Source organism: Gorilla gorilla, chromosome 13 (assembly GCF_029281585.2).
Source record: "Gorilla gorilla gorilla isolate KB3781 chromosome 13, NHGRI_mGorGor1-v2.1_pri, whole genome shotgun sequence".
In the NCBI taxonomy this organism is placed as follows: domain Eukaryota; kingdom Metazoa; phylum Chordata; class Mammalia; order Primates; family Hominidae; genus Gorilla; species Gorilla gorilla.
In genome coordinates this window covers 105,603,744-106,609,979 of record NC_073237.2, presented here as the reverse complement: position 1 = coordinate 106,609,979, position 1,006,236 = coordinate 105,603,744, and the positions used below count along the sequence as shown (strand labels likewise).

Genomic DNA, 1,006,236 nt, shown 5'->3' with positions numbered 1-1,006,236 from the left:
AGATCGCACCACTTCACTCCAGCCTGGGTGACAAAGTGAGACCCTATTTCAAAAAGAAAAGAAAACAAAATACAGCCCCAAATCTGAGTAATAAAAAAAATAGTAGCAGAAAAAATTAAGCTAAGAAAGCAACTGGAAACAACACTCAGTTCTGAAAGTACCTACTAAATAAGTTTACCTTCAAAGTGGAGTTTGTATTGGGTTACTTTGAATAGGCTGAAAGGTTTATATTTTCACAGTAAGTCAAAGTAGTCCTGGCGTATAGAGAATATAAGGAAGTAAAGCACCATACAAGTGAGGTGTGGAAATAATACATATTTAGAAATGTGAGTCACAGAGTAATGATACTAAAAATAGTTGAAGAATATTATTTTTTAATCTTCCATACTATGCAGAGAAGACCAGTGTAGGAAAACAAAAATTTTAAAAAGAAATTTTAAAATCTTTCATACTAGATATATCTTGTAGTGAATTTTTGAAGGCGGAGCCATTCACCATGCTATATAAACTATCCCACAAGCTGGAAAAGATGACAAACATTGAGTAATATTTGCCAAATATTTACCAAATGTCACTCTGATGCAAAAGCCTAACAAAGAAGAAAATGAACTATAAATCAATCTTATAATTTAGCTTTCAAACTAGTTTTTGAACAACTAATAATACATGCTACACACTGCAGTAGGTGTTTTAAAGAGATTAGGTCTTTGAATCTTCACAACAATTCTACTGAGATATGTATTATTATCTTTATTTTATGGATGAGGAAAGTGAAACGCTGAGAAGTCAAATAACTGATCTAAAATAAATGGCAAAGCCAAATGAACCCCAAGCCTGATTTACTCTAAAACTCATGAACTTCCTACTCTACTGTTTCTGCATTTTTGGCCTACATCTAACACTAGGTAATATTTAGCAAATTTAATGTTTTAAAACAATACTTGACAGGCAGATGGTATTTTACAATGACACAATATGAAATGCATTATAAGAGCAATAAATATGGAAAAGGCATTTGATAAAATTCAGCACATTCTTAAATTTCTACAAAAGTAGTAAGTGTCCAGCATACTGAAGTTTATCTGTTTCAATTATAATCAATCCTACTATGAAACACTACATGCCTCACTTTAAAATCAGAAACAAAGCAAAATATTCCCATTCACCTTGAGTATTATTCTCCAGTTCTAGCCAGAGCAATAATATATGAAATAAATAAAGAGTATAGAAATGAGAAAATTGTCACAGTTTCGTTTTGGCAGGAGATATAATAATGTGTCTTGTAAGATGAAAACTCAAAGGCATGAAAATCCATTAGAAGCACTGAGTCCAGTAAACTGGATGAGAACCAGATATACATACCAAAAAAGAGAGCTTCCGTGCATATTAATTATAAGTAGAGAATATAGTAAAAATCTTCTATTCACAGTATCAGTAAATATATACTTATGGATTATACAAATAAGAAATATATGTAGTCTCAAGGAAGAAAATTAGAAAAATATAAACATTCATCAATGCTCAGCTCATGGAGAAACATGCCATTTCTTGGATGAGAGAACTGTATGTCCTAAAGATGTGATTTTTTTTCCAAATAAAGTTACAAGCTTCATATACTTCTAATTATATTTGCCATATTGGGTTTTTGGGGAGATCATGACCAAATTATTTATTCTAATGTTTATTACAAACAAAAGCAAAATGGAAAATTAAAATATTTTAGCGAAAAACAATGAAAAAGATCTTTTTAAAAATTAGCATAATAAAAAGCTACAGTAATTAAAATAGTATATGCTGGAACAAGAATCACAAAAGCATCAATGTGATAGTCTCTATACATGAATTCAAATATTTTATTTAAAAACTCATAAGTGGCCAGGCACAGTTGCTCATGCCTGTAATTATAGCACTTTGGGAGGCCAAGATGGGTGAATCACTTGAGGTCAGGAGTTCAAGGCCAGCCTGGCCAATATGGTGAAACCCCTTCTCTACTAAAAACACAAAAAATTAGCTGGGCATGGTGGCACATGCCTGTAATCCCAGCTACTTGGGAGGCTCAGACAGGAAAATTGCTTGAACCCAGGAGGCGGAGGTTGCAGTGAGCCACGATCATGCCATTGCACTCCAGCCTGGGTGACAGAGTGAGACTTTGTCTCAAAAACAAACAAAAAAACTCATAAGTGATCAAGAAAGCCTTCCAAAAAAAAATGAAGCCTCAATAGTCAGTGAAATGTTTATCATAAAATATTAGAAAGCAAGAGAGAAAAATATTGAGTGACTAGTATTAGACAATTAGTAAAAATTTGAAAATCTTTTTGTTTGAATTCTTACCACATAAAAATAAATTCAAGGTGGATTGTGAAGTAAATATTGATATGAAAACCATAAAAACTGTCTCTAGAGTTAATTTTCTCAAACATTTGAAGGATTAAAAAACCTAGAAGTTACAGTAAAATCACAGTGGGAATGGTGAGTAGATTTGACAGCATAAGTAAATTGAGAGTTCTGGATGTCATTCAAAAAATCGTAATCAAAATGTTGTCAAATTTCTTACAACAGACCAAGGAATCATGTTATACTACCTATATCATATAAATGGGGAAAAAAAACTTAATAAAGCTCAAGAACACAGACAACCCACCAGAGAAAAGCAATAAACTCATTTTCGTATGTATGTGAGAAACTATTCCACCTCACAAACACAGCACACAAATTCAAGTAACAGTGGAAACTCTTTTGCTTTTTGGATTAGCAGAGACTTATTTTTAATGTTAATAACTAATGCTAGCAAATGTGGGATGAAACAGAAAATTTTATGCATTGTCAGTGAGAGTGTAAGTTGGCATAATTTTCTGCCTATTTTATTTTTTCCAGCTTTGAGGTATAATTGACAAAAATTGTATATATTCAAGAATGTACAATGTGATAATTTGATACACGTATACATTGTGAAATGATTAGCATAATCAAATTCATGAACATAATTCATCACCATACATAGTTACCATTGTTGGAGGAGTTAGGTGGTGGTGAGGACACTTAAGATCTATTCTCTTAGCAAATTTTAAGTATACAATACAGTATTGTTAACTATAGTCACCATGCTGTAGATTGGATTCCCAGAACTTGCTCATCTTATAACTGAAGGTTGGTACCCTTTGACAAACATCTACCCATTTCCCCCACTCCTCCCCTTTCTAGCCCCTGGCAACCACCATTACATTCTCCACTTCTGTGAGTTTGACTATTTTAGATTCCACATATAAGTGAAATCATACAGTATGTGTTTCTCTGTATCAGGTTTATTTCATGTAGCATAATGTCCTTCAGATTCGTTCATGTTATTGCAAATGGCAGGATTTCCTTCCTTTTAAGGCTTAATAGTATTCTACTGTATGTGTCGATTTGTGTGTGTACCACCTTTTCCTTTTCCATTTTTATATTTGTAAATATGTTTTCATATTCATAAAAGTAATCATCTTCATAAAAATTAATTGAAGTAAAAGTCCCACATTAATGTGTATGCATATATAATTTTTCTATTTACCCTAATTAACCTGACAAGCACATTGGCATCTATTCTATAAATGTAAAGATCTTGTCTCTATTTAGTTTTGTTTAAACATAACTTTAGGAATCTGTACTGAAGAGTTCAGATCAATATGATTAGTTTAATACAGAAACAGAAGCTATTACCAAGACAAAATATTGATAAATTTTGAGGCATTTGCGTACACAGGAGGAAAATATTTGCTTGTCAAGGAATTTTAAAAATCAATTTAATCAATTTAAAATTATCAGTACATTTTTACAGCATATCCTTGTACTTCATGGGTTCCCCAGGTAAGAGACATCCAAAGAGGTGGACACATTTATAATATCTCAAGTTTTCCAGCCAAGTTACATCAGAATCACTTTTTTATGCTTCCTCAACAACCAACATAGCAGCAGCAACACTCATTTCTTTGAAAAGATCATATTTAATTACTCATGATTTTCTCCTAACTCTGACCTTAAGCCAGGACCGTTCATTTTTTTCCCTAATTATCTTATAAGCCACCATTCAAGGTGGCCTGGGCCAAAAGTGTAGGTTTGGATGGAGCTAGAAAGAAATTGAGTAATTTGAAAATAATGAGAAGCAGCCAGTCAGGATGGTTATTATTAAAAAGACAAGAAATAACAGATGGCAAGGATTCACAGAAAAGGGGATGCTTATATACCAATAGTGAGAATGTAAATAAATACAACCTCTACAGAAAACAGTATGGAGATTTCTCAAAGAATTAAAAATAGAACTACCATTCAATCCAGCAATCCCTCTACTAGGTATCTACCCAAAGGGAAACAAATCATTATTTTTAAAAAGACACCTGAGTGAACTCCCATTCACAACTGCTTCAAAGAGAATAAAATACCTAGGAATCCAACTTACAAGGGATGTGAAGGACCTCTTCAAGGAGAACTACAAACCACTGCTCAATGTAATAAAGAGGACACAAACAAATGGAAGAACATTCCATGCTCATGGGTAGGAAGAATCAATATCGTGAAAATGGCCATACTGCCCAAAGTAATTTAGAGATTCAATGCCATCCCCATCAAGCTACGAATGACTTTCTTCACAGAATTGGAAAAAAATACTTTAAAGTTCATATGGAACCAAAAAGAGCCCGCATTGCCATGTCAATCCTAAGCCAAAAGAACAAAGCTGGAGGCATCATGCTACCTGACTTCAAACTATACTACAAGGCTACAGTAACCAAAACAGCATGGTACTGGTACCAAAACAGAGACATAGACCAATGGAACAGAACAGAGCCCTCAGAAATCATGCCACATATCTACAACCATCTGATCTTTGACAAACCTGACAAAAACAAGAAATGGGGAAACGATTCCCTATTTAATAAATGATTCTGGGAAAACTGGCTAGCCATATGTAGAAAGCTAAAACTGGATCCCTTCCTTACACCTTATACAAAAATTAATTCGAGATGGATTAAAGACTTACATGTTAGAACTAAAACCATAAAAACCCTAGAAGAAAACCTAGGCAATACCATTCAGGACATAGGCATAGGCAAGGACTTCATGTCTAAAACACCAAAAGCAATGGCAACAAAAGCCAAAATTGACACATGGGATCTAATTAAACTAAAGAGCTTCTGCACAGCAAAAGAAACTATCATCAGAGTGAACAGGCAACCTACAGAATGGGAGAAAATTTTTGCAATGTACTCATCTGACAAAGGGCTAATATCCAGAATCTACAATGAACTCAAACAAATTTACAAGAAAAAAACAAACCCCATCAAAAAGTGGGAGAAGGATATGAACAGATACTTCTCAAAAGAAGACATTTATGCAGCCAAAAGACACATGAAAAAATGCTCATCATCACTTGCCATCAGAGAAATGCAAATCAAAACCACAATGAGATACCATCTCACACCAGTTAGAATGGCAATCATGAAAAAGTCAGGAAACAACAGGTGCTGGAGAGGATGTGGAGAAATAGGAACACTTTTACACTGTTGATGGGACTGTAAACTAGTTCAGCCATTGTGGAAGTCAGTGTGGCGATTCCTCAGGGATCTAGAACTAGCAATACCATTTGACCCAGCAATCCCGTTACTGGGTATATACCCAAAGGATTATAAATCATGCTGCTATAAAGACACATGCACACGTATGTTTATTGTGGCACTATTCACAATAGCAAAGACTTGGAACCAACCCAAATGTTCAACAATGACAGACTGGATTAAGAAAATGTGGCACATATACACCATGGAATACTATGCAGCCATAAAAAAGGATGAGTTCATGTCCTTTGTAGGGACATGGATGAAGCTGGAAACCATCATTCTCAGCAAACTATCACAAGGACAAAAAACCAAACACCGCATGTTCTCACTCATAGGCGGGAATTAAACAATGAGAACACATGGACACAGAAAGGGGAACATCACACACTGGGGCCTGTTGTGGGGTGGGGGGAGGGGGGAGGAATAGCATTAGGAGATACACCTAATGTTAAATCACTAGTTAATGGGTGCAGCACACCAACATGGCACATGTATACATATGTAACTAACTTGCACGTTGTGCATATGCACCCTAAAACTTAAAGTATAATAAAAAAATAAAAATAAAAATAAAAAGACACCTGCACTCATATATTTATTGTAGCACTATTCACATTAGCAAAGATATGGAATCAACCTAAGTGTTCATCAGCAAATGATTGGATAAAGAAAATGTAAAATGGAACACTATTCAGCCATATAAAAGAATGAAATTATGTCTTTTGCAGCAACATGGATGAAACTAGGGGGCATTATCTTAGTTGAAACGGTTGAGACACAGGAAGTCAAATACCACATTTTCTCACTTACAAGTGGGAGCTAAATAATGTGCACCCATGGACATAGAATGTGGACTGACAGACAAGGGAGATTCGGGAGGGCAGTGGGAGGGGGCTGGATGAGGATAAATCACTTAATGGGTATAGTGTATGTTATTCAGGTAATGCATACCCTAAAAGCCCTGAGCTCCACCACTACATATAATCTATCCATATTACAAAATTATACTTGTACTCTATAAATTTATACAAATCAAAAAAAAAAGAGCAGACACATTGCACTGCAGCTACATGTTCCCAGCTGTAAGAATCAGCAGGCAAAGCCACTTAAAATACATGCTCCTGGGTGCAACATTTCTGGGCTCTTAAGTTTTGTGAAGCAAGACAACCGACTTTAAAAAGATACACAAGGCCGGGAGCAGTGGCTCACGCCTGTAATCCCAACACTTTGGGAGGCCGAGGTGAGCAGATCACGAGATCAGGAGATCGAGACCACAGTGAAACCCCATCTCTACTAAAGAAAAATACAAAAAATTAGCCGGGTGCGGTGGCGGGCCCCTGTAGTCCCAGCTACTCAGGAGGCTGAGGCAGGAGAATGGTGTGAACCCGGGAGGCGGAGCTTGCAGTGAGCCGAGATCGTGCCACTGCACTCCAGCCTGGGTGACAGAGCGAGACTCCGTCTCAAAATAAATAAATAAATAAATAAATAAATAAATAAATAAACAAAAGACACACAAAGATATAGACTGTCTGGGTGTTTGTAAGAGTTACAGTACAAACTGCTGTCTCTCTGGAGGAACTGCTGATCACACCCACTCCTTGCAGACATCATTTTCAAGTGAGTTCACTCCGCCCTCCTAAGTCCTGACCTGTCTAATTACAATGCCGAATCCTCACCCTTCTGAATCATGCACATTCCACCTTTCATTATGTCCCCCTGGATCTTTTTACTTTCCCAGCAGTGGTCAAGCTAGTTTATGTTTCTGTAAGTTAAAGTGTATCCTATCAGCAAGGGCAATAAAGAGAAAACTGACAAACCAGAAAAACCTGCAAGAATGGATTAAGGTAAAGACCACAAAAAAGTAGCAAAAGCTACCCACGTGCATTTCTCAATCATACCACATTCTTTACAAGAGCGATGACTGAGAATCTATAGATCATACGTTCAAATGGGGAAATACTTCCAAAATCTTTATTACATACCTTATAGTTTGCATTCTGCTTTGTAATTTAAAATATATTTTCTCTTACACTATCTCATAAATTGTGGGAACTAAAAACTATGTGGATGCCTAACATGTAACAATGGCTGAATAAATGTCAGCGTCCCTTTCTCTGCTCAACCCTTCTTCAATCTGTCTCAGTGAATTCTGCAAAGCTTCCTCTTCTTTCCATTTAAGAAACCTGAGGCACAGAAAAGCAATGACCTGGAAACTACAGCCTAACATCTGAGACCCAAGGCTGGGGCTCAGAGCAGTCAGTCATAACACCCTTTCCAGAGAATGAACCTTAGCTAGGCCATGTCCCTGGCATTTTCAACACCATGTAAGCTTTATAACTATGGTGGTTTATTATTACAGTCTATGTTTCTGGTGTTTGCAAAAAAAAAAAAAAAAAAAATGTTCCTAATCACAAAGTAGTGTTGGTTTATGTGAGAATTCCACCAAATAACTTTAGGCTATGTTTAAAAGACAGCACAAAATGTTCCATAAGTCATAATTGCAACATTGAGAAGACCTCATGATGAACAGCTTTCAATTCTCTGAATACACCACGTTCTCTTCTTGAGGCCTTTGCACAAGTTATCTCCTTTACCACTGCCGCTTCCCTTTACTCCCAGTTCTCACCTAACCTTACCATCATACTCACCATCCCCCACCCTATTTTTTCTATCATTTGTTCTTGAGTTCTCAGATGCTGTTGACTTTGCCCTAAACCTCCCATCCCCACTCCAAGTCCAACTTTTATAGGGTGCTGGGAGAATGCACTCTGCTCTTTCCCAATCCAGGGTTCCTTTGGGCCAACAATGCCAATGAGTAGAACCAAGAAGAATTAGTCTGTTCTCACATTGCTACAAAGAACTTCCCGGGGGCCGGGAAAGGTGGCTCATGCCTGTAATCCTAGCACTTTGGCAGCCCAACACAGGAGGATCACGAGGTCAGGAATTCGAGACCAGCCTAACCAAGATGATGAAACCCCATCTCTACTAAAAATACAAAAATTAGCCAGGCATGGTGGCACGTGCCTATAATCTCAGCTACTCGGGATGCTGAGGCAGGAGAATCGCTTGAACCTGGGAGGCGGAGGTTGCAGTGAGCTAAGATTGCGTTACTGCACTCCAGCCTGGGCGACAGAGAGAGACTCCATCTCCAAAAAATAAAATAAAATAAAAGAACTACCTGGGACTGGGTAATTTATAAAGAAAAGAGGTTTAATTGGCTTACGGTTCTGTAGGCTGTACAGGAAGCATGGCTGAGGAGGCCTGGGGAAATTTACAATCATGGCAGAAGGCAAAGGGGAAGCAGGCCCATCTTACATAACTGGAGAAGGAGGAAGAGAGAGAAGGGGGAGGGGCTACACACTTAAACAACCAAATCTTATGACAACTCACTCACTAGCACAAGAACAGCAAGTGGGAAGCTTGCCTCCATGATCCAGTTACCTCCCACCAGGCCCCTTCTCCAACACTGGGGATTACAATTTGACATGAGATTTGGGTGAAGACACAAATCCAAACCATATCAGAAGCCAATGTGGACATCCAGCTATAGAATGAATATACTCTGTGTGTGTGTGTGTGTGTGTGTGTGTGTGTGTGTGTGTGTGTGTGTGTGAGAGAGAGAGAGAGAGAGAGAGACATTGAGATCCAAAAGAAGTGTGACAGATCAGATATATCCAGAAGCACTCTTAAACCCAAACACACACACTTGCCACAAACATTTTGTCCTTATCAGAATAGTTTGACTTTGGTGTTAAGCCACTACCTAGCTTGCTATACTTGAACCTTGAGTAGGTCCAAAAATACAGAAATAAAACCCAGAAACCTCTCATTATGGTGCAAGATGATGCTCATGTTAATAGAATAGATTATTGGATGCTAAGGTGTCTCCAGGAAGAGTGAAAGGTACAACAGCTGTGGTTGATTCTTCACTCTACACAGGCTGCCGAGATCACCAAACTTTGATAACCCACGTGGTAGAACTAGGGAGGCAACAGGAAGACACACCCACTCATTTGTATTCTTGATCTCATGGAAATCACCATTCTAATATTTTGCTAGTTTGGTAGTAAACTAAAGGAAAAGCCAATCTATACAAGTCAGAGTCTTCCTTCTCCCTAGTTTAAGAAGCAGCACCAATCTTTGTGGTCTGGTCCACCTGAAGTAGTCTAGCATCACAAACCATACCCACCTCCAAGGTGAAGCTAAGTAGACCACAGGTAGTTGTTCTTCAGACTATATTTACTTTATGCTTTATACTTTGAGACAGTTGAATACAGTTCTTATAATTTACAGTTCCTATAAGACAACCAGGGTATAAAAGTGCCCAAAGGAGGAATAAGAATGAGACATTGAACTCTACAGAAACCTATTGTTATTTCTTGTTCCCATCCTCTTGTACTAAAAAAATTGCAAATCATTCTGAATAGTTCCATCTGGTTTCTCGCCTCATTTCACCTTCTGATATATGGCACACCTGAACTCACCAACTTGTTTCCTTTCCTCCCTGCTGCCTTTCCCTCCTCCTGTATAGTAAACCTTTTTTCTGATCTCCCCCTGACCAATAGTTGCCCTTCCACAATGGTTCCAGGGTTAGCCCATGGCAGACATTTATCATTTGCCTGTCTCTCTTCCTCCTTGAAGACAAGCATTATATTTTTTCACCAATGTATACTTGGTAATACTTGACATGTAGTAAACGCTCAATAAATGCTGAGGAAAGAATGAAATAATAGAGACTGATGGGAGAAGAAAAGCTTTTAAACAATTTCAAAAAGCATTTAGGAAGCCAGGTGCGGTGGCTCACGCCTATAATCCCAGCACTTTGGGAGGCCGAGGCAGGCAGATCACCTGAGGTCAGGAGTTTCAGAACAGCCTGTCCAACATGGTGAAACCCCATCTCTACTAAAAATACAAAATTATCCCAGCATGGTGGCAGGCGCCTGTAATCCCAGCTACTTGGGAGGCTAAGGCAGGAGAATGGTTTGAACCCGGCAAGCGGAGGTTGCAGTGAGCCGAGACTGCTCCATTAAACTCCAGCCTGGGCAGCAAGAGCAAAACTCTGTCTAAAAAAAATATACATATATATTCAGGGAAGGTCCCAGGAATACAGTGTCATAAAAAACAATACAATATTTTACATAATGTTTCTGTACATGTACATATACACATATATATACATTTTTTCACAGAGGAAAACAACCTAAGTTTTCAATTCTGTTTTCATCATTTGCCTTTCTAAACTCAAAGACAGAAAAACACTGAAAGATAAAATGAGCACAGTTACCTTGAAGACTGGGCTGGTTCAGAGGGCGCCTGAGAAAAGTTTAGTACATACGACGTCCAAATGAGTTTTTGGAAGGCATTCAGTAATGACAAATGACGTTGATCAAAGAAAAAGCATGAATCAGAATTCAAGAGTTACTTGCTCAGCCTTCCTGAGCAAAATGACCATCTTACCCCTCAATTTGTGAATTTTTACCGTGCACTTCCTCAACAGGACTCACCTGGGCACATGCTGGGTCATCTCTATCATTGCCAGGTGTTTGTTTTAAAATCCACTTTGGGTCTTTAATCTTAAAGTTATACTGCATGCGCTGTTTATAAAAACTATTCATTTTATTTATATTTCCTAACAGCCTAAATTGCTCATCAGAAAGGTTTTGCGTTTTTGCAAATATGGCCTAAATAGGTCTGAGAGGAAGAACTATCTACTTCTAGTCAACACAAAAGAAGTAAAAGTTTTTCCGTCAAATCACATTTATTAATCAGGAAAAACTGAACAAAGACTGGGTATTAGATGAATATTTGGAATTATTGTTAATGCCTTTGGTTGGAATAATTTTGATTATTTTTAAGATCTTGTATATTAGATAACTATACTGAAGTATTTAGTAGTGAGATTATGTAAATGCTTGGATTTGCTTTCAAATCCCCCCAAAAGAAAAAAGTGTATAAGGAGATGGGGAAGGTGAATATAGCTAAAGCAAGCGCAGCAAAATATTGATAATAGCTGAGTAAGGAGTAGATGGGAGTTCAGCATATGCTCCTCTCTACTTTTGTGTATGCTGGAAATTTTCTACAACCAAAAAAATTGTTTAAACCACATTTACTGACTATGAGGTAATGAGCCTTGTGTCGATATTCATGAATCTTGGAGTAAATACATTGACTATTCAGTCCACAAATATGCAAATGCATGGTATCTAGGAAACCCATGGTCTGCAATTATAGAATATTAAGATGAATCCCTTCTTAAAAAGACAATGTATCTGGCTTGCTCTTTTTTTTTTTTTTTTTTTTTTTTTTGAGACAGAGTCTCACTCTGTTGCCTAGTCTGAAGCGCAATGGCGTGATCTCAGCTCACTGCAACCTCTGCCTTCCAGGTTCAAATGATTCTCCTGCCTCAGCCTCCTGAGTAGCTGGGATTACAGGCATGTGCCATCACGTCTGGCCAATTTTTGTATTTTTAGTAGAGATGGGTTTTCGCCATGTTGACCAGGCTGGTCTCAAACTCCTGACCTCAAGTGATCCACCCGCCTTGGCCTACCAAAGTGCTGGGATTACAGGTGTGAGCCACCGTGCCCGGCCTCAGGGCTTTTATTAATATGTAAGATCCCTGAACTTAGTTGCTTTATCTTTCAGGCTCTGCATCACTTTACACACGTCTCTATCAAAGCACTTTTTTCTTTATATCATGGCTAGTTTACGTGTCTGAATTGCTTTGATAGCAAGGTTTATTTCTCATGGATGGGTGCAGTGATTAAAAGCACAAGCTCTGGAATTTGACTGCCCATATCCAAACCCTGGTCCTTCCCTTTACTAGCTACGTGATTTGGATGCCTCTTTCCTCATTTGTGTAATGGAAGCAGTAATAGGGCCCACTCTTACTGATGTTGCTGTAAGGATTAAGGGGTCTCACAAACAATAAGTACACACACAAACTTATGAATTTTATGCTTTAGTGTCCTTAAAAGAAAGGCCAGTATTGAGAGATGTACTCTGTCAAGCCCTTGGAACTGAACTTGAAGAATACTCTTGTCCTTGCCCTGCTGTGCTGTGCTATCAATTTGCCAAGACAATCTATTTTCCTATAACTTACCCACCTGGTGTCCCTGCTGTCAATACAATACCAGTGACTCTCCCAGTGGAATTTTACCGGCTTGGTGTTCAGGATTCTTACTCAGGTATTAAAATAAAGCCTTGGGGATTAATAAACTCTTGGCAGAGTCAGCTCACCATATTCTCAGAGCAGTGTCTAGGTAGCAGTTAGACTTAAACATAAATCACAAAATTCAACAGAGTTAAGCTATTTAACTTACTGTTTTATTCATCCAATATAAATATAATATGTATTTTACATATCTTAACATCTCTGAAATAGGAATGCATCTTACAATAGCATGGCATAGTATGATTGGAAATTTAATGATTTATCTTACAAACATGATATCTTAGGTTCAACAAGAACTGATAAGATTAAATCTTTGCTGGGCGCAGTGGCTCATGCCTGGTGGCCCAGCACTTTGGAAGGCCAAGGCGGGTGGATCACCTGAGGTCAGGAGTTCAAGACAAGTCTGGCCAACATAGTGAAACCCTGTCTACTAAAAATACAAAAAATTAGCTGGGCATGGTGGCGGGTGCCTGTAATCCCAGCTACTCAGGAGGCTGAGGCAGGAGAATCACTTGAACCCAGGAAGCAGAGGTTGCAGTGAGCTGAGATCGCGCCATTGAACTTCAGACTGGGCAACAGAGTGAGACGCTGTCTCAAAATAAAAAATTAAAAAAAAAAAAGAAAGAAAAAAAGATTAAATCTTCAGAACCTGGCATTGTATCAATATAATATTTGGCATATGGAAACCTACAGGCTTAGGCAAATTACTGGCCAAAGACTCAGAGGTTTTTTTCTCTACCCAGAAATAGAGGTATTTTCCAGGTCTGTGAAAAGCCTTATGGTGTTTTTCTCTAGGGCTATGTTCTCAAAGCCCTGCTGTTTCTAACAAAAAATGATCATCAAGATAAAAAAACAATATATGAGCTCTTTGAAAACCTGAGCCTTGATATGAGAAAGGCTCTTTCCTAAGTGTCATTGTTTTGGTTTGTATGAGTCATTGTAGAATGCCACTCTAGATCTTAACAAGTCCTCTCCAACCCCCACCCCACTGGTTTCCCTAATAGCTGAGTGGAGAATATAAAAAGGAGGAGTTGGCTAGATCCAGCTTCTTCCCTGCTAAGACGCCTCTTATAATAGAGTCTTTCCCTTTCATACATTTAAACTTCCTTCTCCACCCAATATCGGCCTTGTCATCAAGCTCCCTGGTGATTCACATCCACAGGCACTGGAGGCCTGTCTTTTTTGGCAGCAATATCTAGGCTACACCCTACACCCTTACTTTGCCTTCCTATTGCTGATATGATAATTTCTCCTGTTTTTCCTGGTATGATGACCTTCAGCTTGACATGCTCTCCCAGGAAATGTGTCCTTCCCCAAAGCAGCTTCAGCAGTAAGAATCTTAACTAGTCAGTATCCTTGACAGCACAAGTCTCTGCAATGTTGTGACCAGAGGAGGAAAAGGCATTAGTAAAGTCCTTAAGATCCTTAAGGACCAGGGCCTCTCTTGATTTTCACATTTTACAAATGAGGCTCAGAGGGTGAGGGACTTACCCAGAGTGACACCATCACTTCTAAGAGAGTGAAGAACAGAACCTTGGCCATCACCTCCAGCCCTTCCTTCAGGAGGATGTGCTTCTTCCCTCAGTTTAGATTCTCCCCAATCACAGTCTCAAAAACAGCAGATAAATTGCAATCCTGGACAGCTATCATGCTCTTTGTAATCTTTCCGGATTATAATAAAAGGGTATGAGAATGCACTGGACATCACTGTCATAATACAAAAGGTGGTGACTCTATAAGTGTAGCAGCATGCTTGGAAGTAGAGCTTGAAGGTACATGTGCATATGACTTTATTTAAGATTAAGAAAGAATCAGTTGTCTGCATTGAAGCATGGAGGGTATGTGGAAAGGGTAACAGCATGACCCAACCTATGTCCTTGGCATCCTCACTCAACCAGGCAATAGGTTCCTCATCTTTGACCCTTTGGATGCCTTCCCCATTTGGAGATCTTCCCTGACTAGGTCCCTTTATCATCCATTCTTTATGGTAAAATTATATGACATTGACTTGGGGATGAACTCTCCTTTCCCATGCTAGCAAACATCTTGGCTGCATTCCCTTTTGAACAAAAACACATGGGAACACACACACACACAATCCCAAAAAGTTTCAATAATTTTGTCTCAAATAAAGGCAAGAAACCAAAACTTAACAGGCTTAGTAATAGTTGGGAGTAAAAAGAATCTGGCATTTGCCCCTCTTATTCCAACTTAGTCCTCTTGCTCTCCAGAAAAGTAGGAGGCCTCCCTGCCCAGACGCTCGTGACGTTCCCTCATAGATATTCCCTAAAATCAAGGAGAGAGGCCCAGTCCAAGTCCCCCCTTCTCTCCTCTTCCCATTTTCCTTTCAACATTTCTTTTCCTCCAGAAGTCTCCACCTCTCTCCAGCTCTGGATCCTTAACATGAGACATCTCTGCAATCTATGTTGTGAAGTGACTTTTGACGTTTGTTGTCACTGTCCTTCCCTGCCAGGAATCCATGTCCCTGCAGTTGTCCTGTGCTCAACATACTGGCTTATGACATGCTACTAAGGAAAAAGAAGCCCTTTTCCCACCCACTCATTGTTGCAGCAGTGTAGCACGATGATCACCAAGGATCACGGCTCACATTCCCAACATCTTATGAGGAGTGTGTGTGGGGAGGGTGTGGTGGCTTACACCTGGAATCCCAGCACTTTTGGAGGCTGAGATGGGAGGATCATTTGAGCCCAGGAGTTCAAGACCAGTCTAGGCAACATAATGAGCCCCCCATCTCTGCAAGTAATAAATAATTTTTTTTAAAAAACTAGCCGGGAATGGTGGCATGCACCTGTTGTCACAGCGACTCAGGAGGCTGAGTTGGGGGGATTGCTCAAGCCCAGGCGGTCGAGGCTGCAGTAAGCCATGATCATGCCACTGCACTCCAGCCTGGGCAACAGAGCGAGACCCCATCTCAAAAAACCAAAAAGTGGTAATATAATCTCCTCCGCATGTCTACATTGGCTTTGCTTCTTGTTTTGTCTTTTTTTCTTGGGGAGAGGAGAATGGAGGCCAGAAAGAAAGGAAAGCAGCTAGGGAAGTGATAGAGGGAAAGGAGTGCAAAAGATTTTGATCAAGCACCAAACTGTTTCCAAGTGACAGGGCTGGGTGATTAAGCACCAACTACAGGACCAAGAACTGCTCCCACAAGGTGTTTGTGTTTCCAGAATTCATATTAGGCAAGCCAGGAATCACAGGCCCTGTGCCTTTCCCACGTCCTGCAGCACATGCTGTACACTCTGGTAGAATTCTTGATTACAGCAAATGTCCCAAGGAGCATCATTCAAAAAGTAACAGTGGTAAAAGTCTAGAAAGTCACAAGCGATTGAGCTACATACCTGATCATCAAAGAGCTTCTAGAAAAATGGACTCACATACACTAAAATCTACCTCTTCTATGACCCAAACACTTCTTTTACTTGTTTCACATCACATGTGAAAAAGTGTGGATTGAGACCCCCCCACACACACACCAAAAAAAAAAGAGAGAAGGTAGCCTAGCTAAGGAGCTGTGTGCTCTAAATCTTCTATTTGAGTTGTTTTGCTTTTATCGTGAAATAGCATTATCAAAATCCAGAAGAGGATTTTTCCTAGACAGGCCAAAGGGAAACTCTGTTTCAGTAAACTTCAGACCTAGGTTCTACCTAACTTCTAAATGTCTTAACTCTGTCATTCATCTTTAGGCCCTAGTATAGGTGCACAGTGACAGTTGGCTTAGTATTAAATGAATGAGAATCACAATCTCATGCATTTGTGGAGCACTTCATTGCTTTCAAAGCCAGTTTCTCTTTTTATTTTTACCTCGCAACAACTCAGTAAATTAGGTAGGCCAAGTCATCTAATCCCCACTTTTTTTTTTTTTTGAGACGGAGTCTTGCTCTGTTGCCAGGCTGAAGTGCAGGGGTGCGATCTCAGCTCACTGCAACCTTCACCTCCCGGGTTCAAGCAATTCCCCTGCCTCAGCCTCCTGAGTAGCTGGGACTACAGGCACCCGCCACCACACCCAGCTAATTTTTTTGTATTTTAGTAGAGATGGGGTTTCACCATGTTGGCCAGGATGGTCTCTGGACCTCGTAATCCACCCTCCTCGGCCTCCAAAAGTGCTGGGATTACAGGCGTGAGCCACTGTGCCCGGCCCTATCCCTATTTTTATAAATCACAGTGTTTAGGTTTAAAGCAATAAGAGGTCATGGTATCCTTTGAGGAACAACATGATCTACTGGCACTTTAAATTAGCAACTTAAATAGTAGATTCTGGGGCAGGCAATGTCTGACTACAGGTCAGGCAGAAACCAGATTAGTGGTGAGTATATTAGTCAAAGTTATCTGGACAAACAGAACTGATTGTGTGTGTGTGTGGGGGGGGGGGTATGTGTGTGTTTATTATGAGGAATTGGCTCATAGGATTATGGAGGTTAAGTTCCACGATCTACCATCTCAAGCTATAGGCTCAGAAAAGCCGGTGGTATAATTCAGTCCAAGTCCAAAGGCTAAAAACCAAAGGAGCTGATGGTATAAATCCCTGTCCCAGAATACAAATTAGATGAGATATTCAGTTGCCACAGTGAGACAGGAAAAAAAAGGGGTGAACTCCTCCTTCTGCCTTTTTTTCTATTCAGGCACTCAATGGATTAGATGGTGCCCAATCAAATGGGAAAGGCAATCTACTTGACTGAGTCCACAGAGTGAAATGTTCATCTCATCCAGAAACACCTTCACAGACATGCCTAGAAACGATATTTAATCTGGGCTTGTTAGCAGCAGAACACCTCAATTCAATTAAAGAAACACCTGTGCTCTGGAGAAGCATGGTTTGAGACCAACGCCTGTAAGTGAAAATACTGATTCATAAGGGATTAAGTGGCTTTCTCACGGTCACACAAGTAATCAGTAACATAGTCAGAGTTCAATCCTTTTTCCATGAGACCAAGTAGCCTCTTGAAATTTAGTTAGCATGAAAATCATTTTTTTTTTTTTTTGAGACAGAGTCTCACTCTCACCCAGGCTGCAGTTCAGTGGTGCGATCTCAGCTTACCGCAACCTCCATCTCCTGGGTTCAAGCAATTCTCATGCCTCAGGCTCCTGAGTAGCTGGGACTACAGGCGCCTGCCACCATGTCTGGCTAATTTTTGTATTTTTAGTAGAGATGGGGTTTCACCATGTAGGCCAGGCTGATCTTGAACTCCTGATCTCAAGTGATCGGCTCGCCTCAGCCTCCCAAAGTTCTGGGATTACAGGCACGAGCCACTGCACCTGGCTAGCATGAAAATCTTAAAGATTGATTAATAATCTAGGAGATATAAAAGAAAAGTGATTGAAGTTCAAATGGCTCTAGAACTTCAATAGCAGAAGCCATCTAACCCATCCCCCTCTTATCTATAGAATCACACGCAATTCTTCCCAATCTGGAATGACTGGAAGGTGCTCAGATAGGATTGTGTCACCTTATGATAAACCACTGTGTCCAACTTGATATGTAGTGATTCACATACTTATTTATGTCTCTAGGTATTTGTGTTCTCTTTGATTAACTATATATATATTAAATAGAGACAGGGTCTAGCTATGTTATCCAGGCTGGTCTCAAACTCCTGGCCTCAAGCAATCCTCCACAGCCTCAGCATCCCAAAGTGCTAGGTTTATAGGCATGAGCCACCATGCCCACCATGATTAAACTACATTTTAATCTAGGACGTGGACCATGAAACAAAGGCCTGTGGGCTAAATTCAGCCCAGTGCCTGTTTTGTAAATAAAGGTTTATGGGAACACAGCCATGCCTGTTTATTTATCTATTACCTATGGCCACTTTTGTGTGACTATCTGGCCCTTCACAGAAAAAGTTTGCTGACAGAGTCGTCATACAATTACTTTACTTTTTCTCTAATCATATTTGAGTCTATAGGTATGCCTTTCTTACAGCAATCCTACTTACATATAAACGCTGCATTTTTAATATGAGATAAAAAGGGAGTTTGCAAAAAGTGTAAAGTATTCATGCTTGCTGGCATAGCTGCAGTGATGACTTCAGAAATTTTGTTTTCTTTTTTTTATAATGGTCCTTATGCTGGATTCATTTATCGTGAAATGGCAGGCAACCGCAGCTGCAGACCTCAATCTACGGTACATATCAAGCGATTCAGCTTTTTCTTGTAATGTCATGACTTTTCTCTGCTTCTTGGGAGCACTTCCAGCATCACTAATGGCACTTCATATGGGTCCCATGGTGTTACTCAAGCTTTATAGTATTGCACTAAACACTATGAAAAATATACAAGAACTGCCAGAGATCACATCTTACGGTGAGACACGCTTTACTGGAGTGACAACGCTCAGAGATGATGGGCATCTCACAGAAATGATGAGAGCATCTCATCACAGATGATGAGAGCATCTCACAGTGTTTTAAGAGAATACTTGTAATACTTAAGCTCACCACAATGGCAACAAGAGATGGTTACAAAATTATTACAGTAGTACAGTTGTACTAAATTGATCTAATTTGTACTAAACTGTACTAAATGATCTAATACTGCATCTTTGCATTTGTTCATATTTCTCTCGACTAGGAAACGTACCATGTGCGATCTGTTTGGGTATGTAAGTTTTGATAAATTTTAAGTTTTTATAATAGATTTGTGTCAGCCGGGTGCAGTGGCTTATGCTTGTAATCCCAACACTTCGGGAGGCCGAGGTGGGAGGATCACCTGAGGTCAGGAGTTCGAGACCAGCCTAGCCAACATGGCAAAACCCTGTCTATACTGAAAATACAAAAATCAGCCCGGCGTGTTTACAGGCACCTGTAATCCCAGCTACACAGGAGGCTGAGGCAGGAGAATCGCTTGAACCCAGGAGGCAGAGGTTGCAGTGAGCCAAGATCACGCCACTGCACTCCAGCCTGGGTGACAAGAGCGAGGATCTGTCTTTAAAAAAAAAAAAAAAAAGACTTGTGTCTATTTTATGGTAGTAAATTATAAAATTGGTATTTATGTGTGTTTCTTGGATTCATGACATACCTTTTTCTTAATTTTTTTTATATTCCCAGGCTGTGCAGTTGGGCTTCAAGTTTTTTCAAATTGTCGCAAATTTCCAAAAATTTTTCTAAAATATTTATTGAAAAAAAATCCACATAGAAGTAGACCCATACATTTCAAACCCATTTTGTTAAAGGGTCAACTGTATAGTAAATACATTCATCAGTAGCATAGTTGTTTGTCGCCATTATCGAGTATTCTGTGCTATACATAATTGTATGAGCTATATTTTGCAGATCTGGCAGCACGACATGTTTACAACAGCATTGCCACAAACACGCAAGTAAAGTGTTAGCAGATGACAGGAATTCTAATCCTATGAGACCATTATCATATATTCGGTTTATCCCTGATGAACCAAATTTTCTTCAAAAATGTATATTCATCTTTTAATCAAATACATGTTATTTTTAAAACTATTTTGTGAAATGCTTAAACAAAAAAATAAACACTTTAAAATTATTTCCCTTCAGAGCTTTTTCTGCTACTGCTAAGTTTTTTTCTATACGATGGTATAATATTACTAAGCCACATTATCGTGCACAAGACAGATACAAGATACAGAATTGCGCAGGAATAGACTCTTACACTGATAATACATTATAAGTTCTGTCTACAAGCAATATGCATTTGGGGACCCTCTTTAATAATGCCATCTCTTAGCCCGGCGTGGGGGTGCATGCCTGTAGTTCCAGCTACTCAGGAGAGTGAGGTGGGAGGATGGCTTGAGCCTGGGAGATTGAGGCTGCAGTGATGGGGCAACCTGCATATCAGCACCACTGCTCAATGACAGCACCACTGCACACCAGCCTGAGTGACAAAGCAAGACCCCATCAAATAAAATACATAAAATAAAAAATAAAATAATACCATCACACGTTTTTCTATCCTTTCCCAATAGTAGACTGCTCCAATGAGGCAGTTTTCCTGAATTTATTACAGTGACTTTTTTTCTTGCTAAAACATTAAAACTTGATATTCTTTCTTAACGTTCTTGTCCCTATTCCTTGGTTTATGCAAGGGCACACTGAGGTTCATTTCCGTTTTCACGAAATATGTTTGTTGAATCATTTTTTTTTAGATGGAGTCTCACTCTGTTGCCCAGGCTGAAGTGCAATGGCGCAACCTCAGCTCACTGCAATCTCCACCTCCCGGGTTCAAGAGATTCTCCTGTCTCAGCCTCCTGAGTAGCTGGGATTACAGGTGCACACCACCACACCCAGCTAATTTTTTTATTTTTAGTAGAGACGGGGTTTCACCATGTTGGTCAGGCTGGTCTCGAACGCCTGACCTCATGATCCGCCTGCCTCGGCCTCCCAAAGTGCTGAGATTACAGGCGTGAGCCACCGTGCCTGGCCTGCTGAATCATTTTTCTAAACTGACCCACATGTAACAGCTCCCTTACTCTAAGTGCTTGTTTACTACAGAGAGGCAGGCATTTCCCTGACCTCAGCCTCTGTCCCAGCTCTTTTCATGCCTGAAGGAAAATCCAAGGACTTTTACGATCAGAATCTACAAAGTTTTAGATAATGATGTACATGTTTGTCCTCACTATGATCAATTTCTGCATATCTCACAACAGCACACAAAGATACAGCCTACAAAAGCCAGAGGCATGAGTTTGCCCCATGCTGGTGATAACTGCCGTTAATACTACATAACTCACTTTTGTGGAACATTTTGTCCTTGGCATAGGTTTTGCACACGCAAATTCATTCATGGCCCTTAATGCACATTGCAGGGGTTGAATGAAGAGTGAGAATGGTCTTTTCTGTCTTGGTATTTTGTTCAGTTCTTGGCCTCGTGGATTTCTTTTTCTCCACACTTTTCAAGATGTGCACTATCCATGGTATCCAACCTCTCAACTCCTGCTCAATAACCTGGGGCCAGCACTGAGTGCCCTTCAATTAATAGAGCTTTTTCCGGTCCTGTCTCTGAGATCAGCGATTGGCCCAGGGACCTAGCAGAGTTTTGCTTCCTAACAATAAGGAGGGTCACTGAAGGTTATAAATGTATCAAGGAGCCCCATGTTCATGTTGAGATTCCAAGCAAACTGACTAATTTTGTTTGTCGGGGTTTTGTTGATGTTTTGAGACAGAATCTTGCTCTTTTACCCAAGCTGGAGTGCAGTAGCATGACCATGGCTCTCTGTAGCCTCGACCTCCCGAGATCAAACAATCCTCCCTCCTCAGCCTCCTGAGTAGCTGGGACTACAGGCATGCAGTAGTCCCAGCTAATTTTTTTAATTTTTTGTGGAGATGGTATCTCGCCATGTTGCCCAGGCTGGTCTCAAACTCCTGGGCTCGAGCAATCTGCCCACCTCAGCTTCCCAAAATGCTGGTATTACAGTCGTGAGCCACTGTGCCCAGCCACTAATTTCAAATAAACATTTTTTTTCTGATAAATAAATCGATTTGTTGCAGTTGACTACTTGGCATTTAGGAAGGGCGGTTGTTGAATTTATCATCAACATCACAAGGCTAATGTTTAGCTGACACACACAGGAATGCTCATAGCAGTTGTTAAATTATTGAAATACATAATGGTTGATAAATAGGCTCTGCCCCCCACCCTATTCCCACGTCCTACCTCACTGAGGCTGACCTAATCTGTTCCCTAGGACACACTGGATCTCCCCCAAATCCAGAAACTGAAAGGGTTTATGCCTGGCAAAGCAATTAGCTGAGCAGATGCATAGTTGTTGCTCATTCTGACTGATCAGCATCCAAGCCACTCAAATTGTTAAATATTTTGAATAATAATCCTGAGCCATCATGGTGTCGAAGACATGATACACCTGAGCAACATAAACCCATCCAGTGGTTTAAAAAAAAAAAACTCTAGCCCAGCGGTTCTCAAACTTGAACAGGCAGCAGCGTCATCTGGGGAGCTTGTTAAAACATACACTGTCAGCCCTACCCTCAGAGATTCTGAGTCAGCAGGTCCAGGGTGGGGCCTGGGAATTGGCATTTTTTACAGTTCTCAAGTGGTGCTGAAGCTGCTGGTTCACAGGTCCGCAGGTCCACAGAACAGTTCTCTGTTAGAAATTCTGTCTCCAGAACAATGCTTCTCAAACATCAATGTTCACAAGAATCACACAGATTATAATTCAATGGATCTGGGGTGGAACCAGAAGTTCTATAGTTCTATCAAGCTCCCAGGTGATGCTAATGTCTATGTATGACCACGTAATGAAAGTCTTACTTATATGTTTTCTGGTTTTCTTTTGTTTTTGTTTCTTTTTTTTTTTTCTTTTGTTTTTTTTGAGACAGAGTGTCACTCTCACCCAGGCTGGAGTGCAGTGGTGCGATATCAACTCACTGCAGCCTCCACCTCCTGGGTTCAAACATTTCTCCTGCCTCAGCCTCCTGAGTAGCTGGGATTACAGGCACATGCCACCAGGCCTGGCTAATTTTTGTATTTTTGGTATACTGAGACGGGGTTTCACCATGCTGGCCGGGCTGGTCTCGAACTCCTGACCTCAAGTGATCCACCCACCTCGGCCTCCCAAAGTGTTGGTATTACAGGCGTGAGCCATCACACCCAACCCCTAATTATAAGTTCTTTATCCTCTGTCTATAATTACTTTTTCACCCTTCTTTCATTTAATTTTTAAACTTTGCTTTGCCTAATCTTTTGCTCTTCCTTTCTCCCTTTTCCTCTTACCAGTTTTCTTCTCTTCCTTTCCTTTCCTTTCTCTTTTTACTTCTTTTCTTTCCAGTCTGTTTTTCTTGTAGATTTTTCAAGATTTAAAATTCCCAACCCACTCTCAGGATTCTCTTCCTGGTTAAATTTTTTTAAAAACAAAATAAAAGCAAAAACAAAAAATGCAACCCTCGCTACTCAAAAAGAGACTCCACCCAGACTGTCTTGGAGCTTTGTGAGTCCAACGAAGTAAGAAATTAGTCTAGGGAAACAAAGAAGGCAGTCAAGTGTAAAGGGAAAGCCCAGATGGCTCTTTTCTAGAAAATACTAGGCCAGGAGTCTTTTTCCAGGACTAGAAATTTGCCATGCTTACTGACTAGCTCTGTCTGCAAAACATAAAAAAATATCAATTTTAGTGAATTTGGCCATTTTCTGGATTGTAGTAGTGTTTATTCTAGTTGAGAATAAATAAACCTCTGTGAGCCATCAGCTTGTACTCTCCCTGTCCTTGGGCTAGGCAAGCTTCTTAGCAGCAAATTCCACGAAAAAGTCTACAAGCCCTAGCACTGAAAGGTAGAGGTACTGGCCCAGCCTTGCTTGACTTCCAGAAACCCCAGGGACATGACCAGAGTTTGTTGGTGTAGCAGCTGTGTCTGAGCGTTCATTATGAACCATCTTCTTTTCAAATGCTGTGGAGAGAAGTTCAAGAAGAGCTAATTCCACAAGCAAAAGGAGAATGGAAATGGTAGATGTCTTCCTGGTGCAGAGAAAAAAGGAATTCACTCTGAATTCAGATCATCCAGTGCTAAATGGCTTTCTAAGAGACCTATATATTTTAGCTGACCCTGTGTTCCTTCCTACATGAGAAGCAACCCAGGCTTGGATTCCAAATTAATTCTACCAATCGTAAGTTATCTAAACTTGCTGTACCTGGACCATCTTACCTGTAGATGGACACAATTACCTTAGCTAACTGGGCACTTATAAGATGTATGAAAATAATGCTTACAATGGAGCTCACACTTTGAAGTAGCGGTTTTCCAGTGGGGACAATTTTGCCCCCCGGGAGACACTTGTGGTTATTACCACTTGGAGATGCTACTGACATCTAGTGGGTAGAAGTCAGGGATGCTGCTAAACAGCCTACAATGCACAGGACAGCCCCCTATAACAAAGCATTATTGGCCCAAAGCGTCAGAAATGCTGTGGTTAAGAAACCCTGCTTGGAAGATGTTCAGTTTGTGTCAACATCCATTTTCCCTTCTTGAATGAAAATGAGAGAAAAGATGGAGGAGAAATAGATGAGGATAAGATCTACAATATATAAGCATGAATAAAATTTCTGGCTGTGATGGAGGATGCATCCCAATGAAAAAGAGAGAGAGAGAACAAGCAATGAACAAAGACATTGAAAATACTTCAAGTACCTTTTTAAATTTTTTAAGCCAAAATTGACAAATGGGATCTAATTAAACTAAAGAGCTTCTGCACAGCAAAAGAAACTACCATCAGAGTGAACAGGCAACCTACAGAATGGGAGAAAATTTTTGCAATCTACTCATCTGACAAAGGGCTAATATCCAGAATATACAATGAACTCAAACAAATTTACAAGAAAAAAAACAACCCCATCAACAAGTGGGAGAAGGATATGAACAGATACTTCTCAAAAGAAGACATTTATGCAGCCAAAAGACACATGAAAAAATGCTCATCATCACTGGCCATCAGAGAAATGCAAATCAAAACCACAATGAGATACCATCTCACACCAGTTAGAATGGCGATCATTAAAAAGTCAGGAAACAACAGGTGCTGGAGAGGATGTGGAGAAATAGGAACACTTTTACGCTGTTGGTGGGACTGTAAACTAGTTCAACCATTGTGGAAGTCAGTGTGGCGATTCCTCAGGGATTTAGAACTAGAAATACCATTTGACCCAGCAATCCAATTACAGGGTATATACCCAAAGGATTATAAATCATGCTGCTATAAAGACACATGCACACGTATGTTTATTGTGGCACTATTCACAATAGCAAAGACTTGGAACCAACCCAAATGTCCAACAATGATAGACTGGATTAAGAAAATGTGGCACATATACACCATGGAATACTATGCAGCCATAAAGAAGGATGAGTTCATGTCCTTTGTAGGGACATGGATGAAGCTGGAAACCATCATTCTCAGCAAACTATCGCAAGGACAAAAAAACCAAACACCGCATGTTCTCACTCATAGGTGGGAATTGAACAATGAGAACACATGGACACAGGAAGGGGAACATCACACACCGGGGCCTGTTGTGGGGTGGGGGGAGGGAGGAGGGATAGCATTAGGAGATATACCTAATGTTAAATGACGAGTTACTGGGTGCAGCACACCAACATGGCACATGTATACATATGTAACTAACCTGCATGTTGTGCACATGTACCCTAAAACTTAAAGTATAATAAAAAAAATTTTTTTGTTAATACGTGTATTAGTCTCTTTTCACGTTGCTGATAAAGACATACCCAAGACTAGGTAATTTATAAAGAAAAAGAGGTTTAATAGATTCACAGTTCCATGTGGCTGGGGAGGCCTCACAATTCTGGCAGAAGGTGAAACTCACGTCTTACATGGCAGCAGGCAAGAGAGAATGAGAGCCAAGCAAATGGGGAAACGTCTTATAAAACCATCAGATCTCATGAGATGTATTCACTACCATGAGAACAGTACGGAGGAACTGCCCCCATTATTCAATTATCTCCCACCGGTCCCTCCCACAACCCTTGGGAATTATGGGAGCTACAATTCAAGATGAGATTTGAGTGGGGACACAGGCAAACCATATCAATACATAATACTTCTACATATTTATGGGGTACATGTGATATTTTGTTACATGCATACTTCAAATACCTCTACAGAGGCAGCCACTGTCTCCATCTGACAGTTTTCATGCAACACATGACTGAAGGCCCCGAGCTGCATATATAGAAAAACAGAAAGAAGGATTTTGCTATTTTTGTTTTATTATAGAATCTACTATTTCTCATTTTGGTTGTTCTTGATGCTCTGTAGATTTGAAGAACACTGGCCATGGCCATGTTCAGAATTTTTCTGACATCAGTTCTGAAAATGGCAAATCATCAAGTGCAGGGGTCAGCAAACTGCTGCTGTTCTTTGTACATCCTACTAGCTGCGAATGGTTTTTACATTTTTTAAAGGTTGCAAAAACATAAGGAACATGCAACAAAGACTGTATGAGGCCCATAAAGCTAAAATAGTATCTGTTCCTTTAGAGAAAACGTTTGCCAACCCTTGATCTAGTGCATAAAAGTGACATTTCTTTACTCTCTAAATAATTAGAGCAAAATAACAAAGTTCAGGGAATTTATGACTCATGAAATCAAACTTACAGGAAACTCATTATTATAGGGTTAAGACTTTAGTATTTTTCTCAACAGCAAAATCGCTTCTTCAAATTCTTAAGTGAAAATCTCATCTATTTAATATTACTCTGCTTACTTCTCATTTGGTGATGGGATGGAGGGATTAGAGAAGGGAGAAGGATATTTAGAAATAGGTTATAAAAGATGAAAATAAAGCAAACACATTACTGATTCTGCATATAAAGCCCTCAGTTTTCTGATTCTTGGCTGTCCACAAGTGAACTAGTCATGGCATAAAAGTGAAATAGGATCCAAAGTCTGCCAAAGTTCCAGGTTCTGAGATGACATGTTTAATGATGTCATAGAGAAGTTACCCATGTATTCCAGGCAGGATACTGTAATAAATAGGAGACAGCTACGGTGATCCAACTAAACCAACAGGGGATTTTCATCAGCACTTCCCTGGTGTAATCATGGTACAGATTATTAAAGACATGGCAAGTATTTATTTGGCTTCACTGAGTATTTCAAATGTGGCCATCTTGAGAACAGATTTGAAAAACTTTAAGAATGTGTTCTCTCTATCCAGTATTCTATCATTGCATTGTAGCAAGGGGAGAGTTCTAAATTCTTGTTCTTTATCTTGTTCCTTGAGGGATGGTACTATCAAGAAAAGCAGCCAAGGGGCAAATTGATAAAGAAGGGCTTTCTTCCTCCTGGACTTTTATTTCCTGCCTGACTTCAGGTGAATCCCAGACCAGCTCCTAGTACATCCCATCCTGTATCTGATCCCATGGATCCTATCTCAGTTGTGCTTGGAAAATTCCACGGAAGTAAGGAAGTCCACATCTTTTCTCTTATCCAAGGAAAAAGAATAGAAACCCCAGATGTGGAATGGGGTGGGAAAATTGGGAACAGCCCAATGTTGCTGTCACAACAAATCTAAATTCATGTATAGGACAGAGATAATTCTTGATTTATAAAGGAGGAAATTGCCTCTAAAAGAGAGGTTCAAGGCTAGTTCGTTTAAGAGGTGGTGTGGGCATTAGAACCCAGACCTTCTGATGCCTGCCCTCATTACAAGAAGTCAGGAGCTGGAGGAGGGTAGGGGGTTTGGGGCCTGAGCCTCATGTCCACCAGCACCCTCAGATTTAGACTTGTGACATTTTCCCCAAAGGTGGCTATACAGATCACAAAAATGACACTGACCAGATTGAAAGAGAGTACTGCCCTGTAACTTCGACATAAGAACATGTTTTAAAACATCACACATTTGCTAATGCTTTTGACACTTATTGTTTTTATGTTCTGGGGATGTCACAGAATAGCCTGGAGCCTTATTCCCTCAGAAGACCTTTCATCTCCTCCCCAGGGACCTTTCCAGAGGCCCTGATCTCCATCCCATCTTTATTTAGATGCCACCTTCTCTTTGAGATTGACCTTGGCCATCCGGACTACAGTTGTAATCCAACCCCCATTCTTCCTTCCTACTTCATTTTCTTTTTATTTTCTTTATTAGCAATTAGCACTAATATACTACAAATATTACCTATTGACCTTATAGTAAGCTTCCCATTCTAAAATGTAAACTCCATGGAGACAGAATGCATAGTTTTTGTTTTGTTTTGTTTTGTTTTTGTCCACAGTGGTATCCTAGCAGTTTGTGCAGTAGCTGGCATAGTATAGGCCTCAATACGCATATGTTAAATAAATACCTATACTATGAGAGTATTCCCTTCAGATAGTTTAGTCAAGTCAAGTTCATGGGTCCAACTAGGCCAGCTCACACCCAAACAACAACTACTGGAAAGTGAAGAGTGTTGGGAGCTTGTGAGGATAGCATCTACCTTACAACTTCAGAAGCAAGTGAGAAATAAAGGCTTGGCAAGGCTCTCTGAAAAGTTAGTTACTCCCTCTAGAGGAATATTGATAAAGAAAGAGAGTGCATCTTCTTTGAGTCATCACTTTCACCTGATTGAAACTAAACAAAGTAGCCACATAATTGTCAAGGCTATTATAGAGCAGGCATGTTGTATTAGTCTATTTGCATACTGCTATGAAGAAATGCCCAATACTTGGTAATTTATAAAGAAAAAAAGATCTAATGAACTCATGGTTCCACATGGCTGGGAAGACCTCACAATCATGGCAAAGGCGAAGGAGGGCCAAAGGCATGTCTGACATGGCGGCAGGCAAGACAGCGTGTGCAGGGGAACTGCCCTTTATAAAACCGTCAGATCTTTTGAGACTGACTCACTGTCATGAGAACAGCATGGGAAAAACCCACCCCCATAATTCATTTACCTCCCACTAGGTCTCTCCCATGACATGTGGGGATTATGGGAGCTACAATTCAAGATGAGATTTGGGTGGGGACTCAGCCAAACTGTATCACATGTCATTTGTATGGATTAAACCCATCCATAGTGGGAATAGGCCTTGCTTGACTTAATACAATGAACAATCCCATCCCCCTCCTCTTAATGTTTGGTCTAGGAATAAGCACACAATGCAATTAGGGCCAATGAAAGGGAGAATAAGTCCTAATTCTATGATGAACTCAGGAGTGGATTTTCTGTAGTGGTTAAGGAAATAGGAACTGGAGTCAGGCTGCCTAGGATACCAATGCCAGCTACACCACTCACCAGCTAATTGATCATGATAAAGTTAATGAACTTCACTTTTCTCATTTGTAAAATGGAGATAATAATAGTACACACATTGTAGTGTTGTTGTAAAGATTATGGGAGAGAATATAGGGCACAGAGTTAATTAGCTACAATTGTTGCAATTCCAGTGAGAAAAGGAAAAATCTTGAACAGAGTACTATGTATTAGCAAATCATTCATTCATCAAGAAGACACGCAGGCTGGGCGGGGTGGCTCACACCTGTAATCCCAGCACTTTGGGAGACTGAGGTGGGAGGATGGCTTGAGTCCAGGAGGCAGAGTCTGCAGTGAGCTGAGATCGCACCACTACACCCCAGCCTGGATGAACAGCCAGACCCTGTCTCCAAGAAATAAAATTAAATTAAAATAAAAATAAAGAAAACACTCTATGAGCACTTACTCTATGAGTACACTATGAGCACTTATGTGTCAGTTAGGGATCATGGGAGGCACAGGAATGAATCAAGGTTAAATCCTGTAAGGACTTGGGGAGATCAATCATGCATGAAATAACTAGTGTAGGACCAGTCACTTGTCATAAAGCAAGCAAATATAGATGCAGTCATCTGAGTCCCAGGAAGGGAAACCTTTATTTACTTAGATGACACAAACAGTTGATGGGAAATTCACTTGACATTCAGCAATAAGCATGTCAAATCCTTAAATGTATAGTTTTAACTGTAGCTGTAATAATGATCACTTCCCCCCCAAAAAAAACAAGAAATTACTCAAGGTGTGAGATTAATTCTTCTCCTTTTAAAGTTCACTAGTCATGCATGTTTAGGCCCTTGTTTAATAAAAATCCAGTACTATAGATATCCACCCTGAACAGCAGTTCACCTCCACCCTCCAGCCCCCATCCCTCCCTGGCCAACCTGTTTCTCCTCAGAGGTAACCACCGTTATCAAGTTCCATTACCAACCTTTTTGGTGCATAGACTTCCATGATTTTTATGTACTTACAAAGAGAAATATATTTGACATGAGGGACATTTAAGGTGGGGTCAGCTAGAGAACAATGGCATGGTACACCTGGTTAAGGTTTTTAAGAACTAATATGGCCAGATAAGGTGGCTCACACCTGTAATCCCAGCACTTTGGGAAGCTGAGGCAGGAGGATCACTTGAGCCCAGGAGTTTGAGACCAGCCTGGGCAGCATAGTGATACCCTGGCTTTAAAAAAACCAAAAACAAAACCAAAACTAATCTGTCATCATCTTCTCTATAAAATGTCATGAGATTCAGTGATTATGCACATTTCCTCATTTATTTTCTGTTTTCAGAATGAATTTAAAACATTTTTGACAGCTGCCGGACACAAACTCGCAGTGGTTCAATTTTCTTTGAAACGGTGTGGTCCCTGCAAAAGGATGTTTCCTGTTTTCCATGTGAGTACAACCAGTATCTACCTCATAGTTTCAGAAGAAATTTAAAGTTCCAGAATATTTTTCCCAGTAATTCTTAAAAGTTTGGCAATTATGAGCCATTCTGGAGCCATAGATTTTTGAAGCACCCTGATTAACTGAAGATAATATTCCGAGATCTAATTAGATAATGAGTGTACACACCAGAAGATTACTACTACTTGTCCACAGGTAATTCTGCAAGAACATCCCAAGATGTGCAAAGGAGTCCAATTGTACAAATTAATGGATTCTTCATATTATAGCAATGACATTTTACCAAAGTTTCAAGAGTTCAGAACTTTCAAACACTGGATTAGAATACAGATAAATATGATATTTGTTCTTAAATATAACATAAAAGAATAAATTTCTCCCAATTCTTCAACCTTATTATCAGAACAAACCGTATGTCTTTGTTATTTTTCCTACAGCTTTATTGATACATAATTGTTCAATATCTTTATTGAGGTATAATTGTTAAATAAACAAAATCTGTTTATTTAATGTATACAATTGATGTTAGGACATATGTACACACCCATGATATTATCACCACAATCAAAATCCATCACCTCCAAATGAAACCTTGTGTACATCTGCTTTTGTGTGTGTATGTGTGATAAGAACACTTAACATGGAATCTACACTAAATTTTTCAGTGTGCAACACCCTAATGTTAACTCTAAGCACTATGTTGTATATCACAGTGGTCCCCAACCTTTTTGACACCAGGACCAGTTTTGTGGAAGACAATTTTTCCATGGACTAGGGCTTAGGGTAGGGGGTGCCGGGATGGTTTCAGGAAGAAACTGTTCCACCTCAGATCGTCAGGTATTAAGATTCTCATAAGTAGCGCAGCTTAGCTCCCTCACATGCACAGTTCAGAATACGGTTCTTGCTCCTATGAGGATCTAATTCCACGCTGATCTGACAGGAAGCAGAGCTCAGGCAGTAATGACAGCTCGCCCACCACTCACCTCCCGTTGTGCAGCCTGGTTCCTAACAGGCCGTAGACTGGCCCTGGGATTGAGGATGCCTGGTATATCAGATCTCTAGAACTTATCATCCTATACAACTGTATCTTTATACCCATTAAACAACTCATTTACTCCTTCCCTGCTCCCTGGCAACCTCCATTATATTTTCTGCTTCTGTAAGTTGACTATATTTTACATACTTCATAAAAATTGAATCATGCAGTATTTATTCTATGACGACTCCCTCGTTTCACTTAGCGTGATGTCCTCCAGGTCCATACATGTTATTGCAATGAGGCGAATAATACGTCTTGCATGTTCCTTTCTTGTCCTTGATTTACTTTGTAAAATATTCTAGTGAGTTGTAATCATATATTTATATTTAAATCTTTTTCCCACATACACATTGGTTCATGTTTTCATAGTCTCCAAACGAATCTTTTAATATCTATACAATATTTTATCTGGTTAATTTCTGTAATATCCTACTTAACAGTTTTTAACATTTTATATATTTATTTTTGGTATAACATACTGCAGAAAGAATCTCAGGGCACTTTTTTTCATTTTTCCTTATTGTATAAAACTTTACATGTTTTTATGGTCACTTTTGTAAAGTTTATTCCTTCAAATATAAAGAATACTCTATACAGCTAAAAATACTCTGGTTTATTTTTAGCAAGGTTTCTAACATTTCTACTTTTTTTAATCCACCTGAGCCTCAGTCACAGCCTGAGTTAATTTTAACCACAGTCACAATCTTTGATATTTAATTTAAAATGAACTTATATTCCAATAGAGAAACTGGCTACATAACATCACAACATCCCTTATCTGCCTAAAATTCTTAGAATATCTAGAAGGGAGGCCAGCCATGGTGGCTGATGCCTGTAATCTCAGCACTTTGGGAGGACAAAGAGGGAGGATTGCTTGGGGCCAGGAGTTCCAGACCACCCTGGCCAACATAGTGAAACCCTGTCTGTATTTAAAAATAAAAAATGAAGAATATTCTGAGGGAACATTTTAGTTTCTGACAGGTCCTACCATGCTGACACTCAAGACTTAGGAAAGAGGATCTCCTTGACTTTGCCACAGAATATCTAGTGTTCAGTTTTTTAACCACTCTTCAGAACAGCACAGACCCACCTGTGGAGATTCTAACTTCGCCATAACCAGTTTTTTCTTGTAATGTTTGAACTTTTGCAAAAGAAGACATTCCTGTATTATGTGTGTAATTTTTTTTAACTCATAGTATATGAGGGGGTTGGAGGAAGACTTTACTTACCCTAGATCAGGGGTCCCCAACCCCCAAGCCATGGACCAGTACCACTCCACAGGTCCATGGCCTATTCGGAACTGGCCACACAGCAGGAGGTGAGCGGCCAGCGAGTAAGCATTACCTCCTGAGCTCTGCCTCCTGTTATATTAGCGGCAGCATTAGGTTTTCATAGGAGTGCAAACCCTATTGTGAACTGCACATGCGAGGGATCTAGGTTGCACCCTCCTTATGAGAATCGAATACCTGATGATCTGAGGTGGAACAGTTTCATCCTGAAACCATCCCCCCACCCCCAGTCTGGGGAAAAAAATGTCTTCCATGAAACTGGTCCCTGGTATCAAAAAGGTTAGATGACTGTATCAGTCAGAGATCAAAGCAAGAAACATAAACCACATTAGAACCAAATTAGAAAAGGATTTTAATACAAGGAATTAAATGCTCATAAAATCATCAGAAGACTGGGTGAATGGGCTTGGGACAGAAACTCCACGAACCACTCTTCAGAGCACCACAGACCCACCTGTGGAGATTCTAACATTGCCATAACCAGAAGTCACGGGAAACGGGAGGAAATGATTGGGAGTTAAAGAACCACCAACAGAGCAGCGGTCAGAGTCAGAAGCAGAATTAGGCAGCTACTACAGCCACCATGGCCTCTGGACATCTAAGAAGTTAATTTCTGGACCCTGAGTCTGGCTGCCACCACTGCTGGCCTCGAGCACAACCAGTACCCATGACCTCGCTTTCCACCAAAAAAGAAGAAGAAAATAGCTTCTGTCTCATTTACACTGGCATGCATCTGACTGGTAAAATGAAATTTGCATCCAGAACTCTAGCTGCAAGGGAGGCAAAGAAATCTTCACCACTTTTCCTTTCCAGGCTCTCCAGGATGGTGAAATGGAAGTTAGTTAGCAAAACCATTAATTCAAGAGAGGGCAAGAATTCAAGACATTTTCAGACACACAAAAACTAAAAGTTTACTAACCACAGAATCTCTCTGAAGAAATTGCTAATGGATGTATTACAACAAGAAAAAAAAACAGTGAATCATAAGAAGATGTGGGTTTTAAGAAGTGATTGAAATTATGCAAGAGCAGGGGTCAACAAACTTTTCCTGTAAAAGACAAGATAGAAAATATTTTCAGCTTTGCAGGCCATATGATCTCTGCCACAGTTACTCAACTTTGCTGCTGTAGTGCAAAATCCAGTGACAACACAAAAACAGATGGGCAACTAGTTCCAATAAAACTTTATTTAAAAGAACAGGTAGAGGGCTGGATTTGGTCCACAGGGCATAGTTTGCTGATGCTGGGCTAAGAGGATCACTAGGCATAGATCCCTGAAAAGAACATTTCTGGAAAAGGAGAGGCTAAAATTTTGTTGAGAAATTGTATGGTGCGATCGGGGGAAGGCAATATGTAGTCTGTGAGGCTTACATATAGTGTGCAATGGAAGTGGCAAAAAATGAGCCTCAAAAAGGAAGCTGAGGCCAGATCAAGTAGGATCTTGTGTTATAACTTAACAAACTGCTGTGGAGAGCCCAACAGGACAATTTTAAGAAGGATTTTGCCACAATCAAATGTGGCATTTAGAAAATATTTTTGGAGGTTGCACAAGAATAGGTTGGAAAGTCTAAAAGCAGGAAACCCAGAGTGAATGTCAGTAATGATAGGTTTTTCCAAAACTAGAGCAGTGACTTTCAGAGAAAAAGGAAAAATCAAAATTCAGGAAACATTTTAGAGTTAGATCAACAGAAATAAGCGACTAGAAATACATGAGATATGATTTTAAGCAAACAATTCAAAATGCCATCAAGTGTCCTTAAGGTATGAACACAGCTGTCTGAAAAGACACCCAGGAGCTGACATTTACAGGCCACTGTTGTCACTGCTGCTGCTGTGGCTGCTGCCACTTCCTCTTCCCCTAGACCCACTACCAGCACCATGGTCACCGCCACTGCCAAAGATGATTCCAGAACAAAACAGAAGTAGGAGGGAGTTACTTCTTCCCTCCTCCCCTTCCATTTCCTGCAAATACTTCCCATTGGAAGAAGCTAATTGGAAGTCAGCCAGCAATGGAACCTGGAAAATCTAGTTTCCACACATAGTAGAGCACAGAGAGACGGCAACAGGAGTGCAAATAAATTAGGCTAATGGTCAGCATTAAAATGTTGACATCGCTTCAAGCAGAACAGCCTTCTAGCACCAGTAGCACCAGCACCTTCCAAAATGCCAGGCAAGAGAAGGTAGAGTTTGGCTCAGAGAACTGTATCTCAAAGATCACTGAAGACAGACTCCCCCAGCTGCTCTCCCAGGAGAGAGCTACTCTACTATCCCTTCCTCCACCCCACAAAGTAAGTCTGGATCCACCACGCACATTCTGTTACGTCTTTGCCAACCTTGAAACTCTAATCTTCAGTTTGGTTCTTTGACTCTGCTTCTGCCACTGGTCCTTACATCATCTGACCTTGGCATCATCTGGTATTTGACTTGATGCTTCAGGCTCTAGGCTGTAGTGAAATGTCAGAATGATGCTTAGTCCTCTTTAACAGCCTTTTTGTTCAATTTTCATTTCTACTGAAAAGACACTTCCAGTGTGTATTTTAATATTAACACCAAACTAATGGGAAATATTTATTTTTTATTTTGAAGTCTATGTCTGTGAAATACCAAAATGTATTTTTTGTTAACGTGGATGTGAACAATTCTCCGGTAAGAATCTTAAATCTTCCATGCACATACTCCAAATCCAAAGGCATTGTAATTGAATAGCACTGTCTCAGTAATTACTAATACATGACCAATTTAAAATCAACTAGAATTTTACATTTTTTCTAATAACTACAGTAAACTTCCTCATTATGCTCTTATATGCTTTGTATTACTTAAAAGCAAAAAAGAAAAGATTAGCAAAAAAAAGATTAGCTCTCCTGATACCCCTCTCCCCTCTTATGCTGCGGCAGGCCTCACTAATCAATCCCAGTTTTCTTCACCACTTGCTCTGCATTCTGCCTCAGAATCCTCCTCAGCAGAGTTGCTCTAGGGAGACAATAGAAATCTGTTAAAGTTGAGCTCAAGGTGAAAGATGGTTTTCATCCCTGTGATGGATTGTTAATCAATTTCTTTTTTGGGGGTGTGGGGGACAGAGTTTCACTCTTGTTACCGAGGCTGGAGTGCAATGGCGTGATCTTGGCTCACCATAACCTCCGCCTACTGGGTTCAAGTGATTCTCCTGCCTCAGCCTCCTGAGTCGCTGGGATTACAGGCATGTGCCACCACGCCTGGCTAATTTTGTATTTTTATTAGAGACAGGGTTTCTCTATGTTGGTCAGGCTGGTCTTGAACTCCCAACCTCAGGTGATCCACCTGCCTCAGCTTCCCAAAGTGTTGGGATTACAGGCATGAGCCACTGCATCCGGCCTTGTTAATCAATTTCTAAATCCTACCTCAGTGCATTACAGACATCTTAATATATTTTGCTTTTCTCTTGCAATATCTTTTGCTTTTTCTGTGTTTTTTTGAAGCATCATAAGAAATTCCCAGAAATCCCTTCTTCCTGTCTCTGGAGCCATCCTTCCTCATCCCATCCCCCCCAAAAAATAATCAACCCCATAACCTCAAACAAAGTGTGTCTTATTAATACACACAATGTTTCTACAAAATTATTATTTTTAACAACTGTTAATTTGTAATGATGAAAGGTACCAACAGGTGGTCTATCCACATGTTAGAATGCATTTGAGCTTTAGAATGAAAAAAGTGATATCTACCATTCTGCCCTTTAATGATTTTATGACCCATTATAGTTCAACCTCCACAAACTTCAGTTTCTTCATTTGTAAAACAGGATAATAACACTTAACCGAAGATAAAATGAGATAAAATACATTAAATAAATGACATGGTGCCCAGAGCATAATAGAAGTTCCCTTTCTCCATTTCCTTCAAGCTTCATTAAAGTGTGAGTGTTCAGTTGCCCTTTGGGATGAATCATAACCTATAAATTCAGAATACACAGCTAGTATGACTATCTCTTTACCTTTTCTATATTCACAGAGTTGTGCAATCATCACTACAATCAATTTTAGAACACTTTCATCACTCTAAGAAGAAACACTGTACCCTTTAGTAGTTACACCCAATTCCCTCCATCCTCCACCCCCCAGTCCTAGGCAACCACAAATCCACAGTAAGCAAAATAGATTTGCTTATTCTGAACATTTCCTATAAAGGGAATCATAGAATATGTGGTCTTTAGTCTCTGGCTGTTTTCACTGCATACATTTTCAAGGTGCATTCATATTATAGAATGTATCAGTACTTTGGCCAGGCACAGTGGCTCACACCTGTAATATCAGCACTTTGGGAGGCCCAGATGGGTGGATCGCTTGAGGTCAGGAGTTCAAGACCAGCCTGGCCAATGTGGCGAACCCCCATCTCTACTAAAAATACAAAAATTGGCCAGGCGTGATGATGCACACCTGTAATCCCAGCTACTTGAGAGGCTGAGGCAGGAGAATCGCTTGAACCTGGGAGGCAGAGGTTGCAGTGAGCCCAGATCGCGCCATTGCACTCCAGCCAGGGCGACAAGAGCAAAATTCCATCTCAGAAAAAAAAAAAAAAAAGGTATAAACATTAGTGTACAAATTTTTGTGTAAACAAAATTTCCATTTCCCTTGGGTATATATCCAGGATTGGAATTTTGGGGTAATATGGTAACTCTGTGTTTAACTTTCTGAGGAAGTGGCAAACTGTTTTCTAAAGCAGCTGCACCATTTTACACTCTCACCAGCAATGGATGAGAGCTCTGATTTCTCCACATCCTTGCCAACCTGTGTTATTGTCTGGCTTTTTGATTAGAGCTCATTGTCTTTGAAGGTAAAACAAAATGCGTAATTGTCTAATAGTAATTTATGTATCAGTTGTTATCACTGTGTGGTCATGAAAAATTATAATACAGTATGTCTTCAGGTGTGTGTGTGTGTGCATGAGTAGCAGGGCAAGAGATTTAATGCCAACAAAATGATTGGTATATTAGAGAGAGATGTCCTGTTCTGTTGATCCTGTGGGTGACTAATTTTCTTTTGACTCCTAAACAAGAAAAACAAAAACTAACCTTTGAAAGTAGTTTGAAATAGATTAAAACAATTGGGATTCTGGCATATTTTCTCATATTTTGGCTCCAAATCTTTCACAAAGATTGGCAGTGAAGGACTTAAAAGAAAGACATGTATAAGCCTTACTTAAAATGCTAGATCAGGATGCGTTCCACGTCTCAAGTAGAGTTATAAAGATTTGTTTACTCTTTTCTATTTTTGCAATAAGCTCTTCTTATACTGAGTTCCACTGGGGCCCCTCTGTACTCTTTCACAAGGTCCTTTAAATGCAGCTCATATTGTTATTAAGCATCTATTCTGTTGTGGCCTCCATCTCTTACCCACCTCCTGGTTCTATGGGATGAAAAAGCCCAGGAACGCTGTAACGATCATTTTCTATCAATCATTTTATGTCAATCATTGCGACATTCCTGAAGGAATGTTAGAAAAGTTCATAGCAGGAGAGTCTGTAAAGTGTCAGGTGTCCTTGGAATTTCAGACATGCCTCCTAAAAAGTTACCAAATAACATGCTTGGTACAGAGAGAGGACACCAATACTGTAACTTCATGCCATTTCTTTGCTTTCCCAGGAGCTGGCTGAAACTTGTCACATCAAAACAATACCCACATTTCAGATGTTCAAGAAAAGCCAGAAGGTATGTTTCCAGGGTAACCAGCAGGGTTGAATTAGATTATAGAACCATCAGAGTCCCTCAAAAAAGCCTGGCTGTCCTGGGTGGATGAAATAACTACATTTAATTTTAATGCTTACCAATATAATTCTTTACATACAAGTATGTTGTACTTTACATACAACAACTTTACATACAACTTTACAAAGGGTTAAAAAATGTATGACTTATTAATAAATCTCCCCATTCAGACCATCTGAGGTATCCAAGTCCATAAGTATTTTCCCACTATTATCTCTACACTGGGGCAAAACCATCAAGAAAGACTCTTTCAGAGAAAGACATTCTGAAATTCTTACAAAAATGTATACAAGTTGCAGGCCGGGCGCGGTGGTTCACGCCTGTAATCCCAGCACTTTGGGAGGCCAAGGCGGGCAGATGACAAGGTCATGAGATCGAGACCATCCTGGCTAACACAGTGAAACCCCGTCTCTATTAAAAATACAAAAATTAGCCAGGCGTGGTGGCCGGCGCCTGTAGTCCCAGCTACTCGAGAGGCTGAGGCAGGAGAATGGCATGAACCCAGGACGCGGAGCTTGCAGTGAGCCAAGATCACGCCACTGCACTCCATCCAGCCTGGGTGACAGAGTGAGACTCTGTCTCAAAAAAAAAAAAAAAAAAATGTATACAAGTTTAAACAATACTTGAGGAAATGCTAACCAAAAGCTATCACAAAGCAATACTGCCCAGTGGTTGAGCACGCAGGCTTGGGATTCAGGTTCCCATGATTCACAGACTGCTTCTAGCACTTTCTAGCTGTAGCGCCTTGAGTAGTGTATTTAATCTGTTTATATCTTAGTTTTCCTATTTATACATGGATCATAATAAATTTTCCCCTCATACGGTTGGTGTGATAATTAAATGAATTAACATGACTCAGGTGTTTAGACCCATCCTGGCATTAAGTGCTTCCTGTGTTATGTTAGTTATCTTAAAAATATTAATGGAATAAAATGTCTAAAATATTCAGCAAGTTATGAAACTAGTACTTTGTTCTTTTTTTGTCGGGGGCGGGGGGATGGAGTCTTGCAAGGTCACCCAGGCTGGACAGCAGTGGCATGATCTCCCAATCTCAGCTCACTGCAACGTCCGCCTCCTGGGTTCAAGCTATTTTCCTACTTCAGCCTCCCGAGTAGCTGGGATTACAGGCAAGAACCAACATGCCCAGCTAATTTTTGTATTTCTAGTAGAGATGGGGTTTCATCGTGTTGGCCAGACTGGTCTCAAACTCCTGGCCTCAAGTGATCCATCCACCTTGGCCTCCCAAAGTAATGGGATTACAGGCATGTGCCACCGCACCTGGTGGAAACTAGCACTTTCTTACATGGCCGGGGGCATTGGCAATTTTCCATACCTTATGAAAGGCGATTTTGCAAACATATGTAGGAGACACAAAATGTTTATTCCGTTTTACACAATTACCCCATTCCTGGGAACTTTCGGTACAGAAATACCTCAAGGAAAAAAAAAACAGCTTCATATATAATATTTGTAGCACTATATCTAGTTTTAAAAAATGAAAGCAATCTCAATGTCTTTAAGTAAAAAGGCTAAGTAAATTCTGATACATCTACTCCATGAAATAGGATGCAAGCAAAAAAAAAGTTATAAAGAATAATTTAAAGCAAAATGCGTGCTCAAGCTTTGTAAAGATTATGTCTGCAGTGTAAAGAATGAAAACATTGGATATGCTAGCTGCAGAATTTTATTTTCAATTTCTAAGTATTTTCTGTAATATAGCTGGTGCAATATATTTAAATTATTTTTTAAAATAACACTACGTATTCCCTCATTTGGATTTTCACTTGAAAATTAAAGTTATTTAACATATGCTCCCTCAACTTACCTGACTTAGATGTCCAGTTGTCTACATATCATCTTCTATTATCTTCTCCTTCACTCCCATTTCGGAAATGAGAATGCTTCCTCCTTTCAAAATCAGTTTCAACCATGCAGCTTGATTGCATTCCCTACCTTCTGCTTCAGGCCTCTATCCATCAGTTACTCTCTTTAAAACTTGGAGTTTAGACACTTCTTTTTGGCACCCAGCATCCATTCTCTATTAATAGTACTCTGATTTTCCTCCAAGGAACCACTCCCTTTTGCATTCTTATCCCATGTACTTCCTTAGGGCTTCATCTCCAGGCCTACACCAACCAGTGAACTCCATCCCCATCAGAAATGGACCCTTGACTCCAGTCAAGCCAATCCAAGTCAAACCAGAGCTAATTTCAGGACTTTGCTTAAGCAGCTAGGTAAATAATCTTCTCTTTTGATATCACTGGATTTGAATTTGGGAAGATATGAGTCTGAAGCTACTACAGCTTGTCACCATGTAAAACCTGAAAACGAATCTACCACACAGAAGAAAACAGAGTCAAGCCAAGAGGTACTAATGGCATTGACTGCACCCTGAATCCATCCATGCCTGAAGCCTACACTATCCCCATAGATTCTTCAGCTATGTAAACTCTGGGTTGGTTTCTCTGTCACTTGCAACCCAAAAAATTCTGATGAACATATCTGGTGTTCTCCCAGGCTACTCTCCTTCATTTCATGGTGTAATTGTTAAAAGAGTAGAATATATTTGCAGTTTCCAATTCTCATTTTCCACTCATTCCCTCATCTATCTATCTATTTATCTTTCTGTCCTCTCTAAAGTCACCAAGGATCTCCCTGCACCTAATTTAAATAGCCATTTCTCAATTCTTGATTCCTTAGCTACACGGAAGCACCATTAACTAATGAGCTTCTATATTCTGGAAATTTTCTTCTCTTTTGACTTTATCCCTCATCCCTCCCTATGCTCTCCTCTGGCTTGTCTCCTGTTATAGTCAAATATATCCGTTTTGGGTATCTATCTTTTTGGTTCAATCCATTTCCCATTCTACCTCTCTCCTTTAGCAATGTCATTCCTACTTCTAGTTCCATCTATAAATACTTTTTTACTTAGACAATTGCAATGCCCCCTCCTCACCCTCAACTTAGCACCATATCTCTGTTCTCATCTCCAGATTTGTGCACAGCTCCCTGTATGGCATCCCCTTTTTTAACATGTGATGCCCTCCCCCTCCATTGCCTATAGAATCAAGGCTAAACCATTGTATTTAAGGCTGGCATTCAAGTTTCTCCATAATTTTGACCCAATCTACTGCTCCAAGCCTTTATCTGTTTAACTCAGATCTTCATGTATTTTTCTCATACTAGTCCAAGCACCTGAAGGAGGTCATGTCTGATTTGAAAGCTCAGTGTCTAGAAGAATCCCAAGTGGATAGAAAATACTCATCGTGTGTGTGATGAGTGAGTGAGTGCATGAATGAATGAATGAATGCTTCTGTTTTTTCCCTGCATCCCACTGCCAGCTCAGCCTCCCCTCCTGATTCTGTCCTGGTACCAATCTGATTCAGGTCAAGTTTCTCTCCAGTTCAGTATAATTTTCTGGTTTTATTCCTTCTGCTGCTGATATTGTTTGGTAGCTGCTGCCACTCAACAGTTTTTACTCCATTTTATGATGACACAAGACTCTGAGTTCTCAACTGATTATGTGTCTATGCTCTTGAACCAATCCAAGCTATGCTTTTGAGGAAAGGCATGGCCCTGCTTGGTCTCAATTCTGTATGGGGATGGAAGCGCCCTCAATAAGCTGGGGAGAGAGGACATTTATAAACAATTATATCTTAACTGGTCTCTAATGGATATGTATCTCTTTTGAATTGATAGATCCTGCATTCCAGAGATCACTAAAGATCTCAAATCTGAATTTTCTGCCAGGCAGCTATTAGAAAACAAAGTGAACAATTAAGATGATTTACACTTCCATATTCTAATTCCAGGGTCACCCAACAAGCCTCTGATTATAATGTGGATACTCATATCTCAAGAAGTTTTATTGAGGATTCAATTTATCACTGAATATTAGTAACAGCATCCGGGTTATGAATTTAAAAAAAAACTTGAGATCATTTATGTCACATGATACAAATGAGTCTACTACTTCTAAACGTTTTGTACATTGTAATCATATCTTTGACAGATTCACACCTGGATCAATTTAGATATAATTTTAAAACCTCCAGAAAAATTTGTAATACTGACTTCATTTGACAAAGAATATCAATTTTCTATGCAAAAGATACAAAAAGGAGGAGGAGATCCTAAAGAGAGAGTATTACAAATCGTTTACCTCTTGTGACTCAGCCTGCAGGATTTGGTATCTGAGCAGCACTGTCAGGGTCAGTGAGGTCCCCACTGCTACATTGCCTCCAGAGCTGCAGTTAAGCCATGACACCTCTGAAACTCTCCCCTGGTCCCACCTCACGGTGACCTGCAAGGAAAGTCACTAGAACCAGAGGAGGCAGGTTTGGATGGCCAGCCAAAAAGACATGTTCCTATAAATTTCCTTTTTTTTTTTTTTTCATAGAACTGACTAGGAAGGTGTCCATGAACATCCACTGTTTTCCTGGTGGGTCAAGAAAAATCAAATTATGGACTACCTCCATAAATGTGCTCCTCTCTTTTATCTGGGACAGCACAACTGAAAACTGACTTATTGAAGCAGTTAAGTACTGTGTGTCCTTCATTATTTTAAAAAATAAAACCTAGAGTTCAGTTCCTATTAAGGCTTCTTACAAGAAATGTCTTACATTTCTGATAAAAACATCTGGCAAAGAGCCACTTGTCCATTATACCCTTTTAAATGTACATTGTATAAAAAGCTTTATGATAATTTCTCCCAGAACACAAGAGTTAGGAGAATACTCACCTCCCTTGAAAGCATGGCTCTCTTCTCTGCATTGGATCAGAAAAGTTAGGGAATCCCTTGGGCTTCTCTTTTTGCCATGGCCACCAAGAATCTCGGGATTGCCTCCTCTGCTCAAACACAGTAATCTCCCTTACCAGCAGTTTCCTGGCACTCCCTATCAGCCACCCCCACACTGCAACATCCTTGAATGGTTTCATTATTTTTTCTTCCCCTTGATTCTAGCTCATTTCAATTATTTTCAAAGTATATAAAACATCAATAAAATAGAACTTGAAAAAACTAAAACAAACGAAGCTATATACACTGACCTAGGACCATGGCAGATTATGGGCCATCCCTGGTTGCTTAAGTTTTCATGCAGAGATTGAATGAACATCTGGCAGGGATGCAATATAAGCAGTGGCTGAAGTTATGTCCTAGTTCTAGGGCAAAGAAGAGCCTAAGCAAATTCCAGGTAATAAATAACAGGAGCTTGTTCCTTCCTGCTGTACTCCTTAGTGTTTTCATCTAGGACATCACACCATGTTTCAGGAAGATTAATTGTGGTGAATAAGATCATTCCTGTGGTTTCTTCCAGATAGGGGACCCAAAACTTTGTCTGGTCTTTGTAACCAGAATATTAAACTGCATTCTCTTGTAAGTTGTTCATAAATTGGATTTATAGACCCTCTTAAAATCTAATAAAGGCTATGAACCGTCTCCATCTGGACAAAAGAACATAGGCACATAAACTAAAATGTGAGATAATACTAGGATATTCAGTGACCCTCTGAAGCCTATCAATGGATCCCCAAAGTGAGTAACTTTGGTTGTAGACCCATTGTATTAATCCGTTCTCATGCTGCTAATAAAGACACACCTGAGACTGGGTAATTTACACAGGAAAGAGGTTTAATTGATTCACAGCTCCACATGACCGGGGAGGCCTCAAAATCATGGTGGAAGGCAAAGGAGAACCAAAGGGATGTCTTATATGATGGCAGGCAAGAGGGTGCATGCAGGGGAACTCCCCTTTATAAAACCATCAGACTCTCATAAGACTTATTCACTATCATGAGAATAGCACAGGAAAGACCCGCCCCCATGATTCAATTACCTCCTACTGGGTCCCTCCCATGACACATGGGAATTATGGGAGCTACAATTCAAGATGAGATTTGGATACACAACTCATGGTTGGTGTATGTCTATGGAGTAGGGAAAGAGAAACCAAGAATTAGCAAGTTTGGGGCAACTGCTTATATATAAGCCAACCATCAAAAGTTGACTCCATCTTTCATTCTTTGATTATAGAATAAAATAGTTTCCCAAAGCACTTAGGTTCACTCATAAGAAAGATGGGATATAAGTACATAGATGCTACTAAACAAATTAGTCACAAATGAATAATTCAGGAAAACCCATCTGCTAGACTGAGCTATCACATAAAGTGGGAGGAAGCTTGTGCCCTTATGTTTATGAACTGTAGGACTCTTGCTGAGATTATAAAAGTCATTTCAACAGCATGCTCCTTCAAGTAGGTACAGGAATTAAAATAATATCAAGTAGGTGATACCGTGGTATGCTAGAAAGAGGACAAGATTGGAAGCAAGGGTCACACACTCTGTGTCTTCAAGGACCAAGTGGGGACAATAAGGTAAACAATACTTTTGAGGAAGATGTTGGTGCCTGGAGAATCACGTTCCCAACTTCTCTCTGTTCAACTTCATAAAACACAGTGCTTGATCCATCTCCCAAAAGAGCATCTTCAGTAAGTTTTTGCCATCTATAGAGTCAGACAACTGCAGGTTGAGCCCCAGGTCTACCTCTTATTAGTAGCAATGTACCATAACCACCTTGAAGCTTAGTTTCCTTCTCTGTAAAACGGGAACACCACCTATCTTTAAACAACTGTCAGGCAAATTTGTGATATTGTATCTAAAGTGCCTAGCACTGGACTTGGTAAATACTAGAAGATGTAGCCATCATTAGAGTTCCAGGATCTAGCTGTGCACGGCCATCTCTCTGAAAATGTATAAATAAATAGTAATTTAGAAATAAAGTTTATGAAGACCTCTAAGGCTCTTTCAATAACTACAACATCCATTTAAGCTAAGTCATCTTAGCATTCAGGGGTTGCCTACCCAATAATATTTAACCTGTCAAGGATTGTGTTACACACAGAGATGTTCTGCATGAGGAAAAAAAGAAACCTCTCACGTGCAGGACTCTGAAGGGTGCAGATCCCTAAAAGGGGTTCCTATCAACTCCATAAACAGTTGATGCACTGGCAGAGATTGACTGGGGGTCGGGTGGCAAGAACTAAGTGAGATGGAACAAAAGTGGGCAAAGTGTAGTAACTATTTAGAAACATCGAGCAACCTTCAGCACCGTTGCTAAAGATGCTGCTCTCTGCTTTGACAGTTCAAAGGCTCACGTGTGTCTCTTCTCCCAGGCAGGGATTAGGGTGCAGCAAGCAAGTCAGGATATGACAAGTGCAGGATTAAATCTTACCTTTATTTAAATTTTTGATATTTTGTTCATCATGTATTTTTTGCACTGGGTTTTAATACTTTTATATAATACTTATTAACATAATATTTATCTTGATTACTGAGTTTTGGCAGCTACCCCTTAATTTTTTTTTGTTTTTAGACGGAGTCTTGCTCTGTCGCCCAGGCTGGAGGGCAGTGGCGCTATCTCGGCTCACTGCAAGCTCCGCCTCCCGGCTTCACGCCATTCTCCTGCCTCAGCCTCCCAAGTAGCTGGGACTACAGGTGCCAGCCATGATGCCCGGCTAATTTTTTGTATTTCTGTAGTAGAGACAGGGTTTCACCGTGTTAGGCAGGATGGTCTCGATCTCCTGACCTCATGATCCACCCGCCTCGGCCTCCCAAAGGGCTGGGATTACAGGCGTGAACAACCGCGCCTGGCCACCCCTTAAATTTTTTACCCCGGTACCTACCCTGCTCTTCTCCTCTGAATTTTAAGTTGTTGAAATATAGGAGTGATATGTTTGGTGATTCACCAGAAGGACTTACAAGAGCCAATCACAAGTTATATTCATAGCTAAGATTTAGTACAGCAAAGAATACAGAGAAAAAGCACAGAAAAAAAAAGATATGCATTGATGGAGTCCAGAAAGGTCCAGCAGAGACTTCTGAGGTCTTTCCTTGTCAGACACATAGGAATGCTCTCTCTCTAGCAACGAACTTCGGGTAGCTATGTGGTATGGCCCTACTTAGGAACACCACTTTGAGCTCAGAGACTGAGGTCTTTGTGGAAGTAGGGGAGTAGTTGTGACATACACTTATCTTGTGCAACCATTGCTACACAACAGGCCATGGCAATAGAAACTCAGAACCCCAACAATAAAACCAGTGGCATATCATCAATATTGATGTGTATGCAAAGCAACTTGACACGCCAGCATGGCATGGTCCATCCCTCCAGGAATATATAACAAAGTCCGTCAATCACTAACACAAAGAACACTTGGAGGGCCACATTTCCAGGGGGTGGTGAAGGGTCAAACATAGTTCTCTTGGAGACACACAAGAAGAAAGCAACCAGACCTGCTACATTAACTCTTTTCTCCCAAGAAGTCACGTGGCTAATCACAATATCACCTTTATTATAAGTAGTCATAATGCTACACTGTGCTCATTGAACAATGTGGCTGGGATCTATGTCAACAGACTTCCTACTATTCCCTTAAAGCCTAGACGGTGGGGTGACCCACCTGTGGGAGAATCTGGGGCTGCAAAGAAGAAACTTACCTGTGCAGGTAAAAGAGGTATTGTTGCTCTGCACAACTATCAAGCCCTAAAAGTGAGGATATAGTATGATGGCCTTCCAGATCTATCTGGGCAGGTTTAGGGCCCACTTCCCATGTGTTGTGCAGAAAGACAGTGGGAAGAGAGCATACCTGTCCCTTGAGCAGAGCATCCCCAAAAGGAGAGAGGATAGGCACAAGTTCATTCCTTTGTGTCAGGTTAACAGATAAGCTCACCTCTAAACATGGGGAGAAGTGAAGGGATATAGGAAACAGGCATATTTTCTCAACACTGGGCATTTGAGCAGATTTTCCAGTGGAAACATGAGAACAAGTATATGAGCCATTGAAGGGAATGGCCCCCAAACCATGTTTATCCCTGAGAATAAAGTTTCACCCCATACCTCCAGTAACGGGAAAAATGACATCTCCTCCGGCCAGAGTCCAAAATCAGTTTTCCTGTTCAAGGTGTGGCTTGAGGTGAATTCCCACCATATTAGATGCACACGCTTTTGCCCTTCCACAGAAAGCCACATTGTACTGACTACCTAGCTCTTAGGCAGTTGCATGAAGCCTCAACAACTTCAGTTGATGGCACAGAATAAGAGTCGGTGAACAGTCCCAGGGCCAAATCCGACCCTCCACTTGTTTTTGTAAATAAACTTTCACTGGAAAACAGCCATGCCCATGTGTTTATGAACTGTCACTAGCTGCTTTAGCATTACAACAGCAAATTTGAGTAGTTGCAACAGAGACCAAATGGCCTGCAAAGCCTAAAACTGGTATTATCTGATCCTTTACAAAAAAAGCTTGTCAACCCCTACACAGAAGAAAAGCACTCTTGCATTATTTATGCCACCAACGCTCAAAGAATCAGATCTGTAAGCAGAGTTTCTAAATCAGCTACAAGAAAATGAAAGTAAATTTGTATTTTGCTGGTATCGCACTATTAGAACAAGTTGAGAAGAAGGCCAGTATAGATAAGGAAAAAAATTAACATTGTTTTTTAGGCTCTTGTTCTTGAATTCGAGTGCATATAAATTCAAGCTGCTTCCTTGATTTTTATTTAGCTCCTCCAAAAACTTTAATCAAGCCCCTTGCAGTTGCAAAGCCTGTCTTGAGTCTTGTGAAAGTCAAAGGGGAAGTGTTCAAATACCTGCAACATGATACAGATGGCTCTGGGGAACAGATGGGTGGGGAGGAGTCAGAGAAAGGGGCCCAGATAGGATCCAACAGTAATTAACGTTGCCCACCTCTCCACAGAAGGTAGAGAAATTTTAAAAATTTTTACTAGACATATTCTTTTCATCTTATTCATACTATTCAACGCTTTAGTAAACTCCTCTTTTTAAAAAAGAGAATATAATATCATTATAAATTATAAAATTATATTGTACAGGCCAGGCACAGTGGCTCACACCTGTAATCTCAGCACTTTGGGAGGCCGAGGCAGGCAGATCACTTTGAGGCCAGGTGTTCGAGACCAGCCTAGCAGGTAGTAGCCTAGATGGTGAAACCCCATCTCTTCTAAAAATACAAAAAAAAAAAAAAAATCAGCCGAGTGTGGTGGCACATGTCTATAATCCCAGCTACTCAGGAGTGTGAGGCAGGAGAATCACCTGGACCCGGGAGGCGGAGGTTGCAGTGAGCCAAGATCATACCACCGCACTCCAGCCTCAGTGACAGAGCAAGACCCTGTCTCAAAAAAAAAGGAAAAAAGAAATTATATTGTACATACATTTCTACAGCCTGCGCCCCCCGCCCCCTCAACCCCCTCCCCTGCCGCCAAAAAAAAAAAGTGTCTTGTGGCTGGGCACAGTGGCTCACACCTGTAATTCCAGCACTTTGGGAAGCCAAGCCAGGTGGGTTCCTTGAGCCCAGGAGATCAAGACCAGCCTGAACAACATAGTGAAACCCTATCTCTACAAAAAAAAAAAATACAAAAATTAGCCAGGCGTAGTGGCAGGAATCTGTAGTCCCAGCTACTTGGCAGGCTGAGGCAAGAAGATCAAAACCAAAATTGCATATCAACTGGCCAAGATATTTTGCTATAATTATCTTCTGAGTGTGTCATTAGTCAGACTCTAAAGTCTAATTGGTACTCTTGGAAGTCCATTTGTGAGGAGGGGACCGCTGTCTCCAGCCCCTTTGCATTTCACAGCAGCAGTACTAGAATTTTTGCAGGTGATTCAATGTCTTTGGCATTAAAAAAAAATTGCCCCCGGGCCGGGTGCAGTGGCTCACGCTTGTAATCCCAGCACTTTGGGAGGCTGAGGAGGGTGGATTACCTGAGGTCAGGAGTTCGAGACCAGCCTGGCCAACATGGCAAAACCCCGTCTGTACTAAAAATACAAAAATTAGTTGGGTGTGGTGGCGGGTGCTTGTAATCCCAGCTACTCGGGAGGCTGAGGCAAGAGAATCACTTGAACCCAGCAGGTGGAGGTTGCAGTGAGCCAAGAACATGCCATTGCACTCCAGCTTGGGCAACAAGAGCCAAAAAAACAAACAAACAAAAAAACTGCCTCTGGATGATGGGCAAATGCAGGGGATAGGAGGGTTCACTTCATTATTTCATTTTTGTGGATGTTTGAAAATGTTCATAATAAAAGACTTAAAAACTGATCATTGAGCTTAGTTGGTTCTATTATGCATGGACAGCCACACCCCATTCTCTTGGTCTCAGCAAACCAGAGCTTATAATTTTCATTAGCAGTTATTACTAGGGTTGCAGCAGTGCATTGAGGAGAGAGAAGTAAACTCGCTCCCTTAATATTTCAGAGTGGAGCATGCCTTTGAGAGGCATAACCCGACATCAGAATAAAATGAGAAAACAATGTGAACCCTGAATATCTGAGACCTGTCTCAGTTAATTTAGAAAGTTTAATTTGCCGGCTGGCGCAATGGCTCAAGCCGGTAATCCCACCACTTTGGGAGGCCGAGGTGGGCGGATCACGAGGTCAGGAGATAGAGACCATCCTGGCTAACACAGTGAAACCCCGTCTCTACTAAAAATACAAAAAATTAGCCGGGCGGGGTGGCGGGCGCCTGTAGTCCCAGCTACTCCGGAGGCTGAGGCAGGAGAATGGCGTGAACCCAGGAGGCGGAGCTTGCAGTGAGCCCAGATCGCGCCACTGCACTCCAGCCTGAGTGACAGAGCGAGACTCCATCTCAAACAAAAAGAAAAAAAAAGACAGTTTAATTTGCGAAGTTTGAGGACGTCCACCTGTGACACAGCCTCAAGAGTCCCTGATGACATGTGCCCAGGTGGTCAGAGCACAGCTTGGTTTTATACATTGTAGGGAGGCATGAGACATCAATCAACATATGTAAGATGAACATTGGTTCAGTCAAGAAAGGCAGGACAACTCAAAGTGGGGAGGGGGCTTCCAGGTCATAGGTAGATAAAAGACAAATGGTTGCATTCTTTGAGTTTCTGATTAGCCTCTCCAAAGGAGGCAATCAGATTTGGATTTATCTCAGTGAGCAGAGGGGTGAGTTTGAATAGAATGGGAGGCAGTTTGGCCCTAAGCAGTTCCCAGCTTGACTTTTCCCTTTAGCTTAGTGATTTTGGGGTCCCAAGATTTATTTTCCTTTCACATTTACCCCCTTCTCTATTTAAAAATCTTTTGGAGAAATCATTTTAGAAGAAAATGAGTTTCTGGTCTCAGGTTTCATCTGATCTCTCATGGCTAGGATGGTTTATTCCTAGACAGGTAGGTGCCAAGTTATTAGGAAAGCTTATTTTTAGCAGCTTGTGAAGCCTCACATCCTACGAAAAGAAAATAGGGGGAAGAAGGGAGAAGAACAACAACAAACAAAAGAACAATCCTGGAAAATCTGTATAGGCCACATTACTCCATTTTGGTTGGTTGTTTGTTATTTGTTTGTTTTGAGACAGAGTTTTGCTCTTATCAACCAGGCTGGAGTGCAGTGGCACAGTCTCGGCTCACTGCAACCTCCACCTCCTGGGTACAAGTGATTCTCCTGCCTCAGCCTCCCAAGTAGCTGGGATTACAGGCATGTGCCACCACGCCTGGCTAATTTTTGTATTTTTAGTAGAGACAGGATTTTGCCATGTTGGCCAGGCTGGTCTCAAACTCCTAACCTCAGGTGATCTGCCCACGTTGGCCTCCCAAAGTGCTGAGATTACAGGTGTGAGCCACTGTGTCCAGCCTAAGTCATATTACTCTGAAGTCTACACATGGACTTCAGAAAGTGGCTTATATACGTAAATAGATTGCTGTTATTTTCTTTGGAAGTTTAAATTGTCTAGCTTCAGTTTGCAGGGCTTTAAAAAAGCACAGCTTAGTTTTCAGTGACTCCAAATTAGGAAAAATTGGGGGAAAAGATAAGAAAAAAATTGAAACATTATTTTGAAGACTTGTAGGGCCAGGCATGGTGGCTCACACCTGTAATCCCAGCACTTTGGGAGGCCAAGGTGAGCACATCACCTGAGGTCAGGAGTTCAAGACCAGCCTGGCCAACATGGTGAAACCCTGTCTCTACTAAAAATACAAAAATTCGCTGGGTAAGGTGGCGGGCACCTGTAATCCCAGCTACTTGGGAGGCTGAGGCAGGAGAATCACTTGAATCCGGGTGGCGGAGGTTGCAGTGAACTGAGATTGCAAGATCATGCCACTGAACTCCAGCTTGGGCAACAGCGAGACTCTGTCTCAAAAACAACTAAAAAAAGAAGACTTGTAGCCAAGAAAAATTAGAATTTAGTCCAAACTGCAGAAAATAATATAAATGGAAAAACATTAGGCAAGACTAGAATCTAACAACAGATGTACTATAATTTTTGAAACAATTTTCCCTCTCCAGGTTCCCATTTCTACTAAAGACAAATCATGATAGGACGGATTTGCTTTATTATACTTGGACTGAGTATTTGTATACAGTACAGCAAGAATAATTTTTTTTACATAGGCTTTTAAATTGACTTTGATGGAACTTCGTTCCATAGAAAGAATCTCAGATAAGACTTTTTTGAAGCTGAGCCCAGCCATAGATGGATTTGTACCATCAAATGCCTATGGGAATTCCTCTCCTCTTGAGGTTCCATGATAAACTTGGGGCTCCTGGGCCTGTCAGAAAGTGACATTCTTTACTTACCACAGATCAGGAATCCTGTACAGAAACTGTGTAGACAAGGTATGAGGCCAGTTTTCCCAAGGGACTTTTATTGTTTCCATACGTCAAATTTGATTCCTTAAGGGAAAGTACACCATTCCAAAGCTTTGGTAAAATAACCGGTTTCTCCAATTGTGTCCTGTTACAAATGAAAACAGGTTCTTATTGCACTTATGCCATAACTGTATTGCCATAAGTTAAGAATACTCACAAATATTTTCCAAATTCTGGAGAAATCAGGTAGAGAGAAACAAATATGCTCCAAATTTTGTTCATAGGAGTATACTAAATTATTAAAAGCTGTCAATAAAGCAAAAGTTTCCTTGACTCTGAAAAACAATACAAAGGATCAGCAACATTTTAAGAAAAAGTCAAAAATATTACTTCGGTTTTTTTTTTAGTTCAGTCCATGCAGATAACTCCTGCTCTGCTTGATATTCATGAACATTTCAGCTCTCCCTGGAGAACTGCTTGAACCTGGGAGGTGGAGGTTGCGGCAAGCAGAGATAGCACCGCTGCACTCTAGCCTGAGCAACAAGAGTGAAACTTCATCTCAAAAAAAAAAAAGTTAAATTAGTTTACTATATCCATATATATATAGTATATAGTATATCCATATATAGTATATACATAGTATATCTATATAGTATATAGTATATACATAGTATATCTATATAGTATATAGTATATACATAGTATATCTATATAGTATATAGTATATACATAGTATATCTATATAGTATATAGTATATACATAGTATATCTATATAGTATATAGTATATACATAGTATATCTATATAGTATATAGTATATACATAGTATATCTATATAGTATATAGTATATACATAGTATATCTATATAGTATATAGTATATACATAGTATATCTATATAGTATATAGTATATACATAGTATATCTATATAGTATATAGTATATACATAGTATATCTATATAGTATATAGTATATACATAGTATATCTATATAGTATATAGTATATACATAGTATATCTATATAGTATATAGTATATACATAGTATATCTATATAGTATATAGTATATACATAGTATATCTATATAGTATATAGTATATACATAGTATATCTATATAGTATATAGTATATCCATACATAGTATATATAGTATACATATATAGTATATAGTATATCCATATATAGTATATATATAGTATATAGTATAGTATATAGTATATCCATATATAGTATATATATGGATATAGTAATATAGTATATCCATGTATATATATAGGGATATACTATATTACTATATCCATTTATATATGGATTTACTATATTACTATATCCCTATATATGTATATAGTAATATAGTAAATCCATATATATATAGTATGGAGATATATATATCTATTATTATATCCATATATATGGATATAGTAATATAGTAATCCATATATATATAGTATGGAGATATATATATATATATATATATATATATATATATATATATATATACCTCTTTATTTTTGTAACTTTCTTTACATTGCTCTTATTTCCTGGTTTCTTTTACCTTGTTTTATACATAACCTTTAAATAAGCTTTGAATTAGACAAAAATTGTTCACCTTTTTAAAAAGGACACACTTCTTTTCTTTAAAAAAGAATGTTTTCCTACAATATATTTTTATTGAAAAATACCCAAATAATGAAATATCTATTAATTTAATATAACTTTAGATTCTCAATTATGATGAGTTTGTCTACAAGTATTTTTCCCGTTGTATTTACCTAATTATTTTAATCATTTACCTAGATTATTTATGTAAACTGTGATAATAATCATTTAAAGTTATGGAACGACCACTGCAAAATTATTACTGAGACAGTGAAACAGATCTGACCTAACTGAATCTATCATGCTTCTAACCTCCAAGCTGTCTTTGTTCATTCCTGGGCATAGGCCAAACTAACTTTGGGAGGAACTTAGTTTATAGCTTAGCTTTGAAACAAAGATGGTAACAGTCCTTTCCTAAAACAAACTTTACTGCCTGTGGACTAGACTGCTTGAAGCCAAAAGATTAGAAGTTACTAAATTCAAGATGTAACTATTTTCATTAAACCAATATCAATGTCTTATTTATTAAAAATTACACAAGCAAAGTTCATTCTGTTTTGGGCTAGGTTTATAGTTTTGTAACCCCTATGCCAAATTTTGACACCTTATAGTGTTTAGCAGGGATAAGTATGAAATTGCTTGATTAATAAATGCAAACAAAAATGTATGCTGGCAATTCTTAAGACATTTCTAATATTACGTTTCCAATAATTTTAAAGCTAGCTTGTTTATTAAAGATTTTACTTAAGTTACATAAACTTGAAAAAGCATTTGACTAGTCTTTTATTTTTTCCTGATAAAGTATTTGATTCAAGTGCTTTTATTTTCTTAAGCCAATTAATTAGAGCTCTTTTATATATTTTCAGGAATGAAACATTGTGTAACATAACACATAAATACATAGATGTATTAGGCATGCCAATAGAAGTACATCTTGTAGATTCATAGACTCTATTTTTTCCTATCTTATACTTTCAAATTCTTGATAACCAGTTTCACTACCCTAGACAATTGTCAGCTAAATCGCCTTAAATTTGCATATTAAATTTGAAACAACTCAGGTGAAAAGCAGCAAAATTTACATAATCAAGTATGGAGAGAAAATGTCTGGTGTGCTAGAGGGAAATTAAAATGGATTTAATTGCCAACTAAACAAAAAATTATAGAAATTATAAAGGCCTTTCCAATATACACATGCACACACACACACACACACACACACACACACACACACACACACAAAGATCCTAAAACTTAGGAACTCTCTAGTTTGCAGATGGATCCTAGGACTCTTTTTTCTTTAACGTGAATGTGCACAAAGACCATATTACTTCCATTTTACATAAACTCTGGCAAGTAGAGGTGCCATAAAACCTACGGAGTGCTTGAAAGGGGAGTCATTCTCCTTGTTTTCTTCTCATTCTTAGATTATTGGTTTCCCACTTTCTTTTTCTTAATAAAAGGAACTGAGATTATTAATAAGGAACTTAGATTATTGGTTTCCCACTTTTTTTTCTTAATAAAAGGAACTGAGCCGTGGCCTAGAGTTTTTGTGTGATGAATTGATGTGTGCTGCTTGTAAGCAGGACTCCACACCACTGAGTTGTTTCTACCCTCTTACATGCCTCAGTTTCTCTCTCCAGAGGTCTATTATCTCTGAGAGGACTCAAAACACTAGGTAATCAGCCCTTATATGTGTTTCCTGGATGAGCCTTTTTTTAAATTAATTTTTAGGCCAGGAGCGGTGGCTCACGCCTATAATCCCAGCACCTTGGGAGGTCAAGATGCGCAGATCACCTGAGGTCAGGCGTTCAAGCCCAGCCTGGTCAACATGGTGAAACCCCGTCTCTACTAAATTAGCCAGGCATGGTGGTGCATGCCTGTAATTCCAGCTACTAGGGAGGCAGAGGCAGGAGAATCACTTGAACATGGGAGGCAGAGGTTGCAGTGAGCTGAGATGGTGCCACTGCACTCCAGCCTGGATGACACAGCAAGACTCTATCTCAAAAACATAAATAAATAAATAAAATTAATTTTTGTTGGGGCTTTTCCTGTAGGGTTGCTGCATATTGTAGGGGGGTCAAGCCCCCAGATACTCCCTTGAGGCCCCAGTCACCCAGGGGCAACTTTCAGCTGGAAGGAGCAAATGTTGTTTCTCTTCCGAGCTAAGAAAATTCAGTCTCTTTTGCAAATATACACAGACAAGCCAAATCAAGATTAATTTTCAGAGAAAAAGCAATGGAGAAGATCCTTTAGAATGCATATCTGAACTAGAATTAGGATCCTTAACAACTTCCTAGGAGAAAAAATAAAATAACAGCCAAGACCACTTCCTGTAAACTGTGCTCAGCCATCCCTAACTTTGTAGTTCTCATTCGCCATTACACACGCTAAGGTCAAAACCTCTCACAGTACAAGGTCATCTCTGGTACCTACAAAGCCAAAGAGGTCAGGTCATGCAATACAGGAAAATAGAGCTTTAGACCTAAGAAGAATCTGCCCATGACTCTTGAAACTCCACAAAGAAAACAGAACACATCAAAAGGGGTGAGTGGCACCTTTGTTCTGAATTCTTTAAAGGGGTTCAAATCATTAGAAGCCTTCTCTAGATTTTTTTGGTACTGCAGGTGGCAAAGGGGAAGGAGGTATGTGGTAGAAGAAAAGTAAATGAAAGAACCTTTTTTTTTTTTTTTTTTTAAAGACAGGAAGCAAACACAGAAACCAAGTGCATGGTTTTCTGTTTTGTTTTCCCTCCTTTGCAGCTGCAAGGAATTTTAGCCAAATTAGAGAGGCCTTGTTACCCATAATTTGGAATTCTCACTCAGATTTGGGCAAGTCAGGTAGAGTAGGTCAAATCTGATGGGAGAAAGAAAAGAACAAACAACAACAAAAAAGAAAAAAAAAAACAATGTGATCTCTGAGCATGCTAATGGTAAGGAGAAATTAAGAACAGCTGGTTATTAACTTTAGCCAAGACAAAACCCAAATTCAGATACTTACCTAGGGTTGGGTCTTGGGCTGAAGCAGCAGCAAAAAAATCAAACTTGTCTCCCTTGTTGGGAGCAACCTCAGACTCTATAAAGGAATTACCTGCCTTCCATCATCATGAAAGCAGGAAATCTTGCCTTCCTTGTTGGAAGCAAGTAAAACTCCAAAAAAAGGGAGTTGTACAGCAAAATAAACTAGATCTTGACCAAATCTTGGGAGACTGGGGATTCTCTGGAGTGGGGTGCTCCCAGGCCTCAGCCAATTGTCCTATTGGTTTGAGCCATAAAGTTAGCTCATGCTGGTATCAAGCACCAACAGGAGATTTGCCAAAGGTCAGGGGTAACTCCACTCAGAATCCCTTTGTGGTTGCCAAATGTGAACCCCAAACATCTGAGATAGGTTTCAGTTAATTTAGAAAGTTTATTTTGCCAAGGCAGAGAACGTGTGCCTGTGACACAGCCTCAGGAGGTCCTGATGCTATGTGCCCAAGACGGTTAGAGGACAGCTTGGTTTTATACATGTTAGGGAGATATGAGACATCAATCAACATATATGATGAACACTGGTTTGGTCCGGAAAGGCAGGACAACTTGAAGCGGGGAGGGGGCTTCCAGGTCATAGGTAGATAAAAGACAAATAGTTACATTCTTTTGAGTTTCTGATTAGCATTTCCAAAGGAGGCAATCAGATATGCATTTATCTCAGTGAGCGGAGAGGTGACTTTGAAAAGAATGGGAGGCAGGTTTTCCCTAAGTAGTTCCAGCTTGACTTTTCCCTTTAGCTTAGTGATTTGGGGACCCCAAGATTTATTTATTTTCCTCTCACAACACTTTGGGCAGAAATTAAACTATTTGCCTTGCATACATATCTCTTCAAAAGAAAGCTATCTGTGCAATAAGCTCTTATCAGTAAATTGCTCCTTATCCATGAACTCCACCTATTAAGTTCCTGTATGCAAAGCCCAGTGCTGGATAGGGAGACACAAATGTAACATTTCTCTTTGGCAAACAAGATAAAGATAGAATAAGACAGGTAATACCTAGTTGCTGAAACTTAGCTCAACGCAGGCCTATGGTCATCAATGGTACACTTACTCTGTGTAAGGTACTAGATTAGATACTAAAACTATAAAGCCAGGCACAGTGATTTATGCCTGTAAACCCAGCACTTTGGGAGGGGAGGCAGGAGGATCTTTTGAGGCCAGGAGTTTGAGACCAGCCTAGGTAACACAGCAAGATCTCGCCTTTACAAAAAATTTAAAAATTAAAAAAAAAAAAAAAAAAAAAGCCAGTGTATTGGTGCATGCTTGTAGTCCTAGCTATTCAGGAAGCTGAGGTGGGAGGATCACTTGAGCCCTGGGGTTCAAGACTGCAGTGAACTATGATCGCATCACTGCACTCCAGCCTGGGTGACAGAGCGAGACCTCATCTCTAAAATAAATAAATAAATAATATATGGGAAAAAATTTCGGGTATAGTCTTCATCCTTGGTGTAGTGGGAAAGATAGATGACAAAAATTAGTTAATACTGCGATGCCCAGAGTACTATGGGATCACAGAGAAAAGGTTCAAGGAAGGCTCCATGAGTTACTCAAACCATCTTGAGGGATAGTTAAGAATAGCAAGTGAGAAAAGATGACAGGAAGCAGTGTTATAAAATAACATGGGTATATGTCAGGAATTCTTTGGATAATAACACAACAATAGTAAAAAGTTATCACTAGCAGATGAGCTCATGAGAGGATTTTGTCAGTTTTGTTCACAGTAAGTGTGGCTCATAGTAGGCACTTATTAAGTATTTGTTAAATGAACAAATGGATCTGACTGAGTTCAAGCTTTATGGCAAGGAGCAACAGGGAGGGAGACAGGACAAAATTAGGGAGACCTTGGAAGAAGCTTGGATTGTATGGTGATGGGGAAAAACTGAAGATGTTTACAAAGAAGGATGGCATGCCTGGATTTGTGGTTTTGAGCTTCAGGGATGAGAAAGGACCTAAGTGGCACAAGACTGGAGACCGAAAGAGACAAGTTATATAGCCACTGCTAAAGTCAGGTGAAGGCTGACCAAGGTAAAACATATGGAATTCGGTAGCAAACTTGTCCCCTAAAGCCACCAGAATTGTTAACATGACAAAGACTGGCAATATCAAGTATTGTCAAGGATGCAGAGCTAGAGCTAGAATACTCATCCTCTGCTGGTAGAGTATAAATCGAAAATATATGCAGGCCAGGCATGGTGGCTCACACCTGTAATCCCAGCACCTTGGGAGGCTGAGATGAGCAGATCACTGGAGGTCAGGAGTTTGAGACCAGCCTAGCCAACATGGTGAAAGCCCATCTCTGCTAAAGTTTTCAAAATTAACCAGGAGTGGTGGTGGGAGGCAGAGGTGGGAGAATCGCTTGAAGCCGGGAGGCAGAGGGTGCAGTGAACTGAGGTTGCAGTGAGCTGAGATTGCGGCACTCCAAAGTCGGTGACAGAGAAAGACTCTGTCAAAAAAAGAAAAGAAAAGAAAAGAAAGAAAAGAAAAGAAAAGAAAGGAAAGGAAAGAAAAGAAAAGAAAAGAAAAGAAAGAAAAGAAAAGAAAAGAAAAGAAAGAGAAGGGAAGGGAAGGAAGGGAAGAAAGAGGAAAGAAAGAAAGAAAAAGAAGGAAAGATAGAAAGAGGAGAAAGAGAGTAAGAAAGAAAGAGAAAGAAAGAAAGAAAAGAAAGAAAGGAAGGAAGAAAGAGAAAGAAAGAAAGAAAAAGAAAGAAAGAAAGAAAGAAAGAAAAAGAAAGAAAGGAAATACATGCAGTATAATTTCAAAAACTGTGGGGTAGCTTCTACTGAAGCAGAACCCACAATCCCACTTTTAGCTATACAACAGAAATCAGTGCTTATGTGCTCACAAAGATATCCCTACAAAGATATGGACAAGAACATCCACAGTAGCACTATTTGTCACAGCAAAAATGGATAAACTGTGTTACATTCATGCAATGGAATACCAAAGAAACACTGAAAAATGACTGTAGTGACACTATCCAGGTAAGTCTCATAAACATCATGTTGAGTGGAAGATGCCAGACACAGAAGAATGCATATCGTAGAATTCCATCTTTCTTTTTTTCTATTTTTAAAAAACAATTACATTTGAATCAGTGCACCATATTCCTTTTTTTTTTTTTTTTTTTTTTTTTTTGAGACAGAATCTCTCTCTGTCACCCAGGCTGGAATGCAGTGGCTTGATCGTGGCTCACTGCAACCTCCACCTCCTGGGTTCAAGTGATTTTCATGCCTCCGCCTCCCATGTAGCTGGAATTACAGGTGCACACCACCACGCCTGGCTAATTTTTATATTTTTGGTAGAGATGGGGTTTTGCCATGTTGGCCAGACTGGTTTCAAACTCCTGATCTCAAGTGACCCACCCACCTCAGCCTCCCGAGGTGCTCGGATTACAGGCATGAGCCACTGCACCTGGCCATCCAAAAACAGGCAAAATGAATTTATCATGTTTCCCGCCAAGTCTGGTCATTCAGGTAGCCAAGCCTTGCCTATGTTTCCACCAGACGTTCTTATCTCCGCACGAGCTCTGACCTCAGATTTTGCAGAGGATCATGAACCTCCCTTCATGCCAAAGAGCCACCACCCAGCTGCCACCTAACTCTTAGCAAAGAGAAACTTTTGCAGATCCTTTCTGACACCTTCCTTCCCTGGCCAAGGCCAAAAGAACTAGTTATAGGGGAGATGGTTACAAACCAGGCAACTCAGATAAATTATGAAATTCTGCACCCACACTTAGGTAACCCTATTCTCAAGAATCAAAAGAATAATTTGCTGTTATAGAAGTGGATTCATGAGCAACCTGGTAAGTGAAATGGGATCAAGTTAGAGTTAGAAATCTGGGGTTTACTTTGAAGGAATAAATATAATGACACACTCAGGCAGAATGCTGCTGCCTGGAGAAGCAGAAGCCTTTGGTGTGGGGATGGTTTCTCCCTGCAGCACACCGGGCAGTAAAGTTAGTTCTAGACTTTTCTAGCCCCTGCCCCAAAGTCCTAACACCATTCCTGGTGGCTCAACCGCCCCTTTACTGGGAACTCAAGTTTTCACTCAATCCCAACCTCACACTCTTCCTTGTCTTCAACCATGTAATATATTTTGAATTCCATCTTTGAATTCCATCTTTCTTCAAAATAAGACACTCTCGTGAAAGATGCATTATTTTATATACCACTAAAAAGTGTTCCAAGTGAAATATAACATACCATCCACTATGAAATGCATTCTGATTCAGAGATGTAAACATTTGAAAAGAACATATGCTTCTTAGAATCAATGAATTATAATACTCTTACCTGGGGAGAAGTCAGGGAATGAGAAATCCCAAGCCATTTGATTTCAGGAGATTGTGCATATTAATTAACAAATCCTCGATACCAATGTATAAGAGCTCTGAGAAGTTCCAGTGATGGAGTTTGTTTATTTCCGACATTATTATACATTTTAGATCTTAGATTAAAGGTATATTATGGAGAATTATAGAGATCTGGCAAAGTTTTAGCAAAAGTAATTTTGAAAGGATGCCAAATATGAAAATATTATGAATTTAATGTGTTTAATGTATATTTATATTTAAAGTGTCTTGCAGATGATGGAAATGAGTAGGATTTAACTTTTCAATCAGGAATAAAATTCCTTAAAGCCTCAACACTTTCACAGCACTTGAATCAATAAATGTTTCACCTTTGTGCATTTGTGAACAGATTTTTGAATTTTGTGGAGCTGATGCTAAAAAATTGGAAGCCAAGATTCAAGAATTAATGTAAGCTGATCTCCAAGGCAAAATACACTTGTGACATTTGAAAAGGCAGGAGCAAATGTGTTTGTGCTTTCATTTCCAGCAAATACTGTAGTGTTCTACTGGTCTCTCTCCTAATGCTTTGCTGGTTGAATACCATAATGCAATCTCACTGCACAATTGCTAAAAACTGTTGCAATATCAGAGATTGCATCATTTCCATTCTCCACCTTGAGCTTCCCACGTGCTCTGAGCACACTCCTTGGGCAGTGTTTTTATGACCTTCACAAGAGAGGTCCTGCACAGCCAAGTATTACCAGGTCATCAAGATTTTCCAGAGATTAGCAAAGATCCAATTCTTCCCAGTGGTCAAGGAACAAATAAATGTCTTAGTGCCCTCGTGCACTTTGAGCATATGAAAGCCTCCCCACATTCAGCCATTTCTTATGGTACAAAATTCTTCTCCAATGCATCATTTTTTTTTTTTTGAGACAGTCTTGCTCTGTTGCCCAGCCTGGAGTGCAGTGGCATGATCTCGGCTCACTGCAACCTCTGCCTACCAGGTTCAAGCTATTCTCCCACCTCAGCCTCCTGCGTAGCTAGGATTATAGGCAGGCGTCATGACAACTGGCTAATTTTTGTGTTTTTAGTAGAAACAGGGTTTCACTATGTTGTCCAGGCTGGTCTCGAACTCCTGCCCTCAAGTGATCCTCCTGCCTCGGCCTCCCAAAGTGCTGGGATTACAGGCATGAGCCACCAGGCCCAGCCATCATTTTATGTTTGAACTGTGTCATTTTTCTCTCTCTCTCACTCCCTTTCTAAAGTCCTCCTATAAACACAGACACACACACAGACCCACACACATACAAACCAGAAAGTCCTTTTACTGCCTATTGAAAAAAAAAAAAAACTGAGCTAACTCAGACATTTAGAATCCAGAGGAGATGGCTTCTTCTGTACCATACTAATTGTGTCTATGCTGAGGCTGCACCAGATAAACACTGGAGTCTTAAGTCATAGACAGAGTGGAGCTGGCTTTCCTAGGCATTAATAACTGAGATTTTGACAAAGCATAGGCTCCATATGCTTTTTTAGAATTCTTTGGAGTAGGCAGAGCACAGTGGCTCACGCCTGTAATCTTAAAACTTTGGGAGGTCAAGGCAGGTGGATTGCTTGAGCCCAGGAGTTTGAGACCAGCCTGGGCAACATGGTGAAACCCTGTCTCTACAAAAAATAGACAAATTAGCCAGGCATGGTGGCTTGCATCTGTAGTCCCAGCTGCTTGAGAGGCTGAGGTGGGAGGATCGCTTGAGCCCAGGAGTTTGAGACCAGCATGGGCAACATAGCTAGACTCTGTCTCTATAAAAAAGAAAAAAAATACAAAAATTAGCCAGACATGGTAGTTCGTGCCTGTAGTCCCAGCTGCTTGGGAGGCTGAGGTGGGAGGATCACTTGCGCCTGGAAGGTGGAGGTTGCAGTGAGCCGAGATCATGCCACTGCACTCCAGCCTGGATAATAGAGCGAAACTCAGTCTCAAAAATAAAAATAAAATAAATAAATAAATAAATAAATAAATAAATAGATAAATAAAAATAAAAAATATTCTTTGGGCTATAGAGGAAACCAGCACATACTAGTTTAAGTGAAAAGGAGAACAAATATGCATTGAGCACTTACTCTGCCAAACACTGGAATAGGCACTTAAAATAAAACTTGATTCATGGAATCCAAATGCAGAGATAGAGTCAGCCTTCACATGAGATTAGAAGCAGGGAGAGGAAAGCTATGGGGGACTCAGGATATTTCCAAGTATTTCTGTCCTCTGCTTTTCATCTGAATCATCCTTTATGTTGCTACAGATAGATGTTCTTTATTTTCCAGTCTTCGTGCTGGAAAGTAGTCCCTGCCAATAACTCCCAAGCATGTATTATCTCCTCCATTCAAGACACCAGCCAGACTATTCCTTCCTGAACAACTCTAGCCAGGGCGCAGGATCACAACAATAAAGGCAATTTTGCTCCTATTATAAGGGTGGGGTGGAGATGGTGGGCACCCCAGAAAAGCAAGAGGCTGAAAAGACTTAAAATGTTGTGCTCACTGCAAAAAATAAACTTTTAAAATAAAATAACAATTTAAAGCAAAAGTTGTCTGATAAAAATCTGTATATGCCATGCTCACATATATATTTAGTGTATTTGCTAGACAATATCCTAAACCCTTTGCATTCATTACCTCATTTAACTTTTGCAGCAATCCTATAAGTGGAATTGTGTTGAGAAATGTTTAACAACTGGTTCTCTGGGAGAAAAATACTGCCTGGTCTGAAGTGGTTGCCAATTTTTGTGGTGTAAATACTTGGTAGATTTCAAGCTACCCAATGGCATCACTGAGCATGCAGCTGGGAAGAGATGTACACAACAGGCCCTCATGAGCTGGTAAGATTTCGCTGTAGCACACCAGTACCTACAGTGGAGGTACTACTTTTATCCCTATTTTCTTGCACAGGAGAAAACCAACACAAAGAAGTTAAATGACTTGCCCAAATTTCCCCAGAAAAATCCGCATGGGACCCCAGCTCTATGATGCCAAAGTTAAGACTAAAGGTTAAAGAAAAGTTGTATAGTCAAGCTTATAAGCATGGCATCATTATATGCCATGCTTATCTTAAATTCTATCAGTCACAGTCACTGCTTAACAAAATTAAGCATCAAAAAACTTCAGATCATCTTATCTGGTGACCCCATTTTAATAAGACCTCATTTAGAGGGGTTTAGAGTAACATATATCAATTTGAACTTTCAGGGCTAATGCCTAAGTTTCTGAACCATAACTGCGATCTACCCAATTATTTGCACCATATTGTATCTAGATCATCTCTCTCTCTCTCTCTCTCTCTCTCTCTCTTTCTTTCTCTAGATCATCTCTCTGTCTCTCTCTCTTTTTTTTTTTTTGAGACAGGTTCTCACTCTGTTGCCCTGGCTGGAGTGCAGTGATGCGATCACAGCTCACTGCTGCAGTCTCCATCTCCCAGGCTCAAATGATCCTCCCACCTCAGCCTCCCAAGTACCTGAATCCACAGGTATGTGCCACCACACCCAGGTAATTTGTGCATTTTTTGTAGAAATGGGGTTTCACGATGTTGCCCAGGCTGGTCTAGATCTCCTGGGCTCAAATGATCTGCCCTCCTCGGCCTCCCAACGTGCTGACGTTACAGGCATGAGCCACCATGCCTGGCCTGGGGCCTCTTTTTAACCTCCACAAAGAATACTGCAGTTCCGCCGGGCACAATGGCTCATGCCTGTAATCCCAGCACTTTGGGAGGCCAAGGCGGGTGGATCACGAGGTCAAGAGTTCAAGACCAGCCTGGCCAACATTGTGAAACCCCGTCTCTACTAAAAATATACAAATTAGCCAGGCGTGGTGGCAGGTGCCTGTAATCCCAGCTACTCGGGAGGCTGAGGCAGGAGAATTGCTTGAACCTGGGAGGCGGAGGTTGCAGTGAGCTGAGATCCAGCCACTGCACTCCAGCCTGGGCGACAGAGCAAGACTCTGTCTTGGGAAAAAAAAAAAAAAAATATATATATATATATATATATTGCAGTTCTTCCATCAGAGCCCATGGGCCCTTTAAGCCAGCAGTCTGCTTTACTCCTAGTAAAGTGTAGTACCCTGCAGTATTCACTGAAGCAAGCCCGCCATCTTTCCTGACAGCCTCCTGATTTCTTCCATGTGCACCGAACAACTCAACAATATCTGCCCCAACCTCCTGGCTCCCAAGCACAGTTCTCTCACTTCTCAAAGTCTGCATTAATGACAAAATGCAAAGAAAAATATGTATCCAGATTTACTGCATCATTTCCTCCCAGTGAAGTTAAGAACATTACTTAATCACAACAAAGTATTTTATCTAGGACCAGGGATCGGGGCTCATGCCTGTAATCCCAGCACTTTGGGAGGCTGAAGCAGGAAGACTACTTGAGGCCAGGAGTTTGAGACCAGCCTGGGCAATGCAACAAGACCCCATCTCTACAAAACCTAAAAATTAGCCAGGCATGGTAGCACACGCCTGTAGTCCCAGCTACTCAGGAGGCTGGGGTGGGTGGACAGCTTGAATCAAGGAGCTTGAGGCTGCAATGAGCCATGATCATGCCACTGCACTCCAGAGTGGGAAACAGAGTGAGAACCTCCTCTCAAAAAAAAAAAAAACTAGCCGACCAACATGGTGAAACCCCGTCTACCAAAAATACAAAAAAAAAATTAGCTGGGCGTGGTAGCAGGCGCCTGTAATCCCAGCTACTTGGGAGGGTGAGACAGGAGAATCGCTTGAAACCGGAAGGCAGAGGTTGCAGTGAGCCGAGATTGTGCCACTGCACTCCAGCCTGGGCAATAAGAGCAAAACTCTGTCACAAAAAAAAAAAAAAAAAGAAAGAAAGAAAGAAAGAAAAAATTTACCTAGCTCTTGTATCTCCAGTGAACACACTTTCAACATGCTAAGAAAGTTCTCACTTATCGTTAACATTTATTCACCTAGGATTTACAAATTCCAGTCTAAATTTAAAATCTTCCTCCCCAAACATTTATATTGGGCACACTCACCACTAGTCCTGGAAAAGTGTGAGGTGGGTCAAAAACCAAGTTGGGACTTTCCTCACTTTCACTTTCAGTACCTTCTCACCCAGGTTTTTTTCCTCATCCTAATCTGCTATCACCACCCAGCACACATTTTATGTCTTATTTCCCCAAAGCCTTTCTTCTTCTTACCAAAATCCATTTCTCCCACTATTCATTCACTCATTCATCCAACAGTCATTAATGGGGTGGTTTGATGCTAGCAGTAGGCCCATCCTAGGGATGCACAGAGTATGAATACTCTCCTTGAGATGCTCACACTTCAGCAACAGAGACAGGCATGCGCAAACAAAGCTAAAGGAATTACAGTAAGAGATGCTGTAATCAATATTTATGCAAAGGCAAAGTGATGTAGAAAAACAGGTAAGAGTGATTGATTTGCCTGGAGGTTGGGCAGGGAATGGGATTGCATTTCAGTGGCTTCTGGGAAGAGCTGACAGTTAGGCTGGGCTTGAAGGCTGGTAGGAGTCTGTTAGATACCCAAGGGAAGAAAAGGCTGATAACACAGACAAAACAGTGATTTGAAAATGGAGGGCGGAGGGACAGTGGCAGAGTCTGCAGTGCTGGAATTTGGGGAAAATAGAAAAAAGCAGCTAATCTCAGTAGGCCCCCTAAAAGGCTTAGAATGTCTCCTTCTTAGAGGCATTTGTTTGCATAGGAGCAAAGTTCAGCACAGTAACATTCAGTGTTAGAAAGCATGCTTGATTGGCCATCAGAAGACGAGTTCTCATCATAGTCTATTAGCAGCTGTGTTGTTTGAGGTATGTCAATCTCTCTGAGCTTGATTTTTCAACACTTAGGAAGAGAAGCTGGAGTAAGCACTCTAAAAGGCCCACTCATAAATATATCTACAGGGCAGGCACAGTGGCTTATGCCCGTACTCCCAGCACTTTGGGAGGCAAAGGCTGGTGGATGACTTGAGGTCAGGAGTTTGAGACCAGCCTGGTCAACATGGTGAAACCCTGACTCTGCTAAAATTACAAAATTTAGCTAGGTATGGTGGCACACGCCTGTAATCCCAGCTACTCTGGAGGTTGAAGTGGGAGAATCACTTGAACCCAGGAGGTGGAGGCTACAGTGAGCTGAGATCATGCCACTGCACTCCAGCCTGGGTGACAGAGTGAGACGCTGTCTCCAAAGATGAAATTAAAAAATAAAAGGCTGGGCCCTGTGGCTCACGCCTGTAATCTCAGCACTTTGGGAGGCAGAGGCGGGTGGATCATGAGGTCAGGAGTTCAAGACCAGCCTGACCAACATGGTGAAACCCCGTCTCTACTAAAAATACAAAAAAATTAGCCAGGCATGGTGGCATGTGCCTGTAATCCCTGTAATCCCAGCTACTCAAGAGGCTGAGGCAGGAGAATTGCTTGAACCCGGGAGGCGGAAGTTGTAGTGAGCCGAGATCATGCCACTGCACTCCAGCATGAACACCAAGAATGTAACTCTGTCTCAAAATAAATAAATAAATAATAAAAATACATTTTCACTGTGGACCAACTTGTGGTACTATTTCAGAGGAGTGATGCTTAAGCTCAGAAAGAATGTTCTCTGTGCTGCTTTCCACAGCTTGTGGTGCTCCTATTCAGCTCCACACTTCACAGGAGCAGAGCACCCTCCAGGGTCTATTATGAGACCCCACATGTGGATTGTGAGAAAGCTCAGCATGAGATTCAAACCCCACTCCTGAGTAAGCACTATTGTGTGGTCCAGTTATCTGGCTGTTGTCCAAAATCAGAGTTAGCCCACCTAAATCTGAAGTAGGTCCTGCCTGACACTGTCAAAGGAAAAAAAAAATTGCATAGGGCACTAGCGAACATACAGTGGTAGGCTAAGCTCATTTAGAAGTTGTCACCCAGATGCGGTGACTCATGCCTGTAATCCCAGCACTTGAGGAGGCTGAGGTGGGAAGACTACTTGAGTACAGGAGAATGAGACCAGCCTGGGCAACATAGTGAGACCCTGTCTCTACAAAAATTACAAAAATTAGCCAGGTGTGGTGGTGCACACCTGTAGTCCCAGCTACTCAGGAGGCTAATGCAGGAAGATCACCTAAGCCTGGAAGGTCAAGGCTGCAGTGAGCCATGACCGTGCCACTGCACTCTGGGTGACAGAGTAAGACGCTGTCTCAAAAACAAAAAAAGAAAGAAAAAAGAATTGTGCTCAATAAGAGAAACTACTCTGTCTGGCGCAGTGGCTCACACCTGTAATCCCAACACTTTGGGAGGCTGAAGCGGGTGGATCACCTAAGGTCAGGAGTTCGAGACCCGCCTCGCCAACATGGCAAAACCCTATCTCTACTAAAAATACAAAAATTAGCCAGGCGTGGTGGTGTAATCCCAGCTACTCAGGAGGCTGAGGCAGGAGAATTGTTTGAGCCCTGGAGGTGGAGGTTGCAGTGAGCCGAGATCGCACCACTGCACCCCAGCCTGGGCAATAGAGCAAGTAAGGCTCTGAGAAAGAGAGAGAGAGAGAGAGAGAGAAAAGAAAGAAGAAACTACAACAAAGTTTGTAAAAGCCCATCTGAGGAGCAGAGTCACTTTTCACATTACATTTTTATGACTGAGCCCTAGTATCAGGCATCCTTTCCTCCAGTGAGAAAGGGGAAGAACTGTTTCAGACAACATGCTTGGATAGAACTACTCATCTCCAGAAAAAACAGTGGACTAAGGCAGTTGGCCTTCTCCATGGGTTAATATTCTAAATAGCACTTTGGTCCAGAGTTGAAGGCCTTCCTGAAGCTAGCCCAGCTCAGAACTGTTGCCACCTGGGAAGTCTTGATTCTCGGTGTGTTCGGCAAGGGCAGAAGGTCCTCCTGAAGACACTTGAGCACTCTTAGGCAGTAGTGTTCTCAAGGCTCCCAAGCAACCCTGGGAAACTGAAACAAACAGACATGCATTTCCCATGTCTCTGGACCTTCATTTCCCATCTCTGGGCTATAGATTCAATGTCTGTTAAGGTTCCGTGCAGAATAGTGTTCATTCTTCTTGTATGCATGCTATATGTCAAGCACTGTACCAAGCAATATACCTCAGACTCAATTTACATTGCTCATCTAAGTCTCACAATGACTGAAATTGATATTATCATGATTGCCACTTTATAGATGAGGAAACTAAGATTTAGAATTTGTCTAAGTTCTCCGCAGCTAGTAAGTGATGGAGTAGTCGTTTGAGATACTGCTACGATAGCACCATAATGTTACTCGTATATGTAGCCATCTACACGGGGTGATTCAAGAAGACTCAAAAATTTCTCTTTTCTCCAAAAGACCTCTTCAGTCTCTCTAGCCTCTCCTGATTCCTGTCTCTTGTAGAGGAGGAATGAGTTTTAACAGTTTAGTAGTTTTGCTTAAAGAATATAGAGCAAGTTTTTGAAGACACAGTATATGTAACAGGTCAGTTTTGATTAATTCATTTAGTCAGTAAACATTTATTTAACAGCTATTATGTACCAGGCATGGATCAAAGTTCTTAGGATATAACAGTGAAAAAAATAAACAAAGATCCTCTACCTTAAGGAGCTTATAGTCTAGCGAAAAAAGAAAATAATAAATAAGTAAAGAGCAGATTATAATAAAAGGTGACAAATCTTGCAAAACAAATGAAAACATAAGATGGGATAAAGGGGATCAGGAATGGGGGGGCGGTGAAAGAGGCAGGTAAATAAGATGTCAGTCGGCCTCAGTGTGAAACCACTGTTGCAAAATTGTAACTGTGAAGATTATTACAGTGATACAGTGAAAGAGATCTGACCTAACTCACTCCATCTTGCTTCTAACCTCCAAGTTGTCCTTGTTCATTCCTGGGCGTAGGCCAAACTAACTTTGGAAGAAACTTAATTTATAGTTTAACTTTGAAACAAAGACATAATATCCCTTTCCCAAAACAAATGCTTTTCCTGCCTGGGGACTAGTCTGCCTTTGCGGGACTAACAGTTAGCCACAAGATTAGAAATTATGGTTTAGGAGTCATGCAGCTAGAGGCCACAAGATTCTGATCCTCCTCAAATTGCTCCTGGGGATAACATCATTATTGTAAAGCCTAAGGTCAGTGCTTGAGATGTTTTGCAGTCCCTGCACTTGATGGATCAGCTGGCACCACCCAGATTGATAAAGTGGCTCATCTAGTCTTGTGGCCCCCACCCAGGAACTGACTCAATGCAAGAGGACAGTTTCGATTCTCTCTGATTTCATTTCCGACCCAACCAATCAGCACTCTCAACTCACTGACCCCTACCCACCAATATGTCCTTAAAAACCCCATGCCCCAGTTGTTGGTGAGACTGCTTTGAGTAATAATAAAACTCCAGTCCCCTGTACAGCTGGCTCTGTGTGAATTACACTCTTTATTGCAATTGTCCTGTCTTGATAAATCAGCTCTGTCTAGGCAGCGGGCAAGGAGAACCTGTTGGGCGGTTCCAAGTGGGAAGGTAAGACTTAAGCAAAGGTTTTGAGGAGGTAAGGAAATTAGCCAAACTCTGTGGAGAGAATAGGAATTGAAGCAAAAGGAGCAGCTGGAACAAAAATCCCAAGACAGAGCGTGCCTGGTGTGTGTGAGAAAGGATATAACAGTGAAAAAAAAAAATAAACAAAGATCCTCTACCTTAAAGAGCTCTCAGTCTAATGAAAAAAGACAGAAAATAATAAGTAAAGAGTAGATTATAATAAAAGGTGACAAGTTGGCAGGTGACAAACGGCAAGGAGGGCTGGCTGAAGTAGGAATGAGGAAAAGAGTGCTGGGAGAGGTGGTCACAGAAGTATCTCAGAAGACTAGATCATATAGAGTTTTGCAGGACATCGTCAGGACTTTGCTTTTATTCTATGTCAGAATGGGGCTGGTGAAGTTTTGAGCAGAGGAGGGACAAAGGGAAAACCAGGAGGAGCCTGTTTCAGTAACTCAGGCAAGAATTAATGGAGCTGGCCAGGCACAGAGGCTCATGCCTGTAATCCCAGCACTTTGGGAGGCCGAGGCGGGTGGATCACTTGAGGTCAGGAGTTCGAGACCAGCATGGCCAACATAGTGAAACCCCCGTCTCTACTAAAAATACAAAATTAGCCAGGCGTGGTGACACAAACCTGTAATCCCAGCTACCTGGGAGGCTGAGACACTAGAATTGCTTGAACTTGGGCGACAGAGGTTTCAGTGAGCCAAAATGGTGCCACTGCACTCCAGCCTGGGCAACAGAGCAAGATCTGTCTCAACAGAAAAAAAAAAAAAAAAAAAGAATGGACCTGAGACCAAGGTAGTAACAGCAGAGGGGGTGAGAAATGGATTTTTTATACGTATAAATAAATTGGGATTAAATTTCCTGATGGCTTGTATGGGGGGCCTGAGAGAAAGAAGAATAATACCAAAGATTTTCCTGAGCACTTTGAAGGGTGGAGTTGCCAACCACTCTGACAGAGATGGCTGAGGGTGGAGCTGGTTTCTAGAGAAAGATCAGGGTTCAGGTTTGGACATGTTAAGTTTGAGGCATCTACTAGGCATCCAAGTGCTGTCAGTGAATAGGCTGTAGAATATATACATCTGCAGTGCAGGAGAGAAGCCTGGGTTGGGGATATAAATTTTTATTTTATGTTTTTTTGAGACGGAGTCTTGCTCCATCACCCAGGCTGAAGTACAATGGCACAATCTCAGCTCACTGCAACCTCCACCTTCCAGGTTCTAGCGATTCTCCTGCCTCAGCCTCCCGAGTAGCTGGGATTCCAGACACACGCCACCACACCCGGCTAATTTTTGTATTTTTAGTAGAGATGGAGTTTCACCACCTTGGCTAAGCTGGTCTCGAAACCCTGACCTCAAGTGATCCACCTGCCTCGGCATCCCAAAGTGCTGGGATTACAGGCGTAAGTCACCATGACCGGCCTGGGATATAAATTTCGAAGTAGTCAGCACATAAACCTTTTAAAATCACAAGCCTGAATATGACCTTCAAGGGAGTGCATATAGATTGAGATGAGGATGAAGGATCCTAGACACTTCCACATTATGAGGGTGAGAAGAAGAGAATAACTTACAAAGAAGACTGAGAATTCATGACAAGTGAGGTAGGAAGAAAACAGAGTATAGTGTCCCAGAAGCCAAGTAAAGAAAGCGTATAGAGGAAGAGGGAGTGACCAACTATACCAAACAATGGATCAAGTACAATGCAGAGTAAGAATTGACCATTAGCTTGAGCAACATAGAGGCCACTGGCAACAGTGGGGTGGGAAACTGATTAGTTGCCTCTGGAACTTGGGTTTTACTATTCAAGAGGACAAATGAAAAGGTGCTGGTGGTCAATTAGGAGAGATGTATTTCCTAAAAGAATTACATTCCGAATAATTCCTAAAAGAGTTATTTCCTGTAGGTACCTGCTGGTTAGAAATTTGTCCCCTACGACCAACCGACCGGGCACCTGGTGGGAGGGACCGAGAGCCCGCACTGGGGAACTGCAGGACGCAGGCCCTCGGGCAGGAGCGTCTGGCAGAGCCGGGAGCGCGGCAGGCTCCCTCCTTTGCAGGACGAGGTGGGGCCTCTGCGGCTGTCCTGGACAGGCCGGGGTGGCGGCAGCTTTGCCCACGTGGAAGTGGGGCTGGGTCTCACTTGCCTGGTGGTGGTCTCTGGCGCCACCTTGCTTGCTGCAGCCCTGGGGAGCAGGCAGTGGATGGTTCTTCCGCCTATTTGCTGCTGGTTTCCCGGACAGTGCGTGGGCAGCAGGGGGCTGTGGGCAGGGCTGGAGTTTAGTCTAAGGTAATGTAACAATGTTGGTTTCTTAGTTTTGACAAATACAGCATGGTAACTTAAGATGCTAACATCAGGGCCGGGCACGGTGACTCACGCCTATAATCCCAGCACTTTGGGAGGCCAAAGCAGGTGGATCGCCTGAGCTAAGGAGTTCAGCACCAGCCTGGGCAACATGGCAAAACCCCATCTCTACAAAAATGTACAAAAACTAGCGAAGTGTGGTGGCATGCACATGTAGTCCCAGCTACTCAGGAGGCTGAGGCGGGAGGATTGCTTGAGACTAGGAGGTCAAGGCTGCAATGAGCTGAGATCATGCCACTGCACTCCAGCCTGGGCAACAGAGCAAGACCCTGCCTCAAGAAACAAAAAATGTTAATATCAAGAGACTGAGTGAGGAATACACAGGTACTCTCTACCATCTCTGCAACTTTTTAAAAATAAATCCAGGCCAGCGCAGTGGCTCACGCCTATAATCCCAACACTTTGGGAGGCTGAGGTGGGTGTATCACCTGAGGTCAGGAGTTCAAGAGCAGCCTGGCCAACATGGCGAAACCCCATGTCTACTAAAAAAAAAAAAATACAAAAAAAAAAAAAAAATTTGGGCGTGGTGGCAAGTGCCTTTAGTCCCAGCTACTCAGGAGGCTGAAGTAGGAGAATCGCTTGAACCTGGGAGGCAGAGGCTGCAGTGAGCTGAGGTCACACCACTGCACTCCAGCATAGGCAATAGAGCAAGACTCTGTCTCAAAAATAAATAAATACATAAATTTTTTAAAAATCCAAAATAAAGTCCATTTTTAAAAAAAATGCATTTGTAAGGAGATGTGCTATGAAGGAGAAGCACTCGTGCTTTGTGAGCATGTCCTAAGGAAAGGAAATTTGAACTTGCCAGAAGTCAGAGATGGCTTCCTGATGAAATAACTGTAGACCTGAGACCTTAAGAATGAGGGGGCATTTTTGAAAACCGCAGTTCTCAAAGTCAAACAAACTCATACTTAGACATTACAAGAGTATTTTGGCCATACACAGTGGTGTGCGTCTGTAGTCCCAGCTGCTCAGGAGGCTAAGGAGGGAGGATTGCTTGAGGCCAGGAGTTCAAGGCACTACAATCGCGTCTGTGAATAGTCACTACACTCCAGCCTGGGTGACATAGCAAGACCCATCTCTTCAAACACACACACACACACACACACACACACACACACACACACACACACACACACACACACGCATTTTGCTTCCGAGAAAGTTTTTCAAGTAAAGATCATAAGTATTATTGCTGATGCATTGCGCATTTTCAGCCCAGACCTCTGCCTGGTGAGGCAGATGGAAACCTTCAGTGGGTGAGGAGACTGTGCACTGCTTTTGAGGCCATTTCTCTTTCCCACAAACCTGATGTTGCCAGAGACAGGACTGGAAAACTCTACAGCCTGTAATTTTTAAATATTTGGGCCCAGATGTGATGCGTTCATTAAGTAGGACAAATGAAGTGTGTTCTTCACTCCACCAAAGCAGCCTATCCCCATGCATGCCATTCTTCCAAGCCCAGGTGATATGGGAGTGAGAAGCAGACAGAAGTGGGGCCAGACAAGATTTCCACGCCAAGGATGGAAGCCTGGAGCTAGCTTGCTCTAGATAGTCAGGCTGCTGAAGGGCAAAGAATATGACCAAGGAGGTGTGGACTAAAACAAGGTCCCTGGACCTAGAGCAGCACTCGTATTAGTAAAAGCGACTGAATATGCCTGGCACCTTGGCTCAGGCCCCACCATTCCAGAGCACAGGCCACTGTAATGAGGATGGCTGGAAAATCATTATATAGCCAGTGACAATAGAAAGGCCAAATTATGTGCATGAAGGTTTAATGTCAACGTGTAGTATGTGCAAGTTAGACAAATGAAAGTCAAAGACCACCTGTAAACCCAAGCCAACACTCACAAGTCACAGGCCCTCTGGAAAGAACAGCTGTGAAAATGTCTTTAGAGAAGAACAGGATGGAGAATGAATTTCATGCCCACATGTGGCAGATGTCACATGGAATCACTCTGGCAGCTCAGGCATTTTACGTTCTGTAGCATCTCTCTACATGTTGGAGCAGGCAGATGTTCAGTTTTCTTCACTACTATTTCAGTTCTGCCTTACATTGGAACAATAAAACAAGCCATATGTCAGAATCCAAGAGAATTCTCTGGAAACCAAAGGCTTCTCCATCTCACTTTCAGCAGCCAAAGTCTCGATGTGACTTCACTTGCTTACAAGTAGAAGGATCCATGCTTTTATAATGGCCTTTCTATTGTTATAGGAAAAGAGAGAGGTGACTTAATTTTTGCCTGTTGTCTAATGAAGAGTCATGCATTTTTACCAGTGCAATTTTTGTTTATCAAACACTAACAGTGTTTCCAGCTGAAACATGACCCAGTAATGGCTGATCAAATGCAATCAGTGGGTCAGCATTTTCTTAAACTCAAACAAACAAACAAACAAAATCTGAGGCCATGTGCGGTGGCTCACACCTGTAATCCCAGCACTTTGGGAGGCTGAGGCAGGCGGATAACTTGAGCCGAGGTCAAGACCAGCCTAAGAAACATGGCAAAACCCTGTCTCTACTAAAAATACAAAAAAAAAAAAAAATTAGCCAGGCATGGTGGTGCAAGCCTGTAGTTGCAGATACTCAGGAAGCTGAGGTGAAAGAATTGCTTCAGCCTAGGAGGCAGAAGTTGAAGTGAGCAGAGACTGCGTCACTGCACTCCAGCCTGGGTGACAGAGTGACACCTTGTCTTAAAAAAAAAAAAAATCAGAGTGCATCTACTATAATAATGTGGGTTCTGGTAGTCAAGTTTGAAAGTCATTGTGGTAGGGGCCTCATCTTCATTAGGGATGACCTAGTTCAGTGATTCTCAAAGTGAAGGTCTGGGACCGGGAGTGTTAGCATCACGTGGGAATATATTAGAAATGCACACTTCAGACCCCACTCCAGATGCCCCTAATCAGAAGCTGTGAGAGGTGAAGGCAGAGGACACATGCAAGGAAAATGGAGATGATTCTGATACACACTCGCTTTTGAGCAACCCCAGTGAAGTACACCAAAGGACTGATTAAAAATATCAATGAGGCATTAAAACAAAAGAGTAAAGACAAAAACAAGTTGCAACCCTTTGATAAACAATGAGGCTCAACAATCCCAAATAAATAGCCAGAAGAACAACTACAAAAACTCTTACAGGGGTAAGTAAGTTTTCTTTAACAGAGTTGCATCTTACACAAGGCTAGGATCTAAAGATAGAGGGTAAGAAAAAAGTAACGTCAGTCAAGATCCTCCATAAAGTACAGTCAATCCTGTGTCCCAGTAAGGTCATTTTTGCTCTTCTGCACTGAAACCCATCATCATTTCCTTGATGGAGGGCCAGATGGAGTAGTTGGCTTGTGTCTAGGGCCGTATTGTTCCACAAATATTAATTGAAAATACTAGAATCCGTTCTGTGCAGTGAGATGATACCCACCTGGGCAAACAAACTAATTTTCCAGTATGTGTGTGTGGCTGGGAGTAGGAGGTGTTTATATTATTTTCTCTCTCTTCGTATAGTTGAAGTCACCACAAGTTACCTTTGCAGCAGATGCAATTCCAGTTATCCACCATCTACTTGGTAACTTTTCCTTCCCCAAAAGTGATGCACACACACACACACACAATTTCATTTACTCCTTACACAACTCTATGAGATCAGTAATGCTTTTTTGGTTTTTTGGGGGGGTTTTTTTGAGACAGAGTCTCACTCCGTTGCCCAGGCTGGAGTATAGTGGTGCTCACTGCAACCTTTGCCTTTGGTGCTGAAGCAATCCTCCCACCTCAGCCTCCTGGGTGGCTGGGACTACAGGCATGTATCTGTATTAGCCACCACATCTAGTTAATTTTTTGTATTTTTAGTAGAGACGGGGTTTCAGCATGTTGACCAGGCCCTGGCTGAAGCAATCCTCCCACCTCAGCCTCCCAAGTAGCTGGGACTACAGGCATGCAACACCACGTCTGGGTAATATTTTTGTCTTTTTAGTAGAGATGGGGCTTTGCCATGTTGCCCAGGCTGGTCTTGAACTCCAGAGATCAGTAATACCTTTCTTATTGTACAGACACGAAGTTTAAAGGTTGAGGTAGCTTGTCCAAGGTCACACAACCAGCAAATGGTTGAGTGTAGATGTGAACCCAGGTATGCTAGAGAAAATTAAAAGCATGATACACTAATATGACAAAGATTCTCTCAAAGCAAAGAAAATTTACTGCCTCAGTCTATCCTTTTATTGGTGTCACCCTCGGGCCCATGTGCCCTAGGATACAGGAAATTGATTTCAGAGAAATTGCCTTGGCTAGCATATTCCCCTCTCCCAGGAGTGTTCCCGAAAATCTGTGTGTGCCACTGATAGCTTTTTAATATACTATGTGTGCTCACTCTTAAAAAAAAATCCTGAGCCTGTCTTCTTGCCATTGTTGTTGTTCACATTAGGCGTCCTCTTAAAAGGAAGCATTAATTTTATTATTCCTCATTGGGGCTTTACAGAAGAGACTGGCCAGGCACGGTGGCTCATGCCTGTCATCCCAGTACTGTGGGAGGCCAAGGTGGATGGATCACTTGAGCCCAGGAGTTCAAGACCAGTTTCGGCGATATAGTGAGACCTCATCTCTACAAAAAATACAAAGATCAGCTGGGTGTCATGGCATGTGCCTGTAATTCCAACTACTTGGGAGGCTGAGGCGGAAGGATCGCTTGAGCCAGGAGGTGGAGGTTGCAGTGAGCCGTGATTGTGCCACCACACTCCAGCCTGGGTGACAGTTGTGAAATCCTGTCTCAAAATAATAATAATAATAATAATAATAATTTAAAAACTTTTAAAAAAGAAAAGACTGGATGGGGATGAGAGGGCAGAGAAGAGCAGCCAAGGAAAGAAGGTTTAAGCAATATACAGTACAGTATTATAAAGCCACTGCTCCCCTGGGCCGATCCTTATTCCTTCTTACTGAAGAAGGTGGGGCTTTTCTCCAGAAAATTCCATCAACCCTGGAAAGATCAGATGGCAATTTACCATGAGGTAAGAATGCAACCTCTGCCAGAATTCCATAGCCCTTAACTTTTCAAGCTTTAGTCATCAGCAAGTCACCTTTATCATCATTTACTTCACCTATTCACTTTTTGTATATGAATAGATTTTACAATGAAAGCTTTTATCACCACACCTTAAAGAGAAAATGAGTGTTGCTCTCAGAAGTGGAAGAAAACTTCAAACATGAGTGCGCTGAAAACAAAATGACTTTTTTTTCAATTCTAACTTGATATGTGGCTTGTCAAAGACTCAAAACGTGAGTGTTCATTCTCTCTCTTTTCCTCCCTCTCTTCTTCCCTGTCTCTTTCTTTCCCTCCCCCACCCTCTTCAGCAGGATGAGCAATTATCAGAGAGATGTTAAAGATACAATAGCACCTACTAAGACTTTCTTCTTGAGTAATCAATCAGTATTGAAAAATGATTGATTTTTTTCTTTTCTTTTCTTTTTTTTTTTTTTGAGACGGATTCTCACTCTGTCACCCAGGCTGGAGTGTGGTGGCATGATCTCCGCTCACTGCAACCTCAGCCCCCCTGGCTCAAGCAATTCTCCTGCCTCAGCCTCCTGAGTAGCTTGGGATTACAGGTACGCACCACCACGCCCGGCTAATTTTTTGTATTTTTAGTAGAGACAGGTTCACCATGTTGGCCAGGGTGGTCTCGAACTCCTGACTTCAGGTGATCCTCCCGCCTCAGCCTCCCGAAGTGCTAGGATTACAGGCACGAACCACTGTGCCTGGCTTTTTTTTTTTTTTTTTTTTTGGAGACAGTCTTGCTCTGTCACCCAGGCTGGAGTGCGGTGGCACGATCTCAGCTCACTGAACTTTCTTCTGCCTCTGGGGTCCCAGCGATTCTAGTGCCTCAGCTACCTGTGTAGCTGGCATTACAGGCACACGCCACCAAGTCCGGCCTTGGAAGAGAATGAAAAGGATTCAAGACGGGTCTATATGAGAACTCTCTTTACTTTCTCCTCAATTTTTCTGCAAACCTAAGACTTTTCTAAAAATTAAAGTCTTAATTTTTAAAAAGTGTACACATAGAAATAAAATTAAGACTTTTAATTTTTTTTAATAAATTAATCTTCTCCCTGGGTAAATCAAGGTTATTTAATTCTGCATTCCCCAGACTACCCTAAATCACCAGAATTTACCTGAAATTACCTCCAACAGTAACAACAGGCCATGGCCCACATTTTGTGAACTCTGCTAAGCTGAAGTTTGAAGAAATAAAATAAAAATAAAAATAAAAGGCCAAGCGCAGTGGCTCATGCCTGTAATCTCAGCACTTTGGGAGGCCAAGGCAGGCGGATCACCTAAGGTCAGGAGTTCAAGACCAGCCTGGCCAACATAGTGAAACCCCGTCTCTGCTAAAAATACAAAAATTAGCTGGGCGTGGTGGCACACGCCTGTAATCCCAGCTCCTTGGGAGGCTGAGGCAGGAGAATTGCTTGAACCTGGGAGGCGGAGGTTGCAGTGAGCTGAGATTGTGCCATTGCACTCCAGCCTGGGCAGCAAGAGCAAAATTGAAAGAAAGAAAAGAAAAGAAAAAAGAAAGAGAAGAGAAGAGAAAAGAGAAAAGAGAAGAGAAAAAAGAAAAGAAAAGGTGTTGTTTGGATGGTTTCCTATTGATGGCAGAAAGAAATTTTGAATGGTTCACCTTCCTGCCAAATCCCTTCATGACCTGGCACTCACATTCATTTTTTCCCTCCTCCCATTGCCCACACACCCCAGGCATTATTTCCAAACTCTATGGTCTTCCCTGTGTCTGAAACTTTCTTCCCCCATCTCTGCCTGTCTGATCTTTTTTTTTTTTTTACAGTTTACTTTTGTTTTTTTAATTTTATTATTATTATACTTTAAGTTTTAGGGTACATGCGCACAACGCGCAGGTTTGTTACATATGTATACGTGTGCCATGTTGGTGTGCTGCACCCATTAACTCGTCATTTAACATTAGGTATATCTCCTAATGCTATCCCTCCCACCTCCCCCCACCCCACAACAGTCCCTGGTGTGTGATGTTCCCCTTCCTGTGTCCATGTGTTCTCATTGTTCAATTCCCACCTATGAGTGAGAACATGCAGTGTTTGGTTTTTTGTCTTTGCAATAGTTTGCTGAGAATGATGGTTTCCAGTTTCATCCATGTCCCTACAAAGGACATGAACTCATCATTTTTTATGGCTGCATAGTATTCCATGGTGTATATGTGCCACATTTTCTTAATCCAGTCTATCGTTGTTGGACATTTAGGTTGGTTCCAAGTCTTTGCTATTGTGAATAGTGCTGCTATAAACATACCTGTTAATCATCCTTCAAGATCACCCAGCAAGCTCATAATTCCTACTAGCCAGCCCATGCAGTGCTATGAAGCCTAAGCTGGCACTTCCAGGCAGGGAAAAGTGTTCCTTCCCTTCAGTAGCTACAGAGACATGTACACACCCTTGACAGCAGCCATCTTTTTGTCAAGTGTGGTGGATTTTTATGACTGCCCAGAGTTGCCAGATAAAATACATGGTGCCTAGTTACATTTGAATTTCAGTTAAACAAGAGATAATTTTTTACTACGTCTTGTGTAATAATTACCTGAGTGTCCTGTATTTTTTTACTTGCTAAATCTGGCAATGCTATGCCTTTCTCCAGTGAGATTCAGCTTCCTAAAGACAAAGATTGTGGTGTTCCAGCTTTGTGTGTGCGGTACCTAGGACATTACCAGGGACTTAGTGAAGGTTTGGTTATGAATCATTTCCTGAATGACTGCACCGAACTCACCTACGAGATAACATAGCATTTCAACTAAGATCATGAGTACAGTTCTATTTCTACCTAGAAATGCAGGTGTGGAAGGGGGAAAGATCACGTGTTCAAATATAATACACGCATAATCTATAGACTGGTCCTGAAGGAAAGAGCAAAGTCATCTGTATTATTCTCTATCTTGTCTTTAACACATAGAATAACAACTCACATACTGCATGGTTTCCCTATACTTTACGAGTCTGCAATCTGCTCCCACACAGATTGCATTATGAAGGTGAGAACTTACACTCAGTCCAAAGCCAGGCAGAATAAATAGCAACAGCAGCCAAGAGCGAGTCTACTCCATGTCGAGACCTGTTCTGTCTCTATTAATCAGGCTGATAATTAATCACTGTGTTTGGGTTTAAAGTTTTCCTGTGAGGGCAGAGTGCAGTAACAGAAGAGTCAATCACAGGCTCTGAAGTCGGACAGACCTAGGTTTGCAGTTATGACTCAGCTACTGCCAAGCTAAAGACCTCTCTGGGGCTCAGCTTTCTTACCTGTAAACCAGGTTATAATGGCTACCTCCAAGAGGTCACTTTGAGTATTAAATGAGGTAAGGTACATGAAGTGTTTTGTATGGTCCCTGCCCATAGCAGGTGTTCAAGAGTGGTAATGATGATGGTGATGAGGATGATTTTATTTTCATTTCTACTTTTCCAGCTAGATTTACAATCTCCTTTAACATATTAACTGCTTTATTTGTTTTTTACTTCCTTTTGTTTTTTGAGAAAGGATCTCCCTCTGTTTCCCAGGTTGGAGTGCCTTGGTGTGATCATAGCTCACTGCAGCCTCCACTTCCTGGGTTCAAACAGTCATCTCACCTCAGCCTCCTGGGTGTCTGGGACATGCCACCATGCCTGGCTAATTTTTTTATCTTTTCTAAAGATGGGGTCTGACCATGTTGACCAGGCTGGTCTTGAATTCCTGGGCCCAACTGCTCCTCCTGCTTTGGCCTCCCAAAGTGCTGGGATTACAGGCATGAGCCACCAGACCACTTGAGGTCAGGAGTTCGAGATCAGCCTGACCAACATGGTGAAACCTTGTCTCTACTAAAAATACAAAAATTAGCCAGGCATGGTGGCACACGCCCGTAATTCCAGCTACTTGGAATGCTGAGGAAGGAGAATTGCTCAAACCCAGGAGGCAAAGGTTGTAATGAGCCGAGACGGTGCCACTGCACTCCAGCCTAGACAACAAAGCGAAACTCCGTCTCAAAAACAAACAAACAAAAAATTCTCAGTGTTTTAGTGCCTTTCATAAAGCTGACAATATTTAACCACTGTAGAGTAAGGTATGAACAAAAATTAACCTTTGTAGGTGACGAGTGGACTGCAAATTGTCTTCCCTAAATCACTGATAGACTGAGTTTGGGCAGATAAGAGACATGAAAGAAATAAAGAAGTAGGCACTTCTTAAAATAGAGAAGGACGATTTTGGCATAAAAACTCCTCTTCCCACATTTCCCACCAAGACATTCTATTGGATACATGCCCTAACCACAGGCACCAACTATTGCTAACACATCTCAAAATAGATGGTGGTTGCCCAGCCATTCAAGAAAAGAGTTCAAAGTGATTGACAGTCTACTCTGGGCAAACGAACACTCACCATGGAGAAGCTAGTCTCCAGTTTTAGTCCTTATTCATTCCTAGCTTAATTTAACTGCAGCTATTATTTCATTTGTTTTTCCATAATAAAATAACTTAACCCTAGCAAAGTCCTCATTGGCACCTGTCAATGTCACCCCTGCCCCAAAGCCTCTTCTTGGAACTCTGTGGCTTTGGACAGTTTACTTTGTCTGTAAGGTAAACTTTTAACTGAGCCAGCTTCTCCCCAGTGCTAAGTGTAAGTCTAGGAAAGACTACAGTGGTCTATTTTTTTCTAGCCATTTTAGCACCCATTCTAGGTCAGCTTCTATGTGTACTCAAGCTGATGAAACTAAGAAGGATCCAAAGGTTGAGGTTTGGCTCTCATTAGCCAGAAAATCCACTGACATCTTCCTTTTTACAAGACTTGGAAACTGAAAGGAACTTGACAGCTGGAAGACATTCAGTAATTGTTGGTTGTGCCATTGCTGTTGTGCTGGTTATCACTGCCATGGGGAAAATGAATGTATCAGAATTATTCCATCCTTGTCTCTGTCTTTGATTGGGCCTAGCAATGCCATCTACCCTGCCACTCTCTCTATTTGGTGAAGAGAAAACTAAGACACAGGAAGGGAGAGGAAAAAGGATTAGCTAAGAGTAATGGCCTGGATTGTTCTATATGCAAAGTGAGAGTGCAGAATAAGAGCTTCCCAACTTTTCTCTACTGTTTGCTTATTCGATCACCCTGTGTATGTAGTTTGTATGAGGAGCTTAGTCATCTTACATAATTTAAAGAGGTCCAGATGCCTTAAATTATATGAATAGTTATTCATTTCCCTATGATAAACACTGTTGGTTCCCAGTGGTCTTTAAAATGCAAACATCCTACGTGTACCATAAATCTCTAACACTTTTTTAAAGTTAAGTTCCTTTAGAAAAAAAGAAAGAAATATCTGGAAAACAATTTAAAGTTGGAGATCAAATGGAAGAAAGGTAGTAGTGAAGTGGGGACAGAAAAGGATGCTGAGAGGGTGGTGGTGAGGCAGGGACAGAGAAGATACTCTCCACCGACTTTATAGTTTCACCTCTGGGCTACCCCCCGGAAGTGAGAAGTCAGTGGATTCCATTGGGAGCCAAATCTGCCACATACAGATCAAAAAAGCTCTGTACCTGTGGCAACTCTGGCTTCTCACAGCATCTGATTACCCTGTTCTCAGGAGAACTGGAAGAAACAGCCCTCAGTCTACTCTAGGGATATTACTGAGAACATTGCAAATCACACCACATCAGAACAAATTTATCCTGGTTTCAGCAAGAGGAATTCTTCTTCTTCAGAGTAGCTGGTTTTTACTTCGCGGACACTATGAACCATGAAGCTGAGCACGATTCTCATAGTGGATGCTGAAATGTTCCCTAAATCCCCAGTACCAAGTAGAAAGTCTCAACCACTGCTTACTGTGGCTATTGGCTGCTAATGGCTCTCAGCTGCCCAACTTCTCCCAAGAATGACCCTTGTCTGACGGGAGTGCTTTGTCTAAAAGGTTATGATGCTTCCAAAGGCATCCACAGTCAATGACTCATTTTGGGGTACAAAAGGCCCCCATTCCTTTCAGGATGGAGACTACAATCCTTAACATGGCTACAGGGCCATATGTGATCTCATCTCCATCTACTTCTCTACCTTCATCTCATAACCCTCTGACCCCCACCTACACACACACACACACACACACACACACATGCACATGCACACACAGAGACATGCCACACTGGCTTCCTTCCAATATGGAAAGGTGATAAGTTTGGTTGGGCATGGTGGCTCATGCCTGTAATCCTAGCACTTTGGGAGGGGGAGGTGGGAGGATTGCTTGAGGCCAGGAATTCAAGACCAACCTGGCCAACATAGTGAGACCCTGTCTCTATTTTTTTAAATTGAATAAATAAAAGAAAGGCAATAAGTTCTTTCCTACCACAGGGTCTTTTTTACATGCTGTTTCCTCCTTATGCTATGCTTCTCCCTGTACCCTGTTTGCCTATTTACCTTTAGCCCAAAGGACTCTCCCTCCAGGAAGCCTTCCATGATTCCTCAGGTTATAAAAGAGCCCCTCGCTTTTACATTTTAATGGCATGATGTAGCTCCCCTGCTACTTACTGCACATTTGCAACTTGACATTTACTCCTGGGTTTTTTGTTTGTTTGTTTTGTTTTGTTTTTTCTGAGACAGAGTCTCATTCTGTCACCCAGGCTTGAGTGCAGTGTTGTGATCTTGGCTCACTGCAACCTCCACCTCCCGGCTTCAAGCTATTCTCGTGCCTCAGCCTCCCGAGTAGCTGGGATTACAGGCGCGCACCACCACACCCAGCTAATTTTTTTGTATTTTAGTACAGATGGGGTTTCACCATGTTGCCCATGGTGGTCTGGAATGTCTGAGCTCAGGCAATCCGCCCACCTCAGCATTCCAAAGTGCTAGGATTACAGGTGTGAGTCACCGTGCCTGGCTCTCCTGTTGTTATTTGATTAAGACCTATTCCTTTTTATTAAGCTATGTACTCCACAAGGCTTTAATTTCTTTCTCACCACTGTACCTGTCCCCAAATATATGCCAATATCGGGCACATGGTGGGCACGCAATGAATACTGATTCACTAAGTAAGTAAATCAGGCTGTGGTAACCTCCCTCAGCCAGCTGCATTTATACTGACAGGCAGCATAGTACAATAGTTAACTGAGTATGTGAACTCTGAAACCATGCAATTCTGGATTAGGTCCTGGCTCTGCCATCTCAAGCTGTGAAGTTTGGGGCAAGTTAATTCACATTATTGTGGCTCAGCTTCCTCCTCTGTAATATGAGGTAATAGTTCTGTATTTCATTGAATCTAGGATGCCTTTGATTACAATACACACCATGTACTACAATGAAAAACAATCCTGTTATATTAGAATCCAATGCTTACTCAGACTTTTTCCTACAAAACTACCATCTGTTCCAGCAATAGGACTGGTGAAGCCGCATTTCCTAGAGAAATGCTTCACTGTGCATGCCTCATCTAACTCCCAGCTCCATCTTGGAGACTTTCTTCCATGCCGTTGGCACCCATTCTGCAAGATGACCTGAACAGCAGGTGTCAACAGAAGGTTTCAGACAAGAACCAGGAACATATAAACAACAAGTAACCCAACACGTGCCGTATCAGCAATGTTCATAATTCACCTGAACTGCTGAAAATATGAACAGCTCTGGCCAAGTGCAACACCCCCAGTATCTCCATCGGCACTTCCACTCTGACAGTAATAATAAGAGACCATGGCTTGTAAGATGCATCTCAATTTCAGAAAAGTTAAGATATGAAAATAGTCGGTAAATTTATGAATTACAGTAGATCTTAGGTTGTTGTGAGAATTAAGTACATTAAAGTATATAAATTTTATATATTCAAAATTTGGGATCCATGGAGAGTTCCTTTGGGCACAATCTGTTCCTGTGAAACCTTAAACATACAATAACAAATCATCATTATCTCCAAGCAGATATTACTGCCTCTGTCAGGCAGTCTTCCACCAAGTGTCCTCTCTCTTGGCACCTCTAGAAGGACCAAGCCAACTGATGTCTCCCCTAAACACTCAGCACAGCTATCGGAGAAATCTATTCTCTTTTTTTTTTTCTTTTCTTTTTTCAGACAAAGTCTCTCTCTGTCACCCAGGCTGGAGTGCAGTGGTGCCATCTCAACTCACTGCAACCTCTGCCTCCGGGGTTCAAGCAATTCTCCTGCCTCAGCCTCCTGAGTAGCTGGGACTACAGGTATGTGCCACCGCAACCAGCTAATTCTTGTGTTTTTAGTGGAGAAGAGGTTTCACCATGTTGGCCAGGCTGGTCTCGAACTCCTGACCTCAGGTGATCCACCCACCTCGGCCTCCCAAAGTGCTGAGATTACAAGCATGAGCCACCACTCCTGGCTAGATGAATCTATTCTTTCATTCTGTGTAGTAATGGAAACAATTTGGAGCCTGGAGACATTCGGGCTTGTTCAGTTGTGCAGTGGTGGGATTACAACTGCCCACTAGAATATCGGTGCCATCAAGGAAGGAATTTTCACCTGCTTATTCACTGTCATATCCTCAGTGCCCAGAAGTATGGCTGGCACTTGGCACCAACTGCATAAAGTTGAATGAATGATGGAATAATTTCATTATATTTGCTAGAGTTAATAATGGTGGGCTGAGATAATTCACACTGTAGAGGATATGATTCATAGCTGAGTCAAATGTAAAAAAGGCTTTGATCTTTAGTCTCTCCTTTTCCATGGAAGCCTTTAAAATATCCCAGTTTTATGGGACGATCTTAGTGGAAATAAACTTAGTAAGTTGAAATTACATAATTAATTATATACTATGTCAATTATAATTACTTATTGATCCAAGGCTCATCATGGATCACCTGGCAACAGTGAACAAAAAAAAAAAGTAGCAGGTGTTTGGACTTAGTTCATGCTTGCTCATTCATTAGATGAGGATTCCCGCCCCCCCACCCCCACCACCCACCTGGAAATCCTAAGCAGTTTTATTTGGCTCAGAAATTGAAAGCTGCAATCCAAGGGCTTCAGACACCCCTGTTTCTCTTTCTGGCTTCTGGCCTGGAAGATATTTTATTGTTAAGCTGCTTTTCCATATATCTAATCCTATTTATTAGAAGTTGATTTTATATTTTAAGTTTCAGTCTTCTAATGATGCAGTTTTACACAATGGATTAAAAAACACAGACTGAAGTCAGCCTCTCACAGCTTGGATCGCAGCTCCATAATTTACTAGCTGTGTGACATTCAGCACATTATTTAACCTTTTGTGTGCTTTAGCTTCAGAATCTGTAAAATAGGAATAAGTATAGTACTTACATTACTAGATTGTAATGAGGATTAAACAAATAAGCAATGCCTTCAACACACTAAGTGTCACATAACTGGTAAATGAATAAATAAATAAAATACACTTCGGTTCCCAAAAAGCTTTTCTTAACAATTGATTATATGATAGTTTAGGCATGTGATAGAAGTTACTATAAACAGGTTTATATCAGACTTGTATTTGCACGTCTAGTGAAAACATAAATGTAGCTCCTACATGAAGGCTTGATTTGTTTTCACAGACTGTTCTGGTGGACTATGGTCTAAGGTCTTTGGTGGCATACGACAGAAACTCACACTGGCTACCTTAAGCAAAGCCATTAGAGGGGCTGGCTAGAATCAAGCTACACAGAAAGAACAGGAATCAGGTATTTCCATTTCTGGGGATTTCAAGAACAGGGATCCATGGCGAGTTCGTTTGGGAATAATCCCAAGAAGATTTTCCCTCTTGCATCACTCCCTTGGAGATCTAAAATCTGTGAGAAATCACACGCCCACCTTCGGGGCTAATGGTTGAGAGCAGATGTGGGACCTGGGTGGCTGGTCCCAACAGGATTGCAGGGCATGAAGGAGAGAGTTATACAAAGGAAAAGCAGAATGCTATTCTCAAAGAAGTGGGGAAAGTTGCTAGGCAGGCCAAAGTAGCAGCTGTCCACCATATGAAGAAAAACGGAGGGAGGGAAGTGTTCTCTAAAATCCTGTTTATGTTTGCACTGTAGGCCTTTCCAGAAATTTAAATATGTTTCTCTCCTCAGAGGGTACTCCCTGAGAGGCTGTCTCATGCTCCTCATCCTCCAAGCATTCATGCAAAAAGAGCAAGAATCTGGCAATCATCATAAATTGCTTTCTCTGGCCTAATGAAGCAGATCTCCAGTTGTTTGTGTTGCATTAATTTAAATACTAATCTTTGAAATACAGTTTCATAATATCAATAATTTCTAGTTCAACCAAAACAGCATTATGCTAAACTTTCAGAATTCAGCAAATGGTAAGGTTACAAAAGCACTTCACATATTCATGAATCTTCTTTTTAGTTGGGTTGGTTTTGGCTGTAAGTACCAGAACACACAACTTGAAGTTGCTTAAGCCAAATAAAAATGAACCTGTGCACATAACTGGATATCCAGATGGAGAACAGGCTTCAGGGAACTTAATCCAGTAGTCCCAGCTCCACACCTGAGCAACTACCAGGATGCTTTCTGCCCTTGTTTTCTCTCTGTGTTCATCTCTGGCTGGAAGCAGGATGGCTACAAAATTTCTAGACCTCGCCACTACACACAAAAATATCTGGATGAAGATAAGATCATTTCTTTTCTTATTACTATTATAAATAGAGATGGGGGTCTCACCTTGTTGCCCAGGCTGGTCTCTTAAGTCCTGGGCTCAAGCCATCTGCCCGCCTTGGCTTCCCAAAGTTTTGAAATTACAGGCGTGAGCCACCACGCCTGGTCAAGATCGTTTCTTTATTCGGGTATCAGGAATAAGGTAACTTTGCCTGGAATCCTCCAGCAAACCTTCCTCTCATCTCATTGGCCCAGATTGGGTCATGTGCTCAGTCTTAAAATAACCCAGTGGCCACGGCAGTGTCATCTGCTAACTGGCTTGATGAAATTTTATTTTATTTTTTCTTTTCCTTTTCTTTTACTTTTGAGACAGTCTCACTCTGTTGCCTAGGCTGGAGTGCAGTGGCGCAATCCGGGCTCATTGCAACCTCTGCCTCCCAGGTTCAAGCGATTCTCCTGCCTCACCCTCCCGAGTAGCTGGGACTACAGGCGTTTATTACCACCACCACACCTGGCTAATTTTTGTATGTTTAGTAGAGACGGGGTTTCACCATGTTGCCCAGGCTGGTCTCGAACTCCTGACTTCAGGCGATCTGCCGTTCTTGGCCTCCCAAAGTGCTGGGATTACAGGCATGAGCCACTGCTCCCGGCCTTGCTAACTGGCTTAGATGTGGGTTCTTGAACCAGTCACTGGCAAACACACACACACACACACACACACACACACACACACTAATCATGCCTGGCCCCCACTCACAGGCCACTAGACAGTAAAAAAGAGGAGGGATATATGTTAAAGAGAAAATAGGATAGGCATTTGTCTTCCCCACCAGCGCTCCAATATCTGGACCTCACTGCTGCCCACCCCCATGTTTGAGAAATTTAAGATTCAGTAGAAGACAGGGGCCACTTCCCACCAACAATGCTGAAGACACCATGAGCTTTCTGCTCCCTCGAATCAGGGGCTTGTAGCAGAGGCTACACCGATCACACATACCTGACTCAGGTTCTTTTCAGAACCCAGGATGCAAAGAGCCAGGAACCACCTGGAAAATCCATTTGAGTGGCAGGTGGTGGCTAGTTTACAGGGACAGCCGTGGCAGTAGCAATGGGACATCCAGTACGGGGTTGCCAGATTTAACATGAAAATACAAGAGGTCCAGTTAAATCTGAATTTCAGATAAACAACTTTTTCTTTTTTTCTTTTTTTTTTTTTTTTTGAGATGGAGTCTCACTCTGTCCCCCAGGGTGGAATGCAGTAGTACCATACCAGCTCACTGCAATCTCCACCTCCCAGGTTCAAGCGATTCTCCTGCCTCAGCCTCCCAAGTAGCTGAGATTATAGGGACCCACCACCATGCCCAGCTATAGAGACAGGGTTTCACCATGTTGGCCAGGCTGTCGTCAAACTCCCAAGCTCAAGCAATTCACCCACCTCGGCCTCCCAAAGTGCCAAGAAATCCACCCACCTGGGCCTCCCAAAGTACTAGGATTACAGGCGTGAGCCACCATGTCCAGCCTAAGAACAAATATTTTTAGTATAATTTTTTTAGTATGAGTATGCCTGATATATTGTGTGGAACATATTTATGTTCAGAAACATATCATTTATTTAAAATTCCAATATAACTAGGTACCTTGTATTTTGTCTGACAACCCTTATCCAATGGCATCCAGTTTCTGGTAGCAGCAGAGTGTTGAGTGGTGAAGGCAGGAGAGCCCTCATCAGACTGGGTTTATCAGGCATCTTCCAGGCTGCTAAATACCTTCCTGTCCTGTCTTCTGCTTGGTTTCCAAGCCTACTTCTGCATCATTACCAGAAATTCTGTGAGAATAAATCATACAACGTAAGCTTCAGTTGTCTGCAACTATAAACCCTGGTCATACGAACCTCAACATCCTCTACAAAAATGTGAACCTGTCTTCTAGCACTGAGATCTGTATAAAACACAAAGTGGGGGAAATTTTTGTTTTAAAGCATAAGTAGCATGGTGGAGCCTTCTAAAGTCTGGGCCTCAGGAGAACCGGGTTGTTTGCAAGTTTCTGCTTTGTCAGTGGTTGAAGGAAATTCATGCAATGCTTCCTGCTTCAACTAAGCTAAATGTAAAATGAAAACAATTCTGGAACACTAGATGACTTAAAAATCAAGGATTGTAAAATTCTGGAATAGACGAAACCTTTCCCTTACTAGGACTGTTCCTTTTCCTTTAGCTCTCTCAACTAATACAACTAAATTCTTCCAATAAATAATAATCTCATTATTATTAAGTTTAAGACTATGAATACATTGAAAACCTGTAGTGTGAAAAGCATTGTTTATATTTTTGGCTCCTAAATCATATTGCCTTCCTATTAACTGTCTTACTGTCCCAGAATAATGTATCTTCGTGGTTTTTAATTCCCTTTGGATCGAGGGATGATGCTAATTTACCAGTTGTCATGGAATGGTGTGATTAAGCAATTTAATTAACTAATGGCTGGCAGACTGGAAATACCATCCTTCTGTCTTCTCTAGATCATGAAGGAAGCATGTTGGTCCTTGATCATGAAATTAGCCACCTAGCACGCATGCCAGGGAGTGGTAGGTCTCTTGAGCTAGTGGCTTATTAAGTGAAAATAAAGGTTGTTTGCTGAGATTGAGTGGTGCTTCTAAGGTGGAAACAGCCTCTCTAGACTCTTCCAGCTTCATCGCCTCACAGCTGGAGCTGCTGACATGGCTCTAGAAACCAAATCTGAGGCAAAGATTCTCCCAATTGGGAACTTCAAATATGAACAGGCTGCTAAAGTATATATAGGTGGAGGGTTGTTTTTCCACCCAGCATCCATCCTTCTTTTCTCACACAGCTTGATTTCCTTACACAAAATATTGCTCCCAAACTATGGGAAAGTTTAAAGGAACAGTAAAACCAAAGCCTGCCTTTGCAGGTTTCTCTGAAGCCTCTTTATGCAGGATGCTACAGAATCTTTGAATCTGCAGAACTGCCTCCAGCCTAGTCAAAGTGGAGGAGCAAGTGACCAAGGTCTGGTACAACATGTGGCCACAGTGACATATGTCACCAGTAACATAGTGACTGATCCACTCGATTAGAGTCAATGGGACACAAATAAAACTTGGGCTGGGACTTCTGGGAAAAAAACCAAAAAAAAATTTTGCTCTTTTTTTCACTGGATTTGAAGTGATAGAAAGTTAGGTTTGCAAATACAGCAACCAAAGTGCTACCACAATGAAGAAGCTTGGCTGCAAACAGGACAAATCAGAGAATGTAGAACAAAAAGACAAAAGAAAGACTAGGTCTTGGTAACATGACCTACTTCATCAAGCCATCACTGAAGCCAGACAGCAATCCCCTTTTTGAAATCCCCTTTTCTAGGTCAGTTTGGTTTCTGGTCTTGGAAAAGAGAGTTCTAACTGATACCATTGGCTTTCCCCCACGTTTAAGGATGAGGCTGTCCAGAATGAATGGTCACAGCCAGGCTCAGGGCCAAGGCCTTAGACTTCTGGATGACGATTAGGCTGTCTTATTTAGGATCTCCTGCTAAGGGAGCATATAATTTCAGGCAATCACTTCACATGAGTGTCTCTGTCTCCTTCCCTGCGAAAGGAAATACTCCTACTTGCCCTAGAGACCCGCATGGTCATAGTGGGGATAGCAATGTGCAAGGAGCAGGTAGGGAAGAGCACTTCGTACAACAGGATTCTGTTCTAAGGTAGTATTCTTGTATTTGCTTCCCAAGCAGCCTGGGAAGCTTTACCAAAAGGAGTACCTCCATTGTTTTTGTTTTTCCTAAAGGGCATGATTTGTTCCAAAATCAGAGTGTTTACAAGACAAATTACCTTTGAATTCATTCACCTTGAAGTTCATTTTTTGCTTCATATTTAAGTTTTTTGTGGTCAAATCATGTTTTCCACTAAGAGCTCATGGTTTGTTTTGAAGGAGGAATGGTTAAAAGCTAAATATATCTGTCTGAGTTCTATGAATAATTTAGATACTAATGTTCAACAAGTGTTATTTCACAAAACTACACCCTCAATGTAGGATTAAATTGACCTGCTGGTTTGTTTATTTTTCTTGGGAGGGAGGGGCAGTGCTAGATTATGTTTTGGTTAATCATATTTCTCCAGAGAAGCTGACAATTTCAAAATGTATGTCTTGAAAAAATGACTAAATGTGAATAACACTACGTTTTTTTGTAAATTACAAAAGTGATAAATATCCTATAATTTGCAAAGATGATATTGAAGGAGAGAAAAATCTCGGTGTCTTCACAATTGTTTAAGAATTGTGTTAACAAGGCGAGGCACGGTGGCTCATGCCTGTAATCCCAGCACTTTGGGAGGCTGAGGCAGGTGGATCACTTGAGGTCAGGAGTTCAAGACCAGCCTGGCCAGCATGGCAAAACCCCATCTCTACCAAAAATACAAAAATTAGCTAGGCGTGGTGGTGCACGCCTATAATCCCAGCTACTTGGGAGGCTGAGGTGGGAGGATCACTTGAACCTGGGAAGTGGAGGTTGCAGTGAGCTGTGATCATGCCACTGCACTCCAGCTTGGGCGACAGAGCGAGACTCTGTCTTAAAAAGAATTAAAAAAAATAATTGTGTTAACAACGTGCCTGGTACCATAAAACAACCCTTTTTACTATTACACAAAGTAGTAGTTTGTGAAATCAAAAAACAAACAAACAAACAGAAAAAGGCCTGAAGTAAATAGAGATGAAACTCTATGCCTCAGTCCTTGTATTTCTACAAGAAAATGTTGGCTCCCAAGAAGGTCTGATTATAGCTGCACATCTAAACTTGTTCTCCAACCCAGTGCTTTTAAGAATAAAGCTGATATTTTTATCTCTGTCAGTCTGACCCTTGTGTTTTCTTCCTAGTTGATTCCAAACTCATGAAAGGAGGCTGGGGTGTGATCACTTACCTCTTATAAAGCCCCCAAAGGTGGAAAGTGCTTGGAGAGATGACCTGAGGGAAGCCTGGTGTGCCTGGAGATACAGTGAGTGCAGGTGGAAAGCAGAATGAGATGAGTTCATGGGATAGATGGAGACCAGATCATACATGGTCTTGTGGCCATGGTAAGTATTAGTTTCATTCAGAGCCAATGAAAAAAACATTGAAAGGTTTCAAGTAGAGGAGTGACATATGAAGATTTTCATATAGTTGTGTAAAGAAAGGCTTATAGGGGATCAAACATAGTAGAAGGGAGATGAGTTACGAGAGTATGGCTGTGGTCCAGGTAAGAGATGAGGTAATGTTGGTAAAGCCCAATAGGTTCTTCTTGCCCACTGCACAGATAAAGCCAATACACTGAGATAGCAGAGAAAGAATTTAATTATCGCAAGGCAGCTGAGCAGGACAGGAGAGGTTTCCCAAATCCGCCTTCCTGAGAGCTCAGAGGCTAGGGTTTTTAAGGATAGATTGGTGGGCAGAGGGTTAGGAAATGGGAAATGTTGTTTGGCTGGGGCAGGAATGAAATCATAGGCACTGAGTTCATTCCTAGGTGGGGGTGACCAGACAGGTGGTATCATTTGTTCCATCAGAATGCAAAGTCTGAAAAATATCTCCAACACCAGTCTTGGGTTTTACAAGAGTGACGTTATCTATAGGGGCAAGTAGGGAAGTTTTAAATCTTTTGAACACCAGCTACATGACTCCTGAGCAGTAAGCACATTAGGAAACCATGACTAGTTATCATTTAACTATGCATAGGTGTTACAGAATTCAGGCCCCTCCCAAAATTCTAATTTTGTGGACTCTATTAGTTTTACAAAGGTGGTTTTGGTCCCCAAACAAGGAGGGGAATAGTTTTGGGAAGCAGCTATTATCATCCTTGCTTTAAGGTTAAACTATAAACTAAATTCCTCCCATAGTTAGCTTGGCCTACGCCCGGGAATGAGCAAGGGCAGTTATCTTCTGAGGTTAGAAGCAAGATTAAGTCAGTTATGTTAGATTTCTCTCAATGTCATAATTTTTGCAAAGGCAGTTCCAGTCTGACTCAGGGCAGTAGTAGTGGAATTTGAACTTAAGAAATGTGGATTAGGTGAAAATATTTTTTGGAGTTGAATTAGTACAATATATTCCTGTGTTATGTCTGGCAGATACTATTGGTTTTTGCCCCACCAAAATCCAGTCTTCTTTTTCTACAGTACACAGAACTCATGCTTTTTACCTGGGCACTTGGCTATCTAGAACAAAGATTATATTTCCCAGCCTCTTGTAGCTTGATGGGGCCATGTAATTAAGTGTTTGTTTGTTTGAGACGGAGTCTCACTCTGTCGCCCAGGCTGGAGTGCAATGGTGTGGTCTCGGCTCACTGCAAACTCCGTCTCCCGGGTTCAAGCGACTCTTCGACCTCAGCCTCCCGAGTAGCTGGGACTACAGGTGCATGCCACCACACCCGGGTAATTTTTGTATTTTTAGTAGAGAGGGGGTTTCACTGTATTGGCCAGGCTGGTCTTGAACTCCTGACCTCATGATCCGCCCGCCTTGGCCTCCCAAAGTGTTGGGATTACAGGCATGAGCCACTGTGCCTGGCCCTTAAGTTTTAATCAATGATAGGGATATAATATGTGCAACCTCTGGGACATATCCCTAAAGATAGAAGGAATGCCCTCCTTTTCTCTTCCCCCATCCTGATGCTTAGAACATGGGCTTTATGGCTAGAGCTGTCTCCTGAGCCATGAAAATAAGGACTAGAGTAGATTGCTTACAAAGATGGTCCCAGTGATTCATCTAATATTTACAGGTCAGCACCTTTGCAATATAACTGTGATACTTCTTGAATAAAGAGATCTGGTCTATTTCCCCATCCCTTGAAACTGGATAGGCCTTGTGACTTTTTCTGACCAGTAGGTACAGCAGAAGTAATATTGTAGGACTTACAAATCTAGACCCCAAGAAAGCTTGTAGCTTCCATTCTCACCCTCTTCAAACACTGCCCTGAAAAGAAGCTCAGTCTAACCTACTGGAGGATGAAAGGCCATGTGGAGGGGACCCAAGTGCCCAGCCGTGAGCCACCAGGAACTACTCCAAATACAAAACTAGATTCTTTAAAAATTTAATTTTCTGGTTTTATTTATTTATTTATTTTTGAGAAGGAGTTTCGCTCTTGTTGTCCAGGCTGGAGTGCAACGGCATGATCTCAGCTCACTGCAACCTCCACCTCCCGGGTTTAAGCGATTCTCCTGTCTCAGCCTTCTGAGATTACAGGGATTACAGGAGCCCGCCACCACACCCGGCTAATTTTTGTATTTTTAGTAGAGATGGGGTTTCACCATGTTGGCCAGGCTGGTCTCGAACTCCTGACCTCAGGCAATCCACCCACCTCAGCCTCCCAAAGTGTGGGGATTACAGGCGTAAGCCACTGTGCCCGGCCAATTTTCTGGTGTTATTATTTAAAAGTTACCAGACTTGGAAGTTTACAATGAATCAATATAAAAGCTCTTACATTTGAACTTTTTTTTCCAAAAATCAAAAGACGAGCAAACCAGAACTAAATCAAAATTGAAAATTGCCAAAGTGATTTTTTCCCTTTCTCCTTACTTTATTTATTTGTTTGTTAGTTTATACAGCATCTTGCTCTGTTGCCCAGGTTGGAGTGCAGTGGCCCAGTTGCAGCTCACTGCAACCTCCCCCTCCTAGGCTCAAATGATCCTCCCACCTCAGCCTCCCAAAGTGCTAGGATTACTTATAGATGTGAGCCACTGAACCGGGCCTCTCCTTATTCTAAATACCTTATCTTTAGGGCATTTATGCTTCTTATCTATTTGACTACAATCAAGTTTGATCACTATAGAAGTTAAGCCATGATGGAGAACAAAATTGGTGGTTTAAACACAATTCAAATAATATCAGATTTCGTACAGTCATTTTAGCCAGAATGCTTTCAATTGATCAAAAGTTCTTCCTTTTTGCCATTAAAGCTTTACATTTCCTATTAAATATTTCCTAATTTTTTGGTCTGGAGAGTGTTTTTGCAAACCACCAATTGTGAACTCTCAGAAACACTTTTGTTAGCTCAATAAATTTATAGCATCTTTTTATGAATTAGGCTTTCCAAGCACTTTATTGGAGTAAAGGCATCATTTATTAGCAAAGCAAAGAGGACCTCATACCTGGCAAAAGTTACTTACATTTTTTAATCATGTTGTCTCTTCTATTTCCCTTTGCTGATAAAGGTTCTTATTCAAGCACTGACCCTGTTTCCTCAGGAGGAGGGTTATGATAGAACATATGCTTTATAAACACGCCAATTTACAATGATAAAAGCTCAAGGCCAATACAACATGAAAATCCAGTGATAACGTTACATCTTGGCATATGCCACCTTGACTGTACCCTCAAAGTTGCCAACATCAAGAACAATTTTGAGTCAGCCAGGCACAGTTTTGGTGGCACACACCTATATTCCCAGCACTTTAAGAGGCCAAGGCAGGAGGATCACTTAAGCCCAGGAGTTTGAGACCAGTCCAGGCAAATACTGAAATCCCATCTCTACAAAAAATACAAAAATTATCCGGGCGTGGTGATGTGTGCCTGTGGTCCCAGCTACTCCAGAGGCTAAGGTAAGAGGATTGCTTGAGCCCGGGAGGCAGAGATTGCAGTGAGCCGAGACTGCACCACTGCACTCCAGCCTAAGCGGCACAGCAAAACCCTGTCTCAAATAATAATAATAATAAATTTTTAAAAAGAAAATGTGTGAATGTACTTGGAGCATTTAATGACTTTTTTGCAGTCAAGTGATTTTTGAATGGTTCTAAGGTTAGACATCCTTGACAACCATGCATTTTAATGGCACTTTTACATTTGTTTATGTCTAACAGATCCAATCATGTAAAAAGTCTTTTTTGGGATCAGTCTCTTTTCCTTAAAGTTTATCTGTTCATGGCCGGGTGCAGTGGCTCACGCCTGTAATCCCAGCACTTTGGGAGGCTGAGGCGGGCAGATCACAAGGTCAGGAAATCGAGACCATCCTGGCTAACATGGTGAAACCCCGTCTCTACTAAAAATACAAAAAATTAGCTGGGTGCGGTGGCGGGCGCCTGTAGTCCCAGCTACTAGGGAGGCTGAGGCAGGAGAATGGCGTGAACCTGGGAGGCGGAGCTTGCAGTGAGCCGAGATAGTGCCACTGGAGTCCTGCCTGGGCGAAAGAGCGAGGCTCTGTCTCAAAAAAAAAAAAAAAAAAAAAAGTTTATCTGTTCATAAAAATAATCGTGCATGATTGCATTGTTCATAGAGTGCTACAGAAAGATTCAGAACACCAACACCCATATGGGTAAGGAGCAGATTAGAAATATACACTACTGGTCAGTAGACATAGATAAGCAAGTTGTCCTCCCACCACAGCCAGGCTGTCTCCTGGCTTTAGACCAGTTGTTAATGGTACTGGGCAAAGATATTCTTCTGGTATTCACTCCTGTAGGAGTGATAAGGTTTCCAAAGTATGATTACAAGGAACTGGTCTCACCTGGCTTCTATGGGAAAGGTTTCTCTTTCTTTTTCCTTTTTCTTCTCTCTTCTCTGTCTCTCTTTTTTTTATTACAATTTGCAAAGCATATTTATTTACATTAGATTATTTGGTAAAGACAGAATAGATATCCTTATCCTTATTTTTAACAGTTCAGTAGTTTTTAGCATATTCCCAAAGTTATGCAACTATCACCATTATCCAATTCTAGGATTTTTTTTTTTTTTTTTTTGAGACTGAGTCTCGCCCTGTCACCCAGGCTGGAGTGCAGTGGCGCCATCTCAGCTCACTGCAACCTCTGCCTCCCAGATTCAAGCAATTCTCCTGCCCAGCCTCCCGAGTAACTGGGATTACAGGCGCACGCCACCCCGCCCAGCTAATTTTTGTATTTTTAGTGTTTTTGTATTTTAATAATTTTTGTATTTTTAGCCTGGCTAATTTTTGTATTTTTGTATTTTTAGTAAAGATAGGGTTTCACCAGTTTGAGCTGGTCTCAAACTCCTGACCTCATGATCTGCCCGCCTCAGCCTCCCAAAGTGCTGGGATTACAGACGTGAGCGCTCCCAAAGTGCTGGGATTACAGGCACACCTGGCCCAATTCTAGAATATTTTCAAGGCCTCAAAAAGAATCTGCTACCATACCATTACTAGTCACTACCCATTCTCACGTCCCCTGGTTTCTGGACCACTAATGTATTTACTGACTCTCTGGATTTGCCTGTTCTGGACATTTCATACAAATGTGGCCTTTTCTGTGTGGTTCATCATGTGCCACAACACATGATGGAACTTTGTTCCACTTTATGGCTGAATAATATTCCATCATATGAATATATGACCTTTTGTTATCCATTCATTAGTTAATAAACATTTGGGTTGTTTCTATCAAGGCTGTTAAGAATAATGCTCCTATGAACACTCACATGCAAGTGTTTGTGTATACGTGTGTTTAACTTTGTTGGATATATACAGAACAGAATTGTTAGATCATATGGTAACTGTGTTTAACTTATCGAGGAACTATCAAACTCTTCCACAGAGCTGCACCATTCTTCAGTCCCACTAGCGATATATGAGAGCTCTAATTTCTCCAGATCCTTACCAATACTTGTTATTGTCTGTATTTTTTATTATAGCCATCTTAGTGGGTGCAAAATATCTCATTGTATTTTTTTTTTCTTTCCTTCAACTTTTAAGTTCCAGGGTACATGTACAGGATCTCATTGTAGTTTTTATTTGCACTTTCATAATGTTGACCTTATTTTCATGTGCTTATTGTCCATTTGTATATCTTCTTCGGATAAATGCCTATTCAAATCCTTTGCCTATTTTTAAGATGGGTTATCTTTTTATTGTTAAATCCTAAGAGTTCTCTATGTATTCTAGATGCAAGTCCCTTATCGGATATGACTTATAAATATGTTCTCCCACACTGTGGGTTTTTTCACTTTCTTCTTCTTTTTTTTTTTTTTGAGACCGAGTCTCACTCTGTTGCCCAGGCTGGAGTGCAGTGGTACAATCTTGGTTCACCACAACGGCCACCTACCGGGTTCAAGCGATTCTCGTGCCTCAGGCTCCCGAGTAGCTGGGACTACAGGTGCACACCACCATACCCAGCTAATTTTGGTATTTTTAGTAGAGACGGGTTTCACTATGTTGGCCAGGCTGGTCTTGAACTCATGACCTCGTGATCTGCCTGCCTCAGCCTCCCAAAGTGCTGGGATTACAGGCGTGAGCCACCTTGCCCAGCCCTTTTTTTTACTTTTCTACAGTAGAATCAATCTTTTTATTTTCTTGATGGTGTCTTTTGAAACACAATTTTTTTAAAATTTTGAATAAGTCTAATTTTATCTATTTTTTATATAGTTGTTCTTTTGGTGTCATATCTAAGAAATCATTGCCTAATCCAAGGTCATAAAAATTTACACCTGTATTTCCTTTTAAAGAGTTTTAATTTTATGTATGTGATCCATTTTGAGTTAATTTCTGTTACTGGTGTGAGACAGGACCCAATTTCATTCTCTTGCATGTCTATGTACAGCTGTCCTAGCATCATCTGTTGAAAAGACTCTGCTTTCCCCACTGAATGATCTTGTACCTTTGTTAAGGTCAATTGACTATAGATTTATGGGTTTATTTCTGGACTCTCAATTCTATGATGTCTGTCTTATGCTAGTACCATACTGCCGTTTTTTGTTTGGTTGGTTTTTATTTTTATGGATACATAATAGTTGTGCATTAATACCATACTGTTTTGATTACTGTAGCTTTGTAGTAAGTGTTGAAATCAAGAAGTGTAAGTTATTCAACTTTGTTCTTCTTCAAGATTGTTTTTGGCTATTCTGTGCCCCTTACGTTTCCATATAAATTTTACAATCAGCTTGTCAACTTCAGCAAAAAAAAAAAAAAAAAGCACCTGAGATTTTTGATAAGAATTATGTTGAATTTGTAGGTCAATTTGGAGCGTACTGCCATCTTAACAATATTGTCTTCCAGTCCATAAACATGAGATGTATTTCCATTTATTTAACTCTTTAATTTCTTTTTCTTTCTTTTTTTTTTTTTTTTTTTTTTTGAGTCAAGGTCTTACTCTCACAGGGTCTCAGGCTGGAGTGCAGTGGTGCAATCTTGGCTCAGTGCAACCTCCGCCTCCCAAGTAGCTGGGACTTCAGGCACCCACCACCATGCTCAGCATTTTTTTTTTTTTTTTTTTTTTTTTGAGACGGAGTCTCGGAGTCTCACTCTGTCACCCAGGCTGGAGTGCAGTGGTGCGATCTCGGCTCACTGCAACCTCCACCTCCCAGGTTCAAGCAATTCTCCTACCTCAGCCTCCTGAGTAGCTGGGACTACAGGCACACGCCACCACGCCGGCTAATTTTTTGTATTTTAGTAGAGACGGGGTTTCACCATGTTGCCCAGGCTGGTCTCGAGCTCCTGAGCTCAGGCAATCCACCCACCTTGGCCTCCCAAAGTGCTAGGATTATAGGCATGAGCCACCGCGCCTGGCCTTGGCTAATTTTTGTATGCTTTTGTAGAGACGGAGTTTCACCATGTTGCTCAGGCTGGTCTCAAACTCCTGAGTTCAAGCAATCCACTCTCCTCAGCCTCCCAAAAAGCTAGGATTACAGGGATGAGCCACCGTGCCCAGGAACTCTTTATTTCTTTCAACAACGTTTTATAGTTTTTGCTGTATAAGCCTTGTACTTCCTTTATTAAATTTATACCAAAACCATTCTTTTTTAATTTTATATATTTAGTTTATATCCTGCATCCTTGCTGAACTTGTTTATTAGTTATAATAGTTTTCAAGTTCCTTAAGATCTTCTATATACACCAAGAAACGATTGATTTTACTTTCTGTCACTATAGACTTGCCTGTTCTAGAACTTCATATGAATGAATTCATTTAATCCTTAGTGTCTGGCTTCTTTCACTCATGTCATCTGCAACCGGAGACAGTTTTGCTTCGACTTTTCCAATCTGGATTCCTTTTATTTCTTTTTTTAATCGGATTTTATTTTTTTGTTTTTAGACACGCCCAGGCTGGAGTGCAGTAAAGCAATCTTGGCTCACTACAACCTCCACCTCCCGCCTCCCTGGTTCAAGCGACTCTTGTGCCTTAGCCTCCCAAGTAGCTGAGACTACAGTCACGAGCCACCAAGCGTGGCTAATTTTTGTATTTCTAGTAGAGACGGGGTTACACCATGTTGGCCAGGCTAGTCTCAAACTCCTGGCTTCAAGTGATCTACCCACCTCGGCCTCCCAAAGTGCTAGGATTACAGGCAGGAGCCAATGCGCCCCACTAGGATCCCTTTATTTTTCTTGCCCAGTTGCTCTGTTGAGAACTGGTAGCACAACATTGAGTGGAAGTAATGAGAGCAGACATCCCTGTATTTTACCTGATCTTACCATATAAAGAGGATTCTTACCCTACCTTTCTTAGTCATGTGCAGCTCTTGAAGCATTAATGTGGATGGCTCCATTTCCTTTGTAAAGAGGACACCAAGTTCTTTTTACTTGTATGCTTCCCTCAGTGGTTCTCCACGTCTCAGCATTTAAGGTAAGTTTGGTAGATCACCCAATTAACTTGTCTATGCTTAATATCTGTATCTTATTTGAAGGCTACCATTGCTATAAAAGGCTTATCAACTTTTGCATGCACTTTCACTTAGCCATGCTTAGAATTTTTGTGGCCCAAGTTAGAGCTCTGCTGAAATGTTTCAACTTATCTTTGTTCCCTTACATATTTTTATGTCTTTATGTATTTTAATGTCTTTACAGATGGTTTTTGTGCCTAAACAGGATTATTCAAAGACCACATATTTTACAGTTTAAATAAACTTTATTGAGAATATTATTTATATCCATAATAAAATGTACCTCTTTTTAGTGCATTTTTCCATGAGGTGTAGAAAATGTACAGACCTATGTAATCACCAAAAAGTTTCCCGTGCCTTTCTGCAATCCTCCCACCCCAACACCAAGAAACCATTGATTTACTTTCTGTCACTATAGACTTACCTATTCTAGAACTTCATAGGAATGAGTTAATACAATCTTTAGTGTCTGGCTTCTTCCACTCAGTGGTGCTTTTTATATTTACTCATGTTTTTGTGTATATAAGCATTTTGTTCCTTTTTGTTGCTGAGAAGTATTCTATTGTACGGACATATCACATTTATTATTATTTCACCTGTTGGTGAACATTTGGGTTGTTTTTAGTTTAGAGCTATCATGAATAAAGCTGCTCCCAACATTCATATGCAAGTCCTTATATACATGTGTTTTAATTTTTGGAGGGTAAATGCCTAGAAGTGGAATTACTAGGTCATATGGTAAATGTGTGTTTAACTTCATTAAAAACAAAAACAAAAAACAAAACTTGCCAAACTGTTTTTCAAAGTGGGTGTGCAATTTTATAATCCTACCAGTGAAGTATGAATTATTTCCAATTAGTCCACAATCTTGCCAGCATATGGTAGTGTCTGTGTGTGTGTGTTTTGTTTTGTTTTAATTTTACCAGCCTAGAGGTCACATAGTGGTATCTTATTATGGTTTTAAGTTGAATTGCGCTGGTGACGAATGATGTTGAGCAATCCATCTGTTTATGTGCTTACTGGTCATTTATATATCTTCTCTTTCTTTTGAGACAAAGTCCCAGGCTGGAGTGCAGTGGCACCATCTTGGCTCACTGCAACCTCCGCCTCCTGCATTCAAGCGATTCTCCTGCCTCAGCCTCTTGATATATATCTTCTTTTAAGAAGTATGTGTTCAAATCTATTGCCATGTTTTTACTGCTTATTTGTCTTCCCATTATTGAGCTGTAACAGATCCCTATACATTCTGAATGTAGGTCCTTTGTTAGAAGTATGTATTGAGCATACTTTCTTCCAGTCACAGACTGGGAGAAATTTATTTATTCATTTTCATTTATTTTTAAGCAATGGTTTTCAAAGAGCAGAGATTTTTAGTTTTTATAATTTATTCTATTTTTTTTATTTTCTTGAGATGATTCTGTTACCAGTGGAAGAGATCCAAGTTACCCTGAATTATTAGCGGTGATCTGTACACATCTGCAGCAACTTCGTCCTTGCCTCCTCAGAAGAATTCGACTTCATCTCAGGATTTTATAGGCTTACCTCTTTCCCATGATTCTTCCCTCAGGGTGGGCTGCCTGCCTGCCTAGTGCCTGCCCCCTTACCCTTGGGAATTGAGCACACACAGCGTGTTTAGGAAGTCATATGCATGCCTATCTGAGACTTTCTTCCCTTTTTCCGGAAGAGCCTGCCTGGAATGTCTTATTTTGCCATTTTGTCTCTTAGTGCACATGCCCAGGCAGTTTCTTCTCCCGGGCATCTGGATTCATTTAACACTTTAATGTTAACAGCTGTGGATCACCAGGAAATGGCCTCTCCCTGGCACCCTGGGTAGGCTGCCACATTATCGTTTTTAGAGTGGTGGTGTGATAATTGTCCAACCATCACCTGACATTCCTAGTGGGTGGGTGGAGAGGCCTCTCCTGCCTCACTCATGCCTATCTAACTACTTATAACAATACTTAATATCAAGTAAAATCCACCCACTAGAACATACATCCCTTCACAGGGGATGCAAGACTGCTAGCTTCCCCCATTTTTAAAAAATTATTTTTTAATTGACAAGTGAAACTTGTATATATTGATGGTGTACAACATATTTTGATATAGGTATACAATGTAGAATGGCTAAATCAAGCTAATTAACATATGCATCACCTCACATATTTGTGTGTGTGTGTGTTGTGAGAAGCCAAATTTATTAACTTTTTCATTTATAGCTAGTGATTTCTGTGTTCTGCCTAAGAAATATTTGCCTACCTCAAGGTTGCAAAGATTATCTCTAATGTCTTCTTCCAGGAGTTCCTTGGTAAATTTTAAGTAATTTTATGGCATGCTGTAAAGGTCAAGTTCCTTTTTCTTTCAAAAAAAAAATTTTTTTTTTCTTTCTAAAAATCTGGGATTTTGGAAGGAGAAAGAATCTGGATGCAGCAAAGGGAAGCACTTGCCTTACCGCCTGGCCGTGACATACATGGAGCATTGTATGTCATGCAATGATATACACTGAGAGGGGCAAAACTTTCGGTTAAAGCAAAAGAAACGTCTGGGAATACAGTGGTGCTTGCTGAATCCAGATGATTCCATGCTACATGGTGAAAGGGCTCAAGGGGGCAGCAAGGGTGACCACTGGACCAAATTAAGGGCTATAAGGAGCAGTGATGTGCAGGGTAGGTTACTCACGGGGGTTATTATATTATCTGAAATTTACATTAAAATACTTGGCAATTAAAGTGTGATATAGTTATGCGTAAATTAGTTTTTACAATCTAAATAGTTAACATTTGATGTGTTGTAATATACGGCACATTAGCATAAGGGATGTCAGATATTTTTCACTGGTGAAATGAGGGGTACTTAATATATGCAGATGGGCTTGAAAACTGTGCTGATACTTCCCACCCTTCATGGACAGAGTATAAGAATTAGTGAACATTGGATATGACTAGGTGACCTCTTTGAATCTCAATTTCTTTCTCTGTAAAATAGGAAAAATAATGTCTATCTTCTAAGGGATATTGAGAGGAATGATAAGACACACCCAGCTCTAGGCTTGGCATTTAATGATTGTCCCACCCAGGTTAATTTGTTCCTTTTCCTTCTACCACTTTTTTTACTGTAGTACTTTGAGCTCCTGATTTTATGTCACTTACCACATTCTCTTTTGAGTCCCCATCTCAACTCTCTTGCTAGACACAGTCTTGAAGCTTAACTAATGCTGGCCTCCCTCTGAAGGTCCCATGGCAAAGCTCATCAAATCTTGGTGTACCCAATCACCTGAGATACTTTTTAAAAATGCAGATTACAAAGCCTTACCTCAAAAGACTGATTCTGTATGTCTGTCTGGGTGTGGTCCAGGAATGTGCAGTATCATCGAGCACGTTTGGCTATGATGAATGAGGTGGTCAAGAACCACTCAGAGACACCTGGGATGTGAGAAAAACTTGTTTCAGAAATCCTACAATTGCATTTTCTTCAAATTCGAGTTGAGACACAAACAAAGACAGCTGACCCAGTTCTCCAGTCCCATGTGGAGGCTGGACTCAGCTGACCCAGGCCTGAAGCAGGCCCATCACCCTTGTTACATGTTTCCGCCCTTCTGGGTGACATAAAAATATCATTTTTGCTGGTCCAGCAGCAATCTCCCCTTTTCTGGTAACCCCCTGGATTTTCCCTACTCTTAGTGCAAAGCTTCAAGCAAGGCTAATCCCTTTCCCCACCATGAAAGTGAAGGTCAGCCTCTCAGACATTTACAAGAACAAGGAAGAGGAACACTCTTCCTGTAGAGATACTAAACTAGTAAGAACCTAAGTCTGGAGCTGCCTACTCCACTCTTACATAGAGTGCCTACTTGAGAATGAAACTAAGAGAGATGGTGCCCTTTGACATCATTAGGCCCCTGGGGTTCTTGCTAATCTGAGTTACTAATTCTCTTTTTGCTTTACGTCAGTTTGAGCTAGAATTTCTCCTTGCAACTGAAAATTCGGACTAACACACAGAGCCTCTACATTTCTCTGCACAAATGAACCCTTCCTCTCTGGGCAGTCCCAAATAATTCCCCTGTACCTCACTCTCCTTAAAGAACGTCACCTCCTTGCCACAAATGCAGGGAACCTGCTCCTTGGGACCAGGTCCGGCCCACTTTTCTTACTTCCTTGCAGGGAAAAAAAAGGCCTTTTCCTTTGAGGCTTATGTTATGGAGCTCACTGTTCATTACTACTGTCTTCATTACTTAATTCATTTAAGACTGACACCTGTTTTATAGTCTCTCCTTCCACCCTAGCTCTGCCATCATTCCAGATGGATCTCATCACTCATTTAATAGCCTATAATCATAGTTCATGTAGCATTCACTACACACCAGGCACGGTTCTAAGCATTTTACATATATTTTAGTTCACTCAACCCTTATAATAGCACAAGCTATTATTACGCCCACTTCTCACATAAGGAAACTGAGGCACAAAAAGTCTATTTAGACTTGCCTAGAGTTACCCAGTCATGAAGTGGTAGAGTAGGGATGAGGACAACGGAGTCAAATTGCAGAGTCCAGACTGGCTTCCCAGTTCCTTATAACTGTACCATCCTCCACATCTACTCTGCATTGGTTCTGTGGAGGTGGGAGAGAGGGAGCACCTCCTTCACTGAGTCACTGGACATTTGGAAGGTCTTTGGAGAGAAGTCAGCTGAGGATGGCCTGCATTGCCCCTTCCTGGAACTCAATGATTTGTTGTTATCACCCATGCAAATTCACCAACAAACAGATAAAAGTCAGGAAGCTGGGATGCAGCTGAACTGAAAACCCAGCAGCAGAAAAGCAGGTTATAGATTCTGCTCTGGGTGCTCCATACAGCTCCTTCCTCTCTGCCCCAATAACCTCCCTCTCTTTGGGAACACTGCTGCATTCAGGGCAGTCTGTCTTCCCTCCCTATGGGCTGTCTTTAGAATGTGTCCCTTGCCTATATCCATATTCATGCTCCGTGCTCCTCAGCCCCCTAGAAACTTTGCACAATAGATTCAAAACCTCTGGTTTCCTCCCTTCCTCTGTCTGAAAGAGTGAAAGAAGGAAGCCAGGGGTTTCAGGGGGCAGCCAGGCAGCAGTATCACCACCCCTAGGCAATCACACCTAGTTGCAGCTTCATCGGGAACAGCTCAGCTCTGAAAATACAGACCTGGGACTCTCCCTCCCAGCCTTCTGGCTCTCGTTCCTGTGAGCAGCTTTTCAACCTCCACTTCCAGCCGCTGACAGGCCCTCCTGGCTCCACAAGGCCAGCTAACATACCCACCTTCCACAATCCCCAGCCCTGCCAGACATAACCTGCAACAGGCATTCCTGGATCAATGCAAACTCCGACTTCTGTTCCAGGAGTCTGCCTCTGTTAGAAGAATCTCACACAAATGTGCGTGCTGTGCCATTGTAAATGCTGTATAAGGTGGCCAGGCCCAATTAGTCCCTGCAAGACACTGAATAGTAAGAACTATCTATGGAGTGTTTACTATGTGCCAAGCACGGTCCTTTGCAAGCACTATTAACCCTCAAAATACCACCACCGTGAGATTGAGACCATCATGATTCCCGTTCTACAGAAGGAAACACTGAGACTTTAGGAGGTCAGGACCTTTCCAGGGTCACAACTGCGTAACTAAGTTGCAGAGCTCAACCCGGTGGCACTTCCATCTCACACGCAGCTGTCTGATGGTCAAGAGCCCAACCAGTCCCCCGGTCGTTTCTACCGCACTAAACCGCTGTGTCAAGCTGGAGCAGCGGGCTCAGCAGTGAAAATGAAAGAACAGAAGAAGGTTACAGAGAAGAGAACGGTCACGGTAAATTCCGGAGAGGAGGCAAGGACGTACACACCGAGATACTTCCCGGTCACCGTTACTCAGCACTTTGTGGGGTTCACGTGGCTGGGGGGACTGGGGCGTGGCGGCCCTTTTCGAGGAATCCAGCCCTGCCTGGGCGGTCCCCATCTCGAGCATGGGCGTGTTCGATTCAGGCCCGGCGGACGCATCCCCAGGTGACCCGACAGGGACCTTGTGTCTCTGGGGGTGACTGTCCGTCTCCCCGCCTCCCACCGTCACGCGCAGTGCTGATCCCCACTTCCAGCTGGTGTGCGAGCTGGGCTTGGGGGTACAGGAGCTGAAGCCCTGCAGCTCCGCCCCACGCTTGCGCCAGCCCCGCCCCGATCCCGGCTCGCAGGCTCCAGGGGCGGGGCGTGGCCGGGGCGCAGCGACGGGCGCGGAGGTCCGGCCGGGCGCGCGCGCCCCCGCCACACGCACGCCGGGCGTGCCAGTTTATAAAGGGAGAGAGCAAGCAGCGAGTCTTGAAGCTCTGTCTGGTGCTTTGGATCCGTTTCCATCGGTCCTTACAGCCGCTTGTCAGACTCCAGCAGCCAAGATGGTGAAGCAGATCGAGAGCAAGGTACGCGCTCCCGGGGAAGGCCAGGGTGCCGGCGCCGCGCGCGGCCTCTGTAACTAGGGAAGGCGGTGGCGGGAGTTGCGGAGGCCGCCCCTCCGCATCGCCAGGGGAAAGGGACGCGGCGTCTCGGCCTGGGACTGAGGGAAGCAGCGGCCTGGGCGCGCCCGAGGCGGTGGAGCCTGCCCTGGAGGAAGGGAGGAGAGGGACGAGGGTCCCCTGGAGGGCGGAGTGGCGGTGCCCAGCGTTTCTCGCACCCTGTTCCCCGGGGGATTGCACGCACGCGGGGAGCGTCCGGGGGATGTGAGAGCGCAGACAGCGTGAGGAGTCCCCACGCTGCGCCTCCTGCACCCTCCCGTCCGGGCAGCCCCGACTGGAGGAAGATGAGGGAATGGAAGGTGTCCGCCCTTGGCCCCCCATCTGTATCCAGATTCAGGCCCCAGGCAAGGATAGGGAGGGCCCTTGCAGAAGGCACGGGTCGCTGGCCGCCGCTGTCTTTTCGTATGTGAAGTGATCCACCCGCAGCGGGGGTAGTGATCTCCCTTTGGGAGCGGGTCTAGGCCGGAGACCCCCGCCTGCCTCCACCCATGCCCGGCCCCAAAGGTGACGCGTGCTGTATCCGCACTAAGGGGGCGGATTGCGGCTGGAGGCCCCCTGGCACGTGCAGGTCTGTCCAGGAGGCCCGAGGGCCCCAGGTGACCGCGAGGAAGTGAGGTCCGGGCCGCGCCCACGGGACTCCTGTGGCGCAGGGCGCGTTTCCGGCAGCAGTGGCTTTGGAATGACTCAGTCCCCAAGGTTGGGCCCGGGGGCCTCGGCTGCCCTGCCCGTCCATGATTCACCCTCAGTCGGTGGGTTTTGCTGGAGCCAGGGTTCCTCCTGGGAGCAGCCGCGCCCTGCTGCCTGCTCGCCGACCTATCGGTATCCCGATCGTTGTTTTGTCCTCTTAAAAATGCCCAAGGCGAAACAGCCTTCCCATGTTTGAAAGTTATTGCAAGCCTAAAACCTTGTAGACTGGGAAACCCAGAGCCTAAGGCGCAGTGTCTAGTCTAATGTAGCCACTCCAGAAATATTTGTTAAATGCAGCGTCAGAAAAGTGAGTGGAGGAAATTGATACTGCTCGAATGGTAGAAGACCCCTCGCCAGCGCCTACCCTGCGATTACCCCTCCCCACCTGCGGGAAGCAGAGGAGGGCGGGTCCTCGCCCGCCTCGGGTGCCCTGACCTGTTTCGTGCCGGGTGGGCTTCGGAAACAGAAGTGTGTCTGCAATGTGTCCCCGATCCTTTTGTTCCTTTGATTATTATTGACTCTCAGTATTTTTTTCTCGTATGTTGATTGCCACTGTCATCTTTTATCTTCCTCTCAATCAGTTTTTTCTTAGTGGGATTCTCATTTTAGCAGCCCTCATGTGTTGAAAAGATCCTTAGTAGTGAATTGTCTTTCATATACTTTTTTCCAAGCACCTATTGTGTGACAAATTATTAATCCATTCCTGGGGAAGGGAGTGGGGCTGGGATTCTGTTCTCCAGGGTCTGGCAACCTCAGTATAACCCAACTGCTAAGAACCCCCTCCACTGAGCCAGAAGACCTTTGAGTGGTCTATGTTAGTTGTCCCAAAATCCAGACACTACAAACAAAGTTGATTAGGATTTCTGGAACACACAGTTTAGTACTCCCAGTTGTCAGAGCATGGTGGCACCTTCCTCCTCTACCAGTGACAAAGGTGTACAAGGGTGACAGGAACTTTAAAAAAAGCACTACAGCCTGGGGCCCAAAGGCCCTGATAATCAATTAATCCTCAAAATAACAATCCAAAGTCATTGATCGAAAGTTACACTAATTTGATTGTTATTTGTTTGTTAGTTTGTTTTTTGAGATGGAGTTTTGCCCTTGTTGCCCTGGCTGGAGTACAGTGGCGCGATCTCGGCCCACTGCAACCTCCACCTCCTGAGTTCGAGCGATTCTCTTGCCTCAGCCTCCTGCACAGCTGGGATTACAGGCATGCGCTGCCAAAATGCCCAGTAATTTTGTATTTTTAGTAGAGATGGGGTTTCACCATGTTGGTCAGGTTTGTCTCGAGCTCCTGACTTCAGGTGATCCACCAACCTCAGCCTCCCAAAGTGCTAGGATTACAGGCGTGAGCCACCACGCCCAGCCTGTTATTTGTAAATGTTGAATACATGTTACATTTTCTTCCTAATGGGCTAAATTGGCACCATTTGCCATTCAGAACAATTCTGTTTCTGAGGTACTCTGTTGGTGCTTTAGGGCCAACTGGGATCTATTTCAGAGAGGAATGGAATAATTGACTGTAAATGTGATGAGGAAGAAATAAACACTTTTAAAAAAAAATGACACCTACCATTTATTGAACTCCCATCTACAAGGCACTTGGCTAAGTACTTCAGAAACCACTCACACTTATTACCCTCAGAGTAGGTATGTTGAGGCAACGAGATCTTAGACTCTTGCTCCTATTTACCCCAACTACACTGTTTTGCTTCCCCCAGATTATTGGTGTCAGTGATGGAGACATTTATTAATCCTGTGAGTTTCTGGGAGCTAGAAATTGTGATTTCTTCTTAGTAATACAATCTTGAATAATTTTCAAGCTGATACCCGTTTAGAAGTATCAGAAGAGAATTTGTACATGAAGCCTGCACATACGTGGGGTGTAACTCATGTTCAGTTAGGCTAAAAGTTATTGTTGCGTGCCTCTTTTCAGAATTTTAGGTACTTGTGCTTAAATTTGATTCAGAACTGTTTTGGAAAAGCCTTGAGTATGTTTGAAATACCTTCCCTCTTGAAAGTAATCTCAAGTTTTTAATGAGGGTTAATCATGTTAAAAAAACAAAAATGTCTATTCAACCAGACATTGGCATTTCTTGACCTTTTTTCCTGTCTTACCTGGATCTTGCAATAAAGGATGCCTGGTTTAACTTTCTTGAAAATCACATTAGGGAAGGCTTTGAATGAAATTGATCTGGAACAATAAGTGATGATTTGGGAAAACAATTGCTATACTTCTATGTACACTGCTGCAGCTCTCCCCATGTCTCCACCTCTAGAGATGGGGTTCAGGGATTTGCATGACTAAAAAATTTATGAAAGTGTTGTCCTACGTTTCTCAGGAACACCATTTGTGAATTATTTTCCCAAAAACATGAGGTAGAAATTAGAAATCTAGAGAAGTAACTATTACTACATGAGGTCATATTAGTGTTTTCTTGTTGGGTTTTTTTTTGTTTATTTGGTTTTTTATCTTATGGTTTTTTATTTATTTGATTTCTTTCTTTACGAGACCTCTTGTGGCGGTGGGGGACAGGGAATGTTCATTTTTTATTAAACCTACTTGACCAGCATTGTTTCCTTGAAGAAAACCTAGATTTCAGATATAGATGTTTATGTTTTGATTTATCTTAATTGCTCTGGTTTGGTTTTTGGGTTTGGTCAGCACTAACGTACTAATGTGGTTAAAATGAGTCCTTTGTTTTGGGAGGCCAAGGCAGGTGGATCACTTCAGGTCAGGAGTTCAAGACCAGCCTGGTCAACATGGCGAAACTCTGTCTCTACTAAAAATACAAAAATTAGCTGGGCCTGGTGGCAGAGGCTTGTAATCCCAGCTACTCAGGAGGCTGAGGCAAGAGAATCACTTGAACCCTGGAGGCAAAGGTTACAGTGAGCCGAGATCAGGCCTTTGCACTCCAGCCTGGGCAACAAGTGAAACTCCGTCTCAAAAACAAAACAAAACAAAAATGAGTCCTTGGTAACTAGAATATTCGGTTCCCAGGGTTACAGTATCTAGATAGTAAATAATTCAGGGAAGTTAGTGGTAAGATATTTCTTGATCATTTCTACTGAGAATTTTATTTAACAAGCATTCCTTATGAAAAATAATATCTATGAAAATTTTCCTTCATGAGGAACGAAAACTTTCATTTAATGAATGACAAGGGTGTAGTTTTAAAATAAAGGGCAAAAATCAAAGGTTGGTAAACGTGTGATCTCAGCTCTGGAAACCCCATTATGCTTATGTCAACAGTGATGTCTGAGTGTTGAGGTTTGGGGAAGGTGAGTTTCCTTGACTTTTCAAAAAATTTTAGATTTTCGTATGGTCCACCATAGACAAATGAGTTTAATCAAAAGTCATAGCTTTTTTTTTTTTTTTTTTTTGCGACGGAGTCTCCGTCTATTACCCAGGATGGAGTGCAGTGGCACAATCTTGGCTCACTGCAACCTCTGCCTCCTGAGTTCAAGCTATTCTCCTGCCTCAGCCTCCTGAGTGGCTGGGACTACAGGCGTATGCCACCACGCCCAGCTAGTTTCTATATTTTTAGTAGAGACAGCGTTTCACCATATTGGCCAGGCTGGTCTCGATCTCCTGACCTAGTGATCCGCCCACCTCGGCCTCCCAAAGTGCTGAGATTACAGGCGTGAGCCACCATGCCCAGCCAACTTTTATTTTTAAGTAACTTGTGATGTTTCAGTTGCAAAATCCTATGCCTTTGTGACTTCAAGTGACCCCTTTCATAATCCATAAGTGTTTAATGAATGTCTACCATATACCTAGCCTTGACATGGAAACATTTTTAATACAAATGTCTATTTTTATTTTCCTTTTGTTTGGTGTAGAGAAAAAATAGCCAGTTCACAATATTTTATAAAATAGTCATGAAGAGAATGTCAGTATACTCTACACATTATATCTTGTTTCATCTTATCAAGTAACACTACCAGCAATGTATAGAATTTCTTCAAACTGAGTTTTATTTGGCTTGTTTGGGGATTTTTTTTTTTTTTTTTTTTTTTTTTTTGGCTAAAAAGTAGGTCCTGAAAGGAGGACCTCCAGAATGTGCTTTGTGTCATTGTGTCAAGTCTTTCTTTTGAAGGTTTAATATTTAACTATTTATTTAATATAAGCTTTTCTTTTGCTGTTAGACTGCTTTTCAGGAAGCCTTGGACGCTGCAGGTGATAAACTTGTAGTAGTTGACTTCTCAGCCACGTGGTGTGGGCCTTGCAAAATGATCAAGCCTTTCTTTCATGTGAGTATTACACAATGTCTACTTTGTAAGAGATTTGTGTTTTTTGGGTTGGTGGTCACAACGGTAGAAAAGAAAGACAGTTAAAGGATTTTGGTTTCGGTGGGGGGGTTTCTTTGGCTGGATCTTTGGTCCAAAAGTAGTAGTATAACGAATAATTTAGGTTTGATACATGTAGCCCATTGAAAACAAATTTTAGAAGTTAATTTTGTCTTAAATAGTTCTTTTTTTCCCCACATTGAAACATGGGCCTTATTTGAAATCCAAGCCTCAGAATTTGATATGCCAAACTTGTTTTATACTAAGAAAAATTTGATTTAGAGAAAATGTATGTCTCTTAGATCTATGTCTCCAAAGAGCTAAATTTTTGGATCTTTAATTAGTCTCTACTTTTATTAAGTTTCCATTTAAGAAGCTTGAGTATGTTGATTGCCATTACCTAGTTCTAAATCTTTTTGGATTTTTCATTTTAAATTTTCCAGTCCCTCTCTGAAAAGTATTCCAACGTGATATTCCTTGAAGTAGATGTGGATGACTGTCAGGTATGTAGCTGGAAATATGAGATACTGCTGAGCTTTTCACATTGGCCTTTTTCTCTGAATTGCACAGTGCTTTTTCCCATAAATATGTCAAATAATTCTAGAACTGTAATCCTATCTAAAAAGTTCTATCTCAGAAGAGCAGGCAAGTTAGGAGCTTAATCCTAGCTATCAGGAGCTGTATATCACATCCTAAAGTAAACAAAAATAAATGAGTGAGACTTCTGAATCTTATCGGCCACCCACCTTTCTAAAACCCTACATTCTACTTTACACTCTGAGATGTGCAATAAATGGAGATTGAATTTAGCTTTGATCATTACATCCATAAGCTTGATGGAGTCACCAAATTATGAGACCGCTTGTAGGGCTCTTTGTGAACTTGCAGTAGCATGAGAACCTGCATATTTGCAAGCCTATTCTAGTCTTGGTTGATTTTAGTCAATTAGAAACCACAAATGTTTTAACAAATAAACACCAAGGTACCTGAGAGAATAATTTGGAAGAAATTCCAGGGTTGGTTGTATTTAACAAATACTTGTTTTGCACTAGGTATATACCAGGCACTGTTCTGGGTAGTTTTTAAGTATCAGTTCATTTAATCCTGAGTGCTGTTATCATCCCCATTTTATAGATGAGAAAACTGAAACACAGAGGTTGTTCATGAAGTTTCAGTGAGTATGTGGCTGAACTAGGATTTAAAATGAAGTGGTCTGGCTTCCCAGCCCTTGACCTTAAGTACTACCCATTAGAGGATGCTCTGTCTTGTGGTGGGTGTAGATCGGGTGCTTAGTACATGACCACAGACCTAGGAGAGCCTGTTGAGGAGGTATCACTTCGGGGCCCTTTACAGATATGTGAGCATTTTCACTTAGCCCTAGTGGAGAAGGAAAGGCGATGGGGGAGGGGTGCAGTATGGCAACAGAGGCGCTGGACCTGGCTTCCAGTCCTGGCTCACTAGCATCTGCTTAGGCCAGTCACTCCTCTTCCTTGAGCCTTAAGACCTGCCCCATCAACCTTCCAAGGTTGCTTATTCATTGAGCAAACATGGAATATCCAATAAAGGCTGAAGGGTCACTTAAAACAGGCATATGGCAGTGCTCTCTAAACATGGGAGGGCGCAACAACCCCAGATTGTGTATTCTTAGCCAGTTTTTGACTCTGTGCCTTGGGCAACCCCTGCCTTGGCTTGTGCTGTCTTCTCCATCTGGCCTGTCCTTTCCTTTCCTACCTGACTAACTCCTTGTCATGAGCTTCACCCCTTCTCCACTTACCCCCTTGTGTGCCCTAAGTACTCAGTGAATCTTGGCAATTATTATAATGATCTTTATGTCTGTCCTTTACCATTAGTCTCAGTAGATTCCTAGGATCAGAGACCCTGTCTTAATTCACCTTGGTTGGCCCTTCACCCAGCACACCTGCCTTGCATGTAGTATAGGTGTGGAATGAATGAATGATGAATGTGATATGGTTGTTAAGTTACTATTCTAGATGTGTCCCAGAGTTGTTTTTTTTTAAAAAAAGTGTAATTGCATTTTTTGAAAAATCCTTATTCCTTGTTTTAATCAAACTTAGTCTTATTAAGGTCAATTTAGCTAGGGGAAAATTGCACCTGGAATAGAGAAATTCTAACTGCCACTGATCCTATCAGATAGCAACTTGATTTTTTTTTTTTTTTTTTTTTTTTTTTTGAGATGGAGTTCACTCTGTCACCTGGGGTGGAGTGCAGTGGCATGATCTCGGCTCACTGCAACCTCTGCCTCCCAGGTTTAAGCAATCCTCTGTCTCAGCCTCCTGGGTAGCTGGGATTACAGGCACGCACCACCATGCCTGGCTAATTTTGTATTTTTACAAAATTAAAACCCCAGTAGAGACGGGGTTTCACCATGTTGGTCAGGCTGGTCTCGAACTCCTGACTTCAGGTGATCCACCCACCTCAACCTCCCAAAGTGCTGGGATTATCCACCACGCCCAGCCTTGATTTTTATTTGAAAGTAATAATAGGTGCCAGGTGCCATGATAAGCCCTTTGCATGCACTATGTCATTTAATCCTCACAATAACTATAAGAATATTTTTTATTAGCACCCTCATTGAACAGGTAATGGCACTGCAGCACAGAAGGTAAAGTCAGTCTCTTGAGGCAGACCAATGCACCATACTGTACTGAGGACAGGTCTTCTTACTGCCTTTGGGAAGTACAGTCATGCATCACTTAATGATGAGGATACTTTCTGAGAAATGTTAGGCAATTTTGTTGTGCACACATAGAGTGTACTTACACAACCTAGATGGCATAGCCTCCTCTACACCTAGGCTATGTGGTAAAGCCTGTTGCTCCTAGGCCACAAACAGGTAAGGCATGTTACTGTACTGAATACTGTAGGCAGTTATAACACAACAGTAAATATTTGTGTATCTAAACATAGAAAAGGTATGGTGAAAACATGATATGAAAGATTAAAAAATGGTATGCCTTTATAAGGTACTTGCCATAAACGGGACTTGCAGGACTGAGAGGTGCTCTGGGCGAGTCAGTGAGTGGGTGGTGAGTGAATGTGAAGGCCTAGAACCTGTAGACGTTATAAACACTGTATGCTTACAAATTTTAGTTTTAAAATTTCTTTTTTCAGCAATAAATTTATTGTAACTTTTTTACTTTATAATTTTTTTATTTTTTTAACTCTGTAACTCTTGTAATAACACTTAGCTGAAAACACGAATGCATTGTACAGCTCTACAAAAATATTGTCTTTATATCCTTAGTCTGTAAGCTTTTTTTAAAAAGACTTTTTAAACTTTTTGTTACAAACTAAGATTCAAACACATACATTAGCCTAGACCAACACAGGCTCAGGATCATCAGTATCACTGTCTCCCATCCCCACATCTGGTCTCACAGAAAGGTCTTCAGGGACAGTACCATGCATGGACCTTTCATCTCCTATGATAACAGTGCCTTCTCCTGGAATGCTTCCTGAAGGACCTGCCTGAGCCTGTTTTATAGTAACTGTCTTTTTTAAAAAATAAGTAGGAGTACACTCTAAATTAATAATGAAATTATAGTAAATACAAAAACCAGTAACCTTGGTGTTTATTATCAAGTAGTATATACTGTCCATAATTGTAGTGATATGCTTTTTTAAGTGAAAGCAAGTTTATTAAGAAAGTAAAGGAACAAAAGAATGGCTGCTCCACAGGTAAAGCAGTCTGTAGTGGTATACTCTGTATGTAATTGCAGCGCAGATTTGTTTGCACCAGCTAATGCGATGGGCTATGACATTAACCCATCACTAGGTGAGAGGAATTTTTCAACTTCATTATAATCTTATGGGACCACCACATATATGCAATCTGTTGTCGACCTAAATGTTATATGGTGCATTACTATAGGTGTGCAAAGCACTCGAGGACTTCCATATGGCAGAGCTCCTCCTTCATGTCTGCTTGGTGTACCCTCATCACCCTGAACGTATCTTTTTTTTTTTTTTTTTTGAGACAGAGTCTCACTCTGTCGCCCAGGCTGGAGTGCAGTGGTACCGTCTCTGCTCACTGCAACCTCCACCTCCCGGGTTCAAGCGATTCTCCTGCCTCAGCCTCCTGAGTAGCTGGGACTACAGGTATCCGCTACCACACCAGGCTAAATTTCATATTTTTAGTAGAGACAGCATTTTGCCATGTTGGCCAGGCTGGTCTCGAAGTCCTCACCTCAAGTGATCCACCCGTCTTGGCCTCCCAAAGTGCTGGGATTACAGGCATGAGCTACCGTGCCTGGCCTGAAAGTGTCTTTTAAAACCTTGAAGTGACCCTCTGACAAACTGAGGAACTTTAACTTTGCCTCCATAGATTGATAGAAAAGTATGAGTAGTAGCCCTTTTGAAAATGATAGACCAACCTTATTTCTCTGACAGCCAACAGGGTTATGATACTTATTTTATAAATGGTAACCTCCCTCTGACCCTTACTTGGAGTGAGTTTTCAATAGTATGCATTCAATAAACATTCACCATTTTTATTCCAGCCATTACTGTCCTTGTGCCTCTTACTGGAACCTGTACTTTCATGCTCAGCAGGTGTCCAGCATTAAAAGAAAAAGTAAAGATTACCTAGAAAGAACTCCTCAACAGTAGTGCCACCCACCATCCTAGAGGTCGTCATAGTGTTTGTAGCTGGCCTTTCTTCCCCTTGAGAATTCTCCGTTGGTTTCCGTGATTTGGTTATCAACAGTCCTGCCTGCTCGCTTGCTGTCCTGTATAGCTTTTGCTGCTTAGGTGCTGAGTGGTTCTATATTTCTTTCCCAGTCCTCTTTTGAGTGCCTGGCTGACATTTTCAATCCCTATTGGGCTCCAAACCAAACCAGTTTCATGGTATTGTCCTCCAAACCTTGCCCTCTTATAGCATGAACAATGTGTTGAGCATGGGGTATTATAAGAGTTCTCATTTAGCATTCCACAGTTGAGGAATGTGTGTTACTTCAATTACCTTTGAGCTGTAGAAAAATCTTTAGCTGTGGTAACAGCCACTTCTAGGAGAGGAGAACATACAGATCAACTAGCCCAATTTGCAATGTTAGGAATTTGTCGATTTTCTTAGTAGGATGGCTTTCAAAGGTTAGAGCATCAGAGTCACCTGAAGCCCGACTTTAACTTAATGGTTTAAGATGGGGTTGATGGGGAAACTTGTAGTACCCCTCAGGTAATTCTGATACTGCAGCAAAGTTTGAGAATTCACAAAGTCTTTTTATTTTTCCTCCCGAGATAGTCTCATTCTGTCACCCAGGCTGGAATACAGTGGCATGATCTCAGCTCACTGCAACCTCCGCCTCCCAGGTTCAAGCAATTGTCCTGTCTCAACCTCCTGAGTAGCTGGGATGACAGATGTGTGCCACCACACCTGGCTAATTTTTGTATTTTTAGTAGAGATGGGGTTTCTCCGTGTTAGCCAGGCTAGTCTCGAACTCCTGACCTCAGGTAACCCACCGGCCTTGGCCTCACAAATCAGTTTTTAATTAAAAATAAGCAGGAAGCTGAGTGTGGTGGCTCACACCTGTAATCCCAGCACTTTGGGAGCCCGAGGAAGGCGGATCACTTGAGCTCATGAGTTTGAGACCAGCCTGGGCAACATGGAGAGACCTTGTCCCTATAAAAAATATATATATATATATATATATATATATGTATATATATATATAGTGTGTGTGTGTGTGTGTGTATATATATATACACACACACACACACACACACACACACAAAATTAGCCAGGTGTGGTGGCGTGTGCCTGTAGTCCCAGCTACTGGGGAGGCTGAGGAGGGAGGATGGCTTGAGTCCGGGAAGTGGAGGTTGCAGTGAGCTGAGACTATGCCCCTGCATTCCATCCAGCCTGGGTGACACAGCCAGACCCTGTCTCAAAAATAATAATAATCAGTAAACCCAGTGTGGGGTTATTCCTTTAGATTACTATTATTTTGTTCTTGAACAATTGATTTTTATTTTTTTAGACTTTTTAGCCTTTATATAATCATTCTGTGTACTCTGCCTTCATAATAAAACTGGAAAAATTATGAGCAAGAAATAAGAGGCACTAGTTCTGAGGAATAGTTAAGATTATCATACTGAGTCCAATTGTAGCAGAATTTTTTGTTGCTTCTTTGTATGATACTTAAAATAGTTGAAAATTTGATTGGATTAAAGAGCATGTTGGATCGCTGGAGTATCTGATGCTAGTAACATTCTGAACATTCTGCCTGTTAATGTGCCCGTCAAAGGAAGTAAATATTAATAAAACTTCTTCATTGAGAATATAACCGGTTTGGCTTTTGTACTGCCATTATATTCATTATATTAATTTTCATATGCCGAAAAATGTCCTCATGCGGAAATGTGGGGTACATGACAGGGAAACGTTTCTGGTTTTGGATTACTTCTGTCAAAGCTCAGTACTTGCAGTCTTGTATTTAATCCTCTCCCCTTGCTACTTTCCCTACCAGGATGTTGCTTCAGAGTGTGAAGTCAAATGCATGCCAACATTCCAGTTTTTTAAGAAGGGACAAAAGGTACGTACATCTGACCTTTAAAACTCTAACTGGGCAATAGGAAACCCAGTATAAGTGAATAAATCACTGGAGTGATGTTCCCTTTAAAGACTGAGGCACATCACCAAGTTCTGCTTTTAAGAATTTTTAAATATGCCAAAATTCACTGGCCTAAGTACATAATGTGACATCTAACTGAAAATCAATCTTTCCTAACTAGTCCTATTTATATCATAAAGCACATAGAATTTCTTAGACTTGGGCAGTTCATTTGTTGTTAAGTATTGTGTAAAAGAAAATTTGTACTTGAGCCTTTTGACTTTTCTCTGATATTTTTTCTTTGTTTATAACTTAAATGAACTGTATGTTATTCAGGGAAGTTTATTTTAAATAAGATTATACCTCTTCTTCCCTCCACCCCTATTCTTCCTTCATTCTATGCTGAATACATATTTATACATATGTATACATATACATATCTATATGTATATATAAAAATACATTATTTATACGTATGTATACATATACATATGTATATGTATAAATACATATTTATACATATTTTATGTATAAAACAGTGCTACAGTGCTACGTCTAATGTCAATTCAATATTCTCTTAACAGGTGGGTGAATTTTCTGGAGCCAATAAGGAAAAGCTTGAAGCCACCATTAATGAATTAGTCTAATCATGTTTTCTGAAAACATAACCAGCCATTGGCTATTTAAAACTTGTAATTTTTTTAATTTACAAAAATATAAAATATGAAGACATAAACCCAGTTGCCATCTGCGTGACAATAAAACATTAATTCTAACACTTTTTAAAACCGTCTCGTGTCTGAATAGCTTTCAAAATAAATGTGAAAAGGTCATTTAATGTATTTTCCTATATTCTCAATCACTTTTTAGTAACCTTGTAGGCCACTGATTATTTTAAGATTTTAAAAATTATTATTGCTACCTTAATGTATTGCTACAAAAATCTCTTGTTGGGGGCAATGCAGGTAATAAAGTAGTATGTTGTTATTTGTTATCTTTTGACAGAGAAAATAGCATTCTCTGTTTTAGCAGGTGAATCCTCTATGCTCTCCAAAAGATCAGCATGACCAAAATTGATGCCCACTCATGAAGGACTTGTTCGTTTTGTTTGTTTGTTTTGCCACGAGGATCAGATCTTGATTCTCCTCGAAGTATCTGAGAAAGTCTAGTTGTATAGGCCAGACATAGGTTCTGTCTTGAGTGGTAAAAGTTGTGGGAAATTATTACTTATATCATTCAAAGAACATTGTTTCTTGTGTTCTAAGCACAGTAAGGGGTTGGGGGGTTGAAGAAACTTTTTGAGTTTACATAATAATGAAGAGCAGAATTATCATATGCCAGGTATCATCTTTCTATTAATTCATTTAATCTTTGTAACAATCCTATTAGATATAGATACTATAATCCCCATTTACCTGTGAGGAAACAGACAAAGGGTGGTAATTTCCCCAGCATCACAACTAGTCATTGGAGGAGCTGGGATTTGAACCAAAGAAGTCTGGTACCAGAATATGTGCCTTTAACTACTACATTGCCCTCAGTGCAACAATCTGAGTAAGTAGGAAAATGATGGGCCCTTAGTTGAGTTTCTTTCCTCATGTGAAATTAGGATGCCAAACTTAGATGATCTCTCAAAATACTCATGGAATGCCTGTTATGTGCCAGGCATCATGCTAGGCTTGGGATAAAGCTGTGACTAAGACACCCTCATCCTCATACAGCTTACATTCTAGAAGCAGAGACAAACTGGTGAATAATAGACTGGTATATTCTACAAGGCAAAACCAAAAACTGGGCGCAGTAATGAGAAGAATAGGGGAACCCGCTGTGCATCAGGTGGTTGGACCTGGGTTCTTTGAGGTGACTGTAAACAGAGCTGTTGGATAAAAAGTACTCCAACCTGCTGAGAGCCAGGGAATCAGCTTTCAAGCAGAGAGAATGACAGACACAAAGGCTTGAGTCACAGACACAAAGGCTTGAGTCAAGAAAGAGCTTGGTACCTTGTAGAATCATCAGAGGAGCATGAAATAAAGCTCGATACAGTGGCAGGGCCAGGTCAGCCAGGGCGTTATTTGTTCTAGAAGGGATGAGAAACCATCGAAGGGTCAGGGTACATGCTTTGTTAACAAGTAATTTTGGCACCTGTATAGAAAACGGAAACTAAAAAGTGGAAAACCAGTTAGGCTTTTTTGTTTTTTGAGATGGAGTTTCGCTCTTGTCAACCAGGCTGGATTGCAATGGCGCAATCTCAGCTCACTGCAACCTCCGCCTCCCAGGGTCAAGCCATTCTCCTGCCTCAGCCTCCTGAGTAGCTGGGATTACAGGCACCCGCCACCATGCCCAGCTAATTTTTGTATTTTTAGTAGAGATGAGGTTTCACCTTGTTGACCAAGATGGTCTCGAACTCCTGACCTCAAGTGATCCACCCACCTCAGCCTCCCAAAGTGCTGGGATTACAGGCATGAGCCACTGCGCCCAGCCCCAGTTAGGCTTTTGCAATTACCTAGATCAGAGATAATGATAGCTGTGACTAGGAGGACAGTGGGGAAGTGACAGAGATGGAACAAAGCCTAAGAGCCTGTGAGAGGAGGACCCAGGAGTGAATCTCAGGTTTCTGGCAGAAGCCCTGTGTGTCGGGGTATGATGTGATGTCATGAGTGAGGTGAGGATGGGAGGGAAAAGGGGTGGTGGTGAGGGAGTCAGTCTCTGGCCCTTCTGAGTTGGGTGCTTCTGAGGTGCACATCCCACTGAAGGTGCTGTGCAGGCTGTTGGGTACCTAGTTGAGAGCTCCAAGGACAGGTCTGGACTGGGATAGAAATTTGCAAGACATTGTCATGTAGATGGCACTTATAAACAAACATGACATCACCCAGGAAGAGTCCAGAGTGAAGAGGGCTCAAGATAGCCTGAAGGACTCAGTATTTGGAGATCAAGTAGAATAGGAACCAACAAAGGAGACTGAAGGGTGGCCAGAGGGGAAAGACAAAAACCAGAAGAGGGTTTTATCCTGGAAGAACAGAGGAGAGCATTTCAAAAAGGAAGGAGTATCATTTACCAAATTCCCTTGGAGCTAAGAAAGGTAAGGTTGAGAAAACAAAATGGAGGTTGGTGATTGCAACACAAAATTCCTATGGAGTGATGGGGAAGGAAGCCAGATTGGAGGGAACAGAAATCACACTTCTCATATCTGTCAAGCAATCCGGCCACCTCGGCCTCCCAAAGTGCTGGGATTATAGACATGAGCCACTGTGCCTGGCCCAAACTTGTAGTTATAAAATGAATAAGTTCTGGGGAGCTAATGTCCAGCATGGTTACTATAGTTAATAATACTGTATTGTTCACTTGAAATTTGCTAAGAGTAGGTCTTAAGTGTGCTCACCCCACCCTCCACACACACAGACACAAATGGTAACTGTGGTGATAGATATGTTAATTAATGTGATTACTACACAGTGCATTCATATATCAAATAATTACATTGTACACCTTAAATATAAGCAATTATTGTCAATTATGCCTCAATAAAGCTAGAAGTTAAAAAAAAAAGAATAGATTCAGACCACAATAGGAGAGATTGGTGTTGGTTATGTCTTTCCTCCACCATAACCAGTGGGATGAAAGTGAGCGCAAGGTTAGAGAGCATTGTCGATTTAGGGATGGGAAGATGGCATTTCCATCTGATAGTTTCTGTTTTCCAAGCAGGCAGTTTTGAGGAGAAGGTATGAAATTGTTATCTTCACAGTGGCAAAGCAAAGCATGGTTTCTGGGCATAGTTGAGTGTCTGCATGAGGTTTGTTAGGACCTCAGAGCCCTGCTGTGTGTGCAGGCAACCGAAGGTGGAGAGTTGAAGCCGGAGCAGGATTGGGTCTTTGTAGTTGAGTCCAGTAGCGAGTGGGGATGCAAAGAAGCTGACAGTACTTTCGAGGGATTGATTTTACTGATGCAGCATAGAATCAAGGCTGGAGAAGTAGAGAGGAGGAGCCAAGAAGAGGCTGGTGAGCCACAGAAAAAGGAGTGTCTGAGGATTAGAGGTCTTGACAAGGTCAAAGAAGGGTGGCAGTGGGAGTGACTGAGCAAGCAAACTTTAAGAGGATAAGAGGTGGTAAGCAGAGTGAGATTTAAAAACAGATTTGAGAAACAAATTTCCAGAGAAGACAAAGACTAGGGTGACCATGAGAAGGAGGTGAAGTGGGGTAGAGGAAGATTGGAACTCAGCAGGTCAAGGATTAAAAACAGATTTGAGAAACAAATTTCCAGAGAAGACAAAGACTAGGGTGACCATGAGAAGGAGGTGAAGTGGGGTAGAGGAAGATTGGAACTCAGCAGGTCAAGGATTTGAGGCCAGGAGCATACATGGGTTTCAGGGAAAGAAAACGGGAATAGGGATGGAAAGAGAAGTCTGTGAGGTGAACCATCTTTAGTGAGTGAGGAGGTTGATAGCAGATGGCAGCAGTAAGGAAGGTAGGAAGTTGGTACAACTTCATGAATGAGTTTCAGAGTAGTAGGAGATTTTGCAAGAAGGAGAAGTGGTTTGGAAGGGGCCTTAGGTGGGGAGGCAAGCAAAAAATCCAGTCACCTCCTGACTTGGGTATGTGGAGTGTAAAGTGTAGGGGAGGGGGAGCCCTTAGGATATTTCTGTTAAGGAAGGAGTTGATGTTCCAAGAACACATTAAAGATACAGAAACGGTTCCTGATCCAAAGCAAACTTCCAGCAGGTACTGTGAAAGGGACGGGGAGGGAGGGTTTGTTCAGGTTAAGGGCATGGGTCTAAATTTTGGCAGCACTTAGAATCAACTAGGGAGCTTTCCAAAAACAAAAGTGATGTTGGGATTCCGGTCCCAGAGATTTTGCTGTAAATGGGCTTGGGTGTTGCCTGGACACTATCTGATGTGCATTCAAAGTTGAGAACCAGCAGTTTAAGGGATATACGATATAGCCAGGAGATGATGGGTGACCAGCTGATCACCCATCTCTGGCAGTGATTGTGGTCAACACAATGAAATTCATTGATAGCCTCTTAGCATGAGATGGCAAACGTCCTAATTGTTGCAGAAGGTAGTTAACAGATGCTTTTTATTTCTTGATTCAAAAGCAGTTTAAGAGACGAACATAAATATCATGGTGTTTCTTCTCATTCATATCGTTTCATAGCTCTTTACTGCCAACCTCCAAAAAATTCACAGATGCTAAACTTCGTTGCTTTGTTATGGAACAAGTGTTTAGACTAGATGCTTTATAACTTGAATATATTATTACCTATTTAAAATAGTAAAGATATTAGAGTTAACTAAAGACCATACTTTATAAAAAAATCTCAGTAACTGCACAGCACAATTCAATGTCACATAAATTCTATTGTCCCCAAAGTGGATTACTTATATTAATAAATCTAGAAATATTAGTGAGCACTTTTTACTTGTCAATACATAAAGTAATGAAGGTAAATATAGGATTTATGGTTCTGTAGAATATAGACTAACTAGTCATTAAAATAAGGCAAATATTGGCTGGGTGTGGTGGCTTACACCTGTAATCCCAGCACTTTAGGGGGCCAAGGCGGGGAGATCACCTGAGGTCAGGAGTTCGAGACCAGCCTGACCAACATGGTGAAACCCTGTCTCCACTAAAAATACAAAAATTAGCCGGGCTTGGTGGTGGGCACCTGTAATCCCAGCTACTCAGGAGGCTGAGGCAAAAGAATTGCTTGAACCCAGGAGGCAGAGGTTGCAGTGAGCCGAGACCGAGATTGCGCCACTGCACTTCAGCCTAGGCGACAGAGTGAGACTCTGTCTCAAAAAGAAGAGAAGAGAAGAGAAAAGGAAGGAAGGGGAGGCAAGGGGAGGGGAGGGGAGGGGAGGGGAGGGGAGGGCAGGGCAGGGCACAGCAATGGAGGGGAGGGGAGGGGAGGGGAGGGGCAAATAGAGTATTCTGTTACATGAATACTGCAAAATGTATGGTATAGCACACTACCCTAGAGTTGTTCGTGGTCATCCAGAAGAAGCATGAGCTTAATGGCATGGCAGTTACTTTGGAGGAAAGCCAGGAATCCAACAGCTAGAATTTGAAGCAGAGCACCAGATGAAGCTGCAACGGAAGGTTGGAGCCTTGAACGCCTTGGAAATAATGTGGTCTCTTGTTCCCCGCATCGCAATGTGTTTTATGTCATGGCACACAAAGAAAACAATATTTGAACCCCCCACTGGGTTACAGTGGAAAGGATTTGGGAACATCTGTATGTGGCTTAGTGAAAAAAATGACATTTTTACTTTAAACCATTTTAACACAAAAACCAAATGGAAACCATTACAGAGATTGTTAACTCCTGAATTTGTATAAAACTTCCACAAAAATATCTTACCTAATTTTTTAGTGTGAAACTTCAAGCTCATTTTCATGAATGTAACTTCTCTAAAAATGTTTAATTGTGAAATACAGAAGAATATTTAAAACACATGCACAATTTTAGAAATATCAACAAAATGGCTAGCTGTGTAGTGATCACCCAGGTTATGAAACAGAACATTGCCAATGTCTTAAAAGTCCCCAGTGTATACCTATCATACCTTCTTCCTCCACCTGCCCAGAGATAACCCCATATGGCTCTTGTGATAATTATACCCTTGCTTCTTGCTTTTTCTTTCTTTTTTTTCTTTTATTTTTTTCCTGGAGACGGAGTTGCGCTCTCGTTGCCCAGGCTGAAATGCAATGGCACGATCTCGGCTCACTGCAACCTCCACCTCCCGAATTCAAGTGATTCTCCTGCCTCAGCCTCCTGAATAGCTGGGATTACAGGCATGTGCCACCATGCCTGTAAAATTTTGTATTTTTAGTAGAGACAGGGTTTCATCATGTTGGTCAGGCTGGTCTCGAACTCCTGACCTCAGGTGATCCACCTGCCTTGGCCTCCCAAAGTGCTGGGATTACAGACATGAGCCACTGTGTCCAGCCTAATTTTGCATTTCTGTAACTACTAGTGATGCTGAACATTTTCAATATGCTATTGATTATGTGGATTTTCTCTTTTGTGATCTGTTTAAGTCTTTGTCCCCACTTTCCTATTGAATTGTCCGTTCTTTACTAAGTGATTTGTAGGCATTCTTTATCCATCGTAGATACCAGTTCTTCATGGACTTTTTGGTTGCAAATATATTCTCAGTGTGGCACTTGTCTTTTCACCCACTTTGTGGAGTTAAGTAAACAGAAGTTCTGAATTTTGATATTGTTGAAACTTTGAGGTCAGGGAGATAATTGCTTTTAACATTGAAAACACTTTTTATGATAATCATTTTTTATGATAGCTTATGCCAGACACAATTCCTAATCAAGCTTTAAAATTTTATCTTTGTATTTTCACTAATAACCAATAAAAGAAAACTTTAATCCAGCTACTCGCAAGGCTGAGGCAGGAGAATCACTTGAACCTGGGAGGCTGAGGTTGTAGTGAGCTGAGATCATACCATTGCACTCCAGCCTAGGCAACAGAGTGAGACCCTGTCTCAAAAAAAGTTAAAATAAATAAATAATAATTTAATTTTTGTTTGTTTGTTTTTGAGACAGTCTCACTCTGTTGCCCAGGCTGAAGTGCAATGGCGCGATCTCAGCTCCCTGCAACCTCTGCCTCCCGGGTTCAAACAATTCTCCTGCCTCAGCCTCCCAAGTAGCTGGGGCTACAGGCATGTGCCACCATGCCTGGCTAGATTTTTTTGTATTTTTAGTAGAGACGGGGTTTCACTATGTTGGCCAGGCTGCTCTCAAACTCCTGAACTCGTGATCGGCCTCCCAAAGTGCTGGGATTACAGGCGTGAGCCACTGCACCTAGCCTAATAATAATTTTTTAAAAAAGAAAAGTTTAATCACACAAATAGGTGACAAAAATTTAAAACACTTTGACAGCCAGCATCTGATTGTTAAACCAACATCTAGGAAAAAGCCAAGATGGCCGAATAGGAACAGCTCCAGTCTACAGCTCCCAGCGTGAGCGACGCAGAAGACAGGTGATTTCTGCATTTCCATCTGAGGTACTAGGTTCATCTCACTGGGGAGTGTCGGACAGTGGGTGCAGGACAGTGGGTGCAGCGTACCGAGCGTGACCCGAAGCAGGGCAAGGCATTGCCTCACCCGGGAAGCGCAAGGGGTCAGGGAATTCCCTTTCCTAGTCAAAGAAAGGGGTGACAGAGGGCACCTGGAAAATCAGGTCACTCCCACCCTAATACCGTGCTTTTCCAATGGTCTTAGCAAACAACACACCAGGAGATTATATCCCGTGCATGGCTCAGAGGGTCCTATGCCCACAGAGCCTCGCTCATTGCTAGCACAGCAATCTGAGGTCAAACTGCAAGGCAGCAGCGAGGCTGGAGGAGGGGCGCCTGCCATTGCCGAGGCTTGAGTAGGTAAACAAAGTGGCCGGGAAGCTCGAACTGGCTGGAGCCCACTGCAGCTCAAGGAGGCCTGCCTGCCTCTGCAGACTCCACCTCTGGGGGCATGGCATAGCCAAACAAAAGGCAGCAGAAACATCTGCAGACTTAAATGTCCCTGTCTGACAGCTTTGAAGACAGTAGTGGTTCTCCCAGCACACAACTTGAGATCTGAGAACGGACAGACTGCCTCCTCAAGTGGGTCCCTGACCCCCGAGTAGCCTAACTGGGAGGCACCCCCCAGTAGGGGCAGACTGACACCTCACATGGCTGCGTATTCCTCTGAGACAAAACTTCCAGAGGAACGATCAGGCAGCAACATTTGCTGTTCACCAATATCCACTGTTCTGCAGCCTCTGCTGCTGATACCCAGGTAAACAGGGTCTGGAGTGGACTTCCAGCAAACTCCAACAGACCTGCAGCTGAGGGTTCTGACTGTTAGAAGGAAAACTAACAAACAGATAGGACATGCACACCAAAACCCCATCTGTACGTCACCATCATCAAAGACCAAAGGTAAATAAAACCACAAAGATGGGGAAAAAACAGAGCAGAAAAACTGGAAACTCTAAAAATCAGAGCACCTCTCCTTCTCCAAAGGAACGCAGCTCCTCACCAGCAACAGAACAAAGCTGGATGGAGAATGACTTTAACGAGTTGAGAGAAGAAGGCTTCAGACGATGAAACTATTCCGAGCTAAAGGAGGAAGTTCGAACCCATGGCAAAGAAGTTAAAAACCTTGAAAAAAAATTAGATGAATGGCTAACGAGAATAACCAATGCAGAGAAGTCCTTAAAGGACCTGATGGAGCTGAAAACCAAGGCACGAGAACTACGTGATGAATGCACAAGCCTCAGTAGCCGATTTGATCAACTGGAAGAAAGGGTATCAGTGATGGAAGATCAAATGAATGAAATGAAGCAAGAAGAGAAGTTTAGAGAAAAAAGAATAAAAAGAAACGAACAAAGCCTCCAAGAAATATGGGACTATGTGAAAAGACCAAATCTACATCTGACTGGTGTACCTGAAAGTGACGGGGAGAATGGAACCAAGTTGGAAAATACTCTGCAGAATATTATCCTGGAGAACTTCCCCAATCTAGCAAGGCAGGCCAACATTCAAATTCAGGAAATACAGAGAACGCCAAAAAGATACTCCTCAAGAAGAGCAACTCCAGGACACATAATTGTCAGATTCACCAAAGTTGAAATGAAGGAAAAAATGTTAAGGGCAGCCAGAGAGAAAAGTCGGGTTACCCACAAAGGGAAGCCCAGCAGACTAACAGCTGATCTCTCAGCAGAAACTCTACAAGCCAGAAGAGAGTGGGGGTCAATATTCAACATTCTTAAAGAAAAGAATTTTCAATCCAGAATCTCATATCCAGCCAAACTAAGCTTCATAAGTGAAGGAGAAATAAAATCCTTTACAGACAAGCAAATGCTGAGACATTTTGTCACCACCAGGCCTGCCCTAAAAGAGCTCCTGAAGGAAGCACTAAACATGGAAAGGAACAACTGGTACCAGCTACTGCAAAAACATGCCAAATTGTAAAGACCGTCAAGGCTAGAAAGAAACTGCATCAACTAACAAGCAAAATAACCAGCTAACATCATAATGACAGGATCAAATTCACACATAACGATATTAACCGTAAATGTAAATGGGCTAAATGCTCCAATTAAAAGACACAGACTGGCAAATTGGATACAGAGTCAAGACCCACCAGTGTGCTGTATTCAGGAAACCCATCTCACGTGCAGAGACACACATAGACTCAAAATAAAGGGATGGAGGAAGATCTACCAAGCAAATGGAAAACAAAAAAAAGGCAGGGGTTGCAATCCTAGTCTCTGATAAAACAGACTTTAAACCAACAAAGATCAAAAGGGACAAGGCCATTACTTAATGGTAAAGGGATCAATTCAACAAGGAGAGCTAACTATCTTAAATATATATGCACCCAATACACGAGCACCCAGATTCATAAAGCAAGTCCTTAGAGACCTACAAAGAGACTTAGACTCCCACACAATAATAATGGGAGACTTTAACACCCCACTGTCAACATTAGACAGATCAACGAGACAGAAAGTTAACAAGGATATACAGGAATTGAACTCAGCTCTGCATCAAGCAGACTTAATAGACATCTACAGAACTCTCCACCCCAAATCAACAGAATATACATTCTTTTCAGCACCACACCACACCTATTCCAAAATTGACCACATAGTTGGAAGTAAAGCACTCCTCAGCAAATGTAAAAGACCAGAAATTATAACAAACTGTCTCTCAGACCACAGTGCAATCAAACTAGAACTCAGGATTAAGAAACTCACTCAAAACCACTCAACTACATGGAAACTGAACAACCTGCTCCTGAAAGACTACTGGGTACATAATAAAATGAAGGCAGAAATAAAGATGTTCTTTGAAACCAACGAGAACAAAGACACAACATACCGGAATCTCTGGGACACATTCAAAGCAGTGTGTAAAGGGAAATTTATAGCACTAAATGCCCACAAGAGAAAGCAGGAAAGATCTAAAATTGACACCCTAACATCACAATTAAAAGAACTAGAGAAGCAAGAGCAAACACACTCAAAAGCTAGCAGAAGTCAAGAAATAACTAAGATCAGAGCAGAACTGAAGGAAATAGAAACACAAAAAACCCTTCAAAAAATCAATGAATCCAGGAGCTGGCTTTTTGAAAAGATCAACAAAATTGATAGACTGCTAGCAAGACTAATAAAGAAGAAAAGAGAGAAGAATCAAATAGACGCAGTAAAACATGATAGAGGGGATATCACCACCGATCCCACAGAAATACAAACTACCATCAGAGAATACTATAAACACCTCTATGCAAATAAACTAGAAAATCTAGAAGAAATGGATAAATTCCTCGACACATACACCCTCCCAAGACTAAACCAGGAAGAAGTTGAATCTCTGAATAGACCAATAACAGGCTCTGAAATTGTGGCAATAATTAATAGTTTACCAACCAAAAAAAGTCCAGGACCAGATGGATTCACAGCCAAATTCTACCAGAGGTACAAGGAGGAGCTGGTACCATTCCTTCTAAAACTATTCCAATCAATAGAAAAAAAGGGAATCCTCTCTAACTCATTTTATGAGGCCAGCATCATCCTGATCCCAAAGCCTGGCAGAGACACAACAAAAAAAGAGAATTTTAGACCAATATCCCTGATGAACATCGATGCAAAAATCCTCAATAAAATACTGGCAAAGCGAATCCAGCAGCACATCAAAAAGCTTATCCACCATGATCAAGTGGGCTTCATCCCTGGGATGCAAGGCTGGTTCAACATATGCAAATCAATAAATGTAATCCAGCATATAAACAGAACCAGCAACAAAAACCACATGATTATCTCAATAGATGCAGAAAAAGCCTTTGACAAAATTCAACAACCTTCATGCTAAAAACTCTCAATAAATTGGGTATTGATGGGACGTATCTCAAAATAATAACAGCTATCTGTGACAGACCCACAGCCAATATCATACTGAATGGGCAAAAACTGGAAGCATTCCCTTTGAAAACTGTCATAAGACAGGGATGCTCTCTCTCACCGCTCCTGCTCAACATAATGTTGGAACTTCTGGCCAGGGCAATCAGGCAGGAGAAGAAAACAAAGGGTATTCAATTAGGAAAAGAGGAAGTCAAATTCCCCCTGTTTGCAGATGACATGATTGTATATCTAGAAAACCCCATTGTCTCAGCCCAAAGTCTCCTTAAGCTGATAAGCAACTTCAGCAAAGTCTCAGGATACAAAATCAGTGTGCAAAATTCACAAGCATTCTTATATACCAATAACAGACAAACAGAGAGCCGAATCATGAGTGAACTCCCATTCACAACTGCTTCAAAGAGAATAAAATACCTAGGAATCCAACTTACAAGGGATGTGAAGGACCTCTTCAAGGAGAACTACAAACCACTGCTCAATGAAATAAAAGAGGACACAAACAAATGGAAGAACATTCCATGCTCATGGGTAGGAAGAATCAATATCGTGAAAATGGCCATACTAGCCAAGGTAATTTATAGATTCAATGCCATCCCCATCAAGCTACCAATGACTTTCTTCACAGAATTGGAAAAAACTACTTTAAAGTTCATATGGAACCAAAAAAGAGCCCACATTGCCAAGTCAATCCTAAGCCAAAAGAACAAAGCTGGAGGCATCACGCTACCTGACTTCAAACTATACTGCAAGGCTACAGTAACCAAAACAGCATGGTACTGGTACCAAAACAGAGATATAGACCAATGGAACAGAACAGAGCCCTCAGAAATCATGCCACATATCTACAACCATCTGATCTTTGACAAACCTGACAAAAACAAGAAATGGGGAAATGATTCCCTATTTAATAAATGGTGCTGGGAAAACTGGCTAGCCATATGTAGAAAGCTGAAACTGGATCCCTTCCTTACACCTTATACAAAAATTAATTCAAGATGGATTAAAGACTTAAACGTTAGAACTAAAACCATAAAAACCCTAGAAGAAAACCAAGGCAATACCATTCAGGACATAGGCATGGGCAAGGACTTCATATCTAAAACACCAAAAGCAATGGCAACAAAAGCCAGAATTGACACATGGGATCTAATTAAACTAAAGAGCTTCTGCACAGCAAAAGAAACTATCATCAGAGTGAACAGGCAACCTACAGAATGGGAGAAAATTTTTGCAATGTACTCATCTGATGGAGGGCTAATATCCAGAATCTACAATGAACTCAAACAAATTTACAAGAAAAAAACAACCCCATCAACAAGTGGGCGAAGGATATGAACAGATACTTCTCAAAAGAAGACATTCATGCAGCCGAAAGACACATGAAAAAATGCTCATCATCACTGGCCATCAGAGAAATGCAAATCAAAACCACAATGAGATACCATCTCCCACCAGTTAGAATGGCGATCATTAAAAAGTCAGGAAACAACAGGTGCTGGAGAGGATGTGGAGAAATAGGAACACTTTTACACTGTTGGTGGGACTGTAAACTAGTTCAACCATTGTGGAAGACAGTGTGGTGATTCCTCAGGAATCTAGAACTAGAAATACCATTCGACCCAGCCATCCCATTACTGGGTATATACCCAAAGGATTATAAATCATGCTGCTATAAAGACACATGCACACGTATGTTTATTGCAGCACTATTCACAATAGCAAAGACTTGGAACCAAGCCAAATGTCCAACAATGATAGACTGGATTAATAAAATGTGGCACATATACACCATGGAATACTATGCAGCCATAAAAAATGATGAGTTCATGTCCTTTGTAGGGACATGGTTGAAGCTGGAAACCATTATTCTCAGCAAACTATCACAAGGACAAAAAAACCAAACACCGCATGTTCTCACTCATAGGTGGGAATTGAACAATGAGAACACATGGACACAGGAAGGGGAACACCACACACTGGGGCCTGTTGTGGGGTTGGGGGAGGGGGGAGGGATTGCATTAGGAGATATACCTAACCCTAACTGACAAGTTAACGGGTGCAGCACACCAACATGGCATGTGTATACATATGTAACAAACCTGCACGTTGTGCACATGTACCCTAAAACTTAAAGTATAATAAAAAAAACAACATCTAAAATTTTATTTAAAAGAAACATGAGTTTTTTTCTTTGTCCAATGTAGTATTAAAATTTACTGTTATAATGCTGATAGATTTCAAATCCAATTTTATGTCTTCCAATCAAATTTTTATTTCTTTTTTAAAATTGTATTTTGAGACACAGTTTTGCTCTGTCATCCTGGCTGGAATGCAAGGGCGTGATCATGGTTCACTGCAGCCTCTAACTTCCAGGCTCAAGCCATCCTCCTGCCTCAAACTCCCCTGCCAGGCCCTCTAACCCTCAGTAGCTGGAACTACAGGTGTGCACCTCAGCTCTCCCAAAGTGCTGGGATTACAGGCATGAGCTGCCACTCCCGGCATCAAATTGTTCAAAATGATAATGCAACTAATTCTAAAAATGCACATGCACTGTTAGAGCAATCACCCTGTAGCCACACAGAGGGCACATCAGTGATTATTGAGCAAAAGAATCAAATACATGTGAAGACAGAAATTTGGACCAGTACGCCAGCTTGCAGCATTCCCCCTTCCCCAACCAGCCATACCTTGGGTTGAGCTTCCTGGACACCCAGGCAACATTCTCCTTCTGCGTCTCTGTGGGTAACATGTCTGCAGTGGGCAGTGGAGGACATGGGCAAACCTGGCCCAAGTCAGGCCACCATCCAAGAAGCCTCAGGAGAAGCTGCTTTTACCTGAAGCTGATAGGCCCAGGAGCAGCCTGGATCATTGGCCAATTGATGTTTTGTACCACACCTGTGGCCTGTTTCCCTTCCCTGGGATACAGGCTGGGAAGCTATGCTCTAGTAAAGAAGAAACCTTAGAATACTTAAGGGTGTAGTAAGAAAGACCACAGGAGGCAGTGGATGAATGAGAACAGCTGTTCTCAATTATGGCTGCTTAGTCAAATCTACCAAGTTGCTTTAAAATTATCCTGGTAGCTGGGGCCTCACTTCCAGGGAGTCTGATGTAATTGCTATGGGTAAGGCACAGATATCAGTAAATTTTTTTGACGTGGGGTCTAGCTATGTTGTCCAGGCTAGTCTCAAATTCCTGGGCTTAAGTGGTGCTCTAACCTCAGCCTCCTGTGTAGCTAGGATTACAAGTGTGTGCCACCCTGCCTAGCCAGGCATCAGTAATTTTTTAAGAGTTCTCCAGATGATTTAAATAAGCAATTGGTCATGAAAATTGCTAGATTAGTGTGCTCCAGGGAAGGGATATCATTGGGGAGCATATGCAGTAAGTAAGAAACTGGAGGACCTGGACTGTGTCTGCGAAGTTGAAGCGGGAGTGCTGGTGTAGACCAGTATTTTTTAGAGTGTAGTCATCCGAACTTCTAACACATATAGGTTCCTGGGCCTCATCTATATAATTAGAATGTCTTGGGTGGGACCCAGTGATCTGCATTTTAAATAAGCTCCCCAGGTGATTCTTAGAACACTGATATTTGAAACATGATAAATAATTTGCAGACAGAACCTACACCATTCTATCATTACCTACAGGTAATAATATAAAGATTTTTAAAACTGACTTCAAGAATTCACTGGAGTGTCATATACCCAAATGAAATGCATGAATAATTCACCAAAAGGCATGTCTTAGAATAAGCCTCAGTGAAACCAGCAAAAGAACATATCCGGCCAACTTTCAGAAAATTAATAAATCATTGCTATTATAAGCCATGGTTTTGAACTTGTTTGTTACATAGCAATATATAACGAACATAGCTGTGAATGGTATTCAATTTGCTGCCCATGCAGGAGATGAGCATTACTTCAGAGTACAGAAGGAAATTGAGTGGAAGAAGCAATAGTGCATTAGTCTGTTTTCACACTGCTAATAAAGACATACCCAAGACTGGGTAATTTAAACAGAAAAGAAGTTTAATGGACTCACAATTCCACATGGCTGGGGAGGCCTCACAATCATAGCAGAAGACAAAAACAAGCAAGTCGCATCTTACATGGATGGCAGCAGGCAAAGAGAGAGAGAACCTGTGCAGGGGAACTCCTGCTCAATGAAATCATCAGATCTTGTGAGACTTATTCACTATCACGAGGAAAGACTGCCCCCATGATTCAATTATCTCCCACTGGGTCCCTCCCATGACATGTGGGAGTTGTGGAAGCTACAATTCAAGATGAGACTTGGGTGGGGACACAGCCAAACCATATCAAATAGGTAAGAGCAGAGAATAATTAACTTGTTGACTCTTCTTATCCTACCAGCAGTTTATACTCATATTACAAAATGTCATTTCCTGATAATGCCAGAGAATCCACTTACTCGCTTTTCTTTGTGTTTCAGTCTTCAGTTCTGAGATACTCACAAATTAGCATAGTGTTGCAACAGTTGCACATAGCAGCTGAGGAACATTTTGCAAAAATCACAAAATTCATATTACTCTTGAATTTGTGTATAAATATATAGACCTAGAGGTAATGTGAATGGTGTTACTAATCATAATTCTTTCCATTGCAAAGTAGGTAGACGTTGAATACTAGAATTGAGTAGTTTTATTTTCTATTAAAATATTTCATAAGATTAGTTTTTTAATAATTACAATCTTTGGCTTTATTGAATGATTTCTTCACATTTTCATTTTTTAATTTTAAGACAGTTTTGGATATTTAAAGAGAAAAGTAACTTTTGAAAATATGAGACCATTATAATTTTTTTCTAACATTTACATTTTTAGATAAAAATATATTCAAAGTTTGAATATTTGAAAACAACTACACATCATTATTTAAGCCTTTAGATCATTGAAATGAGTACAGGTCAAGACCATAACAGAAATAGGTAATATAAAAGTAAAGTTCATGGCCAGGCATAGTGGTTCATGCTTGTAATTCCAGCATTTTGGGAGGCTGACAAGGGAGGATCCCTTGAGCCCAGGAGTTCAAGACCAGACTGGGCAACATAAGGAGACCTTATTTCTTAAAAAAAATGTTAAAAACTAGCCAGGTGTGGTGGCACATAGTCCCAGCTACTCAAGAGGCTGAGGCGGGAGAATTGCTTGAGCCTGGGAGATTGAAGCTGCGGTGAGCTGTAATTGTGCCACTGCACTACAGCCTGAGTGACAGAGTGAGACCTTATCTTAAAAATAAATAGATAAGTAAATAGAATCAGAAGAGAAACAAACTGCAAGGGAAAAATAGAAAATTTTCAAATAAGAGGCTATTTAAAATTTTAAAACTGGCAACAATAAAAACTAGCAGACTTTATTGAGCATGTAAAGTTCAGACTTTATTGAGCATGTAAAGTTCAGAAATAAGGTATTGTAAATTATGAATGAAGACTACTCATGAAAATGAAACAGGTATTTATTCTTATCAAATTCACAACTTGAACTTCAAGTCAGATTCAATCTTAGCAACTTCAAATTATCTGGTAAATGATTCTTTAGCTACTGTATTAGTCCATTCTCATACTGCTATAAAGAACTACCTGAGACTGGGTAATTTATGAAGAAAAGAAGTTTAATTGACTCACAGTTCCGCAGGTTTAACAGGAAGCAAGGCTTGGAGGCCCCAGGAAACTTACAATCCTGGTGGAAGGTGAAGGGGAAGCAAGCACCTTCTTTACGTGGTGGCAGGAAAGAGAGAGGAGACTGAGGAGGGGAAGTGCCACACACTTTTAAGCCATCAGATCTTGTGAAAACTCACTCACTATCATGAGAACAGCATGGGGGAAATCCACCCCCAAGATCCAATCACCTCTTACCAGGTCCCTCCCTCAACATTGGGAATTATAATTCAACAGGAGATTTGGGTGGGGACACAGAGCCAAAGTAAAAGTGAGATAGAAAAGAGAATTATTTATATCAAATACATAATTCAGAAGGAACAAATGTAACTCTGGGCTGCACCTTGCAAGATAGAGAAAATTATATCCATGAAATCAGCAAACTGGTCAAAAAGTTAGAACTTCTGGAGTGTCGCTAGGTTTGTTGGATAATGATTCTGGAAACTGATCCTACTCCTTTTGACAGCATGAGATTCTTTGCAGCAAAACAAAATGTGCTTCAAATTAATCATTATGATTTTTCCTCAGATAATCAAAACAGAAAATTTGGTATTTCATCTGTATTAGTCCGTTTTCACACTGCTATAAAGAAATACCTGAGACTGGGTAATTTTTAAAGGAAAGAGGTTGAATTGACTCACAGTTTTGCATGGCTGGGAAGGCCTCAGGAAACGTACAATCATGGTGGAAGGCAAGAAGCAGGCACCTTCCTCACAAGGCAGCAGGAGGGAGTGAGAGCAAGCAGGGGAAATGGCAGATGCTTATAAAACCACCAGATCTGATGAGAACTCACTCACTATCACGAGAACAGCATGGTGGGGGGGATCCACCTCCATGATCCAATCACGTCCCTCCCTGTACACGTGGGGATTACAAGTCCCTCCCCTGACACGTGGGGATGACAATTTGAGATGCGATTTGGGTGGGGGCACAGAGCCAAACCACATCATTATCTAACACTAGTTCTTCTATAAAGAGGGTATTAAGCATTACTTTTTATTCTGTTGTTTTGACATCCAGGGTCTTACTGACTGTTGGGAGACTGGCCCTCCACAGGCTAGCCAGCCAATTCCTAGGGAGAGTAAAGGACTCCTCTGTGAGCTGTCTTTCATATGCTAACCTACTGATCCAGAGCCCATATCCCACATCCTGCTCTTACACTCAAGGCCACTATCCACCTACCCTGGTCACCCCAGAGCCAGGTACCAGGCAACTAGGGACAGCCCCTATACCCCTAGAGACCACTGAAATTATTCAAACTAGTCAATTCTAAACCTGCTTACCCTGCCTCATCTGTTCCTTCCTGTAGAAACCACAGTACAGGCTCTTGCATATGTTTTCTCCTCACTCCTTTTGCTTCTTGACCAACCCTGGTGCTTACCTGTGTGGCATGTCCTCTTGTATTAGTCTGTTCTCAAGCTGCTAATAAAGACATACCTGAGACTGGGTCATTTATAAGGAAAGAAGTTTAATGGACTCACAGTTCCACATGTCTGGGGAAACCTCACAATCATGGCGGAAGATGAAGGAAGAGCAAAGGGAAGTCTTACATGGTGGCAGGCAAAGAGGGCTTGTGCAGGAGAACTCCCATTTATAAAACCATCAGATCTCGTGAGACTTATTCACCACTATGAGAACAGCATGGGAAAGACTCACCCCCATGATTCAATTACCTCCTACTGGGTCCATCCCACGACACATGGGAATTATGGGAGCTACAATTCAAGATGAGATTTGGGTAGGGACACAGCCAAACCATATCACCTCTCTTCTTGGAACTGTGAATAACAAACTGTCTTTTCAATGGCAGTCATCTCCTGATCTGTTGGCCTTAGCATACCTGAAGAATAAAACCTACATTTTAAAGTGCAGAAAAAGACCCTGTAGAAACTGGCTTTTATATTCTAAGTCCAAGGAAAAGCATTTTTGTATTCCCATTATGTGTCTGACAAACCTAGTTTTCAGGATTATCTTTGGCCAAGGTGTGTATTGATGACTACCTAAACTAGATTCTGCACTAGAATTTAGTAATCTAGATTCTTCATTAAAGGAATATGAAACATCACATGTGCATAAAAAGGAACCACCTATGCAATTACTAAAACTGGCGGGAAAAGGTGAGTAGGTTAGTCAACAGTTAACAATTGATGATATTGAAAAATAATAAGTCAATACTGGCTAGGAATATTGGCTTAAGTTGCTTGAAAAACAACAGTATTAAGCCAAGCATTTTTGTGTCCTCTTTAAGCAATCTTTGCTTAACTGACTGCACAATGTCTAAAGAAAACAATGGAAAGTACTATAAATGCTTTTGAAATTTGGTGCTAGAATGGCCAAATAGATAAAAACAGGGAGGCAAATGATTATTATCTCGGATGGATAATATTGATAATAATGATAGTAATATGAAAATATTACTAGCATTCTTTACCTATAAATTCAAAATAGAATTTATAGGTAAAAAATTCAAAGTAAAATTTATAGGTAGAAAAATGATTGTAATATTTTCAAAAAAGAAATTTATATTTGGTTCAATTTGATCATCAGAGACAAACATTATTTCAACTAACAGTTATTATATGTACTGTTGAACTACCAGAAAAAGAAAACAAGAAATTTGATGTGAATACTTTATTCATTTTATACCTTTTGTAAAAAGCATAGCTATTGTCTTTAGTGATGTGGGGAGTTGAGCACCTTTCCATATGCTTATTGGCCTCTTTTTTGAAGTACTTGCTTGTTTTCTGACAATTTCTGTATTCGATGTCTATTTCTTTCTTTTCTGGTTTTTTTTTTTTTTTTTTTTTTTTTTTTAGAGATGGGGTCTCACTGTGTGGCCCAGGCTGGTCCCAAACTCCTGGGCTCAAGCAGTCCTCCTGCTCAGCCTCCCAAAGTGCTGAGATTACAGGTGTAAGCCACCATGCCCAGCCTAGATGCCTATTTCTTATTAATTAGTTCTTTATATATTCTAGGTACAAATCCATTGACTGACTTTTTATATCTACTCAGTGCCTTGCATTTTTAGTCTTAGTATCTGTGATGAGAAATTCAGAATTTTAAAATTTTAATGTAGTCCATTTTAATCAATCATATCCTTTATCATTGGTAGCTTTTCTGTCCCATTTAAACCATCTTTTCCTTCCCTGAATAAACAAAAATATTCTGATTTCTTCTAGAAGATGTATTGTCTTTTTAGATGGGGACTTACAATTTATTTAGAATTGAGTTTTGTGTATGATGTGAGGTAGGGGTCAAGACGTGGATATCCATTAGGCTAAATACTGTTTATTGAAAAGGTCATCTCGGCTAGGCATGGTGACTCATGTCTGTAATCCCAGGCAGTTGGATCACTTGAGTCCAGGAGTTCAAGACCAGCCTGGGCAATGTAGTGAGACCCCATCTCAAAAAAAGAAAAAAGAAAAGGTCATCTCTTCCTTCCTCATTGCTCTGAAGTGCCACCTTTGTCATAAACATATTATGCTGTTTTATTTCAAGGGAGTTTTCTGTTTTGATATAAATTGGTACACGGCATGAAATTGACTTCTCGTTGATTTAGATTCCCCTCTCCTTGGGCCCCCATGTGAATTCAATACAGGAGTTGTTTGGGGGTTTAATTATTGTCACTAGATCATCAGAGAGTGTATTCACATAGTATATGAATTAGCTTTCAAGGTAAAGTACAAATTCTAATTTCTGGATGGATCAGAACTTTCTTCCAACTCTTACCTCATGCCTTTTTCCTTCTGCAGACTGCAGTTATAAAGATGTCAGGACTGTTCTAGTTGGTTATCTGTCTTCCATGTTCACAAACTTCCTACAGGCCCAAATTGCTTATCTTTTTGTCACAGTTTTATTGATATCTTCTTTTTCCTTTGACCATTCAAAAGAATACCCACTCCCTCAGGAGGGCTGAGCTAAAGCTGGGGACACAGGAGCTAAATAAAGACACATAAAAGACTTATTCCTAAGGCTAGGCATGGTGGCTCATGCCTGTAATAATCTCAGCACTTTGGGAGTCCCAGATGGAAGGATTGCTTAAGGCCAGGAGTTCAAGACCAGCCTGGGTTAAATGGTGACACCCCCTATCTCTACAAAAAAAAAAAAAAGTTTTTAAAAAAATAGCCAGACATGGTGGTGCATCCCTATAGTCCCAGAAACTCTGTAGGCTGAGGTGGGAGGATCGCTTGAGCCCAGGAGTACAAAGTTATAATAAACTGTGATAGTGCCAATGCACTCTAGCCTGGGCAATGGAGCCAGACCCCATTAAAAAAATAAATAAATAAAGACATTCCTTAGTGATTTTCCAGTGAGGAAGTGGGGAGGCCATCCAGGTCTGTCTCTATCCAGAGAACCCAGCAGTTGAGGACAAATTAAAACTTCCATGAGGCTCAACGTCCAGCAAACATCTAACTTAATTCCAATTCTCAAAGTTCCTTTAGTTCTTGGGCTTACCACATCTCCAATCCACCGAAAGACAAACATAGCCAATTAGAATATCGGAAAGGGCCGAATTAAATGCCGAAACCCAAGAGGGAAAGTATGCCAAAATGAACAACTTTTACCTGTCTAGTTCAAGTTGGGTAATTTCTGTAAGTCCAGGAGTCATTAACAAAACCTCTTGGGACCCAAAATTTATTCTCCAAAAGACACAGATGCAGCTGAAATCTTTGATAAAAAGCAAAACAGAAACTAGTAGGACTTTTTAATTTCTCTGAAGTGTAGTGCACACATGTAGATTTGTGCACAAATTAACATGCTCTTCAGATGCGTCCAGTGTAGGTGAGCAACAGAGCAGAGGCCCACACTGGGATAATAGCCTAGGCAGAAGCTCACAGCCTGAGTAACAAGGCAGGGCAAAATTTACAGTTCAGATAGCTATGGGTAAAGTCCAGGCTGAAAATCTGTGAAACTGGATTCACTACTCTTTTCTGAATCTGTGTGACAAGTTCAAAGTTCAAGGAGCAGTGCAGAGGGTACACATCTACCTATGTGACGACAGGGCAGAGAACTCAGAGCCAGGAATCTAGGAAGATGGAGACTGAAAGCAGAGCCCTTCCCCCTCCCACTACTTCTCCAGTATAAATGCATTTCTGCAAACAGACCAGCCAGGACCATGAACAGAAAAAAAAGTTTCTCTGGGCCGGGAGCAGTGGCTCACGCCTGTGATCCCAGCACTTTGGGAGGCCGAGGTGGGTGGATCACGAGGTCAGGAGTTCGAGACCAGCCTGGCCAGCATGCTGAAACCCTGCCTCTACTAAAAATACAAAAATTAGCTGGGCATAGTGGTGCGCACCTGTAATCCCAGCTACTCGGGAGGTTGAGGCAGGAGAATCGCTTGAATCCGGGAGGCAGAGGTTGCAGTGGCCGAGATCGTGCCACTGCACTCCAGCCTGGGTGACAAAGCAAGACTCTGTCTCAAAAAAAAAAAAAAAAAAAAAAAAGAAGAAAGGAAAAAAGAAAAAAAAAGCTTCTCTGAAAGTATGTAGCTTGACAAGCAACCATTTAAATAGCTCAGTGGTTCTTGACCTTGGCTGCACCCTGGCAGGTTTTGAAACAGGGTCTCACTCTGTTGCCCAGGCTGAAGTGCAGTGATGCGATCTCGGCTTACTGCAACCTCTGCCTCCCAGGCTCAAGTGAGCCTCCCACCTCAGCCTCTCAAGTGTCTGGGATCTCAGATGTGCGCCACCACACCCAGCTAATTTTTTGTGGTTTTTATAGCAGCAGGGTTTCACCATGTTGCCCAGGTTGGTCTCAAACTCCTGAGTTCAAGTGATCCTCCTGCCTCAGCCTCTCAAAGTCCCGGGATTACAGGCATGAGCCACTGTACCCAGCACCCCTGGCAAGTTTTAAAAGTACTGATGCCTGGGCTCCACCTGCTCCTGTGATTTGGATTCAACTGGTGTGGGATGAAGCCCCAGTGTAAGTAATTTTTTTAAGTTACCCAAGTGATTCTTAACGTGCGGTCTGGGTTGAGAGCACCCGAATTTAATTTAAGCAACTTTGGACAGCAGTCATCTGACCACAGCTTAAACAGAGAACAGTCCCCAAGAGTGTGGGGCCAAACTGCTGGGAAAGACTTTTCAATGATTAGATTCAGGGTGAGTTGATTAAAGGAATACTCGAAGATTATGCAGCAAAAGATCAAGTTGTACCTAGGTGTTCACTTATTTTAAAGCTTGTACAAAACATTATCTGACAACTTGACTAAAGTTGTTTAACCTAGTAATTTTTTTAAAGAGGGTTTTGTTATAATAAAATGTGGGGAGAACACCTCATGACTCCAATAAACTCAGGCTTCAGTACCATGGGATATGAGGTATGGGGTAGTGGAATAAACATGAGCTTTGAGAACAGAACAAAGTAGGTATAAAACCTGTGATGCCAGTTTTTAGCTGCAGGACCTGAGGTGGCTCACTGAAGCTTTCTGAGCCTGGAGTACTTCATCTGTAAGATGGGGATGGTAATATCTGTTTTTTAGGAAGCTTGTAAGGATAAAATGTGATGGCATATTTAAAGCATGTTTGTTGGTTAGACTCTTTGATGTCAGAGCCACCTGGGTTAATTTGGGTTTATGGTGAAGATGCTCAGGGAAGGTAACAGTCATGAGCCCTAGCTGGAATTCCTTGGGGCTACTGTACTGTCTTTGGGATGGGAGGCAGTCCTGGCCACCCCCGCATCAGGCATCATTCATTCTGGTGTTCTGTCATAACCAATGGTTCATATACTTTCCATGTCTTTTCTTTGACTGTGGATGCAGGGTCTCTTTCCTGTTTTATTTTGGAAGTCCAATTAGCTGGACCTGCTACCCTCCCGTATAGCAGCCCTGCTTACTAGAGCTTCCACCCCAGGCCACTTCACAGGCTTCTAGCTGACCCTAGATGGCTGCTCAGGGAGAGTGGTGAGGTCACATGGCACCGAGCTTGCATGGGGAGCCTTTGTGCTTCCCAGAAGGGGAGTCAATGGCAGGCAAATGTCTGGTCTGGCCTGTCTGGTTCTGTTCTGCGTGTTCCAGCCCTTAGGAGCTCACTAAATAGCAGCTGGGCCAGGCGCAGTGGCTCACATCTGTAGTCCCAGCACTTTTGGAGGCTGAGGCCAGAGGATTGCTTAGGGCCAGGAATTTGAGACCAGCATGGGAAACAGCTCAAGTGATCCACCTACCTAGGTCTCTCAAAGTGCTGGGATTATAGGCATGAGCCACCATGCCCAGGTGGCTGTTATAGTACATTGTGTTTTATCATTGGTAAAACTGTTTTTAAATTTCGTAATATCTTTTCTTAGGTATTTTAGATGAAATATTACGTTTGGTTGTTCCATAGCGTTCCTTCAATATCTTTTATATGATATCTATTGGGGAATAGAGAAGCCTCATCTCTATTAAAAAATAAAATTAGGCCTGGCATGGTGGCTCACGCCTGTAATCCCAGCACTTTGGGAGGCCAAGGCAGGTGAATCACGAGGTCAGGAGTTCAAGACCAGTCTGGTCAACATGGTGAAACCCCGTCTCTACTAAAAATACATAAATTAGCAGGGTGCAGTGGTGGGTGCCTGTAGTCCCAGCTACTCAGGAGGCTGAGGCAGAAGAATCACTTGAACCCAGGAAGTGGAGGTTGCAGTGAGCCGAGATCTTGCCACTACACTCTAGCCTGGGCGACAGAGCGAGACTCCGTCTCAAAAAAAATTAAATTTAATTAAATTTAAATTAAAAAGAAAAAAAAAAAGACCAGTTGTGGTGGCTCATGCCTGTAACCCCAGCACTTTGGAAGGCCAAGGTGGGCGGATCATTTGAGGCCAGGAGTTCGAGACGAGCCTGGCCAACATGGTGAAACCCGGTCTCTACCAGAAATACAAAAATTAGCCCGGCGTGCTGACACACACCTGTAATCCCAGCTACTCGGGAGGCTGAGACACAATAATCGCTTGAACCCGGGAGGCGGAGGCTGCAGTGAGCCAAGGTCGCACCACTGCGCTCCAGCCAGGGCAACAGAACGAGACTCTGTCCGTCTCAAACAAGAACAACAAAAAAGCAGCTGAAATGTCAAAAACCTTTTTTTTGTCTGGCTATGACTCAAAGTCCCCACTAGAGGGCAGGAAACTTACATTTAAGATGGATTTTATCTTCTAAAGGTTAATAAACTGGATAAATTATAATGATTATTGAAATCATAGTCATAGGTAACAATCGTCGCACACTTTCTAAGATCCAGGCACTCCTCTAAGCACTTTATATGCATTATAGTATTTAAGTTATTTACTGTATTCTCTTTACCTACTTCTTACCATAAATTGTAGCCATACAATTATCAGTTAACTTGCTCTTCACTTCTGTCCCCACCACTGGACTGGAAGTTCCATGAGGATAGTGTCTGTTTTATTCACTATTCTATACTTAGTACTGTGTCTGGAATATTGCAGTGGCTGAATAAGTACTTGTCGAATGAATAAAAGAATCCTGACTTCAAAACCAAAAGATGGGGGCTATTATTTTTATTTATTTGTTTATTTTTTAGTTTTGGGGACAAGGTCTCACTCTGTCCCCCAGGCTGAAGGGCAGTGGCACAGTCATGGCTCACTGCAGCCTCAGCCTCCCGAGCTCAAGCGATCCTCCCATACAGCTGAGACTATAGGTGCACACCACCATGTCCGACTAATTTTTGTATTTTTTGTAGAGAGGGGTTTTACCATGTTGCATAGGTTGCTCTTAAACTCCTGGGCTCAAGTGATCCACCTACCTCGGTCTCTCAAAGTGCTGGGATTATAGGCATGAGCCACCACGCCCAGGTGGCTGTTATAGTACATTGTGTTTTGTCATTGGTAAAACTGTTTTTAAATTTTGTAATATCTGTTCTTAGGTATTTTAGATGAATTATTAAATTTGATTGTCCCATAGTGTTCCTTCAATATCTTTTATAGGATATCTATTGGGAAATCTCTGTTCTTTTGTAGAAAATTGACAGGCATTGTCAAACTAAAATAAATAAGGACCTCCTTATAGATTAAGAGCTAATTTATTATCTTGGTAATAGGTATTGTAATTATCCGGAGGAATTTGTGGATTTATATTCAACAAACGCTGACCTCATGCCAGACACTGTTCTAAAGACCGCATCCTTACAAAGTTTCTATTATTAACTCCATTTTACGGATGAGGAAACTGAGGCACAGAGATAGTAAGGAACTTGCCCAATATATCACAAGTAGTAAATTGAACAGCTGGAATTCAAACTCAGGTATTCTGGCTGCGAACTCCAAATACATAATTGCTACGCTGCCTCTAAATTTCACTTAATGATTTTATACAATTATTACAAAAAGCAATAGCTTCATTGGTAATGATTCTGATAGGACACAGAAAAATAAATCTGGGAGAACTTCTGTGCATTTTTTCTAATTGACTTTCAATCCATTTGAAATAATAGGGATGAGAAAAGAATTACAAATAGGTCAGAAGCTGTTGTTTCCTGTCCAAATCTTGTTTCTAGCCACGGAGTTATTTTGCCAGTACATGATGAAAAATTATAAACTATAATCCCCTTTCTAAAAGACCAAACACACTAACCAACTAACACACAAAAGCCAGCCTGCTATAGGGCAGAGCTCTTGGAATATCAACAGAAAAGCCAAAACATACAATGCAAAAATCTTCCAGTATCATCAAAATGCAACACAATTTCAGCCAAGTAAGTTTTGCAATAAAAATAACATACAACAATCATATGACCCAGTAATTCCATTCCTGAGTATATACTCCAAAGAATAGAAAATAGGTATTTAAACAAAAACTTAGCATGAGTATTCATATCAGCACAATTCACAATAGCCAAAAGGTGGAAACAACTCAAATGTCTATCAGTGAATGAATAGATAAACAATAAAAGATATATCCACACAATGGAGTATTGTTCAATCATAAGAAAGAGTGAAGTGTTGATATATGCTACAACATAGAATGAACCTTGAAAACATGATGAGTGAAAGAAAACAGAACAAAAAGTCACATACTGTATGATTCCACTTATTTGAAATATCCATAGTAGTCAAATGTTTAAAGGAAGAAAGCAGAGTGATTGCCAGTGGCTGGGAACAGAGGGAAGGGAGAATGACTTCTTTTTTTTTGAGTCTCACTCTTTCACCCAGTCTGGAGTGCAGTGTCTCCATCTCGGCTCACTGCAACCTCCGCCTCCCAGGTTCAAGAGATTCTGGTGCCTCAGTAATCCCAGTAGCTGGTATTACAGGCGTGCACCACCACACTCTGCTAATTTTCGTGTTTTCAGTAGAGACGGGATTTCTCCATGTTACTCAGGCTGGTCTCGAACTCCTGACCTCAGGTGGTCCACCTGCCTCAGCCTCCCAAAATGCTGGGATTACAGGCATGAGCCACCGCGCCCGGCTGAGAATGACTTCTTAATGGATATGAGGTTTCTCTTTGGGGTGATGAAAATGTTTTAGAAGTAGATAGAGGTGGTGATTATACAACATTGTGAATGTACTAAATGCTGCTGAACTGTTTATGTTAAATGGTTAAAATGGTGAGTTTTCTACAATGTGAGTTTTACCCCACATAAATAAAAAGCTCAACCTACAACCAATTTTAAAATAAAATTTACCTGTGTTTTAAGACTATAAAATATTCCATTTTTATGTACAATGACAACCTACAAAGATTTCTGCATCCTTTTGGTTAAAATGTAACCAATCACCAAGTGCTATCATTTGTTTCTTTTGCCTTGTGTATTTGCTAAGTGGATAGCAAAGATCAAAGAACGTTCAGAAGAGATATAGAAATTCAGCTAGATACAGCTAAGATCTCTTTGAACATGATAATAATTGAGTGTGCTGAGCTGTGTCCCAAAGGTCTATAGAATAATAAATGCAAAAGATATTTTGGGTGAAAAGAGTCTGAATTATGCAGCATAACTTTTTAAAACATTCCCTCTATTTTCTTGAGTCTTGCTATTGCTTGGTTATTTAGGAATTAGGATGGGTGGCTGTACTGTGGATTGCTTATTTCGATAGCCATTTAAATCTTTTATCTTACAAAGGCTGGGGAGCTTTTAAAAGCTACATTTCCCAGATTTCCTTGCAGCTAGGATTCTGGACATGCTTTGGGTTGAGCAATCAGCTGTGCTTTCATAAGATTCTACGGGCAAAGAGGCAGGATGCAGGCGCCCATTTTGTAGGTGTGGTTCATGGCCCAGGTGGTGTGGTTTGGGGGCAAAGAGCTGTCCTAGAAGTTTCCTAATTTGGCAGGTGGTTTTCCTGTTCAGCAGCTTCAGCAGCAGTGGTAGTATACTCATTCATAATCAGAAATATTCCAGTTATCTGTTGCCGTGTAATGAACCATCCCCAAACTTAGTGACTTAAAACAAAATTTATTATTACTTCTCATGGTCTAAGCATACACTGGGCTCAAGTAGGTAAGCTTCCCTTGGGCTGTCTTATGACGTTACATTCAGATGTGCACCGGGCTACAGTTATTTGATGGCTCAACTGGGCTGGATGTCCTGGGGGCTCACTCTCTGGCAGCTGAAGCCAGCTATTGGCTGGGAATTCACCAGAATTTGGTGGCTGACGCACCTACCGTGACACACCTCACTGTGTTGTTCAGGCTGCCCATGACGTGGTGTCCAGGCTCAGAGGAGGCACATCCCAACAGTCAGCATTCCAAACAGCAGGAATCAGAAGCTGCCAGAAGCCGCAGTTAGGGCTACACCAGGAACAGACACAGAGTCACTTCTACCACATTCTGTTAGCCAAATGATACCACTCAACCAACTCACACTTAAGAAAGTGATATAGGCTCCACCTCTTGATGAGGGAATGGCAAGCTCAGTTGCCAAAGGGTATATGAGATGAAAGATAGTGTTTATCCATCTTTGGAAAAACTACAAGGGTAGAGGAAGAGTGGTCTGGATGCCTAATGTTGCTCTTCCTGCTCTGCTAATAATTTTACCAGCACCAATTCCCCATGTGAAATCTCTTTCTGCTTAAATTAGCCAGGCTGGGATCTGTTGACTACACCTGGATCCTGATCAAGGCTGGAGGCAGGACTTTACTGTCCCCAGGCAAATAGCATTCCAATATATTACTCTGTATGTAACTGGCATAGAGCAGTGACACTCCGGAGAGGAAAAGCATTTGGAGCTGGAAAGTCCCTTGCTGAGTTTCAAGTTTCCCATCTGGAAAATGGGGATGATAATAATAATAATTTGGCATCTACCTTATAGAGTTAAACAGATTAAATGAGTCAACACATGCGCAATATTGTCACGTGCCTAGCACCTGGAAGGCAATGCTTGATGAAGTGTGTTTTGCTTGTTTGCTCAGCTCAAGCCGGCTCCCTCTCTTTGGTAATCGCTCTATCTGCAGGCACAGTGAAGTTAAGTAACTGGCCCAAAGGCATACTGCTAAGAGAGGACATCTTAGGCCGGGTGTGGTGGCTCACGCCTGTAATCCCAGCACTTAGGCCGAGGCAGGTGGATCACCTGAGGTCAGGAGTTCAAGACCAGCCTGGCCAACATAGTGAAACCCCATCTCTACTAAAAATACAAAAATTAGCCGGGTGTGGTGCCACGCAACTGTAGTCCCAGCTATTCAGGAGGCTGAAGCAGGAGAATCGTTTGAACCCAGAAGGCTGAGCTTGCAGTGAGCTGAGATCACGCCACTTCACTCCAGGCTGGGCGACAGAGAAAGACTCCAGTCACTTAACTAACCCAAAGGCACACTTGACTCTAGAGAGCAAGGGGAGAGTAGCTAAGAATAGGGAAGATAAGACGCAAACCCGCATAGTCTAGCTTCATAGTTCATGCTCTCAATCCTTACACTGTACCACTTTTTAAAGCTGAGAACTGAAGGTGTTTACAAGTTAGCTAGGGGACATGTGTTTGCTGCCAAGGATGGAAATATAATGAAGATATGGTTGAGGTGAAAGTAAGTAAAGGAGTGTTCTAGAAGACAAAGAACAGCACATACCAAAGCTCCAAGGAGGGAAAGACATTGGTGGAATTCAAGAAATTCCTTCAGAGAAGGCTAAAGCGGTGAGAATGCTTTTCTCCCCTCTTTCACATCATGGCACACCTAGAAAATGACACTATTTGTATAGATCACTGGAATAAATGCAGAAGCTGTTTGTGGCTGGAGACACCTGGCCCAGGAGTTGCGGGTCTCAGTCATAGGCATATCTGGAACCCACTTATAGGAAATCTTGTCTAGAAAGTAGAGAGCAAGGGGAAAGTTGACACAGAGACTGGAAAGGTGAGACAGACCCAAGACAGGCACAACCCCCTGGGCCATAAGAAGGATTTGAATGCGAGTTTGAGTGTATTGGGAGGCCACTGAAGGATTTAACTGGGAGAGAAGCCATGAGATCCAATTTGCTTTGTGTCTTTTAGAGAACACTAACTGCTGTGAGGTCAGAGGATCAATGGATGAGAGGACAGGTGTGGAAGTGGGAGGGAGGGGACAGGTAAGAGGCTGTTGCAGTGGTCTTGGAAAAAGAAATGAGGACAGCATAGGCTAGGTGGATGACAGTAGAGGTGGAAAGAAATACATGGATTTCAGGTATCTTTTTTTTTTTTGCAATTTCTTCCTCCTAGTTCAAGTGATTCTCCAGCCTCAGCCTCCCAGTAGCTGGGATTACAGGTGCCTGCCACCACGTCTGGCTAATTTTTTGTATTTTTAGTAGAGACTTGGTTTCACCATGTTGGTCAGACTGGTCTTGAACTCCTGACCTCAGATGATCCACTCACCTTGGCCTTCCAAAGTGCTGGGATAACTGGTGTTAGCCACCGCACCTGGCCAGATTTCAGGTATCTTTTAGAGCTTGTATCTCCCAGGCCTAGAGATGGTTTGGGTGTAAAAGGTGAAGGAGAAAGGATAGTAATGTTTCTTCTCTCACAGTGTTCTCATGAGAAATTAAATTTAATTTTGTCCAGGTTCCTCAAAAAAGCTAAACATAGAATTATTATATAGTCCAGCTTTTCCAAAAGAATTCACAGCAGGAATGCAAACACACACTTGTATATCAATGTTCATAGCAGCACCATAGCCAAAAGGTGGAAACAACCCAAATCTCCATCAACAGATGAATGGGTCAACAAACTGTGGCCTGTCCTTACAATGGAATATTATTCAGCCATAAAAAGGAACGAAGTTCTGATGAATGTTTACAACATGAATGGGCCTTGACAACATGTTAAGTGAAATAAGCCAGTCCAATATATTACAAATATTGTATGATTCCACTTACGTTGGGTACTAAAGTCATAGGGACAGGAAGTATAGTAGAGGTTGCCAGGGATGTAGGGAAGTGGGGAGCATTATTTAATGGGTACAGAGTTTCTGTCTGCGATGATGGATACGCTGGAAATAATGGTGATTGTTGCAGGGCACTGTGAATGGATGCAATGCCACTGAACTGTACACTGAAAAATTGTTAAAATAGTCAATTTCATTTACACAAATATTACCATAATGAAAAAATTGATCATTTACATAGAGTGATTACCACATATCTGACCCACTGCAGTTTTAGATCAATGGTTATAACTATTGTTTTCATATGTCTAGCCTAGCCTCTCTTTTTTCAGAGAGGAATCTCCCTTACTCTTAAGGCTGAGAGCTTTGAATTTTTTAGTCTGTCTGCCCTGAAGCACTTCTTGACATCCTGAGTCCTTCTTCGTCATACTTGGCTCTCCTGTGGACACTGTCATTCATGCACCTGCAAATCACAGTCCACTCCATAGGACAAGGTCCCCTCCTCATTGGAACCAGAGAGAAGAGAGCACAGGGAAGCCTCCATCCCTTCTTGCAATCTTGCCCTCTTGATTCTCTAAGGCTAGATCACTAGGCTTCAGGGATGGGATAATCTCAGAGTGAACTTATTATAGGGGAGAGGAAAAGTGAAAGAACAGGGTAACTCAAGTTTTCCTGGAGTCTCCAGTGGAAAGAACCCCAAACTGAAGTTCTTCACGAGAACAGGATCCACCACTCCTGTCCTGCCCCTACTGTATACTGGGCTGACCCAGCCTGCTGCTCTCAAGCCAGCTCCCTAAGGGATTCCTTCTTCAAGTCTCTGAGTCTCTACCCACCAATGACTGGTCTTTGTGTGGACAGGGTTATTGTCTGAGTCATTCTCTCTGGAGTGGTACCCCAGTTGTGAGTGATACCTGTTGCCACTCAAGTCTCACAGAATAGCTGGATCCCCTGGACAGGAGTGGACCTGGAGCCTCTGGTCTAAGTTATTTTACTGGAAGCTCCAGGGAGGGCTGTAGGGATGCTGGTTCCGGTAATGAACTAACCTGCTACATTAAGCACAGTCTTATCTCTCAACCAGAATGGGACATTTCAGGTTCCATACAGTTTACATATATACAGAAAAATGAAATATTCCCTAGAATAACAAGACATCTTATTCCTACTCCAGCGTCTCGAGCCCTGAACAACTTTGAAGCTTATTTCCAGTTCCTCTGAAGGATCTACCTGGATAATGAAAGTCACCCATTTAGTGGCAGCCACCCAGAACAAACTCCAGGCTTGATCATCTTTTTTCATTTATTTCTGAAGACTCCCTGGGATGAGATAGAGTTGCCAATTTTTTCTTATACTATTGTTATTGTTATCACAGACCAAGGAAAGGAAAGTTTATTCAGTAAGTGCTATTGAAACAACTGGTCGATTATTTGGAGGAAAAAAACCCTAGATCCTTGCCTTATACCTAACGCAACACTAAAATAAATTTCAAATGGGTTAAAGATTTGAGTTTTAAAAGAAAGAGGAACTATATGAACTAAAAGAAGGAATTTAAGCTCCTAAAAGGCACTCAATCAGCAGTAGATAGCCTCAATTTACTTCTCATCAAAATATCCACAAACGCACCCATATAGAAAAAGACAAAAACTGTTAATACTAAAAGATGAAGGCTGACAAGTAAATGCCAAAATATAGTAGAAATTTCTACTGCCATTATTTCTCTCCTCCTCTTCTCTTCTCTTCTCTTCTCTTCTCTTCTCTTCTCTTCTCTTCTCTTTTCTTTTCTGAGACAGGAGCTCACTCTGTTACCCAGGCTGAAGTACAGTGGTGCAATCGTGGCTCATTTCAGCCTCGAGCTTCTGGGTTCAAGTGATTATCCCACCTCAGCCACCCGAGTAGCTCGGACTACAGGCATGTGCCACCATGCCTGGCTAATTTTTGTAGATACAGAGTTTCACCATGTTGCCCAGACTGGTCCTGAACTCCAGGGCACAATCAATACACCCACCTCAGCCTCCCAAAGTGCTGGGATTACAGTTGTGAGCCATTGTGGCCAGCCTACTGCCATGATGTCTACTGCCATGATTTCATGGCAGGTGCAGCTGGTCCAGCATGGATGGGTTGCTCTTGCCTTCATGATAGAGTGACCTACCGATAAAAAGGTATGAGGAAGCTTTGGCTATCTCTCTCAGTATTTTTTTGAGACAGATTGAGCTCTAATCCAATGTGATTGCTGTACTTATAAAAAGGGGAAAATTGGGCACAGAGACACCCACATAGGAAGAACATCATATTAGGCCGGGCGCGGTGGCTCACGCCTGTAATCCCAGCACTTTGGAAGGCCAAGGCGGGTGGATCACAAGGTCAGGAGATCGAGACCACGGTGAAACCCCGTCTCTACGAAAAATACAAAAAATTAGCTGGGCGCAGTGGCGGGTGCCTGTAGTCCCAGCTACTCGGGAGGCTGAGGCAGGAGAATGATGCGAACCCGGGAGGCAGAGCTTGCAGTGAGCTGAGATTACGCCACTGCACTCTAGCCTGGGCGACAGAGTGAGACTCCGTCTCAAAAAAAAAAAATAAACTAAAATAAAAAAAAGGAAGAACATCATGTCAAGATAAACGCAGAGATTAGGCAATGTTTTTGCAAGCCAAAGAATACCAGAGATTGCTAGCAAACCATCAGAAGCAAGGTGAGAGGCATGGAACAGATACTCTCACACAGCTCCAAGAAGAAACCAACCCTGCTCACACCTTGACTTTGGACTTCTAACCTCCAGAACTCTGAGACAATAATGTTTGTTGTTTAAGACATCCAGTTTGTGGGATTTCGTTATGGCAGCCCTAGCAAAACTAACATATACTACCCAGTGAAGATTTGCTCTCCATCTTCCACGGCTCCCCCACATCAAATGACTAGATCTTGTCTGGTTAATGTCCAAAATGTCTTGTAGGTTCAGGCTCTACTCTGTTTCCATTGCCTCTGTAGACATATTGGGTAATTGGGTAATCAGTAAGCACCGTGATAGGAGAAGATAGAAAGGGACTTAGTTGACCAAATGCAGCAAGGCTAGGTCAAAGCTGGTGTAAGAGGGAGAGGGTCTGGGATTCAAAAGCAATGTGGAAATGTTGAGGCTGGCAAGCAGAGAGTGAGGGAATGCCTAACTTACCACTTGGTTGGAAAATGCTGAGACGGCAGAGGCTACACCAAATGTCCAAGGGGTAGGGCTGGCCAGAGGCCAAGATTCCCCTGGGCTCTGTCCCATGGCTGACTTAAGGGCTGAATTTTCACCTGGGGTGTGTGTTGGGGTCTGAGTGGAGATCTTGGGGAGATCTTTGCTACTGGGTTTCTTTAGGGTGTGGCCTCGGGGCACACATCCAGAGGCACCGACCTTGTGAAGCTCCCGAGGGTGTTCTTTGAACTACTGCAAACCCAACCGGCAGGTTTGCTGAAAAGTGGCCACGTTCCAGTCCAAAATGTGTGAGCAGAGCGCGAGCTTAGCACTCCCCAGCCCCAGTCCCAGCTCTGCCAGGAAATGGGAGACTTCACCGTGGCACTGGGAATTGGATTCTAAACTTTAGGATCAAGCAATGGAAGGACCTGGAATAAGACACCTTCTTGACCCCCCTGAAGGGCTCTGAGCAGCTGGGCTTGCCTTTCTCTTTGTTCCCCCAGTCCTCCCCTTACTTCTCAGTCTCCCACTCCCCATCACTCCTTTCCCTGCCTCCTCCTGCCTGTCTCCATCTTCCTCCCTCTCTTTCTTCTCTCGCCCCATTAATCCCCCCTTGTCACTATCACCTCCTTCCTCCAGTCTTTCCCCCTTCGCTGCCCCTTCTTTCCTCTGACATTTCCTTCTCCTCTTACTGCCACTGTCTCCCACCTTTCTCCTCCCCCACATTTCTCCCTATCCCTACCTCCTCTTCCGCTTCATCTTTCTCCTTCCCCCTTATTTTTCTATCTCCTTCCTCAGTCCCACTCCTCTTTCCACCCTCCTTTTGCCTGTCACTTCTCCTTCTCCCTCACTGCCCCCTCCCTCTCTCTCCCCTCCCCAGGTCCTGCCCCACCCAGCTCTGTTTGCTTTTCTCCCGGATCCGGATGGAGGGGTTGCCCTGCCCGTGCCCAGCCCTGCCCCACTTCTGGCAGCTTAGGTCTCACTTAATGGCTGAGGGCTCCAGGACTCAGGCCCCTGGGAAAGGGCCCCCACTCAGCATCCAGTTCCTGCGAGCCCAGTATGAAGGCTTGAAGAGGCAGCAGAAGACCCAGGCCCACCTCCTGGTGCTTCCAAAAGGTAGGAATGGACAGGTGCTGGGGAAGGAGAGACTTACCATGGGAGACCTGAGTGGCAGAGCTGCAGGGAGGCAGAGCCAGGGCTTTGCCAGCCCTCCCTCCCAGTGGGGAAGAGCAGGGGAGGCGGGCTCAGGGCAGCTCTGCTCAGCTGTCCCACCTGCTAAGGGAGCCAGGGGCCTCAGCCAAGCACCTGGCTGCCAGCACTGTTCCTGGCCTCTGCTCTGATGTTCTAATCTTGCTAGACTGGTCAGCCTGGTGAGCCAGGCTTGGCCCCCCTGCTAGCCCAGGTATGGTGATAGGAGCTCTGCTTCCTGGCTGGGTCTAACTAAGGCACCTCCTACAAACCAGAGAAATTCACTCTGGAGGTAGAAGACATGGCGTTCCCAACAGCCTGGGAACTGTCTGGGCCAGAGGACGCCTAGGGCTCAGAGACCCATGAGGCATCCCAGGCTCATCCAGCGTCAAACATCAGGCAGGGAGGTGTGACTGGACACAGAAACCCCCTCATGGGGAGAAACCTCCTCCATTTAGGAACTCAGATTTCATTCCAGGAGGGAGTTAGAGGCACAGGGCTCAGAAAGCAAGGGCATGTCAAATCCCAACCCTTCCTCCTCTAACAGAGGAACAGGTTGAGGGAGAAGGGAAGATACCCTGAGAGGTCAAAGCTGGGCTCTGTGGGATTCTGTGGTTACTTGTAGAGTTCAGTAGACTCTTTGGGCTGCCCTTTGCCAGGCCAGACTGGGCAGGAATCAGGGGCCAGAGGGACCTCTCTGTCTAGGGCAGGAAGTGTGCTGCCTTTTGGGAACAAAAGTGGCACCTCTGAGCTGAAGGAGCCCATCTCCCATTACCTGGGCTGTTGCCAACCAATGGAATCCTCGTTCCTGGCGGGAGTGAACTGGCACAGCCAAACAGTCACCATCTCTGCAGGGCATAAACTGAAAGGTTCCTAAAGCTCTATCCCACCCTTGAGGGTATTTATTCATTCAGTTATTCAACAAACATTTATTAATTTAAATCCCTATCAAATGGAAACACAATGCTTAATACACCTGCAATTCAGACTCACAAATCTAATTGCTTAGTGGGGATGATCCAAAGACATCTCAAATTCAACATGCCCCCAGAGAATTCACTATACCCTGTGCTCGTCCTTTCTCCTGCTCTTGGTAACTCGGTACCCCCTTTCCCATCATTACTAGGTGCTAAATTATGGTTCATGCAACGAGGGCCCAGGTGTGGCTTTCTCCGAGAGGGCTTCTGACCTCCCAGCTAGGTCAGGGTCATTCAGGGCACTTTCAGCAGTTTGCAGTTCCACATTTTTTTTTTTTTTTTTGAGACAGATTCTCACTCTGTTGCCCAGGCTGGAGTGCAGTGGGGTGCAATCTCGGCTCACTGAAACCTCTGCCTCCCGGGTTCAAACAATTCTCCCTGCCTCAGCCTCCTGAGTAGCTGGATTACAGGCACCTGCCACCACGCTCGGTTAATTTTTGTATTTTTTTTTAGTAGAGATGGGGTTTCGCCATGTTAGCCAGGCTGCTCTTGAACTCCTGACCTCAGGTGATCCACCCGCCTCGACCTTCAAAAGTGCTGGGCGTGAACCACCATACTTGGCTGAGTTCCACATTCTTTATCTAACTGTGAGAGGCAGCATACTGTGTAATGGAGTGGTCATGTACTGGGTCTTGGAGCACAGCCTGAGTTTGAGTCCCAGCTCTGCCATTTACTTAATATGCAGCTTTAAACAAGTTACATAAATTTTCTGGGGCTCAGTTTCCCCACCTGTCAATTGGGAATAACTGTAGTACCCAAATCATAGGGTTATTGTAGGAATAAAATGAACTAATATGTATAAAGCTCATCAAGGCCTTATGCACTGAGTGGCTGAGGACAAGATCACGTATGTCACATGCATCTAAGTAGGAAGGCCACTTGAAACACTAGCACTGAGTGTGAAGGAGTAGGTAATTCTCCAGGGAGAAATCAGGGTAAGGTGACAAAAATAAGGTGAAAATGACACTAAGGAGGCAAAAGAGCAATTAATTGTCCCCTATACTTTAGCAACAGGATAGATGGTGATATCTTTCCTTGAGAATACAGGAGAAAAAGGCTTTTAGTAGAGAGAGATGAACTTGTTTTTGAATATACTGCATTGGAGATAGTTGCCTGTAGACCTTCCATCCAGCCTGGATCTCATTTGGGCTGGAGAGCTAGATTTGGGGTTATTCATCCATAGATGGTAGCTGAAGCCATGGGCATGGATAAAACTGTGGCAAATCCATGTGTAAATTGATAAGAAACTGGGATGAAAATTAGAGTTCTGGAATACTCAAATATTTAAGGAACAAGAGGAGGAAATGAAGCCAGGGAAGATGGAGAGAGCAGTCAAAATTTGAGGACAGGCATATCATTCAGCCATAAAAAGGAAAGAAATTCTGCCATATCCTACAACATGGATAAAACTTGAGGACATTATGCTGAGTGAAGTCAGTGAGTCCCAAAAAGACAAATACTGTATAATCCCATTTACATGAGGTATGTAGAGTAGTCATATTTAAAGAGACAGAAGGAAAGCAGAATGGTGGTTGCCAGAGGCTGGGGCATGGGGAAGTGGGGCGTTATTGTTAAATGCTTATAGAGTGTCAGAGAAACTGAAGAATTCTGGAGATTGGTTCCACAATGTGAATGTACTGAACACTACTAAACTGTGCACTTAAAAATGGTTAAGATGGTACATTTTATGTTCTATGTATTTTACCACAATTAAACATATTTTAAGTGGTATAAGAAAATCAAGAGCAATTAATGTCATGAAGCCAAGCTGGTAGAGGGATTTTAGAGGACCGTGATCCTCAGTGCCCAGTGCAGCAAAAAGACCCAGGAAGAGAGAGTGAGCATTGAGACTGGGCTCCTACTAAAGCTAGAAGTCAATGTCTCAAGACATTGGGTTGCGTTTAGAAGCTCAGAAATTCTAGGAGCTGATCAATGAAAGGAAGGGCTCCGAAATTAGCTTTCTTCACCCTGTCTTAGCATTATGCGATGGATCCAGCTTCTGGAAATGCAGTTACAAGTAGCAGCGTGCCTTCCCTGATGCAACGTAAGTTCCCAGGGGACCTTGAGCTACTTTCAGAAGTCTGTGGAGCCCCAATTACCCCCAGTGATTGGTGTCCAAAAGGAATATGCTTTTGTCACAGTCAGACACTGTGTGACTCACCTTATGTAGAAAAAGGGATTAGGGTCAGGACTTATATCTGGGCTGGATGTTTTATATTACATTTCATTGAACATTCCTGGCAGCCTTGTAAGGTAGCTCCCTTTTTAAGATCTCCATTTATAGATGAGGAAATGGAGGCCTAGGGTCTCCTAGTGAGTCAGTGGCAAACTCAGGACCAGACCTCATGTCTGCCTGACTCTGGCTTGATGAGAGAGGTTCCACCAAAGGTCTCAGGCAGTTAGGGTGAATTTCGATTCTTCTTTCCTCCCTGAGTCTCTCTACCACTCTCTTCGCTCTTCTCTCCACCCGCTTCCTTCATCCCCACTGAAGAGAGAAATCAAGGAGGGGCTCAAAATACCCCTTCTCCAACTTGTATCTTCTGGCAAAGTGAATCAAGGGTGGAGAATGAAGAAGGTATTATAGATAACGAGTACATTTCCTTCATCTCCAGTCCCCGACTTACCAAAACCAAAATGAAACAGATAAAAAACATGATACGAAATTTCCCTGTACTCTTCAGTCAATTACCCTAATTCTCTTTCTCTTTTGCAGTGAAGAGCAGGCACCATCTCAAGATGTGGAGGGTACTGCCACAGAAGGCTCATGGTGATTCTCAGCAGAGGCTGCTCTGGGGTGGGGTCCCTGTGTACCTCCCAGCCTAACTCTTTTTCCTTTCCTCTGAACCACAGGCTGGGACTGACAGCTGAACAGGCCTGTCCCCCTTCAGTCCTTTCCTTCTAAACTAATGCTAGGATACCAGTTTCTAGGTTCTCCCACTGTGTCTCCCTCCTTCCTTGTTCTCAAATAAGTACATAACATGTTGGATATTTATAAAAGTTTCCTTTGGCTGGCCGCGGTGGCTCACGCCTGTAATCCAAGCACTTTGAGAGGCCGAGGATGGCGGATCACAAGGTCAGGAGATCGAGACCATCCTGGCTAACACGGTGAAACCCCGTCTCTACTAAAAATACAAAAAAAAGTAGCCGGGCGTGGTGGCTGGCACCTATAGACCCAGCTACTCGGGAGGCTGAGGCAGGAGAATCGCTTGAACCCGGGATGCAGAGGGCGGAGGTTGCAGTGAGCCAAGATCGCGCCATTGCACTCCAGCCTGGGTGACAGAGCAAGACTCCAACTCAAAAAAAAAAAAAAAAAAAAAAAAAGTGTTTTCTTCATTTCATGCTGGAAAATAATACTAAGGAATTAAGCAGTTACAAAGCCGGAACAAATCTTGAGTCACACTAGAGTTAGTGTTGACAGGAGAGTAATTGTTGGCTGAGATGGCTGCAGCTGGTCTTCTGTTTCTTTGGGATCCCTGAATTGGAGCTCAGGGGCTTCTTTCTGACTTTATTCTTCCAACATCATCTCCCCACTCTTGTTCTGCACATTGTCACCTCCAGGGCCTCCTGTGATAACAGGTGCTGGAACAGATAAGTGAACCTAAGTGACACCTCTGAGGAGCTCCAAGCTGGTCACACACCTGCTTTCTATAAGGAAAATGCCTTTCAGTCATTCCAATCCCTCTCACCGCCACCAAGAGTTAACAATGAACTGTCATATTCCACTAGGTGGTTTAAAAAAAAGTCCCCAAGAAAGAAAAGAGACATGGGTCTGCCTCTTCCACCCAAAGCCAGTTCTGAGGAGCCGTAAATGCTGCAGATGTCCTCCCAGAGCAGTGCCTGTGGACTAGGAGAAGGATAACGATTGGTTCTCTAAAAGGAGCTGCTTCAAAACACAACTCCTCCCTCTTCTGCCTTGGGTGGTAAACTCACTATCAGAATCCCAGGACACAGCCGAGCGCAGTGGCTCACGCCTGTAATCCCAACACTTTGGGAGTCTGAGGCGGGCGGATCACTTGAGGTCAGGAGTTCAAGACCAGCCTAGCCAACATGGTGAAAATCATGTCTCTACTAAAAATACAAAAAGTAGTCGGGCATGGTGGCAGGTGCCTTGTAATCCCAGCTACTCAGGAGGCTGAGGCAGGAGAATCGCTTGAACCCAGGAGGTGGAGGTTGCAGTGAGCCAAGATTGCACCACTGCACTCCAGCCTGGGCAACAGAGTGAGACTCTGTCTCAAAAAAAACAAAAAACAAAAAAAAACAAAAAAAAGAATCCCAGAACACAAAACCCCGTAAGTTAAGAATAATCTTTTCCACTGGTGAGAATATGTGAACCCACATGTGTGTGAGTTGTGTGTGCTCTTGTTCCTTGCCTTTCTTTTAGCCGCAAACGCTAGTTCCCTATCTCCTCCCAGAGTTTACTCCTCCACTTCAGTGTTTGACCCTCTATTATGCTTGAGATTTTCCATTGCATTGATTGCCACCCGAAATTTTATTATAAATATGCAATTTTGTCTCTACTCAACCAGGACACACCCCGGAAGGTGTGGGTTTTGTCTCAATGTTCATTGCTGTATTCCCAGGACCTAGAATAAATAATGCCTGGCACATATTAAGTGCTCAATAAATATGTGTTGAATGAATGAATAATTGTGTGTGTGTGTGAGTATATATGGGTGAGGTGTAAAAGGGCATGTGTGTGAGCATGCAAGTGAGATCTTGTGTGTGTACACATGTACACACATGAAATGTACCAGGAACCTTCTGGGGATGGCCTTCCTTCAGCTTGAAAGCAATGAGACCCCCTAAGTGAGAGCTGCCCCTGTCCCTTCCAGTGATGACCCTGCTGGTGCATTCTCTTTTCAGGAGGAAACACACCTGCTCCTGCAGAATCGATGGTCAATGCTGTTTGGATTAACAAGGAGAGAAGAAGCTCACTCTCCCTGGAAGAGGCAGATTCTGAGGTGGAGGGGAGGCTGGAGGAGGCTGCCCAGGGCTGTCTTCAGGCCCCCAAGTCTCCATGGCACACGCACCTGGAGATGCATTGTTTGGTCCAAACCTTCCCCCAGGACACCAGTCATCAAGTACATCATAGGGGCAAGCTTGTGGGATCTGACCAAAGGCTCCCTCCTGAAGGAGACACACACTTGTTTGAAACCAATCAGATGACTCAGCAAGGAACCGGAATCCCAGAGGCTGCCCAGCTTCCACGCCAGGTGGGCAATACCCAAACAAAGGCAGTGGAATCTGGCTTAAAATTCAGCACTCAATGTCCTCTTTCCATAAAGAACCCACACAGGTCTGGCAAACCAGCTTACTATCCATTTCCCCGGAGGAAAACACCCAGGATCTCCCAAGCTGCCCGGAACCTGGGCTTATATGGCTCAGCGTGAAGCTTTCTATTCTGCCAGATGTCTTGACCTTGAGGCCACCTATGGCCTTATAGAAGAACCAAGGAGGCAGAGCCACAACGAGGTCTCTAGCTATGAGCAAGAACTGGACTAACCTAATGATAGGAATTGTGGGAGATGAACTTCACAGTGGTAACATGGTTTTACCCTTCCAATAAGAAGAGACTTCCCAGGCCAAATTGCCCACAGTTTAGGATGAAGAGGACTGTCTGGTCAGTGCAGCCCCATTCTGACATTACTATGAGGTCCTGGATATCCATTCCTTGGGGAGGACCAGTAAGACATCTGCTCCATCCCTGGAACTGGAGAATTTCGGAACATAAACCAGGGACCTAGCCAACAGAATGCCTTAGCAATGCCCAGGGGTCAGTGGGCGTGGCATTCTTGTTTTCAATGTCTTCTGATGATTTCTCACATATTCTGGAGAAGACAAGCTCTGAGAATTCAGATGCTTTTTCTGGTGGCTATGTCTGGGGGGCCATCTCACTTAGAAGTCACAACACTCATTGGCAGTGATCACATCATTTCAATTTGGGCTTCCCAAAGTATGGTCACCCAGGGTATGAAGGTGAGATCAATGCTACCTACCATTTTGTGTCTTTAAGGGGTCTTTAGAAAGGGCTAATCATCTGTCACTGCTCACTGAGACATGTACATTCCAGCATCATTACGGAGTTATCTCCTTCCTTCCTTCCTTCTGTCTCTCCCTCCCTCCCTCCCTTCCTCCCTTCTTTCCTTCTTTCTTTCCTCTCTTCCTTCTTGCCTTCTTTCCTGCCTTCCTGCCTATCTTTTCTCTCTCTCTCTCTCTGCAAATTAAGTTCTTATTAAAAACTGCCAATCATTGACGATATATAATGATGAGATCCTGAACAAAAGAGGCAAAGAAATGCTCCTGCTTGAAAAATACACATTCCCTATAGACTGCCTCCTGTTTAGTCCAACTTAGATCACTCAGATCCTTCCTGGGATCAAATACATTTTTAAACCTAAGACAAAGCGAAGCAGGTGTCACTTGGGTGATAGGGGAAAAAGCTTGTATTTCCTGGTTAATGTTTAGCTTTTGTAATGCTATTTAAACCCACCTAAGGTGCCTTTCCCTCATCTCAGGTGCTTTCTCTGTAAAGTTTCACTCCCATCTTTCTTTTCTCTGCATGGCCGTCCAGTCTTGCCCATCTACATCCAGAGCTGTTAACTAGTAGTGTCATTACCTGTGAAAAACATGTAGAAGCTTCCTTGAACCACCCAGAAATCCACTCAAATTTGGGGATTGTCATTCCTTTTGTGAATAATTAATGCAATTCAGTTGTTTTTTAAATATTCTAATAAAAAAGGAAATTTTCTCAAAAAAATTTGTCCTTTGCTTTTGTTTTTAAAGAAGTGTCCCACAAGTAACGTATCTTTCTATAGGTTTGCTTTTGTTTCCTGTTTTTGGAGATGGAGTCTTGCTCTGTTACCCAGGCTGGAGTGCAGTGGTGCAATCCCGGCTCACTGCAACCTCTGCCTCCCAGGTTCAAGCCATTCTCTTGCCTCAGCCTCCCAAGTAGCTGGGATTATGGGCGTGTACCACTACCCCAGTTAATTTTTTGTATTTTTAGTAGAAACGGGGTTTCACCATGTTGGCCAGGCTGGTCTCGGACTCCTGACCTCTGGTGATCCGCCTGCCTTGGCCTCCCAAAGTGCTGGGATTACAGGTGTGAGCCACCACACCCAGCCAATAATTACATCTTTTTTTTTTTTTTTTTTTTTTTTTTGAGATGGAGTCTTGCTCTGCCTCTCAGGCTGGAGTGCAGTGGCACAATCTCGGCTCACTGCAATCTCCACCACCCAGCTTTAAGCAATTCTCCCACCTCAGCCTCCCCGGTAGCTGGGGTTACAGGTGTGCACCATCATGCCTGGCTAATTTTTGTGGTTTTTTTGTAGAGACAGGGTTTCACCATGTTGCCTGCCTCGGCCTCCCAAAGTGCTGGGATTACAGGTGTGAGCCACCACACTCGGCCCTTTTTTTTTTTTTTTTTTGAGACAGAGTTTCGCTCTTGTTGCCCAGGCTGGAGTGTAACGGTGTGATCTCAGCTCACCGCAACCTCTGCCTCCCAGGTTCAAGCGATTCTCCTGCCTCAGCCTCCCGAGTAGCTGGGATTACAGGCATGCGCCACCACGCCCGGCTAATTTTGTATTTTTAGTAGAGATGGGGTTTCTCCATGTTGGCCAGGCTGGCCTCAAACTCCCGACCTCAGGTGATCCGCTTTCCTCGGCCTCCCAAGATGCTGGGATTACAGGCATAAGCCACCGCACCCAGCAAAATACAACCCCTCCACGACCGCGGCAGGACTCGAACCTGCAATCTTCTGATCCGAAGTCAGACGCCTTATCCATTAGGCCACGCGGCCAGCTGGTTGGCCAAGTCTTTGTTCAAAATGCCAAGAGCCTGGATGGTCTCCACCGATAACATTAGCAGAAGGTTTTCCTCTTCTCTTCCTAAGATAGAGAAAAACCAGCTCACATTGTAAATCCTGCATCAGGCAGGCCACCTTTACCTAGGGTTCCCCAGGCTTCCACTTCCCAGTGTGGACTCCCCATGTGGCTGCCTGGCACACACCATGCCTCAGTCTCCCCTGGTAGAGGAGGACGGATCAGGCTCTAGTCTGGGCACTGCCATTGGTAGAGGTGTGACCTTTGTTGGGTGAATTAAAGCCAGAGATTTCAGAGCCAAATCTCAGAGCCACAGATTTCCCAGTTTAACTGAAGGCGATAATCTTCCCTGGGGTGGTGAGGGACGCAGAGGAGAGACGTTTTCCCTAAGCTAGGAACAGAAAAGTTCTTTTCCAAGAACCAATTCAGCTGGATCAAACAGCCTCTTCCCCACTAGGGGACAGGCTGCCCTCACACTATCTCAGTCAGATTCCCTAACTTTTCAGTCACTTCCTGACATTAAAGCCATTCATTTCAGTTGTTAAAGCTTGGAACTGTTCAAATGTTAAAGTTCATCTCATAGTCAAGTCAGAGTCTACCAGGCTCCACCTCCTCCCAGCACAGCCTTGATTGATGCCTTTAAGGCTGGAGGGAGAGGCTCATTCCCGCACCCTTCTGTCTGTGTTTACACAGATTTTTGACAATGGGGTAGGAAGGATAGAGAGGAAGCACAGATAGCTCTTTATGTGACTGGCTATGGTGTAGTTTTGGTCTCTCGCCTTGGCCATTTACGCTGGCCTGGCTTGTCATCTATAGGCTTGGTATGGACAGGTGGTGGCCCCAGTGGGCTCCTGCTGAGGAGGGACTCATCCCAAGCAGCCCGCTAGCGTGTTTGAGGGTCTCTTGGGAAGATGGCTATGCCTGGTCAAGCTGCCTCCACCCCATTGCATCAGGAGCCCATTCTTTTTACCCTTTGCCCCAAGTTCATCTACCTCTGCTAGCCCAGCTCGGCCTGTAGACACATAGGCAGGAGGCATTTTCTGCACCTATGTGAGGTGATCATCCCTGCACCTTCTCTTTCTGGCCATTCTATACTGTCTTGTTTCCACTGAAGTCTCCCCTTTCTGCTGAGCAATCATCTAGTGGGGGGATAATGTGTCAGTCCTCCTTCTTGCAGACACTACTTTATTTATTTATTTGTTTATTTTTGAGGCGGAGTTTTGCTCTTGTTCCCCAGGCTGGAGTGCAATGGCACTATCGCGGCTCACTACAACCTCCGACTCCGGGGTTCAAGCGATTCTCCTGCCTCAGCCACCCGAGTGACTGGGATTACAGATGCATGCCACCATGCCCAGCTAATTTTTATATTTTCAGTGGAGACGGGGTTTCGCCATGTTGGTCAGGCTGGTCTCGAACTCCTGACCTCAGGTGATCCACCTGCCTTGGCCTCCCAAAGTACTGGGATTACAGGCGTAAGCCACCTCTCCTGGCCGACACTACCATCTTTAAAAGAAAGGTTCTGCTGGGTGCAGTGGCTCACGCCTGTAATCCCAGCACTTTGGGGGGCCAAGGCAGGTGGATCACCCGAGGTTAGGAGTTCCAGACCAGCCTGACCAACATGATGAAACCCCATCCCTACCGAAAATACAAAAATTAGCCGGGCCTGGTGGCTCACGCCTGTAATCCCAGCTACTTAGGAGGCTGAGTCGAGGAGAATCAGTTGAACCCGGGAGGCGGAGGTTGTGGTGAGTCAAGATCCTGCCACTGCACTCCAGCCTGGGCGACAGAGCAAGACTCTGTCTCAAAAAAAAAAAAAAAAAAAAAAAAGAAGAAGAAAGGTTCTTTGCCCTCCCTCTTTCCCCTTTGGCTTTGAGAAGAACTAGTCAAGTGGGGTATGTGTGTATGTGGTGTTTTCTTTTTTTTCTTTTTCTTTTTCTTTTTTCTTTTTTTTTTTTTTTTTGAGACAGGGTTTCATTCTGTTACCCAGGCTGGAGTGCAGTGGTGCGATCACAACTCACTGCAGCCTCAACCTCCCAGGCTCAAGCAATCCTCCCACCTCAGCCTCCTGAGTAGCTGGAACTATCCATGCATACCACCACAGCCAGCTAATGTTTGTATTTTTTTTTTTTTTTTTTTTTTGAGACAGAGTCTCGTTCTGTTGCCCAGGCTGGAGTTCAGTGGCGCAATCTCGGCTCACTGAAAGCTCTGCCTCCCAGGTTCATGCCGTTCTCCTGCCTCAGCCTCTGAAGTTGCTGGGACTACAGGCGCCCACCACCACGCCCGGCTAATTTTTTGTATTTTTAGTAAATACGGGGTTTCATCATGTTAGCCAGGATGGTGTTGATCTCCTGACCTCGTGATCTGCCTGCCTCGGCCTCCCAAAGTGTTGAGATTACAGGCGTGAGCCACCGCGCCCAGCCATGTTTGTATTTTTTGTAGAGACAGGGTCTTAATACGTTGCCCAGGCTGGTCTCGGACTCCTTAGCTCAAGTGATCCACCTGTCTCAGCCTCTTAAAGAGCTGGGATTACAGACGTGAGCCATAGCGTCCGGCCTTAGTCAGGTCTTTAATTTCATGGAGAGGAGAAGAGGGAATGAGCTCCATACAAACACTGAATGCCCCTATTGTGGCTCAGAAAACAGTGCCCCCAAGAGAAGGCCTCAGAAGCAAAAACTTTTCTCTGACCTTCTCCTGCCCTCCTGTCTCTCAGTGCCATTCTCCCCCAGGGCTAGCCATAGAAACTAGAATGCCTCTTTTCTAAGGTGGGTCATAGAAACCAGAATCCTGGCCTGGTGCGGTGGCTCACGCCTGTAATCCCAGCACTCTGGGAGGCCGAGCTGGGTGGATCACCTGAGGTCAGGAGTTTGAGCAGCCTGGCCAACATGGTTATAACTCCATCCCAACTAAAAATACAAAACAATACAACACAAAACTCCAGCCACTTTCTAAGTCCAGAACTTCTTTCCTGGGTCTTTTTTTTTCCCCCCCTCAGTGGCGCCATCTTGGCCCACTGCAACCTCCACCTCCCTGGTTTAAGCGATTCTCCTGCCTCAGCCTCCTGAGTAGCTGGGATTATAGGCATGTGCCACCACGCCTGGCTAATTTTTGTATTATTAGTAGAGACGGGGTTTCACCATGTTGGCCAGGCTGGTCTTGAATTCCTGGCCTCCTGATCCGCCCACCTTAGCCTCCCAAAGTGCCAGGATTACAGGCGTGAGCCACCGCGCCCGGCCGTTTCCTGAGCATCTTGATTCCAGGCAGAATATGTAGAGAAAATATTGCAGCTTGCCTGTGGCTGTCTCCTCGCCCTCCCTCTAGGCACTCAGGCTCCTAGGGGGATAACAACTTAAGACCCTACCTTAGGAAAGGACTTATTCCAAGGTCCCTGCTCACTCACAAACTAGGACTTCATTAGTACCTGTGTGTGCATGTGTGTGTGGAGGGAGATTCCCCACAGCGGCCAAGGGGAGGTTGGTGGGGATGAGTAGAGAGAAGGGAACTAAGAAGTCCAGCTCCTTACCTCTTTGGGGAGCTAGAGTCAAATTCCCTCGGAATGTCACACCCATCCAGGACATGTCCCCATGGTGGTGGGAGAACTGCCTCAGAGAGGGGTTGGGTCATGGCCACTACTTAATGCTGTGAAAGGAAATGAAAACTCAGGACCTCGGCCGGGCGCCGTGGCTCACACCTGTAATCCCAGCACTTTGGGAGGCCGAGATGGGCGGATCACGAGGTAAGGAGATCGAGACCATCCTGGCTAACACGCTGAAACCCCGTCTCTAATAAAAATACAAAAAATTAGCCGGGCGTGGTGGCGGGCGCCTGTAGTCCCAGCTACTAGGGAGGCTGAGGCAGGAGAATGGCCTGCAGTGAGCCGAGATTGCGCCACTGCACTCCAGCCTGGGCGACAGAGCCAGACTCTTCTCAAAAAAAAAAAAAAAAAAAAAAAATGGCTAAAAGCTGAGTCATACAATGAAACTGCCTTTCCTTTTGTTCCTAAACAGATAGCACAGATAAAAGGTTAAATATCTCCACAGGCAGCTACTCCACTTTCGCCTTATCTTATGTAAACACTGAGTTACTGATTGCGAAACAAATCCATAATTGACTATTCCCCTACCTTCTCCTTTTCCCTTGCAACTTGTGGATTTCCAGACCCTCCCTTTTTCCCCTCCAGCCGCTTTTCCCCTTTAAATAGTGAAGTCCTGGAAGTCATCTTTGGAGAAAGGCACAGACCACACAGACTGTGTCTGTGATTCTGTATTTTTCCTTCTGGGCATATCCTTAACCTTGGAAAAATTAACTCATAAATTAATTCAGGCCCGTCTCAGAGCAATACTTGATGTCTGGTCCCTGTTTTGATCTTTCATATTTGAAAAACATTAATTTTTACTTGGTTTTCTTGGGTTTTGAGAGAAGCATCTGCAATTCTTTTTTTTTTTTATTGTATTTGAAAGTTTTATTTTAGGCTGCAAAAACAAAAACAAACAAACAAACAACAAATAACTTGAACAATTCTTTTAGTCTGGAAAAACTATAAATCTTCTCCAGTGGCACCTCCAGCCTCAGGTTCTTCCTGAGAGGATGCTTCTTCTGTTCATCTTATTTGTTTAAAAATCCCTGCGCCCCAGCTTGTGAGTAGGGTGCCCCATATTGAAGGTAAAAAGTCTAACAAGGTGATATCACTTGCTTAAGGTGGCACAGCTAGCAAATTGCACAAGGGAACAGCAAACTCAGGCAGCCACAAGCCATATACCAGAGTCTGAACTCTTTTTTACTACTATTATTATTATTATTGAAACGGAGTCTTGCTGTGGTCTGTGGTCCAGGCTGGAGTGCAGTGGCGAGATCTTGGCTCACTACAACTTCCGCCTCCCAGGTTCAAGCAATTCTCCTGCCTCAGCCTCCTGAGTAGCTGAGATTACAGGCACGAACTACCACGCCCGGCTAATTTTTGTATTTTTAGTAGAGGTGGGGTTTCACCATATTGGCCAGCTGGTCTCAAACTCCTGACCTCAGGTGATCTGTCCGCCTTAGCTTCCCAAAGTGCTGGGATTATAGGTGTGAACCACTGCACCTGGCCTTTTTTTTTTTTTTTTTTTTTTTTTGAGTCTAAACTCTTAACAACGTAAAACTATCTCCTCCTGACTCCCTCCCTTCACTTATTTTTATAACATCATAGCTGGGAAATCCACCCTCCAAATATTTTTCAACTGAAACTGCCAATGGTGAAATTGCTGCTTCTAACTGGAGGCCAGAGAGAATCCTAAGACTTTTCCTAAATTCTTCATAAAACCTCACCTTTCCCCAGCCTCTCAGGCACTGGTTGACCCTCCACATTCTTCACAAACATTCCTTCAGACCACTTCCTTATTGAGAAAGACTCAGTCATGACTTCCAGCATTTTCTGTCTGCACATAAATTCTGAAAGCTTTCGCCAGCTGTGACTGTGTTTCTCCCACAGCTAATGAACAACACACTTCCTAGAAACAGAAAGTTCAAGGAACTGAACTTGTAATATTTTTTCTTGGCCTTGTGTTTGTGACAATTACATTAAATTTCCCCCTCCAATTCCATCCAATAAGATGATACACCCAGTGAAGTGGCCTTCAGTCTCTTCCCAGTAATTAACCATGATTTATTCTGTGTTATTAATCCTTGTATTTCTCCTCTGTCTGCTCACTGATAACTCCCCCATCCTGTGTGAATCCACCCCCTGAATTCCTCAAATCCAGGATCATAATTAAGACTTGGTAGCACACCAGCCCCCGAGCCCTGGCTGAGAAATATGAGAAGGAGGAAAAAGCTGGTCATAGCAAATGCTGTCTTCTGCCAACCCAAACCCCAAATGTTTTTAAGCGGGGGCGAGCTGGCTCTCAAAATCAGTATCAGCCCCAGATCCAGATTAGCACATTTTCTCCCAATGCAGGAACTGCTTCTCTTTACAAGAAGTGCAGGTGTGATGGGCATGGTGGCTCACACCTGTAATCCCAGCACTTTGGGAGGCAGAGGCGGGCGGATCACCTGAAGTCAGGAGTTCAAGAGCAGCCTAGCAAACATGGTGAAACCCCATCTCTACTAAAAATATGAAATTAGCCGGGTATGGTGGTGTGTGCCTGTAATCCCAGCTACTCAGGAGGCTAAGGCAAGAAAATAGCTTGAACCTGAGAGGTGGAGGTTGCAGTGGGCCAAGATCTTGCCACTGCACTCCAGTCTGGGCAACAGAGCAGGACTCCACCACAAAAAAAAAAAAAAAAAAAAAGGGAAATGCAGGTGCTCTCGTGGTGGGAGGGTTCTAAGAGCGAGACCTGTCTCTCTCTTGCCATGGGTCCCTTTCTCTGCCAGTTTCAGATGGCACTTGCTGGATTCTCCCCCAAGACTGGAGCCTTGCTCTCCTTTTAAAGCACTGTTCGTGATACCAGTGGCTGCATTCACAACCTGAGGGCTGTGGGGATGCCCCCCGCAAATCCCAGGATCCTCTCTGCTGAGCATTGCCACAAATTAACAAGATCAATGAGAAGACCCCTGACCAGTCAGGTACCACTACCAGTCCCCAAAGGGTGCGTGTGCAGAGGAAATTCCAAACAAGTGTGTACTATGGCAAAACCCTGATGAGTCCAGCCAGTCTTAGATGGCCTACAAGGCCTCTTTTTGTTTCTCTAGCCTCAGGCCCAGACCAAGGTGGCCCTATCCTCTGAGACGGTGTTTCTCAACATTGATTGCACAAGAGAATCATCAGGAAGCTTGGAAAATATTCAATTAAATGACAATCTCTGAAGTAGGGCTTGAGCACTGGCATTGTTTCTGTTGATCAAGGCATAAACTATGTAAAGTGTGGGAAGTGTGTTAATCTTGAGTATAGCTTATGTGTTAATTATTATGTATTATATATGTATTAGTCCATTTTCATACTGCTATGAAGAAATACCCAAGACTGGGTAATTTGTAAAGAGAAAGAGGTTTAATAGACTTATAGTACCATATGGCTGGGGAAGCCTCACAATCATGGCAGAAGGTAAAGGAAGAACAAAGGCACGTCTTACATGGCAGCAGGCAAGACAGCAAGTGGAGGGGAACTGCCCTTTATAAAACCATCAGATGTCGTGAGACTTACTCACTATCACGAGAATAGCACAAGAAAAACCCACCCCCATGATTCAATTACCTCCCACTGGCTCCCTTCCATGACACGTGGGGATTATGGGAGCTACAATTCAAGATGAGATTTGGGGCTGGGCATGGTGGCTCAGGTGGCTCACAGCTGTAATCCCGGCACTTTGGGAGGCCAAGGCAGGCAGATCACTTGAGGTCAGGAGTTCAAGACCAGCCTGGCCAACATGGTGAAACCCTGTCTCTACTAAAAATACAAAAATTAGCCAGGCGTGGTGGCCTGTACCTGTAGTCCTAGCTACTCGGGAGGCTGAGGCAGGATAATCACTTGAACCCAGGAGGCGGAGGTTGCAGTGAACCGAGATCACGCCACTGCACTCCAGCCTGGGCAACAGAGTGATACAGTAAGACTCCATCTAAAAAAAAAAAAAAGTTGACATTTGGGTGAGAACACAGTCAAACCATATCTGTATCTATATCTACATCTATATCTGCTTATTTTCACAGATACAGATACATACACACATGTGACACAGATCAAGATATACATTTTGAGCATTCTAGAAAGTCGCCTTCAGTCTCTTCCCAGTAATTAACTACAATTTATTTTTCCATTCTCCTGTTTCTACTTTTTTGCTATATGCATACAGTAAGCATTGTTCATTTTACACATCCTTTCGTGGACATTTGCTTCCATTTCTCTTTAAATCTCCCCACCCCTCTTTTTTTACAGATGCCTGTCTGGGTGAGCTGGTTTCAAGCATGGGTATTTTTTGAAAGCTCCCTCTGGTGATTCTAGAATTCTAAGATTCAGCATTGAGACCCACTGCCTTAGGACCACACTGATTATAAACTGAGGCACAAACGTGCTCAATGGCTAGAGGCTTCTCTGTGAGGCTGAGTACAGAACTTGTGGGAATCTTCATGTCCCTCCTCCTTTGGGTGCCACTCTTATATTCCACTTGAGTTCCCATGGTGGGGAGAAGGGGTTGGGGAGGGTCCTATGGGGGAGGCAGCCCCATGCGTATTTTATCACACCAGCTCTGTGAGTAGAAGGCAAGGAAGTCACCCAGATGAGTCTTTGAAAAAGACTGTAGGCCAGAAGACCATTTTTGTCCCTCCTACCAACAGGTAGGCCCTGCTGAATCCTTGAGAACCATCTCAGAGGGGACCCTCTTTTGGGATGCAGCTTCCTCATCCCAAAGCTTTGGAAAACCCTGAGCTTCCGCACTAGGGCTGACCTGTCTGCCTTTCATCATTACATAGAACCAGATGTGTGCTGATGACTTCATGTCTTGGAGTTTCTCTAATTTCAGCATTATTCTTGAGATGAACTGGAAGTCATATGAAGATCAGAGAGAATGCAGTGATTACAATGAGGCAAGCTTCAGGGCAAGGGCCTGGAATGATTTGGGCAAGAAATTCCTGGAAAACCTCTCTCAGGTATTTAGCCAGAGGTGAGGAGGGTGGGCAAAAGTTCAGGGTATTTTTCAGACACTTTAAAAATTTTAGGGTGGTTAATTTCAGAGTGATTTTGAATCCCAACAAATCTCCTATGTCTCACTCAGGGGCTCTAAAGTGTGTTCTGCAGGCCAGCAGCATCGGTGTCACCTGGAAACATGTCCAAAATGAAAATTATTTGGCCCCACCCAGACCTGTTGACTCAGAAACTCAAGAGGCGAGGGCCAGCAGTCTGTTTTAGCAAGCCCTCCGTAGGATTCTGATGCACACTCAACTTTGAAAACCACCGTTTGTGATAGAGTCTACCCCCTGCCTTAATGGGTGATCAGTATGGAGAAGTCACATTTGGTAGATTTTCCCTTGTAGACATTTCTTCTTTTTCGAGTTAAAAAAAAAAAAACAAAAAAAAAAACAAAGAAACAATCCGCCTTAGTGTCCCAAGCGTTTGGACAGAGACACAGAGAATTGCTTACTAGTTTTGGGGAGATTATGATATTTTTGCAAGATAAGTAACTTTCGGCTCCATTTTCCTATCCAGTCTACAGAATGTCCATTCTGTTAGTCTCTGCTGACGGGGGAAAGGAGGTGGCAGGGTACAAGATTCACTCCCTACCTATCCCCATAGGAAGGGCACAGAACGTCTCACCCTTTGCTGCACTAGCCTCCAGGCCTAGGGCTGTGAAGCACGCCTTGTGTTTGCTTGCTGAGTTCCAGCTGGAGTGCTTGATGAGGAAGTAAACAGAGTTTATGCACAAAGAGAGAACATGTACTCAGTGTCTCCGCATGCCAGACTCTGGTACAAAAGCAACAGATACAGAGGAAGTCACGAGCTTTGTTCTTAAGGAGGGTAAGTAACAAAAATTTAACCACTTGGAACAGGTACAAGTTCTGGGATATGTCTGAGTCAGTTCAGGCTGCCATAATTGAATACCATAGACTGGGTGGCTTATAAACAGCAGAAATCTGTTTCTGAAAGTTCTAGAGGCTGGGAAGTGTAAGATCAATGCACTGGTAAACTCAGTGTCTAATGGGGGCCTGCTTCCTGTTCATAGATGGCCATCTTCTGGCTGTGTCCTCACATGGTGGAAGGATCAAGAGATCTCTCTGGGGTCCCTTTTTTATTTTCTTTTTTTTTCCCTGAGGTCTCTTTTATAAGAACACCAGTGCCATTCATGAGGTCTCCATCCTCATGACCCAATCACCTCCCAAATACCCCATCTCCTAATATCACCAGATTGGGGTTCAGGATTTCAACATATGAATTTTGGGGTATGCAAACATTTATTCCATAACAGGAGATAATTAATTATAAACAACTTCATTTTTACCTTCCAAGGCCTTGGATGAAATTCATGGCTGGGGGTGTCACTCATAGGAATGAAAACCACTCGTTTCAGTTCAGAACTTAGTAAGTCCTGCCCAGCACAAGTTTAAAAACAAAAAAAGCCTTCCAACTTCTTTCTCAGGAGCTCTGGGCTGGACGTCTCCAGTGAGGAAGGACGGGAAGCTTGGTTAACTGCTCTCCCAACTTGAGCTTCTAGCTCTCATCCCAAGTTACTTAGAGAAGTTTCATCCTCTCCAGGGTTGGGAGTGTACAACAACTGGGAGGGAGGTGGGGTAGGACCTTACTTGAGTAATACTGTCATGAGATGCACGGGGAAGGAATTAAATGCTGACACTTTTTCTTTCCTCATTTTGGAAATTCACCCTCTAATGGATGGGATCCTCCCTGGATATGGGAGGAGGCATCTCTGCTTTTCCTGGTTGCTTAGAATCCATCTGTAGCTCCTCGGCATGCAGGAGTCAACCACCAGCTTGGTTTTGCTCTTGCTCCACACCTCACCCCTCCAAGGCAGTGGTTGTAACCAGGATCTAAGAAAATCTTACACCATCCGTCTTAAATGCGAAGCCCCTCTCTGCTTCATGGGTCGCACACATGCTTTGTGCTCACAAACTCAGGAGAGGAGGCCAACCTCATGCAGCCATTAGGGACACCGTCAGCTATGACCTGGAGCCCTTTGGAGTTCTCAGGTGTGTCATGTTCTCCAATTTACAAGGAACAAATAAAAGCCGCTTGAGGGGCCCTTTTGAAAACCTCTTTCCCACAGCTTGAAATGAGGCAGGCATCCCCTACTACCCCCTCTTTATGGGGATAGGACTCTCAGCTGACTGACAGTTCTCTCCAACAACCTTCTTCTAATTGCCAACCACTGATGCGGCTGAGCTTGAAAGTTATGTATGAAGTTAAACAGAAAATTACCATATGACCTCACAATTCCATTCCTAGGTATACACCCAAAAGAATGGAAAAAAGGGACTCAAATAAGTACATGTACACCCATGTTTTCAGCACTGCTCACAATAGCCAAACAGTGGAAACAACCCAAGTGCCCACCAACAGAGTATGGAGAAACAAAATGTGGTCTATCCATATGATAGAATATTATTCAGCCATCAAAAGGAATGAAGTACTGATTCATGTTACAACCTGGCTGAACCCTGAAAGCATTATACTAGGAGAAAGAAGCTCATTCACAAAAGGGCACATATTGTATGATTCTATTTATGTGCAATGTGCACAATAGGCAAATTCATAGACAGAAAGCAGCTTAGTGGTTGCCAGAAGTTGGAAGTGAGGGGAATGGGGAGTGACCATTTACAGGACACAGCACAGGATTTCCGTTTGGGATAATGAAAAGGTTTTGGAACTAGAGGTGGTGGTTGTATAACATTGTGAATGTACTGAATTGTCTGCTTTACAATGGTTAATGTTATGTGAATTTCCTCTTAATAATTTATTACTTTTGTTTGTTTGGTTTTTTTTGAGACAGAGTCTTGCTCTGTTGCCCAGGCTGCAGTACAATGGCATCATCTCCATTGACTGCAACCTCAGCCTCTTCAGTTCAAGCAATTCTCCTGCCTCAGCCTCCTGAGCAGCTGGGATTACAGGTGCCCACAAATGCACCCAGCTAATTTTTGTATTTTTAGTACAGATGTTTCACCATGTTGGACAGGCTGGTCTCAAACTCCTGACCTCAGGTGATCCACCCACCTTGGCCTCCTAAAGTGCTGGGATTACAGGTGTGAGCCACCGCCCCTGGCCAAGTTATTACTTTTTGTAAAGTTATGTATGCTTGCCCTCTGGCTCCCCTCTGACCTTTCTGCCTGAATCTTTCTGTCTCATCCACATGGCTCTGTCCCAGGTGCTCATCCCATTTTTTGTCTGCATTCCTCCTTGGCGAGGTGGTCCATGGCATCACCTCTCACATCTATGCAGGTGATTCCCTGGGGAATATCCTGCCCTGCTCACTCTCTTGAAACCCGGGACCCATTTTAAATGGGCTTCTGGAATGCTATGCTTTAATGTGAACCACTTGCACCAAATTCACTCCCACATTTTTGCTCCCCAAACTTATTCTTCTCCACTTTTGATGTAGGCTCAGATGGAACTGGATTAAGCATACCAATGATAAAGCTTCCAAGGAGGGGTCTGATGTCAGAAGATGATTCATACTTGCCTCAACCTGCCCAGTGCTCAGTTTCCTTTGTCTGCCTGGAGTGAGCTTTGTGCTGTGGAACCTCAAACACAGATAGAAAAGATAATCTGAATTCTCTTTGATGACGTTTATGGAGTCCAGAGAGTTACGGTAGAAAACCCTCATCATACCCTTATAATGAGCCTGTACCTTTCCAGTGTACCAGACTGATGGCCAAGGACCAAGTAAATCACTTAATGGTTTGGGTGACATTATATGAGTATGCAGGTGTATCTAGAAGAATATGTGCATTAATTACACATTAATTACCTTAAGTGTTATACTTAAGTTTATACTCAGACAGCTTTATTACAGGTAAAGGGTACAATATTTAAGGTTTATACTCAGACAGCTTTATTACAGGTAAAGGGTACAATATTGCAACCGCAGGAGAGAGAAGAGTATCAAAAGGGATCTGCAGCTCTCAGGCACAGGCTTCTTTGTCTTCCCATTGCTGAGTCACACAAGACATGCTTGGTTTCTAGGTCTCAGACACCATCAGTGTTCACACAGAGAATATGAGAACTGGAAACCCAGGTCTACTTGCAGGGAGGGTCTCTTTTAGTGAGCTGGTCCCCTAGGCCATTCCAGTTACATGGCCAGCCTTAAAGGTCAACCCAGGCTCCACCAACATCAGATGCATATAATAATTATTATGATTACTAAACATTGCACGTAGACTGGTACATCCTTTCGGGAAACTACTCAAGAACTCATGGTTAAAACACGTTATTTCTCTTTAGTGAATGCATTCCATAGTTTTAGCTAAGGTCACTACCATGCACCAGGTAGCTCTGGAGATAAGCACGCAATCAATCTAGACCAGCTGAAATGAACCCAGACTAAACCACATGGCAAACGTGTTCGACAGCCACAGCCATTTTCTTCAGGTCAGTCTGCAAGGCTTGCAAACTCAGAATTAGAGAAACTGCCACAAGTACAAACACCCGCATGACCCTGAGAGGCTCTGAAAAGCCCTCCTTAGCTGCCCTGGAGTGAGACATAGGTAACGTGGCTAAGGGACATCTGAACATAGTCACTTTATTTTTACATGTATTTCTGTGTGTCTGTGATGGAGCCTTCTTAAGCGCAAGAACACTGCTCCCATGAGATGCAGGATTTGTGGATTGTGAGCATTCAGATGATGATGCTGTCTCGTGTGCATATAGAGGATCTCCTGAGCAACCCAGAGGCCTTTCCAGGATTAATGGAAAGTTCCTCTGTGTTTCTCCCATCTGTCCTTGGAGCTATTCTCCTCATAGCTTTTGCTGTTTTAACTACGGGAAGGAATAAACTAGGTGCAGACTGAATAATGAGGGAGGATGTGCACCCTTAATCAGCTTCTAACAGCTTATGCTTTGGGCTTAGTTTGAGTTGTTCTTTTGCCAGCATCTATGGTAGCAGAAGGAACCCTGGCATGGCTGTTTCCTAATCTTCAGAAGTTGGTCAGCTGTCTGTCCCAGTCAAGGCAAGGAAGCTAGAGCTACTGGTTCAGGGAATGGAACCACCTGTATTTTCAGTAAATGCTTCACCACACCTTACAGTTTCCTAAGGCTGGACCATGCCCATGACAACAAAGTCATGGAGGTAACAGAGCAACAGGGTGGAAAGAGCTTGAGCCTCTAAATGACTGCTTAGAACAAATCTGCCTTCAGACCTCAAATGCTCCCCTTGGGCTGTAACATGAGAGAGAAACTTCTATCTTCTTTCAGCCACTGAATTATTTACTGGGTCTCTTTATTGGCTGTTTAGCTTTATTCTACTCAATATAGAAATGGGCACCTTAGTACTGGGGTGATTCTGTAAAATGTGTGTGTGTGTGTGTACTTGTGAACAGCAGGAGGTCGGGAAACAGACACTGCAACTGCAGGATGGGGAGCTGGAGATTGTTCTTATTGCAGGCCAGAATATTTGCATAACTCAGTAGACATTTGTGATAACTTAGAAGGCAAGCCGGCCGCATGCCTATGTGCTCTCCAGGCAGCAGCTGGCAAGAGCCAGAATTTTAGCATGTGTTGGCTCTTAGGGACAGTGGGTGCTTTTTTTTTTTTTTTTTTTTTTTTTTTTTTGAGATGGAGTCTCGCTCTGTCGCCCAGGCTGCAGTGCAGTGGTGCAATCTCAGCTCACTGCAAGCTCCGCCTCCTGGGTTCATGCCATTCTCCTGCCTCAGCCTCCCGAGTAGCTGGGACTACAGGTGCACACCACCATGCCCAGCTATTTTTTTTTTTTTTTTGTATTTTAGTAGAGATGGGTGTGTCACTGTGTTGCCCAGGCTCATCTCGAACTCCTGAGCTCAGGCAATGCACCTGCCTTGGCCTCCCAAAGTGCTAGGATTACAGGCCTGAGCCACTGCGCCTGGCCCAGTGGGTGCTTTTATCAGACACTGTCAGCACTCCACCCTTATCCCCATGTCTGAGCCACTTCATTGTACACAGCCTAATTTCGAACTCATTTGTACCATCTCCCTTCTTGGCACTGGTCTGTGCTGAAGGTAGGCGCCACTGGTCTGAGAAAAAGCAGACCTGGCCCAGGACCAAGACTAGTAGTTTGTTTGCTATTGAATGAAGCTGATGAGAAGGAAAGTTTGGGAGGTAAGAGCACAGGCTTTGGCTCCGACTGCCTGAGTTTGGATCTCTCCTTTCATGCAAGTTAATCAAACTCTCTGAGTGAGTTCCTTCCTTTGTAAAATGGAGGTGAAACTAGTTGTATGTATCTCAAAGGAGCATTGTAAAAATTTAATGGAATAATCCATAGCAGATGCTCAGCACAGTGCCTAGTTCAGAGCTAGCCCTTGAGAAGGATGAGCCATGACTGACAGAAGCATGCAGGTATCCTCTGCCATCTGGCGACAAGGTCAGTTTTCTATTTAAATGTGTGTAAGTGCCACATTTGATCTACAGATAGGACTGCACACATGTGGGTGTTCATTGTAGTGTTTTGGGAATAGCTATATGTACATCTCATGGATTCCTGGTTAGTGTGAAGGGTAAGAAAAGTCCTCCTGGCCTCCGAGGAAGGCTCCTAGCTATACAAGCTGCTTTTCCTTTAGGGACCACTGCCACCTCCTGGTCACATTCTATACTTGCAGGTAAAGGTGAACATCTTGAGTCAACTGAAAACACTGAAAGTAGTGTGAGGAACCCTTTCCATTATCTTTAAGTACCTGTAGATTTTAATTCATTAAAGAGGGATTGTAGCCACCTGGGGTTCAAGCCAGCATTTTTCCCTGAGCCTGTCAATAATTTTGATTTGATCTTTAACCCTTTCCATTATCAGCGAAGGAGCTTCTGCCACCTTCATGCTTATCTTGGGAAGTTCCTTCCTAAATTTCTCCTTTAGAGCGCCTGGAACCTTGTGATCCTCTACTAATGAGTTCTGAAATAATTCTCGTTTTTACTAAACATCTTATCACCTAGCAGTCTCTCTCATGTCCAGAAGAATACACAATTAGATGAATCCAATAGTGAGTGGAAAAATTAAAAGCATGCTAAGACAGTACAGGTTCTCACTGGATGGTCTATTGAATAGTTAAGGAGACGCAAGTGTGAAAACATTGCCTGACCTCAGAGCAGCTATGTTCCCAAACTCCCAGTGCTAAGAGAGAACTTAACATACTTCCCCAATTCCAGTTGAAACCATCCTAAGAACCCCCCTTTTTAATTTGTTCTTTATATTCATAGAACTTGACATAGTAGGCACTCAAATAAGTATTCCTAAATGTAGGAATTTAGAAGGAATGAACTCTAAGCACATCTGTATCAACCTCTCACCAAACACTTTGCATATGACATATGGCTTAATTCTCACGGCAACTTTGTAAGTCAGAAATCTGATCTAAAATAAGCAAACTGTCAACAATTCCACAGAAAACACGTCAGGCCCCTAATTTGTGTTCCCTGCCTGATCCCAAAGGTTGAACTCTTGTGAGAAAAGACATCAACCCTCTAGCAGGGGCAGACAAATTAAAGTCTGGGATCCAAATCTGGCCTGCCACTTGCTTTTGTACATCCTGAAGGGATTTTACTTTTTGTTGTAGTTGTTGTTTTGGTTTTTTTTTTTTTTTTTTTTTTTTTTTAGAGACAGTCTCATTCTGTTGCCCAGGCTGGAGTGCAGTGGTTTGATCTCGGCTCACTGCAACCTCCACCTCCCAGGTTCAAGCAATTCTCCTGCCTCAGTCTCCTGAGTAGCTGGGATTACAGGTGCCCTCCAACACGCCTGGCTAATTTTTGTATTTTCAGTATAAATGGGGTTTCACCTTGTTGTGAGGCTGGTCTCGAACTCGTGACCTCAGGTGATCTGCCTGCCTCGGCCTCCCAAAGTGCTGGGATTACAGGTGTGAGCCACTGCACCCAGCCCGATTTTACATTTTTTAATGGTTGACAGAGATCAAAGAAAAATATTTTATGACGTGAAAATTATATAAAATGAAAATTTTTATGTTCATAAATACAGTTTTACTGGAACGCAGCCACACTAGTTCATTTCCATGTTGTTTATGGCCACTTTCAGGTGACAGTGGCAGAACTGGGTGGCTGTATGACCCACAAAGGCTAAAATATTCACTATCTGACCCTTTACTAAAAAGCTTTGCAAAAAAAAAAAAAAATTAGAGTGAACCCAGCTGGTCACATACACACCTGCTCTGTGTTGTTCCTAACCAGTTTTGGGTCAAAAGATACAGCGATTTGAAAACACCTTTGCAAAGATTATGACAGTGAGAGAAATCTAGCATGGCTGGCTCCATCTTGCCCCTAACCTCACAGGTTAGCTGTTATCACTCATTCCTGGGTGTAGGCCAACCTAACCATGGGAAGAATTTATTTTATAGTTTAAAACAAGGATGATAATAGCCCTTCCCTAAACTAAACCACCTTTGTAAAACTAATGAAAGGCCACAAGATTAGGATTACGAGAGGGGCCTGAATTCTGCTAAGATATAGGTGTAGTTAAATGGTAACCAGCTGCTAGGTCCGGGGTCCGGTTCCAGCCCATGCTGAGGTCCGAAGGGAGTGGGTGGATAAATGGCAGATAGCTGAAAGAACATTTGGGGGGCCGTAGGTAGGTGAAATACAGCAGCTCTCTTACACTGTCTCATCAGCAGCTCTCTTACACTGTCTCATCAGCAGCTCTCTTACACTGTCTCATCAGCAGCTCTCTTACACTGTCTCATCAGCAGCTCTCTTACACTGTCTGCTCTGTCTTGGCTGCTTGCTCTGGCAGCTCCCATGCACAGCTGCATGGCCAGCTCTCCCTTCAGGGTCAGCAGCTTAACTCTTTCTCTCTCTGGGCACGAGCAAGCTGAGCGGTGTCCTGGCTCCCCTCTGTCCATCTGCAAAGTCAGCTTTGACTCTCTCTCTTTCTCAGGGTGTGAGCATCTGTACAGTGTCAGCAGGGCAAGTTATACCTTTTACAGACAATAGTGGCATAGAGCCAAGTGATGGCCTTCCCATGTTATGGCTACATAGCTGTGTTTACATTATAACAAGCAGAGTTACACACCTGCACTACAAACTCGCTGAGTCATACAGGATGTAAACATCGTACCTTGGCCTATCCTTGACCAAAGCACATTCATTAACTTACACCAGCCATTGTTCTGGAGGCCACAGGATCTGTAACTTCTCCGATCACTCCCATAAGTAACATCACTATTGTAGAACCTAAGATTGGTCTTTGAGATGTTTTTCAGAGTTTTGCATTTCTGGCAACCGACTGACTCTGTCTGGATCCATGTGACTTGTGACTCAACAGTTACTGTGGCCCCTGACCAGAGGTGAACTCAGTGCACAAGGACCATTTTCCACATCCCTATGATTTCATCCCCAACCAGTCAACATTCCCCATTTCCTAGCCCCCTGCCCACCAAACTATCCTTGAAAAACCCAAGCCTTTGGGGAGACTGATTTGAGTAATAACTCTGTCTGCTGCATGGCCAGCCTTGCATTAATTACACTCTTTACTGCAATACCATGGTCTCAGCAAAATGTTTTTTTCTCTGCAGTGGGCAGGAAGAATGTGTTAAGCAATTGCAGATGCTACAAAGACACTTAGAATTGTAACTAGGGGTTTTCTTATGCATCCTAGCTCCCTTACTATCTTTTTTTTTTTTTTTTTTTTTTTTTTGAGACAGTCTCATTCTGTCACCCAGGCTGGAGTGCAATGGCACGATCTCAGCTTCCAGCAACCTCCACCTCCTGGGTTCAAGTGATTCTCCTGCCTCAGCCTCCTGAGTAGCTGGGATTATAGGCCCCCACTACTACACCCAGCTAGGCTGGTCTTGAACTCCTGACCTCCAGTGATCCACCCACTTCGACCTCCCAAAGTGTTTGGATTACAGGTGTGACCCATGGCACCTGGCCCCTTACTACCTTTAGAGAGATGATAGGCTCCAGGTGTAATAAGCTCAAGCTCTTCCCCAAACCACATTCTCAGTATAAAGAGAAATTGTGTTGTTCTCAACACAATACAGAGGAGAGGTGACTATAGTCTCTTGTTCGAGCTTCAACACAAAGTTAAAATGTCTTTGCCTCACTGATAATTCTTTTCAGTTCTGTGGTTAAGAACTCTGACTTTGGTAAGACTGCCTAGATACGGATGACTTTATGCGAGTCATCACTTCAACTATTTGTGCTTCAGTTTCTTAACAGTGAAAAAGGAGGAATAACATGACTTAGCATATAGTTGTAATAAGTTGTGGCTGCCTTATTACCACATTTCATCAAATCTCAGACGCCATCAATTGGAATTTGAATTTCTAAATATAACCATTAAGAAAAAGCACTGCCATTTAGACCACAACCCAACACCTTCTGATCACTGAGAATGTTTATTTTGTACCCATTGAATAGCTCCTTTGGGTTTATTTAAATATAGATATTTATGATACATCACTCTTGTGCATGCAAAAAAAGGGAAGTACAAACAAAATAAATTGGCCAAGGTATTCCTAAGACATCTTTATGTTAAAGTCTAGCTCTCCTGAGTTCTTTTTCCACATTTTTATACACATGATCATCCTCTGTGGCCATGTGTGTTGGTGCAGTATTTCTTTTCTTTTTTTGAGACAGGATTTCGCTCTGTTGTCCAGGGTGGAGTGCGGTGGCATGATCACAGCTCATTGCACCCTTAACCTCCTGGGTTCAAGTGATCCTCCTGCCTCAGCCTCCAAGTGGGACTACAGGTGTGTGCCACCATGCCCGGCTAATTTTTTGCTTTTGTAGAGATGCAGTCTCACTCTGTTGTCCAGGCTAGTTTCAAACTCCTAGCCTCAAGCAATCCTCCCACCTCAGCTTGCCAAAGTTGTTAGGATTACAGGCATGAGCCACTGTGCCTTGCCAGCACAGTATTTCTTAAGGGGGTACTCCACTATTGAATCTGGTATTTCCTTCCAAGTCAGCCATACCCATTCTGTACATTTGGTGACTGGCACTTTCCCACTGGACTAAGCTCATAGTTAAATAAGCAGGCAGCTTCCATCAAACTCATGCTTGCCGTCCTAAAAGTGATCCAAATGATGAACAAATTATTTACAATAGCTTCTCATTCTTTGAAATGTTTAAAATCTATTCTAAGGCTTGTCCATTCCTCTTGCCTTCCATTGCATGGGTTAGTATGTAAACAACACATGCATGGCCAGCAAGGCTGAAAACTCAATTACGGTGACCCCAATAGAAATAGCCACACCCAAGTTTTCCCTTGCTTAGGCCAGGCCAGGTACTCATGTCTGTGCCCACGCAGCAGCGATTGTAAGACACATTCTAATTGCAGAGATAATAAAATGTTCAGAAGTGAGACCCTTAGAAACGGTGGCATGTGATGCTCTTCTTTTATTGCTTCTCCTAGCATTGTCCCTTTTATGATTCTGCTTTAACTCAAACTGTCAGAAAGGGTGTAGCAACAAGCAATATGACTGTGGTGCCCAGGATTCCAAAAAGAATCCTTCAGTGTTACCATGCCAACCCCCACTTTCTTCTTAATCTGTTTAGCCACAGTTGGAGGGGCCTCGTTCAAGAATCTAAGTGGAGTCAAAGTTCTGCTTCACCAAGGCCCACAAAATGGTGAGTCGGTAGGCTGCACAAACACACAAAAGCCCCCAACAAATATTCACAACACCCCAGAACCACATGCGGCTGTGTTTGCAGCTTATCAGTCATGTATCAGTTCCCCCCATTTTCAAACATAAGTGGCAGGCCCAGACCTATTCATTTCTTATACTCTAGACCGATGGTTCTCAAAGGAGGTCCCTGGACCAGCAGCAGCAGCAGCATCTCCAGGGAGCTAGCTAGAAAATTCTGGGGCTTCGCTCCAGATCTACTGATCAGAAATTCTGGGATGGGACCCAGAATCGGTAGATCTGATTCAGTAGATCAGAAATGGGGCCCAGATTTGTAACAAGCCCTCCAGGTGATGCAGAACTCACTCCAATTTGAGAGCCAGGGCTCACCAGAGGCTCTTTGATATAACCAGCTGAAGACCGCTGCAGAGACTGAATGTTCCATACATGAGCAGACAGAGAAAAACCAAACTGATTTGTGCTTTTACTTGTCTCGGGTAGCAGTAGACTCATTCCAGTTGTCCAGAGTCCACCCACTTTGAACTTAGAACAAAGATAACTCTCCATCCAGAGTTTGGATAACTCTCCCATCAAGGTTAACTGACATTGAGATCACCACGTCTTCGCAACACGAAACAATGCGCACTATGCAAATACTCTTCTTTCTCCCAGAGAAAGCATGTGAATGCTTGGGCAACATTTAGAAATTGCCAGTGTGGCATCTCCAGGTATTTCCTGAGTCCCCATTTTTTCACTTGGTGTCATCTTGTACATTTAAAATCTTTTGCATTCTCCTTTTCAATTTCCCATTTGTTCTCTATGTCCCTAGCAGCTCAATTCTGAATTTGGTGTGAGTTCCGTGTAGGGAGGAGTATAGTCACCACCCTCTCATGGCCCAGGAATCCCGTAACTAAAATGAGCAGTGCTCCAAAGTAACCTCATGGCCTTGTGTGTCTCACAATGACAGCCTCTGTCACAAATACAAAACAGGGGAGATGAGCCTGGGTAATGGACACAGGTCCCCATCCTTTCCCACAGATACACATCACAGAGCAAAGACCCTGCATAATTGCCCTCTACTGAGTAAAGGGTTAATGCCTTTTAACATTGGTAGTTTTGTGGTTAGAGCCTCCCAAAAAATAACTTCGATTGTGAGTGTTGTACCCTCCTCTACCATTGCAGGAGACTTGCTTTTTCACACATGGCCTGACTTCCTTCCTTCCCAGCACGCCTGCCTGCCAAATCTCATCCCTACCTCTGCCTGAGGCCTCCAGATGTTAGTAGTGATGGATGGAAACAGGACCAGGACTGAATCCATACGTGGTCACAGCACCACTGCCCCTGGTTCCTGGAGGCAGCCTGGAGAGGAAGCTTTATTCCTTATTAGTGAGAGAGCTGATGGCTACATGTTGACATGAAGGACTCCTTTTGCTGTATTCAACATAAAGTCCTTTTCCCCAAACTCTTACTCTGGTTTCTTTATTTTCCTACTCCCTCTACTACCTCCAACTCTTTTTCTTTTCTTTCTTTCTTTCTTTCTTTCTTTTTTTGCTGGAACTTTATTGTGGTATAATTTACTTAACAAAGTTTACTCATTTCAAGTGTATGATTCTCAGTACATTTAAAATTGAGCAACCCATATACACCATGGAATACCATGCAGCCATAAAAAATGATGAGTTCATGTCCTTTGTAGGGACATGGATGAAATTGGAAATCATCATTCTCAGTAAACTATCACAAGGACAAAAAACCAAACACCGCATGTTCTCACTCATAGGTGGGAATTGAACAATGAGAACACATGGACACAGGAAGGGGAACATCACACTCTGGGGACTGTTGTGGGGTGGGGGGGAGGGGGGAGGGATAGCATTAGGAGATATACCTAATGCTAAATGAAGAGTTAATGGGTGCAGCACCGCAGCATGGCACATGTATACATATGTAACTAACCTGCACATTGTGCACATGTACCCTAAAACTTAAAGTATAATAATAAATAAATAAATAAATAAAATAAAAATAAAATTGTGCAACCATCACCACAGTTTAATTTTATCACATTTTTATCACCCTATTTGCAGTCAATTTTGGGTCCTTTCTTTTGGCAGCTGGGATGCCTGGGCCATCTGCTGTCACCATCTCCTGGGAGAGATGATCTCGAAGAGAAGAGCCCAGAGAAAGTTCATCCAAAGGAAGAAAGTTCTTTGTTGCTCCCACCAAAACCTTACTCTTCCCCTAGACTTGGGCTCCTATCACAGCCTTGGCTTTGATCCCTGAGAGCCTCTTTCCTGGACAGTACAGTGCGGGGAGATGGTGCAAGCCCATTTCGACTTCACACGCATGTGAAGCTGCCAATGTGTGCTTCTGTGGGAAGAGCAGTTAAGAGCCGGGGTTCAAATGCAAGCACTACCATTTACAAGCTACGCATTGAAAAACTAACCTCCCGGGGCTGCAGTTTCCTACTATGTAAAATGGAAATCAATATAAATATAAATATATCGTAGTCCTGGAGAGCCTGGAGTGCCTGTCACATTCTCAGTGACATTCACAAGTGTTATCCACTGTTACTAGACTTTGATCAAATTTTTAAAGGGGTGCCCCCACTTCCAAATTCAGAACTTTCACCACTTAGAGGTTGAAAGATGTCACCCCTGACAGGTGCCACAGAACAGCCCCAGATGCTCAGAACAGGAAGATATGGTTGGAAATCCTGGGGAGAAAAAGGCTGGAAGAGTTACAAATGGGGAGAGAGAGAAAAAGGCAGCTGGAAAGGAAGTACCAGGAAGAGGAGGAGCCGAGGGAAAGACTAGGAAAACTGACGGTCAGGGGTCAGGGGCCCAGGGCTCAGTGATGGGATGGAGCAGCTGGAGACTGAAGGGGGAGGGAGGAAGTAGAAGGGAGGACGGACGGAAATGTGGGAGGACGCTTCCTGATAAACTTGTGGTCTTCACATGCTCTTGAAATGAATAAATTTTGTTAAGTAAATTATACCACAATAAAGCTCTAGTAAAAAAAAAAAAAAAAGAAAAAAGAAAAAAAGAAAAGAAAAAGAAAAAGAGTTGGGGATAGTAGAAGAGTAGGAAAATAAAGAAACCAGAGTAAGAGTTTAGGGAAAGGGGCTTTATGTTGAATACAACAAAAGGAGTCCTTCATGTCAACATGTAGCCATCAGCTATTCCTTGCAGAGGAGAGCCAAATACAGGTGCTCAGAATGTATTATTATTATTATTTTTTTTTTTTGAGACGGAGTCTCGCTCTGTCGCCCAGGCTGGAGTGCAGTCGTGTGATCTCGGCTCACTGCAAGCTCCGCCTCCCGGGTTCATGCCATTCTCCTGCCTCAGCCTCCTGAGTAGCTGGGACTACAGGCGCCCGCCACCGCACCCGGCTAATTTTTTGTATTTTTAGTAGAGACGGGGTTTCACCGTGTTAGCCAAGATGGTCTCGATCTCCTGACCTCGTGATCCGCCCGTCTCGGCCTCCCAAAGTGCTGGGATTACAGGCGTGAGCCACCGCGCCCGGCCAGTGCTCATAATGTATTCTAAAGGTTAGAGCCAAAAGCTACAGGCAAGGCTAGAGTTTACGGTTCGTCCTGCTGTTTGTCCAGCTCTTGCTGTGGCTTCGAGTCTATGTCCTTAAGAGGCACTTGCAGCTTCTGGCATCTAGCCAGGGTGGCTGGGGACAGCATTGAAAAGGGGGCTGTGGGAACAGCCTGGTGCAGCAGTGCCCCCTCACCTCGGATTGATTCCTTTGTTGCAAACATGAGAAACCAGAAGCTGTCACACAGTAGCAGCCAAGTCAGACGCTGGCGTGCCACTGTTTGGCCCAGTCTTCCAACCTCCCTCACGGTCAAACAAGCAGCCATTATTTATAAAAACTCAACACACATTGGATTTTAATGAGAAAATAACTGTATACTTGCATTGAATGCCTCACAATCACTATAAAACCAAAGCAGGATAATAACATTTAAGTGGTTAACATACACAGGAAAACCAGATACAGAGTATAATTTCCAAACACAGTATTGCTGCTTTTTCCCCCTCCTCCCCCAAAAAAAGAAAAACAAAGAAAGAATAATTTGGGTAAAGAGCAACACAAAATCAAAATTGGCAGCTCACTGAATGCTTAAAATTCAGGCAATTTGTTCTTTAACTAAAATGGAATATATTCACCATCTCTAACACTTAGGCTACTTTTTTTTCAATACATAGTTTAATTAAATCCATTCTTTAGTTGGGAAAAAAAAGGTTTAATTATTTGTCTTCAGAGACAAGAATCAACACTGTTTTAGTGTTCCTTGTTACACTTTATATATATATATGTGTGTGTGTGTGTGTATATATATGTGGACATTGATCTATATACGGCTTATATGTCATTGTCTAGGGTGAGCAGCATGCATGGGTATGAAGAGGCAAGTAAATTGCATTGTGTCATCCAAGTAAAACACAGCCCGGCCTCCTGCCACTGACAGACCCTGTTTCCATAATTTCTGGATGAGAAAGCCAAGGCATGTCAGTAGTTAATCAGCTCTGGAGGAAAGTGAACACCTATAAACACGGCAGAATGCAATACTTCCAGAAAGGCTTTTAACATCTACAGAATCTAAACATTTTGTAAGAGGTGGAGTTAACAAGCTTGCGTGCTATTTGGGGGTGGGGCTGAGCATCAGAGGCAAAGTTTTTCGTAAGCCTCTTTCTCTCGATGGATTAGGCAGGAATGACTTTCCTCCAGGGGACAGTCCCATCTTCAGAAAGTTAAAAGGGTCCATTTGGGATCCCAGAGCCTAGCACGGTGCTATGTACAAAGCGGTGGCCCAAGGTTTCTTGAATGAATAAAAAACTCAAGAGCACAGAGAAAATCTGGCTCTCCCAAGTAAACTGTAATTTACATTTTCATGGGATTATAATAGGATCTTCAGTGAGTGGAGCAAGAAGATAGACAGCAGTAATCCGGAAGGCAGCATAGGAGTAATAGCAAAAGTTAAGAGATGTAGGGGCCACAGTGAAAACAGCTTTGTGACTGTGGGAGAGTCCCAGAAACAGTATTTCTTTCCTTATCCACACACGGAGCATGGCCCAAGAACCCCCAGCTCTAGAACTCTGTTATTCTTTAAGCAATAAGTGCTCTGGTTCAATCAACTGTGGTCAAAGACCACTTCATCTGCCTCTAAAGCCATTCCGCGAATAGTGTGGCCTCTTAAGCTTTTCTCTTAGCTGTACATTCTCTTGTCAAATGTAGGTTTCATGAAGCACATGGTTTCCTTCAAAACAGAACAAAAAACTTTAAGGTAAGTCATAAGGATGGTTTCCTCTTGTGAAAAATGGGGAAGTTAGTCTATGTCATGTCTATGGTCTCTACCAGATCCATGAGTCAGAGAAAACATGAAGCACATCACATTTTTTGGGCAACCCATATAACTATCCTACTCTCCAGCCATCCTAACTGCCACTGTGCCTGGGGCTGTGCAATGCTGCTGCCTGCTCTGTTCTTATCCCTGTGTCTGCTTTGGGAACGCCCCCTTATCGCTGGGTTCTCAGCCCAGGCATCTGGGACCTCTGGCTAGAAACCCTCAGGTAAAGACGATCCTCCTTCCTGAGTCCTCCCATTTCACATCAGGACTTCCAATCTAACACGGATCTCATTTTCCTGAGAATTTTAGTCTCCATGCCAACCTCCCTCACTATAAAATGAATTTCTTGCAACAGGGATCTTACTTGTTTTGCGTCCCCAGTGGCTAGCACATTTTGTTGAGAATTCATTCAAAATATTCAGGAGAATCAACCATATAAAGATGGTGCCAATTGCCCATGTGCTATTTGGGCTGCCATCTGTAGAATGTGGCTTCAAGTTAGAGTTCCCTTGGCAGTTTTAAAGGATCCTTGTTAGTAGATGGTTCCATTTTTTACTTTGTGCCTACTTCTCATCTGTGAATAAATGTCCCCCCCCAAAGTCAACACTAGTCTAATAAAAGAAGCAAAGGAAATGTGCATTAACATCTACATACAAATTTTGTGAAATTGCTACTTGTTAGAATAACATAATAGAGCTTATGACATAACAATATAAAAACAAAAATGATTTTTAGTGAGGTCTGAGTTAATTATTGCTTTTTTAAAAACCACAGTTTTAAAACAAAGGAAAAAAAAAGAAGGCTGGTTATTTTTTTTCCTTTCTCATGGCCAGAATTGAAAATTTTCTCATCCAGAAATTTAGGGCACCCAATTATTGAATACCCTTATCATATTGCTTTAAATGACAGAAAGATTAAAACTGGCATCCTCTATAGTATACTAAGCATGAATGTAAAGTATGAGAATAAATAGGAGACTTTCCTAAATGTCAAATTACAAAACCGCTCAAAACTTTGTAATTGTGACTCATGCAAATACCTTGTTAGGTCAACTTAATATTACAAATACTGCATCAGCTCGGTGCCTTTATATCCCTTTTCATAAAAAAGAAATTCTCACTCCACTCCTGAAGCCAGCAAACAGCTTTGGAGGAATTACCTGTACACCCAAGTGCCACAGTCACTCTGGAATTTTAATACACACACACACACACACACACCCTTACTCGTGAACATACACATTTTACACAAACACACAATGGTGTACACACACACACATCCACACACACCCCATCTTTAGGATTTGTAGCTGATTCCAAGCCTGCACTTAAATTTCTATTCTATATTTTTCTTTGTATCATCCTGAAAAACACTGGTTGCTCAGCAAAAATAGTATCTCTTACCTCCTTATTTTGTTCCCATTCTTCCTCCCTCCCTTTTTCTCTCTCTACCTTCATGACTTTTCTTTCGTGTTTCCTTTCTGATTGATCCAAAAAGAATCCATCATTCTTCTTCCTATCTCTAAGGCCCACTTTATAATACAAAATAGTTATAAACACCTTTTTATTTCTTATCATCTACCTCTCCAAGGCAGAGTTCGCCTTTTTTTTTTCAATTATTGCCGCTCTAAAAATGCCCCCACCATCTTGAACCAAGTTGTTCAATGTGTACAGATTCTATACGTGTATATATTCCCCCATCCCATCATAAAAATAGTTGTTGCCCACTAAATATAGTTTTCCTATGAAGAAACATAACTGTGAAAATGTGTTCTCATAAACTGCAGATCAGTGAATATTATAAGCAGACACGATCCTAAAGCTAACATCATCCATTTGGTTTGGTTTTCTCTTCCCCTTTCTCAGCCTCCTCATGTAGAATAGATTGTGTTTGCGACATGAAGAAATATTGTCTTAAAATATGGATTTTATGAATTGCGATCATGAGTTGTTCTCAATTAAAAATAATTAAATGTAAGAGAAGTGGAATCATAACTGCCTCTTCTGGGCAAATATGGAGAGAAACGCCATTCATTTTATGGCTGCTGGAGAAAATGGAGTTAATGCAATACCCTCTGATGCTGCGAGTGACAGGTGGGAAACTGGTGCAGGGAAATATTCTGTGCCATGTAGGCTGCACCAGCCTGGGCCCTACTGCTCTCTAAGTGGCCCTACCACCATTGTCCTTCATCACCCAGAGAGGCTGGTCTCAGTTCCGCCTGCAGCAACTATGTTGATTTGCTTGTAACATGTTTTGTCCTTTTGGATCCATTGTAGATTGGCCCCAAACCAGACACTGGGATTGAGTCACCAAAAAAGTCCTTTCTCTTTTGACTCCTGGGTGTCCAGAGTCTGATGGGGGGACTTCCTTTTCGTTTCATTTTCATCATTGTATATTGCAGCTTCTGGTCTACATAAGGATTGCTGAGTTTGTTTGCACTTTAATAAATAGTCCATTAAAATGCTTTCAGTTGTTAATTTCTTGGTTTCTTGGTCTCCCAAGCACCAAAGACGCTTCCTGGGTTGAAGGAAGTTTATTCGTTGTCTTCTTCCTCCTGGTTGGCATAGATCCCTGCTTCCCAGCGCAAAGCCAGTGCGCTCTTTCTTCGATTAACCCGTGTGGCCTCGAGGACCTGTAAAGAGAGGGAAAAAAATTATGCAGAGTTCATGGATGTTAATTATGAACATAAACCAACTTCTCTGTTTCTTTCTTCCTTTCTCTTTATCAACTTGAGAGGAGAAAGTGATAAAGCACTGCTGGGAGATAGGAGAGACGCTGGAAAAAAGGGGAATGGGAGGTTCTGGTTATGCATTCTTCTCACAGCCAGTATTCATCTGCTACTTGACCCCTAGTTTTCACCATAGAGAAATTTAATTTTCATGAAATGTTCTGCAAGTTTCTTTGAACTAGCCGTGATTCTGCATCAAGTTTTCAGATAAAGCAGATCCCTACACGCAACAGATCAGTGCTGTCCAATTGAACTTTATGCAATGATGAAAATGTATCTCTGCTATCCAGTATGGTAGCCACTAGCCATACGTGGCTATTGAGCACTTGAAATAGGGCTAGTGTGGCTGAGAAGCTAAATATTTAATTTTATTTCATTTTAATTAATTTTAATTTGAATAGCTCCATGTGACTAGTGATTACCATATTAGACAGCACACTATATAGATGGTCTTAGTCTCTTCATAAACAAGCAAACCAGAAAATAATTCCAAACAATGGGACCAGTGTGGATTCAGTCCATCAAGCTTTGCAAACCTATATAAGCCATGATGATATTTATAGTATAAAAACCTACTTTGGCAAAATTAAACTTAAAAAGCCATTACATGAAAAAAAAAAAGTTCTTGGATCAATAGAAGCAATCTCAGCATTCTGATGCAACTTCAGACCCCACATGCTAATCAATGAAATGAAAGGTGACAACATTAAGGACAAGTAGGCTCACCACCACTGAGGGAGAGCCTCCCTTCCTCCCATTCACTAGGGCAGTCTGTGGAATCCTGAGAGGAGACTTCAGCCTATCTGGTCCAGTTTCAGTTTGATGAAGAAGAGATTCCAGATTAATGGCATTTAGGTTGCCAACATATGAAAAATGGTTCTATTTCATGACAATGCAGCAAAAACAAGTCCAGGCATTCTTACCAATTGTTCTGGCATTTGCTTAGGATGTACAGTTTCTGATTTTGAAGAAAAGTCCAGTAGAGCCAACATTGGTTGATTATCCAAACTGCAATGAAGGCACTGCTCATTCTAAATATAATCAGTTAGGCAAGGGACAGTGATGTTGGTGATATGGATTGGCTGTGTCTCCACCCAAATCTCATCTTGAATTGTAGCTCCCATAATCCCTTTGTGTAGCAGGAGGGACTCATGGGAGGTAATTCAATGTGGGAGCGAGTTTTCCCATGCTGTTCTCATGATAGTGAATAAGTCTCACCAGACCTGATGGTTTTATAAAGGGCAGTTCCCCTGCACACACTGTCTTGCCTGCTGCCATGTAAGACGTGCCTTTGATCTTCCTTCACCTTCTGCCATGATTGTGAGGCCTCCCCAGCCATGTGGAACTGTGAGTCCATTAAACCTCTTTTTCTTTATAAATTACTCAGTCTTGGTTATTTCTTCATAGCAGTATGAAAATGGACTAATACAGTTGGCAACTCCAGAGAAGCAAGGAGATGCAGTTACAGGCAGAGGTGGGAGCCCAGACATAAGCAGATTGTGGGTAGATGGGAGATCAGGGGGTCCATCTCAACCTGCTTCTCTGCACCTTTGCCAAATGAATGGACCACCCAGAGCTTCAACATATCTTCCTCTGTGAAGCCTCCCCTTTTCCTCCTCAGTCATGTTTGCTGAATGAATGATGCATTGTTAAGCACACAAGCCATGTGTGTTTTGCATAATGTGTTTTGTATGTAAGCATATCATGGTCACTCACTCAATATCCACAGATATCTATGAATAACAAATTAGTAGGAGGAAAGCATGCTTCCAAATCTGTATAGTTAAATAGAGAAATTTTCTAATAGTCTAATGTGTGGTAGCATGGAACTGAAAAACAGCACTGGACTGCACATGGAAGTCCTGGGCTCTATTTCCAGTTTTGTCCTTTGTTGTTCATCTTTTATCTCACATTTCTTATCTATAACATGGAGAACACAGCTACCCCACTTCACAGGCTTTCTCAGAAGGCACTGTGGACTCAGAAGTCCAGGCAGGTCTACTTCAAATCCTCATGACCTTGGAAAAGTCACTTACCCCTGTGCTTCAGTATCCCCATGTAAAATGGGGATCATAAAAACTACAGCATAAAGTTGGACAGATAAATCAATGAGGCAATGTATGTAAAGTATAGTTCCCAGCACATAGTAAGCTCTCAAACTATGATGGAATAATTATTTCTATCATCATGTGAAAGGGATTTATAAATTATGAAGTGGCATACAAATAGGGCATTTTATAAAGAACTCTACATTGTATAAAAGGATCATCTCTTTGCCTTTCAGATTGCAGATACAAACAGAAAGGTTTACATCAAAGCTAAAAATAAATCTAAAGTTCTAAAAACTATGGTCCCCATCCTCTTGGAATGTTCTTTGTCTTGTTATTTAAACCCTATTTTAATTCTCAAACAACTTGAACAAATTGAGTTTGCTCTGCTCTTTAGGAACTCTTGTTACAAGCCATCTATCAATCCAATTTACACATATTTATTAGTTTCCTACCAAGTATAAGGCACAGTGCTTCGTGTTGAGGATAGAATAGTCCCTTCCCTCATGGAGTTTAGTGACGAAAAGTATAATGGGCAGAAAAATAATATTCATAATTATGGAAACGTTTAGCATAGCTTGGGTTTGGACATCTACTTGTCAAGAGCCCCAATAATTCACTTATACCAACAATGAGCTCTCTTTTCTTAATTCATTCCCCTAGTATGCATTTACCATGGTCATACACTCACTTACCATGGCCATACAATAAATTTCTAGTGAAATCTAAAGCCTCTAGTAATGGCACAGACAAGAAAATAAACATCCTTACTGAAATACCTGGCAATCTTGATATAAAGCTGTCTTTGGGTTCATAAGGCTTATGACCCAGGGGTGTCTGGGAGTAAAGCTGCACCACAACTGGTCTTCAGAAGATTCAAAAATCAAGGTATTTGAATGAGCGTCTGTTCTGTAATTAATTCAGACGTGTGTGTGTGTGTGTGTGTGTGTGTGTGTGTGTGTGTGTGTGAATCTCTAGCAAATTTAGAGCTTTTATTACTTGTTTATTACTGCATATTAACTTTACTTTCTAAAGTTCATTCCTTTATTTTCTGGGCAAAAAGGCATATGTCTCTGGGGTTCTAATAATGTCATACTCACGTCCTAAGTACGATGTTACTGTTTGAATCCTCACTACTAGTCTATGAGATTTATGCTGTTATTACTCCCATTTTTTATATGAAGAACCTGAAGCACAGGGAGGTTAACTAACTTGCCCAGAATTACCCGGTTAGCAGAAGGCAAAACCAAGATTTGAACTCTGCACTCTGGGTGCAGAGTTGATGCTTGAGGCCACCAGACTATATGGCTGCCCAATGGCTGTAAGGAGTCCAGAAGGAGACACATCAGAGAAGAGCAATCAACACTCCCCATGGAAATGGAAAAGGGAAAACAAAAAAGGATCTGATTTAAAGTTTTATTGTGGCTGGGCGCAGTGGCTCAAGCCTGTAATCCCAGCAGTTTGGGAGGCCAAGGCAGGCAGACTGCTTGAGACTAGGAGTTCGAGACCAGCCTGGCCAACATAGTGAAAACCTGTCTCTACTAAAAATACAAAAATTAGCTGGGCATGGTGACTGCCACCTGTAGTCCCAGCTACTTAGGAGGTTGAGGCATGAGACTCGCCTGAGCATGGGAGGCAGAGGCTGCAGTGAGCTGAGATCGCACCACTGTACTTCAGCCTGGGTGACACAGTGAGACTGTGTCTCAAAAAAAAAAAAAAAAGTAAACTAAATAAATAAACAAAGTTTTATTGTTTTCACAAATTCACATTCAGGTCTGGTAGGGAATAAAAAACAATTATCTCTCAACAACCCTTTAATATTAATTTTTCTCTCTAATGCTTAGGGAATTCGAGTGAATTGCTTAACTTTGAAAGCAATCAATATAGAACATTTTAATTTGGACATATGAAACAAAAGACAGATATGTTAAATAATATCACCCTATTCATATTAATATTTATATTTCATCTTCCAACCTGCTTTTAAATTGAAGACAGAGTGGGCCCAACTCTATCTTCCTTGGATATATTTGACCAGATTTTCATTGTTTTAAATGGACTCAAAGGGGAGACGGGCTTAGTCCTAATTCTCAAACTGCCATCCTCCAGATGAGAACCACAATTAGACGTTAAAGAAGGTACAGAATGATATTCTCAGTATTCATTTGATATCTTATGATAGAAAATTACTGATAATCAGCAGGTCAGCTCTATATTTAAATATAATTCTTTGGCTAAATAGAGAGACCAAAAAACTTATTATGCTACAGGTTAATGCAACCAACTTGAAAAATAATTTGCAGTATCTAGTAAATGTTAGGATGTATCAGGCTAGTAGCCAGTGCTTCTACTCCTAAATATAGAGAGAGGTTCTTCCATAGGTACATAAAGAGACATGTATAATAACATTCATAAAAGCATTATTTCTAACGGTAAGAAAAACTGGAAATAGTCTACATTTCCATAATAGAAGATTGAATAAATAGTGATATATTCATTCAATGGAATACCATACAGCAGTTATAAAGAATGAACCAGAGCCACAGTGATCAACAAGGACACATCTCAAAACAATGCAGACAGAACAAAGTCAGGAGCAGAAGATACTGCAACATGATTTACCATTTATAGAATGTCTTCAAACATGCAAAAATAAGGTGTTGTTTATGTATATACACATTTGTAGTATAAGTATAAAACCATGCATGGAAATGATGAACAACAAGCTCAAAAATAGTTACCTCTGCGAGATTGTAAGGGAGGAGGGAACTGGGAGAAGTAACGAGAGGGCTTAAATTGTATTTGCAATACTAATTTCTTTTAAAAATATTAAATATCATGAAATGGTAAGAATGGACAAAGCTGGGTAGGTGGGTTTTATTATTTTATTATCTTATATTATTCTGAATGCCAGTTCCATGATATCAGGAACTTGTTTTGTTGACTACTGTATTCTTGGAACCTAGAACAATGCCTGACACATAGTAGAGCCTTGAAAATTGTTAAATGAATGAACGAATGATTCTCTCTACAATTCTGTATATTTGAAATAATTCTTTTAAAATCAAAATAAAATACAGTAATAAAAATATGAAAAATATTGTGCTTTCTCAGCAAAAAAGAAAAAATGGACAAAATAGAAAAAAATTAAAAGAGAAAAATATTATGCCTTCTCATAGCACACATATTTATAGCACATATATTTGTGAAATCTGTGTAAAAGGAAAGAAGACTTTTGGGGACCAAGAACAGTGGCTCACACCTGTAACCTCAATGCTTTGGGAGGCTGAGGCAGGAGGATCACTTGAGGCCAGGAGTTTGAGACCAGCCTGGGCAACATAGCGAGACCCCCGTCCCTACAAAAAAATATAAAAAAATAAATTAGCTGGGCATAGTGGCACACACCAGTAGTTCCAGCTCTTTGGGAGGCTGAGATAGGAGGATCGCTTGAGCCCAGGAGGTTAAGGCTACAGTGAGCTATGATTGCACCACTGTACTCCACCCTGGGCAACAGAGTAAGACCTTGTCTCTTAAACAACGAGGCTTTTGGAGAAATCAAGGCTTAGAGTTTCTAAAATAAAAATACACGTTTAAAGACTGGAGGGAGGGAGGTCTAGGATGGTTTACATTTGATAAATCTGTAGATTAGGATGGTTCATCTTAAATCTATAGAATGGAGCTTTCTAGCTTTATGTTAAGGTAAACAAAGAATGGGTGAAAATCAATAGCTCAATCTGCATGAGCTGCACTGTTTTCCAACCAGGCCAAGTATACTTGCTATTAATGCCTAAAGAAACTTTAAAAACCAAAATAGCCCATCACTTGTGTCCTCTGGTCCAAACGTCTTCAAGATCCGTGAGCAGGCAAGGTCTTCCCCAGTACCCTCCCACTCGCCCCCACAGCACAGCACAGCAAACCACACCATTGTATATCACTGTTGCATGGACTCCAACATTTCGAGGCAGTCCCATAACTCAGAAAAGGCACAAAAAAATACATATGGAGACAAGTCATTTTTCTTGCCATTTTCGTTTAACTCATCAGGAAATGGCAAACCACAACAGCATGCACCTGGATCATGCATTCAGTAAGACCAAGACAAACAAATTGAAAAGTACCTCGGAAGTCACCTTGCAAGACAGTAACTTAGAAGTGTACTGGCAGAGAGGGAAAAGACCAGGGTTAGTACATGGCAGTGACACACTTACAGAACACCCCCTAGCCGGGAACAGGCACCACACCAGAAGAGGATGGGAGGGGAAGTAATACCAGGAGGCCATTCTACACCCATGCCAAAACTTTCTCCATCTGATATTAGTTTATTTATAAGTCTATTCTTTGCAGCAACTAGATACCCTATTGTTCACTAATAAAAATATCAGATAAGCCGTACTTTGTTAATTCAAAACGTTGCTTTCAGTTTCTGTACTTTGAATTAACAAGATTCCTTCCCCTCTGTACACAATCAGCTGCCCACCAGCAAGGTCGTTGGGGGCCATTTTGGATTTGCTAGAGTCTGTAGCCAAATAGCCTTTTCTCTTCCCGTAGGCTTCTCTGAACCCCAAAGCCGTCTTGTAACCTGTTGTTCCATTAAAAGAAGATCCTAATCACAGCAGTTGATTTGTGGAGGCAGATTCTCTGAAACCGGCCTAAGGGTAGTCTTGCCTAGGGAGACCACACAGCCTCCCTCGTCAGAACCCTGGGGGCCTGGGTAAGTTCCTGAGAGTGGGATCATCCTTTGATAGCAATTTCTGGTGATTATATAGGATTATTAGTATGAGCACTTAGGAACTGAAATGATCCTTTAGTTCCTATAGGGGACTAAAAGTCTTACTCATAGTACAGAAAAAAATGGCCTGACTATGGAAAATGAGATAGCAGGACCAATTTGGGACATCCCTCTCCAGAATTATGGTAATGAGCGTACATTTACACTGCTTGGGGCATTTAAAGCATTTATTGGTTTGGGGCATTGATAGCCATAGACTAGTTAGGTGGGATCACACATCCGTGATTGCTGACTGCTTCTTATATGTAGCACTTAGGAATTATAGTTCTGTCATGATTGGGCTAATGGCTGGGAGCTGACAAGTCAGGAGCTCTTCTCTCTCCTTTGCATCTTCACTAGGGTATGAGTGAGAACGTAAGAGAGAGTTAGGGAAGCACAAGGCGTCACTGAGCTTCCTGTAGCGTCTTGGGGAACAGGAGGCAGATGGGCTTCCTTCACCCACTGAGCGAGAGTATGGCCACAACTCTCAATGCATGTCCTGGTCTGGAAGGGTAATGTGTGCCAGGAACTCTCAGCTTTGACGTAGCCCAGGAAAACCGACGAGGTCTTCTCTTGTTCTAAGATGAGACAGAGTGGTTGGACGACCTCTCAGTAATGAAGTCATGGGATGAGAAAGACAGAGAGAGCACACTGGAAAACCCCACTGAGAGCAGATCCTGCGCTAAAAGTAAAGATGGGGCTGAACATCCAGGAGGCTGTGATTTGGACTCTGGTCAGCATCCCTTCAACTGAGAAAGGCAAAGCAAACCCTCGAGATGTTCATGAGCATCACTGACTCAATGACCCATCATCTTCACTTTCTGAGGCTCAGGTCAGGTTAGGGAAACAATTGGCTGGAAAAATACTGTTTGCCTAAATACAGTCATGTCACTCAGGATGGACTAATGAATCAGAGTTTCCTAGAGGGGTTCTTCATGCCTGAAGGAAAAACATCCAAATAGCCCATCATTTGTGCCCACTGATCCAAATGTCTTCCAGGTCCATGAGTGGGCAACCCCACCTTGGAGGCAGTCGCTTTGCAAGGCATCAAGAAGCCCTTTAGGAAACTAGGATTCACTAGTCCATTATGAATTGCATGACTGAGCAGAAATGGTATGAGACCCAGATAAGTGGACATTTCCACATAAGAGAACATTTCCAGATAAGAGAAACCCACAATATGAATAGGATTGCTGCATCTGGGTGTGTGTTGTGTGCACTGCACAAAAGCATCAGACTGAAGGGATGAATGGTACTAAAGCCCAGTCCCCTACTCTACCCCCCAAATGTGTGGCTGGTGCAGGGCTGCATCTTCATAGAGGAACAAGGGTGTTTTTTTTTCCTAATTCACACAAAGGCCTTGCATAGGTTGGTAAACAGCCTTGGGTAAGTGGGTAGGGGTGGGGATGGTAATCCTCCTGCCCCCAGAATTAGCCAAGAGGTCCATTAATAAGTGAGGATGGAGATACTCATTGGTGACTCCAATATACAGGACAAAGAAATCAGCCCAGGTGGGTGAAGACTGTGGCAACTAAAGGGAGTACTTTGCTCAAGTTCTGAGCTAGTAACAAATATGGCTGTTTGGGGATAACCTTTGGATAACACCACTCCCTGACTCCCATAAGTCAGGGGCCTCTCTGCATATGACTTTTTATAAAGTGGAAAACTGGAGAGAGCAGGGCCCTGAGCTGAGTCCCTGTGGACAGGATCCCAGAGGCCACCACAACTCTGATGGGGGCTCGGGGGACACTGAACTTGTTTTGATGGCAAAGATCAGTTTTTCTCACTCAGCAAAACTTCAGCCTTAGCTACATTCTATCTTTCTCCTTCTGTCTTTCACTCTCCTCAATATCACTGTGTCTAACATATCACACTTTATACACATTCCAATGATCAGCGCCTGTCTTGTTTTTAACTCTGCCTTCTCCTTAAAAAGAATAAAAAATAAGAATTATTTTTGCTCAATTCACAAATAACTGTTACTTTCGATGGGCAAACACATGGTTGTGTTCTAATCACGCGACAGGCATTGATTCTCAGGTGTGGTTTATCATCTCCAAAACGGCATGCCAAAATGCTGCCAAGTGGCTTACTGGAAAAAATATTGGCAAATGGAGGTGCCAGGGGTGATGCTGCATAACATGGGGAGATGCTGGGTGTGTAGGCGTGAGCCACTGAGGTTCTTAGAGGGTGGAGAGTCTAAGAAGCCATGTTTCTCTGTGAGAATAGTGTATGTAAATGGAGGCTAGAGACCAGAATTACTTTACCTTTAAGAGAATTAACTTTATGCTTCTACGGATAGGTAAGCCAGTTACACAACTCAACCCCTCAGCAATCCATCTGCTCTCTATTACTATCCTTCTGGTATTAAAGAAAAAGAAAAAATGGAAAAGGGGCCACAGATTGGTTAGGAAAAAAATGAATCTTTGTTCATCCCTACAGGTAAACTTCAACACATTCACCAGTGATTGACATAGATACAGGAGAAAAGGTCCCCTGAATTGGAAGGGCTAGGAGAAGGCTCTCATTTGAAGCCTGACTGATGATTATATCTTTGCTTTAGAAGCAATCTGAATTTGTTGTTTTAGATTTGGGTCTCTTAAATGAGCATATAGTGGATTGGTAGATTTTGTCCTGATCCTAAGAATTTTCAACAACAGCAAACTTGGTTCTGTTGTAATAGCAATAACAGTGCAAAACATTTGGCTTTGAATCCAAGATCCAGGGATATTAACAGCTTAATTAGTTAGGTCTCTTTCTTTTTCAAAATGTTTATTTACTGGAAAATATAGAGACAGGAGGCTGCCTCTTTGATTCGTAAGTGAAGGGCAATCAGCATATCAAAACGCTGATTCCAAGCAGCTTCATTCATGCAGAGGAAAAACTCAACCTGGTTGGCATTTGTTAGGTGGTTGCCAGAGTGTCAGCGTGTGCACAAAAGAGCTTCCAGCCCTCTGCCTTTACGAAATGAGTGAGAACTGCCTCTACCCTTCTGTATGGAGTATTTTTCCCTATCATCTGCACTCCAACACAAAAGACATACACAAGTGACAAGTAGAGTGTGCTCAGCAAACACTCGCGTGGGTCACATGCTAAGTGGTTCTACTTGTTCTTCCCCATCCACATCAGAGTGTGGGGCACCCACTTGGCTAAATTCTACCAAAACTGCTGATGTATAGAGCAGAGTCACTGCGAGAAAAGAAACCAGACACCTAGAGCACCAAGTTTCAAAATGATTTAACTTTCAGGAAATTCTTAAGGCAAACTTTATCCTTTGAAGTGGGGCTTCAAAGAAGGGCTGGTGAAAGTGACTGAGTAGCCAGGGAAAAATCCTACAGGCTCACGAAAGGAGCTGCTGGCTCCCCTACAGTGAGGTTCAGCAGTGGAAATGTCTGCAGCAGCTACCCAGGGCCGGGCATCATCCCACTGTCTAATACAGTGAAGAGCCCAGTAGAATAGCTGCAGCCTAATACAGCAGCTGAGCCAGTGCTCCAAGCAGTTCAGGTGTAAACAAAAGGGAAAGCCTGGGAGATGCCAAGTGAGAAGCCGGGCTGCCAGATATCCATTTGCTTTCTTCCTTTCTTTACCACCATATATTTTGAAAGCAACTTTCAGCATCTGGGCTTCAACTCCAGAAATCCTTTAACTTAGCCAGCTAGGATATAAAAGGCAATAAAACAGCAGGGAATTCTCACTGTGAACTTCATAGCATTCAAGTTTAAGGTGACCAGATGGTTTATCACCCAAACTGGGACACTTTCAAGAGTGAAAGGCAGGCTGGGTGCAGTGGCTCATGTCTGTAATCCCAGCACTTTAGGAGGCTGGTGTGGGAGTATCCCTTGAACTCAGGAGTTGAAGAACAGTCTGAGCAACATAATGAGACCTCCTTTCTACAAAAAAGGTAAAAAATAAGCCAGGTATGGTGGCATACGCGTGTGGTCCCAGCTATTCAGGAGGCTGAGGCGGGAGGATTGCCTGAACCCAGGAGGTCGAGGCTGCAATGAGCCATGATTACATCAATGCATTCCAGCCTGGGTGACAGAGACAGACCCTGTCTCAACAACAACAACAACAACAACAAAAGAGTTGAAGGGGATATTAATAACCACAACACCACAACAGGCATAAGCCAGGACTGTCTCAGGTAAACTCTAGGATCCTCAAACAACCCAAGCTATTTGTGACTTAAGTGCAGTCAGGGGAGGAGGTGATGACTTCAATATGTGCTAAGAGACTGGTGCCAGAAGACCCACAGGAGGTTGGCATGAACCCTGAGGCTGATCTCCAGGCTCCTGGGACTGTGTAGAGCAACAGTTCCTATGTCTCTAACTGGAGAAAGAAACCACAGAGCATGTGACTTCCTTCACAGTTAATTTGAACGTTATGTGCAAAGTTCCGAGGGCTTGGGTGTAGCAGAGTAGCCATGTGGTTTTCAACTGTCATTTTCACTGGCTCTTTGCTGTCAAGCTATGCACATGGGCTTGTTAACAGCCCCAAACACACTCAGTCTTTAAAGCACTGTAACATTGTTAGGGATTGCCTAGAGGGTCGGCTTTGAAGGAACAGCATCTTCATCCTTTTCTAGAGAAATAAAATCTCTACTGGGCAATGGTAGAAATCAGCTCCCAGGTGCTTAGGGATGACTTCAGGGCACTTGCAACCTTCTCCCTGCGTGGCCCTTGCATGCTGTCTTTCTATGCACCAAACATCTTACACACTAGCCTTGCTGGTCGACTCCAGCTATACTTGGCAGCAAAGGACCAGCTCCCTGCAAGAACAACATTTTTTTTTGAAACAGGCAAAAACCCAAACCCAGTTCCAGGCATGTGAAACCACATATTTGAAAACTGATACTGGAACCCTAATGCTGACCAGACAACGACATACACATTTGTGTCTGAACTGGAATGCCACATGCCACACCGATGGCCGCGCTCAGAGAAGTGAAAGAGGAAAGGAGGAAAAACTTACACTACTATCATCCATTCTCTCGCGCCTTTTAGATTTGTGTGTCTCATAGTCTTCCATGAGGGTCTGCATCAGATTCTTGGGCCGCTGGGTTCCGGCAGCCTCTTCAGGGGCTAAGTCAGGCTGCAAGCTGGGGCCTTCAGTGGTGGGGGATGGAGGAGGTTTGACTTTCTCTATTTTCCCTGAAACAACACGAAGAGAATACCCTTTCTAAGCTTGTCTGCTCATGACTGCTTTTAGAAAGAAAACTGGCAAATAAAAGAGCAACAACCTCTGACACAGAGAGTGGTACCAGAATGATGGTTAAGTGTAGGCCATTTTATTATATTACAGGGATCAAAGCACTTAAGGTTAATGCACAAACCCATCCAAAGATCTCAAGGACACCAAGTTCTAAAAAGTCAGTTAGATCAAACAGGCCCAGCACACATTTTGCAAATATATGTTGGACAGACCGACAGTGGCTCCAGTTGTTTTGAGATATGTATTCTATCATAGATCACAGAATTAGACTGTCAGAGGTGGTGGCACCTTGGAGACTCACAGACCCACTTCTTAACAGATGAAAGCGCTTGAGGCTCTGCCAAGGGAAGGCTGTACTCAAGTCATAGGGAGCAGGCCTCCTGCTTTCCTCACCAGGGTCTATCCTCTATAGCAGAGGAAGTCAATTGTCTGCTGACCTACCCAGGCTTTTTGTGCAGACAGCCCAGTGTTATAAAACCTTCGAATAAGGATGAAGTTTGTTCTTCTCAGTTTGCCCCGGTCTTACACTGGCCAGCTTTATTCATTTACCTCACCTGCTGGGGTCCTGAAACATTGGGGTTTGAGGCCTCCCAGACCTTAAGAAGTGTACACCAACAAAGGCAATGGAAAAGGTGCACACCAGCCTTAGGAATGAGGATATTTTAGCTCTTGCAATGTCCTCCAAGAATCCTCAGGATGGAGAGATGAGGTCAGTGATTAATTCAACAGTGGTGTGGTGACTCTACGCACCCTCACCAAGACCATTTCCATCCCTCCCTCCCAAGAAATGCCTGGCCCTGGCTTCTGGCCCTTCAAGGGGTGGGTTTATTGACACAGAGCCCCAAATGCACTTCTGAGAAGTATCTTCAAGTACAACAATTATGATTTTTCCAATTATGTCCTTTGTGGTTGACGCGGCTAAAACCTGTGAACAAGGAATGTGGAGAAAACACACAAGATAAATGGGGCCTGCATGGCCCCGTTTGGGAGGGGAAAGGGCCATTTGACCTCTTCCAGTTCCAAGCCGAAGGGGACTCACCTTTCTTCATCTTACATCCCAGGCTTCTAACTTGGCAACTGCCTGATGTAGCAGGAATCACAAGTGAAGCCTGGTGTCCACGTTTCCATATGGGCTGCTTAGCCCTTTACTGGCACAACCTCCTTCTGATGAGAGATACAAAGGCCTGGAGTCCAGGAAACCCAGGTTTTTAACTCCTGCTCTTCCAGTACTTGGCTACGTGACTGACTATAGATCATCGTTTCATATTCCCACTTCAATCGTGGGCTGATCACTTAAATTCTCCTAGCTTTAACTGCCATAGCGGTTAAATGGGAATTTTGGAAGAAGTTATCTTTGTGGTCTCTTCTAACTCAAACGTTTTGCTATTCTATCAAATATGTTTGGCAGGATACACCCTTCTTGATTTTTTTTAAGGTATTTAGCTGTTACACTTGGGGATTAGGTGGAAAATAGGTTTTAATATACAGAAAAGGGCACTCCATTTCATGGCCACATTACATTAATAACAGTGAAATTTGTTGCTTTGATCTAAATTACCCAGATAACTGAAAAGTCTTTTGATATTAACAGTACAATAATAAGTATTTCAAAATCTCCAAGTTCACTAGAAACAGTTCCTATTTTTTATTACGGAAATTAGGGAATGCTATAATGACCCCTATAAACATTATAAACATCACCCAGAGTAAACATTTATCAAGATTTTAGCATAATTGGCTCTTCCTTCCTTCCTTAGACTTGCTGAATTATTTTAAACTAATCCCAGACCTCAGGTCACCTCACTCCTGCACACTTAGTATGTATCTCTGAAAATTCCGATTGACTTTTTAATTGAAGGCTTAAGAAACAATATAGCACAGTGGTGAGCGTGTAAGCTCTGGAGCCAGCCGGTTTGGGCTTGAATCCATGACTTGGCAGCCAAATCACTTTGGGCAAGTTACTTACTCTTTTGATATCTTAGTTTCCTCATCTGTAAAATGGGTATGATGATAAGGGTACCTACCCTCAGATAGTTATTATGACGACAAAGTTAATATTTATAAGGTTAATATTTAGAACAGAAAGCACCTAATGATTCTAGCTACCACTTAATTGGAATCTCAAAGAATAATGTGACTATAGGGTGAGATGAACAATTTCATGCATATTCTGCATAAAATTTTTGCATCTCTTCTGGGACCAGAAATAGACACCAATTACCAGGTTAATTTTCATCATTTTCCAGTTGACCTCTCAAGTATCCAGATCACTTCCCACCAGCCACTCTTCCAGCGTTAAACACCTAGAAAGCACAGCCTATATTCATTGCTTCTAGCTTCTCCCTTTCACACACAGCACAGTGGAACTCCTGTTTATATTTCTGTGAAGGCCATTTTCACATACTGACTTAAATCTTATCTGGCTATTGAAGCTTTTGTCTTCTCAATTAAGCTATAATGTCATCCTGAGGACAGGGGAGTATGTTTCACCTGTCTATGAATCCCCTTAATTCATTTGAATGCAAACTCCATTAGGTTAGAGCCTTGCCTGTCTGATCATTGCCAGATCCCAGCAGTAGCTGTGGTACATGGCACGAGGTAGGCAATTCATGTTTGTTGAGTAATCAGTAAGTCCATTATGAAATATATATAACAACCACAAGTAAATGCTTATGGATTGGGACAGAATCTCCCATAGAGAATCAGAGGAAAGGGCTTAAATGCCTTCACCAAAATATATGAATTAAAACATTTTAGGCTTACAGAATCACAGACTCAATGGCTTTGGAGTAACAAGCGGATTTATATATCACTTCTTTTGTAGGCTTCATGTCATTTGAGCCTTGCAACAACCCTGGAATGTAGTTAGGGTGGATGTCGTGACACCTGGATGTCATGACCACAGAGGCGCAGACGCCAACTCCAGCCCAAGTTACATGAGACAGTAACAGTCACAGTCTGGATCCCAAACCCAGTGTTGATGATGGCTGAATTAAATGATGGGATGTATGCAGAAAGAATGTTGTAAAGAGGGTGAAGGATAACTATAGAGAAGTGGTCAGCCATTTAACATCAAAGACATTTCCTGCTTATTGATGATTTCATCCCTTGAGCAAGTTTTTCCAGTTCTAGCCACTAGAGGTCAGAGAAGTAGCAGGAAAGAAAGGCTGGCTTAGCAGTTCTGGAGCAGGGGCTTCCAGGGACAAGGGGGCTGAGAATGGTCGCTTTGGATAACTGAGCCCATGTTCTGGTTCTATCTACCCCCTTAGGAGAGGCTATCACAGGTCCCCAGAGAGAGAAGACACTATGCCTCATCCCCAGACTTCCGGCCATCATTCTGGTCAGTATCAAGGGAAGCTAGCTCAGCCAGGCTTCTCTGCTGGGCCCTGTGATCTCTGATGATCCTCCCCAAGTATGGTTCAAACCAGGCACCAGAATCCTGGGTGCCATCTTAGGAATCACACAGGCTGCCAAAAGGCTGGAGAGAAACCTGTTCCACACCTGACAACTTCCTCAGAGGTCCAGAGTTTGCAGCCAGAGGTCCTCTCCATTAGGATGGTGACAGCACTGCGGATGCTCTTCCCCCAATAGTGGACACTGCAGACAGCACCACTGTTTGGGTCTCGAAGATCATTACATGAATGTGATGCAAATAGTCTGTGCCACAGGCCTGGGAGCTCAATCACATTCTTTTTCATGACCCCATGAGGCCCCTTGAAGTCCCTTGGCCAAGAGGACATGCCCCATTAGACTCCCCAAACCATGATGGTTATCTTTGGTGCTTCTTTTTCACTGATCCAGTGTGCATCTCACCCAGAACTTCCCCAGTAACCCCAGGTCCAGCTTTGCTTACTCCCTCAAACTTTGCTCTGCTATTGGTTTATTCACCTGTAATGATTCAATAGCTTGTGATGCCTGAAATCTGCCCCATTTTCAATGAGAACATCCTGCCATCCAGTTCCTCACCTGCACTGAACACTCTATAGAACACTTTTTTTTTCTTTCATTTTTTTGAAATGGAGTCTTGCTCTGTCGTCCAGGCTGGAGTGCAGTGATCTGGGTTCATTGCAACCTCTGCCTCCCAGGTTCAAGCAATTCTCCTGCCTCAGCCTCCTGAGTAGCTGGGATTACAGGCACCCACCAGTATGCCTGGCTAATTTTTATATTTTTACTAGAGACAGGGTTTTACCATGTTGGCCAGGCTGGTCTCGAACTCCTGACCTCAAGTGATCAGTCTGTCTCAGCCACCCAAAGTGCTGGGATTACAGGTATGAGCCACTGTGCCTGGCCAGAACGGCTCTCTTGAAGGACATCGGTCACTATCCTTAAACAACAACATGAACACACAGTGCCATGTAGACCTCAGGGCAGGTCTGTATTGGTCTTGGCTGATGGCCAGTCCTGACATTTACAGAGCAGGGAACAGGTATAATGTGACCTCTATAAGGAACATAAGGAACCACTACAACAATGTTAGACTGAAATTCTGAGTGGAGGATAGGAAACATTTGAGTTTATTTCATAAACGTGATCATATTCAAACTATTCCCTCTGGAGTAATTTTAGACTTAAGCCTTTAAAGGAGTTTGAGGGTAAGTGGCTTCACTTGGTTGACTCCAAAGATGTGTTTCTAACATTGTGTCCTATGACCTTAGCTTTGTAGGATAGTACTTGATGCCTCAAAGAAAAAAATCTTTGGTCAAATTAAGCTTGGGAAACACTGGGTTAAAGAAAACAAGGAGGGAGAGAGGGATTTGTTTACCAGAGGACTTCTGGTTTTAGTGCTAATATGATTGTGACGCTCTAATTCAGGAAAGGGAGTGCAGCATTTCTTAAGTTTAGTTAACCAGAAAACCTCACTTCATAGAATCTATTAAGTACCTCAAGAAAAAAAGCCAGGTGCAGAGGCTCATGCCTGTAATCCCAGCACTTCGGGAGGCTGAGGTCAGAGGATCACTTGAGCTCAGGAGTTTGAGACCAGCCTGGTTAACATAGTGAGACCTCATTTTAAAGTAAGTAAATGAATACAGAAGGGGAAAAAAAAGAAAAACAGTTTAGGAAATACTGTTGTCTAACGTACAGTAGTTAACCAGCTTCCAAGGAACTTTTCTGGCCCAAGTTCATTTAATAATTAAGTATGGGCACACAGCTCATGTACAAGAATGTTCAGCACTGTGTTTTTTTAACTACACCAAGATATCTTCCTATTGAAGAATGGTTAAGTTAGCTATGGCTCATTTAGGCAATGAAGTATTAGTTAGCCATTATAAATCATGTTTCAGACTCTCAAACTTAGAGGAATGGTTAAGGTCATGAGAAAATATTCAAACTATATTAAGAGAAAAAGCAGACTGCAGAAGTAGATATATTGCAGGAGTTCAAGAGTGCAGGCGGGAGAGCCAGACTGCCTGGGTTCAAATCCTAGTTCACCACTTCTTAACTGTGTGAAAGAAAGCAAAAGTGCATGGCACATGGCAGACACTCAATCAGCATAAGATGAACACTATATGTTGCCTCCTGTGGTGGGCAGAACAATGGCCTCGCCAACAATGTCCAAGTCCTAATCCTGAAAACCTGTAATACGTTGCTTTACAGGTAAAAAGAACTTTGCAGTTGTGATTAAGTTTAGGTACTTGAGATGGGAAAGCTATCCTGAAATATCCAGTTGGGTCTGATGTAATTGTAGGAGGGAACTAGGAGGGTCAGCGAGAGAGAGAGAGAGAGATCTGAAGATGCTGCACTGCTGGCCTTGAAGATGGAGGAAGGGGCCATGAGCCAAGGAATGTAGGCAGCATACAAAACGAAAGAGGGAAGAAAAGTGAACTCTTCCCCAGAGCCACTAGAAGGAACACTACCCACTGACACCTTGATTTTAGCCCAGTCTTAGGTTTGTTTGAGCTGCCATAAAATACCATAGACTGGATGGTTTGAACAACACGCACTTATTTTCTCACAATTTTAGAGTCTGGAAGTCCAAGATCGAGGTGCCAGAACGGTCGGTTTCTGCTGAAGGCTCTCTCCCTGGATTGCAGACAGCTGCCCTCTCGCTGTGTCCACACGTGGTGGGGAGAGAAGCTGTCTGATATCTCTTCTTACAAGGGCATTGATCCTGTCATGAGGGCTCCACTCTGTGACTTCATGTAAACCTAACTATATCCCAAAGGGCCCACCTCCAAACACCACCACACTGAGGGTTAAGACTTCAGTATATGAATTTGCGGGACAGGGGTCTCAACTGAGACCAGGCTGGTCTCAATCCTCCTTCTGGATTTCACGTCTAACTTTTAAAAAGCCAAGAATGGGGATTCCAGAAGTTCTGAAAATTATTTTGGTCAGATAGTCATCCATAGCAGATGAATTTCAGACTTCTGCCTTCTAAAGCTGTAAGATAATGCATGTGTATTTTTAAAAATTATTATTATTAGAGACAAGGTCTCACTATGTTGCCCAGGGCTTGAACTCCTGGGCTCAAGAGATTCTCTAGCCTCAGCTTCCCAAAGTGCTGGCATTACAGGCATGAGCCACTGTGCCTGGCTAAATGCATATTTTTTAAGCTACTATATTTGTGGTAATTTGTCGTAGCAGCAATAGAAACGAATGCAAGTATCAACCCAATATTGGCTTCCATGAACCTATGGGCGTGGAGAAAATCTAGCAGGTGGTTATTCCTGGGGGAGTAGGATTATGAATCACTTTTGATTCTTTTTACATTTTTTTCTACAATCAGCACAAATTAATTTTAAAATATAAAACAAACCAGAAAAGTTTTCTTGTAAATATTATTAGCCCATGCTGAGAAAAGCAGGTAAACCTGCTTGCTTTAACCTTTATGGACTAGGCAGATCCACAAGCCCTTCCATCATCCCAGGCGGTGCATACCCAGAGGAGCTCAGAAGGAAAAAAAACTGTTCATCTCTGCAACGGTGGTGCTCACAAGACTGTAGCATTGCAAGGTAGACTAAGGAGCAAGGAAGCCCAAAGAGTTTCACTCCAAACTAGCTAGTTTAGTCCCATCATGAGTGGGAAAGCATAAATTGGTGTTTCCTGTTTATTTATCATAAATAGTTATACCACTCTGTGGTCCAGAGAAAGCAAGCCATGCCTTGGCTGTGCTTCTGGATTTTCCAGGCCGGATGGATTTCCCTTGGGCATCTGTGGTGGGCCGTGCTGACAGGAGGCAGAGAAAAGAATCTGCAATTCCTCCCACCCAAAGAACCCGAGAAAGGGCTGCATGCGCTCAGAATACAGCTGTTGTCATCCCTGACTGTCCAAATCTTTCTTCTGGATTTCAAGTCTAACTTTTAAAAAGCCAGGAATGGGGATTCCAAAAGTTCTGAAAATTTTGGTCAGATATTATGATTTGGGTGATTATTACTCTCTCTGTGCATGAAGTCTGAGGTCTTAAATCAAAGAGCCTTTGTTTCCACATTTCTCAAAATAAAAGAAAAAGCCTTCACCCACTCGTATTTAAAAACCAAACTGAACTGAACAAAATCACCCACCAGAGGACATGCCTAAGCCAGGGCCTCCTTCAATGACCTCCTTTCTTCACACAGCATTGGGATAAGGTTGCAAACATCTGAAGCGACCCACAAGTCACCAGAAAGAAATGAGCTCAGACTTGCATTTTCAATTTCGTTTCCTCTCAGTACAAGGGAACATCCTGCTTGTCAGCCCCAGAGTGCACGGACTTGTGCGGTTCCAGCTGTGACCCGCACACCAAGAGCTGGTCCCTTCTTCTTTCATCTCCTCCTTTGAAGGCCCCAGGGGTGGGAGAATGTGATGATATGAATCTTCAGATTATAAACCTAGCTCAGAAATGAGAAATACCACTGCTTGGCAAACAAGTCTGAGAAACTGTCAAATATTATTGCTTAAAGGTAAGTCAAGTTGTTGGATGAGTTGCTGATATTGGGTTTATACCTATGAACACAACTGGAAGATGATGAAAACTCTAGAAGGAAAGAAAGAGCTCTGCTCTTACAGGGCAAGCAGAGTTTAAGGCCAAAAAGGAAAAAAGTTAATTAAAACAGTAAGAATGAAAATTATGGTGAATAGTAATTCTCCACCAAGATCCTCTCTTCAAATACATTTCTACTAGCATGGTGGGCTTGGCTGTGTGAAGATTACCTCCCCTCAGAAGGAAAACATTTTTATGGTAATACATGTAATTTTATTCACTCAGTACATTTAATGATGGACTTTTTTACTCTTTAGTTTTTCGAATCATAGTGGACTACTGAAAACTCATTATTCCTGACCTCAAGTTTCTAAGAGAAATGTTAATTCTAAGGAAGTAACTGAAAAAAATCCCAGCTAGGAATAGAAAGCAATTTTATCATGTGTGTTCTGTTATTTATTTCAGGCTCACAACTGCTGCAAAAGAGCAACTCATAAATAATTCTACTAAGGCTTTCTGGCCTTTTCTTTCTAGAGACAGGGTCTTGCTTTGTCACTCAGACTGGAGTTCAGTGGCATGACCATAGCTCACAGCAGTGTTGAACTCAAGCTCAAGCAATCCTCCCACCTCGCCTCCTGAGTAGCTAGGACTACAAGTACACACCACTAAATTCAGCTATTTTTTTTCCCCCGTAGAAACAGGGTCTCACTATATTGCCCAGGTTGGTCTTGAACTTCTGGTCTCAAGCGATCAGCCTCTAGGCTTTTTCTTAAAACAAAAGAGCAACTGTAATGTTGTAATGTTGTAATGACAACAACAATAATAACTCTTACTGGGAGCTTTTTATGTACCAGGCCCTGTCTCAACTTTTTTATGAGGTTGGTATAACTTTATTCCTATTTTACTGAGGTTTACAGAGGTGAAGTAAGTTGGTCACAAAGCTAGCAAGTGGTAGTCAGGAATTAAGCTTGAGATATGAATCCAGAGAAGTGATTGTCATATTTTAGCATGTATTCTCCTTGACCATCACACATGATTTTTTTTTTTTTTTTTTTGAGACAGAGTCTTGCTTTGTTGCCCAGGTTGGAGTGCAGTAGGGATTGTAGCTCACTACAACCTCCGCCTCCCAGGTTCAGGTGATTCTCCTGCCTCAGCCTCCCGAGTAGCTGGGATTACAGGCATGTGACACCACGCCTGGCTCATTTTTATATTTTTGGTAGACATGGGGTTTCACTGTGTTGACCAGGCTGGTCTCGAACTCCTGACCTCAAGTGACCCGCTGACCTCAGCCTCCCAAAGTGCTGGGATTACAGGCATGAGCCACCTCGCACATAAATTTATACCTGAGTAATGGGAAATAAAAGACAGACTGGTAATACTTGTGAGTTAGATACACACACATTTTGGGAACCCTTTAAGTTTACCTTCAAGGCCATGAGAAAGAAAATCTCATTACAAGAACTACACATATATTCTTTGGTGCTCTAATTGTCTGTCCCATACACTCTCTCCCTGCCCCATCTCACCTCCTAGTGTTCCAACCCATAAGTATGTAGCACACAAAGATCAAATAGATCTGAAATGCCAGTCTCCTTAGGGAAGTACACAGCAAGTAACTATGGCTGGTAAAAGACACAGTCGTATTCTGCCCTGAACCCCAGCAGTCACAGAGGACATCCTGCTCCCAAGCCTGGTTTTGATTAGTTCCTATTTCTTACCAAGGAACTTGCAAGAATTACGTTCTTTGATTCACCTCCTCTTTGTCACCTGAAAACTATGCATCTGTTTTTGTGCATGGCTGAGTCTGATTCCTCATAAGATGCTCCCCTAACTAACTTGCAGCATGGAGAGGCCATGCAGAAGTAGGCAATGAGGACATCACATGGTGGCCCAGCACCAGCAGGAGCCAACCCAGACACACGGATCTATCTGAAGACCCAGCACAATCAGCAGGAACAGCAGAACCTGCTTGCACCAGGGAATTCAGCTGGTGGGGAACGTTCTGCTTTTTCCAAAGTTCTGCTGCCCAGAAGCTGTGACTGCAGGCTTGTCACAGAATAAAGACTTCTGGGCCCATAGGATCTCAAGAGTGAGGCTGGGCTGCACGTGGTGGCTCACGCCTGTAATCCCAGCACTTTGGGAGGCCGAGGCGGGCGGATCACAAGGTCAGGAGATTGAGACCATCCTGGCTAACACGGTGAAACCCCATCTCCACTAAAAATACAAAAAATTAGCTGGATGCGGTGGTGGGCACCTGTAGTCCCAGCTACTCGGGAGGCTGAGGCAGGAGAATGGCATGAACCCGGGAGGCAGAGCTTGCAGTGAGCCGAGATAGTGCCACTGCACTCCAGACTGGGCGAAAGAGTGAGACTCCGTCTCAAAAAAAAAAAAAAAAAAAAAAAAAAAGAATGAGGCTGACAGGCAGGTTTAACCATGGCAGTTGCCTTTTCCAAGCCTTTAAGGGTAATATCTAAAGAGAATGTGGAATTCTATACTTTGAAAAGTCCTGATTTCATTGCACACCTTCACCCCTTGCCAAACACAGCTTCAACATAGTCTTTTCTTACCAATTCCTTTCCAAATGGCATGCATTTTTCAAGAAAACATACTTGCTGGATTTAGATAAAGAGAACACAGGGAAGTTCTGGGCCAAGGCAGAAAGATCAATTTTTAAAAGGCAAGGAGAACAGTATGTAGTCATGGTGCTTAATGATCACTAGTCAACTAACTTAGTTGACTTTGACCCTAGTACACCAAAAGTGTTCATGTTTAGTTAACAGAATAATGAATACTTATCCCTGCTCATCCTCAAATTTAAAAATTTCTTCCTTGCTTGAGTACCCAGTTCTTTTGAAGTTTTCAAGGAATGAACCTGTTTCTAGAGTAAATGGCAGAGCTTCTTCCTGGGAAATAAACTTTCAAAAAGAACTCACAAGAGCAGCTAGGCTAGATGGCTGATATGGACTAAGTCCCTTGGCTATCTGCTCAGATCCTTGGACAGCCCGAGCGCTTTTGCCTACTGTAATTTGGGGCATTGGAATTGAGTTCTGAAAGCAGAAAGGAATCATCCTGGGTCACTAGGGAAGCACTGTTTCATGGCCCCTGAGAGTCAAATTTATACACCCAGGCAACTGCAAAAGAAGGACTGCAGAGCTACAGTGGCTCCTAAAAGGAGGATCAGGAAGGACCCAGGAAAATGCAGGGGTTGGGCATAAGACTGGGAAAGGGTAGAGGGAACCTAAGCTACAGGTTGGAGAGAGAAGCTATTACTGTATACCTCATAGAGCAGGCTCAACAGATGGGAAGGAGAAGGTAGGGGAAAGAAGATGGATTTTGGAGACAAATGAGAGCCTGAGTTTGAAACCAGGCTCTCCCATTTTCAAGCTGAGTGACCTTGGGCAACTTAATCTCTCTGGGCTCTAGTAGTAATTCTTTGAAAAAGAATAATATTACAGGTCCACAGCTCCTCATGTATAATTCCCAAATCCAAAAAACTCTGAAAAGAAAGATTTTTCATAACTTATTTGGCAGCAAAACCTGACATGAGCTGACATGACGGTCTCCTAGTCTTTACCCACTTAATGTAACTAATTCTTCTCAAGTTTTAGAGTAGAAATTTAATTTGATCACAGGGTGTTGACCCACAACCTGCCAGTTGTGTTAAATAATAGTATGTTCATTGTATTACTTTTCTAAATAATAGTATATACTTTATAAATTCTCTAAAATCAGAAAAAGTCTGAATCTAGAAATATATCTGGCCTCAAGGGTTGAGGTAATTTGTGTCTTAGAGGGCTGTTAGGAGGATTCAGTGAGAAAATAAGAAACGACAAGTGTGAAATAACTAGTATTATATGCAGCTTTAAGGCCTTGATAAATTGTTAACTACCATGATTAGACTTTTGTAACCAGAGAATGTTCTAGAAATATGGTGGTGGACAATAGCCATCTGTGGACACTCCACAATAAGCTTTAGCTAGCTTCACACAGCCAGAAGGGCTCCTAGAAGCTGCACAGTTGGTGCCTGCCTTGCAGGAAAGAGAGGCACTGTGTACTACTGATGGAGAGCTCTCTCATCATCAATCCTTCTGTCAGATGCTGACACAGGGACTTCCCCCATGGAGCAATGAGGGCACCTCAAATGAAACTGTGCCTCATGTGGCTCTAATTTAGCATGGCACACTCCACCAAGCTCTGCTTCATGAAGAATGTGTGGACAGTCGCAAACATATTTTTCCTAAGACTTTCCTTTGTGATATTTGCAGATAATGAAGGGGAAAGAACAGAGACCCAGTTAAGAATCTTTATAATAATGTAATGATCACCTCATGTCTAATCTTATCTAAACAGACAGCAGCAGAAGTCAACACTTCCTGTACATCTTACAAAAGTAACATTTATAACTATCACATCTTTCCACAAATTAGAAGACATGAACAGATACCCCAAGTTACGGAACTTAATAGCAACCTACACCTTCTCTTTTGCCACTCTCCATAATGTAGGTCTCACGGGGTGAATGATCTGACTTGGTAAATAAATTCAACATCTGGCATGAAAACAGAAATTCTCAAAAAACCAAACAAATCATCACCTAACTGGGTTTCTCTGGCATACTTAGAACTTGGAAGTGAAACCAGGATATCTAATAATAGACACAGATACTAAAGTGAGAACTGTTGGCAACCCCAATATGAAAAGACATTTGAAAAGGTCTTAAACTGCAACTTCAATACAATGTTTGGATATCCCACCCCCTAATTCTTTCCTCAAGGGTGTTTTACAGCACTGTGTGAGTTACCCCTTCAAATCAGGCTCATGTACCTGCAAGGGTGCTTCCTTTATTCTCTCTCTCTCCCCCTTTTTTTTTTTTTTTTTTTTTTTTTGAGACAGGGTCTCACTTTGCTGCCCAGCCTGGAGTACAATGGTTCGATCATAGCTCACTGCAGCCTTGAACACCTGGGCTCAAGCAAACTTCTTGCCTCAGCTTCCCAAGTAGCTGGGACAACAGGCACGTGTCACCACACTCAGGTAATTTTTCTTTTTTTTTTTTTCTTTTTTAAGAGATGGGGACTTGCTATGTTGCCCAGGCTTGTCTCAAACTTAAGCAATCCTCTTGCCTCCACCTCCAAAAGTGCTGGGATTACAGGCATGCACCACCACCCCTGGCCTTCTTCCTTTTAGTCTCTAATTCTAAGTGCCATCAGCAGAGGGCACACATGCACACACTATTGGGAGCATGGCCCCTCACATAACATACAGGGTGTTCACCAAGATGGCGCCTGCCTTCGGAAGTGCTCATAAGCAGGAAGAGCTCAATCCAAGCCTATGAAATGGATGCATTACAGTAGGAAGACATTTAGTCCATCAACTCACAGTGAAGGCAGGACAGCTTGGGGTTGTGTTCAGATAATTACTCCTTTAAAAACTCTCACTGGCTTCTCACTGACCATAGGGTAAACTCTAAAGTCTACAACCCTTAACATGATTGATAGAGCTCTTGGTTGTCTGGCTCCAAATCTATTTCTGTTTTGTTTTAAATCTCTTCCATTAACTTACTCTTAAATATCTCAAATGTGCCAAGTTCTCTATTCCTTTTGAGCCTCTCTTAGGTGCCCTTCCTTCTCCCCTACACCCTGAGCCCAACTTTACCCCTTCAGTTCTCAGCTTAGACAGTAATTTCCTAAGGAAGGAAGACTTTCTTTATCCTCCAAATGATATGGTCTTCCTTGTTTGTGCTCCTACAGGTCTCTGTGCTTCTCTGTCATAAAATTGCCTCATTTGTTTAATGTTGTTTCTCTTACTGAACCATTAAGTTCCTTGAGAGCAGGGACTATACATTTTTATTCACCTCTGTATAAACAAATGTCACTCAAATTCTATTTAAGTGGAGCTTCTTCCTTTAAAAGTCAAATAAGGGCCAGGCGCAGTGGCTCATGCCTGTAATCCTAGCACTTTGGGAGGCCAAGGCGGGCGGATCACCTGCGGTCAGGAGTTGGAGACCAGCCTGGCCAACATGATGAAACTCTGTCTCTACTAAAAATACAAAAAACAAACAAACAAAAAATTTAGCTGGGCATGGTGATGGACACCTGTAATCCCAGCTATTCAGGAGGCTGAGGCAGGAGAATCACTTGAACCTGGGAGGTGGAGGTTGCAGTGAGCCGAGTTTGCCCCATTGCACTCCAGCCTGGGAGACAGAGCAAGACTCTGCCTCAAAAAAAAAAAAAAAAAAAAAGTAAAATAAGAACCAACAAGACAATTTCTAGATACCCGGTCATTAACAATGACTATATCCTTTTCAAAACAGAACTTCTATCATTCATTGTCCATCTTTTAAAAGCAAAAGCACTAAAAGCAAAAACAAATAGCATTTCCACACCTGGGGGATGCGGTTTCTGTCTAGATAACTTTTGTATGGAAAGAATTAGAAGATTTCTCCTTCCTTACCACATCTTGGCTCTCAGTGGATTTTATTTGCTTTAAGGTTTTAGGATTCCAGCATGCCACCAGCATGATTTCTACCAGAGAAGTTAAAAATTATATTTTTCATCACCTAGTATCCAATCATCAATCTGAGTCACACAACAAACTAATGGAGTCACTTCTTCTGGCATGAAATATGAAATGTGCCGCAGGAACTTGGTAACACCTCCATTCACAAAACCACTGAAGCCAGGAGTTCTGACCCTAGCCATGAATTGTCTAGTTTGGCTGCTCAGAGTCATGTGTCAGCCTTCTCCCCGATCATGAACTTGGAGGTTGGCCAGCCAAGCAATACTCCAAAGATTTCCAGGCATGAACAGGAAGAAAATTGTATTTTACATTCCGTTTCTTTCAACTCATGTTGTAATTCTGGGAAGCCCGGGTGCCTGCTTTAAATGTTCTAGAGATAAACATGAAGGAATGACATGTATGCATATCATTATCATGATTGTACTCAATATGACATCAAGATTGGAACAGACTTGCACGGATGAATTACCATCCCCTTGTAGGGACCAGAAATCAATCCTATGGGGGTGGGATATGGGAGAAGAGATCAGCATTAGCATAGAGGGAAGTACTGGGGAGATTGATACTGGGTTGCTGGGATGCCAGTGGCAAGCCTTAGGATGCTGACTTGTTTAAGGCAACCTCGGTCCTGGTGGGGAAGCCTGATGGACAACAGCCGGTGGGGGAATCAGGAGAAAGCATTGAAATGTCTTTATATTAGACAGTTGTTTATGTGCTAGAAATAAAGTTGGAGGTAATATGGTGAGGGGTTCGATTAAGAGATAGAGACAGAGAAGCCTGAAAATACTCATGCTACGGTCTGAATGTTTGTGCCTGCCCCCCCATTATTCATTTGTTGAAACTTTATCACCAATTTGATGGCATATATTAAGAAAGTCACTGCACTCTTCCTCTTCTTCCTCCCTTTCCTTTCCTTCCCAAACAACTCAGTCCAAAAGTCACTAGGCCAGGCTGAATAAGATGGTACCTGCTGTAGTGTTGGAGCCCAGGTAGGGTAAGGAGGGTGTTGGTGAAGGGCGGTGGCAGTGGCCCCCCGGAAAATGATGTTGGAGCCCAAGTTTGGTGAGGAAAACAGGAGACTGGTTATACTGGAGTGTGGGGGAAGGAGGGCTAGTTAAATAATAAACATATTACAGATAATAAAAACTAAGTATCTTGTTGTCAAGAAGGTGGTCACAAATATGGAAAGGGAGAAAGTATGAATGAACCTTTTATTAAATAAGAATTAAAAAGCATCAGGGCAAACTCATGATTTTCAAGAGAGATGTGTATAATTTCTAATTCTGTCCACTGAGAGTGCCTGGGGCTAGTGACAATGCAATAATAATGAGCACAGCTAGCACTCAGATCTTTGTTTCTAAATACCATTCTCCATCATCAGAAACTAGTGCTCTTCAGAGAGACGACCGATTCCAGGGTTGGGAAAGTATAAGATGAAACTGGAATATCTTGCGATGCCAGAAATTGAGGAAGCACTCAAAGGATAATGGGGACATCTCCAAAGGACATATAAGTTAGCCAGAAAGGGCTCCCGTGAGCTGTAACTGAACAAATTGCGGATAAAAATAATAAAAGAAATGGATTATAATCCATTGAATATCACAGGAATCCACTGAATATCATAGGAATCCATGAGATCATACCAACATAAATAAATGAAGTTTGATAAGAAATGGGGTGAAAATTGCAGAATACCACAGTATTGCCCTACAAAATGTATATTAATTACAAAAGAAAAAAGTAACTACTGTGCAGAAGGCTGGCAGACACTCCCTCAATGGAGTGATCATAATCAATATTAAGTGATCAGAGTTGACACCTGTCACCATAATGGGACAAACTAATACCACGTGCTACCTGTTTGGATACAGTGAGAACACAGCATCAATTTGGTGGTATTCCTACCAAAGATGCACAACCTGAAAATCATCATATGAAAGCATCAGAGACCCACATTAGGGAGCAGTCTACAAAATTGGGGGTGATGGGGCATCATGTTGGCAATTTACTCTCAAATGATTCAAAACAGAAAGACATTTGTACTGTACTTGGGAACTTTTCTTTAGGTTGGAGATTCTTTCCAATTTTAAAAAGTTAATGAGAAGAGTGACCTTGTGTCATTGTAGATTTGATGGAAGCCAAGTATCAAGATAAGATTAAGATATGGATGGACCAAGATAAGTGTCAACAATTATCCTTTAGGGTAATGATTCTTAAATTTTCTCTGGTGAAGCATCAGTTTTTCCCCACCAGTCCATTATGAAGCAATAGTTTTGTAAAATACAAAAATCCCACGCTTGGATTTCAGGACAATATCACATTGCAATAAGAGTTTTCAAATGCTTACTCTCGATGTCTGAACTTAGAATGAACCAGTAGCAAATGATTCCTGGACTAGCTTGGACCACGCTTTGAGCAGCGTTTTCTATAGTTGAAGATCTGTGGATCCCTGATTGCCATCACATTCACATGGAAAATAAAAACAACTGGTCACACTGTTATCCATATGGTAGCAATAATAATTAGCACCCTAATTAACATCAACCATCTATACAAAGTATTCAAAAAAGGGACCACCCAGGCAATATGAAGGGATTAAAGACCTGCCTTTGTGAAGAGTAATGCAACTTCTCCAAATGGGTCACATGACAAGAACAGATGCGTCCACTCCTGATTCCAAAGTAGTTGCTTTGTGGTGACTTAAGAAGAAAAACCCAGTTACACAGAAGATGAACAAAAGCATTTTGCATGGACCAGTCTGAAATGCCATGCCATGCCATGACTATCATTGCTGGGAAGGAAACCAGCATTCAGAAGGGGTTAGTTAGTAGAGGGCAACTCCCAAATCAGATGGGTTTAACTAGATACTGAGGGTCAAGCTACTGATTCCAACATAGTCCACACATGGGTCCACTCTGGTTCTATGCCACAAACAGCCTCTCCTTCAGACAAGAGGCAGGCTTTCAAGTAAAAGAGAACAATTCTTTATAATAAACCAAGGCCAAAGCAGAACAACAAAGAAGGAGCTATTGCATCCTCTGGAAAGTGGCAAACTCCATGCAAGCTCAGGGTTCTTCTAGAGGACACTCTTGACACTTTTGTTGCATGTCCCTGTATGCTGGAATTCTCATGACAGTGTCCCCCCAACACTTATTCCAGACACACACAGAGGAGGCTCCACATAGAAACCCATGAGCTGGAATCAACAACAACAGACTGCTGTGGCATCTGTCTCTCATGTAAGGCACCTCACTTACCTGGGGCAGTTTTGTAGCATGTTCTGGAGGGCAGCGATGGGGCATTCTTTGTCCTGGGGCTCTGCGTACTCTGCAAGACTTGTCTCTGCCTCTTCAGCTCCTCTTCCCTTTCCTGAGCTGCTCGGATCTCTTCCTCAATCATGGACAAAGTCCGCTGTTTCCTGGACCTCAGCTTGAAAGGCCCAACCATCACGTCAGATTCTTGAGTGGCCAGGAGGGAGGCTGTGCTTCTCAGCTCAGCTGCCTCCGAGTACTTGCTGAAATAGCTTCCTTCGGGCCTGGTCTCCTCCATGTTAATCGGGCCACTGGGCTGCACAGCTGGCAGTGGCTGGGGGGGCCCCCTTTCCCTGAGCGCCCTGTCTTCAGCAGGCAGAATCTTTGGTAATACATCCCTTTTCTCTTGAACAGGAGAAGACACCTGAGGTGGCTCAAACATGCTCTGAGGCTTTTCTGAGCCGAAAGCCCCAGTTTCAGTTTCCTCTACAGTCGCTTCAGGTCCCTGTTGCTCTGCTCCATCCCTGCTGGTTTTGGACACAGCTTTATCCACCTGCTCGGCTATGGCTTGTTGAATGGCATTCTGCACCAGGAGGCCAGCCTGATACTCCAAGGGGTCATCAACCGATGGAGAGTCCCCCAGCGTGGAGGAAGGGGAATAGAAACCATGATCACTAAATGACTTGGAGACGCCTTCTCCTCGGCCCTCTGAGGGGTTGTCAGTTTGTGGCGTCTGGGGCAGAGAAAAATCAGCCAGTGAATTTTCCTGGAGGGCATTGGTTGTCTCATTGGATGCCCCGCTGTCACTGATGTTGTCCATGCTGAAATCATTGGATAGGGTCTCCAGGACTGTGGTATCCTGAGACCTCACTGACAATTCATCCAGACCAGAGTCAAGCTCCTCTTGGGTCAAGGAGACATTGACAGATCTTGAGAACTGATCCAAAATCCCATGGTCATCATCCTTGACCACGGTGAGGACGGCCCGGGCGCTCGTAAATTCTCCATCCTCAGCCCACAGTTTAGATAAGGGCCCACGTTTAGAAGGCTCGCTGTAGGGCCCTTCCTTCCCCTGAGAGGCTGTGTTGCCCTGGCTTCCTGCTGCCGATGGGGTCTCCAGGGCACCGGGGGATTTCTGTCCCTTGGCGGCTGAGGCACCACTGTCTTCTGGAGGTCCCCCGACAGAAGGTGGTCTCAGATTAGTCAGTGGCTTGTCTGAGTTGACTGACCCCAGAGGCCTGTAGAAAGGCTTGATGGAGAACAGCCTGGGTGTACTCTGGCCCTTGGCCACCGCTTGCCTGGAATTCTCCATCAGCTGAAATTGTTTGCGAGCAGCAGAGAAATCTATCTGCTCTGTGACAATGTCCTCCTTTGCTTTGTCATTCATGCTTGCACGTTCATGAGAAGAGGCAGGGGCTGTGCAGAGCTGCGATGGGGGCTGCTGCTGCTGTAACTGCTGCTGCAGCAGCAACTGTTCCTGCTGTGCCCTTCTCTCTTTGCGCTCCTTGTACTTTTTGTGCGACTCCAGATGTTCCTCGTCCAGCTGCTCCTCGATGGTTTTTTCCTGCGGGGGATTCCACCATTTTGCTGCAATGCCAGGATTCTTCTTGACGGCCTGGCTGCGGATGAGCTCTCTCCTCTCCTTTTCCAGCTCCAGCATCTCCTCTGAAGGCCTCACTTTTCTAATGCAGTATTGTTCTTTCTCATGCTCGTCATCCTCAAAGAGCTTGGAGGGCTTCTTGTCCTCATGGAAGGCACGCAGCTCAAACTTGGCCTCCTTTTTCAGTGTGGTGAGAGTGAACTCTCCATCTCGGGAAGAACACCGTGAGCTGGTTGTGGAGCTGGGGCTGACAGGCACCTGCAGGCTGTCCCCCAGCGCATCTCTAGGCTGGCTGGGGGAATGGCCATTTGTTCTTTCTGCCTCTGCCATGGGGTCAGGGCTGCTATTACTGAGCTCGATGTGAGGAGGTGCCTGCCGGCTAGCTGTTCTTTCTGTGGGTTCTGGCTGGGTCGCCTCGTGGACAGGGGGGCTTAGGCCGCCCACCAGAACCACTGCACCAGGCTCTGGGGAGGATGTTCCATTGTACGTTCCATCCACAGCAGAATCACAGCAGTTGGCCTCTAGCACCTCATCTAGATAGCGGATCTCTCTGGCGACATCATTATCCAGGGATTCGTGGTGATCAGTAAGGAGGCCATTATGGGGGGGTGAATAGAAAGTGGACGGGTGGTCCATGGGATGTGGGGTAGAGGTGATTCCAGGAACACTTTTACATTCTGCAACAGACACCTCAATTTCCATGTTTTTGTGATCTGGGGAAAGAGAGCTGGCAGCAGGCTCCAGGAGGGTGGCACTGTAGTTGTCTCCCTCGCTTTTTAGCCGGATATCATCCTCAGAAAGCTGGGGAGGCTTCTGGAATAAAGAGTAAACAAAAGTCAGGGTTAAATACTGCATCTCTTATGGATGTGAATGCTGACAAACTGACTCATAACTAAGAGGAAGGAAAATGGAAACCACAGTGACAAATTCTTTTGAATAGAAATGTCCTAATAATCCCTTAAATGTTCATTTTCTTGTAGTAACAGGTGCCCAATCCTCTCTAATTTATGGATTCCATTTTGTTTACATGCTAGTGCCATTTTTAAATTTTATCTACTAAGGTGGAAGAGATTACATCATTATTGTACCAGAGTCTTCCCAAGTATTTTGTAGCAAATGATTGCAGGCTATGCAATACGACTATTAATAGGATTGCAAAAAGAAGGTCCTTTTGTATGAACAGATCTTTAAAACATATGACTCTCTGCCAGATGTAATGCAGTTATTCTGGAGACAAGAAACTTTCTGGAAAATCTTTGCAGAATAAAATACTGGAAAACAGTAGATCCCTTTAATGGCAGCACACAGGCTACAGTGCCTCACTGCCATGGCTGTAATTGACCATGTGCCTTATGAACACCATCACCAAAGCCACTGACTGCACAGCTCTGTTTTCTGGGATTGCATCAAAATAATACTCTTTAGTTAAGAAGTCAGCACTGCTTTGAAAAACTAATGGCCAATGGTACCTCTCCTCCAGTTTTTTAACTGCTTTATATGTGATATCTTCAGTTTGTGATTCAATAAGAAAACCCTATCTTCTTAATGTTTTAAAACCCATCATATTTTTCTTTTTTTTTTTTTTTTTTTAAGGAAGGAGGTTTTTTGTCCTGAGGGTTTTTTTTTTTTTAGATGGGGTTTTGCTCTGTGGCCCAGGCTGGAGTGCAGTGTGCCATCTCGGCTCATTGCAACCTCTACCTCCCAGGACTACCGGTGTGTGCCATCACCCCTGGCTGATTTATATATATATATTTTTTTTTTGTAGAGACAGAGTTTCTCCATGTCTCCCAGGCTGGTCTTGAACTCCTGTACTCAAGTAATCTGCCCGCCTCAGCCTCCCGAAGTGCTGGGATTACAGACATGAGCCACCACGCCCAACCCATCCATCTTATTTTTCTACCAGTTATCTAGCCTATGTAATTTTGTTATTTGGCATTAGAAACATTAATTTTCAAATTATAAGATGATTTTCTTTTTCATATCAAAGGACTCTGGCTTATCTCAAAGAATTCCAGTAAAGTATAAACTTAATTTGAGTTACCATGAAGGACCTTACAACACCTAGGTTGGCTTTGTTTCCCTGTCTCAAGTTTATAATGTGCCTGGTATTATTGACATAGGACAATGCAAAATTGTAAGAGAGTGTAATTTTCATATATCTAAGGTTTCAACAATTTTAAATGCTTAGAATATTAAAACACCACCTTAGGACGATTCTCAGGAAATTAATTTCAAAATCCTTCCCAAAAAAGTGGATAATTATGGATTTGTTCTCGAGACCTAAGAAAACACGGGAGTTCACCGTAAGTGCTCTGCACTGCTGTCAGAATGTTGAAAAACTCTCCGAGTTATCCATGAACTGGGGGGTTTCCTTCACTCTTCACTTTCCACATTTCCTTTCAGACTTAAATTATTCAAGTAATGTATATGTCTTCTCCATTAACAGGCACAAATAATGAGTGTTCCTCTTTTGTCAACATCTTCCGTTCTCTGATTTTCTTCCAGTCTAGGTCTGGTCTTTGTTAAAGAGTGATACTTAACACAATTAATATTTATAATTGCTAATATCTTTATTTTTTATTTTTGACCATCATTAAATAGTTTTTGCTGCCACCTTCCTTTTTTTTTTTTTTTTTTTTTTTTTTTTTAAGAGACAGGCTCTTGCTCTGTTGCCCAGGCTGGAGCACAGTGATGTGATCATAGCTCACTGCAACCTTGAACTCCTGAGCTCATGGGATCCTCCTGCCTCAGTCTCCCTTAGGACTACAGGTGGGCATCACCATGCCTGGCTAATTTTTAAAATTTTTTGTAGAGATAGAGTCTTGCTATGTTGCCCAGGCTGGTCTCAAACTCCCGGACTCAAGCAGTCCAGCCTTGGCCTCCCAAAGTGCTGGGATTACAGGCATGAGCCACCCTGCATGGCCAGCCCTTTTAAAACTATTAACTAAACTTTTTGTTGGATGAGACATTGTCAGTAACTTCTACTCATATATCATTAAGAATTACACAAAATTTGAATGCTGAAACTTACTGGCTGCCATTCAATTTCAAGTAAACCTAGGCCAAAATTAGCCCACTCCATGGAAAATTATTATTGGAATAAGAAGACAAACAAAGAGAGATTCATGGTACTGCTAAGATGAGTCAGATTACCTACGGCACCCTCAACCCTGGCTTCTTTTGGCCAATGACTCACTGCTAATATTCTGCATGGGAACAACAGAGCTCTCCTTCTATCCTTTTTGGCTTGGGGGCCGGGGTGGGCGGAGGGGAGTGGGAAATCAGTAGGAAGCTGGTAGGACTGAAATATGGTTAGAAAACACTGCTCTCCTGAAACACAAGATGCTTTAGAATACCTGAGGAGAGGAAGAAGGGCAACGTAATAGTAAAGGAAACTAAAAGGCAAATAATTAGTTCTATAGTTTAATTAATTAATCCGTTCATTAAACACGAGGGGAGGTTATTCTGCAGGGTCATAATGAAATTAGCAGCAACAATAAGCTCCAGAAGACAACACCCTTTAAAAAAAAAATGAGTTCCCTGTACTTCCAAGAAAGCCCTAAGTCTATTTTAGAGTTTTCTTAGTCTGAATCAGGCAAGTGAAGAAATTGCTTCTCTTTGTCTCTTGTTGCTAATCACAGAGGAAGGAGTGATAGGGCTTATCTCCAAAGCCATTTCCCAAGAACACTTCTCCGCTCCTCACATCAGCATTGTCCCTTTCTGTTGAATGTTTCACACTTCAAGTGCTTGATGATGAATGAGCAGATGCCTTTCCACATTTTCTTTTTAGGATTCAAAAATTGTATCAGCTCTTTCCAAGGCACACTTTTTGAACTAGAAATAGTTGTTTTGGTACCAAATATTTAAAATCTAAGACGACAATTTGACAATATACTTTTGCAATTGTTTGAAAAAAAAATACAAAACTGCCCTTATCTTTGAATCAGAAATTATTTTACAAGTAGCTATGTCTTCTGTGATCGGTCAAACTGAGATTTTAAAATATGCTAGTTAGTTGGCAGGGTGCAATAGCTCATGCCTGTAATCCCAGCACTTTGGGAGGCCAAGGTGGGTGGATCACTTGAAGTCTGGAGTTTGAGAACAGCCTGATCAACATGGTGAAACCTCCTCTCCACTAAAAATACAAAAGTTAGCCAGGCATGGTGGTGTACACCTGTAATCCCAGCTACTTGGCATGAGAATCGCTTCAACCTGGAAAGCGGAGGTTGCTGTGAGCCAAGATAGTGCCACTGCATTCCAGTCTGGGTGAGGAAGTGAGACTGTTTTAAAAAAGGCTGGGTGCGGTGGCTCACGCCTGTAATCCCAACATTTTGGGAGGCCAATGTGGGTGGATCACTTGAGGTCAGGAGTTTGAGACCAGCCTGACCAACATGGTGAAACCCTGTCTCCACTAAAAATACAAAAGTTGGCCAGGCATGTTGGTGTACACCTGTAATCCCAGCTATTTGGCAAGAGAATCTCTTGAACCCGGAGAGCGGAGGTTGGAGCATTCCAGCCTGGGTGAGGAAGTGAGGCTTGGTCTCAAAAAGAAAAAAAAAGAAGCCCGCACGGTGGCTCACCCCTGTAATCCCAGCACTTTGGGAGGCTAAGGCAGGCAGATCACCTGAGGTGAGGTCAGGAGTTCGAGACCAGCCTGGCCAACATGGTGAAACCCCATCTCTACTGAAAATACAAAAAATTAGCCAGGCGTGGTGGCAGGTGCCTCTGTAATCCCAGCTGCTTGAGAGGCCGAGGCAGGAGAATTGCTTGAACCTGGGAGGAGGAAGTTGCAGTGAGCCGAGATCACGCCACGGCACTCCAGCCTGGTCAATAAGAGTGAAACTCCATCACACACACACACACACACACACACACACACACACGCTAGTTACTTGTTAAAAGTCAAAGTTTGGGGGTTCCAGTGTAATTTGGGATGATTCCTTTCCGATACATTTGTTTAAACCTCTAGACACTGGAGGGTGTAAACAGGAAAGAGGCCCTCCTTCTTGTGAGCTATATGGCATCCAGTCCCCCTTTCCCCATAAATTCAGAAAATTCTTCATGACAATTCCATCTACTCAGGAAGCAGCAGGTTTAACCTCTAATTGGCATGGAAGTATTTGAAGAGATAAACAACTCTGAATTACTGATACACAATCACGCACCAGAGGTCTTGAGGTTTTGTAAAGTTAGACAACAATGATAACAAAAGAGCGAATTCCTGAGTTCCACTGTCAGCAGTAAGAATTTGCCTTCATGCATGATGGCCTGATGGAATCAAAGCCACCGGCAACTACACCAGGTAAATGGAAATGGGCTGGAAATCTAACCTATCCGGATTGGGCAGGAATCTGGGCTTGGTATCATCAGATGATGTCTTGTTTAAACCAACAAATGCTTATTGCTCTCTTTGAAGATAAGAAGGTCCAGAATTTTCTCCATGCTTCAAATTAGGCGAACGTGATTCCAGATTCAGATAAGATGCACATTCATTCAATCACCAGGAAAGTCCTTTTTGAAATGAACTATGCCCCAATGCAAAAACAGGAGGATATGAAAGAATCATCAAACTGGGTTTTCTAAGGTCAGAGAAAAACTAGGGTGCAAAGGGGCTGTGGGAGCTTTTTAGATCGGCCCAGTTCACCCTCCAGGTAGAGCCCTAATACCACGACACAGAAACCTGCCCTTCCCACTAAATTCCTAGAATAGTTAACAGCTGGTTAGGATGCCTACCATTTACTTTCAAATACTTGATCGGGGCAATTTAATACAGCTGTGTGCTTCTGAAATTAGTTTAAATTACATTCCAGGGTCTGACAACCATCCTAACTGGGAATATAAACTCAAAGGATGGTCATCTAGGATCCAATGAGAGAGCCCACGCCCCACAGGTGGCTTCCTCCAGTACTTAGCTCCCTTTAACTCCCAAGAACCCCTGAAGCTTTGCTAATTGGCATAATTAAGGTGAGAAATAGGTTTTCATTAGTGAAATTAGTGGCCTGTCAATTAGCATAATGAATGTTAGAAATCCGTGAAATTGGTGGTGTTCAAATTTGTGGATTAGAGATCTTCCTCACCCTTTCATAAAGGGGATATGCCAACAGAGCGAACCCTTTGGTTTATACACCCTTAGGGATGGTGTTTGAGGTTTGAGAACTAAACAATCTTGTTTCTAGCCTTTGGCTCAGGGGACTTCGGTTGCTTACCACCCACTAAAATGGTAACAGAATCCTGTCTTCATAAAGTTGCCACATCTGTCTTCAGGCAAGGTGGGGTTGGAGCATCTAGAAATTTAGGGAGCTGAGATTTCCTCATAGCATTTTGTATAAATGTTTATTTAACACAAGTCTGTATGAGTGCCAGAATTTGGTCCCAGAGACCTGTGTTTAACATAACCTGGTAGCCAGGCTGCAACTAAAGTCGCCTTTATTTACCAAAAAGTGTTTAATAGTTTTGCAAAGCAAATTAGCATGGCTTAATTTACAACACAGGTGCCTATGTCTCCACCTAAATAATGCAGAAAACGTGGTAATTCAGAGTTTAGCGTCCAAAGACCAGAGTCTGGGGTCATTTCTTGGCTCTACCTATAAAAGTCCCACCAGACTTTTTGTAATTATGGAATTCTGCTGAGAACAGAACTCCTTCATAAGCAGGACTAATAATATCTCCCAAATCTGTTTTGAGAATTAAGTTAGAAAATGTACTTAAAAGTACTATGTAAACTGTAAAACGGTTAATGCAAATGTTCACTATTATTAAGCCATTTTACACTGAGGTTTAAATGACAGATATTATATTCTTTCTGGCAGCAGACTGATTTTCTTTTGGGAAAAGAGCAGGAGATTTTTAGAAGAAAAGAAATCAAGAAGAAAAGATGAAAGAAAAAAGGCCCGGGAAAGACTCAAAGTCAGAATCTATGGCAGCTCTAATCTCCCTAATCTTTCCCCAACCCCAGATCCTTACATGTGAATTTTAGTTGAAGCTGAACACGACTAGGAAGATACAGTTGTGCTGCAACAGAGGGAGTAATTTCACAAAATGTCCTTAAAAGTTAAGTCCTGAAATGCAGTAAGTAGAATGAGCAGTCAAGAACCACCCAGACCTGGGGCTCCAGTCACATGGGAAGCAGAGGAGGGGTCACACATGGGATAAAACAGAACCTGGTCCATCTCCACAACTCAACTAGCCAAGTAAATGTACAAGTGAATGAGACAGCCCTGACAAGCCTGTCCTGTGGGCATGCTGTAAGTGCGGCATCCCCATTTTCTGGTTGACACATGTCTAACAGCTTATCATTTCACAGTACATGCACATACATATGTCAGCTGATGCTTGAAAAATGGCCCTCTGTTAAGTGGGAAAGGCACGAATTTTATTTCAGTCTTAAAACTTCAGAATAAGAGGTATAGAGAAATAGAGGGACGTTTCCCAAGATCACCTGGCTAGTAAGTGCCTTAGCCAGGATTTGAAGGTGGGTTCTTCTCATTCTATCCTGATATATCAAAATGGAGTCTCAATAATAGGAGGCTTTTAAAATGACATGGGAAATGGTAAGAAGAGTGGATGGATCAAAAGAGGGTTAGTTTGGCTTTTTGGTTGATCTTTTGCTTGCTTGAATCTCTACAGATGATATGAGACTCACAATTTAGCTTTAAAAGTCGATGATCCCTTTACCTTCTGTATTCAGTCTTGGTCAGAAATAGATGAACTCCCTGGAGAGTTAACTCTCTGGAGACGTATCTGTTGCTCTACGTGTCAGCTAGAAATGTGACTTCTTGCACAGTCTGGGGATTTCACCCTCTGGGCTGGTCTCTGAAGGGGTTCTGTTTCCTCTGGCCACTTGCCAGAGGTAAAATATTAAGATCCCATGTCCATGTCATTATGATGGACACTGTGGGAAAAGGCTGCAACTCTTCACCAACACCACAAGTGAGATTCTAGAAGCCTGTTTACATTTGCACAGAAAACACAACAGCAGGGCCCTGATCCCTGCCCCACTGGGCATAGACACCCATGTGTTCTTTCTGCCCAGGGTACCTAGGCCTACAGCTAGGCATGTCATGAACAGAAATAACTTTAAGGAAGTGCATTTTCCTTAGCAGGCCTGCCTGAGACCAGGCGGAGAGCAGAAAGGTGTCCTTCACCACAAGGACAATGTTCACTGTGTTCACAGCCTCCCCTCTGCCCCACCATCCTCAGGCTGTTAAAGCTCGACAGTGTCCCTAACCCATCTCGACCTCCTAGGCTCCTAGCCTAAATGCACAGTGTGAACCAAATTACTCGAACATCAGGCTGTACAACCAGGTTTCTCTGCTTTGAATAACCCAGATTACTTCCTACTAAAGCCATGACATTTAAATTAGAAATGCTTTTCTCCAGATAATAGGTGACCCGATCCTTTAATCCAGTTATTTATAAGTTCCACCAAAAATATAAACTCACTCTTGGCCTACGAACAGAGGCATGGCTATAAAACAAAACTTCCTCATAGCTGTGAAATCAGAGAGTATCTCCGTTTTCCCTTCTCATCCTGCCTCTCTTTTGTAAGTCACGTTTTCAGTACACAGGACGCAATGACAATCATGATGAAGAACTGGTTCCACGAGCTATGCGTGGCTGTCTTTAGAGAGGTTCTTCCTAAACTTTTAACTTTCTGGCTAAGTCAGGATGTCTCCAGCATGAAGGCAAATGCAGAAGGGGTGAGGGTGGGATGGGAGGAAGTGCACCTGGCTGGTGGATGATGCCCAGAAACCTAAAAGATGCCCACATCAGCTGAACCTCATCAGCTTTGGACAAACCAGGCAAAGCTGCAGTCAGGAGGTCTGGGGGAGGCTAACTCCCCAAACCGAGGGAACCCGAGGCATAAGGAAGGGAACAGAAGTTGAAGAAGTCAACACTACCTTGGATCCATAAGCATATCCTGGGACCCTGCAGAGCTATATGCTCTCAGCCTGGGCCATGCGAGGTCCTCAGAGCTCCAAGGTGATCCGCCATCCCCAGCAAGACGCTCACAGACTTGGAGGGAGTGAGTACCAGTTCCCATAAGAAGAACGAACAGCACTAGGGGAAGGAAGTGCTGCAGCAATAGCTGGAAATAAACTTCCAGCCCTCTTCAACGGCGCAAACTGTGCCGGGCAAAAAGAATTGAAGAAAGCGCGGTGCACCAAAGTTTCTAAGCAGGCTGGCTGCACCTCCTCTGGCCCTCCCTGGTGACGACGACAGGAAGGAGAAGGAGCTGGGACTCCGAGTGGGCCGTTCCACCCTCCCCTGAAGGCACTGACAGCAGGAAAGTCTGGGAATTGCTTGCTGCAAGGGTTAGACTTGGGCCTCTAAGCCGAGCCTACAAGCGGGAAGTGGAGGAGAGGAGAGGCCCCGGGTGATAACCTGGGCCACATTCCAGTCCTGAGCAGGCTTTCCTCTTCCATCCCCCGAGCAAAGCTTCTTCCGGCCTGTGGAACTAGGGACCCGTGTTGATTGTGGGAAACTGGGAACTAAGCCACTCCCTAAAGAGGCTAGAGCCTCCCCTCCTGGCTGATGGAAGACAGCCGGCCAGACTCCAGACCTCAAGCACTCCTGCGGCAAACGCAGGCTAAATTTGGACCCGGCAGGCTCGGGTCAATGCTGTGAGCCTTAAAAGGGGCAGATACTAAAAACACTTCTTGGTTTGCCTCCATGGATCTCCTGCCATGAAGCCATTACAGCTCAATGTGACTAGGGCAGTTCTAAAAAGAAAACTCAACCCTTTGGAGGCCAGGAGTCCTGTTCCTGCTCCTGCAGGTCCAGCCTTTTTTTCTGAGAGCTTCTACGGTATTGGTCAAAAGAGTAATCACTGTTCTGCTATTCTCTCTGTCTTATGCCTCAGGTACAGGTCTGAAGACGGGATGAAAATACTTCTGCAACTCCCCACCCCTTCACTGGAAACAAGGCTTCCCTGTGTCTTGACCCACATTCCTAGTGAAGGAGACTGGTCAATTTCTCATAGAATGGAGTCTCCCCCAGCACCATAGCTTAGCCTATGAACAACCTCCTCTTAGCCCTGCTGAAAAGTCAGTGGCTCCAATCACATCTGGAAAATGTTAAGGTGTTATTTGATGAATATATTTACAGCTTGGGCTTTCTGTGAAAGAAACTGAAGACAGTGTGTGTGGTGGGGGTCAGCAGTGGGGAGGGGAGGAAAGGAAGGAAGCTGCTGTTGCCTTTTCTGCAGCAGCTGATGAAAGGGTTGTTTCTTTCCGTTACTTGGAGACCCACTTCTTACAGGAGTGACTGAGAGGCTTCCGGGTTTCCCGTGAATGAGGAGAGATGTGAGTTTCATGTTTTCCTCAATGAGGGATACTGAGCGCCCTATCAGGGAGCCCTCGGAGGCTCTTCTCACCAAAGGCCCTTTTCACTGGAGATTATTTTGCAAGGTAGTCCCCACCCCAGAATAAACCAAGCTAAAGGCCACAGAGGGAACTCTGGCTCCTGCAAGCTGAGATTTCTAGGGTAACCGATTCTGCTAAAGACAAAAGCAAGCCTAGTTTTTCAGTTCTTTATAAATTTGCTGTGTCCCTCTTGGTTTAAAAATAGTTCCAGATCTTGGGTTCACGCCTGGTGAGCAGGTCATGGCAGGGATCAAAAGCCAAACACCACTGTGGACCAGCAGAATCCACTATACTGAGGCAGAGCCCCAAGAAAAGAGAAAACAGTGCCAGATGCATTTGTGGTTAACCCTCTGTCTACAGATGATTCTGTGCCTATGAACAAAGCTGGCGAGGGTTTCCTTCCATACCCATGGGACGTCCAAGAGACAGGCACCACACATTCCCCCCAAAACCATATTCCCCCAGGCCACCCTGTGAATGTGGTGAGTTCCACAGCATGGAAACAGAAGGCTAGCTGTAGACCACAAGACTGAGTCTCTTGAACAAATGCTAGATGGCTAAGAAACGAGGTACCAGAATCACCGAGTCACTTGGTTCTGTTCTGGAAAAGGGCACACAGATTCTCACAGACACACTTGCACCATCTTCAAAGCGTGATCTGCCACAGACGACTCATATAGCTTTGCACTATATGTGCAGGACTGAGCGTCCTCTTTGCCTCTTAGCACAAAAGCTGAGAGTTTTACAAGATTTGCAAAAAAAAAAAAAAAAGAGAGAGAGAGAGAAGCAAGACACCAGTTTGAGCTCGGCTGCCTACTCTCCAGCAAGAAAGGACTCCACAGCACATGACAGACTCAGAAAACCTCCTCCATAAAGACACTGGCCTCAAAAAAAGACCCCTGTCCTTTCAAATTAGAAAGAAAAGGACACGAAGATAAGTCAGCAGACTCAGCTTACCCTGCCCAGAGCGCGCGCCTCAAACCTCCTCAGTGAGAACCGCCTTTTTCCAGACAGATTCCTGCGTGCACCCTGGCTCAAGCTGGACAAATTCCTCCTGAGCCTCCTGACGGAAGACTGTGATGTCACCGTGGGCCCTCCCTCTGCTCCCTAAAAGGCCATTCACACAAAGAAGGACTTTAATCTCCTTCGGAGAGGCCTGGCCCCTCCCTGGCTGGCCGGAGCTGGAGGGCAGCGGCATTCCCAGCCAGAGCAGGCCCGGCCTGCTCCTGTCACGCTCAAGGCTGAGCAGGGAGGCAGGAGCTGGCAGCGTTGAGGTGAATCAGTTAGCATTGATGTGAATCAGCTACCGCTGTCTTCTCGGCAATTCAGAGGTGGGCCCTGGGACAAGCAGGGAATTGATATCCCAGCGGTATTGAGGCAGCAAAAAATCTGAAAGACCCTGGAGAAATCTCCAGTTAGACAGACTTTTCAGGACAGCCTGTGGTGTGTGCTTGTGCGTGTGTACATGCATGTGGTATGTGCATGTGTGCATGTGTCTGTGTGTGATAACAAATGCTCACCACAGAACATTTAGAAAATAAAAAATATTCATTACCCCTCCAATCAGAAAAAAAGTTAATATTTTATTTCATTCCATTGTCATCTTCTCAGAAATACATATTTAATATCATTGAGACCAGACAGTAAATGCAATTCTGTGCCAACTTTTTTTTTTACTCATATCATTTCACAAGCACTTTTTATGTTATTTAATGGCCCTTGTAAGATGTGTTTTAAGTGGCTACATTATAGTCCATGCCAAAGTGGACAGATGCATCTGAAGTCTGAGATGAGTGCTCTAATTTCAAGGAATATCTGGAGGAAGTGGCTGCACCATCCCATGGCTAACAACAGTCCTCTGCCATCAAGAAAACAGATGCGCATTTGCCTTGAGTAGAGACATCAGTGTCACCTCAGAATAGGGCCCCCAGCACTACACTAACTCTAACGGGGAGTTGGCGTGTTTATCAGTGCCCCCTGCCTGATAACACCCACTGGCTCAACTCTGCCTCCAGATTCCGTCCACCTCATTCCCTGGAACTCTACGTTGACCTGGAAAATTTAGGGCATAACTTACGGGCAGAACTAGAAAGTCAGTCAGAATTCCAGGTCAGTTCAGTACCATGAAGTAGTCACTTTTTCAGTAAGATTTTAGAGGTCAAAGAGAACTGAGATTTACAGTAAACTGGGGGAAAGATGACAAACGCCACACATGGTTCTGTGGGGCCAGCTCATTTGGGGTCAGTTTTAGAGCAGTTTATCCTGGTGAGCAGCTGAAAGATGCAACAGGGTTCACCTGTGGTGTGCACACCAGCCAGCATAGCAGTCCTCCTGGGACCCTTCCAAGCACACGAGTCAAGGAAGGGATAATCAGAGTAGATGGAGCCCAGGAAGGCTCTTTTGAAAAGGAGGCTAAAAGTAGACTTTACAACTATTTACAGCATCTAAACAACATTTTCCATATGCTAAAAACATTTTCCAAATTTATTTAGAAATATTGGGGAGTTCCTCAGTGACTGACTTGGTGGTATCAAGTCACCAGGGAGCTCCAAGGGAACTCCGAATTTATGCTGCCCTGTGGAATAATTGGAATGTTCTGTTGTGTAGCCAAAGGCACTTCAAGATGCTACTTAGTCATCTAAAGTAAAATGAGGCAGAAATCACATGCCAATGGCATTGCTCTGCTTGAGAATGAAGAACCAGGGAAGGACTTTGCATTATGAGGTGCCCTCGACCAGCGATGCAAGAGGGGTACCCGGGACCCACTCCATTACCACACCTGCCCCTCCACACCCGTGGGAAGATTTGTTTTAGAAAAAGGTTTTAAATCTGCCCTATTCACAAGAGACAACTGTATGTGCTCTTAAAGTACTATTTTCCAAGGAGTAGGTTTGCAAATGACCTGGTGTCTCAGAGACGCCAGAGTCCACTACACACACAAACACACATATGCTCCACCCACACACAGGCACACTGTTGTGTGTTGACTTGAGTCATCTCCACAAGTTCTTATGTTGAACTCCTAACACCAAGGACCTCAGAATGTGACCTTATTTGGAGATGAGTCTTTACAGAGGTAATGACATTTCAGTGAGGTCACCAGGGTGGGCCCTAATCCAGTATGACTAGGGTCTTTAGAATAAGAGGAAATGTAGACACAGAGATGTGCATAGAGGGAACACAACTACTTATAAGCCAAGGAGAGGGGCCTGGAACAGATCCTTCCCTCACAGCCCTCCAAAGGAACCAACTCTACTGAGGATTTTGTGCTTCTAGCCTCCCAACTGTAAGACTATAAATTTCTGTTGTTTAAGCCTCCCCCCACCAATGTGTGATACCTTGTCATGGCAACCCTAACAAACTAATCTATATACTCACACATACACACCCATGCATTTGTATTTGTGCATGCACACAAAAACACACACATTCACACAGTTGCCTGAGTCTCCCCTCAACCCAAGCTGCAAAAATAGGGTTGAGGTTAGGAAAATACTCTATGGCAAAGTCACAGTTAGGTACTCCAGAAAAGTGGATTATACTCAGAGGCAGAGGGAGACATGAAAACCCAGCAAGCTAGCCTGAGGCTGCAAAAGCATAAACAGAGCCATCCCACACTTGATGACAGTGGAGTCTCTAGAGAGAAATGACCAGAGTAGAATCCAGCAGGTAACATCTAGCTGCAGCTCACACCTCTACACCCTTTAAGTGTAGACTCTGAGCTTGGGGTGGGTTTTCTGAAAATAAATTTGCACTGTTTTGCCGTCACCTGATTTCGTTAGTTTCTGAGGGTGCCTTGCCCTGGGGGAAAAGAAGCCATTTTGAAACTTGGTCCTGGTTGACTGGGAAGTAAACTTCAATTTATGAAAGTCTAGCCACTGGGGTTTAAATACAATTGATACCATTATGATCATCATGCAGCCAATATCTATGGTGCTCCTACTGTGTGCCTTGTCTGTGCCACATACCCTTCTATACCTTCTATTTAATCCTCCCATTAATGGCAAAGTGGGGATTATCATGCACTCTGCAGAGGGGAAGACCCCAGCCAATGGCAGCCACCTACCCCCTAGGGTCACCCCACTGGTTAGGAACAGAGTTCTGGCTAGAAGCCATGAATCCCCAAAATGCAGCAGTGCTCACAGAAGCCGCACCAGGCAGCTCAGGAAGGAGCAGACCCAAGAAGCGTTTGGGCTAATGCAAATAAAAGAAAAAAATCTTAAGGCCAGGACCAGTGGCTCACACCTGTGAAATCCCAGTGCTGGGAGGCTGAAGCGGGAGAATCGATTACTTGAGTCCAGGAGTTTGAGACCAGCCTGGGCAACGTAGTGAGACCTTGTCTCCACAAAATTTGAAAAGTAGCCAGGCTTGGTGGCATGCACCTATAGTCCAGCTACTTGGGAGGCTGAGGCAGGAGGAACTTGAGCCTGGGAGGTCAAGGCTACAGTGAGCCATGATCAAAAAAGAAAAAACCTTAAGAAGTGTCTGTAATGTAAGGCAGCAAGAGACGACTTTGAAAGCGTAGGCCAGCTGCTAGGAGCTTTGGGAAGGCCTCATTTCTCTTCTAGGTCTTAGTTTTCTGGTCGGTAAAATGAGATCCCAGGTACATAAACCCTCACAATTCACTTCTCCTAATCTCTGTAAGTTCTGTGCTTTTAGCATGAACTTTGGGAAAAGGTGAACTCATTTTGAGTGGGCAGAGTCTCAAGAAAGCCTGCGAGAGGATAGGAGCAGCAGCTGCCTTGGAAACCAGGTGATACTTTTGCTGAGAGGGATTTTAAGAGTTCGCAGAAGGAGGCGCAGCTTATAGACAATCCCCTTGTCAGAACTTTATCTCTTTAACGGAAGGATTTTATTCTGCTAAATGTAACTTTCCCATTTGTGACAGTCACCAGTCACCTTAGTGTGACAGAAACTTCCAAAAACAGGTTTGAAGGGGTCAGGAAGGAATGAGGCCCGCAGGGTAGAGAGGCTGGCTTCAAACACAGTTAAGAGCCAGCCCATTGCCTGGAATTGCAAAGTAGCAGGTGCAGGGGAAAGGGTGGCACTGGGAAGGTTCCCCTCCCTGCTTCCTGGTGCTTAGGGAAGCTGGGGCAGCTTTTCAAGCTGCTCCAAGGCCCAATTCAAGGCACACAGAGAAGGAAGCCTGGGCCTCACAACCGCCCTTCCTCCTCACATGCCCAGTCTTGTCCTCTCCCTCCTTACCTTTCAGGTAGGTTCCTCCTCCAAGCCCCGTCACCAAAAGACCCTACATCTCAGCATGGAGCCAGGTCTTTAAAACAATTTGCCCTTACATGTGAATCAGATGGGAATACTTACAATTTAAGACAGGAGTTTGTTTACCCAAAGGAATCCCTGATTGGAGTAAAGTGTGGGAAACTAAGACACACTTAGCCCTTAATTTATTAAGGGGAAAATGATGAGAAAAGGCAAACAGAAACAGCAACTCTCTCTAGAAAGGCTTAAAGAAAACCCAGACCTGGTAATGCTTCTCCGGTGCTCAGGGCACAGAAAGCTACAGAGCAGAGGGTTGAGAAGAATCCACAAGAACATATAAACATATGGACCCCTCAGCTATGTCATGCACCATGATCTCATTTATTCCTGTTAGAAATATTATTTGAAATACTATTTTATAAAAAAAAATAAATAGTTGTCAACTCCCGGCCTTCACCCTCCCCACTGCATCCTGCAGTCTTTCAGTGTTTCCTACAACTGTCTCCAATATTGCTGCTCAAAAAGCAGGCTTTCGGCCCGGGCGCAGTGGCTTATGCCTGTAATCCTGGCACTTTGGGAGGCCGAGCCAGGCAAATCACCTGAGGTCAGGAGTTCAAGACCAGCCTGGCCAACATGGTGAAACCTTGTCTCTACTAAAAAATACAAAAATTAGCCGGGTGTAGTGGCACATGCCTGTAATCCCAGCTACTCGGGAGGCTGAGGGCAGGAGAATCACTTGAATCCAGGAGGCAGAGGTTGCAGTGAGCCGAGATCGCACCACTGCACTCCAGCGTGGGCAACAGAGCAAGACTCCGTTTCAAAAACAAAGGGCAGGCTTTCAGAGAGAAGAGGGTCTGAAGCCCTAATGTGTGTTGTATTTCATTCCAGAACCAAGTGAAGCTACTGGTGACATTTAAGGGAAAGGCACTGAGAAGTCTAGCAGGCCAATAAAATGTCCCCATCCTCTGACATGCACCCCATTTCTACCCCGAGTCTGTTGAGTTCCCTTGTCAAGGATCTTAGACTCAAAAGACGACTCTGCTGTCTGCCTCAGGCATGATATCTCATCTCCTGCAGGAGCAATGGCACCATCTTGTTGCATTGGGGAGGACAGAGTTTTAGAAGAAATGTATCACAATCTTATTTATAACAGTGAAAACCTACAGGTGATGAAAATGTGTAGTCTAAGTATCAGCATCTGAAAATTTTGATTTGTATAACTAATAGAATGCTATGCAACCTGTGAAAAGGATATTTATCATAATTGCATGACAACCTGAAATGATGCTATATAAATAGGTATGTGCAAAAGGGGTGTAGAGTTCAAGTTAAGAATCAACTTTGGCATCCGACAGACCTGGGGCCCTTCTCTGTAAAATGGCATAATACCACTGCTAACTTAGGGAGCAGTTGTAAAACATGACATGCTCACCACAAGGTTTGCCATACGGTAAAATGATTCAACCAATGGTGGCTCAAATAGAAATAAACTGGGAAAATATTCACAACTCACGTTATTATAATGGCTTGATGGTGTTAAAATATAAAAGACCCTTGCAATCAATAAAAAAGGTCAACAACCCAAACATAAAACTAGACAAAAGATATGGATAGACGGTTCACAAAAAGAAATACAAACTATTCTTAGACATACAGAATGACTCTCAATCCCATTTATAAAAAAGAAACACAAAAACTACAAGTTTTCCACCTATATATTAGTTATCAGCATGTAATGAGAGAGGTACCCTCATCCAACTCCATAAAGTTGGATGGCAATTTGGCAATGTGGACCCAACTTTAAAATACGCAATGCTTTTGACCCAGTGGTTATACTTCCAAGAATTTATACTACAACCGTAGAAGCACATGTAGAAAATGATCTATACACAAGGATCTCCAATGCCGCAATCTTTGCAATAATAAAAGACTAGAAAGAACCTAAATTAATAGGGAACTGTTATCTTCTTTTTCTTTTTTTTTTTTTTTTTTGAGATGGAGTCTCACTCTGTCACCAGGCTGGAGTGCAGTGGCGTGATCTTGACTCACTGCAACCTCTGCCTCCCGGGTTCAAGCAAATCTCCTGCTTCAGCCTCTCGAGTAGCTGGGCCTACAGGTGCCCACCACCACGCCCAGCTAATTTTTGTATTTTTAGTAGAGACGGATTTTCACCATGTTGGCCAGGATGGTCTCGATCTCTTGACCTCATGATTTGCCCACTTCGGCCTCCCAAAGTGCTGGGATTACAGGCGTGAACCACTGTGCCTGGCCTGATGTTTTCATTAAATGGAATATCATACAACCTTAAAAGAACAGAAGAACTCCCAGCTCTATGATAATTTATATGTAGCAATCTTCAAAATCTACTAATAAATGTATGGAACATTTTATAAAGAGCACGTTACCTTTGATGTTAACAAACATGAATATGAATAATCTTATATGTATATATTTTTATTTGTATATATGTAGGTATGTGTGTATATATATTTGCATATTCATAAGCTATCCCTGGAAGGACACATAAACTGATCACAAAGATTTTCTCTGGAATGGGGAAGGGGGTCACTGGACATCAGGTGTAGGTAAGCTTCTATTCACTGTGTTCTTTTCTACACCTTTCCAATGTTAGAATATGTGCATATATTAACTTCTGAAAAAAGGAAGTAAGCATTTAAAAATACAGAGAGACAGGTGGGAAAGCACTAAAAGGAAATATGGCACTCCTGATGGGTGATTAGGCACCTGGAGGAGATAAATTCACTCTCTAAAAGTCAAGAAGGCTGGGCGCAGTGGCTGATACCTGTAATCCCAGCACTTTGGGAGGCCGAGGCGGGCAGATCACTTAAGGCCAGGAGCTTGAGACCAGCCTGGCCAACGTTGCGAAATCCTGTCTCTACTAAAAATACAAAAAATTAGCCGGGTGTGGTGGTGGGCTCCTGTAGTCCCAGCTACTTAGGAGGCAGAGGCAGGAGAATCACTTGAACCTGGGAGGTAGAGGTTGCAGTGAGCCGAGATTGTGCTACTGCACTCCAGCCTGGGTGACAGGCAAGACTCCATCTCAAAAACAAAAATTAAATTAAATAATAAAATAAGGATATCATTTGTGTGTGTGTGTGTATATTTCTGTATATATACATGGAATATATATATAATATATATTCCATTTTATAAAAAGATCAGTTCCCTATTAATTTAGGTTATTTCTAGTCTTTTATTGTTGCAAACACTGTGGCATTGGAGATCCTTGAATATAGATCATTTTCTACATGTGCCTCCATGGCTGTAGTATAAATTCTTGGAGGTAGAACTACATATACACACACACACACACACACACACACAAAACGACATATATATATGTATCTTACACTATATATATATATACTTTATTCTATATACATAGTTAGCTCTCTCTATAGTTCTGTCTCTCTCTCTCTCTCTCTCTCTCTCTCTCTCTCTATATATATATATATATATATAGCTTATCTGTGGCTGCTGTGGTTTCAATGTGTCTCCCAAAATTCATGTGTTGGAAACTTAATCCCAAATACAACAGTGTTGAGAGATGGGACCTTGAAGAGGCGATAAGGTCATGAGGGCTCTGACCTCATGAATGGTCAACCCAGGAATGGATTCACTATCAAAGTAGGACTGGCTCTCTCTTGTCTCTCACAGGTTGTATGCTCTTTTGCCCTCTGACCTTCTTCTATGGGATGAGACAGTCTCCAGAAATGTAAGAGCCAAATCTCTATTCTTTATAAATTACTCAGATTCAGGTATCCTCTTTTAGCAGCAGAAATTAGACAAAGACAGTGGTTAACCCTGGAGAATAGGAATGGGGAAACTCAGTGCTAAAGGGGTGATGAAAAGCTGAAGTGGAGTCCATGGTTTTTATTTCATAGAGATGTGGATTATTGGCAGGGTACAGTGGCTCATGTCTGTAATCCCAGCACTTGGGGAGGCTGAGGTGGGAAGATAACTTGAGCCCAGGAGTTCGAGACCAGCCTGGGCAACATAGTGGGACCCCATCTCTACAAAAAATAATTTTAAAAAATGAACCGGGCATGGTGGCATGAACCTATAGTCCCAGCTACTTGGGAGGCTGAGGCAGGAGGAACACATGAGCCTGGGAGGTTGAGGCTGCAGTGAGCTGTGATCACACCACTGCACTCCAGTCTGGGCAACAGAATGAGACCCTGTCTCAAAAGGCAAACAAACAAGAAACAAAAACAAAACAAAAACAAACAAAGATGCATATTACTGAGCATGTATTAGTATTGTAATTGGAAAAGCAAGGATTGAGAGTATCATACATAAATTAAAAAGTTACAAATTCAAGCTTTAAATACATTTAGACTTTTAAACGGCCAGGGCTCATCTACTTGTTAGGTTTTACAGCACCTCTGATCTCCATTTTCCATCCACATATTAAAAAGTGAGGTCTTTAATCGAGCCACAGTGAACAAATGTGTACCAAAACTTGGCCATCTCTTGAGGAGGTTTTGCTTTCTGGCTGTAATTTATTATCTGTTTAGGAGTACTCTCACTCTACACAGCTGTATGACAATATCACCTTCCGTTTTCACTGAAGATGAGTTATTGGCTCACTGCTATACATAGACATTTTCCTTCCAAGAGCTGCCTATTCCCAGAAAACTTGTGAAACACGCTGTGAGTAACCAGATTCCCCCTTGGGAATCAAATGTCGTAGAATTTCATGAACTATGTCACAGACAGAATATGTCATAGGAAAATCCCATTGGATTGATCAGTCAAGTAGAGAACAAAAAATAGGAGGCCGGATTATCCATTATTCTAAGCAATAGTCATTTTTTTTTTGTTCCATTTAACTTAAATGTGCAGGAGAGTCAATCTAGTAATCTCCTCACCTACCTACAAGGTGCGCGCGCACGCGCACACACACACACGCACACACATGGGTTCATTAAATTTGAGTCCCATTTTTTCTTTTAGTATTTTAAAATTTTGAGTAGTTTTAAAAATAATATTTTGGGTTTGTTCAATCTAGTCTTCCATAGGCAAAAAGCACCATATCTCTTATTAATGTTTAAAGTGAATGCTGGGGTTTGGAACAGAATGTAACTCTGCACTTAGGCAATCCCAAATTCCATACCGATTATGTATGGGATTCCTACCCTTCCGTTACTCAATTCCTATCCATCCGGTGGAGCCTGAGGGTCTAAGGTCAGTGGTGGACTCTATGGGAGCTGAGTCCAGGGAACAGAACAGGTCTCTCTTGTAGATTTACCCACCATGTTCTTCCCTGCTCAAAGGCAGGTGTTACATGGCAAACCTTCACTTCTCCAAGACAATGTTCACAATGCCAGAGGAGAAAGAAAAACCATCAGAGATGCTTTTTCGATGAAATCATTGGTGAGTTCTAAGAACACTTAACAAAAGGACCTACCACTTTCCAACAGGAAAATGGTTTGATCTGATGGAATCAGCTACCTATTGATTGCAGGGAAACTGGTGGAAGGTTCTAAAAGGTTTAGAGATCCCTGCACAGAACCACCCCACCATCGTGGATATCAGCATCACTGTGAATTGCCACCCACTCTGGGAACTCGTGAATAGTCTTGTCTCAAGTTTCTTCAAAAGCACAAAGCCTCATGTGAAGCCAGGCTGTGCAGCAAACAGAACTCTAATCCAATTCACTCTGACACACTCTGGCAGGAAAAGAGAACTCGAGGAAAGTCCAGATGGTCAGTCTGAGAGTCCTGCTCCACTAGGGTTAAGTGGTAATTCTGGATCAGGACAGGCACTGGGGACACTGGCCTGATGAGAAATAGGACACGGCAGGCAGCCAAGGGGCAATGAAGACTCGAGCCAGGGCCGCTAATTTTTCTCCCATCTCATGCAGCAAACGGATGCCACTCTCTACAAGGGATTCTGAGCATGGTACCAGAGGTGCACTTGTGGTTTAAAGAAAAAGATATTTGCCCTTGACACTGACAACCTGACCCTGGTTCTGACTGTGATTCTGCCCCAGCCCTGGACTTTAGCCAGAACCAGGGGGACCACATGGATTCACACCTCTCTTGCCTACAGCTCTGCTCTCCCAAGCCCACCCTGGACCAGCACTGCTGGACCATCCTCTGGGAAAAGTTTAGGCAGCCAGACTCTGGGAGCAGCTGAGGGCTGGTCACCTGTTTCCGTCCACTGCTTTTATGGCTCTGAATGCCAGGAAGGAACCTCTGCAGGAGAAGGAAAGCATGGAATTTCTGCATGTACCACTGGGATGCATGATAAGCATAAGCCAGCAGGGATATGGGGAGCAGTGGAGAGTCGTGGGAGGGTATTTTACTTTGTGCAAAGAAATGTGCTCCTTCTCTTAATGCAAATGAAACCGACTACTACCTTCTCTCATTTATGAAGAATCTCTCTGCCTGACTGTGGAATCCCAGGAGCAGAGCCGGATGGTTGAGAGCCAATAAGTAATACTGATTAGGGAAACAGGATGAAGTCTGAGAACCAGAAACAAGAAAGGGATCGCCATTTGCTTGCAAAGCCTCTGCTTCATCCTGTTTACCCTCCAGAGACCCTCTTTGATCCCAGGGCTGCCTGCTGTTGACTGTTTTGCTGCCATAGGTTTTAGACTCTTTGTTCTACGTTTGTTTATATGTGGTAAAGTGATACAGTGGGAAGTACACAAATCTAGAGAAAAGAAGGTCAGGGTTTGTGAATCCTTGGGTATCACAAACTGATTGTGTGATGCTTATGCAAGGGATTTTCTCCTCCCTGAGACTCTGGGTCATCATCTGTTAAATGGGTATAATAAGTACTGAAGTGAGTCAAATAGTGCCCCGCCCCAAAATTCATGTCCACCCGGAAACTCAGAATGTAACATTTGGAAATAGGATCTTTGCGGATATAATTTGTTAAGATGAGATCATACTGGGTGAGAGTGGGCCCCAAATCCAATGACTGGTGTCTTTATAAGGGGAAGAGAGGGCATGCAGATATACACACAGAGGAAACTCCATGTGAATCTGGAGGCAGAATTTGGAATGATTCATTTACAAGTCAAGAAATGTTACACATTGCTAGCAACCACTAGAAGCTAGGAGAAAGGCATGGAACGGATTCTCCCTCAAAGCCTCCAGAAGGAACCAACCCTGCCATCTGTAATTTCAGACTTCAGGACTCCTGAACTGTGAGAGAACAAATTGCTATTGTTTTCAACCACGTAATTTGTGAGAATTTGTTATAGCTGCCCTAGGAAATCAATACACCTACCTTCTGAGGCTGTTATGAGGATTTCCAAAAGGACAGAATGTGAAGGCAGCTGGCCCCACAATGGGAACATGGTAGGACTTCAATGCCAGGTAGTTCACCATTGCCCTCTACTGTGGCCACAGGCTAATTATAGCATTTTTCGAGCCTTCTCAGAGGTGGGTTGCCCCAAGATATTCATGCTTTTTAAAACTTGTAGACAGGGCCGGGTATGGTGGCTCACGTCTGTAATCCCAGCACTTTGGGAGGCCGAGGCAGGTGGATCACCTGAGGTCAGAAGTTCGAGACCAGCCTGGCCAACATGATGAAAACCCATCTCTACTAAAAATACAAAAAATTAGCCTGTTGTGGTGGCAGGCGCCTGTAATCCCATACTCCCAGCTACTTGGGAGGCTGAGGCAGGAGAATTGCTTGAACCCGGGAGGCAGAAGTTGCAGTGAGCCAAGATTGTGCCACTACACTCCAGCCTGGGCAACAAGAGCAAAACTCTGTCTTAAAAAAAAAAAAAGTCCAGGTGCAGTAGCTCACTTTGGGAGGCCAAGTTGGGCGGATCACAAGGTCCACAAGGTCAAGAAATCGAGACCATCCTGGTCAACATGGTGAAACCCCATCTCTACTAAAATTACAAAAATTAGCTGGGCGTGGTGGTGCATGCCTGTAGTTCCAGCTACCCGGGAGGCTGAATCAGGAGAATCTCTTGAACGCGGGAGGCGGAGGTTGCAGTGAGCTGAGATCGCGCCACTGCACTCCAGCCTGGTGACAGAGTGAGATTCCGTCTCAAAAAAAAAAAAAAGAAAAAAACAAAAACAAAAACAAAAAGACAAACAACAACAACAAAAATAAAAACCTGTAGATAAAACAGAAACAGCAAAGGAATACCTGTGGAATAAAGGCATATCAACCAGCAAAGGCTGCAGGCTTATCGACTGCCCAGCTGGAGCAGAAGCATACATGTATGCTGTTGTACCCAGAAGCCAGGTTACAAAGCCTGTCACAGAGCTGGCAATGGGAATGTACCTTGTCAAACTGGAGAAGGAACAAAGAGCCCGAGAGTCCTCAAAGGCATTAGCAACTTTAGTTGATGATGAGGTGCTCATAACCTTTGTTGAGCATTTATGATATGCTGGGCATTAGACCATGCGATTTTTATGCATAATTACATTTATTCCTCAAAACAAGTGTAGGAGGTCAGTACTCTTGATAGCTGTAGTTTACATATCAGGAAACCAAGGTTCAGAGAGTTTTAAGTGACTTGCCCAAGGGCTCCAGCCATAAGTGCTAAAGCTGGGATTGAACTGGAGGAAAATCTGTCTCAGGGCCTTTAACCACTATCTTGCCTCTTGTAGATACAAAGGTGGAAACTGGGACAATCTCGACTGGAAACTTATCAAGGAAGACCGGCTTCAAGATTCTTTTTCTACTTTATCATATACTCTAAATGGGTCCTAGAACTATTTGCATGTGCTTGCTGGCTTAGCTGGTATGCCAGTTTCCTTGACAGGAAATATAGATGATATGGATGATGATGGTAACAATTATTAATTGAATACCTACAATGTGTAGACATTTACATACATTATCTCAATAAATCCTCATGGCAACTCTGTGAAATAGGGCTAATCCCTATTTTGTGGATGAACACATTGAAGCTCAGAGCTTAAGTAATTTGCCCAAAGACACAAAACAAGGAGGGGCACAGTTGAGAGCCAAGCCCTGGCCTGTCCAGCTCTCCAAAGCCCACTATAAAGAAGCACATCTTGACATCCTTTTTGCTCTTCCAAAACACATGATGTGTCATGGCTCACTGAATCTAAGAATTCACTTTGAGCTCTTAGCTGTATCTCGGATGGTAATCTTCAAGGGCTGTGTCTCCCACCTGTACCTGCTTAAAGATGCCTGGAGTTCTCTAAATACTCCAGGTGAGTGACTTTCTCTTCAGCTGAGTGGTTGGAATTCTCTAGATAATGTCTGGCCACTCCCAAGAATGACTGTTTGTCTTATATACAGGTTCGAGCACAACAGCAGGGATCCTACAATAGCAGAGAGCTGCCAGTCCGTTCTGGCCATGGACCCCTCCCCAACATGCAGGGCAGAAGGTGGGGATCTGAAAACAGGAAATGACAGGGGCTGGGTGTGGGAGTGGGGGCTTCAATGCTGCAGGAACACAAGCAACAAACATCTCAAGCTGTGCAATGCTAGAAGGCAGCTGGAACCAAAACGTTGACTGGAGGATGATGCAGTTTTGTCGTATTTTAAAATGTTCATCCTTCCATTTTTTTCCTTTAGTTTTTCTGAGCATGCTGGATGCAAAATAAAAATAAAAATAAAAATAAACATGTAGCCCTGAACCATACTCTCCACATTGGTGATCACTTGCAAAACCTCAGAATTGGTGCAGATGGTGCAAAATTCCTTTTTCTCATCTTAGCAATTCATTTTGCCATTGGGGATGGGAAAGCAAGGCAAAGACTTTATCTGCAAAGGCTGTGGTGGTGGCAAGGGGTTTGCCAGCTCCCAACTTAGTCAAGTCCCCTCAATTTCACTATGCAATGCTGCAATGCACCATTCAGCATGTCATCATTTCAGTAACATGGCTCAACTTCTTATGAAAAACATTATTTAAAAATTACTTCTTGAGGCCAGGTGTAGTGGCTTATGCCTGTATTTCCAGCACTTTGGGAGGCCAAAGCAGGAGGATTACTTGAGGCCAGGAGCTCAAGACCAGCCTAGGCAACGTAATGAGATCCCATCTCTACAAATAATTAAAAGAAATACCCGGGTTTGGTGGTGCATGCCTGTGACCCCAGCTATTCACGAGGCTGAGGTCAGAGGATCACTGGAGCCTGAGCCATTGAGACTGCAGTGAGCCGTAATCTTGCCACTGTACTCCAGCCTGGGTGACAGAGCAAGACTCCGTCTCAAAAAAAAAAAAAAAAAAAAAAAAGAAGAAAGAAAGAAAAGAAAAAAGGAAAAAAAATGCTTCTTGATTTCACTCTGTAATTCAGGCTTAATAAATTTCTATAAGGCTAATGAATTTCAGAATTGGGATATGAACAAAAACAATATCCTGAGAGAAGGGCTGTTTAAAATATTTAGCCTAATTAGATTCATAGATCTAACTCTCCTTCCTCTCTTGTAAGCCTGGATCGCATCATTTGGAGTATTTAAGAATTCAGGAGCATAGGTCAGGCATGGTGGCTCACGCCTGTAATCCCAGCACTTTGGGAGGCTGGGGCAGGTGGATCATTTGAGGGCGGGAGTTTGAGACTAGCCTTGCCAACATTGTGAAACCCTGACTCTACTAAAAATACAAAAATTAGCCAGGGATGGTGGCAGGTGCCTGTAATCCCAGCTACTCAGGAGGCTGAGGCAGGAGAATCGCTTGAACCCGGGAGGCAGAGGTTGCAGTGAGCCAAGATCATACCACTGCACTCCAGGTTGGACGACAGTGAGACTCCATCTCAAAAAAAAAAAAAAAAAAAAAAAGAGTTCAGAAGCATGAATGCACCATAAACACCACGTCCACATCTAGGACTCCAGAGGTCTCAGGGGTAAAGAAAGTTAGGAGTGTGGTCCAGTCTGTAATCTGAACCCCAGCCACCCTAAAGGGTGCTCTAGATCAGCAGTGCCACTGTGGTTTGCTCTGGGTCTTCCTTCCCCCATCAAAGCTAAGAACAGACTTTTTCTGGGGATCTGAAACTCACCAAGCCCTGACCAGGGCACCATTCAGAAACCAAAAGAAGCCTAAGATGCTGCCCAACAACTAGGCCCTCAATAAATGTCCCTCGGACTATTTATTTATTCTGATTAAGAAAAAAGAAGTGTGTACATTTATGGTATGCAACATGATATGTTGAAATACGTATGCTTTGTGGAATGACTAAATCAAGCTAATTACTATATGTTACCTCACATATGTGTGAGGAGAACACTTAAAATCTACCCTCTTAGCAACTTTCAAGTACAATATATAATACATCATTATTAACTATAGTCACCATGTTGTACAATAGAGCTCTTGAATTCAGTCCTGCTGCATAATTGAAATTTTATACCCATTGACCAATATCTCCCCAATCCCCCTCCCCTCCAGCCACTCCCTCTCTCCAACATACTGATCGCATTTCCTTTGGATCTATACCCAGAAGTGGGATTGCTAGGTCATCTGGTACTTCTATTTTTAGTTTTTTGAGACTGAACTTTTTTTTTTTAAAAGAAACTCCTAAACCTGGAATTAAGGGGCCTGGCACCCTTTTCCTGTATCTGTCCCCTTGCTGGTACCTCCACATAGGCATGCCCTTTCCTCTCTCACTCCCAGGCAAATTCATCTATTTTCAGCAAGGGTTCAGGTTAAACCTGCTCCCCCTTGAAGTTTCCTGGTGACTGCCCATACCGCGGCAGAATTAGCTGCTCTGTGACACCTTGCACGTAGTTCTAGAAGACATACCAAGCTGTGGCAGAGCTCCCTGAGGGCAGGGTTTGCCTTCAAGAACTATTCATCAGTACTTGTCAGTCATGGGCTGTCATTACTGCCCTTCCTAGGGGCTAAGAATGTCACCAGGGAGGCTTTTGTGTTTCCGGGAGGGCTCCAAATACCGCACCCTGAAACATGACCTCCGAAACATGACCTCTGAACCTCAGAAGGCTTCTGAAGTTTTTCTTTTTATTTTTTTAAATGTTTCTTTCTTTCTGTTTTTTTTTTTTTTTTTTTTTTTTGGAGACAAAGTTTCCCTCTTGTTGCCCAGGCTGGAGTACAATGGCGAGATCTCGGCTCACCGCAACCTCCACTTCCCAGGTTCAAGCAATTCTCCTGCCTCGGCCTTCTGACTAGCTGGGATTACAGGTATGTGCCACCATGCCCAGCTAATTTTCTATTTTTAGTAGAGACAGGGTTTCTCCATGTCGGTAAGGTTGGTCTCGAACTCCTGACCTCAGGTGATCCACCTGCCTCGGCCTCCCAAAGTGCTGGGATTACAGGCATGAGCCACCGCGCCGGACCAGTTTCTGAAGTTTTAACAACGTACCACCCTGCTGCTTCGAATTACAGGCTTATTATTGCTAATATTCAATAGTATTGAAAAGTTTTGGGTTTTGAGCCCCATGGAGAATAACTCCGCCCTAAAATTTTCTCCTAGCACCACAGACTCTGAAATCTGTCAATCCTTTACTTCCCCCTACCAAAAACAATTTTTTTTTAAATGCAGGGGCATAATTTTGATACACTTTCTTTTATTGTCATGCAATATATAACTTAAATTTTGCTATTTTAACCATTTTAAGTGTACAATGCAGTGGCATTAATTATATTCACAATGTTGTGTAACCATTACCACTATTTTCAAGATTTTTTCATCACCCCCTAGACAGAAACTCTGTACTCATTAAGCTATATGGGTCACGATTTTTGAAACATTCTATGAGGCTAATTAGGAAACAGAATCTAGGTAAATGGATTGCACCCCTGTAGCAAACAGGAGAAAAAAGAGTGGTAGGCAGTACAATAGTTATTGATTATATTAGGGTAGTAGAATAACTACCCTATTCCATTTTCTAAATTTTTGGCAATTAATTTTATTATATCTTCTTTTTGGTCTCATCAGCGTACTAGAAAAACAAAAGGCAGCCAGGCGGGGTGGCTCACGCCTGTAATCCCAGCACTTTGGGAGACCAAGGCAGGTGGATCACCTGAGGTCAGGAGTTCAGGACCAGCCTGGCCAACATGGTGAAAACCTGTCTCTACTAAAAAATACAAAAATTAGCTGGGCGTGGTGGCGGGCACCTTAATCCCAGCTACTCAGCAGGATGAGACAGAATCACTTGAACCCGGGAGGCGGAGGTTGCAGTGAGCCAAGATTGTGACATTGCACTCCAGCCTGGGAGACAAGAGCAAAACTCCATCTCAAAAAAAAAAAAAAAGAAAAAAAGAAAAACAAAAGGCACAAAGGAAAAAAAAAATAACAGCAAAATAGCTTAATGTATGCAATTGATATTTTCCTGAAAAGTTGTAGGTAAATTAACACTCATCTGCCACTACTTGGAGTTTAAAAAATCAACTTATTTCACTTGTAAATCTCAAGCACAGAATTACAAATTTGCCTCATGTACACTGTGCTTACATTCACAATATTGTTCATATCAACTTACTCTTATAAAAATAGAGGTTCTGGTAGGGCATGGTGGCTCATGCTTGTAATCCTTAGCACTTTGGGAGGCCGAGGCAAGCAGATTGCCTGAGGCCAGGAGTTCAAGACCAGCTTGGCTAACATGGTGAAACCTCGTCTCTACTAAAAATACAAAAATTAGCTGGGCATGGTGGCAGACACCTGCAGTCCCAGCTACTCGGGAGGCTGAGGCAGGAGAATCGCTTGAACCCGGGAGGAGGAAGTTGCAGTGAGCTGAGATGGCACAACTGCACTCCTGCCTGGGCAACAGAGTGAGACACTGTCTCCCCACTCTAAAAAAAAATTAGAGGTTCTCCTTACTTTTTATTTCATAAATTAGCAATGTAATCATATTATGACCAACAATTCTTAAAGAAAGTAAAAGATACTTGTTTAGAAAGAAAACTATTATCATCTCCACCCCGACTCAATTGATCTAAGATCCTATTTCTAAACTCACATTTTTTCTTTTCTCTTATTTCTAAAATTTACTTATTATATATTACTTGTACATATTTATGGGGTACATAGTGATGTTTCCGTACATACAATGTATACTGATCAGATCAAGGCAATTAACATATTCATCATCTTGAACATTTGCCATTTCTTTGTGTGGGGAACATTCAGTGCCCATCTTCCAGCTATTTGAAACTGTATATTATTGTTAACTACAGTTACTCTATGGTGCTATAGGACACTAAAACTCATTTTTTAAAAAAACCAAACAACTAGAATATTTTTGCATCTTTGTTACCTTCTGCCTGGGTGGAGAGTAAGTCTCCCATAAGAATATATCCCCAGTAGATAATGTCAATCAGTGATTAACAGCTCAGTGATAATCCCTTCCCTGAAAAGTCTGTTTTCAGCTTAACCTTCCATCGGGCTAATTGATGACTTATCTTCCATTAGGAGTGCCTTGCACATCAAAGCATTGTTTGGGAACAGAGCAAAAACAGACTGGAGAGAGGGAGACCTCTTTCACCCTGGGGCTAATTGCTGGAATTGAATATTTCCTAATGGAGATAGGGGCTTTTAGTTTAATAAACAAGCCATTTGTTTGGGAACTGAAATGGCAATCCAATTTCTGGACTGTTGACGGATTTAAATGCACACATCCCCTTGTGCACCCATACAAAGCAACATTGCCTTTGTCCTTCAGACCTCTCAAATCCACTCATGGCTGGCTGGCATTCTCTGCTTTTCCCAACCTCCCACCTTACTGCACATGGGTCCTCTCAAGGTACCTGCAATCATGGAGCTGCACTGGGACAATGTAAGCATCAAGCTAAGCACCCATCACCACCCTCTTCTCATCATACTCCTTCGTGCACACCCACAAGGGAGTCGTCTCTTCCCTCTACCTAAAAGGGAAGGTTGTAGCCTTACACATCCCCCCAGCAACAATGATAAGACCAGCTTGAGGTGGTTAAGAGTATGGCCCTTCCCCTCTAGGCCAGCACTCATTTCACATATTTAGACGCTGCTCTTCTGAGGTTAAAATATTTTCTTTCTGCCAGCTACCTCTGGACCCAACTCTCTGGATTTCTTGTCTCCTGCATAGTCAGCTCTCCCAGGCTATAGTCACCAGTTCTCATTGTGTGGGAGTTGAAGCTGTGACCATCCTGGGTGGTCCCACTTGAGTCTCCAGCTCAGAAAAGGCTAACCTGATGGGCCCAAGGTTTTCCTCTCCAAAAATACAAAATCATGTTTGCCAAAGAAGCCAACTCTCACCAATGCAAAATTATGCAGATGTAGCCACTTACTAATTTCTAAAACAACACAGCCTCTTAATGAGTAAGGATATCTGTATTTATATTATGCAAAGTCAGAGTAGTGAATTTGGCTCTAACAGAAAGAATATGAAAAAGAAAATAGGAGCACTACATTAGACAGGATAAAGTGCGTATATATATATAAAACAGCCTAGACTGCCTTGCTTTATTGGTCAGACGCTTCTTTTCTTACAACATTACATTTAATTCCAAAAGACATTAGAATGAAAATCACATAGACTTAAACGCAAAATTAACTAGCTGAGGGAGCTTGCAAGTCTAAAAGGATACTTGTAATAAAGTTAGTTTTCTGTGGATATGCCTGCTGATAAATTTTATGTCCACTCACATTAAAAAGAAAAAGAGAGACCTACTTCCCTACAGTAAAGAGCGATGAAAAATAGTGGTACTTAGGCATCTCATTAGCTCTGTGGGTTAAGCACCAATGAACAGCAGGATATAATTAATAGGGTCAAATATCAGGGGTTTTAAATGGATTAATTTGTAGCCACCAAATGGACTTTATTGAAAATTAACTCCTAATTATTTCTAATGACATATATACAGTATGCGTGCACATGTTGGATAAGTAATGGGAGTCCTTTAAAATCATCACCACCTAATGTCAGTGACAAAACCTGCCCAAAACTTTACAGAAAGATGCAGCTTCTATCAAGTTCACTGAAGTTAATTCAATTCCCAAGTAGGATCTACAAAGCAACCAAGTTTTAAGTAGCAATAATATAAACAACTCTATGTTACCAGGAAACTATAACGTGGGAGCTTCAAGGAATGTATTATGTCACAAGTTCACTCTGCATGCTCTTTTCTGGCAAAAATTAACCCAAGGGCTTTCTTGCAAGCCAGTCTAAAAAGAAGACAGAGAACATATGCGTTTGAGCTTCTGATTTATTTGGCCTCTAGGTAAAACTCTTTAGAAAACTAACCATTAAAACATATACAGAGCTCTGCCTGAATTAACAGTCTAGAAAGGGGTTCTAGCCTCGTCCCTGGCCAACTTTGTTTCTCCTGTAAAATGGGGTTACTCTGTAGGATGACACTATATAATCTAAGAAATAATACCACTTAACCTGAGTCAATTTATCAATCTATTAACTAATATCTCAAGTCTGGAGCTTGAGTTCTAGAGAGAAAAGTTCGAGATAGCCTCTGGATGCATATGACACACCTGTTACCATTTTGTGTTTCTGTAACTCCAGGAAGATAGAATGAATGCTTTGAAGACTTCAGCAGCTTTATGAGATAGCTTGGAGCTATCATCATTATGTTTCACAGATAATTACACAAAGTAGAATTCAAGGTTTGAAATATTCTTACCAGGTGCAAACATCTCAAGTGAGTCCAGGTTTTAAAATACATTCCAACTGAGCGAAGAATCAGGTTTTGAAACTGGTTTCATTCCACATCTGTGAGCTTTGGCAGCCCTCTATCTTGAGTCTGCCTTCTTGGAATTCCTAAGCTTGGCCCATTCTGCTGATCCCAAATATTCAGGTCTGAGGGGTTTCTAGGCCAGTGAAGCTGATAAACTAAGGGCTTACACTAGCTATAAAAACCATCCTTCAGAACTTGATAAGACGAGGTCTCCAGGGTGCTAATGCTTATTTTTCAAGTCACTGGAACACAAGCGAATTAATTGTTAACTGTTTTTACCATGAGTATGTACTGAGAATGCAGAGATTCAAGAACTGCCCTTACAGTAGCTTCCAGTAAGGTACGATTTGTGCTGTGGGAGAAATCTTAAGCAGGACCTCATCTGGACCAGTTTCAATTTAACTTTCAATTTGTTTGGGGCTAAACATCTGAAATCCCAACAAAAATCTGGACAGAATCCAGTTTGCGACCAGACTGAACTCAAAATATGATACCTTACCCCCCCCCCAAAAAAAAAAACAGAAATCTTGTAAGTTTCCTAGGCTGTTCAGTTGCAGACAAAGAGGAAAAAGTAGAACTGTGTGGCCAAGTGACAAACAAACCAGCATATGGGGAGCTCCCTGGGGGGCACTCAGTAGATTCCACTGTTCCTGGAGGCAGACCCTTGAATGGTCCTAAAGAAGATGTGGCTGACACTCAAACCTGAAATGTTCCAGGGATCCCAGCATAGGCCAGAAGAGGGGGCAGGTGGATCCACATTCACGTGGCCAAAAGAGAAGTCTGAACAAGAAAGAAAGACAGATAGATATGAAGGATCTTTTGCCAACATAGCAAAGAATTTCTCCCTGTTCAAAGAGGCTCTGGGAACAAAGGCCCATCTAATTCTGGAGGTCTTGGCCTCAGATAGCATCTCAAATCTCAAACACAAATAAACCTGGTAGGGCAATGTATGTGTGCCACATGGATTCAAAAAAGGACAAAAATTCAGGATAAAAATTCCAGGTAAAGTAGAAAAATCAGCCAGAGGAAAAACTGCAAAGAAGATTTGTAGCAGCAGCCATACTCTACGTTTTAATTCCTAAGCAGAATACACATGAGGTCAAAGATGAAGGATTTATCAAGCTGAATCTTTGGAATTCCCCTCTTCTCTCCTCAAAGAGTCCTCCACAGGCTATTAACACTAAGAATGGCCTAAAAGTGTGGAAACTTGAAGTGAGAGGTGACATGCTCTCCTTGTAAATTTAACACCACCACTAAGAAATGTAAGCTGTTCACTTGCTTAGTGTCTCACTTGCTGCAAGGTTAGCACAAGCTATGCAGTAACTATGAGCTTGAGATCTGAGTACTGTGCTTGGCTTGGCTTTATTCATTCATTCACCAAGGCAACTGAATACCTACTGTGCTTCAGGCACTGTGCTGGGCATCGGGGACACAGGGTGGAGACTAGGCATAGAGCTGCCCTCTCAAAATTTATTGTTGTGAAAAAACAAAACAGAATTACAAACAAATGTAAAATTGCATCTATGATAAGCACTCTGAGAGTGCCTACAATAGGAGAGTTTGGGCTACTCAGGGAGGTCAGGGGAGGTTTCCATGAGGAAGTGAAAGCTGAGCTGCCCTCTGAAATCTGGGAAGTGAACTAAGTCACAAAGGGTGGGTAGAAGGCTGTTCCAGGTAGGAGAACCAGCAGGCAGAGACCCAGAGATGGGAGTGAAAGAAGTGAGGACAAGAGAGGACAATTAGCAATTGAAGCTGGAAATGCAGAGCACACACAAAACTGTCCTGCAGAGGCAGAAAGAGGCTGGGATGTGGCATCACTGGCTTCGGTGGCTAGGATGGGGTAAGGGGCTTGAGGAGGAAGAAGTGTCTGAAAAGGCAGATGGGGCCAGATCATGTAGGTTTGGGTCTTAAATTTTAAGTGTCATTGAAAGAAAGCATAAGGGATTGGGCTGGGGAATGACGTGGTCTTGTTTTTCTGTCCTAATAGTGACTTGCTGGTCTACCTAAGCCTCCACAAGTCTAGGAGTTGAGCATCTGTTTCACTTGTACTGGGCCCTGGCAGTGCCCAATGGGGAGGAGAGGGGAGGGGAGGAGTGGAGAGGAGGAGAGGTCCAAGCAAGGACTTTGGGATAACAACTCCATGGCCCCAGAAAAGCCAGGCCTAAACTAATTTATTTACTTTTGAATGTCTCATCTTTTTTCTTGGCTTAGTCTTTCAAAATCCAGCTCTGGAGGTAACACAAACAAAAAACATACAAGGCCAACAACACTGGAGGACAAATATATTCTCTGCTTGATAAAGTTTATACTCTAATATTTAATACATATTCATAAATCCCTGTATTATTTCTGAACACATTACATCTAACAGCTCAGTAAATATTGTCTAGAATGCAGAAGTAAGCCTAATCCCATTAAGCACTATTCCATTAATAAGGATATTCCTGCTTTAGATGGTGTCAGATTAGCAATGGAGGCTGAAAATGCAGAGGAGACACAAAACCGTCCTACAGAGGTAGAAAGAGGCTGGGATGTGGCATCAAGATCAAACCAAGATCAAAAACTGGTTTCAAATCTTGGTTTTGCACCTGTTCACTGTTAAGACAAGCTGCTGGACCTCTTGGAGCCTCAGCTTCCTTATCCGAAAATGAGACAAGAGTGTGGTCCTTGGAGTGTCACAGTGCTAAATGAGATCACATATGCAACGTGCACAGTGCAGTGCCCATCAGCAGCAGCTCTCATGGTGGTAGACGCATTGGTGGTGGCAGGAGTAATCTGGGAAGACATCCACAGCTCCTTGGGGACCAGTGATCCAACAGGCTGCCTCGTAAGTGGGTCATATGTTATATCCAAAAGGAAAGGGAACAGTGAAAAGGAAAATGTTTCATACAGAGGATTTCCCAGATTAACCTCTGCTGAAATTCCCTTACTTACATTTGAAAGCATGCAAGCAGCTGCAGATGGTTTCAGGCTGGCCCACAGAAGCCAGCTGTGTTTCCCCTCCAGAGAGGCCGTGGGAAATGACAGCAACAGCTGCCCAATGATTTCCAGTGAAAAAAGGCGGCCGCTGTTTCCACCTGAAAGCACGTGGCTTTCTTTGTCTGCCTTGGCCTGGGTCATCCATGGAGACGTGCTGATATATTTCCCTAACCTCTACTTGTCTTTCAGCCCCTGAAAGCGTGTGACTACCTTTGTCTGCCTTGACCTGGGCCATCCATGGAGACTTACTGATATTAATATATTTCCCTAACCTCTATTTGTCTTTCAAGCAGATCAGAAAGTAATAAGGAGGGAGAGAGATTAACTCCCAGCAAAGGTTCTGGCTACACTGATGGGAGTAGGTGGCTAAATTTCTGGACATCCACCCTTGGACACTCAGGAGTGGAGTGGAGGGTGCAGGACCCCAACCAAACACACACAGCAAACCTCCCAGGACCAGCCCCATATCCTGCGTGTCATTTTAAAATTTCTGTTTTGGCAAGTTTTGATCCCTAACAGGAGAGAAAAGGCTGAAGTGGGGATAAGACCTGGTAAAAAGACACACACTTGCGCAACAAACCCCAGACGCATTGCAGAGGCTTGGTCTCAAGACCAAGAGCTTCAAATCCTAGAAGCTCTCAAGGGCTTCAAATCCTAGAAGATGTTCACTCTAATCTCTATTCACATTTATCCTATTCTAGATTTCCAGAAAAAATCTGAACATCACTTTGATACCAGGAGGCATCCCATCTTGGCTCTGGGAACATTCTCCTCCAGGCACTCACCTCCCTGGAAGCCACCCTTGGCTCACTCAGCAGAGGCCTCAGACTCTTGCTGAATCCACAGACCAGAATCTTCAAGTCAGCTGGGGGAATCCACCCCTTTTCCAAGTTGAGGGGGGTTTGGGCCAGTGTCACATGTCTTTGTCATGTGCCCACTGTAAGAATATCCCAAGAATTGTAGTAGTTATCCAGAAGGATCTCTACAAAGACACCTGACACAAATTCTAAACACAATCCCCCTGATGCAAAAGAGCCCAGCTGGCCTTCAAGGGGTCGGAGAATAATTTGGGGTTGTTACATATCAGAAGCCAGGTGACATGGTTTCCTGCCTTTCTTAGATACAAGGAGCTTTCCATCTGGGACATAGCAGAGGACTGGCCGTTAAGCCTTCCATTTCCAGTGGCCTTTCTCAGACCCCTACCTCACCCCATGTACACAAAGGCCTTTGTGGGGGAAGGGAATCACCATCTTATAGGAACCAAAACCTGAGCCCATTTTTCTTTTCTTTTTTTTTTAATTTATTTATTTTTTATTTTTTATTTTTTATTGATCATTCTTGGGTGTTTCTCGCAGAGGGGGACTTGGCAGGGTCACAGGACAACAGTGGAGGGAAGGTCAGCAGATAAACAAGTGAACAAAGTTCTTTGGTTTTCCTAGGCAGAGGACCCTGCGGCCTTCTGCAGTGTTTGTGTCCCTGGGTACTTGAGATTAGGGAGTGGTGATGACTCTTAACGAGCATGCTGCCTTCAAGCATCTGTTTAACAAAGCACTCGAGACCATCCTGGCTAACACGGTGAAACCCTGTCTCTACTAAAAATACTAAAAATTAGCCGGGCGTGGTGGCGGGCGCCTGTAGTCCCAGCTACTCGGGAGGCTGAGGCAGGAGAATGGCGTGAACCCAGGAGGCGGAGCTTGCAGTGAGCCGAGATCACGCCACTGCATTCCAGCCTGGGCGACAGAGCGAGACTCCGCCTCAAAAAAAAAAAAAAAAAAAAAAAAAAAAAAAAAAAAAACAAAGCACATCTTGCACCGCCCTTAATCCATTCAACCCTGAGTGGATACAGCACATGTTTCAGAGAGCACAGGGTTGGGGGTAAGGTCACAGATCAACAGGATCCCAAGGCAGAAGAATTTTTCTTAGTACAGAACAAAATGAAAAGTCTCCCATGTCTATCTACCTCTTTCTACACAGACACGGCAACCATCTGATTTCTCAATCTTTTCCCCACCTTTCCCCCCTTTCTATTCCACAAAACCGCCATTGTCATCATGGCCCGTTCTCAATGAGCTGTTGGGTACACCTCCCAGACGGGGTGGTGGCCGGGCAGAGGGGCTCCTCACCTCCCAGTAGGGGCGGCCGGGCAGAGGTGCCCCTCACCTCCCGGACAGGGCGGCTGGCCGGGCGGGTGGGGGGCTGACCCCCCCCACCCCCCTCCCGGACGGGGCGGCTGGCCGGGCGGGGGGCTGACCCCCCACCTCCCTCCCGGACGGGGCGGCTGGCCGGGCAGAGAGGCTCCTCACTTCCCAGTAGGGGCGGCCGGGCAGAGGCGCCCCTCACCTCCCGGACGGGGCGGCTGGCCAGGCGGGGGGCTAACCCCCCCACCACCTGAGCCCATTTTTCATTAAAGGCTTTTGCATTGCTATGATAAGCCACCTCTATTGCTTCCCCTATGTGACCAAGAAAAGACTAGGTTCAGAGACAAACGCTGAAACATGTAGACAGATATCAGCTTCCTTCTAGAAGTGCAGGGGGTTGCTGCACGTGTCCTTACCACTGTCTCAATCTTCCAGGACGGCAGCAAGGCAGCCTTCACCTTTTCCTAAGCCCAATAATACCCATGCTGCCTTTTTAAACCTTTGCTTGGGTTAAGGTTGAATTTCTTACCCTTCGTAAATCAGATGTATAAAAGGCTTGAGGTTGTTTGCTGAAAGAAATCTATTCTCCCATTCTCAACTTGATAAAATATTTATGTTTCTATATATATATATATATAGACACACATACATATGCATATATGTTTAAGACACACACACACATATATATATGCATGTTATATGTGTGAATTGAATAATTTTCCTCTGACCACCCCCTCCCCCTCCAGCTCTCGGCTTTCAGAGCTCAATTATATGCCCCAGATGCTACAGTCCTAGAAAATGAAAAAGGAGGGAACAAAGCTAAAAGGTACTTACAACTGGCTTTGTTCCTACTCACAAGAAATACAAATCAATTGAAAGCCCTCTCCATCATAAAAGCGCAAACTGACTATGATTATTACCTGCCATGTCCAAGCAGTTACAGGGCAAGCAATGTGGCCACTTTTCATTTTTCAAATTTTGTTTTCTCGGGACTCCTAAACTGATTCATGCAAAGCAAATGAGATTTCATAATAGACTTTGCTACAATTCCACCCCCTGGGGGCAACCTATTCATTAAATGTCAGTGAGGTAATGCCACCCATCTGCTAGGAAAAGCCTGTGCTGTCTGGGCTGCTGAAAGAAAACGTGCTTCAAGTTCATCTTAGGGAAATGGATGGGCTGGCAGCTTGTACCTTCTTATGTATCCTTCCGAAAGATAGTTGCTCAGACCGCCCAGAAAAACACCTCATTCATAGCTGCCTGGAAACTTGAGTCATTTTTTCCTGATAGCAATTTCACTGGTTCAGGGAAAGCCTTTTCCCTTATCCTAAGTACCAGATGTCAGTAGAAGGAAGAAATCCCAGAAGAAAGCATGTGGCAGAGAACACACAGCAAGCTGCCAGGAGCAGAAGGCTGCAGGGTAACTCTGGATGCACCATGGTTTCTATTACTACAGAAATTGATTCTGTAGGAAAAACAGCATTACATTTCTAAGGCATTCCTCTCTTCTTATATAGCCTAGATCTTTAGACATGGCTGTGAAATCTCAAGAATGAGTAAGATTTTCTTCCCCATGAGGACAAAATTTGTTATTAGTTTTTGGTAGTGGTGGTGAGCAGAAAAATCTTTAAAGACTGTCCCTGTCTTGCAATAAGAAGTGAACATTTTTAAATGCCAAAAACAGGGGAATTGAAAGTAATCACTTAACTGAAAAAATCTAACTGAAAAATATGTGTTTTATATCCAGAGCTGGGGGAAAGAGGAAGGATGGGGTGGAAATGTTGGCCTGCTTTTCATATAGTGAATTTATATAGGTTATTTGTGATATATTTGTCTGAAGTCTTGGAAAATGTGGAGGTGCGTGGAAATGAGAATACCTGCGGAGAGAGGTGGTGAAGTAGAATGCCAAGGTCCTTAGGTCACATCACGATTCTTTCTTAAGTTAAACTTTGGTTCTATACCAGGACAGAAAGTGACTTTAGTTTCCAATCTGGATTGCGATCTTCATTTGGATCCATGTCAGTTTGCAAAGAGTTTGGCTGATGTGTCAGAGGACTTGAGTTCTAGAACTATCTCTGCCATTCACTCACCTTGAGCAAGTCACCTGCTCTAGGCCTCAGTTTAAAAGAGCTGTGTCCAGCACATAATAGGTAATCAATTAATTTTTTTAAAACAGCTTCATTGAGTTATACTTAATTTACATACTATTGAATTCACCCTTTTAAAGTATACAATACATTAGTTTTCAGTATTTTCACAGGCTTGTGCAACCATCACAGTATGTAGTTTTTGTTGAATAAATGAATGAATGGATTGGAAGTTTAAAGGTAACATGGCTTTAAGTATCACGCACTTTTTATAAGTGAATTCATGTAATCTCACATCTCCTGCAAATCTATGAAATTGGTACTATTATTATCCCATTTTACAGAAAAGTCAACTGACATTTGAGCTCAGGCAGTCTGGCTGCAGAGCCAGCATGCTAAACCAGTTTGAAAATTCTGTGATTCTGTTAAAAGAGGCTGACATCGTGACTCATTTATTACATCATTCATGCTATGAATAAAAATATCAATAGCCTTCCCATTTGCATTTATGATGAACTTGCTGTCCTGGACTCACCCCCCCCACCCCCCCCCCCAAAAAAGTCTCTTTCCCAGAAAAAAGCAGGAAGAGCAGAAAGACCACTAGACTGTACACCCCTAGGTGCGGAGATGCGTCTCCTCATTTTGGACACATCTTACACACAGTGGAATCACAACAGAAGGCTGGCTAGTATGAAAAGAACATTACCTGCCATGCACCACGTATGGGTCACCCCCACATCCCCACCAAGGGGACAGAAGAAAGAGCCAAGGCCAGGCGTGATGGCTCACTCCTGGCATCCCAACATTTTGGGAGACTGAGATGGGAAGATCACTTGAGCCTAGGAGTTGAAGACCAGCCTGGGAAACATGGGAAGACCCCCATCTTAATAAATTAATTAATTAATTAATTCAGGCATAATGGTGCATGCCTGTAGTCCCAGCTACTTGGGAGGCTGAGACGGGAGGATCGCTTGAGCCCAGGAGGTTGAAGCTACAGTGACATATGAACCTGCCACTGTACTCCAACCTGGGCAGCAGAGCAAGACCCTGTCTTATAAAGACAAAAATCAAAACAAACAAAAAACAGCAAAAAAAGAGAAAGAGCTGGGTGCTTTTGGCAGGTTATTAAACAGAATCTAGATCCAAATCACATTAGCCATCACCAGAGCCAGAGGCCTTTGGACCTGATTCTGACGTTAATCATGTAGTTTCCTTTTTGGAACAGTAATAATAAATTGGTCAGGGTAAACCAAGGAGAAACACCTCATCCTCCGTACATAGAAAAGGGTATCATGGAACTGCCCAGCTCACTTCACTCAGACACATGCATGCGCTTGTAGATATCACAGGGCTGATGATTCAGTGACTTGATTGAACAATGTTGCACAATTAAGCTGGCAGGGAGGAGGGGAAGACTTAGAGATGGGCTACTTCAACATCATACCAGTCCCAGCCCCAAAAGAGGACAAGAAGCGGCCTGGCCAAGATGGTCCCACTCTAGGAACTCAATACTCCTTCCAAGACCCCTAACAGCTATCACTTTTCCTCTGCTATGGCCAAATGTGATTCAGCCTAGAAAAAAGCAAAAGTCCTAGTACCCAGAAAATAGCACAAGATGGGGAGGAGGCAATGGAAGGGAAGAATTAATGCAATATATTTTCCTGCTTAGAAAGGTCTTCTTCCCCGTCTCCTACTTGCTTTGTGCAATTCCCCAAGAACAAAAAGGCAATTCTTATGCTTGACAGCAGGCCATATGTGATCTGTTTTCATAGCTGAGGGTCCACATGAAATTCCAGGGTTAAAAGGAAACCCAGGCAGAAGCCTGAGTGGCTGAAGGGGAGCTGGCTCCTTTCTGTTTCTAAGGCATTACCACCAACCAAAACACAAGCAGCTCAAGTTGAAGGCGGGCCTCCCCTCCAATCCCCAGTGAAACTCACAAAGCTAGCAAGATTGTGCAAAGCAAGGCTGTGGTGTCCTCTTAATCTGAAATATTCAATAACTAAATAGGTTTCCATCCTGCATCATATATTCAGGATGACCCACTTAGACAATGTCCCTGTTTACATGGTTTTCAGAGACTTCTCCATGGGGATTTTCTGAGGTTTTCTGGCAGTCCCTTGTTCCTAGGCAAAAGTCCCAGGGCACAAGGGAACTGCTGCTTTGCACTTATACTTGGCATAAGAAAAAAAGCCCAGCCGTCAAAAAGGGGACTTAACATTCCTTATTCCTGCTCTCAGAATCGTTGCTTTCTGATTTTGTTTTCTTTCCCATCAAACGTTACCAATCCAGAGTACTACACATATGGTAGGGGGAAAATGTAATGGTCAGGAGGGCAGAAGTTTTTGCCAGAGGCAGCCAAATAATGTGGCCAGGCCACCCAGTTCACCATTCAGAATGTAAAATTGGACAATAACTTAGGTAAAAATTGAAAGCAAAAGAACTATGCTAACAATACTTCTTTAATGTTTTCCATTATTTGCTACAGTAAACCCCAAAGCTCTTTTTGCAGAAGAGTGAGAAGACAAAGGCATGGCAAGATAAAGGAGTGATATGGTTTGGATCTGTGTCTCCACCCAAATCTCATGTCGAATTGTAATCCCCAATGTTGGAGGTGGGGCCTGGTGAGAAGTGATTGGATCATGGGGGCAGATTACCTCCCCTGTGGTGCTGTTCTGATAATAGAGTTCTCACAAGATCTTGTTGTTTAAAAGTATGTAGCACCTCCCCGCCCCCTTTCTTCCTGCCCTGGCTATATGAGGTGCTCACTCCCCCTTTGCCTTCCATCATGTTTGTAAGTTTCCTGAGACCTCCCCAGAAGCTGAGCGGATACCAGAACCATGCCTCCTATACAGCCTGTGGAATCATGAGCCAGTTAAACCTCTTGTCTTTATAAATTACCCAGTTTCAGGTATTTCTTCATAGCAATGTGAGAACTAACTAATACAGAGAGCCTCAAGTTTAAGGCTACCTAGTGCAAAGATGAGTACGGCCTCCAGTTGCCTTGTTCATTGGTCACTATCCTAAGAAAATGTATACAATCATCTTTAAACTATTCTCTCCTGAGGAACTACCCTACAGTGGTACATTGTGGTATTAGACATACAAAGATGCAGATCACACACATGGGCCTCAGCCTAGTGGTGAAGATAAGACTAAAAACAGATGTATCCAACAATGTTGCCAGTGAAATGGTAACCAGGGTTCTCAACAGTGGTACTATTGACATTTGGGGCCAGGTGCCTCTTTGTTGGGGCTGTCCTGTGTGCTGTATGAAGGATATTTAGCAGCATCCCTGGCTTCCACCAACTAGTAGCACTCACCTGTCATGACAATCAAAAATGTATCCCAACATTGCCAAATGTCCCCTTGGAGACAAAATAGCCCTCAGTTGAGACCACTGGGAAAGACACACAAGGTATCATGAGAGTATGGAAGAGGAATTCTTAAGCCAGAGAGGCATAATCAAAGAATGCTTCTCAGAGAAACTGTCATCTGAACTGAGTCTTAAAAGATGAGTCTGGTCAACGGGAGAGGGATTCCAGGCAGAGGAGAGAGCATGAATAGTGAAGGAAACAGGGTAGTGTGATGCCTTCCAGACTACAAACAGCTCGTTGTAAGGTGCAAGGCAGCAGCAGGGGAGATGAGCCTGGAGAGGGAGATGGGCCCCAGATCACAAATGTCAGGTTTGGGAATCTGGGCTTTATTCTAGATGCAATCACTCTTCACATGATTAGAGTAGCTATGCCAGCCTTGAATCTTCATAAATTCTCATTAAATGTCCCTGACAGCGTTTCTATCCAAGACAATATTTCTGCTATTTCAGCAATGGTAATATTGCTAAATTTTTGGTCAACTGCCAATCTCTGGTATCTTCTTTTTCTTTTGTCCTGGCTTTTTGTCCTTGAAGCCCATTTTCCCTTACTCATTGATCCCTTGACAGACACAGGACCAGTTCTCCTCGTGCCCCAGCTACCCATCTTAGCCGAGTCCCGCAGTCACTCAATTTCCACTATTTTCCTCCCAAAATATTACATCTCACATCCAGTAAACAGTTGTCATCTCATAAGCCATAAAACAATCAATCAATCAACTATCAATTCTGAAACTTTTGCTTATTTGGAAGGTTAGCCTAGGGTAGGTGTTTATAAAAATTATTTAAAAACAAAGACAACAACTGGCTACATGGCCCGAACGTCCCCGCAGAGGACATGTGTTTTCTTGATCTGACATACATGTCCCTCAATTTCCCTTAAAGAACCACCTCGTCTGCCACTCTCTACCTTCATTCTGCACTGTGGTCTAGGGGGAGCTCTCACTCCTTCAGCTCTAGGAGTGAGCAGGTGACCTAAGTCTGACCAATCAGAGCACTGCCGCTCACCCCCACCCCATCCCTGGGGGTCATAAGGAGCAGGAGAAGCAATCAGAGCCCATGAGACCCCATTCTGAGACTTGTTGGAACTGTACAGAATTGAGAAAGTAGAATAAAAGCCGGAAGCTGCTGTCAGTCACCTTGATACAGCAAGCAAGAGTCTACTAGAGAATAGAACCAACACAGAGGGAAACACAGCTGAGTGGGGAAAGAGAGAGGCTGATAACATCGTTTGAATGTCTAGATCCCACAATGCCTCAAGTCTATCCCTGTACCTTTACCTTTCAGTGATATTAGCCAATAAATTCCACTTATTAAGCCAGTTTGAGTTATGCAGATTACAGTCCTTCTACAGCATTTCACTGCCCTTAAAACCACACAGAACTAAGCTCACTTAAAAAAAAAAATCTAAAGTGCAAAAAATTGACTTTTTTCACTTTCAGTATATTCTTTTTACTAATTAAAGTATTTATTACAAATTTCTTTGGGTTTAAAAAAGCATATAATACATTACACAGTTCTACATTCATTAATTAAAATACAAGGAAACAATATTCAGATTGTACAATTTTCCCATTTATAACTTTGAGAAAAGGATAAGTCAATCAGATCTTACTTCTTTTTTTTTGAGGCGGAGTCTTGCTCTGTCACTCAGACTGGAATGCGGTGGCGCAATCTCAGCTCACTACAGCCTCCACCTCCCGGGTTCATGTAATTCTCCTGCCTCAGCCTCCCAAGTAGCTGGGACTACAGGAATGCACCACCACACCTGGCTAATTTTTGCATTTTTAGTAGATACGGAGTTTCACTATGTTGGCCAGGCTGGTCTTGAACTCCTGACCTCAGGTGATCCTCCCGCCTCGGCTTCACAAAGTGCTGAGATTACAGGTATGAGCCACCGCAACTGGCCAGATCTTACTTCTGACATCTCAGGCAACCTTTCACATGAAAAGTGTCAGACACAGCTGTGCTATTTGTTACAAAAGGGCTTGGCTCCATCTTCAGAAGTGGTAGTAAACTTGATACTCAAACATGCCAATAGAAATTTGAAGCAAAATATATTTAGGGGATCATGGAACTGTTCTCTATCTTGATTGTGGTGATGTTTCCTCAACAGTAAGCATTTATCTAAACTCATAGAGATGTACAGCAAAAAGAATGAATTTCACTATGTGTAAGTAAAAAATAAATAAATCTTGGCTGGGCGCGGTGGCTCACGCCTGTAATCCCGGCACTTCGGGAGGCCGAGGCGGGCAGATCACGAGGTCAGAAGATAAAGACCATGCTGGCTAACACGGTGAAACCCCATCTCTACTAAAAATACAAAAAATTAGCCGGGCGTGGAGGCGGGCGCCTATAGTCCCAGCTACTCGGGAGGCTGAGGCAGGAGAATGGCATGAACCCGGGAGGTGGAGATTGCAGTGAGCGGAGATCGTGCTACTGCACCCCAGCCTGGGCAACAGAGTGAGACTCTGTCTCAAAAAAAAAAAAAAAAAAAGAATAAATCTCAAAGATTAAAAAGCCCATCACACAGACACACACACACACACACACACACACACACACCCCAACCACCAAGGATCAGAAAAGCAACGAGGATCACACACATTATAAGTCAGCACATGTAAATTTCAGAGTTTTGAAAAGGAAGTTACCTCTCTTTAGTTAAGAGGGTTTTTAAAAAAAATCTTTATTGACCGTAGACGATACCTGATCTTTGTGGACTTGAAAAAGCTCACACGTGCAGCTCCATTCTTCATTACACTACTGCATTATCACTACACTGATGTAGACAGGATTGGAGTTACCTCACCAACTCTTTGACTTCTAAGAGAAGCACACAAACATAAAACTTGCCCCAAATCCCTGCAAAGTGCCAAGTGCCCGACTAGAAGCAGGTCTGAAATGGAGCTCATGTAGTTGTTTTCAAACCCTAAGGCCATTCTTTAGCTTTACCCATGCCGACCTATGTTGTCAGCATGTTCAAGGTCAATGCAAAAAAAAAAAATTGAGCTAGATTTTAAAGCATAGCATGTATACCGTTCATGCATTCCCAGCTTAACAGCTGCGTGCCTAGTTTTTCCACAGTGCATCTAACATTATTACTAAGGGGCTGAGAAATCATTACAGCATTAAAACATCAGGTAAAAAAATCCCAGAGAACATTTCTACTGATGCTTTGCCTCCTTGAAAAATGCTATATAAGTTGAAGGTACTAAGGTATTACAGTAATTACTAGGGAAAAATAAATAATTCACAATAAATTTAGAACTTGAAGCAGATCAGCATTTTTATAGACCTAGAGTTATTCTGCTTTACCTCTCTTAAAGAAATGTTGGCCATGGGAACACAACATTAGCTTTTTAGAACTCCCAGAAACTGAAATGTTTGGGATATGCTTTTTCTCTCTGGGTGACTCAATGCCTTGAGTTCATAAATGCAATGTCCCTGAAGAATAAAAGAGAAATGTGCCTTAATGAGCTTGAGGCATGAAAGGTGTAAGTTCCCTCTGCAGCAAGCAAAAGTCCACAATAAAAGTAACTGAGACCTACCGTGAAGAGAGAGAACAGCATCCAGGTGGCAATCATGACCTAACTTTCCCTCAGTTATACCTGATCTTCAGAACCCACTGTGCCTACAGCTTCGTCCTACTTTCCCTTTCTTCAGTAGGACATCCGATGTAAGGACACAGGAACACAGCCCTCTGCCAGGTCACAGGATTTCAGGTGAAGCAGGACTGAGCTCGCATCCTGTACCTGCCCGCACGCACCTGGTGGACACTGCCCCAGGAAGCACACAGACTGCAATGTGAACCGGCCCGACTTCTCCGATTCAAAGGTACACTTTGGAACCATGTTACAGCCTTCAAGGGCAAATGAAACAGGAGTCGAGTGTATTTACGTTTACACAGCTACTAATGATCAGATTACATTTTATCAGATCAATTATGATTTGACAAATACTAGCTGTTACTTGAATTCAAATGTAATAGGATAACACGCCCTGGGTAAGCAGTAGGCAGTTGTGGTTTTTTGTTGTTGTTGTTTTAGTTTTCATTTTTTAAAGTCATGATGACTTATAATGTAAACATCAGAAAGTGACCTTCAAGACTTTTCTCCTCCTGTAAAAGGCTGCTGGCTCTCCACGATAAGGAAGAGTCACTGGACATTGTTTACAGTAAAGAGAAGTAACACTATTGGTTCAAACAAAGGCACCTTTACAGAGAGGAAGAAAACCTGTTTAGCAAAGAGGCAGGTGCAAAAAGGGACGAGCATCTTGTGAAACACGATACAAAATGAAGTCAAGGCACAGCCGTTCCTGGTAATGGCATGAGAATACAATTCTAGCCTCCTAAGACACAAAAGTCAAAATCCTATTTTTGTGAAGAATTGTGTTAAGAAGGGATTTTTGTAAACATTGTCCTTTCTTTAAGATTTTAGGTAAAGTATGCTCCTGGTGTCAGAGTTAGGATGTCTGGCTTCCTCCTTCTAAGGCCAAGGGGTAACTGTGACCTCATCCACTGGCCCCTGGAATCAACTAGTACTTATCTCCATCTCAGGACTTGCTGTAGCCATGCCATATTCCTTAATAAAGATCTTTTCATGGCTGGTTTTTACCTGCTTTATATTATTTCTAGAGATCATTTTCATTCCACTTTAAAACATTCTATCAGACATAACTAGTCTTGGCTTCAGCCCCATCTTCAACAAGTGAAATTAAAGGAGGCAGTTCTTTGAAATGCATACATGTGCTCTCCAACAAGTGATCTAGTTTCCCTTTCTTACTGCTTCTCCCATCCGCCTCCCCAGTGCCCTTTCTCCCCATTGCTCTGCACTGCCCATTATGGTGCTCCTAGCCATAGGCTGGCTACTGACTACTTGAAATGTGGCCAGTGTGACTGAGGATCTGATTTTTAAAATTATATTTAGTTAACTTAAATGGAAACTGTAGGCTGGCGCGGTGGCTCATGGCTGAAATGCCAGCACTTTGGGAGGCCAACGCAGGTGGATCACCTGAGGTCAGGAGTTCCAGACCAGCCTGATCAATAAGGTGAAACCCTAGCTCTACTAAAAATACAAAAATTAGCTGGGCGTGGTGGCTTGAAGCTGTATTTCCAGCTACTTGGGAGGCTGAGACAGGAGAATTGCTTGAACCCGGGAGGCGGAGGTTGCAGTGAACTGAGATCACATCACTGCACTCCAGCCTGGGCAACAGAGTGACACTCTGTCTCAGAAAAAAAAAAAAAAAAACGTAAATGCAAACTTTAATAGCTACTTGTGGCCAGTGGCTGGAGAGTGCAGCTATATAGCTCTTTATTTTGAGGCAGGAGAATAGGGTCTAGAGGCAGGGAACCTAAAGCCAATTCACGCTGACTACCTAGAACTGAATCAAAAGGAAAACCTCAACTTTCCACACCAAAGTAACAAAAGGACCAGAACTACTCCCTTTGCAAATCCCCCACCCTTTTCTTGCGTGGCAGATGAAAAATTGAAAGTATCTCTGATTGCTCCCTTCCCACAACCAATCAGGTTGGCCGTGGGCCAAATCTTCATTTGCATAGAAGTATAACTTTGTAACTTCACTGCAGCCTCTGATTGGTTGCTTTCCACAATCAGATGTTTGCATAGGGTGTAGCTTTGTAACTTCAGCCTCTGATTGGTCCCCTCCTGCAACCAATCAGACTAATCATGAGCCACTACTTCATTTACATAGGGCATACGCCAAGTAACCAATGGGAAATCTCTAAAGGGTATTTAAACCCCAGACAATTCTGTAACTGGTCCCTTGAGCTGCTTGCTGCTTGTGAAGGCACACCTTGTGGTGTGTGCTTTCATTTTCAATAAATCTTTGCTTTTGTTTCTTCATTCTTTCCTTCCTTTGTGCATTTTGTCCAATTCTTTGTTCAAGATGTCAAGAACCTGGACACCCTCCACTGATAACAATTTGAACAGCTCTTTTTTGCAATTCAGAACCATACAATACAAATGCTGTTGTCTCAGAGACCTCTTCCCTTGATCAGCACATCTAAGCAGCCCCCTCATCCCACATTCCCTTTCTTCCCTTCTCAGCACTTATTACCACTCCAAATGGCTCTGTGTTTGCTTCCCTCCTCTAGGATCTCAGGTCCCTGAGGACAGAAACCTCATCCGTCTTCCTCACCACTGTCTCCTACATGCCTAGAACAGTAACTGGCCTATGGCAGACACTTAGTAAATATTTGTTGAGTCAATGAATGAAATGAACCAGCTCACCTAGCCGGGGTGCTTCCTTGATGACATGGGAAAAGAGAAATCCATGCAGCTTGGTTAGTAAATGGCTTTTTTAAAGTCAGAACTCTGCCCCATGGAACCATGTTCTAGAACTCATTCACAGCATCCAGTTCTGCATTCAAATGACAAGGAAGTGAAGGAGCCTCCAAACCACGATAAGGCTGGAACCTTAGAGGCCATGGTCTTGGGACTCTCCAAGAATAGACATGAGGCTTCTGTAATAGAGTGGGGAAGAGCCACCTCTGAACAAATGATTGCAACTGTGAAGACCTGCAAGATTAGTCCCAGCCCTACTGGGAATGAGCTACGTCAGGTACTGTGCAGTGATCAAGACAAACATGGTCCTCAAACCTTTGGGGCCTCTCCGACACATCAGACACATTAATAGTATTAAGATGATGCATTAGTTCTGTGATGCTCTTGATGGAGAGCACAAAAGGGGACACCTTTCTCCTCCTGGGGTGATCAACAAAGGCTTCTCAGAGCAAGGGCTGATAAAGCTGAGTCTTGAAGTGGGGTAGAGTTAGCCATGTTAGAGAGAAGGACCAGCATGGTGGAGAGAATTGGGAGTTGGGTGTGACAGGGAGATGTGAGATAGTTAGTCCAGTCAGGAAGGATAGCAAGAGCAAAGTCACCTGAGGTATGGAATGGCGTAGTGTTTACAGAGAATTGCAATTACTTCGGTTTTACTCGAGTGTAAACAGTGAAGTCTGGAGTGGCAAGAAATAAAGCCAGAGCAATGGGTAGGGGGTCAAATCATTGACCACCTAGGCTTTGAATGCCGAGGGTTTGGGGTCTTCTTCCTAGGGCAATGGGTGAGAGGCTTTAAGAAGAGAGATGAAATGACTATCTGTTTTGTAATGATCTTCATGACCCTAGAGATTTACTGGGGGCAAAGAAACTGGAAAAGTACATAACACTTGAGACAAATACACTCTGTAGGACAGGGATGGAAAATACTGCCTCTGTGTCCAGAAACCTGATGGTGTCAACTGGGCCAAAAGTGATATGGCTGCCAAAGACAGGTTGATAGTCATGTCATTTAGACTGACTTTGCAACTTAATGCATGTGCATGTACACACACACACCTATGGGGTCATGAGCCCAATGCCCACAGGTACAACAGTAATAATCAGTGGAGCCCCAGCAAGAAATGCCATCTTGGAAAGTCAGCAAATGGTACAAGTCATTCTCTGCAGCTTTTCAAGGAATTGCCTCTATGTAGGTCTGATCAAGCATGCTTTAGATTCAAATCCAGCAAACATTTATCTAGTGCCTACTATGTGCTGGGTGCTCTCATAGACATTAACTTCTTTAATAATCATAGTATTAAGCACATCTCTTAGGCCTTTTATACTGCCCAGACATCTGCATATAGATGGCTTTTCTTCTTTATATTTTAATCCATTTTTACCTTCATTAGATTAAAATGCAAATAGCAAGCACATAGTTTTTAAAAATCAAACAGAGTTTAAGAGTTAAATTGTCAAACAAGTGCCCCACACCCTCCCACTTCTCAGTCTTATACCACTTGCAACTCTTTGTAGTTATTTCTTTTTTTTTGAGATGGAGTCTCACTCTTATTGCCCAGGTGGAGTGCAGTAGTGCAATCTCAGCTCACTGCAACCACTGCCTCCCGGGTTCAAGCGATTCTCCTGCCTCAACCTCCCGAGTAGCCAGGATTACAGGCACGCACCACCATGCCCAGCTAATTTTTGTATTTTTAGTAGAGATGGGGTTTCAACATTTTGGCCAGTCTGGCCTCAAACTCCTGACCTCAGGTGATCCGCCCACCTCGGCCTCCCAAAGTGCTAGGATTACAGGTGTGAGCCACTTCGCATGGGCTGTAGTTATTTCTTTTTGGTACTTGCCACACTTTTCTAAATATGATATTTAGGCTATCTTGCTTTCTATTTATCAGTTTTAGGCATTATCCATTGGCATCCCCCTCAACTTGTCCTCCCAATATTTTTATTCACTTCGCAAATTTATTATTCAGTGTTTATTATTAGGTTCATATAAATTTTGTGCACTGAAGACTTACAGAGTATATTATGTTTTCTTGTCTAATTTTCTGAGGTTTTTTCCTCTGAAGTTAACTATATTCCTCAGTTACTTAGTTTTCTACTTACATATTGCTAACTCGGCCCAAAGTTCCAGATCGGTGAAACATCACAGTAGTATTTTCTACATCAATACATCAAGAAATCCACCTGTTCCATTTTGTCCCACAGCCATGGGTCTTCCTGCTCCAGTCTTGCTTAGTTGACTGCTAGACTTTATATTCTCTTGAGTTTCTATATCCCTGGTTTCCTGTATCCCACCTCTTATACTTTTTCAACTTACCCCTTCACCTTGCTGGAGCATATCCTCCAGTACCTTTCCCTTTCCTTTATACACATTCTCTTTAACTTTAATTACTATTTTTTATTAAAGACATACAGTTACATAGTTTAAAGTGCCTAATAGTACAGAAAACAACAATTCCTACAGGTCACCACTTCGGCCTGCTTCCCTCCAATTTTTCCTCCCAAGAGTACGTACAATTGGCCCTCTGCGTCTGTGGTTACACACTGTAGACTCAACCAACCACGATGGAAAATATATTTTTTAAAGTATGGTTACATCTAGGCCGGGCGCGGTGGCTCACGCCTGTAATCCCAGCACTTTGAGAGGCCGAGGCAGGCAGATCATGAGGTCAGGAGATCAAGACCATCCTGACTAACACAGTGAAATCCCATCTCTACTAAAAATACAAAAAAAAAAATCAGCTGGGCGTGGTGGCACATGCCTGTAGTCCCAGCTACTCGGGAGGTTGAGGCAGGAGAATCGCTTGAACCCGGGAGGTGGAGGTTGCAGTGAGCCGAGATCATGCCACTGTACTCCAGCCTGGGCAACAGAGCGAGACTCCGTCTCAAAAAAAAAAAGAAAAACAAACAAACAAACAAAGTATGGTAGCACGTGTAGTGAACACCCACAGACTTTTTTTTAATCATGATTCCCTAAATAATACAGTATAAAAACTATTTACACAGCATTTACATGGCATTAGCTATCATAAGTAATCTAGAGATCTTCAGAGGTTATACACAAATACTACACCATTCTATATTAAGGACCATCTGTAGATTTGGGTATCTGAGGAAGCTCCTGGAACCAACCCCCCCATAGTTACCAAGGGTATCCTTGGTACTTTAACCTCTTTTAGGTAATTTTTGGTAACAATTTACATTGCTTCTTTGTGATTTTTCCATTGTTGGCATTATTTATTAACTTCTCAATACGGAGAATGATAATTTAATGGTTTTTCCTATCTATGCCCTCACCATATGAGGGTACTCTTCCCAATATAATTATATGGAAACTTTTAAAGATCAGTATTATAATAACATAACATTACTTTCAGCTAAGCCACATGGTGAATGATGGTCAGTTTTCCTTTCCTGAACATCTTACTGTTTTCAGCATTAGTAACAGTATTTCCCCACCTTTGCTTAGTGTTTTATATAGCTCTTGCTAATTCAAGCCTAAACTTTTCCATCATATCTCTAAATCTCTTCTCATGACACCAAGATGCCTCACATATTCTATCAACTCCACCTTACAAAGGAAGTCACTTCCTGAGCCTCTGGCATGCTTCAGGAGCACAGCGGTCAGCTGGGAGTTCCCGCCCTAGGCATCCAGAAATTTCCTCTGCCTCTCTCAGGTTGGATCTCCCATTTGCTCTACCGCTGGTAGTTTTCTTTCCTGGTTTACTCCCTCATCTCAGTGGACCATCTTCTCCAGTTACTTTCTGAAAACTTGTTATGTGTGAAATGCATTATTCTACCCTCACAAGAGTGTGATGGAATATACAATTCTAGTTTTAAAATCATGCTCTTCCATGCTATCAAAGGCCTTGTTCGCATTGTCTTCTAGCTACCAGTGTCAGTGTTAAGAAGTCAAGCCCATTTTTATTCTTGACTCTTTGTATGTGATCTATTTTATCCCCCTGGAAGCTTATAGGTAGGATCTTCTCTTTGCTACCAATGGAATTTTTCAACAAAACTTGGCAAGATAGAAAGCAGACAGATAAGTAGGAAAAAAAAAACCAAACCAAAAAACAAAAAACTTTGCAGACTTAAAAACAAAAACAAAACAGTATCCTAGGCTGTCAATGGGGAAGGCTGAGAACCAACTGATTCATCTAAAGAAGTGCAAAGGCTCAGAAATGTTTCAACGTTATTAAAACAGACTAGGCCTCCTTATTTTAGCCACACACACCCCTGTATCCTAATGCCAAAAACCACGCTGTTGTTGCCTCGTTTTCTGTTACGCTTGTGTTTATAGACTTATGCCTTTTTAAAAAAACTCCCCTAAGTGAAATAAGTTAGTACAGAAGGACAAATACTATATGATTCCACTGATACAAGGTACCTAGAGTAGCCAAATCGTAGAGACAGAAAGTAGAAGGGTGGCTGCTAGGGGCTGGGGGAAGTGAGGAATATAAAGTCATTGTTTTTGTTTTTTGTTTTTTTGCTTTTTTTGAAACCAAGTTTCACTCTTGTTGCCCAGGCTGGAGTGCAATGGCGTGATCTTGACTCACCACAACCTCCGCCTCCCAGGTTCAAGTGATTCTCCTGCCTCAGCCTCCCAAGTAGCTGGGATTACAGGCACGCGCCACCACGCCTGGCTAATTTTGTATTTTTAGTAGAGACGGGGTTTCTCCATGTTAGTCAGGGTGATCTCGAACTCCCGACCTCAGGTGACCTGCCCACCTCATCCTCCCAAAGTGCTGGGATTACAGGCGCGAGCCACCACGCCCAGCCCTACAGAGTCATTGTTTAATGGGTACAGAGTTTCAGTTCGGGAAAATGAAAAAGTTCTGGACAAAAATGTTGGCAACAGTTGCACAATATGTTCAGTACTTAACACTACTGAACTGTACACCTAAACATGGTTAAAATGGTAGGTTTTATGTTACATACATTTTACCACAAAACCAAAACCAAAAATTCTCTTTGTATCATTTAAATGATGTTTTGTTTGGTGGTGGGTGCAAGTAGATGCCTGTGTTCAATCCACTATCTTTATGCAGAAGTCTTTTGTAGATGAGATTTTTCCCCTTATTTCTACTCTTTAGGCCAGATCAGTAGTTCTAAACTTTATTGTACATAAGAATTATTACAAAGGGTTCTGACACAAAACTACTGGTTGTTTTTATATACTTTATTTTATAGGTGATCTCAAGGGTGATTTTTATACCATATCAGGTTTCACTTCCTATGGTGTTTTAGAGCCTGACCCTCTTATGTTAAGACGCCACTGCTTGGCTGGGTGCAGTGGCTCAAGCCTGTAAATCCCAGCACTTTGGGAGGCTGAGGTGGGTGGATCACCTGAGGTCAGGAGTTTGAGACCAGCCTGGCCAACATGGTGAAACCCTGTGTCTACTAAAAATACAAAATTAGCCGGGTGTGGTGGCACACTACTGTAATCTGCTTGAATCCGGGAGGCGGAGGTTGCAGTGTGCCAAGATCACACCACTGCACTCCAGCCTGGGCAACAAGAGCGAGACTCTGTCTCAAAAAAACAAAACGAAACAAAACAAAACAAAAAGCCACTGCTTGCACTACCTTGGGATATATTCAGAAAAGTATGAACCAAAGAACCAGAGAGTTGATGTTCTAGACCAGAACACAGGTTTCTCTCTTGACTGCACACATTGAAAGGTTGAAATCAGTGGCAAAGGGCTTTAACTATCAAATAAGAACACATACGGGGGAACTGGGGCTATTTAGCATGGTGAAGAAGGTTTGGAGAGGTGGGGGCTCTGGAGTGAGCATGAGAACCCCACCCCAAATCTCTAACATCGTGAGGGCTCTCACAGGAAAGAGGAGTTGCACAGAATTCTGGGAAGCCCCAGCAGGGACCCAGCACAAGCAGAGAAGCCACTGGATGTGAGATTCCAGTTAAAAGAAGGGAGAGTTTCCTGTCGCTTGGGCTGGACTGCCACTGGAGCATGAGGCCTGGTGGCTGGCAGGAAGAGCCTTTGGGAAGCGGGTGCTGGGGCCTCGACTGGCTCACCTCTAAGAATTCTTTTAGCCCTGGGATTCTCTGTGAAAAGATTCATGTTCATAGAACATTGACCCAAGCAGTAAACAAAACACCACACCCTGCCAAGCCAGAGAGTAATGTGGTATGTTCTATTTTAAGAACATAATCCACTAAGAAACACAGACATCTAAAAAAAGGAATCTATGTTTATAGGCAACATGCAAGCCACAATTCTAGTCCCACCCCTGCCTTCCCAAAATCTCTCTTTTTAACAATGTAAATTCCAAAACGTAAATAACAGTAATTCTCAATGAAATGCTCTGGTGCGAGTTGTGGATTTTTTCCTCCTAAGAAAAAATATCTTTTGATACATTACTTTTCAGATAGGAAAACCTTCAAGTTGAACTAAGTTGATTGATTTTTCCAAAATACACACCTTCTCCTATTTACTCAATGTGCATATTCTTTCTGCAAGACCCTCAAAGCAATAACTGCATGTTACCAGGCTGAAGCAGTGCCTCTTCCTACTTACTACATTCACTTTAAATATGTATCTTCCATTCAGTCTCCGGAAGGATTCAAAATATTGTAACACAAACCACAGATTATTGAACTTCAGTTCATTGGTTTCCTCTGAGAAGCTCAAAAATACTTTTAACATTTGGCTGGGCGCGGTGCCTCACGCCTGTAATCCCAGCACTTTGGGAGGCCCAAGGCGGGTGGATCACCTGAGGTCAGGAGTTCGAGACCAGCCTTGCCAACACGATGAAACCTCGTCTCTACTAAAAATACAAAAAATTAGCTGGTCATGGTGGCGGGTGCCTGTAATCCCAGCTACTTGGGAGGCTGAGGCAGGAGAATCGCTTGAACCCGGGAGGCGGAGGTTGTGGTGAGCCAAGATCGCACCACTGCACTCCAGCGTGGGCAACAGAGTGAGACTCCGCCTCAAAAACAAACAAACAAACAAAAAACCTAAAAAAAACTAAAAATTCAACTTATCACCTAAGTTAACAATGGGCACAGCTTTTATAGACAGAAGAATCAGAAAATCAGTTGGCTGACAGCGATTTCTACTTCTGCCACAGCACTCTAAGCACAGATTTCCTATGTGAGCCACGCAGACATTTTACATCGTGTTTCCCATCTCTTCCTACACCTGACATCACACCTCTATGGTTTTGATGGTCTAGAATTATCAACCTTATTGGCAACTCCTATTAAATATTTTCCTGATAACATAAGGCATAAAGATGAAAAGAGATAAAATGTATGGTTTCTTCTCCCAAAAGTTCTCTCTCTCTTAGGAAAATAGAAGATAATAAAGACCCTAAAGCAACCTTCCCTACCAATTTCCATCACTATCATTGGTCTCCTGGGATGCAGTCTTCAAATCACCAGTAGGTTAACAGCAGTGATAGATTACATGTTTATATCCCCAGGGCTGCCTGGCACTATGCCTAGCGTGTAGTAGCTGCTGAATGTACACTGACAAAACTGATGAACAGAAAGAACAAAGTTGATTTTTCAGATAGGGATCCTTAATCTTCTATTTTTTTTTTTTTTTGAGACAGAGTCTCGCTCTGTCACCCAGGCTAAAGTGCAATGGCGCAATCTCAGCTCACTGCAACCTCCACCTCCCTGGTTCAAGTGATTCTCCTGCCTCAGTCTCCCGAGTAGCTGGGATTACAGGATCCTGCCATCACGCCCAGCAAATTTTTGTATTTTCAGTAGAGACGAGGTTTCACCAGGTTGGCCAGGCTGGTCTCGAACTCCTGACCTCAGGTTTTCTGCACGCCTTGGCCTCCCAAAGTGCTGAGATTACAGGCGTGAGCCACCATGCCCAGCAACCTTCTAATAAAAATCTGTGTTTTCTCAGTAGGCAACAAGTACAGAAAGACAGATACATAGAATCATGCTCCGTATATACCTTCTAGACAGATACATAGAATCATGCTCCATTTATACCTCTGCCCTGGTCATTGGCTGAATCATGATGATTTTTTTTTCCCCAAGTCTTTTCCACACTATTCCTTGTGGGAAAACACAGGGAGACTGAAGATTAACCTAACATCTCAACTTGAAGATTTTTTTTTTCTTTTTGGAGATGGAGTCTCACTCTGTCGCCCAGGCTGGAGTCCAGTGGCACAATCTCAGCTCACTGCAACATCCGCCTCCTAGGTTCAAGCGATTCTCCTGCCTCAGCCTCCCGAGTAGCTGGGATTACAGGCATGCACTGCCATGCTTGGCTAATTTTTGTATTTTTAGTAGAGTGGAGGTTTCGCCATGTTGGCCAGGCTGGTCTCAATCCCCTGATCTCAGGTGATCTACCCACCTCGGCCTCCCAAAGTGCTAGGATTACAGGCGAGCTTGAAGATTAAAATAAGCTGTGTGTCCTCATGCCTCACTGTATACCAGAAAGATACATTCGCTTCCTATCAGATGAAATGTTGACCATAACCAGGAGATTTTTGAGGTACTTCATCAAATCATACAAAAGGGAAATAATATTTCTTGGCAGGCTAATAGGGAATAATCACTGAGGGAAGCAAAGTACTGATTTTAAAAGAAAACATCCTTATTCAGCCAAGGTTGAACTGCCCAGGGCAATATTTCAAATTAACTACACACGTTTCCTAAAATTAGTTGTCATAAGCAGTTGCTATTGTTGGACACCTTTGCCGACAAAGATCAGCTAAACGTATTTCAGCCTGAAAGTCAGGAGGCCACCACTGCCATTTTCCATACCATGAGAAATGTTCTTGGAGCAAACACTCCATGTGTATCACCAGCTGATTCTTTTCTAGATTACAAAGGGAGGTTGTTCACTTTTAAAAAACAAATTATTCAGCCATTACTGTTAATTATTTGAGTCAACAGTAGTACAAGAGTGCAAGTGAAATATCTTCCTAATTAAAACAAAAGCTGTCAAAATTCTCCAGAGATTTTATTGGAAATTACCCTCAGTGCAAGAGAATGAAAATAAAATAACAAACTGATACACGACAAACACTAAGAATATCTGAAAATATGTTTAAACCTACATTTGGGGCAAAATGCTCTTTTCCCGATCTGCTTTTAATGTCCTTTCAGAACAATGTGAAACAAAAACAAAACTTAAAAATTCATAAGTGCTAAAATAAAACAGTTATTTAAAAATAGATAAGAATACATAAATTCAGAAAAATTCACCATAGGAAAATATAGACAGAGAAGCTTTCCTGTATTCAGCAAACAGTGACCAAATACCTACTACATGCCAGACTCAAGGTTCTGGAGTGTTCTTCACTATGTCTAAGAACTCAAAAGAAGGTTGTCATGTAACTAATATAATGAAATGCATGTGCCCCCTGCCAGAATACACCAACTGTCTAAATCAGGGGTTGATAAAGACAGCCCATGTGCCAAATCTGGTTGCCGCTGGTTCTAGTAAATAGTTTTATTATAACACAGCCACGCCTATTCATTTACATATTGTCTAAGGCTGTTTTCAAGTTTGAGCAGCAAAGTTGAGAAATGTAGTTATAACAGAGACCATATGGCCTGCAAGGCCTACAATATTTTCTTTCTTTCTTTCTTTTTTTTTGAGACTGAGTCACACTCTGTCACCCAGGCTGGAGTGCAGTAGCGCGATCTTGGCTCACTGAAACCTCTGCCTCCTGGGTTCAAGCGATTCTCCTGTCTCAGCCTCCTGAGTAGCTAGGATTACAGGCGTACACCACCACGCCCAGCTAATTTTTGTATTTTTAGTAGAGACAGCGTTTCACCATGTTGGTCAGGCTGGTCTCGAACTCCTGACCTCATGATCCGCCCACCTCGGCCTCCCAAAGTGCTGGGATTACAGGTGTGAGCAGTGGCTAAGACCTACAATATTTTCTATCTGGCCCTTTGCAGAAAACATTTGCTAATGCCTATTCTAAATCAAGACATATCTGTAGGAGAACCATTGGGTTTATTCAAAATTTGCCCAAACAGCGTTGGACTTCCAGGTAACGAGTTATGGAACAGTCAGTGGATATCCTGAAGAGAGAGCCCTGACCCGCTGACCCATGAGTCAGAGACGTGAGATTAATGCCCAGCCTCACCGTTTACCTGACACATGGCTTTGTTAGTTCACATAACCCGCTTTCTGTCTAAGGTTTCTCATCTGTCAAATGGGAGAACTTGCCCACGTCACAAGATGTTAAAGTGTTTTGCTCACTGTCAATGTACAACCTCGAAATGAATGTACTATTATAGTAATTATGAAAGCTATCACTGAATGTGTACTTGCAATATGCCAAGTAACATGCTAAGGGCTTCCTATTTGTTACTGTATTTCATCCACATCTAATAGGGTATCACCCTATTAGAGGAGTACGACTACAGTCTTCCTTTTACAGATAAAGGAACCAAGGCTCAGAGAGGTTAAGGGATTTGCTTGTTGTCACGCAGCAAGTAGTTAAGCTGAGAATCACACCCAGGATTGTCAGGCTCCAGAGCTTATGCTATGAGCTATGGAGAACATTGATTCCAAAACTCTGACTCACTGAGTGGTATCCACCAAATCTACCCACTTCACTGAATAAAAGGCCTACTGGAATTGTTTGAGACAAACGCCGGTCCTGGGCCTACCACAGGGGTGGTACACATTGTGTGACAGCCTCCTTCATGTGCTACAGGTTATGAATTGCCCACAAAATAAACATTAAAGCTCTATCCATACAGGCAAGTGAAAGGGAGCTCCAGGCAGTGATACTGTAATGTTACCTTGACAGATGCCAGGATCAATTTCAAATTAATAAGTAACCCATAAAAAGTGGCTCAACACACAAAACTCAGAGGTGGCCTTGTCTAGCTGGTCTTCTGTATGCATCTAAACTTCATGTGTGCAGGATTTGGGACCCTATATTTTTACTTAATAAAGCACATCTGACCAAAATATTATAGATAACTGAAAAATAATAACATAGGATATATTCTGTAAGTTTTTATTTTATACTCCTGTGTTTCAAAAATGAAGTTTCATTTGGCAACTGGTGAGATTTTATTCTTGCCAGTTTCATCATTTTGAAAAGCATCCTTTTGGAGGTATATATACCTATATATATATATATATATATATGTAGAATATATATGATATACCTATATATCCTCAGGAGCCTATATACCTATGCTAGTTTACCCAGTATTTTATTTCCAGGATTCTACCAGAGGGAAAATAACCAGGGATGTTTATAAAACATAAATACAAGGATGTTCACTGCAGTCTTATTTATGAAGATAAACACTAGAAACCACCAAATCACCAACATAAACCATTTATCTAGGTAAAATTCGGTGGAATATTTTATAGCTATTAAGGACCACGTGTAGAAACCAGACTAATTCACACGGAAGGACAAATATTCTTTACAAATGTCAATGTCATGAAAGACAAAGAAAAAGGACTGATGAGCTTTATCAGATTAGAGGGTGATAAAGAGACAATATCAAAATACAAAGTGTGATCCAGGATTGGATCCTGGTGTTGGGGTAAAAAAATGCTAGAGATCACTTCGCAAAAACTGGCAAATTTTGAAAAACAAAGTTTATATTAGGTAATAGTATTGTATCGAGGTCAAATTTCCTGAAGTTTTTTTAACACTTTTGAGACTATATAAAGTAATATAAAGGGGCATGATATCTGCAACTTATTTTTAGAAGGTTCAGAAAAAAATATGAAAAATTATACATCTGTACATAATATAGACATATATAAATTATATAACATGTCAAATATGAGAAATGTTAACAATTAGTGAAGAGAAAACAAAAATTCTTTGTACTACTCTTGCAACTCTTTTCTAAGTTTAAAATTATTTTAAAATAAAAAGGTAAAATATCTGAAATTTTGCTACATGGGAAAATGCTTATGCTAAAGTGAGTAAAAACATTAGGATCCAAAAGTCCATTGTAGAATAATGTTACAAGCACAGGGGCAGCTTTTACAGGAGCGACTATAGAGGTTAAAAAAAAATAAAGAAAAAAAGAGAATGAGGACAGTTTAAAATATACATATTAGGAGGAAATAAGTCTAAATGTTACCAGTGGCACGTCATTTCTGAGTGGTAAGATTCGGATTGAGTTTTCTTTTCTTCTTTTTATAGTTTTTTATGTCTACATTTCTATAATAAGCATGCATTATTTTTATAATTAGGAAAAATGAAATATTAGAGGGAAATTACACATTTTTATGAATTACATAAACATCTGATTCAAACAATTTTATGTACGAGCTTGATAAGGCATCTAAACCCTAGATAAAATCCTGTTTACAGCAGCAATACCAAATTGGTAAATTTTACAACAAATTAGAAATTATTTTCTATTCAAGCCTTAGAAGAGTAGGGGTGAACTACAGGTAGAAGAGTAGGGGTGAACTACAGGTCTGGTGCATGAAACAGCTGGCACACCGACATTCGGCCAGAATTTTTTCAAGATTGTCAATTGACAACAAAAATAATTGTGCCCGCATTCAAGACACATTCTTCTAATTCATCTCTTATAGTGATTTTTTTTTTCTTTTTCTTTTTCTTTTTTTTTGAGATGGAGTCTCACTCTGTCGCCCAGGCTGGAGTGCAGTGGCGCAATCTTGGCTCACTGCAACATCTGCCTCCTGGGTTCAAGAGATTCTCCTGTCTCAGCCTCCCAAGTAGCTGGGATTACAGGCACACGCCACCACACCCAGCTAGTTTTTGTATTTCTAGTAGAGACGGGGTTTCGCCATGTTGGCCAGGCTGGTCTCGAACTCTTGACCTCAGGTGATCCACCTGCCTCAGCCTCCCAATGTGCTGGGATTACAGGTGTGAACCACCACACCCAGCCTATGGTGACTTTTTAAAAGCTCACTTCTGGTTCTAAAAATTAGAATGCTACATGGTGTGTGTATGTGCGTGTGTGTGTTTATAATTTTTTTGTGAACTATTGGAGTCTTTTTGCAGACATAATGCCTCATTATTCCTAATACTTCAAGGTACATTTTTGAAAAACAAGGACTTTTTCCACCTAACCACAGTCCAGCCTCAAAATCTTGTAATTAACATTGATGGAATTCTACATGTAAACCATAGACCTCATGCAAATTTCAATCTTGGTCCTAATGATGTTCTTACTAATAAAATGATCCAATCCAGGCTCCCATGTCTCATGTCTCTAGTCTCTTTCAATTTGGGGTACTTTCTTAGTCTTTCCTTGTCTTTCATGACTTTTACTTACTTATTTATTTGAGATGGGCTCTCACCATATTGCCTAGACTGGCCTCAAACTCCTGGCCTCAAGGGATCCTCCCGCTTCAGCTTCCCAAGTAGCTAGGATTATAGGTGTGAGCTATCATGCCCAGCTAATTTGGGACTTCTAAAGATTATAGACAAGTTATTTTGTTGAACATCCCGCAATTTGAGGTTACCTGATATTTCCTCATGATTAGATCTAACTCATGCATTTGTGCAGGAATATCACAGAAGCGATGCTGTGTTTTCCTCTGTGCATCTCATCAAATGGTGCATACTGCCAATTTGTCCAATTTCTAATGGTGTTAGATTTGATTATTTGATTAGGGTGGTATCTGCCAAGTTTCTCTACTGCCAAGTTACTATATTCCCTTTGCAATTCATGTGTATTTTGTGGGAAGACACATGAAGCTGTGTAAATATCCTGGTGGGACAATATAATCATTAAAAAAGGTATACTAAGTAGCAATCAATATTCAGCCTCCAGAAAAAAACTAACAGCATTTCATAATATGTTTGTTAGTTATATTTAAGAACTATAGTATCCCTGAAACAATTTTTCAGAACTTCCCCAGAGAAAAGACTCTGGGGAGGGAAATCCCATAATGTAGACACTGCAGTTTGCCAAAGGTAAATCTAATGTTTATCTGCAAAAGTCACAGAAGTGGTGACATTTAGATGTGCAACCTTTAATTCCTGGGGAAACTTTGAAAAATAAATATGATTTGCCCTCTAGATATATCCTCGGAGCTGGCTTTCTTGACCTATCTGAACTTTCTTGTTTGTTCTCTTAACAAAAGGCTTTTAACTGAGATAAAACAACAAGCTAGGCTAACCCTGGCTTGAGTCTTGATCACACACAATGTGATCCGAAGAGTGTCAAGTGTCCATGTAAAACACCCTATAAAAGCTGTTTCAGCCATGGCAATTCTCAGCTCAGGTCATGAGGCTCACTTCAAGTGTCCCAGTTGAGAGGGCGTCCAGGAACTCCCAGGAGAGAACAACCTGTAGTCATCTTACTTAAGCTTCTTATTTCCTAAAAGCTTTGTGTTTGTCTGAAAACACAAGACCAGCAATGACGCATTCTTGCTCAGAACAAAAACTGTCATTAAAATGGACTTGCAGACAGAGGCTTCAGGGCTTCGCACTAAAGACTCATTCTGTGTTTTGGAATCTATGACGATTATTACAAAAGAAATTACGGAATCAATCGTAATTTTCTTTTCTTATACCTGGCAAGCACAATGGTAGAAACCTCTCCTAAGGCAATGCTTAACAGTTTGGGCTTGGTGTTGTGTGAAGTTTCTAAAAATAAATAGTGATGCATGTCTCCTCTCTCTCATTGCCTCAGATTTCCATTTCCTAATTGAATGATTCTCTTTAGAGAATCAAAATGGTCACGTGCAAAGTTAACCAAGGAAGAAGGGGAGAAAGCAGGCTAGGTAGGCCAGAGGAAAAGGGGCATTTGGGGTATCAACCAAGGTAGAGCTGGGGCAGAAGTCAGGAGACCAAGAATGCCAGCCCACAGAGTAGCCTGAGTATTGGCTACTCCCCAAGGTGGGTTATGTGGGCATGCAGGCTGCATTTGAAGGGCAAGATCATGAGGACAGATTGTGGCTCCAGGTGCTTCAGACACCTCTATAGCATTTATGCCCTATGAACACTGCTCCCTCAAACAAGACACTACTCCAGCACCCAAGGATTACTATGCCTAACTCCAAATCTCACTCAAACCAATGGCTTCTTCATCTACCCCCATCCTTGCAACAAATCCTTAGCACAATTCTCAGAGATGCTAGAGAGCACAGATAAGTAAGTAATTCCTTTAAAGTCTGCCTTTAGTTTCTCTTCCTTTTCCATGCATGACACTATAGGAAAATTCTATCATCCACATGATTCTGGAAAGATCCAAGCTTAGTAGTAGGCAGTTTTTTGAGACTTCTGATAGATCAGGGACTGCTCCATTCTGATGGGCCCCTTGCCACCCTTAGCCACAGAGCTGGTCCAGAGAGAGCCCGCCATCCCAAGCAACAGTGGGCAGCTTGACTTTGGGTTATGGCTGAGTCCTGTGGAAAGTGATGAAGACTTAGAATTTCCCATTTTCTCTTCCACTTCTTTCTCCCTGTCCTCCCCCTCATTTTTGCCCACATCAACAGTTTGCTTTATATTGGAATGTAGTTAAGATTCTATATTTTACCAATAGGCTTAAGATTCTATATTTTACCAATAGGTTTAGGGTTATACTGGTTCAGAGAAAAATTTTGAGAAGGAAAAATTGGAAATTCCAATAAAATGAGTTAATAATATGAACTACTACTAACTCACCTTTCACTGTTTCCCTAACACTCACTATCTGAACTATCTATAAACACAAAATGGTGAGAAAATCACAGATAGCCAAGTGTTTGACTTAGAATGATCTTACTGATCTTGTACATATATGAACAAGTCCTACGAAGACTATATAAGGTTAGTTAATAACACAGTGATGGGCAGAACACAAGTATCTCCCAAATCACCCTCAGGCTCCTATCACTCAATAATACTATTTAAGTCTAAGGGAATTTTATAGACATAATTTTAGCCGAAATTTACCCACAAGAAACAATGGTAGTGCTAATTGGAAAATATGCCCATTTTCTATGTATCAGGGCATAGAGCAATCACTGCACAGGAAGATTCTTAAATGAAAAATAATTGATCTTCATTGAAAGAGAACTGAAAGAAGGAGGAGTTACAGAGGACATGTATCCATCCAAGTGACCAAGCATAGAGAGGGAGAAAGTGAACTGAGTTATGAACTGTCAAAGACGTCAATAAGATAGACTACATCCTGGGAGCCATGAGTAGAGGTGGCCCTCAGTAAGTGGCAGGCTTTCCAAAGTCAGAGAAGATCTTTACCAACGTAAAAAAGTGAAAAGCTATATTCCTGTTAGTCATTTCCTTGGGAGGAGAAAGTAACATTTGGGACCTCGCTAAAGCAGCCATAAGAATTTTATTTGTATCCTCTATTACATCTCTAATAGTAACTATTTACTGAGTACCTATCAGACTCTCTAAATGTTGAGTTCAACTATTTGAAATTTCTAATATTCGACCATTTGACCTATAAAAGTGGCAATTTCAGATGGGTTCTACCAATTCTTTTTTTTTTTTTTTTTTTGAAACAGAGTCTCGCTCTGTTGCCCAGGCTGGAGTGCAGTGGCATGATCTGGGCTCCCTGCAGCCTCCACCTCTCGAGTTCAAGCAATTCTCCTGCCTCAGCCTCCCACATAGCTGAGACTACAGGCATGTACCACCACGTCTGGCTAATTTTTGTATGTTTTTAGTAGAGGTGGGGTTTCACCACGCTGGCCAGGCTGGTCTTGAACTCCTGACTTCAAGTGATCCACGCACGTCAGCCTCCCAAAGTGCTGGGATTACAGGCGTGAGCTACCACACCTGGCCTCTAATTTCTAATTCGAACCTTGCCGGATTATTATTCCCAGTTACAGACGAAAAAAAACAGAAATGCAAAGAGGAAGAGTAGCACGCCAAAGGTCATGAAGACATCAAAAGTGCCATGTTCTGACTGGGGTCGCATAGACCCCAAAGCCAAAGGTCAGGCTCGTCTCTCTATGGTATAGCATGGAGTCATCTGAGTTAGTTCGGGCAGCTAAACATGTATTAAGCAGAACACAGAGCTTCAATCATCCCAGTGAGCCTACTAAGTTTTAAAACAGATTTTCTGCCACTACCCAGCTTATCACAATTGACCAACTTATACTTTTCTCAGTCCTCTGGTCTGTAAAAATGAGAGGATCGACTGAAAGAACTGGTGAGGCTCTTTTTTCATTTTCTAAAATTTGAATAATCACAAATAAACAGAGATTTTAAAATTTAGTTTCTAAAACTTTTTAGTTTTTAAATTTACTTTTTAAAATTCTTTTAAAAATAGTCATTGTTCTTTGGAAACTACCCAAACAATATAAAATAGTTTAAAGTAGAAAGAGAAGATCTCTCCTCTCCCCTAATTTCAGTGGTCTGTCTGCATTTGGAATTTTGCCATATGCAAGCATGTGACCTTGAACCATTCCCGTAGCTTCTCTGAGACTGCGTTTCTTTGAGTGCAGAATGGGACTGGACAATGTCAGCTCTGCTTCCTCTCAGGGGAAGATGAATGTATGAGAGTAGGTGAAAGTGTTTCCACTATGGGTTTTGTACGAGGTTGTCAGTACCGCTCTGCTAGGAGTCATGGTCACAAGCTTCCCTCTCTGGAGTTTTCCAGGATGCCCCTCCGGTGGGGATGGCCGCCAACCCTCTTCCTCTCCTGGGTCTCACGATTACTTAGCAAGCAGCCTCCCTCCATGAGTCAGGACAATAAGGGTTGGGCATCTTGAGCTAATCAAGTGACATTAGAAAAACGGAAATAGCCGCCTGATTATGATTTAACCGAAGTAAAAATTCTTATAAAACTATCTCTGAATCATGTTTGCATCACTGCTGATAAATCATACCAGGCGGAAGCCGGTGCATGTGACTGACCACGGGGACTCACTCTGTTGCAGCTCCACCTCCAGCTCACTTGTACCCCAAAGACACAGGTTCTGCAAAGCAGATGGGCCATGTGGAAGCTGTTGTTCCCTCAGAGTCTCCTGGTTCTCCTTCCTAGTCCTCATCCCAGGGTTTTAGAGTTAAGAATCCGATAAGCAAATGCACACGTCATTTAATCTCAGAGCTGACAGAGGCCCACAAGATCGTCTAGAAATTTACACCCCAGAACATGAACATGAAAACAGCTGAAGGTTCTGCCCCATCAAGAATATGGAAGGGTTTCAATTAACCACATTAACAAGCCACAAGAATGACATGGAGTGGCCTTAACATACTAAAAATGAACCTGTCTCATGATCAAAGGATATTTCTCCTCTATTCCTGGGACAAACAAATGTTCTGAAGTCAACTAACAGGCATACACAAATGAAAATTAGTATCTGTAGTTTTCAAAACACTTTTTGCAGGTCAACTCATTTGATGTTGAATGGGTGGGAGCAGAATTTATATTTATTGAAAACAGCATGCGCCAGCCATGTTGGACTTGTTACTGAACTTAATTCTTAACAGCAGCAGCTAATCATAGGTATTACTGGTCCTATTTTGCAGTTTACAAAACCAAGGTTTTGACAGGTGGAATAACTCAATGGGTTCATTGTGGCCTCCCTACCTCTGCTGGGCTCTTTCCCCACAACCTCTTCTTCTTAGAAACCTTTGATCTTGGTGCATCTGTGAATTACACTGTGGCTTCAGAAAATAAAACATTTTGCAAATTAAGTCAAGGTAACACTGAAAAATGTCAGCTCCCCTCCTACACTAGGGTCTCATTTCTATACTGTAAGATCCTTCTATAGTGAACAGTCCCACATTCTCCCAACCAAGGGCTAATTATCTCTGGCACCTTGTTAACCCAGAGGTGTGGCAAACCAAGAAAGAAGTTCTCTTTTAAGAAAGTTCCAGGCTGGGTGTGGCAGCTCATGCCTATAATCCCAACACTTTGGGAGGCCAAGGCAGGAGGATCACTTGAGGCCAGGAGTTCGAGACCAGTCTGAGCAACATGGCAAGACTCTCTCTCTACAAAAAAATTTAAAAATTAGCCAGGCATGGTGGCACACACATGTGGTCTCAGCTACTCGGGAGGCTGAGGTGGGAGGATCGCTTGAGCCTGGGGGAGATGGAGGCTGCAGTGTGCTGTGATGGCACCACTACACTCCAGCCTGGGCAACAAAAGGAGACCCTGTCTCAAAAAAAAATTAAATATTTTTTTTAATTAAATAATTTAAAAAAAAAAAAAAAGCTCCAATTTTGCCCTCAGTAGAGAAAACCTCAGACCCACCACTAGAGCAGAGATTCCTATATCATCTCATTATTTGCATGATATTAGCATGCTGTGTTACCAAATCCATTGTCATTCCCCTCAGCAACTACCACCACCCATACCCCTTATTTTCATGCTATTCAGTTGCCTCCTTAAAGGGAGAAGTACAGAAGCCTCATCAGGAAAACAGAAAAAGAACAGAAAAACAAAATCAGCCAAGTGAAATCTGCTGGAGACTTTGTCCTCCTTAATCCATCATGAAAGTTTACTTTACTAAGATACAAATCCCAAAAGGATTACACATTCCATGTTCTGTCATTCTATCTGCCCCAAGTTCTACTGATACTCAAAATTATCTTACCAAAAAAAAAAAAAAAAAAGTTTGGAACATAAGCAAATACAACTCTAAACCCAATCTGGGAAATTCTTACTTGCTAAATGCACACTTGCCTAAAAGCCACACAAATTGTATTTCAATCACTGCAGCCTCGTCATTATTCTTAAAAGATTTTGTCAAAATGAAAGCATCAAAATTTAAACAGACAAAATTAACCTCCAAGTTTCATGTTTGTTTTTAATGACAAATATAAAAATAAATTTTAAGGCAGAACAACTACCTTACCTACTTCAGCAGATTAAGCAATTGTCAACATAAAGGAAATTGTTGATCAGAAATTCCATTAGAAAGACAACACCAAAATTCAGTTTTAGCCAGCATTTTCAGGGAAATTTTCATTCATGCTAGTAAACAGAAATACAAAGCAATATCCGAAAGAAAGTTGAGACCTTGATACTTTTTGTCTCTCACAATGTTAGCTTACAGCTCAGCAACAGCCAGGGTGGAGGAGGAAATTCCTCTGTTCACACCCACCTGCCATTGATGCCTTTTTTAAGAGGACTGTGCACAATGCATTTAAAAAAATCTATTGTTGGGTGAAGGAGACTCACATGTTTTCTTCTTCTGGCTAATAATGCATTCAATTGCCTTGAAGTCAATGAACTCCTGCGTGGGAAATACCAAGCAGCAGCCAAACAGGAATAGATTAAGTAATGCACCAGCCAGACGATGTGTTTGAAACCTACATTCTAGAAGACCTTTCAATAGTAAAATACTTCACTCAGCAAACCTTTTCAATTTCACTTTATTTGTAACTTTACAAACTTTTCTTAATTATCATTGCTAGAAAAATGAGAGTATTTCAATATTTGAGATTTAAATAATCTAAATATGAAGTCCTTAATTGAGAGATCAGCCATGATAGCACTGTTCTCCCAAGAGAATGTAACCTGGCATCCTACTCTCGGTAATCTGCCCAGAGTTGGAGAAAGCTAACTCCCTCCTCAGTTCGATAAAACAGACTAACGTTAGAATGACTAATAGTCATTCTCCTTCCTCATTCTCTATCTTCCCAGTGCAAAGAAAGCCAGGCCATATTTATTATTATCTATTATCTGATAAAACCAAATGAAGAGCTCTCTCTTTCCTTGATAATGAGTCTCTAGAACTGAATACTTCTTTGCTAAAACTATCATAATCTGAAAAGGAGGTAAAATAGGAAAGGCATAATAGGCATCATGAATACCTGCAAAAACTGCAGCAAACAGATACTAAAGAGAATCTGTGGTCATTAAAAAGACAAGAACAATATATTAAAAATAGCCAAAATGTTAGTGGGCAATATGTTATCTCCTTTATATTTTAGTACTGAGTTCTAACCGTGTGCCAGGCTGTTTCAATCTTTACCTACTTTTTGTTTTTTTAAGAGACAATGTCTTGGTCTGTTCCCCAGGCTAGAGTGCAGTGTTGTGATCATAGCTCACTGCCACCTTAGAACTCCTGGGCTCAAGGGATCTTCCCACTTCAGCCTCCCAAGCAGCCAGGACTACAGGTGTGCACCACCATGACCAGCTAAGTTTTTAAATTGTTTTTAGAGACAAGGTCTCACTATGCTGCCCAGGCTGGTCTAGAACTTCTGGGTTCAAGTAATCCTCCTGCCTTAGCCTCCCAAAGTGCTGGGATTACAGGCATGAATCACCACGCCCATCTTTTACTTACATTTACTCACTTAATCCTCTCAACAACTCTATGAGGTAAGTACTATTATCTGCGTTTTACAGATGAGGAAACTAAAGCTTACAAAGGTTCAATAATTCACCCAAAGTGACAAGGACAGGAAGTCACAAAGCCAGGATTTGAGCTCCTTAACTCTGCTTTAAGTCCATACTCTCTCTAAGCCATCCTCTTCCAAAAACTCCACACGAGCCATTTTGCAAATCTACACCTACGCTCATAGGATACATCTTGAAGTGTTTGTTGTCTCATACAACTTTTGCACCATGATTTACTTTTTCATGTATCTGTTCTTTGCATCTTTGCTAGGGATAGTGAACTTCTTGAAAGTAGGGAACTGGGGAACTCTTTTGATGCCTGGAGGACCTCATAGATGGATTAACCTCTCAAAAACAAGGGCAAGACAAAAGGTGGAAGCAACCCACATATCGAATGAATGAATGGATATACAAAATGTGGCATATAAACACAATGGGACATTATTCAATTTTTTTAAAGGAAGGAAATTGTGACACATGCTATAACATGGATAAACATTGAGGACATTATGCTAAGTGAAATAAGCCAGTCACAGAAAGACAAATACGTGATTTCACTTATATGAGGTTACTAGAGTAGACAACTTCACAGAGACAGAAAGTAGACTGGTGGTTACCAAGAGCTGGGGAAGGGGAAAGAAGGAAGGGATAGTTATTGCTTAATGCATACAGTTTCAGTTTTGCAAGTTGAAAGAGTTCTGTGAATGGATGGTGGTGACGGTTGCACAATGATGTGAATGTACTTAATACCACAAAACTGGACACTAAAAAATGGTTTAGAGGGTACATTTTACATTTTATGTCACGCAATTAAAATGAAAAAATAGGGCAGGCATGACGGCTCACACCTAAGACCCCACACTCTGGGACACCAAGGTGGGAGGATCGCTTGAGCTCAGGAATTAGAGACCTGCCTGGACAACATGGTGTGACCCTGTCTACAGAAAATTTAAAAATTAGCCAGGCATTGTGGTGCACACCTGTGGTCCCAGCCTCTCAGGAGGCTGAGGTGGGACTATCGCTTGGGCCCAGGAGATCAAGGTTGTAATAAGCCATGATTGCACCACTGCACTCTAGCCTGGTGACAGAGTGAGACCTTGTCTCTAAATAAATAATGATAAATAAATAAATAATAAATAACAGACAAAAAAGGACAACAACTAGAACAAATGTCTACAGAAATGTCTTAATGTCTACAGCCATGCCTCCGTGGGGCTGTCAGGCTGCTGTCACGGAAGTGCAGGAAGCTGGCCCTCCACCACAAAGTCATCCGGCTGGTGTGACACCAAAGCTTACTGATGGGGACAAGCCATTCAACGCTGTCACCGCTATGTTTCCACAGCCTTGCAACCTGCAGGTCACCCTCAGAACAAGCCCTTTCTGACAGCTGCGGAAGCAAGAGGAAACATCAAACTCCCAAGAAAGTATGTCTTTAAGACCTCAGCCTCTTCCTGTCTCATAGGCTGGTCCTGCGGAGGGCCGTGATATCTGGTGCTCAATGCCAGAAGACAAGTCCAGGCATCCATCATTTCCCTTATCATGGGGCCACCGAGGTCCCAAAAATAATGAATGAGGGGTCGTTTCCACCTTGGAAATGTGCCAAGTCCACATCAAATTGCAAAGGAAACAATACTGAGAAGTGTGACAGCTTGGGATTCCTGCGATGACAGAGGTGGGACAATGAAGGAACTGCCCAAGTTCCGGGGCCAGAGAGCTGCTGTGGCAGTAAGAAGCAGTTCAACCCCATATCCTTCTCTTCAAATCACAGTCCTGTGGCTTCTGCTGAGGACATACCACTAACTACACAGGCTTGAACTCCTGGCTTCAAGCAATCTTCGCATCTCAGCCTTCCAATGTTCTGGGATTACAGGCGTGAGCCATCGTTCCTGGACTCACTTGAGCCCTCAAACACTTTCTGAGCCAATTCACTACTGGGTGCCTAGGACCCAATGTGTTCCAGACCGAGGCTGGGCTAGGAGGTCGGACAGGAGAGGCGCTTCCGTCTTGGGAAGATGAGCGTACACACTACTAGGGGATTCAAGCTGAATTTTCTCTTTGGCTTCCAAAAATCGCCTTCTATTAACATTTTTTCTATCATAATCAATGTCTTCGTTTACTTCCACTCCTTCCTCCTCCTCCTTAGGTAAGCAGCCAGGCTTTTAACTCCTTGCTTCCAGGATCTCATATCAAGGAGATAAGATTCTTCTAGAGTTTTGTAAACATCTAAGCCATCAACAAGATTTGCAAGGTGTTCTAGAAAGGCTCCTTACCCCCTCCACCCCTGGGTGTTTCACTTTGGTCCCTGGAAGCTCCTAAGGGAACTGGCAAGGCTTCAGAGAAGAGGGGCTCCAGGCTCCAGGTTCCCAGACTTACCAAGGATTTCCCTGACCTGTCCCATGCCTGCATGAACTGGTAAAGAGCCTCAAATGGGATGAACTGTGTGCACCCCTACCCCAACCCCTGCTCCACTTCCTATGTTGAAGTCCTAACCCCCAATACTTCTGAGTGTGATGGTATTTGGAGACAGGGTCTTTAAAGAGGTAATTAAATTAAAATGAAGTCTTTAGAGTGGATGAGTCTAATATGACTGGTGTTCTTACAGAAGAGGAAATTTGAGCCAAGCGTGGTGGCTCACGCCTGTAATCCCAGCACCTTGGGAGGCTAACGTGGGCGGATCACTTGAGGTCAGGAGTTTAAGACCAGCCTGGCCAACGTGGTGAAATCCTGTCTCTACTAAAAATACAAAAAAAAATTAGCTGGGCATGGTGGTGGGCACCTGTAATCCCAGCTACTTGGGAGGCTGAGGCAGGAGAATCACTTGAACCTGGGAGGCAGAGTTTGCAGTGAGCTGAGATCGTGCCATTGCACTCCAGCCTGGGTGACAAGAGTGAAACTCTGTCTCAAAAAAAAAAAAAAAAAATAGAAATTTGGACACAGATACATACACAGAGGAGAGACCATGTGAAGACACTGGGAGAAGACACCCATCTACAAGCCAAGACCTAGAACAGAACCTCTCCTCACAGCCCTCAGAAGCAACCAACCCTGCAAACACCTGGATCTTGGTCTTCTAGCCTCTGTCAATGGAAGAAAATGACAAGACAAATCTCAATCATTTTAGATTTATTTGCCAAAGTTAAGAACTTGCCTGGGAGACAGATCTATGCCTTTCTCCAAAGATGATTCTGAGGATTCCAAATTTAAAGGAGAAAAGGTGGGATATTGAGAAGCACAAGTTTTCACATAAACAAAAGGGGCAGAGGAAAAAATGTGGAGAATCTGCATTTTACATAAGATAGCACAGACAAAATGGGGTAGGGGAACAATCAGATATGCTTTTGAGTCTGGCAGGGCCTGGGTGACTGCACCTGTATAAGATAAACTATCAATTTGCATTGCCATGGTGAAGTTTTAACAGCTCACCAGGAATTTCCCTGTGGGCAAAATATAGGGAAGGCAGGTATTTTTTCATCTTGTAGCCATCTTATTTAGGAACCAAAGAGGGGAGGCAGGTTTGCGTGACCCAGTTCTCAGCTTGACTTTTCCCTTTGGCTAAAGGAGTTTGGGGTCCCAAAATTTAACTTCCTTTTACAACTATATGAGAAAATAGATTTCTGTTGTTTAAACTACCCAGGCTGTGGTACTTTGCTATGGCAGCCTTAGCAAACTAATATAACACATGTGCTAGAAATCACTGTTGAAACCATTGTAGATAGGTGTTGGATGGACCACTTCCCACAACCTAGCACATTCTAAAACCTTAGGTCCTGCAGGTAATCCTAGGGTGGGTGTGTCTAAAAATAATAGGGTACATTTTCTTATAGTTGGACAGATTGAAGGCTTGGAGATAAAATTAATTTACATAAGTTTTAAAATGCTATTTTTTATGTGGTACATATACACCGTGGAATACTATGCAGCCATAAAAAGGAATGAGATCATGTACTTTGCAGAGACATGAATGGAGCTCAAAGCCATTATCCTCAGCAAACTAATGCAGGAACAGAAAACCAAACACCACATGTTCTCACTTACAAGTGAGAGCTGAACAATGAGTATACATGGACACAGGGAAGGGAACAACACACACTGGGGCCTCTTGGAGGGGGTGGGGAGGGAGAGCATCAGGATAACTAGCTAATGCATGTGGGGCTTAATATGTAGGTGATGGGTTGATAGGTCCAGCAAAGCACCACGGCACATGTTTACCTATGTAACAAACCTGTAGGTCCTGCACATGTATCCTGGAACTTAAAATAAAATTTTTTTAATGCTATTTTTTTGTAAGCCTTTGTTTATGGACTGAGATTTATACCCCCAACCATAGTAAAAGGAGAGAACAAGCTTAGTTTGTATTAAGCACTAAGAAGGCAGCATAGTAAAAACAGGAATGATTAAGAGACTGTCTGTAACCACTAGCCTATAGGGATTCCAAGCTTGGCTTTGCCACTAGCTGTGTATCCTTGCCCTAAACCCTTGTGTCTGTTTCTTCATCTGTAACAAAAAATTATAATAATATTGGTCTGGCATGTTGGCTTATGCCTATAATCCCAGCACTTTGGGAGGCCGAGGCAGGCAGATTACTTGAGCTCAAGAGTTCCAGACCAGCCTGGCCAACATGGTGAAACCCCATCTATACTAAAAATACAAAAATTAGCCAGGCGTGGTGGTGTGTACCTGTTGTACACATATATATATGTACACACACACACACATATATAAATAAATATATATATTTTATATATATATATAAAATAATGGTATCTCTATGAAAGGTTGTTATGGGGGTTAAATATGACAATCCACATATGACACTGGAAATAGGGCCTGACTTTCAGTCAACATTCATTATCAAGAAGCAGCTTAAACTCACTTTTATAACAGAGTATCTGTGCTTATGGAAGGTTAAACTCACTGAAAACACATAAAAATGTATAGTTTTTTTCAAAGTTAAGTTACACCCTTCTGAGCAAAACTTGATCACAATGTATGCATGAAAATGGGCCCATGTTAAAGGTTCAAGGTTTTATTAAATTGTATCCATACATTGTATTATGTCTTCCTCCATTCACTCGGTCCTTGGTTTGGATGCATTCTTCATAAAGCTGCAGTAATTGTTAATTTGTATTTGTTCAAGTATTTGCAAGTCAGTTGTACAATGATTCTTGTTAGCATATTTTCAGGCGGACTTTGAAAAGCATAACTTGTGGTAAAGAGGGTTTAGTGGATCTTGCAAGAGGTGACACACATTATCATGCCCAAGAGGACCCTTGTGGAGTTCATGAGATGTGACAAGGTACTTTAGAAGGTGTGGGCTGGGAGAGGAGGTTACCTTAACGGGACAAAGGTCTCTAAGGAAGAAGACATACAGGCAGAGATTGCCTTCAAAATTAAGGAACTGCACAGTCAGGGAAACAGACCTTCAGACAGCTTACAAGTAGCTTAACTTGTAAGCTTAACTTAATATTTAGAGTAAAAACTCCTGCTGTAATCCCAGCACTTTGGGAGGCTGAGGCGGGTAGATCACAAGGTCAGTAGATGGAGACCATCCTGGCCAACATGGCGAAATCCCGTCTCTACTAAAAATACAAAAATTAGCTAGGCCTGGTGGCATGCACCTGTAGTCCCAGCTACTCGGGAGGCTGAGGCAGGAGAATGGCTTGAACCCAGGAGGCGGAGGTTGCAGTGAGCCGAGATCGCGCCACTGCACTTCAGCCTGGGCAACAGAGTGAGATTCCATCTAAAACAAACAAACAAACAAACAAAAACTCCTGGACCTGTTGACCCTCTTTCCTCATGAGAGGTGATGGAGACAGCAGCTGTCTCAGCACCAGTTGTCACCCAGCACAGGAACAATGCAAGGGGAAAAAAATAGGGCCTGTGGGCCTGACCTTGACCAATTCATCTCACTTTTCCATCTTCAAAACGGAATTAAAAACTATCCAAGGACCCCAAAGAGTAGTTGTGAGGCTAAAATAAAATTACCTGGCCCATCCCAGCACTTTGGGAGGCCAAGGTGGACAGATCGCTTGAGGTCAGGAGTTCGAGACCAGCCTGGCCAACATGGTGAATATTAAAAATACAAAAATTTGCCGGACGTTGTGGTGCGCACCTGTTGTCTCAGCTACTTGGGAGGCCAAGCCAACAGAATCGCTTAAACACAGGAGGCAGAGGTTGCAGTGAGCCGAAATCGCACCATTGCATTCCAGCCTGGGCAACAGAGCAAGACTCATCTAAAAAAAAACAAAAACAAAAACAAAAACAGAAAAAAACACCTGGCCCCACAGAGGGCATTCAATCACAAATTACAATAATAAAAAGCCTAGTAGACCATCTTGCAGACACCCTGATCTCTGATTTTCTTCCTCTCATTTATGTACCTTTAAGACTGATATATTTTAAAAATTGTTTCTAATATTGATTCTCAAATACTTTTCTCAAGACAATTACTATACTAAAAATCGATGACCAGGTGCCAAATCTTCCCTTTCTGAGCATAACTGATAATCCTCCATAGACACTGCTCTCATGATCCCCACCCCCTAGTCATTTCCCATAGCTCCCTATTTTTCTAATGCAGAGCCCTCTGGAGCAGATCAGACGGTAAGGTGGAAAAACACAGGCTTCCCACTCCTGGGAAGACACATTCCACTCTGGCCAGAAGCCTAGCACTCTGGCTTCTTCTGCCCTAGTCTCTGAGTCCAAAGGCCAGGCTTGAATGTTCTGCAGCTGGTCGGTCACTGCCCCCACCTCCTTTCACATCCACAGCCCCACATTTCCTTTGCAAAGGAGAATGAAAGTTATAAAAAGATGATGCATAGAAATTGCAAAAAGATTTTATTTTTCTTGGAATGCCTTGGTCTTAAATCCAGTTTGGGTTCCAAAACTTGTCTAGAATAACCTATTTCAAGGATAATGTCCATGAAAAAGTAGTAGAAAATGACTATTCTAGTACCAACAACTAAACAAAGCAGGAGGACGTAATAGAACAACAACAAAAACACCAACTCTGTTTTAGAATTCCATACTTCGAGAAAGAGCAAGTTAATTTAAGAGTAAAAACAAGACAGCAGACATTTTTGGCAACTCTCAAAGGGACTCTCACAACTGGATGAATGACAGGAGCTCTTTATTGGATATCATTTCACTTCAAAACATTTTCCATTGGCTGGGCGTGGTGGCTCACACCTGTAATCCCAGCACTTTGGGAGGCCGAGGCAGATGGATCACTTGAGGTCAGGAGTTCGAGACCAGCCTGGCAAACATGGTGAAACCCTGTCTCTACCCAAAATACAAAAATTACCTGGGCGTGGTGGCACATGCCTGTAATCCCTGCTACTAGGGAGGCTGAGGCAGCAGAATCACTGAACCCAGGGGGCGGAGGTTGCAGTGAGCCGAGATTGCACCACTGCACTCCAGCAGGCCAACAGAGTAAGACTCCATCTCAAAAAAAAAAAAAAAAAACCAAAAAACTTTCCATCAATATACAATAAGCATACTCATTTTACTTCCCAGTATTGATACAGGTTGCTGTTCAGCTCAGAAAAGGAAGAAAGAGAAGAAAAAAAGGGAGAGAGACAGGGGAGGAAGGACAGATCTTTTCAGATGTTCTGGGCCAGGATCTAAAGAGAATGGGAAGGAAGGAGGGAGAGAGGATATGTGTCCACCAGTGGAAGTGGCTACAGTGTCGTGGAATTGAAGGAGTTGAGTAAGAAACAGTGAGGTGTGGATCCACGCAGGCAGGGAGGAAAAGACGGTAGGAACAGCGCTTTGGTTCCCTTTACCAATTATTCATTATTTGCGTTCCTCCCCCGGCCTCCAGGTGGCACAACTGACCCAGCATATCCTGTTTGAGAACGGAAAGGTAGGACAAAGGCCAGGGCAAGTCTTAGGAATAAAACGAAGAAACAGAAGGCACTGTTGCCAGGCAGGATTGGGAATGGGAGGGAACGTTGCCTTGTAGCACCCTCAATGGTGGGTACTCAGTACATGCTTAGAAACTTTTCCACTGCATCCCTGATATTACTGTTTGAGAGTCTGACACTCAAAACTCTAATGGAAATCTTTCATGCTTCAGTTTAAGCTCTTTTTCTCTTTTCAAGTCCCAATAAAAAGATTCCCATTTGCATAGCACATTGCAATTTCTATCAACTCCTTTAAGATCTACTTCCTAGAGATTTGCATACATCTGAGGCTACCAAAACATATCTACAGGATGTGAATTCTACATCTAGACAATTAGACCAGGGTTTTTCAACATTGGCACCATTGATATTTTGTGCAGGATAATTCTTTGTTGGTGGAAGGGGGTGCCCTGTGTGTTATAGAGTGTTCAGCTGCATCCCTGGTCTCTACCCATCAGATTCTAGTAGCACCCTTCCTCCCTCACTGAGATAGACCAATGTGTCGGGTCCAGTCCATGGATTCAAGTCCTGAGTCTTGGCCAGGATGCATAGTGGTAATTGTCAGACTTTCCTCCTCTAAGCAGAGCTTCCTCACACAGTAACATGCTCAGGACTCATTAGGGATTTTGCTAAAATGCAGATTCTGATTAAGTAGGTCTGGGATGGGGCTCAGGATACTCTAGTTTTAACGCGCTCCTGGATGACAGGAATGCTGCAGGTCCCCAGACCACACTTGGAGTAGCAAGCCCCTACAGCACTGGTTTAGTAAGAAAAGGAGAGGGCTGGGCGTGGTGGCTCACACCTGTAACCCCAGCACTTTGGGAGGCCGAGGCAGGCGGATCATGAGGTCAGGAGATGGAGACCACCCTGGCTAACACAGTGAAATCCCGTCTCTACTAAAAATACAAGAAATTAGCCGGGCGTGGTGGCACGCGCCTGTAGACACAGCTACTCAGGAAGTTGAGGCAGGAAAATCGCTTGAACCGGGGAGGCAGAGGTTGCAGTGAGCTGAGATGGTGCCACTGCACTCCAGCCTGGCAGAGCGAGACTCTGTTGCAAAAAAAAAAAAAAACAAAAACAAAAACAAAAAAACAGTAAGAGAAGGAGCTGGGTAGGAAAACTGACCTGACATTATGTAGCTGTGGGACCCCTGGATGGTTATGTGACTTCCAAATGTCTCAGTATCTCCATTTGAAAAATGCTGGTGACTATAAAGATTAAGTAAAATAGTGTAGGTAGGAGTTCAAGGTTGCAGTAAGCTATGATCACACCACTGCACTCCATCTGGGTGACATGGAGAGACCCTGTCTCTAAAAAAGTGGAGGTAAAGCAACCAACTTACCAGCCGACACTCAAGAAATATTAATTCCCTCCCACTTAGCTCCTCCTACCATCCTGCCTGGGAACAGCAAGAACAAGGCGTCCCTGGGAATTACAGGGAATTCCCTAGAAGGTAAAACTTAGTTCCTCTATGAATGGTGAGTGGACAGGGAACGATCTCTTCTCTTTTCATTCCTCTATCTCAACACCCTCTATGCCACTCACACTATAACACCTGTCATCCTTTGGAGGCTATAGATGGTTTTGATAATGAAACATACCATAAAAATAATATTTAAAATGATATACACATTGTGATTCCATTCAAAAGCAATGCCTCCCACCCTTGAGTCCATCTCTGCCCTGCATTTAACACTGATCTCAACTATTCTTTAAAGGAAAAATGATTCCAAACAGGCATCATCAAGTGCTTTGGATATGATCTAAGTTTCCAAATACAGTCTGTTCATTTTTTCCCCCAAAATGAATAAATTCTGCTCATCTGTAATTGTGTCTGAGGAAAATTCTTGCTAACCTTTGCAAGTATAAAATGTTCTGATGCAAAATACTAATATGCCAAGCTAAAATATGGCTTTAGAATGACACAGCACATGGCACATGGACTCCACCTTGATTTTAATTCACACACACAGAGTGCCTTTCAATTAGGGTTGAAAAGTACTTGAATTTTCTGGAATATTAACTAAGATTTATTCTTTTGGGAAAGTCATTCCTCCAACCTACCCAAATAAAAATGGCTAAACAACGATGTCTTTCTCCATTTGTAGGAGGTATCAAAAAACTTATGGGAGGCACCACTCCAGACAAAGTAAGATGCTGTATTATCCCACCATGGGAATGACATCACGGTAATGTAAGCTGACGCAGTCAGCTGCACTGGGAGGCGGGCTGAAAACGGTCAGTTAACCACTGCCAGGAAAATGTGGTTTGGCCTTCCTCACACCTTCTACACACACCTCACCAGGTGGGAGCTCAGGAGGACCCTGGATGAGCTATGCATTAAGGCTGAAGTCAGGCAACTGTTGGGCGGGAAGAGGGGCAAATGAGGGTCCCTCCCTGCCCCCTACTGGGGGACGGCACGGCACCTTTCATGGGTCTGCAGGACCAGTCTCAGCTACTGAAAAAGTCTAGCTCAGTCCTAGCCCCACAGGTTTCCCACAAACGCCCTGGAAAGAGCCATGGAGTTTGGATAGGATGGCCACCTGAGGAATCCTCTCTCTTGCTGGAACTTGCTGTGGTGTGGTGGCAGTTACATATGCACACTCTTCTAACTCATAAAAGACTAAAAACTAAAGAGTCCTGACAAAATTATCTTCGAAACCCTACACTCAACCAACCCAGGGCACTCCAGGCACAGTGGGGAAACTTCTAGTTCAGCCCTTTCTGACAACCCTGGAAAAACTGCTCCAGCATCACTGTTTATCCATAGTCTGCACAATGAGAATCCTTTCCAGGGTCCCTGCTAGGGTCTGAATGTTTGTGTCTCCCTAAAATTCATATTTTGAAGCCTAATTCCCAATATAATGGAATGAGGAGGTGGATCCTCTGGGAGGTGATTAGGTCGTAAGCATAGAACACTAATGAATAGGAGTAGTGCCCTTGCCTTTTCACTAAAAGAGGCCCCTTCCCCAGGCGTGGTGGCTCATGCCTGTAATCCCAACACTTTGGGATTGCCCAAGGTGGGCAGATCACCTGAGGTCAGGAATTTGAGACCAGCCTGGACAACATGTGAAACCTCATCTCTACTAAAAATACAAAAATTAGCCGGGCACGGTGGCGCACGCCTGTAATCCCAGCTACTCAGGAGGCTGAGACAAGAGGATCACTTGAGCCCAGAAGTTCGAGACTGCAGTGAGCTATGATCGCACAACTGCACTCCAGCCTGGGTGACAGAGTGAGACCCTGTTTCAAAAAATAATAAGAAAAATAATTAATTTAAAAACTATTTACTTATCATTTGCATCTGTAATGAATATGAAAGAAGGCTTTGGTTAATTTAAGAACAACCAACTTTGGGAGGAATACATGTACAAAGTGCTTCCATAACCGTCTGATTTTACACAAGTTTTGAACAGGTAGGTTTTGGGTTTTTTTTTTTTTTTTTTTTTTTTGAGACAGAGTTTCACTCTTGTTGCCCAGGCTGGAGTGCAATGGCACCATGTCGGCTCACTGCAACGTCTGCCTCCTGGGTTCAAGCGATCCTCCTGCCTCAGCCTCCTGAGTAGCTGAGATTATAGGCATGCGCCACCACACCCGGCTAATTTTATATTTTTAGTAGAGACAGGGTTTCTCCATGTTGGTCAGGCTGGTCTCGAACTCCCGACCTCAGGTGATTCACCCACCTCGGCCTCCCAAAGTGCTGGGATTATAGGCGTGAGCCACCGTGCCCGGCCTGGTATCTCCATTTTTATAGATGAATGAACTAAGATTTTGTTTATGTGACAGACCAAGATCTCACAGAGAACTTGGCTGAGGCACTAGGGTGCTTTGGCCATGCCCTGGTTCTGGATAAAGGGGGCACCACAATATCTGCGTATTTGGCCTTGCCACCCCATCTGCTCCAATCAGGCATCAAAAACAACCACAAAGCCCCTGCCCATATCTAAGAAAAAAGAAGGGTTCAAAGCATAGTGGCCTTCCCCAGTAAGTTCCACAGGTCTCTCTCCTTCCCTGGCATTCATGTCACACCCCCTTCAACGAGTTCATGCACCCTTCCAAGGCTTAGAAGAAAAAACAAACAAAAAACCCAACCCCTCAAACCTACTCAAAAGAAGCTACATCATCTCATCCTCATATCCAACCTCTGCCTGGTTAAGGACCCCAGCAGCAGCATTCTGCCTCCACAGGGCACCTTCTCCAGTTGCATGGCCTATGCGGGGCACTCTGAAACTGTCACCAAGATGGGAACAAATTCTAGTTACATGTCTCTTTTTTTCTTTCTCTTTCTTTTTTTCTTTTTTTTTTTTTTTTTTTTTTTGAGACAGAGTTCTTGCTCTGTCACCAGGCTGGAGTGCAGTGGCTCCATCTCGGCTCACTGCAACCTCTGCCTCCCAGGCTCAATCGATTCTCCTGCCTCAGCCTCTCGAGTAGCTGGGATTACAGGCACCTGCCACCACACCTGGCTAATTTTTGTATTCTTTTAGTAGAGGCAGGGTTTCACCATGTTGGCCAGGCTGGTCTCCAAATCCTGACCTCAAGTGATTCACCTGCCTCAGCCTCCCAAAGTGCCAGGATTACAAGCATAAGCCACCGCACCTGGCCCAGTTACATGTCTCTTGATCCTACTCAAACTTGTCCCCACAAGGACTGGTAGCCCTGGTCCTCCTAGATGGGAGACAGGAGCACGAAAGGGAAAAGGAGGCGAGGGCAGCCTCAGTATGTTCTCAGTCTCTTTCCCTCATGCTCTGTCTTCTCCAGCCCCTCCTCAATCTCAGAATCCACCTCAACAGGAAAAAGGAACCCACCACCAAACCCTGGAGAAAGTATATTCTGTTTTATTGTAGAAAGAAAAGAGAGACTCGATCCTTTTCTTTTCTGGCACTTAACTTTCAAGAAAATGGGGCAAATGACAGAAATTAAGTTTATACTGGAGATTTTAGTTTTCTAAAAAGCTAGCCTCCAGAGTCTGCCCTGCAGGAGTTCCACAATTACAGTTCCATAATCCTATAAAATTACAACTCACATCTATGCTAATATGCTGAGACCACCACAAAATCCCGAACTGTCAATGGAATGACAACAGCACATTCACCACCAGTCAACCCATCAAGGCAAGAAGGCAGAATAGCTAACCAGGGGTTACATCTTAGAAACACTTTCATTAACAATGGATGAAATACATTTTTAAAACTTAGATTTAAATATCAGGTGTTATGTTACTTGAAGTACCCCATTTCTTTAATACTCTAATCAAATACTACTTAAAATCACATAGACAAACTCAGTAACTTTCTCTCTGAGCAAAATGGTAGATTTTCCTTTTAGAACAGAGATGGTTTTAACTTTCCTATAATATATTCATGAAAAATGTGTTTGAAAGGAAAATGTCCAAATTGTGAACAGTAGTCCTACATGTTCATAGAGGGGATTATTTTACAAAGTAAGATATACATGTATATGGATTACTTTAACTCCCATCATGGTCCATGGTAACATTCTTCCCTGAGGCCCAAGCTACCCGAAGTGCTGCTGGGTGAGGCTCATGCCAATGAGAGAAACTGAAGTTGAAGTTGTTCCTTTATTTTTAGCTTTACAGAAATTCTGCCTCTGGGTGTTGAGTTTGCACAGTATAAAGAAAATGGTGGGCTGGGCATGATGGCTCATGCCTGTAATCCCAGCATTTTGGGAGGCTGAGGCGGGCAGATCACAAGGTCAGGAGATCGAGATCATCCTAGCTAACACAGTGAAACCCTGTCTCTACTAAAAATACAAAAAATTAGCTGGGCGTGGTGGTGGGCACCTTAGTCCCAGCTATTTGGGAGGCTGAGGCAGGAGAATGATGTGAACCGGGGAAGCGGAGCTTGCAGTGAGCCGAGATCGCGCCACTGCATTCCAGCCCAAGCAACAGAGAAAGACTCAATTTCAAAAAAAAAAAAAAAAAAAGGGTGCAATTTGCTACCCAAACTTACTGAAATTGTTGAAGCTCATCAAGATATTAATCAATTACTTCAAACTTCCAATAGCTGACACAGAATCCCTGATCAACAATCTAAGCAGTGAGTACTATGTTTCTTAAGATCAAAAAACAATCATTCCAAAAGCTGATTCAAGATAGAGCATCAATTCTACTGGCGTTGAGTCATGTATAAAGCTAAAGACTGGAACTAAACAGTCTATCCTTGGTCTTCAGAAGTAACTTTTTAGCATGCTCCTGTTTCAACTGTTAAAATCCCTCAACACAACCTCCATCCAAATTCAATTTCGTCTTCATTTGAAACATTTCTCATTACCTTAATAAGCAGAGACTGGTAATAACCGTGATAGAAATCTGGGACATGGGTATTTTAAGAGCTCACCAAATCCGTAATGGTTATTGTTTGGATTATTGTAATTATCTGGACAATAATTACAATGACTAGAAAGACCAAAGTGTTTGCATTTTTGGAAGTAATATTTAATGTTAGTTCTATAAGAAAATATTCAAACTTTCAGAAATAAAGCCAGTGGATTCATTCTCCCTTCATTTGATAACGAAGTTAAGACAACCTACTTCACTTTATTAGCCAGAGGTCCTGAGGCTACTGAGTCAGAATAAGCCACTTATGAAAGTGAAATAACTTCAAACTCTGCAGGCAGGAAGTGGTGCCAACTGTCATGCCAGAACTATGAGATAATGAGTATTTCAAAATGTTTGTCCCATCTCAAAGCCCAGCTATTCCTCTCATCCTAGCATCTCAGCATCCCAGAAAGAAAGTGAAATGAACTCTCCAGCAGAGTCGGTTAAGTAAAGACTGGGAGACAGGCAGCCTTACTTTTGTTGTCCCTGGCTCAGGACTAATTTTGTTGCTGCTGTCCAAGATAATTGCAGGAAACTTGGTGTGCCTCCACTCAAAAGAGAAGATGCCCTTTAAGGAAAGGGCCAGGCCGGGTGCGGTGGCTCATGCCTGTAATCCCAGCACTTTGGGAGGCCGAGGCAGGTGAATCACCTAAGGTCAGGAGTTCGAGACCAGCCTGGCCAACATGGCAAAACCCCATCTCTACTAAAAATATAAAAATTAGCCGGGTGTGGTGGTGGGCGCCTGTAATCCCAGGTATTCGGGAGGCTGATGCAGGAGAATTGCTTGAACCCATGAGGTAGAGGTTGTAGTGAGCCGAGATCATGCCATTGCGTTCCAGCCTGGGCAACAAGAGCAAAACTTCGAAAGAAAAGAAAAGAAAAGAAAAAGAGAGAAAGGGCCAAGGGTCAAAACTGGGGAGGAGACAACCGGCAGCGGAGCGTTGCTTAAAACACTCTTTAGGCCAAGTCTTTATGTTTAAAGAAACAGAGTAAAACTCCTTGCTGGATACACCTCATTTCTAGACATATTATTATGAAATTGTATTCATGAATGTTGGGGAAGCTGCCAGACTGGAAGAAAGGGAAGCTTAGTTAAATTTAAATTAAGAACATTTCCAGAAAGAAAAGTGTGATGCTTAAATGAACTCTAATCAGAACAAAAGACAAGGAAGCAAATTCCCTGGGATCCCAATGGTGAGAGGAGTTTGTACTCATGCAGTCTCCAGGAGCCTGTGAAACGGGAGTTGGGATAGAAGAGCGCTTCCTGGGAGACATGGGCTTGTTCACAGATTCCAAGATGCAATACAGAGAGAGGCATATAGACGTATGAGTAGGTGAAGTTTCTTTTCAAAAAGAAATATTATACATTTAGGAAGTCTTCCCAAATCACCTGTGCTGCATTTAAAACTGCTACAGGGAAGGGTAGTGATATGTCAAAGTCTGATCTGACCACGCAGCCTATCAGAGCCAAACCCATGCTACCCCACACGGGAAACGGGCTTTCCCGGGTCTGGAAAGGCAATCCACCATCTCTCTAAACGAGTCACCTCCCAGACGCCCTCTTTGTGGGTCGGGAGGGATCCCTCAGGCTGGCGAGCGCCTGGCATCCGCGTTGGAGAGCTCGGCAGCCCGGCTGCACGCCGCCTCGCCCTTTGCCTTCAGTCCTCACCCGGCCACCAGCGCCACAGCTCCCTGCTGCGGGCTTCCGGCTCTCCCGGGCTCCGTTTTACTCCCCTCCTGTCCACTCCGTTTATCTGGGATTTCTTGGGGCCACCAGTGTCTCCTTGCTCTGGTTCTTGCAGGCGCGTCGCCTCCACGGACATTACAGGCACGGCTTGCCCAATGCTCTCCCCCACGGTCTGCTCTTCCCATACCCCAGAGTGTCCCCAAGAAGGGCCCACAGAGACGCAAACTCCGGCTTTATCTCGGATAAGATACCACATTCTAACTGCTGAGGTCCCAGCCTCAGGCCGAACTTCTGGCTCAGCTCGGACCCGGACCGCTTTCTCCCTCCCAGGGCAGAAGAGGCTGCTGGCTCCTCCTGCATCATCTCCTGAGTTCAGCTCCCTGGACCCTATCCCGAAAGACTCCGGCTGGGGCCGGGACCGGGGCCGGGGCCCGGCCCTCCCTGACTTCAGTCTCTCTGAAAAGTTCAGGACTTGCGAAAATGCCCCCGGCTCTGCCACCCAAAAGGCAGGACCCGCGCCTTCCTCGCGAGCTAGAAGGAACGGCTGCACCTCCCGGTGCTCCCGGGGCAGGAGATGCGGCCACGACCACATTTGATTTCACTGCTTTTCCTGAAAAGGACACACAGCCCAGCTCTGTGTGTATACAGGGAGAAGCGGAGTCCTGCGTTTAGTTTTTAAAGCATATATAAATGATAAGCATTGAACAAAGCAGCCAAAGGCTTGGCCCTCCCACAAACCTAGGAATTCAAATCCACATGGCCACAGCCCCTCCACCCGGGCCCTCTCCCAGCACACGCTCCGCTCGACAAGGACCACAAAAAGCCCTTTAAAAGCCCGCGGTGCTTCCGAGGACTCCCAGATTTCCAGCCCTTCCTCGGCAACCCCTTCCTCGGCCACCCCTTCCTCACACTCGAGGACACTCCAGCCCCTCCCCTCCCCAGCTTGGACACCCACCTCTGGGCGCCCGCTCCCGGGGGCGCAGTCCTGGGGCTCTGCTCCAGCGCCGCGCGGCCGCTGCCTCCCGCTCCGGGGGTCCAGGAGACTCCGGGGGAAGGCGAGCGGCAGCCCCGGGCTGGGGCCAGCGCATCTGCAGGGAGTGGTAGCCTCCGGGCGCGCTGGAAGGCGGGGAGCCCCGCCCGCCTGCTCCTGGGGCCCGCCCCTTCCCCGCCTCCTCGCTTCCCCTCCAGTAGCCCAGCGCCCACGGACCGCCCCTCCCTCCCCTCCCCTCCCCTCCCCATCTACGCACACCTTCTCCTCTCAGTGGCTTCGGCGGAATCGATGCACAAACGAAGAAATGAATGAATGGAGAGACTGGAGAGAGGGAAAGACGGAGGGATGGATGGGGCGGGCAAAGCTGAGTGTTTCCTAACTCAGGAGAGCGCTGTGTCTGGGTATGTGGATACTTGTTAGCGCACGGGGCTTTGGGGCGGGGTGGCGTGTCGCTGTGTGTGCATGTGGACGTGTGTGTTGGTGTACACATATGTGCGCATGAGCGTATGTGGAAGTGTGTGAGTGCCTGTGTGCGCTCAAATGCCAGGAGCCGCTGAGTTCCCACTCAGGCGGGGAAACAGCCCCTCGTCCCTTACCTAGCACCACGACTGTCCTCAGGGTCAGAGCGACTCCCGGAACTGGTTGCGAAGTGCCTCTTTGTGGCAGTAATGGTGTCTCCGCGTGTTTGAGGACTCCCCCGATGGGGTTCAGAGGCTGAGGTGTGGACAGAGATGCTTCCAGCTCACTGGCTCGCCAGATCCTTCCTGCTGCCCTCCGTGTAGTGGCAGCCGGTGGCCCGGTGTCAGAGCGCGTGTGCTAACAAAGCCAGCGGAGGGGAAGGAGGCAGCTGATCCGCAGACTGGGGCTGTATTAGGCGGGTGGCCAGCCATCCCTCACTCTTGAGATGTCTGAAATTTCAGTCTCTCATCCCCTCCTCCACCATGAATATTTAAATAATGTTAATGACCCTTTGAAAATGAACCGTCTAGAAATCCTGAGAGAGGACACGCACACACAAACAAACACCCCACCTAGAGAGCAACACTTTTCAAAAGCAAGCTGTGGTCTTACTCCGCTGTAGGTGGCCGCATTCATTCTCAGCAGAGGAAGATCACAAAAGTCAGATTTCTTGAATTCAGCTTTGCCCTAGGCACGATTTTCCCAGTAATTCTCTCTCCCCAGCTTTGCAAGTCGCCCTTGCACTCTCAGTTAGGTTTCCACCCTAGGGCAGTCTGCTGTTTTCCCCACTCCTTGACAAGGCCCTGGGATGCTCTTCTGGGAGTCAATTTTACATGTGAAACACAGCAGGGAAAGACAATCGCCATGGCCTGATTCTACTTTCCTAACCCACAAAGGTCCTGATTTCCAATACAAAGAAATGATACCCTTGGGAACTACCCAGAAAGCCCATCCAGGCCAAGGGCACCATAAATAGCACCTTCAGAGAAAAGACTTCTTCCCTGCCTTGAGCTCTATTCACACTTTCACCCAAGGAAGAGGATGAAGTCTACAATGGGACATCAGCTGTTCTCAGGGTTCCTGAATGTCAATAGCCTCCTTTATCTTGGTATTTGGAAATGGTTTCACCATCCTTTTTGCCTGTTTGTCTCTTATACTATTGAATTTCAATAGAATTTACTGACCAGTGGTTAGAGATGCCAGAGCTTCAGCCTTGACTCAACTTTTTCTTCCTTCCTTCCTTTTCCTTCTTTTCTTTCTTCCTTTTCATTTTTTTCTCCTCATGTCTCCGATTTAAGGAATTAAATGCTTGGATGCCCTACATACTGATCTATTTTTAACATTTTAATATCATGTGAAAAACTCACATTAAAATGAGTGTGCTTGGATATCACTTATTTATTTATATGGACCATAGACTCTCTAAGGAAGAATTTTAGAATTACATCAGATGTGAGATGTTATAAACAATATCATGGCAGGTACTTCATCACTCTCTTCTCATATTTTCCTAAATTAGAGTAAGTGTAAAATTTACAAACAAAAGTAGTTTCATTATTAGAAACAGTAAAGCAAGGCCGGGTGAAGTGGCTCACGCCTGTAATCCCAGCACTTTGGGAGGCCGAGGTGGGTGGATCACCTGAGGTCGGGAGTTTGAGACCAGCCTGACCAACATAGAGAAACCTCGTCTCTATTAAAAATACAAAATTAGCCAAGCGTGGTGGCGCATGCCTTCAATCCCAGCTACTCAGGAGGCTGAGACAGGAGAATCATTTGAACCTGGGAGGCAGAGGTTGCAGTGAGCCGAGATCGTGCCATTGCACTCCAGCCTGGGCAACAAGAGCGAAACTCCGTCTCAAAAAAAAAAAAAAAAAGTAAAGCAATCATACCAACTTTATTCTGAATTGCTTCTTTACTAAAACAATGTCAATGCTTTGTTAATATTAATTTTAAAGTTCTAGAATATTCTTCAGAAAACTATTAGGAATATTAATTTAGGAAAAATATATGCTTAATAGATATTAATTTATAAGAACATTTTCTTCCACCTTCCAAATTATTAAAGAGGTAGCCATGATTAAACATTTTTAATATAAAAGGCTTGGTACATACCAGATGCTCAGAAATAGTTGTTTAATTTGTTCAATGAAATCCATGCAAGAGTATGAATGGCTGCATGCAAAAGTAAACACTGTTTTTAATTAACATTTTCTCATTTATTTTCTCCTAGGCCAGTGGTTCCCAACTGAGGGTGATTGAACTCCCCAGGGGACATTTTGGCAATGTGTAGAGACATTTCTTATTGTCACGATTAGGGGGGTTGCTACTGGCATCTACAGGACAGCGCCCCACCAACAAAGAATTATTGAGCCCTAAATGTCAGTAATGCTGAGGTTGAGATATCTTGCCCCAGAATTTTTCGAAGCCAGTACTAAAGACCACAGATAGTGCTTGTTAAAAAGGCAGATTCCGGCAGGGTGTGGTGGCTCACGCCTGTAATCCCAGCACTTTGGGAGTCCGAGGCGGGTGGATCACGAGGTCAGGAGTTCAAGACCAGCCTGGCCAAGATGGTGAAACCCCATCTCAACTAAAAAACTACAAAAATTAGCCAGGCGCGGTGGCAGGAGCCTGTAATCCCAGCTACTCGGGAGGCTGAGGCAGGAGAATCGCTTGAACACGGGCGGCAGAGGTTGCAGTGAGCCGAGATTGCACCACTGCACTCCAGCCTGGGCGACAGAGAGACTGCATCAAAAAAAAAGAGAAAGAAAAAAGAAAGGCAGATTCCTGGGCTCCACTTTTATTGAATCAGAATGTGTGGGGCGGGGCCAAGGAAACTGCGTTAACAGCTCCCAGATGATTCTTAAAAACATGAAAGCTTGGGAAACACTGGCAATGGGCAAGGTTAGCTTTATCACCCACTGCCTGCTTGTGGTTCATCACGTCATACGTGTGTTAACATAATAATGATTATTAGAGCTGAGAATATTTTATAATAAAAGAAGCATATGTACTCTCCTAGATGTATTTTAGGAGCATATTTGAATAAAATAAATGGCTATTAATTATGTGAGAGAAATATAACTCGAACGTGTAAATGTTACATGTTCCCACAGGCCCTATACCATCAAGGGCACAAAATCTTCCATGGAAATTTTTTTAGGGGAAGAGGAGATGAAGATTTCTTTCACTGTGGCCTAAGTGTACATTTTTACTCACTTTGCCTCTCCCATGCTGCTGGCCCACTTTAAACTACACCCCTGAGCAAGAGTGGCCTCCAGGGGACCCAAGAAGTAGAATGTTCTTTCTAGAAAAACACACAAAGTAAAGAATAGCTTTCTGGGGAGGAAGTTAGCCTAGATACAGGTTGAGAGAAGCTCTTCTCCCTCTCTCCCCAAACTGAGCAAAATGAACTAAATCCAGCAAATAATAATGGTCTGGCAGTAGACACATGCCCCCAAACTTAGAGAACAGTAGAAGCTGAAAAATAGACTTGGAAGTGTCTCAGAGAACTGATCTGAAAACCAGAAGGTGGGGGCAAGACAGTGCATCATAAAAGGGAATTTACTATTTCCTCCTCCTAGCAAGGCGAAAGACCAAAAAGTATCAGCTGGGAGTAATTCACAAGTGCTAAATATGTCCTACAGAAAATAAAAGTTGGCTGAAAATTAAAAAAAAAAAAAAAGTAAGAAAAAGAGGGAAGGCCGCGTGCGGTGGCACGCCTGTAATCCCAACACTTTGGGAGGCCGAAGCGGGTGGATCACCTGAGGTCAGTAGTTTGAGACCAGCCTGGCCAACATGGTGCAACCCCGTCTCTACTAAAAATACAAAAATTAGCTGGGTGTGGTGACAGGTGCCTGTAATCCCAGCTACTTGGGAGGCTGAGGCAGGAGAATCACTTGAACCCTGGAGGCAGAAGTTGTAGTGAGCTGAGATCAGGCCACTACACTTCAGCCGGGGCGACAGAGGGAGACTTCATCTCAAAAAAAAAAAAAAAAAAAAAAAAGAAACAAAGAAAAAGAAAAAGCAGGAAAAGCAAACAACAACAGAAACAAAAAGACTCGCTCACACTAAACAAATAGCTCTATGTCCCTGGGGCTTTCCCACCAAACAGTGGGTGACCTCACTGAAAAGCTAGCAGTAATCCCAAGCCCAGGGGGATCCTCATGGGATCAGATGCACCACTGAAAATTTCAGAGAAGAAACAAACTGGGGGAAATATTTGCAACATATATGACAATGAGTTACTATTCCTCATATGTGAAGAGTTTTTGCAAATCAATAAGAAAATTGAAGAAAACTACCAACCCCTTAATAGAAAAAACAAACCTGGGCTGGATGCAGTGGCTCACACCTGTAATCCCAACACTTTGGGAAGCCAAGGTGGGAGGATGACTTGAGCCCAGAAATTTGAGACCAGCCTGGACAACATGGTGAGACCCCATCTCTACAAAAAATAAAAAAATTAGCGGGGTGTGGTGACATGCTTGTGGTCCCAGCTGCTTGGGAGGCTGAGATGGGAGGATTGCTTGGACCCAGGAGGTCAAGGCTACAGTTAGCCATGATCGTGCCACTGCACTCCAGCAGGGTGACAGAGTGAGACACTGTCTCCAAAAAAAAAAAAAAACGTAGTTTACAGATAAATAAGTAAAACTGACCCTTGAACTTGTGAAGAGATACTCAAACTCTTCATAATTAAAAAAGTGCAAGTAAAATATTGGACTAATTTTTTTTTGCCTACAATATGAGTAAATATATAAAATACAAATATGTATTTTTGGCAAGGGAATGATGAAAATCAAGTGATTATACTTTATTGATGGGCATACAGATTGATAATAAATTGGTAAATCTGAAAGATAATTTGGTGATAACTCTAGAGATAGAAAATGTTTATACACTTGCACCTGCAATTCATTTTTGGAATTCAGAAGTTTACAAAATCTCTCAAGTTGGATGAAAGACCAGAGTGGTGGGGAGGAGTCAGTAAACAAGAAATTCCAGATCACAGAGAGGGCCAAAAGAAAATATTTAATATACACTTTTAAAGTTGTTTGAGTGTTATGTTGTGATGTAAACACTTCTTGTAACCCCCTATACTTCTGATAACAGCATTTGAAAACTGGGACACCAAAGGGAAGGAAGGGGTTTATGTGTGAGTTGGTGTGGGGTGAAGACCAGGCATAGAAGGCAAAATGGATGTAACAGTAAGAATTCGGAGGATGAACTCACGAGGATAGAGGGTAGAAGGGTGGTTATCAGAGGCTGGGAAAGGTAGCAGGGAGGCAGGGGAATAGGGATGATTAATGGATACAAAAAAATAGAAAGAATGAATAAGACCTAGTATTTGCTAGGACAACAGGGTGACCACAGTCAAAAATAATTTAATTGTACATTTAAAAATAAAACTATAATTGGGTTGTTTGTAACACAAAAGAAAAATACTGGGGAGGTGATGGATGCCCAATTTACTCTGATGTAATTATTTATACATTACATGCCACCTACTATGTACCCACAAAAATTAAAAAAGAATTAAAAAAAAAGAATTCAGAAGAAATAGGAAATCAGAACAACAAGAGTCTAGGAGAACTAACCCCAACCCATTGTGCCTCAAGATAAAAATCCATAAAAATAGTGGGGTGAGCATCAGACAACCTCCAATACTATGTTGGTAGGAGTGTAAGCAGGAGGACATGGGATATTTAGTCAATTAATTCCTAGAATCCGCAAAGATCATTTGCTTACTCTAGCTCAACTAGTGGTTTTACACCATCCATATGGATGATTTGTATGTTTACGGATTTCCAAAGTAAGACATTTCTCACTGATCTCTGGTTCTTACTTAATGGCAAAAAGGTCATCTCTGGATTAAGCATCATTGGCTTTTCTGCAGCAGGCATGATCCATCCATAGACTTACTGCCCAGGCTGGAGTGCAATGGCACAATCTCGGCTCACCGAAACCTCCACCTCCTGGATTCAAGCAATTCTCCTCCCTCAGCCTCCCGAGTAGCTTGGATTATAGGTACACGCCACCACGCCCGGCTAATTTTGTATTCTTAGTAGAGACCGGGTTTCTCCATGTTGATCAGGCTGGTCTCAAACTCCCAACCTCAGGTGATCTGCAAGCTTCGGCCTCCCAAAGTGCTGAGATTACAGGCCTGAGCCACCGCATCCGTCCCCCATAGACTATTTTAACCATCAACTTTCGGAATGCACATCCAAGACTGGCATATGTTAGTCTATGGTCTTGTTTGCATTGACTTATAGTTGTGTTTTATACAATTAAAAACACCCTTCTAAACCATCTCTTCTCCAAGGGGTTGACCTCTCCCTAAGATAAGGTGGTCAGCTTTTAAGATGTTATAAATTAGTTGTTTCCAAGTTGGCTTACATTGGGAGTAGCTGGAAAACAAGAAAAGAAAATTTCCAGGTTCCTTTCTCTAGGTGATCCAGAGCGCAGGAATCTGTGTTTGCTTAAGCTTTCCATCTGATTCTGTGACAGCCTGATTTGGGAACCACCGGAGGTGGACACAGTCACCCTTACTTGAAGAAAGGACAGAGAAGCAAACACAGCAACAGGGATGGTGTCATAAGAGAACACTTGGCTCTCAGACTGTGTTTACTGTGGTTCTTAGCCTAGTTTGTGGTTCCTGCTTTTCCTTTATTTCCTCTCCAGGGTCTCTGGCTTCCTGTGCCCAAGTAAGTTTCTTTCCTGCCTGTTCCACATTTATTTCCTTTCCCTGCATCCTCACACTTGGCCTCTCCTCTGCCAAACCCTTAAACATAAGGAAATGGTGACCTGATTATATTCACTGCAGCTGCTTGAGGCTCTTTAAAAGACATTTTAAAACACCCATAAGAAACATTCCAAAACCCAAGCAACATTTCCCCATGGAATTGTTTACACTGTGTTCCAGACTGTAGCTGGGCTGTGCCTTCTCGACATTGACATAACATTGTACCACCCAAATTGCCCATTGTAATATACATGTAAATGGCACCAGTATACTAATAAAAAAAAACCACTATTCAAAACTAAAATCTTCAACAACAAAAAAGCAGCATGGGAAGACCTGTGTTGGAAAGAGTGAAAAGTGGGTATCTATGTAGGAGAAAGACAGAGTTGGGAAATGAGAGAGCCCAGAGGACAGAGTCCCCTGGTGAAGAAAGCAAGATGGCACCTTGATTCCAGAGGCCTCAAATCTTGTGGAATAATGACAAGAATGTAGCCATGTATCACTTTGATAATAAACAGGAGCAAAGTCCTATGAGGTCCAAGTTCTTTGGTTCTTGGCTGAGACTTTTATCTCATTTAGCAACTGAAGCATTTAAAAAATCTAGTAAACACTCCAGAGTTCATGCTGTAATAGAGAGACAGCATACAACAAGGTACTCTTTAAGCATGGCACTGAAAACATAAAATATGCCTAATATACTTGGAATGTACACAGCTTGTTCACAGATAGAATGCTGGAAAACAGTGCCCATAGTGTGGAGTCCCAGAAGACAGCTTTTACTGAGTCAGCCAAGCGAATTTCTTCTCATTAGGGACCTGTGTTTTAGATGCAAATGTATTTTTCTTTTCCAGTGGTGCTTAACTTCTTTTCAATTTTGGATAAAACAGGAAATTATTTCTTAGTTTTTGTTAAAAAAAAATACGACTGTAACATTTTCCTAGTAATTTGCAAGTGTTTCCCTCAGAACTTTTAAGCACAGGCTGTTAATTTAAGGGAAGAACCATAAGGATTTTTCAGTCATATTAGGGGGAAAAAGACCAAATCTTGAGATTTTAAGTTTTAAGAATTCTGATTCTCTCAGAGATAGTCTTTGCGGTAGTCTTGATTTGCTTGTCAAATGTTTTAGTATTGAGAACTATCCACTGAGAAATGGGCTTTTTCCTTCTAGTATACTGAACATATTAAATGGCTTTCCTAGCATTAACATAAACTTCACTGAAGATGATGGGACAATATTATGAAGGCATATTATGTTTATATACACAATAAATTAATTACTTCTCTAAGTAACCATTACGATTATAAGGTGTTAAGATCATTTAAATATGGAGAATAATAATAGCTTCTATAGCATATTAAAAGCCTCTGTTGGATTGGGACCATGGCCAACATAAAATCACTTTAGAAACCATAATAGCTTATAATACAATCAACTAAAGTACCTATACCCATATTGTTTTTGAAGATTTTCCAACTCATTAAGTAAATACCTTCTTTATAGCTCCCTCTCCCTCTCCTCTCTTCTCCTCTCCTTCCTTCCTTCATTTGTACTTCCTTTCTTTGTATTCTCCTGTCTTCCTTCCTTCTCTCCTTCCTTCATTCCTTCCTTCCCTCCCTCCCTTCCTTCCTTTTCTTTTTAGACCACTGCCTAGTTAATTTTAGGAGCAAGCATTGCAAACTCAAATACCTTAGGAAGCCAGACAGATAACATAAATGAGTAAAGCTGCCAGGTATCAGAAACAGTTTGTGATTCCCATAAAGGGCTCAGGCATTGACGAGTCCAAGTGCTGACTGCTAAGCAATTCATAGAGTGGTTGAGATGAGATAGGTGAGCACCTAGACGAGAACTGTGGGTTCAGATAGGTGCTGCTGCTGCTGCTGCTGCTGCTACTATGTTTGACTTCGGAATTTTCTTTACATGCTTGGGATGGGTGAAGGCATATCAAAATGTTAGAGACATGAAAGTTAGAACTAGGAGGAAAGTTACATGTCGCCCAAGCCATTTTTCTCATTTTACGATATAGCAAAATGTCAGTAAAAAACAGAGAGCCAGAAGACCTGGATTGGAATCCTGACCTGTCACTTACTGGCTGTGTGACCTTAGGAAAATCGCTCAGCCTCGCCATCCCTCCCTTCTTATCTCCTCTAGGACATTGTTCCAGCAATTTTATCCTTCCCAAAACATGAATTTTCTTTCACCTTATCAAATATGCTGTGATTTCTTCTTTCAAAAAAAAATGTTCATGTGCTCACAGTTAATAATACTGTACTGAATGAACACTTTAAGAGGGTAGATTGCATATTATGAATTTGCTTTTCAAAATTATTTATTTATTGAGAGAGGGTCTCACTCTGTCACTATGGCTGGAGTGCAGTAGCATGATCATGGCTCATTGCAGCCTCAACTTCCTGGGCTCGAGTGATCCTCCCACCTCAGCCTCCTGCGTAGCTGGGTCTATAGGCATATGCCAGCATGCCTGGCTAATTTTTGTATCTTTTGTAGAGACAAGCTTTCCCCATGTTGCACAGGCTGGTCTTGAACTCCTGGGCTCAAGCAATTCCCCGCCTTGGCTTCTCAAATTGCTGGTTTACCACACCAGGCCAACGTTATTAGTGTTTTCTACGACAATAATTTTTTTTTTTTTTTTTTTTTTTTTTGAGACGGAGTTTGGCTCTTGTTGCCAGGCTGGAGTTCAGTGGCACGATCACGGCTCACTGCAACCTCTGCCTCCCACATTCAAGCAATTCTCCTGCCTCAGCCTCCCAAGTAGCTGGGATTACAAGCGCCCACCACCAGGCCCAGGTAATTTTTTTGTATTTTTAGTAGAGACAGGGTTTCACCATGTTGGAGAGGCCAGTCTCGAACTCCTGACCTCAGGTGATCTGCCCACCTCAGCCTCCCAAAGTCCTAGGGATTACAGGTATGAGCCACCATGCCCAGCCTACAATAATTTAAGAGAAATTCTCTTGATCCTACCACCTCAATTCTCTGTTTCCCCTCAAAGCAAAAGTTCTTAAAAGAGATGTTTTTTCACCAAGACAGCACTTGTCAAAGTCATCAGTGACCTTGAGGTTGCCAAACCCAGTGGTCATTTCTCCAAACTCACCCGACCTGATCTTTCAGCAGGATTTAACACAGGCCATCAGTCAGTCAGTCACATTTGAACTGCTTTCTTCATTTGGCTTTCACAACAGTTTCTTGATTCTCCTCAGCGCTCTCTGACCTTTTTGTTTTTTTTTTTGTTGTTGTTTGTTTGTTTTTGAGACAGGGTCACTCTGTCACCCAGGCTGGAGTGCAATGGTATAATCACAGCTTACTGCAGCCTTGACCTGCCGGGCTCAAGCAATCCTCCCACCTCAGCCTTGGATGACAGGTGTGTGCTGCCTCACCTGGCTAATTTTTTTGTTCTTTGTAGAGAGGGAGGTCTTGCTATGCTGCCCAGGCTAGTCTCAAACACCTGGGCTCAAGCGATCCTGCCACCTTGAGGGCCTCCCAAAGTGCTACGATTATAGGCATGAGCGACTGTACCCAGTCTCACTGACCATTCTTTCTTAGTCCTCTTTTAGGGTTCATCCTCATTTTCCAAATCTTTAATTTGGAATGAGCAATGACTTGGGCTTGATCCCTTCTATCCCTCAGGCCATTCTCTCTGTGATCTCATCCAGTCAATGGCTGTGCACAGGTGAATCCCAAATTTATATGTCAGCCTATTTTCTCCATGGAACTCCAGACTCATACTTAACCTCTCCACTGGATGCCTAGAAGGCATTTTTAAATTAACAAGTATATTGTAAATTCTTAATTTCCTTTCAAAACCTGCTCCTCCTATAGTCTTGCCTACCTTGTTAAAGACAGGTCATCCTTTTAGCCCTAAGCACATCACCCCATATTCTACAGCATTCTGATTTTTCTCCAGAGCATTAATCACCATCTTCCATATGATAGTATTTACTTGCTTGTTTCTTGTCTATCTCACCCTACTGAAGTGTAATCTACATAAGTACAAGACCTGGTCTCTTTTGTTAATTTCTAGATGCCTAGAGCTTGGCATAGAGTAGGTGCTCATAAATATTTGTTGTTGAAGCCGGGTGCGGTGGCTCACGCCTGTAATCCCAGCACTTTGATAGGCCAAGGTGGGTGGATTACCTGAGGTCGGGAGTTCGAGACCAGCCTAACCAACATGGAGTAACCCCGTCCCTACTAAAAATACAAAATTAGCTGGGCGTGGTGGCGCATGCCTGTAATCCCAGCTACTCGGGAGGCTGAGGCAGGAGAATTGCTTGAACCCAGGAGGCAGAGGTTGTGGTTGCGGTGAGCTGAGATCGTGCCATTGCACTCCAGCCTGGGCAACAAGAGTGAAACTCTGTTTCAAAAAAACAAACAATAAAAAATATTTGTTGGAAAAAAAAAAGGAAAGTCCCCGTGTTCATGTAGCTTACAACCTAATATGGCATGGACAATGAGGTAAGATAAACAATAAGCAAGAGAAGAATGTCATAGATAACAGGAAAGAAAATAAAAGGCCAGTTGAATTCACTCATGCAGATACATGAAATGTATTTTGTGTCAGGAGGCGGTAATTGTTATAAAGAAAAATAAAACAGGGTAAAGGGATAGATATTGATGGCAGTAGGAGGTGAGTACTATTTTATGTAATGGTCAAGAACAGACTCTTTACTGAGGCGACATTTGAGCAGAGACCTGGAGAATGGAAGGAAGTGAGCCAGGGAGACATCAAGGGGAAAAGCATTCGAGCATAGGGAACAGCAGGTGTGGGGACACTGAGCAATCATGTTTGGAGCAGCCAGGAGGACTTCAGAGCTGAGAAAGGAGGGGTGAGAGAAGACTGGCAGTGAGCCAGATCCTAAGGTCCTTGCAAACCTTGATAAGCACTTTGGATTACTTATTTTCCTGAATAAGATGAGAAGCCACTGCATTATTTCAAGCAGAAAAATGACTTGATTTGGTTTAGATTTTTATAAGATCACTGTGGCTGCTTCTGGGTGGAGTCTGTGTTACAGAAAGGGAAAGGAGTGGCCAGGAGAGCACTTAGAAGCTATTGTAATAATCTGGCCAAGAGATGATAATGGCTGAAAGCAGAATGGTAATGGTGGAGTGGTGACATCAATGGTGAAATCAGATTCCAGACATAATTGGAAGCGGAAACTGCACCAGGCACATGACACATGGCACAAAGCATTGCCCTCAGAAGGCATTCAACACATAATTATCAGATGCATACCCAAATACTTCTTATTCTCATTACAATAAAGTGTTCTTATTAATGGGTTCAAAAAAACTCCCACTTGATCAGGGTTTCTAGGAAGTTTCTTTTAAAAAAACAAAGTACAGGGCCTGGTGCGGTGGCTCACGCCTGTAATCCCAGCACTTTGGGAGGCCAAGGCGGATGGATCACGAGGTCAGGAGATTGAGACCATCCTAGCTAACACGGTAAAACCCAGTCTTTACTAAAAATACCAAAAAAATTAGCCGGGCGTGGTGGTGGGCGCCTGTACTCTCGGGAGGCTCAGGCAGGAGAATGGCGTGAACCCAGGAGGTGGAGCTTGCAGTGAGCTGAGATCACGCCACTGCACTTGAGCCTGGGCGACAGAGCAAGACTCCATCTCAACAATAACAAAAAAAAGTACCAACTCACCAAAACAATATATATATATTATATATATAAAATATATTATATATAACATATTATATATGTTATATATACTATATAATATATTTATATTATATAGTATATAGTATATACTATATAATATATTTATATTATATAGTATATAGTATATACTATATAATATATTTATATTATATAGTATATACTATATACTATATAATATATTTATATTATATGATATATACTATATAATATATTTATATTATATGGTATATACTATATAATATATTTATATTATATGGTATATACTATATAATATATTTATATTATATGGTATATACTATATAAAATATATTATATGGTATATACTGTATAAAATATATGGTATATAATACATAAAATATATTATATGGTATATAATACATAAAATATTTATATTATATAATATAAATATATTATATATTTATATTATATATACAAATATATTATATATTTATATTATATATACAAATATATTATATATTTATGTTATATATACAAATATATTATATATTTATATTATATATACAAATATATTATATATTTATATTATATATACAAATATATTATATATTTATATTATATATACAAATATATTATATATTTATATTATATATACAAATATATTATATATTTATATTATATATTGTATATTATATTATATAATATATATGTGTGTATATAATATATATGTGTATAATACGTATTATACATATAATATATGTATAATATGTATTACACATATAATATATGTATACAATACGTATTACACATATAATATGTATACAATACGTATTACACATATAATATGTATACAATACGTATTACACATATAATATGTATACAATACGTATTACACATATAATATATGTATACAATACGTATTACACATATAATATATGTATACAATACGTATTACACATATAATATATGTATACAATACGTATTACACATATAATATATGTATACAATACGTATTACACATATAATATATGTATACAATACGTATTACACATATAATATATGTATACAATACGTATTACACATATAATATATGTATACAATACGTATTACACATATAATATATGTATACAATACGTATTACACATATAATATATGTATACAATACGTATTACACATATAATATATGTATACAATACGTATTACACATATAATATATGTATACAATACGTATTACACATATAATATATGTATACAATACGTATTACACATATAATATATGTATACAATACGTATTACACATATAATATATGTATACAATACGTATTACACATATAATATATGTATACAATACGTATTACACATATAATATATGTATACAATACGTATTACACATATAATATATGTATACAATACGTATTACACATATATGTATACAATACGTATTACACATATAATATATGTATACAATACGTATTACACATATAATATATGTATACAATACGTATTACACATATAATATATGTATACAATACGTATTACACATATAATATATGTATACAATACGTATTACACATATAATATATGTATACAATACGTATTATACATATAATATATGTATATAATACGTATTATACATATATGTATATGTATATAATACGTATTATACATATATGTATATATGTATAATACGTATTATACATATAATATATGTATATATGTATAATACGTATTATACATATAATATATGTATATATATGTATAATACGTATTATACATATAATATATGTATATATGTATAATACGTATTATACATATAATATATGTATATATATGTATAATACGTATTATACATATAATATATGTATATATGTATAATACGTATTATACATATAATATACGTATATATGTATAATACGTATTATACATATAATATATGTATATAATACGTATTATACATATAATATATGTATATAATATGTATTATACATATGTACAATATGTATATTATATATTATATATGTGTGTGTATATATAATATATATAATATATATGTGTGTATACATATAAAATATATATAATATATATAAAATATATGTGTGTATATATAAAACATATATAATATATATTATATATGTGTGTATATGTAAAATATATATAATATATATTATAGATTATATATTATCTATAATATATATATTATCGATAATATATATATAATATATATATTATCGATAATATATAATATATATATTATCGATAATATATAATATATATATTATCGATAATATATAATATATATATTATCGATAATATATAATATATATATTATCGATAATATATAATATATATATTATCGATAATATATAATATATATATTATCGATAATATATAATATATATATTATCGATAATATATAATATATATTATCGATAATATATAATATATATTATCGATAATATATAATATATATATTATCGATAATATATAATATATATATTATCGATAATATATAATATATATATTATCGATAATATATAATATATATATTATCGATAATATATAATATATATATTATCGATAATATATAATATATATATTATCGATAATATATAATATATATATTATCGATAATATATAATATATATATTATCGATAATATATAATATATATATTATCGATAATATATAATATATATATTATCGATAATATATATATTATATATATACACACACACACACGCACACATATATATTTAGTGCGTTAAGTAGTTCTTAAATTTTAGGCAGAAAAAAAAGCACTTGTAAAACACTAAACAAACTAGATTTTCCCGTAAGTTGATTCCAAGAATTTAGTATTTCATATGAAAGGATCACATTGACCCTTAAATTTCTAACATTTACCATGGGCGAATTCAATTGGCCTTTCATTTTTCTCTCCCATTAGCTATGGCATTCTTTTCCCTTTAACTCCGTAATCATAAACGCAGCTATTTTCAGACCTGTCACTTATACAAACAATATATGGCAGCCGGGCGTGGTGGCTCACACCTGTAATCCCAGCACTTTGGGAGGCCGAGGAGGGCAGATCACGAGGTCAGGAGTTTGAGACCAGACTGGCCAACATGGTGAAACCCCGTCTCTACTAAAAATACAAAAATTAGCCAGGCATGGTGGTGGGCACCTGTAATCCCAGCTCTTCGGGGGGCTGAGGCAGGAAAATCGCTTGAGCGTGGGAAGCAGAGGTTGCAGTGAGCTGAGATCGCACCACTGCACTCCAGCCTGGGCAACAAAACTGTGTCTCAAAAAAAAAAAAAAAAAAGGGAATATATGGCTTGATAGTTATTGGATTCTCTCCATAGGGAAAGCATACGCTACGGTCTTTTCTATGCTGTGGATCTGAATTCCAAGTGAATGGCTAGTTGTAAAGTTAACTGGCTCTGCATTCCCCAAGAAACATGCAAAAGAGGCTGGGTGTGGTGGTTCACGCCTGTAATCCCAGAACTTTGGGAGGCCGAGGCGAGCAGGTCACCTGAGGTCGGGAGTTTGAGGCCAGCCTGAACAACATGGAGAAACCCTGTCTCTACTAAAAATACAAAATTAGCTGGGTGTGGTGGCACATGCCTGTAAATCCCAGCTACTTAGGAGACTGAGGCAGGAGAATTGCTTGAGCCCAGGAGGCAGAGGTTGTGGTGAGCCAAGATCACACCGTTGCACTCCAGCCTGGACAACAGGAGTGAAACTCCATCTCAAAAAAACAATAGAAAAAAGGAAAGAAAGAAACATGCAGAAGAGCACTCAGGGATCACAGGCAAGAGGTGCCCTGGCACTGTGGTTAGGGGACTATGCTAACCACATGAAGAATGCTAGGAATGAAGGCAGAATCCTCATTCTTCCACTGATTCTTAGCAGGACCTTCTATAGGTTACTTTATCTCCCTGTGCCTCAGATTCCTAGTCTTTAAAATAAGAACAAGTGTATAGTATCTATATCATGAGTTCATGGAACTCATTGGATAAGTTCATGCTTATAAAGGCCACAGAATATACCTTTTAGATTCTCAATTAGTATTAGCTATGTGTTATTTGTATTAATCTGTGCCAGTCCACTGGTTCATAGCCTGTCCAAAAAACTACAGTGGTCTTAGATCAGGTCCATTCTTGACTAATTCTTGCTCCCAGGATCAAAACTATTTTCCTGTCATTACATTTTAATTAAAATATTTTTTGATTCTAAAAGAAATATTTACTCATTACACAGAAAGCAATAAACTGTGGGCTCTGAAATATGACAAACCTGGAATTGAATTCTGACTCTGCCCTTCCAGAATTTGTGACCTTGTAAAGTCTTTACCTTCTCAAAGTGTTGATTTTTTCATCTGCACAATGGGACAAAAAATGGTACCTATCTCATGGTGTCACTTTGAGTGTTAAAGAGAGAAATGCAGGTAAAGTGTTTAACACAGTGCCTAGCCCACAGTAAACACTGGGAAAAAGAAAGGGAGTGAAGGGAGAGAAGGAAAGAGAGGAAAAGAAAGTAGGAAGAAGTCAATGACTGCTATAGGATAGAAGGTTTAGTAAAAGCCACACAAAGGAGAAAGGTTTGGAAAATGCTTAGACACAGAATGCATATTTTTATTTAAAAGAGAAAAAGATTTGTTGCGTCTTTTGCAATACCATTTCTCTTAAAAGGGATTTTCCTGTGTCACTCATGGGATACACTTAATATAAACTTAGAAACTTTTTCATATTTGGGATTTGTTTATATTTTCTTTGCAAGAACCAACTCAAACACACTAAGAATAATAAAAAGAATAATTCTTAATGGATGAATGTTTGTCTATTTCTCAACTTAAATAAGGTTTTGTCTCCAAAATTTCAAAATGACTTATTCACATTAATTTGAAAACTCAGACCAAAAATTTAACCCTGCTTAAATATGGTATGCTACATATAATACAACATTCAATAAATTTATTTATTTATAATAGAAATAGGGTCTCATTCTGTCACCCAGGCTACAGTGCAGTGGTAGGATTGTGGCTTACTGCAGCCTCATCCTCCCAGGCTCAAGTGATTCTCCCACCTGTCTCCTGAGTAGCTGAGACGACATGCGCACACCACCATACCTGGCTAATTTGTTTGTTTTTTTATTTTTTTATTTTTTTTTGTTTTTTTATTTTTTATTTTATTTATTTATTTATTTATTCATTTATTTTTTTGAGACAGAGTCTCACTCTGTCACCCAGGCTGGAGTGCAGTGGCACAATCTCAGCTCACTGCAGCCACCTCCTCCTGGGGTCAAGCGATTCTTCTGTCTCAGCCTCCCGAGTGGCTGGGACTACAGGCAAGCGCCACCATGCCCAGCTAATTTTTGTATTTTTAGTAGAGACGGGGTTTCACCATATTGGCCAGGATAGTCTCAAACTCCTGACCTCATGATCTGCCCGCCTCAGCCTCCCAAAGTGCTGGGATTACAGGCGTAAGCCATTGCACCCGGCGGTTTTTTTTCTTTAAGTAGAGATGATGTCTGGCCAAGTGGCCCAGGCTGGTCTCAAACTCCTGAGTTCAAGCAATCCTCCTGCCTCAGCCTCCCAAAGTGCTACAATCATAGGTGTAAGCCACCATGCCTGGCCAATAATTTGATTTTTTTTAGTCCAAAAGTTAACCAAGGCTGTATTATTTGTGGCATAACACAGACATGGAGACATTTTAGAAAAAACTAAAAGAAGAAACTGTCTTAAGCTACAGTATGATGGGTGCAGTAGTCTCTTAACTAATATTGCAGGACACCTGTGTGCTTAATTTCTCCAGATTCAAAGAAAGCTCTACTTTTTTTTTTTTTTCTTTTTTAACTGTAAGCTAAGCTTTGCTTATTTACTGAGAAGGCTGTTTGGTTTTATCATACTCATGAATCACCGCAGGAGAATGATAATGAGAAATGTAATCAGAATGCTGACAGGATGAAGACTCATGGGCCAGCCTGAAGAACAACTCATTCTCAAGGATGAAAATCAAATCTTATCCCACTAGGTAAACTCCAGCTTTGCATTGGAAGATTGAATGCAAACAGAACTACATAAAAGCCTCCATATTGATCAGGAGTGTGAGGCAAGGAAGACCTCCTTAGCATGTCTACATACCAGCATCATCTCATTATTCTCCAAGGTGAAGCACTGTGACAAAGTCATGAAGATCTAGTGCTGTCTGGCTTAGACCTAGGCTCCAGCACTCCTTGTCTGTGTGACCTTAGACAAGTTAATTAATCTCTCTGCACCTTGTTTTCTCTGTAAACTGGAGATATCCTAGTACCCACCTCATAGGGTTGTGCTAAGAATTAAATAATAGAATACCCTAAACACCCAGAGCACTACCTGACACATGGGAAGTTCTCAATATATGTTAGCTATTATCTCATTATTCATTTTATTAAACCGAATTTCACTAGAAAATGCATACTGTTGGAGATCAAAACTCACACTCTGGTGGGGTGCAGTGGCTCACACCTGTAATCCCAGCACATTGGGAAGCTGAGGTGGGCGGATCAGTTGAGGTCAGGAGTTCGAGACCAGCTTGGCCAACATGGTGAAACCCTGTCTCTACTAAAAATACAAAAATTAGCCAGGCGTGGTGGCGCACACCTGTAATCCCAGCTACCAGGGAGGCTAGAGGCTAAGGCACAAGAAATACTTGAACCTGGGAGGTGGAGGTTGCAGTGAGCCGAGATGGCGCCACTGCACTCCAGCCTGGGCAACAAGGTGAGACCCTGTCTCAAAAAACAATAACAGAAACAATAATAAACCTCACAATCTGTGAGCAGATGGAAAATCTGATGACAAATCCAATACCCTACCCTCTAGCCCAGATCCCTTTGGGAGATGGAGTGGGAACTGCAGCTGCTGGTACCTTTTTCTTTTCAGAAACAGACATAAAAATGCTGAGATAAAATAAATGTCACATCTCCACTGACTAATTTCTGAGGAAGAAGTAGTTGTTGCAATGATAGTAAGCATAAGTGACCTCGAAACAGACCAGCTCGTGGTATGCAGACCTACCAGTGGCCTGCTCTGCTAGGCAATGAATCAAGCGTCTTGTATGAGCATGTCATCTTTTTACATACAATTTACATGATGTCATGATTTTTACCAAGTGTATTTTTTACTACTAAGTTTTCACTACAATAAAAAGGGCAAGGGGGCAGGCCACTAGAGAATGGGTAGGAGAAAGAGATGGGAAAGGCATTGGATAATTTATCGAGATAGGAGCACTAGATGCTCACTTTAACAATCTTCAGTATTCATATGATACAGAAAGATCATTCTTCCCATTGTTAGGGCTCAGAAACCTATATCCCCAAATATGATGCTTTGATATTCTGAACCTGAAGAAGGCTCAAGGTCTCTCTGACCTCCCCTCACTCCTGTCTCTCAATCTTCTGTCTCTCCCCTAAGCACAGGATGAAATGGTTCTGTGAAGTTCCCTTATCTACCTAAAATCTTACCCTCCAGAGAAGAAAACAATTACTTCTGGTCTCTTCCTTGAGTTTTCATTAACTGAAACTCATATAGCGGGAAGAAAGACTGAATGAAGTCTGTCAACATATCTGAACAGACTTCTGTCACAAATTGTTGTCTGTTCTGTGGGCCCAACAGACTTTGTCCCAGGTCACTGTTGGTTCTTCAAGTAAAAATCATTTACTGCCCTTCCCCCCACTTCCTATCTCCACACTTCCTATCTCCGTTTCCTCTAAGAAGGGTATATAACCATCTGTACCCCACTGTGTGTAATTTTCTCTCTTTGCACATTAGCAAACTTCTATGCCATTTCTCCCGTTAATCTGTCCAGTGTCAATTGATTTTTCAACGAAATTTCAGAGGGCAAAGGGAAAGTTTTCCCTTGGCCCCTACTCTATGAATCCAACAACTTTTCCTGATAACTACAATCTTGATTTATGAGACCTCTCTGATACCTGACCAGTTGCAGAAGGACAAGGCTTATCGTAAGTGGCCACATGAGTTCTACCCAGGATTTCAGAAATAATTTGCAATCATTCCAAACCCTCAGGGACATGAATGGTAATTTATTTAGACATTAACTGGAGAGACAAACTGGTTCCCTGCCTAAATGGGAACCAGGTTGGCTACCTTCCAGTCGCACTAAAGACCAATAGTTTCTGTCACTGGGTTCTGTGTTTGGTTTGTGTGGCTTGGTTCTTTCACAAGTCATAGACTTTGGTACTTGCAAATGAGCCTTGTTGCAAAACTAGCTGGATTGGGACAGATTATTCTTAAGAAATGAGGCTTATCTGCAGACAGGCTCTGACATACTGAACAGCAACACGTGACAGTTTCTAGAGCTTTAGCATCATTAGTCATTCTCACTGCTGGAATGTTCAAAATGTGCATAGAAGGAAACAGACAGATGTCCTCAGGAAGCATTTGTGAATGTGTCAGAACTTTTGCTGGGAATATCCATGCCCATGTCATGTATTTTAGGGTGACCACTCAGAGATAGGGGATTTTACCAAGTAGGAGTTGGTAAAAGCACAACAGTATTTCATCAACATTTTAAAAATTGGGATGATGAAGCTATCTGCAGAAAATGAAATTAGGCTAACACTGATATCCCAACTAAAAAGAAGATCCTAGAATAAGGCTTCCAAAAAGTCATGATATACCCAGATTGAGGTAAAGGGTTTTTGTTGTTGCTGTTGTTCAAAAGAAAAAACAATCAAACAAACAAATAGAGGGTAGTGTTTCTCATAGTTTCACTTCATAGAGAAACCAATGAGGTACAAATCTTGGCATGGATCAGATTTGGATTCCTAGCAAAGAAGCATATCAAGGGATGTCCCTTGATAGGTTATCAGCATATTACAAGTCCTTAAAATATACATCTGTCTGGCTTAAAGCTTAATAAAATACATTGTCATGTTTAAAATGAAAAAAGTCTTTTTTTTTTTTTAAAAAAGAACCCAAAACCACAAATAATCCCAGAGGACAATAATCAAAACACATTATGTGGTTCCCTTCATTTCCTTTGCAACACTCCTCTTGCCTAGAGCCACTGGACTTGGTAAATAAAAATACAGAACACCCAGTAAAATCTGAATTTTAGGTAAACAACAAATAATTTTTTAATATAAGTATGTCCCATGCAATTTAATTCAAATCAAACTGGACATCTAATATTTTATCTGGCTAAGCTACCCTTGCCCTGTCCTTGGAGCTCCCCTGCTTTAGCTAATTAAAAAAAAATAAACTTGCACTTATTAAAACCCAGAGAGGCTACAAAGTGTCCTTCCATCTGGGTTCAAAGCTTGGCTCCACCACACACTCACTTTGAGATCTTGGGTAAGTTACTTTACTGTGCCACAGTCACCACATCTGTAGAATGGGATTAATAACAGTTTCTCCTTAGCAGAGTCATCTGGAGGATTACATGAGATGGTGTATGTGTAGCACAGTACTCAGCTCAAAGCAAACGTTCAACCCATGTTAGCTATTATTGTTGGCAAGAGAACACAGTGAAGAAATAAAACGGCAAAGAAGAAGGTACCTGAGATTATTCACTTGCCACGAATATTCCTTATCTATACATAGATTATTGAAAGCTGTCAATGGTTGTGACTTCATTTCTTTCACATTTATTTTATTTGACAAATAGGGAGTAGCACACAGGAACAATAAATAACCATTAATAATATAGCTTATTACAGTTTACAACAGAGCTCTTCATATTCATTTTAAAGAAAATTCAAGACAATGATTCTCAAAGACATGTATTATAAAAACTGACCCATATAGTACCGATATGCCTCCTACTCACCAATGCCAAACCCCCTCTGAGATCCACTACCCTGAATAGTTTCAAGGATTTTTAAAAAATCTTCGAAAATATTTCCTTTGGCAAGGAACCAAATTTAGAGCGATCTTTATGTATATACACAATGTAGAAAGGTTTTCTGTCCCAAATGTCTCTTTTTTTGTCCAGAGTCCCTGCACAAAACAATCCTTTCAATGTCGTCATCATCAAATACAAAGGGCAACCGGCTGGACACCACTGGCAACAAAAGGCCTTCAGCAGAATGTTTTTTTAAAAGCAAAGGCCAAAGAAAGCTGTAACCTGTGGCCTCTATTCACCACCGGAAGAGTCTAAATGCTTTTCCTCTTTTGTAATAGAGAACATCTGCCCTTCTAGGAGGATAATCTGTCTTCCAACAAGTTTTACGTGTAGAGAAGCAACATCCTTTTTTAAATGTGGCTTTCCCATGTCCTTGAATAGAAATTGTACCCTTTTCAAATGGTTTTACAGCCAGAATCTCTAGCTTGCCTAAGGGGTACCAACCTTGTTTCTTGTTCAAGCATAAATGAGAAATATTGAACATGTAAATAAGAATACCAGACTTCATTCTGAGGAAAATTCTGCTGTGCTAAAATTTTTTGTATTCTTTTTTGCAAACACTTAGTTTTTCGTCTTAGTATACATGGACAAGAGGGCAAGATAATGAGAGCATTTACGATTTAGTTGGTGTATTTGATGGAAATGACAGCCAAATCACAAAATTTTTATCCTAGAGATATTTCTTTAACATGGATTACTTGATGTCATTTTATCCAGTCATTGGATAAACAAAATTCAAGAAAATGATGCAGAGCCAAGCAGGTGTGATTTGGGACTTGCAGCAAGGCACCAGCTGGATAAGGCCAAGACATTTCCAGTATGAGGGTCCTGGACAGTTCATGCCACAGAAGACAGGAACTTCTGTAACCAGCAATATCTTTAAAAATCTAGCTTGTAGCAGCTTCCTACTTTATTTCTGAGGGGTAGCCATCTTACTGGCTTTTCTGTTTTTGTTTTTGTTTTTGAGACTGCATCTCGCTCTATTACCCAGGCTGGAGTGCAGTGGCGCAATCTCGGCTCACTGCAACCTCTACCTCCTGGGTTCAAGCGATTCTCGTGCCTCAGCCTCCAGAGTGGCTGAGATTACAGGTGTGTGCCACCACACCCAGCTAATTTTTGTATTTTTAGTAGAGACGGGGTTTCACCATGTTGGCAAGGCTGGTCTTGAATTCCTGACCTCAAGTGATCCACCTGCCTTGGCCTCCCAAAGTGCTGGGATTACAGTAGTGAGCCACCACGCCCGGCCTTACTGGCTTTTTACTATTAACATAATGTATTAAAGATCCCTTTGAGAAGGCAATTAAATAGTAATACATGTTAGGTGCAACATTTAGGTGGTTGACAGGAGCTGGAGTAGGAGAGAATGGGGGGCTGGTATTTAATGGGTAGAGAGTTTTGGTTGAAGAAGATGTTGAAAAAGTTCTGGAGGATGGATGACGATGATGGTTACAGAACACTTTGAATGTACCTAATGCCACAGACGGGTACCCTTTAAAAGTGCTTAAAATGGTAAATGTTATATCTGTTTTACCACCATAAAAAATAGCATTGATTAGGCTAATGAAAAAATTAAAGAAAAAAGGCTAAGATGTGAAGGGAAAATAGAAAAGAGAGAAAATCGCTGGGTGTGATGGCTTACACCTGTAATCTCACACTTTGGGAGGCTGAGGAACGAGGATCACTTGAGCACAGGAGCTTAAGATTGGCCTGGGAAACATAGGGAGTCCTCCTTCTCTACAAAAAATAAACATTTAGCCAAGTGTGGTGCTGCACGCCTATAGTCCCAGCTACACAGGAGGCTGAGGTAGGAGGATTGCTTGGGCCTGGGAGGTTGAGGCTGCAGTGAGCCATGATCACACTGTGCTCCAGCCTGGGTGACATAGCAAGTCCCTGTCTAAAAGAAAGAAAGAAATAAATAAAAGAGTGAGAGAAAGAAAAGAAATAGAAAGAAGAGAGACTGATGCGACCCCTGCAGAGGGACGTAGTCGTGGAGAAGGCAGTGATCTTAAAGGGGAAGTGTGAGTTGAGTGCACCCTCCTGCCACAGTCAAGAAGAGGGTCCCTCACTCAGAAAACACTGACTGGGCAGCTGCAATGAGAGAGTGCTTCAATTTAATAATTGAACAAACTATGGCAAAAAAGGAAATCAAGCCATTAAAAATTAATTGCATACAAATAGCCAATAAGCACATGAAAATAACTCAGTGTCGTTAGCCACCAGGAAAATGCAAACCAAAACCACAATGACATACGACTCCACACACACTAGGATGGTTATAATCAAAAGATGGACAGTAGTAAGTGTTGGCTAGGATGTAGAAAACTTGGAAGCCTCATTCATTGTTGGTGAGGTGTAAAGTGGTGTAGATGCTTTGGAAAAGAGTCTGACAGCTTTTTAAAAAGTTAAGCCCAGATTTACCATATGACCCAGCAATTCCACTCCTAGGTACAATCCCAAGACAAAGGAAGACCTACGTCCACACAAAGGCTTACATGTGACTATCCACAGCAGCGACTATTCATAGCAAGAATATTTACTGCCAGAAGGTAGAACAACCTCAAAATCCATCAACTTGTGAAGGAACAAAAAAAAAAAAAAAGCCTTTCGGCCGGAACCGCCATCTTCCAGTAATTCGCCAAAATGACGAACACAAAGGGAAAGAGGAGAGGCACCCGACATATGTTCTCTAGGCCTTTTAGAAAACATGGAGTTGTTCCTTTGGCCACGTATATGCGAATCTGTAAGAAAGGTGATATTGTAGACATCAAGGGAATGGGTACTGTTCAAAAAGGAATGCCCCACAAGTGTTACCATGGCAAAACTGGAAGAGTCTACAATGTTACCCAGCATGCTGTTGGCATTGTAAACAAACAAGTTAAGGGCAAGATTCTTGCCAAGAGAATTAATGTGCATATTGAGCACATTAAGCACTCTAAGAGCCGAGATAGCTTCCTGAAATGCGTGAAGGAAAATGATCAGAAAAAGAAAGAAGCCAAAGAGAAAGGTACCTGGGTTCAACTGAAGTGCCAGCCTGCTCCACCCAGAGAAACACACTTTGTGAGAACCAATGGGAAGGAGCCTGAACTGCTGGAACCTATTCCCTATGAATTCATGGCATAATAGGTGTTAAAATAAATAAATAAATAAAAGACCTCTGGGCTGTAAAAAAAAAAAAAAAAAAAAAACCCAAGACACTGGCATATCTTTTTTTTTTTTTTAAGACAGGGTCATACTCTGTCATCACCCAGGATAGAGTGCAGTGACACAATCACAGCTCACTGCACTCTCTACCTACTAGACTCAGGTGAGCCTCCCACCTCAGCCTCCCATGTAGCTGGGACTACAGATGCACGCCACCACGTTCAGCTAATTTTTCTATTTTTTGTAGATACACAGTTTCACCATGTTGTCCAGGCTGGTCTCCAACTCCTGGGCTCAAGTGATCTACCCACTTTGGCCTTCCAAAGTGCTGGGATCACAGGCATAAGCCACCATGCCCAGCCTGGCATATCGATTAAATGAAATATTATTCAGCATTAAAAAGAGTGAAAGGGATAGTGATTGAGGCTACAACGTGGATAAATCTCAAAAAAAAAAAAAATCATCATCATCCTAAGCCAGATACAAAACACTGCATGTTGTGTGACTCCATTTATATGAAATGTCCAGAACAGGCAAATTTAAAGAAACAGAAAGGAATGAGTGGTTGTTTGGGGATGGGGTAGAATGGAGATTAACTATAGGAGGGCATGAGGGATCTTATTGGAATGATGGAAATTATTTAAAACTGTGTGTGTTCTAAAACTGGATTGTGTGATGGTTAGTAAATTTATGAAACATTATTGAATTGTATACTTACCTGGGGGAACCATATGGCATGCAAATTTTATCCTTAATAAAGTTGTGTTTTTTTAAAAAAGAACTACAATTTAGAGCCTCTAACAAGTAAAAAATGAAACAGAAAAATGACCCTTACGGAAATGATATTGTAGCAAGGGCAACTGGATATTATGCAATGAAAATTATGGTTATTTTTATTTTTATTTTATTTTTTGTTTTATCACAGCTCACTGCAGCCTCAATCTCCCTGGGCTCAAGCGATCTTCCCATCTCTTGCCTCCCAAGTAGCCAGAACTACAGGCACATGCTACCACACTCAGCTAATTTTTTTGTATTTCATAGAGACTGGGTTTTGTCATGTTGCTCAGGCTGGTCTCGAACTCCTGGTCTCAAGCGATCCACCCACCTTGGCCTCCCAAAGTGCTGGGATTACAGGTGTGAGCCACCACACTTGCCCGACATCTATGGTTATTGATGTGAGTGGCTATGAAGGAGAGCTGTTAGGTCCTATGAGAATGTGAAACAAGCAATGCTTGTTAGAAAGTGCCACTGGAGCTGGGTGCCGTGGCTCACGCCTGTAATCCCAGCACTTTGTGAGGCCGAGGTGGGCAGATCATTTGAGGTCGTGACTTCAAGACAAGCCTGACCAACATGGAGAAACCCCATCTCTACTAAAAATACAAAATTATCCGGGCGTGGTGGCGCAGGCCTGTTAATCCCATCTACTCAGGAGGCTAAGGCAGGAGAATTGCTTGAACCCAGGAGGTGGAGGTTGTGGTGAGCTGAGGTGGCATCATTGCACTCCAGCCTGGGCAACAAGAGCGAAACTCCGTCTCAAAAAAAAAAAAAAAAAAAAGAAACCACAATGAGATACCATCTCACACCAGTTAGAATGGCGATCATTAAAAAGTCAGGAAAAAACAGGTGCTGGAGAGGATGTGGAGAAATAGGAACACTTTTCACTGTTGGTGGGACTGTAAACTAGTTCAACCATTGTGGAAGTCAGTGTGGCGATTCCTCAGGGATCTAGAACTAGAAATACCATTTGACCCAGCCATCCCATTACTGGGTATATACCCAAAGGATTATAAATCATGCTGCTATAAAGACACATGCACACGTATGTTTATTGTGGCACTATTCACAATAGCAAAGACTTGGAACCAACCCAAATGTCCAACAACGATAGGCTGGATTAAGAAAATGTGGCTTATATACACCATGGAATACTATGCAGCCATAAAAAATGAAGAGTTCATGTCCTTTGTAGGGACATGGATGAAACTGGAAACCATCATTCTCAGCAAACTATTGCAAGGACAAAAAACCAAACACCACATGTTCTCACTCATAGGTGGGAATTGAACAATGAGAACACAGGGACACAGGAAGAGGAACATCACACTCCGGGGACTGTTGTGGGGTGGGGGGAGAGGGGAGGGATAGCATTAGGAGATACACCTAATGCTAAGTGACGAGTTAATGGGTGCAGCACACAAACATGGCACATGTATACATATGTAACAAACCTGCACATTGTGCACATGTACCCTAAAACTTAAAGTATAATAGTAATAAAATAAAATAAAATAAAAAGAAAGAAAAAAAAAGAAAAGAATGTGCCACTGGAGGAGGGAATATTTGAGCCAAAGATGTGAATATAAAGAGAGAGGGAGAGCAGGAAGATCAAGGGAGAAGTGAATGAAAGCCAGGGGCCAGGGGCTTTTAAAAAACACAGTGCCTGCAAGAGTTGGTCTTTGTTCCAGGAGCCATGGGAAGGCCAGCAGGGCCTTAGCAGAGGGATATTATCAGCTTGATCTTTTCATTTATTTTTTTAGAGATGGAGTCTCAGTATGTTGCCCAGGCTAGGCTTGAAATCCTGGGCTCAAGCAATCTTCCCACCACCGTGCAAAGCTCAACTCAGCTTTTTAAAAAGAAAGCTACAGTATCCAGGCTACAAGTAGACCGGATAAAGAGGGCAAGAATGGGTACAGAGAGAGACACAGTGAAAGACAATGCTAAAAATGAAATTGAAGTTAAGAGTAAGAAAGTCTAGAAGGCAGGGGAAGCCTGAGGCTTATTCAGTGTTGAAATGGGAAGTAATCAAAGGGCATCGAATAGGGAAGTATCCAAATCCTGCCTCAGATTGGTTGGACAACTGGAGAGCCAAGAGCAATAGTAGGGCTCACATTGCCACCCCCAGACTGCATTAGTGGTGTGCTAAGACAAGATTTTCTGAAACTAATCATGAAAGTTACTTGGAGCACTTATTAAAAGTGCTAATTCTCAAGCCCAGGTCTTCTGAATCTGAATTCTGAAAGATGTCTGGCAAGCTGTGTTATTGTTGTTTTCTACATTGCTGCAGGTGATTCTCAGGGTCAGGCATTTCAAGAAATACTGATCCATACCTTTTTTTTTTTTTTTTAAATTCAATGTCCAGACAAGCAACAAAACAGAATAGGATATCAAATAGAAGCTATTCTGAGATACTGCTACCCTTTTCTTCCAGTGAAGGATGATAAATATAGGCTGAAAAAAGTTAGTGGTTCTCCCAAAACAAGAACAGGTAAAAACAATTTATAAGGGTAAGTAGAGTAAAATAAGAAAATTATGTGGATCTTCGTAATATTGGTTTATCAGCCTCTATGGCATTTGCACTCAAGAAGCGTAGGTGTGATTCTTGGCAGAATCTGAGTGCATTCATTTCCCAGGGTTGCCATAACAAACTACCACACACTTGGTGGCTTAAAACAACAGAAATTTATTTTCTCACAATTCTGGAGGCCAAAAGTTCCAATTCAAGGTGTCAGGAGGGCTGCACTCCTCTCCCTCCAAAGCCTCTAGAGAAGACTCCTTCCTTGCCTCTTCTAGCTACTGGTGGATCCACGTGTTTCTTGACTTGGGCTGCATAACTTCAACCTCTGCCTCTGTCCCCTTACATGGCCTTCTGTGTATATGAGTATCCTCTTTTGTCTCTTACAAGGACATGTGTCATTGGATTTAGGGCCCATCTGGTAAATCCAGAATGATCTCATCTCAAGATTATTAGTATTATTTTCTGAGACAGAGTCTCACTCTGTCACCCAGGCTGGAGTGCAGTGGTGTGATCTCAGCTTGCTGCAACATCTGCCTCCTGAATTCAAATGATTCTCGTGCCTCAGCCCCCGGAGTAGCTGGGATTACAGGCGTGTGCCACCATGCCTAATTTTTTTGTATTTTTAGTAGAGACAGGGTTTCACCATGTTGGCCAGGTTGGTCTTGAACTCCAGGCCTCAAGTGATCTACCCACCTCAGCCTGCCAGTGCTTGGATTACAGGCATGAGCCACCGTGCCCAGCCAAGATTGTTAATTGTATCTGCAGAGACTTTTTTTCCAAATAAGTCACATTCACAGGTGTATTAGTCCATTTTCACACTGCTGTAAAGAGTTACCTGAGACTGGGTAATTTATGAAGAAGAGAGGGTTTTTTTGTTTTTTGTTTTGAGATGGAGTCTCACTCTGGTCATGCAGGCTGGAGTGCAGTGGCATGTCTCAGCTTACTGCAACCTCCACCTCCTGGGTTTAAGCAATTCTCCTTCCTCAGCCTCCCGAGTAACTGGGATTACAGGCATGCATCACCACGCCTGGGTAATTTTTATATTTTTAGTAGAGATGGGGTTTCGTCATGTTGGCCAGGCTGGTCTTGAACTCCTGACCTCAGGTGATCCACCCACCTCGGCCTCCCACAGTGCTAGGATTACAGGCATTAGCCACCGTGCTCAGCCAGAAGAGAGGTTTAATTGACTCACAGTTCCACAGGCTTAACAGGAAGCATGACTGGGAGGCCTCGGGAAACTTACAATCATGGCAAGGGAAATGGAAGGCAAAGAGAAAGCAAGCACCTTCAAAACACTGTATTCCTTTTTCAGAAAGAAAATTTATAAATACTAAGATAGACACCTCTATCACAAGAAGAGCAATATGGAAGAAACCCAACTATCTTTGTAATTTCTGCTGATATTTCTCTTGAAAAGTGTCAATGTATCAGGTTTTATTAACAGAATATTTTGTTTTCTCAGGCAAAAGGCAGGAATAGCTGATATTGCAAGGATATATAAAGTAGCTATTAGAAGTAGGAATAGCTATAGCTAAATGTAAGAGGGGGAGTCTGTGCTTAATGAGCTCCAGGCAGTTATATACAGAGAGAAAAAAAATAATTATTTTTATTTAATTTTAATTTTTTTATTATAGATTCAGGGGGTTCATGTACAGGCTTGATACAAGGTATATTACGTAATGCTGGGATGTGGACTTCTACTGAACCCATCACCCAAACAGTGAACATAGTATCCAATAGGTAGTTTTACAACCCTTTCTCCTTTCTCTATTGCCCCTTCTTTTAGAGTCCCTGGTCTCTACTGTTTCCATCTTTATGCCCATGTGTAGTAGTTCCCACCTATAAGGGAGAACATGCAGTATTTGATTTTCTGTTTCTGCATTAATTCATGCAGGATAATGGCCTCCTTCTGCATCCATGTTGCTACAAAGGACATGATTTCATTATTTATATGACTATGTAGTATTCCATGGTGTATATATGCCACATTTTCTTTATCCAGTCTACCGCTGATGAACACTTAGGTTAATTTCATGATTTTCCTATTGTGAATAGTGCTACAGAAAACATATGAGTGTAAATGTCTTTTTGATAAGATGATTTATTTTCCTTTGGGTAGATATCCATTGCTGGGTCAAACAGTAGTTTTGTTCTTTGAGAAATCTCCACACTGTTTTCCATAGGGCTTGAACTAATTTACATTGCTACCAACAGTGTATAACTGTTCCCTTTTCTCTGCATCCTCACCAATATCTGTTACTTTTTGCCTTTTTAATAATGGCCATTCTGACTGGTGTGAGATGGTATCTCTCTTTTTTTTTTTTGAGACAGAGTCTTGCTGTTTTGCCAGGCTGGAGTACAGTGGCGCAGACTCGGCTCACGGCAATCTCTGCCTCCCTGGTTCAAGCGATTCTCCTGCCTCAGCCTCCCTAGTAACTTTGGATTACAGGCACGCGCCACCACACCCGGCTAATTTTTGTATTTTTAGTAGAGACGGCATTTCACATGTTGGCCAGGATGGTCTCGATCTCCTGACCTCGTGATCCACCCACCTTGGCCTCCCAAAGTGCTAGGATTACAGGTGTGAGCCACCACGCCCAGTCGTGAGATGGTATCTCATCGTGGTTTTAATTTGCATTTCTCTGATTAATGAAGTGGGGCAGAAAAAATAATACTTTCATTTGGATACAAAGACATCATGGTTATGTAAGGCAATGTGGGGTGGGAAACAACATGATACCCAAAGGAAAAAAGTCAATGACTGCTCCATAATTGGGAATCCTAAAGGAGAAGATAGAAACAGAAGCATTTTCTGTAGTTATATCCACCTAGAAAATTCACAAATTCCTTAGTGAGAAGGAACTGGCATTAAGAGAAGAACTCTAGAATATTTGTAGGGGTTTATTGATGTGTTTAAATATATTTCTATTTTGCTGGCTGGGTGGAGAGGCTTACACCTGTAATCCCAGCACTTTGGGAGGCTGAGGTGGGCAGATCACCTGAGGCCAGGAGTTTCAGACCAGACTGGTCAACATGGTGAAACCCCATCTTTACTAAAAATACGAAAATTAGCCAGGCATGGTGGCACATGCCTATAATTCCAGCTACTTGGGAGGCTGAGGTGGGAGAATCCCTTCAACCTGGGAGGTGGAGGTTGCAGTGAGCCACGATCATGCCACACTGCACTCCAGCCTGGGTAACAGAGCAAGACTCTGCCTCAAAATGAACAAAGAAATAAATTTCTATTTTGCTCAACTATTTAAAGTGTATGGTATTTATTCCTCAGAATGAGTTCAGTTCTTATGGATGAAAAATCTTCCTGGGGTAGGGCAGGGGTAAAAGAAATCTTTTCTTATGAGAAATTTTCAGGTATTCATTAAAAGAAAAAGAAACGGAGATCGAGAATGATGTCTAAACTAGAGGGACCCAAATACAACTTCAGTCAAGATCCTGGTACCATGGATGAGTAGCCTGGTTAAGTAGCAATCTTATCAAATGGGATTTGGACAAGACTTGCTTCTATTAGAATATGCCATTTGTGGCCTGGAGCGGTGACTCACACCTGTAATCCCAGCACTTTGGGAGGCTGAGGCGGGCGGACCATGAGGTCAAGAGATGGAGACCAACCTAGCCAACATGGTGAAACCCCGTCTTTACTGAAAATACAAAAACTAGCCGGGCATGGTGTCCAGCACCTGTAGTCCCAGCTACTCGGGAGGCTGAGGCAGGATAATTGCTTGAACCCAGGAGGCGGAGGTTGCAGTGAGCCAAGTTTGCGCTACTGCACTCCAGCCTGGCGACACAGCAAGACTCCGTCTAAAAAAAAAAAAAGAATATGCCGTTTGCTTTATAAAAGCAAACTCCAGTCTTTCTGACTACTTGAATGTCTGTCTGTACCACATCTGCAGCTACACTGGCAACATGCTGTCTTCTCTCCCACTAGCAACTCGTCTCAAAAACTAATTCTCCAGATGATAACAGATTTTGAGATAACAAATCTAAATCCATCAGGTTTTACTATTGGCACCCATTCCCCTTCGTCCAATGTGGTCATAGACTGAAACTTGTCAATCATTGCAATAATAGCCAATAAAACACCAACATGTCATTGCAATTTATATTATTGTCTTGTAAATTCTGCTAAACGTAGTTATAGTTCTTTCAGCACTGGATAGTTACCACTTAGATTAGTTGACTTTTTGACTAATCAGGCTGCTATCCTATCTTTCATTTAGCTTTACTATGGTAACATTTGCTTGCTTTCTCTACCATTTGTAACATAGACAACACAAGTTTAGCCTTCACATTACAAAAGAAAACTTGAATAAATCCATGCTGTATATTCTTTTGTACAACTTCTACTAATAGATCCAGGAGAGAAATATCTCCAGTTTGGCTCATGCCTGTAATCCCAGCACTTTGGGAGGCCAAGGCAGGCGGATCTCGAGGTCAGGAGATCGAGATCATCCTGGCTAACACGGTGAAACCCCGTCTCTACTAAAAATACAAAAAATTAGCCGGGCACGGTGGCTGGCGCCTGTAGTCCCAGCTACTCGGGAGGCTGAGGCAGGAGAATGGCATGAACCCAGGAGGCGGAGCTTGCAGTGAGCCGAGATCGCACCACTGCACTCCGGCCTGGGCAAAAGAGACAGACTCTGTCTCAAAAAAAAAAAAAAAAAAGAAAGAAAGAAATATCTCCAGTTACAGCTCTATATAAAATAAGATATTACTTCTTATTTTTCAAAGAAAAATTCATAAGTAGCATATATTCAAATTATAATCATTCAAGCAAGAATGTTAGAAAGCCCTCCCACCCCCATCCTTTGTTAACTAATATGTAAGCAGAGTTCTAAGAGAGGAAGATCATTCCTTTGTGTTTAATCCCGTGACAGAGGGGAAATGGTTGCACCTCTGATAACTTTTGCTACAGATTCTTTAATCTGGCCAGTGCTTACAAATTGATGCATTTAATTTGAACAGTGATAGTTAAGTGGATTTCTAGATGACTCATTTTGTAAACCTTTGGCCATTAGCGTTTCAGCTGGAGTGGGCCATGTGCTGCCTTCCTGCTGACATCAGTGGAAATCTTGAGCCAAGATCAAAGCTACTTTATGCCTCTCTGACCTTTCCTCACAATGCACAGTGGGGCCTGAATTCTCAGATCAGAATTTTCAGATTTGCTCCACTGTGCCCACTGGGGTTACCATTTACAAATAGCTTACGTGTAGATATTCACTGAAGACCCTACAACAGGCCCATTGGAAATCACATCTTAGATTCTGGTTTTCAAGCAGTTTCCTAATCCAGATCCCAAGTTTCAGACGAGGTCGGGGATATTCAGGGTGGTGTGGCTGTAGACCAGGTCCCAAATTTCAGAAAATCTTATGTACGGTTGCCTCCCTAAGACCTCAGTGAGTAGAGAGAGAACTCCAGCAAGGTGGATTGGTAGTGTTCATTTTGCCCCCAGAAAAACCTGCCATAGGCTGCCTTCACTCTAGAGATACACTTTGAGAATCAACCTGAAGAGAATCCCTTACCTTAATAGTCATGTCTGGGCCGGATGTTTCTGTGGCGTTTGAGGCTGACTCACCTTCCTTTAGCAGCACATTCTCCCACCCGACTCCTGAAAGAAAAAAAAGAAGTGCCATTTGAGCCAAGTCATTCAGCTGACATGGATACACAGTTGTTATTGCTCAGATTACAATCCCACGTGACTTGTAAAGGGAGCTGATGATGACCTATAGCTCTATACCTATCTTGCAGTTACTGGGCTAGGAAAACTTCCTTTCAGAAGTGTAGTCCTGGAGCACTTCTTTTGTTTTTACCTAATCTCCAATTTAGGATCCATTGTCTAAGTCCTATATCTTATAGAGTGCTATTCCTAGCCCAGGGTGGAGAAGAGGCTGGGATGAACTCTTTGTCTTCTTCTTTTCATTTTTATTTATTTGTTTGTTTGTTTATTTATTTATTTATTTATTTATTTATTGAGACCAAGTTGCACTCTTGTTGCCTAGGCTGGGGTGCAATGGCATGATCTCGGCTCACTGCAACCTCCGCCTCCTGCCTCAGCAATTCTCCTGCCTCAGCCTCCCAAGTAACTGGGATTATGGGATTACAGGCGCCCGCCACCACACCTGACTAATTTTTGTATTTTTAGTAGAGACGGGGATTTCATCATGTTGCCCAGGCTGGTCTCGAACTCCTGACCTCTGGTGAACCACCCACCTTGGCCTCCCAGTGTTGGGATTACAGGTGTGAGCCACCCTTCTGTTCTTCTCCACGAACTCTTCTTCTTCTCCAGTTCAGGCCTCATATTGAGGACTCATTTGGGGCTTTAAAGTGAATCCCAGAACACAGAAATACACACATCTAATTCAATACCCAATAGATATGACTCCAGATTTTTCTGTGTTCTCAATATATCTACTGGAAATAACTAAGAATGTGTCGTCACTTTTAAAATCTGCCCATGTTCTCTCTCCAAGTCTTTAGAAATGCTAATGTTTCTTTCTTCTAAAGCTACCAGATTGTCTCCAAGAGTGGACATCTGGCAAGACACAAGATTTTGTTTTTTCTAATATCAAAGAAAAGATCAGGGGCCAGTGTGGTGTTTTGAAATATCTTTAAACACAGTATAGTAAAATTGTACTAATTCAGATGCAATTGTGTACGTGAATAGAGTTAAAATGATCTACATTGGTGAAAAGTTTGAAGAAATGGCAAGATATATGTGTGTGTGTGTGTGTGTGTATATATATATATATATTTTTTTTTTTTTTTTTTTTGAGACAGAGGACAGAGTCTCACTCTGTCGCCCAGGCTGGAATGCAGTGGTGCAATCTTGGCTCAGTGCAACCTCCACCTCCCAGGTTCAAGTGATTCTCTGGCCTCAGCCTCCCAAGTAGCTCAGATTACAGGTATGTGGCACCACACCCAGCTAATTTTTGTATTTTTAGTAGAGACAGGGTTTCACCAGGTTGTCCAGGCTGGTCTCGAACTCCTGACCTCAGGTGATGTGCCCACTTCGGCCTCCCAAAGTGCTGGGATTACAGGAGTGAGCCACTGTGCCCAACTGGCAAGTGTATATTTTTAAAAACCGTAGGTTTATTGCAAGAATAATCATCTCCTTAAAGGTTAATAAAGCAATATTTGATAGAGTTTTTCAGGGTCTCCTTTAACAAGCAAATACAAATTTTATGATTGGTATAATAACTGTTTAGAAATAAGTGTTCATAACCTAATATATTAAAAAGATTATTTTCTTAAGGAGGTTAAAATTATCTGTGTAATATTTGTTTACATTATTGATTTTCCTAAAAAATACTTTTCTCTAAGTATTTAGATAGTTATCTAAGGATAACTCAAGAACAATATTCATCCCAGAACTGTGTGAATAACCCAAATTCCAAAATTTCAACTGTCTAGCATTATGTTAAATCAGGATTGGCCATCTTTCTTCTGCTTGTCACATAGTAAATATTTTAGGCTTTGAGTTCATAGCATTTCTGTTGCAACTTCTCAATCTGCCCTTGTAGAGTGAAAGCAGCTACAGACAACATAGAAACAAATGGGCATGAGTATGTTCCAATAAAACTTTATTTACAAAAACAGCTAGTTTGTCCCATGAGATGTACTCTACCAGCCTCTGTGCTAAATCAAGAACCCAGAGATGTGTAAGATTGCTATACTCCAGCATTTCTAGTAAGAATCAACTGAACAAAAGGTGATGAATGACTAATAATTGGTTGAAATTACATGATGCTTTAAATAAATTAATAGGAAATTAATTAAATTTTAATGTATTAGCACTGGTTACTTTTTAAAGTTTACATTCTGGGTCCTTGAGAGCTTCATTTCATAGGATATATGCACAATGAATTACTCAAGACCTGTTTGGCTATAATTCATTTCATGGTGCAAATAGTCGTCCTCTCTGACTAGGTTGCAGGAATTGGGTCAGAGGAGTGTTGTGCCTTGATCTACACTTTCTTCTCAAGAAATTGCTGCAAGGAGATTGTCAGCTTTATCTTAAATGCAAGTTTATAGAAGAAAAATCTTTGCTCCTACATGAATAGATTATTTCCTTGGCATGCTTTGCTTTTAACCGACTAATAACCCCTCCTGGTTTAAGCCACTTTTGATACCTGTTGGATTTGGCTGGCAGAGAGACACAGATGTTGGGCATGATGGACAATCAGATGATACTTCACTTATGTAAGAGTCTGAATTACTGTTCAGCAAATATTCATTCTCCTCCTCTCCTGCTGTGGGAGAAATGATCTTCCCTGTCTCACTGATGTTTGCTTTGGCCAAAGGGATGTTAGAGGGCATAATGCAAGCAAAGGTTTGAAATGGGCTTAAGAGGTGAGGCTTGCACTCTGCTACAGCATCAGAAGGAAAAGCCCCAGTCAGCCTGCAAGCGGATGAGAGTCCTGGGGAGCAGATCTGGATCCAATCTGCACCTGGAAGCCAAGCCAGGTCTAGATCAGCCAAGCCCCAGCCAACTGCATATGCGTGACAACGAAAGCCAATGAGTTTTGGGATGGTTTGTCAAGCAGCATTATTGTAACAATAGCTAATAGATACAATCTATAACCAAAATTATAAATGAAAATCATTATGGATCAAGTATTTTTACCTTTAACTATGCAAATATAATTCTGCATATAAAAGTTTCATTCACAAGTGTTGGTTTTCATCTCTATCATCTCTATTATTTCACTTTGGAAAGAATTTTTTCTCTGCTATTATACAATCATTCCTTTTCTAAGCAACACTACCTTTATTAAAGGCTATATGGCCATAAGAAGGAGATGTGAGACATAAATATATATGTTGTCTCAATATTTTAGTCTTCCATCAAGAAAACACTTCACATTAGGAAACATTTCATAACAAGAGTGAGAGAAAACAGACATAGCATTTTAGTTTAAAAATGCTATTTTAGTTTAAAATGTTTTAGTAATAACATTTTAACTTAAAAATGTGATTAATCCTGATGATAAGTTTGTAAGAACAGAAATGTTATTTTAAAAGCTAGAGGTAAAATTCCTTCCAAGGAGAAAACTGTATTTTGGAGAACAAAGCAACTCTATGGACCATTTGGGTGTGAAAATGTGGGTCCCACATCACAGAAGGAAGATAAGAAGGAAGAGGTGCAGTTACAAGAGGGAAAGAAATGGAAAGAAATTAGGGCAAAAATTGGCAGTAAGAAATTACCAGGGGGTAATAAAAAAAGACTTTTCTTTTTCTTTTTCTTTTTCTTTTTTTTTGAGACAGATTCTCGCTCTTTCACTCAGGCTGGAGTGCAGTGGCACTATCTCGTCTCACTGAAACCTCCGCCTCTCAGCACAAGCAATTCTCATGTCTCAGCCTCCCAAGTAGCTGGGATTACAGGCACCCACCACCATGCCCGGATACTTTTTGTAATTTTAGTAGAAACAGGGTTTTGCCATGTTGGTCAGGCCGGTCTAACTCCTGACCTCAAGTGATCCAACCACCTCAGTCTCCCAAAGTGTTGGGATTACAGGCATAAGCCACCGTGCCCAGCCTAAAAAGGACTTTTCAGAACAGCAATGTTTACAAATTCATTTTAAAGTATTTATTATGCTGTGTCATGATGTAATTCTTCCCTCACTCTCGTACCTACGGTGGAGATCTGCTCTACACCAGTATCTTGTGCTAGAGTTGTCTGTTGGAAGCTGAATGACATCCCACTTGGACTTGGGGATGGAAACAAGAGAGCAGCTGTGTGCCCATGGGAGCTCCCTGAGAATGTGGAGTTGAAGGAGGACACAATGCTAAGAATCTTGGAGAAAGCACTTAACCCACACACTGCACACAGTAGACTACAGGCCAATTTTATTTGGATACCAAGGGGCAGGAGACCCTGTCTTCTTGAGAACTTAGAGATAGAAAATGACAGACACTTCTTTATAAGAAGATGTTTATACATCTGAAAATGCCGCTTCCCTTTTCCAAAATGATTTCCATTCTGCCAACATGTAATGCATTGGACCAGTGGGTAGGAGGATAGCTTAGAATGCTGATTTGTAATCCCCTCAGCTCCAGAATTTTAGCAAAGACTTTTAACATCAGCTTTCATGTTTGAGTTCTGGAGAAGAGTTTCCCCTCGACTAACATCCATGGTTTATAACTATAGCACCAACATTTGCACAGCTTAGATGTTCAATTGTAAAAGACACATATTCTAGGCTGATGTATTTCTATTATTAGTTATAAAAGCACAGTTTCCTCTGGTTGTAGGGGAAGAACCTATATAAAGAATCTGACCTAAGAACTTGGGGAAAAAAGTATATATATATATATATATATATATAATAGAAATATATATAAATCCTATATATATTATCTCCATATATAAATTCATATATATATTCCATACATATAAAAAATTACACATATTCTCTACATATATACATTTATATATTCTAGACAGAGACTATATATGGAATATATAGAGAAATACATAATTTATATATTCTATAAATATACTTTTGTATACTTATATACAAAAGTATATATATTCTTTTTTTTCTTTTTTTTTTTTTGAGACGGAGTTTCGCTCTTGTTGCCCAGGCTGGAGTGCAATGGCACCATCTTGGCTCATGGCAACCTCCGCCTCCCAGGTTCAAGCAATTCTCCTGCCTCAGCCTCCTGAGTAGCTGAGATTACAGGCATGTACCACCGTGCCTGGCTAATTTTGTATTTTTAGTAGAGACAGGATTTCCCCATGTTGAGGCTGGTCTCAAACTCTTGACCTCAGGTGATCCACCTGCCTCGGCCTCCCAAAGTGCTGGGATTACAAGCGTGAGCCACCGTACCCAGCCCAAAAGTATATACATTCTATAAATATACTTTAGTATTTTAAAATATATTTAAGTATTCTATAAATTTAAGTATTCTATATATTTATAGAATATATAAATAGAATAGAATATATATGGAATAGAATGTATAGAACATATAGAAATATAGAGAATTTATATATTCTATATATAGAATTTATATATGTAGAGAATTTATATAATTATATTATATATTGTTATATTAACTATTCTATACATATATAGTATGTATAATACATATTATATATAGTATGTATAATACATACTATATATAATATGTATATTAATTGTATATTCTATCTCTATATATAGAAATATATATTATACTTCTATATACTGCACTTTCAAACAACCGTTTTCCTCTTACATTCCTCTTCTCCCTTTGCTGAAATTCTTATTTATGTCTTTGAGAAGAGAAATTACATTTATATTATTCCTATAATCCCTAGCAACATTACTACAATCTTTATTCCATTTTTAAAATACAAGACCAAACCTTGAGGAAAGAGGAGAATAAGTTTGCATTTCCCTGCGATAGGAGAAATTGAGACCTGTCTACTTGTAGCTGAGGTTATGTTTATAAATATCCATCAGGGACAGTTTTATAAAGACCTCTCAGAAATAAATGAACTCAACCACCATAACATTTTTTGTATTGCTTTTTATACACCCTCTCACCTAGCTGCACAGTCAGAGGAATAAGTCCATTAGCCCAGGCTTCCAATTCCTTAGCGCCAACATCTGTGTCTCCATTCACAGGGCGTGCTCTGTTGACTTACATGGCTGCCCTCTCTGCTACTAACTTCTGTTGGGAAGAGTGCATGTGAGGGCAGACAGAGGTGTGCCACCAAAACAAAGGAGCTAAGTTCAGGCCCCAGCTGGAGAAGCCAGGGACACACATGAGGATCTGCAGGGAGAGGGATTTGGGCTGGTAGCAGGAAGCCATGAGGGTTTGAGTAGAGTACCCTGTAGACAAAATAACTTTGCATGTTTTTTTTTTTTTTTTTTTTGAGACAGAGTCTTGCTCTGTTGCCCAGGCTGGAGTGCAGTGGCGTGATCTCAGCTCACTGTAAGCTCCACCTCCCAGGTTTACACCATTCTCCTGCCTCAGCCTCTGGAGTAGTTGGGACTACAGGCGCCTGCCACCACGCCCAGCTAATTTTTTTTATTTTTAGTCGAGACACGGTTTCACCATGTTAGCCAGGATGGTCTCGGTCTCCTGACCTCATGATCCACCCGCCTCGGCCTCCCAAAGTGCTGGGATTACAGGTGTGAGCCACCGCGCCCGGCCAACTTTGCTTCTTTGAACAAAGGGAGACAATGTAACACTAAACAATGAAGGCGTCAGGCGGCTAAAGAGACCTGGTGAAGCAGCAACGGATGGCATTCCAGAAAAAATCACTGGGTGACTTCCTTAGCTCTGACCTTGTTTAGTACTAAAAATAAAATAAAAGTAAAAGTAAAAGTAAAGGGTCAAAGCCTCAGAGGGAGAGAGTGGCACTGCATGGAAGGACACTGACTGTACCCACACTCCCTGGAATCACCAGGCACCACCACGTGAAAACAGAGTAAGAGAGAAAGACAAGTCTGAATGGACCCAAATGTGCAAGAGAGTGGAAATTTGTTCTCGCTCGTTGTCTACACAGATTTTAGATGGATCACTGGACAAAGAGGGTGACTGGTGGCCATTAATACCGCTCACGCAAATATTCCCAGTTCTTTCTCCTTGCAGACATGTAACAGGATTTCACTTCCTGGCCTCCTTAGAGTTGCTGAGGTCATGTGACCAGTTCTGGCCATTGGATGTGGGCAGCAAGGTGTCCTACATCAGCAGTTAAATGCTCCAGCCCAGAAGTAATAGATGTCTCTGCTGCCCACACCCATTGGCCAGAACTGGTCACATGACTCTGCCCCTCTACCACAGCAACTGGCAATCCTAGATAATGGCAATTCTGTTAGCCTAAGCCCCAGTGTAAGGGCAATGCAGCACAGAGACACAAGCAACCCACCTTGGCCATGTAATATGAGTGAGAACTAAACTGCTATTGTTTGAAGCCACAGGATTGGGGATTGTTTATTACACCAGCATAGCCTAGCCCAGCCTCATGAGAAGAAGGAGTCCGTCTAGACTCGCCTTCCCCATCAACCTCCAAGTCCCATGATAGAGACTCCTTTGGATAAATTTGCTGTGTTCTAGCCTCAAAATCAATCCTGCCATTTAAGTTTTCTCTCCTCAACCAGGTTATAATGGCCCATACTTTCTTTTTCTTTTTTATTAAATAAATTTAATTATTATTATAATAATTATTATTAATTTTGTAGAGATGAGGTTTCACCATGTTGCCCAGGCTGGTCTTGAATGGCTCATACTTTATACTTCTTTTGGGCCACTCTCTGTTTCCACTGTGCCCAGTTGCACGGTTTAGTTGTGCTGGGACTCAGAAAACATACCCTAAAATGAAAACCTCAGAAACAACAGTTTTTCTCTGACATTCTTCTGTCCTCCTGTCTCTCATTCTCATTCTTCCCCAGGGCTAGCCATAGAAACTAGAATCCCTGTTCCCCAAAGGGTAGTCACAGAAACCAGAATGCTTTATTCCCCCAGAGCCAGCCACAAAACCTACAGGTATAACTCAAACTTTCCCACCACCTTTCTGTGTAACAACTGGCCATGAAAAATTATCTGACCTACCTAATTTGACTATAGGTCATAAGACCCCCATTCCAGAAGGGGTCCTGCCTCACACTCAGAAGGAAGGAATGCATGCTTAGAGGATGCATGCTGAAGAAGAATCTAGACAGACAGGCCTTGCTGGGTTTCCTCACTGTGTCTATTAACATTAGATCATATCCTTTTTAGATCTACATGGCTGTCCAAACTTTGTTGAACCTAAGTATAAAAATGGGCAATTTCACCTATATCTTTGGGTATTCCTTCTGAAGGCTCCCATGCACATGTTAAATAAATTTATATGTCTTTCCACCAATTATTAGCCTTTCGTGAGTTGATTTTTCAGTGAACCTTCACAGGGTGAAAGGGAAAGTTCCTTTCAGTTCCCTACAGTGGCATCTCAGAAAAGGATTGGTTCTAAAGAGAAAGGGCAGAAGTTTACATAGTCAAAACTCCCCTTGAAAACTCCTTAAATCTCCCAATAAGTACAATATAGTGTCATACCTCACTAAAACCCAAAAGTTCCAGCCTAGGAACAGACCTCCTTTTCTCATGTTAAATACCAGATGATGTTGTTGGCTTGTACTAAGAATCATGTTGTACAAAAATATGTAGTATCTTGAAACTCTAGAATTTCTTGGGATTTGTTGATGCTCAGATTTTGAGAGATACAAGACGCTGAGACCAACTGTGGGAACAGTCATCCTCATACTGTATCATTCAGAATGCTTTTACCTGCAGGTGGTAGAAAGATTATTTAATGGAGCATTAAACAACAGAGGATTGATTGGCTCATATAACAACAAGTCCCAAGGTAGTATGGCACCAGAGGTGGCTAATTCAGTGGCTCAATGCCCTGATGGCCTCAGTTTGACCTCTCTGAAATTCTCCTGGCTTTCCTCTGATGTCCCAAGATGGACACAGCAGTTCCATGTGTCATTAAAATGTTCAGAGACAGGAAAAGGGAGGATTCTCCTCTCCTCCCTTTTTAAGAAAAAAGAAGCTTTCCCCAAAGCACCCCCTACCCCTCACCAAAGCTGACCCCCCAAAGTCTCACTGATCAAAAATACAGCATAAACCTACTCCTAAACCAATAAGGGAAAGGGAATAGAATCATCAAAACTGGCTTGGAGTTAATGAACCAAGACTAACCCCTGGGTTGAGGAAGGTCTCAGCCTTCCCTGAGGATGTGGCCACCTGGAGGATGAAAAAAGGAATGAAACAGGATCTTGACTAGGAACAAAGACAGGAATAGGTAGGTGGCCATCAGTTAAGCACTTAGTAGAGTCAGTCTGTCACAAGAGGATGCACATGTAGATTGGAATGGCAGGCAGAATCACTTATGTTATATAAATTTATATTTTTTTCTCTCTTGTTCTCATTAATTTAGTTAGAAATACACACTCAGGGCCAGGAATGGTAGCTCATGCCTGTAATCCCAGCACTTTGGGAGGCTGAGGTGGGAGGATTACTTGAGCCCAGGAATTCAAGACCAGCCTGGGCAACATGGCGAGACCCCATCTCTAAAATCAAACAAAAAAAATTAGCTGAGCATGGTGGCACAGGTCTAAGCCTGTATTCCCAGCTACTTGGGAGGCCGAGGCAGGTGGATCATCACTTGAGCCCAGGAGGTAGAAGCTGCAGTGAGCTGTGTTTGCAGCACTGCATGACAGAGTAAGATCTTGTAAAGAAAGAGAAGAAAGAAAGAAAGAAAGAAAGAAAGAAAGAAAGAAAGAAAGAAAGAAAGAAAGAAAGAGAGGGAAAGGAAAGAAAGAAAGGAAGAGAGAGAGAGAAAATGGAAGGAAGGAAGGCAGGCAGGCGAGAGGAAAAGAGAGAAAGAGGAAAGAGAGAGAGATATAGAGAGAAATAAAGAAAGAAAAAAAAAGAAAAGAGGTGGAGCCAAGATGGCCGAATAGGAACAGCTCCAGTCTACAGCTCCTAGCATGAGTGACGCAGAAGACAAATGATTTCTGCATTTCCAACTGAGGTACTGGGTTCATCTCACTGGGGATTGTTGGACAGTGGGTGCAGGACAGTGGATGCAGCACACCAAGCATGAGCCGAAGCAGGGTGAGGCATTGCCTCACCTGGGAAGTGCAAGGGGTCAGGGAATTCCCTTTCCTAGCCAAGGAAAGGAGTGACAGATGGCACCTGGAAAATCGGGTCACTCTCACCCTAATACTGCGCTTTTCCAACGGTCTTAGCAAACGGCACATCAGGAGATTGTATCCCACGCCTGGCACAGAGGGTCCCACACCCACAGACCCTCGCTCATTGCTAGCACAGCAGTCTGAGATCAAACTGCAAGGCAGCAGCGAGGCTGGGGGAGGGGCGCCTGCCATTGCTGAGGCTTGAGTAGGTAAACAAAGCAGCCAGAAAGCTTGAACTGGGTGGAGCCCACCGCACCTCAAGGAGGCCTGCCTGCCTCTGTAAACTCCACCTCTGGGGGCAGGGCACAGCCAAACAAAAGGCAGCAGAAACCTCTGCAGACTTAAATGTCCCCGTCTGACAGCTTTGAAGAGAGTAGTGGTTCTCCCAGCACACAGCTGGAGATATGAGAATGGACAGACTGCCTCCTCAAGTGGGTCCCTGACCCCCGAGTAGCCTAACTGGGAGGCACCCCACAGTAGGGGCAGACTGACACCTCACATAGCCGGGTACGGCTCTGAGACAAAACTTCCAGAGGAATGATCAGGGAGCAATATTTGCTGTTCACCAATATCTGCTGTTCTGCAGCCTCCACTGCAGATACCCAGGCAAACAGGATCTGGAGTGGACCTTCACCAAACTCCAACAGACCTGCAGCTGAGGGTCCTGACTGTTAGAAGGAAAACTAACAAACAGCAAGGACATCCACACCAAAACCCCATCTGTACATCACCATCATCAAAGACCAAAGGTAGATAAAACCACAAAGATGGGGAAAAAACAGAGCAGAGGAACTGGAAACTTTAAAAATCAGAGCACCTCTCCTCCCCCAAAGGAATGCAGCTCCTCACCAGCAATGGAACAAAGCTGGACGGAGAATGACTTTGACGAGTTGAGAGAAGAAGGCGTCAGACGATCAAACTACTCCGAGCTAAAGGAGGAAATTCGAATCCATGGCAAAGAAGTTAAAAACCTTGAAAAAATATTAGATGAATGGCTAACTAGAATAACCAATGCAAAGAAGTCCTTAAAGGACCTGATGGAGCTGAAAACCACGGCATGAGAACTATGTGATGAATGCACAAGCCTCAGTAGCCAATTCGATCAACTGGAAGAAAGGGTATCAGTGATGGAAGAGTAAATGAATGAAATGAAGTGAGAAGAGAAGTTTAGAGAAAAAAGAATAAAAAGTAACAAACAAAGCCTCCAAGAAAAATGGGACTTGTGAAAAGACCAAATCTACATCTGATTGGTGTACCTAAAAGTGATGGGGAGAATGGAACCAAGTTGGAAAACACTCTGCAGGATATTATCCAGGAGAACTTCCCCAATCTAGCAAGGCAGGCCAACATTCAGGTTCAGGAATTACAGAGAATGCCACAAAGATACTCCTCGAGAAGAGCAACTCCAAGACACATAATTGTCAGATTCACCAAAGTTGAAATGAAGGAAAAAATGTTAAGGGCAGCCAGAGAGAAAGGTCGGATTACCCACAAAGGGAAGCCCAGCAGACTAACAGCTGATCTCTCAGCAGAAACTCTACAAGCCAGTAGAGAGTGGGGGCCAATATTCAATATTCTTAAAGAAAAGAATTTTCAACCCAGAATTTCATATCCAGCCAAACTAAGCTTCATAAGTGAAGGAGAAATAAAATACTTCACAGACAAGCAAATGCTGAGAGATTTTGTCACCACCAGGCCTGCCCTAAGAGAGCTCCTGAAGGAAGCACTAAACGTGGAAAGTGCTTCGAAAACATGTCGAATTGTAAAGACCATCGATGCTAGAAAGAAACTGCATCAACTAACGAGCAAAATCACCAGCTAACATCATAATGACAGGATCACCTTCATACATAACAATATTAACCTTAAATGTAAATGGGCTAAATGCTCTAATTAAAAGACACAGACTGGCAAATTAGATAAAGATTCAAGACCTACCAGTGTGCTACATTCAGGAAACCTACCTCATGTGCAGAGACACACATAGGCTCAAAATAAAGGGATGGAGGAAGATCTACCAAGCAAATGGAAAACAAAAAAAGGCAAGGGGTTGCAATCCTAGTCTCAGATAAAACAGACTTTAAACCAACAAAGATCAAAAGAGACAAAGAAGGCCATTACATAATGGTAAAGGGATCAATTCAGCAAGAAGAGCTAACTATCCTAAATATATATGCATTCAATACAGGAGCACCCAGATTCATAAAGCAAGTCCTTAGAGACCTATGAAGAGACTTAGACTCCCACACAATAATAATGGGAGACTTTAACACCCCACTGTCAACATTAGACAGATCAACGAGACAGAAAGTTAACAAGGATATCCAGGAATTGAACTCAGCTCTGCACCAAGTGGACCTAATAGACATCTACAGAACTCTCAATCCTAAATCAAGAGAATGTACATTCTTTTCAGCACCACACCACACCTATTCCAAAACTGACCACATGGTTGGAAGTAAAGCCCTCCTCAGCAAATGTAAAAGAATAGAAATTATAACAAACTCTCTCAGACCACAGTGCAATCAAACTAGAACTCAGGATGAAGAAACTCACTCAAAACTGCACAACAACATGGAAACTGAACAACCTGCTCCTGAATGACTACTGGGTACATAACAAAATGAAGGCAGAAATAAAGATGTTCTTTGAAACCAACAAGAACAAAGACACAACATACCAGAATCTCTGGGGCACATTCAAAGCAGTGTGTAGAGGGAAATTTATAGCACTAAATGCCCACAAGACAAAGCGGGAAAGATCTAAAATTGACACCCTAACATCACAATTAAAAGAACTAGAGAAGCAAGAGCAAACACATTCAAAAGCCAGCAGAAGGCAAGAAATAACTAAGATCAGAGCAGAACTGAAGGAAATAGAAACACAAAAAACCCTTCAAAAAATCAACGAATCCAGGAGCTGGTTTTTTGAAAAGATCAACAAAATTGATAGACCGCTAGCAAGACTAATAAAGAAGAAAAGAGAGAAGAATCAAATAGACGCAATAAAAAATTATAAAGGGGATATCACCACCAATCCCACGGAAATACAAACTACCATCAGAGAATACTATAAACACCTCTACACAAATAAACTAGAAAATCTAGAAGAAATGGATAAATTCCTCGACACATACACCCTCCCAAGACTAAACCAGGAAGAAGTTGAATCTCTGAAAAGACCAATAACAGGCTCTGAAATTGAGGCAATAATTAATAGCTTACCAACCAAAAAAAGTCCAGGACCAGATGGATTCACAGCTGAATTCTACCAGAGGTACAAAGAGGAGCTAGTACCATTCCTTCTGAAACTATTCCAATCAATAGAAAAAAAGGGAATCATCCCTAACTCATTTTATGAGGCCAGCATCATCCTGATACCAAAGCCTGGCAGAGACACAACCAAAAAAGAGAATTTTAGACCAATATCTGATGAACATCGATGCAAAAATCCTCAATAAAATACTGGCACATCAGTATTTTATTTGATGTGAATCCGGCAGCACATCAAAAAGCTTATCCACCATGATCAAGTGGGCTTCATCCCTGGGATGCATGGCTGGTTCAACATATGCAAGTCAATAAACATAATCCAGCATATAAACAGAACTAATGACAAAAACCACATGATTATCTCAATAGATGCAGAAAAGGCCTTTGACAAAATTCAACAACCCTTCATGCTAAAAACTCTCAATAAATTGGGTATTGACGGGACGTATCTCAAAATAATAAGAGCTATTTATGACAGACCCACAGCCAATATCATACTGAATGGGCAAAAACTGGAAGCATTCCCTTTGAAAACTGGCACAAGACAGGGATGCCCTCTCTCATCACTCCCATTCAACATAGTGTTGGAAGTTCTGGCCAAGGCAATCAGGAAGGAGAAGGAAATAAAGGGTATTCAATTAGGAAAAGAGGAAGTCAAATTGTCCCTGTTTGCAGATGACATGACTGTATATCTAGAAAACCCCATCATCTCAGCCCAAAATCTCCTTAAGCTGATAAGCAACTTCAGCAAAGTCTCAGGATACAAAATCAGTGTGCAAAATTCACAAGCATTCTTATACACCAATAACAGACAGAGAGCCAAATCATGAGTGAACTCCCATTCACAATTGCTTCGAAGAGAATAAAATGCCTAGGAATCCAACTTACAAGGGACATGAAGGACCTCTTCAAGGAGAAATATAAACCACTGCTCAATGAAATCAAAGAGGATACAAACAAATAGAAGAACATTCCATGCTCATGGGTAGGAAGAATCAATATCGTGAAAATGGCCATACTGTCCAAGGTAATTTATAGATTCAATGCCATCCCCCTCAAGCTACCAATGACTTTATTCACAGAATTGGAGAAAACTACTTTAAAGTTCATATGGAACCAAAAAAGAGCCCACATTGCCAAGTCAATCCTAAGCCAAAAGAACAAAGCTGGAGGCATCATGCTACCTGACTTCAAACTATACTACAAGGTTACAGTAACCAAAACAGCATGGTACTGGTACCAAAAGAGAGATATAGACCAATGGAACAGAACAGAGCCCTCAGAAATAATGCCACATATCTACAACTAACTGATCTTTGACAAACCTGACAAAAACAAGAAATGGGGAAACGATTCCCTATTTAATAAATGGTGCTGGGAAAACTGGCTAGCCATATGTAGAAAGCTGAAACTGGATCCCTTCCTTACACCTTATACAAAAATTTATTCAAGATGGATTAAAGACTTAAATGTTAGACCTAAAACCATAAAAACTCTAGAAGAAAACCTAGGCAATACCATTCAGGACATAGGCATGGGTAAGGACTTCATGTCTAAAACACAAAAAGCAATGGCAACAGAAGCCAAAATTGACAAATGGGATCTAATTAAACTAAAGAGCTTCTGCACAGCAAAAGAAACTACCATCAGAGTGAACAGGCAACCTACAGAATGGGAGAAAATTTTTGCAATCTACTCATCTGACAAAGGGCTAATATCCAGAATCTACAATGAACTCAAACAAATTTACAAGAAAGAAACAAACAACCCCATCAACAAGTGGGCGAAGGATATGAACAGACACTTCTCAAAAGGAGACATTTATGCAGCCAAAAGACACATGAAAAAATGCTCATCATCACTGGCTATCAGAGAAATGCAAATGAAAACCACAATGAGATACCATCTCACACCAGTTAGAATGGGGATCATTAAAAAGTCAGGAAACAACAGGTGCTGGAGAGGATGTGGAGAAATAGGAATACTTTTACACTGTTGGTGGGACTGTAAACTAGTTCAACCATTGTGGAAGTCAGTGTGGTGATTCCTCAGAGATCTAGAACTAGAAATACCATTTGACCCAGCCATCCCATTATTGGGTATGTACCCAAAAGATTAGAAATCACGCTGCTATAAAGACACAAGCACACATATGTTTATTGTGGCAGTATTCACAATAGCAAAGACTTGGAACCAACCCAAATGTCCAACAATGATAGACTGGATTAAGAAAATGTGGCACATATACACCATGGAATACTATACAGCCATAAAAAATGATGAGTTCATGTCCTTTTTATGGACATGGATGAAGCTGGAAACCATCATTCTCAGCAAACTATCGCAAGGACAAAAAACCCAACACCACATTTTCTCACTCATAGATGGGAATTGAACAATGAAAACACATGGACACAGGAAGGGGAACATCACACACCGGGGGCCTGTTGTGTGGTGGGGGGAGGGGGGAGGGATAGCATTAGGAGATATCCCTGATGTTAAATGACGAGTTAATGTGTGCAGCACACCAACATGGCACATGTATATATATGTAACAAACCTGCATGTTGTGCATATGTACCCTAAAACTTAAAGTATAATAAAAAAAGAAAAAAAATAGAGAAAAATGGAATGTTCCATTCGATAAATACAAAAATTTCAGTCTTTACAAAAAAAAAAAGGAAAGAAAAGGAAGAATCTACACTCAAATTTGTGTAAGCTAAGTACGCAGGGGATCCTGGGACTCAGCCTTCTGCTGCCAGCTCCTCCTTGGTGGTGTCTTAGCTCAGCCCCAGTGTGGCATCTCCACCTCCACCCTCTGCTGGGAACTCACAGTTCTGATCATGGCCCCATTTAGTGGGACACAAATTAGGGCCTGGGCAGGGAGAGCCCTGACATGTGTCTCATGGTGCTTCCTGGTCGATGCTGCTTCAGCGGGCCGTTCTCCAGGCAAAGCACCTGTGGGCAGGAACTGGGCTTATACACAGTTAGTCTCACCCAAGTGTTTGTTAAATGAGAAGTGTTAGTTCTGGGCAGGAAGTTTTGGGCGACAGGAACTTCAGAGAGTGCCGAAGGAGAAAAGAAGAATGCTACAAGAGAGAAGGCAGAGGTCACTGGGAACAGATGGTCCCAGGCCTCAGTCCATCCCCCTAAACTGGAGAGGCAGGAACCACATGGGTGGACTAGACTAGACCATCTCTGGGTGGTGAGACCCTGAGCACATTTTTTTTATTTTTATTTTATTTATTTATTTATTTATTTATTTTGAGACAGTCTTGCTCTGTCACCCAGGCTGGAGTGGTGCAGTGGTGTGATCTTGGTGTGATCTTGGCTCACTGTAATCTCCACCTCCCAGGTTGAAGTGATCCTGCTGACCCAGCCTCCCATGTAGCTGGGATTACAAGTGCACGCCACCAAGCCCAGCCAATTTTTGTATTTTTAGTAGAGATGGGATTTCGCCTTGTTGGCCAGGCTGGTCTCAAACTCCTGATCTCAGGTGATGCACCCACCTCAGCCTCCCAAAGTGCTGAGATTACAGGTGCGAGCCACCATGCCCAGCCAGACCCTGAGCACTTTGAAGATAGGGACTGTCCTCCCTGCTGTCCCACCCCAGGCCTCAGTCAGCACAGCCTGGGCTGGCACACAGTGGGAGCTCATTAAATATTTCCCAAATTGAAGTGGAAGGGGCCTCGAGGCTGCCTAAGCTACTCTCCCATCAGGGCAGAAGCCTCCTCTACAAAGTCACCTGATGGATGACATGGCCTTTTCCTGGTCATGGTTCTTACTACCTCACAAGGTCATGCACATTGGGCAGCTAGAATGGACTATCCCTTTTTTTTTTTTTTTTTTTTTTTTGAGACAGGGTCTCACTGTCACCCAGGCTGGACGGCAGTGGTGCAATCATAGCTTACTGCAGCCTTGAATGCCTGAGCTCAAGCAATCCTCCCACCTTAGTCTCCTGAGTAGCTGAGACTACAGGCTCCCCACCCCCCCGCCCTGGTCAGAAAGTACTATATTAAGAAGAGCTGAGCCACAAACAATTCAGAAAAATAAGATCCCAGATGATGACCTATGTAGCCTGGCTTATGGAGAGGACATGGTGAGGCGCCCTCCACGGCTATTGAGTGTTCGCTTTTGTTTGCTGGGACTTTGGTAGACCCTTCTCAGCCTTCCAGCCTTCCTATCCATCCTGATTATTCTCTTCCTCATCACACCCCTGCTTCTACCTTCATCAGCCCACTGTCATAGACACAGCAAAGGAACTTTGAGGAAGTCTGGAGCCCGGCCTTTTGGGTTTCAAGGAGAGATACGAGGCTCTGAGTTGGAAAATAAGTTGTCAAAGTCTCACAGTCAGTAGCCACTAAACTGGGACTCAAGGAGACAAGAATGCCTCTGCTTTTCCTAAACCAGACTTCTTCCTGGACAAAATCATATCAACCCCATTTTATAGGCAAAAGATTGGCCCACTGGGGAATCATCTTGCTTGATCACAGCAAAAAGAATGGGGTTAGCTCTCTTCCTCACTAGAGTCTCTGCACAGAGAGCCATCACATTGAGACTTGGCCAGTTATTTCTCTTCCTCTTAATTGCCTTTGGCTCCAAGTAACCCTGTGGATTTTTAAAATCTCACTTTGTTCTTGGAGGATTTCTCAGCAGGGTGGGCATTAGAACTTAGCGGAACTTCAGAACAATGATCTGCCTTTAAACACTTGGCTTTAGGAAGCCCCACCCCAGGATAAGCTGATGGGGCCTGCTTCCTCTGGATGGGAAGCTCTGCCCCGGGTTTGAAGGAGGAGGGCAGGATGCAACCCCGTCCCACCCTCCCCACTCCAGGTGGTGGCTCTTCCTTGGTCCTGAGCTTTCTCTTCCTTAGGATAGGTATGAGGACCAGGCCCTGCAGCCTCCAAATAGAGGGCAATTCCCTCTCCCTCTTCTGCTCTTTCTGAGGAGAGCTCATTGAGAAACAGGAAGGTCCATCTTTTGGATAAGTTATTTTTCTCGAACTCACCCATAGGTTATTGGAAACCTCTCCTGCAACCCCAACTATTTCTCCTTGAGTAGGGGAGTCCTCTCTGAGTGCCTCTGAGGGGATGTTAAAGGATCTCAAATATATATATATGTATATAAAACCCTCAATGTCTTGCCAGTGTGGCCCCATGTCTTCTCAACCCCCTTGCTCTGTTTGCCAGCGGGGCTGCAATAGTAGCAGTAATGACAGCGAGACTGTCCAGAGGATGTACTATATATAGCCTTTATGTGTATTACCTTACTTAATCCTCATACAACATGATGAGGTAGACACAATATTATCCCCGCTCTGCAGATGAGAAAACAGGCTTGCAAAAGTTAAAATGACTGAGCTAACAAGTGATGGAATCAATATTTATTTATTTATTTATTATTACTTTATTATATATTTATTTATTTTTTCAAGAGAGGCTCTTGCTCTGTCACCCAGGCTGGCATGCAGTGGCGTGATCACGACTCACTTGCAGCCTCAACCTCCTGGGCTCAAGTGATCCTTTCACCTCAGCCTCCTGGGTAGCGGGACTATAAGTACATGCCACCACGCCCAGTTAAATTTTGTATTTTTAGTAGAGACGGGGTCTCACCACGTTCGCCAGGCTGGTCTTGAACTCCTGGATTCAAGTGGTCCACCTGCTTCAGCCTCCCAAAGTGCTGGGATTACAGGCGTGAACTACCACACCTGGCCCATATGTTCTTATGTACACACATGCACACACACATGCACTCTTAGACATTTATGTGCAGGCTTGTGTGTACACATGCCAACCCACACACACACATGTGCACAGCCCATGCACACACCCATGTGCATGTGCACACACAGATGCATATCTGGGCATGAAGCTGCAATAGCTTTCCAGCTACCACAGTACACTCAGAAGCTTGGACCTCTCTTGAAGGAGAAAAGAGCTTTTCTCTGTCATAGCATCTGAGAGCGGGTCAGAAAACTGGGTGTTTCAACACCCTGCTCTCAAAGGTGCATTTTAAACATCCTTCTATATATGAAGAAGGAAGCAGACTCCAATTGCACAAAATGAGAGCAAAAAAGGATCATGGTACATTGTTTAAATTGAGTTTTACAGGACCCTTGAGGCCCAAACTAATTTTGGAAATGGTTTGTTTTGGCTGGCCTGTGCCAGTCCTCAGAAATTAAAGCCTTTTTAAGCAACCATGAGACTTGCAGCAAGTTCAAGGGACTGTTCCTTTTCCCTACTCAAAGGTTAGAGAAGTAACAGCTTAAAACTTTGTTTCCTCTCCAATTATTTCACAAATATTACCATTCAGTGGGGCCCCTTTCCAGGTCCAATAAAAGATCCTGTCATATTCTCCACATACTCTAATGACTAAGTTTGCCACCCTTATTTTACTAGGCTGGAAACATATTTAACATTTGCTCCCTAAAAATGTGACATAAAATTAAACAAAACCCAGAGTCACTGTCTTGGATCTAGTTTCCATCCAGAGGAGATGTATTGAACAACTAGTTGTTAAAACAGCAGGTGGTGACAGGGACATATTTAGAGTCTTTGTGCTCTTGGAAGGGTCAGCTACCCATCTGGTGGTCTGTGACATTCCTTTTCTTGCTGTATAAATTGTGTCACTAGGCTGAAGGCAGAGTGGAGAGCAAAGCCCTTGGATTCATGGAGAAGCTGGGACCTGCAGTATCTTTCCTGCCTCATCCTTCCTCTCCATCCTCATGGCAAGTGCACCAGTTCAGGCCTCCAAGGTCCTCAGCTCAGATCTGTCTTCCATTCCATGACCATCATTATTTTTCAGAAATGTAGCTGTGCTCACATCACTCCCCACCTGATATGGTTTGGCAGTGTCCCCACCCAAATCTCAAATTGTAGCTCCCATAATGCCCACGCCATGGGAGGGACCTGGTGGGAGGTAACTGAGTCATGAAGACGGGTCTTCCTCATGCTGTTTACATGACAGTGAATAAGTCTCATGAGATCTGATGGTTTTATAAAGGGGAGTTCCCCTGCACATGCTCTCTTTGCCTGCCGCCATGTAAGATGTGACTTTGCTCCTCCTTCACCTTCTGTCATGATTGTGAGGCCTCCCTAGCCATGTGGAACTGTGAGCCAATTAAATCTCTTTCATTTATAAATTACCCAGTCTTGGGTATGTCTTTTTTAGCAGCGTGAGGATAGACTAATGCACCACCTCAACTGCATTCCTTGCATTTCTGTTGTGTTGCAGGCATGGTGCTTGGGCTGGAAAGATTAAGATGGAAAGACCCACCCCCTGCCATCAGGCAGTCTGGGAGGTGGTTTTCTGCCCGGATAATCTGATTTCTAGCACTGCTCCTTCCTCTCCCTTTTCTTACTACATGAGGCCTCTCCTGGGTAGGTGGCCAGGATGTTCCATTTCCACCCTGAGTTCTGGGTGTCCTGCCAGAGCTTCCTCTCCAGTCCCTGGGTGGGAGAGGGCTGTGGCAGTGTCAGGTCACCTATGGGAGCTCACCCAGCCATTTAGGAAACTCACTTGAATCACGTAGAAGCCTATAAAAGAGAATATTTTTAAAAGAATTATCTGGAAAGTTCCAGAAGGGTCTTAGGGTAATCATCCACCCAGTGTTATAAATGGCAGCCCTGGTGGCTTGTAGACATGCTGTGGTATTTTGTTATGGCAAATGAATTCTAGCAAATGAATGCACTTGGGTACCACCAGGTTAAGGCATAGAACAAGAGAGCCCCTGACTCGCAGCTGATGGGTGTGGGGCAAAGGTCAACTCCCAGAACCAGGTCCATGGCACAGCTCAGGATCAGAGCCTCCCAGCAGAGTCAGAGAGCAAGGGGGCTTGAGGAAGGGAGAGTCTAAATATGAGTGTTGGGGGACAACTCACCAAGCCTGTGGGTGTGGGGTGGCGGAGGGGAGACAGAGCAATGGAGAACACAGAGATGACCAAAGCAAGACCAGTGATGCAGGATGGGGGAGTAGGAGGTGGTCAGGATGGAGTCCAGGGACTGGACGCTCAATGCTCTTGGCAGGCTGTTTGTGAGTGGGGTGAGGGGGTTGGTTTGTTTAGAGGGTTTGAGTCTAAACTGCTGTGGGGCTAAATGTGCTGAAAGCAGAAGGATCAAGATATTAGTTATGTAGTTTTCATATTGCTTTATGACCCAGTGTTGCTTTCAATTCAAGAGTGCTTGTATGATTGGAAACAAAAAAGCCTGAGGTTTCTCAAGTTTAAAAACCCATTTGGGAGTTTGGCTGGACCCACTACAGAAGTCTGGAAGCTAAAACACAGATACTGTTTGTCTAGTCTTTTGGGATGTATCCATAACTTAGCATCAAAGTGGATACATCCCAAAGCCTTCCTCCGCCGTCATGTGCAAATTCATCTATCTCTGTCCTGGACACAAATGCAAATTTTTAAAGCACTCACTACTCAAAATGACACAGGATCACTCTGATGATTTGATATACGATGGGAATAAAAGTTACCAATGGGAGTTCCTCCCGTCCTCCCTCCCCTTAGCTGCTAAAGGAACCTGGCACTGGCAGGCTCCATTTCTTTCCCGTCCTTACCCTTAAGGGAGAGTTCAGTATTTGCCAGCCCAGTAGCTAGGTATTTATAATACTGAATTGGGAAAATAAGCAGGAAGAGATAACCTGGAGAGGCAGGAGGAAAAAGAAAGGAGAAAAAAGAGAGAGGCTGAGCTGCCTAGACTTGAGGGAGAGGAGGAAGAGGGTGAGAGACAGGGAGAGATGAAGAGAGATGTGAGGGGAGAAAAAGAGGGGAAGAGAGTAAAAGAGAGAGGAGGAGAAGAAAGGGAGACAGAGAGAGAGTGAAAAAGAAGAGGGAGAGAGAGAGGAAAGGAGAGAGAGAAAAACAGAGAGGGAGAAAAGAAAGGGAGAGAGGAAGGGGAGGGAGAATGAGGAGAGGAAGGAAGAGAGAGAACAGTGGTTTGAGGGGAGGAATCAGAGTAGACAGTGATTGTTTTGACCTTTGGCCCTCCCAACACGGACTCCCCCTTATGATGTTAATAGCACTCCAATTTCCCTTTGGGCTGCTACCCTCTTCTATTCCTAGTTTATGCAACTCACATAGAGGTGCCTCCATTCCTAAGTTTTCTTCCTCAGGAGGTGGTCAGCGTCCTACTGACAAGTTTAGGGATGGGCATGTGATAAATGCACGTGACAGAGTTGGCCCAATGAGAGCCAGCCCTGGGACTTCCCTTAGAATGCTGGAAAAAGGAAACTCTTCTCAATGAATTTGCTAAATTGCTCAATTGCTAAATAACACCTGGGAGTCCTGGTGGCCACCTCTTAGCGGAAACACTATGCAGAAGAGAAAGCCCACAGAGAGGAAGGCAAAGCTGGGAAATGGAGTCCAAGCCAAAACAACAACTCCTGGACTTTTCAAATTTGCAAGAAGATATTATCTTTTTTTTTTTTAAGGCACTTTGAATTAGGATTCTGTCATGTGTGACCAAAAGAGTACTGAACAGAGAGACTCCAAGAGGAGCAGCTGCAGGGGACAGAAAAAGGGATCTTCATTGATGTTCTTTAAGAATTAAAAGGAGGGAGTGTATATTTAGGGCAACTTGAATCTATGCTCCTGGGTTGCAGTCCCCAGGCTTGGCCCAAATAAACTCTCTCTGCTCTCTCTCTCTCTATATATATATATGTACATATATATGAATTTAAAAGAAAAGATTGAAACTCCTTTCAATGGTTTTTGGAAGCTAGACTATGCTTCCGTGCATGTGACATTTCACCAAGACTGTGTGGTCTTCCCAAGTGTGGTCCCAGGATTTAGTAGAGTCATTTACTACAGGACTCATAGCATTAGGAAATGCTATGGTCAGAAGAGATGCTAGAAGTCATCTAGTTGCATTATCTCTTTAGCGCTTACACCTCTTCGAGTATTTTGAAAAACTCTGATTACATTTGCACACTTCCAGGGATAAGGAACTCACTTTCATAGAGGCAGCCTGTTATGGATTGAATTGTGTTCCTCAAAAAGATACTTTGAATACAAAAATCAGCTGGTTGTGTTGGTGCATGCCTGCAGTCCCAACTACTCAGGAGGCTGAGATTGGAGGATCACTTGAGCCCAGGAAGGCTGCAGTGAGTCATGATCACACCACTGCACTCCAGCCTGGGCGACAGAAGTAGACCCTGTCTCAAAATAAATAAACAAAGTAAATAAAATTAAAAAGATATTTTGAAATCTTAACCCCTAGTACCTCAAAATATGACCTTATGTGGAAATAGGATATTTGCAGATGTAGCCAAGTTAAGATGAGGTCATCAAGGTGGGCCTTAATCCAATATAACTGGGAGTCCTTAATAAGAAGAGAGACTGACAGCCAAGAAGATGGTTACATGAAGACAGAGGCAGAGATGACAGTTATGCTACCACAAGCCAAGCAATGCTTCGGGGAGCAGAAGCTGAGAGAGGCCCGGAAGCACCCCTAGACCTTCAGAGAGAGTATAGCCCTACCAACACCTTGATTTTGGACTTCTAGGCTCCAAAACTGTGAGAGAAGAAATTAATTTCAACCCAGAAAAAAAACAAGGTTGTTTCAAGCCACGCAATATGTGGTACTTTGCTATGGCAGTCCTAGGAAACCAATACACAGCCCATTCCATTTTTAGCAACTTTCAGGTCAGAATGTTCTTCTCGACACTGAGCTAGAATTTAACTTCATGTAACTACTGGTCCTAGCGTGGTCTTCTGGAGTCAAACACACGTCTATTCTTCCTCTACAAAACAGCCTTCAAGCATTCCAGGATGTGATTATGTCCCAGCTGAGACATCCCTTTGTTTATGTTCCTAGGTCATTCACCATCCTGGTGTCATTTAAAGCCTGATGTCTGCAGCCATAGAGCTGTTTGCTCTTTCCTTAGCTGCCACCAGAGCTACATTGCACAAGCTATCCTCAATATCTTCTTTGAGATGTACACCAGCAAGGCTTAAGATGGACTGCGGCTCAGTATTAGGGGGAGGAGTTACTCCCTCTGAGAATCTTCGAAAGTGACACCTTTTTATTCATAATCTTAAAGACGTGGTGGCCAAGTGTGGTGGCTACGTGTGGTGGCTCACGCCTGTAATCCTTACACCTTGGGAGGCCAAGATAGGAGGATTGCTTGAGTCCAGGAGTTCTAGACCAGCCTAGGCAACATAGGGAGGCCCCATCTCTTAAAAAAAAAAAACTTAAATTAGCTGGGTGTGGTGGTGCTTGCCTGTAGTCCCAGCTACTCGGGAGGCTGAGGTGAGAGGATGCCTTGAGCCCAAGAAGTTGAGGCTGCAGTGAGCCGTGATCATGCCACCACACTCCAGCCTGAGTGACAGAGGGAGACTCTGTCTTAAAAAAAAAGAAAAAAGAAAAAAATGTGATGATGGTTAAGGCTACGATAAAAAGCTCTTAGAGGAAGAAGAAAAACTGAGACGTAGAGAAAATGCTGTCAATAGGTAGCACTTAAAAAAATAACCTGGCTCCCTTCCCAACCAGGGATGCAGAAATGTTGCTCTCTGCACCACTCTCACCCCAGGTGAGCTGCTTCAAGAACCCCCAACAGTCAGAAACAGAGGTAAGGGGTAATTGCCCTAGGAAGCCCATATCCCTGGGCCCTAACTTAGAGGACTTCCCTACTAGCCCAAGATGGCCCTCTTACACTAGTTGAAAACAAATTGCTTGGCACCAAAAGGAAATTTGGAAAATGCGGAAAAAGCCTCTCAAAGTTGTCTTCTAATTTTTTTCTCCAAGAGTAAAAATATTACCACAGATTTACAGGATTCTGGGCTCATGTTTATCTCACAAGGAACAAAAGGCAAAGTATTCTGGCAAATGTGCCATTTTCTGGCAATGTCACTGACTCAGTTTTACATTCCCACACCCAGATGATCTGTGGCTTTGGTCTGATGCCTACTGCAGTAAAGCAAAGCTGCCTTTGTTCAACCTAGCCAGATGGCTTCAATTCTACTTTGACAGAGAGTTGAATTTTTGAGCCATTTTAAAGGTAGCTCTTGAAGCAAGGACTAAGAATCTGAGGAGCTGGCTCTGAACTCTGCCCCGAGACCCTGCTTTTTAGACTAGGATCAACTTGGGGTACGCTTACATAGGGTCACTAATGGAAAGAGCTTTGACGACACTATACAGAAATATGTGGGCTCACTGTGCCACACCTGTTCTGACACACCGAAGTGCAGCCTGTTGCATCTTCATGAAGACATCCAGCCAACCCCTAAGAAAACAATGCGTTCAGGCAAGCCACGGTGGCTCACGCCTGTAGTCCCAGCGCTTTGGGAGGCTGAGACAGGCGGATCACTGGAGATCAGGAGTTCGAGACCAGCCTTGCCAACATGGCTGGAACCCCGTCTCTACCAAAAATGGAAAAATTAGCTGGGCTCTATAACCCCAGTTACTCGGGAGGCTGAGGCACAAGAATCACTTGAACCCAGGAAGCAGAGGTTGCAGTGAGCCAAAATCATACCACTGCACTCCAGCCTGGGTGACAGAGTGAGACCCCGCCACAAAAAAAAAAAAAAGAAAAAAAAGAAAAACAAGAAAACTGACTTATACTGTGGAACAGTGGTAAACGTAAGGAGTTTGTTATTCCCGAAATTATTTCCATTCTGGATATAAGAATTTAGGAAGTAACTATGTTTTCCCCTTTTGGTGTGTGTTTAGAGAAACAATCCTTAACTGACGTGGAAGTTCAGCATTTAGATTAGGAGAGGGATCTTTAGGGACATATTGAGATGTGACCTACATGCCCACGTGGCGAATGGTGGAGGGGGCAGCCATCTATGGCGACTTATATCTTAGATGGGACAAGAATGGACAGACTGTGATGGACCCACAGTAGGAGAAGCTGGCAGGGTTTTCCTGGGTGGAATCCACACAGCCAGCTGAGACTGGATCATGGCAGGGCTCGCTCTATCCTTCACCATGTTACCCCTGACAGCAGCAAACACTCCTGAGAAGAATCTCTTACCACAATAACGTATTGAACATAACCTATTGGAGTAACAAATATTAGAGAAAAATGTTTTTTGCTGTTGCTGTTTTGTGGTTGAGGCCCATCACTCTGAAGAATGTGACTGTTCCAGGCAAATGGAATTTGGAGGCACAATTCCAAAGGGGCAACAGCATGAAACAGGACTTACCATCTTGATCACAGGAGAGCAGAACTTTTGAGTAGCAGAAACCACAACCCGAAAGAAGAAGGGAGGAAATCACTCCACCATCCTCTGGAGTTGGAGCACATTTGTGACAAGCTACGAGTAGATAGTCCCAGCTGCTTGCCTTGCCAGTCATCTTTGGGCAAGACAACAGGATGGCACACTTTGATGTTCAGATAAAGGTGAGAAGGGAGGGGCCCTTGGGAGAGGGGCATTTGGCAGTTTGTTAAATGGGGTGTCCTTTTCGCTCCAGATTCAATATGTCTTTCAATCCCAAAGTATCTAGAATTTTTGACCTCTCAACACATCTGTATTAGTCTGTTTTCACACTGCTGATAAAGATATACCTGAGACTGGGTAATTTATAAAGGAAAAGGTTTAATGGACTCATAGTTCCACTTGGCTGGGGAGGCCCCACAATCATGGCAGAAGGCAAAAGGCACATCTTAAATGGAGGCAGACAAGAGAGAATGAGAGCTAAGCAAAAGGGGTTTCCCCTTATAAAACCACCAGATCTTGTGAGACTTATTCACTAACACGAGAACAGTGGGGGAAACCACCCCCATGGTTCAATTATCTCCCACCAGGTCCCTCCCGAAACAAGTGGGAATTATGGGAGCTACAATTCAAAGATACGATTTGGGTAGGGATACAACCAAACCACATTACTATCCCTTCACTTCTTTGTTTGCTTGCTTTTTCTTTTCCTTTCTTCCTTCCTTCCTCCCTTCCTCCTCCCTCCCTTCCTTTCCCTTCCTTTCCCTTCCCTTCCCTTCCTTCCCTTCTTTTCCTTCCTTCCTCCCTCCCTCCCTTCGATCCTTCCTTCGTTCCTTCCTTCCTTCCTTTCTTCCTTTCTTCCTTCCTTCCTCCTTCCTCCCTCCCTCCCTTTCTTCCTTCTTGCCTTCCTTCTTCCCTCCCTTCCTTCCTTTTCTTTCTTTTATTTTCCCCTACTTTTAAATGTTAACATCTTATAAGGAAGACTTTAGGAATATCGGCTTATTTAGTAGGTATGGTCTGTGACTCAAAAATGTTACAGAATAATGAGTGGTGGCAAATATTCTGGCACAATGACTATATAAAATTGGTTAGAATGGAGTTTTCAAATTCAGTGTAGGTAAAACACTAGAGGAAATGAAAACAAACTAACTCATTCTAAAAAGACTGCATATGACTTTGTTATCACTGAAGAAACATAAATTACAATAATATTTTCATTATACAAGGACCCTTCAAATTTATAACAATAAGCAAAAACATATAGAAACTTAGCTTTGTCAGGGAACAAACACACTTATTAGACTGCAGGTTGGTACTATAAAGCAGTTTTGCCTCTTGAGGTAATAATAACCTAGGCCACATGTCAAAGGACGTGTAGCAGAAAGCACCCTTACTCTGTAGAACAGAACCCATACTAAATTCATGGTAGAAATCCTATGTCCCTTGCCAGGGACTGGTTTAGGAAAGGGACTGGCCGAAGAAATGTTGAATGAACAATGAAACAGAGACTGATGAGGAATCTCTAATATTTTCTTGCTCGTTAAAAGAGACACAGATGAAGAAACTTCCTTCTCTTCTTCCACTGAACATTGTCATATCTGTGAGGTATGGTGATATTTATGCTGTGGCAGCCATTTTGTGACCATGAGGACATCCTTCATGACAGAGATGTTCCCCCAAAGATGGCAGAACAAAAACATGGAAGCAAACTGGGCCCTTGGGGATGTAAAATTAAACAACTCCATAGCAGCCCTACCACAGGAATTCTTGTTATGGGCAATTATATTGTTTTCTTGTTGTTCAAGCCAACTGAGATATAATTTTCTGTTACTTGTAGAAAAAGCATTCCAGGAAATGATAAAATAGTTTATATTTTTGACTTAATAAGTCACTTTGGAGGTGATATATCAAAGAAATGCCCAAAAGATAGCAAGTTTTTATCTCAAGCTGAAACAACGCAGAGACGTGTATGTGAAAATCACATTATGAAAAAGGAAAGCAGGCTGGGCATGGTGGCTCATGCCTGTAATCCCAGCACTTTGGGGGGCTGAGGTGGGCGAATCACAAGGTCAGGATTTCGAGACCAGCCTGGCCAATATGGTGAAACCCCCTCTCCACTAAAAATACAAAAATAAGCCAGGTCTGGTGGCGCACACCTGTAGTCCCAGCTACTCAGGAGGCTGAGGCAGAAGAATCACTTGAATCCAGGAGGCGGAGGTTGTAGTGAGCTGAGACCATGCCAATGCACTCCAGCCTGGGCAACAGAGCGAGACTCTGTCTCAAAAAACAGAAAAGAAAAGAGAAAGGAAGGCAGAACATAAAGGGTAGGTGCATGATCCTGACAATGTAAATATTCACACAGCTTCCACCAAAGATCATAAGACAATTCAATGTCATGGCAATAGTTTATTATTGAATGTCCACTACATTATGTTTCTGTAAATGATTACTCAAGTTGAAACACTTATTGAAATTTCTGAGAAAAGAGATAGCATCAGGCCACAAATATGAACTGCTGCACAAAATAAATGGCAGAGAAATGTCTATTGAGGAGGGGCATGTGCTTTAGGAAATGCTTCTAGAACTAGTCATTCCAAGCCTATGATTTAGAGCTTTCTCCTCAATGCAGTTATCCATTATAATAACTAAAATATGTGACAGAAGTTTTCAAAACATATGAAACACACAGACTTCAAAGAAAAGAAAGGCAAGAACTCTGATGAAGTGGGTAAAGACTCAGGGAAAATAATACAAGAGAATGTCAATATTTCTTACACAATGAAGTTCCAAACATATGTCACAAGCACAGACTGAGTCTTGTTTTAATTGGCACAAACACAAGGGAAATAGAAAATTTAAGTCAGAGAAGCCGCAGCACTGAAAATTCTATTTGCATCTGCCTGAAAATCAGAGAAAATGTTGAGAAAGGAAGAACTGGACATAAAGGAAACCTATCAGATCCATATTAGACGAAAGAGCTGCATGTGTCTTTTCGTAGGAGGTGCTTATAGCCCTTTATTTTTGGAATTTCTCTTTCAAGGATCACCAATGAAACTGAATTTTGTTACTCATAGTATTGACAGCTAAATTAAGACAGATCAGAAAATCAAGGCCAAGAAAATTACTGTAAAATTGGAAGGTTCATTATGAACTGTAAGAAAATCATTCAGAAAAACACATTAATTACATTCAATCAAATACACTTTTACCCCTAAACTTTCACGCAGCTCTATGTCATTCAGTTTCTCAAACGTTGACTCAAGGAACACACTATACCAAGCCTTTATTAGATATTAGCTTTCTTTGTACCTTGAACCACAGCCTAAGGTTAAATGTTTTCAGATCTGGATTTTGGCAGCGGGTCGCATTTCTTTTGAATTTGATGACGTATTACCAGTTGGAGCCAGTTTAATGAGGTGAGAAAGATGTCAGATTAACTGGGAGGTATGCAACCGGAATAAAAGAAAACTCAAAGGCCGGGTGCAGTGGCTCATGTTTGTAATCCCAGCACTTTGGAAGGCCAAGGTGGGTGGATCATTTGAGGGCAGGAGTTCAAGACCAGCCTGGCCAACATGGTGAAACCCCATCTTTACTAACAATACAAAAATTAGCCGGGCATGGTGGTGCATGCCTGTAATCCCAGCTACTTAGGTGGCTGAGGCAGGAGAATTGCTTAAACCTAGGAGGCGAAGGTTGCAGTGAGCAGAGATCACACCACTGCACTCCATCCTGGGCAAGAAAGCAAGACTGTTTAAAAAAAAAAAAGAAAGAAAACTCAAGACAGTTTTTTTTTTTTTTTTTTGAGACGGAGTCTCGTTCTGTCGCCCAGGCTGGAGGTGCAGTGGTGCCATCTCGGCTCACTGCAAGCTCCGCCCCCCAGGTTCACGCCATTCTCCTGCCTGAACCTCCCGAGTAGCTGGGACTACAGGTGCCTGCCACCACGCCTGGCTAATTTTTTTGTATTTTTAATAGAGACGGGGTTTCACTGTGTTAGCCAGGATGGTCTCCATCTCCCGACCTCGCGATCGGCCCGCCTCGGCCTCCCAAAGTGCTGAGATTACTCAAGACAGTTTTAGAAGACAATTAAGCATATTTCACACTGGGGAAAAAGCCCAAGCACATTTTACCTCATTATGGATAGCAAATGTTTAGTGCAGGGATATCATACAGATATGTCAGGCTTTTAAAAAGGTAACGTGCAAAATATCTAGTTTTTTGTTTTTGTTTTTGTTTTGTTTTGTTTTTTTGAGACGGAGTCTTGCTCTGTCACCCAGGCTGCAGTGCAATGGCGTGATCTCGGCTCACTGCAACCTCTGCCTCCTTGATTCAAGTGATTCTCCTGCCTCAGCCTCCCGAGTAGCTGGGACTGCAGGCGTGCACCACCATGCCTGGCTAATTTTTGTATTTTTTAGTAGAGACGGGGTTTCACCATGTTGGCCAGGCTGGCCTTGAACTCCTGACCTCAGGTGATCCACCTGCCTTGGCCTCCCAAAGTTCTGGGATTACAGTGTGAGCCACCACGCCCGGCCTTTTTAAAATTTTTTTCTAAGAGACAGGGTGTGGCTCTGTTGCCCTGGCTGGAGTGGCAGTGCCACGATCATAGTGCTCTGTAAACCTCGAACTCCTGGGGTCAAGTGATCCTCCCACCTCAGTCTCCTGAGTAGCTGGGATTAAAGGCACTCCACCACACCCAGCTGATTTTTCTTTAAAAAAAAAAAAAAAAAAAAAAAAAAGTTATAGAGCTAGGTTCTTCCTATGTTGCCCAGGCTGGTCTCAAACTCCTAGCCTCAAGCAATCCTCCTGCCTTGGCCTCCCAAAGTGCTGGGATTAGAGACATGAGCTACCATACCTGGCCCAAAGTTTCTAAGATTTTATTTGTTTATTTATCTATTTTAATTTTTTTAACTTTTTTTTTAAATTCTTTTGTGGGGCCTCATTTTGTTGCTCAATCTAGTCTTGCTTTGTTACTCAAACTGGTCTCGAACTCCCAGCCTCAAGTGATCCTCCCACCTCAGCTTCGCACAATACTGGGATTATAGGCAAGAGCCACCATACCCAGTATCTAAAGTTTTAAAGCATAAATTCTTTAATACTAAAGAGAGACACCTTGTATCATCTTTAGAAGGTCAGTTTTCTATGGAAATAAAATATTTGATCTGCAATAATTACAAATACAAAGAAATCTTCAGGAATATATTCATTATTTAGAGATGTATTTAAGAGACTAGAGATATACTTCACTGTACTAATTTATTTTAGCTAACCCAATAGTATTATTAAAAATATATAGGGTTAAGGGTCTCAAAGTCAATGGAGAAGTTCGCTCCAAAAAGTGGTCAAGACTGAAGAAAAAAGATGAAGTCACATACACACATTAGGTGAGTTTTTAGCATCTCATCAGAACTATTTGTTCCTAAATTATTTTGCTTCTCTTGATCCTGAAAAATACATTAATTATGATGATTTATTCAATAAATTCATTCCTGAATACTTGTTTTCTATATGAATTATCTCCTTGATGCCATTGAGCATCTGACTCAAAAAAAGAAAATTTTTTTTCTTTTCTTTTCTTTTCTTTTTTTAAGTCAGGGTCTGGCTCTATTGCCCAGGCTGCAATGCAGTGGCATGATCCTGGCTCACTGCAACCTCTGCCTCCCATGTTCCAGCGATTCTCATGCCTCAGCCTCCCAAGTAGCTCGGATTACAGGCATGTGCCATCATGCCTGGCTAATTTTGGTATTTTTAGTAGAGATGGGTTTTTGCCATGTTGGTCAGGCTGGTCTCGAACTCCTAGCCTCAAGTGATCCATCCACTTCAGCCTCCCAAAGTGCTGGGATTGAAGGCATGAGACCGCACCCAGCCAGATCTTACATGTTTTACTTACATTTTACTATATTAGTTTCCATTTCTGCAAGCCACCCTAAATGCTTTGTAGAATATGGGGTTAAGAAAACAAGAACAGATAGATAGAGAGGAAAAGAAGAGGGAGAGAGAGGGGAAAAAAAGGAGGAGTGGGGTGAGAAGGAAAAAAGAAGGAGACGAAAAAGAAGATAGAGAGCATGACTGGAACAAATGGTGAGAGAGGAGAGAGCATAGAAAAAGCAAAGGGATGGTAGAAGAGAAGGAAAGTGGAAAACAGATTCCATTTTATACTACATAATCGGCAAAAACCAACTCTTTAACCAGAATCAGGTATTCGCGTCTATGGCACATTTTGTCAAGGAAAACAATTTAGGTTTCCAGGCTAGCCCCTAACACTTTAATGTGAGTCTGCTATCCTGAAAGCCGGAAATTTTATAGAGGAATCCCCACTCTCATAGAAAGAAAACCCTTTTCTCACCCATTCCTGAATGCCTAAGGGGTTTTAGGGGAAACTTTTGAAGTAGGTGAGGCTACGTGCAGTTCTGTGCCCTCTTCTATTTCTTGTTGCTCCCTCTCCAAGACTAATGGGATCTAATCTTCATGTAGCTCAAAGACTTTCAATGGGCAGACAGCTGGCTGGCTCTTTCTTGTCAAAAACCAGACTAAAGACCAGGTGCAGTGGCTCACACCTATATTTTTAACACTTTGGGAGGCCAAAGCAAGAGGATCACTTGAGATCAGGAGTTCAAGACCAACCTACACAACCATAGTGAGACCCCATCTCTACAAAAAGTTTAAAATAACTGGACGTGGTGGCACACACCAATAGCCCTAGCTACTTGGGAGGCTGAAGCTGGTGAATCTCTTGAGCCCTGGAGCTCTAGGCTGCAGTGGACTACGATCATGCACTGCACTCCTGCCTGGGTGACAGAATGAGACCCTGTCTCTCTCTCTCTTTAAAAAAATTTTACTGTTTTAATTTTTGTGGGTATACCGTAGGTATAATATATGAAGTACATTATATATTTTGATACTGGCATACAATGCAAAATAATCACATCAGGGTAGATGGGGTATCCATCACCTCAAGCATTTATCCATTTGTCCTTTCTTTGTGTTACAAACAATCCAATTATACTCTTAGTTATTTTAAAACGTACAATAAATTATTGTTGACTGTAGTTACCCTGTCGTGCTATCAAATATTAGATCTTATTCATTCTAGTTATATATCTAATCATATTTTTGTACTTATTAACCATACCCACTTCCCCCTCCCCACTACCCTTCCGAGCCTCTGGTAACCATCCTTCTACTCTCTATGTCCATGAGTTCAATTGTTTTAATTTTTAGTCCTCACCAACAAGTGAAAATAAACAAAGTTTGTCTTTCTATGACTAGCTTATTTCACTTAACACAATGACCTCCAGTTCCATCCATATTGTTGCAAATGACAGAATCTCATTCTTTTTTATGGCTGAATAGTACTCCATTGTGTACACGTACTACATTTTCTTTATCCATTCATCTGTTGATGGACATTTAGGTTGCTTCCAAATCTCGGCTATTGTGAATAATGCTGCAACAAACATGGGAGTGCAGGCATCTCTTCAATATCCTGATTTCCTTTCTTTTGGGTATATACCCATCAGTGGGATTGCTGGATCGTATGGTAGCTCTGATTTTAGTTTTTTGAGAAACTTCTAAACTGTTCTCCATAGTGGTTGTACTAATTTACATTCCCACCAAGAGTGTTCCCTTTTCTCTACATCCTTGCCGGCATTTGTTATTGCCTGTTTTTTAGGTAACAGCCATTTTAACTGGGGTGAGATGATTCTCACTGTAGTTTGATTTGCATTTTTTGGATCATCGATGATGTTGAGCACCTTTTCAAATACCTGTTTGCCATTTGAGTCCCTATCTCAAAAACAAAAACAAAACAACAACAACAAAACAAAACCTCCCTCTCAGCACTGTCCCTGTTTCAGTTCCATGCTAGGGAGAAGTTTGCTAAGCAACATTTATGTGTTAATTCCTTATTAGCCTGTTCAGAGGCATTGGCCTGATCAGAACATCTTGATTAAAGCTTTGTGGGCGATGGGGACCAGGTGAGCAGCTCAGCTAGACCTAGGCCTCTGCTCCCTAGACAAGCTCCTGCCATTCAAAGCTGCTTTCATTCCGCTACTTCTCTGCTCTCTCAACCCTTCAAGCCCATCTAAGCAGCTCAGGTGTGCTAATAACATCCATTCATATCTTCCTACAGCATCCTGCACACATCAGTAAAACCTAATAAATATTTGTTGGTTGACTGCATTTGAGGTATTTTTACTACTGCTTTAAATTCTAAGTGACTTTGAAAGGCAAACAAAGATTAAGTTCATGGAAGTGTAGAAGTAGAACCAGAAAACCTGGGTGTTGGCTGTGGTCAGTCCACTTTTTACCGTATCCTACACAAATCTATCCTCCATTTCCTCATTAGGAATAATAAATGAAGATTTATTAAGCACCTACTCCACAACAGGCACTATTCTATGTACTTTAGTGCACTGAAGTCTTCACTGCTAACAACTCGTATGAGGTAGGATGCAAAGCGCATTCCCATGGTACAGAGAAGGAAATGGAGGCACAAACCATGAAGCTGGCAGGCGCCCCAGCTGCAACTGGGTACCAAGGAGCTTAGCTCCATAAACTAGGTTCTTAACCACTATTCTGTCTGTCAATTAAACAAAACAATGTTTGGCAAAGTGCCTTAACGTTTTAGAGATGGGTATAGATGCTAAGTCATTATGGAAATGGCAGAGATGAGAATAACTGAGTAGAACAATTGGCCTGTATGTGGCAGCTCCAGCCCATCACCATGGGACAGCTTGAGCTACTGCAGTAAGAAGCACCCGAGGAACCTGTTAACCTGTAGGTTTCCAGGCCCTGATCTCAGATGCTCTGATTCAGTATTCTGGAGTGAGACCTATGAGCCTGCATTAGGTCGTCATAGGATTCATTTGAGAAGGCTCCTTCTAGCGAGAAGTCAGGGCTTTTGGAGGCCAACATGCACAACTTGAGGCTGAATCCCAGCTGGTGTATGACGAGGCCTCCAGAAAGTTACTTAGTGCTCACTTGCCTCAGTTTCCAAAAGGAGCATGCAGAGCTCTTTTCAAAGCCCTTGTATAAATTCTCTTACTTGGCCCTCCCATTTGCTTTGAGGAAGAAAAACCCTCCTTGCAAAAGAACGTGAGCAGTTTAGGATGCATTTGGAGGTCATCTGAGCCTCGATGGCAGGCAAGGTTGAGATCAGCCCCATTCTTTCACTGAGGAAAGCAAGGCTCAGGGTGATTAGATGACTTTATCCAGGGACACTGAGAAGAGGAGGACCCATGGCCCAAAGACTTCTTCTTTCCTTTATACTAGGGAAGCATCTGTTGTTTGCAAAGCTCCTGGAACTTGAGAACCAAGAAGAGTGATGGTGGAGTGGCCTACTATGGGCACAGGGCACAGTGAAGGTTTAGGGAGCTCAGAGCAGGCCCAGCTATGACAGGGATGGGCATGTGTGGGGTGGCCTTTCTACCCTTTTGGGAATATCCTGAGGACACACTTCTTTCCTGTGTCCTTTGAAAAGCAGCCTATTCCCAGAGGATGCCGGTGTCATCCAGGCCTGTCTGCGTCTGGGGGAGAGTTTAATTCAGCTGAGGATGTATTCAGCACACAGATCTAAATCATATTCACTAATCAGCCATACAAATAAAAAGCTCATGTTGTCTCATTTTTCAATTTATTTTGAATTTAAAGGGTACTTAAGGGTGCTCTTAATTATCATTCACCAAATCCAACAATAACATCAGAAGCCCCCACAATATTGTTCCTACTCATCCCTTACTTTTAAGGGAATGGTTGAGATGGTTCCTTGATTAGTTCCATTAATGGGATCAATCATTTGCTGAATACCTGTTGTGCTCCAAGCACTATGCTAGGCATTGAGGAAATAAAGACAGTAAAGACAGCCACCAAATAGAAGCTCCCGGGCAGACAGGCAGAGAGAAAGGTATCCTCAATATGGAAAGTACAAAGATGATGCAAGACACCTTTAAACTTGGCTTACTACACTGCTGCAGAGATAGAGACAGGGGCTACTGTCATTCCCAGTGGGGTAAGAGACAGGTGACTGATATCCCCACGTTGCCACGCATAAGTTCCTCAGGCTACGCTGCCCCTCAGACTTTTAAGACAGGCGGGGCTTGAGAGCAAGGCTTGCGTTCTTCCTCCACCCTCATGGCTAGACTCTTAGAAAGAGGAGACCTGAGACCAGGTGCAATGGCTAACACTTGTAATCCCAGCACTTTGGGAGGCCGAGGTGGGCAGATCACTTGAAGTCAGGAGTTTGAGACCAGCCTGGCCAACATGGTGAAATTCCATCTCTACTAAAAATACAAAAATTAGCTGGGCATGGTAGTGCATGCCTGTAGTCCTAGCTACTCTGGAGGTTGAGGTGGGAAGATTGCTTGAAACAGGCAGGTGGAGGAGGTTGCAGTGAGCCAAGATTGCACCACTGCACTCCAGCCCAGGTGACAGAGCAACACTCTGCCTCAAAAGAAAAAAAAAAAAAAGAAGGCCTGGAGCAGAGAGGCTTGTGGAGAAGACAGAAAGGGAAACAGGGTCCCAGTGGTACCTGCCTCCTGTCCTCTCCCAGGGTCAACATCTGCCAGCTCAGTCAGAGAAATGGAGTCAAGCGTGTCTCTAGTGACACTATTGAATGGCTGAGGGGGCTTTGCAATGATTGTTCCATTTTTTAATAAAAAGCTCTGGAAGCCACAGCTTAAGATGGCTAACGAATCTCAGGAAGAATCCCAAGGAAATCAAAGGCAATGACATAAAGAGATAGAAGACTATCTCCACTTACAGACCCAGAGTGAGAAAATAGAAAGCCACAGTGAGGGGACTCTTCATTCTCAGTGAGATTACCCTGCAAAAGTGAAGTAGAGCCTTGGCCTGTGAAAGCCTGAGTGGATATAGAAAGAGAGTCCTTACAGGCAACATAAGGAGGATGGGGACAGTAGCCAGTGAAGACACAGATGCTCCTTTTCAGGGAGCTTTAAATGCATCTTTGGGAGTGATTGATCCACTAGAGACAAGGTCTGATGCCACCTTAGGGCATTCCATTAATGCTCAGCTTCTTGAGTGCAGACATGTTGTTTAACACACAGTAGATGCTCAAAAGTTGGTTGGGGGTGGGGGTGAATAGATGAGCCAATCCAGAAGAACCCAGGTTTTCTCAAAATATTTGAGATGAAATATTTGCTATGCCTCCTGCTGTGATCCACAGAAATGTCTGCCAACCTCCACTGACATCTCTGGCATGACTTGGCCTTTCTAGACTGTGAGTTCCAGGAAGGCTGAGACTTTCCTTCTCCCCTCTCTCCATCTCCCCTCTGCCACCTCAGCACCTGGTCCTGAGAAGGCATGCATCCCTCCTTCCACTCACCCACTCACCTCTGGGGCTTTATTTTCCTACCAAATATCTCTTCCTCTCTTTTCTAGAAATGCTCCTTCACTCACTCTGACATTATGGTTTGAGGGAAAGCTAACATCTTCTACAAGCCCTGTCCCACTCCATCTCAGATTGGGTATGGGTAGACATCCGAAATGGCCAAGGTCCTGGTCCAGGGATGGACAACTATCTAAGCTAGGCCATCAAGAGCCCTTTCCCAGAATCCAGAAACCAGGTCTGTTTATCCCTGTTTCAAGGTGGGACTGAAAACAGAGCTTGGGAGTCAAAGGCAGCTGTTTGGAGCCTGCCTGAAAGGATGTTGCTGATACCCAGAGAGAGGCAGGGGGTGAAGGGCAGAGTCCCAGTGGCATTTAAAGCCCTGATGTGTCATGCTTGCAGACCAGCGGCACCCTTGCTCTTCCTGTGATCAGGATACGTAAGTCAGTAAATGTCAATTTTTCCAGATCAGTTCAAATTGGGTTTTGTCACTTGCAACCCAAAGACTCCTGACTAATACATGAAACCAATTACTATTTGGTGTAATTTGGCCCCTGTGGAGCCTAGAGAACCATCAGGAAACACATGATCCTTCTCACATTGATAGCTGGAGTTTGTGTCAATTTAAGAGGCACATCAGGCTCAGAGCAGAAGTGGTGGGACATGGGCTGCCTAATTCTGCAAAAGCACTAGCATGTCGAGCAAATCATTAAAGCCCATGAACAGAAAGCAATATTTAGAGCCTAGGCAATCAGAAAATTGGTGCAAGTATCAGAGAAAAGGACAACTGGAATAAAAAGAAGGGAGGTTGAATGTTTCTCAGTAAGTTGATCCTGAACTATATACCAAGAAGGAAGAAGTATGTTCTTTCAACTACCTCCTGTACTTGTATTCCCTGGTGCAGCTTAGGAGGACAGTACTATTGCTGTTGCTGAGAGTCAGTGTGATACAGTGGTTCTCCGTGTCTGGTCCCAGGACCAGCAGCATTAGAAATAAAAATTCTTGGCCTCACCTCAGACCTCCTAAATGAGAATCTCTGATTCTAAGGTGGCCTAGAAATCTGCTTGCTTTTTTTTTTTGAACAAGCCCTTCAGGTGAACTGGATGCATTGTGAAGTTTGAGCACCACTGGCATATTGCTTTTGCTAAGCCTGAAGCTCTGGCACCAAGTTTTTGGGTTTTGCACAGATTACAAGATGAGCAGTGCCCACTGCGGTTCACACTGCGGCATCCCCTGGGTTTGCATCCTGGCTCAGCCACTTACTATCTGTATAGCTTTGGCAAGTTACTTAACTCCTTTGAGCCTCAGACTCTTCATATGTCAGACAGAAATAAGAGTAGTACCCATTTCTCAGGTTTATTTGAGGATTTAATGAGATAACACATATAAAGTACTTAGTTCAGTACCTAGCACATAGGGTAACCACTCAATAAACGTTGGTTATTTGTATTATTTTGCTTCTGTTCTGATTTTAGGGCAACACATGGGCCTAGGGAAGCCAGAGAAAACCTCTCCAGATATATTTTCTCTTCTGAAACACTACAGCAACCTAGATTTACTATTTCTGCCTAGCAATCTTCTACTCACCCTTCAACACCCTGCTTAAAGTCACCTCCTCTGTGATGACCTCTCAGAGCTGCGTAATCCTTCCTTCCCCCAGGCATCCATCTCCATCAAAGCCCTCAAACTTCTTCATATGAACCCTGACTCTACCTCTTCCTACTTGTTTGATCTTGGGAAAGCTTCTTCACCTTTCTATGCCTCAGTTTCCTCCTTTGTAAAATGGCATGAATAACTGTTCTTACTTATGAAATTGTTGTGGGGATTAAGTGAGGTAATATGTGTAAACTGCTAATGATAGTACTTGGCATATATTAAGCGCTCAGTAACTGTTAGCTCTGTCTCCTGGTGCCTGGCACTCTGTAGTGCTGGATGAGAAGGAAATGATGAGTGAATGGATATGGGGCAGGGCCAGGACTAAGATGAGGTGGTAAGGACTTGGCTTGGGTGTAAAATTTAAACAGGCACACTACACTCCGTTCCAGTAAAACTTGGAATAGTTTCAGAAAAAATGCTTGCAATAAATCTTTATTTATAAACACAGGCAGATGGCCCATGGCCATAGTTTGCTAATTTGATTTTTTAAAATACTGCATTATTAAAATAAGATTTATCTTGATTACTGAGGCATGGGGCATGGGATGTACTTGCTTAATCTGCTCTTCCTCCTCCCCACCAGCTGACCCTGAATACACAGGCCCTGTGGTTCCCCAGCAATGTGTAGCTCTTCATCGCTTTACCATTTGTGTCAGAGTTAGCAAGGAATGTATGATGGTGGCTGTGAACCACAATTTTTGCAGGTTCTCTGCCCATAACCCTCGGGCTGAGTCAGTTTGCTTGTCTCTCCAAGAAGGGCTCCTTTCCAAGCTCCAAGACTATTTTTAAAGCAAGTCGACACTCAAAGCCCAGTAGTGTCCATGTGTAGTTTTCAAATACAATCAAGGGTAAGAAGATACATATACCTACTGTGATGGTTAATTTTATGTATCAATTTGACTGAGCCAAGGAATGGCTAGATAGATGGTAAAACATTATTTCTTGGTATGTCTGTGAAGGTGTTTCCAAAAGAGATTAGCATTGAATTGGTAGACTGAGTAAAAAGATGGCCTTCACCAGTGTGGGTGGGCAATCATCCAATTTGTTGAAGGCCAGAATAGAACACAAAAGTGGAGGAAAGGTGAACTTTCTCTCTCCGCTTAACCTGGGATGTCCGTCTTCTGGTGCCCCTGGTTCTTGGACCATTGGACCTGGACTGGGACTTGTGCCACTGACTCCCCTGGTTTCTGGCCTTCTGGGTTGGACTGGAATTACATCATTGGCTTTCCTGAGCCTCCAGCTTGTAGATAGTAGATCGTGGGACTTCTCAACCACCATAATTGAGTGAGCCAATCCCTCATAATATTTTTCTATATGTCTACATACATCTTATTGATTCTGCTTTTCTTAAGAATCCTAATATACACAAACGTGTGTGTGTGTGTGTGTGTGTGTGTGTGTGTGTGCAGATACATATATATTTGGCTTTGTGATATTTTCTGAAACTTTCAAGGTTGTGTGTGTCCATAACCAAGCTGAAAGTAGAGTAATCTGTTTCAAAGACATTTCCTTGGAGATGTGACATTTGGCCAGAGGCTCCCCTATGGGACATATGTGCTCACCTTTCAGATGCCTTTTGCATCCCAAGAGGAATGGTCTGCATCTGTGCTTGCTTCTTGCTGGAGCTTCACCTCATTAAGAAGTGACCTATTTCCCAGCACACATGCCATCTCTGTTTGAGGGGCAATCACTTACTATGTAATTAGTCCTGCTTGCAAAGACAGGCCTAGTGCTGGGCCCCATACTCTGGTGCTGCAGCAGCAGTGATGAGAAAATGGTATTTCTTACTATTGCGGTACACTTTGTAAACCATAGCAGGGGATTTTTTTCCTTCTTCTTTTTATTACAATGCCACTAAAATGGAAACCATTCAGGGAAGTGAGAGTGGAGTGCGTTGGCAGTCTAAGCAACATGTGTCACTCTGCAGATTCAAAATCAGATCAAATCTGGGTTTCTCTTTCTCTCTCAGGTTGTTGTTGACATCTCTGGGTCTTTGGGGTTTTTTTTTTTCAGCATGCATGGCTCTGAGTGTAGGTAAGGCAGAGGCAACACTCCCAGAAGAAGCCTGAAAAGGGCTTTGGGTCAGACTCACTAGTAGGAAGCACATGGTAGGTTCCTGCCACACAGTCACTGGTTTGTCCAGTCCTGTTAGCAACAGGCTGGGCATATGCCCATCGGCATTGAACTCTTGTGAGTGCCCTTTAGAATTCTGAATCAGAAACTGCCCTTGGCACTCACGCTGCCAGGCAGGGCCTTGACAACAGCCATGTGACACAGTCCTCCAGCTCTTACATTCTGTGCAGTCATCAGAGACATGTCCATTTATTATGCTCTGAGTCTGGTTGCATGCTCTCTCCATGGAGTCTTGCTTTAGTCTGCATCTCCCTCATAGAAGCACATACCAGTCATACTTTACATGTGTCCTGTCTGCCTCTCTCTTCCTTTGGACTCTAAACTCCATGAGAGTAGGAAGAGTGTCTGTCTTGCACATCACTGTGTTTCCAATGCCCAGCACAGTGCCGGGCACATAGTAGATGCTTTATCAATGTTTACTGAATGACAACATCTATATGAAAATGAGTCCTCAAGAAGCCCAAGGCTGGCTATATACCATTGGTACTGGCTTCGATTCAGGCAGCTGTGCTTATTACTGGCTACATCTTGGGCAAGTTGGTTAGCCACACCAAACCTCAATTTTCCACTCTGTAAAATGAGGATAATAATACCTACCTCACAGAGTTATCAAGAGACCAAAACTAGATAGCATTCATGACAGCATGTGGCAGACAGTATTATTGCTCCCAATTCCTTTCTGCCTTCCCTGTAGGAGGATTATATATCCTCACTCATTGTCAAGAGATCTGCGGTGCTGCTCTATGGGAGGAGGATACTTCCCTACCCCATTGGTGCCAGGCTTGGCCATGTGACTTGCCTTGGCCAATGGAATATAAGCTACACATGCCACATCCAAGCATGACTTTAAGAGCCACTATATGGTTCTCCTAGTACCCTTTTCTCTCTGTCATAAGAATGGCATGTTCCATATAGGGGCTGATCCTGCAGCCTGGGTCCAGGAATGAAGACACCTAGAACAGAGCTCCAGTCACCCTGCATGCAGTGCCAAACATGAGCAAGAAAGAAACCATTACTGGGGTTGCCTGTTGCAGCAGCATAATGTAGAGAGAAGGCCAACTGGTATACAGTGCCTGTCACAAAGCAAGGGTTTAGTAAACCTTTGTGGAATGAACAAACACATGCTGAAGTTTCTACCAGATCAACTGCTCCAGTCCTTTTGATTCTTTTGGGTATGACATTCAATCACTAAGATAAATTTAAGGTGGCACTTTGTGGCATAAAAGAGAAGTAGATTTTTTTTAACTGAATGGAAGCTGATCCATTCTATTAGGGTATAGCAGTGCCTGTGGCCTAAAAACCCTATCCAGGGTTTCTTTCATGGATTATTGATTCCAACTTATAGCCTATATTAACTGAGTCTTTTTGCTTATGTGTATTAACCCATTATTGGTAAAAGGTGTATTAAGCCATTATTGGTAACAGGTGAAAGATTTATATGATCTGAAGAGAAACCAGAGCATTACTAAGCCATTATTGGAGAGCAGGGTGCTAAGTCCGTTATACATATTAGCATGTTTAATCCTTGCAATTGTGCAGGAGATATAGGGAGACAAAAGTCACATGGTACCCAGGGGCAAGGTAATGTTTGTGAACTTTGTCTCCTCGTAACACTGCACCAGAATTTGCAAAGGCTAGCATCTTTGTGGCATTCCCTGCAGACTGGTGGTGGGGTCATATGCACACCCCTTGGCTTCCTCTTCATTATGCCCCTAGTGGCAGGGGTTAGGGGAGGTCCCAACATTGTCTATAGTATACCGATGGGGAAACAGGCATCAAAGCATGAAGAATACGCTAAAGGTCATCCAGCCAGTCAGCAGCAGAGCCTAGACAGGAAGCCAGATGCACCAGACCTCAGAGCACTAACCTCATGCCATGCTGTCTCCCACGTTCATCCACAAAACCATATTCCCTTCTGCTTCTGCTTCCAGACTGAGTCATACTCACCCTAAGCTGGCACAGTCCTTCAGATTGAAGCCACTGTTCCTCCTATATCAGCAGGTTCCCCAGAGAATACTCAAGACAATGGAATGGTAAGAGACAAGTAGTACTGGGGAAGCTAGAACGAAGCTTTCATTTCCTTCTGATCCACACCTATGTTAGGCCACTCACTGTGAAGCCTGCTGACTTATGCTTGCAGGTGGGAACCCACCAACTCCCACCCGGTGAAGATGTATTTATAGGCGAGGCCCTGCATGAAACACCAATGCTATTCAGAGCTGCTGAAGATATGGTCCCTTGTCCTTAAGGAGTTCCACCTTAGTAAAGGGACAGATATGCAAACAATGAACTTGATTACAAGGTCTTCTGAACAGGAGTTGAGAACAGAGAATCAGTAGATGTGCAGATGAGAGACGAACTCTGGTGGAATATCAGAGACAGCTTCAGAGTAGGCAGCATTTAAGCCTGGCTTGGTAGAATGAGTAATCTTTCAACGGGCAGGAGTTGCAAAGAAGTGTGTCTTGGAGGAACGGCTTGCTCAGGGTAGGAGAAATGGTCCCTGTGGGGGCTGTGTAGTGTGCAGTGGGTCACATGCCTAGAAACACAGGTGGAAATCAGATTTTGGAAGGTCTAAATGCCAGGTCAACAAGATCTGGTTTTACACTCTGCAACAATGTATCTTCGCTGGGCGCGGTGGCTCATGCCTGTAATCCCAGCACTCTGGGAGGCTGAGGCAGTCGGATTGCCTGAGGTAAGGAGTTCGAGATCAGCCTGACCAACATGGTGAAACCCTATCTCTACTGAAAATATAAAAATTAGCCAGGCTTGGTGGCGATCGTCTGTAATCTCAGCTACTTGGGAGGCTGAGACAGGAGAATCGCTGGAACCCGGGAGGGGGAGGTTGCAGTGAGTCAAGACCGGTCCATTGCACTCCAGCCTGGACACCCTGCACAAAACAGGTTCAGACCTGAGAGGCAATTCAAGTCTTTCTTGAATGTGTAGGGCACTGGAGACAAAAGCTCTGAATGGCCTGGGGCTTGGAAACACTATGAACACAAAGAATACAAAGAGCAAACAGACCCCTTTTCTCTGTAAAAAAAAAAAAAAAAAAGGACTAAGAGTGGGATAAACATGGAAGCCTGAAGTTCAGCATTGGATAAGGAGATGGATTCATTCACTGATATTTATGGAGCACTGCTATGTGCCAGGCATGGTTCTAGGCATTTGGGAAACATCAGGAAATAAAGATCCCTAACCTCCTGAAGCTTTCTTTCTAAGGAAACTTTTATTTTATTTTATTTGAGTCAGGGTCTTGCTCTGTTGCCCAGGCTGCAGTGTAGTGGTGTGATCAACCTCCTGGGCTTGAGCAATCCTCCCACCTCATCCACCTGAGTAGCTGGGACTACAGGTGTATGCCACCATGCCCAGATAATTTTTTAAATTTTTTTTGTAGAGACCGGGTCTCCCTGTGTTGCCCAGGCTGGTCTCAAAACTCCTAGGCTCAAGTAATTCTTCTGCCTTGGCCTCCCAAAGTGTTGGGATTATAGGCATGAGCCCCGGCACCTGGCCAGGAAATTTTTAATATTCACAGGCACTTACTATTTTCCAAGAGCAACTCTATGTGATTATGCACTTATTAACTTCAGTCTTTACAAAAACCCTATGAGATAGTACTACTATCCTAATTGGACAGATGAGTAAACTGAGGCTGTGAGCTATTAACTCATCCTGGGTCAAGGCAGTAAGTGGCAGTGCTGAATGTATCACCAGGCAGCCTGCCCCAGAGGCAGGCTCCATAGCCCTACACTGTAATTCTTTTTGCATTGTAAGTAGTTGTAAGAGGAGGCTGGATTTTAGTTTCTTGGCTCACTAGGTAAAGGCTATCCTTGTTTCCAGCTTCTACCCTAACCCCTTGAAGATTCTACAGTTCACTAAGCTCCACATTTCTAGAGGTGAAGAAGGACTCACTGCTCCCTCCTGAGTGCGCTAAGGCAGTGCTCCTCAAAGTGAGTGGCCCACCAATCCGTGTTCCTCCACAGTTGGTTACTGATCTGTGACCAAGTGAGTGCAGAAATGGAAAGAATATGTTTAGAACCCTTAATAACAATTTATTGAATCTAATAATAAAAAATCAGTACCTGTATTCCGTGTGTCTTTTAAAAATTTTACTTTTCTCATCATTCACTTTCATTGTACTTTACAAAAGTACTGTTCTGAGATGAACTGGAAGCTTAAAAGAAAAAAACAAAACCTAATCCTTTACCATAGATGGAGAGGGACATTGTTCTCAGGGAGTTCAAGTTCCCTGGGCTGGATAGACTGCATCCCTGAGAACAGAGGGACCCTAAAGGCAAGGTCTAGGAAACATCTGTGTGGGCACTTCCTGTGTTGCACTCTCCAGTCCATTTCTAGAAGATGAGTGGGTTTTGTCCCCTTGCCTGGGCAGAGGCTACTTTTGGTCAATGGGCCTTCAGGTCTTTTGCAAAAGCCAAAAGTTCACTAAAGAAATGAAGCTAGGCATCCTGGCGGGGTTTGGGGAGGGGTGCACTTTCTCCCAGAAGCAGTAGAGGGGAGGGGCTGTAGGCTGCACTTGGGGTGGGGTGGGGTGAGGATGTGGGAGTGCTACACTGTGGTGTAAGCAGGGAAGCTGGATGCTGATTCCAGGCTCCCAGCCTCTGCCAAGGCTCCTGTCTCCAAGCTTGGCTCAGAAGCCACACAGACTTCAGCCCTGAAGGGGCTCTGAAAGCCAGGACAATGCACACCCAAGGATAAATCCAGTGAGAACCAGTGATGGTGGGCCTTCCCCAAGATGAGCATGGCACCTTTGCATGACCTTGGGTGGGAGAGAGCCCCGTGAATGACTGAGTTTGAACTGTCTGCCAGACCAGCAGCCTTGGGGTACAGAGTCTGATATCATTTGATTTAAAGAAAACAAAGTGGCATTTCTTGCATAAGTGTGTGGACCAAGACTGATACTGCTACCCTTTGTGGGTGATATTCAGGAGACAGAGTGAATGAGAAAGATGCTGGAAGGTTAGGACACAGCGGGAGGCTGTTTCAGGCGAGAGGAGACTCACAGTGGCTGAGTGAGGAAGCACAAGGCGTGGGGAGAGCCACAGGCTGTCTGTCCTATTTGGCCCAGATCAGCAGCTGTGGAGCTGCTGAGCTTTTGCAACCCCTGTTCCTTCTTTCTGGAATACTCTTGGCATGGCTGCCTTCCTCATCTTTCAGATGTCAGCTGAAATGTCCTGTCTTCAGAGGGTCCTTTCTGGGAGTCGTGTGTGTGTGTGTGTGTGTGTGTGCACACACATTTGTAGAGGTGCAGGAAAAGACTGTCAGATCAGAGGGTCTTGCATTTTACATTCCTGCAGCTGTTCTGTTCAGTTGCTTTCTAGTCAGTTTTTTCTTAGTCTCTAAATTACCACAGTCTCTCTGTCTGTGTCACACTCCACAGTTTTATAGCCCGGAGAGGAACTGGGTCTGGGGTCACTCCCTGGAATCTGAGGATCATGTTCTGTCACTGTAAGAAATCCTGAGATTCTTCTAATGAAGACAGAGGGCTGACATAGCCAGCCTTTCCAGGGGTCTTAGTGGCAGACTTACTGGGAGTTTTGAAGTGAAATGTAGCTGCCCTGAAAATCACGCTGAAAATCGCGGCTGGACTCCTTAGGGCTTCCCCCCACAATTCCTGTGCATTGATTTCACATGGAGTCCCCAGAAACTTGGGGGACTGGGAGCTGGGTACAAGTGGTAGATGCTGAAGGCTGAACACAAAATCAGGGCCTCTTTCAGAAACCCAGGTTTCCCACCTCCCTTTGTAGGGTGCAATGAAACCCAACAGCGTGGCCAGAGACAGGGACTTTTGTCTTGGGAGAGTACTGTTTCCTGTTGATGATATAGCTAGAAGTCTCCGGAGAAAACCTTTCACTGAGAGATCTAGTCGCTTCTGCTCTCAGTTTGGGCTATAAACAGGAAATAGAGAGAGCTGCTTAGAAATGAGATATCATTATAATCAAAATAGCTCTTGTTGATTTTTGCTTTCTCCTGGAATTCCAGTTTCCATTTAGTGGAAGAAGGAGGTTTCCCAGCAGATCCAGGCCTTCCACAGCCTATGGGGTACGTGAGGGCCTCAAGTTGTAAAGCAGGCAGGCCAGACCTCCAGGGCCATGGTGGCCTCTGAGCAAATGCAGGAGTCCCTCTCCCTGGGAGAAGTGCCAGAGAGGACTGTTCTGGGAGAGATTTCCAGAATTCCAGTATCCTTTCTTCTTCAGACCACACAGCCTCAGCCCTAAATCCTTTACCATTCATTCATTCATTCCCTCATCAAACAAACATTGTTTGGGTCACTTTTGTGTGCCAAGCACTGTGGTAGACACCAGGACTATTGCAGAGAAAAAGACCAAGTCCTTGCTTTCAAGAAGCTTATAATCTGGTGTGAGAGATAGATACTCAGATACTCACACACCATCCTGCCTGTTGCAGAATAACTTCAAATGGTCTTCACGGTACCCCAAACCCACAAATTTAAACACAACAAAGTCAACTTTCCCTGGTTGACTCATCCACCACTTTCTGTTCCTCCCAGAGCTTCCTTAAGCAGGCCATTGTGGTGGTTTTGAGACATGTCTAAAAATTCTTTGACACTTCTCCCTTCAAGACATGGAGTCTCAGCCAAGTGCGGTGGCTCACGCCTGTAACCCCAACACTTTGGGAGGTCAAGGCGGGCAGATCACCTGAATTCAGGAGTTTGAGACCAGCATGGCCAATATGGTGAAATCCCATCTCCACTAAAAATACAAAAATTAGCTGGGTGTGGTGGTGCCTGCCTGTAGTCACAGCTACTCGGCAGTCTGAGGCACAAGAATCACTTGAACCCAGCAAGTGGAGGTTGCAGTGAGCCAAGATCGTGCCACTGCACTCTAGCCTGGGCAACAGAATGAAACTCTGTCTCAAAAAAAAAAAAAAAAAAAAGACACAGAGTCTCACTGCGCTCCCCTTGCATATGGGCTGGCCTTAGTGCCTTGCTTCTAATACATAGAAGGTGGCAGAAGCAATGCTGTGAGACTTGGAGGCTGGGCAAGAAAAGGTAATACAGCTTCTGCCTGGTTCTCTGTCCTGAGATACAGCTGCTGAGCAGTGAAGAGCCCCTTGCCACACGGAGATGCCCTGGGGAGATGTTCTCGCTGACAGCCCCAGCTGAGGTCCCAACAGCCAGCCAGCATCTACCACCGGACACGAGGGGGAGGAAGCCTTCAGGATGACTCTTGACTCTTGCCCCAGCTACATCTAACCACCAGCTTGTGACAGATCCCAAGAATTACATAGCTGAACTGCAAGAGATAATATTAATAATAACAACAACAGCATAGAACATAAATCATTTTTGTTTTAGCTTCTAGGTTTGGATGATTTGTTATGTGGCAAAAGACAACCAGAACAATCCTAGAAACACTGTGATGGAACTCCGTTCCTTAACAACTTTGCTACTCAAGGAATGGCAGGCAGACCAGTGGCACCAGACCACCTGGGAGCTTGCTACAAACACAGACCATTGAGTACCGCCTGAGACCTACTGAACCAGAACCTGCATTTTCACAAGACTGCCAAACATTTCACATGCATGTTAAGCTTTAAGAAGCACTGCTTAGCAAGACTGTTTTGAAAGTACATTATTTTAAGGTCATGCTTTAAAATATTCAAACACCAAAAAATAACGTAACAGACACCAACGTACCAACCATCCAGATTTAAAAGATAAAAAATAGCAAGCATATATTCTGTGCTGAATACTATTGTAAGATCTTTACAAATATTGACTCCTTTAACCTTCATGACAGCCTTGTGAGAGAGGCACTACTTTGTCATTCATTGTTATGTGATAGAGGAAGAAACAGGACAGAAAGATTAAGTCATTCACTCAAGGTCACACAAGCTCATAAGCAGCAGTACTGGTATTAGAACATTAGCAGTACTATATGCAGGGTACCTGGCTCCAGGGTTGAGCTACTCTGCTAAACATTTAACACTTTGCCACCTCTTCCTTGATATCTTAAGTCTATCAAGGCTCTTCTGAAATTAGTCTCCATCTCTCCCTTTTCTTTTGCACAGCCACCATCCTAGTTTAGTCTAGGACTTCTGCAACACTGCCCTGGCTGCCTTGAACCTCTGGTATGGCACCATTCAACCCATTTTCTATGATGCCCCAGATTGATCTTTCTGCCGACACTGATCTTATCATCCTCCCTGCCCAGATAGGTTTAGTGCCTCTGCTCTGCCTGGCACCTAAACAGGTCAACTTGGACTCCAAGTCCCTTGAAACCCCATCCCAAATCTAGTCTCCAACAGAAAACAAAACAGATCACAACATCATCACCGGGTCCCCATCACCACACACAGGAGCTTCATGGTTTGCTTACACATTTCCTCGTGGCTGGGTTGCCTTTTCCCTTGCCTGGTCCTACAAACTCCATCTCAAATCCCACCTCCTTGGCAAATCCTTCGTTGACTACTTTTAGTTTAAAGTATGAACTCCCACTTCTGAACTCAGTAACACTTAGAAACATCTTAATACCTCTTTTTAGCTCTTTTTTTTCCCCCCTGAGTATCTTCAATGGCCAGGTACTGCACCAGGTATTTATTTTTTTATTGTGTTAAAACATACATAATACCATTTACCACTTTAAGTTTACAGTTCGATAGCATTAAGTACATTCACACTGTTGTGCAACCATCACCGCCAGCCATTTCCAGAACTTTTTCATCATCTCAAACTGAAATTCTGTACCCATTAAACAATAACTCTCCTTTCTTCTCTCCCCCAGGTCCTCTGGTAAGCTTTCTGTCACTATGAATTTGACTAGTCTAGATATCTCACGTAAGTGGAATAATACAATATTTGTCCTTTTCTCTCTGGCTTGTTTAACTTAGCACTATGTTTCATGGTCCATCCATGTTGTGACATATATCAAAATTTCATTCCTTTTATGGCTGAATAATATTCCATTGTATGGATATATCACATTTTGTTTATCCATTCATCTGTGGATGGACACTTGGGGTTTTTTCCATCTTTTGGCTATTGGAAATAATGCTGCTGTGAGCATTGGTATACAAATATCTGTTCGAGTCCTTGCTCTCAATTCTTTTGTGCACGAGGCATCTTAAACTTTATTCTCCAAACAAATCTATGGTAGGGATTATTAGTCCCACTTCATAGGAAAAAGAGGTTCAGAGAAGTTAAGTGACTTTTCCAGGGCCATGTGTCTAGGGCTTATAAATACTGTTTTCCTGAGGATTCTGCTTTTACTAATAAACATTTTATTTTCTAGAAGAGATGAGTATCTAACTTAATAAGGATTCCATAATTCAAGGTTCTATGTGTTATCTCTGTCAATGTTGATGGTAATGACAATGGCAAGAAACAGATGAAAGATGACACATCCTTGTGTCCAGCAAAGGTGAGGAGGGAGACATTTTCTTCCCTTCCAGCATGAATCTAGATTCTAAGTGTCTGGATGAGCTAATTAGGTCCTGAACATATCCTTGACTTGAAAATCTGTAACTGTAACACCCAAGGGAAGCTCCATGGCCTGAGAGTTATTTGCCATTTTTTGATTTAGGGTCAAGGAATAGAAATAGCCAGACAGTTTGCTTCCAGGAGCAAAGTTATACTCAAGTCCAAAGCCTTGAGCGCAAGTTCCCAGCTGAGGTATAGTAAGAGCTCAATATGATGGTGGCTGATATTTAGGTGGTAGGTAGGCAGGCCAGCCTCCCCAGTGTGACCAGTACTGTGGGGTTTCCTGGGACAGAAGCTTGCAGAGCAAAAACCAAGAAAGTCACAGGCTAAATTGGGATAAGTTGGCGACCTTAACCTAAAGATCATTGTGGAAGGAAAAGACATAATTAATCTTGCCTCTGTCCCTTCTTCTCTTGTTCCCACTGGTTCAAACCTCTGACCTCCCAGCTGGTCTCCTGCAATAGCTCCCTCGCTGGCCTTCCTGCCTCTGCCTCTGCCTGCAGCAGCCCATTTGGCACAATCTGCCCTGATCAAAAACCTTCAATCTTCTTCACCACTAAACCAATTTAGCTAGGGCCAAAACCTCTCATTCCTGTAAGCACCAGACAGGTCATGTCCATGAGAGACACAGCTCTGGTGTAAGACAATAGGAACTGGTAGGGCTGCAGCCAGGCCTACGCCGAATATTTTTGGGGCTTGGAGCAAGTGCACAAATAGATGCTGACATACAGTATATCTTAATATCTGAAATCAAATTCAAAATTATTAAATATTTTATGTTCTCTCTTACTAAGTTGGCAAATATACTTCATACTGACTGAGAAGGCCAAGTTCAAATTGTGAGTTCTTGGATTCCTGCGTGTCCCATATTGAGATTTGGTGGTGCAGAGCGAGATTCTGTGGCCTGTTACCTTCTTCCCTTCTCTTTGTACCCTCTGCTCTGTCCTGCACCTCTAGAGGCCTTGCACACCCATGGTGGACACCCTAGCCTGCACCTCAAAGGTCCATCCACACATACACTACCTTCAAGGCAAACTGCTTCCCTTTGGTACACCCTTCAGTGTGGCCCACCCTTGGGAAGACAGATGCAGAGAAGAGGCCCATGTGAGTTCTGGATGTGAGCTGGGACTGTTCAGGAGACAATTCAGAGTCTTGGGAGGTGAAGCACAATCAGGGGACAGGGGTAGGGAGCAGGCAAGTTACCTTGGCCCAAAGACTCCTCACCCCTTAGAAAAGGGTGTGACTAGAGCAAGGCCCTATAAAGCCCAGGGCCCAGTATAGGGGCTGTGCTTGCTTGAGTCTAAGATGATACTGATCAGGCCCATAGGAAAGCAGATGCTGCATCTAAAGAGGGCAGCTAAACTCAACTCTAGCTAGTTCCCACCTCCTGGAAATGTGGCTGAGTCTGGCTAGATCTTGCAATCTTTTAAGAGAAGATGAAATGTAGGATGTGCTGGTTATAAATTCAAGTGAAAACCAAAGCAAACACCCTTGTGTGAATCAATACAGTAAAGGCCAAACACAATATGTCCATGGGCTTGACCTTGAACTTTCAGTTTATAGCTGCTTCCTCGAGGAAGTACCTGTCTCTCTACATCCTGGCATAGAGCCACTTCTTTCACCTTGTCTCCTTCAGTCCCTTCAGGCTGAACAAATCAGACAACCAGAGATAGCCCAAGCTTCCTATTTCAGGCCCTTTGCTCAGTCAATTCCTTCTTTCTGCAATACCCTCCCCTGGGTCTTCTCCTTGCTTACTGAAAACCATACTCATTCTTCACGAACAAGTGCAAACCCAACTCCTCCAGGATGTCTGTCCTCATAACTCCTAAAGTTCCAGACCAGAGTATGAATCCTAGCTCTGCAATTGTACACAAGCACAAGTGCTCTGAACCTCACATATAAAATGGGATATTTCCATTAACCTTGAAGATCTACTTCTCATGAAAGTTAAATAAAATAATCTATGTTAAAACATTTGTTGGGAGGCCGAGGTGGGTGCATCACCTGAGGTCAGGAGTTTGAGACCAGCCTGGCCAACATGGCAAAAATCTCATCTCTACTAAAAATACAAAAGTTGGCCAGGCTTGGTCGCATGCACCTGTAATCCCACCTACTCAGGAGGCTGAGGCAGGAGAATCGCTTGAACCCGGGAGGCAGAGGTTGCAGTGAGCCGAGATCGTGCCAGTGCACTCCAGCCTGGGTGACAGAGTAAGACTCTGTCTTACAAAAAAAAAAAAATTGGCACAGTTCAGGGCATTTAATCAGTGCTCAGTAACTGCTAGTGGAATAGGAATAGGAATGAGATTTTGAGTATCTTACTTATGCTTTAATTGGGGGCCAGCAAACTTTTTTGGTAAAGTACCAGACAATAAATATTTTAGGTTTATGGGCCATATGATTTTTTTCCCAACTACTCAATAAGGCATCAATAAACAATACTTAAATAAGTGGACATAATTCTGTTCCAATAAAACTTTATTTACAAAACAGGCAGAGGACCACATTTGCTCCAAAGGCCATAGTTGCTGATCCCTACTTCATACCATTCTTAGGGGTTGTTCCCTGGCTCTCAAAGCTGCTGTTATTATTCTTACTAATAGCTATATTTTAGTTCTGCCAGTATTTACCAGGCGGTGTCCAAAACACTTTGTAAGAGATTTAACCCTCATTGCCATTCTACACATGAAGAAACTGGGGTACAAGAGGTAGCAGTCGAACCAGAACTCTGAGCAACTGTGCAGTAATGTGTTCAGGACTTGGGCAGCACCTGCACAGTCTCGGGTATGCTTCTTGGCTGTTGTTGGATGAACATACATTTGCAAACGACTTCAAGTCATGTTCCTCTCTCCCATGCAATGTTGGTGGCAATTATAAAACTTAGTAGGGAATTCTCCTCCACTGATTAGTGTGGGCAGCAGCAAGTGGCACAGGCCAGAAGCCAGTGGGTCTCTATCTGCCTAGTAAGTACTGGACTTGATAGTGGTTCTGCTGTTGCTTTTCATTAGTACCCATAGGAATATGAAACTGATCAAAAATGGTGAAGAAAAAAAGGAAATGGTTTGATGTGGATCAGGCTGACTGTCACCCTACAACACTCTGATCCTTCAGAACAGTTTGAGTATAGGAGTCTTGCCGTGCCCTCAGCATTGTGTCTGTATCATGGAGAATTGCCAAGGCATCAATAAAAGGAAAGGCTGGTTGCAGATGTGGAGTAGTTGACAAAGCAGAGATGCCCATCTCCATGCCAGAGGTCACACGACCATATGGTTCATCATCCCAACTGAACATTACTGAAAATTAGGCTGGGAAAACATGTGCAAACTGGGACATGTGGTCACCCCAGTCAGAGAAATCTTTCTAAGTGGCCACTCAATAACAATTCATGCTTGGGCAATGCCGCCCCTGAGAAAAGAGCAACTGGTTCTGCCCTTTCATTCTGCTCCATGATCCCAGCTACAACATCATGAAATATCTACCCCATACCATGTGTTTATACCATGCTAAACTTCACTGGAGAAAATCAAGGAAGAATATGCCTGGTCCCTGGAAGTATGTCTTCATTACCGGTTCCTAGAAGTCAAGTCCATAGTCTTCAGGGTATAAACTGATTCCTGCAACTTGACAGGCTACAGCAAGTTTAATGTATGTGCAATGCTATGATTATAAAGTAAGTTTCTGGTTGAATTTTAGCTATATGTTCCAAAGAACAGATAGGTTGCTTTTGCCTGAGCAGGTGTAGTATGCATGTTATGCATTGAACAACTCCAAGAGCACCATTCACATTGTACTTGATGTGAATGGAACCTTCTAGGATTGTGCAGTATGCAACCTGAACAATCATACTTGGCAGCCCTGCTGGGGAGCTCCAGTTCCATTCCCACCAGCCAGAACTGGTGTGCTTCAGTAGCCTAATCCTTGCACAGCTGGTCACCATCAGGATATCTGTTTGCCTAAACATTTTTCCCTCAAATAGTAAACAAGCACCCACACTGCAAGGCATAGGAAAACAATTTGTCTATGCTTCTGCTGCTAAACTTGCTTGGGAACTGCTGAGGGAAGTTCAGCCTCTCCTCTGGCCTGGTAAGAGAAGACCCATGGCTACCTGCACACCATACCAATCTGTTCTCTTCTGACATACGGGAGAAAATAAAACTACAATTTCCTTTTCTGGCAAGGGCTCCTGTCCCCTCCTCTCCCATCCTTCCTACTGACTCTTGGGAACCAAAAGATAGCATTACATCTTTTTTTTCTTTTTAAAGAAATAGGGTCCTGCTATGTTGTGCAGACTAGACTTAAATTCCTGTGCTCAAGCAATCCTCCTGCCTCAGCCTCCTGAGTAGCTGGGACTTACAGGCACATACCACCAGGCTCAACTTATGCTTTATATCTTGATTGTCATTTTTCATCTATGGTCTATAAGTCTGTGTCTCAGGGTGAAAGTCAACTACTTCAGAGATCAAAGGTCCTGCTACGGATCCATTTTGGAACTAAAAAATTAGTATTTTAGCCAATGAATACAGAGGAGCCCCACTGAAGGGTCAGCCATATGGTAAAGACAGCAGGAGTGCAGTGTGCAGAGGAGGGCTGATAGCGAAAGGTGGGTGGGTGCAGGGGGCAGTATGAGATGAAAGCACTGCAGCTGGGCTGAGCAGGATGAAGGCTTCTCCAGGGGAAGAGGGGCATGATTCCAAGTGTGCACAGAACAGCATGAGCCAAGTGTGGGGAAGGGGTGAATATGGCCAGTGAGGGCCAGGGTGGGATCCTTAATTAAAAAGAAAAATTTATGTTGGGAATCAGTGGGAACTAAGGTTTGGCGGAGGGGGGTGATGGAGAAGAAGTTGTTGCATTTTAGCAAATGTTGAATTCCAGAGAGAAGGGTTTGATCTTAATTCTGGAGAAAGAGAACAAAGCAGTGATTCTCTGTTCTTACTGAGTAGGAGAGTGCCTTAGTGATGAGGATGGATGCTTGTACGCTCACAATGAGAGTTTCCATTACCCAGCCACTGCCTCAGGAAATTATCTAAAAATTCCCACGTCTCCTTCCAACATTCAATGAGGGAAATTTTCTCCTGGTAGGTGAAAAGACATGAAAACAAACTCTCTTCAGCCAAACTTCAGCTAACTAACCCCATTCAACTTGGAGTTTCTATGCCTAACTTTCTATCTACCACTTCTTAAACTTTTTGGATCAATGGAAATATTAGGATTTTTTTTTTTTTTTTGAGACGGAGTCTTGCTCTGTCACCCAGGCTGGAGTGCAGTGGCATGATCTCAGCTCACTGCAAGTTCCGCCTCCCGGGTTCATGCCATTCTCTAGCCTCAACCTCCCGAGTAGCTGGGACTACAGGCGCCCGCCACCATGCCTGGCTAGTTTTTTTGTATTTTTAGTAGAGACGGGGTTTCACTGTATAGGCTAGGATGGTCTCGATCTCCTGATCTTGTGATCTGCCCGCCTCGGCCTCCAAAGTGCTGGGATTACAGGCTTGAGCCACCACCCCTGGCCTGGATCTTTATACTTAAGACAACTCTCTATGGTGTACTACAGAGCAAAGAGGCTAAGCGTCTGACCCAAAGACACAGAGCTATTAAAGAGCAGAACTGGCTTACTGCTTTCAGACCCAGTTACACTGGACATTCATGGAGCAGGGAGTCACAAGTGAGAACAAGAGAAGGAGCCTGTATTTTGTCCGGAGTTAAACATTGTCTGTGGAGAGAAGCACTGTCAGCCTGTTGCTCACAAACTCAACGTTCCTTTGGAGAAAACATCTAGAATAGGGGAGCAGTGGCACGTGTCTGCAGTATTCTCCCTCGAGGTGGGGTGGTTTGCCAAGTCTCCAAGGAGAAAGTGGGGGCACAAAGATGGCAGGCAAAGACCATTCTGTTCATATATTTAAAAGGAAGATTCAGACTCTTATTTTCAACCATGGGGAACTACAAATTTTGGTCAGGCAGGTATTCCCCCCACTGAATTTCATACACAGGAAAATAGCCACAGGGTTTCAAGACCCTGGAACAAGGCAGTGATGGGCGGCTTACTAGTAACTTCACAGGGCCAGGCACAGTAGATGGCTGATGTGATGGCTTCTAAAGGCCAGGGACTTCAGCACCTTCAAGGAACAACTCCTCTCCTCTTAATGTCTTTCTCTTCCTTTTCCTTCCTTCCTTCCTCTCCTTCCCTTCTTTCATCCTTCCTTTCTTCCTTTTCTTTCTCTCTGTCCCTCCTTCCTTCTTTCTTCCTTCCTTCTTTTCTCTCGCTCCTCTTCCTTTTCTCCTTTTCTCTTTTTCTTCTCTCCTTTCTTTTTAAATTATAGAAAAATACTCCTGAGGTTGGTGTCCACTCAGAATGTCACCCACAATCACGTTGTCTCATTTTACAGATGAGCAAGTTGGGACCAAGAGAGGAAAAATGACTTCCTCTAAGTCATACGATAAAGGCATAAATGAGACAAAGCTCAGCCCATGGGTCCCTTTATACTCAAGAATGCTGCTTCTATCACATCATGTTTTTGTTGTTTTCAAAATAGACCCAAGATCTTAGAATTAAGTGGTTTGGTTGATAAAGTAGTATTATGTGGTACATTTTACAAACTGAATTGCTCAAACAAGTGAGAGAAGTAAACGTTCAGTAATATAAGCTAGATTGAGTTTTCTAATTTCATCTTATTTTTCTCTTGGCCCAATTTCTCCATCTGTTTCTTTTTCTGCTGTTTTTTTTTTTTTCAATCAACTGCCTCAAATATATTTCTTTTGTAATGGGAAGGAAAGGAGAAGGGGAACATTCCTAACAGAAGCCTTGCAAGGTAGGTATTATTCCCATTCTACAGAAGAAGAAACTGAGGCTTGGCGAATTGAAATTAATTGCCTAAGATTACTCAGCTGGCCAATGACAGACTTGGGCTTTGCTTTGTTCCTGAATCCAAAGCCCATTTTTCTTGGCTTGCAGAATTGAGGCAAGAATCATAGCCTGGACTCACAGCGGCCAGCCCTGGGCACCCGTGTGCTGCTGTTTCCAACACTGGCTGAATCTCCATTAGAATCACCTGGAACCATTTAATAAATGTGCCAGACTTCACCCTACCAATTAAATAATGATCTCTGGAGTGGGGGCCCTCATAGCATTATATTTTGGAGAAAATGTCCCAGGTTCTAATACATAGCAAGCAAGAAATGAGAACCAGAGAGCTGCAGCCTAGTGCTTCCTGGGAGAATTAATAGGCTTCTTAAAAGTTCAGTTCACCCTGCAGGTGGGAATGCATCTCAGCTGAAAAATGTTTAAGTTCATTCAGTAGAAGAGAGGAGAGAAGAAAGGAGTGAAGAGAGAAGAGAAAAGTGAAGCTGAGCTGTCTTTGGGAGAACCTTTTTCTACTCACGTCTGCTGCTTCTCTAGTGCTGAGCCAGTTTACAGCTTGCATTGACTAAATCCCTGACTCTTCAAGAGTCAACCAAGAAGTCTTCTGTGCGGAAGTCAGCTTGCTAATGCCCAGGAGGCAGAACAAAGGCTAAAGGCTGGATTGTTTTATAGTGGAGCCAGCCATTTTGTCCATCAGTCTCCCCATGTGCTTGTATATTGCATTCCCTTCCCCTTCTATCTGAAAACTCACATCTGGCCACGTAACTTTGCTCAAATAACTCAGCAAGAGCCCAATCAGATCTAGCCTCCATCGGCGAAAAATTGCTTATGCCAGAGACAGCTCTTTAGCTGGAACAGATGTTACTTTTGTTTGTTTAAACCATCATGATCTTACTGGAGAGTTTAAGTTTGCTGCTGATGTACTCGATTCAATCCTTATAAAAGGAACAGCATGACAGGCACCTGGTGCAACGGAAAGAATTTGAAGTCACCCTGCCTGGGTCTGAATCCCAGCTCTGTGTCTCGGCTCTTCTTGTGGCTTTGAGCAAGTCACTTTCTATTTCTAACCCTAGTCTCTTTGAAACGAGGAATTGGGATTTTTATTTTTTTTAAGAGAATGCAAGGAGGCAAGACAGTGTTTCCTAAATTTTGGGGGTAAGTGGGCATGGCATTATGTAACACTGACTCACATAGCAAGAAAGTTACTGCCATCTTGATTCTCTTTCAGTCCCATCTGATTATATTAAAGAGATGGAGCTATGTTTTTGACACCTCTCTAACCTGGCTATTTCCTTCTTTTAACAGGAGCGAGCTGGTACACACAGGACAAAAATAACAAATATGATGCCCAAAAGTCTGAAGTTTGAGGAAAAACTGAGTTAAGGTATGTGACAGCACCTCACACTGAGTCTCTGAGCTATAGTTAGAATTTAGGCAGTCTTTCAGGAAAAGTAGAAACGCTGACTCTATCTTTGTACTCTGATTGGAAATAAGTTCTTGAAGAAATGGAATTTGATTTGGCAGATTCTGATAGTCTGAATAATTCACACTAACTGCAGAATTTATCTCACTTTCAGGTTGTCTGAGGTTGACCTAAGAACCCTGGCCTGAAGAGAATAGGCCCACAGCTCGTGTTTTTAATATTCAGTGACTTGCAAATTTTTTTTTAAAGTTGGGAAATACAATTATCATCTTAAATGTAATTAGCCTTGGCCAGATGCGGTGGCACACACTTGTAATCCCAGCGCTTTGGGAGACTGAGGCAGTCAGATCACCTGAGGTCAGAAGTTTGAGACCAGCCTGGCCAACATAGCGAAACCCCATCTCTACTAAAAATACAAATATTAGCCTGGCATGGTGGCATGCGCCTGTAATCCCAGCTACTAGAGAGGCCAAGGCAAGAGAATCGCTTGAACCTGGGAGGCGGAGGTTGCAGTGGGCTGAGATCGTGCCACTGCACTCTAGCCTGGGTGACAGAGTGAGACTGTCTCAAAAAAAAAAAAAATTAGTCTTTCCTTAAAACAAACAAACACTAAATCATATCGGTTTTTTTTGTTTTGTTTTGTTTTGTTTTTTTTTAAGACGGAGGAGTCTTGCTGTGTTGCCAGGTTGGAGTGCAGTGGCACGATCTCGGCTCACTGCAACCTCCGCCTCCCAGATTCAAGCGATTCTCCTGCCTCAGCCTCCTGAATAGCTGGGACTACAGATACGCACCACTACACCCAGCTAATTTTGTTGTATTTTTAGTAGAGTTGGGGTTTCACCATATTGGCCAGGATTTATGACAAGCCCTGGGAGTAAAGATCTCTGTTTCATTAGTCCTTTGAATTATCAAGCTTCTGTGAGGATTATTGCTCTTAGGAAGATAAAAAAGTGGACATTAGAGAATAGTAGTATTCTACAACCACATGACCTCAGGAACACAATCAAAGACTAAGGATTAGGAAGGCATGGAAGATCACATTTCAATTTAAATAAGTATGGGCTGTGCCTCTTGTTATTTTTGCTAAGAAGGAACATGAAGCCTCCAGAACTATTCAGGTGTTGACTACAAAGTATCTATTTATTTTCCTGGGAATGAAACTTTTTACCATGAAACACAGGATACCCTAAAGTTCCTTACAAACTTACACTGTTCATTTAACCTAAGGTTAATTCATCATTATATAAGTCACATGGGTTCCTCTGTAGCAAAAGCACTAGATTCTGGCATTAGCTTTCTGCTTGTAGCCTGTTCAAAACTAAAAATGCCCTTAGAAGATTTGAATCCCAACACAGTACAAAGCCTCATTCATCCAAAGAGTTCAGGGGATTTTAGTTCTGAGTCTGCTGTTATCTTGCTAAGGTAAGTCCCATTTCCACCTAGGACTTATTTGACCCAGCCATAAAATGAGTGAATGATGGTAGATTAGGGGTCACACGCTCAAATGCCAATAGGGGCCAGGCAGGTGATACAGACAAAGGAAGTGGGCCAAGAGTAAGAATAATAGAAGGTGGTAAAAATAATAGGAGGTGGTGGTGGTGTTGGTGGTGGTGGTGATGAACAATGGAGTATGGCTCCTCTAAAGTTAGCAACCACCATCAGCTCCAGACAATTGCCGGTGGGGAGAACAGGCTATTATTGCCAGAGACTGAATTCTCAAGAGAAGTCGGAAAAATACTTTTAAAATAAGAACTCTCTTAATTTATTATTATTGGCAATGAATTCAAAATGATTTTTAATTGCTGTGCAGGTAAACTAACCTTACTGTAGGCCAGATTCAGCCCAGAATCTGCATAACCATTTTCTGACCTCTGCCCTACATGATCACTTAAGATCTTGCAACCTTAACTTCTAAATAGCAAATCTTTGCTTTTTTGTGCTGTTGATAAAATGCAAGATTTAATACTGTTTGAGAAAAGCAGGACAGAAGCTAGGGCTTGGGGGCTGCTGGGGAGATGATGTGGTCTATTAATAGCTGCAGAAGGGTGATATAGCCTAGATCAAAAGGCATTTGCATAATGCCATAGAGCAGCTGTTCCTCTTTGCTGTTATGACAGTGGTGAAATAGTAACAATACCATCATCAGCAACAATAACAAAACCCCCTTTGCTTGTTCAGAGACTGACGTGCCACTCCTAGACTTTATAGAGTTGTTTCGGGCAATTTTGTTAATCCTTTTTATGAATGGTGAAGGAAAAACTATCAAATAGAACAATAGGACTCCCGATGAACAGATAAGAAAACAAAGTGATTTTACCCTCTGCTTCTCCTTTGGTACGGAAGCGCTGCAGAGACGCCTCCCAGCCTCCAGGGGGTGGTATAATTAACAGAGCATTTGCTTGAGTAGGTAAAGGTGCAAAATAAGAACTGGTGCCATTGGGTCTTTCTTGCATAAATAACCTCATTATCTAAATCTTTGTGTCTCCAGTCTCAGGGGCACCTCCACACTACTTTATTTTCTTTTTTTTTTTTTTTTTTTTGAGATGGAGTCTTGCCATATCACCCAGGCTAGAGTGCAGTGGTGCAATCTCAGCTCACTGCAGCCTCCACCTCCCAGGTTCAAGCAATTCTCCTGCCTCAGCCTCCTGAGTAGCGGGGATTACAGGCATGTGCCACCAAGCCCAGCTAATTTTTTATTTTTAGTAGAGACAGGGTTTCACCATGTTGGCCAGGATGGTCTTGATCTTCTGACCTCATGATCCACCTGCCTCAGCCTCCCAAAGTGCTGGGATTACAAGCATGAGCCACCGCACCCGGCCTCCACACCACTTTTATAACATAGCCCTCTGTGTGGGAGGAAGTAAAGACAACTGAGGTTGGAACTTGGCCCTCGTCCACCCCACACGGATTTTTAGCCCTGCCACATTAGCCAAAGTACTTACTATCTCTATAACTCAGTTTCCTCATGTATAAAAGGACAGTAACCTCAATGGCTACCTTACAAAGTTGATGTGAGATTAAAGGAAATCCTACCCTATCAGGTGAAATGTCTAGGTCTACTTGGTAGTACTGAACTACATTCCCTTCCAAAGTTCTAATTTTCTCATCTAATTCCTCCTGCTATATTTAGAGTTCATCTGGTAATCATTTGCCCTCCATGATGAGATATAATCCCCAGAATCGAATTATGAGGTTGAACTATATGGAATGGTCAATAGTCAATATTATGGATCTACAAAATGGCAATTTCATAAGGTTCAATGTGCTACAAAAGTAGTCACAAATCTAAAGGAGGACAAAGAAGCTTCCCTTTCTATATTAGTTCTGAAACACACCTGAACAGCTTATAATCTCTATATTTGGACAGCATGAGGCCTCTGGTTGGGCAACAGACACTTTCTCATTATAACTAAACTAACATTTGTCATCTACTTCCAGCTTACACAGTGCTTTTAATAAATATAATTTCCTTTAACTTCACAACAACACTAGGGATGAATGTAAGCACACGACTTTCCATATGCTCCTACATTTGAACCCGTTGGTATGCTCCACAACTGTGGGATGTGTAATGTGCTATCATGGTTCCAGCCTACCTAACTACACATTAAAAAAGTATTTCAATTAACAAAGAGAATAATGTAAAGAAAGCCCTGCCATTCACTGTGTAAGATGAATCTGACAAAACATAGCTCCACAAACAACTGCACTAAATGCTTAGGTACATAGGGAGCACCCAGTTCTGGTATCCCCAGCACTTTTGATGAGGACAAGATGTTCTTGCATTTCCTCCATGTTCTATTGGTTGAAACTCTTGTCAATCTTAACCTGGCGGTTTGAGCAATCTATAAAACACCATTCATATTTCCATCTTTAAAGTTACCTTCCATGCATAAAGACATTTAAAAAATCTACCATGGAACCCAACCAGATGAGAACTCCCAACTGATTCATTTACTTAATATCCTCAAAGAAAACCATTTTCTGTGACAGCTCTGCAGGTGGTAGGCATCATATCTACTCTTCATTCATTCTTTCATGCAATAATTTTTTGAAACTTTTTTTTTTGGAGCACTTACTATGGACCAGGCCCTGTTTGAGGCCAGGGGTTGGCAAATTATAAGCCCATAGGCCAAATCGGACCCAGCATTTGTTTTTGTAAATAAAGTTTATTAGAACAAGGCCATACTCATTCATTTAAATGTCATACATGGCTGCTCTGCAGCAGAGCTGAGTAGTTGTAACAGAGATCATTTGGCCCACAAAGCCAAAACTATCTGGCCATTTATTGAAAAACTATGCTGACCCTGTTCCAGGTAAAGAGAGGTGAACAAGAGAAACAAAGTCCCCACATGTCTTCAGATGCTCTTAAACAGCAGACTGCACCAGATGAACCCTGTCACTTAGCCTAAGGGGCAGCCCAAGTTTGATCACAGTCTGGGCTGCTGCTGGGAGCTTGCAACGAACAAGAAAAGGATGACAGTTGTGGAGAGAGACGTGCAAAGGGGGTTAGAGGGAGGACATGTTGGGAGATTGGATTAGTGTAGAAACCAACTACAACAGGTGGGCCATGAGGATTCCCACCAAGGGGCACCCAAACCGGTGGTCCAGGTACCACATGTATCAGAATCACCTGGAGACATTATTACAAATGCATGCTACTGGGCCCCACCTGGGAATCGGAATCTGAGTTCCAGAGGTGTGATTAAGCTTCCACATTGTTAACAGGTACCCCCGGGTGATTCTGAAGCACACTGGAGTTTGAGAGGCACTGGGTTAGTGTTTAGTTTTAGTGAACAGCGGAAGGTGCTCCCAACACAGTCTGGCCTGAAGTCCGCTAGTGGCAGGTGAGAAGGGGAAAGAATCAGGGCACAGACACACAGAGGTAGATGCAGTGAAAAGGCAGTTTATTGTCTATTAATACTGTACAGAGGAACAGAGAGAAGCTACAAGTACAGCGTCAGCTGTCGCTGGCAGTGTCTTTTCTGAAGTCGGTTTTTATTTTGTTTTTCATCTGAAGGAAACAGAACAGTCAAAGTACACTTCAGGTTACAAAGTACAGCAGCTAGCCCAGTAAGCTAATTCAGAGTAAGCACAACAGGCTCCCACCCCCACCCCCACCAACCAACCACAAATGAAAGTATTTACAGAGACGTCACTCACCCCGAGTGAGATGCTAAAGCTGAAAATTTCACCAACAACCTACATTCACTGAAAAGCTGCATCAGACACAACATTTTCTGGAACCCCTGTATGATTTTGACTCTCCTAAGTCAGGAGCTTGAGAGGAGGAAAGAATGTTCCAGAACCCTGCAAAGAATAGAACTCTTCCCACCTGCCAGAATAGGATATCACAGAATTGGAGTTGGAGCTACATACAGAATAGTTCGGATCAGGCATTGCCTGGTGGCCTCTGTGTATATCAAGACCTGTCATTGCAAAACTAAGTGACTGGATGTCTCCCTGCCCACTTAATCTCGAAACCAAGAGGCTCCTTAGTAATAAGAGATTAGAGTAAACTGGCTCTCCATTAGCACCTTCAGGCAATTGCATAGTTCTTTCATTTTTGGAGTTCTCTCCATGACAGCAGTGTTCACAGCTGGGCTGGAGTTGGGCCTGTTGGAGAGATTCTGGTGATGAAGGAATTTAAGCGATTTGCATGGGAACCAGAGGGATTATTTCTCTTGAAAATGGAGCAGATATAACCTTGTCTTGTTAGAAAAAGGGTCTTGATCTCTTGGGTAGTAGGAAAAGGCCTCATCCTGAGGAAGGATGATGCTTGGGAAGAGAGTCTCACAAGAGTGGTGAGTAGTTTCTGAGACATGACAACTCTGTTAGCCAGACAGAGGAGCAGGTGTTGGGGAAGAGCTTCAGGAAACTGAGTGTGATAGGGATGGGACTTCAGGAATTTGACAGAAACTTGGGGGAAAATATTCAGGAACTCTAAAAATTCAGAATCTCCTTTATGGATAAAGACAATCTTTTCCTGTATCTACTTAACTCTAAAAATACGGTGTAGCCCTGTGTTATGTAGAAGGCCAACTGATAATTGTTTTTTTTTTGTTTGTTTGTTTGTTTTTTTTGAGACAGAGTCTTGCTCTGTTGCCCAGGCTGGAATGGAGCGGTGAGATCTCAGCCCCCTGCAGCCTCCACCTCCTGGGCTCAAGTGATCCTCCTGCCTCAGTCTCCCAAGTAGCTGGGACTACAGGTGTGTGCCACCATGCTGGCTAATTTTTATATTTTTTAGTAGAGACTAAACAACATGGTCTCAACATGTTGCCTAGCCTGGTCTTGAACTTCTGGGCTCACACTATCCTCCTGCCTTGGCCTCCCAAAGTGCTCGGATTACAGGCATAAGCCACCATGTCTGGCCCCTGTAAGATTTATATTGGTGGTTTATCTGCTTATGTGTAGACTGAAGATGGTCAGAGGGCTCTGACTCACCGTTTCATATATATTTCTCAAATGCACCATAGTGAGTGGTCCCTTAACCTCAAATGTGGCAATTACTCCTTAAATATGTGAAAGATTTGGACTTTGATAGTTTCTGGGCTTTGCTTGCATTTAAAATAGCTATCTCCTTCCCAAAGATTATTATATATTATTAAAAGTATAGCCCAGAGAGCTATCAAGCCATCTATCTAATCTACCTAATGGCAGGTATAGAAAGCTCGATCTTCCAACCAAGGCCTATTTGGAAACACTGGATCTCATGTAATGGCAGTGCAAGGCCAAGTGACAGGCCCTTTGTTCACGCCCCCAAGGCTTGGCCTAGTGCTATAGGACTCCCCAGAAAGTTACCTTTAATGGAATGAAGAAATAGCTCAGTCAAGGGTGTTTTCCAACTCAAGCTCCATAATGCATATAGATTTCATTATAAAAATACTATTCCTTAAAAAAATACATAACTGTAAAATATTCCATTTCTACAGCCACTCCTATTCTCACCCATATCATCCTACTCATCTTAGACTATAACGAATGGGCACATTCCTCAGTCATGGCTCAATCATAGAATTTGAGTCCATCTCTCTTGCTTTTTCAAGCAATGCCAACTGTGCTTAAAAATATGCTCCCAGATCCAGTTGGGGGTCTGCAAGTTTCCTTCTCTCACAGTGGGAAGGACTGTGAGGAGATGACTACAAGAGGTCATGTGCTCCATGTGGCCTGTCTCCCTGAAAGGCAGGGTGTGATTTTGCAGGCTTATATGAGAACACAGATACGTGTTTGGTTGGTAGACGGGCAGAAGTAAATCCCAACCTATGCCCACTTTAGCCCCTGTAGGCCACACCTGCAAGGTTCTGCCTCAATGCTCCTGTAATGAAATTCACAGCTCTGAAGAAGGCTGGGTAGGAGTGGGGAAGAGAATGTTGTGTTAATACAGCTTTGGAATACAACCTGCGTTTTTTTTTCCAAAAAGGACAGAAAAGAAGAACATAAACAGTGATGCTAAGGCAAACTGTCAAATGGCACATCAGTACTATTTTTTGTCATTCATTTTGTTAACATCACAAGGCAGATACATTCTGTAAACATATATACCATACAGTACATTAACCATAGGAAAATAAAAAGAAAGCCACCCTGTAATTCTTTTCTTTCTGAATTTCTATTCTTTCACTCCAGAAGGACTGTCTGAAGTCTAGGGAGAATTTTATGATTTGTGAGATATACTTTTTATTTTTATTTTTTGTAAAAATGCAGTGACTTGCAAAAAATAGCCCCAGGTGATTATGAAGAGGCAATATGAGAAGAAGACGACCCTTTATACCTCAACCTGTAAAAACTTAGAAAACAGACCCAAAATAGAAAAAGTCATTAATTTCAGAAAACATCTTGTTTTCCTGGTTAGTAAAAGAGAACATTGAAAAATTATTTTTATAAAAGTTAAGGCTGTCCAGATCTTGATGCAGAAAGTCTGCAGTCCCCAGAATTACATATTATATTTTCATATTGAAACCAAGTTCTTTTGTGCGACAGTTCCGACCTTCTTATGTTATACTGGAAAGGAGAGGGGAAGCAGAGGCTTACTTGAGTTATATAAAAATTACGCTGGGGGAGCTGGTCTAAGGAGCCCTGGGAAAATTCCCCTTTGCAGTCTTTATTCTATACCTTTCTACATTCAAACAATCAGTATTTTGGTTTTTGTTGAAATGGGAATTTTACTAAGAAGTTTGCTGAAGCCATGAAAACACAGATACATATCTGCATTGTGCTCCTAATAAACGACTTTTCTTTTTCCTTAGAAAATGCAGGAAAGTTTTCCTGGTAATACCAGAAGAAGGCCTTTGTGAAGTGAACTGGTGGTAGCAGGAATCAAACATCCCATCTTCCTCATCAATTAAGTTGTTTTATTATACAAATAACTGTGTGCTCTTGCTGTGTTGTACTATCCAATAGAACAAAGGATGTTTTCAGGTTCTATCCTAATCACTGGAGTTCAATATACCTTGATTAAGAAATTGAGGAGCACCTGAAAGATCGTGTATTTATGAAGTTTCTGAAACACCTATGTCTTACTTATGCTGAGAATCTGTGGTTTCAATAGCAAATGTGCATGTGGCAAAAATACCATGTGAAATGGCTCACTTTGGAATGATTTTTATTGTAAACTAATACGGCAGGAGATGAGGTTATTTCTTCCAGGAAAGGACCTGTTAGTGAGTAAAACTCTCCAGTGGGTCCAGGGATGAGCAGAGATGACTGAGCTTCTAGATTTCAAGTAAATAAGAAAAAGTCCTCGATGCTTATTCTGTCTGTGTCCATCTGCGTTTTATATTGGCAGGGCTAATATTTCTTACAAAGGAAGACCTGGTATAGTAGTTAGATTTTGTCTCTATGACCATGTTCCCTCCCTCCTCTTTTGCTACCCATTGGTTCAACTGGCATTAAATAAATGGTAACTTTCAAGGGTGTGCTGTGGTCCCTTGAAATGAAATTCTGCAGGAAGTAAAGAGAAATAGTCTGTTTTTACACTTGGCCTCAACATTTTGCTCCAGAGATGATATTGTATCTCTAGGAAACTCTCTCTTATACTTCCCCTCCTTTTATAAAAACGTGACTTTAACCAAAACAAAATATTCTACTTGCTTGTAGATAAAATACATTTATCAGCAGGAAATTAAATGGAATAGGTAGACATTTTAAGCAAATACATGTCTATTAACATTTTGGAAAGGAACCAAATCAAATTAATAGAATTTGAGTTTCCTGAAAGCTTCTGAATAATTCTAAGATTGCTCAGAAGGCTCAAGGAAACTGTGTTTTAGGTTTGGCCATAAGGGCATTCCCTACCTTCTCTTCCTCCCTATCACCAATATTAAATGACGTCACTGGACACTATCAAATCAGTTTTAGAGGCAATTATTATTTTGTTGCTTATGCAAGGAAAATAATATGGGTAAAAGAGATACAAGCGGAAAAAATTCCCCTTAGTTTGTCTTATTGCACACTAAAAGAAAGAAAATATTTTTAAGAAGTCAAGAATACAGAAGTCATTAAGATTTTTCAAGATATGTAGAATTAATCTTTATCATTTTAACCATTAAAGAATCTTTTATTAAATGCCATTGAAAATCTATTTGTATACAAATGAGATACCCCCCTTTTCCTTTTTTTTCTCCTCTTTCTATTTAAAAGGGAACTGATTATATGATTTTTTTTTTTTTTTTGAGATGGAGTTTCGCTCTTTGTTGCCCAGGCTAGAGTGCACATCTCGGCTCATTGCAACCCCTGCCTCCCAGGTTCAAGCGATTCTCCTGCCTCAGCCTCCCAAATAGCTGGGATTACAGGCATGCGCCATCACGCCTGGCTAATTTTGTATTTTTTTTTAGTAGAGATGGGGGTTTCTCCATGTTGGTCAGGCTGGTCTTGAACTCCCGACCTCAGGTGATCCACCCGCCGCGGACTTCCAAAGTGCTGAGATTACAGGTGTGAGCCGCTGCACTCGGCCTGATTATATGATTTTAAAGGAAAGCCCATCTAATCCTTAGCTCAAAAAAGATCATGGTTTTGCAGTTTCATTACTGATTCTTTAATTAGTTTGGTTATGTAACCAAATACCCTGCATTTTTGGAGAGTGTGATACCACACATAATAAAATTTACAGAGAGAATGCCAATGGCAGCAGGAAAGGCAGCATGTTCATAATCACAGCTCCATGTACACTATCATCATGAAGGGTAGTTACTTGCTGCTATAGGTGGGATTATAGGTCTCATCCCATAGAAGTACTGGCTAAGCCTGAATTCTCCATTATGACAAGAAAATGATGGGACATATGCAAATATATACGCCATATTCAAACACACCTTCATTTACTGTGGCTACAAATAGCTCGAATAAAGGTAACACATCTTACTTCAGTCCACTAAATGATAAGCTTTACTAATAAAAGTATAGAGAGAACTCGAATTCATATAATTTGCTAATCATTATTCCCCCATAATAGTAATTAGTGAAGAGAATACAGATAATCATTAATCTTTTAGTTCTTGTGTGTAGTGTTGTAGTAAGATGTGCAGATCATTTTCTTTATGAGTAACTAGTTCACTTATGCAAGGGTAGGTCCCTTCAGGGAATTATCTGTCCTGGAAGATTGATTCTGTTTATCAACCAGCAAGCTTAAGGGTTCTACATTCTACCATTTCACTCACTAACTGTGCTTAAATTTTTAAAACTCACATTGAATAGCTTGAATCTCCAAGTGAGTAGAAAAGATAAGCTATGGTAAACTTTCAGATTGTTTCTTTCTTAAGTAAATCATTAAAATAACAGATTGTCCAAGACATTGAAACTGTTTTCTCCCTCTATGTAAATAGGTTTATCTGCATGCCAGTTTATGTAATGTCTAAATGATGCTTCAATGACCACATACTCAGGAAAATGAAGCTGAGAGTAGCGGAATTTATAGGCATCCAAACCAGGTTTCTCGATAAAATAGCAATTTTATTCCATTGCAGCTGCTTTGATGAACTTGAGATTTAGAGATATTTCCCTCAGTTATTCAAAACCAAGCCTTGGATGAAATAATCTTCAACAGCAGAACTTAGCTCCTTTATTTTTCTCTTCTTTAACTTTTTCTGTTTATGTATAGGCGTAAACAAGATGAGTATAATAAAATGACCCATTTTGTGCTCATTAAAATGCAATTATTTCAGAAAATTAACTTTGAAAAGTAAAAACTGATGTTTTTACCTTTCCTATTGAAGTAAATATAATTTCAAGCCAGGAGATTAAAAAACAGCAATAGATTTAGCACTGAGCAAGCAAAATAGGTCAAATTAGACAGCTTCTATAATAAAATTCTCTCAAGACTATCTTATTTTTTCTGATCTACTTTCCACAGAAGTTAGACTTGATGTAGTATATCATATGTTTTTTCAAAACTATATACTATGGGACATAATTTTATGAATAATTCATAACAATGCTATAAATGTTTGGGCAAATAACTTAAAGTTAAGATAACTCTTATTAAAACCAGTAATCATGTTCTATCTTTATTTCATTACTATACTATTGTTATTTTATTAAATTGTTTCCCTTTGGTTTTACTACATATGTGGCTTTTTGCTTTGGGGGAGTGCTGAGAAGGTATTTCAAAAACTGTTCATTGTGTTCTAGATAAAAAGTATTCTTTGCTCTTCTGGAATCTCCAGAAGCTAAAGACAAAACAATGCCCTAAGAAGCTCAGCTATGTGCCACTCAATATTTGTTATGAAATTAAGTGCTTAACATTGAGAAGATAGGTATCTCTTAATTTTTAAAAGTTTTTTGAAGTTTTTTTTTTTGAAGGGCAGATAAACCTATAAGTTGAAGTTACCTAAAACATTCTCTTTCTCATGGGGCCAGAAAGAAAAGAGTATGGATGCAAGGCTTTGTAATCAACTGGGGAGGAGATGAACAGTTAATGCATTACAGCACCATCCATGATGAAGTGGGAGCATCATGGCAACCACTGTAGGTTGGAAAGACTGTTTTAGAAATATGGTCACTGCAAAGATACTTCTCAAGATGATCCCCTCATTGAAAATAGATTAACATGACCAGAAAATATCCAGAAAAAAGAAACAATATAAAAATTTACATTTTTTTAAGAGAATAGAAACAAGGCTTGTGAATTTGCCTAAGTTTGGAGATCAATTGCTACTGATGCTTCAAACAATGTTTGTTTCATGTCCTTAGAAATTTCAAAATGGTGCTTCTTATAGAAAGGGTTCATCGGTTAAACCATAGAAAGAGAGACAGCCGCTGATGGGCAGGTTATGGAATCAGTCCCTACATTTCAGCTGTGACAAGCTCTGGGTTCTTCTACATCGACTTCATTTCAGTTTTAACAGAAAGAAAGCCATGAATGCACAATACTGTAATCTGGAAGCTTATGTAAGGCAGCAAAAAGCATCACCCTAGATCGGACAGACTAAGTAAGGTCCACTTTTGGCTACACTAGCAACCAGCTAGAGCCAACAGCATTTTGCCACACAAGATATAAAAACAAAGATCCACAGCAAAGGAGGCAAGTGAGAAACCAGAGACATGGCAGTGTGTGACTACGTTACAGGAACACACTACAAAATGAAACCCCCAGTGCCAATGGGTTCAATTCCAGTCAAGTGAGTTAAGGCTACCATATCACTGGCTGATACGAAGAGTCCATTCCAATCGAGCAGGAAGGAAGTGATTCACTCTTGAAGACACAAGGAAAGGTTTAGAGGAAAAGCAAGTTCTTGGAGAGAATGAAGCACACACATGCACGTTGTCTCTCAGGTGAGGAAAAGGAAAAAAAATGAGAGAGATCAAAGCAATCCAACTGCAAGGCAAGGCAGGTGTTTGCTTCCAGTTCACAGTATTGCAGTTAGTGGTACAGTGAGGTCTACGTGAGTGGTGGAGAGTACAGGCTGCCCAGAAGAAAGGAGAAGAAAGAAGTGGTCACATGACAACACAGCATTGACAGCGCTTTTTCTTTTGGGTACCTGGGGCTGGCTCTGTAGCTAGGCTCTCTTCCTTCCCTTCTGGGGATGAGGGCTCTGTGGTGTCTGAGACCGGCCTCCCGGACACAAGCTCAGCCGCGTTCCCGTCAATAGTGGACACGTCTGTCACTGTCTTCTCCCTCAATGACTTCTCATCATCTTCATCAATGAGGACCAATTCAGCCTTGATGGTTTCATCATAGCCTAGCACCTTTTTCGTCTCCTCTTCATCCTCGATATTTTGGTAGCCCATAAAAATCATGGTGACAGGCTGATCCAAGTTTGCCTCCGGCCCTGCAGCGCTGGGGGCTTGGGCCTGCTGCCCTGGGTTCCCGGAAGAATGGTCTTTCCTAGACTTATGTACCATTTCTAACTTAGCTTCTTTGCAGAGCATGTGTTCCTTGGGATGGCTGAGGCTCCCATCTGCAATCACAGTCCTTTCGGACACGTGCCCTCCTCCTAAGCTTGATTGTCCAGCCTTCTGAATAAGCTCTTCTACATCCTTTGTGCTTAATTTGTGCACTCCATTTTCTACTATGGTGCCTCCTGAGCGCACCTCATACACTACTTTGGTACCATCATCATAGACTTTGACTCCTTTCTGATGGACCCCCTCTGGGCCAATGGTAGATGTAGAGAGAATCTTGGTCTCTCCTGTTTGTTTGTCTTTCTCCACATTAATTTCCATGGCGTACACAGCTTGAATGAAAACAAGAGAAAGGAAGTGCATGTTACAACAAAAAAAGCCAGTGAATGGTTAATTGCCAAACAGACAAAAAAAAAAGGTTTTGTGCCCTTTCTATTCTAACTGCCAAGCATCTTGAGTGTTAGAGTGAGGTGCGCACTGTGAACAAAGATGGTTATATCTGTATTTTAACACAGCAGTTTAATGCACTTGGAAGACAGATGCACGGTTGCTATATCTCAATGGCACTCACACATTTAAGGAAGATCTGCTAAAATAAGGGCATAAGAGACTTTAGATCTTAGTGTGAAGAATTTCATGGAGGCTGGCAACATGCAAACTACCTTGACTGAGGGCTTCCCAGGCTGACAGACAATTTACAAACCCTTGGTTAAAATGTGTTCCAGGTCCAAAATTTTAAATAAATAAAAAAACCTCTTTCATCAAGAGTTTTCATTTTCTCTACATTTCCACAAAGGTTTTTATAGGTGGGACATGGCTATCCTCCACTGTACTATACAACAGAATATTTTCAACAATTGGAAAAGCATGGGAGCATTCATATTATGTGCCCTGTGAGTACTTCAGTCACTAAGCTAGGTACCTAAAATAAGAACTAAGAAAAGAAAAAGACAGAAGTAACATCACACAGGACACTGGAATTTGAAGACAATGATCACAGAAGGCCTCTTTCATCTTCCATGCACAGAGTGCCAAGTCCTGCTGCCCACAATACCTTTCCCATCTGTTGTCTTCTTTTTGTTCCATTAATACCTTTCCCATCTGTTGTCTTCTTTTTGTTCCATTGCTACTAGTCAATGTAAGACATTCACTTCCTCTTCCCTAGATTGTTGGAAGAGCTTCCTACCTGGTCTCCCCCTCCCCTTGCCCCTGTCTCTCAGTCTTGTAGCCTTTCTAATTCATCCCAACTCTTGCTGCCAGTCTGGGGTTGCTAAGGGCAGCTCTTTCCTGTCCTATAGACTCTTGTGACACCTCATACTTCCAAACTGGTTTTCTCACAGTCTTCCTGGATGGGAAGAAACTGTGCACCAGGCCCAAAGAGCCACCAGGCTCCAGGTGCCCTTTATCTGGATGTGCCACGAACCCATCAAACTCAGCAGCTTCCAAACTGACTCCAGCTTCTTCTATCAAAACTATTCCACAGTCTCCATGCCAAATAACAGCAGCACTGCTACCTAGTCTCTCAAGCCACAGGCCTGAGAATCACACCTGACTTGTTCTTTTCTTCCTACTTTCTTACAGCCAAACACTCACTGACAGTAAATCATTCTACTTCAGATATATCTCATCCATCTCCTCACCACCATTTCTGTCACCAAGGCCTTAGTCCAGGCCCTCCTCTGCTCTCTGCACAACAGCCTTGCTTTTTATTTTACCTAACACTTCTGTCTTCTTGCTCTAGTCTAGAAGACTGCAAACTGTGGCCAGAGGGCCAAAGACAGCCTGAGCCTGTTTCTGTATGGCCAGAGGAGCTAAGAGTGGTTTTACACTTGTAAAGGGTTGTTTCTTTTAAAAAAAAAAAAAAAAAAAAAAAGAAGAGGAAGAAGAAGAAGAAGAGAAGGAGAAGGAGAAAAAAGAAGAGGAAGGAGAAGGAGAAGAAGAAAGAGAGGGAGGAAAAGATGGAGGAAGGAAAGAGAAAAGAGAATGAAAACAATGAATGTGTGACAAAGACTATATGGTCCACAAAGTCTAAAATAGTTAAAATCTGGTCATTTATACAAAAATTTGGCCCACCCCTGCCAACCTGTGCTCCATCCTGCCCACAGTTACTTGAGCCATAAACCCTCTGTTGGTTCCTTGTGTCTTTAGAAAATAAACACCAAACTCCCCAGCATGGCATATAGTTCCCTTCAGGATGTGTCTGCAACCTTCCTTTCTAGCCTTGTCTTGTGGGCTCTCTCATTCTTTACACATTGTGGCCATAATGACTTCTCACTATTCCCAGGACACTCAACTTCCTCCCACGGCTGCTCATCTGTGTGCCTACTGTCCCTCTGCCTAGATAGCCTTCTGTTGCTCCTCCAAACTTCTAGAGATCTAGCCCATCTGCTTGTCATTGTCTTGAGTCCCTACCTCTTTCTGAATAAGTTCCCTGTGTTAAGAAGATCCAAACTATCTTTTCAACCATATGTTCTAGTGCTCCTTTTCCGTTTAGCACAACCAAATAACACCATCCCAGACCTAAATATCTTCTGCTTTTGTTAAGATTCCCTTCTCCTGAAATGTCTTTGTTCTGAGTTTCTACGTATCCAAATATGGCCCATTGATTAATGCCAAGGTCAACTGCCTCCTCTTCCATAAGCTTTCTTTGATCCTTCCATCTCTAAGTCATCCCTCTCTTAAAATTTTCTCAATACTTTTTCTAAACTTCTCTGAAGGCTCTTAACAATTACCACTCAGTTGTATAATTATCTGTGGGAATGTTTCATCAGCTTCATAGATTTTTAGGATCTTTTGAGGGTTAGTTTCTTGCCCAACACCTATCCATGATGCCCCCTCCCTGTCAGCACCTACCTTAGAGCCATTTGTATAGCAGGTACCCAATATACACATCTCTCAAACAAAGGCTAATAATTCAAGAGTCTAATATGGTTGTTGTAATCTAGTAACAAATAATTTGTATAATATGACACCAATGAAACGGTACACACAGTAATTAATGTTTGAACTTGTTTGAAAAAATAACAGTGATGATATTGTTCCATCTGGTTGCATAATAAGATACACTCTGTTCCTGGTTAACACTTAACTAAAAAGATTATGAAACAAAATCCCATGTTTGGTTTTCATCAGATCCATTTTGAAAGTTTCACTTGTTCAGCATAAAGATCTCAAGTTTCTTCAAGTGACACAATGGGAGGTCAACCAGTATTTGTCATAGAGGTGCATGGACACACACAATGACTGTGTATCCAAATAAACATTTATCTCAGTTAGTTCCTGATTTCTCACAAAATGTGCCATCAGAGGAATAGAATAGGCATTTAAAATTTGCATGGACTCCAAAAGCCTGTTCTTGAAATATAACACTTATTTTAAAAAGCAGTTTGGGATTAGAATATATCTTATCACTATTAACACACTCATGGGACACAGTTATAAATAAGGAAAGTAATAATTGTTAGTTTGTAGGTACAATATCTAATTATTCTGCAAACATTCAGTTATCTGTGAACAAATCCACACACTGGCCTGCGATCAATACAGAATATGGAACAAAATATCTCTATTTTTATATCCATATGTGATAGGATAAAAATACAAATTATTAACATGGGGATGTTTACAGATATCCCTCTCCCTCTGCCCACCAATGAGAATGCTGATCATTTTGGTCCAATTTTCTGTCATTTTAATCTTTGCCTGTTCTAGAATCAGAGCCTGGAAGAAAGGAGAGATGATGATGAAAAGTTCTTTGCTGGAAAGGTTAAGTATATCCACATAATACACAAATGAGAAAGAAGGAGTTTAGTGGGAAAGAGAGTAAAAACTGTGTGAAATATGCATAGAGAAGGAGTATTTTGTGGTGGTAAATGATGCTTTAGAGCAGGTGATATGTGGAGGAAAGAAAAGCGAATATGAGAATTATTACTTAGTGGAGATATAAATCAGGTCCCTTTTATTTATTTATTTATTTATTTATTATTATTATTTTGAGACAGAGTCTTACTCTGTCACCCAGGCTGAAGTGCAGCAGTGCGACCTTGTCTCACTGCAACCTCTGCCTCCCGGGTTCAAGAGATTCTCCTGCCTCAGCCTCTCAAGTAGCTGGGGTTACAGGCATATGCTATCATGCCTGGCTAATTTTTGTATTTTCAGTAGAGATGGGGTTTCACCATGTTTACCAGGCTAGTCTCAAACTCCTGACCTCAAGCGATCCACCCTCCTCAGCCTCCCAAAGTGCTGAGATTACAGGCGTGAGCTACCACACCCGGCCAAGGTCCCTTTTAATATCCTTCAGGAGAAATAGTGAAAGAACAGAACACCTTCTTAATGGTTTTTTGGTGTGCAATTTTAAGCTGTAGTTCTTTAAATGTGACATGGCTCTGGGACTGAACCACATGTGACATGGTTTTACTAGGGTTACCTATTTATATTTACATGTTGTACACTATTCTTACAATATTCCTAGAATATGAGCATAGAATATTTTAAGAATTTTAATATAATTTTATAATAAAATAAACTTAGATATGTTATGTCACAAAATGCATATGTATTTTTTTCCTAGATAAAACATAAGGCTTCAGAGGAACCACAAATCACACTTAAGAGTGTGATTCTACATTCCTTTCTGCATTCACTCTTTCCTCCAGTAAGGAGAACAAAGGCAAACACTTTGAGAAGCTCTGACTTAACCCAAAGGCAATATTTCGTTTTCATGGATACGTATATGAGAATGTTATCTAGGCCTTTTAGAAAGCCATGCAAGAGGTGTGAATGTTTAAATGTCATCTTTATGAGTACGCATTTATATTTTGCTTCAGTTCTCAGCCAATAATATACAAAAGCATGAACTAGAGTGCGTATGAACCAATAGGAACATAAGACTTACGTTTTCAGTGCAATGTCTTATTTTTGATGCACAAGATTTTAAAAACTCTTCTACTTCCTGTTGCTGCCAAAAGTTTATACCAATGGCCTCTCACACTTATCATCCCTTTGTCTCTAACCACAAAGCACAAAGCATACTCTCTAACCTGCCCTGTCTTCTCTCCAGCTTCTCCATGTCAGAGGTACACTACAATTTGTATAATGATGAGGGTCAAAGGGCTTGCTGCCTTTGTTCATCTTATTAAAAAAATGAGGAGGGAGTGCTGTTGAGGGGTGAGGGCTTTCTGGGTAGCCCTGAAAGAAATCTTGAAACATACATGGACATACAGAAAAGTATTTGAAGGAAAGCTCTGGAAATTTTCCTGGATGAAGGACCTGGGGAAGGAGGAAAAGAAATAGAAGACAATTCAACGGAAGTTTCACTGATAGGCTGGCTGAAATCTGGAAGTATGTTTTTATTAAATTATGTATTTAATTATTGATTTCCAAACCCTATATACTGATGACAATGAGATTGGAGTATATAAAGCATATTCGCTACTCCTTCCAAGAAGCCAGCGAGACAGCTGAGTAGTATGCTGTTTTTAAGAATTATTTTATTTTATTTTATTTTAATATGCTCTTTTTATTAAAGAGAGTAAGAACGAATGTTGCTAGCTTATTCAAAGGGATACAGATGAATGACTGCATGGATACTTTGATTTTGGGCCTCCGCATTTGGTTTTCTTGGTTCTTGCTCCCTAATAATTCTTTCATCAATAGGGAAACGCCCTGAAGGAGTAGAGACATTAAGTTGAGGTTGAGAATTCCAGTCTCTAGGTTCTGAAAACACCCAGGTGTGGAGCGGAGTGTGAGGCCTCCGGGGAAGGTGCCCACCTAAAAACCAAGGTGGTAGTTTTGAGCAGAGAAGTGATTGCTCTGCAGGGCCCAGAGAGATGGGTCTGAGGAGCAGAGAATGTTTGGTTCTGATTCAAACTTATCCCCCTGGCTCTACACATGCCCGTGTTGCCTGTTGCCTTCACCTTTGGTAGAGAGAAAGCAACTGCAAGGGCTGTAGGGAGCCTAGAGAAGAGGGAACAAGAGTAACCGACACAAGCAAGGCGGGAAGAGCAATGAACATGAATACATTTGAGCATCAGTCCAAGAGCATACAAAACAAGACTATTCCAGGAGGATGGAAAGTTCAATCATTGATTCAGGCTTTTCCCAGCTCACTTCCTTTCACTCACTGTGATTACGGGAGGAGGAACAGGCTGAGAGCCCACATCTAAAATATAAGCACCACATGTTCCGCTGTCATTAGTCAGGGAGATGGGAGGAGGGAGAAAGATAGGATCTGAATTCCTATCCAGATCACACCCCATTTTGGGGCTTCATTTTCTCATTTGTACAATGAAAGGTATCCAGATTTGATATTTTATGGTGCTGTGAACACCCTGCGTGGTTCACGAGTCAGTGATGCGTAAAGTACAGTAGGAGAGAAGCAGATCATAAGTGTCATCCATGGGGGGTCAGGGTCATCTCAGTAACAGAAACATCCAGGAGTTGGCATTGCACCTGGCATGTGATAGACAAGCAATGCACATGGTTGACTTATTGAATGAACACACATATGGGTAGTCTTATCCCTTCGAGCAAATGGTTATACATATAAATATGTGTTCACATATTATCTTTGGGCTGGAAATGTAAAAATGGCTATTGTGATGTCAATGACAATAAAAATGAGGAAATTAATTCAGAATGGGTTCTCCCTCTCATCCGAAAGCACAATCTCTAACTTCAAAAATATAGTTAGATAGAAGGAATAAGTTCTAATGTTCAATACAGAGTAGGGTGACTAAAGCCAACAATAATTTATTGTCTACTTCAAAATAGCTAGATTTTTGAATGTTCCCAACACAAAGAAATGATAAATGTTTGAGATGATGGATATCCTCATTACCCTTTTTTGATCATTATACATTGTGTGAATGTATCAAAATACCACATGTACCCCATAAATATGTACAATTATTATGTATCAATAAAAAATTGTAACTCCCCCCCAAAAAAACAGTGATCAAAAATTTCTGTGAATCAATTGTTTTTCCAAGACACCTCAGTAGTAACAAAAATAAGTCAGCAAGGGTGTGATGTTGATGGATAATAAAGGCAAGCCAATTTCTTGTGTCTGATTTTGCTTCTATTTTTGGTCAAGAAGGAGAGTTTTCAGCCTGTAAAGTGCCAGAAAGAAAGCGGCAGAAAGGGAAGTGAAGCCCAGATGAGCAGAGAAGATTGGAAAATAATATGGCACTGCAGGGATATAAAGGCTCTCAGTGCTTTGGGATCAGGGTCCCAGTTCCCTTGTTGAATTTGTCTCAAGAATCTTGAACATCAGGAAAGGTGCTGGAAGCTGACACTCGAAGGTCTGATTTTCAAAAATGAGAATGAGGGGATTCTAAACTACATCGAAGGAGCTTGACATCATGGCTAGCTAAATTCTAAAGTTAATCTTCAAAAAACAGAGATGACTAAGAGCCAGCATGGGTTAATCAAGCAGAAACTATGCAGATTAATCTCATTTTCTTTTCTGTTCAAGGTCTCTGGAAAGAATAGGCAAATTGCATTTGAAAAGATCCAGAGTATTTGGATTATCACAAAATCCCTTATATTCCTGTGGACTACACAGAAACATGTGCCTTGGGTGTTAAGACAATTAACTTGTTAGTGGTTGCATGATCATACCCCAAAGATGTCAATTTAGGGTTATCGAGGGCCAAGAGATCTCTAACGGTGTGCCACAGGGCTCTGACTTTGGTTCCAACATGCAACATTTTTAGCAATGAGATGATAAAAAATAATAAAAGATTGCTTTTTCAGATTTGAGGGGGTACTAAACTGAGAAGCAAAGTGAGGCTATGACGATACCATAATCATGAGCTACAAAGACCCTAACAATAGAGAAGAGGGTTTTCTACATTCAAAACTTGTTGAGGCCTAGATTCAAGTGAAATCTGATGTGGAAACACAATATGTAAACACAAGGATGGAGGAACTGCGCGTGTTTGAAATGGGAGGGAATGTCAGAGCCCTGTCAAATCCCATGACATCATTCCCTTCCCCCACCTCCTGCTGTGGTTCCTCAGTGCCTCCATGAAACCTGCAACATTCTTGAGAGACAATCTAACAAGAAGAAATTTAATAGTCATAGCAAATCTACAAAGGACAGAAAAGTGCATAGCTTATGCTTATTTTTGTCTTTCAAGATTAAAAAACAAAAGAATTCTGTAGGTCCTTCTATGTATGAACAGGTGAAGTAGTATATGTATAGCTAGGGGAAGCAGACTGAACATTTCAACTGAAATGACTCAGAAACAACAATTCTACGGATAAACGGAGTGAGGCTGAGCAGTGGCACACATGAAGTGACTTTGAGGCCTTTCAAAACTGAAGCTGAAAGGCCACATTGCCAGCAAAGTCAGCCACGTGGTCTGCAGCGTCGTGCTCTATTTTGGGGGTGAGCAGCCTAGCTCTGAAGGCACTGGGTAGCTCTGAGCATGATACATCAAGAACACTAGCAACCAAGTGAAGAGCGTGCAGAGGGGAGGGACAGGGATGGCGGAGGGTGTCTAAAGGCAATCTCATCATCTCAATACCAGCTGGAGAGACTGGGACTGTGAGCACAAAGCGGATTTAGAGTGAGGATCTGGGAAAAACAGGAAATAACAGTGACTTTCTACACTTGAAGGGAAATTAGAACTTAGATGTGCTCTGAGTAGCTCCAGGGGGCAGGATAAGGATAAGTGGGTGGAAGATGAAGGCCGACAAATGATGGCTCCATCAGAGGAAGAATTTCCCAATAGTCAGAACCAACCAGAGATGGAATGGGAAACTTGGAGGAAGATTAAACATGAATCACAGAGGGGTGTGACCAGGGTTTGAGGACCTCTTCACAGGGCTGCTATGTTAAGGATTCAATGTTTGGATAAAGGATTGGAATAGATGTCTCCTAATTCTGAAAAGCAATGATTCTAAATAAATTCCCATTTATACAGAATCCCAAACCTTCCAAATGCCAAACAACCAGGATATTTGTTATACTACTCAGTAATGACAAGTGACATTTGTCAAAATGTCCCTGAGGTTATATAAATTTCCAAAAGGACATTCCTAAAGCAAGATGGACTGTATCTAGGAGAATTCTAGTGAGTACCCTTGGTTGGTAAGCCACACATGCTCTGTGTAGTCACCATTAACCATAATTGATCATGAATCTGAACATCCCATTCCCTAAACAGCCTGGACAAAGGAGTTCATCGTAACAAATACAATTCCTTCCATAGCTCTGCTTATATGTAATCCCACAGTAGATGCATTTACGCAAATTAACTCTTAACTAATCAACAGAAACATATGTAAACTTACTTTGAAAAAGATTCTGATCACATTATACTTTTGAAAATGCATTGGCTTTTAAAATCATGTTTTGCAGGATCTTCAAAGATAAAGGGAGCTGGGTTGTGGTAATAATGTGTATTGCTGCTTACACAGCACTACAATCACATTCATGTGTTACTCTTGAACTTTAAACTCTTTGACTACCCACACTGCTCAAATTCTTTTTCTGTCTCTTAAAATTATTTCTCATACATTGTCCCTACCCTCCCATAAGCTGATCCATATGTTGGATCATATCCTGTGTCCTTTGAAGTGCAGGAACTTGTGCAGAGGACCTGAGAAGCTGTTTACCCACAACTATCAGGAGCCATCAACCACCATGTCTCCAACAACCAGACGGAAGGGGTGTGACTCTTAAACACATTTTACCTAAGTTGACCTCAGAAGTGTACCTCAGAAGTGTACCCTGGAGTACTTAAAGAGTCCAATGTTAAAGTGACTGCCAGTGAGTCCTTTGAAGCATAACTGCAGGTTGCAGGTTCCTGTTTATCCATCCTGTCACTGTCCAGGAAGATGTGGAACTGGCTCTGGATTGACCAGATACCACTTACAGTCCCAACCATCTCTAGGACTCTGTGAGTCTGTACATAAAAGTAATCTGCTAAGATGTTTACAGAGATGCCCAACAGATATTTAAATTAGCCAGTGGACGTGACATCTATGTTAATTCTTACTTGCCTTTTATTTTACTTTTGTATTAAAATAAGTAGGGATTCTTTGCTTCATGAAATATTCAGGTTGGCCTATGTAAAAGATATCCTCTGGCTTAAACATCCATGATTGTTTTACTTTAAAAAATCTGCCATTATGTGATTTATTTTAAACGTACACTTACCTAGAATATGCAAAGCAGAATCTGATACTCATATTTGAAGTCACCTATGTTGTAACTAACCATGCAACCTTGGGCAATTCATTTTTCCATTTAATCCCCAGCCCTCAGCACATTTCTGTGTAGATCATAAGGGTTGGTGTACAGATTTATTGCTTGCATCCTTCCAGTTCTGATTTCTGAGGCATGTCTGCATTAAGCAGAGCAAAGCATGGTTCTCCCTACACTCAACACTCATAAATGTATTATTTGTAAAATTTCCAATTGTGAGACACATTAGCAAGTAACATGTGTTCTTTAAATTGCTTCTTTTCCTCCCAAATATACCACAGTGGCTAAGAAATAACTCCAGAAATGGGAAGACTTAGGAATATATGTATTCATAATATACAAATAGCACAATTCCCAAAGGATTCTGTAAAGATACCACGGGCTTTGAAAATATTTCCCATCCAGCTTCCATCATGGATGGCTCTCTCAATTTGTATATTTCCAATGAGGAAAATGAAAATCCCTGGAGGCAGAATACAGATTAACTTTGAGAATAACACAGATATAAGGACCACAAACACCAAAGAAAGACTCCCCCGAAGTCGGAGGTGAAATGCCGTATGATTTCCTCAGAACTCCTTCCCATTTGGTCCTCAATTACCCATCTGGGGCCGGTGCCTGCCTTGTGTGGCCACTGTGAAGGCTGCATCTGAGGCTGGGCTGAAGGTGAGCTCCCCCTATGTAAGGATAGCATGGCACTCATCTCATTAATAAAGCTCAGTGAAATGCAAGCCCCTTGGACCATCCTAGCGTCCAAAGGTCCCCAGGACTTACCAGCCGCTCTGCTGGTCCCGTCCTGCCCAGGTGATGGTTCTGCTGTTCGTGAACAGAGGATTGGCAGGTCGGGAAGCTGGGAGGAAATGTAATTTACTGCATCTGGTAGCAGAGAACAGGGAATACAATTAGTCACAGTGTTGGGAGGCCCAATGGGTTCACTGCCGAGACAGCAGCTTGTCTGCCCTACATAATGGACTGCTGAGGCGGCCACTGAACAGGAGGATCAGGGTAAACAAAGACAAGCATTTGCCCAGTGACTGGTATTCAGCAGAGTAGCTGAGGCAGGAGGGATCCTGGCCAGAGAGCTCAAGCCCCAGGATGGCTCTATGTATTAAAAGAGTCATCAGAAATCTCTAGATTCTAGGAGGACAATGAGTTCAGGGACGGGGGGAAGATTCAGAGATGGGCTTGTGGGAGCCATTATCAACTTGGTGGGATTGACAAATAGAAAACATCGAACTAGAAATGTACATTAAACAGTACTGAAAAACAGAACCATTCTCTGAACCGGAAATAAAGCTTTCTGTGTCTGATTATTATGGGGTTCATTCCCTGAACTGGCGATATAGCTTTATGAGCCTGATTCATTCAAAAGACCAATTTTATATGCATTACAACAAATAAACAGACTTCAGAATTGATGTCATGTTTTCAATACTGCAGGCTGGTGTTTCAGCTAGAAAGTCCTGAGATTCTAAATGACAACACCCCTTGAGCCCACCATTAGCCCAGTTGCAGGGAATGTTGCTATGCAAAAGAAGGAGCCCATTAGATTTGCCTGGGCAAATACCTCGACAAGCCTCTTTAGGGAGGTGAGACATGGGGAGCATGAACATTAGCAAGCATGCCAAGGTATCAGAGGAAAGGAGGAAACCCCTGAGGTAAGACAAGACAAATCTGGGTACACCCCAGAAAGAAGTGGGAAAGTGAAAGCAGGAAGATTCCAGAAAGCTGGGCACCATGAGATGTGATCCCTTCCTCGCATCACGACCATATCACAAAATCCTGGAACGTCCATCAGTCATCAATGGTTACATCTAACTGCTCACTGTAGGTCTATACTGAATATCCCACAATCACCTCAAACTCGACATGCGCAAAATGGACCTTGTATCTCTGCTCACCTGCTGCTTCTCCTGTCCTCTATCTTGGCTCACGAGCACTGCAGTTCACCTGGGATCCTCAGCAGCACCCTTCACTCTTCCCCCTGCTGGTATCCAATCTGTTCAATAGCCTCTGCCTCTGTTCAAAATCCTCCGCATTTCTCATCACTGACCCCTCCTCTGCATCCCCACTCGTACTGCTTCCATTCTAGCAGCTTTCTTTTTCATTTCTTGCTGAAGAGGATTGCAAACACACACTGGACTAGGCTTAGTTCAGTTCTAGACCAACCAGACCCTTTTCTGACTTGCAAATGAGTCTGAACAATCCAGAATGTATTGACATTAGACCATTATGTTCATAGGCAAAGGTAGAGTATCTCTAAGAAAACAGATTTTTCGCCGGGCACGGTGGCTCATGCCTGTAATCCCAGCACTTTGGGAGGCCAAGGCGGGTGGATCACCTGAGGTCAGGAGCTCGAGACCAGCCTGGCCAACATGGCAAAACCCCGTCTCTACTAAAAATACAAAAATTAGCTGGGCATGGTGGCATGCACCTGTGGTCCCAGCTACTAGAGGGGCTGAGGCAGGAGGATCGCTTGAACCTAGGAGGCGGAGGTTGCAGTGAGCCAAGATTGTGCCACTGCACTCCAGCCTGGGTGACAGAGTGAGACTCTGTCTCAAAAAAAAAAAATAGATTTTTCCATATTAACCATTTGGGGAGAAGGAATGAGAAAGGAAGATTAGAACAGCAGGACTTAGGGTGGAGTGAGGCTCAAGTTGCTTTCCCTCTCAGGTGCCTTATATGTGTTGGAGCTTGGATCCTGGATAACGCAGACATGGTTGAAGGCACCCCTCACTGCAGGGAAGGAAATTGAGCCTTTGAGATGATGGTGGGCTGGGAGATGGCTGGAAAGCCGCCTGCAGGGACCCCCTGAAGATGGTTTTGGATTTGAGTCAGGGGCTGTGAGTGAAGCCACATGTCTGAAGTTGTGCATTATTCTCCATGTTGAACTGTACTTCCATGATTCTCTCTCTTTTTTTTTTTTTTTTTTTGAAATGGAGTCTCACTCTGTCGCCCAGGCTGGAGTGCAGTGGCGCAATCTCGGCTCACTGCAAGCTCTGCCTCCCAGGTTCACACCATTCTCCTGCCTCAGCCTCCCGAGTAGCTGGGACTACAGGCGCCCACCACCACACCCAGCTAATTTTTTGTATTTTTAGTAGAGATGGGGTTTCACTGTGTTAGCCAGGATGGTCTCCATCTCCTGACCTCATGATCCGCCCGCCTCGGCCTCCCAAAGTGCTGGGATTACAGGCGTGAGCCACCTCCATGATTCTTAAACTTAGGTCACAGACTTCTCTTTCCTTTAATTCCCACTGTGGAAGGCTGTGGGAAGGGTCCGTGCCCCAAAGCAGCACAAGGCAGAACTAGAAAGAGCAGCAGCTTGAGGTCAGTGGTCCTGAGGGGGTAGGGGCAGGTGGGTGACAATTGTCCGTGGGAAGAGTGAAGCAGTAATCTAGGACTAGAGGGTCAGTTTAGGAAAGAAGGGATGACCAGAGCAGATTTGTAGAACTTCCAAGATTCACTGATAATTTCCAGAAATCTGTGGAATGGGATCTTGGTGAATTTGACTTTCTGCATTCAGATAAGATGGAGGCTGGAGCCCAAGTGAGATCTCATGGACTGGTCACACGTGTGTCTGCATACTCAATGTTTTAGCAGTTAAAAAAAAAAAAAAAACTACTTACAGACAGGGAATTTTCCATCTGAAAGAATATGTGATTCCCAGGGCTTATGTCTCAGCCTCCTCCAGGAGACAGCTCCCTGCCAGATGGGAGTGGATGATGGAGTTACCTTTGCCAGATGTTTACTGGCTACAAGCTTGAAGGCTACAGCACTTGGAGGGTTGGGCTACATGGCTTCTGTTAAGAGATAAGGGAATGGGCTGGGCGCAGTAGCTCACACCTGTAAACCCAGCACTTTGGGAGGCTGAGGCAGGCAGATCACTTGAGGTCAGGAGTTTGAGACCAGCATGGCCAACATGGCGAAACCCTGTCTCTACTAAAATGCAAAAATTTGGACTGGTGGTGTGTGTCTGTAGTCCCAGCCACTTGGGAGGCTGAGACAGGAGAATCGCTTGAACCCTGGAGGTGGACGTTGCAGTGAGCTGAGACCACGCCACTGCACTCCAGCCCGGGTGACAGAGTGAGACCCTGACTCAAAAAAAAAAAAAAAAAAAAGAGAGCGAGAGAAAGATAAGGGAGTGGAGAATGGGGCATCAGAAAGAGGACAGAGCAGCCCCCTCAATATATGATTAAGTACTAAACCCTAAGGTTATATAGACAGGAAGTGTCTGATAGGCCAGCACAAAGAGTAACAAACAGGCCTGCCAAACCTTCAATGGGAAAAACTTCTTCAGGTGGCCTCAATTAATAAGCTGCCCTCTTCTTGCCAAAGTCAGAATAGTCTAACACTATTCTCCCCACTGACAGAGAAGGTGGAAAGCAGTAACTTATAGAGTAGAAATTAAAGATGAGTACTGCTTCTTAGTTCTAATCCTGCTGAAATATTTACAGTAGCTATGAAGAATCTAAACAGCTAAAGCCAGAGAAACAAGATTGATGAAAACTCTTCTTAAAACATAACTTAGCCTGGATGCGGTGGCTCATACCTGTAATCCCAGCTATTCAGGGGGCTGAGGCAGGAGAATGGCTTGAACCTGGGAGGTGGAGGTTGCAGTGAGCCAAGATGGCACCACTGCACTCCAGCCTGGGCGACAAGAGTGAAACTCCATCTCAAAATAAATAAACAAACAAACAATCACATAATTTACAGGCAACTGAAGATTGAAGTTTGCAAATAACTGGTATGAAGGTTTTGATGTGGGAAACGCTCTAAGCCACCACAGACTGGTATGGGATGGGAACCTAAGAAGATCCATATCATACACCAAGGACTGAGATAGGCCCAGGACAGACATTTTCCTTTGCCTGTTCTGGCAAGAGTTTTGCATCAGCTCCCTCCTCAGTGGGTAAAGAACGGAGTTAGCACCAGATATATACTATATGCAATTTATAGGTGTACAAGACATTATGCCTAGGACAGTGAAAACCAACCCACCCAATAGATGAGCGTTCTGCTATATAACAACAATATGTTTTGGCGGGGGAGGAGAGTGGGTGTCAGAATGTATATGACCAGGAGATTCTACTCAAGAATAGAATAAATTGTTCTTGATTGCCCAGGCTATCATGCAATCAAAAGCCACCGGTGATCCAGTAGTACGGTACCTCTATTTCCTCTGCCATGCATAGAGGGACACACTTAGGTTACCTGAGATGGGGTCATTACACACACAGACACCAGCAGCTATCTCACAGCACCTCACGAGTTGGGATGCTTTTGCTGCTTATCTGCAGTGTCTGTATAGTTACATAATCCTAACTGGACCTGGATTCTGTAATCTGCATGCATCAGAAATTAACTGTGTTTCTTAAGTCACCATTGTTCTATAATAATATCTGGTTAGTTTTTTGTAGCAAGTTGGTTGATTCTAAGAGGGTCTTGGCAACTCAGGGCCTTTGAAATTGAAGAATGAGAAGATAAAGAGACATCCCAAAGTCCCTCAACTGGGATGTGCTTCACCACATTGTGACTCTATATACATCAATCACATTCTGGGATGTATGTGTTCCCGCCTTCAAACTTCTTTCTTTGCTAATAGATGTGGTATGACAGATAAAGAGGTCACCCAGGCTTGGTGATAACCACAGATGGCAGGAATTATAATGCAGGGTGACAGGTAAGACCACGGAAACTCTTCCCTGGGCCATTTCCCAAGAAATGAGATCCCTAAGACTTTTGCATCCTCTTAAGCCTGAGCTCCCCCATCCTGGAGGATGGAGTCTGTGGGCAACTTTCCCTGCAGGCTCTTTTCAGTTATGACTAGGCTTCTTACCACCTCTACGAATGGCTTAGGTGGATGAGTGAAAACAATGGGAAGCAATGCAGAAGAAAATGAAGGAAGTTTGAGGTAAAAATGAAAGAGGTGGTGAGAGTTTATGATGCGGCTGCATTTTTGCTTGTTAACAAGTCACAGAGTATGACAGGTCTCCATGCCCCACACAGACTCCTCAGGAACATGACATACAGGGTCTTTCCCTTCCCTAATTATCAGAGAGATGTCTAGGGAAATTCCTGATTTGAGAAGGGAAGGGAAAAAAAAGTGAAAGCATAAAAGGCCAACATGCACTCTTTGGGTAGGTGTTCATGGGTCAGTGTCCCACACTGCATCCCAGCCTGACATGAACTATATTATTGCTAATTGTGTGGCATGTCTCAGGTCTTCCCAGACTCAGGGAAGCCTGCCATCCTCCCCATGCTGTACCCACAATTCCCCAAGGCCACTTCCTTAATCCATGCCCCACCCCCAAAGCACAGAACAAGTGCCCTGACTTGGTCACACCATAGAGACTTCCTAGAAGTATTGTAGGTCCACTTTTCCTAGAGTCCTTGCTAGCTTGGACATGACTTGGCCCTGCTTACATGTACTCAGAGCATGAAGTTTAATTTAGTACCTTCCTAAAGATCACCTGGGGAGACAAAATCCAGGTCTCTTGCTAGGGGAAAAAAAAAACTAAAAATCACAGGTTTGTTTGTTTGTTTGTTTGTTTTGCCAAAGTCAGAACTATCCTTCATGCAAATACCTTTGACTAATCCAGAGAAACACATTTTTAAACCTTTCCCCGTATATTTCCAAATGACGCTGGGAAAACACTGATGCCAATTCTTATCCTGGCTCCTGATCATCTTCCTAGTCTAGAGGTTGACCTTTTTTGTTTGTTTTTAATACAAGACCTTGCTATCACCCAGACTGGAGTGCACTGGTGTGACCATAGCTCACTGCAGCCTTGAACTTCTGGGCTCAAGGGATCCTCCACATCAGCCTTCCAAAGTGCTGGGAGTACATACCTGAGCCGCCACACACAGCCCTAGAATGTGACTTTCTAAGAGCCAGGGGAGCAGACAATATCTGGTCTTTCCAACAAGTCCCTGCATTGTAAAGCAGGTCTAGCTGAGGGCCAAATGAAAGTAGGAATCATGGGGTTTGCAGCTGACGATAGGGAGCAAGGTGAAGGGTGAGAAGTACACAATCTCAAGTTCATCCCCACAGTCCAGGTAAGGAGAGGAGAGGACAGAGGAAATGTAGGGAAGGTAGAGAAGGTGAAAGACCTGCTCTTGCCACCAGGAAGCCAGGACCCCGCTCCTACCTTCCTATGCTCTGAACCAACTATCCCACACAGGGAGGGAAGTTTTTGCCCAGCCCTGTTTCTATGGAAGAAATGACAGTTGTCTGATCAGAGAGAGAGAGAGAGAGAAAGCAAAGAAAATCCAGAGGCTGTAGAAAGGTTTCCCAAACACCAAATATTTTCCCCAAATTTCTTAAACTTCTCACGTGTGTTTCAACCTGAGGACCTAACCACCGAGACAAATGGGCTCATCCCTACAAGGGACCAGGTCCTGATGTTAGTACTCTTCTTTGCTGGGTACCTTTCAAGAGAGGCCCAAGCAGTGAGCGTTGGGACTAATGGGAAGGAGAAGAGCCAGGCCAATTTTGTAAGAGGAGGAACAGTGAGCCAAGAGATAGTTCCTGAAGAAGAGAGGCAGGGAAGGCTTGGAATGTGGACCTCCTCAGTGGCCTGCAACCAGCGCTGCTACTTCTTCTGATGCCTTTACAAATCAACACAGTACCTCTTCCTTAAGCCCCTGTTAATGAAACCCCCTAAGCTGACCAGGATTAAAACATTCATCTACAGTCGGGGCAGAGAGCACTTACCTCCATCCGTACTGGAGAAACCCTGTAGGAACAAAAACAAGGCAGAGCGTTACTCTACATGTGGGGGTACAATCCCATCTTTTCCCATCTTTAAAGACTTAACCCATCTTTCTCCCATGCCCCGGCCCAGAATTTGACTGTGCTGGGGAAATGCAACGATCTCTTTTCTTCTGGACAATTTATTTAGAATTCCAAAATTATAATTCCCAATTTATACTAAATTTCTCCCAATAGAGATTTATTTCAATGATCTAGCAAATATCCTTGGTCATGCTGGAGAACGATATCAGAAAATCCCATCCTAAATTGATTTCATTAGATTGCTTTTCTGTCACTCATAGGTACAGCAGAAACAGTTATAAAATGGAGGGAGGTCCTGAGATGTTTGTTCAGAGCCTACTGGTTTTACGGACTCTACTCTTTGATACACGGCACCACCTGTTTTTTTGTTTGTTTGTTTGTTTGTTTTTGTTTTTGTTTTTTTGAGACACAGTCTTGCTCTGTCGCCCAGGCTGGAGTGCAGTGGCGCAATCTCAGCTCACCGCAAGCTCCGCCTCCCGGGTTTATGCCATTCTTCTGCCTCAGCCTCCTCAGTAGCTGGGATTACAGGCACCCGCCACCGCGCCCAGCTAATTTTTTTTGTATTTTTTAGTACAGACAGGGTTTCACCACATTAGCCAGGATGGTCTCGATCTCCTGACCTCGTGATCCACCCGCCCCAGCCTCCCAAAGTGCTGGGATTACAAGCACCATCTGTTTCTATATACAGTAAAATTTCATGTATTTACACTCTTTGTATTTGGAATTCATGTCCACTTCATAAGGTGTTGCTTCTGGCCTTTTTATAATGAAAGACTCAAAAAGCAAACTATAATTAAAGCCACAAAGAGCATGTTTATTCTGCTTCATCAGAATTGGTTTTAGAATTCTAGAGTCCAATAAGAGAAGGCTTTTCAGGCACAAGGCATATCAGGGATCCGGAGAGCAGGCAGATGGTGTAATCTAATGACTCTTCCCTATGCCTTGCAGCAGGCCAGATGGTCCCACACCCAAAGATATGTCATGCTTAGCTTCAGGATGGCCCCTGGTCCTCACACATCTGCCCCTCATTTCATAGTGTTCGTGGCTCAGATTTCTCATCAATGCCCACTGGCCTGTTTCCCAGTTGGCACCATTTTGCTAGGCCTTACTTCCCCATGGAAATAACTTTGAGAAATCATTTTTGTTTTCTTCACCTTCTGAAAGTCCTTGAAGGATTTTTCTGTTTCCTTCAGTTTCTCTAGGATGATTTGCTCTTTGGCAGATATCTGGGACTCTTCACTTTCTAGCGTTTGTATTTCTTGCTCCAGCCTGGAAAACATACAAACAAAGGACAAGTTACTTTATTGTCCTGCCATCCACGGGCAAGAGAGCAGCTCCTTCCTGTTGGACAATTTGTACCTTCCTGGCAGCCTTTGTTTTACATTACGCTGAGGAGCCAGGCCAAGGTTTTACATTACACAGCATCCTGTGTTTCCAGCTCTGCCACTGGGCAGACATTGGTCAAGGGAAATCAACACAGCACTGCCTCCACTGGTTCACAGCCACCACTATGCAATATGTTTCGATGTTTCCCTGCCAACACCATGCATGCGCACCTTTCTTATTTGGAGGGAGATTATATTTACATAGCATAGGACATAACATCAGAAGGAAAATAGCTTCATATTCTCCTGACCGGCTCAGAGTAAGTGCTCTCTCAGGTTGGCCAAAAAGTAAAGGACCATTCTTGCTCAAAGGAAGTATGTTACCAAGAAATACCTGGTGGCCAGTACCCTTGGGAGCCTGGTGTCCTCTCCCTCTGTGGCCTGGATTCTACTGCCAAAAAGAAGGGAAATGAAGAAGACAGATGCAACTGCCCCTGCCTTTTGGAACTTTCCTCAATTTTCACAGCCATCCTATGTATTTTATAAAAGGGAAATTTCAGCACTGCCAGGAGACTCTGGAAATATTCCAGAACAGCAGCTGCAGCTATGATTTGGGGAAAGTCTCAACAGCCATATTCTTTCAGTGAAATGATAATAATTACCACCAGTGTTTACTGAGCACTTATTCTGTGCCAGGAACTGAGCTAAGAATTCATGTGGATTATTTTATCCAAACTTTCCAATGACCCTGTGAGTAGGGAATCCCCATTTTACCGATGAGATCAGTAGGGCTTGGCAAGGTGAAGTAACCTAGTAAAGCAGGCTTTAGTGCCACAGAGCCTTGAAGCAAGGACTCAAGCCAGGTGCTCTGACTCTAGACCCTGTTCCTAACCATTGAGCAACTCTTACCACATGGGATCTAAAGTGTTCTCCTCATCCCCCACCTTGTTAAACATTACATATATTGGCAGAGTAGGATGGCACTGATATGCAGCAATGTCTTCAGGAATAATGAAGGGATAAATGTTCTCTTGCTAAAACTCTAGACTACTGTGCCTCTTGAATTATTTGATCTGAATTTATTCATTGGTTCATTCATTCAATCACTCATTCATTCATTTTTTCTTTTGGTCTCTTTCCCCTCTGTTGTGCTGGAAGCTTTGCTGCTGAGTCTGTGTCTGCCTATATAAGTCCCCTCCCTTGCCTTCCTCCTTTTCCATCTTTTTTTTTTGAGATAGAGTCTCACTCTGTCACCCAGGCTGGAGTGTAGTGGTACGATCATAGCTCACTGCAGCCTCTACCTCTTGGGCTCAAGCAATCCTCCCACCTCAGCTTCCCAAGGAGCTGGGACTAAAGGCACACACCACCATGCCCAGCTAATTTTTAATTTTTTTTTTGTAGAGGTGAGGTCTTACTATGTTGCCTGGGTGGGTCTTGAACTCCTGGGCTTAAGCAATCCTCCTGCCTCAGGCTCCCAAAGTGCTGAGACTACAGGCGTGAGCCACCGTGCCTGGCCCTCTTTTTCCATCTTTTAATCTGCTCTCGGGAACTGGCCATTAGACTTAGACCTAAAATAAGGAGTTCAGAGTGGGGTTTTCCGAAAGGTAAGGAACACCAAGATCCAGGCATGAATTTACTTAGCGACATACTGTGCCCCTCAGATGGCCTTTCTGTTTCCTTCCTGGGTGTCAGAAAAATGACCTCTGGAGGGATAATCTTTGCAGCAATTACTTTGGGTTATGAAGGCAAGCTCTATATCCAAATTAACCTCCTCCAAATGAACACAGCTCTGATATATTTGTCATTTCACTCAGGGTAAAAGTAGAAGTCCTACAGCTTATAAGTCCCCATGGTATCTAGCCTCCCAGTACCTATCAGCTCCACTCTAACAACATGCCTATTTCACTTCATGCATTAGTCAAATAGAGCCACTCTTATTTGCCCACATGTACCCCATGTCTTTTCCTCCTCTAGGAAACTCAACTCAAACTCCCAACCATTCTTGAAGTCTCAGCTCAGATGCCACCTGTCATGAGGTGTTCACAGATTTCACTGCCAGGAAATAACATCGCTTCCCTCTGAACATTTCTTAGCATATTATTTTGTTTTATCAGAAGTCTTATCAAGTCTACCATATATTAGAGCAGTGGCTCTCAACTGAGGTGATCTTGTCCCTCAGGGGATATTCAGCAATGTCTAGAGATATTTTGGTTGTCCAAAGCTCAAGGGGGTGGGACTGGTGTTACTGGCATCAAGCGGGTAGAGGCCAGGGATGCTGCTAAACATCCCACAGTGCACCGGATGGCACCCTACAGCAAAGAATTTTCTGGCCCCAAATAGTAACATAAATTATTAATTTCCCCTACTAGATTATAAATTCCTCAGACAGAGGGCACAAATGCTCAATGCACCTACATTGAATGAATTTAAAAAGCTGAGTTAAGTTGCGCAAAGATGTAGCCCAGCCAAGATAAGACTTTCAGAATTTTGGAGACAAGAGTGAATTCTTCAGCAAGCTTTAACTTGAGAGGCTGTGTGTGGGCGAGATGCAAAAAGAATTTATGGAGAGGGGGCTGACCAATCTAGAGATACAAACATAGAGATATAAAACTTCTTTGCTGTTCCAGATGTTCAGCAAAATCTTCTACACACATCTGTGTAAATTATTTTGGGGGGAGTAAGTAAAGAGATATGAGTGTGAAATAGGAACAACACACGAGACAGTCACATTATCCAGAAACTGAATTAATTCAATGAGTAGAGGAGCTCTGGACTAGAGGTTCCCTGTGTAGACTGGATGATACTACCAACCAGGTGGGCTCTGAGCAGGTTTTATTTATTTATTTATTTATTTATTTATTTATTTATTTATTTATTTGAGGTGTGATTACAGGCATGGGCCACCGCGCCTGGCCTGAGCAGATTTGATTTAAATCTCAAAGTACAGAGTACTTTAGCAGATATTTAGGGTGTGCGGTAGATTATATTATTCTTAGGCCGGTTGTGATGACTCATGCCTGTAATCCCAGCACTTTGGGAGGCCGAGGTGCGTGTATACCTGAGGTTAGGAGTTTGGGACCAGCCTGATCAACATGGTGAAAGCCCGTCTCTACTAAAAATACAAAAATTAGCTGGGCATGGTGGTGCACACCTGTAATCCCAACTACTCTAGAGGCTGAGGCAGGATAATCGCTTGAACCCAGGAGACAGAGGCTGCAAGGCTGCAGTGAGCCCAGATTGCACCACTGCACTTCAGCCTGGGCAACAGAGTGTGACTCCATCTCAAAAAAAAAAAAAAAAGAAAGAAAGAAAAAGATTACATTATTCTCAAAAATATTCCCTTCCTTCCTCCCTTACTTCCATGGGAAGAGTACATGCTTCCCCAAGCCACTGCTGTCAATCTTGACCATGTCATTTGCTCTAGGCTCATAGTGGATGAGATACACTTCCCAGTCCCTTGACACTGGCCACAGCCATGTGACCTGCTTTAGCCAATAGGATGTGAGCAGATAAGACACAAGCAGAGGCTTGAAAAGTGCTTGCCCAGTTGAACTTGTCCTCTTGCACCCCTTCCAATGCCAAGACAATAACTTATCTGGGCAGCTGCTGCCCCTTCAGCCTGGACCACAGAAAGAAGACACATGGAATAGACCTGAGGCAAACCCATAGATAGGCACAGTGTGCCCTGGCCCTATGGGTTTCAGGGGTCTCAGCTATATAGTTCAGATGCACCTGAAATTAGAGCCACTCAGCTAAGCCCAGCCTAGATCAGCAAATACCCAGCCTACTCACAGAAGTGTGGGCAAGAATAAATGACTTTGGGTTTAAGCCACTGAATTTGAGGGCGTGTTAGCTAGCATTATTGTGGTAATAATGAACTGGTACAGGTCAAATAGAAGTGTGTATACATTATATATATATATATATATATATATATACATCCTACTAATATATATCCCAATAATGTATATGCCAATTATATAATATATATACACATATATTTATATGTGTGTTATATGTATTTATATATATCCCAATAATACCCAAAGCTAAACGATTAGGAGGAACATAAGGCACCCTCTCTTCCCTTCCCTAATCCTGAATCCTCTGAGAAATCTGGAGGGAAACAGGGCACCCCTTCATGAGAATTAAGACTGAAAAAACAGAAAAATGTCAGTGATCGTTGTCTCTGAGTAATGGAATTAAAGGTGATTTCATTTTTAAAAAATAATTTTCAATATTTTCCCAGTTTAAAAAATTAATTTGTTACTTATCTAACCAGAATGAAAACAACAAATTCCCTTTTCAAAATACCTCCTGAGGCTTTCTGCTGAAAAGGCAGCATCTCCCAGGCTGTGGCATGAAAGAGGGGCCAGGGCCTCAGCTTCCCACGTGTCTAGTGAAGGGGAAATGGGAGCACCCCAACATCTATTTAAATTCAAAATCAACATTCATGGAGCTTGTTTGGTTGGACTCTGAGCTAGGCACTACAGGGGATTCTAAAACAAACAAGATCGTGATAAAAATGGCTGACTAAAACCGAAAATGGCTGTCTCTCAGTAACTCACTTCTTCCAGTGAAGCAACCTTAAGTGGTTAAGAATTCTCTGCGACCTGATGCCCACTGGCTGGCCTGTCTCCACGGCGTGCCCTGGCCCTATGGTTTTCAAGGCTCTCCGCTATATAGTTCAGGTGCTAAAGATTTGGGTCATGATACTGTGTAACTGAGAAGGAACGAAGAGAGAGGGAGAGAAAAAAAAGGAACGAAATGAAACCTTTGTGATAACAACAACTGAGTTTCAACCCAAATGCAATGAATGAAGGAAATGGAGAGTTTATGTCAGATTCAATAGCAGATTTTTCTATAAGTTCACATGTGGCCTTGGGCCAGGCTCTGAAGGTGTGGTCAGTCCAGGCTGCTCTCTTTCTCAGGAAAACCTGAGTCCTGGGGCAAAGCAGCTTCCCAAGGAACAGAGTGTCATGGGGTTAACAACAGTCATCCCAGCCAGGCTGCAGATGCCACTGTTTTGTAGTTTCATGACTGAAATCTAATGCAGTCTTCTCTGGAAGAGCCAAGTAGATATTGCTGTGCTAAAAATAAAGGATGGGCAGGAAGTGTAATTTATACACAAGGTTAATTGAGGATCCGTAGGCTGTGGCAGGTGCACATAACAGCCTCTAACCTGCTTGCTCCGTTCCTTCTGAGCAAAAAGCAAACTGTAATAAGCCATAAGGAAAGGTGACACACTGCAGCTGTGTAGGTTTAATTTACTGGAGATGAGGTTGCAATCATGGCCAAATGGTCTTATAAAATCTACCTAACCCCAATAGATCATCCTCACAAGAAAACAGAAAGGAACTCTCGCTCTGGGAAGTGCATCGATCATGCTCTTATTTCAAAGTTTATTTAGACATTCATCCATCTAACTTCATGCAAACACCTTCTCTGTATCAGGCACTATGCTGAGCACTGGGGATGGAGAAATAAATCAGACACAGTGTCTGCTCATGAGACTTCTTGGTCAAGTAATGCAAACAGCCATGTGAACACATAAATTACAATACAAACCAAAAATAGCAATAATAGAGGAAAGAACAACATGCCGTAGAATAGTTGGTTCTGCCTGGGAGTGTGTGGTGGGGACGCTGAGTGGTCTTCTCAATATCAATTCTCCCCTTCTTCCAGACTAACAGAATCCTTATTTGGTTGGGGATGGCAACATGCCCACCTGAAAAAAATTATGTATCCTAGCTTCCACTGAAGATAAAGCTGGCCATGGGACAGCTCTGGCCAATGAGATGTAAGTAAAAATGATCCGAAGGGACTTCCACACAACTCCCTAAAAGGGAAAGGAGGGCTGGGTGCGGTGGCTCATGCCTGTAATCCCAGCACTTTGGGAGACTGAGGCTGGAGGATTGCTTGAGCCCAGGAGGATGAGACCAGCCTGAGCAACATGGCAAGACAAGACCCCCATCTCTACAAATAATAAAAAGTTAGCTGGGCATGGTGACATATACCCTTAGTTCTAGCTACTCTGGAGGCTAAGGTGGGAAGATCACTTGAGCCCGGGAGTTCAAGACTGCAGTGAGTGATGATCACAACACTGTACTCCAGTCTGGGTGACAGAGTGAGACCCTGTCTCAAAAAAAAAAAAAAAAAAAAAAAAAAGGAAAGGAGCGTTGGCTTAAGTGACATTTGCCTTTCCTTACCTCCTGCCAGGTTCAGGGACCTGGTGCTAAAGAGATGCATTCGTTTCCAATTCCTGCTGTAACAACTACAGCAAACTTAGTGGCTTACAACAATCTAAATTTATTATCTTGTATTTCTGTATGTCAGAAGTCTGACACGGGGGTTGCCAGGCTAGAATCAAGGTGCTGGCAGCGTTGTGTTCCCTTCTGCAGGCTCTAGGGAGAATCCATTTCCTTGGCCTTTTCAGCTCCCTGAGGTCACCCACATTCCGTGCCTTGTGGCTCCCTTCCTCCATCTTCAAAACCAGCACTGTTGCATCTCTCTGACCTTCCCTGCAGCCACCCCTCCTTCTGAGTTCTGCCTCCCTCTTCCACTTTTAAGGATCCTGTGGTTATACAAAGTGTACCCAGATAATCCAGGATACTGATCTCCCTATTTTAAAGTCAGCTGTTTGGAAACCTTAATTCCATCTGTAATTTTAATTCCCCTTTGCCATGGAACCAACCATATTCACAGGTTCTGAGGCTTAGCGTGTGGACATCTCTGGGGGTCCATTATTCTACCTACTGCAAGGGATATGATGCTATAGGCAGAGCAGTAATCCTATGTCCACAGGGGCAATAGTACGTCTGAGTGTGCAGAAAGAGAGACATTGCCTGGGTCCCAGAGGGCACGATGGAAAGATTACACCACTTCTGGAGCGTCTGGCTCCAGATTGCTTGTTATGGGCTTAAGCCTCTGTTGTGATCATAGCTGAATGCAATTCTCAACTGATACAGGTGGTGAGAAAAACTTGACAAAGTAGATGATGCATTAACTGGGCCTTGAAGGATGCATTCACCAGGTAGAAAAGAGGAGAAAATGAGCCAGGCAGAGGAGACAGCATGGGCCAAAGCCCAGAATATCACATGTCCCTCCTGTCACTCAGGAGCATGTGGCCTTATGTGGCCTTTTTGGGTCACAGCCTGCACTGCCCTCCAGCTTCATAGCTCAGCATGGTGCCTTGGATAGGTTCTTGCTGTTCCTGTCCCTACTCCCAATGGCTCACTCATGCTCTCCTTCTACTCTACTTGCCTGGCTCTCAAATACCTGGCCTTCAAGGCTCTGCTGAGAGCCTACCTTCCTGCAAGGCCCAAACAAAGAGAAGGGAAGATGGAGCATGCTGGCTGCTGGGGACCCATGCCATTCAATCTCCAGTTCCTGCTTCCCAGATCCTCAGCTACTCCTTTGCCCTTCTTACTTACAAAAGCCAATACACTGGGAGGCCAAGGCGGGTGGATCACTTGAGGTCAGGAGTTTCAGACCAGCCTGGCCAACGTGGTGAAACTCCGTCTCTACTAAAAATACAAAAATTAGCTGGGTGTGGTAGCAGGCGCCTATAATCCCAGCTACATGGGAGGCTGAGGCAGGAGAATCGCTTGAACCTGGGAGGCAGAGGTTGCAGTGAGCCGAGATCATGCCATTGCACTCTAGCCTGGGCGACAGTGCGAGATTCCACCTCAAAAAAAAAAAAAAAAAAAGCAAGCCAATATATTTTCCCTTTGCCTGGGTGTTGGTCAGTTGAATCCAAAGGAGCACAGACAAATACAACTTGGTTTTTAATTGTTTTACTGTTTGGAGAGGGTCTTGCCTGTCAACTCAGGTGGGCTTCATTTTTCCTTCCCCATCAATGATGATAATAATTATTATAATACTAACAATTCTAATATTGTTTTTGCTAGATACAGTAATATATGTAACAATAATAATCATAAGGATTAGGATTATTGAGTGCTTACTGTGTGCTTGGAACTGTTATGAGTGTTTTATGTACATTATAATACTTAATCTTCACAATATCCCATGAAGTAAAAAAATCTGCAACTCCCATGACACAGATAGATGGATACACAGAAAGAGCACTGACTTGTCCAGGGTTGCAGAGATGATGTGCAGCCAGAATTTGGACCCTGGTGGTCTGGCTGGGGAACCAGTACCCTTTGCCCCTATCCTTGACAACCTCCCATGACCACTTGCCCTTTTACCTTCATTCCCTAAAGAATGCACATTGCAACACAATATATATTTTTCAAGCTCACAGAAGCACAGGTCAGACTGGGAGTAGAAGCCATTGAACTTAATTGCTGTCCAGAAACATGAAGTCTTTGAACTGTCCTCCACCCAATGATTATTTCACACCTTCTTGAACTTCTCCACACATGGGGAGCTCACCACCTCCCATGGCAAGCCAATCCCTCTTAGGACACTTAGGCCCATCGTAATGCCCACTCACAGATTTAAGCAATGTATCCCTCCCTATATCTTTCATTATCTGAGTTCCATCCCTTGAAAGGGCAGAGATCAAGTTTAGTAAACATCATGAATTATAAAGGCTCCACTCTGGGAAATGGGAAGATCTGGGGCAAACAAAACTTATTTTCCATGGTGGAGCACAGATACAAAGAGGCCCAGCAGTAGGAGGTGGTAGAAAGAGCAGAAAAGGAAAGGAGTAGAAAAACCAAGGGGAAAGAGGACTCCTGGGACCCTTCATGCAGTGAACTCAGCACCAACTAAAAGAGGAGGCAAGAGAAGCAGTAAAGAAGTGCTCACAAAATTCTCAGGACCCTATGAACACTTCTGAAAAAGCTTTAAGCAAGACCAGCATATTCCTGACGATGGGCTGAGCCTTTATGAAATAACTCACTATTGAGAGACACAGACTAGGGTTACGCCCTACCCTATAGCCAAACACATTGCTACTCAGTTGACATGGGTTTGAATCTCAGTAACTACTCTCAGAATAAAAGGAGATGCTGACCAACTGGCTTAAGGTGCTTAATTCAGACCTGTTCTCTTCTCTGGAACTGCAATTTCATAGTTGAGCAGTCAAGTGGGGTGCCTGTCTGGCCAACCTGACAAAACAAGAACCTCAGAAGAAGTGTTTGCTGCTCAGAGGAGAGGAAAGCTGCCCACATGTTTATGAATTCAGCACAAGTAAAAGTGGAAAGGGGACTGCTAAGTTGCTCAATTTCCATCCTCCCCTTCTCTCAAAGCAATGTCATTCCTGTGGCTGAGCTGGGCATATGGCCACACAGAGTAAAGGCCACGTCTCTCAGCATCCTTTGTAGCCACATGCTCTGGCCAAAGGCATGTAAGTGAAAGTGCTATATGTCAGCTCCTAGAATCTTCTTTAGCCCTTTCTTCTCCAGTTCTTTCTTCATCCTTTGCCTGAAATGCACATGTATGCAGCTGAGGCACTAACTGCCATCTTGGTCACTGTTGACAAGGATCAGTCTTTAGGGTTAAAGTGGAACAGGTCTGGGTCCCTAAGGAATTCACAGGGCACAGCCACCAAACAGCTCTTAACTGCATGCCTGTGGATGTTTACATAACTGCAGACCTGTGGATTTTTATTGAAGGGAGAAATAAGCATCTTGGCCGGGCGCGGTGGTTCACGCCTGTAATCCCAGCATTTTGGGAGGCCGAGGTGGGCGGATCACGAGGTCAGGAGATCAAGACCATCCTGGCTAACATGGTGAAACCCCGTCTCTACTAAAAATACAAAAAATTTGCCAGGCGTAGTGGCGGGCGCCTGTAGTCCCAGCTACTCGGGAGGCTGAGGCAGGAGAATGGCGTGAACCCGGGAGGCGGAGCTTGCAGTGAGCTGAGATTGTGCCACTGCACTCCAGCCTGGGCAACAGAGACAGACTCCATCTCAAAAAAAAAAAAAAAGAAAAAAGAAATAAGCATCTTGTTTAAGCCGTTGTTACTGTGGGTCTCTGTTCCTTGCATCCACATGGAATCCTAATTAATACAAGACACTTACCACATATTGTTGAATTTGAAGGAATGCTCTTAGAATTGTGCTGAGAATTGGGGATCACAGCTAATCAGAGCTTAGAGTCTTATCCATGACTCAGCAGCAGAAGAAAAAAAAAAGAGCAATTGCAAGGTTGTGAATTCATTACTGCTAATCAACCCTTGTAAATGGGGTTGGCTGGAACTGTGCTTTGCCCCCCTTCTACTCCCCAAATCTCTGCCACATCCAAAGTCTCAGCAGAGAAGTTTCTACTCCTTGCACAATTATAATCACCCATGTCTTAGCATATCTTTGGTGCGCTATTTGTATCCGTCTGGCTTCCTGCCAGAGCCTTTGCCAGCTGAATTATATCAGAAAGAGCCAAGACATGGCTAAGTATACATTTTAAACACCTTTCCAGCCTTGCAGTGCAGTGAGCTGATCGCTCCTATAAATAAGACTTAACAACATAGAGCTCACCCATGACCTTGAAGTTTCAGTTATGTGGTGGGAAGAGAAGACTGATCACATGTGGTTCAGAAGTGAGTGTGGGGACAGGGGCTAAGGTGGCAGGCAGCTGAAAATTTTGCCTGCCCAGGGTCCCTCTGCCCTTTTCTTTTAGGATCAACATCCAGCTCCTCCACTGGGAAAAAAGTCTCTCTAGGGTTCCTTGTAGATTTGGTGAAACTATTGGTCAGAAGGCTCACATCCCTGGCCAAGGAGTAGAAATGTATCTAAGCTAGGCCAACTGAACTCTTGCCCAAAGATCTTTGTCTTGAGAGAAGTGACTCAGAATAAAAACTAATCGGGGGTGAATTCGTCCCATGGTAAAACTCTGAAGAGACCACTTCATTAGTTCCTGCTGCCTGGAATTCCAGATCTGTCTGAGACGTGATTATCTGACCCCTTCTTCCATCCTAAGAATATTTAACCTCATCGATCTATCTATCTTATCTGTCTGTCTGTCTGTCTATCTATCTATCTAATCTAGCTCTCTAGCAATCTATCTCTCCTATCTATCATCTATCTTAATACCTCCGTTTCAATATTCTAGATAGAGCACTGGGAAGAATATTGTTTTCATGCAAATCAATGCTACAAAATTCATTTTCCACATTTCAGGAAGACAGCGCATTTGTTTCTATGGCACTCCCCAAATATTTATCCTTTGTGACTCAATTTGTAAGGAAACAGCTTCCTTTTATTTAGATGAGTCTATCTGGAGTCACGGCAGATCATTTGGTATTTTAATATGAAAACATGTTAATGGCCCTTAAGTAAACAGAGGATTTCCACTTTTCCTTATGAAAGAACAGGGCCTTCCTTGACTGTAAGGTGTCAGTGGAAACTCAAGCCCATTTCCTCCTCTTTTTTTTTTTTTTTCCTCACGTCATCCCTGAGACAGAAATATGGCAGAGAAGACAAGGGTCCCTTTAAGAATTCCAAAGGTCCAGCTCACATCCTTTCCTGGTGGCTCCCTCTCACCTCCTTCCCAAACCCCATCAAACTTCTTCGGCTGGAAGTTCACACCCTCCATGTTCTGCTCCCACCCCTTTCCAGCCTTATGCCTTCCTGCCTTCAGCCAAGACCTCAAACTGCTCCTGACAAAGCCAGGAAGGACTCCCCACTCTCAACTCCATTGTCTGAAAACAGATATCATAATAAAAGCCCAAATCAAATTACATCTCTTTAGGAATGTTTTCCATAATTCCCCCAGCCCCTCCACCCAGCCTGGTATGTTCATTCATTCTGATTCTCCACAGCATTTCTAACTTTTGGTACACTCTGCCTTGTATTAGAGTGTTAAAAATATATTTATCCTTCCCAACCCTACCTATACCTCCTCTCTCCCAAGTGCAGGCTTATTAAGAGATAGGACTATATATTTTGTGTTACTGTACCTCACATTCTTCCCTGTACATACAGATGCTCAATAAATATTTGTTGAGTGCATAAAAAGCAAAGCTACCCAAGAACATGCTTCTAAAGGATTCTATAGTGAATGTAACTTGGAGATGGTGATAGTAAATGTAATTTTTAAAATCTTGGCTTGGTTTTTCTACTTTCCCCTCAAATATACAAATTTAGATATTCAGTGAGAAAAAAGAATGATATTGGACTGATTTATATCTTGATCTAAGTATACAGCTGGGACATGGCAGCACTTTCCATTATTGATGGTGATGTAATCATATTGAAGCCCAAATACAAATAAATGAAAATTTCTCTCTCCATAAGTGTGCTTCAGCCCATGGAGACACCAGCTTTTCTCTCCTCTTCATGTGTATTTACTCCATCTGGAATCACATGACTCACACTATCAGAATCTGTGCAAGTGGATTTCCGTGTAGGAAATCATTTCCAGGCTTGAGCTGAGCACTGATTTCTTCGTTGTGATTCTTATTTGAGTCTGTTTCATCAGAAATAAAGAGTTTTGATTACAGGAAAGTGAGATTATTTCATTTCAAAGCAATACTTTTCTCAATAGCTTAAACCCCTCCTTTTCCCCCTAGAAATGTCCCTTTTTTCTAGGAAGAGAAAAAGTCCCATCCAGCCACACCTTCCGACCTCCAGCCTCTGACTCAGACTGTCTGTTGAAGGCCAGCACCTCCACCCCTGCACCTGAGCTTGTGCAGACTGATCTGGGAGGGTACCCCATTAACTATCCCCTCTCCCCTATGTCTTCACCTCTCTCCAAGATGCCTCCTTCCTGCTAGTCAATAAACAAGAATTATCTCTTTCCATACTAAAAATAAGTGAACTTCTCTTGACCCTGCATCCTGTTCTAGTTGCTGCTGAATCCCTCTTCCAGACTTCCCCAAGGCCAGTCGTCTCTTACTGCCTCAACATCCTCACATCCTGACCCCTCCTCAGCCTCAGTCCCTCTGCACTCACCGCCCTGCTGCGTCTGCTCCTAGTCAAGTCCATGCCTCAGCCTCAGTCCCTCTGCCCTCATGCCCTGCTGCGTCTGCTCCTAGTCAAGTCCATGACTGCCACGTCCAGCGGACCCTCTTTGGTGTGGATCTGTTTGACTTCTTCGTTTTTAAAAACATATTTGATCACTCTTCCTCCATGATGAAGAGACCATGACGCCATGTTCTCCATATGGGCACCTCTTCTCCTACTCTACCACTAAAGGTTTATTTGTTTTATTGTTCTTATTGATTAACATTTAATTCTTGGCTACTAACATTTAATTCTTGGCTACTCATGTCCAGCCTCATGCTTTAATTCCTACCGAACATGCTTAAATCTATCCAAACTATATCTTCAGCATCTGTCCTGAACTCCAGCCTCTATGTACAATTGTATTTTGAATGTCTCCACCTGGATGGTCCACATACACAACATATACAAGACCAAACTCATCTTTCTCCATAGAGCTGCTCCTCCCTATTCTCTAGCTCAGGTGCTGGTACCATTCTACTTAGGAGGGAAACCTAGATGTTGTCTTCACCTCTGGCTTGCCCCTCGCTTACTATCATCACACACATGTATCTTATTAGTCACCAGGTCAACTAAGTGTCTTATTAGCCACTAAGCCAATTTGCCCCACAAATCTCTTTTCATAGCTGCTTCTCTTCAGCCCTAGTATAGGCTCTCTCCTAAATGCCTGCAGCAACCTTCTAACCAATCTCTCTGCTTCTATGCAGCCCCATCACCCTAAAATCCAGAATGTGCATAGACACACCACAATAGCACTCCCCTGCTGAAAACCCCTCATGGGCTCTCTGCTAAAGCTCATGGATATGACACACTCCCAGCCTCTCATTTACCTGCAGAAATGAAGATTTCCTTGTTTGGCTCAATGCCTTTGCTCATACCACCCCTCTGCCTGGATTGCCCTTGTTCTCTCCCTTCCCCTTCCCAAGGGTAATTACTACTCATTTTTAAAGCATCTGCTCAGGTATCATCTCTTTATGGAAGTCTTCTTTGGACTTTTCCCATGAAGGTGCTCTTCCTCTTTGCTGCCATATCTCATGGACATACTTCTACCACCAACTTTATCCCACTGTATTTTAATCACTCATTCGTGGATTTTGGGCTCCCTTCCCTAACTCCAGTTTACAAACCTCTAGAGAATAATTACCATCTCTTTTTCATCTTCCTTTGATGATGGCTTCTAGCATCTAGCTGGTCTGTATCTAGCAAGGAACCTGCCTCATTGAAAGTTCTCAGTAAGTGTTGGTTGAGTAAATGACTGTCTCAATGAACACATAAATTGTTTCTCAACTGGAAGTAGCCTCAAGCAGACCTTCCGGCTCAATTCTTTCAGTCAAAAATGAATCTTAAAAGAACAAATTCAAATTAACATCAATCCTGGACTTAGTAAAAACAACAGATTAAAAAGAAACTGGTCTTATTCGCTTTCTCTGAAGCAGGAGGATGCAGAAGGTAACTGCTGTGTGGCTCTGTACTCTTTACCCCAAGTTCCCCAAATATACAATTTCATCTAACCCCAGGTGTGGGTGTGTGTGTGTGCGCGTGCGTGTGTAATGTACTATTCTTATCTACTATGAGGTACTCTTATTTACTCTCACCTAAATAAAACCATACGTAGAAGATGCACAGATATGTAGGAATTGGGCCAGAATGATGGACAGTCTCAGCATTTACTTCATTTTGCCCTGTGACGCTCTCTGAGTTCACCCCTTCATGCAGGAAGCATCTGGGCTTTCATACCAGATTGTGAAAATTGTTTATGTGGTGCATTCCTCTTTTCCAAATCCCTGTTTACTCATTGTGCCTAAATCCAGCGCTCTGTGATAGCTTTCCTGCTGAGTTAGATTTTCCCATCGGCCTCTGTGTGTGTGTGTGTGTGCGTGTGTGTGTGTGTGTGTGTATGTGTGTGTGTGTGCACGCACACGCATCCATACAGCCTCAGCCACACCTTTCACAAATGCCCAAACTGGGAATAATTGCCATATTTTTGCCTGTTGTCCATATTGGAGGTTACTCTGGAGAGACTGGTAGTGTTTTCAAGACGCATGAGTTAGTATCTCAATGAGTCATTCATTGAAAAAAAAATTAACGTCAAACAACAGGGGTAAAATAGCTCACATTTATTGAGCATTTACTGTGATAGACAATGCCAGATGATATGCTAAATGGTTTGTAAGCATTATTCAATTCTTTGCACTTGGTAAAATATCTACTACTGTTATTCGCACTTGACAGATGAAGAACTTGAGGTTGAGAGAGTTCAAGCAACTTATGACCTTCCACCAGTAAGTGGCAGAGCTGGGATTCAAACCCAGGTCTGCTTGTAGCTAGAGCCTAGAATATTAACTGCTACCCTGCACTGTGTCCTGCCTAAGAGCAAATGAAACCACTCCCAATCCAAATGTTTTTAGCATTTCCTCTTTTTGGGGTAGATTTTTCTTTTCCAACATCTTGATCAAAGGGAGCTGCTGTGGTTTAAGGAGAAAGCTGACTGGGAGCTCCTGTCACTCCACCCCTTGCCTTGCTTGGTCTTTCCATAGGATACACAGGATTTGGAAATCACTGCTCTATGAAAGCAGAAACAGCATGTATTGCTATGGCATCCACAGTGCCTAGAAGAGTATTTGCACACAGCCTGTGCTCAATCAATATAGTTCTAAAAGGGAACATTCTCTCTTGTGGTCACCTACAGCATGGATTTCCCTAAACTACCCAAAAGGACACCAAAGAATAAACAGCACCTCTGACCTTTGACCCACGGACGGGAGAATGATATCTATCTGGAAGGTAGAGATGACGACTTAATTGTACCTGAAACAGAGACTACGAAGGAGATCGGCATGGGGTGCTATGGCAGTGGCTGGGAGGCTTCCAACTGATCCAAACTGCTCTTCCTCAAGAGAACTTTGTCCTGGGTTTTGTTTTGTTTTTTGCTAACTGTGTTTTCCGTGCTTGACATTACCAGGTGACAGCTTCTCCTCAGTGGAGAAATTTGTCATCCCACTGGGATAATTCCAGAGTTATTGTAAGAGTTCCTGCTCCCACCAGATCAAGCCAATCAGGAAGCTCCTCCACATGGGTTGTGCCGGGCTGATTGTTTCCCGCTTGGCTGCTTCCTGCTATTGTTCTCTGTCATGTTCTCAGAGGCGCAACTACTGAACCCTACCCCTTCCTCTCAGAAGCTGAGGGCTGCATCATGGCTTTGGGTCAAGGTATACTCGGCTCAGAGATCAAGGCATCTGGCAGAGAGAGAAGGGCCTGAAATGAAAATAGAGGCAGGCAGTTCCTGGCCCAGGCGACCAGAGCAGAAATCACAGAGCTTAAAACACCCAGAAATATGAGTCTTTCAGGTCTTGGAAGGGAAGTTTGAAATGTTCTGGGTCACTCATTCATGTTTATCGAGCATTATCAAGCATTGGGCTATATTCAGTAACAGCTGCCCAGTCTCTACTTTTGAGAAATTCATCATCTCATGAGGGAGGAAGCTATATGAATAGTTACAACGCAGTGCACAGTAGAGCTCAAATTGCAAGACCAAAATGCTGCAGGAATGCAAAGAAGAGAGTTTGAGTAACTCTGCTTGCGGGGAGGCAGGGCAGGATTTCAGGAGGTTGGAACATGTCAGTAGGATCTTGAGAAAAATGATCAAGGCATAGAGGTGTTCAGACAGCATTTCAAGCTAGGGTGATAACATGGACAAAGGGGCTTTGATGCAGAAATGTGCAAGGCAGGCTCAAGTGAGTGAATGAGGACCTCTGTAGGACTGGCCTATCTGAGTGCACTCATGAGGGAAAGAAAGTGACGGGGAGGATCAGGTCCAGGATATGACAGCTCTTGAATGCCACACTAATGAGTCTGATTCGGAAAGTAACAGAAAGCCATTTGAGTTTCTTGTTTGTCTGTCTGCCTGTTTATGTGTTTGCTTTAAGTCAGTGACAGGATTGGCTATGTTCTAGAAAGACCATGTGGACGGATGTGAAAAGAACGGATTTGGATGTGTGAAAGGGGTACAGAGTGAAACCATAAAGAACAATTAGGAGTTGTCCAAGCAAGGGATGGTGAAGCCAAGCTTAGCATGGACTACTGTGGGAAGCAAGAAGGTTCCATTTATTGATTTTTATAGTATAATGATGTTGACAACTTCCTAAGCTAACCTTTTTGCATTTGTGTGGCTGCACAGGCTGGGCTGAAAAAAGGTTGGCAATATTAAATTGTAAAACTATTGCTGGGCACAGTGGCTCATGCCTGTAATCTCAGCACTTTGGGAGGCTGAGGCAGGTGGATCGCTTGAAGTCAGGAGTTCAAGACCAGCCTGGCCAACATGATGAAACCCCGTCTTTACTGAAAATACAAAAATTAGCCAGGCACGGTGGCACAGGCCTATCATCCCAGCTACTGGGGAGGCTGAGGCAGGAGAATTGCTTGAACCCAGGAGTTGGAGGTTGCAGTGAGCCGAGATTGCACCACTGCACTCCAGCCTGGGTGACAGAGCAAGATTCCATCCCCCCTACCCCCGCAAAATTGTAAAACTATGACCAGAAGTAGACTGAGGTTGCTCAGTGACTAGAGATTGGCTGGGGTTGGTGGGACCCCTGGATTTTCCGCCTTTTCTTTCCAGCCCACCTCTCAGCCACTTCCATGTGATGGTCCGGCTGTCCCAGGCACCACGGGGCACCTCTTCTTGAGGAAAAGGAGGAAATGCAATGTAAACTGACCATTTCTTCTCTTTTTTATAAAAAAGTTTATTTGTTTATTTATTTTTAGTAGAGACAGGGTTTCGCTATGTTTCCCAGGCTGGTCTTGAACTCCTGGCCTCAAGTGATCCTCCCACCTCAGCCTCCCAAAATGCTGGGATTACAGGAACCAGCCACCATCCCTGGCCTGACTGTTTCTTCTCCCTGTGATCATTTATGGTAAAGTGTTGGCCAAGGCATGAATTTGAAGCTTGAGGCCCTAATTTAAGATGTCCCAGGGACTGATATCATCTGAAGTCCAAGGACAGTCTGGCCCCTTAACCTACTGAGCTGCATTACTGCCCTCACCCGGCTGCAGCAAAACGGGGCTTGGGGTAGCCGACGGAAGGATGGTCATGGAGTTTGAGAAATGCTGAAACTTTTCTCCTGTATGGCTGAGAAACTGAGTCAGCATCTAACGCTGCATCCTGCATGTGCTGCGGGTAGATCGCCACCCTGCACTGTTGGTTTCTCACGGGCACAGTCGTTGCATTCTCTCTGGCATCTCTCTGCCTTTTTCCTGTCTTAGATAAAATAGAGACATTTTGCCTTACAAATGGCAGTGAGAAGGGCCTTTGGGGCCCTTTTCTGGTGGTACAGATGGTGTTGAGGCAGAAGTATCTGTATCCTGGCCCTGGCTCATGCGTGCCCCCTGGGAGGCTGGACAGGGACAATGGCCTCGATGGCTGAGTCCACCTGGCCTGAGTGCAGAGAACACTGAGCTTCAGGAGTTGAGTGGGTGGGTCACTGTCCCAATACATTTATTATGGGAGTTGGAGACAAAAACTCTAGGAACTAAAACTGAAGTTTAAAATATTCTTTGGTGAACTTTATCCCTATAGACTTAACAGCCCTAATTCTATTTTACAACAGCTGTTATGTCGAGAATGATGCAGATTTCTCAGTTTTCAAATCCAAAATGTTCTGTGAGGGTAGAATTTTCCTTACACCAGGTGACTGCAAATTGGAACCTCCAGATACAAAATGATTCACACGCAGGGATCAAAGCCTGAGGGGTAAAGCAAATTTCCTTAAGCCAAATTTTAAAAGCCCTTTTACAGCACGGAAGTGGCTTGCATAACGTCCAAAGAAAAACAATGCCCCTTAAAATCCATCCAGAGACTTATGCTTTTAATTAAAGCCCTCTGTCACAGAGATGATCTGATAGTCCACTTGAAATGTGAACTCTTGGATACAGAAATAGTACATCGTGTTCCAGAATAATAATTTTAAAAAACAGCCTGCCTCTTCCCGCTGGCTTGGCTTATGTGAAATCAGCACCGGCCACCTCTGTGTTCAGCAGAGGTCCCACCCCTGAAGTTGTCCTACCACATCCATCATTTCTAAATCCTGAGACTAAGGGAGAATTACCTGCTGAAAGCACACAGCAACTTCCCTGGAACCCTCAGCTATAAGAGAGTTCAAGACAGACTAGATTTGTTTTAGAAATAGTACAGGCATCTCGGTATGAGACGTCTCATGCAGAGGCAATGACCTGGGACCTGCATAAATGTTTTCATGTGAATGAATGAATGATCACAAGCCCCCCGAGCACATACAAAAATTATATTCCCATGAAACCCAAGTTATAATAATAATAACAACATTTGTGTAATGCTTTAGAGTTTACAACATCCTTTCACAGCAATTAGGGATTATTTTATTCCCATGTTATAGGTAAGAAAATTGACAGGAAGGAAAAAGGGAATCTAAACACCTTTCATGCTGCAATCTGATTTTCTCCTCATCTATAAAATGGTTATAATGATGCATATGGAATACCTACATCAAAGTTATGAAGCTTAAATGAGCTAATGTTTAAAATACCTCAGAACACTGCCCGCCTCCATGGAGCAAGTACTATTCAAATGTTTGTGCTTCCTTTCTCTTCCAGTGCTTTAAAAAAATTTAATTTAGAAACCAGTCTGTTAAATACAGCATTTATAAGATAAACCAAAACATACTATTTAATAGAATAAATTCAAATTCATCTTAATATGTGCTTTGTGGCCCACAATATTCAGGAATATCTGTAGATTCTGATGTTAAACTGATTTTCCAGAGAATGAGAATACATTCTATCATTTGAATGCCAGAAGGAAAATTAAAGTGTTGATTATTGGCTTCAAGGATGGTAAAAGTTAAGATTGTGTATGCACATGTGTGTCTACATGTAAAAAAAAAAAAAAAAAAAAAATCCAGAAAATCTGATGCAAGTTCGCTATGTGGGAGCGGCTTATGTGCACATGGAGGGCCACCTAGTGGCAGGTGAAGTCATAGTTCCCTAACTGAGGTAGCACATGTGGGAATTTAGGTAAAGCTGGGAGGAGACAGCTGTGATTCTGCAGATTTGGTATTGTGTACTTAGGAGGAGAAAGTTCATTAAATGTCCACAACACTGAACTCCTTGTTCCCTTGTTGTTTTCAAAGGAACGGTGCACTTGCCCTTAATGCTGTGTGCAAAAATATCCAGCTGAGCCATGTAACCCAGGAACGGGGAGAAAAAGTGGTTGGGAAGGTCCAGGGATTCGGGCCTTCTAGAAGTAGTGGGCCTATGTGAACCATCTTCATTGAGATCATCACTTTAGAGGGGGCGCCTAATAAATGGGTTGCAGTAAGTGTCCCCAAAGATCAATTATGAACAACCCAACCAGTGGCCCTGTGGTCCAGTATGGCCAACCCCTCCCGGTACGCATATCCTCCCTGCCACCAAAGGCCAGTCTCGGTGCTGATGTGAACCCCAAGGCTCATGGCTCTCCTGCTTCTGAAAAGCAGCAGCAAGACCCCGCACAGCATGCTCCTGCAAAGTGCTCTTCCTCCCTGCGGCTGGCTCACCATGCTTCTCCAGCACGTGTGTCCCAGGCCCTTTGCTCAAGAGCAGCTCTTTCACCCGTGCATCTGGTAACCCAGTGACCTGGGCCAGGAGTGATATCTGGCTCATGAGCTCAAGCAGAAAAAGATGTCCATGAAATCTCTGAGGCTCCAGAGACTGGGGCCTCTGTCATCTCAGCAATGCCAGAAACCAACACAAGGACCTGCATAAAGTAGACCTGGGTACCTGTGGGACTGAGTGAGAACTGAGTAGGGACCGGCACTTATGGGCATGCACACTTGCTCCTTCTTGTTCTCTTCTCACTTGGACCAGAAGGGCATAGATGTGTTCCATATGGACAGGGAATTCCTCCCAGAGCAGGCGTCAGTCATATGTATCTTTGGATTTCCAAAGTCCAAGCAGGGCCAAGGGCACAGTAAATGTCTGGAAACTGACAGTTAGACTCTGTCATGTGGCCGTGAGGTCCTCTACTCTAAAAGCTAACTGAGAAGTGGCCAAGGCACTGAATACATTCATCAATGCATTCCACCTTTCAGCGCATTGAACTCAACAGAAGTAGCACTTACAAAAGAAGTCAATGCTGACACATCTCACCTAACAAAGTGCCACTAGAAGGGCTTCCTGGAGTACCCAGCTACTTTTACTTCATTACAATGATGGCTCACTGTATGGCCTTTCAGGGGCTCAGTAAATAGAGGGATGGCTGAATTGACGTCATAATGAAAGAATGCTGCTGTTCTGATTATATCCCTCCCATGCTCCCATGGAGGCTCTGCCTCTGGCCAGAGAGAAACAGGAGCCACAGAGGACAAGCTCTCTGATGCTATAAGGAGAGAAAGATGAAAGGGTGCTATAGAAGCTGGGAACTCACTATGCGCTAGGCACTGATGAGACACTTTACATATATTAACTTGATTAAGATTTACAACAGCCAAATGAGATACATATCATTGATTCCCACTTTGCAGATGGGTGAAGTAGCTTGCCCAAGGTCCCATGCAGTTAATGAGATGTGAGGCTGAGATTCAGATGAGGTCAGTCTGATACTGAAAAACGTACTCTTTTCGCTGCATCTGTAATAAGATCCTGCTCAGTCTTTGGGAACCCTGGGGAAAGAGAAACCCTAATCTGTGATAGAACTCTATTCAGATCCAAGATATTGCTGATATTTAAAAAAAGAAAAAGAAAAGGAGACAGCGGATGCAGCAATGCTTCTCCCTGCAGCTCTCCAGAGCCGTGCGCTGCTTCTGTCTGATTCTTTCTCTGGCCCAGCCACGATGATCTTGGGATTTTTGAATGACTTGTTTTATTTGCTTTCTGGTGTTCTGATCCATCCTCTGTTGGTAGATTGTCTTCCTCAGTCTTGCCAAATTCAACCAAAACTAGTGGCCTGCCCAGCTGGTTCCCAGTCTGCCCTTGACTTCTCTACCTCCTGCCTTGCTCTAATTGTGACATTGAACCAGCATCCTAACCTCACAACTGCCTTTATTATACCTCTGAAACTTCTAATAGTGTTCTGTGGCCTCTGGGATAAATTCTAAGTCCCTCCACTTAGCATTCAGAGGCCCCTGTGAGCTGCTTCCAATCTGCTATTCTGACTCTTCTCCAGAACTGCTTCTGTGGTTAGGCCTGAGATTATCCCATCTTCAAAGAGACAGAAGATCCTGCGAAGAAGAACCTCCCTTTGGCTGGCCATGCCTGGACTGTTTCTCCTAATGGACAGAGTGACTCAGTGAAAGCAGGAATCAACTGTGTCCTCCCTGTTTCCACACTCATGTCCGTTCCTAGGGAGAGACAACATACCAGAGATAGTGACAACCTCCATGTGGAGCTAAGCCCCCCTCAGCTGTTTACAACAGGTGGCTGAGCTGAGAAGAGCCAAATAAGCTTGGTCTGTATAGAGTATCTATAACAACCTGCTGACATTGCCCATTCAGCAGTCCAACTCCTAGGTGGTCACAGTTTCCTAATGACAGCATTATCCAGTAACTCAGGTCCAGTTCTGGAGCTGGGATACTACTTGAGGCTGAAAGGGCCAAATCTTCACTGAGGTCAAGGAAGGACCCCCATTTTCCAGTCTGGTTCCACCTAATGATATCCAGGTACATTTCCTCCATCTCAATAGCAACCATTCAGTTCATATCCCAACATGGCTCGTAGTTCATTTCCTATGAGCTTGAAACTCCCTTCCAATTAATTGAGACATACTGAATTTGATTTACCTTTTACTTTTTAGAAGAAGAGACCATCACTGATTTAAAAGATTCAGGTATTAAAGGTTCTGGGTGCAGACCAGAATGTTCTGTCTAAAGTCAAAGTTAACTGTCTTTTGGTGGTAAGAAATATTTCTTGGAAGGAGATCTTCTAATGTCAAATGATGGGACTCAAGTACAATAGAAACGTCAGTCCAGAAGCTTCAGGAAATCTCTGAAAACTCCAAATTAAAAAACTCTAAAGGCTTGTCTCCCATTATTATTGGGTAGATTATAGGTCTCGTGAGGGTAATGACTGTCATTTTCATCTCTGTATCTCTAATTATGCTTGACCTCCAGAAGAAGCACTTGACTGAATGATGAATACATTTTAGAAAGATTAACTCAGCCAAACACCACTGGGGTAAAAGCCCAAATCCTAAGGTCCTCCATGGTCACTCCTTTCTTGAATTTCTACTATCTTGAGGACAAGTATGACATCTCTCAGTACTTGTTTACCCATCTATTGGGTGCCTAGACTGTCAGATCTGTAAGAGCAAGGGAGAAGATTTTACTTATTTTCTGTAACTCCAATGCTTTGCCATTGCGATGCATGACACTCAATGGATACCTACTTAATCATTTTGACTCAAGTGGATGTTATATCAACCAATTTAGAGCAAGAATTGTTAGCAATAATGTTTGTTCATGGCAGTACTTGACTATACTTCTCGGTAAATGTCAAGAAAACAATCTCCTTCCTTTAGTTTCTTGTCATGATTGCATGCCAATCAGAGTAATTGAGACAAAAACTGAACTTCCCACTGGAAATGCTTACAGAGAGAAATATCACAAGCATTTATGTCCAGAGTATCCATGGGCATGTCATCTGTACTTTTGTCATTGTTTTCTCCTTTCTTTATGTAAATATGTTTGAAAACCCATTGAGCCTGGCAGTGTACTAAGATCTGAGAATACAAGGGTGAACACTGTAGTGTCTTTACCCCTAGGCAGCTGAGGCTAGAGGAGGATAGAGAAAAAAATCAGCTTCCAATGTACTATGGCACAGTAAGCTCTAACGTAAAAATGCCCAAAGGAAACATTAAACCAGGGTTCAGAGCTCAGGGAAAGTGGTATCTCAGCTGAGACTTGATGGTTCAGTAGGAGTTAACCACATAAAGAGCAGCTGAAGAACGTTCCTTGGAGAAGGGACAGTAGATCCAAAGAACGGGACACAGAGAGAGCTTGGTACATCCAAGGAATGGCAGGTAGTTGCTGGAGTGGTCGGCAATGGAATGACACAATTATGAGAGACAAGGCCAGAGAAGTAAGAGGAGGTCATATCATAAAAGACTCTCTAAGCTAAATTAAGGAAGTTGAACTTTATCTTATAGTCCAAGGAAAACAGGTAAAGGGTTTGAAGCTGGAGAGTAGCATCATCGAATATGAACTTTGAAAGATACTTCTGCTGGGTGGAAGAGGTTAGGTCAGAAGGACACAACACTAGGGGAAGGGAGACTAGGCGAGAAGCTCTTGCGTCAATCCCCATGAAAGATAATGGTGGCCTGGACTATTGTCATGGAAGTGGGAAAGAAAAAGTGTAGAAGGAATCAAGAATCCTTTTATTATATAAAATTACTGATTAGATAGAAGGGTTGAAAGGGTGAAAAGAAGCAAGGACAATGTCCTGATTTCAGACTTGGGCAACTGGGTGCATGGTGATGTTTTTCAATGAGATTAAGAATCAATGAAAAGGAATCAGTCAGAGAAAGTAATGACTAATGAATTTTTAGCATGCTGAGTTCTAGGTGTCTGGGGGGATCCAAATGGATATGGTTAGGGGGCAGTTGGCTATATGGGTAGGTCTGGAGAAAAAATTAGATCAAAGAATGCCTATATTTCAGAAGCCATGGGAACAGACAATGTCACTCAGAGAATGGGAGAAGTGAAGAAAGGAGCCCCAAGTCAAGAACCTCAAAGCACCAATATTTCCCAGATGGACAGAGGAAGGATAGTGTTATCTCAAGTAAACAAGGAGAGAGTGTGTTTCAAGAAGAAATAGAGAGCATTCAGCAGCTTCCATTGCTGCTCAACAGTTGATGAAAGTGAGGATTTAGAAGTCTCCTTTGCACTTAGCCCCTAAATAGGCACTGGTGATTTGGCAGGTGTAGGAGAGTGAATGGGACGTAGAGACGCTGCTCCAAATATGGGGGAGGAGGAAGGGAGAGTTAGTGCAGAAGAAAAATGGAGTCAGTGGAGTTTGGGATGGGAAAGTGTTTTTTAACAAATGGCTGTTCCAAGGTCAGTTAGAAATTCCTAAGATCTTCATAAAGTATAGAGACTTGTTTTTTATCGAGACTCCTAATGTTTAATCTTCAGATTGATTTCTTAAAAGTGCAATAATTCAACAAACAATAGTGAGTATGTCCTAATAAAGAACACTCAGTGCCTATGAATTGAACATGAACCAGTCCGGGCAAGACTGTTTATTATTTATGTGTTTATTTCTAACATATATAAAATAAGAAGCATGAATTTAGCACTCTGAAAAAAAATGTGTTTTCAAATGTCTGACAGAGGTCTTTTGAGAGCTGCTTCCTTATCTGTAAAACAGTCTGGAAAGAAAATTCAGGAGGATGGAAGTGTGTAAGCACATGTTTGTGCACAGGTGAAGTCTTATTTGTACTTGAAATATTGGGAGCTTGACTTTGATGTTGCTATAACCTGGGGCAAGTGCGCAGAGTACAACTGTTGCAAGGTGAATAGGGTACCACTGCTACTATGTGACCTTTCATTCATTCTTTCTTTTTTTTCTTAAACAACAACAACAACAACAATAACAAAGTTGTTCTCTGATTAATTCTCCTTTGAGAAGAGAGAAATCCACAAATAGATTTCATAGAGCAGTTAAGTAAATTATATTTTTGCCCTCTTTAACTGTAAGTCTTCTTGGTTTGTTAATGTAATTACCTATAATTTATTTAATGCAAATCCTCATACACTGGTGATAAAAAAATTTAATCCAAACAGTAAATGGGCTTCTCCACCTTGTTCAACTGAACAAGCTGGTATGAAACACAGTGGAATCTTGGTGAGAGGATAGAGGAGATGAACAATATGAGACACAAAAGTCATTTCTAAAAATGTGATTAGGAATCCTGCCCTGTCTCAAAACAATTAAACTGTAAATCTATACTTGCTTTTCATATTGAATGAAGTGAATATGATTCGGAGCATAATTCAGAATTGCATGAAACCTCCTTCTAATAAATGGCTAGTGAAAAAATTTGGTCTGAGAAGCATTCCATTTGCTTGAAGCAAATATAGCATTTGGGTCATGATAATAACAGCAGCTATCGTCATTGTCAAATACTATTTTTTTCTTCTTTTTGAGATGGAGTCTCCCTCTGTTGCCCAGGCTGGAGTGCAGTGATGCAATCTTGGCTCACTGCAACCTCTGCCTCCGGGGTTCACGCAATTCTCTGTCTCAGCCTCCCCAGTAGCTGGGATTACAGGCACCCGCCACCATGCCCGGCTAATTTTTGTATTTTTAGTAGAGATGGGGTTTCACCATCTTAGCCAGGCTGGTCTTGAACTCCAGAACTCGTGATCCACCTGCCTCAGCCTCCCAAAGTGCTGGGATTACAGGCATGAGCCACCAAGCCTGGCTGCCAAATACTATTTTAAGCAATTTATACATGTTAACTCATTTGCCCCTCACACTAATCCCCAAACTATACCTTATGATTATTTCCATTTTGCAGATGAGGAAAATGAGGCACAAAATCTTAACTAATTGGTTCAAGGCCACATAAGTGACGAAGGGAAGAATGCTTACTCTTAACCCTCAACTCTATACTTACGCTAGGTTGGTCCCAGAGCTTTCTGCTAAAAGGTTGAGTGGTGAATATTTAAACTTTATGGAAAAATCCACATTTTCCTGTCACTATAATTTGTTACCTAGCATGGGATTCACATCTAAAGAGAGGCAAAAAAAACCTTGAAACTAATTACTGGATGAAGCAAAAGATACCTAGAACTGAACATTTCAGTTAGGATATTTGAAAACCAGTGAGATTTTGCCATCTGAAGAGAAGCCTGAGAAGCATCTGCATAATGTTCTTTTGAACATTTAAATTAAATAATTAATTATTTTTTGGAGACAGGGCCTTGCTCTGTTGTTCAGGCTGGAGTGCACTGGCATGATCATAGCTCACTGCAGACTCAAACTCCTGGACTTAAGTGATCCTCCCGCCTCAGCCTCCCGAGTAGCTGGGACGACAGACACGTACCACCATGCTTGGCTAATTCTTGTATTTTTTGTAGAGATGAGGTCTCACTGTGTTGCCCAGGCTGGTCTTGAACTCCTGGGCTCAAGCAATCTTCACGCCTCAGGCTGCCAACAAACTGGGACTACAGGCATGAGCCACTATGCCTGGCCTGAATAATGTTCTTTATTAGAGCTGCATATGACTCCACTGCACACAGGACGCACTTGGAATCTAAGTGCCACCTTCCTTAAAATATGAAGATGCCCCTTCTGACTCACCACCAGTATGAAGTCATGCTTCCTCCCTGCCAGACTCTATTAATATTTGATATGGTTTCGTTGTGTCCCCATCCAAATCTCATCTTGAATTATAGTTCCCATAATCCCCATGTGTCATGGGAGGGACCTGGTGGGGAGGTAATTGAATCATGGGAGCGGTTACCCTCATACTGTTCTTGTGATAGTGAGTTCTCATGAGATCTAATGGTTTCTTTTTCTTTTTCTTTTTCTTTTTGAGACGGAGTTTCACTCTTGTTGCCCAGGCTGGAGTGCAATGGTGTGATCTCGGCTCACTGCAACTTCCGCCTCCCAGGTTCAAGCAATTCTCCTGCCTCAGCCTCCCAAGTAGCTGGGATTACAGGTGCCTGCCACCATGCCCAGCTAATTTTTTGTATTTTTAGTAGAGATGGGGTTTCACCATGTTGGCCAAGCTGGTCTCAAACTCCTGACCTCAAGCGATCCACCCAACTCAGCCTCCTAAAGTGCTGGGATTACAGGCATGAATCATAAGGAGATTTTCCCCCCTTATGCTCAGCGCTTCTCCTTGCTGCTGCCATGTAAAGAAGGATGTGTTTGCTTCCCCTTCTGCCATGATTGTAAGTTTCCTGAAACCTCCCCAGCCATGCTAAACTGTGAGTCAATTAAACCTCTTTCCATTATAAATTACCCAGTCTCAGGCATGTCTTTATTAGCACTGTGAGAACAGACTTAAATACAATATTGTCATGGCATATGACAAAACTGACTAAAAGAAAAGCCACTCATTTACAGAATCTCCCTTCCTTCTTTAAAAGTAAGAGAAAGTAAGTATAGTTTGACCTGAAGCAGGAGGCTGAATGAGCCCTCTGACCACATTTTAACCATAGTGGATCTTACCGAATGAAAAACCAAGTTTGACTTCTGCTTTCCCAGATCAAATAAATCTCTCCAGGCTGCCTCTTCTAGCCTGACAAAAATTCTTAGGATGTCCCGAGAGAGAGCAAATCTTATTCTCGTTCCTATTTGCAGATTCAGCTGGGACACTGACTGATTTTCTCCAGATTACAAGCCAAGACATCTGTGTGGCTAATATTAAAATGTCAGTACCTTTGGTTCCCATCCTTTGCTTAACAGAGCAGCCCCAAGACCAGCAGACTCCACTGCATGGAAGGCCTGAGATGCCCCCGCAAAGTCATGTTTATGAAACAGCTGCTTTCAAGGAAACCAATCATTCTGAGGGCACTCATTTGGAATCTGTGATTCCCTGTCATGGGCTAAGATTTGCTTTTGCATTAGTTACAGGAAAAGAATGGTGGCTTTGAAAGAACACTGGGTTTTGTGCCAGGAAAATCACTGACTGGCTGTGTCATTCTGAGAGTCCTGTGGCGTGTCCTGGCCTCAGGTTCTTCACCTCTATGATGGGAAGTGGTGTGGGGATAGGCCTAGTAGAAAGACTCCAAGTTCTTTTCTAGATTCAAAGGTAAATCTTGCAGAATGGTAGCAATGACAAGATTTAAACATTTAGGGAGGCTTGGCACAGTGGCTTATGCTTGTAATCCCAGCACTCTGGGAAGCCGAGATGGGAGGATTGCTTGAGCCTAGGAGTTCCAAGACCAGCCTGGGCAACAGAGCGAGGCCGTGTCTCTCTTAAAAAACTGTAGGAAAAAAAAGTGTGGTCTTGGGGCACATAGTCATCCTTGCCATTTGGCTTGCTGCAATATTGCTCAAGATTTTATGGTCATGGACAAGGGTCTGATCCCAATCCATCACAGACCAATACTAGCACTCTGCCCACGACACATGCAGCTCACCACGTGAGTGCAACGACACTCAAACTTGTCTCTACCCTATTCAGTAAGATGGGTCCATCGATCACCCATTGGGATATCATATTGCTATTAAAGTTTCTAAACACCTTACTGGCAATTTCTGTCTTTGTCACAGACTGGTAATAAACAGTTGCCTGACCAGAAGCAGTCCCTGGACCATACTTTCAATATTACTGGGTTTGGCCACTTTTCTGTAATAAAGCAAGGCCCCTATGGACTTGAGCAGGACATCACTCAGACAACTTAGATGCATTTTTGTTTGTTTGTTTGTTTGTTTTTTGAGATGGAGTCTCGCTCTGTTGCCCAGGCTGGAGTGCGATGGTGTGATCTTGGCTGACCGCAACCTCTGCCTCCTGGGTTCAAGCAGTTCTCCCTGCCTCAGCCTTCCGAGTAGCTGGGATTATAGGTGCCCGCCACCATGTCCAGCTAATTTTTTGTATTTTTAGTAGAGACGGGGTTTCATCATGTTGACCAGGCTGGTCTCAAACTCCTGACCTCAGGTGATCCACCTGCCTCGGCCTCCCGAAGTGCTGGGATTACAGGCATGAGCCACCACACCCAGCCAGATGCTTCTTTTTTTTTTTTTTTTAAATAAGCAACTGGAAAGCAGAAAAGTGAACTTCTTTTTTTCTTCAACGTTTATTTTAAAGTCTGGGGTACATGTGCAGGATGTGCAGGTTTGTTACATAGATGAATATGTACTATGGTGGCTTGCTGCACAGATCAACCCACCACCTAAGTATTAGCTACTCTTCCTGATGATCTCTCTCTCCGCAGCCCCCTCGACTGGCCCCAGTGTTTGTTGTCCCCACCACGTGTACATGTGTTCTCATCAGAAGGCTAAACATTTTTTAAAATAACTGCTGAGATGGTTGGGTACAGTCCTCATGCCTGTAATCCCAGCACTTTGGGAGGCTGAGGTAGATGGATCACTTGAGCTCAGGAGTTCAAAACTACCCTGGCCAACACGGTGAAACCCCATCTCTACGGTGTTAATACAAAAATTAGCTGGGTGTGGTGGCACACAACTGTAATCCCAGCTACTCTGGAGGCTAAGGCACGAGAGAATCACTTGAACCCAGGAGGCAGAGGTTGCAGTGAGCTAAGATCACACCAATGCATTTCAGCCTGGGCGACAGAGTGAGACTGTCTCAAAAACAAAACAAAACAAAATGAAACCCCTGCTGAGATAACTCTAGCCTCTCACGCTTTTCAACTTGGTCTGCACACAATTGGTCTGGATTCTTGTCAAATCCATCTATCATATTGTCCTATTTCTTCTGCCTTTGGATTTGTTCTTTTTCATCCTCTACTTCAGCTGATAGGCCCAGCAGTCCTGGAATTCCTGCTGAAGGCTGGCAGGTAGGTGGTAAACAGACAGATTAGAGCTGTTCCCAGGGCAGGAAGGAACCTGACAGTTGCTGTGGAGATGGAAGGCTTCTTGGCCTTGTAAGGCAGTGGCCACTCCTCTCTCAGTGCTGCACTCCTAGCCTCCCTGCCTTCCTCTGCCCTGGACCACAAAGGTGAGGTGTACCCCTCCAAGGCACCCTTGGACCTGGATGCTTAGCCGGGCCCGAGTTCTGGAATGCCATGCTAATCTCAGTGCAGTGACAGCCCTCTCAGCTGTTTCTGAAAGTGGAGAGGGAGTCTGATAAAATCAAACAATTTGAGATTGTTTATATATTGTACACTGTCATATCATTCTTTTATTTTTATAATAAAAGCCAAAACCTATTGGGCACAAAGTCCAAGACAGTTCTAGGTACTCTTTGCATGTATTGACTTAATAGTCACCCCTCCCCAATAAAGTTGATCTTTATTATTATTATTATTTCTTTTTATAGAAGAAGAAACTGAAGTAGAGAGAAGCTAAAGAACTTGCCTCAAATTATACAGGAAGCAAGCAGAGATTCTGAACTTGAACCCAGCAAGTATTACGCGGATGTTCATGCCTTAACCACTGCCTTATACCATCTCTGGATATAAATGATGGTTTCTGAACCTCATGGCAAGCTTATGGATGAACTAAGGCTGATACAGATAAATTAAATTGAAAACTATTTATTGAGCAACCTCCTAGGTGTAAAACAATAATCTGGGCACTCAGATATAGTACACTGAATGATGGCCCCAGAAAGATATGTCCACACCCTAACCCCCAGAACCTATGAATATGACCTTATGTGGATAAAAGGGTCTGTGCAGATGTAATTAATTTAAGGATCTTGAGAAGAGATTATCCTGAATTATTTAGGAGGGCCCTAAATCCAATGATAGGGGTCTTTATAAGAGACAAAGGAGAAGACACAGAGACAAGAGAAGCCCATGTGAAGACAAAGGCAGAGATTAGAGCGACACAGGCACAAGCCAAGGAATGTCTGGACCCACTAAGCTGAGAGAGGTAAGGAAGGATTTGCCTCTAGATGCTCTGGGGAAAGCACAGCCCTGCCAGTATCTTGATTTTGGACTTCTGGCCTCTGGAGCTGTTTTAAGCCACGAAGCGTGTAGAAATTTGTTACATCAGTCTCAGGAAATGAACACAGTAGGTAACCAAGACAGTCCTTACTCTGGTGGAGTTTACATCTGAGAGATGTAATCTTAAGGAGTTATATCTTAGGGATGAACAGAATGTAAATGTAACATATAATGAAAAATGATAAGGAAACATTTACCTAACAACTCAAACCACATTGTCTTCACCCTCCATCCAGGGAGTTTTACCTGGACTGAGTAGTAATGATGACTCCCTTTCATATGCACCCATAGACCCTTTCATAACATCCATCATGGGAGCCACTCCACCATTTAAAAATTGATGGGTGATGGCCAGGCATGGGGACTCACACCTGTAATCCCAGCACTTTGGGAGGCCAAGGTGGGCAGATCGCTTGAGGTCAGGAGTTCAAAGCCAGCCTGGCTGACATGGTGGAACCCCATCGCTACTAAAAATACAAACATTAGCCTGGCATGGTGGTGGGTGCCTGTAATCCCAATTATTCAGGAGGCTGAGACAGGAGAGAATCGCTTGAATCCAGGAGATGGGAGGTTGCAGTGAGCTGAGATTCTGCCAATGCACTCCAGCCTGGCTACAGAGTGAGTGAGACTCTGTCTCACACACACACACACACAAAATGATGAGTGACATGTCAGTGTTCCCCTGCGACCTGTAAAAGTCTTCATCTCCATCTCCTCAGGCCTTACCTGACATTACTTAATAATCGGGGAAAATGGCATAACCTTAATGACCAACAAGAAGGAGGCACGTGGAGACCAAGAAGCCAGCAGGGCCATGGTGCATGCTTGTACAGAATGTTGTTGCCCAAGATGCCAGCCAAGGGAACAAAGGGAGGTGAAGTCCAGCCAGTGGCTTTCTAAGTGCTGCCTACCCTGTGGAACTGCATTTTCTAATTGCACAAAGGAGCCATGTGGCCCAGCAATGGCCCTGAATGCTACTGGTCTTTAAAGATGCCTGATCCTTCCAGCTAGAATCTGGTCAAGCTGGCAGCCCCATGCTGTACAGCATGGTAATGCTTAAAAGCGTTCCTCTAGGCACCCTGGCCAGGGGGACATTCTTTGCTGGCTGAATGTCCCTGTAATTTCACAGGTACTCTCTGTGCACTGGGCGGTATTCAGATATTATTTAATTTTTTCCTTTGCCTTTCTGCATAGGAGGAACAAACACAAGACTCTAGGATCCCTGGAGTGGTTTATTCCATTAGAGATTCTGTTTCAAAGGAGATAAAAAGGCTTGGCAGAGACGTGGGAGATGCTTCTGCAGGAAGCACACTGGTATCTCCTCACTCTGCGTGTGGCCTCAGGTGAATCACATTTAGGCCTCCATTCCCTGATTCTTCACTTTGCAAGTTTAACTGAATATGTTTAACTCCAAGTGTGCTAAAAAGAGTTTCCCAAAACAAGGACAGGAACTAGGACGCAGGCAGACCTCTCCTGATGAAACTACCCAAACCTAAGTCATCTCTTAGTGTGTAACCCTTTCCTCTCACCTGGTCTGAATTTCCCACTGTTAAGGTTTACACCTTTGGATGAGAGATCCAAAACAATTCTTGATGTCGGAAGTTGCTTTTAGGATAGTAGAAGGAAGATGAGTGTTTTTTCTACCATCCTTGCATGCATTGGCTAAGGAGCCAAAATCCCATAATCAGAGACAGTTTGTATATTTTATCACCCATTCGCTGTCCTGGAGGGCTCCACGCCTAGACCTGAGGGAAAGAGAAGCTGGGAAGGCTGGAGGAAGCGGGCCTTGATGAGTATCAAGCAGCCTCAGGTCCCACAGTACTCTTCCCTGTGGCCTACACAGTGAAAAGGGGAAACACGAAGTGGGGATTGTGCTCAAGAGATCATCTTGGCTCTGGGCCCTTGTGATGGATGTACCAAATAAGACCTCCATGCTGGAGAATCGCTGGAAAGGACTGAGACACCATCTTGTCTGCTGCCTTCAAAATGCATAATTCATGAAAACTGTGGAAGAGTATGTCAACAGGAAGCTTGCTGTTTTCATTTCATCAAAAATGTAGAAGGGTTGGAAATGACCACATTACAAGCCAGAGGGGCTATGCAAGGTGACCTAAAATTGGAAAAAGACTATTATCAAAGCTTTTTGTAGAGAGAAAACTTGGGGTGTGGCAATCATAGGCCAAAAAGCCTGGAACTGGCTACCAAAAAAGTTGACTTTGCAGAATTCCTTCCATTGCAGCAATTGTTCTGAGGGCTGGGAAATGCATGTATTTCCCAAATATGGCTCTTACATGGCCTCAGTGTATGGAAGAAATTCAACTACTATTTTCATAGTTCTGGGCACTATAAACCCAATTTGCCAGACCAATAATGAGATGATTATAATGGATCCTACAAAACCTGAGCTAGGCACGATGACTCTGGCACATCTGGCAGGCCTCCTGCTATTGTTGCTAAGTAACACACATGAAATGTTGAAATGCTGGACTGCAATTTCACAGTGTTTCCTCCCTTACCTGTGCCAGCTTGCAAAGCTGACCACAAACCCTAAGCATTTAGATGTTTTCAGTCAGTGAAGAGGGCTTTTTCTGTGTGGTCCTTGGAGGATAGGGCAGGGACCAGAGAGAGGGTAGGAGCTGCAAGGAACAAAACTTTCATCCCAAAGGAGGATCCTCTGTAATAATTAGAGTTGTTCCAGTATATACTTGGGTTTTATTTTGCAAGTAAATGAGTTTCCTGTCACTTTCAGGCTTTGGGGAGAGACTGTTTTTTCACTCCCACTCATTACATTCATTGCAAATTCAAGAATCAGATAGGAGTTGATCCACATAACATGTCAGTTATGCATACTCTAAGATTCCATGGTTTTATGAACTGTCATAAAATTATTGCCTTTGCAAAAGCAGCACAATACTGAATGCAAAATCCCAAAAAGCAACTATTTCTTTTTAACTCTGAACAGACTTTCATGGCTCAGTGCGTAAGAGAAGCCCTATATTTTCAAGTAACTGAAACACTTTGTCATTTTGCACTGAGAATCACTAATGTTATCTTCATAAATCTTTTTAGGGTTCTGTATTCTGAAACTATTCGGTGGTGAGATTCTCATCTTAGTATCAATACACATAATGCCAGGCTTTTGAGCAGTAGTTCTCAACTTGGAGAGATTTTGTCCCCCAAGGCAACATTCAGCAATGTCTGGAGACATGTTTTATTATCATGACTGGGAAAGGGCAATGGTGCCCCTGGAAGCCACTAGGTAGAGGCCAGGGATGCTACTAAACATCTTGCAATACTCAAGACAGCCACTCACAACAAATAACTATCCAGCCCTAAATGTCAATAGCACAGCTGTTAAGAAACCCTGCTGTAGGGGGATGGAAAAAACAACAATACAACAATAAGAACAGCACTATTCTTTTTTTTTTTTTTTTTTTTTGGAGGCAAAGTTTTGCTCTTGATGCCCAGGCTAGAGTGCAATGGTGCGATCTCGGCTCACTGCAACCTCCGCCTCCCGGGTTCAAGTGATTTTCCTGCCTCAGCCTCCTGAGGAGCTGGGATTACAAGCGCCTGCAAACATGCCTGGCTAATTTTTTGTATTTTTAGTAGAGAAGAGGTTTCACCACGTTGGCCAGGCTGGTCTCGGACTCCTGACCTCAGGTGATCCATCTGCCTCAGCCTCCCAAAGTGCTGGGATTACAGGCATGAGCCACAGTGCCCAGCCAACAGCACTATTCTTACTGACAGCCAGCTGTTCTTGGCACTTCACAAACACACCTGACCTCTACACATTACAACAGCACTGCAAGGTGGGTATAGTTTGCCCCAATGTACAGGCGAGGACACTTAAGTCCAGAGAGTTTACATGGCTTGTCCAAGATCAAACAACTTGTAAATACAGAACTAGGACTCCAGCCAAGTTTGGTCAAGCTCTGAGGTCCGGCTTTCTAGTGAGTTTGCTATGCTGGAGCCCTTTTCAGAAGCACACACTGTTTCCAGCAGAGGTTTAGACTGTACACAGGCTAGAAAGTGCAATCAGGAACAAAGGGCTTCCAAAAGAGACAGAAGGGAGCCAAGCCCAAAATGAAACCTGCACTTCATGAAATAACCTGAAGGGGGCAGTCTCACCATCACGATGACCACCCACAATAGGCTGAAGACCGGCACCTCCAGGGTCATGGTGCGTCTGATGCACCGCCTTCTGAAGAAGCATGTGTGGAGGTTGAGGAGGGAGAATCACATTACCTGTCCCTCCTCCTACATCACGAGGTGCACGTTAGTGTAATTTCACTCAATATCAGAGGTCTCAAAAAAATTTAGCTTAAAATAACAACTTCTCTTGGGATTTTTGAGAACATGCTTTAGAATTAGGCAGAGTTGAGTTCAAATACTTGCTCTTTCACTTTTTTAAAATTATTTTTCATTCATCTTGTATGTCCTTCCATTGAATTTTTTTAGGGGGGGCAGCAAGTTACTTCACCTCCTGTGCTTCTCTTCTCTCTTCATCATCATCATCATCATCACTACCTCATGGGAGTATTACGAGGCTTAAATTAGAAAATTAATGAATTAAATGGAGGCAGAAAAGCTAGGCCGCTACCCAGAAGGGAGTGACAAAACAGGAAATAGTACACAATATAGAGACACTACTATATAGTTTACTGTATACATAGCATATATAGTTTTATTTTGGAAGGAAACAAAAGAATGGAAACAATAATTGGGCTGCAAATGTGGCTGAACGTGGGGTGGGGACCCCAGCTGGAAGTGCACAGATGTGGATTGCCACTGTGGAGTTCTCCCCTCCCTGCTCAAAAGAACAGTGAATCATGGAGTTAAAAATAGCAAATGTGAAGAACACAATGAATCCCAAGCAAGCGTCCTTTGTGATTTCAATGAACGTTTCAGTGGTTGCCTTTTCTAGAACAGTTGTAAGTAACTGCCATCTTCTTGGTTGCCAAACCCCGCAACATAACATACAGATGCTTAATAAGATACATATGCTTATGCCTGATGTCTCTACACCTTTGGCTTTGAGCCTCCTAATAATATGGAAAATTAAGTGAATTCTGGTATTTACCAGAGACCCACACAGGTACTAAGAGAATCATAGGTCCAATGTGGAAATGAAAAGTACACTTCTATCCTGATTTTTTAAAAGCTGCTTGGCTCTCTCTAGGTTAGCAACTGAGACTTCAATATTTTATTCAATGAATATTTGATGTGACATATTTTAGAACAGACAGCTGTTCTGATGAATTAGTCATCTCTGTGATGAATCAGTTACTTATACCTAGCCTTTTGTTTTTTGAGAACTCAACCTCTTTCCTCCACTCTGACCCGTTTCCAAAACCACTTCCTTCTATAACAGTAACATTTCTCGGCACAGGTACACTGTTGAGAAAAGAGATCTCTAACCAACTCCTCAAATTAGAGAAACTCAGAATACCAGAGCTGGAAGATCCTGAGAGATGGCTCACTGAAGATATGAGGAAACTGAGACTGAAGAGAGCGAAAGACTTGCCCAAGGTCACACAGCAAATGATTAGCAGAGCTAGAATTAACACTCTGGCTTTGTGACAGCTCATCTCATTTTCATTTAATACTCCATGAAGTTTCTCGTCTTCACTGGGGTTGGTCTGCCCCTAACTGATAAGGTTGGGAGATAAATTTTCCCCATATTTCTCACTAATTAAAGGAAGTTAAAAACCCTGTATTTCAAACACTTTAGTAAAACCCAGTGAAATGAAAGAGAATCTTAAGTGGGAAAGTGACAAGGTAAGCAACAAGACTTGATGCTTGGGGCAGACATGAAGTAAACAGGGCTAGTGTGGATCGAACTACCTAAAATCTCCGACAGTATCAACCCGAGGTCCACATGTGGCCTCCAGGGACCCACCACACACAATAATGGCATGGACAATGGCTGGTAATGGGCCCAAGCCAGAAACAATCTCTTGGGCTTTCTCAGTACGTCACTCCAACAAGAAGCAAAGCATACAGAAGATGTGGACATTCAAAAAATTCAAAAAAGGAAACGTCTGCAGATTTTGCTTTCAACAATTCCAATCTTATTTAGCCTATTTTAATTCCGGTTTCCAGGGAGCCAAAAATATAATCCTGACATTACCCAGGGAAAAGCTGTGCAAAAGAATGACAATCTATTTCTCCACTGTGGCAGCCGGGTTTTCCTCTTCCTTTGCAGCTGCTTTGGTGTCATCCCTTCAAGACCACATTACTTTGAATTTTAGCAAGAAATCTTGGAAGAATGGTAGAATTGTCTGGCCTTTGGTAAAGTAGACAGTTTTCCTGACCTGGATGATCTTTAGCCTGGTAAACCAAGGCTGTTTCTAATCCACTTCAAATGAAAGCTTAGCTCTACTGTGGGGCCTATGGAGGAGAGACTTCAGCTGTAAGCCAGAGCTACTCTCACCTACAGGAATCCCCAAAGCAGGTTTCACATATCCTTGGGTCAAAGTAGGAAGGCTCAGAAACAGTCTGAATCAAGGGTTGGGTTGTCCTTTATCCTTGTGTGTAAAGCCAGTTTTCTTATAAACATGATTTACTTCCCACTCTCCTTGGGGGGTTTCTAGGTATTAAAATGGGATTTCATTTATGGTCTATCCTTTTTTCCATTTACAGCAATCATTCTTGAACCTGACCATACAACAGAATTATCTGGAACACCCTTTTAAAAAACAGATTACAGGACTCCTTACTTGGATCACTAAATCCAAATTTCCTAGAATGAGGCCTGGTAATTCTTATTTTTAAAAACCTTCCCAAGTGATTCTAATGCTCAGGGTTTAATATTCTAGTTACATTTTTCCATCCTTCCTTCCTCCATTCCTTTCTTCTTCGTGGGCTGCCCTCAAAAGCTAAGCACCACATATAATAATTCTGGCAGAAGAACAACATTCGCCCTTCCAAACCACCACCAATTTATAAATAACATTTTGGAAAAAAACATGTCTGTAAACCTGGAACTTCTTGTACAGTTACTGGCACTGTAAAGAATCACAGAATAAGAATTAAAAAGTGATTATGTTCTTTCTTCTAGGAGGTATCTAGGGAAATAGACATCTAAGTAGAAATTTGCATGCTTTATTTGAAGTCTTTGCCATATTCAAAATGGCCTGCACATAAAGAATTAAGACATGGCCTAGATCCTACATACACTTGAAGTTCTGAGTTATGATACCATTATCCTTTTGTTATCTAAAATAATGGCCCAATTTCCCCTAGTCTTTCTTTGTAGAAATGTTCCTTGTTCTTTGGTTACTATTCTCTATTCCTCCTTCAGTGTCTTCAAGCTATTCTTAGTTCAACAACAAGGACGAAAATACCTTCAGAGCACAACTGTACTAATATACTTTATAGTTTGCAACTAGTTTATGTATCTCTTCAGGAGAATCTAATTGATTGCTGGGGGTGACTTAGACTACTGGGTCCAAATCTAAAGATCTACAGATCAATGTTTTGCCTTGAGTAATGAAGATTTCCCTTAAAATGCCTTTATTTAATGGTTCTGCATCTGATCTTATAGTTTTCAAGATTCCTATTATATAAAGATAAGATCGCAAATTTGATCTTGAAGTCACTTATATTCTCTCTTACTCTCTTCTTCCTTTCTCTCTGTATTCTTGCATTGTTTCAGTTAGTCCTCTTCATTTTTATTTTTATTTTTTGAAATGTAGTGTCACTCTGTTGCCAGGCTGGAGTGCAGTGGCATGATCTCAGCTCACTGCAACCTCCGCTTCCCGGGTTCAAGCGATTCTCATGCCTCAACCTCCCAAGTAGCTGGGATTACAGGCGCCCATCACCACACTCATCTAACTTTTGTATTGTTAGTAGAGATGGGGTTTTGCCATGTTGAGCAGGCTGGTCTTGAACTCCTGACCTCGGGTGATCCACCTGCCTCAGTCTCCCTAAGTGCTGGGATTACAGGCATGAGCCACCGTACCCAGCCGGTCCTCTTTCTTTTTAAATGTCTTTTCTGTAGTTTCCCTAATGCCGGTCCATTTTCCTGAATGCTTGCAGTTTTCAATTCAACAATCATGCTCCTGGAAAACTGAATTATTCATCCCCATTCTTCACCCTTCCCTGATCTGTGTTCCTTCCACTAAAAGTTGGCTGGCTGTCTCTTCCCTTGGTTTTGGGCTTGCTCATTGACTTGGTTCGGCAGATGGCTTGTGGGCAGTCTGAGCCTAGGCCTTGTTTCTGCTCAGCCCTCTTGTACCTCTCCCATTGCCAGAAAGAGACAGCATCATGGTTAGCCTGTTAGTGCAGGGTAAACAAGAGTGGACTCAGGCAACACGCAGATTAGAGTCACTTAGGTAAGCTCAGCCCTATCAGCAGAGCCATGCCAGCCAATCCACAGGGACTTTGTAACACCGTAGGGTGCTCATGTTTGCAATGAGCCTTTAGAACTATTCAAATGTCATTCTGTGAGCGAGAACTAAGCTATGTTCAACTACAGAGAAATGTCTTAGGTGACTGAGTGTCCTTTATGGGAAGAGAGATAACAGCTCTTTCTTCCCATGGGATTGAAGATTAAAGACACTAATAACCATTGTGGTAGAGAAGATGCCAGCAAGATGAAGAGAAGCAGAAGCTGACTTCCAGGGTGGAAGAAACTCCTCCCTCAGAAGGCCCTGCAGAGGAAACGATGCTTACCACAGTCCTGCTCCTACAGAAAGCAGCTCCAGGGAGCACAGCTCATCTCAGCACACATCCTGTGCCTATTTGGCCCAAAGTCACGACTAAGACAGAAGAAATGGCCCCTGAATCCAGGCCTCACCACCCACCCCTGTAGGCTATTGTGATTTCCTTCCTCTGGCTTGGGATTCTAGCTCTAAATGGGTGAGACTGCCTGCATACATTGAGTGTGCTCTTTATTCCGTTGACGTAAAGGAAGTAAAGGATAAAAAGAATTTTAACAAGTTTTTTTTTAGTATAATCGTGACCACCTGAACAATAAACCAGCCCCTAACCCACAACACCTCCTTCCAATGGTCAATTTACCCAGAAACTCAGTCTAAGTTTAAGACTCTAGCCTCCACACGCAATGGCTCATTCTACAAGTGCGAGTTACCACCTATTGGACCATAATAACAACATATTTGCATTCAAGCCAAGGTTAAACTGCCAATTTGATTGGAAGACCAGGTTTCCCAGTGACACTTAAGAAAAATAGAATAGGATGGACAAGGTGGTTCACACCTGTAATCCCAACACTTTGGGAGGCTGAGTGGGAAGAATCACATGAAGCCAGCAGTTCAAGACCAGCCTAAGCAACATAGTGAGACTCTTTCTCTACCCCCCCAAAAAAAAAAATGCTAGGCACAGTGGCATGAACTTTTATTCCCAGCTATTTGAGAGGCTGAGGTCAGAGGATAGCTTAAGTCCAGAAGTTTGAGGCTGCAGTGAGCTATGATCGCACCACTGCAGTCCAGCCTGGACAGCAGAGTGAGATCTCATCTCTTAAAAAAAAAGAAACAAAAAGAAAAATAGAAAAGGTCATGTAACTAATTTTATCCTATCTTCCAAATCCTTTCTGCCTTCTGTCTATAATAACACCTACTCTCTCTATATATATATGTATATGATATCCATATGTATGATATAAATGGTTGGTAACAGTTTAGCCTTTATCCTTTGTATTCTAAGAAAAAGCATGTGCATGTACATGGGTGTGTGTGAGTATACATATGTATATGTACACACAAACCCTCCAAACTTTTTCTTGGCCAGTTTCCTTCATAATGTTTAGCCAAGCTGCTCTGAAAGCTCTTTAAGACACGTGAGGACCTAAGCAAAGTAGGGACATAGGCTGACGTATGCCTTTGGGATTTACTCGGCTTGCTTTTCCCTTTAGTGACACTATTACAGGTGCCCTCAGAGTCTTAATTTGCTATTGGTTATAAATGGCTGGTAGCAGCTTAGCTATTACCCTTTGTATTTTAAAAGAGCTCATGCCAGGTGCGGTGGTTCATGTCTGTAATTCCAGCACTTTGGGAGGCCAAGGCGGGTGGATCACAAGGTCAAGAGATCAAGACTATCCTGGCCAACATGGTGAAACCCCATCTCTACTAAAAATACAAAAATTAGCTGGGCGTGGTGGTGCACGCCTGTAGTCCCAGCTACTCGGGAGGCTGAGGCAGGAGAATCGCCTGAACCCGGGAGGCAGAGGTTGCAGTGAGCCAAGATTGTGCCACTGTACTCCAGCCTGGTGACAGAGCAAGACTCCATCTAAAAAAAAAAAAAAAAAAAAAAAAAAAAAAAAAAAGAGCTCATAAGCTCAGAACACAGAGATGAAGCTCCAGGTGGTGAGATTTCAGGTAGAATTTGGTGGGATGGGTTGGAGGGACAGATTTGGTTCTAAGGCATCTATGCTTACCACCTTCCATCCCTATCTCATATCTCTCTGGCTAGGTGTCCTGGGACCTGGAGTGGCTATAGCTCCCAAGTAAAAACCTACATTATTGCTCTTGTGTGAGCCTGGCCAGTTATTGCCCACAGACAGTTCGCTTATCTCCCAGATTGAAGTGATCAGATCCTGGTTGAGAATCATAAAGAAACCACTCTCTGAGCAGTGAAAGCAGACAATACAAAGTTAATTTTTAGAGCACGGGCACATAACCTACAGAGGTGCTCTCACTCAGCACTTCCGCACTCTTCATTTCAATCCCAAGACTGTTGACTACAGTTTTCACATTTCGAATTGACCAAATACAGCAAATTTGAAAACAGACTCACTACAGCAGCAATAACAGCTAACAACCTGACCCGAAGGAGGAAAAAGATGAAAGCTAATATAAGAACTCAAAGGGAGCACCTAGTGAAGGGGCAAGCTGCTCACAACACCTTGTGGGCCCATGAAGCCATCACTGTGCTGTATTACAGCCCAGTGCAATAATTAGTACTCTTTGCAGCCACAGAAAAGGATGAGATCATGTCCTTTGTAGGGACATGGATAGAGGTGGAGGCCATTATCCTTAGCAAACTAACACAGGAACAGAAAACCAAATATTGCATGTTCTCATTTATAAGTGAGAACTAATGATGGAACACACGGACACGTAGAAGGGAACAACACACACTGGGGCCTTTTGGAGGGTGAAGGGAGGGAGGAGGGAGAGAATCAGGAAAAATAACTAACGGGTACTAGGCTTAATAATACCTGGGTGGTGAAATAATCTGTTCAACAAATCCCCACGATACAAGTTTACCTATGTAACAAACCTGTATTTGTACCCCTAAACTTAAAATAAAAGTTAAAAATAAAAATAAAAAATTATTAGTACTCTGTGTCATAACTCTGGGTCATCTGGAAAAGTTTAAACAACATCAATGTGCTTTGTTTAGGAAGAAAATTCTCAAGTACAGGAGAAGGTTAACAGTATTGAGAAAGGCCACCTAGAGGAGAGCAGTGGTTACTGCACCGAAAAACTGTAGCATGGGTTCCCTGGGCTGGAAGCCACCTACCTCTGAATGTTATCTTCAAGTTGCTTGACTCTGAACTCATCTTCTTCAGACTGCCGCCTCCTGGCTTCCTCCTCTTCGGCAGTTCCAGCGGGTATGCCCTGCAGCAGCCATTTCTCCCGAAGCACTTTGGACTGTGGAAGTGAGGGAAGACAACAGACAAGATGATACTTTTCAGTCCACACTGTCCTCTCCCTCTGCAGTGGTGCTGTTTTAGCTCCACCCCTCACCAGCGCTGCCTGAATCGCTGCCTTCACCTCCTCACTAACGTGGCTCCCTACTTCCCTCTAGACCAACACCCAAGGAGATTTATTTCTATATCATTTTCTATTATTAAAAAAATTTAAAAATAGAACTGTATAATGAATGACCATGTAACCTCATCTAGATTTAACAATTATGAACATTTTGCCATATTTTCCCATATATTTTTCATCAAATGATTTTAAACTAAATAACAACCATATTTTACCCAACAATATGTCAGTATGAGTCTCTAAAAATTAAGAACATTTTTCTATGCAACTGTAATTTAATTAAAAAACTTCCTAAGACCACCTAATATCTGGTCCATATTAAAGTGTTTTAAAAAGATTGTCAAGACTCTTCTTCAATGACTCCCTTCTTTAATGACTCCCAATCATCTTCAGCAATAATCTCCAAATGTTATAAAAATCATATGCCCCTAGGTGGGCACAGCGGCTGATGTCTGTAATCCCAACACTTTGGGAGGCTGAGGCAGGAGGATTGCTTGATTCCAGGAGTTGTAGACCAGCTTGGGCAACATAGTGAGACCTTGTCTCTACAAAAAATTAAACAATTAGCTGGGTGTGGTGGTGCACGCCTGTAGTCCCAGCTACTCGGGAAGGCTGAGGTGGGAGGATCGCTTGAGCCAGGTAGGTCAAGGCTGCAGCGAGCTGTGACCGTGCCACTGCACTCCAGCCTGGGTGATAGAACGAGACCCTGTCAAAAAAAAAAAAAAAACCATACATCCCATGTTTGCAAGTGTACTACGATATGGTACAGTGGAATAAAAAGCTTTTGTTTCAGGTCAATGGTTTGGAGGCAGCAATTACTGCTTTGAGAAGGGAAATGAAAACAGTTCCAGAAAAAAACATGTTGAAATTCCCTAAAAGGAAGAGCAAGGAGAGGTAGATGTGAGAGGATAATTTTGATTTAGGTTCCACTTATATGGTCCCTAGATGGCGGACGGCAGCAGCTACTGACCCTGTACATCATGGCTAGGGACCAGTGACCATGCCCATGGGCAGGTCAGTGGTCACCAGAGGGGACCACAGTGAGGATGCAGGGCACATGAACAATTCTTCCCAGAAATAGTAAGTAACCAAAAGAAGAGCAGGAGCAATGGCTATTAAGCCAGCTAACACAGAATAAAGACCTGGCTCTTTGGCTCCCTGGCTCCCTGGCATCACTTCTGTCCAGAATTTCATTTGATCTCATCAGGCAGGGTGAGCGAGGTGAGAGGAAAGAACTCTTCTAAAGACTGAGAGCCAGGGAATGGAGGCTTGGAGCACTCCCTGAAGCTCTTATGAGCGAAGGATGCACAATTCCATAGACTCTCATTTGTATGCAGCATTAAGGGCATTTTATTATGAACTTACGAGTCTTTAAAAATAACCAACACTGGGCTGGGCACAGTGGCTCCCGCCTGTAATCCCAACACTTTGGGAGGCCAAGGCGGGCGTATCACCTGAGGTCAGGAGTTCGCCACTAGCCTGACCAACATAGAGAAACCCCATGTCTACTAAAAATACAAAATTAGCCAGGTGTGACGGCACGCGCCTGTAATCCCAGCTACTTGGGAGGCTGAGGCAGAAGAATCACTTGAACCTGGGAGGCAGAGGTTGCAGTGGGCTGAGATCATGCCACTGCACTCCAGCCTGCGCAACAAGAGCGAAACTCCGTCTCAAAAAAAAATTACCAACACTTAGTATTAGTAAGTTAGACTTCACTAATGGTCCTGATTCACCATTCTATTGAGAAGTCCAGGGGTCATCTGGTGCTGTAGACACCCTGCTCCATGCCCAGGAGCAAGTTCAATCAACCTGGAATTCCTGCACTTCCAGGATAGACTCTGTGTTGACAATACATCATCAGTGTGGGTCCAGGTGACCATGGTTTTTATTGATGTTATTCTTGCCTTTTCATTACAAATCATTGTTTGTAGAGATCTCTTTGATTACTCTTGCAGCACATAGGCAAATTTATGGTACTTGACCTGTAATTTTTTAATAATTAGGCTTAAAGACTTGAGTTTGTTCACATAGAATTATTCCTAACTATACTCTTACAGTGATTATAGACAGGATCCACCCCCACACCCCAATATGCGTAAACAGTTATGCATCACTGGTGACATGCTGCCTGTTGAATGTGCTCTGTATAAATAGTGTGCATCTACCACCAGGGTAGGTATTAAAATGTACAGTTTTTACATTATAGGGCATTGTATGATAATATAAAATCATGTGTAAAAGAGTGCAGTACAATTTGCTTACGTTGGTTGCTTATCAAAGCTTTATCAGAGATTCTTTCCCATTGGAAAGTGGGAAAGGGTGGGGCAAATCGGTTGCTCTTTCTACAAAACATTCAGAACCATTGTTCTCCACAAAAACCTCTCAAAATTTCCCAGACAGACCCTGTTTTGCACATTATGAGAGGCCATTTTTAATCAATTAATGTTTTTACATTTTTATTCAGATACTTAATCTGTTGTAGGCACAAAATAAATTGTTCATTGGTAGCAATTCTGAAGTAGAAGAATGATTATTGCTTTGCTTTTCTTGAACTATAACTAGGCTCTGAAATTTACTCTCAGGAAGAGGGTAGAGACTGCAAGAGGCCATGCTGAACAGTGGCTAACAGCCTGAGCTCTGGAACCAGTCTGCCATTTACCAGCTGAGTGAGCTTGGACAGGCTCCTTCGCCTCACTGAGCCTCAGTTTTCTCATCTGTAAAATGGAGAAAATAGCAGTGCCCAGCTCAGAGGGTTGTTATGAGGATTAAAGGAGTTTATAGGCTAAAAGGGCCACATACATACTTAGTACTATAGAAATGTTTACTATTGTTGTTGTTCATCCTGTTCCCTTGGCCTCTGCTTTATTTACCTAAGAAAGAACAAGTAAAATACCACCAGAGAAGCCTTCCACCTCTACTGGCTCTGAGACACACTCTATGGCCCTTTCATACTATCCTCAAATTCTTTCTTTTTACATCTGTTCCCTCTGTAGCCTGCTGGTTCCTGGAAGGCTGGGACTGTCCTTTATCCACCTTCACATTCACTGTGTCACCTAGAATTTCCCAATTCATCCATTTATTCATTCAGTCAATGGAATTGTAGCCCAATTCCCTAGAATGAATGAGTAAATGGATGAACTGGGAAATTCTCAACTTTCCTTCTCTCTAATTATTTGGGAGGGGTAGGGACCACACTTTCAGGGTGCTTCCTGTGCTAAAGATGTCCAAACCACAGATAGTAAAAACCTTAGGATTCTGGGGGATAGACATCCTGGAAGCCTTGGCGTTGGTGTGGACCCTTCTGGAAAGGCAGCCATGGACAGTCCTGGCTGTCTCCACACCAGCAGGGATGTTCTGCAGCCACATCTTCTTGCAACGTGAGTGGCTGCTCTTGGAATGTTCTCTCTGCTCTTCTTCACACAGTGCCTCCTGCCATCACATGAAGGGTCTAGCCCCTCACTTCTCACCAACTTAGCTGCCACCATGAGCAGGTAGCTCTGGCCAGAGCAGCCTGGTGACTCTGGTCACCCAGAGGTGCATGTCCCTCTACTTCCATCTCTTTTCTTGATACAGGCATGACATCATTAAGAACATCCCAACAGGAGGAGCCAGGAAGAGAGGCTCCAACAGACAAAGGCAGTAGTGGGGCTGGGTGTGGTGGCTCATGCCTGTAATCCCAGCACTTTGGGAGGCCAAGGCAGGTGGATCACCTGAGGTCAGGAGTTCGAGACCAGCCTGGCCAAAATGGTGAAACACCATTTCTACTAAAAATACAAAAATTAGCTGGGTGTGGTGGCGCATGCCTGTAATCCCAGCTACTCAGGAGGCTGAGGCAGGAGAATTGCTTGAACCCAGGAAGCAGATGTTGCAGTGAGCCGAAGATCACGCCACTGCACTCCAACCTGGGTAACAGAGCATGACTCTGTCTCAAAAAAAAGAAAGAAAGAAAAAAAACTGGAAAAGGCAGTGGGCCTGGTCTCAGAGAATCCTGTTTCACAAAGGTGTTTAGACATTTTTAAGAAGCCGAAAAAGCATAGTTGATTTTCTACTTGGCTCCAAAGTCATGCTTTCAGGGGAAATCACCAATTCAAAAGGCTTCCTTAACCGACTCCAGATCCCCCTTATGTTGTCTCCAACATGTCTCCAAATGGAATGGTGTATACTGAGTGCACCATCCAAAGCACAGGGTCCCCTATACTGTGCTAGCTTGTATTGGCTGCCTCAGTGTTTCAGAATTTAGTGGAAGCAGAGCTCAATAAAAATAAAAATTAAAAAAACTTTTCTCTGTTTGTGGCCTTTATTGTCTAAATAACATACATCAAAAAAAAGTATCATAGCTAACATAGTATCATAGCTTTAGTAGAGATAGGGTTTCACCATGTTGGCCAGGCTGGTCTCAAACTCCTCCCAAGGTGCTAAGGACTGTCAAACTTCACATTTGTCAAATGAATGTCGTCATGGCAAGTCAATACAAGGAAGGAGCAGGTGGGGAGCTGGCAGCTGGACAAAGGGAACCTTGACAGGGGCTTCTGAAAGGAGGACAGAAGGAACTCCCAAAGTAAATCTGTTTCTGGCTCTACTGGCCTGGCCAGCTTTGGAAAACCAAAAGCAAGAACTGAGTTTCCCAAACTTCAGTATGCATAAGGACCACCAGGAGAACTTCCTAAGATACAGATTCCAGGACCCACCCATGGAGATGCAGATTCTCTAAGTCTCGCATAAGGCCTGGGAATTTGAATTTTAACGAGCTCCCAGGTGATGCTGTCATTGGCAATGCCAGACTGAGGACCACGATTTGAGTAGCACAGCATGAGGACCTATGACTATCCAAATGCTTGAAGAATACACAAGCTTTCTCAATGGCTGGTCGAACACCATAATCTAAAAGAACTCCCCATCCTCTCCTTCTGTGTCCCCAGCTCAGGAGCAGTGGCTCTCTTATCCCTTTCCTAGGTGCCAAGAACTCTGCCAGTCCCTGAAGTCACAGCTCAGGAAGACAGGCAAGTCCCTACTCTCACCCAAGCCTTCATCTCAATAAACAAGGATGCAAGATAATTTCAGACTATGATGCTGCCTAGGAAGAGGTAGACAGGACAATGTGACAAAGAGGGACCAGGGGAGGACATTTAAAGTGGGAAAGGTCTCTCCGATGACTTGAACATTCAAGCTGAGATCTGAGATCCGGAGGGGTGTTCCAGGTGGAGGGACTGGCAAATGTACCAGCCTGGTGGTAGGACAGGGTTTGGTGTGTTTGCGGACCGGAACAAATCCCCGAGTGGCTGGACCATAATAAGTGAGGTTGGGGTGGGAGGGCAGAACAAACTGAAGATGGAGAAGAAGGCAGGGGCCAGATTAGGTAGGATTCTGTAGCCTTATTAAGGAGTTTGCTGTGTCTTCTAAGCCCAATAGGAAGAACACATTGCAAGGGGCAGGATTACAAAGTACAAGTGATGGGAGTTTATTGCATGGTTCAAGTGACAGAGCATATTAGCTTGAAACAGAAGAGAGACAGAAGAATCAAAAGGCATGGTGGTACATTCTGGAGGCAGAATCAGTGTGACTTGTAACAGATTAGATGTGGGCTGAGAAAAAGGGAAGGATTAGGGCGATGCACAGATATTTGGTTTGAGTGAAAGGGTGAATAGTGGTATCATCAATTGGAGACAGGGAAGAGTAGAACAAATGATAGAAAAGCAGAAAATAAAATCTTTCATTTTGGGCATGTTAAGTTTCAGAGGCTTCTAAATGAAAGTGACATCCATCTAAGTGGACATGTCAGAAAAGCAGTTGAACATGGAAGACTGGGATTCTCAATTTGGCAGTCATATATACATAAATGGTATTTGCAGCCATAGTACTGGGTGATGATGGTGACAATAACGATAATTCTTATAGAACTCTTACTGCTTTATGTGCTTTACATGTAAATCCACTTAACTTTCACAAGCATCCCATGAGGTAGGTGCTAACATTAACTTACTTATCCATGGTATCATACCGAGTGAGCTGTAGATCTGGGATTTGAAGCCAAGAGGTACACTCTGCTTTCTTGCCTCTGTGTAAGATCACCCAAGAATCCTTTTTTCTTTTTTGCTCAAATAGGATTTACAAAATCATCAGGTGCCACTGATCCACTTCATAACATGGAAAACTATTTTTCAGCTCCTCTAATGGTGGGTTCCATATTGATGCTCTCTCTCCCCCACTTGCCCCTGAGTTCTCACAGTCAGGGCTGTATCTTTTATTCATCCACGGAGGCTGACAGACATGTGAGGAATTCTTGGAAAATCATGGACATACACTGTACTTTAGCAAATATAAAATCTTGGATCACTAAAGCTAAAAAAAGATCACAGAGATCATCTAATCCAATCTTTTTCATCTACAGCTAAGGTAACTGCAATGAAGTCACTTTTCTTACTTTCCTTTATTTTTTATTTTATTTTTGTAGAGATGGAATCTATGTTGCCCAGGCTGGTCTCGAATTCCTAGGTTCAAATGATCCTCCCACCTCAGCCTCCCAAGTACTGGGATTACAGGCATGAACCACTGTGCCCAGCCTAGATACCACTTTTTGAGGTGACCCCGGTGAAGAGTGAGGCATGTCTGGAGAGGCTGGGTGGGGCAGATTGGGGAAGTAGGAGGTGAATGAGAACTTGTAATAAGTCTCCAGTTGTTTCCTGGTCAGATGTTTGTTATTTTTATAAAGTCATATCTGGCAATCTTTTTTACTTGCACATTCTGGCTTTGATGTCATACATAGATAAGACTTCCTTACCCTCACTATAAAAATATTCACCTGTGATTCCTTTGTGTACTTTCATGATTTTACTTTTTACTCTGGATCTTTCATTCATTTGTAATCTGGCTGAAGCTGATATTGGCTATTCTAGTGGATGATGGTTGGAATATGGCCAAATTCAATTTTATTTTATTTTATTTTATTTTTTAATTTGAGATGGAGTCTCATTGTGTCACTCAGGCTGGAGTGTAGTGGTGTGATCTTGGCTCACTGCGACCTCCACCTCCCAGGTTCAAGTGATTCTCCTGCCTCAGCCTCCCAAGTAGCCCAGCTAATTTTTGTATTTTTAGTAGAGACAGAGTTTTGCCATGTTGGCTAGGCTGTTCTCGAACTCCTGACCTCAGGTCATCTGCCCGCCTTGGCCTCCCAAAGTGTTGGGATTACAGGCATGAGCCACTGCGCCTGGCCTAAATTCAGTTTTCTAACAGAAAATGGGTTAAACTCAGCATGAGGCAATAGCTGTGTTTGTGTTTTCAGTCATTTATCTGTGTCCTGTCCCTCCTTCTCTTCCCCTATCCTTCCCACTCTTTCCTTTCTCTTTCTTGACTCTCAATAAATAAGATCTTGGTTTGGTTTTGAGATTTTGTTATATGCTTCAGTCCACCCAGGGAGAAGCCGACCCAAGACTTCTGATAGAAGAAATCAGGTTTTAACTTCCATTCAAGCTCTGGGTATGGAAACAAGGGAGGAGATCTAAGGTTACTTTACACTGTGTACTGTGCCTATCTGTTCAATATTTTAAAATTTGAAATAAGCCTTTCACACATCCCAGTAACAAGAAAAAGTCTAAAATTAGTGCTAAATGTTCAAAACCGGGAAAGACACTGTAATATCTTTGTAGCAAGTCTTCTGATACCTTCAGGCTCTTCAGCAAATGACCTTAGTGGGTTGACAATAAATATTTCACAGGGTCACAATTCAGCCTTTCATCTTTTTTCATTCAGCTTTCTTGGAAGAAAAGGCTGTGGTCTTCAAAATATAATGACAATTTTTATAGCTTGGATTAGAAGAAAACTCTAGTGAGGGTTCCCTGCTCATGAATAAGTAATTCAAAGGCAGTTTATGTATTGAAGACGTGGTATTAGCAATTTGATTCTGACAGGGCCAATTCTGTCAGGCAAACCTTTGTAAATACAACAGTCTCCAAGGAATTCATGTTGCAGTAGGTACTGAGTGCCTACTCTGTGCTGGGACTTTGAACAGACCAATAAAATAGACAAATCTCTGGCAATTCAACCGAGGGACAGAAGGAAATATTAAATTCCTTCTGCTCTAGTATGATATAGTAGCTGATTTATTTTAAAAAAAATCCATATCATCACAAGTCTCATTATAAAAACAATAAAAATAAATAATTGTTCCTATGAAATAAAAAGCCAAGACAATTTTTCAAAAGAATAATGATAGTTCTTGTCTTATGAAATATTACAATATATTAAAAAGCTATAGGGATTAAATGAGAACGATACTGGCACAGGAATGGGCAGATTAATGGAATAAAAAGAATCTATAAATGGTAGACTCAAATGTAAGTCAGAAATATGTAGGTGATAAAGAGGACATTTAAATCAGTGAAGGAAAGGATGAATTAATCAATAAATCACATTGAGACAAGCAGCTCAGCATCAGTAAAAAGTAAAGTTATATTCCTACTGCATACCTCGTCTGTAAATAAATTCCAGATGAATTAATGCTATTGAAGTATAAGAAACATCATAGCTAAGAGTTTGAGATGGAGACATTCTTTTCAAGGAAGACATCAAAGTCAGTTATCCTAAAGTAAAAGAATGCTCCATGGGATTTTATAAAAATTATAAGTTTTTGTATGGGTATTAAAAATAACCCACATAAAAAAGAGTTAAAGGTTAATGTTATTCCAATGCTAATGTTAATATAATTTCATTTTACCCACAGGTTGGTGAGCCCTGTGAACGATGGTTACATATCTTAATCTACAGAAATATATGGGGGAAAAAGTACAGAAGGATTTACCTCTGCATGGGTTCTATCTGAATGGTAAGTATAGAGTACATATGTTTTTTCTTTATATTTTGCTGTACTTTTTAATTTAGTTTTTGCAATGATTATACATTCTTTCCTTTTGTAATCATCAAAAATAATATAGCTATAAAAATTGCTTACTAGTTCTACTTGTAATGCTTAGAAATTATTACACCACACTACATATAGCTAAGGATGCTTTAAAAATACGTCTGAGTTTAATTTGGCCTGGAGTTCAAAGTATCTTGAGGTTTCCTAATCACTGGGATGTAGGAGTTAGTATTTTACCATTTTATACTTTAGTCTTTTACTGTATTGTGGAATTTGCTCAAAGTCCATATACAAAGTGATGATATTCCATTTTGTAGAGTTGCTCACTATATGTTCCTAAATATTGCAATAAGTAAGTCTTCTAAAAATATATATGATTGCCAAAACTACTATCTTGCATTCTATTTATTTGCTTTGACCACAGACAGGTGAATCTGTCTAAATAATTCATCTCATTGCATGAGAATAAGTGTCCACAGGCTATCTGATAATTCCCACATGTGAGAATTTTATCTTAAGACATAGAATATGAGAATTATACAAAGAATATGAAAATTATATCTTATAAACATGACAACTAACTCTAATGCAAGGAGAATATTTTTTTCTTAGAGAATATCTAGGATTTTGCAAATTAGTGAAACAAATATTGATTACTGACATATTTCCTAATATTCTCTACTTCAAGGAACTTCAATAATCACTGTGACATGTCTCCACATGATCTAAATTTTCTGGAGTCCATCACAATATATTTAGAGTAAGAGAGACAGCAATGATGGTAACTGGCATCTCACTAAATGAATTATTCCAAAGGAAACATTTCTTTCAAAGAGAACAGTGGCCTGGAAAGAGCTCAGTCTTTGAAAGCAGACAGCCCAGGAGTTTCTCTCAGGCTCCCTCACTTATAGTCTCTATGGTCTTGGGCAAATCACTTGACCTCATGAGTTTGTTCCCATAGCTGTAAGACAAAGAGAGTAATAACTGTCTTGTGGTCATTATTGAGGGTATGTGTTTAAAGTACCATGCACGTGTTAGGCACTCAAAAAAATGGTGACTGTTACTGACGGTGGCTAACAGGCTACCAGGAGAAAACTGGCTGACTCCTTGGAGAGGCTCACAGAGAAGAAAATATAACCTCCACAAATGTACTTCCATCCAGGGGCGAGGCCACTAGGCTGCAAACTGGATGATTACAGGGAAAAAGTCTCATGCTATTCAAGTTCAGTCACCAGTTTATTGATTTAAAGTGAAACATATTCCTTCCTAGTGCCTAAAGTGATCATACCCTTCAATCAGGCAACCCTTTCCTCATATCAAAATAACTGAATAATTATAGGGAGGATGAATTCAGAACAAAGAGAGGCAAGGTACTGAGGGAAGTTTCACTTGGGCCTCACTGTGGCCTGAGGACCCTCCTCACCTTACCACTGACCCCACCTCACCAGCATACAGAAATTCAGGACCTCCCAAAGCTGGGGGGGTCTCTCTGAAGGTAGTACTAGACAACCACTGCCACCTTTGGAACCTCTGAGCTGTCCTTTTTCAGTATTCAAGGCAAATAACTCACCCTCATTCTGTCCACACAAGCCTCTCCCAGAGACATACAATGCACTCACCTCCACTTAGTAAGTTACCATCATCTCCAGTCCTCCCCACCTCACCCACCTCCTGCCCTGCAATAGCAAGGTTGCCATGGTGCGAGTGTTGGGTGTTCCCTCAGATAGCCAATCTCATCAACTGTGTGAGGATTTTACCAAGATAGCCATAAAGAACTAGCTGATTCCCTTGTTTCCAAGTCCTTGAGAAAAACCTCACTGCTTCCCCATACAAGACCAAGTTAATTTCTACTGTTGTTTCTGTTGATTGGATGGATGGATGGATGGATGGATGGATGGATGGATGGATGGATGGAAAGATGGATGAATGGATGCATAGACAAAAAATGAATATGCAATCCCAGCACTTTGGGAGGCCAAGGCGGGTGGATCACGATGTCAGGAGATCGAGACTATCCTGGCTAACATATGGTGAAACCCCATCTCTACTAAAAATACCAAAAAAAAAAAAAATTAGCTGGGCATGGTGGCGGGCATTTGTAGTCCCAGCTACTCAGGAGGCTGAGGCAGGAGAATGGCGTGAACCTGGGAGGCGGAGCTTGCAGTGAGCCGAAATCATGCCACTGCACTCCAGCCTGAGCGACAGAGCGAGACTCCATCTCAAACAAACAAACAAACAAACAAATGAATAGATGTAATATGAACAGAATATACTAATACTGCACTGGGCATCAGCAATAAATGAGCCCTTGGTATCTTATTTGGCACCCAGGATCATGAGAAGGGAGACCAAAAAAAAAAAATCCCTTGATGTTTTGACATATGTTTATTCCCTCACTGGATTCAGGGAATACAAAAGCAAAGAACTACGTTGAGCTTAAAGTGAGGCTGTCTAGCCCAAAGCAGCCTCTCTTTTTTCATTCGGTCCTCTTATTTAAAAGTTCATCTTTAACCAGAATTCACTGAGGTTTTAGTACATGTTGATCTCTTACAAGCACCGTACTGAATGGACTGTACTCTGAGCCAGAGACCTAGCTCTGTGCAGATTGACCTTGAACAATTCACTCAGTTCTATTAGGTGTTTTTAAGGCCCCCTCTCTGTGAGAAGAGGATACTAATTTTAGCCCTCCATCCTCCCTCAGGAATGTTGTGGGGAAAGAGCAACAGCACCGGGGATACAGAGCAAGCTCCTACAAAGAAAGATCTGTCAATGAATTTATATTGATGAACAGAGAGAAACAGGCAATATCCTCAGTATCATGCTGCTTTTCTTCCTTTTAAGCACATTTCTCTGGTTAAGGTAAATGGCAAAAACTGATAAACATGCTAAGCAGATATAGGTCATGCTGCTATTTTCAATCCGTAACTCGCTTGCTGATGGTTCTCATTTTGGGTATTCATTTAGCACAATCCTGTTTTCTACAAAAGGACAGGAAAAGTAGCCATAAAGGTTTATCTTGTTGAAAAAAATCCAGATAATTCATACCGAGCATCAACCCGAAAGTCAGCACCACCTTCCCACCCAGCCCTCTGAGCAATGCAGCTCTGTGCAGGCAATGTCACAGCAACATGAGGTAAGCAGGAGAAGGTTTTCCTGCCAAAAAGCCCAGGAGCAGTCAAAGGCAAGCAACAACTCCCGGCTGGCCATTGGAATGTGGTCACATTATTCTCTGAACATGTGAAAAGCGACATTCTGCAACCAGTGGGGTCCTTGTGACAGTGACAGAGCTTTCTCCTGAGCTGTAATCAATTATGATGCTTAAGTGCATCATGTTTTAAAGAAAAGTAAACAGCTCTTGTGTGCTGTCTCTCTCTCTCTCTCTCTTTTTAGATGGTACCATGGAGACCCGTCTGAGTCAAATCATTTCAAAGCCATCTTTGACCAACTGCTTGCTCTCGCAGAACACTTTCAAAATTGTTAAAGTACAAATAAAATAAATGAATAATCTGAAATACACAGTGTTGCTCTTTTATCAGATCACATCGTTTAATCTCCCTTTTCTCCATATCAAGAAAGGAAATAGTAATATTTTTAAGTGAATAAAAAGAACGTTCTGTGAAATATATCTTTTGGGGTCTCTGAGCAAACACACCCAGCACCTATGCATGGGAGAAACAATCCTGAAATGCTGCCTCACCCACCCTGTGAAGTATTCTCATCCAATTTCTATATATAGCCACCACACTTCACATGCACAAACCCTCCACCCTGTCCACATGCACACTGTAATCTTATGCTTGCAGAAATTGGAATGCTGTAATAATGCCCTGAATTTGAGAAATTCACAAGAAAAGCCAAGAGATGGTTTCCTGATTGAATGAAAAAGGCTGGTTTGGTTGGCGGCAGTGCCTTCACGGCAGGGCAGGCACTGCCCAGCTCTCCGGAGTGTGATCTGCATGTCTAATAATGGAATAGGTTCCTGGGATCAGCCGCTTACCTTGGAATGCTGCAGCAGAAGTATCTGCTCGTCAAGCTGTTGTCGCTTGCCTTCTATTTCAGTCTGCCTCTTTCTTTTTTCCTTGAAAATAAAGAGAGAGAGGCTGTAAGAGTGGGTGGGTGTTGGCTCCAGAAATTTTAAGGCAGAAAGCAGCAGCAGCAGCAGCACACATCTGTACAGACACTTCTAGAGACACCAGGCACACACGCAGTGTCACCTGCCCCACCGTCTCTGGGTGTGTTGCAAGCAGCAGCATTCTCCTAACATGTCTGCTGTAGGCTCGAAGAGTGGGAGAAATTCTCCTCACTCAGCCAGGCTGCAAGAATTTAATCCAAAAGAAAAGACGGTTTCTACACACACACACAGACACACACACACACACATACACACACACACAGAGAACCATGTTCTGTGCAGTGTTAATTTGGACACAAAGAATAAAAATGTCTCAATCCAAAAAACAGAGGTTCTTACAAACTGCAAATACCATAGAATAAAACAGTGGGAAATTCTGGGTGAGATTTATTTGATCAAAATCACAGACATAAATAAGCAGACGTTGTTTCAAATTTTGTAGGACAAATCACCCAGTTGGACATACCAAACAATGCAAATGAAATGGGTTATATTTGCTGCCACTAGCCTTGGGGTAGCATTTCATATGGGTGGGGCAGCTGAGGTTATGATAAATATGAAATCTGGAATCTGTCTGTCCGGGTCCAACTCCCAGCCCTACCACTCACTACCTGTCTGACTTCTGACAAGTTCTTCTACCTCCCTGGGTCTTGGTCTTCTCGTACATAAAGTGGAGATAATAACTGCACCCAAACCACTTAGTTGTGGAGTGGATTAAATGAGATGATGTAACGTAAAAGGCCTAGAACAATACCTGGCACAGAGTAAGTGCTCAATGTTATTTGTTGTTAGTCTTATTGTCATAAGTTTACTTCTAGGTAATGCCTAGAAGCTGGTTGTAAAAGGATATATTTTCCTTGCACTTCCACTATAACCTTTCCATTAGAGTGTACCCTTCATATTTTTCTTCTCTATACTTCTCCATGTCGACAATAAACATCATATGAATGTGATTCATGAGAACAGAAAGGTCGGCTCTCATGATAGTTTCCTTGTTAATGTTCTGTTTCCAAAGCGTACAGGAGTGGTTTGCTGAGACATTTACTATACTGGAGCACTTTTGTTTACTCACATACACAGGGAGAAACTTATTAGATAAGACATAATGGCATTTGACAATACAACAGCCAAATCCTAGGGACAACAACAATGCGGAAGCCTGGCTGCTGTGCTCGGTGTTAATGGAAGTTTTTATTTTATGTAGTCGCTATGTTTCCGGGGCTATGATTGTACCATTGCTATTCAAATCAATGTAATAATAATGTGTATTACAACCAAGGTTTTCTGTGCAATGCCCAGACCTTACAAAATATTAGCTCATAATCTTAAGCCACTAGAATATGATATCTAAGTCACGGATATAATCTCCCTGACAAAGTAAGACGCATGAATATTTTAGGAATGTAGTACCATTTACCAAAGAACTCCAATCAATGGTGCATAATTGATGTTACTTAATCCCAGAGTGTGTGCAAGACCATATAATATATGACAGTAGATGGGAAAAGTGAGGCACAGTGGGAACAGCCCACATCCAGCATCTCAGAGATGGCACATGATAAAGCTAGGGCTTCCCAGTCCAGCTGCTATCTCTACATTCTAGAATCTCTCAAGAGTAGACTTACTGGACTTTGTCAGTCATTCCCACTGGCTATCAAGATATGTAGTTGTCCTACATTTAAATACAGAATCAAGATGTATGCCATAGATATGAGAGGCTGATGACTCAAGATTTCCACAAATATTAATTGAGTGTCATGTGTTCTCATTACATGTCTTGTCATTTCCAAACCATTTCCAGGCTTTCCCACAGCTGTGACTTTGTTCCATCAGAAAGTCCTCACTCCAGAGTTGCCCATCATCATATTGGTGAACCATTCTCTGAGCAGAAGAAACCTGACCAGGCAGTATGGGCAGTGGACCTTTACATGCTCAAGCAGCAGGCTCATTGGTGATCACTGTAACTGACATGGTCATGAAGGATGTAGAGTTCATGTTAGTCCTTTAAGAATGGGTAGGATTTAGGGCCGGGCACACAGTGGCTCACACCTGTAATGCCAGCACTTTGGGAGGCTGAGGTGGGTGGATCACCCGAGGTCACGAGTTTGAGACTAGCCTAGCCAACATGGCGAAACCCCATCTATACTAAAAATATAAAAATTGGCCAGGTGTGGTGGTACATGCCTGTAATCCCAGATACTTGGGAGGCTAAGGCAGGAGAATCACTTGAACCCAGTGGGTAGAGGCTGCCATGAGCCAAGATCACACCACTGCACTCCAGCCTGGGCGACAGAGTGAGACTCTGTCTCAAAAAAAAAAAAAAAAAAAAAAAGGAATGAGTAGGATTTAGGTAGATACAAATAGGCAATACATTCCAAGCAAAAGGAACTAGGTGAACAAGGGTAGAAATGCACTGCATATTCCAGGGACAATGAGGAGGAAAATCTAACTGGTTGTAGGGCTTGCCTTTAGGAACAGAGATCAATGACTCAACAGATTGGCTAGGACTATACCATGGAGGGCCATGAAGTTTAGATTTTATTGCATGGACAATGCAACGTCATTGCAGGGTTCTAAGCTACAGAACGATATGGTGAAATGGCATTTTAGGAACATTAATCTGGCATTCATACACAAGGTGGATTAATAGGGGCTGATACATTTTTCCTATAAAACAAAAAGTAAATATTTTAGATTTTGTGGGACATACAGTCTCTATCGCAACTACTGAATGCTACCATTGTAGTTCAAAAGCAGTCCTGGACAATATTTAAATGAATGAGTGTGGCTGTGTTCTAATAAAACTTTATTTGCAAACACAGGTAGTGGGCCAGATTTGGCCCACGGGTCCTAGTTTGCTGACCTGTGGATTCAAATATCATTTAAGTGCCTTGGGAGGATGTTCCATTCACCCGGTTGTGCAGTGAGGATGGATGAACTAACAAGCCTCCTAGCTTAGAGCTGTACCAATCAGAATGGAAAGAGAAGGACAAATGGAAGAAACAGAATTGATGAGACTCAAAACTAATAGGATCTGGGGGGTTAGGCAAAGTGGTGTTTTGGCTTTTAGTCACACGGACCAGAAAAGCGCTGGTGCAGGAAGGGGTAAGAGTGGGAAAGCAGTAAGGCTGAGCCCATTTGTGCTGTAGTCATACATTTCCCCTGAGGAAACTCCTTATTGGGTTAGAATTTGGAACTAAGCAGTTGTTAGCACATACAACCAGGCAGCGGCATTAGCATGTTTACAACTGCATTCTAACTGATGACCCTGGGCCTGGCCCCATGACAAGGACCCACTGTGCATCCACAGCTATTGCAGGATTCTTTGACTAGCTGAGTTCCCTTTCACAGTGAATTTTTTTTTTTTTTTGAGACAGAGTCTCAGTCTGTTGTCACAGTCTCAGCTCACAGAGTCTTAGTCTGTTGTCACAGTCTCAGCTCACTGCAACCTCTGCTTCCTGAGTTCAAGCGATTTTCCTGTGTCAGCCTCCGGAGTAGCTGGGATTACAGGTGTGTGCCACCACGCTTGGCTAATATTTGTATTTTTACTAGAGATGGGGTTTTGCCATGTTGGCCAGGTTGGTCTCAAATTCCTGACCTCAGGTGATCCACCCACCTCAGTCTCCCAAAGTGCTGGAATTATAGGTGTGAGCCTCCGAACCCAGCCCATAGTGATGGTCTTAAAGTCACTTCTAGGTGGACAAGAGGCAACCAGCCTACGCTCAGAATTAGATATGAGTCAAACGACAACAAGTTTGCATAGGACACCATTAAGGAACTCACTTGCAGTTTCTGACACTTGTTTGATGGCTGAGGTCTGAGCTGTGCTCCTCACCAGGATAGCCCACTGGTTTCCAGATTTCTCCTTCCCTTAACCAGGACAAAACCAGTAACTCTTGGGGCATTCAGTCTCATCCACTCTACAACTCTACCTCTCCTTTGAGCTGCAGATCCCTATACTGAACTGCCAACTATTTGTAGTCACTCCCCCAAACAAACACATGCAGTCACCATCTCAAGCAATCCCCCACCATCTACCTTCACACCTGTTCCTTCTTCTATGTTTCATCTCAGCAAATGACACTACTTAAGTCAGAAATCTAAGTCATCCTAGACACTTACTTTCTTGAAAGACCAAGTCATGTTGATTCTGCTGGCCAGTTTCCACATCTTTTGCTTCCCCACTATAACCTTGAGTATTGCCTTAACCCTCCTTCCTTTATCTCCTACCTGGACATGGAGACTATTCCATATTAGCATCTTTAGCACACCACAGAACTTATCTCCAGCTGGATTACTGTAGTGGTTTCCTTATTAGTCTCCCTGCATCCATTCTTGGCTTCTCCAACTCAATCTCCACACTGCTGCCAGAGTGATATTCTAAAATGGAAATCTGACCACCTCCGACCCTTGCCTAAAACCAAGGATGTCTCCCCATTGCCTACAGTACAAAGAGCAGGTTCCCTAGCATAGCCAGTGAGGCTCCTGTCTATTTCACAGCTTCATCTCAAGCCATGGCCCCCTACCATGATCCAACCTCAAAGACTACTTGCAGTCTCCTGATCTTCCGGGCTGGTTTATGTCTTCTTAGTTTTGCTCTTATTGCTTCCTCTAACAATAATCGATGTCCACTGCTGCTTCATTTGACAAAAAACAATTCATCTATGATGGCACAGTTTAAATATCCATGAAGCTTTAATGAACATCTGTCAATTTTGATCTGCCTAGTCTTCTTTCCTTTGGGGAAACACATCTACCCTCACTGTAAATGGCTCTGGTGGAAATGCCAGTCATGGTTTGCTCATTCCTGCCACTAGGACTTGTTTGTGAGCCAGGTTAGGCCAATCATGCTACCTTGTTTCTTTGCAATAGCTATTGATCCAAGGGATAGCTAAGTGAACTGAGAAACACCAGTTAGAGACATTTCTAGGGACAGACACATGGATACCAGGAGAGAAGTGAAAAAACATACCACTAGGATTAAGCTGAGATGATGTACTTCTGAGTAGCAATTTTTCCAAGTCACATAAAAGAAATGCATCTACATTGAAGAAAATAAAGTCAACATGCAGAGGGAGGCAGAGCTGAAAGAGAAAAAAGGGTCCTACTACATTGTTTGAGTCCCAGATCTAGTCATGCATGAAGCCAGAACCATCCCCAGGCTTCCTAAATTATATACACTAATAAATCTCCCATTCTCTTAAGCTAGTTTGAGTGATGTTTCTACCACTTACAACTCAAAGAGTACTGACAAATACAGAAGATTTTTCTGTTCCCTCCAAATAGATTGCATCACTCCCTCCTTTCTCTTCCCTCCCCACAGGCTGCGGATTTTTCTACATTAGACCTCAAGCACTGTAGCACTTTATATACTTAACTATTTACACATCTTCTCTCTCTAACAAACTATGGGCTCCTTGAGGACAAGGATCTTGGCTGACACATCTCTAAAGCCTAGAATATTGTATGATGAATACATGTAATTTATGCTTACTGAGTATCTCCGAGTGTACTATCCTCTTTTTTCTCTCTTCTACTTGTGTTCCTGTTTGTCCATATCCCTCATTCAAATGAATTACGAATTTGTACTCATGACTTCAATAGAAGCAAAATACATTATTAAAAACACATTGGCCATCAGTCCATAAAACCAGAAGTGTCCTAATGCTAAAGACATTAACCCACATGAAATAAATTACTGTTGCTATGCATATGAGGAAAGAGTTGAAAAGGCTAATTCTGGGAAAGAATCATGGAAAGCTTATTCTGGGGAGAAAGGCGGGGGAAGTGGAAATTCCAGGGAAAAGCATAATGAGCTGACAGTAGCAACCATTCGGGGCAGTGTGCCTCAAGAGACATCTGGAATGACATGATCTCAGTCCACTAGAAAGACTTCCAGATTCCTCCACTATCTGGGAAGGCTAACAAGCCACTTTCATTCACTTTCTATAAATTATATATTTTCCTGGCAAGTATTTTCTGGAAGGATTATAACATGATAGAACATGTTATAATCATAACATGTTCGTAACATAACACGTAAACTATTGTTAAAGAGCACCCATAGAGAATGAAGCACACTCTGTTCAATAAATATAATGAGAAGACAGATATGGTAAGTACCTGTTGTTAGGAAAGCCTATTTCCACCTTTTTGCTCCTTGAGACTCCCTCTTCTCTCCTGCTGACTGTGCTGCAACTGGAGCACTAGGAGATGCCAGGCTGTGGCTGTGGACAAGGTGGGTGTCCCAACTGAGTGTGTGAGAAACAGGGAGACAGGGAAAGAGGCTAAGCAGGGAAGGTAGTCAGAAGCAGAAATAGGGTGTTTCCTTTCCTCCACTGAACCCCCATTCTAGCTTGCGCTGATACCTCGCACCCCAGGGCACAGCAGTGGGAAGGGACCAGAAGACCTACTCAAGGCCCTCTTGCCATCATGAGATCACAGAATTTAGATAAGAGGAGGGTAAAGAAAATATATTAAATCGTAAACGTTGCAATCTTTATTCTTTCTATTGCTAGATGAAGATAATTCAGCTTTGACTTCCTTCCATGTGAGCTAAAGGGAATCTTGTGCCCTTGCCCCAAACCTTTTAAGTGACTTTTTGCCAGAGGATTCCTAGGCTTTTGCAATGAAGAACCAGAGAAAGAGGTAAAGTACTGAAAAACTGCGAGAAACAGACTGTTTTATATAGTTGCACTTGGAAAGGGAATGGGTGGGGATGCTATTTAGGGGGAAAAATGATCGAGAAAAGGAAAGAAGAGATGAAGAAGTAAAGCACTGAAAGGGGTCAGAGACAGTTTAAAGTTCAAGAGTTTAAAATGAAAAGGCTGAGATATTAAGGCCAGGAAATCAGGAAAAGAGAATCTTCACATATTTTACTGTGGCTTATAAAATGAATCCCCTCTGATGTTCTCCAGAAGATTCCAGTAAGGATACTGAAATTACTTTGGCCAACTAGCCTGTGTTCCTTTGAATATAACTTCATGCTGAAACTGGATTGCCAGGGTACCTAGCTTTTATCTGGGTTACACCAAGAAATAAGGTGACATTTTGAGAATTAAATTATGAAAAATCAACTTGCAAGTGGGGACCCAACAAGCTTTTTCTATTAAGAAATCACAATGTCATCTCAGGTATGGTTGGGTTATAATTACCTTTCTAACACTACTGCAGATTCAATGCTATTTATACATCTGAGGGGAAAAAAAAGAAAAATAGTCTGTCTAAAAACTGAAAACCTGAGTAATCAAGCATAAAAAAAATTGAAGAGGTGCTCACTCAGCTTTGTCCAATCGCCTGTCCAGCTAACAAGTAATGCTGAGTTTGCTCAGCAGACACATCCCTGTTCGAGATCAGTTATCTCATCTCAACACCATCAGATATTAAAACTCACTCTCCTTGCTCTGTCTTCAAGATCACCAATCATAATCCTGATTTCTATTCAGGCTTCCTATGTAGTTAGCTAAATGGAGAGATGGTACTTGCTAAGACCCCTGCAGTGTCCATCCACTGAAAAATAAATAGACACTTGGGTTTGTAGATAAGTAGCTGAAAGCTAAGTTGGCATGTGATTTTCTGATCCTACGAAACTAAGGAACAGAACTCAGAGCCAGTTTAAATGACAGCCTTAAAAGGCTTGGTCAGAAGAACAAGTAAGGTAGGTTTTCTACATTGTTCTGCCTAGCCGTGTACCCATTTAACCCGCAACATCACCAGGTGAAGTGGATAATTCCACAACTATTTATTCCTCATCCCTTAGTTTGGACCAGCATTTCCATCTACATAACTTCTCTTTTCTTCAACTGATTATTTGGACTTGAGCTTGCCACTTATCTGTAAAAGAAGGAACTGCCAGCTTTGTATTGTTTTCTGTATTTACTTTTAAATGTTTTATTGACATATGATATTTGTACACATTTGTTGGGTACATGTAATATTTTGTTACATGCATAGGATGTATAATAACCAGGGTGTTTAGGACATCCACCATCTCGTGTATTTATCATTTCTTTGTGTTGGGAACATTTTTAGTCCTCTCTTCCAGCTATTTTAAAATCTAAAATATATTGTTGTTAACTAAAGTCACCTTACTGTGCTATCCAACCTTAGATCTTATTCCTTCTACCTAACTGTATAATTGTACGAATTAACCAACCTCTCTCATCCTCCACTACACACACTCCCTTCTCCACTTCTTGTAACTTATTATTCTACTTTCTACCTTCATGTTTCATTTGTAATAGAAACAATATGGTCAAGAGAATTTTTAAAAGAAAAAGAAGACATTGATTAGTTCGAGCCTCAATACTGGCTTTTAGAAGGGGTAATTTAACACCCAAAACTTTAAGAAACATCCCATAGAATTTAGATGCAATATTATCATTAATTTCACCCAACAGTTAATATATCTGGCCTATTAGCGCCAAGTCAAATGCACAACACAGCAGATTTTACATTTAGGGTCCTTTATAGATACTTTATAGCCCATATGGGTTATATCTTAAGTCTGTTTTTTAAGGTCTGCCCACGGTGTGACCCTTTAAGTAATTATTTAACCATAGAGCTATACTTTTGCTTTGATGGTCATAACATCAAATTCTTTGCTAGGAGTGCTTCACTTTGGTTTCCTCTAAAGACCAAGAAGGGAAGTGGTCTGATATGGGCTCTGATGAGAAAGTAAGACCTGCTTTATGACACCACATTGATAAGCCCCTGGTGGTGGAAAAATCCAGCACTTTCTGTACAGGTAGGCAGAATGGTAGAGGACTCTGAAAAAGCCCCAAATGGCAGGAATAACAGAATCAAACTCTCCCGAAGAATGTGATCTCCATCTCATCCCTCTCCGTGTGTTGCCTTATTCCCCCCATGAAGTCTCGTGAGCAGAGTCAGGAGATCTCGTATCAGGTAGGTGCTCTGCCACGAACTCCCTGAGTGACTTAGACAAGTCCCTTATTGTTTCTGGGCCTTGGATCCCCAGCCTGTGAAATGAGTAGGTTGGGCCAGCTTAGCTCTAATGTTTCTCCAGCATCACTAACATTCCACAGTGCTAAGGAGAACAACGACTTCACATGTTCCAGACTGTCACATGTGCCCTTCCTGAGTTATAAAGTAATGCTAGCAAACATTTACATAGTGGTCACTGTGTGCCAGGCACTGTTTTGTGTGATTTAACATGTTTAATCTTCACAACAACCTAATGAGTTAGGTACTATCATTATCCCCATTTTACAGAGGAGAAAACTGAGGCACAGGAAGATAAAGAGACAGGGTCACATGGCTAGTAAGCATCAAATAATTGGAACTCCGTCTGAAATACTGAAATAGAACTACCTGCAAAATGCTACTGCAGGATTGAAATGAGATACAGCAAAGATGGAACTAAGCACATCACCTGGTAGAGTGCAGGGACTTAATAAATGAAAGTGCTTCCTTTCTACCTAGCATGAAGTTTTTGGCTTAGGATTTTGTCTTAACAACTGCAGTTTACTCATGCAACAATTCAGTTGTGTAGTGGTTGAACCTAATAATCCCAATGATGGTAGTGGTATAAACCATAATGGTAAGAATAATAATGGCAACTGAGTTTATTGATGCCTTGCTATGTCAGGCATTATAGTAAGAACTGCCCCGCAGTTTTTCACTTAATCCTCATCACACTTTGAGGTAAATACTTTAATATCTTCCATTTTATGGATGAAACAACCTAAACTTAGCTACTGTAAGAGAAGTGCCTTTGAGCTAAGAAGTGGCCAAACAGGGGTTGAAACTTAAACAGTCTCACTCCAGAGTACTTTACCATGAAAAGAGACATGTTCAGAGCTACTAGCTTTTGTTTGGCTCTGAGTGAATTCCACTCTGGACACATGAAACCTATTACACTGCCACCTCCACATTTATCTGCCAAAAGCCATCCAGGGCAAATGAGCTGTTGAAAATGCAAAACATCTTGATGTCAAATCCCTCCAATCTCCAAAAAAGGAGGCCTCTTACATTTGTGAGCATTTCTCAATTTCAAACAAAAATAGGTCAAGGCTGTGTTGGAACCTTCAGCAATGTCTGGTGAACCAATATATTCGTTTCTTTCAATCCCTGTAGAAGACATTTCCATGGGAATTGAATAGTCTAATGAAAAGAGCAAATGCAAAATATTTCTCTCCCATTTTAACTTTTCATCTGAAAGGAACTACTACAGATGAGGCAGCAGTTGGGAAGGTTCTCAATTTACCAAGAATGGAGGAGATGCTCTAAATCCAGGATCTCTGGATATCAGAATATGACTCCCTAAAGTTGGAGGACAGGAGGAGGAAGGGGCAGAAGGACCCACTGGGTTGATAGGCCTGTCTTAGGAAGACGTGCCAGGCCTGGAGGCAGTCTCGGGGCAGGAAGTGGGGGTGGACACTGCATGGACCTCACAGTAAGCAGCAGTCCCATTGGCTGCTCACGGTTCTCAGCACCGCAGGCCACAGAACAGGGGAGGGGATGGGGCACAACTGAACATAGCTGTCGTGGTTGGAAATGCAAAACAAAATAGTGTGCACAAAAATAGAAAGAGAACACAATGTGCAGCATTCTGATGACAACAAAGGAACGCAAACTCCAAGAAATTAGCATAATTCCAAACAGAGACATACACTCCTTTTCTGACTTTGACAAATCATGTTTTTGTTTGTTTCTTAGATGCCAGTATCTGGTGAACATTTCTGATCTATATTCATTTTTTAATATAGAAAAGTATAAAGAAGGAAACACCAATTGTCTATAATCTCCCTGCCTAGATAAATGGAGTAAGCATTACAAAATATAAATAAAAGTAATAAACATGCAGGGTAGAAAAATTCACACCATCCACACAGGAATAAAATGAACATTTGACTTTCTCTTCACCTCACCCCTACCAGCTTTGTTCCTTCAGGCAACAATTCCTATTAGTCCTTTATGTATCCCACAGGAAAAAATGGATACACCAACATAAGTTGGGGTCTTTTATTCTTAACACAAAAGACCTGCCCTTCAGCTTACTTTCTTCACTTCGTGATGTATCTTAGAGATTTTACTATTTCATTCAGCACATGGAATCCCACCACATTCTTTGCAACTATGGCATGGCGATTCACAGATGTAGCTTAACTTACTTTACCAGTCTGCTGCTAATAGATAATTTAGGTGGTTCTCAGTGCTTTGTTTGCAATTATAGACAGGACTGCAATGAATCTTCCTCTATGTTCATCTTAGACGTATTTTTGTGATTCCATACATAGGGTGGATTTCTACCAGCAGAACTGCTAAGTCAAGGATTTGAACACATAAAACTCTAATAGGGACAAATTGCTCTCCAAAAAGCAGTTTCTCAGGGTTTTAAATGATACAATTGTGGGCAGAAAATAAACTCAACCAACTAATAAGAGTTTTGACAGTTTTTCCTCTTGTTAGCTATATCTTTAGGGCCCAAGGGGGTTTTAAATGAAAGAAACTACCACTTTGTTAATAATTGCAATGTTTTAAAAACATATTGGGGTAATTTGTCCTTATCATAGACTATTACTCTATCTTTTCAGGTTAAAAAAATGATAATTTGCTACCTTAAGAACAGAAGTCTATTATAATTCCATCAGTCTCCCATGAAGAATCAACACTGTACTTCCCTTCTTTGCACTGCTGATGTTAGAATTACTGCATAGCCAAGTTGTGCCCACTTGTCTATAAGGAAAGAGGATTTAATCCTTTTGTGGTCATTGCTGTCCTCCAATGGTTTAAAAGTAGAAAATTTTTCACCCACCAAAACAATTTCTAGATGGACTCAGGCAATGTAAAAAGTGAAAACATGAGAAAATATAGTGATTGTCTGACTTTAGGATGGAAGAGGACTTTAAAAACATAACGCATAGAAAGAAACCACAAAGCACAAAACTGACGAACTTCATTACACCCTCCCCAAGGGCAGAGACCATGTCTCTCATTCATGGTTTCTCTCTCTTGCCTAGAATCATGCCTAACACATACTGGGCCTGAATCAGTATTTATTGATAATGAATGACTGAAAATGTATAAATAAAACACAGCCATTAAAGATAAATTCTTTTAAGGCTGGGAGCAGTGGCTCGTGCCTGTAATCCCAGTACTTTGGGAGGCCAAGACGGGCAGATTGCTTGAGCTCAGGAGTTCGAGACCAGCCTGGGCAATGTGGTGAAACCCCATCTCTACAAAAAATGCAAAAATTAGCCAGTCATGGTAGCACATGCCTGTAATCCCAACTACTCAGGAGGCTGAAATGGAAGGATTGCTTAAGCCTGGGAAGCGGAGGTTGCAGTGAGCTGAGATTGTGCCACTGCACTCCAGCCCGGGGACACAGTGAGACCCTGTTTCCCCCACCCCAAAAAAAGGGGGGGCTCCAGGCATGGTGGCTCACGCCTGTAATCCCAGTACTTTGGGGGGCCGAGGCAGGCAGATCACAAGGTCAGGAGATGAAGACCATCCTTACCAACATGTGAAACCCTGTCCCTACTAAAATGTAAAAATTAGTCAGGCATGGTGGCACACACCTGTAGTCCCAGCTACTCAGGAGGCTGAGGTAGGGGAATCACTTGAACCTGGGAGGCAGAAGTTGCAGTGAGCCAAGATTGTGCCACTGCACTCCAGCCTGATGATAGAGCAAGACTCCGTCTAAAAAAAAAAAAAAAAGATACATTCTTTTAAAAACTGACTACAGAATAGCATGTTCAGTATTATATCATTTTTATAAAAAGTAAATGCATGTGTATGCACATGCATATAAATGATCATGCTACAGGATAGCATCTATCCTCTGCATAGATGCTAAATAACAACATAGGTTGTATCTAGATGGTAGGATTTGGAATGCTTTCATCTTTGCTCTTTATATCCTTCTGTGTTTTCTAGTATTTCTATGTGAACCCACCCTATTAGGTAGGCTAACATGGAAAATGTAATATACCAAGCTCAGATTAAAGCAAAGCTACTCCTTAGACACCCTGATCCTCAGCATCTTCTGAGAGAATAACCATCACCAGTGACAGTTGCCTGTGGCCAGAGGGATGTTTCTGAGAGGCTGGGAATAGGAACCCTTGCATATTTTGTAGTTTAAACCTAAATAGATATGTTTCCTAATTCAGAATCCTCAGCTGATGATGGCATATCCAGAGCTCTTGCTCAATGCTACCTCTTCCTGCCCTTCTTCTTATGTCTCCTCTTTGGTGGTGACCAAAGTCTAAGACGATGCCCCCAGGGACAGGGAAGTGGCTCTGATCTGCTGGTGGTGACCCTGGTGGTTCAGCAGGGAACAGGGAAAGGTACTGCTTCTCACTGAGGACAGCAAATTTCTAGTAAAGACGTACTTTAGGATAAGGTAATTAAATAAGCAAGACAAAAGATTGCTGCTGGTATAGGGACAGCTCCAAGTGTCCTGCCACCACCATGTGCTTGGCTGAGCCCTGCTCTAGTCCTAGAAGACTAAGAAGAGCCTCGTAGGGTTGTTTGAGCCAGTGAGAGCCCACCTAGGATGCTCCAGTGGGAAGCTCCAGTTAAAGCAAGAATCAGCACCAAGTTCAGAGAAGCCAAGCCCCAAACAGCAGAGCTCAGCTTTAGGTCAAGAACAAATATAAAAGATTATAGTTTAAAAACTGTAATATCCAGTGTCAAGTACAGTGAGGGGAAACTGACTTTTTATTCCCTGCTGGTGGTGGTAGAATCATTCTAGAGGATAATTTGGAAGTCATATAGAATAGCAAACACTTTCAAGTTTATATGCGATTTGAACAACACATTTCACTTCTAGGAATTTATTCTAAAGGGGAAATTATGCCAATGAGCAGTGCTTTTACTTAATGATATTTACTGCAGCATTGCCTTTAAAAAAGAGAAAGAGAGACTTAAATATTAAACCACAGGTGTTTGGTTAAATAATCTATGATATATCTGCACCATTATGCAGTCATTGCAAATGAAGCTGTAGATTACATGAAATAGAAAGACATTCTCAATATAGTCAGTTTAAAAAGCAAAGAGTATGCTCAGTGTAATCTCACTTTTATAAGAAAAAATACAGTTATGGAAAAGATTGGAAAGCTATACACTGAAATGCCAAAGGTTTTGTCACTAGCAATATAACTTGAGATGAGAGGTGCTGATAATTGCTGCTAAACAGCATCATCCTAATAGTACTTGTGAAAAGGTACTGGGGGTGGGAGTGTTTACAGGTGCCACGCACAGTTCTGAGTGCTTTAAATGAACCACCTCATCAACCCTCACTGTAACCCTGTGGGGAAGCTTCTATTATCCCTCCATTACAGATGAGGACACTGAGGCTGAGAGAGGTTAGGTAACTTGCCCCTAGATCCCCCAGTTATGAAGTGTTAAGACCAGAATTCAAAGCTGTCGGTCTGGCAACTGGGACCTAATTAAACCAAAGGGCTTTTGCACAGCAAAAGGAAACTACCAACAGAGTAAACAGACAACCTACAGAATGGGAGAAAATATCTGCAAACCATGCATCTGACAAAAGACTAATATCCAGAACCTATAGGAACTTAAACAAATTGACAAGTAAAAACCCCATTAAAAAGTGAGCAAAGGACATGAACAGACACTTTTCAAAAGACATACAAGCAGCCAACAAACATATGAAAAAATGCTCTACACCACTATTCATCAGAGAGATGCAAACCAAAACCACAATGAGATACCAACTCACTCCAGTCAGAATGGCTACTATTAAAACGTCAAAAAACAACAGATGTCGGTGAGGTTGCAGAGAAAAGGGAACATTTATACACTGTTTTTGGGAGTGCAAATTCGTTCAGGCCCTGTGGAAAGTAGTTTGGAGATTTCTCAAAGAACTGAAAACAGAATTGCCACTGGACTCTGCAATCCTATTACTGATATATACCCAAAGGATAAGTCATACTATCAAAAGGGCATGTACTCGTATGTTCATCACAGCACTATTCACAAGAACAAAGACATGAAATCAACCGGGTGCCCATCAACAGTGTATTGGATAAAGAAAATATGGTACATATACACCATGGAATACTACACAGCCATAAAAAAAGAATGAAATCATGTTCTTTGCAGCAACATGGACTTGTAAGTGGGAGCTAAACATTGGGTACACACAGACACAAAGGTGGGAACAACAGACACTGGGCATTCCAAAAGGAGGGAGGAAGGGATGGGATCAAGGGTTGAAAAACTACCTACCAGGTACTATGTTCATGGCTTGGGTGACAGGATTATTAGATGCCTAAACCTCAGCATCACACAATATACTCATGTAACAAATCTGCACATGTACCACCTGAATCTAAAATAAAATATAAATAAATAAATATTCTTTAATTATTTTTTTTTAAAAGCTCATCATCTGGCTTCAGAGTTTGTGCTCAGAACCACTTTGTTTTACCTATTGATGGGGAACCAGGTAGGATTAAGTCTTGACTTCAGTGGTTTCCATGTTGCTTTCTCGTGGCTAGTTCTGTTGCTTGCCATCACGTATAGCAGCATTTTAAGGAAGTGAACAAAGACCACACAGCTTTTTATCCACTAATAGAGGTGACCCAGTTAAAGTACTTAGTCCTTTAATTTCAGGATGCTCAAGTTAGCAAACCGACAATGACTGACTGCTTTGGGGGTTTACTTTTCTTAACCACCAGGGTCCAGGCCACTTAGAAGTGAGTCAGAAGACAGCAGGGGAACTTCATTTACTGGTGTGATTATACTCCATCATCATTGGCTTTAACTGTGATCATGATGGTGAAGTTCAGGAGAAGTGCACCATCATCTTCATGCAGGCAGGTTGGTCTTTATCATGCATCAAAGGTGGGGAGCAGTCCTTCCATGGTACTTTGCTTCAGTGTGGTACTTTGCTTCCCTTTGGTATCTATCACCAGGTAGATACATGTGTATCTCTCTTCACTTTAGTCTGGAGGAAGATTCAAGACCTCTGCCTATTAATACCATGTAAGTGGTGCCCTGACCCCATTATTTCTAATGTCTGACTTCCAGTCTCATCCAGTTCTTAACATGCATGAGCCAGTTGGATCCCTCCACATCTTGACCTCTATTCTGCCCACAGTGCTCAACCCTGGAAGACCATTAAGATCACCCGAGGATCACTAAAAAGCACCAAGCCCAAGCCTCACCTTCAGAGATTTTGATCTTATTGGTCTGGGCACTCATGTCTCTGCAGCATGTGGCCCACTGTAGCCACCTCTAGAGTTCCTAGGAAGTTCCTACTGGACTTTGGGCTCTTCCCCTCCTCTGTCTAGTCTCCTGGACAGCTTTCTCTTCCAGGTCTGCCCATCAGTACTGCCCTGCTCAGAGCAAGCAGTGAGGAGCTACTAGGCCCTATCTCCTTCCGTGAACCTTCTTAGATGGCAGAAACAAGCCCATCTCCAAGAGGGAAGCACTCTCCATGCTGTGAGATGCATTCCTATTCTCCTCCCTCTCATTAGGAGTTCTCGCCCATGGACCAGATGCTCTCCAATTTTCTGCCAGTCTTTTACCATGTTCCAGACTCAAGTTTGGGTGAACAGGAATTTTCTGGCGAGGGTCTCCCACACAGACTTCAGCATGTTGGTAGTTGGTAGAAATTCCTTGTAAAATTTAGCTTTATTGTAGGGATCTAAGAGAGGGGAACTCTGTGTTTCTATCTTTCCCCAACCTCCTCCTTGAACCCTTAGGGCTCCTGAGAGGAGTTGCTCATACTGGGGTATTTCCTGCACACAAAGGTGGATTGGTCCCTGCTTCAAATGAGCAGACCCATGAGCGTGGTTCTCTGGGTCTTCCTCTTCCACCTGTGCCACAGCACAGCAAGCTACCCAGGTGCTTCTCCCACTTGAATTGACTGTCCTCTCATGTAGCTGCGGTAGTCAGACTCAGGTTTGGGTTGGCAGTGGTTCAGGAAAGAGGACAGTCTCACCCAAGCCCAGATAACAGGAGATCGGCCATGGAGAGGAATGGATGGCCGGCAGGCAGTGGGGGTCCATACTAAGACTGGCTCAGAATAAGGTGGAACTTTGCTTCCCTTTGGGCCCCATATGTATATCTCTCTTCGCTGTAGACTGGAGGAAGATTCAAGACCTCTGGCTATTAATACCATGTAAATGGTGCCCTGACCCCATTATTTCTAATGTCTGGCTTCCAGTCTCATCTAGTTCTTAACATGCACGAGCCAGTTAGATGCCTCCACATCTTGACCTCAATTTTCCCCACAGTGCTCAACCCTGGAAGACCATTAAGATCACCTGAGGATCATCAAAAAGCACCAAGCCCAGGCCTCACCTTCAGAGATTTTGATCTTATTGGTCTGGGCACTCAAGGCTGTAAACACCACCAGGTAGTGTTTGTTGTTGTTGTTGTTGTTGTTGTTGTTGTTGTTGTTGTTGTTTTTGAGATGGAGTCTCGCTCTGTTGCCCAGGCTGGAGTGCAGTGGTGCTATCTCGGCTCACTACAAGCTCTGCCTCCCGGGTTCACGCCATTCTCCTGCCTCATCCTCCCAAGCAGCTGGGACTACAGGCGCCCGCCACCATGCCTGGCTAATTTTTTGTATTTTCAGTAGAGATGGGGTTTCACCATGTTAGCCAGGATGGTCTTGATCTCCTGACTTCGTGATCCGCACGCCTCGGCCTCCTAAAGTGCTGGGATTACAGGTGTGAGCCACCACGCCTGGCCACTACCAGGTAGTTTTAATGTCAGTCAAGGTGGAAAATCACTGCAGGGCACATGCAATCTCATGGTCCAGGCTGATAGCATTTGCTGCTGCTTAAGCTTGTTTGAGCTCTTTCTTTCTCAGTCTGAAATAAACTATTTGGTAAATTTTGTTAAAAGCCTCAGCATTGGGTCAGCCACTTTTCTATTTTTGCAGTTAAATCCTTGCTTTCTTTGCTCTTCAAAGTCTGGGCTTTAGCCACAAGTCAATGAAATTTTTGACTTAGGGCAAGTAGAGCTTGACTCTACCTAGCATGTAGCTCTCAAGGGTCAACGTCAATGCTGCTCCCTTGTTGCAGTATTTCTCATCCTCACCAACTGACATCTGATTTCTCTTACCTTCCTTTCAGGCCCCTTCTCTTAGGATTACACTACTATTTTCAACCCAAGGACATGGGTGATAAACTAGGTCAAAAGGGACAAAGTTGGGGGTTGGATCTCAGAACCACAGAAAACGCCACCAAGACAGGTCAAACCAAATCTGGCTTTGAACTAGGATAAATAAGTTTTGTGCTTCAAAAATGTGTTTAAATGTCTCAATGCTACATTAAATTTCAAAATTCAGAAAGGTAATATTTAAGAAAAAGCTCATCCCTGGGAATGAGTTTCTTTTATGCAACCTCCATGAATGACACCTGGTGAGAGCTGAGAAAAACTAATTAACATGACCTAAGCAAGTCCTCCACCAGCTTTGAATCGCAGGCAACAGATCCTGCATCCATCTCCAAAGCCTCACGAGATCGCTTATTCGGTCTTGCTCAGTGGCTGATGACAACCTGAGACAAGGAGAGGGAATCAGTTCTACTGAGGGCCCGTGAAACCCATAGGTCTCTCTGTACTGGCTCAGCCTCCCTGGGGTACACCTGTTCTATCCTTCTCCTGGGAACTTTCCACGATCTTACCAGCATTTATTTCAGGGAAGTTCCTGATCAGGGGGAAAACTGAAGAACCAACGCTAATATCTGATAAAGGCCTAATGTAATGAAAGGTTTAAAAAATAGCGCAAGAATGAGAAACCACAAATACGGCAAATGGTATGTGTTTCTCTCTCACTCTCCTCTCTCTCTCTTTCCATTTATTTGTTTTTGCTTTTTTTTGTTTGTTTCTTTTTTGAGACAGAGGTTCACTCTTGTTGCCCAGGCTGGAGTGCAATGGCACAATCTTGGTTCACTGCAACCTTCGCCTCCCGGATTCAAGCGATTCTCCTGCCTCAGCCTCCTGAGTAGCTCGGATTACAGGTGCACACCACCATGCCTGGCTAATTTTCTTTTTTTTTTTTTAGTAGACACGGAGTTTCACCATGTTGGCCAGGCTGGTGTCAAACTCCTGACCCCAGATGATCCACCCACCTTCGCCTCCCAAAGTGCTGGGATTACAGGTGTGAGCTACCACGCCCGGCCCTGGTTTTGTTTTTTGACATGTGAAAGCCAACCAACTTGTGAAAGAAAAATGCAATCCAAGAAACAAAATTTTTTAAAGTGAGGCCAACTAGTAATGGGGAAGATGCCTATCTTCAAATCACCAGCTGGGTGCCTTATGCTTAGGCTGGTTTTGAGATGTCTGCCTCCTTCAAAACTTACTGACGAATGCCAATGCAGAGTCCTGGGGCTCTGGGCCCTGCATTTGATCTTTGCAAGATTCCTGTTCCCAGGCAGAAGGCTGACAGTGCCACAGGTAATCACTAGATACTGGGCATTACAGTTTTTAGGAAATAACATACTTTGTGAAGTCTCTGAGTGAACCCCCTCCCTCTTTCTTTCTCTCTGCCCCTTCTCCCTCCTTGCTTCCATCCTTGTCCCTTCCTCTCCTCTCCTCTCCTCTATGTGGAGTCAATCCTGTTAATCTTTATCCTCTAGTGCAGGAGCTGGCAAACTTGTCCTATCAAAATTAACACTATAAATATTTTAGGCTTTATAGTCTCTGTTACAACTACTCAAGTCTATAATTGAATCAACTTGTTCTGTCAACTTTTTTTTTTTTTTTGAGACAGTGGCACAATCATAGCTCATTGCAGCCTCGACCCCCTGGGCTCAGGCAATCATCCCATCTCAGCCTCCATCACAACACCCAACTAATTTTTTTTTTTTTTTTTTGTAGAGATGGGGTATCATCATGTTGCCCAGGTTCATCTCAAACTCCTGGGCTCAAGCGATCCTTCTGTCTTAGCCTCCCAAAGTGCTGGGATTACAGGTGTGAGCAACCACACCCAGTCTCTGTCAATTCTTGTAACACAGAAGCAGCTATAGACAATACATAAATGAATGGGCACGGCCCAGGCTGCAATTCAGAGCCCTATTAGAGAGCACCAAGAACTGACTACTGCCCTCAGTCCTGCCATGACATGAGCTCTAGGAGGCTGCAGTCTCTCCACAGGTGTGGGTGTGTGTTGGAAGTGGTGATGGCTGAGTGGGCACAAAGATAAGTCACAGGGACAGGGGACACAAGAAAACAGTAAGTCTCACAAATCCTGAGACAACCACAAACACGCAGCACAGGAAACATCTTCCAGGGCAACTGCTGTCTCCATTTCCCACAGCTGAGAGCAGGAGGACTGGGTTCGAGTCCCAGCTCCACCAGACAGTGCTGACGACCTTGGGCAAGTCACTGGACACACTGGGACCTCAGTGTGCACATCTGTAAAAGGGGTTGAACAAAAATCTGCACTCCCCTGCTCCCAGGGCTGAAGAAGAGCCATAGGAGATTAAGAAGTATCATCAATATAGGGGCCTTTCAGAGTGCAGGTCAGTAACACTCACAAGCAGGTGTCTGCATGTTTGTGACCCCACCCAACACATTTATTCAAGATACATTTACAAACTCAACTCAGCTGACTTATTTCATAGGAACAAGTTTATAAGCCAATGGGTGGGGGAAAGAACAAGAGGATGAGAGGAGTGTATTCTATGAGTTCTAAAACCATGATCCTGGCTATTAATTTTTCTGTAAAAGGTGGACTTACTTATAAAAAGAATATAGTCTGCTCTTTATCCACAAGAGTCAAAAATGGTGTCACCAAAAGTCACCTACAGCCAGGTGGGGCAAGGTGCTCACAGGCTGTCTTCATTTCTAGGGCTGCTACACAAATAACCACGAACTGGTTGGCTTAAAACAATAGATTTTTTTTTTTGAGACGGAGTCTTGCACTCTTGCCCAGGCTGGAGTGCAGTGGTGCGATCTCGGCTCACTGCAAGCTCCACCTCCTGGGTTCACGCCATTCTCCTGCCTCAGCCTCCCGAGTAGCTGGGACTACAGGCACCCGCCACCACGGCCAGCTACTTTTTTGTATTTTTAGTAGAGACGGGGTTTCACTGTGTTTGCCAGGATGGTCTCAATCTCCTGACATTGTGATCTGCCCACCTTGGCCTCCCAAGGTGCTGGGATTACAGGCGTGAGCCATCGCGCCCAGCGAAAACAACAGATATTTATTCTGTCACAGTTCTGGAGACCAGAAGTCCAAAGCCAAGGCATAAGCAGCGCCACACTCCCTTTGGAGGCTCTAGGGGACAATTCATCCTTTGCCTCTTTAAGCTTCTGGCAGCTGCTGGCATTCCCTGACTTAGGGGTGCATCCCTCTAACCTCTACCTAGTGGTGATCACATTGCCTTCTCCCCTTCTATCTGTCAGATCTCCCTATACATCTCTTATGAAGACAGTTGTCATTGCATTTAAGGCCCACCTGGATAGCACAGGATGTTCTCTGCATCTCAAGATTCCTAATTGCATCTGCAAAAAAAACTCCTCTTCCAAATAAGGTCACACACATAGGTCCCAGGGATTTGATGTGGCTATATCTTTTAGGGCGCCATTGTTGGTCTACCACAAACAGGTGTTACTGACATAGCCATCTCCCCACTGGCCACATTGCTGGTGGAACGGAATGCCATGTGCCTGGTTAGGTCATCCATCACAGAGAGCTTGTGGAAAATGGAAATTGTTCAAATGACGAAGTGCTGTCCTGGCCAACATTCAACAGAGACTGTAAATTTCAAACATCAAAAAAGCACATCTGATGCTCATTGTGCTGTTAGGCTGGTATTGGAGCTGCTAAAGAAGGAAGGCAAAGAAATATTCTTCAACTAGTGTACTCTTTATTCCTGGAGGAAGGAAGAGAGTGAGGGAGGATAAAGCAAGTGGATTCTCACTGAGTGCCATATGCATCTGGTACTGTCTGGTTATTCTATTTGAGCCTTACAACACTACCAGGAAGACTGCATGGTCCTTACTTTGCAGATGAAGGGATTAAGGCTCAGATGGATTGAATGTCCAGAGCATGGAGGGAAAATGGGTGGCACTGGTATTTGTATCCAGCTCTGTTTTCCCCAAAGCAAAGGCTTCAGTGATATGGTGCAGTAGGCCTGGTGCCTTCTCCGTTCTAACACCTGAATCCTAAATCACACAGCTTGGTGAGGGCTAAGTGTGGGGGCTCAAGCAAGAGCCACAATGGGCAGAGACTCCTTGTATGATGCTGGACACTTACCAGGGTGGCTGTTCTCCCATTGGGAGACCTTTAGAATTATGTGGGTGGCAGCCATGAGACCAATCTGCCACCCACCTCCCTTTCTCTTGAAGCAGGTCCCTGTTATCACAAGCCCTAACCTTGGTGCCATGAGCTTCTTTCCCAGCCTGAGCTTGGATTTCTCCTTTGCTACTCTACCCCTCAGGTTTCTGTGCAGGACATCAGAAGAATTGGGGAGACAGAGAAGACCTGCTGTCCTACCCAGCTGCCACTTCTTCCTCCTTCCTCCTCATTCTTCCAATGTCAACTGAAAAGCCATCACCCTGATTCACCCAATCTAAAGGAATCATACTGCCCCCCACATGGCCCTCTCTATCACATCAATGTATTCTCTGCTTATTTGTGTTTATCATAATCAAATTATCTACTTTAGATCTTGCTGGTTTTTATCCATCTCCTCCTTCTGAATCTGAGACTTTTTGATTGTCCTGCTCTATATCCTTTATGCTTAACCTGGGCATCTGGTGCATGGTAGACACTCAATAAGTAAATGAATGATGGCTGGGTGTGGTAGCATGCACCTGTAATCTCAGCTACTTTGGAAGATGAGGTGGGAGGATCACTTGAGCTCAGGAGTTCAAGAACAGCCTGGATAACATAGCAAGACCCTGTCACAGTAAATAAATAAACAAATAAATGAATGAGTGAGTAAACACACACATCCAGTAAGTTCTGTTTCCAGCAAAGACTGAGACCAGCTAGAGTTCTCCCCCTGAGGTTACAGATTAGATACCCACTGAGATCCCCACAAACATTATTTCTGTAGCCTCCTGGATTGAGTGGGTTTTCTTTGTCTCCCTAGGACTACACAGTAAGGGTCACCCAGGACAGACTGAACACACAATTCCTCTGCTCACTGGAGGCCTCTAGCAATTATAGTGAGAAGCACCACAGTAATATTAGCACAGCCTAGCCCACAGATCCTGAAAAATCCCTGAATCTAGTTAATGGAGCAATTTTTTGCAAGTCCAGCACTTTGTGGCCACCTCAGAGCCATTTGGGGGAGTGACTGCTCTCTCTTAAACTGTGAAATGTCCTTACTCTAGCCTTAAGCTGCTGCCCAGGAGATAGCTCTTAGCTAAAAGGTGATCAAAATATTCTCTCAGTTTTGACACAGCACATGGTGAGAAACAAAGCAAAAGTCTGGGCCCAGAAGCTCCTGGGCTTGCCTTTCAGGTCAGTGCCTCTTTTCAGGAGGATAAAGAACGGATAAAGCTGAGGACTCTTCAAATGCACTTAGTAAGCAGAGGCGGCTGAAGAGTGTTTAAGGTGTAAATTGGTTATTTTATTCTGGATGCTACACTGCATCTTCACGAATGACTTCCTGAAACCCCCCTACCAGAGCGCGCATGTGTGCGTGGGTGCACGCACACACACACACACACACACACACACACACACACATCATTTTCTGGCATTTGTTATGGGGGAACAAGACTGCCACCTGTGACCCAGGGGTTCTACAGCACAGGTGAGGTATGAGGAGAGCATGGCGGGCATGTCACATGTGAGTTGTGTAGGCTTCCTTCTCGCTGACATCCATGTAAGTCCCAGGGGCTTGAGTGGAGCAGCACACACAGAACAGCAGGGGGTGTGCAGCAAGGGGCACTTACATATGCACAAAGACTTACATATGCACAACTACACACATGCACATGTGCGAGCACGTGTGTACTCACACATATACGCTTGGCATTTCTGTTTCTTAAATATACCTTTTATTTTGGAATCATTGTACATTTACAAAAACAGTACAGACATAGTGCAGAAACTCTCCATCTATTCATTACCCAGCTTCCCATAATCCTAACATCTTACATAACCAGGATGCATTTGTCAAAACTAAGAAATTAACATTGATACAATACTGTTAAATAAAGACTCTGGGTTGCACTATTTTTTTCCCCCACAAGTGTTCTTTCTTCGTTCTAGAATCGCATCCAGAGTCCTGCATTGCATTTGGGGTATTTCCATTTTGACGATTTGCAATGGCACATCCCCTCAGTTCCTTACATAGCTGTCAGACCAATGAGACTCTGAGATTTCTCACTTTCACTGTTAGTTTATGTTCCTCTAGTAAAATTACTTAACCTTTCTAAGTCTCCATTCGCTTATCTGTAAAGTGGTGCCAGTGGCAGAACTTACTCTACATGGTTGCTGTGAAAATTAAATAATTCCAGAAAGCACTTAGCTGAAGCCTGGGTATACTACTCGCTGGATAAATGTTAGCTACTGCAACCAGCTCTGATTTGCAAGAGGAGCAATCATATCTCACAAATAAATCATCAAAAGGCAGTTTGAGAAAGAGAACCCAAATCTGCAAAACCGTTGTTTTTGTCTAGGACCAACCAAAGAATTGGGTGTGGTTGCGGAGGTCAGGAACTGCAGATTTAAATCTTGGCATCTCTCTTGGCTGTCTGGCGGTTGGATGTGAGCCGTGACAACTGTGTAGTGCTGACAGAAGAAGGCCACTGATAGGCAGCCAGCTGGCCTCGTCCGGGCTCCTACAAATGTCTGGAACTCGGTGTGAACAGCTGGGATGGGGCCAGGCCGAGGTAGTGCTGCCAGCTAGTTTGAGATGCACCTTGTTCCAGAAATCAAATCAGCCACTCTCCTTTAATAAGCAAGGTCCACACACACACTATCGACTTTACTCCAGGGAGAAAGAGGATGGAAACAAGCATTTACTGAACATGTCTCATGGGCCAGCCCCTGCACATTTATTATACAGAGTGGTCTTCAAATTTTTTTCACATATTCTAATCTGTAAAATATTTTGAGCACATACCATGTGTGTATATATATATTCACACATGATAAATACAAGTAATACACATGTACTACTGAACTAAGTGTACATTATAGAATTATGCATCAAAATAGGCATTTAAAACACACAATTTGTAATAACATAATGAAATAATGTGTTAAATCAAATAAAAATCAATAGTGCTATTAATGAGAGGAGATGTAAATCTTTCTTTAATTCAAAAAGTCTTCTTCTTTTTTTTGTTTTTTTGTTTCTTTTTTTGAGACAGGGTCTCACTCTGTGGCCCAGGTTAGAGTGCAGTAGTGCCATCATAGCTCACTGCAGCACCAAAGTCCTGGGCTCAGGTGATCCTCTTTAGCCTCCTGAGTAGCTGAGACTACAAGCATCCAGCTAATTGTTCGATTTTTTTTTTTTTTTTTTTTTTTCTTGAGGCCGAGTTTCATTCCTGTTGCCCAGGCTGGAGTGCAATGGCGCAATGTCGGCTCACCGCAACCTCCACCTCCCGGGTTCAAGCGAGTCTCCTGCCTCAGCCTCCTGAGTAGCTGGGATTACAGGCATGCACCACCACGCCCGGCAAATTTTGTATTTTTAGTAGAGATGGGGTTTCTCCATGTTGGTCGGTCTGGTCTCGAACTCCTGACCTCAGGTGATCCACCCTCGTTGGCCTCCCAAAGTGCTGGGATTACAGGCGTGAGCCACCGAACTGTTTGATTTTTAGTAGAGATGGAATCTCACTATATTGCCCAGGCTGGTTGCAAATTCCTGGCCTCAAGTGATCCTCCCACCTTGGCCTCCCAAAGAGCTGGGATTACAAGCATGAGCCACTGCACCTGACCTTGAAAATTTTGAACTACTTGGGCCAACTTCTTGTCAGATATCATTAGTCTGTTTTTTTTTTTCACATCTTACTGGGGCTGATTCAACAACGACGACAACAAAAACTTCTTCCCAGTGAAGTGTTAACTCTGTCATTTTTTGGTTTATGTGGATATTGTTCATCAAAGATTTTAATTAGCTTTTAATTCATGAAAACTTTTTAAGCCACTTCTTCAGTTTGTTGAAACAGGGTTTGTTGAGTTTAAGCTGGATAATGTATTCTGCGTACCCGCCTCACCAGAAGTGGCAAATTGCAATCAAACATCACAAAGGCTGCAAGGGAATGAATGAGGATAGAGCTCCCAACCCCTTCCCGTTTGCAAAGTCCCTTCTTTCTTTGAGGACATGCCCAGAACACGCAGCTGATTGTGGATGTCACGGTCCATCCATACATCAAATATTTGTAAAACCTAATTTCTTGTTGAGTAAAAAATAAAAATGCTAAGACTTTCTACTCACACTATAAAGGATGGTCCTGTACACTCCCCAGGGGCATTCACCCCACTTTGGACTCTAACACTGCTCTGAATTGTCACAACAACCCTCTTAGGGAAGTGGATAAAGGCCTCCCCATCTTATATGTGAATGGGAAACTGAGGCCCAGAGAGTCGGTGCATGTCATCCACCAGGTAGGTTTTCAAGTGGGGTTTAGACCCTGGCCTCCTAACACCAGCTCCAGGCCTCTTTTTTCCCACCTCCCCTCTATCCCTCCAACTTCCCCTCCATCCCCCTCACCCTCCCCTCTTTCCTTCCACCCTCCCCTCTACCCTTCCACCCTCCCCTCTATCCTTCCAACTTCTCCTCTCTCTCTCCACCCTCCCCTCCACCCCCCCACCCTCTCCTTTCTCTCCACCCTAAACTCTATCTTTCCACCCTCCCCTTTCCCTCCACTCTCCCCTCCATCCCCCACCTTCCCCTCTTTCCCTTCACCCTCCCCTCTATCCCTCCATGCTCTCCTCTTTCCCTCCACCCTCCCTTCCATCCCCCCACCCTCCCCTCTCTCCCCCAACCCTCTCCTCTTTCCCTCCACCCCCCCCCACCCTCTTTCCCCCTACCCTCTCTTCTTTCCCTCCACCCTCCTCTCCATCCCCCCACCCTCCCCTCTGTCTCTCCACCCTCTCTTTTTCTTTTTTTTTATTTTATTATACTTTAAGTTCTAGGGTACATGTGCACAACGTGCAGGTTTGTTACATATGTATACATGTGCCATGTTAGTGTGCTGCACCCATTAACTCATCATTTACATTAGGTATATCTCCTAATGCTATCCCTCCCCCCTACCCCCACCCCACAACAGGCCCCGGTATATGATGTTCCCCTTCCTGTGTCCAAGTGTCCTCATTGTTCAATTCCCACCTATGAGTGAGAACATGTGGTGTTTGGTTTTTTGTCCCTGCGATAGTTTGCTGAGAATGATGGTTTCCAGCTTCATCCATGTCCCTACAAAGGACATGAACTCATCCTTTTTTATGGCAGCATAGTATTCCATTGTGTATATGTGCCACGTTTTCTTAATCCAGTCTATCATTGTTGGACATTTGGGTTGGTTCCAAGTCTTTGCTATTGTGAATAGTGTCACAACAAACGTACCTGTGCATGTGTCTTTGTAGCAGCATGATTTATAATCCTTTGGGTATATACCCAGTAATGGGATGGCTGGGTCAAATGGTATTTCTAGTTCTAGATCCCTGAGCAATCGCCACACTGTCTTCCACAATGGTTGAACTAGTTTACAGTCCCACCAACAGTGTAAAAGTGTTCCTATTTCTCCACATCCTCTCCAGCACCTGTTGTCTCCTGACATTTTAATGATCGCCATTCTAACTGGCATGAGATGCTATCTCATTGTGGTTTTGATTTGCATTTCTCTGATGGCCAGTGATGATGAGCATTTTTTCATGTGGCTTTTGGCTGCATAAATGTCTTCTTTTGAGAAGTGTCTGTTCATATCCTTCGCCCACGTGTTGATTGGGTTGTTTGTTTTTTTCTTGTAAATTTATTTGAGTTCTTTGTAGATTCTGGATATTAGCCCTTTGTCAGATGAGCAGATTGCAAAAATGTTCTCCCATTCTGTAGGTTGCCTGTTCACTCTGATGGTAGTTTCTTTTGCTGTGCAGAAGCTCTTTAGTTTAATTAGATCCCATTTGTCAATTTTGGCTTTTGTGGCCATTGCTTTTGGTGTTTAAGACATGAAGTCCTTGCCCATGCCTATGTGCTGAATGGTACTGCCTAGGTTTTCTTCTAGGGTTTTTTATGGTTTTAGGTCTACCATTTAAGTCTTTAATCCATCTTGAATTAATTTTTGTATAAGGTGTAAGGAAGGGATCCAGTTTCAGCTTTCTACATATGGCTAGCCAGTTTTCCCAGCACCATTTATTAAATAGGGAATCCTTTCCCCATTTCTTGTTTTTGTCAGGTTTGTCAAAGATCAGATGGTTGCATATGTGTGGTATTATTTCTGAGGGCTCTGTTCTGTTCCATTGGTCTATATCTCTGTTTTGGTACCAGTACCATTGCTGTTTTGGTTACTATAGCCTTGTAGTATAGTTTGAAGTCAGGTAGTGTGATGCCTCCACCTTTGTTCTTTTGGTTTAGGATTGACTTGGCAATGCGGGCTCTTTTTTGGTTCCATATGAACTTCAAAATAGTTTTTTCCAATTCTGTGAAGAAAGTCATTGGTAGCTTGATGGGGATGGCATTGAATCTATAAATTACTTTGGGTAGTATGACCATTTTCACGATATTGACTTTTCCTATCCATGAGCATGGAATGTTCTTCCATTTGTTTGTGTCCTCTTCTATTTCGTTGAGCTGTGGTTTGTAGCTCTCCTTGAAGAGGTCCTTCACATGCCTTGTAAGTTGGATTCTTAGGTATTTTATTCTCTTTGAAGCAATTGTGAATGGGAGTTCACTCATGATTTTGCTCTCTGTTATTGGTGTATAAGAATGTTTGTGAATTTTGCACATTGATTTTGTATCCTGAGACTTTGCTGAAGTTGCTTATCAGCTTAAGGAGATTCTGGGTTTTCTAAATGTACAATCATGTCATCTGCAAACAGGGACAATTTGACTTCCTCTTTTCCTAATTGAATACCCTTTATTTCCTTCTCCTGCCTGACTGCCCTGGCCAGAACTTCCAACACTATGTTGAATAGGAGTGGTGAGAGAGGGCATCCCTGTCTTGTGCCAGTTTTCAAAGGGAATGCTTCCAGTTTTTGCCCATTCAGTATGATATCGGCTGTGGGTTTGTCATAAATAGCTCTTATTATTTTGAGATACGTCCCATCAATATCTAATTTATTTAGTGTTTTTTGCATGAAGGGCTGTTGAATTTTGTCAAAGGCCTTTTCTGCATCTATTGAGATAATCATGTCGTTTTTGTCTTTGGTTCTGTTTATATGCTGGATTACTTTTATTGATTTATATATGTTGAACCAGCCTTGAATCCCAGGGATGAAGCCCACTTGATCATGGTGGATAAGCTTTTTGATATGCTGCTGGATTCAGTTTGCCAGTATTTTATTGAGGATTTTTGCATCGATGTTCATCAGGGATATTGGTCTAAAATTCTCTTTTTTTGTTGTGTCTCTGCCAAGCTTTGGTATCAGGATGATGCTGGCCTCATAAAATGAGTTAGGAAGGATTCCCTCTTTTCCTATTCATTGGAATAGTTTCAGAAGGAATGGTACCAGCTCCTCCTTGTGCAACTGGTAGAATTTGGCTGTGAATCCGTCTGGTCCTGGACTTTTTTTGGTTGGTAGGCTATTAATTATTGCCTTAATTTCAGAGCCTGTTATTGGTCTATTCAGGGATTCAACTTACTCCTGGTTTAGTCTTGGAAGGGTGTATGTGTCTAGGAATTTATCCATTTCTTCTAGATTTTCTAGTTTATTTGCATAGAGGTGTTTATAGTATTCTCTGATGGTAGTTTGTATTTCTGTGGGATTGGTGGTGACATCCCCTTTATCAATTTTGTTGCATCTATTTGATTCTTCTCTCTTTTCTTCTTTATTAGTCTCTCTAGCAGTCTATCAATTTTGTTGATCTTTTCAAAAAACCAGCTCTTGGATTCATTGATTTTTTGAAGGGTTTTTTATGTCTCCATTTCCTTCAGTTCTGCTCTGATCCTAGTTAGTTCTTGCCTTCTGCTAGCTTTTGAATGTGTTTGCTCTTGCTTCTCTAGTTCTTTTAATTGTGATGTTAGGGTGTCAATTTTAGATCTTTCCTGCTTTCTCTTGTGGGCATTTAGTGCTATAAATTTCCCTCTACACACTGCTTTAAATATGTCCTGGAGATTCTGGTATGTTGTGTCTTTGTTCTCATTGGTTTCAAAGAACATCTTTATTTCTGCCTTCATTTCATTATGTACCCTGTAGTCACTCAGGAGCAGGTTGTTCAGTTTCCATGTAGTTGAGCGGTTTTGAGTGAGTTTCTTAATCCTGAGTTCTAGTTTGATTGCACTGTGGTCTGAGAGACAGTTTGTTATAATTTCTGTTCTTTTACATTTGCTGAGGAGTGCTTTACTTCCAACCATGTGGTCAAGTTTGAAATAAGTGTGATGTGGTGCTGAGAAGAATGTATATTCTGTTGATTTGGGGTGGAGAGTTCTGTAGATGTCTATTAGGTCTGCTTGGTGCAGAGCTGAGTTCAAGTCCTGGATATCCTTCTTAACTTTCTGTCTCGTTATCTGTCTAATGTTGATAGTGGGGTGTTAAAGTCTCCCATTATTATTGTGTGGGAGTCTAAGTCTCTTTGTAGGTCTCTAAGGACTTGCTTTATGAATCTGGGTGCTCCTGTATCGGGTGCATATATATTTAGGATAGTTAGCTCTTCTTATTGAATTGATCCCTTTACCATTATGTAATGGCCTTCTTTGTCTCTTTTGATCTTTGTTGGTTTAAAGTCTGTTTTATCAGAGACTAGGATTGCAACCCCTGCCTTTTTTTGTTTCCCATTTCCTTGGTAGATCTTCCCCCATCCCTTTATTTTGAGCCTATGTGTGTCTCTGCATATGAGATGGGTCTCCTGAATACAGCACACTGATAGGTCTTGACTCTTTATCTAATTTGCCAGTCTGTGTCTTTTACTTGGAGCATTTAGCCCATTTACATTTAGGTTAATATTATGATGTGTGAATTTGATCCTGACATTATGATGTTAGCTGGTTATTTTGCTTGTTAGTTGATGCAGTTTCTTTCTAGCCTCGATGGTCTTTACAATTTGGCATGTTTTTGCAGTGGCTGGTACTGGTTCTTCCTTTCCATGTTTAGTGCTTCCTTCAGGAACTCTTTTAGGGCAGGCCTGGTGGTGACAAAATCTCTCAGCATTTGCTTCTCTGTAAAGGATTTTATTTCTCCTTCACTAATGAAGCTTAGTTTGGCTGGATATGAAATTCTGCGTTGAAAATTCTTTTCTTTAAGAATGTTGAATATTGGCCCCTACTCTCTTCTGGCTTGTAGAGTTTCTGCGGAGAGATCCACTGTTAGTCTGATGGGCTTCCCTTTGTGGGTAACCTGACTTTTTCTCTGGCTGCCCTTAACATTTTTTCCTTCATTTCAGCTTTGGTGAATCTGACAATTATGTGTCTTGGAGCTGCTCTTCTCCAGGAGTATCTTTGTGGCGTTCTCTGTATTTCCTGAATTTGAATGTTGGCCTGCATTGCTATGTTGGGGAAGTTCTCCTGGATAATATCCTGCAGAGTGTTTTCCAACTTGGTTCCATTCTCCCCGTCACTTTCAGGTACACCAATCAGACGTAAATTTGTTTTTTTCACATAGTCCCACATTCCTTGGAGGCTTTGTTCATTTCTTTTTACTCTTTTTTCTCTAAACTTCTCTTCTCACTTCATTTCATTCATTTGATCTTCCATCACGGATACTCTTTCTTCCAGTTGATCGAATCGGCTACTGAGGCTTGGGCATTCGCCACATAGTTCTCATGCCATGGTTTTCAGCTCCATCAGGTCATTTAAGGACTTCTCTACACTGGTTATTCTAGTTAGCCATTTGTCTAATCTTTTTTCAAGGTTTTTAGCTTCTTTGCGATGGGTTTGAACTTCCTCCTTTAGCTCGGAGAAGTTTGATCGTCTGAAGCCTTCTTCTCTCAACTCATCAAAGTCATTCTCTGTCCAGCTTTGTTCCATTGCTGGCAAGGAGCTGCATTCCTTTGGTGGAGGAGGGGCACTCTGATTTTTAGAATTTTCAGGTTTTCTGCTCTGTTTTTTCCCCATCTTTGTGGTTTTATCTACCTCTGGTCTTTGATGATGGTGACGTACAGATGTGGTTTTGGTGTCGATGTCCTTTCTGTTTGTTAGTTTTCCTTTTAGCAGTCAGGACCCTCAGCTGCAGGTCTGTTGGAGTTTGCTGGAGGTCCATTCCGCTGTTTGCCTGGGTATCAGCAGCAGAGGCTGCAGAACAGTGAATACTGGTGGACAGCAAATGTTGCTGCCTGATCATTCCTCTGGAAGCTTCGTCTCAGAGGGGTACCCAGCCATGTGAGGTGTCAGTCTGCCCCTACTGGGGGATGCCTCCCAGTTAGGCTACTCGGGGATCAGGGACCCACTTGAGGAGGCAGACTGACGGTTCTCAGATCTCAAACTCCATGCTGGGAGAACCACTACTCTCTTCAAAGCTGTCAGACAGGGACATTTAAGTCTGCAGAGGTTTCTGCTGCCTTTTGTTCGGCTATGCCCTGCCCCCAGAGATGGAGTCTACAGAGGCAGGCAGGCCTCCTTGAGCTGCGGTGGGCTCCACCCAGTTCGAGCTTCCCGGCCACTTTGTTTACCTACTCAAGCCTCAGCAATGGCAGGCACCCCTCATAAGCCTTGCTGCTGCCTTGCAGTTTGATCTCAGACTGCTGTGCTAGCAATGAGCAAGGCTCCATGGGCGTGGTACCCTCTGAGCCAGGTGCAGGATATAATCTCCTGGTGTGCCTTTTGCTAAGACCGTTGGAAAAGCGTAGTATTAGGGTGGGAGTGACCCGATTTTCCAGGTGCTGTCTGTCACAGATTCCCTTGGCTAGGAAAGGGAATTCCCTGACCCCTTGCGCATCCTGGGTGAGGCGATGCCTTGCCCTGCTTTGGCTAATGCTCGATGTGCTGCACCCACTGTCCTGCACCCACTGTCCAACAAGCCCCAGTGAGATGAACCCAGTACCTCAGTTGGAAATGCAGAAATCACCCGTCTTCTGTGTTGCTCACGCTGGGAGCTGTAGACTGGAGCTGTTCCTATTCGGCCATCTTGGAACCGCCCCCACCCTCTCTTCTTTCCCTCCACCTTCCCCTCTATCCCTCCACCCTTTCCTCTATCCCTCCACCCTCCCCTCCATCTCTCCACCCTCCCCTCTTTCCCCCACCCTCCCCTCTACCTCTCCACCCTCTCCTCTTTCCCTAAACCCTCTCCTCTTTCCCTACACCCTCCCCTCTTTTCCTACACCCTCTCCTCTTTCCCTACACCCTCTCCTCTTTCCCTCCACCTCTGCCAGTGTGGGTCCCCTCTGCTTCTCAACCACTGGGGCTGTTAAACACAAATGCCAGGTGTCAAAAAACCATAACCGAGCAGTCAGGCAGCTTCAGACTCAATGGCACTGTGACAGCTGAGGAATCTAAGTGCAGACCCCTACTGGCATTCAGTAGAAGGTGTGTTTGTGTGAGAAGTATTGTTCATCCTTGAAAGTTTTGAGATTGGGGGAATCAAACTGAATCCTAAAATAAATGATTAAAGGGATGAATTGAGCAAAAGATGGGTGAGAAGCTGGATGCTGCTGTGGTCAAGTCCAGGCTCTAGACTTGGGATTTAAGTCCCAGGTCCATTCTCATGGCTCTAAGACCATGTTTGCTAAGACTCAGTTTTTGCAGCTGTAAAATGCTGAAACGTCAGTTGTTCTGAAGATTTAAGAGGTCCTTCACCATACTCAACACAGTGCCTAGCATGTGGTAACACTTAGCAAACAGAAGCTGTTGCCTCTGTTTGACTTCCCAGTGTGGTGAGCTCAGGCGGAGCTGTGACAAATTCATCTCAACCCCCTACCCTGAAAGCCAGAGCCTTGGGCTGGACCCTCTATTCTCCAAGGCAATCCCCCAAGGTCCTCACACTACCAGGGGTCAGCCTCAGACTCCACACAACTTCACATCCCAATACATGATGATTGGGAAGTGCCATCATATTTACCTACAAAGGCAAGCCTGCTAAGACTCTCATCGGCACATCAGTGAAAGAAATAAAAGTATTTTCCTTTATAGAAAAAAAATAAGGGTAATTAAAATGCTTCTTAAATCCCAACTGGTTTCTGCCTGTTACAAAATGGCCCTTCTTTCCCTTTGGTTAATACCATGCCAACTTCATTTGTATGTTAAAATATATAAACTTTGTACACTGTCAAATGACATTATTTTCTGTTTTGTTTTGTTTTGTTTTGTTTGAAATGGAGTCTCGCTCTGTCACCCAGGCTGGAATGCAGTGGTGTGATCTTGGCTCACTGCAACCTCCACCTCCCAGGTTCAAGCGATTCCTGTGTTTCAGCCTGCCAAGTAGCTGAGATTACAGGTGCATGCCACTATGTCCTGCTAATTTTTATTTTTTTAGTAGAGACAGGGTTTCACCATGTTGGTCAGACTGGTCTCGAACTTCTGACCTCAGGTGATCCACCCGCCTCGGCCTCCCGAAGTCCTGGGTTTATAGGCGTGAGCCACTGTGCCCGGCCATCATATGACATTTCTAAGAAAGCATCCCCCTTGGAGGGAACTGGTCCCTTAAGGAGGTAGCAGAGGTATGGACTGAGGAGAAAGACCTAAACTGGACAGAGGCTCTCAACTTGGGGCAGTATTATTCCCCAGAGGTCAGGGGTATTCAGAAACATGTGGCAATCATTACTTTTCTTGATTGCCACAGTGACTGTGGAGCACCACTGGTACTCAGCGTTGGGAGGGCAGACATGCTAAGTACCCTGTACTATTTAGGGCAGTCCCACACAGTGAAGAATTGTCCCACCATGTTGACCAATAACTCCCCAACTGAATCATGCTTGGAACATCCTTTGAGGCTCAAGGGGGTCTTTGAACTAGGTGAACCCACAGACCAGAAGCTGGGACCACTGATTGGGCCTCAGGAAACAGGCTGGAGCCAGCTGGGCCCTGAAGGGTATTCTTAGCTGGACTGGGAGCTCCATGCCAACACACACCATGGCCAATTCACCTTTGTACACTGCAGGGCCACCATGGTGCTCACTACACAGCACATGGTTGGGAACTTCATGTTTTATTTTTTCTTTTTTGTTTTTGAGAAAGAGTCTCACTCTGTCGCCCAGGCTGGAGTACAGTGGCGTGATCTCGGCTTACTGCAACTTCCGCCTCCCAGGTTCAAGCAATTCTCCTGCCTCAGCCTCCTGAGTAGCTGAGATTACAGGTGTGTGCCACCACACCCAGATAATTTTTGTATTTTTAGTAGAGACAGGGTTTCACCATGTTGGTCAGGCTGGTCTCAAACTCCTGACCTTGTGATCCACCTGCCTCGGCCTCCCAAAGTGCTGGGATTACAGGTGTGAGCCACTGTGCCTAGCCAGAGAACTACATCTTACAAGGTGAGTCAGAGTTTGTCCTCAGTGGGATGGACTAGCTGGGCAACAGCTCTCTCATGAGGAAAACAAGAGAGCCCCTGTCTTGAGGACAGAAGGTGCTGCAGGGACGAAAGGAGCCCAAAGGCCTAGAGTAGTATATGTCCAAGTGCAACCACTGGCACACGAGTTAGTGCCCGAAGTGTTCAGTGCATATTCCACTGCCCCACTGGCCTCTCTGAGGGTGGGGCTCAGAGATTTGCATTTTAAACAAACTCTTGCCATTTGAGAACCCCAGTGAAATTGTGTCGGATAATCTGTGACTGGGGAGTGGTTTTGTTGGGATATAGGGAATTGGGTCTGATAATGTTCTTTGGCACTATGGCTGAGAAGTTTTCTGGATCAGAAATTTGCATTTTGTAAAAGTCTTTTAAGGCATCTGGGTGTTCTGTTAAGGCATGACAATGAAATTAGAACTTAGATTTCTAGGTACATTTTTCTTAACTTTCAAACACTGTTTCTTCTGAAAGCAGCAACCAACCTCAGATTATTGTCTGGCAGGAAAGAGGGGTTAATGTAGCCCTAGGGACCAAAGTTGAAAAGTTCCAAAGAGCTAGTAGCTGACATGAATGGAATGCTTAGTGTGAGCCCAGCACTGTGCTATGTTCTGACACAAATGGCTTGTTCACACCTCACAACACGGCATCCTTGTGAGATGGGTACAGTTATTGTCATCGCTATTTTACAGACAGTGAAACTGAGGCTTAGAAACATTATATATCTCAGCCATGTTTACACACTAGTAAGCGACTCAGAAAGGACTTGAACGTAGGCAATGAGACTTGCCAAAAACCTTAAGCCTGGAACACTTCTGGTGTGTACAGCCAAAGCTGTCCAGCACATAGACACTCTGCATGTGACCTCTTGAGAGGATCAGAAGCTTGATTCTTTATGCACTGAATCCTTTATGCTTGTCCAGCCTTGCCAATTAGTGAGCCTTCCCCTTGCCTCCCTGTCTGTGAGTGGAGCGCAGGAACTGGAATTGGGATGAAATAGAAGAATCTTTCAGTATCCCCCTCAAAAGGAAATATTTATACTCTAGATAGTTTGGCTTCCAGTGTGTGACTTTAGAATTCGTAAGGCTCTACTGCTTCAAAATAATTGGCTTTTAAAATTTAACTGATAGCTCAAGTCACTTAAAATGAGAATCTTTTAGATTTTTTTTCTACTAAGAAGCAAAATAAACAAAAAAAAGGGACTAATGCAGCAATCAGAAAGATAGAGTTCCATACTGACTTAAATAGTTGCCCCATCAGAGGAATGAATTGATTATTTTATGCACTGTAAAGTTTAGTATTTTCCACTGATGGTCAAGAAATGCTGGACATGTCAATTATCAAGAACTAAGAGGCTTGGGCGACTTTAGACTTCCTTATTCTGCTACTCTGACTGCATCTGTCACTAGTTTGGGGGTGGTCCAGAAAGGAGCCCAGTGTCTAAAGGCCTGCAAACGACTCCCAGAAGATTCAGTAACCTCCCTCAGGCAACTGGCTCTGCTGAGGATGTATTCATTGTGATCTGTAAAAGTTACCTGGCTTCACTGATTAGGTATCCACACAACAGGACAGGTGGTAGCCTAGGGGTGTCAAGTGTTTGCCTATGTTATTTACCAAAAAGCACCTCAAACCATCAACATCTTTATCTCCCCTGTGCCAGAACTGTGAGAGGCTGAAAGGTGAATGAAGCACACTCTCCGGACCCTGGTGGGGAGTACTCATCAGTCAGTGTCCTAATACAAGGCAACCTTCAGCTACAGAGAGGCACACATTGCTATAAGTGGGAGGGAGAAGGGACAGCAGCCCTTACATGGGAGAATACATGTGCCCTATTTATGCGTGTGTGTGTGTGTGTGTGTGTGTGTGTGTGTGTGTAGGGGAAGTATTAACAACCATCAGTGGGAAAAAAGAATGCATTAGAAACCCCTACTAAAAATCTCACCTCCAATTGAATAGCTCCTACTTCAACAGAATTGGGTTTTCTCCCCAAAGATCTGGGGACTCAAAAACTTATAATCCACTCATTCTCCTGTTGCATGACCCCTAAATCTGCTGTTTCAATCAAATCTAGGGTCACATGAAGGTTTACCCTTTGCCAATTTTAAGAGACTGCAGAGGGAAAAAATACAGATTTTGGGTTGGGTCAGGCCTGGATTCTAGTGTAGACTTCGTCAATGCTGACTGCGTGACCTTCGGTAGCACCTGGGCTTCCGCTGCGTCACTGGTAACATGGGGAGTTCTTCCTTCCACTTAGGATTGTCATGAGGATTAAACAGCACACACCATAAAGCAGACACTAAAATCAGTCATCCTCTTTCTCCTCCCTCTCCCCCAAGGCCATTCATTCTGTTATCCCAAGCCAGGCTTAGAAATATTGGCCAGGACTTTTCAGTTAAAATTAAATAAACATACTCCATTCTCCTTAAGTGAGTAGAACCACTGCTTGGGCTAATATTATTCTTTCTTTTTTTCCTCAATAGGTTTTTTTTTTTCTCCTCTCTCTACCTGAAGTAGGAAAGGCAGGCACGAAAAGGCTATGTTGGCAGTTGGACCTAGATCAGAGCCTAGGCCTACATGTGTTTTGTTGATCAAACATTAGCACTAGCCCCTGGTTTGATGAACGGACCAGAACCTCTCCCGCCCCTGCTCTCAACCCCTAGGCACATACAAAACATGTTTACAAAGCCTGCTGACCCTATGGTCTATTTGGACAATGAATTTTGTGTCTCTCTAAGAAAGTTGCATTTGGTTCCTAGTCAATGCATAAAGTAAAAATCGTCTATAATCAAAATTACTCATGAGAATCCCTTAAAATGTTCATAAAGTATCCAACAACACTGTCTCACAAAGAGTCCATGCAGGCACATTTTTCTCCTACTAAGGACTAGGTCGTCACTTCTTTTGATGATCAGATAAAGAAAGCTTCCTTGTGTTTAGGGACCACAAGGCATGAAAAACATACCTGCATCTTGAAAGACTAAAATCATAAACAGAGGCTAAAAGAAATTTCAGGTAATTCATGCATCTCCCACCTCATATTCTCCTGGGGCATATGGATGGAGAATTGCCCACGCTGTTTAAGTAGGTAATTATTTTCCTTCTCTCAACTTTGTCTGTGTTTTTCGTTTGTCTGCCTAACTGAACTCAGGTTAAATGTCAGCCTCATTAAATTCTAAATCAAGGTTATTTTGCATTGCATCTTTTCACAAAAATGAAGGATCGACTGATTTTTTAATAAGTGAACAGGGCTACCAAGCCAAGCTGGTAATCTCAGTCCCGAACCTTAATTGAAGACAATGAGAACTGCATAAGCACGCCTCCAATGACGCTCTGGCCAGGAGAGAGGATATGTAGCCCTGATAAAGAAGAGAGAGAAAGGACAGCAGACTAGATAGAAAATTGCAAAATGGAAGACTTCTGTGTGTGCAGAAAGGAATACTTCATATTTTTTCTTCCCAGAATTTTATGGCAGATGGAAAACTTAGAAATCTGTTTTTATCCTCTATTCATAATGAGCAGGATAGTCCTAAGACACCCTGAATTACATTCACCACAAGCAACTACTATGTGCTGGGCTCTTTGCTCCAGGGTGCTGGGGAAACAAGGATGAATCAGTCACTCTCTAGTCCTTAAGGCTCTCACAATCTAGTAGAGGAAAGCAGGAGAGGAAATAATAAATGCACTAAATGCTATGGATATAACAAGACATACTTGGATGGAATGCAAAGGATGAATTCTTGGAAGAGGTTGCCATGGGGTTTTATAGGGGAGGTGATTCCACAGGGTATGTGTTTCCCTGACCCATAGAGAAGTGAGGTGAGCGTCTCAGAGAGAGACAGCCTATGCAAACAACCAAGTATAATTTAACCAAACATACAGAATTTTCACTATCTTAAAAATTATTTAAATAAGTAAACAATATTTCCTCTGTATGCCAGTTAGCAGCTATGAACAAGAGCTGGAGAAAGCAAACTCCTATGTAATCAATAACTAAAGTGCTATAACATGAATCATATTTCCTCTGCCTCACCTCACATTCTGTGATAAAAGAGTCCACTGTCAAAAAACCTCTACACCCCAACATCACATCGTCGCCTTTTGGCAAGGCCCTTTCAAGATCCATTTTCTAATTACAATGAATTGAGCTTATTTTAAGTCTGTTTCTGAAGACTCACTTTACTCCCCTTTCATTATGAGATCCACGTGCTGATATTATTCTATTCTTTCCTTTCCACAGGATCAGAAAACATGAACTCATTTATTCATGTCAGTGTCACAACATTCACTTTCTCTTACAAAAAGCCAAAGTACAATGAACTCATCTTCTTTGTGAAAGAAATTCCCATTTTGTAAAATAATAGTAAAAGTCAAACAAATATCTCTGGGTAGTGGTACAGATCTACCCCAATAGAATTATTGTATGACTATCATTTTTACATTACAGAGCACACTTAAAATGAGAGAGCAGATGGGCAGGAAGCATGCTGTTACTCACAAATCATCATGAACTCACATGAACAGACCACTTGTTTGCATTGTCAATAAATCATTGACCGATGCTTGATGAACAGAACGCAACTAGGCTGTACAATATTGTGCTGATTCAAAGAGATTCATGCATGGATTAGTCCTGAGAAGACACACATGCCCACTCCATTTCTGGCATATAAACTCAAAGAATAGGAATAGAATGCATTTTGGTCAAGTCACATTTGAAAAACTGGAATGAGGATGATACATCTCCTTATTAATTGGGAGATAGCCTGGTAAGCTGCCACACACATGGAAACATACACACATACACACCCCAAAGAAACAAACCTAGATGCTTGAAAGAAGGACACCACTTCTGTCTCACCCCATTCTAGAGAGGAAATGCAATTCAAATCCCCTAAATTCCCTCAACTACAGTATTTTAATCTGTAGAATGCCAGTGACACTACTGACCTCTGAAGATTAAAATGAGGATTAAAGGAAGTGACATATATAAAGTACTCACCCAGCACACAGCACACAGCACACAGGTAGGCAGGTACTCAATAAAAGCTGGCTCTACTTCTCTTGCCCTTTATGGATTAATTATCCAGTTATTTCTTACAATGTTTGGTCTTTTTGAATGAATAGCTTATAATCTTTGAAGGCAGGGACCTTATTTCCCTTTTGTTTTTAAACTGAAGTTTTACACACTGTAAAGCTGCAAATATAGTTAGGGTGGTTTTTTTTCAGTAGCAGTGCTCTAGCCCCATGGGGCTAAATCCTCACAATCCTGTTTCCTTTTGTCCGTGACTGTCTTGAGTGGACATGTGAATGAGTGCCCGCCAATGAGATAAAGGAGATAAAGGAAAAGTTTACTGGGGGGAGAATGGATTCTCATTCAGTAGATCATCATGCAGTCCAGCAACTCATAATTTTTTTTCTTTTTTTAGACAGAGTCTCACTCTGTCGCCCAGGCTGGAGTGCAGTGGTGCGATCCCAGCTCACTGCAACCTCTGCCTCCCAGGTTCAAGCGATTTTTCTGCCTCAGCCTCCTGAGTAGCTGGGACTACAGGCATACCCCACCATGCCTGGCTAATTTTTGTATTTTGAGTAGAGAAGGGGTTTCACCATATTGGGGTAGGCTGCTCTCAAACTCCTTGTAATCCACCCGCCTTGGCCTCCCAAAGGGCTGGGATTACAGGCATGAGCCACCGCGTCTGGCCATAACTCATAATTCTTAGAAGCACTACAGACAATTCTGATACCCAGCCAGGGTTGAGAATAACTTTCCTAGACTGATGACCCTCAAAAGTCTTTGATCATTGTCTACTTTGAGCATCCTATGCTCCACCTACTTCTTTCTTTTTTGGAAACTACAACTGTCTACATGCATGCCACATTATAGGAGCTTTGTCACCGAATAGCAGTGAGACTTTTTAGCAGAACTAATTAGAGTCCTCAGACTAATTAGAGTCTATGGTGACACACTAACTTGAGTTCAGAAAGGCCCTTAATAACTCACTTAGTAGATTACTCTAGCAAAAGTAAAAACCTAGTATTTTATGGGCTTGTTCATCACTTATTAAACGAAGGACTTATATTTTTATCTCATTTCATAATCAATCAGGAGAAGCATATCTTTGAGAAGGCAGTATTCTGAAAATTGCTGCACTAGAACGCAATCATGCTGTGTTGAATCAATTATGTCCGTTTACAAAAGAAGTGAAGGGCCATGTGTTCTCAACTTCAATCACCCCAATAAGATGATAAGAATAAGAAGAGGTGCTGCCAGACACATCCACTCTCCATTCACACCCTATTCACACTTACAGGCAATTTTCCTCACAAATATTCACATCTTCATTAGCTTTCTCCTCATTCCCCCTTTGCTTCCGATTATTTAAGTAAACTTTCTTTCCCTATCTCCCTTTTGCAAGGCAAAAACTACCTAAGTCATAAACAGAAGTAATTATAATGTATCAAAAATGTATTTTACAGTATAATTATACATAATAAAATACTAGCATCATTATCTTCTAAAACTCTTGAGGGGTCCAAGAATCCCTTTGAGAATCACCATCAAACACTTCAGCTGCCCCTTTAGTGCCTGATTAAACATGTTTTTTCCCAAGTAGCAACAATATTCATGATACAAAACAAAACTGTATTTTATTTATTTATTTATTTTTATTATACTTTAAGTTTTAGGGTACATGTGCACAACGTGCAGGTTTGTTACATATGTATACATGTGCCATGTTGGTGTGCTGCACCGAGCAACTCATCATTTACATTAGGTATATCTCCTAATGTTATCCCTCCACCCTCCCCCAACCCCACAACAGGCCCCGGTGTGTGATGTTCCCCTTCCTGTGTCCCTGTGTTCTCATTGTTCAATTTCCACCTATGAGTGAGAACATGTGGTGTTTGGTTTTCTGTCCTTGCAATAGTTTGCTGAGAATGATGGCTTCCAGCTTCATCCATGTCCCTACAAAGGACATGAACCCATCCTTTTTTATGGCTGTATAGTATTCCATTGTGTATATGTGCCACATTTTCTTTATCCAGTCTATCATTGTTGGACATTTGGGTTGGTTCCAAGTCTTTGCTATTGTGAATAGTGTCACAATAAACATACGTGTGCATGTGTCTTTATAGCAGCATGATTTATAATCCTTTGTGTATATACCCAGTAATGGGATGGCCGGGTCAAATGGTATTTCTAGTCCTAGATCCCTAAGGAATCACCACACTGTCTTCCACAATGGTTGAACTAGTTTACAGTCCCACCAACAGTGTAAAAGTGTTCCTATTTCTCCACATCCTCTCCAGCACCTGTTGTTCCCTGACTTTTTAATGATCGCCATTCTAACTGGTGTGAGATGGTATCTCATTGTGGTTTTGATTTGCATTTCTCTGATGGCCAGTGATGATGAGCATTTTTTCATGTGTCTTTTGGCTGCATAAATGTCTTCTTTTGAGAAGTGTCTGTTCATATCCTTCACCCACTTGTTGATTGGGTTGTTTGTTTTTTTCTTCTAAATTTGTTCGAGTTCTTTGTAGATTCTGGATATTAGCCCTTCGTCAGATAAGTAGGCTGCAAAAATGTTCTCCCATTCTGTAGGTTGCCTGTTCAGTCTGATGGTAGTTTCTTTTGCTGTGCAGAAGCTCTTTAGTTTAATTAGATCCCATTTGTCAATTTTGGCTTTTGTGGCCATTGCTTTTGGTGTTTTAGACATGAAGTCCTTGCCCATGCCTATGTCCTGAATGGTATTGCCTAGGTTTTCTTCTAGGGTTTTTATGGTTTTAGGTCTAACATTTAAGTCTTTAATCCATCTTGAATTAATTTTTGTATAAGGTGTAAGGAAGGGATCCAGTTTCAGCTTTCTACATATGGCTAGCCAGACAAAACTGTACTTTAAATTCAATTTTAGAGTTCTGTTTTATTTGACTGCTAGTTTTGCAAGGTGTCTTGTTTCGTAAATTCTTTGGAAATGTGTACTAATTCAGCTACATTACGTGTTGATCAGATGACTGGCCTAAGAAGGTAAACACTTTTACATTTGAATTCTAAGCCATCGATCATCTTGGAGCACAACTCCTCCACAGGCTGGTAACTCTTAGAGGAATATCAAAACCTTCTTTCCTTACTTAAACATGATATCGTTAACAGCAATCATAAGAAAAGAAAAACAAAACAGTATCCCAAAGAGATCTGACCTTGCATTTTATATTTTAAAGTAACTACATGGCAGACACAGCTGTTAAATCTCTTAATAGATGAAAATTATGTAAATATTTCTGGATCCCTATCATGGCTCACAAACATACATACATCTGCCTGTTTTTTAATGACCTAATGGCTCCATTTAGTAGTTCCAAAAACCAACCAGAGATTGATGAAAACTAAAAGCAACATAAGGAGACTTAACCAAAGGGTCCATCTGTAGGGAATATTACAGCCCCAAAGATGGAAAGGGCCATATATGTCATTAGGGCCTCACACAGGGTATTTGCTAATATGCTCTGTGAAAGCAGAACTATCCTATTGTCTCAGCTCCTCAAATGACAGCCAAGACTTTGGAAAGAAGAAATGACAGTATCAGAGGTTATGGTCACAGAGGCAGTGGTGATCAGACATCACTCCTGTCCCCACCCCTAGCAGTCTAGCAGGGAGCAGAAAGGATAAATAAGTGAAGGAGGTGAGAAAGAATTTCAGAAACTGTTATGGTGGGGACTGGGAGGAACAACTGACATTGTTTTCATGAAGAGAGGGGCATGTCATTTACATTTCCACCTTATCCTTCTGCCAGCTAGTGGCCTTGGAAACCCTTGTGGCAGACACACTAAAAAGTGTGCTTCAGCTGGGCACAGTGGCTCACACCTGTAATCCTAGGGCTTGGGGAGGCAGAGGTGGGAGGATCACTTGAGCCTAGGAGTTTGAGACCAGCCTGGGCAACACAGTGAGACCCTGTCTCTACAAAAATACAAAAATCAGCCAGGCATAGTGGTATGTGCCTGTAGTCCCAGATACTCGGGAGTCTGAGGCAGGAGGATCACCTGAGCTGGGGGAGGTTGAGGCTGTAGTGAGCCATGATCACAACACCGCACCCCAGCCTGGGCGCCAGAGTGAGATCCTGTCTAAAAAAAATAAAGTGTGGTTCAAAGGCTTTGAAAGAATATACAAACTGGAGCAAAATACTTCTTTCTGTTTGTTAAGATCACAATGCAAAAAATACTCATTTGTATGTAGCACTCAAACTTCTCTTTACTCCCCTCACCCCCAGACAAACACAGATAATCCTGCTAGGAAATGGGCCAGTATCTCCATTCTGTAGATGTTTTCTGAGACCCCTTGGATTTCCCATAGTAACAGGGAGAGCCAACTCTCTGCAAGGCAGGCAGGTTGAACATGGTGGGGCAGCCTGATTGGGAGAAGGTTCTTCTGTATCTCCAGCCACAAATTGCCACTCTGTGGTCTCCACTGTGGTTTCACCTTCCAACACTAGACAGGTAACACACCTATCCCCCTCCCATAAAGTGGTCCTTTAAATAATTGAAAGCTGCCTCTGTGACTCCCAGTTTATACAGAAAATAAAGACTCAGACAGGCTAAGAACTTGTTTAAGACTCTAGAGTTGTTTAATAGCGAAGCCATGACTGGAGCCCAAGTATTCTGGCTCAGGTCCAGGGCTGTTCCCACCTCAACACAAGCCCTGGGATCCTGCAGCTCAAGTCAGAACCATATCCTCCCATGTGGGTTCATGGCAGGGTCCATTTGACCATCTCTAGTTGGATGTGTAGCCACGAGAGGGATTTGGGCATGTGTCTGTGTGTGCAGACTTGGGCATATTAGATAGCTTTGGCATGTCTGTCCTGCTCAAAATGTGTCCCTTTTCGCTGGAAGTTAATCTGCATCCAGGAACCACTATGGAACAATATGACCTCTGGCCATAGCTGATTTGATATGCTGAGTCTCTCTGATGTGGCTGGGCTGGTGACATGAAAACTTAGACACTATGGGGCAGCCCTATTTGATTGACCTCATGGACCAGAAAGCAGAGGAAGCTAGGTGGAGGAAGAAATACAGAGGAGGACTATGGCAAGCAGTTTGGATATTTCTCAAAGAACTTAAAACAGAGCTACCAGTCGACCCAGCAATCCCATTTCTGGGTATCTACCCAAAGGAATACACATCATTCTACCATAAAGACACATGCACACATATGTTCATCACAGCACTGTTCACAACAGCAAAGACATGGAATCAACCCAAATGCCTATCAATGGTGGACATCAATGTGGTACATATACACCATGGAATACTACACAGCCATAAAAAATAATGAGATCATGTCCTTTGCAGCAACATAGATAGAGCTGGAGGCTGTTGTCCTAAGTGAACTAACACAGGAACCGAAAACCAACACAACATGTTCTCATTTACAAGTGGGAGCTAAACATTGAGTATACCATGGACAAAAAGAAGGGAACAACAGACACCAGGGCCTACTTGAGGGTAGAAGGTGGAAAAAGGGTGAGGTCCAAAAAAGTACCTTCAGGTACTATGCTTATTACCTGGGTGACAAAGTCATCTGTACACCAACCCCCCGTGACATGCAATTTACCCATATAAGAAATGCACACATATACCCCTTGAACCTGAAATGAAAGTTGGAAGAAAAAAGGAGGAAGAAATACAGAGGCAGGAGCTGGGAAGGAGAGAAGGAAAGAGAGATGGATGGATGGATGGATGGATGGATGGATGGATGGATGGATGGATGGATAGATGGATGGGGAAGATGGGAAGAGAGATGAAAGAGAAAAAAATTTAGTGACTTTTTGATGCTTTCCTTAGGCCTAGTCACATTTCTGTTTTCGATTCTGTGGGGCACCCCTGTGCCCTTATAACAATTCCCTCCCCTTTTTCCTTGAGCTAGCTCATGCTGTCTCTATGCCTTAGAACCCCAGACTCCTAACTAATACATTTCTCATGTAACATGCAATGATAAGTCTGGTATTACTTTACCCTTCACATCTGATTAGCTGCATGGGCAGTGGATGAATAAGAGAAGGGCATCCAGGTCTCAAAGGAAAAACATTAACTTATGAAAAACTGTTTTTTTCATTACAAAAAATTCCTTTGGTCCCAAAGTGCTTATTATAAGCAATGGAATCTGAGGCATTTGATGTTTTTGACACAAGAAGATCAGTTTACAAAGATCCCTAAGAGAATGGGCTCCCCATGAGGCAGAGTCACGTCCAGGGGGGAGATGAGGAGGAAGCAGGGCTGGAGCCTTGGGCAGCACAGGGCAGCTCCCTGTTTCATGGAGCCATCAGTCCCTTACTAGTCAGAGGACACAGGGGGAGCCACCTTGTCAATTTGCTGGGGTTCTATTAACACCCTCCATCCATCCCAGAGTATCTTTTATATGGTGATGTCTTGAAGGCAGAAACACGCCTTTCTCACCACTATATTCCCACCACTTCAAATATTCTCTAACACAGAATGGGTACATAATATTTGCTCAATGAATGCATGAATGGATACACCGTGGACTCTGAGGGATTCTGAAATGAGGTAGACCCCAGTAGCTCAGTTACAAAGGCTCTACGGTGGAGGGTGGACATTCATTTGACCAGATAATATGAATGTGCATTCAGTCAGCCATTCAAAGACAATTATTATTATTTTGTTGTTGTTGTTGTTGTATTATAATTTCAGTTCTAGGGTACATGTGTACAACGTGCAGGTTTGTTACATATGTATACATGCGCCATGTTGGTGTGCTGCACCCATTAACTCGTCAAAGACAATTATTAAGCACCTACTCTACAGACTGAGACATCAAGTGGCCTTGCTGTGGGTTGCACCTGGTCCCACCTGGCAGCTCACAAGGCTGCCACCTCCACTGACAGTGATAGAAGTTGGGAATGGAACCCATGCCTGGTATGGGGACAGGGGAGCACTTTCAAAATGACTGGAAATTGAGAAGACTAAAATAGATCTACTTATTAGACTGAAATCAGGATGCTGTGTTATATCTAGAAGTTCCTGGGCGTAGCTGGGTGCCCAGCTGGGAGAAGCTTCAGGCAGTAGACTCTAAAGTAAATGAATTCCAGCTTGCTGCACTAATTGAAATATCCAGGTGGCTTCCATGGCTGCCCCAGGACAGAAATGGTAATGAAAACCAGATCTACAAAGCCACCGGTATATGTTGTGGAAACTGCTGTTCAAAGGAAAAGGTCATATCCACTCCAGTGCCTCTAGTGACTTTTTGGTGCTTTCCTTAGGCTCCAGTCAACCCATGGATTCTCCCAACGACTACAACTGAAGGAGACATGGAGTTTCTGATGTATGGGGCATAAGATCTGCTCACAAGCCAGAACTCAGATGCCAAGGAAGCAGCTAACATCACCAGCCCCTGTGGCAAGTCACTTTGAGTGACTGGAGCTGGTGGCATCTTGAATAAGAAATGTTTGGGTCATCTCCTTTTAAGGTTCCAAGAAACTCTGAGATCTGTTGGCCCTGAACAATTTTATCTCCTTTGCCCACGGGCCTTAAGCTAACAGTTGGCAGGAATGGGGCTGAGACTGAACCCTAGAACATTGCAATAAACTAACACAATGGACTGAGGTGACGGCATCTCACCGCTGGAGCATCCCAGACAGACATACACGAGGGGACACGCTGGGTGGATTTCCTCTCCAATTCTCTTTTGAGAATGTCTTCAGAGTAAATGTGCAACGAGACTGAGGATTCAGGTTGCCACTGAAACTTCAATCACATTGGCATGTTTGCCTCCAGATGGCATAAATTAACTTTCAAAAATTAGATTTCAAAGAGTTCTAAGTCTGACTAACTTAATTTTTTAATTATATAAGTAATATATGAATCCAATTTTGATATTCAAATTCTAATAATACAGAAAAGACCAAAGTTCCTTTTCCTCACCTCCTTTACATAAGGTATGTGTAAGTCTATTTTCTTCATGTCAGTACATACTGATCTATTTTACTACTTGTAACTGCTGCATCATATTCCATACTCCGAACATATCATATTTAACCATTTTCCTGTTTTCCTGTTGAATTGTTCCCAATTTTTCATGATTATAAATACCTTCTGGTCCTTGTTTCTTTGTGCTCATGCTCTCACTTCAATTTTAACATTTTAAAAAGCTTATTTTTTGATGAGTGGTGATCTCACAATGCCAAACAGATCATGACAGTTTATTTCAACTCAGGATGGCTGATCTTTGTATAGGCAGTGCTATGGAGAAAGGAAAAAGAGCTTAATACATATAATACACACACACACACCCACACACACACACACACACATATAATTAGGCCTTTATTTATGTGTGTGTGTGTTCAAACCCCTGGGTGTGTGTGTTCAAACCCCTGGCAGAGCTCAATGATGTATGCAGAAGGAGCAGCCACTGAAATGTGTGTTGCCCTTGCATCCTGTGCTTCTGAGGGGCCACTCTGTCCATGATAAGGTAAAAGAAAATGATAAGGTAAAAGACATGAATGGACATATAAGATCATACTGGCCACGTCAAAATCTCATTCCCTAACCTGAGAACCTAGAAAAGAGTTATTGCTCTTCCCAGGTCTCCCTCCCACAAAAGCAGCTAATGAGGCATTATAGAAACTTGGCAAGTCCTTCCGGAATCAATTTGGGTCTTTCAACTTTATTGCTCGCCCCCCATCTTCATTTCTCATCTGGATTACACGAATGTAAAAAAAGCCTTTGTGAAATTTCCTTTAAGATGAATTTTTAAATGTATTCTATGTCTTGAATACATTTAGTTATGATTGAATAACTCAGAATTAAACTATGTTGGATAGAATATTACAACCCAATGTCAATTTGCCATCACCTATATTACTCTAAAATAATTTTTCTTATAAGATGCTCTGCAGGAGTTTTCACCTGTGGGGGAAGGAGTCAAATATTTCAGCATTACTAATTCATCTGTTTGCCTCTCACTTCTAAAGCAAAATGTATTTTTTCTCAAATTGGGACTCTGCAAAGGATTTTTTCCAATGGAAAGATGCCTTCGTGTCATTCTTAGTTTCTCCTTTTGACTGGTTACAAAAATGAACTTGCAACCTAAATGGTCATTTCTATGGCAACTGGATGTTCTAAGTGAAATACATGAATTTGGAGTTCTCTGAAGAACTAGAAAGAAGAGAGTCTGTGCCACAGACAACATAAAAGCTCAAGTTTTAATGATATTACCAGGCCTGTCAATGTAGGTGTTCACTGGTACCTAAGTCTTATTTCGAAAGTACAGTGAAATAAAGTGTCAAAACCATGCCAGGCACGCCTGTAGTCCCAACTACTCAAGAGAAACCCTTAATCCCAGGAGTTTGAGTTCAGCCTGGGCAACACAGTGAGACTCCATCTCTAAAAATAAAAAGTATACATGGCGTAGCATTTTTGAGGTTTTTCCTTAAAAAGCAAATTTAGCAGGTAGCATGTTTAATGAAAAGTTTTTATGCTTTTTTACCTTCTTTTCAATACAGATACAGAAGCATCATAAAACCAATGTTTAGCTAAATGAATTTTTATAAGGCAAACACCTTTGTAATCACCACCCAGTTAAAAATAAATAGAACTTGCTAGCCACTTCCAGAAGCCTCTCCATTTGCCCCACGCCAATTTTAATCCCTCTTCTTCCACTCAAAAATAACCACAGCTTCAGTTTCCATGCTATTGAAACCCATAGCTCCTATGTTTATAAGATGCTATGATTCAGTCATTTTTTTCACCATTAAAAGATTATTTGTATTCAAGGGCTGACTTGTCAAAAAAAAAGAGATTGTGTAGCAAGTACATTTTTCGAAAGGCTTATTTATACCTTTTCTGTTTCGCTGCTACCCACATATAATAAATACATTCATTAGCGTACACTATTTTTAAATACCTTGCCTCATTCCAAAAATATGTGCCGGGTTGAACACATGCTAAGAAATTCCCTCCACTAGGAGGCGCTACATCCCTTATGTCCTCAGACAGCTGGGAAGACTGCGCTTAATGTAACTCAGTTATCAGCGCATTTCTATGAATGAAGTCACAGAGGAACACGTGGGAGATCCACTTAACGACTTCTTTACCTTGCTGCATATCACAAAAAGGCTCACTGGTTGCCAGAAGTCCTGGTGAGTGGCAGGTTCCAAGAGTGAACTGATATTTCAACAACTACTTTTCCACTAACAACCTAAATCCATGAAATTGAGGGAGGGGGCCAGGAACATTTGGAACAAAGGGGCCCTGTTTCCAAACGTAAATAAAATACAGCTGGTTTACAGCTGTGCTACCTTCCTCGCTGCAAGTCAAGTCATAAAACAGAATGAAACTTCCAGTAGTCACCGCTGTGAGGTTAGGGAATTCTGAGCATCCCTCTGGGCTCTAAGGTGACCAACTATTTGCTTTCCGAATTTTGTTTTTCAACCCATAGACACTGTATGGCTCATCAGAGAGGCAGATTTCCACTGCAAATTTACACAAGCCTAGGCTGTCTACTTTTACACAATTGTTTGTTGTTTGCTTTTGTTTTTCAGATAAAAAAATCTGAGGAATAGAGCTATGAAGACATCTGAACTCTAATTATAGGGGTTTGAATTTTTTAGATTAGACGTGCTACCCTTGTGACTCACAGTGATGTACATTTCCCTGGTCTGATAATTAGCATACCAGGCAGGCTCAGATGCCCAGCATGTATCACAGATAGTAGGACATCATGCATATGCATGGAAAACTCCTAGCTCAAAATTGGCCTCAGATCAGACCAAAAGGCCAGTAACTGTGTCCAAGTAGCAACTCAACATCCACAAAGTGCCAACTGGAATGTTTTCCCATTTTAAGTGGGCACGGCAATCTAGACATTAACCAATAGACTTATAAGAATAGCTTGTATTGATTAAAGAAGCTTAATAATACGTATTTTATTCCTATCATTTTATGTGCCTAAGATTTATTCCTTAAAATACTGATTCACTGATTTAGAAAACTCAGTAGGGGTAAATAAATCTGGTTGAATAAAGTTGAAAATAGACTACATCCTATAGTTTTTTAAAAAATATTAGAAGAGTATTTGTACCACCTCCAGACAAACTGGTAGTTGTCCGTTGCATTTCAGACTCAAAGAATATGGGCTCTTAAGCCAGATGGCATTAGGATCAGGAAGTGGGTTTGGCACTTTTCTTACTCTTTCATGTCATTTCCAGACCATGACTCCTCTGCCCTCATGGAAAAAGTCTCATCTGTTCCCTTGTTCCCTCTCTCCTTAACTCTGTCCCCAGCTGATCTTCTGGTCACTTCCGTACATCCACTGATGACTTCATTCCTTGGCTCACAGGAGCTATATGAAATCCCACCATCATCCGGGGTGACTTCAGTGTTTGTGTTCATGACTCATTCAACCCTATTCCCACAATTTCCTGAAAACCTCAACTCTGATGACCTTGATCTTCACTCTCCTCAACGATCTGCACTCAGGGCTGAAATCTGGCCTCATCACTAAATGTGGAACTGTTTAGGTGCAATGGCCCAGACTCCAACCACAGCCTCGCCTCTTTCCCTGTCTCTCACTGGGTTGTCCTCACACCTCTGCTCTTGGGTCTTTTCAAGTCTTCTAATCTCCAGCTTCCTCTATCTTATCCCAGTCCATCATAGCCCTCCTGTCTTCATTTTTATGTCTTTTCGCCTAAGATCATGTGAACAATCCATTCCAATCACTGCACTGTCTTCCTATATCCTCAACAATCTTGCCTCCTCGTCCTTTGGCTACATCCAGGTATCTGGCAAAAATCCCAAATGAGAGCTAAGCACAGTCTCATTTCCCAAGATCAAACACCTACATAAGGTGCCCTGGAGTGTAGGAGAACAACACTACAAATCTGTGGTCTCCAACCTTATCTGAGCTCTCAACACTGTCCAGGGATCTTTGTACATGTTCCTTGTCAACTCTCTAGCTTCAGTTAAAGATACTTTCTCCCCAGGACAAGCCCATACTTAGCATAAATAGAACATCAATATCTTTTTTGTTTGTACATAAAAAGGCTAATAACCAGTACCTTGAATTCCATCATGCCCTGACCTCTCAGGGACCCCATACAATCATTTATCCTCCACTCACCTGCATTTCACCTCTTTCACTATTTTCTCCTAACTCCTTCACCTAAGAATTCAGACTTCCTCTTCTTAAAACAATCCATGCAAATCCTATGCCCTCTCTAGCTAAGACTTACTTCTCTTCTTTCCTTTACAGCCACACCACTTAGAGAGACAAAGACTTCATTCAATCCCCAACTTCCTCTCAGCTGAACTCCACACTCCACAACCTCACTGAACCTGCTTTTCCATTCTTGTGAGGGCCACCAGTTACCTTCTAGTTGGTATGTTCAATGGACACTTTTTAGAATGTGTGCCATTGCCTGTCAGTGGCATTTGGCACCATGCATCACTCCCTCCTTCCTGGAAAGTTCTTTCATCTTCACCTACCCCCCTGTTTCTGTCTACCCTGACTCCCCTTCTGCTTCCCTGGCTGCCCTCAGCACGGTGAGTCACCAGGTTGACCTTATATTTTGCATTCTCTCCCTGGATAGCCTCATTCACATCCATGGCTAAAGTTACTATTTGATGCAGATTTACTGAAGTCCCAAAACCAGATCTCCTTCCTGAATTCCATACCTACATGTTATTTCCTATCAGGCATCTCACATGTATATTCCGAAGGTATTATGATCTCAACATGTCCAAAATAAACTCATCACTTTTCCCCAAAATATGTCCCTCTTTCCATGTTCAACATCAACCATCCCCTTGTCTATGCTGGAAACATGGCTATTAACTTTATTTCTCCATACCTCTCACCCTTTACTCAATCAGTACCAAGTTCCAGCAATTCAACCACATAACTATCAAATCCATGCCTTCTTCACCATCTCCACAGCCACTCTCTCATGTCAGTCTATCCCTATTTCATTCTTGGATCAGTATCAGGATAGCCACCTCTGAGTGGTCTTACTGCCCACTCCCCATCCCTCCCAATTCAAATTACTTCATATACTACAGTGGAGTACTCTCTCAAAAATGCATATCCAACTAGATCACTTCCTGAGAGATTCCCATGACCCACAGGATAAAATCCAAACTCTACCTAAAATGGCATACAAGACAGTCCATCTCTCCATCATTCTTTCTCACCATTCTCACCATTATCTCAAACCTTCCAATCCAGTTACAGGGAACTGCTTATGCAATGATATAGCTTAATGGTTGATAGATGAGTCTTGGTGTCAGATATACATGTGTTCAAAATTAAATTGCCACTTACTGGTTTGTGATCATGGACAAGTTACTTCTGAGAGCACCACATGCTTCTCTATCAGAGTACTTACTGTCCCACACCACCTTCTAAATCCTCCGTACTAGCCTATCTTTTCCACTGCACTGTCCTTGAATTCCTAGCACACAGCAGGCCATCAACACTTATTCTGCATATGAGTGAATCAGGAGAATGAATGGATTCTCCCAGTGACAGGAGGCTCACTTCCTCTGAGGTCTAAATATGGCATCTTTGCATCTGTTTGTTACAGAGTTCTTCAGATTCATCATCCAGATTCTTAGAATCCTGCCACAATCGTTCAGGCTCATATAGTATGTCTCGCCCTGTACTTTGATGGCTCTAGATTTTCTTCAGGTGAAAACTATATCATTGACACTTGTGCATTAAGTATATATTTAAAAGCACGTGCATTTCCATTTCCATGTATCTACCAATAAGAAAGTATAGCCCTGCAATAGAACCACGCAGACGTTAGATGATGGTACAAGTGTGCACTATGTGCCTTCTTTTGTGTGGCATTTGCTTACCCACTGTGTCCCAATATGAAACTGGGAGCTTCATTCTCATCAAGGGCATTACAAACCTTCACTGCAAAGGGTAGTGGGAGCTGGAGAATGAGTCAAGTCAGCTCAGCAGTGGTATTTGCACAAATTCAAAGGGCTGAAGGTAGGGTCAAAGTCAACTGCAGGGCCAAGAGTTCAGAATGTGGGAGTGATAAGTGCCAAAAGAGCACATGGGAACCAGCAAGAAGGATGCTGGGAACCAGCAAGAAGGATGAACCATCCTGTGGTCACCACGGCTGACTATGATCAGTTAGGGTGCAGGGCGTGGTGTGTTACACTGCCTTGTAGACCCTACATAGGACAGACGAGTAGAGTTGGGTTCCTGGTTCTACCTAGGAGTTATCGGCTTCTTGAAAAGTCCAGGACAACACGAGTTAGCCTCTTAGTTCTTCCTAAGAGTTATGGGCTTCTTGAGAAGTCTAGGATGGCTGGGAGCAGCTCCCATAGTTATGGGCCAGTTAAATGCAGGCCCCTAAACCTGCAGCACAGACAGAAAAGAGCCATCAAGGTTCTACTTCAAGACCCATGCTCTGGGTCTTCCAAGTCAAGGCCCATAACACGCCCTATCTTCTTACCATTTCTCATCCCTACCTCCTTAAAGGGAGGGAAGAAAATGGGGAAAATGCTGACGTCATTGTGTTAGACATTAAAAAGCAGCAGCTTCAGCAAAAAGCCAGCATTTATTAACTAAGAGATGAACAATGCAACCAGAGGCTGTTACAGATTGTTGGCAACTGGAGTTTAAATCTGACCACTTATTCTATAGATGTGATTTAGACATCTCATCGGCTTCTGAATTAAATGAGTCCCAATTCATTAGGGCAAGCTGAGAAATGGGCAATCTTTTAATGTTTTGTAGCTCTCTCAGCTCTTGACAAATCAAGCCTCAGCAGCCACACAGTGGTTTTCCTTTCACTTCCTGTGGGAAAACTGGGGTAATCTAGGTCATTGATAGTCTGCCACTTGATTTACAGCAATGACCAATTTCTAACTTGGCTTTATCTGATCTGCTCTGGAAATGTTTTCAGCTGCTATGGGCAGTCTTGTTAAATTGTGCAGACCTGCAATCATTTTTAAAAATCACTCAACCATCAAAGATTTTATTTGGTCTGCTTAATCTGTGCTGACCTCACTTCATCTTGCAAGGCCAAGACCTCTGTATCCCAACCTACTGCTGAAGGCTTCCAGCAGTGTCTTTTATTGCATTTTCCCAAGCATTTCCCTATCTCTTATCTTATGCTACTGAGAGAACAGGTACTGCCCCTTCCATATCAATGATGAGGTGACTAAAACATGGGAAGATCACGGAGCAAGGCAGTGATGCTGCTGGATCAGAATCAGGACTAATGGCCTGGTACAGTCTCATGCCACCTTATGACACTAATGCAACATGCGCACCTGCCCTAGGGAAGAATAAAGCTGGCAAGGCCAAGAGAAGGACCTGTGGTTTCCATTTGCACTGTCCTGATTTATGTTAAGTCTAGACAATGAGGTGAGGGATGAAATAAACATGGATTTTGCCAAAGTGAAATAAACGGTGTGCTGGCATTTAGGCCTTCCATCTGCACTGTGGGAAGAGAGCAGATGTTCCTCATCAGCTGCGCCTTGCTTCTTCTGCCCCTTCCTTTCCCAAATTGTGCTGCTGGATGGGTCAGTACCCCCACCCTCAGGCTCACTCCTATCCAATGCCTGAGCCAGCCCAGACTGTGGTGCAAGGAGTTTGCCCAGCAAAGAGACCAACCCAGGTTCTTCCCTTTCATCTGGGCTACTTCTGCTGCCTCTCCAATCTCACAAACAACCCTGACCCCGAGATCCAGACCCAGCAACTCAGGAGCAGGGCTTTGGGCTCCATGTTGTCCCTCCTTCGTGGTTCTGTCTGTAAGCTGCCTCCTCCCTTCTCCCTTCTCAGAGGAGTATTCACCCATGGCAAGATGTCCCCAACTCCTGCCAATTCTCCTTTCCTGGATGGGAGAGATCCTGGCTTCAGATGGCCAGCTGCCCTCTCCCTGTTGGCAGTTTCTGCCCCTATGACCAGAAACCTCATGGGTCAACAGTTCTATTATTGTTACCGAGACTGTGGCTCTGTTGGCCAGTGGCACCAGCTGCATATTCAAGTCCAGCCTTTGGGGCAGGGCCAGTGACCCCTGGTTCACATGTGGCCTCCCTGTCCCTTCTGCCAACCACACTGGGATTCATCTACAGTGCCTTATATTTGGTTTCTTTCAGGTATACCATGACTTGCTTTAAGAAAATACAATATACCTGGGTACAGTGGCTCATGCCTATAATCTCAGCTATTTGGGAGGCTGAGGTAGGAGGATGGCTTGAGGCCAGGAGTTTGAGACCAGCTTCAGCAACATAGCAAGTCACCGTCTCTAAAATAATTTTTTTTAATTAGCCAGGCACGGTGGCACACACCTGTAGTCACAGCTACTTAGTTGGCTGAGGCAGGAGGATTGCTTGAGCCCAGGACTTCAAGGCTGCAGTGAGCTATGATCATGGTACTGCATTCCAGCCTGGACAACAGAGCAAGACTCCATCTCTAAAAACATAAAGAAAAAGAATATAATAAAAACAGCAACACAGCAGATAATTATTACTATTATATAGGATATTTAACATATAAAAATGTACTTTTTTTAACATACTAACTTTCCACCATGCATTAGAAATGTGATTGAATTTATAATAAGGAATCCAGTTTGTTAAGTCAAATAAAGCACAGCACTCTTTCTACCACCCCTTCACTGCCCCGCACCCACCTCATGTCCCTCTCTGACCAGCTTTCAGATTCTATGATCAATAACCATCATCACACCACAGTCCACACCCTCAATTCCCTTGCACCCCTCTCTCTCTGTCATACTCAGCTGGCAAAAGCCCAACTCAGGTTAAATCCAATACTTTGCCTACCTGTACTTGCACCTATTGAGTTGAAAACACTGGAGACGCACCCAAGACCTGATTTCTACTGTCTGCTCTTACTTAAATTCAAGATCCCTAATCACAGGGGAGCCGCTGGAGGTATCCAGAAATCTGACTGCATTGCCTTAGATCAATTACTCCTGAACTGTCTGAGAGGATTATTTCACACCTTCTCTTCTTTCCTCAAATTTCCAACACCTCTTCCCCCTCCCTCCCTGCCAGCTGATGACCTTGCTTCCCATTTCACTGAGAAAACGGAAGCAGTCAGAGGTTCATCCACAGACCAAGCCACCACAGGCTCCCGCACACCTGCACTCATTCTGTGGGCTCTGCTATCACTCCTGCACAAGAACAGCCTCTCTATTTGTGCACTCGATGCCTTCCTCATTTCCCAACTCAACTGCTTCCTTCTAGCAGTTGTCTCATCTCTCTCCTCCCTCATCAATGTTTCCCAGGCTCTAGATCATTCTCTGCAGCCCTCAAACATACTGTCATATATCTAAAAGTATCCCCTTCCAAGCCCACAATCTCCCTCATCTACTACTCCATTTTCTGTTCCTCTTTACAGCAAAACTCCTTGAAGGAGTCAACACTCCTGCTGCCTCCTCTCATCTCATTCTCACTTAAATCCAGACCTCCCAGTGTTCACCTCCACCTCTCCGTCTAAACAGCTCCAGTTCAGGGCGCCAGTAACCTCCTTGCTACTAAATCCAGTGGACAATCCTCTGGCCTCAGATTTCGTGGCATATCAGTAGCTCTTCATAAGGATGGTCACTGCCCCTTTCTAGAAATACTTTCTTAAATTCTAGGTCCCTAGTTCTCTTAGTCCTCTCCTAATTCACTGGCCAGCCCTTCTTATTTTCATTTCCTAGTGCCTCACCATCTCCTGTAACAGTCCAGAGCTCTATTCTCAGACCTCTTCTCTACCTACCTTAACTCCCATGGTGATTTCATCCAACCTCCTAGCTTGAAGTACCATCTAAACATTGATGATTCCCATCTTTATACAGCCAGCCCAGACGTCTCTTTTGAATTCTAGACTCCTAAACTTATCTGCATGCTATGGACTGAATGTTTATGACCTCCCCACCACCACCAGCCAAATTTATATGTTGAAAACCTAATTATCAATGTGATTATATTAGGCAGGGCCTTTGGGGGTGTATTAGTTCATTCTCCCACTGCTGATAAAGACATATCTGACTGGGTAATTTAAAAAGGAAAGAGGTTTAATGGACTCACAGTTCCACATGGCTGGGGAGGCCTCACAATAATGGCAGAAGGGGAAGCAAACATGTCCTTCTTCATATGGTGGCAGGAAGAAGTGCCCAGCAAAAAGAGGACAAGCCCCTTATAAAACCAACTCACTCACTATAATGAGAACAGCAACATGGGGTAACCACCCCTGTGATTCAGTCATCTCCCACATGATCCCACACAGGGATTATGGGAACTACAATTCAAGATGAGATTTAGGTGGGGACACAGCCAAACCATATCAGTCCACTCTTGGCCTCTCCCAAATCTCAGGTCCTCACATGTCAAAGCATAAACGTGCCTTCCCAATAGTCCCCCAAAGTCTTAACTCATTTCAGCATTAACTCAAAAGTCCACAGTCCGAAGTCTCATCTGAGACAAGGCAAGTCCCTTCCACCTATGAACCTGTAAAATCAAAAGCAAGTTAGTTATTTCCTAGATACAATGGGGGTACAGGCATTAGGTAATTATACCCATTCCAAATGGGAGAAATTGGCCAAAACCAAGTGGCTACAGGCTCCATGCAAGTCCAAAATCTAGTGGACAGTCATTAAACCTTAAAGTTCCAAAATTATCTCCTTTATCTCCATGTCTCACATCCAGGTCACATTGATGGAAGACCTGGGTTCCCATGGCCTTGGGCAGCTCTGCTCCTGTGGCTTTGCAGGGTAAAGCTCCCCTCCCAGTTGCTTTCATGGACTAGCATTGAGATCTGTGGCATTTCTAGTTGCACGATGAAAGCTGTCAGTAGATCTACCATTCTGGAGTCTGGAGAGCAATGGCCCTCTTCTCACAGCTCCACTAGGCAGTGCCCTAGTGGGGACACTGTGTGGACGCTACAATCCCACATTTCCTTTCCACACTGCCCTAGCAGAGGTTCTCCATGAGGGCCCCACCCCTGCAGCACACCTCTGCCTGCACATCCAGGCATTTCCATACATACTCTGAAATCCAGGGGGAGGTTCCCAAACCTCAATTCTTGACTTCTGTGCACCTGCAGGCTCAACACCATGTGGAAGCCTCCAAGGCTTGGGGCTTGCACCCTCTGAAGCAATGGCCTGAACTCTACATTGGCCTCTTTTAGCCATGGCTGGGACACAGGGCACCAAGTCTCAAGACTGCACAAAGCAGCAAGGCCCTGGGCCCAGCCCAAAAAAACATTTTTTCCTCATAGGCCCTCTGGGCCTGTGATTGGAGGGGCTGCCATGAAGACCTCTGACATGCCATGGAGATATTTTCCCCATTGTTTTGGTGATTAACATTTGGCTTTCTTGTTACTTATGCAAATTTCTGCAGCTGGCTTGAATTTCTCTTCAGAAAATGAGATTTTCTTTTCTATCGCATCATCAGGTTTTAAATTTTCTGAACTTTTATGCTCTGCTTCCCTTTTAAACATAAGTTATAATTCCAAACCATATATTTGTGAATATAAAAAACTGAATGCATTTAACAGCACCCAAGTCACCTCTTTAACACTTTGCTGCTTAGACAGTTCTTCTGCCAGATGCCCCAAAATCGTCTCTCTCAAGTTCAAAGTTCCACAAATCTCTAGGGCAGGAGCAAAATGCCACCAGTCTCTTTGCTAAAACATAACAAGAGTCGCGTTTGCTCCTCATCTCCCTCTGAGACCACGTCAGCCTGGACTTTATTGTCCATATCACTATCAGCATTTTGGTCAAAGCCATTCAACAAGTCTCTAGGAAGTTCCAAACTTTCCCACATCTTCCTGACTTCTTCTGAGCCCTCCAAACTGTTCCAACCTCTCCCTGTTCACCAGTTCCAAAGTTGCTTCCACATTTTCAGGTATCTTTACAGTAGCACCTCACTCTACCAGTACCAATTTACTGTATTAGTTTGTTCTCACACTGCTAATAAAGACGTACCTGAGACTGGGTAATTTATAAAGGAAAGACATTTAATTGAATCACAGTTCCATATGGCTGCGGAGGCCTCACAATCATGGCAGAAGGGCAAGCAAACATGTCCTTCTTCATATGGTGGCAGGAAGGAGAAGTGCCCAGCAAAACAGGGAAAAGCCCCTTATAAAATCATCAGATCTTGTGAGAACTCACTCACTATAATGAGAACAGCAGCACAGGGGTAACCACCCCCATGATTCAGTCATCTCCCACATAGTCCTTCCCACAATATGTGGGGATTATGGGAACTACAATTCAAGATGAGATTTGGGTTGGGACATAGCTAAACCATATCAGGGGGTGAATTAGTGCCTTTATAAAAGAGGCTCCATTGGTTCATATTGATTTTCTCCCTCCATGTCATTGCTAGTGATTAAATCATTCATCCTTTTCCCAATAGATTAAAGCACTACCTTTGTTTATATTACATGCTCATAATATTGGAATTCTTTCAGACAAAAAAAACAAAAAAGGTCCCAGAGAGCTGCCTTGCCCCTTCCACCATGTGAACATATATATATAGAAGGTTCCATCTATGAACCAGGAAACAGGCCCTTGCCAGACACCAAATCTACTAATGCCTTGGTCTTGGACTTCCAAGCCTCCAAAACTATGAGAAATAAGTTTCTGTTGTATATAAGCCACCCAGTCTATGGCATTTTGTTACAGCAGCACTAACAGACTAAGACACTGACCACTCAACACTTCCACCTAGGTATCAGATCAACATCTCCAAAAATTGAACTTAACATGTCCAGAATTGAATTCCTATTTTCCCTTCACAGCAGGCCTTCCCATGGTGATCCCCATTTCATTCCAGTGAAACTCCATCTTTCTAGTTGCTTACCTCAAAACATTTGGTACATTCTGGACTTTTTTTCTCTCTCTCACATTCCACTTAGATCTACTGGATGAGAAAAATCCCCTGAACTATACTATCAACATCAATCCAGGATTCACCATCTCCTCTGCTGCTAGCTTGGCCCACATGTATCTCTTTTCCCTCTGAATTACCACAATATCCTCCCAACTAGTCTCCCTGCTTCCACGCTTGCCCACTGCCTTACTAACTCAGCTCACCACATCAGCCAGAATAATCTTTTTAAAAAATAGGTCAGATTGTGCAATTCTTGTGCTCCAAATCTTCCACTGGATTCTGATCTCATGTCAAGTAAAGGCCAACATCCTTACCACGGTATATAGATGCCTTCATAATCCAGCCCCAGCCACCACCTCTTTGGTCACATCACCTACCACTCTCCTTCACCCACTCCCCACCTGCCACACTAGGCTTTCCTTTTGCTTTTTGAACACACTAAGTATGATCTCAGCTCAGGCCAGCACTTGCTGTTCCTTCCACCAGAAGTGTGTTTCCCCCAGATACCCACATGGCTCACTCTTTGTTTTTTATCACAGCTCCAACACTAGCTTATTAGTAAGGTTTTTCTTGAACATTCTATGAAGGTATCCCCCTCCCCAGCACAACCAAGTCTCTGTACTACAAACTATACAAACATAGTATATATTCAATAGTTTATTCATAAATTATTCTTCCCTAGTCTCCCACCAGAATGCAAGCTCCGTGAGGGCAGAGACTGTCTTGTATTTACCATGAACATTCTCAGCACCCACAAATATATCTATAACATAGAAAATGTTCAAAAAATATTTCTTGGCTGAATTACAGAAACTCAGACGCATGTTTATTTATCACACATGACTTCATAGCTTTAAGCTGGAGTTCAGATAAAATGAGTTAAACTAGTAAAACTGTTTTGGAAAGACTACTTTTGCAAATAAATCAAAAAGAAAATTGTTTTTATGTTTACTGCATTTTATAATTGGGTAATGTCAAAGATAGAACTTATACCACCTTTTACATAAGGAACATGCACATTTTGTTGATACAAAAGAAGAAATCCATGGCATCAGGAAAAATAATAAAGTCATGTTAACAGGCAGTGAGGAAATCAGATATGTAACCTTGGATGGGGCTGGTATATGGGCCTGACCCAGGTAATGGCTGGTCTCAAACCCAAGATAGAGCTTTTCCATGGCCCTGGAGTCAGGAGCCTGGGAGGTGAATTCTTCCCATCTCAGGCAACTACTCTACTACAGCCACATTTCAGGCTACTATGTTTGATCTGAAGCAACATCAGAACAAGGTTCCACCATGCAAAGGATATCCTGGGTGCTTGGGGAAATATTTTAGCAAATGTACCCTAATTTTAAAATCGGAGATGCCTAGGTGGTACAGGTCACCCGGTCTACTTTACCAAATGCGTAAATTACCTCTTCTGCCTATATACCAAGTATCTATTCAGTCGCTGCATCTTGGGAAAGGTTGCTCACCATCCCATGAAGTAGTTAGTTCCAAATTGGGGCAGCTCTAAATATTGAGGAATTTTTTCCTTATGTTGCATTGACAGCTGCCTCCCCGAAACTGATAGCCACAGGTTTTGGACTTGATCCTACCTTTATAACTAGTTGTACATTTGTGTTTCCAGTGCCAAATGAGATGGTAGTAAATGGAGCACAGGTTTTTAAATCCTGCTTTTCACCAAATAAGCAATCAGACTGGAATTTCGGGAAAAAAAAAATCAACTGCTCTTTGACACAGTAATTCTAATTCAGGTCATTTTATTTTAAGAAACCCATATTCCTCCACTGCAAAGGCTGGAAAGTTATCAGCTCACCTTCCCAGATATTTTTGAGCTAGGGTGATCACATGGCTTAGTCTGCAGATGGGAGTGATTCCCTGTTTTCTCTGGGAGAGCCCTGTGCTTGGCTTGCAGCCACCATCACTGAGAAAAACAGAGCTGCAGGAGGAGGTTCTCTGATGGTCTCAATGACCCCTTATCCCCTTGTCTCAATGTCTTCTTCCATGAAAAAAACAAACAAAAACCCTTAAGCTGTTTCTTCCCAGGTTTTCAGGCACTCGCAGCCAAATGTACTCCTAAAAAACAATTACATAGCCAATTAAAATTATGTTTATGAAGAGTTTATAACAGCATGAGAAATTATTTATGAAAATGTGAAATGAAAAAAGCTTGATGCAAAATTTATAGAGAGCATAACTACAAATATACAAAATCTTTGCCAAAAAAATTCCCCACATGTGTTTGGTGATGAGATTATGGGCATTTTTTTTTTCTTTAAAAATGCTAACATACTGATTGAGTGTAAGGCCTCATGACAGGCACATTTAAGTTATTTTATTCTTTCCACTGTTTTGTACATTTCACTTTCTTATTTAGAATGAAGAAAATATTATTAAAAATAAAAAATCCTTTATCCTGGAAAGTCTAAAGGAAAAATCAACCAATTATGATTTTGGTAAAACCCACAGAAGTAAAATTTGCCAGTCTTCTTTTCCCCACCATCATTAGCATTCTGATTTGTCAGCTAACCAGAAAAAATGTGTACGTAATAGAAGACTAGCAGGATATTGACAAATTAACTTCAACTACCAAAAAGCCAAATGAAAACTGCTTGATTTCATTACTACTGCAAAAAGAATGACTGTCAAAAAATGAGGGGAAAACAACTAACTTCTATGATTTCAGCATTATAAGGAAGGGCTGCTTATTTGCCATAGAAATAATATTTTGGAGGAAAAAGCTATTAAAATGCAGATCCATTCAAACCCAGACCGAGATTACGGCTTAGAGTTAATTAAATGAACCCCAATTGTGTGCAAACTGAATTTAAAATGTAATCAAAGTATACAGATGATATTATTTCTGACCCACCAAGATGCCATGCTGACTATCTTATTTCCTCGATGCCATGCTCTGTTTTGTGAAAAAAACTGCAGGAGGTGGTAATGTTTTTTCTCCAGTGATGAGGTGACACAGACAAAACAACATCCAGGCAGGTGATGATCTCTGCTTAACTCAGGATAAAGCAGGAAACTTGGCTGCATCCTGAACCTGAAGCCCCCTGGGGAATGTGCCACCACTGGGCCATTCGATTCAGCTGTCAGAGCCTGGCTGGGAGTTGTCTTTCTCTGGAGCTACCTGGGAGAAGGTGGGGACTTTCAGGATGGCCAAAAAAGCTGTTAGGTGGCAGTCTTTGATTTTCTTTGGACTCTCTGGCCTGGAACATAGCCATGGGGCTCCCAAGCTCCAAGGAATAAATTTACAGCCACTGCCTTTGTTTAGATGACAGTTAACCTCATCTACTCCCTTAACTCTGCAGGAGCACATACCCATCAAAGGCAGACACTAGGAATTTCAAGCCACTGTCTCTACCTTGTCTTCCCAAGGTGTCTACTAGGGTGGAGGAGAAGCAGGTGAAAGAGGAGAATTGGGACTATGGTGCCGGCCCACTTGTGTTGATGCTAACTTGCTTTCCTGTCTCCTGCAGCTGGTTCCCTCAAGAGCCACATCAGTTTGTTGAGCTGATGAGAACTGACCAGGACATATTTCCTACAGAACTCTTGAAGTTTTCCAGGTCTCTGATTATTACTACTTGCAAAATCACCAGCATCTCAGGGGGGAATATAAATGCATCTCCAAGGTAGACCTCTTTCCAGCGTGGGTCTAGATGATCTTGAGGGCTCCTAGTTTGCCTAAGACACACCCAGAAATGAGGCTCCACGAGACAAATTCACCAAGAAGGTGTGCTATTCAACAGGCGGTGCCTACCCTGGTTAACAGCATTTTGATTAAAATGGTCAGGCAGAACCTACCAGATCCAAGTGCCAACACATGGCTATCCCCTATGAGCACTATTAAAGGACTTTATGAAGCTAGCAAAAGGATTTGTGAAAAATTACTAAACCAATAATTCACAGTGACAATTACTAGATTTCTTCAATTCTAAGATATGCTATTGTGTTTCCCCTCGCATTATAATGTTACTGAAATAGCAATGCATCTTACAGTTAATGTGTACATTTTAATGTGTTAGTGTTTCTTTTTTTTCCCCCAAAAACCGGTTCTTGGAAATAAATAAATAAGCAAGCAAGCAAACAAACACAGACTATTCTGATTCTAGTTTCTTCCTATTCTGGAACTAGCAAGCATCTTAATAATAATGAACTGATGAGGCTGACAGACTGGCCTCTGTGTTAAAAAGACCCGGATTCCTACCTTTCCTGATCCATCACAGTAGTCTGCACTGAGATACCTGCTTTTGCATCAGCATTCCTTCATGAACAATCTATGTGGCAGAGAAGGCTAATGATCCATCTAAATTTATGCTCTTCCTCCCATAGGATGGAGGCAGCCCTGGAAAGTAACCATCCAGCCAGGTACCATGTTTTCTAGCTTTCTTTGCACCTAGGTGTGGTCATATGACTAGTTCTCCAGACTATGAGAAGAATGATGTGGGTCACTTCCAGACAAAGGCAGTTAAGAAGTGAGTGTGCCTCTTCATCCTCTCTCATTTGACAGGCTGGAGGCAAAGGATTCTGAGGCCCTGGGAGATAGCAGAGTCAGAAATAGTAGAAACCACATGGAGGAAAGCTGTCCATTGGCAAGGAATACCTGCATTAGACTGTTAAATTGCTGAAAGTATGGGGGTTTATTTATGCTCTAAATTATATTTTTCCCCTATATAATTTCAACACAGCAAATGTCTGGCTGGTGTCTGGGACTCTGGGGTATGACAACCCACTGCTGGCTACATAATTTGTAGGGCCCAGGGCAAAATGAAAATGCAGGGCTCCTGGTCCAAAAGTTATTAAGAATTTCAGTATGGCTATGGAGCATTTAACAAAGTCACGGGCTGATGAAGCCAGCCCTGCTCTGACCTGAATACCCAATATCATGTTAGTTATACAGCATTATTTTAACTGTAGCAACCCCATTTCAGATGCCCAGAAGAGGCTAAAATTAAGACTAGGATTATTGCTATGCATTTTTAGAGAAACACGCTCAGGGCCTTCTTGCTCCATCCCACAGTGAGAAGAATATATGGGGTATATTTGCATACACAGACTCTCCAAAGCAGCATTTTGACTGAGAAGTGTTGTTCATTTGGGTTGTTCAATGGCATTTTGTGTCCGGCTGGTCAGTCATAAATTGCCCATTCATCAGGAACTTGATCTGGTAGATTTTGGGGGGATCACCCCTCCCCATGGTCCCTCTCATTAGTCCAGGAAAAGGCTTTGTGAGACTAGAGCTGCTTGCTGGCCCAACTTCTTACCTTGATGCCCATTTTTATCCCCTTCCTGCAGGCCAAGTACCACTATAGGTCAATTCACTAACCCTAACATCACACAAGGAGTATGTTAGTAGATGCAGTTCTCAGCCCTTCACACACACACACACACAAACACACACACACACACACACACACACATATCAACACCTGGGCAGCTGGCCCAGCTCTGGCCTCAGCATTCTGATAATCAGCTTTCAGAATGACCCATCCCAGGTCCTGGAGTCCTGGCTTTAAAGCCCTGGCCTGTGGCTAAGGTCCATGCTCCATGCTGACAGGCCACCAGCCACCACAGGCCTGAGCTTGCTTTTTTGCTATTTATTTTTTTTGAAAGTAAAACAAAAACATTTTAATTTTATCGAATGAATCTGTGTTGGTGATGCACCTGCACTACCTTCCATACATTGTAACTGTCCAACTCCATTTCAGCTCAATCATCTGGAATCCACCTTTCTAAGCAACATATTTCTATTACTATTTCTTGATGTTCCAGTTTTAGATATTGTCCATAGACTTCCTCCTGGACCAATTTCTACCTCATCCTCCTGCATGGCTGGGTTCTAGGTTCTCCCTTCACCACTATCCCTGGGGGTATCTTCCCCATTCTCTTGTCTGAGTTTGCTTTTAAGGAACTCCTTTCTCCCTGGAGGGACCCACAGCCCCACATGGTGCTATACTTTTAGGACAACAGGTCTGTCTGCTGAGCTGAAATGTTTCACGGCAACTGAAGGTGTGTATGTATGCAACCCCCAAATCTACCCTGTTATCTTGCTTCTTTAGCCTTCCCACCACATCCCCCAACCCCAACTCACCATCCAGTTGTAATTAACCAGACTGGGCTAATTGAAAGTTTTACTGCTATACAGCTTGAGTTCTTCAGGCTGATTCCCCATCTCCCCCACTCATCACTACCACACTGACACATAAGCCAGTTGCCTGTATCAAGGCTTTGAGTCCTAAGATGTCATTCTTCCCTCCAAGGCAGTTAGGATCCTCTATTAAAGCACGCAGAGTTTCCAGTGACTATAAAAGGAAATTGTATTGAATACTCCATTTCTTACAATTGTTTAATCAATAAAAGGTTACAAATACATCTGTAGAAATAAACAACAACAAACCTCTGTAGATTTAAAGATTCTATTTTGAGTAAATACAGAGAAAGATAAAGCTAAGATGACAGGTAGACGCTACTTCAAGTACTACCATTGCTCAGTTGGGAGCAGTGGCTACCTGTAGCATTGTGTTGAAAAGGATCCTGAGGTCAAATCTGAGCTGAGCAAGAAATAATTCCACGATCAATTAGTGATACATAGGAACAAAGGGTGGCAACATGTGAGTCATTTAATTGCCAAACCCAGAGGGGTCATTTGCATGGGTTTGGAGCCAGACAGATCTGAGTTTGAATCTGGACTCAGCTACCTGGTCTTGGGCTAATGTTAAACCTCCTCAAGTTAACAGTTCCTCTTCTGTTAAAACAGTGATAAGAATTCCTCTAACAGAGTATTATTGTTTCCATTAAATGCGGTAGTATTTGCTAAACACTTACCATAACATGTAGTATATATTAAGTACCTAATCACAGAAGATCTTACAATATTAGTTCTTTGGCCCTAAAATTAGTTCTTAAATATAAATGCCTTGAAATATGCTCCTCTGATTTAAAAGTGTGTTTGTGTTTATCTCCATCCTCTTTTCAAATCAGTAAACCTTGTACTGGCACATGGGAGGTGCTGGGTGACAATCAGGTGATAAACACAGGATTTCTGCCCAGCAATCTCTCCACCAACAGCACATTCTGTATGGCAGGCAATGGGGAATCTGAGTGGCTCTGACTGAATTCTTAGCTTTCCCTAAAAATAAGCTTATAGTCTGAGTCACCCCTTTCTTCCCAGGCTCCTCTGAAAGTTGAACAGGATGTCACAAAGGCCAGAAATAGCCTCCACATTCCAACTCGAAATTGGTTTTCCATCAGCTCTAAGGCTTTCCACTGAAGCTGGGGAGGATGCTTCTTCTGGGTTTCAGTATAAAAAGAATGCCTTAAACAGTTAAAAAACTAATGGTGGCCGACGCGGTGGTTCATGCCTGTAATCCCAACACTTTGGGAGTCTGAGGCAGGCGTACTGTTTGAGCCCAGGAGTTCGAGACAAGCCTGGGAACATGGCGAAACCCCATCTCTACAAAAAATACAAAAAAATTAACCAGGCATCGTGTTGCATGCCTACAGTCTCAGCTACCTGAGAGGATGAAGTGAGAGGATCACTTGAGCGCAGGTGGTCAAGACTGCAGTGAGTAATGGTCGTGCCACTGCACTCCAGCCTGGGCAACAGAGTGAGACCCCATCTCAAAAATAAACTCCCCAAAACTAAAGGTGACCCCTCTATGCAAATAATGGAGAGCCACTGAGAAGCCTTGAGGAATGTACCAGCACTGGCAGGGACCAGCAGTCAGGAACCTGGAGCAGCTCCCTGCCTCATCCTGCCTCCACTCTGCCACCATAGCAGTCTCTGATAAACCACAGGTCTTCAGTGGCTCTCAGCCTCTCACAGACCACATCTTTGCCCCACTTGGAACACCTGGTCTTCTGTGGTCCAGCACCCCCTGCCCATCAACCTCACTTCTCAACATCCACGAGCCACGCTGAGCTTCACATCACTTCCTGACACTGTTCTGCTCCATCACAAACCTCGTCACTTTGCCCATGCTCCTCCTTTGATCTGCATACTAACAGAATCCTCTGGCCTTGGCCACCCTCACCAGACCTAGGCTGCTTTTTGCCCTCCTGGGGAGGTTAGGAGGTGCTGGGACTGGGTCCTAGAGCACAGCAAGGGGATCTGTGAGTCTTTGAGACTCGGGTTGCATGGTCTGCACAACAGTGACCTGGAGGGGAAACGGAGGGCAGCAGGGCAGGTGGCTTGGAGCAGTGGAAAGACAGCTGACATAGAGACATGGATGATGTGGGCTCCGGCCACAGCCTGGATGATCTTGAACAAATTACTCAGCTGAGCTTCTGTTTTCTCTGAAATAAAATGCAGAAAATAATACCTTTCCTGCTCCCTCAGGCACAAACAAATTGATAGAAGGAGAGAATTCTGTAAACTCTAAATAACTGTGAACATATGAGGAATGTTTTGTTTATTATCAATGGGGAGTAGTGACACAACACTGGGTCCTAAGCAAAAACACAGACAGGACTGGGGGCAGCTCAGTTGACATTTTGAACTCCTGTGATGTAGTGTACAGCTTTGCCTAATGTTTTTAACTGGCTAGGTGAGGGTATGTTTAACACTCATGCCTTAGCATGAAATGTGGTTCTATGCCTTTCCTGATAAAAGGCTTTGACAGGAGACAGAGGGTTATGGGATACATGAGTGTGTAGACAAGGCAGAGGTTTGAGCCATTAATGGCATATGGCACCCATTGTTTACAGGCCCCTTAGCCATTCCCCTGGGACACAATTTCTACTGCCATAGCCAGAAGCAGAGTAGCGTACGCTTGACCATCACTGCGAGATGCAGGTATCATCTGACAGCATGCAAGGACCCTGTCCCCAGAAAGATATATTGAAGTCCTAACCCCCAGTACCTCAGAATATTTCTGAGACAGGGTCCTTTCAGAAGTCATCAACTTACGTCATTAGGGTAGGCCCTATTCCAACATGATTGGTGTCCTTATGAAAAGGGGAAATTTGGACACACCGGCAGACATATGTAGAAAGAAGATGATGTGAAGAGACATAGGGAGGAGCTGGCCATCCCCAAGTCCAGGAGAGAGGCCTGGAACAGATCGTTCCCTCACAATCCTCAGAAGAAACCAATCTAGCTGGACATCTTGATTTCAGACTTCTAGCCTCCAGAACTATGAGATGATAAAATTGTTGTTGTTTAAGCCACCCAATTTGTGGCACTTTATTATAACAGCCCTGGAAAACTAATACAGAACCTTTATAACAATCTAGGGGAAAAAAGAACTAGGGAAGCCACAACAGTCCAAATAAGGAAGAACACTGATGTGTTTACCTGGTGAAAGCCACAGATACTAACCCAACTCTGGACATTTTGGGACCTGATGGCCTATATGCTCAAAGGGAACTAAACTAGAGATGGCTCGTTTTTGTTTGTGTATTGTGAAATTCACTTGTAGCAATAATGAATCTGCAGGCTGCCTGCTTCCCACACATGCCCCTGCCCTGGCGGTTCACAGCCAAGGTGTGCAACGGGGAGGGTGACGGACGGCTTCTGCAGAGCTGCTTGAAGCTGGTGCATTTGGTGGGTGATTGCTGGTAAAGGTCCTAGCAGTCCCACTGCTCACTGCTGCTTCTGAGTTCAGAACCAGGAAAGATTCTAACTCTGTAGACTTCCAGGATCTAGGCAAACCAAATTGCAAGTTCATGCTCTAGCTGGAAATTTGTGGATGCTTTCCATGCGGAGGGGAGATATCAAGAGTGAACTGATCTCAAACACAGTCCAAGCATCCAAGAAGAGCCCCTGATAAAAAAGGTGAAGCTGGCAAAGCAACTGTTTCAATTCAAAAAGCATTCAGTGAATATCTGTGATGTGCCAACCTCCCTCTCTCCTCTGAAGCTCAGGGTAACCCCAAGCTGGGCCTAGAAGCTTCCCTTCCCATGCTAAGCGGAGTGAGAACTTAGATAGGAGCCAAAGGACACAACCCAGCTGAGAGAGATGGAAAGTGAATGCAGAAGAAAGAACCTAGAGAAATTTGCTGGGGAAGAACCCCAAGAAGGTAACAGAGGTAGCATCAGGCAAAGGAAAGGAGGAAACCATCAGAGCAGGGGCCCAGTTACAAAAGAAAGAAGAGAGAATTCAGGGCGTTTGGGGATAAGACAGAATTTAGGGTACCCAGCTAAAGGTTATTTCTACCACCCCCTAGCTAACATTTAGCACCGCCTTCAGTTATGAATGTAAGCACAAGCCCCAGGTAGATCATTAGTACCTATATGATATGGTTTGGCTCTGTGTCCCCACCCAGAACTCATCTTGAATTGTAATCCCCATAATCCCCATGTGCCAGGGGCAGAACCTGGTGGGAGGTGATTGGATCATGGGGGCACTTTCCCTCATGCTGTTCTCATGATAATGAGTGTGTTCCCATGAAATCTGATGGTTTTATAAGTGTTTGACAGTTACTCCTACACACATGATCTCTCTCACCTGTTGCCATGTGAGATGTGCCTGCTTCCCCTTCCACCATGATTGTAAGTTTCCTGAGGCCTCCCCAGACATGCAGAACTGTGAATCAATTAAACCTCTTCCCTTTATAAATTACCCAGTCTCAGGGGAAGGTATTTATAGAAGTGTGAGATTGGACTAATATACCATGACTTTATTAGGAGTAGGAATCACAGACTTTTTATATAACAATACAGTTGTTGGAGACAGCTCAAAATATCACTTACATTCACCAATAATTTGCAATTAGAGTAAGTATTAGAACTGCCACTAGATTTTACTTAATAAAAAAAGCATGTTATCTATAACTTTTCTAATATTTTGCTGACTGTACATCAATCAAAGCCCATGTTATCTATCACAGTTTTCTAATATTTTGCTGACTGTACATCAATCAATCAAAGCACATTATTCTATCACAGTTTTCTAATATTTTGCTGACTATATATAAATTTCATTGGTTATATTTTTAATCCTAAATATTTTATTTTGTGCATTTAAGCACTATTCTGAAAAGCAACCCATAGGTTCCACAAGACTGCTAAGGCATCCAAGATACAGAACAAGAACTCTGCTAAAAGTCACTAAACTTGCTGTGACACTATGCAAAATGTGTTGTGACAGGCGGAGAGTAGATAATGGTGAATATGACATAGTCACTGGCCTCAAGCAGTTTACAGTCAGGCAGGAGAGACAGACAGGAAGTTATATTCTTTGCCCCTCTCTTTTTGTTCCCTGACTTCTATTCCCATCAACAGAGTACAGCACCTCTGCTTGCCCATATGGCACTCTGTGATCTAGAAAAGGTGCCCCTTCCTCAAAACCTGCTGGAAAATTGCCCTAACAAATACACAAGGCTACAGGGACCTTGTGTGAACAGTGCCCTGGCACAGGGCTCAGCAGTAAGGCTGAACTACAGCACCAGCCTAAGGCCTGACTATAGTGATCTCCGCAGAAATGTTAGGTAAGAAGGTTCCTTACACGTGTATGCCAACTCCCTCATCCCTTGCCCATGGAAGACAGCTCTAATCTATCTTGATGTCCTTTCTCCAATACCTAAAATGCAGCTTCAAAGATCTTCCCACGGCGGCACTATAGATGGACACTTTCTATCAGTTAGAGTTCACATAAGAGCTGAAAACCATTTGCCATCCCAGGCTTAAGGATTTACCATTTTTTTAATTTTATTTTTCATTATACTTTAAGTTTTAGGGTACATGTGCACAACGGGCAGGTTAGTTAAATCAATATTGTCGTGAGGGATTCTAGAAAATAAAAAAGACTTTGACATTTAAAGAAATTAATCCCTAATGATGACAGTGAAGACGTAAAGGGATAAATCCCTAATGGTAAAAGAACGGGAAGTACATTTGGTCAGGTAACCTTTATGTTATACTACATCAGTGATTTTCAAAGGGGTTATTTTTTTCCCCAAAGGATATTTGGCAATGTCTGGAGACCTTCTTGATTGTCACAATGAAGAGCTGGGTGTGCTACTAGCATTTAATGGATGGAGACCAAGGATGCCACTAACATCCTATAATGCAAAAGATCGGCCCCACAGACAGCAGAAAATTATCTATCCCAAAGTGTTAATAGTACTTCAGTTAAGAAACCTTACACTATAGGGTTGGCTTCCCATTCTCCAAGCAGCTGCTCAGAAGTAGCCCATCTAGAGAATTTCAGGATCAAGCATATGTGTGACCAGAAAAGCAAAGGCTGTCCATCTGCAGTGAGCAATTGTGAGTGTCCACAACCCTGTCCATTTCAGCATGGCCACAGGGCCGGTGCAAGTACTGCAGGAATCATTCTTTAACCCGATTTCACAATTATGGCTCTGCTATCTTCCAAAACCTTGAGCAATTTGAAAATATTTATTAAGGCACCAAAGTCCCTTTGGAAATTTCCAGGCAGACCAGACTCAAAATTGTAGCTGGTGTTTTTGAGTAAGAAATGGAAGAGGGCAGAAAGGAAGTACTTAATGATTCAGAGACACTAGGGTTGACCCTGCTACCACTGGCCATGGGCAACTTTTACCTGGTGGCCACTCTATTTGTAAATCAAGGCACTGGTCCCAAGGGTTCCATGAGGTAACTGAACAGGGAAGGCTGTCCAGAAACCACTCCTCTCTGGCTCCCTGCTTGGACTCAGGGAATGTGGCTGGTGTGCTCTCTGACCTTTAGTCTTTCACTAAGTGTGCTTAAAGTTCCCTGAGAGAGAAAAGTGAGGGTTCAGGCAAAATCCAGGGAGCAAAAAAAAAAAAGAATTCACCTGGAAAATCTGCAGTGCTTTCCCTCAACCCTGAGTCCCTGTCAATAGAAAGAAATGTTTTTAATTGTATGAACTTATTTTAGATGGGCCAAACTGTTAACTCTAAGAGATCAGATTTTCTGGTTTTCAACAACAACAACAACAACAACAACAACAGCAACATGCAGTTGGCTAAGATAGCAAAGGATATAATGAGAAAATTCCACAGCGGCAAAACTCACATGCCAGCTTCGGTAAACAAAACCTCTCATCATGGTAAGCCCAGAAAACAGTGAAAAGGATGTCTGAGATGCTTTATTGTTCTGGACTGTAAGCAATGAGGCAATAGTGATTTCTTTAGATAAAAGGCTCCTGGAGCCTTCATCACAAATACAGCCATTGAAATACGCCATGTAGAAAGCAGGGGTTGGCAAAGTTTTTCTCCAAATGGTCAGATAGTAAATATTTTTGGCTTTACAGGCCATAGAGTCTCTGTTTTAATTATTCACCTCTGCCATTATAGCACAAACTTAGCCATAGACAACACATACATGAATGGGCATGGTTATGCTCTGGTAAAAGTTTATTTATGGATGCTGACATTTGAATTTCATACAAATCTCATGTGTCATAAAAGATCCTTTTTTGAATTTTTTCAAATTTGTAAAAATATAAAAACCAGGCACTGCTCATAGGCCTTATGAAAAGAGGCTGCAGGCTGAATTTGGCCCACGGGCTATCGTTTGCTGGTCCCTGGTCTAGACCGAAAATTGGAATTTCCACTCATTTTTCATTCTGAAGCTGCTATCTAAAATCAATTTTCCTTCTTGCCTCCTTGTGATTCTGAAATCACACTAGTAAAATGGGAAAATGAAACAACAAACAAACAAGACAAATAAATCAGCCATCACACCACTCTCCACCAAAGTATCCAGGCTGGGAAGGATCTGGTTGTGATCACTGTGTGACTCATCTTCTACCCACCACAAGGCACTGTCCTGCTCAGTGCAGTATAAGATATATGGCTTGCTGAAGGCTAGCATTCCAACGTTATTTTTAAACTCATCCAGTTTGAGCAATCTCTTTGTTTAGTCTTTTCAGACTTATATTATTCAAAGGTCAGGCCAGAGAAAAAGGGCAGAGGAGGGGCTGTAACATGAACCAATTTCTGAAATCCAGTTGTCCTCCTTCCTTGAGCACATATTAGATCATTTCTTGTTCTCCGGAAAGGATATAACCAGTTGGTCACAAAACATTTCTTGAAAATCCATTTATGTGTATAGAAAGCACTCTTATCCTTCCAACACTTGCCCTATCTCCCTATAAACATGCTACTATTTAAAATCAAAGCATACAATCGCTTCTTGGCCTTTGGCTAAGATTAAGTGTAATAAAATCAAAGAGTATTTTCAAAGAGTATTTTCACCCTTTGGTGAAACACAGAGAAAGTAGGTTTTGAACTTACATGAGAACGTGGCACGAATGTGAAGAGGATGGGCTTGCCAGATAAAATATGGAATGTCCTGTTAAATGTGAATTTCAGATCAACAACAAATAATATTTTAATATAAATATGTCCCCATGGAATCACTGGGCATCCTATACATTCAGTTGCTAAATGGAACAACCCTAGTAGGGGATAGTGAAAAGACGACCCAGGCTGGAGCAGAAGGTATGTACTAGGAAGAAGCAAAAACTTGTTATATAGGTGTGGTAGGGTGCTCATTATGAAACAGTTCCCCACCAATGGCTGGGAACCCAAGTTTCATGTTCTGGTCAACCCTCCCACCCTCAACTGATTCTTACGGTCTTCAAAGTCAGGGTATAAGGTAGCCCCAAGCAGAACGACTTAGATTCCAGTTAGAGTTTTAAAATCAGGCTTCCTGGGAGACTTTTGGGGGTGATGGAACTGTTCTGTTGCCTGAGTGTACCAGTGATTGCACAAATCTACACATGTGTTCAAATTGAGAGAGCTGTACATCAAGAAAGTCAATTTTAGTGCTGGGAGCAATGGCACATGCCTATAATCCCAGCTACTTAGGAAGCTGAGGTGGAAGGATCGCTTGAGCCCAAGAGTTCAGGACCAACCTGAGCAACATAGCGAGACCCAGTCTTCCAAATTAAAGAAATTTAATAAGTCTATTTTTCTCTTCATTCATTTTCATTTTTTTTAAAGAGTGCTTGTAGTTTTTACTTCTTACAGAGAACTCATGAGTTCATCCAGCATGCTGGATAAGGAACTGATTTAAGTAGCAGCCCTGACTCTGACCCAAGACTATGGTTTTCTTATAGGGTATGGATCCCAGAGGGCCCTCACTGCTATTACAAATGGCCTTCTTGCAGGCCTATCCCACCAAGGTGCCCAACATACATAAGTGTATCTACATCTCACATAGCTTTATACTGTACCAACCCCCCAGCCCCCATTCCCACATACTATTGGCTTTGTAATTAAATAAAATAGGTTGTGACATGCAGACGTGGAAAACTGGTGGCCCAGGCTGGGGGTAGAGGGGGAGGGTCATTGAGACAGGGAACAAATCCAGCCCACACTGTGTTAAAATCTGTGTTATGTTTGGTTTGGCCCATACAGTATTTAAACTGTTGTGAGCATTTAAACATCAACAGACTTCCTTCAAAATTGGATTTCCAGGTTCTCTTGGAAAAGCAGGAGACCCTGGGCTCAAATTCCCACACAGTACCCATCAGCTGGAGTTGAGTGCTCTCTGTCCCCTCAGGAGTCTGCCCTCTCTTGGCTACCACAGTCCCAAAAGCTCAGCCAAGTCAACCTGGTACCTGTGCACATCTGAGATCTCACCCCTCTAACATAAGGCATTCAGTAGGGTGGCTGGCACATGGACCCTCTCCGGAACTGGGAGCCCTTCCCTCCATCCCCTTAAGAAAAGCTACATGATGAAGTACCATCTTTCCCTTGTTTTCTGAAGCCTGGGGTGCCCTATCTCCCTATAGGGGAGAGGGCCCACTTCTGCTGGAGGAAGGCTGGAAAAGGCTCCCTCCACTGCCATGCCAGGCTGCTTCCTGCTTTTCTCTGTGGACCCAGGCTGAGAGGGGATGAGAGATAGAACCATCCAGAGGCAAAAGCAGGAACATGTCAAGTAGAAAGAGATGATGGTGGAAAGAGAGAAAGGCAGGTAATTAAGCAGTTTACATTACTTTCAACTTTGCCTCCTCTTGTCTGTATTTTTCAGAGTCAATATTTTCTCTTCATTTTCCCTTATCGCATCCAATACTGATCTGACATATATCATTCTCACTCCAGTGTAAATAAGGATGGGGAGTAAACAGGCTACTAGTGTCTTATCTCTAGTCACCAGTAAGATTGGAAAGTACATTCTACTGCTGCCTCCAGAACCTCCTCTGTCTTCTGACCCATCCCCGCCAAACCTATCTCATCTATTGTTAAATATCCTTCGGGTTTTGTGGTGAGTTTTATTTGATTAACAACACTGAATTTTGAACACACATGCTCAGACATCAATGTTCATGAACAAGACTGCCTGCATACCACCTGGAAAAGAAAAATAGGCCATGCAGGTTACGGGAGTACTGCTATCCTAGAGTATGCTTTTGCTTACCTGGATAAGCAGGACTTCCTTTTAGCATCACTCATATTAGCCTTAAGCTTTTTAGATATGTCTCACAGTTCCACTGGAGCAAGGACATTTTCAAAGCACTTCCCACCCCAGTAGAAACAGCACGTGATATCAGCCCAAGATGTATGTCAAGTCACGCCACAAAAACTCAGTGTTTAAGGCCAATCAGGTGCCTGGGGAAAGCCAGCTGACTGAGTTCATGCCACCCAGCCAAGAGGCACCTTTCTTAAATCCCGGCCTCTCTCTTTCTCATGTCACATACAGGACACACACACTATCACAGTTGCCCAAATCCTAGAGCCCTGTTTGGTATTTATTGGCCTCAAAGTTGTCGACATTAGCACTCAAACACAGACAAAGAAAATCCCCTGCCTGCCACCAAAGGGGTTAAGTTTTCAAGCATGTTTTTCTCTTAAGAATAACATTTTTTGGTAACCCTCAAGGTTTTAAGTTTCAGCCCTGAATTTAAAAATAAAGTGAATACTTAGATGACTGGTTATAATTTAGCAGAGGGGGGAAAAATCCCACCCACCTAGAATAGTAAGTAAACCAGTATATATTTTTTTTTCCAGGAAAAAAGTAAGAGTAGGTTTTACAAATGCCTTCAAGATTTTTGGTATTGCACAGGCTGTCTAGAGCCTAAAAGCCTGCAGGGTAATGAAATAGGCTTCCACAAGGGAAATGATGGACAGGAAGATGTGTTCCGACGTCTGGCCCACAGCCTTTTCATCTACAGCTGGGGCTTTTATCTTGGGCCTCACATGGCTTTTCTTTCCCCTTCGATCTTATGCAAAAGAAAGGTACAGCTTCTCTATTCTTTTCTTCTAGCTAAACTTATATGATCCTATAGAAACAGTGATACTAGGGTCAAAGAGTGATCCAAAGTATTTTTAATATATGTTCAAGCATTATGTAAATAGGCTGTAGTCTTGTCTCTGTGTCTGTCAGTCTGTCTCCCTTTCTGTGTGTATTTAATAATCTCCTTTTGAGCATTTTAATTCAACAAGAGACTAATGAGAAATACTGAGATAATAATTAACCAAGGGCACTGTAGCTCCAACACGCACTGCCCCACACCACCCTCTGCTCCTGCCGGCATTTCCTGTCAGAAATAGATCTCAGCTGTGTGGTCTTCTCCCAAACCCAGAGCACTTACGAGCAACCTTTCCTCTACAAACACCCCCATGCTGTGTGGCCCATCCCCTACAGTCTCCACGTTCTCTTAGGCCTCATCTTGTACAGTGCAGCCTCTGTGCTTTGTGTTTTAAGATATATAAGAGATCCGGTGAGGCAGAATCCTTCCGAAAATGAAGGGTTAGCTCAAAAAATGCATGGTACAAAGACAAGTGAGGAAAGCCTGCATGACATCCTTGGAAGAATAAACTTGTCCTTGATATGCCAATAACAAGTCATACTTGCATATACACAGACTGGCTTCATAAAATATTAACCATCATTAAGTAAATGAACATCAGTTGCTGCTTCTCCTGGCATCCTATTGGAGTTGCCCACGTGAGAAGCAATCACATCGCGAATTAGCACCTGCAGGCTGGAGAAGGGGCCACCAGGCTTGATGGGCTGATCTGCTATTTGATGTCTTCATCTACAGCACCATCATATGTATGGCACGCCTCTCTCAATGGGGCTGTCATGGTGTTGCTGGATATCTTCTCTACTGCATGACTTCTTATCTCACTGAGGTGTCCTCTAAGGCCTCCCCAAGGGAATTTTGTAGCCCATAGTTTCAGTCAGTCAATCCCAGGCAAACTCTCTCAACCTGCCCAGCCAATCCCGGGCAAACCTTCCAAACCGGTGTTGTCAAGTAACCAACAGATATCTCACTTTATTTAAATAGATTAAAGCAAGTTCCCGAGATAAGCAAAGACCTCTTCTTGATTAGCCAGTGTAATGTGAAAAGGACACAGCTACACAGGGTGTCACTCTTGCCCAGTCTGGAGTGCAGTGGCAGTGATCATAGCTCACTGCAGCCTTGAACTCCTGGGCTTAAGCGATCTTCCCACCTCAGCCTCCCAAGTAGCTGGGACTATGGGAGTGCGCCACCGCACCCGGCTTGCATGACTTCCAAACTGGGCTATGTTTAAGGCTCTCATTAATCAAGACTAAATTTGGCCTTTTATTCTATTTCACCTCTTCAGAATACACACACCACACAAACTCCTGGGCATATCACAAGGGGCATGTGATGCATATCAGGACCCAGGTCATAATCTTCCTTTACTATTGATCTCCTACACTTCACCAGTCGTTTTCAAAGTGTGTTCCCCAGAATAGCAGTTGCAGCTGGGAACTTCTTAGAAATAAAAATTCTCAGGCCACATCACCCTAGACCTACAGAATCAGACACTCTGGGAGTGTGCTCTTGCAATCTGTGTTTTAAGGAACCCTCCAGGTGATCCTAATGCACTAACGTTTGAGAATTACTGTTCTATACCATACATGACGAAAACATCGGTCAAATGGCAGTTGCTGCTACTACGAGTCCTGAGCCCAGCAGAATCTCCCTACAGTGACCATTACTTGAGGCTAATAATAAATCAGGATCAACTCAAACATCCTGGCTGACATGAGTTAAGCTTGGGCTTCATATCAGGTTTGCATTTCAGATTTGCATACCTTGAGTATAGGTTCTTAAAGATTCTTTTCTAATAAGAAGAATTTCCCAAATTAAGGTGCTGACTTGATGTGGTTTAGATTTGTTTTGGTTGAATTAGAGAGCAATTACCTATCTAGATGTGAGTATTCTGAGTTTCAATAATGTCAGTGATTTGCAAGGGCTCATTTAATGTCAAAAGATATCGCAAATAAGCACCATTTATCCAATGATCCAAACATCTGGACACCAAACTCACAAAGCTCTGGTGAAAATGCAACCCGATATTACAACATTATGAAATATCTCAGGGGTGCTGATAGGCTTACTTCACAGTATCCTTATGAAATCCAAATAAATCAATGCATAAGGAAAGCATCCTGTAAAGTTCAAAGCTCTGTCTATATCTAAAGGTCACAAAATGTCGGCCTCTTGATCAAAAGGAATTGTGTTGTGACTGCCAATCTTTTTAAAGTTTTTAAACTAGTTAATACTGTTCTTTTTTAAGTGGGAGATCTCACATGTTAAAAATCAGATTTCTGGCTTCTCTTGAAAATGAGTTGATGTAACAACATAAGACCCACGTTCTCACAAGGCATAAATTAACTGCATCTTAACTGAGAGGTGGCATCTGCTCTCCAGGGACCAATACTTTCGACTCAATCTGTGTCCCTCATTTACATTGTATGCTGGCCCCCTGGCCTGTTGAGTTTACTACTCCTGCTTACTACAAATAATCCATTTTATTATTATTAATACTATCTTCATGCACTGAAAACTCAGGAGTTACAACATTTATCTGATTTCCTAGTATTTATCTAATTTCCTAGTTTGGCAAAAATGTTGTGGCTAACAAAATTCTCCTTTCACTCTTTGTGTTCACTTTCTGTTTAAAGATGCATGAGTTATGATTTGTTGGTTTGCTTATTATAAATAGGAAAGTTTGTGAGTGCTTAATGCATGCTGTCTCTGAGCATTTCCCAAGAAACCTCTAAAAGAACCATCACAACAAGACACTGAAGTGGGTATGATCATTAGCCCCATCTTACAGGTGAGGAAACCAAGGTACAGTGACATCGTACAGATACTAATGGAAAGGCCAGGACTTGCACCAGGTCTTCCTGACACCAAAATCCATGCTGGTAACTACCCCACCACACTGACAGCCCTTGGGACCACCGTCTCTGTGCATCAATGTCCATCTGCTGTCTCAGTCAATTTCATGCCACAGAATGGCCAACTCTTACTGCCAAGCAAGTTCATCAACATTCCCAAATGGGATCAGTGGTGAAATGTGGAGAGTTCAAAGGGGCCAGCAGTGACCCCAAAGCATTGAGTAGCCCCCAAAGAAATATAGAAACAACTCTACTGGGCCCTGGTTTTCCTTTAAATATTGACAAACTATAACCCACAACCCCCCTCGCTTAGCTTTTTCTACGATGACTTTTTTTTTCCATGATAACTGCTCTATTTCTCAGAGCATTTTAAAGTTTGTCAGAGTAGCTGCTCTTTGTCCCAATAAGCTGAAGACTGAAATACTCACAGGTACAAATAAGCAGCAGGGAGGTGTGTGACCCTTACGCATGCTGGGTAAGGCCTGCCTTGGCACTCCCAGACACAGCAATGACCCTGCATGGGCCCAAAGTGTCACCTATCCAGTGGGCAGCTTCGCAGAATCAGCCAAGTTGAACCCTTCCTCAGCACCAATATACCACGCAAATGATTTTTTAGGCCTTAACATGGAATTTTAGAAGCAGGGTGTCATCTGCATCTCTGAGATAGAAGATAACAGATGAATGACCAGGATCTTAAATTCTCCAATTCTCTGACAGCTGCATACCAATGACACAAGTCCACAAGGAACATGGATGGGGATGGTCCCCACATGAATCACAGTGCCTGTTTCTACAGGGCTTGGGTTTGAGTCTCTAACCCCTCTGAGGGTTCCTTGGGAAGCTGGACTGGATAGTATGTAAATCATTGCAAGGACTTTTGCCCATGCTGGGCAGGTCGGCCTAAAAGGCCTGGACCAAAAGCAGGGTGGTGGCCTCCTTGGACACTGGCCCCACACTCCAAGCCTGGTACTCAAGGCTGCAATGCTCCCAGGCAAGAAAAGGCATGGAGAGGCGAATCCAACGAAAAGCCAATGAGCACTTCTCTGTAAGCCCACGGCACAGCCAGCCTAGGCCAACAACGTATACCCAGGTCTATGCAGGACTGAGAATAGAATCAGATGAAAGCCATAAACTCACTAGCTGACCCCTTGGTGAGAGTTTCAAGAATGAAAGAGGCCGAAAGTGAAATCCTAACAAGGGCATATTCCACAGAGACACATCCTAGCTCACTCCTCTCCTCCCAGCCAGAAGATTTTAGTCCAGCAGGATCTTAGTTGCAGTTTCAGCCCGTATCAAAGCACCCTTCCAAGGCTGGATGTACCACTAACACAAGTGATACGGTTTTGCTGTGTCCGCACCCAAATCTCATCTTGAATTCCCACGTGTTGTGGGAGGGACATGGTAGGAGGTAATTGAATCACGGGGACATGTCTTTCCCGTGCTGTTCTTGTGATAGTGAATCAGTCTCACGAGATCTGATGGTTTTATAAAGGGGAGTTTCCCTGCACAAGCTCTCATTTCCAGTCTGTAGCCATGTGAGATGTGCCTTTCACCTTCTGCCATGATTGTGAGGCCTCCCCAGCCACGTGGAACTATAAGTCCATTAAACCTCTTTTTCCTTATAAATTACCCAGTCTCGGGTATGTCTTTATCAGCAGGGTGAAAACGGACTAATACAAGAATTGGGAGTCAGGAGAGGCTGGGATTTACTACAACTCTTCCACCTCCATCTGTGTAAGCTTGGATAGCTCTGAATACTCACCTGTAAAGTGTATAAGATTTGCCCTACACACCTCAGGAAGAAGGTAGCATATACAAGGTTTTCATAAATTATAAAGTACTGCACAAACGCAAAGATCATTTTTATTACTTCACAGAGTGGATTCTAATTAAATGACAAAATTCCCTAAAGAACAGCATAGGTTAGATTAGCATTTCCTATTTCCGCACATATATAAACATACTCATGCTGGTCCCTTGTGTAGCCTGAGCCTTGTCCATGTGGCTCTTAGGAGTTTCACCCAAGACAATTTATAACATTTAGTTATTTTCACTCATGCCCAAAGAAAACTATCTTCCTCTCCAATGTGCAGACATAACAGCACCCTCCCACAAGGTTAGTTTCCACTGAGACACAACAGCTTCTTCCCCATGGGAGTGTTACTCGTTCCATTAAATTTTATGTTGGGTATTTCTATGCACTGAATCCAGGCTTGAAAGACTCTCAAAAGGAGGTAGGCCTCCTGGCTTGTCTCAAGCTTTCCCATTGCAATGGAATCAGTCTGTGGCTCACACTCAGGCTGCTGAGACCACCTGCACAGTGTGCTCATGGGAAAAGTGCGAGACGCTGCCGCCATCTTGGGTGGCAGCTCAGCGCAGCAGTCAAACGGCAGGAGTCATAAGGCTCCAACGGCCTGCTGCGGGCAGCATTCAAATCCTGGCTTTGATACTATCAGTTTAATGTTAGACCAGTTCTAGAACCTCCTCACCTATAAAATATGAGTAATACTGTAGTGCCTACCTCATAAGCTTCTTATTAGGATTCAATGAGATAATACATGCTGAAAAGCATTTCAGTGTTCACTCTGAGTTTGTGTCTTTAGCTACTGACTTAACTTCTTCATGCTTTTGCCTTTCCCTTTCTCACACTAAATGTCCTGAATAAATAATAATCAAATAACGAATAAACAAATGCCTCCTGGTAATTGGGAAGGTTATGATGTTATTTTATATTTTATTTTACCCAATTTTCAGGACTTACTCTAATGTCTTCTTTTTGGGGAATTGTTTCACAACTCTGAGATTGGTTTACATGTTCCTCCTGGATGCTCATTTTCATAGTATTCCTGGATAGTAACTGCTTATGTGCTTTTCTGTTTCTTCCATTAGACTATAAATTACGTTAGGTGAAAAACAAAAAGTATTTCACACCGTGCCTTTCTGAATGAACAATATTCAATAAATGGCAATTGTTGTTATTAGCCCCTGGGATTACCATTCTCACTCATGCTGTTTCAGAGGCTTTTTACCATGTTCTAAATGTAAAGTTTGGGGAGTATCCCTACAGAAGAAAGGAGCATGTGAGTGTAGAGATCATTGTCAAAGATGGACTTGCTCTTCTTTTGGCAGAAATTAGGATAAGAGTCATCTTTTCTCATTGATTAGTTCCTGGATCCAAATGGAAGATTCCATTAAAGCACTGTAGTTTCTAAGTATTTAATTCAGGGGGTGGCGGATATTCCACAGATGTTCATGTGACAAGCATCTTAGGTGTCAGGACATCTGTCCTTCAAGAAATTATGTGCAAAAGGTGAAATAAAGGTTTCAGCCTCAGGCGGCTGAAACTTGGGGACACCAACTTTTCAGTGTTGCCAATACCTTCCCAGAGGAGGCAATCTGTAAATACCTACTGAACAAATGGATGAATGAATCCTCAAGTCATATCTCTGCCTCTGTCTAAAGCAGTTAGAGAAAGTGATGCTGGGCAGGGCCCTGACTTTCAGTCAGTTGAAGGAAGGGATTAAAAAAAAGCTGTTCAGACCGAGTATAGTGGCTCATGTCTCTAAACTCAGTGCTTTCGGAGGCAGAGGTGGGAGGATCACTTGAGGTCAGGAGTTCCAGACCAGCCTGGGCAACATGGCGAAACCCCATCTCTACAAAAAAATTAAAAATTAGCTGGGCATGGTGGCACATGCCTGTAATCCCAGCTACTGGGGAGGCTGAGGTGGGAGGATGGTTTCAGGATGCAGTGAGCTGTCATGGCAGCACTCCAGCCTGGGTGACAGAGTGAGACTCTGTGTAAAAAAAAAAAAGTCATTAATACACATTCCACTTCAGAGATGTTGCTTCTGACCCCCCACAGGACAAGACAGCAATACAGACAAAAGCTAAGGGCTCTGCTCAACACCATCCAATGACAGCTACCTGCCAGGTGCTTCACCTCCATCCTAACGAAACCTTACAACCAGCCCAGGAGGTAGAACTCATGAACCCATTCTACAGATGAAGGAGCTGAGACCCAGACTAAAGACTGCCCAAGGCCCTGCAGACTGGAATCCCAGTCGATGCTCTGCCTCTGAGAGAGAAGCCCAAGTAGGTGAAGATGTGAGGACCTATTCTCTTCTTCCCTCACATCTCCAGAGAGACTTCAGGAGTGCTAGGTTCTGGGGGCAGGCTTGTGATCTCCTCAGGGTCCCCTGAGAACGCCAGGAAAGTGATGAGAGAGTCAGGGTTTGCAGAATTCAGAAGAGTAGGCACTAGACCAAAGCATAGCATAAAACCATTTACCGATGTGGCCATAAGTCCCCCCACCCAACTCCCTCTGTCTCTTAATTGGCTCTCTCTCTCTCTCACACACATACACACACACACACACACACACACAGAAACACACGCTGTTAGCAAATCTGTCCTGACAACATCATACAGTCATCCCTCAGTATCCTCAGAGAATTGGTTTCAGGACCCCCTTGGATACCAAGATCAAAGGATGCTCAAGTCCCTATAAAATAGCATGGTATTTGCATATAACCTACTCACATCCTCCCACATACATTAATCATTTTCAGATTATTTGTAATACCTAATACACTGTAAATGTGATGTAAACAGTTGATTATACTGTGTTATTGAGGGAATGATGACAAGAAAAAGTCTGTACATGTTCAGTACAGACTCAGCTATCTATTATTTTTTCCAATAGTTACAATCCAAGATTGACTGAAGGCGTGGATATGGAACCCATGGATAGGGAGGGCAGACTGTATAGGTGCACATTCATGAGAATAATCAACAGCTCCCCAGATACACAGGACAAACTCAATTCTTCAATAACTGAAGAGGCACGAGTGAGTATTTGTGTGTATTCTTATACGCTCAAGAGAATTCCCAAAGATTTGCCTAGATCTTTCTTGGAAAATCGACTTGGCCTCTGCTGGGATTACTCAACCGCACTTGGAAAAGGGTACCCCAGTGTTAGCAGCTACTGGCTCCATGTTTGGAAAGCAAGTCCTTTCATGGAGTTCAGCTGTTCCTCAGGCATCCAGTAAAGCTGGTTGTGCAAAGGCAGAAAATGTGACAACTGTTGGAAACCTTCAGCAGCGGCCAATGGGAACAGCCACTGCATCAACAGTTAAAGCAGCCTATTATCCAGTTCACACAAAACACCCACCAGCTACATGGCACCATTAACTCAATATCACCATTCTTATCAAGTTCATGACACACTGGCCATGCTGCCTTGCCACCAACTTTAGAAACCACAAATAACTTCACAAACCATCAAAATACACATGCACAGGGGGAAAGAGAAAGAAGAAAAAACAACCTTTCCGAGTTCAGAGCACCACGTTCAAAGATTACCTAATAGGCAAACCATGGCATTTCAATATTGCCAGCAAACATCTCTCTCACTTCAGTGGTGAAGTCTCCAAGACATTTCAGATTTGAGGCGTTTGAAAAAGAGGGTCTCAGAGCCATGGAGACCATGTCAAATGCTTCTAAAAAAGGAAGGGTCTGTGTGCATTTTCCCAATGAAGAATCTGTCCAAAAAGGTTTTGGAAAACGCTTTAATATACTTTGGTTCCAAAACATTACACACTATTTCTCCAACAAATTTATATGTGTTTCCAGAGAACTTCCGAACTGAAAAACACAAATGTATTTAGGTGGAAGAATGTCTGGAGATTCTTTTATGCCAATATGTTAACGGACCTTCTTTTTTAATTGTTACTATTTCATACGGCAGCAGTAATCATTCCCTCATCCTCGAAGGAAATATATAATCCAGCTGTGGTGGCTCCAGTAAAAATACCACATCTGTGGATCATTGGCAACACTGTGTTAAGATTGCTCAAATCTAGGCAGTCTCAGAGAGTTCTTTTTTAAACCCAAGATGCACATGGGTACACTTTTCTGAAAGTGCCTACGAACTTTGCCAAAACTGACTACTCCTTTGTAGGCTGAAAACAGGTTTTCAGATACTCCACACCATAAGAAGGAGGCTCTCATGGAATATTATAACCAGGACCCAGTTGTATGAAGTCCCCAGACCTCCAGGGTGGTGGCTTGGCGCCAGTGCCCTTGTCAATATCAAACAGAGAAGGGAAAACTAACATTCCCGGTTTCTGGGAGGAGGTTCTACCGCGTGGCTGGCTGAGTCGCTGACTCCTGGTTTTCCACTTAACAGGAGGACAGCTTCCGCAGAGAGGATGGCAGCCACCGTTCAGGTCACCCTTCTCTTGGTTCTCCAGGCTATGAAGCCAACGTATGCCTGAGCATTCGGTCATAATATTCCTGGAGTCGTCCCCCGACCCCAAGCCTCTGTTTAGTCCTTCCCCAAAGCCCAGCAGCAAGCATCTTTTTTTTAAGCCAATCTTCCACATTCAAATCCTCAGTCCAAAGCGCGCCCTTGGGGGTCTCCATCTATAGACATAGAAAAGAAAAGGCAGCCTAGCTGAGCCCTGACAGAGTTTTAGCCCCCGGAACATATGACCTGCGGCTACTGTGCTGGCATGCCGCCTGCCCCGAAACCCTCGGGGGCCCCCTTCCACCCCAGACAATAGAGCAAGAAAATAAAATGAAAGTGGACTTACTGCTATGGCTTGCAGCCTTTCCTTGTGCAATTCCGCCTCTGCCATCCTGGAGAAGGGCACACAGGCAGGGGAAAGAGGAAAGAAAAAACACACGCTGTAGTCACCCAAGGAAACTGATGGGCACCCCGGGGGGCTTTGCTAGAACCCGGGAGAACGCCCAGGGACGACTGGGGATCCGCTCCAGGGGCGGCGGGCAGAGCTGTGCGCACGGCGGGCTCGCCCGGGCTCAGCCTCTGGCCCCCGCCCTCCCGGCTGCCTGGCTGCGCCCCAGCGCCGCCGCTCACTGCATCTCCCGGTCGCCGCCGCCGCCGGCCGCGCCAGCCGAGGACGTGGGACGCGGGCAGCCGCCGGGAGGGCGCGCTAGCCCGGCGCTAGTTCTCCGCCCTGACGTCTCGGTGCCTCGCTCCGCCCCTGGAGTGTGGTGGACCCGAGGCCGCGGTCCAGGGCGGCTCCGAGCGATCGCCGCCGCGGGTCTCCAAGGCGCAGACGGAGGGCGCGTGAGCCAGTGGGCACCTGGGGCGCACGGCTGGCGTGGCGCGCCCGGGTGGACACGCGCTTGCTGGGGCGGAGGCAGAGCGCAGTGGCGCCTCCACCGGGCAGATGCCAGTGGAGAGGGGCGTCTGACCGAATGTGGGACCCGAGCACGTGCTGTTACGTGGGGGCTGGGGCCACCGAGTGTTCAGGGCACCTTCTAGCTCAAGCCAGACGCTTGAGCTCCACGTGGGGACATTTACAATTTGGGAAGGGCTGCCTTGCCCAAGTGGCCCACATGCTTAAGATGACCAAGTTCTCAATATCAAGTCGGCCGAGGGTAGGGTATATCTCCAGAGAGGCCACCCTTCTGGTGAGGCGATATGTGGCCTTAAAAGAAGCCGAGAGTTTTTAGTCCTGGGTGCTAGACTAGACTTCACAATGTGTTAGCTGTGAAATCTCAGGCAACTCGCTTAATCACTCTGAACCTCAGTTTCCTCATCTGAAAAAAATGGAGGATCACATAGGTGTCATTAGAGACGAATGAGAGACAGTATGTAAAGGTGCTTTGTAAAGGGCATCACAGACATCTACTCTTATTATCATTATCCTGTGACATTCTGGATTGAAATCCTTTCAGGGTCTTCCGTTCATTGCATCTGAAAGGAAAAGTAGGATCTACTCACTAAAATATTTCACCTATTCTTTACTAAAACAGGATACCATGTGGTACTAATGTGAGTCTTTTGTGACAGGTCCTGGACTGGATGTAAGAAGTGGATCAGGCCCAGTCCAAAAGGAGATCAATGCCAAAGACAAAAAAATGCCTCTTCACATTGAGGCAGGACCTGCTAGAATTCCCAACATTCATATGCAAACGTTTCTTCATCAAATGAAATAAACACTGAAATAACTAATATGGCCTCTTTAGAGCCACAGGATTTAAAGGTATGTTAAAAGATATACACATCAGGCCGGATGCGGTGGCTCACGCCTGTAATCCCAGCACTTTGGGAGGCCGAGGCGGGTGGATCACCTAAGGTCAGGAGTTCGAGACCAGCCTGGCCAACATGGTGAAACCCCTTCTCTACTAAAAATACAAAAAATTAGCCGGGCGTGGTGGCAGGCACCTGTAATCCCAGCTACTTGGGAAGCCGAGCCAGGAGAATCACTGGAACCTGGGAGGCAGAGGTTGCAGTGTGCCGAGATCACACCATTGCACTTCAGCCTGGGCAACAAGAGTGAAACTGTCTCAAAAAAAAAAAAAATGCACATCAAATTTTCCCAAATCACCTGTTTCCTGAATAACTGCTTCCATTTCAACTAAATTGCCCTTTCAGTTTTCACAGAGGTTCACCTGTCACTGATGAACAATTACTCCTCTGACCAAAGATGGAAGCACTAACCAAAATCATTTACTGATGGATTGTTTTCCCATCTTTTTCATAACAAGTGTAGGTGGAGCTGATTGTTTAATAAATCCAAGCCAGTGCCAGATTCTACATCCCACTCCAATATATCAGAAACTTCTACTTTCTGGCTAAGCCCATCCTTTTCTTCAAATGCATCCTTTTTTCTTCATTTCCAGCACAAGCCCCAGCAGGACAAGTTATTTAAAGGGGGTTTGCTCACAAATAAACAAAGCTGTTATTGCTTCAGCAGAGTGATTGTAGAGAATACCAAGATGAGGAAAATGAGACCAGAGAGGTTGAAAGACTCAGCTGCAGTTATAGAGCTGAGATTTAAACTCAGATCACACTCACCAGAGCCCATGCTCTTAACCATTAAGCACCAGGCTTGGCCAATGATATGGAGATAGAAGCAGGCCCCAGGAATAAACAATTGAACCAGAAATTGTCTTTCTACTCCCAGCTATACAGATATTTAAAAGGTATGATTGAGCACAACAGTGTGAATGTACTTACTGTCATCAAACCATATGCTTAAAAGTGGTTGAAATGGTAAATTTTAAGTTTTGTATTTTTAACCGCAATAAATTTTTAAAAGGAGTGATGGAATGGGGAGATGGAGAAGGAAAAGGGCCTGGGCACCCTTTGGAAGTGATCAGTTGGAAATATATGAACTCTGAATAGAAGAATCGGGGTTGGGGACACACATCCAAGTGTCATCTACTTTGCGGTTACAGCTAAAGAAATGAGAACAGCCAGGATGAGAAAACAGAGCAAGAAGAGGAGAGAGCCCAGCAAAGAAGACTGATAAAGCATCATCCGAGAAGTAGAAGGAAAAATCCAAAGGGATTTGCACCAAAAGCCACAAAGAAGGAAAGAGGTTTTCAACAGGGTCATATGCTTCTGAAAGGTCATGGGGGATGCAGATGAAGAAGAGACCACTGGAGGGCTGTCAGGAAGCCATGAGTGACTTGTGTCCAGAAGATGAGCTTGGAAGCACTTACAAGAGGTGAGGAATGACTGCTACCAAGTGAATGTTGAAAATAAAACAAACAAAAATGGGGATGAGCGAGAGATCAGAGAAGCAACCATGAGTACAAACTGCTTCTTTCAGCTCTTCAGATGTGAAAGATGAAGGTGGAGAACAGGAACATAGCCCATGGGAAGCAGGGTCTAGTGGAAAGGGTTTTTAGGTCAGGCAAGACTTGGATGTTTGGGGGTCAAAGCAAATTAGACAACAGGGAAATTAGGCCAAAGACACAGTCAAAAAGGAAGGTGAATATTAGGCAAAGTCTAATTAGTCGAGAGGACATTCAGATGAGCATCACATTAGCCAGTTAGCCTTGGGAAGAAGGAATAACGAAGTAGGGAAGGAGGAAGAAATGGATAAAGACAAGAAGAAAGTTTGAGTTGAAGTCTCAGGAGAGAGGTTAAGTGAATTTGCATCAGATGGACTGGTTTTCCCAATTGAACAAAGAGTCATTGATTAAGACTGATGGCGTAGGGTTGGGGCTTCAGGAAAATAGAAATCGTTTGTAAAGAAACTGTGAAAGATGAGAAAGACTAAAACATGGTTCCTAACCAGAAATCTGCATCAGAATCTCCTGAAGACCTGTACAGAATTAAATTTCTACAGGGTGATGTGGGAGTTAGGGATGGGTTTAGAACCTTTGTACTAATTGAATTTACTAGGAATAGACTAAAGACTCATGACCAATCGTGTGTACTTCCTAAGTGATTTTTAACTGTCCTGAGACCCACAATAAAAAAAGCTTGTGTTTATTCAGTGTTGTGGATTATCAAAGCAGGTAAGACAAAAAGCCAAAGAAGAGAGGAAATTCAAAATGCTTCTGGCCAGGTAGGAAGTGTAACAGACTTGTTCATATACACATTTTTTTTTCTTTGGCTGGCCAATTTGTGAACTCCTTCCCATCTTTGGGGATTTCCCATATTACAAACCATAGTGAGAGGCAGAGCCACATCCTGTGGTAGAACCTGGGAGGTATCAGACACTTGTTCCCCAGATCCCCCTGAAGCCATGGTATGGCAGGCAATCTGGGCTCAGTCAGGCATGTGTGCCTGCCAGGAATTTTGGAGACTCAGCATTTTAGAGAATTCCTTCAGGCTATTAGCTCACCTTTGGTTGTACCCATTGCCCAAGCTTCCTTCTTTGGACGTTCCATCTCTCCTGTGAGCTATCTAATACAATTTCATTTCATTCTTTTTCTGCTCCTATCAGCCAGAATCTATTTCTGTTGCTTGGGACCAAGAACCCTAGGTGAAACAGGAAGGCACATGAAATGACTGCCTGATGGTTGGCCAAGGAGCAGAGGGAAAATCTTTTCTCCTCTTCCAGTACTTCTTTCAACTTTCTAAATTTTAGTATTTTAAAATCTTTGAACCCATTACAAACACAGGCATTTAAAACCCAAACTATGCTATTTATTTAATAAACATATTGAATAATTATTTTATATTAGATGTTTGGCCGTGGCCTGGTATTAAGAAAAAAAAATCATAGTCTAGTGCCACAATGATATTGGTGACTATTTGCCCTCCAAACATTTAAAATCTGGAAATATACACCACAATGATGCATAATGTATGTAACAAATCACTAGTTCTTGCTGGGACATTAAATTGTGTTGCATAAGCACCATCTGTACGGTTTAGTTGTTTTTATGATAGATGCTTCATTGCAAAGCATTATACGAAAAGGATACAGAATGCTAGATATGCAAAATAGACGTTTTGTTAATAAAAATTTCAGAATCTATTTTAGAACATGAGTCCTTTGAGAATCACAAATGATCATAGCCAATTCCTTTGTGGGGAAAACAAGAGCTCTGTATACCAAAAGGGAAATGACTTGCCAAGGCCCGTTGTGTGAGTAAAAGTCAGTCTTGTTGAGCAAGAGCTATGAGTGTGACATTTCCCAGCAACCTGAAGCTTCCCTTGGACAAAAGTAATTTTGAAAGGAATGCCAGGATCTCCTCAAATGTTTATATTTGTGTTAGTTCTTTTTTGCCTGGGATCTTTTGAAAATAAATGGTCATTTAAAACATATGTGATAGCTGCACAGAATCAAAAGAGGGAGAACATTGCCTGTGGTCCTCTTGGCTCCTGTGGTTGTTAGCTCTTTGGGAAAGTTGATGGGATTTCAAGTATATGCTATTTTTCTCCATGGGATCCAAATGATAGATTCATTTAGGGAGTCCCCATGGAGCAAGAAGACAGAAAGAAGTCAGAAAACAGCACCATTGTGAAAAATAAACTAGGCTGAATGTTGCTTAAGCTATATAGTGGCTAAGGTCTTTACATAGCAGATTGAAAATGAGCAATTGGAAATCTGGCTAGAAATGAATATCAATATTTCACTGTGATGACTTCCTTTTCTCTTGGTTAGCTTTGGCAATGTCAATTGATCAACATGAGTCCCTAGAGGAAACTGGGTAGATAAGGAGAGTGTACGGGAATCAATTAGAGCCGAATGGTTAGAGATCATTCTACATTTACTTTGTTGTGGTAGTATGGACAAATCACATAATAGATTAGAATGACAGTTTCCTTACATTAAGATGGAAATGAAAATATGTGATGTCCAGTCTTACTGGGTTGTCATATCTGATGAGTTTAAATACTGTGTTATTCAGATGTTGGTCCAGAGTAGTAGTCCTGTTAATGACAAAAGTTTTGAAAAGTAGGATTAGGAAGTAGAAGGTAGATATGACACAGAAAAGACAGAAACTCTGAAGACAAGTTGGAATCTCAGCCCTCTCACAGGGATGTTGTAATAAATAAGGATAACAGATGTAAAAGGCTTGTGATTGGCCATGGTAGGTGCTCTGGAAATGGTAATCTTGATCACTCAACCCAATCATTGCTTCATGAAAAATGCCATAGACCAACTTAAGTGAATGACTTGATTCTATCCACCCTTTTATGTAGGCTTTTTTTTTAAGGGGTGAGCTATTGGTATTCTTAACACTCCTCCCATTAGTCAGTACTTCTCATTTTCCATCTTTTAAACAAGAGGATTCTGCCCTATGTCATTTATTATCTAGAAACACCTTTACTAGACTCTGTTTTTAATGATTCTTAGACATCTACAGTCTTATCTTTTAGTGTGGGTCAATCTAACAATTATAAATAAGAAGGAATTAAAAAATTTAAGAGGAGATAGATTAAATCCTAGGAAAATATGGGAAGAACAGCTTAATTTTTGAGTATTAGGAAGAGAGCTACATGCCTACATATTGAAGGTGCTCTGTGGTAGAAACAATTCTAGGTTTGGCTATGAATTAGCTACAAACTAGAAAGTCTTTGGGAAGGCCAGGTTCTACTCCAGCCTGGTTATCTGATGCCAGTAGACACAGTCGGGTCATTGGTTTCTCAGAGAGCTTAGGGGCCAGTCTAGTTTACCTTAGCACAATGACCACGATGTGCTCTGTCAGCTTGGAATCCCTTTTGGTAGTGTGGCCATCAACACTTTCATTGTTAACCATGTTTCAATAATGCCGTGTACATTCTGCAAGTCAGCACTGCTGACAAGAGAGAAATTTCCTGCGGGGTTGGCAGTGGAGGGATGGTGGCCTGCCCACTAAATCCTGTCCACCCTGCTGGCTGGGGAATGAATAATGAAATTGGGAAAGCCTAGCTTCAGCTCCTACCACCTATGGATGCTGTGCCTGCCTGACACCTTTGGGAATGACAGAGGTCTCAATTGCCTGACCACCCCTTGCACACCCTCCATATATTGACTAAATGGATCCTGGACCCCTCTGAGCCTGTCTCACTGAGAAGTAGCCAGCCAGTCTCAAAAATTGCTCATTACTAATGTGTGACCCTCCCAGCCAGGGCCTCCTGGACAAACTGCCTTTCCCCAAAGCAGCTCATGGTAGAGTGGAATGAACATAAGACAAAGTATCAATCCTAGATCCTAATCCTAACTCTGCCACTTACTGTGTGACTTCGTACAAGTCACTTGCCTGCTCTGAACTGAGGTTCTCTATTTGTAAAATGGGAATAGCTTTTCCATCTGTAAACTGGGAACAGGGATAGCTAACTAGCCCCATTAGATTCTTATAAGTTTAAAGTTCGTGAATGAGAAAGTGCTCTGAGAACTACAAATGCTGTGAGAGTGAAGAACTACAGTGAAATAAAATACTTCAAAAGGAGGGCTTAGGGACATGCTGACTGGTTGGGTGGGAAGATGTTTAGAAGGTGTTGCAGGCCAGGTGCAGTGACTCATGCCCACAATCCCAGCACTTTGGGAGGCTGAAGTGGGAGGATAGCTTGAGGCCAGGAGTTCAAGACCAGCCTGGGCAACATAGTGAGACCCTACCTCTACAAAAAAAAATTCAAATTAGCCAGGTGTGGCAGCATATGGTTGTAGTCCCACCTACTCAGGAGGCTGAGGCAGGAGGATCATTTAAACCCAGGAGGTCAAGGCTGCAGTGAATCATGATCGTGCCACTGCACTCCAATCTGGATGACAGAATGAGAACCCCATATCAAAAAAAAAAAAGACTTTGCAACATTCTTTTTTTTTTTTGAGATGGAGTCTTGCTCTGTCACCCAGACTGGAGTGCAGTGGCATGATCTTGGCTCACTGCAAGCTCTGCCTCCCAGGTTCACGCCATTCTCCTGCCTCAGCCTCCCAAGTAGCTGGGACTACAGGCGCCCGCCACCACACCCGGCTAATTTTTTGTCTTTTTAGTAGAGACGGGGTTTCACCGTGTTAGCCAGGATGGTCTCCATCTCCTGACCTCGTGATCCGCCCGCTTCGGCCTCCCAAAGTGCTGGGATTACAGGCATGAACCACTACACCCGGCCCGACCTTGCAACATTCTATAGCCACTGTAGACTCAGTGCACCGGGAGAAAAGGCTGTGCTAACACATAAGACAAAATATGCTTTCAAGTTTTTGGAAGGGTTTCTAAGATGATCAAGCCAGTAAATGAAAATGCCAGCACCACCTGGGGCTCTCATTCACTCCTTGATGTTTCTCAGTCACTCCAGTGATTTCCCCTTCATGGGGTCTGAAGACCAACAGCCCCACATTCTGATCTACATATCTAATTAGCTTAAATACATGCAGAAAAGAGTGTAGCAGTCAGAGGATGAGATGGGAGAAACAGAGATAAGCAGAAGAGAAGGAAACAGAAAAACTTGGATCTTTTGTCAGTTGTGTGTGTGTGCCAAACCTATATTTGAATGCTGTTTGGTCTGTGTTTACTTTAATGTGTTCTTCTTTCTGCATTCATTCAGAGCTAAATTTATCCCACTAGAGGAGAAGGCATACTTGGGGAGGTGGGGGTGGAAAAAGAACAGACACAAAGGCGGCTGCTTGACTGGGAGCCAGGAGCCTTGTGGAGTTCCCTGGAAGAAGACGGTGGGAGCCAGCACGTGGAAGGTAGCCACTCCAGAGGCTCTGTGAGGACTCTGTGTAGACTTCACAAGGGAAGGTTTTCCACAGGAGCCTCTGCGCCCTTCGCTTTTGAGAAGGAAGTGACCAGGAACAAGACTTTAGAACTTGTAAATTAGAAAAAGCAGTTCTATAACTCCCATGAGCTCCCAAATCTGGCCCAACCCTTCAGGAAATGAAGACTCAGCAGCTCTCTGGGCCTCCCCAAGGAAAACAGTGTCTGTCCCCATGGAAAGAAGAAGGGCAGCTGGCAGGGCCACTTCTGCTGCAAAGGTGATCTTGCTTTCTATTGGAGGGTCATGCCAGTTGTTTATCTGCTGCGGTTATGCCTCTGGGGTGGGAGGGGAGGAGAGGGAGGTTGTTGCATTCCACCTTCTGGGTCGGATTAAGTATTGTGCCCCTAAAACTGGAGGTAGGATCATTGATGCTCCCTGGGCTGCGACCCAGGTGCCTCCTGTTGGTCCTTCATGATTTTCTTTCTTCCCACTCAGTTATCATCTTTCCTCCTCTAATGCCTTACTTCTCACTCCCCCAGAGTGAGCCCTTCTTACACTATTTTCTGTCAGTGGACAAGTCATTGAAATTGAGATAGCTTTTCCTGCAATCAGAGAGTTCTCTGTTAGAATTGAAGACCTTTCTGTAGAACAGGTAGTCAATTTCCATCTGGGACTCTGTCCATCATTATGGAACTTCCCTTCATTGATTTGGGGGAAGGGAGATTTCTAGGATTCTGGGATGGTTCTCCTTTGTTTTAGGCTCAGATAAGTAACCACAGCATCTTGCCAGAGTTTTACCCTGTATTTGGTGTCTAGTACCCTCCACTCCTCCCCAGAGAACTTGACACCTTCTTCATCTGTTCGTCCCATTCCAAATTTGGTGCTTTCTCATACCATGAGCTATGCTTGGAATGCAGCTCCCCCTCCTTCTTCTAACTTTCCAAGTCCCTTCTTGTTAACTTCACAGAGTTCCAGAAATCCCACCCCCTCTGGGTATGCTTGTCAGTCCCTTTGGGAAGGAAAAGTGGTTATCCCTCCTAATTCCAAACATAGCATGACTTGCAAATTGAATGCTCAACTTGTCACTCTTTCAGTTAATTCTAAAAATTATAAAGTCACAGCCTCGAAGGAGCTCTTGTCAGATTAATTGGTGTCCCATAAGCCACCATGATCATTGTTTGCATGTGATGAAGCTACTTAAGTTGGGAGGAAGCATAGATTGGACAAACCTGACCTTATCTTCCAGTTCTTACCACTTAATGACCTTGAGAATTTTACTTGACTTCTCTGAGTTTAAGCTATGCTGTCTGTAAAATGGGAAAGACAATAGTGTTCATTTCATAAGATTATTGTGACAAACAAATGAGATAATGTATACAAAGCTCCTGGCATATTGCAGATGCTCAATGAATTCTATTTTCTAATTATGAGCATAATCTTATTTATCTGTTGACACCTATATCCTTCTAGATGTGTTTCTACATGCCTGTGTTCCAGTAAAAACTCCTGAGTGGCATGTTCAGCCCAGCACCAGTTGTGCCCAAGTGTACCCAAGATGGCCCTTCAGACTAGACCAGCATTTGCTCATGAATGTTCTTGACTGGTTGCTAACCTGGTCATTGCCTCTTACCTGTAACATTTGCAATCCAAGGTCTTCTGATGCTGTACAAACCTTTTGTAACATTTTGACTATGCCAAATTCTGCATTTATTATCAGAGGTGGGAGACAAAAGTACAAAGTGTTCTACTGTGTGGTTTTTGGTACCATCCAGAACAGTGATTCTAAGCTTTAGGGGAGAAGAGTTCACAGAATTCTCTCAAGAATCTGGTAAGAACTATAGACTCCTTCTCAGAGCAGTGCACATGCATACAGCATTTTATGTATAGTTTCTGGGGTTTCAGGAATTCCTTGAATTCTTCCAAGGACATTCTTAGAAGACTCATGGACTCCTGGTTAAAAAAAAAAATCTGCTCTGGGTCTTAGAATATCAGAGCAACTGAGAGGAACAAGAGAAAGTGGGTTTATCTTCAAGACCCAGAAGCTCCCTTTGGGTATGAATGGAAGAGCACAAGAAGTCTGGCCAACTCCAACCCAGCCCAAGAGCTCCTCTGAGCTAGCCAACCATTGGCTGTCTGAGCTCTGAGAGCTGCCCTTCTCTAGTTCTTTTCACTGTTGATGGCACAGAAAAGGCACAGATGCCAAGGAATCCCCTCTCTGGGCTTGGGTTACTGCCACTGTCTTTCTCCCAACCAAAGCTTCCTCTGACTCCATGTCTACCCAGCCTTTAGTTCTTCTAGGGAGAACAGCCTTCACCCGATCTCCCCGAGAAGGTACCTCCTTTGCATCTACATACAGTAGTTATCCTTTCAATCTATTCTTGCCTTCCAGGATAAGCTTGAAAGTGCTTTCTATTCTAGGTGGAAACAAAAACAAAAATAGATTTCAGGACCCCAAGTTGCAAATTCATTTAAATAAAACATAGCACTATGTTGAAACAGAATAAGAAAACGGTTTGTCCACATCACCCTCAAACAGTGTTAGGTCCATCTCATCAGGCACCTTCACAAATATCCTCCAATATTAAAAATCCACTTTCCAAAAGCCTGCCTGGCTTTTCCCCCCAATCACTGTTGGGTGAAGTCATTTTACTTCCAGTTTGGAAGTTCCAGCCAGAATCTGAGCTTAGTCCAAAACTATTGGACTCTGTGGCTTCCAAGGAAAACAGTCTGTCGCTGATTTAAAGACACTGTTAGGTTGGTGCAAGCCAAAACAAATGGAGCAGGCTTTTCATTAATAAGGAGGAAGCAGCCCTTCCAAGGTGGTGACTTAATAAAGCAAGTGACACATGGGCATCAGGTTTCAAACCCCAGCACCAGACAGACTCAAGATTTCACACTTGCCCTCTGAGCCAATAAAACCCTAAACTTGATAATCCCACTATTTAAAAACATTGTAACACCCCCAGCCCACAGAGAAAACATTTATTTGCTAAGAATATGACCACTGGTGGGAAAAAAGAAATGTGCAAAGGTACACTTTTGCCATTTTACTTTCGTAGGAGTAAAAACTAGTATTTTTATGGGTTCTGATAAGGCAGAAACAAACTAATGCGAGTAAAAACTACTATTTTTATGGGTTCTGATAAGGCAGAAACAAACTAATGCAAGTAAAAACTTGAAAGTTTCCAACAGTCTTTTTAAATTAAATAAAAGTATGAATAGAAGACTGGAGAGGATAGTCTTGAACTTAAGTTGTTTTTATATTTATTTATTATAAATAGAGATAGGGTCTCACTATGTTGCCCAGGCTGGTCTCAAACTCTTAGGTGCAAGCAATCCTCCCACCTTGGCCTCCTGAAGTGCTAGGATTATAGGCATGAGCCACCTTGCCTGGTTTATTTTTAAATTTAATACACACTTACATGGTGCTGACTATATTACTGAATTCATTCAAAGTGCTTTACATATATTAACTAATGTAAACCTCATATCAGCCTATGAGAGTAGCACTATTATTATCCGAATTTTACAGATGAGGTAACTGAGGCACAGAGTGCTTCCAGTCACACAGCTTCTAAGTGGCAGATGTAATAATATCAGGTGATGAGCTTACTGTTTGCAGTACGTGACTGTGTGGAACTATTTAAGTATCAGGAACATTTAGCAGTATTATAAAAAAATTGCATATTTCAAAAGAGAGAACTTGAAATGTTCCCAACACATAAAAATCATAAAAGCTTGAGGTGCTGGATACCTCACATACCCTAACTTAATCATTACTTATTTTATGCATGTAACAAAATACCACATAAATCCCATACATATGTACAAACATTATGTATCAATAAAAAATTTAAGAATAAAAAATATGCATTTGAAAGAGGCAAAAGGGATACTTTTTTTTTAAGTACTTGGACTGTCATCCCGTCTAAGGAATAAGGCCTCAGATAACAAACATTAAAAGGACAATCAACTGAGCTGACTTCCCCATCCTTCCTTCCTTCTTTCCTTCCTTCCTTTTTTCTCCCTGCCTGCCTGCTTTACTCCCTCCTGCCCTCCTACTTTCCTTTCTCCTTCCTTTCTCTCTCCCTCCCTTCCTTCCTCCTTCCTTCTTTCCTTCCATTTCTTTCTCTTTCTTTCCTTCCTTTCTTCTTACCTTTCTCCCTGCCTGTCTTCCCTCCCTTCCTCCTTCCTTCACTTTTTTTCTTTCCTTCCTTCCTTTCTTCCTACCTACCTGCCTTTGCTCCCTCCTTCCTTCCTTCCTTCCTTTCTCCTTCCTTCTTTTCTCCCTCTCTCCCTCTTTTCCTTCCATCCCACCTTCCCTCCTTCCATCCTGCTGCATGTATTAGCCCACGCTTTGAACCAGGCATTGTCCCATGTGCTAGAGATCAGCTGCCTTTTTTCCACCTAGTATCCAGGGAAGGGAGAGAGACATTAAGAGTAGAGAAGTGCACACTGTAACTTAGGAATGCTCTGAAGCAAGCCAACACTAAGGGGAGAGAGTGGCATGGGGGTGATGGTTTAGGTATGGGAGGAGGAAGTGACAATCAGACAGCCCCGAATGAAGCCAGCGATGGAGTCATGTCAGGGCAGAGGGAGCGAGGGGAGGGGTTCGGGGAGAGGAGGCCAGAGAGTGGCCCCATCAGATCTCGGCCTTGGGAGGGGTTAAGCAAACTGCAAAGTAATGTATTTACATTTTAAAAGGTCACTCCAGCTGCCAGGGATGAGGCAGGGAAGAAGATGTAAGCAGGGAAACCAGCAAGATCCTGCAGGATTCATGTGAGAGACCTGCAAAATGGTGTGGTAGGGGTAGACGGGGCAACAGCCCCCAAAGATGCCCATGCCCTAATCCCTGGAACCTGTGAATGCATCATCTCCAATGGCAAAAGGGACTCCAAGGAAGTGGTATTAGGGTGGGCACAGGCCGGTGGGGCGGCCCTGATGGAACTAATGTTTGGACAAAGCCAGGAGACCTTCACGCTGGGGTTGGAGGGAGCAGTAGGAGGGGACAAAAATCCAAAGTCAGCTGAGGAGGGGCCAGAACACATGAGCAAGGGGAACATGGGCCCCTAGGGTTCCAATCACAGCTTTGAAGCTTACAAGGCGAGTTTAAACTTGAGAAAATCACTGCATTTCTCTCACATCAGCTCTCTCAATCAGAAAATGAAATTAATAGTGCCTAAGTCATATCAGTGTTTTGAGGGTAAAAGCAGATAATCCATGTAAATCCCCTGGCACAGTGCCTGGCAGGTACTAAGCACTCTCATAAATGCCAGTCAGCAGCATTCTCACAAATGGAGTCGGGGACAGTGGCTAACAGCACTGGCACTGCAAGGCTCTGGGTTCCAACGTCAGCTCCATATTTATTGGCATGGGGGAGCCCTGGGCAAGGTACTTAACCTCTCTGTGCCTCAATTTTATCCTGGGTAAACTGAGGACAATAATATCTACATTATGGGGTTCATGAGAAGGTCTGTGTTGGCTTTTATTATTCTGCTGATGAGGATGATAAATAATGCACAGATTCTTTATGAAATGAAAACCTAGAGGGTAGATTTACTACATCAGAGTCTTTGTAATCCGCTATTTAAATGACTCACTATTTCTGCCTTATCAACATGCAGCAAAAGAATGATGAGGCTAACATGAAATCCATGCACAATAAATAAAGATGCTGTCAGCTTTGCCTTAAGGGTGATTTCACAATACTGTGAACTCTATGATGCACAACCAGGCAGTGAAGGCCTTGCTTTGAGGAAATCGCAATGAGTCTGCAAGAAGATGAAGAGCCAACCTTTGAGAATTAATAGCCTATGCCTGTCAGTCATTCCCATTTTAATCTTCTACCCCTCCCTTGCCCAGTCTAGCTGTGGGCCTCTGAGTCCCTACACCTGAACCACATTTAGAGTCAGGGACCTTGGCATTTAATGATGTTTGGAAAACACGCAAATCATCTGTGCCAAAAACAGGGGTGACAATACTATTCCCACTGGGCAGGGTCATTGACTCGGCAGTTTGACCTACACAAGTGGCCCTTTTATGGGCAAAACGTTGACCCTGAGCTCCACAATCTAAAGAGCTAAGTGCTCAGTGCATAGCATGTCCTTAAGTGCTTTCCGAAAGGACTCCCCAGACAGTAGGGAAGGTAATGCATGTACACTTGACATATCTTATCAGAGAAGCCCAAGACAGCCTGCCTGCCTCTCCTCCCTGGGACATTAGTGAGGAGCGGGGGAATTCCAGAAGGAAGGCATGTGACACTCCGCATATGACAGGCCTGGGTATAACCAGGAACCATGTGGCCTCCATCACAATTGGTCACTGGGTTGATACCAAGTCCCCGACCATGTTGTGCATTGCATCTCAGGCTCAGGAGGTTTTACTCATCCTCTAAAACCTGATGCCTCATACTGTGGTCTGTGACAGCAGCAGCAGCATTACCTGGAGCTTGTTTGAAATGCAGATCATCAACACCCTGAGACCTTCTGAATCAGAATCTGCATTTTTTACAAACTGCCCTAGTGATCTGTGCACACTTCAAGTTTGAGAAGCACAGATCAAGAGCCTACTGGGTCTCAACTGTGACTGCACATCAGACTTTTAATGGCGGGTTGCTCTAAAATTATACCCTTACCCAATGCCCACTCCAGACTAACTATATCAGGATCTATTTGTAAATTTCCCAGGTGATTTTACTATGCAGCCACTATTAAAAACCACAGATGTCATTGGTGATGATGATGATGATGATGGTGATGGTGATGAAGACGGCAATGATTGCAGGTAACATTACTGAGCACTTACATGTGCTGAACTCTTCTTACTAGTATTTAACTCATCACAATTCTGTGAAGAAGTACTAGCATTGTCTCCACTTAAGAGATGAAAAATTAAGGAACTGTGTAAGGTCATATAGCACAGATGTGGCAGAGCCAGAATTTGCAATTTTAACCTCTCCACAAATCACTGAGCCTGCCTCAGACTAACTTCATCAGAATCTCTGGGGGTGGAGCTTAGGTGTCCACATTTTAAACTTATGGACCAGGTAAATCTAATTCATACTAAAGTGTGAGATGTGAGAACCACGTTTTATCCACTCCCAAAGGGGCTTCTTTATTTTAAGGCTTTAGACATTAAAAAGAATCAGAGCTATAATGAGTTTGCTCAGCAGTTACTTTTGGCATCATCTATGGGGCAGTTCAGATACTTGGTTGTTCATTATTTATATGACAAAGACATGAATCCTGAGTATCCACATTCCTTCCTCACTAATAACTGCTCAGGTCTTCTCATCACAGATGGTCCTAGCTTTAGTCCAGGTTTCACCTTGTAGTTCCAAATGATTCCTGACTCAGAGTTTTCTTTTCTTTTTTTAAAAAATATTCATCCCTTTATCCGTTCATTCATCTACCCATGCATCCATCTATCCATCCATCCCATCCCATCCATCCATCCATCCATCCATCCATTCATCCATCCATCCACCAGTCATTCATCATTCAACACCTTCCACTACTGCACTGGCATCGGTGAGGCAGAGTTGAATAAGGTGCAACTCTCAAGGGGCAACAGAAACATTAACAGATCTTTGGGAATCAGTTGATACAGTTTGATGACAGGGGTGAGCTCAAGAATCAGTGAGGATAAGGAGGCAGTTCTTGGGATCTAGGGGAACTGCCAGAGAAGGGTCCAGGAAGGCATCTCAGAGGAGATGAAATAAGAACTGAATTTCAAGGATGCATAGGCTCTCAATGGGGGCTAGGGGGGAGGTAGTATATAGGCAGAGAGAACAAGCTGTGCAAAGGCCAGGAGGTGTAAAAGAGCGCAGTGTGTTTAGAGTTCTGGGAGACACCCTGTTTTGGAGAAGGATGTACAAGATGGATGGGGGTGGGAGATGGCCCTGGGGAGATGAGATAAGCTCCAGGTTGGGTCTAGTTCAGCATGTCAGATGTTCCCCTGCAGGTGACAGGGAGCCACTTTAGGGTGTAAAAGAGGAAGATGTTTTGGAAAGCTCACTGGGGATACTTTACTGAGAATGGATTGCTGTATGAAGACTGCAGGCAAGGAGACTATTATAAGAGTATAGTCAAGAGACAATAGGAGCCTGAATTGAAAGTAATAATTATGATGACTGTACCTGGGTGAATAGTGGCTGTCCAAAAGATCTGTCCAAGTCCTACCCCTTGTACTTGTGAATGTGACTTCACTTAGAAACAGAGTCTTTGCAGAAGTAATTTAGTTAAGGATATTGAGATAAATCATCCTGAATTTAAGGTGGGACCTAAACCCAATAACCAATGTCTTCATAAGAGGAAGAGATTTAAGACACACACACACACCCAGAGGGGAAGGCCACATGGAGACAGAGGCAGAGATTGGAGCAATGTGTCCATGAGCCAAGGAACTCCACCTACTTCCCTCCCACCCCACATTGAGGGCCTATGCATCTCTGAAATTCCAGCAGCTGCCAGAAGCTAGGACAGAAGCAAGGACAGATTCTTCCTTAGAGCCTCCAGAAGGAACCAACCCTGCTGACACCTTGATTTCAGACTTCCCACTCCCAGAACTATGAGAGAGTGAATTTCCCTTGTTTTAAGCCACCCAGTGAGTGGTCATGTCTTACAGCATCCCTAGGAAACTAACATAGCTAAGAAACTAATATTAAGTACCCTGTGAATGCTTCACAGGTGTCAATTCATTTGGCACCCCAAACAATTCCTAAAATGGATATGGTAGTATCTTTCCCATCTTTCAGATGAAGAAACTGAGGCACAGAGAAGTTAGGTATTTGACCTAGGGTTGCAAAGCAAGTAGGAGGCAGGGCAGGGTCTTACCTACCGACAGTCTGGGAGTATAGCCCGTGGTCTCAGCTCTATGGAGATGGAGAGAAAAGGGCAGATTTGAGGAGGCGGGGAGGATGAATAGGGCCTGGCAATGGAGGGTGGGCAGGAGGAGGCCAGCCTTCTGGGTTTCAGGCTTTTGTGGTCCCTCTGCCCTCTGAGTTTCCCTCAGCTTCTGTTTTTCATGCCACAGTGACCCCCGGGATATGTTAACCTGTCCAACTCTCTAGCCCTGCTTTTGGGACCTGCTTCTCAAGGAGTCCTTTGCTCTCTCCACTTATATCCTTGAAAGGGCTCTACCCTTATTGACTCCCTGAAAGTGCTGCCCTCTGGTCTCTCTTGGCTTCTGTGTCCACATAGGCACGTGCCTGGCTCTGATCATGTGGCCAGCTCTGGCCACATGGTCTTAACATCTTTGAGCTCTTTCCTGACCCTAAAATCCTAATGTTTACTCTGGTTTCTGTTCTCAGCATTCCCATCTCTTTCCTCCCCTCCACCCCCCTGGGGAATGGGAAGGAGGGGCATTGAGATAAAAGGAGGGTAGGAAAGCCATGTCTGCCAAGGCAAAAAGTCACTTGTCTATGTCATTCTCCTATTTTCCTTTTTAAAATTTCCCATTATCTCAGCTCCAAGGCAAGAGACTTCTTAAAAGTATATAAAAGTAGCTTTTGCCCCTTTATAATAACTTAGGGTTTTTTTCCTGCCTCACAGTGAGTGACTTACATTGGCCTGGGTTGCAATGACAAAGTACAAAGGCTGCTGTATTACTGCCCCTTCCATGTGGACATTGCCATTTCAAGACATTGCCAGCTCCGATAATCCCTTCTGTGGGTCTGGGGTGGCAATTCAGTGAGGATAATCGATCAATTAATTTAAAGGTGAATATCTATACTGCCCTACACATCTAGATTAATAAAGACTTTTCTTATACTCTAGGATGGAATTTCACTGGAAAGTTCCAGGGTGTTAAATAGACAAATATTTAAATTAAAAGTGGAAACTTAGACCTAGAATCCAGGTGTCACTATTCTTCCACTGATCAAAGTTTATTGCCAAAAGAGGAGCCATTTTGGAGACATAATTATGTAAAAAGAAAATGAGAAATTCAAAAGATCAAAAACTTCCCAGGGACCTAAAACACTTTGAAGACCTCTTTGGGAACTACATAGGTTTATATGATACAATACCATTAAAAAAAAATTCTATTCTTCTAGATCCTTGAGGAATCGCCACACTGTCTTCCACAATGGTTGAATTAATTTACACTCCCACCAACAGTGTAAAAGCATTCCTATTTTTCCACAGCCTCTCCAGCATCTGTTGTTTCCTGACTTTTTAATGATTGCCATTCTAACTGGCATGAGATGGTATCTCATTGTGGTTTTGACTCGCATTTCTCTAATGACCAGTGATGATGAGCTTTTTTTCATATGTTTGTTGACAGCATAAATGTCTTCTATCTCATTACTGGGTATATACCCAAAGGATTGTAAATCATTCTCCTATAAACATACATGCACATGTATGTTTATTGCAGCACTATTTACAATAGCAAAGACTTGGAACCAACACAAATGCCCATCAATGATAGACTGGATAAAGAAAATGTGGCACATATACACCATGGAATACTATGCAGCCATAAAAAAGAATGAGTTCATGTCCTTTGCAGGGATATGGATGAAACTGGAAACCATCATTCTCAGCAAACTAATACAGGAACAGAAAACCAAACACGGCATGTTCCACTCATAAGTGGGAGTTGAACAATGAGAACACGTGGACACATGGAGGCGAACATCACACACCAGGGCCTGTTGGGGGTGGGGGACAAGGGGAGGGAGAATATTAGGACAAATACCTAATGTATGCAGGGCTTAAAACCTAGATGACGGGTTGATGGGTGCAGCAAGCCACCATGGCACATGTACACCTGTGTAACAAACCTGTACATTCTGCACATGTATCCCAGAACTTAAAGTAAAATTAAAAAAAAATTCTATCCTTGTTTTCAGACATCACAACAATCCACAAAGTGATAGATACTGTTATAATTCCTGACCTATTCATCTGCCTTCAAACATTCAGATTGGTTTTAGGAAAGCAATAATATTTTGGAAGGAATTTTCCACATACCCTGTTGGTTTGTCAGCATCTTAAAATGCCAAAAGATTAGATTTTCTTTTCATTTTAAAACCATTTTATATATAGCCTGTTTTTCATTCAAATAGATCACTTTATGTTTGATCATTACTCCACTGGTCTAGATGAAGAACATAAGAAATGATTAGCTGAAGGTTACCTCTGGAGTGGTCCTTAATGAACATAAACCATATTCTTTATTCAAATGACAGACAATCCAAAAGGTGGTACTCAGTCACACGCCTTCAATGCATGTGTTGGGATAATGTGCCCTGACACAAAGTTACAGGAATTGAGAAATCATTTGTGTTTTACTTTGAGTAAAAAAGGAAACTTTAAAAAATGAGGAAAAAAATGCAACAGTTGAAAAAAACTCCCAGTGAGCTCTTGGGGAGGAAAATTGAGTGCATTTGTACTCTAAGGATCTGAAGGACAGACATTTGTTTCGTGAGTTCATTTAACAATATTTAATGAACACCTCTTATACAGTGGGCTAACACAGTGCTAGTTTCTGGGTTTACAATGGTGAGTGAAAGCGAGAAGCTCTTCCTTCCAGAGCTGACAGGTCTTCTCGTTAACTCTCTCTTACTAGAATTTGGGGAAGAGGAAGCCTGAAGGAGTCCATAAAACAATGTCCTTCAAATCAGAGTTTATTCAATGCTGATTTTTCATTTTTCTATGGTTCTGTTTGGGGACAAGTCAGTTAAATAACTTGAACCTCAGCATCCTCATCTGCAGAATGGGAATAATAACAGTTTGTAAAGTTATCGTGAAGATGACACAAAATGCTGGAGACATTGGACGTGCTCTATAGAAAATAATTTCTAAACAATAAAGAATATTATAATAAACATTAAACTTTCCTTCTGTGTTTTTCTCAATTTCTGTTCTCCCTCCCTTTTCCTCTTTGTTCCTTCCTTTTGACCACTGCCTAACTACTGGCATGATTTTGGTGAGCAAGTCTACTTAATCTAAATTCCACAAAGCAATGAGTAAATTATTTCCTGTGTTTAATTTTAAAGTACTGTGGTTTAGAGTAAAAATAGACACAAAATGCTACAAAATGCATGATTCTTTTCATACAACATTCTGGAATAGGCAAAACTATAGGGGCAAAAATCAAATCAGTGATCAATAGGGGCTGAGGGTGAAGAGGGTGGCTTGACAACAGAAGTACCAAGAGAACACTGTGGTGACGGAAATGTTCTGTATCTTCATTTTGGAGGTAATTATACGCAAGTATACATTTGTCAAAACACGTTGAACTGTACATTTGAAAAGAGTGAATTTTACCATATATAAATTACACCACAATAACTTTACTTCAAAAAAGAATACTTTGCCTTGGGACCTTTGAGCCTTTCATTAGGAAAAATCTATGATCAGTATAGGAAATTGGCAGTGCTCCTGGAAATACTCATGTACATAACTAACTATAATAAAAGACAGACATTGATAATTTCCCTAAGAGAGGTACAAAGTTCTCTGGGAATTCGGAGGCAAGAGAAACAACATCCGTCCAGAGAAACCAAGAAATATTTCATGGAGGAGGATGCATTTAAAATGGGCCTAAAATATTACAATTAATCACTGGTTGGTTTTTGTTGTTGTTGCTGTTGTTGTTGTTGTTTGTTTGTTTGCTTCTCTACTGTCACCAATATCTTAGAGTCTAGCACCTGTTTATAAATTGCTTGCAAAATTTGTTACAGGTTTGATTATTTTTCTAATTCTAAAAGGTCTTATATTATGATGGATGCATTTGCCGGAGACTAAATGATTCACACTATCTTGCACCTTAAAGAATCACCGTTTTGATGCCATGTTTTCTGAGTTTGTGGTGATTCTGGAATTGATTAATTTTTACATGTACACTTACAAAACATTCTACCATTCTATGAAATGAAGAAATGTGCAATGAAGAAATGAGGATACAGCACATCTAAGTTTAAGAGGCTGGGAATGGGGTTCCAAAAATCTGGGTTCTATAATGCATAAATGACTCCATACATCAAGAACAAAAAGATTCACACCCCAAAAGAAGAGAAGGGAAAACTATACCAACAGACAGGTCAGGAGAGAAAATACACTGGCTCTCAAACTATGAAAAGATGTTCTATTTCAATATAACTAGTGAAAAAGTTACTTCTCTTTCTATTAATTAGTAAGCAAAAAGACCAATAGCTCAGTTTTTTAAGAAAATGAGCAAAGGAACGAAATAGCTCACAGAATAGAAAATACAAATAGCTTGAAACACATGAAAAGATGCTTAAACATATTCATAATAAGAGAAAGGCAAATGAAAGCTGCACTATCTCACATTATACCCCACAAATAGGTACAACTATCATGAGTCAATTAAAAACAAATGAACAAAAGAGCCAACATGAGACTCAAATTGTAGGAAAGAATAGAGGAAGGGCAGAATCTGATCCCCACCCTTTTATTTTATCTTTCTAAATCTTTAAATGAGAATACATGTTAAAGCTGGGAGAAGCTGAGATTTCATTAAACAGCAAATGTATACAGTGGATGATTAGGTCACTTATAGAAATAAACTACCACTTCTTTGCACGTCTGAATAGGACTGTGAGAAAATTTCCAATTCCACTGCAAAAAAAAATACAAATACATTATTATTTAAAGAAATATTTGTCTTTACATTGACACACACACACACAAACTGCACTCTCTTGTATGCATTGGGCTGGCAAAATGTACCAAGTTTGCTAGCGGTGTTAATGATGATATAAGAAAATCAGCTAATAATGGAACAACCTTTATAGAGAACCATTTGGCAGTGTCTATTAAAATTACAAATGTACTTTGACCCAGCAATCCCACTCCCACAAATTTTATCCTACAGATGACCCATGCTCAAAATGATATGAGAACAACATTATTCACTGTCGTACTATTTCTAATAGCAAATGAATGTCCATCCATAGGGTTAAAAGAGTTGTTGTATATCATACAATAGTACACAACTTCTCTTTAAGACAGGATGGAAAAACTCTTCATGCACTGATGAGGAGCAAGCATGAAGATATATTATAAATGAAAAAGTCAAAATGCAGAATAGTGTGCAGTATGTTAGTATTTAGGTTAAAAAGGGGAGTGATTGGAGAATGTATGGCTGCATTTGCTTGTATATACTTGGACTATCCCTGGAAAGATATGCCACCAACTAGTATTAGGGTTTGTTTATGGGAACTCTCAGTGGGGTTGGGAGGGGGTTAGGATGGGTAAACCAGTTTTTGTGGATATAAATTTTGAATTTTGGGCCATGAGAATATATTACCTTCTTGAAAGTAAACAAAAAATGAAATAGATAAATCAATGAAATACATAAAAAGTCACATAGATAAATCAATGAAAAAAAGAGAAATCTGGGATCTATCCCTTTTCTATCACTAAGTCTTATGACCATAGACAAGCCTATACCTTTTTGGTGAACCTTGGCATGTTTTGCTGTAAATGATGAAGTTGATCTCTAAGATCTAGTAAGCTCTCAAAGACCTCGTGTTGGTTTTCTTGAGGGCTGAGTTGGGAAGTGAACATGGATTCTCTCTTCATGATCAATGCACACAACTGTACATATTGTAGACTATCAAACTCTGGGGCACCATTTATATAACTTGCTATGTGATAGACACTCCTTGGAGTTGTGCAGTGCACAGCTTGAACTTCTGTATGGGGCAGACCTGCCTCTCTCTTTGCCTTTGGATTTTTTCACAAAATACTTTGTGACCATAGGAGATTTTTAGTGGTGGAAACCGATGGTTACTTCATAAGTGGTAAGGGCACCAGGCATCAAAGCCTTTTATTTCAAACAAGGTTATTATATATTAAACCACGCATTGGTATGAAAGAAGGAGATACAGTATGGGATTCTTACAAAGTATTCTTTGCCACTAAATGTTCTCTTGAAGCAACATGATGGAACTGGAGGTTATTATGTTAAGTAAAATTATCCAGGCACAGAAAGGCATATCTTGCATTTTCTCACTCATACGTGGGAGCTAAAAAAGTTAATCTCATGGAGGTAGAGATTAGAATGATAGTTACTAGAAGCTGGGGAGGGTGTGTATGAGGGTAGGTGGGGATAAAGAGTGGTTGGTGAATAGGCGCAAACATACAGATAGATAGAACACGTTATGTTCAATAGCAGAATAGGTCACTTATGGTTAACAGCAATGTATTGTATATTTCAAAATAGCTAGAAAGAGGACTTGAAATGTTCCCAAAACATAGAAACTATAAATGCTTGAGGTGATAGACTTCTTAAATACCCAGATTTGATCATTAAGTTTTCTATACATGTACTCAAAATATCACATGTACCCTATAAATATGTACTCATCAAAAAAAATTAAAGATGGTCAGAATTACTAAAAGCTAACCATGCATAAAACAATCTCAAGTGATTCAAAGCAATCAGTATATGATAAATCTTGAAATTCCAGCTGGTGGTGAAATAATGGGATATCCAGTAAAGTGCATAGAGTATCTGGTTAACTTCTGGGGAGAAATTAACTACAGTTTGAATCCATATCCCACAACTGGCACTCAGATAAACTCCACATGGATTAGAGAGTTAAGCATAAAAAGTAAACACCTAATTTCAGGGTGAAAAGTGACTTTTGGGTGTAAAAGGAACAGGACATATCCTAAAAGAACAAACTGATAAAATTGGCCAAAAGCCAATGAACATGTCTATAAAAGATAGCACCACAATCAAAATCAAAAGGCAAACAACAAAATAGGAAAACATATCCACAACATCTGTATGTAACAGATCAATAGTTCAGCCCTTATGAATCAATAAGAAAAAAGATGAACATTAATAGTAGAACGTGGGTCCAATCACACATTCACATACAAATAAATACCTATGGCAAACAGACATGAGAGAAATGTTCATTTCACAGATATCCCAAGAAACACAAAATGTGACGCTGTTATTTTGACTATCAAAGTGGGCAGGATTTCAAAAGCAATCACACTCAGCATTAGTGAAGGTTTGAGGAACAGACTTACATACTGTTGGTATCTGTATGTATATAAATGGTGCAAGTCTTCTGGTGAACCATTTGGTGATGTGAATCAAAAGTGTTATAACTATATATACCCCTTGATTTAGGTGATTCTGCCCCTTGGAATATCAGTAATGAACGTAACTAGAGATGGGAACAAGGGTTTATGTATAAGGAAGCTCATCAAACCATCATGTGCAGTGATGAAAAATCAAAACGAATCTGCATGCTTATCATGGTACATCTCTGTGATAAAAGATTGTGCTGCCATTTTTACAGTTTTTCACCAAGTATGTATTGATGATGATTACTCTGTGCAAAAGCACTGTTCCAGGGGTTTTGAAGTCTTCATCAGGTTTACATTCTAGCGAGGCTCTCCTCACATATAATAAATAAATAAATAAATATTTAATGTTACATAGTCATGAGGGCATTATGGAAAAGTTAAGCAGGGTAAAGGGATACTAAGGGGGTGGAGGTGGAGGCTGGGGACTATTTTATTTTGCTTTTCTATTTTTTGTTTTGAGAGACAAGGTTTCACTCTGTTGCTCAGGCTGGAGTGCAGTGGCATGATCATAGCTCACTGCAGCCTGGAATTTCTGGGTTCAAATGATCTTCCCACCTTACAAGTACCAGTGACCACACCTGGCTGTGGGCTGTTTTCAATAGACTTGTCAGGAAATATGTTCCTATACTCAAATGACAAGGTGTGAGCCATGCAAAGATGAGGGAGAAGAGGTTTCAGGCAGAGGGAACAATGAGACCAATATTCTAGGATGGGAACCAGCTGGACACATTACAGAAAGAGTCTGAAGGCCACTGTGGTTGGAACAACATGAATGGAGGGGGAGTGGTGGGAGGTGAGGAAAGAGGAACTGGCAGGACCAATTATAAAGAGCCTTGTTGGTCAGGATAAGGAATTTGGATTTTAGTTGAATGAGAAGCTGTTGGAGGAGTGTCAGCAGGGAAGTGGCGTTGTCTGGTTTACATTTTAAAAATACTTGTGGCTGCTACGTATGTGGGAGGGGGGATGGGTGAGTGAGAGAGGAAGCAGGGAAACCAGGTAGAAGGCCAATGAATTTGTGCAGCTAAGAGGTGATGGTGGCTTAGACTCGGGTGGCAGAGGTGGAGGTTCTAAGGAGCCCTTGGTGTTGGCAGGAGAGTCAGCAGAACTTGCTTATACACAGGCTATAGGGCAAGAGGAACTAGAGGCAGCAATGATGCCTAGGTTTGGAGTCTGTGCAACTGGTTGGATGGTGGTGCCACTTATTAGGATGGTGCTATGGCCTGAATGTTGTGTTCCCCAACATTCATATGTGGAAACCCTAATCCCTAATGTAATGGTATTTGGAGTTGAGGCCTTCGGGGAGTAATTGGGTTGTGAGGGTGGAGCCCTCATGATGAGATTAGTGCCCATATAAGAAGAGACACAAGAGAGCTTGCTTCTCCTCTCAGTTATGTGAGAATGCAGCCAGAAGGCCATCTGCCAACTAGGAAGAGAACCCTCACCAAGCTGGCACCCTGATCTAGGACTTCCCAGCCTCCACAACTGTGAGAAATGAATTTCTGTTGTCTCAGAAATCTCAGTCTATAGCAATTTGTTGTAGCAGCCCAAACTGACTAAGACAGATGGGAAGGAGGAAATCAATGACAAAATGCAAGATAAATAAGTTCTAGAGACCTGCCATAGAACACTGTGACTATAATTAACAACACTATACTACGCTTAATCTGTGAAGAGGGTAGATCTCCCATTAAATGTTCTTACCATAATAAGACAAAAAAGAGAGAATGAAGAAGTTGAATTTGATCATTTCTAAAATTACTTCTAGTTCTCAGCTTTTGGATTCTGTTATAGGATTCACAGTAACCAAAACAATGGACTTAATATAAGTTCTACTTTGCAGTCCTGCTCAGTTCCTAACTAATGTGATCTTAGAGAAGTAGCTTAACTGGTCTTGATTTTACAAATAAGAGTCCAAGCTACCTTGGATACCTCAGAAGGTACTTTTTCTGTTTTATCTTTCATGCCACATGTTTTGTATTTGGCACTCCAATAAAACCTAATAAAGGAAAAATCAAGGGAAAACTTTTAATGAACAGTAAGTGAGGAAGCAATGTGCAGAGTACAGTATCAATCACTGAAAAGTTGTATATATGCAGATTTATTTAAAAGATGGAAAGGTCATATGCCAAGGTGTTGACAGTAGTTATACCGGGGCAGTGAAATTATAATTACTCTTTTCTCTTATTTAGTCTTTTCTGTATTTTTTTCAAACTTTCTACAATAAACTTGTATCATTTTTGAAATCCGAAAAATGTAGTATCCTTGATTTTTAAAAAGTTAAGAGCTGAATTCAATTACTTTTAAGAAGTGAAGAACTCCAATGCTTGGATGGCTTTTAGTCTTAGTTAATCCTTTTTATAATTTAGTAAACGATGGGCACAATCTCTAACTGCCTCAATGAGTTAACTTTAAGTGACTCTGAGATATATAGATCAAATTCCCCACGATATACGGAAAAGCATCCAAAATGAATCTGAACAGTGCTTCCACACACACTTGCAAAGGTGCTGGAAACAGGTCAGAAACTGTCAACGTGGCTTGCTGCAGGCAGATCATCAACTGCAAACATCTTGAGAAACTCACAGAAAGCCCAAGGGGGCAGAAAAGCCTGTTTTGTCACAAACTGTCTTTCAGTACTAGGGAACAGCTTGACAGGTTTCCAATGGCTTTCCTCGAGTATGCTTTTGGAAGCTGGAAAAAGAAGATGGCAAACTGAGGAAGGAGGCACCCTCTTTTTCCCCCTCCCCCATTATTAGAGCAGAACTGGAATGGTTTTGGAAACAACCACTAAGTACCCCAGCCACTCTGATTCCCTAAAGCCTTGATCCCTCCCCTGTGCTTCAGTGCTCAGTAGTAAAATCTCTAAGACTCATCTTGGGTGGGAACTTCCAAATTTCTCCTCCCTGGCTTTAAGAAAGCCACTGGGAAGCAATGGAGTATGGTAAAATGAACATGGGCTTTGAATCAAGAAGTCATGGGTACAAATCCTGGCTCTGGTATTTTCTCTTGGAAACTCCAAGTGGCATCTTGGTTCACCAATCATTATCTTGAGGAAGCGGGACACTATGACCAGGATTGAAATGGAGTGAACTTCATCTAAAGCCAGAAAACAGGCAGTTCTTGAACTTGCCTCTCCTCTTCTTGACCAGCTAGTACTCCTCATCATTTAACCTCTGTAATATTCCAAAGCCGGTTGCTTTTTCTCTCTACTCACTGCTACTCTTTATGTTCAGGACCTCATCTTTTCTCAACTGAATTAATAAGATTGCCCGGCTACTGGTCTCTTGCCTCTAGGTGGCATTTTCCCCAGTCCATCTGTTGCATCGCAATCAGAGTAATCCTCTCAAAATGAAGTGGTTCTTATCACTCCTTTATATAAAACTCTTCAGTGTTTTCCTCTTGTTCTTAGGAAATAGCCCCAAATCCTTAGCACCACCTTCAAGGTCCTTCATAATATGATGGCTGCTTCCAGCTTCAAGGTCATCATTCCCCCTCATCCCCTTGGGCTTCTCCCATTCTGAGTTATTTGCAACTTACCAAACATTCCACCTGCTCCTACACCTCTAGGCTTTTTGACACACCATTCCCTCTACCTGAAATGTTTTCTTCAATCCCTCTTTCTCTTTTCCCATGTCAAGTCATCACTTAGCTCCTTCCTATCCAAAGTAGCATTGGCCTCACATGGGAGCTCCTTAGAAATGCAGACTCTCAGGACCCATCCCAGACCTGAGTCAAAATCACCAGTATAGCAAGATTCCCAGGAGATTCCTGTGCATGTGAAAGTTTGAAAAGCTGTGGCTCCTACTCATGGTCACTTCAGGCTCCACCTCCTCCCAGAAGTCTTCTTGCATTCTACCTTCACTCTAACTGGTCTTCATTGAATGCCTTTCTCCAGTGTCCCATTATCCTATGTGTTTCTCGCCATATAAGTTACCGCACTAAAATTTTCTGGACTCTTCTGCCACCTCCACCAAGAGATATGCACTACAGAACCTAGCACAGACCTAGCAATACATAGTAGGTGCTCAATAAATGTTTTTTGAATAAACAAATGAATACATGAAAGGACCAATCAGGCCAAATAGAGTGTGAGTAGAGAAGCTTTGCTTAGTTATCTTTATGACTTTTACTTTTTCTTAGACTTAGATAGCTCACCTTTCTGGTTCTTGCTACACTTTGAATGGCCAACCACTAAGAAAGAACAAGGGTATCCTTGGGAAGAGCTATTCTCCCCATATTCCCTCAGGCCAATACCTGCAGGCATTTGAACAAATGAGTTCTCCCTCCTGCTCTTTACTCGGTGATGGATTCAGCTCAGCTTAGAAATAAAAGCTTTGGGTTCAGATGACATTTTTGAAGGGCCAGAAATTCCCTAGAAATCCTAGCTTCATCTTGCTCTATGAGATGGGTATCATGAACTGACTCAACTTCTTTAATTGAGAGCATGAACGAACTGTTACTCAAACTGCTGCAAAACTCCAACCACATGGAAGAAGAACGAGCTAGGAAAAGCCCAAGCGCATGAGGTCTCAGAAACGATTTACTATTATGTGTACATATGACTTTTAGGAGTGAAATGAAGGGGATGCTAGCCAAATCACAGCATGGCTGGAGTTCCCTCTAGAGTCTGGCCAGCGTGGATGGCAAAGAAAAGCAAACAAAAGAAACATTCTTTTTACTAGTGAGTAAAACAAAGACCCTACTGAGAAAACTGAAGTGAGCAGGAGAGCTGTAAAATCAACAGAAACGGGGGCTGTCTGTGGAACAGGCATCTGGTTTCAATGTAAACATCCTTAAAATGTTTCAAGAACGAATGCACATTTGAATAATTTATTATTAAAGTGGGGTTTTTTCCCTTATGGATATTTAAGGAAGATTCAAACTGAGGATATCCTTGTATATGCCCAACTCAACCGCAGTTCCCCACTCAGTTTAGACATTTTCTGAGTGGAATACTGAATGAAAATCATTTGAAAGCAAACAAAACAGGACTGAAAATCTAGGGTTGCCTGGCTGGATTCAGGTATATTTTGAAAGACTCACATGGACATCGCACTTAAGTAGATTGTACAGTTTGCTTAGGAAGCCAGAAGCAGGGGTGAGGGTGGGATACAAGGGTCTCTGCCTGCATTGGGTCCTATCTTGTATTTCTTCACTGGGAAAGAAACCTGTCTTGAATTGCACTTTTTGCCTCAGATCATTAATGTAACCATAAAGATCTGGAAGATGCTGTAGAACAGAAATTGCAAATTAGTGACCAAGGCATGGTTTTGTTTGGACCATACTATATCTTACAAAAGAATGTCTTAAGTTGATTGCCAACATTTTAAAAATTTCTTCATGGTAACAATTGGCTAGATCCAAGTAGCTATCATGACCTTTAGAAAAAAACAAACTATTTTCCAGAACTTGCCTCAATCCCAACCCCTCTCTTTCATCTAGCCCAGAAATTTCATACAGGCTAACATCCTGGTATACACACAGACACACACACATACACACACACACACACACACACACACACATCCTAGGGCAGAGCTCTGAGGATGAGAAGGAAATGAGTTTTGTCTCCACTGGTTGGCCACCCTTGACCATTCTAATTCAGGTATCATACTTAGCATTGCATGATTTTTTTAACATGGTAGCAGAACCTTTTTTCCTCTTTTTTCTTTACATTATATTACTTTTGCAGAATTATATGAATTTTGCAATTGTATATATTTTATCTTTCTTCAATAAGGAATCAAAGATGCCAGTATGCAACAGGGCATCTCCAGGCTATTCCAACAGGCTATTGAAATTGGCCATGTGCCCCCACCATATTGGAACTAATTTCCTGTGCTTGAGCAAGTCCCTATTGCTAGAAAATAATCACTGGACTAAGAATCAAGATATTCTAGTCAACAGTCTTTGTCTCAAGTCAGGGAAGCTATAGGCTTTTCTTGGCATTTCCTGTTTCACGGAGTTTCTTTCACTCCTTGTCTTTCTGTCCTTAACTATAACCATCCAGGGATTTACCTACAATTTCAATTTCTGTATTTTTCAATATTGGCGACACTGAAATCACTACTTTTGATCTCATGCAGATGGAGGGGTATAATTTTCACTCATGGGAACAATAAAGTCATGTCAGTGATGTCTACCAGCCCAGAGCTGTTTAGGTTCCAAATGCCAAAAGACAGCCAGAAATTGAAGCCCATGGTCTCCAGCATAGATACCTTTGATATTATCCAAGGCTTCTAAACATCCAGTGATGAAAACAGGTTGACAACGAACTCCTTGGGAGCAGGGGACTAGAACTTATTAGCCTCTGAATTCCCACATCCTTCTCACAGTGCTCAGCACTCTGCCTTGTGTGGAAGTGACTTGTGGCAAATGTCTGTCAAATTAAGAAGATGGAGATCACACATCTGATTTTAGACAACAGCAAAATAGTCCTGAATTTTTCTATAGGATTGCATAACATTTTAACTTTTATAATAAAGTATATTCTAGAATTGTAGGTGCTTACAACTCTCAATTCCCAGAAAATACTTTTTGGGCTTTTTTTTTTTCTAACCTATGAAAACACATTTGCACTTACTAGGGCAATTCACATATAGCCAACCTCAGAAATCATAAAGCTCAACATTTCTTAGGTAAGAAAATCAGCCCCAGATGAGAAAAAGACTTGCCCAAGAGCAAGCCAGCAGCAATCTAGACAAGAACGAGATCTCTTGATCACTAGTCCAGTGATTATTCCCCAGCACTAGGGACTTGCCTAGGCCCAGGAAAGTGGTTCTAATATGGTGGGGCACGTGACTAATTTCAATAGTCTGTTGGAGTAGCCTGGGGAGGCCCTGCTAGATACTGTGAGAGACCTGGGTACATCTGAAGGGCATCATGATCTGTCAAGTGGACTCCTTCTAGAAGGACTAACGGGCAGACCAAGGGACTAAAGACAGAAATACAAGAGCCGCTCCTATCGCCTCATGTTTAAGGCTGATGCCCCAATTGTCTTAGAACCCCCTAAGGGAGAGCATATCTGATATGAGCTGAATTGTGTCCTCCCAAAATTCATCTGTTGATGTCCTTATCCCCAGTATCTCAGAATGTGACTGTATTTGGAGATAAGGTCTTTAAAGAGGCAATTAAGTCACAATGAGATCATCAGAGTGGGCCTTAATCCAATATGGCTGGAGTCCTTATAAGAATAGGAAATTAAGACATAACTTTGCACAGAGGGAGGACCAGGTGAAGACACAGGGAGAAGATGGCCATCCATAAGCCAAAGAGAGAGGCCTCAGAAGAAACTAATACTGCCAATACTTTGATCTTGGCCTTCCAGACTCCAGAATTGTGAGCAAAAAAGTTTCTGTTGTTTAAGCCACCCAGTCTCTGGTACTTTGTTATGGCAGCCTAGCAAGCCAATACAACACCCTCTACCCCAATATCAAAGTGTAATTCCGAATTTCCAGAGCAAAATTGTGTAACTGTCAGCATCATGACAGATAGGACACATGACAGTACATGCAATCTGCCATTTAACTTAGGAAGCATCATGATTCTATTTCCAATACAATGATGTTAGCATCACACATTATTTGATCAAAGTAGAATAAAAGCAAAGGTAAACTGGGATTGCCATCTTTTAGACTCCTGACCCATGTTATCTCACTCCTCTTCTGTACAAGAGCTGCTCCTATTGCCTCACATTTAAGGCCGATGCCCCAGTTGTCTTGGGAACCCCTGTAGTGTGTCATTCCCTGCAAACCCTAGTGTCCTTTTGGGAATGAGAAACTGGGCTGTTCATGTACCCTCAACTGCAGAAGGGCAGCCCAATTCACCAAGTCCAGACAGAAAGAGTATGGGGGTATTTGCGTTTGCCATGGATCATATTCTGTCTTCCTCCTTTGCATGCTTGGTCACTCTGCTACAGTTAAAAAAAGAAAAAGAAAAAAGAAAACACAACTCTACTTCATTCCAAGTGGTTAATCAACTGAGTATCCTAGAATAAACTAAACGTACATATAAGAAGGTGGCCACCAGCTTCCAAGAGCATAAAAATCCGTTTCAACTGGTAAATATTGTGTTGAAACTGTCAACAGAATAACTTTTGATAGAGTCATTTGTAATCTTTAAAATTATGGAGATATAGCCCGCTGGGCTCAGTGGCTCATGCCTGTAATCCCAGCACTTTGGGAGGCTGAGGCAGGCAGATTGCTTCAGCTCAGGAGTTAAAGACCAGCCTGGGCAACATGCCAAAACCCTGTCTCTACCAAAAATACAAAAAATTAGCCAGGCCTGGTGGTGAGCACCTGTATTCCCAGCTACTTGGGAGGCTGAGGTGGGAGGATCCGTTGAGTCTGGGATGTGGAGGTTGCAGTGAGCCGAGATCATGCCACTGTACTCCAATCTGGGTGACAGAGTGAGACTGTGTCTCAAAAAAAAAAAGAAAAAAATTATGGAGTTACAGTATTTTAGATTTTAGTATTTCATGATTCAATATTTCTTGGCCTCTAACTCATATATGCTTCAGTTCATGAAATCATATTTGATTATGCCTTCTACTCAGAAATGCTGTTTTGTAATCTCCAAGTGACTGGCAAGAAGAACTATTTGGTTCTTTGGTTCTTCTTATGAGTATATATAATTTTATATCAAATTCTGCATGAATGCCAAGACAGGAACCCCAAGAACGTCAAGGCAAATTTGCTAACCATTACTAGAAATTGAATAGAATATATTTTTTAAAACATTTCTAGAGTAAAACATCTGTTTAAGAAGGCATTTATAATTTTAAAAAACCTCAATACCAGTGACTTTTTAACTGAAAATCAGCATGGTGGCCTGGGGGCTAGCCTGACATCAACCACTTGTAAGACAAGGGCAAAGAGAAATGAGCCTAGTGAATCCATCTGTGGTGGCCTTTTTGGGCACCTGTAAAAACACAGCTAGACTATTACAGATATTATACACAATAAAAAAATATAGAAATATTGGCTTTTATTATCAGCAATATTTATTAGAGTATATTCACATCAGCATTCATGGCCCTCCACAATATGGCAGGAGCTTGTGTTTATGGTGTAATTTTCCTCCAACCCTCTTACCCATACTCCAACAACTGGACATGTCCCTGTTCTCTACTCCATGCCTTTCTCATGTTCTTTCTGACATCTCTGCCACACCCACTGCCCTCTTCCACCTGTGCCTGTTAAAATCTTCATAGAGCAAGACTGCCTGTATTTGAACTCTAGGCTGCTGCCAACTAGAAGCCACATCTAGCCACAACTAGCTGTGCGACTTTGGGCAAGTTTCTTAGTCTCCCTGTGCCTTAGTTTCCTCATCTGCAAAATGAAGATAAAATAGGACTATCTCATAGGGTTGTGGTGATGATTCACTGAGACAGTAGATCTAAGGCATTTACAGCAGTGCCTGAACCAGATCCACACCATCCTCCCTTCAACCTCCTGGGGATATCATTGGTGTCTCTCTACTGGGCTAGCACACTAGACTCTGAGTGTGAGGACACTTCTTTATGGTTCTAATAATTATTGATCAATAATAATAATAAATATATTTATTTCTGTTAGCTCTGACCTTAAGATTGAATCAAATTAAATAATAAAATATGAATGTGTATGATCAAACACCTACTTTGTAGCTTGCATTTTGCACCATTTCTTCCATTTATTTGGGGACCTATTGTGCCCTGTGCTTGTTAACTAACTTACTAGGATTAATGGGAAAGACTTTCCCCCATGCTTTCTAAAATGGAGTTATCTGGCTAGCTTTTCTAAGTGACTCCTATTCCTCCAAACCTGTTGGCATTCCCAAATTCATTATCAGAGAGCAAGCCTAAAGAGCAAAAGTTCAAGTCAGATAGGACATTCTGGGACCAAGAGCAGAGTGGATTTTCGGCTGTCATCTGTTCCCTGCTGGCTGACACTCTAAGTGGTTGTCATTCTCTTGTGCAGAAGGAAAAATTCCATATAAGGCAAGGCCCGAGCAAGTCGTTAAGCAGTCTGAAGTGTTCCTCCCAGGCTGTGAACCCTCTTGGGAGAGAGCAGCACACCCCTGGCAAAGATTACAGCACACTTCACGGCAAACTTGCGGAGTAACAAAGCACATATTGTTACCTCTGAATGCCAAGCTCTGCAGGCTAGTAAAAATACATATTATACCTTTTTAATGGGATGAGGGGAGTTGGCTTCTTTGCAACGTTTTGGATGGAGTCATAACATAAATAAACTGTATTCTGGGGTCTGAATTTATGAAGCCTAGAGCCAAGCTGCATGGTTACGACTAGGGCAACCCAGACCATTGCGTAAATCAAGTGCAGAAGCCAGGGAGTTCTGGCAGCCACACCACTGTGTGCTCATGTGAGGAAAGACTCCACTGAAACACTTCCCAGACGTCGTTATTGTCTGCCACCTTTTTCTAAATGTGTTTACTATTCATAGTGTTGATGACTTCTGCCTATTTTTATTATTGCTGTAAATGTGGCCACTGAATAACATTTTGAATAACCTAAAACAGGACATGGCAAGACAGGAAAGGGTGTGTGTGTACATTCTGGCTGGTAAATTCATGCCTATTCCTACACACACACACACACACACACACACACACTCACAGCCACTAGAGCCGACTTAAGAGATCAGAGAAGAAAAGAAGTGAGGCAGCATTCACTCCAACCTAGAAGCCAAGCCTCAGAAGAAATGAGAGCCTGGAACTATGAGCCTTATTTTTATTTTTTTTATTTTTGAGACAGAGTCTCACTTTGTTGCCCAGGCTGAAGTGCAGTGGCACGACCTCAGCTGACTGCAACCTCTGCCTCCTAGGTTCAAGCAATTCTCCTGCCTCAGCCTCCTGAGTAGCTAGGATGACAGACTTGTGCCACCATGCCCGGCTACGAGCCTTATTTTTAAGTGGAGTCCATACCTATCGCTGGTCATGGCAGTGGTCTAAATGATCTGGACCTGATGCCCTGCCATTCTATGAAATCGCTGGGCTCTGAAAATGAGCAAAAAGGAAGGCTGTGTTCACTGTTGAGGCTGATTTAAATGCTGAATAAATGCTGAAAAGTTGCTTGGTGCCTGGGCTGAGAAGAAGGAGCTCTGGAAGCCAAAAATTATTGGGACTGAGGGCATGCATGGACTCAGAGGGAGCTCATGGAGAAGATGCCTTAGTCCTACAGTCTTCCAGAAGAGAGGAGAGAGCAAGAAGTGTGCCAAAATCTGCTGGGAGGTTGGAGGGTCCTAGTGTTCAAAATCTTAATGCTGGATTTGACAGACATCATTGTGATCAGGAGGTTTCTGCTCCACATGAAGTCAAAAACAGGTAGTGTTGCCAGAGGCTGTGAGGTCCTGATGTTACTATGAGAACATCTGGGGTGCTTAGAACATTCCTGGAATCCCAGTTAATGCACTGGAGCAAATTATATTAAGGGGCAATAAAGCCTTGTTTGGGAGGACTTGCAATCGTTCTTTGCTTGTTTTATCTCAAATGAGACGTTAAAATAGTCAATCGCTGTCTTAGACCCTCTAGTCCTCCAAACATTTGTGAAATCATAAAACAGTCACATCTAGCAGGGATCTAGTGACTCTCTGGAAACTTTCCCCCTTAAAGATGAAGAAAATTAGGCTCCGAAAATTGCCCACGCCATGCAGCTAGATGATATCAGCTGAGATCTGCAAGATATTTTTCTTTCTCTTTGTCATAAAAAAATTGTTATTCATTTTGCCTGGAGTATGACAACCATATTCTTTGTTTTAGTACAGAAAATTGTTTCTTCAAAGTCTTTATAATTATTTCTGTTTCAGTTATTCTTACTAACTCAAAATACCTATAATTTTGAGGTTGGAACTCCATTCTCTGCCCTCCACATCTAACAATATCTCTCCTATCACACGGATAGCTTTTTCCCTTTTCTCTGCATTCTGAGAGAGATTTCCAGTTTATCCTCTCCAATCATTATTCAGTTCTTCTCTGGTTTAGTTCAGTTATTTGTTGACTCTAATACGAATTTTAACTCTGCTCTTGAGTTGTTAACTTTCAGTCAGATTTTATCCATTTCACATTTTCATTTTCACCTCACTCCCACTCCCATGCCTATGACCTTGTGGTTTTCCATTTCTGTTTTCTTAAAGACCATATAGAACATAGATAAATGAGAATATCCACATACTCAATAAGAAAAAAAGAGCAAATTTTGTCATTTGCTGGAATTCATTCATTATTCATTCATTGAGCTCCTATGACATTCCAAGCAGTGTGCTGGGCTCTGATGTTAGGAATGTAAATAAAAGAAAGACATGTCTCCTGTTATCAAAGTGTGAGGGCAGATGTATGTATATGCCTATGTGTATTAAGACGTTGCACACAAACAACCATAATGCAAGGTAGAAAGTGTTGCCTGCCTAAGGAAGGCTTACATTTCAAAAGATATTTTGAAAATTTTTGAAACTTTCTCCTGGTTCCTGAAATAGACATCCTGGGGTCTTCAACAATTTTTTCACTGATTCCAAGTAGTCTTTCCTATAACTTACTTCTTCAATATAAATATTTAAATAAGGTGAGCTTTCTTGAGACTTTGAGGCAGCAGTCATACATGGTATGGGGTTGGCTTCATCAATGCCGGCCCTCCATTTGTATGATGATCTCACACCTGCAGCTGCAGAACAGGTGTTTGCGCAGCTTCTAACCTAACTCTAAATTCTAATGCAGCTCTGCACGGGTAGGGGCATTGCTCCTAACCGTCATTGTCTGATTCTTTGAGATGCTGACTCAACACCCTGTGCATGAAAAGCTACAATCCCAGCATGTAGAATACTTCCGCCATAAATCTTACTTCTTGGATCCACCTAAGTGCTGGAACTACACTTCCCAGGATGCAGTTAAGCTTTACACATGCTTCAAGGGAGGGAAAAAGATCCCTCCCTTTTTTCATCCTACTGGATTTGGGGAGTTGTGGAGGTTGGGTGAATAGAGAAAGAAGGATGGGTGAATGGGAAGCAGCTTTTTGCCTGCCTTAAAAGGAAGCAGCTCCTTGAAAAATGGGAGGGGGACTCAGCTTTCTGGCTGGAATAGACCAAGGGGCTCTGTAAATGGAAAACTCCAGGGGAGGCATAAAAGCCTTTCTCCACTCCCTCTATCTCTGCTTCCCTCAGGGAGGCGGCTCCTGGGTCTTGGCAATAGGCTGTCTGACAAGCATGCTTTTTGTGGCTGTGGTGAGATTTTTTTCTTGTTTCTGAGCCTTTCTGGAAATTTTCAAGGGAAGTTGAGAGTGCTGCAACACGGCTGCTTTCCAGATGCCATTTCTGTGTTGTCCACATATGCTTTTTAATCTTCTCTACACCAAATGTGGCATGTAGAAGTGAAAACAAAAATAGCAGCTAAGTTAACCATGTAAGGGGCCAGCATAGGTTTATGTGCTATATATAACAAATATATAATCCTGCATGTACATTATCAATGACCCATAAATCTGAGACTAACAGCCTCAAGTGGAAATGGTCATAGTATGTGTGGGAGCCATACAGAACACAGACAAATGAGTACATTTGACAAAGAGAACATCACATGTACTCATTATTTGATCAAAGTAGGATAAAAGCAAAGGTAAACTGGGATTGCCATCTTTTAGACTCCTGACCCATTTTATCTCACTTCTCTTTTGTACAAGAGCTGCTCATACATAAGGCTCATAGTTCCAGGCTCTCACTTCTTCTGAGGCTTGGCTTTTAGGTTGGAGTAAATGCTGCCTCACTTCTTTTCTTCTCTGATCTCTTCAGTCGACTCAAGTGGCTGGGAGAGAGAGAGAGTGTGTGTGTGTGTGTGTGAATACATCACATGTACTCATTTGTACATGTGAGTACATACATGTGAGTACATCACAGACAAATGAGTACATCCACAGGCTACACAGGAAAATAAAAAGTTATGTCATTTGCTGGAATTCATTCATTCATTCCTTCATTGACTATGGTTTGCCAAGCACTGCTCTAGGTACTGAAGTTGAGGATAAAAATAAAAGCAAGATGTAGTTCCTGTTCTCAAAGTGTGTGCAATGTGCATGCACATGTGTATTAAAAGTGTAATAGACAACTAATATGCAAAGTAGACCACTATTATGCAAGACAACTATTATTGCCTTGAGGAAAATTTAAGACACCCCAGCAACTTTCTTCTCACTTGGAATAAAAGCAAACTCCTTCTGCTGAGACAATTCAATGGGAAAATACAGTGTTTTTAACAAATAATGTGGAATTGGATATCTGCTTCTTTCCTCCACCTTACAGCATTCACAAAAATTAATTTAAGATGGATCTTAGAGCTAAAACCTAAATGCTAAGACCTATAATGTTTCTACGAGAAAATCCTTTCATGATCTTGGAGTAGACAGATATTTCTTATACAGAACACTGTCCAGAATGATTAGAACAAAAACAAACAAACCCACCAGACATAACCAAATGTCAGTGAACATGTGGAACAATGGAAGCTCTTACACTTTGCTGTTGGGAGCATAAAATTGTTCCATCGCTTGGGAAAACTGTTCAGCAGTTTCATATAAAGTTAAAACATCTGTCGCCCTATGACCCAGCAGTTTCAATCCTAGGTATGTACCCAAGAGAAATGCAAACATATATGCACAATAAGACCTGTTCAAGAATATTCACGGCAGCTTTATTGAAAATAGCCAAAATCAAGAAACAATCTAATTACCCATCAACAGGAAAATGAATAAACTTGTGGTGATATAATTACACAATGGAGTACTACCCAGCAATGAACGATGGATATTTGCAACAACACAGGTGAATCTCTAAAACATTCCACTGAGTGAAAGAAACCCAGACTCAAAAGCATGCATAATTTCATTTTTACAAAGTTCCAGAATAGTGATAGAAATCAGAACACTGGTTACCTCTGGGCTGGGAGCAGGTGGAGAATTGACTAGAAAGCATCACAAATAAACTTTCTGAGGTGATGAAAATCCTCTATGTCTGGGTTTGCATGATAGTTGCAGAGTATAAAATTGCCAGATACCTTCAAAACAAATACGAGATCTGTGCATTTCATTGGATGTAAATCATACCTCAATTTAAAAAATCTAGTTTTTTAAAAAAGCAAAAGTCTGACCGGGTGCAGTGGCTCACACCTGTAATCCCAGCACTTTGGGAGGCCGAGGTGGGCAGATCACGAGGTCAAGAGATTGAGACCATCCTGGCCAACATAGTGAAACCCCGTCTCTACCAAAAATACAAAAATTAGCTGGGTGTGGTGGCACGCGCCTATAGTCCCAGCTACTCAGGAGGCTGAGGCAGGAGAATCGCTTGAACCCAGCAGGCGGAGGTTGCAGTGAGCCGAGATTGCACCATTGCACTCCAGCCTGACAACAGAGTGAGACTCCATCTAAAAAAAAAAGGCAAAAGTCCTTATATTATTCTATAAAGCCCTATATAACCTGGTCCCTGCAACCTCCCCAGAGCTCATCTTCTACCATTCCAGACCTCACTCACTCCACTTGGTATTTCTTAGCTGTTTCTTGGACATACCGAACAGTCTCCTAGCCTCAGGAGCCAGTCCTTGTTGTTGCCTCTGTCTGGAAGTTGTTACCCCAAATGGCTACATGGCTTGTTTCTTCCCTTCCATCAGGTCTCTACACAAAATGTCACCTTAGCAAAGAAGCCTTTTTAACCATCCCAATCAGCACCATCCACACCACACTCCCTATCCTCACTCACCCTGCTTATTTGCTATAGTACTCATCAACATCTGACACATAAAAAATTTATACCTTTGTTTATTATCTGTCCCTTTTCCCTGGAATGAAACCTTCTTGACCTTGCTTTGCTCACTGCCGTTTCCCAAGCAGTTAGAACAGTACCTGGCATGTAGTAAATACCCATTAGGTAGTTGCTGAATGAATGAGTGAACAAATGAATAGAAAGTGATGATAGATTAGATGAAAGCTGTCAAATTGGACTGGTATACTGATTTTCTATTGGACTTCTCTCTCAAATTGCTGGCCAAAACACTTGCATTTTAAAATGCAAATAAGATGAATCACAGACGTGTTTCAAGAAAAGTAAACAACCTACTTCAAAGAACTCTGTGATATTTTCAAAGGCCTACGTGGCCAGCTTTGACAAGACCTTAAGATGAGAAGTCACAAAGCAAGATGACACATGACAGTGTATTTTGTGTTCCGGGTGGGAAGCTCCAGGGCCTGAAAAGCCCTGGGAGTTGCCCACGTTCTGCAGCCCTTCCCTTGGGTGTCTAGAGAGGGCCAGGCATGGAGTTTCTGAGCTAGCATCACTTGCATTACAAAATCATGGCCACTCAGAACTAGAGACCTCAAAGCTATTATTGAAACTGTCTCATAGAAATTAAAAAGAGGAAGAAATTCCTGAGCTTGGGGTGTGTCATAGAACTGGCCTGGAGTCTGGCTCTAATTGGATTCCAAGACCAATTCTGCCACTAATTAGTGATGTGACCAGAAATAATCATTGAAAATCCTGGAGCTTCTGTTCCCTCAACTAGGAAAGAGCAGGTTCAACTAGGAGACCTCTAAGATCCCTTTCTAACTCTTGAATGTTTTGAATCAGTGATCTATACACCTATATACCAAGGAATAGTTCAGCTTTGGATGAGTAAAGCCTTCAGTCATGACATCTATTTTTTTTAAATAGGCATATTACAAATGAGTTTCCTATTTCTTTTTACAATTGATGGCATTCTCTAAAACATGAGGCCACACTTCCGTTTCCCCATCTTTCTTAGAGTACTGGTTTAAGTAAATGGATATAACAACCTGTACTTTCTTAAATAAATTTCAATGCTTAGATGTTGTCTAAGTCAATGAACTACTTGAATTAACAAAACCCTGTCTATGTCAGCAAAGTCTGGTGCTCTTTCTGAATTGATGTTTTCAAAGTAGATTTTCATCTGGGTCTAGCTATGCATCAGCTATAAAATTGAGATAATAATTTTAACCATTTCTTATCCACAAGTTATTGTGAGAACCAAATGAGGTAATACATGGGAAAGTTTAATAAACTATATTGTTCAAATATGAGACAGCATTATTATACTATTGGACTTTGAATGCCAACCAAGAGCCAAATGGAAATTCTGAGAGTTCGGAAACAATTTTTGAACCTTTGGGCTCTTGGAATAAAGAGTAGATAAGGTGTTCCATCATTTGCAGTACACAGGGAAATACTTTAATTAATTGCAGGGGCGCTGTGGAAAAAACTAGAGATTTTTTTAACCAAAGATGCCAAAATTCAAACCCCAGTTTTTCGGCTTACTAGTTGTGTGGATTTGGGCAAATTATTTCGTATCTCTGGGCATGGTGTAAAGAGTCTGAGGATTCTCAACTCTTTGGAAGTAAAATGTAGACATTTGATTTTCCTAGCAACTCTTCTCCGTTGACTCCCTTTTTCTTCTGGATAGAAGACTACCATAATGATAAATGAGTCAGATCCTAATGCTTCCCAAGAATTCTGTAAGTGAAATGTTTTTAAATGTCATTTTTCAATCATCCATTGCTAGTGTATAGAAATAGACGTTTTTATATTGATCTTTTATCCTGAGACCTTGCTAAATTCACTTATTAGTTCTAGTAACTTTTTGTAGATTTCTTAATTTCCTACATAAACAATCATTATTCTATGAATAAAGACAGTTTTATTCTCTTTTCCTAACTGTATGACTTTTACTTCTGTTCATTCTTCAAAAAGAGCACACCAATCAGTAAGCCCCTGGTGGCAGCTGTCATTTCTCCAAACTGTAAGTTCTCAGCGGCAGGCTCTGGGGGCAACTGTGAGAAAGTGGGTTGAAGATCTCACTTGAAACTTTACACCACTGTTTCCTTATCTTTAATAGAGGAATAGTAATTCTACCTCCCAGATATACTGTGAGGGAAACATAAGAGTATATAAAGAAATTCATAGCAAGTGCAATAGATTATATATAGTTGGTGCTCAGTAAATGAGTATCACTTCTTTTTTTTTCAATATTGGTACCAGGAACACTTTCATTTTAGAGGCCAAATATATAATGATTGTCTATGCCTCTTGCCATCTGGAAGACTCAATAAAGATTTTCCATGCCAAGGCATCAAAGCCATGCTAGTCAGGTTGGTTTCCAACCACCTAATGTCTTTTGTTTCCAACACCCAAATGTTATGATGGTTTTGAGAAAACACAGTTGGAATAAAACCTTCAAACTGGATGGCAACTGCCCATTTTAAGATTAGTGATAATGTTTGAACAGAGTTCTTTAATTTGGTTCTTTGAAAACACAAGCCTTGGAACCCTATGAGTGAACTACTTACATATTTGCTAAACAATGTAGGATGAAAAATAACTAATTGACTGTGTGCTAACTAGTTATTGTTCTCGTTGGACTGTCAATTACTGTTACTATGAGGTCAGTAGATGCACCTAGCTAAAATTAGCAAAGCCCTAGTTCCAGCCCTTGTCCTGTTTTCCTTCAACCTTTCTTTCTTGTGTGCCTGGCTTGCTTCTTTTCATCTGTGGCAGGTCTCCTGGCATGCTTCATTTCCATTTACAGTGGCTGCTGCTGTCTCTAACATTTCACTTCTTCCACATACACACTCAGCAGAGTGAGTGACACTTTGTACAATCAAGCTGAACCTCACCCTTGGCCACATGGCCATGGAGTCAGTGAGTTTGTTAGTCACCTCCCATGACTGCACAGTCCTAACTGTGCTGTCACAGAACAAGTAGATCCATGGGTCATTTCTTTCCCATCGTGATGACCACTCAGGCCACCCAGTTTGCTGGACCTGTAAGTTGGTCATGCTGACCACTGGTGCTCACATTTTTCCTACCACATCTCTGGAAGCCACTGTAATCATAGCGTTTCCAGGATCCCTTTGGTGCCTTATGATCCAGAACACTCATCCCTAGCTTTCATCCTGTGCCTCCTAGGATTTAGGATGAGAAAGAACGCTTCCTGGCAAAGACTTTCCTAGATGATGCCTCCGTAGTGATAAAATCATCTTACACTATGCTGTCCTTATAATCAATTTTCAAATGCTTTCTAGTTCCCAATGATGTTAAAGATTAGCATGGCCAAGGCTAATATACAAAAGAGATGGCTACAGTGGTAGCGATTCAGTTCCTTAAGGCTATCTATTTCCTGTCAATTGCTCTTGGGTTGCATATTCACACCACATGTTAGCTGTAATCATGGGAAGAGATGCTTTTCTCCAGGCTTCAGAAAATGGCAGTCAAATACAGACCAGAATAATAAACACTGGAGACTACAAAAGGTGGGACGGCGGGAGAGTGGAAGGTTGGGGTGAGGGTTGACAATCACCTGTTATTAGGTACAGTGTTCACTATTCACGTGATGGGTATGCTAAAAGCCCAGATGTCACCACTACGCAATAGATACACTTAAGAAATCTGCACTTGTACCCCCTAAATACATAAAAACTTAAAAATAAATTAAATTTTAAAATATATAAAAATAAAAGTAAAAAAGGAAAATGGCAGTCAAATATTTTCAGTCATGAAGCAAAAATGGCTCTACGTCAAGGCCTTCTACTAAAACTAAAGAAAGAATAACTAATCTTGCTTAGACTATTGTTTGGCCAATAGTGACTGAGTGGTGGTCTGAATTCACTTTCGGTTTGGAAGATTAAGCCCTTTCATAACACCTAGACCATTCTTGGAACATGTCTTCCAACAAATCATCAATTTATTCAATTTAAATGTAAATGATCAATTTCTCTCATGTTCATTGTTGCTACAGAAAACTTTTATAGTGTGTGTTTATACGTACATGCATATATTCACAAATTATATGTATTTATAATAATTCACCTTTTTGTACAAGACTAGTCCCCCGGGACCTATTTTCCACATATAAATATACAAAGGCAAGACAAAAACACAGGGGATTTTAACCGTCGTTGTGCCTGTGAAGAAGTCTGATCCTAGATGCTGGAATGGTTGGTGATTTTCCAGACTTCAAGAATCAGTGTGAATTTGGCCCCAAGCCCATAAGCAGGCAACTTTCTTATGCTGGGACATGACCTCAGCATAGACTAAAGATAACTACCGTGGGAGAAATGCCTACTTGGCTTTCTTCTTCTCATTTGGTCCCAGTCCTTAACATCTGAGAACCAGAGAGATGGCCTGTCTTCCCAAGCATGTTGCACACAAACAGAAGGCAAACCCAAGTTACAGTCTTAAGCAGCAGGGAAAGAAGGATTCTTTTTTGTTTCTCTTCCTCCTATCAGCATGATGAAAAGGTGCATGAAGGCAGACCTACCATTAATGCCTGGGACAAAACTAACAAACATCCCAAGGAAACTCTATTAAGTGAAAATCAGTATCTACACCATCTTCCCTTTTCCTCTGGGCACATAAAGCTCCTTTATAAAGAGCAGTGCAAAATGAAAAGAGGAAACTTCTTAATCATGCAACAGACATTTCAGCCAAAAAATCATTTTTTGATTCCATAATTAACTTGCTGTGTGATTACAGGCATTTCATTTAATCTTTTTCTACCCAATTCCATAGCATTGAAGATTAAATTTACTGGACTCAGGGCTTATAGCTCCCTGCAGGACAAGATTTGAGCTGAGAGTTTGTCCCATGAAACTGCCTTTAACCCAGACTCCCCAGATGCAGGAAGCCTTTGAAACATGACCTCCCAGAGCCCCTCAGAGAGCATGTATCCCAAGTGTGCGAATGTGCATATATACACAGTGTGTCCTTCCCTACAGTGCTAGGAGATCATAAAAGATGGTGGGCCGAAAGCTCTACTTGAGTTTGAGTTGCTGGAGAGCAGGCCCAGCTTGAGCTACAAAGGAGCTTCAGGAAAATACCCATGAATCTAGTAATCAAGGCAATAGCCAGGCCCTGAGGGTCTAGCCAGAGTCAAAGACACAGAGAACTGGAAGAAGACACTCTTTCAACTATGCTTGGATAACAAAGTTAAGGATATCATTTGCCTTGTCTTGCCCAAGGTAATATTTGGAGTTGCTATTATTTCTCAATGCTCCTTGAGAAACAGCTTGGCCCACCAGAGAGTCTCATACTGGAAATTTGTTTTCTTCCCAAGTCAGTTGAGCAATGTAAATATGTCTGACAAGATGGCAGTGGAGAGGCTTGGATCTATTTCTCCAGGGAGAGGAAGAGGTTTCAATCTATTTCTCCAGGGAGGGGAAGGTCCTTGTGATTATTTGGCAGAGGGACCCTCTTTCCATGTGCTGCAAATGCTTTTGGCCATTTTGCAAAGTAACCTACAATCTGGGCAATACTAACACATTGGAAATTGTGGGAAAGTTATCTTCACTTTTCTTCCTTTGGGATAGCTAATTAGTTCTAACACATGGATCCATTGCTGAAGAAGTCATGTTTAATGAAATTAAAATGTCATGGAATCTGTTTGATGAGACTCTCCTGCCTCTTTATACACTCTAAAGGACTCTTCTCTTGACTCCAACTATTAAAATTCCTAAATCAGGCTGTCCAATTGAATTGTCTGCAAAGAGGAAAATATTCCATATCTATCACATCAGTGTGGTAGACACTAGACACATGTGGCTATTTTGAGCACCTGAAATGTGACAAATAAAGGACTGAATTTTAATATTATAATTGTAACTCATTTAAATTTAAATTAACAAATGTGCCTATTGGCTATCTATTAGCAGAGTTCAATGTTAGTTTCAATATTTAATTTGTAATTTACTCTCTTTATACTAGCTGCGAGATGCCAGTTATGATGCATTTCTTGTTCCTAAGTGATAGTCTAGATTGATTCCTCAGGATAGCTGAAAGAAAAAAATGACTACAAATTCTTAAAACATTTAAAGCCACTGCAAGGGGAGGAAGAGGATTATTGATCTAAAATGGAGATAATCCAGTAGTGGGAACACTTTACATGAAATGAAAACAAAATGGACTGTAGACTGTGCCAAGAAAAATGGAAGTTAGTTATAATTATGGTCTCCCCCTCGGGCTTACTTTAAGTCAAGGTTAAATCATCTAGAATCTGTTTTAGTTGTTCTTTCATCAAATTACTCAACAATGGCCACACCTCTCCTTTGCAGTGGTGCATTCATCATTGAATGTATAGTTGGGTTACCTGAAACCATATTCCAGTCTCCTACAAGTCTTCTTTTGTGGTGCAAAAGAAATGTAACTCTGACCAAGTGGCTGACAGCAGCAACTTTCTATTTCCTGCTATTGCAACATCAAAAACAAAAGTCTTTCCCCAACTCTGTTGCACAATCACTATTCGTGGTAGCAGTAAAAAGAAAAAAGAATCCCTGATGATTTTCAGATTGATTCCCCCAAATGATTACATTAAATGCTGTGATTAAAATTGAGGGAAAAATTACATTTAGAGAGAGTTCCCTTGTCTGGGAGATAAAAGCCATAGGCCATAGGGTTATAAACTGTCAGCCTTGAAGGGAACTCAGGCTGGTTGAATGTCATTCCACAAACAAGGAGATGGCCCTACACACAAATTGAAAACAAAGCAAGGACTACGGAAGGGGAAAGGCACACTTCTTGAGTCTCTGCTTTGTACCACACCAGGGTATTTCCACGTGTGTTCCAGCCTCTGTTCTCACTCTGCCTAGCCATTAAGCCAGACACAACACTTCCTCCCACTCACCATTCAGGATCTACTCACCCTAAAGTATTGTTAACCACTGTGAGATTTCTTGAAGATTCTGTAGCAGAGATAGAGGCAAGAGCTCTCATTATAAACCATACTTTGAACAATCTAACAAATGTTCTTTGGTCACTTCTCTTCTCCCCAACGACCCTCTTTGACCAAGCCAGTGGGAAGATAAGGTAAGGGATATATTTTTCCCTTAACCCCTTTCCAGGATGCATCTAAATTACTCTATTTCCCATTCTAGTTTCCTCATTCTTCCTTCTAGGCCTCTAAATCCCTGCCCTTTCTTATATACATTAATGGAATCATTCTTTTCAAATCATTTCAATGGCTTCCCAGCCCCTATAGGATATAATCTGAACCCCTAACTTGAGCCTCTCAACATTATCTGGGTCCTGTCTACCTCTCAGAACTCACTTCTTACCATGCATGCCTCATTCTACTCCTGATCCCTTGATCTCCCTGGGGAATTTGTCACACATACCCACCCCATGCCCACTGCAGGGTCTTTATACCTCAGCAACCTCTGCCAGGAACACTCTTCAACACTGAGTTTTGCACAACTTGCTCCACCACCTCAGAAAGAGGACTTCTCTGAGCATCTTGAAAGGCAGATCTTCTCCCTGCTACCCTTTCCATTGCAGCCATTCTCTAACCCCTCCCCTGACTTTCTTTTTCTCCATAGCACTCATCATTACCCGCATTATATGGTTTTTCTATTTGGCTATTTCTTTATTATCTGTCTTTCCCCAACTAGAAGGTAATCACCGTATCATCAGGGTCTTTGTCTGCCTTGTTCATCTATATCCCAAATATCCATGTGTTGAATGAATGAGTGGAAACAATTTAGCTCTTTCCTAACTAGTCTAACCTTGCATGCCCACCACCCATCAATCTAATAAACAAACAAAAAGTCTTCCAACTACTGTCATCCACCCATTCTTAGGTGACAGCAATCAATTATAAATAAAAGCTATTTTCCCCCAAAGATACCTCATTAATCATCACAGAAAACTTGTCATGGATATGTTATTATAAATAATGAACATGCAGGGACACAGTGAAGACACAACTGAGCTTTCAGACTGTTTGACTCCAAAGCTGGTGCTATTCCCATCACAGCACACTACCTTCCCAGCCTTCTGAGGCAATATACCTGAGAGCTTTGGGGAAACCACAGAGCTAGGTACACGTGGAAGGAATGCTATTCTTACGTGCAATGTCTTTCACTTCCATTGATCTGTACATTGGTCTTTGCACAATTTCCAGCCCTGCACATAATGAAGCAGGTAATTTGAATTTGCTTTGAGGAAGACAGGTCTCGTTGGGGTCTTCCTGTCTCATTGTCCTTCCTGCCAAAGTGGCTCCTGCTGAATGCACGAAAGTACCCAGCTTCTCAAATCGCAGACCTGGCTGAAATCTGGCCAGGACGTTATTTGCGGCACCATCCACAGTCCCCATCCAGCTCTGTGGCTGGAGCAGAATCAAAGCCAATGTCATCTCATACATAAGCATCTCAGGCCAAAACAAGACACAGATCTTACCCTCTCTTCTCCCCTGATGCACATGCCACACATATGAATATTAACCTGCACCATGGCTAACTTCAACATTTCCTCACCTGAGAACATGTGTAGGAGTATAACATGCTTATTCTATTCCAGTTTATATTACAAAATTTTTCACAATGTTCAGCATTTCATAAATAATACTATTTACTTATAAATTATAAATTATTGTTTATAGTCAAGAAATACTACTATTAATAATAATAGCATTGGTAATAAATTAGATGTAACATAACTCACCCCTAATGTCCACTGAGGTAAAAGATAATCAGGCAATCAGATTATACAAAGAAAAGCATATTTTAATTTACAATTTCACTCCAATTTAAACATTGTAGTTCATCATTCTTTTTACTGGATTCAAAAGGTGATTATGTTAGGGTATTGGAGCCATGACTAGTTTTTTTCTTCAGTTTACTTTTCTTCATTTTCAGAAGAGTAGGAAGATGAGATCAACAGGATAACGAATAAATTTGTTGAGAACTAAACTACTATAAGAAATTTGACAACTGCCTCATTTGACACAGAAAAGAGCAAAATCATGTCCAGTATAAGTTGGTTAATTCATGCAGCCTTATTGATTCCATTATTTGCTGGCAGTAGAGGTAGAGATGGAACCATTAGGAAAAAATCAGGAATTAAGACACAATCTCCTCTGTAATTACTTCAGAGTAATTCAGCATAGACAGTGTGTGTCTGTATGTATACATGTATATAAGTTAACGTCAATATACACTCCAGGTGTAATTAGTTTAACATCTGCATTTCCTAATAAGAAATTCACACAATTCATGCTTCAGGATGGTTGGTTAGCATTTGACAGTCCCCAGTTGGAAAGCAAAGGCAAGCACTTCAGGAATAGTTATTTAAATATGCACCAGATGGTTTGTTAATTAGTATAAGGGATGTTATGTTATCCTTTTTTTTTTTCCACTGGCAAATGAGTGCTATTCAAGATATGTTGTTGGTTAGAAAGATTGCAGACATCTCCACCCTTGCTTGAGTAGGGAATATGCTCTGGTGTGCCCAGCAGCCTAACATCTTTGGAGATTATCCCCATTCTCTTTTGCAACACATCCCATTGTCCTGAGAAAAGGGTGATTATCATTCCTTAAGGACTCTTCTTATTCATATCCTAAACTTAAAAAAGGAGATAAATGTGTTTAATGGTTTCTAAGACACATTGATTTCTAAAAATTGTCTTAGATTTCTTAAGCCAAATCCAAACTGTCAGAAGTACACTACTGGCAAAAACACAGCAATCAGCCAAAGACCAATTGTAGAAGAATTTCCCACTTTATCAAACACAGATGGTTAATGTATGTTCCTGACCAATCCTTGAATCCCAGTGATGCAGCCTCAGACAACATTCTAGAATAGGTTGACATTATGCAATAGCCTATAAAACCAGCACGGAGGACCCTGCCAACTTCTAGAAATGGTTCATCACCTCATAAAGGTAATTGACCTAGTATAATGCTTATGTTTTGGCTAAAGTCCAGCTTCTGACCAATATTCACAGCAAGACATTTATGAATTGGGATTTTGTTTGCACTTTTATTGTGAAGGTTTGTCATTCATAACTTTGTGCAAGATTTTCCTTATAGATTCCTGCTACGAATTACTAGAAGCTTGAAATCCATGTCTCCATTCCTTTGTGCATTGTTTCCTTGACTACAATTCTTTTTCTCCTATTACTCCTCTTTCCCTTCATCAAGAGAGCCCCTACTCATTCTTGAACACCCAGTTCCAAAAGTCTCCTTTGCAAGGTAACTTCTGTCTCCTCAAGACATTTGCTCACCACTTTAGCACATTTGTTCACTCAAGAAATAATTAGTACATGCTTGTTGTATGCAAACAAGTGATCATTTCTAGGAACTCAGCAATGAGCAAACAGGTCCAGTCCATGCTCTTTTATTAATTTGGAAGAAAATCCAGTTAACATAATTTAGAATCAACCTATTGCATTCTCACCCACAAATTTCCACAATGCTAGTTCCTTTCTTTAGGAGACAAAGGGTCCTCCGGGGCAGGAATGTATTTCCTGGCAGCCTACTTGCACAGAAATGTAAACAGGTCCTTCAAAGATACCAAACCCTAGCCGAGGAACCATCCTGCATTCTGGGAGAATATGCACCTTGTGGTTTAAATGCATGCACCTTCAATTAATCCTCTGTTTAAGCTGCAGTCTGTCATGCCGCACTGACAGAATTACTTCTGGCCTCCTCTACCAAGGGGCTGGTGGGGGAAGTCTGATCATATTTATTTCTTCAATTAATTAATCTAATTAATATTTACTTCCTCAATCAACTGGTGAGGAAACAGGAATCGAGGAAAGTTGAGTGATTTGCTCAAAGTCAGATGGCTAGAATCATAGAATCATCTAATGTCCACTGCCTGTGGAAGCGATCCAATCCTCATGATGCCTTTGGCTATACTGGCCAGTTTATGCCTGTGATCACCTGCACTTATGTTTTCAGAGAATTAATCAGCGGTTTTAAACGTTAGAAAATTGTGTATTCATTTTAAGTACCCAGCACCCACTTTAGGACACGTCAAGTTGGAGGGGACTACTGGAGGCTCAGGTGGCCATGGGAGGTCAGTAGCAATGTACCTAGCACATTAACGGAGGAAAGGCTTTATGAGGAGTCACTCTCTGGAGAGCTTATCAACTGCCTGCCTGTCATCTTTGATAAAGGGACCATTAAATAGCATGAAATATGCTGCAGTAAAAAAATCTTGAAAGTGTCCTCATAGAAACTAAAAATTCCAACAGGACTTGAAAAAACGTAGCAGCCAACAGAGACCAAAATAAATCTCATCAGGACTATCTCAGTTTAACATGTTGTTAAAATATCCCAAGACCTTTCTCAGCACATATATTATTCAAAGGTCAAAAAATTCTCTGTGCAAATACCTAAAATATCCACAGGGTGTTTCAGTAAAATGCCACATTAAATTATTTCTCCAGTGCAATTCAGGGCTTAGGTTCCTGAATGAGGAAATAGGGGGTGAGTGTGACATACAAACCTCCATGTCCAGCCAGCTTATGGGAGCCACAATGGGGGTGGTGTGGTTTTAAATTCAACCACAATAAAAAAAAAATTGAACTATTTTTCTGCACACTCCTGAATTAAAACTTATCCCTTGGATAAGGTTATGTATATTTTCACTGGTAACATTAAATAAAACAAGTTTAGATCAAGTAAAATTCTCGAGAGTACATATTAAAGAAGAACTAACACCCAAAGCTTAAGTGAAAAGGGTTGGGACTGATTCGTCAAAGCTTCAGCGTGCAGGGATAGAGCTGGCTTCAGGCACAACTGATTTTAGGGCTCACTTGCTGCATCAGGATGAGATTTTTCTCAGCTCACTTCTTTTACTTCTTCCTTCTGTGTGTTGTGATCACTTTCCACCTGGAAGTAGGAGCAAGATGGTTGCAGCAGCTCCAAGCTTCAAATCCTCTCAACTTCACACCATTGATTAACTATGAGATGTAAGGCAAGGCAGTTGCCAAGCCACTCTGCATCCCTGTTTCTACATCTGTAAAATGGGAATGCTATAGTGCATATAAAGTGCTTAACACGTAGAAAATGCTTAATGAATGTTGTTATCATAACACAATTCCCTAATAACAATAAGGACTGTCCATTTTCCTGATAGAAAGTTCTAAAAAGATATTCTAAGCTATCCAATCTGCAAGACCTGAACACACTCTCACCTAGAATACCCTTGCTTCTCAAGAAGCTTCAGCTTAACATTTTAATCTGGTAATAGAAACTGTAGTGGAGTAGACTCAAGAGAGACAGGTTGACACTGTCGTGTGTATTTGAATTCCTGAATAGAAAGCCCTTTGCGGAGGCTCAAGCAGTTTTCTCTGGGATGGACCTGGCACTGATCTAAAGGGGTTACCTCTGAAATATGTGTTTAAATTTTTTAGAAGAACATATAGTTAGTTAGAACAACAATGGAATCATTTTCAGGTAGACTGTGTTCCTGTAGCAAGGAATGCGTTGCCAAGCATGAAGCTGGGCATCTCAAAAAGAAAGAGATTAAAAACTTCACTTATTTGCAATTTCTTCTGAACATTTAAACATTAACTACGGTGCATGAAAAATATGACCATTGAGTGATTTGAGATAAAGAGGTTGTAGTATAAGCTTTCACTTTGCTATTCTGCCTTTTATATTCGTTTTGCCTCTAGTAAAATGGGCTAGTGCCCATCAAATCCTGAAAAAAGACTCATTCTTGATTATTGTCATCTCTACCTGCCTCATCATTGGCCACCTGCATCAGAACTCCTCAGCTCTGCTGAAGAGATCATAAATAAAGTATTTGGGGCTCTATATAAAATAAGATAATTTTTTAATGTTGTTAATGGAACTTAGAAATTATCTTATTCAACTTCTTCAATTGACTGGTGAGGAAACAGGAATCCAGGCAAGTTGAGTGATTTGCTCAAAGTCAGATGGCTTGAATCATAGAATCATCTAATATCAGGGCTCATTTCAGACCAATCATGAATATAAAATTCCCTCCCAAATTATATTATTGGCTCACAGCAATCCTGTAAAATTGGTGGGGCAGATACTATCATAAGAAGACTTAAAGCATATGGCCAAGTAACCTGAAAAAATTCAAAGTCCTGGCAAGGAAAGAAAGAGAATGGGAGGTTGGGAGGCAGAGAGCAAGAAAACAAGAATAATTTAAATAGAGAAGTAAAACACACTCTAATCTAGTTAGTAAGGTTACTTCTCTGTTGACACAAAATTTCTGCAATATGGTTAGATAGTGCAATGCATGTATCCCAAAGTGGTTTTTCATTCTCTGTGATGGTTCAGTGAGGTGGGCTGGTGAAATCTCAAGATCCCTCTAGATTGTCCTGTCCAATGGAACTTTCTGCAATAATGAAAATGTTCTAAATCTCACTGTCCAGTTTGGTACCCATAGCCACATGTGGGTTTTCAACACTTGAAATATGGCTAGAGTTGCTGAGAAGCTGAATTTAAATTTTATTTACTTTTAATTAATTTAAATTTGAATAGCCATGCATGCCTAGTAGCTATTGTATTTGACTATACAGTTCTAGATGAATGAAGCTTCCCCAAGCATATCAACTTGATTTAACCTATACACTTGTTTTTCTTTGGGAGAGTATGATATAATGGGTGTTGAAATCAGATTTCTACACACATACACACATATATATGGCAGTACCAAAAATAACTATGTATTAGTGAGGATTCTTAGTTGAAAACAATGGAAAGCAAACATTTAATTTAAGCAGGAAAGAGATTTGTTAAAGAATGTGAAGTCACTCACAGAATCTCTGGAATGGTCAGCAACCCAGGCGTGGAGGCTGCATGGCCAGAGAAGTCCCAGTCATACTGCAGAGCTGGTCTGGAGGAAACACAACAGCCCCACCACTGAACGCAGTACAGGAGCCTGCTCTGCTGACCCGGCAGATGCTGGGCACTGGTTGCCTCCACCGGGAGCCCTGCAATTGCTGCTTCTGAAAACTGGAGGCATCAGCTGCCACCACCACCACCAGACTGGATTCTACATGGCACCTGCTGCTTTCAGTCACTAGCTTCTGATTGCAAGTCTTGGGCAGGGGCAGCTGATTGACTGAGCCCAGGTCATATGTCTATGCTCAAGGGGAAAGGGAGGCTGGAATAACAAGAGTCTGGCTTCTATAGAGGGAGGCAGACTCATAAGCCAAGGAGTTCCCCTAAGAAAAATAAATGTGTGTTACACCTGCCTTGTAGGAAAGAAGGCTAACGTGTTAAAGGTACTAGTCCTCCTGGGTGATGGGCAGAGCTATAGAATTGAAAACATGGGGGAAGATTAAATGCAGGCATATGAGGCACTACCTGCTACCATGGGGAAATTAAAATATGTCAAAAAATTACAAGAGGGTATGTTAGCAAAAGGGAGTTTTGTGAGAGAAAATAAAATAGCTGCCACAATGAGAGACTGTGTGAAGTGTGACATTCCATTTTGCTACTTTTTCATGTCACTCCAATAAAAACTTATTACTTTTTAAGACTTTTTTTGGAGTTACAGGTGTGTGTTGCATAATTGGAATTATTGTACATATTGTACATATTCTTGCTTTTTTATGTACTCTTTAATGCAACACGGATATCTTTTCCTTTAAATATGCACACCTCTATGACATCATTTTTAATGCCTGTATAGTATTCTAGTGTACAAATATATCATACTTTAACCAATCTCTTAATGATAGTTTACAACTTTTTCTTATGAGTCGTACCATAATGAGCATCTCTGTACTTTTATCTCTGTGCGCTTGATGAGTTATTCCTTTAGGTTAAATTCCTAGAAAAAGAATTGCTGTGCTAGTAGTGGCTAAGCACACCTAAACATTTTGATTTATATTTGCAGACTGTCCATGCAGAGTTGGGACTAAGATGACATGAGTGAGGCACTTTTCCTTGGACACAAAATTTAATGTGCTATAAACAAACCTCAGTAATCAAAACAAATATTTTGATACAATATTTTTAAATCAAAATTCATGCAAGAAAAGTCCATGATGAACAAAATATCGACATTTGAAATAAAGGTAGAATCAATATTATTGATTTTTCCTTTTACCTCAAGCTCCAATATTGTTGGCTTGATACTGTTCCCACCATGTTCTTGCCAACCCTAGGCTCCTACCTTTCATTCTTATCATTCTGATGGGAGAAAAATGACATCTCATTTTAATTTTCTTTTTTTTGATTTCCATTGAGATTGACCATCTTATATGTTTATTGGCCATTTGCATTTCTTCTTGTATAAATTGTCTTGTTCATAATGATTGTTTACTTTGTCTATTTAGGTGTTCATATTTTATTGATGTGTAAGAATTCATTTTATATTGAGAATAGTAATCCTGCTGTCCCGTACTTTGCAAATATTTTCCTAGCTTTTCGCTTTTCATTTAACACTGTTTTTTCAGGATCGATACCTTAAATATTTATATAGTCAAATTTGTCTCTTATGTTTTGAATGCCTCTGCTTTTTACCTGCAGAAAGACCATTTTATTGTGATTGAAAATGAAGGCTTTTCAGTCAGACAGCCTGGATGTCACTCACCAGCTCTGAAACCATAGGCATGTAGCATAATCTATGTGTGCTTTGTCATATATAAAATGGGGATAATAACAAGACACCCCTCAGAGGGTTTTATGAGAATAAAATGAGTAACACAAAATGCTTAGAAAAATGCCAGGCACATAGTAAGCACTCAATAAATGTGAGCTATCACCACTGCTAACCATACACAAGATTTGTTTTTACATACTTGATTCTGTTCAATTTCTGTGTTCCTGCTCTAGTACCTTACTGTTTTAGTTACCATAAATTTATTTGGTGTCTTTTGATCTGGTTAAGCAAGCTCCTTTCTCATTTTTATTGGTTTTTCAAGTTTTTCTTGGCCGTTTTCATTCACTTGTACATATAAATGAATTTTAAAAGCCATTCGTCAAGTACCACAAAACCTCACTGGGATTTTAATTGAAACTGTATTACATTTATATATTACTTTAGGGAAGCGTGACATCTTTACAATATGAGACTTCCTGCCCAAGAACATGATGTTTCCCTTTATTTAGTCAAGTCTTCTTCTTTTTATTCTTTTATTAAGTTTTATAGTTTTTAAAGATGTACATCTTGCACATTTTAATTTTACTTGGTGTTTTAAATTTTTATTGCTATTTATTTTATTATTGCACATTACATATATGTATAAAGAGATGATGTCTGTGTGTTTTCTGTAAGCCTTCACATTGAGCCCCTTTATATACTTTCATTTGTTTTCCAGTTGATTACGTGCTTATCTGAAATGAATGTATGACCTAGCCATTGAGCTGACTAAAGTTCTTCAATAACCCTTTAGGTCAAAGTCCAAACTTCTGGTCCTGACATACATTTATTAATCCATTTCCAACATTGATTTGTTTTCCTATACAACAAATATATACTTAGTACCTGTTCTGTGCCACGCACCATGGAGCACCCAGGATCCATCAATAAACAGACAAAAATCTCTGCTGCTAAGGAGCCTACACACAGGAGGAATTTGTTTAAGCTCATGCCTATGGATCCACCCTCACCACCTTTGCTTTTTTGCAGGTGCTGTGTACTTCAGCCATACTGAATTAGTTGGAATTCTCCTGAAACACCTTCTTGTTAAATGCCTTTTTCTTTTTCCGCTTGTTTCCACTTGAGAAGTTATATATATATATATATATATATATATCCTCATGATTCATGTCAAGGACAGTATCACCTTAGCAGCCCTCTCGGGTCTTCCATGCAGAGCACAGAGGTCTCAATTCCATGTCGCACTATCTTAGAGACAATTTCTTCAAGTACAATTGTTATTTGATTCGCCTATGAGTTCCATTGTCAGCAGGAATGGGGTCTTGGTCATCTCTTGCTACCTGGTAACATGGTAGCATGGTGGTGTTCATTAAATATTTGGTAAAGACATAGATGTATTGAGTTGGTGGGGGGACACAGCATGATCACACATGTCAATGTATGGCTACATAAGGTCGGTGCTGGGCGGTGGTATGGGTCATCATAATTAGACTTATAGGAGCCAGGGGAGGAGATCTCCATGGCTGAATGGATAGGCCTGGTTTCCTAGCGGAGATGGGCCTTTAAGCAGATAATGAAGAAGTTTGAAGCTTTTGTCAGCTCTTTCTACCCCATTTATTTTCCTTCCCTCCACAAAAGGTTCTAAGATCAAGGATGTTGCCCTAACAAATTTTACATGCCCAGGGAATACAAAGTGAGAAAAGGCTAAGTTGAGAGTATAGCCTGCAGCTGCAGGCACAGTGCTTTTTGCGGAGTTTCCAGAAAACGCGAGTTGGGTAGAATTGGAACTAGAACCTGGCAACTTGGCTTTGAAAGGACCTAAATGGAATCATACATGAGGCAGGAGGTGCTTGGTGGGCAGAGCAGAGGGCTTGTGCAAGGGAAAATGTGATATTCTAGAAATATGCCTGATAATATAATCAAGGGCAGATTGTGAGGGGCTTTCAAACGCCAGGTGAAGAATTTTAAAATTTAAAGTGTTTTTGTTTGTTTATTTATTTATGAGAGAGGGTCTCACTCTGTCTACCAGGCTGGAGTTCAGTGATGCAACCAAGGCTCACTACGGCTTCAACCTCCTGGGTTCAAATGATCCCCCCACCTCAGCCTCCCGAGAAGCTGGGTCTACAGGTGCATGCCACCATGCCTGGCTAATTTTCATATTTTTTGTAGAGATGGGGATTTTCCATGTTGCCCAGGCTGGTATTGAACTCCTGGATTCAGGCAATCCGCCTATCTCAGCCTACCAAAGTGTTGAGATTACAGGTGTGAGGCATCTCGCCTAGCTCCTATTTGTATATTTATCTGTAACAATTTACATGGCTCAAAAATCAAAAGTTCCCATAGCATATTATAGTGAAAAGTTCCCCTCCCACTCCTATTCCCCAGTTACCCAACTCTCCACTCCTGAGGAAACTGATGTTTCTTATGTATGCTTCCAGGGATATTAAGTGCATATTACAAGAAATTGGATATGCATGTGTGTATGTATGTGTATTCTTTTTTCACAAATTTTAGCTGTTTTCATTTTACAGTATAGTTTAGAGGTCATTATCATCAGTATATAAATAATTTCCTTTTTAACAGCTGCATAGTACTCCACTGTAGAGATGAATCATAATTTATTAACAGTCCCCAATAAATGGACAGTTAAGTCACTTCCTGTATTTTGCTATTACATATAATGCTACAATAAATAATTTTTCAAATAGGTCATTTTGCATGTATGACTCTATTTGTAAGATAAATCCTGAAAGCACTCATCACTAGGTCAAAGAATAGGCTAATAAATTTGGGTTCCAGTCTGTAATAGGGATGCACTAAAAGTTACTTGCTAAAGCATGCATGTACATATAGCATTTTAAGAAATCTAATTCATATATAATTATTTAGGTATGACAGATGATGGAAGAGGAAGGAGTCTAAGGTTACTTTAAGTTCATTAATTAAAAGGACTGGCATAGCCAACACTTTACCCATAATGGAGCATATTTTCACCCAAAGACTACTTTCCAATCTCCACTGCCATGTAGGCTTTCCACTAGATCTCAACCAGACAATGGAGAAAGAAGCGGGTGTGGGGGGCTTCATGCATGGGAATTACTTTAAAGAACCAGGGAGATTAGAGACATCCTTGGATAGATATTGATAGAAACAGAAAGTTCTAGAGATGAAGTTGGCTAATTAGCCAATGAAAACCCAAAACATACCAGCCCCAAAATAAAGAAAATCTCTGATCTACTAATTATCTGAGAAAATTTTAAGAAAAATATTAATCTGGGGGAAATAACAAGATAGAAGGTAGATTTTTGCCTCAGTTTCCTTGGAGTTGGAAGGCCTGGAGTTGGAATATTCTGACAAGGGATTAAAATGAGAAAGTTCCCAATAGAAAGCGATCTCTGCAGGCTTTGTCCTCAGAATCTGCCACCTCAGATTTGAACCATGACCTTTGCTGCTCCCTGTCACTCAGCCATGACTTGGGAAGGGAGATCAAGGTCTTGCTGAGCCTTCACAGTGTGAGCTCAGCCTGCAAATGCCCAGCTCCTTAGGAATGGAAGACAGTCGTCAGCTCAGCTCAGCTGACTGATTAGCTGGGAATCCTCTAGGGAGCATACTTTGGCTAGAATCCTATAATTCAGCCATCCAGTTAACCTTTTAAGTGAATAAAAGTCAAATACAGCACCAGGGCCAAAGCTATGAGTTGGTGTGATGACAAGCAATCCTTTAGGAAGACACAGGATCCTTGAGAGGTAAAAATACAGAGCCTGTCTACATTCTGCTCTCCCTCTTTGAGAGCAAGCTCTAAAGTATTTAGTGGTGTGTGTGGTGGTATGTGCCATAGTAAAACTCCGCTAGGGAAGGGACTTAACCTGTTTTGCTTACTGCTCTATCCCTAGTGGTTAGAATAATGCCAGGAACACAGTAAGCGCTCAGCAAACATTCATTGAAAGAATCAATGCATCCACTGTGAATGAGTGAATGAGTGAACAAATCCACAGCATGTGGGTTCCTTTGCCTGCATTTGTGTATATCCTTACACAACACAAATCAAATCTATATGTGGATATCCATTGGTCTTATGTTTTTCACATATGAAATGACTTTAAATCACTGTGTAAGTAGCTCTAAATGAGCCCTATAGATTTTGCTAGCTCCTTCTCTTTGCCAGCTCCTTAAATATTAGTGTTCCCCTGAGCTTTATCCTTGGCTTCTTCTCATTTTCTCTCTTTCAGAGAAACCTCATCCATGGCTTCAACTCTCATCTATATAGGCTAATGACTTCCAAAACTCTGCAGCCCACAATTCCCTCATGACTTCCAGCTCTGAGGATCTACCAATAGTCTCAATATCTACATTCAGATGCTTCAGAGGTATCTCAGAATCAGTGTGTCACCAACTATATTTACTATCCACCCCCTTCACATCATCTGTTCCCTCTCATTCATTCTGAATTTTTTTTTTTTTACAAGAACTAAAGAATGAAAATATAGGCCAGGCACAGCGGCTCATGCCTGTAATCCCAGCACTTTGGGAAGCCAAGGCGGGCAGATGACCTGAGGTCGGGAGTTCAAGACCAGCCTGGCCAACATGGTGAAACCCCATCTCTACTAAAAATACAAAAATTAGCCGGGCGCAGTGGCATGTGCCCGTAAGCTCAGCTACTCAGGAGGCTGAGGCAGGAGAATCACTTGAACCCAGGAGGCAGACGTTGTGGTGAGCGGAGATCACGCCACTGCACTCTAGCCTGGGTGACAGAGTGAGACTCCATCTCAAAAAAAAAAGGAATAAAAATATAAAGGCGTGTTATCTTTAGTAGCTATCATGTTTATTGTGTTACACGTCACTCTCCATTCTAGAGCAAATTCTGGTCCATAGTGAAGAGCTTCCTGACTGTTGGGCTAGGCTATGCCATTACTGGGTTATAAGTTGTTACCTAAGAAATCAATCCTCTCAGCCCTTGGAGGATCTAGGAAGAGCTTAGGGAATCTAAGTATGAGCCCATGGAAGAACTGGGAATAGTTTAGAGAATCTAAGTATGCCCCAGGTCTAGGCATCCTCATCTGTTTACCCCTGTTTTCTATGTGTGCCACATCATAAAGCAGATTTGAAAGCATTGATCTTGTGTTTGATCCTCCAACTACCCATGAATTCTCACCTATACATTTCATCAACACAATAGTGAACATTCATACTGGTGACCCTCTTCCACAGCAAGATCCTAACTGCCAAGTGAATCATCCAATAATACTCAATTAAACTCCTGAGTGTTTAGGGAATTGGATTTTGTTATGGAATCAGAATCTAGAATTTGGGGAAATCTTGAGCCACTTCTTTATCTCTAACTATCTCTTATTTACAAGTGAAGACATCAGGGCTTGAGATAAAGTTGCTTGCCTTGGAGGATGCTTAGCAGAATTAGCCTGAGAAACTGGAAGTAGACTCTCAGCCCAGTGCTCTCATGCATTGTACCTTCCTAACCCACTCACTAGAGCCCTCTTTCACAACTGATCTCTTATTTTAGAGTGAACACACAGTGATTGTCTATTAACCTAAACACTTAGACTAAACATGCTTTGGCCTTTTCATGCTAACTAACAGAGTTTTATTGTTTTTGCTCCTTGATATCTAATTTCCAGGCTCAATCAGTGATGAATTAAGTAATTTTCAAAAATTGTTTATTTTTTTATAAGAGATGATTAAATTCCAGAGTTTGGCCTTGAATATGAAGTGACTGTTTTTATTTTACTCCTGTTAGTATATTTTTCCTTGCCAGAACAATGCATTTTTTTCCTCTGTTTCAACTCTAGAAGTATGAAAAAATCATTTTGAAATAGTTTATTTTACATTTGGGAATGTAAATCGAGATATGATAAATACAAAAATCAAATAAGAAAGGAAAACACCATTGGAAAAGGGACCACACATGGATACCAAAGCCAAGGGTGGGAAAGTTCAGGCTCCCGGAGCAAGAAAAAACATCAACCTGAGTAGGGCATTTCTCCACTCCTGAAAGCCTGGGCATTTAGAAGCACATTTAGAAGTTAGACAAGCCAGTTTCTCAGTTGTGACAAATGTACTTGGTATTGTTAAGATGTTAACAATGGGGAAACTAGGCAAGGGGCATATGAGACTTCTCTGTACTACCTTTGCAACTCTTCTGCAAATCTAGTATTACTCCAAAATAAACCTTATTTTTTAAATGTTAAAAAAAAAGAAGTTAGACAAGCAAGTGTTCAGGGCCCAGCACAGTCCACATCCAGACAGTGAGCTTCTCAACATGGTAATATAAATCAACTTAGTGCAAAGTAAACAAGTAAGGAATGCCTTATAGAAGTTGATAATTACATTGCAAACATTTTTGTGTAATATCTAACTTAAATATTGAAAAAAAAGGTAACTGGGACCAGGCATGGTGGTGCACACCTCTAATCCCAGCACTTTGGGAGACCGAGGCAGGTGGATCTCTTGAGCTCAGGAGTTGGAGACCAGCCTGGAAAACATGGCAAAACCCCATCTCTACAAATACAAAAAAATTAGGCAGGCATGGTGGCATGCACCTGCAGTCTCAGCTACTCGGGAAGCAGAGGTGGGAGGATCACTTGAACCTGAGAAGTTGAGGCTGCAGTGAGCCAAGATCGCACCACTGCCCTCCAGCCTGGGCGACAGAATGAGACCCTGTCTCAGCAAAATTTAAAAAAAAGAAAGAAAGAAACGAAAAATAAGGTAACTGAAGGTCTAGCAAACACTAATCTTCAGAATTTTTAGTCAAAAAGGCCTACATCAGTGAAACTAAAGGCAAAAACCACCAAAGTTTATGGCCTCCCTTTCTCTCTCTCTCTTTCCACATATCTCCTTTTATCTCTCTTACTTTCTCTCTTTCATGTCTACAAGATTCTCTTGTTTATTAGCTCTGGTGCCCACAGTGCACCTGGATTTGTTTCTATGACTTTGCACAAGGCAAACTCCATGAAATGCAATCATTTGAGACTTCAGACTTCATGGAAACATGTGCTTTTCTGTCGAGGGCTTAGGCTGCCCAACCTGCAAGCTCTCCTCAGGGAAAGGCTTTGTAGGACAGGCTCCTGCTGGGCTTGTGAGCCTAGCCAGAGATCAGACACAACCTTCAAAAGCCTATCCCCACCTTTTCATAATTGTTTCTGCTTTTCAAAAGAAGAAGACCTTGTATGGCGTCTAGTGTTATCTTTATATGATGACTCATCTGCCTCTTTGGCCTGTACTTTCCTGTTTCAATCAGTCTTGCCTCTCCAACTGTTTCTGCTACTCCTTCATGTGGTGTCTGGTACATTGCCTACTCTCTACCCCACACACCTTCCTGGCGCAAATGAAGATGATTTGGGAGCTGTTCCTCTAGCTTCCTGTGAGCTACTCAGATCTTGACTGTTTGGTCTATCTCATGGGCCTCCCACCTCCTAAACTCTGAGCCAGCCTGACCAAAGCAGATAGGCCATGAACTGCCTCAACTCCACCCCTAGGCTAGACCCAGAAATAAACAGGCTTCCCTAGAAGGATCCTTAGAGTGTTGGGAGAAGCCTAGGAGTCCAAGAGCTTTAAGCTGGTGTCCTCATTAACTCCCTTCTCCAGCCTTCAGCTTCTTTCATCATGACCTTTTATGTTCTCCAGGCCCCTACTGGGTCAAGAGTTATGACACTTAACCCTAACTCTTGCCAGCGCTCTCTGTGGGAGCAAGCCTTTCTCCCACAACCAGCCTGCCACATTGGATCTCATTGAATTGCATAGCTTGCCCATACCAAGGCCAAATTTGCCCTGTAACTTTCAATACTAGATGTTAAAAAAACCAGACATCCCATCAGGAGTTAGTCCTTCTGGCAAGCCAGCCCTGCCCTTCTGATTCCCCAAAACCTCACTTTTCTTCACTTAGTCATAACATTGCTAGGATACCCACATAACCAAAAGCCAAACCTATCCACATCACCCAACTGGTTTTCTAGATGTACACATGTGGGCCCTCTGTCTCAACCTCCGACTTTCACAGATCATTGGTTAGGCTCACCTTCCTGTAATTGCTTCTGTTTCTCAAAGGGAGAAAGGCATTTGATGGGACAACATGCATTACTTTGACCTACTTGGCTGCCACTAAAAAATATTCCTTCCCCCTATCCCTGACTAAAGCCTTCACCCATGACCTGGTTTCCTCCTTGGAAGGGGGAGTCTTTCCAGGTACCTGCCAGCTTACAGATGCCAGATTTAGCAAGTGAAATACAGAATGCCCACTTATGTTTGAAATTCAGATAAACAGCAGTATAAGTATAGCCCATGTGATACTTGACATTTATACTGCTGTTTATTGGAAATTCACTTGTAACTGGGAATCCTGTATTTTATCTGGTAACCCTTCTCCAGCCTAATGAGTGGATCCAGACAATAGACAACCAAAATAGACTCCTTGGTTCTGGACATAGAGTTTATCTGTCTGTTTATCTGGATTCAGTGGCCACAGGAACCATGCACAGTTACGCCTTCATCATGTAATTTTGACCCTCAATAATATTATAAACATAGGAAGAGATATTAAGATTTTCTTGGGCATAACACGACATAAAGAGGAGAGAGTTACCACATAAAACCCCAGTTATCACAATTAAACTTTTTATTTTTCCAGATTTTTACACAATGCTCACTCCTAGAATTGCCTTCTGGAACAGTTTTGGCTCATTTAAAATCTTACTTCTGCTTTGGCTGAGATAAGAATCACTCATATAGGAAAACATTCAGGCATTTCTTCTATGATTTCCCAGCTGCAGATGCTAAAATGTTCTACCAGTTCCAGTCAATCTGGCAGAAAAGACCAGGTCTAATGGCATACGAAAAACACTTCAAAATCACACGGGCACCACAGAAGTGGTAATACATAGAGAAGAGTATATTTGCTTAACAAAGAAGAAGAAAGAAGGAAGAAGGAAGAAGAAAAGAAAGAAGAAGAAGAAATGGTCTGAATTCTAAGCATGACCTCTAATGGATATGAAATAGGCTAGAACAACTGGGGCCACAATGAGTGTTTAAGTACTTGGGGAGGTGAATTGTCTCTCTGGAAATAGCACCAGAAAGTCCTTTCAGAAGGAGATCCTTTTTTAACCAAACTGAAAGGAACATGATGGGCATGGGCAGAGGAATGAGCATTTCAGAAGACAAAACAGGACATGCACATAAGGCAGGGGCTGGGCTGGGTTGCACTGCAGGGAGTGGACAGCAGGCTGAGTGGCTGGATTGGAATGGAATGCTCACATGTAGTCAGAAGAAGAGCTAATGAGGATGCATCCCTGGGAAGAAGAACAGAGATAAGCAGGGAACGTTGAACGACTGCCCAGCCTTCCTAACCCCTCTTAGGATCTGTCCCTGGGCAGGGAGAAGTAAATGAGTCTGAAGTGAATAATTCAATGTCAAGTCACTTGTATTTCATGCCTCCCAGGTGCCATGGACTGGCCTTCCCTAAGTCCCCAAAACCTTTTTGACTGGACCACTTTTGTACATTTCCAAATTCTCTAATTCTTAGGTATTATCATCTGGAAAGCGGGCCTATGTCACAGGGTTGATGTGAAGATTAGAATTTGTATAAATAAAATATCCTAGGAGAGCACCTGGAACCGAGAAAGTATTTGACAGCAGACAGCTATTATTATGCCTGTTTTCAAAAGATAGTGTAGATCAGTGGACATAGCACAAACTCAGAGTCCAACTGACTTTGGATGCTGTTGCAGGGCTTATTCTCCACAAAGCAGATGCCCAGATGGGATTTGTGCGCAGGGAGATTATTGGCTGGCACAGTAGGATGCAAGTGCTGTGAGGAAGTTGGGGAGAAGCTAAACTTTGATGCAGTCACAACAGGGGCAGCCCATCCCATGGAAACTCTCATGCTCAGCTGACCCTTCTGAAGTATCTTGCTTCATGGCTAGGAGAGGGGCCATTATTCCTCCTCATCCACCAGTCATCAAGTCTGTGCTGGCCCTGGGAGGTGGCTGCCTTCAGGTGAGGGCAATTCCTAGAGATGGGCTCACCTGAGAATGCCAGCCACTGGGTGAGGGAATGAGAACCTCATCCTGGGCATGAACCACAGCATCCTCTACTGGCGTTCAATACATGGTCATAATTATCGGTGTTAATTATCTTGGTTGGATCAGCTAGTAGCTGATCATCCAAGTCCTTGTCTTGACTTGGTGGGCACAGGTAATATCCAGGTCTTTGACCATTCCACCCACTTGGATTGTTGGAAATAGAGGTTTGCAAATTCTCAAGCAAAGAAGGAATGGGGTGAAATTGGTATTCAAACCTGATTTTAACAGCTGTTCATGGATGATCTTGGAATGGAGGAGAAATTAAAGATAAGAAGACCATCCAAGAGGCAATCAGAGTAGCCCAGGCTTGGAGTGATGAGAGCTCCCAGTCCATGGCAATAGTTGTGGAAATTGTGAAGGTTTGGGATTCCAGAGACAGTAAAGGGAGGGAGTAGAGGGACAGAGAGATTTAGTAATGAACCTAAGGTGGTAAATTAAGGAGGAATAGTAGCACAATATTCTCTAAGGTTGGGAGGATCTCAGAGGTTAGCAGTTGGAAGTAACTAGATAGCAGTACTCTTCTGTAGAGAAAGGTGACTAATTTGGTTTTTGACATGAAATGTCCCCGAGACAGATGGAGAAATGGCAGTGAATAAACAATCAGGCTGGAAAGTTGTCTAGCTAATTAATTTTTTTTAATTAATAGACTTTCTGCAGTATTAGGCTTACAAAAAAACTGAACAGAAAGTACAAAGAGTGTCCATATACCCTCAAGTTTCTCCTATTATTAATATCTTGCATTAGTATGATACATGTGCTACAATTGATGAGCTAATATTAATATCTTATAGTTTACTAGACCTATTCTTTGTGTTGTACATTCTATGGGCTTTGAAAAATGTAATACGTAAAAATATCCACCATTACAGTATCATACAGAGTAGTTTCACTGCCCTAAAAATCCCCTGTGCTCTGCCTATTCATCCCTTCCTCCTTCCAGGTTCCTGGCAACCATTGATCTTTTTACTGTCTTTCTAGTTTCGCCTTTTCCAGAATATCACATAGTGGAGTCATACACCATGTCGTTTCTTCAGATCTGCTTGCTAATGAGATTTTGAAATAGACTTTGATTTGCTTGGAAACTCATTTGATTTTCAACAAGGTAATAATAACAGCTTTTGCTGTACTTGATTTGCCTTCATTCCTAAATAACCTTATTTTAAAGGAGACTTTATATCACTAGCACATATAGAAAAATAGTATTCCCTGACATAATACAGGACAGCTATGAAATATATCATTTAAATAGATAGATAGATTTATATTTAAATTATAAAATGATCATGCATGTGATATCTAAAAATAACCTTTCTTACCACCTGTTGATGCCCACACTTTAGGAGACACTGACTTAGATATTTCCCAGCCCCCACTTTCAGCTCCATTCCTTTGATCTGCAGCATAAAGGCTGGGAAAAGAGAAAACCAAAGGAAAATAGACTTGCTGCCTCCAAGTATTTGAAGAGCTCCCAAGTAGAAGGAGGAAGGGAGCATTCAATAAATGCCTGCCATGTGCCAAGTACCATGATAGATGGTTAAAATATATTATTTGGCCCAAACTCCACAATATCCCAGGTGATGGGGATCCTGATCTTCGTCTAAGAGATCAGAAAGCCAAGATTCTGAGAGATTCTAACATGCTCTGCTACTTAAGTGATGGAGCAGGGTCAAACCCAATATCTCTATCCATTCATCTGGACTGTGTGGCCCATCAAGGTGAAAGAGATTTATTCTTTGTGCTTTAGAAAGCAGGACTAGGACCAAATGTTGCATAAGCATATTTCACTTCAGCTCAGCTCAGAAGTACTTTTCTTGTGTTATCATGGTCTAACAGTGGAAATAGACTGCCTTGGGGAAGTAGTGAGCTTTCTTTGCCCTGAATGTGCAGAAACTATGGCTGGAGACCACCTAAATGGGGAGCCACAGAGGGCTCCCAAATGTGAGATGGGTATGGGATCTCTAAGCTCTTCTGGGCCAAATATTCTGTAACTCCAAGCCTCTGTGCCTCCTTCTACTAACACCTAAACTTCCAAAGAAAAAGCCATTGGCTTGTTTGAACATCAGCAGGGCATTAATACATCTTTGGGTCACCTTAATCTTTCTGCAAACCATATTCCTTCTGCAGCCTTTATTAGGGCACCACATGAAAGACAGAAGGCATCAAAACAACTGTTTCCAGATGGATCTGATGAGTTGAATTATTGGAAAAAACACGTCACTGGAAAGCTGACACACTTCTGGAGGCCGGGAAAACGTATTCCATAAGTCTATTAGTATCACCTTGGATAGAGATAAAAGAGCCTCCTTGCAAAAGAAATATGTTGAAACGTGACTTGAGCATCAGCTTGCTGTTTAGCAAAAAGCTCTGAGGTTAATCTTCTCTTTTGTCAGTAGATATTACCACTGACTCTGGGATAATACATGGATAATGTTTTAGCTAATCCTTTAGCATCTTTATTTAACTACCCTGTAAGCAATGAACTTCAGCCTCAGAATTCCTGGTAATACTGACATGAAACATAAAGATTTAGAAGACTCTTATATTACCCCTGTTTTATTGGGTGAAAAAGTTCACAGTTCTATAAAGTATATGTATCTGTCGGTTCAAAAGGCACAGCCAAGCTCTTTAGAGCCTACTTTAGAGCCTACTTTTTAGGTGAGTTGCTCACACACACACACGCACGCACACACACACACACACACACAAGCACTCACACAAGGACAAGCACATGCCACAAGGATAGCTCAGGAAGTCATCATTCATTTGGAATGTCTTCATTAATAAGTATATATAGATAGATAACAAAAGCCGTGATTTTGCTGTCTCCTGCTCTGAAAGAAATGGAAGATCCCAGTCGCTGGACAGCCTAACACCATCTCGCTAAGGGCCCTGTTGAATCCAACAGAAATGTGTTCAGAGTACCCCAGAGGATTTCCCTGGAGGGAAAAGCTGATGCATGTTTAGCTCTCTCTGCCATAAGTGGAGCCTAAGCTTTCTTAAGGCGACTTTCACAGGGAGAAGGATGCCACCTTTTCTCTCTCCTGTTAGTTGCTGGACTCCCAGCTCTGTTATGTCAGGTGCCTGTGCACCCCTTTAACCAGCACACTCAGGACCAGCCTTGGGGCCCTCATAATCCTTCAACTCAGACTCACTAACCACCCTCCAATGTCGTCTTGAAGTAGTTTTTTAAATAAATAAATAAATAAATAAATACTTGGATTCACTTTATCCACCAAATATCTATAACACAACACCAAAATATAATCAAATGAAAAATGTATACACTTTGTACATCTAATTAATTGATCTGTGAGACTCCAGTAACTCTCTCATCCATGATTCATGAGGGTTTTATGAACCATCAAAATCTTCTCAGTAGTGCATATTAATACTCTATTTCAACAAACTCTCCTGTTTATGTTCAGAAGACATAGAATGTCTCTATGCTTCAGAATAGCCAGACAGATTCCACTTGGTAGAAAAGTGTGAACCCATAATCTTTTAACCAAGGCTACTACCAGGCTACTACCACCACCTTTCCATTTTTTTTTTTAATTAAGAACAAGGTCATTCCCTCTTGTCTGGCAAGGGCAACAATGTCCAAATATGGGCATCCTGGAATAAAGAACCCTTTTTCCACTTGAATTCCTATGGAGATCAACATGGCAATTATAATGCTTGTGTTCATCATGGAAACTGTCTTCAACCAGTTTTGCATGTATTTAGTGCTACAAACAGAATAAACATGCAGTGTGATTTCAAATTGTGGCCACGCTGGAGAAACAGAATGTATAAACTGTAGCTCCTGCTTTTTCCCTGCTCTTTCTTTTCCAGAAGGTATATCAACTTCATTCTCCCTGCAAGGCCCATGGAGCCAATGGCAGACACCACTGGCTGCAATTTCAAGAGGCTCCAAATATTTCTGAGCTTAAGCAAAGTTGTAGCAGAGTTCAAGTATCCTTATTGCTCCTGCAACACTAATACCAGTTACCCAAGGTGAGGAGAGGAGGGGACAGGAAATAAATATCTGTTGAGGACAGACGGGAAACCAAGCACTGTACTCTGTCATTCAATCCTGAGAGCCATCCAGTGAATTCAAGGGAATCATCATTCCCAAAAGGTGATCAATAAGTGCTACTTCCCTTCCCACCCCGTCTTGCAGGTGAAAAAAACTGATGCTCAACATCATACTAACTTGCGACATTGTCAGAATCCCAGGCTTCCATCTGCCTATAGAGTTCATTCTTTTCCTGTTACCAAATGCTGACTCCTTTAATTCTTTCTGTGGATTTGGACTCTGGTTTCTCAGCCTCCATCAGAGCCTTGATAAATTGTGGTGTAGTTTGTGCCTTGCACAAAGAAACCAGACTGCTGGGCAGGAGGGGCTGAAAGTTAGCCTGTGCTCTACCCAAAGAGCCATGTCTCCTTCTGGGGCTGTGCATTACTTTCCAAAGTCTGCTTTAACAAATTACCACAAACTGACCAGAAACAACAGAAATTTATCCTCTCACAGTTCTGGAGGCCAGAAGTCCTAAGGTATTGGCACGATTGGGTCCTTCTATAGGCTCAGAGGAAGCATTTGTTCCCTGCCTTTCTCCTAGCTTCTGCCAGCTGCCAGCAATACTTGGCATTCCTTGGCTTGTAGTTACGCCACTCCAATCTCTGCTTCCATCATCACATGGCCTTCTGCTCACTGTTTCTTTTCTTCTTATAAGGGCACCTGTCATTGGATTTAGGGCCCATCTGGGTAATCCACGATGATCTCAATCTCAAGATCCTTAATTACATCTGCAAAGATCCTTTTTCCAAATAAGATCATATTCACAGGTAGTAGGGGTTAGGACTTGCACATATCCTTTTGGGGCCAACATTCAAATCGCTACAGGTTGTATACACCTGAAGGAAGAGCAGCTTTTTTTAACTGTGGATGTGCTTTCCTCTTTAGCACAGGGACCTGTGAGCCAATGAAGCCCTGGTCTCCTCGGTGCATTCCCTGATGCCTGTGTCCATCAGTCTGGGCTTCTGACCCATTCTTTCTATTCATGCTACCAAAGCCTTTAACCCATGCCTGGGCCCCTGACAGCCTCCTCAGCTCCTGCTACCCCTCTGAGGAGTAGAGCCTGGTGAAGTCAACACATGGTCAGGGTCTGAAATTAGGTCTGTTCACAGAGTTGTATGAAGGAAGACTGGCCCTGAGGGCACAGGCTTGACTTGGCAAGAGACGGTAAAAGATAGTGTTGATGGAAAGCCATGGCCTGAACAACAGGCAGTGGCCCAGGTGAGCAAGCAGCATCCAGGGGAGTTGTCCAAAGGGGCTCAAAGCTCATAGCAACAAAGATGGAGTGACAGCCATCTTGACAAAGTCACATGGGAGGCAGGAAGAAGCATACAGAAAGAAGATGCAAGTGTCAGGCATCCAAGCACTAGGCTGGGCCTTACAAGGGGATTTGACAAGATAACTACACAGGGTGTCACAGTCAGGTCCCAAAGTTACAGCCAGATCCAGCAATAAAAGGAACATGCTACAGTGCCCCAGAATGTGGGCTGTGGTCTCTTCAATCTCTCCCGCTGATGGCCAGGATCTATTTGGATCCCCCAGTATCCCCACTTGAGAGAAGAGTAGGGCAAGGTAGGAGTCAGGCCAGGCCTCTCTGCTCAGCCCCTTGACAGGCTCAAGTACCACTATAGCTGGCCCCATCCCTGCTGACCAACCCTCTGTGAATTGCCCTTGCATTCCAGGTCTACCCTTAGCAGTTGTGGCCCAGTCCTCTGAATTCTCCTGCACAGCCTTCCTGACGTTCGCACCATCCCAGATCTTGCCCTGAGTCTAGGTTTCAACTACCCAATGCTGGCAATGAGAGAGGCAAAGGAGAACTTACAAAGTACATGAGCTATCCTTGGAGGATTTCCAGTGTCGCTAAAGCAGGAAGCAAGCAGAACCTCATGGTAATTTTATTTCTGGATTTTGTGTCACCCGTAGAAGTGAGTAAGAATAGACATTCAAAGACTTTCTAAGAATGCTCATGTGCAAAAAGGCTTGCCCGGATTGATTTCAGAAAGCAAACCTAAATTCCATTCCAGGAATTGTACAGCCTCGCAAGTTCCTCAGCTTCTAAATAAAAATCCCTGAGAATCTAATAATAAAGTCTTGGCGGTGCACATGGCTTTGCAGTGTTTATATTTAGCAAACATTTTCTACTCTGAAATGATTTCCTGCCAAAAATATTACATTCCAATAGATTTTGCCATATGATGCTTGATGCTTAATTTATTGTTTCCAAAATCATCATTGTCATAGAATTTGGGGTTTATGATGGAAACATGAAGAGTGAATTCAATATTTTGTCTTTAGTCAGCCTCCAGATTAAGGGTATTGATTGAGGTCCTGCTGTCTATAGTAAGTTGAGCCAGACTAAGAGAAAACAGAACTTACTCTTGTAGCATGTGATGGGCTTGTTTAGAATTAGTAAGAGATATGGCCAGAGACAAAGGAGGCATTGGATGTGAGCAGGAAATACCTTCCTGAGGTCTGATCACCTAAACAGTAGGGAGTCATCATCAGCTGTTGTACAAAGGAATCAACAATACTCTTATGATGAAATATGACAATGAGGCCCACAGCGATTTAAAGAAGAAAGATAGTGGAGGGAGGGAGAGGAGTGGGACCTTTTGTTCTGTAAATAATGAGCGAGATGTGGTGTCAGTGAAAATGGAGAAGGGGCCATGAAGATCTCATGGGAAAGGCACTGAGCTTGGCCTGGGTTTGAATCTACAAGCTGTTCATTTCAATGAGCCTGTTTCCTCAACTGTGAAATGGGAGCTATTGGTATCAGTGCCACTATGCGATTATGAGATCATTTATTGGATGGCACAAAGTAGTCACTAAATAAGTAAATGCTTACAGAATCTAAAGAAAGATCCTGGAGACTGGGGTGAAAATTATCCTGCCTTGCTGACTGTATCAAACAAGATTCTTAGGAGCAAGCAGAGAAACTGAGCGTGGAAGGAAAGGAACTGATCGGAAGGCTATTAATAAACTCACACAATTAGTGGGAAACAGGCTTGGAAACAGGCAGGACCAGAAGACTAAGTAGCATTTAGTCACAGCCAAAATCAAGCCAAAAGTCAATGTGGTGAGATCACTGCTGCTGAGCACAGTGGGGCCATGCCTTGCGCTACCTGGCACTGGACATGGACGCTGTCCCTGGAAACCAAGTTGGCTGTTGTCACTGCTCACCTGCCATCAGAATGGATTTCCCACTGTCCTCACTTCTTTGTATCTGAAGTGTATCTTTGTATTTGAAGTGCCTGACTTCAAAGCTGGGGCAGGGTGGGGGCCTCTAAACTTTAGCAAGCAGGTACCAGTGTTTTCCATTTTATAATGGGAGGAGGCTGATGCACTCCACCAAGACTCATAAATGGTGGTGGTAGGGGGGCAGTTCTCTAAACTTGGAAATGGATTCAAATGCTGGCAGCCAGAAAAATGACACATGTCCATTGCCATCACCAAGTGGAAAGAGAGGCCATGCAGAGAGAGGAGGCAAAGGTTATTTATTCTAAAGATTAAAGCCCAAGGTCAGGGAAACTGTGACTCTGTTTTCAAAACTTGGAGAATAATAAGCTGATTCTTAATAACTTACTGAGATATAAATTTACATACTCTATAAAGCTCACTCACTTAGTGTACTAGTCAATGGTTTTTAGCATATTAAAATAATTGTGCAACCACCACCATAATCTAAATTTAGAATATTTTTATCACCCAAAATACCCTTAGTAGTCACTTCCCACCCCAGCCCACACTCAGCTCTAGAAAACCACTAATCTAACTTCTGCCTCTCCAGATTTACTTATTCTGGACATTTAAAATAAATGGGATCACACAATATATAGGTTTTGTGACTTGCTTCTTTCATTTAGCGTGTTTGTTAAGGTGCATCCAGGTTGTAGCATGTATAAATATGTCATTCTTTTCATGGCAAAACAATATTTTATTTATGGATATACCAAATTTTCTTTATCTATTTTTCCATTGACAGACATTTGTGTTGTTTCTACTTTTTTTGGCAATTATGGATAATGCTGCTATGAACATTTGTGGACAAGTTTTTGTGTGAACGTATGTTTGCATTTCTCCTGGAAATATATCTAGGTAGTAGAATTCCCAGCTCATACTGTAACGCTATGTTTAGCATTTTGTGAAAGAGTCAAACTTTTTACCAAAGTGGCTGCACCACTTCATATCCCCACCAGTAATGTATGAGTATTTGGGTTTCTCTACATCCTTACCAATACTTGTCATTATTTGTATTTTTTGTAATATCCATCCTAGTGGATATGAGTTATAAACGATTTTTTAAGTTTGACAGTTTGCCATGGTAGTGAATATCAAAAAAACATATCCTGAATTCAGCTAGCTACCATCATCATCATTACTATGAGTATTACTGAGGAATCAAGTTGGTGAATTTAAATGAAATCATTTTTATTTTTCTAAAAAACTGCAATACAGCCTTTTTAGTTCGTAATTACATCTTGAACATATCTCATAGCTTTCCAGGCATTTTTTTTGAAAAGGTATTAAAATTTCAAACCAGTTAAATGTTTCTATCTCAAATGTGATTGAAATCTCACCTCTTCCCCTCCCCGTCCCTTCTACACGATTTTGACCCCTTGCTGGGGAGACTTGAAGTTAGAGGCAAGCATGGTTCATTCCTTCTTTTCTTCTCTCCTCCCTTAGTGGGACTTGGGGCAGGGCAGAAGGATTGGGGAATTATAGTGACATAATTGCTGTTCTTAATAGTGGATTCAGTTAATTGAATTGACCTATGGAGTAAGAAACTTTTATCATCTCTATTTAACAAATGAGAAACCAGAGGCACAGAGAAGTTAAATAATTCAACTAGGTTAAGTGACTCAACTAAAAGCATATGGTTAGTAAGTGGCAGAGGCTGGATTCAAACCCAAGTAGTCTGACTCCAAATATCTGGGCACTTAACCACTATGCTATCTTTGGAAAAGGACAAATACCACCTTCCTTAACTGGGTAGTTCTGCCTCCCAGTGGTAAGTCATAGGGAGGTGCCTGGCTCCAAATGTCATTGGATCTTCTCAAAATGTGGGTCACATAGCAATATTTTGTCCCATTCAACATCCTCTGGAAGCCCTTGGAGTGAATGGGTCAAAAGCAAAGACTGAAACACTAAGAACTGAACCACAGGAAATGACACAGGAAGAAGTGGGGGACACAAGTGACACATAGTAGCGATGGTGCCAGGTCATCCAAGAGAAGACAGAATTTCAGCCCACTTGTTTCAAAGTATAAAGTTTTCCTAAAGGCCAAGGAAGGTCCCAGAGAAGGTGGGATAATGATAACAACAAGGAGCCTGAGGCACAAACAATGGCATCCAGTAACACAGGGGTGGAGGTACATTTTGGAAAAGGTGATTAAGTGGAAATAGTGAGTTATATGTGGAAATTAATATCAAGTAGTTGAAGGAGCATGCTAGGGGCACTTGTTTTCCAAGTCAATGAGGAGGGTATTGTTCACTCATTTGAAGGAAGGGTACCCACAGTCACAGATGACATTCACGGAGCCCTGTCCTGGTGGGCTAAGTTCTTTCCAGACATCTTTTCAGGCTCATAAAACCTTCAAAGGTTAAGTTCTAGTTATGATCATCTTTCTTTTCCAGATGTAGTTAGGAAATGCAACCAAGGTCCTGCAGCTGGTGAGTGCTGAGTTCCATCTGATGCCCACACCTACGTTCTCACACATGTTCTCTTGACTCTCAGCATGTGGGACTGGGGGCTAAGGAAAGAGGAATGGTTTAAAGCAGCCCTTTTGGAGACCTGCCAGGCAGAAATGGAGAGAAGATGTGTCAAGCACTGGTGAGAGCCAAGTTGAAGTGAATGGCAGCTCATGGGGAGCTGAGTATTTATTGTTTTATGTTGTTCTCAAATCCTTTGGGGCAGAAGGGCAGCAATGGGGAAGGTAGATGGTGGCAGAGCTGGATTTGAAGACTATCACGCGTGTGAAATGACACCAACGAGTGAAAGGCCTGAGAAGAGGGGAAGGACAGCCTTGAAACAGTCAGCAGGGGCCACCCTCTGGCTCCCTGTAGCCTCACTGACCTCCCTAAAGAAGAGTTATTTAAAATCTGTGAGGGTGGAAACATTTTCCATCAGAAACTCCATTCTGCAGTATCCTCCCTCTAAAACTTTTTCTCCCTAAAATGAAGGACCAAGGACTACTTCTTGCTACCATTCCCCATTTAATTGGATCCATGTCAATAATTCACACATTTATACAAGTGAATTTACAGTCTATGGCTCATCTGATTTCAATCATTTACACATCGTGCACAGGGAAGTAATTCAGAGCCAGCACCGGCTTAGCTGTGGCTTTACAGGCTAAAAAGGGGGGAAATTTGGAAGAAGTATGAATCTGCTGACTTCATGGTCATAGTTGAGAACTTCTCTGAGCACCAGCCCACCTGCCCAGCTGGTAAATATCCGGCCTGAAGAAGGGCATCTTCTGTTCTTTCTTTCAGCCCTTGAGTACTTGCTTTTTCTGCTCTATACTCCATCTCAAGCTCCCAGTGCCAGGAACTCATCTATCTATTCTCTCAGAGATGTCCCCTCGCCACTGTCCTAAAACTGCAAGGCTCACAGAGTGAGGTCCAAGATACAAGAACCCGGCCAAGGAGCCTTTCAAAAGTGACCAGTGTGGACTGAAGGCAAGTGGATCCTCCTCCAGGGGTCTGGACTATGAAAGACCTCTTAATTTTTGTATGACCTTCAGTCAGGGGAAGTGAAGACTGTTGAAAAAACAAAAATTGAATTTCCTTCAGACAGATGTAGAGGCTCAGAGAGACTAACATAGTTTCAGGAAATAAAATAATACAAATTTTCTTATATCCAAGGACTGCATAAACTAATGCCCTCTGTAGATTAGTTAACATATTCTGAAGTAGGTTAATTTTTTTTACCTCAGTACCTGCCCATCATTTACAAATATTAAACTGATATATCTAAAGTTTATAAATGTTCATGAAACACAACCACACTGCAGGATCTTTCACACTAACACCATCCCCCTGTCTTTTAGAGAATGTGTTTATTTCTGATTTTCATAAATAAGCACAGTTATTCTCGGTGATTCCAAATTAGTCATTAAAGTTGACATGATGATTTGTCCAATTTCTATTTTTTTGGCATTGAATAAAGAAGCTATTTCGAAAAAAAGTACATACTTGTGAAACTTGCCAAAAATTTTGCCATTATACAATACCACTGTAAGACATTTTCAGGACATAATAGAATTATCATAAAAACATATTGCCAGAAACATACTGGGTATGCAATAAATATATTTTGAATGAATGAGAACCACTCTAGGATCTTATATATAGAAAACTTAGACAGTAAGAAAAATCCTTCTCTTTAGTCACAACAGAAATACATACCAAACTGAAACTACACATGTCAGATAAAGCCTGGAAAATATTTTTATGTTAAGTTATATTATGCTGAATACATTTTACTGGGAATACTGACCTGAATATCAGCAATATTACAAAAGACAACTCCAAGTTATATATATGTACATTTGAATTTCTGAATTCAACCAAATGGGAAATGTCTTTTAGAAATGGTAAAAAATAGGCCAGGCACGGTGGCTCATGCCTATAATCCCAGCACTTTGAGAGGCCAAGGCGGGCAGATCACTTGAGGTCGGGAGTTCAAGATCAACCTGGCCAACTTGGTGAAACCCCATCTCTACTAAAAATACAAAAATTATCTGGGCCTGTTGGCATGTGCCTGTACTCCCAGCTGCATGGGAGGCTAAGGCAGGAAAATCACTTGAACCTGGGAAGCGGAGGTTGCAGTGAACCAAGATCACACCACTGCACTCCAGCCTAGGTGACCAAGTGAGACTCTGTCTCAAAAAAAAAAAAAAAGAAAAGAAAGAAAAGAAAAAGTAAAAAAAAAAAGTTACATCATCATGCCCAAGGATTTATTTTCTTTTTTTTTTATTATTATACTTTAAGTTTTAGGGCACATGTGCACAACATGCAGGTACATGTTAGTTACATATGTATACACGTGCCATGTTGGTGTGCTGCACCCATTAACTCATCATTTAACATTAGGTATATCTCCTAATGCTATCCCTCCCCCCTACCCCCACCCCACAACAGGCCCCGGTGTGTGATGTTCCCCTTCCTGTGTCCATGTGTTCTCATTGTTCAGTTCCCACCTATGACTGAGAACATGCGGTGTTTGGTTTTTTGTCCTTGCAATAGTTTGCTGAGAATGATAGTTTCCAGCTTCATCCATGTCCCTACAAAGGACATGAACTCATCATTTTTTATGGCTGCATAGTATTCCATGGTGTATATGTGCCACATTTTCTTAATCCAGTCTATCATTGTTGGACATTTGGGTTGGTTCCAAGTCTTTGCTATTGTGAATAGTGCCACAATAAAACATACATGTGCATGTGTCTTTATAGCAGCATGATTTACAATCCTTTGGGTATGTACCCAGTAATGGGATGGCTGGGTCAAATGGTATTTCTAGTTCTAGATCCCTGAGGAATCACCACACCAACTTCCACAATGGTTGAACTAGTTTACAGTCCCACCAACACTGTAAAAGTGTTCCTATTTCTCCACATCCTCTCCAGCACCTGTTGTTTCCTGACTTTTTAATGATCACCATTCTAACTGGTGTGAGATGGTAGCTCATTGTGGTTTTGATTTGCATTTCTCTGATGGCCAGTGATGATGAGCATTTTTTCATGTGGCTTTTGGCTGCATAAATGTCTTCTTTTGAGAAGTGTCTGTTCATATCCTTTGCCCACTTTTTGATGGGGTTGTTTGTTTTTTTCTTGTAAATTTGTTTGAGTTCATTGTAGATTCTGGATATTAGCCCTTTGTCAGATGAGTAGATTGCAAAAATTTTCTCCCACTCTGTAGGTTGCCTGTTCACTCTGATGGTAGTTTCTTTTGCTGTGCAGAAGCTCTTTAGTTTTAATTAGATCCCATTTGTCAATTTTGGCTTTTGTTGCCATTGCTTTTGGTGTTTTAGACATGAAGTCCTTGCCCATGCCTATGTGCTGAATGGTAGGTATTGCCTAGGTTTTCTTCTAGGGTTTTTATGGTTTTAGGTCTAACATTTAAGTCTTCAATCCATCTTGAATTAATTTTTGTATAAGGTGTAAGGAAGGGATCCAGTTTCAGCTTTCTACATATGGCTAGCCAGTTTTCCCAGCACCATTTATTAAATAGGGAATCCTTTCCCCATTTCTTGTTTTTGTCAGGTTTGTCAAAGATCAGACGGTTGTAGATGTGTGGTGTTATTTCTGAGGCCTCTGTTCTTTTACATTGGTCTTTATATCTGTTTTGGTACCAGTACCACGCTGTTTTGGTTACTGCAGCCTTGTAGTATAGTTTGAAGTCAGGTAGCGTGATGCCTCCAGCTTTGTTCTTTTGGCTTAGGATTGACTTGGCAATGCGGGCTCTTTTTTGGTTCCATATGAACTTTAAAGTAGTTTTTTCCAATTCTGTGAAGAAAGTCATTGGTAGTTTGATGGGGATGGCATTGAATCTATAAATTACCTTGGCATGCCCAAGGATTTATTTTCTAACCATAGTATCTTGTAGATTGTTTTGTTGTCTGTATCCATAATATATATACCCGAACCTTACATTATCTCTTAAAATTTAATACTTAATACAAAATATTCTCTAAAATATTCCCTTTTCCAACTACAAAACGTTACATTTCAGCTTTTATTTCCATGCCTATCATATGCAATATCCCATACTTTGCTCTTGTTACGATTCCCATCATATTATTGACATAGTACATTTTTGCCAGCTACACTCATGTTTGACCTTCCAGTGAAAGGCTAATTTTATTTGGTGTTAAAATGCAAACTTTGAAAACATAAGAGAATGGTGAAAAGGAAAACAGAGAAATAATACATCTGCTTTCCTGGATTAAAAGGATATGAAGCCTCCAAAGAGCTCCAGGTGAGACAGAGACAGCCCAGCAAAAATTTTCAAATAAATATTTGGGGAGGATGCCAAGAGCTTTTTAGAGTAAGTTTTTAGAAAGAGCCCAAGCTTTCCAGTGAGACAACAAAGTGTAATTGTGAACAAGCAATCTATCCGAGAGGAATTTTGAGATGTCATGGGGCAGTTGTATTCAGAAGGACATAAGAAATCATTAAAGAGTTTGAGCAAAAAATCATTTAAAATATTGGATTGAGTGCTGTATTAGTCTGTTCTCATGCAGCTAACAAAGACATACTTGAGACTGGGTAATTTATAAAGGAAAGATGTTTAACGGACTCACAGTTCTACATGACTAGGGAGGCCTCACAATCATGGCAGAAGGCGAAGGGGGAGCAAAGTCACGTCTTACATGATAGCAGGCAAGAGAGTATGTGGAGGGGAACTGCCCTTTATAAAACCATCATATCTTGTGAAACTTTTTCAGTATCAGGAGAACAGCACGGGAAAAACCCACCCCCATGATTCAATTACCTTCCACCAGGTCCCTCCCATGACACATGGGGATTATGGGAGCTACAATTCAAGATGAGATTTGGGTGGGGACACAGCCAAACCACATCAAGTGCAGAATGAATTTGGTGGTATTTATATCTCTTCCTTCCCATTTGGTACAATATTTTAATGTATTATAAGAGTAGGCCAGGCACAGTGGCTCAGGCCTGTAATCTCAGCAGTCTGGGAGGCTGAGGTGGGCGGATTACGAGGTCAGGAGATCAAGATCATCCTGGCCAACATGGTGAAACTCTGTCTCTACTAAAAATACAAAAATTAGCCGGGTGTGGCGGCACATGCCTGTAGTCCCAGTTACTCAGTAGGCTGAGGCAGAAGAATTGCTTGAACCCGGGAGGCGGAGGTTGCAGTGAGCCGAGATCATGCCCACTGCACTCCAGCCTGGGCGACAGAGTGAGACTCCATCTCAAAAAAAAAAAAAAAAAAAAAAAAAAAAAAAAAAAGGTAATAGATGCTGACAGTTGATATTGGAAAATACAGGGGAAAAAAAAGGAAATAAAAATCCCTTCTTATTCAATCACCTCTGAATAATCAATCTTAATATTTTGGCTTCCTCTTCTCTGTCTGTCCATTTGGGTTCTTACTGTGTTGTCATGCTTTCTTCACTTAATAATATACTTTAAGTGCTTTCTCATATTTTTACTCTGAAAATATGGATTTTAATGGTGGAATAATGTTCTGGCCTATAATTTTGTCAGGAAACTTAATCATCTAATTTTGGAATAGATTGCTTGCAATTTTTCATAATTATAAATAATGCTACAATAAACATCCTTGTACAAAAATCTTTATTTACATCTCTGATTATTCCCTCAATATAAAATTCTGAAAAGTGGAATTATGACTCCAATGGCAAGAACTAGTTTCAAGCTTTTGATTTATACTGCCTGATGGTCCACCAGACAGGCATCAGAAAAGAGGTACCAATTCTACTAACAGCTGTGTTGAATCTTTTCAACTACATTCTTGCTTCATAAGGTAATACAGTTACAACATTTTGCCAGTTCAGTGGGTGAAAATGGTATCTTGTGTTTGATTTAATGTCATCATTCTTTGTGAATCATCTGTTTGTGTCTTTGCCCATTTTTCTTTTTGCCCATTTGTCGTTCTGTTATTTTTAAGCACGACTTGCCCATAAAAATGTCGTATGTGCTGCAACCAAGCTGTCATCTTTAGCTTTTCAACTTTATTTCTTCTATTTCTTGTGCACAGAATTTTGAAATGTTATGTAGTCAAATTACTTATATAATTATACATGCATATAGCATTAAATTTCACAGTGTTTCCCCCTCTCCTTTTTGTACACTGAAAAGACATTTACTTACTCTCTGACTCTCAAAAGTAAGTCTCTACCCCTCAAGGCTAGATACTATATTCACTATGGCTTGTCCTTTCCTTTAGCACAGTGCCCGGCACATCACAGGAATCATTAAATGCTTATTGAATGAAAGAACACGTGAACAAATAAATGACCACCACTTCCACAAGAGCATTCGTACCAGCCTTCCCACTCTGCATTTCCTGTGCCGTCTCTGAATGGATATACCAATGTGGCGGGAGTGAGAGACAGGGAGGGGAGATGGTAGGGTAAAGCATTTTGGATGTGTGTTGCCTGCCTCAAAGATTAGCAACCCGGCTGGGTGCGGTGGCTCACACCTATAATCCCAACACTTTGAGAGACCGAGGCTGGCAGATCACTTGAGGTCAGGGGTTCAAGACCAGCCTGGCCAATATGCCGAAACTCTGTCTCTACTAAAAATACAAAATATTAGCCAGGCGTGGTGGCATGCGCCTATAATCCCAGCTACTCAGGAGGCTGAGGCACAAGAATCGCTTGAACCTGAGAGGCGGAGGTTGCTGCAAGCTGAGATCACGCCATTGCACTCCAGGCTGGGTGACAAGAGCGAAACTCCGTCTCAAAAAAAAAAAAAAAATGTAGCACACTTGCAGGCGAAGGGTAAGGCCACTGGGGGCTGTTATATATCCTGGTCTCATGAAATGGACAGTGAGAGATGTATGAAATATATTCAACCATGTCTCAGCTGCAAAAAGGTTTTTTGTATAGTCATGACCTCTGTTCTATGAGGCAGAGACCATGTGTGGTCTCATGTTTCAGGACTGTGCATTGACATCACTTTCTGTGTTGAAGCCCTAAATCCAGTATGTTTGATTCTTAATGTAATCCACAATTCACAGCAGATGTGTGTGTATAATTTGTAACCAAATGCCAAAAGCACTAATAATGGTGCAATGTCTATGTGGCCACAGTTATGAAGGAGGCAGGAAATCTATCATAATTAATGCGGTAAAATGAATGGTAATTAAACTCAGGTTAAGAAAAAGCACATTCATTTAAATGGAGATACATGGCAATTTGTGATCATTTAAAAAGGGCCAGCTGGAAGTTGCAATGCCATTATCTATAAGGGAAGTGTTTACTAAGAAAATTAACAGAATTGCAGAGATAATTCTTAAGATATAGATAATGAGATAGTTTTTTTGCACCCTCTAGGGACTTCAAAAACATACTTTTTTATTTAGAGTACTGACATGCTAATTTTTTTAAATGTAATTTATTCCTGAGGGCAGAAGAAATATTTCTGATAAATGACATTATCCTAAACTGAAGATATTTGATACTACTAATGCTTTCAGTTTCAAAACACTGAAGCTATTTGAAAATACTAATGCTTTTTTAGCACTGTTGAAATAATATAATTTAACAGATAATTTATTTACATAGTAGAATATTTAAAAGGTAGAAAAAGTATATAGTGCAAAATTCACTCTATCTTCTTCCTTCTAATTTCATAGACCCCAACTGGCCTCCCCTCTGCAACAAGCAAACACTGTTATGCAGAGATATTCTATACAAAGAGATATTCTATGAATATTCAACTATATTTGTAAATTGCCATTTTAACATAAATGGTAATATATTATTCATATTAATCTATAACTTGCTTTTTTCACTCTATTTTGAGACTTCCATGTCAGTATATAGAGAATAGTTGCTTCTCTCTTCTTAATGTCTAAGTGGTACTCCATTATATGGAATACTGTCATTTATTTAACCAGTACCCTGTTGATGAATGTTTTAGGTGAGATTCTCTAGAAGCACAACCTAAGGGGAAGACTCTCATGCAAGCGATTTATCGAGAAGTGCTTTCAAGAGAATCTTATATAGAAACCAGGGAGAAAAGTTAGGCTGGGGAAGAAGCTAAGCAAAGATGTGGTTTTAGTCAAGTAAACCTGATCCCATGGGGAGCACTGGAGCATGCATGGCAGCAGGAAAACGTTTTGAGTTTTTGTACCACAATATACAATAGACATTGGCTTTGTATATTGCCAATATACAAAGAAATGGACGTCTGGGTAACCTCCCAGCTACTTCCAGGTGAGGAAGGTCCTGGTCAGTTGAGGGTAATTCTCTGGGGAAGGATGAGCTGTGAGCCGTCAGCAGCCAACACTCACAGTGGCGGGAGACAGATGCACTGGCCCAGGGAAGGGGATGCAGGTGGAACACCACATTGGATATTAGGTCCTTTCCAATTTTGTAAGGACAGGCAATGCTGATATCCTTGTAGATACATGTCTTTGTATATGTGTGCCAACACCGCTGAGTGATCAATGACTAGAAGCGAAATAACCAGGTCAAAAGCTATAAACTTTAAAATTCTGATAGATATTGCCAAATTGCTCTCCAATTTAGATTCTGACCCAAAACATATGAGTTTCTGTCTCCTCGCACCCTTGCTGAAAACATATGCTACTAAATTTTTTAATCTTTGTCAATCTGATAGACAGAAAATGGCATCTTGTTGCAACTTTAATTCACATTTCTCTTACTATGAGAAGTTCTGTATGTTTTTCAATATGTTTCAAAGCTATTTTTATTTCCATTTCGATGAACTGATTGTGTCCTTTGCCCACTTTTAAAATTTGGCTACTGGGCTTTTTTTTCTTGCTGAAACATGAGTGCTCTTGACATCAATGATGTTAGCCTTTCTTTGTCAAAAATATTCACAGTTTTTTCAAAGTGACTTTTCTATGCATATGTGATAGTTGTACATATTTTGGGGGTACATTTGATATTTTGATACCTTTATGCAATATGTAATGATCAAATCAGGATAACTGGGAGTCTACTACTTCAAATATTTATCCGATCTTTATATTGGAAACATTCCAATTCTTCTCTTCCAGTTATTTGGAAATATACAATAAATTATGGTGAACTATAGTCTCCCTAGTGTTTTATCAAACACTAGAACTTATTCCTTCTAACTGTATGTTTGTACCCCTTAACCAACCTCTCTTCATCACCCCCACCCTTGTCAACCTCTGGTAACCACTGTTCTACTCTCTACCTCCATGAGATCTACAGTTTTAGCTCCCACATATGAGTGAGAACTTGCAATATTTGTCTTTCTGTGCCTGGCTTATTTCACTTTAAATAATGACCTCCAGTTCTATGCATGTTGTTGAAAATTACAGTATTTCATTCTTTTTTAAATGGAATAACATTCCATTGTGTCCATATAACACATTTTCTTTACTCATTCATTCATTGATGGACATGTGGGAAAACCTGAATAGACATTACTCAAAAGAAGACATACAAATGGCCAACAGGTGTACGAAAAATGTTCAACAACACTAATCATCAGGGAAACGCAAATCAAAACCGTAGTAAGATACCCTCTCACCACAGTTAAAATGACTATTATCAAAAAGACAAAAAATGACAGTGCTGATGAGGATGCAGAGAAAGGAGCATGCTTATATACTTGGTGGTGGGAATGTAAAGTAGTACAGCCACCATAGAAAACAGTATGGAGGTTTCTCAAAAAACTAAAAATAGAACTGCCACATGACCCAGCAATCCCACCGCTGGGAATACATCCAAAAGAAAGGAAATCAGTTATAGAAGAGACATCTTCATTCCCATGTTTTTTGCAGCTACTATTCACCATAGCCAAAGTCGCTTTTGACTTTGCTTATGGCATTTTATAAGACAATTTAAAACATTTTAATAGTCAAGTGTTATTCTTTTTAATAGCATTTCAATTTTGTGTCATGTTTCCAAAGTCTCCAAGATTATAAAAAATTATTCAGTTATTTTTGTCTTGAAATTTATGGCTTTATTTTTTACATTTAAATATTTGATCTGGCTGGAATTTATTGTGGTATAAGGAGTAAAGTAGGAATCCAACTTTTTAAAATACTTTTTTTTCCAGGTGACATCTCACTTGTCCTAATACCATGCATTAATTAAGTCATCATTTCTTCACTAAAATGAAATGGTGTCTTTGGGATAGCATAAGTTCCTATTAGTATTTGGGTGTATTTCTGGACTCCCTTTCTTTTTCATTGACTTATTCATTGTCTAAGTCTGATTCTGTACTACAGAGTTTGAATTACAGCAGTTATAAACTTGAACACATGGAGGGCCAGTTACCACTGACTCTTGGTCTTCTTTTTCAGAATCTTCCTTTCTACTCTGGCAGATTTCTTTTTCCTGATACACCAGAGAAACCTTTAGTATTTATTTTGGCATTATTTTAACTTTGTAGATTAATATAATATGAATAGACAGCTGATAATATTGAGTATTCCTTTCCAAGAAACAAGCATTTATTTAAACTTTTGTATCTCTTAATAGTGTTTTGAAGATTTCTTCATGTAGATCTTAAACATTTTTGTTAAGTGTATCACTAGATTTTCTTTAATGTTGCTAATGTAAATGAGATCATTTTCCATTATATTTTATAGTGGTTGTTTATATTTCCCCTCTTAATTCTATAAATAAATTTTGACAAATGAAGTGGGTTAGTATTTTCTTGAATTCTGAATTTAAGAAGTAATTGCGTGTGACACATACAAATTATTTTTCTTAATGGCTGATTTTTTAGGTAAATATGTACATGATGTAAGTTTTCACATTTTTTATTCTAACCAAAGAGGAAAAGTTTTAAAGTACTCATCTGAGCCCTATGGTCTAGCCTGTACATAACTTCTAGTATATACACTTTCTTGATGTTTTGAGAAAAGTTCATGAATTCATCCACTCATTTATTTAATCATTCAGGAACTGAGAATACTGGAGTAAACAAAACAGTCAAGCTCCTGCCCTCACGGAGTATACATTCCATTTGTACGGTGGGGAAGGGGGAGATTGGGGGAGCAGAAAACAAGCCAAGTAAGGAAATAAATCTATAATATCATATCATTTGGTGGTATAAGTGATGTGGAATGAATAAAGGAAATCTGTTGCTATAAAGAACACACTACTCAGAACTGGCAGAATGTATATTCATTTCAAGTATACATGAAACATTTACGAAGACACTATAGTCTAGACCATAAAACATGTATCAATAAGTTTAAGGACTGAAATTTTACCACAGTGGAATTGAACTAGAAATCGATGTTAGAAGAATATCTGAAAAAGTCCCAAATATTTAAAAATTAAACAACATGTTTCTAAATAATGCATGAATCAAAAAATAATCACAAAGGAATTTGGAAAATATTTAAAACTGAATGAAAATGATAACACAGTGTGTTACAATTATGAGAGGCAGCTAAACTAATGACTAGAGAGAATTTATAGTGTAGAATATCAATATTAGAGAAGACAAGTTTAAAATCAATTATCTAATCTTCCACCTTATGGGACCAGAATTAAAAAGTAAGTTAAATCTAATGAAAGTGGAAGAAAGGAAGTAATAAAGATAAGATCAGAAATTGGAAAAATAAAAAACCAAGAAAAAATAAAGCAAATCAATTACAGTTCTTTGAAAAAGTCAGCAAAATTGATAAAACACTAGGTAGACTGATCGGAAAAGAGCAGACAAATTACCAATATTAGCAGTGAAAGAAGGAAAACTGCTCAGAGATCCTACAGACAGAATAATGAGAGAATTGCAAGAAAACTTTGTGACAACAAATTTGACAAAGATTAAATTGGAAATTTTTTAAAGATATAAACCACCAAAACTCACTCAAGAAATAAATAAATAAATAACCTGTATAGGCCTATATCTATTAAATAAATTGAGTTCAGCATTGGAAACATTCTCACAAAGAAATATCAAGCCCCAAATGTTTCTCTAGGTAATTTCTACTAAGCATTTACAGGAGTGCAATGCCAATTCTACACAAATCTTCCAGAAAACAGAAAGAAAGGGAACACTTTCAAGTTTATTTTATAAGGCCACCATTAAATTGTTAGCGAAAGAAAGAAGAAAAAGAAAGGAAGGAAAGGAAGGAGAGAAAAGAGAGATGGAGGTGGGGGGAAGGGAAAGAAATCACAGATCAATATTCCTTGTGCACATAAATGCAAAACTTTTAAATTTTTTTAAAAATCAAATAAACCAATATAGAAAAAGTATAATACATCATGACCAAGGGAGGTTCATCCCCAAAGGCAAGGTTCATTTAACATTTTCAAATTAATTTATTAATGTAATTCACCATATTAACATATTTTAAAAGGAAAACCATATAGTAATACCAACAGGTGCAGAAAAACCATTTGACAAAATTAAATATCCATTTATTAAAATAACTCTCAGCAAACTAACAGTTGAAGGAAACTACAATTTCATAAAGGGCATGTATAAAAAACCTATAGCTACATGATACCTAATGGTGAAAAACTAAATGCTTTCTCCTAAGATCAGGAATGAGGCAAATATGTTTCCTCTCACCACTGCCATTCACCATTTTAATGGAAGTTTAATAATAATACAAACTAAAGAAGTAAAAGATAGATATAAGAAAAGAATAATTAAGACTATATTTTTCAATGATGACATGATTGTATAGAAAATCCTATGGAATGTAAAAAAACCCAAACCGTATTAGAACTAATTAATGAGTTTAGCAAGGTCTCAAGATACAAAGTCAAAATGCAAAACTCAATTGTATATCTAGGTAGTCCCAACTATGATACTATATGTAAATAATTGGAAATTGAAATTTACAATAAAATTTTAAAACTATGAAATGGTGATTTTTGCACAACTTTATGAATATAGTAAAAACCATTGACTTACATACTTTACAGGGATAAATTTTATCATGTGTGAATTATATCTCAATTTACAAATTTTAAAAAAATTTAAAAAAATTTAAATACTTAGAGATAAATTTAACTAAATTATACCAAACCTGCACATTAAAATGATTAAAAGCATTACTGAAGCAAACTAATGAATACTGAGATGGAGATATATATGTGTATATATATATATATCTCGTCTTTCTGGATTGGAAAATTGACATTAAGTTATTAATTCTCCCCTAGAAATGCCACTTCCCGCTATGGGCAGTATTTGCATATAAGCATGGGTGGTGTAGGGGCAGGCTTACCATAATATGAGAGGTTACTTCCAACATTGAAGAGTCTTGTGAGAAGGAGGGGTTGGGGGAAACTAAATTTAGTCTTTTTGGTTCCTAACTTCCAAAAGACTGAATGAAGACCATAGACTAGAAATTATGGGGAGAGAAAGGTCAAATTTGATATAAGAGTTTTCTAATCGTTAGCAGCATCTACGAAGAACACCATTGTCCTTAGCATTTGGGAGCATCCCTTTCCTAGACCTGTTCAAATACAGGTAGGAAGACCACAGTTTGAAATGCTAGAAAGAGCATTCTTAAATTTGCTGGGAAATTAGACTGTCTTTCTAAGTAAGGTCCCCTCTGTCTCTCAAAGATCCAAGAGGCTATGTTGTAAATAAACATAGGTAGAATATTCAAAGAGGAAAGAAAAAGACAGGAAGGACATTTTCTACTTTACTATTAAATCAGATACTGATTCTCACTCCATCCAGCTATTGAGCTGACGGATTACAGTTCGCTGCAGGATATACGAAGCTGTGTGTGCACACGTGTGTGTGTGCGTGTGTGTGTGCGTGTGTGTAAAATTCAAAGTAATGCAACATTGGTACCTCTCAGAGATCGAAGCACTTTTGAAAGAGAACATTTGCAAATCTTATACTGTGATTATGTTTTAGCCTCCTCTGATTTAGTGCCAATAGCAAATTCTTCCACTGCCCCCTCAACTTCCCCCCTTCTGTTTCTTTCAAGATTTTCCAGGCTAAAATTTTCCAGGGAACTAAAAATCCATTTTTACAGCTTTTGTTCTGAAACATACACATCCATTCCTCATGCTGAGAAGTGGCCAGTGTGCATATGCTGAAGTTAGGAGACATATCACAGACAAGCAGAATTGCTGTCACAGAACATAAAACATGTAAAATTGAGATCTTGTTTCATCTTTAAAGGTATAGGATGTGATCCGAACTTAATAACCAGTTCCCATGGGTACTGGGTGCACATAAAAGGAGAGAGTCTTTATAATTTATATACTTGTAAGCTATACTAATTCAGCTATACTTAGTTCTTCAAAACATTTAATCCCAGGTCTCCATGTACCCTAGGTTAATTTTATCTTTGAATTCAGTTTGAAGAGGGAAAAATCATAAATGTGTATCCAAGATCAATTACAATTGCATATCTATTACAAATTATGAGCATTAGGCAATCTTCCTGATTGCATAGTATTAAGCTATAACAACTATAGGAAAATAGAAGACCATTTCAAAATTATAAAGAGTTTTAAAGCCAACTATATTTTTTGGGATTGAGAGACATAAATTTGGAGCAGAGAACAGATGGGCCTTTGGAGGAAGGCAAGAAAGAGACAGAGAGAGACAGAAAAAGAGAGATTTCTCAACCTCCCTTTTTAGCCAATATCCTAAAAAGAAAAAGATTTATTCCTCTAACTTCATAATTATCAAGATATATTTACCTACAGCTGATTTCTTTCAAGATCTATACCAACTATTAGAAATTTTCAAAGTACATATTTCTAGATTGTGAACTAAACTACAAGCATTATCTTGTATACAAACCAAGGCAAGATGTTGTGCTGGTGAGCAGTGGCTGGTATGGGGAACAGCCTCCTGAGGATGGGAATGGGACAGCCCTGCTGACCCACTGATCCCCTCTGGCAGGGGGAAAACCACTCCATGGATAAGCACAGGTTTAGGGGTTAGTCCTGATTGTTTAAGAGGAAAAAAAAAACAAAACTCTTCCCCATTCTTGATGTCTCTTTCTGTATGGAAGACTCTCTATCTCCATGACATTCCTGGCCTCATTCCACTTCTAGCTTACTCCTCCCCTGGGAGTCATTCAGTTGGGTGGTGAACTTGGTGACATAAATTTAACATGCATAATCCTGCCTCTTCCTCTAGGAAGTTGGCCAGATCATAGAGAACGTGAAGTTTACCCAGCTCCTCCAGAGACAGGCTCTGTCCCCACAGCAGGGTCCAACGTGGTCTGAGACTGGAAAGGTAGGTCCTCCCCAGGCTGGGATTTACAGCCTCATGTGAGTCTCACACTGAGCTCATCTTAGCCTTTATTAACCATGAAGATGATACTTTCATTTTCCATCTATTGATTCTTTTGTCCTATTTCTCAATGTGTTCAGAACTCAGGCAAGTAATGGAGTGCTATTTATTGTGTTCTCTTAAAAATATATATCACACCCATCTCACGTTGGGATCTCTACAAGGCTTTAAAGAAGGTATTGTTTTTGCCCAGGAGCAGTGGCTCACGCCTGTAATCCCAGCACTTTGGGAGGCTGAGGCGGGTGGATCACCTGAGGTCAGGAGTTTGAGACCAGCCTGATCAACTTGGTGAAACCCAGTCTCTACCGGAAATACAAAAATTAGCTGAGCATGGTGGGTGCCTGTAATCCCATCTACTCGGGAGGCTGAGGCAGGAGAATCGCTTGAACCCAGGAGGCGGAGGTTGCAATGAGCTGAGATCGCACCATTGCACTCCAGCCTGGGCGACAGAGCCAGACTCCATCTAAAAAAAAAAAAAAAAAAAGAAGAAGGTATTGTTCCATTTTACAGATGAAAAAATTGAAGATCAGAAGTTATTAAAAGACCCAGAGTCAACCACTGAACTCACTTAGTTCTTCTTATTACCACTAGCCCTCTTATGGGAATGTGGTCCTTCAGAGCCTACCTCCACCCTGAAGAAAAAACAGTAATCCTGCTACTGACTGATGGTGGCGAAGTATGGAAGAACTGCGGGATCTTTCCCAGATGATGATAACAACTGGAGTCTCAAACTCACATAATCGATTATTGCAGAAAAATACATTTGGCATCAAAAAGATTACAACGGAATTTGCCTCTCCTTTGAGAGTTTCAACCTTCTATTATCTTCTCTACAGGGCCTAATTTCTTGGCAGGCTGATGAATTGGACCATTATGTACTTTTTAGAAGCAAGCATTTATTTGCCTTTCATTCAACCTATAATTATTTGTTAGCATCTACTTTCCATAAAGTATATCCCTACTCATACTGCAAGCTTAATCTCGCTGCCCCTTTTCAGGGAGGTCAAAATTAAATATCTTCTTAAAACTGGAGGTCTGATGGCCTCATCATAATTCAAGTGGGGCTTAAATGTCTGTTCTTGGATTGTATTTGCAGCAAAGCAGACATCCAACCTGGAGTTTCCAAATATGGGCCTGAGCAGCAATTTCAAACCCTTTGCAGGACTATTCTGAGGGATCAGGCTGCTGTGTTGGTCCTTGCACTAAAGTCCTTGACAATAACCTCTTAAGACACTCAAGATAGAGCAAGGCTCTGAATGCCACCCTATGGGCGCTCCATCATCTAGTTCAATGCTTCTCAAAGTTTGGTTCACAGACCAGTATGGGTTTACAAATGATTTATTGTTCATCTGCAACAAGATACATACAGAAATCAAGAACACAGGCACACCTTATTGTATTGTGCTTCCCAAATATTACATTTTTACAAATTGAAAGTTTGCAGCAACCCTGTGATGAGTAAATCTATCAGCACCATTATTCCAAGAGCTTGTGCACACTTCATGTCTCTATGTCACATTTTGGTCATTCTTGCAATATTTCAACTTTTTCATCATTATCATATCTGTTATGGTGATCTGTGATCCATGATCTTTGATGTTACCATCGTAATTGTTTTGGGGTGCTACAAACCACTCACATGTAAGATGGTGAACTTAATGAATGCTGTGTGTTCTCTGATTGCTCCACTGATCAACCATTCCTTTGTCTCTCTCCCTCTCCTTAAGCCTCTCTATTTCCTGAGACACAGCAGTTTTTGAAAACAGGCCAACTAATAACCCTACAGTGGTCTCTAGGTGTTCAAGTGAAAGGAAGAGTCACAACATCCCTCATTTTGAATCAAAAGCCAGAAATAACTAAGCTTAGTGAGAAAGGCATGTTGAAAGCCAAGACAGGCTGAAAACTAGGCCTCTTGTGCCAAACAGTTAGCCAAGTTGTGAATGCAAAGGAAACGCTCTTGAAGGAAATTAAAAGTGCTACTCCAGTGAATGCATGAATAAGAAAGTGAAGCAGTCTTATTGCTGATATCAAGAAAGATTTAGTGGTCAAACCGGCCACAACATTCTCTTTAGCCAAAGCCTAATCCAGATCAAGGCTCTAACTCTCTTCAATTCTATGAAGGCCGAGAAAGGTGAGGAAGCTGCAGGAAAAAGGTTGGAAGCCAGCAGAGGTTCGTTCATGAGGTTTGAGGAAAGAAGCTCTCTGCATAACATAAAAGTGCAAGACAAAGTAGCAAGTGCTCTTTAGAAGCTTCAGCAAATAATCCAGAAGATCTAACTAAGATAAGGAATGAAGGTGGCTTCACTAAACAACAGATTTTCACTATAAGGACAAAACAGCCTTCTATTAGAAGAAGAGGTTATCTAGCACTTTCACAGCTAGAGAGGAGAAGTCAGTGCATGACTTCAACATTTCAAAGGACAGGCTGACTCTCTTCTTGGGGGCTAATATAGCTGGTGACTTTAAATTGAGGCTAATGCTTATTGACTATCCCCCAAATCCTAGAGCCCTTAAGAATTATGCGAAATCTACTCTGCCTGTGTTCTATCGGCACTATTCACAATAGCAAAGACTTGGAACCAACCTAAATGACCAACAATGATATACTGGATTAAGAAAATGTGGCACATATACACCATGGAATACTATGCAGCCATAAAAAATGATGAGTTCATGTCCTTTGTAGGGACATGGATGAAGCTGGAAACTATCATTCTCAGCAAACTATCGCAAGGACAAAAAACCAAACACTGCATATTCTCACTCATAGGTGGGAATTGAACAATGAGAACACATGGACACAGGAAGGGGAACATCACACACCGGGGCCTGTTGTGGGGTGGGGGGAGGGGGGAGGGATAGCACTAGGAGATATACCTAATGTTAAATGAGGAGTTAATGGGTGCAGCACACCAATATGGCACATGTATACATATGTAACAAACCTGCATGTTGTGTACATGTACCCTAAAACTTAAAGTATAATAAAAAAAATTGCAAAGGTTAATGCTCTAAAAATAAAAGTAAAAAAATATAAATAAATAAATAAATAAATAAATAAATAAATAAATGGAACAACAAAGCCTGGATGGCAGCACATCTGCTGTTTACAGCATGGTTTACTGAATATTTTAAGCCCATTTTTAAGACCTACTGCTCAGAATGAAGACACCTGTCAAAATATTACTGTTCCTTGACAATGCACCTGGTTACCCAAAACTTTGATGGAGATGTACAAGGAGATTGATGTTGTTTTCATGCCTGCTAACACAATGTGCATTCTGCAGCCCATGGATCAAGGAGTAATTTCAACTTTCAAGTCTTATTGTTTAAGAAATACATTTTATAAGGCTATAACTGTCACAGATAATGATTCCTTTGATTAATCTGGTCAAAGTAAATTGAAAACCTTCTGGAAAGGATTACCCATTCTAGATGCCATTAAGAATATTCATGATATCAACGTTAATGGGAGTTTGGAAGAGGTTGATTCCAACCCTCGTAAATGACTTTGAGAAGTTGAAGACTTTAGTGGAGGAAGTAACTGCAGATGTGGTTGAAATAGCAAGAGAACTCAAATTAGAAGTGAAGTCTGAAGATGTAACTAAATTGCTGCAATCTCATTATCAAACTTGAACGGACAGAGAGTTGCTTCTTACAAATAAGCAAAGAAAATGGTTCCTTGGAATCTACTCTTGGTGAAGATGCTGTGAGCATTGTTGAAATCACAGAAAGGATTTAGAATATTACATAAACTTAGTTTACAAGGCAGGGTTTGAGAAGATTGACACCAATTTTGAAAAAAAAAATTACTATGTGTAAAATGCTATCGAACAGCATTGCATGCTACAGAGAAATCTTTCATGAAAGGAAAAGTCCATCAATGCAGCAAACATCATTGTTGTCTTATTTTAAGAAATTGCTACAGCCACCCCAACCTTTGGCAACCGCCATCCTGATCAGTCAGTAGCCATCAGCATCAAGGCAAGACCCTACCACCAAAAAAAAAATTATAATTCACTGAGGGTTCAAGTAATTGTCCACATTTTTTAGCAATAAAGTATTTTTTAAATTAAGGTATATATATGTGTAAATATATATATGACAGAATTCTATCGCACACTTAAAAGACTATAGTCTTTAGAGTATAGTGTAGCTACAGTATAGTATACTATAACTACTTTAGTATAGTATAGTGTAAACATAAATTTTACATGCACTGGGAAACCAAAAAAAACTTGTGTGACTTGCTTTATTGCAATAGTCACTTTATTGTGGTGGTCTGGAACTGAACTCACAATATCTCTGACATATAACTGTGTATATTTAGAAAGTTTTACAGCAAGTAAAAAATCGGCTTTTTCAAGGTATAATTTGCATAAAATGAAATTCATATATTTTAAGTGTCCAGTTCAATGACATACATGGTATGTGTATAAACATACACAGTCATGGGATTTCCACTACGGTCAAGATACAGAACATTTCTATCACCACAAAATACTCCCTTCTGTCCCTTTGCACTCCATTCCTATGACCACCCCTTAGACTCAGGTAATCACTAATCTGCTTTTTATCACTATAATTTTGTATCGTCTAGAATTGCACATAAATGGATCATATAGACTGTAATCTTTGAGATCTGGTTTCTCTACTTAGTATAATCCTTTGAGATTCATTCATGTTTTGTGTGTATCAGTAATTTATTTATTTTTATGGTTCAGTAACATTTTATTGTGTGGATGTGCCATAGTTTGCTTATCTACTCAACTGCTGATGGACATTTCGATCATTTCCAGTTTAGGATTCTTAAGAATGAAGCTGCCATGAACATTCATGTGCAACTCTTTGTATGCTTATATGTTTTCATTTCTCTTAGGTAAATACCTAGAATGGAATTGCTAGTTCATATAGTGAGTATATGTTTAACCTCTTTTCAGCAATTTGACAAAATGATTTATATCTGTTTAATGTAATAATCAAAAATAGGTTTTATTTTGTGTGTGTTTTAAATTTTGTTTTTTAAGTAATTCATTTATGAGGAGTACTGGTCGGGTACTTGGTAGAATTTGTGTAATTCACTTTTTATTGTATTTTACTAACATATTGGCTGTGATGGATTAGAAATTTTCTTAAAGTTGGTAATTCACCTTGGATAGAAAAATTCTGCTCTAGGTGACAGCTCCTATTTCCTTGCCTGCCCCCTGCAGTTTCTCAGATTAGAAACTCCAATGAGGTGTGTTACCTGAACCATAGCTGAGCCCTTCTCCCTGTGGTCACTGAGCCTGTTCTATTGAAAACACTCTGATTCAGAGGGGTCTAGAGTGGGACCCGGGCATTAGCGCATTAGAAACTCCACAGGTGGTTCCAACGCATAGCCAGAGATGAGCACCACTGCCCTAGATGCTGCAGGAAGACAGTTTCTCAAGAAGGGTTCATCAGGGCCAAGGGTGTGTTGGGGCCATGAGAAGCCACTGATAGAAAGGAGGGCAGAGCCCATGTATCAGAAAGGACTACCTTCCTACACAGAGTTTGCCACACCACAAGCAACAGCACATATGCCATTCATCAGGCTAGGAAATGCTTATGAATCCCCTTCCTACAAGCAAAGAAGCAAGCAAAAGAGGCTGGTGACATTATAATAATATCAGCTCACACTGTTAAACATTTGGTGTGTTCCAGGACCCATGCTAAGCATTAATATACACTGTCTCATTATGAGATATACATTATCTCATTATCTCATTTTTTTCAACTTTAAAATGGGGATCATTATCAGTTATAATATAACCAATATACACTATATAATGTATATTATACATTATCATGTATAATTAATGTACATTATCATAACCAATAATATCCCCATTTTATAGTTGAAAAACCTGAGTCACAGAGCAGTAATCTAACCTACCAGCATCATAGCTCCAGTCATTGTGGGAGAAGCACATGAACATGAGTCAGTTCCCCTCAATGCTCACACACGTGGCCTCTACAGGGCCCAGTCCTCAGTGGGGCCCAAGGAAAATGGCTTATGAAGCATATTTGATTCCTAGGGCTACTGTAACTAATCACCACACACCGGATGACTTAAAACAGCAAAGATGTATTTTCTACAGTGCTGAAAGCCGAAGTCTGAAATCTGGGTGTCAGCAGGTTTGGTCCTTTTGGAGGTTATGAGGAAGAATCTATTCCTGCCTTCTCTCCCTGCTTCTGGTGGAGGTTAGCAATCCTTTCTGTCCCTTGGCTTGCAGCAGGAGAACTCCAATCTCTGCCTCCATTTCCACATGACCTTCTCTTATGTGTCTCAAATCTCCCTCTGCACTTCTCTTATAAGGATATCTGACATTGGATTAAATTAAGAATGATCTCATCTCAAGATCTGTATTAATCCATTCTTGCTATGTTATACAGAAATACCTGAAATTGGGTAATTTATAAAGAAAAGAGGTTTAATTGGCTCACCATTCTGCAGGCTGTACAGAAAGCATAGTGGCATCTGCTCGGCTTCTGGGGAGGCCTCAGGAAACTTACAATCATGGTGGAAGGCAAAGAAAGAGCAGGCACTTCACATGGTGAAAGCAGGAGCAAGCGGGGAGGGGAGGTGCCACACTTTTAAACAACCAGATCTCGAAAGAACTCACTCACTAACATAAGAACAGCACCAAGGACATGGTGCTAAACTATTCATGAGAAATCCACCCTCGTGATCCAATCACCTCCTACCTACCAGGTCCTACCTCCAATATTGGGGATTACAATAATTACCTCTGCGAAGACTCTTTTTCCAAAAATAATGTCATGTTCACAGGTTTCAGGGATTAGGACATAAGTATGTTTTTTGGAGGGCCACTATTCAACCCACTGCAAGAAGGATATTCAGAAATAAAGGCAAGAAGTCAAAGGAGAGGAAAGGATGCTTCGTCAATGACGTTATCTCTCCACTTGGTGCAAAATACAAAATGGCACTAGGCCAGAAGGTTCTGGAAACCTGACAGAGAAAAATGTTATCGTGCAACATAAGGTACTCCAAAAAAATAAAAGATCAAGTGCCCTGAAAACTACTCAGTGTGGATCAAATGTGTGGGCCTGAGTACTATCCCAGGTCTAGTAGTAAGTCATCAAATGGCCTTGGTTAAGTCCTTTCTCTCTGGGCCTCAGAATCTTAATTGTAAAATAAGACAATTTGATGAGAGAGCCTGTAAGCCCTTTCTACTCAAATATCCCATGACTTTACATATGCAAAACCCAAATATGTACATAAACAGATGATTCTGAGAGAAACATTTTCAGTAGAAGATGCAACTGTATGATTACCTAGTGCATTATGTACAAGGCAATATTTTTCCTTGAGTGAATGAAGCAAAGTGATCCAGAAACATCAAAACAGCATATATTCTGAGAAGCAGTTCCATTTATACCATTCTTATGGCTAGCACTCTGGTCATTAGAGTTTACAAATTATGTTTTGAGCTACATTAGGCTGCCAGCCTTCATTATCAATCCACGCACTTCTCATTAGGATAAACAGAGGCATGGCATGGATGGTGGCTCCTTAATTGTCTTGACTGGTCCAAGAGAATAAAGTTGGATCAAATTACTACATGTTATTAATTCTCTTAAACTTTTGATTTGGAAAAATTACCAGGAACCACTACTATGATGCTTAACCACTGAATCCAACAGTAAAGCAGGGCTTCAGGTTAGCATTATTGGGTTGGTAACAGAAGGCATTTAAATGCTTCTGTTCTTGTGAGAAATCCAGTCACCTGAATGCTTTGAGCAACACTTACATTAGGGATGGGGAGAGGGGTGCTGATTAAACTTAATCTGAAAACATCAAAATTCATAATGGTCTTCTCAGAGGCTCCTACAAAATCATTATCATCTGGTGTACAGTGATTTGGAATGCGATATACAATTGGTATGTGGTTTGAAGGAAACAGTGATATTTTTGAACTACCCATATAATAAGTCTAAAATACTTAGCTCTGTAGTTCAAATTTCAGCCTATCTATTCAGCTTTCTCTGAAAAACCCATTGTAAAAATGAAAACTCCATCCTGCCCTAGTGTCTTTTGTCATGCTGACCCCCCAGCCTGCCCTTGTTTACCTTGTCTCATAATTAGGCATATCCATGTCTTTCCACCCTACTGGATTGTATGTTATCTGCAGGCAGGAATCTTTTTCATCTCTACATCCCCACTGTGACATTGTGCTTAGTGCAATGCCTGCCCTGGCTTACCACACATAAACCCTCAACAACATTTGAATTGCATCGTTGAATTGGAATAATGTATACCTGTAAGCTTATTGTGAGTATTAAATGACATTATATCTCTGACTTATAATAAATAACCAATTATAGCTATTGAACAGAATTCTACCAGAAATTCATGAGAGCTCTCTCTTTCCTATCTAACAGGATGTCAAAAAGCTGTACAAATGATGTGTGGGCAGTTAATGTGTCCTCAATGAGCTCATAGACCAGTGGAAGAAAAAGACAAGTAGATGGATAATTACAATGCAAAACAATGTTTTTGTTAATTTCTTCAAAAGATATTTATTGAGAGAAAACTATGCAAAAAGCTGTGCTAATCACTAAACTGGAACACATTTAATGTTATTTGTTTGAAATATAATCAACTGTCAGATAACTTTACATTGAAAAATAAGACTTTCCATTTTCCTTATACTTACCTTTTCTTCTGTTTTCCTCATTGTCTAACTCTGGGATCTTTATCTGGGATGGAATCCAGGGGAATCTATGAACTTGGATAGTAAAAAATTATATATTTACTTTCATTAATCTTGAATGGAATTTTAGCATTTCTCTCAGTTGCAATTGTAGATAACAAACCTCAGGAGAATTAGCAGTACCTGTGACCTTGTCACCAACAGAAATCACAGACACTTTCGTATTATATTATACTTTTTGTAGATATGTTAAAATAACTATTATGCACACCACAGCTTTTAAATTAGTTATTCTATTTGCTGTTTGGCTTAGTATTTAGTTAATGAATAAAAAATACATGCCTTACAATAGCACAGATTTGTTTTTAAAATATTTTAATGACTTTCAATATAATTGCTTCTTTAAAAAGTTGTAATCCTAGATATTGTATAGGATTTAAGGAGTCCATAGGCTCCACCAAACTGCCAAAGAGATCCATGGCACAGAAAAAGTTTATGACCTCTTATGCCCTGAGAGTAGTATTCTCAATTCTTAACACACATTTGAGAACTTTCTTTGAGTTAATGTCCAAAGACAGAGCTGAGCTTTGGGTTACCTGCTGTGGAACAGCCATGTGTTGGGAACAGGTGAGACATCGCTCACCTATACACCTCGTGTGACTGTCCTGCTCTGACCACCCATGAGATAAAATGGACCCATCTGCACGTATCTCTGGGCCTGCCTGCCTGTGTGCCTGTGCTTCATTCAGAGAAAGGAGTTTAAACATAATCTGCACCATTTGAATCAAAACCAAACCATATATATCCCAGGTGGGAAGAAATTAACTGGACAGCCCCAGATGTAGCCAGAGGCACCTGGGAATCTTGGTGCACCACAAAGCAAATGTGAGTCATTGATGAAAAGTGGTTAGTTCCCAGAATAAATGTGAACAAAATATAAAGTAACATTAGCACATATGAGTTGAAAAACTCTCTCCTTTTGCATGAATCTAGAGAGGTAGGATTATTATTCCATTTTACAGATGAACAATTCAGAATGATCAAGGTAATTTACCAAGTCACACAGCTAATAAATGAAGCGTCTTGTCAAACTGAAGGATACTATCTATATTATCTTACTTCCAGCTCCAGTAACCATATTTCTTATAACAAAGAGCATATACTTGCATAAGACCAATAAGATAGTCTAATAATCAACCAGAGAAGTTTCTTTACCCTAGGGGAGAAGAGGAGAGTTTTGGTTTTTTTGTTTTTGTTTTTCAGCGCGGGTCCAATTGTGATGGAGAGCTCATACCCCTGAGCTCACATACCTGGGGCTAGACTAAGCCAGATGACTTTTGAGCTTTAGAATTCCATGCTTTGAGTAGCTCTGCATCTCCCATTGGGGTAAGAAAAACCCAATATTATTAGTCTAGATCATACTCAAGAGGCATCTGAAGCCCAGAAGTTCAATTACTTTCTAAACATCATATTATAAGTCAGAGTTTTTGATGGCGAAACTCAGTGATTGGGATCTAAGGTATACATGGGTTCTCTTCTTAAAAGAGAAGTGGCAATTTACTCCCACCTGGTGAAAGACAAGGTCTATATCCATGGAACAGAAGAGAACAAAGTCATCTGGCTAGGGAAGGAACCAGATCCAAGTTCTTCTGATGGCTTCTTGCTCTACACATTGACTGCTCTTGTTCTCATACCACTTGTCTCTTTGCAAATCTTTGCTCTTCTCACTTCTGCAACAGCTATTTCTGAGAATACCTTCCCTCTAATCTGGTACAGCTCCAAAATAAAAACACTTTCATTGAAGTTGGTGCTCTCGGCAGGAAGCACAGCCACAGCCTGGCAATACATAATCTGGAAAACTTATGAGAAGGAGCATAAGCAGAAAGCTAATGTAGTTTCAGACACATAAAGACCTTGTTCCCAGTAACCAGAGGCAAAGCTTTTGGTGCATGAAGATTTCTAAAATAATTATCCAAAGACAAGGGTCTACCAGGGCATATCTAAGCCCTAAACGTGAGTTTGCCTTTGCCCTATTGCATTTTCCAGAGCTCTCACCTCAAAGGGATATGAAAGCCTATGCACATTGTATCTCACACTTAGATAAAATATTCCAAAGCAAACATGTTATTATTTGCTGAAAAAACATATTGATTTTCAGCCACCTATGACTTATCATCCATTACACTTATCAAGCCCAAACCATCAGGAGTGTAATTAAATTTTGGCTTACCTCCAGCCAGAAAAAAAGAAAAGAAAACAACACTATAACATTGGGGCTAACAATGATTTGCTCTTCCCAGAATTTTAATTTCCTCTGTCTGTACCTTGTCTCTGCTGGGCACTAGCAAAGGCTCATTGATCACCTCTCCTAGATAAGGATGTGGCCCCCAAAACAGCATCTATCTGAAAATCTTAACGATTATAAATGAAACCCAACGCTGTTATCTCCTAGTAACAAGTGCTTTGCTTCGCTCACCTTGAATATAAAGCATGGTAAACAATGAGAAAGGCAATTGAAATTGAGACAATTTTTAAATCCATTCTAAAGTGAAATGGGAATCATCTTCATCTCAGGAGTTTTAAAGAAAATGAAAATTAAGAGTGGAACACTGGACAGATGTTGTTTGAGGAACAATTCAGTGTAAGTAATAAGACCCATTAAAATGATCAAAATCTTTTAAGTATTTAGTACCTATTACATGGCCCTTGCTGACACTTCATTCTACAAAAAGTGATGTGGACAGTCATGTTGCCGTCCACTTTCAGTGAGGGGTACTGTAAGAAAATCCCTATAAAACCTGCTTGTGTATTTATTGTGGAAATGCAGAACATCCATGAAAGAACCCTTCTCTCAAGGCTCACTACTAAGAAAAGCTGTGTGGCCTCCTTAATGACTAGTTTGTTTTTGTCATTTAGACATTCTGAATCTTGTAACCAATTGATCTCCCCCCTCCTTGCTCAGGCCACTAACAAGCTTAGAGGCAATTTGCAGGCTCCCTGTAACAGCTGAACAGAACAGTGTACTATGAGTTTACTGGGTACTAATTTTGCCCAGCTTTAATCAATATTCCCAAACCTAATTTCCCTTTTGTCTTGATTTTATCACCTATTTCTTTTTACCCATTTGTATTGCATATTTTAATCATCTCAAAGCCTTTTCAGAATGAAACAATTCCTAGTAGGTTGTTCTGCTACTGTGATGAATGTTGATGATTTCAGGCTGAAGTTAGGGGCTTGAGGCAGAAGAAACCTCTGTCTTAAAATGCAGGACCAAGTCAACCCCATTCTTGGTATGGCAAAAATTCTTTTTTTTTTTTTTTTGAGGCAGAGTCCCACTCTGTTACCCAGGCTGGAGTGCAGTGGCACGATCTCTGCTCACTGCAACCTCTGCCTCCTGGGTTCAAGTGATTCTCCTGCCTCAGCTTCCAGAGTAGCTTGGATTACAGGTGCCCGCCACTGCACCTAGCTAAGTTTTGTATTTTTAGTAGAGACGGGGTTTCACCAAGTTGGCCAGGCTGGTCTTCAACTCCTAAGCTCAGGTAATCCACCAGCCTCGGCCTCCCAAAGTGCTGGGATTACAGGCATGAGCCACCGCACCCAACCTGGTATGGCAAAAATTCTATAGCCAAGTCAAACTTTACGTTAAAGCCCTCTATGAGCCCTAGCACCAACCTAATTTCACTTGAGAACTCAAGGATCCAAAAATCTCTAAGTTGGGTCCTGTGAATCACAGAGTAAGTTGTCTCTTTGCCAATAAATGTACCTGTTCCTCTCTAGGTTCAGAGAATGAACATGCTGTTTATTCTCTCTCCTGTCAATCTCTTTGCTTCCTTCCCTCAAAAATATAAATGTATTCAAGTCTTTCTCACAAACAATAAAAACCTCCCTTGATCCTGCATAACCTTCTAGCTACTGCCCCTTATTTTACCTTAAAAGTGAAATTTCTAGAAAGACTTTTGTGACCCTTATTTCGGCCCTCTCATGCACTCAACTCATGGGAATCTCTCCTACCTCCACCATTCCTCTGAAATGTTTTTGCCAAAGATAATCAATGACTAAATAACACTCAATTACAGTAAGCACTTCCCAGCATTCATCTTACTTACTCTTATTTAATACTTGCTTAATGCATACACACAACTTACATACCTACTTAATCTGAAGCATTTCACACTGATCTATTCCTTCTTTCTTGAAACACTTTTCTCCCTTGGATTCTGAGAGTTCACTCTCTCTTTGACTTGTTTCCATCTCTCTTTCTGTCCCTCCTTAACTTAGCCTGCTCCTTTTCCTTTGCCTAAATTTAAAGTTGGTGCATCTTGGGGATTTATGCAAGCCCTTTTCTCTTTTCTCATCATTATCCATGGTTTCAACTATGACATGTTTTCCAAATCCAAATCACTTCCACCTTAAAGTCTATTACCTGGCCAAGTTCCTACCAATAATTTCACCCGATTCTATATGAAAAGTCTCAACGATGATAAAATGTGAAGTGCCTCAAGTCTCAATGATTGCAATAAAATGCAGTATATACAAAACTGAAGTAATCATATTTCATCCAAATTTGCTCTTCCATCCCATGTTCCCTATCTTCATTAAGGTGCCTCCATCTACGCTACTCTCTTTTCCTTGTCCTGGACTACTTTTCTCATTAGCTACACTCCAAGATTACAGTGGACAAACAATAATTCCTCCCTATTTTCTTCTAGTATAATACAAGATCATAGAATACATGCCTTGAAATGAATAGAGATAAAGCTGCCCAATTTTTTGAATAATACAGATGAAGGAGCAGAGCGTGAGGAAGTGAGGAACTCTTGCCCTACCTCTTTAAGGAATGTGAAGCTATTCTCTTTTCCTGAAGCAGAGCATGGTTAGGACCCTGACTAGTTTTCTCTACCCAACTCCATTGACTACAATTAGTGAAAATTCCTTCTAGAAGGTAACAATAGGTCATTTTTCTCAATTTGGGGTGTTGAAAATTTTTGTTTTTGGTATCTTTCGATATTTTATTAAGAAATTTAGCATTCTTTAAGAGCTCTTAGGATACCATTTAATGTGGCAGTTTTCCATCATCATTTGAAAAATTTCTATAAATGTGGTAAAGGTAAAGAGTCATCAAAGGGGGACAAGGCATAGGTAAGTGTTGACTAGCACAATTGGAGAAGAGGTATGCAAAACGCCCACTTGTGTCCAGGCATAATTGGAGACAGTATGGACTAAGCAAAGTCTGACGGGAAAATGTTCCTGTCAAAAATGTATGAACATCTTTGTAAGAACAAATGTTATAATTAAAACAATGATGATAGGGATGCTAAAGTAGAAATACACCTAGTTGACTGCAATGTTACAGCTGAATAACTCTGTGCCTAAATAAAAGGCAGGATTCTGCTAACATAATGAAGAGACATTTTGTTAATATGTAGTAAAAAGAAAAAGAGATGATTAAAAAACTAAATACGTATGACAACCATGGCCAAACAAGTATGGAGGCAACTTTTGCCTACTCAGAACTTTTCCAATTATTATATTAGATTGGCATTTAGCCTACCAATATATAGCTTATCAATAATCACCAAAATTGGTAATTAACAGCTATAAAGATATACACATATTTTCAGAAGAAAATTTAAGTATCTTAGTGTCTTTTAATAGATAATGGGCTTAAGATGTTTGAAAATATTACAAATAAAACATAAAGCAATTGAAAGAGCAGTGGGCTTGCATTCACCCACCAAATTTGAACATGATAAGTTTTCTATTTGGGTCAGAAAATACAGACGCTCCTTTACTTACATCAGAGTTCCATCCCAATAAACCCATCATAAGTGAAAATATTGTAAGTCAAAAATGCACTTAATACACCTAACCTCTCAAGCATCATAGCTTAGGCTAGCTTACTTCAAATATGCTCAGAATACTTACATTAGCCTACATTTGGGCAAAATCATCTAACACAAAGAATATTTTATAACAAAATGTTGAGTATCTCATGTAATTTATTGAATATTATACTGAAAGTGAAAAGCAGAGTGGTTATATGTGTACTTGTAGTATGATATCTACTGAAAGAGTATTGCTTTTGAACTATCATAAAGTAAAAAAAAAAATTATAAGTCAAACCATCATCAGTCAGGAACTATCTATATTTGATTTTTAAGATGCAGGATCTCCTCTATTCAGGTAATATTTATTTTATTCATATTCTTATGAATGTTTCTTAAAAACATATGTGATTAAAACAAATAAACAAGCCAAGCCTAGGGCCTAAATGGAATATAAAGTAGCCTATGTGGCAAGACTCCCCCATAATATAATTACATATGTTCTTGCCAATTACCTATATAAAGGGACTTGTTGAACACCTTGGACTTCCCATTAAACCCCCAAAAGGTCCACACGTTAGAAGAAAGTATACCCTAAGCCTAAGAGCAACATCAGTTTAGGACAGTCTAACAAAGCCCAAAATCAACCCTCCACAAAGTTAAGGGAGGCCACCAGTAACTTAACTGCCTGATAGTTCAACAGTCTTCAGAGGAAGATAAATCCCAGGTCTCCTCAATATATTATTTTTAATGTACGGAATATAATTAAAAATCACTAAACATATAAAGAAGGAAAATGTTACCTGTAGCCACAAAGAAAAAAATAGCAAACTGAAACAGACTTACATATGACTCAGATATTGAAATTAGCAAATAAGGACTTTAGAATAACTATAGTAAGTATGTCAAGGAATCTATAGGCATATATGGATATGATGAATAAAAAGATAAGAAAACTTAGGAAAGATATGAAATCTAACAAAAAAACAAAAAAGAAATCCTAAAACAGAAAGCTAAAGTATCTGGAACCAAAAATTCATTGAATGAAATTAACAGCAGACTGGACAGTACAGAAGAAAAACACCACTGAACTCAAACACAGGTCAAAAGAAATTATCAAAATAAAAGACCCATTGGTATTCTGTCTTCAAGAGACTCATCTCACATGAAATGACAAACATAGACTCAAAATAAAGGTATGGAGAAAAATCTACCAAGCGAATGAAAAACAGAAAAAAGTAGGGGTTGCAATCCTGGTTCCTGACAAAACAGACTTTAAACCAACAAAGGTCAAAAAAGACAAAGAAGGGCATTACATAATGGTAAAGGGTTCAATTCAACAAGATAATGTAACTATTTTAAATATATATTCACCCAACACAAGAGCACTCAGATTTATGAAGTAAGTTCTTAGAGCCCTACAAAGAGACTTAGGTCCCCACACAATAATAGTAGGAGACTATTAACACCCCACTGACAATATTAGACTGATCATCAAGACAGAAAATTAACAAAAATACTCAGGATCCAAACTCAGCACTCGATTAAATGGAAATGACAGACATCTACAGAACTCTTCAACCAAAATCAACAGAATATATATTCCTCTCATTGCCACGTGGCACATACTCTAAAATCAGTCACATAAAAAGTAAAACACTCCTCAGCAAATGCAATACAACTGAAATCGTAACAGTCTCTCAGACTACAGAGCAATCAAATTTGAAATCAAAACCAAGAAATTTACTCAAAACCATACAATTACATGGAAATTGAATCACCTCCTCCTGAATGACTTTTGGGTAAATAATGAAATTAAGGCAGAAGTCAAGATCTCTGAAACTAATGGGAACAAAGATACAACATGCCAGAATCTCTGGGACACAGCTAAGTCAGTGTTAAGAGGAAATTTATAGCATTAAATGCCCACATCAAAAAGTTAGAGAGATCCCAAGTTAACAACCTAATATCACAACTAAAAGAACTAGAGAAGTAAGAGCAAACAAATCCCAAATCTAGCAGAAGACAAGAAATAACCAAAATCAGAGCTGAACTGAAACAGATTGAGACACACACACACGTACACAAAAAGCATTCAAAAGATCAACAAATCCAGGAGTTGGTTTTTTGAAAAACTTAATAGATAGACTGCTAGCTAGACTAATAAAGAAGAGAAAAGATTTAATAAACACAATCAGAAACAACAAGGGGGATATCATCACTGACCTCACAGAAATACAAACCACCATCAGAGAATATTATGAACACCTCTATGCACCTATACTAGAAAATGTAGAAGAAATGGATAAATTCCTGGACACATACACCTTCCGAAGACTGATCCGGGAAGAAATGGAATCCCTGAACAGACTAATAATGAGCTCTGAAATTGAGGCAGTAATAAACAGCCTACCAACCAAAAAAGCCCAGGACCAGAAGGATTCATAGCCAAATTCTACCAGATGTACAAAGAATAGCTGGTACCACTTCTACTAAAACTATTCCCAAAAAATGAGCAGGAGAGACTTCTCCCTAACTCTTTCTATGAGGCCAGCATCATCCTGATACCAAAACTTGACAGAGATACAACAACAAAAAAAGAAAACTTTAAGCCAATATTCTTGATGAAAATCAATGCAAAAATCCTCAACACGATACTGGCAAACCAAATCCAGCAGCACATCAAAAAGCTTATCAATCATAATCAAGTAGGATTTATCCCTAGGATGCAAGGTTGGTTCAACATATGCAAATTAATAAATGTGATTCATCACATAAACAGAATTAAAGACAAAAACCGCATTATTATCTCAATAGATACAGAAAGGCTTTTGATAAAATTCAACATTGATCCACGTTAAAAACTCTCAGTAAAATAGGTGTTGAAGGAACACAACTCAAAATCATAAGAGCCATCTATGACAAACCCACAGCCAATATCATACTGAATGGGCGAAAGCTGGAAGCATTCCCCTTGAAAACCGGCACAAGACAAGGATGCCCTCTTTCACCGTTCCTGTTTAACGTAGTAGTGGAAGTCCTTGCAGGGTAATCAGGCAAGAGAAAGAAAGAAAGAGCATCCATATAGGAAGACAGGAAGTTGAACTATCCCTGTTTGCAGACAACATGATCCTATAGCTAGAAAACCACATAGTCTCAGCCAAAAAGCTTCTGAAGCTGATGCTGATAAACAACTTCAGCAAAATCTCAAGATACAAAATCAACGTGCAAAAATCACTAGCAGTTTTATACACCAACAACAGTCAAGCTGAGAGCCAAATCAGAAATGCACTCCCATTCACAATTGCCACAAAAATAATAAAATTCCTAGGAATACAGCTAACTGTGTTAAAGGTGAAAAATCTCTACAAGGAGAACTACAAAACACTGCTCAAAGAAATCAGAGATGATGCAAACATGTGGAAAAATATTCCATGCTCATGGATAGGAAGAATCAATATCATTAAAATAGCCATACTGCCAAAAACAATTTACAGATTCAGTGTTATTCCTATTAAACTACCATTGAGATTCTCCACAGAACTAGAAAAAAAACTATTTTAAGATTCATATGGAACCAAAAATGCCAAGGCAATCATAAGCAAAAAGAACAAAGCTGTAGGCATCACACTACCTGACTTCAAACTATGCTACAGTGCTACAGTAACCAAAACAACATGGTACTGATACAAAAACAGACACACAGACCAATGGAACAGAATACAGAACCCAAGAATAAGACTGTACACCTACAACTATCTGTTCTTCAACAAACCTGACAAAACAAGCAATAAGGAAAGAAATCTCTATTCAATAAATGGTGCTAGGATAACTGGCCAGCCATACGCAGAAGATTAAAACTTGATCCCTTTCTTATACTATATACAGAAATTAACTCAAGATGGATTAAAGACAAATGTAAAACCCAAAGCTATAAAAACTCTAGAAGACAACCTGGCAATACGTTCAGGACATAGGCACAGGCAAAGATTTTATGATGAAGACAACAAAAGCAAAAAAATGACATGTGGGATCTAATTAAACCTAAAGAGCTTCTGCATAGCAAAGGAAACTATCAACAAAGTAAACAACCTAAAGAATCAGAGAAATTTCTGCATACTATGCATCTGACAAAGGTCTAATATCCAGCATAAATAAGGAACTTAAACAAATTTGCAAGAAAAGAAACCAAACAACCCCATTAAGAAGTGGGCAAAGGACATGAACAGACATTTTTCAAAAGAAGACATACATGTGGCCAACAATTATATGAAAAAGGCTCAACATCACTTAGAGAAGTGCAAATCAAAAACATAATGAGATACCATCTCACACCAGTCAGAATGGCTATTATTAAATAGTCAAAAAATAAAAGATGCTGGTGAGGTTGTGGAGAAAAAGGAATCCTTATACACTGTTGGTGGGAGTGTAAATTAGTTCAACCATCATGGAAGACAGTGTGGCAGTTCCTCAAAGACCTAAAGACAGAAACACCATTTGACCCAGCAGTCCCGTTACTGAGTATATGCCCAAAGGAATAGAAATCATTCTATTATAAAAACATAAGCATGCATATGTTCATTTCAGCACTATTCACAATAGCAAAGAAATGGAATCAACCTAAATATCCATCAATGGTAGACTGGATAAAGAAAATGTGTTACAGATACACCATGGGATATTATGTAGCCACACAAAAGAACAAGATCATGTCATTTGCAGGGACATGGATGGAGCTGAAGGCCATTATCCATAGCAAATTAACACAGGAACAGACAACCAAATACCTCATGTTCTCATTTATAAGTGGGAGCTAAATGATGAGAACACATGGACACATAGAGGGGAACAACACGCACTGGGGCCTATTGGATAGTGGAGGGTAGGAGAAGGGAGAGGATCAGGAAAAACAACTAATGGGTACTAGACATAATACCTGGGTGATGAAATAATCTGTACAACAAACTCCCATGAAACAAGTTTACCTATGTAACAAACTGGCATATGTACCCCTGAAATCAAAAGTTTTTTTAAAAAATAAAATATTTCAAGCTAAATAACAGCTAAAATAAAACAAATCAAAATTTGTGGCATGCATCTAATGTACTTAAAAGGAAATGTATAACTTGAAATATTAATATTAGAAAAGGAAAAAGATGTTTGAATGGCCTAAGTTTTTAAGATGCTAGATAAAGAAAAAATTAAACCCAAAATACATAGAAGAAAAAGAAAAAAAAGATAAGAATGAAAATGAAAGCTAGACAATAAAAAAACAATAAAAACAAAAGGTGGTACTTTGGAATAGTTAATAAATCTCTTAAAATTAATAGAAAAGAAACAAAACAAATATCAGGAATGAAAGGGGGCATCAGTATAGATTCCTATGCACATTAAAAAGATTAAGAGGATATTATGAAAAACTTTGTCAATAAATTTAAAAAAGTAGATGATATTAACAAAAATTTCCTGAAAAATGCAACTTATTGAAACAATACAAAAAGAAATATAAATATCTGAGTAGTTCTCTATCTATTAAATAAATTGAATTTGTAATTAGAAACCTTTCAACCAAGAAAAATTCAATCCAGATCATTTCACTAGTGATTTCTATCAAACATTTAAGGAAGAAACAATAGCACTTCAACCTAAACTCTTTCAGAAAATAAAAGAGGAAGACACCCCATTCCAGCTACTTTTATGATGCCAACATAACTCTGAACCAAAATTTGATAGAGGCATTATAAGAAAAAAAATTACAACAATATTTGTTCACGAACATAGATAAAGAAGCCTGAACAGAATATTAGCAAAGGGAATCCATATGATTGTCTCATTAGATCTAGAAAAGAGTATATGACAAATGTAACATGTATTCATTGAAAAAAAAGGAAAAACAAAAAAAAAACACTTTCAGGAAACTAGGAATAAATGGGAACATTCTGAAGATGATACAGAGTACCTATGAAAAACCTACAACTAAAATCCTACTTAATAGTGAAAAGGGCAGTTCTTTTACCCTCCACAAATGTAGACCTGTGTTTAAGCTTACCTCTACGCCCCTAAAGTATAGGTGAGTTTTCTTCATCAATTGCAAGCCAAATCTTCCATTCCAGTGCTAAGCAGACTTGAGGCAATGATATTGCCCATGATCTCTGGTTTATACTTTTCCACCCCATACAATTTTAGGAATGAAAATCAGTGATGACCTAAGCTTTGAGAGTATCAAGATAGGTCCCAGCTGTTGATGATCACATGGAATCTGCACCTTAGTGCTACCCGGAAAGTCAAGGTCTAGGGACAGGTTTTAAGATACAATCAGAAAATGGTGCAGACCTTGTCTAACCAAGGTGGAGGCACCAATGGAAAGAGAGCAGACAATGAACATCGTATACCCTCCAACCTGAAATCACAACACTCTCTGGAAGCCCTCAAATAACTAAAACTGCCTTCCCTAATCATATACCTTCTTGATAGTGTTGGTTGGCTAATCAGTTTGTCCACAGACCAAATAAAAAAAAGACAGAGACAGACAGACTCTATGTGCCCCAGACAATGGATTTTCCTTTTATGTATCCTGCACTCTGCTTTGCCTTTGCCCAGACACACAATCTATACATAATTAATCTCCCAATACATATGAGTAAGCTTCAGCTGTGCTCTGACTAAAAGTCTGAGTTATGCTTTGACAGGCTTCTTAACAGAGAGCATGATATTTTCCAGTGGGATAAAACAAGAATGTGTTTTGTTTCTTTCTCTTTGGGATGAGCTAATTGTAAGCCCTCCTGCTAGAAAGAAACTGCAAATTAAGTTTTCCTCTATATGCAAATGACAGTTTTATAAACAGATTAGTAGTGAGTTTCCATCTTTTCTCTCTAGTTGTTGGCAGAGGGATATGTAGCTCAATTACTTTAAAACCAAAGCCATCATTTTCAAAGGTATTCCCAATAATTCCATGCATATTACCTCATTTGTTTATATTTTACAACTAACCTATGCTGAGCTATAGGCTTCCGGTTATATTTACCTTATTGTTGTTGTTGTTATTTGTGTGAGACAGGGTCTCATTCCAATGCCCAGGCTGGAGTGCAGTGGCACCATCTTGGCTCACTGCAACCTCTGCCTCCCGGTGTCAAGTGATTCTCTCACCTCAGCCTCCTAAGTAACTGGGATTACAGGTGTGTGCCACCACGCCCAGCTTATTTTTGTATTTTTTTTAGTAGAGATGGGGTTTCACCATGTTGGCCAGGCTGGTCTCGAACTCCTGACCTCAAGTGATACACCTGCCTTGACCTCCCAAAGTGCTGGGATTACAAGCGTGAGCCACCACGTCCAGCTGGGTTACATTCGTTTAAAAGGTCTTGCTTGTTTGTTTCCTTCGTTTTGCTTTTAGAATAAAATTATTGAACCATGATCTCTGGTGTAGATCTTCAGGCCTAGGTCTGTGCTGTCTTTCTGTATTAGAAAAAAATCCAAAAGTAATTTTTGAAAAATATCTTGGCCTAGCCTACAGCTAGGTACTCGTTCAGGTCATCTCTGGGTGTCAGTAGGGTGGTGTCTGTGTCTTCCTTTAGGGGATAGCTGTTCTTTTTATCTATCTGTCATCATTCTCTTTTCTTCCAGCAACATAGCTTACATTTTCCTTGTTCTCCTATTTCTCTCTCTCCTCCACTCTCCCTCTGATTCCAGAGGAGGGCCTATGAATCTTGAATTGAGTGGCTCAGAATATGAGCATTGTTAGAGGTTGTTCATTCCAGCTGTGGGTCCTTGAAGAACTGTCCACTGAATCCTGGTACTTAGATGTCTGCAGTTGCCTTCGCTTCTGTCTTTTCCAAAGACTGACGCTTCACCACTTCCTTCTGTTAGGAAGGGGGCTGTTAGGTCCCCAACATCCTTTCTAAACATTTATTTTCTGCACAAGTTATGCAGAGCTGGTTTCTGTTGCTTGCTTCTGTCGCCTGCACACACAGAACACATCTAACTGCTTTGTTCCTGTTGTGCTTCTTTGGTGGGCTGGCTCTTATGCCTGATTCTTCTCTGGGTCAGCACCTTTGTCCAGCTTTTGCTATCTTTTTTTCCTCTGGTAATCCAGCCTGGTTATTCATTGGGAGCCTTCTGCTGACTCCCAAGGCTTCTGCTAACAAGGGTGCCAGACCCATAAGGAGCAGACACCTGTAATGGCAAATCCAAATTGCAACTGGGAGCCTGGACATTTAGAACCAAGAGCAATGGCATAAAGCATGGAGTCAGCCCACCAGAACTGAGAGTGGGAGAGAAGTGAAATTTACTACAATCAACAAATGTGAAATAAGCTTAACTGGTTGTGATATCATCTCTGGTTTCTGTGTAAAATAATAGTATAAGAGCATTTTCATTCATTCACCTGGGCCTATACCCTTCCTATACCCTTCCATTTAATGAAAAATACAGAAAGCATTTAAGAGTTGTTTTTCCAAATTGAGATTCATCAAAAAGAGGCACAAAAGACCTCCAACTGCATTTAAAAAGATACTTTGTGAGGGCTTTCCAAGATGGCCGAATAGGAACAGCTCCGATCTGCAGCTCCCAGCATGATCAATGCAGAAGATGGGTGATTTCTGCATTTCCAACTGAGGTACCTGGTTCATCTCACTGGGGCTGGTTGGAGAGTGGATGCAGCCCACAGAGGGTGAGCCGAAGCAGGGCAGGGCGTCACCTCACCAGGGAAGCTCAAGGAGTCAGGGGATTTCCCTTTCCTAGCTAACGGAAGCCATGACAGACTACCCGGAAAAACAGGACACTCCCGCCCAAATACTGTGCTGTTCCCAAGGTCTTAGCAACCGGCAGACAAGGTGATTCTCTCCCGTACCTGGCTGTGCACCTCCCACACCCATGGAGCCTTGCTCACTGCTAGCGCAGCAGTCTGAGATGATCTGTGAGACAGCAGCCTGGCTGGGGGAGGGGCATCCGCCATTGCTGAGGCATGAGTAGGTAAACAAAGCAGCAGGGAAGCTCGAACTGGGTGGAGCCCACTGCAGCTCAACAAAGCCTACTGCCTCTAGACTCCACCTCTGTGGGCAGGGCATAGCTGAACAAAAGGCAGCAGACAACTTCTGCAGATTTAAACGTCCCAGTCTGACAGCACTGAAGAGAGCAGTGGTTCTCCCAGCACAGCATTTGAGCTCCGACAACGGACAGACTGCCTCCTCAAGCAGGTCCCTGACCGCCACATAGCCTAACTGGGACACATCTCCCAGTAGGGGTAAACAGACACCTCATATAGGTGGCTGCCCCTCTGGGACGAAGCTTCCAGAGGAAGGATCAGGCAGCAATATTTGCTGTTCTGCAGCCTCCGCTGGCGATACCCAGGCAAACAGTGTCCGGAGTGCAACTCTAGCAAACTCCAACAGACCTGCATCTAAAGGACCTGACTGTTAGAAGGAAAACTAACAAACAGAAAGGAATAGCATCAACATCAACAAAAAGGTCATCTACACCAAAACCCCATCTGTAGGTCACCAATATCAAAGACCAAAGGTAGATAAAACCAACAAGATGGGTAGAAACCAGAGGAGAAAAGCTGAAAATTCTAAAAATCAGAATGCCTCTTCTCCTCCAAAGGATCGCAGGTCCTTGCCAGCAATGGAACAAAGATGGACGGTGAATGACTTTGACGAGTTGACAGAAGGAGGCTTCAGAAGGTCGGTAATAACAAACTTCTCAGAGCTAAAGGAGGAGGTCCGAACCCATCGCAAGGAAGCCAAAAACTTTGAAAAAAGATTAGATGAATGACTAACTAGAACAAACACTGTAGAGAAGAACTTAAATGACCTGATGGAGCTGAAAACCTTGGCACGAGAACTTTGTGACACGTGCACAAGCTTCAATAGCCGATTCAATCAAGTGGAAGAAAGGGTATCACTGATTGAAGATCAAATTAATGAAATAAAGTGATAAAACAAAGTTAGAGAAAAAAGAGCAAAAAGGAACAAACAAAGCTTCCAAGAAATATGGGACTATGTGAAAAGACCAAACTACATTTGATTGGTGTACCAGAAAGCGATGGGGAGAATGGAACCAAGTTGTAAAACACTCTTCAGGGTATTATCCAGGAGAACTTCCCCAACATAGCAAGGCAGGCCAACACTCAAATTCAGGAAATACAGAGAACACCACAAAGATACTCCTCAAGAAGAGCAACCCCAAGACACATAATTGTCAGATTCACCAAGGTTGAAATGAAGGAAAAAGTGTTAAGGGCAGCCAGAGAGAAAGGTTGAGTTACCCACAAAGGGAAGCCCATCAGACTAACAGCAGATCTCTTAGCAGAAACTCTACAAGCCAGAAGAGAGTGGGGACCACTATTCAACATTCTTAAAGAAAATAATTTTCAACCCAGAATTTCATATCCAGTCAAACCAAGCTTCAAAAGTGAATGAGAAATAAAATCCTTTACAGAGAAGCAAATGCTGAGAGATTTTGTCACCACCAGGCCTGCCTTACAAGAGCTCCTGAAGGAAGCACTAAACATGGAAAGAAACAACCGGTACCAGCCACTGCAAAAACAGGCAAAACTGTAAAGATCATCGATGCTATGAAGAAACTGCATCAATTAATGGGCAAAATAACCAGCAAATATCATAATGACAGGATCAAATTCACACATAACAATATTAACATTAAATGTAACTGGGCTAAATGCCCCAATTAAAAGACACAGACTGGCAAGTTGGAGAAAGAGTCAAGACCTATCAGTGTGTTGTATTCAGGACACCCATCTCACATGCAAAGACACACACAGGCTCACAATAAAGGGATGGAGGAAGATCTACCAAGCAAATGGAAAACAAAAAAAGGCAGGGGTTGCAATCCTAGTCTCTGATAAAACAGACTTTAAACCAACAAAGATCAAAAGAGACAAAGAAGGCCATTACATAATGGTAAAGGGATCAATTGAACAAGAAGACCTAACTATCCTAAATATATATGCACCCAATACAGCAGCACCCAGATTCATAAAGCAAGTCCTTAGAGACCTACAAAGAGACTTAGACTCCCACACAATAATAATGGGAGACTTTAACACCCCACTGTCAATATCAGACAGATCAATGAGATGGAAGGTTAACAAGGATATCCAGGACCTGAACTCAGCTCTGCAACAAGCAGACCTAATAGACATCTACAGAACTCTCCACCCCAAATCAACAGAATATACATTCTTCTTAGCACCACATCACACTTATTTCAAACTTGACCACATGGTTGGAAGTAAAGCCCTCCTCAGCAAATGTAAAAGAACAGAAATCACAACAAGCTGTCTGTCAGACCACAGTGCAATCAAATTAGAACTCAGGATTAAGAAACTCACTCAAAACCACACAACTACATGGAAACTGAACAACTTGCTCCTGAATGACTACTGGGTAAATAACAAAGTGAAGGCAGAAATAAAGAAGTTCTTTGAAACCAATGAGAACAAAGACACAATGTACCAGAATCTCTGGGACACATTTAAAGCAGTGTGTAGAGGGAAATTTATAGCACTAAATTCCCACAAGAGAAAGCAGGAAAGATCTAAAATCGACACCCTAACATCACAATTAAAAGAACTAGAGAAGCAAGCAAACACATTCAAAAGCTAGCAGAAGGCAAGAAATAACTAAGATCAGAACAGAACTGAAAGAGATAGAGACACAAAAAACCTTTCAAAAAATCAGTGAATCCAGAAGCTTGTTTTTGAAAAGATCAACAAAATTGGCAGACCGCTAGCCAAACTAATAAAGAAGAAAGGAGAGAAGAATCAAATACAAGGAGAGAAGAATCAAATAGATGCAATAAAAAATGATAAAGGGGATATCAGCACCAATCCCACAAAAATACAAGCTATCATCACAGAATACTATAAACACCTCTATGCAAATAAACTTGAAAATCTAGAAGAAATGGATAAATTCCTGGACAATACACCCTCCCAAGACTAAACCAGGAAGAAGCTGAATCTTTGAATAGACCAATAACAGGCTCTGAAATTGAGGCAATAATTAATAGCCTACCAACCAAAAAAAGTCCAGGACCAGACAGATTCACAGCTGAATTCTACCAGAGATACAAAGAGGAGCTGGTACTATTCCTTCTGAAACTATTCCAATCAATAGAAAAAGAGGGACTCCTCCCTAACTCATTTTATAAGGCCAACATCATCCTGATATCAAAACCTGGCAGAAACACAACAAAAAAAGAGAATTTTAGACCAATATCCCTGATGAACATCGATGCAAAAATCCTCAATAAAATACTGGCAAACTGAATCCAGCAGCACATCAAAAAGCTTATCCACCATGATCAAGTTGGCTTCATCCCTGGGATGCAAAGCTGGCTCAACATACGCAAATCAATAAACGTAATCCATCACATAAACAGAACCAAAGACAAAAACCACATGATTATCTCAATAGATGCAGAAAAGGCCTTTGACAAAATTCAACAGCCCTTCAGGCTAAAAACTCTCAAAAAACAAGGTACTAATGGAACATATTTCAAAATAATAAGAGCTATTTATGACAAATCCACAGCCAATATCATATTGAATGGGCAAAAACTGGAAGCATTCCCTTTGAAAACTGGCACAAGACAGGGATGCCCTCTCTCACCACTCCTATTCAGCATAGTGTTGGAAGTTCTGGCCAGGGCAATCAGGCAGGAGAAAGAAATAAAGGGTATTCAATTAGGAAAAGAGGAAGTCAAATTGTCCCTGTCTGCAGATGACATGATTGTATATTTAGAAAACCCCATCATCTCAGCCCAAAATCTCCTTAAGCTGATAAGCAACTTCAGCAAAGTCTCAGGATACAAAATCAATGTGCAAAAATCACAAGCATTCTTATACACCATTAACAGACAAACAGAGAGCCAAATCATGAGTGAACTCCCATTCACAATTGCTTCAAAGAGAATAAAATACCTAGGAATCCAACTTACAAGGGATGTGAAGGACCTCTTCAAGGAGAATTACAAACCACTCCTCAACAAAATAAAACAGGACACAAACAAATGGAAGAATATTCCATGCTCATGGACAGGAAAAATCAATATCTTGAAAATCGCCTTGCTGCCCAAAGTAATTTATAGATTCAAAATGCCATCCCCATCAAGCTACCAATGACTTTCTTCACAGAATTGGGAAAAACTACTTTAAAGTTCATATGGAACCAAAAAAGAGCCCACATTGCCAAGACAATCCTAAGCAAAAAGCACAAAGCTGGAGGCATCACGCTACCTGACTTCAAACTATACTACAAGGCTGCAGTAACCAAAACAGCGTGGTACTGGTACCAAAACAGATATAAAGACCAATGTAAAAGAACAGAGGCCTCAGAAATAACACCACACATCTACAACCGTCTGATCTTTGACAAACCTGACAAAAACAAGAAATGGGGAAAGGATTCCCTATTTAATAAATGGTGCTGGGAAAACTGGCTAGTCAAATGTAGAAAGCTGAAACTGGATCCCTTCCTTACACCTTACACAAAAATTAATTCAAGATGGATTAAAGACTTAAATGGTAGACCTAAAACCATGAAAACCCTAGAAGAAAACCTAGGCAATACCATTCAGGACATAGGCATGGGCAAGGACTTCATGTCTAAAGCACCAAAAACAATGGCAACAAAAGCCAAAATTGACAAATGGGATCTAATTAAACTAAAGAGCTTCTGCATGGCAAAAGAAACAACCATCAGAATGAACAGGCAACCTAAAGAATGGGAGAAAATTTTTGCAATCTACCCATCTGACAAAGGGCTAATATCCAGAATCTACAAAGAACTCAAACAAGTTTACAAGAAAAAAACAACCCTATCAAAAAGTGGGCAAGGTATATGAATAGACACTTCTCAAAAGAAGACATCTATGCAGCCAACAGACACATGAAAAAATGCTCATCATCACTGGTCATCAGAGAAATGCAAATCAAAACCACAATGAGATACCATCTCACACCAGTTAGAAAGGCAATCATTAAAAAGTCAGGAAACAACAGATGCTGGAGAGGATATGGAGAAATAGGAATGCTTTTACACTGTTGATGGGAGTGTAAATTATTTCAACCATTGTGGAAGACAGTGTGGGGTTTCCTCAAGGATCTAGAACTAGAATTACCATTTGACAAGGATCATAAATCATGCTACTATAAAGACACATGTACACGTATATTTATTGCAGCACTATTCACAATAGAAAAGACTTGGAAACAACCCAAATGTCCATCAATGATAGACTGGATTAAGAAAATGTGGCACATATACACCATGGAATACTATGCAGCCATAAAAAAGGATGAGTTCATGTCCTTTGCAGGAAAATGGATGAAGCTGGAAAGCATCATTCTCAGCAAACTATCACAAGGACAGAAAACCAAACACAGCATGTTCTCACTCACAGGTGGGAACTGAACAATGAGATTACTTGGACACTGGGTGGGGAACATCACACACCAGGGCCTGTTGGGAGTTGGGGGGCTGGGGGAGGGATAGCATTAGGAGAAATACCTAATGTAAATGATGAGTTGATGGGTGCAGCAAACCAACATGGCACATGTATACCTATGTATCAAACCTGCACGTTGTGCACATGTACCCTAAAACTTAAAGTATAATAATAATTTTAAAAAAGATACTTTTCTAGGGTTGGTATCTCAAGAAGCCACACATTTTTCTGAAAGAGTTGTTTTTGGGTCAGGTGCAGTAGCTTATACCTATAATCCCAGCATTTTGGGAGGCCAACATGGGAGGACTCCTTGAGCCCAGGAGTTTGAGACCAGCCTGGGCAACATGGCGAGACCCCCATCTCTACAAAAAATTAGCTGAGTGCAGTAGTGCGTGCCTGTAGTTCCAGCTACTTGGGATACTGAGGGAGGAGGATCACTTGAGCCTGAGAGGTAAAGGGTGAAGTAAACCATGATCACACCACTGCACTCCAGCCTGGGCAACTGAGCAAGACTCTGTCTCAAAAAAATAAATAAAAAGTTTTTTTGAAGTGCACTTATTGTATTTGTATTAATGCACAGTTGTATGCTTTGTGTAAGCATTTTATCTGAATTTTCTATAAAAAGTTTTTTAGTGGAGCAATATGAATTTTAGTTAGAATACAATCTAATTTATAATTATGGATACATCATTTTACTTAGAGCTGACTCACATCTTTGCAAAGTGTTAAATGTTTATAAAATTCTACTATACATTGAACTATTACTCAGCAATAAAAGACCTGGAATACTGATAATATACCATTGTGTAGAAGGACCTTGAAAACATTATGCTAAGTGGAAGAAGCCAGTCACAAAGGACCACGTATTGTGTTATTCCATTTATATGAAATGTCCAGAATTTAAAAATCTATATAGATAGAAAGTAGATTAGTGACTGCCTAAGACTGGAAAGATAGGGTATTGGGAGGGGGTGGGTAAGGGAGTAGGGGGGATTCTTGGGCTTAAAAAAGTGTTCTAAAATTGATTTTGATGAAGGATGCCTGGGCAACATGGCTTTGTGGATGGACTTTATGGGCAACTTTGTGGATACACCACTAAAAGCCATTGAACTGTACACTTTATAAATGGATTAATTGTGTGGTATTTAAATCATCTCTCAAAAAAGCTGTTTAAAAATTCTGCTTAGTTTGGTTTAACCTATTCTCTGAAGCAATCCCTCCTCCTCACACAAAAAAATCCCATTACATAGCATTTTTACCATTTTTAGGATATGAAATATGTATTTGGAGGTGGACATAATGAAGAAAGATTGAGCATTAATATCTTTTCCATTCATAGTTCATGTTTGTTTGGAAGATATTTGCTTTATTTACTCTGGAAGGCAACTTTCTGTAGAGATACATGGAGTTAAACAATCTGTAAATGTACTAAACTTTATTTCTTCACATAAAGGTCCTGCAAGTTTGTGCTATATTTATTTATAAGTACTTTTCGGATTTTGTTATTATTGAAATTGTATTTTTTCTTAAAAATTAGATTTTCTACTTATTATGGGACTATTGAAATGAAATTGATTTTTTATATTTATCATGTATCTAGCAACCATATTAAAGTCTCACACGATCTGATGGTTTTTCAAGGGGAAATCCCTTTCACTTGGCTCTAATTCTCCCTCTTCCTTGCTGCCATGTAAGATGTGCCTTTTGCCCTCCACCATGATTGTGAGGCCTCCCCAGCCATGTGCAATTGTGAGTCCATTAAACCTCTTTTACTTTATAAATTACCCAGTCTCAGGTATGTCTTTATCAGCAGTATGTAAGTGAACTAATAAAATAACTTTCTTCTATTTCTAGTTTGCTAAGAGTTTTTTATTACGTACAGACACTCACTATTCCTAAATTCCCTTGAGACATGCACATATTATTTATATATCTTTATATCTTTATAAGATTTTTGGAGAGGTCAGAAGGGATATTTATAAAATTGGCTATATTGATACAGGGAATGAAAACCTGATTACAGAATACTAGAAACTTCTGTCTATCAACTTGAATCTTGTCTCTGTCTATACTACCTACACTCAATACCAAAGTGATCTCATTCATCCCACGGCCTTAAACACCATCCATGGACTAACGACTCCCCAGTTGAACTCCTGAACCTCCCTGAACACAAGACTCATACAGCCAACCACCCTCTCAGCATTTCCATCTGAATGTCTAATAAGCATTTCAAACTTAACATGCTCCCAAACCAAATCTTACTTTCCCACCCCCAAACAAGGGTTCCCTATTTGAGCAAATTGCACATCATTTACCTACTGCTCAAGCCAAAATACTTTGGCCTCCTCTGTGAGTCCTCTCTTTTTGCCACAATATACACACAACCTGACACACACACACACACACAAACATACACACAAATCTGTGAGCTCAATCTCCAAAACTTACACCAAGTCTGACCCTTTCTTATCTCCCCAGGGATGACATGCCACTCCCTAGCTCCCAGCCATTCTCACTTCTTGCCTGACATCCTGAGACCCAAAGAAAAAACTGCTATGAGCAGGGAGAGCTTAGGTTCTAGCACTCAGTTACCTAGCCTTCTGCTCATCAGCAAACACCCAACTATCATTGCCTCTACCTGAGCTTCTCTGAGGATTCAAACCCCCAAACCCTATCATTTAACTATACCAACTCGCTCCCCCAAGGCAATCAACCTGTCTTTCCATTTCTGTTTCCTAGAAATGTGTTTACACAGTATGGGTATGTTCTTTCTGTCTCTGTCTGTCTGTCTCTCTCTCTGTCATCCTCTCTTCCGCTGTATTTCTCTCCCTCTGTCTCCCCTGCTCCCAAGACCCTCCATTGATTTTACACACACACACACACACACACACACACACACAAATACCATATTGCTTTTGTTCTCAGAAAACATAAAGCCACCACACTAAACAACTGGCTGATTCCTCCCAAGCAAAGCTTCCTTCTTAGCCCCCAGATGTGCTGGTTTGAAAAGTGTGAACATTCTCCCTCCTCAAAAAACCAATCAGTCATGATATTTCACGGTCCAGATGAAAGGCCATCAGGCTGGTGCCTGAAGAAGCAAAATATCATAAATTGCAAATGACAAACGGTTGCTTTGCTCCTGAATCTGAAACAGTCTCACAGTGGTTGAGAATATTTTTCTTACAAAATGTTTGGCTAGGACCACAGAGATTCTGACCCTGGGGCATCTCTGACCTTTAATATGATACACTGACATCTCTTTTACAGAGAATACATTTTTCAGTGTCAAAGCTTTTAGCCACAAGGCAGTGTAACTTCATTTGAGAAATAAGTGTTGACTGTAGCCAAGGTGAACATCATACAGCTTCAATAGAGTTGGGAGGGACCTCTTAGCTCCTAAACTCAAATGACTGACAATATTGCTACAATATAATGGTGAGACCAGGGGCTTGAGGAGGCTAAGATGAAAGGAAAGGAAGAATCCTTCTCATCAATATCACAGTGTGTTTGTCTATTATGCCATCATTAGCAGTACCAATTTTGAATTCTCTCCTCAGAGACTGTTGTGAAATCCGACCACTTCTCACCATCCAGACTGGCACAGCCATCAATCACACCCATCAGTTCTCACCTGCAACAGGTCTCCAGCCTCCTCTCATCCCCTAATTCCTCTTTGCCCTCTACAGCCCGTTCTTCACACAACAACCATAACCATCTTTTTAAACTACATATCAGATTGTGTAACTTCTCTGCTTAAAATCCCCCAATAGTTTTCTTTCATCATCTAAACAAAAGCCAGACTCTTGCTACAGCACTCAGAGACAGATCACTGTGGACCCACTGAAGCTTAAGAGCCACGGCCCCTCACTTGGAGCCCCTGAAAACTCTGGAAGGGACCTAGTAATGTGTTTTCAAGGGATGGGCATGTTTTTGTAAAGTTTGCAAAAGGAAGATACGTTTTTATTCTTCCTCTGCAAGGGCCTTCAAAGTTGCATAAACTTTGAGCCTTGTGACACCTGGACCTAAGTGATCTAGAAGGTCTGGCTGACCTAGCCTCTGACCTCTTCTCCCCCAGCAACTCCCCCAGTCGCCACCCTCGAGCCCCTTCCACCACCATGGCGCCCTTTCTAGCTCAGGCTTTGCACTGGCCATTCCTTTTGCCTGGAGCTCTCCTTCCTCCTATGTTACCTGAGGTTGCCCACACCCACTTTTTGCCCCAACTTCAGATACTCTAACCCATTTTTAAATTTTCTTTTTCTGGTAGGATTTTATTGGTATCTAGAATTGCTTATTTATCATTCTTGTGTTTATACAAGGGCTGGGATACTGTCCATTTCCTCAATAGCCTCAACTTCTAGAAAATACTGTACTGGCTCATAATAGGCTTTCAATAAATATCTATTAACCTTTATGCCCAAAAGAATATAAAGCTCAAACACATACTTGTACACCAGTGTTCATGGCAGCACTATTCATGATACCCAAAAGGGGGAAACAACCCAAATGTCGACCAATAGATGAATGAATAATAAAATGTGGTATAGCCATACAATGGAATATTATTCAGCCTTAAAAAGGAATAAAATTTTGACACAGGCTACAACATGGATAAACCTTCAAAGCATTACACAAAGTTAAATTATCCAGACACAAAAGAATAAATAGTGTTTGATTCTACACATATGGGGCACCTAGAGTAGGCAGTTTCACAGAAACCAAAAGTAGAATGGGGGGTAGGGGGTGGGGAGAATAGGGAGATGATGTTTTATGGGTAGAGAGTTTCAGTCTGGGATGATGAAAAAGTTCTGGAAATGGTGATGATTGCACAACATGGTTAATGTACTTAATGCCACTGAATTATGCACTTATAAATGGTTACAATGGTAAATTTTATGCTATGTATATTTTACCACACACACAAAATACATATATATAGAGAGAAAGAGACCCTTTATCCATATTTTGTAAGATGGACTATATAAATCTCTGTTCCTTGTCACCCAGAGGGCCTATGGCTGCCCTTGAGCAATCTTTTTTTTTTTTTTTGAGACCGAGTCTCGCTCTGTCGCCCAGCCTGGAGTGCAGTGGCCGATCTCGGCTCACTGCAAGCTCCACCTCCCAGGTTCATGCCATTCTCCTGCCTCAGCCTCCCGAGTAGCTGGGACTACAGGCGCCTGCCACCACACCCGGCTAATTTTTTTTGTATTTTTAGTAGAGACATGGTGAAACCCTGAGACCATCAGCCAGGATGGTCTCAATCTCCTGACCTCGTGATCCACCTGCCTCGGCCTCCCAAAGTGCTGGGATTACAGGCATGAGCCACCGTGCCCAGCCCCTGCCCTTGACCAATCTTAGGAAGCAGGAAAATGTGGGGAGAGAGCGACAAGTGCCAAAGCTTTTCCAGAAAATTGGGGATTTTGATCTTAGGAATCCTTTTCTAATTCCCAAGAGATGGTTGAATGGGGAAAGAAAAGAAAAACTACCAAAATAAGACACAGATAGGCATATCTGAAAGATGGCATTTTAGAAGGAGGCTTTAAAAAGCATGAAGTTTAATACACATACACACACACACACACACACACACACACACACACACACACCATACACATACATACATGCACCTCTAATTTGTGTTATTCCAGGGTAGAACACTCCTCCTCTACTTGCACTGAAGTCATAGACACACCATCCTGATATAACAAAATGCTTTTAATTTCAAGATCTAAAGTAAAACTAACAGGAAAGCAAATTGTACAGCTGATGAAGGCTGGGAGTGAACATATTGAGTCCTTCAGAACTGTGCTTTAGCTCACCCAAATGTAATTAGGTTTGAAGAGCCATCATTTTACCAAGCAATCAAGAATCCATAACTGAACCTTGTTCTGTGCAGTCTAATTAACAAATATGCATTGTCTTTATAAAGCTTAGCTCCCATTACAATGAAAGAGTTTTGGAGATAATTCTCATCACACATAAATGAAAACACAACTTACTAACGTGTTTGAATTGTCTTTTACAAAACAAGTTGCTTTTCCCTTGCTTTTAATAGTAAGGATCCCAGATTTTATTGATCTTGTTCAGAAAATGGAATACCACGAGCTTCTTGGGCCTAACACATCATATTCATATTATATCCATATAATCATAACTAGAGATTTATACCAAGATATTATGGCTTACAGCCACATGAGGCCATAAACAATTAGATTCACTATTTTTAAAATATTAAAGGACTGACCAAAGAAGAATATTTTTAGGATATAAATTATTTATGACCACAAAATTTTCAAATCATATTTTAAAAGATAAGATTGCATTTATCTATCTCATATACACTTATTAGCTAACCCCTACCCCATTCTGATTTCCAAAAAAATAGAGACTTTGCCTATCCACATGTAACTGCTAAGTTGTGCCAATTAAAATGAAGAGCCATGTTTTGCTCTGTGTGTTTACTTGTTCCACACACAGATTGTTGAACTCCAATTCATCATCAGACTCGCCTACTATGAGATTGTCTTGGGATGGGAAATGTAAAAGGATGAGGAACCCCACACCCACGTCTTGTGTTATATAAAGCCCTGTGCTCTATATTTGCACTGAGAATGTTGCTACTCAGAGTGTGGTCTGCAGACCAGCAGCATCAGCATCACCTCTTGGGAAGCTTGTTGGGAACACAGGAACCCCCCAACTACACCCCCTATCTACAGAATCAGGATCTGCTTTTCAACATGACCCCAAATGATTCATATGCACATTACAGTGGGAAAGATGCTGTCTTAGGAAATGAGACCTTATTATTAATGTCTTTGATTTTAAATGCTGCACCTCCCGCTCAGAAGCAAAGAAGATAAGAAAAGTATTGAAAAGATGGAGGACTTCAAAAGTGTTTCTGGACCAACTTATTTAACGTTTCTCTGGATGGCTCATAGGTGCAGTGGGACAACTTTTAATGCCTTTCAGAGGTTCAGAGGCTTTCGATGTGATCTCAGCAAACGTGACTAAAACCAAGTATCTACAAAGGGTTTAGCAGTGCCCACCAAATCTTCATATCATCTTGTTTGTTCTGTTTTGGTTTTTGTGTTGTTTCCTTTTTGTTCTTTGTTTTTTGTTTCATTTTGTTTGTGATCCCACTTTGCACCATCATCTGAAAGCTGAGTTTCTGATTCCTCAAGGGGGCAGGCATTCTCCACAATGCTGCCTCACCCATGATCACGGAGGCAGCATTAGTCATAGTGCAAACTAAAAGAGTTGAAGGTTAAGTCAGTTATTCAAACTAGTTTTAATACAGGATTTGGGTTGCTAATTTTTTAAGTAAATGACTTAACCAGTTGTAAGATGACTAGTCCAAACATTAAAGATTTTTTTATGCTAAATTAATTTCAAGGGCTATGAAATAGGCTTGGATTTTGACCTCATCTTAGAATCCCTGGACTCCTAAAATTCATTTAGGCTCCTGCCCCAATGCTATGTGCCTCTGACAGATAGTATTCCATCAAACCTTTCCTTTGCATAAACACTTGCCATGTTTTATTATAATTACTTGACCAACTATGTTTCTCATTAGATTGTGACCCCTATGAAGGCAAAGACAATGCCTTACTCCTATTTGTACCACAGATACCCATAAAAGTGTCTGGCACATACCAGGTACTTAATAATTATGAGTTGAATGAATTAATAAATAAACACGATTGACAGAGAAATTGAAGTATTAAAAGTAGGTCAAGCAGTCTAAACAACAACTGACTTTTCAAGTATGAGATATGTATTAGTCTGTTTTTGCATTGCTATAAAGAAATACCGGAGACTAGGTAATTTATAAGGAAAACAGATTTATTTGGCTCACAGTTCTGCAGACTGTACAAGAAGCATAACACCAGCATCTGCTTCTGGTGAGGCCTCAGGAAGCTTCCACTCATGGCAGAAGGTGAAGGGGAGCAGGAGTGTCACATGGCAAGAGAGAGGGGAGGAGGTGCCAGGCTCTGTTAAACAGTCAGCTCTTGCATGAGCTAATTTATTACTTCAGGGAAGGTACCAAGCCATTCATGAGGGATCCACCCTCATGACTCAAACACTTCTCACTAGGCCCCACTGCCAACACTGGGGATCACATTTCAACATGAGATCTGGGCGGGGGGACAAATATCCAAACTATATCAAAATACTATATAAAAGTCAGTGGATTGTGATATATTTAATTTATAACCCATTTATTCAGAACTTGTGAAACACACATTTTCATTACACTGTATTTTATGCTTTTGTACTATCTGTGAAGAAGATTACACATGATGGTACAGACTTAATTGACTTGTCAGTAATTTAGGTAGCATCCATTTATGTACTATTAATAGGTTAAATTATCACATTTTTAAATAGCACATCAAATACTATAAAGACCTATTTACAAAAACAGAATTTTGACCAGGAATGTTCCTTCCTATAATGAAGAGAAATAAGATTTCATTTCTTTAAATAAAATAAAATTTTGATTAAGCCTACTCATAACTGAGATTGGTCTTCCCTCTAAGGCATCAAATTTGGGGAATTTTTATTATAAGTTATATATAAGAAAATGACATCTTTCAGTGGGAAGTAAATGAGCACTTTGATATCTGTGGAATAGGAGTGTCTCCTTCTTAAATATTTGAGTGTGCACATAACAACACTCAATATCTCTTCCCTGTATTGGAACCTTGAGGTCCAATGACCAGAATGTATGAACAAACAGAAATCACCAGATTCCATCCCGGCAATAAGAAGGGTTCTCATAAGACTTTCAGTGCTTCTATCCTCACATGCTGTGTAAGCTAGGATCCCAGCTGGAAGCAGATGGCATACTCTAACTGGATAATTGAAATAATCTTAATAAAGAGACTGCTTTACAAAGGCAAAGGCAGAGCTGACAGTAACCCACAGCAATGGTGAAGCACCCAGGGGCTAACAAAGTGATGAGGGAGCCATCGCCACATCAAGTCCCAGAAGAGCAAAGGAAGGAAGTGGCTACCAGCAGTGGGAGAGAGCTATAGCTGTAGCAGTAGGAAGGGCTGCTGCAGCCTTCAGAAGAGGAAAGATGCCCTGGCCAACCCACTGCCCTGTAGGAAGAGAAACCATAGATTAAACCGTACACTGACCTCAATTTTCTCTCATCCATGGTTCTCCTGCTGGTGCCTTCCATTGAGCCAACTCAACAGGAAGTCAAAGAGTAAGAGAGGCAAGCTGAGGGAGTCCATAGAGGTCAGCCTCATAGGGCACAAAGCACAGCCTCATGAGGCACATAGGCAGGGAAGGGTAGAAAATGGATTTGAAGGATGAGATGGAGAACATCACCAGATACACCCTTTCCAAAATACTTCTACTGCAAAGTATTTATAATCTCATTCGTGAACTCTTTTTTTGCCATACACATTCCTAAGAATTGAGAGAGAATAAAGATATATAATAACAACAGATTTGTTAATAACAATGACATTTGGTAGTTACTAATATTATTTTCATAGAAACACAAGAGTCATTGATTCATTAACTCAAAGATATGGTAAAGTCTTCTCTGTGCTTCCCTCAAAGCTGCTGAAATGAACTAAAAGAAGGAAAAATTGGAAGGAAAATTGTATCTACTGTGAGGCTAGGTATGGTGACTCACATCTATAATCCCAGCACTTTGGGATGCTGAAGTGGGAGGATTGCTTAAGGCCAGGAATTTGAGACCAACTTGGACAACTTAGTGAGAGCCTATCTCTAATAAAAATGAAAATAATTTAAAAACTAGCCAGGCATGATGGTGTATGCCTATAGTCCCATCTACTTTGGGCCCTGCGGCAAGAAGATCTCTTGAGCCCAGGAATTCAAGGCTGCAGTGAGCTCTGATTGTGCTACTATGCTCCAGCCTAGGTGTCAGAGCAAGGCTTCATCTCTAAAAAACAAATAAATAAATGAATAAATTGATCTACTATGAAACTAGCAAAGAGCTACAATTCTCAAATCACAAGCTATAAGAATTATCTGCCAAACAGAGTATAATTTTTATTAAATCAGTGGACAACCCTAAAAGGTGATATAGTCCTCTACAGATCTTAACTGGCTTTCAAATTTCTCTCTAAGTAAGGAGAGAGTACAGAAAGGCCCAATGTTTGGTGGTGAGAACTGGCAAAACGTGGGGGACATCTGTGTGAAGGGGCTGGTTCCCTACCAGAGTGAACTGATGGAGAAAGTGACACCGATGGCACTACTGTGTGAATCCTTAATGTTTATTATCTGCAAAACCCGAAAACTGAAAACCTTAACATGGAGGAATCATCTCAAGGCAAGAGAAGCAGGAAAATAGAAGGAAAAGAGCAATTACCTTTGTAGTCGATTTGCCCTGCCACTCTCTTCATAAATGCTAAACCAAGTCATCAAGTAGTGGTAAAGCACCAAATATCTGTCTACCCTCCCGCAACTCACACACACTCACTAAGCTGGGATATGTGATCTGTCTGAATGATCTGCTCACTCTCTACATAACTTTTTTGAACAGAAGATATTGCAGAGTTGTAAGAATTTTTTATGAGACAAAATATCCAATCCAAAGCTAATGTCTCCCCCAAATCACTGTCTCCATCCCCTCTACCTATTCTTGGGCAAATAGTAGGTTTGGATAGAATTACCTCTATTTGGAAATGGATAATAAATGCAAAGCCATTAACATGCATAGTATATGCAGAGTTATTATTTTTATAAAAATGAGTTACCAGCAAATGGCAGATAAATACATTTCAGAAAAATAGCCCAAGAAATACAGATAATTTTCTGATAAATTATTCTCCATACATTCAAAAAAATTGAATACATGAACCCTTTATTTAAAAAAGTGCAAAATGTGCTAGCCAAGCCAGAAAATAAATTGAAGATAACCATAAAACCATTTCAGAAGTGAGCCCTACTTAGAAACTGCTGCTTAAAAAGAGAGTCAACTATCTACACGACAGACTTTTAAATGTAAGGAAACTCATAGGAACATCAGGAAAAAAATGAGAAAAATTCAGAATTAATAGTTACGGAGGGCAATGGGTAATAGATGTCCCTGTAGTAGATAACAGAACAAATAGATTCTTCAATTGAAAGCCACAGGGAAAATATCTTTACAAAAAAATAAAGGAAAATATGACTCTTCAGAACAAAGGAACTACCATTTTCCAGAAAAAAAAAAAACAACACAATGACATACAGTAAGAAATATCAAAGAGAAGTTACCAAACTTTCAGTGTTTAAAAATAACTTGATCGGCATCAAAGCCAAAAAAAAAAATTGCAGGAGTGGGAGGGATGGGAGTAGGCAAGCCATCTACAAATAAGAAATAGTCAGTCTAGCCTCAGACTTTCCCAGAGCAAGGGTCAATGCCAGAACACAATGGAATGATATCTTGGAGAATTATGAGGGGCTAAAAACATGATTCTATAATTTTATACATATTCAACTTGTTTGTTCATAGAAACAACCAACAGGCATTTAGAATTTAATACACTTTGGCCCTGTTTGAAAACAAACCCTTTTAACTAAACATTAAATCAACCTATAAGATGCTCAAAAAAGAGGATGTCATTGATGAAAGGGCTGGTGGTGTTCTGACTGCATTTAGATCCAAGACTAACAGTCAGCCCACAAAGCATGGCCCTGCCTCAGGACCTTTGCAACTGCTCTTCCTTCTTCTGCATGTCTCATCCCCTCACCTTGTTCAAGTCTCTATCCAAACTTACCACGTCAGAAACATGTTCCCTGATGACACTATCAAAAATAACCCTCCCATCACTCTCCAGTCTCCTAATGTGCTTAATTTTTTTAACATTTATTGCTTCCTGACAAAGTATATATGTAATATATGTATTGTCTGTCTCCTCTAACACAATATAAGCTCCTTTGCCTCTTTGACAATTTACTGCTGTATTCTCAGTGCTTGGAGCAGTGCATAGGATGAAAAGGGCACTCAAAAAGAATCTGTCGATTGAATGAACTAAGAGAATTATGTTCAAATTTGCAAATGCTAAAAACTTTGAAAACATAAAACGAACACTATGTATTAGTCCATTTTCATACTATTATAAAGATACTACCTGAGACTAGATAATTTGTAAACAAAGAGGTTTTATTGACTCACAGTTCTGCATGGCTGGAGAGGCCTCAGGAAACTTACAATCATGGTGGAAGGGGAAGCAGGCACGTCTTACATGGCAGCAGGACAGAGAGAAAGAGCAGGGGAAACTGCCACTTTTAAACTATCAGATCTTGTGAGAACTCACTCACTATCATGAGAACAGCATGGGGGAAACCATCCCCATAATCCAGTCACCTCCTACCAGGTCCCTTCCTGAACACATGGGGACTACAGTTTGAGATGATATTTGGGTGGGGACACAGAGCCAAACTATATCACACTATAACTGCAACAAATGGTAAAAGGGGGGCTAAGTGACATGTGCTCATTTCCTCAACTTTAAGGTAAAAAATCTATCAATAAAGTCTAAATTTGACGAACTGTAAAACAATCACTTGATCACTTTTAAAAGTCAATGAGATATTTTAAGCTTTGTCTTTGTAAGTGATTTTCACTGTCTTCTGAACGTTTGCACCTTGTGGCTTACTAGGGCTCTCTGAGAAAGTGACAAGTAGAGAGAGCAAGAGCACAGACCACGACCACTGACAGTGATGATGTACATCAAGTTAGACTAGTCAAACATAAATATTCAAATATGAATATATAATGTGGCTAGGGTTGTCAAGGATTTGGGGAAACAGGGGCTCTCAAACATGATGAATGGCAATGTAAAGGGATACAATACTTTTGGAGGCACCTGGGCAATATCTAACAAAATTTACAATGTGCATATTCACTCACCCAGCAATTTCATTTCTAGAAAATTGTATGCAGATTTATTTGCAGTGTGGACAAGGATGTTCATTGTAGCATTGAAAACAGTAGCAAAAGGTGGAAACAAGTCTAACTCTTCATCATAAAGAACTGGTTCATGATATTCCAAAAGTAAATACTAAGCAGTTTTATAAAAGTGAATGAAGTAGATGTGTATATATTGATATTCAAAGCATGTGCTTTACCACTGAGCTACACACGCTGACATATATTGATAAGAAAAAGTATGTAGAATATAATATGAAGTGGAAAAAGCAAGCTGCAGAACAACATATGTGGTATGATTTCATTTATGTAAAAGAAATATTTAAACCTATATATATATATATATATATAAGTGTTTCCAACTCTATGATGTTTGCATGGAAAATATCTGGAAAGAGGTTTCCCAAGTGTTCATGGTAATCACCTCTACGAACTGAGATATGAGTGAGAGAATGGAAAATGGGGATATTTACTTCATAAACTTCCATAATATTTGAACTGTTTTAAAAAGCATACATTACTTTCATCATAGAAATTAACTTCTAAAAGTCTTACGCATTTCTAAACACATTTGTTTAATGCCCACCATATGCTGAGCACACGAAATGCCACATTTTGTGTCATCAGAAGACTGATTTAGCAAGAAAAATAGTTCAAACTCACAAAGTATCCATAGTCACGCATAGACTAAGCCGTAAGCTCCTTGAAGACAGGGTAAGGGATGTTTTTAATCACCATTTATCACAAGTACCTATCACAGTGCTTCATACATAGAAAGTATTCAATAAATATTTGCTAACTAAATGAGTTACTGGATGAATGAATGAAGGCATGTGTTAAGAACCTTAAGTTATCTGTAACTTAATGTCCCTACTGCACTTATTCTTTCATGAACCTAGATTTATTCATTTGCAGAATCAAACTTCAGATGTTTCGTGATCACCACTGGATGCTATAAGCCTAAGTCCATGTGATAACAGGCATCTGACTGGTGATGGGGAATGCCACTTCTGGTCCAAGGCTGCCACCCACATTGTCAGAGCCCCAGGGCTTACAGGGATCGCAACAACTTAGAGTTCTCGTGTTATGTTCTTTGTGCCTTTTGGATCCCATACTGTTTTGAAGACCATTCCAGAGAAGTGTGAGGCAAAATCCATAGGTGTGGCATCAAATTAATAACTGCAGGTGTTAAAGTGCATTCCTACAAACACCTGGATCTCATACCCAACCCACCCAGGAGGGCAGCAAGTACCTGCCATTGCCTGATGTTTCATGTACCACACAAGAACGCTGACATGGTACACAACATGACACCAACCCCACCTTCTGGTTTTCCAGTAGGTCTTCTCTGTTCTACACATCCAGTACAGAGCATGTCACTAAGAAAAATTTTAACTTCCATCAGTTAGTACCCTCTTTTCTTGTTTATTACCTAGATTTTTCTTTCTTTCTTTTATTTCTTTTTCTGCTTGCTTTGGATTTAGTTTGCTCTTCTAGCCTCTTAAGGTGGAAATTAGACTTTTCTTCTTTTCCAAGATAGACCTTTTGTAAATTTTATTTTATTTTAGATTCAGGTGAGTACATGTGCAAGTTTGTTACTTGGGTATATTGTATACTGGTGGGGACTGGGCTTCTAATGTACCCATTACCCAAATAGTGAACACTGTACTCAATAGGTAATTTTTCAACCCTTGTCCCTTCCCACCCTTCCCTGTTTTGAGGTTCCCAGTATCTATTATTTTCATCTTTATGTCCATGTGTACACATCATTTAGCTCTCACTTATAAATGAGAACATGCAATATTTGGTTTTCTGTTTCTGAGTTAGCTCATTTAGGATAATGGCATCCAGCTCCATCCACATTGCTGTAAAGGACATGATTTCATTCTCTTTTACGGCTGGGTTTTTTTTTTTTTTCTTAAACTAAGAAGCTCTTATTTTACTAAAACCAACAATGCTTGTGAAAAAAATGACTATGTATCCTAATTTTCACTAAGTTTCATTTTAAATTGGAAACCTTGGTGATATGGTTTCTCTCTGTGTCCCCACCCAAATCTCGTCTTGTAGCTCCCACAATTCCCATGTGTTGGAAAGCACCTGGTGGGAGATGATTGAATCATGGGGGCAGGCCTTTCCCTTGCTGGTCTCATGATAGTGAATGGGTCTCATGAGATCTGGTGGTTTTTAAAGTTGAAGTTTCTCTGCACAAGCTTTCTTTTTGCCTGCTGCCCTCCACATAAGATGTGACTTGCTCCTCCTTGCCTTCTGCCATGATTGTGAGGCTTCCCCAGCCACATGGAACTGTGAGTTCACCATTAAACCTCTTTCCTTTGTAAATTGCCCAGTCCCAGGTATGTCTTAATCAGCAGCATGAAAACAGACTAATACAGTACATTGGTACCAGTAGAGTTGGGTGTTGCTGAAAAAATAGTCAAAACTGTGAAGCCAACTTTGGAACTGGGTAACAGGCAGAGGTTGAAACAGTTTGGAGGGCTCAGAAGAAGACAGGAAAATGTGGGAAAGTTTGGAACTCCCTAGAGACTTGCTGAATGGCCTTGACCAAAATGCTGATAATGATATGGACAATGAAATCCAGGCTGAGGAGGTCTCAGATGGAAATGAAAAATTTGTTGGGAACTGGAGCAAAGGTGACTCTTGCTATGTTTTAGCAAAGAAACTGGCAGCATTTTTCCCTTGCCCTAGAGATTTGTGGAACTTTGAACTTGAGAGAGATGATTTAGGGCATCTGGTGGAAGAAATTCCTAAGCAGCAAAGCATTCAAGAGGTGACTTGGGTGCTGTTAAAGGCATTCGGTTTCATAAGGGAAGCAGAGCATAAAAGTTGAGAAAATTTGCAGCCTGACAATGTGATAGAAAAGAAAAACCCCTTTTCTGAGGAGAAATTCAATCAGTATACACACACGTTTACTGATTTAACATCTATCTCTCATCAGACAAAGAGAATCATGACTGTTTTGTTGACCAGTGCTAATCTCAACAAACATCTGTTGGTTAAATTAAAACATAAAAGAAGTGAATTTTATTCCCTCTTTTAATAAATGTTTATAAATATAAGTTGGTTACAGTAAGTAAGGGGAATGGAGTCCCTATTTCACTCGTATTCAAAGTGGGCTTTCCTACCTGGGATGAAATTTGAGGAGTGTTTAGATTGAAGGGTAGGGGCAGTATTTGGCACAAGGGAAATGTTGTGAGACCCAAGGAGGGACAGGAAAAGATGATATTCTAAAAGGGAAAAAAGAAAGAAAAAGCTCAGTATATTAAGTGATGTAGATTGGATGTCCCCCTCCAGGTATCATGTTGAGATGTAATCCCCAGTGTTGTACATGGGGCGTGGTGGGAGGTGTTTTGGTCCTGGGGGTGAATCCTGGGGACGGGGCCTTGGTGTTCACTCGCAATAGTGAGTGAGTTCTCCTGAGATCTGGTTGTTTAAAGTCTGTGACACCCCCTGCCACCCCTTGCTCTTGCTCCTGCTCCCACCATACAACTTGCCAGCCTTCTGCTTCACCTTTCTCCATGACTGAAAGTTTCCTGAGGCCTCACCGGAAGCTGAGCTGACTCCTGTACCACACTTCTATACAGCCTGCAGAATCATCAGCCAATTAAAGCTCTTTTCTTTATAAATTACCCTGTCTCAAGTATTTCTTTATAACAATGCAGGAACAGCCTAATACATTAAGGAAGCAAATGAAGTAGGGCAGAAAACTGAGTTGGAAATTGGGAAGGTTAACCAGGAAGTGAGAACTTTGGAATGTCGCTTGGGAATGGGAAAGCTGAGGCCAAGTTGATTAGGGAGAAGGAGGCTAATTGAGGCAGTAATTTGGATCCTGTGGAGCGAGAAGAATGTGATGAGGAAGGTCTTTGTTCACAAGGAGTTCCAGGTGTGAACTTAGCACACCTGGAGGAAACCTTAGCCAGGAGACTCAGAGGGAATGTGGGAAAAAGCTGAGGACCTTTGTAAACTTACCAATCCTGTGTGCTGTTCCAGTTATTGAGCACCCAAGTGCTAAGTCTGGGAGAAAGATATCAAATATTAGATTATCCATGTGAGAGCATAAAGATGAAAGTTGCTGCCCTGGCAAATGACCAGGCTCTCCTTTAGCACTACCCAGTGAGAGGACTAGATCTATGTTCAGTCTCTTGTAAAGGACAGTCTCCATGTCTAAGAAAATGACAGTGAGGAACAAGAATGAAGTGTGCATCAGGCCGAGTCTGTTCCGCATACCCAAGCCTGCTGTGGCTTCTTGCTAGTTCTCACATCTACAGTGCTATCTTGGGAATTATGTCACTCTCAATTGCCCTTCAGGCATTGTCTTTCCCTTTCTTTCCTTCCTTCCCTCCCTCGCTCCCTCCCTCCCCCTCTTTCTTTCTTTCTTTCTTTCTCTTTCTTTCTTTCTTTCCTTCTTCCTTCCTTCTTTTCTTTCTTTCTTTCTTTTTTTGAGATGAGGTTTTGCTCTGTCACCCAGTGCAGTGGTGCAATTATAGCTCAGCGCATTCTCGAACTCCTGGGCTCATCAGGACTTCCTACCACCTCTGTCCTCAAAGCATTGAGATTGCAGTCATGAACCACCACACCATGTATTTCTTTATAAATTAAAAAAAAAAAAAAAAAAGACTGGGCATGGCGGCTCACACCTATAATCCCAGCAAGACCGGGGCAGGAGGATTGCTTGAGCCCAGAAGTTCAAGACTAGCCTGAGCAACATAGGACAATCCCGTCTGTATGAAAAATTAAAAATTAGCTGGGCATGGTTGTACATGCCTGTAGTCTCATCAGAAGGCTGAGGTGGGAGGATTGTTTGAGTCCAGGAGGTCAATACTGCAGTGAGCCACGATAGCGCCATTGCACTCCAGCCTGGGTGACAGAGTGAGACCCTGTCTAAAATGAAGAATAGCTTGGTGCCAATCCGAAACCCCAATAAATGCTGTAGACTGTAGTATTAGGTTGGTGCAACAGTAATTTGCGGTTTTTGCCATTGAAAGTAATGGCAAAAACTGCAATTACTGTTGTACCAACCTAATAATAATAGATAATATTCATAGATAATAGATGATATTTATTGAGCTTACTTTATGCCAGGCTCTGTTCTAAGAACCTTATATGTATATGTATCAATTTACATCATTAACTTCCTTAATGTTCACAAAAAGTACATGAAATAGTTACTATTATTATTCCCATTTTCCAGATGGGGAAAATGAGGCCCAGGGAGATTAACATCATTCAGCAAAGTGTCAGAAGGCTCAAACCAGCCAATCTGACTCCAGAGCCCAGCTCTTAAACATGACACTAGTTCCTTAAATTTGTACATATCTTACAATTTACAAAGCCCTTTGGAAGAGATACAAATATTACATGATCCTCTCAATAATGCTTCAGAGTGAGTAAGGAACATCTTTGTTTCCATTGCAGAGATAGGGAAACTGAGGCTCAGAGACATTCAATTGCTGGAGTAGGAAATCAATAACAGCAATATCAGGCTAGGTGGGGCCTGAAATCCACGACTGTGACTCCTACAATGCTACACCATCTCTCACTTCTGCTTTAGCAGTCTTTCTGAGGATTAAATTGCATCTACACAATCAGATACGCAGAGGGATAAAGGCTGCATCTAAGGTTTCTTGGGTTTGGTACGAAGGTCCTGATGTCTGAAAACATGACTTTATCTCTAACTTGAAACATGATTTCAGACGGCCTCAATGTCAAGGAGTAGTGTGGGAAGAGAACGGAAGAGGAGAAGCTGACCAAGTGAGCGGGATCTAATAGCTGGCTCCAAAAATGACCCTTCCTTGGAGTGGCTGGCTGTCGCTTGTCAGAGTGGTACTGCTGTGGCAGCAGCTCGAGAGAGTGTCCAAAAAGCAATGTAGGGATGCAAACACAGAGAAAAGAGGAATCCTAGACCAGACCCACAACCGGAGCCCTTTATTTAATGTCTTTTCTGGTTAACGCCTCTCTTGTCTTCCCCACCCATCCATGCCGTATTCACGGTGCCAAACGTTGTAATTCCACTCCGGGCTGCTGCCAATATGTTTCTGTCTTATTTCTCCAATACCCTAGGAACAAATCAATTCTTTTGGGTCTTCTGATGGTTTCTAGTAGTCAGGACATTGCAGCCCTGGCTCATATTACCCACTAACTCATCCTTCCATTACACGCTTCACACTGAACCGCGTTTGCTTCCGATCCGCAGTGACCCCCTCCCTCTTTTTTTAACTGCAGTCCAATAATGCTGACATGGTTAGGAATCGGAAGTCATGGCTATTGCGGCCAACTCCCCGATAAGCGGAAGCTTGGGGCAGAGATAGGAAAGCCTAGAACGTGCCTCCGTCCTTAGCAACATCATCTACTCCCCTCACTCGCCCCCAAGGCCCTGCTAGCCAAGGGGCAGCCGCAAAAACCACGCCACCCGGGGCTCCCACCCCTTGCCTCCTGCCGCCGCGGCGGCTGCTATAGAAACACCAGGCGTACACACGGGGCTGAAATTAAACACCCATCCTGGACGCGGACCCGAGCGGGATCTGCCTGCCGCCGCGGTCACCATGGCAACATGCCGAGAGGAGAGCAGCTGGCGGCGCGGCTCGGGGATACTCACTCCATCGCGGGGCTCGGCGGCCGGGTGCGCTGCTGCGGGGCTCACCGGCGCTGCTCGCCTCTCCCGGAGCCGAGTGCACTGGCCGCGCCGCGCGCGAGGTGGAGCTGGGAGCCGTCTCCTCTCCCCACCCGCACCCCCTCCTCCCCTGGAGGGTTGAAAGTGAATGCTCAGGCTCTCTCAGCTCCCAGCCTGCGAATAAAACGGGAAGCAATTGGATGTTGTTCGCTGGGCGCTAGACAAGCCACCCCACTTCAGGGTTTCGGGGAGGGAGCGCGCTGGCAGCTGCGCGTCGGGTGAGGTGCCCACCAGCGCGCAGTGCCGTGCGCCCTAGGCGCCAGGTGCGCCGGCGGCTCCCCTGGGACTGGCGGCGCGGCGCGGAGCCTGGGGAGAAGGGTGGGTGGGGGAGCAGGGCGGCTGCGGCGGGTGGCACAGCCCAGAGGGCATAGGGAAACGGGTGAGTCATTGGCAAGGTGGCAGCTCTTGCCGCTTAGAAGTTGCAAGAAGCGTCTGGCCTCTGCAAGCAGCAAGGACTGCCCCCAGTGGGCTGGGCATGGGTTCAGAAACGCCATTGTGCCGGCCGGGCGAGATCCCTCTGAGTTTCCCAAGCAAAACTCCAGCTATCTTGAAGCGCCTTAATGCGGCGTTTCACCACCTTGGCGACCCCATGCCCCTTTCCGTTTCACTCCAAATTCTGCGTGTTCCCGCCTGCCAGGAAGACATTGTCCAGGGTCACTTTCCCTAGTCTGCTATTTGAAAACAATAGCTATATTGACTATGGTTTCCCAAATTACCACGGCCCCGACCCCGCGGTAATAAGCCACCTGGAGTACGTACTCCCTGCCTCCACCCCCTCTGAGAATCCTCTACTCCTAACGGTTTCCAGAGCAGGGACCTGGTTCTCATCCAGGTGTCCTGCACCTGCTACAGTGAAGAGTAGATGGGACAGCTTCAGGCTTTTCTTGTATCTTGCAGCCGGGTCCCTCTGTGAGTCGGTGTCTGCCAGGTGCTGAAAACGCAGCACCAAGCATAAGCATAGCCATCACAGTCCCTGCCCTGCAGGAGCTCACGGGTTAAAGTAGAAAGGCAAAGCACAGATAAAGACAAAAATAAACATATCGTCACAGGCTGAAAATATTGCTATAAAAATTAAGTAATTAGATGCTGTGATGAATGTTCTAGAATTAATTTTTGGTGATGATTGTGCAACTGAACATACTGAAAGCTATTGAATTATACACTCTGGGTGAATTTTGTGGTCTATGAATTATGTCTTAATAAAGACGTGTTTTTTTAAAAAAATGCTTTGATGGAGAATAAAAGGGAAGTGGATGTGCCTAGGTAGGTGTTCAGGGAAAGCCTTCCTGAGGGACTGGGGTTGAAAGGGGAGAGGGCTCAGATATGCAAGCCACAGGGCTAGGGCTTTCCTGCCAGTCAACTCTGTATGGTGGCTCTAGATGGGAGACAGCTCCACATGTCAAGGGGCTGGGAAGAGAACCCTGCAAAATGTTCTCAGTGGATTCACTGCTCCTCATTTTCCTCTGGAGAGTGAGATGCAAAGTCAAACCCAGTGAAGATTCAAAGAGCTGTTTTGTGGAAGGAAATTCTGGATCAACTCCAGGTTTCCCTTCACAGAGAAATTCTATGTGAATTCGGAGATCATAAAACCCTCCCCCAATCCATGTCCCTTTCCAGTTGCATATAGGATTAAGTTCATGTGTGAATAATTAAGAGGCTTAAACAGGAAAAAGATGTGCTTTTGTGTCTTAAAAGTTCAGAGATAAGCTGTCCTGGGCCAGTTTGTCAGCTCAACTCCTGAAAGAGCAAAGAGATCCAGGCTCCTACAAAACATTGCTCTATCATATGTGGTCTCCCTTCCTAAAATTGTTTCATGGTCCAAGTTGGCTGCTCTGGCTCTAGCCCTTATGTCTGCATTCCAGCCAACATAAATGTGGAAAGAGGAAAGAAAAGTAGGTAAAGGAAGCACACCAGGTGCCTCTTAAGAAAAGCTCCCAGAAGCTGCCTCAGGACACTTAGATCTCCTTGGCCAGAATTCAGTCACATGGCTACATTCAGTTTCTAGGGAGAGTAGACAAAGAAGTCTTTACTCTGCATAGTCATGAGCCTATCCAAAAGTTGAGACCTCCATTCCCATGTAAGAAGGGGAAAATGGGTATGGGGGACAGACAACCAATAATCTTTGCCATTCTCCTCAATGCTTAGCGTTCTGGCTTCTGCCTCCCCCATGCCACTGCCACTGCTCCCTGTAAAGTCCCCAATGCCAAATGGATATGTCTCAGTCCTCTTCTTATGTCATTTTAAAGCTGTGTTGAACATTTTAACGGCTCCCTTTTGTTTTTGATTTTTTTACTTGAAGTCAGGTTTATTCAGGTATAATTTATATGCAGTGGAATTCACCCTTTGTAGGTGTACAGGCCTATGAGTTTAGATACATTATGCAATCATATAACTACCACCATAGTCAATATATTACATGACCATCACCCCCAAACCGTTCTTTTAAGTCCCTTCATAGTCAATCCACTCCTCCTACCTCCAGCCTCTGGCAACCACTGGTCTCATCTCTGTTCTCATGATTTTGCTTCTTATAGAATATCATATAAATGGAATCAGACAGTATGTAGCCTTTCATGTTCAATTTCTTTCACATTGCAAATGCTTTTGAGATCCATCCATGTTGTGTATATAGGTAGGTAGGTCCTTTTCATTGATAAGTATAGCTTTCAATTGTACAGATGCATCACAATGTGTCTATCCATTCACCACTTGAGGAATATTTGTTGTTTTCAGTTTATGGCAATTATGAAATAAAACTGCTATAAACATTCATGTACAGGTCTTTATGTGAATAAATGTATTCTCTTTGGGGTAAATATTTAGAGTCATCCCTTCCATCTTGAAACAGTCTTCTGTGACAACACAGTACCACACCTCTCTAGCTACCCCTTCTATTTGTCTCTTAAATCTTGGTGTTCTGTAGGATTCTTGCCTAAATTCTCTTCACTTCTCACTATACATACCCTCCTTGAGCAATTTCATCTACTTCTATGGCTTAACTTAACCACCAATATGATGCTGACTTCCAAAACTAAGTTTGTAGTCCAGATTATGCTCTTAAACTTCAAAACCGATTCCCAAAGGTCATTGTAACATCTTCACAAACACCTCAAACCCAGTATGTCCCAGAAGCACTTGTCATTTTCACCTATAAATCTCTCCCTAATAACCTGCCCCCTATCCTAATACCAGAAAGGATGTAAGGCCTCACCCAAAAATCTGGGTGTCTGTCTTGATTTCTAACCATCCTGACCTCCCATATCCAGTCAATGAACAAGATTTATCCAGGCTATCCTCTAAATAGTCATCAAGCCCATTCACTTCTCTCCAACCCCATTGCTATTGTTAAAACAGTCTCCCTCTTGGCCTCCTTGCCCCCAGTCACATCCCATGCCAACCCACTCAACCCTACAGCCAGAGCAAACTTCCAAAGGCACTAATCTGATCATATCATCCCCTTGCCTGAAACCTTTCAAAGGCATTTCTTAACTTTAATATAAAGGTTAAATTGAGTTTTAGGTACATCCTAAGTTTTTTAAAGTTAGTAGACTGACTATTACAATTTTCAAATGCAATAGGAAAATAAGAAAAATTCATTTTATAGGGCTGGGTTATGCCTTATTAAGAGTCACAAATATATTTTCTGCTATATTAACTGTAGGAAAAAAAATAACAGACTGTAGAGTCAAACAGACTTTGATTAAAATTCCAGCTTTACATTTACTAGCTTTGTGAACTTGGATCTATTACTTAACCTAAGTCTCAGGTTTCTTTACCTATAAAATGAGGGCAATAATACCTATCTTTAAATGTTGTTTTGAAAATTAAACACAAAGTGTATTAAATGCCTAGAACAGAGTCTGGTACTTAGTAGATACTCAATAAACAATAACTCTAATTAGCTAATCCTCATCATCACCCTCATTACATTGCAATTTTCCCTGAAATTTCAAACATTTTAATAGCTATATCTTTATTTATCTTCATGATATCCCTTTGAAGAAAGGAAACCAGTACAGATAACAGACACTGAGAAGACCAATTTGTTTATTTTCGTTAATGAAGTAAGAATGTTAGCCCAGGTAATCTATTTATTTACTTAAAATAATATAGATTATACTGGTAAATATAGCATAGCTATCTATATCCGTTAGTCCATTTGTGAACTATCTGTTATCACTAACGGTGTTAGTCCATTTACATTGCTATAAAGGAATACCTGAGACTGGGTAATTTATCAAGAAAAGAGGCTTATTTTGGGTCACAGTTCTACAGACTGTACAGGAAGCATGACGCTGGCATCTGCTCCTAGTGAGGTCTCAGGAAGCTTACACTTGTGGTAGAAAGCAAACGGGGAGCCAGTATATCACATGGCAAGAGTGGGAGCAAGAGAGAGGGAACAAGAGAGAGTAGTGGTCCCAGACTCTTAAACCACCAGATATCACATGAACTAACAGAGCAAGAACTCACTCATCACCAAGGAAATGGCTCTAAGCCATTCATGAGGGATCCACCTCCATGATCCAATACTTCCCACTAGGCCCCACCTCCAACACTAGGGATCACATGTTAACATGAGATTTGGAGGGGACACACATCCAGACCATATCAGCTACAAAGTAGCAGAGTATGACTATGCAGATACATGGGTACACATTCTCTAATAGTTAATTCATTAGCTAGTTGATTAGTGAAATCATAGTTAATTCATCAAGCTGAGTTCACTGAGGATCCTTTGCACACCTAGTACATATTAATGCCTCTCTAACCTGGAAGTCAGTAAATTAACAGCTCTTCCTATCTGAAATGTAGTTTAGAATTGGGAAATAAGCAAAACAATGATATCATAAAGTCCATGCTAGAAGCACTTATTCTTACTTTCTTGAGGTCATAAACTTCTGATGAAAAACACACAGGTAGCACAAACCCACATTTTGCTGAAAATATCAGGGCATTTGCTGATGCTCTGAAGCTCATCCCTTGTCCATGGACCTTGGGCTAAGTTCTACTAGTCTGAAATTTGCAATTTCCTTGCTTATATGTTGTTTTATATTCATCCTGCAATTATCCTATAGGACAGTTATTTATTATCATCATTTTATAGATGAAAAAACTTAAGTTTAGAGTAGTTAAAAACTTGTTCAAGTCATAGCAGTAAGAGTCAAATTCATCAACAGAACCGAAGTCTTCAACCTCCTGATCTATCAAAGAATGATTCACCTTGGACAGCAAAACCTAATGGGATTTCACATAGGCAAAATGCATGAGCTTTACAACAGAAATACTTTCTTAAAATTTTTTAAATAGTTTTGAGGGTACAGGTGGTTTTTGGTTACGTGGATCAATTCTTTAGTGGTGATTTCTGAGATTTTAGTGCACCTGTCACCCAAGCAGTGTACACTACACCCAATATGTAGTCTTCTATCCCTCACCTCCCTCCCAACCTTCCCCTTCAAGTTCCCAGAGTCCATTATATCATTCTTATGCCTTTGCATCCTGATAGCTGAGCTTCCACTTACAAGCAAGAACATACAATATTTGGTTTTCCATTCCTGAGTTACTTCACTTAGAATAATGGCCTCCAGCTCCATCCAAGTTGCTGCAAAAGACATTATTTTGTCCGTTTTTGTGGTTGAGTAGTATTTCGTGGTGTATATATACACCGTATTTTCTTTGGTTGATGGGCACTTAGGTTAGTTCTATATCTTTGCAATTGTGAATTGTGCTGCTATAAACATGTGTGTGCATGTGTCTTTTTCATATAATGATTTATTTTCCTTCAAATAATTACCAAGTAGTGGCATTGCTGGATGGAATGGAAGTTCTATTTTTAATTCTTTAAAGAACATCCATACTAGAACAGAAATTCCTAAACTGGGGGCCATGTATGGGTGTCAGGGATTTGGCTGAGACTATAGATAGAATTATGGCTTGGGAGGAGGTAGGGGATAGAGAAGAGGGGTCCACACTTCTCACCAGGATCTCAGTGTTCCCTGATTCAAAACAAACAAACACAACTCTATATATGACTAGATATAACACTTAGTATGTTTGGTTAAATGGTTTTCTGGTTTACTAAAAATAGAAACACACATGAGAAGGGGTTGGAGAAAAACAGGAAAAGTGGTACTTTAGGCAGTAACCACTACAAGGAAGAAAACTGTGAAAATGCACACAAGGCAACAACAGCCACCAAAACATCAGTTCGGGACCACACTTCAACATGTGTGAAGGTTGTTTAAAAGGGGAATACATAGGCTTACGTATCTCAGTAGTTCCCGAGAACATTAAGCAGTAACAATGTTCAGCACCCGTGTTTAACTAAACAGGCTGTCACAATTTTCCATTCAGATTAGGCTCTTAATGTTTCCAATTTGGCTAGGCTAAAATTTAGTTGTTTGGAAAATGTATTCATTTCCATATTCGGGTGGCATTGTTGTTCCTTGTCAGTGTTGGATGAATGGACATATCACCATAATTTAAAATGTCTATCTGAGTATGATGGGAATAAGAACCAGCACAATCACTGTCAAGCTCAATGCAGCCTTCCAATGTATTAACAAACCAAAAGCAAACCACTAGATTGATAATCAAAATGTAAAAACAAGTAGTCTTCTCATCTACTTGGTATTAGTGGATTTCAGTTGTATTCCTACAGTAGGAAGTATTATATCCTATGGAGCTTCCTGTACTTTTTTACTTTTTATACCATGCACTGTTTTGCCTTTTTATATTACCATGTACATAATGCTACTGTTAGAGACGTGTAGAAAAGAAACAACTCTAACTGAAATTAGGTATTTGTTCATCTAGCGCTGTAAGGTGGAGGGGGGGTCAGAGGGTGTAATTCAATAATTTATGGTTCTGGGCACAGTGGCTCATGCCTATAATCCAGCACTTTGGGAGGCTGAATCAGGAGGATTGTTTGAGTCCAGGAGTTTGAGACTGAAATGAGCTATGATAGAGCCATTACACTCCAGCCTGGACGACAGAGCAAGACCCTGTTACAATAAATAAATAAATTTATAATATAAATATATTAACATACCAAAAGCAAACCATCAGATTGATAATTAAAATGTAAAAACAGGCAGTCTTCTCATCTACCTGACATTACTAGAGTACTTGACATGACTGTCGTCCAGCCTGGACAACAGAGCAAGACCCTGTCTCAATAAGTAAATAAATAATGGATGGAGTTTTGTTCATCTGTGGACTTCCCACTTGGTTATAGGGCTGGAGTTAATATCATGGAGTCACTGTTAGCCTTCATGTCTTAGTCTTCTACCACGAATAAGTTCTCTCTGAAATACGTCACTCAAATGATCTCTTGCAATTCTGCAGACGTTGGGTAAAAGTGGCCTACAGATTGTGACAGGATGTTGGGAAAATGCAAATCAGTCTTTTCTTTGGTTAAACATGGGCAAAATTGATCTCCCCCCTTCACAGTCTTTCTATTGATTTCTATATATATATTTATGGGTATGCTCACATCAGACACTGAAAGCACTGGCTTCTGACTCTGGATAATTCTTGGAATCATAGTCTATTGAGGATGGAGGGATCCTGAGGGTGACTTAGTCCCACAGCCAACACAAACTTCTGCACTTGACCTGGGATCATCCTCTTTGTTGCAGCATACTTATTGTTTTTTCTAGCTCAGAAAGCTGAAAAGACCTATTTGTTTTTTGTTTTGAGAATCCACTCACACATCCACAAAATGACGTATGTGTTCAGAACAGCTCATGATTATGTGTGTGCAGATGTAGCAAGAACATTTATTTCACCACTGCCAAGTCTGACCTATGATGGAAGAAGAACAATGATCTCTCAGACATAACCCAGTGACACCATGGACTCATCAAGGGGACTTTGCCGAGGAAAATAGCTACCCCTTAACCACACATTAGAGAGAGGCAAGGGCAATGTCATCCAGATATGCTGCACATTGGTTAAGCTGAGAGCCAGAAGACATCAGTGATGTTTAATTGATATAAGGCCATTAATACTTAACTCAGTATAATCCTATCAGCTCCACCATCTCCTGCATGAAGATGGAGAAGCTATTTGGTTATTTTGTGGTATCTTTGAAGGGAGGCTTATGTATATCATCATTAAATACTTTCATCTAATACAGTATTAAATGTCAATTTTTTTTGAGATGTAGTCTTGCTCTGTTGCCCAGGCTGAATTGCAGTGGCACGATCTCGGCTCACTGCAACCTCCACCTCCTGGGTACAAGTGATTCTCCTGCCTCAGCCTCCTGAGTAGCTGGGATTACAGGCGCTGCCACCATGCCTGGCGAATTTTTGTATTTTTAGTAGAGACAGGGTTTTGCCATGTTGTTCAGGCTGGTCTCGAACTCCAGACCTTGTGATCCGCCCACCTCCGCCTCCCAAAGTGCTGGGATTACAGGCATGAGCCACTGCGCACAGGATAAATGTCAATATTAAAAGCAACTGTGGCAGAGATTATCGGGGGAAATTCAGCCAGATATTGGGGAAAATTTACCCCCGATATTTCACGTAGGTTCTTTTCTATTTTCCCTAAGCATCGGCCAGTTTGAGAAATAAAGGGACAGAGTACAAAAGAGAGAAATTTTAAAGCTGGGCATCCTGGGGAGACATCATATGTCAGTAGGTTCCATGATGCCCCATGAGCTGCAAAACCAGCAAGTTTGTATTAGGGATTTTCAAAAGGGGAGGGAGTGTACGATTAGGGTGTGGGTCACAGAGATCACGTACTTCACATGCCTTCACAAGGCAAATGGAGGCAGGGCGAGATCACAGGACCACAGGACCAGGGTGAAATTAAAATTGCTAATGAAGTTTCGGGCACCATTGTCATTGATAACATCTTATCAGGAGACAGGGTTTGAGAGCAACTGGTCTGACCAAAATTTATTAGGCGGGAATTTCCTCATCCTAATAAGCCTGGCAGCGCTATGGGAGGCTGGGGCTTATTTCATCCCTACAGTCTCGACCGTAGAAGACGGTCACACCCAAGGGGGCCATTTTAGAGGCCCACCCTCAGGGGTGCATTCTCTTTCTCAGGGATGTTCCTTGCAGAGAAAAAGAATTCAGCGATATTTCTCCCATTTGCTTTTGAAAGAAGAGAAATATGGCTCTGTTCCGCCCGGCTCACTGGCAGTCAGAGTTTAAGGTTATCTCTTTTGTTCCCCAAACATTGCTGTTATCCTGTTCTTTTTTCAAGGTGCCCAGATTTCATATTGTTCAAACACACATGCTCTACAATTTGTGCAGTTAACGCAATCATCACAGGGTCCTGAGGCGACATACATCCTCCTCAGCTTACAAGATGACAGGATTAAGAGATTAAAGTAAAGACGGGCATAGGAAATCACAAGGGTATTGATTGGGGAAGTGATAAGTGTCCCTGAAATCTTCACAACTTATGTTTAGAGACTGCAGTAAAGACAGGCATCAGAAATTATAAAAATATTAATTTGGGGAACTAATAAATGTCCATGAAATCTTCACAATCCACGTTCTTCTGCCATGGCTTCAGCTGGTCCCTCCATTCGGGGTCCCTGACTTCCCGCAACAGAGATGGACCTCAAATTTTTTTTGGAAACTCTTTTGAGGAGGATCATATGAAACTTAAAACTCATTTCTCCCTTCTGAGAGTGGAAAATTGGGGTTTATTCCTGAGGCAGAATGTTATCTAGCCCTTGGAAAAATGTGAGTGGAACATCTTCTACAAATACAGTCAAGGACTCATTTGAATGTAAGCCCTGAGGGGTTGAGGATTTATTTTTCAATTTTATTTATTCACATGTTCCCTGCAATAGTACCTATCACATAGTAGGATCTCAATAAATATTTGTTGAATAAAATAATGAAAAAATTCCTCCTGAGCAAGACCCCAAGAAGTTGTACTTTCTTAGATGCACCTTTAATCAAATCGAAGTCATTACAGCTGATGGCTCCCATAGAAATGTTTTTTTCTCTAAGCATGCACTGACTGCCTTATGCCTGTATAGTGTTATCTGTTTTTTGTGTATATGTTGCTAGCTAAGGGATCAAGAACATGACCCATGTGAACACACACACACTCACACACACACACATGCACAATATGCAGGAAAACATGCAAATCTGTGTTCTCTTCATTTGATGTTGGAGAAAATTATGAAAAGGAACTTAACTACATTTGAGGCAATACAACATGGTCTAGATTGTTAATGTTCCACCCATAGTATTAATACTCAATTAACCTAGACTTTGGGAATATGTTTGGGAACAAGTATTATGTATAATGTATAATCCATAGGATCAGATCATATCCCTATAGATAGGGCAGGGTTTCCAGTGAACGGAATAGATAGTATCGCTCTCATTCTGGGAAAGGGTCAGTTTCAGGATAGGAAACCTGCCAAGAGGGTTGTTAGCACTGAGTTAAAGGAAAAATGGTGTCAGGTCCTATAGTAGAATACGGGACTGCAATGGTGCATAAGACATGCCCCTAAGGAACTCACGGTTGAGTAGCGGAAATACATATATTTATATATCTATAAATATAAGTATATTTTTATATATCTATAAATATAAATGTATATTTTAAATAAATCTATATAATCAAAATCATCTGATTACATATATGATTAAAATTGCAGTTCAAGGTTGTTAGTGATGACAGAGATGACGATGAGTAGATAAATAGGTAAAACTTACTGGAGTGGCTGATACTTAGACTATGTCTTTAACACTTGATCAGGAAAGACAGAGAGAGAGAGAGAGAGAGTGTGTGTGTGTGTGTGTGTGTGTGCCTCTGTGTGCCTCTGTGTCCAAGAATTTAGAAAAATGTCATGAGAACGTTTTCCAGGTAGAGAGACCAGCAAAATCAAAGACCAAGGAACAAGAATCAGTAGGATGAAGTCTACATATTTCTGGCAATTGCTTGAATGTGAGGCACAGAAAAGGACCACAATATTGCTCAATTCCAGTGGTACCATTAACTTAAAATACAGGGTGATGGTGCCCCCTGGGGTTGTGCAATGCAGTGGTCCTGAAGGAAGTGGTTAAAGATGAGGCTGAAGCTAAGGCTGGAAATGAGACTAAGTGGATTTGAATGCAGAAGCTTAACTGAGCTCACCTCCAAATGACAAGCAGACCATCATAACTGGAGACAGTCATAGTCTTCCCTAGTTTATAATTTTTATTTCCTTGAAATTTTTGAGACACATTCAGAACAAATAGAACCATGTTTCATGATTGACATAGCTGGTTTTATCTATAACCATAATTTATATTCTATCTCATTTCAAGTAGTTTAGATTTTCTCCCCACTGGGAAACTGGGACAGTATATTGTGACGTGGAGGAAAGTATCATGTGGAGGTTGGACCTCCTATCTCCCACTCAGTCTTATGCTATGGCTTCTGTGTCATGTCCACAAGGTACTGGCATGCAGTGTAGATGGTGGATTTTAGTGTACACAAGACTGGAGGCAGGAAAGCTAGTGATAAGGCTGCTGCAATAGTTTAGACAAGCAACGATGAGATCCTAAATTAGGGCAGTGAAAGTTGGCATGGAAAGGAAAGAGAATCAAGAAATATGCCAGGACTCAGAATGTGTGGGTAAGAGAAAGGCATTGAGCCTGATTCTCACGGCTCGAATGACTCAGTTTGAAAGGCGATAGCACCAACTGAGCTCCGCAGAGCATCAAGAGAGGCCCACAGGTGCCATTAGAGGATCCTGACCTCAGCAAATGAACAGCAGCTTATCATCACTTTCCTCTGGACTAGGACCACCTTGTATTCTGTGTGTGACCTATGACATATCTCAAGCTTTTTGCATTAGAGCTGTGCAAAGAAGTCTGGAATGTTTGAGGTATTGATTGAACTTGATTTTCTGCAATACACTCCCCTAGAGAGCTGTCAAATTATAGTATCAGAGGGCTTGGGGGAAAATAAGTAATGCAACTGGTTATTCACAAGTAGCATTTTCTGTTATATGTTAATCTAGAGAACTAAGTAAGTCACTCCCAATAAGAAATAACTTGGCTTTCAGGTAGTAAACTTTCTATCATTAGAAAGATCAGCAAATTGGGCTAGGCATTTTTTTAGCTACTGGTTGCCACTTCTTCCCGTTATACCTCCATTCTCAGATAAAACTTTTAAATGTCTTCCTTTTAACCAAGTGAATTATACCAACTTTTCCCTCCCACTTCCTTTTCCAGTTGCCCACCTTCATCAACACTCCAAGAACTCTTCTTTCTGCCTATATCATCCTCATATCACTGACTTAAATGGCGGTGTGAATGCCTTATGCAAACCTTCCTTCAAAGTTCCTTGACCTCTTCAACGTCAAAAACTTTACCTCCATTTTACTCCAGCCAACTACTCCCAACAGGTTTCATGTTCGCATGCCAAATGCGAACATGACCTACAAACTTACTGCAACATGAAAATAGCAGGGGTACTCCTGGGTTGAGGATCAAATCCTGGGAAAGGGACAGTGCAGTACCACTCCTACACTCTACTTGCTGTCTCCCTCACAGCCACCCCTGACGTGTCAGCTATCCCTGGGGACACAGGTTTGTGGAGCAGAAGTGGATGGGAGGTATGGAACAAGGGCAGCTTCTCTCCTTGCTTCCCTGACCCCATATTGTTGGTCCCTGAACTGTAAGACTGTTTTGTGAAAATGGAACTACACCCTGGCCTCTTTCCAGCGAGTGAGAGAGGATGCTGACACCCCCCACCTCCAATATTTGCCCAGTGACACTGACACAGATCTGGGCAGTGAACCTGAGTCAGTGAGAAGGTCCAAGTCAGGATCAGGCTAAGGTTCTGTGGCCTGCAGGCAGGGGAATGTCCTGCTTAAACATTTTGAAATAGGGTAATTTTGTTCTGGAGTCTTCCCCACCCCTTTGTCATCCTCTGAGTTATTTTCTCTTACCTTACCCCAACCCGGCCAGGATAATTTGGGGTGAGTTTTGAGAGTTCAGCAAACAGAAGTCAGGCATTTTAAAAGAGTAAAGTGGGCCAGGTAGAGGGACCATAGGAAATGATGGGGGTGGTGACAAGGAGACTATACACCATATACAGGGTTAACCTCTACTCAGGCCAGTCAACCATCACCATGCAAGAGTATAGTCAGATCTGGTGTGTCCAGATCTCCTGAATTTTCTCTAGGAAAACAAGAAAAATCTTTATCTTTGTACAAAATCTCCCCCTAGAAAATGACAAGTAAAAGTTTTAAAGTAATCTGGTGGATCCTGTGGCCATTTTGGTTTAAGGGGTCAGCTCTGGTTTAAGGGATCAGCTGCGATGGGTTTGAATTTCACAGACCACATCAATTTTCATAGCTTTCCTGCAGAATCACACAGTTTACATACACTCCATGGCTACTTAGTGATGGATTAGAAGAGGTAGGTGCTGGGCTTCTTTAAAAGGTGTCAGTTATTAGGAAGTAAAAGCATTCAGGGCACACACAAGGTTGCTTGTCGGAGTCAAGGGTTTCAGGACATGCCACTTTCTGGGCTCTGAGCCGATCAGTGGAGAGGAGGGGAATGAGGTGCCTCTCACAGACTCAGGGTGGCAGCAGTCCTTGGCCGTGAGATGACTGCCCTGAAGGCTGCTCTGTCGATTGTAGGCGTGATGTGTGAGATGGTGCTCAGAAGCCCCTTTGTCCCAATGGTTAGACCCTCTGCCCAGTGTGGCAATTCTGCTTCCTGAGCCATCCTTGAGGCCTCTCCAAACTATTCCCCTATTCTCTGGGCCCCCTGCCTTGACATGTGGTTCTATTTAACATTACAGATTTTTTTCCCTAGGCATTCCTTAACTTAAGATAAAACCCTTCTCTGCCAACAACTTAAAAAGATGAACTTGAACTAAATGTGTTTGTCCTGCTTCCCTTTTAATTTTTCATATTCATAAGCATCATTTCCACTGCACTCCTAAACCAAAACATTAAAAAGTATTTGAGAAGTTAAAACAAAAATAGTGGGCAGGAGACAGTCTGGCTCTGAAACGTGAAATTTATCTCAAGAACTCCAGAACCTTTCTCAGCCTCACAGTACTTCCTTGGAAATTAATATTTCCATGGAGGGCAATTAAGGACCAAGAATATTTTAAAGCTCTCCTTTTTCATCAGATGAATCTCTGATGTTCTGATGTCAAACACTGTGACTGGTCTCAAGAAAAATAATTTGGTCCAGGAAAGGCTCTCAAATAATACCACTTTTTAAAATGAATATTAAATTACAGTATAAAGGAGCAAGGTTGACCAGATCAAATTTAACACTGTACAAATCACAGGACTCTCCCATCTAAATTAAATGCTAGCTAGCCTTTTTAGAATAGTTCTGGGCTTTGACTCTCTGTGCTACAAGGCAAAAACATTCTAGAATATGTTCTGCTCTGTGCCTTTCATTCCCTTGTGAAAAAGAGAGTGGTCCCTGCCCCAGTCAGCACTTCCAGAGCCAAGTCAGGGACTGAAACAAAAGCAATCTGCCACGTCTAAGCAGAGGTGAGGGAGGACACAAGAATTAGCAAGAGCCTGAGGTCACAGCCAGCAAACTTGAGGCGGTACAAGGTGAGAATCCCAAGAAACCCAAGAAATATGATGAATCTCACTAGTTGCATAATTGAAGTCCAATGAGGTAGAGTTTGTGAAGGGAAGAGTCAAGGAAGTCCAATAGGTCCTCCTGTAAGCATTTATGGGGTGAGAACACAGGAGTTTTCATGGATCAGTTGTATGGTTATAATTACAGCTAAATGTAATGAATAAGCTTTTCTAGAAATCCAGATAGTTTTGATTTTAACATACCTGTAGCTCATTCTGCCTTGACAGAATCCTGGAGTCCATATGAACCATGGTTAGATGTTCATATATCAGTCATTTGGAGCATTTTCTTTCATTGAAGCTTTTATCTTAATAACTGAAATTTTCTTTAGATGTTGAAGTATCTTTAATAGGTTATTACCCTTTTTAAAAAAAAATTTACACCATGTCAAAGTCACAACCAATCCTGAAGACATATTCACTATTGGTATAAACGTTAACTCTTGAACCTCTAGTAATGTGGCTATCTGAATGGAATAAGCTGTAAGTAAAATATGTTTATGTATATATGTATGTATAATAAAGTATTTTAAATTTATAGTATATCAGAACAAAGTATACCTTATTTTTCATATGTGAAGCATTATCCAACAATATCATATTAGGATTATCATCAAGGTTGAACATCAGTCTAGTCAAAATGAAGATGGTGGCACAGATGGGAGATTTGTTACTGGCAGGAAGATTGAGCAAATAAGTGAATACATTATGGATAAGGGAGCTGGGTTTCTCAGTGTCAGAGAAGGGAGTTATATAGACAGAAAGGGAAAAACTAGAATGAAAGCTGTGGGGTTGGATTGGAATTACTGGTATTGGTGTTAATACATGGTGATAGATAGATGACAGATAGATAGATAGACAGATAGATAGATAGAAACAAATGTATGCATATCTGTATGTACATGTAATATGTACATACAAACATATATTCCCTAGTTCTGTCCACTAAGAGAGGGTCTGGGAGCAGTAATATCCCAATAAAAATGAGGATACTTGGCCCACAAATCTGGGTTTCCAGATATGATTCTCCACAAAAAGGAACCAAAGCTCCTTGGAGAAATGACTCATTCCAGAGCTAGGACTGGAAAAGTGCAAGATGAGCCTAAAACAGCTTGTGCCAGAAAGCAAAGAAGTACTCAAAGGATGATGGAACATTTCAAAAGAACATAGGGACCCACTTGAATTGATCTTCTCTCAAGGGCCAAATTAGGGGCAACAGAAAAAAAATGACAGAAGCAGCTTATGAACCATTGAATAAAATACAAATCCATGAGTCAATAGAATGGAAGGAGGGAGGGAGGGAAGGAAGGGAAGGGAAGGGAAGGGAAGGGAAGGGAAGGGAAGGGAAGGGAAGTGAAGGGAAGGGAAGGGAAGGGAAGGGAAGAGAAGGAGGGAGGGAAAAAGGCTTAGTTGTATGACAAATGGGTTATGGAGAAGGGTACTGATATGATTTGGCTCTGTGTCCCCACCCAAATCTCACCTTGAATTGTAATAATCCTCTCATGTCATGGGAGGGACCCAGTGGGAGGTAATTGAATCATGGGGGCAGGTTTTTCCCCATACTGTTCTCTTGATAGTGAATAAGTCTCATGAGATCTGATGGTTTTATAAAGGGAAGTTCCCCTGCACATGCCCTCTTGCATGTCACCATGTAAGATGTGCCTTTGCTCCTCCTTTGCTTTCCACCATGACTGGTGAGGCCTCCCTTGCCATGTGGAACTGTGAGTCCATTAACCTCTTTTTCTTTATAAATTACCCAGTCTCAGGTATGTCTTTATTAGCAGCCTAAGAACAGACTAATACAGGTACCTTTCCAGTGGAGAAGGCAGACAGATGCCACCTTAACCTCGTGACCAAAGTGAACATCACCAGTGATAAGACAAATTGACATTATGTACCATCCGAGGGAGTGCAGTGAGAAGAACACATCATCACTTCTATGATATTCCTGCCAAAGGCTCAGAACCTGTGTTAGTCACTAGGGAACACTGGACAAAGTCAAACTGAAGGACATTCTATAAAATAACTGACCTATAATTGTCAAGGTCATGAAAATCAAGCAAAGAGTGAAGAACTGTTCCAGACTGAAGGAGATAAGAGAGAAATGACAACTAAATGTGACTTGTAATTCTGAACTGGATCCTTTTGCTATCAAGGATATTATTAGGAAATTTGAATGCCATTCAATGATTGTATGGTAATGGTTTTATGGTAATAATATATCAAGTTTAATTTCCCAATTTTAACAGTTGTATTGTGGTTTTATGCAAGAATAGCTTTGTTTGTAGAAAATAGTGTACATAGTAATCAGAGTGATAGGGTATTGGGTAATGGGATAGCCATTATTCTCAAATGGCTCAGAAAATAAAAGGTAAAGGTCTTTGTAGTATTTCCAACTTTTCTATAAGTTTGTAATTGTCTAATCTGTACAATATATCAAACCGTGTATATTTGCCATATTAATAAACTGTAACAATTTCCTTGATAAAGACAAAACATATTATCTTTGTATACATATATTTATTTTTTAAATTGTTACACTGTATAATCTCAGCATTTTTATTAATTGCTATTTTTAACCAAAGAAACCAACATTTTCTCCACAGAAAGCCTGAAAGCAGAAAACCAAGGACTATATAGCTATTTTTGTTCACAGTAACATTATTTCTTTTTATAAAGCAATTACCTTTTATAATTGAATTTAATTGAACACATAATTTTGTAATTTTATGATTTTAAACAAAGTGATGTTAGTTTACCTGGCATCTAACAGAGTGATGCTAGTTTATCTATGAATAGAAAGAACTTAGGAAAATAAAATTTATTAGGCTTTTCATGAAAAAATATATTCAAGGCTGTCATGGAGGGAAGAGGTAAAGTTGTCCTTAAACAAATTAATTAAATCAGTCTAATTATCACAGTCATCTTGATTATGAATATTTTAAAAGCTCTTTTCTATACCTTTAAATTGTCATATATTAAATCACCTGACATGTTTAAAAAGAAATATTTGTATTTTATATTCTAACTTAGTAACCAGGTCATTAATGAAACTTACGGTGTAACTTTTTCCCCCCAGAGTTACAGTTTTAGCAAGAAAAAGTTTTTATAGTCAACATACGTAAATCTATTTAGAATTTTAAATTTATCTTACCTTACATTTTTATAACCACTTAATATTTTGATATTTTTAATAAAAACTAACTGGAAAAGGTACTTGCTCCATTAGATATTAGAAGCTCTTACAATCTGTTGCTAATAACTCTCTCTAGAGGCAGAAAGTATATCTGTTTATTTGCTCAAAAACTATTTTATATTTATAAACAGGGAATTTTTATCAACTCTTATACGAGTCAGAGAAGCTAATTATGAGAAGCAGCAGAATTTTTTTAAATGTTTATATTAAGTTTAGGGGTACATGTGCAGGTTTGTTATATAAACTCATGTCACAGGGGTTTGTTGTATGGATTATTTCATCACTCAGGTATTAAGCCCAACACCCATTAGTTATTTTTCCTGATCATCTTTCTCCTCCCATCCTCCACCTTCTGATAGGCCCCACTGTGTGTTGTTCCCCTCTATGTGTCCATGTGTTCTCATTGTTTAGCTCCCACTCGTAAGTGAGAACATGTGGTATTTGGTTTTCTGTTCCTGCTTTAGTTTACTGAGGATAATGGCCTCCAGCTCCATCCATGTTCCTGCTAAGGACATGATCTCATTCTTTTTTATGGCTGCATAGTATTCCATGGTGTATATGTACCACATTTTCTTTACCCAGTCTATCATTGACGGGCATATAGGTTGATTCTATGCCTTTGCTATTGTGAATAGTGCTGCAATAAACACATGTGTGCATGTATCTTTAGAAAAATTTACATTCCTCTGGGTATATACCCAGTAATGGGATTGCTGGGTCTAGTGGTATTTCTGTTTTTAGGTCTTTGAGGAATCGCTACACTGTCTTCCACAATGGTTGAACTAATTTACACTCCCACCAACAGTGTATAAGCATTCTTTTTTCTCCACAACATTGCCAGCATCTGTTGTTTTTTGACTTTTTAATAATAGCCATTCTAACTGATGTGAGATGGTACCTTATTGTGGTTTTGATTTGCATTTCTTGAATAATTGGTGATGTTGAGCTTTTTTTTTTATGATTGTTGGCTGCATGTATGTCTTCTTTTGAAAAGTATCTGTTCATGTCCTTTGCCCACTTCTTAATGGGGTTGTTTGTTTTTTACTGGCATATTTGTTTAAGTTCCTTATAGATGCTGCATATTAGATCTTTGTTGGATGCATAGTTTGCAAAAATTTTCTCCCGTTTTGTAGGTTGTCTGCTTATTCTGTTGATAGTTTCCTTTGCCATGCAGAAGTTCTTTAGGTTTAATCAGATCTCATTTGTCAATTTTTGCTTTTGTTGCAATTGCTTTTGACATCTTCATCATGAAATCTTTGCCTGTTCCTATGTCCAGAATGGTATTGCCTGGATTGTCTTCCACGGTTTTTATAGTTTTGGGTTTTACATTTAAGTCTTTAATCCATCTTGAGTTGATTTTTATATATGGCATAAGGGGTCGAGTTTCTATCTTGTTTTTTTTATCTAGGACTGCCTTGGCTATTCAAGCTCTTTTTTGGTTCCATGTGAATTTTAAGATGGTTTTTTCTAGTTCTCTGAAGTATCCCAATGGTAGTTTAATTTAATTTGGAAATAGCATTGAATCTATACATTAGAAGCAGCAGAATTTAAGGCAGAAATATAGAGACCAGTATTAAGGATATTGGTCAAGTAAACAATATTCTCAACTTCAAATACTATAAGATATGCAATTAATCAACACTATTTCCTTTGGGGAAGCATCATTGCTGATAAATCTATACGCTTTTGCAATTTCCCTCTAAATTTACCAAAATAGTATTTTTTTCTGTTTTTCCAGTGTCTATATTTTTGCAATAGTGATAATATCCTTTCATTCGCCTTATTTTATAAGTCCTGAAGAGAGGAATTTTGGAATTATTCAGTTGTGTAGAGAAATAAAAGTAAATCATTGAATACTAGGGGTTCTACTTCCTTTCAATTTTGGTGCAAGAATTTTAGCTTTACAGATATTGGCACTATTGGGTTTAGAATAAATGTACATGAAAACTTAATTTTGGAATAAGGAAAAAGTCTCTGAGCTTTAGAATCAGATAGAGGACATCAAATTCATACAAACCAAAACATGTAAACACAGAGAATTCTATCAATAGTAAGAAAAACTCCAAAAATTTTATGACTCTATATTATCAAGGACCAAGAACCATCAGAATTCTCAGCCAAATAACAAAAAGTTAACAGACACTAGATTTCATATTTCCTGTCAGCTGCCAATTAACAGAAGTCATTCAGTGGTCTGGCCATAAGATGAAAACCCAGGTTCCACCATAGTTCCCACCATGATGGATTAAATCAGCTCTGTTCAAGCAGACCAAGAATCAGAAACAGAAACAGATGTAACCAAGAATCAGATTTAGCGTGTGAGAGCCAGAGAGCTCAGTTGCCACCCAAGACTTATCACAGGAGCCAAGAGATGAGCCAAGGATCCAAGAGGACCAGGTACAGACCAGATTCAGACCAGGTGCCCTTGAATCTGCACATTTTTCTGAAGGGCTATATCACAGCAGAATCTCCAGGATAACAAAAAATAACTCAAGAACATACAGTAAAATTATTAGCATACTGTTTATTTGTATACAGTGAAAAATAATAATAGGTTGATTTCCTCTAATCAAGGCAAAAAAAAAAAAAAAACCTCACAGGATTTACATATAAGAAAAGGAAGAAGGAAAACAGAAAAACTAAGTCACTTTGGAACACAAACTTAGATTTTCATGCTCTGGGTAAAACATTGCTTAGCTGGAAGCTAGCAAAAAGGCCAGTCTGGGGCCTCTACCCTAGGGCAGCCAAATGGGTTGTCAAAGGAAGCAATTTCAGTTGTCTATGTATTCTCCAGAAGACTTCAGGGGTTAGCTCTGACACATTCAAAACAGTCAGCCTCTGCATTATGTCCTTAAGCCTGGTCTGCACCATCTCCTTATTCGAATTATTCATTCATAGTAAAATCTTTTTTTAAATAAAATCCAGGTCCTACACAATCATTGGTAATAAAATCTTAAAGGAAGCCAAGGCAACCCAGATTTCAAGTGAAATTGCAAACAAAACAAAACAAAAACACATCTTCTCTAGGAAGTGTATCTACTTTGAACTTGGGCTCTTCCTTTAACTTTGACATGCCTGAGACCTATTCCTTGTAATTATTATATAATATTCTATTGTTAAAAATTTTAATACAAAAATATGAATTCTACCTTAGGAAAAATGTTACAAAGATAGGAAAAGCAGTAATAATTTCCTACATCCCCAATCCCCCAATTAGGTTAAAAAAAAAACAATATTAATAGCATGGAGTTTTTCTTCCACCTGTTTCTCTCATAAAAATATTATACCATAATATTTCTTAAAAGTCACAAGTTTACATCATGAAATATTAAAACATGTATACACATATATGGATGGATATTTTATTATATTGTGTTGTATTACATTGTATTATATTCATCATCTTAAACTTGTTCTTTTTCTCTTTAGTAGCCCATAGAATTCCCACTCTCAGTCTTTGCAATTCCAAAACTTTGGTTTGGTTTCTTTCAGAGAGAATAACAGCAGTGGGTACTCAGGGCGTGATTCAGAGACATCAATACAGAGGAGACATTGTCTGGTTGTCCAAAGCTGGCATTATTTGTCTAGCTGTGAAAGGCTGCTGGCTTTCATTCATAAAGTATAGGTGACTACGTTCTTGAATGAAAGAAAAGAAAGGAAGTGAATGAATGCTCCTTGCCTGGAGTAGATGAATAACTGAATTAAGTAGCCAGTTGGTTTCATTTCAGCTTTCAGATCTCACTCATCTAATAAGCACTGCAGTCACTCTACCTCTGGTCAAAAACAAGTAGACTGTATTGAGTTCGGGATTATATATCTGAAATCAATGAAGGGAAAAACAAGCAGTAAATGTATTCCTTGGATTCTTTCTTCTTATGGTTTACATGTAATCTATCTATTTTGCTAAAGTCCCACTGTTTCTAAACGTGGACCTCCAGCATCTGAATTATGAGAAATGCAAAATGCAAATGCAGACTCCTAGGCCATATTTGGGCCCCTGAGTCAAAATATCTGTGAATGGAGACAGACAATTTTCATTTCAAAAAACCTTCCCCCAAAGGATTCTAATGTGCACTAATGTGTTTGAGAACTACCTCTAGACCCCTACAGGCTCAGGGATCCACCATCTTGTCTTGTCTTTTAAAGGCTCTAATACCCTCTCTAGCCTGCAAGATCCTAACATCCCTCCCATTTCCCTCTCTTCTCCATCCTCTACCCCCAACCAGGTTATGAAAGGAAGAACCTTGCAAACTCTTGGGTCAGACCCAAACCCAGTGCAGGCGGGCTCCTGATAGCACCTGGGTCCCCAGAAGAACCTGCAGAAGGGGCTGCTGATTTGATTGGGCCTAAGAATTGCCCTTGACTCCCTCTGTTCAGACAAAGGAAATGTTAATTCCATACCAGGCACTAGAGATAAAATTCTATTTCTAGGAAAGGGCAGAGCAATGTGCAGGCACCTTTGTTCGCACTAAGAAGAAATACCATGAGGATGGGGAGAGCAAGGACCAGTAAGAGCAGTAACTTTGCCTTTGACATCTTGTCACTCTCAGCAGCTGCAGTGGGCAGCCAATGACTATTCTTGAATGAGTAGAAGGTGACTGTGTGAATGAGAGATTGAATGAATTAGTCTAGTGCTTGATTGTTATGGCAAACAAAACAATAACAACAATTTTCTAATCCCTGATATAACTGACCATTTGAAAAAGACGTGTAGGTTTTTCTATTTGAATGCCATCTGTAACTTTAACTCACATCTACCAGGAAAACTGGCAGGAACAGATTCAATGTGTTTTAAAACTACAGAAGATAGAGCATGGAATTCCCTGGAAATCCTTTGTCATGAAGACAGCTCTGGGAAACAGCTCTGGAACTGTGTGGGTGTCTGATTCAGAGCCTCATAAGCATAAAAGAGAAATGGTGAAACTGTGAAATCCAAGGTCAGGAAGCTTCCCTAAGCAGACACAATACCACCCACCAGCTAAGTTCTAGTCTACCCTGTCCAACCTCTAGGAATCAGAGCTCTTCCCAGATTATAATTTGACCAGCTATTTCCCCAACTAGGTTAGTGATAAGGGGAGGAATAAAAGGAAATAGATTCTGGAGAGAATAGAAAATAGCATTTCATGAGAAAGATGAGAAGATAAATGAAAATATAGAGACATAAGTTTGCCACCAGGACATCACAGTTTCTTCAAAGATATAATTTGCCTGCTGCATGAATATTTTTGAAACTCAGGATTATGCAGCATATTTTTTATAAGAGGATACTGCTGTGACTTCTCCAATCAGGGACAGCCTCCTCATGGCAGTCTGATGCTAAAATAGTCCCCAGTGATCTCCATGTCCTGGTATCACTCCCTTGTGCAATCCTCTCCCCTTGAGTATGAGTTGGCCAATAGGATACAGCAGAGGTGATGGGATGTGATGAGGTTATAATCTCCATATTGGCTAGCAAACTTTCTTTCTTGCTTCCTCACTTGCGTATTTTGATAAAGGAGATGGCCATGTTGGAGAGGCCCACATGGAAAAGATCTGAAGGTGGCTTATAGCAAATAGCCAGCAATGATCTAAGGCTCTCAATCAAACAGTCCTCCAGGAACTGAATTCTGCCAACCTGAATGGGCTGAGAAGCAGATCATGGATTCTTCTGCAGTTGAACTTTCAGATGAGACCACAGCCCTGGCTGACAACTTGATTGCAGCCTTGTGAGAAACCCTAAAGCAGAGGACTCAGCTCACCGAGCCCAGACTCCTGACCCAGAGAAGCTTTAAGCCACTAATTTTGTGGTGATTTACTATGGAGCAGTAGAAAACTAATACAATCCTGATCCAAGCTGAGGTATCCAGGAGGGAATATCTGGTTTTTGAAGTTCTGAACAATTGTTACGGCTGCCCTTGTCCATGGTAGAGCCTGTGAAACAAGACACACTTTCCCAAGCAGCCTCTATCCAACACATCTATGGCAACATCTACAGCCAAGTTTGTGGGGATGCTGAGAGATGCCAAATGGGGAAGCCCTCATTAAGCCCATGAAATGATACTTACAGCTTTATTAAAATAGCAACTGGTCTGGCATATGTTCTGAAGAACCCTTTAAACCTCAGAGAAGAGGATGATATATTGAGTGTCATGTCCTCATTTTCAAAGGCTTCAATTTTAAATAATTCCACATGCTTCAAACATCAGCTGTATGCGAGGAGGCTGCCATGTGAAATGAGTCTTCATTTGATTGAAGCCAAGATTTATTTTTTCTTTAGGATGAGATCCACGTCAGCACACACACACACACACACACACACACACACACACACAACTGTCTCTGTGGCAAGATAGATTTATTGAACTCATTCTTCAACTGTGTCAGCTTCTTTTTTAATGTAGCAGTGAATGAATTCAATTAGATGAAGACCATGTTGGTGACTGGCTTATCAAAAATGCTATTTCTGCCCACAGATATCCACACATGCAATGACTAAAGACATTATCCTTCATTGCTGTCTCTCCAGGTTACACTATAGACAGCTCTCTGGCCAGAAGAGTTTAGATTATTCTCAATGTAACATGGGTGTAGAGGAGAAAAAAATTCCCTGAGACAACTGCCAAGGGACAGCAGGGTTCCTTACTCTATTTTCACTCCTCAATCCTCCTAAGACTCAGCTGACCAATGGCATATAAGCTGATGTTGGTCACTCAGGGCTTCCCTTTGTCAGGTTTTTTTTACCCCCATCGCAAAGTTTGGGGATCCCCATGACCACCCTCACTTATGATACCAACTGCAAGTTCAGGGGGCTCCAAGACCATCCTCAGATTTGATAATTTGCTAGAAAGATGCACAAAACTCACTGAAAGCCATTACACTCAAGATTACAGTTAATCACAGCAGAGGGCTACAGATTAAAAGCAGCCATGAGGAGAGGAACATAGGGCAGGGTTCAGGAGAGTTCCAAGCATGGAGCTTCCAGTTGTCCTCTCCCAGGGGAGTTGTGCAGCTAGTGCTTACTTTCACAGCTGTGATGTATAACAATGCACACAGAGTACTGCCAATCAGGCAATCTCATCTGAATCTTGGTGTCCAAAAGTTTCTACTGGGACTCAGTAACATGGACATGTTTGGCTGTCCCCTTAACTGACCTTAGTCTCCAGCCCTTCCAGAGGATGAGCTGATACTTCATGGCCCAAGGCCCCCCATTATAAATCATATGGTTAGCATGGACTATCTAGCATGGCCCAAGGCTCCCAGGTAAACAAATCAGGCGGGACATTCCAAGGCATTAGAGGTTACCTCCCAGTGGCCAAGGACACATGCCAGACCTGCTTTGGGGCAAGGTTAATCCTTTATTGCATGCCACACCCATCCAGACTTTCCTTATCTGCTTGGTGGAACTTCTCTATAGTATCCCTCCTAATCTCCTCTATCTCCCAGAACAGCACAAACACCTGGATAATTAAGTCGCTACTACCCTAGTCCAAGCCACTAGTGATTTTCACCTGGACTATTTCAGCCTAAACTCTCCTTGTTTCCATTCTTGCCACGTCACAAGCCACAGTATGGAATTCAAATCATTCTTCCTGTGCTTAAGCCCAACCTTCTCAATCCACAAAGGCATTCCTTCACACTTAGAATAAAAATCAAAACTGTTTTTCCGGCTTATAGAGTCCTAAGTGCCCACTCTGCCTCTCAGCTCATCTCAGTTCTCTCGCTATGTCCAATTTGCTCTGGCCACTCTGACCTTTCTCTTCCTTGATACCCTAAGCTAATCTTCACCTTGAGGACTTTTCACTGCCCAGATTCTCTGCATTAAACCCTCTGCTCTTTACTTTCCCAAAGCTTCTCCTTCTTGACACTCAGAGCTCAGCTTAAATGTCACCTGGTGGTATCAACCTCCCTGATAATTCAATCCAAAAGAATCTCTCAGACACCCTTAAACACACCATCCATTCATAATGACATCCAACACACTTAGGAGCAGTTATTATTTTTCTGGTTTGTTTCTTTGATTGTTTGTCTGTTTATTCTATGCCTCCCCCATAAAAACTGTAAGCTTCATGCAAACAGGGACCAATCTGCCTTTTGCATTTCTATATTCCCAACACTTAGAGTCTAACACATAGTAGATGCTCAAAAAATATTTACTTAACAAATGAATGTATGCCCTTTTCTTTTTAAATTTATTTTTATTGTATAAATTTAAGATGTACAATATGATGTCTTGATATGTGTCCATACTTAAATGACTACTACAACTAAGCAATTTAACATATCCATCATCTTCCATAATTAACTGTGTGTGTGTATGTGTGTGTATGGTTGTGTGTGTGTTTGTGTGGCAAAAGCACATAAAATCTCTCTTAGCAAGCTTTCAATATCTAATACAATATTATTAACTGTAGTCCTCGTGTTGTACATTAGATCTCTAGACTTACCCTACATAACTGGAAGTTTGTACCCTTTGACCTATAGCTTCCCATTTCCTTCCCCTCCCCATCCTTGGAAAGCACCGTTCTACTCTGTTTCTATGTGTCCTTCTTTTTAAGATTCCACATATAAGTGAGGTCATGCAGTATTTGTCTTTCTATGTCTGGCTTATTTCACTTAGCACAGTGTTCTTCAGGTTCACACACGTTGTCACAAATTGCAGCATTTTCCTTTTTTAAGGCTGAACAGTATTCCACTGTATATGTACTGTGATATATATATGTATCACATTTTCTTCTCTTATTATCCATCAATGAATGTTTTGGTTGTTTCTATATCTTAATTACTGTGAATAATGCTGCAATGTTCATGAGGGTGCAGATATCTCTTTGAGATACTGATATCATTTCTTTTAGGTATATACTCAGTGAAGGGATTGCTGGTTCATGTGGTAGTTCTATTTTCAATTGTTTGAGGAACCTCCATACTCTTTTCCATAATGGCTGTACTAATTTACATTCCCACCAACAGTGTACTAGGGCTCCCTTTTTTCAACACCCTCATCAATACTTGTTATCTCTTGACTTTTTGATAATAGCCATTCTAACAGGTGTGAGGTGACATCTCACTGTAGGTTTGATTTGGTATGCCCCTTTCTTGAAAGTCGTCTGGCAGCCATTGATTTATTCATTCTTTTATTGAATTGACAAATATTTAGTGAGTACGTACCCACTGACTGGAAGGCCAGACATAGGCGAATCTAGGCAAAACCTGCCCTTGGGAGCTTAAAGGAGTCTAGCAGCAAAGTCACAGAACGGAATATACAGCACTCCTTTCAGTATCTCCCACAGTGTCTAGCACAATCTTGAGAGCTCACTATGGAATGAATGAACACAAAAAGAACTCTGTTAAAATTCTATTCGAAATTCAAATGGGTAAAAGATTTCTGAAAAATGAAAGGATCAGGGAAGACTTCGTAAAGGATTTGTGTTGATGGGAAGTGGGAGGTTCCACATTCTAAGTAATGGAATAGTACAAATAAAGGCACAGATACAGGAAAGGATACCTCTGGAGAAGGTTGAGTAGTTCTGTTTGGAAGGCACCTAAGGCATATAAAGGGACTTCTAGGAGAGGAAGCAGGGAAGGTTGACTGGGATCAGAATTCACAGGACCCTAAAATTAGAACCCTAGACAATGTAGAGCTATTCAAAGTTTTTGAGCAAGGGCTTACCGTGACCAAAACTGTGCTTTAAAAGAATTGAACTCTGAAAGGACTGGCTTCATGGATATACAACCAGTGCAGTCACATAGACACAAAGAGCCCCATGCACAGAAGGGCCTTGCACTTGGTTAATGCACTGCTATTGTGTTGAAAGTTTCAGTACTTTTGAATAAGGGGCCCTTCATTTTGCACTGGGCCCTGAAAATTATGTGACTGCTCCTTAACTCAGGAGATGGAGGCTGAGTGAGTAAAATGAGGGAGATTCAGGAGGCAAGAAGGCTTAATAATAATTCAGGTGAGAATTAGAGAGGATCTGAGGTGGAGTAGCCTTCCTAGTTTTATTAGATTCTGTAAGTATTTAGGAGTAATAAAAGAAGCCTTGGGTCATAGACCCAAGGAAATCCTTTGAATCCCTCTGCCCCACCCTACACAACATGATTCTTAATTATGCCTAAGTCAGCAGGAAGTCTACGGGAAGCCATTGAAAATTTGTAAGCAGAGAAGTTATAAAATTTATTCAACAAATGTTTATTGAGCACCTACTATGTACCAGGCATGGTGGTGGAATTAGAAACCTACTGGTAAGCAAAGGAGTCATAGTTGCTGCTCTAAATGCTGGCACTGAGGGGAGAAATTTGAAAACAGATATTACTGAGTTATAATCACTGCATAATTTGATCACAGTGCAAAGTGGCAAGCTGAAAGACAATGTAATGGTATGTGGGGGTATTAGCCCATCCTTACACTGCTATGAAGAAATACCCAAGACTGGGTAATTTATAAAGGAAAGAGGTTTAATTGGCTCACAGTTCCACATGGCTTGGAAGGCCTCAGGAAACTTACAATCATGGCAGAAGGTACCTCTTCACAGGGCAGCAGAAGAGAATCAGTGAATGCCAAGCGAAGGGGGAAGCTCCCTTATAAAACCATCAGATCTCATGAGAATTCACTCACTATCACAAGAGCAGCATGAGGGGAAACTGCCTTCATAATTCAATTACCTCTCACTAGGTCCCTCCCACAACATGTGGGGATTATGGGATTACAATTTTCAAGATGAGATTTGGGTGGGGACACAAAGCCAAACCATATCATGGGGGAAAGAGGTGAGCAGCACTCGCTCTGATAGCTGCTTCAAGGACATGTTGGTAAGAACCTGGGCAGGAGGTGAAGAGTTCACTCCAAAATGAATTTAAATCTCATGTCAAGCAATGTGCCATTTCAAAATGCAGTGCTAGCTTCCGGGACTTTAAAATCAGATCAACAAATCTCTAAGAATACAGCAGCCTTTGTAATATGGGTCAGCTGCACTATTTTTTTTTTTTTTTTTTTTCATTTTCAGCAGGCACAACTGACAGAAAATGACCAGCTGGGACCTGGCTGAAAATATAGAGAATCATTTAGGATCATTTCAGCCTTTAACACTTGTTAGTTAGGACAGGAGCTAAGCAAAAAAACAGAACACTTGCCCAGGGGATAACTAGACCTGCAGCCTTTCTCAACATTCCAAAGAACAACTGCCAATGGTCTAAGGCCAAATGCCTTGCCAAGACATTATAACTAACTAACTTTTTCTTTCATTTATTCTGCCTACCCTAAGTCAGAGTTCCACACCATTGGCTTATACAACATGGAAGAGTCTAACAGAAATCTTGTCCTTGGGAATGAGCTGGCTAAGTAAGCTCTTGAACTTGTATCATCCCTGTCCCAAGAGGAGGGCTCATCTGTCTTACCATGATAAGATGAAGTTGGCAGAGATGGCTGTGAGCAGAGCAAATGCAAAGATGTAGCTGCAAAGATGTCTGAGATTGTCATCTCCTCCTCAGAAAGTAAACAGATGTGCTTCTCTGTATTGTTCGCGTGCTTTGTCTCTTCCTGTCTTCTTCCCTTATGGGAAGAAATTCCTTTAGCATAATAATGAATCAAAATTAAGTTTTCAAGGTAATGAGCATTAGCAAGAGAGAGATGAATTTTTCTGGTTGGTGCCCTGTTCTGAAGGATGCAAGGAGCCACTGTTAATCTTCCCAAGATTCTGCAACCTCAGACCAAAGGAATGGAGAGGTCCTGAGCTTCGCTGTAAGGAGTAGCAGCTCAATGGAACCAGAGCCCAGGGAGTGGAATTAGAGGCTGGGCAGGAGGCAGAGGAGCAGAAGAGAAAAAAGGGAGGGAAACTTTGGAAGCGTTCTCTGTGCCGCAACGCAAGCTGTCATGCATATATACTACACTTTTGTTTAACCTTCCCCGCCAGGATTGTGGTAATTGGTTCTGAGTGAGACTCGGGCCTCCCTGGCACACAGCTAATCCTGCCTGCCCTTCTAGCTCTGCAGGGCATCATGACCCCAGTTATACAAATTCCATAACATAAAGTCTTCCCAGGCTCTAGGTCTTTATATGTTCTACTTCTTTGCCCCTAATTCTCTTTCTCTGTATTTACAGCCATTTGGTCATTCTCAAGATTCAACGTGCATTTTATTTCACACTAGAAGCTCTTCCTGACCTCCAAAGACTGGTAGGCTCCCCTTGTCTACAGTGCCAGGACACTCAGACACACTTCTCAGACATCTCTAACATGTGCATGGAATCTTTACTTGCATCACGGTCTCCTCCATTTGATGTTAACTGCTCAGGGGCAAGCTGGTCTTATTAATCTTGCGTCCATACTAGCTTGGTCACTAGCACAGTGCTTGATGCTTTTAATCAGTGTTTAGTGAATGAAAGATGATAATAACAAAGGGCTAGCTTTTGAGAGGCAAATATGCTACCCACTTGGAGATATTGACCCAAGTGATCTTCCCACCTCAGTCTCCCAAGTAGCTGAGACCACAGGTGCATGCCACCATGACTGGCTAATTTTTTTTATTTTTGTAGAGATGGGGTCTCCCTGTGTTGTAAGTCTCCAGATTACAAAATCCTAGTATAACTTTCCATGATTTTTGCCAAAATTACATATGCTGAAATTTCCAGATAAGATTCGAGTGTAGCACAGATATCTAATTCACTTCAGCAGAGAGCACAAGTTTTCCACATGGGCATACAGTGGACTTAAACTTTCCTGCTCTCTGAAGTTAGATGTGGTAATGTGATTTGCTTCAGTGAATTTAAGTTTTAAGAGTCAATGCATGGGTTGTGACACTCCTTTTCACTCTGCCACAGCAACCTGCACCTATTAGATGGTTACTCTATCCATTTGGGTTCCATGGCAAAGACAATGAGGACCAAATCCCCCAGTTGACCCACAGTGGACACAGGCAAGAAGTAAACTTTTGTTTATTGAGGTAGATTATTACAAGTATAACCTAATTTTCCATGACTGATACACCACATGCAGGGTCTTACATTTTGTAATGACAAAAGGACCATTAAAATAGAGGGAAATTGCATCTCTCTGAAAGCTAAGGAAGAATGTCATCCACAAGTCACAGTTTTGAGGAATTTCAGTAAGATAAGATGAGATTAAGGAAAGGAAAAAAGGGATGATTTAAGTTACCTTCAAATAAATAATGCCTAGACATTTTTATTTCTCCATGCCAAATATGAACATAGTGAGGAAGCTCCCCAACCCCACTATCAAAAAATAATAATGGCCGGGCGCGGTGGCTCACACCTGTAATCTCAGCACTTTGGGAGGCTGAGGCGGGTGGATCACCTGAGGTCGGGAGTTTGAGACCAGCCTGACCAACATGGAGAAACCCCGTCTCTACTAAAAATACAAAATTAGCCAGGCATGGTGGTGCCTGCCTGTAATCCCAGCTACTCGGGAGGCTGAGGCAGGAGAATCACTTGAACCCAGGAAGTGGAGGTTGCAGTGAGCTGAGATCGCACCATTGCACTCCAGCCTGGGCAACAAGAGTGGAACTTTGTATCAAAAAATAAATAAATAAATAAATAATAATGCTCTCCCGGTTTATATTGGCTTTGGAGAAAGAAGTGCCTTAATAGTTGCTACTTGGGCACACTGTAACAAGCACTAGCTTTGTTCCAGAACACGGGGCTTTACCTTCCCTAAGACAACACACAATATGCTCATACATGAAAAGCAAACTAGACCTCACCTCCCAGGTAGAGGTGGTGGTGTGTGGTGACTGAAAAACTTTGTGTTGCAGCTAATGCAGTGTTGAGGGACCGCCATACTGAGCCACCTGTTTTCCAACCAGTATTCATATGGTCCCTGTGTGGAAGATGCTGTCTCCTGAAACAAACCTTTGAAGCATGAAAGCAGGAATATATTTGGCATATTGCTGTTGGCTTTTAAGTCACAGAGAATAAAAATAGAAATGACACTATGTGAAATGTTATTCACATTCTGAATAAAAAGTTTGTGTGAGTGAAATGGAAACACACACACAGATTGATAGGGTATGCCCATCACACAGGGAGCAGGGAAGGGATAGGTGATGTGGCATATTAGGTAATGGAAAGGTCATACAAAACGTTTAAAACCAGAAAAACATGAGACAACACCTATCTTCATTTAGCAACTGAATTATTGCTATGATTTAAATATGTCCCCAAAAATTTATGTGTTGAAAACTTAATCCCCAGAACAACAGTATTGGGAGGCATGGCCTAATGGGCAGCGTTTAGGCAGAGCTCTCATTAATGGTTTAATGCTGCTATAAAAACAGCTCATGGGAGTAGACATCCTCTCTTTCTCTTTGCTTTTCTGCCATTTAAGGCCATGGCATTTCTCCCCTCTGGAGGACACAGCATTCAAGTTACCATCTTGGAAACAGAGAAACCAGGCTCTAACTTTCTGGTGCCTTAATCTTGGATTTCTTAGCCTCTAGAATTATGAGACAATAAATTTCTGTTGTTTATAAATTACCCAGTCTCAGGTATTCTGTTACAGCAGCACAAAATTGACTAAGTTACCCTGGCTAAAATTCTTGTTAAAGCTCAGGTTCTTGATTGATGAAGATAATAATAGTGCCTACCATTGCGCATTGCTGTGAAGGGAAAATAAGGTCATATGTGCACACAGGCAATTTGTAAATTGCAAAGTTTTGGTACAAATGGTAATTGTTGTCTCTGGGAAGGTCTGAGCATTATAAAGTCCTTTCTTAATCAGCTAAAAGCTGCCTCCTATATCTCCCTAATTCTCCGAATTCAGTCTCTGCCACATAGTTGGCATATGACAAATATTTGTTGAATAATAGGAAAAAAGGGAGGAGGGAAGGAAGGAAAGAAGGAAGGAAGGAAGGGAGGGAGGAAGGAAGGAAGGAAGGGAGGGAGGGAGGGAGGGAGGGAGGAAGGAAGGAAGGAAGGAAGGAAGGAAGGAAGGAAGGAAGGAAGGGAGGGAGGGAGGAAGGGAGGGAGGGAGGGAGGGAGGAAGGAAGGAAGGAAGGAAGGAAGGAAGGAAGGAAGGAAGGAAGGAAGGGAGCATGGCCCTGCTGACATCTTGATTTCAGACTTCTAATCTCTAGATTCATAAGAGAATTCATCTGTGTTGCTTTAAGTCATGAAGTTTGTGGTACAGGCACACCTTGCAGATATTGTGGGTTCAGTTCTAGACCACCACAATAAAATGATTATCATAATAAGCAAGTCACACTAATTTTTTGGTTTTCCAGTGTATATAAAAGTTATGTTTATACTATATTGTAGTCTATTAAGTTTGCGATATAATTGTCTTTGCTAAAAGTACAGAGTTTAATTTTAAAATGCCTTATTGCTAAAAAAAAAAAGAAGAAAAAAGCTAGTCATCATGTGAGGCTTCAACAAGTCATACAATATCTTCACAGTATCTTCGCTGGTGGAGGGTCTTGTTAATGGCTTCTGACTGATCAGGTTGTGGCTGCTGAAGGTTAAAGTGATTGTGGCAATTTCTTAAAATGAGACAACAATAAAGTTTGCCACACTGATTGATTCTTCCTTCATGAAATATTTCTCTGTAGCATGCAATGCTCCTTGATAGCATTTTACCCACAGTAGAAATTTTTTTCAAAATTGGAGTCAATCCGCTCAAATCCGGGTGCTGCTTTATCAACTAAGTTTATGTAATATTCTAAATCCTTTGTTGTCATTGCAACAATGTTCACAGCATCTTCATCAGGAGTATATTTTATCTCAAGAAACCACTTTCTTTGCTCAGCCATAAGAAGCAACTTCTTGTCCATTCAGGTTTTAATCATGAGATTGCAGCAATTCAGTCACACCTTTAGGCTCCACTCCTAATTCTTAGTTCTCATCATTTCCACCACATCTACAGTGACTTCCTCCACTGAAGTCTTGAACTGCTCAAAGTCATCCATGAGAGTTGAATAATCAACTTCTTCCAAACTCCTGTTGATGTTGATATTTTGACCCCCCATGGATTACAAATGTTCTTTTTTTGTTGTTTTTTTTTTTGTTTTTTTTGTTTTTTTGTTTTTTGTTTTTAGACGGAGCCTCGCTCTGTGGCCAGGCTGGAATGCAGTGGTGCGATCTCAGCTCACTGCAACCTCCACCTCCCAGGTTCAAGCGATTCTCCTGCCTCAGCCCCCCAAGTAGCTGGGATTACAGGCACATGCCACCATGCCCAGCTAATTTTTGTATTTTTAGTAGAGACGGGGTTTCACCATGTTGGCCAGGATGGTCTCTATCTCTTGACCTTGTGATCTGCCCACCTTGGCCTCCCAAAGTGCTGGGATTACAGGCATGAGCCACCACGCCTGGCTGGATTACGAATGCTCTTAATGGCATCTAGGATGGTGAGTTCTTTCCAGAAGGTTCTCAATTTACTTTGCCCAGATCCATCAGAGGAATCACTGTCTGTGGGAGCTCTAGCCTTATAAAGTGTATTTCTTAAATAAGAAGACTTGAAAGTAAAACTTACTCTTGGATCTATGGGCTGCAGAATGTATGTTGTGTTATCAGGCATGAAAACAACATCAATCTCATACATCTCCATCAGAGCTCTTAGGTGACTAAGTACATTGTCAGTGGGCAGTAATATTTTGAAATGAATCTTTTTTTGAACAGTAAGTTTCAACGGTGGGCTTAAAATATTCAGTAAACCATGATGTAAACAGATGTGCTATAATCATGTTTTATTGTTCCATTTATAGAGAGCCCAGGCAGAGCAGATTTAGCATAATTCTTAAGGGCCCTGAGATTTTCAGAATGGTAAATGATCATTGGCTTCTACTTAAAGACGCCAGTTGCATTAGCCCCTAACAAGAGTCAGCATGTCCTTTGAAGATTTGAAGCCAGACATTGACTTCTCTTCTCTAGCTATGAAAGTCTTACATGGCATCTTCTTCCAATAGAAGGCTGTTTTTTCTCCACTGCAAATCTGTAGTTTAGTGTAGCCAGTTCCATCAGTGATCTTAGATAGATCTTCTGGACAATGTTGCAGTTTCTACATCAGCACTTGCTGCTTCCCCTTATACTTTTCTGTTATAGAGACAGCTGCTTTCCTTAAACCTCATTAATCAACCTCTGTTAGCTTCAAACTTTTCTTCCGCAGCTTCTTCACCTCTCTCAGCCTTCATAGAATTGAGGAGAGTTAATGCCTTGCTAAGGATTAGGCTTTGGCTTAAGGGAATGTTGTGGCTGCTTTGACCTTCTGTCCAGTCCACTAAAGCTTTCTCCATATCTGCAATAAGGCTGTTTCGCCTTCTTATCATTTGTGTGTTCAATGGAGTAGCACTTTTAATTTCCTTTGAGAACTTTTCTTTGCACTCAGAACTTGGCTAACTTTTTGGTGCAAGAGGCCTAGCTCTTGGCCTATCTCAGCTTTTGACATGTCTTGCTTACTAAGCTTAATCATTTCTAGCTTTTGATTGAAAGTGAGAGATGTGAAACACTTTTTTACACTTGAACATTGCAGTGTTATTAATTGGCTTGATTTCAATATTGTGTCTCAGAGAATAGGGAGGACTAACAAAAGGAAGAAAGACAGAAGAATGACCAATTGGTGGAGCAGTCAGAACACACCAACATTTGTTTATTAAGTTCATTGTCTTATATGCATGTGGCTTGTGGCACCCCAAAACAATTATAATAGTAACATCAAAGATCATTGATCACAGATTACTATACCAGATATAATAATAATAAAGTTTGAAATATTGCAAGAACTACCAAAATGTGAGACAGAGACACAAAGTATGCACACACTGTTGGGAAAATGGCACTGATCGTCTTGCTCAATGGAGGGTTGACAGAAACCTTTAATTTGTAAAAAACACACTATATACAAAGTGTAATAAACTGCAATAAAATAAGGTGTGCCTGTACATTCTTATGACAGCCCTAGGAAATTTTACTAGGGGGTGAAAAAAATCTTACTCTTTTTATGTCTAAAGAACAAATATACCTACAGTACGTAAACATCAATCTCATACATCTATATATAGCTATATCCATGTTACTAAGATTTCATAGGCAGGAAGAGATTAAAAAAATGTCTAAACAAGCTCTTTATTCAGCTATAATAGATAAAAGGTTGAGAAATACTGCTCTAGGCTGTGAAGAATTTGAGGAAGCCTGGGGGACCGGAAGACTAATTTAGTCAAAGGCTACTTTCTACTGCTGTTAAATTGCTGTTCTTGTTCTTGGCATTTAAAATAAAGATTTCTGATTGTTTCTTCTTCCATTCTGGCTCAGATACAATTATCACAAATTCCAGAAAAAAAAATCTGGCTATCTACTTGTAATAGGATTTGTCTTAAAATGAGGCAGAACAATCACTGGCAATGTGCCAATTTTCAGTTTCGGGTCTTTTTGTTACCTGTTCTCTTCTTGCCACAGTTATTGTTGTAAGGCAATGGATTTTACTTTTGGTCTCTGGAATTGCCAGTTTTGTCTCACAACTTTGATGTCTATAGGAAGACTAAAGGTAGCTGGCTATTTCTCCATTAGCCCTGCTTTTTACTTCTGACATTTTACATATAGCTATAAGGAAATTGTTTATGGTTGTTCATCATACTGGCCCTCCAGGAAAGCCATGGAGTTAGGTCATATTCTATAAAGACCATGCAGTGAGCTGCCTGTTCTGGCCTGCTTCGAGTCTCAAACAGAGAGATGGTTGGCACAGCTCTAACTTTGTTAGGGATATTGACAGAAACTACTTGGCAGTCGACGCAAAATGGAAGTCACTAGGGAGCTCCCAAAGACGAGAAACCCTGAGTCGTGCTTGATTTACGTGCTTGATTTACGTCTCCAAATTCTTTACAGTGAATTACAATGAGTGCAATGATGTTAGCTGAGTAGATTTTGACAGGCATTACCCACCACTTCCATTGTAGTAGACTCTTAATCATCACGACTCCTCTGCAATGTTTCAGTTGGAACACAACTGCCTCCAAATGGGTGTGTGTGGTTAGAGTTACAGGATATTAAATGTGATCTTTCTTTTCATTACAGAGTTTCAGCTGAGAACAATAGGACGAGACCACCTACGTAGGATGGGCTAAGCATTGTGAGACAGGTGCTGCAGTCCTTTACTCATCACAGTGGGACAAGCCTGAGGATTTGTTAGAGATTGGGAAGTGGGAGCTTTTTAGAAAAAGACTTGATGTGCTGTGGCATTTCTCCCTCCCTTCCCACTGGGAAGTGGGAAAGAAGTAGGAAGTCATTCTCCAGTGTAATGCTCCCCCAACTGAGCTATTTCAGCTGCCAATGTAGGAAGTCACTCTCATATTAAGCCACATGAGCATGGGTTTCAGGTCTCAGAGAGCTTCATAGGTATACTTTGGAGTTTGAAAAACAGAATCTAGAACTGCCCCAAACCTGATACTGTCAAAATGTGAGATGCTGGCTGGCTGGCCAGAGGAGCAATTGGTGGCAGATTGAAGAAGGCTGCCTTGAAAGGCTTCCACTTGAAAAGTGTGGAAGGGCAAAAATTCATATCTTCTTCCCATGTGTTAGATATGGATCCATCAGAAGGGAGGAGGTCTCAGGTTACCTGGAGGGATAAAGTGATGCCACCAGAGGGGATGACAGGGTGTCACTGAGGGCCAGAGGTTGTCCTAGGAACATGCTACATTAGGGAACTGCAGTAGGAGGACCCCAGGAAAGACACCTCAGAGGAACCCAAGAACAAGCCCTGGAGAGGAGGGACTGGCATTGGTCCACTGCCCCATCCCCAGAGGGCACCAATGTAAATAACAACTGTAGCAGTCAAAGGAGCCATTTTCTGCCCCTCACCCTCTTTGCCTTTCGAGCCCTAATACTGGAGAAGCCAGCGCAACAGAGCAGAAGAGAAAGAGTGGAAGACTGAGAAAATAGTGAGTGATCCAACCCCGACCCCCTTCCCCACTGCTAGTCTCCCGCCTGATATGGGTCCAAGCTGCAGGAGGGGATGAAAGATTGAAGTTTGCTATTCAACCAGTCTGGGCTTAATGCCTGGAAATTTAGACAATGTATTAACCTGAGCATGACAGAAAAAGCTCAGGGAGCTTTCCAAAGTTTCATCCAGGGTCAGGAAAGGATGAGTCAACAGAGAAGTTCAAAGGGACAATAGTGAGAAAAAGTTGAGCTTGTTTAATAAGCTGATCATATGACACCCTTTGGAATAGAAATGCATCCAAAAGGTGTATCAGGATAGCCCACAAAACGTATCCTCAAATATAGGCAATATTATTCAGCTGCCTCAATATCTTAGAACAAAGGCAGAGTTCGAGCAAATAAAAATATTGCTTATATGTGACTTCATATTCCATTGTTATTACAAGGATTGAGAGACTTTAGACAATGCTGAGAAATCCTAAGCAAGTTCAGCCTGTAAACAGACTTGACAAGCCCATCATTACTGTTGTTTTATTTCTTAATTTCAGGAGGCACTGATGTCTTAGAGGACTTAACTTCTATCTGCTGTCTCCTGAAGATACTCAAGGATCCTCAGAAGCCACATTTTTCCTTTCCACCCAGAAATTATTTTCCTAAGCATTCTGCTCCTCCTCTGACCTGGAAGCGTCTGCCATCTTCTTCCAGTCATGTTCAAGCTTCAGATCCTACCCTATTGAAGCTCTGTTCTGTTTTGCTCTCTACCTGCAACATACTGGTCTTAGGAGCAGGTAAGTACCAAGAACTCTACAAAGTCACAGGACACAATGGACAATAAGTTAACTTTTTTACTTATGATGAACATCTCATTTCTGCTCCATACTCTTTATTTCATTTTTGACTGGCTTTCCATCCTATTTTGATCCTCAAATAGCTCTTTTGCAACTCAGAGTCTTCCAAACACCTCTCTAGAAAGTGTCTGTGCTTTGGAGTCCAAATATTCTATGTTGCAAATGGACTTAAGCTTTTTTGTTCATCTAAGACTTTCAGGATCATTGTCTTGGCCAAAAAGTTTAGGTGTCCAGGAGATGGTAAGCTACCCCCATAAACTTGCTATCTGGTTGTTATGAAAGCAAGTCTCAGCCAGGGCTCGGTGGCTCATGCCTGTAATCCCGGCACTTTGAGAGGCCAAGGCAGGCAAGTCACTTACGCCCAGGAGTTCAAGACCAGCCTAGGCAACATGGCAAAACCTCACTGCTACAAAAAAAAAAAAGCAAAAATTAGCCAGGTGTGGTGGCACATGCCTGTAGTCTCAGCTACTCAGGAGGCTGAGGTGGGAGGATAAATTGAGCCCAGGAGGTAGAGGCTGCAGTGAGCTGATTGCTCCACTGCACTCCAGCCTGGGCAACAGCGCGAGACCCTATCTCAAAAAAAATTTTTCTAATTAAAAAATAAAGTAAGTCTCATGCCACATGTATCTATCTGCCACAGATATCAATAAAACAAATTTTTATTAGTGAGTAGGCATAAAACCAATCATACAACCTCTTTTGTTTTTTAGGTGCTCTGACCCCACCTTTCATGCCTGAAGCAGATACCACAATATTCCAGAGGCAGGATTCTGTCACCCTTATTGTCCAAAGAAAGCACCAGAATCATCCCACGCCATGGCTCAACTCAAAACCACTTAGGGACTAAGCCTCAAGTGCTACCCCTAAAAGGACAGGCTATAGGACTTGCTGGGGTGGTGACTGTCTCTAAAATATTCTGGCCAATCCATACCTCTGGAAAATCTTTAATTTCAATAAAATGAGCCTATATCTAACATCTGTTATCCAGATTAACAAGACATAAATTTTATCCATGAAAATGCTTTTCTGACAGTTGATATGTTAATTAATGAAGTTTCTGATGTTGATTGAGATGTAGACAACTGAAATGAGGTAGCAGCTGCCTTTGGAGTATGGCCTGCTGATCACCCATGGAGTGTGAACTGTTGATTAAGGCAAACTGACAGCCTCTAGAGAATAGCTCAGACTAAACCACACACGCTCACACACACACACACACACACACATACACATTCACACACACACACCTTCACATTCACACACACACACACACACACATCTCTACACTAAAGTAATTTAAAGTAAATTACAGACATCATAATAATATCACAACAATATACAGATAGGAACAAACATCTGCCCGAAGTAACTATTCTGTGTTGCTATAATTGACATTCACAACATTAATGAGAAAACTGATTTAAATACTGTAAAAATCATAAAATGTATTGATTTTATTCTTACAAAACTCGACTACCTTTTCATTTTTTAATTCAAGAAACAAAAAAGCACAAATTAAGTTAAATTCAACTACATCCTATATAGAACTAATGTCAACTTCTAACCTTTTTCTATGTGCTCATACACATAGACACACACTACATTTTACAAAATTGGAGAACCCTGAATATTATGCTATACACATTTGTCATTAAATATTTTTTCAAAAATTTGAATGTACAAGGCTACAGTAAACTATGATCTCACCACTGCACTCCAGCCTGGGCAACAAAGCAAGATCTTGTCACTAAAAAACAAACAAACAAAACTTGAATTCAGATATCTATGTATTATTGTATCTGATAACTACATCATAATTTGGTAAACTAGTTCCCTATAATTTGGTAAACTAGTGCCCTATGATTTTTGATTATTTTAGGTTGTTTTGATCTTCTACTATCACAAACACTTTGTAACACTCAGGAGGACACAGTGGCACACTTACATTGGGACTTTTAAGCAGAGTTTAGTGAAAGTACTATTTACAAAGTCAAGGGGAGGAGTTAGGAAAAGCAACCTCAGATGATGCACCATCCTGTGGCTGGAAATGCTGGGGAGCTGTTACCTCCCACAGGCCAAAATGTCTGGAAACTACAGAGAGCATGAGAGAGGGCTGCCAGACAGGAGCTGCAGCCCGCAGTAGGGGAATGCAGCCAAGCCACAATGACCTGGCAGGGAGGGAGCTGCAGGAATCAAACCACAGCCTTACTCCAGGCCCCTTGCCTGTGCCTCCCACCAGCCAAACCCAGCCAGAAGCCTGAGAACACGGAAGCCCATTGATGTGGCCCATATGGTCAGCCTTCCAGCATGGGGCAGGGTAAAGGATGGAGAGCGAGGCAGGAGGGGAAAATATGCCACAACCATCAGATATATTTCTCATCTTTATGCACAGAGTTCATCAAAACTTACGTTTAAAGAAAGATAAGTAGATGGTAAATAACTTCAATAATATTGGTGAGCACAGTGGGTGGTGGAAAGTGAGTTCTTTTCAGGACATGTTTAGAGGGCTCAGCTGCCTGATCTGGTGAATAAAGCTACAGCTGAATTCAGATCCAAGACGGAGCAAGCCAAGTCCCCGTGTGACTGGTGGTGAGGAAGTATTAACATTTGGCGGGGATTCTTGTGTTTCTGGATGGATCTATGGGGTGCAAGACTGTTTCAAGAGGCTTCTCATGATAATAGTTCCCGTTTTTCTAACCTTACTACCTGCCAGGCTCTGTGTTAAGCACCATACACCATTATCTTATTTAACACCAAAACACTCAATATGAATACTATTATCCTATTTTTCACAGGGGAGAAACTAAAGCTTGGAGAAGTTTGGCAATGTAGTCAAGACCACACACCTGCTAAGTGCTGGAGCCAGAATTTGGATGTAGATAGACCAGAACTCAAAGCCAGGCCACTTAACCACCCCCAATAGATGCTTCCACCATCAGCTGTCCCACTCCAAACTGCTTTATGAAGGAATAAACAGTGGAAGCCTTGTGAATTCAGATTAAACCACTACAGGGTGTGTGGTCAATAATTAAAGAAATAGTAAAACTCCCTGAGAGTGCTACCCAGGTTACACTACAGTATTTTTTAAATTAGTAATAACAATAGTAGCATGCACTGGTCATTTCTTGGAGCCTTCGAGGCCATTGACTCACTATTCAGAAAACTGATGACATGCTAGGATCAAGCATTTATCCTGCTTTTCCTGTATGAATTGTATTTCAGGGAAACCAAACAGTTGATAAAGGTATACTGTTTGGCTTGTTTGTTTGTTTGTTTGTTTTGAGACAAAGTCTTGCTCTGTCACCCTGGCTGAAGTGCAGTGGAGCGATCTCAGCTCACTGCAACCTCCGCCTTCCGGGTTCAAGCAATTCTCGTACCTTAGCCTCCCAAGTAGCTGGGATTACAGACGCGCACCACCGAGCCCAGCTAATTTTTTGTATTTTTAGTAGAGATGGGGTTTCGCCATGTTGCCCAGGCTGGTCTCAAACTCCTGAGCTCAGGCAACCCACCTGCCTCAGCCTCCCAAAGTGCTAGGATTACAGGAATGAGCCACCGTGCCGGGCCAATAAAAGTATACTTTTGTTGTTGTTGTTTTTGTTTTTGTTTTGGGGACGGAGTCTCGCTCTGTCGCCCAGGCTGGAGTACAGTGGTGCGATCTCGGCTCACTGCAAGCTCCGCCTCCCGGGTTCACGCCATTCTCCTGCCTCAGCCTCCCGAGTAGCTGGGACTACAGGCGCCCGCCACCACGCCCAGCTAATTTTTTGTATTTTTAGTAGAGACGGGGGTTCACCCTGTTAGCCGGGATGGTCTCGATCTCCTGACCTCGTGATCCGCCCACCTCGGCCTCCCAAAGTGCTGGGACTACAGGCGTGAGCCACCGCGCCCGGCCAAAGGTATACTTTTTTATAGAATTCCAGATAATATGGGCAGAAGAAATGATAGAAATGACACTTAGCAATCCCTAATGGAATAATCATTAGGACTAATCCTCTTCTTCTTTTACACATTTTGGGGTCCCTTCTTCCCCTCTAGAACATTAAGCAATCATTGGTGAACACTAAAATCATTGAATAACGGGTGGCAGGTGGTTAAACTTACGTAGAATGAATCAGGCTGACAGCTATCGAACCCACTGCTCATCTCGGTATAACGCAAAAATTGGGGCCGGGCACGGTGGCTCATGCCTGTAATCCCATCACTTTGGGAGGCCAAGGCGGGTGGATCATGAGGTCAGGAGTTCGAGACCAGCCTGACCAACATGGCGAAACCCTGTCTCTACTAAAAATACAAAAATTAGCCGGGCATGGTGGCGCATGCCTGTAATCCTAGCTACTGAGGAGGCTGAGGCAGGATAATTGCTTGAACCCGGGAGGCAGAGGTTGCAGTGAGCCGAGACTGCGTCACTACACTCCAGCCTGGGTGACACAGCGAGACTCCATCTCAAAAAAAAAAAAAAAAAGAAGAATTGGAAAATCAGGACACTGTGTATGTTGATGCGAGGCCTAGGAGCTATACAGCAAAATCTGTGAATTATCCTTGCCAAAGTAACTGCTGACTCTGGATCCAACCAGGCCTCCAGACACAACTACCAGTCTATAGAAAATATAGGAGAGAGAGGAATAGAAAAACAAGTTAAACACCATAGGAAGCAAGTAGCCAAATTCAGAATGTAGAAAATTCTGCAGTAGAAATGACCACATTTCTTTCACAAATAAATGGCATGACAAGGGAGATGAAAGGAAAACTTGTAGATTCACAGACTTACGAGAGGAACTGCTTAGCGTGTATGGGGTTTCGTTTTGGGGTGATGCAAGGGTTTTGGAACTAGATAGAGGTGGGAGATGCACAACATTGTGAATATATCAAATGCCACTGAATCGCTCACTTTCAAATGATTGGTTTTATGTTATATGAATTTCATCTCAATATAAAGGAGAAGATATATCAGTCAAACATAATGGGTGGAGTTTGTTTGCCCTGCCTAAATGGAAGAAGGAAAAAAGAATGGCTGTAGAGTCTGGCAAATTAGAACCACAGGCTATCTCTGCTGCAAATTAGAACCACCAACTCCAATGATTTTAAGTTGGGAAGAGATATTAAGGGTTTAAATGAGAATTTAATTCCTTTCTCAGGCTTAATACTTCCCAAAAATTATCTCCTAAAAAAATCATCCAGCCTGTTTGTACCCCTCAGGGAGGGGGAGATCATTACCTCTCAGAAAGCATCCTTTTCACCACAGAACAACCCTGCCTCTCTAGAACTTTTGCTCACTGGTCTTAATTCGGCTCTACTGGCTTACATTGATTGTTTACTAATCTTTCAACTTAAAGCATTTTGAAGCTATTGCCATATGAAAATTCTCCTTTCCGAGGTGACCATCTTTTTTTTTTTTTTTTCATTGAGAAAGGGTCTTGTTCTGTCACACAGGCTGGAGGGCAGTGGCACCGTCAGGCTCCACTGCAGCCTCAACCTCCTAGACTCAAACAATCCTCCTTCCTCAGCCTCCCATGTAGCTGGGACTACAGGTGCACGCCACCACACCTAGCTAATTTTTTAAAATTCTTGTAGAGATAGTTCTTGCCATGTTGCTTAAGCTGGTCCCAAGCTCCTGTGCTCAAGCAGTTCTCCCACCCTCACCTCCCAGAGTGCTGGGATTATAGGCATGAACCACCACACCTGGCCAAGCTCATCCATCTTGAAGCAGAACTCAACACTTCATCCCGGCCTTCAGCAACAAATACCTTCCACCAAGCAAAAGAAAGGATGTAAATTGGCCAAAGATTTTACTGATGTGGTGGAAGGAAGATTCACAGCCCACGAATCCCCACCCAGTCCATCCCTTCTCCTCCACATCTTTCCCTTTGGCTGTTCTCTATTTGGTGTCTAGACTTCTCCCCAAATCCCAGAAAGCCAGAGACAATTATTCCAAGAATGACTTTGCTTTCCATAAACAAAAGAGTGTTCAACCATGATGACTCAACGGGAAAGTTACCAATTACAAGTAACTTTTTCTTTTATAATTTTCTCTGTCACAAAAGCTAGTATCTCCAATTCCTTAGACTGCTATATAAACATAATTTCCATTTCTCTTACTTTCTTAGACAAACATTTCAATTTACTCCCGGTAGTTATATTTATCTTCAGGTGTGGGGCCCAGAATCAAATGTAAAATCATGGTCTGAATTGAAAAAAGTAGAATAGGGCCCTCACCTCTATCATTCTAATAATTTTATCTTCATTGTTGTGGTCTAGGACCCCAAGAACTTTTATAGGGATCACTTTTCAGTAGTTATTTATATTGAGGCTCCTCGCAACAGAATTCTCTTATTCATGTTTCTAACTCATATCTTCCCCTGTTCTATACTTATGACATTGTATAATGGCTGAGATCTACAAGTTTTCTCTATTAAATATAATTTTAACAAATTAATCCATCATTTCAGTCTGTCAACGTTCTATGCACCCAGTTCTATTACCCAGCCTCTACCCACTCCTAGCATCGCATCTGAAAATTTAAGGTCCATGCTGTCTAGAAATTGCTAAAGATGGCAGAACTAAGCAAAGAGCACTATAATCTGCCCTAGAAATCTTTCTCCAAGTTAACTTTTCTCCATTAATCAACATTCTTGATGAATTCTCACATCGGCACATTACTTTCTAAATGTTCCCAAGTAGGATCATGGAGTGTTCCATTTTTCTAAGGATCAACATCATGTTCTTATTCCATAAATTTTTTTTTTTTTTTGAGACGGAGTCTTGCTCTGTTGCTCAGGCTGGAATTCAATGGCGCAATCTCGGCTCACTGCAACCTCTGCCTCCCAGGTTCAAGTAATTCTCCTGTCTCAGCCTGCTGAGTACCTGGGATTACAGGCACACACCACCATGCCTGGCTAACTTTTCTATTTTTAGTAGAGACAGGTTTTCACCATGATGTTGGCCAGGCTGGTCTTGAACTCCTGACCTCAGGAGATCCACCTGCCTCGGCCTCCACCACGCCTGGCCTTATTCTATAATTTCTGTAACCCACCCTTTTCCTGTCCTGAAACTTAGAGGCAGGGTGTGCAGATGCTATATACTTAAGAGTGCCCACATATTAGGAGGGACCATATGCATAGCAGATATCATAGATTGGAGGATTGAATATTATAAGACTCTTCCGGCAGGTGGCCATGAAGTATCCTATTCCTTAAAATCTGTATATTATGGTAATTTCCCAACAGATGGAAGAAAAGCATCTTGATGAAGGGGTGCCTTTTTCTAATTCACATAAAGACTTCACTCTGCTGAAAATCATGTTGACTCAGCTCCAATCTGCTGGCCAGCACCAATTTTCTACAATTTCTCATAGATTATTGACAACAGCTTCATATAGTTCTAGCTCCTGTAATCTCTGGAAGATAATTCATCTGGGCCTGGTTCTCGCTATTTTCTGAACTTTATTTGGCTGCAGTTTCCTTTTCACATACTCTTTGTTCTGCGCTTTTCAGTTTGAAGACCATATCCTTGAGAGAGAGGACAGGAGAACAGATTGGAATCATTCTGTCTCCTTTGTCAGTAGCCTCTGGGTCCAGCTGTGGACTTATCATTCTCTTCTTCTTTTACACACTTTGGGGTACCTTCTTCCCAACTTTCCTCTTCCCACTGTTTTAGTCTGTTCTCACACTGCTAATAATGGCATACTCGAGACTGGGTAATTTATAAACAAAAGAGGTTTAATGGACTCACAGTTCCACATGGCTGGGGAGGCCTCACAATCATGGCAGAAGGTGAAGGGGAAGCGGGACACATCTTACATGGCAGCAGACAAGAGTGCAGAACTCTCATTTATGAAACCATCAGATCGCATGAGACTTATTCACTATCACGAGAACAGCACAGGAAAGACCCACCCCCAAGATTCAGTTACCTCCCTCCGGGTCCCTCCCATGACACGTGGAAATAATTGGAGCTATAATTCAAGATGAGATTTCGGTGGGGACACAGCCAAACCATATCACCCACCCTCCTCGTAAGTGTGGTCCACTAATCTCTGCCCATTGTCCAGGGCTTCCTCTCTGATCCCAGTGCACTGAAAACTGCCATTGATTTAGCTTCTAATCTCACACCTGCTTCATTGACATTCATCCTCACCAACTTCATGTGATTATCAAGCTGTCTCTCCTCTTTGGAATCAAAGGCCTCTATTTTAATTTCCCCACAACACCTAAGTTTAAATTTCTTCTGAGTTGGTTTCATGTTCTGAAGAACCTGCCATTCAGTCTATATGAGAACTGCTGCCCAGCTGGCCTGCAACTTCCCTGGTAATGGTGCCTTTCCCTGTCATCATGAAAGCATCCCTGAGGCAAATCTGTCACTACACCTGGTAGGCAATGTGGGATGAGAAACCCACAGTTCCTTTCTTCACACTTTTAAAATTCTACTTGATTTTTCTCCACAGAGACAATAAAGCATTTCTGCCATAAGGTGATCAATGTCATTTCTTTCTCTTTTTTTAACTTGCCTTCCATTTGTCACTTCCTTGATGTTACAGCTTGTCACTTCCACAGTTTGTTTGACTTGCCCAATCTCACACTGAAATGTGATCCCCATTGTTGGAGGTGGGGCCTGGCGGGAGGTGTTTCTGTCATGGGGACAGATCCCTCATAAATGGCTTATTGCTGTCCTTGTGGTAATGAGTGAACTCCTGCTCTATTTGTTCCTGGAGGAACTGATTGTTAAAAAGGGCCTGGCACCTCTCTCCTTTCCTTTGGCTTCCTGGTCTCACCATGTGGCAGACTTCCCTTTGCCTTCCTCCATGAGTGGAAGCAGCTTGAGGCCCACACCAGATGTAGATGCCGGTGCCATGCTTCTTGTAGAACCTGTAGAACCAGGGGCTAAATAAACCTCTTTTTCCTTTATAAATTATCCAGCCCCAGGTATCCTTTTGTAAGAAAACAAAAGGACTAAGACACTTGGAGAAATGTTTTCTCTTCAAGCTCCCTCTTTCTAGTTTTGCCGTTCATATTTCCCTTGTGCTCCCTCTATCAGGAATGTCATTGTTTATCACTAACTTAATCTGGGGCTGATGGTCAATGTTGTAGCACCTCCTCCAACCATTAGAGTTGCCAAATTATTAAGGATGGAAGACCTCAACAGCAGGATTTTTATCCTAACAAATTAACTCTTATTCACTCATCCATGAATTCATACATTTGTTACACAATATGTATTGAGGATCTACTCTATGGCAAACTCTGAGATGAATAAACTCACCATCTCCATCACCGGAAACCTAAAGGCAGATCTCAAATATAACTGGAGCACTGTGTGACTCCATTTTGTGCATGGAACTATATTAAAATATAGCTTGATAAAAATAAAATAAATTAAAAAGCAATTTAAACCATTCTTTGTGGAAGGTAGAGGATCACATTTTTAGTGCCCAGCAAAACACCTTTCCATTCCCTTTGCATAACTCTCTCACTATCAGTCTCTCCCAGCATCTGTCAAAACACTCCTGGGCACTTTGGGTCACCATGACAAAGTGACCTGTCATGGAAGGACCTCCTCACTCCCACCTCAGCCATCAGCATGCAGAAATCCTAAATAAAAATGCACAAACTCCTCAAAATAAAGTTTTTAAATACATAGATGAACTAGAAAGCAAGAAAAGAAATTCACAGATACCAACAATGAAAGAAGGATGCCCAGCTCAACTGGAGGGGCAAAAATGAAAGCCAAATGGCTCATAGAAGAATAGTAACTAGACCTGGACCCTAGTGGTTGGGAGGCTCAGGGACACATGGCAAAGCCTCACATTCTTGCAAAAAAGGAAGATAGAATGGAGCCCCCACACCATGCCATGAGCTGTGAAGGGTTGCCTGAGATACCCCATTGGGGCATGAAAATGCCACATGCTGACCTGGAAAAAGGAAAGGAGACATAAGCACCATGGTGTTGAGCTGTTTTGCTCTCTGGTGTATCCCCACATCCTAATACAATGCCTGGAACATAGTAGCTTATCAGTAAATAGTTTCCAAATAAATGAATGAATGAGGAATGGAGAAAGCCATACAAAAAAAAAATAAAAAGGAAAAAAGACTAATGTGACATAATCTTTGATGTATTTACACAAAATTATATGTGTGTATATTATAAGGAATTATATTAATTTTAACTAGTGGAGATATATATACCTATGTATATATTATATATGTTTATGTGTGGATGTGTTTGTGTGTGTAAACTCGTACATGCAAAGAAAATTGCTGGAAGAAAACAAAATTTTGGGGAATAGAACTAGGGATCACAGGTAACAGGGAGAGTTTCTTTTTATTGTTTACCCCTTTGTGCCATTTGATATTTTTCATGCATATGTATAGCTTTTCACACACATGCAAAAAAGTTTTAGAATAATTAGATATCTACTTAGTTACATAAAGAAAAAAATGTTTTGTCTATGTCACTCCAATTTTGTGATGATTTTAAATGGGGCAGAATATAATAAAAGTGCTCTCTAAACTGTAAGTTCTACGCAAATATGAATTGTTAGCACATAATTCCTTCTGTTTAAATACCAGGTGTGGTTTCTGTCTCTGACTGGACCCTGATTGATATATGTTGGCACTTACCATAATAAGGAGCTGTAAACTTCCTTTTTGGGTGAAATTCTATTGGCAGTTCAAAGGGCCAAGTAAGGTGAATGAAGGCTGTCCCATGTTTCGTGCAGGATGGATTTCCTCTTAGACTGAGAAGTAACAGATCTGGACAACCTCCACAGTCTTGGATAACCTTTTTTTTTTTTTTGTAACTGAAACATAATGATTCGCTAAGTCAGGGGTCAGAAATGGTTTGAAACACAAGAGAAAATCTCCCTCAGAGTAGCTCCTCTAGCTCCTCTCAAAAATTCATGAGTTGCTGTTGGATGGATTCTTTTATTGTGATTTCAGCTTTCCCTGTCTAAGTTACTGCTTCTCCTGCTAGATTTACTTAGAGATGGGACTGTCTGTTCTGGAACCTTCTTCCCAGTCAAAAGCAGAAATGCAATAGAAGTTTCTGCTATGAGAACACAGGCTACTAGACATATTTTTTGGCCTTGCAATTTTTTGGATAAATATTTACTAAGCAGCCACAAAGTGACTGGCACCATTAAGTCTGCATGTCAGAAACTTTCAAGTAATAGTTTCTGCTTTGCGCCAGGAAAAGCAAATACCTTGTGTTTTATCTCTTTTGTGATGAGAAGAGCAGACATCCTGATGGAGACAGCTCTTAGTGGAGCCATCACTCACTGTCATCTCAGCCCATTTTATCCCTGTGGTCATAGGACTCCACCGCCAGGGATCCAGGCCCCTACGTGAACATGCCACTAGCCTGGTGACTGTGCGCTGGCATTGGCTCGAGACTTTGGTGTTGGCTTGGGCCTGAGCCAGCCCAGCATATATTTTCTTTGTAGATTAAACCTGAACTAAAAATCAGACCACAGGCAAAGTATGGCCCATAGTGGGAAGGAAACCTCTCCCCACTCCTGCCCAGAACACTGCCAGGCAGTGCAGGGACAACACAGGATGACTTCAAGAGTTGGCAGCTTCAGCAGCCCTAGGAGACAGACCCCTTGCCATGAACATCAGCATCCCACCATGAGTGCTCACAGCAGCGGCAGAGTTGAGGCACTACTTCATGAAGTCTCATAGGCAAAGGGATCAAGAGACTCCTCTGAAGGCAGGAGAGAAACTCACGGCAGAGGATTAGAGGTGGCCAAAAGTGCTGACAGTTCAATGGAAGAACTCACATGAGATGTGCCCTGGAGGCTAGTTGACTCAGGAGAGGTTCAATTAAACACTAGCTGAAGGCCAAGGTGTCAGATCTTACAGGACACAAAACGCGACTGGGTTTTTTTTCTTTGGTGAACATGTGCTAAATCCCAAAGATGGAGTGGGAACTCTAAGCTTAAAGAGAAGACTGTAGTTCACCACTCTTAATCAATATAGTACTAGAAGTCCTAACCAGAGCAATTAAACAAGAGAAAGAATAAAGAGCATCCAAACTGGAAAAGAGAAAGTCAAATTGTCCCAGTGTGCAGACAACATTTGTATAGAAAAACCTAGACTCCAGAACTCTTAGAACTGATAAATGAGGCCGGGAGTGGTGGCTCACGCCTGTAATCCAACACTTTGGGAGGCTGAAGTGGGTAGATCACTTGAGGTCAGGAGTTGGAGACCAGCCTGGCCAACATGGCAAAACCCTGTCTCTACTAAAAATACAAAAAATTAGCCAGGCATGGTGGCATGAGCCTGTAGTCCCAGCTACTCAGGAGGCTGAGGCATGAGAATCGCTTGAACCTGGAAGGTGGAGGTTGCAGTGAGCCAAGATTGAGCCACTGCACTCCAACTCCAGCCTAGGTAATAGAGCAAGACTCTGTTTCAAAAAAAAAAAAAAAAAAAGAACTGATAAATGAATTCAGTAAAGTTGCAGGATACAAAATCAGCATGCATAAATCAGTAGCAATTCTGTATACCAGTAACAAACTAGCTAAAAAAGAAATCAAGAAAGCAATCCCATTTACAATAGCTACAAAACAAATATCTAAGAATAAACTTAACCAAGCAGGTGAAAGATCTCTACTTAACTGTAAAACGCTGATGAAAAAATTGAAGACACACACAAAAAATGGAAAGACATTCCATATTGATGGATCAGAAGAATTAATGTTGTCAAAATGACCACATTACCCAAAGTGATCTACAGATTCAATGTGATCCCTATTAAAATACCAATGACATTCTTCACAGATATAGGAAAAACTGTCCTAAAATTTGTATGAAACTACAAAAGACCCCACAAAGCCAAAGCAATCCTGAACAAAAATAAAGCTAGAGGTATCATGCTATCTGACTTCAAAATATACTACAAAGCTATAATAATCAAAACAGAATGGTAGTGGCATAAAAAGACACATAAACAAATGGGACAGAATACAGAAGACAGAAATAAATCCCCTTATGCCAAGTGCACTGTAGCAAGCAAGGAAGATGCAAAACAGAATCTCAACTCTCTATTCCTGCCTCACCTTCTTTGCCCTCTCCATTATTCCAGCTCTAGACATTTACTTAATCTCCTGCAGAAAAACAAATAATGGGATCTCCATCAGAGTCAAACGCATAATCAACCCAGGGAATGCAAGCAATGCATAGGCACCTGACAGGCATCAAATGGATCAATAAGCAGAGAGGATAACTGAACAGCTGGCAACTCTTCAGTCCAAGATAAGCATGAAGCTGATTCTCCAGGTTCATTGCCAAAAGCACCTTAAAGAACAGTGAGAGAACTCCTTGCAAGGCAGAAAGAAAGTGGCCCTGCCCTACCCATAGGTCACTCCCCCTTCAAGCCCTGGTGTGTTCTCTTCAGCATTTACATGCTTGTAGAAGAGCCAGGTCAACCTAGATTCAACTAAAATAGTGTTTAAAAACAGTCAGTGCTTGGTCCAGAATATGCTGAGAAAAAAGCCAAGATCTCATCTCAGCCCAAACTACCCCTGCCTGCCATGAGAGTGTGCACAGAGGCACAGGAAAATCAGTCCTACTGGGAAGCCTTAGTAATTACCACTGGAACCCACCGGCTCCCACAAGCCTGGGAGAAGATGGCTTAATTAAGTGTAATCTCTGACAGTTCTGATTGGGAAATTGAGGACACAGTAACTGGGTGCCTTTTAGGCAACGATCTGTTCCTTTTGTTAAGACACAGCAAGGGTCTCTTCTTTTGCCTACAACAAACAGGAGAGCTGTAATTATGCCATGTCAAACTGCAGCTGGGTGTGCTATTTTGGATCTCATATTTTCCTGGCAAGTTTTACAACCAAAAAGATAAAGTGCCTCCCCACTTGAATGGAGGCTATATTTAAGGTACTTGAAGCACTGTAACACTCTACAGGCCTAACTCCACTTCTCATGGTAAAGAGAGGGTAGAAGCCAAAATCTGGCGGTTTATACTGTATGTGTATGCAGAAACCTTGTGTATTAGCTTCCTAGGGCTGCTGTAGCAAACTGTCACAAACACGGTGAGTAAAACACAGAAACTTATTGTCTTACAGTAATGGAGGCTAGAAGTCTGAGATCAAGGTGTCAGTGTGGTTGATTCCTTCTGAAGGCCGTGAGGGAGAACCTGTTCTGTGCCTATCTCCTAGCTCCTGGTTTCTTTCCGGCAATGCGGTGTTCCTTGGTTTGCAGATGTATCATTGCAAACTCTGCCTTTATCTTCACATGGCTCTCCCTGTGGGCATGCCTATCTCTATGTCCAAATATCCCCTTTTTATAAGGACACAGTTATGTTGGATTAAGGCTCACCCTAATGATTTCATTTTAACTTGACCATCTGCAAAGACCTTACTTCCAAATATGGTCCACATTCACAGGTACTGAGAAGTAGGGCTTCAACATCTTTTGTGGGGACATAATTCAACCCATGACACCTTGGTTCTAATGAAATGTTACATAGATGCTCCCTGCTGGAAAAAAGAGAACAGTATAGACAGGGGTAGAGCTTCTCTGGTTGACATGAGGGTATGGAATGGATGTTCTCAAGCCTCTCCCCGTCCATCCTTTAGGTACCACCTTCCTCCTGCAGTCTCTGAGGTCTCTGCAGAGTGTGGTTCAACTTTCCCTGGTTTTAGAGCAACTAAACAGAGACAGAGAACCTGGATTTATTTATCCTCCTTTTTTTAAATAAGCATGGGTCAAAGATTTATTTAACTCATTAAGAGAGCCAGTAAGAGGTTATAACCAGGTCAAAGGATCATTCCAAGAACACACATATCTAAGTAATCTGGAATGCTGAAATGAGTCTACAAATAAATGTAAAACTAGTCAATATCCACAGTGCAACAACCAACTGCATCTCCACTGGACAAAATTCATTTGCATTTCTATGGGTAAGAATCATGTGTATTACTCTCAGTGTTCTACAAATTGCAGAGTTACTAAATAAAACTCCAAGGTAATGCAGATAACCAGGAAGGGTGCCCTAGATAAGACACCCAGTAGTCTTTTTTGCCCACTTCAAAGTCTTTCACAATTTTTCCTAGCAGAATATATGCCTCCCAGGTGCTAAGACTACCGCAGATACCATCAATTACTTAAGGCCTTTATGTCCCTAGGGGATGTGGTGGTCTGCTGGCTGGGGAAGGGTCAACCTCTTTCAAGTTTCAAGAACTATTAGGATGACACCTCTACCCCACCCAACCTATGTTGCTCCCAAGACCCTAATATCAGGGAAACAGAAATTCCTCTGTGGTTACACGGATTCCTCGGCTCCTCCTGGGAGACCAGGATTTCTGGAATTCAGCACCAATCTTTTCTCTCCCACCCTTTGCCCCTGCTGCCAAGCTCCTTCCCTTACACACCTTCTCTCCTCCAGTATACACTTCAGCGATCAGTCCAGTCCTGAACAGGTATCCCCCTGAGGCCATCTCCCTAACTGGAAGTCCATCAGCCTCAAGAGCAACCTTTCTTTTTTTTTTTTTTTTTTTTTTTTTGTCCTCTCTGTTGTGCCTCCTTACGACTTTTAGCCTTCAAGCTGAAAGCTGAGACCCAGAGACCTGAATTTTTCTCTTAGTGGCTGTGTGACCAAAGCTTCAGTTTCTATCATCCTAAGCTCTAAGTGTAAATGTGAGCACAGCCAATGCTGCAGTCTTCCATCCAGATCCTTTCCAGGACCTAGGACTGAGGACCTAGGACTGGGGCACTCACTCCACTAACCCTGGAAACTGCCCTCTGCCAAAGGGGGCTACCTCATCCAAGGTTACCACCCCTCTCTGGGAGCAGCACACATGCAGTGACTGGTCCAGGTAGGGTAGAAAGTCCAGCCCTCTTGCCTCAACTTGGGACATCTCTGAATGGCCACTCCAGCTTCAGAGGTCCCCATGGCATCAGCTGAGGTGTCTGTTGCTACTACACACAGTTCAACTTCTCCTTCTGTCCAGTCCTGCCTCTTTCTCTCCTTCTCAGGTGTGTTCCCAAGGGCTCTATCCAATAAATGCATTCCTTACACACAAGCCTTAGAGTCTGAGTCTCTTTTCTTGGAAACATGATCCTGAAACAAAGAGATAATGCTAAGCATGTAATAAGGGCTCAAATATGCCACTAACAAGTTCTGTGAACTTCATTGAGTCACTTCTCTCTGGCCTCAGTTTTCTGAACTCTATAGTGAGGTTATCAGCCCAAAATAGTCACTAATATCCTTTTGAGCACCAACATTCTAACAGTTTCTAAATCTACACAGTAGAGAGCTGGGCATAGGCTTGGAAGACAGACACCAGCCACGTCACTGCCCAGGCTTCTGCAATACGTGATTCTATGCTGATACAGTTCTCAGAAAAAAGTGGAATGGTAGGGCGTGGGGGTGGTTTGTTTTCTGCTATGCTCCAATAGAGATTCCACATGGCAAGGTGGGAGGGGAACCTTCCCTGAGCATGGTAAGACAACCTGAGATTGTTTTCCTTCCACAGGCTGCCAGGCTCCTGAAACTGATATCCCTGGGAAAGGCTGGCATCTTATAGAGTTACATTCTCCCATAAGCCAGTGTCATCCTTAGCCAGGCCCTCCACATTGCAGATAAGAATTGGGATCTTGTCGATCAGCACCACGGCTGCAGACACACTGGGGAGGGAGTTTTAGTTGCTTTGGGGTCACTGCTTCTTGCTCAGCAGTGCCCAGAAGCAGAAGCACATGGTGTAGCTCTCCATCCCCTAACAAAGGTACAGTATGGTACCCAAAACTGACATTTCTCATTCCCTGTTTAAGATTAAGAGGGACTTCAGGAACCTTATAGTGCCCATAAACACTAATAGATCAGTGTTACACACACACACACACTCTCACACTCACACACTCAAGGAAATACAAAAAATTTAAGGTTACATACAGCTGCTGATTAGTTGTAAGAATCTGGGTAACACAAATGTTCCAAGGCTCAGCTTATTCTTGTTTTTTTTTTTTTTTTTACCTTTTTGAGACAGGGTCACGCCCTGTGCCCCAAGCAAGAGTGCAATGGTATGATCATAGTTCACTGCAACCTCGAACTCCTAGGCTCAAACAAAATCCTCCCGCCTAAGCCTCCCAAGCAGCTGGGACTACAGGCACACGCCATCACATCAGCTAATTTTTTTAATGTCTTTTTGAGACGGGGGTCTCAAACTCCTGTCCTCAAATAATCCTCCTGCCTCAGCCTCCCAAAGTGCTGGAATTATAGGCATGAGTCATGCCCAGCCTGGCTCAGCTTTGTAACCTGTAAAATGGGAATGTATTACAGTGTAAGTTTTACTATGTATTGCTAAGTATTACTATGTATTTTACTAAGTATTACTATGAGCTGCTCTAATAACCTATTAGAATAAACCCTAAAAATCTCAGTGGCTTAACACAATAGGAGTTCATTTGTCTCTCTCATAGGGTCCGAAACGGGTGGCAGCTGTCTTCCAACATGTGATTATAAAAGCAGCTTGCAGCTTCCAATATTCTGGCACCTGTCTGCACAAGATGGAGGAGGAGAAAAGAACGTAGAGAGTCAGATATGGGAGCACTGTTTAGCCCAGGCCTGGAAGTAACACACAATACTTTCACGCACACACCTATAGCTAAAACTTAATCGTGTTGCCATGCTTAGTGGTGAAAGAGTCTGGGAAATAGAGTTTAGCTGTGAGCCCACAATGGGAAACAAGTTTGGGAGAAGCTACCCAGTCCCTTCCAAGGGATGATAACCTTATAGGATTGTTGTTGACTTAACAAAGGCAATAAGTAGTTCAAGTGTACAGCGAATATTTAATAGATACTAATTGCTGCTGATATTATTACAAGGGCAACTCAACAGGACCCTGGGAACTGGCTGGGGATGCCATGAGCGAATATGGGTCCCAGAACAGACATGGGTCTCAAGCTTGGGAGGGCAGCTCTGTCTTACTTGGACCCACACAACACTCATAAAAGATTCTGGGTGGCCAACTCAATCTCACACGCCTGCTGACTCCCCTTGGGCAAGGAGGGAGTGGTTTCAGTTCCAAGTTAGGAAGAGGCAGGGAAATAGTAAGTGCTTCGACTGCAGTTCAAATTCTTTCCACCAGCCAGGCATGGTGGCCCATGTATGTAATCCCAGCACTTTGGGAGGCCTAGGTGGATGGAACACTTGAGGCCAGGAGTTCCAGACCAGCCTGGCCAACATGGTGAAACCTCATCTCTACTATAAATAGAAAAATGAGCCGGGCATGGTGGCACAAGCCTGTAGTCCCTGCTATTCGGGAAGCTGAGGCTGGAGAATTGCTTGAAGCCAGGAGGTGGAGGTTGCAGTGAGCCAAGACCACGCCTCTGCACTCCAGCCTGGGTGACAGAGTGACAGAGCGAGACTCTGTCTCAAAAAAAAAAAAAAAATTATCTCCACCTACCATGCTGTGGCAATTATTCTTCTGAAAATACCAGAAGGCTAACAAGACTTGCAAACAGAAAAATTAATTATCCTTCCAAAGATACCCAACCAGGCTACAAGAAGGATATATGTTCTTCCCACTAATTTGATGTTGGCCTCACTCCTTGAGAAATAATAGCCCTGGCCTTATTTTTCTAGAGGCATATTTTTCTCTTTACTTTGTTTTTTTTGAAGGGTCTCTATGTTAATCCCAAATACCCCTGCCTAAGACATTTGGGGCAAAAGCTTTATGATCAAATTTCTCCTCTCTCATCTCCAAGTTGCTCTCTTAATAGTAGGTCACAGAAAAAGGTTTGTATTAATGCCAAGACATGAAAAAGAAAACAAAAACAGTAATTATTTGTCACCCTCCAATTCTACATTCCCTGAACACATGTGCACGTGCACACAACACACATACACACCAGCAACAGCAGCAACCCTTGGCTAGATTTGACGTTTTGGCTTTGGGGCATTAAAAAAAGGGGGGAAATAGGAAAAGAGGGAAATGACAGAAAAGGAACGTGAAGTATAAAATAATTGGGGGGAAATGTTAGAGAAACTTCTTTGGATCTTTATGTGCTGCAAATTGTTGCCCCACTCCTCAATAACCTTAGTTCTATTAATCTAGGTTCCTTATAAGATAAGCTACTGTGTTAGTTTGCTAGGGCTGCCCTAACAAAATATCACACACTGGATGACTCAAGCAACAGAAGTTTAATTTCTCACAGTGCCAGAAGCTGGAAGTCAAAGACGAAGGTGCCAGCAGGGTTGGTTTCCTTTGAGGCCTCTCTCCTTGGCTTACAGATGGCTGCTTTCTCACTGTGTCCCCACATGGCCTTTTCTCTGTGTGCAATGCCCATGGTGTCTCTTCCTCTTATTATAGGGACACCAGCAATATCTGGTTAGGGCCCACTCTAATGGCTTCGTTTTAACTGAATCACTTCTTTAAAGGCCCTGTCTCCAAACACTGCAGTCATATTTTGAGGTTCCAGGGGTTAGGGCTTCAACATATGAACTGGGGGGAATATAATTCAGTCCATAACAGCAAGCTTGCAGCAAAAAATTTCTTCAAGTTGAAAATGCAGTAAAACAAGAAAAAAATGGTTTTGTAACAAAACATATAGATCATTTGGAAAATAATGGTTCACCAGCCATTCAAATCTTCCAAATGTTGGCTCATTTGATTAGACAATATTAAAAGAATCCCATTTGTCAATATTACCACTGATCTTACCAGAAAAGTCTTTAAGTATTTGAGTTGTCAAGATCATGATGGCAGAAACAAGTTTTCCAAAATTCTAGTTTTTGCTTGAAAACTTGTATTTTATCATTGGTAACAAATACTGTCAGTTGTTTTTCTTGAAATGACAGGCTCCTTTTGTTCATTTTCAGGAAAATATCTGCCAAATACCCTAGTCTGAGTAACCACAGTTTGCCTGACAGTCATTCTTTTAAATAAAAATGGTGTTTCATGGAAAAAAGCTCTCAACTCCAACACACAAGTGCTTTTTTCTTAAGGCAATTATTGTACTTTGGAATGCAGCAAAAGTACTTTGTGCATACTTCATCACCCAGAGTATCCTTTTAAAATGTGTACACAAGGGCCAAATTTAATAAAAGTAATAATTTTCTTACTGTCTTTTTTTTTTTTTTTTGAGACGGGGTCTCACTGTGTTGCCCAGGCTGGAGTGCAGTGATGCAATCTCAACTCACTGCAACCTCCGCCTCCAGAGTTCAAACGCTTCTCCCGCCTCAGACTCCCAAGTAGCTGGGACAACAAGTGCCCACCACCACTCCCAAGTAATTTTTGTATTTTTAGTAGAGACAGGGTTTCGCCATGTTAGCCAGGCTAGTCTCGAACTCCTGACATTGAGTGATCTGCCCACCTCAGCCTCCCAAAGTGCTGGGATTACAGGTGTGAGCCACCATGCCTGGCAATTTTTTATCACTTTTTAAGCGAAATTGGCAGGCTTATTTTTTCACTTCAACTGTGTGGCAGTGCTGTGGCAGTGATGACCAGCACAGTCGGACCCCATTGCCTGATTTCTGCTAAGGCCGCCAGCAGCGCTACATACCACTGGTTTCACACCCTCAGTGCAAATGTCAACCCAGTGAACAAGGCAAATGGCATCTTAGTGTTTGCTATAGACTGAATGTTGTGTTCCCCCCAGATTCAAACATCGAAAATCTAATAGGCCATGTAATGATATTAGCAGGTGGGGCTTTGAGGGGTGATTATATCATGAGTGTGGAGCCCTCCTAAATGAGATAAATGCCCTTAATAAAGAAGTCCCAAAGAGTTGCCTTCCTACTTCCACCATGGGAAGACACAGTGAGATGCCATCTATGGGCCAGAAACTGAGCCCTCACCACATACTGAATGTGCCAGCATCTTGATCTTGGACTCCCAACCTCTAAAACTATGAGAAATAAATTTCTGTTGTTTCAAAGCTACTTAATCAATGGTCTTTTATTATAGCAGCCCAACTGGACTAAGACAGTTTTTACTTTGAAGATCCCCTGAAAGAGTCATAGGAACTCCTAAAAGTCCAGGGACCACACTTTAAAAATAGCTGTTGGCCGGCATGGTGGCTCACGCCTGTAATCCCAGCACTTTGGGAGGCCGAGGTGGGCAGATCATCTGAGGTTAGGAGTTCGAAACCAGCCTGCCCAACATGGCGAAACCCCATCTCTACTAAAAATACAAAAAACTAGCCGGGCATGGTGGCGGGTGCCTGTAATCCCAGCTACTCGGGAGGCTGAGGCAGAATTGCTTGAACCCATGAGGCGGAGGTTGCAGCGGGCCGAGATCGCACTACTGCACTCCAGCCTGAGCAACAAGGGGAAAACTCCGCCTCAAAAAAAAAAAAAAAAAAAAAAAAAAAAATGCTGTCATAGATCAAGCTGAATTTCTCTTAAGTCTCCAGTAACCCCAGTTCTTCCAGCACCAATACTTCCTCACAGCCGTCAAGTAACCACAAATGCAAGATTGGCATAGATCCTTCATACATACGACTTAATACATACGACTTAATACATACGACTATATCCATAGAAAATACATAGGTTTTTTTTTTTCTCCATTTAGGTAAATATCATAGTGTACATGTTATTTTGCAATGTGCCATTTTCACATAACAATGTATTTTTTAAGATCTACTTAATTAGTTCCGAGCGCAGTGGCTCACGCCTGTAATCCCAGCACTTTGGGAGGCTGAGGCAGGTGGATCACAAGGTCAGGAGATCGAGATCATTCTGGCTAACACCGTGAAAAACCATCTGTACTAAATACACAAAAAATTAGCCAGGCGAGGTGGCGGGCCCCTGTAGTCCCAGCTACTCGGGAGGCTGAGGCAGGAGAACGGCATAAACCCGGGAGGCAGAGCTTGCAGTGAGCCGATATCGCACCACTGCACTCCAGCCTGGGTGACAGAGCGAGACTCCGTCTCAAAAAAAAAAAAAAAAAAAAAAAAAAAAAAAAAATCTACTCCATTAGGTTCAAACAGATCTTGTCCATTCTTTTAACTCTATAGTATTGCATGAAATGTATTAACTCCATTTTTTTTATCGGTTCTTGTACCACGGGAATTTATCTCTTTTTCTTTTGAAAATATTGGTCCTACTTTCTTGTTTACATTTTTAAGTATGCATTTTGAAATGTATTATGAAATGTTCCATACACCTAAAAAGGCTCTATATAACATGCACGCAACGTGAAGAATAACACAGGTATGAAGGCCCAAGGACAACGGTGTACTAACACCCCTGAGGGAGCCTCATATTTGGCAGGGACTAGTAGTGCAGACTGCCCAGGGTAATTTGGGTCTGGTTTTCCACTCATGAGTTTTGGCAGGGCTTCCAGTACCCCATGAAGACATGAAAAGGCATCATTCTTGAAGGCTAAGATGAAACTTGCTCTTTAACTCAGGAACAAGGCTCCCCTTTTCTGGAACTGAAAGATACACAAAGTTTCCTTGTTTCCCTAAAGTGGGGCTCAGGTGGAAATGGCAGGTCTTTTTCCACTGTCCACTCTCAGCACAAGAAAGCACAATGACTTTTTTTTAAAATGCCTTTCATATTTCTGAGGTCCCCGAGTTGTGCTGTGACAAACAAGTGATTGCCTTCTTTGATACTTATGTGAAGTTTCAGCATTTTTTTATTTTTTAAATCATCACCATGTAGCATGTGCTTTTGAATTTTTTTTAGATACTTAAAAAAAGGAGGGGCATTTTCAAGTTGGAGTTGAGGTTCAGAGGAATGAACATGGACTTTGCAGTGAGTCAGCGATAAATGCAACTTGCAGCTCTATCCCTCAGCAGTGGTATGATATTAAGCAGATCACTTACAGTCTTTATCAGTTTCTGTGTTTGTCAAGGGAACACATTCCTCAGGCAGTCGCTGTGAGCATCATATAAGACAATATGTGCAAAGTGCCAGGCACAATATCAGGGCACAATAAATAACAGCTTAGGGATGCTTATATGTCAGCCAGGTGAATCATATCAAAACTTTTTAATGGATTATTTTAATTATCAGACTTACAGATTTGCCTTGAACCAACGCTATTCTGAAAAACTTTATACAACTCTTATTTCTCCTTAGCTGCCCTTCAAACTAAACTCTGCCATCTGCTTCCAGCCCTGCCAAGTCACACAAGCTTGCTTTCTGAAGAGGCCATGACATGCACATGGCCGAGTCCAACATCATGCCCTCTTGGTAGCGATGACACCATTAACAATGTACTGCCTCTTAAGACACTTCCCTCCTTGGCTTCTGTGACCCTCATTTCCCCTGGTTTACACAAGCTCCCAGGTACCAACATCCTTCATGGATTCTTACCTGGCCCCAAGTTTCCTCAGGGCTTGGTCTTGAGTCCTTATCTCTTCTCACTTTTCAATTCTCTCCCTGAGTGATCTCATTCACTCCCACACATAGGAAGATCCATATCTCCATCTCCAGGCCCAGCCTCTCCCTGAACGTCAGAATCTGTTTTCCAATTCTCAAGTGAACTCCTCACATTGCAAAACATGGACATCAAAGTCAACATGTCCAAAATTCACCATCCCACATAACTTCATCCCAAATCTGTGCTGTGGGCTTCACTTCGGCAAATTCCCTGTCACCACCCCCTCAGTCACCTAAGTTGGAAGCACTGGGATACATTTAGAAGCATTGTGCTGATACCACTTGCATCAATGCTGCTTCTTTAAAAAAAAAAAAAATTTTTTTTGAGACAGAGTTTTGCTCTTATCGCCCAGGCTAGAGTGCAATGGTCTCAGCTCACTGCAACCTCCACCTCCCAGGTTCAGGCAATTCTCCTGCTTCAGCCTCCCAAGTAGCTGGGATTACAGGCATGCACCACCATTCCTGGCTAATTTTTGTATTTTTAGTAGAGACAGGGTTTTGTCATGTTGGCAAGGCTGGTCTCGAACTCTTGACTTCAGGTCATCCACCCACCTCGGCCTCCCAAAGTGCTGGGTTTACAGGCGTGAGCCACTGCACCCGGCCTTTTTTTACAAAAATTCTGTTCAGAAACTCTCCAGTCAGTTTCCACTAGCCAGGTTCAGGCCCTTCCTACTGACCTCTCTGTCTCCAGTCTAGTGTCCCTTTATTAACTCCATTCTCCAACATGCATTCACAATGACTTTTCTAAAAAAAAAAAAATCACATACCGTGCGAACCAGATGTGGTCATATCATTTATCAGCCAAACTGAGACACCTCTGATAATGAAAGGGTGTACGCTATGAGTAATTACACTGGAACAACAGACAAACCCTCACTTTATACCAGGCACTGTGCTAAGTGCTTTACATACCCAATAAACTTATCCAGTAGCTATTATTATTATCTAACTGCAGATGAGGAAACTGAAGCTTAGAGAGATTAAATGGCTTGCCCATGGGCATACAACTAATATGTGGAAGAATGGGATTTGAAACCACCACCATCTAATTCTAGAGTTCATCACCTTAACTACTTCTTATGCTGATCTTCTTAATTCTTTTAAAAAATGTGTTATTCCTCACCACCCATTTCACAACAAAGCTTTCTGACATGGCCACAGCCTTCTCCCTGACCACTCATCTACAGGGACCCTTCCCTGAAGCTGGGCACAACTAGCTGCTTCTCTCCTCCATGCACTTGGTTTTTGTTTCTCCCAGAAATTTCCCACCATATCCTAATCTAATTCATCAAACTCATCAAACTCAGCTCATGGGTCACCACTCCCACGTTAACTGCCCCTGCAGTGGGCTCCTTCGGCATCTTGTGTGTGTATAATTCAGAGCATTAATTATGCTGTATTATTCTATATCCTCTTCTGGTAAGGTTTCTTTTGTTGCCTTCTTCCAACTATTGTAGTTGAATATGTTGCTTATTTTCCTTCAAAGTTTCCTGTCTTCTGATCAGTGTATTAAAAACTCTAATTTCCCCTGTAAAAACTGCTTTGGTTGTGCCTCATGCATTTTGACATGTGATAACCTCTTTAACCCAAGGAGTTAAGGGACTTTTTACAAATTTTGGTTTTGATTTGGTTCTTCTTGGTTAGTTGGTTGGTTTTCCAGAAAATGGAAAACATTTTAGCTCTTTTGGAATATTCCCTGTCACCAGCTCTTATTGTTATTGATTTTTAATTTTATTGCATTATGACCACGGAATACAGTTTGCCTGATGATACTGAATCTTTGGAATAAATTGGAGCCTTTTCTGTGACCTAGAACATGGCCAATTTTAATAAACATACAATGTGTGCCCAAAATGTATATATTCAATTTGTTGAATATAAAGTATGATATATATCTATTCTCTCAGGCTTATTAGTAATGTTATTTAATTCTTCTGTGTCTTTCTTTGCTTATTTTATGTCTGCTCTGTCAATTGGTATCCAAGAAAACTGTTAAAATTTCCAATTATCTTCTTCAAAATTGTATTCCCAGCACTTAGTACAGGTACTAAGTGCATTACAGTTTGTTATTGAATAAATGGAAATACTGCCCTGATGTATTTGATATCTAGGACTCACCTTATTAGAAACAAGTCATTTAGAAGCCAACTCAACTTAGCTTTGATTCAACATGCCCTTGGCCACGCCCATGCCACTCTGCAAAGGGAGAAAGGTTACAGAGCAGATCCAGGCCAGGGCCTTGGAAAGGGCCCATGCAACGAGGGGCACTCACAGTTCTTTCATTTGTGAAAGTGCTTTCTCATGCCTTAGCTGTTTTGTGTTAGCTTCATGGCAGGACTACCAGGGAGGCAAATCGTATTTTATTATCCCAAATACACAGTTGAAAATCTAAAGGGCCACATCATGCTACAGGGTCACACAGTTAATGACAGAGAAGCAAGCAGAAGTCCCTTCACTGTTTTTAAAAAATTAGGCTGGGCATGGTGGCTCATGCCTGTAATTGCAGCACTTTGGGAGGCCGAGGAGGGTGGATCAGTTGAGGTCAAGAGTTCAAGATCAGCCTGGCCAACATGGTGAAACCCTATCTCTACTAAAAATACAAAAAAATAGCTGAGCATGGTTGTGCATGCCTGTAATCCCAGCTACTAGGGAGGCTGAGGCCAGAGACTCGCTTGAACCCGGAAGATGAAGGTTGCAGTGACCCGAGATTGCACCACTGCACTCCAGCCTGGGCTGCAGAGTAAAACTCTGTCTCAAAAAAAAAAAAAAAAAAAATTAAAGGGCATCTTATTTTAAGAATTTGGTGATTTTCTCTTTAATTAATTTATTATCAACGGGGTATGACAGGCTGGGCACAGTGGCTCACATCTGTAATCCCAGCCCTTTGGAAGGCTGAGGCAGGAGGATTGCTTGAGCCCAAGAGTTTGAGACCACCCTGGACAACACAGCAAGACCCCATCTCTACACAAATAAAAAAATTAACTGGGCATAGTGGCACACGCCTGTAGTCCCAGGTACTCAGGAAGCTGAGGCAGGAGGATACTCGAGCCTAGGAGTTTCAGGCTGCAGTGAGCTATGATCATGCCACTGAATACCAGTCTGGGTGACAGAGGAAGACTCTGTCTCAAACAAACAAAAAGAGTATGGTTAATCAATAACAAGTGTTGGCAAGGATATGGAGTAATTGGAACCCTCAGACATCACTGGTGGGAATGTAGAATGGTGCAGCCTTTGTGGAAAACAGTCTGGCAGTTCCTCAAAAAGCTAAACATAGGACCCAGCAATTCCACTATTAAATATATACTGAAGAGAACTAAAAACATATGCTTACAATAACTTGCATATGAGCATTCGTAGCAGCTAAAAATGGAAACAACCCAAATGTCCATCAACTGACGGAGAGACAAACAAAATGTGGTATATCTATACAATGGAATATTATTCAGACACAAAAAGGGGTGCAGCACTGATACATGCTACAACATGGATAAACTTTGAAAACACTGAACTCAGTGAAAGAAGCCAAACACAAAAAGGTCACATATTGTATTATTGCATTTATATGAAATGCCTGGAATAGGGAAATCTTTAAAAATAGAAAGTAGATCAATAATTGTTAAAGGCTTCAGGAGGGAGAATGGAGAGTTGCTGCTAATGAGTATGGGATTTCTTCTGGGGACTGTATTAGTCAGGACTATCTAGAGAAACAGAACTAACAGAAGACAGATGATTGATTGATTCATAGAGATAGATAGGTAGATAGATAGATAGATAGATAGATAGATAGATAGATAGATAGAGCAACTTATTATGTGAACTGGCTCATGCAATTATGGAGGCTGAGAAATCCCATAATATGCTGTCTGCAAGCTGGAGAACTGAGAAAGCCAGTGGTGTAATTATCCTAATTCTGAAGGCCTGAGAACCAGGAACTCAAACATCTAAGAGCAGAAGATGGATATCCCAGCTCAAAAAGAGGGATGATAAAATATTCTGCAATTAGATAGCGGTGGTGGTTGCACAGCCTCATAGTTATTCTGAAAATGTCGAAATTGCACATTATTGTTTGTGAATCATATCTCAATTTTTTAATGGTATGGCAAATCAATAATTCTGTATCACTCCTCTATATCCCAACAGAAAATTCCCTGGAAGCAACACAAAAGAGTGTAGACTTTGGGAAAAGATGGAGCATTTTTAAATTATTCCCTTCCACTATGACCTCCAGAACCTGAGCATTTTATTTAACTTCTCTAAGCATCAGCTTTCTTACCTGTAAAATGAAGGCAAGATTACCTATCTTATAAAGTTGTTGTGAGGATTACATGAAACCATCTAAGTAAAACAGCTAGTCCTCTACCACACATTTAATAGGTATGAATAAATGACTGCTCTTATCATTATGCTTTTATTATTACTATTATTATTTTCACATATTTCTGATCTTTCACATCTAATAATTTTAGTAATATTTTTATTTGACACTTCTAATCACAGAGGTATCAAATGTTTCTTTTCTGTGAACATAATCTTGGTGAATTCTTAGAAAATATGGCTTAAAGGAAAATCTATTTTTAGCACACTGAGACATCTACTGTGCCTCCTCCATGGAATAAATAATAATTAACAAAGCAGCTGCGGGGAAAAAAAGCACATCCCATGAATTTATTCAATGCATTATGAATAGCAATAGAATTGTTTGCCCATTGCACCCCCTTGTGAGAGCTCAAGGTAACTACATTTATTCAAGAGAGTAGGTGGTTTTGAGCCTTGCAATTCAAAGTTTGGTCCTTAGTTCAGCAGTATGGGCATCACATAAATGATTGTTAGAAACTTATTTACTTATTTTTCTCTATTTAATTTTAGGTTATTTTAGGTTCGGGGGTACATGTGCAGGTTTGTTACATTGGCAAATTGTGTGTTGCAGGGATTTGGTGTACAGATTATTGCATCACCCAGCTAATAAGCATGGTATCTGATAGGTAGTTTTTCATTCCTTACCCCCCTCCCACCTTCCATTCTCAAATAGGTCCCAGTGTCTATTGTTCCCTTCCTTGTGTCTACGTGTACTCAATGGTTAGCTCCCACTTATAATGAGAACATGTGGAATTTGGTTTTCTGTTCCTGTGTTAATTCACTTAGGGTAATGGCCTCCAGCTCCATCCATGTTGCTGCAAAGGACATGATCTCATTCTCTTTTATGGCTGCATCATATTCCATGGTGTATATGTACAACATTTTCTTTATTCAGTTCACCATTGATGGGCATTTAGGTAGATTTCATGTCTTTGCTATTGTGAATATTGCTGCAATGAACATACATACGCATGTATGTGTCTTTATGATAGAATGATTTATATTCCTTTGGGTATATACCCAGTAATGAGATTGCTGGGTCAAATAGTAGTTCTGTTTTAAGTATTTTCAGAAATCTCCAAACTGCTTTCCACAGTGACTGAACTAATTTACACTCCCACCAGCAGTGTGTAAGCATTCCCTTTTCTCCACAACCTCTCCAGCATCTGTTACTTTTTGACTTTTTAATAAATAGCCATTCTGACTGCTGTGAAATGGTATCTTATGGTGGTTTTGACTTGCATTTCTCTGATGGTTAGTGATGTTGAGCATTTTATCATATGCTTGTTGGCCATGTGTATGTCTTCTTTTGAGAAGTGTCTGTTCACATCCTTTGCCCATTTTTTAATAGAGTTGTTTGCTTTTGCTTGTTAATTTGTTTAAGTTCCTTACAGATTTTGGACATTAGACCTTTGTCGGATGCATAATTTGCAAATATTTTCTCCCATTCTGTAGGCTGTCTGTTTACCCTGTTGATAGGCTTTTGTTTGTGTTTGTGGTGCAGAAGCTCTTTAGTTCAGTTAGACCCCATTTGTCAATTTCTGGTTTTGTTGCGATTGCTTTTGGCATCTCCGTCATGAAATCTTTGCCAGGGCCTATGTCCAAAATGATATTTCTTAGGTTTTCTTCTAGGGTTTTTATGGTTTTGGGTTTTACATTTGTCTTTAATCCATCTTGAATTAATTTTTGTATATGTTGTAAGGAAGAGGTCAAGTTTCAACCTTCTGCATATGGTTGGCCAGTTATCCCAGCACCATTTATGAATAAGGATTCCTTTCCTTGTTGCTTGTTTTGTCAGGTGTGTTGAATATCAGATAGTTGTAGGTGTACAGTCTTATTTCTGGGTTCTGTATTCTGTTCCATTGGTCTATGTGTCTGTTTTTGTACCAATACCATGCTGTTTTGGTTACTGTAACCCTGTAGTAGAGTTTAAAGTTGGGTAGTGTGATGCCCCCAGCTTTGTTCTTTTTGTTTATTAGTGCCTTGGCTATTTGGGCTCTTTTTTGGTTCCCTATGAATTTCAAAATAGTTTTTTCTAGTTTTGGGAAGAATCTCAATGGTAGTTTAATAGGAATAGCATTGAATCTATAACTTGCTTTGGGCAGTATGGCTATTTTAACAATATTGATTCTTCCTATCCATGAGCATGGAATGTTTTTCTATTTGTGTCGTCTCTGATTCCTTTCAGCAGCATTTTGTAATTCTCATTGTAGAGATCTTTCACCTCCCTCATTAGGTATATTCCTAGGTACTTTGTTTTTGTGTATGACTATTGTGAATGCAATAGTCATGAATTGCATTCTTGATTTGGCTCTCAGTTTGGACATTGTAGGCATATAGAAATGCTACTGATTTTTATACATTGATTTTGTATCCTGAAACTTTGTTGAGATTGTTTATCAGCTCTAGGAGCTTTTGGGAAGAGACTATGGGGTTTTCTAGGTATAAAATCATATAGTCTTCAAACAAAGATAGTTTTACTTCCTCTCTTCCTATTTGGATGCCTTCTTTTTGTTTTTGTTTGTCTGTTTTTGGGACAGGGTCTGACTCTGTCACCCAGGCTGGAGTGCAGTGGCATGATCTTACCTCACTGCAACCTCTGCATCCAGGGCTCAAGCCACCCTCGCACCTCAGCCTTCCAAAGTGCTGGGATTACAGACATGAGCCACCGTTCCTGGCCTAAGATGCCCTTTATTTCTGTCTCTTAGATCTGATTGCTCTGGCTAGGACTTTCAGTACCATGTTAAATAGGAGTGGTTAGAATGGGCATCCTTGTCTTTCTCTGGCTCTCAAGAGGAATGCTCCCAGCTTTTGCCTGTTCAGTATGATGTTGGCTGTGGGTTTCTCATAGTTGGCTCACTATTTTGAGGTATGTTCCTTCAATGACTAGTTTGTTGAGGGTTTTTAACATGAAGGGATGCTGAATTTTATCAAAAGCCTTTTCGGCATCTATTGAGATGATTATGCAGTTTCTGTTTATAGTTCTGTTTATGTAATGAATCACGTTTATTGATTTGCATATGATGAACCAACCTTGCATCCCAGGAATAAAGCCTACTTGATCATGGTGGATTAGCTTTTTGATGTGCTGCTGGATTTGGTTTGCTGTTATTTTGCTGAGGATATTTTGCATCTACATTTATCAGAGATACTAGTCTGAATTCCTTTTTTTTTTTTTTTTTTTTGAGACAGAGTCTCGCTCTGTCGCCCAGGCTGGAGTGCAGTGGTGCAATCTCGGCTCACTGCAAGCTCCGCCTCCCGGGTTCACGCCATTCTCCTGCCTCAGCCTCCCGAGTAGCTGGGACTACAGGCGCCCGCCACTGCGCCCGGCTAATTTTTTGTATTTTTAGTAGAGATGGGGTTTCACCGTGGTCTCGATCTCCTGACCTCGTGATCCGCCCACCTCGGCCTCCCAAAGTGCTGGAATTACAGGCGTGAGCCACCACGCCCGGCCTGAATTCTTTTTTTGTTGCGTTTCTGCCAGGTTTTCATACTGGAATGACGCTGACTTCATAGAATGAGGTAGGGAAGAGTCCCTTCTCCTCACGTTTTTGGAATAGTTTCAGTAGGATTGGTACCAGCCCTTCTTTATACATCTGGTAGAATTCGACTGTGAAACCATCTGGTCCAGGGCCTTCTCTGGTAGGTAAGCTTTCTATTACTGATTGAATTTTGAAAATCATTATCAATCTGTTGAGGGTTTCCATTCCTACCTGCTTCCATCTTGGGAGCTTTATGTTTCAAGGAATTTATCCATTTCTTCTATGTTTTCTAGTTTGTGTGCATACAGATGATGATATAGTCTCTGAGGCTTTTTTGTATTTCTGTGGGGTCAGTGGTAATGTCCTCCTTGTTATTCCTATTGTGTTTATTAGAATCTTCTTCGTTTTTTTTTTATTTGTCTAGCTAATGGTCTATCAATCTTATTTATCCTTTCAAAGGACCAACTTTTTAGTTTCATTAATCTTTTGTATGGTTTTTCATGTCTCAATTTTTTTAGTTCAGCTCTGATTGTGATTATTTCTTTTGTTCTGTTAGCTTTGGGGTTGGTTTGCTTTTGTTTTTCTAGTTGCTCTAGGTGTGATGTTAAGTTGTTAATTTGAATCTTTCTAACTTTTTGATGTGGGTGTTTAGCACTATAAACTTTTCTCTTAACACTGCTTTAGCTGTGTCCCAGGGATTCTGATATGTTGTATCTTTGCTTTCATTCATTTGAAATAACTTCTTGATTTCTGCCTTAACTTCATTGTTTATCCAAAAGTCATTCAGGAGTATGTTGTTTAATTTCCATGTAATTCTGTGGTTTTGAGAAATCTGCTTAGTATTTTCTATTTTTATTGTGCTGTGGTCTGATAGTGTAGTTGGTATGATTTTGGTGTTTTTTAATTTGTTGAGATTTGTTTTATGGCCAAACTAACATGTGGTCAATTTTAGAGTATAAGCCATATGCAGATGAGAAGAATGTATATTTTGTTGTCGTTGGGTGGAGTGTTCTGTAGATGTCCATTAGGTCCATTTAGTCAAATGTTGAGTTAGGGTTCTAAATATCTTTGTTAGTTTTCTGCCCGGATGATCTGTCTAATACTGTCATTGGGGAGTTGAAGTTTTCCTCCATTATTGTGTGGTTATCCAAATCTCTTCATAGGTCTCTACAAACTTGTTTTATGTATCTGGGTGCTCCAGTGTTGAGTGTATACATATTTAGGATAGTTAAGCCTTCTTGTTGAATTGGACTATTTATTATTATGTAATACCCTTCATTATCTTTTTTGATCATTACTGGTTTAAAGTACGTTTTGTCTGAAATTAGAATAGCAACCCCTGCTCTTTCGTTTTCCATTTGCTTGGTAGATTTTTCTCATTCCCCTTACTTTGAGCATGCAGGTGTCATGGCATGTGAGATGGGTCTCTTGAAGACAGCATGCAGTTGGGTCTTCCTTCTTTATCCAACTTGCTGTTCTGTGCCTTTTAAGTGGGATGTTTAGCCCACTTATGTTCAAGGTTAATATTGGTATGTGTAGATATGGTCCTGTCATCATGTTGTTAGCCAGTTGTTCTGCAGACTTGATTGTGTAGTTGCTTTACAGTGTCAGTGGTCTATGTACTTACATGTGTTTTTGTGGTGGTTGGTAATCTTTTGTTTGCATGTTTAGTGCTCCCTTAAGGACCTCTTGTAAGGTAGGCCTGGTGGTAACAGAAGCCCTTAGCATTTGCTTGCCTGAAAAGGATTTTATTTCTCCTTCACTTATGAAGCTGAGTTTGGCTGAATATGAAATTCTCAGTTGGAATTTCTTTTCTTTAAGAATGTTGAATATAGGCCCCCAATCTCTTCTGGCTTGTAGGGTTTCTGTTGCAAGGTCTGGTGTTTGCCTGATGGAGTTCTCTTTGTAGGTGACCTTCCCTCGTCTCTAGCTGCTTTTATATTTTTTCTTTCGTGTTGACTTTGGAGAATCTGATGACTATGTGTCTTGGGGACGGACGTCTTATATAGTATCTCACAGGAGTTCTCTGAATTTTCTGAATTTGAATGTTGACCTGTCTAGTGAAGTTGTGGATATTTTTGTGGACAATATCCTAAAATATGTTTTCCAAGTTGCTTGCTCTCTCTCTCTCCCTCTCTTCCAGGTATGTCATTGAGTCATAGATTTGGTCTCTTTATATAATCTCACATTTCTCAGAGGTTTTGCTCATTCTTTTTATTCCTTTTTCTTTATTTTTATCTGACTGAGTTGATTCAAAGAACTGGTCTTCAAGCTCTGAGATTCTTTTCTCAACTTGGTCTATTCTGCTATTAATACTTCTGATTGTATTATGAAATTCTTGTAGTGAGTTTTTCAGCTCTGTCAGATCAGTTTGGTTCTTTCTTAAAATGTCTATTTTATCTTTCAGCTCTTGTATTGTTTTCTTGGATTCATTAGTGTCCTTGGATTGGGTTTTGACTTTCTTCTGAATCTTGATGATCTTCATTGCTATCCAGGCCCTGAATTCTATTGATAGATCTGTCATTTCAGCCATGTCACCCTGGTTAAGAACCATTGCTGGGGAGCTAGTATGATTGTTTGGAGTGGAGACACTTGGCTTTTTGACTTTCCAGAGTTTTTGCAGTTATTCTTTCTCATCTGTGTGGGCTAATGTTTCTTTAACCTTTGCAGTTGCTGTCCTTTGGATGGGGTTTTTTGCTTTTACATTCCTTGATGCCCTTGAAAGTTTGACTGTGCTAGATTTTGGGTTCAGTTGCTGGCTTTGTTTCTGTATAATATCAGCAGGGCAAGTCTCAGCTCAGCACTCCAGGGTTGCATGTTCTAAACCTGGAGGTTTGGTACCAGGCCTATGACTTTGTCCTCTGGCTCCTCACACAGAGGTGTTCCCAGTCCACTGGCAACAGCCCTCCAATGCAGGAGGTACTGGCAAAAGCACTTCACTGGGCTGGTGGAAAATACACACATGCTGCCTGGCAACAGTGGCACAGCAGGATGTGTGCACACCGGTGGGGGTAGGGTGGCAGAAGCAGGTTTCATGCACATGCACCAGTGGCAAAAGGGTAGTAAGGTCCATGAGTGCACAGATGCACATAGGCAATGCACTAGGTGGGAGGCTGCAGGCAAGTGTGTGCACTGGCAAAGCAGTTGGGGGGAGGCTGCAGGTGGATGCACATCAGTGGGCCTGTCTGTCGAAGTTCTCCAGTGGTTAGGCAGGGTCTGCTGGTGAAGGAGCTATGGCAGCAGCCCACAGGAAGTGCCCTGGTTGGGCATCCAAGGCTGCACTTCCAGCAGATAGTCAACAAAGGCCAACACCACCTAAAGGAGCATGGTAAGCCTTGGGGAACAGGCATCCCTGGCTGTGCTTTGCTGCAGCTATACCCACACCACCCCACTGGGCTCTGCACAGGCTAGAGTCCTGTCCCTGCCACCTCTCCAAGTAGCTCTCCCTGTCAGCCCAAATGTCCATGAGGGCGGTGGGGTCTCCTGCAGCTAAGATTCTAGGATTCTGGATTCTAGGATTTTACGGCAAGAGTGAGCCACTCCTCACCTATTTAACTCACCCCTTCCCAGGAGCTGCTAAGGGCCACGCACGACTCCTGCTGCTCGGCAGCCCTGTGCACAGTTCCAAGCTTCCTCCCCATCCAGCCCAAAATCTGCCTCCTCCCTCTGTCCACTCTTACTGCCTTCCTTCTGAAGATCTGCTTAGAGTATGCCAGTTTTATTAATGGTTCGGTCTCTCAGTGAGAGATGCTTTTCCTGGCTCTATCTAGTCAGCCACTTTAGTTCCTCTCTGTGAGAAATTTAGATCTCAGGTCCCATCTTCTAGTCAGAATCTGCATTTTTATCACACTCCCCAGGTGATTTGTATGCACTTTAAGTTTGCAAAGTACTAGCTAATTGTGTATAGTAAAACACTTAGACTTTTATTCAGGAAACTTTTATTGAGTGCTTTAGAAGCACTTCTTTTAAATAAAGAAGATAAGTATAATTCTTTCCATAAAGATAATTGGGATTTAAAACCTATAATAATTAGAATTAACTGTGTACTTTTTAAAAGGATAATTTTATGGCAAGTAAATTATCTCCCAATTTTTAAAAAGAAGAGTATGGCAAATCAAGAATCACAGATAACCATTCTAAATCCTAATAGAAAAGCTCCATGGAAGCAGCAGAGTACACACAAAAAAAGTGTACACTTTGGGACAGAAGGATCATATTCAAATTCTACCCTTTCGAGTTAATGAACTCCAGAGGAGAGTTATGTACACAGTTCAATGGTACACCAAGAATAAAACAACCAACTGTGATTGGAAGAACTGAAGGAGGGTTTACGGGGGAGATAGCATTTGAGATGGAGCAGGAGCAGGAGCAACTTAATGAGCAGGAAATTACCAGGTGAGCAACACTGAGCAGAGTATTCCAGACTGGAGGAATGCCATGAGCATAATGCCCGGTTCAAAGGCATGTGATGTGTTAGAAGAATGTCAAGCTCTTTAGTGTGTCTTTGGTGGGTAAGGTATAGGTTAAAAGGCAGTTGTCTTTGGGGAATGTGATTGTGAGAAATTCTCACTTCCTAAGGTAAACATTTCTATAAGTTTGAAAGGTTAACAATGATGTTTTATTTCTGAAAAAAAAGCAAAATGTTAATTAAAAGGCTTTTCTAAAGAAGGCACTGAAAGCTCTGGAAAATTTGGAAGACTTTCACCCTGAAAACTATAAATAAATTTTGTTATACTAACCATATATTACTTCTCATAAAAACCAATAGAAAAAAGATTAGCATTAAAAAATTAAAGATTATAAGCTAACTGTAAGAATAATTATCTCTGATGATTATAGGAATTTGCAGTTTTAAGTTATATATTCTTGTAAAGTTTAATGTTTTCTTTTACAACAATCTGGAGTTATGTAGATAACATTTTTTTCGAACTAAAGAAAACAGAAGACAAATATTTAATGAAGTTGTTTCTGGAAGGAAGGATATTCACAAATTATACATAGCTGCAAATAATAAGAGTTACTTCTAATTTTTAAAATTATTTTAAAAGTTAATTTATATAAATTAAAATAAGATTTTTGTCTGTATGCTGCCATATCCCAGAAAATCACTGGATACATTGTCATCACATCTGGGAGTGGGGATGACATGGAGGTGAAGGGGAGGAAGGCAGGAGAAGGAAAAGTGACTATGGGCAGGTGGCAGGGAGTAATTAATGGGTGACTGAGCTGTGACACCCCTGAGCAACTCTGGATATCCATGCAGCATACATGTGTTGGAATTTATTAACTGATAATGATATTAAAAAGTATAACTGTGCTACCATAGAAGTCATACTCCAATATCTCATACCAAAGAAAAAAAATCCCAGCTCACCAGCCAATCAAGAATGACAGCCAGCTCTTCTTTACCAAGTGAACTTGTTGCCCTATCACCCACCACTTCCACTCCAGAGGATGGAAATGAAGACAACTCTTGGCTGGCTGTTGAAGGAGGAATGATCACAGGTGGTGTATCCCACCCCTCTCTCCTCCTAGAACCTGGTCCAGGACTGTTTTTTGCAATGATGCCCCATGTCTTGCCTATTATTTTAGGCTAGTGACCATTCTTTTTGCTCCTTGCCCATACTGTAATGATTGTTAAGTATTTTTAATATTACCCTTCCTAGGTCCAAAACCTAGGAAGTTTCCTTTGTCACTAGAAGGACCAGCTTTGGGTCCTTTTGTAATTGACCAACTTCCCTTGTCAATAAAAAGAGAAACAAATTAAGAGTACTAAGTGTAGCATTACCCAGTTATAACTACAAAGGTGGAAAACAGCACACATGGGGTGGGGGGAGGGGGCAGCAGGGCAAGAGATAAGCAGAAAAAATATTTGAGAAAATAATGGTCAAATAGCTTCTAGATTTGATAAAAACTATAAACACACAGACCCAAGAAGCTCAACAAACACCAAACCGAGAAAACTTGAAGAAAATCACATCAAGGCATAGATAATCAAATTGTTGAAAACTAGCAATAAAGAAGAAACGGCAACAACAACAACGAAACCCTCTTTAAACCAGCCAGAGGAGAAAAAAGCATATTTCACAGACAGGAACAAAGATATGACACTAACTTTTTATGAGAAATAAAAGCAGCCAGAAAACAATGGAATCCATCTTTAAAATGCTGAAACAAAAGTCAACTATAATCCTAGAATTCTATGTCCAGTAAAAATACCTTTCAAAAGTGTGGCCAAATTAAAACCTCCTTAGAAAAAAAACCAGAACATAAGGAAATTCATCACCAGCTAAATTGTTCTACAAGACATGTTTTTTTGTTTGTTTGTTTGTTTGTTTGTTTGAGACAGAGTCTCACTCTGTTGCCTAGGCTGGAGTGCAGTGGTGCCACCTCGGTTCACTGAAACCTCTGCCTCCTGGGTTCAAGCGATTCTCCTGCCTCAGCCTCCCGAGTAGCTGGGACTACAGGCACACACTACCACACCTGGCTAATTTTTGCATTTTTAGTAGTGATGGGGTTTCGCCACGTTGGCCAGGCTGATCTTGAACCCCTGACATCAGGTGATCTGCCCGCCTAAGCCTCCCAAAGTGCTGGGATTACAGGCGTGAGCCACCGTGCCCGGCCCAAGACATATTTTTCAAGGAACATCTTCCAGGGGAAGGAAAACTTAGATCTACATAATAAAATTAAGTACACTTGAAATAGTAATGATATGAGTAAAATTAGATTTTTCTCCATTTTTAATTAAAACGATTGACTATTTAAAGCAAATATAATATATTGTGGGATTTATTACATGTGTAGAAGTAAAATGTATAATGCCAGTAGTAAAAAGGATGGAAGGAAGAAAGAAAAAATTCCTGTTAAAAGATTCTTGGTCTAAAAAAACAGAGATTGTCAGATGAGATAAAAATGTTAGACCTAACTATATATTGTCTAGACAATAGCAACTTTAAATATAAAGATACAGGTAGGTCAAAATTTAAATTATGGAGAAAACGCCATGTTAACATTGAGCATAAGAAAGAAAATATCATGTTAAGATTGAGCATAAGAAAGGGTGACATTCAGGATAAAGAGATACAGAGGGACATTTTATTATAACAAAGACATAACAATACTAATTGTGCCTACACCCAATAACAGCACTTTAAGTTGCATGAAGCAAAAACTGACAAAAAAGAAAAGCTAAATTGGCAACTATAACTGGAGATGTCAAAATTCCTCTCTCAGTAATTGTTAAAACAAGTAGCCACAAAATTAGGTAGAACATAGGAGACTAAATAATACTATCAATCAATTTGACTTACTATATTTATAGAATACTCAACCCAACAACAGAACATACATTCTTTTCAAGTGCACATGGTACATTCACCAAAATATATCATGTTCAATCATAAAGCAAGTCTCAATAGATGTCAGAAGATTTAAATACTACAGAGCCCCTTCTCTGATTATAATGGAAGTAAATTAGAAATCAATAACAAAAAAATCTGAAAAAACTTCAAATAGTTGGATATTAAATAACACATTTCTAATGAAATCATGGGTCAAAGGATAAATTACTTGGAAAATTGTAAAATATTTTGAACTGAATGAAAATTAAAACACAACATATAAAAATTTGTACATACAAATAAAGCCATGATTACAGGGAAATTTAAAGCATTATCTCCTTACATTATAAAATAAGAAAGGTCTAAATTAATTATCTACACTTTCATCTTCACCTAGGGAAAAAAACAAATTAAATGCAATGTAAGTAGAATGAAGAAAATAAAAACAAAAGCATAAATTAATAAAATAGAATACAAACAAAAAAATCTATTAAACCAAAAACTAATTTCCCAGAAAAAAAAATCAATAAAATTGATACACCACTAGACTGATTAAGTTAAAAGGAGAAAATACAACCAATATCAGAAACAAAAGAGGAAACACAAATTTCCAATATTAGAAATGAAAGAGGGATGCTACTATCGAGCTTACAGCGATTAAAAAGATAATAAGAGAATATTATTAACAATTTTTAGCCTATAAATGTAATAACTTAGATGAAATAGACAAATGCCTTGAAAGAAACAAATTACCAAAAATGACTCAGGACGAAGATAGCAAATCTAAGTATCCCAATATCTCTTTAAAAATGTAAGTTTATAATTTAAAACCTTCTGACAAAGAAATCTCCATGCCCAGTTACCTTTACTGACAAATTCTATAAAACATTTAAAGAAGAAATAATACCTATTCTACACAAAGTCTTATAAAATATAGAGGAGGAGGAAACACTTTCGAATCATTTTATGAGACCAACATTACCCTGATACCTAACCAAAATACATGACAAGAAATAAAAAGCAGAGATCAATATCCTTCATGATATAAATGCAAAAATCTGTAAAATCTCGACAAATCAAATCTAGCAATGTATAAAAAGGATAATACATCACAGACCAAGTGGTTGAATATTTAACATTTGACATTCAACTACTGTATTTCACCATATTAACAGACTTAACAAGATAACTCATATGACTTTTTCAATAGATGGAGAAGAATCATTTGACACAACCCAAATGTCTTATAAAGTTAAACATAAATGTACAGCAAGACAGCAATTTCCCCTCCTAAGTATTTACCAAGAAAATGCTAACTTATCTACATAAAGACTTGTATGCAAATATTCATAGTATTGTGGCTTTATTCATACTAACCCAATACTGGAAATAATCCAAATGACCATTAATAGCGAATGGCCAAACAAATTGTAGCTTATCCATAAGATAAGCTATGCAACAATAATAAAAACAACCTCTGTTACATGCAACAACGTGAATGAATCTCAACATTCTTATGCTGCTCTGAAAGGAACCAGACACAAAAAAAAGTACATAATGTATGACTTCATTGATATGAAAGTATAAAAAAGAAAAATCTACTATGACAAGAAAGCACATCAGTGGATGCTTAGGACCAAAAGTGCATGGAAAATTAAATAAGGGCACAAGGAACTTTTTAGGATGATAGAAATGTTCCATATACTGATTATTTCACAATTATATTGCATGAAAATTTAAGGTATATAAATATGTCAAAAGTCATCAAATGTGCACATAAAATGGGTGCATTTTAATACGCAAATTATACCTCAATAAAAATTTTTTTTCCAAAAGTGCACCATGGGGGTTTTTATTAAAAAGAAGAAGAAGAAGAAGAGGAAGAGGAAGAATAAAAATTGTCCTTGGAGGGTCTTACAGTAGCTGGATAGAGTGTGAGCTGGACCACAGAATATTCTGGCATCACCAGTGAAGTCAGAGAAGACTTCCTGCTGGGCCTTTGATGGTTGTTTGAAATCCTAACAGTCATACCAGTGTAGTGGGCATGGAGCAGTGCTGCTGATATTGCCAGTTCAGTGAAAATGTGAAGGTCTCAAGGCATGTGAGGAGCTTTGATTTACACTTTTGTACTTGGGTCATTTCCAACAATTCTCAGAGAAGCCAGACCTGCCTGGCTACATGGACAAGGGGACCATGTCTCCAGCCACTTTTCCAGGAACCTCCTGGTGCTGGTGCTGATGCTGTGATAAAGAGGGATGGAAAGAGAAATACCTGGGTAAGGAGGACATAGCTTTAACAACTGAGGGTCTGGTATGGTAGCACAGAGCTAGCTAGACAGGTCTGAGTCTCTCCTAGAGAGGAAGTAGGAGTGAGAACCCAAGATTCATGGCTGGAGAAACAGGTAGAGAGGGACAGAGACTTGTCCTTCCTTCAGGACCCAGATGGCCTTACATGTCCCAATCCCTACATCCTAAGAACTTCCCTCCTCCCTCCTAATGCTGCTGGTGCCAAGTGCCAGCCTCTGGCACAGACCTCTCGCATGGATTACTCTACCCAGTCACAGAGCTGCTGCTTCATGACAATGGTTCTTTCACACACTTTCCCATTTTCCAACACTTGATGGCCACTTGTAGTCATTGGGGGTTAGAAGCATGACCTTAAAATCAGTTTCACTCTCCCATTTTACTGAGAAGGAAAGTGGAGCCATGGGAGGTGAAATCCAAATTACCAATTAGAGAACTTCAGATGCAAACAGACCTGAGTTCAACTTCCACTCTCTCACTTACTAGCTAAATAAACGTGGACAAATCCCCTACACTCTTTGAACCTCCTTTGCCTTACCTGTAAAATAGGTACAATGACCCCTAGGTCATAAGGTTGTCCCTAGGATTACATAAGACAATTCTACCACACAGTAGCCCATCGTCAATGGTCTTAGGCCAGGAGGCAGGAGATAGGGAAGATAAGGAGTGTTGTATCCTGCCGGGCAGTTTCCTGTCTTGACCACATCTCATTGCCTTCTCTGACCTTTGCTTCTGAATAAATGGACTTCAGTGTTCATTCTGGTCTCTCATTGCTCATTAGTGTCTTTTTTCTTCTCTTTTCTTCTTTGATCTAATTAGAGGAATCTGAATACTTGAAGGTAGTTTTCTGATCTAGCCAATTCCCTTGTCCGGCTTTACAACTGAGAGTGGTGATGGTGCCAGTAACAACAACGGCCACATTAATAATCCTGTTGGCTTCCTATCCCTCCCTCTTTAGAACTGGCAAAGGGCAGGGAACATGACAAGGCAGCAGACTGCCCTGGTCACTGGCAACCTAAGCCCTCTCACAGGAGCCACTAGAGCAGTAATTGCTACGTTCTCCCAACCCAGAGTGTTCTTTCCGCCAGAGCACAGGCAAGCAGGAGGGACTGGGGAATGAGGCTGATTTTCGCAGGTCCCAGCCATGCCTGGAGGAGAAAGTACAGACACGTAGGTGTTCAAGAGGCTTTCAAACTCCAGGCCCAAGGCTTCCCTTTATCTGGAACTCACATTCTTCCCCAGGCGATCTCAGTCACCGGCCCCTTCCATCCACTTCCAACTCTACCCAATCCCTTCCTCCAGGTGGGGCCTGTGAGCCGCCTGGTGCTCGGACCATTGTTCACTTCTCTGTGCATGGCTTTGCTCTGCATGATGTCATTAGTACAAGGAAGCAACTCAAAAATGGGCAACCAGAAGGGGCACACAGGCCATCTGTCCTTAGCCAAGACCCTTGGGTCAGATTCCACTGGTGTCCTTGGTTCATTTCACTTCTGTGGTCACAAGAAAGCCAAAACTGCACAGTCTTCTAACCAAGTACATTTCATGTACCTACTGCTGAAACCTAGTAAGTGTCTATATTCTAACACTATAGATTTATCTGATGATTGATACTGCTCTCCCGATAATATCAATAATAGCTAATACTTACTGAGCATTTAACCCTGTCCCAAGAACTGTACTCAATGTCTGAAATGCACGATTTCACTTAACCCTCACAACACTCTGTGAGGTAGTTACCATTATTATTCCCATTTTACAGATGAGGACACTGAGGCTCAGAGACACGGAATCACTCGCCCAACTAGGAAATAATAGGGGAGAAATTTGAACCCAAGCCTGAATGTTATTCTAATTATTATTCCCACCCTCACCCCATCATAATCAATTATAAAGCAGAGGGGAACCTTTTCTCTGATCTAAGCTATACTATGTCTTATATGTGAACAACTTTTTAATGAATGAGACACATGCTCTCCTATTAATGAAAACAGAGAGATACACTTCTCTGTGTTGACAATGTAGCTCTACCCTTCAGGCCCAGGATTGGGATCAAGAAACAGCTGAACCTGGTAGTACACTGCTGCCAGAGAAAAGAAGAAACTGGTTATTTGGTTGCAGCTGAAATTGCCATTTTTGATCCATGTCTTTGGTATACTAACGCAGGCAATGACTCTGATTTTGCCAGGTGTTGCCATTGTCTGGGCTTTTATCCTGATGGCGTCGGCTGGATTCAATGCCCTGGAGGGCCACATTGAGGATCTAGTAGGACACAGGGGGTTCTCAGTCTCCTGCCTCAACCCACTGAGGGTGCTCTGATTTTCTTGCTCCCTGGTATCAACCCTGGAGGCTTCACTGCATGAGCTATAGAAGAAACATTTTAAGCTCTTTCCTGAGAAGACTGCACCTAATCTGCAGGCTCCCAGCACCCCGCAGTGAGACTGGATTTGGTGGGGGATGTGGACAAGCAGTGGGACGGGGAGGATTTTATGACAGCAGGACTAATGAGGTGCTTCCTTATGTAGAATCAAATGTCCTACTGAGTGATATAGGGTCAAAATACAAGTGTTGAAGAAGTCCAAGGAAGGGAAGAGGAATTCAGGCCACAGCGTAGGAAAAGTTTTCAGAAAAGCAGAGAGATGTATTTAAGCAAAGGGACAGCATTCGGGTAAGAAGGACATTCTTAGCAGAGAACATAGCAGATGAAAGATTATCCTGAATGAGGACCAAAGGAGAGAGATGAGAGGTATGATATGTGGCTGGGGACCCCATGGGAATATAAGCATCAGTGGCCCTGGAATGAGAGCAAGAGGAGACGGCAGGCTGCCAGGCAGTGCCATGAGAGGAGTGGCTTCCCAGGAACACCAAACTCGCAGGGCGTGCTGAATACAGAAGACATGGAAACAGGAGGCCAGTGACATCACCGCCTCCCACAGTCATGGGGGCCTAACATGGGACCCAGCTCCCAGCCCCTGGGGACACACTGAAGGTCACCTACAGGCAGTGAGGCTGGAGTTAAGAAATTTGAGAAAACACTGAGTTGTGAAATCTTGTCCTCTCTCTGTATCTTTCCTTAATAAGCCAGGCTAGGCATTTGCTTTACAGTTCACAGTGAGAGGCAGGAAATTGGACTCAACCTTGCAGTCTTCCCAGGCTTTTGGCTCCTCTGTACCCACCCCCTCCCTGGCAGCCAGTGGGCACAGTCCTTTTGCCCTGGAAGCTCACTTTACAAGCCAGGGACTAGTACCATCACCGATGTCTTGGGTGCCTGTGGCCAGTCTTTCCTTCCTGCCTCATGGACAAGGCCATGGGCCTGGGAAGCAGGAACCTGTCTCCAACCTATGGTATCATGGCCCCTTTCCTTCAAGTAAGACTCATGGGACATGGATCCCAACACCTCCCTCTGCAACCTCCCCCAGGGCAATTGCCCCCTGAGGTCTCATTAGAGTTTCTCAAAGTCTCTGGAGCAGCACTCAACTTGGTCTTGGAGACAAATCTCATGAAAGGAGTCTGCCCAGAACTGAGCATCCTAGGATGGTTGCTTCCTGGGAAAGCTCCTTGGGACCCTCTTTTCCATCATCAGAGATACAGGAGCCCATGAACCTGGATCCTTCCAAACACAGGAGACTGGCTTCTCAGAAACCATTTCCTTATTCCTGCCTCCAGCTCCAAGGGCTTCCTATAGAACCTGGAAAGTTCCCAGCAGCTATACCTTGACTTACAGTTGGGGATTCTCAGGACTGGAACAGAGTTGTCTAAATAATGGTTGTTGAGTGCATAGGAATTTGAATAGGTGTCTGCAAATAGAAGCCAATCTTCTGTTGGGCATTTCTACCTGCAGGCACTAGGGCAAGGAGGCTGGTACCATCAGCCCTGTTTTAAATAAGAGAAAACTAAAGCACAAAGAGGTCTAATGGCTTATCTGAGCTCACAGGGGTAGCCAGGGAGGAAGGCAAGACTCTCTGTCTTACTCTAAAGCCCAAATTCCTGCCCCCTGTTCTCTGGTACTTTGCTGTCCAGTATGGCAGCCCCTAGCCACTACAGTAGCTATTTATATTGAAGTCTAAATTAATTAACATTAAGTAAAATTTAAAATACACTTCCTTATTGTCATAATCACGTTCCAGGTGCTCAAGAGCCATAAGTAGCTAGTGGCCACCATGTCAGAACATGCAGACTTAAAACATTTCCACCCTTAGGGAAAATTTTCCGGAACAGCCTTGTAGTCTGAAGCTTGTTGTTCATACACTTGGGCAAGGAACTGGGCCACTGCCTCGACTCACTGCCCTCTCCCTACCCAATCCATTCACTAAAATAGCGCCACATGCATTTCAGGGCTGCTTACTCTGACTTGTCTTTCTTTCCTTGCTTCCAGCTCTCTCCAGTTTCCAAGAGTGTGACTGCAACCCTCGCCACTACACACAAGTAAAGAATGAGATTTGCATGCTAAGAACGTGATTGTGTGGGCTTGGGCCTCCCTGCGCACATACTGGCTATCCAGCAGGAGAACTGCCATGAGTGAGGTCCCCAGCCAAGGGGCAGGTCTTCTCAGTCTCAGCCTGGACGTGGCTGATGTTTCTCAGGAATCAGTGTCCTCCTGGGCCCCATGCTGTGCTGTGGCTAATTGTCCCTGGAAACAAGACCTCTACTAGCTTCTGGAGTTGCAGAGGCTGACAAAGGTCAAGTTTTCCTAAGGCCTTGGATTCCTTTTGGCCTCTCTACACTCAAATCTTATGTCTGGAAAAGCACCCTCATTCTCTGATCAGCTATCATGTGGTTCCTTTCTACAAATAAACTGCTGAAAGGATTTGCCCAGCACATGGCCTGCTGGTCTTCCATGTAGAAGGCATTTAGGCTGGGTCGCCTCTACCTTCACAGCCACAATCCCCAGTGCTGTCCAGGTATGGAGAAAGGATGCTGTCTCTGCTTTTGGCTGCTTTCTAGCCAGATGGCCCATGATAAAGTGGAAGTCAAGATGTCAAAGTTCTTCCTAACCCAGCGCTGAGCAGGCAATTCCAAGCTGCAGGCTGCAATGACCAGCCAGTCAAGGGATCCTGATGGTTATCTTCTCTTTTCCTTTCCTCTAGGTTTGCCTCTTCCGTATCAGACTCAGACACGTTTCCAGTGGACACATCCTCTGAAGGAAGGATTTCTTTCCATGTGACTCTAGTCCTTTTCTCACCAACTAGGAAGTTGGTACATGCTTTAAGCCATTGGAACCACAAGGAGTAGGCATTAGGGACCCTTTTCCTGCCTGAAAAGCAGACCAAGAGTCTGTAGGAAGAGCAGCAGGATGAGGAAAATATTTTGGAAGAAAGGCAGACTGAAAGAAAAGGTATTTGTAAACGTTTGCTGAAGAGCCACACATTGATAGCCTATATTCATAACTATTCTATTAACTATAAAAAGAACCCCTACAAGTTGATAAGAAAAATTTCGATTTGCAAACTCGATGCTGGGGAATTTTGGTTCAAATAGGGGAGGAAAGTGCATTCCAGGCACCAGGAACTGCCTGTATATATACAGAGAAACAACTGGCCTGAGCATGTTTTGAAATGACAAGGAGCTGGGTGTGGCTGTAGTACAGGAGAGTGGCGATTGCTAAAGCTAGGGAGGTAGAACTGGGACAGGCACAGAATGCCTTGCATACCATGCTGGGGAGTCTCGCTTATAGGAAACCAAGATCATATCCTGGATCTGATCAGGTTAACTTTGTAGACGATGCCCTGGGCAGGAGCGTGACTGATGAACTGAAGCCTTCTTTCACAAAACCCCTACCAGGAATGTAACACAGACCACAACAGGATATGTCTGTTTTCCCACCTTTGCCTTTACACTTTTAAATTGCCTTTTTCTTTCTGGCATCATTGACAGAGATCCTAGTTGCCTAGGCCAATATCCATTTCCTGTCTCTTGCATAGTAATAGAGATTCCAGCTTTAGCAGAGCACTAAACTGCTTGGAAAAACAACCACACTCCTCAGCCTCCCTCTTACCTAAAGCTAAGTTTCAGCTATGAAATGTAAATGAGAGCATTGTGAAGCTGTCTGGAAATATTAAAAGACCACTGGAACATGTCTTCACCCCCTTTCTTCTTTTATCCCTTTTATTTATCTGGTGTGAACTGAGTTTTCAATTAAAAAGGATGTTAGCATGATGGTCAGAACTTATGCCATCACCTTGGACGGGCCAACAAGATGGGAGAAACAAGAAAGAGCAAACCTGGCTCCCCAGTGATTGTGGAGCTGCCATTCCAGCCTTGATTTCTTATCTCTGAACTTTGTTTAAATGATAAATAATCTATCACATTTAGTTTAGTGTCATTTGGGGTTTTCTGTCACTTGCAACCAAAGTCCTAGACAAGAAAAGGATATGTATTCTTTTAGTTTTGTTTCACAAATATCTTCATCTTCCAATGTTGCTGCCTTTAGGGAGGAACAGTTTATTCCAATGAACCAAAAGTTTAAGGAGGGCAGAGTACTCCCTGGAAGCAGTCATACCAGGCACACCCGGTGAGATATGCCAGCTGCAGCCTCCCACAGCACTCCCACATTCTCAGTCCAGCTGGTCGCATCTCCTCTGCTGTATATTATTGATCTCACAAGGGCCTCCTTATCTGCCTTTGGGAGAAGTGTTTAGGCAGGATTGGCCGGAGAATCACATTTATCCTTTTATTCATTCACTATTTATTGGACACCTACTCTGGGCCTAACACTGTGACAGCCACGTTGAGAACAAGGACAGCAACGGGTCTGTTATGCTCTGCACATATCAGACCACTTGAGGAACAGCAGATTATGTTCAGAGTAGAGGGTCACATTTTGAGAGGGATATTGACAGATTTGAGCACATCCAAGGAGAAACTAGGATAGTAAATATCTGTGCCCCACTCTAATCCCATGTTTTAATAAACTTAAAGCATGAAGATAAGGGAAATTCTGGCTATGGAAGATGTCCTATTTGGGTCTAACCAGAATCTTTTGTGTCCTTATTTTGGTAACTGACTCTCCTGCTTTGTAGAGGACATGCACCTTCCCATTCCTTGGGATTCTGGTGGGGCTCTCAACTGCAGTACTCTGACCTCCAGCTACAGGCACAGACACAAGACCTGAATGAGACCAATCAAAGCCCTTCCCTGATATTTTTGTCTATATCCTTTCGGATTGTGAGTTAAAAGGTATGTTTGCAAGGCAGGCCATGGTGGCTCATGCCTATAATCCCAGCATTTTGGGAGGCTGAGGTGGGTGGATCACTTGAGGCCAGGAGTTCGAGACCAGCCTGGCCAATAGAGTGAAACCTCATCTCTAGTAAAAATTAAAAAAAAAAAAAATGAGCTGGGCATGGTGGTGCACACCTGTAATTCCAGCTACTTGAGAGGCTGAGGCAGGAGAATCACTTGAACCCAGTAGGCAGAGATTGCAGTAAGCTGAGATTGTGCCACTGCACTCCAATCTAGGTGACAGAGTGAGACTCCATATCAAAAAAAAAAAAACTGTTTGCAGAGACAATGGGTACTCATAATCCCAGCCATTCAGAAGAGCTAGAACTAATGGAGCAAACACCCATCCAGAAGGCAAGCTGAGATGGAGTGCTTGGGTCCAGTCAACTGTGGAGATGGCACTGTCGCCATTCAGCCATTGGCTTACAGGAGGTAATAAGTGTCTGTTTTTATTTACCTGGTTTGAACTGGGTTTTCTGTCACTTGCAGTAGAGCCTTGAGCAATGCAAGCCATGATCCCATATGTTAAAATCTACTCTGTGAAACAGGGATTAGTCATCTGTATTGGTTCAAAAAGCCAAAAACTGGACTCAAAGGCAGAAACGTCAGGGCAATAGGCTTGGGTTCAGTATAAGGAGTTCCTTCTAGCAACTGGAATATTATTAATATGAGCTAGGAATAAGATTGACAGGTCAGAGGCTGGGGGCTGAAACAGGTGAAATTATGTTTCCTCTACAGCTCAATGAGTGTATTATTCTATGCGGAGAAGAAGGTAACCCCATTTCCTACATTCTTTTGAAGAAATTTGATTATTTTGTCATTGGAGAAAATAGAGGAAGAAGAGGAAATGCATTCTAACTGAACAAATACCTAGATTTGAAATGACAACTTGAAGTTCACTATCACATCCATCTATTCATCCATCCACCTATCATCCATTCACCAAGCCATCCATCCGTTCATCTATCTATCTAGCCATCCAATGATCCACCTGTCTGTCCATCCAATAAACATCTACTATCTCTCACTCTATGCTGGACTTGTGCTAAATACTGTGTCTATAAACACAGAAGGCTTGGGCCTCATTTTTAACCTTAAGAGATACAGAGATCTTCAGAAGGAGGCAGACAGATCATCAAAACAATACCACAAAGGGTTAGAGGTGCTGGGACAAAAGTGTACAACTCACTCAATTACACCATGAAAGAGCTACTAGGAAGAGTGAGATAAAGGTGTGTTAAAAATGGCTCCAGAATAGAGATGATACCTGCGCGAGATAGAAAAGAAATACTGGTCAGGCAAAACTCAGATTGGCAAAACTGGGGGGCAGGGGATAAGGTCAGAGGGGCACAAAGGCACGAGCCATTTTTGGCCTTTAAAGAAAGGTAAGTGGTAGTCATTGCTAAAATTTGTGGTAAAACAGGTCTTGGGTTCAACAGAACCTCATGTAACTGGATGAGAGACTAGGGTCCACTGAAAGTTTGTAATCAGGGAAGAAATCTGACCTGAATTTAAGGTTTTAAAAAGCTGTGCTCAGCCAGGTGCGGTGGCTCATGCCTGTAATCCCAGCACTTTGGGAGGCCGAGGCAGGTGGATCACTAGATCAGGAGTTCAAGACCAGCCTGGCCAACATAGTGAAACCCCATCTCTACTAAAAATACAAAAATTATCTGGGTGTGGTGGCAGGCACCTGTAATCCCAGCTACTTGGGAGGCTGAGGCAGGAGAATCTCTTGAACCCAGGAAGCAGAGGTTTCAGTGAGCCGAGATCACGCCATTGCACTCCAGCCCAGGCAACAATGTGAGACTCCATCTCAAAACAAAACAAAACAAACAAACAAAAGCTGTGCTCACAGTAATACAGAGAATCAATTTAAAGAGGGCATGTTTTAAGCTTCACAATCAGATATATCTGTTTTTCATCAAATATGCCTAATGCTTTACTGTCATGGTGAACTCCAAAGAGTTCAAAGCCCCAGAGTCAAAGATCTCCACTAAGGTCCATGCTCTGTCATTTGCTGACCAGGAGGCCTCAAGCAAGTCATTTAACTGCAGTGAGCCTCAGTTTCCTCATCTCTAAAATGGGGATAATAAATCACAAAGTTATTATCAAAGGTCTTATGAGAATTCATGAAATAAATTAAATAAATTATGTGAAAGCATCTTGTAAATATCACATAACCACACAAATGCACAGATTTGTTGTTTTGTTTTGAAGGACATTTTTGTCAAGATATTATCATAATCATATAAAATTTACAATAATGTTTAATGTCTATAGATTAGAACCAGGGAATTTGGAGGTGACAGGGTTTTTTTGAGGTGACAAGATAGACTGGATGGAGATGCCTGGGCTTTGGAATTCAGGCAGATCCAGATGACAGGGGATCATCGGTTTACAGGGAGGGGTTAGACATATGAACCTAAATTACTAGATTAGTACTAGAACGAAGGAAGAGGCAAGAACTGAGCATCACAAGCCAAGGTCCAAACTAAGTACAAGATCCAGGTGCCCATGTAGGCAGGAGACAGAGGCAATCAGCAGAAGTCTAAGTAGAAACCACAGGGCAGAGATCTGAACCACCAGGGCCGGTAGTATGAGAAGAGTTTGACTGCTGGTACCAAAGAACCCCTTCTGCAAAGACTCAAGTTTGTTCATTCAACAAACACGTACCAATTGCATCTGAGACTCTAGGAAGACAAAGTTGAATGAGTCAAGGAGCTTACAAGCCAATAAGGAAGATAGACACACATGAGATAATTCTAATACAACCTGCTAACAACAAAGAGAAACAGAGTATCTTTGGAGGACACAGGAGGTGCAGCTCATCCACGCTACACTGTGTCAGGGATACCTCTGGTAGAGTCTTAGAGGATGAATCAGAGTTAGCCAGGTCAACTAGATACTTTGGGGAATGAAGGAATGGCAGGCAGCAGGAATAGCATGAGGAATGGCAGGGAAGCAAGAAGTAGGAAAAAGAAGCAGTTCAATATTGCTGTGCCATAAATCAGGGACAATGGTCAGGGAGAGGTGGTTGCAGGTGATGGGAGAGGAAGCTGGAGGGGTTGACAAGAGAGCTACCAGGGCCAGCCTAGGAAAGCTGGGACTTCATCCTGAACACATAGGAAGACAAGGAAGCATTAAGCAGATGAGTGATAGGACAGGAAGTGCATTACTCAGAACCAAATTGCTATGACTGTGGAGACAAAGCAAGGGACTTGGGCACCGAAGAGGTGGTGGGCAAGAAGACACAAAGGAAAAAAGTAGGAGGCTAACACTTGGAGTGAGGTCAAATGGAAAGGCCACACCTGGAGAAGGAATGAGAAGCAAATCAAAAGTGAGCAAAAGAGATAGCAGAAATTATGATTAAGGTTTAAATCTACATTTATTGACAGAGAAAGATGTCCACTAAATATTGTCAAGTGAAAAAGGATTGAAAGGCAGTATTTCACAACACGTGTGAAACGACTTCATTTAAAAATGTGTTATATGGCCAGGCACAGTGGCTCATGCCTGTAATCCCAGCGCTTTGAGAGGCCAAGGCAGGTGAATCACTTGAGGCTAGGAGTTCAAGACCAGCCTGGCCAACACAGTGAAACCCCGTCTCTACAAAAAATACAAAAATTAGCCAGGTGTGGTGGCATGTACCTGTAGTCCCAGCTACTTGGGATGCTGAGACAGAGAATCACTTGAACCCAGGAGACAGAGGTTGCAGTGAGCTGAGATTGTGCCACTGCAACCCAGCATGGGCAGCAGAGTTAGCCTGTCTCAAAAAAAAAAAATTAATGTGTTCTGTGTATGTGCAAGTGGTTGGATATACACATACCTAGAGAAATATCTGGAAGGATAAACAAATTTATTCAGGTTTGCAGATTTTCTCTGGCTGTTGGAATTCCAGGTGCCTTTTACTTTCTTCTTTATATCTTTCTGTATTATCCTTTTATTTTCACAATTGGAGTGTGTTACCCCTATTTTCAGAAAAAAAATCAATAAAGCTATTTTTCCATTTTGAAAAAATAATTTTTAATCCCAATGAAAAGTTTACCAAGTCACCCTTTGCTTCCACTCTTCCATGGTTCCTCATTGATCAAGTTTCTTGACACAGTCCACAGGGTATTTGTGATGTGGCTCCTAATATGGGAATGTTGGCTACTGACCACTATTCTCACTATATAGCCTCCCCCCTCACAAGGAGCCAACATCTCCCTAGACATATCCTGCTGTTTCTCCCTGTGACTACCTCCCACTCCCCTCTTTTGCTGCTAATATTTTCCCTTCTTCCTAAGGAATGATTACTCTCCACAAGACTCAGCCCAGGCACCTCTCCTCCTAGAAGCCATTTCTTGATCTCCCCCAGTCTGAGTTTGGTGCCACTAGTTCAGTCTTCCATTTGTGCCCAGTGCATAACTCTATCACAGCACCACCATATTGAATTCTGGTTGGCTGTGGAGTGTGAGTGTGAGTCCTTCTCCAATAGTAGATGATGTGCCTTTTTCCTCTGTCTCTCTCCAGTGTTCTGATACACAGCCAGACTCAAAAACTTTTGGTTAACTAAATGGATCTGTGAGTGATCTGTGAATCAGGAGAACTGGGATCCAGGTTATATTTGATTATGATAGTTAACAGTGGGCCCATGAAGATTTAGAAAGGTAGGTTGCTAATCTACTCCAATTCAGTAGTAGCCCTCCTCTCCTCTTTTTCTCCTCCTGCTTTTTCTCCTTCTTTCCTTTCTTTTTCCTCTTCCTACCCTACATCCACCTTTTTCCCTTTTCTTTCTAGAAAAGTATTTCTCGCATTTTGATTCATGAAAGAATTACCTGGGAAGCCTATTAAATGCAGATCTCCAGGCTCTAACCACAGTTACGATTTCTTAGGTCAGGAGTAGGGCCCAAGAATCTGCATCTTAACAAGTATACCAGTTGATTCTGATCCCACTTTGCAAAACACTATCTTAGAAAATGTAGAAGTCTTCATTTTCCTTATCTACTAACATCAACTGAGTGAGGTGTGAATGGTGTTATCTACAGCATCCTCCATTTCCCAGTGATATTTCCTGATCCTACAAACTCAAACTTATCTCATTGATTCAGACTTCACATACATTTTGAGATACAGAGCAGCTTCTGGCTTGTTTCAAGTATGTACTGTGGCTAAGAAACATCTTCCCAAGGCTTCAGTGTGGTGGCCTTACTCACAGTGTGGTGACTTGGTCTTATTACACATCATAGCAATAATTATCACCATGTCATGACCACAACAACTGCCACTTATTAAGCCCCTACTGGGTGCCAGATTCAGTAAAAAATATTTTACTAGCATTGTCTCACTTAATACTCACTTAATACAGCAATTCCATGAGGCAGATATTATCATTAGCCCCACTATCCCAATGAAAAACCAGATTAGGAGAGGTTATGGTCAAGGTCATAAACTTACAAGTGGTAGAGCCACTTGAACCCAGACAGCTCTAACTGCCCTTCCACTAAGGCTCCTAATTTACTATTCTGCCAAATATTTCCTATAACAATAATAACAACCACATTAATAATAGTAACACTACATTACTACTTGCACCAAAATAAATTCCAGAAGGATCAAAGTTTTAAAGGTAAAAAGATGAAACATGAAAAGTATTAGAAGGACTTCAGGTACTAGGCAAAATGAAGAAAGCCCACTACACCCTATCTCTCCCTAATCTCTAATTACAACTGAAAACTATGAACAAAATATAAAAAGCAGTTACCTGAAAACTAAACAAAAGCATACAGATAGGGAATGGGGGTCAAATTTGGAGCAGCAAACCAAACAAAAATACATTTCCCAAGTTTTCCTTGCTTTTCTCTTTTCTCTTATGCCCAGTCATAGAACTGTTGTGGTGGCAGTGCAGGCAGCCCAAACTGTTTCTCTGGCCAGGATAATTGGGGAAAGAGGCCCCTGTAGTCGAAACATGTGAGAAGAAACCCTGTTGTTGTTTTTCTCTCTTTCTCCTTTTGCTTCTTTGCCTTTAAACTGTGGGTCCAGTCATGGAACCATGTTACAGCAGCAATGGTATAACAGATTTAAAACTCTAAGTAAAACCCTATTTTCCTGGCCAGAGCATCAGAAAAAAAAGGTCCTCTGTGAGCTGGGTCAAAGGGGAAAGGAATTCCCTAATTCTGTGTATGAGACTGCACAAGTCCCAGGCTTAATCTTGAGCTGTGCATAGACAGGAAAGACCCAGAGCAACATAGAAAAGGTTTTGGGAACTGAATTATTATTTAATCGCCCCAGTTTCATATTAACCCCTAAGTGGCACAAACAATTAGGGGTTAATATGAGGCTTGAGTGATTAATTAGACAGACCCAAAACACCATAGCAAAGGTTTGAAAAATAAATTTACATTGGAACAACCACCCACAGAAGGGGATGAAGAACTTGCAATTTGGATCTAATGGGATCTGCTGGAACATAAAAATCAACATTTTCTATAGATTTTAATGAGACCCAGAGTCATAAAATAATATTTTTAAATGTCCCAGAATACAATCCAAAAATACTCAGTATAGAAAAAAGAAGAAAAACATGTCTAATTCTCAATGGAAAGACAGAAGATGCCAACCCTTAGATGACCCAGATGTTGTATTATCAAACAAAGATGTTAAAGCAACTATCATAACCATAGTCCATGAGATAAAGGTGAACACTCTTGAAATTAATAGCAAGGTAAAAATTATCAGCAGAGAAATAAATCCTATAAAAAGAACCAAATGGAAATGCTGAAATTTAAAAATATGTAATCTGAAATAGATGATTCACTAAATGGATTCAATAGCAGAATGGAGATGACAGAAATAAGTCAGTGAATGTGAAGATGGATGCATAGAAATTATCTAATCTGAATAACAGAGGAAATAAAGATTGAAAAATAATGGACAGAGCCATAGAGACTTGTGAAACAATATTGAAAGGTGGCCAGACAGTGCCTCACACCTTGTAATCCCAGCACTTTAGGAAGCCAAGACAGGTGGGTCCCTTGAGCCCATGAGTTCAAGACCAGCTTGGGCAACATGGCAGATCCCAATCTCTACAAAAAAATTACAAAAAATTAGCTGGGCTTAGTGGCATGCACCTGTAGTCCCAGCTACCCAGGAGACTGAGATGGGAGGATCACCTGAGCCCAGGGGTTCAAGGCTACAGTGAGCCATGATGACATCACTGCACACTAGCCTGGGCAATAGAGCAAGACCCTGTCTCAAAAAAACAAACAAAAAAAAGCCAGTATCAGAAGATTTAATGTTCATGTCATTGGGCTCCCAAAAGAAAAAAAGAGATTGGAAAAAAAAAATTTAAAGAAATAATGTCCACAATTTCCCAAATTTCTTGAAAACCTTAAATTGACAGATTTAAGAAACTTAGTAAATTACAAACAAGAGAAATTCAAAGAAAACCATACCCAGACACATCATAATAAAACTTCTAAATACAGCTCATCCTCAAATAATGTTTCATTTAATGTCATTTTGTCATAAAGTTGAAAAGAAAAAAAATGAATTTCCAGGTGGGACCACTGTCTGTGTGGAATCTATACATTTTCACCATATCTGCAGGGTTTTTTGGTCCAGTACTCCAGTTTCCTCCCACATCCCAAAGCTGACCATATTAGATTAAATGGCATATCTAAATAGTCTCAGTATGAGTGAGTGTGGGTGTGTACGAGTGTACCCTCCAGTGGTATGGCACCCCATCGGGGGTCAGCTCCCTTCTTGCACTCTGAGCTGCCAGGTTAAGTTCCAACCACATGCAACCCTGAGCTGAAATAATTGGGTAAATAAGTATCTTACTTGTGTGTGTTTGCTTGTTTGTTTTGTTTGTTTTGAGACAGGGTCTTGTTCTGTCACCCAGGCTGGAGTGCAGTGGCACAATCACAGCTCACTGCAGCCTTGACCTCCTGGGTTCAAGCAATCCTCTCATCTCAGCCTCCTGAGTACCTGGGACTACAGGCTTGTGACACCACACTCAGCAATTTTTTTTTTAATTTTTTACTGAGATGTCTCACTATATTGCCTAGGCTGGTATTGAACTTCTGGACTCAAGCAATCCTCTCACTTTGGCCTCCCAAAGTGCTGGGGTTACAGGCATGAGTCACCATGCCCAGCCCCTTTACTTAATCTTTCTTAAATGTCTGTATAGCTCACACTTACTTCAGTGTTTAATGTTAGAAATGTTTTGACCTTTATTTGGAAGTTGGATGATGTTTTTGTGACCAGAAATATACCATAGGAACTTAACTCATTTATTTCAATTAGCCTATGGTAAAATTACTGTTGTCATATGTCATTTTGCTTAAAGTCACTATAAGTAACTACTTCCAAGAAAACATTGTGAAAACTTACTGTACCAACAAAAATACATATATTGTAAAATCTTAAGAATCTAGAGAAAAAAATAAATTACTTCTAGAAGAACAATGATTCAAATGACTATTGATTTCTCATTATAAACCACAGTGGCTACATTAACACTTTAAAGTGCTAAAAGAAAATAACTTTCAACCAAAAATTGCATATCCAGTGAAAAATCTCTTTTTTTCTTTTTTTTTTTGAGACAGAGTCTCACTCTGTCACCCAGGCTGGAGTGCAGCGGCAATCATAGCTCACGGTAGCCTCAAACTCCTGGGCTCAACCTATCCTCCTGCCTCAGCCTCCCAAGTAGCTTGAATTACATGTGTGCACTACCACACCTGGCTAATTTTTTTTACTTTTTTGTGGAATTGGGGTCTCACTGTGTTGCCCAGGCTGGTCTTGAATTCCTGAGCTCAAGAGATCCTCCTACCTTGGCCTCCCAAAGTGCTGAGATTACAGGTATGAGCCAATGTGCCTGGCCTCCAGTGAAAATATCAAAGGAATTTAAGTGAAATGAAGACATTCTCAGATGAGAGAAATCTAAAAGAAGTTGTCATCAGTATGTAGGCTCTAAAATATTTGCTATAGGAAATTCTTCAGGCTAAAGGGAAATAATACTAGAGGGAAACTTGGAACTTCAGGAATTAAAGAAAAGCAACAAATGAGGTAAAAATATAGATATGTAAAATACTATTTTTTCCCCTTAATCTTTTAAAGTATGCATGACTATTGAAAGCAAAAATTATAGGATTGTCTGTTGGGGTTTTTGACATATGTAGATGTAACAAATATGATACCTATAAAATAAAAGGAGAAGGGTAAAGAGAACTATATGACTGTAAGATTTCTACATTTTACCTAAAGTAGTAAAATACTAATTCTAAATATACTGTAAAAGTTTAGGTATGTACACTATACTCCCTAGAGCAAATGCTAAAAAATAAGTAAGTAAATAAACAAATAAGATACAAAAAATATATATAGCCAGAAAGCCAATTGATAAATTGAATAAAATACTAAGTATAATTAAATAATCCAAAAAAAAAAGGGCAGGAAAGGGGGAACCCCAGAGCAAAAAACTAGAAGAGCAAACAGAAAATAAGTAATAAAACAGCAGACCTAAATCCAAATATATCAATAATTATACTAAATGTAAATGGTCTAAACACAGCAATTAAAAAATAGAGACTACAGGGCACGGTGGCTTACAGCTGTAATCCCAGCACTTTGGGAGGCTGAGGCAGGCAGATCACCTGAGGTCAGGAGTTCAAGATCAGCCTGGCCAACATGGTGAAACCCCGTCTCTACTAAAAATACAAAAATTAGCCAGGCATGGTGGCATAAGCCTGTAATCCCAGCTACTAGGGAGGCCGAAGCAGGAGAATCACTTGAACTCGGGAGCTTGCAGTGAACCGAGATTGTACCACTGCACTCCAGCCTGGGCGACAAGAGCAAGACTCCCTCTGAAAAAAAAAAAAAAAAAAAAAAAAAAAAAGTCATCCGACTGGATTTTTAAAAAAGAACCAACTATCTACTGTCTACAAGAAACCGACTTAAATTATTTATTTTTTAGAGACCAAATCTTGCTATGTTGCTCAGGCTAGCCTTGAGCTCCAGGGCTCAAAGGATCCTCCTGCCTCTGCCTTCCAAGTAGGTGGGACTACAGGCACACACCACAGCACCCAGAAAAGAAAAAAAAAATTAAACATAGAGACATAGGTTAAAAGTAAAAGAACAGGAAAACATATACCAGAACAGTAATCAAAACAGAGCTGGCTGGGCACAGTGGCTCACACCTGTAATCCTAGCACTCTGGGAGGCTGAGGTGGGAGAATCTCTTGAGGCCAGGAGTTTGAGACCAGCCTGGGCAAAGTAGTGAGACCCTGTCTCTAAAAAAGATTTAAAAATGAGCCAGGCATAGTGGCACACACCTCTTCCTCCCTATCACCCTACCCCTCATCCCCAGCATGCAAAGGATGGTTCTGTCTTCACTAGATTTTTCCCCAGTTCTGTTACACAAATCACTTGAGCCCAGGAGGCCAAAGCTATAGTGAGCTGTGATCGCACCGCTGCACTCTAGCCTGAGCAAGAGAACAAGACCCTGTCTCAAAAAGGAAAAAAAAAAACAGCTAATATGTCTATGCTAACATCAGATAGAGTAGACATCAGAACAAAGAATATTACCAGGTATAAAGGAGGGAAATTACATCATAATAAAAGGTCAATTGGTCACTTTAACCAGGAAGAGGAAGACATCACAATCCTAAAAGCACATGCACTTAAAACAGATCCTGAAAATACATGAAGCAAAAAAAAATAATAGAATGGAAAGGAGAAATAGGTAAATCTACAATCCCACTTGGAGGGTTCAACATTTCCCTCTCAGAAATTGATAGGACAAGCACAGAAAATTGGTAAGGATGTAGTAAGCCTGAACACTCTCAAACAACTTAAATTTTTTTTTTTTTTTTTTTTTGAGACAGTCTCACTCTGTCACCCAGGCTGGAGTACAGTGGTGAGATCTCGGCCCACTGCAACCTCTGTCTCCCAGGTTCGAGCAATTCTCCTGCCTCAGCCTCCTGAGTAGCTGGGATTACAGGTGCCCACCACCATGTCCAGCTAATTTTTGTATTTTTCGTAGAGACGGGGTTTCACCACGTTGCCGGGGCTGGTCTCAAACTCCTGGCCTCAAGTGATCCACCCACCTCAGCCTCCCAAAATGCTGGGATTACAAGCATGAGCCATCAAGCCCGGCCTCAACCAACTTAATCTGATTGACATTTTTAGAACATGCCAAGAACATGCCACCCAACAACAGGAGAATATACATTGTTTTTCAGTTCACATGGAATATTCAACAAGATAGTTGATATTCTAGGCCATGGAATAAACTTTAACAAATTTAAAAGAGTTGAAATCAGACAAATTGTGAATAATACTCTACTATTCTACCACCATATTTGTACAGATGTTTACTGACCTCCAATGATTGACTTAAGATTTTCAACTTTACAATAGTATGAAAGCAATATGCATTTAGGAGAAACCATCCTTTAAATTTTCAATTTTGATTTTTTTTCAGGCTAGCAATATGCAGTATAATATTTTCTCACAAGGCTAGGCAGTGGTAGCAAGCCACAGCTCCCAGTCAGCCATGCAATCACCAGGGTAAACAACAGATTCTCAACCATGAACTGTGTTACCAGCCTGTATTAGGCCATTCTTGCATTGCTATGAAGAAATAACTGAGATTGGGTAATATATAAAGGAAAGAGTTTTAATTGGCCCATGGTTCCACAGGCTGTACAGGAAGCATGATGCTGGCATCTGCTGTTTCAGGGGAAGCATCAGGAAACTTACAATCATGGTGGAAGGCAAAGGTGAAGCCTGCATGTCACGTGGCCAGAGCAGCAGGAAGAGACACAGGGAGAAGTGCCACTCACTTTCAAACAACCAGATTTCACAAGAACTCTCTCAATATACAATGCCAAGGGGGGATGGTGCTAAACCGTTCATGAGAACTTCGCTCCGTGATCCAATCACTTCCTATCAGGCCCCAATTCCAACATTCAGGATTACAATGCGACATGAAATTTGGGCAGGGAAGCAGATCCAAACCATATCATAGATGATTTTGCCCAACTATAGGCTAGGTAAGTGTCCTGAGCATGTTTAAGGTAGGCTAGGCTAAGCTATGATGCTCAGCAGGTTAGGTATATTAAACACATTTTCAACTTAATTGCATTTTCAACTTACTATGGGCTTATTGGGACATACCCCCATTGTAAATCCAGAAGCATCTGTATTTGTACAGGAAAAAATATGGAAGATTTCTTATGACTTTCATTGGTATGTGGGTTGGGGTATTAGAGGAGCTGTTTACTTTCTGCTATACACTTTTGTATTTCAATAGTTAATAAGGTCTATGTATTATTTTGTAATCAGAAAATAGTCCTGGGGGCTTTCTATTCTCACTGCTTGTCAGGTATAGACATGTTTTTCCTCATCAGTAACCCAGATCTCTCAAGTTTCCCCATGGCTTGGAACACTTAACTCTCTAGACTATTGGAACCCATATGATTCCAGTAACGTTAAAACCCAATGCCCTTTGGGTACACGCAAGCACAAAGATGGAAACGATAAACATGGGGATTCCATAAAAGGGAAGGGGAGGGGAGGAAGGGTTGAAAACCTACCTGTTGGGTACTATGTTCACTACGTGTATCATTATAAGTCCAAACCTCAGCATCACACAACATACCCAGGTAACAAACCTACACATGTACCCCCTGAATCTAAAGGAAAAAAAACAAGCTGGGTGCAGTAGTTCACACCTGTAATCCCAGCACTTTGGGAGGCCAAAGCGAGCAGATCACCTGAGGTCAGGAGTTCAAGACCAGCCTGGCCAACATGGTGTACTAAAAATATAAAAATTAACCAGGTGTGGTAGCGTATGCCTATAATCCCAGCTACTTGGGAGGCCAAGGCATGAGAATCGCTTGAAACTGGGAGGCAGAGGTTGCAGTGAGCTGAGATCGCACCACTGCACTCCAGCCTGGGCAACAGAGCGAGACCTTGTCTCAAAAAGTAAAATAAAAAGAAAAAAACACAAAACAAAAAAGAAACCCAATGCCCTCAGCTCCCTTCACCTCACTGCCTCTCTTGGTTCATGCCTCATTTCTGGCAGCAGGTGGCCATCACCTTCTCCAAATCAAGAACCAAAATCATGGTTCTCATGTTAGGCTTTATGTGTTTTTTTCATTAAGCGACTTCTCCTTTACTGCTTTGGGTTGGGGAGAAATCAGTTATGTGAATTTTCCTCTTGTTTGAATTATGTAGAAACCAGGAATTTACTCCACTTGTGAGTAGAAAGAACACAGTACTTTGTGTCAGAGATCCAGATTTAAATCACAGTCCTGTCACTTACCAGCTGTGTGACTTTGGGCAGCTTATTTTATTCTCTGGGCCTCAGTTTTCCCATCTGTAAAATAATTGGAGAGAGACTAAAACGATGCACGTGCAGACACTGTAGTCCACTGTAATCATACCTCTTCTCCTTCTCCATCCACCAAGGAAAGTTCTGTCTTGTTTTCCTTGGGCTCTCCTTCTTCTACCCCACCACCCCACCCCTCATCCCAGCATGTAAAGGATGGTTCTGTCTTCACTAGATTTTTCCCCCAGGTCTGTTACGTAAATCAAAGTAATTTTTTAAATATTTCAACTTACATGGGAAAGACATAGAGCTACTAGGTTGCAGGGAAAAGAAGAAAGAAGGAAGAAGGAGGAGAAGGACAAGGAGGAGGAGGAAGGGGAAGGGGAAGAGGAACGACAAGGAAAAGGAGAAGAAGAAGAAAAAGAAGAGCTGGGAGCAGTGGCTTATGCCTGTAATCCCAGCACTTTGGGAGGCTGAGGCAGGCAGATCACCTGAGGTCAGGAGTTCGAGGCCAACCTGTCCAACATGGTGAAATCCCATCTGTACTAAAAATACAAAAATTAGCTGGGCATGATGGCGGTCACCTGTAATCTCAGCTACTCGGGAGGCTGAGGCAGGAGAATGACTTGAACCTGAGAGGCAGAGGTTGCAGTAAGCCGAGATAGTGCCACTGCACTCCAGGCTGGGTGACAGAGCGAGATTCCATCTCAAAAAAAAAAAAAAAAAGTTAGAGGAAACTGAAACAGGAATGTTTATTTTTTAAAACCAAGCTAGCTTGAAAGATTTGGGCTATGAGTTTGGACTGGGGAAAGAGAAGCTGCATGTGAGACAGGTGACCAGATGAATGGATGGTTGATAGATAGATGAGAGACAGATAGAACAAATAGGAAGGGAAGAGGAGGAGAAAGGAAAGAGAAGATAAAAGAAGAAAGAGGACTTTATGTAATGATAAAAAGGTCTTTCAGTCCTTTTTTAAGAGACAGAAGTAAAAGTTCAAATTATTTTGCAGTGCCAGATTGCCATTTATCAGCACACAATGGTGCCTAGAAGAGGCCACTGAGTAATGCTAGTTTTGTATAGGCCACAGAGGAATAATCCTTTTAGCTCTCACAGAGATAGAGAAGGTCCAATGAGATCATAGATACAAAATTATAATTGTTTTATTATTAAGTTTCTTTTGGCTTTCCAGTTGAATCTGAGCTCAGATCAGTTACCCAATGTTGTGAACATCAAATAGCTTGGGTAACAGGGAAACTGTAGAATCATAGTCTTTGCTTAGGTCTTTGAGGAAGGTACAAGTGTCACTTTACACATCTTTCAATCAGCCAAGCCCTACTGCATTGGTTTTCATCATGGGATCTCTCTTAGCCTGCGTCCCACTGTAAGGCCAACCTCTGCCCTTTCTCTTCCTCTCCCACTAGACTGAACATTTTAAGAAAGGGATGCTGCTGCTCATCTCTGTGTACCCCCACCTAGCAGGAATCTAAAACATGTTAGGCAAATAAATTTGGGATATTATGAGTCATTAACAGATGTTCTCTGTGTCTGTCTCTGTCTGTGTCTCTGTCTCACTCTTTCTCTCTCACACAAACACACATATACCCAATGGCTTGAACTTATATACAAACCTGGGGGGAAAGGGAAGAGGGGCAGCTCCCTAAGCTGCATGAGAAAACCTGGAGTTGATTAAGTTTCTGCCATCAGGAGGATTAAGTGCCCAAGAAAGGGTTTAATTAAAGTTATAGAAAAAGATGGCCAGGTGCAGTGGCTCACGCCTGTAATCCCAGCACTTTGGGAGGCTAAGGCAGGTGGATCACAAGGTTAGGAGTTCGAGACCAGCCTGGCCAATATGGTGAAACCCCATCTCTACTAAAAATACAAAAATTAGCCAGGCGTGGTGGCATGCACCTGTAGTCCCAGCTACTCGGGAGGATGAGGCAGGAGAATCGCTTGAACCCGGGAGGCAGAGATTGCAGTGAGCTGAGGCAGTGCCGCTGCACTCCAGCCTAAGTGACAGAGCAAGACTCCATCTAGAAAGAAAGAGAGAGACAGAGAGAGAGGGAGAGAGAAAGAAAGAAAGAAAGAAAGAAAGAAAGAAAGAAAGAAAGAAAGAAAGAAAGAAAGAAAAGAAAGAAAGAAAAAACTAATTTTGTTTTACAGATCTGAATTTTGAGCCCCAAAATTCATACTCACTACAAGTGTTTGTTGAATGAATGAATGAATGAATGAATGTGGGGGGTAGGGAGGTTCTGCTGCAGCAAGCTCTTGGTGGAGCTGTCTTGGCTGCTCTCCAAGGAAAGTGGTAATTACCAAAAAGAGCATCTGCTTTTTAGTCCTTTCTTGGCCACTTATTACCTGTGGTTCCTTGAGTAGGTTACAAATTTCTTTGAACTTCAGTTTTCTGACTTGTAAAGTGGGGATAATGATACCTGTCCTGCCCTCCTTACAATGTTATCATGAGGATCAAGTGAGATAACATACATGAAGATACTTTATATGAGATTATAATAAAGGCATGGGAATCACTCCTATCTTGTGGTCCAAGAAGCAAGAGAAAAGTGAATGAACTCAAGGATCAGAGTTCCATGGTACCCCTCTTGTCAATCAAACTGTTTTTCTAGAACTGGCAAGGAATAGCAACTAAGTTTTCCCTGGAACCACAACAGTGCTAACTGGTGGATATCAATGATCGCATTCTCAACATCAGCAAAGAACATTTCATCAGGAAGAAATTCTCGGGGCATGAAACAGATTTATTTTCATTGTGAAATTGTCTGCCTGCTATGTGACAACAAGCTAAGCTCTGGGTGACTATTCCTGTAAAACACGTCCTGTGCTTAGTGCTGCTATTATGGGGTGAACAGACACAGCAAAGAATCAATTAAAACTCTGACACATTAAATGGAGCTCCAAGACCTGTTTCACAGGTTTCCAGAAAGGAAAATAATCATGTTACATTATACTTTGGAAGCTGATTGAGGCAAGATTTCTGAGACAAGTTCTGAGGTTTCCAAGACAGACTTTAGCTTTTCTAAATCATTTTTTAAGTGCTATGTAAAGGATTACAGCATTCGATTCTCCAGTAGTCCAACAGCATCATGGTGGAGCAAGAGGGATTATCCTGTGGGCATCCTCCGGAAAACTGTAAGTTCCTTTCAAAAACAGCATTTAAAGAAATGATGAAAATATTGCAGTGCTTACATTTATGCCCATTTTGAAGTGAAAGCCAACATTAAAGAAGGAAAATCGGAAGCATATTAAAACTGTAATTCCTTTCTATGTTATAACAGGGCTCTAATACAAAAAGAGGCAGCCATTGCATAGGAACTCCCTTTTAGGAGAAATTCCGGAATTTTAGGAAGTCTCACAAAAAGTGAATGAGAGGGCTAATGGTAGAATATGAATAATGTTTGTGGTTATCATGGCTTAAAGTACACTTCTATGACAGCAAGTGGGAACGTTAATGATAAGAACAACATGGTTTTGGCTCATTCAGACATCTGTGTAAACCATCTCTCAGTCTCATTGCCTGAATAACTTCTCTCAACCTGAACAAATAGAAGATTTTGAAGTTTGGGCAGTATATTTTCAGAAGTGCTGCCTACAAATGAGCTTCAGTGGAAATAAGGAATTGAACTGGACCAAAGGAAGTCAAGTGTCAGCAATGATCATTGTTGAGGGACCAGTAAGGCTTGCCAACACAATTGGCGTGTCAGGAAGTGATCTGGAGGACTCAGCTAAGCCCCAATCTTTCAGATTAATTCAGAAGCAAAGAACTAGAAAGAAAAGACAACGTGAGAGTAGAGTGTAGATGTCATAATTTCAAGTCATTTCACCAGGAGAGAGAGAGTCAGGCAGACAGAGAGAAAGAAAAGGAAACCCGGAATGGATGGACAAGACTCGACCTGCCCACTCACATGTTCAGCTTTGGTTTAGAGCAGGACATTTTCAGAGGAAATGCTCTCGTGGTGCAGGAATCCGTTCAGCTAGGAAAATAAAAAGTTTGACAATTCTATTCAAGTAATATGCCCTACGTCTTTTCTTTTTAAGTGTAAGGAGTTGAGGAGGGGGTCGGAAACTCCCTTTTTAGCCAAGGGTACTAGTCACTATAATTTTTTAGAAAGACTTTGGTTCTTTTCCTGTTTAAGTTGCTATGTAAATCCTTAAGGACCCCTCTATTACTTGGAAAAATACTTTTTGCACAATAATGTGTACTTGTGTTTGTTAATGCTTTCTTAATCTTTTTAGAACAGAGGCTTTGTAGGCTATTGATGGAGGCTCAGAAAATGCCAGGACCTTGGAGTCTCGGAGTCCTGCCAAGGTCCTTGGGGCTACAGAGAGGGAGCCAGGTCCATGCCCTGCCCTGCACCCTTCCCTTCCCTCAAATGCACACTCCAACCACACTGGGCTTTCATTTGCGACTTCATATTGGGGGGTGGGGGGAAGGGAGGGGCAGGGAATATTTCCATAACTTAAAGCAAACAAAAAAATTGAATATCACTAAAATATTCAATCTTCTCATTGACAGAGGGGAATTTAACTTCCCAGAGACTTACAATAAGTTCATCAAAGGCAAGGCAGCAAGAGAAGCCAAGTCTAAGGGGAACTAGTTCTACCATACCTTCTTCCTTTCCCTTTGTTCAAAGGAGTTGGCAGGGTCTCTTCTGCCTTACCTACCCCTACCCCCACTTAGCTCTTCTCATATTCAAAGCCTTACATACACCATATCTTCCCTAAGGATAAAGCTGTGTGTAACCCATCCAATCCCACAAACATTTATTGAGCACCTTTGTGCAGCCCTGTGCCACGTACTGGAGATTCACAGATGGCACAGTCCTTGCCCTTGGATACATATACAGCCTGTTATAATTAAAGGCATCGTATCATTGCGCTTTGACAAAAATTGTCTTGAATGTACTCTATTATTGTAACACAAGAGAAAGGAGAGGAAATGGTTTGATGGTTCTTCAAAATGTGAAACAGAATTACTGTGTGACCCAGCAACTCCATTTGTAGGTATATACCCAAAAGGATTGAAGATCGGTATACATGGATATGCATACACCATTCACAACGGCTAAAAGGTAGAAACAACCCAATGTCCATGAATGGATGAATGGATAAACAAGTTGTGTGATATATCAATACAACAGAATATTACTCAGCCATAAAAAGGAATGAAGTTCTGATAAATGTGACCGTGTGGATGAACCTTGAAAATATTACGTTAAGTGAAAGAAGCCAGACAAAAGGTCAAATGTTATTATTATTCCATTTATATGAAATATCCAGAATAGGCAAATCCATAGAGACAGAAAGCAGATTGGTGGTTGCCAGGGACTAAGGGAGTAGAGAATGGGGAGTGACTGCTTCATGGTACAGGGTTTCCTTTTGGGGTGGTGAAAATGCTCTGCAACTAGACAGTAGTGACGGTTGCACAACATTGTAAATGTACTAAATGTCACAAATTGTTCTGTTTAAGTGGTTAATTCTATGTTATTGAATTTCACCTTAATTTTAAAAAGAGAAAGAAAGAAAAAGAGGAAGTAGAGGGCTCTAAAGAGAATGTATGTCCAGGTGCAGTGGCTCACACCTGTAGTCTCAGCACTCTGAGAGGCCGAAGCAAGCAGATCACTTGAGGCCAGGAGTTCAAGACCAGCCTGGCCAACGTGGTGAAACCCCATCTCTACTAAAAATCCAAAAATTAGCTGGGCATGGTGGCACGCACCTATAGTCCCAGCTACTCAGAAGGCTAAGGCACCAGAATCACTTGAACCTGGAGGCAGAGGCTGCAATGAGCTGAGATCACGCGATTACACTCCAGCCTGGGTGACAGAGAGAAACTCTGTCTCAAAAAAAGAAAAAAAAAAAGGAGGATGTGTAAAAGCCAGAAAATAAGCTTATCAGATCAACTGAAGATCAGCTCTTGCAAGCCTGGAATGTCTTTGGACTTTATTTATCCTGGGAGAAGTGGGAGAGCTAGTAAGGATTTTTAAGCAGGAACATAACTGGATCAGGTCTATATTTTACACTGAAATTTTTGAGTGGAGGCTGACAACAGCAGGGAGGTTCCTGGACCCATGGAAACAATATGTGGAGTCTGCCGGCCAGTGAATGATCATAAAGAATGTACCAGAATATGAAATACCTGCCTGATCATGTTTCAGTTAAGTCGTTGTAATGATCTTTCACAAAATTCAAACTCAGGAATATTAACTGAGATGAGAAATACGAACCACAATTCTTTTCAAATTGATTTTTTAAATACCATAAGCCCATCTTTTTGCACATCCTACCAGCTCTGGCATCCCACAGAGCTTTTAAAGTAAAATTAACCCACTTCATCTTCCTCCAAAGATTACTCATAAAGACCTGTCTTTGAACAAATACTTTACCAAGGAAGTAAGCCTGCTTTTTATTAGAGCAAAATGCAATCCAGAAATAGGTTTAGAAAAAGAGCTATGACCCACGATTAATACAATTATTTTTCTTAGTCTCAATTTTAGTCACTTTAGCATGTCCAAAACTACTGCACACTAACTTTTTTTTGTTTTTTTGTTTTTTTTTTTTTTTTGAGACGGAGTCTCGCTCTTGTCTTCCGGGCTGGAGTGCAATGGCGTCATCTTGGCTCACTGCAACCTCGGCCTCCCGGGTTCAAGCGATTCTCCTGCCTCAGCCTCCCGAGTAGCTGGGATTACAGGCGCAAGCTACCACGCCCAGGTAATATTTTTTTTTTTCTGTATTTTTAGTAGAGACGGGGTTTCACCATGTTAGTCAGGCTGGTCTCGAACTCCTGACCTCAGGCAATCCGCCCGCCTCGGCCTCCCAAAGTGCTGGGATTACAGCCGTGAGCCACCACGCCCGGCCACACTAACTTTTTAAGAGAGCCAAGAGTTTGATCGGTAGCGGGAGCGGAGAGCGGACCCCAGAGAGCCCTGAGCAGCCCCCACCACCACCGCTGGCCTAGCTACCATCACACCCCGGGAGGAGCCGCAGCTGCCGCAGCCGGCCCCAGTCACCATCACCACAACCTTGAGCAGCTAGGCCGAGACCCAGCAGCCGCCCGCCGCTCGCCGCTCGCCGCCCCCCGCCCTCAGCGCCAGTGACACCACGCCCAGCACTACGGGCAGCGGCACAGGAAACGGTGGCCCGGGAGGCTTCACATCAGCAGCACCTGCCGGCGGGGACAAGAAGGTCATCGCAACGAAGGTTTTGGGAACAGTAAAATGGTTCAACTTAAGGAATGGATATGGTTTCATCAACAGGAATGACATCAAGGAAGATACATTTGTACCCCAGACTGCCAAAAAGAAGAATAACCCCAGGAGGTACCTTCGCAGTGTAGAAATGGAGAGACTGTGGAGTTTGATGTGGTTGAAGGAGAAAAGGGTGCAGAAGCAGCACATGTTATAGGTCCTGGTGGTGTTCCAGTTCAAGGCAGTAAATATGCAGCAGACCGTAACCCTTATAGATGCTATCCACGTCGTAGGGGTCCTCCACCCAATTACCAGCAAAATTACCAGAATAGCGAGAGTGGGGGAAAGAACGAGGGATGGGAGCGTGCTCCCGAAGGCCAGGCTCAACCACGCCGGCCCTACAGCAGGCGAAGGTTCCCACCTTCCTACATGCGGAGACCCTATGGTCGTGGACCACAGTATTCCAACCCTCCTGTGCAGGGAGAAGTGATGGAGGGTGCTGACAACCAGGGTGCAGGAAAACAAAGTAGATCAGTGTGGCAGAGTATATATCAGGGATATAGACCACGATTCCGCAGGGGCCCTCCTCGCCAAAGACAGCCTAGAGAGGACGGCAATGAAGAGGATAATGAAAATCAAGGAGGTGAGACCCAAGATCAGCAGCCACCTCAACGTCGGTACCGCCGCAACTTCAATTACCGACGCAGACGCACAGAAAACCCTAAACCGGCCAGGCGCGGTGGCTCACGCCTGTAATCCCAGCACTTTGAGAGGCCGAGGCGGGCGGATCACCTGGGGTCAGGAATTCGAGACCAGCCTGGCCAACATGGCGAAAGCCCGTCTCTACGAAAAATACAAAAATTAGCCAGGTATGGTGGTGGGCGCCTGTATGTAGTTCCAGCTACTCAGAAGGCTGAGGCAGGAGAATTGTCTGAACCCGGGATGCGGAGGTTGCAGTGAGCCGAGATCGCGCCATTGCACTCCAGCCTGGGGGACAAGAGCGAGGAGGCTCCGTCTCAAAAAAAAAAAAAAAAAAAAAAAAAAAAAAAAAAAAAAAAAAAAAAAACAACCCAGAAAAGAAAACCCTAAACCACAAGGTGGCAAAGAGACAAAAGCAGCCGATCCACCAGCTGAGAATTGAGAATTAGTCCGCTCCCGAGGCTAAGCAGGGCGGGGCTGAGTAAATTCCGACTTATCATCTCTATCATCAACCGGTGTAGTCATCCAACAAGAAGAAATATGAAATTCCAGCAATAAGAAATGAACAAAAGATTGGAGCTGAAGACCTTAAGTGCTTGCTTTTTGCCAATTGACCAGATAAATAGAACTATCTGTATTATCTAAGCAGCATGGGGTTTTTATTATTTTCACCTAAAGACGCCTCTTTTTGGTAATAACAAATGAGTTTTGTTTTGCTTTTTTTTAAAAAAAAGCCTGTTTTTTTCACAATACGCCTTTAAAGATTTTTAAATTGTTTCCTATCTGGTCAAGTGGAGATGTGTAAGAACTTCATTTTTAATTTGTAATAAAAGTTTACAACTTGATTTTTTCAAAAAGTCAACAAACTGCAAGCACCTGTTAATAAAGGTCTTAAATAATAATAGTAATAAAAAGAGCCAATGGGATTACTTTGTACAGAGAATAAAAATCTGAATGAAACCAGAATGAAAATCTAATCTGTTCCATACTTCCTGAAGTAGCAAATTCAATGGAACTGACCAGAACCATTAAGAATCTATCAAATCAAACTTTAAAGGGGATTCAAAATATCTCCATCTTGTAGTTAGTGTATCTGCCAGCCAGCTTCCATTTGTCTTTTGAGAGTGGCCAGCTGTACTGACAGAAAGCCCAGGACTGAGGGGTTTTCTGGACTTTCAGTGCTAAGATCGGAACATTTGGGCACCCAGTTTCACTCCCACCAAAATCCCTTCTAAAATTCTTACACATAAGACTTATTCATTTGGAAAGTAAAAATTAACAGCAGAAATGAAGAGGAAAGAGGAAAACTCAGGCATTCTTTGGTATCCATAATGTGGAACGAAATACATTCAAAGAGGTAGAACACATTTCAATTGAGTTCTCATACTCACAACTCCAAACCTGTGTCCCATTACAGTGATGTGGCTTTCAGGCAGAATGCAAGGGATTTTTTTTTTTTAACCTCCAAGTCAATCACTTGGCAAATGTCTAGTGAGGTCCTACCATGTGCCACACTGAGAATCAAGTGTTGGGATCCAGAGATGAAGATGTACCAGCCTAGCCTGGGGAGATGCTCACAGGCTAGAGGCCAAGCAGAGGGGATGTACTGGGTAACAACCATATCTCACATGATGTAATTAATATAAGTAGAGCTCCCAGCTTCTAGGAGCCTGACCATACATTATCTCATTCTCAAAACTACACCTGAAGGTAGGTGTTATTATCCTCATTTTAAAGATTAAAAATAAAACCACAACTGAAGCCCAAAGAGGTTACAGAACTTGCCCAAGACCCCCCAGCCAATAGTGGCAGCAAGTGGGTGTAAACCAAGATTTTGAGCAAGAACCAACTGATTCCAACAGTTTTGCCTATTCTGCTATTCCCAGGACGCTTTTGGCATGATCAGGGTTAATAAGATCAAGGCCATCCAGATTTCTGACCTTAGTCCAGCTTGTCTTAGCCCTTCATCAGAGAGCACCCTATCTATACTCTGAGCTGACAGCAGAATTGCCAGGTTTTCAACATTCATGCTATGGTAGGGGTAGGGTGGGAAAAGCTAGATATTATTGAGATATAACTAGTGGACAACTGAAGACTGCTGTTAGGGGTTAGATCGAGATGACATCTACAGAAGAAAACTTTGGAGAAAAGCTTCATGACTTGGATTTGGCAATGGTTTCTTGGATAAGACATAAAAGGCACAGGCAACAAAAGCCAAAATAGACAAATTGGGCTTTGTCAAAATGAAAACTTTGGTGCATTAAAAGACACTTTCAACAGAGTAAAAAGGCAACTCAGAGAATGGGATAAAATATCTGCAAATCACATATCTGATAAGGCATTAATATCCAGAATTTATAGAGAACCCATAAAACTCAACAACAACAACAAAACAACCCAATTCAAAAATAGGCAAAGTACTAGAATAGACACTTCTCTAAAGAAGATATATCAATAGCCAATAAGGACATGAAAAGTTGCTAAACATTACTAATTACTGGGAAAATGCAAATCAAAACCACAATGAGATATCACTTCACACCCATTAGAATGGATATTATTTGTTTTAAACCCAGAAAATGACACATGTTAGGAAAAGGATGTGGAGAAATGAGAACCCCTGTGCACTGCTGGTGGGAATGTAAAATGATGCAGCTGCAATGGAACATAGTATAGCACTCCCTCAAGGAATTAAAAACAGAATTGCCATATGATCCAACAATTCCACTTTTGGTTATATTCCCAAAAGAATTGAAAGCAGAAAGATATATTGATACAACATGTTCATAGCAGCACCATTCACAATACCCCAAAAATAGAAGCAACCCGAGTGCCTACCAACAGATGAATAAATAAACACAATATGGTATATTCATAAATGGAATAGTATTCAGCCTTAAAAAGGACGGAAATTCTGATACATGCTTCAACATGGATGAACCTTGAAAACATGCTAAGTTAAATAAGGCAATCACAAAAGGACAAATATGATTCCACTTATGTGAGTGGTCAAGTTCATGGAGACAGAAGATAGAATGATGGTTGCCAAGGGTTGATGGAAGTGGGGGAATGAGGAAATGTTGTTTAATGGGTACAGAATTTTAGTTTGGGATGATAAAGTTCTGGAGATGGGTAGTGGTTAGTGGTGATGGTGGCACCACAAAATGAATGAACTCAATGCCATTGGACTATAACTTACAAATAGTTATACTAGTAATGTTATGTTATTAATATTTTGCCACAATAAAATAAGGAAAGATGTGCTAGACATGGTGGCTCACACCTGTAATCCCAGTGCTTTGGGAGGCTGAGGTAGGAGGAATGCTTGAGGCCAGGAGTTCAAGACCAGCCTGAGCAACATAGTGAGATGCCCGTCTCTACAATAAATAAATAAATAAGAAAAGATGGTATGCAGAGCATATGCATCTAGTAACTTTAAATCCCCACCCCCAACACATTCCATTTCATATGCTTTTAAAAAATCTGTTAGATGATGTGTTGTTGTTTAATAGGTATACAGTTTCAGTTTTGCAAGATGAAAGTTCTGTGGATGGTTATTGGTGATGGTTGCACAACAATGTGAATGCGCTTGACACTATTAAACTGTATACGTAAATGCTTAAGGTGGTAAACTTTATATTACGTGTATTTTGCCAATTAAAAAAAGTTTTAATTCATTAGAAGCCTAGAAAGCAAGAGCAATTGCTAGCAACCCACCAGAAATGATGAGGAGTTTCTGAGTGATAGAGAACAGATAGGAATGGACTGAAAGAGAAACAGGAATAAAGGAGCCTTTGCTGGAAATACTCACAAGAATTCCTGCTGTGAAAAAGGATTGAGGAAGAGGAGTGATTTTCCAGGAAATTAACTGGGGCACTCTCTCTGACAGTGGTTCTCAGACTTGAGTGGGCATCAGTATCACCTGAAGGGATGGTTAAAGCACAGACTGCTGTGCCCCAGCCCAGAGTTTCTGATCCAGCTGGTCTGTGGTGGAGCCTGAGAATTTGCATTTCTAATAAGTTCCCTGATGGTGCTGATGCAGCTGATTCAGAGACCAAGATTTCAGAACCACCTTGAGAAGCTGCTGGACCTGCAGCCCTTCTCCCTCCTTCATGTGTCATGAGAGACAGAGAGCAGCATCTCTCCCAGGTGGAAGTGCTGAGTATAGATACTGAAGTCCCAGGTTCCTAGAAAATTCAAGGGGTGGAAGACAAGGAATCCTCACACCAGAGAACAACTACCAACATACAGCCTGTCCTTCCCCCACGATGATGGGAGGCACTTACTTGGAGCATATCTACAACAATGATAAGCTTAACAGAGATTTCTAAAGTCAAAGAAGAGTAGGCAGCCAAGAGTAGCCAAATATTTAAGGAAAGCCAACATCAGAGAAGAGCACCAGTATCAAGAAAGAAAATTAACACACAAGGAAGTAGAATTAAGATGATTAGATATGTACAACTAATACTTTCAGACTCTAGAGGTGCACATATACACACACACAAGGAAGAAGGAGGAGGAGGAGAAGGAAAAGGAAAGGCTGTTATACACACACAGAGATTTGAATTTTTTTAGACATAACATATATATATACATATATATAGAAAAGTGCACCAACATGAACAGCGCAGCTCAGTGAATGTTTGTTTACACTATATATACCCTTGACATGACCATCCTGATCAAGATAAAGAATATATCCAGCCCTCCCAAAGGCTTCTTTCCCAATTAAAAACTGCCAAAGATAAACACTATTTTGCCTTTCCTCACCATTGATCTGTTTTGCCTGTTTTTGAACCTCATATAAGTGAAATCAGAGATCGTGTACACTTTCATGTCTAGCTTCTTTGGCTCATCTATGAGATCGGTCCTCTTCATTGTGCATAGCAGTAGTTTGACCTTTTTCATTGATGTGTAGTATTCCATTGATGAACATAACACAGTTTATCTTTTCTCTCTACTGTTAATGGACATTTGCATTGTTTCCAGTTTGGCTCTTATAAATGATGCAGCTAAGAATGTTCAAATACATGTCTTTTGCTGAACATTAGAACTCATTTGTCTTGGGTATTTGCCACGTGACATTGTTTGGACATAAGATTACTTTTGCTAAACTTGAGTAAATACTGTCCAATAATTGACCAAAATGACTGTATCCACCATTAAAGTATGAGGATCCCAGTTTGTTCTATATCATTGCCAACACTAGATATTATAATGCTTTTAATGACAAGTGATGGGGGAGATATCATGTGCTTTTAAACTGCATTAGCCTAATGCATAATGATGTTGAACACTTTTTCATTTGCTTATTAATTATTTGGATGTCCTCCTCTGTGAAGTAATCTTTACAGTTTTTTGCCTATTTTTTTGAATTAGATGGTATTCCTAATGATTTGTAAGAGTTCTTTATATATTCTGATTATGAGTCCTCTGTCAAATATATGTGTATTGCTAATATCCCTTATCAGTCTGTGGCTTGCCTTTTCACTCAGTTAATTGTGCCTTTTGATGAATGGAAGTTATTAATTTTATTTATCTATTTTTATTGATATGTAATAGTTGTACATGTTTTAAGGGTCCATATGATACTTTCATACCTGCACACAATGTCTTATGATCAAACCAGTGTAATCAGAATATCCATCACCTCAAACATTTATCTTTTATTCCGGTTGGGAACATTACAATTCTTCTAGCTATTCTGAAAAATATACAATAAACTACTGTTAACTATAACTTCCCTACTTACTATCAAATGCTAGAACTTATTCCTTCTATTTAACTATAAGAAGTTATTCATTTTATTTTATTTTTAAATTTTTATTTATTTATTTATTTAGACAGTATCTCACTCCATTATCCAAGCTGGAGTGCAGTGGCACAATCTCTGCTCCCTGCAACCTCCCCGCCCCTGGCTCAAGCAATTCTCATTCTTCAGCCTCCCAAGTAGCCAGGATTACAGGCATGCACCACCATGCCCGGCTCATTTTTGTGTTTTTAGTAGAGACAGGGTTTTGCCATGTTGGCCAGGCTGGTCTTGAACTCCTGGCCTCAAGTTATCCGCCCACCTTGGCCTCCCAAAGTGCTAGGATTACAGGTGTGAGCCACCACACCCAGCCAGAAGTTATTCATTTTAATGAAGTCCAACTTATCAAGTTTTTCTCTCATGACTTATACTTTTTTGTATCCTATTTTTAAATCTTTGCTTATCTCAAGACCATGAGGATACCCTGTTATGTTGCCCTTTAGAATCTTCATTATTTTATCCCTTTTATGTCTATGATTCCTTATGACTTTTTGTGTATGGTACGAAAGATCTAGCTTTCTTTTTTTTTTATGGATATCCAATTGACCCAGCACCACTTACTGAAAAGTTGATACTTTCTCCACTGACTTGCTGTAGAATATTTGTCATAAATCCAATTACCACTTATGGCTGGGATTGTTGCTGGACTCTCTATTCTATTTCCTTTGTCTACTTATTTATCCATGTACCAAACTATCTTAATTGCTATAGCTTTATAAGTTATCAGATATTAGAAGTCCTCTGTTCATCTTCTTCTATTGCCTTGGCTCTTCTAGGTCCTTTGCTCTCACATAAATTTTATTTATTTATTTATTTAGACAAGGGCTCACTCTGTCACCTACGCTGGAGTGCAGTGGCATGAACGCAGCCCACTGCAGCCTCAACCTACTGGGCTCAAGGGATCCTCCTGTCTCAGCCTCCCACATAGCTGGGACCACAGGTGTGTGCCACTATGGTCGGCTAATTTTTTGACTTTTTTTGTAGAAATGAGGTCCTACTTTGTTGCCCAGGCTGATCTCAAACTCCGGGGCTCAAGCAATCCTCCCACCTCAGCCCCATAAAGTGTTGGGATTATAAGAATGAGCCACTGCACCCAGCTTCACATATATTTTAAAATAAACTAATCATTTCCACTTTAAAAAAAAAACTTGCTGAAATTTTTATGGAGTTTGCATTAAAACTGCAAATCAATTTAAAGTAAATTAATATCTTATCAATATTGTGTCTTCTAATCCATGAACATGATTTATCCCTCAATTTATTTTAGTCTTCTTTACTTTCTCTCAGCAATGTTTTATGGTTGTCAGTGTACTGGTCTTTGAAATCTTTCATTAGATTTATTCCTAAATATTTTGTGGCTTTTGTTGTTATTGTAAATGGTATTTAAAATATTTTATTTTCTAGTTGTTTATTGCTAGTATGTATAATACACATACAAATGAATTTTGTGTATTGACCTTGCATTCAGTTCCTTTGCTAAATTTACTTATCAAATACTTTATAAACTTCACATTTTCTTCATATTAAAACATATAATCTGTAAATAAGTTTTATTTCTTCCTTTTCAAGAGTCATAACTTTTTAAAGCCCAATGAAGTATAATGAACAAATAACAAAATTCACCAATTTTAAGTATACAGCTTAAGGAGTTTTGTCAAAGGTATACAGTCATGTAACTACCACAATCAAGCTATAGAAAATTTCTATCTCCCAAAAAGTTCTCCTAGTGCCCTTTTGCAAAAACGACTAGAGAAAAAGTCATCTTGCTAGACCCTTCCTGAACACAGAGGGAAACGCTTGAGTTCATTAGCACGAGGCTGCAGAATATAGGTCAGCTAGGTTCTCCTGAAGAGGGAGAGTGGCAGGCCAAGATTCTCCATGAAGTTGTTTCCCAATCCCGGTTGCACATAAAACCAATGGCAGGACTCTTTTAAAATACCACTCCCTGGGCCTAGCCCTTAGAGAGTCTGATTTACTTCATCTGTGATGCAGCCCTGGCATTGGGTATCTTTTAAAAGCTCCTCAAGATGATCCTCATGTGCACCCAAGGCTGAGAACTATTGGACTTTAGAGGAAGTTAATTTTTGCAGGTGGAGTTAGCTTTTTAAAATGGCAAAAAGTCTATAACAGCTAGGTGCAGTGGCTCACGCCTGTAATCCTAGCACTTTGGGAGACTGAGGTGGGAGGATCGCTTGAGCTCAGGGATTCAAGACCAGCCTGGGCAACATTGTGAAACCCCATTTCTACAAAAACATTTTTTTTTAATTATCTGGGTGTGGTGGTACACATGCCTGTAGTCCCAGCTACTCAGGAGGCTGAAGCAGAAGGATCACTTGAGCCAGAGGGGTCAAGGTTGCAGTGAGCCATGATCATGCCACTGCACCTCAGCCCAGGTGACAAAGTAAGACCCTGTAAAAAATAATAAAAATAAACTGGCCAGGCAAGGTGGCTCACACCTGTAATCCCAGCACTTTGGGAGGCCGAGGTGGGTGGATCACTTGAGGCCACGAGGCCAGGAGTTTGAAACCAGCCTGGACAACACGGCAAAACCCCGTCTCTACTAAAAATACAAAAATTAGCCAGCTGTGGTAGTGCATGCCTGTAGTTCCAGCTACTTGGGAGGCAGAGGTAGGAGGATCACTTGAATTAGGGAGGCAAAGAATGCAGTGAGCCAAGATCATGCCACTCCACTCCAGACTGGGCGACAGAGCGAGACTTCATCTCAAAAACAAAACAAAACCCAAATCAAAAAACTATATAGCTGTCACAAAAGGAAATTACTTAAAAGGAAAAGAATCCGTAACGATCCTATCAGTCTTGCACAGCAAATATTCTCAAGCCTTTGTCCACATGCAGACATATTTTTACACAATTGTATTCATTGTGGCAATGTGACTTAGCTTTTACTTTTGCAGTTACCATTTATTATAAACTTCTTGTTTATATCCCTACACAGGGAGGCAGTTTAGGCTCATGATTCTGAGTGTGGGCTTTGGAGTTAGACAAACCTGGGTTAAAATCTCAGGCACTTCCCATATGAGTAGTGAGTCTTGAGCCAGCTCCTTAATGTATCTGAACTTCAGAGGCTCCAGCTGTGAGATGGGAATAATAGTACCTCCTTCATAGGTTCATTCTGAGGATGGATGTTTGTAAAGGCACAGCAGCAAAACAACTGGCACTCTTCAGGCTTTCAATGAATGGCAGCTGGGTTGGTTTGTCTGCTGGTTTTTTTTGAGACAAGGTCCCACTCTGTTTCCCAGGCTGGTGTGCAGTGATGCGATCATAGCTCACCGTAGCCTTGACCTCCTGGGCTCAAGTGATCCTCCCATTTCCATCTCCTGAGTAGCTGGGACCACAGGTGCACATCAGGCCCAGCTAACATTTTTATTTTTTGTAGAAACAAGAGTTTCTTTATGTTACTCAAGCTGGTCTTGAACTCCTGGGCTCTAGCAATCCTCCCACCTCAGCCTCCCAAAGTGCCGAGATTACAGGTGTGAGCCACCATGCCCAGCAGCAGTTGTTATTGTCATTGGACCAAGTAGTTACCCACTGAAAGGAATGACATCCCAGGGAGGTCATTGCAAACAGACCAAGGGGTTGAAAGAGGAAGGAAAGAATCTCATTCATGCTCAGCAACTGGGACTCAGGGACCCTCAGGAAGAGACTTGCAGAAGGCCGCATACACTATGTGTGTGTTTGTCTGTGCATGTGTGTACACATTTATATAAGCTCTAAAGATCCAGGAGTCTAGGCATGTATGGGGTGAAGTCACCACATTTGAGCATAATTCTGGAAAAGGAGAATTCCAGAGGGTCCCTAGGTCACCTGTTTCAATGGCCACACAACGTAGCAACAAGAGCCATAAAGAATGAAATGCAGAGCCCAGTTGAAGACATTCTCTTGTTTTCTCTCCTTGAGCCTTCAAAGGAGTCCTTGGGAAATATGCCTGGAGGGCTGAAACTTATCAGGAGGTCAGACTCTGAAGACGAAAGAAAAGCATTCTTGTACCAGGTGGTATGCGACTATCAAGCCATTTAATCTGACTGTTTAAAAAAAATGATATAGGCTGGGCACAGTGGCTCATGCCTGTAATCCCAGCACTTTGGGAGGCCAAGGCAGGCGGACCACAAGGTCAAGAGATGGAGACCATCCTGGCTAACATGGTGAAACCCCATCTCTGCTAAAAATACAAAAAATAAGCCGGGCATGGTGGCACGTGCCTGTAGTCCCAGCTACTCGGGAGGCTGAGGCAGGAGAATCGCTTGAACCTGAGGCGGAGGTTGCTGTGAGCCAAGATCGCACCACTGCACACCAGCCTGGGCGACAAAGCGAGACTCCATCTCATAAAAAAAAAAAAAAAAGATATAAATTTATAGAGAAGCACTATTCCAGGCACTTTAATGAACGTAATTAAATAATTTAATCCTCACAACAATCCTATAAAATAGGTATTGCTATTATCCCCATTTTACAGATAAGGAAACTGAGGCATAGAACAGCTAAGTAAACTTGTCCAAGGTAACACAGTAAATGGTAGAGTCAGAACTGAAAACCCACAGATCATGTTCTTAATCACTATTGCACCCCAAGCAGGTGAAGTGGGACATATTAATTATATTATAATTAAAGTCGAATGGTCTTCATGAAGATACCATGTCATAATTTGCTCAACCATTCCCTTTTGATTTAGTATTTTCCACTTTTAACTTTAATAAACATCTCATGCATGTGGCTTTTCACTTGTGTTCAATTATCTCCTTAGGATGGTTTCCTATGAGTGGCATTCCTTGGTCTGAGGAGATAAATCACTTTATAGTTGTTATTACATGTTGCAGTGTTTTCCAAACAGGCTGCAGTTTACAATGCCACTAGCAGGTACGTATATATTACTTTCACCACCACCTTGAGCAGTGTGGGTGGAATTCTTTGTATAAATAAATATACATTTATAAAAATATTTGTTTAGTGTAATAGCTACAAGGTTGGATGCTACAATGTGCAGCATCAGGCGTGCTAGTCAGCTTTTGCCGTGCTTCCAGGAGGTCCTCTTTATTCGAGGCCTCTTTATTCACTGAGTCAGCTCACCTGAATCTTGGCCATCATCCTCCATCAGGCCAGGCCCTGGACTTCCAAACTGTCTGAACTTTGAGAGGTGAGGGGCCCACACTTTTGGCCTTTGGTCTATAGCCTGCACTTAATGCCACAAGACATTGGCTAGGATTTCTTTTCCACTTGACCAGATGGCTTTCCTGCAAGGAACTGTAATGATTTAGAAGCCTAGATAGCTGCCCTCCTGGTCTAGGGTAAGTCCTGAGAGTTTAACATATTCCCAGGTGCGGTTAATGCTGATGGTCTGCCATCCACACTTTGAGTCACAAGAACCTAAGACACTTTTATTCCTTAGACAGATCAGACAGCAAATAAAGCCCAGAAAGTCCCCATTATAACTCGCTAATTCCAGCTCTGCCACTGACAGGCTCTAGCCTCTCTAAGCCTCTCTAAGCCTCGGTTTCCTCTCTAAGGAGAGGTACCCTCTCTAAGGCTCGGTTTCCTCATCTGTAAAATGAAGGGATAAGACTAGATGCTCCCTGAGTCCCTTCTATGATTTTCATTTCCATCTTGGAAATTGTTAGCCCATTCATATTAGTTCTAACATAATAGTCATTCCACAAATAAAAGGATGAACACAAGCACCCTTGTAAGCACTGGGAGTACCAGGATGAGCAAGCTAGACCTAGTCCTTGCTTTTGTGGAAATTCAAGTCTAGTGGGAAAGACAACTAAATCAGAGTTGGAATATAGTTTGATAAGTATTTTGGTAGAAAAACCTCAGGATGCGAGGAAGCAAATAGAAAACAGATCTCACTCAGACAAGTGGGAATCAGAGAAGGCTTCCCAAAGGGATCATTCCTAAGCTGACACCCCAAGGATGAGAGGTGTGATGCAGGTGAAGTTGGGCAAAGGAAGTGGGACATGTTGCAGGCAGAGGGAACCTTACTGAAACTGGGATGCAATAGTTCCAAACTCAAGGCCGGGCGTGGTGGCTCATGCCTGTAATCCTAGCACTTTGGGAGGCTGAGGCAGGCTGATCACCTAAGTTCGGGAGTTCGAAACCAGCCTGGGCAACATGGTGATACCTCATCTCTACAAAAAATACAAAACCTTAGCTGGGTGTGGGGGTGCGCACCTATGGTCCCAGTTACTTGGGAGGCTGAGGTGGGAGGATTGCTTGAGCCTGGGAGGTGGAGGTTGCAGTGAGCCATGATTCCACCACTGCACTCCAGCCTGGGCGACAGAGTGAAACCCTGCCTTAAAAAAAAAAGTTTTGAATTCAGAACATCCCCCTCTGGCTGCAACTCTTTACCCCAACCTTTCTCCAGATTGCCATCTCTTTTTTTGTTGATTCATTGTTCTCTACATTCCATACACTTGAGTGGAGGGTATACATGTCACACACTCTCCTACAGGGCAGAGAGAGACTATCAAGGTGAGTAATGCCAGGCCTCGTGCTTAAAAAGACATGTCAGCCAGCAATTTCCATACAATGTGATAACTCTAATAACAGGTGGTACTGGGTGTGGGTGTAGAGGGCGTGTGTGCAAGTGCACTCAGGAGAAAGCACTTAGGAAAATAATTGAAATTGTGTGGGCAGGATCAACAGGACTTTCGAGTCTTTGCTAGGATGGAAGAGGACTGGCTTTTGCTTAGTGACATTGTGGCCTTCTGTGGACGCACTTTGTGGCTCACCATCCCCTTACCTTAACGTACGTGAATTTAACAAACCAGGCCACGGACAGTGCTATAACTGAACAGTAGAGGGCGCAAAGAGACTGTGTGCTTGACACAAACTGTCCCACATACTTGCCAATCCAAAAGGAAACACTGTCAAGAAGGCTCTGAAAGAAAGATGAGGAAACAGTTGAAGCCCAGAGAGGGAAAGGATAACACAGCTGATCCCCAGCACAGCAAGCATGTTCCGCTAGGCGCCTGCAGTTTACTCTGTCATGCTGTCAATTTTCCAAACTCTCAATTCATATACTTCAGGATGCTCCTAGAAGCACTATTCTTTTTTCCTTTCCATTTCTTTCTTTCTTTATTTTTATTTGGGGAGGTAGGGGAGCCATGATGTAGAGGCATATTTCTGTTTATAAATCTCTTACAAATACAGTACAGTACAACACTGAGCTGTGTGCTGTCTTTCTTCCTAAATCTGAAATTGGAGTCAAGTTCCCTGGGGAAAATGCAATAGCGCAGAGCATGGGCTCTAGATAAATCTAGGTAAGTTTTGCCTCTTCTTGGTGTGATCTTGGATGCATTTCTTTTTTTTTTTTTTTTTTTTTTTTTGAGACAGAGTCTCGCTCTATCACCCAGGCTGGAGTGCAGTGGCGCCATCTCGGCTCACTGCAAGCTCCACCTCCTGGGTTCATGCCATTCTCCTGCCTCAGCCTCCTGAGTAGCTGTGACTACAGGCACCCACCACCACGCCTGGCTAATTTTTTGTATTTTTAGTAGAGACAGGGTTTCACTGTGTTAGCCAGGATGGTCTCGATCTCCTGACCTCGTGAACCTTACCGCCTCGGCCTCCCAAATTGCTGGGATTACAGGCATGAGCCACCGCGCCCTTGGATGCATTTCTTAATCATCTCAAGGCTCTGGATCTTAATCTGTCAAACTGGGCATTGTTCACACATATACCTCACAAGGCTGTCAGGGTTAAGTGCGTTGATGCAAATGTGCTCTTAACAGTTCCTGGCAAGGAGCGCTTGCTCCATCAAAGTGTCCTCTTATTCTCAATCTCCTGGCTGAACAGCACTGGTCAGCCTCCCTGCACTGGTCAGCCTCCCTGCACTATGAGGAGTCCAGCCCTTGCAGTCAGCAAGTTTGTTTGGCTTCAAGTCCCAACGCTACCATGTCATTTATAGGCTGTGTGATCTTGAGGAAGTTCCTTGTCTGCCCTGGGCCACAGTTTCCTCATTCTTCAAACAAGGCTGATAAGGTCACTGGTATTACTACTGATGCTCCTCGACCTACGATGCAGTTACATCCCAGCGAACCCATCATAAGTTGAAAATGTACTAAGTCAAAAATTCATTTAATACACCTAACCTACTGAACATCATAGCTTAGCCCCGTCTCCCTTAAACATGCTTGAAACACTTACATTAGCCTACGGTTGGGCAAAATCATCTAACACAAAGCTTGTTTTATAATGAAGTGTTGGTATCTCTTATTGATGTTCAGCTGAATGTGTATTGCTTTCACACCACTGTAAAGTCGAAAGTTGTAACGTGAACCCTCTGCACTACTTCTTCTGTTGCAGAAAGAATTCCTTTTGACTCAGTTCATAACACATTTTCTGATGCCCTGATATGCCTTAGGCCCAGTGCTGGGTCCTGGAGAGAAAGAGACAGATGTTTGAGGAATCTATAGAGGTCAAGTGGACTAGGCAGGCTGGTGGTCATGTTACCAGAGACTATGATGAATACAAGAGAAGGAGAAGTTAGGGGGCTCCAGGAAGTCTTCCTGGAGGAAGTAAAACATTCAGTTGGCTTTTGAAGGATGAATAGGAGTTTGCCAGACTCCTTTAAAGTATGCTTTTTCTTATTCTCAGTCTTCTGGATGAACAGCACTGGTCAGCCTCCCTGCACTGACCTTATCAGCCCTGTTTGAGGAATGAGGAAACTGTGGCCCAGGGCAGAGAAGGAACTTGCTCAAGATCATGTCCTTCTTTAAAGTCAATGGAGATGGTTTGTGGAATTATGAGCCCTGAATGGGAGGTCTGTGACACATACCAGCCAGAGCTTTACTTCAGTTGTAACCTCCGGGCCCTCAAGCCCATTACTCCAACAAGTGTTCTTCTTTTCTCCCAAACACCCCTCTGGATGGAGGCAGGGGAGCCTTGGCAGGCTGGTGAATTAAACCTGCTTTAGAAGGAAGGAAGCCTTAATTACGGTGATTGGGAGATGACAGGAGGCACCCAGACCACACAGATCACCTAGAGGCTAGGTCACCCTGATCAGCACCTGTCCAACGGGAGCATCCTATGGCCAAAGGTTCTCTGCATCTCTCTGCCTCCCATTGGACTGGGCATGACAATCTCAGCCTCTACTCCACCTCCAGTGCAGCCACACCAGGGGCCCTCTAGCATCCCATGAAGCTGTGAACTCTGCAGGAGGTGGGTGCCATGTCTGAGTTCTTTTCTGTGACCTCAGCTCCTGGCATAGAGCCTGGCTGAGAGGACCTCACTCAGTAAATGTTTGCTGAATTGAATTGAACTGAGCCCAGAATTCTTGACTCTTTCCAGTCAATGTTTTTGTTTTCCTGTCTTGGCAGGAGCAGAGGGAACAAAGAGGTAACTGGAGAGTATGTAATGAAGGGATTATTTAGAGAGACCTGAGCAGGGTTAAAGGAAACCATAGTGAAGCACCCAGAGACCAGCCACTGCAGGAAGCCGTAACCACCCCTAGGCCTGCAGGGGAGAAGAAAGGGAGCTGGTGAAGGATTTGGCAAGAGCTGCAGCCAGGAGAGAGGACCTGCTTGACAGGCATCATGGATGCAGTCATTGCCAAACCACAGCCTGCAGGGAGTGGCCAGGAGACTCAATGTCCACCCTCTCTCTCATCCTACCCAGCTTCTGCTAGGGTCTCCCACTGATGGAACCCAATGGAAGCCAGAGGCCAAAGAAGCCCAGATGGTCCAGGCCACAGAAGGCAGCTGTGCAGGCACAGGCCAGAGTGACTAGAAGTAGAGAGCACATCTGGATGGGCAAGGGAGAACAGCCAGCACCAGAGGCTTTCCCCAAATTATGGTTTCCATCACATGGTCATCAGAACTACTTCAGGAGCTTGTTTCAAAAGCAGACTTCCTGGGCTCCAACCCAGACCTACTAAATCAAAATACCTATCTCCAAACTAGACCTAAATCAAATACCTATGAGGCTTGGGAATCCATAGTTGTAGGACATTTCCCCAGCTGATTTTAATTCACATTCATTTTTGATAACCACTACCTTGAACAGGCGCTTTGGATGGTATAGCAGTGGGTACCGTTAGAGGATCTCTGGAAGTACAGAATTACAATAATTCTTAACTTGGTTAATTCATAATTTGAACCTATAGCATCACCTCCAGGTATTGGGACCTGATGATGTTGGTTCCCCAGGCCTGGGGGACCTCAAAGGATCAGGGAACCTCAATTCATTCATCCAATGTAACTGAGCATGTATTAACTTCCAAGCCCTGTGGAGAGTTCTGGCCACACAAAGGTGAATAAAAATGGTCCTTGCTTGGAATTTCCTAGGATAACTCTTAGATCCATCTAGGGATTCTTCTGGGGCTCCAAAGATCATCCTCAACATGTGAGGATGACTTTTCAGTGCCTCTGCAAGCACCAGCTATGGCCAGGCAAAGTAACAAATCAAAGCCATGGCTTCAACCACTATCTACACACTATGACACCCGAATACCTATGTCTCCTGAGTTCTGAGTATTCAGCTGCCTACGGAATATATGCTTGGAGGCCCCACAGTTCCCTCCTATCCACATGTGCCTAAGAGGACCCCTATTCCATCCCTGCTCACCTCGCAAGTCCCCTAACCTAAATGAATGGTGTCACCATCTGCCCAGTAGTTTAAGTAGAAACCTGGGAGCTCTCCCATTCTTCAGTAACCAGGTCTACCTCTCCCATCCCTTCACTTCTCTTGTTTTCCACCAGCCTGCCAGGTGGTCTTCATTGTTCCCCTTTATTAGTGCAATGACCTAGCAAGAGTCTTTGCCTTCTCCACAATCATTATTGCCAGAGGGTCTTTTAAATAAGCAAAATACAAATGTGTTACTCCCCTTCTTACAATCTTCAATGCTCCCCAGTGCCCTTGGAACCAAGTCCAGACTCCTGGTTGTAGTATACAAGCTGTGTACACCTGGCTATGCCTGAGTTTCCACCTCATTTTCTACCACTTCCCACCATCCCCCTACACACACCCTTACACCCTCACCATGGATCTTAAATGTATATGCTTGTTCACCTTCTTCCAAGAATGTTCTCCCCTTTCTATACCTGGTCAACTCCTCCTTGCCTGTCAAACCCATTTCAAGTATCATCTTATCCTTGAAAGCTTCTCTAACCCACTCTAACCCACCAGACAGGATTAGTCTCCACTCCCTCAGTATCGCACTCGCACTTCTTTAATTTTTATCTCACCACCTTATAATAGTTTATCTGTCCCTTCTATTAGCCTATGATCTCTATAAGGAATGGATCAGCCATGTCTAATTGGCCTTTGTATCCCGGTGTCTGGCAGACCATCTTCCTATCATCATGAGTGAATGAGTGGGTTGGTTTATCAGTTGAATTAGTAATAGCCTCTTGCATGGAAAGGGATCTTCCAAGAGTGGACCTAGGACAGATGGCTTCATTAAATTTACTAATTTTGACAGGAGTGACATCTGGTTTTACAGCTAGTGGAGTGCACCGGACACCCCAGCAGGTTCTGTGCCGGTATAGTAATCAAGAGCAAACCCATCCCTCTAGGACTTTGTGATAGACAGGGCAGACATTGTCTTCATTAGTGATACAGTTTGGATACATGTCCCCTGAAATCTCATGTTGAAATTTGATCCTCAATGTTGGAGGTTGGGCCCAGTGGGAGATGTCTGGGTCATGGGAGTGGATACCTCATGAATGGCTTGGTGCCTTCTCCAAGGTAACGAGTGGGTTTTCACTCTATTGGTTCACCTAAGAGATGGTTGCTAAAAAGGGCATGGCACCCCTCTTCTCTTGCTTACTCCCTCTCTTGCCGTGTGACACATGGTCTCCTCTTCCCTTCTGCCATAAGTGAAGCCTTCCTGAGACCCTCACCAGAAGCTGAACAGATGCTGGCATCATGTTTCTTGTACAGCCTGCAGAACCATGAGCCAAAAAACCTTTTTTCTTTATAAATTACCCAGTCTCAGGTATTCCTTTATAGCAACACAAAATGGATTAACACAGTTCGGCTCTTTCAGGCTGCAAGGAAAAGACAAACTCAGGTTTCTCAGGTGATGATATAAATGGCTAGATTAAGATAGTGTTTCTTGTATGGAGAAGTATAAGACCCCCCTGCGCTCAGCAGTAGCCCAGTACCTCTGGAGCAGCAACTCCAATGCAGGCACAGCAGGTAGATCTCATGGAGGATGGAATTAAAGTTTCTTGTGCTAGGCATGGTGGCTCATACCTATAATCCCAGCACTTTGTGAGGCTGAGGTGGGCAGATTGCTTGAGCCTGGGAGTTCAAGACCAGCCTGGGCAACATGGTGAAACCCCATCTCTACAAAAAAATTTCAAAAATTAGCTAGGCATAGTGGCATGTGCCTGTAGTCCCAGCTACTCGGTAGGCTGAAGTAGGAAGACAGCTTGGCCCCGGAAGGTTGAGGCTGCAGTGAGCAGTGACGGCACCACTGCACTTCAGCCCAGACAATATAGAGTGAGACTCTGTCAAAAAAAAAAAAAAACCTCTTGTATCTACCAGCTCTGGCCCCAATAATGCTGCATTACAAACCACCTGAAAAATTTAGTGTCTTAAAACAACAACATTATTTGCAGTTTGGTTCTACTTCACATTTTTTCTCATTCTTCTGGGACCAATGGTTTTACTGGGCAGTCTTTTATCTCAGAAGCAGAAATATAAGCTTAACCCCATAAGCATATTTCAAGACTCTAATTGCCTCACATCTAACATCCCATTGGCCAAAGCAAGTCACAAGGCCAAGCCCAAAGTCAAGCAGGGGGAAGTCCATCTACCTCCAGTGGAAGGAACTGCAAAGTCACATAGCAAAGAACATGGCTACAGAGAGGAGCAAAGAACTTGAGCCATTAAAACAGTCTACGCACCTACCACACTCCTCATTTTTCAGGATGGAGCTCTAGTTACCTGGTCATCTTAGAAGCAGATATCAATGACACTATTTTGCTTCTCCTCCATACGATAAGCTCCACAAAGTCAAGGTCTTCACTGTATTCCCAGAACCTAGAACAGTACATGGCATAGAGTTAGTGTTAATCAATATTTCTTGAATGAATGAAAACCCCCTCGCCACTTCTTCACATTCTCACTTCCCAAGAGAAGGCCTCTGATTAGATACATTTGTTACCCTCAAATATGGCACAGACTAAGGAGTTTGGACTTCAACCAGCATGTAGGCCATGGGGAGAGCCTACATTGCAAGTTTTCAAGCAGAGGAATAGCTTATTCAAATCCATGCCTTAATAACATTAAAATGTTATCAGTATTTGGGGGGAAAAATGAGAGGAGTCTGCAGATCAATTGGGAGGCTATTTGCAAGAGCCCCAGTGAGAGACAAGAAGATCCTGAAATAGAAAGTGGGGCTTGGGAAGGATGTGAGAAATACTGGGGGGTGCCGAATGGAGAGAACATGTCATTTCTTTGTTTGGCAAGAGAGAGGGAGATCTTGGGACATGCGGCTTGGAGTCCAGACAACCGGGCGGATAGTTATGGATAAGGAGCAGGCTTGTAGGATGGAGTTGATCTGTTAGCTTGGGGCTTGTTAAGCTTGAAGTACATGTGGGACACCCAGCTGGAGCAACAAAAATTCAGAACTGGCCCTCAAAAGAGAGTTCTCATTAATATCTTAATTAGCCATTTACATCAAATATTATATTTACATATAATATGCAAACTCTTCCAAACCTGCTAGACACCCCCACTAGCTAAAGATCAAGCAATCAGCTTGTAGCATGTTGTTTGATTTTCATAAGTCTCTGCACAGAAAGCAGAAAAAGACAAAGGCCAACATCAGGAAATCAGGATCAGAGACAAACACATGACTATGTCCAGGAGTAAACACCTTTCTTTTTTCAGAAGTTTAAACCCACCAAAGACAACCCCTAACTTTCATACACTCAGTTAACAAGTATTTACTAGTCCATTCTCTGGGTTAGGCACACTAAGGATCAGAGACCTGGGGATGAGTAAGGAAAAGCCCCTGCCCTCAAAGAGCTTGGACTCAGTGAGGAAGGAAAGGTTATATACTTAGGTTAAGTGCAACCAGGTGTTCCGGGGGGGGACAGGATAAATGTCTAGGGGAGCTCGTAACAGGGGCTAGTCAATTTCATCTGACCAGAGAGTGGGAGATAGCAACAGACATCAAAGACTCTGGAGAGTTCTAAGTGGATGGGATGGACAAGAAAGAACATTCCACGCCGGATGTGGTGGCTCATGCCAGTAATCCCAGCACTTTGGGAGGCCATGGCAGGAGGATCATTTGAGGCCAGGAGTTTGAGACCAGCCTGGGAAACACAGAGGGACTTTGTCTCTACTAAAAAAAAAAAAAAAATTTAAGATAAATTAGCCAGATGTGGTACACATACCTGTAGTCCCAGCTACTCAGGAGTCTGAGGTGGGAGAATTGCTTAGACCCAGGAGGTTGAGGCTGCAGTGAGCTGTGTTTGTGCCACTGCACCCCAGTCTGGGCAACAGAGTGAGACCCTATTTCAATAATAATTAATGAATTAAGAACATTTCAGGTATAGTACACAGCTTGAGCCAGGGCTAGTGAAAGATGTGAACCAGCCTACTGCATTAGTGTTTTGGAAGGGCTGACACTTAGGGGCAGGAGGAGGGGGGGAAAAGGACCAGGGGAAGGAAAGAACAAGGTAATGCAGGGTTCAGAGCATACAGTGCTTTAAACACCATGTGCAGGAACAAGAAATGTGTCCACGGTTTCCCTTCTCTGAAACATTTTGTGTAGGAGGTCCCAAAGGCCTGTCTCTCCCTGATTAAGGAGGAACAAGGTACCTCCTAAAGAACCCTGAATAATTACCTAAAAATGGATAAACAGTTTTAATCTTGTTTATGTCATACTTATGATTAAAGTCTTAAAAATCCTGTGCTTGGTGTTTCCGGTTTCAATGTGTGGTCACACACCTTACCTCATGTAGTCTTCATGACATTCAGGAAGCAGGTGTTACCAAATTTTGTTTGACAGATGAGACACTGAGATTTAGGAGTCCCTAACAAACATTTCTCGACGTAAAAATGAAAGCTGTTTTTCAAAAAGCCTTAAAGATTAGTGTGATAATGTTTAACTGAGTAGGTGTGTGTTCTTCTCAGGAGTGAGAAAAGTGTGTTTGGCTGCCAGATGGCTTTTGGAGACTTGTGTTGGTTAGGCCAGCAAAAATGCCCTCCAATCTGTGGACCAGCTGCACCAGCTGCACCCAGGAGCTTCTTAATAATGTAGAGTGTGAGTCTCCCCCTCCAGAGGTTTTCAGATTTGGTAGGTCAGGGGTGAGAATCTGGAAGGAATATCGTTAAAAAGCTCCTCAGGTAATTCTGATGCACGGCCAGGTGGAAGATTGGTCAATTGCCTCTTTTGGTTGCAAGGATAATTTGAGGCCCTGATGATAAAAATGTGGTCTGTAAGCCACTTGTCTCAGCATCACTCAGATGCAGTTTCCTGGACCTCGCCCTACCAAATTAGAACTACCAAATTAGAAATCTCCAGAGGTGGGCATATTTTAAACAAACTCCCAAGATCCATTTGTTCATTTATTTACAAATATTTCTTCAGGTCTAGGTATGTGATAAACACCATTCCAGGCACTGGGACATAAAGGCAAATGAGGCCAACAATGTCTCTCCCCTAAAGACACTTGAATTTTGACCCACCTCTTTGAATGCTGGAGTTCGAGAACCACTATCTTAAAATAATACAGGGATTCAACCGAAGTTCCTATTGGGACTGCCTCAGTTATCCATTGCTGGTAACAAAACACTGCTAAAACTTAGTGGCTGAAAATGACAATGATTTTTCCCATCCTCATGATGCAATGTGTTGGCTTGTTGATTCTCCTACAGGTCTGCTCTGGGTTCGACTGAGATAAACCTGGCCTGGCTGGGCCCCTCTCCATGAAGTTGTTCATCTCAGGCTTCTTAGGGCATGGTGGTTTCAGGTTTCCAAGAGGGCCAACCCCAATGTGCCAATGCCTATCAAATATCTACCTGTCCTATGACAAACATGGCAGGTAGATATTTGATAGGCATTGGCACACTGGCAAAACGAAGTCCTATGGCCATGCTCAGCCTCAGCATGAAAGGGGAATTCACAGGAGTGTAGACACCAGAGAGTCACTTCTTTGGGGATCACTGCATTCTGTCAAAGTTACTGTGGCTGCCCCTTGAACCTGGCATCTCTTTGTGTATCTTCTCACTTCCCCACTGTTCTCTAGTTTAAACTCCTAGGTGAAGGAATCCAATTGGTCTTGCTAAGCACATCCATGGCTCACAGTCACCCCTACTCAAGGGGATTTTAGGACTCAGCAGGATTGCAAGCAGAGCTGGTGTAAAGGAGATGAGAAGGACACTAGGGGTATCTTAAGCACCATGGCTAAACCTCCCATAGGAGAGTCATAAAATTCCCATGGTCAGTGCTTTAATCACCTTGATATAAAAATATGCCCCTAAATATTTTATGTATTTGTTGCTGGGAGCAAAGTTAAAGTTTTGTGTTTGATATTGATTACATGGATTTTTTTAATGTTTCTTTTTGATTTTTGGAATAACACATATATGTTGTAGAAGTTTTAAAAATACAAAAACGAAAATTAAAATCACTAGTCATAGCACTATCTAGAAAAACCTTTTAGCACATTTGCTTTCACATTTTTGCTCATAAATGTGTTCTTCTTTACAGAATTAGGCCAGCAATACAGCTTTCTGTCTTACCCTCTTTGAATGCTGGAGTTTGAGAACCACTATCTTAAAATAATGCAGTGATTCAACAGGAGTTGAATCACTAGCATTATCACTAGTGCTAACATTTTCCCACGTCATTACAATCTCCTCGTAAAATAATTTTGAGTTATATAACAATCAGTGAGACATACTATTTCATAATCATCCAGTTGCTTGTTTCATATATATAAATATATATATATATTTTAAGACAAAGTTTCGCTCTTGTTGCCCAGGCTGGAGTGCAATGGCGCAATCTCGGCTCAATGCAACCTCTGCCTCTGGGGTTCAAGGGATTCTCCTGCCTCAGCCTCCTGAGTAGCTGGAATTACAGGCATGCACCACCACACTTGGCTAATTTTGTATTTTTAGTAGAGACAGGGTTTCTCCATGTTGGTCAGGCTGGTCTCGAATTCCCGACCTCAGGTGATCTGCCCGCCTTGGCCTCCCAAAGTGCTAGGATTACAAGTGTGAGCCACCACGCCCAGCTGTTACATATTTTTTGGCAATTATCAGCAGTGCTATAATGACTCATTTCTGTTCATAAGCCTTTATCTGCATTTGGATTTTTCCATTGAATAGATGGGGTTCATATCTTTTCTTTATATAGCACAGTTTTTAAGATTACTTCAATGTTTCCTAATAAATAGCTAAAGAGATATTTTCCCTCCTGAATGGGACCAACACTTCCCTCTGCTGCATATGCCATACGGCTTTGCAGAATGGGTCTATTTCCTTTTGCTCCATTTCCTCTTGTTTGACAGGCCTTGTCTATCCCCATTTCCTTGCGGGTACAAACGAGAGCCGGGCTGGGTTAGGTTTTCAGTGACTTTACCAGAACTACAGACAGAGCTGTACATGTTCCCACGGTCACCTCTTTATCCAAACCATGGAAAACTGCCCTTTTTTTTTTTTTCCTTTCCATAACTGGCACAAGCTGTGTTTGGGTCAGGAACCCAACATCAACTACAAAGACTGACCTCCACCCAGGGAACTTGAGAAGAAGCTAGATAACACTGTTGGGAAATTATTCCCTCATGTGAATTGGCATTTGAATATGTGCTAGTATTATGCACATTTTTAAAATATCACTGAACTAAATGTAATGGAAAATAATACACTGGCCTTAGTAAGTCAAGGAACTTGGCCTGACTTGGGCATATCAATAAGGCAACCCAATGTCAACTAATTCACTCACTCATCACACTCTCAGTAAGTGCCAGATTCTATCCAGGAGCCCAGCATAAGAAAAGATGTTAGACAGTTAACAGTTGGAGTAGCAGACTTAAACAACTGTATATAATATGTTAAAGTGAGAATCTAGTAGATAATGCAGAGGGAGAGGCCCCTGAGCCTATCTAGGTAATCAAAGAAAGCTGGTTACTGCAGATTGCGCAGGATTGAGAGAAATATGAAGGTTGCCTCAATGCATTTACCCTACAGTGTGAGAATAAAATACTGTCACAGAGGCTGACAACACTGGGGCAGCTTCCCATGATTGATACTGCACTATATACAATTCTAGATTGCAATGAAATCAAAACCATGAGACACTAAGAGGGTTTTAGCTTCCCTTTATTTCCTGATAATTTCAATGAGGGATTTTACTGACTTTTTAATTCTTCTGCTCAAATATGGAGGTCATAGGCCCCAGAGCTGGTTTGGAATTAGCTCACTCAGCAATACAGGTGGACAACAAAAGAATGTGCCCTTCACCTGTAGATCTTCCTTTAAAAAAAAATAGAGATGGGGTCTCACTATGTTACCCAGGCTGGTCTCAAACTCCTGGCCTCAAGCAATCCTCCCACCTCGACCTCCCAAAGCACTGGGATTACAGGCATGAGCCACTGCCCACCTGCAGACCTTCTAACACAACTAGATGACTCTTGGGTGTGGAGGTTGGTGGGTGGGGGGGACATCCTGACTTACTTGTTACACATAGGCAAGAAATTTAGAGTGCACAGTGATATCCAATCACAGATTAGTTATACCTTATTTGGGACACTGCTGGACACATCTTTCTACATCTATCTATATCTCTTTTCTATCTATCTACTGATTGATTATTAAGCTAGCAAGAAAAATTCTGGAAGGACTTTGACAAAGAAACTTTAGATACAACATCACCCTTCTTGCTCACTGCAGAAAAGCAAGCAATTTTTTGTAAGGGGCACATAGCCCTTTACATATCTTGCTTAGACATAATAGTCACAGCCTAAATGGCTTCAGGAAGATCTTTCTAAAAGGGGCACACACATTGAAAACTCAGTGCAAGTCAAAATGTGATGAGAAGCATAAAAGAAAACAGACCAGGCCAGGCGCGGTGGCTCAAGCCTGTAATCCCAGCACTTTGGGAGGCCGAGGCAGGCAGATCACAAGTCAGGAGATCGAGACCATCCTGGCTAACACGGTGAAACCCCGTCTCTACTAAAAATACAAAAAATTAGCCAGGCATAGTGGCGGGCGCCTGTAGTCCCAGCTACTTGGGAGGCTGAGGCAGGAGAATGGCATGAACCCGGGAGGCAGAGCTTGCAGTGAGCCAAGATCGCGCCACTGCACTCCAGACTGGGTGACAGAGCAAAACTCCGTCTCAAAAAAAAAAAAAAAGAGAGAGAAACAGATCAAATACTCTCTAGTGCAGGGATTAGAGAGCTCATAGCCAGTGGAGATAATCGGGGAAGAGGCAGTTTCTGAGATGAACCTTAACCAGGATTTCAACAGGCAGAGACAGTCGAATGTGTTGTTTCGGGAGGTTGATATAGGTGACCTTCATTTTTCAAGGGGAAGCAAGAAAGAGGTTTGTGCCTGTGCTTGGGCTGGGATGACAAAGGCTGGACAGGGGGTGACATTCAGGACCCAACTGAGAGACATCCAAGAAGGTGAAAAATGGGGAAATAGTAATGTTTTCTGATATGATAGCTGGAGAACTTCATAGGGATGAAGAAGAGTGTTATCGATGGAGGCCTCAATGGCTGCTGCATAAAGTGAGTCCCGGAGCACTGCTTGGGCATCTCAGCAGGAAGTCCTATGACCCTTATCAATCTGCACCCCTTATGTGAAGATGATGTGCCTTAGGAACTCTGCTGTCCCTGGCTGAACACAGATTCCTTTAACTTCACATGTGACTCATGTTTACAAAGTCATCGCTGGACAGTCCGTTTGGACTGTGATGCAATGACTGTGTGTACCATGGAAAAAATGAGAAAGACATCCTAGCAGGACGCCAGGGCGCAGTTGAGGAAATCCTGTGGTGTGTCATCCGTGCAACACTAGAAGCACCAGATCACTGGGCAGGCTGAATAGCATCCCCCGTTCTTAAAATGTCACCAGGAATTCGGAGCACAGTGTTCTCCTGGGCCCAGGACAGGTTTCCAGTTTCTCAGCAATGAAATGGTAAGCCAAGCAAGAATAGGTTTTCAGATAACTGTCTTTTCATGGATGTGACTTCCAGCAGAGGGCTGAGCAGTTGGAAGTCTCCATCTCACTTCCCTGGCCATTCTGTTACCACCTGTATCAGGGAGGCATCATTCCTGATCCCTGGGTCACCAAAACCATTTTTCCTTTTCTTTTATCCTTATCCAAAAGCTCTCTTCTGTTCCATCCCTCAGTCACATGAATTTCCAGTAGTAGTGAGAGTTCTTGACCTCCAGCTGTTTCCTTCAAGCAAGGTATGCATTGTTGTGCCCTGGTCATAGTTAGAGCCTTGGCTTGTTAAGAAACCTGGGCTTTGCACTTGGTCAGCAAAATTTGGAGGCAGCCAAGATGGAAAACAAAACAATTCTGAAAAAATATTAGGCATGCTTCATTACTTTTTTCCAAATGAGAATGTTTTTATTTAAAATAGGTTATACATCACATGGTAGAAAATTCAGACTGGGCACTGTGGCTCATGCCTATAATCCCAGCACTTTGGGAAGCCAAGAAGGGAGGAATGCCTGAGCTCAGGAGTTTGACACCAGCCTGGGCAAAAAGGCGAAACCCCATCTCTACCAAAAATACAAAAATCAGCCAAGTGTTGTGGTATGCACCTGTAGTCCCAGCTACTTGGAAGGCTGGAGTGGGAAGATTGCTTAAGCCTGGGAGGTTGAAGCCACAGTGACCTGAGATTGCACCTCTGCACTCCTGCCTGGGTGACAGAGATAGACCCTGTCACAAAAAAAAAAAAAAAGAAAGAAAGAAAGAAAAAAAAGAAAGAGAGAGAGAGGAAGGAAGGAAGGAAGGAAGGAAAGTAGGGAGGGAGGGAGGAAGGGAGGAAAGGAGGGAGGGAGGAAGGAAGGAAAGAAGGAAGGAAGGTAGGAAGGAAGGAAGGAAGGAAGGGGAGAGAAATGAAAGAAAGAAAAATAAAGGAAGAAAATTCAGAAGGTACAAAAAGGTTTATGTAAACTTCCATCCCTCCTCTGCCCCACTCATACAGTTCCTCTTCGGGAGGGGATGACCTTTCCAGTTTCAGTTTTGTGTGTATCCTGCATACTTTGATGTGTTTATTTTAAGGTCCACTGCTGTTAGCAAACATCACCACTACTATCCCTATTACTGCTGCCTTTCCAGTCACATGGTTAGCTTGCTTCTGGTCCCAGGAGAGCATGGTGGATGACATCAGAGACCCAAGGTCAAGAGCAGAGAGCCTGAGAGCTGAGGGTCCCTATATGTGGTTGGGGCATGCCTTTTCTTCATCTCTTCTTCCCCTCTCCTTCTACCCCTTTCTATGGGCACCTCCTTTAAGAAGCTGATGTTCTGGGCCGGGCGCGGTGGCTCACGCCTGTAATCCCAGCACTTTGGGAGGCCGAGGCAGGTGGATCACGAGGTCAGGAGATCGAGACCATCCTGGCTAACACGGTGAAACCCTGTCTCTACTAAAAAAATACAAAAAATTAGCCGGGCATAGTGGCAGGCACCTGTAGTCCCAGCTACTCGGGAGGCTGAGGCAGAAGAATGGCATGAACCCGGGAGGCAGAGCTTGCAGTGAGCCGAGATCACGCCACTGCACTCCAGCCTGGGCCACAGAGCGAGACTCTGTCTCAAAAAAAAAAAAAAAAAAAGAAGTTGATGTTCTGATCCTCAGTTCCATCCATCCAAGCATCAGTAATACCTAGAAGACCATTAGTAAAATTTTCCATCCTTTAGTTTATTACTCAGACTATGTTCTTGGTGTACGTATATTGGAGGTCATAGGACAGAAGTTAATAAAACTTTGGTGTACAAAAGATTCTTATAGGCTGGGTGCAGTGGCTCACGCCTGTAATCCCAACACTTTGGGAGGCCAAGGCAGTAGGATTGTTTGAGCCCAGGAGTTTGAGACCAGCCTGGCCAAAATAGCAAGACCTCATCTAAACAAAGACACAAACAAAAAAAATTAGCCAGGTGTGGTGGCATGCGCCTCTAGTCCCAGCTACTCCAGAGGCTGAGGCAGGAAGATCACTTGAGCCCAGGAAGTGGAAGCTGCAGTGAACCATGGACACATCACTGTACTCCAGTCTGGGTGACAGAGCAAGACTCTATGCCAAAAATAATTACTATAGTAAATTATAAAATGCAGGTTCTTGGGTGCCACACCCAGAGATTCAGAAGGTTCATGGCTCAGGTCAGGAGTCTGGTTTTCCACACAGACTTCTTCCCCCATGGTGACCTGGTGACTGTGATCTACATGGCTCCTGGATCACACTTCCAGAAACACTGCCTTCACTATTATTACTGACTCTCATCCCTAGAATCCTCTGTTAGGGATTACTGAGTATTTCCTTCATCACTGCTGGTTTTTCAAAGCCATGACCACTGTATGACTATTCTACATTACCTGGGTGTTTTCCTCTCTCTTTGTTTTCAGTATATGAACTTTGAAGCTGTGGTTGAGAGACTCCTGACAAACCCATTTTCCCTGGGTTTTGTAAGATGACACCACCCCTTTCAGGGAAGGCGATTGTTTCGGTCAGCTGCAGTTCAGGACGCCATCTTCCACTCTCTGCATGTCTCATCGTCTCAGCTTCTGTTGATGGAAGCATCCTCAATGCTCTGAGTTTCCAGAGAAGGATCTTAAAGTCCCTACACTTACGTTTCTGTTTTCCCATGTGGTAGCAAATCCACATGGTGGTTCACAGGTCCATTACAGTCTGGTCCTCTGTCAGTTTTACAGTGTGGACACCCAAAGAGTGTTTTTCAAACTCCCTCCATCCTTGAGGGTTCCCACAAGTGTCCTTGAAGGTCTGGGAATCATCTGAGTTTATTGTTTAATGTCATCTTTCCATCTCTATGATAATATTAAAAATATATGCATAATCTGGACTGTCTGGCTGACCCCCTTATAGCAGAGGGCTGCTATATAATTTTGGTTCCCTTATTCGAATCTGTGTTTACCACCAAACTGGCATCAACTGACCACCCCAAGGGAAAGAATTTACTTTAAGATGAGTTGACAAGCACATTTGGCAGCCATGAGGTTGGCTTGGCTCCCTGTCCAGCTGAGACTGAAAGGCTGTCCTTCTTGGGACTAGAGGATGAAGGGAGGGCCCTCCGGGTCTGGTGCCTGATACCTCTCTGACTCCATCTCCTGCAGCTTTCTCCCTTGCTCACCAGCTTCTTTAATCTAGAGAGGCTCCCTCAAGGGCCTTGGTATTGCCCATCCTATTCTCTCTGACCAGAAGATTCTTCCCCCAGATACCGGCAAGAATAACACTCTCATCTCCTTCAGGTCTTTGCTTAAGTGTTTGCTTAAGAGATTATGTTTCTCAATCCTATTTAAAATTACAACTGTCTGCCCCCATCCCTCTCCCTACTATACTAACCCTGCTCTTTTTACAATTCATTTATTTATGATGTTTATTGTTCCTTGTACCTTGCTCTATTAGACCGTATGCTCCATGAGAGCAGGGATATTTTTGTTTTGTTCACAGATGTCTCCCAAGCACTTAGAGTAGTGCCTGATACATAGTAGGGTATATAATAAATATTTAATGAATGAATTTACCAATGTCTAATTGACAACAATCCCTTCATCACTGCTCTTGTACTCATACTAAATTTATCAGTTTTACAGACAAAATCCCTCTTTTACAGTGATAATTTGCAGAGGAAAGACTTTTTTTTTTTTTTTGAGATGGAGTCTCACTCTGTTGCCCAGGCTGGAGCACAGTTAGTGGTGCAATCTTGGCTCACTGCAACCTCTGCCTCCAGGGTTCCAGCGATTCTCCCGCCTCAGCCTCCCGAGTAGCTGGGATTAGAGGCATGTGCCACCACACCTGGCTAATTTTTGTATTTTTTTTAAGTAGAGACAGGGTTTCACTATGCTGTCCAGGCTGTTCTCAAACTCCTGACCTCAGGTGATCTGCCTGCCTCGGACTCCCAAAGTGCTGGGATTACAAGCATGAGCCACCTTGCCCAGCCGAGAAAGACATTTTTCAATGGATAAAACATTAGGCTGAAATGTTTGTGTTTCTCAAAGTGAGATCCATCGAGTCCAGGAGCCTCAGAACACAGGCTCAGGGGATGAAGTGTCCTGAATTTGACTAACGCTTCTCTAGCATGCTCCTGGCTGACCACCTTCTCGCTCCTGAGCCAGAAATAAACATCTTGCTGTCATTCACCACGCCTGGTGACTCTTTGTCAGTAGGCAGGGTGGGCTTCACCCTCCATGAAAGGAGCCTCTCACTTTTTTTTTTGAGCAATTCTGGAGTAGCCATTTTCCCTCTCTTTACATCATTTTCTTTAGCTTGCCAACTTTTGAATTTATTTCATTTTTCCAGATTATGAAAGAAACATACATAAGATTTAGAGAACTATAAAGACATACAAAAAATAGACGCCCAAAGACTTGAAATTCTCCTAATTTGTAAAAGATAACTTCTGCAGCCTGCCTCTCTGCACATAAATGCAATAGTCAGACACACCACCAATAATATTTTGGTGCAGTTTTTCTAGTTTTTGTTCTATGTGTATGCATTAAATTGAAATACAGGAAGTTACCGATGTTCAACCATTTTGACCCATAAAATGGCAATTTCATATTTATTTATTTGAGACAGAGTCTTGCTCTGTTGTTCAGGTTGGAGTGCAGTGGCACAACTAGGACTCACTGCAGCCTTAACCGCCCTGACTCAAGTGATCCTCCCACCTCAGCCTCCCAAGTAGCTGGGACCACACATGGGTGCCACCACATCCAGCTAATCTTTTTCTTATTTGTAGAGACAGGGTCTCGCTACATTGCCCAGACTGGTCTCAAACTCCTGTCCTCAAGCAATCCTCCCACCTCAGCCTCACAAAGTGCAGGGATTACAGGTGGGAGCCACTGCACCCTGCCTGGCAATTTATAGTTCAACCTACTGAATTCCCACATACCATACCATGTGTATTTTACATCATATTCTTTTCATGTCATTCTAACAGCACCACTTGCCCATGTATTTATGGATTCTCGGGCTCTTCATAAGCTTGCATTAACAGCACAAATAATTGATGAGCATTAGCATCTCAGCTCAGAGCACTGCTTTGTAAATCATTGGAGCAGTACAAGTAGGGCAGACTTCCCAAGTCTTGATGCGAATGACAATCCTCAGTGATTCTTCCAGGAAACTCTTCCTATAAATTCCCTTAGCCAATTGCCTGCATACAGTGCCTGGCACTTGATTTTCTGCCCCAATGGCAGCTTCTGGGAATGCTGCTAATAACTATGTTTAGATGTTCATCTCTTGTTCCTCTTTTACGAATCTGGTCCATTACCTGTGATGTATATTCAGTTTGTAGCATATCTTACTCTCCAATAAAATGATGCTCTTTTGTTTTCTTTGTTGTTATTGTTTTTCATGGTTTCTGGATCTTTCAGCCAGGTACAGTCTACCGGCACTAAGAGAGAGAGCTGACTATATTTTTGAGCTTCGCAGGAGGAGGGCTGCTCTTACGGTCCTGGCTTTCTCTCAGCAAACATCATCAGGACTATCAGCTCTCTGTCATTTCATCACAGAAAAGTCCCTGAGGAGTCCATGGACCAGGTGGTTCCATCATGTTGTGATCCTGCCTCCAAAGTGATTGCCCAGAGACGATAATCTATGTGGGTCCTCTCTGGACCAGTCGATCTGGGACTGAGTACAGCTCTATTCCCAATTGGGCTTTAATTTGCTCTACACTTGGCTGAGTTCAACAATAGCCTAAGAAGATTATGTGCCCATTCAAATGCCCCATTTACGTAAGGTTTGGGAGCTTATGATGTAAGATTAACTGTCATTGGTAATAATAACCTTATGTCACTCCAGGTGCAACAGCTTAAAAGGATAGACTTTAACATTTTGGCCCCAAGAATAAAACAGTAACAGGAGACTAGAACATTTAAAGGTAATCTGTAGCCTACAAACACATCAAAGGGTAGAGAAAATAAGGCAAAAAACACCACAAAATTAAGTGACATACAGCTTCTCTTATCATCAATACATGGTAATCTACTACACAGAGAGGCAGTGTGTCCTAAAACCTAACACCCTGACTTTGAGATCAGATTGACTTGTGTTCAAATCCTCACCCCCTTAACAGCTGTGAACAGCCCCTAGATTGTTTTCTCTTCTGTAAAACTGAGCTAAAACACCCACTCTGTAGAGTGATGGTAAGGATTAAAGAGAGAATATATATAAAATATTCATCATACTTGAGCTTGATAATAGCAGTTACTGTAACTGGATATACACAAAACAAGAATTTTTAATTTGATCTTTTAAATGCTTATTATTGCAAACATGTCATTGTGACATTAATAAACTTTTAAAAAACACCCAAACTTACTACTCCAAAAAAAATGACTAGTTAATTTTCCCATATTTCCTTCTAGTCTTGGTGAATGTGTCAACACCATGTTTATACAATCTATTTGTGTTTTTAGCTTTTTTTTTTTTTTTTTTTGAGACAGAATCTCGCTCTGTCACACAGGCTGAAGTACAAATGGTGCCATCACAACTCACTGCAGCCTTGACCTTCCGGGGTCAAGAGATCCTCCCACCTCAGCCTCCCATGTAGCTGAGGCCACAGGTGCATGCCACCACACCTGAATAAGTTTTTTTTGTAAAGATGGGGTCTTGCTATGTTGCCCAGGCTGGTCCTGAACTCTTGGGCTTAAGGTACTTTCTCACCTGGATCTCCCAAAGTGCTGGGATTACAGGCATGAGCCACCTCACCCGACCTGTTTTCTGCGGTTTTTTTTTTTTTTCATTTAACATTGTACCGTAAGTTTTCCCTGTTGCAACATGGTCTTTTTAACTTAGTGTAAGATAGTTATTATTTCAACTAATATACCATAACCTAATTAATCATCCCTCCGTTATTGAGTACTTAGTTTGTTTCCAATTTGGGGAGTATTCTTTCATTTTGTTCCTGTTTCTGTTATGGTGATTTAAAACGCATGATTTTTAAAATATTTAGGTCTTTCCTTTAGGTGTAAGCATGTTCCTAGCTCAAATTTGAGGGCATCGTTTAAGCTAACAGCTGTTAGCTGTGGGAAAAGAAAAGGTAATTTCAGTCTAGGGGTCGGCAAATTAAGACAGCTTCGAAAATTCACACATCCTCCGTTGACCTCGATTTCCTCATCTCAGCAGTTGGCAAACTGGCATGAGGATGACGGCTGATTTTGGTAGGCTCTCAAGAAATGGATCTTTAAGGTGGTCTAAACACGTTCACGTTCCTTATTTCATTCAACTTCCACTCGGGGGCCCAGATCGAAGCGTAGGTATTCACAATGGTTGAAGCACAGAGAGGATAAGGCAGTGGGGAAAGGACAGAGAATGCCTCCTGCTGAGCCCGCGGGCGCTGGGTGGAGCTCTGCGGGGGGCGTCGCCTGCCCCTCCAGGGGGCTCCTCCTTCCGGGGGCTCCGGCCCCGCCCGGCTCCGAGCATGCCCAGTGCGCTCCCCGCCCGTCCGAGTGGTGCTGAGCGGGCGCCGCGGCTCCAGGTTTTGCTGGCGACTCGAGGCCGGGCCGGGCCGGGCGGGGCGCAGGCGGTCCTGCCCCTGGACTCCGGGCTCCGTCGGAAATTCCCCCGACGCGACGCACGGGCGGCACCCGCTGCAGCGGCGCTATCCCGGGACGTGCGACTCCGGGACAAGGACCGAAATGAGGTTCCAGGGGCTGCCGGGGCCTCAGTCTATCCCTGGAACGAGTGCCCCCAGGACCTGGCACCCAGGCCCAACTGGAGGGTTCCAACCATCTCTGCATCCCTTCGTTCACATATTCAACAAATAATGTTTGAGCGCCTAGTGTGTGCCAGACGGTGTTGCAGGGGGGTCACTGCAGTAAAGACAAGCAGAGCTACAGCCCCAAAGCTGACATTTAGGAGGGAAATACAACATGAGAATTAAACAAATCGGAGGAAAAGCCAAAGTGACCGACCTCATCTGCTCCTCTGCCTCCTTGCCGTTCCCTAAGCGGTCCGGCGCTCTTTTGGGTCTTTGCACTGGCTGTTCCCTCGGCCAGGAATGCTCTTCCCCGCTTATCTGCGTGGCTGAAATACCACTATCACCTTCTCAGTGTCACCCAATCAGACCGCCCATCAGCTCAAGGGCCCTATCCGACCGCTTCACTGAAAACTCACTGCTTACCTCCAGCCCCAAATCTCCTGACCCTGCTCTTTTTCCTCTTAGAACTTATCACTTTCTAATATAATGCATAGTTTGCTAATTTGCTGTTTATCTGTTACCTGTCCCTCTTTCCCCAAACTCCACTGGGGGAAAGAATTTTTGTCTATTTGTTCCCCACGCGAGAAAAACCAGAATAGGTGCTCAATAAATATTTGCTGAAAATGGATAAATCATTGTTAAATGCTAAGAAGAAAATAGAGTACATGGAGTGGTCAGGAGCACAGGGCTAATCGAGGAAGGTGGTCAGGAAAGGCCTCTCTGAGGAGGGGACCTATGTACAATGAGAAGGCGCCGGCCACGTGAAAAGCTGGGCAAGGACGTCCCACAGAGGGAAAGGCGGGCGCCAATGTCCTGAGGTTAGTGAAGTTCGAGTGTTTGATGGACAGAAAGGTGCTCTAGGATCCGCAGGAAAGCAGGTGTGAGATGAGACGGAAGTGGGAAGCAGGAGCACAGATCAGGTAGGGGTCCCACGAGCCTTGGGGAGGTTTAACCAGGGAAGCTTACTAGTGCCAACGGACGAGCACTGGACTGGAAGTCAGCGGGACCTCAGCTCAACCGCGCACCCGTCGTGCAAGACTCCTCATTTCAAAGTTTCTTTGGGCGCCAACTTCTTGCCTTCCCTAGGCATGAAATCACTGAGGGCCTGGCACACAGTAGGTGCCCAGTTATGGCTGTGGAACGAATGGCTGCATGCATGCGCGAGGGAACTCAGGACCTGCCCGGAGCTCGGCGGAGAGCCCCGGTGCCCCTAGGAGATGCGTCGGGGCGCGCCAGCCCGGGGCGGGGGCGAGAGAACACCGCAGGCCAGCCCGGACGCCCGCCCCCCGCCCGGCGCGCGGGCCCGTCGCGGCCAGCCCGGCCGGCGGGAACCGCCCGCGGGCGGCACTGGGCATGCTCAGACGGCGGCCAGGTCGCGCCGCGAGCGAGCTTCCGCGCCGCCCGCACGCGCGACCTACCTGGGCGCTCCGCGCCCCCGGATGCTGCAGGTACGGGCCCGTGCGACCCCAGCGGGCCGTGGGCAGGGCGCGGGGCTGCCGGGGGCCGGGGTCGCGCTCGGCGCCACCCCGCCCCCACCCGTCCCTGGGGCGCGCGGCGGACGCGCGGGCGGGCTGGCGGGTGCGGCTGCACCGGGATCCCCGCACCACGTCGGGGCGGGGAGGGGGCGCCCCGCTGCGCTCACCTGGCGGGGCCGGGGCGGGAGGGCGCGGGCGGGGCGCCGGGTGGGGCTCGGCCGGGGCGGGCGGGCGGCCGGGACGCGGCGCCGGAGCGTGGGCGTGCGCTCCAGCCGGGCAGGGGCGGGCGCAACCCGCGGAGCCCGTGCGGCCGGCACCGCCGGAGGACCCCGTGCCGCCGCGACCCCGGCTCGGGGCTCCGAGGGGGCACACAGCCCGCGGGGAGCTAGCCGAGAGCGGCGGCCAGCGCTCGGCTCCCAGGGCGAATCCGCCTCTCGGCTTTCAAAGATGGCATTTCCTGGGCCTGGCACGAAACTCCAGCGCCAATAAATCCTCCCCGTTCCGCGGGCGATATGGAATGATTTATCAGGTACCTGCGGTGAGACAGCTGCGGAGGGGGGAGTGTATGTGAGAGTGCCCAGCCCCCCCGAAATTCCCATTTTCAGCTACCTAAACTTACTGAGAAGTTGCAGTTGCCTTAAAAATTCATGGGAAGTTGAGACAACTTGACACCTGGGTTTTCCAAGCTGGTGGAAAGAGCTTGTGACTTGGAAACTGGAGACCTCCGTTCAAGTTGGGCTCCCCCTTGGCCAGCTGGTGACCTTGGCAAGTTGTTTAACCTCTCTGGTCCTCAGTTTCCTCCCTTGCAATCAGCTGGTAATAATGCCCACCTCGCTGGGTTGTTGAGTGGATTAAGTGGGATAAATTATGTGGAGGTGTTTGGCACCGTGCCCGGCACAAAGCTAGCAAGCAGTTGGCGTCATGTGAATTTAATTCGTTTAGAGACCCTCGTGGCTCTCATTTCAGCAGGAAATTAGAATTAGGAAACCATCTTCAGGGCCTAGTGGTGGAGTGACAGACCCTGTCTCTGTGCCCAGGAGAACTTCTGCCGAAGTCAAGGCCTTCGGAAAAAGAATTTAGCCGAATTGTAATCAGAGAGCATCTCCTTTAAAAGCAGTTTTATACATTCAGAAACTCCAGAAGTTGGCAGTTGGCTTCACTTACAAAAGAGCTGTTTTGCAAGATGATCCATCTTGCAAATGTTTAAGCAGATGATGGGAGAAAGTAAAGCCTGCTTAGGAAGATTTCTGTTTTAAAAAGCTCCCAAATCCAACTTTAAGCGATTATTTAGATCAGGGTTTCTCAGCCTTGCACTATTGACATTTGGGGTTTGATAATTCTTTGTGTCCTGGGCATCGTAGGGTTTAGAAGCATCCCTGGTCTGTAGATTCCAGTAGCAATTCCTGTTCCCCAGTTGTTCCAATCAAAAATGCCTCCAGTATTGTCAGATGTCCCCTAGGGAGCAAAATGCCACCCCCGCACCCCTTTAGAACCACCAATTTAATTCTTGCTTTCTGTCATTAGCCCGAGTTGTTTGAGAATTTCATCTTGTGCTTTTGTAATAACTAACCTTTGCATAGCCTTATAGAACTTACAGAGTACATTCACCTGTATCGTCTCATTTAATCTTTACAACTCCCTTGTGAGGCTGGTGTCACTCCCATTTTACAGATGAGGACATGGAGGCTCTGAGCAGCCAATTACACAGTATGTGGTAGAGCTGGGGCGTAACCCAAGTCTCCTGGTTCCAAGGGCAGGTCTTTTTCTTCTGCATCAAGCTGCCTGTCCCTTTGTTGTATGGAGGCTTTGATATGGATGACTTTCCGGATGATTAAATCAAGATGTGAAGTATATTGGAAGTTGGAAACTTTTCTGAGATTGACTAGTTGAAAATTAACAACAGTAAGCTATTATCTGACAGAGTGGGCCATTCTAGTTAAATATTCTAGTTTATAGCGAGCTCCCATAAATCCCACATGCAGTTAATGGAATACCAATTTGCAGATAATTAGAGTAGAATAGAACGTGCCTAATACTCTGTATTGATCATGCATTGTCTCTGGTGATTTGCCATCTCCTAAAAAGGACTCATATACGCAAATTAGACATTAGCTGGGGAATATAAAAGGTCAAGTTACTGAAGGCATTTCAGAGTAGCTGAGGCATTTATTGAACTTCTGTATGGCAGATGTAGTGCTGAGTGGGGATGTGGGGTACACCCCAGAGAATCCAGGTTGCCTGCATCCACTTCCCTGCAGGAAAGGGCAGGCCCTGGTCAGGCCAGACAGGTGGTGGGCCCTCAGACAGCTTGGGGCAGGAGAAAAAGCCCAAGTTACCATGGAAGCAGATTCAGGATCCCTTACCATATCATCAATCATGTCTCTGACCCCTCGATTCATCTTTTATCATACAGAAGATACTCTGGTAGTTTTAAGCATTCTCATTCAAGTCTCAGAGACCTGGTTAGGGAGGCAAGGTCAGAGACAAATCTTATCCCTGGAAAAAGCTGGGGTTCCGAGGTGGTAATTGGCTTCAGAGAATTGAGAGCAACGCTTTGTTGGCTGTGAACTGGAAGGTTTCACACACAGTGGGGTTTGTTGCTGCCAAACCCCACCCCGTTCCCCACCTTGCAGATAAGGAAACTGAGCTGGCAAAGGTAGAGTGGGGCCAGGAGCAAGAGGGACCAATTTTGACCTTCTGAACTACAGGTCCACACAAGAGACATTTTCTAGGACAGGCATAACCTACCAGAAGGGCTCAGCTTTGGGGATGGGAGGGAGTGAGAAGACATGGCACCCTGCCTTTCCCCAACCCTCCGGGTTTGTGGTGGTTGAGAAAAGACCAGCAATTTATGGTCCCTACATCTTTCCGCAGGAGAGCTCACCTTCCAGCATTGCGGTCCTGGAAAGCAGGGACAATGCCTCTTTATCTTTTCCCAAGATCTGTTGTAGAAGCTGGAATGCTGAAGGCACCCAGCACATACCCTGGTCTGGAGGGGCTGGTGGGGGTGCGGTAGCCTACCCAGCATCAGCTCTTCATTCCAACTCTAATAGAGACAGGAGGAGACCAGGTCAGTGTCCACATTGCTCTTGGCTGGGTCCAGGTGACCTCAGAGCCTGATCTTATAGATGTCTTCTTTCCTCTGGCCGAGAAGGACCTGAGAAGTGCTTGGTAAGCCCCTGGCTGAAAACTGATTTGGTAATGGGTTCTAAGACCCAGAAATGTTGCATCTCCAGAGCTTCTGCTTGTGTGTGCACCTGAAGCTTCCCACTGCCCCCAGGTTAACTTGTTATTCCAAGACCAGGTGTGAGCACAGATTTAACAGCAAATTGAGACATTTATTGAGTCTCTACCATGTATTAGGCCATAGGGCTACAGAGGTGAACGCTGAACCCCTGCGTTGGAAGGATTCATGGTGGATTTGGAAAGACAGTTTGTATATGTGTATGTGCATCCCCATCCATCTGTCCATGGTCCTGTAAGTACTTTAAAAGGATAAGCTAGGTGCAAGAGACACCAGAGGATGCAGCCATTCATTCTGATGGGCATCAGGAGACACTGTGGAGAGTAGTTCTAACCATGGGGAGAAGTTAGTTCTAACTTCAAGGCATAATTTGAATTAAGCCTCAAACTTAGGAACAAGATGGTATTTGGGGCAGGCAAAACAGCAGGGGCAAAGGCATGAAGAGACTTTGTGGATCATAGGCGTGGTGACTCTTCTCCAAGTCCAACCTGGTCTTTTTTGTTTTTTGAGACAAGGTCTCACTCTGTCATCGGGCTGGAGTGCAGTGGCCCGATCATGGCTCAAGCAGTCCTCCTTGTACCTCGCACCTGGGACTACAGGCATGTGCCACCACACCCAGCTAATTTTTTATTTTTTGTGGAGACAAAGTCTTACTATGTTGCCCAAGCTGGTCTCGAACTCCTGGGCTCAAACAGTCCTCCTGCCTTGGCCTCCCAAAGTGTGGAGATACAGGCGTGAGCCACCGCACCCAGCCAAATCCAGCCTCTTGGTGTTCACTAATGCAGAACCCACCTGCTCTGGTTAGGGTCTGCTTTATCTCTGTACATGGGCCAGGCCTCACCTAGCCCAGGGCTAAGTGCCTATTCTCCTTGTTTTCACCTGGATGGGAGCGATGCCACTGTGTTGTCTTTGAGGCAGGAGTAACTTCTGCAGGGATGCCTCTGGTTTTAGTTATCAGCACTAATCTGTACTTATTGGTTGCCACACACTGTTGTGAGCGCTCTCCAAATAGTAACTTAATTCATTTAATCTTCACAGCAACCCTGTCGCCAGGCTGCCTCCCAGGTACAAGTAGGTGGGGGCTGAACTCCTCTGCCCAGTGTATGTCCCTCTGTGGGTGATGCTCTGATTGTGGCCCGGCCTCCCCCTGGCTGCCTTTACATAGATGTGCCGGGAAACAGCCCAGTCTGAATTGCAGTAGAGCACTGACCCCATTTCCTTTAGGGGACCGGCAGGACTGTGCTGACTGTGTTTTCTGAACCAAAGAACGGGATCTGTAGTGTGAAAAAAGAATGTGTGTGCCACTGCTTTGTGCAAGAGGAGGCCTGAGAAGTGTTTGGATACTGAGAGAGTGGAATTTTTGAAACATTTTGATGGTTTATGTGGAAAGTTAGGACAGAGGATTTGAAATTGGAATAGTCCTGGAAAATTGAGGTCCCATGATTTACTGTTAGGATACACAAGCTTTTAGTAAATGTTTAAGCAGTGTAGAGTGAAGTGAATTTTTTTTACTGAGCCCCCATAGGGAACAAACAGTGCATTTTAGCCTCAAAATCTGATTCCTTCCAGCCCCATTTTACAGATGGGGTGAGAAAACTGAGGCTCAGAGAGATGAAGTAACCACCAAAGAGCACAGTGTTTGTAAGCAGTGCAGCCTAGCCGAGATTTGTCTTTTTGGTTTTTGTTTGTTTGTTTGTTTTTTAAATATAGAGAAAGGGTCTCGCCATGTTACCAGGCTGGTCTTGAATTCCTCGGCTCAACTGATCTTCCTGCCTCAGCCTCTCAAAGTGCTGGAATCACAGGCATGAACCACTGTGCCTGGCTGCAGCCAACATTTGAACCCAAGTCTGTGCCTAGACAAATCATCTGTTGTCAAAGTCAAATAAAATATAAAAAGAGATGTTTCTCTAAATTTAAAACTTTTTGCTTGGGAAGTAAGAATAATAATTTGGGAAATCTATACAGACCAGGTGGTCTTTGGTTTGGAAAACAAAGAGAATGTTGGGAGTTTTATTAGAATGAGAAATGTTATGTATTGTTTTGAAAAAAGTCCATCGGCACTAGAGAAGCTCTTCGGGAGCTGGCAAGCTCTGATTGTTGCATGATGGTAGCAGATAAAACTAGTCTTAGGGTCACAGCAATTTGTTTCAGTAGTTATTAAATAAAACTGGTTTTAGGTTATAACAGGCAGTTTTAGCAGCAGGGCTTGCAGATAATTGTATTTTTGGAGCAATGTTATGTGCCCTGAGTATTTTTCCCCTGGCCTCTCAACTCTGATTTAGTTGGGCATTACAATAATGACCCAAATTGTATAATCAACTTCCACCCTGTAAAATGAGGATCATAATTGCACCTATTCCCTTTAAGTTGACTGTTGTCAATGAGCTAATGTGGAAAACTAACTAAGGCAAAACTTGGCATAGAAAAGGGGTCCCTCACTTTGTGGTCAGACCCCTGACCCTCCAGACAAGTGCTTTGATCTGTGTTCAGTGCTGAGAGTCGCTGTGGGTGAGTGAAGGTCCTTCCTCAGCCAGGACCACAGGTCCCGGTTCTCAGGACTGAAGGGATATTCCAAGAGGGAGCATCCAGGACTGTGCAGGGGCCATGGCTGCCTGAATGCTGTGCTGATGAGGGGCCCCTGGCGTAGGAGTGGGGTTGGAGACCTGGCCCATGCATGTCACCTCCCTCAGCCACATCAGCTCAAGGGCTCGCCCAGAGGTTCTCGGTGAGGGAGGCAGCAACCAGCTCCATCAGCTGTTTTTTGACCGCCAGCCGCTATTGGGCCTGGGGAGGGGGAGGTTGGCCTCTGAGCTCAGTCTGCCCCCACTGGCTCCCCCAAGTCCCCTCCCCTGCTCTGGTTATCAAATGCATTCATGGTTCTTGTAGAAAATAAAGTGTCAGGGAACACAAGAAAAATTATGCGTGATGCTTCTCTGAAAGCAGCTGGTCCACTGTCAGCACTGCCACGATCTGCACATGCCCTCTCCTGCTTCCAGTGGATTCTCTACTCCACAGACGGGGGAGTCTTCCATACACTCCTATTTTTCTCAAAATGAAGACAAAGCTGATCTCTTAGCATCTCCTGCAGGCCCTATGTTCATGCTCTTTGAGCCCTCACCTCACCGTGCTCCTTCCTGCTGCAGGGACTGCAAGAGCCTGGGACCTTCTCCCCCTCTCCACTGATTACTTCATCCTGTGGGTCTCAGCTCCATGATTGCAGAGCGTTTGCTCACCTTCCTGACTTGAGTTAAATTGTTGCTATAAATGTTCATGCCACCAGATCTCTCTCCATTATAGCACTTTTCCTAGTGGCAATTTTGCAGTTAATTAATGTAATTATTTGTATTAGTACCTGTCTCCCAGCTACACTGTAAGCTGTGTGAAGGCAGGGTCTCTTTTTTAAAAAAACTTTTTCTAAGTTTTATTTTTTTTCTTTTAATGTTTTATTTTGATCCAATTCAGACCCATAGGAAGGTTGTAAGAATAAATCAAAGAAGTCCCATAAATTCTTCACCCAGATTCCCCAAACATTACCATTTTATTCTTTTTATTTTATCCCTGTGTGTATATATATATCTATCCTGAACCATTTGAGGATTATTTATCAATGCCTCCTTTCCCCCTACATATATTTCCTAAAAGCAATGATATTCCATAACTACAATACAAATTTTAGAATCAATAAATTAATAGTGATACAACATTGTTTAACTAATCTATAAACCTCAAGTTTTATATACTTTTTTTTTTTTTTGAGAGAGAGTGTCCCTCACTCTGCCACCCAGGCTGGAGTGCAGTGGTGTGATCGCAGTTCACTGCAGCCTCCGCCTCCTGGATTTAAGCAATTACCCTGTCTCAGCCTCCCGAGTAGCTGGGATTACAGGCGTGTGCCACCATGCCCGGCTAATGTTTGTATTTTTTGTGGTGACAGGGTTTCACCATGTTGGATGCTGGTCTCGAACTCCTGACCTCAAGTGATCTGCCTGTCTCAGCCTCCCAAAGTACTGGGATACAGGCCCGAGCCACCGCGCCTGGCCTAGATGTTAAGTTTTGCCAGTTGTCTTAGTGATGTCCTTTTTTACAGCAAAAAAAAAAAAAAAAAAAAAAAAACTCTTATAAATGGGTTGCGTACGGTTGTCATGTCTCGTTAGTTTCCTTTAAACTAAGACAGTTCCCCAATTGTTCTTGGTCCTTCAGGACCTTGACTTTTTTTGTTGTTGTTGTTCCAAGATGGAGTCTCGCTCTGTCACCCAGGCTGGAGTGCAGTAGCTCAGTCTCAGCTCACTGCAGCATCCGACTCCTGGGTTCAAGCAATTCTCCTGCCTCAGCCTCCCGAGTAGCTGGGATTACAGGCATGTGCCACCACGCCCGGCTAATTTTTTATATTTTTAGTAGAGACAGGATTTCTCCGTGTTGGTCAGGCTGGTCTCCAACTCCCGATCTCAGGTGATCCACCCACCTCGGCCTCCCAAAGTGCTGGGATTACAGGCGTGAGCCACCATGCCCAGCCAGACCTTGACATTTTTGGAAAGTACAATTATTTTGTAGAGTGCCCCTCACATTGAGTCTGTTTTAACTCACCATTTTGTCCCCAGTGCCAAGCACAGTCCCTGGACCATCAAATGCACTCAGTAAATATTTGTTGAATGAGGAGAAGGAGAGATGGAAGGAGGTGCAAGGGGAAAAGTCAGCAGGTTTTCTGCTTTCTTCCAGCCCCACGCCTTTCCCTGCTAAGTGATGTGGGGTTTTTTTTTGTTTTTTTTTTGTTTTTTTTGTTTTTGAGATGAAGTCTTGCTCTGTCACCCAGGCTAGAGTGCAGTGGCGCAATCTCGGCTCACTGCAACCTCTGCCTCCTGGGTTCAAGTGATTCTCCTGCCTCAACCTCCCAAGTAACTGAGATTACAGGTGTCCACCACCACGCCCGGCTAATTTTTTGTATTTTTAGTAGAGATGAGGTTTTGCCATGTTGGCCAGGCTGGTCTAGAACTCCTGACCTCAAGTGATCCACCTACCTCGGCCTCCCAAAGTGCTGGGATTATAGGCATGAGCCACCCCACCCGGCCTGGATGTTGTTATTTAGTTGCAGTCATACTGTATACAGGTTTGAATCCTGCTATTTTTATAACAAAGCTTTCCCCAAAAAAAGAGAGGCTTCCTGAGAAGATAGTGAGCCTGCTGTCCTTGCAGGTATACAAGCAGAAGCCAGATGATGGTTTGGCAGGGATACTGGAGAGGCAAATGGAACGTTTGATGAGGGGTGAGACTCATCAGGCTGGGGGTCCCTGCTAATCATGGGTAGCCTTCTCTAACTGCAGCTCTGACTTCACAGGCCTAGGCCCCCAAGAACAGTGCAACTAGAATTTATCATCCCAACCAGAACAATTTGAGAATAAAAAGGGGTCCTATTAATAATTGCATGTGACTGACGGGCCTCAGCCGGGACTGCCCTAGGTAAATCCGGACGTGTGGTCACGTCCGGATTTAAGAGTGACTTCGAGGTTGAGATCAGTGCAGGGTGAGCCAGCATGGAAAACCCTCTAGCACTAGGAATCTTCTACCTGGATAAAGACAAAACTAACCTCTGCATGGCCTGCAGGCCTGATGTTTGTGGCTTTGGTCCCCACACCTCTGTGGTCCCACCTCCAGTAGGATGCCACTCCCCAGCTTTGTGCCTGCCACACTGGCCTTTTGTCAGCTCTCACCTCACTATGGTACTTGTCTGCCACAAGGACTGGCAGAGTCTGGAACGTCACTCACATACCCTGGCTGGATGGAGGAGCAGGGACAGAGTTTATGATAGATGGACAGGGAGATGAACAAGCCAGCTGTGCTTCCCACTGACCAATTTCTAATAGAATTTAAGAGCCAGGGTGTGTAAGCAAAGAAGGGCAGGAGGCGGGAGTCACCCTAGACCTTATCTTCTTTCCTCTAGTGCTCACACTTCCACCTCTTCTTCCTGCACCAACGCCCACATCCCTGTTCCAGCCCTAGTTCTGAGATCATGACTAAGTCACTGACCTTTGGCAAAGGCAGGGAAGCAGGTGGCATTGGGGACCCAGGCAGGAGAGGATGGGCATTGGATGGACAGTAGGTGCAGACAGGGACTTGGATGCAGAGAAACCAGGCAGGAAACCAGCATCTAGGGATCCCAGTAACAAGGTCACTACAGGGCCATTTATCAGGAAGTCTAGATTTGTAATATCAGGTGCCCAGACACTCGGTCAAGGGATCAGGCTCTGGGATCCATACAGTCTGATTCTTTAACTTATTTTCTGCCTAGAAGAAAATACAAACCTTGCCTTCCTGGATTACAGATTATTATAGGATGAAAATGTGAAGATAATGGAGCTATTTTCTGGGAAGCATCCCAGTCATGTGAACTTTAAGAACACTGTCCAGTGCAGTCGTGTTTTTATTACTCTAGGCATCAGCAGCTTTAATGGAAAAGCCAGTTAGAAAAGGAATGTTCCGGTTCCTAGAATGCAGGATACTAGTACTGCTGAATGTTGGAAAGATTTTCTGGTTAACTGTGTTATTAGATTTTATTGCTTAAAAATGTACTTTCAGCCCGGTGCGGTGGCTCATGCCTGTAATCCTAGCACTTTGGGAGGCAGAGGCGGGTGGATCACCTGAGGTCAGGAGTTCGAGACCAGACTGGCCAACATGGCAAAACCCCGCCTCTACTAAAAATACAAAAAATTACACAGTGCTGGTGGGTGCCTGTAGTCCCAGCTACTCAGGAGGCCGAGGCAGGAGAATCACTTGAACCTGGGGTGTGGGGGCAGAGGTTGCAGTGAGCCAGATCATGCCACTTTACTCCAGCCTGGGCAAAAGAGCGAGATTCCATCTCAAAAAAAAAAAAAAAAGTACTTCCCTCCTCCCTCCGACCCCACACAGCTGCTTAAAAGCATTTCGTTTGGGGTCACTTTTTACAGAACAGAGCATGTCACACAGTGTCAGAACTGAAACTGACCTCAGAAAAACCTTTTCCGGCTCCCTCTTTTCTGGATGGAGAAACCGAGGCTCTGCAAGGGATGTAACATACTCAAGGGCACATAGTCAATGGCAGAGTAGGAACTGGTACCCATGTCTCAGAATTTCCAGCCCCCAGATCTTGGGTGTGTTTTCTACATCTCATCCAAGGAAGTTTATCAGATGGGCCATGTATTTTTATTATTTTGTTAAAACCTTTTGGCATTTCTCTGACTATAGAAATAAGTTGTATTGGCATTGAAGCAGTTAGGCATTTCTTGCTGAGTTTCTCTATGTAGAAGTTGCTAGGCTGTCTTTTTCTTCTTTTCGTTTTCATGTAGAAAAGATGATATATACCTTCCATTGAATTTCCATATCCTGTAGCGGTGTTTCTTAAACTATAGCACATCAGAATCACCTGGAAGGCTGGAAGGCTGTTTAAAAGAGGCTGTTAGGCCCCACCCCCAGAGCGTGTGATTCTCTTGGTCTGAATCAGAGCCTCTGGTGAGGCCGGAAGGTTTGCATTTCTAACAAGCTCTCTGGTGATGCCACTCATTCGGACGCCAGGGACTGCCCTTTGAGGTCCGCTGCCCAGGGTTTCATGACACTTTTAGATAATATGCTCTGCGCTTTGCGGCCAGCTGGGCCCTCCCTGCTCTTGCCACATTGGCCAGGGACTGCTCACTTGTTAAGACCAGAGGCAGATTCTCATATCTCAGCCCATTTGGTCAGAGAAATTCCTCTCTGTTCCAGGGCTTCTGTGATGCGCCTCTCCCCTCCTACCTTCTACACCTTGGCTCTTCCTCTGCTGCCGTTTATCCTCTGCTCTTACTGTCCTGCAGGCCTTTTCAGGTAAACTCAGCTGGTTCTATCAGCAGGGGCTCACAGGTCTGTGTCTCCGGCCTGATCATCTCTGGGTATATTAGTCCATTCTCACGCTGCTAATAAAGACATACCCAAGACTGCGTTATTTATAAAGAAAAGGAGTTTAATTGACTCACAGTTCCGCAAGGCCGGGGAGGCCTTGGGAAACTTACAATCATGGCGGAAGGGGAAGCAAACACAACCTCCTTCACACAGCAGCAGCAAGGAGAAGTGCAGAGCAAAAGGGGGAAAAGCCCCTTATAAAACCATCAGATCTCGTGAGAACTCACTATCACAAGAACAGCAGTATGGGGGTAACTGCCCCCATGATTCAGTTACCTCCCACCTGGTCCCTCCCATGACAGGTGAGGATTATGGGAACTACAACTCAATGAGATTTGTGTGGGGACACAGCCAAACCATATCACTGGGCATTTCCAATCCTGTGTATATCACGTCTGCACAACTCCTCATGAGTGCCCCCAGGCCCCTCCTCTGCATTTCTGAAACAGAGCTCATCACCTTCTTTTTTAAAAATGCCCTCTCCACTAGTCCTCTCCACATAGTCTTCCTGCTTAGAAACCCAAGGTCACTCTTCACTTGTCCCCCACAACCTGCCCTGGACAAGCCTGTCCACCACACCTCAGAAATCCCTTCTCCAGCCCCCTCCTCTTTTCCACTCCACCCAAACTGAGTTCTCTCGCTTCTCCCATTTGCCTCTTTTGCTTACTGTCACAAATAGGCCCCTTGCGCCTGTACCTCCTTCACATAGCTACCAGAAAAACGTTCCCTTAAAAAGCACAGAAGATCACCTCATTCTGTGCGGGCTCCATCTGGCCTTGCTTTTCCCCATCTTTTCTCCAACCCCGCAAAATGTATGCTATAAGCCAGGGCTTCCCAAGCTTTCGTGTTAAAATGCAAATACATACTCAGCAGGTTTGGGCTGGGTCCTATACTCTGCCTTTCCAGCACCCTCCCAGGTGATGCCAGGATGGGGTCCATAAGCCACCACATGTTGAGTGGCTGGAGTCTAGGGGAGATCTGTGTTTCACAGAGTCCTGCAGACCTGTCTTCAGTCTGTTCATACTGCAAGAATTTCTAAGTTCTGTGTTGTCATTGTAATGTTTTCTGTTGTATGTAAAGTTAACCTTAAATGTTTTCAATCGTAAACTTAGATTTGCTGTTGCAGTGGTTATTTGCTATTGAAAGAATTTTCAAAGACCAGGAAAGGCTTCAGTTTTCTTCAGAGTTACTAAATAGGTCCAGGTGAATAGGTGTATGGGAGTCAGGGGTGGATCTTGAGAATGTTTTTCCTTTAAAGAGGTACACAGTGCAAAGGGGTTCCCTCTCATGAGCTGCTCCAGGACAGAGGCTCTCCCGTACTCACCCTTCTCAGGATGGTGGTGGAAGGGGAAGGAGAAGAGTCTGGTTTCCGTAGGAGGAGATGAGTGTGGAAACTGATGATTCCGTCAGGGAAGACTGGGCGGGGAAGGGGAGCTCTCCTGGGAAAGGTGCTGCCAGTCACAGGAGAAGAGGGCGAGGATCTGGGGGCTGGATCATATATGACTCTTTTTACTTTTACTTTTTATTTTTATTTATTTTTTTTTTTCTTGAGACGTAGTCTCGCTCTGTTGCCCAGGCTGGAGTGCAGTGGCGCAATCTCGGCTCATTCCAAGCTCCGCCTCCCGGGTTCACACCGTTCTCCTGCCTCAGCCTCCCGCGTAGCTGGGACTACAGGCGCCCACCACCACGCCCGGCTAATTTTTTTTGTATTTTTAGTAGAGACGGGGTTTCACCTGTTAGCCAGGATGGTCTCGATCTCCTGACCTCGTGATCCACCCGCCTCGGCCTCCCAAAGTGCTGGGATTACAGGCGTGAGCCACCGCGCCCGGCCGACTTTTTATTTTTTTTTAAGACAGAGTCTCACTCTGTCACCCAAGCTAGAGTGCAGTGGTGCCATCACGGCTCACTGCAACCTCCATCTCCGAGGTTCAAGCGATCTGCCCACCTCAGCCTTCCAGGTAGCTGGGATTACAGATGCACACCACCACGTCTGGCTACTTATTGTATTTTTAGTAGAGATGGGGTCTCACCATGTTGCCCAGGCTAGTCTTGCACTCCTGGACTCAAGTAATCCACCCACCTTGGCCTCCAAGGTGCTGGGATTACAGGTGTGAGCCACTGCACCTGGCCTTATATGACTCTTGATAAGGCTTTGCTGTTGAGGAGCCAGCTGGGGAAACCACTGGTAGGCATGCCTGGCTACCCTAGCGCAGGATGGGGGGTCATAGAGGGCTGAGGACTGCGTGAGGATGAGCAGTCAGGAAGTAGAGCCATGTGCACCTGGGACAATCAGGATCTTGCCACAGCAGGAGGGTCAGAGAAGCAAGTCCCAGGTAGATGTGGGGTGAGGGAATGGTATGGATATCAAACAAGGGTGCTGCTGACTTTGACCAGCCTGCTCCAGAAACCTCACTACCCTCCTGTCGCCTCTGAAGTCCAGGCACCTCAGTCCACCACTGAAGAGTTTTTCAGGATCTGGCCTCTGCCTCGTCTCCCATGTGTTCTCCACAACTTTTGCCCCTCAATTCTAGCTCCTAGCCCAGTGGCTGTTCCTCACTTCAGATTCAGATGTCCGTCCTCAGCTCCAAGTTTCCACAGAGGTGGCTCGGCCAGGCTGCCGTGCTCAGTGTTAGCTCTCAGCACAGGTGGTGAGCCTGGGACCATCACCGGGCCCCCACTCCCTCACTCCAGGGCCCTGCTCGAGCCTCCTGAGTTTCGGTCTCCACCTCTCCACGCTGGAATGCCATGGTGTCTCCACCTCACAAGGTCGTGTGATGATCCCGTGGTGACACAGCAGCATGCTAAGTACTCAGGCAGTACTGGCTCGGCTGTCTGGACAGAGGGACTGCTGTGGGACATGTGTCCGCAGCTTGAGGTGGAGAGAGCTGTGGTTGGTGTGTGCCACCCAGGGCAGGGTGGGGCTCAGGCAATTCTGCCTGAGGTGGACACTGCAGAGGTTGGCTTTAGTTCACTGCGTAGATGTCAAAGGCACCAAAAGATGGCAGCTCACGACAGAGTGAAGAGGAGGAAGTTGGAATTGGAGTGGAGAACGCAGCCTGTCACACTTTATACAAAATGATTCAGATTCTGTAGGTCAGGGGTGAGGCCTGAGACTGCATTTCTAACAGGCATTCAGTGATGCTGAAGCCGCTGGTCCAGAGACTGCACTTTGAGCGGCATTCATCCAGAACATGATTAATGATGGGGAGCCTTGTGGAGGAGAAGGTAGAGAAAAAACATGCACAGCTTAGCGTATACCCAGCTTTCTGCCTGGCTGCTTGGAGACACCTCAAAGGGGCAGGTGTATCCAGGCGTCTGGGGTCTGTCGGGTTCCGTTGGAATCAGATTGTGGGTGATGATGGAGACTGATCGTAAGAGCCCGGTGAGAGCTTTGGGAGACGTATGGAGTGATTTTGTTGCTTGATATCTCATCTCTCACAGTCTGGCTTCACAGTTATATCCTCCTTAGAAGGCATCACTTTCTGCCGGAGGCTGAGCCATGGTCACACCCTGGAAGGTCCTCTGTCTTAGCACTCCCCACATGGAAAGCTGTGATTTCTGCATCCCTCTCTCTCTCTGATTGATTTGTGAGTTCCCGGAGAGCTAGGACCTAAGACAGCCTCTTAACCTTGTACCCCAGCACCTGCCTCACAGCTGGTGGTAGAGAGAGGGGTGGATACAGGTTTTGAAGGAAGAATGAGTAAAGCCTGTGATCAAAAGGGAGTAGGAGAGCCCAGCACCGAGCTGGGGCACTGGAGCCTGTCGCTGTGGACAGGAGGCCCAGCTATGGCATTAGCCAGGCCTTTGGTGAAATTGCCAGGAACATGGTCTAAAGGGGAGTCGCATATTGGGCGTCAGCTCTGAGGAGCGAGGGCTGGGCTGTGAGTTCTCTGAAGGTGTGGAGGGCTCCATGGGGGAATGGCAGTTTCAGCCAAGAAGCTATCATGTTGATCTGGGAGCCAAGAGCAAACCTACTTTTCTTCTGCTGCCTTCAGGAAAGGACAGGTGCCCAGATTTATGCAGACTGGGGATCAAGACTTTTCTCCCTGTGCATCAGGGCATGGATAGCAGCTCTTCCTGAGGCTGAGTAGAAGCAGCAGATAGGGCTCCAACGCGGGGCAGTGTCTAGAGCAGCCCACAGCCTTAGCACCTGCGAGTGCTGAGCAGGACCCTGTGGGTTAATGTCAGTTTCATTTTCCTGAGGAGGAAATGGAATCTCAGAGAGGTTCAGTAACTTGTCCAAAGCCACAGATCTGGGAAGTGGAGGAGGCAGCCCAGCACTGGAGCTGGTTTCTAGGGGAGGAGTGGGTCCAGGTATGGATTAAAAGGCCAGAGCATTGCAGAGGTGGTAGGGCAGGGTGGACAGTGGATAGTGGGAGGGGACCCAGGAAGAGGAAGCAGGGTTGGGGATGCAGAAATGGGACAGGAGGCAGCAGAGAGTCAGGGGACGGAGATTTAGGCAGTTTAACACCCTAGCACCAATAAAGCATTAGGTGACAACATTTAAAACAAAAAAAATTAGATCAGTTTGACTTTCTTCTAGCTCATCATTGCTCTTCATAGAAAATAACAGAAAAGTTGAAAGAATAGAAAAACTAACACGTGGGGTTTTTTTGTCTTTCAGATTCCTTTGTTTTAATTAGTTGCGGTTATCCCGTAGATACAACTTTATAACAAGCCTCTTAATACTCTAATCACACAGACATCCTGTGGCTGTTTTGTGGCTTACTTAACTGGCCCTCCGAAATTGGCAAGTAGCTTTTTTGTTTGTAATTTTCGGTGTTATAAATGTTGCTGGGAGGAAAATCTCTGCAACTAAAACTTTTTTTCATGTCTGAATATATCCTGACAGCAGGTTCCTAGAAATGGAATTACTCAGTCAGACTGCCTCCCAGCCCCGTTGGAATGGTATGCTGTGTTAGCGCTGACACAAGCCTTCTAAAAGTGCAGGTGTAAGCCCTGCGTGCATTAGTTGTTAATTCATTCATTTGTGCATTTCACACACATTTCTTAAGCGCCTATGGGCAGAGGCTCCATTTTCTATGGCCTGACCTGCAGGGGAGCAGCTGCCAGCATCTTGGACCTGACCGAAAGGCGGGGGAGTTTCTGACTGTACACGATGTCCCAGCCCTCCCTGTCTTTGTCACAGGCCCAGGAGCGCTGGACAGCCTGTGGGTCCAGAAGTAAACTTGGGTGCCTCTGTGGCTGCAGGGTCCAGGCAGTGCCCACCCATCTGCCTTCCCCTCTTCTGACACTTAGTGACATGCTACACACTGAGTATGGGGTTCCCAATTTTATCAATTTATTCATGCATTCCATAGATACTTAGTGCCTCATATGCACTGGACACTGTTCTAGATGCCATGGAGATGGCAGTTCACTACTAAAATCCCTGCCTTTAAGGAACTTACATTTAAGGAGAAATCTAAAGTAGGGCGAGAGGGAGAAGGAGTGATCAGGGAAGGCCTCACTGATGAGGTAAAATTTAAGCAGGCACATGAAGAAACTGAGTGAGAGAGCCAGGTGCATGTCTAAGGGAAGGGTGTTCAAGGAGAGAGAACAGCAGGTGCAAACACCCAAGGTTGGAACAAGCTTGGCACCACCTGGGAACAGCCAGAGAAGCATGAGACCCTGGTGGAGCAGAATGAGATCTAGGACTCAGGGTCCATTTCCCCATCCTCTTTGGAGATTTTAGAACCAGAGGGCCACCCCTCCTCTGTGAAGCAGTTCAAACTAACCTCGTGTATTTCTCTTGCTTATCTATGGTGGGCCATCACTGAGACCTGTGTTCGGTGGGGTCTGGCTTTGGAAGTCCCTGCCATGCCCTGCCCTGCCCTTGGGTTTCCTTATCTGTGCACTGAGGGACTTGAACCAGGAGACTGGCAAGGGTACATTGGGCTTTCCTCTGTCTTGTCCAGTTAGGTGTGTGAGTAGATCTTGGGTAATTTTTAGGTTAATATTAGGAGTGTGTAAATGCCATTATTGATATTTAATTCTTAATATGTTTAGCCTATTAGATTTCCTTTGTTATGAAAGAGTCTCCCAGCCAGCTGTGGGCAGCAGTCATAAGAAGTGAGTGGAGGGATAAACCCAGTGGTTTATCCATCAACCATCCAACCATGCATCCATCCATCCATTCATCCCACAGTGAATTATTGAGCACCTGTTGGGTACCAGCCACTGGGCAGGCTGCCTGTGCGGCAGTGGTGAGATTTTAAAGACTCAGACCCAGCCTTTTGGTGTAGGGATGTTAGCTCTGCCAGAAGATCGTGCTGGTGAAGGACTCCACTCAGCAAGACCAGAGCAGCTAACACATCATACCATATACAAAAATTCACTCAAAATGGATCAATGACCTTAATAAAAGACCCTAAAGCCATACAACTCCTAGAAGAAAACATAGGGGTAAACCTTCACAACCTTGAATTTGGCAATGAATTTTTGGATATGACACTAAAAATGCAAGTAACAAAAGAAAAATAAATTGGTACTTCATGAAAATTAAAGCTTTTTTGCATCCAAAGACATCATCAAGAAAGTGAAAAGGCAACCTATGGAATGAGAGAATAGGCCAGGCGCAGTGGCTCCCACTTGTGATCCCAGCACCTTGGGAGACTGAGGCAGGCAGATCATTGAGTCTAGGAGTTCAAGATGAGCCTGGGCAACATGGTGAAACCCCGTCTCTACAAAAAATACAAAAATTAGCCGGGTATGGTGGTGTGTACCTGTAGTCCCAGCTACTAAGGAGACTGAGGCTGGAGGATCACTTGGGAGACTGAGGTTACACTGAGCCAAGATGGTGCTACTGCCCTCCAGCCTGGGTGACAGAGCGAGACCCTGAAAGTCAACAGCTCACAGTAACACAAAACAAATTTTAAAAATGGGCAGAAGAGTTGAATAGACATTTCTCTAAAGATGCACAAATGGCCAGTAAACACATGAAAAGATGCTCAGCATCATTAGTCATTACGGAAAATGTAAAGTAAAGCCACAGTGAGACACCACTGCGCACCTGCTAGAATGGTTATGATCAAAAACAGGAAACTAACAAGTATTAGCAAGGATGTGGAGGAATAGTAACCCTCTTATATTGTGGTGGGAATGTAAAATGGTGCAGCCTCTGTAGAAAACAATCTGATTGTTCCCCAAAAAGCTGTACATAATAGGGCCAGGCACGGAGGCTCAGGCCTGTAATCCCAGCACTTTGGGAGGGTGGATCGCTTGAGCTTAGGAGTTTGAGACCAGCCTGGGCAACAGGGCGAAACCCAGTCTACCAAAAGTACAAAAGCTTAGCTGAGCGTGGTGGCACACACTTGTAGTCCCAGCTACTAGGGAAGCTGAGATGGGAAGATCCATTGAGCCTGGGAGGCGGAGGAGGCTGCAGTAAGCCGAGATGGTGCCTTTGCACTCCAGCCTGGGCAACAGAGCAAGACTGTGTCTCAAAAAAATTTTAAAAAGCTATAGATAGAACTACCATATGACCCAGCAATCCTACTCCTACGTATATACCTGAAAGAATTGAAAGTGGACTCGGACAGATACTTGTATGCTGAAATGATAAAATTTAAGCATTGCAACACCATTCACAATAGCCAGAAGGCAGAAACAACCCAAATGTCCAATGACAGATGAATTGATAAACAAAATGGAATATCATTCAGTCATAAAAAGAAATAAAGTTCTGATACATGCTAAAATATGGAGGAACCTTAAAAACACGCTAAGTGAAATAAACCAGACTCAAATAGACAAATACTATGTGGTTCCACTGATGTATCTAGACTAGGCACATTCGTAGAGGCAGAAAGTAGATTAGAGGTGGCCAGGAGTTGGAGGAGGGGTGAATGGGGAGTTATTGCCTAATGGGTGCAGAGTTTCTGTTTGGGATGATGAAAATTTTCTGGAAATAGTGGTGATGGTTGCACAACATTGTGAATATAATTAATGCCACTGAATTGTACACTTAAAAATGGCTAAAAGGGCAAGCGTTAGGTCCTATATATTTTACAATTAAAAAAAAAAAAAAAGACACACTTGTTTACCGGAGATTTAAAAGAACAGAAAAAAAGAAAAGAAAAAGAAAAACAAGACCAGAAGAGGTAGTGGGAGGAGCACGTCTTTGGCAGGAGCCACCGGTTTGGATTCTGCCCTGCCGCTGGGTCACCTCAGAAACACATGTGGTAACCTCATGGGCGAAGCCTGGTCCCCTCTTTTGATGTGAGAGTCCAGTAAGATGATGAGTGTGGGCTCTCTCCTGGGTCATGGGAGTTGCTCAGGGAATGCCTTCCCATCCCCTTTAATTTCATCTTTTCCATTGTAAAAGATTGTTCTACCTGGTAGAAAAGACAGAACACAGTTAACTTGGCGATTTTGCTCAAATCATCATCAGTTACCTTGCTCCTGTTTAGCCATCCTCCTCTAGGTGGTGGTCCAGCCCCTGTCTGTCATCTCGTTCCTCCTTTCTTTGGTGTTTTTGCCCTAACTCAGGGCTCATCGGGACCCCCACTTCCTTGGCATTGGTGCCTGTCCTTGGTCACGTGCTTCCTCTTCCTTTCCTGGGTTTACTGTGGATTCTTTCTGACATCTGAGCTCTGCTAGTGAGAAGTCATCTGAACATCCAGCCACAGTTATGTACACCCACGTGGTGGAATATCGTAGAGCCATAACAGAAAGGGTCAGGGAAGTGTTTGAAATACCTGGACGAATGTTGGATAGTGATCATGAGAAAGAGTGGAATATATGATTGCATAGACATTACAAGTTCAACTTTAAAAAACACAAACAAAATTGTTGGTTGGCTTGTTTTGTTCAACCTGAGCACATCAGAGTCCACGCCCTTTGTAGCCACTGGTCTGAGCCGCCCTCTCCTTCCCCTCCAAGGTTCACTACCATCTGTGGTCAGATCCCCCTTTTTCACAGCCACCCAGGGAGATTTCTTGCTGCCTGAGCCTCTCTCCTGGCAGGTTGAAAGAAGCTCAGGGTTCAGACACCGTGAGGCTGTCCTGGATCCTCCAGAGATCCAGGCCCCTGCTACACCCAGGTTGCCGCCGCCTTGTTTATCAGTTACTCCTGCCCCATGATTGTCCTCATCAGATCCTTGGCTCAGAGCCAGTGCATGTGCCCCCAAAGGTGAGTGAGCAAGAGTCTTATGGAGCTCTAGTTTGCTGAAAAGCTCAGCTTCCCATGGGCCGGAAGGAGTCCTGGCAGTTCCAAGATCCCTGGAGGCAGGTGCAGTGGGAGGAGAGACTGACTGGGGCCAGGGCTGGCCACCTCACTGAGGTCCGGAAGGAGAGCTGGTCATCAGGTAGGAGCGGCCCCAGGCCAAACCCAGAGCCTGGCCTCAGGAAATGAGATGGCCTGTTTCTGCCCTCCCGCTGCTGCTAATAATTAACCCAGGGACGGCTGCCTGTGAGGCTGGAAGGGCCTTTAGACATCATGTGACACACTCCAGTCCAGGCCTTTTGCAAAAGTGGGAGGAAGTCATTTACTACATTTCCTCAATTCTGAAAGGTGCGTTGGCCACACTTTAATGCTTCTGAAATCACCGTGACCTTCACAGTCACAGGGTACTTTGGATGTACTGTTTCTTTAAAATAACTTTGCTGAAACACCTATTACATCAGGTGTGTCATCTTAGAGCAGAGGGAATATGGTGATAAATACCCAGATCATTACTCAAGTTTCTAATGTTGCAGAGTTAATTAGGGGGCAAGAAGGTTTTCTGGGCCATTTCCCTTGTAAGAGGAAATTTACCAACATGAGAGCCTCGGGGAGTGTTTATAAAGATTATCTCAAAAGGGTAAGAACATACCTTATTTAGTAAGTTACAGAGACAATAGTGACTAAGTGTGGGGCTCCGTTTACCACCTCCAGTGAATCACCTGTAATTCGTCTGCCTCCCAGTCACGTGGATCAGTGGACTCAGAGTGGGTGGTGTGTGATGCCCCCACCTGAGCTTGGGATCATCACCCTGTTTGAAGTCTGCCTGTGTGACCTGTGCGTGGTTCTGAGTCGAGTCTCCCAGTCTTGTAAAATGGTAACAGCAGTGCTACCTTCCAGGCCCAGTCAAAACCAATCAGTCAGGAGTGAGGGGTGTAAAAATACTTGGAAATTGCTGAAGCCCCGTAGCACAGGAAGCCCAGAAACAGGAAAGGGAATGGCCCAGGGACTGAGAAAGAAGACAGGTGGGAAGGGCAAGAACACATAGGCAGCATTCACAGAGCTGGTGTTGAGTGGCTGTGGCGGGCCAGGCCCTGTGCTGCGTTAAGAATGAAATCTCTGCTCCCTACAGTTATTCACAGAGGAGGAAACTAAGACAAAACATTAATTTGTTCAGGTTCATGTCCACTTGGGAGTGGCAGAGCAGAGACTAGAACCCAGGTCTGGGTATTCTTTCAAACCTCCAGTGGACTCTGGCCTGGCAGGACCCCTCCTGTCCCAGAGTACTCCCAAGCAAAGATCTTCCTGGTCCAGTCACGGACCACTCTTGAAATCAGTGAGAGGGTTGTCTTTATCTCTGTATTCTCAGCTCCCAGCATGTGGAAGGCCTCAGTACAGATAAATGCATCAACAGCAGCAATGACATATATTATTTCCTTTTTTTTTTACCTTTTATTTTTTAGTAGCAATTATACATTCCTTTTGTTTACTTTTTACTGTTTTTTTTTTAAGGTTTACAACTTGTTATTTTGATAAACATATACATTTCATTCATTTGTTCCTAAATGTTGTTCTCCTGATTTGCATTTTGGCATGCCTTTTAGAAGTCTTTTTAAAGAGTTTCCTTTCATTAATTTGCTGACCCCATTTTATCAGGGTACAAAGCCCTGGAAATCTGAATAGGCTGCATAAAAATATTTTATGGTTTCTAGAGGCACACTGGCAACCAGCAGGGTTACTGAACCTAATATAACCTGAGATGGCCCCCTGGATTAAAACCTTACAGGCAGAGGATTTTAAAGCTGGAAAAAGCTTTAGAGGGCTCTAACCTGGGAAACCGAGCCAGAGAAAAGTGAGTTAGTGACTTCGCGAGTCACCTGGCTGATCAGAGACAAATAAGATGATGCTTCGTGGGGGTAAGTGGAGAGTATTTTTCTCTGTTTCCTTGAGATAAAATTATGGTGAGGGACACTGGTGGTAAGGATTGGGTTTCTCTGGCCGGACTGCTACTGGCTTCAGACTCCTTGGCGGGAACAGAGGCTGGCAGGATGGTCTGGTTGTGAGATTCCAGCTTCTTGGCTGGGATGCACTGTGATTAGCACATCTCAAACCTTTCAAAGTGACTTTAGCTGTTTTCTTTTCTGAAGGCTTCTGCTGCTTTTGGCTGTAAAGGGGTGGGGGCCAGAGCCTAAGACAGAAATATCGTGGACTGACACCCAAATGGGCGTGTCTGTGCCTGAGAGCAAATATTAGCAGAGTATTTTTGTAAGGTTTGTGCAACTTGATTCATGTCCCTGTGGAGTAAATGTATTCCATCCTGATTTCCAGTCTGTCTGGGGCCTAGTGGAACTACTCGGAGGGAAAATGAAATGAGATCAGTAGCTTAATTTTAGGTAGAAACAGCTAAATGTAAAACATATTCCATTGTCTATTTTGTGAGCTTTACAATTTTTGCTTGTTATAGTCCCTCATCTCCTATTTCACGGTTTGATGGGCCATTTCAGTTTTTTCCAAGAATGAGGTATTCATTTAGAATTATTTCCGATGAGAAAGTATACATGAAAGGAAATTCAGTTTTGAACAATACCACATTGAGGCTTACATGTACAGAAACTTAACCTTGGAATTGTTGAAACAGAAGTCCTGAAAGCCCAGAGTTCATCTATCCCACTCTTCACTGTCAGTCTGCCCTCTGAGGCTTTCTCACCGAGGGTCTCATCCAGCTTCTCTGCTTGATTACCTCTAGTGATGAGGAGCTCACTCTCTTACAGAGCACTTCCTTCCATATTTGTGCAGGTTTAACTGTTTAAAAGCTCCTTCGTCTGTTGAAGAGAAATGTGTTTCTTTCATCTTCTACCCATTGAACCTTTGGGACCTAAAAAAATCAGTCTAATTATAGTAGCTAGCTGCAAGTTAATTTGCATACACATTATCTCCAGTGATTAAAACAACCTTAGGGATATCCTTCCTCTTTTATAGGTAGGGAAACTGAGTCTCAGAGAGGGTAAGCAGTCTCTCCAAAGTTAATCTCAGTAAGTGATTAAGCTGAGGTCCCCCCACAGCTGTCTGATTCTGATGCTGGTAACTTTCCCACAGCCTTACATTTTATCCTAATTCCTCTTCTGTGTGACAGCCCCTTGGATTTTTGAAGTACCTAATCTTATCCGCCCTGAGATTTCGCTAAGATTTCAATTATTCCTCAGGAAAGCCTGCTAAATCAGTTTCTGTGGAGTTCCCATACCATGCGTGCATTTTCCCCCCCAACCTTTGCACATGGGGTTTGCGGTGTCTGGAATGCTGCAGCTTCTCCCTGGCCAATACCCCTTATCCTGCAAGACTCCCCATGAAATTTCTGTGAACCGGTCCTGACACCCACCCCACCCTGGTGGATCCGGAGCCCTCCTCGTGTTCCTCCAGCACCCTGGGCCTTCATCTCCCCTAGAACTTGATACTGCCCACTCCCTGGCCTGGCGCAGAGTAAATGAATATCGAGAGAGTAAATGATGCGGAACTCCTTTGCCAAAGTAGCAACCAAGGAGGCTAAAAGTAATTGTAAACAAGATTGACAAGCCCGTGAAATCGTAGTCAGATGCAGGTTGCTTGGAGGCTGTCGTGGGGACAGCTTGTCTGGGGTAAGTCCTGATGTCATTTTCCTCAGTATGACTTGGTTAAAAGCCCCCCATGGGCTGGCATTTGCCCTGTTTTTCTCCCAGGAGGTAGGTTTGCTGGCTCTTAGGTGTCTGGGTTCACCAAGGTGGCGCGCAGTGGGGAAAGGTTACCAGTCACTGTTCAGTGACTACCTGGGCAAAACCAAATCTTATTTCTTTGCAACCCACCCAAGACATCCACATGGGTACCGAGAAGCAACCCAGGGAGAGTTGAGAGCTGTGGAATTTGGGGGTGTGCTGTTTGACGCTGCATCATAATCAGATTTCCTAAAACTCTTTAAAAAAAAAAAGAACTTCTAACACAATCTAATTTTAAAAAAACTCAGGAAGACGGTGTTGTAAGTCAGGAGAGAGTGGTCACCTGTGGAGGGGAGTGTCTGGAAGAGGACATGAGGGGCTCCTGCTGGGCTCCTGGGGAGCACTATATTTAGCATTTGTACTTTTTCTCTCTGTGATACTTCAAGAAAAAGGTTTTTCTTTAAATTGAATGGCTTCATTTAATATACTCAGCATGAGTTTTCTGCCGGCTTCAAGGCAAACTTTGTGTTTTAGTTACTAGCTTCTCATCACAACACTGAAAACCCAGCTCATGACACTTAAGAGATTGGTTTCTCTTTATAGCAACATTACCTCTTTCCCGAAACTGCCCGCGGCTCCCGCAGCATTCTTTATCTTGCCCTTCAGGGAGCTTAAAACTACTACTTCTTACCCTGCCAGGATCAAGTATAACTTTTATTTTGTTAGTTTTGCAAGTGTCATGGTGTCGAACCTATAAATAAAACCTATAAATAAACCCCAACTCCATAATAAGAAAACTATTTGACATTTTGAAGTCGTATGAAAAGAAGGCCAGTAATTACAGATCTCAGTTTGAATACAACGGGTCCTACAAATGACTCCACCCGGGCTTCCCAGGGGCTTCAGTCAGAGAGCCACTCCCCGAACAAATTACAGGATCTGTGGAACAAATGATTTGATCCCAAAATTGTACTTTTGGAGTATCAGGATTGACAACTGCAAGATGATTCGACGGAGTATTTTGCTGTATTATTAAAGTGACCTGTGTGAGTGTGTCTCCCTTGTGCTAGAGAAAAATCTGAAGACTCGAGTATTAAATATGTTCATAAATCATTTTTTAATAAAAGGTATTAACACGTTCATAAATACCCAAATTTTTTAAAAGTTTTGTTCACCAGCACTGGCATTGTCCACTGTGTTATTCATTAGCAGGCTTTATGCTTTAAAAATGTTATTTAAAAATTAATGTTTTAGTGTATAGGTTCAGGATAAATTTGGTTCTTGGCTTTAACGTTGAATTAGCCATATGAGATATGCCTCCCTGAATAAGGACGTTTGTTTTTCTAGTTTAGCAAGTATTCAGTCACGATTATGTTTACATTAAAACCTAATTTTAAAAATAAGTTAGTGTATTTAGTGTATTTATCTTTGTATTGTTATGTAGTATTGTGCTTTGGAAAATTTAAAAGCCAAGAAAGCAGGCTAAAAATGGCAGAAGGTAGTGTTGATCAATTTATGAAATTATAGAGTTATGAGGAAAAAGATTAAATTCCAGGTACCAGTTGTACAGTAATTTTGTTATCAACTGTACTTATTTTAAAACTAATAAAGGGAAATGTATAGGAAAGTGTTTTCTAAGATATTTGGGCATTTCACAAATGAAAACTGAAATGACTAATTTTTAATTAGTTGGGCTGAATTTCATTAAGAACATTCGCAAAAAAATAAAAATGATGGTGAAAACAGAAAATATTAAATAACATTTTTAAAAAGAACATTTTCAAAGCCTAATAAATAGCACAAAATGTATGCATCTTGTTTTCTTTCATTGCTGCTGCTTTAAGAAAATGCTGGTTGACTCAACGGGTTTCTGAGGAAGGGTGTGTGCATTGTGTGGCCTTTTATAATTTGGACAAATGGTTAAGAATTGATGTTGGTGAATGATGTGAACTCATTTGAGTGAACAAGCCAAGATATCTGGTTATGTAATATCAAGTGATACAGTCCTTTTTGAATGATGGCAGTTTTCCTGTTGCTTTCTTCTCTATTTAGACAACAGTACTAATCCCAGCACTGACATATAGACTGGAAAATCTGTTACTTCATCAACAATGATTTAGGAAGCACTTCTCCCAGACTGAGTGATGGGACAGCTGCCAAGCTACGGAAACTCTATTTAGCTCTGGGAGGTGACTTGTAATGTAGACAGTAAAACTGACATAAGGATGCCCACCTAACAAAGACACTGGCTATAAGCATAGACAGGCAGAACCAAAAGGAACTCTGAAGATTGTCTGGTGGAAGATTTTCCACTGTGTGGCTCTCAGACCAGCTGCACCATTGCCATGAGGGTCAGGGGGTATTTATTTAAAATGCAACTTCAAGCTGGGTGTGTTGGTATACATTTGTAGTCCCAGCTTCTTAGGAGGCCTGAGGCAGGAGGATTGCTTGAGCCCAGGAGTTTGAGGCCAGCCTGGGCAACATAATGAGTACCCTGTCTCTTTAAAAAAAAAAAAAAGTGACTTCCATATGACAAGTAAAACCAGGCATGATCCTGATTTGGACTGTGGATCGGGGAAGAGAAATAAAGGACATCTTTGGAACAATTTGCAAAATTTTAGTATGGACTGGATATTAGATAAGTGCTTATCATGTTAAAGTTCTTCAGTGTGATAATTGTACTGTGGTTATGAAATGCCCTTATTTGGGGGAGATACATGCTAAAATATTTCGAGATAAAGGGGCATGATCTCTGCAGCAAGTGGTTCAGAGAAAAGCCTGGTGCGTCTGTGTGTGTATACAGATGAGAGACATGGGAAATAAAGTGTATGTGGGCCGGGCACGATGGCTCATGCCGGTAATCCCAGCACTTTGGGAGGCCAAGGCAGGCAAATCACCTGAGGTCAGGAGTTCAAGACCAGCCTAGGCCAACATGGTGAAACACTGTCTCTACTAAAAATACAAAAATTAGTTGGGCGTGGTGGCACATGCCTGTAGCCCCAGCTACTCAGGAGGCTGAGGCACAAGAATTGCTTCAACCCAGGAGACAGAGGTTGCAGTGAGCTGAGATTGCGCCACTGCACTCCAGCCTGGGCAAGAGTGAGACTCCATCTCAAAAAAAAAAAAAGATGTGTATGTACCAAAACGTTAACAATTGAATCCAGGGCAAAAGGGTTACACAGGAGTTTGTTTTTCTTGCAACTTTTCTATAAGTCCAGAAAATTATTTTTTGTTTTACAATGCAGTTTCCTGGGCCCTTACTGAACCAAAATCTCTGTGGATAGTAACCAAGAATCTGCATTTTTAACAAGTCCCCAGATGATTCTTGTGTACGCTAGTTTTAAGTCACTGGTTAAAAAGAAAGTCTCATTTCAGTCACTATTTTTTTAATATCTTGATCAGTGAGCAGATATTCTTAGTTTGAGCTCATCTTAGTGCTTAATAAATGATAAATAAATCCCCACCCAAGTGTTTGTACATTTTTTTTTTTTTTTTTTGGATGAGGTCTCGCTCTGTTGCCCAGGCTGCAGAGCAGCGGTGCGATCATAGCTCCCTGCAGCCTTGACCTCCTGGGCTCAAGCGATTCTCCCACCTCAGCCTCCCAAATACCTAGGACTACAGGCAGGTGCCACCACATGCAGCTAATTTTTTTTTTTTTTTTTTGTAGATATGATGGTCTCACTAGTAAATTTTATCTTTAGAAGGGAATACCCCACTTACTTCAGAGGAGTTTAAGGAACAGTTAGGCCTGGCTTTAAAACAGACTGGAATGAGAAGCTGTCCTCTTTGAGGTACCAACAGCAGTAGGAAAGCATGGTTTCTGTCTTCCTAAAGGCGTGAGCAATGCGAGTGATTGTTGCTTGTTGGGGCCATGGTTGGCCCCACAAAGAACTCGATACCACATAATGCAACCCAGCATCTGTGTGTCTACAGTGACGAGAGAACAACGCTGGTACTATATTAGCTGCTAAATGAATGAAGCATGTGTCTGCAATACGTTAAATATTGGCATTTGACGAGAAGTGCACTTAATTTGATGAGTCATTGTCTAGGGTGGCTGATAGTACATGTACTTTTCCATGCTAGAAATGCCCTTCTCTAAATCAGTCATCTGTTGGAGCTCAGAAATAGCTAAAAGGAAAAAAAAAAAGAGAGGGAAGAAGGCGCTTTCCTGAGTTCATAGGGAAGAATTGGGAAAAGGGGACTGAGCTACGGAGAAGGGCTTCTATACTGCAAAAAGGATTTTTGAAATAAGCTGAACTGTAAGTGATAAGAAAGAGCAGAGCTGTCCCTGTTTCCCTTGAATGCCAGCGTAGGAGGTGGCATGTCTTCCTCTGGTCGCCACTAGGTGGTGGCATTGGGCTAGGCCAGCTTGATGTAGGTTGATCACTGTAGCGAGCTACCCATGATTCATTTATACAGGTTACTTACAAATTGGGTATTTATAAATCAAGACTGTTTTCTTATTCTCCTCCTTTTTTTCAACGGAACTCATATTCTTCAATTAGAGACCTAAGTCCCTTACTTTAAAAAATAAGAATATGGAATACTTTGCCATTTATTTATTTGAGATAAGAGTCTCACTCTGTGGCTCAGGCTGGAGTGCAATGGCGCGATCTCGGCTCATTGCAATCTCTGCTTCCCGGGTTCGAGCGATTTTCCTGACTCAGCCTCCCAAGTAGCTGAGATTACAGGCGTGCCCCACCACACCCAGCTAATTTTTGTATTTTTAGTAGAGACGGGGTTTCACCATGTTGGCCAGGCTGGTCTCAAACTCCTGACCTCAGGTGATCTGCCCACCTGGGCCTCCCAAAGTGCTGGGAATACAGGCGTGAGCCACTGCGCCGGCCTCTTTATTTAAAATTATAATAGTGGAGTTGGGTTTGCTCTGTCATTTGCATGTGTTCCTCTCCCTTCTTTGTGTCTATGGTTCATTGGCTTGCGAAAGAACAGTTTCCCAGATCCGAATGTAGACAGACCCTTTGGAAATAAAGCGGCGGCATTACCTTTTCGTTGTCTCAGGCTTCAGGGCAGCCAGGGAGGAGCCCTAGTAGCAGCCCTGTTACCCAACCCTGACTCCCAGGGCTCTGGTGTCTCATGGGCCCAGGGTGTGGCAATTTGTGCCAGCATGCTACTGCTTCTGGTTCCCCTGAGTTTGTAGAGCAGCTCAAAGATGTATCACATATCTATCACAACTATCTTTTAACTCTAGCAAGCTGTCTTTATTAAAGTGGATACATAAAACTTTAAGAAATGGAACATTCATATATCTGTAAGTCGTTTGAAATCAGGATTGCCCTACAAAATCTGGAATCTGTAGACAGCACCCAATGGCATTAGAAGCTTAACGTTAATAAAATGCCTTTCATTGAGTGCCTGGTATGTGTCCCACATGTGCTAGGCACTTTCCATGTGCCACTCTAACTCTCATGGTCTTTATCGTGCCCCTACTGTTTGCAAAGTGAGGTGTTGCCTCTTTCTGTATTTTCCAAGTATAATCTTTGATTAAAAACTGTATTCACAGCCGGGCGCGGTGGCTCACGCCTGTAATCCCAGCACTCTGGGAGGCCGAGGTGGGCGGATCACGAGGTCAGGAGATCGAGACCATCCTGGCTAACGTGGTGAAACCCTGTCTCTACTAAAAATACAAAAAATTAGCCGGGCGTGGTGGCGGGCGCCTGTAGTCCCACCTGCTCAGGAGGCTGAGGCAGGAGAATGGCGTGAACCCGGGAGGAGGAGCTTGCAGTGAGCCGAGATCATGCCACTGTACTCCAGCCTGGGGGACAGAGCAAGACTCCGTCTCAAACAAACAAACAAACAAACAAACAAAACAAAACTGTATCCACAGTAGAGCTTCGTTTGCTATTGTTTAAAACATTCTAAAGCTATAATGGATTTTTAAACTCATGCAAAGAACAGGCTTGGCTTCCATATTATAAAATGCATCAGCAGCAGCTGTAATCATTTGTGGTCAGAGAGGCCAGCATGTTCCTGGTTGGGTTGTGGCTTTGTTTAGAATTAAGAGGCTTATAAAGGAAGCCATAGAAACCCTGAGTTCCCCAATTGCTGTAGTACAGGAAACAGGGCAGTTAGTCAGCATCCATTGTCCCGACCAGATTGTTTAAGATGTGATTTCAAGACAATCTGAAAATACCACATGGCTCAATTATTGGGTTATTCAACATCAGGCTCATTCTTACCAAGGTTTGCTTTAGGAACCATTGTAGGAAGATTTCTGCAGCTTTCATAAAATACCTATTTATGACATTGTCATTAGGTTTCAAGCCCTTTATGTAACAATCAGAGATGGGTGTGAGAAAGGGAAGTCTGTCTCTACTGGGTTGCTGGTGGGCTTTATTTTGTCAGCTAGCTGTGTGACTGTGCTGGACAGCATCATTGCTAACCACGGTGAAATGAATAAGTCCCAGCGGCACCCACGCCAGCACGAGCAGTAGCTGCTCAGGTGAAGTCTGGAAATCAGTGTCCACCATTGGAGCATCAGCCCATGTGACTTTCATTTGGAGGCACCTGTTTCAAATCTTAGTTTTTTTCTGCCTGGGGTCATTGTGTGACTATCTCTGCTTTAGCTGTTCCACAGAACAACTGCCCACCTCTTATCACACACAGTGAATTCATCCACATAGTGCATGGCTTAGATTCCGCAGAGCCTGTATTCTAAGGCCATCCATCCAAAACACACCCTGAGGTTCCCTGGAAACCCACTCCTTTAGTCCTCGTCTTCCTGGCTGTTACTTTGAGGGCTCCCAAAGGGAATGTGATCCTGCGCCACACCTGAGATGCTGAATCACCACTGGGGGTGCGGGGACAGGCAGGTTTTAAAAGCTCCTCAGGTGATTCTGATGTGCACCTCCCACTAAAACCAACTTGAAATGGTTCTATTGTGTCTTTTGAAAAAAAAAATGTAACCCACCTGAGATTCTTAGACAAGAACTAAAAAATAAAATTGACATTTTAAAGTCAATGTGGTTAAAACATTATGGAACACATTTGTTGTCTTTTGATAACTTTTTGTATTACTCAGAAAATGCATCCCTGCTTCTGATGACATTTTCATTGGAAAGGGCAAGGCGGAGGTGGTGGGGTGGGTGGAATTTTATAAGCGACTGAATAAGTTCCTTTGCACTGCTGGTCCCAGGAAGTTTTTTTTTATTAGTATTTCAGACTCTCTATCCTTATCTAAGGAAGAAGGGAGGTTTGCTTGGAGCTCCTTAAATATAATGATACGAGACCAAGTGCTTCTCTTCCTGGATGTACTTTCTGCACAGCTTTCATCATTGTGGTTTCTCTTTCTACACCTAACCGGTGCCCCCTGTCATTCCCTGAAGCTTGCTTCTTAGTCCTCCAATCTGCTTTGGCCACATCCGTCTAAGAGCTGAGTCACTCACTACTCCTTGCTACTGGCTCCCAAATCTTTTCTCTAGCCGTGCCCTGACATTAGGCGCTACTTTTCCAATTACCCGTGACTTGCGTCTGCCAGAATGGACCCTGGCAGCAGCAGCTTGGTCATCACCTGGGAGACAAGATGCAGACTCTTGGGTCCTATCAAGACCTACTTGAATCAGAGTCTGCATTTTAACAAGATCCCCAAGCACTCTGTATGCACACTGCAGTGTGAGAAGCACTGGTCTATGGGACATCTGTCTCCCCTCCCCTCTGCATTCATTCTTTCTTTTCTTGCTTGCTTTCATTTTTTAAGAGATAGAGTCTTGCTGTGTTGCCCGGGCTGGGCTCTAATTCCTGGGCTCAGACAGCCCTCCCACCTTGGCCTCCAGAGTAGCTGGGACTACAGGTGCACACTACCGTAGCTAGCTACATTCTGCTTAGACCCTCCCCCATTTTTCTCTGTCAGATTTGTCTATCCTGTTGTATTGCTATACGGTATTGTTGTACTGCAGTACTGCTATATAGTCTGTTATACAGACTATACATTTTAGCTTCATTTTCTATTTCATTCTTCCTTCCATTCATTCGGACATTTACTAACTCTACCAGACCTAGGTTTGGAGGTACAATGAGCAAAAGCAGACCTAGCCTTGTGGGGCTTCGCATCTAGTGGGAGAAGCAGATATTAAATACACATCATGAGTTCTAAGTGTGAAATGAGGGTAAGCACTAGTGAGTGAACTCTGTCACACAAATCTGTGACTGGTTAGGGAGACCGGGGAAGGCTTCCCAGAGGAAGTGATGCTTGTGCTGAGCACTGACGATGAACTGGAGTTAATCAGATGAAGAGGAGCAGAAAGAGCTTTGCAAGCAGAAGGAATAGCATATGCAGAGGCCCAGCTCATCAGAGAAAGTTTGTGGAGAATTAATAAAAAAAAGTTAACTTACTCTCAGGCCCTTCATCTTTATTTGCTCTTCCACCCAACACTGTCAGAGTTATATCTTCACCATTCCCTGAGCCAATTTGATTTGTAGAATTACTTCACATATTCTTTTTTTTTTTTTTTTTTTTTGAGACAGAGTTTTGTTCTTTTTGCCCAGGGAGTGCAATGGCGAGATCTCAGCTCACTGCAGCCTCCGCCTCCTGGGTTCAAGTGATTCTCCTGCCTCAGCCTCTGGAGTAGCTGGGATTACTGGCACATGCCACCGTGCCCAGCTAATTTTGTATGTTTAGTAGAGATGAAATTTCACCATGTTGGCCAGGCTGGTCTCGAACTCCTGATCTCAGGTGATCCGTCTGCTTCAGCCTCCCAAAGTGCTGGGTTTAGAGGCGCATGTCACCATGCCTGGCTAGTTTTGTATGTTTGGTACAGATGAGGTTTCATCATGTTGGCCAGCTGATCTCGAACTCCTGACCTCAGGTGACCCGCCCGCTTCAGCCTCCCAAAGTGCTGGGATTACAGGCGTGAACCACCGTGCCCGGCTGCTTCATGTATTCTTTGTAGAAGCCTAGATCCTCCCACCTACGTGATATAGTCATGTCCTCAGTTGCACACCTTTCCAGTCTTTTTGCCTACCTCTCCACCATTGAAATCACCAGTTAAACCAGTTTCCTTACTGTTCCCTAATATCATGGTCAGATTTTGAATGCCCTCTAATTCTCTCTTCATAAATACTATACTCTCTTTTTCAAAAAAGTAAACTTGTTATTAAAACATACATATGGAAAAGTACACAAATCATAAATGTAGAGCTTGGTAAATTTTCACAAAGTGAGTACACCAGTGTCATTAGCACCCACATCACGAAATAGAATGTTAAAAGCATCTCAGAAAATGCATCTCTCCCTTCCCCTCACTACACACAAAGGTAACCATTATCCTTTCTTCTATCAGCATTGATTAGTTTTGCCTGTTTGTAAACTTTACATAAATGGAATCATGCAGCAGATAATCTGTTGTGTCTCATATCTTTTGCTCAACGTTAAAGCAATTGATTCACATTTTGCATGTAATGGTAGTTCATTTCTTTCTTTTGCTGTATAGTAGTATATGGTATGACTGTACCACAGTTTATCCATTCCACATTTGATAAATGGGGTCTTTTCCAGTTTAGGATTATTATGAAGATTCTTTTTTGTTGTTGTTATAAATTATGATTTTATTAGATACATATTTTGGTCCAAATCTTTGAATTGTCATGACTTTAAAAAAATTTTTTTTTAGCTTACAAGTTCTGAGTACATGTGCAGGTTTGTTATATAGGTAAATTGAGTGTCTTGGAGATTTGGTGTACAGATTATTTTGTCAAATGCGTCATAAGCATAGTACCCGAAAGGTAGTTTTGCAATCCTCACCCTCCTCCCACACTTCACCTCATGTAGGCCCTGGTAGCTATTGCTCCCTTCTTTGTGTCCATATGTTCTCAAAGTTTAGCTCCCACAAGATGCTGGTACATGTCTTTTAGTGAGTGAATATACATTTTTCTGCTGGGAATGTGCCCATGACTGAAATTGTTCTATCACAATAAATGCATATGTTGAGCTTTAGTAGATATTATTCAGCAGTTTTCCATCGTACAGTGGTTGCACTGAGTTATGCTTTCACCAGCAGCATGTGAGAGTTCTGGTTGCTCCACACCCTCCGTGGTTTTGCCAGTCTTGAATCATAGGGGTTCTCTGGTGGGTGTGTGGTACTATTGCTTTGTGGGTTTAATTTGCATTTCTTTGACAGCTAATGTGGTTGAGTACCTGTTTTTGTTGTCTCCCTATTTTCTAAGGGGTTTTCTGTTACTTCCTCTCACTAGGTTAGCAGGAGCACTTCATATATTCTTGGCAGATGTATATATTGCGAGTATCTCCTCCCACTCTATCGGTTGCCTTTTTGCTGCCCTAAATGGTGTCTCTCAATGAATAGAGGTCCTTAATTTTAATATCAGTTTATCAATGAGTCTTTTCATGTTTGAAATCATATTTATACCATGTTTAGTTCTGTAAAACCTTAGAGGTAGAACACAAATACATAAAATTGTGAAACATAAATAAAAATTTAAAAGCCTGGGAAATATAAATTAGAAGACTCAGACCAGGGAGTTAATAAGACATGCAAATAAGCCACGTAATTCTGTGAACGTACAATTTAGCAATACATTTTGCTTAGAGCATCTTAGAAGTCAAAACTCAATTGGAAACATGATCTGCTGTGTAGTTCTCATTATCTGTGAGTCCCTCAGACAGTATCAAGAGGATGGGATCTGACAGGTATCTGCACTCACAAGTAACTGACGATTCGCATATTAAAGCACTAACAGGTATATTTTATGTTACAGGTTATTCAGCGATAGTTATGACCTCCCGGTTACGTGCGTTGGGTGGAAGAATTAATAATATACGCACCTCGGAGTTACCCAAAGAGAAAACTCGATCAGAAGTCATCTGCAGCATCCACTTTTTAGATGGCGTGGTACAGACCTTTAAAATTACTGTAAGTTCTCTACTTTTTTTTTTTACTTTTCCTGAATTAATGCTCCTAACAAATAGTTTTCTTCTCTTGGCTCACAAAATGAAGAAAAAAATATTTTAAAATGAAAGCTTGAGATCTCAGATGTTGTATGTTGAGATTGCACTGGAAATACTTAAAAATGTTGCCCCCATTTCACCTCTGACCTGAGGGTCTTCCCCCCGCCCTTCTGTGTGATGTGAACTGTTTGACGCTCAGATATTGGTGCTTCTGGGAAGTCCTCATCCACTTTCTGAAGGAGACTGGTTCAGGAGGTGGATGAGGACTCCACGGAAGCACCAACATCTGGAGGCATCATGGCGCCCTAAATATGCTTCATTAGAGCCCACGTCAGGTTGCATTTTTTCAAGTAGTGATTAGGGTATATGTTGCCCATGAAACTGAGCTCCTTGAAAACAGGAAAGAATAGAAAGGGTGTTGTTTCCCCTGTGCCTGGCACAAGGCTGGGCACACAGCATGTGCTCGTTAAATGTGTGAGTGAGTGGGTTGTGAAACAATCAGCCTCACAGATGGCAGGGCTTGGGGAGGTCCTGGCTCATCCCACTTAAAGCCCGTGGCAGAGCCAGCACTAGAAACGAGGTCTCCAGTCTCCCAGGCCAGCCGCAGGAAGATACTGGGACCATGGCTGCCTATGGTGCCCACCCACCCCAGTCACCACCGGGCCCGTGACCTTTGCCTGTCTCTTCCATCCTCTGGCCAGTCCTAACAGGATCAGTCCCAACCCTGAACTGGCTGCTAGGATCTGCCCCAACCTGTAAAGTTCAGTGTGCAAGGAAAGACATCAGAAGAGAAGACGGGATGAGAGAACAATTGAGGGAACAATAAAAGGCCACAAGAATGCAAAGGGTGACAAAAACTGATCCTTGGGTCTTCCGCACACCCCATACAAGTTTGCCCACTGCCAATCCCAGGTGATCATGGACCTTGATGCAGGCAGGAGGAGAAGGCAGTTTGCGTGGAGTTTTAGCACGGTGGGTGCTGTATCTCCTTTTCAGCAGGGATGGGGCGGTGGCCCAGTGCCTTGGCTGCAGAAGTCTCCCTGTCAGTGCAGAAGACTCAGGTGGATGACCAAAGTCATGGAAGTTTGGGCCCTTCGCCTGGCAGAGAGTGGGAATGGGCAGTAGAGATGGATGTTTCCCAGCCTTCTGCCCCACTCTTCCACGAGCACCCAGGCCTCCAGCTATTCCCCAGTGTCAGAGCATCATTTTTTTGTAGGTGGGAAACATTGTTGTAACAAGTGAAAACTCCAGCAAGGAAATTCAGTTGTCTAGTTAGGTGTCTCCAAAGTCTAATTAGAGGAGCTACAACATATACCTGTGACCTGTTTCTTCAGAAGCCACTTTGGAGGAAAACATCCTCTCAGGAGGACTGTCCAAAAGAATATTCTGCGATTCTGGAAATATTCTGTGTCTGCACTAACCCATAGAGGAACCCCCCCAGCCGCATGTGGCAATTGGACATTTGAAATATACCTGAAGAACTAATTTTTTTTTTTTTTTTCCCTGAAACAAGGTCTTTCTCTGTCACCCAGGCTGGAGTGCAGTGGTGTAATCCCAGCTCACTGCAGCCTCAAACTCCTGGGCTTAAGCAATCCTCCCACTTCAGCCTCCCAAGCAGCTGGGACTACAGGCACACACCACTACACCCATCTAATTTTTTTATTTTTTGTAGAAACGAGGTCTCACTAACTTGTCTAGGCTGGTCTCAAATTCCTGAGCTCAGGCGACCCTCCCGCTTCAGCTTCCTGAAGTGCTGGAATTGTAAAGCATGAGCTACCATGCCTGGCTTAAATTTTGTATTTTATCTTAATTAAAGTGGAAGCAGTCTTTAGTAGTTCATAGTCCCCACTTTAGATTGCTCAGCTTTGGTAAACATTTCTTAAAGTGTGTCAGAAGCTCCTACGATGTGTGATAAAGATGTCAATCCCTTGTCCTGCCTGGGTGTTTTGAAACTTGCTCTCTGTGGGGTGGGGCCTGAGAATCTGTATTGTAATTGCTCCCCGAGTTGTCTCAATGTGCCGTGCAGTTAGAGAACCACTGATTTAGGGGTCTGTTGGCAAGGTTGTAAATATTTCCCTTAAAAGGCAACTAGTTTGGTTCTACAGAACCTTGTCTTGTATCTGATTTCCTTTTAACATAATCTTTCATAGAATTTTGTGATTACACAAGCTCCATGAAGGTCACAAATGTCTCTTCCAGATGCTGTACACTAATAGTTTAGTATATGTCTGGCTTCTTTGTTAAAATGTGTGTTTGTCTGTCTTGGAGCTGTTCTTTAACCATTTATCCTCTTCCTGACGAAAACATGAATGTTTGTTAGTATATAACTCATGTATTCATTCAGCATATGTTTACTGAGCACTTACTATGGGCTAAGCTTTGTTCTGGGTACAAAAAATGGCAACAGTGCACAAAACAGAACAAAATCCCTGCCTTTTTGAAGCTAACATCCCAGGGGGGGAGATGGGCCATAAAAAAATATGTGCTGAGTCGGGCTTTGCAGAAAAATAAAGTCGAACAAGAGGGAGAGAGTGCCAGAGCAACGTGAGGTTACCATTGTATAGACGTAACCAGAGACGTCCCCACTGATGAGATGAAAGAACCATGTGTTCGTCTGGAGGGAGCACATCCCAGGGAGAAGGAACAGCGGTGCAAAGGCCCTGAGGCTGGAGCCCACTTCCTTTGTTTGCAGAACACAGTGGAGTCTGGAGTGGAATGAGCAAGGGGGGAGGGTAGCAGAAGATAAGAGCAGAGAGATAACAGGGGTAAGGGGTGGGGGATCGCATGGAGCCTTGTAGATCATTCTGAGGGCACTGGCTTTTTTTCCTACACGAGGTGGAAAGCACTGGGGCTCTGTCCACAGTTGACAATAGGAGGGAAGGGGCTGAAAGACTGGTGTGGCAGTCCAGGGCAGAGATGATGACCATTGGACATGGTGGCTGTGTGGGGCTGGCTAAGAGGAAACTGAGCCCAGAAGTACTTTGAAGGTGGAGTCGATAGGGTTTGCTGATAGATGGGATTTGGAATGCGAAAGAACAGGAGGCCTCAAGGTGAATCCCAGATTTTTGGCCTGAGCAATGCAGCAAAATAGAGTTGCAGTTTATTGAGATGGTGAAGACTGTGGGAAGAACAGGTCTCAGGGTAGAAGTAATTAGTTCTACTGTGGGCATGTTGTCGGGGAGAGGCCTGTTATTCATCTATGTAGCAGTGTAGGGATGGTACGAGATGGAAGAGTCAGGAGGTTAGGGGATGGGTCCAGGCTGGGGATACAGATGTGGATGTCACCAGGATAGAGATGGGATTTCAAGCTTGAAACCGGAGGAGATCCCCTGAGAAGCAAGTAGATGGAAGCTGCGAACGGTGCTTTAGGGTAGGAGAGGTGAGGAGCAGGCACTAAAGGAGTCTGAGAAGGACCAGCCAGGGAGGCGGGAGGAGGCCAAGAGCGAATGTCTGAGAATCCCAGCAGGAGGAGGAGTGATCAGCTCTGTGAAAAGGGGAGAAAGCAAAAGCACCTACCCCGAGTGAGCATCATATCAAGCCTTACAACAGGCTGGGTGCAGTGGTTAATTCCTGTATTCTGAGCACTTTGAGAGGCCAAAGCAGGAGGATCCCTTGAGCCCAGGAGTCTGAGGTTACAGTGAGCTAATTGTACCACTGCACTCCAGCAGGGGCAATGGAGCAAGACCCTGTCTCTAAAAAAATAAAAAAGTCTTAGAGCCTGCAAACAGTGAGCACCCAGAAATTCTTAGTTATGAGCGTCATCGTTCTTATCACGTGGCTGCCACCCCAAGCTTCCAGCAGCCTGGTTCAAAGCTGAGTCCCATGGAACTTGAGAAGTTGGAGGGCCTGGTTGCAACTTGGAATATCCCTCACTTTGTGTCTTTCTATGTGTAGGAATTGTTTGCACAGTCTCATTCAGACTCTTTAGCCCAGCCCACCTTGTGACCAGGAGCAGATGTCAGGGAAGCTGACTTGGATATCAGTCGTTCTTCTCTCAGCCCAGGGAGCGAGCCCTGGTGGTGACCTGGTGCAGCGAAGATGACCTCTTGCGGGCAGGGGCCGGGCCAGGAGGCCTTTTCTTATTATAAATGTGTTTTTTGTTATTACATTTCAATTTCTCTTGAGAACTGGGTGAATTATGCAGAATAGATACCTGTATATGTGAATTATGCACTTCAGAGGAGGAGATGTATTAGGAACAAACAGACCTGAGTCAGGCAGTCAGACTGTCCTTCAGCTGATGGTGCAAGGCACGGAGCCTCTCGGTGCCTCTGCTCGTTGGCAAGAGAGATGGTGATGACTACTACACTTTGCAAAGTTGCTGCAAAGATTAGAGATCATATATAAAAAGCACATTGGCATAATGTCTGGCTCCTTGTAGATGTTCAGTAAATTGTAGTTAATAATATATATTAAATGTAATATAAAATCATATATAAATAATTCCAACAAGGGGAGCAGCTAGCTTTTTGACATCTGGTAATGTGCAATGTGTGGTCTGGGTCATTCTTTCCCCACCTATTGTGATTCTCTTCTGATGGATGGTGCCCTGGGTAGAAGGAGCAGGAGGTACAAGCGCTGTTGGGCAGGAAAGGGGGTATGTTCAGGAAATGGGCGTGTTTCATGTTCCCACACTTCAGACCGAATAATCTGAGGCTGCCCCAAAGAAGTCTCTGCAGGAGGGGCCTGACAGTTATCTAATTCTCCCAGTGCTGGTCACTGTGACCTATTTTCAAGTACATTATTTGCTCTCAGGCACTCAAAAAAAGGAGCTACCTTTGCCTGTTCTATACACGGTCTATTTCTGACTCATATTGTCCTTTAGTTAAATGGTTTGGTTCAAAGGATTCCTGCAAAGTCTGCCTGTTAAAGTAGAATTTGCAGTTTTCCAAACACTCCATGCTGTTTGCCATCCCTGGGCCTTTGTGCCGGGCCATCTGATCCAAAGGCCTGTTTTTAGCTCGTGCGCCTGGAGGGGAGGGGTGATGCTTGGCCCTGTTTCCTCCTCCCAAACCCAGATCAGGGGGTTGCTTCCTCTACGGCCCCAGTCGAGATGACCATTTGTGTGGTCCCCTTGGGTGTCCACTGTGCCTCGACTGTTTCACAGCCCTCGACGGCCTTTGACACTCTGTTACAGCCACTGCCTCCATGGCTGGGGCAGGAAAAGGGAGCTTCTTATGGCCGTGTCCGCATTCCCACACCGTGCCTGCCCCATAAACATGGAGCGGGGAAGGCAATGGAGTCCTGATCTGAAGAGGCGTGTGGTTGAACGTGCCCCTCAGCTTCTCACTTCAGATGATGGGAAGGGGAAGCAGGGAGGCAGATAATCCCACAGGGTGGCACAGGCCACATCACTCTGAGGTATTTTGAATGGCATTTGAGTATTTTTAGCTGTCTTCCTTTAGGCTGTTAGGTGAGAGCTTTCCTTTCCTGGACATGCACTTCGGTGGCTTCTCCAGGAGTAGAAGCCACAGGTGTGTCCTGAGGAGCCAACAGAAACCGCCCTGGGGTTAGCATTTCATTGTGGATAATCCACCAGAGGCCACAGGGAGTTCACTGTGATTATGAGAGCTGAGTTTTCCTATTTAGACATTATCACTTGGGAATTGCAGCTAAGGGGGAAGGAAGAAATCTTAGACAATTAAATTAAACTCGTATTGTCTTGTGTTGATGTCATTTTTCTTAGCCCTACTTCCCATATGTGCTGTGTGGCTTCTTAAAATTTATTAAAGCTTTTCTTATGGTGGGAAGTGTGTGTGCATAGCATTTCTGAATATTTTAACTCTTTTTTGCCTACAGTAAAGATGTTTTTACTACCAATTAATTTAAGACTTTTCCCACTTGATAATTTCTTTTGTTCTAGAAACAAGACACTGGCCAGGTTCTTCTGGATATGGTGTACAACCACCTGGGTGTGACTGAAAAGGAATATTTTGGTTTACAGCATGATGACGACTCCGTGGACTCTCCTGTAAGTGCCATTTTTTAAAAATGTGCTGAACTCCTTCACGGTTTGCTTTTATATTTTATGTTTTCTTGTCCAACAGAGATGGCTGGAAGCAAGCAAACCCATCAGGAAGCAGTTAAAAGGTTGGTGTGATCTTTCCATTTCAGTCGAACATTAGGTGTTAGTGTATCACAGCCTGTTTCTCCCCTCCAATCATCAGTGCCTGTGACATCTGGTACCTGTAGTTCCGGGTGTCCAGGAGTCATGAGTGAGCCGACTTCTCCCTGTCTGACTTCTGAGTCAGCAGAGATGCTTCCAGATCAGCCCTCTAGGATCTGCCCCAGCTGTGGGAAAGAAGGGGAAGGGTGAGAGTAGGCAGCTCAGAGCGAGGGAACCCACATTTCTGTATACAAGGAAGGAAAAGGAAGGAGGATGGCCTTTCTTAGCCCGATGTGAGAACCAGGGGTGGAAAAGAGAGACAGAGAGATAGACAAACACAAACACCTCATACTTTCCAACAGCGTAGTTGCGTTCACGGAAAACCGAACCATAAGTAGGTAATGTCACCAATATAAAAGATTAAGTCTTCCAAACTACCGCTTATCTCTCAGGAGTGAATCCCAGTGCTGCAGTTAACTCCCAGTTCGGTGGCCAGTCAGGCCACACCATAGTCCACCCTCTGCCCTGATCTGCTCTCAGCCTGATGTTCCAACATTGCCAGCATTGTTCCCCTTTATGCCACTCATGCCCCAGACAAACCTGGCTGATCTGCAGGGCCTCCCAGTGCCTCCCCTCAGTCTGTTCCATCTGCTGGGAATGCTTTTCCCTCCCACTTCCCTCTGTCGAAATCCTGCCTTTTTTCAAGGCTGCTCAGATCTCATTTCCTCTCCTAGAAACTGTGGGTGGCTCCCTCAACATTCTCTTAGATTTACCATCACCCGTGTCGGGGTTCTGAATGCTCTTGTCCTCATCTGTGTTAGTTGCCTTTAGTTCCCTCTCAGAACTGCAAGTTCCTTGAGGTTAGGACCCTTGTTATATTTCTCTCTGCATCCCCAAGGTGTCCAACACACACAAAAAGTGGCCAGTGCATGGCGGAGTGGAGAAGGGCAAGTGGATTTGCGCACGCAGGTGTGCATGCACAGGATGCCCCCCAACACACACACGCACACCTGCCTCAGCACCCGGGCAGGAAGGAGTAGACACAGTGGCCTTCACTCCCGTCTCACTGCTGCCCCCACAGGGAGCCCGATTCTCAAAGTTCTTCCCTCCCATGAGCTGTGTCCTCTGCATTCAGAAGTACCTGTGGGAGCCTCAGGGCCACTTGCAGACAAATACCTGCCTCATCCAAGTCCCCAGGAATGAGTCCACACAAGGCATGAATAGGTGTTGTCATTCATTCTCTCATTAACTCCTGCTTTCGGTGAACGTATCCTGAGCTCAGACTGTGGCAAGGTGCTGGGCTAAGCCCTGGGAATCCAGTCCAGATCAAATTTGGACTCTCCCCTCAAGGAGCCCACAGCCAAGTGTGCAGACAGCCCAGAGGGTTTGACATTCTATGATAGTAGTAAGCACACGACAGGGGACAGCCAGAAAGAAAAAGAGACTATGCCTGCAGCGCAGAGATGAAAAGTTTTAGAAGAGGGGGAGGGGAGGTGAACAAGCATCCCAAGGCAGCAGGAGGACATTGTTCTCCCCTGATGTGCAGATTGTCATAGCGCCATCCGCTGGTACCTAGACATGTGGACAGGTGTACTCAGGGGCACACCCCCGTTAGGGATTCTTTGAACACACGCTACAGATGAAGAAAGAAAGCACTAAAGAGCAGGGAGGGTAGAGCTCAGGATGATCTCAGGTAGAGGAGGAGATCTAGCAGGCTAGTGAGAAGGACTTGAGTTGCAGAGAACAAGAAAGTGCTCAGTGCCTAGATAGAGCTGGCGAATATTTACTGAGCGATGATGGTGAAATTGACATGAAGAAGATCTCGGGATCTTAGCAGCACAATCTGATCTTCTCCTGTTGCCGTCTCTATGAGAAGAAATGGACTAATTTTATCCACACAAGCAAATTGACTCTAGATGTTGATGCATAAAGCCGTATTTGAATATGTTCATTGTGTGATTTACTAGTATACTAACTTAATATACTTTGCGTTAAAAGCATGAGATATTTTCTAGTTTAAAAATGATTTTGAAATGTGGTATAGCAGAATCAAAGATCTCATTACTCTAATTCTGGTTTTGTCACCAGCTATGTGACCTAAGGCAAGTCACCTCTAATTGGCTTATCTGTAAAATGGGGCTACCAGTAGCAGCCTAGCCCACTCATAGTCATGGTGGTGTTGAAATGCAGGAATGTACATGAAAATGCTTGAAACTTATAAATGGCTACACAAACGCAGGCTATTATTTCTTTGTAAATTTTGCATAATAATGCCGATTTAAGGATTTTTAAAATTCCTAATACAGATGACGGAGTGCAATGTTTAAACACAGCCCTAAGATAAACGTGTGCTAGGAAGTAGATGATAACTCAGTCTGTGCTGATGTTGCATAAATGTTTTACTTTTTGAAGACTTGGAGATTTCTGAAACAACTAACTTATGTACTCCATGTTTGAAATTAGCCCTTTTATAATGGAAAAAGCTATGGTTGAGTGAAAAAATGCATCACTTATGGAAGAGAAGCAACTTACATACATTGACTTTGTCAAAGGGAAAATTTAATTTGTTTTTGAAAAATGTTGTAGGAGGTTTCCCCTGTACCCTGCATTTTCGAGTAAGATTTTTTATACCTGATCCCAACACACTGCAGCAAGAACAAACCAGGTAACAACATTTTTTTAAAGTTTTCTGTTTAGTGTATAAAAATGAGTAACCACTAAAAATGTACTCTTCATTTTATTACTATGGCCAAATAACTTCATTTGGGTGTAACTACACCAACAATGATAATCCAAGTAAAAATCTGGGGTGCACATACTGACATTTTAATCAGCTAATGAGTTTTCAGTCTTGGGCCTGCTTCTCTTATCTCCTGATTTGGTGCCATTCCCAGCATACTCCCATCTGCCACCTCCTACCTCTCCCACCTCCTTCCACCTCCCTGGCCTCTCCTGCCTGCTAAACACACTGTGCTCAAAGGACAAAAAGTCATTTTCTACCAATGTAGGCAGGATGTAGAAGACAAATTTGTAAAATAGTCATCCACAGGTCAAATAGCATGATGTCTCTGAAGAGCTAAAATCAAGGCTCTTGAAGATAAAAAGACATCTCTTGTTATAAGAATTTTCTTTCTTTTTTTTTGTTTTGAGACGGAGTCTCTCTCTTCACCCTGGCTGGAGCGCAGAGGTGCGAGCTTGGCTCACTGCAACCTCCGCCTCCCAGGTTCAAGCGATCCTCCCACCTCAGCCTCCCAAGTAGCTAGGATTACAGGCAGGTACCACCATGCCTGGCTAATTTTTTTTTTTTTTTTTTTTTTTTAACGGAGATGGGGTTTCACCATGTTGGCCAGGCTGGTCTCAAACTCCTGACCTCAAGTGATCTGCCTGCCTCAGCCTCCCAAGGTGCTGGGATTATAGGCATGAGTCACCAGGCCAGCTTTGTTATAAGAATTTTCTATCAGATCCCCAGTTTTCAAGAGTTAGAAAGGAGAGCAGGCTGGATTCAGCTTGTCTTCTCAGTGAATCAGCAAGTACAGGAAATATGTGAACCAGATAAGGGAAAGAGGGCTGTGATAGGAGTTGTTTATCCCTCAGGGCTTGGAGTCTCTCCCAACCTTGGGCTGGTACTTGGGTTTTTCTAGGTGTGAGGGACAGAGTAATTGGAATGGAGTAGGAGAGTGTAGCACAAGAAAGTTGTTGCTGTTTTAACACAGACTGCACAAACAAACTTTCCCTCCCCTGTGGCAACGTTAAGCCCTTTTATTATTGATCCATTTATTTTTCTTAGGGAGGGAAGCTATAGAAAAAAAGCAATAGATGCTTAGTATTGAATCCTGTTCTACATTCATCGTGGCCAAAAGACATAATCAAGGAGGCAGCATTAACTCAGACACAGAGTGTTGTCTTGTTAATTTTTTTTAGCAGTAATTACATCACATTTTAACTTGTAATATGTTGAAAGGCCGAATATTAATCTGTTACTGTATTTTGCCTTCTTTGTGCACCTCCTCCCTCTACTATAGCAGACATTGGGAATTTGACTGTATTTTTTATTACTTTTTAAGCCAATGTCCAAGGTGTCTGGTATGACACATCCGGTGACCACACAGAAGCATGCCCTGTCCTCTGAGTTTTCCCCATACCAGCTCTTTATGCTGGTAAACTGGGGATAGGATAGAAACACTCAGCCCAGCAGGTTACTTCATAAGCTGACGGACACAGAGCTGGTGATGAAATCTATAAGAATGTGTTTGAAATGACCCTACCAAGGTTTCCTCAGGCCAGTACTAAATAACACACTCTGGGCCAGGCATGGTGGCTCATACTTGTGAGCTTCCCAGCACTTCAGGAACCCAAGGCGGGAGGGTCACTTGAGGCCAGGAGTTTGAAACCAGCCTGGGCCACATAGCAAGACCCTGCCTCTACAAAAATAAAAATAAAAAAGTAGTCAGGTGTGGTGGTGCATGTGTCAGCATCTCAGGAGGCTAACTAGGAGGATCACTTGAGCCCAGAAGTTCAAGGCTGCAGTGAGCCATGATCAAGCCATGTACTCCAGCCTAAGTGATCGACTGAGACCCTGTTGCAGAAAAAAAAAAAAGGCTCTGTTGAAGGGATGTCTTAAAAACAACATAATATGTGTGTGTTTACATGTATATGTGTCTTTTATATATATTATATATAATGTGCGTGATTATATATGTATGTACATGTGTACATGTGTGTGGTTCTAACCAGTGGGTTTTTTAAAAATCACAACTCCAAAGTAAAAATATATTTTGTTTCAGAATACAGTACACATATATAAATTACTGAAGCAAACGTTTTATAAAACTGTAGTAAGTACCAAGTACTCTGAAGTTTTCTATTCTGTTTTATTTCCTTTTTTTTTTTTTTGAGACGGAGCTCGCTCTGTCACCCAGGCTGGAGTGCAGTGGCATGCTCTCAGCTCACTGTAACCTCTGCCTCCCGGGTTCAAGCAATTCTCCTGCCTCAGCCTCCTGAGTAGCTAGGACTACAGGTGCGTGCCGTCAAGCCCAGCTAATTTTTGTATTTTTAGGAGAGGTGGGGTTTCACCATGTTGGCCAGGATGGTCTCGATCTCTTGACCTCGTGATCCGCCCACCTCGGCCTCCCAAAGTGCTGGGATTACAGGCATGAGCCTCTGTGCCCGGCCTTACTTCCTTTTTTTAAAAACATGCCAACTGTGACCCATTAAATTGATTGTACGACCAACTGGGAGGTTCCAACCCCAAGTCTGGACGGCACTGCCTAAACTAGTGATTGTCACCTGCCTCCTGCCTCCCCATAACACTAGAGCCCCAGGTTTGTGGCATCCACTGGGCACATTAGAGCCCTCCAGTGGCCGAACTTGAGGGAGAGGTTTCCTACGGCCAGTGCAACCCAGGAGTTTGTCTCCAGGGCCCATCCTGGCCATTGGCCATCCACTTCCATACGCTGTGGAAGAGAAGCCCACTTCTCTGGGAGCTGACAAAATCTTCCTGCTGAGCCTTCCTGTCATTTGAGGGACATCTGTGGAAATGTTGGGCATTCATGATGGAGAGAAGCCTTGGGCACAAATGAAGGCTGCCTTCAGGTGTCTGAAGAGTAGTCATGGGAAAAGGGGAACTAGATGTGCAGGGTCATAGAATTGTGGCCAGTGGGTGGAGGCTACAGGGAGGCAGATTTTAGCACAGAATGAGTAATAAACAGTGTGTGTCTGTCTCTTCTAAAATTCACTGGTTGACAACTGACACCCCACCCCCACCTTCCATCTTAAGAAGGGTGGTATCCCATTGTGGAGTAGAATGTAACTATGACCTTCTGGGATTTGGGCACCAGATTTATCTTACTGCAACAGGAGCCATGGTGGGAGCCACCCCCATAACTCTTATAGAGCTGGTGGGCCACCAGGACTGCCAGATATATATATATATTTTTTGAAACAGGGTCTTGCTATGTTGCCCAGACTGGCCTCAAACTCCTGGACTCAAAGGATCCTCCCTCAGCCTCCTGAGTAGCTGGGATTATAGGCACATACCACCACGACCAGCTGCCAGATCATCTTATCTTGGACCAGGCTTCTACCATTGATTCACATGCTTTAAAAAAATGAAAAAAATGAAAAATAAAAAAACTTAAAAGATTTTACCTATATTCCTGGAACATAGTTATCTTACCCCAGCTTTGTAGTTCCTGTTTAAGGAAATTCCCTCTGAAGGAAATTTTAGCTCTCAAGAGTCAAAGAAGATGTATAGAGGTGGTATCTGTTGGTTTTTGTTTGTTTGTTAAGGATCTAGGCAGAGAGGTCATTACATTTTTCTGAAGTTGAGGTCACCGGTGGGGTACCCACAAGAGAGGTCATTACATTTCTGAAGTTAGGCATCCCAGGCATCTCTTCTAAAGAACTATCCTGTATTCTAATTGTTAAATAAATATCTTCTTCATTGTGAGCCTCCACAACTGCTGTTTCTGATAAATTTAGATCATTCTTTGCAGAATTTTATATACTGGCAATCTCAAAACTAGGCTCCTTCAAGATTCCCAGGAAGTCTCCCAAGCTCGGGTTGGGTTCCACTATTCTAGTTTCTTTGTGTATGATGCCATGGGGTTGACTCAGAAACTTTGCTCAATATATGACAAGGCAGCATTTGGTGAGTGGTGATCTCCACATTTATCTTCTCATTTATATCCCTAGGAAGACATACTGATTAGCTGAGCTTGTCAATGAAAGCCCGGGTTCACCATTGGATTATCTGTAACTCTCCTTTCTCTTTTTTTCTCTCAGTAGCATTGTAGCAGGAGAGAACACTTAATTCTGGTTGAATGTCAGCTTGGATAAACATAGAAACAAACTAGAAAGAACTGATGATGTTCTCCTAGGTGGAAAGGATGGAGATTCCAATACCAAATAGGTGTGAATCAGCAAATGTATGTTACACTGTCTCTCAAGGCCAGGTGTTCAATACATTGTGGGTAGTTAATTATAATCAAAGTAATAATATTGGAGTTACGACATGGATCCTAAGCTTTTTAGCCATTAAACATATAAGAAATTTGTAGCATAGTGAGTTTTTTTATAACATGATCATCTAGGTTAAAATAAGACACAATTGACCTCACATATCCTATCTGAGCTCCGATTTTGTCATCTGTAAAAATGGAGATAGTGGTACCTACCTTACAGAGTTATGAGGCTGAGATAAGAGAGAAAGTTACAAAGTAGTACCATGTACACAGCCCGGAACTGTGCAAATAGGAGGTTGTAATACTGTTTGAAACATTCCCATCTCAAAAAGCCAGTTCCTTGGCCTTTATAAATTTGAAGGAATAATGCAACTGATTTGTTTCAATTGTGAAAATTATTTCTCTCCTGCCCCTGTGCACTTCTGCCCTGTCTATATTAGATTTCAAGAGGTTTCCCTTTTGTCATCTTGGCCAGACACTGGAATGTCTATCCCGTTTGAATCTGGGTTTAAAAAACCGTGGGAGCTAGTGGCCAAGTATCACATGTATGCCGCATCCCTAAATAGAAGTCTCCCCAGGGCGCTTCCTGACCTGCGCAATGCTGCCAAAGGCCTCCTTTCCCCGCTCCCCAGGCAGAGGAGCAAAGTCACAGGCCGAGGGGCCTGCCACGACTTGCCCACAGAACAGGTCTGGAGTTTGGAAGTTACATTTGCTGGTTGCCCAGAGATGAGTGCAGAATTCAGCTTGGAGGTCCTGGAAACTTCTAGTTTACTGATGTTTATGCTTTTGCTCATGCACCCACAGTTCCTGGGACACAGAATGCTCACCTGGGGGTTTGTACCCCAGCCAAGAAGGTGTCTTCACAGACTCCCCTCCTTTTAGCAACTTCATGCAGATGGAGCTTGGGTGGATGGATCCCGGCACAGTGTTCAGAACAGTGGCCCTGCCAGTGTGTGGGTGCCGCTTGTGCAGAGCCCCTGTGGGTTCTGGTCCTCAAGGGCAGGGGCGCTCACTGACAGCGGAACCCACAGTACCAGCCCATCTTTGATGGGCTGTTTCCACCCCATTCATCCCTGCTCAGCTCTTCATAGGACAGCCTGTGCTGGCAAAAAATTGCCCCCACCAGTCAAGACGTAGGGCATCAACATGAGCCATCAGTAATGACAGGGCAGCTTTGCAGAGCGTAAGGTAGCACCTGATACCTTGGACCAAAACTGTATTTTTATGTATCTTTCACATGTACAGCTCTTGTCTTTGACTCATCAAACTTTCTTTTTTTTTTTTTTGCTTATTTCAGTTTGAGTATGAATTAATGAAAACAATTGTTTCATAGGCACTTGTATTTCTTACAACTGAAGATGGATATTTGCGAAGGAAGGTAATGAGAATTTTACATTTTTCTTTTCCTGTTAGACTAGCAAAATTCCTGGTTTTAATCTGATGAGTGTTTATTTCTGGTAACAATATCAAATCTAAACAGAGTGGATGTGGAAAGCATCCTGTACAGCATTAGGCTTTGGACATCTGTTTTTATTATACCTCAGTCTTGGCTGAGAGAGGCTAAGGATTGATAACTTTGTTTCATGTTATTTCGGTTTTATTACAAAGGATGCAGCTATCTTTCTGGTAAAGACCTGAGAAATTTTAAAGGGAGGAGGGGACCCAGAATGTACAATGGGCTTCATTCAGGAAGGCAGATCAGGCCTAATTTGGGTCCACTTTTGAGCCCCTTAGTACCCACGGATGACTCATTTTCTCTCTGGGAGGCTTTTTGCTCATTTGCCTGTGATTCAGTGCTTCTTGTGTTACCAAGACCATCTCAGTAGCTAGAAGGGAGAGGAAATTCCAAGCCACTGGTCCCTGAGCTACCTCCTTTTCTTGACTTAGGGAAGAAACTGCAGCAGGTAAACTGGTGGGAAGAGCGCAGCTTATTCCCAATCTCTTCACCGCACCCCCAACCCCTGTGAGTTTAGCCCTGGAGAGGAGGGTCTTCAGAGGTTACCAGCGTGCTGTACCGTGAGGGAGCTGGAGTCTCACTGGGGAAATGAGACAGTATCCCATGAAGCAATTAGGAAACAATTAGAACCAATATGGGCAGTAGAGACAACAGTTGTCATAAGACTTGAGGAGCTCCTGCTGGTGTGAGCTAGCAAAGTCTTTATAGATTGCTAGGATGAGCCAGAATTGGGTTGGGTAGAGAAGTGAGGAGGTGGATTTCCCTGGGCAGTGAGAAGACACCCCACCCCCGACAGTCCCACTTGGAAACCACATGCTGAGAGCTTACAGGAGAATAGAGAGGGCTGTTCGTGTCCTACGTAGGCGGGCATCTTACATCTAGCAGGCAGAAGAGAACTGTTGAAGGTTTTTAAGCAGGAAGGATGTGGCAAGAGCCATATCCACAAAGATAGTATCATTGTGCACAAGGGAAGACTGGCAGAGGCCAGGGGCGGTTCAGTCTGGATGGAAGGGAATGGACAGCCTTCAAGGAAGCTATTGTAGCATCCAGGCCAGAGACCTGGGGGCATGACAGTGAAGTTTGTGGGGAGAGGAGGTGGAAAGTTAGAAGCAAGAGACACCTTGAGGAAAGGAATTCCAGAGCTGTTGACTGTTGAGCACTCATAGAATTATAGAATTCTCATCACTTAGCTCATCCTGCCATTCAAGGTAGGAATGAGTCACTTCCCCAGCACAGTCTACAGGTCTTCAGGCTTCTGCTTGATCACCCCCAGTGAGGGGGAGCTCACCCTTTCATGAGGCAGCATTTTTACATTTTAGGGTAACTCAAGGTTGAAATTACCGACCCCTCTCCTGGGTCCAGGCTGTCCTTAGCAGCTGCAGAAACCCATTCTTTCCTTCTCTTCTGCACACTTAGTCTTTTCCACAGATAGTTTGCAGTCACCTTTTTATGAGACAGGCACCAAACTATGCTGGTCAAATAAGGCCAGGGCCTTGCCTCCTCAGGAACTTTTAGTCTAATTCTCCAGATAATGGGTTGTCTTCAGTTTTTCTTCTCCAAACAAAATGCCCCTTGTTATTTCCATGTGAGTCAGGGCAAATCTGTTAAGGCCACATCCTGGCTTAGATCTGTGGCCCTTGTCAAGTCCTCACCACCTCTCTGAGGAGAGGGTCTCTGCTACCAAACGCTTCTCAGATGTGGATTTGTGTATTTGTAACTGTGGGTCTTTTGACAGGCCCAGTGGAACATACGCAGCACTTTTCCTAGGTGTCAAATTGTCCCGACTTGTTTGAGCCGTCCATGGTAGCCGGCACTCAAGGTGTCATCTCCTTTCCAAGATGGTTGATCTCATCTAAGCCCTTCACTCAGCAGGTGGAGACCCTGAAGCCCAAGGTGAAAGAAAAGGATGTGTTTAGGAACATGCGGCCAAGTTGAGAGCAGAACAGAGGCTTCTGGTGTTCCCTAGTATGTATTTGGAACAGATTTTGGAATGTTTTTCTTTCTGGTTTCTTCATAGGATTGCTTCTTCCATCTAGAGGGAACCTCCTCAGCCTCTTTTCTAGTTGTTCCCCAAATCCCATTCACCTCCTGTTTCTCCAGCAAGGACACTGGCGTAGATTCAATCAAACCCCATCTTGTTAGGAGAGCGAATAGCTGATACTCATCCTGTTTCTGCCTATCCTCCACGAGCTCTCTAGATTTCCAGATGAACAAACAGAGGTCAGATCCCTGGACCGCATCTGTAACCTTGGGGAGATTATTTGCAAGTCCCAGCAGGAACACAGCATCACTTGAGGAACAATGGGGGCCCCTCAGGTAGGGAAAGTCGTCTTCATATGCAGCTGCAGAACCAGCACACAGTGCAGTGGACAGGAAGCGGAACCCCTGGAGGGCCACATTGTCAGAAAGGCGGAGTGATTCACATCTTGGGTACTTCACGGGCTGCCATAGAAACTGTGTTCCCCACTTCCCACTGGGTTGCTGGGAAGAATTTTTAAAGTCCCAGTGGCTCCCAGTGTTGCTGTTAAGGATTCCTCCGTTTATCAGAGACCTCCCCACCCTTCAGGCCCTTCTTCCTGCCCTCCCCTAACCTGTTCTGCCCATCAGTGACCCCTGCTCCAGGTCTGCTGGTGAGCTCCTGGGCAGGCCGTGGAGTCTGCAGTTGAATGCAGAAAAGAAAAGGGAGCAATCAGAGGATTCAAAATGTGCCTAAGACAGAGGTGGAGTCATTGGCAGAAACAGGGCACCTGGGAAAGCAGTGAGTTTAAGAGGAAAGGAGAACAAGGCCAACCCAAGTCCATGATTACTAGTGAATGGCACGAAGACTGAGAGACAGATCACTGAACTCTGTAGATCTTCAGGAGGGCAAATAGATAAAGGAATCCTAAGTCATCGTAATTAGTTAATTTAATTAAGGAATTGCAGGTTTTAAAGTTGAAAATACCTTTCTACTTGTCCCTCCTAAGAGGATGTTACTATTTTAGAAAGAGGGTAATCAAGAACCAAAGGGTCATTAGAACTCAGGAATTTAGTTAGAGAGCCCTATGATGAGTCTCAGGTCTTTACTAGAAAGATTTAAAGGCTGCCCATTGATCTCAGAGTACAATTTTTTTACTTTTTTTCCCCCTCTTAGAGATATGAGCCTGACCCTTCTTGACCAGCCAAAACACTGGCCATCATTAGTCCTTTAGTTTCATGGTATTTGTGATGGATATTATTTTAAACATGAAAAGGTTTTATTTTTAAAAAATTTTAGTGTATTACGTTTGCCTTTACTGTTTGAGATTTATGTGTATCGTAAAGTTGCTTTTGTTACAATTCATGTTGTTTTGTAATGGTTGATCAAAGCAAAGAAAGACGTGTTATTACGCATGATCTGTGAATGTTTCAGGCTGTTGTTGGTTCTTGTGACTTTGCTAATATGTTTTTCTCCTGACAGGTTAACCTGCCCTCTTAACTCAGCAGTGGTTCTAGCGTCCTATGCCGTACAATGTAAGTCACAAAGGGAGCATTTCACAGATGGACAGGTTGTTCTGATCAGTGTGTGGAGAAAGTCACTGGTTCCTCCTGCTTGACCAAGTCCCTCTTCCCCAGGAATCCTGCTGGGCAGCATATCTCTGGCTGTCCAGATATGTGCTTCTACTCAGACTGGCACTCTCCTGTAGCATGGGGATGTTAGATTAAGGAAGGTGGTTAAGGGGAAAGGAGTGAATGAACTGTGGTGTGAAATTTTCTCCAAGGGAGCCCATCAGACAGCAGACAGCTGTTGCACATTGCATTTTCCAGAAACTTTGCTCAGGCATTTGATCTGATCTTCATACAAATCCCAGTGGGACAAATATTTGTATCAGTCATCTCTTATACACATGGAAACCTAGACCCAGCTAGGTTAAGAAATTTGCTAGGAGTCACCCCTGCTGCTTGTTTGGTGCTACTCTGAAACACTACTGGGATCTTAGGAATTTCTTTTTAGAGTTGCAGTATAGCTAATGGATTGTATATTGATCTATACCAGTGCTATTCAATAGAAATATAATGTGAATCATATATGTAACTTAAGTTTTCTGGTACACTCATTAAAAAAGGTAAAACGAAACAGGAGGTTTTTTATGTTTTATTTAATGCAATATATTGAAAATATTAGCATTTTAACTTAATGTACAAAGTTATTAGCAAGATATTTTACATTTTTTTTATACTAAGTCTTTGAAAATCAGTCTGGATTTTACACTGATGGTACATCTCAATTTGGACTAACCGCACGTGGCTAGTGGCTACCATATTGGATAGAAAGTCCAGATGGAATTTTCTTGAAGGCTGGTTTAAACTGGAGTAGGAATCCGCTCGTTCAATCAGCAAAACTTTATCGAGGGTATATTCCCTTCCAAGTCCTGCGGGTAGATGCTGGGTAGGCACAATGAAAAGAACGTATAGCCAGATGAGAGCAAAATGTCACTTTATAGTAGCTAGCTTTGTGGTGGCAGTACAGTTCATCAGCATAGTACTCAGGTAGAGCCATTTGCAGCTCAAGACCTAAGAAATCTCCTCTACCATAAGCCCAAACCATCTTGGCCTATTACCCTGTTGACCTACTGTGTGATAGTTAGTTAAGGCAGCAAGATGATCAGGTCTGAGAGCAGGCACTGGCTGAACTACACACCCTGCTCTGGTCTCAGAACAGGCAAAATAGCAAGAGAAGGCTGACAGGGACTCCTGAGGTGGCCCTAGGTCTGCCTATTTCCCTACCAGGAAAGAACAGAAATGAAGGAGGTGAAGAGCAAGGTGGCTGGGCCTGCAGCTTACCCACCCACCTGCATGGAACCAGGAGGTGGAGGGCAGGGGACATCAAAGATGACCCTATTCACAAGTAAGAGGAGTACCAGAGTTAGTCTCTCCATCGATACCTGCATCGCCTCCTCCCCTAGTGGGAAACTCAAAACAGGCGAATGGGCCTGGGTGGATTTGAACCTTCCCTTCTCCCTACAATATACCTGGGACAGGCCCGGCCATTTCACATCCATATGGGAAGTGGCATGGTCAGCAGTTTGTATTCTTAATGATCTGTAGACCTTGTGAACTCTGTCTCTGCCAGGCCAATCAGCTGAGGAGACTGAGCCTCCCCATATCTCAGAGCAAGTTTGGTGTTCACAGCCTGAGCTTCAGGTTTATGAGGCAGGAACACTAACTAGAATATAGGCATATTCAATTTAAATCCTGGCATCCCTGGCCAGGTGTGGTGGCTCACGCATGTAATCCCAGTATTTTGGGAGGCTGAGACGGGAGGATCCCTTGAACCCCAGAGTCTGAGACCATCCTGGGTATTATAGTAGGACCCTGTCTCTACAAAAACTGAAGAATTAGCTGGGCATGGTGGTGTGCATCTGTAGTCCTATTACTTTCTAAGGCTGAGGCAGGAGGGTCACTTGATCCCAGGAGGTCGAGACCAGCTTGGGCAACACTGTGAAGCCCCATCTCTACAAAAAATAGAAAAATTAGCTGGGTGTGGTGGTACGGTGCCTGTAGTCCCAGCTACTAGGGAGACTGAGGGAGGAGTATCTGTTGAGCCCCAGAGGTTGAGGCTGCAGTGAGCCATAATCATGCCATTGCACTCCAGCCTTTGTGACAGAGATCCTGTCTCAAAAAAAAAAAAAAATCTGATGTCTCCGGTGGCCAGTTATGTGGGATTGCCTCTCCGAATCTTGGTTTTCTCACCTGTAAAACTGAGGTGAGTGATTTAAGACAGCTCTCAATATGGCTACTTGGTTCAAATTAAGCAATAATGTGAAGGTGATCTGTAACTAAAAATTCTTTATTGTTGGACCATCCCTGGCTGAGTCATTGAGAACTGGACTGGAGCCATATACCTAGGTCTTGCCTTTTCCACTTGTACCTGCCCAACTTTGAGCTTCTCCAGACCTCAGTTTCATTACCTGACCCATGAGGATAATAAGTGTCTCCTTCAAGGGTTATAGTGAAGATGAAATGAGTGACTGTATGTAAAACTATTAGAATAGTGCATGGCACGTGTCAAGTGTTAGCTCTTACTGTATTTTCATGTCTGCCCAGAAGAAAGCTGTCAGGGAATTGCCTGTTGTAAACAGTAAATTCTATTTAGAGTAAAATTTAAAAAGCAAATAAAGAATTCTATCGCAGGCTTCAGTAGTCAGGTTCCCTTCTGCAAAGAACTGATAGAATGGGGGCTAAAGAAGTTGTGGGCACCTAAAAAGTACAAACTGGCTTCAGTAGAAATAGTCACATTACTATCATGCTAATAGAATCATGGCTTATCAGGCAAGCAGTTTTAAGTATAAGCTTTTATCCCTCCACCCTCAATAAATATATATATTGCAGAGCATACATTTCTTTAAGATTAATACTTGTGCCAGGCACGGTGGTTCACGCCTGTAATCTCAGCGCTTTGGGAGGCTGAGGCAGGCGGATTGCTTGAGCCCAGGAGTTTGAGACCAGCCTGGGCAACATGGTGAAACCCTGTCTCTACAAAATATACAAAAATTAGCCAGGTGTGGTGGTACACCCCTGTAGTTCAAGTTACTGGGGAGGCTGAGGTGAGAGGATTATTTGAGCCCTGGAGGTCAAGGCTGCAGTGAGCCATAATTGCACCACTGCACTCCAGCCTGGGCAACAGAGTGAGACTCTGTCTCAAAAAAAAAATTAATTATTGTATATGAAATTACTGGATCAAAAGGTACACCTACATTTTATGATATATTTTGCTAAATTCTTCCAAGAGGGGCATCTAATGTAAGTCCTCACTGTGACCAGCTAACCAAAAGCACATTTTCTTATTACATAAAAAATAAAGTCCTGCACAGTGGTTTGCACCTATAATCCCAGCTACTCAAGACGCTGAGGTGGAAGGATTGCTTGACCCCAGGAATTAGAGACTGCAGTGAGCCATGATCATGCCACTGCACACCAGCCTGAGCAACAGAGCAACCCCATCTGTTAAAAAAAAAAAAAATAAGTGATCTTCAGGTAAAGTACCCAAAATTATACAATGATGGAAAATTGTTAATGGCCTGCCAAGGCTTTATGAGGCTCAAAGAATAAAGTATATTTTTTGGAATATATGTTTATTCCAGAATGTTCCCTGCACCTGTGCCACATAGAGGTCTGTACCAGCCTCCGGGTGCACAGATGGATAAAACACACTGCTCTCCCCAAGGAGTCTACAGCCTGTAGGGAGGCAGATGTGGATGATACTAGCAGTGGAGATGGCCACCGGGGGTGCACTTCATCCTGCTTAGGGAAGGGGGAGAGCATCTGGGAAAACGTCCTAGGAATGACCCCTGAGAACCGCCTCTAAGATCAGGTTGGAGTTGAATGAATAGCAGGTAAAAGTCTTTCCAAGTACAACCGCCGGGCAGCTTGAAATGCTGTACTTTGGAACCTGGGATATACCCTCTCTTTGCTGCAAAACATAAAATATTATCAACCAGAAGAAAGCATGGAACTTAAAATGATAAGGTATTTCCCACATAAGCACTTCCTTTTTTGTTTGCTATAATTAGCTTTTGCATGTGTTGCTTTCTCACAGATAGGAAAATGGATTACTTAGGAGTTTGGAGCATATAGTAAGTAGGTAAGAGTAGGGACTATGGTCAGAGTCTAGCCTCCAAATTAGCAGCTGAGCAACAGTGGCAGGCCCCTTTGGGTCTGTTTCCTTATGTGTTTAGTGGGGATAAAAAGCATTGCCTATATCACAGGGTTATCATGAGTAACAAGTGGGATGACATCATTGAAATCGATGTGAAACCGCCCAGTGTTTTGCAAATGTTTATCACTGTTTAACTTTGTTTCCCCCTAGTGGTTAGCACAGAGCTTTGCACAGAGTGGCCGCTTAGGATTTAAAGGGAAAACCACCCCACAGGGAGGCTCATTGGTTTTGTTCGAAGCTCAGAACATTTGTCAGCAACTTGCCTAAAGAGAGAACCTTGCTGTTCATGTTTGCAGAATGATACCAGGGATGGGACTGTTAACTGGTGTGATGGATAACCTTATTGGGATCCAGGAGGATCTCCATGAGCTAATGAAACCAACAGAGTAAAGGGTCATAGGACTCTACCTTGAGGATCAGGAAAAGTCATTTACAGCATTTGGTTGGCCTTTGGGGACATGATTGCTGCCATCAAATGGCCAGCAGCGGCTCACAGGCCTGGCAGGCAGGCAGGTGGGGTGGTAGGAGCACTAACTGGGGTTCAGATCACCTGGGTTCTGATCTTGACCCTGTCCCAAAGGTGTCTTTTCCTTTCCAGACCGCAATTTCTTCACTCTTAACATGAGAGCTTTGAAGGAAGTGATTCTAATGCTTTCTAGCACTTTCCTCATTGGGCATGCTGTGTCAGGGCATTTAAATGATTTCCTGTGAACGCACCATGTGTGCTTAACCCTGCACAAACTCACCAGCCACATAGCCTTGACATTTCTTTCCACAACTTGGCCACATTTGGCTGGCCTTAACAGCCTCTGGTCTAACCTTGACCAAGTCTGCATGCATTGGTCACTTGGCTCTCTGCCCTTTTCCCCTTCCAGAATTGAAATTTGCATCAGCCTCTGTACAGATCAGTTCTGAGCACCCAAATTTCTGAGCACCTACTGTGTGTCATGCCTGGTGCTGGGCCCTAAAGGTGAGTCTGACCCACTCCCAGCACTTGAGGCACAGTGTAGGAAGGAAACAGATCCCTTCGTTATGGTGTGGATCTCAAAAGAGCAGCCCTGTGTTGTGAGGGCAGTTAGGTGAGCAAGGCTGAATGAAACATAACCTTTGCATCTGCCCTTTTTTTTTATTATTTTTTGAGACAGAGTCTGGCTGTGTCACCCAGGCTGGAGTACAGTGGCGCAGTCTGGGTTCACTGCAACCTCTGCCTTCCAGGTTCAAGCGATTCTCATGCCTCAGCCTCCCAAGTAGCTGGGATTACAGGCATGCGCCATCATACCTGGCTAATTTTTGTATTTCTACTAGAGATGGGGTTTCACCATGTTGGCTAGGCTGGTCTCAAACCTCTGACCACAGGTGATCCACCCGCCTTGGCCTCCCAAAGTGCTGAGATTACAGGCGTGAGCTACCATGCCCGGCTGCATTGCCCTTGCAACTTTATGGTGAAATTCACCCAAGCAGCTACCTGTCTCACCCACTTCCCTTCTGAGATTGGCCACAAAGTATCACCATATCTTTCCCATACTCTGCCCTTGTAACAGAGAAGGAGTTATTTGATTTGGAAATCTTTGGTGTTGAATTGAGAGTCCTCAGGAGACTCCTGGCATTGCAGCGAGCTACAGGAAGAAATTCATTAAAATATTTGGAAAGATCAGGACTAATTTTTTTTTAAAGATGAAGTAGAAGCTTTTTTTTTGTTTTGTTTGTCAAGAAAATGGAATACGAGATCGGTTGCCCCATTAGAGGTAGAGATTATCTTCTCAATTCTGTTTTTAGACAAATGGGAAAACTTGTGGAGAAGGGAAATGGATGTCCTCAGGTCCCATAAGCCTGGTCCTTGGCTCTTCACCTGGTGCCATCCTTTTTCCCAGTTTCCTGAATGGTCCAGACACCCAAATGGTTTGAGTCCTTGAGGCAGCCATGGACACTTGTACAGGTTGAGCACTGCACAACTCTCAGGAATGCCCATCACATCATAGGCATCAACAATTCAATTCACATTGGCAGACGGCAGTCAAGGGTCTCAAGGGAGCAGTACCGTTTGACCCAGGGGCTAGTCTGGAAATCACCCTTCCTTTTCCCTCTGCACCTGCAGGTCCCTAATGTGATTCCCCTGATAGCCCCAGAATCTCTCTTCATATCTTCTGACTCCCCTTAGAATGTGTCTTTCTCCCTAGGAACTTTGCTGTTGCCTGAGCCCTGACCATTTGGCCCCAGTCCCACCCACCTCTTGTCCCTGTGGCCTCTGAGCACATCCTGGTCCCCTTTCTTCCACACCTCCCTGAATCCCAGGGGATGGGTCAGGATGTGGAGAGTGGTCAGGTCGGCATGGCCTCCCTTCTGCCTACACCCAGTTTTTAGAGCAGGTTGGTCCAGTGTTATGGTAACCTTGGGGTATGGCAGAGAAAGCCTGCACCGTGTGTGGCGTATGGATTGTGGCATTTCCCCCAGTGGGTTCTCTTTATCCAGTGGCATGAGTGCAAACTGCTGTGCTGACCACAGTGTATGGAAGAGGTGTGGGATTAGAACAGGGCCTAGGTTCAAACACCGTCTCCTAATTTTCTCCCTCTGTGTCCTTGGGGAGAATGAGAATTTGATTGGATCATGTGTGATAGTATCTTAGCCCATAGTGAAGGCTCAGATAAGTGTGGAATCTGGAGCTAGTGAGAAGCTTCAGTTCATGTGGTGCAGAACTTACCAGAAGAGTATTTCTAATTAATGTTATTCTGATGATGCTGTAGATGCTTATAAATGCAAACCATATTAAAAAGGCAAAACCGATTATGATTTTCCCCTTCTTCTGTCTTGATAGCTCATTTTGGAGACTATAATTCTTCCATACATCATCCAGGCTATCTTTCCGATAGTCAGTTTATACCCGATCAAAATGAGGACTTTTTAACAAAAGTCGAATCTCTGCATGAGCAGCACAGGTGAGGGGGGCTGGGGTGGCCTACTTTGGGAACTTGGGTTGGGTATTTTCAGACATCATATCCCTTTGTGTTTGATGCAGCCTCTTTCTTTTGTGCATGAATCCTCTTTCAAGATGTCGGGGGTTTTTGAACCTTTGATCTGGTATGGTGGCAGATATATTTGGCATAACTAGCATTTCTGTAAAGTGTAAAATCCAGTAAGAGTTTAGGGTGATAGCTGCTGCGTCCTTTTCAGGATGTCATTGAAATCAGTAAATTCCTGAAGGAAATGCCCATTTTAAAATCTGATTGCCCCACCAATGGACTGTACCAAGGTAAACCTCTTAGCAGTTTACCACATTTAATAAAACAAGCTGTTCCTTCAGGTCTTGTTAAACAGACAGACAGATGGACGTACAGTGCTGACCAGTCTCCTGTGTTCAGTTCCTGAAAAGTGCCCTATGTCCAAGTGGGGAGCATGAGTCTTCTGCAGTTGCCCCTGCGTATTTGTTGCGAGCCTCAGCTCCAACACATATGCCCAATTCTGGCTGCTCTTCTCCTTCCTCGTTTTACTTAAAGCTACAGCGGCAGCTGTGCAGTCCAGGTCAAATAAAGGCCACCCTGACCAAGAAGGCCAGCTCTCAAGGGGCTGCTCTCTTCTTGGGAAAGCCATAAAAACAAAGGCCAGGCAACCAAGCGTCCTTTCTAAGAAGGCATTGCCAAACCTCTCTCCCAGAATTACTCCCAGGGCAGAAGTCAATCTCCTAAAATAGTACGGGGCCAGTCGCGTTTGAAAGTTTGAGGCCACTGCCAAAAGAAGAGATAAAGGCAGAGAGACCTAAAGATTCCCTACTAATTAGCAACTTGGAATAATTAGGGCAGGGATTCTGAAAGTTAACAGTCTTCTCCGTCTGAATATTGAGAGCCCACTAAAGGGGAAGTATTATTTAATTTAAAAACAAGAGGGTTAGAGGGAGTCACATTCAATGGATAAGAAGAAAAACTTGCTTTAGTAGAATTTAGCATTAGATTGCTGAAGATTGATAACATAAGGCATTTAATAACCTTTCAGAAATGGTATCAAATGTTCTAGATTTTTTTAAATTGGAGTTAATGCCGTCTCTTTATTGGATGAACTCTGCTTTTTGTCTTTTCTTCCGTAGTGGGCTAAAACAATCAGAAGCAGAATCCTGCTATATCAACATAGCGCGGACCCTCGACTTCTATGGAGTAGAACTGCACAGTGGTAGGGTATGTATTCTTGTTATGTCTTGGCTCAAACATTATGTTTTTATTTTAATCTCTGAGAGTTTGAAAACTTCTTTGATGAAACTATTTCTTTTTCATTATAACAGGACTTTTTAAAAGATATTTGGAAGGTTTATTAAGTAATGCTGAATTTTTTGTTGGTCATTTGTCCAATGCTTTTTTTTAATGTTTGCTTTTGTACTTGAAGACTTTTCCCTTTTGAGGGGTTAGGGGACTAGAAACTAGTAATTTTTGTAAGACCATTTTATATTATGGTTTTAAAAGGCAAAAAATAGGTATAAATTCATTTTTCAGGTGACAGTTTAAGGAGCCAAGATTTCTACTACTTAATCTCAAGTGTTGCTCAAATTGGAGATAGTTACTCAAATATGATAGTTTTTTTAAAAAGATTATGGTGATATAATTGTGAAAATCAATAAATATTTGAAATTAGTTGTGGCTACTTTAGTAGGATTTACTAACATCTGTCATCTGTCAGGCAATTTCTGTGCACCAGTGGATTATTTCCTGCGGTAATACCATGAGTTCCATATGTTATCATTAACCCCATTTTACAGATGGAGAAACTGATACTCAGGGACATAACCGAGGTCACACAGCACACAAGTTGTAGCTTCAGCACATGACCCCTCACTGTCTAATTAGCATCTGACCTTTGATCAGTGGCGAACCTTTTCTACCTGTGATTGGCCCACATCATATCCAAAAGGAAACAAAAATTAATTGAGCACCTACTATATACTAGCCTTTATCCAGATGCTTTCATATGAGACCATAAGGTCTCACCTTGTGATCATAGAAACCTTGTGAAATCGACATTCTAGTTATTCCCGTTTTATAGATGAGAAAACTGAGGCTCATAGAGATTGAGTAAATGATCAAATTTTAAATCTATGTATTTTCATAGTTTATAGAAACACTTTCATTTATTTTTGTTTCACTTCGGTCCCTTGACAGTCCTGTGAGGTAGGCAAGTTGTGATATAGGAAATAAGGAAGGAAAATGGTGTTAGATCTTACAAAATATCAGCTTTGGGACTTGACCATTCATTTTTATTCCATTTGCAAATAATATTTTTATCTTAGATAGAATGTTTCAGAGAACTTTAATTGTCGGTGAAGTAGGACTTTATACCTGCCTGAGTTGAGCTGTGCTGTCCCACCCCAAGAACTGTCAGTGAAATGACCCTCAAGGGCTGTGAGGCCAGATGATATCTGCGTGGCAAAGACCCCCACGGTATCAGAGGGGGGTTGGTCATACTAGGCTGTTCTACGTGAAACTAAAAACCCCTAAATCTCCATAGCTTCGTAGCATAAGGTTTATCTTTCAGTAATTCAAAGCTTGCATTGAGTCTAGGAGTCTTCCAGGGCAGCCCTCCACCCCATCCATCACAATAACTCAGCAGTCGAGGCTGCTTCCATGTCATGGCCATCTTTCCATGTGACCTCCATGTTTGTCACAAGGGAACAGGAAGCTGCAGGGTTACACACCAGCTCTTAAATGCTTCAGCCCAAAAGAGACATACATTCCTCCTGCTCAGAGCACAGTGGCCAGAACTAGTCACCGAGTTCTGCCCTCTGCAAGGGGAGCTGGGAAATGTGGGGTTGGGCCTGGGAATTGAATAGACAGTAACTGCCTGTGCTGCAGGGGTTGAGGTGTATACTGAAAGACCACAGGATTAGGAGATTTGAGACCTGGTCTTTGGCCCACCCAAACCATTCATTTGTTTCCTTGTTCACTCAATTTTGATTTCCTTTGCTAATTTGCTCTGTCACACCTGCTTCATACTCCCTCTGTTGTGATCTCAAGTATCATATTTAAATGCAATTCTACCCTTCATCAAGCAAATTTGGTTTTGTTATAAGCATGTGATTTCTGTTGGGTACTGATAGTGAATACTGCCTGGACTTTCCACCGTATCAGCACTGTTTTGTTTGTCCAGTTTCTCTAACTCCATGTTCACATTGTGGTTCACAAAGGGTTTGTCCCATGGCAAAGGGGAATGGACGTTTCTTATGTCTTCCACGTGCCAAACTCTCTTCTAGAAGCTCCATATGCCAAGCCCCCTTCTAGGTTTTCATCTCTCATTTCAGCCAGATAAAAACGCTTTGAGGTGGGTTCTATCATCTTTATTGTAAAAGAAGAAAAATTGAGTCTCAGGAGCCCAACATTATACAGCTAGTAGGTGCCAGACTGAAGGTTCACACTCAGTTGTAACTGACTCAAACCATGCCCCTTCTTTATAATTACTAGTATCTGGGTCAAGCATAGTGGCTCACACCTTTAACCCCAGCACTTTGGGAGGCCGAGGCAGGAGGATCCCTTAAGCCCAGGAGTTCAAGACCAGCCTAGGCAACATAGTGTGACCCCATCTCTACAAAAAATATAAAAAATTAGCTGGGCATGGTGGCACATGCCTGTAGTCCCAGCTACTTGGGAACTGAGGCTGGAGGATCACTTGAGCCCAGGAGGTTGAGGCTGCAGTGAGCCACGTGTGCACCACTGCACTCCAGCCTGGGCATCAAAGCAAGACCCTGTCTCTCAGAGAAAAACCAAACACACAAAAACCAAGTATCTGATTGGGAAAACAAGAAGGTAAATGACTCAAGAGGAGGAACTATTTTATTTTTAAATTTTATTTGTACTCACCTTGTTCTCAAACATTTAAAACAGCTTGTAGCGGCTGTGTCTTCTGTATCCTCACTGTCCACAGCAATGCCCAGCACTTAGGCTCACATAAATGTTGGATACACTGGATTTAGAAGCAACACTTTTTTTTTTTTTTTTTTAAACAGAGTCTCCCTCTGCTGCCTAGGCTGGAGCATGGTGGCACAATCACGGCTCACTGCAGCCTCAAACAGCCGCAACTTCCCAGGCTTAAGCAGTCCTCCCACCTCAGCCTCCTGAGTGGCTGGGACTACAGGCGTTTGCTACCACACCCACCTAATTTTTTGTATTGTTTTGTAGAGACAGAGTTTCGCCATGTTGCCCAGGTTGGCCTCAAACTCCTGGGCTCGAGGGATCCACCCTCCTTGGCCTCGTAAAGTGCTGGGATTATAGGCGTGAGCCACCTCAGCCAGCCAACATTTATTTCTTAAGTAGATTTAGAGTCAGCAATTCTACATGTATACATTTTCATCATCATTTCAAAATAGCTAAAGCCTTTACAGTAATGGAAATTGAGATTTGCAAAAAGCTTTGCAAAGGGGTGAGGCCTTTCTGATTTAGTGCTGATTGTTGAAAATTTAAAGCTTGAGTGTTCATGTAAATGATTCCGTGGAATGAGTGGGCTTATTTGGTAACTTTCTAGACCAGTGGCACCCACATGTTGCTTGACAGGCTGTGTTCACTTTAGAAGAATTTGGTACTCAGTACTTCGATCTTAAGTATCCGTTAAGTGGGGCTTTTTGCCTGTTTTCAGTAGTATTTTCCCGTTTGGAGCCTATACATATGACTATTTATAACAGCGTGGGTGCTTTAAAGTCACCAGAGGGCATAAGCATGACTGTAACACGCTGTGGATCTGAGATCTTCCTTTTTACAGGATCTGCACAATTTAGACCTAATGATTGGAATTGCTTCCGCGGGCGTTGCTGTGTACCGAAAATACATTTGCACAAGTTTCTATCCTTGGTAAGTGCAAACAGTTCTCATTATTTTCTGAATCATGCTTTAAAAATAGGCCTAACAAAAGTAATGTTACCTCGCATTCTAAATGTTTATTTCTAAAGGAAGGATAGAGAGTGCCCCCCGAGTTTTAACCTCTGACCTCTAAATTTGGTCCAGATTTGGTACTTAGGAAAATTTGAGTTTAGTTTTCATTAGCATTCCCTTTCCCCAACTCACCCTGTGGTTTGGGATACTCTGGAAACCTGGTGGATAAAATGGCACAGGCAGGCCTTGGCATTAAGGAATTTTTCCTGGGCAGTACATTGGTCAGAATTCAGAGAAGAGCTTTCTCTGTGCAGGAACCATCGTTTCAGTTCTGTTCCTCGGTTATTAACTGAACCTTTACCAAGTGTCCAGCTCTGTTCTAAACTCTAAAGGGACCCAAAGACGCGTACAACTGAGTGCTTGCCCTCTGAGCTCACAGGCCTGGTGGGAAGAGACCTGTAGGCCAGCCTGTCCTGCATTACTCATGAGTGGAACTGAATTTTGGAGAGAAGTTTGAGTTTAATGTGCCGGGCAACAGGGAGCTTTCTTAGGGGAAACACCACCAAAATAATACCATCTACATAATGGTAACGTGATGGTGCAAGGAATGGGGGTAGCACGCATTGCCAGGAAGGTAGAGGAGAGTGAGTGCCATAGACGGCAAGAGATGCAGATGGAAAAGGACAAACGGGGAAAAAACACGGAGTTTTGGCAAAACAGTGGCAGCAAGGAAGGAAGTTAGGGAATGGGGATAAGAGAAGATTTGGTGCCAGGTATGTGCCACACAGTTTGACCTTTGACATCTAAATCTGCTCCCCAACTTAGGAGCATAGAATTTCATTACCTGAAACACAAAGATGTTCATCACAGCATTATTTATAACAGGAAAAAACCTGCAAGTAACTTAAGTAAAATTATGGAGTATTATATAATAATATATATTATATTAATGAGTTAATAATATAATACTCTATTGTTATATAATATACTCTATATTATATAATAGAATAATATATATTACACGTAAATATATAATTATGTATAACAAAATTATCGTTATTAATAGCAGTAATTCTTATTGCATGCTTACTGTGTCCAAGTCCTGTTACTGTGTATTTTCTTTGATTTATCTCCTTTAAACTCCAAATAGGCACTATATAGGTTATTATCCCCAGTTTCACGGAGGAGGAAACAGAGGTACAAAGAAGTTAAGTAAGAACCTGTCCAGAGTGACACAGCTAATAATCAGAGTAGTTGAAACTCACATCAGAGTCTAGCTCCAGAGCCTGGACTTTTGTTTCAACACTAAAAATGGTATTTGTAGGAAAACGCTTAAGTAGCATACATACTTAATAGATGCTGTTCAATTAAGTTTCAATATATCTGTTTTCCAAAACCAAAAAATGTGACAGCCCTGTTCAATTTGACACTGAAATCAGTGTAACAGATAGCAGGATCTTCTCTCCATCTTTCATTCACCTCATCTCTTTTAGAAGCCCCTCAGAGGAAGCAAGAAACTCCAGCCTGCTTGGTGGGCTGGGGTGTGCCCAGGCAGCTCTCTGGCCCACTCAGGACTAAGATCAGGCTAAGCAGACGGCACAATGGGCATACGGCTCATTTTTCTGCACCCAGCCCCTCCAGATGCCGGGGGCTTCCTCCAGGTGCCACAGGCCTAAAGCGCCTTGGGTCCAGCCTAACTGTGACCAAACCTCCTAAGGGCCCACAGACAAGAACTGGACCCTCACATTGTGGAGAAGATGTGGGTCCCACAAGGTCACTGCAGGAGAGAGAAGTGGGAGACTTGGTCAGGAGAAGCAGGTTTGTGAACAGAAGCCTTTTTGGCAGAGCCTGCAGGGGCTCTCCAACCCCCAGGCTCACCCACAGACCTGCTGAAGCCTCCCTCACCCTTCAACATCAAGATGGCTCCTGTCGAGGCCTGGCCCCTGACTCCAGTGTAAACCTCAGAGACCAGCAGGGAGACCAGCACCAGATGGTGACCCCAGGGTGACAAGGGAGGTGCATGGGCAAGTGCCCAGGAGGGGCAGGAGATAAGAAGGGCCCCTAAGCGTGCAGGGTAAGGCACTCACCAGGATCTGAACACCAGCTGAGCTTTGGTCCAAGGAAAATTCTAGAGAAGTGGCAGGGTGTATAGGTCCAGAGACAAGAGAGAACCCAGCTAGTGAGTCAGGAGGAGTGGGGCAGGCCAGGCTGGAGCTGGCCATGGGCATGAAGAGCAGCAGGAGAGGGGCCAGGTCATGGAGGGCTTCACGGGCCATAGGAGCCTATAGGCTCAGGTCTTAGTGCTCTTATGAGACTCTAGGCATTCCTGCATGCAGTGCTCACAGTTACAGTGATTTACTTCTATGCATCATTCTTTATGTGGTTCCTGTCTCCCTCACTGGATTATAAGCCTCTGGATGGCAGTGGCTCCATGTCCTCCTCCCTCTGTCCCCAGGGCCTGGCATAGAACTTTGTACATCCTAGGCTCTCAGTGCACTTTTTGTTTTCTTATAAATGAGTGAAGGGCAGTAGGGAGCCCCACTGAGGCCCCAAACCTGGAAACGACAAGAGTTCATGTCTGTGCATAATCAGATTTGACAGCTCAGGGAGAGAGCTGTCAGGTGGGGAAATTGGGGTCAGCATGGGAAGGCAATGCTGAGCTGGAGCCCTAGGAACCATAGGAGGCCTGCCAGGCCCTCCTACCCCTGTATATGAAGCCAGGAGTGGGGGGAGTAAGAGGTCCACAGATACCCATGGGCCAAACAAGGCAAGGTGAGAACTCAAAAGGGGAGTTGATTCTCCTGACTCGTTCTGCAGAACAGGAATTTTTGCATCTGCCAGTTGGCACAGGAGAATCGTGAGGAGACTCCCCCGACTTCAGGGAGATGGCAGAGCAGTAACACACACTAGGAAGAGTATCTCCAGAAGGGGTGAGCCCAGACACTCTTCTCATCCTTAGACTATTAACCTGCAGTCACCCCAAAAAATTTACTTCACAGTTACATCTACCAACAGATCGTTGAAAATAGATGTGTATTAGGTAATATCTAGTATGTAATAGAGGTATATTGCTGATCCATCTGGGGGAATGTCCCATGAATAGTTCAAGTTTCGTTTTACCTACACAGCCTCTCCATTCTAGAATGCTCTACCAAGGTCTTTGTATGATCCTAGAGAATAGTAAAATTCCTTCATTTCCCCAAAGTATTTCAGAAGTAAAGATTCCAGCAGGGAAATATGCGCCCTTTGTATGGATTACAGAAGTTTTGCATAAATGAGTGATAGTCAGCCCTTGGTGTACTTGGGGGATTGGTTCCAAGACCACTTGTAGTTACCGAAATCTACACAGACTTGTCAAACAGTTGGCTCCGCAAAACTCGTGTATTTGAAAAGCCAGCCCTTTGTATATGTGGGTTTCACATCCTGCAAATACTGTTTTCCATCCATGTTTGGTTAAAAAGAATCCCCCAGATAGTGGACCCCACATAGTTCAAACCTTTGTTGATCAAGGGTCAACTGTAAATTTATTTTAAAAGTTATGTTTTTAATTAAAGGAACAAGCATTGCAGGCCTACTGTGTGACAAGGTAGGGACTTGACATTCCTACTCTGCTTGAATCCTCACAAGGCCGCTCTCTGAGAAGGGCAGTGTTTTCACCACTGTTGGGAAGACTTCATAGTGGAGAGCTTAGGAGCACAGGCTTCAGAGTCAGCTGAGACCGGGGTGCAGGTCCTGGCTCCAGGAATTTCTAGTTGAATGATCTTGAGCACTTTGGTGATGTCTCTGAGCCTCAGTTTCCTCATCTGAAAACTGGGTATAACAATATGTACTTTTCAGGATTGTTGCAGGGCTTCGTTGAGGGGATGTTTATAAAGCTCTTAGTAGCAGCCTAGTATCTAAAAAATGTTCAGTTAATGGTGACTAAATTCTGTTATCTTGCAAATGTTAAGTAGGCTACTTGACACGTGGCTGTTAAGTAATGGAGCTGGGGTTCGGACCAGGTCTGTCCTCTTTCAGCTGCTCCATGCTGCTCTCAGCTGTCTTCCCCATGTATATACCAGCTCACGCAGAGCTGCAGTGCCACAAAAGCAGCTTATAGCAAAGAGAGCGCATGGCCTATGTTTCTTGTTATTTAAAAGCTACATCATAATCCAGTGGCCCTTACGCAGTGCTCAGCTTCAGTCAGCTACTTGGTATTAGCCTGCGGCAGTGGGGCTGCCATCATTTCTACAGAGAAGTAAACTCTAGGCAGCCAAGAGCCCCCACTCATCAGGATCATGGAGTAAAGGACATGCATTGAGAGGCATCAGCTTCAACCTGGCCGATCCCTGATGTGCTTTGTTTGTGTTTTGTTTTATTTTTTGAAGGGTGAACATTCTCAAAATTTCTTTCAAACGGAAAAAGTTCTTCATACATCAGCGACAGAAACAGGTGAGTAGTTATGTCTGTGCTTGCTTTGTTTCGTGCGTATGTATGTGTGTGGTTAGAGACAGGGTCTCGCTATGTTGCCCAAACTGGGCTCGGGATCCTCCTGCCTCAGCCTCCCAAGTAGCTGGGACTAGAAACATGCACCACTTTGCCCCATTTCTTGTGTTTTTAAGTTAGTTCAGCTTTTAGTTCTTTAAGGGTTGAAGGCAGTTTGCTATGTATATAACAGGGAAGAAAGAGCATGCCATTGTGGAGCCAGAATCTAGAGGATCCAGTGATTGTCTGTATAATTCTGCTTAGCTGGTTGGAGGATTAACTTGCTTTGGAGTCAGAGACAGTGGTTTCAGATCCTGGCTCTTCCACTTACCAGCTAGACAGGTTACTTAACGTTCCCTAGCCCAAGTTACCTTGTTTCCAGAAATGCTATAATGCCCACTTCTTAGGGAATTGTGAAGATTAAATAAAAGAGGATTGGTCAAAGCACCTGGCAGAGAGCCCACCACGAAGTAGCAGTGAATGTCAGCAAGGTCAGTTCCCTCCCATGATGTGTTGAAACTGCACGATGGCTTGGTAGGTGTATATATCTCATAAGCAAAGTCCGTAGCACTGTGATAACTCCGTTTGCTCATCCATACAGAGATGTAGAACTTAGAGGAAAGGAAACTGAGGCTCCCACAGCTAGTGAGTCAGGGGAGCTGGAATTTTAACCAGATCATTACGAATCCGAGACACTTGCTCTTTCCACAGCACTACACCCTTATCTTTTTATGCTGCATGATTTTCACTTACTGTCAATTTCCCAATTTTTCAAAGGTAATATATGCTTAAAATGGCCTCACAGAGCCGTGAACTCTTAGGAATGAGGACACAAAAGCTCAGAGCAGCTAGGACTGGAATCTGGATCTCCTGACCCCTCAGTGCAAGATTCACGGTGGCACAAAAATGTATAAGATGGCAATTTAACATGAAAACAGAAAACCTAAACTCATGCAGAATGCAGGCAAAGCAAATGATTAAAATGATCATTACATATGAGCACTGGATTCAACTCTGTGCTTTGTGGAAAGCAAATAGAGAAAAACCCAAAGGGTTATAAACTTGCGGTTGTCTGATAGATGAAAGAGTATTCCTTCAGGAGAGAGATGTTCCCAGAGTTAAAATTTAAAAGGAGTGTATCAGACGGTTTTTATCTGGTTGCTCCAAATATATCCAGCCTAGAAATGTAAACAGATTTGAAATAAAAGCATTCGTGAAGAAGCGCAAATGATGATAAAGAATAGATTCGGGTCATCTCTATTACCATGTTCACAAAGACGGTTAACAAATCATGCTCTTGAATATTCCGGTACACTGGTTTGTGGCCAAGGCATTTTGAAACCAGCTGTCTGTTGCATCTTACCTCATTTCGCCAATGTGGGTTAAATACTTACAAGTCCCTGCTCCTATGTCTGTGTGGGTGAAATCTTGACTGTTTTTCCTCCCAGGCTGAATCCAGGGAACATATTGTGGCCTTCAACATGCTGAATTACCGATCTTGCAAAAACTTGTGGAAATCCTGTGTTGAGCACCATACGTTCTTTCAGGCAAAGAAGCTACTACCTCAGGAAAAGAATGTTCTGTCTCAGTACTGGACTATGGGCTCTCGGAACACCAAAAAGTGAGTGTGCTGTAAAGACTGTGTCCACACTAGGCTGAGATGTAAATGCATCCTGGTCATCAGTGAATAGAGGACATTGTTAGGCAGAGGAGGAAACCCATAGCCCAGGGGCTCCAGGCATTGGATCTCTGAACCATAACTAAAAGTCTCCCGGGGTCAGCAGTGTCTAAGGGATATCTCATGTTCCCAGCATTTCTCTCCCCTCAACTCTGCTGAACTCAGCACTTCCAAGCAGTCAGAATGGCAGCTGTACCCTGCACCATGACATAATAAAGGAAATGGAGCCATGGCTCTGTGTGTCTCCTGGTGCCAGCATACTGGGCTATCCCAGTCTGATGCCACTATGCCAGCCTCTCCCACAGAACATTAATTCCATAAGATGCTCTGTAAAAATGAATGAAGGAATAGAAAAACATTTCCAGAGTCAGGTGACTTTGGGATATATTGCCTATAATAATTACAAAATAACAGTAGTAATCACAGTTGATAATTACTGAGCATTTACTTTGTGCTGGGCACATAATTATATTTGACTCTTACAACTCTCCTACAAGATAGGTACTATTAGCCACAGGAATGATATTCAAAATATTTAATGACTAGTACAGGAAAAGAAATGGATGTAAATTTATATATATTTATGAATAAATATATATAATATATAAATTTTTAAATTCTAATTTAGATTAAAATTTATTCTCTAAATAAAATGATGTACAGTAAAAGAAATGGATGTACATTGATATATGTAATTCATATATACATTTTAAAATTCTAATTAAGATAAATTTATTCTCTAAATGAAATAACCATGCAGTTTGTATTTTTGTCTTCTTTGTTCTAAGACTACCCTCTAAGTATAAGAGGTAGCATAAATTGTCAATTTATTCTTATAATTTCTTTTTTCTTTCTTTCTTTTCTTTTTTTTTTTTTTTTTTTTTTTGAGATGGAGTCTTACTCTGTCACCCAGCCTGGAGTGCAGTGGTGCCATCTTGGCTCACTGCAACCTCCGCCTCCCAGGTTCAAGCAATTCTCTTGCCTCAGCCTCCCAAGTAGCTAGGATTACAGGAGCACACCACCATGCCTGGCTAATTTTTGTATTTTTAGTAGAGACAGGGTTTCACCATGGTTGGCCAGCCTGGTCTCGAATTCCTGACCTCAGGTGATCCACCCACCTTGGCCTCCCAAAGTTCTGGGATTACAGGCATGAGCCACCGTGCCCAGCCTATTCTCTCTTTTTTTTTTTTTTTTGTTTTGTTTTGAGACGAAGTCTCACTCTGTCACCCAGGCTAGAGTGATCTCGGCTCACTGCAACCTCTGTCTCCTGGGTTCAAGTAATTCTCCTACCTCAGCCTCCCAAGTAGCTGGGATTACAGGTGCCCACCACCACGCCCAGCTGATTTTTGCATTTTTAGTAGAGACAGGGTTTCACCACATTGGGCAGGCTGCTCTCGAACTCCTGACCTCAGGTGATCCGCCTGCCTCAGCCTCCCAAAGTGCTGGGGTTACAGGTGTGAGCCACCACGCCAGGCCATATTTTCTAAATCATTTGTTGGTTTTTCAAAATTGTTTTCGTGATTTGTTGTTGATGTGGCTATTACTAACTAAATGAGACCCGTGTCTGAGCCATTATCTATCTGATATGTGGAACTGCATCAGACTGTTCCAGTTACTTTCCTAATACATTGATAATCATTAGGGAACTTCTAAACTGAATAAGTAGCTAATTTCTGTTAGTATCAGTGATACTATTTGTGATGCTAAGTGCTATCTCTCAGCTTCTGATGAACCAAGAGCGAATATATTAATTTTTTAGCTCTTATAATACTGTTTAGTATTTTTATACATTCAGTAGATCTACTGTTGAGCAAGCCATGAAAATAACTTACTGGATTATATCATTGACTTAGATTGGGCCTGATCCTCAGGCCAGATGAGAGAAGGAATGCGGAGGCAATTGAAAGCATGCCCTCTGTTGCTGAGCTGCCTGGGTTCAAATCCTGGCTCTGTCACTTGAGCTTTAATTTGTTGCTTCTATTTCTTCATCTGCAAAGCTTTGTCATCTGCATGCATCCAATGCCAGCAGGGCTGGGTTCTGGTCTTGTATTGTGGCACAAGGAAATACCCCTATTTTGGTGACTGAAAGCAACACCCATTCTATTATATCTCATGATTTTGTGAGTCAGGAATCCCAGAAGGGCTTGGCCAGAGGCCTCTTCTGCTCTGTGTGGTATAGATAGGGATTTCTCAGTGAATGTGGGCAGAGGATCCAAGATAACTTCTCTTACATACCTGGTGTCTTGATGGAATGGTTGGAAGGCTGGACTCACCTGGACTCCTTAGCATCCCCATCTGGATACTCCAGGAGGGTGGTTGAATTTCTTACATGGACACTCAGGGTTCCAGGAGCCAAAGGCAGAACCATTCAGCCTTCTTAAGGGTGAGACCTGGCACTGGCACAGCGACTCTGTTGCTGAAAGCAGTCACAAGCCAACCCAGATGCAAGACTCAAAGAACTTGCAGTCATCTTTAATCTGCCACAGGGGATCATTTGGGTTGGGAGGATGGCTTGGGAGGACAAGTCAGCAGTTCTTTTACTACCTGTGCCAGCTTCAGCATACTGGTGAATTTCAAGTCTCATTACCTCCATTTTACAGATGAGGACACTGAGGCTTAGAAGGGTCACATGACTTGCCCAGCCCCTAGAGATACAGATACACATCTGCTTATTGGGCCTTCTGAAAGTTTCCACATAAAAAGAAATTTGTTGGGTTATTTTCCAAGCTTATGGGACAATGGAACACTGGAACACTTTTTTTTCAGAGAGTCCCTATTAATAACCCATGACACATTAAACCTTGGAGTTGGGCAGTTTGCTCCCCTTGTTTTGATCCTGTGCTCTTCATCACTGGCAGTGTGGTTTCTGATGTAGGCCTGCCTCAGAGGAAAGAGTCTCCCAGTGATGCTGTTGTGAGCATTTTGATCAGGGTGACAACAGCATTTCTTAATGTGAATTAGTACATGATGTGCTACAGGGCGATTCATATTGTTTATGTTCTTTTGTTTGTTCTTTGTTCTGTTGTGTTTTTGTTGGTTGGTTGATGTCATGTCACAAGGAAATGTGTAGAATGTTTTCATAAGACATTAAATCTTAGTTTAAAATTTAGAGATGCCAGAACCAAAGTTGTCACCCTTTAACAGGGTGACAGGCTTCATGCTCTATTCTCTCAAATAATTCATTCTCTGAGGGGTCTAGATAGCTAAGATTTAAATTCTCTAGGTATAAATAAAATTCAGAAGTAACCTTCAGGGTAGCACATTTCAAAGAACATAGCCTGAAACTCTGTATAATTTTTTGTTTTTGGAGACAGAGTCTTACTGTGTTCCCCAAACTGGAGTGCAGTGGTGCGATCTTGGCTCGCTGCAACCTCTTTCTTGGGGATTCAGGGGGTTCTCATGCCTCAGCCTCCCAAGTAGCTGGAATTATAGGCATGCGCCACTATACCTGGCTAATTTTTTGTATTTTTAGTAGAGGTAGGGTTTTGCCATGTTGGCCAGGCTGGTCTTGAACTCCTGACCTCAAGTGATCCACCCGCCTCAGCCTCCCAAAATGCTGGGATTACAGGCATGAGCCACTGTGCCCAGTTTGAAACTACTTTCTAAGCGCATTTTCAGATTCTCTCTCAAAGATTTACCAGTGATTTATAGTGACAGCTCCTGCCAGCTAGGATGATGAAGAGCACCTGAAAAAATGGTTAATATTTTTACTTAGGCCAGTGTGAATAAAATAAGAATTCCTTGAAATCACTGGAGCTGTATTTCTGTGTGATCCTGGAATTCCTTCTAATCTGGTTAGGTTTGGTTATATTCTGGAAACAGCTTTGTTGCTTGAGTAGTGAGGACAAGAAAGGATTTTCACCTGAAGAGAAGAAATCACGTAAGGAAATTCCAGGACAGACAGGAATCGCTTTTGAGCTGTCTCCCTCTACTCCCCATAACCTTGGCATTAACCTGCCATCCTTCAGACAAGAAGCATGTGTAGACTGTTTCACACATGCAGTAATTTCTTTCCTGTTGAACGTCAGTGTAGAAAGTGAACCTGCATCTGGTTTTTCAGGTCGGTAAATAACCAATATTGCAAAAAGGTGATTGGCGGGATGGTGTGGAACCCAGCCATGCGGAGATCCTTATCAGTGGAGCACTTAGAAACCAAGAGTCTGCCTTCTCGTTCCCCTCCCATTACTCCCAACTGGTATGTCCTCCTTTTTTTTTTTTTTTTTGTACTACCCAACAGTAGACACTTTATCTCTTTTAAAAATAAAAACTCAACTTATAAACTCCTGAAGATAGATGACCTACAATTTGCATTTTAGGCTCTTGGCAGAAGTAACTGTTTTCATGAAGTACACAAGTCTAGCTAAATGTTTTCCATCGTGTATAATGCTGAGATGCTCTTTTTAAAAAAATTTATTCAATCTAAATAGTTTGGGAAACTCGAGCCTGCTGAAAGGCCTCCTTTGGAATCACAGCACACATTAGCATATTAAACACTCTGAGACGTCCAATAATAAAGAAGTACGGTTAGCTTTACTTAATTCATGTTTTCCATTAATATCCCACAAAATAAACTTTAGGGAAAACTAACGCAGGTACGTGCTGTAAATGATGTAAGGATGTATGACCTTCAGCAGCAGAAGCAAATGCACATCAGTAAGTAGCCGGCCAACTTAAGAGGATGGACTCAGCTTAAAAAGAAATAGGTGGTCGTTTGGTAAAGTGAGAAGGGCATTGGGTTTGTAGCAGAAAGACCTAAACTCAGGTTTTGGCCCTTCTGTTAATTAACAAGTTTCTTTACCTCTGTAGCCTTAGTTTCCCCATCTCTAAAAAGATGATAAAAACTACCACAAATGAAATAATAATGTACAAGTACGTAGTAAGCTTTTAAAAGAGTCGGGTGGAATTATCATTATCTTATTATAATGGTCCCCAAAGACATCACACCATTTTTGTGAATACCTCCAAAAAGGCTAGGGGCCAGAGGGGAAACCTAGCAGGGAATCATTGCCCCCAGCTCCACACTGGAGTAAGAGTGTGTGGCTGTAAATACCTGAGCCAGGATGTGCTAAGCCTAAGAGAAACTGGGAGACAGGCAGACAGAGGAGATGCTGTGCTGGGCCTGCTAGGGAAGGACCCCTTCACTGGGGGCCTAATGCTCTGGGAAGGGACAGTGATAGTATTTAGTGTTAGAAATCATGACATAACTGAATAGATTTGCTTCTTGGTTTCCAACATTTAGATACCTCATTCTAAAGAGGTAAATTTATGCTATAACACAGCAGCTTAATTTATCTGAAAATCTCATTGGCAGCAATGCCAGGGGCCCAGAGAGCCCAGGACTGGATCCAGGGGAACAGCGGGGTTGGATGTTGCCACACTCGTGGCCCGGAGCTCCTGTGGCTATTTATAGGTCCTCTCCTGAGGAGTCACAAGAGCCTTTTTACTTCTGCTTTGGACACAGCATTATTGATTATCCAGGCCCAGGGGGATTGCAAATCATGGAGGCCCTGACAGTCCTGAGGAGAAATGGCTAACAAAGAAAGGGAAGATGGAAAAACTGTGAGGGAAAATAGAATTTAGAAAGCTTGGCAGCTTGGGATCCCCCGCTGCAGGAGCTGACACCCAGGTGCCACACTGGATGCCCTGAGAACACGGCCTCATTGGATTCATTCTCAGGAGCAGGTAAGTACAGCCGAGGCCCAGAGAGGTGACGTTCCTTGCCCAAGGTCACATGCCTACTGCCACTGTTGGAGGGCAGTCCAGTGTTTATATGCCCATCTAATGCATATAAACGTGTTTAATAAGGGATATATCTTAAAAAGCAAACATTTTCTCTTGGATCAAGTGAAATTCACATGAAGGGATGTCGTTGAAATAAGGTTGGAGTTTTGCTGAGAAATGTAGTTTGGCTTCTAACCCTTTTGTTTGCATTGTTCAAATTAATCAGAAAAATTCTCTGAATAGCAGTCCATATGGCCTATTTATGTTTTGAGAGCTTGAGTCCTCCTGGAAGAATAACTTACCCTTAAGTCAATACCCGTCACTTCCCAAAGGGCATAAACCCATCTAATTCTGCCTGTTTATACAGCTGAGGCTACTGTTTTGGGAGCCACCACTTGACTGAGAGTGTTAGGGATTTGTGTCACCCTTGGTGCCTTCTGCTGGGGTAGTAATGAGTTAACCGGCTCTGAATGTCAGCCTCCGCCAAGGAAGGCATCCTTAGAAAGGTCAGGACACGAGGTTCACTGGTGTCTAATAAAATTTTTAAGTGGAATTTGCTTTGAACACTTTGCACTCAACGTTTTTCCCACCCAGGCGAAGTCCTCGGCTCCGGCACGAAATCCGAAAGCCACGCCACTCTTCTGCAGATAACCTTGCAAATGAAATGACCTACATCACGGAAACGGAAGATGTATTTTACACGTACAAGGGCTCTCTGGCCCCCCAAGACAGCGATTCTGAAGTTTCTCAGAACCGAAGCCCGCACCAAGAGTAAGAAACTTGTGTTGTTTTATTTCTGGGTATTTGCTTTTTGGCTGTTGCGGAATTTGCTCAGGTCCAGGTTGCCATTTGAGAGGAACCAAGAGCTGGTGCCTGCAGCCAGCTCCCACAGGTGCCTTCTGCCAGGATAAGAACATAAATCAGACTCTACCTTTTCACCCGGAAGACGGTCTGTGTGCCTGGGGTCTAGAGCTTCTACTTCTTTTTGTCCATGACAAAGACTTTCTACTCACTAAGTACTTGTTAGTCTCTTGAATTAGTCTCCTCTCCAGCTCACAAGCAAAGCCCAGTTTAATCATTCCCTATTCTAGAGGTACAGACCCTAGGGCCATGCTAACTCTGATTTCTCTAGATTATTAAAGTTTTACCATCACATGATTTCAAATCATTGGAAATATGCTTGCTTCTAAAAGCCTTCTCCGAACAACAGGGTTCTGAGGGGTTTTGTTTTCAATTAATAGTTAGTATAAAGAAACAAACATGTTAGAACATCTCTAATTTTCTTTGACAAATTTTTTGTTAAATTTTTATGTCCTACCTCCCCCACCCCGCTTTTTTAATGTGACAGAGTTCCCTCATAGCTCAAGGACAGAAAAAATGTCTGTCCTGAAAGACTGGTTGAGTGCTTTTGTTATTCAATAAGATATATTTAACCCATTTGTTTCCCTTTTTGCCTTGGTTACCAGGGAGTTCAGAACTGCACATTAGGCTCAATTGTATTCACTTCCCTCAGCCCAGATTTCTTGTATAGGACCTTCTCTTCCTCCTTTGCCTTTGTTATATGGGTCTTTTTTTTCTTATTTTAGTGGATTCACAGTTACATATCTGTACATTTTGGGGTAAACTCGCAAATCATTTTTTTAAGTAGGTAAGACATAGATTATAAATTAGGTTAAAGCATGATAGTAAAGGATCAACTGTTAGGAAATCAACCATAGTCATTGGGTATCTATTCTGTTAAGCCCCATACTATGTCTAAAATATAGTAAGATAATGGCCCCCCTAACAGCTGAGGATTAGCAAGCAGGCACATCAGTTAATCTATAAATTTTTTACCACTGTAGCTATTAGGCTGAAAGCATCAAATGCACCCTGATTGTACTCCAGGCATTTGCAGGTGAATTGCAAATCTCCTTCCCATTTATGTGTGAGGCTGCTACCTCTCCTCTGTCCTTGCCCACAGCAAACATGGTTTCCAGTTTATCTGTGTTCTTAACACCTCTGGTTAAATAATCCCTGTGGTCATTCTTTCCTTGTGACCTGAGCTTGGATGATGCTTTTGCTAAATGGTTGCTATCTCTTGTTCCAACTTGCAGCCTGCTGCCCCTTTGTCAGGGTTACAGTGGATGATTGTGAGTTCCTTTGTGTGACTTTGTAGCTTTTCAAACCACAAGCACATCTAGAAATACAAAGCAGGAGTGCAGGCATGCGTGACTAGAGCCGTTTTGAGTCTGCAGTGGGGGCTCTGCGGCTTTGGCAAAAGGAGAAAACGGTTTAGGGAAGCGTTGGAGGGCTCTGGGAAGCCCACTCACACCTGCCGCGTCAGAGCTTCCTGTGGTGGTTTGCAGTCCCATCACAGAATTGTACAGCATCTAAACCTTCCCTGTCCAGTACAGCAGCCACCAGCCCCAGGTGTCTATTGAGATTTAAATTAATTAAAATAATAAAAATGTAAGCATTCAGTTCCTCAGTCACATGAGCCTCATTTGAATTGCTTGACAGCCACACAGGAGTGGTGGCCTCCATCTTGGACAGCACAGATACAGCCCATTCCCATCACTGCAGAAAGTGTTGTCAGCAGCACTCATCTAGACTAACACGTTTATTCCATCATTCATTTAAAGGGTGAACCCGTAGAATATCTACAAGTGAAAAGTACATTTTTCACACAGAATTCATGTGGGAGTAGGTTTGGAATCATCACCTTGCTTGCAGTCTGGGCACTCCACACCACTCACCCAGCTGCTCATCTGTGGCATGGGGCAGGTGGGTAGCCTCTGAGTGCCCTCACAGCCCAGCACCCTCTGTCTCTTTATGCAATCAGTGCCAGGTGGGGAGGGATGCATTCTGTCCAATGACATGCAGACGCTTTAGAGGGCTTGCATTCATTCCCAAGTCCAGCGGCACACTTTATACATCCTTGGCTGGTCATTGAGGGGAACACCGGAGCAAATCAGAGAAGTTGTTTCAGGAGCCTCCAGGCCAGCTGGGCAAATAGCACATTATCAGCCTATGCTGCCACACTCCAGGGCTCTGTCACTTTGGTGAAAGGAAAAGGGGGGCTTAGGGAACAGTACGTGTCCTGCATCAGATTTTCCTCCTGTGGTCTGCAGTCCCATCACAGAGCATCTAGACCTTCATAGTCCAATACAGCAGCCACCAGCTCCATAGGACTATTTACATTCCAGTTCATTAAAATTAAATAAGATTTAAAATTCACTCCTTCAAGCAGTGTTTGATGTAAGTGATTTCTGGCCCTGCTTGTTCCTATACATTGCACAATGAGTCTTCTTGAAACCCCTCCTTGAGGCCTTGTAAAATGTGTCATCTTGGGGCTCTTTTTATCTTGCAGCTAAATGTTAAGAATAGCAAATAACAGTGGTTCAAAGGCAGGCTTCCTTGCGGGGTTTTGCCAGGTGCACTGACAATAGACATGTCAGGGGGTCAAGTTAGTGACTGTGCTCTGCAAGTGGGATGAACAGCCAGAAAAGCAGCCCCCGCCACCTCTGTTAGGTGGGAGACCTCTTCCTGCCGGTGGGAAGCCACTTTGTGCTGGGTCTTCAGAGGAGGCTGGCCCTCCTGAGGGTCTGGGGACCCCCATTGCTCCAGGTAAGAAGCACAGACTGGTCTGTACCTGGTGAGAGAAACAAAGAAAAAAAAAACCTGTTGGTTAGTTTCTGTGAGTATTTGCAAAATGTTTACAAAATATTTGACATGTTTTATACAGCAGATTTGTGTTAAGAGGCAAAAAGAAGCATTCTGTCAGAGAAATCGGATGAATAATATCACAGACAGTGAGGAGGGTTCCTTTTAAGAAGAAGAATTAAGTGCGATGTTCTGTACTCGTTTAAAAAAGAAGAAAGAGAGAAAGAAAAAGAGCGGTTAGATTTGGCTGTAAACCCAGAGTGGCGCAGCTCAGGCTGCCTGAGTGCCATCTTAGCGGATGAGTCACTTGCTGGTTTGTTCCGTATTTATAGCAGCACAGCAAAGTTTATGATTATAGTTATGAATCCTTGGCAGTTTGCTTTGTGCCCAAGTAGGCTGCACTCTTTTGTTGCTCCCAAGGTTCTATCAGCCATTGTGTGTTCCTTTCCCTGCTTCCGAATAAAGACCAAATTCTGCAGAGAAGTAAGTTTCTTTCATGGCAGAAATGAAAAAGCTACCACTCTCCACCCAGATAAAAGGGAGAGAATGTTCCCTGAAGAAAGAGACATGCAGAACAGAAACAGGGGGAAACACATTGCAGAGCAGTTTAGAGTTGTATTAGAAAAACTTTCCAGTTGCTATTTTATCACAGTTGTCTTGATGGGTCACCAGCATGACACCCTCCGAGTGGATGGGGCTTCATGCCTGCATAACTTCTTTGCTGTTTGCCTCTTTCCTTAGAGCCTGCCTTCTTCCATGGGATTTGGGGTAGCCATTGCCTTTTATTTCAAAAATTCTGTGCTGGTCAGGCATAGTGGCTCATACCTATAATCCCAGTACTTTCGGAGGCCATGCTGGTCAGATTGCTTGATCCCAGGAGTTCAAAACCAGCCTGGGCAACATGGCAAAACCCCATTTCTACAAAAAAAATGCAAAAATTAGGCGGGCACGATGTTGTCTGCGTGTTGTCCTGGCTGCTCGGGAGGTTGAGATGAGAGAATCACTTGAGCCCAGGAGGTCGAGGCTGCAGTGAGCTGTGGTCGCACCCCTGCACTCCAGGCTGGGCATTGGAGTGAGACCCTGTCTCAAAAAAAAAAGAAACGAAGAAACAAAAAACAAAAAACTTCTGTTCATTGGAAGGAACCTAGGGGATCCCCTTCTTCAGCTTTGGCGGCAGTGTAGGAATTCCCCCAGGCCTGAGCGCCCTGCCAGCAATGGAGAGTCCCCTACAGTGCAGCTGTGTGCTCTGTTGTTAGACAGCCCAGGTGCCCACTGTTCTTCCCAAGCTGTGCTGGAAGCCTCCTTGACGCTGACCCAGCATCAAGGTTCCTGCCTTGAACTCTCAGGACAACACAGATGGTGTCTGTTCCCAGTTCCACCTGCCAGCCTTGGTTACTGTTCCTTAAGATAGACAGTTCCAATGTAGTCACTTTCCACCCATCACCCTCATAACCACCATTCTCCAAGTGCAAATGAGCCTTCTAGAGGGTGGCACCAGATCTGAATGTGGAGGAAGGATCTGCATACCATTCTACATGTCCCCCTCGGAGGACACCAGGCAGGGACAGGGTTTTGTTCAGAGTGTGTCCCTTTTCCTTGAACCTTGCCTTCTTGTTTGAGTCCACTTGCGTGTGGATGTCTCTCAAATACCTGAAACCCAATATGATCCAATCTCAGCTCCTCATGTTGGTGTCCAGCCCATGGCTGTTCCTGTGTCTTGGTAAGGGGGGGCCATTGTTTCAGTACTACCCAGTTTGCACCTATTTGAAACATCAGTCGTCCCTCACTCCTCCTTTTCTTTCACTGTCCCTATGCCATTTCTCATCGTGTTGATTCTCCCTCCCAGACATCTCTTACATTTGACTCCTCCGCCATCCCCACTGCACTGCCCCCATGCGGCCACCATCGTCTCTTGCACAGTCTAGCTCAGTCATATCGAAACCGTTCCCCTGTCTTTGGTGTCACCTCCTTCCACACCATGCTTCACAAGAATAGCAAATTTATCATTCTGAAATACACATCCAAGAATGTCACTTCCTGCTTAAATACCTTTTCTCTGCTTTTTCAGCATTTCCTGCCTTTACCTGTGCTACTGCTTTTGTTTGTTATTATCAGTGTTTTGCCAGAATGCCCTTTTTCCCACTTGACTACCTGTTCAAACTCCTATTAATTCATCTTTCAAACTCAAGCTCAAGTGCACCTGCTCCAGGAAGCCTCTCCTGGCCTTACACAGTACCCTAGACATCTGAGCATCTCCACTGTAACATGATAATATTATTACTTGGTTAATTGTATTTCTTCTCCTTTGGACAATGAATTCTTTGAGGGCAGGGATAGTGCCCTATTCACCTCTCCTTCCTTAAAACCTGACATGGTTATTTGGCATTTAATAGACATTCAGTGACTATTTGGATGGATGGATGCATGGATGGATGGATGGATGGATGGATGGATGGACCGACGGACGGACGGACGGACAAATGGTTAGATGAAACTAGATGGGGCCCCGAGATACAAACTCCTAAGTTTTCACAATGGGATGCCCCCTCTGCCACTTCCACATCATGTGTCCATATCACATGAGCAACATCACACCATATTTATCTGTACCCCAAGAACTCAAACATATTTACTTTGACAAGTTTGGTAACTGTCACCTGTGAGCAGGACTCTGTGGTAGGTGCCCCTGCAGGGCATCTGTCAATGAGAAATTCTCCTCAGATAATTCAGGGATGAATTGACTGAGGTTTAGCAAGTGCTTTCTTGCCAGTGAGGTGTCTGATATCTATAGGGGAAGCCTAGACAGATTCATGATCTGTTGTTCCAGCAGGAAAGAGACTGTGAGCTCAGAAAGCACCATACCTGAACCATATCCCCTCTGCCACTTTGATCTTGTGCCCTTGGCATTTATTACAGCCCCATATGAGCTGTTTCCTGTGGTGACTGTCTCCATGTCATAAAAATGTGTATTGGAAGACAGTCTTCTGTTACTCAAGGACCCTTATTTAAGGAGCCATGTGGGAAATTTCTCCAGGAATTTTATTCAGAAGAAACTGTGCCCTCTGGGTGAACTGGTATGAGTTCCTCTAGCACCGTGCTATTCCAGCTGTGGCCACAGGCCAGCAGCTGCAGCACCTGAGAGCTGGTCGGAATGCAGAATCTCAGACCCACACAGGCCTGCCGAATCATACTCTGCATTTAGCAGGACCCCAGCTGATTCCTGTGCACAGCACATTCTCAGAAGCTCTGATCTTGCAGATGATGAGAACCATTTAACTCGCCTTCACTTTGCACCTGAGCTTCCAGATTCCTGAGTAAATTCCTTGCTCTTTTAGAGTAACTCACCCAATCACCTCGGGTGATCCTCTTGGTACCTTGCCAAGAGGCTTTATTCTTCATTCACTCAGCATTTCAGTTGAGTACTCCCTGTGTGCCTGGTCCTGTGTTCCGAGTACTAGGAGAGGAACAGAAAGAGCACTAGGGTCTCCTGACCTTGAGAAGCTCCCAAAACAGCCCCTGTTCCATCACACCGCAATTTGAGAGCAGGACTTTGCCCCCTTTCACAGGCGGGGGGGGCGGGGAGGTCTTTAATTTTCTAGGGTTTAGGGAGAGCTTCATGCGGGAGTGTCTCTTTCATGGGAGTGTTTCTTTCTGATGCCTGCTGCCTTTACAGTTCGGAAGCATGTGTTTTCTGGAGGGTGAATACTTGTTTGTCTGCCTGATGGTCAGTCTGTGTCTCACATTTCTCTGTCTCTGCCCCTTTCTCCCTAAGAACCAGGATGTGGTCAGTCCCACACTGGCTCTTCCGTGGTGTCTTCCCCGTCCTGCCTCAGGGACAAACCTCTTCTGCTCCTTCCTCCCCCTAGTCATTGGCTCCATCCCACCCTCACCATCTTCTTGCGTCCCTCATCCTGCCCCTTTCTTCACTCCACTTGTGGAATTCATGGGGCAGCTCCCCTGCGCTCCTCAGCCGCACTGCATTCTGCCCAGCGATGGAGGAGGCGCTAGGGCTTTGGTGCCTTCACCCCTGGCCACCCTGTGCTGTGGCCAGCTGCCACTTACTCATTGCATCTCCTCATTTGATGTCCTCTTCCTCGTCTGTCTGTCCATCTTGCACACTGAACAGAATATCACCGCGCCCTACAGAGCACCTGTGTACACAGTTGAGCAGGCCAAAAATCAGCCATTTGTTGAAATAAATGACTAAGAGTAACCCCTCCAACCCTGCTTAGAAAATAAGTTAGGGCAGGCCGGGCACAGTGGCTCATGCCTGTAATCCCAGCACTTTGGGAGGCCGAGGCGGGCAGATCACAAGGTCAAGAGATCGAGACCATCCTGACTAACATGGTGAAACCCCATCTCTACTAAAAATACAAAAAAAAAAAAAAAATTAGCCAGGCGTGGTGGCAGGTGCCTGTAGTCCCAGCTACATGGGAGGCTGAGGCAGGAGAATGGTGTGAACCTGGCAGGTAGAGCTTGAGTTGCAATGAGCTGAGACTGTGCCACTGCACTCCAGCCTGGGCGACAGGGCGAGACTGTCTCAAAAAAAAAAAAAAAAATAGGTTAGGGCATAAAATGACTTGGAATATAGTATTAGTACTAGCAGCAATAGTAATAGTAGTAGTACTGTTGTCATTTAGTACCATGGGCTAGTTTAGACAGACCATTGAGTTTTAAATCAAAAAAGAGAAGTAGGGCTGGGGATGGTGGCTCACACCTGTAATCCCAGTGCTTAAGGAGGCCAGTGCAGGAGGATTGCTTGAGACCATGAGTTCTAGACCAGCCTAGGCAGCATAGTGAGACCCTGTGTCTACAAAAAATTTTTAAAAGGCCGGGCAGGGTGGCTCACACCTGTAATCCCAGCACTTTGGGAGGCCGAGGCAAGTGGATCACCAGGTCAAGAGATCGAGACCATCTTGGCCAACATGGTGAAACCCTGTCTCTACTAAAAATATAAAAAATTAGCCGGGTGTGGTGGCAGGCACCTGTAGTCCCAGTTACTCAGGAGGCTGAGGTTGGAGAATCATTTGAACCCGGGAGGCGGAGGTTGCAGTGAGCCGAGATTGCACCACTGCATTCTAGCCTGGCAACGGAGTGAGACTCCGTCTCAAAAAAAAAATAATAATTAAAATTAGTTGGACATGGCGAATGCCTGTGGTCCCAGCTACTCAAGAGACCAAGATAGGAAGATCTCTTGAGTCAGGAAATCGAGGCTGCAGTGAGCTGTGGTCACGTAACGTCACTCCAGCCTGGGCAACAGAGCTTTATCCTATCTCAAAACAAAAAAAAATGGAATTGGGGGGGTGTGGGGAGGGAGAGAGAGGGAGACAGAGGTAGAGACAGAGACAGAGACAGACAGAACAAGAACTGGAAATACCATTTTAACTTGTTTTGTAACTGCCAAGCAGTTGCCCTTTCTGCCACTGGGTGATGCTCTTGTAAACAGTGAAACCTAGCAAAGATGCCGTATTTGGGGGGAATTTTGTAAAGCTTCCTTTTACGTAAGTGAAAGTCATGCTTTTTCAATCTGAAAACTTGTGTACAACTTCAATTCTAAAATATTGTCTCTCTGAAATGCCTTCCCATCCATAACACCCTACCCCCAACCAGCCACTTGGACACCATAAGGCCAGACTCTTGTCCTACTGTATAGCTGTGTTTCTCCATTGGTCTGTCACTGAATATTTTATTCAAATAGATTGTGATTATGAATCATTCTGTGTGACTATGATACAGATTTTATATTTAAATTAGGCTCATTTAAAGTCACTAGGAGAAAGAGAAGCACCAATTTCATAAAAAATCCATGGATAAGGGCTTGAAATGAAGGTCAAGAAAGAGGCAGTAGCAGCTGTCTTTTGTCTGGGTTTCGCTGAATGACTTGGTCTCTGCGCTTCTCTCCTCACTTCACTTTGGATGAGGTTAGGGTGGGGCAGAGTCTTAGAATATAGGAGAGCCCCATAGTCATCAGCTCTGTAAGGTGTCTGTGCTGGGCCTGTGGCTCCGGAAGGGGCTGGTGTGGGTGATGCAGAGACTCAAGGGTCCTGTCCTGTACAGTGACAGCAGGGATGGTTAATCCCTGTCACTCTGAGGGGTTAGAAATGAGGGTCTTGGGAGTGGGCTCTGCATGGTCTGGAGAGGGAAGAAAGGCTCAGGATACACATCAGTCAGGTTTCTGTCTGCTAAGCCGGGGGAAAGCCATGTGACCCTGGGCAAGTTACTCAGCCTCTCCTGACCTCAGCTTCTTCATCTGTGAACTGGGAGTTAGAACAAATGACCACAAAGTTCTGTTCAGTTTTCATCATCTGTAACTCTCTAAGACAGCGCTGTCCAGTAGGACTTCCTGCCGTGGTGAAATGTTCTCTGACTGCACTGTCTCATACAGGAGCCACTGGCCGCATGTGGCTAGTGCGCACGTGAAGTATGGCTGGTTTCTTGTCTTAATTTATTTAAATATAAGTAGCCACATGTAACTAGTGGCTACCATACTAGACAGTGCAGCTCCACGATACAGAAGAAACTATATTCAATAGAGGAAAATGTAACAAGATCTCAGCGTGGCAGTTCATGGATGTCACAGGCAAATCATGCCAACTAGGAATAATATTAATTCTCCTGAACGCACAACAACAACAGTCCTGTTTCCTTTGAGGAGGCAAGAGTCCTATGAAGCAGAACCATCCGCAGAAATGAGACAGAAGGAAAACAGCTTTCAGAATGGATGGGCTGTGCATCTGCATGAGCTTGCCTGGCAGAGCCTGGTTCAGTAATGAAACCACCAGAGTAGCTGGACACATTTCCCTGTCACCCTTCTAAAGCAGCAGGGAAGGGAGCAAAGTTTTCAGCAGTTTCCAGATCCACCCTGCCTCCTATCCCTTTTCCCCAAAACCATGTGACAGTGTCTAGGCCAGATGCGGGCAAGGGTGGTCAGTGGGCCCTGGGTGTACTCAAATCCCGCTGACAACCTATGCAGCTGAGGTTCCAGGGAAACATACAGCCCCCAGCTGCCAGGCCCCTACAGTCAGTAGTGTTTGCTCTAATAAAATATTAACCCAGTTATTAATATCTCCTCCTTCCCCATGATGAAGGAGTTTATCCGAGAACAATCCGGCACAAAGCTACCTGACCCAGAAGTCATCCAGTTCTGTGTCTCCATCTTCAAATGCTCCAGGCTCCTGCTCACCTGACGGCGTTGATCAGCAGCTCTTAGATGACTTCCACAGGGTGACCAAAGGGGGCTCCACCGAGGACGCCAGCCAGTACTACTGTGACAAGGTGAGCGAGCGCAGGCAGCCAGGTGATCCACCCACCCAGGGCTTCCCGGCCCCTTGTGGGCAGCTGAGTAGCTCTGACTAAATGAAAATATCTTATCACCAACTGCTGGAGAGATGTGATGTAAATGACCACTTTCAAACGTTTTCCAGAATGATAATGGTGACGGCTACTTAGTCTTGATCCGTATCACACCAGATGAAGATGGAAAATTTGGATTTAATCTTAAGGTATGTTGTGTATTTATAAAGGAAGTTTTGTGCTGGGAAGCAATCTTTCAATGAGTTTTTAATTTGCATTACAAATGTGCTGCATTCCTGAGCTACATAAGGAAATTGGTTCAACCCTCAGAATTGAGAGTTGGGGAGTTTTTTTGTTTTTGTTTGGTTTGAGATTTGGGGTTTTTTTGTTTTTTTTTTTAAACTCACTTTATCGCCCAAACCTAAAGTGCAGTGGCACGATCGCAGCTCACTGCAGCGCCGACCTCCCCAGGCTCAGGTGATCCTCCCACCTCAGCTGGGACTATAGGGATGCACCACCATACCCAGCTAATTTTTTTCATATTTTTTGTAGAGATGGGGTTTCACCATGTTGTCCAAGCTGGTCTCAAACTCCTGGCAATCTACTCACTTTGGCCTCCCAAAGTGCCGGGATTACAGGCATGAACCACCGCGCCCAGCCTAGAATTGAGAGGTTTTTTTTAATGTGGCCTTAACAGCTGCCGAAGGCCAAGTGCCTGCTCTGTGCCTGGCATTGGCTATCCACTAGATTCATAGCACCTTCTTAAGTTCTGATAACAAGTGGTAAGGTCAGTATTTTTAAACCCATTTTGCAAATGAATACTGAGGTTCCCAGAAATGAGGGCACACAGTTGGCAAACAGATCTACCCACTTCAGGAATGCTATTAAGAGAACCCCTCAGCATTGCTAAAGCTGATAAGAGAAAAACAATTCAAGTTCAACCTGCAGGGCCACCACTCTCCTCCAGGCACCTTTAAGCAGGATCTGCAAACTAAACCCACAGGCCAAATCCCATCTGTTTCTGTAACTAGTTTTTTTGGTAACAGCCACAGACATTTGTTTACTGGTGGGTTAATGACTGCAGAGTTGAGCAGTTGAATCAGAGCCCTTACTCCCACAAAGCCTCTCTGGCCCTTTACAGAAAACGTTTACTCACCCCTACTCTAGGACAAAGTGAGGGCAGGTGGTCGCCTACCCCCCAGCTGTCATCGTGCACAGCCTCATCTGCCCCAGCAGCTGTGTTGAGGACCAGCGCTCACAGGCCAGATGCGCTCACAGGGTGTGCCCCTTTCCCAGGCCTCGCTCGCCTCTGCTGAAAGCCCCTATATATATATATATATTTTATACTTTAAGTTCTAGGGTACATGTGCACAACATGCAGGTTTGTTCTAGCAGCACTCGAAGACATGCTGTGGAGTCCCTCTCCTGGGGGCGTCTGCGTTTTTAAGGAGGAGCTTCTCTCTGAGTGTATCTGTTAGTTCATGGTCTGTGGGGATGGCAGAGGGAGGCTTCTGAACAGAGTCCTGGTCAGCCCGCTGGATCCAGAGGGGTCAGGAATTTGTTCCACATTTCTGAAATGACGTGTGATTCGAATCAGTCATAGTGAAGTTTGAAGCCTCCCTGTACCAAAGACTCACATTTATTGGTACCTCCATGTTGTTGATGCTGTGAGCTACTCGTTTTTTTGTTTGTTTGTTTAACTTAAAAAACTTTTTTTTTGTTTTTATTTTAAAATGTTTACAGGGAGGAGTGGATCAAAAGATGCCTCTTGTGGTATCAAGGATAAACCCAGAGTCACCTGTAAGTAAATACATTCCATGTTATTCCTCGTGTTTGTTTGTTTCCCCCTAATTCTAACAGGTTTCTGTTTCTGAGTCCTGTTTCTTTTTTTGCCAGAGCAAAGAATGTGCTTAGATATACATCACCATGTTTTCTAGAACCTTGCGACTCAGTGTGGTCTTTGAAGCCATAGCACCCGTGTTACCTGGGACCTCATTAGAAATGCAGAATCTCTGGCCTCAGCTTAGGCCTGCTGAACCGGAATCTGCATTTTTAACAAGAGCCTTGAGTGGTTAGTGTGCATTCAATTTTGAGAAGTCCTTTTCAAGAGAAGGAAACTTAGGCAGTCTGCTGTTCTGCTCACTCTAAGTGGGCACGTGGGCCCTGTGCCTCTTCTCACCATCTTTCCACCAGTGCCCCTTTTGTCATCTGTGTAGGCCTCCTAAGAAGAGCATTTGCTTTGTTTTTCTTTCAAATTTATTTTATTGTTTTTAGGCCAGGCATAGTGGCTCATACCTGTAATCCCAGCACTTTGGGAGGCCGAGGAGGGTGAATCACTTGAGGCCAGGAGTTTGAGACCAACCTGCCTGGCCAACAGGGTGAAACCCCGTCTCTACAAAAAATACAAAAATTATCTGGGCGTGGTGGCGCACAGGTGTGATCCCAGCTACTCAGGAGGCTGAGGCAGGAGAATTCCTTGAACCCAGGAGGCAGAGGTTGCAGTGAGCTGAGATCACGCCGCTGCACTCCAGCCTGAGCGACAGAGTGAGACACTGTCTCAAAAATAAAATAAAATAAATTTATTTTATTGTTTTTAAAATAATATTAAGTAATTTTTTCCTTTAATTTTTTTATTGTGCATACTCAAGGTGTACAACATGATGTCTTGTTATACATATAGTACTGCAGTCAAACAAATTAACATGTTCATCACTTTCCATAGTTAACCTTTTTTTTCTTTTTTAAGAGACACGGTCTTGTTCTTGCTCTGTCACCCAGGCTGGAATGCAGTGGTATGATCACTGCAGCCTCAAACTAGGCTCAAGCGATCCTCCTGCCTCAGCCTCCCAAGTCGCTGAGACCACAGGTGTGTCCCACCTCACCTGGCTCCATAGTTACCTTTTAATCATCTGCTTTTTTAAAGCGGTAGGAGTCACTGTGCCTCCTTACAGTGAACCATGTTGGGATTTTACTCTGAGGTAGTCCTTAAGCTCTTGTCATTTAACTTTTGTTACTGTTTACAGTTTCTGTAAATTCAGAAGGCTTTCTTTCCTGTGCTGTTCAATTCATTGCTTCTCTCCATAATGGTTTTTGCCTCTGTTGTGAAGCTTACAAAAGCTTTCACCTTTGCAAGACAGATAAATACTCACCTCTAGCTGGCAAATCATTTCCTAACAGTACATCTAGGAAACAAAAGGCTGGAAATGGTATAGTTATATTATAATAAGTGAAGGTTGACTACCATGGAGAAATGGCTTCAGCAGTTTTTATATCCTTATTCTGAAATGTTTCATAACTTATATTCTGAGCAGTACTTCTTTATATCTTACAACCATCTACCATGTCTACATAGCAGTGGATGCATTATAAAAATAATGACAGTACTACCCAAGGGAGAGAAGGCAAACTTGATCATGGTCCCAGGTGTCTGGGAGCAGAGCGAGTCAGCGTTCTTCCCCCAAGGACTGTGTTATGGTAACAGGAGAAACTCGCTTTTCCCCACCACCCAGGCGGACACCTGCATTCCTAAGCTGAACGAAGGGGATCAAATCGTGTTAATCAACGGCCGGGACATCTCAGAACACACGCATGACCAAGTGGTGATGTTCATCAAAGCCAGCCGGGAGTCCCACTCACGGGAGCTGGCCCTGGTGATCAGGAGGAGAGGTAATGGCCACCTGGGGGGAGGAGCCATAGGGACGCTGTCCTAGCCAAGCCACGCCTGCTCCAGCCCTTTACCTGCTCTTGAAAATGTTGAGTTTGTAGCCAACATTTGAAAATCAAGAATCTTCAGGTAATAACCCAATGTTTGACTTCTCACTTGAAAAATGTGAAGATCTGCCCCCAGGAGGCCTGTCCCCATGTGGCCAGTCTTCTGGGGGGAGGCAGCACCCCCACAGCCCCTTTATACAGGACATGAGCCCCCAGCTCCCAATTCCTCCCAGGCCCAGTGCAGCCCATGTCACGCACTCTCTAAGTGGCATGACTCTGCAGATATTTGCATTTTCAGCCCCTTCTTAAAGGATCGGGTGATATTTTATTCGTGCATGTTTGATTTTGTCCGGGAGGCAGTGAGGAGAGCAGGGTCTGACTGTCTCGGGTGATTCCTCACTCTGCCTCTGCGGGCTGGGGGACCTTGCAGGGGTTACATAACCAGTCTGTGGTTCAGCTGGCTCAGGTGTGGAGGAGGACAGCAGTGGTCCTGACTTCACAGGGTTGCTGTGAAGATTAAATGGCACTTGGGGCCGGGCACAGTGGCTCACACCTGTAATCCCAGCACTTTGGAAGGCCGAGGTGGGTGTATCACTTGAGGTCAGGAGTTCAAGACCAGCTTGACCAACATGGTAAAACCTCATCTCTACTAAAAATACAATAGCCAGGCGTGGTGCCATGTGGGTATAGTCCCAGCTACTCAGGAGGCTGAGGCAGGAGAATCACTTGAACCCAGGAAGTGGATGTTGCAGTGAGCTAAGACTGTGCCACTACACTCCAGCCTGGGTGACAGAGCGAGACTCCATCTCAATCAATCAATCAATCAATGGCACTTAGACTGGAAAGTACCTGCATTGCTGCCTGATGGGAGCAGAGGTTTGAAGGACAGCCTCTACTGAGCATCACACTGTTGTCTTTATAGTTGTTGTTATAAAATAATACGTCAAGTTCCTTGAACACCGTGCACAGCTGTAAAATACTGAAAGTAAATGAAGGTTGTGTCTGCAAAGCCCTGCGTCTCTGCCTGCCTCACACATTTGGCTGACACTCCATAGTGCTGTGCTCCTGCCTCGGCTCTGCTCCCACTACAACTCTCAGTCCAGAGCCACCAGGACCAGCTCTGACCCCACCTCCTCCGTGAGGCCTTACCGGATCTCTCCGGATCCCCACCTGTGCAAGGTTGGGAGTTGTGGGGGGGTGGTCCTAGCTTTGCTTTCACCTGTATTGAATTTAACATGAAGGGAAAACGTGCACTAAAGAGGTAAGGCTGAAGCACAGAAGAGATGCTAGGACTACGATATTTACGTGGGAGCCTCCCACATAGAAACGGCCCTGAGTTAGGGATTGAGCTCTCAGGAATGATGGTGTCACAGGGAAAGCTTGGGACCTCACCCTCATGCCTGAGGAAATGCCCATTTTAGGGAAGTAAATGAAAAAACCTGAGAAAGAAAGGGGAGTCGGGATGGGTAGAAGAATAACCCGGTCAGAAAGAGCAAGCAGAGACAATATGCTTTTTTAAATAACATTCTTTCTCTTTTCTTTACCTTTGACAAAAGCCTCTGAGTGCTAAACACCATTATTTAAAACTAACCAGGAAGATTAGTATGTCATTTTATGTAATTAACACATATTGAATCATTCACCTAGAAGTAGTATCTTTGGTGAAAATGATTACCATGTAGCTTAATCATTTAATACGATGTTTTGAACCATCCGCATTCAGGTGTCATAGGTGTGATTTGTTTGAGGGAGACTGATAAACCTGAGTGTTGCTACACAAGTCAGATGCACTGTCTTGTACGTTACAGCTGTCCGCTCATTTGCTGACTTCAAGTCTGAAGATGAACTGAACCAGCTTTTCCCCGAAGCCATTTTCCCCATGTGTCCGGAGGGTGGGGACACTTTGGAGGGATCCATGGCACAGCTAAAGAAGGGCCTCGAAAGCGGGACGGTGCTGATCCAGTTTGAGGTAAGACCCTCTGGAGGCTGAATCCCACTGCCATGTCGCCTATTGGGCTGCCCCTGCCTCTGAGCAGTGGAGGAAATGAGGCAGAGACACAAGCCCTCGTTTCCTTGGTCAAGATGGTTGTGTGTTTCACAAACCAAAAACAGTCAACTGAGTCTCTGAGGACTGACAGGGCGAGGCCTGTGCTTGTCGTGGATAACAGGGCACAGCAGGCAGCCCCCTTCTCAGGCTCGGAGCAGCAAGCAGGGATCAGGGTGGCCACCCTCGCTGAACTCTGTCTCACCCTCTTATTCTAGTAACATTTGGTAGTCATGGAGAAACATGCCAGAAACTGAGGAGGAGGGACTCTGAGTGTATTTAACTGCCAACACAAAAGCTCAAAACTCCCAGCGGTGGAAGGCAGTGGAGAGGTGGCTGTGGGTGAAGGAACCAGCTCTCTGACCACCCCCAGCCATGCGCTGGAATTTGGAGCAATTAGTGTTATCCCATGAGGGCATAGTGTCTCGCCCTCCCAAGTTGCCCAGAACCCTATAAACACAAGTAAGAAACCAAACTCAAACCCCCATCTTCCCCAGGGGAACCTATGATTCATAGGATTCAGGCTGTTGACAAAGGTACACACAGACATTTTTTATAAAACAAAAGGGAACCAAAGGAAACTCAGCTTTTAAGCCAGTTTTACTGATCACTAACAGAATTAAAATAGAATGTGTTCATCTTCCAAATTTATTTTCTTATTTTTATTTTTTAAATATGTTGTTGTCATTGTTTAAAATAGAGACAGGGTCTCACTATGTTGCCCAGGCCAGTCATGAACTCCTGGACCCAAGCCGTCCTCCCGCCTCGGCCTTCCAAAACGCTGAAATTACAGGTGTGAGCCACCACACCCAGCCCATCTCCCAAATTTATTTAAAAGAAGAAGAAAACAGAGTAATTCCTGTAATAAAAGAAATAACACTGAAAAGCATAAAATAGGTCAACAAAAGAAAATAGATCATCATTAGAAATAACAACAGTCTGGGTTCATAAATTCAGGAAGAGAGTCTCACATGGGACTCAAGAACAGAAATCAACAATGCATTATTAATTAGAAAACCACATAAAGGAAAAAGAAGCAAAACTCGGACATTTGTGAAATGTGTGTGACTGCAGAGTAATTCAGGAAGGCATGAGTAATAGGAATGTTGAAAATGAAGGAATGCAAAGCAGAGAGCTTTGAGTGAAAGATTGATTTTATGATGCATGCGAAAACACATTAAAGCAATGTGCATTGAACAGCAGTAGAAAGCGAAAATCCACAAGCCAAAAAGTAAAGGTGACTGACTTCCCCCCCAAAACAATCAACAGGGAATTAATTAATTAATATATTTATTTATTTAGAGACAGGGCCTCTGTCACCCAGGTTGGAGTGCAGTGGTGCCATCTTGGCTCACTTCAGCCTCTACCTCCCAAGCTCAAGTGATCCTCCCACCTCAGCCTCCCGAGTAGCTGGGACTACAGGCATGCACCACTACTCCTGGCTAATTTGTTTTTTATTATTCTTTTGTAGAGATGCAGTTTTGCCATGTTGCCCAGGCTGGTCTCAAACTCCTGGGCTGAAGCAAGCCACCTGCCTCAGCCCCCCAAAGTGCTAGGATTACAGGCATGAGCCACTGCACCCAGCCATTTAAAATTTTTAATTAATCATCTTGACACAATATAAAACAAAAATTATGTACCTTATGCAAATGAAGTCTGGATAAAAGGGTAGTAACTATAATTACTTGAGTAGAACTAATAGATACATTACTGAGTATTCTACAAAGGGAAATAGCCCTTTTTTTCAGTGGCCTACAGGAGGCTGTTCACACTTTTGGTTAAAAAGAAGAAAATGTAGGCTGGTTGCAGTGGCTCACGCCTATAATCCCAGCACTTAAGGAGGCCGAGGCGAGTGGATCTCCTGAGGTCAGGAGTTCAAGACCAGCCTGGCCAACATGGTGAAACCCTGTCTCTATTAAAAATACAAAAATCAGCCGGGCGGGGTGGCAGGCATCTGTAATCCTAGCTACTTGGGAGGCTGAGGCAGGGGAATCACTTGAACCCAGGAGGTGGAGGTTGCGGTGAGACAAGATCAGCCTAGGTGACAGAGCAAGACTCCATCTCACAAAAAAAAAAAAAAGGAAATGTAGAGGTTATCTTCTCTGGCCTTGCCTTTCAAAAAAGTTCACATTTTGAGCAGTAAAACTCATTCATATTTTTACACACTCCAAAATCGAAACAAGGAAGAACTTAAGAGCCAGTCACAGTGCATATCGGTTTTTTGGTATTAGAGAGGACAGGAAAGGCAGTGAGAAGTCGTTTGTTTGTTGATTTAGCGAGTGTGTCTTGGGTATTTCCCCTGGATGAGGAACCTGATGAGGGAAGGAGAGGGGAGTTTCTGGCCCCAAGGAGTTTACAGTCTAATTTTAGTGTATTTTAGGAGATACATCATGTGTCCCAGAAACAGCTGAAGACCAAGACAGGGTAAGATGTTATTATACAGAATGTATGTTCTGCAGCAACTGGAGGTGAGGGGACTCCAGGAGATCCCTGGAGTGAGATGTGTGGGATTAATAAAGGGGTGATTAGGATTAAGTGTGTGGGGGGAGCATATTCCAGGAAAATCTCAGCCCAAATGCAGACAAAGCTCATGGGGTATCAGGTAGCATAAAGAGACAGGTCTACCTGAGTGGACAGCGCAGTGCAGATCCTGGGCAATGCCTCTAGGTGACCACCGTCCTTCAGCCCCGCGAGAACTGGTTCCAGTTTATCAGATAGTCCACAAGGAGGCGCTGTGGGCTCTCACTGAGGAAAAGCCAAAGGCTGGTGTTTTCGGTGTTCGTGAAACCTCCTTCACGCAGGTGGCTCCAATTCGAGGTGTGTTTTACATATGGGAATCCCATAGGTGATTTCCCTTGAAAAATGTTCAACTTTTTTAAAAGTTTTCAAAGGCATTAGAGATAAATACCCACCCTGTCCCCTACCTGTGTTTCTCAGAGGGTGACCCTCCGACCACTTGTATGGAGATCACCTGGGGAGTTTATTAAATCAAGGCCCCGCCCACAGCTACTGGATTGGCAGCACCAGGATGGGACCTAGATACTGATACTTTTAACAAGATCAGCAGCTGTTTTGATGCACACGCTGTTCCAGAGGAGAGGAGGTGAAGACCCAACCGGAACCACTGCTGTGCATCCGAGGCTTTGTCTTTGGAGGGTATGGTGGGATGATAGCATAAGAAACGGAGAACGTATACATTTTAGGGTTGCGTTTTAGTGTGTACACGTTTCCTTCATTTTTGTCTATACAGTTCCTCAAGTAGGATATTTAAGTAGGAAACCCTTGTTTTTAATAAAATCATTTGCAGAATTCCAAAATACAGAACAGATGAAAGCAGGTCTGCTCTGTGACCTGTGATGGAGCCAGTAGGGTCCTCAAAGCCCAGCCTCTTCAGTCTTCCTTCACTGGCCCCCAGGGAGCCCTAGGCTAAACAGACCGTCATGTGAAAACCACTGTTACAGGTGCGAGAATGGTGTCTTACAGAGCAGCCAGAGGAGAGGCATAGAAAAGGAAACCAGATAAAATGGGAAACTAGTAGGAAAGGGAAGCTTTCATGAGCACTTACTATGTGCCACAGGCTTTAAAGGATATCACCTTAGGTAATTCTTACAAGAGCCCTATATAGATGCTGTCATTATCCCAGTTGTAGGCATGAGGGAACACAGTCTTGGACAGGTTAAGTGACCTCTTCCAGGTCTCACAGTAAATGTCAAAGGCTGATTGGAACCCAGGCTGGCCAACTCAAGAGGTGGTTCTTAGCCACTCTGAAATAACCTTTGAAAACTACAAAATGCTGTTGGTGTGTGAGAGTTGTTATTAGAATAATAGAACATCTGAGCTAGAAAATATCTGAGAGGCTGTCTCCCTACACGGAGCCAGACAGATTTTAAATCCTGGCTCTACCCTCACTTCCTGTGTGGCCTTAGGCATGTCCCCTAACCTCTCTGTGGCCTCTGTTTGCCTGTATATAAAATGGGTATCTTGTGAGTTCATTTAAGAGTTAGATGAGATAAATACTTAATGTGTTGTCTGGTATGTGGTCAAAGTGCCGTAAAAAGTAATAGCTGTTATTATTTATAAATAAAGGGAGGCACCAAGAGTCTGTAGAACATGCCCAATGTCTGCCTAAGAGGTGGTCACAGGCCGGACATGAGGGCTCATGCCTCTAATCCCAGTACTTTGGGAGGTCAAAACAGGGGGATCACTTGAGGCCAGGAGTTTGAGACCAACCTGGGCAACATAACAAGACCTCGTCTCTACTAAACATAAAAAAATTAGCCAGCCATGGTGGCACACACCTGTGGTCCCAGCTACTTGGGAGGCTGAGGTGAGAGGATCACTTGAGCCTGGGAAGTTGAGGCTGCAGTGAGCCGTGTTGGCTCCAATGCACTCCAGCCAGGATAAGAGCTAAAAAAAAAAAAAAAAAAGGTAACTGTTGTGCTGGGTTTGGAGCTCTGGGTTGTCTAGTCCTGGTGTTCCGGTTCTCTACCTCCTCCAGTGTGGCTGGCAGGTGGGCGTCCTGGCTGATGGGGGTGTACACTGGACAGGAGTAGGAAGAGGAAGGGGCTGTTCCCCAGCAGGGCCCACCGCAGGTGTCCACGCCACCCACTCCATGGCACGGAAGACCTGCCCTTGGGTAGCCTTAATTCCCTTCTGCGAGAGCTGGTTTCTATCAGCGCTTGCTTTGGAGCATTTTTTTTTTTTTTCATAAAGGGAATTCCCCAGTCCCTCCTGTGGCTTTCAGTAAACAATCACAAGTGTGTTCCAGAAAGCATTTGGTCCCAGCTGTCATAAAATCACACTTAATAATTAGCATTTCTAGAGCACTTTGGAACCTAGCAAGCGTGGTGCACATATGTTGTCTCTGTTAACTCTCACAACAGTACTGTGAAATCGATATGGCCAGCATGATGAGGATCACCCTTTCACAGATGGAGAAAACGAAAATCAGAGAGGCTGAGGGACTTGCCCAGTGGCACACAACTAGTCAGAGATAGAGCCACAATTAGAATATATGTTAAATATCTAGGCTAGGCATAGTTGCCCATGCCTGTAATACCAACACTTTGGGAGGCTGAGGCAGGACGATTGCTCTAGCCTCGGAGGTTGAGGCTTCAGTGAGCCATGGTCATACCACCGTACTCCAGCCTGGGCTGCAACAGAGCAAGACCTTGTCTCAAAAAAATAAATAAAATTTTAACTTATTGTTGGCAACTCGCCATTGCTGAGTGTACCCAGCCCTCACCCTATCCTCCAACATTAGCCATTCCCTTTGGTAGCCACACTGTATGACCTACATCAATGGGAGCAGTTTGGTGGTATTTTTGATTGGCCCCAAACTGCCTAAATACTCTTTGTGTAGCCAAGGTAGGGTGTTCCTCTTTCTCTTACGTAAAGGAGCAGAATTGGGGTTCACACTGACCCCAAAATTACCACTTCCAGGAAGCTCTTGTTTTTGTTTGTTCCTAAGAAAAGCTTGGAGATTAATCTACATGTTCCCTGAGTTGAAGTGTCCATTTAAGCAAAGGACAGGATCTGCATTTGGTATAGACTTTCCTGGATAAAAGCTAAGTGATGATGCTAACCTGTCCTTTATTTGAGAACCAGCTTCCCAGCAACAAAGGATCCCAGTGTCCATTTTCATCCAGTGACCAGGTGACTCACAGCTTCCCTGCCTCCTTGCCCACTGTTAGTTAAGAACTCGAAAATGAGGAACACCACAAGAGAATGCCTGCATCCCCCAGTTGATGGATTACAGCAGTGGCTACAAGAGACCACCAAAGGTCATGTCAAACTCAGATACCCGGTCCCTCAACTTCAGCATCCACCATCTTCACCAAAACCAGAAACCATCTTTGTTCTTCTGGCCCCTGTTTTTACTTTACTTACTCCTACATTGCCCATTATAGAAGATAGCCATTAATGTCAAAACAAGTGACTCACTGGCTCCTGTGATAATTATAAAAGGTGCATTTGGAAGGGCAGAGGTAGCTGAAAACTTTATAAGAGGTTTAAATTGACACCTGTAGAAATTAATGAGAGCAATTGTATCTTCAAGATTAGAACCCTTTAGACCGAGTCTCATTCTGTGGCCCAGGCAGGAGTGCAGCAGTGTGTGATCTTAGCTTACTGCAGCCTCTGCCTCCCACGTTCAAGTGATTCAAGTGATTCTCATGCCTTGGCTTCCTCAGTAGCTAGGATTATAGGCATGCGCCACCATGCCCAGCTAATTTTTGTATTTTAAGTAGAGATGGGGTTTCACCATGTTGGCCAAGTTAGTCTAGAACTCCTGGCCTCAAGGGATCTGCCCACCTTGACCACACAAAGTGCTGGGATTACAGGCATCAGCCACCATGCCTGGCCCAAAAGATTGCATTTTTAAAAACGGTTTTCCAAATAGTTTGTTGTTTTTGTTTGTTTGTTTGTTTGTTTGTTTTTTACGGAAAGAAAACATCAGTATAATGTGTATCTGGGATACACGGAGCAAACTGGAGGCTTTGGAATGACCGTGTGTGCAGCTTTTACATTTCAAGTGCCAGCAACCCAGCTAAAGGAAGTGCTGCCATAACTTACTGTTGTGTGTCTGTCTGAAAGGGCCCCTGCAAGAATACTTGTTAGGTTTGCCAGCAGTAGAATCTGCATCTGGGACTGTGTCTGGAAAGGGGCACTATGGAAGGTCCCAAAATTACTAGCAATGATTTCAATTCAGCAAACCTTTCTGGGAAGGTAGGTAGAGGCTCCAAGACCCCGCTAGGTGGTTTCTCTTGCCCTCTGCCTGGGTCAGATACAAAGGAAAAGGGGTGTCCTAGTGTGGGTGAGCTACCCGTGAGTAGTGAACTGTTAATTTGTCTACCAAGTGGTACTAAAACAACCTCTTGGGGTGGGCTCTTTGGGAAAAATGGGTTACCCTCAGCTTAGTTATAGGGCACTATGTCTAAGAAAGCTGAAATTGCTTTGAAATTCTCTTGGGCGTGTTTTATTCACATGGTTGGCACTCATTTTTGAAAGCAGCAGATCCCATTATTCCTTGACTTTACAAATTTTTATTGAGCACCTACTATGTGCCAGGCACAATGCTGGCCTGGGGTTTGTGGTAGTGAACAAATGAGATTCCTGCCCCCATAAAGATAATGCCGTAGTGGCTGATACAGCAAACAGCCATTTTGAAACTTGGTTCCTTGGAGTTGACTCTGGGTTTTTGTGGAGGGCTTGAAAGTCAGTCTGCTTCTGGCCTTTGCTGTCTCCTTACCCATGGTTTCCTTGATTCCCGGTCCCCCTTTTTTTTCCTGTCCTTTTCCCTTTTTCTTCCCCCTTCTTGGGTTCTCAGCCTTCAGGAATTCCCCTTTTTCTGTTCATAGAGTTGACGGAGTGCTTGCTTCCACTTGCTGGGCCTTGCCAGCATCCTCTGGTTAGAGCCAGTTGGGTGTGTGAAGCTCTCACCTGAGGGATGTGAGTAGGCTGCACACCTTTGGTTGAGTGAGGAGATTAGAGTCACCTGATGCCTTCTCTAATATTATAGTAGGTGACTTGTTCTAAGAAGAAATATTTAAGCCAAAAACCCATCCATCGCACCCCTACCACACTGGAGAGCATCTGCTCCCGCCATTCAAATTTTTTGTCTTTGGAGGCCAGAGCTGGTGATATTGATACTGTAATTTCAATACAGTTGTTCCTTAGCAACCCCTCTTAGCCGAACTTTTTATAATTTACCGTTAGCTTCAGAGCTTCTTATAACTATACTCTGATAGAATGAGAACAAAGCATTTTAGGACATAAAAATTAATAATTTTTCATAAAATTCAGTGGTTTTGTCATTTTGTATCCCTGTGATCCTGCTTCTCAGCCTCCTGGTGACTCCCATTCTAGCACAGAATCTAAGGGACCTGCAGCCAGGAGCTGTTGTCTCCCTCACACTCCTTCAGCCCAGGAATAACCAAAGCAAATTGTTGTTTTTCCGATGAATTGGAAAATGAAAAAAGAATGAAGATTCTCTTAAAAGCCATGTCTCATACTCTGGCCAATATCACAAAGCCTTAACTCATTCCATTCCATCCCTGACCCTTCCAGAAAGACATACCTGTGATTCCTACACTCACTTTCCACTCTGTCCCTCCCCCTTCTCAGAGCAGTGTTTCATAACCAGACTGCCAAGCAGCCCACAGGGCCTGGAGAAGAGTCGATAAATTTTAGGAACTTGAGGCCAGGCACAGTGGCTCACGGCTGTAATCCCAGCACTTTGGGAGGCCAAGACGGGTGGCTTGCTTGAGTGCAGAAGTTCAAGACCAGCTTAGGCAACATGGTGAAAACCAGTCTGTACTAAAAATACTAAAATTAGCTGGGCATGGTGGCACATGCCTGTATACAGATTCCAGCTACACGAGAGGCTGAGGCAGGAGAATCACTTTAACCCAGGAGGTGGAGGTTGCAGTGAGCCGAGATCACACCATTGCATTCCAGCCTAGGTAACAGAGTAAGATTCTGTCTCAAAAAAAAAAAAAATTAGGAACTTGAAAAAAAATATATATATATATGTAGAGAGAGAGACAGACAGACACACAGACAGACACACACACACAGGGTCTTCCTCTGTCTCCCAGGATGGAGTGCAGTGGCATGATCTTGGCTCACTGCAACCTCCACCTCCCAGGCTCAAGCAATCCTCCCACCTCAGCCTCCCAAGTAGCTGTGACTACAGGCATGTGCCACCACACTTGGCTAATTTTTATATTTTTAGTAGAGATGGGGTTTCACCATGTTACACAGCCTGGTCTCAAACTCCTGAGCTTAAGCTGTCCGCCCACCTCAGCCTCCCAAAGTGCTGGGATTACAGGCATGAGCCACTGTGCCCAGCCGAAAACCAACTCTTAACACTTAGGAAACTAAATGTTTAAATCCTGTTTCTACTAAGTTGCTTCAGTCCTATTCAGTGTTAGCCTTTGCAGACATAAATATGAGTGTGTTGTCAAACTTTCCAAAGGCCAAAACAACCTTAACTTTGATTTGTCCACCTAGCTTTTTGTAAAAATTTTGTGCTTTTTAATTTATAAATAGATTTCTTTTGTTGTATTTCTTTTTCTCACTTTAGTCATTTGAATTTAAAAATAACAATTCTCATTGCCATAATTCAGATAATTCAGAAATAACCAAAGTAAAATAGTCTCCTGACTCCTATCCTCTTCAGTTTCTTCCCTCAACTTTTTTTTTTTTTTAATTGAGATGGAGTCTCGCTCTGTTGCCCAGCCTGGAGTGCAGTGGCGCGATCTCAGCTTACTGCAAGCTCCGCCTCCCCTGTTCACGCCATTCTCCTGCCTCAGCCTCCCGAGTAGCTGGGACTACAGGCGCCTGCTGCCACGCCCAGCTAATTTTTTTGTATTTTTAGTAGAGACGGGGTTTCACCATGTTAGCCTGGATGGTCTCAATCTCCTGACCTCGTGATCTGCCCGCCTCAGCCTCCCAAAGTGCTGGGATTACAGGCATGAGCTGCCATGCCCGGCCAGTTTCTTCCTCTTTGTTATAATTTACAAACAACAATTTTTTATGTATCCTTCCATACTTGTTCCAGTGCTCATGCAGATATATCATATACACATGCATACACACACAAGATTGTGTCTTTACACATTATATACACTGTGTGTGTTGCTACTATATGATCATCATTGTATAAATTATTCAGTACCTTGTATTTAATAGATATCCTTCTAAATCTGTACTTTTGGTCTGTCGTATTCTTATTACTTGCACAGAATTTTCTGGTAAGACCGTACTATCGTTTAAGTCAACATTTCTTCACCTTTGGGGAATATCCAGGCTGCGTCTGGTTTTCTGAGAATAAATATTTTGCTGCAGAGAAACTTCCGTGACATGTATCTTTATGTATTTCTGTTGGATAAAGCCCAGAGTGTGCACATTTAAAAAATTTTAAACACTGCCTGGTCTGGCTTGGTGGCTCATGCCTGTAATCCCAGCACTTAGGGAGGCCAAGGCAGGTGGATCACTTGAGGTCAGGAGTTTGAGACCAGCCTGCCCAACATGGCGAGACCCTGTCTCTACTAAAAATACAAAAATTAGCCAGATGTGGTGGCACGTGCCTGTAGTCCCAACTACTCAGGAGGCTGAGGCATGAGAACCACTTGAGCCTTGGAGGCAGAGTTGCAGTGAGCTGAGATCGCACCACTGCAGCCCAGCCTGGGCAACATGTCTCGAAAAAAAAAAAAAATGTAAACACTGCCATAACACTTTTTAATATATGATTTATCTTACTAGGATTAATCTTAGTACTTTACAAATGTATCAACAGATCATTACTGCTGAGATACATTTAAAGTCTTATGGTAATTAAAGCCTTTTTCTGTAGCTGTGCTTTTCTGCTAGACCACCTCAAGTTGATTTTATTTACACTTTCATTGTTTGAAAAAAAATCTCGTTTTCCCACCAGGTTAGCTTTACTATGTTCACTTAATTGTATATTCACTTAATTGTTGATTATACTCACTTAATCAGTTAGAACTAAAATGCCATTTAGGTAAATTTAACTTAGGTGCCCGCCTTCTGCCAGAGTCAACCCAAAACCTCTAATAAATCATTAGTTTATTCCTAAAATGAACTCACAGAGTTTATTAGAGACTGCAGTTATTTAAGAAGTTGTTCAGCTGCCTGATGGTTATGAACTGAAACTGTAAAGGTAGTGAGTAGCTGAGCTCTTGGAGTGTTTGGAAATTCTAGACATTTGGCAAATGTATAAGATACAGCACCATTATTATGACCCAAACTCTCCGTGTTAATTATCTTCTGGGGAGTTCTGTGTAATTTATTTATTTAGTAAGAGAAAAAACAGACTAACAAGCCAGTTTACAAAACAATACAATTTGCAAAAACATAGAGGGAAAAATCCTTTTTACCGTCCCTATTCAAACTGCAAACACATCTTTATTAAGGATGTTGGCCACAATTTGGTGAATTTATCATACATCCCTGTAGGGCAACTTGGTTATATGTATCGAAACTCAAAAATCCTAGCACTTTCAGAGGCCGAGGTGTGTGGATCACCTGAGGTCAGGAGTTCAAGACCAGCCTGGCCAACATGATGAAACCGCGTCTCTACTAAAAATACAAAAATTAACCAGGTGTGGTGATGGATACCTATAATCCCAGCTACTCGGGAGGCTGAGGCAGGAGAATTGCTTGAACCCCAGGGGATGGAGGTTACAGTGAGCCGAGATTGCACCACTTCACTCCAGCCTGGGTGAAAGAGTGAAGCTCCATCTCAAAAAAAAGAAAAAAAAAGAAAAAAAAACCATTAAAAATATTATTTGGTATAGTAATTCTCTTCTTAGAAGTTTGAGTAAAAAAAATTTCAAAACAGCCTAATGAAAAAGTAAGATAAAAGTTAATAAAAATTATAGTAAACTAGATTATTGAGCCATTAAAGATCATATGTGTAAATAATATTTAATGACATGGGGAAATAGATACTATATAATAAGTAGGAGAAAGCAGCTTGAAAATTAGGGTAGTTATTTCCCAGAATACTCCATTAGATGCTGAGATTTTCCACGGCCAAATTAGCTTGAGATATGTTTAGCTGATCAGAATTTAACAAATGTATGCATTATGCATTGCAGGACTTGTCTTGTTAGAGATTCATAGAACATAAAATAAATATTTTCCAAATGTCTTGACTTTGAAACTTTTTCTAAGGAATACTTACTATCTTCTTTTAGGACACTTAGGTTGAGTAGAACATAGCATAAGAAGTGCCAGTATAGCCGGGTGCGGTGACTCATGCCTGTAATCCCAGCACTTTGGGAGGTCCAGGCGGGCAGATCGGTTGAGGTCAGGAGTTTGAGACCAGCCTGGCCAGCATGAGCAAACCCTGTCTCTACTAAAAATACAAAAATTAGCCAGGCATGGTGATGCACACCTGTAGTCCCAGCTACTCGGAAGGCTGAGGCACGAGAATCACTTGAACCTGGGAGGTGGACGTTACGGTGAGCCGAGATCACGTCACTGCACTCCAGCCTGGGCAACAAAGAGAGACCCTGTCTCAGGAAGAGAAAAAAAAGTGCCAGTATGTTGTTCAGTCTCATTTTTTGCTTTTAAAAACATAGTATATAAATGTATTATGCGTTTACATATATGTGTTTCTGTTCATTTGTGTTCATGTAGGCACAGAAAAAATAAGCTGGAGAAAATATACAAAAAGCTCATCTCAGAGTTGTGAAATTGCTGATAATTTTTTTCTTTATATTAGTCTGAATTTCCCAAATTTTCCGCAAAAAAAAAATCACTTCCAACACTGAAAACACTGTGTTTTTAAATTCCCATAGAGTTAATAAAAACCACCGGTGAGAAAGGATTAAAGGGAAAAAACGGTCATATAGAAAAGAAAACATAAGCCTTGGAGTCAGATCTGAGTTCTTGTTTGTGATCTCAAACAAAGCATTGAACTTGCAAAATAAGAATACAATTAATATCTCTTACAGGGCTGTTGTGAAAATCACATCAGATACCGTACAAACATGTCTAATACATGACTTTAGATATGCAAAGATTGTGTTGTTTGAGATTTTTCGTAGTGATTACATGTGTAGGGAAGTACCTCTGTAACTGAAATTTACTATATATTGGGATAAATGTTTTTCCTATGGAAATAGACTTCTGAAATGATGAATGAAATGCTCTCGTTCTTAAAGGAAGGGTGTGGTTCACTACATTGAACTGAAGGGAAATGATTCTAGACTAATTTAGATGATTTCCATTTAATTTTGAGCCATAATTCTTCCCCCCCTCCCCCACATCTAGTTGCTTTTAGCTCTTGTCAAATAGTTGTCATAAAGACAAGGTTTCACTTACCATGCTCCATTACCTGAGACCCAGACCCTTCCTATGGCATTTTTTCAAATTAAAAAAAAAATTATTAAAGAGTTTAGTCAGTTTCTCATGGAACTGTAGAATTTCTTATTGGGAAGATTTTCTTTTAGTATATAACACATAATCACTTTAAAATGTTAAGATTTTGGTACTGTGAATGATAAAGTATGTTTTCACACTTTCTTCATCTGATTTTTGCAATGCTTGCTTTTTTCTCTATTTCTCACATAGCAACTCTACAGAAAAAAGCCAGGTTTGGCCATCACGTTTGCAAAGCTGCCTCAAAATTTGGACAAAAACCGATATAAAGATGTGCTGCCTTGTGAGTATCCAGCATGAATGCCTCCTTCCCCCCTACACTGAGATAATGTTTCCCTTTTTAAAACAGATTGTCTGGTATTCTGGAACGATTTTCAGTGTGTCTGTAAACACCACCGTCTTTATTGCAGCCATTTCAGACTCGGAACAGTTGGGGAATAGTGTTTATGCTAATGAGGCAGAGCTGCAGATGGGGCTGGGAACTGAACTCTGGTTTACTTGGTATGATAAAAATAATGCTCGGAATAATCGGTAAATTTTTCTCTTCCCCACAGATGACACCACCCGGGTATTATTGCAGGGAAATGAAGATTATATTAACGCAAGTTACGTGAACGTAAGTTAGGAATCTGGATGATGCTAAAGAGCACATTCACCACTGTCGCAACGATGATGAGGGCCTGTGTGGGGCTTTGCAGTTGACACAGTGCTTTCCCGTTCACCACCGCATTTCAGCACCACAACAGCCATGGGAGGGAAGGCAGAATAGTCTCATTTTACAGAGGAGAAAACTAAGGTTCGGAGAGTTAAAATAATTTGAAAAGTCACAAAGCTAACAGAAGATGGGACCAGACTTGTTCTGTGTTTCTAATTCAGTCATCCACATGCCCCTGTACTGAGTGGCTTCCATTCAGGTGTTTGTTTTTGCCAGTGATGAAACTGTCTGTTTCTCTCCATGTAATGAGTGTCATCCTGCCTTAAAAAAAAAATGATAAAAATAAAACCTCCTCTGTACATATAAGCCAAAAAGAAAAAGTGGAATGTTTCACATGTTATGGGAAAAGCACTTATTTTCTCTCTAAAAACGCATCTTCTCTCTAAAATTGCATCTTGGGCAACTTACTTGGCCTCTCTAGACTTCCATTCCTTCTTTTTTTTTATTTTATTATTATTATACTTTAAGTTTTAGGGTACATGTGCACAATGTGCAGGTTAGTTACATATGTATACATGTGCCATGCTGGTGTGCTGCACCCATTAACTCGACATTTAGCATTAGGTATATCTCCTAATGCTATCTGAACCTGGGGTCAGACTTTCTGTAGCCAACCAGATAGTAATATGTGATCTTTGCATTTGAAATGTAACCACTTAAAAAGATTAAAAGCCGCTCTTAGCTTGCAAGGTGGCACACAGATTTGGCCTTCAGGCGATATGTGGTCTGCCAACTCCTAAATAGACAGATGATTTCTCAGATTAAGTTCTCAAGTTATAGCAAAGTGTCAAGAAATGCCCTAATAAAAACTGGTCTCATCAGTGATTCCACCTGTTCCAAAGCATCTGTGGGATTCATTGACCCTCACTTCAACATTCCCAGTGTCTTAAAAGCAGAGCATCAGAAACATTAGGGGCAGCAATACCATAAAGACCAGTCTTTTCATATAATCCCAGGACTGAGGAAGCCATTTATCCAAGCACCAGCCAAACCATGAATTAGAAGCCTTCCTTTACCTTGCTCACCTGAGAGTGAGTGAATCCCAGTGCCAGCCCAAAGCTCAACAGGTTCTGAGTGTTCTTTCGTCAAAAGGACTCAGTCCAGAGGGCAAAAAGGAAACATGGAGCAGGAATATTTCTACCTGAAACATTCATTTCAAAAAATTTCAACATTTAATGTCAAGATTGACCAACTTCATGATACAAGCATTGGAAGCCATGCAGAAAGCAAAGTGCAACAGGAATTGGTGGTGTAAACCTGTACGATTTATGCTTTAAATAAACGTAAATAGATTTTGATAGAAAACCCTGCATAGGGAAAGACTTAGGGGTAGGATTGGTACATACGGCTGAAAATGCAGATAGCCAATATTGATTATATTTAGGATAGAGCAATGAAAGTCATTTAAACTCTTCTGCCGTCTCACAGATAGATTTCTGATTTTTGCCTACTGAGTACCACACACTTTTATCTTAAAGATCTAATGCTGGTGGTTGTCAGATATTTTTCAAGAAGTTTTAGAAATAACTTGTTTGATTTTCCTTATTGGCTGTGAATTGATAAAGAGATAATTTTTCTGGTGCAATATCAATTAGCAAGTAGAAGAGTTTAAAATCCAGTTCCCTGTGCACCCTGGGGCAGCAACAGATTCTAATACTTTACCAATTTCTTACCAGATGGAAATTCCTGCTGCTAACCTTGTGAACAAGTACATCGCCACTCAGGGGCCCCTGCCACATACCTGTGCACAGTTTTGGCAGGTTGTCTGGGATCAGAAGTTGTCACTCATTGTCATGTTGACGACTCTCACAGAACGAGGGCGGGTAAGTAGCTTGATTTCTAATTCAGATGTGTGCAGTGTCACACCCTACTCTGTGTAACACAAATCTCAGCGCTGAGAAGGGTCTTCAGTGTCTCCTGGTCCAGCCCGTATGTGACTCTAAGTCTCCTCTACAGAGCAACCAATATACACCCCTAGTGACGGGAAGCTCAGCCCTCCTCCTCCCCAGTCCCAGCTTGGATCCATTACAGCAAGCCAGAAGGCACTTCCCCTAGCCTTACTTCATGTGCCCCAAAACCCCTGCAGTGACGTGGCCTTGCCCATTCAGGACAAGTGCTGGTCCTGAAAGAGCAGTGTGTGTGCCAGGTTAACAGTGGCCTTTGTAAAAAGGAGAAATTATATCACTGTGCCATTTTCCATAGAATCCACTTGGGCAGCTCAGCGCTGTCCCTGTCTTGTCTGTCTGCCCTTCTCTTCCCTGTAAAGTTGACTCTGCCTTTTCAGCAGGAAGGTCATTCTTCTCCTCAGAGAAAAGGGAGCCCCCCCGCCCAGCAATGGTCTCTTGTCTTAGGTCTGATAACCCTAAGGGTTGGTTGCCCTGGATAGCAGCCCCCTTCTTTCCCTCATTCTGCTTTTTCCAGCTTGGGAGAAAAGGCCCTTTCTGTGATCCAGGAGACCTCAGCTTCCTCCAGCCACTCCTATGGCTGCTGTCCGCCAGCTCCGTGCTGCTGACAGCCCCTCTTTTTTGTTGATGTCCACTCTGCACCTGAGCTCATTTGAGGTCTCCATTGTGACCTGGAGGGTTTGTTTCCCAGCCCTTTCTTTCTCACTGAAGCTATTCCAGCTGCTTTGTCAGTTTCCTGCATTAGAGATTCCCATCTCCTCTGAGGTCTAGCATTCCCTTCACTATCTCTGGCCCTGGAACTTAACCTCCCCTGTTTATCCATTGGTAGAAACCTGTTCTTCAGAAATCCAGGGTGCATGTTTCCTCCCTCTTCTGTTGCAAACTCTTGGATGACAGGATGACCTCAGCCCTTTATCCTGAAGGCCCTAACCTGTCCGCATCACCACCCACCAGTTCTTCCAGATTAGGAGTCCATCACTCCAGGCAGCAGCTTTGCCCCTTTCTCCGAGAGATGAAACTTTCAGCATCTCCCATTTGTTTTCTCCCATACTATGCATTTAGTAGAGTGGGACTCCCAGCAGGTGTGCAGCTGGCTGGAGTCCACCCCCGCTCCCCAGCCTCGCTGTGCTACTCTCAGGTCTGCAAGTGCAGAGAGCCTTCTTTGAAGCCTCATATCCCCAGCGGTCAGTAGGACACTCCCCCACGAGATACTTGATTTCTCCCTTTTTAAATTCCCACCCAAAATGTTTTTCTTTGTGCTCTCCCTTGAGGCTCATGGGTTTCTTCTTAGAAACATTGCAATTGAATAAGTTATTCTCCCTCACTTTCCATCAGAGATGTTTCTTTTGGAGAGAAATATCATTTTTTGCAACTACACGTGAATAATACAGGTACTCTTCCTGGCCCACTGGCGGTCAGAGGCAGGGGCTTTGGGGTCAGAGGAGGCGTTTGAGTTCTGGCACCACCGCTTTCCACTGTTTAACCTTGCACAGGGCTCTAAGCCTCAGTTTCCTCATCACTAGAAAGGAGGTGGTAATGCCTGTCTTTTGGGATTGTTTTGAGAATTAAGAATGAGCTACCCTGGACTGGCTGCCTCATCCAGTAGTGGGTGCTCCACGTGGCATAGTGAGTCAGGATCCTGGCCTCCTTGTCTCACAGGGCCAGAGGCAGATAGGTTTGCTGCTCTGGGCAACATTAGGGGCCCCTGGGTTGCCATGAGGATCATGTGAGGTGACAGGAAGAGGTTTGAGGCAGCACAAAGCTCTATAATCCCCCTTGCTCTTGTTATCTGTTAAACACACTGTTTGGTGAAATGCACACTTAGGCAACGAGGCTCTTCGGCAGAGAACTGATCTCTGAGTCAGGCTTCATCAGGCCCTCTGGTTGGTTCAGCAAATGGATCTATGCACTGATTCCTTCCACCTCCTGAACCCAGACCCATCTGCTCATTTGTTGATAGGACACATCTACCTGAGTGTCCTCACATACAAGGTGCCTGAAGCTGAAGCTGTCAGCCATGCACCTGCACCCAGGTGGTCCACGCCCTGAGCTCACCAGTCTGGCCAGTGGCACCCATCTGCCCAGTCACCCGAGCCAGGAACCTGGAATCGGTCTTACCCCTCCCTTCTCTTCACTTCCCACATCCACTCACCACGGTCTGCCGCTGCCAGTCTCCCCTCTCTGTCCCCCAAACCCTCACCTTCTCTCAGAGCTTTTGCATTTCTCTTCCAGGAGCAGCAGCAGCAGCCTCCTTAGTGGCTTCCTGGCCTAGAGGCTCCCCCAGCCCCGGTCTTGTCCATCCCTTGGCACAGCTTTCAGCGATACCTTTCCAGAGGGTTGCCTGGTCCTGTCATTTCCCTGCTCAAACTCTCTGGTGGCTTCTCAGGTGCACCACGTAAAGTCTCACCTTGAGACTGGTACCTTCTGTGCAGGTGTATTGTACTGTCTGTCGTTCCCTGGGTACCTCATGTGCCTCTTTACCTCTTGACCATGTGTGTCCCATTCCCTCTGCCTGAATGATCCATCCTTGCCTTGCCAACCTGATGAAGACCCTCGCCCTTCAATACTGAGATCTCCATCCCCTCTCTCCAGGACATTACCTCCTCCTCCCGTGTGAGCCGCCTGTGTCTCTGACTTCCCTCTTTCTTTTCTTTTCACCACATTCCCCCAACACCGATTCGAGAGCACCTTGAGGACAGTGCCACATCGTGTCTCATTCATCTCTGCATCCTCAGGGATGTTTATTAACTAAGTGAGCAAGAAAGCAAGCTTTTCACCATGAAGCCTTCTAAATTTGGCCCATGACTCCCACTAAACCCTATCTGGTCCATCTTCCTGAGATAGTGCTCTCTCTCCTTCTTTGGCATGTTATCCATCGTTAGAAACCTGTTCTTCTGAAATCCAGGGTGCATATTTCCTCCCTCTCCTGTTACAAACCCTTGGATGACCAGATGACCCGAGCCCTTTATCCCTAAGTTCCTATCTCATCTTCATCACTACCCACCAGTTCTTCTGGATTAGGAGTCGGTCACTCCAAGTGAGCAGGTTTATCCCTTTCTCTGAGAGCTGAAATTTTCAGTATGTCCCATTTGTGTTCACCCATATCATGCATTTAGTAGAGCAGGACTCACAGCAGACATATGGCTTGTCTTCCACCCAGCTTGTGGCTTGTTTCCTCTGGTCCAGAAAGACACATCCTTTCAGAAACCATCTCCCTGGTCAGCTTTCCCTTCCTGAAGCCTCTTCTCGAAACCACACCTGGGGACTGGAAATGAGAAACAGGCCCCACTCAGGCTTGTGAATCCTTGAGGACAGGGCATTCTGAGTTCTTCTGGCAGCATCTGCCCAGGGTCTCGTCCCCAGCAGCATGTTGCCAGCCTCCTAGCTTCAGTGATCTTCGTTGTCCATTGACGACTTCTCCAGAAGTGCTTCTTCTATGTTCAGCTTTGCATATGTTACTGTTTAATTTAACCACAGCCCTAAGAAGGTGCATTTTCTTGTCATTCCAGAGTATTACCAGCCTAGCTAAGGGTTCACAGGCCTGTTGTGACATTCCAGCTCTGCCCCAGTTCCTCTCTCTGTGATCTGACACACATTGATTCATTCTCTGAGCCTCAGTTTACTCATATACAAAACAGAGACAATCATAGTACCTACCTCATAGGGTTGTTTTGAAGCCAAGGTAAAGCCATGTTCATGAAAGGCACAATTCAATGCTTAGCATCTACCGTTCTGAAGATATTAAGCTTCAGAATCATCGCCCCTCGCTGCAGCAGCATTAATGTAGAGACTGAGGCTCAAAGAAGTTAAGTAATTTGCCCGAGATCACTAACCAAATATGTTTAGTAGAATTTATTAACCAGGGTTGAAACTCAGGATCTCCACAGACTTGTTCTTTCCACTACACCCCCAGTTTTTCCAGATCCAAATTGAACTGCAATCTGTATTTGGTCAGAAGTAAAGAGAGAGTCTAGTACTGCTCAGATTCACTGTGGAATAAGGGGAGCCTCTCTGGCAGTACAGATATTGGTAGTTCTGCCTTGCATGGGTTGATCTTGTCAGAGAATATCTTCCCTGCAATTACCCTGTGGGCAGGACCGTTGGGAGCTTACAGGGCAGGGATTTATCCTTCCTATGAAGATGAGGAGGTGAGAGAGGGCTTGTGTCTGTCAACTCTGCCTTGGGCCCTACAGCCCTTAACCTGTCATGTCTAAGCAAAGTCACAGAATGGCTACTAACCAAAATTACCCATGTTTAAGGTTTCCAAGTAAATTCTTAACGCCAGTTTTCCAGCGGCATAGTTTAGTTTCAAGTATTCACTGTGAAATTTGAAAGTAAGAATAGAGAGGCTGTTTACCAACAAATTACATATGTCTTATGGTTATACCACTTTTCCACCATGAACAAATGTAATTTTTACTTAAGTTGCTATAACCACATATAGGCTCAGGGGAAAATGCTTGTTTAATGACTTAGGATTTAACTGACAGAAGGATCTATGATGGGATGGACAGCCTAGCCCTGAAGTTTGCTTAGAAGCCAGAGGCAGGTGCTAAGATGGCTTACAGGACAAGTTGCAGATTTTAGAAGCAGGGATAGAAATCGGGGAGGGTTGTGGGATCAGCCCGTCTGTGCGGACAGCGCAGCCATATTGAGAGACACTGGGGTGCCATAGGAAGAGTGCTGGACTGCATCACTGCGGCCTCATGGCCTTGGGCAAGTCACTTAATCCCGAGTAGCCCTGGATTCCTTTTCTGCTGTGTGGGATATCACCTCTTTAGGGCATCACCTAAGAAAGCCTTCAAGGGCTTCAGAGACGCTGCTCCAGTGAGAAAGGTATTCATCTCGATTTGTGAGTACCTTAATCTGGGTTTTTGTGGAAACTCATCACTCTTACTCAAGCTGGTATGTAACCCATGACAGCAACAGAAGTCATGGCCACCCCAGCCTGCCCCCCACAGTGGCTAAGTACTGCACACCCATGCCGGCCGCCTCACCAGCGTTGAGGCAGGAGCCATCTCCGTCTTCCCGGTGGAAAACATGAAAATCAGAGAGGTTAAGCAACTGTTTCGACATCATCTGGCTGACAAATGGAGGAGGAAAGGATCCCAGCGGAGTTGTGTGTGACACCAGATGTGTGCCCTTAACTGCTGTGCCTGGAGGCCTCCCCCTCAAAAGGGTGGGGAGAATGGTGGAGGAGGGGTGCAGGAGGAGGGGCCGTTGGAGGCGGGGAGGGGCCTGAGGGGCTGGGGTCTGGGAGGGTAGAGAGGTTGCTCACAGGCTAAGGTCCTGCATCTGAGGCCACTGGTGCTCTTCCAGCGAGTGGCCCCTGGTGATGAAGACGCTGCGTCCTCCTCCTCCAGGCTGCAGCCTGGGGCTGAGCGGAGACCTGTGGCCTGGTCCCTGGCAGGCTGCCCCCACCCCGCCCTGAGAAACAGCTGATGGACTTGGCTGAGTTAGTTTTCTCCCATCAGTGCTCTCGGGTGTGCATGAGAGGATGCCTAACTCGTCCACCTGTCCAGGGTTAACTGCTTGCAGGGACACCCCACAGAGGGGGCTCACTCACTCTCGGTGGTTCCTTACAGACCAAATGTCACCAGTACTGGCCGGATCCCCCCGAGGTCATGGACCACGGCGGCTTTCACATCCAGTGTCAGTCAGAGGACTGCACCATTGCCTATGTGTCCCGAGAAATGCTGGTCACAAACACCCAGGTGAGCCGCAGCCTGAGGGGCACGGTGGAGGGGCAGGTGCTGAATCAGCGGCCACTGTCATCCCAGGTGGTCATGCTTCTAGGTGTGCCCTCTGTTTCCACCTGGCAAGCGTGTCAGTAAGTGCGCAAGACTGCCCGTCAAAGAGCCAGGGCCCAGAGTTCACAGTGGCCCTAGTCACAACAGGCACGAGGTGCAAACAGCCCAGTGTCCATCGATGGAGGAATGGATAAACAGCACGTGGTCTGTCCATACAATGGAATATGATTCAGCCTTTAAAAGGAAGGAGATTCTGACCCCTGCTACAACACTGGGGAACCTTGAGCATATTATCCTAAGTGAAATAAGCCAGACATAGAAAGACACATACTGTAGGATTCAACTTCTGTGAAGTGCCTAGAGTCGTCCAATTCATAGAGACAGAAAGTAGAACGGTGGTTGCCAAGGGCTTGGGGAAGGAGGAGAAAGGACATCTATGAACATTTTGCCATATGGCATAATGGGTGCAGGGTTTATGTTTGCGGGATATTTTAAAGTTCTGGAAATAGGTAGTGCTGATGGCTCTACAACATTGCGAGTATTCTCAATGCCGCTGAACTGTACATTTAAATGTGGTTGCAGTGGTAAGCCTCATGTTAGTATATTTTGCCACAGTTGAAAAAAAAAAAAAAACAGTCAGCATGTGTGGCCTCTAATGGCAAGTACCATAGCAGCAAATGGAGGAGATCACTGGGCAGACGTGATCAAGGAAGGTAGCCCTGCAGGACAGGCCCACGGCTGAGCCTGAGAGGGGATGGGGATCTTTGGGGAAGGAGGGAAGGAATTGCTAGGGGCCACAGCAGGGCTGTGCACAGAGGGAGAAAGCATCAGGAGACAGGGCCACCCTGTGTCTGGGTTGGGGCTGGGTCCTCATGCTCACCACCTGGATGGGCTCACCAAGGCCACTGCGTCTCCCACAGACCGGGGAAGAACACACAGTGACACATCTCCAGTACGTCGCATGGCCTGACCACGGTGTGCCCGATGACTCCTCCGACTTTCTGGAATTTGTAAACTATGTGAGGTCTCTGAGAGTGGACAGGGAGCCCGTCCTAGTTCACTGCAGGTATGGTGCTTGCTGTTTTGTCAGGTTTGGAATCCTTTCCCTGTTGGAAAAGGCCTGGAGAGAATTGGCAGGCGCCAGACCCACCCTACATCCCACAAAGTCGTGTGCCCTTACCAACCTCTGTTGACTGTGGTTCTTCACCATTTCAAAAGTTATTTGGAATTTTATGAAATCCTAACTTTGTGAATGTAGCACAGAACTGAAGAAGAAAATCCCCTCACACACCCTTTCTCCTGTCCTTCTGTCAGCTGACCTTCGTCATAGGTGTGAGTGAGAAAGGGAATAGGTTTGGCACTTCACAGTGGCCCTCTTTCCACTGCCTGCTAGCCCCCAGTCTCAGATGTGTGAGGATAGCCTGTCTCAGCCTGTTTGAGAGCATGCCCTGAGTGTGCGTTTTGTCTTCTCGAAGGCCAAGGGAGGAAAGCCCCTTTGGAGTCAGCGGGGAACTGCTCGCTGGGCCATGCAGAAAGGCTACTCAGACAAATCCCAAGTCTCTCTTCTCTCCCCTCTCCAGTGCTGGAATAGGTCGAACCGGTGTGTTGGTCACTATGGAAACAGCCATGTGCCTAACTGAGAGGAACCTGCCCATTTACCCACTGGATATTGTCCGAAAAATGCGAGACCAGCGCGCCATGATGGTGCAAACATCAGTGAGTAGAAATCCAGTAATAACGGTGGCTGGCACTTTCTGAGCACTTAAACCAGGCAGGCCTGAGAGAAGGGCTTTGTGAGTCAACAGACTGCAGCTCAGGGGGACTGAATCACTTGCCCAAGGTCGCAGAGCTTGTCAGTGGCTACAGCCCACACCCATCTCACCGCTGAGCTCTGCTGCCTCTGTGGTTTATTTCCTGCCAGCCCGTCTGTCAGGGAACAGCCCTGGTTGCATTCTGTATCGTTGAACAATCATTTGTCCATTACCCGCCCGCCGTCGACCCGCCTAGACCTGGGTACTCCTTTTGGCTCAGTGGATGTTGCATATGACCCTACTTTGAGCTCTGTTCCACCCGTGTGGTGCCTGAGTACCTTGCTGTGTCCTCCACAGGCGGGACAGAGCTCAAAGTAGGGTCATGTGCAACATCCTCTTGTCCTCAAGAGGAACTCTAGGGGATAACTCTTGGGGATTTCCCCTGGAACTGCAAGCGGGGCAGTGAAGCGGTGTGGAAAGAGCATGATTAAGATCCCACCACAAATGGAACAACCTTTGCATAAGTCCTGAACCTCTCTCCAAGCTTCAGCTTCGCTGTGCAAAATGGGGACCATCCCACATTCATTCATTCATTCATTCATTCATTTGACAAAGAATGGTGCAGGGACAGGCTTGTATCTAGTAGGAGAACTGGATTAGTCTATGCTAAGTGTCAGCAGCGATGAGGGAAGTTCAGGCTGTCTGAGAACATGGTGGAAGAGTATCTAAAGCAGGATTTGGAAAGTCTAGGAAGGCTTCCTGGAGAAGTGGCTTCTCTGGTAAAAACTCCCAGGGTACATGAGGAGTTAGCAAAGAAAGGAGCAGGAACTATATGTTCCAACCAGCTCTGTCTCTTCACAGGCTGTGGACAAAGTTTATAAGATTTCCCTAATAAATTTTTAAGCTTTGGTAGTTTTATATTAGTTTGTACCCAGAAAATCTTGTTAAGAGAAAAAAAATCGGCTTATGTTATTAGGGCCATTCTCTGCCCTGTTTTTTGGTATGGAAGACCTCGTGGCTGGTTAAAAAGAAAAAAGTCCATCATCCTGGTAGATTTTCCCAGCTGGAAGCTGGGCACGGTGGCTCACGCCTATAATCCCAGCACCTCGGCAGGCTAAGGAAGGTGGATCACTTGAGATCAGGAGTTCGAGACCAGCCTGGCTAACATAGTGAAACCCCGTCTCTAATGAAAATACAAAAATTATCCAGGCATGGTAACATGTGCCTATAGTCCCAGCTGCTTGGGAGGCTGAGGCAGGAGAATCGCTTGAACCCAGGAGGTGGAGGTTGCAGTGAGCCAAGATTACGCCACTGCACTCCAGCCTGAGTGACAGAACAGGACTCTGTCTTGAAAACTAGATAGATAGATAGATAGATAGATAGATAGATAGATAGATAGATAGATAGATTGATTTTCCTAGCTGGAGAAGCTCAGTCTAAATGCTTTTATCCTCCCTGTATACTTTGCTACAATATGTTTCTTAGGTATTTGCTAAGATAAATAACTGTATCCTGCAGAGCGTCTTTCAGTGGCTCTGCTTTGTAAAACACAATCCAGACTCCTTACCCCAACACAAGGTGCCCACAACCAGGTCTCAGCCCACCTGTGCAGCCCCTCCTCCTCCACATGCCTAGGTGTTGAGTCCAGGAGCAGGCTCCCTGACCCCATTTCTCAAAATGGGCTCTTACTGAGGCTTCCACACTTCCACTTACAAGAATGCTGTCCCGCAGGGACTTTTGCTCCTTCCCGCCTCCCCCAGACCACCAGTTTCTCTCTCTCATGTCTCCATGACACTTTGCCCACCCCTCTCTGGGAGTGCCCCCTCCCCGCATCATATAGGAACTAGGGCTTCACAGGTGTACCTGGCCTGTGGCCCAGAGTTGACTCTCAGGGAATATTTACAAATGCTGCAAAAGACCCACAGGTACAGGGTGTGGTAGGCAGCAGTTCCTGGAGCTACAGGACTTGACAGCTTTTTTTTCTTTTCCAGAGCCAGTACAAGTTTGTGTGTGAAGCAATTCTTCGTGTGTATGAAGAAGGTTTAGTCCAAATGCTGGATCCTAGTTAAGACAACTGTGAAAATGTTCATTCCTCTTTCCCAAGGGCATCCTCCTTGAGAGAGGAGGACAGACCTCTCTGGAAGCAGCAAGAGGAACCAGTAGCTGTGGGAAAGGAATGGGCACCTCTGAACCCAGGCACTTTAAACTTCTATAGAAAAGATATCGTGTACATAGGAACTGGTGTAGATAAGCATGCAATTATGGCATCATTTAGGCCTGTATTTCTATGGAAAGATACAAAAAGGATCTCAGTTTGGGGCCTGTCCTAATGCCTTCTTCCCTAACATCACCAAACACACCCCTGTCGGCATCCTGGAGCAATTGAGACCGGACACCCACAGAGCTGTTGTCCTCCCAGCAACAAGATGGTGTGGTTATCTTGGGTCATTTGGATGTTTTGTTTGTTTCTGTGTGTCAGACTGTAAGGGCTGAGCTTTCTGTGCTTCTAGGTGGAGCTGGAACAATTCAGATTCACCTGCCCTGATGCTAAGGAAACCCTGACGAATGTAATAGATGGCAGGGCACTGGGGGTCAGGCTGAAGGTTGAGCAACACCTCTCTGCCCTCCCTTCCTTTGTCCCATCTCCCAGCGACTTCCATTATTCATGTTTCTGAGAATTGTGTCCCTCTTCAGGTTCCCTCTTGGTGCCTGACCTGGATTAGTAATGTGCATTCAGGTGAATTTTCAGCTGAGGCTCTGAGAACTGGTACTCTCAGTGTGTTCTGGTCATCTTGTGGCTTAGTTGTAGAAGCAGGTGTGTCTCTTGCCTCTGCTTGCCTCCTACTGCACACTCAGCACCCAGGACTGGAATCACCGACTACTGAATCTCCTACATGTATTGCTGCTACTTCAAGCTCCTCCACTTGAAACCTTATGATTTTCCCAAGGGGAGATGGGACAATGTCATCTAAATGTTCCGAATGTTTGGCCTTCTGAGAAAAGAGCTTCTAGTAATTGAACCATGGGAAACCCAGCTTCTGGAGGGTTGGCCGTGGGGGTGTGTACATGTGTGTGCCCAGGGGTGAGTGTTTCTCAGGATTCCTAACGATTCAAATTACCGTTGAGTATATATAAAGAATGAGTCTCTGTATGGAAGAACAAATGTGTGCGTTCACCCCCAGTCACAATGGTCTCCATTGCATTTCAAAGGAGAGGATCAGACTATCTGAATATAAACACAATCTGATGTTAATTTATTCTAAGAACACCATCATTTTGATTGTCCTAAAGAATTCTGCCTTTGTGAATACCGTGTTAAATTTTTTTAAATTTGTGACAGGATTGTAGCAAATTATTATTTAAGGAAAATAAATTGCATAAGCATTTAATGTGGTATTTTTGAACAGCGGTTTTTATGTACTCAGAAGAGGAAGTTAAGCCAGGTTCTTAATGGTATTTATAGAAAAGATGTTTTCATATTATAATGCACATAAATGAAGCCATTTTGATATTCAGCAAATTCGGTGCCAATTGAATAGTTTGCTGGTAGCAAGACGGATGAAGACCTATATGGGAGGTTCTTTATCTCTAGAGCTAGCATATTTACTTGCATACTTTCTTTCTTTTCCACATGGATATTTTACTACTAAATGGCAGAGGTGGGAGGGAGATGTCACACAGTACCATAACCCCATATTGAAAACAAGAAACCACCAGAAAGTTTGCAGCTAAGGGGCAGGGGATTCAGTTCCTACGCCCACTCAGCACTAACTACTTGCAGGCCTGGTTGCTTAGAAGCTCTACCTCTCTTTCATTATCTGTAAAATAGAAACAATACTTAGGACTTTAGTTGGAACATGAGGATTGAATAAGATCACGCTATTCATGTGACTTTTTATCGGCTAGAACAGCAACAGACACTGCTGTGGGTGACTTACTTAGAAAAGTTTAGTTATCAGTGATTAGCCCAAAAACACATCAGTCAAAAATAGAATCCACTGGGTTTTTGTCTCTCTTTTTAGAGACAGGGTCTCACTGTCGCCCAGGCTGGAGTACAGTGGCATGATCATTGTTCACTGCAGCCTCAAATTCCTGGGCTCAAGCAATCCTCGCACCTCAGCCTCCTGAGTAGCCGGGACTATAGGCGCATGCCACCTCACCTGGCTTTTGTGTGCGTGTGTGTGTGTGTAGAGACAGGATCTTGATGTGTTGCCTAGGCTGGTCTCAAACTCCTGGCCTCAAGTGATCTTCCCACCTCAGCCTCTAAAACTGTTGGGATTATAGGCGTGAGCCACTGTGCCCAGCCTAACTGGGTTTTTATGAGAGGAAAATGGAAAATGCTCTTCTAGAAGAGAGAGAACAAGAGCACAAAATAATCTGGACTCACAAAAATTGAGCAAGCTCCAAGAAAGGGGGATGGAGGGAACGCTGGCAAAAATTTAAATGCCATTAGGATATTTAGCAAGTTATTACTGTTTGGTAAAAATGCATCATCACCCTGTGTGCAAAATGCTTGCAAAGTAGTCTAAATGTCTTTGGAGATGGGTGTTTTACTGCTTTTTTCCAAAAACAAATTGTTTATTATGGTTGCAGAAATGCAGCCGTTACGGTCACATAAATTTCTAAAAAGCCTACCAAAGGTTGCAAGCAGTCTTTTCTGCCACTGGGGAGGCCAGCAGTTCAGACCCAGCAGAGGTTGCCAGGAACAAAATCCAGGAAATACTGGGAAGAACAAGACAAGAGAATTACCTAAAAGAGCAAACAATTCAAGTAAATCCTGTAGCTATTACCAATTAAAATCCGTAGCTCAAGATTCCTGTTTCACCACCTTATACACTTAAGCAATTATACTTAAGCCTTTTTTTTAGTCCTAAGTGAAGAACTACATCAGAATCAGGATAAGTATTTTGCCTGGGAAATTTGGCTGGATATGAATGGAGAAGACATTTACATCCTACGTTCTGGCACTTTCTGAAAGATCTAATTAAACACGTTGATGTGCCAATTTAATCAAGATGAGAGATCCCTGCTGGTGTCACCCTCTAGAACCTGCACTTGGTGTTTTGACTTTCCAGAAGAAAAAAATGCAACTTTGGTTAGGGGGCAGTGGTTGGATCACACAGTTGTCTTTCGTTTCCTACCACAGTAATTCATATTTAAATATGCTTTTAGATTAGTGTGGACACTATTGCTGCTGTGTTGCTACCTGACCTTTTTTTGGGGGGTGGTACCTCAGAAATGAGCATTTGAGGGCAAGCGAAAAAGCCCTCTTCATCCTCCAGAGGCAACAAAGAGGCAGCAGAAATGGGGAAAGATTGTGAGAGGCAGGGCTTGGGTCTAGACCTGGACTTAGGCAAGATATGTTGCCCTCAACCCTGAGTTTTCTTATATGTAAAAAGGGAAGGTTGGGCTGGACTAGATGAGGTCAAGATTTGCCATTCTGGGAGCCTGATATTCCAGAGAATCAAAATTAATCCTAAACCAAAGCTTTATGGCTGCTACAGAGATGTGTCACATTTCTCTGACTTGTCACCAAGAGTTTGTCCCTCAGACTTTGGCACTGTTGAATGCAAAGACAAGGATGGCCGCCTTCTGGTTCTTGCCTGTTGTCCTCAGCTGGGAGCAGTCTCGGTAAAGATGGCAAAGATTCTGTGACCTCAGACCGGGGACCAAACACTTGGGAGTCTGATGGCTGGGCTGGGCCACCATTCTCATAGCTCTCATTCTATTTGGAGCAACCAAAGGATTTGTGTGAAGTTATTTGGAAAAGGACCTTAACTGAGCAGCAATCTTTTTTCTGTATATTTGGAATGTTTTTCATTCTGACCTGTTCTGTCAGTGATTCTACTGAAAAACAATTTAATCAATATAAAAATGTTCAAGCTATGCAACACTGTTATTGTCTGTTGACATTTTTATTCTAATTGATTTCTGCAAATCTTTTCTTATTTGTGTTTGCTTTTTCCTTTCATTTAGAAATCAACTCTTTTTGGAGGAGCGTGCTCTCTGCTCATCTCCACCTTCCCTCTGGTCAGGAGCATGAACTCCCGTCTTGGCCTTGTCCTGGGGTATTAGTCCATTCTCATGCTGCTAATAAAGACATACCTGAGACTGGGTAATTTATGAAAGAAAGAGGTTCAATGGACTCAATTCCACGGGGCTGGGGGAGGCCTCACAATCATGGTGGAAGGCGAATGAGAAGCAAAGTCACGTCTTACATGGTGGCGGGCAGGAGAGCTTGTGCAGGGGAACTCCCATTTATAAAGCCATCCGATCTCGTGAGACTTTTTCACCACCACGAGAACAGTATGGGGGAAACCTCCGCCATGATTCAGTCGTCTCCACCTGGCTCCACCCTTGACATGTGGGGATTATTACAATCCAAGGTGAGATTTGGGTGGGGGACACAGCCAAATTATATCACCTGGTGTGGCAAATTATATACCCAAATTAGGTTCCACCATCCTGACGAGTAGCTTTCACATAGTACAAGTTCACCTTTTGTCCTGCAGGGCTGCCAGGGTGGCTTCATGGTCGCCAGGGTCCCACGTTCCTCCCCACTTGTTGCTCGGCCATCCTCAGTCTGCAGCTCCATCACATTCCAGCTAGCAGGAGGGAGGCAAGGGGAGGAGAAAAGCATGATCCCTCCCTGGAGGAGGTGCCACCTGGGTATTGTACATCCTGTTGATCAGAACTTTGTCACAGGGCCATACCTACTGCAAGGAAGAGAGTAGAGGGAAGGTCATTTTTATTCCAGGAAACCATGTGCTTAACAAATTCAGGGCTTCTATCTCTGAGAAACAAAATAATAGGTTTGAGGGACAATTAGTGCTCTCTGCCATCGTTCAACCCTTTGGCTGCCCTTCTTCTGTGACATAGAATCCGCTCTGTTGCCCAGGCTGGAGTGTAGGATCTTGCTGTGTTGACCAGGTTGGTCCCAAAATCCTGGGCTCAAGTGATCCTCCCATGTCGGCATTCCCAAAGTGCTGGGATTACAGGCGTGAGGCACTGCACCTGGCCCACCACAGCTTCTATAGCCTGCTTACTCCTTGGGCAGTTTTGGGGGAGTCCCCAGGGTTACTTTCATGGTTCAGGAAGACCAGGCATGCAGTTTCTTAGACAATAGAATCCATCAGCTACTCACAGTGGAAGATCTGCTCTGCTTCTGCCTCTTCGACATAAACGTGGTTGCCTTGAGGCTGCCTGAAAGAGAAGCATGGGTGGGAGCAACACCCTTAGTCTGGTCTTTGAAGCAACCTGGTTTGCATTTTCTGGCGGAGAAGCCTTATCTGCACTAAGACTGCCACTTCAAGGCCACTGCGCTTAATAGCTGCAGTTTGAAGGACAAAAGCAGTTGTCATTTTCAGTGCTTCAAGACTTTAATCAACTTTGAGTGCAGCTATTGACAGCACCTCTCTGAGCAAAGCCAGATTCCTTCCTGTTTTAGCCTGCTTACTGTTGCTATGCAGGAATACCTGAGGCTGGGCAATTTATAAAGAAAAGAGGTTTATTTGCCTCAGTTCTGCAGACTGTACAAAAAGCATGGCACCCACGTCTGCATCTGGTGAGGGCCTCAGGCCTTTTCCACTCATGGTGAAAGGCAAAGGGGAGTGAGTGTGTGCAGATCACATGATGAGACAGGAAGCAAGAGAGAGCGGGGAGAAGGGCCAGGCTTTTTTTAACAACCTGCTCTTACCGAAATGAAGAGAGTGAGAACTCACCCCATCCTCAGGGAGGACATTATTCATGAGGGATTTACCTTTATGACCCAAACACCTCCCATTAGGCCCCGCCTCCAACTTTGGGGAATGCATTTCAACACGAGATTTGGAGAAGACAAACATCAACTGTAACACCTCCCATCTCTGCAAGCTGGCTGGCTGTAGCCACAGTTCATCTCATGTATAGGACTGTGAAAAGCAACAAGGAGCAACATTCACACTTCTTGCATCCTCCCACCATTTTCTCTTGCTGTGTGTGGCCTCAGTCTGAATGTAGTCCATCTTCCACATACCCAGTAGCAGATAACAATTTCATCAATGTTTAGCCATTACACAAAAGGCAATATTTGTATCTTTGCCATCTGCTGGCCCACCAATTCCACTAAGCCACTGCCACATTTTAGATACTATTTGCAGCATTTTGTCTTCAGGTATCAAATTCTGAACCTGAAAGTCAAAGTAAAGGTGGTTCAAGCAAAACGGTTTATTTCTGTCTCACATAAACACCAGCAGCCCAGAGCTGGTATCACTCACTGGGGACCCAGTTTCCTCCAATCTGGTCACTCCACTGTCCTCAACACAGAACTTCCACATCATAGTCCAAAATGGCTGCTCCAGCTCCAACCATCACATCAACATTCCAGCAAGAAAAACAAAAGAATACCCTTTCCCTCTAAGTATACCTCCTCAAAATTTCATGCACTACTCTGACTTACAAACAGTTGGCCAGAACTTAATCATATGGATACATTGTGCTGCAAGACAGGTTAGGAAAGGTAGTCTTTATCCTAGATGGCAGTACACAGCCAAAATTCAACAGGCTGAATTCAAGAGGCTTTTATTGAAGAAGAAATTATTATTAGGGCACAATTAGCAGCTTCCCCTGCATATTCTTTGACTTCAGATCTACTAAAGGGCTGATTCATGAGGAGTTAACCTTACTCAAGACCCAGCATACAGGAACAAATGCACTTCTGTCATTTAAGCAAGACTGACCCACTTTTTTTTTTTTTTTTAGACAGAATCTCTCTCTGTCTCCCAGGCTGGAGTGCAGTGGCGCAATCTCAGCTCACTGCAACCTCTACCTCCCGGTTTCAAGTGATTCTCGTGCCTCAGCCCCCGGGGTAGCTGGGATTACAGGCGTGCACCACCACACCCTGCTAATTTTTGTATTTTTAGTAGAGACAGGGTTTCACCATGTTGGCCAGGCTGGTCTTGAATTCCCGACCTTGGGTGATCTGCCCACCTCAGCCTCCCAAAGTGCTGGGACTGCAGGTGTGACTCACCATGCCTGGCTGTGACCCACCGTCTTGAAGTATAGCACTGATAGCTTTTGACAGGATCAGCACCCATCCATTATGTACATGAACCATTTGAGTAAGAATGGACAGATAACAAACTTCTAGAAATCCCAGAACCCTACCCCCTAATTATACAGGCCAGTCCTCATCTGTGACTGCCCTTGTAACCTTTGGTGGTTAGTCTCTAAGCCTCTGGATTCGTTTTAGGATCCAGGAAGTCTCCGGAATTTTCCTTGAGGCTGCCCCAGGACTTTCAACATGATTACCCAAACCAGAGGAAGAACCAGGTAAGACTTGTTGGGATGCAGCAGCAGAGTTCTCAGGAGAGATGGTGGCAGTGAGGATGGAGGTGAAGTGATCACAACCCAGACATGATTAAAAAGAAAAGTAATGAGTTGAGACCTGGCAGGTGTGCAGAGGGAGAAACAGGGGATGAGGCCATTTCATAAGTTGGGCAACTGTGTGGATGTTGGTGCTACCAACAAGAATTAGAAATGGGACAATGGTGAGATTGTTCTTTGGGCCTCTAACACTGGGGACATGTGTAACCAGTCTGAAGAGTCTCAGGCAGCTATGTCTGAACACAAACCTTTATTCTCAAAATGATGCAGACATTTCTGAGTCCTGAGCACTTCAATCAGCCACAGTAAATGCCTTTTCTTTTGTGCCATTCCTATTTACATTTTAATCCATTCAAATGATTTCTTTTTTTATTAAAAAAAAAAAAAGAGAGAGATGGAATTGTGCTTTGTTGTCCAGGCTGATCTCCAACTCCTGGCTTCAAGCAATCCTCCTGCCTCGACCTCCCAAAGTGCTGGAATTACAGGCGTGAACCATTGCACTTGGCCCTATTCAAATGATTCTGTAATCAAATCCAGTTATTAAAATTGCTTATCTGGGGATAAGCATGCAGTTGTCTTAATCTGCTCAGGCTTCTATAACAAAACCATAAACTAGGTGGCTTAAGCAATAGATATTTATTTCCCACAGTTCTGGAGGCAGGGAGTCCAAAGTCAAGATGCCAGCAAATTTGTTTCCTGGCCAGGACTCTCTTCCTAGAAGGCAAATAGCCATCTTCCTGCTGTGTCCTCAAATGGTGATAAGAGGGAGCCTGCATCTCTTCCTGTCTTTGTAAGGACACTAATTCCATCATGAGAGCCCCATCCTCCTGGCCTCACCTAACCTACCTCCAAAGGCTTCTCCAGATACCACCCCATGGGGGTCAGGGCTTCAGCATATGAATTTGGGAGGCGACATAATTCAGTGCATAATGTAGTCAAAGTCATATTTTATCATAATTCTAAACAGAAGTCCAAGTCCTCTCTCTCAGAGGCCTTGTTGTCCCCCAGAGCCCAACAACAAGACAGGTGAGGAGGGGAGGACTGCTCATGTGGGGTCCCCAGCCTCGTCCTGTGTGGTCCTCTGCTGGCTGGTGGTCTTGGCGCAGGCATTGTGCGCTTTCCTTTAGTAGGGTTCAGCTTTACCCTGGCCCTCTCCAACATGGATAAGAAACCCTCTTCCTTCCTCTCAGGGGTGTGGGGAAACACGCCATCTTCCAGCCACCACCCCAACCCAGTTTCTGAGTCATGCAGCCCATCACTCAGCCAGGTGGCTCCATGGACAACCTTAGGTTTTTACCATCTCTGTTCCTCCATAGACGGCAATGTAAAGGAGGCCCCCCAGAGCTATGCAAGGTAGCAGTACTGACCATGCTTCCTCACATAGACCACAAGAACCACTGTGCCAAATTCTGCACTGCCCTGGAGCTCCGCAGGTATCGCATCACAACTGATGGCTTTCTGGCCTAACCTGAAACCTGCTCCAGCTGGAACTCCATCCCCTTCCCATCTGTTGACCTTCATACTGCCCCTTTTACCACCCAACAGTCAGCCCAAGATTCTGATGGAATACTTGTTGCAAATAAGCCTCATGCCTTGGAGGCTTTAACTTGCATCTTTTCATTTAATGCCAAGTAGACAATTGTGAGTAAAGGGAGGAATTCTCTCTCCCCTCCCCTCTCCCAGCTTCATACCCCAGGGAGAAATGATGGTGCTTCTAAAGTGGTGTGGCAAAAGAACAAAAATAAAAATAAAAAATAAACTGGTGTGGCCAGTAACAATGTCAAAATCCCATCTCAGACCTGGTCCCTGAGAACCCCACTACCACGGCCCCTAAGCACAGAGCACGGCGTGAACTGTTGACACCACTGAGGCCCACCCTACCCTGGACCCTGACTAGATGGGGCCCTGCAACTACCACCCTCACTGTAACTAATCTACATTGTTCATGCTTCTTGGCTTCTCTGAATTCTGATTAAGAGTTGGGGGCAGGCTGGATGCAGTGGCTCATGCCCTGTAATCCCTTTGGGAGGGAGGTGGGAGACTGAGGCAGGAGAATCACTTAAGGCCAGGAATTCAAGACCAGTCTGGGCAACATAGCAAGTCCTCATCTCTGTTTAATAAAAAAAAATAGAGATGATCTCTGGCAGAGCCTAGCTCGTGTGCCCATGCCTAGCTGCAAGGGAGGCTGAAAATGCAAGAATTTGGCATTTTCCACCTCTGTAATTTGAGATGTGGGAATTGATTTCTGCCTTACACGGTGGAGATGTCTCCAAATGAGAAGCTGGATGATCAAAACAAATGTCCGCTATAGTCCACCCCTTTTGCTCTCAATATTCTCCTCATACTTGGAAAATATAACAGCACCTGGCAAAGAATGACCATCCCTCATGTAAGTGAAAATGCTCACCCTTCCGCAAAAGCGGCCAAACAGAACACTCCTCAACTTCAACTAGGGGCAAATCCCAGATCTCAATTGTTTTTCTATTTGGTCATGAGCCTATCTCATTTTCCTGTACTCTATGAGCTAAATTGTGTGTGTGTGATAACTATCAGCATTCCCTATAACACAATAAAAGAAAAAGGAGGAGAGAAGTAAAATTAGATATTTTAAATTATACATAACACAGCAAAAGAAAAAATACAATAGAACTCCCTGGTGTGAGAGGGCATTGCCCACCAGGCAGGTGCTGTCTGGACTCTGTCCGGAGTGTGAGTCACTCTGCCCTAGGCCTCTGGGGCTCCACTGAGAAACTGAGATTTCACTGAGGTCAGGGGTAGGGTTTTGGTTGCAGTAAGAGACCTACCTGGCAAATGGGGAAGGTGTGTGAGGGAGAACGTGCTTGATTGTGATCAAGGCCAGTAAGTCCAGTTTCTAAACAAAAGAGATGCTATTTATAAACCTCCATCAAAACTCAGTCACTTGAAACCAACAACTGAGAAAAGCCTAGAAATATACTTTCTAAAATAATGATTAAAGTTACAGCCCCTACCGTGGTCCATTTCTTGCACCAAATCCAGATTGTCCTCAATTACAAAGAGTTTGTAGGAATTCTATTTTTGCCTTGTATAGAATTGTCTGAAAGCGCAAGAGCGCAAGGGGCCAAAGAGCTGATATTTTCCTTCTAGACACCTCCCTGCAAACCTCTTTTACTTTTCTGTTTTCCTATTTAAGTAAATTGGCCTCAGGCAAATCCTCTCTGACAATTTTTTTTTTAATCTTCATCTTTTCAAATCTACCTCATTCATTTCAGGAAAGCTCTCCTCTCCCTTTTCTTCATACCATCAAAAACTGAAAAAGATGTTCATAGCAGGATTCTTCATAATGGCCAAAAAGTAGATACAACTACAATGTCCATCAGCTAATGAATCAATAAACAAAACATGGTTGGCCAGGTGCAGTGGTTCACACCTGTAATCCCAGCACTTTGGGAGGCTGACGTGGACGGATCATTTGAGCCTAGGAGTTCAAGATCAGCCGGGGCAACATGGCCAAACCCCATCTCTACAAAAAAATACAAAAAAAAAATTTATCCAGGAATGGTGGTGTGCTCCTATGGTCCCAGCTACTCCAGAGGCTGAGGTGGGAGGATCACTTGAACCCAGGAGGTCGAGACTGCAGTGAGCCATGATTGTGACAGTGCACTCCAGCCTAGGCACAAGAGTGAGACCCTGTCTCAAACAAACAAACAAAAAGTGGTATGTGTGCACAGTGGAATAGTATTTGGCCATAAAAAGGAGTGAAGTGCTGACACATGGTAGAACATAGATGACTTTGAAAACATTATGCTGAGCAGAAGAAACCAGACACAAAAGGCCCCATATTATATAATTCCATTTGTAAGAAATGCCCAGAATAGGCAATTCCATAGAGACCGAAAGTGGATCAGTGGTTGCCAGGGGCTGGAAGGAAGAGGAATGGGAAGTGACTGCTGATGGGTTTCTTTTTGGAGTGATGAAAATATTCTGGAATTAGAGGGTGCTGATGGTCGTACAATGTTGTGAATATACTAAAAACCACTGAATTTTACACTGTGAATACTGACTTCTATGTTATGTAAATTAAATCTCAACTTTAAACAATAGAAGGAAAAAAATTAAAAACAGCCTCATCAGCCCCAGGAGGAAGAGCTTAAGTTGTTCTGAGTGGCAGTTTGTTTGCAGACATCAAAGCCCCATAACATATGGGAAACCACTAACCCACTAATTTCGCCTCTGGGAATTTGACCTAAGAGAATAACTTAAGGGATTTGTTTTATGATATTAAGACAGTTTTTAATATGATTTTTACAGCAAGTTATCTTTATAATAGTGAAAATTTTGAAACAATCTCAGTGCTCATTAGTCTGAATGTGGTTCAGTAAACATTGAGGTATCTTTGTTATGAGACACCACGCAACTCTGAAAGTGGATTTGGGAACTGCAGGTGTCTATACACAGAAGTAGCCATGATGGCCAGATGCAGTGGCTCACAACCATAATCCCAGCACTTTGGAAGGCCGAGGCGGGCGGATCACGAGGTCAAGAGATTGAGATCATCCTGGTCAACATGGTGAAACCCTGTCTCTACTAAAAATACAAAAATTAGCTGGGTGTGGGAGGCACATGCCTGTTGTCTCACCTACTCAGGAGGCTAAGGCAGGAGAATCGCTTGAACCCGGGAGGTGGAGGTTGCAGCGAGCCAAGATTGTACCACTGCACTCCAGCCTGGTGACAGAGTGAGACTGCATCTCAAAAAAAAAAAAAGAAAGTAGCCATGATATTTTGATAAGTAAGAAACACAAGTTACAAAATGGTATCACTATGTAATTCAAACTTTTTTTTGAAATAGATTCTCACTCTGTCACGCAGGCTGGAATGCAGTGGTGCTCATCATGGCTCACTGCAGCCTCGAAATCCTGGGCTCAAATGATCCTCCCACCTCAACCTCCCGAGTAGCTGGGACTACAGGTGTCAGTCACCATGTCCAGATAATTTTTAAATGTTGTGTAAAGATGGAGTCTTGCTATGTTGCCCAGGCCGGTCTCAAACTCCTGGGCTCAAGTGATCCTCCCTTGACCTCCCTGGGATTAAAAGTCCCAGCCACCACACTTGGCTTGGATTCGAACTTTAGCTAAAGTCAGTATAGTGTGGGGGCTAAGAATAGATATTATGGAGCCAAACAATCTAGACTCAAATTCCAGCTTTTCACCATTTACCAGTTGTATGTCCTGGTAAGTTACCTAAACTCTCTGGCCTGTTTTCTTTAACCCTTCGGAGTTTCAGTTTTCTCATCTATAGACTGACGATAATAATGTCACCTATCTCATAGGGTTGGCATGAAAATTGAGTTGTTATGTGGCAAATTAGACCATTCGTGGTGCATAAGTGCTCTGTTATCTATTACTGTTTTAGATAAATAGATGATAATAGATCAGTGACAAATAAACAAATCAAAGATAGCTCATAGATTGACATGATAGATAGATAGATAGACAGATAATAGCAAAAGTGGAGAACCACCAACATGTTAAGAATGGTTCTTGCACGCCTGTAATCTCAGAACTTTGGGAGGCCGAGGCAGGCGGATAGCTTGAGGCCAGGAGTTCGAGACCAGCCTGGGCAACATGGCAAAACCTTGTTTTCACCAAAAATACAAAAATTAGCCAGGCATGGTGGTGCACACCTGTATTCACAGCTATTTGGGAGGCTGAGGTGGAGGATGGTTTGAGCCTGGGAGGCAGAGGTTGCAGTGAGCCGAGATCTTGCTGCTATACTCCAGCCTGGGCAACAGAGCCAGACCCTGTCTGGAAAAAAAAGAATGGCTGTCTAGTCTGGGTGCGGTTGTTTACACCTGTAATCCCAGCACTTTGGGAAGCTGAGGCCAGAGGATTGCTTGAGCCCAGGAGTTCAAGACCAGCCTGGGCAACATAGTAAGACCCTGTCTCTAAAAAAACCCAAACTTGGCTGGGTACTGTGGCTCACGGCTGTAATCCCAGCATTTTGGGAGGCCGAGGTGGATGGATCACCTGAGGTCAGGAGTTTGAGATCAGCCCGGCCAACATGGTGAAACCCTATCTCTACTAAAAATACAAAAATTAGTTGGGCATGGTGGCGGGCACCTGTAATCCCAGCTACTCGGGAGGCTGAGGCAGGAGAAACCCTTGAACCCGGGAGACAGAAGTTGCAGTGAGCCAAGATTGCACCACTGCACTCCAGCCTGGGCCACAGGGTGAGACCCCATCTCAAAAAACAAACAAACAAACAAACAAAAAACCTTGGGAGGCCAGGTGGATCGCCTGAGGTCAGGAGTTCATGACCAGCCTGACCAACATGGTGAAACCCTGTCTCCACTAAAAATACAAAAACTAGCTGGGCATAGTGGTGTGTGCCTGTATTCCCAGCTACTCAGGAGGCTGAGGCAGGAGAATTGCTTGAACCCAGGAGGCAGAGCAGTGAACCGAGATTGTGCTACTGCACCCCAGCGTGAGTGACAGAGCAAAACTCCATCTCAAAAAATAAATAAATACAAACAAATAAAGAATGGTTATCTCTACTTATAGGGTTATAGGTGAATTTCTTTTTCTTCTTTTTGCTAACTGGTATAGTCTGTTTCTGTAATGAACATGTGTCATTTGTAAATTTTTTAAAGGCTAGAACATTGCTACAGATACATATATATGGAAGAAGGAAGAAACATTAACCTTGGCAGTGAAATTAGATGTAAGAGTCAGAGCCTTTCACTCCTCCTTGTGTCAGACAGGATTCTTTTGATTGCAAGTGACAATAACCCAACTCAGACTAGCTTAAGCCAAAAAGGGTGACTCCTGGGCAAGACACGAGGGAAGTGCCAGAATGGAGGGAAGGTTTCAGGAAGTAGGGCGGCTTGATGGAAGAGTTGGATTCTTGGCTCCTTTTAATTCTGTTTCTCTCAGACTTCATTATCTTGGATGTCTTCAAATAGCCTGGTAGGTGGCTCTTCCTCACAGCTCCAAAGCCAAAAAGGAAAGAGAACATTCCCTCCATTCCAATTCAGCCCTGCTTAGCAGAGCTGTCTGATTGGCCCACCTCAGGGTATTTGCTCACCCCGAAGGCCAATTAGTGTTGACCACCCCAACAGAACTCAAGAGCAGCAGAAAGGAACAGCTCCCCAGAGAAAGGAGGGGTCCATCGGGGTAGACTAAGCTCTAAAAGGCCCTGATATTTTGGCTGGCCCTAAAATCAGCCCATCACTGACCCAAACACTTGACAAACTGCCTTCTTCCACAAGCCCCTGAAGAGTGTCCAGAGGCCGCCTTCAAAGTTGCAAGAGTTACCTAGTCCCTGCCTCATGTTATTTGAATTACAACTGTATTACTCCATAGAAATTGAGGATAAGAAAGAAGAAAAGACAAAACAAAAACCAAACTGTATTACTTCAAGGACCAGCCTTCAAGAAGGAGAGGAAACCCATCATTCTATTTCCACTTTGGTTTACGATGTCACCATCCCCAAGGTATTCTAGTTAATATTGCACATATGGTGTGGACGAAGTCAATTTGGAATTCCAAACCTTCATGTGAAGATGACTTGTTTTAACACAACTCTCTTTCCACAAGCCAATCACTTTAAGTTTTTTTTGCCCAGTGCACACACAGTGCCTTCTTGCTCCCTGTGACAGGAATGTGACAATAACTTATTTTATTGTGTTTTTTAAAAATAGAGACGGGGGTCTCACTCTGTTGCCCAGGCTGGTCTTGAACTCCTGGGCTCAAGTGATCCTCCTGCCTTGGCCTCCCAAATTGCTGGGATTATAGGCACTGAGCCACTGTGTCCGGCCAGGAATATGACAACTTCTGTCCTCAGCAATTCCCTCAGCTCTGTCTTCTCCTTTCCTCATACCCACATGCCCCATGCCTTCCCAGTTGCCCAGGTCCAGCTCAAATGCCCTCTCCTCCAGGAAGCTTTCCTTGTCTGCTCCTTTCTCAACTGGAGCCCTGTTTCCTGGAGAGAATCATACATTGTCTATCTCTGTGTCCCTACACACACACACACACACAGTGTTAAGTAGACATTAATACATGCTTTTTGAATGAATATAGGCTAGTACTCTTTCCCTTACACTACCAATCTTCCTTTTTTACATGATTTAATGCCCCATCCTCATGGCAAGAAGTATTTAAGAGCCATGGGGGAGAAAAAATAAAAAGATTTCTAGATCTGACCACACAAAAATTCAGAACACCAGAAACAGAATAAAAAAGCAGTCAAGAAACTGAGAAAAGTATTTGGAACAAATATGACAAAATAAAAAATGTGTGTTTTTTTTTTAGTTTAAACTTGGCAAAAACTAAAAGTCATGTTTTTGAAGCATATGTAGTGATCATTTTGTGAAAAATATTTAAATATAGAAAATCCTGGAAAATCGACAACATTTTAATAGTAATTAGACCAAGATCATGAGCTTATGGGTGAGATTTGGTTTTTTAAGTTTTGCTCTTTTCTAATTTTTTAATAATAAACAAGCATTACATACATAATCAGAAGAAGACAGCAATAGATGGCACCTTTTGCTGAATTTCCTACAAGACTCAATGTTGGTAAGGAAGTGGTGAGATGAAAGATTGGAGCAACTTTCTAGGGGGGCAATTTAATAGAACATATTAAGAACTTCCGGCTGGGTGCAGTGGCTCACACCTGTAATCCCAGCACTTTGAGAGGCCGAGGCAGGCAGATCATAAGGCAGGAGATTGAAAATATCTTTGTATTTGTAAAAATACAAAAATTAGGTGGACATGGTAGCACGTCTGTAATCCCTGCTACTCAGGAGGCTGAGGCAGGAGAATCACTTGAACCCAGGAGGCCGAGGTTGCAGTGAGCCGAGATCGTGTCATTGTACTCCAGCCTGGGTGACGAGAGTGAACTCTGTCTCAAAAAAAAAAAAGAACTTCAAAAATATTTATATTCTGTAACCCAACTTCTGGTCGTTCGTTCTAAAGACTAGAATAAAACAGGACTACAAAAAACTTCCAGTCATTGATTCTAATGACTAGAATACAAAATGACCAGGAAATAAAACAGAATTGGAACGATGGTTTCTGTAAAGCAATATTCATTGCTGAGGTGTCTAACACACAGCAATATTAGGAACTTAAGTATCTAATATTTAAGACGTGGGTAAAAATTATGGTGTGGTCATATGGAATATTATGCAATCATGAAAATGCCACTTGTAAATAGTATTAAAATAACATGAAAAGTGGCTATGACATACTATTCAGGGTAAAAGACTGGATTTTTAAAAACTAAGTAAACAGTGTGATGTCCAAGATGTGTATGCGTACATGTATACAAAAAAAAAGGCTCAGATTACACCAATATATTCACAATGAATATCTCTAGGTCTATGAATTACAGGGGATCTTAGGGTTTTTCCACTATTACCATGTTTTTTTTATAACAAGAAAAAAATTCTTTTAAACATCACAAATGCACATTACTTTGACCCAGCAATTCAACCATCAGGAACATATAGTCCTCACCTGTGTGAAGTAGACCACACATCCAGTTATTCACTGCAGCACTGTAATGGCAGAAGGTTGGAAACAACACAAATGCCCCTCAGAGAGGTCTACTTCAATAACATGATTTAGACGTACACTGGAATATTCTGCAGTCATAGACAAGAATGAGACACTTTTTATTATTTTATCATTCTATATTAATTTTTTTTTGAGATAGAGTCTCGCTCTGTTGCCCAGGCTGGAGTGCAATGGCACAATCTCGGCTCACCGCAACCTCCGCTTCCTGGGTTCAAGCGATTCTCTTGCCTCAGCCTCCCGAGTAGCTGGGACTACAGGTATGTGCCATCCACACCCGCCTAATTTTTGTATTTTTAGTAGAGACAGGGTTTCACCGTGTTGGCCAGGCTGGTCACAAACTCCTGACCTCAGGTGATCCACCCGCCTCGGCCTCCCAAAGTGCTGGGATTACAGGCATGAATCACCATGCCCCACCAATTATTTATTAGTATTAGTAACAGTAAATGTTCTTTTTTTAAAGATAAGTTTGGAGTGTAGTGGCACAATCACGGCTCACTGCAGCCTCAGCCTCCTGGGCAAAAGCAGTCCTCCTTGAAGTAGCTGGGACTACAGGCACATGCTACCATGATGGGCTAATTCTCCTGTTATTTTTTTTGTTTCGTTTTGTTTTGTTTTTTGAGACAGAGTCTCGCTCTGTCACCCAGGCTGGAGTGTAGTGGTGTGATCTCGGCTCACTGCAACCTCTGCCTCCTGGGTTCAAGCCATTCTCCTGCCTCAGCCTCCTGAGTACCTGGGATTACAGACACCCGCTACCACACCAGGCTAATTTTTGTATTTTTAGTAGAGACGGGGTTTCACCATGTTGGCCAGGCTCGTCTCCAACTCCTAACCTGGTGATCTGCCCACTTCAGCCTCCCAAAGTGCAGGGATTACAAGCATGAGCCACTGCGCCCAGCCAATAGGTTAATTCTTAAAAAAATTTTTTGTAGAGATGGGGTGTGGGGACATGGAGGGCGATCTTGCTTTGTTACCTAGGCTGGTCTCAAACTCTTGGCTTCAAGCCATCCTCCCACCTCAGCCTCTCAAAGGGCTAGGATTATAGATGTTAGCCACTACGCCCCGCTGGTAATAGTAAATATTTCACATTATTTTTATCATTATTTACTAACATAATGCTCTCCAAGCTAGAGTGCTAAACAAAAACAGCAAAACAGGCTGGGTGCGGTGGCTGACGGCTGTAATCTCAGCACTTTGGGAGGCCGAGGCGGGTGGATCACTTGAGCTCAGGAGTTCGAGATCAGCCTGGCCAACATGGTGAAACCCCGTCTCTGCTAAAAATACAAAAATTAGCTGGGCATGGTAGCGGGCATCTGTAATCCCAGCTACTTGGGAAGCTGAGGCAGGAGAATGGCTCAAACCTGGGAGGCAGAGGTTGCTGTGAGCTGAGATCATGCCACTGCACTCCAGCCTGGGCAACAGAATGACACTCCATCTCAAAAACAAACAAACAAACAAACAAAAACAGCAGACACAGAACAAGGTATATGGAAGCTTTCAATTATGTAAAAAGGGAGAAAAGAATATCCATCTATGTAGACAGATGTATATGGACACTTGCGTCTGTAGGCATAACATAACCGGAAGGTTACACAAGAAACTGGGAACACAGGTTGCATCTAGAGGCAAAGACAGTGGCAGAAGTGAGATGGCTTACTATATGCCCTTTGGAACCTCTTGGATCAGTGACTGTATTACCTATTTGGTAATATGCAATGCATGAAATTCAAGTCAAAATGAATAATCACTGGTTCCTTAACATCATCGTTAAGAGCTTGGACAGTGAATTCAACTTGCCCTTATTTAAATCCCAACTGAACTGCTTGGTGATTGTGTAAACATTAAGGAACTTTCCTCATCCGCAAAATGGAGGAGTTAAAGACACCTTCCTTGAGGGTTTGTTATGAGGATTAATGAAATTATTAAACAAGGATTAAATGAGATAATCCATTTTCAGTGTTTTATTTTATACATAATAATATATACATTTTATTATTATTCCTTGACTGTCCTGGGGATGGCCACTCCACAGGTGCATTAGAATGTCCCCTGCCTCTCTAGTAAGGAGCATTGTCACCCACTTCATTAGCTCATGAAGATGAAACAAGTTAATACATATTTGAAATGCCTGAATCAGTGCCTGGTTCACAGGAAAAGTTATCATTCACAGAAATATCCCCTAAAAAGCCATGCCCGTTTTTTTCTCACTTCTCTGAATCCACAAGTTCCCTTTATTTTAATCACTGTATAATTTCTTCCCTAAAATTTCTATGTAGATGTTTTTCAAACCTGCCTATTCTTTTCTCATACTGCTCTGCTCTTGCCTTAAGGCTTAAGGCACCTGTTCCCTTATCTCTTAAATTTTGTTTGTTTGTTTGTTTGTTTTTGACACTTGAGTCTTGTTCTGTCGCCAAGGCTGGAGTGCAGTAGCGTCATCTTGGCTCACTACAATCACCACCACTAAGGTTCAAGCAATCCTCATGTTTCAGCCTCCCAGGTAGCTGGGATTACAGGTGTATGTCACCACACTTGGCTAATTTTTTTTTTTTGTATTTTTAGTGGAGGCGGGGTTTCACCATGTTGGCCAGGCTGGTCTCGAACTCCTGGCCTCAAGTGACCCGCCTACCTCAGCCTCCCGAAGTGCTGGGATGACAGGCATGAGCCACTGTGCCCAGACAAAAAAATTCTTTTTAAGACAGCATCTCACTGCTGTCACCCACACTGGAGGAACCCGATCACAGCTCACTGCAGCCTCAACTTCCTGTGCTCAAGCAATCCTCCCACCTTAGCCTCCCGAGTAGCTGGGACTACATGTGTGTGCCACCATGCCTGGAAAATCTTCAAAAATATTAACTCTGGCTGGGCATGGTGGCTCACGCCTGTAATCCCAGCACTTTAGGAGGCTGAGGCAGGTGGATCACTGGAGGTCAGGAGTTTGAGACCAGCCTGGCCAACATGGTGAAACCACGTCTCTACTGAAAATACAAAAAAACTAGCCGGGCATGGTGTCATGTGCCTGTAATCCCAGCTACTCAGGAGGCTGAGGCAGGAGAATCACTTGAACCCGGGAGGTGGAGGATGTAGCGAGCTGAGATCTCACCACTGCACTCCAGCCTGGGCAACAGAGCGAGACCGTCTCAAAAAAAAAAAAAAATTAACTCTGCTTGTTTCAAAGTTCCAGTCTGTCGTATTATCTTTGGTTTGTAGGGTGCAAAGTCTACTGTTTGTTGCAGCTGCTGACTATGTGTGGCTTATTTCCTTGTGGGTTTGTAAGTATATTTCAAGCTCATCTTCATCAGATTTCTGAGAGTCCGTGATTTCATAGACTCTTAAGTCCCCCAGATTTACTAGTTCTGGACAAGCCTTTCCGTTATTTTCTCCACTTGGAATTCTCATACCACACAGATATGCACTCAGACCCCATATCTGCACATGGCCTAGAGCAAAGAGGTAGAGTTTTTCTGGTCCTGCTTCCATGGGGAAGCAGCCCTTTGTGACTCCGAGCTTTTTTTTTTTTTTTTTTTGAGACAGAGTTTCGCTCTTATCTCCCAGGCTGGAGTGCAATGGCGCAATCCCAGCTCACTGCAACCACCACCTCCTGGGTTCAAGCAATTCTCCTGCCTCAGCCTCCCAAGTAGCTGAGCTTACAGGTGCCTGCCACCACGCCTGGTTAATTTTTGTATTTTTAGTAGAGACGGGGTTTCATCATGTTGGTCAGGCTGATCTCGAACTCCTGACCTCAGGTGATCCACCTGCCTTGGCCTCCCAAAGTGCTAGGATTACAGGTGTGAGCCACCATGCCTGACCGACTCCTAGCTTTTTTAGGCAGGCAACTCACTTTCATCTCTGTAAGCGCGGACCCTGTGGCTGGCCTCCCTTCATAGGTAGGTATGAAATATTCCACCCTAATCACCTAGTTATAATACCCTACCAGTCCCTGCCTGTCTTAGTCCATTTGGACTCCTATAACAACATACCATAAACTGGGTGGCTTATAAACAACAGAAATGTATGTTTCACAGTTCTGGAGGCTGGGAAGTCCAAGATCAAGGTGGTGGCAGATTCAGTGTCTGGGGAGGCCCTCATAGTTGGCCACCTTTTCACTGTGTCCTCACATGGTGGAAGGGAATAATTCTGGTCTCTAGCCCCTTAAATGGGCACTAATCATATTAATGAGGACTCCAACCCCATGATTTAATCACCCCCAAAGGCCCCCACTTCCTAATGCCATCACATTGGAGGGTAGGTTTCAACATGAATTTTGGAAGGACACAAACATTCAGACCATAGCATGGCCTTTACTTCTTCCATATTATGTGTAGCACATGATATGGAAAAAATATCCATGAATTCTGGACTATGCTGATATCTAAAGACAGAAATGGCCAGTGCAGTGGCTCACACGTATAAACCCAGCACTTTGGGAGGCCGACGCAGGCAGGTTGCTTGAGCCTAGGAGTTTGAGACCAGCCTGGCCAACATGGTGAAACCCCGTCTCTACACAAAATACAAAATTATCTGGGCATGGTGGTGGGCACCTGTAGTCCCACCTACTCAGGAGGCTGAGGCAGGAGGATCACTGGAGCCTGGGAGGTCCAAGGCTACAATCAGCTGTGTTTGTGCGACTGCACTTCAGCCTGGGTAACAAAACAATACCTTGTTTCAAAAAAAAAAAAAAAAAAAATAGAAAAAGAGAAATGGGCCCAGAAGCAACAAGATGAAACTGAGAGAAGAAAGCAGAAAGTATCTGGCCTAAGTAACTTACTAGAAAATCTATTTTTGTTTTTTTTGTTTTTTTTTTTTTTTTGACAGAGTCTCATTCTGTCACCCAGGCTGGAGTGCAGTGGCACGAACTCAGCTCACTGTAACCTCTGCCTCCTGGGTTCAAGTGATTCTCGTGCCTCAGCCTCCCAAGTAGCTGGTACTACAGACGTGCACTACCATGCCCGGCTAATTTTTGCATTTTTAGTAGAGACAGGGTTTCGCCATGTCGGGCAGGCTGGTCTCAAACTCTCCACATCAGGTGATCTATCCACCTCGGCCTCCAAAGTGCTGGGATTACAGGCATGAGCCACCATGCCTGGCCCTAGAAAATCAATTTTTCAAAAGCAAATGACACAACCTTGTGGGAAAAGCCTCAGTATTGCAAA

The 1,006,236-nt window shown here is 42.5% G+C and overlaps 6 protein-coding genes, 2 long non-coding RNA genes, 2 other non-coding genes and 1 pseudogene across 24 annotated transcripts; 7 read left to right on the top strand and 4 right to left on the bottom strand.

The window, feature by feature from the left end:
• Positions 1-27,206: 27,206 nt before the first annotated feature.
• On the top strand, positions 27,207-62,035 carry TXNDC8 (thioredoxin domain containing 8). Of its 3 annotated transcripts, XM_063696987.1 has the most exons (6): positions 27,207-27,334; positions 30,788-30,892; positions 35,818-35,877; positions 38,852-38,917; positions 60,962-61,027; positions 61,801-62,032. In XM_063696987.1, exons 1-6 carry the CDS (start codon positions 27,311-27,313, stop codon positions 61,825-61,827), a joined length of 348 nt encoding a protein of 115 aa, XP_063553057.1. In that variant the 5' UTR covers positions 27,207-27,310; the 3' UTR covers positions 61,828-62,032. The 3 variants fall into 3 exon arrangements, with proteins under 3 accessions (XP_063553057.1, XP_055207092.1, XP_018889552.1); XM_055351117.2 differs by lacking the exon at positions 35,818-35,877 and having other exon boundaries at positions 27,224-27,334; positions 61,926-62,035; XM_019034007.4 differs by lacking the exons at positions 35,818-35,877; positions 60,962-61,027; positions 61,801-62,032 and adding an exon at positions 41,085-42,751 and having other exon boundaries at positions 27,234-27,334.
• On the bottom strand, positions 44,586-108,647 carry LOC129524696 (uncharacterized). Its single transcript, XR_008668559.2, has 5 exons — positions 108,379-108,647; positions 105,837-105,946; positions 90,599-90,786; positions 52,585-52,741; positions 44,586-45,719 (listed from the first exon to the last, which is right to left on the bottom strand). It is a non-coding gene; the product is annotated as an uncharacterized lncRNA (long non-coding RNA).
• A 25-nt stretch (positions 108,648-108,672) lies between these two features.
• Positions 108,673-121,369, top strand: TXN (thioredoxin). The gene is made up of 5 exons (XM_004048426.5): positions 108,673-108,942; positions 113,872-113,976; positions 114,456-114,515; positions 120,498-120,563; positions 121,166-121,369. The coding sequence occupies exons 1-5, from the start codon at positions 108,919-108,921 to the stop codon at positions 121,226-121,228; spliced, it is 318 nt and encodes a 105-aa protein (XP_004048474.1). The 5' UTR covers positions 108,673-108,918; the 3' UTR covers positions 121,229-121,369.
• Positions 121,370-155,925: 34,556 nt separating this feature from the next.
• On the top strand, positions 155,926-164,430 carry C13H9orf152 (chromosome 13 C9orf152 homolog). The gene is made up of 2 exons (XM_004048425.5): positions 155,926-156,698; positions 162,611-164,430. Exons 1-2 carry the CDS (start codon positions 156,506-156,508, stop codon positions 163,135-163,137), a joined length of 720 nt encoding a protein of 239 aa, XP_004048473.1. The 5' UTR covers positions 155,926-156,505; the 3' UTR covers positions 163,138-164,430.
• Positions 164,431-165,469: 1,039 nt separating this feature from the next.
• On the bottom strand, positions 165,470-165,542 carry TRNAR-UCG (transfer RNA arginine (anticodon UCG)). The gene has a single exon. It is a non-coding gene; the product is annotated as a tRNA-Arg (tRNA).
• Positions 165,543-189,594: 24,052 nt separating this feature from the next.
• On the bottom strand, positions 189,595-722,712 carry PALM2AKAP2 (PALM2 and AKAP2 fusion). Of its 7 annotated transcripts, XM_055351792.2 has the most exons (13): positions 722,693-722,712; positions 583,359-583,404; positions 495,192-495,272; positions 482,087-482,217; positions 438,929-439,043; positions 437,694-437,715; positions 430,754-430,855; positions 419,400-420,095; positions 346,980-347,065; positions 223,512-225,918; positions 205,599-205,777; positions 199,978-200,016; positions 189,595-193,715 (listed from the first exon to the last, which is right to left on the bottom strand). In XM_055351792.2, exons 1-13 carry the CDS (start codon positions 722,695-722,697, stop codon positions 193,617-193,619), a joined length of 4,008 nt encoding a protein of 1,335 aa, XP_055207767.2. In that variant the 5' UTR covers positions 722,698-722,712; the 3' UTR covers positions 189,595-193,616. The 7 variants fall into 7 exon arrangements, with proteins under 7 accessions (XP_055207767.2, XP_063552729.1, XP_063552730.1 ...); XM_063696659.1 differs by lacking the exon at positions 419,400-420,095; XM_063696660.1 differs by lacking the exons at positions 199,978-200,016; positions 419,400-420,095.
• Positions 336,813-338,196, top strand: LOC129524776 (large ribosomal subunit protein eL21-like). The gene has a single exon (XM_055351802.2). It carries the CDS (start codon positions 337,647-337,649, stop codon positions 338,124-338,126), a length of 480 nt encoding a protein of 159 aa, XP_055207777.1. The 5' UTR covers positions 336,813-337,646; the 3' UTR covers positions 338,127-338,196.
• Positions 591,444-760,469, top strand: LOC129524777 (uncharacterized). 2 transcript variants are annotated; one of them, XR_008668701.2, is made up of 3 exons: positions 591,444-591,938; positions 598,348-598,444; positions 759,536-760,469. It is a non-coding gene; the product is annotated as an uncharacterized lncRNA (long non-coding RNA). The 2 variants fall into 2 exon arrangements; XR_010130319.1 differs by lacking the exon at positions 759,536-760,469 and having other exon boundaries at positions 598,348-599,102.
• A 65,787-nt stretch (positions 760,470-826,256) lies between these two features.
• On the top strand, positions 826,257-831,159 carry LOC101140418 (Y-box-binding protein 1-like; annotated as a pseudogene).
• A 21,093-nt stretch (positions 831,160-852,252) lies between these two features.
• Positions 852,253-852,362, bottom strand: MIR3927 (microRNA mir-3927). The gene has a single exon (NR_106519.1). It is a non-coding gene; the product is annotated as a microRNA mir-3927 (primary transcript).
• A 13,099-nt stretch (positions 852,363-865,461) lies between these two features.
• On the top strand, positions 865,462-985,558 carry PTPN3 (protein tyrosine phosphatase non-receptor type 3). 6 transcript variants are annotated; one of them, XM_004048422.5, is made up of 26 exons: positions 865,466-865,608; positions 900,355-900,509; positions 906,408-906,515; positions 906,592-906,634; positions 909,237-909,315; positions 914,946-914,990; positions 918,508-918,560; positions 925,559-925,679; positions 926,822-926,909; positions 930,472-930,560; positions 934,949-935,012; positions 936,494-936,666; positions 940,784-940,918; positions 943,039-943,215; positions 953,178-953,364; positions 953,514-953,591; positions 955,126-955,182; positions 956,892-957,048; positions 958,902-959,062; positions 972,242-972,332; positions 972,604-972,665; positions 974,441-974,587; positions 980,254-980,382; positions 981,339-981,484; positions 981,999-982,134; positions 984,161-985,558. In XM_004048422.5, exons 2-26 carry the CDS (start codon positions 900,372-900,374, stop codon positions 984,236-984,238), a joined length of 2,742 nt encoding a protein of 913 aa, XP_004048470.2. In that variant the 5' UTR covers positions 865,466-865,608; positions 900,355-900,371; the 3' UTR covers positions 984,239-985,558. The 6 variants fall into 6 exon arrangements, with proteins under 6 accessions (XP_018889089.1, XP_004048470.2, XP_018889088.1 ...); XM_019033543.4 differs by lacking the exon at positions 865,466-865,608 and adding an exon at positions 865,936-866,164; XM_019033544.4 differs by lacking the exon at positions 940,784-940,918 and having other exon boundaries at positions 865,462-865,608.
• Positions 985,559-1,006,236: the final 20,678 nt, after the last annotated feature.

Excerpts from the sequence above, each read along its gene's own strand:
- TXN (XM_004048426.5), top strand. The coding sequence starts at position 108,919 with ATGGTGAAGCAGATCGAGAGCAAG. Across the intron at positions 113,977-114,455 it reads TGATCAAGCCTTTCTTTCAT|TCCCTCTCTGAAAAGTATTC; the intron begins GTGAGTATTACA and ends TAAATTTTCCAG. Across the intron at positions 120,564-121,165 it reads TTTTTAAGAAGGGACAAAAG|GTGGGTGAATTTTCTGGAGC; the intron begins GTACGTACATCT and ends TTCTCTTAACAG.
- TXNDC8 (XM_063696987.1), top strand. The coding sequence starts at position 27,311 with ATGGTACAGATTATTAAAGACATG. Across the intron at positions 35,878-38,851 it reads TGGATGTGAACAATTCTCCG|GAGCTGGCTGAAACTTGTCA; the intron begins GTAAGAATCTTA and ends TTGCTTTCCCAG. Across the intron at positions 38,918-60,961 it reads TGTTCAAGAAAAGCCAGAAG|GTAACCCTATTCTCAAGAAT; the intron begins GTATGTTTCCAG and ends ACCCACACTTAG.
- LOC129524776 (XM_055351802.2), top strand. The coding sequence starts at position 337,647 with ATGACGAACACAAAGGGAAAGAGGAGAGGCACCCGACATATGTTCTCT.
- PTPN3 (XM_004048422.5), top strand. The coding sequence starts at position 900,372 with ATGACCTCCCGGTTACGTGCGTTGGGTGGAAGAATTAATAATATACGC. Across the intron at positions 953,365-953,513 it reads GCCAGTACTACTGTGACAAG|AATGATAATGGTGACGGCTA; the intron begins GTGAGCGAGCGC and ends AACGTTTTCCAG. Across the intron at positions 972,333-972,603 it reads ATATAAAGATGTGCTGCCTT|ATGACACCACCCGGGTATTA; the intron begins GTGAGTATCCAG and ends TCTTCCCCACAG.
- PALM2AKAP2 (XM_055351792.2), bottom strand. Across the intron at positions 420,096-430,753 it reads CGGGACCAGCAGAGCGGCTG|CTGTGTACGCCATGGAAATT; the intron begins GTAAGTCCTGGG and ends TTTTCATTCAAG. Across the intron at positions 225,919-346,979 it reads GCCCAGACATGACTATTAAG|AAGCCTCCCCAGCTTTCTGA; the intron begins GTAAGGGATTCT and ends TCTTTATTCCAG.
- C13H9orf152 (XM_004048425.5), top strand. The coding sequence starts at position 156,506 with ATGGAGGGGTTGCCCTGCCCGTGCCCAGCCCTGCCCCACTTCTGGCAG. Across the intron at positions 156,699-162,610 it reads CCTCCTGGTGCTTCCAAAAG|GAGGAAACACACCTGCTCCT; the intron begins GTAGGAATGGAC and ends TTCTCTTTTCAG.